We start from the raw sequence: 1,153,433 nt of genomic DNA, 5'->3' as shown, positions 1-1,153,433 counted from the left end.
ACTGCTCCTCTCTCACTGTGAATGGCCCCACTGCTCCTCTCTCACTGTGAATGACCCCATTGCTCCTCTCTCACTGTGAATGGCCTCACTGCTCCTCTCTCACTGTGAATGGCCCCATTGCTCCTCTCTCACTGTGAATGGCCCCACTGCTCCTCTCTCACTGTGAATGACCCCATTGCTCCTCTCTCACTGTGAATGGCCCCACTGCTTCTCTCTCACTGTGAATGGCCCCATTGCTCCTCTCTCACTGTGAATGACCCCATTGCTCCTCTCTCACTGTGAATGGCCTCACTGCTCCTCTCTCACTGTGAATGGCCCCATTGCTCCTCTCTCACTGTGAATGGCCCCACTGCTCCTCTCTCACTGTGAATGACCCCATTGCTCCTCTCTCACTGTGAATGGCCCCACTGCTCCTCTCTCACTGTGAATGGCCCCATTGCTCCTCTCTCACTGTGAATGGCCCCACTGCTCCTCTCTCACTGTGAATGACCCCACTGCTCCTCTCTCACTGTGAATGGCCCCATTGCTCCTCTCTCATTGTGAATGACCCCACTGCTCCTCTCGCATTGTGAATGACCCACTGCTCCTCTCTCACTGTGAATGGCCCCATTGCTCCTCTCTCACTGTGAATGGCCCCACTGCTCCTGTCTCACTGTGAATGGCCCCACTGCTCCTCTCTCACTGTGAATGGCCCCATTGCTCCTCTCTCACTGTGAATGGCCCCATTGCTCCTCTCTCACTGTGAATGACCCCACTGCTCCTCTCTCACTGTGAATGGCCCCACTGCTCCTCTCTCACTGTGAATGGCCCCATTGCTCCTCTCTCACTGTGAATGGCCCCATTGCTCCTCTCTCACTGTGAATGACCCCATTGCTCCTCTCTCACTGTGAATGGGCTCACTGCTCCTCTCTCACTGTGAATGACCCCATTGCTCCTCTCTCACTGTGAATGACCCCACTGCTTCTCTCTCACTGTGAATGGCCCCATTGCTCCTCTCTCACTGTGAATGGCCCCACTGCTCCTCTCTCACTGTGAATGACCCCATTGCTCCTCTCTCACTGTGAATGACCCCACTGTTCCTCTCTCACTGTGAATGGCCCCACTGCTCCTCTCTCACTGTGAATGACCCCATTGCTCCTCTCTCACTGTGAATGGCCTCACTGCTCCTCTCTCACTGTGAATGGCCCCATTGCTCCTCTCTCACTGTGAATGGCCCCACTGCTCCTCTCTCACTGTGAATGACCCCATTGCTCCTCTCTCACTGTGAATGGCCCCACTGCTTCTCTCTCACTGTGAATGGCCCCATTGCTCCTCTCTCACTGTGAATGGCCCCACTGCTCCTCTCTCACTGTGAATGACCCCATTGCTCCTCTCTCACTGTGAATGACCCCACTGCTCCTCTCTCACTGTGAATGGCCCCACTGCTCCTCTCTCACTGTGAATGGCCCCACTGCCCCTCTCTCACTGTGAATGGCCCCACTGCTCCTCTCTCAGTGTGAATGGCCCCACTGCCCCTCTCTCACTGTGAATGGCCCCGCTGCTCCTCTCTCACTGTGAATGACCCCACTGCTCCTCTCTCACTGTGAATGACCCCACTGCCCCTCTCTCACTGTGAATGACCCCACTGCTCCTCTCTCACTGTGAATGGCCTCACTGCTCCTCTCTCACTGTGAATGGCCTCACTGCCCCTCTCTCACTGTGAATGGCCCCGCTGCTCCTCTCTCACTGTGAATGGCCCCGTTGCTCCTCTCTCATTGTGAATGGCCCCGTTGCTCCTCTCTCATTGTGAATGGCCCCACTGCTCCTCTCTCATTGTGAATGGCCCCATTGCTCCTCTCTCAGTGTGAATGGCCTCACTGCTCCTCTCTCACTGTGAATGGCCCCACTGCTCCTCTCTCACTGTGAATGGCCCCACTGCTCCTCTCTCACTGTGAATGGCCCCATTGCTCCTCTCTCACTGTGAATGACCCCATTGCTCCTCTCTCACTGTGAATGACCCCATTGCTCCTCTCTCATTGTGAATGACCTCACTGCTCCTCTCTCACTGTGAATGGCCCCGTTGCTCCTCTCTCATTGTGAATGGCCCCATTGCTCCTCTCTCAGTGTGAATGGCCTCACTGCTCCTCTCTCACTGTGAATGGCCCCACTGCTCCTCTCTCACTGTGAATGGCCCCACTGCTCCTCTCTCACTGTGAATGACCCCATTGCTCCTCTCTCACTGTGAATGGCCCCATTGCTCCTCTCTCACTGTCAATGACCCCATTGCTCCTCTCTCACTGTGAATGACCCCATTGCTCCTCTCTCATTGTGAATGACCTCACTGCTCCTCTCTCACTGTGAATGGCCCCGTTGCTCCTCTCTCATTGTGAATGGCCCCACTGCTCCTCTCTCACTGTGAATGGCCCCACTGCTCCTCTCTCACTGTGAATGGCCCCACTGCTCCTCTCTCACTGTGAATGACCCCATTGCTCCTCTCTCACTGTGAATGGCCTCACTGCTCCTCTCTCACTGTGAATGGCCCCATTGCTCCTCTCTCACTGTGAATGGCCCCACTGCTCCTCTCTCACTGTGAATGACCCCATTGCTCCTCTCTCACTGTGAATGGCCCCACTGCTTCTCTCTCACTGTGAATGGCCCCATTGCTCCTCTCTCACTGTGAATGGCCCCACTGCTCCTCTCTCACTGTGAATGACCCCATTGCTCCTCTCTCACTGTGAATGACCCCACTGCTCCTCTCTCACTGTGAATGGCCCCACTGCTCCTCTCTCACTGTGAATGGCCCCGTTGCTCCTCTCTCATTGTGAATGGCCCCATTGCTCCTCTCTCAGTGTGAATGGCCTCACTGCTCCTCTCTCACTGTGAATGGCCCCACTGCTCCTCTCTCACTGTGAATGGCCCCACTGCTCCTCTCTCACTGTGAATGACCCCATTGCTCCTCTCTCACTGTGAATGGCCCCATTGCTCCTCTCTCACTGTGAATGACCCCATTGCTCCTCTCTCACTGTGAATGACCCCATTGCTCCTCTCTCATTGTGAATGACCTCACTGCTCCTCTCTCACTGTGAATGGCCCCGTTGCTCCTCTCTCATTGTGAATGGCCCCACTGCTCCTCTCTCACTGTGAATGGCCCCACTGCTCCTCTCTCACTGTGAATGGCCCCACTGCTCCTCTCTCACTGTGAATGACCCCATTGCTCCTCTCTCACTGTGAATGGCCTCACTGCTCCTCTCTCACTGTGAATGGCCCCATTGCTCCTCTCTCACTGTGAATGGCCCCACTGCTCCTCTCTCACTGTGAATGACCCCATTGCTCCTCTCTCACTGTGAATGGCCCCACTGCTTCTCTCTCACTGTGAATGGCCCCATTGCTCCTCTCTCACTGTGAATGGCCCCACTGCTCCTCTCTCACTGTGAATGACCCCATTGCTCCTCTCTCACTGTGAATGACCCCACTGCTCCTCTCTCACTGTGAATGGCCCCACTGCTCCTCTCTCACTGTGAATGGCCCCATTGCTCCTCTCTCACTGTGAATGGCCCCACTGCTCCTCTCTCAGTGTGAATGGCCCCACTGCCCCTCTCTCACTGTGAATGACCCCACTGCCCCTCTCTCACTGTGAATGACCCCACTGCTCCTCTCTCACTGTGAATGACCCCAGTGCCCCTCTCTCACTGTGAATGACCCCACTGCTCCTCTCTCACTGTGAATGGCCTCACTGCTCCTCTCTCACTGTGAATGGCCTCACTGCCCCTCTCTCACTGTGAATGGCCCCGCTGCTCCTCTCTCACTGTGAATGGCCCCGTTGCTCCTCTCTCATTGTGAATGGCCCCGTTGCTCCTCTCTCACTGTGAATGACCCCACTGCTCCTCTCTCACTGTGAATGGCCCCACTGCTCCTCTCTCACTGTGAATGGCCCCACTGCCCCTCTCTCACTGTGAATGGCCCCACTGCTCCTCTCTCAGTGTGAATGGCCCCACTGCCCCTCTCTCACTGTGAATGGCCCCGCTGCTCCTCTCTCACTGTGAATGACCCCACTGCTCCTCTCTCACTGTGAATGACCCCACTGCCCCTCTCTCACTGTGAATGACCCCACTGCTCCTCTCTCACTGTGAATGGCCTCACTGCTCCTCTCTCACTGTGAATGGCCTCACTGCCCCTCTCTCACTGTGAATGGCCCCGCTGCTCCTCTCTCACTGTGAATGGCCCCGTTGCTCCTCTCTCATTGTGAATGGCCCCGTTGCTCCTCTCTCATTGTGAATGGCCCCACTGCTCCTCTCTCATTGTGAATGGCCCCATTGCTCCTCTCTCAGTGTGAATGGCCTCACTGCTCCTCTCTCACTGTGAATGGCCCCACTGCTCCTCTCTCACTGTGAATGGCCCCACTGCTCCTCTCTCACTGTGAATGGCCCCATTGCTCCTCTCTCACTGTGAATGACCCCATTGCTCCTCTCTCACTGTGAATGACCCCATTGCTCCTCTCTCATTGTGAATGACCTCACTGCTCCTCTCTCACTGTGAATGGCCCCGTTGCTCCTCTCTCATTGTGAATGGCCCCATTGCTCCTCTCTCAGTGTGAATGGCCTCACTGCTCCTCTCTCACTGTGAATGGCCCCACTGCTCCTCTCTCACTGTGAATGGCCCCACTGCTCCTCTCTCACTGTGAATGACCCCATTGCTCCTCTCTCACTGTGAATGGCCCCATTGCTCCTCTCTCACTGTGAATGACCCCATTGCTCCTCTCTCACTGTGAATGACCCCATTGCTCCTCTCTCATTGTGAATGACCTCACTGCTCCTCTCTCACTGTGAATGGCCCCGTTGCTCCTCTCTCATTGTGAATGGCCCCACTGCTCCTCTCTCACTGTGAATGGCCCCACTGCTCCTCTCTCACTGTGAATGGCCCCACTGCTCCTCTCTCACTGTGAATGACCCCATTGCTCCTCTCTCACTGTGAATGGCCTCACTGCTCCTCTCTCACTGTGAATGGCCCCATTGCTCCTCTCTCACTGTGAATGGCCCCACTGCTCCTCTCTCACTGTGAATGACCCCATTGCTCCTCTCTCACTGTGAATGGCCCCACTGCTTCTCTCTCACTGTGAATGGCCCCATTGCTCCTCTCTCACTGTGAATGGCCCCACTGCTCCTCTCTCACTGTGAATGACCCCATTGCTCCTCTCTCACTGTGAATGACCCCACTGCTCCTCTCTCACTGTGAATGGCCCCACTGCTCCTCTCTCACTGTGAATGGCCCCGTTGCTCCTCTCTCATTGTGAATGGCCCCATTGCTCCTCTCTCAGTGTGAATGGCCTCACTGCTCCTCTCTCACTGTGAATGGCCCCACTGCTCCTCTCTCACTGTGAATGGCCCCACTGCTCCTCTCTCACTGTGAATGACCCCATTGCTCCTCTCTCACTGTGAATGGCCCCATTGCTCCTCTCTCACTGTGAATGACCCCATTGCTCCTCTCTCACTGTGAATGACCCCATTGCTCCTCTCTCATTGTGAATGACCTCACTGCTCCTCTCTCACTGTGAATGGCCCCGTTGCTCCTCTCTCATTGTGAATGGCCCCACTGCTCCTCTCTCACTGTGAATGGCCCCACTGCTCCTCTCTCACTGTGAATGGCCCCACTGCTCCTCTCTCACTGTGAATGACCCCATTGCTCCTCTCTCACTGTGAATGGCCTCACTGCTCCTCTCTCACTGTGAATGGCCCCATTGCTCCTCTCTCACTGTGAATGGCCCCACTGCTCCTCTCTCACTGTGAATGACCCCATTGCTCCTCTCTCACTGTGAATGGCCCCACTGCTTCTCTCTCACTGTGAATGGCCCCATTGCTCCTCTCTCACTGTGAATGGCCCCACTGCTCCTCTCTCACTGTGAATGACCCCATTGCTCCTCTCTCACTGTGAATGACCCCACTGCTCCTCTCTCACTGTGAATGGCCCCACTGCTCCTCTCTCACTGAATGGCCCCATTGCTCCTCTCTCACTGTGAATGGCCCCACTGCTCCTCTCTCAGTGTGAATGGCCCCACTGCCCCTCTCTCACTGTGAATGACCCCACTGCCCCTCTCTCACTGTGAATGACCCCACTGCTCCTCTCTCACTGTGAATGACCCCACTGCCCCTCTCTCACTGTGAATGACCCCACTGCTCCTCTCTCACTGTGAATGGCCTCACTGCTCCTCTCTCACTGTGAATGGCCTCACTGCCCCTCTCTCACTGTGAATGGCCCCGCTGCTCCTCTCTCACTGTGAATGGCCCCGTTGCTCCTCTCTCATTGTGAATGGCCCCGTTGCTCCTCTCTCATTGTGAATGGCCCCACTGCTCCTCTCTCATTGTGAATGGCCCCAATGCTCCTCTCTCAGTGTGAATGGCCTCACTGCTCCTCTCTCACTGTGAATGGCCCCACTGCTCCTCTCTCACTGTGAATGGCCCCACTGCTCCTCTCTCACTGTGAATGGCCCCACTGCTCCTCTCTCACTGTGAATGGCCCCATTGCTCCTCTCTCATTGTGAATGGCCCCACTGCTCCTCTCTCACTGTGAATGGCCACATTGCTCCTCTCTCACTGTGAATGGCCCCACTGCTCCTCTCTCACTGTGAATGGCCCCATTGCTCCTCTCTCACTGTGAATGGCCCCACTGCTCCTCTCTCACTGTGAATAGCCCCACTGCTCCTCTCTCACTGTGAATGGCCCCATTGCTCCTCTCTCACTGTGAATGGCCTCACTGCTCCTCTCTCACTGTGAATGGCCCCACTGCTCCTCTCTCACTGTGAATGACCCCACTGCCCCTCTCTCACTGTGAATGGCCCCACTGCTCCGCTCTCACTGTGAATGACCCCATTGCTCCTCTCTCACTGTGAATGGCCCCATTGCTCCTCTCTCATTGTGAATGACCCCACTGCTCCTCTCTCACTGTGAATGGCCCCACTGCTCCTCTCTCAGTGTGAATGGCCTCACTGCTCCTCTCTCACTGTGAATGGCCCACTGCTCCTCTCTCACTGTGAATGGCCCCACTGCTCCTCTCTCACTGTGAATGGCCCCATTGCTCCTCTCTCACTGTGAATGGCCCCATTGCTCCTCTCTCACTGTGAATGGCCCCACTGCTCCTCTCTCACTGTGAATGACCCCACTGCTCCTCTCTCACTGTGAATGGCCCCATTGCTCCTCTCTCATTGTGAATGACCCCACTGCTCCTCTCGCATTGTGAATGACCCACTGCTCCTCTCTCACTGAATGGCCCCATTGCTCCTCTCTCACTGTGAATGGCCCCACTGCTCCTCTCTCAGTGTGAATGGCCCCACTGCCCCTCTCTCACTGTGAATGACCCCACTGCCCCTCTCTCACTGTGAATGACCCCACTGCTCCTCTCTCACTGTGAATGACCCCACTGCCCCTCTCTCACTGTGAATGACCCCACTGCTCCTCTCTCACTGTGAATGGCCTCACTGCTCCTCTCTCACTGTGAATGGCCTCACTGCCCCTCTCTCACTGTGAATGGCCCCGCTGCTCCTCTCTCAGTGTGAATGGCCCCACTGCCCCTCTCTCACTGTGAATGACCCCACTGCCCCTCTCTCACTGTGAATGACCCCACTGCTCCTCTCTCACTGTGAATGACCCCACTGCCCCTCTCTCACTGTGAATGACCCCACTGCTCCTCTCTCACTGTGAATGGCCTCACTGCTCCTCTCTCACTGTGAATGGCCTCACTGCCCCTCTCTCACTGTGAATGGCCCCGCTGCTCCTCTCTCACTGTGAATGGCCCCGTTGCTCCTCTCTCATTGTGAATGGCCCCGTTGCTCCTCTCTCATTGTGAATGGCCCCACTGCTCCTCTCTCATTGTGAATGGCCCCATTGCTCCTCTCTCAGTGTGAATGGCCTCACTGCTCCTCTCTCACTGTGAATGGCCCCACTGCTCCTCTCTCACTGTGAATGGCCCCACTGCTCCTCTCTCACTGTGAATGGCCCCACTGCTCCTCTCTCACTGTGAATGGCCCCATTGCTCCTCTCTCATTGTGAATGGCCCCACTGCTCCTCTCTCACTGTGAATGGCCACATTGCTCCTCTCTCACTGTGAATGGCCCCACTGCTCCTCTCTCACTGTGAATGGCCCCATTGCTCCTCTCTCACTGTGAATGGCCCCACTGCTCCTCTCTCACTGTGAATAGCCCCACTGCTCCTCTCTCACTGTGAATGGCCCCATTGCTCCTCTCTCACTGTGAATGGCCTCACTGCTCCTCTCTCACTGTGAATGGCCCCACTGCTCCTCTCTCACTGTGAATGACCCCACTGCCCCTCTCTCACTGTGAATGTCCCCACTGCTCCGCTCTCACTGTGAATGACCCCATTGCTCCTCTCTCACTGTGAATGGCCCCATTGCTCCTCTCTCATTGTGAATGACCCCACTGCTCCTCTCTCACTGTGAATGGCCCCACTGCTCCTCTCTCAGTGTGAATGGCCTCACTGCTCCTCTCTCACTGTGAATGGCCCACTGCTCCTCTCTCACTGTGAATGGCCCCACTGCTCCTCTCTCACTGTGAATGGCCCCATTGCTCCTCTCTCACTGTGAATGGCCCCATTGCTCCTCTCTCACTGTGAATGGCCCCACTGCTCCTCTCTCACTGTGAATGACCCCACTGCTCCTCTCTCACTGTGAATGGCCCCATTGCTCCTCTCTCATTGTGAATGACCCCACTGCTCCTCTCGCATTGTGAATGACCCACTGCTCCTCTCTCACTGAATGGCCCCATTGCTCCTCTCTCACTGTGAATGGCCCCACTGCTCCTCTCTCAGTGTGAATGGCCCCACTGCCCCTCTCTCACTGTGAATGACCCCACTGCCCCTCTCTCACTGTGAATGACCCCACTGCTCCTCTCTCACTGTGAATGACCCCACTGCCCCTCTCTCACTGTGAATGACCCCACTGCTCCTCTCTCACTGTGAATGGCCTCACTGCTCCTCTCTCACTGTGAATGGCCTCACTGCCCCTCTCTCACTGTGAATGGCCCCGCTGCTCCTCTCTCACTGTGAATGGCCCCGTTGCTCCTCTCTCATTGTGAATGGCCCCGTTGCTCCTCTCTCATTGTGAATGGCCCCACTGCTCCTCTCTCATTGTGAATGGCCCCATTGCTCCTCTCTCAGTGTGAATGGCCTCACTGCTCCTCTCTCACTGTGAATGGCCCCACTGCTCCTCTCTCACTGTGAATGGCCCCACTGCTCCTCTCTCACTGTGAATGGCCCCACTGCTCCTCTCTCACTGTGAATGGCCCCATTGCTCCTCTCTCATTGTGAATGGCCCCACTGCTCCTCTCTCACTGTGAATGGCCACATTGCTCCTCTCTCACTGTGAATGGCCCCACTGCTCCTCTCTCACTGTGAATGGCCCCATTGCTCCTCTCTCACTGTGAATGGCCCCACTGCTCCTCTCTCACTGTGAATAGCCCCACTGCTCCTCTCTCACTGTGAATGGCCCCATTGCTCCTCTCTCACTGTGAATGGCCTCACTGCTCCTCTCTCACTGTGAATGGCCCCACTGCTCCTCTCTCACTGTGAATGACCCCACTGCCCCTCTCTCACTGTGAATGGCCTCACTGCTCCGCTCTCACTGTGAATGACCCCATTGCTCCTCTCTCACTGTGAATGGCCCCATTGCTCCTCTCTCATTGTGAATGACCCCACTGCTCCTCTCTCACTGTGAATGGCCCCACTGCTCCTCTCTCAGTGTGAATGGCCTCACTGCTCCTCTCTCACTGTGAATGGCCCACTGCTCCTCTCTCACTGTGAATGGCCCCACTGCTCCTCTCTCACTGTGAATGGCCCCATTGCTCCTCTCTCACTGTGAATGGCCCCATTGCTCCTCTCTCACTGTGAATGGCCCCACTGCTCCTCTCTCACTGTGAATGACCCCACTGCTCCTCTCTCACTGTGAATGGCCCCATTGCTCCTCTCTCATTGTGAATGACCCCACTGCTCCTCTCGCATTGTGAATGACCCACTGCTCCTCTCTCACTGTGAATGGCCCCATTGCTCCTCTCTCACTGTGAATGGCCCCACTGCTCCTGTCTCACTGTGAATGGCCCCACTGCTCCTCTCTCACTGTGAATGGCCCCATTGCTCCTCTCTCACTGTGAATGGCCCCATTGCTCCTCTCTCACTGTGAATGACCCCACTGCTCCTCTCTCACTGTGAATGGCCCCACTGCTCCTCTCTCACTGTGAATGGCCCCATTGCACCTCTCTCACTGTGAATGGCCCCATTGCTCCTGTCTCACTGTGAATGACCCCACTGCTCCTCTCTCACTGTGAATGACCCCACTGCTCCTCTCTCACTGTGAATGGCCCCACTGCTCCTCTCTCACTGTGAATGGCCCCATTGCTCCTCTCTCACTGTGAATGGCCCCATTGCTCCTGTCTCACTGTGAATGACCCCACTGCTCCTCTCTCACTGTGAATGGCCTCACTGCTCCTCTCTCACTGTGAATGGCCCCACTGCTCCTCTCTCACTGTGAATGGCCCCATTGCTCCTCTCTCATTGTGAATGACCCCACTGCTCCTCTCTCACTGTGAATGGCCCCACTGCTCCTCTCTCACTGTGAATGGCCCCATTGCTCCTCTCTCACTGTGAATGGCCCCACTGCTCCTCTCTCACTGTGAATAGCCCCACTGCTCCTCTCTCACTGTGAATGGCCCCATTGCTCCTCTCTCACTGTGAATGGCCTCACTGCTCCTCTCTCACTGTGAATGGCCCCACTGCTCCTCTCTCACTGTGAATGACCCCACTGCTCCTCTCTCATTGTGAATGGCCTCACTGCTCCTCTCTCACTGTGAATGGCCCCACTGCTCCTCTCTCACTGTGAATGGCCCCATTGCTCCTCTCTCATTGTGAATGACCCCACTGCTCCTCTCGCATTGTGAATGACCCACTGCTCCTCTCTCACTGTGAATGGCCCCATTGCTCCTCTCTCACTGTGAATGGCCCCACTGCTCCTCTCTCACTGTGAATAGCCCCACTGCTCCTCTCTCACTGTGAATGGCCCCATTGCTCCTCTCTCACTGTGAATGGCCCCACTGCTCCTCTCTCACTGTGATTGGCCCCGTTGCTCCTCTCTCACTGTGAATGACCCCATTGCTCCTCTCTCACTGTGAATGGGCTCACTGCTCCTCTCTCACTGTGAATGACCCCATTGCTCCTCTCTCACTGTGAATGACCCCACTGCTTCTCTCTCACTATGAATGGCCCCATTGCTCCTCTCTCACTGTGAATGGCCCCACTGCTCCTCTCTCACTGTGAATGACCCCATTGCTCCTCTCTCACTGTGAATGACCCCACTGTTCCTCTCTCACTGTGAATGGCCCCACTGCTCCTCTCTCACTGTGAATGACCCCATTGCTCCTCTCTCACTGTGAATGGCCTCACTGCTCCTCTCTCACTGTGAATGGCCCCATTGCTCCTCTCTCACTGTGAATGGCCCCACTGCTCCTCTCTCACTGTGAATGACCCCATTGCTCCTCTCTCACTGTGAATGGCCCCACTGCTTCTCTCTCACTGTGAATGGCCCCATTGCTCCTCTCTCACTGTAAATGGCCCCACTGCTCCTCTCTCACTGTGAATGACCCCATTGCTCCTCTCTCACTGTGAATGACCCCACTGCTCCTCTCTCACTGTGAATGGCCCCACTGCTCCTCTCTCACTGTGAATGGCCCCACTGCCCCTCTCTCACTGTGAATGGCCCCACTGCTCCTCTCTCAGTGTGAATGGCCCCACTGCCCCTCTCTCACTGTGAATGGCCCCGCTGCTCCTCTCTCACTGTGAATGACCCCACTGCTCCTCTCTCACTGTGAATGACCCCACTGCCCCTCTCTCACTGTGAATGACTCCACTGCTCCTCTCTCACTGTGAATGGCCTCACTGCTCCTCTCTCACTGTGAATGGCCTCACTGCCCCTCTCTCACTGTGAATGGCCCCGCTGCTCCTCTCTCACTGTGAATGGCCCCGTTGCTCCTCTCTCATTGTGAATGGCCCCGTTGCTCCTCTCTCATTGTGAATGGCCCCACTGCTCCTCTCTCATTGTGAATGGCCCCATTGCTCCTCTCTCAGTGTGAATGGCCTCACTGCTCCTCTCTCACTGTGAATGGCCCCACTGCTCCTCTCTCACTGTGAATGGCCCCACTGCTCCTCTCTCACTGTGAATGGCCCCATTGCTCCTCTCTCACTGTGAATGACCCCATTGCTCCTCTCTCACTGTGAATGACCCCATTGCTCCTCTCTCATTGTGAATGACCTCACTGCTCCTCTCTCACTGTGAATGGCCCCGTTGCTCCTCTCTCATTGTGAATGGCCCCATTGCTCCTCTCTCAGTGTGAATGGCCTCACTGCTCCTCTCTCACTGTGAATGGCCCCACTGCTCCTCTCTCACTGTGAATGGCCCCACTGCTCCTCTCTCACTGTGAATGACCCCATTGCTCCTCTCTCACTGTGAATGGCCCCATTGCTCCTCTCTCACTGTGAATGACCCCATTGCTCCTCTCTCACTGTGAATGACCCCATTGCTCCTCTCTCATTGTGAATGACCTCACTGCTCCTCTCTCACTGTGAATGGCCCCGTTGCTCCTCTCTCATTGTGAATGGCCCCACTGCTCCTCTCTCACTGTGAATGGCCCCACTGCTCCTCTCTCACTGTGAATGGCCCCACTGCTCCTCTCTCACTGTGAATGACCCCATTGCTCCTCTCTCACTGTGAATGGCCTCACTGCTCCTCTCTCACTGTGAATGGCCCCATTGCTCCTCTCTCACTGTGAATGGCCCCACTGCTCCTCTCTCACTGTGAATGGCCCCATTGCTCCTCTCTCATTGTGAATGACCCCACTGCTCCTCTCGCATTGTGAATGACCCACTGCTCCTCTCTCACTGTGAATGGCCCCATTGCTCCTCTCTCACTGTGAATGGCCCCACTGCTCCTCTCTCACTGTGAATAGCCCCACTGCTCCTCTCTCACTGTGAATGGCCCCATTGCTCCTCTCTCACTGTGAATGGCCCCACTGCTCCTCTCTCACTGTGATTGGCCCCGTTGCTCCTCTCTCACTGTGAATGACCCCATTGCTCCTCTCTCACTGTGAATGGGCTCACTGCTCCTCTCTCACTGTGAATGACCCCATTGCTCCTCTCTCACTGTGAATGACCCCACTGCTTCTCTCTCACTGTGAATGGCCCCATTGCTCCTCTCTCACTGTGAATGGCCCCACTGCTCCTCTCTCACTGTGAATGACCCCATTGCTCCTCTCTCACTGTGAATGACCCCACTGTTCCTCTCTCACTGTGAATGGCCCCACTGCTCCTCTCTCACTGTGAATGACCCCATTGCTCCTCTCTCACTGTGAATGGCCTCACTGCTCCTCTCTCACTGTGAATGGCCCCATTGCTCCTCTCTCACTGTGAATGGCCCCACTGCTCCTCTCTCACTGTGAATGACCCCATTGCTCCTCTCTCACTGTGAATGGCCCCACTGCTTCTCTCTCACTGTGAATGGCCCCATTGCTCCTCTCTCACTGTAAATGGCCCCACTGCTCCTCTCTCACTGTGAATGGCCCCACTGCTCCTCTCTCACTGTGAATGGCCCCACTGCCCCTCTCTCACTGTGAATGGCCCCACTGCTCCTCTCTCAGTGTGAATGGCCCCACTGCCCCTCTCTCACTGTGAATGGCCCCGCTGCTCCTCTCTCACTGTGAATGACCCCACTGCTCCTCTCTCACTGTGAATGACCCCACTGCCCCTCTCTCACTGTGAATGACCCCACTGCTCCTCTCTCACTGTGAATGGCCTCACTGCTCCTCTCTCACTGTGAATGGCCTCACTGCCCCTCTCTCACTGTGAATGGCCCCGCTGCTCCTCTCTCACTGTGAATGGCCCCGTTGCTCCTCTCTCATTGTGAATGGCCCCGTTGCTCCTCTCTCATTGTGAATGGCCCCACTGCTCCTCTCTCATTGTGAATGGCCCCATTGCTCCTCTCTCAGTGTGAATGGCCTCACTGCTCCTCTCTCACTGTGAATGGCCCCACTGCTCCTCTCTCACTGTGAATGGCCCCACTGCTCCTCTCTCACTGTGAATGGCCCCATTGCTCCTCTCTCACTGTGAATGACCCCATTGCTCCTCTCTCACTGTGAATGACCCCATTGCTCCTCTCTCATTGTGAATGACCTCACTGCTCCTCTCTCACTGTGAATGGCCCCGTTGCTCCTCTCTCATTGTGAATGGCCCCATTGCTCCTCTCTCACTGTGAATGGCCCCATTGCTCCTCTCTCACTGTGAATGACCCCACTGCTCCTCTCTCACTGTGAATGGCCCCACTGCTCCTCTCTCACTGTGAATGGCCCCATTGCTCCTCTCTCACTGTGAATGGCCCCATTGCTCCTCTCTCACTGTGAATGACCCCACTGCTCCTCTCTCACTGTGAATGGCCCCACTGCTCCTGTCTCACTGTGAATGACCCCACTGCTCCTCTCTCATTGTGAATGGCCTCACTGCTCCTCTCTCACTGTGAATGGCCCCACTGCTCCTCTCTCACTGTGAATGGCCCCATTGCTCCTCTCTCATTGTGAATGACCCCACTGCTCCTCTCGCATTGTGAATGACCCACTGCTCCTCTCTCACTGTGAATGGCCCCATTGCTCCTCTCTCACTGTGAATGGCCCCACTGCTCCTCTCTCACTGTGAATAGCCCCACTGCTCCTCTCTCACTGTGAATGGCCCCATTGCTCCTCTCTCACTGTGAATGGCCCCACTGCTCCTCTCTCACTGTGATTGGCCCCGTTGCTCCTCTCTCACTGTGAATGACCCCATTGCTCCTCTCTCACTGTGAATGGGCTCACTGCTCCTCTCTCACTGTGAATGACCCCATTGCTCCTCTCTCACTGTGAATGACCCCACTGCTTCTCTCTCACTGTGAATGGCCCCATTGCTCCTCTCTCACTGTGAATGGCCCCACTGCTCCTCTCTCACTGTGAATGACCCCATTGCTCCTCTCTCACTGTGAATGACCCCACTGTTCCTCTCTCACTGTGAATGGCCCCACTGCTCCTCTCTCACTGTGAATGACCCCATTGCTCCTCTCTCACTGTGAATGGCCTCACTGCTCCTCTCTCACTGTGAATGGCCCCATTGCTCCTCTCTCACTGTGAATGGCCCCACTGCTCCTCTCTCACTGTGAATGACCCCATTGCTCCTCTCTCACTGTGAATGGCCCCACTGCTTCTCTCTCACTGTGAATGGCCCCATTGCTCCTCTCTCACTGTAAATGGCCCCACTGCTCCTCTCTCACTGTGAATGACCCCATTGCTCCTCTCTCACTGTGAATGACCCCACTGCTCCTCTCTCACTGTGAATGGCCCCACTGCTCCTCTCTCACTGTGAATGGCCCCACTGCCCCTCTCTCACTGTGAATGGCCCCACTGCTCCTCTCTCAGTGTGAATGGCCCCACTGCCCCTCTCTCACTGTGAATGGCCCCGCTGCTCCTCTCTCACTGTGAATGACCCCACTGCTCCTCTCTCACTGTGAATGACCCCACTGCCCCTCTCTCACTGTGAATGACCCCACTGCTCCTCTCTCACTGTGAATGGCCTCACTGCTCCTCTCTCACTGTGAATGGCCTCACTGCCCCTCTCTCACTGTGAATGGCCCCGCTGCTCCTCTCTCACTGTGAATGGCCCCGTTGCTCCTCTCTCATTGTGAATGGCCCCGTTGCTCCTCTCTCATTGTGAATGGCCCCACTGCTCCTCTCTCATTGTGAATGGCCCCATTGCTCCTCTCTCAGTGTGAATGGCCTCACTGCTCCTCTCTCACTGTGAATGGCCCCACTGCTCCTCTCTCACTGTGAATGGCCCCACTGCTCCTCTCTCACTGTGAATGGCCCCATTGCTCCTCTCTCACTGTGAATGACCCCATTGCTCCTCTCTCACTGTGAATGACCCCATTGCTCCTCTCTCATTGTGAATGACCTCACTGCTCCTCTCTCACTGTGAATGGCCCCGTTGCTCCTCTCTCATTGTGAATGGCCCCATTGCTCCTCTCTCAGTGTGAATGGCCTCACTGCTCCTCTCTCACTGTGAATGGCCCCACTGCTCCTCTCTCACTGTGAATGGCCCCACTGCTCCTCTCTCACTGTGAATGACCCCATTGCTCCTCTCTCACTGTGAATGGCCCCATTGCTCCTCTCTCACTGTGAATGACCCCATTGCTCCTCTCTCACTGTGAATGACCCCATTGCTCCTCTCTCATTGTGAATGACCTCACTGCTCCTCTCTCACTGTGAATGGCCCCGTTGCTCCTCTCTCATTGTGAATGGCCCCACTGCTCCTCTCTCACTGTGAATGGCCCCACTGCTCCTCTCTCACTGTGAATGGCCCCACTGCTCCTCTCTCACTGTGAATGACCCCATTGCTCCTCTCTCACTGTGAATGGCCTCACTGCTCCTCTCTCACTGTGAATGGCCCCATTGCTCCTCTCTCACTGTGAATGGCCCCACTGCTCCTCTCTCACTGTGAATGGCCCCATTGCTCCTCTCTCATTGTGAATGACCCCACTGCTCCTCTCGCATTGTGAATGACCCACTGCTCCTCTCTCACTGTGAATGGCCCCATTGCTCCTCTCTCACTGTGAATGGCCCCACTGCTCCTCTCTCACTGTGAATAGCCCCACTGCTCCTCTCTCACTGTGAATGGCCCCATTGCTCCTCTCTCACTGTGAATGGCCCCACTGCTCCTCTCTCACTGTGATTGGCCCCGTTGCTCCTCTCTCACTGTGAATGACCCCATTGCTCCTCTCTCACTGTGAATGGCCTCACTGCTCCTCTCTCACTGTGAATGGCCCCATTGCTCCTCTCTCACTGTGAATGGCCCCACTGCTCCTCTCTCACTGTGAATGACCCCATTGCTCCTCTCTCACTGTGAATGGCCCCACTGCTTCTCTCTCACTGTGAATGGCCCCATTGCTCCTCTCTCACTGTAAATGGCCCCACTGCTCCTCTCTCACTGTGAATGACCCCATTGCTCCTCTCTCACTGTGAATGACCCCACTGCTCCTCTCTCACTGTGAATGGCCCCACTGCTCCTCTCTCACTGTGAATGGCCCCACTGCCCCTCTCTCACTGTGAATGGCCCCACTGCTCCTCTCTCAGTGTGAATGGCCCCACTGCCCCTCTCTCACTGTGAATGGCCCCGCTGCTCCTCTCTCACTGTGAATGACCCCACTGCTCGTCTCTCACTGTGAATGACCCCACTGCCCCTCTCTCACTGTGAATGACCCCACTGCTCCTCTCTCACTGTGAATGGCCTCACTGCTCCTCTCTCACTGTGAATGGCCTCACTGCCCCTCTCTCACTGTGAATGGCCCCGCTGCTCCTCTCTCACTGTGAATGGCCCCGTTGCTCCTCTCTCATTGTGAATGGCCCCGTTGCTCCTCTCTCATTGTGAATGGCCCCACTGCTCCTCTCTCATTGTGAATGGCCCCATTGCTCCTCTCTCAGTGTGAATGGCCTCACTGCTCCTCTCTCACTGTGAATGGCCCCACTGCTCCTCTCTCACTGTGAATGGCCCCACTGCTCCTCTCTCACTGTGAATGGCCCCATTGCTCCTCTCTCACTGTGAATGACCCCATTGCTCCTCTCTCACTGTGAATGACCCCATTGCTCCTCTCTCATTGTGAATGACCTCACTGCTCCTCTCTCACTGTGAATGGCCCCGTTGCTCCTCTCTCATTGTGAATGGCCCCATTGCTCCTCTCTCAGTGTGAATGGCCTCACTGCTCCTCTCTCACTGTGAATGGCCCCACTGCTCCTCTCTCACTGTGAATGGCCCCACTGCTCCTCTCTCACTGGGAATGACCCCATTGCTCCTCTCTCACTGTGAATGGCCCCATTGCTCCTCTCTCACTGTGAATGACCCCATTGCTCCTCTCTCACTGTGAATGACCCCATTGCTCCTCTCTCATTGTGAATGACCTCACTGCTCCTCTCTCACTGTGAATGGCCCCGTTGCTCCTCTCTCATTGTGAATGGCCCCACTGCTCCTCTCTCACTGTGAATGGCCCCACTGCTCCTCTCTCACTGTGAATGGCCCCACTGCTCCTCTCTCACTGTGAATGACCCCATTGCTCCTCTCTCACTGTGAATGGCCTCACTGCTCCTCTCTCACTGTGAATGGCCCCATTGCTCCTCTCTCACTGTGAATGGCCCCACTGCTCCTCTCTCACTGTGAATGGCCCCATTGCTCCTCTCTCATTGTGAATGACCCCACTGCTCCTCTCGCATTGTGAATGACCCACTGCTCCTCTCTCACTGTGAATGGCCCCATTGCTCCTCTCTCACTGTGAATGGCCCCACTGCTCCTCTCTCACTGTGAATAGCCCCACTGCTCCTCTCTCACTGTGAATGGCCCCATTGCTCCTCTCTCACTGTGAATGGCCCCACTGCTCCTCTCTCACTGTGATTGGCCCCGTTGCTCCTCTCTCACTGTGAATGACCCCATTGCTCCTCTCTCACTGTGAATGGGCTCACTGCTCCTCTCTCACTGTGAATGACCCCATTGCTCCTCTCTCACTGTGAATGACCCCACTGCTTCTCTCTCACTGTGAATGGCCCCATTGCTCCTCTCTCACTGTGAATGGCCCCACTGCTCCTCTCTCACTGTGAATGACCCCATTGCTCCTCTCTCACTGTGAATGACCCCACTGTTCCTCTCTCACTGTGAATGGCCCCACTGCTCCTCTCTCACTGTGAATGACCCCATTGCTCCTCTCTCACTGTGAATGGCCTCACTGCTCCTCTCTCACTGTGAATGGCCCCATTGCTCCTCTCTCACTGTGAATGGCCCCACTGCTCCTCTCTCACTGTGAATGACCCCATTGCTCCTCTCTCACTGTGAATGGCCCCACTGCTTCTCTCTCACTGTGAATGGCCCCATTGCTCCTCTCTCACTGTAAATGGCCCCACTGCTCCTCTCTCACTGTGAATGACCCCATTGCTCCTCTCTCACTGTGAATGACCCCACTGCTCCTCTCTCACTGTGAATGGCCCCACTGCTCCTCTCTCACTGTGAATGGCCCCACTGCCCCTCTCTCACTGTAAATGGCCCCACTGCTCCTCTCTCACTGTGAATGACCCCATTGCTCCTCTCTCACTGTGAATGGCCCCGCTGCTCCTCTCTCACTGTGAATGACCCCACTGCTCCTCTCTCACTGTGAATGGCCCCACTGCCCCTCTCTCACTGTGAATGGCCCCACTGCTCCTCTCTCAGTGTGAATGGCCCCACTGCCCCTCTCTCACTGTGAATGGCCCCGCTGCTCCTCTCTCACTGTGAATGACCCCACTGCTCCTCTCTCACTGTGAATGACCCCACTGCCCCTCTCTCACTGTGAATGACCCCACTGCTCCTCTCTCACTGTGAATGGCCTCACTGCTCCTCTCTCACTGTGAATGGCCTCACTGCCCCTCTCTCACTGTGAATGGCCCCGCTGCTCCTCTCTCACTGTGAATGGCCCCGTTGCTCCTCTCTCATTGTGAATGGCCCCGTTGCTCCTCTCTCACTGTGAATGGCCCCATTGCTCCTCTCTCACTGTGAATGACCCCACTGCTCCTCTCTCACTGTGAATGGCCCCACTGCTCCTGTCTCACTGTGAATGACCCCACTGCTCCTCTCTCATTGTGAATGGCCTCACTGCTCCTCTCTCACTGTGAATGGCCCCACTGCTCCTCTCTCACTGTGAATGGCCCCATTGCTCCTCTCTCATTGTGAATGACCCCACTGCTCCTCTCGCATTGTGAATGACCCACTGCTCCTCTCTCACTGTGAATGGCCCCATTGCTCCTCTCTCACTGTGAATGGCCCCACTGCTCCTCTCTCACTGTGAATAGCCCCACTGCTCCTCTCTCACTGTGAATGGCCCCATTGCTCCTCTCTCACTGTGAATGGCCCCACTGCTCCTCTCTCACTGTTATTGGCCCCGTTGCTCCTCTCTCACTGTGAATGACCCCATTGCTCCTCTCTCACTGTGAATGGGCTCACTGCTCCTCTCTCACTGTGAATGACCCCATTGCTCCTCTCTCACTGTGAATGACCCCACTGCTTCTCTCTCACTGTGAATGGCCCCATTGCTCCTCTCTCACTGTGAATGGCCCCACTGCTCCTCTCTCACTGTGAATGACCCCATTGCTCCTCTCTCACTGTGAATGACCCCACTGTTCCTCTCTCACTGTGAATGGCCCCACTGCTCCTCTCTCACTGTGAATGACCCCATTGCTCCTCTCTCACTGTGAATGGCCTCACTGCTCCTCTCTCACTGTGAATGGCCCCATTGCTCCTCTCTCACTGTGAATGGCCCCACTGCTCCTCTCTCACTGTGAATGACCCCATTGCTCCTCTCTCACTGTGAATGGCCCCACTGCTTCTCTCTCACTGTGAATGGCCCCATTGCTCCTCTCTCACTGTAAATGGCCCCACTGCTCCTCTCTCACTGTGAATGACCCCATTGCTCCTCTCTCACTGTGAATGACCCCACTGCTCCTCTCTCACTGTGAATGGCCCCACTGCTCCTCTCTCACTGTGAATGGCCCCACTGCCCCTCTCTCACTGTGAATGGCCCCACTGCTCCTCTCTCAGTGTGAATGGCCCCACTGCCCCTCTCTCACTGTGAATGGCCCCGCTGCTCCTCTCTCACTGTGAATGACCCCACTGCTCCTCTCTCACTGTGAATGACCCCACTGCCCCTCTCTCACTGTGAATGACCCCACTGCTCCTCTCTCACTGTGAATGGCCTCACTGCTCCTCTCTCACTGTGAATGGCCTCACTGCCCCTCTCTCACTGTGAATGGCCCCGCTGCTCCTCTCTCACTGTGAATGGCCCCGTTGCTCCTCTCTCATTGTGAATGGCCCCGTTGCTCCTCTCTCATTGTGAATGGCCCCACTGCTCCTCTCTCATTGTGAATGGCCCCATTGCTCCTCTCTCAGTGTGAATGGCCTCACTGCTCCTCTCTCACTGTGAATGGCCCCACTGCTCCTCTCTCACTGTGAATGGCCCCACTGCTCCTCTCTCACTGTGAATGGCCCCATTGCTCCTCTCTCACTGTGAATGACCCCATTGCTCCTCTCTCACTGTGAATGACCCCATTGCTCCTCTCTCATTGTGAATGACCTCACTGCTCCTCTCTCACTGTGAATGGCCCCGTTGCTCCTCTCTCATTGTGAATGGCCCCATTGCTCCTCTCTCAGTGTGAATGGCCTCACTGCTCCTCTCTCACTGTGAATGGCCCCACTGCTCCTCTCTCACTGTGAATGGCCCCACTGCTCCTCTCTCACTGTGAATGACCCCATTGCTCCTCTCTCACTGTGAATGGCCCCATTGCTCCTCTCTCACTGTGAATGACCCCATTGCTCCTCTCTCACTGTGAATGACCCCATTGCTCCTCTCTCATTGTGAATGACCTCACTGCTCCTCTCTCACTGTGAATGGCCCCGTTGCTCCTCTCTCATTGTGAATGGCCCCACTGCTCCTCTCTCACTGTGAATGGCCCCACTGCTCCTCTCTCACTGTGAATGGCCCCACTGCTCCTCTCTCACTGTGAATGACCCCATTGCTCCTCTCTCACTGTGAATGGCCTCACTGCTCCTCTCTCACTGTGAATGGCCCCATTGCTCCTCTCTCACTGTGAATGGCCCCACTGCTCCTCTCTCACTGTGAATGGCCCCATTGCTCCTCTCTCATTGTGAATGACCCCACTGCTCCTCTCGCATTGTGAATGACCCACTGCTCCTCTCTCACTGTGAATGGCCCCATTGCTCCTCTCTCACTGTGAATGGCCCCACTGCTCCTCTCTCACTGTGAATAGCCCCACTGCTCCTCTCTCACTGTGAATGGCCCCATTGCTCCTCTCTCACTGTGAATGGCCCCACTGCTCCTCTCTCACTGTGAATGGCCCCACTGCTCCTCTCTCACTGTGAATGGCCCCACTGCTCCTCTCTCACTGTGAATGGCCCCATTGCTCCTCTCTCACTGTGAATGACCCCATTGCTCCTCTCTCACTGTGAATGACCCCATTGCTCCTCTCTCATTGTGAATGACCTCACTGCTCCTCTCTCACTGTGAATGGCCCCGTTGCTCCTCTCTCATTGTGAATGGCCCCATTGCTCCTCTCTCAGTGTGAATGGCCTCACTGCTCCTCTCTCACTGTGAATGGCCCCACTGCTCCTCTCTCACTGTGAATGGCCCCACTGCTCCTCTCTCACTGTGAATGACCCCATTGCTCCTCTCTCACTGTGAATGGCCCCATTGCTCCTCTCTCACTGTGAATGACCCCATTGCTCCTCTCTCACTGTGAATGACCCCATTGCTCCTCTCTCATTGTGAATGACCTCACTGCTCCTCTCTCACTGTGAATGGCCCCGTTGCTCCTCTCTCATTGTGAATGGCCCCACTGCTCCTCTCTCACTGTGAATGGCCCCACTGCTCCTCTCTCACTGTGAATGGCCCCACTGCTCCTCTCTCACTGTGAATGACCCCATTGCTCCTCTCTCACTGTGAATGGCCTCACTGCTCCTCTCTCACTGTGAATGGCCCCATTGCTCCTCTCTCACTGTGAATGGCCCCACTGCTCCTCTCTCACTGTGAATGGCCCCATTGCTCCTCTCTCATTGTGAATGACCCCACTGCTCCTCTCGCATTGTGAATGACCCACTGCTCCTCTCTCACTGTGAATGGCCCCATTGCTCCTCTCTCACTGTGAATGGCCCCACTGCTCCTCTCTCACTGTGAATAGCCCCACTGCTCCTCTCTCACTGTGAATGGCCCCATTGCTCCTCTCTCACTGTGAATGGCCCCACTGCTCCTCTCTCACTGTGATTGGCCCCGTTGCTCCTCTCTCACTGTGAATGACCCCATTGCTCCTCTCTCACTGTGAATGGGCTCACTGCTCCTCTCTCACTGTGAATGACCCCATTGCTCCTCTCTCACTGTGAATGACCCCACTGCTTCTCTCTCACTGTGAATGGCCCCATTGCTCCTCTCTCACTGTGAATGGCCCCACTGCTCCTCTCTCACTGTGAATGACCCCATTGCTCCTCTCTCACTGTGAATGACCCCACTGTTCCTCTCTCACTGTGAATGGCCCCACTGCTCCTCTCTCACTGTGAATGACCCCATTGCTCCTCTCTCACTGTGAATGGCCTCACTGCTCCTCTCTCACTGTGAATGGCCCCATTGCTCCTCTCTCACTGTGAATGGCCCCACTGCTCCTCTCTCACTGTGAATGACCCCATTGCTCCTCTCTCACTGTGAATGGCCCCACTGCTTCTCTCTCACTGTGAATGGCCCCATTGCTCCTCTCTCACTGTAAATGGCCCCACTGCTCCTCTCTCACTGTGAATGACCCCATTGCTCCTCTCTCACTGTGAATGACCCCACTGCTCCTCTCTCACTGTGAATGGCCCCACTGCTCCTCTCTCACTGTGAATGGCCCCACTGCCCCTCTCTCACTGTGAATGGCCCCACTGCTCCTCTCTCAGTGTGAATGGCCCCACTGCCCCTCTCTCACTGTGAATGGCCCCGCTGCTCCTCTCTCACTGTGAATGACCCCACTGCTCCTCTCTCACTGTGAATGACCCCACTGCCCCTCTCTCACTGTGAATGACCCCACTGCTCCTCTCTCACTGTGAATGGCCTCACTGCTCCTCTCTCACTGTGAATGGCCTCACTGCCCCTCTCTCACTGTGAATGGCCCCGCTGCTCCTCTCTCACTGTGAATGGCCCCGTTGCTCCTCTCTCATTGTGAATGGCCCCGTTGCTCCTCTCTCATTGTGAATGGCCCCACTGCTCCTCTCTCATTGTGAATGGCCCCATTGCTCCTCTCTCAGTGTGAATGGCCTCACTGCTCCTCTCTCACTGTGAATGGCCCCACTGCTCCTCTCTCACTGTGAATGGCCCCACTGCTCCTCTCTCACTGTGAATGGCCCCATTGCTCCTCTCTCACTGTGAATGACCCCATTGCTCCTCTCTCACTGTGAATGACCCCATTGCTCCTCTCTCATTGTGAATGACCTCACTGCTCCTCTCTCACTGTGAATGGCCCCGTTGCTCCTCTCTCATTGTGAATGGCCCCATTGCTCCTCTCTCAGTGTGAATGGCCTCACTGCTCCTCTCTCACTGTGAATGGCCCCACTGCTCCTCTCTCACTGTGAATGGCCCCACTGCTCCTCTCTCACTGTGAATGACCCCATTGCTCCTCTCTCACTGTGAATGGCCCCATTGCTCCTCTCTCACTGTGAATGACCCCATTGCTCCTCTCTCACTGTGAATGACCCCATTGCTCCTCTCTCATTGTGAATGACCTCACTGCTCCTCTCTCACTGTGAATGGCCCCGTTGCTCCTCTCTCATTGTGAATGGCCCCACTGCTCCTCTCTCACTGTGAATGGCCCCACTGCTCCTCTCTCACTGTGAATGGCCCCACTGCTCCTCTCTCACTGTGAATGACCCCATTGCTCCTCTCTCACTGTGAATGGCCTCACTGCTCCTCTCTCACTGTGAATGGCCCCATTGCTCCTCTCTCACTGTGAATGGCCCCACTGCTCCTCTCTCACTGTGAATGGCCCCATTGCTCCTCTCTCATTGTGAATGACCCCACTGCTCCTCTCGCATTGTGAATGACCCACTGCTCCTCTCTCACTGTGAATGGCCCCATTGCTCCTCTCTCACTGTGAATGGCCCCACTGCTCCTCTCTCACTGTGAATAGCCCCACTGCTCCTCTCTCACTGTGAATGGCCCCATTGCTCCTCTCTCACTGTGAATGGCCCCACTGCTCCTCTCTCACTGTGATTGGCCCCGTTGCTCCTCTCTCACTGTGAATGACCCCATTGCTCCTCTCTCACTGTGAATGGGCTCACTGCTCCTCTCTCACTGTGAATGACCCCATTGCTCCTCTCTCACTGTGAATGACCCCACTGCTTCTCTCTCACTGTGAATGGCCCCATTGCTCCTCTCTCACTGTGAATGGCCCCACTGCTCCTCTCTCACTGTGAATGACCCCATTGCTCCTCTCTCACTGTGAATGACCCCACTGTTCCTCTCTCACTGTGAATGGCCCCACTGCTCCTCTCTCACTGTGAATGACCCCATTGCTCCTCTCTCACTGTGAATGGCCTCACTGCTCCTCTCTCACTGTGAATGGCCCCATTGCTCCTCTCTCACTGTGAATGGCCCCACTGCTCCTCTCTCACTGTGAATGACCCCATTGCTCCTCTCTCACTGTGAATGGCCCCACTGCTTCTCTCTCACTGTGAATGGCCCCATTGCTCCTCTCTCACTGTAAATGGCCCCACTGCTCCTCTCTCACTGTGAATGACCCCATTGCTCCTCTCTCACTGTGAATGACCCCACTGCTCCTCTCTCACTGTGAATGGCCCCACTGCTCCTCTCTCACTGTGAATGGCCCCACTGCCCCTCTCTCACTGTGAATGGCCCCACTGCTCCTCTCTCAGTGTGAATGGCCCCACTGCCCCTCTCTCACTGTGAATGGCCCCGCTGCTCCTCTCTCACTGTGAATGACCCCACTGCTCCTCTCTCACTGTGAATGACCCCACTGCCCCTCTCTCACTGTGAATGACCCCACTGCTCCTCTCTCACTGTGAATGGCCTCACTGCTCCTCTCTCACTGTGAATGGCCTCACTGCCCCTCTCTCACTGTGAATGGCCCCGCTGCTCCTCTCTCACTGTGAATGGCCCCGTTGCTCCTCTCTCATTGTGAATGGCCCCGTTGCTCCTCTCTCATTGTGAATGGCCCCACTGCTCCTCTCTCATTGTGAATGGCCCCATTGCTCCTCTCTCAGTGTGAATGGCCTCACTGCTCCTCTCTCACTGTGAATGGCCCCACTGCTCCTCTCTCACTGTGAATGGCCCCACTGCTCCTCTCTCACTGTGAATGGCCCCATTGCTCCTCTCTCACTGTGAATGACCCCATTGCTCCTCTCTCACTGTGAATGACCCCATTGCTCCTCTCTCATTGTGAATGACCTCACTGCTCCTCTCTCACTGTGAATGGCCCCGTTGCTCCTCTCTCATTGTGAATGGCCCCATTGCTCCTCTCTCAGTGTGAATGGCCTCACTGCTCCTCTCTCACTGTGAATGGCCCCACTGCTCCTCTCTCACTGTGAATGGCCCCACTGCTCCTCTCTCACTGTGAATGACCCCATTGCTCCTCTCTCACTGTGAATGGCCCCATTGCTCCTCTCTCACTGTGAATGACCCCATTGCTCCTCTCTCACTGTGAATGACCCCATTGCTCCTCTCTCATTGTGAATGACCTCACTGCTCCTCTCTCACTGTGAATGGCCCCGTTGCTCCTCTCTCATTGTGAATGGCCCCACTGCTCCTCTCTCACTGTGAATGGCCCCACTGCTCCTCTCTCACTGTGAATGGCCCCACTGCTCCTCTCTCACTGTGAATGACCCCATTGCTCCTCTCTCACTGTGAATGGCCTCACTGCTCCTCTCTCACTGTGAATGGCCCCATTGCTCCTCTCTCACTGTGAATGGCCCCACTGCTCCTCTCTCACTGTGAATGACCCCATTGCTCCTCTCTCACTGTGAATGGCCCCACTGCTTCTCTCTCACTGTGAATGGCCCCATTGCTCCTCTCTCACTGTGAATGGCCCCACTGCTCCTCTCTCACTGTGAATGACCCCATTGCTCCTCTCTCACTGTGAATGACCCCACTGCTCCTCTCTCACTGTGAATGGCCCCACTGCTCCTCTCTCACTGTGAATGGCCCCGTTGCTCCTCTCTCATTGTGAATGGCCCCATTGCTCCTCTCTCAGTGTGAATGGCCTCACTGCTCCTCTCTCACTGTGAATGGCCCCACTGCTCCTCTCTCACTGTGAATGGCCCCACTGCTCCTCTCTCACTGTGAATGACCCCATTGCTCCTCTCTCACTGTGAATGGCCCCATTGCTCCTCTCTCACTGTGAATGACCCCATTGCTCCTCTCTCACTGTGAATGACCCCATTGCTCCTCTCTCATTGTGAATGACCTCACTGCTCCTCTCTCACTGTGAATGGCCCCGTTGCTCCTCTCTCATTGTGAATGGCCCCACTGCTCCTCTCTCACTGTGAATGGCCCCACTGCTCCTCTCTCACTGTGAATGGCCCCACTGCTCCTCTCTCACTGTGAATGACCCCATTGCTCCTCTCTCACTGTGAATGGCCTCACTGCTCCTCTCTCACTGTGAATGGCCCCATTGCTCCTCTCTCACTGTGAATGGCCCCACTGCTCCTCTCTCACTGTGAATGACCCCATTGCTCCTCTCTCACTGTGAATGGCCCCACTGCTTCTCTCTCACTGTGAATGGCCCCATTGCTCCTCTCTCACTGTGAATGACCCCATTGCTCCTCTCTCACTGTGAATGGCCTCACTGCTCCTCTCTCACTGTGAATGGCCCCATTGCTCCTCTCTCACTGTGAATGGCCCCACTGCTCCTCTCTCACTGTGAATGACCCCATTGCTCCTCTCTCACTGTGAATGGCCCCACTGCTCCTCTCTCACTGTGAATGGCCCCATTGCTCCTCTCTCACTGTGAATGGCCCCACTGCTCCTCTCTCACTGTGAATGACCCCACTGCTCCTCTCTCACTGTGAATGGCCCCATTGCTCCTCTCTCATTGTGAATGACCCCACTGCTCCTCTCGCATTGTGAATGACCCACTGCTCCTCTCTCACTGTGAATGGCCCCATTGCTCCTCTCTCACTGTGAATGGCCCCACTGCTCCTGTCTCACTGTGAATGGCCCCACTGCTCCTCTCTCACTGTGAATGGCCCCATTGCTCCTCTCTCACTGTGAATGGCCCCATTGCTCCTCTCTCACTGTGAATGACCCCACTGCTCCTCTCTCACTGTGAATGGCCCCACTGCTCCTCTCTCACTGTGAATGGCCCCATTGCTCCTCTCTCACTGTGAATGGCCCCATTGCTCCTCTCTCACTGTGAATGACCCCATTGCTCCTCTCTCACTGTGAATGGGCTCACTGCTCCTCTCTCACTGTGAATGACCCCATTGCTCCTCTCTCACTGTGAATGACCCCACTGCTTCTCTCTCACTGTGAATGGCCCCATTGCTCCTCTCTCACTGTGAATGGCCCCACTGCTCCTCTCTCACTGTGAATGACCCCATTGCTCCTCTCTCACTGTGAATGACCCCACTGTTCCTCTCTCACTGTGAATGGCCCCACTGCTCCTCTCTCACTGTGAATGACCCCATTGCTCCTCTCTCACTGTGAATGGCCTCACTGCTCCTCTCTCACTGTGAATGGCCCCATTGCTCCTCTCTCACTGTGAATGGCCCCACTGCTCCTCTCTCACTGTGAATGACCCCATTGCTCCTCTCTCACTGTGAATGGCCCCACTGCTTCTCTCTCACTGTGAATGGCCCCATTGCTCCTCTCTCACTGTGAATGGCCCCACTGCTCCTCTCTCACTGTGAATGACCCCATTGCTCCTCTCTCACTGTGAATGACCCCACTGCTCCTCTCTCACTGTGAATGGCCCCACTGCTCCTCTCTCACTGTGAATGGCCCCACTGCCCCTCTCTCACTGTGAATGGCCCCACTGCTCCTCTCTCAGTGTGAATGGCCCCACTGCCCCTCTCTCACTGTGAATGGCCCCGCTGCTCCTCTCTCACTGTGAATGACCCCACTGCTCCTCTCTCACTGTGAATGACCCCACTGCCCCTCTCTCACTGTGAATGACCCCACTGCTCCTCTCTCACTGTGAATGGCCTCACTGCTCCTCTCTCACTGTGAATGGCCTCACTGCCCCTCTCTCACTGTGAATGGCCCCGCTGCTCCTCTCTCACTGTGAATGGCCCCGTTGCTCCTCTCTCATTGTGAATGGCCCCGTTGCTCCTCTCTCATTGTGAATGGCCCCACTGCTCCTCTCTCATTGTGAATGGCCCCATTGCTCCTCTCTCAGTGTGAATGGCCTCACTGCTCCTCTCTCACTGTGAATGGCCCCACTGCTCCTCTCTCACTGTGAATGGCCCCACTGCTCCTCTCTCACTGTGAATGGCCCCATTGCTCCTCTCTCACTGTGAATGACCCCATTGCTCCTCTCTCACTGTGAATGACCCCATTGCTCCTCTCTCATTGTGAATGACCTCACTGCTCCTCTCTCACTGTGAATGGCCCCGTTGCTCCTCTCTCATTGTGAATGGCCCCATTGCTCCTCTCTCAGTGTGAATGGCCTCACTGCTCCTCTCTCACTGTGAATGGCCCCACTGCTCCTCTCTCACTGTGAATGGCCCCACTGCTCCTCTCTCACTGTGAATGACCCCATTGCTCCTCTCTCACTGTGAATGGCCCCATTGCTCCTCTCTCACTGTCAATGACCCCATTGCTCCTCTCTCACTGTGAATGACCCCATTGCTCCTCTCTCATTGTGAATGACCTCACTGCTCCTCTCTCACTGTGAATGGCCCCGTTGCTCCTCTCTCATTGTGAATGGCCCCACTGCTCCTCTCTCACTGTGAATGGCCCCACTGCTCCTCTCTCACTGTGAATGGCCCCACTGCTCCTCTCTCACTGTGAATGACCCCATTGCTCCTCTCTCACTGTGAATGGCCTCACTGCTCCTCTCTCACTGTGAATGGCCCCATTGCTCCTCTCTCACTGTGAATGGCCCCACTGCTCCTCTCTCACTGTGAATGACCCCATTGCTCCTCTCTCACTGTGAATGGCCCCACTGCTTCTCTCTCACTGTGAATGGCCCCATTGCTCCTCTCTCACTGTGAATGGCCCCACTGCTCCTCTCTCACTGTGAATGACCCCATTGCTCCTCTCTCACTGTGAATGACCCCACTGCTCCTCTCTCACTGTGAATGGCCCCACTGCTCCTCTCTCACTGTGAATGGCCCCGTTGCTCCTCTCTCATTGTGAATGGCCCCATTGCTCCTCTCTCAGTGTGAATGGCCTCACTGCTCCTCTCTCACTGTGAATGGCCCCACTGCTCCTCTCTCACTGTGAATGGCCCCACTGCTCCTCTCTCACTGTGAATGACCCCATTGCTCCTCTCTCACTGTGAATGGCCCCATTGCTCCTCTCTCACTGTGAATGACCCCATTGCTCCTCTCTCACTGTGAATGACCCCATTGCTCCTCTCTCATTGTGAATGACCTCACTGCTCCTCTCTCACTGTGAATGGCCCCGTTGCTCCTCTCTCATTGTGAATGGCCCCACTGCTCCTCTCTCACTGTGAATGGCCCCACTGCTCCTCTCTCACTGTGAATGGCCCCACTGCTCCTCTCTCACTGTGAATGACCCCATTGCTCCTCTCTCACTGTGAATGGCCTCACTGCTCCTCTCTCACTGTGAATGGCCCCATTGCTCCTCTCTCACTGTGAATGGCCCCACTGCTCCTCTCTCACTGTGAATGACCCCATTGCTCCTCTCTCACTGTGAATGGCCCCACTGCTTCTCTCTCACTGTGAATGGCCCCATTGCTCCTCTCTCACTGTGAATGGCCCCACTGCTCCTCTCTCACTGTGAATGACCCCATTGCTCCTCTCTCACTGTGAATGACCCCACTGCTCCTCTCTCACTGTGAATGGCCCCACTGCTCCTCTCTCACTGTGAATGGCCCCATTGCTCCTCTCTCACTGTGAATGGCCCCACTGCTCCTCTCTCAGTGTGAATGGCCCCACTGCCCCTCTCTCACTGTGAATGACCCCACTGCCCCTCTCTCACTGTGAATGACCCCACTGCTCCTCTCTCACTGTGAATGACCCCAGTGCCCCTCTCTCACTGTGAATGACCCCACTGCTCCTCTCTCACTGTGAATGGCCTCACTGCTCCTCTCTCACTGTGAATGGCCTCACTGCCCCTCTCTCACTGTGAATGGCCCCGCTGCTCCTCTCTCACTGTGAATGGCCCCGTTGCTCCTCTCTCATTGTGAATGGCCCCGTTGCTCCTCTCTCACTGTGAATGACCCCACTGCTCCTCTCTCACTGTGAATGGCCCCACTGCTCCTCTCTCACTGTGAATGGCCCCACTGCCCCTCTCTCACTGTGAATGGCCCCACTGCTCCTCTCTCAGTGTGAATGGCCCCACTGCTCCTCTCTCACTGTGAATGGCCCCACTGCTCCTCTCTCACTGTGAATGGCCCCATTGCTCCTCTCTCATTGTGAATGGCCCCACTGCTCCTCTCTCACTGTGAATGGCCACATTGCTCCTCTCTCACTGTGAATGGCCCCACTGCTCCTCTCTCACTGTGAATGGCCCCATTGCTCCTCTCTCACTGTGAATGGCCCCACTGCTCCTCTCTCACTGTGAATAGCCCCACTGCTCCTCTCTCACTGTGAATGGCCCCATTGCTCCTCTCTCACTGTGAATGGCCTCACTGCTCCTCTCTCACTGTGAATGGCCCCACTGCTCCTCTCTCACTGTGAATGACCCCACTGCCCCTCTCTCACTGTGAATGGCCCCACTGCTCCGCTCTCACTGTGAATGACCCCATTGCTCCTCTCTCACTGTGAATGGCCCCATTGCTCCTCTCTCATTGTGAATGACCCCACTGCTCCTCTCTCACTGTGAATGGCCCCACTGCTCCTCTCTCAGTGTGAATGGCCTCACTGCTCCTCTCTCACTGTGAATGGCCCACTGCTCCTCTCTCACTGTGAATGGCCCCACTGCTCCTCTCTCACTGTGAATGGCCCCATTGCTCCTCTCTCACTGTGAATGGCCCCATTGCTCCTCTCTCACTGTGAATGGCCCCACTGCTCCTCTCTCACTGTGAATGACCCCACTGCTCCTCTCTCACTGTGAATGGCCCCATTGCTCCTCTCTCATTGTGAATGACCCCACTGCTCCTCTCGCATTGTGAATGACCCACTGCTCCTCTCTCACTGAATGGCCCCATTGCTCCTCTCTCACTGTGAATGGCCCCACTGCTCCTCTCTCAGTGTGAATGGCCCCACTGCCCCTCTCTCACTGTGAATGACCCCACTGCCCCTCTCTCACTGTGAATGACCCCACTGCTCCTCTCTCACTGTGAATGACCCCACTGCCCCTCTCTCACTGTGAATGACCCCACTGCTCCTCTCTCACTGTGAATGGCCTCACTGCTCCTCTCTCACTGTGAATGGCCTCACTGCCCCTCTCTCACTGTGAATGGCCCCGCTGCTCCTCTCTCAGTGTGAATGGCCCCACTGCCCCTCTCTCACTGTGAATGACCCCACTGCCCCTCTCTCACTGTGAATGACCCCACTGCTCCTCTCTCACTGTGAATGACCCCACTGCCCCTCTCTCACTGTGAATGACCCCACTGCTCCTCTCTCACTGTGAATGGCCTCACTGCTCCTCTCTCACTGTGAATGGCCTCACTGCCCCTCTCTCACTGTGAATGGCCCCGCTGCTCCTCTCTCACTGTGAATGGCCCCGTTGCTCCTCTCTCATTGTGAATGGCCCCGTTGCTCCTCTCTCATTGTGAATGGCCCCACTGCTCCTCTCTCATTGTGAATGGCCCCATTGCTCCTCTCTCAGTGTGAATGGCCTCACTGCTCCTCTCTCACTGTGAATGGCCCCACTGCTCCTCTCTCACTGTGAATGGCCCCACTGCTCCTCTCTCACTGTGAATGGCCCCACTGCTCCTCTCTCACTGTGAATGGCCCCATTGCTCCTCTCTCATTGTGAATGGCCCCACTGCTCCTCTCTCACTGTGAATGGCCACATTGCTCCTCTCTCACTGTGAATGGCCCCACTGCTCCTCTCTCACTGTGAATGGCCCCATTGCTCCTCTCTCACTGTGAATGGCCCCACTGCTCCTCTCTCACTGTGAATAGCCCCACTGCTCCTCTCTCACTGTGAATGGCCCCATTGCTCCTCTCTCACTGTGAATGGCCTCACTGCTCCTCTCTCACTGTGAATGGCCCCACTGCTCCTCTCTCACTGTGAATGACCCCACTGCCCCTCTCTCACTGTGAATGGCCCCACTGCTCCGCTCTCACTGTGAATGACCCCATTGCTCCTCTCTCACTGTGAATGGCCCCATTGCTCCTCTCTCATTGTGAATGACCCCACTGCTCCTCTCTCACTGTGAATGGCCCCACTGCTCCTCTCTCAGTGTGAATGGCCTCACTGCTCCTCTCTCACTGTGAATGGCCCACTGCTCCTCTCTCACTGTGAATGGCCCCACTGCTCCTCTCTCACTGTGAATGGCCCCATTGCTCCTCTCTCACTGTGAATGGCCCCATTGCTCCTCTCTCACTGTGAATGGCCCCACTGCTCCTCTCTCACTGTGAATGACCCCACTGCTCCTCTCTCACTGTGAATGGCCCCATTGCTCCTCTCTCATTGTGAATGACCCCACTGCTCCTCTCGCATTGTGAATGACCCACTGCTCCTCTCTCACTGAATGGCCCCATTGCTCCTCTCTCACTGTGAATGGCCCCACTGCTCCTCTCTCAGTGTGAATGGCCCCACTGCCCCTCTCTCACTGTGAATGACCCCACTGCCCCTCTCTCACTGTGAATGACCCCACTGCTCCTCTCTCACTGTGAATGACCCCACTGCCCCTCTCTCACTGTGAATGACCCCACTGCTCCTCTCTCACTGTGAATGGCCTCACTGCTCCTCTCTCACTGTGAATGGCCTCACTGCCCCTCTCTCACTGTGAATGGCCCCGCTGCTCCTCTCTCACTGTGAATGGCCCCGTTGCTCCTCTCTCATTGTGAATGGCCCCGTTGCTCCTCTCTCATTGTGAATGGCCCCACTGCTCCTCTCTCATTGTGAATGGCCCCATTGCTCCTCTCTCAGTGTGAATGGCCTCACTGCTCCTCTCTCACTGTGAATGGCCCCACTGCTCCTCTCTCACTGTGAATGGCCCCACTGCTCCTCTCTCACTGTGAATGGCCCCACTGCTCCTCTCTCACTGTGAATGGCCCCATTGCTCCTCTCTCATTGTGAATGGCCCCACTGCTCCTCTCTCACTGTGAATGGCCACATTGCTCCTCTCTCACTGTGAATGGCCCCACTGCTCCTCTCTCACTGTGAATGGCCCCATTGCTCCTCTCTCACTGTGAATGGCCCCACTGCTCCTCTCTCACTGTGAATAGCCCCACTGCTCCTCTCTCACTGTGAATGGCCCCATTGCTCCTCTCTCACTGTGAATGGCCTCACTGCTCCTCTCTCACTGTGAATGGCCCCACTGCTCCTCTCTCACTGTGAATGACCCCACTGCCCCTCTCTCACTGTGAATGGCCTCACTGCTCCGCTCTCACTGTGAATGACCCCATTGCTCCTCTCTCACTGTGAATGGCCCCATTGCTCCTCTCTCATTGTGAATGACCCCACTGCTCCTCTCTCACTGTGAATGGCCCCACTGCTCCTCTCTCAGTGTGAATGGCCTCACTGCTCCTCTCTCACTGTGAATGGCCCACTGCTCCTCTCTCACTGTGAATGGCCCCACTGCTCCTCTCTCACTGTGAATGGCCCCATTGCTCCTCTCTCACTGTGAATGGCCCCATTGCTCCTCTCTCACTGTGAATGGCCCCACTGCTCCTCTCTCACTGTGAATGACCCCACTGCTCCTCTCTCACTGTGAATGGCCCCATTGCTCCTCTCTCATTGTGAATGACCCCACTGCTCCTCTCGCATTGTGAATGACCCACTGCTCCTCTCTCACTGTGAATGGCCCCATTGCTCCTCTCTCACTGTGAATGGCCCCACTGCTCCTGTCTCACTGTGAATGGCCCCACTGCTCCTCTCTCACTGTGAATGGCCCCATTGCTCCTCTCTCACTGTGAATGGCCCCATTGCTCCTCTCTCACTGTGAATGACCCCACTGCTCCTCTCTCACTGTGAATGGCCCCACTGCTCCTCTCTCACTGTGAATGGCCCCATTGCACCTCTCTCACTGTGAATGGCCCCATTGCTCCTGTCTCACTGTGAATGACCCCACTGCTCCTCTCTCACTGTGAATGACCCCACTGCTCCTCTCTCACTGTGAATGGCCCCACTGCTCCTCTCTCACTGTGAATGGCCCCATTGCTCCTCTCTCACTGTGAATGGCCCCATTGCTCCTGTCTCACTGTGAATGACCCCACTGCTCCTCTCTCACTGTGAATGGCCTCACTGCTCCTCTCTCACTGTGAATGGCCCCACTGCTCCTCTCTCACTGTGAATGGCCCCATTGCTCCTCTCTCATTGTGAATGACCCCACTGCTCCTCTCTCACTGTGAATGGCCCCACTGCTCCTCTCTCACTGTGAATGGCCCCATTGCTCCTCTCTCACTGTGAATGGCCCCACTGCTCCTCTCTCACTGTGAATAGCCCCACTGCTCCTCTCTCACTGTGAATGGCCCCATTGCTCCTCTCTCACTGTGAATGGCCTCACTGCTCCTCTCTCACTGTGAATGGCCCCACTGCTCCTCTCTCACTGTGAATGACCCCACTGCCCCTCTCTCACTGTGAATGGCCTCACTGCTCCGCTCTCACTGTGAATGGCCCCATTGCTCCTCTCTCACTGTGAATGGCCCCATTGCTCCTCTCTCATTGTGAATGACCCCACTGCTCCTCTCTCACTGTGAATGGCCCCACTGCTCCTCTCTCAGTGTGAATGGCCTCACTGCTCCTCTCTCACTGTGAATGGCCCACTGCTCCTCTCTCACTGTGAATGGCCCCACTGCTCCTCTCTCACTGTGAATGGCCCCATTGCTCCTCTCTCACTGTGAATGGCCCCATTGCTCCTCTCTCACTGTGAATGGCCCCACTGCTCCTCTCTCACTGTGAATGACCCCACTGCTCCTCTCTCACTGTGAATGGCCCCATTGCTCCTCTCTCATTGTGAATGACCCCACTGCTCCTCTCGCATTGTGAATGACCCACTGCTCCTCTCTCACTGTGAATGGCCCCATTGCTCCTCTCTCACTGTGAATGGCCCCACTGCTCCTGTCTCACTGTGAATGGCCCCACTGCTCCTCTCTCACTGTGAATGGCCCCATTGCTCCTCTCTCACTGTGAATGGCCCCATTGCTCCTCTCTCACTGTGAATGACCCCACTGCTCCTCTCTCACTGTGAATGGCCCCACTGCTCCTCTCTCACTGTGAATGGCCCCATTGCTCCTCTCTCACTGTGAATGGCCCCATTGCTCCTCTCTCACTGTGAATGACCCCACTGCTCCTCTCTCACTGTGAATGGCCCCACTGCTCCTGTCTCACTGTGAATGACCCCACTGCTCCTCTCTCATTGTGAATGGCCTCACTGCTCCTCTCTCACTGTGAATGGCCCCACTGCTCCTCTCTCACTGTGAATGGCCCCATTGCTCCTCTCTCATTGTGAATGACCCCACTGCTCCTCTCGCATTGTGAATGACCCACTGCTCCTCTCTCACTGTGAATGGCCCCATTGCTCCTCTCTCACTGTGAATGGCCCCACTGCTCCTCTCTCACTGTGAATAGCCCCACTGCTCCTCTCTCACTGTGAATGGCCCCATTGCTCCTCTCTCACTGTGAATGGCCCCACTGCTCCTCTCTCACTGTGAATAGCCCCATTGCTCCTCTCTCACTGTGAATGGCCCCATTGCTCCTCTCTCATTGTGAATGACCCCACTGCTCCTCTCTCACTGTGAATGGCCCCACTGCTCCTCTGTCACTGTGAATGGCCCCATTGCTCCTCTCTCACTGTGAATGGCCCCATTGCTCCTGTCTCACTGTGAATGTCTCCTTTGCTCCTCTCTCGCTGTGAATGGCCCCACTGCTCCTCTCTCACTGTGAATGGCCCCACTGCTCCTCTGTCACTGTGAATGGCCCCACTGCTCCTCTCTCACTGTGAATGGCCACATTGCTCCTCTCTCACTGTGAATGGCCCCACTGCTCCTCTCTCACTGTGAATGGCCCCATTGCTCCTCTCTCACTGTGAATGGCCCCACTGCTCCTCTCTCACTGTGAATAGCCCCACTGCTCCTCTCTCACTGTGAATGGCCCCATTGCTCCTCTCTCACTGTGAATGGCCTCACTGCTCCTCTCTCACTGTGAATGGCCCCACTGCTCCTCTCTCACTGTGAATGACCCCACTGCCCCTCTCTCACTGTGAATGGCCTCACTGCTCCGCTCTCACTGTGAATGGCCCCATTGCTCCTCTCTCACTGTGAATGGCCCCATTGCTCCTCTCTCATTGTGAATGACCCCACTGCTCCTCTCTCACTGTGAATGGCCCCACTGCTCCTCTCTCAGTGTGAATGGCCTCACTGCTCCTCTCTCACTGTGAATGGCCCACTGCTCCTCTCTCACTGTGAATGGCCCCACTGCTCCTCTCTCACTGTGAATGGCCCCATTGCTCCTCTCTCACTGTGAATGGCCCCATTGCTCCTCTCTCACTGTGAATGGCCCCACTGCTCCTCTCTCACTGTGAATGACCCCACTGCTCCTCTCTCACTGTGAATGGCCCCATTGCTCCTCTCTCATTGTGACTGACCCCACTGCTCCTCTCGCATTGTGAATGACCCACTGCTCCTCTCTCACTGTGAATGGCCCCATTGCTCCTCTCTCACTGTGAATGGCCCCACTGCTCCTGTCTCACTGTGAATGGCCCCACTGCTCCTCTCTCACTGTGAATGGCCCCATTGCTCCTCTCTCACTGTGAATGGCCCCATTGCTCCTCTCTCACTGTGAATGACCCCACTGCTCCTCTCTCACTGTGAATGGCCCCACTGCTCCTCTCTCACTGTGAATGGCCCTATTGCTCCTCTCTCACTGTGAATGGCCCCATTGCTCCTGTCTCACTGTGAATGACCCCACTGCTCCTCTCTCACTGTGAATGACCCCACTGCTCCTCTCTCACTGTGAATGGCCCCACTGCTCCTCTCTCACTGTGAATGGCCCCATTGCTCCTCTCTCACTGTGAATGGCCCCATTGCTCCTGTCTCACTGTGAATGACCCCACTGTTCTTCTCTCACTGTGAATGGCCTCACTGCTCCTCTCTCACTGTGAATGGCCCCACTGCTCCTCTCTCACTGTGAATAGCCCCACTGCTCCTCTCTCATTGTGAATGACTCCACTGCTCCTCTCTCACTGTGAATGGCCCCACTGCTCCTCTCTCAGTGTGAATGGCCTCACTGCTCCTCTCTCACTGTGAATGGCCCACTGCTCCTCTCTCACTGTGAATGGCCCCACTGCTCCTCTCTCACTGTGAATGGCCCCATTGCTCCTCTCTCACTGTGAATGGCCCCATTGCTCCTCTCTCACTGTGAATGGCCCCACTGCTCCTCTCTCACTGTGAATGACCCCACTGCTCCTCTCTCACTGTGAATGGCCCCATTGCTCCTCTCTCATTGTGAATGACCCCACTGCTCCTCTCGCATTGTGAATGACCCACTGCTCCTCTCTCACTGTGAATGGCCCCATTGCTCCTCTCTCACTGTGAATGGCCCCACTGCTCCTGTCTCACTGTGAATGGCCCCACTGCTCCTCTCTCACTGTGAATGGCCCCATTGCTCCTCTCTCACTGTGAATGGCCCCATTGCTCCTCTCTCACTGTGAATGACCCCACTGCTCCTCTCTCACTGTGAATGGCCCCACTGCTCCTCTCTCACTGTGAATGGCCCTATTGCTCCTCTCTCACTGTGAATGGCCCCATTGCTCCTGTCTCACTGTGAATGACCCCACTGCTCCTCTCTCACTGTGAATGACCCCACTGCTCCTCTCTCACTGTGAATGGCCCCACTGCTCCTCTCTCACTGTGAATGGCCCCATTGCTCCTCTCTCACTGTGAATGGTCCCATTGCTCCTGTCTCACTGTGAATGACCCCACTGCTCCTCTCTCACTGTGAATGGCCTCACTGCTCCTCTCTCACTGTGAATGGCCCCACTGCTCCTCTCTCACTGTGAATGGCCCCATTGCTCCTCTCTCATTGTGAATGACCCCACTGCTCCTCTCTCACTGTGAATGGCCCCACTGCTCCTCTCTCACTGTGAATGGCCCCATTGCTCCTCTCTCACTGTGAATGGCCCCACTGCTCCTCTCTCACTGTGAATAGCCCCCCTGCTCCTCTCTCACTGTGAATGGCCCCATTGCTCCTCTCTCACTGTGAATGGCCTCACTGCTCCTCTCTCACTGTGAATGGCCCCACTGCTCCTCTCTCACTGTGAATGACCCCACTGCCCCTCTCTCACTGTGAATGGCCTCACTGCTCCGCTCTCACTGTGAATGGCCCCATTGCTCCTCTCTCACTGTGAATGGCCCCATTGCTCCTCTCTCATTGTGAATGACCCCACTGCTCCTCTCTCACTGTGAATGGCCCCACTGCTCCTCTCTCAGTGTGAATGGCCTCACTGCTCCTCTCTCACTGTGAATGGCCCACTGCTCCTCTCTCACTGTGAATGGCCCCACTGCTCCTCTCTCACTGTGAATGGCCCCATTGCTCCTCTCTCACTGTGAATGGCCCCATTGCTCCTCTCTCACTGTGAATGGCCCCACTGCTCCTCTCTCACTGTGAATGACCCCACTGCTCCTCTCTCACTGTGAATGGCCCCATTGCTCCTCTCTCATTGTGAATGACCCCACTGCTCCTCTCGCATTGTGAATGACCCACTGCTCCTCTCTCACTGTGAATGGCCCCATTGCTCCTCTCTCACTGTGAATGGCCCCACTGCTCCTGTCTCACTGTGAATGGCCCCACTGCTCCTCTCTCACTGTGAATGGCCCCATTGCTCCTCTCTCACTGTGAATGGCCCCATTGCTCCTCTCTCACTGTGAATGACCCCACTGCTCCTCTCTCACTGTGAATGGCCCCACTGCTCCTCTCTCACTGTGAATGGCCCCATTGCTCCTCTCTCACTGTGAATGGCCCCATTGCTCCTCTCTCACTGTGAATGACCCCACTGCTCCTCTCTCACTGTGAATGGCCCCACTGCTCCTGTCTCACTGTGAATGGCCCCATTGCTCCTCTCTCACTGTGAATGGCCCCACTGCTCCTCTCTCACTGTGAATAGCCCCATTGCTCCTCTCTCACTGTGAATGGCCCCATTGCTCCTCTCTCATTGTGAATGACCCCACTGCTCCTCTCTCACTGTGAATGGCCCCACTGCTCCTCTGTCACTGTGAATGGCCCCATTGCTCCTCTCTCACTGTGAATGGCCCCATTGCTCCTGTCTCACTGTGAATGTCTCCTTTGCTCCTCTCTCACTGTGAATGGCCCCACTGCTCCTCTCTCACTGTGAATGGCCCCACTGCTCCTCTGTCACTGTGAATGGCCCCACTGCTCCTCTCTCACTGTGAATGACCCCATTGCTCCTCTCTCACTGTGAATGACCCCATTGCTCCTCTCTCACTGTGAATGACCCCATTGCTCCTCTCTCACTGTGAATGACCCCATTGCTCCTCTCTCAGCGTGAATGGCCCCATTGCTCCTCTCTCACTGTGAATGGCCCCATTGCTCCTGTCTCACTGTGAATGGCCCCACTGCTCCTCTCTCACTGTGAATGGCCTCACTGCTCCTCTCTCACTGTGAATGGCCCCACTGCTCCTCTCTCACTGTGAATGGCCCCATTGCTCCTCTCTCACTGTGAATGGCCCCATTGCTCCTCTCTCATTGTGAATGACCCCACTGCTCCTCTCTCACTGTGAATGGCCCCACTGCTCCTCTCTCACTGTGAATGGCCCCACTGCTCCTCTCTCACTGTGAATGGCCTCACTGCTCCTCTCTCACTGTGAATGGCCTCACTGCCCCTCTCTCACTGTGAATGGCCCCGCTGCTCCTCTCTCACTGTGAATGGCCCCACTGCCCCTCTCTCACTGTGAATGACCTCACTGCTCCTCTCACTGTGAATGGCCCCATTGCTCCTCTCTCACTGTGAATGACCCCATTGCTCCTCTCTCACTGTGAATGGCCTCACTGCTCCTCTCTCACTGTGAATGACCCCATTGCTCCTCTCTCACTGTGAATGGCCTCACTGCTCCTCTCTCACTGTGAATGACCCCATTGCTCCTCTCTCACTGTGAATGGCCCCACTGCTCCTCTCTCACTGTGAATGGCCCCATTGCTCCTCTCTCATTGTGAATGGCCCCACTGCTCCTCTCTCATTGTGAATGGCCTCACTGCACCTCTCTCACTGTGAATGACCCCATTGCTCCTCTCTCACTGTGAATGACCCCATTGCTCCTCTCTCACTGTGAATGGCCTCACTGCTCCTCTCTCACTGTGAATGACCCCATTGCTCCTCTCTCACTGTGAATGACCCCATTGCTCCTCTCACTGTGAATGGCCCCATTGCTCCTCTCTCACTGTGAATGGCCCCATTGCTCCTCTCTCACTGTGAATGACCCCATTGCCCCTCTCTCACTGTGAATGACCCCATTGCTCCTCTCTCACTGTGAATGGCCTCACTGCTCCTCTCTCACTGTGAATGACCCCATTGCTCCTCTCTCACTGTGAATGACCCCATTGCTCCTCTCTCATTGTGAATGGCCTCACTGCTCCTCTCTCACTGTGAATGGCCCCACTGCTCCTCTCTCACTGTGAATGGCCCCACTGCTCCTCTCTCACTGTGAATGGCCCCACTGCTCCTCTCTCGCTGTGAATGACCCCACTGCTCCTCTCTCACTGTGAATGACCCCATTGCTCCTCTCTCACTGTGAATGACCCCATTGCTCCTCTCTCACTGTGAATGACCCCATTGCTCCTCTCTCACTGTGAATGACCCCATTGCTCCTCTCTCAGTGTGAATGGCCCCATTGCTCCTCTCTCACTGTGAATGGCCCCATTGCTCCTGTCTCACTGTGAATGGCCCCACTGCTCCTCTCTCACTGTGAATGGCCCCACTGCTCCTCTCTCACTGTGAATGGCCCCACTGCTCCTCTCTCACTGTGAATGGCCCCATTGCTCCTGTCTCACTGTGAATGGCCCCACTGCTCCTCTCTCACTGTGAATGGCCTCACTGCTCCTCTCTCACTGTGAATGGCCCCACTGCTCCTCTCTCACTGTGAATGGCCCCATTGCTCCTCTCTCACTGTGAATGGCCCCACTGCTCCTCTCTCACTGTGAATGACCTCACTGCTCCTATCTCACTGTGAATGGCCCCATTGCTCCTCTCTCACTGTGAATGACCCCACTGCTCCTCTCTCACTGTGAATGACCCCACTGCTCCTCTCTCATTGTGAATGGCCCCATTGCTCCTCTCTCACTGTGAATGACCCCACTGCTCCTCTCTCACTGTGAATGGCCCCATTGCTCCTGTCTCACTGTGAATGGCCCCACTGCTCCTCTCTCACTGTGAATGGCCTCACAGCTCCTCTCTCACTGTGAATGGCCCCATTGCTCCTCTCTCACTGTGAATGGCCCCACTGCTCCTCTCTCACTGTGAATGGCCCCATTGCTCCTGTCTCACTGTGAATGGCCCCACTGCTCCTCTCTCACTGTGAATGGCCCCATTGCTCCTCTCTCACTGTGAATTGCCCCACTGCTCCTCTCTCACTGTGAATGACCTCACTGCTCCTATCTCACTGTGAATGGCCCCATTGCTCCTCTCTCACTGTGAATGGCCCCACTGCTCCTCTCTCACTGTGAATGACCCCACTGCTCCTCTCTCACTGTGAATGGCCCCACTGCTCCTCTCTCACTGTGAATGGCCCCATTGCTCCTCTCTCACTGTGAATGGCCCCATTGCTCCTGTCTCACTGTGAATGACCCCACTGCTCCTCTCTCACTGTGAATGACCCCACTGCTCCTCTCTCACTGTGAATGGCCCCACTGCTCCTCTCTCACTGTGAATGGCCCCATTGCTCCTCTCTCACTGTGAATGGGCCCATTGCTCCTGTCTCACTGTGAATGACCCCACTGCTCCTCTCTCACTGTGAATGGCCTCACTGCTCCTCTCTCACTGTGAATGGCCCCACTGCTCCTCTCTCACTGTGAATGGCCCCATTGCTCCTCTCTCATTGTGAATGACCCCACTGCTCCTCTCTCACTGTGAATGGCCCCACTGCTCCTCTCTCACTGTGAATGGCCCCATTGCTCCTCTCTCACTGTGAATGGCCCCACTGCTCCTCTCTCACTGTGAATGACCCCACTGCCCCTCTCTCACTGTGAATGGCCTCACTGCTCCGCTCTCACTGTGAATGGCCCCATTGCTCCTCTCTCACTGTGAATGGCCCCATTGCTCCTCTCTCATTGTGAATGACCCCACTGCTCCTCTCTCACTGTGAATGGCCCCACTGCTCCTCTCTCAGTGTGAATGGCCTCACTGCTCCTCTCTCACTGTGAATGGCCCACTGCTCCTCTCTCACTGTGAATGGCCCCACTGCTCCTCTCTCACTGTGAATGGCCCCATTGCTCCTCTCTCACTGTGAATGGCCCCATTGCTCCTCTCTCACTGTGAATGGCCCCACTGCTCCTCTCTCACTGTGAATGACCCCACTGCTCCTCTCTCACTGTGAATGGCCCCATTGCTCCTCTCTCATTGTGAATTACCCCACTGCTCCTCTCGCATTGTGAATGACCCACTGCTCCTCTCTCACTGTGAATGGCCCCATTGCTCCTCTCTCACTGTGAATGGCCACACTGCTCCTGTCTCACTGTGAATGGCCCCACTGCTCCTCTCTCACTGTGAATGGCCCCATTGCTCCTCTCTCACTGTGAATGGCCCCATTGCTCCTCTCTCACTGTGAATGACCCCACTGCTCCTCTCTCACTGTGAATGGCCCCACTGCTCCTCTCTCACTGTGAATGGCCCCATTGCTCCTCTCTCACTGTGAATGGCCCCATTGCTCCTCTCTCACTGTGAATGACCCCACTGCTCCTCTCTCACTGTGAATGGCCCCACTGCTCCTGTCTCACTGTGAATGACCCCACTGCTCCTCTCTCATTGTGAATGGCCTCACTGCTCCTCTCTCACTGTGAATGGCCCCACTGCTCCTCTCTCACTGTGAATGGCCCCATTGCTCCTCTCTCATTGTGAATGACCCCACTGCTCCTCTCGCATTGTGAATGACCCACTGCTCCTCTCTCACTGTGAATGGCCCCATTGCTCCTCTCTCACTGTGAATGGCCCCATTGCTCCTCTCTCATTGTGAATGACCCCACTGCTCCTCTCTCACTGTGAATGGCCCCACTGCTCCTCTGTCACTGTGAATGGCCCCATTGCTCCTCTCTCACTGTGAATGGCCCCATTGCTCCTGTCTCACTGTGAATGTCTCCTTTGCTCCTCTCTCACTGTGAATGGCCCCACTGCTCCTCTCTCACTGTGAATGACCCCATTGCTCCTCTCTCACTGTGAATGACCCCATTGCTCCTCTCTCACTGTGAATGACCCCATTGCTCCTCTCTCACTGTGAATGACCCCATTGCTCCTCTCTCAGCGTGAATGGCCCCATTGCTCCTCTCTCACTGTGAATGGCCCCATTGCTCCTGTCTCACTGTGAATGGCCCCACTGCTCCTCTCTCACTGTGAATGGCCTCACTGCTCCTCTCTCACTGTGAATGGCCCCACTGCTCCTCTCTCACTGTGAATGGCCCCATTGCTCCTCTCTCACTGTGAATGGCCCCATTGCTCCTCTCTCATTGTGAATGACCCCACTGCTCCTCTCTCACTGTGAATGGCCCCACTGCTCCTCTCTCACTGTGAATGGCCCCACTGCTCCTCTCTCACTGTGAATGGCCTCACTGCTCCTCTCTCACTGTGAATGGCCTCACTGCCCCTCTCTCACTGTGAATGGCCCCGCTGCTCCTCTCTCACTGTGAATGGCCCCATTGCCCCTCTCTCACTGTGAATGACCCCATTGCTCCTCTCTCACTGTGAATGGCCTCACTGCTCCTCTCTCACTGTGAATGACCCCATTGCTCCTCTCTCACTGTGAATGACCCCATTGCTCCTCTCTCATTGTGAATGGCCTCACTGCTCCTCTCTCACTGTGAATGGCCCCACTGCTCCTCTCTCACTGTGAATGGCCCCACTGCTCCTCTCTCACTGTGAATGGCCCCACTGCTCCTCTCTCGCTGTGAATGACCCCACTGCTCCTCTCTCACTGTGAATGACCCCATTGCTCCTCTCTCACTGTGAATGACCCCATTGCTCCTCTCTCACTGTGAATGACCCCATTGCTCCTCTCTCACTGTGAATGACCCCATTGCTCCTCTCTCAGTGTGAATGGCCCCATTGCTCCTCTCTCACTGTGAATGGCCCCATTGCTCCTGTCTCACTGTGAATGGCCCCACTGCTCCTCTCTCACTGTGAATGGCCCCACTGCTCCTCTCTCACTGTGAATGGCCCCACTGCTCCTCTCTCACTGTGAATGGCCCCATTGCTCCTGTCTCACTGTGAATGGCCCCACTGCTCCTCTCTCACTGTGAATGGCCTCACTGCTCCTCTCTCACTGTGAATGGCCCCACTGCTCCTCTCTCACTGTGAATGGCCCCATTGCTCCTCTCTCACTGTGAATGGCCCCACTGCTCCTCTCTCACTGTGAATGACCTCACTGCTCCTATCTCACTGTGAATGGCCCCATTGCTCCTCTCTCACTGTGAATGACCCCACTGCTCCTCTCTCATTGTGAATGACCCCACTGCTCCTCTCTCATTGTGAATGGCCCCATTGCTCCTCTCTCACTGTGAATGACCCCACTGCTCCTCTCTCACTGTGAATGGCCCCATTGCTCCTGTCTCACTGTGAATGGCCCCACTGCTCCTCTCTCACTGTGAATGGCCTCACAGCTCCTCTCTCACTGTGAATGGCCCCATTGCTCCTCTCTCACTGTGAATGGCCCCACTGCTCCTCTCTCACTGTGAATGGCCCCATTGCTCCTGTCTCACTGTGAATGGCCCCACTGCTCCTCTCTCACTGTGAATGGCCCCATTGCTCCTCTCTCACTGTGAATTGCCCCACTGCTCCTCTCTCACTGTGAATGACCTCACTGCTCCTATCTCACTGTGAATGGCCCCATTGCTCCTCTCTCACTGTGAATGGCCCCACTGCTCCTCTCTCACTGTGAATGACCCCACTGCTCCTCTCTCACTGTGAATGGCCCCACTGCTCCTCTCTCACTGTGAATGGCCCCATTGCTCCTCTCTCACTGTGAATGGCCCCATTGCTCCTGTCTCACTGTGAATGACCCCACTGCTCCTCTCTCACTGTGAATGACCCCACTGCTCCTCTCTCACTGTGAATGGCCCCACTGCTCCTCTCTCACTGTGAATGGCCCCATTGCTCCTCTCTCACTGTGAATGGGCCCATTGCTCCTGTCTCACTGTGAATGACCCCACTGCTCCTCTCTCACTGTGAATGGCCTCACTGCTCCTCTCTCACTGTGAATGGCCCCACTGCACCTCTCTCACTGTGAATGGCCCCATTGCTCCTCTCTCATTGTGAATGACCCCACTGCTCCTCTCTCACTGTGAATGGCCCCACTGCTCCTCTCTCACTGTGAATGGCCCCATTGCTCCTCTCTCACTGTGAATGGCCCCACTGCTCCTCTCTCACTGTGAATAGCCCCACTGCTCCTCTCTCATTGTGAATGACCCCACTGCTCCTCTCTCACTGTGAATGGCCCCACTGCTCCTCTCTCAGTGTGAATGGCCTCACTGCTCCTCTCTCACTGTGAATGGCCCACTGCTCCTCTCTCACTGTGAATGGCCCCACTGCTCCTCTCTCACTGTGAATGGCCCCATTGCTCCTCTCTCACTGTGAATGGCCCCATTGCTCCTCTCTCACTGTGAATGGCCCCACTGCTCCTCTCTCACTGTGAATGACCCCACTGCTCCTCTCTCACTGTGAATGGCCCCATTGCTCCTCTCTCATTGTGAATTACCCCACTGCTCCTCTCGCATTGTGAATGACCCACTGCTCCTCTCTCACTGTGAATGGCCCCATTGCTCCTCTCTCACTGTGAATGGCCACACTGCTCCTGTCTCACTGTGAATGGCCCCACTGCTCCTCTCTCACTGTGAATGGCCCCATTGCTCCTCTCTCACTGTGAATGGCCCCATTGCTCCTCTCTCACTGTGAATGACCCCACTGCTCCTCTCTCACTGTGAATGGCCCCACTGCTCCTCTCTCACTGTGAATGGCCCCATTGCTCCTCTCTCACTGTGAATGGCCCCATTGCTCCTCTCTCACTGTGAATGACCCCACTGCTCCTCTCTCACTGTGAATGGCCCCACTGCTCCTGTCTCACTGTGAATGACCCCACTGCTCCTCTCTCATTGTGAATGGCCTCACTGCTCCTCTCTCACTGTGAATGGCCCCACTGCTCCTCTCTCACTGTGAATGGCCCCATTGCTCCTCTCTCATTGTGAATGACCCCACTGCTCCTCTCGCATTGTGAATGACCCACTGCTCCTCTCTCACTGTGAATGGCCCCATTGCTCCTCTCTCACTGTGAATGGCCCCATTGCTCCTCTCTCATTGTGAATGACCCCACTGCTCCTCTCTCACTGTGAATGGCCCCACTGCTCCTCTGTCACTGTGAATGGCCCCATTGCTCCTCTCTCACTGTGAATGGCCCCATTGCTCCTGTCTCACTGTGAATGTCTCCTTTGCTCCTCTCTCACTGTGAATGGCCCCACTGCTCCTCTCTCACTGTGAATGACCCCATTGCTCCTCTCTCACTGTGAATGACCCCATTGCTCCTCTCTCACTGTGAATGACCCCATTGCTCCTCTCTCACTGTGAATGACCCCATTGCTCCTCTCTCAGCGTGAATGGCCCCATTGCTCCTCTCTCACTGTGAATGGCCCCATTGCTCCTGTCTCACTGTGAATGGCCCCACTGCTCCTCTCTCACTGTGAATGGCCTCACTGCTCCTCTCTCACTGTGAATGGCCCCACTGCTCCTCTCTCACTGTGAATGGCCCCATTGCTCCTCTCTCACTGTGAATGGCCCCATTGCTCCTCTCTCATTGTGAATGACCCCACTGCTCCTCTCTCACTGTGAATGGCCCCACTGCTCCTCTCTCACTGTGAATGGCCCCACTGCTCCTCTCTCACTGTGAATGGCCTCACTGCTCCTCTCTCACTGTGAATGGCCTCACTGCCCCTCTCTCACTGTGAATGGCCCCGCTGCTCCTCTCTCACTGTGAATGGCCCCACTGCCCCTTTCTCACTGTGAATGACCTCACTGCTCCTCTCACTGTGAATGGCCCCATTGCTCCTCTCTCACTGTGAATGACCCCATTGCTCCTCTCTCACTGTGAATGGCCTCACTGCTCCTCTCTCACTGTGAATGACCCCATTGCTCCTCTCTCACTGTGAATGGCCTCACTGCTCCTCTCTCACTGTGAATGACCCCATTGCTCCTCTCTCACTGTGAATGGCCCCACTGCTCCTCTCTCACTGTGAATGGCCCCATTGCTCCTCTCTCATTGTGAATGGCCCCACTGCTCCTCTCTCACTGTGAATGGCCCCATTGCTCCTCTCTCACTGTGAATGGCCCCACTGCTCCTCTCTCACTGTGAATAGCCCCACTGCTCCTCTCTCATTGTGAATGACCCCACTGCTCCTCTCTCACTGTGAATGGCCCCACTGCTCCTCTCTCAGTGTGAATGGCCTCACTGCTCCTCTCTCACTGTGAATGGCCCACTGCTCCTCTCTCACTGTGAATGGCCCCACTGCTCCTCTCTCACTGTGAATGGCCCCATTGCTCCTCTCTCACTGTGAATGGCCCCATTGCTCCTCTCTCACTGTGAATGGCCCCACTGCTCCTCTCTCACTGTGAATGACCCCACTGCTCCTCTCTCACTGTGAATGGCCCCATTGCTCCTCTCTCATTGTGAATTACCCCACTGCTCCTCTCGCATTGTGAATGACCCACTGCTCCTCTCTCACTGTGAATGGCCCCATTGCTCCTCTCTCACTGTGAATGGCCACACTGCTCCTGTCTCACTGTGAATGGCCCCACTGCTCCTCTCTCACTGTGAATGGCCCCATTGCTCCTCTCTCACTGTGAATGGCCCCATTGCTCCTCTCTCACTGTGAATGACCCCACTGCTCCTCTCTCACTGTGAATGGCCCCACTGCTCCTCTCTCACTGTGAATGGCCCCATTGCTCCTCTCTCACTGTGAATGGCCCCATTGCTCCTCTCTCACTGTGAATGACCCCACTGCTCCTCTCTCACTGTGAATGGCCCCACTGCTCCTGTCTCACTGTGAATGACCCCACTGCTCCTCTCTCATTGTGAATGGCCTCACTGCTCCTCTCTCACTGTGAATGGCCCCACTGCTCCTCTCTCACTGTGAATGGCCCCATTGCTCCTCTCTCATTGTGAATGACCCCACTGCTCCTCTCGCATTGTGAATGACCCACTGCTCCTCTCTCACTGTGAATGGCCCCATTGCTCCTCTCTCACTGTGAATGGCCCCATTGCTCCTCTCTCATTGTGAATGACCCCACTGCTCCTCTCTCACTGTGAATGGCCCCACTGCTCCTCTGTCACTGTGAATGGCCCCATTGCTCCTCTCTCACTGTGAATGGCCCCATTGCTCCTGTCTCACTGTGAATGTCTCCTTTGCTCCTCTCTCACTGTGAATGGCCCCACTGCTCCTCTCTCACTGTGAATGACCCCATTGCTCCTCTCTCACTGTGAATGACCCCATTGCTCCTCTCTCACTGTGAATGACCCCATTGCTCCTCTCTCACTGTGAATGACCCCATTGCTCCTCTCTCAGCGTGAATGGCCCCATTGCTCCTCTCTCACTGTGAATGGCCCCATTGCTCCTGTCTCACTGTGAATGGCCCCACTGCTCCTCTCTCACTGTGAATGGCCTCACTGCTCCTCTCTCACTGTGAATGGCCCCACTGCTCCTCTCTCACTGTGAATGGCCCCATTGCTCCTCTCTCACTGTGAATGGCCCCATTGCTCCTCTCTCATTGTGAATGACCCCACTGCTCCTCTCTCACTGTGAATGGCCCCACTGCTCCTCTCTCACTGTGAATGGCCCCACTGCTCCTCTCTCACTGTGAATGGCCACACTGCTCCTCTCTCACTGTGAATGGCCTCACTGCCCCTCTCTCACTGTGAATGGCCCCGCTGCTCCTCTCTCACTGTGAATGGCCCCACTGCCCCTTTCTCACTGTGAATGACCTCACTGCTCCTCTCACTGTGAATGGCCCCATTGCTCCTCTCTCACTGTGAATGACCCCATTGCTCCTCTCTCACTGTGAATGGCCTCACTGCTCCTCTCTCACTGTGAATGACCCCATTGCTCCTCTCTCACTGTGAATGGCCTCACTGCTCCTCTCTCACTGTGAATGACCCCATTGCTCCTCTCTCACTGTGAATGGCCCCACTGCTCCTCTCTCACTGTGAATGGCCCCATTGCTCCTCTCTCATTGTGAATGGCCCCACTGCTCCTCTCTCATTGTGAATGGCCTCACTGCACCTCTCTCACTGTGAATGACCCCATTGCTCCTCTCTCACTGTGAATGACCCCATTGCTCCTCTCTCACTGTGAATGGCCTCACTGCTCCTCTCTCACTGTGAATGACCCCATTGCTCCTCTCTCACTGTGAATGACCCCACTGCTCCTATCTCACTGTGAATGGCCCCATTGCTCCTCTCTCACTGTGAATGACCCCACTGCTCCTCTCTCACTGTGAATGGCCCCACTGCTCCTCTCTCACTGTGAATGGCCCCATTGCTCCTCTCTCACTGTGAATGGCCCCATTGCTCCTCTCTCATTGTGAATGACCCCACTGCTCCTCTCTCACTGTGAATGGCCCCACTGCTCCTCTCTCACTGTGAATGGCCCCACTGCTCCTCTCTCACTGTGAATGGCCTCACTGCTCCTCTCTCACTGTGAATGGCCTCACTGCCCCTCTCTCACTGTGAATGGCCCCGCTGCTCCTCTCTCACTGTGAATGGCCCCACTGCCCCTCTCTCACTGTGAATGACCTCACTGCTCCTCTCACTGTGAATGGCCCCATTGCTCCTCTCTCACTGTGAATGACCCCATTGCTCCTCTCTCACTGTGAATGGCCTCACTGCTCCTCTCTCACTGTGAATGACCCCATTGCTCCTCTCTCACTGTGAATGGCCTCACTGCTCCTCTCTCACTGTGAATGACCCCATTGCTCCTCTCTCACTGTGAATGGCCCCACTGCTCCTCTCTCACTGTGAATGGCCCCATTGCTCCTCTCTCATTGTGAATGGCCCCACTGCTCCTCTCTCATTGTGAATGGCCTCACTGCACCTCTCTCACTGTGAATGACCCCATTGCTCCTCTCTCACTGTGAATGACCCCATTGCTCCTCTCTCACTGTGAATGGCCTCACTGCTCCTCTCTCACTGTGAATGACCCCATTGCTCCTCTCTCACTGTGAATGACCCCATTGCTCCTCTCTCACTGTGAATGACCCCATTGCTCCTCTCTCAGTGTGAATGGCCCCATTGCTCCTCTCTCACTGTGAATGGCCCCATTGCTCCTGTCTCACTGTGAATGTCTCCTTTGCTCCTCTCTCACTGTGAATGGCCCCACTGCTCCTCTCTCACTGTGAATGACCCCATTGCTCCTCTCTCACTGTGAATGACCCCATTGCTCCTCTCTCACTGTGAATGACCCCATTGCTCCTCTCTCACTGTGAATGACCCCATTGCTCCTCTCTCAGCGTGAATGGCCCCATTGCTCCTCTCTCACTGTGAATGGCCCCATTGCTCCTGTCTCACTGTGAATGGCCCCACTGCTCCTCTCTCACTGTGAATGGCCTCACTGCTCCTCTCTCACTGTGAATGGCCCCACTGCTCCTCTCTCACTGTGAATGGCCCCATTGCTCCTCTCTCACTGTGAATGGCCCCATTGCTCCTCTCTCATTGTGAATGACCCCACTGCTCCTCTCTCACTGTGAATGGCCCCACTGCTCCTCTCTCACTGTGAATGGCCCCACTGCTCCTCTCTCACTGTGAATGGCCTCACTGCTCCTCTCTCACTGTGAATGGCCTCACTGCCCCTCTCTCACTGTGAATGGCCCCGCTGCTCCTCTCTCACTGTGAATGGCCCCACTGCCCCTTTCTCACTGTGAATGACCTCACTGCTCCTCTCACTGTGAATGGCCCCATTGCTCCTCTCTCACTGTGAATGACCCCATTGCTCCTCTCTCACTGTGAATGGCCTCACTGCTCCTCTCTCACTGTGAATGACCCCATTGCTCCTCTCTCACTGTGAATGGCCTCACTGCTCCTCTCTCACTGTGAATGACCCCATTGCTCCTCTCTCACTGTGAATGGCCCCACTGCTCCTCTCTCACTGTGAATGGCCCCATTGCTCCTCTCTCATTGTGAATGGCCCCACTGCTCCTCTCTCATTGTGAATGGCCTCACTGCACCTCTCTCACTGTGAATGACCCCATTGCTCCTCTCTCACTGTGAATGACCCCATTGCTCCTCTCTCACTGTGAATGGCCTCACTGCTCCTCTCTCACTGTGAATGACCCCATTGCTCCTCTCTCACTGTGAATGACCCCACTGCTCCTATCTCACTGTGAATGGCCCCATTGCTCCTCTCTCACTGTGAATGACCCCACTGCTCCTCTCTCACTGTGAATGGCCCCACTGCTCCTCTCTCACTGTGAATGGCCCCATTGCTCCTCTCTCACTGTGAATGGCCCCATTGCTCCTCTCTCATTGTGAATGACCCCACTGCTCCTCTCTCACTGTGAATGGCCCCACTGCTCCTCTCTCACTGTGAATGGCCCCACTGCTCCTCTCTCACTGTGAATGGCCTCACTGCTCCTCTCTCACTGTGAATGGCCTCACTGCCCCTCTCTCACTGTGAATGGCCCCGCTGCTCCTCTCTCACTGTGAATGGCCCCACTGCCCCTCTCTCACTGTGAATGACCTCACTGCTCCTCTCACTGTGAATGGCCCCATTGCTCCTCTCTCACTGTGAATGACCCCATTGCTCCTCTCTCACTGTGAATGGCCTCACTGCTCCTCTCTCACTGTGAATGACCCCATTGCTCCTCTCTCACTGTGAATGGCCTCACTGCTCCTCTCTCACTGTGAATGACCCCATTGCTCCTCTCTCACTGTGAATGGCCCCACTGCTCCTCTCTCACTGTGAATGGCCCCATTGCTCCTCTCTCATTGTGAATGGCCCCACTGCTCCTCTCTCATTGTGAATGGCCTCACTGCACCTCTCTCACTGTGAATGACCCCATTGCTCCTCTCTCACTGTGAATGACCCCATTGCTCCTCTCTCACTGTGAATGGCCTCACTGCTCCTCTCTCACTGTGAATGACCCCATTGCTCCTCTCTCACTGTGAATGACCCCATTGCTCCTCTCACTGTGAATGGCCCCATTGCTCCTCTCTCACTGTGAATGACCCCATTGCTCCTCTCTCACTGTGAATGACCCCATTGCCCCTCTCTCACTGTGAATGACCCCATTGCTCCTCTCTCACTGTGAATGGCCTCACTGCTCCTCTCTCACTGTGAATGACCCCATTGCTCCTCTCTCACTGTGAATGACCCCATTGCTCCTCTCTCATTGTGAATGGCCTCACTGCTCCTCTCTCACTGTGAATGGCCCCACTGCTCCTCTCTCACTGTGAATGGCCCCACTGCTCCTCTCTCACTGTGAATGGCCCCACTGCTCCTCTCTCGCTGTGAATGACCCCACTGCTCCTCTCTCACTGTGAATGACCCCATTGCTCCTCTCTCACTGTGAATGACCCCATTGCTCCTCTCTCACTGTGAATGACCCCATTGCTCCTCTCTCACTGTGAATGACCCCATTGCTCCTCTCTCAGTGTGAATGGCCCCATTGCTCCTCTCTCACTGTGAATGGCCCCATTGCTCCTGTCTCACTGTGAATGGCCCCACTGCTCCTCTCTCACTGTGAATGGCCCCACTGCTCCTCTCTCACTGTGAATGGCCCCACTGCTCCTCTCTCACTGTGAATGGCCCCATTGCTCCTGTCTCACTGTGAATGGCCCCACTGCTCCTCTCTCACTGTGAATGGCCTCACTGCTCCTCTCTCACTGTGAATGGCCCCACTGCTCCTCTCTCACTGTGAATGGCCCCATTGCTCCTCTCTCACTGTGAATGGCCCCACTGCTCCTCTCGCACTGTGAATGACCTCACTGCTCCTATCTCACTGTGAATGGCCCCATTGCTCCTCTCTCACTGTGAATGACCCCACTGCTCCTCTCTCACTGTGAATGACCCCACTGCTCCTCTCTCATTGTGAATGGCCCCATTGCTCCTCTCTCACTGTGAATGACCCCACTGCTCCTCTCTCACTGTGAATGGCCCCATTGCTCCTGTCTCACTGTGAATGGCCCCACTGCTCCTCTCTCACTGTGAATGGCCTCACTGCTCCTCTCTCACTGTGAATGGCCCCATTGCTCCTCTCTCACTGTGAATGGCCCCACTGCTCCTCTCTCACTGTGAATGGCCCCATTGCTCCTGTCTCACTGTGAATGGCCCCACTGCTCCTCTCTCACTGTGAATGGCCCCATTGCTCCTCTCTCACTGTGAATGGCCCCACTGCTCCTCTCTCACTGTGAATGACCTCACTGCTCCTATCTCACTGTGAATGGCCCCATTGCTCCTCTCTCACTGTGAATGGCCCCACTGCTCCTCTCTCACTGTGAATGACCCCACTGCTCCTCTCTCACTGTGAATGGCCCCACTGCTCCTCTCTCACTGTGAATGACCCCACTGCCCCTCTCTCACTGTGAATGGCCCCACTGCCCCTCTCTTACTGTGAATGGCCCCATTGCTCCTCTCTCACTGTGAATGGCCCCACTGCTCCTCTCTCACTGTGAATGGCCCCATTGCTCCTGTCTCACTGTGAATGGCCCCACTGCTCCTCTCTCACTGTGAATGGCCCCATTGCTCCTCTCTCACTGTGAATGGCCCCATTGCTCCTCTCTCACTGTGAATGACCCCACTGCTCCTCTCTCACTGTGAATGGCCCCATTGCTCCTCTCTCAGTGTGAATGACCTCACTGCTCCTGTCTCACTGTGAATGGCCCCATTGCTCCTCTCTCACTGTGAATGACCCCACTGCTCCTATCTCACTGTGAATGGCCCCATTGCTCCTCTCTCAATGTGAATGACCCCACTGCTCCTCTCTCACTGTGAATGGCCCCATTGCTCCTCTCTCACTGTGAATGACCCCACTGCCCCTCTCTCACTGTGAATGGCCCCACTGCTCCTCTCTCACTGTGAATGGCCCCACTGCTCCTCTCTCACTGTGAATGACCTCACTGCTCCTATCTCACTGTGAATGGCCCCATTGCTCCTCTCTCACTGTGAATGGCCTCACTGCTCCTCTCTCACTGTGAATGGCCTCACTGCTCCTCTCTCACTGTGAATGGCCTCACTGCTCCTCTCTCACTGTGAATGACCCCACTGCTCCTCTCTCAGTGTGAATGGCCCCATTGCTCCTCTCTCACTGTGAATGGCCTCACTGCTCCTCTCTCACTGTGAATGACCCCACTGCCCCTCTCTCACTGTGAATGGCCCCACTGCCCCTCTCTCACTGTGAATGGCCCCATTGCTCCTCTCTCACTGTGAATGACCCCACTGCTCCTCTCTCACTGTGAATGGCCCCATTGCTCCTCTCTCACTGTGAATGACCTCACTGCTCCTGTCTCACTGTGAATGGCCCCATTGCTCCTCTCTCACTGTGAATGACCCCACTGCTCCTATCTCACTGTGAATGGCCCCATTGCTCCTCTCTCACTGTGAATGACCCCACTGCTCCTCTCTCACTGTGAATGGCCCCATTGCTCCTCTCTCACTGTGAATGACCCCACTGCCCCTCTCTCACTGTGAATGGCCCCACTGCTCCTCTCTCACTGTGAATGGCCCCACTGCTCCTCTCTCACTGTGAATGACCTCACTGCTCCTATCTCACTGTGAATGGCCCCATTGCTCCTCTCTCACTGTGAATGGCCTCACTGCTCCTCTCTCACTGTGAATGGCCTCACTGCTCCTCTCTCACTGTGAATGGCCTCACTGCTCCTCTCTCACTGTGAATGACCCCACTGCTCCTCTCTCAGTGTGAATGGCCCCATTGCTCCTCTCTCACTTTGAATGGCCTCACTGCTCCTCTCTCACTGTGAATGGCCCCACTGCTCCTCTCTCACTGTGAATGGCCCCATTGCTCCTCTCTGTGTGAATGGCCCCATTGCTCCTCTCTCACTGTGAATGGCCTCACTGCTCCTCTCTCACTGTGAATGGCCCCACTGCTCCTCTCTCACTGTGAATGGCCTCACTGCTCCTCTCTCAGTGTGAATGGCCCCATTGCTCCTCTCTCACTGTGAATGGCCTCACTGCTCCTCTCTCAGTGTGAATGGCCCCATTGCTCCTCTCTCACTGTGAATGGCCTCACTGCTCCTCTCTCACTGTGAATGGCCCCACTGCTCCTCTCTCACTGTGAATGGCCCCACTGCTCCTCTCTCACTGTGAATGGCCCCACTGCTCCTCTCTGTGTGAATGACCTCATTGCTCCTCTCTCACTGTGAATGGCCCCATTGCTCCTCTCTCACTGTGAATGGCCCCACTGCTCCTCTCTCAGTGTGAATGGCCCCATTGCCCCTCTCTCACTGTGAATGGCCCCACTGCTCCTCTCTCAGTGTGAATGGCCCCATTGCTCCTGTCTCACTGTGAATGGCCCCACTGCTCCTCTCTCACTGTGAATGGCCCCACTGCTCCTATCTCACTGTGAATGGCCCCGCTGCTCCTCTCTCATTGTGAATGACCCCACTGCTCCTCTCTCACTGTGAATGGCCCCATTGCTCCTCTCTCACTGTGAATGGCCCCATTGCTCCTCTCTCACTGTGAATGGCCCCATTGCTCCTGTCTCACTGTGAATGGCCCCACTGCTCCTCTCTCACTGTGAATGGCCCCACTGCTCCTCTCTCACTGTGAATGGCCCCACTGCTCCTCTCTCACTGTGAATGGCCCCATTGCTCCTGTCTCACTGTGAATGGCCCCACTGCTCCTCTCTCACTGTGAATGGCCTCACTGCTCCTCTCTCACTGTGAATGGCCCCACTGCTCCTCTCTCACTGTGAATGGCCCCATTGCTCCTCTCTCACTGTGAATGGCCCCACTGCTCCTCTCTCACTGTGAATGACCTCACTGCTCCTATCTCACTGTGAATGGCCCCATTGCTCCTCTCTCACTGTGAATGACCCCACTGCTCCTCTCTCACTGTGAATGACCTCACTGCTCCTCTCTCATTGTGAATGGCCCCATTGCTCCTCTCTCACTGTGAATGACCCCACTGCTCCTCTCTCACTGTGAATGGCCCCATTGCTCCTGTCTCACTGTGAATGGCCCCACTGCTCCTCTCTCACTGTGAATGGCCTCACTGCTCCTCTCTCACTGTGAATGGCCCCATTGCTCCTCTCTCACTGTGAATGGCCCCACTGCTCCTCTCTCACTGTGAATGGCCCCATTGCTCCTGTCTCACTGTGAATGGCCCCACTGCTCCTCTCTCACTGTGAATGGCCCCATTGCTCCTCTCTCACTGTGAATGGCCCCACTGCTCCTCTCTCACTGTGAATGACCTCACTGCTCCTATCTCACTGTGAATGGCCCCATTGCTCCTCTCTCACTGTGAATGGCCCCACTGCTCCTCTCTCACTGTGAATGACCCCACTGCTCCTCTCTCACTGTGAATGGCCCCACTGCTCCTCTCTCACTGTGAATGACCCCACTGCCCCTCTCTCACTGTGAATGGCCCCACTGCCCCTCTCTTACTGTGAATGGCCCCATTGCTCCTCTCTCACTGTGAATGGCCCCAATGCTCCTCTCTCACTGTGAATGGCCCCATTGCTCCTGTCTCACTGTGAATGGCCCCACTGCTCCTCTCTCACTGTGAATGGCCCCACTGCTCCTCTCTCACTGTGAATGGCCCCATTGCTCCTCTCTCACTGTGAATGACCCCACTGCTCCTCTCTCACTGTGAATGGCCCCATTGCTCCTCTCTCACTGTGAATGACCTCACTGCTCCTGTCTCACTGTGAATGGCCCCATTGCTCCTCTCTCACTGTGAATGACCCCACTGCTCCTATCTCACTGTGAATGGCCCCATTGCTCATCTCTCAATGTGAATGACCCCACTGCTCCTCTCTCACTGTGAATGGCCCCATTGCTCCTCTCTCACTGTGAATGACCCCACTGCCCCTCTCTCACTGTGAATGGCCCCACTGCTCCTCTCTCACTGTGAATGGCCCCACTGCTCCTCTCTCACTGTGAATGACCTCACTGCTCCTATCTCACTGTGAATGGCCCCATTGCTCCTCTCTCACTGTGAATGGCCTCACTGCTCCTCTCTCACTGTGAATGGCCTCACTGCTCCTCTCTCACTGTGAATGGCCTCACTGCTCCTCTCTCACTGTGAATGACCCCACTGCTCCTCTCTCAGTGTGAATGGCCCCATTGCTCCTCTCTCACTGTGAATGGCCTCACTGCTCCTCTCTCACTGTGAATGACCCCACTGCCCCTCTCTCACTGTGAATGGCCCCACTGCCCCTCTCTCACTGTGAATGGCCCCATTGCTCCTCTCTCACTGTGAATGGCCCCACTGCTCCTCTCTCACTGTGAATGGCCCCATTGCTCCTGTCTCACTGTGAATGGCCCCACTGCTCCTCTCTCACTGTGAATGGCCCCATTGCTCCTCTCTCACTGTGAATGGCCCCATTGCTCCTCTCTCACTGTGAATGACCCCACTGCTCCTCTCTCACTGTGAATGGCCCCATTGCTCCTCTCTCACTGTGAATGACCTCACTGCTCCTGTCTCACTGTGAATGGCCCCATTGCTCCTCTCTCACTGTGAATGACCCCACTGCTCCTATCTCACTGTGAATGGCCCCATTGCTCCTCTCTCACTGTGAATGACCACACTGCTCCTCTCTCACTGTGAATGGCCCCATTGCTCCTCTCTCACTGTGAATGACCCCACTGCCCCTCTCTCACTGTGAATGGCCCCACTGCTCCTCTCTCACTGTGAATGGCCCCACTGCTCCTCTCTCACTGTGAATGACCTCACTGCTCCTATCTCACTGTGAATGGCCCCATTGCTCCTCTCTCACTGTGAATGGCCTCACTGCTCCTCTCTCACTGTGAATGGCCTCACTGCTCCTCTCTCACTGTGAATGGCCTCACTGCTCCTCTCTCACTGTGAATGACCCCACTGCTCCTCTCTCAGTGTGAATGGCCCCATTGCTCCTCTCTCACTTTGAATGGCCTCACTGCTCCTCTCTCACTGTGAATGGCCCCACTGCTCCTCTCTCACTGTGAATGGCCCCATTGCTCCTCTCTGTGTGAATGGCCCCATTGCTCCTCTCTCACTGTGAATGGCCTCACTGCTCCTCTCTCACTGTGAATGGCCCCACTGCTCCTCTCTCACTGTGAATGGCCTCACTGCTCCTCTCTCAGTGTGAATGGCCCCATTGCTCCTCTCTCACTGTGAATGGCCTCACTGCTCCTCTCTCAGTGTGAATGGCCCCATTGCTCCTCTCTCACTGTGAATGGCCTCACTGCTCCTCTCTCACTGTGAATGGCCCCACTGCTCCTCTCTCACTGTGAATGGCCCCACTGCTCCTCTCTCACTGTGAATGGCCCCACTGCTCCTCTCTCAGTGTGAATGACCTCATTGCTCCTCTCTCACTGTGAATGGCCCCATTGCTCCTCTCTCACTGTGAATGGCCCCACTGCTCCTCTCTCAGTGTGAATGGCCCCATTGCCCCTCTCTCACTGTGAATGGCCCCACTGCTCCTCTCTCAGTGTGAATGGCCCCATTGCTCCTGTCTCACTGTGAATGGCCCCACTGCTCCTCTCTCACTGTGAATGGCCCCACTGCTCCTATCTCACTGTGAATGGCCCCGCTGCTCCTCTCTCATTGTGAATGACCCCACTGCTCCTCTCTCACTGTGAATGGCCCCATTGCTCCTCTCTCACTGTGAATGGCCCCACTGCTCCTCTCTCAGTGTGAATGGCCCCATTGCTCCTGTCTCACTGTGAATGGCCCCACTGCTCCTCTCTCACTGTGAATGACCCCATTGCTCCTCTCTGACTGTGAATGGCCCCATTGCTCCTCTCTCACTGTGAATGGCCCCATTGCTCCTCTCTCACTGTTAATGACCCCACTGCTCCTCTCTCACTGTGAATGGCCCCACTGCTCCTCTCTCACTGTGAATGACCCCACTGCTCCTCTCTCACTGTGAATGGCCTCACTGCTCCTCTCTCACTGTGAATGGCCCCACTGCGCCTCTCTCACTGTGAATGGCCTCACTGCTCCTCTCTCACTGTGAATGGCCTCACTGCTCCTCTCTCACTGTGAATGGCCCCACTGCTCCTCTCTCACTGTGAATGACCCCATTGCTCCTCTCTCATTGTGAATGGCCTCACTTCTCCTCTCTCACTGTGAATGGCCCCACTGCTCCTCTCTCACTGTGAATGGCCCCACTGCTCCTCTCTCACTGTGAATGGCCCCACTGCTCCTCTCTCGCTGTGAATGACCCCACTGCTCCTCTCTCACTGTGAATGACCCCATTGCTCCTCTCTCACTGTGAATGACCCCATTGCTCCTCTCTCACTGTGAATGACCCCATTGCTCCTCTCTCACTGTGAATGACCCCATTGCTCCTCTCTCAGTGTGAATGGCCCCATTGCTCCTCTCTCACTGTGAATGGCCCCATTGCTCCTGTCCCACTGTGAATGGCCCCACTGCTCCTCTCTCACTGTGAATGGCCCCACTGCTCCTCTCTCACTGTGAATGGCCCCACTGCTCCTCTCTCACTGTGAATGGCCCCATTGCTCCTGTCTCACTGTGAATGGCCCCACTGCTCCTCTCTCACTGTGAATGGCCTCACTGCTCCTCTCTCACTGTGAATGGCCCCACTGCTCCTCTCTCACTGTGAATGGCCCCATTGCTCCTCTCTCACTGTGAATGACCCCACTGCTCCTCTCTCACTGTGAATGGCCCCATTGCTCCTGTCTCACTGTGAATGGCCCCACTGCTCCTCTCTCACTGTGAATGGCCTCACTGCTCCTCTCTCACTGTGAATGGCCCCATTGCTCCTCTCTCACTGTGAATGGCCCCACTGCTCCTCTCTCACTGTGAATGGCCCCATTGCTCCTGTCTCACTGTGAATGGCCCCACTGCTCCTCTCTCACTGTGAATGGCCCCATTGCTCCTCTCTCACTGTGAATGGCCCCACTGCTCCTCTCTCACTGTGAATGACCCCACTGCCCCTCTCTCACTGTGAATGGCCCCACTGCCCCTCTCTCACTGTGAATGGCCCCATTGCTCCTCTCTCACTGTGAATGGCCCCACTGCTCCTCTCTCACTGTGAATGGCCCCATTGCTCCTGTCTCACTGTGAATGGCCCCACTGCTCCTATCTCACTGTGAATGGCCCCATTGCTCCTCTCTCACTGTGAATGGCCTCACTGCTCCTCTCTCACTGTGAATGGCCTCACTGCTCCTCTCTCACTGTGAATGGCCTCACTGCTCCTCTCTCACTGTGAATGACCCCACTGCTCCTCTCTCAGTGTGAATGGCCCCATTGCTCCTCTCTCACTGTGAATGGCCTCACTGCTCCTCTCTCACTGTGAATGGCCCCACTGCTCCTCTCTCACTGTGAATGGCCCCATTGCTCCTCTCTGTGTGAATGGCCCCATTGCTCCTCTCTCACTGTGAATGGCCTCACTGCTCCTCTCTGACTGTGAATGGCCCCACTGCTCCTCTCTCACTGTGAATGGCCCCACTGCCCCTCTCTCACTGTGAATGACCCCATTGCCCCTCTCTCACTGTGAATGGCCCCACTGCTCCTCTCTCACTGTGAATGGCCTCACTGCTCCTCTCTCACTGTGAATGGCCCCACTGCTCCTCTCTCACTGTGAATGGCCCCACTGCTCCTCTCTCAGTGTGAATGGCCCCATTGGTCCTCTCTCACTGTGAATGGCCTCACTGCTCCTCTCTCACTGTGAATGGCCCCACTGCTCCTCTCTCACTGTGAATGGCCCCACTGCTCCTCTCTCAGTGTGAATGACCTCATTGCTCCTCTCTCACTGTGAATGGCCTCACTGCTCCTCTCTCACTGTGAATGGCCCCACTGCTCCTCTCTCACTGTGAATGGCCCCATTGCTCCTCTCTCACTGTGAATGACCCCACTGCTCCTCTCTCACTGTGAATGGCCCCATTGCTCCTGTCTCACTGTGAATGGCCCCACTGCTCCTCTCTCACTGTGAATGGCCTCACTGCTCCTCTCTCACTGTGAATGGCCCCATTGCTCCTGTCTCACTGTGAATGGCCCCACTGCTCCTCTCTCACTGTGAATGGCCTCACTGCTCCTCTCTCACTGTGAATGGCCCCATTGCTCCTCTCTCACTGTGAATGGCCCCACTGCTCCTCTCTCACTGTGAATGGCCCCATTGCTCCTGTCTCACTGTGAATGGCCCCACTGCTCCTCTCTCACTGTGAATGGCCCCATTGCTCCTCTCTCACTGTGAATGGCCCCACTGCTCCTCTCTCACTGTGAATGACCCCACTGCCCCTCTCTCACTGTGAATGGCCCCACTGCCCCTCTCTCACTGTGAATGGCCCCATTGCTCCTCTCTCACTGTGAATGGCCCCACTGCTCCTCTCTCACTGTGAATGGCCCCATTGCTCCTGTCTCACTGTGAATGGCCCCACTGCTCCTATCTCACTGTGAATGGCCCCATTGCTCCTCTCTCACTGTGAATGGCCTCACTGCTCCTCTCTCACTGTGAATGGCCTCACTGCTCCTCTCTCACTGTGAATGGCCTCACTGCTCCTCTCTCACTGTGAATGACCCCACTGCTCCTCTCTCAGTGTGAATGGCCCCATTGCTCCTCTCTCACTGTGAATGGCCTCACTGCTCCTCTCTCACTGTGAATGGCCCCACTGCTCCTCTCTCACTGTGAATGGCCCCATTGCTCCTCTCTGTGTGAATGGCCCCATTGCTCCTCTCTCACTGTGAATGGCCTCACTGCTCCTCTCTGACTGTGAATGGCCCCACTGCTCCTCTCTCACTGTGAATGGCCCCACTGCCCCTCTCTCACTGTGAATGACCCCATTGCCCCTCTCTCACTGTGAATGGCCCCACTGCTCCTCTCTCACTGTGAATGGCCTCACTGCTCCTCTCTCACTGTGAATGGCCCCACTGCTCCTCTCTCACTGTGAATGGCCCCACTGCTCCTCTCTCAGTGTGAATGGCCCCATTGCTCCTCTCTCACTGTGAATGGCCTCACTGCTCCTCTCTCACTGTGAATGGCCCCACTGCTCCTCTCTCACTGTGAATGGCCCCACTGCTCCTCTCTCAGTGTGAATGACCTCATTGCTCCTCTCTCACTGTGAATGGCCTCACTGCTCCTCTCTCACTGTGAATGGCCCCACTGCTCCTCTCTCACTGTGAATGGCCCCATTGCTCCTCTCTCACTGTGAATGACCCCACTGCTCCTCTCTCACTGTGAATGGCCCCATTGCTCCTGTCTCACTGTGAATGGCCCCACTGCTCCTCTCTCACTGTGAATGGCCTCACTGCTCCTCTCTCACTGTGAATGGCCCCATTGCTCCTGTCTCACTGTGAATGGCCCCACTGCTCCTCTCTCACTGTGAATGGCCTCACTGCTCCTCTCTCACTGTGAATGGCCCCATTGCTCCTCTCTCACTGTGAATGGCCCCACTGCTCCTCTCTCACTGTGAATGGCCCCATTGCTCCTGTCTCACTGTGAATGGCCCCACTGCTCCTCTCTCACTGTGAATGGCCCCATTGCTCCTCTCTCACTGTGAATGGCCCCACTGCTCCTCTCTCACTGTGAATGACCTCACTGCTCCTATCTCACTGTGAATGGCCCCATTGCTCCTCTCTCACTGTGAATGGCCCCACTGCTCCTCTCTCACTGTGAATGACCCCACTGCTCCTCTCTCACTGTGAATGGCCCCACTGCTCCTCTCTCACTGTGAATGACCCCACTGCCCCTCTCTCACTGTGAATGGCCCCACTGCCCCTCTCTTACTGTGAATGGCCCCATTGCTCCTCTCTCACTGTGAATGGCCCCAATGCTCCTCTCTCACTGTGAATGGCCCCATTGCTCCTGTCTCACTGTGAATGGCCCCACTGCTCCTCTCTCACTGTGAATGGCCCCATTGCTCCTCTCTCACTGTGAATGGCCCCATTGCTCCTCTCTCACTGTGAATGACCCCACTGCTCCTCTCTCACTGTGAATGGCCCCATTGCTCCTCTCTCACTGTGAATGACCTCACTGCTCCTGTCTCACTGTGAATGGCCCCATTGCTCCTCTCTCACTGTGAATGACCCCACTGCTCCTATCTCACTGTGAATGGCCCCATTGCTCATCTCTCAATGTGAATGACCCCACTGCTCCTCTCTCACTGTGAATGGCCCCATTGCTCCTCTCTCACTGTGAATGACCCCACTGCCCCTCTCTCACTGTGAATGGCCCCACTGCTCCTCTCTCACTGTGAATGGCCCCACTGCTCCTCTCTCACTGTGAATGACCTCACTGCTCCTATCTCACTGTGAATGGCCCCATTGCTCCTCTCTCACTGTGAATGGCCTCACTGCTCCTCTCTCACTGTGAATGGCCTCACTGCTCCTCTCTCACTGTGAATGGCCTCACTGCTCCTCTCTCACTGTGAATGACCCCACTGCTCCTCTCTCAGTGTGAATGGCCCCATTGCTCCTCTCTCACTGTGAATGGCCTCACTGCTCCTCTCTCACTGTGAATGACCCCACTGCCCCTCTCTCACTGTGAATGGCCCCACTGCCCCTCTCTCACTGTGAATGGCCCCATTGCTCCTCTCTCACTGTGAATGGCCCCACTGCTCCTCTCTCACTGTGAATGGCCCCATTGCTCCTGTCTCACTGTGAATGGCCCCACTGCTCCTCTCTCACTGTGAATGGCCCCATTGCTCCTCTCTCACTGTGAATGGCCCCATTGCTCCTCTCTCACTGTGAATGACCCCACTGCTCCTCTCTCACTGTGAATGGCCCCATTGCTCCTCTCTCACTGTGAATGACCTCACTGCTCCTGTCTCACTGTGAATGGCCCCATTGCTCCTCTCTCACTGTGAATGACCCCACTGCTCCTATCTCACTGTGAATGGCCCCATTGCTCCTCTCTCACTGTGAATGACCACACTGCTCCTCTCTCACTGTGAATGGCCCCATTGCTCCTCTCTCACTGTGAATGACCCCACTGCCCCTCTCTCACTGTGAATGGCCCCACTGCTCCTCTCTCACTGTGAATGGCCCCACTGCTCCTCTCTCACTGTGAATGACCTCACTGCTCCTATCTCACTGTGAATGGCCCCATTGCTCCTCTCTCACTGTGAATGGCCTCACTGCTCCTCTCTCACTGTGAATGGCCTCACTGCTCCTCTCTCACTGTGAATGGCCTCACTGCTCCTCTCTCACTGTGAATGACCCCACTGCTCCTCTCTCAGTGTGAATGGCCCCATTGCTCCTCTCTCACTTTGAATGGCCTCACTGCTCCTCTCTCACTGTGAATGGCCCCACTGCTCCTCTCTCACTGTGAATGGCCCCATTGCTCCTCTCTGTGTGAATGGCCCCATTGCTCCTCTCTCACTGTGAATGGCCTCACTGCTCCTCTCTCACTGTGAATGGCCCCACTGCTCCTCTCTCACTGTGAATGGCCTCACTGCTCCTCTCTCAGTGTGAATGGCCCCATTGCTCCTCTCTCACTGTGAATGGCCTCACTGCTCCTCTCTCAGTGTGAATGGCCCCATTGCTCCTCTCTCACTGTGAATGGCCTCACTGCTCCTCTCTCACTGTGAATGGCCCCACTGCTCCTCTCTCACTGTGAATGGCCCCACTGCTCCTCTCTCAGTGTGAATGGCCCCATTGCTCCTCTCTCACTGTGAATGGCCTCACTGCTCCTCTCTCACTGTGAATGGCCCCACTGCTCCTCTCTCACTGTGAATGGCCCCACTGCTCCTCTCTCAGTGTGAATGACCTCATTGCTCCTCTCTCACTGTGAATGGCCTCACTGCTCCTCTCTCACTGTGAATGGCCCCACTGCTCCTCTCTCACTGTGAATGGCCCCATTGCTCCTCTCTCACTGTGAATGACCCCACTGCTCCTCTCTCACTGTGAATGGCCCCATTGCTCCTGTCTCACTGTGAATGGCCCCACTGCTCCTCTCTCACTGTGAATGGCCTCACTGCTCCTCTCTCACTGTGAATGGCCCCATTGCTCCTGTCTCACTGTGAATGGCCCCACTGCTCCTCTCTCACTGTGAATGGCCTCACTGCTCCTCTCTCACTGTGAATGGCCCCATTGCTCCTCTCTCACTGTGAATGGCCCCACTGCTCCTCTCTCACTGTGAATGGCCCCATTGCTCCTGTCTCACTGTGAATGGCCCCACTGCTCCTCTCTCACTGTGAATGGCCCCATTGCTCCTCTCTCACTGTGAATGGCCCCACTGCTCCTCTCTCACTGTGAATGACCTCACTGCTCCTATCTCACTGTGAATGGCCCCATTGCTCCTCTCTCACTGTGAATGGCCCCACTGCTCCTCTCTCACTGTGAATGACCCCACTGCTCCTCTCTCACTGTGAATGGCCCCACTGCTCCTCTCTCACTGTGAATGACCCCACTGCCCCTCTCTCACTGTGAATGGCCCCACTGCCCCTCTCTTACTGTGAATGGCCCCATTGCTCCTCTCTCACTGTGAATGGCCCCAATGCTCCTCTCTCACTGTGAATGGCCCCATTGCTCCTGTCTCACTGTGAATGGCCCCACTGCTCCTCTCTCACTGTGAATGGCCCCATTGCTCCTCTCTCACTGTGAATGGCCCCATTGCTCCTCTCTCACTGTGAATGACCCCACTGCTCCTCTCTCACTGTGAATGGCCCCATTGCTCCTCTCTCACTGTGAATGACCTCACTGCTCCTGTCTCACTGTGAATGGCCCCATTGCTCCTCTCTCACTGTGAATGACCCCACTGCTCCTATCTCACTGTGAATGGCCCCATTGCTCATCTCTCAATGTGAATGACCCCACTGCTCCTCTCTCACTGTGAATGGCCCCATTGCTCCTCTCTCACTGTGAATGACCCCACTGCCCCTCTCTCACTGTGAATGGCCCCACTGCTCCTCTCTCACTGTGAATGGCCCCACTGCTCCTCTCTCACTGTGAATGACCTCACTGCTCCTATCTCACTGTGAATGGCCCCATTGCTCCTCTCTCACTGTGAATGGCCTCACTGCTCCTCTCTCACTGTGAATGGCCTCACTGCTCCTCTCTCACTGTGAATGGCCTCACTGCTCCTCTCTCACTGTGAATGACCCCACTGCTCCTCTCTCAGTGTGAATGGCCCCATTGCTCCTCTCTCACTGTGAATGGCCTCACTGCTCCTCTCTCACTGTGAATGACCCCACTGCCCCTCTCTCACTGTGAATGGCCCCATTGCTCCTCTCTCACTGTGAATGGCCCCACTGCTCCTCTCTCACTGTGAATGGCCCCATTGCTCCTGTCTCACTGTGAATGGCCCCACTGCTCCTCTCTCACTGTGAATGGCCCCATTGCTCCTCTCTCACTGTGAATGGCCCCATTGCTCCTCTCTCACTGTGAATGACCCCACTGCTCCTCTCTCACTGTGAATGGCCCCATTGCTCCTCTCTCACTGTGAATGACCTCACTGCTCCTGTCTCACTGTGAATGGCCCCATTGCTCCTCTCTCACTGTGAATGACCCCACTGCTCCTATCTCACTGTGAATGGCCCCATTGCTCCTCTCTCACTGTGAATGACCACACTGCTCCTCTCTCACTGTGAATGGCCCCATTGCTCCTCTCTCACTGTGAATGACCCCACTGCCCCTCTCTCACTGTGAATGGCCCCACTGCTCCTCTCTCACTGTGAATGGCCCCACTGCTCCTCTCTCACTGTGAATGACCTCACTGCTCCTATCTCACTGTGAATGGCCCCATTGCTCCTCTCTCACTGTGAATGGCCTCACTGCTCCTCTCTCACTGTGAATGGCCTCACTGCTCCTCTCTCACTGTGAATGGCCTCACTGCTCCTCTCTCACTGTGAATGACCCCACTGCTCCTCTCTCAGTGTGAATGGCCCCATTGCTCCTCTCTCACTTTGAATGGCCTCACTGCTCCTCTCTCACTGTGAATGGCCCCACTGCTCCTCTCTCACTGTGAATGGCCCCATTGCTCCTCTCTGTGTGAATGGCCCCATTGCTCCTCTCTCACTGTGAATGGCCTCACTGCTCCTCTCTCACTGTGAATGGCCCCACTGCTCCTCTCTCACTGTGAATGGCCTCACTGCTCCTCTCTCAGTGTGAATGGCCCCATTGCTCCTCTCTCACTGTGAATGGCCTCACTGCTCCTCTCTCACTGTGAATGGCCCCACTGCTCCTCTCTCACTGTGAATGGCCCCACTGCTCCTCTCTCACTGTGAATGGCCCCACTGCTCCTCTCTCAGTGTGAATGACCTCATTGCTCCTCTCTCACTGTGAATGGCCCCATTGCTCCTCTCTCACTGTGAATGGCCCCACTGCTCCTCTCTCAGTGTGAATGGCCCCATTGCCCCTCTCTCACTGTGAATGGCCCCACTGCTCCTCTCTCAGTGTGAATGGCCCCATTGCTCCTGTCTCACTGTGAATGGCCCCACTGCTCCTCTCTCACTGTGAATGGCCCCACTGCTCCTATCTCACTGTGAATGGCCCCGCTGCTCCTCTCTCATTGTGAATGACCCCACTGCTCCTCTCTCACTGTGAATGGCCCCATTGCTCCTCTCTCACTGTGAATGGCCCCACTGCTCCTCTCTCAGTGTGAATGGCCCCATTGCTCCTGTCTCACTGTGAATGGCCCCACTGCTCCTCTCTCACTGTGAATGACCCCATTGCTCCTCTCTGACTGTGAATGGCCCCATTGCTCCTCTCTCACTGTGAATGGCCCCATTGCTCCTCTCTCACTGTTAATGACCCCACTGCTCCTCTCTCACTGTGAATGGCCCCACTGCTCCTCTCTCACTGTGAATGACCCCACTGCTCCTCTCTCACTGTGAATGGCCTCACTGCTCCTCTCTCACTGTGAATGGCCCCACTGCGCCTCTCTCACTGTGAATGGCCTCACTGCTCCTCTCTCACTGTGAATGGCCTCACTGCTCCTCTCTCACTGTGAATGGCCCCACTGCTCCTCTCTCACTGTGAATGACCCCATTGCTCCTCTCTCATTGTGAATGGCCTCACTTCTCCTCTCTCACTGTGAATGGCCCCACTGCTCCTCTCTCACTGTGAATGGCCCCACTGCTCCTCTCTCACTGTGAATGGCCCCACTGCTCCTCTCTCGCTGTGAATGACCCCACTGCTCCTCTCTCACTGTGAATGACCCCATTGCTCCTCTCTCACTGTGAATGACCCCATTGCTCCTCTCTCACTGTGAATGACCCCATTGCTCCTCTCTCACTGTGAATGACCCCATTGCTCCTCTCTCAGTGTGAATGGCCCCATTGCTCCTCTCTCACTGTGAATGGCCCCATTGCTCCTGTCCCACTGTGAATGGCCCCACTGCTCCTCTCTCACTGTGAATGGCCCCACTGCTCCTCTCTCACTGTGAATGGCCCCACTGCTCCTCTCTCACTGTGAATGGCCCCATTGCTCCTGTCTCACTGTGAATGGCCCCACTGCTCCTCTCTCACTGTGAATGGCCTCACTGCTCCTCTCTCACTGTGAATGGCCCCACTGCTCCTCTCTCACTGTGAATGGCCCCATTGCTCCTCTCTCACTGTGAATGACCCCACTGCTCCTCTCTCACTGTGAATGGCCCCATTGCTCCTGTCTCACTGTGAATGGCCCCACTGCTCCTCTCTCACTGTGAATGGCCTCACTGCTCCTCTCTCACTGTGAATGGCCCCATTGCTCCTCTCTCACTGTGAATGGCCCCACTGCTCCTCTCTCACTGTGAATGGCCCCATTGCTCCTGTCTCACTGTGAATGGCCCCACTGCTCCTCTCTCACTGTGAATGGCCCCATTGCTCCTCTCTCACTGTGAATGGCCCCACTGCTCCTCTCTCACTGTGAATGACCCCACTGCCCCTCTCTCACTGTGAATGGCCCCACTGCCCCTCTCTCACTGTGAATGGCCCCATTGCTCCTCTCTCACTGTGAATGGCCCCACTGCTCCTCTCTCACTGTGAATGGCCCCATTGCTCCTGTCTCACTGTGAATGGCCCCACTGCTCCTATCTCACTGTGAATGGCCCCATTGCTCCTCTCTCACTGTGAATGGCCTCACTGCTCCTCTCTCACTGTGAATGGCCTCACTGCTCCTCTCTCACTGTGAATGGCCTCACTGCTCCTCTCTCACTGTGAATGACCCCACTGCTCCTCTCTCAGTGTGAATGGCCCCATTGCTCCTCTCTCACTGTGAATGGCCTCACTGCTCCTCTCTCACTGTGAATGGCCCCACTGCTCCTCTCTCACTGTGAATGGCCCCATTGCTCCTCTCTGTGTGAATGGCCCCATTGCTCCTCTCTCACTGTGAATGGCCTCACTGCTCCTCTCTCACTGTGAATGGCCCCACTGCTCCTCTCTCACTGTGAATGGCCCCACTGCCCCTCTCTCACTGTGAATGACCCCATTGCCCCTCTCTCACTGTGAATGGCCCCACTGCTCCTCTCTCACTGTGAATGGCCTCACTGCTCCTCTCTCACTGTGAATGGCCCCACTGCTCCTCTCTCACTGTGAATGGCCCCACTGCTCCTCTCTCAGTGTGAATGACCTCATTGCTCCTCTCTCACTGTGAATGGCCTCACTGCTCCTCTCTCACTGTGAATGGCCCCACTGCTCCTCTCTCACTGTGAATGGCCCCATTGCTCCTCTCTCACTGTGAATGACCCCACTGCTCCTCTCTCACTGTGAATGGCCCCATTGCTCCTGTCTCACTGTGAATGGCCCCACTGCTCCTCTCTCACTGTGAATGGCCTCACTGCTCCTCTCTCACTGTGAATGGCCCCACTGCTCCTCTCTCACTGTGAATGGCCCCACTGCTCCTCTCTCAGTGTGAATGACCTCATTGCTCCTCTCTCACTGTGAATGGCCTCACTGCTCCTCTCTCACTGTGAATGGCCCCACTGCTCCTCTCTCACTGTGAATGGCCCCATTGCTCCTCTCTCACTGTGAATGACCCCACTGCTCCTCTCTCACTGTGAATGGCCCCATTGCTCCTGTCTCACTGTGAATGGCCCCACTGCTCCTCTCTCACTGTGAATGGCCTCACTGCTCCTCTCTCACTGTGAATGGCCCCATTGCTCCTCTCTCACTGTGAATGGCCCCACTGCTCCTCTCTCACTGTGAATGGCCCCATTGCTCCTGTCTCACTGTGAATGGCCCCACTGCTCCTCTCTCACTGTGAATGGCCCCATTGCTCCTCTCTCACTGTGAATGGCCCCACTGCTCCTCTCTCACTGTGAATGACCCCACTGCCCCTCTCTCACTGTGAATGGCCCCACTGCCCCTCTCTCACTCTGAATGGCCCCATTGCTCCTCTCTCACTGTGAATGGCCCCACTGCTCTTCTCTCACTGTGAATGGCCCCATTGCTCCTGTCTCACTGTGAATGGCCCCACTGCTCCTATCTCACTGTGAATGGCCCCATTGCTCCTCTCTCACTGTGAATGGCCTCACTGCTCCTCTCTCACTGTGAATGGCCTCACTGCTCCTCTCTAGCTGTGAATGGCCTCACTGCTCCTCTCTCACTGTGAATGACCCCACTGCTCCTCTCTCAGTGTGAATGGCCCCATTGCTCCTCTCTCACTGTGAATGGCCTCACTGCTCCTCTCTCACTGTGAATGGCCCCACTGCTCCTCTCTCACTGTGAATGGCCCCATTGCTCCTCTCTGTGTGAATGGCCCCATTGCTCCTCTCTCACTGTGAATGGCCTCACTGCTCCTCTCTCACTGTGAATGGCCCCACTGCTCCTCTCTCACTGTGAATGGCCCCACTGCCCCTCTCTCACTGTGAATGACCCCATTGCCCCTCTCTCACTGTGAATGGCCCCACTGCTCCTCTCTCACTGTGAATGGCCTCACTGCTCCTCTCTCAGTGTGAATGGCCCCATTGCCCCTCTCTCACTGTGAATGGCCCCACTGCTCCTCTCTCAGTGTGAATGACCTCATTGCTCCTCTCTCACTGTGAATGGCCCCATTGCTCCTCTCTCACTGTGAATGGCCCCACTGCTCCTCTCTCAGTGTGAATGGCCCCATTGCCCCTCTCTCACTGTGAATGGCCCCACTGCTCCTCTCTCAGTGTGAATGGCCCCATTGCTCCTGTCTCACTGTGAATGGCCCCACTGCTCCTCTCTCACTGTGAATGGCCCCACTGCTCCTATCTCACTGTGAATGGCCCCGCTGCTCCTCTCTCATTGTGAATGACCCCACTGCTCCTCTCTCACTGTGAATGGCCCCATTGCTCCTCTCTCACTGTGAATGGCCCCACTGCTCCTCTCTCAGTGTGAATGGCCCCATTGCTCCTGTCTCACTGTGAATGGCCCCACTGCTCCTCTCTCACTGTGAATGACCCCATTGCTCCTCTCTGACTGTCAATGGCCCCATTGCTCCTCTCTCACTGTGAATGGCCCCATTGCTCCTCTCTCACTGTGAATGACCCCACTGCTCCTCTCTCACTGTGAATGGCCCCACTGCTCCTCTCTCACTGTGAATGACCCCACTGCTCCTCTCTCACTGTGAATGGCCTCACTGCTCCTCTCTCACTGTGAATGGCCCCACTGCGCCTCTCTCACTGTGAATGGCCTCACTGCTCCTCTCTCACTGTGAATGGCCTCACTGCTCCTCTCTCACTGTGAATGGCCCCACTGCTCCTCTCTCACTGTGAATGACCCCATTGCTCCTCTCTCATTGTGAATGGCCTCACTTCTCCTCTCTCACTGTGAATGGCCCCACTGCTCCTCTCTCACTGTGAATGGCCCCACTGCTCCTCTCTCACTGTGAATGGCCCCACTGCTCCTCTCTCGCTGTGAATGACCCCACTGCTCCTCTCTCACTGTGAATGACCCCATTGCTCCTCTCTCACTGTGAATGACCCCATTGCTCCTCTCTCACTGTGAATGACCCCATTGCTCCTCTCTCACTGTGAATGACCCCATTGCTCCTCTCTCACTGTGAATGGCCCCATTGCTCCTCTCTCACTGTGAATGACCCCACTGCTCCTCTCTCACTGTGAATGGCCCCATTGCTCCTGTCTCACTGTGAATGGCCCCACTGCTCCTCTCTCACTGTGAATGGCCTCACTGCTCCTCTCTCACTGTGAATGGCCCCATTGCTCCTCTCTCACTGTGAATGGCCCCACTGCTCCTCTCTCACTGTGAATGGCCCCATTGCTCCTGTCTCACTGTGAATGGCCCCACTGCTCCTCTCTCACTGTGAATGGCCCCATTGCTCCTCTCTCACTGTGAATGGCCCCACTGCTCCTCTCTCACTGTGAATGACCCCACTGCCCCTCTCTCACTGTGAATGGCCCCACTGCCCCTCTCTCACTGTGAATGGCCCCATTGCTCCTCTCTCACTGTGAATGGCCCCACTGCTCCTCTCTCACTGTGAATGGCCCCATTGCTCCTGTCTCACTGTGAATGGCCCCACTGCTCCTATCTCACTGTGAATGGCCCCATTGCTCCTCTCTCACTGTGAATGGCCTCACTGCTCCTCTCTCACTGTGAATGGCCTCACTGCTCCTCTCTCACTGTGAATGGCCTCACTGCTCCTCTCTCACTGTGAATGACCCCACTGCTCCTCTCTCAGTGTGAATGGCCCCATTGCTCCTCTCTCACTGTGAATGGCCTCACTGCTCCTCTCTCACTGTGAATGGCCCCATTGCTCCTCTCTGTGTGAATGGCCCCATTGCTCCTCTCTCACTGTGAATGGCCTCACTGCTCCTCTCTCACTGTGAATGGCCCCACTGCTCCTCTCTCACTGTGAATGGCCCCACTGCCCCTCTCTCACTGTGAATGACCCCATTGCCCCTCTCTCACTGTGAATGGCCCCACTGCTCCTCTCTCACTGTGAATGGCCTCACTGCTCCTCTCTCACTGTGAATGGCCCCACTGCTCCTCTCTCACTGTGAATGGCCCCACTGCTCCTCTCTCAGTGTGAATGGCCCCATTGCTCCTCTCTCACTGTGAATGGCCTCACTGCTCCTCTCTCACTGTGAATGGCCCCACTGCTCCTCTCTCACTGTGAATGGCCCCACTGCTCCTCTCTCAGTGTGAATGACCTCATTGCTCCTCTCTCACTGTGAATGGCCTCACTGCTCCTCTCTCACTGTGAATGGCCCCACTGCTCCTCTCTCACTGTGAATGGCCCCATTGCTCCTCTCTCACTGTGAATGACCCCACTGCTCCTCTCTCACTGTGAATGGCCCCATTGCTCCTGTCTCACTGTGAATGGCCCCACTGCTCCTCTCTCACTGTGAATGGCCTCACTGCTCCTCTCTCACTGTGAATGGCCCCATTGCTCCTCTCTCACTGTGAATGGCCCCACTGCTCCTCTCTCACTGTGAATGGCCCCATTGCTCCTGTCTCACTGTGAATGGCCCCACTGCTCCTCTCTCACTGTGAATGGCCCCATTGCTCCTCTCTCACTGTGAATGGCCCCACTGCTCCTCTCTCACTGTGAATGACCCCACTGCCCCTCTCTCACTGTGAATGGCCCCACTGCCCCTCTCTCACTGTGAATGGCCCCATTGCTCCTCTCTCACTGTGAATGGCCCCACTGCTCTTCTCTCACTGTGAATGGCCCCATTGCTCCTGTCTCACTGTGAATGGCCTCACTGCTCCTATCTCACTGTGAATGGCCCCATTGCTCCTCTCTCACTGTGAATGGCCTCACTGCTCCTCTCTCACTGTGAATGGCCTCACTGCTCCTCTCTCACTGTGAATGGCCTCACTGCTCCTCTCTCACTGTGAATGACCCCACTGCTCCTCTCTCAGTGTGAATGGCCCCATTGCTCCTCTCTCACTGTGAATGGCCTCACTGCTCCTCTCTCACTGTGAATGGCCCCACTGCTCCTCTCTCACTGTGAATGGCCCCATTGCTCCTCTCTGTGTGAATGGCCCCATTGCTCCTCTCTCACTGTGAATGGCCTCACTGCTCCTCTCTCACTGTGAATGGCCCCACTGCTCCTCTCTCACTGTGAATGGCCCCACTGCCCCTCTCTCACTGTGAATGACCCCATTGCCCCTCTCTCACTGTGAATGGCCCCACTGCTCCTCTCTCACTGTGAATGGCCTCACTGCTCCTCTCTCAGTGTGAATGGCCCCATTGCTCCTCTCTCACTGTGAATGGCCTCACTGCTCCTCTCTCACTGTGAATGGCCCCACTGCTCCTCTCTCACTGTGAATGGCCCCACTGCTCCTCTCTCACTGTGAATGGCCCCATTGCTCCTGTCTCACTGTGAATGGCCCCACTGCTCCTATCTCACTGTGAATGGCCCCATTGCTCCTCTCTCACTGTGAATGGCCTCACTGCTCCTCTCTCACTGTGAATGGCCTCACTGCTCCTCTCTCACTGTGAATGGCCTCACTGCTCCTCTCTCACTGTGAATGACCCCACTGCTCCTCTCTCAGTGTGAATGGCCCCATTGCTCCTCTCTCACTGTGAATGGCCTCACTGCTCCTCTCTCACTGTGAATGGCCCCACTGCTCCTCTCTCACTGTGAATGGCCCCATTGCTCCTCTCTGTGTGAATGGCCCCATTGCTCCTCTCTCACTGTGAATGGCCTCACTGCTCCTCTCTCACTGTGAATGGCCCCACTGCTCCTCTCTCACTGTGAATGGCCCCACTGCCCCTCTCTCACTGTGAATGACCCCATTGCCCCTCTCTCACTGTGAATGGCCCCACTGCTCCTCTCTCACTGTGAATGGCCTCACTGCTCCTCTCTCACTGTGAATGGCCCCACTGCTCCTCTCTCACTGTGAATGGCCCCACTGCTCCTCTCTCAGTGTGAATGGCCCCATTGCTCCTCTCTCACTGTGAATGGCCTCACTGCTCCTCTCTCACTGTGAATGGCCCCACTGCTCCTCTCTCACTGTGAATGGCCCCACTGCTCCTCTCTCAGTGTGAATGACCTCATTGCTCCTCTCTCACTGTGAATGGCCTCACTGCTCCTCTCTCACTGTGAATGGCCCCACTGCTCCTCTCTCACTGTGAATGGCCCCATTGCTCCTCTCTCACTGTGAATGACCCCACTGCTCCTCTCTCACTGTGAATGGCCCCATTGCTCCTGTCTCACTGTGAATGGCCCCACTGCTCCTCTCTCACTGTGAATGGCCTCACTGCTCCTCTCTCACTGTGAATGGCCCCATTGCTCCTCTCTCACTGTGAATGGCCCCACTGCTCCTCTCTCACTGTGAATGGCCCCATTGCTCCTGTCTCACTGTGAATGGCCCCACTGCTCCTCTCTCACTGTGAATGGCCCCATTGCTCCTCTCTCACTGTGAATGGCCCCACTGCTCCTCTCTCACTGTGAATGACCCCACTGCCCCTCTCTCACTGTGAATGGCCCCACTGCCCCTCTCTCACTGTGAATGGCCCCATTGCTCCTCTCTCACTGTGAATGGCCCCACTGCTCTTCTCTCACTGTGAATGGCCCCATTGCTCCTGTCTCACTGTGAATGGCCCCACTGCTCCTATCTCACTGTGAATGGCCCCATTGCTCCTCTCTCACTGTGAATGGCCTCACTGCTCCTCTCTCACTGTGAATGGCCTCACTGCTCCTCTCTCACTGTGAATGGCCCCATTGCTCCTCTCTCACTGTGAATGGCCCCACTGCTCCTCTCTCAGTGTGAATGGCCCCATTGCTCCTCTCTCACTGTGAATGGCCTCACTGCTCCTCTCTCACTGTGAATGGCCCCACTGCTCCTCTCTCACTGTGAATGGCCCCATTGCTCCTCTCTGTGTGAATGGCCCCATTGCTCCTCTCTCACTGTGAATGGCCTCACTGCTCCTCTCTCACTGTGAATGGCCCCACTGCTCCTCTCTCACTGTGAATGGCCCCACTGCCCCTCTCTCACTGTGAATGACCCCATTGCCCCTCTCTCACTGTGAATGGCCCCACTGCTCCTCTCTCACTGTGAATGGCCTCACTGCTCCTCTCTCAGTGTGAATGGCCCCATTGCTCCTCTCTCACTGTGAATGGCCTCACTGCTCCTCTCTCACTGTGAATGGCCCCACTGCTCCTCTCTCACTGTGAATGGCCCCACTGCTCCTCTCTCACTGTGAATGGCCTCACTGCTCCTCTCTCACTGTGAATGACCCCATTGCTCCTCTCTCACTGTGAATGACCCCATTGCTCCTCTCTCATTGTGAATGGCCTCACTGCTCCTCTCTCAGTGTGAATGGCCCCATTGCCCCTCTCTCACTGTGAATGGCCCCACTGCTCCTCTCTCACTGTGAATGGCCCCACTGCTCCTCTCTCGCTGTGAATAACCCCACTGCTCCTCTCTCACTGTGAATGACCCCATTGCCCCTCTCTCACTGTGAATGGCCCCACTGCTCCTCTCTCACTGTGAATGGCCCCACTGCTCCTCTCTCGCTGTGAATAACCCCACTGCTCCTCTCTCACTGTGAATGACCCCATTGCTCCTCTCTCACTGTGAATGGCCCCGCTGCTCCTCTCTCATTGTGAATGACCCCACTGCTCCTCTCTCACTGTGAATGGCCCCATTGCTCCTCTCTCACTGTGAATGGCCCCACTGCTCCTCTCTCAGTGTGAATGGCCCCATTGCTCCTCTCTCACTGTGAATGGCCCCACTGCTCCTCTCTCACTGTGAATGACCCCATTGCTCCTCTCTTACTGTGAATGGCCCCTCTGCTCCTCTCTCATTGTGAATGACCCCACTGCTCCTCTCTCACTGTGAATGGCCTCACTGCTCCTCTCTCAGTGTGAATGGCCCCATTGCCCCTCTCTCACTGTGAATGGCCCCACTGCTCCTCTCTCACTGTGAATGGCCCCACTGCTCCTCTCTCGCTGTGAATAACCCCACTGCTCCTCTCTCACTGTGAATGACCCCATTGCTCCTCTCTCACTGTGAATGGCCTCACTGCTCCTCTCTCACTGTGAATGGCCTCACTGCTCCTCTCTCACTGTGAATGGCCTCACTGCTCCTCTCTCACTGTGAATGACCCCACTGCTCCTCTCTCAGTGTGAATGGCCCCATTGCTCCTCTCTCACTGTGAATGGCCTCACTGCTCCTCTCTCACTGTGAATGGCCCCACTGCTCCTCTCTCACTGTGAATGGCCCCACTGCTCCTCTCTCAGTGTGAATGACCTCATTGCTCCTCTCTCACTGTGAATGGCCTCACTGCTCCTCTCTCACTGTGAATGGCCCCACTGCTCCTCTCTCACTGTGAATGGCCCCATTGCTCCTCTCTCACTGTGAATGACCCCACTGCTCCTCTCTCACTGTGAATGGCCCCATTGCTCCTGTCTCACTGTGAATGGCCCCACTGCTCCTCTCTCACTGTGAATGGCCTCACTGCTCCTCTCTCACTGTGAATGGCCCCATTGCTCCTCTCTCACTGTGAATGGCCCCACTGCTCCTCTCTCACTGTGAATGGCCCCATTGCTCCTGTCTCACTGTGAATGGCCCCACTGCTCCTCTCTCACTGTGAATGGCCCCATTGCTCCTCTCTCACTGTGAATGGCCCCACTGCTCCTCTCTCACTGTGAATGACCCCACTGCCCCTCTCTCACTGTGAATGGCCCCACTGCCCCTCTCTCACTGTGAATGGCCCCATTGCTCCTCTCTCACTGTGAATGGCCCCACTGCTCTTCTCTCACTGTGAATGGCCCCATTGCTCCTGTCTCACTGTGAATGGCCCCACTGCTCCTATCTCACTGTGAATGGCCCCATTGCTCCTCTCTCACTGTGAATGGCCTCACTGCTCCTCTCTCACTGTGAATGGCCTCACTGCTCCTCTCTCACTGTGAATGGCCTCACTGCTCCTCTCTCACTGTGAATGACTCCACTGCTCCTCTCTCAGTGTGAATGGCCCCATTGCTCCTCTCTCACTGTGAATGGCCTCACTGCTCCTCTCTCACTGTGAATGGCCCCACTGCTCCTCTCTCACTGTGAATGGCCCCATTGCTCCTCTCTGTGTGAATGGCCCCATTGCTCCTCTCTCACTGTGAATGGCCTCACTGCTCCTCTCTCACTGTGAATGGCCCCACTGCTCCTCTCTCACTGTGAATGGCCCCACTGCCCCTCTCTCACTGTGAATGACCCCATTGCCCCTCTCTCACTGTGAATGGCCCCACTGCTCCTCTCTCACTGTGAATGGCCTCACTGCTCCTCTCTCAGTGTGAATGGCCCCATTGCTCCTCTCTCACTGTGAATGGCCTCACTGCTCCTCTCTCACTGTGAATGGCCCCACTGCTCCTCTCTCACTGTGAATGGCCCCACTGCTCCTCTCTCACTGTGAATGGCCTCACTGCTCCTCTCTCACTGTGAATGACCCCATTGCTCCTCTCTCACTGTGAATGACCCCATTGCTCCTCTCTCATTGTGAATGGCCTCACTGCTCCTCTCTCAGTGTGAATGGCCCCATTGCCCCTCTCTCACTGTGAATGGCCCCACTGCTCCTCTCTCACTGTGAATGGCCCCACTGCTCCTCTCTCGCTGTGAATAACCCCACTGCTCCTCTCTCACTGTGAATGACCCCATTGCTCCTCTCTCACTGTGAATGGCCCCGCTGCTCCTCTCTCATTGTGAATGACCCCACTGCTCCTCTCTCACTGTGAATGGCCCCATTGCTCCTCTCTCACTGTGAATGGCCCCACTGCTCCTCTCTCAGTGTGAATGGCCCCATTGCTCCTCTCTCACTGTGAATGGCCCCACTGCTCCTCTCTCACTGTGAATGACCCCATTGCTCCTCTCTTACTGTGAATGGCCCCTCTGCTCCTCTCTCATTGTGAATGACCCCACTGCTCCTCTCTCACTGTGAATGGCCTCACTGCTCCTCTCTCAGTGTGAATGGCCCCATTGCCCCTCTCTCACTGTGAATGGCCCCACTGCTCCTCTCTCACTGTGAATGGCCCCACTGCTCCTCTCTCGCTGTGAATAACCCCACTGCTCCTCTCTCACTGTGAATGACCCCATTGCTCCTCTCTCACTGTGAATGGCCTCACTGCTCCTCTCTCACTGTGAATGGCCTCACTGCTCCTCTCTCACTGTGAATGGCCTCACTGCTCCTCTCTCACTGTGAATGACCCCACTGCTCCTCTCTCAGTGTGAATGGCCCCATTGCTCCTCTCTCACTGTGAATGGCCTCACTGCTCCTCTCTCACTGTGAATGACCCCACTGCCCCTCTCTCACTGTGAATGGCCCCACTGCCCCTCTCTCACTGTGAATGGCCCCATTGCTCCTCTCTCACTGTGAATGGCCCCACTGCTCCTCTCTCACTGTGAATGGCCCCATTGCTCCTCTCTCACTGTGAATGACCCCACTGCTCCTCTCTCACTGTGAATGGCCCCATTGCTCCTCTCTCACTGTGAATGACCCCACTGCCCCTCTCTCACTGTGAATGGCCCCACTGCTCCTCTCTCACTGTGAATGGCCCCACTGCTCCTCTCTCACTGTGAATGACCTCACTGCTCCTATCTCACTGTGAATGGCCCCATTGCTCCTCTCTCACTGTGAATGGCCTCACTGCTCCTCTCTCACTGTGAATGGCCTCACTGCTCCTCTCTCACTGTGAATGGCCTCACTGCTCCTCTCTCACTGTGAATGACCCCACTGCTCCTCTCTCAGTGTGAATGGCCCCATTGCTCCTCTCTCACTTTGAATGGCCTCACTGCTCCTCTCTCACTGTGAATGGCCCCACTGCTCCTCTCTCACTGTGAATGGCCCCATTGCTCCTCTCTGTGTGAATGGCCCCATTGCTCCTCTCTCACTGTGAATGGCCTCACTGCTCCTCTCTCACTGTGAATGGCCCCACTGCTCCTCTCTCACTGTGAATGGCCTCACTGCTCCTCTCTCAGTGTGAATGGCCCCATTGCTCCTCTCTCACTGTGAATGGCCTCACTGCTCCTCTCTCAGTGTGAATGGCCCCATTGCTCCTCTCTCACTGTGAATGGCCTCACTGCTCCTCTCTCACTGTGAATGGCCCCACTGCTCCTCTCTCACTGTGAATGGCCCCACTGCTCCTCTCTCACTGTGAATGGCCCCAGTGCTCCTCTCTCAGTGTGAATGACCTCATTGCTCCTCTCTCACTGTGAATGGCCCCATTGCTCCTCTCTCACTGTGAATGGCCCCACTGCTCCTCTCTCAGTGTGAATGGCCCCATTGCCCCTCTCTCACTGTGAATGGCCCCACTGCTCCTCTCTCAGTGTGAATGGCCCCATTGCTCCTGTCTCACTGTGAATGGCCCCACTGCTCCTCTCTCACTGTGAATGGCCCCACTGCTCCTATCTCACTGTGAATGGCCCCGCTGCTCCTCTCTCATTGTGAATGACCCCACTGCTCCTCTCTCACTGTGAATGGCCCCATTGCTCCTCTCTCACTGTGAATGGCCCCACTGCTCCTCTCTCAGTGTGAATGGCCCCATTGCTCCTGTCTCACTGTGAATGGCCCCACTGCTCCTCTCTCACTGTGAATGACCCCATTGCTCCTCTCTGACTGTGAATGGCCCCATTGCTCCTCTCTCACTGTGAATGGCCCCATTGCTCCTCTCTCACTGTGAATGACCCCACTGCTCCTCTCTCACTGTGAATGGCCCCACTGCTCCTCTCTCACTGTGAATGGCCTCACTGCTCCTCTCTCACTGTGAATGGCCCCACTGCGCCTCTCTCACTGTGAATGGCCTCACTGCTCCTCTCTCACTGTGAATGGCCTCACTGCTCCTCTCTCACTGTGAATGGCCCCACTGCTCCTCTCTCACTGTGAATGACCCCATTGCTCCTCTCTCATTGTGAATGGCCTCACTTCTCCTCTCTCACTGTGAATGGCCCCACTGCTCCTCTCTCACTGTGAATGGCCCCACTGCTCCTCTCTCACTGGGAATGGCCCCACTGCTCCTCTCTCGCTGTGAATGACCCCACTGCTCCTCTCTCACTGTGAATGACCCCATTGCTCCTCTCTCACTGTGAATGACCCCATTGCTCCTCTCTCACTGTGAATGACCCCATTGCTCCTCTCTCACTGTGAATGACCCCATTGCTCCTCTCTCAGTGTGAATGGCCCCATTGCTCCTCTCTCACTGTGAATGGCCCCATTGCTCCTGTCCCACTGTGAATGGCCCCACTGCTCCTCTCTCACTGTGAATGGCCCCACTGCTCCTCTCTCACTGTGAATGGCCCCATTGCTCCTGTCTCACTGTGAATGGCCCCACTGCTCCTCTCTCACTGTGAATGGCCTCACTGCTCCTCTCTCACTGTGAATGGCCCCACTGCTCCTCTCTCACTGTGAATGGCCCCATTGCTCCTCTCTCACTGTGAATGACCCCACTGCTCCTCTCTCACTGTGAATGGCCCCATTGCTCCTGTCTCACTGTGAATGGCCCCACTGCTCCTCTCTCACTGTGAATGGCCTCACTGCTCCTCTCTCACTGTGAATGGCCCCATTGCTCCTCTCTCACTGTGAATGGCCCCACTGCTCCTCTCTCACTGTGAATGGCCCCATTGCTCCTGTCTCACTGTGAATGGCCCCACTGCTCCTCTCTCACTGTGAATGACCCCATTGCTCCTCTCTTACTGTGAATGGCCCCTCTGCTCCTCTCTCATTCTGAATGACCCCACTGCTCCTCTCTCACTGTGAATGGCCCCACTGCTCCTCTCTCACTGTGAATGGCCCCATTGCTCCTCTCTCACTGTGAATGGCCCCATTGCTCCTCTCTCACTGTGAATGACCCCATTGCTCCTCTCTCACTGTGAATGGCCCCACTGCTCCTCTCTCACTGTGAATGGCCCCATTGCTCCTGTCTCACTGTGAATGGCCCCACTGCTCCTCTCTCACTGTGAATGGCCCCATTGCTCCTCTCTCACTGTGAATGGCCCCACTGCTCCTCTCTCACTGTGAATGACCCCACTGCCCCTCTCTCACTGTGAATGGCCCCACTGCCCCTCTCTCACTGTGAATGGCCCCATTGCTCCTCTCTCACTGTGAATGGCCCCACTGCTCTTCTCTCACTGTGAATGGCCCCATTGCTCCTGTCTCACTGTGAATGGCCCCACTGCTCCTATCTCACTGTGAATGGCCCCATTGCTCCTCTCTCACTGTGAATGGCCTCACTGCTCCTCTCTCACTGTGAATGGCCTCACTGCTCCTCTCTCACTGTGAATGGCCTCACTGCTCCTCTCTCACTGTGAATGACCCCACTGCTCCTCTCTCAGTGTGAATGGCCCCATTGCTCCTCTCTCACTGTGAATGGCCTCACTGCTCCTCTCTCACTGTGAATGGCCCCACTGCTCCTCTCTCACTGTGAATGGCCCCATTGCTCCTCTCTGTGTGAATGGCCCCATTGCTCCTCTCTCACTGTGAATGGCCCCACTGCCCCTCTCTCACTGTGAATGGCCCCATTGCTCCTCTCTCACTGTGAATGGCCCCACTGCTCTTCTCTCACTGTGAATGGCCCCATTGCTCCTGTCTCACTGTGAATGGCCCCACTGCTCCTATCTCACTGTGAATGGCCCCATTGCTCCTCTCTCACTGTGAATGGCCTCACTGCTCCTCTCTCACTGTGAATGGCCTCACTGCTCCTCTCTCACTGTGAATGGCCTCACTGCTCCTCTCTCACTGTGAATGACTCCACTGCTCCTCTCTCAGTGTGAATGGCCCCATTGCTCCTCTCTCACTGTGAATGGCCTCACTGCTCCTCTCTCACTGTGAATGGCCCCACTGCTCCTCTCTCACTGTGAATGGCCCCATTGCTCCTCTCTGTGTGAATGGCCCCATTGCTCCTCTCACTGTGAATGGCCTCACTGCTCCTCTCTCACTGTGAATGGCCCCACTGCTCCTCTCTCACTGTGAATGGCCCCACTGCCCCTCTCTCACTGTGAATGACCCCATTGCCCCTCTCTCACTGTGAATGGCCCCACTGCTCCTCTCTCACTGTGAATGGCCTCACTGCTCCTCTCTCAGTGTGAATGGCCCCATTGCTCCTCTCTCACTGTGAATGGCCTCACTGCTCCTCTCTCACTGTGAATGGCCCCACTGCTCCTCTCTCACTGTGAATGGCCCCACTGCTCCTCTCTCACTGTGAATGGCCTCACTGCTCCTCTCTCACTGTGAATGACCCCATTGCTCCTCTCTCACTGTGAATGACCCCATTGCTCCTCTCTCATTGTGAATGGCCTCACTGCTCCTCTCTCAGTGTGAATGGCCCCATTGCCCCTCTCTCACTGTGAATGGCCCCACTGCTCCTCTCTCACTGTGAATGGCCCCACTGCTCCTCTCTCGCTGTGAATAACCCCACTGCTCCTCTCTCACTGTGAATGACCCCATTGCTCCTCTCTCACTGTGAATGACCCCATTGCTCCTCTCTCATTGTGAATGGCCTCACTGCTCCTCTCTCAGTGTGAATGGCCCCATTGCCCCTCTCTCACTGTGAATGACCCCATTGCTCCTCTCTTACTGTGAATGGCCCCTCTGCTCCTCTCTCATTGTGAATGACCCCACTGCTCCTCTCTCACTGTGAATGGCCCCACTGCTCCTCTCTCACTGTGAATGGCCCCATTGCTCCTCTCTCACTGTGAATGGCCCCATTGCTCCTCTCTCACTGTGAATGACCCCATTGCTCCTCTCTCACTGTGAATGGCCCCACTGCTCCTCTCTCACTGTGAATGGCCCCATTGCTCCTGTCTCACTGTGAATGGCCCCACTGCTCCTCTCTCACTGTGAATGGCCCCATTGCTCCTCTCTCACTGTGAATGGCCCCACTGCTCCTCTCTCACTGTGAATGACCCCACTGCCCCTCTCTCACTGTGAATGGCCCCACTGCCCCTCTCTCACTGTGAATGGCCCCATTGCTCCTCTCTCACTGTGAATGGCCCCACTGCTCTTCTCTCACTGTGAATGGCCCCATTGCTCCTGTCTCACTGTGAATGGCCCCACTGCTCCTATCTCACTGTGAATGGCCCCATTGCTCCTCTCTCACTGTGAATGGCCTCACTGCTCCTCTCTCACTGTGAATGGCCTCACTGCTCCTCTCTCACTGTGAATGGCCTCACTGCTCCTCTCTCACTGTGAATGACCCCACTGCTCCTCTCTCAGTGTGAATGGCCCCATTGCTCCTCTCTCACTGTGAATGGCCTCACTGCTCCTCTCTCACTGTGAATGGCCCCACTGCTCCTCTCTCACTGTGAATGGCCCCATTGCTCCTCTCTGTGTGAATGGCCCCATTGCTCCTCTCTCACTGTGAATGGCCTCACTGCTCCTCTCTCACTGTGAATGGCCCCACTGCTCCTCTCTCACTGTGAATGGCCCCACTGCCCCTCTCTCACTGTGAATGACCCCATTGCCCCTCTCTCACTGTGAATGGCCCCACTGCTCCTCTCTCACTGTGAATGGCCTCACTGCTCCTCTCTCAGTGTGAATGGCCCCATTGCTCCTCTCTCACTGTGAATGGCCTCACTGCTCCTCTCTCACTGTGAATGGCCCCACTGCTCCTCTCTCACTGTGAATGGCCCCACTGCTCCTCTCTCACTGTGAATGGCCTCACTGCTCCTCTCTCACTGTGAATGACCCCATTGCTCCTCTCTCACTGTGAATGACCCCATTGCTCCTCTCTCATTGTGAATGGCCTCACTGCTCCTCTCTCATTGTGAATGGCCCCATTGCCCCTCTCTCACTGTGAATGGCCCCACTGCTCCTCTCTCACTGTGAATGGCCCCACTGCTCCTCTCTCGCTGTGAATAACCCCACTGCTCCTCTCTCACTGTGAATGACCCCATTGCTCCTCTCTCACTGTGAATGGCCCCGCTGCTCCTCTCTCATTGTGAATGACCCCACTGCTCCTCTCTCACTGTGAATGGCCCCATTGCTCCTCTCTCACTGTGAATGGCCCCACTGCTCCTCTCTCAGTGTGAATGGCCCCATTGCTCCTCTCTCACTGTGAATGGCCCCACTGCTCCTCTCTCACTGTGAATGACCCCATTGCTCCTCTCTTACTGTGAATGGCCCCTCTGCTCCTCTCTCATTGTGAATGACCCCACTGCTCCTCTCTCACTGTGAATGGCCCCACTGCTCCTCTCTCACTGTGAATGGCCCCATTGCTCCTCTCTCACTGTGAATGGCCCCATTGCTCCTCTCTCACTGTGAATGACCCCACTGCTCCTCTCTCACTGTGAATGGCCCCATTGCTCCTCTCTCACTGTGAATGGCCCCACTGCTCCTCTCTCAGTGTGAATGGCCCCATTGCTCCTGTCTCACTGTGAATGGCCCCACTGCTCCTCTCTCACTGTGAATGGCCCCACTGCTCCTATCTCACTGTGAATGGCCCCGCTGCTCCTCTCTCATTGTGAATGACCCCACTGCTCCTCTCTCACTGTGAATGGCCCCATTGCTCCTCTCTCACTGTGAATGGCCCCACTGCTCCTCTCTCAGTGTGAATGGCCCCATTGCTCCTGTCTCACTGTGAATGGCCCCACTGCTCCTCTCTCACTGTGAATGACCCCATTGCTCCTCTCTCACTGTGAATGGCCCCATTGCTCCTCTCTCACTGTGAATGGCCCCATTGCTCCTCTCTCACTGTGAATGACCCCACTGCTCCTCTCTCACTGTGAATGGCCCCACTGCTCCTCTCTCACTGTGAATGACCCCACTGCTCCTCTCTCACTGTGAATGGCCTCACTGCTCCTCTCTCACTGTGAATGGCCCCACTGCGCCTCTCTCACTGTGAATGGCCTCACTGCTCCTCTCTCACTGTGAATGGCCTCACTGCTCCTCTCTCACTGTGAATGGCCCCACTGCTCCTCTCTCACTGTGAATGACCCCATTGCTCCTCTCTCATTGTGAATGGCCTCACTTCTCCTCTCTCACTGTGAATGGCCCCACTGCTCCTCTCTCACTGTGAATGGCCCCACTGCTCCTCTCTCACTGTGAATGGCCCCACTGCTCCTCTCTCGCTGTGAATGACCCCACTGCTCCTCTCTCACTGTGAATGACCCCATTGCTCCTCTCTCACTGTGAATGACCCCATTGCTCCTCTCTCACTGTGAATGACCCCATTGCTCCTCTCTCACTGTGAATGACCCCATTGCTCCTCTCTCAGTGTGAATGGCCCCATTGCTCCTCTCTCACTGTGAATGGCCCCATTGCTCCTCTCTCACTGTGAATGGCCCCACTGCTCCTCTCTCACTGTGAATGGCCCCATTGCTCCTGTCTCACTGTGAATGGCCCCACTGCTCCTCTCTCACTGTGAATGGCCCCACTGCTCCTCTCTCACTGTGAATGACCCCATTGCTCCTCTCTTACTGTGAATGGCCCCTCTGCTCCTCTCTCATTGTGAATGACCCCACTGCTCCTCTCTCACTGTGAATGGCCCCACTGCTCCTCTCTCACTGTGAATGGCCCCATTGCTCCTCTCTCACTGTGAATGGCCCCATTGCTCCTCTCTCACTGTGAATGACCCCATTGCTCCTCTCTCACTGTGAATGGCCCCACTGCTCCTCTCTCACTGTGAATGGCCCCATTGCTCCTGTCTCACTGTGAATGGCCCCACTGCTCCTCTCTCACTGTGAATGGCCCCATTGCTCCTCTCTCACTGTGAATGGCCCCACTGCTCCTCTCTCACTGTGAATGACCCCACTGCCCCTCTCTCACTGTGAATGGCCCCACTGCCCCTCTCTCACTGTGAATGGCCCCATTGCTCCTCTCTCACTGTGAATGGCCCCACTGCTCTTCTCTCACTGTGAATGGCCCCATTGCTCCTGTCTCACTGTGAATGGCCCCACTGCTCCTATCTCACTGTGAATGGCCCCATTGCTCCTCTCTCACTGTGAATGGCCTCACTGCTCCTCTCTCACTGTGAATGGCCTCACTGCTCCTCTCTCACTGTGAATGGCCTCACTGCTCCTCTCTCACTGTGAATGACCCCACTGCTCCTCTCTCAGTGTGAATGGCCCCATTGCTCCTCTCTCACTGTGAATGGCCTCACTGCTCCTCTCTCACTGTGAATGGCCCCACTGCTCCTCTCTCACTGTGAATGGCCCCATTGCTCCTCTCTGTGTGAATGGCCCCATTGCTCCTCTCTCACTGTGAATGGCCCCACTGCCCCTCTCTCACTGTGAATGGCCCCATTGCTCCTCTCTCACTGTGAATGGCCCCACTGCTCTTCTCTCACTGTGAATGGCCCCATTGCTCCTGTCTCACTGTGAATGGCCCCACTGCTCCTATCTCACTGTGAATGGCCCCATTGCTCCTCTCTCAGTGTGAATGGCCTCACTGCTCCTCTCTCACTGTGAATGGCCTCACTGCTCCTCTCTCACTGTGAATGGCCTCACTGCTCCTCTCTCACTGTGAATGACCCCACTGCTCCTCTCTCAGTGTGAATGGCCCCATTGCTCCTCTCTCACTGTGAATGGCCTCACTGCTCCTCTCTCACTGTGAATGGCCCCACTGCTCCTCTCTCACTGTGAATGGCCCCATTGCTCCTCTCTGTGTGAATGGCCCCATTGCTCCTCTCACTGTGAATGGCCTCACTGCTCCTCTCTCACTGTGAATGGCCCCACTGCTCCTCTCTCACTGTGAATGGCCCCACTGCCCCTCTCTCACTGTGAATGACCCCATTGCCCCTCTCTCACTGTGAATGGCCCCACTGCTCCTCTCTCACTGTGAATGGCCTCACTGCTCCTCTCTCAGTGTGAATGGCCCCATTGCTCCTCTCTCACTGTGAATGGCCTCACTGCTCCTCTCTCACTGTGAATGGCCCCACTGCTCCTCTCTCACTGTGAATGGCCCCACTGCTCCTCTCTCACTGTGAATGGCCTCACTGCTCCTCTCTCACTGTGAATGACCCCATTGCTCCTCTCTCACTGTGAATGACCCCATTGCTCCTCTCTCATTGTGAATGGCCTCACTGCTCCTCTCTCAGTGTGAATGGCCCCATTGCCCCTCTCTCACTGTGAATGGCCCCACTGCTCCTCTCTCACTGTGAATGGCCCCACTGCTCCTCTCTCGCTGTGAATAACCCCACTGCTCCTCTCTCACTGTGAATGACCCCATTGCTCCTCTCTCACTGTGAATGGCCCCGCTGCTCCTCTCTCATTGTGAATGACCCCACTGCTCCTCTCTCACTGTGAATGGCCCCATTGCTCCTCTCTCACTGTGAATGGCCCCACTGCTCCTCTCTCAGTGTGAATGGCCCCATTGCTCCTCTCTCACTGTGAATGGCCCCACTGCTCCTCTCTCACTGTGAATGACCCCATTGCTCCTCTCTTACTGTGAATGGCCCCTCTGCTCCTCTCTCATTGTGAATGACCCCACTGCTCCTCTCTCACTGTGAATGGCCCCACTGCTCCTCTCTCACTGTGAATGGCCCCATTGCTCCTCTCTCACTGTGAATGGCCCCATTGCTCCTCTCTCACTGTGAATGACCCCATTGCTCCTCTCTCACTGTGAATGGCCCCACTGCTCCTCTCTCACTGTGAATGGCCCCATTGCTCCTGTCTCACTGTGAATGGCCCCACTGCTCCTCTCTCACTGTGAATGGCCCCATTGCTCCTCTCTCACTGTGAATGGCCCCACTGCTCCTCTCTCACTGTGAATGACCCCACTGCCCCTCTCTCACTGTGAATGGCCCCACTGCCCCTCTCTCACTGTGAATGGCCCCATTGCTCCTCTCTCACTGTGAATGGCCCCACTGCTCTTCTCTCACTGTGAATGGCCCCATTGCTCCTGTCTCACTGTGAATGGCCCAACTGCTCCTATCTCACTGTGAATGGCCCCATTGCTCCTCTCTCACTGTGAATGGCCTCACTGCTCCTCTCTCACTGTGAATGGCCTCACTGCTCCTCTCTCACTGTGAATGGCCTCACTGCTCCTCTCTCACTGTGAATGACCCCACTGCTCCTCTCTCAGTGTGAATGGCCCCATTGCTCCTCTCTCACTGTGAATGGCCTCACTGCTCCTCTCTCACTGTGAATGGCCCCACTGCTCCTCTCTCACTGTGAATGGCCCCATTGCTCCTCTCTGTGTGAATGGCCCCATTGCTCCTCTCTCACTGTGAATGGCCTCACTGCTCCTCTCTCACTGTGAATGGCCCCACTGCTCCTCTCTCACTGTGAATGGCCCCACTGCCCCTCTCTCACTGTGAATGACCCCATTGCCCCTCTCTCACTGTGAATGGCCCCACTGCTCCTCTCTCACTGTGAATGGCCTCACTGCTCCTCTCTCAGTGTGAATGGCCCCATTGCTCCTCTCTCACTGTGAATGGCCTCACTGCTCCTCTCTCACTGTGAATGGCCCCACTGCTCCTCTCTCACTGTGAATGGCCCCACTGCTCCTCTCTCACTGTGAATGGCCTCACTGCTCCTCTCTCACTGTGAATGACCCCATTGCTCCTCTCTCACTGTGAATGACCCCATTGCTCCTCTCTCATTGTGAATGGCCTCACTGCTCCTCTCTCATTGTGAATGGCCCCATTGCCCCTCTCTCACTGTGAATGGCCCCACTGCTCCTCTCTCACTGTGAATGGCCCCACTGCTCCTCTCTCGCTGTGAATAACCCCACTGCTCCTCTCTCACTGTGAATGACCCCATTGCTCCTCTCTCACTGTGAATGGCCCCGCTGCTCCTCTCTCATTGTGAATGACCCCACTGCTCCTCTCTCACTGTGAATGGCCCCATTGCTCCTCTCTCACTGTGAATGGCCCCACTGCTCCTCTCTCAGTGTGAATGGCCCCATTGCTCCTCTCTCACTGTGAATGGCCCCACTGCTCCTCTCTCACTGTGAATGACCCCATTGCTCCTCTCTTACTGTGAATGGCCCCTCTGCTCCTCTCTCATTGTGAATGACCCCACTGCTCCTCTCTCACTGTGAATGGCCCCACTGCTCCTCTCTCACTGTGAATGGCCCCATTGCTCCTCTCTCACTGTGAATGGCCCCATTGCTCCTCTCTCACTGTGAATGACCCCACTGCTCCTCTCTCACTGTGAATGGCCCCATTGCTCCTCTCTCACTGTGAATGGCCCCACTGCTCCTCTCTCAGTGTGAATGGCCCCATTGCTCCTGTCTCACTGTGAATGGCCCCACTGCTCCTCTCTCACTGTGAATGGCCCCACTGCTCCTATCTCACTGTGAATGGCCCCGCTGCTCCTCTCTCATTGTGAATGACCCCACTGCTCCTCTCTCACTGTGAATGGCCCCATTGCTCCTCTCTCACTGTGAATGGCCCCACTGCTCCTCTCTCAGTGTGAATGGCCCCATTGCTCCTGTCTCACTGTGAATGGCCCCACTGCTCCTCTCTCACTGTGAATGACCCCATTGCTCCTCTCTGACTGTGAATGGCCCCATTGCTCCTCTCTCACTGTGAATGGCCCCATTGCTCCTCTCTCACTGTGAATGACCCCACTGCTCCTCTCTCACTGTGAATGGCCCCACTGCTCCTCTCTCACTGTGAATGACCCCACTGCTCCTCTCTCACTGTGAATGGCCTCACTGCTCCTCTCTCACTGTGAATGGCCCCACTGCGCCTCTCTCACTGTGAATGGCCTCACTGCTCCTCTCTCACTGTGAATGGCCTCACTGCTCCTCTCTCACTGTGAATGGCCCCACTGCTCCTCTCTCACTGTGAATGACCCCATTGCTCCTCTCTCATTGTGAATGGCCTCACTTCTCCTCTCTCACTGTGAATGGCCCCACTGCTCCTCTCTCACTGTGAATGGCCCCACTGCTCCTCTCTCACTGTGAATGGCCCCACTGCTCCTCTCTCGCTGTGAATGACCCCACTGCTCCTCTCTCACTGTGAATGACCCCATTGCTCCTCTCTCACTGTGAATGACCCCATTGCTCCTCTCTCACTGTGAATGACCCCATTGCTCCTCTCTCACTGTGAATGACCCCATTGCTCCTCTCTCAGTGTGAATGGCCCCATTGCTCCTCTCTCACTGTGAATGGCCCCATTGCTCCTGTCCCACTGTGAATGGCCCCACTGCTCCTCTCTCACTGTGAATGGCCCCACTGCTCCTCTCTCACTGTGAATGGCCCCACTGCTCCTCTCTCACTGTGAATGGCCCCATTGCTCCTGTCTCACTGTGAATGGCCCCACTGCTCCTCTCTCACTGTGAATGGCCTCACTGCTCCTCTCTCACTGTGAATGGCCCCACTGCTCCTCTCTCACTGTGAATGGCCCCATTGCTCCTCTCTCACTGTGAATGACCCCACTGCTCCTCTCTCACTGTGAATGGCCCCATTGCTCCTGTCTCACTGTGAATGGCCCCACTGCTCCTCTCTCACTGTGAATGGCCTCACTGCTCCTCTCTCACTGTGAATGGCCCCATTGCTCCTCTCTCACTGTGAATGGCCCCACTGCTCCTCTCTCACTGTGAATGGCCCCATTGCTCCTGTCTCACTGTGAATGGCCCCACTGCTCCTCTCTCACTGTGAATGGCCCCATTGCTCCTCTCTCACTGTGAATGGCCCCACTGCTCCTCTCTCACTGTGAATGACCCCACTGCCCCTCTCTCACTGTGAATGGCCCCACTGCCCCTCTCTCACTGTGAATGGCCCCATTGCTCCTCTCTCACTGTGAATGGCCCCACTGCTCCTCTCTCACTGTGAATGGCCCCATTGCTCCTGTCTCACTGTGAATGGCCCCACTGCTCCTATCTCACTGTGAATGGCCCCATTGCTCCTCTCTCACTGTGAATGGCCTCACTGCTCCTCTCTCACTGCGAATGGCCTCACTGCTCCTCTCTCACTGTGAATGGCCTCACTGCTCCTCTCTCACTGTGAATGACCCCACTGCTCCTCTCTCAGTGTGAATGGCCCCATTGCTCCTCTCTCACTGTGAATGGCCTCACTGCTCCTCTCTCACTGTGAATGGCCCCACTGCTCCTCTCTCACTGTGAATGGCCCCATTGCTCCTCTCTGTGTGAATGGCCCCATTGCTCCTCTCTCACTGTGAATGGCCTCACTGCTCCTCTCTCACTGTGAATGGCCCCACTGCTCCTCTCTCACTGTGAATGGCCCCACTGCCCCTCTCTCACTGTGAATGACCCCATTGCCCCTCTCTCACTGTGAATGGCCCCACTGCTCCTCTCTCACTGTGAATGGCCTCACTGCTCCTCTCTCACTGTGAATGGCCCCACTGCTCCTCTCTCACTGTGAATGGCCCCACTGCTCCTCTCTCAGTGTGAATGGCCCCATTGCTCCTCTCTGTGTGAATGGCCCCATTGCTCCTCTCACTGTGAATGGCCTCACTGCTCCTCTCTCACTGTGAATGGCCCCACTGCTCCTCTCTCACTGTGAATGGCCCCACTGCCCCTCTCTCACTGTGAATGACCCCATTGCCCCTCTCTCACTGTGAATGGCCCCACTGCTCCTCTCTCACTGTGAATGGCCTCACTGCTCCTCTCTCAGTGTGAATGGCCCCATTGCTCCTCTCTCACTGTGAATGGCCTCACTGCTCCTCTCTCACTGTGAATGGCCCCACTGCTCCTCTCTCACTGTGAATGGCCCCACTGCTCCTCTCTCACTGTGAATGGCCTCACTGCTCCTCTCTCACTGTGAATGACCCCATTGCTCCTCTCTCACTGTGAATGACCCCATTGCTCCTCTCTCATTGTGAATGGCCTCACTGCTCCTCTCTCAGTGTGAATGGCCCCATTGCACCTCTCTCACTGTGAATGGCCCCACTGCTCCTCTCTCACTGTGAATGGCCCCACTGCTCCTCTCTCGCTGTGAATAACCCCACTGCTCCTCTCTCACTGTGAATGACCCCATTGCTCCTCTCTCACTGTGAATGGCCCCGCTGCTCCTCTCTCATTGTGAATGACCCCACTGCTCCTCTCTCACTGTGAATGGCCCCATTGCTCCTCTCTCACTGTGAATGGCCCCACTGCTCCTCTCTCAGTGTGAATGGCCCCATTGCTCCTCTCTCACTGTGAATGGCCCCACTGCTCCTCTCTCACTGTGAATGACCCCATTGCTCCTCTCTTACTGTGAATGGCCCCTCTGCTCCTCTCTCATTGTGAATGACCCCACTGCTCCTCTCTCACTGTGAATGGCCCCACTGCTCCTCTCTCACTGTGAATGGCCCCATTGCTCCTCTCTCACTGTGAATGGCCCCATTGCTCCTCTCTCACTGTGAATGACCCCATTGCTCCTCTCTCACTGTGAATGGCCCCACTGCTCCTCTCTCACTGTGAATGGCCCCATTGCTCCTGTCTCACTGTGAATGGCCCCACTGCTCCTCTCTCACTGTGAATGGCCCCATTGCTCCTCTCTCACTGTGAATGGCCCCACTGCTCCTCTCTCACTGTGAATGACCCCACTGCCCCTCTCTCACTGTGAATGGCCCCACTGCCCCTCTCTCACTGTGAATGGCCCCATTGCTCCTCTCTCACTGTGAATGGCCCCACTGCTCTTCTCTCACTGTGAATGGCCCCATTGCTCCTGTCTCACTGTGAATGGCCCCACTGCTCCTATCTCACTGTGAATGGCCCCATTGCTCCTCTCTCACTGTGAATGGCCTCACTGCTCCTCTCTCACTGTGAATGGCCTCACTGCTCCTCTCTCACTGTGAATGGCCTCACTGCTCCTCTCTCACTGTGAATGACCCCACTGCTCCTCTCTCAGTGTGAATGGCCCCATTGCTCCTCTCTCACTGTGAATGGCCTCACTGCTCCTCTCTCACTGTGAATGGCCCCACTGCTCCTCTCTCACTGTGAATGGCCCCATTGCTCCTCTCTGTGTGAATGGCCCCATTGCTCCTCTCTCACTGTGAATGGCCTCACTGCTCCTCTCTCACTGTGAATGGCCCCACTGCTCCTCTCTCACTGTGAATGGCCCCACTGCCCCTCTCTCACTGTGAATGACCCCATTGCCCCTCTCTCACTGTGAATGGCCCCACTGCTCCTCTCTCACTGTGAATGGCCTCACTGCTCCTCTCTCAGTGTGAATGGCCCCATTGCTCCTCTCTCACTGTGAATGGCCTCACTGCTCCTCTCTCACTGTGAATGGCCCCACTGCTCCTCTCTCACTGTGAATGGCCCCACTGCTCCTCTCTCACTGTGAATGGCCTCACTGCTCCTCTCTCACTGTGAATGACCCCATTGCTCCTCTCTCACTGTGAATGACCCCATTGCTCCTCTCTCATTGTGAATGGCCTCACTGCTCCTCTCTCATTGTGAATGGCCCCATTGCCCCTCTCTCACTGTGAATGGCCCCACTGCTCCTCTCTCACTGTGAATGGCCCCACTGCTCCTCTCTCGCTGTGAATAACCCCACTGCTCCTCTCTCACTGTGAATGACCCCATTGCTCCTCTCTCACTGTGAATGGCCCCGCTGCTCCTCTCTCATTGTGAATGACCCCACTGCTCCTCTCTCACTGTGAATGGCCCCATTGCTCCTCTCTCACTGTGAATGGCCCCACTGCTCCTCTCTCAGTGTGAATGGCCCCATTGCTCCTCTCTCACTGTGAATGGCCCCACTGCTCCTCTCTCACTGTGAATGACCCCATTGCTCCTCTCTTACTGTGAATGGCCCCTCTGCTCCTCTCTCATTGTGAATGACCCCACTGCTCCTCTCTCACTGTGAATGGCCCCACTGCTCCTCTCTCACTGTGAATGGCCCCATTGCTCCTCTCTCACTGTGAATGACCCCATTGCTCCTCTCTCAGTGTGAATGGCCCCATTGCTCCTCTCTCACTGTGAATGGCCCCATTGCTCCTGTCCCACTGTGAATGGCCCCACTGCTCCTCTCTCACTGTGAATGGCCCCACTGCTCCTCTCTCACTGTGAATGGCCCCACTGCTCTTCTCTCACTGTGAATGGCCCCATTGCTCCTGTCTCACTGTGAATGGCCCCACTGCTCCTATCTCACTGTGAATGGCCCCATTGCTCCTCTCTCACTGTGAATGGCCTCACTGCTCCTCTCTCACTGTGAATGGCCTCACTGCTCCTCTCTCACTGTGAATGGCCTCACTGCTCCTCTCTCACTGTGAATGACCCCACTGCTCCTCTCTCAGTGTGAATGGCCCCATTGCTCCTCTCTCACTGTGAATGGCCTCACTGCTCCTCTCTCACTGTGAATGGCCCCACTGCTCCTCTCTCACTGTGAATGGCCCCATTGCTCCTCTCTGTGTGAATGGCCCCATTGCTCCTCTCTCACTGTGAATGGCCTCACTGCTCCTCTCTCACTGTGAATGGCCCCACTGCTCCTCTCTCACTGTGAATGGCCCCACTGCCCCTCTCTCACTGTGAATGACCCCATTGCCCCTCTCTCACTGTGAATGGCCCCACTGCTCCTCTCTCACTGTGAATGGCCTCACTGCTCCTCTCTCAGTGTGAATGGCCCCATTGCTCCTCTCTCACTGTGAATGGCCTCACTGCTCCTCTCTCACTGTGAATGGCCCCACTGCTCCTCTCTCACTGTGAATGGCCCCACTGCTCCTCTCTCACTGTGAATGGCCTCACTGCTCCTCTCTCACTGTGAATGACCCCATTGCTCCTCTCTCACTGTGAATGACCCCATTGCTCCTCTCTCATTGTGAATGGCCTCACTGCTCCTCTCTCATTGTGAATGGCCCCATTGCCCCTCTCTCACTGTGAATGGCCCCACTGCTCCTCTCTCACTGTGAATGGCCCCACTGCTCCTCTCTCGCTGTGAATAACCCCACTGCTCCTCTCTCACTGTGAATGACCCCATTGCTCCTCTCTCACTGTGAATGGCCCCGCTGCTCCTCTCTCATTGTGAATGACCCCACTGCTCCTCTCTCACTGTGAATGGCCCCATTGCTCCTCTCTCACTGTGAATGGCCCCACTGCTCCTCTCTCAGTGTGAATGGCCCCATTGCTCCTCTCTCACTGTGAATGGCCCCACTGCTCCTCTCTCACTGTGAATGACCCCATTGCTCCTCTCTTACTGTGAATGGCCCCTCTGCTCCTCTCTCATTGTGAATGACCCCACTGCTCCTCTCTCACTGTGAATGGCCCCACTGCTCCTCTCTCACTGTGAATGGCCCCATTGCTCCTCTCTCACTGTGAATGACCCCATTGCTCCTCTCTCAGTGTGAATGGCCCCATTGCTCCTCTCTCACTGTGAATGGCCCCATTGCTCCTGTCCCACTGTGAATGGCCCCACTGCTCCTCTCTCACTGTGAATGGCCCCACTGCTCCTCTCTCACTGTGAATGGCCCCACTGCTCCTCTCTCACTGTGAATGGCCCCATTGCTCCTGTCTCACTGTGAATGGCCCCACTGCTCCTCTCTCACTGTGAATGGCCTCACTGCTCCTCTCTCACTGTGAATGGCCCCACTGCTCCTCTCTCACTGTGAATGGCCCCATTGCTCCTCTCTCACTGTGAATGACCCCACTGCTCCTCTCTCACTGTGAATGGCCCCATTGCTCCTGTCTCACTGTGAATGGCCCCACTGCTCCTCTCTCACTGTGAATGGCCTCACTGCTCCTCTCTCACTGTGAATGGCCCCATTGCTCCTCTCTCACTGTGAATGGCCCCACTGCTCCTCTCTCACTGTGAATGGCCCCATTGCTCCTGTCTCACTGTGAATGGCCCCACTGCTCCTCTCTCACTGTGAATGGCCCCATTGCTCCTCTCTCACTGTGAATGGCCCCACTGCTCCTCTCTCACTGTGAATGACCCCACTGCCCCTCTCTCACTGTGAATGGCCCCACTGCCCCTCTCTCACTGTGAATGGCCCCATTGCTCCTCTCTCACTGTGAATGGCCCCACTGCTCCTCTCTCACTGTGAATGGCCCCATTGCTCCTGTCTCACTGTGAATGGCCCCACTGCTCCTATCTCACTGTGAATGGCCCCATTGCTCCTCTCTCACTGTGAATGGCCTCACTGCTCCTCTCTCACTGTGAATGGCCTCACTGCTCCTCTCTCACTGTGAATGGCCTCACTGCTCCTCTCTCACTGTGAATGACCCCACTGCTCCTCTCTCAGTGTGAATGGCCCCATTGCTCCTCTCTCACTGTGAATGGCCTCACTGCTCCTCTCTCACTGTGAATGGCCCCACTGCTCCTCTCTCACTGTGAATGGCCCCATTGCTCCTCTCTGTGTGAATGGCCCCATTGCTCCTCTCTCACTGTGAATGGCCTCACTGCTCCTCTCTCACTGTGAATGGCCCCACTGCTCCTCTCTCACTGTGAATGGCCCCACTGCCCCTCTCTCACTGTGAATGACCCCATTGCCCCTCTCTCACTGTGAATGGCCCCACTGCTCCTCTCTCACTGTGAATGGCCTCACTGCTCCTCTCTCACTGTGAATGGCCCCACTGCTCCTCTCTCACTGTGAATGGCCCCACTGCTCCTCTCTCAGTGTGAATGGCCCCATTGCTCCTCTCTCACTGTGAATGGCCTCACTGCTCCTCTCTCACTGTGAATGGCCCCACTGCTCCTCTCTCACTGTGAATGGCCCCACTGCTCCTCTCTCAGTGTGAATGACCTCATTGCTCCTCTCTCACTGTGAATTGCCTCACTGCTCCTCTCTCACTGTGAATGGCCCCACTGCTCCTCTCTCACTGTGAATGGCCCCATTGCTCCTCTCTCACTGTGAATGACCCCACTGCTCCTCTCTCACTGTGAATGGCCCCATTGCTCCTGTCTCGCTGTGAATGGCCCCACTGCTCCTCTCTCACTGTGAATGGCCTCACTGCTCCTCTCTCACTGTGAATGGCCCCATTGCTCCTCTCTCACTGTGAATGGCCCCACTGCTCCTCTCTCACTGTGAATGGCCCCATTGCTCCTGTCTCACTGTGAATGGCCCCACTGCTCCTCTCTCACTGTGAATGGCCCCATTGCTCCTCTCTCACTGTGAATGGCCCCACTGCTCCTCTCTCACTGTGAATGACCCCACTGCCCCTCTCTCACTGTGAATGGCCCCACTGCCCCTCTCTCACTGTGAATGGCCCCATTGCTCCTCTCTCACTGTGAATGGCCCCACTGCGCCTCTCTCACTGTGAATGGCCTCACTGCTCCTCTCTCACTGTGAATGGCCTCACTGCTCCTCTCTCACTGTGAATGGCCCCACTGCTCCTCTCTCACTGTGAATGGCCCCATTGCTCCTCTCTGTGTGAATGGCCCCATTGCTCCTCTCTCACTGTGAATGGCCTCACTGCTCCTCTCTCACTGTGAATGGCCCCACTGCTCCTCTCTCACTGTGAATGGCCCCACCCGCCCCTCTCTCACTGTGAATGACCCCATTGCCCCTCTCTCACTGTGAATGGCCCCACTGCTCCTCTCTCACTGTGAATGGCCTCACTGCTCCTCTCTCAGTGTGAATGGCCCCATTGCTCCTCTCTCACTGTGAATGGCCTCACTGCTCCTCTCTCACTGTGAATGGCCCCACTGCTCCTCTCTCACTGTGAATGGCCCCACTGCTCCTCTCTCACTGTGAATGGCCTCACTGCTCCTCTCTCACTGTGAATGACCCCATTGCTCCTCTCTCACTGTGAATGACCCCATTGCTCCTCTCTCATTGTGAATGGCCTCACTGCTCCTCTCTCATTGTGAATGGCCCCATTGCCCCTCTCTCACTGTGAATGGCCCCACTGCTCCTCTCTCACTGTGAATGGCCCCACTGCTCCTCTCTCGCTGTGAATAACCCCACTGCTCCTCTCTCACTGTGAATGACCCCATTGCTCCTCTCTCACTGTGAATGGCCCCGCTGCTCCTCTCTCATTGTGAATGACCCCACTGCTCCTCTCTCACTGTGAATGGCCCCATTGCTCCTCTCTCACTGTGAATGGCCCCACTGCTCCTCTCTCAGTGTGAATGGCCCCATTGCTCCTCTCTCACTGTGAATGGCCCCACTGCTCCTCTCTCACTGTGAATGACCCCATTGCTCCTCTCTTACTGTGAATGGCCCCTCTGCTCCTCTCTCATTGTGAATGACCCCACTGCTCCTCTCTCACTGTGAATGGCCCCACTGCTCCTCTCTCACTGTGAATGGCCCCATTGCTCCTCTCTCACTGTGAATGACCCCATTGCTCCTCTCTCAGTGTGAATGGCCCCATTGCTCCTCTCTCACTGTGAATGCCCCCATTGCTCCTGTCCCACTGTGAATGGCCCCACTGCTCCTCTCTCACTGTGAATGGCCCCACTGCTCCTCTCTCACTGTGAATGGCCCCACAGCTCCTCTCTCACTGTGAATGGCCCCATTGCTCCTGTCTCACTGTGAATGGCCCCACTGCTCCTCTCTCACTGTGAATGGCCTCACTGCTCCTCTCTCACTGTGAATGGCCCCACTGCTCCTCTCTCACTGTGAATGGCCCCATTGCTCCTCTCTCACTGTGAATGACCCCACTGCTCCTCTCTCACTGTGAATGGCCCCATTGCTCCTGTCTCACTGTGAATGGCCCCACTGCTCCTCTCTCACTGTGAATGGCCTCACTGCTCCTCTCTCACTGTGAATGGCCCCATTGCTCCTCTCTCACTGTGAATGGCCCCACTGCTCCTTTCTCACTGTGAATGGCCCCATTGCTCCTGTCTCACTGTGAATGGCCCCACTGCTCCTCTCTCACTGTGAATGGCCCCATTGCTCCTCTCTCACTGTGAATGGCCCCACTGCTCCTCTCTCACTGTGAATGACCCCACTGCCCCTCTCTCACTGTGAATGGCCCCACTGCCCCTCTCTCACTGTGAATGGCCCCATTGCTCCTCTCTCACTGTGAATGGCCCCACTGCTCCTCTCTCACTGTGAATGGCCCCATTGCTCCTGTCTCACTGTGAATGGCCCCACTGCTCCTATCTCACTGTGAATGGCCCCATTGCTCCTCTCTCACTGTGAATGGCCTCACTGCTCCTCTCTCACTGTGAATGGCCTCACTGCTCCTCTCTCACTGTGAATGGCCTCACTGCTCCTCTCTCACTGTGAATGACCCCACTGCTCCTCTCTCAGTGTGAATGGCCCCATTGCTCCTCTCTCACTGTGAATGGCCTCACTGCTCCTCTCTCACTGTGAATGGCCCCACTGCTCCTCTCTCACTGTGAATGGCCCCATTGCTCCTCTCTGTGTGAATGGCCCCATTGCTCCTCTCTCACTGTGAATGGCCTCACTGCTCCTCTCTCACTGTGAATGGCCCCACTGCTCCTCTCTCACTGTGAATGGCCCCACTGCCCCTCTCTCACTGTGAATGACCCCATTGCCCCTCTCTCACTGTGAATGGCCCCACTGCTCCTCTCTCACTGTGAATGGCCTCACTGCTCCTCTCTCACTGTGAATGGCCCCACTGCTCCTCTCTCACTGTGAATGGCCCCACTGCTCCTCTCTCAGTGTGAATGGCCCCATTGCTCCTCTCTCACTGTGAATGGCCTCACTGCTCCTCTCTCACTGTGAATGGCCCCACTGCTCCTCTCTCACTGTGAATGGCCCCACTGCTCCTCTCTCAGTGTGAATGACCTCATTGCTCCTCTCTCACTGTGAATTGCCTCACTGCTCCTCTCTCACTGTGAATGGCCCCACTGCTCCTCTCTCACTGTGAATGGCCCCATTGCTCCTCTCTCACTGTGAATGACCCCACTGCTCCTCTCTCACTGTGAATGGCCCCATTGCTCCTGTCTCACTGTGAATGGCCCCACTGCTCCTCTCTCACTGTGAATGGCCTCACTGCTCCTCTCTCACTGTGAATGGCCCCATTGCTCCTCTCTCACTGTGAATGGCCCCACTGCTCCTCTCTCACTGTGAATGGCCCCATTGCTCCTGTCTCACTGTGAATGGCCCCACTGCTCCTCTCTCACTGTGAATGGCCCCATTGCTCCTCTCTCACTGTGAATGGCCCCACTGCTCCTCTCTCACTGTGAATGACCCCACTGCCCCTCTCTCACTGTGAATGGCCCCACTGCCCCTCTCTCACTGTGAATGGCCCCATTGCTCCTCTCTCACTGTGAATGGCCCCACTGCGCCTCTCTCACTGTGAATGGCCTCACTGCTCCTCTCTCACTGTGAATGGCCTCACTGCTCCTCTCTCACTGTGAATGGCCCCACTGCTCCTCTCTCACTGTGAATGACCCCATTGCTCCTCTCTCATTGTGAATGGCCTCACTTCTCCTCTCTCACTGTGAATGGCCTCACTGCTCCTCTCTCACTGTGAATGACCCCACTGCTCCTCTCTCAGTGTGAATGGCCCCATTGCTCCTCTCTCACTGTGAATGGCCTCACTGCTCCTCTCTCACTGTGAATGGCCCCACTGCTCCTCTCTCACTGTGAATGGCCCCATTGCTCCTCTCTGTGTGAATGGCCCCATTGCTCCTCTCTCACTGTGAATGGCCTCACTGCTCCTCTCTCACTGTGAATGGCCCCACTGCTCCTCTCTCACTGTGAATGGCCCCACTGCCCCTCTCTCACTGTGAATGACCCCATTGCCCCTCTCTCACTGTGAATGGCCCCACTGCTCCTCTCTCACTGTGAATGGCCTCACTGCTCCTCTCTCACTGTGAATGGCCCCACTGCTCCTCTCTCACTGTGAATGGCCCCACTGCTCCTCTCTCAGTGTGAATGGCCCCATTGCTCCTCTCTCACTGTGAATGGCCTCACTGCTCCTCTCTCACTGTGAATGGCCCCACTGCTCCTCTCTCACTGTGAATGGCCCCACTGCTCCTCTCTCAGTGTGAATGACCTCATTGCTCCTCTCTCACTGTGAATTGCCTCACTGCTCCTCTCTCACTGTGAATGGCCCCACTGCTCCTCTCTCACTGTGAATGGCCCCATTGCTCCTCTCTCACTGTGAATGACCCCACTGCTCCTCTCTCACTGTGAATGGCCCCATTGCTCCTGTCTCACTGTGAATGGCCCCACTGCTCCTCTCTCACTGTGAATGGCCTCACTGCTCCTCTCTCACTGTGAATGGCCCCATTGCTCCTCTCTCACTGTGAATGGCCCCACTGCTCCTCTCTCACTGTGAATGGCCCCATTGCTCCTGTCTCACTGTGAATGGCCCCACTGCTCCTCTCTCACTGTGAATGGCCCCATTGCTCCTCTCTCACTGTGAATGGCCCCACTGCTCCTCTCTCACTGTGAATGACCCCACTGCCCCTCTCTCACTGTGAATGGCCCCACTGCCCCTCTCTCACTGTGAATGGCCCCATTGCTCCTCTCTCACTGTGAATGGCCCCACTGCGCCTCTCTCACTGTGAATGGCCTCACTGCTCCTCTCTCACTGTGAATGGCCTCACTGCTCCTCTCTCACTGTGAATGGCCCCACTGCTCCTCTCTCACTGTGAATGACCCCATTGCTCCTCTCTCATTGTGAATGGCCTCACTTCTCCTCTCTCACTGTGAATGGCCCCACTGCTCCTCTCTCACTGTGAATGGCCCCACTGCTCCTCTCTCACTGTGAATGGCCCCACTGCTCCTCTCTCGCTGTGAATGACCCCACTGCTCCTCTCTCACTGTGAATGACCCCATTGCTCCTCTCTCACTGTGAATGACCCCATTGCTCCTCTCTCACTGTGAATGACCCCATTGCTCCTCTCTCACTGTGAATGACCCCATTGCTCCTCTCTCAGTGTGAATGGCCCCATTGCTCCTCTCTCACTGTGAATGGCCCCATTGCTCCTGTCCCACTGTGAATGGCCCCACTGCTCCTCTCTCACTGTGAATGGCCCCACTGCTCCTCTCTCACTGTGAATGGCCCCACTGCTCCTCTCTCACTGTGAATGGCCCCATTGCTCCTGTCTCACTGTGAATGGCCCCACTGCGCCTCTCTCACTGTGAATGGCCTCACTGCTCCTCTCTCACTGTGAATGGCCCCACTGCTCCTCTCTCACTGTGAATGGCCCCATTGCTCCTCTCTCACTGTGAATGACCCCACTGCTCCTCTCTCACTGTGAATGGCCCCATTGCTCCTGTCTCACTGTGAATGGCCCCACTGCTCCTCTCTCACTGTGAATGGCCTCACTGCTCCTCTCTCACTGTGAATGGCCCCATTGCTCCTCTCTCACTGTGAATGGCCCCACTGCTCCTCTCTCACTGTGAATGGCCCCACTGCCCCTCTCTCACTGTGAATGGCCCCATTGCACCTCTCTCACTGTGAATGGCCCCACTGCGCCTCTCTCACTGTGAATGGCCTCACTGCTCCTCTCTCACTGTGAATGGCCTCACTGCTCCTCTCTCACTGTGAATGGCCCCACTGCTCCTCTCTCACTGTGAATGACCCCATTGCTCCTCTCTCATTGTGAATGGCCTCACTTCTCCTCTCTCACTGTGAATGGCCCCACTGCTCCTCTCTCACTGTGAATGGCCCCACTGCTCCTCTCTCACTGTGAATGGCCCCACTGCTCCTCTCTCGCTGTGAATGACCCCACTGCTCCTCTCTCACTGTGAATGACCCCATTGCTCCTCTCTCACTGTGAATGACCCCATTGCTCCTCTCTCACTGTGAATGACCCCATTGCTCCTCTCTCACTGTGAATGACCCCATTGCTCCTCTCTCAGTGTGAATGGCCCCATTGCTCCTCTCTCACTGTGAATGGCCCCATTGCTCCTGTCCCACTGTGAATGGCCCCACTGCTCCTCTCTCACTGTGAATGGCCCCACTGCTCCTCTCTCACTGTGAATGGCCCCACTGCTCCTCTCTCACTGTGAATGGCCCCATTGCTCCTGTCTCACTGTGAATGGCCCCACTGCGCCTCTCTCACTGTGAATGGCCTCACTGCTCCTCTCTCACTGTGAATGGCCCCACTGCTCCTCTCTCACTGTGAATGGCCCCATTGCTCCTCTCTCACTGTGAATGACCCCACTGCTCCTCTCTCACTGTGAATGGCCCCATTGCTCCTGTCTCACTGTGAATGGCCCCACTGCTCCTCTCTCACTGTGAATGGCCTCACTGCTCCTCTCTCACTGTGAATGGCCCCATTGCTCCTCTCTCACTGTGAATGGCCCCACTGCTCCTCTCTCACTGTGAATGGCCCCACTGCTCCTGTCTCACTGTGAATGGCCCCATTGCTCCTGTCTCACTGTGAATGGCCCCACTGCTCCTCTCTCACTGTGAATGGCCCCATTGCTCCTCTCTCACTGTGAATGGCCCCACTGCTCCTCTCTCACTGTGAATGACCCCACTGCCCCTCTCTCACTGTGAATGGCCCCACTGCCCCTCTCTCACTGTGAATGGCCCCATTGCTCCTCTCTCACTGTGAATGGCCCCACTGCTCCTCTCTCACTGTGAATGGCCCCATTGCTCCTGTCTCACTGTGAATGGCCCCACTGCTCCTATCTCACTGTGAATGGCCCCATTGCTCCTCTCTCACTGTGAATGGCCTCACTGCTCCTCTCTCACTGTGAATGGCCTCACTGCTCCTCTCTCACTGTGAATGGCCTCACTGCTCCTCTCTCACTGTGAATGACCCCACTGCTCCTCTCTCAGTGTGAATGGCCCCATTGCTCCTCTCTCACTGTGAATGGCCTCACTGCTCCTCTCTCACTGTGAATGGCCCCACTGCTCCTCTCTCACTGTGAATGGCCCCATTGCTCCTCTCTGTGTGAATGGCCCCATTGCTCCTCTCTCACTGTGAATGGCCTCACTGCTCCTCTCTCACTGTGAATGGCCCCACTGCTCCTCTCTCACTGTGAATGGCCCCACTGCCCCTCTCTCACTGTGAATGACCCCATTGCCCCACTCTCACTGTGAATGGCCCCACTGCTCCTCTCTCACTGTGAATGGCCTCACTGCTCCTCTCTCACTGTGAATGGCCCCACTGCTCCTCTCTCACTGTGAATGGCCCCACTGCTCCTCTCTCAGTGTGAATGGCCCCATTGCTCCTCTCTCACTGTGAATGGCCTCACTGCTCCTCTCTCACTGTGAATGGCCCCACTGCTCCTCTCTCACTGTGAATGGCCCCACTGCTCCTCTCTCAGTGTGAATGACCTCATTGCTCCTCTCTCACTGTGAATTGCCTCACTGCTCCTCTCTCACTGTGAATGGCCCCACTGCTCCTCTCTCACTGTGAATGGCCCCATTGCTCCTCTCTCACTGTGAATGACCCCACTGCTCCTCTCTCACTGTGAATGGCCCCATTGCTCCTGTCTCACTGTGAATGGCCCCACTGCTCCTCTCTCACTGTGAATGGCCTCACTGCTCCTCTCTCACTGTGAATGGCCCCATTGCTCCTCTCTCACTGTGAATGGCCCCACTGCTCCTCTCTCACTGTGAATGGCCCCATTGCTCCTGTCTCACTGTGAATGGCCCCACTGCTCCTCTCTCACTGTGAATGGCCCCATTGCTCCTCTCTCACTGTGAATGGCCCCACTGCTCCTCTCTCACTGTGAATGACCCCACTGCCCCTCTCTCACTGTGAATGGCCCCACTGCCCCTCTCTCACTGTGAATGGCCCCATTGCTCCTCTCTCACTGTGAATGGCCCCACTGCTCTTCTCTCACTGTGAATGGCCCCATTGCTCCTGTCTCACTGTGAATGGCCCCACTGCTCCTATCTCACTGTGAATGGCCCCATTGCTCCTCTCTCACTGTGAATGGCCTCACTGCTCCTCTCTCACTGTGAATGGCCTCACTGCTCCTCTCTCACTGTGAATGGCCTCACTGCTCCTCTCTCACTGTGAATGACCCCACTGCTCCTCTCTCAGTGTGAATGGCCCCATTGCTCCTCTCTCACTGTGAATGGCCTCACTGCTCCTCTCTCACTGTGAATGGCCCCACTGCTCCTCTCTCACTGTGAATGGCCCCATTGCTCCTCTCTGTGTGAATGGCCCCATTGCTCCTCTCTCACTGTGAATGGCCTCACTGCTCCTCTCTCACTGTGAATGGCCCCACTGCTCCTCTCTCACTGTGAATGGCCCCACTGCCCCTCTCTCACTGTGAATGACCCCATTGCCCCTCTCTCACTGTGAATGGCCCCACTGCTCCTCTCTCACTGTGAATGGCCTCACTGCTCCTCTCTCAGTGTGAATGGCCCCATTGCTCCTCTCTCACTGTGAATGGCCTCACTGCTCCTCTCTCACTGTGAATGGCCCCACTGCTCCTCTCTCACTGTGAATGGCCCCACTGCTCCTCTCTCACTGTGAATGGCCTCACTGCTCCTCTCTCACTGTGAATGACCCCATTGCTCCTCTCTCACTGTGAATGACCCCATTGCTCCTCTCTCATTGTGAATGGCCTCACTGCTCCTCTCTCAGTGTGAATGGCCCCATTGCCCCTCTCTCACTGTGAATGGCCCCACTGCTCCTCTCTCACTGTGAATAGCCCCACTGCTCCTCTCTCGCTGTGAATGACCCCACTGCTCCTCTCTCACTGTGAATGACCCCATTGCTCCTCTCTCACTGTGAATGGCCCCGCTGCTCCTCTCTCATTGTGAATGACCCCACTGCTCCTCTCTCACTGTGAATGGCCCCATTGCTCCTCTCTCACTGTGAATGGCCCCACTGCTCCTCTCTCAGTGTGAATGGCCCCATTGCTCCTGTCTCACTGTGAATGGCCCCACTGCTCCTCTCTCACTGTGAATGACCCCATTGCTCCTCTCTTACTGTGAATGGCCCCTCTGCTCCTCTCTCATTGTGAATGACCCCACTGCTCCTCTCTCACTGTGAATGGCCCCACTGCTCCTCTCTCACTGTGAATGGCCCCATTGCTCCTCTCTCACTGTGAATGGCCCCATTGCTCCTCTCTCACTGTGAATGACCCCACTGCTCCTCTCTCACTGTGAATGGCCCCACTGCTCCTCTCTCACTGTGAATGACCCCACTGCTCCTCTCTCACTGTGAATGACCCCACTGCCCCTCTCTCACTGTGAATGGCCTCACTGCTCCTCTCTCACTGTGAATGGCCCCACTGCGCCTCTCTCACTGTGAATGGCCTCACTGCTCCTCTCTCACTGTGAATGGCCTCACTGCTCCTCTCTCACTGTGAATGGCCCCACTGCTCCTCTCTCACTGTGAATGGCCTCACTGCTCCTCTCTCACTGTGAATCGCCTCACTGCACCTCTCTCACTGTGAATGGCCCCATTGCTCCTCTCTCATTGTGAATGGCCCCATTTCTCCTCTCTCAGTGTGAATGGCCCCATTGCTCCTCTCTCAGTGTGAATGGCCTCACTGCTCCTCTCTCACTGAATGGCCTCACTGCTCCTCAGTAACTTCATTGCAGTGTTAATGTAAGCTTGTGACAATAAAGATTGTTATATCATGATTGGTCCTTCACTTGCACCTGTATCTTGCAGGCGGCACGGTAGCACAGTGATTAGCACTGTTGCTTCACAGCGGGAGGATCCCAGGTTCGATTCCCGGCTTGGGTCACTGCCTGTGTGGAGTCTGCACGTTCTCCATGTGTAAGCGTGGGTTTCCTCCGGGTGCTCCGGTTTCCTTCCACAAGTCCCGAAAGACGTGCTGTTAGGTGAATTGGACATTCTGTATTCTCCCTCTGTGTACCCGAACAGGTGCCGGAGTGTGGTGACTAGGGGCTTTTCATAGAAACTTCATTGCAGTGTTGATGTAAGCCTACTTGTGACACTAATAAAGATTATTATTATTATTGAGGCCTTGTACACACCAGTTTGGCAGCTCATCTTATTGGTATGCCTCATGCCACACCTGGGAAACTCTCCTACGTTTCTCATTGAAGCAAGGTCGAGGGTTATGCCAGGCCATGAATTACAGATTGCGATGCAGTGTAATTCCTCTGTTGCTGACAGCTTACATCATAGCAACTCTTTTTAAGCTGCTAGATTTATTTTGAATATCTCCCTTTGAGCAGGTGGCACACAATTAGAAGTCTTCCAACACCAGGTTAAAGTCCAACGGGTTTGTTACGAATCACTAGCTTTCGGAGCACTGCTCATTCCTCAGTTGAAGCAGTGTCATACAACACAATGAAGGCTGTCCTCATTGTGAAGATAGCACTCATTTCCACTGTGTGATGGTTAGTCATACCAAATACTGTCGTCGTTCAGATGCATCTGACAGGTAGATCTCCGAGAATGAGTTCAAAGAGGTTTTCCCCTCGTGTTGGTTCCCTCACCACCTGCAGGAGGCTCAGGATGGCTGCTATGTCTTTCAGTTTTGATGGCAGACATTGAATTCTGCACCCTTACTACTTACTGTGCCCTTACCACCATCAGTCCCCTTATTACCTTCAGTGCGTTCTCCAAATGAAGGACTACTGAATCATCAGTTTTTGTTTCCTGTGTTCTGCTTGATGTTATGACACTTCTTAGGGTCCCGGTCAATATTGAGGACCTCCAGGGCTACTTCAACTGTATAGCACTGTTTCGACACCTCTGGCGGATCTGTCCTGCTGGTGGGACTGGATGAACCCAGGGATGATGATGGAGATACTGGAGACATTGGCTGAGGAATGGTTTGGTGAGTACGACTATGTTAGGCTATTGCCTGACGAGTCAGTGACACAGCTCTCCCATGTCTGCAGGGGTTTCCTCCGGGTGCTCCGGTGTCCTCCCACAAGTCCCGAAAGAAGTGTTAGGTAATTTGGACATTCTGAATTCTCCCTCCATGTATCCGAACAGGCGCCGGAATGTGGCGACTAAGGGCTTTTCACAGTAACTTCATTGCAGTGTTAATGTAAGCCTACTTGTGACAACAAAGATTATTATTGTTACATTGACCTATTTGCATTGCTGCTGTTTCAGTGCTATTGTGGCAATGCTAGATTTCCCAATTTCCATAATAATTATTGGAAAGGAATATACTTGTTAGAATCCTCATGCAACTGTTTTTACAAAACATCTGGAATTTAAACAAGAGTATTTTTTTTTGTTATTGCACGTGTGAGTTGCAGAGTATTTAGTCAATAGACATTCCGTCGTAAATATCAGAGGGTAAATGAATTCTGGGGAACTGCATTCCTGCACCTTCAGAAGAGGAGGGAGAAAATTATGCTGTTACCAATGAAAATGCCAACCATCATATGACAATTTAGTGCGGAATCCAAAAAATAGATACCTCTTATCAAATTAAAGTCAATTCATTTTGACTGAGGAAATAAATCAATGTATAGCCCTTGTGATGTTCAATGATGTCGTTGATTGGCGCCCCTTCCTCAAACATTCACTCCCTTCACCACTGACACACAGCAGCAGCAGCAGGTATGTACCATCTACAGGATGCACTGCAGCAACTCGCTAGGCCTCCTTTGACGGCACCTTTCCAACCTGCAACCTCTATCACTCACAAGAGCAACGGGCGCATGGGGCCGCCAGCACGTGCAAGTCCCCCTCCGGGAACTGCCTCCCTGACCTCGTGGACTGCAGCTGTTTAAGAAGGCGGCTCGCTACCACCTCCTCGAGGGCAATTTGGAATGGGCAACAAATGATGGGGCGGCACGGTGGCACAGTGGTTAGCTCCAGGGTCCCAGATTAAATTCCAGCCTCGGGTGACTGTCTGTGTGGTGTCTGCACTTTCTCCCCGTGTCTGCGTCGGTTTCCTCCCATAGTCCTAAAATGTGCAGGTTAGGTGGATTAGCCATGCTAAATTGCCCCTCAGTGTTCAAAAGGTTAGGTGGGGTTACTGGGTTTCGGGGATAGGGTGGAGGTGTAGGCTTCAGTAGGGTGCTCTTTCCAAGGGTCGGTGCAGACCCGATGGGCCAAATGGCCTCCTTCTGCACTGCAAATTCTATGATTATCAATGATGGTTACATTCCATGAAAGAATAAATAAAAATCTACCCTCCTTTAGAATCATAGGATCCCCACAAGGCAGAAGGATGCCACTTGGCTCATCAAGTCTACACCGACCCTCCAAAAGAGCACCCCATCCAGGCCCACACCCTCACCCCATCCCCCTAATCCAACCTAACCATTTGGATACTAAAGGGCAATTTAGTATGGCCAATCCACTTATCCTTTTTATTCAGCTTTTTTGTAACTACATTTGACTGGTTTTAATTCAATTGATTTTTTTTCCAGGCGCCCAGATCCTAGTAACCTCTAAACGAAATCTATGAAGACACAACTCTTATTATTTTGACAGGGATGTTTACGCCCTTTGGTGTTTTGTTATTTTCTGTACAGCTGCCAGAATACCCAAGCACTTTCGGTGCAATTAGTCTTGCTTAATCAAAGACAAGCCTGTTGGCACAGCCATTGACTGTGTTATAATTATAATACGACGTAGAATATAATTCTACACTGGCACCAACACGTGGTGGGTTTTGAGACCTGCAGAGGCAATTCCTGTGGGAATTCAGGTTCAGTGGAAATGCCTGCCGAAGGAGAATTACTGGAATGTTATCTGGTATGTTAATCTGACGGAAAGAATATCTTGTTAATGCGTGTCTATTTCAGGAGGCCCCTCCACGACAGGCTCATTTGCTGGTTCCCTCCACCTCTGCCTTTTGATAGGTGGACTCAAGAGTCAGGACGGGAAGCATTTTGCTAAAACAGCAGCAAAATATTTTCTTTCTGTTGATAAATTAAGTCACGTGCACTGACAAAATGGGAACTGCACGAAAGTAAAATAAAGTTACAGTTTCCCATTGCGGAGCTCTTTAAACTAGTGATGTCCTCCATAAATCCAACAAATCAAATCCTGCGATTCACTGTTGGATCAAGATTGTAGCCATGATGTGGAGATGTCGGCGTTGGACTGGGGTGATCCCAGTAAGAAGTTTTACAACACCAGGTTAAAGTCCAACAGGTTTGTTTCGATGTCACTAGCTTTCGGAGCGCTGCTCCTTCCTCAGGTGAATGAAGAGTTATGTTCCAGAAACACATATATAGACATGTGTTTCTGGAACATACCTCTTCATTCACCTGAGGAAGGAGCAGCGCTCCGAAAGCTAGTGACATCGAAACAAACCTGTTGGACTTTAACCTGGTGTTGTAAAACTTCTTACTGGGATCAAGATTTGGAGTAGGTGCTGTTATTATTGAATGACGGGTCAGCAGTGTTACAATGATCCTTCCTGTTCATGGCAGAGAGAGAAGCAGGGGAAAATGACGCCATGGTGCTGTTCCACCGCCATCTGGTGGTCATTTTGAGAATGGCAGCAGGGCAGAGCAAATACAACCCACCATGGTACACTCATTAAGGAGGGTTTTTCTTCCCAGTTAAAACTACATTTTAAAATTAAAACTGTGTTGGCAGCTTGCAGTGTTATTAGTTAAGTTTGCGCATTGAGGTTCACAATCTGAGAAACTTGCCTGTGCATCAAAAAAACTGGTAGAATGAACAGAGCAACAGGCAGTTTGTTTAACCAACAGAAAAAGTAAAAATATTAGATTCTTTACAGAGCAGAAAGCAAAACACATTTAAGCTCACTGTTATCAGCATACACAATTAATAGCCCCTGAAGCTCTGCTGCCCATATCCCAATTGGCATCAAGTCCTATTCGCCCAGTACCACAGTGCTCGCTGACCTACATTAGTAATCTTCTTGTTAAACAATAGCCATGTTTTAATTCTCATCCTGGTTTTCAAATCCCTTATTGATCTCGGCCCTCCCTACTCCATAATCGAACTGGGGGAAATAGTATCGCCCACATTACGATGTAGAGAGTGTTATGGACCAGGGTTTAGAGAACCCCAAAGTGTATCATGGAGTTCACCTGACCCACAACTTTTAATAGATTGTGGTTATGGGGAGCACACGGCCTTACTCTGCAGGTGTGGTGCAAACAGAGAGCTACAGTTCTTTTAAATTAAAATAATGTTTATTTATGAAACCAGTTAACACTTTATAAACCCACAGTAAGCATCTTAACAACTATCAACACCAACAAATCCCCCAAAGAATACAGTACTCTATAAGTAACTCTTAATCTTTCCTTATTAACATCCATAAGACAAAAGACCCTTTTTAACACAGAGATCAGGTTTAAATTCACTACTGAGAGCAATTACCACTTTGAAAACACCAAACGAACATTCATAAGCTTGCAGAGATTCGCACACATCTTGTTGTGATTTCAGCTTCTCCAAAACTAAAATGAAACCAAACACACCCTGCAGCAAAAAGGCTAAAGCGAAAGTAAAAAGCTGACAGACAGCCCAGCTCCACCCACTCTCTGACATCACTGCAGTAATAAACACCCATTTATTAAAGGTACACTCACTACAGATATTTATATACACACCCATTTATAAACACCCATTTCTTAAAGGTACTCTCACATGACAAGAGTCACATGATAGAAGAGTGTGTGAAGAAAGAGTCTGAGAGAAGTCGGCATGAAAATAGCACTCAGTTCCGGTTACACCTCGTAAATATGTGTAAAGTTAACAATAAATAGTTTATGTTCAACCACAGAAGCCTTTCGACCTCTGAGTTAGACACCAAACAATATGATGGCAGCAGGTTGAAGGATCTCGAAATCCCAGAGAATTAAAAAGTAAAGTAATTGCAGCCTGATTTGAGCGAAGTGCACCTAATCTGAAGACGCAGCTGGAGATAGCTTTACAAACTCCATTGCAGCCATGGAGGTTGAAGGGCAGAAGAATGATCCATTGTACAGCTGAGAAGGACGCCAACAGAGCACACGGAGGTGCTTTTCCAGACCTGTTAGAACACAGGTTCAAAGGTCCTGGCCAGATCACAAAAGGGGAAGCAAAAGCTAAACCTGTTGAACACAGAGTCAAGGGACCTAACCAGATCACAAAAGAGGTGAGCAAAATTCATTAAAAGACTGAATTAGCTTTGTAAAAAGAATAAGGGTGCTAATTAGGCAGAGCATACTGATTGTTTAACAAGCCACAGCTGGAAGAACACTGCAGCTGGGTTCGGAGTGGATGCCATTCCACGTGACGTCTGGGCTCAAATAGATGATGAGCAATTCTTTAAGCAGAAGAGCAAAAAGATAATCTTCAAACTGATTTCCCAAGTTAAGAGAAGCAAATAACAGACCAAAACATTCAGTTTAAAAGGTTTCCTCCAGAATCACCAAGTTTTAAAGATGACTCAGATCACAATGGAAGACCTCTGAAACCTTACAAGCACGCGAAGAAGAGATTAAAAGCAGTTACTGAGGTGGCAGCCTGAAAAAACATTTAAGGCCGTACTCCCCTGTTGTGAAAAAACAACCATGGATTGAAAGTACCAGACCAATTTGAGCTCATAGAAGGGCCAAGCCAGATGCAAAATGGGGCGTCGTGGGGAAGAACATTTTTAGATTACAAGAGTATGTCAGGATTGAATTAAAGAGGAAATCAGAAAAAGTGCAAATGAATACATTCCTGTACTTATCATGAAATTGTCAGAAAGTAATCATCATAGAACATAGAACGATACAGCGTAGTACAGGCCCTTCGGCCCACGATGTTGCACCAACATAGGAAGTCAAAAAACAAAAGCCATCTAACCTACACTATGCCATTATCATCCATATGCTTATCCAATAAACTTTTAAATGCCCTCAATGTTGGCGAGTTCACTACTATTGCAGGTAGGGCATTCCACGGCCTCACCACTCTTTGCGTAAAGAACCTACCTCTGACCTCAGTCCTATATCTATTACCCCTCAGTTTAAGGCTATGTCCCCTCGTGCTAGCCATTTCCATCCGCGGGAGAAGGCTCTCACTGTCCACCCTATCTAACCCCCTGATCATTTTGTATGCTTCTATTAAGTCTTCTCTTAACCTTCTTCTCTCTAACGAAAATAACCTCAAGTCCATCAGCCTTTACTCATAAGATTTTCCCTCCATACCAGGCAACATCCTGGTAAATCTCCTCTGCACCCGTTCCAAAGCTTCCACGTCCTTCCTATAATGAGGTGACCAGAACTGCACGCAATACTCCAAATGCGGCCGTACCAGAGTTTTGTACAGCTGCAACATGACCTCATGACTCCTGAACTCAATCCCTCTACCAATAAAGGCCAACACACCATAGGCCTTCTTCACAACCCTATCAACCTGGGTGGCAACTTTCAGGGATCTATGTACATGGACACCGAGATCCCTCTGCTCATCCACACTTCCAAGAATTTTACCATTAGCCAAATATTCCGCATTCCTGTTATTCCTTCCAAAGTGAATCACCTCACACTTCTCTACATTAAACTCCATTTGCCACCTCTCAGCCCAGCTCTGCAGCTTATCTATGTCCCTCTGTAACCTGCAACATCCTTCCGCACTGTCGACAACACCACCGACTTTAGTGTCGTCTGCAAATTTACTCACCCACCCTTCTGCGCCCTCCTCTAGGTCATTTATAAAAATGACAAACAGCAACGGCCCCAGAACAGATCCTTGTGGTACGCCACTTGTAACTGAACTCCATTCTGAACATTTCCCATCAACCACCACCCTCTGTCTTCTTTCAGCTAGCCAATTTCTGATCCACATCTCTAAATCACCCTCAATCCCCAGCCTCCGTATTTTCTGCAATAGCCTACCGTGGGGAACCTTATCAAACGCTTTACTGAAATCCATATACACCACATCAACTGCTCTACCCTCATCTACCTGTTCAGTCACCTTCTCAAAGAACTCGATAAGGTTTGTGAGGCATGACCTACCCTTCACAAAGCCATGCTGACTATCCCTAATCATATTATTCCTATCTAGATGATTATAAATCTTGTCTCTTATAATCCCCTCCAAGACTTTACCCACCACAGATGTGAGGCTCACCGGTCTATAGTTGCCGGGGTTGTCTCTACTCCCCTTCTTGAACAAAGGGACCACATTTGCTATCCTCCAGTCCTCTGGCACTATTCCTGTAGTCAATGATGACATAAAAATCAAAGCCAAAGGCTCAGCAATCTCTTCCCTGGCCTCCCAGAGAATCCTAGGATAAATCCCATCAGGCCCCGGGGACTTATCTATTTTCAGCCTGTCCAGAATTGCCAACACCTCTTCCCTATGTACCTCAATGCCATCTATTCTAATAGCCTGGGTCTCAGCATTCTCCTCCACACCATTCTCTTTTTCCTGAGTGAATACTGACGAAAAATATTCATTTAGTATCTCGCCTATCTCTTCAGACTCCACGCACAACTTCCCATCCCTGTCCTTGACTGGCGCCACTCTTACCCTAGTCATTCTTTTATTCCTGACATACCTATAGAAAGCTTTTGGGTTTTCCTTGATCCTACCTGCCAAATACTTCTCATGTCCCCTCCTTGCTCGTCTTAGCTCTCTCTTTAGATCCTTCCTCGCTACCTTGTAACTATCAAGCGCCTCAACTGATGTCTAATGGCATCATAATTGCCCTTCCCCCAGCTATAACTCTTGCCCTGCGGGGTATACCTATCCCTTTCCATCATTAACGTAAACGTCACCGAATTGTGGTCACTGTCCCCAAAGTGCTCTCCTACCTCCAAATCCAACACCTGGCCTGGTTCATTACCCAAAACCAAATCCAATGTGGCTTTGTCTCTTGTTGGCCTGTCAACATATTGTGTCAGGAAACCCTCCTGCACACATTGTACAAAAAACGACCCATCTAATGTACTCGAACTATATCTTTTCCAGTCAATATTTGGAAAGTTAAAGTCTCCCATAATAACTACCCTGTTACTTTCGCTCTTATCCAGAATCATCTTCGCCATCCTTTCCTCTACATCCCTAGAACTATTAGGAGGCCTATAGAAAACTCCCAACAGGGTGACCTCTCCTTTCCTGTTTCTAACCTCAGCCCATACTACCTCGGAAGAAGAGTCCCCATCTAGCATCCTCTCCGCCACCGTAATACTGTTCTTGACTAGCAGCGCCACACCTCCCCCTCTTTTGCCTCCTTCTCTGAGCTTACTAAAACACCTAAACCCCGGAACGTGCAACAACCATTCCTGTCCCTGCTCTATCCATGTCTCCGAAATGGCCACAACATCGAAGTCCCAGGTACCAACCCATGCTGCCAGTTCCCCTACCTTATTTCGTATACTCCTGGCATTGAAGTAGACACACTTCAACCCACCTACCTGAACACTGGCCCCCTCCTGCGAAGTCAAATCTGTGCTCCTGACCTCTATACCCTCAATCTCCCGTACCCTAAAACTACAATCCAGGTTCCCATGCCCCTGCTGCATTAGTTTAAACCCCCCAAAAGAGCACTAACAAATCTCCCCCCCAGGATATTTGTGCCCGTCAGGTTCAGATGTAGACCATCCTGTCTGTAGAGGTCCCACCTTCCCCAGAAAGAGCCCCAGTTATCCAGAAATCTGAATCCCTCCCGCCTGCACCATCCCTGTAGCCACGTGTTTAATTGCTCTCTCTCCCTATTCCTCATCTCATTATCACGTGGCACGGGGAACAACCCAGAGATAACAACTCTGTTTGTTCTCGTTCTGAGCTTCCATCCTAGCTCCCTGAAAGCCTGCCTGACATCCTTGTCCCCTTTCCTACCTATGTCATTAGTGCCAATGTGGACCACGACTTGGGGCTGCTCCCCCTCCCCCTTAAGGACCCGGAAAACACGATCCGAGACATCACGTACCCTTGCACCTGGGAGGCAATATACCAAACGTGAGTCTCTCTCTCTCCCACAAAATCTCCTATCTGTGCCCCTGACTATCGAGTCCCCAATTACTAATGCTCTGCTCCTCTCCCCCCTTCCCTTCTGAGCAACAGGGACAGACTCCGTGCCAGAGGCCCGTACCCCATGGCTTACCCGTCCCCCCCACAAGTATCCAAAGCGGTATACTTGTTACTCAGGGGAACGACCGCAGGGGATCCCTGCACTGACTGCTTCTTCCCAGTCCCTCTTACAGTTACCCATCTATCTCCAATCTTTGGTGTAACTAATTCCCTGAAGCTGCTATCTATGACCCCCTCTGCCTCCTGAATGATCCGAAGTTCATCCAACTCCAGTTCCAGTTCCCTAACTCGGTCTTGGAGGAGCTGGAGATGGCTGCACTTCCTGCAGGTAAAATCAGCAGGGACACTAACGGCATCCCTCACCTCAAACATCCTGCAGGAGGAACATTGCACTACCTTCCCTGCCATCCCTCTAACTTCCAACCAAGTTCTGGTTAATAAATACATTTTTAAAAAATAATAATATAATATGGCACTTACCTCACACCAATGGGTCTTATTATTAGGTTAGAGGAGGAGGGCAGGTGGGAGACACTACCCGTGTAGTGTCTCGGGTTTCCTCTCCACCAGAATTTATTGGTTGGGGGGGGGGAACCTTCCCAGAAGTCCCGCCTAATATAAAAAAAAACAGAAAAGAAGAACAGAATAGGGACCAGGTAAGTGTTTTTAAAGCAAAAACCTATCTCCCGACAGGCCCCTGCACTCCGCTCCCGCCGAAATTCTGAGGACTGCTCCTGCAAGGCAAGTGTTTTTAAAGCAAAAACTTACCTCCCGACAGGCCCCTGCAGTCCGCTCCGGCCAAAATTCAGATAAGGTATAGATGAATCCTTAACCACATTTGGTGAGGTATTAAAAGCCTTTGACAAGTATTTTAAACTCCAAGTTGTGGAGAGTGCAGACCTTGAAAAAAGGTCCAGGACACCCTCAGTGTAGCATTAAAAGGGCAAGGAGACCCCCCCATGGCAAGGCCGACAATACCCAAGCAAAATACAAGATGGTCACAGACCATGTCAGTGTAATGAAGTGCATGAGCCAAAGAGTTTAGTAAAGAGGAAAGAAACGGCTATTTTTTTTTACTTATTCATTTATGGGATGTGGGCATTGCTGGCTAGGCCAGCATTTATTGCCCATCCATAGTTGCACTTGAGAAGGTGGTGGTGAGCTACCTTCTCACACTGCTGCAGTCCACGAGGTGTAGGTTCCTCAGATTATCTTTTTAAAATGTATTTTATTACAAACATGTATCAAAACAGGTTACAGCAAATAATCACCCGGGAAACACACTTCCCAACAATCAACTATACAATCTGTACAGAGTTTTCCCCTTTTTCACCTCCCCCCCGCCCCCCTGCGATGAACAGCCCCTCAAACACGGTCACAAACATCCTCCACCTTTCCTCAAACCCCCCTGTTGAGCCCCTTAACTCATACTTTATCTTCTCTAACCGCAGGAAGTCGTACAGGTCACCCAACCAAGCCGCTACCCCTGGTGGCGATGCCGACCGCCACTTCAGCAAAATTCGGCGTCTTGCAATCTGAGAGGCGAAGGCCACAACATCGTCCTTCCTCCTCTCCATGAGCTCCGCCTTCTCTGAAACCCCAAATATCGCCACCAAAGGGTCTGGGTCCACCTCCTCCTCCGCTATCCTGGCTAAGACCGTAGGTTCCTCAGATAACTCTAAACCAAAGACAACTGAACTCCCAGAGTAGTTGCTGAGCTGAATGAAAAGATTAATCGGGCAGCACGGTAGGATATGTGGATAGCACTGTGGCTTCACAGCGCCAGGGTCCCAGGTTCGATTCCCCGTTGGGTCGCGGTCTGTGCGGAGTCTGCACGTTCTCCCCGTGTCTGCGTGGGTTTCCTCCGGGTGCTCCGGTTTCCTCCCACAGTCCAAAGACGTGCAGGATAGCTGGATTGGCCATGATAAATTGCCCTTAGTGACCAAAAAGGTTAGGAGGGGTTATTGGGTTACGGGGATAGGGTGGAAGTGAGTGCTTAAGTGGGTCGGTGCAGACTCGATGGGCCGAATGGCCTCCTTCTGCATTGTATGTTCTATCTTTCTATATGTATGTAATCAGCTTGAAATGGGAACTGGAAAATACGAGAGTAAAAAAATATTTGGCTACAATTGTGAAATAAGCGGAAATTAATGTTCCATTTCTGAAACATCAACTTCCAGCAAGATGATGGTGGACCCTACAGATAAAGAAAACCCAAGTCCATTCTATGAATGAACGGAGTGAACATTCCCTCCAGAAGGAGCGGGATAAGCCCCTGGGATCTGATCAAAGGAGATGGATGATTGACAGAAAAAAACGTAACACGAAAGAGCGTAAGAAACAAAGCAGATGTTGAAACCCGAGCATCTGAATCACCAAGTCCTACAATTTCAACTCCTCACCAACAAAGTCTGCCTGAAGCAACTGAGACTCTGAATGGGAAGAAAATTGGATCTTAAAGAGCTGTACAGCCTCCAGACCATATGAATTTGTAAAGTCAGAGACTTGGGGGAAGGGGTTGCATGCAAATATCATATTGTAAATACATTTGGAGGGCAGCACGGTGGCGCAGTGGGTTAGCCGAGGTCTCAGGTTCGATCCCGGCTCTGGGTTACTGTCTGTGTGGAGTTTGCACATTCTCTCCGTGTTTGCGTGGGTTTCGCCCCCACAACCCAAAGAATGTGCAGGCTAGGTGGATTGGCCACACTAAATTGCCGCTTAATTGGAAAAAATTAATTGGGTACTCTAAAAAATTTTTTAAAGTAAATACATTTGGGTAAGGACTTGGGGGTTGGGGGGGGGGGTGCGAGATGTAGTAAAAGATGTTCTGGTTAGTAAGTGTTCATTTGGGACCAAGAAAACAGTGCTACCCACATTATGAAGTAGAGAGTCACATGATAGTGGACTGCGTGTGAAAAGAGTCTGGAGTGACTTCAGAATGAAGATAGAACCTAGTTGGTACTTGTCGGGGCTATACTTTGGAGATATGTGTATAACTGTGTGTTAACAATAAATTCTTATGTTCAACCTCACAAGCCTCCAGCCCTCTTATGTGAGTCAAGTATCCTTCTTTAGTATTACCTCCTGGTTCCCACACCCCTGCCAAGTGCCCAATAGCACGAGCAAATCACCCTGCAAGGAAATTGCTCCTGCCTCTCTTGAGGTGCAATTCGTCCATATGGTACAGGATTAATCTCCCATAAAACTAAATTTAATCACCCAAGAATCTAAAGCCCTCCCTTGTGTTCCATATTTCCAGCCACAGGTTCATCTGCTCTATAGGGAGCAATCCGGAAATTAGTCCCGTTTGCTAATTTCCTGCCTAGATCAATAAGCTTCGACTGCAGGAACACCAGTGTGGACCACCACAACTGGCTGTTCACTCTCCCCCGTCAGGGTGCTCTGCAGCCATTCAATGGCATCCTTGTCCCTGGTACCAGGGACTCAAAACATCAGGGATCTCTGGCTATAGAAATGCTTGTCTGTTTCCCTAACTATGTAATTTCATATCACCATTGCTCTTCCAGTCTTCTTGGTACAGCTGAGCGAACTGTGGTGTCATGAACTTGACTTTGGATGCATCACCAACATGAGGCATCATTTTCATTCAGAACTGAATACTGGTTGGAGAGGAAGATGCACTTAGGGGACTCTTTCACTTAGCAGAGTCTGTTAATTGAAATTCTTTACACTCTTATTATCAAAAATATTGACATTCTAAATTTCCCAGCTTTTAGGACTGATTTGCTAAACTTGGGGAAAGAGAAACAAATTACAATACTCATCAGCCAAACAACTCATTATATTCCAGCTATGTCTGAGTTTAAAAAAAAAAATTCCTGTCCTGATTCACATTCCTCCCAGTCTGCTTCGCAGTGATCCTGTCCTCATTCACATGCCACCAGGTCTGCTTTACAGTGATCCTGACCTGCTTCACACTCCCCCCGCTCTGCTTCACAATAATCCTGTCCTAATTCACACTCCTCCCGGTCTGCTTCACAGCGATTCAGACCTGCTTAACACTCCTCCCGGTCTGCTTCACACTTCTCCCGTCCTACTTCACACTCCTCCCGGTCTGCTTCACAGTGATCCTGTCCTGCACCACACTCCTCCTGGTGTGCTTCACAGTGATCCTGTCCTGACGCACAAACCTCCTGGTCTGCTTCACAGTGATCCTGTCCTGATGCATACTCCTCTTGGTCTGCTTCACAGTGATCCTGTCCTGATGCACACGCCTCCTGGCATGCTTCACGGTGATCCTGATTCAGACTCCTCCTGGTCTGCTTCACAGTGATCCTGTCCTAATTCACACACATCCTGGTCTGCTTCAGTGATCCTTCCTGATTCACACTCCTCTCGGTCTGCTTCACAGTGATCTTGTCCTGATTCACACTCCTCTCGGTCTGCTTCACAGTGATCCTGCCCTGATTCACACTCCTCTCGGTCTGTTTCAGTGATCCTTCCTGATTCACACTCCTCTCGGCCTGCTTCACAGTGATCCTCTCCTGATTCACACTCCTCCTGGTCTGCTTCAGTGATCCTTCCTGATTCACACTCCTCTCGGTCTGCTTCACAGTGATTCTGTCCTGATTCACACTGCTCCTGGTCTACTTCAGTGATCCTTCCTGATTCACACTCCTCTCGGTCTGCTTCACAGTGATTCTGTCCTCATTCACACTCCTCACAGTCTGCTTCACAATGATCCTGCCCTGATGCACACTTATCCCGGTCTGCTTCACAGTGATCCTGTCCTGATGCATACTCCTCTCGGTCTGCTTCACAGTGATCCTGTCCAGATGTACACTCGTCATGGCCTGCTTCACAGTGATCCTTCCTGATTCACATTCCTCTCGGTCTGCTTCACAGTGATCCTGTCATGATGCACACTCTTCTCAGACTGCTTCACAGTGATCCTGTCCTGCCGCACACTTCTCTCGGTCTGGTTCCAAGTGATCCTGTCCTGATTCACACTCCTCCCGGTCTGCTTCACAGTGTCCTGTCCTGATTCACACTCCTCCAAGTCTGCTTCACAGTGATCATGTCCTGGTGCACACTCCTCCCGGTCTGCTTCACAGTGATAATGTCCTGATTCACATCCTCCCGGTCTGCTTCACAGTGATCCTGTCCTGATTCATACCCCTCTCAGACTGCTTCACAGTGATCCTGTGCTGATTCACACTCCTGATCTGCTTCACAGTGATCCTGTCCTGATGCACACTCCTCCCGGTCTGCTTCACCGTGATCCTGTCTTGATTCATACACCTCTCGGTCTGCTTCACAGTGATCCAGTCCTGATTCACACCCCTCCTGATCTGCTTCACAGTGATCCTGTCCTGCTGCCCACTCCACTCAGTCTGCTTCACAGTGATCCTGTCCTGCTGCCCACTCCACTCAGTCTGCTTCACAGTGATCCTGTCCTCATTCACACTCATCTCGATCTGCGTCACAGTGATCCTGCCCTGCTGCACGCTCCTCTCGATCTGCCTCACAGTGATCCTGCACTGATTCACACCCCTTCTGATCTGCTTCACAGTGATACTGTCCCGATTCACACTCCTCCCAGTCTGCTTCACAGTGATCCTGTCCTGCAGCACACTCCTCTCGGTCTGCTTCACAGTGATTCTGTCCTCATTCACACACCTCTCGGTCTGCTTCACACTGATCCTGTCCTGATGCACACTCCTCCTGGCCTGCTTCACAGTGATCCTGTCCTGATTCACACTCCTCCCTGTCTGCTACACAGTGATCCTGTCCTGATTCACACTCCTCCTGGTCTGCTTCAGTGATCCTTTCTGTTTCACATTCCTCTCAGTCTGCTTCACAGTGATCCTGTCCTGCTGCACACTCCTCCTGATCTGCTTCACAGTGACCCTGTCCTACAGCACACTCCTCTCGGTCTGTTTCACAATGATCCTGACCTGATTCAAACTCCTCATGGTCTGCTTCACAGTGATCCTGTCCTGATTCACACTCCTCCCGGTCTGCTTCACAGTGATCATGTCCTGATGCACACTCCTCCCGGCCTACTTCACAGTGATCCTGTCCTGATTCACACTCCTCTCGGTCTGCTTCACAGTGATCCTGTCCTGATTCACTCTCCTCCGGGTCTGTTTCACTGTGATCCTATCCTGATTGACACTCCTCCCGGTCTGCTTCACAGTGATCATGTCCTGATTCACACTCCTCTCGGTCTGCTTCACAGTGATCGTGTCCTGATTCACACTCCTCCGGGTCTGCTTCACAGTGATCCTATCCTGATTCACACTCCTCTCGGTCTGCTTCACAGTGATCCTGTCCTGATTCACTCTCCTCCGGGTCTGTTTCACTGTGATCCTATCCTGATTGACACTCCTCCCGGTCTGCTTCACAGTGATCCTGTCCTGATTCACACTCCTCCGGGTCTGCTTCACAGTGATCCTGTCCTGATTCACACTCCTCTCGGTCTGCTTCACAATGATCCTGTCCTGCTGCACACTCCTCTCGGACTGCTTCACAGTGATCCTGTCCTGATTCACACTCCTCTCGGTCTGCTTCACAATGATCCTGTCCTGCTGCACACTCCTCTCGGTCTGCTTCACAGTGATCCTGTCCTGATTCACTCTCCTCCGGGTCTGCTTCACAGTGATCCTGTCCTGATTCACACTCCTCTCGGTCTACGTCACAGTGATCCTGTCCTGATTCACACTCCTCTCGGTCTGCTTCACAATGATCCTGTCATGATGCACTCTCCTCTCGGTCTGCTTCACAGTGATCCTGTCCTGCTGCACACTCCTCTCGATCTGCTTCACAGTGATCCTGTCCTGCTGCACACTCCTCTCGGTCTGCTTCACAGTGATCCTGTCCTGCTGCACACTCCTCTCGGTCTGCTTCACAGTGATCCTGTCTTGCTGCACACTCCTCTCGGTCTGCTTCACAGTGATCCTGTCCTGCTGCACACTCCTCTCGGTCTGCTTCACAATGATCCTGTCCTGCTGCACACTCCTCTCGGTCTACTTCACAGTGATCCTGTCCTGATTCACACTCCTCTCGGTCTGCTTCACAATGATCCTGTCCTGCTGCACACTCCTCTCGGTCTGCTTCACAGTGATCCTGTCATGATGCACTCTCCTCTCGGTCTGCTTCACAGTGATCCTGTCCTGCTGCACACTCCTCTCGATCTGCTTCACAGTGATCCTGTCCTGCTGCACACTCCTCTCGGTCTGCTTCACAGTGATCCTGTCCTGCTGCACACTCCTCTCGGTCTGCTTCACAGTGATCCTGTCTTGCTGCACACTCCTCTCGGTCTGCTTCACAGTGTTCCTGTCCTGATTCACTCTCCTCCGGGTCTGCTTCACAGTGATCCTGTCCTGATTCACAGTCCTCTCGATCTGCTTCACAGTGATCCTGTCCTGATTCACACTCCTCTCGGTCTGCTTCACAGTGATCCTGCCCTGCTGCACACTCCTCTCGGTCTGCTTCACAGTGATCCTGTCCTGATTCACACTCCTCTCGGTCTGCTTCACAGTGATCCTGTCCTGATTCACACTCCTCTTCGATCTGCTTCACAGTGATCCTGTCCTGCTGCACACTCCTCTTCGATCTGCTTCACAGTGATCCTGTCCTGCTGCACACTCCTCTTGATCTGCTTCACAGTGATCCTGTCCTGATTCACACTCATAAGAACATAAGAACTAGGAGCAGGAGTAGGACACCTGGCCATGTGACCCTGCTCAGCCATTCAATGAGATCATGGCTGATCTTTTGTGGACTCTGCTCCATTTCTAGACCGAACACCATAACCCTTTATTCCTTTATTCACAAAAACCTATCTAACTTATCTTGAAAACATTTAATGAAGGAGCCTCTACTGCTTCACTGGGCAGGGAATTCCATAGATTCACAACCCTTTGAGTGAAGAAGTTCCTCCTTAACTCAGTCCTAAATCTACTTCCCCTTATTTTGAGGCTATGCCCCCTAGTTCTGTTTTCACCCGCCAGTGGAAACAACCTGCCCGCATCTATCCTATCTATTCCCTTCATAATTTTATATGTTTCTATCAGATCCCCCTTCATCCTTCTAAATTACAACGAGAATAGTCCCAGCCTACTCAACCTCTCCTCATAATCCAACCCCCTCAACTCTGGGATTAACCTAGTGAATCTCCTCTGCACACCCTCCAGCGCCAGTACCTCCTTTCTCAGGTAAGGAGGCCGAAACTGAACACATTACTCCAGGTGTGGCCTCACTAACACCTTATACAGTTGCAGCACAACCTCCCTAGTCTTAAACTCCATCCCTCTAGCAATGAAGGCCAAAACTCCATTCGCCTTCTTAATCACTTGTTGCACCTGTAAACCAACTTTTTGCGACTCATGCACTAGGACACCCAGGTCCCTTTGCACAGCAGCATGTTTTAATATTTTATCATTTAAATAATAATCCCTTTTGCTGTTATTCCTACCAAAATGGATAACCTCACATTTGTAAACATTGTATTCCATCTGCCCTACCCTAGACCATCACTTAAACTATCCAAATCCCTCTGCAGACTTCCAGTATCCTCTGTAATTTTTGCTTTACCACTCATCTTAGTGTCGTCTGCAAACTTGGACACATTGCCCTTGGTCCCCAACTCCAAATCATCTATGTACATTGTGAACAGTTGTGGGCCCAACACTGATCCCTGAGGGACACCACTAGCTACTGATTGCCAACCAGAGAAACACACATTAATCCCCACTCTTTGCTTTCTATTAATTAACCAATCCTCTATCCAAGCTACTACTTTCCCCTTAATGCCATGCATCATTATCTTATGCAGCAACCTTTTGTGTGGCACCTTTTCAATAGCTTTCTGGAAATCCAGATATGCCACATCCATTGGCTCCCTGTTTTTTTTAAATATATATATTAAAGTTTTTTAACACAATTTTTCTCCCTTACAAACAATAACCCCGCCCCCCCCCCCCCCGTAACAAAAAAAAAACCGAGAAATCGCGCAGAGCAAGATATATACATGGCAAAATGATATATTTACACAGCTTTGTGCACTGGCCCTCAGCCGTACGTGCCAGTTTCCCCATTTCCCCAGCCCTTCATGTTATCTCTTGCTCATCCACCCTCCCAGGCAGTCCCCCCCCCCCCCCCCAGGACATCCCCCCCCCCCCAGGTTGCTGCTGCTGACCGACCTTCCTCTAACGCTCCGCGAGATAGTCTAGGAACGGTTGCCACCCCCTGTAGAACCCCTGCGCAGACCATCTCAAGGCGAACTTAATCCTCTCCAACTTTATGAACCCAGCCATATAATTTATCCAGGCCTCCAGGCTGGGGGGCTTCGCCTCCTTCCACATTAGCAAGATCCTTCGCCAGGCTACTAGGGACGCAAAGGCCAGAATGCCGGCCTCTTTCGCCTCCTGCACTCCCGGTTCGTCCACTACTCCAAATATTGCTAGCCCCCAGCTTGGCTTGACCCGGACTTTCACCACCTGAGATATTGCTCCCGCCACTCCTCTCCAGAACCCCTCCAGTGCCGGGCATGACCAAAATATATGGACATGGTTCGCCGGGCTCCCTGAGCACCTTCCACATCTGTCCTCTACCCCAAAGAACCTACTCAACCTCGCCCCCGTCAAGTGCGCTCTGTGGACCACCTTAAATTGTATCAGGCTGAGCCTGGCACACGAGGAGGAGGAATTAACCCTACCTAGGGCATCAGCCCACAGACCTTCCTCGATCTCCTCCCCCAGCTCCCCCTCCCATTTACCCTTCAACTCTTCTACCAGCGCTTCCCCCTCTTCTTTCAACCCCTGGTGTATTTCCGACACCTTGCCCTCTCCGACCCATACACCCGAGATCACCCTATCTTGAACTTCTTGTGCCGGGAGCAACGGGAATTCCCTCACCTGTCGCCTCACAAAAGCCCTCACCTGCATATATCTAAAGGCATTTCCCGGGGGTAACTCGAACTTCTCCTCCAGTGCCCCTAGGCTCGCAAACGTCCCGTCGATGAACAGGTCCCCCATTCTTCCAATCCCCGCCCGATGCCAGCTCTGGAACCCCCCGTCCATCTTCCCCGGGACAAACCGGTGGTTACCCCTGATCGGGGACCACACCGATGCTCCCATTGCACCCCGGTGCCGTCTCCACTGGCCCCAGATCCTTAGCGATGCCGCCACCACCGGGCTCGTGGTATACTTTGTCGGCGAGAGCGGCAGCGGTGCCATCACCAATGCCCCCAGGCTCGTTCCTTTACAGGACGCCATCTCCATCCTCTTCCATGTCGCCCCCTCTCCCTCCATAACCCACTTGCGGATCATCGCCACATTTGCTGCCCAGTAGTAGCTCCCCAGGTTTGGCAGCGCCAACCCTCCTCGGTCTCTACTGCGTTCCAGGAACCCTCTCCTTACTCTCGGGGTCTTATTCGCCCACACAAACCCCATAATACTCCTGCCTACTGTCTTAAAAAAGGCCTTAGTGATCACGATGGGAAGGCACTGAAACACAAACAGAAACCTCGGAAGGACCACCATTTTGACCGACTGCACTCTACCCGCCAGCGAGAGCGGTAACATGTCCCATCTTTTGAAATCCTCCTCCATTTGCTCCACCAACCTCGTCAGATTCAGTTTATGTAGGGTCCCCCAACTCCTGGCTATCTGGATCCCCAGATACCGAAAACTCCCCTCCGCCCTCCTCAGCGGGAGGTCCCCTATCCCTCTTTCTTGGTCCTCTGCCTGTAATACAAAGAGCTCACTCTTCCCTACATTGAGCTTATAGCCCGAAAACTCCCCAAACTCCCTTAGAGTCTGCATGACCTCCACCATCCCCTCCATTGGATCCGCCACGTACAGCAACAGGTCATCCGCATATAGCGACACCCGATGCTCTTCTCCCCCTCGGACCACCCCCCTCCATTTATTAGACTCCCTCAATGACATGGCCAATGGTTTGATCGCCAATGCGAACAACAGGGGGGACAGGGGGCACCCCTGCCTCGTCCCTCGGTACAGTCGAAAGTACTCCGACCTCCGCCGGTTCGTCACTACACTCGCCATCGGGGCTCTGTAAAGGAGCTTAACCCAATTGATAAACCCTATCCCGAACCCAAACCTACGCAGCACCTCCCAGAGGTACTCCCACTCTACTCGGTCAAAGGCCTTCTCCGCGTCCATAGCTGCCACTATCTCCGCCTCTCCCTCCTCCGATGGCATCATTATCACGTTTAAGAGCCGCCGCACATTGGTGTTTAGTTGCCTGCCCTTTACAAATCCCGTCTGGTCCTCGTGGATTACCCCCGGGACACAGTCCTCGATCCTCGTGGCCAGCACTTTTGCCAGCAACTTTGCATCCACATTGAGGAGCGAGATCAGCCTGTACGATCCACATTGCAGTGGGTCCTTGTCCCGCTTTAGGATCGAAGAAATTGTCGCTTCCGACATTGTCGGGGGCAGGGTCCCCTCCTCTCTTGCCTCGTTAATAGCGGGGCCAACAGGTCTGCGTACTTCCTGTAGAACTCCACCGGGAATCCGTCCGGTCCCGGGGCCTTCCCCGCCTGCATGCTCCCCAAACCCTTGCTCAGCTCCTCCAACCCAATTGGTGCCCCCAAACCAGCCACCTCTTGCTCCTCCACCCTCGGGAATCTCAGCTGATCTAGGAATCGTCTCATACCCTCTTCCCCCGCTGGGGGCTGGGATCTGTACAGCTCTTCATAAAAGGCCTTGAATACCTCGTTTATTTTCGTTGCACTCCGAACCGTGGCTCCCCTTCCATCTTTGACACCCCCTATTTCCCTCGCTGCCATCCTCTTACGGAGCTGGTGTGCCAGCATCCGACTAGCCTTTTCCCCATACTCGTAGGTCGCCCCTAGCGCTTTCCACCACTGTGCCTCCGCCTTCCCTGTGGTCAACAGGTCAAACTCCGTCTGGAGCCGTCGTCTTTCCCCAAGTAATCTTTCCTCCGGGGCCTCTGCGTATCTCCTGTCCACTCTCAAAATCTCCCCCACTAACCTCTCCCTTTTCATACCCTCTGTCTTCTCCCTATGAGCCCTAATGGAAATTAGCTCTCCCCTGATCACCGCCTTCAACGCCTCCCATACCACCCCCACCCGCACCTCCCTGTTGTCGTTGGCCTCCAAGTATCTTTCGATACACTCCCTCACCTTCCCACACACCACCTCGTCCGCCAGCAGTCCCACATCCAGCCACCACAACGGGCGTTGGTCCCTCTCCTCTCCCAGCTCCAGTTCCACCCAGTGCGGGGCATGGTCCGAAACGGCTATAGCCGAATACTCCGTCCCCTCCACCCTCGGGAAGAGCGCCCTGCCCAGAACAAAGAAATCTATCCGGGAGTAGGCTTTGTGTACATGGGAGAAGAAAGAAAATTCCCTGGCCTGCGGCCTTGCAAACCGCCATGGGTCCACTCCCCCCATCTGATCCATAAACCCCCTAAGTACCTTGGCCGCCGCCGGCCTCTTTCCAGTCCTTGATTTGGAGCGGTCCAGTGCTGGGTCCAGCACTGTATTGAAGTCCCCTCCCATTATCAGGCCTCCTATCTCCAGGTCCGGAATGCGCCCCAACATGCGCTTCATGAATCCTGCATCATCCCAGTTCGGGGCGTATACGTTTACCAACACAACCCACGTCCCTTGCAGCCTACCGCTCACCATTACATATCGCCCTCCATTGTCCGCTACAATAGTCTTGGCCTCAAATGACAGCCGCTTGCCCACCAATATTGCCACCCCTCTATTCTTCGCGTCCAGTCCCGAGTGGAATACCTGTCCTACCCATCCCTTTCTTAGCCTGACCTGGTCCGCCACCTTCAGGTGTGTCTCTTGGAGCATGGCCATGTCCGCCTTCAGTCTCTTTAAGTGCGCGAACACTCGAGCCCTCTTCACCGGCCCATTCAGGCCCCTCACATTCCACGTTATCAGCCGGATTGGAGGGGCTCTCACACCCCCCCCCCCCACGCCCCGCCGACTAGCCATCTCCTTTTCTGGGCCAGTCCCGTGTCCACGCCTCCCTCACCCTCCAGTCCCCCAGAGGGGGGACCCCCGTCCCGACCACCTCTTCTGTGTCCCATTCCCTTTCGGCCAGTGCAGCAGCAACCCTTTCCACCCCCCTCTTCCCCCCCTCCCCTCCCCACGCGAGACCCCTGTCTAGCTTTTTTGCTCCCCCCATGTCACTCCCGTAAGTCAGCTGATGCCTGCTGACCCCGGCTTCCCCCACCGTCCCATTGACCTCCCCGCGTGGGAGTCTCCCAATCCATATGCATTCCTTCGTTCCCCTTCCTGCCTTTCTTCCCGCACGCGTGAAAACACCCCGCGCTTTCCAAATCCCGCTCCGCCCCCTCTGGCGCAGCTCCTGTCGCGGCCTTGTCCCTCTCCCCCAGCCCATGTAACATTTCCTGCGCGTTATTGACCCCCTATACACAACAACCATCACACATCAAACCCCCAAACTTCCCCCCCACCTTCACAAACCCTCAGTTAGAGTCCAACTTTTCGGCTTGTACAAAGGTCCACGCCTCTTCAGGCGTTTTGAAGTAATAGTGTTGGCCCTTGTATGTGACCCACAGTCGCGCTGGCTGCAGCATTCCGAATTTCACTTCTTTCCGGTACAACGCCGCTTTTACATAGAACATACAGTGCAGAAGGAGGCCATTCGGCCCATCGAGTCTGCACCGACCCACATTAATCCCTCACTTCCACCTTATCCCCGCAACCCAATAACCCCTCCCAACCCTTATGGACACTACGGGTAATTTAGCATGGCCAATCCACCTAACCTGCACGTCTTTGGACTGTGGGAGGAAACCGGAGCACCCGGAGGAAACCCACGCGGACACGGGGAGAACGTGCAAACTCCGCACAGACAGTGACCCAGCGGGGAATCGAACCTGGGACCCTGGCGCTGTGAAGCCACAGTGCTAATCACTTGTGCTACCGTGCTGCCCAGTTGAAACTGGCTCTCCGCTTTGCAACCTCCGTGCTCCAGTCCGGGTATATTCGGATCTCTGCATTGTCCCACTTACTGCTCCGCTCCTTCTTGGCCCATCTCAGGACCCACTCTCTGTCCGTGAACCGGTGGAACCTCACCACCATTGCCGTTGGCGGCTCATTTGCCTGGGGCTTCTTCGCCAGCGCCCGATGTGCCCCGTCCAACTCCAGCGGCCTCGAAGGGGACTTCGTGCCCATCATCGCCTCGAGCATCGTGCTCGCGTATGCCCCAGCATCAGCCCCCTCCACTCCCTCAGGGAGACCCAGGATTCGCAGATTCTTTCTCCTCGACCTGTTCTCCAGGTCTTCGAGTCTTCCCGCCCACCTCTTGTGTAGCGCCTCGTTCTGCTCCACTCTCACCGCCAGGCCCACGAGCTCGTCCTCGTTCTGACTGACTCTTTTCTGTACCTCCTGGATCTTAGCTTCGTGGGCCTTCTGGGTGATCCCGAGTCCTTCAATTGCCGAAAGCATAGGCGCCAGCATCTCCTTGCGCATATCCTCGCGCTGCTCCTCGAAGCAGCGCTTGATGAACTCCTGCAGCTCCCCTTTGTCCCTGGCGGCCGCCATTTTGTTTTCTTTCCCTCGCTTCTCCCGTTGCTCCAGTGCCGCTCCTTTGGCCATTACACTTCTGGTCCGTTTCATAGAAGTTGGAGGGGGACCCATGGCCGCCACCGGAAGCCTCGTCCCTGCTTCTTCAATGGCCTTGGTAGATCTTTTCACAGTTGTTCCCTCTGCTGCTAGAATTCACCTTTGATAGAGTCAAGTCAGATTGCAGCTTTAAGCTTACCCTTCCCCCGCCTGCATGCTGGAAGAGGCCTTTGTCTATTCCTGCAGCACAAGCCAAATCTTTTACTGTTTCTGCCGGGTCTGGTAGCCAAAAGACATAACATTCCTGGGGGACACTGTCAGGGGAATGCTGCAGTCTTCTTCCCACACTGGGAAATGTCAAACAAATGCCGTGGGGGCCCTGTAAAAGAGCCCAAAAGTCCGTTCCAAGCGGGAGCTACCGAATATGCAACCTAGCTCTGCATAGCCGCACCCGGAAGCATTGGCTCCCTGTTGTCTACTGCACTGGTAATGTCCTCAAAAATTTCACGAAATTAGTTAGGCACAACCAACGTTTTATGAACCCATGCTGCTTCTGTCCAATGGGACAATTTCCATCCAGATGCCTCGCTATTTCTTCCTTGATGATAGATTCCAACATCTTCCCTCCTACCGAAGTTAAGCTAACTGGCCTATAATTACCCACTTTCTGCCTACCTCCTTTTTCAAACAGTTGTGTCATGTTTGCTAATTTCCAATCCGCCGGGACCACCCCAGAGTCTAGTGAATTTTGGTAAATTATCACGAGTGCATTTGCAATTTCCCTAGCCATCTCTTTTAGTACTCTGGGATGCATTCCATCAGGGCCAGGAGACTTGTCTACCTTTAGCCCCATTAGCTTGCCCATCACTACCTCCTTGGTGATAACAATCCTCTCAAGGTCCTCACCTGTCACAGCCTCATTTCCATCAGTCACTGGCATGTTATTTGTGTCTTCCACTGTGAAGACTGACCTAAAAAACCTGTTCAGTTCCTCGGCCATTTCCTCATCCCCATGATTAAATCTCCCTTCTCATCCCCTAAAGCACCAATATTTACCTAAGCCACTCTTTTTTGTTTTATACATTTGTAGAAACTTTTACTATCTGTTTGTATATTCTGAGCAAGTTTACTCTCATAATCTATCTTACTCTTCTTTATAGCTTTTTTAGTTGCTTTCGGTTGGCCCCTCAAGATATCCCAATCCTCTGGTCTCCTGCTTGTCTGCTTCACAGTGATCTTATCCTGCTGCACACATCTCTTGGTCTGCTTCACCGTGATCCTGTCCTGATTCACACTCCACCTGCTCTGGTTCACAGTGATCCTGTCCCGATTCACACTCCTCTCGGTCTGCTTCACAGTGATCCTGTCCTGATTCACACTCCTCCTGGTCTGCTTCACAGTGGTCCTGTCCTGATTCACACTCCTCTCGTTCTGCTTCACAGTGAGCCTGTCCCGATTCACACTCCTCCTGGTCTGCTTTCCTGTGATCCTGTCCTGCTGCACATTCCTCCCGGGCTGCTTCACAGTGATCCTGGTCCTGATTCATAGCTCTCTCGATCGGCTCCACAGTGATCCTGATTCACACTCACCTCGGTCTGCTTCACAGTATTCATGTCCTGATACACACCCCTCTCGGTCTGCTTCACAGTGATCCTGTCCTGCTGCACACACCTCTTGATCTGCTTCACAGTGATCTTGTCCTGATTCACACTCCTCTTGGTCTGCTTCAGTGATCCTTTCTGTTTCACACTCCTCTCTGTCTGCTTCACAGTGATCCTGTCCTGATGCACACTCCTCTCGGTCTGCTTCAAAGTGATCCTGTCCTGATTCACATCCTCCCGGTCTGCTTCACAGTGATCCTGTCCTGATTCATACTCCTCTCGGTCTGCGTCACAGTGATCCTGCCCTGATACAGGCTCTTCTCGATCTGCTTCACAGAGATCCTGCACTGATTCACACCCCTCCTGATCTGCTTCACAGTGATCATGTCCTGCAGCACACTTCACTCGGTCTTCTTCACAGTGATCCTGTCCTGATTCATTTTCTGTCGGTCTGCTTCACAGTGAACTTATCCTGATTCACACTCCTCTCAGTCTGCTTCACAGTGATCCTGTCCTGATTCACACTCCTCCCTGTCTGCTACACAGTGATCCTGTACTGCAGCACACTCTTCCTGGTATACTTCACAATGATCCTGCCCTGATGCACATTTCTCCCGGTCTGCTTCACAGTGATCATGTCCTGATTCACACTCCTCTCGGTCTGCTTCACAGTGATCTTGTCCTGCTTCATACTCCTCTCGGTCTGCTTCACAGTGATCCTGTCCTGATGCATAGTCCTCTCAGTCTGCTTCACCGTGATCTTGCACTGATTCACACCCCTCCTGGTCTGCTTCAGTGATCCTGTCCTGCAGCACACTCCTCCTGGTGTGCTTCACAATGATCCTGCCCTGATGCACACTTCTCCCGGTCTGCTTCACGGTGATTCTGTTCTGCTGCACACTCCTCTCGTTGTGGTTCTCAGTGATCCTGTCATGATGCACTCTCCTCTCGGTCTGCTTCACAGTGATCCTGTCCTGATGCACACTGCTCTTGATCTGCTTCACAGTGATCTTGTCCTGCTTCACACTCCTCGTGGTGTGCTTCACAGGGATCCTGTCCTGATTCACTCTCCTCTTGGTCTGCTTTGATGTGTTGGATGTTCTGGATCACATACAGGTCACTAACACTTGAAGTAGTGCAACACTATTTTATTTAAAGGTTAACTATTTAAACATACTTGAACTGTGGGTAAATATGATACCAGCTTTAACTAAAGGCCTTGTCCTAACCAGATGATGCACTCAGCACATGGTGAATGTCTGAGTTGCAGGCTGTGAGCTCTGTTCTCCTAGCTAGCTGCTACTCGAATGAGCGGGAACTCTGATGTCCACTGTCTTTATAGTGCATGTGCTCTCACTGGTGATTGGCTGCAGTGTTGTGTGTGTTGATTGGTCCCACTGTGTGTCCATCAGTGTGTGTCTGCACCATGATATACTGGTGTATATTATGACATCCCCCCTTTTATATAAAAAATATGCCTGCGTGACAATAAATAGTGTGTGGTGAATGTTCCTGACTACATGTGCGCGAAATATTTACACAACTATGTACATAAAAACTAATCTATTTACATGGGAAGGTGCCTAGTGCAGAAAAAAACAGTGTGTCACACAAATAACGAGATGAACACAGTATACAAACTATTTGAACGATTAAACGGAAGAACAGAACAGACCAGAGTCCATTAGTGCAAAGTTCACAAATTAAGTCTCTGAGGTGGGCGACGAATTCTGGTTGACCGCCTCAAGGGTGGGTCAGGAGCCACCAGCTGAGGAGTGGGCTGGACTGTGTCAGAGTGAGGAGGTTGCCGAGTAACCGGAATCTCTGCATAGTCCAGGTCAGGGACAACAGGAGGGCGTGGCACTGGCAGAGGATCACGTAGCGAGCGTGGAACGAGATGAAGAGCACGCCGATTACGGCGCAGATTGGAACCATCCGGTAGACGAACCAGGAACGAGCGGGGAGCCACCTGCCGAAGAACAGCAGTTGCAGACCAGCCACCATCCGGAAGGTGGATGCGGACGTTGTCATCTGGAGCCAGAGCAGGGAGATCAGCTGCACGGGCGTCATGAACCGCCTTGTGCTGTGCACGAGACAGTTGCATTCGTTGAAGGACCGGAACGTGGTCGAGGTCTGGGACGTGAATGGACGGCACCGTCGTCCTCAGGGTGCGACCCATGAGCAGCTGGGCTGGCTCCAAGCCAGTGGACAGTGGGATCGAGCGATAGGCCAGCAGGGCGAGGTAGGAGTCGGATCCCCCATCGGCAGCCTTGCAGAGGAGCCATTTGACTATGTGGACGCCCTTCTCCGCTTTGCCGTTGGATTGGGGGTACAGGGGACTGGATGTCACATGCACAAAGTTGTACCTCCTGGCAAAGTTGGACCATTCCTGGCTTGCGAAGCAGGGGCCATTGTCCGACATCACAGTGAGTGGGATGCCGTGACGAGCAAAGGTGTCCTTACAGGCACGGATGACTGCAGACGATGTGATGTCATGCAAACGTACCACCTCCGGGTAGTTTGAAAAATAGTCTACAATCAGAACATAGACCCTGCCCAGCGCATGGAACAGGTCGATGCCGACCTTGGACCAAGGGAACGTGACCAACTCATGGGGCTGTAGGGTCTCACATGCTTGGGCCGGCTGGAACTGCTGACAGGTGGGGCAGTTGAGCACTGTTTTGGCGATGTCGTCATTGATGCCGGGCCAGTTCACTGCCTCTCGGCCCATCGGCGGCACTTCTCCACGCCAAGATGGCCCTCCTGTAGCTGTTCAAGACGAGCTGGCGCATGCTGTGCGGGATAACAATGCGGTCCAGCTTCAGGAGGACACCACCGACTACCGCCAGATCGTCTCTGATGTTGTAGAAATGCGGGCTTTGGCCCTTGAGCCACCCGTCTGTTAGGTGGCGCATGACACGCTGTAGCAGGGCGCACGCGCGGTGCGGTCCTGCGTGGTGCGTGTCTGCGCATTGCATTCCTCCATGTCACCGTCCCCTCGTTTGGTGCGTACAAGCGCGGGAGTCCGCGAAAAGCGCGCAAAATGGCCGCCCTCATCCCAGCTGAGGCCCTGGAGGTGTTCAATCACTTGGACCCGTTCCGCCTCGTGGGGACCTTGCCGTGCCGTTTCAGCCGCTTGTATATGGGAGTACCGAATGGTGGCATTTTCATGTAGGACACAGGTCTCGATGGCGGTCGCTAGGGTGAGTTGCTTTACTTTGAGGAGCTGCTGACGTAGGGGGTCCGACTGAACACCAAAAACGATCTGGTCGCGTATCATGGAGTCGGAGGTGGGCCCGTAGTTGCAAGATTGCGCAAGGATGTGGAGGTGTGTTAAAAATTCATCCTTACCCTGCAAACGCTGCTTGAAAATCTTCTAGTTGGCCCCGAGGTTGCCGGCGATGCGGAGCGGCGGCGGCGGACTGATGTTGTCCATGTTGCAGAATGACGGAATGCTGGCGGAAGGCAGATCACTTGCAGGTAGGTCTAAGAAGTGCTGGTATGCAACCACACCTGGTATCATGATGTGTTGGGTGTTGTGGATCACATACAGGTCACTAACACTTGAAGTAGCGCAACGCTATTTTATTAAAAGGTTAACTATTTAAACATACTTGAACTGTGGGTAAATACGAGACCAGCTTTAACTAAAGACCTTTGCCTTGTCCTAACCAGTTGATGCACTCAGCACATGGTAAATATTTGTATTGCAGGCTGTGAGCTCTGTGCTCCTAGCTAGCTGCTACTCGAATGAACGGGAACTCTGATGTCCCCTGTCTTTATAGTGCGTGTGCTCTCACTGGTGATTGGCTGCGGTGTTGTGTATGTTGATTGGTCCTACTGTGTGTCCATCAGTGTGTGTCTGTACCATGATATACTGGTGTATATTATGACATGCCTCACAGTGATCCTGTCCTGATGCACACCCCTCTCGGTCTGCTTCACAATGATTCTGTCCTGATTCACACTCCGCTCGATCTGCATCACAGTGATCCTGTCCTGATTCACACTTCTCTTGGTCTGCGTCACAGTGATCCTATCCTGATTCACAATCCTCTCGATCTGCTTCACAGTGATCCTATCCTGATTCACAATCCTCTCGATCTGCTTCACAGTGATCCTATCCTGATTCACACTCCTCTCGATCTGCTTCACAGTGATCCTGTTCTGATTCACACTTCTCTCGGTCTGCTTCACAGTGATCCTGTCCTGATTCACACGCCTCCCGGTCTGCTTCACAGTGATCCTGTCCTGATTCACACTCCTCTCAGTCTGCTTCACAGTGATCCTGTCCTGATTCACACTTCTCTCGGTCTGCTTCACAGTGATCCTGTCCTGATTCACACTCCTCTCGGTCTGCTTCACAGTGATCCTGTCCTGATTCACGCTCCTCTCGGTCTGCTTCACAGTGATCCTGTCCTGATTCACACTTCTCTCGGTCTGCTTCACAGTGATCCTGTCCTGATTCACACTTCTCTTGGTCTGCTACACTGTGATACTGTCCTGCTGTACACTCCTCTCGGTCTGCTTCACAGTGATCCTGTCCTGATTCACTCTCCTCTCGTCTGCTTCACTGTGATCCTCTCCTGATTCACGCTCCTCTCACTCTGTTTCACAGTGATCCTGTCCTGATTCACACTCATAAGAACGTAAGAACTAGGAGCAGGAGTAGGACACCTGGCCATTTGAGCCTGCTCCACCATTCAATGAGATCATGGCTGATCTTTTGTGAACTCAGCTCCATTTCTAGACCGAACACCATAACCCTTTATTCCTTTATTCACAAAAAACTATCTAACTTATCTTGAAAACGTTTAATGAAGGAGCCTCTACTGCTTCACTGGGCAGGGAATTCCATAGATTCACAACCCTTTGAGTGAAGAAGTTCCTCCTAAACTCAGTCCTAAATCTACTTCCCCTTATTTTGAGGCTATGCCCCCTAGTTTTGCTTTCACCCGCCAGTGGAGACAACCTCCCTGCATCTATCCTATCTATTCCCTTCTTAATTTTATATGTTTCTATCAGATCCCCCCCCCCGCATCCTTCTAAATTACAACGAGTATAGTCCCAGTCTCCTCGTAATCCAACCCCCTCAATTCTGGGATTAGCCTAGTGGATCTCCTCTGCACACCCTCCAGCGCCAGTACCTTCTTTCGCAGGTAAGGAGGCCGAAACGGAACACATTACTCCAGGTGTAGCCTCACTAACACCTTATACAGTTGCAGCATAACCTCCCTAGTCTTAAACTCCATCCCTCTAGCAATGAAGGCCAAAACTCCATTCGCCTTGTTAATCACCTGTTGCACCTGGAAACCAACTTTTTGCGACTCATGCACTAGGACACCCAGGTCCCTTTGCACAGCAGCATGTTTTAATATTTTATCATTTAAATAATAATCCCTTTTGCTGTTATTCCTACCAAAATGGATAACATCACATTTGTCAACATTGTATTCCATCTGCCCTACCCTAGCCCATCACTTAAACTATCCAAATCCCTCTGCAGACTTCCAGTATCCTCTGCATTTTTTGCTTTACCACTCATCTTAGTGTCGTCTGCAAACTTGGACACATTGCCCTTGGTCCCCAACTCCAAATCATCTATGTAAATTGCGAACAATTGCGGGTCCAACACTGATCCCTGAGGGAGACCACTAGCTACTAATTGCCAACCAGAGAAACATACATTCATCCCCACTCTTTGCTTTCTATTAATTAACCAATCCTCTATCCATGCTACTACTTTACCTTTAACGCCATGCATCATTATCTTATGCAGCAACCTTTTGTGTGGCACCTTGTCAATAGCTTTCTGGAAATCCAGATATACCACATCCATTGGCTCCCTGGTGTCTACCGCACTGGTAATGTCCTCAAAAATTTCACGAAATTAGGGTTAGGCACAACCAACGCTTTATGAACCCATGCTGCGTCTGTCCAATGGGACAATTTCCATCCAGATGCCTCACTATTTCTTCCTTGATGATAGATTCCAACATCTTCCCTCCTACCGAAGTTAAGCTAACTGGCCTATAATTACCCACTTTCTGCCTACCTCCTTTTTTAAACAGTTGTGTAATTTTTGCTAATTTCCAATCCGCCGGGACCACCCCAGAGTCCAGTGAAGTTTGGTAAATTATCACGAGTGCATTTGCAATTTCCCTAGCCATCTCTATTAGTAGTCTGGGATGCATTCCATCAGGGCCAGGAGACTTGTCTACCTTTAGCCCCATTAGCTTGCCCATCACTACCTCCTTAGTGATAACAATCGCCTCAAGGTCCTCACCTGTCACAGCCTCATTTCCATCAGTCACTGGCATGTTATTTGTGTCTTCCACTGTGAAGACTGACCTAAAAAACCTGTTCAGTTCCTCGGCCATTTCCTCATCCCCATGATTAAATCTCCCTTCTCATCCTCTATAGTACCAATGTTTACCTTAGCCACTCTTTTTTGTTTTATATATTTGGAGAAACTTTTACTATCTGTTTTTATATTCTGAGCAAGTTTACTCTCATAATCTATTTTACTCTTCTTTATAGCTTTTTTAGTAGCTTTCTGTTGCCCCCTAAAGATATCCCAATCCTCTGCTATCCTACTTGTCTGCTTCACAGTGATCTTGTCCTGATTCACACCCATCTCGATCTACTTCACAGTGATCTTATCCTGCTGCACACTCCTCTCGATCTGCTTCACCGTGATCCTGTCCCGATTCACACTCCTCTCGGTCTGCTTTCCAGTGACCCTGTCCTGATTCACACTCCTCTCGATCTACTTCACAGTGATCTTATCCTGCTGCACACTCTTCTCGATCTGCTTCACAGTGATCCTGTCCTGCAGCACACTCCTCCTGGTCTGCTTTCCAGTGAACCTGTCCTGCTGCACATTCCTCTCGGTCTGTTTCACAGTGATCCTGTCCTGATTCATACTCCTCTCGGTTTGCTTCACAGTGGGCCTGTCCTGATTCACAGTCCTCTCGATCTACTTCACAGTGATCCTGTCCTGATTCACACTCCTCTCGGTCTGCTTCACAGTGATCATGTCCTGATACACACTCCTCTAGGTCGGCTTCACAGTGATCCTGTCCTGATTCACACTCCTGCCGGTCTGCTTCACAGTGATCCTGATTCACACTCTTGCTGGTCTGCTTCACAATGATCCTGTCCTGATTCACATCCTCTCGGTCTGCTTCACAGTGATCCTGTCCTGATTCATACTCCTCTCGGTTTGCTTCACAGTGGGCCTGTCCTGATTCACAGTCCTCGCGATCTGCTTCACAGTGATCCTGATTCACACTCCTCTCGGTCTGCTTCACAGCGATCATGTCCTGATACACACTCCTCTAGGTCGGCTTCACAGTGATCCTGTCCTGATTCACACTCCTCCCGGTCTGATTCACAGTGATCCTGTCCTGCTGCACACTCTTCCTGGTCTGCTTCACAGTGATCCTGTCCTGATTCACATCCTCTCGGTCTGCTTCACAATGATCCTGTCCTGATTCACACTCCTCCCGGTCTGCTTCACAGTGATCCTGCACTGCTGCACACTCCTTTCGATCTGTTTCACTGTGATCCTGTGCTGATTCACACTCCTCTTGGTCTGCTTCACAGTGATCCTGTCCTGATTCACATTCCTCTCGGTCTGCTTCACAGTGATCCTGTGCTGATTCACACTCCTCTTGGTCTGCTTCACAGTGATCCTGTCCTGATTCACACTCCTCTTGATCTGCTTCACAGTGATCCTGCCCTGCTGCACACTCCTCTCGATCTGTTTCACAATGATCTTGTCCTGATTCACACTCCGCTCGGTCTGCTTCACAGTGATCCTGTCCTGATTCACACTCCTCCCGGTCTGCTTCACAGTGATCCTGCCCTGCTGCACACTCCTCTCGATCTGCTTCACAGTGATCCTGCCCTGATTCACACTCCGCTCGATCTGCTTCACAGTGATCCTGCCCTGCCGCACACTCCTCTCGGTCTGCTTCACAATGATCCTTCAAAGTGTTCTGACCTGCCACTCAGGTGAAGAGTTCAGTCCAGAAACAATGCCTGTACCCGAAGTTGGCCTGCTCTCACACAACATTTAGCGTTTCTACATGTTACCACCACTCCCTGGAGCATCCCATCACTTTACCCAGGTTTGAATTCTCCAACCAATTTCATAGCACCCAGATCCCACAAAAGCGCCTATGTCCACCTCCGCTTATGTCATTTACTTCAGCTTCTCCAATTGATTAAACCTCATACATGGGCAGCACGGTAACATAGTGGTTAGCACAGTTGCTTCACAGCTCCAGGGTCCGAGGTTCGATTCACGGCTTGGGTCACTGTCTGTGCGTAGTCTGCATGTTCTCCCCGTGTGTTTGTGGGTTTCCTCCGGGTGCTCCGACTTCCTCCCACAGTCCAAAGATGTGCAGGTTAGGTGGATTGGCTATTCTAAATTGCCCTGAGTCTCCACAAAGGTTAGGTGGGTTATTGAGTTACCGGGATAGGGTGCTCTTTCCAAGGGCAGGTGCAGACTCGATGGGCTGAATGGCCTCCTTCTGCACTATAAATTATATGATTCCATAATTCTATGCCTTGGCCACCTCATTTGCAAATACTCTAAAGCTGGCCTTCAACCCTCCAGCCATCAGAAAATTCCCTTCATCCAAAATTCTGATTCCCATATCCTCTCCCTACATCTTGCTCATTACCAGTGTCTTTGCTGGCCTTTGTTATACCCTGGCTTCCAATACCTGAAATTTAAACTTCTCCCTTAGTGTTTAAAAACTTCCATGGTGCTTGCTGGATAATATCATTGTATAATGCAGATGTGAAATTTGAGATGAATGGAAGAAATTGTTGCATATTTCAATTTATATTGAAAACCCTGGTTTAAGATACAGACAGGCAGTAATTCTGCTAAAGCTGCGATTAAAAGGTAAGAATTGATTTTAACCATTTACTTGTTTATGATAGATGGCTGATAGAAAACCTTTGATTTTGGAGGATCCCGGGGGTGTTGATAATGTATGAAGGATGGTTCCTTGTTCTAGATAACAGATCATGGGACATCTTAGTGGGAGGAGACCAAATAATGCTTAATGATGTAATTAAGCAGTGGAGACAGGTCTATCTGTAGTTTTGCATTTTGCCATAGGATTTTAGTCTGACAAGACAGGTCTTCAGCTGTCTTCTCAACGATTCTCTCCAAGGTTTTTGCACAGAGAAAAGAGATTGTTAACTTTATTTATAAGTGGTCTTTGAATTATATTGGCTTGCTTAATTGGAATATATATGTAGTTGCAGGTGTAGAGGGTAAGTTAAAGTTTTTCCCTTTTATTTAAGAACTGGTGAACTGTTAACTGTAAAGCTGTTCTTTTTTGCTAACGTAGTTAATTCTGTGTTTAAATTAAAGTTTGTTTCAACACAAACGGTACCTATTGGTCAGTATTATCACTCCTGTGGAGAAGGATCCTTTCCTCACAGTTCATTGGTAAGGTTCTCGTCCGGGATCCTAACAAAAATTAGAGGCTCATCTGGAATCCGAACAAAATCAAATGGTCGGCGACAAATACGCAAACATTAGGGGGGGATCCGTAGAAAGGATAATGTAATTACATTTCCCGTTTGTAAATAGGCTCATTGGAAATGAGCGGCGGATGTCTGTTCAAACGGACACAAGAAGACAGAGGCTACTGAAGCCATTATATTTCTGCTTCCAGAGCTGTCAATATTATTTGCTCTTCCTACAATGTATTTTTCAGTGCTATCAATAAAGTCTTAAAAGACAATTTAATGTCTTCTAACCTTGATTGTCTGACATACATAAACATAAGATTCAATCCTTAGAGTCAGCAGCCTCGTCCCTACCTATCCCTTCTCCATTTCTTTGACTCAGTTTCTTGTGCATTCCTGCCTCCCTTCCCCTCATCATCGGCAGTCATGCCTTCAATTGCCTCAGTTCCACTCTCTGGAAGTTGTTGATGTCTCTTACTTTAACCCTGTCAAAAAAAACATAAAACTATAAACCTCCTTGTCATGTATTTATCTTCTGCTATATGTGAAAGTGTACTCTGATTTATTACACTATTAGAATTTGTTGACAAACGATTATGTTAAAACCATAAAGCACTCCTGCAAATTGTAAGCAATGAATGAATGCACAAAGTAACTCATTTAAACGAAACGATGCAGTATACTTAAAATAACAGCAATAAACGGATGAAATGGTGTTCTGGATGAATTACCTGACATAAAACAAACCTTTTATGTACATATTTAAGGACGAAGGTAGAGTGTTTAACCAAAATAATCCAGAAATTTGTAATGCATGACATCGGGCAACACAGTCTGTTGTTTAAAAAAATATTTTCCATACTGTGAATATTTCTCTGGTATAAGGATGTAAATTCTGGGTGCAAAAGTTGTTTTTAAAAAATAGGGAACCTTGTGATTTGACCCGTTGAACAAAAATAAATTGATTGTAAAGAATCATAATGGCCGTGTGTTTTCTTTTAGTAGAGGTAAAGATATTGGTTTAAACGATAAATTTACCATCATTGAGGCATTGACCAAAACGTCTGCTGGTCTTTACAGTAACTGGAAGCAGGATTAAAATATAGAGAGAGCATGTACTCTTGGGTTATTGACTTTGAGTGATTAAAATGCTGAAAGACATTGATAATATGGATGCTGCTGAGTTATTTAAACTATGAGCATTGAACAGGAGGGCATCTGTACCCAACTCTGTTCCGTGGTGAGATCACAGCTTAGAATAAATGAGTTTTCTATACAGTGATAGATATCTGGATATGAATAGATTTGCAGCAAAAGCTATTTTAAAAGAGCGTGGAAAATATTGGGTTATGAATGGAAATGAAAGCTGTACGGACAAATATAAACATAAATGATCAAGATGCACTAGGGCACCAATTCTGCTGAGACTATTGGAATTGCAGCTATAGAATAAGCTGATCAGGTCGATACATTATAACCCGACATTCTGACAGTCTTTGGGCTGGATTCTCCATTCCAGTGGCTAAGTGCCAGCACCAAAGGAGAATCCATGGGTGGTTCATGACAGGAAAATCAACACAAACCTCTCACCGATTCCGGTACCGGTGAGGGGTTGCACCGGCGTCCCGTGAACCACCCACGGATCGCGTGTAAAACAGCCGGGGAATGGCCAGGACCTGGGCCGCGCATGTTCAATGCTGATGACCTGCACCGGTCATGCCGACAAACATGGCGCCGCCACCAGTCTCCCCAGCCCTAGCAGAAGCCCCCCCGGCCAGCGGCACGGATCCCGGATGATGTGCGGTGCTGGTCACCGTCCGCAGCCGGCACGCCAGGTTCCCGACCACTGAGACCACACGTGGCCCACGTCATCGGGAACTCGGCACATCGGGGGCGGAGCGTCGCGGGTGGGCCGGCCGATGACATGCAACCGGCCTTGCGATTGCACGCGGTGCATGTTCCGATGACGCCGGTGTGCATGGGGATGGAGCATCGCAAACTGCTTCAAACTGGCGCCTGCCCCGGATCTGGCGTCGTAGTCCACTCTCTGCCTGATTGCCGATCCTAGTTTCGTCATCGGGCTACGGAGAATCCCACCCTTTATGCTTGAATCCTGAGAGAAATTGAAACATAATTTGTAGCTATTTGTAGAGTCTGCGACAGCGGAAATTATATATGTTCCATTGAGATGGATGAATATAGAAGAGCAGATGATGCAATGGTGGATGGTCAATGTTGCAGAAGCGTAATTGCTGTCCAAACTGTGGACCTTGGAGGCTTGAGGCCTGTATGAACATTCATCAATAGGAGCTGGTTTAGCACAGTGGGCTAAACAGCTGGCTTGTAATGCAGAGCAAGGCCAGCAGCGCGAGTTCAATTCCCGTACATCCTCCCCAAACAGGCGCCGGAATGTGGCAACTGGGGGCTTTTCACAGTAACTTCATTGACGCCTACTTGTGACAATAAGCAATTATTATTATCAATGTGTTTGGTCAATGTGAATGGCAAGGTTTAGTAATCTCTTAAGAAAAAAACACAAAGTAGGGATCTCCTTAAAATGTAACCGGAGTACCTGAGCCAGCCGCACAGTACTCTTTGGGATGGGTATTGAGGAGACGCCCGCGTTTAAACAAGTTCTTTTGCTGTGAACCTGCGCTCACAAGCCACCAGTATAATAATATTTTGTGCCCACCTAAAATCTCTGACCGGCTCTCACATTTAAAAATCCTCTTGACGATACACAGATGGGGCGTAGCCCTTGCCTGCTACTCGCCAAGAACTACTGTCATCAGCAACGCTGAAATGCCTGAGTGGCAGAAACTATTCAAAATGACTGAATCTCCATTATCAGGCAAGGTGATCTACGGACATACAAATTAGGAGCAGAGTATGCCTCTTGGCTCCTCAAGCCTGCTTGCTTTGCCATTCTATACGAACATGGCTGATCTGATATGATATGATTTTAACAACCTCACATTTCCTCCTCACCTCGATAACATTTCACCCCTTCCTTATCAAGAACCTATGTACCTATCGGGGTGGCACGGTGGCACAGTGGTTAGCATTGCTGCCTCATTGCTGCTGTGACTGTCTGAGTGGAGTTGGCACTTTCTCCCCGTGTCTGCCTGGGTTTCCTCCGGTTATTCCGGTTTCCTCCCACAGTCCAAAGATGTGCAGGTTAGGTGGATTGACCATTCTAAATTGTCCCTTGGTGTGCAAAAGGTTAGGTGGGGTTTCTGGGTTACGGGGATAGGGTGGAGGCATGGGCTTAAGTAGGGTGCTCTTTCTGAGGGCCGGTGCACACTCGATGGACCGAATAGCCTCCTTCTGCACTGTAAATTCTATGATTCTACCTCTGCCTTGCCTTAAAAATATTCACAGTAAGAAGTCATGCAACACCAGGTTAAAGTCCAACAGGTTTGTTCCAAATCATTAGTTTTCGGAGCGCAGCTCCTTCATCAGGTGAATGAAGAATGGAAAAGAAAATGCTGGGAAATCTCAGCAAGCCTGGCAGCATCTGTAGGGAGAGAAAAGAGCTAACGTTTCGAGTCCGGTGACTCTTTGTCAAAGCTAACAGACAGAGAAAGTGGGAAATATTTATACTGTGGAGTGAGAATGAAAGATGAGTCATAGCCACAGAAACCCAGGGAAATCGGGTGCTAATGGCCACAGAAACCAAGGGGAAAGAGTGCTAATGGCAGTCCCCAGAGAGGACAAAAGGTGTGAAAGGTCAAACAGCAGAGAAACTAACATCAGAGGATGATCAGTAGATGTGGGGGGGAGGAGAAGGGGGAAGCAAAGAGGAGAAAGGTTAAGCAAAGGTGGATAAGATTGGGGGGGGATTAAATATATATTAAGAAAGAAATGGTAAAAGGCAGTCAAAATGAAATCGGATAAAAACAAATGGGCCGAGGCGGGGTAGAGCTAATCATCTGAAGTTGTTGAATTCGATGTTTAGACCGGAAGGCTGTAGCGTGCCTAACCGGAAGATGAGGGGCGAAATTCTCCGGAAACGGCGCAATGTCCGCCGACTGGCGCCCAAAACGGCGCAAATTAGACGGGCATTGCGCCGCCCCAAAGGTGCGGAATGCTCCGCATCTTTGGGGGCCGAGCCCCAACCTTAAGGGGCTAGGTCGGTGCCGGACGAAAAAGGCCTTTGGTGCCCCGCCAGCTGGCGCGGAAATGACATCTCCGGGCAGCGCATGCGCGGGAGCGTTAGCGGCCGCTGACGGCATTCCCGAGCATGCGCAGTGGAGGGAGTCTCTTCTGTCTCCGCCATGGTGGAGACCGTGGCGAAGGCGGAAGGGAAAGAGTGCCCCCACGGCACAGGCCCGCCCGCGGATCGGTGGGCCCCGATCGCGGGCCGGGCCACCGTGGGGGCACCCCCCGGGGCCAGATCGCCCTGCGCCCCCCCCCAGGACCCCGGAGCCCGCCCGCACCGCCTTGTCCCGCCGGTAAGGTAGGTGGTTTAATCTACGCCGGTGGGACAGGCATTTTAGCGGCGGGACATCGGCCCATCCGGGCCGGAGAATCGCGCGGGGGAGCCCGCCAACTGGTGCGGCGCAATTCCCGCCCCCACCGAATATCTGGTGCCGGAGACTTCGGCAACCGGCGGGGGCGGGATTCACACCAGCCCCCGGCGATTATCCGACCCGGCAGGGGTTCGGAGAATCTCGCCCGAGATGTTGTTCCTCCAGTTTACGTTGAGCTTCACTGGAACATTGCAGCAGGTCAAGAACAGACATGTGGGCATGGGAGCAGGGTCTTTTGTTAAAATGGCAAGCAACAGGGAGGTCAGGATCCTGAATGTGCACAGACCGAAGATGCTCAGCAAAGCGGTCACCCAGTCTGCGTTTGGTCTCGCCGATATAGAGGAGACCACATTGGGAGCAGCGAATGCAATAGACCAAATTGGAAGAGATGCAAGTGAAACGCTGCTTAACCTGGAATGAGTGTTTTGGGACTGGGATGTTAAGCATGGAAGAGGTAAAGTGGCAGGTGTTACACCTTCTGCGATTGCATGGGAAGGTGCCATGGTGATGGGGGAGGTACTGGGTATGGTGGAGGAGTGGACTAGATTATCTCGGAGGGAACGGTCTCTGCGGAATGCTGACAGAGGGAGTGAAGGGAAGATGTGTTTGGTGGTGGCATCAGGCTGGAGTTGGCGAAAATGGCGGAGGATTATGCTTTGCATACGGAGGCTGGTGGGATGAAATGTGAGAACGAGGGGGACTCTATCCTTGTTCTGGGAGGGAGGGGAGAGGGCGAGGGTAGCGACACGGGAGATGGACCCCGCACTGTTGGCCCTGTCAACAACTGTAGGTGGGAAATCACAGTCGAGGAAGGACACATTTTCGAAGCACCATTTTGTAAAGTGGCATCATCGGAACAAATGCGATGGAGGCGAAGGAGTTGAGAGAAAGGGATGGATTCCTTACAGGGTGTAGGGTGCGAAGAGCTGTAGTCCAGATAGCTGTGGCAGTCAGTGGGCTTGCGGTGGATATTAGTGGATATTAGTGAATGAAGAGGTGGGTTCCACAAATTCAATGATGCAAGATGATAAAAATATTCAAAGACTCTGTTTCCACTGCTTTTTGCGAAAGACAGTTCAAAGACTCATTCTCCTCTGTTCATAGAATCCCTTCAGTGCAGAAAGGGGCCATTCGGCCCATCAAGTCTGCACCGACCCTTTGAAAGGGCAGTTACCATGTCCACTCCTCTGTCCACCCTGCCCAATCCTAATAAACCCATAACCTAACCTGCACATTCCTGGACACTAAGTGGCAAATTTAGCATGGTCAATCCACCTAACCTGCACATCTTTGGACTGTGGGAGGAAACCGGAGCACCCGGAGGAAACCCACGCAGCCAACATACAAACTCCACCTCAGGCCGGGATTGAACCCGGGTCCCTGGTGCCGTGAGGCAGCAGTATTAACCGCTGTGCCACCGTGCCGCTCTGAGAGAAAACATTTCTCATCTATGTCTTTAATGTGTAATCCTTTATTTTTAAACAATGACCCTAAGTTCCAGGTTCTCTGACAAGAGGAAACATCCTCTCCACATCCACCCTGTCAAGACCCTTTAGGATCTTATATGTTTCAATCAAGTTGCCTCCTACTCTTCTAAACACTAGCAGACACATGCCTAGCTTGTCCAACCTTTTCTTATAAAGCAACCCTCCCATTCCAGGGATTAGTCCAGCAGTAAACCTCTGAACTGCTTCCAATGCATTTACATGCAATAAGGAGGCAAGTACAGTACACAATAGTCCAGATGTTATCTCACCAATGCCCTGTATAACTGAAGCATAACCTTCCTACTTCAATGTTCAATTCCCCGCATAATAAATAACAAGTTACACTTTTAGCTTTCCTAATTACTTGCTGTACCTGCATTCTAATCTTTTGTGATTCAGGACGCTCAGATTCCTCTACATCTCAGAGCTCTGCAATCTCTCACCATTTAGATTAAATGCTTTTTTAAAATTATTCCTGCCAAATACAAGAGCAGGGATATACTGTTGAGGCTGGGTAAGGCTCTGGCCAGAGCGCATTTGTAATATTGTGAGCAGTTCAGTTTTGGACCCCGTTTCTAAGGAAGGATGTGCTGGCCTTGGAGAGGGCCCAGAGTAGGTTCACAAGAATGATCCCCGGAATGAAGGACTTGTTTTACGAGGAACGGCTGAGGATTCTGTGTCGATGGAGTTTAGAAGGATGAGAGGTGGTGGAGCGGTTGGGGGCGGGGGGGTTATCATTGAAACTTACTGAATAGTGAGTGTCTTTAATACATTCTGGCCCACTCACGTAACCTCTCTATTCATTTTCTGCTATTATGTTCCTTCAAGCTGGACTGATTATTTTGTTAGATATGTTATTGATTAATAAGGGAATCAGAGGTTTTGGGGAGAAGGCAGGAGAGTGGGGTTGAGAAACAAAAAAGCCATGATTTTTAAAAAATAAATTTAGAATACCGAATTATTATTTTTTTCCAATTAAGGGGCAATTTAGCGTGGCCAACCCACCTAACCTGCATGTCTTTGAGTTGTGGGGGTGAAACCCACACAGACACGGGGAGAATGTGCAAACTCCACACAGACAGTGAACCGGGCAGGGATTCGAACCCGGGTCCTCTGCGCCGTAGTCCCAGAGCTAACCACTGCGCTGTGTTCTGCCCCTTATCAGCCGTGATTGAATGGGGGAGCAGACTCAATGGGCCGAATGGCCTAATTCTGCTCATACATCTTATGGTCTAAAATGGATAATTTCACACAGTATATGGACGGCACAGTAGCACAGTGGTTAGCACTGATGCTTCACAGCGCCAGGATCCCAGGTTCGATTCCCGGCTTGGATCACTGTCTGTGCGGAGTCTGCACGTTCTTCCCGTCCGTGCGTGGGTTTCCTCCGGGTGCTCCGGTTTCCTCCCCTAAGTCCCGAAAGACATGCTTGTTAGGTGAATTGCACATTCTGAATTCTCCCTCCGTGTACCTGAACAAGCGCTGGAATGTGGCAACTAGGGGCTTTTCACAGTAACTTCATTGCAGTGTTAATGTAAGCCTACTTGTTTCAATAAAGATTATCATAATTATTATTATGTGAACACTGAAGTTGTGAAAGGTGGGATTTTATTGCAGTTGAGGATCCAACATAGCTCCTTGTGTAACACCCATCCGTTACATCCTGCCAATTAAACTGCCTGCTCATTATCCCTACTCTCTGTATCCTTCCATTCACCCAATTTCCTAACCTGTAATTTGCCTTCAAGTCACAAGCTTCAACTTTAGGAACATATAAAAATGTAAAAAATAGGAACTGGAGTTAATCATTTGGCTCTCTGCCTACTCCAATATTCAACAAGACCATAGATGATCTCCCACCTCATCTTTCCAAACTCTCCAAATCCCTCAAATCCTTTAGTGCTAAGGATTTAGCACTAAATATTCTGTGTTGAATATTTTCAAATATTGAGCGTCCATACCTCTCTGGGGTAAAGAATTCCCAGTGAGCAAAATAATTTCTCCTGAAAAGGGCGGTCCCCTATTCAAGTTGAAGCTTGGGCGTACAGTAGAGGGACTTTAAAATGCCTTCTTGATCACATAATTCATTTACATTCCACTGTCCACCACTTGAGTGACCTCTTCATAAATTTAATCAGCTCTGTCAGTTAGGGCTTTACCTGCACATGCTGGCTCTCAGATCAACGGACAACTTTCAAGATGCTCAGTTGGCCTATCGTTAATTATAGATTATTTCCCTGGTTGTTGTGAAAATGTGATGAGCTTATTGTCACTATTGTTGATAAGTTAAGGCAGAGTACTCAATGCTTAAATGGTTGCATGGAGCTTGGCATCTTACAAATTAATCAGTCCAGTTTGAAGGAACATAATAGCAGAAAATAAATAGAGAGGTTACGAGAGTGGGCCAGAATGTGACAGATGGAATTTAACTTGTATAAGTGGGAGATAATGCGTTTTGGTCGGAAAAATGGGAAGGCAGCTTATTATCGAAATGGGGACAGACTTTGGGATGCTCCGTTGCAGAGGGATCTGGGTGTCCTCATTCATGAGTCTCAGAAAACTAGCATGTAGGTACAAGAGATAATAAAGAAAGCACATGGAATGTTGGCATTTATAGCTAAAGGAATCGTGTATAAAGGTAAGGAAGTGTTGTGGCAACTATACAAAGCATTGATGAGACCACACCTGAAGTATTGTGCACAGGTTTGGTCCCCTTATTTGAGGAAAGATGTAGTGGAGGTTAACTATGTTGATTCCAGAGATTTGGGGTTTGTCATATGAAGAGAGATTGAACAGATTAGGCCTCTCTTCTCTAGAGTTTAGAAGAATGAGGAGAAATCAAATTGAGGTATACAAAATGATAAAAGGTATAGAGGTTATAAAACATACAGTGCAGAAGGAGGCCATTCGGCCCATCGAGTCCGCACCAACCCACTTAAGGCCTCACTTCCACCCTATCCCCGCAACCCAATAACTCCTCCGAACCTTTTTTTTTGGTCACTAAGGGCATTTTATCATGGCCAATCCATCTATCCTGCACCTCTTTGGACGGTGGGAGGAAACCGGAGCACCCGGAGGAAACCCACGCAGACACGGGGAGAACGTGCAAACTCCGCACAGACAGTGACCCAGTATGGATAAGGTAGACGTGGAACGAATGCTTCCTCTTGTGGGGCATTCTAAAACGAGACGTCATATTCTTAGGATAAGAGGTAGCAAATTTAAAATGGAGTTGAGGAGAATCTACTTCTCCCAAAGGATTGCGAATTTGTGGAATTCGTTACCCCAGAATGTAGTGGATGCTGGGACAGTGAGTAAATTTAAGGAGGAGTTAGACAGATTTTCAATTAGTAATGGGTTGAAGGATTATGGAGAACGGGCAGGAAGGTGGAGTTAAATCCAAGATGAGATCAGCCATGATTGAATGGCGGAGCAGACTCGATGGGCCAAATGATTAATTCTGCTCCTTTATCTTATGAACTTATGAAGAAAATGCCGGAAATGTATGGAGAAAAACAGAATTAATAATAACTGCCTGGTTCCACAGTGTTGCAGAGGTTACCCCAATGATGCACTGCGGAATCCCTCTCTAAAGTTCCCATGTAAGGGTTTACCCAGCAATTGCCCAGAAAGTGCTAACTTCCTCTGGACATTTGCGCTGGGCTGGGAACCATTCGAAAGAAGCGATTTACTTCCCCAATCCCTCTGCCACCCTCCCCTATCGCTCCCTCCTATCCTCTCTTATCTAATTCCTCCACTCCCCCTCCTCCACTCTAGACCAACCCAACCCCACCCTGTTGACTGAACCACTTATCTTTTAATTGTCCCTTTAAATACCTCCTTTATGGCAGCTAGTGCTGTAAAAAGGGGGTGTTTGCTACCTCTTTGTGCCCCTGTTACTTCATGCTGATGCTGCTGGGGGAGCCAATGTTTCATTTCAACTTGACCCTCATCAGTTTGGACCGAGTTCTGAAATCCATCCTAGTACATGTTGAGACGTGTAAATGTCTTCAGTCAGTAACTAAGAGATTCAGATGGATAATCTCAATTGCAATGATAGGCCATGGATTTGCCGCCTCAAATTGACATACGATGAGCTTCTGAGCTATGTTATCATGTGGAGTTGTTAAATGTCACTTCAGAAATGTTTTGATGTGGTTGGAGGGGTGGGGGCAGGTTGGGGTAGATACATAATCACAAAAACATCCAGAGGGTGGTGAATCTATGGAACACTTTGCCGCAGAAGGCTGTGGAGGCCAAATCACTGAGTGTCTTTAAGACAAAGATAGATAGGTTCTTGATTAATAAGGGGGTCAGGGGTTATGGGCAGAGGACATGATAATGGGGATGAGAAAAATATCAGCCATGATTGAATGGCGGAGCAGACTCGATGGGCCGAGTGGCCTAATTCTGCTCCTATGCCTTATGGTCTTATCATGGCAGAACTGATTGTGGCCTTAAATTATTGTACCTGCTGGCCATTTGTCTAACCCAGTCTTGAATCATGTTCAAAATTGGGGAAAATTATGATTCCAAAAAATGAGATTGGGATAAAATAAAAATAAAACAGGGTGTTGAAAAGGGCATATGTCTGAAGAGATTTTGAGATGTGAATTATCAAATTGATGAGAAAAGCAAGTGTTTACCTATGTGCCTGGAGGAAAACAATGTTGTGTAGGAGAGATAACTTCAAATGGAAAGAAGGAAATTGACATGTCTATACTAAAAGTCGACTCCACCAGGTGGATAACATCAAAGGAAAATAATGATATATCCATAGCACAATGACTGGGGTAAGAGAGACAGACACAGTTACCACCACAGCCACACCCAGCTGCAGAAACTGTCTCCTGAAAAGATGTGGAAGATTTTGCCAGCGTTGAAACTGAAGACAGTTTTCCCCAAACCTGGCTAATGCCCTGTTCATGGTAACTATCTGCTGGATTAGAGTTATACAATATTGGATGTTGGTTGGGAACAAAGGGGTGTCTCAGAGTTAAGGGAACGTAGGTAGTTGGTAATAAAGGGGTAACTTTAAATAATACTGTGTGTGTATAGCCATCAGTGTAATGAAGGGTTGCAGTGTATCACAGTCCCTCTTGTGTTTTTTTTCTTTTTAAGTTAATAAATATCGTTCATACAATGACTGGACTATTCCTCCCTGCTTCACATATTTTTCTTGCAGTATACCAAATTGAAAATATTCACTACTAAGCACTGGTGTTCCAAGTTATCCTTCTGGGTTTTGCGGTACTCTCACATTTTAAATCAACGGGGTTCACAGCACCCAGTATCCTGCACTGTTCTCTGGTGAAGAGAATTTCAAAGATTAATGACCCAGTCAGAGAAGAAATCAGTTCTCATCTCGGCCTTAAAAAGGGAGGCCCCTTATTTTTAAACTGGGCCCCCTATTTCTAGATTTTCCCCACGAGGGGATACGCCCCTCAGCATCATAATTCTGGAATTCTCAGCTATGTTGTAAGTTAGTGAGTGACATTGCTGTCAGAGTATGTTGCCAGCCCATTCTCTTGGTCTGAGCAGATCCACCCACCCCCGTTAATCCATAAAATCGTTAATCCATAAAATCCCTACAGTGCAGAAGGAGGCCATTCAGCCCGTCGAGTCTGCACCGACCCTTTAAAAGAGCACTGTATCTAGGCCTATGCATTGTTCACAGCCACGTAACCCCACGCATTGTTCATTGCCAATCCATCTAACCTGCTGTTCTGACACCCTGGGTACGTGCGTGGTTATTTCCAGCCCCACTCGTCCCGGAGTCAGAACACAAGTGAATTAACCAATAATATGCATAAAAGTTCCTGAAGTCTTTGGTCCTTGGCTGCCTAGTAATTACAGTCACCAGGTTTGTATGTTTAAATGCTTATTTAGAACTATCATGAAATATATAGTCAATAAAACTGAATAACAACAAGCTAATACTTATTACCCCATTTAACTATCCCACCTTCTACCCACACAAGACAGGCAAACACAGAGGGGTGGAAAGGGGTAAAAATAACAAGGTTGAAGATAAAGAGTCTTTGCTTTAGATGGTGATTCTTTAGCACACTTTCTTCACAGCACACTTGCTGATTAAAGCCTCACCCTTGCAGGTTAGAAAATACAGCACTCACAGGTAACAGGCTTTCTGGAGTAACACCTTAATTTTCATCAAACTGGGTGTTCAGCTCGCGATTCACCTTCAAGCCTTTATTTTTCTGGAGACGCTTTATTTCACATTAAACCTTGCTTTAGGTCATGGTTTGACTGCAGGCCTTTTCAGTCTCAAGAGAACGGCACCCGGACTTGCAGGAGAGAGAGTCAGCCCTCACGGGTGGCCTTTTACAGAGAATTAGTTGGTTCTTGTTGGAGAGTTAGACCTCTTCATCCAGGCTGCTATAATCCAAACTAAAACCAAACTGGAATTTCAGGACTCTGAAAACGCTCCAGTGGAATAATATCCAATCACCACTGGGAACGTAGGAACATAGGAATTAGGAGCAGATGTAGGCAATTCAGTTCTTTGAGCCTGCTCCGCCATTCAATCAGATCATGGTTGATCTCTTCCTGGTGTTATGGGCCAGGGTTTAAAAAACTCCAAAGTATATTATGGATTTCACCTGACCTATAACTTTTTGTTGAATTTGGCTAGGATGAGCACAAGAACCTTCCTTTCAGGTGCTATTCAACAGCCTTCTTAGATGTTTTAAATCAAAAAACAAGCTTTAGTCTAAGAATTTAACGAACATTTGTATAAACACACACAAGAACTTTTATCAATTCCAAACATAATGACCCCACACAGCTACATTAATTTATGTATAACGCTTAATGAATTCCCCTTTAACTGTTCCAATTCAATAACAAAATCCAAGTAAAACTAGAAACTCCTTTTCAAAGGCGTGGCCCAACACACAACATTCTCACTTGTATAAGACTGTAGTTCCTGATACCTTGTTCCCCTTTTCAAATAGCAGATTTGAATTCCTTGCAGAAAGCAATTATCTCTTTAAGTTACCAAGCAGTCGGTAACGGGTACCCAGTGGAGTTTTATAAAACGTTCTCGGGGATATTGGGGCCGGTGTTGTTGAGGGTGTTCAATGAGGCAAGGGAAAGAAGAGTGTTGCCCCCGTCGATGCCACAGGCAACGATTTCACTGATTCTTAAGCGGGACAAGAACCCGGAGCTGTGTGGGTCCCACAGGCTGATCTCCCTATTGAATGTAGATGCCAAGTTGCTGGCCAAAATCTTGTCCTCCAGGATCAAGGATTGTGTTCTGGACGTTATTGGGGAGGACCAGACGGGGTTTGTTATGGGCAGGCAGTTGGTGGCCAATGTAAGAAGGCTGTTAAATGTGACCATGATGCCCCTGGAAGGTAGGGAGTGGAGGTAGTGATCGCAATGGATGCAGAAAAGGCTTTTGATCGGGTAGAATGGGACTATCTGTGGGAGATAATGGGACGGTTCGGAGTTGGGCGGGGCTTTATTGACTGGGTCAGGTTACTGTATCAAGCTCCTGTGGCAAGTGTACGGACAACTAGGACACCATCGGACTATTTTAGACTGCACCGGGGGACGAGACAGGGATGCCCCCTCTCCCCACTCTTGTTTGCGCTGGTTATAGAGCCGTTGGCAATTGCTCTGAGAGCCTCGAGGGGCTGGAGAGGACTGGTCCGCCCGGGGGGGGGGGGGAGCACAGGGTTTCGCTCTATGCGGATGACCTGTTTCTGTACGTTTCGGACCCAATAGACTGGATAGAAAAAATCATGAGGACTCTAGGGGAATTTGGCTGTTTTTTTGGGTATAAGCTTAATATGGGAAAGAGTGAGATGTTTGTGGTTCAGGCGACTGGAAAAGCTGCCGTTTAGGTTAGTAGAGGGAAGCTTTAGGTACCTAGGCATCCAAGTGGCGTGGGAATGGGACCAGCAGCATAAATTGAATCTAGCCCGGCTAGTGGACCAAATAGTGGACGATTTGCGGAGATGGGATGTGCTTCCGTTGTCTCTGGCTGGGAGGGTGCAAACGGTGAAGATGACAGTCCTCCCGAGATTCCTAGTTGTATTTCAGTGTCTCTCCATCTTTATTCCGCGGTCCTTTTTTAAGCGGGTCAACAGAGTAATCACGGGCTTCGTCTGGGCGGGCAAGACCCCGCGAGTAAGGAAGGTAATGCTTGAGCGGAGTCGGGGAAAAGGCAGGCTGGCGCTGCCAAATTTTAGCAACTATTACTGGGAGGCTAATATAGCCATGATCAGGAAGTGGGTGGTGGGGGAGGGGTCGGCATGGGTGCGTATGGAGGCGGCTTCATGTAAGGGCACCAGTTTGGGGGCGTTGGTAACTGCGCCTCTGCCATTCCTGCCGGCATGGTACTCCACCAGTCCAGTGGTGGTGGCGGCCCTGAGAGTTTAGGCCAGTGGAGGCAGCATGTGGGAGCAGTGGGAGCATCGGTCTGGTCCCCAATCTGTGATAATCACCGGTTTGCCCCGGGGAGCATGGACGGGGGGTTCCGGTTATGGCGGAGAGCGGGGATTGAGAGGATGGGGGATATATTCTTAGAAGGGAGATTTTCCGAGTATGGGGGCGTTGGAGGAAAAGTTTGGGTTGGCGAGGGGAAACAAATTCAGGTATCTGCAGGTGCGGGACTTCCTTCGTAAACAGGTGTCAACCTTCCCGCTCCTACCACTAAGGGGGATTCAGGACAGGGTAGTTTCCAGAGGGTGGGTAGGAGAAGGGAGCGTCTCGGACATTTATAAGGAGCTTATGGGGTCGGAGGAGACGCAGACCGAGCAGCTGAAGCGCAAGTGGGAGGAGGAGCTGGGAGGTGAGATAGAGGATGGTCTATGGGCAGACGCGTTGAGTAGAGTCAACACGTCCACAACATGTGCCAAGCTCAGCCTGTTACAATTTAAGAATGCTATCAGACATGGCTGGCTTTCTCTGTTTGGAGAAAATCAAGTTCGCCTTGAGAGGGTCACTGTTAGGGTTCACCTGGAGATGGCAACCGTTTGTCGACTTCTTTGCGGGAAATTAATCGTCAGCAGATGGGGGGGGGGGGGGGGGGGGGATTAATTTAGATTAGAGGAGGGGGTCAATAAGGGTGGGACCTGTACCAGAGGTAAATGGCTTTTGCACTATGTTTATGATTTCATGTGTTTTGTTTATTTTGTTGTTACTATACCAAAAATATCTCAATAAAATGTTTATTAAAAGAAAAGTTACCAAGCAGTCCAGAACAGCTTTTAAAATGAAGATAGAGAGTAGGCAACTTCTGTTCTCTGTCTGAGTCCACAGCAGCCCAATGTGAAAGCGAAACCCCAAAGAAAACTCCCAGAGCCAGAGCCCAGCTCCACCCACACAATGACATCACTGAAGCCATGTGATAAGACAAAAACCTTTTTTTAAAGGGACACTCCCATGACACCCCCCCCCAAAAAAAACCATCACTTCAAAGATAGTTTCATTTTTCACCTTTTCACTTGCCCATTAATAACAATTGACAATAAACATACATTTCTTAAACAAAAACAAAACAGATAAACATTTCCAATAATAGTCCATTTTTAGTTCTTTGTTTTCCATCATCGAATCTGCTTCTGTTCATTTCGCACACTGGGCTAAATAGCTGGCTTTTAAAGCAGACCCAGGCAGGCCAGCAGCGTGGGTTCAATTCCCGTACCAGCCTCCCCGAACAGGCGCCAGAATGTGGCGACTGGGGGCTTTTCACAGTAACTTCATTTGAAGCCTACTTGTGACAATAAACGATTTTCATTTCATTTCATCAAATTCATGACAAAGCATCGGCTATCACTTTTTCTTATCCTGCCACATTGAGAAGTTTTGAATGAAATTGCTGCGATAATAAACTTCATTAATACAGTCTGGCATTTTTATTCCTGAATCTCTGCAAAAAGGTCAATGGATTATGATCAGTATATATAATTGTTTCCGACGAATTGCTTGTAACATAAATGTTAAAATATTGCAAAGCCAGCACCAAGCTCAAAGTTTCCTTTTCAATTGTTGAATACGTCCTCTGGTGATCATTCAGTTTTTTGGAAAAATATCCAATAGGCCGCTCTATTCCTTCGTCGTCTTCAGCACCTACACCCACATCACTCGCCTCGATAGCCACCTTGAATGGTTTTGTGTAATTTGGGATGGCCAACACAGGAGCAGTGGATAACACAGCCTTCAGGCTGTCAAATGCCTGTTGACACACCACCATCCACTGAAATCTGCTACGTTTCGTCAGCAAGACCGTCAGTGGAACAACCACGCTGCTAACATTGGCACAAATTTACAGTAAAATCCACTAATGCCAAGAAATCTCATTATTTCCCCTTGTGTCGAGGGTATTGGAAACTCCCCAATAACTTTTGTTTTCACATCCTGTGGGAGCATTTGTCCATGTCCAATTGTATGGCCAAGGAACGTGACTTGGGTCTTTCCAAACTCACTTTTGGCTAGGTTTACCACCAAACCCACCTCCTGAAGTCGATTGAATAACTCCATCAGATGCTTCAAATGTTCTTTCCATGTCTGACTAAAAATCACCAGATTGTCTATGTCCATCACACAATTGGGTAATCCTGAAATGTGTTAGTTAACCGTTGAAATGTGGCTGGGGCGCTTTTCATGCCAAATGGCATAACTGAATTGGTACATACCATTTGGAGTCACAAAAGCTGAAATCTCCCTTCGACCTTTCGGATAAAGGGAACTGCCAGCAACCTTAAAGTAAATCCAGTTTGGAGATAAAAGCTGATTGTCCCACCTTCTCAATGCAGTCCTCCAACCATGGGATAGGATAAGCTTCTGTTCTTGTAGTTGCATTAACCTTTCTATAGTCCACACACAATCGTTGGACACTGTCCGGTTTCGGCACCATCCCTATGGGTGAGCTCCATTGGCTACAACCCACTTCAATTATGCCATTTTTCAGCATACTTTCAATTTATTTTTGAACCTGTGTCAATTTTAGAGGGTTAACTCTATGTAGATGTTGTTTGATTGGAACAGCATTTCCCACATCTACATCATGTATAGTTATTTTAGTACTTCCCAACTTATTTCCACAAACTTGCCCATGTGAGATTAATAACTCTTTCAGGTCAGTTCGTTTTTCCTCTGGAAGGTAACTCAATAATTTATCTCAATTTTTAAGAATATCCTCGTATCCAATTTAATTTGAAGAATGTTTAAAGCTTCACCGGCAACTATAGACCGGTGAGCCTCACGTCTGTAGTGGGTAAAGTCTTGGAGGGGATTATAAGAGACAAGATTTATAATCATCTAGATAGGAATAATATGATCAGGGATAGTCAGCATGGCTTTGTGAAGGGTAGGTCATGCCTCACAAACCTTATCGAGTTCTTTGAGAAGGTGACTGAACAGGTAGACGAGGGTAGAGCAGTTGATGTGGTGTATATGGATTTCAGTAAAGCGTTTGATAAGGTTCCCCACGGTAGGCTATTGCAGAAAATACGGAGGCTGGGGATTGAGGGAGATTTAGAGATGTGGATCAGAAATTGACTAGCTGAAAGAAGACAGAGGGTGGTGGTTGATGGGAAATGTTCAGAATGGAGTTCAGTTACAAGTGGAGTACCACAAGGATTTGTTCTGGGGCCGTTGCTGTTTGTCATTTTTATCAATGACCTAGAGGAAGGCGCAGAGGGGTGGGTGAGTAAATTTGCAGACAACACTAAAGTCGGTGGTGTTGTCGACAGTGTGGAAGGATGTAGCAGGTTACAGAGGGATATAGATAAGCTGCAGAGCTGGGCTGAGAGGTGGCAAATGGAGTTTAATGTAGAGAAGTGTGAGGTGATTCACTTTGGAAGGAATAACAGGAATGCGGAATATTTGGCTAATGGTAAAGTTCTTGGAAGTGTGGATGAGCAGAGGGATCTAGGTGTCCATGTACATAGATCCCTGAAAGTTGCCACCCAGGTTGATAGGGTTGTGAAGAAGGCCTATGGAGTGTTGGTCTTTATTGGTAGAGGGATTTAGTTCCAGAGTCAGGAGGTCATGTTGCAGCTGTACAAAACTCTGGTACGGCCGCATTTGGAGTATTGCGTACAGTTCTGGTCACCGCATTATCGGAAGGACGTGGAGGCTTTGGAGCGGGTGCAGAGGAGATTTACCAGGATGTTGCCTGGTATGGAGGGAAAATCTTATGAGGAAAGGCTGATGGACTTGAGGTTGTTTTCGTTGGAGAGAAGAAGGTTAAGAGGAGACTTAATAGAGGCATACAAAATGATCAGGGCGTTAGATAGGGTGGACAGTGAGAGCCTTCTCCCGCGGATGGAAATGGCTGGCACGAGGGGACATAGCTTTAAACTGAGGGGTAATAGATATAGGACAGAGGTCAGAGGTAGGTTCTTTACGCAAAGAGTAGTGAGGCCGTGGAATGCCCTACCTGCAACAGTAGTGAACTCGCCAACACTGAGGGCATTTAAAAGTTTATTGGATAAACATATGGATGATAATGGCATAGTGTAGGTTAGATGGCTTTTGTTCCAGTGCAACATCGTGGGCCGAAGGGCCTGTACTGCGCTGTATTGTTCTATGTTCTATGTTCTAATGTCAAATTCAGAGTCATCTGGATTTGGTTGTTCACTTTGAGTTAGAATCACTAAACGTCCTCCTTTTGCTCTCCTTCCCTTTCAAAATATCTTTTAAGCATATTCACATGACACACTGGGTGAGTTTTCCTTCTATTTGGCGTTCTTACCAAATAATTCACCTCACTCAATTTCCTTTAAATCTGATAAGGTCCACAAAACCTTGCTTTGAAAGGTTCACCTACCACTGGTAATAATACTAAAACTATCTCCACTGGCAAAACTACTAACTCTTGCTTTCTTGTCCACTGCCTGTTTCATCACATGCTGTGCAACTTTCAAATGTTGTCTAGCCAATTCACCTGCTCTATTTAATCGTTCCCGAAAATTTGACACGTAATACAATAATGTAATTTCAGACTGCTTACTCACCAATTTCTCCTTAATCAATTTAAGTGGTCTTTTTAACTCATAACCAAAACTTTGTTCAAAAGGACTGAATTTGGTTGACTCATTAGGTGCATCCCTAATTGCAAACAGTACGAATGGAATTCCTTTATCCCAATCCTCTGGATAATCTTGACAATATGCCCTCAACATTGTCTTTAATATCTGATGCCACTGTTCTAATGCTCCCTACGATATTCTGGATGGTACGCAGTTGATTTAAATTGCTTTAGTCCAAAGCTATCCATAACCTCCTTAAATAACTCCTTTATATACCGTACCACTTGATGAACTTCTGCCCACCTTCCATCCGCCTGCATATGTAAAGGTCTCAATTTTCGCATTAAGACATCATTTTTAAGGTAATACCATTCTGGTATACACTCAGATTCCTCTTCCGTGTTTGCTTTCTGATACATCCATTTTATTTCTATATCTTTTTGTTGGAACTACGCCAACTTCCCTGAACAAAAAAATATTTTCCTCATCCTCCACCTGTGCTTGTTCTTTTCCAACCATCTGATCAACAATCGTTTCTGATAATTGAACATCAACTTTATCTTCACTCTTTGATTTCTTCTCTTGTCTTAACCTGTGACTTTGCGACCTTGTTACTACACAGTCAGAAAGAAAATCCCAGGATATTCTTCCTTCAACAATTCTGTTATTTGATTTTCCACTGGCTTATCAACCACAGTAGGCATCACTCCTACCTGCGATCCAGCTATATCATTACCCAAAATAAACTGTATTCCTGGACAAGATAGTCTCTCTATTACTCCTACTACCACTTCCCCACTCTTCACTGGACTCTCCAACGTCACCTTATATAATGGAACACTACTCTTCTCGCCCTGCATTCCACATATTACCACCTTTTCTGGCAATAATCCTCTCAAACTACATAACTCCTCATCTCTTACCATTAAAGATTGACTAGCTCCCGTATCTCTTAAAAGTTTGACTTCTTTACCTACTCTTCCTGGTACACATGAATAGACTTTACCCACACAAGTGAATTCTTTAAAGAAATCTGGCACTTTCGTATCAATCACCTCTTGATCAGGCTGTACATTCATTTGCACCTGCTTCATTTCATTTGGGCTTTCCTTTACCACTTTAACAAAGTGCTTATCCAGTTTTACCACATCAGCCTTCCCAGTGCTTTTCTTAAACCCCCAACACTGTGACTTTACATGGCCTAGTTTATTACAGTGAAAACATTTGAAACTTTTCATTTCTCTTCCACCCTCCTGGATTTCCTTTTTAATCTGAGGTACATTATCCTTATTATCTCCCATTAGATCGTCTTTACCTTTACCACTTGAGTATTTCTCTTTTCCCCAGTTTCTATCCCTCACAGGCTGAAACTGATGTCGGAAACCAAACTTTGATTTATGAACTAATTCATAATCATCGTCCATTTCTGCTGCTAATCTCGCAGTTTTAACCCTCTGCTCTTCCACATGTGTTCTCACTACATCAGGAATTGAATTTTTAAACTCCTCCAAAATTATCATTTCTCTAAGAGCTTGATACGTTCGATCTATTTTCAAAGCCGTTATCCACCTTTCAAAACTACACTGTTTTATCCTTTCAAACTCTATGTATGTTTGACCAGATTCCTTCCTTAAGTTTCTAAACCTTTGTCTGTAGGCTTCAGACACTAGTTCATATGCACCTAAGATGGATTTTTTCACCTCCTCATACGTCCCAGATACCCCCTCTGATAGTGATGCAAACACTTCACTGGCTCTACCAACCGACTTTGTTTGAATCAGTAATACCCACGTCCTGTGGCTGTTTCATTTGTTTAGCTACCTTCTCAAATGAAATGAAAAAGGCTTCTACATCCTTCTAAACCTTGGCAATGCTAGGATATATTTAAATAGATCCCCACCAAACCGTTGACTATGACGCTCTTGCTCTTTCTCACTATCCTCATCACTGTCCTCAGACTGTACATTTCTCTTTACCTCTGCCAATTCTAACTGACTTTCACATTTTGTGGCCAGTTTCTGAAGTTCAAAGTCTCTCTCTTTTTCTGCTCTCTTTTTCTTTTTCCCTGATCTGTACCTCCCTTTATCTCGCATTTTGTTCTGCTAGGGCTAATTGTTCTTTTTTCCTTTCCTCTCTCTCTACCACCTCTCAACCTACATCCGTGACCTCTCGTTCTAGATTTCCCCACAAGGGGGAACATTTGGTCTACGTTTACTTTATCAATCCCATTTAGTATTTTATACACCTCGATCAGATCTCTTCTCATCCTTCTAAACTCCAACGAGTATAAGCCCAAAACGTTTCATCTCTTTTTTAAAAAATCATTTAATTGGCATTTCTCATACTTATAAACTGTATATATACACATCACATTTTTGTTACCAAATGTTTACTCCTCATTCACTGGCCTCAAGTCAAATCAATCAAACCGAGTCATCACTGATGCTGGCCAGTCTGCAACCAGGCTAAATCAGTACAACCTTCCGGATTCTTCTGCTTGAATTAAAGGCACAGGCCACTGGCTTCCTCCTGCTTGATTAAAGAAACAGGCTGCTTTAAAGCCACGTGTACATAAATCAACCAATGGATCAAAAATGTAGTGGCAAAAAGGAGAAATAAGGGAATAAACAGCACATCTTTGGACACTGTGGGGGCAATTTAGCGTGGCCATTTCACCTAACCTGCACATCTTTGGACTGTGGGAGGAAACACACCAACACGGGGAGAAAGTGCAAAATCCACAGTCACCTAAATCGAAATGCGGTCCCCGGCGCTGTGAAGCAGTAGTGCTAACCACTGTGCACCCATCAAGTGTCATAGAACATACAGTGCAGGAGGCCATTCGGCCCATCGAGTCTACACCGACCCACTTAAATCCTCACTTCCACCCTATCCCCGTAACCCAATAACCCTCCTAACCTTTTTGGTCACTGAGGACAATTTAGCATAGCAAATCCACCTAACCTGCACGTCTTTGGACTGTGGGAGGAAACCGGAGCACCCAGAGGAAACCCACGATGCAAGATGGTTTGCCGCAAGGGCACGTTTCATCTCGCATTGAAGCAACCTCAGCCAGTGGGGGTCAGAAAGCGGAGGACTGGGGATGCTGGAACACGGCCTGTTTTTCTAGGCCCCTGACCTTCCACCAGACCCTGGTAAAGTTGGCCATTTAAGTCAGTTCAGGTGTAAGGCCACAGAACATGAGAACTCTGTTTCCCGTTCCACGGGCGCTGGGCGTTTCCAAGCGGGTTGTTGATGTGACTCCAGCAACTGGGATCCCTGGACTTGGCCCCATGGCAGATAGGGCCATGGGTGGCCGGGTCACGTGAGCAGCCAGACTCCTCCCCTTTCATCGATGCCGCCCCGGCTCCGCGCTCGATTAATCCGCCCGGGTCTGGGGGAGGGGTAAAAGAAAATGGCGGACAAAACAGTGCGGATCTCGGGGAGAGGCGGCGTGGGCAGCGGCTGCGAGGTAGGCGAGAGGCGGCGGAGACCAGGGCGAGCCGCGGCTCGGGGAGGAGGAGGGGGTGAAGCTGAGGCCGCTCGATACAAACTCGTTTTCCTCCCCTCACCGCCCCTTTCAAAGCAAGGTCGAGGCCGCGGCATGTCGAGGTCAGGCCCGGGTGCTGGTAACACGCGAGGAGGCCTTGGAGCCTGAGGCCCAGGGACCCAATGAGGACGGTGGCGGTGGCTCCATCGCCAGGGCCGGGGGAGGGCAGGCCAGGCACGGCATCCACCCACCCGGCTGCTGGTGTGTTTGGGGCACGGGGCGTCGCCTCTGCTAAAGTCTCGACTTTGTCAAATGTTGTGTCTCTTTGTGGCGGGGTGGTTTCCACTCTCCCCACCCGTGGATGGAGATTGTAATCCCAACCTGCACAGCCCGGGAGGAGGGTAGGGGCACAGGGAGGGAGAGGGCGAGCGAGCTCAGACCTGCTGCAGTGCTTCAGTCAGATCTGGAACTCTTGTCACACACTTGTATAAGGACATGTTTGGTCAAAGCGCCAAAATAAATGGGGTGGAGGGGCTGCATTTTTTTTTAATACACCCAAATAGTTTTAAATACTTTTGAGTGCATTTAAAAAAACAACTCGGAAATACTTTTCTAAAACGGGCTCCTGGGTTCACCCATCACCCCGGGATGGTAGGTGGATGGACGGGAATGCATGCTGTTTTATGTCATCGCCCTCTTTCCGGATTACTGTACAGAGAAAATACTTTTCACTTTACTTCGATACATAGGACAGTAAATCAAATCGGAGCTGGGAAGAGGGTGAGAGGATAGAATGATTACCTCGGATGTTTCTGTTAATCGTGGAACGTGTCAGTCATGCTGGTGCCATTTAACCTTGACTCATTAAAACCACCATTCATTTGGCTATAATATTGGCTTGTGCAAAATAATTTTGTCTTGCTAGGCTTTATTGAATAAAGTGTTTCAGTTGTGTTGATTTGCGAAACATTATCTTCCTTTCAGAAGTTAACTGTAGCTCTTAAATTACTTTTCTCTCTCTCTCCCCCCCCCCCCCCCCCCCCGTCACATTTGGCTAAGTTTGGTAGCCCAGTAGTTTTGGAAATAGTTGTGTTAGGAGGGTGTCTCATCCCAGCATTCCACACTCCCATGACCTGCCAATCCATAGTTGTGGATTGACTGATTAGTTGGTTAGAAATCATATTGCATGCCAGTTATTTTTGTGTTAAAATATATGATTTATCCCAACAGGTGCAAGTAATGCATTGCTGAGTTGTCCACTGCAAAGTTATAAGAGCTTGTGTGTTAACAAACCGGTATGTATTCTTTTCATCGAAAATGTTATTTTTAATACACATATCATTCTTGAATATTTGAACAGTTGTTTATCATATGGGGATGCAGTGGCTTGGTGGTATTGTCGCTCAACCAGTAATCCATAGACCCGTAGTCATGCTCTGGAGACCTGGGTTTGAATCCTGACGTGGCAGGTGGTGAAATTTGAATTAAATAAAAATTTGGAATAAAAATTCTAATGATCATGAAACTATTATTGATTGTTGTAAAAACTCTTCTGGTTTTGGGACGCCACCGTGGTGCAGTGGTTAGCATTGCTGCCTCACGCCACCGAGGGCCCAGGTTCTATCCTGGGTCACTATCCATATGGAGTTTGCACATTTCTCCCCGTGTCTCTGTGGGTCTCACCCTGCACATCTTGGGTTGTGGGGGTATGTGGATTGGCTGTGCTAAATTGCCCCTTGGAAAAATAAAGAATTGGGATCTGGTTCACTATGTCCTTTAGGGAAGGAAATCTTGTCATCCATACCTGGTCTGATGTCTTTACCTGGTCTGGCCTACATGTGACTCCAGATCCACGGCAATGTGATTGACTCTGGGATGAGCAATAAATGCTGGCCAAACCAGCATTGCCCACACCCCATGAAATGAAAAAGAAAAATTGTGCAAGTTAGTACTTCCTGAGTAAGCATTTTTTAAAGTACCTTGATCAGAGATGTACGGAGAAGTCCTTGTATTTTCATTAGTTTTGATATTTGGGTACTTGGGTCTAATTGAATAGAGGTGTTTAGATACCATTAAGTCTTCAATCAAATCTGTGAATTTATGATAAATATCTGAATAGCAGGTCAGAGGACTACCTTGAACTGAGATTGTTTTGTTTTGCGCACCATGAAATGCAGTATGTAAGTTAAACACTTGTTAGATTTTGTTGACCAGTTTATGCAACAATGAAGAGAAATATTTGCTTATGCAATAAAAGCTTGTGGGTATGATTTGTTTTAAAGTTGTATTGATGCCTGATTTTAATTTTGTTCGGATTAAACTTTTATGTTAAATTGGAAGTCGCAACCGATCTCCAGTTGCAGCTTGACAAAAGTTAACTGAGATTCATAAGAGATGGTTCAGTAACTTGTATGTTGCAGAAATGCAGGCAGGGGTGAGGAAAGCTATGTGAAAGAAGGTACATTGAATGATGGAGAGAGGCTTGGACTGCTTGCGCTAAGTTGACCTATTCTTGTTAAATCTAAGACTTAGATCAGTCATTAGTGATTTGATTTGATATTGTCACACGTATTTGTATACAGTGAAAAGTATTGTTTCTTGCCTGCTATACAGACAACGCATACGTATATAGGAAAGGGAGGAGAGACTGCAGAATGTAATGTTACAGTCATAGCTCGGGTTTAGAGAAAAGATCAACTTAATATGAGGTAGTTCCATTCAAAAGTCTGATGGCAGCAGGGAAGAAGCTGTTCTTGAGTTGGTTGGTACGTGACCTCAACTTTTGTATATTTTTCCTAACAGAAAAAGGTGGAAGTGGTGGAAGAAAGTATGTCCGGGGTGCGTGGGATCCTTAATTATGCTAGCTACTTTTCCGAGGCAGCAGGAATTGTAGACAGAGTCAATGGATGGGAGGCTGGTTTGTGTGATGGATTGGGCCACATTCTCGACCTTTTGTAGTGGACTTGTCTCGTTGGAAAGTGTTTTTGTTCCAGGATCTTATTCATATTGTTACTTTTTGTTCACATAATATTTTGAGTTCTTGAGTTTGTCAGGAATCATAAATGGTGTCAGGAATCATACGTTGTGGCAGATGTTGGAAAAATCTGATTTTAAGTGTGATCATCGCTCTTATGGAATATTAGTTATTGAAGTTAGGGGTGGCACAGTGGTTAGCACTGCTGCTTCACGGCGCCCAGGACCCAGGTTAGATCCTGACCCCGGGTCACTGCCGTTTGGAATTTGCACATTCTTCCCGTGCCTTCGTGGGTCTCACCCCCACAACCCAAAGATGTGCAGGGTAGGTGGATTGGCCATGCTAAATTGCCCCTTAATTTGGGGGGGGGGGGGGATTAATTGGGTACTTTCAATTTAAAAAAAATTTGAGGTCCATACACTAGTTGGAGGGAACGCGTGCATTTGACATTTACGGTGTTCATACTTATGAATTTTCTGGGTAAATGGTCTTTGATAATCTTTATGGAATAGACTCGTGTCTAAATAGCTGGAATACTTTTATCTAGGACAATTACAGTTGTCGGAAGAGACTTTTCATATTAGGATACAGATTTAAGAATTAAAAGGACATAGTATATAGAATGGTCCTTGGCTGCAGGTTTTATATAATGGTTTATTATACAAAAGGACTTGATTAATTAACTTGAGCTACACATTTAAACTGTGGCATTGCTGTAACACGCAGTGGTAGTTGAGTGATGTTTATATTTTGTCCCTGTGACACCTTTTTTTAAACCTCCAATTATAGGGCCTGTGACCTGTGTTTTTTTTTTTTAAAACTCCAACGTGGGTGGCACAGTGATTAGCACTGCTGCCTCACCACGCCAGGGACCCATGTTCAGTTCCAGCCTTGGGTGACTGCCTGCGTGGAACTTGCACTTGCTCCATGTCCGCATGGGTTTCCTCCGGGTGCACTGGTTTCCTCCCACAGTCGAAAGATGTGCAGGTTAGGTGGCTTGACCATGCTAAATTTCCCCTTCGTGTCCAAAGATGTGCAGGTTACAGGAATAGAGCGAGGTGCGTGGGCTTGGGTAAGGTGCTCTTTCAGCGGATTGGTGCAAACTCGATGGGCCAAATATTCACCTGCATTGTAGGAATGTCCTGGTTCTATAGGCTGCAATTCTAATTGCTACATTGCAAAGAGAACATTGCATTGAAACCAGTGCAGCAAGGGGCCACCTGTCTGAACCTAGCATCAGACATCTAAGTTGCATGACACTACAGAAGCTGTGTTTGTTTCTGTAAAAGAAAATTATGTAAACCTATTAAGGAATTAATGATTCTTGGGGCCATTGTAAATTGACCCATGAGAAACTGTTGATTATCATACCGAGAGCAAGGAGGGGCCATTGTTTGACGCTTGGGATGACAATATATTCCACCTTTGACAAGGTTATTATTTGGAATTGACTGCCAGCAGGCAAGTTTTCTTTTAGATGATGAATGTTAGGCAATAAAGTGAATGAGGGGTTTGTGTAGTAACCGTTTATTCTCTTTAAAAAAAATTCTTATGGTTGGACCAGATAAGATAATATTTTTTGATTTTGTGTATTCCTATCCTCTTTTTTTAACAGTGGCAGAGATTTTTCTTTATTGGTTACTCAGTATTATTTGCTTTGGTGCTATGAAGCTGAAAGTGCTCTCCCTTCAAGTATGCATAGATTCATGGTTATTAGTTGGGACAATTTGAGATGAATTCAAGTATGGCAAGTATGTTGGCACAGTATTAAAACACTATGTTGTGAATTTTCCTATATAGTACTATATGGTCAGAGTGTGAAAGACCTTAAGAGGGGGCAGAATTGTTAGTGCATCCAGGAGAGCTTTCCGCAAGTAGAAAGTCCTCCAAGGGTTTTAATGTTTTTAAAATAATCTTTATTGTCACAAGTCTGGCCAAAGTAGGCTGGGGCAGCTACTTGTAGGAAAATCCACATCAGAGCAGTTGGAGTTAAAAATGAAATAGAGAGAGTACAAAAAGCCATCCTGTTCCTGTAAAGGTAAAGGGTGGGTTCAAAAAGAGGTAATTAACACAATATTGAGAAAGGATATTAGCTCTGACAATGTGGAATCCTTAAAGGTAGAGCTGAGAAACACCAGGAGGCAAAGAATATTAGTGGGTGTTGTATGCCCCCAAGCTGTAGTGGTGATATTGGCAATGGTGAATCGAACCTGGCATCCTGCCGCTGTGAAGCAACAGTACTGTCTGTGTGGAGTTTGCACGTTCTCCCCATATCTGCATGGGTTTCCTCCGGGTGCTCCGGTTTCCTCCCATAAGTCCTGAAAGACGTGCTTGTTAGGTGAATGAGTGGCACAGTGGTTAGCACTGTTGCTTCACAGCACCAGGGTCCCAGGTTCGATTCCTGGCTTGGGTCACTGTCTGCATTCTCCCCGTGTCTGCGTGGGTTTCCTCAGGATGCCCGGTTTCCTCCCAAAAGTCCCGAAAGATGTGCTGTAAGGTAATTTGGACATTCTGAATTCTCCCTCTGTGTATCCGAACAGGTGCTGGAATGTGGCGACTCGGGGATTTTCACAGTGTCTTCATTGCAGTGTTAACGTAAGCCTACTTGTGACAATAAATATTATTGTTAAACAGGAAATTATAGACACATGCAATAAAGGAACAGTTGTAATTATGGGTGATTTTAATCTGCATATAGATTGGCCAAATCAAATTAGCCACAATACCGTAGAGGAAGAATTCCTGGAGTGTATACGGGATGGTTTTCTGGACCAATACGTTGAGGAACCAACTAGTAGTGAACAAGCCATCCTAGACTGGGTACTGTGTAATGAGGGCAGAATCATTGGTGTTCTAGTTGTGCGAGACCTCGGAGATGAATGACCACAATATGATAGAATTATTCATCAAGATGGAGAATGAAGTAGTTGATTCTGAGACGAGGGTCCAGCATGGTAGCATAGTGGTTAGCACTGTGGCTTTGCAGCACCAGGGTCCCAGTTTCAATTCCCCGCTGGGTCACTGTCTGTGCGGAGTCTGCACATTCTTTTTGTGTTTGCGTGGGTTTTCTCCGGTTGTTCCGGTTTCCTCCCATCGTCCAAAGATGTGCAGGTTAGGTGGATTGGCCATGCTCAATTATGCCCTTAGTGACCAAAAATGCTAGGAGAGGTTATTGGGTTAGGGAGATAGGGTGGAAGTGAGGGCTTAAATGGGTCGGTGCAAACCCGATGGGCTGAATGGCCTCCTTCTGCACTGTATGTTCTATGAATCTTAATAAAGGAAACTACAATGATATGAGGTATGGATTGGTGTTGATCGATTAGGGAACGTTACTTGAAGGGATGACACTGGATAGGCAATGGCAAACATTCAAGGAGTGCATGGGGGAACTGCAACAATTGTTTATTCTTGTACAGCACAAACGTCAAAAGGGAAATTAGTGATAGCATTTGATCCATGGAAGAAGCATACAGATTGACCAAGAAAAACAAGAGGTTTGAGGATTGGGAGCTTTTTAGATTTCAGCAAAGAAGAACCAAGGAATTAATTAAGAAGGGGAAAATGAGGGCAGTACGGTGGCGCAGTGGTCAGCACTGCTGCCTCGCGGCACCGAGATCCCAGGTTCGATCTGTCCGTGTGGAGTTTGTACATTCTCCCAGTGTTTGCGCGAGTTTTGCCCCCACAACCCAAAGGTGTGCAGGGTAGGTGGAATGGCCACATTAAAATTGCCCTTAATTGGAAAAAATGAATTGGGTACTCCAAATTTATTTTTTTAAGAGTGGAAAATGAGCACGAGAGTAAGCTTGCAGGGAACCTAAAGACTGACTGTAAAAGTTTCTATAGGTACATGAAGAGAAAAAGATTGGTGAGGACAAATGTAGGCCTCTTGCAGCCAGAAAGGGGGGAAATGTATAATAGGGGACAAAGAGGGGTTGAGCAACTAAACACATACTTTGGTTCTGTCAGCTACCAGAAATGTTGGGGAACGCAGCGTTTAGCGAGAGGAAGGAACTGAAGGAGATCAATATTAGTAGAGAAATTGTGTTGGAAAAATTGATGGAATTGAAGGCTGATAAGTCCACAGCGCCTGATAATCTACATCCCAGAGTACTTAAGGAAGTGGCTCTAGAAATAGTGGATGCCTTGGTGGTCGTCTTCCAGGATTCTATACTATAGAACAGTTCCTGCAGATTGGAGGGTAGCTAATATAACTCCACTATTTAAAAAGGGAGGTAGAGAGAAAACACGGAATTATAGACCAGTAAGCCTGATGTCGGTAGTGGGGTAAACTCTAGATTCACTATCACAGATTTTACAGCTGAGCACTTAGAAAATAGTGGCAGGATCGGACAGAGTCAGCATGGATTTATGAAGGGGAATGCTGCAATTATACAGGGCTGCTGTTGGGCAAGAGAGGAGATTTAAGGGGCTGTGATGCTAATTTTCAAATCTTCTCTGGCTACAGGAGAGGTGTCAGGACTGGAGGACAGCTAATATGGTACCATTATTCAAGAAAGAAAGTAGGGAAGAACCAGGTAATTACAGGCCAGTGAGTTGAACGTCAACGATTGTTAAAAAATTCTGCTGGATAGAATGAATTTCCACTGAGAGGCGCAAAAGTTAATCAAGGATAGTCGGCGTGGGAGATGATGTCTAACAAATTTGATTGAATTTTTCACGGTCTTTCCTCTGGGTAATGTCCTGGTCCCAAACACCTTCAGTTGTGATATTAATGACATTCCCTTCATCGTAAGATTGGATCAGATTTAGATTTATTGTCACATGCATTGTTCTGTGCACAGTCGAGGCAGATCGCTCCATCGATGAAAACATAAAACATACGATAAATACACAATGTAAATACATAAACAGAGACATTGGGCACAGCATACGACGTATAGTGCTACAACTGTAAAGAGGGAGGTGGTATGGTAGTGCAGGGGTTAGCACTACGGTCTCACAGTGCCAAGGACCCCCGGTTCGATCCCGGCACCGGGTCACTGTCCGTATGGAGTTGGCACATTCTCCCTGTGTCTACATGGGTCTCACTCCCACAACCCAAGGATGTGCAGGTAGGTGGGTTGGCCACGCTAAATTGGCCCTTAATTAAAAAAAAAAAGAATTGGGTACTCTAAATTTACTTAAAAAAATAAAACAACTATAGAGAAGGTGTGTAGGAAGACCAGTTCAGTCCAAAAGAGGACCATTCAGAAGTTGATAACAGCGGGGCAAAAGCTGTTTTTGAGTTTTAGTGCCAGTTCTCAGACTTTTGTGTCTTCTGCCTGATGGAAGAGGTTGGAAGAGAGAATAACCTGGGTGGGAGGGTTCTTTGGTCATGCTGCCCACTTTCCCAAGGCAGCAGGTGGTGTAGACTGGGTCAATGTGATGGAGGTGGGCTCTGGGCTGTTTTCACAGCTCTGTAGTTTCACCTCCGTGCTAAAAGGTTTATCCCTTATCCTCAAACTGTGATTGCATATCTCTTCTTCCACCTACTACCACTGTTAGCTGGTTTATGGACTCCCCTATTGAAATGATCGTTCCTTATCTTTTAACCTCTGTCCACATAGATTCTATTTCTGTCTGAAGGTTTCATTTTGCTCTACTGCCACTGTTATGTTCAGTAACATAGCCTACACAAGATCACAGGCTACAAAGCAAGTCCAGGTGGAATATCTGGGCAAGAGAATCCCAACCCGATGATCTGAACAAGTTCTATGCCCGCTTTGAGCAGTCAGTCAATGCATCAGTGCTACCTTGACACCCTTGGACACCCATACCGACTATTACAACCACGGAGGTAAGAGCTGCCTTCTTGAAAGTGAATCAGCGGAAAGCGACTGGCCCCGGCGGAGTCCCTGGGCGAGCACTCAGAGCCTGCGCAGACCAGCTGGTGAGTGAATTTGCAGATATCTTCATGACCTCACTCCTCTGCTCTGAGGTCCCCACCTCCTTCAAGAAGACCACCATAATACCAGTACCAAAGAAGAACAAGGTAGCCTGCCTCAGCGACTACCGACTGGTGGCCCTGACGTCTGTTATCATGAAATGGTTCGAGCGGTAGTCATGAGACGGATCAACGCCAGCCTCGATCAACCGCAACCGGTCCACAGCAGGTGCTTTCTCCCTGGCTCTACAATTAACACTCAAACACCTTGACAGCAAGGACACCTATGTAAGACTGCTGTTCATAGACTGCTCCGCCTTCAACACCATTGTCCTGATATGAATAATAACCAAACTCTGCATTCTTGGACTTGACCCCTCCCTGTGCAGCTGGATCCTTTATTTCCTCACCAACAGACCCCAATCTGTCAGGATAGGCAACAGCACCTCCTCCACCATAGTCGCCAACACTGGGACCCCGCAAGGATGTGTGCTCCAGTCCTCTACTGTACTCCCTATACGCACATGACTGTGTGGCAAGATTTAACTCCAACTCAATCTATAAGTTTGCGGAATATATGACTGGTGGGCCGTATCTCAAACAACGACAGATCAGACTACAGAAGGGAGATAAATAACTTGGTTGCATGGTGTACCGAAAACACCCTCTCTCTAAATGTCGGAAAGACCAAGGAACTGATCATCGACTTCAGAAAGTATAGGACGACACACACTCCCGTCTGCATCAATGGCTCCGAAATGGAGATGGTCGATCGCTTTAAGTTCCTGGGGGGTCACCATCACCAACAGTCTGCCCTGGTCCACTCGCGTTGATGCAACAGTCGAGAAAGCCCAACAACGTCTCTACTCCCTACGGAAGCTAAAGAAATTCGGCATGCCTGCATCGACTCTCAAACGTCTGCAGATGTGCGATAGAGAGGATCCTATCCAGCTGCATCACAGCTTGGTATGGTAACTGCTCAGTCCAAGATCGTAAGAAACTGCAGAGTATGGTGAACTCAGTCCAAGGCATCACACAAGCTTGTCACCCTCCCATTGATTCTGTATATACCTCCCGCTGCCTCAGGAAGGCAAACAGCATTATTAGAGACCCCTCCCACCCAGGCATTGCCTACTTCCAGACCCTTGCATCAGGCAGAAGGTACAGAAGTCTGAAGATCCGCACATCCAGACATAGGAACAGCTTCTTTCCCACAGCTACAAGACTCCTCAACGACTCTCCCTCGGACTGATCTGTTCCCTGGCAGAACACTATTCACGACTCCCTATGCTGCTCTTGCTCATGTATTTGCTTTGTTTGGCCCCTTGTTCCGCACTGTAACCAATCACTGTTTGTCGATGTTCCATTTGTCGATGTACTTTTTATAAAAAGATGATTCTTTTTGTCTACTATGTATGTACTGTGTGCGTTCCAACGGCCGCAGAAAAATACTTTTCACTGTACATAGAACATACAGTGCAGAAGGAGGCCATTCGGCCCATCGAGTCTGCACCGACCCACTTAAGCCCTCACTTCCACCTTATCCCCGTAACCCAATAACCATTCCTAATCATTTTGGTCACTAAGGGAAATTTATCATGGCCAATCCACCTGACCTGCACGTCTTTGGACTGTGGGAGGAAACCAGAGCACCCGGAGGAAAAGCATGCAGACACTGGGAGAACGTGCAGACTCCGCACAGACGATAACCCAGCGGGGAATTGAACCTGGGACCCTGCCGCTGTGAAGCCACAGTGCTATCCACTTGTGCTAGCGTGCTGCCCTAAAGCTGAGTTTCTATATGCATTCTGTTAATAGCGTATGCAAGTATGAAATCTGAATCCTTTTGCAAATTATGCCAAAGATTATTCTATCGAGCATAACGCAGTTTCAATGCCAACCTGTGTTCAGGGAGTGCATCATGGGGAAGTGCTTTTTTATTTCCTGCGTTGATGCGGTGCAGTTGTATATGTGCCCCAAGTGTTCACACTCTGTTTTGAATTACAATTTTCTGTGTGAAAGGAATATTGCAGGGCTCTACAATTAACCGGCTAATATAAGGTCAATTATATGTAGCAATGCGGCTAGTGATCTTAGTGTTAACTGGCCTGAGGGCCGGTTTTGCTCAGTGGGCTAGACAGCTGTTTCAAGATGCAGAGCAAGGCCAGCAGCGCGGGTTCAATTCCCGTACCAGCTTACCCGAACAGACGCGGAATGTGGCGACTAGGGGCTTTTCACAGTAACTTCATACTTGTGACCATAAAAGATTTATTATTATTATTAAATATATTTGGGCTAACTTTAGCTTGTTGTCCTATGGAATTGCATGTCCTCTTTGCATGCAACCCCTGTTACCACTTATGTGCATTGAGACTTTATCGAACACAAGAGGCTTTTTAAAGAGCAGTATTAAATTAAAAATATAGGCCAATGATATTTATCAGCTGAAAATCATATTTACTAGTGTTTCTGTAGAATTCTATAAAATAAAACCATTCTGGCAACAGAATATAAATATTAGAAGTACCCGGCTTGTTGGCATCTATAATGAAAAAAGACAGGAAAATAAGGGATAGACGTTTGGTCTAAACGGAATTCTGATCAAGGTTTGTATCAAAAGTTGACTTGTTCTTTTAACAGGTGCAGATGGAGTTCTAGCATTTTTTCCCTAGCTCATACATTGGATGAGCTTGCACAGATATGTGGTGCCTGTAGATTCTGTGCATAGTGCTAATGTTATCCTAAAATTACTTGTGCGTTTAATTCTCCAAGTTCAAAATTCAGAGGATATCACTTTAGATGTTTACTGCTAGTCATCAACTGCAAGGTTAATCTTATTTTCTCTTCTTCAGCGTGCTTCTGATTAACTAAGAACCCAAGACGCTGACAGAATGACTGCCTCAAAGAGGACCCTCAGTAAAAAGGAACAGGAGGAAATTAAAAAGAAGGTATGGAATCTTTGGCGTGTGCATGGAAGGCAGATAGCAAAAGAATCATGAGGAACAAAACCTGAAATGTAAAAAGAGTGGTGAAAAGGCATATTAGAGTATCCGAAAAGAGAAACGAAGAGAGTCTTGTCAAACGGTCTGTCGATGGATCTTCCTTTTTGGCTGTTTTCAGCGTTTCCTGCTTGTATGTGGGACGAGGGAGATGAATTTTTTTAAATGCCAATTTTACTCTGTTCTTTTTCATCTATATCAGATTTTTTTTTTTTTTTTTAATGTTTTATTGAAATTTTTTTCCCAAACAACAATTTTTCCCCTCTTACAAAGCAAACACAACAATAACAATACAGAAATTTTTAACAATACACAAGTAACAAAACCCCATTATCTTTGACCTAAACTAAACTAAACCCCCCCCCCCCCCTCCCCCTGGGTTGCTGCTGCTGGTCATCTGTCTTCCCTCTAACGTTCCCCTAGGTAGTCGAGAAACGGCTGCCACTGCTTGGTGAACCCTTGAGCCGATCCTCTCAGGGCAAACTTTATCTGCTCCAGTTTAATGAACCCCGCCATATCATTTACCCAGGCCTCCAGTCCGGGGGGTTTCGCCTCCTTCCACATGAGTAGGATCCTGCGCCGGGCTACTAGGGACGCAAAGGCCACAACGTCGGCCTCTTTCGCCTCCTGCACTCCCTGCTCTTCCGCAACCCAGCCTGGTTTGACCCGTAGATTTTTAAAAGGTTTTATTTTTGCACCTTATCTTTCTTCCTTCTTGGAGAAGCTGACTCATTTAGGAAACGATTCCAAGGGTGCCAGAAGTCCCCTGCTGTTTGATTTTAAATAACTTTTTAATTTATGCCTTAGACAACGAGTGATAGGCTGAGCCTGGCATACGACGAGGATGCATCGACGAGAGGAGGCCATTGCAGCCAGTAACAATCCTGTCTTGATCCATATCTGTCAAATCCTGCATTTTGCATCAAGGATCACTGGGTAGTGATTAATAATTGTATTCTCTTTTTTTTCTTCCCCCCCCCCCCCCCCCCCCCCCCCCCCCAATCCTTAAAACAAGGCTTGCAGAAATTAACCAATAATGCCATTCAAATTAAGACCTAATTAGGCATAGAACAGGATAATTTGGTCTGCAAGGCTCCGGTATTATCCTTATAAGATAGCCATTGGGGAACAAAGATACTATTGATGGCAGGAATAAAATAATGGATGACATATGGACGTTTTCCATCACAGTTGTCAAAGGTGTTCAGACTCTCGGGTTGTTATATTTCCCCTTCCTTCAAATTTCTTGGTATTGCATTCATTTACATGTTTCAAGCATATATATGCATATATATAGAAAATTCTGTAATTCACTGCCACATGCCAATATTCAAACCAATGGGATAGTGAGTGTATATTTTTCTGATTGACTAAATGATCTTCAACGTATATTTTTGTGAAACCATCAATGGAAAATATGGTTACAAATGCAAGAGACTAATGTTGGACATTTTCTTTCAGGAAGATGAGAAGGCAGCTGCTGAGATTTATGAAGAATTTTTGGCTTCCTTTGAGGGAGCAGACTCCAGTAAAGTAAAAGCTTTTGTCAGAGGTGGCATTGTAAATGCAACAAGAGGTGAGTTATAAATGCAGCAAGTAGGAAAAATGGCACTTTATTGAAATGAGTCGTATCCTTTCACAATCCAGTTAGAATTGGAGCAAGTTATTTTGTGTGCTGATGTCACAGCTTGAACTATTTTCCTACCTAAAACTTAATTTGTTTCATGTAGGTGTAAGGGTTTAAACCCAGAATCAATGTAGTACAAAATGGCAGTTTTGTTGGGCCACTTTTCTCGCACTTAAGTTGAACTGTGTTTTTGACACTTTTGCTGCACTATTTGTGAGTTCTTTACTGTAAGTAATTAAATAATCTTTAAATGAATCCCCAATTAATGAGCCACATTTTAATCAGTGGCCTAATGAGATAATGGGTTTAAGGGAGAGGGGGCTCAAGTCTGATTATCACAAGGCAAGGGGCGGCACGGTGGCACAGTGGTTAGTACTGCTGCCTCACAGCTTCAGGGTCCTGGGTTCAATTCCAACCTCAGGTGACTGTGTGGAGTTTGCACATTCTCCCCGTGTCTGCGTGAGTTTCCTCCGGGTGCTCCCGTTATCTCCCACAGTCCAAAGATGTGCAGGTTAGGTGGATTAGCTATGCTAAGTTGCCACCCAGGTTGAGTTTCGGGGATAGGTTGGGGGATTGTGCGCTAGGTAGGGTGCTCTTTCAGAGGGTCGGTGCAGACTTGATGGGCCAAATGGCGGCCTCCTGCACTGTATGAATTTTGACTAGTGATATTGATAAGATTTGCTACTGCTTATCAAAGCTGCTCGTGAGGATCAGAATTAAGAAATGGATTGACAGTATGTTTCATATGTGGTGTTCGATCTGACTTTCTAAAACACTAAGGTGACCAGCCATGCTTGCAAGCTGTTCTCTATAATGTCTTCCATTGTGCTGAAAGTAGAGTTCAATGTCCTTTGGCAGAAGAAAAAACTCCTGAGACTTTGATGACAGCTGGTAGAAGGTATCACGTGGGGAGGGTAGATTATGAGAATATACCTTGTTGGATTTTGTGGTGAACGTAATTGCTATTGCAGAGAGACGATCAGTTGCTTCTAAAGTTTTGTATGTAAAAATATTAGAACCAAATTGTGGTGTACCAACGATGTAGTCAAGAAGATGGTGGCATTCTGTCAAAGAGTCCAACACACAAAGATAAGCTTGATGGTATTTTAGCAGTTTTTGCAAAGGTTTTCTCCTGAACAGTGTTCTTTTTAAAAGCCTTCCTTGAGTGCAGAAGTTAACCTACAGTTAACCATAACTGGGCTGCCCAAGGGTTGGAGGATGTTAACTGGAAGATATTGATTGATCACGTATCTTGAGCACCTTTACAAAAATAACTTTCTGCAGCTTTGAGGGAGCTCTGTTCCATGTTTATCTAGAATGCCAAAGGTTGCAGCCCCCATTTGGTTATTTGAAAGGGCGACGACTCAAATTTTGGTTGCACTTCAGCGTCAAGATCCTGAAACAAACATATGAATTAGGAGTAGGCCATTCAGCCCCTCTAGCATGCTCCGCCATTTAATATCATGGCTGATCTTGCTTACCCCGATGACCTTTCACCCCCTTGTTAATCAAGAATCTATTCCGCTCAGACTATTAAAAAAAAAAAATCAAAATATGTGCTTCCACTGTCTTTTGAGAAGAGAATTCCAGAGGCTCACGACCCTTGGAGAGAGAAAAAATTCTCCTTATTTCTGCCTTAAACGACTGCCCCTTTATTTTTAAACATTGATCCCTAGTTCTAGACTCTCCAACAAGAGGAAACATCCTCAATACATCCACTCTGTCAATACCCCTCAGGACCTTCAAGGTTATGATCAAGTCACCTTTTACTTTTCTAAGCACTACAGGGATACAAACCTAACCTCTCCAAACCTTTCCTCATGAAACAACTCTCCCATTCCCAGTATTGGTCTACTTGACCTTTACTGAAGTTTTGAAGCTTCCTTGTGTCCTCTTCACAATTTACTCATCTGAAGAAGGAGTTGTGCTCCGAAAGCTAGCGATACAAAACAAACCTGTTGGATTTTAACCTGGTGTTGTACGACTTCTACTGTGCCCACCCCAGTCCAAAGCTGGCATCTCCACATCATTCACTGAACTGCTTCTAAAGCATTTGCATCTTAAATATGAAGACCAATGCTGACGAGATGTGGTCACCTCCCTACTTTTGTAATCCGTTCCCCTCATTATATGATAACATTTCATTAGCTTTCCTGATTACTTGCTGTATCTGCATACTAGCCTTTTGTGATTCATCCACTAGGACAACCAGACCCCTCTGCACCTCAACTTTGCAATCTCTCACCATTTAGATAATGAGGTTTTTATTCTTCCTGCCAAAGAACAACAAAGAACAAAGAAATGTGCAGCACAGGAACAGGCCCTTCGGCCCTCCAAGCCCGTGCCGACCATGCTGCCCGACTAAACTACAATCTTCTACACTTCCTGGGTCCGTATCCCTCTATTCCCATCCTATTCATGTATTTGTCAAGATGCCCCTTAAATGTCACTATCATCCCTGCTTCCACCACCTCCGGTAGCGAGTTCCAGGCACCCACTACCCTCTGCGTAAAAAAACTTGCCTCGTACATCTACTCTAAACCTTGCCCCTCTCACTTCTGGGTGCGGCGATGACCAGCTAAGTCGCACGTTTCGGCAGCTCCCGGTGGAACGGACTTTTGGGCTCTTAATAAGAGCCCCAACGGCAATTTTAACGGCGAGAAGCACTGTGCGGTAAGCCAGAAGGGAATCCCCCCTGGAAACGGATGGAAAAAGGAGAGGGAAGTGGCCAGATTGCAGTGGATCCTTTGGAGCAGCGGCAAGGAAGGCAAGCAAGAACCAAGATGGCGACGGAAGGTGGCAGTTTAACATGGGGCCCTGAACAACAAGAGTTTTTGAAATGTTGCGTGGAAGAACTTAAAAAGGAAATGAAGAAGGAGCTGTTGGCCCCGATATTACAGGCGATCGAAGGGCTAAAGGATGAGCAAAAGACCCAGGAGCGGGAGCTTCGGGTCGTGAAGGCAAAGGCTGCCGAGAACGAGGACAATATACAGGGCCGGGTGGTGAAGACGGAGATGCACGAGGCACACCATAAACGATGTGTGGAAAGATTGGAGGTGCTGGAGAATAACGCGAGGAGGAATAATTTAAGGATTCTTGGTCTTCCAGAAGGAGCAGACGTCGGGGCATATGTGAGCACGATGCTGCACTCGTTAATGGGAGCGGAGGCCCCGGCGGGTCCGCTGGAGGTGGAGGGAGCATACCGAGTGATGGCGCGAGGACCGAGAGCAGGAGAAATTCCTAGAGCCTTAGTGGTGAGATTCCTCCGTTTTAAGGACAAAGAGATGGTCCTTAGATGGGAAAAGAAAACTCTGAGCAGTAGGTGGGAGAACGCGGTGATCCGCGTATATCAAGACTGGAGTGCGGAGGTGGCGAGAAGGAGGGCGAGCTTTAATCGGGCCAAGGCGGTGCTTCACAAAAAGAAGATAAAATTTGGAATGCTGCAACCGGCAAGACTGTGTGGGTCACATATCAAGGGAGGCACCACTACTTTGAGACGGCGGATGAGGCGTGGACTTTTATTGTGGAAGAAAAACTGGAATAAGTGGGTTATTAAAAAAGAACGTTTGAAACAAAGTGGTGGGGCGAGTATGGGGGGCGAAGAGGGGGGAAAAAAGGGGGGGAAAGATGAGTTTTATGTTATTAATCCTGCGATGCGGTAACTTTTCTCTCTTCCACAGGTGGTGGTGGAGGGAGGAAGGGAGGTGGAGGAGATGGGGCGTTGGCCATGGGGGCGGGGCCAAAAGGGAAGCGCGGGCTTTGTTCCCGCGCTATGATAATCATGGCGGGAATAGGGAAGCAGGAAGGAGGGGGCGTCGCACGGTGCGAGCCGAGGTCACGGGGGGAAGCCGAGGTCGGCCAGAGTTTGCTGACTTTTGGGAGCAACATGGGGGGCGTAACTATGCTAGTGGGGGATCTAGCGGGGGGGTGGGAGGGGGGAGTTACTGGGTTGCTGCTGCTGGGGAAAGGGGGGAGCCGGAATGGGGTGGGGTGGGGGGGGGGCACCGCCTGGGGGGGACACAGCTGCGTGGGAACCGGGTGAGGAGCTGGAAAAAGGGGATGGCTAATCGACAAGGGGGGGGGGGTGGTGGTAAAAAGCCCCCCAACCCGGTTGATCACGTGGAATGTGAGAGGGCTGAACGGGCCGATAAAGAGGGCACGAGTACTCGTATACCTTAAGAAACTTAAGGCAGACGTGGTTATGTTACAAGAGACGCACTTGAAACTTATAGACCAGGTTAGACTACGCAAAGGATGGGTGGGGCAGGTGTTTCATTCGGGGCTAGATGCGAAAAACGGGGGTGGCTATACTAGTGGGGAAGCGGGTTATATTTGAGGCAAAGACCATAGTGGCGGATAGCGGGGGCAGATGCGCGATGGTGAGTGGCAAATTACAGGGGGAGGCGGTGGTCTTGGTAAACGTATATGCCCCGAACTGGGATGATGCCAATTTTATGAGGCGCATGCTAGGACGCATCCCGGACCTAGAGGTGGGAAAGTTGGTAATGGGGGGAGATTTTAATACGGTGCTGGAGCCAGGGCTGGACAGGTCGAGATCCAGGACTGGAAGGAGGCCGGCTGCAGCCAAGGTGCTTAAAGATTTTATGGAGCAGATGGGAGGAGTAGACCCGTGGAGATTTAGCAGACCTAGGAGAAAAACGAAAACTCCTTACTCCTATGTCCACAAAGTTTATTCGCGAATAGACTTTTTTGTTTTGAGAAGGGTGTTGATCCCGAAGGTGAGGGGGACGGAGTATACGGCTATATCCATTTCGGATCACGCTCCACATTGGGTAGACTTGGAGATAGGGGAGGAAACAGAAGGGCGTCCACCCTGGAGAATGGACATGGGACTAATGGCAGATGAAGGGGTGTGTCTAAGGGTGAGGGGGTGCATTGAAAAATACTTGGAACTCAATGATAACGGGGAGGTCCAGGTGGGAGTGGTCTGGGAGGCGCTGAAGGCAGTGGTTAGAGGGGAGCTGATATCAATAAGGGCACATAAAGGAAAGCAGGAGAGTAGGGAACAGGAGCGGTTGCTGCAAGAACTTCTGAGGGTGGACAGGCAATATGCGGAGGCACCGGAGGAGGGACTGTACAGGGAAAGGCAAAGGTTACACGTAGAATTTGACTTGCTGACAAACGGGTACTGCAGAAGCACAGTGGAGGAAGGCACAGGGTGTACAGTATGAGTATGGGGAGAAGGCGAGCAGGTTGCTGGCCCATCAATTGAGGAAAAGGGGAGCAGTGAGGGAAATAGGGGGAGTGAGGGATGAGGAAGGAGAGATAGAGCGGGGAGTGGAGAGAGTGAATGGAGGTGGCATTCTATAAAAGATTATACTAAGCTCGGCCCCCGGATGGGAAGGAGAGAATGATGTGCTTCCTGGACCGGCTGGAATTTCCTAAGGTGGAGGAGCAGGAGAGGGTGGGACTGGGAGCACAGATCGAGATAGAGGAAGTTGTGAAAGGAATTAGGAGTATGCAGGCGGGGAAGGCTCCGGGACCGGATGGATTTCCAGTTGAATTTTATAGGAAATATGTGGACTTGCTGACGCCGCTACTGATGAGAACCTTTAATGAGGCGAGGGAAAGGGGGCAGCTGCCCCCGACTATGTCGGAGGCAACGATATCGCTTCTCCGAAAGAAGGAAAAAGACCTGCTGCAATGCGGGTCCTATAGACCTATTTCCCTCCTAAATGTAGACGCTATTTAGGAGAACCAGAGGGATTCTCAGGGATGTTAATATATAAGTATAATATGTATAGGTTGTTGTTATAGATAATTGTATATTGGACTGTTAAAACATATTTTTGGAGAATATTTATCTGGGACAAGGCAGTTGCCATTTATTTTTGTTTATATATTATTTATAAAACTGGCCATTGTTATTTATATTGTTATATTACTGTGTAAAGGATACACAATGTACTGTGATGGTTGGCCAAAAATTTTCAATAAAATATTTATTAAAAAAAACCTTGCCCCTCTCGCCTTAAACCTATGCCCCCTAGTAATTGACCCCTCTACCCTGGGGAAAAGCCTCTGACTATCCACTCTGTCTATGCCCCTCATAATTTTGTATACCTCTGAGGTCTCCCCTCAACCTCCTTCGTTCCAGTGAGAACAAACCGAGTTTATTCAACCGCTCCTCATAGCTAATGCCCTCCATACCAGGCAACATTCTGGTAAATCTCTTCTGCACCCTCTCTAAAGCCTCCACATCCTTCTGGTAGTGTGGCGACCAGAATTGAACACTATACTCCAAGTGTGGCCTAACTAAGGTTCTATACAGCTGCAACATGACTTGCCAATTCTTATACTCAATGCCCCGGCCAATGAAGGCAAGCATGCCGTATGCCTTCTTGACTACCTTCTCCACCTATGTTGCCCCTTTCAATGACCTGTGGACCTGTACTCCTAGATCTCTTTGACTTTCAATACTCTTGAGGGTTCTACCATTCACTCTATATTCCCTACCTGCATTAGACCTTCCAAAATGCATTACCTCACATTTGTCCAGATTAAACTCCATCTGCCATCTCTCCGTCCAAGTCTCCAAACAATCTAAATCCTGCTGTATCCTCCGACAGTCCTCATCGCTATCCGCAATTCCACCAACCTTTGTATCGTCTGCAAACTTACTAATCAGACCAGTTACATTTTCCTCCAAATCATTTTTTTTTTTTTTTTTTATAAATGTTTTATTGAAAATTTTTTCCCAAACAACAATTTTTCCCCTCTTACAAAGCAAACGCAACAATAACAATACACTCCAAATCATTTATATATACTACAAAGAGCAAAGGTCCCAGCACTGATCCCTGTGGAACACCACTGGTCACAGCCCTCCAATTAGAAAAGCATCCTTCCATTGCTACTCTCTGCCTTCTATGGCCTAGCCAGTTCTGTATCCACCTTGCCAGCTCACCCCTGATCCCGTGTGACTTCACCTTTTGTACTAGTCTACCATGAGGGACCTTGTCAAAGGCCTTACTGAAGTCCATATAGACAACATCCACTGCCCTACCTGCATCAATCATCTTAGTGACCTCCTCGAAAAACTCTATCAAGTTAGTGAGACACAACCTTCCCTTCACAAAACCGTGCTGCCTCTCACTAATACGTCCATTTGCTTCCAAATGGGAGTAGATCCTATCTCGAATTCTCTCCAGTAATTTCCCTACCACTGAAGTAAGGCTCACCGGCCTGTAGTTCCCGGGATTATCCTTGCTACCCTTCTTAAACAGAGGAACAACATTGGCTATTCTCTAGCCCTCCGGGACATCCCCTGAAGACAGCGAGGATCCAAAGATTTCTGTCAAGGCCTCAGCAATTTCCTCTCCAGCCTCCTTCAGTATTCTGGGGTAGATCCCTTCAGGCCCTGGGGACTTATCTACCTTAATATACTCCATTTGCAAGAGTTTTGCCCACTCACTTAACCTATCTATGTCCCTTTGAAGCCGCCTTGTGTCCTCTTCACAAATTACTTTGTGTCTTCAGCAAATTTCACAACCTTATCTTCAGTCCCTTCATCCAAGCAATTTATATAATTCTTTGACGATGTAGCCAGTACAGTTGACAAGGAGGAGCCAGTCGATGTGGTATATTTGGACTTTCAGAAGGCATTTGACAAAGTTCCGCATAAGAGATTATTGTGCAAAATTAAAGCGCATGGGATTGGGGGAAATGTATTGAGGTGGATAGAAAACTGGTTGGCAGAGAGGGAACAAAGACGAGGGATTAATGGGTCCTTTTCAAATTGGCAGGCAGTAACTAGTGAGGTACCACAGGGATCGGTGCTGGGACCCCAGCTATTCACAATATATATTAATGAGTTGGATGAGGGAACAAAATGTAACATCACAAAGTTTGCAGATGATACCAAGTTAGGTGGTAGAGTGAATTGTGATGAGGATGCAGGGATCCTACAGCATGATCTGGACAAGTTGGGCGAGTGAGCAAATCGATGGCAGATGCAGTATAATTTGAATAAGTGTGAGGCTATTCACTTGGAAGCAAAAACAGGAAGGCAGATTACTACCTGAATGGTTTTAAATTGGGGGAGGGGCGTATGCAGCGGGACCTGGGTGTCCTTGTGCACCATTCGCTGAAGGTAAGCATGCAGGTGCAGCAGGCGGTAAAGAAGGCTAATGGTATGTTGGCCTTCATTGCGAGAGGTTTCGAGTATAGAAGCAGGGATGTGTTACTGCAATTGTACAGGGCCTTGGGTGAGGCCACACCTGGAGTGTTGTGTGCCGTTTTGGTCTCCTTCTCGGAGGAAGGATGTTCTTGCTCTCGAGGGAGTGCAGCGAAGGTTTACCGGACTGATTCCAGGGATGGCGGGTTTGCCATATGACGAGAGATTGACTATGTTTTGATCTCGCAGGAGTTCAGAAGAATGAGGAGGATCTCATAGAGACTTGTAAAATTCCAACAGGACTAGACAGGGTAGGTGCAGGGAAGATGTCACCAATGATACATGGATGATCCATGTACGTATATAAAGATGAACATAGTGTAGGTGCAGTAGGAAGGAAGGTACCAGCGTGTAACAAATAGTGTGTTAAAAGATCATCTGTAAATGGATATTGTAGAAATTTCAATTGATTTTCCTTGTAGACCGTGCTCAGGATAGAAAGTTGAGTATCAGTCATCCTATGAATAAACTTTCTCAGTACTTTGGAATCACAAACAAATTACAAATTTGTCTTAACTCCGCCAACAATTCTGCAAAGCACTATACGTGGATTCTTAATTACATTTGAACCTGCTGTAGTCTGTTCAGAAACGGGGGACTGTTTTTTGAGATACTCCTGCCTGGTGATGTGCAACGTTTAGTAAATCATGAAATTCTAAAACAAGCAAGCAGTCAAAATGCCCCATTCCGCCCCAGAACTTTTATTGAAGTGCTTACTAAGAACAAACTTTGCCTTTTCTGGCATATTACCAGTAATGGAGCCCTCCATCTGGTCTCGTACTGATTTGATAGTTTGCAATCATCAGCATGATGCAGATGCATTCAATGTCACAGTTTAAACCCAGGAATTGCACTGTTAATTGTGTGAAAATAAAGTATTTATTAAATCATAAAGCTTTATTTTTGCTCCTTAGAAGAACGATTGGAGGAACAGAAAGGAAAATTGTACAAGCCTTCTACACGGGTTCCAGAGATAAAGAACATAGTGCCAGAGAAATCATCTTCACCGTCTTTCCTATCAGATCCCAAGAAGCCAGTAAGTGTTTCATTTTGGTTATTGCTTCTTGCATGAATGAGCTAGCTTTTTCTGAATTTGCAGAATATTAAAAAGTCAAATGCATCAGAACAAGCATATCCCCATTCAGATCTTTACAGATCAAAGGACACTACAATAATGCTATGGGGGCACCACATCTATTATACAGTGATAATTTATAGACCTGCCCTTACAATTCCCATCACTAAGTTTACACCCAACTATTCTGTAGTTGGCAGATGTAGACCAGATGCTTTCTCTGCGATAGAGGAGCAGAGAATTTGACCAGATGCCACAGACCTTCCAGCCATCCATTGAATGAGGATTGGAAGTACATCGTTAGACTGTTCTTCAATAGGAAACAGTGTGAAACTGATTTTTTTAAAAATCCGCTTCATGGCCCATTTGGATCAGAGTGTTTATTCAGTGGGTCAGTTCCTCTTGGCCAGTTCATGTAAATCATCCGGAGTATTTACTGGTCCCCGCTTGGAGTTCATGAGTTGAAAACTGGTCTAACTTGCGATCTGTTCCCCAGTTGTTGAATGGCGCCCAGACTGGAACAGTCCATTGCACAATGGCTTCAAAGTCGGGTTGTGGGTTCAAACCCCACTTCAGTACTTGAACGTGTAATCTAACCTGAAACCTTGGTGCAGTATTGGTTTGCTATAGATGTTGCCTATTGCATGAGATGCGGATATAAAAGATTTTATTCGCTATTCAAAAAAGAGCATGCTGGTTGTGGCTAACCAGTTGGGAACAGGAGGAAACTATTCAGCCCCATGAACCTATTTCACCATTGTGAAATCATGGCTGATTGGTATCTTCGTTTGTTCCACCTTCCTTCATTTAAAAAAAAAAAAAAATGTGTTCATGGGATGTGCGTGTTGCTGGCTGGGCCAGCATTTATTGGCCATCCCTAATTGCCCTTAAGGGGGGCAGTTATAAGCCAACTACATTGCTGTGGGTCTGGAGTCACATGTAGGCCAGACCAGGTAAGGATGGCAGATTTGTATTGAATTCAAATGTCGCCACCTACCATGGTGGGATTCAAACCCTGATCCCCAGAAAATTATGCTCGGTCTCTGGATTACTAGTCCAGTGACAATACTGTATGCCACCGCCTCCCTATGGCCTCTCATGCCTTTGTAGTAATAAAAGAGCTCTCCGATTTAAAATTGTTAATTGAACTAGCCTATTGCTTTCGTCCGTGTTGTGGCATAACTAAAGACACTTAACATAATCAACTGTAGGTGAATCAGCAGCAGTTTATTCAATAAAAGTATACACGCAGGGGATAGCTCCCTCAGATTGCTCCAAGAGACTACTCAAAAGTTACACCATTTCTTCCATGTATTTACACCATCCTCACAAAACGTCATCATTTACTCACATTGTTCTTCTCTCACAAGTCTAGTTCTGTATAACCGCAATTACAAGTCATAGTGACCTGACCTTCAACACAAATCGCACCAGTAGTTAATTCAAAAACATAAACTTGCCTTATCTAGCCTGACTATTTGCACCACTGCCGTTATCCACTTATCTTGACCCTGATCCTTGGGTCACATTCTTACTACAACTACTCTAGTGATCCTTTTTACTGCACTTTTAAATCTCATACCAGCAATTTGATCAACCCAAGTATTCCATTGTATACCCCTTCGGTCAGCAAGAGTTCCATGTTTGACTACTTTTTGCATGAAGAGGTGTTCCCTAAATTCTCTCACTGGGCTAAATCGCTGGCTTTTAAAGCCGACCATGGCAGGCCAGCAGCACTGTTCAATTCCCGTACCAGCCTCCCTGAACCGGCGCCGGAATGTGGCGACTAGGGGCTTTTCACAGTAACTTCATTGAAGCCTACTTGTGACAATAAGCGATTTTCATTTCATTTCAAGAGCTACTTTTATGTGTGAATGGGGCATCATTTCTTTACGATGTATCGATTACAATTATGAGAATAGATTGCCTGGCCTTCTCATTTGCTGTCTGATACCACTGGGTAAGTTAGCTACCACATAATAGTAACTACACTTCAAATTATTCATTGGAGCACTTCAACTTTGTATTTTTGACCTTGAAAGTATATGCTGTTCTTCAGTAGCTTTTCACTATTTATGCAGCTTAAATTTTTCAAAGGTACATCTCAATTAATTTTAACAATACCATTACATTTTTACAGCCCCTAAAAAAGGGTGAAAGAGAGAAGAAAAAAAGTAACTTGGAACTATTCAAGGAGGAATTAAAACAGTAAGTAGATATCAACTTTAAAAAAAGGTAATGTTTTGATATAGTTAAATCGAAATTTAGCAGAACCGGCTCGAGGGGCAGAGTGGCCTGCACCTATTTTGTCTGTTCCTATTAGCATTACTTGCAGAGTATAATATGGATTTCATGTGTTTCAGAATTCAAGAAGAACGTGACGAAAGACAGAAAACAAAAGGAGGCAAGGATGCTCCTTTCAGGCCCAGTCGATTTGAACCTCTGCCGTCCGAAGATTCTTCACAAAGCCGTCGCTCATGTGAGTAAAATCTTGTACCAGAAATGTAACCTGATCTGACATTCATTTTAAACCAGGATTTGATTGTATTTTGAGTGTTAATACATAAATTTAACTTTTATAGTTCAGAAATATATATTGCTCCTACTCTGGAATCATGGGATCAATGTAATTTTATTCTTGCTGACTTTATAAATTAATTTGTCGCACAGGTTTTGAGTTAACTTTATAATTGTTAACCCCTTGCCAAATAATTGTTTCAATTTAAAAGTATGTTTTTCGGGAAATAGTCTGGTGAATATTCACACGAGTTAAGTTCTCGCCTCGGTAACTCAAAAAACAGATTTTAATAAACATTTACAGTCTTCCTTTATTGGACTTGGAGATCCATCCAGATTTTTTATTTTGCAAACAACAGTTGTGTACTTTGTGCCCAACAGTTAACCACAAAAATGTACAGATGCAAAAAGGCATTGAGAACCCTAGAATTCCTACAGTGCAGGAGGAGACCATTCAGCCCATGAAATCTGCACTGACCCTCTGAAAGAGCACCCTAACCTAGACCCACTTGGCCGTCCTAACCCGTAACCCCACCTAACCGGCACATCTTTGGACTGAGAGGAAACGGGAGAACCCAGAGGAAACCTATGCAGACGTGGGGGAGAATGTGTGGAGTTTGCACTCAGTCCCCCAAGGCCAGAATTGAACCCGGGGTGCTGGTGGTGTGAGGCAGCGGACTTCTAAACCGTTTATTTTGTGTGACACTGATACATTCTGCAATATTAGACATGTTCATCTTTATTAACGAAAGTCAGTCTGTTGCCGAATTTACTTTGCTAATCGGAGTATTTGAGATACTTTCATTCTTCTAGGCAGCAGATTGATGCAAGTGAGGTTGTTTGTGCGTGTTTTCTCCCTCTTTGGGCTGCCGTCCTGTAAACAGACACTAGGAGGTGCATGAGAGCAGTCTGAAGTTACCTTTTGCATCAAATGTTGAGAGCAACACTGCTTGTGGTCAAATGCTTGAGAGCTTGATTTCTACCCTTTGGCCTGCCTGTTTTTTTTTTTTTAATGCAGTCTAGCCTATTGGGTTTCTGGCAGAGGGGTTTGTGAACTAAAGTCTCTGCCCATCCCACAGTTATTCATGCCTCTATTAGAACAAAGAAAAATTACAGCACAGGAACAGGCCCTTCGGCCCTCCAAGCCTGCTCCGATCCAGATCCTCTATCTAAAACTGTCACCTATTTTCTAAGGATCTGTATCCCTCTGCTCCCTGCCCATTCATGTATTTGTCGAGATACATCTTAAATGACGCTATCGTGCGCTGCCTCTACCACCTTCGCCGGCAATGCGTTCCAGGCACCCACCACCCTCTGTGTAAAGAACCTTCCACGTATATCCCCCTGAAACATTTCCCCTCTCACCTTGAACTCGTGACCCCTAGTAATTGAGTCCCCCACTCTGGGGGGAAAAAGCTTCTTGCTATCCACCCTGTCTATACCTCATGATTTTGTAGACCTCAATGAGGTCCCCCCTCAACCTCCGTCTTTCTAATGAAAATAATCCTAATCTACTCATCCTCTCTTCGTAGCTAGCGCCTTCCATACCAGGCAACATCCTGGTGAACCTCCTCTGTACCCTCTCCAAAGCATCCACATCCTTTTGGTCATGTAGCGACCAGAACTGTACGCAGTATTCCAAATGTGCCCGAACCAAAGTCTTCTACAACTGTAACATGACCTGCCAACTTTTATACTCCCTACCCCTTCCAATGAAGGAAAACATGCCGTATGCCTTCTTGACCACTCTACTGACCTGTGCAGCCACCTTCAGGCTACAATGGACCTGAACACCCAGATCTCTCTGTACATCAATTTTCCCCAGGGCTTTTTCATTTACCATATATTTCGTTCTTGAATTGCATCTTCCAAAATGCATCACCTCGCATTTGCCCGGATTGAACTCCATCTGCCATTTCTCCGCCCAACTCTCCAATCTATCTATATTTTGCTGTATTCTCTGACAGTCCCCTTCACTATCTGCTACTCCACCAATCTTAGTGTCATCTGCAAACTTGCTAATCAGACCACCTATACCGTCCTCCAGATCATTTATGTATTTCACAAACAACAGTGGTCCCAGCACGGATCCCTGTGGAACACCACTGGTCACAGTTCTCCATTTTGAGAAACTCCCTTCCACTACTACTCTCTGTCTCCTGTTGCCCAGCCAGTTCTTTATCCATCTAGCCAGTACACCCTGGACCCCATGAGACTTCACTTTCTCCATCAGTCGACCATGGGGAACCTTATCAAACGCCTTACTGAAGCCCATGTATATGACATCTACAGCCCTTCCCTCAGCAATCAACTTTGTCACTTCCTCAAAGAATTCTATTAAGTTGGCAAGACATGACCTGCCCTGCAGAAAACCATGTTGCCTATCAGTGATAAGCCCATTTTCTTCCAAATGTGAATAGATCCTATCCCTCAGTATCTTCTCCAGCAGCTTCCCTACCACTGACGTCAGGCTCACCGGTCTATAATTGCCTGGATTATCCCTGCTGCCCTTCTTAAACAAGGGGACAACATTAGCAATTCTCCAGTCCTCCGGTACCTCACCCGTGTTCAAGGATGCTGCAAAGATATCTGTTAAGGCCCCAGCTATTTTCCCCTCACTTCCCTCAGTAACCTGGGATAGATCCCATCCGGACCTGGCGACTTGTCCACCTTAATGCCTTTTAGAATACCCAACACATCCTCCCTCCTTATGCCGACTTGACCTAGAGTAATCAAACAACCAACCCTAACCTCAACATCCATCATGTCCCCCTCATCGGTGAATTCCGATGCAAAATACTCGTTAAGAATCTCACATTTTCTCTGACTCCACGCATAGGCCTCCTTTGTCTTTGAGTGGGCCAATCCTTTCTCTAGTTGCCCTCTTGCTCCTTATCTTTGAATAAAAGGCTTTGGGATTTTCCTTAACCCTGTTTGCTAAAGATATTTCATGACCCCTTTTAGCCCTCTTGTTCCTCGTTTCAAATTGGTCCTACATTCCCGATATTCTTCCAAAACTTCGTCTGTCTTCAGTCACCTAGACCTTATGTATGCTTCCTTTTTCCTCTTAGCTAGTCTCTCAATTTCACCTGTCAACCATGGTTCCCTAATCTTGCCATTTCTATCCCTCATTTTCACAGGGACATGTCTGTCCTGCACTCTAATCAACCTCTCTTTAAAAGCCTCCCACATATCAAATGTGGATTTACCTTCAAACAGCTGCTCCCAATCCACATTCCCCAGCTCTTGCCGAATTTTGTTATACTTGGCCTTTCCCCAATTTAGCACTCTTTCTTTAGGACCACTCTCGTCTTTGTCCATGAGTATTCTAAAACTTACGGAATTGTGATCGCTATTCCCAAAGTAATCACCGACTGAAACTTTAACCACCTGGCCGGGATCATTCCCCAATACCAGATCCAGTATGGCCCCTTCCCGAGTTGGACTATTTACATACTGCTCTAGAAAACCCTTCTGGATGCTCCTTACAAATTCTGCTCCATCTAGACCGCTAACACTAAGTGTAGCCCAGTCAATGTTGGGAAAATTAAAATCTCCTATCACCACCACCCTGTTGCTCTGACATCTTTCCATAATCTGTTTACATATTTGTACCTCTATCTCACACTCGCTGTTGCGAGGTCTGTAGTACAGCCCCAACATTGTTACCGCACCCTTCCTATTTCTGAGCTCTGCCCATATTGCCACACTGCTCGAGTCCTCCATAGAGCCCTCCTTCAGCACAGCTGTGATATCCTTTCTGACCAGTAATGCAGCTCCTCCACCCCTTTTACCTCCCTCTCTATCCCGCATGAAGCATCGATATCCTGGGATATTTAGTTGCCAATCATGCCCTTCCTTCAACCAAGTCTCAGTAATAGCAATAACATCATACTCCCAGGTACTAATCCAAACCCTAAATTCATCTGCCTTACCTACTACACTTATTGTATTAAAACAGATGCACCTCAGACCATCAGTCCCATTGCTTTCATCATCTGCTCCCTGCCTACTCTTCCCCTTAGTCACGCTGACTTCATGATCCAGTTCCTTACAGGCTTTAGTTTCTACCTCCTTACTGTCCACTAACAACCTCATTTGGTTCCCATCCCCCTGTCACATTAGTTTAAACCCTCCCCAACAGCGTTAGCAAAAGCACCCCCAAGGACATTGGTCCGAGTCCAGCCAGTATTGTCGATGAATATTCCTTTTCATTTCTACTGGTCATTTTAAATGTCCCAAAGTACCACAGGAAGCGGGGGTGATGAAGAAAAACACAGGCATTCTTAAGAAATACCTGATTTTGCAAGTTGTGGCTTTAACAGCCCTCCGTTTCTTCTCAATTCACCAACATTTAGTTTTGGATTATGTTTTGTCGGATTATTTCATGATTCTCCATTGCACTGCACTGCTGACCCATTATCTGCCTGGAGAATTTTTGTTGATAAGAAAAAGCCACAACCCAAATCTTTTTGGACCTTTTCCTAGACCTGTCTTTTCACCATAACATGTGACTCTCTCACTGGCCACTTAAGTGACCTTCATTGGTCATTTATAACTGGTTCAATTTTACCCGTTGTAAGAAAGAAATGTCCAACTTGCATACATAAAATAAGTGTGTTAAATATCTTGGGCGGGATCCTCTGTCCCGCCGGCAGCAGGATCCTCCGTTCCGCCAGCCGGCCAATGGGGCTTCCCATTGTTGGCACCCCAACGCCATTGGGAAATCTGTGGGCGTGAATGCTCTGCTGGGGAAGGGGAGGATCCCGTCAACGGAGAATCCAGCCCATAGTTGTCTAGTACATTTGGTAGTGTGTATTAACGTTAAGTGTGGTAAGCACAAGAAAAATTGTGACATGCTTGACTGCAGAATTTTATCCAGTGTGTGTTTGATTCATGGAAGTTTGTTGAAATTGTGTGTTTGGATCAGGTTTGCACTAAATGTATTTTGCAATTGCTGTGGCCATGTACTGCTGGCTTGTGGCCACGGTAAATTTTCTACCTCTGTACTTGAAAGCACAACACACTGAAGAAAATATTGTGTCTCTTTTCAGCGGAATCTTCGAGGAGAAACAGGCAAACAAACGGTAACTATTGCTGCTTCATATTTTGGAAAGTCAAACTTCTTTCACTTGTGTGACGTTTGAAAGTTTTACTGAAAACTTGTTTCGTCTTTTAGCACTTGAAGAATTTACCCCCGGTTCTCACGATGCAGGCGATCCAACTACTACTAATTTATATATCGGTAACATTAATCCGAAGGTAATTTAAAAAAAAAAAAAAAAAAAAAAATCTCATCATGTGGACAAAATACAGCAGTTATCCTTAAAGACATATTCACAGTTTAAATGGGAATTCTAAGGTAATTGCATTTGAGTGGAAAAATGAACAGTCACTCTGCATTTGAAATAAAAATAAATAATCTTTATTGTCACAAGTAGGCTTACATTAGCACTGCAATGAAGTTACTGTGAAAATCCCCTAGTCGCCACATTCCGGTGCCTGTTCGGGTACACGGAGAATTCAGAATGTCCAAATTACCTAATAGCAATTCTTTCGGAACTTGTGGGAGGAAACTGGAGCATCCAGAGGAAGCCCACGCAGGCATGGGGAGAACATGCAGACTCCGCACAGACAGTGACCCAAGCCGGGAATCGAACCTGGGACCCTGGTGTTGTGAAGCCACAGTGCTAACCACTATGCTACCGTGCTGCCTGGTGTACAGTTTTTGTGTTGATGCACTTTTGATTAAAAATTAATATTTGAGGATTCGAACCATGAATCTAAAGATGCACCCAAAACACCAGTGGACATCATGGAAGTTGGTGGAGAAACGAAAGATGGAAGAGCCCAGGGTGGATCTCTCTACATTCCAAGTTTGGAAAGAGAGAGAAGAAGCAGGCAACAAAGAAAAGCAAGCATGAAGTGATTATAAAATACAAGAAACTAAAAAAAGGGCAGAAGGTCAGAGGCGAAGAAGAGTGGACTTTGAGGAATGTAAAAGAGAAAGTGTTCAATAGAAAAAAAAAAGTTGAACAGTTTAATGTAAAAACAGAGTCAGAGTGGTCGAGGTTTTTCTGATCAATGCAGGATCGGGATCACTGTCAGCAAGCAGTCATGTGTACAGTCTGAGTGTACATTGGATTCCTAAGTTGCTGAATGGGAATGGGCCATGGTGATTTCACCCTCCAGGCACAAAAGCTTGAGATGAGCCCCTAGCTTAGAATGTCAAAGCTGATGCTCTTCATAGGTTTAGTATTTAGAGTAGAGTGGCCCAAAATGATGCGTCCAGTCATTGTTCAACATCCCTATCAATGTGAAAAATGAGTGACATAGCAGTGTGGCCAGAGGTAATGAAAACCAGAGGGTGAGATGATATGGTCCAGAGTATTTGAATCCCTTTTAACATTGGATATTGCTGTGGCACATAGATGTATTGATGTCTGCTCTTCTGCTGGCCGATTACCTTTATCAAACTTAACTGTCTTGTTTTGCCTTCTGCTGAGCTACTTCGTACCCCCCACCATTGCTCGGCTGGAGTCAGCTACTTGAGGTTCTCATTCTTCAATATTCCATTGTTTGTCCAGATGAATGCCTTCTGGACTTTTCTCTAAGAACACAGTTGTCATGGCTAACATACACAGCTGCTCTAGATGACTAAACTTTAAAGAAAATTTAATATTGGAACTATCGATCTTTATTGCTGGAAATGGGAGCATAGTGGTTAGGTTACTGGACCAGTTATCCAGAGTCCTGGACTAATGGTCCAGAGATGAGAGTTTAAATTCCACCGTGGTTGCTGAGGATTTTAAATTAAGTTCATTAAATAAATCCGGAATAAGAAGCTAATTTCAGAAATGGAGCTATGTAACTACAGGATTGTCGGAAAGGTAAGGCCTACAAGTGACTCCAGATCTTCAGCAGTGTGATTATTTTAAGTACTTCTTGAAATGATGTCTTGATTGGTTAGATTTTGGCTTACCATTACAGTCTCAGGACTGGCAACTAGTTTTGACCGTGCCAGCCTAAAGGAATAAAAACGCTTGTCTTGGGGCATTACGGCAGCACGGTGGTTAGCACAGTTGCTTCACCGCGCCAGGGTCTCCGGTTTGATTCCCGACTTGGGTCACTGTCTGTGCGGAGTCTGCACGTTCTCCCTGTGTCTGCGTGGGTTTCCTGCGGGTGCTCCGGTTCCCTCCCACAGTCCAAAGATGTGAAGGCTAGGTGGATTGGCCATGCTAAATTGCCCTTAGTGACCAAAAAGGTTAGGTGGTGTTACTGGGTTACAGGTATAGGGTGGAGGTGTGGGGCTTAAGTGGGGTGCTCTTTCCAGGGCTGGTGCAGACTCTATGGGCCAAATGGCCTCCTTCTGCACTATGAATTCAAAATCTATGTAAATAAAATTCTAGTAAACTTATAAAATTTCAATGGTCCACATAGGAAGAATGTACTGAATTTTGCCGGAATGCAATAATTGCCACAAAGAGCAGTACATTTTTAAACAAGTTAATATCAAAATATTTACTGGAACGACAAAGTGCATTAAAAAAAAAGCATTGATATTTTTAAACCTTTTAAATTGACACCTTTATTTATTTGAAGTCACTTAATAAATCTAGCATTTCAAGAACCTGAAATGTTTGAAATTATTAATGTGAAGGATTTAGTGTTCAGAAGTTATTTTACTGCTTTTTGCATACGATTCTATCCAATCATTAAATCTAGTTGGCTTACACCAAATGTTTCATTCTGATGTACAGATGAATGAAGAAATGCTATGTCAGGAGTTTGGACGTTTTGGTCCCTTGGCTAGTGTTAAAATTATGTGGCCCAGAACAGAAGAAGAAAGAGCCAGAGAAAGAAATTGCGGATTTGTGGCTTACATGAACAGGAGAGATGCTGAAAGAGCTTTGAAAAATCTAAATGGTGAGATGTTCGGCATGAATTTATCGTCTTGTCAAAGAAAAATTGTGTAGCTCTGGGTGGGTTTGTCGGTGTTGTGAAATACTGTTGTCTGGCAAAATATCAGCTGTTTCTGTCAGCTAGCTGTTCCAAAGTTGACTGCTTTCAGTAATGGAGTTACCCTCATTCATTGTGGTCTGTATGGGAAGAATGAGGTATTTCTATTGGGGCTTTCCCAGACTACCCTGGAGCAATCTAACAAAATCCTGGACGCTCACAGGCATAGTAAGGCCTTGTGCTAGAAACCGATGTGCCCATTTCTCCAATATGTTGGACTATGCTGCAATCCACCATGCTGATGTTCCAAATGCCAGAGGTCACCGAAAATGGGGCAATACTCTCGAGTGTAATGTAAATGTTATGGTAACGCATTCAGTGATTGTAGGCTGGCCGCTTAACCAAAAGGAGGAAATAAAAGTATTTTACTTCCTAAGAGCTGGTTTTAGAGTATTACAGAATTGCAAAAAAAATAAAATTAAAAATTGCCCTAATTTCTTTTCAACTGCAGATACAGGAGAGAATTCAAGGGTTGGGGAGAAAGATGTATTTTAAAAATAGGTTAAACACACCTTTAATTAAAACAGAACAAATGCTGTTCAGTTTTACTTTGAAAGTACCTAATACTGTATCCATACTTCACCACAAAGTTTGATCTCTTTTAGGGAAGATAATTATGGAATTTGAAATGAAGCTTGGCTGGGGCAAGGCTGTGCCCATTCCTCCTCACCCAATTTATATTCCACCTGCTATGATGGAGTTAAGCCTACCACCACCCCCATCTGGGTTACCTTTCAATGCCCAACCACGAGAGAGGCTAAAGAACCCCACAACTCCAGTGATGCCAGCGAAAAATCAAGACGACTTTGAAAAGGTAATTTAAAAAGTCTAGGTGAGGACACTTTTGCAATATAAGTCATTGCAGTTGAACTGTGCATTTGTGTATCAATTTAGTGAAGAATTTTTAACTAAAACAAAATAAATTTTAATGGAGATCTGTGCTGTATGATAGGTTTTTGTTAGACATGTCTTCTGTATTAGCATAAATTTGCTCGCATTTTGTCAGGGATAGAAATCAAATTTTTATGTTTTTGATGTCTAAACCAAGTGAAGCACCAGTTGCTGCAAAACATTTAAAATGGGAGAGTCGTTATTGCAGCTAGGTAACAACAGCTGAAATCTGTAAACCGGCGTAAATATATTTTTGCTACAAATCTTATCTTCAAAGGACTTGATATTTATTTAAACTTCTCCCTTTCCCATTGAAAGCTGTGGAAAGAAGTATGCATTTGTATAACACTACAATATTTGTTCAAAACCGTAAAAGAAGAGAATATAAGAACTTAAAGGAGGGAATGAAAAAGACCATTCAACTCATCAAGCCCGATCTATCCACTGACCATGCACAATTTTCCCTATTCTAGATTCTGCCCATCCCCATTCTCCCCCCCCCCCCCCCCCCCCCCAAACCACGAGGGAGGTCTGCAACGTTTCTCTGTACTCAATAAAAGACCATTGAGAAAACCTCTAGCCCCATAACCACAGCTTTCCCGAGTTGACTTTGAAGCCTTGCGGAATGTTTCTATTTTAAGTGTTTTTCAAGATTGAAAACCTATTCTCGACAATTGTATAAACACTTGCCCACAATTTTTATTTCTGTTTCAAACCCTCCCATGAGGCGGAAAGCTTTGTAGCTTTTAGAACGGTCTTATTCCTTCATTTCCATATTCTTCTCTCCACGTCCCTCCTCTTCCTCTAAATATCCAGCAGAGGTCCAATTCCACCTGCTAGCCATTAGCATTGAAAAAACTGTTGATGACTCCGCAACACAATCTGTGCTAGTTTGTAAGTTTGATGTGCACAACTTGATTTTAAGAATTTTTTCCCATGAGTTCAGCTCTTGTAGAACATGCTACTACAGTGTGGTATTCCTTTCTTTTGACCTGGAATGCAGACATTCAACATAGTTTACATTCAATAGTTGTTGGTTGAAACCCCTTCACTGCAATGATGGATTAACTTCATAAATAATGTTCGTCTGCTTTTTGTAGGGATAATTCTGTACAGGTTGCTAGATAAGAAGCAAAACTCCAGTGTAAGCTCTTCGTAGCAAAAAAGGCTGCAAACGGGAGATTAGATGGTATGGGCAGAATGGTTTAGTTGCTGCAATTTGTGTAGTTGGATTTTCTTTCATACTTTTTCTTAACTCATTTATACGTCTCTACCAAGTCTAAAGACCTTATTTTTAATTGCAGCAGATAGTTTTCGCAAGTTAATAATAAACAAGTTATACCCAATTCCAAGCATGTATTAAGAAGATATATTTTAACATTGAATTAATAATTTTAAAGTTAAATATTGCATTCCTGTAAGAAATCCAATATCTAAATATCAAACCGAATTGGACACAGTTGAATATTGGCTACCCAAAGTTTTTCCCTGTTGACTTTGTAGATTTTTTTTTAGTATTTTGAATAGCTGTTTGGAAATATTTGTCTTTAGACTTGCTTTGTGCATTAGGTCTGGGACAACATATAAGATTATCAGTTGGGCATTTAAGATTTTCTATATATTAGTGTTGACTTATGCATGAGCTTCATTTAAAATTAATTCATTTTTTTATCTAAATGGTAATGCTAGATTGTACCATACTTTCAAGGGGTGGTGGGGAAGAGGAGGGAGGGAGAGAGAGATGGGATATGTAGAACGTGACTGTTCTCAAGAATATGTAACCTATGAGCCTCGAGTGAGTGGATTGCATGCTTCTTGATGTCACAAGTTGAATTGTGTGTATCCCACCACTTCCAAGTCGAGCACTCATGTTCACATATCAACCAGGTACAATCATCACCCAGATGCATGTGACATGCCTTTTGTCCATCAAAATAACTAAGTATACCTCACCATTTAATATTCCTTGGATATGTTGTAAATGTAAGCTACCCTGATGAGCACCAGGAAATGTTCCTATGTGAAAGGTTTCTAGCCAAAGGTTTGTCCTAGCTCTAATTCCATTGCCATAGTCAAGACAAATATCTATAGTTATTTCTATCCCTGCTTTTCTATATTAGCACATTTCCGTTGAATTAAATACATGCTTATTATACCTTTTAATTTGATGAGTCATTTATAACAGTATAAATGTTGGCTTCTTGAAGGTTTTTAAAATGCATATGTATTTATATTTTTGTGTACTTGCTGCTTAAGTTGCCAATACTCATATATCCTATCTTTATTATCTGATGTGACTTCATATACAGACTCTGTCGCACGCCATAGTCAAAGTGGTTATCCCAACAGAAAGGTACACGTTTCTTCATTCATTTTTCATTGCTGCTGATAGTGGACAGTGTCCCTTCTTTAAATTGACTTCTCTCATGAATCATGGGCTTTGGGCTAAGTTTCTGGATAGCTGAGCAATGGTTCCCTTGAATGTTTGGTGCTACACTGATTGGTAGCTGTGTACAGGATTTGTAAACATGAGAATTTTTGTGTTATGAAATTTCTCAATCTGCCAGCTCAGTGTATCATAATGCTAAATTGGAATGTTCAATACTTTCTCTAAACTACAGGATTTGTGTCAAAATTTAGTTGTTTGCCCTTGGTTACAGTTTTGCTGGTTGCAGTTTTGCATGCTTATGCTAAATTGACCACAAATTAAATTGTTTAGTGATAACACGGGCCCTTTTAAATCTTGCCTGCCTCGTGCTCTGTTTTAATACGTTGCAGTGAAGGTGTGAAATTTGAGTGGTACCATACATTTAAACCGTTTTATAAAAAATTAGCATTTGTGTTTACAGTGGTGTTGCATGGATTTGGGTTCCTTGTGTAAAGTCTGTAATTGATGTCAGTGATAGCAGTTGTATCTGGGTGGGTTGAATTTATAAAGCAGTTAGTTTGAAGTTCTGAATGTTTCATCCTGCAATTGTTAATCTTGCAAACTGCTGGTAAACATCACGTGTACATTTGTTGAGAATTACAAGTAACTTCAGTGGGTTGGCTGCACAATAATTTGTTTAATATACTTTTGAGATATTCCAATTGGTTGTGTCTCTCTTAGCACCAGGTGACTCTGCTTAACTGTACTTGATCAGAGTACCATACGTCAAAATTGGTGGTTTCTGTGGTGTCTTGATTGGAAATGGGGCAGAATTTGTTGATGGCTTCTATTTAACAACAATGTTAACTTGGTGATTGAATTAAATTTGGCTGACTTTGATATTGGTCATAACTTTTTGGAATTGAACTTTTTAACTAATGTGTTACCGTTGAAACATCTTCAGTAAAATTGTTCTCACATTGTGACCATTGGCAATTTAAAGTTTCTCTAACTGAAGTTAAACAGCAATTCGTCTAATGTACAATAGTTACAGAATTATTTGGATAGCTGAGAAATTAGGTCATTATCCAAAGTAACTAGCTGCTATCAGTCTTTGGTTAATTTGGTATGGAGTATTGGATCTATTTCCTCCTTGGAATATGCAAGTTGAAGGCTCAGAGGTATGTTGAATGCAGCATACCATTTCCACCACAGTATTAAACCGTAATCGCATTGTGTTTAGACTATAGAATAAGCAGTCTGTTTTTGGTTTGTATATATGGTTTTGCCTGTTTTGGGGCGAAGGTGTAAAAATGTAGTGTTGAGGAACCTGTAATAGACTTACCTTGCTCAGCTAAATCAGAACTTTGCCTTGCAATATACATTCATCAAAATTCTTAGTGACGACCATCACCAGAATTTGACTATGTGATGGGCACTGATCTTTTAAATAAACTCTTCATGACGTTTGACATTGGCCGTGGTGAACAGCACAAGCTGAACTGCCTGTTGCAGCGAGGGACCTGAACAAAGCACCATGGAATGGATTGGGAAAGTATTCAGATTTTGAAGAGTCATTGGTACGATCAGCTTCATTGACTCTAGTTGAATCGTTTTTATAAAAATCCTTTATTTGTTGGCTACCACAGTTAGGATTTCAGTTTTAGGAAAACAAATTCTGCACAATGTACCTTTGACAACTTAGTAAATGAAAGGTCCTTGTTGCATCACGAAATCTTTCTATCATATGGACCCTAATATTTATCACATTTTATGATGCTGCTGCCATGTTTTTCAATTAAATTGTAGTTTTCAACCAATGTTTGACCTTTAAGAACGGAGGAGAATGCTAAACTCTCCGCACTTGTCCCTGTTCCACTCCCTAATGGTGATTTCCTGTCCTGAAAATTACTAACTTGAGAAATATACTGAGGATGCTGGATGCCTCTCACCTGATTACAATACTAACCACACACTTATTTTATTTTTAAAATGGTGCTATGTCTTCCAAGAATTAAATCATTTACCATGTAGATTTGATGTGTTCATGGCCAACAAAAATTGGATAATGATCTACAAGTATTAAGCAAACATCAATGAATAAAAATGGTTTTATAAATGTTTCTTTTCTATTGACTACTTTTCAGAGCAACATGGTAGTTCATAGACACTTTCATGTTTCACTAAGTCAACTTGCGCATGGTGTAGTTGGAATGAGTTTGGACAAATGCTTGGTTTCTCAAATGGAGCAACCCCCCCCCCCTCACTGCCAACAGAACCTCCTTTACACTATGTACAATTATGGTCTCATTTAAGAAAGGATATAATTGCATTAGAAACAACGCAGAGAATGTTTACTCGACTGATTCCTGGGATGAAGGGGGTTGTCTTATGAGGACAGGTTGGGCTGGGCCTGTATCTGCTGGAGTTTAGTAGAATGAGAGGTGATCTTATTAAAACATATAGGATCCTGAAGGGGGCTTGACAGGGTGGATACGGGGCAGATGTTTCCTCTTCTGGAGCAGACTAAAACCAAGGGACGCAGTTTTGGTTATGGGCGGCTACACAGGAAGGTTGAGTTGAGACCACGACCAGACCAGCCATGATCTTATCAAATGGCAGAGCAGACTTGAGGGCCCGAATGGCCTTCTCCTAATTCATATCTTTGTAAGTATTTATCTGGGAACCTTTTACTTTATAAATAAATTTGAAACTAATTAATGTGGACTGAAACGGTCATTACACAGGTATGGTTTTAGTGTCAGTGGCCCTAAACTACTTGTAGTAGATTTATCATGTGTGGTATTTAACATACTGTACGTCTTCTCTGTCATGTAGTTTTGAGAGAGAGGTTTTGAATAAAGATATTGCTGTATAAAAGTATACAAGCCAGCAGGTGTAAATAACAGGTATACGTTTAGATGTCCAGATCAAATGCAATTTGCAACTGTTATATTATGGAGAAACCTGAATGAACAATTCCTGTTATGTATCAGATAATTCATTTTATATGCTCCAGTTTTGTTTGCAGAAAGACCAGGCTTTTTGTTTACTGGCTTAGTTATGTAGTGGAACAATTCCTTATAATTAATGGAGAAGATAGCTGTAGGATATGTGCTTTATATTAAATGTACTTCACCATTTAAATTTAATTTCTCTCTTCTCTTCCCCCCCCCCCCCCCCCCCCCCCCCCACACACACACACACACACACACACACACTTATTTTCAGCGTGCCTTGGCATATAGTAGGAGCCCCACAGTGGTGCAATATGGATTTTTGCTTTCTTACTCCATATGGTTTCCAAACCTTACTGATGATGATGGGAGAGGGATTAACAATCAGTGGAGTCTACAGATTTTGTGTGCAGGATTGAAAATTGGTGGGATACTTACAAAGTGATGACTAATATTGGTAGCTTGGAGTAGATCTCTAAACATCTCAACTAGGGATTGTTGTGGAGTGCAGGAGAGGAAATAAAAGAGAACTACAACTATTAGGAACTGAAGAAAAATACTTACTTGGAAATATTAAGTTCGGGGGGGGGGGGCGTCATAGAATCATAGAATTTACAGTGCAGAAGGAGGCCATTCAGCCCATCGAGTCTGCACCGGCCCTTTGAAAGAGCACCCCACTTAAACCCCACACCTCCACCCTATCCCCGTAACCCAACCTAACCTTTTTGGACATTAAGGGCAAAGTAATTTATTTTTGACTTTCACAAATAACATCTAACCAGTCTAAATTGATAAGATTGACGATTTATTTGTGGTCGAACAGAAAAAATATACTACTTTGCTTCCATTCTGGTTTTCTTTTAAAGAGATAAAAGTTGAATTTCCCCTCTACTTTCTCATGTATCTCCCCAGCTTTGGATTGAAAAAGATCAGTTTAGCATGGACTGGACAGACCTTTGCCAATTCTGAAGTCGTTTTCATTTTTTTTTAGCATGAGCTATGTACCTGGCTACGAAGTGCCTTAGCTCAAGAGTATTGGATAGCGAGATGTGCTAATCCTCTTTAACTGAGCCGACAACTGACACCAGCTGAGTAGATTCTCCATATATTTATCAGAATGGGAGGCTTCAGGTAGAGTTTAACATCAAGTACAGTCACATCCTGTGCTTTTTAAAAAATAAAAAATAAATTATCCTACTTTTAAGTTCATATTTTTAAATGGGGGGGGGAAGGACCTATTTTTGAGGGTGCAGTAAATATCAAGTTTCATCATAAAAACAGCACCGATGCGGCGATACAGAATTACACTTTGAGGGGAGTATTGAGTATCGGATGGCAGCCTTTCATCCTCCCAATTATTTTTGATTTTTAAAATAAAAACATTTTATTAAGGTATTTGTGATCTTTATTCCCGCCTCAACTCTCTCTCTCTCTCTCTCTCTCTCTCTCTCTCTCTCTCTCTCTCTCTCTCTCTCTCTCCTCTCTCCCCCCCCCCCCCCCCAAATCGTATCTGCTAACAGTTTAATTTTCCCCAAAGAAGTTGATAAATGGCTGCCACCTCCGGGTGAACCCTAATGTCGACCCTCAGGGCGAACTTGGTCTTCTCTAGCCTGAGAAACCTGGCCATGTCACGAACCCAAACCCCCGATTTCAGGGCTCCCTGTCCCTCCACGCCAATAAGATCCATCTCCAGGCTACCAGGGAGGCAAAGGCCAAAGTTTTTGATCATATATTTATGCTATAACTTTTGGCATCTACCTCAAATGAGAGGTGTTATGTGCAGGGGTTTGTGTAATTTATGCTGTTAGAACTTATTCCCATAGTGAGCTCTGATAGCTTGCTCACCAAGTAGACACGTGTCTCCACAAAACATTCCATCTTGGAAGGAAAGGCTCGTATGCAGTAATCCTTCCCCTTCTCAATCCTTTATGGGATCCGAACAAATAACAAAACTTGTATGCTTTTCGCAGCTAAAATGAAAATTGATTCTATAGCACAAAGATAAGTGCACTTGTCCACAGGGGATTAAAAAGGATGGTGATTAGAAGCATACTCTAGTTTCATCGCCCCAGTCTTGCAGGCTTTTCAATGCCCCTTGACTTAAGCCATTGTATTTGTGTAAGCTAGCAAGAGCTTTTATTTTATTGATTTTCCCCAGTCCTAGACAAAGCCTGTCACCTCTGAAGTGGGACATCATTTTCCACATCTGATTACCCTAAAGAGTGGAATTTAGTATTTTTTAGTTGTGTCTGCTTTTCAGAGCTTGTGTTGAATTTTTTTTGCTGAAATTTGCTGCTCTATAGCAAAGAAGTTCAATAATTAAATTTGCTCTGAAAAGCCTATAAACTCTGTGAATCAGCTCTTACTTGTGATGGGTGTCCCACTTTTTCTGAAAATGACCACAGTTCAGACTGATCTGTAATTGGGAGATTCAGTTTGTAAGAGTGAACATCCATGTTTTGCTTGCTCAGTGGTTCAAAGAATACGTTATGTCTGATGCCCACCAGCTGCCTGCCTTTAGAAAAAAAACTGCCTTGGAGTGTTTGATATATGTTTGAAAATTGATCTTTGGAGTGCATGGTGTACAATATATCACAACTTGAGTGTTGACTAGCTGGCTGCTGCAATTGCGCGTTTAACCTAATTAGCAATTATAATTTTTAAAATTACAGCATTTTATCTTGGGACAATGAGGGGGAAGTTTTTTTCCTGTGACCAGACAGTAGTGCTAAAATGATGGGTGGAAAAAAATTCTTCACAGGGCGACACGGTAGTCCAGTGGTTAGCACTGTTGCTTCACAGCGCCAGGGACCCGGGTTCGATTGCCGGCTTGAGTCACTGTCTGTGCGGAGTCTGCAAGTTCTCCCCGTGTCTGTGCGGGCTTCCCTCGGGGTTCTCCGGTTTCCCCCCACAAGTCCTGGAAGACGTGCTTGTTAGGTGAATTGGACATTCTGAATTCTCCCTGTGTACCCGAACAGGCGCCGGAATGTGGCGACTCGGGGATTTTCACAGTAACTTCATTGCAGTGATAATGTAAGCCTACTTGTGACAATATAGATTATTGTTATTATTAGGAGTTCTTAAAAAGTGGCATCCTTTGGAACAAGTTACTATTGAGATGGCCACAGTTAAGATAAGTATTGGCCGAGGCAGGATGGGTTGAATGGCCTCCTGTTCTGTAATTTCTGATCCTTAAAAAAAAATCAAATAACTGCTGATGGCGAACCAGCGTTAAATTTGCCACGAACGGTAGTTAAGTGATCACATAAGTGATCACATTTAAGATACAAGCTAAAATCATCTTAGTGAGGCAGCAGTGATTTCTCCCAGAGGTGTTCTAGAACTGTAATCCAAGTTTACAGACCATGTATTGTTTCTCAGGCCCAAACACTGTTCATTTCTATAAAAGTTATGGAAGTATGATCAGTAACTATCTAAAATATGGTCAACACCTGAGCTTGCAAAAAGCCAGTCGGTAATCAAATTGCTTTAAGACTGATCAGTTGGAACAGCAATGTAAAGTAGGAGGTCACTGACATTTAAGCAGCAATTGTACCTGCAAATGACCTGAGGGTAGAAGACTTATTCTGAACATAATTTCAGTAACTACAAGATAAGCTAATATTGTTAAATCAACCATAATAAAGGTCCACCAATTAAATACCAGAATAATTGTAGTCTAACTGTGTTTACTTAATAGGTTGACCATACGTAAAGACTTCTCCATTAATTTGAACAGCAAAATTATATCAACTTGAATTCTATGGTCACATGGATATAATTTTCTTAAACTTATATTGTACAAATGGAATTTATTACAGATGCTGTAAACTATTCCGAAACCTTGTTACAGTTTAAAAACTTGCCTTTGCAGGAGCATTATCTTGCTTTTTGTGCTGTTCTTTTAATCTGCTGTGTCATTTACTTACTGCCAAAGCCTGGAAAGTAATGCACACAAGCTATGAATTATCATCTTTTAATTATAGCATGTGTGCAACATGTTCCCAGATGCATTTTGGCTTTGCAAATGAAATATTGTTTTTTTTTTTTTCTGTATTGAACAGAATTTAGCCATTTTGCATCCCAGTCGGTTACCAGAAGCAGTTAAATTCTACTTGGATTGCTAAGTTTGTTCATGCAAAGTACCTACCTGCTGTGTTTTAGAAAGGCATTCATTATATAGATTGCTTCTTTAGCTTGTTGAGAGAGTGTTCTCTTTCTGAATGGCATATCTTGATTTTTGTTTTGTTTAGGAATTTGCTGTGTATTATTCATCGGATGATCGAATTTGTGGTGCGTGAAGGACCAATGTTCGAAGCTATGATTATGAACAGAGAAATTAGCAACCCCATGTTCAGGTTTTTATTTAATTTAATACCAGTGAATTATTTATCATTTGCCATGTTTAACGAAAAATAAATTTTTGAGCAATTTTAACATGCAGGAGGTTTTTAAGAAATACTATTGTTTTTTCAGATTCCTTTTCGAGAATCAAAGCCCAGCCCATGTTTATTACCGATGGAAATTGTATTCAATACTACAGGTATATGAGTTTAATACTGGTGAGATATTAAATATTTACAAATGAAGGTTCCACCATACCGATCTGTACAAATCACAACTTGTTTAACAGGGGGATTCACCAACCAAATGGCGAACTGTAGATTTCCGCATGTTCAAGAATGGATCATTTTGGCGACCGCCACCCCTCAACCCATACCTACAAGAAATATTAGAAGAAACCGAATCGCATGTTGAGGAGAATGTAAAGAAGGGGCAGTTGAAAGAAGAGTGAGTTATGCAGATGTTTCTGCAATATTTAATAATGTGATGAGAAACCTTCTATGGTTTAAACCATATTGTAAGGCAGCTACTAAAGTTCCTCAATTTTTTTTGAAAATGAGAGAATGTAACAAACTAGCAATGTTTTAATACAGTAGCAAGCATCTGTAGTCAAGATTTTACTTCCAAGTCCTTGAATACTGGTTCCTGTGCTACATTCTACTTCTGTTTTACAGTTTAGTGTACATCTGTCTGACCATTTTACATTGGCTTTGTCACAAAATAGACCAATCAGATCATTGCAGCTCATTATTGACTGCTAGATAATTCCTAGTTTATCTTCTATACCAGACACTGTTCCAGTTCTGCTGCGTAGGCTTACTTTAAATATTCCAGCCAGGCTTCTGCTATTTTCCACTACTATCCTACACTTCTTTTTTCTTTCGGTTTTAGGCATGTCCTGGGCCTGTCCTGTACTCGTCTTAATGTTCCTCTACCTAAATTTTCTGCTCTTCAAAATAAAACGGAAAATACCACAGACACTCTGCAGGTCAAGCAGCATCTGTGCAGAGATGACCTGAGTTAATACTTCAAGTCTACCTTCTGTCAGAATAATTTAGAGATTTAACATTATTTAAGCAAGCTACAGAGTTTGGGAGAAGTGAGGTAAGAACAAAGAAGGTCAGTAATAAGGTGGAAGATAGGACTCAAATTATAAGAGCAATGATGATGCAAGACAAAAGGGAATGGGCACTGTCTGCCTTTTGCTACCATCTCTGCTACCATGTAATTATTCCTGCTCTCCACCTTATCTTGATCTTCCCTTTTGTTCTTTTCCCAAATGCCATCATTCATTCCCTGGCTTTGTATCTGCTTTTAAGCTGTTAAGTCTCCAATTCCAGTTCTGAAGAAAGGTCATTGGCCTGAAATGTTAACTTACTCTCTCATCAGACACACTACCTTATCTGCTGAGTGTTTCCAGTATCTTCTGTTTTTATTTCAGATCTCTGCCATCAACAGTGTTTTGCCTATGATCTAGTCACTCTGCTGGCTCCTGCCCAGCCACTCCAACAGTGCTGTCATTTGCTTCCTCAAGATGCCTGCTTCTAATATGCTTATTCTATTGTCACCCGAACTTCAGTCTTGAGCTCACAGACTCTCTTCCATTGAATCCTCTTCATTTTTTAGCCTTTTTTTTTTTTAAAGATCTGCTTCCCTTCATTTGACTTTGTCCAACCTCCTCCTCAGACTGTGACAAATGAATTAGGAAATCAATTAGTCAGTGGGTAAAGGTTTATATTTTCTGCATGATTCAGTTAAACCAATGCTTTGTACTGCTCATAGTTGGTCACTTTTTTGTGCTTAAAAGTATTTATCTGATCATTTGAATTAAGCAACAAATAATGCATCAAAGCGATCGTTTAGTGTTTTAAAAATTGAACTGCCAGGCAACTTAATTCAACCATCTAAATTAAGGGGAGACTGTGCTAATGGTTTGCTGCCTGTCAAATTATATCAAGTTGGCATCTACATGGCTTGAAGAGAATAAGAACCTTGAAATTATGTATGAAACGTAATTTCCTTGGAATGCTGAAACAGCTGCTTAGTTCAAATATGCAATTTTAATGTGCAGCAAAAAATCTGAAGTTATTGACCATTAGAAAATGTTAATTCTTCACTTTCGGTTGACCATAAACAACCATTGATTTCTGACAATTGATAATTATCAAAAGACTTGGCATGCAAGTTTTAATTGTTCTTCAATTATGTCTCCGTGAATAATTAAATGGGAGGTATAGAAGATTATATTTTTACTATGATTGTGTAAGATACTTAATGTTTCATTTAAGTCAAAGGGATAAATTGGAAGAGCTCTTGCGGGGACTTACCCCACGTAAAAATGACGTTGGTGATGCTATGGTGTTCTGCCTGAATCATGCTGAAGCTGCTGAAGAAATTGTGGAATGTATTGCAGAATCTTTGTCCATATTGAAGACTCCGTTGCCTAAAAAGGTTTGTTCTATCCAACTGTAGTAAGCACGACATCATCCTGAAATCCTTTTGAAAAATCTACTATCTAGGGTGGGATTTTCCACCTCCCTCGCGGTGTTTTGCTGAGGTGGCCTGCCATTGAACAGCGGCAGGATCTTCTGGTATCTCCACTGTCGATGGGTTTTCCCGTAGTTTGCAGCTTCCGCTGCCCCGGACCCCTTGGCCAGATTTCGTTCCAAATGTTTTCGGCCACTCTGATGAAGGGTTTTTGCAGTGCTACCTTTTAAATTCTCATCACTGGCTCCTTCACCGGCATTATACTTAGACACTTTTTTTTGTGTGTTGCTTGGAACCAATTTACTTGGCTCCTATTTGTGGATAAAAGAGCACTGCTTCATGATACACAATTGGCCTCCAAAGCTATAGGTTTGGAAAAATCAGCAACATTTAATTTGGGAGCCAAAGTAATCTGGAGCCTTGCTTGTTTGCAAGGTCAGTTTAATAACTTTATCTGACGAGAATAAACAAACTAAATACAAACCGTTAGGTAGATTACCTCCTACGTGTATTGACTATTATTGTTCGAATGTGGTTTAAACCTTTCCAGAAATTATGGATAGCTAAGGCAATTCTCAAGTCCCTGTCCTTGTATGTTTTTTCAACAGCTTAAGAGAATTGAAGGGAAGCATTAGTGTCTGTTAGCCTCCCATCAGGTTTTGTGCCACAGCAATATACTTGAAACCAAATGGATCATTTTGGAAGTAAAATCACATTTTTTTTTAATTCCAGATTGCGAGGCTTTACTTGGTGTCAGATGTACTGTATAATTCTTCTGCTAAAGTTGCAAATGCCTCGTATTACAGAAAATTGTAAGTATTCATGCTTTTTCAGTATTCATCGAATTATCTATTTTGTGTCTTGGTGAATACTTAAATGGGAAATTATACTTTGCTGATCTGTTGTCATGACTAGCCCTCTTTAAAATATTGCAACATCATCTTTCATTTCTGTACTGCTGTTCACCCGAAGGTGGCAGAACTTCTTGGAACTGTGGAAATACTAGTGAATATCAAGCAGGGGGAAAAGACAACAAAATAGATGCAACCAAAAGTAGAATTCAAAAGAAGAGGGCTTTGTTCAAAGGCTCAAAAAAAAAAGAAAATCGCTTATTGTCACAAGTAGGCTTCAAATGAAATTACTGTGAAAAGCCCCTAGTCGCCACATTCCGGTGCCTGTTCGGGGAGGCTGGTACGGGAATTGAACCCGCGCTGCTGGCCTGCCTTGGTCTGCTTTAAAAGCCAGCTATTTAGCCCTGTGCTAAACCATCTAGAAATTGGGGAAGAAAGTGGCAGCTAGGATATTGAGGGAGTTCATTCATGTGCGAGTATCTTCTGGTAATCAGTAGGTGAAAATATTGATATAAATACTAGTTGCACAAGGATTGTCTGTGTTACCCTTTATTCTTGTTCAGGCTTTCATCTTTGGGGGTACAGTTGTCATTACTTTGTGCATTGTTTGGCCAGGATCATCGATTGAATAGATATCATGTATCTTGTACTTTGCAGGACGTTTAGTGCAACAGTCAAATCTGCAGTTCTGCTGACACTGAGTATCGAGGGAAGGCCTTTTTATTGGCATTCAAACATGTTTAGCCAAAATTTTGTGATAACATTTAAGATATTTTCTGTGACTTCTGCAATGAGAGATCTGTGAGGGCATTGTGGAATATCCGAAGCTGTCAATGTTATGAATCCAATTTATGATCCAGAACTGATTTTGAAATTGCTTCTGTGAATTTATTTAATTGGTGAAACCACTTAATTTATGATGTATAGTTTCACCAACAGCAACTGGTATGGTGGCAACATAGCTCTGGAAAGTTGATTTACAATCCGACTTTTTTTAAACAAACCATTTTATTGAGGTATTTTTTGGGATTGTAAATAGTTATAGATAACAGAAATGTGCAAACATCAATATAAAACCAATACTTCAATCAAACCATACTGCACATGCCCGCTCCTCTCCCCTAGACACTACCCGCCTATTTACAAAATCCGACATCTTAAGGGATTTTGGGGTGCAAGTTACTTATGGATAGTTTTCCGCTCATTGCGCAAGCAAAGGAATCAAATGTTAGATGTTTCTAATTGACGTTTGATGTGGGTTTGGTGAGGAAACGGATGTAATACCTTTCAGTTATATAATGTGCTTAATGTAGCAACAAGTTTAGTGGTAACCGTGAACTCTTAGCTTTCCCCTCATTTTGTGCACTTTGTAAATTTGAGGCCATCCAGAACTGTGCAGTTGGTGTTCCATGATTCCTGGTCAAGCCTCTCCTCAATTTCAAAATTGTCATCCATGTTGTCACCTCGCCTTCCCTATCTCTCTAATCCCGTTCAGCCCCACTGCCCTCCGATATCGATGTTCACTTCATTCTGGCCTCTTCAGTATCCCTGAATTTAATTGCTTCATCATTGGATGACGTATCTTCAGCTTCCTTGTTACTAAACTCTGGAATTTCCTCCCAAGACATCTCCGCCTCTCTCTCTCTCTCTCTCTCTCTCTCTCTCTTATATATAGTGTTTGCGTGGGTTTTGCCCCCACAACCCAAAGGTAGGTGGATTGGCCACGCTAAATTGTCCCTTAATTGGAAAAATGAATTGGGTACTCTAAATTTAAAAAAAAAATAGGCACTGTACAAATACAAGTTGGTGTGCAAATATGGTTCTAATATTTCCTGGATGTTTGTTTTAGCATACGTTATTCATTATGTTTCTCTTGCAGCTTTGAATCGAAGTTGTGCCAGATATTTGCAAATCTTAATGCAACCTACAAGTCAATACAAGGTCACTTACAATCTGAGAATTTCAAGGTAATTATTTCTCAAAGCCTCTCTTTAATGTTTAGCTTATTTTTCAACAGTTAATTGTGTCTAGTTTAACTGTTTGCAATGCTTAATATTAAATTTCTCTACGTAAGTTTCAATTTCCTATTTTTAAAAAAGAATTATCAGCTTGGCCTTGATCATATAATTCTAAGATTGCTTTTTGGAGCCTGGTTAATAATTGCACAATTTGAGAGCTGTTAAATTGTAAAGAAGGATACTGATCAGATAGCCATGCTTTTGTTTTGCACCTGTCATTTCTTATTGTGTTTAGGGACATGAACCCAAGGGTAAGTAGTTAAACAATACAAATGATAGTCGCAAGATCTTCCTGAATGGCTGATACATTTAACTTGTGAACAGCAACCTGGAAACCTACACACCTGGAAACCTCGAGTCTGATCCAGGCCTGTGTTAAAGTAGAAATGTCAATCAGGTCTGCAGAAGGGACCATATAATCTGCCTCCGCACCCTCTGGTTAGTGAGAGAAAAGCAAGCCTGAGTCCTGCTTCTTGCAGATCAGTGGCCCATTTAACAGGCTATGCCTGTGTGCATGTAGGATTATGGAAGGATATTGCACAAATATTATGTGCTGCATGATTAAATGAGCTACTGCTGCTTCCTACGAGCCCTGGGTAGGCTTGAACATGAATAAAGGCTGCTTGAATGGGGATGTAGAGAAACTACTGCATGCAGCACTATCCCACCAAAATAATTCAATTTGGGGAAGCAAATTATCATGAGGGTCTTCCGAATGCATTAGGAATAAGCCAAAGCTGATTTGCATATTTACATGTAAACAACAGAGGAAATTAACATTGCAATGGAGAGGGGTGGAAAAAAAACAAGCTGACATTGAATGGAGAGGGGAAAAAGCAGCCTTGAATGAAAATGAGGGTGGAGAGACCAAGGTGGCAGACAGTGAATGGGAAAACTGAATTATTGAGAAAATGTAAATGGAACTAAAAGTGGAAATCCAAATCTCTTTTGGATGGTCGGGAAAAAAAATAAGTGCAGGCTTGGGAGTTGGGCCGGTGAAAACGTATTTACATTTTTGTCCCAGTAACAGGTTACAGAAAGACTGACAATCTTACAAGTAAGTTTTATCCTTTATAATCAGCATTCTGTTAAGCTAGCTGCCAAAAAGTCAGTTCGGTGCTCTTAATTGATAGTAATATGTTGAAGTATTCCAATTTGTTTTCCAGCAAAGAGTGATGGGTTGCTTTAGAGCATGGGAAGATTGGACAGTTTACCCTGACCCATTCCTCATTAAACTCCAAAATATCTTTCTTGGACTTGTAGATCTTGAGGAAGAAAGTAAAGAAGTCTGCAAACCCCAGGTATTTATGAATGCTAAAGTGCAATCTTTTTGCACAGTTACTTTCATTACACCAGTTTGCCCATGAAAAGGGCTTGTATTTAAAATATATAGAGTTCTTTTTTTGAATTTACCGTTTCTGTTGACACTATTCCTCATTAATCTCTAGAATGTCTACCTTGGACTTGTGGATGTTGAAGAAGTCAAAGAAATTTCTAAGCGACAGGTAGCTAACTACATGGCAATCCATGCATCTTGCCTATGCTTGTGCTTTTAGAATCGGGGTTTATGTGCTCACGACTGTTATATTTCATAGCCATGTCTTTTAAATTTTTACTGCCACAGCTTATTTGCTTGTTTTTCCAATTTCCCACCCCCCCATCCGACTTGTTTGGCATAAGTGTTGTCAGCATAAGTGTCCATACAAGGGTCCCCCACCTCTCATTTGACTCATTGGCAAATCTTTCTACTCCTTTCTCATGTTTACCTAGCTTCTTCTTGAATGCAACTATGCTATCCTTTCAGAATCTTGAAGACATCTATCAGGTCATCCTCTCGGGCTTCCCTTTTCCAGAGCCCCAGCCTGTCCATTCTTTGGGTATAATCTCTCAGTAATGTTATCACTCTGGTAAATCTGATTTGGACCGTCTCCGTTCTTTCTGAACATGGGACCAGAACTGTTCACGTTATAGCAAGTGTGGTCTAACAAAGTTTCTATACAAGTGTAACGCAGCTTCTCTGCTTTGCAATTCTGTCTCTAGAAATTATCCCAAGTGCTTTGTTTTAGTTTTTGCTAGTGAAGTGAGAGTTGTAATTTATGCCTGAACTTTATGGCCAGAATGGTCTGAAAGATAAAATGACCATTTGTAAATTAGGATTTGTGTTTCATCTGTCTACTTGCTCATCTGTGCAGAATTAAAATAAGTGTATGAATTTATCTGTTGATGTGCAACATTTTATATCTCTGAAGTTATCAATCTTTATTTGTAAGAATATATATGCGCACTTAAGTAATGTTTTCTGTTATTACATCACAGCCAGCACGTGAGACAGTGGGTTACATATTTTGTGATAATGCAGTATCGGTTTGCATCTAAAGGGATGAGTTGTGATTCTATAATACACCAATCTAGACTGGTCATTTTCAAATATTTTTTCATACTCTTGAATGTCCGATTGTTGGGTAAGGATATGTTTTGGGAATAAGCTGCATTGTTGAATGTTGCTATAGATGATCAATACATGCAAGCGACATTACAATTTAAATGCAAGAAGATTCATAGCTAATAATTTGTTACTTCATTGAAAACAGTGGCCAGGATTTTGCTCTGTGGCAGAGGAACAGCTCTCGCTGTCCGCCACCCGTATACATGCCCAGAGACGTCTTTGTGACTTATCAGCTGGGATTTCCATCTCTTGGCACCTGTTTCAGTGCACTGTCATCTCCACAAGATCTGTGGCATTTGAAAAGGGCAAGCAGCAGTGAGGTTTTCAATTCGTCTAAAGAATCCTCACTGAAACTTGCAGATTTTGTGGAAAACATTTTTTAAAATTTGTTCATGGGATGTGGGCATCGTTGGCTGGGCCAGCATTTAATGCCCATCCCTGAGGGTATTTCAGATTCAACCACATTTTTATGAATCTGGAGTCCGATCTAGGCCAGACCAGATAAGGATGGCAGATTTCCTTGCCTAAAGGACATTAGTGAACCAGTTGGAGTTTACAACAATCGATAATGGTTTCATGGTCTTTCATGGCTTATATTTATATCATGAATGGGAAGTAAAATAAAGGTTGAGAAATACAGACCGACAGGAAAAAGTAAAAAAATAAGATTTTGTAAAAAGTTTGAATTTTCTTAAGGAATGAGACTCCACATTTATGAAATTAAATTTGCTGGGCTAAAGAGGTTGTTCACATTTTAATTTTGATTTTATTGATATTTATTGTCACATGTACCGAAGTACAGTGAAAAATATTTTTCTGCGGCCAAGGGAACGTGCATAGTATGTACACAGTAGACCGGAAGAATAATCGACATGGTACATTGACAGATAGTGATTGATTCCTACCCCATTAGAAATGTATTTACTACTGAAGGTGCGGGCTGGAACTTTTTCAACTCATTAGTGTCACCATTGCTTAAGCACACTATATTCACCCCATTATAGTGATTTCATTGCCAAATCTATTTAGTGAGGATTTCAAAAGTTCACCCTGTGGAGTTGTGGGATAGTTATGACAGTAGCTTCTGAATTTCAGCATTCAAATACAAATGTTAGAGCTTGCTGTCAGATTTACCTGTAATAATGGCAAGTGCTGATGACCTTGTGTTTGGGTTTGCAGTAAAATGTGGGCAAGTCTAATTTACATATTATTTACATTCTTTTACTTGAGAGTTTTTGTTTAATACCTTTTTTTTGCCTAAGTTCGGTTGTTTATTTTCCTGCGGTTCCTCTAATATAGCCACAGGTAGAGAAACCCACTGTTACTTAGTTGATATTGGATTTTCAAAACACTTCCAGGCAGGTCAAGACGACTAAGTTCCTTTATTTTTAGACTTTGTAAGTCTAAAATCTCAACTGGTTTAATAAATGAGAGTATCTCATCAGATAGTTGTTGTATTTATGTTCCATCCTTTGGAATTTTAGTCACCAGCACTCGTTTGCCAAGTTTCCATACACAGCAGCAGTAACTTCACTTCAGAGCTAATTTATTCATTGGCTGTGATACATTTTATGGCAAACTAAGGAAGTAATAAAGTGCAACACTTTTTAATTCATTTAGGGGAGACAGGCGTTGCTGGCAGGGCCAGCATTTATTGCCCACCCCTAATTGCCCCTGAGTGGTTTGCTAGGCCATTTCGTAGGGGACGTTTAAGAGTCAATTACATTGCTGTGGCTCTGGAGTTGCATCCAGACCAGGTAAGGGTGGCATATTCCCTTCCCTGGGTTTTTATGATAATGGTGATCAACATGAGACTTTTAAATCCCAATTTATATTGAATTGAAATTTCACCATCTGCTGTGGTGGGATTTGAGCCCAGGTCCCCAGATCATTACCCTTAAACTCTGGATTACTGAGTTAGTGTTGGCGACTTCAGACAGTTCCACCATACTTAGCTGGTAATAGTCAGGAATTGTTAGACACAAAAATCCTACTGTAATTCTATGTAACTGATCTTATCATTCACACTAATCGCACCATTTGAATGATCCCACCCTGCCCCTCCCCTCATTTTTCTGTATTGTGCAACCTACTGGACCCTGCCCCTCCCCTCATTTTTCTGTCTTGTGCAACCTACCGGCACAATTCTTGTGTCCTGACTGATGTAGTAACGATAATAATGTGGATTATATGTTTGGTAGCCAGAGCCTGAAGAACTAGATGGAGCACCAGTTGAGGAAGAATTTGATGGTGCCCCATTGGAAGATGTAGATGGAGTTCCAATTGATCTAGGCACTGTTCTTGAAGATCTTGATGGTATTCCTATGAAGGTGCTAGATGATGATCTTGATGGTATTCCCAGTAAGTGGTTTTGATCCTCATGTTGTTTAATTCACAGAGTGAAGCAGTTGATACAATACAATTGAGTTACCTTGGCTGTACTTCATATATCCCATATTTGTGTAAATTGCTTTTAAGGTGATTGTGAGATGTGAGGAGATGAGGGCCCACAAGTTCATTGAACTTCTAAAGTAGCAACAGATGGATTTTGCTTGTGATTCCAGAATCTTGGCCAGACCATTGTGAAGAATTACCAACTAGACATGGAATTCCTCCTCCATGGAATCATAGAAACTTGCAGCACAAAAGGATGCCATTTGGCCCATCATCCCATCATGCCTGTGCTGGCTCATGCTTAGTCATATGTTATTGCTATTTGATGGTAACTCATCATCGAGTACCTTTCCAACTTCCCCCTCAAAATTATTAAATTGAATCTGCTTCCACTCCCTCTAGAGCATTCTAGGTTCTGCAAACCCTCTGAATACTCCCCAACTCCCTTCTAGATATTTTGCCAATGATTTTAAATGTGTGGCCTGTTTATTGACCCACTTGTTTGAATAGAGGGAAGCTATTCCCACTATCAAAATGTCATCATCTTGAAAACCTGTATTAGGTCATAGAATACCTTTTCTGCAAGGAAAGCAGTCCTAACTATTTCAACCTCTCCTCAGACCTGAAGTCCCTTATCTATGGTAACCTCTTGATAAGCCACCTCTGTACCCTTTCTAAGGCTTTTACATCTTTCCTGAACTGTGATGCCCAGAATTTCTTAGTACTGTAGCCTTAACAATGACTTATAAAATTCCAGCATGGATTATTGCTTTTATATTCCATTTGTCTATTTGCAAACCCAAGTAGCCCATATGTTTTTAACCACCTTATCAACCTGTAACCTTTTAAAGATGTGTATATGGACACCAAGGTGTCTCTATTCATCTGCACTTATCAAAATCATGCCATTTATAGTATACTGTCTTTCCGTTTTTTGTCCTCCCAGAGCGCGTCGCTTCATACTTCTCTGGAATGAACTCCGTCTGCCGTGCTTTGCCTATTTCATCATATTATCAGTCATCTTGAGGTCTACTACCTTGTAACGTTTCAAATCAGAGAAAAAGGGCGCTCAAGGAGTTCATTTGGCCAATTGAGTGCATCAGCTCTTTCGACGAGCAATTAATTTAGTTCCACTCCTCCACTCTTTCTCCATATCCCTACAAGTTTTCTCCAAATAACTGATGGCTACTATTGGATTTGTTTAGAAAAGATTGTTTCTAAAACTTGGATGTAGGTAATACTGGACCCATAACTGGCCTTGAGGAATACCATTGTAGATCATCTTCCAAACAGATAATCATCCATGAATTCACCCACCATCCTCTTTCCTGTCACTGAGCCAATTTGGCATCTATATCGTCACTTTCCCCATAAACATCATCTTAAGCCTTTAATGAGGGTAGAGGAAAGAATTCTGCAGGCCATGTGTCCCTACAATTACACTAATTTCATTAAATATACATCTCTGTCAACATGGCTGTAGGTTGAGGTTTTGGAGTAGGTTCCTAATCTTGGTTGAATTTTGAGAGGCATGGCGTTTTGCAGCTTGTATTTTCATGGCTGTGTGTTAACGTTCTGTCACAGATATTAAGTGGGCTATTTTTCCTTGCATTTGGAAGAATGATTGACAAACCCCTTCATTTTCTTCCTCAGATTCTGATCAACTTGTGATTTACGTAATTTTCAATTCCTCCAGTGAAATCCTTAAATTAACTCTCACATCCCCTTTTTCTCTTTTCCTTCCCCCCCCCCCCCCCCATCTTTCTCAGTTGATGGCCTTGAAGACCCCAAGAAGTTTCAGTCCGTTTTTAAAGTTGCTCCATCGAAATGGGAAGCTGTAGATGAATCAGCGTTGGAATCGCAGGGTAAGTGCAAACAAGCCCTTTTACACATCTCTGCGCACATTTTAGATTGCATTAAGCCATATGAAAACCCCTGATTTTACGGCAAGTTTTTTAAATTCTGTAATTCAAAGTAAGTGCAACAGATGTTCTGCTTGTACTTTTTGCCAGATGTTTTTGCAATATATTAAATTCTGGTATATTAATGAAATTAGTCCACTGATAGTTATTGAGTAATATAGCATACTTATCTTGCAGCTGTTACAACTTCAAAATGGGAACTTTTTGACCAGCCGACTGAATCGGAAGAGGATGAACAACCAGCGTATGTTGATGTTCTGACTTGCTACCATGGACAATAACAGTTTATTTTAGAAGTGATTAAATAATGAATGATGCATGAAAAAAGCATTAGTGGAACAAACTAGGCATTGCAGTATTGCGTATTATTATATTTATGCTGCAGATAGTCCTGGTTTTATTTAGCATGTACCATCAAACCAAAGGAAAAATACATGGGCCAGGATAAAATTGTTCCCCTTGGTGGAGAATTCTAGAACATAAGTGACAGGGTGCAGAGGGGACATGAGGGGAAACCTTTTTACTTGGAGGGTAGTGAGAGTCTGGAATTCCCTGCCTGACTTGGTGGTGGAGGCAGAGACCCGAAACTCTTTAAAAGGTACTTGGATCTGCACCTTGAGTGCTCTAAGCTATGGACCGGGTGCAGGAAGGTGGGATTGGAAAGGGCACCTAGGTGTCCTCGGGCTGGCATGGACAAGATGGGCCGAATGGCGGCCTCCTGTGCTGTAACTTTTTAATGATTCTTTAAATAGATGATACATTAATACTCACCATTACATTTTTTTGAACCATGTAAACATCAATTATGACTACTAGTGAGACATGAAGACCTGCTTGCTATCGCAACATAGTGTTGTACAACCTTAATAAAAAAAGATGCAATGGATTTACAGCAATAATCAAATGGCAAATGTTTAAATAACTCGCTACAAGTCAGTCAATCAAAATTGATTTACTTCAACACCAGTTATATAAGTAACCGGAATTTGTGAATGAGTGGTTTCTAGCGGCCTTGTAAATTGTGATGACTCGAGATTTATTTGAACTACTATTAGAATGGGTTTGCATTGTTTGTAATTAACAGAGACAGTACATTAAAAGAAAGCGACGATGAAGATGATGATGATATTGATGATCAAATGTCCAGGTCAGAGGAGCTGCTTTATTTTTGTAACCCAATTAAAGAAGAAATGATGGAATCCAAGCCCATTCTTAAATATTCAGAAATGTCTGAAGAAAAGCGAGCCAAGCTTCGAGAAATAGAGGTACAAATATTCTCTGTTTTTACAATCTGCTTTTTGGCAAAATCACTTTGGGTTGCTTTGGTAAACATAAAAATATATATTTTTTTTAGCTTAAGGTAATGAAATTCCAGGATGAGTTAGAATCTGGGAAAAGGCCTAAAAAGGCAGGTCAGTCCATGCAAGAGCAAGTGGAACATTATAGGGACAAGCTACTTCAAAGGGTGAGTGCAGCATCTTCTCATTAACTTGCGGTAAATACATTCTGTTCCTCGTTGCTTGATTGAGTTTGATCTGTCTTGCTCGCAAGACTGTTATTAAACTAATGAGTGTAATTATAATTGTAAATAGTGATGTATTCAGTTTGCTGATATCCTAGCATCTGTACGGATCATTTATTTATCTTTTAATATCTCTAAAATATTTAAAATGCACAAGCTAGCTCTTCCACGCAGTGAAAATATCTGTCCAGTAGGCCATAAAACCGCTTGATGACAGCCTTGGTCTACTGTGCTTTTGCATTCAACAAAACGTTTTGGCACAGAATAATGGAATTTTGTGTGCCAGACTGCATGATTTGACATATTGCTGCTTCCCTTCGCCCATCCACCTACTACCCCTCCCCATCCCCCAGCGCTATGTGAAATTCCCGATCTCGGCCATGGTTTAGGGGGGTGGAGGGGAGAGAGAGAGGGTGGTGCACACCATTCCCTCTAACTGACCAACTACAGAATAGCATTGGTGGAAGCAGTTCGCATGATTGTACACTCCAACCTCCCCTATCCTACAAGGGGCTGTTTTAGCACAGTGGGCTAAACAGCTGGCTCGCAATGCAAAACAATTCCAGCAGCGCGGGTTCAATTCCCGTACCGGCCTCCCCGAACAGGCGCCGGAATGTGGCGACTAGGGGCTTTTCACAGTAACTTTATTGAAGCCTATGTGTAACAATAAGCTATTATTATTATTATTATTATCCAGATTGTGTTCCACATGAGCCTTGATACACACAGAAACATACATAGAAAATAGAAGCAGAGGGGGGCCATTCGGCCCTTCGAGACTGCTCCACAATTCATTATGATCATGGCTGATCATCAAGTTCAATACCCTGATCCTGCTTTTTTTTTTAATTTAGAGTACCCAATTATTATTTGTTTCTAATTAAGGGGCAATTTAGTGTGGCCAATCCACCTAACGTGCACATCTTTGGGTTGTGGGCGTGAAACCTACGCAGACATGGGGAGAATGTGCAAACTACACACTGACTGACCCAGGGCCGGAATTCGATCCCTGGTCCTCAAAGCCGCAGTCCCAGTGCTAACCACTGCGACGAACGCCACCCTGATCCTGCCTTTTACCCCCCCCCCCCCCGCCCATATCGCTTGATGCCTTTATCCCCAAGAGCTGTATCTAATTCCTTCTTGAAATTATGCACTGTTTTTGCTGTAACTACTTTCTGTGGTAGTGAATTCCACAGATTCATCATTCTCTCAGTGAAGAAATTACTCCTCACCTCAGTCCTAAAAGGTTTACCCCTATAACCCCTAGTTCTGGACTCTTCCCACCATCGGGAACATTTTTTCTGAATCCACCCTGTCTAATCCTGGTAGAATTTTGTATGTTTCTATGAGATCCCCCCTCACTCTTCTAAACTCCAATGAATATAGTCCTAACCAATTTAGTCTCTCCTCATGACAGTCCTGCTATCCCAGGAATCAGCCTGGTAAACCTTCGCTGCACTCCCTCCGTAGCATAAGGACACCCAAATTGCACACTATATTCCAGGTGTGGCCTCACCAAATGCTCTATACAACTGCAGTAAAACATTTCTATTCCTGCATTCAAATCCTATCGCTATGAAGGCCAACATACCATTTGCCACCTTTACTGCCTGCTGTACCTGCACACTTACATTCGTGCTGAATGTATCTCATTCGATTTGCAATTATTCATGTCTGAGAATTGATAGCAAATGTCAGCAGCTGATTCTATCATGAGGATATCACAACCAACCTACGGCATTTCTTCACCCAAAGTCATAAAGGACCGGGGGTTGCAAACCAGGAGAACAGGGTAAACTTTATTGTTGATGGTGCAGAAGCCATTAGAAATGGGGTAATGTGGGAGAAAGTTAACAACCAATTGGCAAGCATGGGCAAATAAAGTAGAGTCAGAAAATTGTTTGACTAACTTGATTTTAGTTTTTTTTCAATAAGATGACCAGTCTGGTGAGGGCAGTTCAGTGGATGAGTTTGTGAGCTTTCAAAAAGATTTGTGATAAAGTATGACATATTAGACGTGTTTGCAAAATAGAAGTCCATAGGATAAATGGGACAGTAGCAGCTGAGTACAAGATTGGCGGAGAAATAAAAAACAGACTTGTGGTGAATGCCTGTGGAGGGTGGTAAACAGTGGAGCTACATTAAATGAAGGGCCGTGGGAATTTTACTGCATCATTGGCATGAGGAACAGGGCTGTTCTTTTATATGCATTAATGACTTGGACATGGTGGGTCCAGGGAACAGTTTCAAAGTTTGCCGATGACATGGAAACTTGGAAGTGTAGTAAATAGTGAGAAAGATGATGGACTTTGAGGACACATGGATTGGTGTAACGGATGGACATATGGCAGGTGGAATTCAACATACAATAATGTGAAATTATGCATTTTGGTAGAAAAAAATGTGGAGAGCCAAACCATGATGATGCAAGAACAAAGAGACCTGCTGTGCAAGGGCACAATTTTTTTGAAGGTGGCAGGACAAGTTGGCAGTGCATTTAATAAAGTATGGATTGAGACATAGATTACAGAAGCCAGAAAGTTAGGTTGAGCCTATATAAAACATTAGCTTGAGTATTCTGGTATTGTGCTTTAGGAAGGGCCTGAAAGCTTTGGATTGGGTACAGGAGAGTTTTACTGGAAATGGTTCAAGAGATTACAGTTATGTGGATGCTTAGAGCAGAGAAAGCTAAGAGGAGGTTTGATAGATATGGTTATTTTTAAAGAAATTTTTAAAATTTAGAGTACCCAATTTTTTTTCCAATTAAGGGACAATTTAGCGTGGCCAATCCACCTACCCTGCACATCTTTGGGTTGTGGGGGTGAGACCCACACAGACATGGGAAGAATGTGCAAACCCCACACTGACAGTGACCCCAGGGCCAGGATCGAACATCGAACACGGGTCCTCGGCATCATGAGGCAGCAGTGCTAACCACTGCACTGAGGTGCTGTGATTGATAGATGTGGTTATAATCATGAAGGGTTTAGATAAAGTAAATAAAAAGTTTTCTTTGGTTAAAGGTTGATTAATGAGCAGTAATTAGCAAAAGAGCCAGAGGCAGCATGAGAAAGTACTTCTTTATTCAAGTTGTTAGGATTTGGAAAGCACCGCTTCATATTTGGTGCATACAAATTCAACAATAGTCTCCATTATTTGAGGGGGCAAAAATTGCATGGATATGGAGAACGAATGGAGGAACTAACTGGATGGCTCTTCAGAAGAGCTGGTGCATACTCAGTGGGTTGAATGACTTCCCCGTTGTGCTGTACGATATCTGATTTTTTATACCCTGATCTGGGGATCACTGTACAGAGCAATCAGGGGAAGGAAACCCTGACGGGCGTGTTTTCTACTCTGTGCACCCTACATTTCTACTATTATCCTAACTGAGATCTGATGGCTCTGCACAGATTGAGTGTCTATTTCTATATGGTTCAGTTGCTGGCTGGATAAACCTGCTGAACAATTGGGAAAATCCATACTTGCTTAGGATCTTGTTTAAACTTTTAAATGAGCTGTTTGCTTTTTAATATCTCAACTAAGCTGCACATTTGCAGCCAGACATGGTTTGGTATAATCCTTTCCTTGGCTTGAAATATGTTTTAACCATTTGTTTTGTATTTCTGGGTGATTTAATTATTACCACTTGTACTTCAGATGTATTTTATCTTGCATTTAGGAGAGGGAGAAAGAAATGGAAAGAGAAAGGGAGCGTGACAAAAAGGACAAAGAGAAAGATGTGATTAAATCAGAGTACCGTATAAAAGATAGGAAAGAAAAAGAAAGCTCCTCGTCTCCTTCAAGCAAAGAGAGGTATTGTTTTAGTGTCAAACTCTCATTTTCACGCATCTTAAATCATGCTTATACTGCATGCACCCCATTCTAAATTGTTTTTCCTTTGCCCTTGGAATGAGAAAGGTTTAGGTAAGCCCACGTTTACTGCTCATCCTCCAGTCTGAGATATTCATGATGGGCCACTGCTGTGAACTTTAGTTGTGGGGGTTTTATGAAATAAGATATGAACTGTAATTATAGAGCATGATTTTAATGTGAATATGGTGAGATATTCTTGCACCGAATGGAGTCAGCCACAAACTACTAGTATTAAAATCCAGTTAGCTTTGCAAGTTGTGTAATTATTGTTTCATGTTACTAGCCACAAAGTATAATCTTCAAACAATAAGTAAAACTAACTTTAAAAAATTTATATAAACTTTACATCTCCAATACGGTAAAAGGGATTTAATAATTTGGAGTCAAAGCAGTAATCTGTGCTTCTGAGAGGTTCGTCAAAATGTTGATGTGATTGAAATATGAAGTAGGGGGTGTTTGTTTTTTCCTCTCCCAAGTGTTCTTCTGGAGCAGGAAAAATTGAGGTGTTTTTGGTGGGGGGGGAGTTTGCAATATATTTAGGAAATTATATACTACTGTTTGTATGTGGAGACTGACAAATGGAAGAGCATAGTATATTGCAGGGCAGGGTACACCCAAGGAATGTTGACATCTTCTTGGAGACTCCATGTTCTAACTTTAGGAAGGCTGTCAGTAGCCCAGAGGAAAATAATGGCATCATCACAGGGATGAAACCTCATTAGTATATGATGACAAAAATAATTAACCAAAAGTCAACAAATGCAGAGAATTCATAAATCTTATCGGCACAAGAGCCAGGAGCAGGAATAGACCATATGGCAAATCTAGCCTGCTCTACCATTCAATGTGATCAGGGCGGATTTTGGACTTCAATTCCACTTTTCCACCTCATCGCATATTTCTTGATTCCTGACAGACCAAAGTCTGTCGGTCTCGGCCTTAAATATATTCAATGGAGCATCCACAACCCTCTGGGGTAGAGAACTCAAGATTGACGACTTCTTGAGTGAATAAATTTCTCCTCAACTTAATCCAAAACGATTGACCTCTTATCCTGGGACCACGCCTCATGTTTTCGGTTCCCCAACCATCGGAAACTATCTCATAGCATCTTCAGAATTTTTTGTGTTTCAATGAAATCAATCCGTTCTTCTAAACTCCAGAAAATATGGGCACTGTTTATTCAGCCTCTCATCATAGGACATCTCCTCCCAGGGACCAATATAGTGAGCCTTTGCTGTACCGCCTCCAATACAAGTATATTCTTCCTTAAATATGGTCATTGCACACAGTATTCCAGATGTGGTCTCAGAAAATTGTATCAAGGTTTCTTTATTTCTGAGCTCCAATCCCCTTGCAGGAAGTGATCCTTGTACAAGTACACTCCGAACTCTTTGAACATCAACATTCACAAGTTTCACACCTTTAATCTTCTGGTTTCCCAATCATCCTCTTGTGAATTCTTCATGTTCAAGAAGCCATATTTGAATATCTATAACGCCCTCTTTTAGGTTACGGGTTTCCCCATTCGTTGAGATGCAATGCTGACTATGGGCTGTATGGTTCATTAATTGTCCATGCAGGTCACATCACTGCACCTTCTGGTGAGCCAAACCTAGAGCTATTCAAAAGGCTGCTCACCGCCACCGTGTCTTTTTAAAAAATATATTTTTATTCAAGAATTTTTGTTTATAACAGACAAAATATTCAAACTATTCCATATCCCCGACACAACCCCCCACCCTGACAGTTGACGGTAACCAGCTCCTTAAAAAGTGTAATGAGCGGCTGCCACCTTGAGTAGCACACATTACCGACCCTCCTATTGTGTATTTGATCGTCTCCAGGTGCAGAAATTCCAGTAGGTCCCCTAAACAAGCCGAAGCCTCAGGCGGCATGAGACGAATACAGTTCAAAATCTCTGCTTGCCCAATCGGCACCTCCAGCTCCTATACCATTCCACCTCTGGGAATGACCAATCCATCCAAAAATTGTAACATCGTTGAATCCTTCTCTGGAGGCTCAGATTTGTATAGCCAACAGTAAAAGGTCTCAAACACCTTATTGTCGTTCTCCAGAGCAGAAACTAACCCACCATATGAGCCCCTAATCTGTACCATCTCCCAGGAGGCAGCCTGCTGCTTCAACTGGTGAGCCAACAACCGGCTGGCTCTCTCCCCATACTCATAAAATGTCCCGCCCCTCGAGCGACCAAGTTGACTCGCCGCCTTCCCTGTTGACAGCAACTCGAAGTCCATCAATCATTTATTTCTCTCTGCCAATAGCTCCAGTGTTGGCAATCCATCGCAAGGATGGAATCCACCAGCCTTTGTCTCTCCGCCCTTCCTGATTTATCCCTATGTGCCTTATAAGAAATTATCTCCCTCCTAATAACAGCCTTCCCAGACCATGGAGGATTTCTTATTGAAATCCACATACTCTCCAATGACTGAGGCTATCCACTCCCAAAATCCCTTCTCAGTGAGCAACGGCGTGTCCAATCACCTTCCACAGGGGTAGCGGAGAGCAGCCTGGCTCCAACAGCAGATCCATATAATGGGGGGCATGGTCTGATAATACGATCGCCCATGTGGACCAAAACTACCAGTGGCCTGCTAACACCCTGCTAACTATTACATATCTCCCTCCTGTGTCCGCCATGATGATAACCGCAGAAAAAAACACCCTCTTGTTAAACAGCACGGTCTCCCGTGTTCTAGCATCAAAACTAGAGTGAAACACTTGCCCTTTCCGCAGCCATATTTGATCCCTAGTTCTCAAACGGATCACCTGTACAAAGACCACATCAGCCGTCAAGCTTTTCAGATGGTGCAAATACTTGGACTTTTTAAATTGGCTCATTTAACCCCCTCACATTCTATGTAACCAACCGGACAGGGGGTGGACCTTGATCACAAAACCTAAGCTCGTTACCTTAAGAAACAAAAGAACCCCCCACCCCTTCCCCAATAGGTAACCAGCTGTAGCCATTTCCCCCATGCCACTCCTCTTAACGAGCAACACTGCTTGCAGGGTGACTCCTACCTAGGTTAAAATTAGCCTTTCACACTGGATCAGTAAAACAGCCCCCCAATCCATACCCAACTTTAATACCAAACATTATAGGAAGAAAACAGCCAGACCCAAATCCCTTCCCTCAGAGTTACAACAATGCAGTAAACAACCCCAAATTTACCCAGATACAACCCCTACCAACAAGCCCTATAACAACGTGCCCTCGCCCACTTTTACAACCATTCCACACACAAGTACAAATGAAGAAGAACTCCAGAATGACCAAACAAAAAAGGTCATAGTCCTCAAACCCTTAGTTCCCCCCCAATCTGTGTTTCTTAACAAAGTAATTTGCTTCGTCAGGCCCGTCAAAATAATAGTCTCTGTCACTGAAGGTAACCTGAAGATGAGCCGGGTATACAATCCCAAAACGCACGTTGCTCTTGTAGAGAGCCGTCATAGAATTTACAGTGATGAAGGAGGCCATTCAGTCCATCTAGTCTGCACCGGCCCTTGGAAAAAGCACCCTATCCAAGCCCACACCTCCACCCCATCCCCGTAACCCAGTAACTCCACTTAACCTTTTTGGACACCTAATGGCAATTTAGCATGACCAATCCACCTAACCCACACATCTTTGGACTGTGGGAGGAAACCGGAGTACTCGGGAGGAAACCCCCGCGCACACAGAGAAAGTGCAGACTCCGCACACACAGTGACCCAAGCCGGGAATCAAACCTGGGACCGTGGAGCTCTGAAGCAACTGTGCTAACCACTATTCTGCCGTGCTGCCCTACCGTCTTGACCTTGGTAAACTAAGCATGCCTTTTTGCCAACTTTGCCCCGACATCTTGGTATATTCTGATGGGATGGTCCTCCCACCTGCACTCTATTGTCCTTCGCATACCTCAGGACCCGCTCCTTATCCAGGTACCTATGGAACCGGACAATGATTGGCCGTAGTGGCTCCCCTGATCTAGTCCAACCTGGGAGGGGTCAAGAAGACACCCTCCCACACCAACTTCTGAAACATCTCAAAAACCTAATCGGTGGTACTTGTACCTTTCTGGCCTTCCGCAGCCCAACGATTCTTAAATTTTGACGTCTGGAGTAATTTCCCAGATCATCGACTTTGGCCTTTAACGCCTTGAACTCCTCTGCCAAAAGCGCCATCTCTGCCTCCAAAGAGACAATCCAATCGCTGTGATCATTGAGAGCCTCCTCCACCTTAATCGTCGTCCCCTGTACCTCCACCCACTGATCCAACCTGTCCAAAATTGTATGAATAGGTACCATGGTCCCCTCAATTGCCTTCATCAGATCTTCCGTAACAGCTTGTCGCTGTTTCCTAAATTCATCTGACGAGGAATCCACCAACTTACTGGACATCCGCTGAGGGGCAAGGACACCACAGAGACCTTCGCCGCTTTCTCCCCTTCTGAGGCTCGAGAGACTTCTGAATCGGATGACGATCCCTTGCCTGTCATGTACCCCTCAGGCATCACTCACCAGAGGGGATCTAACCATACCAATTCTTCCCAAAGGTCACCTGTTAATCAGACAGAAAGGGCCAGAAAACAAAATCCCCCAGGCAGGAGCCACCTCATGTGTGACTGCTCACCTCGTAGTCACCACTGGAAGTCCCACCACCACCTCCTTGAGGGCAATTACAAATGGTCAATAAATGCTGGCCTAGCCAGCAATGCCTGCGCCCTGTGAACTAAAAAATAAATCAATGTTCCGCACTTCGCCCAACTGGGAGGAGGTCACTTGTACCTTGACTTGAAGGTCTTAAAAATGGTAGCTTCCTTATGTATCGAAGATTGTCTTATAGTGGATTACGTAATGGAAAAGAATTGTGTTTAATAAATTGCTATTCCGTACAGCTAAACTAAGCTACAGTATCATGTATTCGGAATACATATTAGATATTCCGGATTTGACTATTTATAATAGAGGGTTATACATGTTCCACAGAAGTGATGGAATTTTCCTCATTATTTACAATGGTGCATTATATTTGACACACGCCCGCTCAGATGAACCTCATTTGAAGTAGTAGTCCTAATATTACGCAACTTATTTGTGTTATCTGCATGTCGGGTTGCTGCTATTTGACTAGTGGACTAGAAAGTATGTGAAATGTTGAAGCTTGGGCAACTGATTCCAGTTCTGATTGTGTAATGTGATGTTTTGATAGAAAAAGGAAACACAGTGCATCTGTCAGTCCAATTCGTATTACCAGGCGTGTAAAGTCACCATCACCGCGTTCAGAATGGTCAGATAGATCACGTACCAAAGACAGTCCCCACACCAGGTCGGCCCATAAAGACACACCTAGAGAAACAAATAAGAAGTCCAAAAGGTATGTCATTTGTGGGATCTGTTATTATGTAGTGCTTTGTGATTTCTCTGTTTATATTTATTAAAGTGCGAAATGTTGGAACTAGAGATGCATTCTTTTTTCCCCTCTACCTTGTCTATAATGCTTAGATATCACAGATAAAGACTACTCCTCCCCTGTTATTTGTGGAGTCAGGTGGCAGTGCTTTTTATAAACCGATAGATGGTCATCAGTTTGATTTTTTTTTTAAATCTTGGGACCTCATTTATCAGCTCAGCTATTATTAAATAACTAAACGGAAACAATCATGGAACACACAGGTTTAAACATCCAATGTAATATCAGAGTTAGTAAATAGGTTGCTCAATTGCGAACTTGTTTTCTTTGCCATTATTTAACACCATACCAATGCACTCGTTCCAGTGCTTTATCTGCTTCCCTCCTAACGATACTAATTCCTTACTAGACTTGGTTGCATGGTACCTCACCTATGGTATCACAGCCTTGTAGTAAGCCTTGATAGTGAATGTGAGCAGAATGTATTGCACTCTTAAAGCATCACACTGAGCCTGATCCTGTCTCTGCATGCTTTCAGCAGGGATAATGGAGGGAACTCAAGAGAATTTTATTCTCCCTAAGGCCAATTATAACATCTATACTGATGCTGAAGCTGAGATCATTTAAATACACATCAGGGATTGAACCTGGAACTTTCATGGTAATTCTGCATGTACATGAAACAAGTGTTACGGGCAGGTTACTAGGATGGTGATAAAGGCGTATGGGACACTAACTTTTATCAACCGGGGCATAGATTACAAAAGCAGGGATGTCATGATGGAACTGTATAGAACTTTGGTGAGGCCACAGCTGGAGTACTGTGTGCAATTCTGGTCGCCACATTATAGGAAGGATGTAATTGCACTGGAGGGGATGCAGAGAAGATTTGGAGAAATAATGTTTTACCCACAGTGTGGTGACGGTCCGGAATGCACTATGTGGGAGGGTGGTAAAGGCAGGATGCCTCACATATTTTTAAAAAGTACCTGGATGAGAACTTGGCATGCCATAACACTCGAGGCTATGGGCCAGTGCTGGCAAGTGGGATTAGGTGGGCAGGTCTGGGCCTTTCATGCATCGGTGCAAATTCAATGGGCCAAAGGGCCTCTTCTGTGCTGTATTATTCAGTGATTCTATTGGATTTGATCTTGGACTTAATCATAGAATCACCCCAGTCCAGAAGGAGACCATTCGGCCCATTGAATCTGCGCCGATCCTCTGAAAGAAAACCCTACCTAGGCGCACTCCCTTGCCTATCCACATAATCCTGCACCCTCACCTACCATTTGAGCACTGAGGGGCAATGTAGCATGGCCAGTCCATCTATCCTGCCCATCTTTGGACTGTGGAAGTAAACAGGAACACACAGACATGGGGAGAACATGCAAACTCTACATAAACATTTGGCTGAGGTCCGGGTCCCTGGCGCTGTGAGGCAGCAATGCTGACCACTGTGTTGCCCGTGTTCTCTAGTGCTGCCCGTGAGTGTTCTCTAGTGAACTTCACTTGAGCTTTCTACTTCAAATGTTTATATTCTTTTTAAAGTATCCTGTCATTTGTGGTTTACTTGTCTCTGATGTTCGTGTTTGATTTTCTTTTTTAATTGTAATATTCTTTTTTTTTTTTTAAATATATTTTAAAATTTTTCAAACAAAGTTTTCCGTTTTTACATCTCAACAAGGGATTATACATTAACTGGTAAATAACATTATTTAAATAATATAGTGAACTAATAACAACTAAAAAAAATTTTTTTAAATAGCAAAAACACAAAATAGTGCTCCCCCTACCCCTCCCCCCTGGGTTGCTGCTGCTGTCATTTCTATCTTTTCATTATCGTTCCGCGAGATAGTCAAGGAACAGTTGCCACCGCCTGGAGAACCCCTGAACCGATCCTCTCAACCCAAATTTTATTCGTTCCAATCTTATGAACCCTGCCATGTCGTTTATCCAGGCCTCCACGCCGGGGGCTTTCGCTTCCTTCCACATGAGTAGAATCCTACGCCGGGCTACTAGGGACGCAAAGGCCAAAGTATCGGCCTCTTTCGCCTCCTGCACTCCCGGCTCTTCAACAACCCCAAATATAGCTAACCCCCAGCCTGGCTTGACCCGGACCTTCACCTATGAAATTACCCTTGCCACGACCCCCCGGAACTCGTGCAGTGCCGGACACGACCAGAACATGTGTGTGTGGTTCGCCGAGCTTCCCGAGCACCTCCCACACCTGTCCTCCACCCCGAAAAACCTGCTCAATATTGCTCCCGTCATATGTGCTCTATGTAGAACCTTAAATTGAATCAGGCTAAGCCTGGCACATGAGGACGGGGAATTTACCCTACTTAGGGCATCAGCCCATAGCCCCTCCTCAATCTCTTCCCCCAGCTCTTCTTCCCATTTTCCCTTCAGCTCCTCTATCATCGCCACCCCCTCGTCCCTCATCTCCCGGTATATTTTGGACACTTTGCCCTCTCCGACCCATACCCCAGAAATCACTCTATCTTGGATCCCCTGCGTCAGGAGCTGCGGAAATTCCCTCACCTGTTGCCTCGCAAATGCCCTCACTTGCATATACCGGAAGGCGTTCCCCGGGGGCAACTTATATTTTTCATCTAGCGCTCCCAGACTTGCAAACGTCCCGTCTATAAACAGGTCCCTCCGCTTCCTAATTCCTGCTTGTTGCCAACACTGGAACCCCCCATCCATCCTCCCTGGGACAAACCTGTGGTTATTCCTTATCGGGGACCACACCGAGGCACCAGTCACTCCCCTGTGTCGCCTCCACTGCCCCCAGATCCTCAAGGTTGCCACCAGTGGGTTTGTGGTGTATCTTTTCGGGGAGAATGGCAGCGGCGCCGTCACCAGCGCTTTTAGGCTCGTTCCCTTACAGGACGCCATCTCCAGCTTCTTCCACGCTGCTCCCTCTTCCTCCCTCATCCACTTACAGACCATCGACACATTGGCGGCCCAGTAGTAGTCACTCAAACTCGGCAGCGCCAGTCCCCCTCTGTCCCTACTGCGCTGCAGGAACCCCCTCTTTACCCTCGGGGTCTTTCCTGCCCACACAAAGCTCGTAATGCTCCTGTCTATTTTTTTTAAAAAGGCCTTTGTGATCAGAATGGGGAGGCACTGAAACACGAAAAGAAACCTTGGGAGGACCACCATTTTAACTGCCTGCACTCTGCCCGCCAGCGATAGCGGCACCATATCCCACCTCTTAAAGCCCTCCTCCATCTGCTCCACCAGTCGCGTCAGGTTAAGTCTATGCAGGGTTCCCCAGTTCCTGGCCACCTGATCCCCAGGTATCGGAAGTTCCTTTCCACTCTCCTCAGCGGCAGAGCATCTATCCCCCTTCCCTGTTCCCCGGGGTGCATTACAAAAAGCTCGCTCTTCCCCATATTTAGTTTGTATCCCGAGAACTCTCCAAACTCCCTAAGTATCTGCATTACTTCTGGCATCCCCTCTACCGGGTCCGCAACGTATAGCAGTAGATCATCTGCGTAGAGCGACACTCGGTGCTCCTCTCCCCCTCTAAGCACCCCCTCCACTTCTTAGAATCCCTCAGCGCTATGGCCAGTGGTTCAATTGCCAACGCGAACAGTAACGGGGACAGGGGACACCCTTGTCTTGTACCCCTATGTAGGCGAAAATACCCTGATCTTTGCCGGTTTGTGACTACGCTTGCCACCGGGGCCCCATATAAGAGTCTGACCCATCTAATAAACCCCTCACCGAACCCAAACCTCTTCAGCACCTCCCACAGATAGTCCCACTCCACCCTATCGAATGCCTTCTCTGCATCCATCGCCGCCACTATCTCTGCCTCCCCCTCCGGTGGGGGCGTCATCATCACCCCCTGCAACCTTCGTACTTTAACATTCAGTTGTCTCCCCTTTACAAACCCTGTCTGGTCGTCATGCACCACCCCTGGGACGCAATCCTCTATCCTTGTCGCCATCACTTTTGCCAGCAGTTTGGCATCTACATTTAGGAGTGAGATAGGCCTGTATGACCCGCGTTGCAGCGGATCTTTATCTCGTTTCAGGATTAGCGATATCGTCGCCTCCGACATTGTCAGGGGTAGCATCCCCCTTTCCTTAGCCTCATTAAAGGTTCTCGCCAAGAGCGGGGCCAACAGATCCATATACTTCCTGTAGAATTCCACCGGAAACCCGTCTGGTCCCGGGGCCTTCCCTGCCTGCATGTTCCCCAGTCCTTTAATCACCTCATCCACCTCGATTGGCGCCCCCAGACCTGCCACCTCCTGCCCCTTCACCTTCGGGAACCTTAACTGGTCCAGAAAGTGTAACATTCCTTCTTTCTCCCCCCCCCCCCCCCCCCGGGGGGTTGGGACTCATATAGCCTCTCATGAAAGGTCTTGAACACCTCGTTCACCTTCCCTGCTCTCTGCTCCATAATTCCCGTTTCGTCCCTAACTCCCCCGATCTCTCTCGCCGCCGTCCTCTTCCGAAGTTGGTGGCCGGCTCGCCTTTTCCCCATACTCATATTGCATCCCCTGTGCCTTCCTCCACTGTGCCTCTGCCTTTCTCGTGGTCAGCAGGTCAAACTCCGTCTGTAGTCTTCGTCTTTCTCTGTATAGCCCTTCGTCTGGGGCCTCCGCATATCTTTTATCCACCCTCAAAATTTCCCCGACTAATCTCTCTTTCTTTGTCCTCTTGTTTCCCCTTGTGGGCCCTGATGGAGATCAGCTCTCCTCTAGCCACCGCCTTCAGCGCTTCCCATACTACCCCCACCTGAACCTCCCCATCATCGTTGACCTCCAGGTATCGCTCAATACACCCTCTCACCCTTCCGCAGACCCCCTCGTCCGCCAGTAGTCCCATATCTAGTCGCCAGAGTGGGCGCTGCTCCCTTTCCTCTCCTAGTTCCAAATCCACCCAATGCGGGGCGTGGTCTGAAACGGCTATGGCCGAGTACTCCATTCCTGCCACTTTCGGGATCAGTGTGCCCTTCCCAAAAGGAAAAAGTCTATCTGGGAGTATACCTTATGGACATGGGAGAAGAAAGAGAACTCTTTAGCCATCGGCCTGGCGAATCTCCATGGATCCACTCCCCCGATTTGTTCCATAAATCCCTTAAGCACCTTGGCCACTGCCGGCCTTCTCCCTGTCCTGGATCTGGACCGGTCTAGCCCTGGATCCAGCACTGTGTTAAAATCTCTTCCCCCCCCCCCCCCCCCCCGCCCGCTTCCCACCTCCAGGTCCTGGATACGTCCCAGCATTCGCTTCATGAATCCCGCGTCATCCCAGTTCGTGGCATATACATTCACCAGCACAATCGCCTCTCCCTGCAGTCTGCCACTCGCCATCACATATCTGCCCCCACTGTCCACCACTATATTCTTAGCCTCGAATGATACACGTTTCCCCACCAATATTGCCACCCCTCTGTTTTTCACGTCCAACCCTGAGTGGAATACCTGTCCCACCCATCCTTTTCTAAATCTAACCTGATCCGCCACCTTCAGGTGCGTCTCCTGGAGCATGACTACGTCCGCCTTCAGTCTCTTTAAGTGCGCAAACACACGTGCCCTCTTAATCGGCCCATTTAAACCTCTCTCATTCCACGGATTGGGGGGCCATTCCCTTTTTTAGGCCATCTCCCCATCCAGGTCCCACGCACCCGTCCGTCCCCCAGGCAGCGCCTTCCCGCCCCGGTCACCTCATCTCTTACCGGCTCCCCCTTGCACTCAGCAGCAGCAACCCAGTTAATCATTCCCCCCCCCCCCCCCCCCCCCCCCCCCCCCCCCCCCCCCCGCTAGATCCCCCTCTAGCTTGGTTACTCCCCCCATATTGTTTCCGGAAGTCAGCAAACTTGCTGACCTTGGCTTCCCCCGTTCACTCTTTGACCTCCCTGTGTGTGGGGCTCCCTTCCTTCCTGCGCCCGTTTTCCAGCTATAATTTCCATAGCGCGGGAAAATACCCGCGCTTTCCTCTCAGCCCCGCCTCCTATGGCGCAGTTCCCTCATTCCCCTTCCCTGTCCCTTTTTCCACCGGCACCCACATTTCTTCGTGTCCCCCCCATCAGGGGGAGAGAAATTCCCCGTCCAACATTGCTGTACAATAGCCCTCCCATTTCCCCACTTTACATTCCTGTATCACCACCTCGCTGCTTCTCTCCAAACATCAAACTCTCATCTTGTCCAGTTTCTCCTCTTGGATGAATGTCCATGCCTCATCTGCTGTCTCGAAGTAGTGGTACTTGCCCTGATGCGTGACCCACAATCGCGCTGGCTGCAGCATCCCAAATTTTATCTTCTTCCTATGGAACACCGCGTTGGCTCGGTTAAAGCTCGCCCTCCTTCTCGCCACCTCCGCACTCCAGTCCTGATACACCCGTATCACCGCATTCTCCCATTTGCTACTTCGTGCCGCCTTGGCCCAGCTCAGGACCATCTCTCTGTCCATGTAGCGATGGAACTTCACCACTATTGCTCTTGGTGTTTCACCTGCCTTTGGTCTTCTCACGAGGACCCGGTAGGCTCCCTCCACTTCCAGGGGGCCCGTTGGGGCCTCAGCTCCCATTAGCGTGTGGAGCATTGTGCTCACAAGCCCCAACATCAGCTCCCTCTGCTCCTTCGGGGAGACCTAGAATCCGTAGGTTTTTCCTCCTCGAGCTGTTCTCCAGGGCTTCCAGCCTTTCTATGCGCCTCTTGTGTAGTGCCTCGTGTGTCTCCGTTTTTACCACCAGGCCCTGTATCTCATCTTCATTCTCGGCTGCCTTTGCCTTCACTCCACGGAGCTCCATCGCCTGGACCTTTTGTGTTTCCTTCAGTCCCTCGATTGCCAGTAGCATCGGCGCCAGCACCTCTTTCTTAAGCTCCTCCACACATCGTCGGAGAAACTCCTGCTGGTCCGGGCCCCATACCATCTGGGCTCCATCTGCCGCCATCTTGCTTCTCCCTTCTCTTCTCTGCCGCTGCTCCAAAGGATCCTTCGCAATTTGGCCACTACCACCGCTCCTTTCCATACACACCCGGGGGGACTCCTTCCTTCGTCACCCCACACTGGGTTAGGTCGAAAAAAAATTCCGCTGGGGCTCCCGATAAGAGCCCAAAAGTCCGTTAGAACGGGAGCTGCCGAAACGTGCGGCTTAGCAGTGCATCACCCCAACCGGAAGTCGTAATATTCTTTTTTAATTGTAATATGTGTACAATGTCCAAAATCTGACTTCCAAAAGCCAGGCATTTTATGTAGTAGAGCACTTCACTGTTTAAGCCAATGTCTGCTGGGAAAATGCTAGCCCAGACGGGAGTAGGAGCAGCCATGCTAAAAGGCTGGTATTTGACATGCTGTCATGCATTATCTTCTCTTGAGGGTATCTTCAACCATGACTGCCGACAAAGAAAGCACTTCAGTCAATTTGAAATTGTGGACATATTTGAAATGGCGCACAGTTCCAGGATTGTCAATTCGTTCCAAGGTCATCAATTAGTTTCATGCACTGTACAGGTTGGACATCCAGAACTCAGGAAAATCGGGGTCCAGAGGATGCCGGATTTTGGCCACAATACCTGTAATAGTTTTTAATTTGATGCATTGAAAACAATTCTGCTCCTCCATTACCCTCACCTTTCAAAACCCATCGCTTTGACCAAGTTTTTAGTCACATCCTCACATTCCTTCCTTTGTCTTACATCAGTTGTTTTGTTATGGTTCTCTGTTGATCTTCTACATTAAACATGTAAATGCAAGTTATACAGGTAGTTACTGAAACTTTTTGTATGTCTCATTCATATGTAGAGCACCTTATTTTTATTCTTTGTCAATGACGTGTACTTAAAGGAAATTTGAGTTTTCACTTAGTCCAATGTGTTTTGAACAGGTAGTGCTAACATTTTTAACAATTCTTTGCAGATCCCGTTCTGGCTCAAGGACGCCAAAAAGGTCCAAAAGATCTCGTTCTAGGACACCCAGAAAATCTTCCAAAAAATCTAGATCCCAGTCCAGATCTCCACATCGATCACACAAGAAATCCAAGAAGAGCAAACACTAGTGAACTGTCCATAACTTCTTTTCTGTCATCTTAGTTTTTGTCCTGTGCCTGAAACAAACTGTTGAGGAATATCATTCCCGGCTTTTTTTTTGAATGCACATATGTTCATTATGAGTATTCAACTCCAGTCAATCTGTGTGCTTTTTTGTATATGAAAAAATTGACTTCTATAGTGCTATGGCTTCATCATTCCCTGAACTCCGTTTGTAGATTGTGTAAAAAATAAACCCTCCCTCCCCCCCCTTATGTTAGATTTCTCATGAGGACCCTTGTATGTCTCTTCCACCAGCAGTAGCAGTGTTGTATTTGCAGAGGTGTATGAGGAAGCCTGAAGCAGAAGTGTTATCCTTTTGTAATTTTTAACATTCAATGAGAGTTGAATAAAAATCAGTACAGAAAGTTACATAATTTCTTGTTTTATAATAAAGTAAATGCAATAATGTTTGAATAATGCAACTGTTATTTTAAAGTGCAACTTCCCTTGGCATTTCACCATGTAGCGGACATGTTCATGCAACAGCAAAACACTTGGTCTGGAACAGACATCTTATTTTTGCATCTAGGATGCATTTAAAACTGCATACAAACCTACAATCTTGTGTGGCTTAACGAGAGCATACTAAATATTATAAAGCTACATCTTGGCCATAATAGGCAATCTATGTAAGCTGAGTATTCATTTGTGAAGTAGACCTCCAGAATTGTGTACAACAAAATGGCTGTTTATATACTTCTGTATTACAGAAGTCACCTATGATTAGGATGACCTGGTTAGGAGACAAAGGTATATTCAGAATTCCTGACAGCATCAGATCACAGGGAAGGAAGTGACTAGCAGCCACAGTATGGGCACCATTCCAATAATTTTATGCCAATCCAAGATTGTGACCATTGCCGAGCTGGGGAAGACACTCATGCAGCAACTACCCCATCGGCCTGCTCTTAATAACATAAGATCCTGGTACGCCTGCTAAACTGGCGGGAACCATTTGTGGCATCAGAGCTAATGCATATTTACTCGTCTATCCAATGGCAGAGTACTATCTGCTTAACTTGACTCGGGAGCCGACTCACAAACTTGGAGATCCACCTCTGGGAAGCCATGAAGATTGTTTTTGGGACACAAGACCAATGCAACTAGAGTGGATTCTTGTGCTAACGCATATTGAACCCCCTGATGTCCACAGGGAAATCCTCCTCTAAGAACGCCACTGATTGACAGTTTAATGAAGCACTGACACAGGACCTCCAAAAGTAAACCCATGCACTTGTCTGAAATCCCATAGTCCCTGCTGGAATGTACTTCATACCCTGCCTCTTGATGCACCTCGTGGTTCACTACAGACATCACCAAGCGCAACTGACCTGAGTGATGTAGTCCCAGGCTTTCGCCTTCCATAGAAAATCTGGACAACCCTCAACCGCTTGAGGGCAAGCCAGAAAAGTGTGCCCGTTTGCTCCACAAGTGAGGAACAGCTCATTCTGACTGGCCATCTAAGTCATGAACCCGAACCAGGTACTGAACTTCTGTCCTGAGAGATCCATTCCTGGTGACATCACAACCATTTACACTGCATGAGCAGAAGCCGTAGGATGGATTGTTAACCCCAACATCAAACTATAACTGCTTCCCCAGTCATACAAAAAGAAAGGACGACCTTGTGTGCAAGCATTCGGGCAGAGCTGGTAACAGCTTTGCTTCTGCAGTTGTGGTTGAGCAATATGGTAAGAGACACCCAAAATCTTCCGACTGGAAAGAGGGGGGGGGGGGGGGGGGGGGGGCGGGTGCAAGGACCAAATGTTGAAAGTGTGAAGCAGAAACCATAGGAAATACGCAAAGGACATCATCATCTGAATAGCTCTGACAATTCTTTATCCTGTTATGCTGACAAAATTGTATTTTTAGGGTTTTTTTTGTTCTATTGTAACAAACGTTCTTAATTTTGCCTGAAGTTTTTTAAAGTAGCCAATGTGTCGTTCCCATTTATAATTGGTTTTCTTTTTTAAAAATCGCTATAAATCTTTGCAGCACCAGAGATTTTCAATTTATTTAGATTAGCCCAATGTAAAATATGCAAATTTCTCTGAAACCCTTTTTTCTGCAAAGCGAGAACGAGATGGAAAATTCTGATGCTTTTGTGAATGTAACATTTTATGTTGAAATCTGTAAAAGCATTTTGCACAAAGCATTACCTCTTTGTAATTGAGACTGATAAGTGGGCAACCTACTCTGAAAACTATTATCTAATTGGATCCACCTCAATACAACTGATATTTCTGGTGACGATCCCAAGTATTTAAAATTGCAACTTCAGTTCATACTTGCTGATGTTTTGTGTTTTTAACGTTCCAATACCCCACACATCCCTTTCATAGCACTGAAGGACAGAATCCTGGTGGCCTTACAAATAAGTAATGGGAAATGTGCACTGGCATTAAACCTGCCGCAGCACAATCCGTTCTGTTGTTTGGTCATTTGCCATTTAACCTATTCAATTAAGAGAAAAATCTGTGGTGACTGACCTCCAAATCCTAAGAGTTGTTTCCAAATATTTTTTTTTTTTTCGTTTGTTGCCTTGACTTTGAAAAGAAACTGGCCCTGTGCTTGGACTGCAAGATTCTGATTCTGTTTTAGCCGATTAACTAATATTCAGTGTGTATGCCAATACAAATGGCAGCTGTTTTAAAAGGTTTTTGTGGTGATGGGTTCAGATTTTTTGATTGCATTTGAATGTCTGCACATATGGCAGTGGAAAGTGGGTGAGATGTTCTGAGACTTTCCAATGCAAATGTTTTTATCTGCCACCAAGAGGCTTTGAATGTATTCTGAGATGATCTAACTATGGAGAAACATTTGGGCATTGGTACTTCTCTTGCATAGCTATGGTCAGCTATGTGGAAGTTTGGAGTTACTCACCTGCATCTCACGGGAATAAATGGATCATTCTCAGGTTGGTAGACTGACTATTGGGCTTCTGCAAGGATCAGTACTTGGGGGGCCCCCAGCTATTCACAATCGATATCAATGATTTGGATGTGAAGTCCAAATGTAATATTTTCAAGTTTGCTGATGGCACCAAACTAGGCATTAATGTTAATTGAGATTGCAAAGGGGATTTAGACCAGCTAAGTGAGCGGGCAAGACTGACCGATGGAATGTAATGGGAAAAAATGTGAAGTTATCCTTTTTGGCAGAACAAAACAAATCTTAAATGGTGAGAGATCAAGGAAGTGTTGACATCAAAGGGACCTAGGTGTTCTTGTTTGAGTCACTGACACCTAGCATTGTTGCTAACTTTTGCCTTAGTTTAATTGCTCTGTTTTATCACCTTTGCTCGAGTCGCCAGGTATCTTTATGATACCGCCACGTGGTTCAAGTCCGAGCAATGATCAATAATCCAATACATCGCTTAGTAAGATTTAAATCAAAGCACATTTATTATACACAGTAATCACTACTCATGTACAAATTCTACGTCTAAGCTACTTCTACAGCTAACAGGCCAATACTTAACTTGGAACTGGCCCACCAGGTCAGGGAAACGAATGACCTTTCGTTCGGTTTCTGAGCCTGCGGGATTCGAAGTTGGTACAGATTGGTAGCTAGGAGCGCCTATCTCGTAGCGAGCGTTGAAGTAAGACTTGCCGTTGTTGAGCGGCTGTTGAAGAGTTAAGCGAGCTGGAAGAGAGAGCGCCTTGAACTTGGGGCTCAATTCTTATATTCCCCAGGGGCTTCCCGCCTTTCGGGGCGGACCTTGTACCTGGTCCCAAGTGATTGGACTTTGTCCCAATCACTTGTTTCGATTTTCTCCAATGCTGGAGCGGTTCCCTGATCGATGGGCGGTCTTAAGGTGGTCGTTCACCTCCTTTTGTGTAGGCTTCTGCTGGCGCCTAAGAGTCTGGTTTTGCTTTGTGTCTAAATGTTGCTCATTGTTCCTGGGGGTTGCTCATTAGTATGCAGATGGCTGGTATCGATCTTGTCTGACCTTTCCAGAGGTAAATACACAGGTCAACCTGCAGCTGCTCGTTTTTGTCCTGTTGGCTGACTTTCCCATCAGCCTTTGCCGTTCGCCATTTTACATCGGGGGTTAGCCATTTTAAGTGGCTACAGCATGCAAGTGCAGCAAGCAATGAGGAAGGCAAATGATTTGTTGACCTTTTATTGCAAGAGGATTTGAGTACAGGAGTAACAATGTATTGCAATTGTATGGTGCCTTGGTGAGATGGTACCTGCATATTGCGTACAATTTGGGGTTCTTACCTAAGGAAGGATGTACTTGCCATAGAGGGAGGGAGTGCAACAAAGGTTCATCAGATTGATTCCAGGGATGGCGAGATTGTCTTATGAAGAGAGATTGCGGATTCCTGCCCTGCATTCTCGAGTTCAGAAAAAATGGGCCATCTCATTGAAACACACTGTTCTTACAGGGCTTTGTCTGGCGGGGAATCACTATTCTGGGAACACAGTTTCGGAATAAGGGCTGATCTGACTAGGGTGGTAAATCTTTGGAATGCTCCTCCCGGAGGGCTGTGGACGTTGACATCGAGAATATTCAAGACCAAACTTGGATTTTCAGATAACACGGGATATGGGGATTGTACAAGAAAATGGTAGAGAGTCCGAAGTTCAGCCATGATCTTAATTAAATGGCAGAACAAGCAGGAGGGAACAAATGACCTTCTATTTCCTGTGTTCCTACAATTCTGTTTCACTGGTGTAAATCTATACTTGTTTTTCTCCGTTAAGAATTAAAGTATTTGACATAGAAAATGCATTAATTCACCATTTTAGGGGCTGGTTTAGCACACTGGGCTAAATAGCTGGCTTGTAATGCAGAACAAGGCAGCAGCGCGGTTCAATTCCCGTACCGGCCTCCCCGAACAGGTGCCAGAATGTGGCGACTAGGGGTTTTTCACAGTAACTTCATTGAAGCCTACTTGTGACAATAAGTGAATATTATTGTTTAAGGTAATGTTGTATCTTAAATGAAAAAAGACTGAGCTTTCCTTCTGGCCCCAGCTTTCAAATATGTAATTTGTGGGAATGCAATTTCTAAAAGCTATTAATTATGCAAATATGTTTCCATTGCAGAATTTTTACCTCCTGTATATCTGTCGTGAAGTGGAGAGTGGTTCTCAAATAGAGACCCAGTACTACTGTGATTTCAGTCCCAATTGGAAAGCCTATGCACGTCTTCTTTGCCTCCAGTGGCTACTTAATCATATTCTGAAGTTTGCTTCCTTTTACTATTAAAGTATGCAGTCAGCAGTGATGGAATACCTTTCACAAGCTGTTATCCCATATTATTGTGAAAATGGCCGTGTGGGAGCTATTTCCTGGTTCCATTGCGTCAAAAGCATTGTTTGATGGTGCTCTACCCTACCCAGCTCATTTGTCCACACCCAAGTTAGATTATTTTGGCAATGGTGATTTGTGACTGAGTTAAATTCCATCTGCTTCGTTAACCTTTGGCACTTAATGGTGTGTATTAGCAAGTTATTTATAGGTATCTTTCTGAGTATGATTGCACAAATAAACTTGCAATTGAGGGCTTTAAAAATATTTTTCAGAGGGGTTGATTGCTGAATTTGAAGATATGCAACATTATGGCATGTAAAGGATATCAGAACCACTGATTTGCAGAAGTAAGTCAAATTCTGCTTTTTATTAAACCTTAAATGAGTTATGTTTTCATATAGTTTGGCCTACAGCAGAGTATCTGCTTCCAAAGTCACTCCATCATGAAGATTGCCTAATTGTACATCTGTAACATCACCCACTTCAACTAATCTGGTGAGACCCACATCTACAACTATTCTAGAACTCTTGACCAGTCTCCCATTTTGCTTCAGTTTATACAATCCTCTGCTGTCTGCATCTTGTGCTGCCCACCTATAACCCTTTTGCATGATCCATACCTCCCACGTTTTTAAAACCCTTCTAGTTCTGTGTTTGAATCACCTCTGTCTTGCTCCTTAACTTTGACCTCCTTCCGCCCCACAACAATTTGAGAACTTTATGCACCTCTAATTCTAGCCTAAAGAGAGAGCTAAGAAGAGCCAGGAGGGGACATGAGAAGTCTTTGGCAGGTAGGATCAAGGATAACCCATAAGCTTTCTATAGATATGTCAGGAATAAAAGAATGACTAGGGTAAGAGTAGGGCCAGCCAAGGACAGGGATGGGAAGTTGTGTGTGGAGTCTGAAGAGATAGGAGAGGTGCTAAATGAATATTTTTTGTCCGTATTCACACAGGAAAAAGACAATGTTGTCGAGGAGAATACTGAGATTCGGGCTACTAGACTAGAAGGGCTTGAGGTTCATAAGGAGGAGGTGTTAACAATTCTGGAAAGTGTGAAAATAGATAAGTCCCCTGGGCCGGATGGGATTTATCCTAGGATTCTCTGGGAAGCTAGGGAGGAGATTGCTGAGCCTTTGGCTTTGATCTTTAAGTCATCTTTGTCAACAGGAATAGTGCCAGAAGACTGGAGGATAGCAAATGTTGTCCCCTTGTTCAAGAAGGGGAGTAGAGACAACCCCGGTAACTATAGACCAGTGAGCCTTACTTCTGTTGTGGGCAAAATCTTGGAAAGGTTTATAAGAGATAGGGTGTATAATCATCTGGAAAGGAATAATTTGATTAGACATAGTCAACACGGTTTTGTGAAGGGTAGGTCGTGCCTCACAAACCTTATTGAGTTCTTTGAGAAGGTGACCAAGCAGGTGGATGAGGGTCAAGCAGTTGATGTGGTGTATATGGATTTCAGTAAAGCGTTTAATAAGGTTCCCCACGGTAGGCTACTGCAGAAAATACGGAGGCAAGGGATTCAGGGTCATTTAGCAGTTTGGATCAGAAATTGGCTAGCTGGAAGAAGACAAAGAGTGGTGGGTGATGGGAAGTGTTCAGACTGGAGTCCAGTTACTAGTGGTGTACCACAAGGATCTGTTTTGGGGCCACTGCTGTTTGTCATTTTTATAAATGACCTGGAGGAGGGCATAGAAGGATGGGTGAGTAAATTTGCAGATGACACTAAAGTCGGTGGAGTTGTGGACAGTGCGGAAGGATGTTACAAGTTACAGAGGGACATAGATAAGCTGCAACGCTGGGCTGAGGGGTGGCAAATGGGGTTTAATGCAGAAAAGTGTGAGGTGATTCATTTTGGAAGGAATAACAGGAAGACATAGTACTGGGCTAATGGTAAGATTCTTGGCAGTGTGGATGAGCAGCGAGATCTCGGTGTCCATGTACATAGATCCCTGAAAGTTGCCACTCGGGTTGAGAGGGTTGTTAAGAAGGCGTACGGTGTGTTAGCTTTTATTGGTAGAGGGATTGAGTTTCGGAGCCATGAGGTCATGTTGCAGCTGTACAAAACTCTGGTGCGACCGCATTTGGAATATTGCGTGCAATTCTGGTCGCCGCATTATAGGAAGGATGTGGAAGCATTGGAAAGGGTGCAGAGGAGATTTACCAGAATGTTGCCTCATATGGAGGGAAGATCTTATGAGGAAAGGCTGAGGGACTTGAGGCTGTTTTCGTTAGAGAGAAGGTTAAGAGGTGACTTAATTGAGGCATACAAGATGATCAGCGGATTGGATAGGATGGACAGTGAGAGCCTTTTTCCTCGGATGGTGATGTCTAGCACGAGGGGACATAGCTTTAAATTGAGGGGAGATAGATATAAGACAGATGTCAGAGGTAGGTTCTTTACTCGGAGAGTAGTAAGGGTGTGGAATGCCCTGCCTGCAACAGTAGTGGACTCGCCAACACCAAGGGTATTCAAATGGTCATTGGATAGACATATGGACGATAAGGGAATAGTGTGGATGGGCTTTAGAGTGGTTTCACAGATCGGCGCAACATCGAGGGCCGAAGGGCCTGTACTGTGCTGTAATGTTCTATGTTCTATTTAGCTCCCACTCTCAACCCCCACCATTGGCAGTTGTTCTTCAACTGTCTTGGTACCAAGCCCTGGAATTCCCTCCTGAAACATCTCCAAAGATCTCCATTCAAACCCAATGACCAAACCTTTGGGAGGCTTTTTATTTGTTCATGGGATGCGGGTGTCGCTGCCTGGGCCAGCATTTATTGCCCATCCCTGCGGGCATTGAAGAGCCAACCACATTGCTGAGAATCTGGAGTCGAGTCACATGTAGACCTGACCAGGTAATGACATGAGATTTCCTTCCCTAAAGGACATTAGTGAACGAGATGGGTTGTTACGACAATCGACAACGGTTTCAAGGTCATTGTTAGACTTTTAATTCCAGATTTTTATTGAATTCAAATTTCACCATCTGCCAAGGCGGGATTTGAACCTGGATCTCCAGACATGACTCTTGGTTACCAGGACAGTGGTTAGCACTGTTGCTTCACAGCGCCAGGGACCCGGGTTTGATTCCTGGCTTGATTCACTCTGCGGAGTCTACACATCTCCCCATGTTTGCGTGGGTTTCCTCTCGGTGCGCCGGTTTCCTCACACAAGTCCCGAAAGACGAGCTTGTGAGGTGAATTGGACATTCTGAATGATCTAGTTATACCTCGCAGTTTTCTAATTTACCTTGCAATACATTTTTGCCAGATTGTTGATCTGTTGAAACATCTTGGGCCTTTCATCTGTATTAAATATGGTATATAGTTGTAAGTCATGTTTATAAATACTCCTTTTAATGTATGTGATGTTTATCCTTAGCCCTTTTAACTGAAAATGCATAAAGTTTTGCCGTTCGAATTAGATATGTGGTATTCAGCTGTTGTTGGAGTATAATTTGGCTAGGGATGGTCTTGGGCTTCTGATATCACTGAGAAATGAACCTAGTGTGGTTATCCTGGAGCATATTGCAAGGTTTTGCTGAGATTTAGTAGCACGGGTGGGCTTGGAATGTACGATTTAGCTCAGTGGTGGACTCTTGGTGTGAGGGAAGGGCATGGCCCCGGCAACTCTGGATTGGGGTTTCCAAATCCAACAGCCCGATCATTCTCTGCACAGGTTTGAATCTTGGAGATGTAGTAAAACATTAAATTGGGTGTCTTGTCATTTTATTCTCTCTCACGCATAACACAACTGTTTGCAATTAAAAGTGTGTACATTTTCTGACAAGGCGATAGTTAAAATCTTTCAAAATTAGTTTTTTTAAGCTTAAATTTCCTCGATGCACTTTCTGAAATGAATAATTTGAAGCCAAAAGAGACTACAGATATAGAATCGGTGCCTTGTTTATTCACAATCCACCCTCATCAGCATTAACACTTTGGGAGAGGCTGAGGTCTTCAAGTAAAAATACTTCAAACGCATTAAAAGATGACCAAGTGGTTCAGTAAATATAATCAGTTGTGCAGTATGTGATTTTTAAAATTTGTATTGAACCTTATTTTGGACATTAGAAATATTAATGGATGAAGGGTAGGCATTTTTTCAAAATTATTTTGTATGATTTATCAACCAAATGTGACAGTGACACTTTCACATGTCTATGACAAGCTTTCACTTTTAAATTTTTATGTAATAATTCTCATTAAGTTTTTATTATAGTGAATTTCTATTATTAGTGTGTGAAAGGAACATTAAAAAATTAGTGAGTAAAGTGCCATACCCAAGACTTTGAATATATGTGGACGTATACTTAGAAATGTTACATGACAACAAGGCCAGCAGCGTTGGTTCAATTCCCGTACCGGCTGAAGTTATTCATGAAGGCCCATCTTCTCAACCTTGCCCCTCACCTGAGGTGTGGTGATCCTCAGGTTAAATCACACCAGTCAGCTCTGACACTCAAAAGGGGAAGCAGCCTATGGTCATCTGGAACTATGGCAATTTTACCTTTACAGGACAGTAAAGTATTGCAGTTCAGAGGATCTTATTGCACAAGCTTTATTGCAGTTTGCTTTGTGATGTTATTAGGCAGTATTACCAAAAGCACAATGTACTGCCATGAGAATGTGAGGTTGCTGATCATAAGAATAGGAGCAGGAGTGGACCATTCAACCCTTCAGGCCTGCTCTGCTATTCAATAAGCTAATGCATAAAGGGGAAAAAACTGGTTCACGTTTAGTGGAAGGAAATCCAAGGGTGAATGTGGAGTTTCAACTTTGGAATACTAATGTGAATACTAATGTGAATGTCAGATCAGTGAACCTTAGTGTGATTAGCCTGGATGAGAACACTTGTTGGATTGTTTAAGTGACTAAGTTTTCTGCAGATAGGCAGGAAAGAAGCCCAGTGAAGCACTCAAGGAGTTTTGTACATTTCTACTGAATGTTTATCTCTATCTCGTTACTAGATTTGTATGAAGTACCTAGTCTTTTTTTTATAGGGTACAAAGAAATTTGCAGGATGTAGTTCACATAATTCACCTGAATCTCATAATCAGTAGGTAAAGTCATAGAAAACGAAACTATCATCTAAATAATGAGCAGCCTAGTCGGTTAATGGGAAGCGTGGGTCTCCTGTTGACACATTTTATCAATTGGCTCCCAAAATAGTTATAGTAATGTAAGAACACTTCCTGTTGATTCCCTTATTTCCCATTTATTTTAGTTTTGTGGTTATTGTGATCATGGAAATTTAATGGACACATACCTTTAAGTCGAGCAAATGAAGTGAAGAACTCAAAAGTTGCAAAATACTACACTGCTATTGGGGATTTAGCTTTTGAACATCAGAACTTAAACTTTCTGGCACTTCAGAAATCGGAGGGATTCCGTTTAATTGATTGGCTGGTGGCCAATGAATTGGCCAAAGGCCGTATTCTGCTCGGTGACAGGCGGTGATTGGGTCTGACCCAAGTCCTCTTTCTGTCCCCACCCCCTTCTCCCTCTCCCTCCCTCCCCTCCAGGAAAGAGCCTATTTGCTGTTTTCTGAATTTGCAGAGAGATTTTGAGATCAGGAAGAATATACAATGAAACCCATTCCAGACTGAAAGCAAAAACGTCCAGTTGAAGGTCTTGACTTAAAAAAAGTTGTACTGGAAGACTATCATCTGAAAAGAGATGCTTATTTTTTTACTTCTGTATTACTTTCTTCATCCCCCATTCTTTTCCCTCTGTTTTTCTGTTGCGTGTGTTTATGTAGAGGGTGTGGGCGAATTAAAGGGGGTTAGGAATTAGATAATAGTTAAACATATTTACTCCTACTTTGTTATTAAAAATGAATTGCTTAAATTTAAGAACCTGGTGAATGGAGTTATTGGGCAACCAAAGAACAGAGATTTTGGGTTTTTTCGAAGACTTAATTTTTAATTTAAATTGTGTTGAGAGTCCAGTCAAGTGTGGCTGGTATTGACTGCACACAAGCCCAGGGGGTGGTAACAGTAAGTATGTTAAAGGTATATTATGGGCCAGGGTTTAGAGAACCCCAAAGTATATCATGGAGTTCACCTGACCCACGCCGTTTAATAGATTGTGGTATGGGGAGCACACGGCCCACTACAGGTGTGGTGCAGCAGACATCTAACAGTATTTTTTTAAAGCAGAACAATGTTTATTCTATGAACTCAGTTAACCTTTTTAAAACATACAGTGAACAGTGAACATCTTAGCAACCATCAATTCAAATGCAACCCCTAAAGAATACAACACTAAGTAATTCTTAAACTTTCCTTTTAACATCCATGTGACAAAAAAACCTTTTAACAGAAGCGCATACAGTTAAAATTCACTACTGAGAACAGTTATCACTCTGAATTTACCAAATGATCAAGAGATAGTCTTTACATGGCTGAGAGAACAACATTACACCTTCTTTGGCTGGCTGAAGCTCCAACACTAAAACAAAACCAAAAAAACAGACACACCGAAGCATTTCTCAAAGTGAAACTAAAAGCCACTCCACCCACACTCTGACATCACTGCAGTAATAAACACTCATTTCTTAAAGGTACTCTCACATAACAGGCAAGAAAGGTGACATGAAGAGAGATGGGAAGCAAGTTTGGTTATGAAATGGGAACTGGATCACTGAGTTGAATGGCCACATCTCCCTCTTCCTCTGGTGAACGTTGTATTGAGCATAGGTATTCAAAAGATGGAGAAAGGGAAGGCAGTGGCATTGTGGTATTATCACTGGACTAGTAATCCAGAAAGCCAGGGTAATGCTCTGGGGACCTGGGTTCGAATCCCACCATGGCAGATGTTCGAATTTGAATTCAAAAGAATTATGGAATTATAAATCTAATGATGACCATGAAATCATTTTTGATTGTTGGGGAAACCCCACATGGTTCATCGATGTCCTTTAGGGAAGGAAATCTGTCGTCCTTGCCTGGCCCTACACGTGGCTCCAGATCCAGTGTTTGACTCTTAACTGCCCTCTGAAATGGTCAACTCAGTTCAAGGGAAATTGGGGATGGGCAATGAACACTGGTCCAGCCTGTAACACCCACATCCCATAATTGAATAATAAAAAAACAACTTCCAATTTTGTCCTATGCTGATTTAGTTGATCTCAGCTGGCACATAGACCAACTGCAGCATCCAAACTTTGTACCACTGGATTCGGGGGTGAAATTGAGCAGGTTTCCTGTACGCTGCCTATCCAGTGATTTTCACATTTCTATCCCATGGTGCCTGGTGGAAAATAGCGTTGTTGAATATAGATGTATAACGCGGACTTCGGTGGTGACATGTAGGTGGAGGTCGCACGTTGGGGGACCCTTGTCAATCAGTTTTGGGGGAAATTTTACATGAATGGTCTCCAGTAAAGTCATGGTAATTAGAGGATTCCGATAACCCAACAGAAGAATACGCCAGGGAATGGAACAAGCACTAGTCTGTCTGAGCTCTTCTTCTGTGGGAGGAAACATGGTGGGAGCAAGCTCACCGGGTGGGGCAGCGCCCATTACGTTGGACACGTTGACCGAGGTGATGGCAGTGGAGTTTGAGCGGCATTTTGCTAAGCATTTTGAACCGCATGGAAAGGAGATCATGGGGACGCACAAACAGTTTGGTGGACAATACGTCAGCCCTGATAAAAGGAGGTTCTTGGAAAGACATCAACGACAGTTTGCGAGCAAGGTGAGGTGTTGAAGGGGGTGGAGGAGGCATTGTTGCGGCACAGTGACCAGCTCGCCTCGATAGGAAAGGAGCTGCAGAATGCGGAGGAAAGTAATGAAGTGTTGAGAGCCAAGGCGGAGGACCTGGAGAACAGGTCACGGTGGCAGCAGAATGTTCGGATAGTGGGACTGCATGAGAGGCTGGAGGGCCAGAGGCCAACAGAGTACTTTTCAGAGATATTCACCAAATTGTTGGGGGAGGAGAAGAATACCTTCCTCTTTGAGCATGGTTAGGGTTCATCTGTCACTTTGGCTGAAGCCAAATGCGAAAAGCCACCAAGAACTGTGATAGTTTGATTTCACAGTTGAAGGAGAGGGTCTTGAGATGGGCCAATCTGAATTGGGGGGAGAGGTCGGAAGGCTATTCCTATATACCAGGACATCATGGTGGAGCTGGCAAGGCAGCGGGTGATCTTTAACAGAGCGAAGGCAGCGCTTTATGTGCAGTTCAGGGTGGTCTACCCAGAAAAATTGAGATTTACGCATAGCTCCAAGGATGTTTACTTTGAAGAGGAGGCAGAGGCATTAGTGAGGCTGCAGATTGGGACTGAACTGAGTTTGGACTTTGTTTTCTTTGGGAGAGGATGATTTGAGGACAGTGAGATAATGTTTTGGGGTCTTTTCCCCTTTGGGGTTTATCATGTTTCGTTGGTTTCGAAGGGCTGGATGGGGGAGCGGGGTTCTGTTGGTTTTTGTACTAGGTATGTGGGGGGAGGGCGGCTATGGCTGGCCAAGCCTGTGGACATGTTTCCATGTGCCCTGGAGGTGTGAAAGGTGGTGGGGGGGTGGGGTTCCAGGGAGAAGAGGTTCCGAGAGGAGGTGGGTGGGGGGGCTGGCTAACTTACAAGGGTTGGGCTTGGTCCCACTCCTAGGGTCGGGCCAGGGTCTGTGGTCATAGCTGATGGGAGAGACGCTCCCCAGTCCGAATGGTAATGTGGAACATGCGTCCTTCACCCTCGAACGGGTGGGGTGGAAGGGGGCTGGAAGGACCGGTGAAGTGGGTGAGAATCTTCTCGCATTTGAAGAGCTTGAGAGCCGATGTGGTGCTGATGCAGGAGACCCGTTCGAGGGTGAAGGACCAGGTTAGGCTTCAGAAGGGTTGGGTGAATCAGGTTTTCATGCGCGGTGGGGGGGGGGGGTGTCTCTTGCACGTCGGCCATCACGGAGGCTGTGGCCGAGGCAGAGGGAAAGGAGTGCCCTCACAGCACAGGCCCGCCAGCGGATCGGTGGGCCCCGATCGAAGGCCAGGCCACCGTGTGGGCCCCCCCGGCCCGGGGCCAGATAGTCCCGCCGGTAAGAAAGGTGGTTTGATTCTCGCCGGCGGGAGAGGCATGACAGCAGCGGGACTGGGGAATCGCCGGGGGGGGGGGGGGCGCCGACTTGCGCGCCCCGTCGAATATCCGGTGCCGGAGAATTCAGCAACCGGCTAGGGCGGGATTCATGCCAGCTCCCGGCAGACGTTCGCACCTGCGCAATGTGTTGGTCAGCCGCTTCATTATCCCATTCACATCGCGCATGCATGGGTCCCCGGGAAATGGTCACTTTCATCAAGGCTGAGGCGCTGCATCCGGGCGATGGCCTGCACACACTCTGCCTCATGGGAGGCAGGTTTCTCAGTTTCAGACGATTGGTATAGGGAATATCGATTTTTGGTGTGCTCATGCACCGTACACGTTTCGATCGCGGCTGACAGGGTCATATGTTTGATTTTCAAAAGCTGCTCCCTCAGCGGATCGGAGTGAACGCCAAAAACGATCTGACCCCTGATCATGGAGTCAGCAATGTCACCAAAGTTGCAGGATAGTGTTAGTAGACGGAAATTAGTTAGAAAGGAGTTGAAAGATTCGTCTTTACCTTGTAGGCGTTGCTTAAAAATATAGCGCTCGAAGATTTCATTGGTGTCCACTTCACAACGACTGTCAACCTTGTCCTGGATGGACTGCCAAACTTGTCCTGGCCGGCGGTGAAGTTGAACGAGTTAAAGATTTGGATGCTTGATCCCCCGCAGTTGAAAGGAGGATTGCGATCTTCCTGGGTATCAGACGCACCCTCGAGGTCTGAGGCTTCAATGTACAGCAGAAACCTTTGCTTGAAGGTCCGCCAGTTGGCACTGAGATTGCCGGAGGTCCACAGCAGTTGAGGAGCCTGGATCTTCTCCATGATGCCAGGATGTCTTTGCTGGTCGTCACCGAACAGATTGAGGTAAACCACCTAGATAAAGCAGACTACTGGTACCATGTCGTGTTAAGCATGTTGAGGTAACACTGGATGCAGCTATAACTCAAGTAGATTCCAGACCTTGAGTTTAGTTCAACTTGATTTATTGAACCTGTCACACAGCACAGTTCTATGTGAGTTCGACACTCTGCTACCGAGCTGTGATTTCTCTATCTAGACTGAACCAGACTAGCTCTTCTCCACGTGCTGTATGTGTTACATGATATGTACACTGAACTCGCTCTGTAGATGTCCCTAGTGGAAAGAGATGTGAGTGCTTCGTGCCTTTTATTGTGGGAAACCATCTCCCAAGTGTTCTGCCTGCTGATTGGTTATGTCCTGTTCCCTGTGCTCATTAGCTGTCTGTATCTCATTAAGTGCCTGTCAGCATATCATGACAGGTAAGAGAGTTGGGTCTCAGATGGAGACAGTGGTGGCAGATCGGGGGACAGATATGTTATAGTAACGGGGTGCTTTGAAGGGGAGGTTGGTGGTGTTGGTTAGCTTATATATCCTGAATTGGGATGATGTGGAATTTATGAAGAGGATGTTGGCAGCCATACCAAGTCTGGAAACATCAGTGCTGGGGATTTAAATACCGTGTTGCATCCAAAGATGGATCAATATAAAGCATGCTTGTTGACCCCTTCGGGGAGGGCGGACGAGGGTGTTGGCAGCATTTATGAAGGAGGTCGGGGGAGCGGACCCGTGGCGATTCTTGCATCCAGAGAGTGTTCCTTTTTTTTCATCTGTGCATAATGTATATTTGAGGATTGACTTCTTTACTTTTGGGAAGGTCGTTGCTTGCGGGGTGAGGAAAGCGGAATACTCAGTGATTGTCATTTCAGATCATGCCCCGGGTTTGGTGGATGTGGTCCTGGAAAAGAGGCCTGCACACAGGCCGGCATTGAGGTTGGATATGGGGCTGCTACGGATCCGAGTTTTTGTGTGAGGATAGCAAAGGTGATTGACGATTATCTGGGGTTCAGTAACAATAGGGAGGTCTGTCCATCCGTGGTTTGGGAGGCACTGAAGGTGGTGGTATGGGGTGAGATCATCTCGTATAAGGCGCAGGCGGATAGAGAGGCAAGAGAGGAGCTACTGATAGATGAAATCTTGGTGGTTGATGGGGAGCATGTGGAAGATCACATTCCTGAGCTTTTGGCCAGTAGAAAGAAAATGCAGACGCAGTTTGAATGTTCTACAGGGAGAGTGATAGACTAGTTGAGATAGTCGAAGGTTGTGGTGTACCAGTACGCAGAGAAGGCCAGCACATTGCTGGCAGGCGGCCTTGTGAGAGATTGTTCAAGTCCAGGGTGGAGCGATGGGGCTGGTGGTGGTGCCAGAGCAGGTGAACAGGGCATTTGAGGAGTTTTATAAGAGGTTGTATAGTTTAAGCCTCTGAGGGATGAGTTGGATATGTGGGAGTTTTTGGAGGGACTGGAGTGTCCTAAAGTAGGAGAGGAGTGCGCAGGGTTGGAGGAGCCACTGGAGATTGAGGTTTGGACTGCGCTAGGGAAGATGCAAATGGGTAAAGCACCGGGGCCAGAAGTTTTTTGGATAGGCTGGCGCCATTGTTGGTGGAAATGAATGAGGATGCGGTGGCTAAGTGGGGGCTCCTGGAGGCGATGGCGCAGGCATCTAATTTGCTGTTGTGTTTAAAAAAAGGAAAAGAACCCAGTGGAGTGTGGGTCATATCGGCCAATATCCCTGTCAAACGTGGGTGCCAAGATTCTTGCCGAAGTGTTGGCGCTTAGGTTGGAGGTGTGGTTTCCACAGGTGATCTGTGAGGATCAGACAGGGTTTGGAAAGGTGCACTCGAATGTGTGGAACTTGCTAAACATGGTTCTCTCCCCTGCAGAAAGGATGGGAACATAAGATGTTGTTGGCACTGGGCGTAGAAAAGGTGTTCTATCGAGTAGCGTGGAGTTATTTGTTTGTGGTGTTGGAGCAGTTTGGGCTTGGACCTAAGTTTGTGGCATGGGTCAAATTGTTATGTAAGGAACCGAAGACGAGTGTTCGTACAAATTAGATGAACTTGGAATATTTTCAGCTGCATAATGTCCCATGTCCCCCCCCCTTTTGTTTGCACTGACGATATAGCCCTTGGCCATTGCGCCGAGGTACTTGGATAAGTGGAGAGGGATAGTGAGGTGGAGCATATGGTGTCCCTGTATGCTGACGACCTTTTGTTGTATATTTCTAATCTGGGTCCCACGGTGGGGGATACAATGAGGCTGCTCAGGCAATTGTTGCAGAGTTTACCGGTCTTTTTGCCAAAGGCGTTTTTTATTGTGGTGGGACGGTTGATTTTGTCATTTGTATGGGCGGGTAAGGAGTCGAGGATTCAGAAGACGGTGCTTCAGACAGAACGACAGTCGGGCAGGGGGGGGTTTGGCTCTTCTGAATCTGATGTATTACTATTGGGCGGCAAACACCAAGAAGGTGTGGGGCTGGGGTAGGGAGCCGGAGGCGATATGGGTGGGGATGGAAGCTTTTGTCGGGGTTGCATGCGGTGGTAATGACACCTTTCCCTTCTGCCCCAGGGAAATTGCAAGGAAGATCATCCTGACGTTTCCGGTGACACCTCACTCGTGGGAGGCGGTGTTGTCGGTGATGCATTTGGGAGGGGGGGGGGGCGGGGGGGCTCATCTCAGTAATTTATGGGAAAATTTTGGAGGAGGATAAGGCGTCACTCGTGGGGGTTAAGACCACATGGGAGGAGGAGCTGGGGGTGGCATTGGAGGGGGGGGGCGGTGTTGTGGTGTAAGGTGTTGCAGAGGGTGAATGCCTCAACCTGTGCGAGGCTGGGGTTAATACAGGGTGCACCTGATGAGGTTGAGGATGAGCTGGTTGTTTGAGGGGATAGGAGGGCACTTGCAAGCAGTGTATGAGGGGACTGGCCAACCATGTACATATGTTCCCGAAGTTGGGAAAATATTAGGGGTCGTTTTTCAGCACCATGTCAGCGATCTTGCACGTGGATTTGGAGCCCAGTCCCCTAGGGGCCATATTTGGGGTGTTTGACTTGCCGGAGCTGCAGGTGGGAGCTGGGGTGTGGTTTTAGCCTTCGCCTCGCTGATTCTTCGCTGCTGGATCCTGTTGAGGTGGAGGTCGGCCTTTCTGCCCAGTGCCTCAGTATGGCTCGGGGGGGGGGGGGGATCCTGTATTTGGAGAAGATTGGTTAAGTTTACCTTGAGGGGGGAGGGGGGGGGCAATTGATGGGGTCCACAAGAGATGCCGTCTGTTTATTCTTCACTTTAAAGTGTTGGTTACCGTCAGCTGCTGGGGGGGGGGGGAGCGGTTTCTGTTCTTGTTGTTTTGCATTGTTTTGGTTTTATGTGTAAAAGGTTAAAATGATTAAAAAAACAAAGTAAAACATTTTTGAAAAAATAAATAGGTGTATAACTGCCATTTCTTGCTCGCTGGACTCGCACAAAATGGCCACCTGGATGATTTACCAGTGCTCATGGAACTGTAACCCAGCTCATGGAAAACAAGATGCCAATGGTGCAAGAAAGTAAAAAATCATTTAATAATCACCCTGTACTGCATTGTACGAGGTCAGTGTGTCACCTGGAGAAAGCACTTGTGCAGGTATTAGTGAAACTATTTGTTCTACGTTTCTATAGTATTTGGGATGAAGGGGATCAAAGGATATGGGGGAAAGCGGGATTAGGGCTATTGAGTTGGATGATCAGCCATGGTAATGAATGGTGGAGTGGGCTTGAAGGGCCGAATGGCCTCCTGCTCCTATTCTTCTGTTTCTAGTGGGGAACGCCAGGGCAAGGTATATAACTGCAGTTACAGCAAGGCTGTTGGGAGAGTGATCAGAAAGCATTTCTTTACACAAAGGGTAGTGGAAACCTGGAAAACATACCAACAGAAAAATATATCAAGACTTGGGTCAATTAATCATTCAAAAATTAGATTGATTTTAATGAAACCAAGGCGGAGGTAAGATGTAAATCAGCCATGTTCGAACTGAATGGAGCGAACATGCTCAACCTATTGAATTAACTTCTATTTCAAATCGTTTGCGTGGTAGGCAGGGACCATTTGTTGCCCTGTAATTCCTGTTATTAACACAATTTTGCAAATAGCTGATTGTCCTGCTTGATGGCATTGTCTGCATTAATAAAGGTTACTTGGATATTCTTGTATATGGTGATAAATACAAAAGCAGTGATGTACAAGCAACTTATTTACATTTGTTTTTACTTGCTGCAGCCAGACACCATGCAAAGACAAAGTGCTTTCTTGCAGATTCTAACACATGTGCCTGAAAAAGAGCCATTGGTGAGTAAAGCATGCAGAGAGGAGGAATAACGGTCCCTAAAAAGACACCTTCACTTCAAGAAGAGGGAATTGACTTTTAATACGTTGACTGCTGAACAAAAGGGTAGTCCTCTCAATGTTTTGTTCATGGTTTGCTTGATTTGTATTTGTCTGGATGAAATTCTAAATTAGGTCAGGGAACTGATTACGAAAGTCAGAGTTGAGACCTGCAGCCAGAGATTCGCTAAACGAAGGGTGATTATTTGTGCCACGTAGATCCATTCAATGCTTTCGCTCAACACGGACCATTGAATTTGTGTACACCTGCAAGAGGGACCTATCATTGGTGTTAGTTAAACTTGGAGGTAAAATGATTTATACTAACTTCTGCTATTGCAACATCGCTAATACTACTAGGAGAGCTTTTGTGAGGTGTTGTGGTGGAGTTCCTGGATTTAGCAGGAAATGTTTTCAATTTTTCCAATTAAGGGGCAATTTGGCACGGCCAAACCATCTACCCTGCACATCTTTGGTTTGTAGGGGCGAAGCCCACGTAGACACGGGAAGATTGTCAAACTCCACACATATAGTGACCCGGGGCCGGGATCGAACCCGGATCCTCAGCGCCGTGAGGTAGCAGTACTAACCACTACACCATCATGCCACCCTTATGTCTCAATTTATAAAGGCAAGTATCTCGTATGCCTTTTTCACCACCCTACTAACCTGCACCCCCCCCCCATCTCCCACCTCCCACCTTCAAACATGCAAGTTTAGCTCAGTTGGCTAGACAGCTTGTACATTATGCAGAACGAGACCAGCAGCATGGGTTCAATTCCTGTATTGGCTGAGGTTATTCATTAAGGCCCACCTTCTGAACCTTGGCCCTCGCCTGAGGTGTGGTGATCCTCAGGTTAAATCACCACCAGTCAGCTCTCCCCGTCAAAGGGGAAAGTAGCCTATGGTCATAGAATCACAGAAAAGTTACTGCTCAGAAGGAGGCCATTCGGCCCAACTTGTCCATGCCAGCCTGAGGACACCCATGTGCCCATTCTAATCCCACATTCCTGCACCCAGTCCATCGCCTTGTAGCTTAGAGCACTTACGGTGCAGTGGTGTTGCTCGCTCTCCCTCAGGTGTGCTGTAGCTAGGCAGGTGACCATTCTTGGGTACATGAAAGAAAACTGGAAAGGTGAGAGATAACTTGGGTGGAATGTAAGCTGGTCATGGTCGCACCATCAGCAGTAAGCTCATCATGCCAATTATTGGGATGAGGGTGAGCTGGGGACTGAGAAGGGGCAGAAGGCAGGAACATACTGACACCCACAACGTTCTGATTTCCATCCAATGCAATGGGCTCGGTTGCATTGCGGCTCATGGTGCATAGAGCCACCTCCTTCATTGTGCTCAGTGAGGTGCAAGTGACCTTGTTCCCTGTCATAATATCCACTCATGTATATAATGAGATACAGACAGGCAGTGACTGACACACAAAATAACCAATAAACACACAGGACACAGAACAACCAATCATCAGACAGGACACTGCAGGGGACACCACCACTACAAAACACACGAGGCATCAAGACTCTGCCTCTTCTCACTGGATACAGCTACAGAGATAGTCAGGGTGCACAGTGCAGTGAGCACCGTTCCATATGACAGAGAGCCAGTCTGGTCAAGCCAGACACAGGTTATCAGTTTAGATTAATAGAGTCTCAACCCACAGCAGATTATGTACAGCAATCAGCAGGCTCAATAAAACAGTGTTGAATCATCTCCTGTGTCGGAAGCCTGTTTCTCGTCTTACTGCATCCAGTTGCAGTGAGTGTTGAACTAACTCATATAACACATCATTCCCCACCAGCTCTGCTTCCTTCTATTCCAAAAGATGGGGGACACAATTTTGGAGCCCTAGATTTTTTCTGACCTTTTCTTTTTGATTCTTTTCCCCTGTCCCTTTTACTCCACTCTTTCTTTCCTCTCCTTATTTGTCTTTTTTTGGCTGATTTGACTCTAATTCACTCTCCTCCCCCATCACCATAAGACATGGGAGTAGAATTAGGCCACTCGGCCCATCGGGCCTGCTCCGCCATTCAATCATGGCTGATATTTTTCTTATCCCCATTCTCCTGCCTTCTCCCCATAACCCTTGATCCCCTTGCTAATCAAGAACCTATCTATCTCTGTCTTAAAGACACTCTGATTTGGCCTCCACAGCCTTCTGCGGCAAAGAGTTCAACCGATTCACCACCCTCTGGCTGAAGAAATTCCTACTCATCTCTGTTTTAAAGGATTGTCCCTTTAGTCTGAGATGGTGTCCTCTGGTTCTAGTTTTTCCTACAAGTGGAAACATTCTCTCCACATCCATTCTATCCAGGCCTCGCAGTATCCTGTAAGTTTCAATAAGATTTTCCTCATCCTTCTAAACACCAACAAGTACAGACCCAGAATCCTCAGCCGTTCACTCATACGACAAGCTATTCATTCCAGAGATCATTCTTGTGAACCTCCTCTGGACCCTTTCCAAGGCCAGCATATCCTTCCTTAGGTACGGGGCCCAAAACTGCTCACAATACGCCAAATGTGGTCTGACCAGAGCCTTATACAGCCTCAGAAGTACCTTCCTAGTCTTGTATTGTAGCCCTCTCGGCATGAATGCTAACATTGCATTTGCCTTCCTCACTGCTGACTGAACCTGCACGTTAACCTGAAGAGAATCATGAACAAGGACTCCCAAGTCCCTTTGTGCTTCTGATTTCCAAAGCATTTTCCCATTTAGAAAATAGGCTATGCCTCCATTTCTCCTTCCAAAGTGCATATAAGGGATTTTCATTTCATTTCATAACCTCACACTTTTCCACATTGTATTCCATCTGCCACTTCTTTGTCCCCTTTCCTGTCCAAGTCATTCTGTAGCCCGCCTGCTTCCTCAATACTACCTGCCCCTCGACAGATTTTTGTATCATCTGCAAACTTAGCAACAGTGCCTTCAGTTCCTTCTTCAAATCATTAATGTATATTGTTAAATCGTGCTTCTGTTTATTTCTTAATCCTTAAATCTCATGGATCTAAGGGGCAAATTGTTGTTTGCCAAGGTCCCGATTGCCCTGTTGTGCTCACCGTGTCATCATCAGCTCACACTTTCAGCAACTTGCAGGTCAAAACACTTTTAAGCTGAAGGATGTCATAAAAAAAATGATACGCACCATTAAATGCCCACTCCAGCAAGATTTGGGCCAAATGCAAACGTGTATTAATTAGAAATGAAGCTGATTGATCAATAATCTTGAAGTTTTTCATTGTTTCTGGGTGGATAAAGGTTTCTGTTTCAAGTACAGCCCATCTTTTCATCAGTTCTAATTGTAGAAAGAGCATCATCCATTGGCGGCACAGTGATTAGCACTGTTACCTCAGTGCCAGGGACCTGGGTTTGATTCCAACCTCAAGTTTGCACATTCTTCCCATGTCTGCATGGGTTGTCTCTGGGCGCTCTGGTTTTTTCCCACAGTCCAGAGCTATGCAGGATTGGCCATGCTAAATTGCCCCTTAATGTCCAAAGGTTAGGTGGGGTTACAGGAATAGGGTGGGGAATTGGGCCTAGGTAGGGTTCATAAACCTACTTCAGCTTGTGTTATGGTTCTGCTCCATATTCACAACTAGGGCTCTAGGCATCACAGGCAGGGCAATACTATGCGAGAGGTGCTCCCTCTGCACCTGCAGTGTCAGCAAACTCAGCCAACACTTTCTTTAATGGGAAAAATATACTGGACGATCTCAGCAGGTTTGACAGGCACAGTGGTTAGCACTACTGCCTCACAGCTCCAGGATCCTGGGTTCGATTCCCGGCTTGGGTCACTGTCTGTGCGTGCGGAGTCTGCACGTTCTCCCCGTGCCTGCCTCGGTTTCCTCCGGGTGCTCCGGTTTCCTCCCAAAGTCCAAAGATGTGCGGGTTAGGTGGATTGGCCATGCTAAACTTCCCTTAGTGTCCAAAAAGGTTCGGTGGGGTCACTGGGTTATGGGAATAGTGGAGACGTGGGCTTAAGCTCAAGTAGGGAGCTCGTTCCAAGGGCCAGTGCGGACTCGATTGGCTGAACGGCTTCCTTCTGCATTCGAAATTCTATGACTGCATCTGTGGAGAGAGAACGGAGCTAACATTTGAGTCTGGATGACTCTTTGTCAAATAAGATTCTTTCATATGACTCAAGTCGGCTAATATTGGATTACATCCAGTAGATATCTTTGCATGCTGACAAACCAAATGAATCTATTTCTTTGGAATGAGGGTGATGCAGATCAAATGTTTGCAAATTCAATGAAAGGGGTTGTGTTTTACATTGAGAATCGTAAATATACTGAATGAAGGCAGAACAGAATTTGTCAGAAACTGTATCCTTTCAGTGTTTTAATAATAATCTTTATTGTCACAAGTAGGCTTACATTAACACTGCAATGAAGTTACTGTGAAAAGCCCCCAGTCGCCACATTCCGGCGCCTGTTCGGATACGCCGAGGGAGAATTTGGAATGTCCAGATTACCTAACAGCACGTCTTTAGGGACTTGTGGGAGGAAACCGGAGCACCCGGAGGAAACCCAAGCAGACACGGGGAGAATGTGCAGACAAGCCGGGAATCGAACCTGGGACCCTGGAGCTGTGAACCAACAGTGTTACCCAATGTGCTACCGTGCCGCTACAGACCACTGTTATTTATGACTATTCTGGGATTTCAGAACTCTTAATTCTAGCCATTTTCTGTTGTCGCTTTTAATGTTATTGACAATTAGTGGCAAATTATATAAATTTTATTCTGTGGGTGAGGAATTGAAATACTGCAATTGGAACGTCATTAACAATGTTGAGAATCATCCCAGAAAGTAATTTTTCACCCTGTGACTCGGCTTTTAGAGGTAAAGCACAGTAGCACAGTGGTAAGCACTGTTGCTTCACAGCGCCAGGGTCCCAGGTTAGATTCCCGGCTTGGGTCGCTGTCTGTGCAGAGTCGGCACGTTCTCCCTGTATCTGCATGGCTTTTCACAGTAACTTTGTTAGTGTTAATGAAAGCCTACTTGTGACACCAATAAATTATTATTATTATTAAGATGCAGTCATCCAGTGCCTTCTGATAATTCTAAAGAAGCCGAGTCTTACTGTGAAAGTAGATTGGATTTGTGCTGGGAAGTGAAAATAGCTGTTATTGTATATGCCAAATGTCAGTGCATTGCTTGTTTGTGATCCCTGATGATATTTACACAATGTTAATAGTTCAGGCTGTCAAAATTAATCTACTGTTCAAATCGACTGGGCATTTATTTTAGTATAATATGAGAGTTCAAATTACTCCTGACATTGTCACAGTTTGAACAATCTTGAATACACATTGAAATAATCATTGCTGGAAGGATGGTTTCAAACTGCTCATCTTGTACTTAAGAATTGAACATTTTTTACATTTTATACCCAGTAGCAGCTTAATTAAGTTATCTTTGCAGGGTAAAGTTCCTTCCACACAAGCATGTTAAGGTCATAGCTGATGGTAAATGCTGAGTTGTTCAAATCCCAGGAGGGAACGATCCATAACAATCCAGTAACTGTTACCACACAGTGCACTTGTGTCTCATGGGGCTGTTTCTGAGGTAAACCAGCAGCTTGTTTTTTAAACCAGATTTCCTCCCCACATTGCTTGCTGGGAGCTAAAGTTACTTCTGCTGTTGGCTGAGATCTAAAAACAGTTTCCTTGCATAGGTTTCAGTGCCTCCTTAAATACATTTTTCCCTTTGATTTCTTCCTCATCTGACCTAATTTCTTTAGAATTGCAACCTCCCAGACTTGATTACCTTCATCTCTCTATTTTAGCTTTGAGTTTGGGGGGGGGGGGGTGGAGAGCACGGTAGCACAGTGGTTAGCATAGTTGCTTCACAGCTTCAGGGTCCCCGGTTCGATTCCCGGCTTGGGTCACTGTCTGTGCGGAGTTTTTGCTTTCTCTCCGTGTCTGCGTGGGTTTTCTCCGGGTGCTCCGGTTTCCTCCCACAGTCCAAAGATGTGCAGGTTGGGTGAATTGGCCATGCTAAATTGCCCTTATTGTCCAAAAATGGTGGGTGGGATTACTCGGTTACCGGGTTATGGGGATAGGGTGGAGATGTGGGCTTGGGTAGGGTGCTCTTTCCAAGGGCCGGTGCAGACTTGATGGGCCGAATGGCTTCCTTCTGCACTGTAAATTCTATGATTCCATGAAAAGTAAACTCCCTTCATCCACCTTCCTTATGAAACCTTTCATCTCTTCCTTTTAAGTCCAGAATAACCTATTCAAATGTTCTGTACCCATTATTACCAATTTTCCTTGGGTAAACATTTGTTTGCAGTGGTGTTACATTCATTTAACAATTCAAATGCACTAATCCCATTCACATAGTCACTCTGTCAGTGCTTTAATTATCCTACTCGCATGTTCCCACAGTTTAAAATATATATACAGAACATTGCCAGCATTTCCCTGACTAATAACGAATTTCATAAATTTATTTGGGCTGTCACAGGCCAGGTCAGCATTTATTGTATATCCTTAATTGCTCGTGAAGTTGGTGGTGAGCTGCCTTTGTGAACTACTGCAGACCATGTGATGAAGGTGCACCCACAGTTCTGTTAGGGAGGCAGTTTCAGGATTTTGACCTCGCAACACTGAAGAAACAAACAAAATATTCCAAGTCAGGATGGTTTGGCTCCGAGAGGCGCTTGCAAGTGCTGGTGTTCCCATGCATCTGCTACCCGTCCTTATAGGTGATAGAGGTTGCAGTTTTGAAAGATGCTGTTGAAGGAGGCTTGACCAGTTGCTGCAATGCACCTTGTAGATGGCACACAAGGCTGCCAACGGTGGTGGAGGGAGTGAATATTTAAGTTAATGGATAGGATGCCAATCAAGCCGGCTGCTTTGCCCTGGATGGGGTCCAGTTTCCTGAGTGTTGTTGGAGCTGCATTCGTCCAGGCAAGTGGACGGTATTCCATCAGATTAGTGATTTGTGTCTTGTAGAGGGTGGACAGATTTTGAGTCAGGAGATGGGTTACTCTACACAGAATTCCCAGCCTCTGATATGTTCTTGTTTTTATATGGCTAGTCCAGTTACGCTTCTGGTCAGCGGTAACCCTCAGCATGTTGAGAGTCTGGCATTTGACGATGCTCCTGCCTTTGAATATCAAAGGGCGATGGTTAGATTCTCTCTTGTTGGAAATGTTCCTTCCTGGCCCTTGTGTGGTGCGAATGTTAGTTATCTACCACTTATCAGTTCAAGCCTAAATGTTTCCCAGGTCTTGCTTCATGTGGACATGGACTGCTTCAGTATTTGAGGAGTATTCATCAGTGAACATCCCACTCCTGACCTTATGATGGAGGGAAGGTCATCAATGAAGCCGTTGAAGAATATCCTGATAAACCCCTGCACCCGAGGTGTTTGAACTCCCAACAGCCACAACTATCTTCCTTTGCACTTAATCCAGTAGAAAGTTTCCCCCTGATTCCCAATGACTTCAGTTTTGCAAGAGCTCTTTGATGCCACTCTCGGTCAAATGTTGCCTTGATGTCGAGGGCAGTCACTCTCTCCTCACCGTTTGTGTTCAGCTCTTTTGTCCATGTTTATATCAAAGCTGTAATGAGGTCAGGAGCCAAGTGGTCCTGACGGAACCTAAACTGCTGCTCGATAGCACTGTATTTTTTTAAAAAAAAATTTTAATTAAAGTTTTCACAAAATATCAACAACAAAATGTAAAAGAAACCCAATAGAATTAAATGCAAAACAAAACAACCCCGTGTCCCCCTCCCCCCTATACATAAATAATAAATTAATACCCCGAAACACACAGCAAATATATACACCCCCTCAGATCCCCCCAGTATAGACAAACAAAAATAAAATAGAACCCCCCCCCCCGGTTGCTGCTGCTGACCATTGTCTACCGTTCTGCCAGGAAGTCCAAGAACGGCTGCCACTGCCTGAAAAACCCTTGCACCGATCCCCTTAAGGCAAATTTCACCCTCTCCAATTTAATAAACCCCGCCATATCGCACTGTTGACAGCACCTTCCATCAGTCCGCTGATGATAAAGAGTAGACTGATGCAACAATAATTGGCCCGATTGGATTTATCCTGTTTTTCTTTTTTGGACAGGACATACTGGAGTTAATTTCAGGTGGATGCCAGTATTGTAGCTGTCCTGGAACAGCTTAGCTAAGGGTGAGGCTGATTCTAGAGCATATTTTCAGTACTACTAACTGAATGTTTTCCAGGCCTTTGCAGTATCCAATGCCTTCAGCCGTTTCTTGATATTGCATGGAGTGAATCAAATTAGGTGGATTGGGCATGATAAATTGCTCTTAGTGTCCAAAATTGCCCTTCGTGTTGGGTGGGGTTGCTGTGTTATGGGGATAGGGTGGAGGTGTTGACCTTGGGTAGGGTGCTCTTTCCAAAAGCCGGTGCGGAATCGATGGGCCGAATGGCCTCCTGCTGCACTGTAAATTCTATGATAATTCTATGATAATTGGCTGAAAACTGGCAACTGTGATGCTGGGGACCTCAGCTGGCTCAAGATGTTGGAAATACTTCAGTTTTGTCTTTTGCAGTGGAGGTTCCTGCCAACACTCTCGGACAGATGCATCTGTAACAGTTAGAATGGTCAGGACAGAGTTAAGTAGTTTTCTCCCCTTGGTTCCCTCACTACCTGCTGCAGGTCCTTTTTAAAAAAAATATATATATATATATATATATATATATTTATTTATTTTTTTCGCCTTTTTCACATTTTCTCCCAAATTGACACCCACCAACAATAAAAAATAATCAGTAACAAATATGTCAATCCTCATTGTGGTGATGTGCATCAATGTAAATGCATGTAGGCTAGCTAGACACTAGAGGGAACACCGGAGACATCACACACACACACTCAGCCAATAGATCAGTTAGATAGGACACGACCAATGGATATTCACGATACACACAGAGGTGACATCACCACAGGAGGGCATTACATCAACCCAAATATAAAGGACACCACACACATGATCTGCCTCTTTCCAGTGGAGACAGTCAGTGAGTAGAGACACAGGGTTGATTCGATATTACACCCACCACGTGGATTGCAGCAACTGGTTAGTCAGTCTGAGTAGCTATAGTAGGATGAGCAATAGTGTTGAACCCGAGTAATAGAAGTGTAAATAGTTTAATAAACATGTTGAAGTTATCTCCACGTCTGAACCTTCCTTTGTTAAGTGCACCACAAGGAGGCCGCTTATGGTACACCGAGAACATAACAAATCACCCATATCAATAACAACAATCCCACCCTCCCACCAAACCCCAAACATTCGCCCGCATGTTCACATAAACAAATGACAAAAAGGAATTAGAGATCACCGACAGTCGCCATTAACACACACCGCCACCCTCCCCCCAACCCTTCCACCCACCCGCCCCAACTAATGCTTGATGTTATCCAGTTCTTGAAAGTGCCTAATGAATAATGCCCATGAATTGTAGAACCCCTCCATCCTTCCTCTCAGTTCAAACTTAACCTTCTCAAGAGTCAAGAATTCCAACAGGTCCCCCCGCCACGCCAGGGCACAGGGTGGGGAGGTCGCTCTCCAACCTATCAGGATCTGCCTTTGGGCGATCAATGAGGCGAAGGCTACAACATCTGCGCCGTTTCCAACCCTGGCTGGTCCGACACCCCGAATATGGCCTCCGGGGGGGCCCGGGTCCAGTTTCATGCGTACCACTTTAGAAATTACCCTAAAAGCCTCCTTCCAGTAATCCTCTAGATTTGGACAGGACCAAAACTATGAACGAGATTAGCACCCCCCCCCCCCCCCGCAACGTTCACACACATCTTCTACTCCTTCAATGAATCGGCTCATCCTCGTGAGGTGTGCTCTGTATACCGCCTTCAGCTATATTAGCCCCAACCTCGCGCACGAGGTGGAGGCATTCACTCTCCGGAGCACCTCACACCAGACCCCCTCCTCTATAACCTCTCCCAACTCTTCCTCCCACTTTGCTTTCAAACCTTTCCTCCCCATATGAACGACGTAATCCTTCCCTCAATCTTTCTGAAAAAAGCCTTTGGCAGGAAGAATCGGCAGGCATTGAAAAGTAAACCGAAATCGCGGCAACACTTTCATTTTAACTGCCTGTACCCGACCCGCCAGTGGCAGAGGGAGACCATCCCACCTTGTCAGATCAGCTTTCACTCCCCCCACCAAACTAGAAATGTTGTACCTGCGGAGCCCCCCCACTCCCGGGCAACCTGCACCTCCAGGTACCTAAAGTGAGTCCCTGCCCTACGGAATGGCAGCCCCCCCACCCCTGCCCCCACCCCCGGCCGAGACACCACAAAATACTCACTCTTGTCTAGATTTAATTTGTACCCCGAGAAAGACCCAAACATTCGAAGCAGCTCCAATATTCCCACTATCGACACACTCGGTTCCGACACGTATAACAGCAAGTCATTGACATATAAGGACACCCTATGCTCTGCGCCCCCCCGCACTATTCCTTTCCATACCCCCGAACTTCTTAATGCGATGGCCAACGGCTCAATCGAGAGTGCAAACAGCAGGGGGGACATAGGACATCCCTGCTTAGTCCCACGGTGGAGAGATAAGTATCTCAAGCTGATGTTGTTTGTGCGGACACTCGCCCTCAGCTCCTTATATAGTAGCTTTACCCAGTTCACAAATCTTGGTCCAATCCCAAACCGCTCCAGAACTGTCATCAAGTACCCCCATTCTACCCGATCAAACAACATCTCCGTGTCCAACCACCTCTGTTTCCTTCCCCTCTGCCGGTGCCATAACGACTTTCAATACCCTTCTAATGTTTGAAAAGAGCTGCCTCCCTCTCACGAACCCCGTCTGATCTTCACCTATCACCTTCGGGAGGCACTCCTCCAGCCTACCCGCCAGTACCTTCGCCAATACTTTTGCGTCCACATTCAGAAGTGATATGGGACTATACGACCCAAACTCCGTCGGATCCTTATCTTTTTTAGCAACAGGGAAATCGATGCCTGCCCCAAAGTTTATGGCAACACCTCCTTCCCTCTATCACCTCTTCAAACATCCCCACCATCAGGGGTGCCAGTTTATCCTTGAATTTTTTATAATATTCCAGCGGAAACCCATCCGGCCCTGCCACCTTCCCCGACTGCATCCTCCCAATCGCATCTTTTATCTCCTGCTCCACTATTGTTCCTTCTAATGTAGCCCTGTCCCCCTCCCCTAACCTCGGGTATCCAGCCCATCTAGAAATTCCTGCATCTCCAGGTCTCCCCCAGGTGGCTCTGATCTGTACAACCTCATAAAATTCTTCAAAGACCTTGTTGATAAGATCCGGAGCCACCACCAACTTCCCTGCCCTATCCCTCACCTGAACAATTTCCCTTACCGCTGCCTCCCTCTGGAGCTGACCTGCTAACATGCCTCATCTCCATGTTCGTAAACTGCACCCCTTCCTCCTCTCAGTTGGCGCACCGCCTTCCTGGTAGATAGTCAAAGCTCGCCTGTAGTTCCTTTCTCTTTTCCAACTTCGCTGGGTCCCCATCTTCTGCATAACTCCTATCTACCTCCAATATCTCATCTATTATCCTCTGCCGCTCCAACCTCTCCTCTTTGTCCACCCTGGCCTTAAACAAAATCACCTCACCTCTCACCACCGCCTTTAGAGCCTCCCAGACCACCGCCTTCGACACCTCACCCGTACAGTTGAAACCTACATATTCCTCAATTACCTTTTCAATTTTGTCACAGAACCCTTGGTCCCCCAAAAGTCCCACATCTAATTTCCACCCCGGCCTCTGCATTACCCCCATATCCACCCAATGCGGAGCATGATCTGACACTGCAATTGCCGAGTATTCCGACCCCTTAACTCCAGCCAGCAAAGCCTTCCCCACCACGAAAAAGTGGATCCGCGAGTATACCTTATGGACTGCTGAGAAAAACGAGTAGTCCCGTTCCCTCGGGTGCAGTAACCTCCAAGGGTCCACCCCTCCCATTTTCACCATTAGCCCAGCTAACGCCTTTGCCCCCCCCCCTGATGGGAACAACGAGCGCAGCCGTGATCTGTCCAACCTTGGCTCCAGCACCAAGTTCCAGTCCCCCCCCATTATCAGTTTGTGTGTCCAAGTCAGGGATGGCCCCAAACACCTTCTTTGCGAATCCCACATCGTCCCAATTGGGACCGTATACACTTAACAGCGCCACTAATCTCCCCTCCAGCGCCCCGCCACAAACACATATCTACCCCCCTGATCTGCCACCACCTTCTCCATCTGGAAGCGTTCTCTTTTGCTGACCATTACCGCTACCCCTCGAGCCCTTCCGTCAAATCCGGAGTGAAACACCTGACTAACCCAGCCCTTTTTAAGTCTCACTTGGTCCTTCACCCTCAAGTTAGTCTCCTGCAGCATTGCTACATCGGCTTTCAAACTTTTAAGATGCGCAAGCACCCTTGACCTCTTGACTGGACCTTCTATCCCCCTCACGTTCCACGTGACTATCCTAACTGGGGTCTCTCATCCCCCCACCCTTCTTATCCACCGTCATCATACCACCAGGCCCTGCCCCATGAATCTGACCCGCCCCTGTCCATTATTAACATCCAACCCCTTCTCCTCCCCCTCCCAAACCCCCCCCCCCCCCTACATTTCCTCTCGAAAAAACATCTCCCAGTATCAATCCCTTCTCTCCTCTCTCTCTTTCCCCCCCCACCCCCCCCCCGCACCTGTCATAATATACACCAGTATATCATGGTGCAGCCACACATTGATGGACACACAGTGGGACCAATCAACATACACACCACTGCAGCCAATCACCAGTGAGAGCACACACACTATAAAGACAGGGCACATATGAGTTCCCACTCATTCGAGTAGCAGCTAGCTAGGAGCACAGAGCTCACAGCCTGCAACACAGACATTCACCATGTGCTGAGTGCATCACCTGGTTAGGACAAGGCAAAGGTCTTTAGTTAAAGCTGGTATTGTATTTACCCACAGTTCAAGTATGTTTAAATAGTTAACCTTTTAATAAAATAGTGTTGCACTACTTCAAGTGTTGGTGACCTGTATGTGATCCAGAACACCCAACACATCATGATACCAGGAGTGGTTGCATACCAGCACTTCTTAGACCTACCTGCAAGTGATCTGCCTTCCTCCAGCATTCCGTCATTCTGCAACATGGACAACATCAGCCCGCCGCCACCGCTCCGCATCGCCGGCAACCTCGGGACCAACTGGAAGATTTTCAAACAGCGCTTCCAGCTCTACCTCAAAGCCACGGACAGGGAGGGCACCTCGGACACCAGAAAGTTTGCTCTTCTCCTCTCCACGGCTGGGGACCATGCCATCCATATTTTCAACTCTCTCACCTTTGCAGGTGACGAAGACAAGACGAAGTTCAAGACGGTTCTCCTCAAATTTGACACTCACTGCAGCATAGAGGTGAATGAAAGTTTTGAACGCTACGTGTTCCAGCAGCGTTTGCAGGGTAAGGACGAACCTTTCCAACCCTTTTTAACGCACCTCCGCATCCTTGCGCAATCCTGCAGCTCCGGGCCCACCTCCGACTCCATGATACGCGACCAGATCGTTTTCGGTGTTCAGTCGGACCCCCTACGTCAGCAGCTCCTCAAAGTAAAGCAGCTCACCCTAGCGACCGCCATCGAGACCTGTGTCCTACATGAAAATGCCACCAGTCGGTATTCCCACATCCAAGCGGCTGAAACGGCAAGGCAAGGTCCCCACAAGGCGGAACGGGTCCAAGTGATTGAACACCTCCAGGGCCTCAGCCTGGATGAGGGCGGCCATTTTGCGCGCTTTTTGTGGACTCCTGCGCTTGTGCGCACCAAACGAGGGGACGGCGACATGGAGGAACGTAATGCGCAGGCGCGCTCCACGCAGGTCTGCACCACGCATGTGCGGTGGCGCAGCGAACGTCACGACGTGCAGCAACTGTGGCTCCGCCCATTTAAAGCGGCAATGCCCCGCAAAATCTCGACGACTGCCTATGATGTGGAAGACTTGGCCATTATGCTGCCTGCTGTCGAGCAGCTCAGCATTCCAATTCATATCGCTTCAGCCAGCCTCGCAGGAATGTTCGGGCAATTCAACCCACAGTCACTGAGTCCGATGCGGACCTCCCACACAGCAGTGACATAGAGGTCCCGAAGGCGCCTTTTCGAGTCGGTGTCGTAACGAAAAACAGGCTGTCCCCGAAGCAAAGACACCAGCCGCTGTCGGTTTACAGCATCGATCCAGACGATGAGAGGTGTGCCACCCTGATGGTCAACCGGTCCCAAATACGATTCCGCCTGGAAACTGGTGCCTCCGCCAATCCCATTGCGCGGTCTGACCTCCAAAGCTTTCGTGTCAAACCAGCCATCCTTCCATCAGCCTGCCAGCTAATGGATTACAATGGCAATGCCATTGATGCCAGTGGCTCGTGCCAACTTGAAGTGACGCACAGGACACGCAAAGCCATTCTTCCTTTTGAGATTGTTGGCTCCTCGAAGGACTCTCTGCTTGGCGCACAGGCGTGAAAATTGCTTAACCTCGTTCAAAGAGTTCACTCTCTCCTGATGGCACGTCTGCCTTCCAGGATGCTGACTTCAGGGCGCAACTCAACGACATCATCGACCAGCACCGCGAGGTCTTCGAAGGCATGGCCACGCTCCCATATACTTACAAGATCATACTCAAACAGAACGCCACCCCTGTGGTGCATGCACCTCGCAGAGTCCCAGCACCCCTCAAGGACCGCCTCAAGCAGCAGCTGCAGGACCTCCAAGACCAAGGAGTGATCTCCAGAGTTACGGAACCAACCGACTGGGTCAGTTCCATGGTGTGCGTAAAGAAGCCTTCCGGCGAGCTCAGAATCTGCATTGATCCAAAGGATCTGAATCGCAATATCATGAGGGAGCATTACCCAATCCCCAAGCACGAAGAGATCACATGCGAGATGGCTCAGGCCAAGCTCTTCACCAAACTTGATGCCTCGAAAGGATTCTGGCAAATTCAACTAGACCGATCCAGCAGGAAACGGTGTACCTTTAACATAATTCAACTAGACAGATCCAGCAGGAAACTGTGTACCTTTAACACCCCTTTTGGCAGATATTGTTACAATAGGATGCCGTTTGGGATCATATCGGCGTCAGAAGTATTCCACAGGATCATGGAACAAATGATGGAAGGCATTGAAGGTGTTCGCGTCTATGTTGACGACACAATCATTTGGTCCACCACCAGGAGCATATCAGTCGCCTCCAGTGCGTGTTCAAACACATACGGGAGCAGGGCCTATGCCTCAACAGAGCCAAATGCTCCTTCGGCCAGACTGAACTCAAGTTCCTAGGGGACCACATCTCCCAGTTGGGTGTGCGGCCGGATGCGGACAAGGTGGCTGCCATCACAGCCATGAAAAAGCCAGAGGACAAGAAGGCAGTCCTCCAATTTCTGGGCATGGTCAACTTCCTAGGGAAGTTCATCCCTAACCTCACCTCTCATACCACAGCTCTCAGGAACCTGGTCAGGAAGACGACAGACTTCCAATGGCTTCCTGCCAAAAAAAAAATAGAAAAAAAAACTTTCACCAAGTTTCTTTAAAAGTTCTTTCGCTTCTTTTTTGTATTCCTCCAGAATTCCCCTGGGACTGGACTTCAGTCTTCTTACAACATTTTAGACGGGAGTCACCCGATGTGGGACATCTCACCTGCCGCCTCGACCTCCATTTAGCTCCACCCCCACTGCTCTGACCTCCGCGCCCGCTGGGCCCGACGCCTCAGCGCAGCTGCCCAACACCCGCACGGGGTTCCTCGCCGGTTTTCAAACCGGCCCCGGTAGACGCCTGGGACGGCCCAAAGGCCGATAATAATTGGGGGGGGGGAACGAAGAATCGGGGAAACCCCCGAAAGCACCGCAAATAGTGGCCACCAGTGGGAGTGCCTCTCGATGCGGCTGACCCGCTCGCAAACACCACCGGAAGTCCCCTGCTGCAGGTCCTTAATTGGAATTTAAAAAAAAAACATTACAAATCTGGTGTCTGTAGTTATTGGGCAGCCAAGGGCCAAAGACTTTGGGTGTTTTTCTAAGAGCTATTTATTAATTTCAACTGTGTGTGACTTCAGGTCAAGTGGGGCAGGAATTGACCATGCACTAGCCCAGGGGATCATAGCACAGCCTTCTTCCATTCTATTTCCTCTAACCCTTTTGACGTAGCCTTCTATATATTCCCACATCATTTGTTTCTCTAGATTTCTTTTTTAAAATAAATTTAGAGTTCGCAATTATTTTTTTTCCCAATTAAGGGGCAATTTAGTGTGACCAATCAATCTAACCTGTACATCTTTGGGTTGTGGGGGTGACACCCACGCAGACATGGGGAGAATGTGCAATCTCCACACACACACACACTGACCCGTGGCCGGGATCAAACCAGGGTCCTCCGTGCCGTAGGCAGCAGTGCTAACCACTGCGCCACCGTGCCGCCCAATCTCTAGATTCCTCTTAAGTGCACCTATAGACTATTTAAGCTATGCGGGCGGCATGGTAGCACAGTGGTTAGCACTATTGCTTCACAGCGCCAGGGACATGGGTTCGATTCACAGCTTGGGTCGCTGACTGTGCAGATTCTGCACGTTCTCCCCATGTCTGCGTGGGTTTCCTCCGGGGGCTCCACCTTCCCCCCACACTTATCAAAAGACGTGCTTGTTAGGTAATTTGCATATTCTGAATTCTTCCTCGGTGTACCCGAGCAGGCGCCGGAGTGTGGAGACTAGGGGCTTTTTCACTGTAACTTCATTGCAGTATTAATTGTGACACTAATAAAGATTATTATAGATTATTATTTGCCTACCCCATCTCCTTGTAGTAGTGAGTTCCACTTTCTGAGCAGGTGGCACAGTGGTTAGCACTGTTGCCTCACAGTGCCATGGACGCGGGTTCGATTCCGATCTCGGGCGACTGTCCGTGTGGAGTTTGCACGTTCTCCCCGTGTCTGCGTGGGTTTCCGCCGGGTGCTCTGGTTTCCTTCCACAGTCCAAAGATGTGCAGGTTAGGTGGATTGAATATGCTAAATTGCCCCAAAAGGGGTTGCAAGATGGGGGATTGGGCTGAAGTTAGGGTGCTCTTTCAGAGGGTTGGTGCAGATTGTATGGGCCGAATGGCCTTCTTCTGCACTGTAGGGATTCTATCTATAAAATAAGTTTCTCCAAAATTCCCTATTGGATTTATTAATGGCTTTACTATATTTAGGGCTCTTGTTTTGGTCTCCACCACAAATGGAAATACCTATGCATCTATCAGGGCCAAGCTCAATCATGTCTTTATACTAACACTCGCTTTTTCTCTTTCAGGAAGCTGGACAGTAAGGTGAACGTGATTTATTTACCGGCACATAAAGCAGCCTAATCAGGAGATATTGGCAAATGTAATTGTAACACCCATACTATCACCCATATGAGATCAAGGAACTCGATGTAGAATGAGGATTGAATCTAGTACCTCCCGAGTCCGATTGTTTAGATGTCCCCTCTTCTACACTGCCCATTTGCTCAGAGAAGGCTGAGTATTGGAATCTTTATTCTTTATTATTGTCTGTGAAAGTTGGCCAGGACTAAAGATTTGTTGTTTATAACTGATTATTAAGATGTATGTATTTGATACTGAGGGCAGTCAGCTTTCCAGAAATCCGACATACTGAGATTATGCTTCAATAAGCGGTGTTAATGCACCTTGCTATTTATTTCACTGATTCCCAAAACACCTTTGATGTGTTGGTGAGGCTCACAATTTTACAGTACATTACCTTATATTTTATCAATTAGCCACCCCCATGAGTGACATTTTACAGTACTTCAATCATATTAAAGGACTGGACGTTATTCCGCAATAAGATGCCTCTGTCAGTACTTTGAAGTAAGTCTGTTTATACCAGTGGAATGTGACAAAGCTGCACGTGGACAACAGTCTACAAAATGACCCATTGACCGCATTCAGAGCCCAGATGGGCCGCATATGACCCCCGGGTTGCAGGTTGGCCTTCACTGGTTTGTACCGTGAGGTGAGATCAGAAACCAGGGGCTCCGCTCCAAGAACTGTGGTGCTTGATTATTCTGAGACAAGATCTTTGCCACGTTTGGGTGAAAATCCACATAACTCAGCAGCATTGCACCAATGCTGGGCATTTTGATTTGTTTTGAAGCAGTGACTAAATCATCTGTTTGTCAGGGGAACCATCTGGAGAAATGCGCATCTCCTTTTGTCGCAACATTCGCCTTGGGAATATAAAACCATTGGTGGGCATGACTGAAGATAAAAGCCGAATTGAGACTTTATTTGGAGTCATTCCAAATCAAAGTTCTTTCAAATAAACACTGCAGTACAGATACCAGCTGCTATTAGCATTGCAAATAGTGACTGTTTGGTCAAAGAGTAGTGCAAACACTGTTACATTGCTATGCTAAACCTGGAACAGCAACCCTGTTAATAGCCTCTGGGAACACCACATTGCATCAGTTACTGAGATGCCCTGACAGGGTGCATGTATGTGTTTTTTAGAGATGCTAATAAAGAAGTAACTCATGAAACTGTGGTTCGTGGAGACCGGCTTTTAAATAAAACTTTTCTGTGCTCCCTGTATGGTTTTTGTCTGGTTATATACCCAAGCAAAATTTGAGTGGGACTGTATCTGAAGATGTCAGAGTGATACTCAAGCCACATCTACCATTCTTTTACTCCTTCGCGGAATATGGGCATCACTGACAAGGCCAGAATTTATTGCTCAACCCTAATTGCCCTTGAACTGAGTGCCTTGCTAGGCCATTGAGGGGCAGTTAAGATTCAATCACATTACTGTGGGTCTGGATACACATGCAGGACAGACTGGGTAAGGATGGCAGATTTCCGTCCTAAAGGGCATTAGTGAACCAGATGAGTTTTTACGACCATCAGTGATGGTCGTCATGGTCACCACTACTGAGACAAGCTTTCAATTCCAGAGTTATTAACTGAACTTAAATTCCCCCAGCTGCCTTGGTGGGATCTGCACTCATGTTGTCATAGCATTAGCCTAAACATCTGGATTGCTGTCCCAGTGACCTGACACAACACCATCACCTCCCAATTATGTCCCAGACCGTAGAGTTTTCATGGTACAAAACCTTTAAAATTAATCGAGGAGCTCTGGGCAGTGATCGGTCACTTTCGCAGTTTTCAGAGGAAGAAGTGGGTCAAGCAGAATTAGCATATTGACTGAGACACGGTGCTCATTTATCAGGATATTGGCACCGAGTTGGCAAAGCAGAGGGTGGCCTTAATAAGGCAAAAGCGGTATTGAACAACAAGGGATCAGGATGGTGTACCCAGCAAGACAGGAGAGTCATAATGGACTCTTAAAGATTATTACTTCAACATGCCGGAGCAAGGATACAGGACTGAATTGAGAAGGGTTGGTGGGAATGTGTATGTGAGAGTAGGGTTGGATCGGCTGTAAATTCTACAATGTATTGGGTTATGTCTTTGTCTTGGAGGTGGGTGGGGGATGTTTTGTTTTTCTAGTTTCTGAGGCCAGGGTCAATGGGGGTGATAGAATGGGTGGATTGATAGGGTCATTGGAGGGAAGGAGGATCATGGTAAGGATGCTGAGATTTGGACAAGGGAGAAGGTGGGGGGGGGGCTAAGGGGATGTTGTTGGGGGTCATTTGCGGTTGGTTTTTGGGAGGGACCCTGGGGGGTGGGGAAACCTCGCTAACACTGAGGGGCAGGCTAGTGAACTTGAGGGGTGGGGTTAGGGGCTGCAACTTGTTGGGCCAGATTGGCGAGACCCGGTGAGTCTTTGTTTGGGAGCGGGAGAGGAATAGAGGCGGCAGGCAGTGGGTTAGTTGGGGGGGGGGGAGGGCGTTAGGGAGCAAAAGTGACCAAGGGATTTTCTTTGTCTCCGAGGTTTGCAGAGATTTGTGCATGCGCACCGATGAGCGAGCACGCATGCGCAGTGCGGCCGCATTTTTTTTTCATATGATCGCGGCCTTTTTGAAGGCCGCTCGCAGCCGGCATTGTTAAAAGCCAGCTGTTGCCCGCGAATTTGCGCAATCGGAGACACAAAAGATTTTTTAAAAAATTCTATGTAATCTTCCTGCCTGAAGGGAGGCAGAGAGCAGGTCACGCCCCCTGAACTTCGACATCACCTGCTTTTAGGTGCGATTCCTCCATTTTATCAGCAGCAAACAAGGTTAGAGTAAAATGGTGGGCCGCGAAGGTCGGCCGCCATGGGCCGCGACGGTTGGCCGGTTGGTAAAAATGTGTTCCCGGAAAAAAAACTGTATGAGTTAATCTTAAGCAACCGCACATCAAACCAGTCATGCAGCTCCACTCAGTGTGGAGTTTGGGGTATTACATTGCAGCACAGAAACGGGGCACAATCAGTGTTTATCCAGCATGTCATATTCCTTCAGTCCCCTTTTCACAGCCCCATAACTATGGTAAAAAAACACCTTTCCGCCTCCTGTTCTGAATCTCCAATGTTTAATTTTTATCTTTATATCCTTGTCCCAGACCTCTAAACCTCTGGAAACAGATTGCAACATCTCTTTCTTCCTTAAATTTCAAACACCGCTATCAAGTCAACATTGTCTGTTCTAACAAAAACAACCAGAATTTTTCAAATCTTTCTTTGTATTTTCTCATGTTGGACCGAATCCAGTTGAACTAGCACTGTACCCTTAAAAATCAGAGAATGGGACTTCCGGTTGCGGCGATGCGGAGCTAAGCCGCGCGTTTCGGCAGCTCCCGCGAAAACGGACTTTCGGGCTCTCCAGAGGAGCCCTAACGGAGCTTTTTTCAGATTAATCCCGTGTGGGAAGGAGCAGTGAGGTCCCCCCCTACAATATATGGCATGGAGCAACGAGGAAAGAGGCCATGGAGCAGAGATCAAAACGAGGGGAAGAGGGCAAGATGGCGGAGGGCGGAGAGCGAGCAGCGTAGGGACCAGACCAGCAGGAGTTCCTCATGAGATGTGTGGAGGTGCTGAAAAAGGAGGTGCTGGCGCCGATGCTGTTGGCGATCGAGGGGCTGAAGGAGACCCAGAAGACCCAGGCGGTGGAGCTTCGTGAGGTGAGCGATAAAGTGAACACCAACGAGGACGATATCCTGGGCCTGGCGGTAAAAGTGGAGGCGCACGAGGCGGTGCACTGGAGGTGGGCCGAGAGAATTGAGGTCCTGGAGAACAGGTTGAGGAGGAAGAACCTCCGGATTCTGGGTCTTCCTGAAGGAGTGGAGGGAGCTGATGCCGGGGCGTACGTGAGTACGATGCTCCATTCGCTGATGGGTACGGAGACCTCTCCGACCCCCCTGGAGCTGGAAGGGGCTCACGGGTCCTGGCGAGGAGACCCAAGGCAGATGAGCGAAAGTGGCAAGGTTCCATCGCTTCGTGGACAAAGAAAGTGTGCTGAGATGGGCCAAGAAGGTGCGGAGCAGCAGATGGGAGAACGCGGTGATCCGAGTATACCAGAATTGGAGCGCGGAGGTGGCAAAGAGGAGAGCTGGCTTCAACCGGGCCAAGGCGGTGCTGCATAGAAAAAGAGTCAGATTCAGCATGTTGCAGCCTGCGCAACTGTGGGTCACTTATCAGGACAGACACCATTATTTTGAAACGTCAGAAGAGGCTTGGACCTTTATACAGACGGAAAAACTGGACTCGAACTGAGGGGATGTGGTTGTAAATGGGGTTGTAAATATGGGTAAAGAATATTTTGTGGGTGGGATGATGGATGGGGATGTGGGTAGAGTTCTGGTTAAAATTCCTAAAGTTTCCTTTTTTCTTTTCTGTAGACAAAATGATGATGATGGGGAATGTGGGCGTCGGTCCTGGAGGGAGGCGACACTCGGGGATGAGGGAACTGGGATGATGGCCGCAACAGGAGCTGCGCCACAGGGGGTGGGGCTGGTTCAGGAAAGCGCGAACTTTTTTCCCACGCCAAAAGGGGGGGGGGGGGGGATGGAGGAAGGTAAGGAGGAGGAGAGACTCCCACACGGGGGAGATCAACGGGAAGGCGGGGGAAGCCGGGGTCAGCAATCTTCAGGTGATTATCCAAATCCCTTTTTTTAAAGCCATGTTTGAACTTGCCTCCATCACACTTTTAGGCAATGCATTCCAGATCCTAACGACTTGCTGCACTTTAGTAAAAAAAAAGCTTTTTCTCAAGTTGTTCCTGGCACCTTTGCCACTCACCTCTGATTCACAATCCTTTTTTTTTTTTATAAAATCGCTGGTTCGGCCAGCATTTATTGTCCATCCCTAGTTGCCCTTCAGAAGGTGGTGGTCAGTTGCCTTCTTGAATCGCTGCAGTCCTTGAGGTGCAGGTACACCCACTGTGCTGTTAGGGAGGGAGTTCCAGGATGTTCCCTCAGCGACAGTGGAATGCCGATATATTTCCGAGTCAGGGTGATGATTGACTTAGATGGGAACCTCCAGGTGGTGGGGGTTCTCAGGTATCTGCTGCTCTTGTCCTTTTAGATGGTAGTGATCGTGGATTTGGAAGGTGCTGCCTAAGGAACCTTGGTGAGTTACTGCAGGGCATCTTGTGGATGGTACACATCGCTACCACTGTTTGTCGGTGGTGGAGGGTTTGAATGCATGTGGAAGGGGGAGCAATCAAGTGGACTGCTTTGCCTTGGATGGTGTCGAGCTTCTTGCACTCATCCAGGCAAGTGGTGAGTATTCCATTACACTCCTGACTTGTGCCTTGTACATGGCGGATAGGCTTTTGGGGGGAGGGGGGGTCAGTAGGTGAGTTATTCACTGTAGGATTCCTAGTCTTTGAACTGTCCTGGTAGCCACAGTATTAATGTGCCTAGTCCAGTTCAGTTTCTGATCAATGATAACCCCCTAGGATATTGATTGGGAGGGAATTCAGCGATGGTAATGCCATTCAATGTCATGGGGTGGTGGTTAGATACTCTCTTGTACGAGATGGTCACTGCCTGGCATTTGTGTGGCGTGAATGTAACTTGCCACTTGTCAGCCCAAGCCTGGATATTGTCCAGGTCTTGCTGCATTTGGACATGGACTGCTTCATTATCTATGGAGTCACGAATGGTGCTGAACATTGTGCAGTCATATGCAAACATCCCCACTTCTGATCTTATGATGGAAGGGAGGTCATTGATGAAACAGCTGAAGATATTTGGGCTTAGGACACTACTCTGAGGAACTCCTGCAGTGATGTCCTGGAGTTGAGATGATCCAATACCCGCAACCATTTTCCTTTGTGCCAGGTATGACTCCAACCAGCGGAGAGTTTCCCCCCCTGATTCCCATTGACTCCAGTTTAGCTAGGGCTCCTTGATGCCACACTCGGTCAAATGCTGCCTTGATGTCAAGGACAGTCACTCTCACCTCACCTCTGGTATTCAGCTCTTTTGTTCATAAAGAACAAAGAAAATTACAGCACAGGAACAGGCCCTTCGGCCCTCCCAGCATGCGCTGATCCAGATCCTTTATCTAAACCTGTCTTCTATTTTCCAACGATCTACTTCCCTCTGTTCCCCGCCCGTTCATATATCTGTCTAGATACATCTTAAATGATGCTATCGTGCCCGCCTCTACCACCTCCCCTGGCAAAGCATTCCAGGCACCCACCACCCTCTGCGTAAAAAACTTTCCACGCACATCTCCCTTAAACTTTCCCCCTCTCACCTTGAAATCGTGACCCCTTGTAATTGACACTCCCACTCTTGGAAAAAGCTTGTTGCTATCCACCCTGTCCATACCTCTCATACTTTTGTCGACTTCAATCAGGTCCCTCCTCAACCTCCGTCTTTCCAACGAAAACAATCCTAATCTACTCAACCTTTCTTCATTGCTAGCACCCTCCATACCAGGCAACATCCTGATGAACCTCCTCTGCACCCTCTCTAAAGCATCCACATTCTTCTGATAATGTGGCGACTAGAACTGCACGCAGTATTCCAAATGTGGCCTAACCAAAGTCCTATACAACTGTAACATGACCTGCCGACTCTTGTACTCAATACCCCGTCCGATGAAGGCAAGCAAGCTGTATGCCTTCTTGACCACTCTATCAACCTGCGTTGCCACCTTCAGGGTACACTGGACCTGAACTCCCAGATTGCTCTGTACATCAATTTTCCCCAGGACTCTTCCATTGACCGTATAGTCCGCTCTTGAATTAGATCTTCCAAAATGCATCACCTCTCATTTGCCTGGATTGAACTCCATCTGCCATTTCTCTGTCCAACTCTCCAATCTATCTATATTTTGCTGTATTCTCTGACAGTCCTCCTCGCTATCTGCAACTCCACCAATCTTAGTATCATCTGCAAACTTGCTAATCAGACCACCTATACCGTCGTCCAGATAATTTATGTACATCACAAACAACAGTGGTCCGAGCACAGATCCCTGTGGAACACCACTAGTCACCTTTCTCCATTTTGAGACACTCCCTTCCACCACTACTCTCTGTCTCCTGTTGCCCAGCCAGTTCTTTATCCATCTCGCTAGTACACCCTGAACCCCATATGACTTCACCTTTTCCATCAACCTGCCATGGGAAACTTTATCAAACGCCTTACTGAAGTCCATGAATATGACATCTACAGCCCTTCCCTCATCAATTAACTTTGCCACTTCCTCAAAGAATTCTATTAGGTTTGTAAGACATGACCTTCCCTGCACAAAGCTATGCTGCCTATCACTGATAAGTCTATTTTCTTCCAAATGTGAATAGATCCTATCCCTCAGTATCTTCTCCAACAGTTTGCCTACCACTGACGTCAAGCTCACAGGTCTATAATTCCCTGGATTATCCCTGCTACCCTTCTTAAACAAAGGGACAACATTAGCAATTCTCCAGTCCTCCGGGACCTCACCCGTGCTCAAGGATGCTGCAAAGATATCTGTTAAGGCCCCAGCTATTTCTTCCCTCGCTTCCCTCAGTAACCTGGGATAGATCCCATCCGGACATGGGGACTTGCCCACCTTAATGCCTTTTAGAATACCCAAAACTTCCCCCTTTCTTATGCCGACTTGACCTAGAGTATTTAAGCATCCATCCCTAGCCTCAACATCCGTCATGTCCCTCTCCTTGGTGAATACCGATGCAAAGTACTCATTAAGAATCTCACCCATTTCCTCTGACTCCACACATAAATTCCCTCTTTTGTCTTTGAGTGGGCCAATCCTTTCCCTAGTTACCCTCTTGCTCCTTATATATGAATAAAAGGCTTTGGGATTTTCCTTAACCCTGTTAGCCAAAGATATTTCATGACCCCTTTTAGCCCTCTTTATTGCTGTAATGAGCTCAGGAGCTGTGTGACCCGGGCGGAACCCAAATTGAGCGTCCGTGAGCAGTTATTGCTGAGTAAGTGCCATTTGATGTCACTGTTGATGACTCCTTCCATCACTTTGCTGATGATGGAGAATAGACTGATAGGGCAGTAATTGACTTGGTTGGATTTGTCCTGTTCCTTGTGTACAGAACACACCTGGGCAATGTTCCACATTACTGGGTAGATGCCCATGTTGTAGCTGTACTGGAACAGCTTGGCTTGGGGTGTGGCAAGTTCTGGAGCATAAGTCAGTACTATTGCTGAGATATTGCCAGGGGCCATAGCCTTTGCAGTATCCAGTGCCTTTGGCTGTTTCTTGATATCACATGGAGTGAATTGTATTGGCGGATGTACCTTTAAGAAATGGGTGTTTATCAAATAGCTGCAGTGATGTCAGTATGCGGGTGGTTCTGGGCTGTCTGTCTTTCACTTTTGTTTTGAGCTGGCATTGTGTTTAGCTTTGTTTTCAGTTGGAGAGCTGCATTCAAACAAGAAGCTGTATATCTCTACAAACTAAAGAATGTCTTCAGCTCATTGATTTCAAAGTAATACCGGTTCTGTCGATAATTTAAACCTGCTGTCTTTATTTAAAAAGGGTTTAACTTGTGGATGTTGTTTGGGAAGTTATTAAGGGTTATCTATAGAGTACTGTATCTTTTGGGGGGTGGTCAGGGTTGGTAGTTGATAAACTGTTTACTGTGTGTTTATAAAACATTAACTGGATTCATAGAATAAACATTGTTTTTGTTTTAAAATACTTTTAGATCTCCGTTGTATCACACCTATAAAGTGGGCCCTTGTGCTCCCCATAACCAAGATCTATTCAAAGTTGTGGCTCAGGTGAACCCCATGATATACTTTGGAGTTTTCTAAACCCTGGCCCCTGGCCCATAATATACTGAAGACTGGCATCTGTAATGCTGGGGACCTCTGGAGGAGACCAAGATGGATCATCCACTAGAAACTTCTGGCTGAAGATTTTTGTGAATGCCTCAGCCTTGTCTTTTGCACATATGTGCTGGGCTCCTCCATCATTGAGGATGGGGATATTTGTGGAGCCTTTTCCTCCAGTGAGTTGTTTAATTGTCCACCACCATTCACGGCTGGATGTGGCAGGACTGCAGAGCTTAGATCCAATGGGAACAGTTTCTCCTTATCTACTATTTTCAGACCCCTCAGGATTTTGGACACCTCGATCATATTCCCTCTCAAACTTTTCTGAAGATAACAGCCTCAGCTTCTCTAATCTATCCATTTAACTAAAGTCCGTCATCCCTGGAACTGCTCTCCGAAATCTTTTCTGCTCCTTTCATCAGCTGTTTTAAAGGTTCACAACTTCCTTGTCTTTGTCCCCTACGACTCTATTTATAAAATCTGCCAAACATTTTCTCAACATGTCCTGTCACTTTTGATAATTTGGGCATACTTACTGCCAGGTCTCTCTGCTCCTGCACCCCCAATAAAATTGCATCCTTTCTTTTATATTGTATCTCCTGGTTCTTCCTACTAAAACGTATTATTCTACACTTCTTTGTCCTCTTGAGGTTTAACACTATCCACCTCACTGTTCATAATACTACCAAGTTGTTGAAAAATGAAATGAAATGAAAATCGCTTATTGTCACGAGTAGGCTTCAAATGAAGTTACTGTGAAAAGCCCCTAGTCACCACATTCCGGCGCCTGTTCGGGGAGGCTGGTCCGGGAATTGAACCATGCTGCTGGCCTGCCTTGGTCTGCTTTCAAAGCCAGCGATTTAGCCCTGTGCTAAACCAGCCCCTGACTGTTTTGTGTCATCTTCAAATTCTGAAATTGTGCCCTGCACATCCATGTTTAGGCTATTGATATAGATCAAGAAATGCAGTGGTCCGAATGCCAATTTGAGGGTAACTCCATTTTTCCCCAATCTAAGAAGACAACTTATTGCCTGAACAATTTTCCTACACTGTGGAGCACACAGGCCCGATTTAACAGAACCATTGCCAAGTGTCATTTTGGGTGTGAGTGGAGGGGTGTTTCTCGCTGGCCGAAATTGCGGTCCGTATTTATCATCATAGAATCTACAGTACAAAATGAGCCCATTTGGCCCATTGAATCTACACCGGCCCTTGGAAAGAGCACCCTATTCAAGCCCACACCTCCACGCTATCCCAATAACCCCACTTAAGCTTTTTGGACACGAAGGGCAATTTATCATGGCCAATCCACCTAACCTGCACATCTTTGGACTGTGGGAGGAAAGCGGAGCACCTGGAGGAAACCCACGCAGACACGGGGAGAACATGCAGACTCTGTACAGACAGTGACCCAAGCTGGGAATCGAACCTGGGGCCCTGGAGCTGTGAAGCGACTGTGCTAACCACTGTGCTATCGTGCTGTCCCTTTAACGGCATTTAGGCCCGTAAATGAATCCCCACGAGATTCTCACCATTGCTGGCTGTCTCCGCCGTCTGATTTGCCAGACTCTCACCTCAGGATCTCGCTGCTAACAAGGGGGAACTGCTATTCAACGTTCCCTCACCACTCACTCCCAGTCAAAACACAAGCAGGGCAGCGCGCAGACCTGCTCCTTGCTTTGGCGATGCCGACCTGGTCAGGCTTCTCAACGCTGTGGATGCGAGACAGGACAATCAGCATCCAATTTAGGAAGATGACCAATGACCTCCACCATGCTGCAAAAGTAAGTTACCACCTCTCTCCTGGCATCAGTTCTGACTGCCACCCCTCAAATTCACAAACCCTCCCCTCCCCCAGTCACTGGCTGGCATCTTGCACCCTCCCCACATCCAATCTTTGTGCTTGTTCCTCAGCACCCTCTAGCACCTACCAGCACAACCCCTTTGTGTCCAGTTGCACTGCCCACACATGCGATCTACCATGGACCCCACTGATCCATCAAGAGAACCGTAATAAGTGGGAAAGGGCCAAGACAGAAGGTGGAGTACCAGAGATTTGAGTCCTCGCCCCCGATGAGGAACGTGCCCTCGAGATTACGGGGTTGACCGAGGAGAGAGCAGCCACTGATAGTGAGGTTGGACTGAACCACAGAGGTAAGAATCCGCTGCCCTTCACCCAGATGACCTGTCTCAAGTGAGTTGATCATGTCAGACAAAATGATCCTTCCCTCTCACTGACCCCATGTCCATTGTCTCGCAGGATCTCCACCTGATGAGGCAGGATCATCCGGAGTAGTGATCTCCATCCCATAGAAATCTCCAGTGTCCTACGGGCACCGTACTAGCCTCCACCAAAGAGATGATGGTGGTCTCCAGTTCTTCCGAATCCCGATTCCTGACACCAGTGCATCAAGGGCAGTGGGCAGAACAGGGTGGCACATGTGATGCCAGTGACCCCAATAAGTCCCTGCTCGAGCACTGAAATGAACCCTTTGTTGAACCGGAGTTTCCTGTGGCACATGCTGTCTGTCATCTCCTTGAAAGATTAATGACGCCTGTACACCTTGGGTTGTCGCTGGCATCCCACAGCCACATCATAAACCCCTAGGCCCCAGACCCCTGCAGGAAACATTAAGGAAACCATGCTTGGTGCCCTCCCCTGATCCACACACTCACCCTTTGGTCATGGCTATTTCCCCTGTGCTAAAACCCAGCTCACGTGTTTGATTGTTGGCTACTTAACAGCCCACATATCACACTACCCATTAACCAACAAGGTAAAGGCACCGTGCCACACCTTTTCGCTACAGAATATCGGTACAAACACAAACACGACAGTGCATTTATACAAAGAAAACCAAACACACTGTAAACATTAAACAGTCAACTGTACAATAAAGTCACCAGCAATCTGCAAAAGCATTTCTTCAACACCTTCGTCAAGTTGCCCATTCAGATCAATCTGCCTCTCTTTCTCCCTCCCACAGCTCCCAGCAGTAGACCCTCAACAGTGGAAAGTCACATCGACACAGAGCACATCAGAAGAGAGAAAGAGCACCCCTTCCCCTTCTCCAGCACTGATAGCAGGTCATCGTACATCCTCCCTTTCCTCACTCCAGGCCACAGAAGCAAAAGGAACAGCAGAAACGGTCATACAGGGTGAACAAAAATTGCTCAACAGTCCATATCTCACAAACAATTAACCAACAAGGAAAAAGCACCGCGCCACACCTTTATCGCTACAAAATATTGGTACAAAGACAAAGTTACAATAGTGCATTGATACAAAGAAAACCAAACGCACTTTAAATATGAAATAGTTAACAGTACAATCAAGTCACCAGCATCTGGATCAATTCACCATTCCCTCCCCCTCCTGCACTCCCAGCAGTAAACTCTCAACAGTGGAAAGTTGCTCGGGGATAGCGTAACAATACACTAGAAAGTCACACCGAGGCCAAACACATCAGAAGAGAGAGAGAGAGCACCGTTTCCCCTTCTCCAGCACTAGTAGCAGGCCATCTTACATCCTCCCTTTCCGCTTTCTAGGCCACAGAGGCAAAAGAGGCAGCAGCAAACAAACACGGCCTCCAGGCACTAAACATGAAACAATCAACAGTACAATAAAGTCACCAGTAATCTGCAAAATCATTGCACCAACATCTTCATTAAGTTGATTAATTGGACCAACAAAACCTCCAGGCAAATGCAGCCATATTCAGATCAATCCACTTCTCTCTCCCTGTCCCCCAGCTCCCAGCAGTGGACTCTGAAAAGTGGAAACTCACATCAGAATGCTAAACCATCGCAGAGCATGTCAGAACTAAGAAAGAACACCACTTTCCCTTCTCGAGCACTGATCGCTAGACATCTTGCCTTTCCTTGCTCCAGGCCACAGAAACAAAAGCGGCTGCAGCAAACAAACACATGGCCTTCAGGTATTTGCAGCTACCAGCAGGAGCAATCAGCAAACACACCTTGCAGCAGAACTTGAGAATATTTTGCTTACTAAATGGTCAACAGTAACACAGATTTGAAAATCAACTATGTAACATTCTGCATATCACGCTAACCATTAAACAAGGAAACATCGCTGTTTCGTATTGGTACCAATACAAAGCTATATCATTTTCACACAAAAAAACAACATACGGTATCACCCATCACAGGTTCCTCAACAGAAATGGAAGATAAGCCTGAGAATGTGTTATCATGTCTAGAACTTTGTAGTAGAAATAATCTGTCCAGCGATGTGTGACTTGTTCCATGTATCAGTACCATTCTCTGTGCTGGAACCACAGCTGTGCAGGCCCTCCCACACGGCCCACTCTCATCGTAACCAAATCTTGGCACCCACATATTCTCTGGCGCTCAAGGAACAATTGAACATCCTTGACTTCCAGCGTGTTTAACCCATGGTGATGTGCCAGTTACGTGCAGCACTCACCATGCCAGCAACAAAAGCATCAGCAATCTGCAAAAGCATTTCTTCAACGGCGTCATCAGTGGCCCATTTTGAAAATGTCACACACAAGGTCCCGCAGCATCTTATTGCCTCAAACCGGATTACCTTTTGGATTCCTATGTCCCCCTGAGCCCAATGTTCCAGGACCCAGGTATCTTAGAAAAAAATCGTCCTTCTTTCCGGCTGCAGAAAATGAAGGAAACAGCAACAGCAGCTTCCAGGCATTTGCAGGCACCAGCAGGAGCAAGCAGCAAACACAGCCTGCAAATATTTTAGTTTATTGACAGCAAAAATACAGAAGACAATACAATGAGGACACCAATTACTTGGCACCTAGAACACACACTTTCCAGACCCCCCCCCCCCACCCCGCCCGCGACCTACATCAGCAGAAAGGCACACCAGCCCAGCCCACTGGAAAAGGCCACTCCAACATGGAGCACTTTGGGGAGAGAGAAGCCATTCCACCCACCAAAATGGGCGCAGTTCAGCCCAGAACAGGTCCGATATTTTTGGAAAATATTTTTATTTAACATTTCAACATTTTAACAATACACAACACCGCCCCCCCCTTCTCCCCCCCCCCCCCCCCCCCCCTCCCTCGACAGCAACCCGTTTTCCAGAATGTGAAACAAACAAACTCCATCTCTGGTGGAGCCCCTCATCCGCCCCGCTCAGAGCAAATTTCACCGTCTCCAAATACAGGAACTGATCAGGTCCCCCAGCGAGGCACTGGGGGGGGAGAAGCTGACCTCCACCCCAACAGTATTCGCCTGCGAGCAATCAATGAGGCGAAGGCTAAAACATCTGCCCCAGCTCCCGTCTGCAGCTCCAGCCAGCCTATCATCCCGAATATGGCCTCCAGGGGACTCAGCTCCAGTTCCATATGCAGCACCTCGGACATGGTGCTGAAAAACGACCCCCAATATTTCTCCAACTTCGGGCAGGAACTTGTAGCCACCTGGGTTGGCCACTTCCCGACTTTAAAATGGAGATCCGCTAAGAATGCAGGGAAATTCAGCCAACGCAGGAAAAACAAGCAGGTGCAAAGTTTCCTGTAATCAGAACTTGCAGGAACCCAGCCAGCACTGAAACTAACAACCATCTACATATTAATGAGCGATCCCCGGGAACAATTGGAAACAGTTGAGGGAAACAAGGCCAAGCCAGACTCCTCGGCGCCAGCAGGAGCCAAGACAAAGGAAGGCCAACGGACACTTAGGAACTGCCCAGCGATCAGGGAACAGCTCCTGTATTGGAGAAATCGATCCAAGTGATCAGAACTTAGTCCAATCACTTGGGACCAGGTACGGGGTCCGCCCCAAATGGCGCGAAGCCCCTGGGGACTATAAAATAGAGTCCCCAAGTTCAATTCGTCCTTCTTGGCAGGGTCTCTCAGCAGCTCGAAACAACCCTTGACTGTGACCCGCTGTTGCTCTTATTAGCCTTAGTTTTATTAGCTCTAATTCTGCCACCTTTGCTCACGAGTCGCCAGGTATCTTTCTGATACTGCCACGTGGTTCAAGCTCAAGTAATGATTAATAATGCAGCACACCGCTTAGTAAAAGTTAAATCAACGATCATTTATTATATACAGCAATAAATACTTATACAATAATCATACTTCTAGACTATTACCTACCACTAAAGGCCAATACTTAACTTTGGTGATGGCCCACCAGGTCAGGGAAACAAATGGTCTATCGAATTGGGTCTGGCCTGTGGGATTCAAAAAGGCTGGTACGGGTCGATAGTTTGGAACACCTATCTGGTAGCGATCACTGGAGTAAGACTTACTTGTTCTTTCGTCGAAGGGTCTCGAAGGTTGCGAGTAGGAGAAGAAGGGTCGATCTGAACTTGGCCCCTATTTTTATAGTCCCTAGGGGCTTCCCGCCTCTCGAGGCGGACCTTGACCCTGGTCCCAAGTGATTGGACTTGGTCCTAATCACTGGGTTCGATATGCTCCAATAATGGGGCGATTCCTTGATCGGGGGGTGGTCGTCCATCTTTCTTTGTCTCAGCCACTGCTGGCGCCGAAAGGTCTGGATCGGCTTTCAATTGCTAATTTGTAGCAATTGTTCCCGGGGATGGCTGATTAAAATGCAGATGGCTGGGTTGATGTGCTGTTAATGGTTGCAGGTATCGGTCTGGGCCGACTTCCCCAGAGCCGAATACACTGTCTTGCCTGCAGCTGACAAACGGGGGGTCCCCAGGCAGGGCAGGTCTCACGCCGTTTCTCCACTGCCTGAGCAACCGACAAGAACGGTCAAAAATGTAGTCATCGTGGTGGGGCTGCTATAGTGATTCTATCTTGAATCAGAAGAGCAGTTATGATCGGGCATCTGGTGAGCAGGTATCTGCTGAAAAGCTAGTTCCACTGAACAAGCATGTGGTCTGTTGACCAGTGTCTGTAGACAAGTTGTTAGCGCTGATCAAGCGGCTGGAAAAAAATTCTCCTGTAGGACGAACAACACAAAACAAACGTACGAACAACATAAAACATCCTGCAGGTTCCATCAGGAAGGACAACACTTCTCCCAAGCGTTTCCTTTAAACATCATGTGGACACCTCAGTTCTCTGTTGCGAACAGGGTCGCAAAGGGGTTGGTGGTTTGGGAGTCAGACTCGAGGTAGTCCCCTTCTCCTGGGTGCCAAACTCTGGAGTGAATTAGGGCTGAAAGGGCTGTGTGGTGTGAGTTGGGGTTGCTTTCGTCATTGCGGACGAGTCTGTAGGAGTTGTCACGGTGCCAATGAGTTGTGTCGAGTTGTGTGGGGACAAAGTCGGGGTCGTCCGTGTGGTTCGGTGGTCGGTGGTGGGATTTGTTTAGAAAAGTGATCATGAAGGGATCACTGGAGTCGAAATCGGAGTCGCCGGGTGTGGGTCCGGTTGTATGGGGATAGTAGGGAGGCGTGCTGTGGCCATCGCCTGAGTCACAGTCGCTGTCTCTGCTGCTGCAGTCTGTGGGCGTTCCGGGGCGGAGTATATATTTTGGGGGTGGAGTCCAGGGCGAGTCTGTGGCTGGGCTGGACGTGGTGGGGGTTGGTCTGGTTACGTTGGCTGTGGGCGGGGTGTGGTCTGCTGCGTCAAGCATGACGTGGTGAGCGTGGTTTGACTGTGCTCCATAAGTCTTTAACTGGTTGATATGAAACCACGCAGTCTTACCATTTGGGTATTTTATTTTATATACCGATGGGCTTACTTTATCCGTAATGGAGTACGGACCCGAGTATTTTGGAGACAGGAATGTGCTGGGGTTATATACAGACAACATCACTTGCTGTCCTATATCATACTCCGTTGCATGTACTGCCTTATCGAAACAGGCCTTGCCCTGTTTCTTTTTGGTGCCCAATTTAACTGCGGCTGCTAACTGAGCCGTTTTTACATTAGCAACTAAATGCTCCACGGCTTTCTCGTGGGTGAGGGCCGTTACTTCAGGGCTGGTCAGGTCTAAACCTAACAAGTATTCTGTCCCTTTCATGTGGCGTCCGGTCATAAGAGTGTGTGGGGTGTAACCTGTGGAGGTGGAAACAGTGTTACGCAAAAACATCAGCGCAAAAGGGAGAACTGAGTCCCAAGTGGTGTTGTTCTGCTGGACCATTTTTCTAAGGGTGGTTTTTAGGGTCCGATTCATGCGCTCCACTATACCACTCGTCTGTGGGTGGTAGGCAATGTGGAATTTTTAGGTGATGCCAAATACCGTGAGGACGTTCTGCATGACCCGTCCCGTAAAGTGAGAACCTTGGTCCGATTCTATACTGCGGGAGAGTCCCCATCTTGTAAAGATGTGGTGGGTTAGAATCTTGGCTGTGGTTTTCGCGGTGTTGGTGCGGGCTGGAAATGCTTCCACTCACTTTGTAAAAGTGTCTATGACCACCAGAACATATTTATAGCCATTCCTGCAAGGGAGCAATGGACATATAAAATCAATCTGGAGGTTAGTCCAGGGGCCGTTAACGGGTCGGGTCTGGCTGAGGTGGGCCTTTTTGGCATATCTATAGGGGTTGTTCTGCGCGCATATAAGGCAATTCTCAATGTAAGGCTTACATCTTCCTTGAGATTTGGCCACCAACAAAGCTGTTTGAGGTGGGCTGTGGTGGGATCGATTCCCTGGTGTCCATGACCATCATGGAATGAACAAATTAATTGGTTCCTATCCTGCTCAGGAACTACATAAAGGGTGTCCCTGACGGTGTGGTCAGTGTATTTCTGAACCTCTCGTAGGAGGCTGGAAACTTCCCTTTCACAATCTCAGTGAGAGCGCTATCCTGCTTCTGGGCCTCTACTAGATCTTCGATCCTAGTCTGCGTGACCTGAACTGCACTCACTGGCACACTCACTGGTGCGCTTTCGGGGGGTTTCCAAAAGTACCCATGCCTGGATCCTGTCTTAGCCAGTGCGTCGGCTCTTACATTTCCAGGGGGGGAGGAACGATGGTGGCTGCGGACATTTATAATGCCAAAAGTCCTGTTCTGGGCCTTTTGTAGAATATGGCGGAGTAATGGGGCTGAGGGGAGGGGTTTCCCATCCGCGGAAACAAATCCTCTTGTTTCCCACAGGGGCAGAGATTCTGGGAGGCTGTTGCAGACATATAGGCTGTCTGAGTATATGTCTGCTGGGCTGGGGAAGGAATCTGGGTGGTCTACTATGTACGCGATGGCCGCAAGCTCTGCTGCCTGCGCGCCTAGGTGTCCGTGGAGTTTTAATGCTATCTACTCGAGGGCGCATTCCTGTGCGTCCTCAACATAAATCCCACAACCTGTTATGCGTTGCCCATCTAAGACTGTGGAAGATCCATCCACATAAATCTTTATGGGCTCACACGTGTCCGGGTGAGGGGGGCTCTGAGATGGAGTACCTATTTTCCTGGTGGGGTTTTTGCTATAAAGGGGCCTGTGTTGTGGTGTGGAGAGATGATTTCACATTCATGGGGGGTTCCGGGGTACTGTAAATTGTCCACTAAGTATGTGTGGGTCTTTGTCCGTTTGACTGTGATGTCCCGTCCTTGCAAGAGAAGGGTCCACCTAGCAGCGCGGATTTGGCTGACGGTACCGTCCTTAAGTCGTCCGTCCAGTAAAAGTTGGGTGGGGGTGTGCTCGGTCAGAATGGTGATGGGGTTCAGTCCGGTAATATAGGAAAAGTACTGGACTGCCCAGAAAACTGCGAGCAGGTGCCTCTCACAGGCTGAAAATCCCTGCTCCACAGCATCTAAAATTCGGGAGGCATAAGCTACGGGTCTTAACTGGTCGTGCCGTTCCTGCAGGAGTACGGCTGAAAGGGTGCGGTCTGTGGTCACTACCTCTATGGCGTAAGGGGAAAGCGGGTCTGGAACTTGTAGTGCGGGGCGGCTATGAGTGCCTGTTTTAATGATTCCACAGCCTCCGTAAGCTGCGGAAGCCACTCCCAGGGGGCTCCTTTCTTTAGGAGGTCTGAGAGGGGCGCTGCCTTGCTGGCGAAACCGTCAATGTGGTTTTGGCAGTAGCCAACCAGTCCTAAATACGACCGGAGGGCTGAAACGTTCTGGGGAAGGGGCAATTTAGCGATCGAGTCAATTCTTTTATGCTCGATCTCGCGTTTGCCGTGTGTGATGATTGTACCCAAATATACCACTTTTTCTTCCAATATCTGGGCCTTTTTGGGGTTGACTTTACAGCCAATGGAATGTAATAATTCCAGGAGTTCGGACAGAAGCTCAATGTGCTCTTCCTTTGTGTCTGTCTGCAGTAGTAGATCATCTACATACTGTACCAGACATTCGGGGCGAGAAAGTTTTGCTAGTCCATTTGCCAGCTGTCGGTGGAAAATGGAGGGGGAGTTGTGGGGCCTTGTGGCAGGCATGTCCACGTGTACTGCTGCGCTTTAAAAGTGAAGGCAAATTTATACTGGTACGCCTTTGCCAATGGAATAGACCAGAATCCATTACTGACGTCCAAATCCGTGAAATATCGGGAATTGAGTCCCTGTTTGAGCATGGTCTCGGGACTTGTTGCTACGGTGGGGGCTGCTGCGGGGGTGACTTTATTGAGTAGCCGATAATCAATGGTCAGTCGCTATGATCCGTCGGGCTTTCTCACTGGCCAAATCAGGGCATTATTAGTAGAGGCTACCGGTCTTAGTGCGCCCTGCTCTAATAAGCTCTCTATAACTTTTAGGATTTCTCCCTCTGCTTCTAGGGGGAATCCGTACTGTTTTGGGGTCTAGGGTCCGGTCCTGTTACTTGTACGGAGCCAGTCATCCATCCACAGTCGTGCTTGTGGGTCGCGAATGCTGCCCTATTCTTTTGCAGGACTGCCCTAACCTGCCGGTCCGTGCTGAGTGTGGTGGGGTTGAACCAAAACTCGCCTACTGCGCTAATTGTGTTCATATAGTCGCCTATGTTGAGCGTTGCGGGGGCTCTAGTGGATTTCGCCATCTTCCAGACACACTGGTTGACTGGATCGAAGGATAGGTGGTGGGAATTCATAAAGTCGATTCCCAGAATGTGTTCTGCTGTGTGAGGCAGGTCTACTAAAACTACGGGGTGTTTTGTGGTTATGTTTCCTATTTGAATGGGTACAGGGGCCGTGATGTGTCCCTGCTGTGAGTGGCCTGTAAAGCCGCTGAGGGTGATAGTGGCTGTAGTGGGCCACGTGTCCTGACAAAGGGGGGAGGAATTGATGGTGGTGCGGGACCCTCCTGTGTCCCAAAGAAACTCGATAGGCTGTCCCCGAATTTTTGCTGCGACTACGGGTCATCCTGACCTATCCCAAAGGGTATCGCAGACCCAACTGGGGGAGCCCGTACACAGTCAGTCCATTCCGGTCAAGTCTGTCTGATCCGAACGGGCGCTAACGCTATGGATGGGCTCTGCCTTTTTCTTACTCAGAGTGCCTGTCTGTTAGGCTCTCGGTGGCTTTTTAGGGGCATTGCACTCTTTGGCAAAATGTCCCAACTGTCCGCAGTTGTAACATTCTTGCGGTTTTGTTGGGGGGCTGTTCTTTCCCTCATTTACCCAGGCGGGGTTGTGAGGTGTGGCTTTTACTGCCTGCATGTCTGCGGCGGCTTGCTTTTCCTCTGTGGTTTTAGCGGCGGGTCGATTGTGAACAGACTGGTCCCAAACGCGGGACAATCTTTTAACCACCCACTTCTCGTTATGAGCCTCCTCCAAGGGATCATAACTACTACAGGCATTCTGTCCTGCTTCGGTGGCATGGGAGTTAAGGGTGCGGGTCCATTTGGCCATATTGTACCTGGGGACAAATGCGCACAGTCTACGTCGCCAAAAAACGGCTTAGAAGTGAATCCACAGGCGTCCAGCGAACGCTGTGGGGTGCTCAGACTTCTTCTGCCTACACTTATTTAGGCCATCTACGGGGTCACCCCGGTTATACCCGATCGCATCCAGGATCGTGGTATGCATTTCTGCAAGGGTGCCTCCTCCTACGTTCTGTGGGTCGGGAAGGGTTGCTGCTACCGATGGATCTAAACTTAGAACCATGAGCTTTCCATGCTCTCTCTCATCCAGGCCGTACATGGTCGCCTGATGTTTGACGGTGGCAAAGAAATGGTGTGGGTCTGAAGCGGGGAGGAACGATGTGACTTTTGCGCACGCGTCCCGTAATTGGGTCACTGTGAGGGGGGTGGAATATAGGAATTCCGCCTCGTCTGATGTGGCTGTGCGGTGGGTTGTTACAGGGTTCATCGGAGCCTGAACTACCTGCTGTGTGGGGGGTGGGGGTGCTTTTCTCCTTTGGGGCTTTCCCTGCGCACATGTTCCCTGAACATATCTCTGTGCTGTTTCGTGTAACTCTTCCCAATCGGGGCCGTTTTCCTGGTCTAAACTTTCCCCGAAGGTTTCTTGGAATCCCTTTTGGACAGAAAGCAGTGATTGCAGGTCTGCAATTTGCTTCCGGCACTTCGCATGGTCTATGGTGCTCTGTCTTTGTTCTGTGGTGGCAGCGTGGAGCGCTCTCAAGGCTGCCTTGAGATCACTACATTGTTTCTGTAGCGTCTCCACCTGCTTCTCTGTCTCTTTCTTTACCAGGACTGCACACTGCGTGTCCTGATAGGCCTTTTCGTGCTGGGACTGGAAACTACTCAAATGCGCCAGACAAGACTGGTGACCCCGTTTGGCGTCAGCCACCTCCTCGTCCTTTGCTGCTAAATTCCGCCTTAATTCCAGATTCTCTTTCTCCACCTCGCATACATCGACTTTACTCATACGGTGTATGCCCTCTACTTCTTTGCGGAGCGTCCTGACGACTTCCTCTGTGCCTCGCAATTGTGCCAGACAGGACACAATTGCCATCGGCTTGCGAGCTTTTGCTCAGTTCTTTTTGTGGATTTCACTCATGTTCTCCCACCAAGTATGCCCTATACTTCCGGGACCTGAGTCGTCATTATTACAGAAATCATTCCACATGGGCCATCCTTTGCCCTTGAGGTATTTCCGAATTTCCTCTTCCCAAGTGGGGCACTGTCCCACTCTACTGCTGCTGATCGCTGCGACCGCAAATTCCTCGGGGTTCATGAGGCGTTGCGTTGCCTGCATGGCCATCTCTCCTATCTGCTTGCTTCGGTTAAATTTGGAACAGGGGGCTAAGGTGGTGTCGTAGATGCAGGTACGGCTTGCGCTAATTTCTGAAAATACAGACTTCCGACAGTTTTGACGTAACAAAATCTATCAGTTTTACCTTATAGCCCTGTTAGTTTCGCATGCACACTTCCGAATTATGAATTATTAATCAGAACCGCTTGAACACTTGTGGTTTTTGTTTCCAATTGGACTTCTAATTCAAAGGTTGTGGGTTCGAGTCCCACCAGAGTCGGCAAAATGTTGCTCTTATTAGCCTTAGTTTTATTAGCTCTAATTCTGTCACCTTTGCTCACGAGTCGCCAGGTATCTTTCTGATACCGCCACGTGGTTCAAGCTCAAGTAATGATCAATAATGCAGCACACCGCTTAGTAAATGTTAAATCAACGATAACTTATTATATACAGCAATAAATACTTATACAATAATCCTACTTCTAGACTATTACCTACCACTAAAGGCCCACCAGGTCAGGAAACAAATGGTCTATCGAATTGGGTCTGGCCTGCGGGATTCAAAAAGGCTGGTACGGGTCGATAGTCTGGAACACCTATCTGGTAGCGATCACTGGAGTAAGACTTACTTGTTCTTTCGTCGAAGGGTCTCGAAGGTTGCGAGTAGGAGAAGGAGGGTCGATCTGAACTTGGCCCCAATTTTTATAGTCCCCAGGGGCTTCTCGCCTCTCGAGGCGGACCTTGACCTTGGTCCCAAGTGATTGGACTTGGTCCCAATCACTGGGTTCGATATGCTCCAATAATGGGGCGATTCCTTGATCGGGGGGTGGTCGTCCATCTTTCTTTGTCTCAGCCACTGCTGGCGCCGAAAGGTCTGGATCGGCTTTCAATTGCTAATTTGTAGCAATTGTTCCCGGGGATGGCTGATTAAAATGCAGATGGCTGGGTTGATGTGCTGTTAATGGTTGCAGGTATCGGTCTGGGCCGACTTCCCCAGAGCCGAATACACTGTCTTGCCTGCAGCTGTCCGTTTGAGTCCTGTTGGCTGATTGTCCCATCAGCCTTTTTAGTTCGCCATTTTAGATCGGGGTTTGACCAATTTAATCGGGAATCAGCCATTTTAGGTGGCTACACCGCCTAGTAGTTGCACCAACCAAGTAAGTCTCCCATCAACGCATGCTATGAGATAGGCACTCCTAGCTACCAGTCTATACCAGCTTTGAAGCCTGCAAACACAGAATCGAACGAAAGGCCATTTGTTCCCCTGACCTAGTGGGCCAGTTCCAAAGCTAAGTATAGGCCTTTTAGTGTTATAGATAGTCTAGTAAGTAGAGATTTATACATGAGTAGTGATTGACTGTGTATAATAAATGTGTTTTGACTTGAAACGTACTAACTGGTGTATTGAGTTATTGATCAGCACTTGAACTTGAACCTCGTGGTGGTATCATGAAGATACCTGGCGACTCTAGAGCAAAGGTTATAAAACAAAGCAAATTAAGTAAAAACACAACGAGCAACATTTACTAAGAGACAACCAAAAGTTAGCAACAAACTAGAACATATGGACATGATTAACTGGGCTCCTCCCACACCCCTTGCAACTATACTCCAGCCCCCTCAAACAGCCGGCTCATCCTTGTCTTTGTAAGTGTGCCCTGTACACCACTAGGTCCGGCAATTATAAACCAAATACCGAAGGAGAACACAAAACAGGCAGAAAGACAACAAACTCACCAGCTGTGCACCCAAGGACAAAAACCACAGCAAAAAACAAAGGAACCCCCCCAACCCCAGCAGCAGACCTACATTAATGGAAAGGTGCCAATGTGTGTACGGGAATGTATGTGACGAATGTGATATAAAATAGTTACTTTAGAGTTACTAGTTAATGTAATGTAGAAATAAGCCACTTTGATTTTTGCAGTTAGGGACAAAGGAATTTGAGACCGCATGGAAAAAGCAGGAAGAGGTGTGTCTATGAGGGTGATGCTTCATTGATAGGGGCCAGAGAAAGGGATTGGAAGTGAGCCAATCAGAATAGATCGAACAGGTCAGGAGGGACATAGGCTGACCTATGTCCGTCGAGTATGTGAAACTTGATACCATTTGAACTGATTTTGCAGAGATCCCTTTGTCTGTTAGTTCAGTCGTTTTCTGGAATGAAAGAGGCTGGATGTCTCTTACATTTCTGTAAGATGATTAAGCTTGCAAGCTAAATAAATAACTTCTGTTTACGTGCGAATCCGTCTCAACTTTTATTGAGGCCAGACTGACAGAGAAAGAAATTTGGAGATCAACATATGTGTATGATCATCAGGGCGTGCATTAAGAGTATATTCATGAATGACTGCGCATGCATGTCTGTTAGAGCACGTGTGTGAGAACGAGCAGCACAGACCACCAGAAAAGGTCATGCAAACTGGGAGTACAGCGGTGGAAGGGGAGAGAACACCCCACCCCTTCTTCAGCACTGATAATTCACCAGGGGACTAGGCCATAGAAGTGAGAGGGGTCGCATCAGCCAAGCACACAGCTGCCGGACAAAAGAAAAAGCAACACACTGCCAACGGTGCAAAACAACTTCCCACCCCTACAGTGGACCTGCATCAGTGGAAAGCCGCTTGGTGAGCCAACCACTGGAAGGTCGCACCAACATGGAGCATAGCAGAGGAGGGAGAAAAAGCAAAAACCACCTCCCCTCCTTCAGCACCAGCTGCACCTCAGTTAAACGACCCACAAAGGCAGGAGGGGTTGCAACTGGCAAAAAAAGAAACCCGTAGCTACATGGTATCCATCAAACAATTTCTCCCCACACAAACATAGACCAATGCAGAACAAAGGAAAACAAGGAACATCAGCGAATTGCACAGCTCCCATAACGGGAGCAGCAGGTAGCTACTGAACATAAAAAGTCACCTGTAGTCAATTAGTGTCCTGACGCAAACTCTGGGCTGTGCAGTTGAGCTGGTCCGCCACCCTCCTCTCCTGCATCTGATCTTCTTTCACCATCCTGTCCAAGGACCGGATGAACACAGGGGCTTTAACAGGTGACCCACAGGTCCAGAACAGAATACACAGTCAGCGCACAAAACAGACCTTTATAAACATCCAGAGACTGCTCGAGCAAGCCCTCCTGCATCCTCAGCCTGGTAGTAGGCTCGTCAAAATCCTCACCTTATCGGACTCCAGGTAAAAGAGACTGAAAGTGTTGCTCCTTTTAGCTTTTGTCTATTTGCTCTGTTTAGGTCACCTTTGCTCATGAGTCACCAGGTATCTTTATGATACCGCCACGTGGTTCAAGTTTAGGTTATGATTAATAACACAGCACACCGCTTAGTAAGGATTAAAACAACGGTCATTTATTATATACAACAAGCAATATTAATACCCTAATACTACTTTCTATATAATAAACCTATCACTACTGGCCAATACTTAACTTAGGAATAGCCCACCAGGTCAGGGAAACGAATGGCTTGTCCAATCAAATCTGGCCCGCGGGATTCAAAAGACTGCTACAGGTCGGTGGCTAGGTGTCTCTACCGGATAGCGATCGCTGGGTTCAAACTTACGATACACGGTGGCTGGTCTTGCGAAGGTCTCGAGCAGGCAAAGATGAAAGAGAGAGAGATCTGAACTTGGACCTTCACTTTTATAGGGCCCAGGGGCTTCCCGCCTCCCGGGGCGGCCCTTGACCCTGAGTCCCAAGTGATTGGATTCTGTCCCCAGTCTCTGGGGTCGATGTGTCCAATGGTGAGGCGATTCCTCGATCGGGGGTGGTCGCTCACCTGTCTTTGTTTCGGCCACTGCAGGCGCCGACAGGTCTGGCCCGGTATTCAATTACTAATATGTTGCAATTGTTCCCGGGGATAGCCGATTTAACTGTGGATGTCTGAATAGATTGGTTGCAAACAGTCCTGAATGCAACTGTGAATACCTGGGTTGATGGGCTGTTGATAGCCCTGAGTATCGATCTGGGCTACGTTCCCAGAGCTGAAGCTGCAAACCTGTCTGCAGCTGCCTGCTTGTGTCTTTTTGGCTGCTTTTCCCAGCAGTCTTTCGGGTTAGCCGTTTTAAACTGGGTTTTGGCCCGATTAATCGGAACGCAGCCATTTTACATGGCTACAAAAGGCAGCTACCTTCTTTCTTCCTTCTCTTCATCCAGAAAGCAGCAAGTAAGTCCAAGGGGAAGAGGCTGCAGGCAAGCAGAGAAGGCAGCAGCAACAGCAAACAAACTCTCGGCTACAGCCTCCAGGCATTTGCACCTAAGCAGCAAACATAACCTGCAGCTGTGAAGTGCTCTCACAACTAACAAGGCCAATTCCTTATTAGCAATAGCCTTCAGCTGTGAAGCTTGAGGCTGCTCACAGTCAAAGGGAGTTAAAGTGAACGTCAGCATATAGCCAAGACCAGGGCATGTCCTGGATGTATTTGGTAGGACAGACAGGCAGCAGTTGTAGTTGTTCCTGTTATAGGTATTCACAAAATCTAAAGATGGCTTAAAGGCCTCATGGACGAAAAGCCCCACAGCTCTACCCCGCCCCTCCGGCTCAGAGGTGACCCCACCTCAGAACGCTTCAGCCCCCCGAGGAAGCCCAACCCTCCTGACTCCCCCCCCCCCCCCCCCCCAAGCTGGGGCAGCAGCTCCGATGTCCTTGAGCTGCATGCTGGAAAATGGAAATGGCTACTCACCTCCTCACTTCCCCTCAGCAGACATTGCGCCAGCTTCACAGTTTTAAAAAGGAGCACTCGACGATGCCCGTGTGGTTTCTCGCTGGGGAGCTAGTTAATTCCTGGGAGGCTGTTACATTTGATCTCAATCTTGCTAACGAGATGGAAATTAATGCAATTGGGGTTAATGATATGCTCGCCATATTGGGTGTGATCCAGAACTCGCCGTTGGGAGTGGGCCGGTTACATGACAAACTGATTTATGGCCATTGTGAATCTCGATTTTGGCCTTTTCCGCTATTCAACCGTTGTGCCCAGATCCGTGCCGGGCGCAATGATGTGGCTAAATCGTGCCCCAAAATCCTGAGCAGAGTACTCCAGCCACAATTTGTAAAAATTGAATTCTTGATGCTAGTACATTCATTCATTACCCAGCCCTAGATGTTCTGAGTTGACTCCGTGGTTTGCTGGACCTCCTCAAAGGGTAGTTGAGAGTCAACGACACTGGTTGTCACCTAACGCATTAGTCACACCAAATTTGATGGGCCTGTGGAATTTTAGGAGGCCACTCAAAAACTATAGCATTGGACAAAATGGATGAGTAGGCAGACAAATAACAAATTGTGAATTTACATGACTAAATGGGATCTTCCTATCTCAATGGTTAATTCATAGCTACAATGGAGAACAAAGGGAACAAAGAACAATGCAGCACAGGAACAGGCCCTCCAAGCCTGTACCGGTAATGATACCAACCTTTGCCAAACCCCTCAGCATTTCCTTGTGCCGTATCTCTCTATACCGATCCTATCCTTGTGTTTGTCAAGGTGCCTTTTGAACACCATTAATGAATCTGCTTCCACAACTTTTCCTGGCAATGCGTCCAAGGCACTCACCACCCTCTGTGTAAAAAGACCTGCCTCACACATCTCCTCTAAACTTTGCTCCATGGATCTTAAACCTATGCCCCCTGGTGACTGACCCCCCTCACCCTGGGAAAGAGTGCCTGCCCAACCACTCTATCCATGCCCCTCATAATCTTGTAGACCTCTATCAGGTCAGCCCTCAACCTCTGTCTTTATAATGAAAACAGTCTATTCAGCCTCTCTACATAGCTAACAACCTCCAGACCAGGCAACATTCTGGTAAACCTCCTCTGTACCCTCTCCAAAGCCTTCATATCCTTCATGTAGTGCGGCGACCAGAATTGTGTGCAATATTCCAAGTGTTCTAGACAACTGTAGCTTGACTTGCCAGTTTTTATACTCGATGCCCCGTCCAATGAAGGCAAGCATTCCGTATGCCTTCTTGACTACCTTGTCCACTTGTGTTGCCACCGTCAAAGATCTGTGCACCTGCACGCCCAGATCTCTCTAACTTTCTATATTCTTAAGAGTTTTGCCATTTACGGTATATTTCTCCTCTATGTTAGAACTACCAAAATGCATTACCTCACATTTGTTCGGATTAAACTCCATTTGCCATGTCGCTGCCGAAGTCTCCAACCTATCTATGTCCTGCTGTACCCTCTGACAATCCTCAACACTATCTGCCACTCCACCAACCTTGGTGTCATCTGTGAACTTATTAATCAGACCAGCTACATTTTCCTCCAAATCGTTTATGTATACCACAAACAACATATGCCCCAGCACAGATCCCTGTGGAACACCACTAGTCACAACCTTCCACGCAGAAAAACACCCTTCTACTGCTACCCTTTGCCTTATGTGAGCGAGCCAGTTCTGCATCCATCTTACTACCTCACCTCTGATCCCATGTAACTTCATCTTTTGTACCAGTCTGCTATGAGGCACCTTGTCAAAGGCTTTTCATCAATCATCATTGTCACATCCTCAAAAAAGTCGATCAAGTTAGTGAGACATGACGTCCCCTTCACAAAACCATGCTGTATATCGCTAATGAGCCCATTTTTTCCAAATGGGTATAAATCCTGTCCCTGAGAATTCTCTCCAATAATTTACCTACTACCAATGTGAGGCTCACCGGCCTATAGTTTCCAGGATTATCCCTGCTACCTTTCTTAAACAGCGGTACCACATTAGCTATTCTCCAGTCCTCTGGGATCTCACCTGTAGCTAATGAGGATACAAAGATGTCAGTTCAAGTACTTGAATTGGTGCGAATATTAATATGGTCACACTTACCTAAAATTTAACATTGCAGGGCACAAATGAGTGCAGAACTGTTAATTCCTTACTGTCTTTTCATTTTATGTGATCAGTATTTTTATACTTGAAAGTGTCAACTAGCAAGTTCAATGGCAAATGTTAAAAAAGAGGCTTAAAACAATAGTTCCTCACAGTGTCATGGTGCTTTCTGACATGAAGTAATATGGTCCTTTGCTGAAACCCATTTCGCAATATGACCTCCAACTTAAATAGTATTTTCTAAAATAACATGCAACCTTTAAAAAAACTCCTGGGAGCAACCAGACTATAGACCCCCTTGCAATTGATTTCCCTCACTTCTATTGGGTAGCCATTCAGAGCCTCTCCGCCCCCCCCCCCCCCACCCCCCCCCGAGATAATTAACCGAGCACAATTCATGATACTTTCCAACAGCTTCTTAGACATATTCTGCTGCAAGTTTCAAACGTAATTATTTTGAAAGATACACATCTTAAACACAAGAGGGAGAAATTCTGCAAGGACGAATTTGCATCAATTGATCATTATACAAACGTGACCAGCCTTTTGATTTTAAAACTGCTTCCGAGTGAAAACAACAGATTTATTTTGAAGGGTGCCAAATTATTCTGAGATATGCATTCAACAGCTATTTACAACTTGTTTTTTGCTGTAAAGAAATCAAATTCCTGTCAATTGAATGGCACTGCCTGACTCGATGAATGGCAACCTCTTTGAAATTAAATCGTACATACACTTGTTCGTGTCCTTTAGTCTTGCCACCAGAGGGGGAGACGGAAGGCTAATCAAGAGAAGGAGCTGGGAGTATCTCCCTGTTGCAGAAATGTAGCAAAATGAAAGGAAGAGAGATAATGGCAAAGAAACATAAACAGCATAAAGAAAGCAAAGGACACACACATCAATTACAGCTGAACAGGCTCAGGAAATAGAAACAGCAAGCAGAGGCAAATGAAAAGGCAAGGCAATCAGTAGTTTATAAATGTTACTGTACACCTCGCTTCAAAAATAAATTTCAATACGAACAAAAATGCAAAACAAGGCAGTTGACACAATTTCATTGTATCTGCAGCCTTTATCTTTGAGGATTTGCACAGAGGAAGAAAGTGGAAAAAATACATGGAAAAATATGACATCCAGGAAAAGTTAATTAAAATGCAGGAGCATGATGCGCTGGGACAGCAATCTCACTGTATTAAATTTATAATTACGTGGTAATTTTGTAGAAACTCGTTCTTCAGTAATGCACACATAGTAACTCATGTTAGCTCCCAAGAGGTCTTGACAGGGTGGATGTGGAGAGGATGTTTCTTCTTGTGGGAGAACCTAGAACTGGGGGGAGGGGGGGGGTCACTGTTCAAAAATAAAGGATCGTCCATGCAAGACCAAGACCAGCACATGTAAGAGGAGTATTTCTTTCTTGGAGGTTAGTGGACCTTTGGAACTCTCTTCCTCAAAAGGCAGTGGAAGCAGAGTCTTTGAATATTTTTAAGGCAGATCTAGATACACTCTTGATGAAGAAGGGTGGGGGGTAGGTTTTCTGGGGTAGACGCAAAGTTACAATCAGATCAGCCATGATTTTCTTGAATGGCGGAGTGGGCTGAATGGCCTACACCTGCTCCTAATTCATATGGTTCCTTAAGAAGGAGATCACAGGAAACATCCCTGCTACGGTTGCTTAATCATAAAATGTACAGTTTAACATCCTTTTGTATTTTATCTTGAAAGTTCTTTCGAACTGCAAACAAGTCTGGAAACCATTATTTTGGGAAAAACATTTTTCTCCTAAATTCCGCCAACAGGAGTATCCCTAAATGCAGCTCTGCAACACAAATAAGGAATTAGAGGCGAAATTCTCCTGTATCGGCGCGATGTCCGCCGACTGGCGCCCAAAACGGCACAAATCAGTCGGGCATCGCGCCGCCCCAAAGGTGCGGAATGCTCCGCATCTTTGGGGGCCGAGCCCCAACCTTAAGGGGCTAGGCCCGCGCCGGACGAATTTCCGCCACGCCAGCTGACGGAAAAGGCCTTTGGTGCCCCGCCAGCTGGCGCAGAAATGACATCTCCGGGCGGCGCATGCGCGGGAGCGTTAGCGGCCGCTGACGACATTCCCGCGCATGCGCAGTGGAGGGAGTCTCTTCCGCCGCCTTGTCCCGCCGGTAAGGTAGGTGGTTTAATTTACGCCGGGGGGACAGGCATTTAAGTGGCGGGACTTCGGCCCATTCGGGCCGGAGAATCGTGGGGGGGGGGGCCCGCCAACCGGTGCGGCACGATTCCCGCCCCCGCCGAATATCCGGTGGTGGAGAATTCGGCAACCGGCAGGGGCGGGATTCACGCCAGCCCCCTGCGATTCTCCGACCCGGCGGGGGGTCGGAGAATCTCGCCCTAGATTCTTTTTTTCTAACTGAGATCTCTTTTGTCCTCTCTAAGTTTTTTTACATTATGTAAAACTTATGTTTAGCATGGATCCGATTATAACAAAAGTTGTCACACAGTTCTAGTTTTCTCAAAAAACATTCCATTCCTTTCAACACACCCGCATAACCGAGAGTCCACATAATTCAAATAATCACCTCTTGTAATTTAAATTACATGGGTGTTGATGACAGCCTATTCTGCTGGATTTTGTTGTGCAGTAGAAAATTAGATTCAGCATAATAAATTCAGCACATTATGATTGAATTCTCAACGCATGATATTAAACTGCAGTGAGTTCATCGAAGTATCATATTGCATCAGTGAGCAATGTTGTCAATGGTCCAGTTGGAAATACTCAGCCAGTCCAGTAGCATCTGTGGAGACAGAAGCAACGGTTAACACTTCAGTTCATCACTCTGAAATGTTAAGCTGTTTTTCTCTCTCCATGAACACTGTCAAAGTATTTTGCAAAGGAATTCTTTTCTGTTTGAGCAGGTTGGACTTCACAGCTGAAACGGTCAGCCATGCACACACGGGCACTTTCCAGCTGAGGTAAGGTATGTACTGAGGCATTTAGAGTATTGACAGGGTGAGTGCAACGGTACTCCCAGTTACAGAACTGAAATTAAAAGCCATTGAATAAAGTACAGAAGTAGGCTTTCTTCTTGCTCCCCAAAGTTCCCGATTGAACTGCATTGTATAGGGTCGATTACAGAATATTTTTGCAGAGTGAACAGAAGGTTGGTTGAGACAGTCAGACGTGATGCCCAAAGCTTGAAGGGCTCTGGCAGGGGTTTGCCAAGACAATGTCCACGGTGCTAGGTACGCGGGTGGTGCGGAGTCCAGAGGTGGCGATCTCTGGAGTGTCAGAAGACCCGGGAGTTCAGGGAGTGAAAGAGGCCGACGTTCTGGCCTTTGCCTCCCTGGTAGCCCGGAGACGGATCCTTTTAATGTGGAGGGAATCGAAACCCCCGAGTGTAGAGACTCGGGTCAATGACATGGGCTGGGTTTCTCAGCCTCGAGAAAATAAAGTTTGCCTTAAGAGGATCAATGCTAGGGATCTCCTGGAGGTGGCAGTCATTCGTCGACTTTCTTGGAGAAATTTAAAATGTCGGCAGTAGCAGCTTTCTGAGGGGGTGGGGGGTGGGGGGCGGGGGGGGGGGGGGGGGGGTGGTGGGGGGGGGGGGGGGAGAAGTGTTGCTTTATGTTATTTCATGTGGTCTGTGAAGATAGAGCCGATTGGGGAAATTTCAATTTTTTTCACCATGTTAATGTTTAATGTTTACTGTTCTTTTTCTGTTATTGTTATAAAATTTTACAAATACATCAATAAAAATATTTTTTTAGAAAGAGACAGTCAGACGGAGATGGTCCGGGGTACCTCCTAACAGGAAGCTGCAGGTGGCATCATCAGTGGTCTTGGAGCAGATTATCCATAAGTGGCAAGTATTAGGAGTTTGAGAAAATTAAGCTTAAAAAATAAAATTGGGATAAAATAAAATAACAAGGAGAGTTGATAAGGACAGCTGTCTGAAGAGACTTTGATGTGTGAATTAGCATATCAGTGAAGAAAGAAAGTGACTAGGGGAAATAATGGATATAGGTGAGATAACTTCAAACTGGAGAGATAAGTAAATTGACACATATATGCTAAAAGTTGGATCCACAGGGTGGGTAACATCAAAGGGAAATAATGATATATCCAGTAGCACAATAACTGGAGAAAGGGATGTATTAGCAGCAGCTACCATCACATCCGCACCCAGCTGCAGAAACAGTCTCTTGAAAACAAGTTATTGCTTAACGGGCAGCCAGTTAAGGTCCAAAACTTGAACCGAGAAGATTTCACCTTCTCTGAAACTGAAGATGGTTTTCCCAAATATGACCAAATAATCTGGGCATGGTAAGTATCTACTGGATTGAGCACATGGAATTATATAATATTGGATGTTATTTGGGAAAAAAGGGGCCTATCAGAGTTCAGGAAAAGTAGATAGGTAGATACCAAAGGGTATCTTCATTTAATACTGTGTGTGTACAGCCAACAGTGTAGTTAAGTGTAATGATGTATTTTGGTCCTTCTTGTCCTGTGTTTTTTAAATTCTTTTTAAGTTGATACATTTTCATTATTAATTGATCAGGCAATAATTGTTTTGTAAATCTTATCTTGCCTTATACCAAATTGCAAATATACATCACTAAGGTCGAGTGTTCCAAGTTACCCTTCTGGGTTTTGGGACACCCTCACATTTAACATCAGCGGGGTCCTTAATACAAAGAAAGCTGAATCTGTTTGACTGAAAATGAGGATTATTTCATCAACTGAAAATGTAAGCTTTTTTAAAATCATAAGTAAAATAAATAATCACCTGGAACCATAAAAGACTATTTAGTTCATGAAAGACCATTCAATTCATAAAATCCATTCCTTCCTGTGAGAATATGCTATTTGTCCTGCCATTAAAACTCCTGAAGAACTATTAATTCAAAGTTAAGATCTAAATGATTGAACCGGAGTTAGTCAGTTAAATTCCACTCATTGTGTGGTTCTCCAGGTCTCGCCTTCAAAGTAACCTGATTCAATTTCAAAACGACACCAACACAATTTGTATTTAAGTAGAGTCTTTTAGTGTGGAAAACATTGCTTCACAGGAGTGTTACCAAACACCAAGCCACATAAGTAGATATTAGAGCAGATGATCAAAGCTTGGTTGGAGAAGTAGGGTTTAACTAGTGTCTTAAAGAAGGAAAGAGAGGCACTGAGATTTGGCAAAGGAATTTCGGAACTCACGGCCTCGGCAGCTGAAGGTGCATCCACGCCAATGGTGGAGCGATTAAAATCTGGGGTTCTCAAGAGGCCAGAGTTTGAGTAGACATATGTCAGTGCATGGCAGGGCTTTAAGAAATTATAGCGATCGGGAGGAGCAAGACCATGCAGGGATTTGAAATGAGAGAATTTCAAAATCAAGACCTTGCTTAACAGCGAGTCAATGCAGGTTGCTAGAATATGATGGGTGAATAGAACTTGGTGTAAGCAGAGTTTTGAAGGGTAGAATGTGGGAGGCCAATTGGCAGTGCATTGGAATAATCGAGTCTAGAGATAACAAAGTTATGAATGAGGGATTCAGCAGCAGGTGGACTGAGGCAGAGGCACAGTCAGGTGATGCTATGGAGGTGGAAATGGGCGATTTTCATAATGACATGGGTACGTGGTTGGAATCTCATCTTGCAGAGTCAAATTTGTCACCAAGTTAATGAACAACAGAGATGGTGTTGGTGGCTTACGAATGAAGTTTACAGCTTGAGGCCAACAGCTTCAGTCTTCCTGATATTTAATTGAAGGAAACTTCTGCTCATCCACAAAAAAGTGTGACAATTTAAAGACAGTAAAGGGGTCGAGAGAGGTGGTGGTGGGGCATGGCTAGGGTGTTGTCAGCTTACATGTGAAACTAATGCTGTGATTTTGGATGGCGTTACTAAAGGGCAAATGAGAAATGGGAGGGGTGTGCAAGGATTGATCCCTGGAAGTACACCAGAATTGCCAGAGCAGGAGAGGAAGAAATTGCGGTGCTGGAGACAATCTGATAGAGGAAAAAGGCATATATGCCGAAAAACAGGAACTACCAAATAAGTCCATGGCTGGAGTCGCTATTGGCTGTCTGCCGGACCACTCAAGTCAGCTCAGAAACTCATTATCGCTAAATGGAACTTTATGATTACCCAATTTCAGTATTTATCATGTTAACACAAAAGGACAAAAGACCATGCTTTGAATATGTAACAAACTTCTAGACAGTAAAGATCGAATTTACAACAAGAACGATAAACAAAGAAGCCATCAGACTCCATAATTGGCTCCATAATTTGGGGCCATTCCCAAAAGTTAAGTATTGGCCAGTAGTGGTAGGTAGTGACATAGAAAGTAGGATTATTGTGTAAGTATTTATTGCTGTACATAATAAATGACCGTTTTAATCTTACTAAGTGGTGTGCTGTCTTATTAATCATAACTAGAGCTTGAACCACATGGCGGTATCAGAAAGATACCTGGCCAGCTGGAATTTCCTAAGGTGGAGGAGCAGGAGAGAGTGGGGCTGGGAGCACAGATTGAGACGGAGGAAGTAGTGAAAGGGATTGAGAGCATGCAGGCGGGGAAGGCCCTGGGACCAGACGGATTCCCAGTTGAATTCTATAAGAAATATTTGGACTTGCTGGCCCTGCTACTGATGAGAACCTTTAATGAGGCAAGGGAAAGGGGGCAGCTGCCCCCGACTATGTCAGAGGCAACGATATCGCTCCTCGTAAAGAAGGAAAAAGACCCGCTGCAATGCGGGTCAAACAGGCCCATTTCCCTCCTGAATGTGGATGCTAAGATTCTGGCCAAGGTAATGGCAATGAGGATAGAGGATTGCGTCCCGGGGGTGGTCCATGAGGACCAAACTGGGTTTGTGAAGGGGAGACAGCTAAATACAAATATACGGAGGCTGCTAGGGGTAATGACGATGCCCCCACCAGAGGGGGAAGCGGAGATAGTGGTGGTGATGGATGCCGAGAAAGCATTTGATAGAGTGGAGTGGGATTATTTGTGGGAGGTGTTGAGGAGATTTGGCTTTGGGGACGGGTATATCAGGTGGGTACAGTTGCTGTATAGGGCCCCGATGGCGAGCATGGTCACGAATGGACGGGCGTCTATTTTCGGCTCCATAGAGGGACAAGGCAGGGATGTCCTCTGTCCCCGTTGTTTGCATTGGCGATTGAACCCCTGGCCATAGCACTGAGGGGTTCCAGGAAGTGGAGGGGAGTACTTAGGGGGAAAGAAGAACACCGGGTATCTCTGTATGCGGATGATTTGTTGCTATATGTGGCGGACCCGGCGGAGGAGATGCCAGAGATAATGCGGATACTTGGGGAGTTTGGGGATTTTTCAGGGTATAAACTGAACATGGGGAAAAGTGAGTTATTTGTGGTGCATCCGGGGGAGCAGAGCAGAGAGATAGAGGATTTACCGTTGAGGAAGGTAAAAAGGGACTTCCGGTACCTGGGGATCCAGATAGCCAAGAATTGGGGTACATTACATAGGCTTAATTTAACACGGTTGGTGGAACAGATGGAGGAGGATTTCAAGAGATGGGACATGGTGTCCCTGTCATTGGCAGGTAGGGTGCAGGCGATTAAAATGATGGTCCTCCCGAGATTCCTTTTTGTGTTCCAGTGCCTCCCGGTGGTGATCACGAAGGCTTTTTTCAAAAGAATTGAGAAGAGCATTATGAGTTTTGTGTGGGCTGGGAAGACCCCGAGAGTGAGGCGGGGATTCTTGCAGCGTAGTAGGGACAGGGGGGGGCTGGCACTACCAAGCCTAAGTGAGTACTACTGGGCCGCCAATGTTTCAATGGTGTGTAAGTGGATGGGAGAAGGGGAGGGAGCGGCGTGGAAGAGATTGGAGAGGCGTCCTACAGGGGGACTGGCCTGCAAGCAATGGTGACGGCACCGTTGCCGTTCTCACCAAAGAAATACACCACAAGCCCGGTGGTGGTGGCTACATTGAAAATTTGGGGGCAGTGGAGACGGCATAGGGGAGGGACGGGAGCTTCGGTGCGGTCCCCGATAAGAAACAATCATAGGTTCGTTCCGGGGAGAATGGATGGGGGATTTGGAGCATGGCAAAGAGCTGGGGTAGTACAACTAAGAGATCTATTTGTAGATGGGACGTTTGCGAGTCTGGGAGCACTGACGGAGAAATATGGGTTGCCCCAAGGGAATGTATTTTGGTATATGCAATTGAGGGCTTTTGCGAGGCAACAGGTGAGGGAATTCCCGCAGCTCCCAACGCAGGAAGTGCAGGATAGAGTGATCTGAGACATGGGTGGGGGACGGTAAGGTGGCGGACATATACAGGGAGATGAGGGACGAGGGGGAGATCATGGTAGATGAGCTGAAAGGGAAATGGGAAGAAGAACTGGGGGAGGAGATTGAGGAGGGGCTGTGGGCTGATGCCCTACGTAGGGTAAACTCATCGTCCTCGTATGCCAGGCTAAGCCTGATACAATTTAAGGTGCTACACAGGGCGCATATGACTGGAGCACGGCTTAGTAAATTTTTGGGGGTAGAGGATAGGTGTGCGAGATGCTCGAGAGGCCCAGCGAATCACACCCACATGTTCTGGTCATGCCCGGCACTACAGGGGTTCTGGGTGAGGGTGGCAAAGGTGCTTTCGAAGGTGGTGGGGGTCCGGGTCGAACCAAGCTGGGGATTGGCTATATTTGGGGTTGCAGAAGAGCCGGGAGTGCAGGAGGCGAGAGAGGCTGACGTGTTGGCCTTTGCGTCCCTTGTAGCCCGGCGCAGGATATTGTTAATGTGGAAGGAAGCCAAACCCCCGGGTGTGGAGACCTGGATAAATGATATGGCAGGGTTTATAAAGTTAGAACGGATTAAGTTCGTGTTAAGGGGTTCGGCTCAGGGGTTCACCAGGCGGTGGCAACCGTTCGTCGACTACCTCACAGAAAGATAGAGGGAATGGAAAAGAAGTAGGGGCAGCACGGTAGCATTGTGGATAGCACAAATGCTTCACAGCTCCAGGGTCCCAGGTTCGATTCCGGCTTGGGTCACTGTCTGTGCGGAGTCTGCACATCCTCCCCGTGTGTGCGTGGGTTTCCTCCGGGTGTTCCGGTTTCCTCCCACAGTCCAAAGATGTGCGGGTTAGGTGGATTGGCCATGCTAAATTGCCCATAGTGTCCAAAATTGCCCTTAGTGTAGGGTGGGGTTACTGGGTTATGGGGATAGGGTGGCGGTGTGGACCTTGGGTAGGGTGCTCTTTCCAAGAGCCGGTGGAGACTCGATGGGCCGAATGGCCTCCTTCTGCACTGTAAATTCTATGATTCTATGATTCTAGACAACAGCAGCAACCCAGGGGGGAGGGGGGGAGGTGGGGGGGGGGGGGGGGGGGGGGAAGGGCGGGGGGGAGGAATCGGACGGACTCTCAGGGATGTTATTGTATATGTATAGGTATTTGGTATATGTAATTGTATATTGGATTGTTGGATTGTATTTTTGGAGAGTATTTATTTTGGACAAGGCAGTTGCCATTTCGTTTTGTTTTTTGTTTATATATTACTTATTTATTTGTTTAAAAAGGGCCACGGTTATTTATATTGCTTTATTGTTGTGTAAAAGAAACACTACGTATTGTTATGTTTGGCCAAAAAACTTGAATAAAATATATTTTTTTAAAAAAGAAAGATACCTGGCGACTCGTGAGCAAAGGTGACATAATTAGAGCTAATAAAACTAAGGCTAATAAGAGCAACAAGTCCCTGTGGTGTAGGTACACCCACATTGTACACAATCATGCGTGGATCATCATTCCTTGTTGAGACTAACTTAGGCAAAGAGCTAAATGTACTGGCACATGTTTGTGCCTCATGTTTGTCCCACAAACACTGGATGTTTGGCACGCATTACCGGTTACAATGGGGCCAGGGATATCCAGTGTTGTATTCCGCATTCCGTCGGGCTTTGCTGAACTCGGGCTCAGCTGGCTCTCCAGTCTATGCATTGTAAAGGACATTGTCCGAGATCACTCTCAGCTGGACAATTGAGATGCTCTCGGTGAACTCAGAGTCCTGCAAGGACTCGGATTGTGTTAGCCAACATTCTGAAATGAACTCACGTGGACAGCACTGACAGTACTCTTTAATCTCCTTATTTACTTACTTTGAGTGACTGTTCCAACCCCCCCCCCCCCCCCCCCCCCCCCCCAATCATACCCAGGGTGCTAGTGGCCCTTCCCATTTCACGCCTCCATGTCCCTAACCCCACCCTCCGTCCTCCCTCGGATCCCTCTTCTACTCCTCTATGCCTGCAACTCCACTCCACGCTCCTCCTCACCACTGGTTCAGCTTGGCTGATCCTGACTCTCCATGCAAGCTGCCATCCTCCTGCTCCCCTCCCTTGTGCTGCACAGTTCAACGGCAGGAAAATGGCTGAGTTCCAACACAACTGCACCAAACTGACTGCTTCCCACCAGCTAATTATACTAATAATCTTTATTAATGTCACAAGTAGGCTTACATTAACACTGCAATGAAATTACTGTGAAAATCCCCTGGTTGCCACACTCCAGTGCCTGTTCGGGGACTCTGAGGGAGAATTTAGAATGCCCAATTCACCCAACAGTCTTTCGGGACATGTGAGAGAAAACCGGAGCACCCTGAGGAAACTCACACAGACACGGGGAGTTTGTGCAGACTCTGCACAGGCAGTGACTCAAGCCGGAAATCAAACCCGCGTCCCTGGCACTGTGAAGCAACAGTGCTAACCACTGTGCTACCGTGCCACCCAGAAACAAACACGAACTAGGAGCTATGAGATTCCCGTGCCGCTGACTTTATCAGGAAAGTAGGTTGGAATTACAAAGGGTTTAAAATAATAAACATTCAAGGCATGCAAATTTGTTACAAGTACGAACCTGCCATAGACGTGAGGCCCTACCTGACACCAACACACCGCTGACTTAATCTCTGCACCTCAACTGGCTGTCGGGAAATCGAAATTTCAGCTTCCAGCTAATTCAGTCACCCCACTTAGATGTTTCCCTGCAGGTTCCTTAAAATCCCTCCCTTCCCCATAGGCTGCCTAATATGGCCTGAGGGAACTTTAACTGCCTGCTTCCACCTAACTATAGTAATCTGATCCTAGCCCCCCCCATAATTCAACGTTAACGAGACAAACACAATAAAGACTTTGTTGCATCTGTCACTATACTTGACCCAGAGAAAGCACGGAGAGAGTTAGAAACAGATGGTTTGTGAAAGTACTACTTTGATAGATAATTTAATAAAACAATTCCCCCTCACAGTTGTTGTAAATAAATCTTTGTTTGACAACAAATTGAGTACCAGTTTTTCATAAATTGGATAACATGGTGATAGACTTCAGTTATCAAGTTGTTAGCTTAACAATGCCTGTGAAACTAAAAACACAGCTTTTGCAGTAAACTAATAGTTTTCCCCTCAGGATTTATTGATTATAAAGACTAGATGCTTTTAATCTAATATCAGTGGGATAGATTACGTTGCATAAACAGCAATAGACTCATGGGTATTCTTGTAAACAATCTGTATTAATGTACTTAAAGGGCACAAATGTAAGAAAAATGTATGATGTCTATTAAGAATTTGTCTGGAGAATGGGTCTGAAAAACTCTGAAAGGAAAACAATAGTGCTCTAATTGGCATCCCAGTGAGGTTCCTGCCATTGTTTAGTAAATGAGGAAAGATTTATGTCTCTGATAGTTTTCCAAAATAGCCTGTTTCATATTTAGTGGTTGAATCTTATCACATAACTGAAGCCAAACCAGTTCTACAGCACATCAGCTCATGCAGAATGCCAAGCGTGCCTGAAGTCTGCTGTTTACCAGCTGCTTGCCGAACTCGATGATTTTTAAAAAAAGACGCTCTTGGCAAAGAAAGATATTCTGATAAGAATAAAACCACATTTTCAGCCTTGCTGTGCTCAGATAAGATTTTACTTGAGTTTCTGACGCCTAACATATTTTCTGCATGAGTATCTCTCACTGGCCAGATTCTATGTTAGTTCCATTATCCCCCACCATCTGCCCAACCACCGAACCTCTCCCACATCCACCAATCCTTAGGGTGCGACGGTGGAACAGTCGTTAGCACTGCTGCATCACAGTGTCAGGAGCCTGGGTTCAGTTCCGCCCTTGGGTGTCTGCGTGGAGTCGCACGTTCTCCCCGTGTCTGCGTGGGTTTCCTCCGGGTGCCTTCCACGGTCCAAAGATGCACAGGTTAGGTGGATTGGCCATGATAAACTGCCCTTAGAGTCCAAAAGGTTATGTGGGGTTACCTGGGATATGGTGGGTGGGGGTGCATGGGCTTAGGTAGGTTGCTCTTTCCAAGGGCCGGTGCAGACTCGATGGGCCGAATGACCTCCTTCTGCACTATAGGGATTTATGATTCTTTCTCTTTGCAGGTTTTGAAAACATTTATTTCTAGTCTTCGCTATAAACTTGAACCATTATAATATTTTCTCTGCAGACATTAGATGAACTGCATTTTAAATTTTAATCGTCTCATTCATCTCTAGGGTATTTGTTTTGTTGTAAACAGTTATTTTAAACTTTGTTGCTAATTAGATGGAAATCAATTCCTCTCTGTGTCTAGGCCAGGAAATGACAGTTATGACTGTGAACATCTCACCTTTAACAATGCACATATTGTCCAGAAACAGAGTGTGGTATTATAGATATTACGGTACAAGATCGGCTGAAGCACCATTGGTGGAAACTGTATGCTTTCTATTGGTTAGGATGTATGGTAACTCCGCCCTGCTAGGCGGGGTTATAAGAACCCGTGCCGCCCCAGCAGCCTTCATTCTGTACCTGAGCTGCTGGGGGAAACATCTAGCTTATTAAAGCCTTCAGTTGGACTACAACCTCGCTTTAGTGGTCATTGATCGTGCATCACAGAGAATGGCTGAAGTTATTTTTTTAACATAGTATGAACCGGGTCCTTAAAAATTGCATAAAGGCGCACCTGACTTGGATGTGTGTACATTTACACTTGTGGTTATCCCACTCATCTACAACCTTACTCTGCTACTAGATCAGGAAGAATTATTTTCTGCTTCCCTTCCCCAGGATAGAGTGTTAATTAAAGAAAATCAAAAGCAAACAAGACAGCACCACTTGTCTAATAAAATGTGTCTCTGGCATTGGCACCGTGGAGGAAAACTTATGTTGAGTCCCTAAGTCTGATTGGTTAATTTGTTGGACAGTTGCATGTGTGACTAACAATGGCCTTGGCCAAAGTAAAATTGATCCAAATTCTGCCAAATTTAGGGATTCTAAAAACAATTAAAATAATGCTGCTTGAGTCTGATTAAATGCTCTTCCTAGAGGAATTCTACGAGGAATGAGCTGCATTGGCTGAACACATTATTTCCACTTTGTACTTTCTGCTTTCCTAGTAGAAAGAACATATGCTGAAAAGCACCTGAAACCTCAAGAAGCACATCATTGCAATCAAAATCTCAATCAGTAGCCAGACATTTGAATTTCATGCAGAACCGTTCAGGTTTCGGGGAGGACACGGTGGTGCAGTGGTTAGCACTGCTGCCTCACAGCACCGAGGACCTGGGTTCGATCCTGGCCCCGGGTCACTATCCGTGTGGAGTTTGCACATTTTTCCCGTGTCTGCGTGGGTCTTTACCACGCAACCCAAAGATGTGCAGGGTAGGTAAATTGGCCACACTAAATTGCCCCTTAATTGGAAAAATCTTTGACTTTGTCCATATATATGTTTATAGAATCTACCTCTTCATTCACCTGAGGAAGGAGCAGTGCTCCAAAAGCTAGTGATTTGAAACAAACCTGTTGGGACTTTAACTTGGTGTTGTAAGAGTTCTTACGGGAACAAAATTGAATTGAGTACTTTAAATTTATTAAAAAGAACTGTCCAAGGTTCTTTTTTTTTTTTACAAAATATTTTATTAAGGCATGTATAATTTTAACACTTTTAAACAGAAAGACCCAACAAACACAAAAAACCCACAACTGTCCAAGATTCTTTTACCATTGTTGCAAACTTTTGGTTGGTTCAATTTGCTGTTTTATAACCTTTGCTCTTGAGTCGCCAGATTTCTTTGATACCGCCACGAGGTTCAAGTTCAAGTAATGATCAATAACTCAACACACCAATCAGTAAGATTCAAATCAATACGCGTTTATTATACACAGTAAATCGCTACTCATGCATAAATTCTACTTCCAAGCTATTTCTACAACGAACAGGCCTATACTTAGCTTCGGACTGGCCCACCAGGTCAGGGGAACAAATGGCGTTTTGTTCAAGTTCTGAGTCTGCGGGATTCAAAAGCTGGTTTGGACTGGTAGCTAGGAGCGCCTATCTCTTAGCGAGCATTGACTTAAGACTTACTTCGTTGGAGCGGCAGCTGGACAGGTCACTCTCAAGGGTTGCTTCGTGTTGCTGAGTGACCCTGTCAAGAAGAACGATTTGAACGTGGGGGCCTTATTTTCTAGTCCCCAGGGACTTCCCGCCATTCGGGGCGGACCCCGTACCTGGTTTCAAGTGATTGGACTTCGTTCCAATCGCTTGGTTCGATTTCTCCAATACTGGAGCGGTTCCCTGATCGATGGGCGGTCTTGAGGTGTCCGTTAACCTCTTTTGTGTTGGCTCCTGCTGGCGCCGAGGAGTCTGGCTTGGCCTTGTTTATCCCAAATGTTTCGATTGTTCCTGGGGATCGCTCATTAGTATGTAGATGGCTGCTACATTATTATGCAGATGGCTGCTTGTATCGATGCTGTCTGGGCTTTTGCAGAGTTTAATACACAGTAAACTTGCACCTGCTAGTTTCTGCCTGTGTTGGCTGAATTTCCCTTCAGCCTTTGCTGTTCTCCATTTTACGTCAGGTGTTGGCCAACCCAGGTGGCTACACACCCTCCTTGTGATCCTAACGCGAAGCGTGAAGGATCACATAACTGCGTTGTTCTTCATTCCCTGACCTGGCGAGCACTCTTCTATGGCCTCTACACTGACCATAACTATGCAAGAACATTTTTAACTGACAATTCTGAGGGGCGCTATGTCAAACAGGGACATGCATTACAAAATAAGAAAATCGGAACCTCTAACTATCCTTAATAAACTACACTCACTCAAACATTCCATCACATTGACTTCCTAAACAATACACACAGAATCATAGCAGCATTATACACATTTTTCTGGCTTGGCAGTCAAGCTCAGGATTGTACAATCGCTCATGAAACATTTCTTTATTCACAACAAAAACGCAAACGAATGTTCTTTATTATAGATCGCGGGGGTCGGGGGTCTGGTCATATCAGAAATAAGGGATCTTATCCTATATACTGGGGTGCGAGCGCGGTAGGCTCTCCTTCTCCAATTTCTCAGACGAATAGTCTGCACGATGCAGCAGAGTATCACCAATACTAGTAGGGATTCTATCAAGTAGGACAGGGAGTACCAGGTTATAAACCTGACACACCAAGATGGTGTGGTGTCGCTTGTGACTGGGCTCTCGGTACTATGGGGAAGTGAGTCATTAACGGCTGGGGGAGGTGAGGTCAGGAGGTTCGCGTTCGCGCGCAACCAAATGTCCATTATGGTGATGAGCCACGCGGAGTTTGTCTTCATGGTTCTTCTTCTTTCACTTCTCTTCTCTTCTCTGGTCCTGGAGCTTCTGGAGTTCTGTGGGATCAAGCATAGTGTCTTTTACTATCTTGGTTTAATATCTCGTATGATAGCCTGTCTGTCCTTTAGTGCCAATTACTCCCTTTATAATTGGTCACTATGTGTGACTCCCTCATTTTTTTTTTCAGAAACCGAATTTCAGGACAGGACATACAAATACTGAACCAGTGCGAGCCGTCTCGCAGACTGTGCGGTTTGCCATCCAAATGTTTGAGGATGTAAATAGCAGAGGGTTGGCAACCTAAGGGTTACCTGAAAACAAAACAAAACTTTTTGAACAAAACTTGCCGAAATGAGGTGCGTATGGGCCGCGACGGGTAAGATCTGGATGGAGTCCCCGGGTAGGACGGCGACCAATGCAGTGTGTGCCCTACCCTAGCGTAGCTGACCAGAGGGGGGTTCCCAGGCAGGGCGGGTCTCCACTGCCTGAGCAACCGACAAGAACGGGCAAGAAATGTAGTTATCGTGGGGTTTGCCGTATTGGTTCTTCCTTCGAACCAGAAGGGCAGTTCTGAACGGGGGTCTGTGTTTCAGTCGACAGACGAGTTCCTCTGAACTGGCGTCTGGGACATTAACAAGTCTCTGTGAACAAACTAGTTCCTCTGAACTAGCGTCTGGCCAAACTAGTTTCTCTGACTGCCAGTGGGCGTCAGAAGGGTAGTGGCGTGGGGCCGTAGAAAAACATTTTCCGGTCTAACATACAACTTTTAACAGTACAAGTACAAACAACATAAAACATGCTGCAGGTTCCATCAGAAAGGACACCGTTTCTCCCAAGCGGTTCCTTTTAAAACATCATCTGGACACCTCAGTTATCGGTTGCGAACAGGGTCGCAAAGTGGTTCTCGTTTTGGGAGTCAGACTCAAAGTCGTCATCTTCTCCCGGATGCCAAATTCTCGAGTGTATCAGGGCGGATAGGGCTGCATGGTGGGATTTGGGATCGCTCTCGTCATCCCGGACGAGTCTGTATGAATTATCTCGGTGCCAAAAGGTGGTGTCTAGTTCTGTGGGGACGGAATTGGGGTTGTCATTGTAGGTCGGTGGTCAGTGGTGGGGTTTGTTTAGGAAAATGATCATGAAGGGATCACTCGAATCGTGGTCAGATTCGCTGGGTGTGGGTCCTGATGCATGGGGATAGTAAGGAGGCGTGCTGTGGCTATTGTCTGAGTCATAGTCGCTGCTGCTGCAGTCTGCTGTGGGCGTTCCGGGGCGGAGTCTATCGTTCGGGGGTGGAGTCGGGGTTGAGTCCGTGCTGGGCTGACGTGTTGGGGGAGGGGAGGGTTACGTTGGCTGTGGGCGGGCCGTGGTCTTCTGCGTCAAGCATGATGTGGTGTGCGTGGTTAGACCATGTTCCATATGCCTTCAGCTGGTTAATATGGAACCACGCAGTCTTTCCATTGGGACACTTTATTTTGTAGATGGAAGGGCTTACTTTGTCCACAATGGTTTACGTTTTCCACTCATTGTTCTACTGCTTTCTCGTGTGTGAGGGCCGTCACTTCGGGGCTGGTCAAATCTAATCCTAATAAAAATTCTGTGCCTTTCATGGGGCGTCCGGTCATGAGAGTGTGTGGGGTGTAACCTGTGGATGTTGAAACTGTGTCTCGCAAAAACATCAGCGCAAAAGGGAGGACTGATTCCCAAGTGGCGTTGTTTTGCTGGACCATTTTCCTGAGGGTTGATTTTAGGGTCCGATTCATCCGCTCCATGATACCACTTGACTGGGGGTGGTATGCAATGTGGAATTTTTGCCAAATATCGTGAGGACGTTCTTCATGACACGTCCCATAAAATGGGAACCTTGGTCAGATTCAATGCTGCAGGGGAGTCCCCATCTCGTAAAAATGTGATGGGTTAAAATCTTGGCTGTGATCTTTGCCGTGTTCGTTCTGGATGGGAATGCTTCCACCCATTTTGTAAACATGTCTATCACCACGAGTACATATTTATAACGATTCCTGCAAGAGGGCAATGGTCCAATATAATCAATCTGGAGGTTAGTCCAGGGGCCATTAACGGGTCGGGTGTGATTGAGTTGAGCTTTTTTGGCATATCTGTCCGGGTTGTTCTGGGCACAGATAAGGCAATTCTCAATGTAGTGAGTTACATCGTCTTTTAAACTCGGCCACCAACAGAGCTGCCTGAGGTGGGCTGTAGTGGGATCAATTCCCTGATGTCCATGACTGTCGTGGAACAAACAAATGAGCTGATTCCTGTCCTGTTCAGGAACCACATAAAGGGTGTCTTTTAACACCACACCGTCATGTGTGGTCAGTGTATTCTTAAATCTCTTGTAGGGTGCTGGATAGTTTCCTTTCAAAATCTCCCTGAGATTGCTATCCTGCTTCTGGGCCTGCACTAAATCCTCGATATTAGTCTGCGAGACCTGAACTACATTCACTGGTGCACTTTCGAGGGGTGTCCAAAAATATCCGTGCCTGGAACCTGCTTTAGCCAGTGCGCCGGCTTTTACATTTCCAGGGGGGGAGGAACGAATGTGACTACGAACTTGAACTATTCCAAAAGTCCTGTTCTGTGCTCGCTCTAAAATGTGACGGAGCAATGGGGCTGAAGGGAGGGGTTTACCTTCTGCGGAAACAAATCCTCTTGCTTTCCACAGGGGTAGGAATTCCGTAAGGCTTTTGCAGACATAGAGGCTGTCCGAATATATGTCTGCTGGGCTGGGGAAGGAATCTGGGTGTTCCATTATGTATGCGATGGCCGCAAGTTCTGCCGCCTGCGCGCCTAAGTGTCCTGGAAGTTTTATTGCTGTTTCTTCTAGGGCGCGTCCCTGCGCGTCCTCGACATAAATGCCGCATCCTGTTATGCGCTTCCCTTCTAATAATGTGGAAGATCCATCCACATATATCCTTATGTGTTCGCACGTGTCTGTGTGCTTGGGGCTCTGGGTTGAACTACCTATCTTTCTGGGGGGTGTTTTAGCAATAAAGGGGCCTGTGTTGTGGTGCAGAGAGATAATTTCACATTCATGGGGGGTTCCGGGGTACTGTTGGTTGTCGGCTAAAAAAGTATGGGGTTTGGTCCTTTTAACAGTGATGTCCCGTCCCTGCAAAAGGAGGTTCCATCAGGCTGCTCTAATCTGACTAACTGTACCGTCCTTAAGTCGTCCGTCAAGTAAAAGTTGGCTGGGGATGTGTTCCGTGAGGATTGTGATGGGGTTCAGTCCGGTTATGTACGAAAAATACTGAACTGCCCAAAAAGTTGCGAGCAGGTGCCTTTCACAGGCTGAAATTCCCTGCTCCACGGCATCTAAAACTCTGGAGGCGTAAGCCTTAACTGTTCGTGCTGTTCCTGAAGGAGCACGGCCGAAAGGGTGCGGTCTGTGCTTGCTACCTGTATCACACAGGGGGAAAGCGGGTCTGGAACTTGTAATGCGGGGGCTGCTATGAGTGCTCTTTTCAACGAGTCCACAGCATCCGTATGCTGTGGAAGCCAATCCCAGGGGGCTCCTTTCTTTAGGTCTGAGAGGGGTGCTGCCTTGCTGGTGAAACCGTCAATGTGGTTTCGGCAGTAGCCAACCAGTCCTAAAAACGACCGGAGGGCTGAAACATTCTGGGGAAGGGGCAATTTAGCAATCAAGTCAATCCTTCTATGCTCGATCTCGCGTTTACCATGTGTGATAATTGTACCCAAATATATCACATTGTGTTCCAAAATCTGGGCCTTTTTGGGGTTAACTTTACATCCAATTGCTTGTTGGAGTTCCAGGAGTTTGGACAGAAGCTCGATGTGCTCTTCCTTGGTGTCTGTCTACAGTAGTAGGTCATCTACGTACTGGACCAGACATTCGGGGTGGGAGAATTTGGCTAAACCATTTGCCAGCTGTCGGTAGAAAATAGAGGGGGAGTTGTGGAATCATTGTAGAAGGCATGTCCATGTGTACTGTTGGTTTTTATAGGGGAAGGCAAATTTGTACTAGCACACCTTTGCCAATGGAATGGACCAGAATCCATTACTGATATCCAAAACCGTAAAGTATCGGGAATTGAGTTCCTGCTTGAGCATGGTCTCGGGACTTGTTGCTACTGTGGGGGCTGCAGCGGGGATGATTTTGTTGAGTTCCCGATATTCGATGGTTAGTCACCATGATCCATCGGGCTTTCTCACTGGCCAAATCGGGGCATTATTAGAGGAGGCTACTGATCTAAGTACGCCGTGCTCTAATAAGCTGTCGATAACTTTTGTGATTTCTCCCTCTGCCTCTTGGGGAAATCCATATTGCTTTTGGGGTCTAGGGTCAGGTCCTGTGATTTGTACTGAACCAGTCATCCGGCCACAGTTGTGTTTGTGGGTCGCGAATGCTGTCCTGTTCTTTTGTAACACTGCACTAACATGCTTGTCCGTGCTAATTGTAGTCGGGTTAAACCAAAATTCGCCTACTGCGCTAATTTTGTTGGCATATTCCCCTATGGTGAGCGTTGCGGGGGCTCTTACAGATTTTGCCATTTTCCAGACACATTGATTGACTGGATCAAAGGATAGATTGTGGGAATTCATAAAATCTATGCCCAAAATGTGTTCTGCTGTGTGGAGCAGGTCGACCAAAACTATGGGGTGCTTGGTGGTGATGTTGCTGATTTGAATGGGTACAGGGGCTGTGATGTGTCCCTGCTGTGAGTGGCCTGTAAAGCCGCTGAGGGTGATGGTGGCTGTAGTGGGCCACGTGTCCTTTTGAAACATAGTGGAGGAATTTATTGTGGTGCGGGACCCTCCTGTGTCCCAGAGAAACTCGATGAGCTGTTCCCGTATTTTTGCTGCAGACCCAACTTGGGGAGCCCGAACACCGTCAGTCCGTTCCGTTCAGGTCCGTCTGATCTGAACGGGTGCTCACACTATGTATGGGCTCTGTCTTATTCTTACTTAGAGTGCCTGTCTGCTGGGCTCTCTGTGGCTTTCATGGGGCATTGCATTCTTTTGCAAAGTGTCCTAAATCGCCACAGTTGTAACACTCCTGTGACTTTTGTGGGGGGGCTGTTCTTGCCTTCATTTACCCATGCGGGATTCTGGTGTGCTTTAACTGCTTGTATGTCTGCTTCTGCCTGCTGTTCTTCGGGATTTTTAACTGCGGGTTTGTTTTGTACAGACTGCTCCCAGGCGCGGGACAATCATTTTACGACCCATTTCTCATTATGAGTCTCCTCTGAGGGATCATAATTCGCACAAGCTTTTAGTCCTGTTTCTGTGGCATGGGAGATAAGGGTGCGGGTCCATTTGGCCATGTTGGCTGGGGACAAATGGGCGCGGTCTAAGTCTCCGAAAACTGCTGCAAAATGGATCCACAGGCGTCCAGCAAACGCTGTGGGGTGCTCGGTTTTCTTTTGCCTGCATTTATTGAGGCCATCTACGGGGTCACCCTGTTATACCCGATCGCGTCTAGGATCGCATTATGCATTTCTGCAAGCGTGCCTCCTCCTACATTCTGTGGGTCGGGAAGGACTGCTACGACCGAAGGGTCTAAACTCAAACTGTGAGCTTTACGTGTTCACGCTCGTCCAGGCCGTACATGGTCGCCTGCTGCTTTACTCTGGCAAAGAAGTGGTGGGGGTCTGAGGTGGGGAGGAACGGTGTGATTTTCTCGCACGCGTCCTGTAATTGGGTCACTGTTAAGGGTGTGGTGTACAGAAATTCCGTATCGTCCGATGTGGCTGTGCAGTGGGTGGTTACAGGGTTCATTGGAGCCTGAACTATCTGCTCTGTGGGGGGTTGGGGCACTTTTCTCTTTTGGGGCTTTCCCTGCGCACATGTTCCCTGAACATATCTCTGCGCTGTCTCATTGAACTCTTCCCAATCAGGGCCATCTTCCTCATCTAACTTTGATCCAAAGGTTTCCTGGAATACTTTTTGAACGGAAAGCAGAGATTGCAGTTCTGCAATCTGCTTCTGGCACTTTGCGTGGTCTAGTGAGCTTTGTCTTTGCTCCGTGGTGGCAGCATGGAGTACTCTTAACGCTGCCTTCAGGTCACTACACTGCCTCTGCAATGCCTCTACCTGCTTCTCGGTTTCCTCTTGTACCAGGACTGCACGTTGCGTGGCCTGATAGGCCTTTTCATACTGGGACAGGAAGCTGCTTAGGTGCGCCAGATAAGACTGGTGTGCCCACTTGGCATCATCCGCCTCTCCGTCCTTTGCTGCCAACTTCCTCCTGAACTCTACGTTCTCTCTTTCTACCTCACTGACATCGACCTTGCTCATTCGATGTATGCCTTCTATCTCTTTCCAGAGCATCCTAACGACCTCCTCTGTGCCTCGCAATCGTGCCAAGCAGGACACGACTGCCACCGGCTTGCGAGCTTTTCCTAAGCTCTTCTTGTGAATCTCGCTCAGGTTCTCCCACCAAGTATGTCCTATATTCCCGGGACCTGTTTCCTCATTGTTACAGAATTCTCACCAAAGGGGCCATCCTTTCCCTTTGAGGTACTTCCTGATTTCTTCTTCCCAAACGGGACACTGTCCTACTGTACTGCTGCTGGTCGCTGCGACCACAAATTCTTCTGGGTTCATGAGGCGTTGCATTGCCTGCATTGCCATCTTTCCTATCTGAATGCTTTCTTAAAATTTGGAACAAGGGGTATTAAGGCAGTGCTGTAATTACGTGTACGGCTTTCGCTATTTTCCGAAATACAAACTCCCGACAGTTTTGTCGCAACAAAAAATCTATCAGTTTACCTTATCGCCCTGTTAGTTACGCATGCATTTAACACACTTCTGAATTATGAGGATTGATCAGAACTGCTTGAACACTTGTGGTTTTCTGTTCCCAATTGGATCTCTAATTCAAATTTTTGGGTTCTCCCGGAGTGGTTAAGTCACTTCTTGATCGGGTCCCGTCAGCTGATGCCAGTAATATGTTGCTAACTTTTGGTTGGTTCAATTGACTCTGTTTTATAACCTTTGCTCTCGAGTCGCCAGGTATCTTTATGATACCGCCACGAGGTTCAAGTTCAAGTAATGATCAATAACTCAACACACCAATTAGTAAGATTCAAATCAATACATGTTTATTATACACAGTAAATCGCTACTCATGCATAAATTCTACTTCTAAGCTATTTCTACAACAAACAGGCCTATACTTAGCTTCGGACTGGCCCACCAGGTCAGGGGAACAAATGGCCTTTCGTTCGGGTTCTGAGTCTGCGGGTTTCAAAAGCTGGTATGGACTGGTAGCTCAGAGCGCCTATCTCATAGCGAGCGTTGACTTAAGACTTACTTTGTTGGAGCGGAAGCTGGACAGGTCACTCTCAAGGGTTGCTTCGCATTGCTGAGTGACCCTGTCAAGAAGAACTTTGGGGCCTTACTTTATAGTCCCCAGGGACTTCCCGCCTTTCGGGGCGGACCCCGTACCTGGTTTCAAGTGATTGGACTTCGTTCCAATCGCTTGGTTCAATTTCTCCAATACTGGAGCGGTTCCCTGATCGATGGGCGGCATTGAGGTGTCCGTTAACCTCTTTTGTGTTGGCTCCTGCTGGCGCCGAGGAGTCTGGCTTGGCCTTGTTTATCCCAAATGTTTCGATTGTTCCTGGGGATCGCTCATTAGTATGTAGATGGCTGCTACATTATTCTGCAGATGGCTGCTTGTATCGATGTTGTCTGGGCTTTTGCAGAGTTTAATACACAGTAAACTTGCACCTGCTAGTTTCTGCCTGTGTTGGCTGAATTTCCCTTCAGCCTTTGCTGTTCTCCATTTTACATCGGGAGTTGGCCAACCCAGGTGGCTACACCATCTGTTGGTCATGATAAATAATTCCATGACTCTAAAGTCAATAGTCTCAGTTTTAATCAATTTACCTCATTCAGTTTGCATGATGCTTGCACGCCGGCACCTAACTTTCTCAATGTTGAAGGCAAAATCTTTATTTTTAATCATTAAAATTACTTTTAAGACCATAAGACATAGGAGCGGAAGTAAGGCCATTCGGCCCATCGGGTCCACTCCACCATTCAATCATGGCTGATTTCAACTCCATTTACTCTCTCCATAGCCCTTAATTCCTCGAGAAATCAAGAATTTATCAACTTCTGTCTCAAAGACACTCAACGTCCCGGCCTCCACCACCCTCTGTGGCAATGAATTCCACAGACCCACACTCTCTGGCTGAAGAAATTTCTCCTCATCTCTGTTCTAAAGTGACTCCCTTTTATTCTAAGGCTGTGCCCCTGGGTCCTAGTCTCCCCTGCTAATGGAAACAACTTCCCTACATCCACCCTATCTAAGCCATTCATTATCTTGTATGTTTCTATTAGATTTCCCCTCAACCTCCTAAACTCCAATGAATATAATCCCAGGATCCTCAGACGTTCATCGTATGTTAGGCCTACCATTCCTGGGATCATCCGTGTGAATCTCCGCTGGACCCGCTCCAGTGCCAGTATGTCCTTCCTGAGGTGTGGGGCCCAAAATTACTCACAGTATTCTAAATGGGGCCTAACTAATGCTTTATAAAGCTTCAGAAGTACATCCCTGCTTTTCTATTCCAAGCCTCTTGAGATGAATGACAACATTGCATTTGCTTTCTTAATTACGGACTCAACCTGCAAGTTTACCTTTAGAGAATCCTGGACTAGGACTCCCAAGTCCCTTTGCACTTTAGCATTATGAATTTTGTCACCGTTTAGAAAATAGTCCATGCCTCTATTCTTTTTTCCAAAGTGCAAGACCTCGCACTTGCCCACGTTGAATTTCATCAGCCATTTCTTGGACCACTCTCCTAAACTGTCTAAATCTTTCTGCAGCCTCCCCACCTCCATACTACCTGCCCCTCCACCTATCTTTGTATCATCGGCAAACTTAGCCAGAATGCCCCCAGTCCCGTCATCTAGATCGTTAATATATAAAGAGAACAGCTGTGGCCCCAACACTGAACCCTGCGGGACACCACTCGTCACCGGTTGCCATTCCGAAAAAGAACCTTTTATCCCAACTCTCTGCCTTCTGCCTGACAGCCAATCGTCAATCCATGTTAGTACCTTGCCTCGAATACCATGGGCCCTTATTTTACTCAGCAGTCTCCCGTGAGGCACCTTATCAAAGGCCTTTTGGAAGTCAAGATAGATAACATCCATTGGCTCTCCTTGGTCTAACCTATTTGTTATCTCTTCAAAGAATTCTAACAGGTTTGTCAGGCACGACCTCCCCTTACTAAATCCATGCTGACTTGTCCTAATCCGACCCTGCACTTCCAAGAATTTAGAAATCTCATCCTTAACAATGGATTCTAGAATCTTGCCAACAACCGAGGTTAGGCTAATTGGCCTATAATTGTCCATCTTTTTCCTTGTTCCCTTCTTGAACAGGGGGGTTACAACAGCGATTTTCCAATCCTCTGGGACTTTCCCTGACTCCAGTGACTTTTGAAAGATCATAACTAACGCCTCCACTATTTCTTCAGCTAGCTCCTTTAGAACTCTAGGATGTAGCCCATCTGGGCCCAGAGATTTATCAATTTTTAGACCTCTTAGTTTCTCTAGCACTTTCTCCTTTGTGATGGCTACCATATTCAACTCTGCCCCTTGACTCTCCGGAATTGTTGGGATATTACTCATGTCTTCTACTGTGAAGACTGACGCAAAGTACTTATTTAGTTCCTCAGCTATTTCCTTGTCTCCCATCACTAGATTACCAGGGTCATTTTGGAGCGGCCCAATGTCAACTTTTGCCTCCCGTTTGTTTTTAATGTATTTAAATAAATTTTTACTATCATTCCTAATGTTACTGGCTAGCCTACCTTCATATTTGATTCTCTCTTTCCTTATTTCTCTCTTTGTTATCCTCTGTTTGTTTCTGTAGCCTTCCCAATCTTCTGACTTCCCACTACTCTTTGCCACATTATAGGCTTTCTCTTTTGCTTTGATGCATTCCCTAACTTCCTTTGTCAGCCATGGCTGCCTAATCCCCCCTCTGATAACCTTTCTTTTCTTTGGGATGAACCTCTGTACTGTGTCCTCAATTACTCCCAGAAACTCCTGCCATTGCTGTTCTACTGTCTTTCCCACTAGGCTCTGCTCCCAGTCGATTTTCGTCAGTTCCTCCCTCATGCCCCTGTAGTTACCTTTATTTGACTGTAACACCTTTACATCTGATTCTACCTTCTTTCTTTCAAATTGGAGATTGAATTCTACCATATTATGATCACTGCCTCTAAGTGCTCCCTTACTTTAAGATCTTTAATCAAGTCTGGCTCATTACATAACACTAAGTCCAGAATGGCCTGTTCTCTTGTGGGCTCCATCACAAGCTGTTCCAAAAAGCCCTCCTGTAAACATTCAATGAATTCCCTTTCCTTGGGTCCACTGGCAGTATTATTTACCCAGTCCACCTGCATATTAAAGTCCCCCATGATCACTGTGACCTTGCCTTTCTGACATGCACTTTCTATTTCGTGGTGCATCTTGTGCCCCTGGTCCTGACCACTGTTAGGAGGCCTGTACATAACTCCCATTATGTTTTTTTTGCCTTTGTGGTTCCTCAACTCTACCCACACAGACTCCACATCATCCGACCCCATGTCGTTTAGTGCTATTGATTTAATTTCATTCCTAATTAACAAGGCAACCCTGCCCCCTCTGCCCACCTCTCTGTCTTTTCGATAGGTTGTGAATCCCTGGATATTTAAATGCCAGTCCTGAACCCCCTGCAACCATGTCTCTGTGATGCCTACCACATCATACCTGCCAGTCACAATCTGGGCCACAAGCTCATCTACCTTGTTCTGTACACTGCGCGCATTTAAATATAGCACCTTTAATTCTCTATTGACCGTCCCTTTTTGTTTTCTTAGTGTGGTGGACCTTGGTTTACTGAGCCTTTCCATACACTGTGTCATATTTTGTGGGATGTCTTTTCGTGCTTTTTTGTATTCCTAAGCAGCTACGCTTCCCACTGATTACTTCACCTCTTGGTCCCCTGACTTTCCCTTTCCCCCCAATCTTTAGTTTAAAGTCCTATTGACCACCCTATTTACTCTTTTCGCCAGAACACTGGTCCCAGCTCGGTTCAGGTGGAGACCATCCCAACGGTATAGGTCCCCCCCTGTCCCAAAACTGATGCCAGTGTCCCATGAAAAGGAACCCCTCTTTCCCACACCACTCTTTCAGCCATGTGTTAACTTCCCTTATTCTTGCCTCCCTATGCCAATTTGCACGTGGCTCGGGCAGTAATCCGGAGATTATGACCCTTGAGGACCTGTTTTTTAATTTGAATCCTAGCTCTTTATAATCTCTATACAGGTCCTCTTTCCTAGACTTGCCTATGTTGTTGGTACCGACATGGACCACAACAACTGGATCCTCCCCCTCCCTCTCCAGTATCCTTTCAAGCCGGTCAGAGATGTCCCGCACCCTAGCACCGGGCAGGCAACATACCATGTGGGACTCTTTATCCTGCTCACAAAGGATACTATCTATCCCCCTGATAATAGAATCCCCTACAACTACCACTTGCCTATTTACTCCCTCCCCTTGAATGGCCTGCTGAACCATGGTGCCTTGGTCAGCTGACTCATCCTTCCTGCAGCCCTGTTCGCCATCCACACAGGGAGCAAGTGCCTCATACCTGTTGGACAGGGTCATGGGCTGAGGCTCCTGAGTTCCTGACTGCTGGTTCCCTGACTTGCAGTCACATCCTGCTGTCCCTGGCCACTGGCAGGATTTAAACTACTTACTCTGACAGGTGTGACTGCCTCCTGAAACACAGTGTCCAAGTAAGTCTCCCCCTCCCGGATGTGCCTCAGTGTTTGAAGCTCAGACTCCAGCTCATCAACTCTGAGCCGGAGCTCTTCGAGCAGCCAACACTTACTGCAGATGTGGTCGCTGCAGCTCGCAATGGGACCTACCAGCTCCCACATCAAGCAGCTCAAGCACATCACCTGCCCAGCCATCACTAATTAATTAATTAGTTTAATTTAAGTTTACGAGTTTAGCTGTGTTTTCTTTTAATTTGGGGCAGATTTGCTATTAACCAATCAGATCACAGCTTCCCTCTGATGTCACTTTTGGAAAAAAAACTGGAAAACAGGAAGTTACCGTTAGGTTTTTATACTCACAGAGACTGCTCCTCCTCCTCCGAACGGCTCCCGAAATTAGGCCCGAAGAGAGAGAACAAAACAGTAGGGAAAAAGCACCTTCTCCCACTCTTCACCGAATTACCTCACTGCACCAAATTACCAAATTCTCACTCTGTCTGTGTCTCACTCACTCAGGCTGTGTCTCCTTGACCTGCACAATGCTTACTAAGTGCGCTTTCTGTCTGTCTTTTATACAGATTTTAGGATGACTCACACTAAAACTTAAAAGAGAAGAATACAATGTGTACCTTTGTGCCCCTTAACAGGCCTCAGGTGACTGCCAGATAACTGCCTCTCAGCAATTAGGATGGGGGCAGCTTCAGCCAATCAGACACGAATCTACACTGCACTTTTATCTGAAAAACAGCAAAATTAGATTAACCACTTACCTTTCCTGGTTACCTCACTGCACCAAATTACCAAATTGTCACTCTGTCTGTGTCTCACTCACTCAGGCTGTGTCTCCTTGACGTGCGCAATGCTTTAACAACAGTAACATGTTTAAAGACTTGAAATCATCATTTTACCATAATGTCACTATAGGTGCTGTCGGGGAGCTTTTAAACCAACTTGGCAGGGGTGTGGGGGGGCCAGTAGGTAACATTAGAGAGGAGTGCCAAGGTGCGCAGAATACTGGGGGAGATAGCTAGCTCTAGAGTAGAGAATAGTTAATTAATAGATGGGGCTAGAACAAAGGGGAAAGTAATAGAGTCTAAATAAGGGTTAGTGTGCATGTATTTGAATGCGCAGAATGTGATAAAGTGTGAGTTACATGCACAGATCTCCAAGCGGAAATATGATGTTGTGGGTATAACAGAGACCTGGCTTAATGAAGGGCAGAAAACATCCCTGGATACAAGGTATTTATGAAAAACAGAAAAGGGGTAGGGGTGGCAGTTTGGTAAAGGAGAGGTTGTCCCAGAGGTACCAAAGACAGAAACTATTTAGTTAGAAATCAGAGGCAAAAAATGGGCAATTACATTGTTTGATGGAATCTACAGGCTACTGACTAGTGAGACTGATGTAAAGGAACAATTTGAAAAGAAATTACAGAGAGGTGCAAAAATTATAAAGTACTTAATCTTCCAAATACAGACTGGGATAGGAGTAATGCAAAAGGTAGATAGAGGCAAGAGTCCCTGGAGTGTGTTCAGAAAAAAAATCTTCAGTATGTTTCGATTCAAATTAGGAGCAAATCATTGCAAGACCTGGTTCTTGGAAATGAGGTGGGCCGAATGCATCAAGTGTCGACAGACGAACATTTAGGAGACGGTCTTCATTCTATCATATGTTTTAGACTCAACTATGTAAAAGGGCAAAGAACAGTCTAGAATGGGGAAAAGCCAATTTCAATAGGGTTAAGAATGGATCTTGGTTGAATAAATTGGTGTCAGACGTTGGCAGGAAAAATGGTAACTGGTCAATGGGCTACCTTCAAAGAAGAGATGATTCAGGCACAGTCGAGGTATATTCCCTCAAAGAAAAAGGTATAGCAAACAAATCCAGAGCTCCCTGGATGAAAAAGAGATAGAGAAGTAAAAGAGTGCTTATGACAGCTGTCAGATAGAAAATATAATTGAAATCCAAGTTGAGTACAAAGGATTCAGAGGTGAAGAAACAAATAAGAGCAGGAAAGAGGGAGTATGACAAGAGACTGGCAATTAACATAAAAGGGAAACCCAAAGTCTTCTATAAGACTATTAATAATAAGAGGATGGTAAAAGGAGTAGGGCTGATTCAGGACCAAAAAGGGGATTTACACATGGGGGCATGTGGGTACTAAATGAATACTTCACATCTGTCTTTACAAAGGAAGATGTTACCCAAGCCATGGGAAAAGATAAGGCAATTCTGAGACTAGATGGAATAAAAATTGAAAAGGAGAAGGTATAGAATAGGTTATCTTTACTTAAAGTTGTGAAGGCACCAGGGCCGAATGAGATGCATCCAAGGATACTGAGGGAAGTGAGAGTGGAAATTGCAGAGGCACTGACCATAATTTTCCAGTCTTCCTTAGGCTCAGGAGTGGTCACAGAGAACTGAAGAATTGCAAATGTTACATCCTTGTTCAAAGAAACAGTTTAAATATAAGCCCAGCAACTACAGGCCAGTCGGTTTAACTTCAGTGGTGGGGAAACTTCTAGAAACAATAATTCAGGGCAAAATTAACAGCCACATGGACAAATGGGTTGTTAATTAAGGAAAGCCAGCATTAATTTCTTCAGGGAAAATCATGTTTAACTAACTTGCGGGAGTTTTTTGTAGAGGTAACAGAGATGCTGAGGGCAATTATCTTATTGTGGTGAACAGGGACTTCCAAAAGATGTTTGATCCAGTGCCGCACAACAAACTCGGGAGCAAAATTGTAGCTCATGGAACAAAACCAAAGCAACATGGATATGGAATTTCCTGTTGCTCAGAGGAAACAGATAGTGGTTAATGAATGTTTTCCTGCTGGAGGAAAGTTGGTGTTCCCCTGAGAATAGTGTTCAGACCCTTGCTGTTCCTGATATATTAATGAACTAGAACAATCTTGGTGTACAGGTCCCAATTTTAAAGTTTGCAGATGATGTGAAACTTGGTAGCATTGTGAAATATGAGGAGAATATTGTAGAACTTCTAAGGGACAAGTTGGTGGAATGGGCAGACAGGTGGCAATGTAGGAAAATATGAAGTGATCCATTTTGGTAAGAAGAACACGGAGAGACAATATACAATAAAGAGTACAACTCTAATGGGGGTTCAGGAGCAGAGGACCTGGGTGTATACTATTTTGATGAAAACAAATGATAAGTAACATTTAAAAAAATTAATTCATGAGATCAGGGTTTCACTGGCTAGGCCAACATTTATTGCCCTTCTCTAATTGCCCTTGAGAAGGCAATGATGAGCTGTCTTCTTAAGCCGCTACAGTCCCTATTATGTAGGTACACCTACAGTGCTGTTAGGGTGGGACTTTCAGAATTTTGACCCAGTGACAGTGAAGGAATGGCGATATATTTACAAGTCAGGACGGTGAGTGACCTTGAGGTGAACTTCCAAGTATTGGTAGTCCCAGATATCTGCTGCCCGTGTCCTCCTACACAGTAATGGTTTTGAAGGAACTGCCTAAGGAGCCTTGATGAGTTCCTGCCGTGCGTCTTGTAGATGGTAGACACCGCTGCCACTGTTCATCGGTGGTGAGGGCATGAATGTGTATGGAAAGTGCACCAATCAAGCAGGCTGCTTTGACCTGGATGACGTTGAGATTTTTGAGTGTTGTTGGAGTTGCGCCCATCCAGCCAAGTGGAGAGTATTCCATCACACTCCTGACTTGTGCCTTGTAGATGATGGCCAGGCTTTGGGGAGTCAAGAGGTGAGATACTTGCTGCAGAATTCCTAGCCTCTGACCTGTTCTTGTAGCCACAGTATTTATATTGCTAGTCCAGTTCACTTTCTGGTTAATGGTATCTTATTCCTTTCTCATGGGTGTATCTAACTTCCCCTTAAATGCATCTTTCTACTTGCTGCGAAGCAGCAGTGCTAACCACTGTGTCACTGTGCCTTCGAGAAATGCCAACCGCTCAAGTTCAATTTCCGTACTGGCTGATATTATTCCTGAAGCCCCCACTTTCTCAACCTTGCCCCTCGCTCAAGCTGTGGTGATCCTCAGGCTGAATCACCACCAGTCAGCTCTCTCTCAAAGGGAAAGCAGCCTATGGTTGTCTGGGACTATGTGCCTTTTTTAATAGCATGAGTCTCCTGTGGCTCAGCTGATAACACTTTTGCCTCTGTCGTTAGGACGCCGTGGTTGACTTTCTCATTCCACAAACTTAGCACTAAGCACAAATAGGGACAAAGGGGGATGAGTTGGTGGTGATTACTGAGACATGGTTACAAGACCAGGTCTGGCAGTTGAATATCCAAGGGTACTCAGTATTTTGGAAGGATTACAGAAAGGTAAAGGAGATGGTGTAGCTTTGCTGGTAAAGGAAGGGATCAGTGCTATAGTGAGAAATTATATAGGCATTGGAGATCAAGACATGGAAGCTGTCTGGTAGAAATACGAAACAGCACAGGGAAAAAGTCTCTGGTGGGAGAACTCAATAAGTCCCCAAAAGTAGTTCTGTAGTGGGGCACAGTATAAACCACAAAATATTGGAGGTTTATAAGAAAGGTAGGGAAATAATCATGAGTAATTTTAAAATGCATATAGACTGGATTAATCAAATTGGACAGAGTAGCCTTGAGGGAGAGTTCATTGAATGTATTAGAGATTGTTTCTTAGAGCAATATTTTGCAGAACCAACCAGAGAGAGGCTATTCTGGATTTGGTATTATGCCCAGGAGGGATTAATTAATGACCTCCTAGTTAAGGATCCTTTAGGGAAGAGTGATCATAGCATTATATAATTTCAAATTCAGTTTGAGGGTCAGAAACTGGAGTCCCACACTAACGTTCTGGAGTTAAACAACGGTAATTACGTCGGCAGGAGGCCAGATTTGGCCCCAGTGGACTGGGCAGGAAGACTAAAGGTAGGACAGTTGATGAGCAGTGGCAGTTGTTTAAGGAGATATTCAATTCCTCCTAACTAAAATATAAAGAGGTGGGGGGAGGGGGGAAACATCCATGGCTAAGCAGGGAAGTTAAAGATAACGTAAATACATACAACTAAGACTTGGTGCATATTGCAATGGCTAGTGGCAGGCTGGAAGATTGGGAATCTTTTAAAGACCAACAAAAGGTTACTAAAAATGTAATAAAAAGATCAAAGATAAATTATGAAAGAAAACTAGTTCAAAATATAAAAAGGGTAGCAAAATGTTATACAAGTATATAAAAGGGGAGAAAGTAGCTTAAGTGAATGCCTATCCCTCGGTGGACGAGACCAGGGAGTTAATAGGGGGGAACACAGAAAGGCTAAGATGCTAAGTCAATATTTTGACTCAGTTTTCACTGTGGACACTAGTACCATCCCAACAGTAACAGGGATGCAGCTGTAATAGAAAGAGCAGAACCTAAAACAATCATCATCAATAGGGAAAAGGTACTAAACAAGCTATTGGGATTGAAGGCAGACAAGTCCCCTACATCCTTGTTCTTAAAGGAAGTGGCAACAGAGATAATAGATCCATTGGTTATAATATTCCAAAATTCCCTCAATGCAGGAAAAGTTCCAGTCGATTGGAAAAATGCTTTATGGCAGAAAGTAGGAATCTATAGACCAGTTAGTTTTACATCTTTCATTGGGAAATTGTTAGAATCCATTAGATTCTAACAATTAGAAGTATTAGAAGGGGATCAGGGGTTATGGGGAGAAGGCAGGAGAATGGGGATGAGAAAATATTAGCCATGATTGAATGACGGAGCAGACTCGATGGGCCAAGTGGCCTAATTCTGCTCCTATGCCTTATGGTCTTATTATTAAAGAATAACATGATATTTAGAAAGTCAAAATGCAATCAGAGTCAGCATGATTTTATGAAGGGTAAATCATGTTTGACTAATTTGCTACAGCTCTTTGAAGATGTAACAAGCCAAGTTGATCATGGGGATACTGTAGATGTAGTATATCTGGACTTCCAAATGCATTTGATTAGGTGCTGCACAAAAGGTTAATACACAAGGTTAGATTACATGGGATTGCACGTAAATTATTAGTTTGGATTGAAGACTGGCTAACTGGCAGAAGGTAGTGAGTCAGGGTAAATGGATCTTTTTCTGGTTGGCAAAATGTAACTAGTGGGGTGCCTCAGGGTTCGGTCCTCGGGGCACCAATTATTTGCAATGACTTGGATGTAGGGTTGGAAGATACTATAGCCAAATTTGCAGATGACACTAAAATAGGTGGGATTGTAAGTTCCAATGAGGAAATAAGGGGCGGGATTCTCCGACCCCCCGCCGGGTTGGAGAATCGCCGGGGGCTGGCGTGAATCCCGCCACCGCCGGTTGCCGAATTCTCCGGCACCGGAGATTTGGCGGGGGCGGGAATCGCGCCGCACCGGTTGGCGCCCCCCCCCCCCCCCCCCCCCCACTGGCGATTCTCCGGCCTGGATGGGCCGAAATCCCGCTGCTGGAATGCCTGTCCCACCGGCGTGGATTAAACCACCTCTCTTACCGGCGGGACAAGACGGCGCGGGCGGGCTCCGGGGTCCAGGGGGGGGGGCGCGGGGCAATCTGGCCCCGGGGGGTGCCCCCACGGTGGCCTGGCCCGCGATCGGGGCCCACCTGATCTGTGGGGGCACTCTTTTCCTTCCGCCTTTGCCATGGTCTCCACCATGGCAGAGGCGGGAGAGACCCCCTCCACTGCGCATGTGCGGGGATGCCGTGAGCGGCCGCTGATGCTCCCGCGCATGCGCCGCCCGGCAATGTCATTTCCGCGCCAGCTGGCGGGGCACCAAAGGCCTTTCCCGCCAGTTGGCGGGACGGAAATCAGTCCGGCGCGGGCCTAGCCCCTCAAGGTTAGGGCTCGGCCGCTCAAGATGCGGAGGATTCCGCACCTTTGGGGCGGCGCGATGCCAGACTGATTTGTGCCGTTTTTGGCGCCGGTTGGCGGACATCGCGCCAATTACGGAGAATTTCGCTCAAGAACTTTACAAAAGGATATAGATAGGTTAGTGAGTGGGCTAAAATCTGACAGATATACAGCTGAAATACAAATAATATTTTGGCCTTTGTAGCTAAAGGGATAGAGCATAAAAGTAGCGACGTTTTGCTGCAACTGTCCACAGCATTGGTGAGACCGCACCTGGAGTACTGTGTATAGTTTGGGCCCCCTTATTTGTGAGGAGGGATTGAGCAGTTTAGTCTATACTCTCTCAAGTTTAGAAGAATGAGAGAAGATCTAAATGAGATATTTAAGAAGGTATTGACAAAGTAGGTGTGGAGCAGATGCTTTCTCTTGTGGGGAAATCGAGAACGAGAGGTCATAGTTTTAGGATAAGGGGTAGCAGATTTAAAACAGAGATGAGAAGAAATTACTTCTCTCAAGAGTTGTGAATTTAAAAAAAATTCATTTACAGGATGTGGGCATGACTTGTTCCGCCAGCATTTCCTGCCCATCCCTGCTTGCCCTTCAGAAGGTGGTGGTGAACTGCCTTCTTGAACCCTGCAGTCCTTGAGGTGAGGTACACCCACCGTGCTATTACGGAGGGAGGTTCCAGGATGTTGTGAGGGAACATGAATTATATTTCCAAGTCAGGTTGGTGGGAAATTTGGATGGGACCCTCCAGGTGATGGGGTTCCCAGGTATCTGTTGTTCTTGATCTTCTAGATGGTAGTGGTTGTGGGTTGGAAGGTGCTGTCTAAGGAACCTTGGCGAGTTACTGCTGTGCATTTTGTTGATGGTAAACACAGTGCATTTTGTTGAGGGTCCCTAGCCTTTGACCTGCCCTGGTAGCCACAGTATTAATATGGCTAGTCCAGTTCAATTTCTGATCAATGGTAATCCCCAGGATGTGATTGTGGAGGGTTCAGCGATGGTAATGCCATTGAATGTCAAGGGGTGGTGGTTAGATCCTCTCTTGCAGGCGATGGACATTGCCTGCCACTTGTGTGGCACAAATGTAGTTTGTCACTTGTCAGTCCAAGCCTGGATATTGTCCCAGTCTTGTTGCATTTGGACACGGACTGCTTAATTATCTGAGGAGTCACGAATGGTGCTGAATGTTGTGCAGTCATCCACAAACATCCCCAATTCTGGCCTTATGATGGAAGGGAGGTTCATTGATGAAGCAGCCAGGTTGGGCCCAGAACACTACCCTGAGGAATGCCTGCAGTGATGTCCTGAAGCTGAGATGATTGACCTCAAACCACCACAACAATTTTCCTTTGTGCCAGGTATCACTCCAACCAGTGGGGTTTTTTCCCCTGATTCCATTGACTCCAGTTTAGCTAGGGCTCCTTGATGCCATACTCGGTCAAAACCTGTCACTCTCACCTTACCTCTGGCATTCAGCTTGTTTGTTCATGTTTGAACCAAGGTTGTAATGAGGTCAGGAGCTGAGTTGCCCTGCGGAACCCAAACTGAGCGTCTGTGAACCAGTTATTGTTGAGTAAGTGTCACTTGGTAGCATTGTTGATGATTCCTTCCATCACTTTGCTGTAGACTGATAGGGTGGTAATTGGCTGGGTTGGATTTGTCCTGTTTCTTATGTACAGGACACACCCGGGCAATTTTCCACATTGCTGGGTCGATGCCAGTGTTGTAGCTGTACTGGAACAGCTTGGCTCGGGGTGCAGCCAGTTCTGCAGTACAAGTTCTGGAGTACTATTACCGGGATATTGTCAGGGCCTTTGCCGTATCCAGTGCCTTCAGCCGTTTCTTCATATCTTGAGGAGTGAATCGTATTGACTGAAGACTGATCTCTGTGATACTGGGGACCTCCAGAGGAGACAGAGATGGATCATCCACTCCACACTAATGGCTGAAGGTTTTTGTGAATGCCTCAGCCTTGTCTTTTGCACATATGTGCTGGGCTCCTCCATCATTGAAGATGGGGATATTTGTGGAGCCTCCTCCTCCAGTGAGTTGATTAATTGTCCACCATCATTCATGGCTGGATGTGGCAGAACTGCAGAGCTTAGATCTTGCACATTTGTTGTGCAATCACTTGGCTGTCTATTACTTGCTGCTTATGCTGTTTGGCACATAAGTAGTCCTGTGTTATAGCTTCACCAGGTTGACAGCTCATTTTTCGGCATTTCTGATGTTGCTCCTGCACTCGTCATTGAACCAGGGTTGATCCCCTGGCTTGATGGTAATGGTAGAGTGGGGGATATGCCGGGCCATGAGGTTGCAGGTTGAATACAATTCTGCTGCTGCTGATGGCCTCATGAATGCCCAATCCCAATTGCTAGTTCAGTTCGAAGTCCATTTGGTAGTGTCACACACGATGAAGGGTATCCTCAATGTGAAGACATTGTCTTCCCAAGGACTCACCAATCATGGACAGATTATTGATGATGAATATGTCCACCTGCTGCAGTCTAGCAGTCCGTTTAGTAGTCTGTGGTGGTACTACCACTCTTGATGATGGACACTGAAATCCCCAGAACATATTCTGCACCCTTGTGGCTTCCTGGTGTTCAACATGATTCATCAGTGGCCGGTCTGTGGTAACCTTGTGGTCCAGAGTCTATGTTGAAGACTCCCAGCCATTCCCTCCCGACTGTTTACCAAATACATTGTGCAGCAGATCTGCTGGTCTGTCCTGCCGGTGAGAGCAGACCATGTCTGTGTCTGGGACATTGTCTGTAAGGTATGATTCTGTATGACTCCAGTTTCAGTAGCGGTTGAATCACCTACTTGCTAGGTAAGACCAGGTAAGGATGGCAAATTCCCTAAAGGGCAACAATCGACAATGGTCATCATTGGACTTTTAACTCCAGTTATTTTACTGAGTTGAAATTCCATCACCAGCCGTGGTGGGATTCGAACCCAGGACCCCAGATCATTATCCTGGGTCTCTGGTTTACTAGTCCAGGGACAATACCACTATGCCACTGCCTCCCCATGGAATTCTTCTGTGGAATTCACTACTGCGGTGGATGCTGGGATATTGAGTAAATTTAAGGAGGAGGTAGACAGATTTTTAAATAGTAATGTGTTGAAGGGTTATGGAGAACGGGCAGGAAAGTGGATGTGAGGTCGGGATGAGATCACCCATGATTGTATTGAATGGCGGAGCGGGCTCGAGGGGCTGAATTCCCAACTCCTGCTTCTTATGTTCTTGCGTCAAGGCGAGGGAGTGGTGGAGTGTTAAAACGGCTCTCTCGGGTGGGCGTTTAAGATCCCATGGCACCATCTCAAGGAAGAGCACAGGAGTTCTCCCCAGTGTTCCGGTAAATGTTTATTCCTGGATCAACAAATACTCAGAACACATGATCTGGTTGTGATCACTTTATTGTTTGTGGGAGTTTAACTGTCTGCAAATTGGCATTGCTCCGAAAGTACTTCAGTGGCTGTAAAGAGCTTCCCAAAAGGTGCTGAATAAAAACAGGAATTCTCTCGCACAGAATACCATCAGAACATTATCCCAAAAGAATACAATGCAAAGCCCATCAACTTCCAGTACGCCTTCACCACAGAGGTGCGTGTTTGGGGAGGGCAGTGGCGTTTTGGCTTGTCCGTTGCTGGCGCAGTTGCCTTGAGATGACCTGGAGTGTAAGTGAACAGGGAAGGGAGTGAGTGAGGGGGGCCTCTGTCTTCACCCACTACCCCAGCTGAGAAAACAGCGCTGGCTCTCACTGAGAACAAGGTAGCCACATCCGGAATGCAGCCCCGACCGAGACAACGTAATATTTTCCACTTGAACGAAACATGAATCTGCAAGAACGCCCCGAGTGTCGAGAGAGAGCCGGGGTCGGATTCCCTCCATTACCTGAGACGCCTCCCTGTTCAATGCAACGGGATCCGCCCCCCCCACCAGATCCAGCCCACAGCACAGGGGCGAGGAGGGGGCTTGACTGACAACATCATCCGCCAGTTAAGCAGCAAACGGTGCTGCTCACCCTGGGCCCAATCGGAGTTACCCCAGAGGGCGGGATTTAAAGATCTGGGCGAGAGACTGGAGCTGGGAAGAGGCGCGCGTCTGGGATTGGAAAGCGGGCAGAGAGAGGGACTCACACACACAGTTTACCCTCTCCCTTACCCCCCTCCCCCAAGGAGGGGAGGGTCACCCTGTCTGTGTGTGTGGGACCTCTCCCGGTGTCTTTTTAAAGGCTGTTGCACCGAGAGTGAAAAAGGCGGAGTGAGGAGCAAGGAGGATGATTCACCGGCAGAGGCAGCGGAGCGGAGCCCGGGGAGGAGGGAGAGAGGCGGCGGCCGGAGGCACTGAGTGAGCGGGGGGGGGGGGGGGGGGGGGGGGGCAGAGCAGCCTGAACGGGCTTGGCGCCCCCCACACCCCGGCCGAGGGGGATCGGAAAGTCTGCCATCTCTCTGTAAACAAGACGGCGGAGTGAGGAGGGGGCTGCAGCCCGCGCCCGGCTGCTTTGTGGGGGAAGGTGTGCGGCGATGCAGTGAGGCACCGGGAACCTTTCCCCTTTTCATTTGGATTTGAAAACAAAGAGAGAGCGGCAGAGACATTGACAATAAATCATCAGCATCAGCACCCGGGAGAGGAGCCGGGCCGCCTGGCGGCGTGAGGGCGACCATCCGCCCAGGAGGAGGAGGCTGAGGGGGATCTTCCCACCGGGAGACGGGCATTTCGGTCGGAGGAGCTGCCGCCTCCCATCCCCAATCCTGAGCAGCAGCGGCAGCAGCATGCGGGGGGAGCCGGGCTGAGGGACCGAAACGGACCGAGCTGACCCGGGCTGAGGGACCGAAACGGACCGAGCTGACCCGGGCTGAGGGACCGAAACGGACCGAGCTGACCCGGGCTGAGGGACCGAAACGGACCGAGCTGACCCGGGCTGAGGGGCCGAGCTGACCCGGGCTGAGGGGCCGAGCTGACCCGAGCAGAGCTGACCCGGGCTGAGGGGCCGAGCTGACCCGAGCAGAGCTGACCCGGGCTGAGGGGCCGAGCTGACCCGGGCTGAGGGACCGAAACGTACCGACCTGACCCGGGCTGAGGATCCGAGCTGACCCGAGCGGTGCTGACCCGGGTCGGGGGACTGAGCTGACCCGGGCTGAGGGACGGAGCCGGGCTGAGCTGACCCGGGCTGAGGGACGGAGCCGGGCTGAGCTGACCCGGGCTGAGGGACGGAGCCGGGCTGAGCTGACCCGGGCCGAGCTGACCCGGGCTGAGGGACGGAGCCGGGCTGAGGGACGGAGCCGGGCTGAGCTGACCCGGGCCGAGCTGACCCGGGCTGAGGGACGGAGCCGGGCTGAGGGACGGAGCCGGGCTGAGGGACGGAGCCGGGCTGAGCTGACCCGGGCTGAGGGACGGAGCCGGGCTGAGCTGACCCGGGCTGAGGGACGGAGCCGGGCTGAGCTGACCCGGGCCGAGCTGACCCGGGCTGAGGGACGGAGCCGGGCTGAGCTGACCCGGGCTGAGGGACGGAGCCGGGCTGAGCTGACCCGGGCCGAGCTGACCCGGGCTGAGGGACGGAGCCGGGCTGAGCTGACCCGGGCAGCGGCCCCGGCTGCCGGGGGCTGCGGGAGGATGAAGGTGCTCCGCAGGAAGGCGGCCCTGCTGGTCCTGGGCTACGCGCTGCTGCTGGTCCTCACCATGCTGCACTTCGCCGACTACCGGGGGGCCAAGGAGTGCGCCCAGCTCAAGTACGTGCCCTACCCGCTGCGCTACACGGCCGAGCAGCCGCAGCGGGGCCCGCCGCCCGGCCCCCGCCCCGGAGTGGCAGCGGGCCCGGTGCCCGGGCCGGCCCCCGGGCGGCGGCAGCACGTCTACGTCTTCACCACCTGGCGCTCGGGCTCCAGCTTCGTGGGCGAGCTCTTCAACCAGAACCCCGGCGTCTTCTTCCTGTACGAGCCGCTGTGGCACATCTGGCAGAAGCTGTACCCGGGCGACGCGCTGACGCTGCAGGGGGCCGCCCGCGACATGCTGGCCTTCCTCTACCGCTGCGACCTCTCCATCTTCCAGCTCTACAACGGCGGCAACAATGTCACCAGCATGGGCATCTTCGGCGCGCCGCGCAACAAGGTGGTGTGCTCCTACCCGCTGTGCCGGGCCTACAGCAAGCAGCGGGTGGGCCTGATCGACGAGCACGTGTGCAAGAGCGAGTGCCCGCCCCAGCACCTGGACTCGCTGCAGGCCGAGTGCCACAAGTACGGCACCATCGTCATCAAGGGGGTGCGCATCTTCGACCTCAACGTGCTGGCCCCCCTGATGAAGGACCCCTCCATCGACCTCAAGGTCATCCACCTGGTCAGGGACCCCAGGGCCGTGGCCAGCTCCCGCATCAAGTCCCGCAACGGCCTGATCCGCGAGAGCCTGCAGGTGATGAGGAGCAAGGACCCCAAGGGGCGCCGCCTGAAGGTCTACGATGGGTTCCAGAGGAGCCGGCGCGACGCGGTGGACTACCATGCCCTCAACGCGCTGGAGGTCATCTGCACCAGCATGGTCAGGACGGTCCAGATGGCGAGGGAGCCGCCAGACTGGCTGAAGGACAATTACAGGGTGGTGCGCTACGAGGACCTGGTGGAGGACCCCATCAGGTGTCTGAAGGACATGTACCACTTCGTCAACCTGTCGGTCAGCGAGGACATTGAGAGGTTCGTGCTCAACATGACCATGGGGTCCAGTTACTCCTCCAAAAAGCCCTTTAGTGTTTCTTCCCGAAATGCTACCCAGGCCGCCAATGCGTGGAGGACCCAAATGACCTACTCCCAGATCAAACAAGTGGAGGAATATTGTCAACAGGCCATGGATTGGCTGGGCTACGAGAAAGTCCAAACCCCGGAAGAAGTCAAGGATTTCAGCAAGTCATTTGTAACCAAAATCCGGCTTTAAGCTAAAAATAGCACTCCAGTAATTCATTCCATCGAAACCCACATCGAAGAGGGAGGCCAAGGCAGATCCCAACCTGTTTACTTTATGAATGTACTTGGATCCAGGTCTGGGGAAAAAATACAAGTGTTCAAGAGGGTTTTTATATTATGTGGAGCGCACAGGTACAGCCATACCCGCATCCACATATCCTCACAATCACACAGACGCAGCCTCACACAGAAACAACCTCACACTGATATACCCTCTTACAGATATACCCTCACACCGATACACCCTCACACACATACACCCTCACACAAACATATCCACTTACACATACCCATTTATGTACACCCGCACACAGACACACACACATACCCTCTCACTAACTACTCACACACACATGCACACCCTCACACAGACATATCCACAGACACAATCATACAGACATTGCTCTCACATCGACATATTCACTCAAATAGACATTCACACACACGCCCTCTAACTCACGCACGTAGCTAATAACACTGAAAAACTGACTGGCCATGAATCACTTTGTGATCTTAAGGGAAATTTTCCTCATCAGCTGTTGATAACGGTGCAAAGTATTGAGTTGGCCATCGGAAATACTTGATTATTTGGGTTTAAAGTAGTTATATACATTGCTCTATGAATATATATGTATATAGTTCTTTTTTGTTGTCTGTTTGAATGAGTAACTTGATAATTTATCATTTAAAGAAAAAGTATTCTATTGTATTGATGGCATGTGGCGGTAGAATTGTGAGTCCAGTGCTTTGCTGCCAAAGTACACCTCATCAGAATCATGTTTGTTGCTCGATTGTTACCAGATAAAGCCCCAGTTCATGTTCCTTCCCCATAGGTTTTGTGAACCAAACAAAGGAGACAGTTGAAAAAAAAATAATCCGTTCATACTTTCATTCTTATTGTTACTTCATCGTTGAAAATGAATTCAGAAAAGTACAACAGACTACAAAAATAACATTTAATTACAGAACAATAATTGAAACCTTGCCAAGAATGTACCTGACATAGCACATTATTTGTTGTAAGACAAATTTGTTTTATGAATTATTTGGAGTCTCTGTGAGGCTACTAACAAAATGTTGAAATATACAGTATTTATGAGGTGAAGAGATACATTGAGCAACTGCATACCCAGAGTCTGACTTTTCTCCTTTAATTAAAGGCCAGACCAAACCATCTCCTTGAAGGGGCCTTTTATCATCGTTATACCACTGATGCCAGTGGTACAATATGCCGTCCTCCAATGCATGAACTCTGTAGAAGTTGTTTCAATCATTTTATTTTTAAATGCCTTCAAGTCGGTAGCAGTTATTTCCATAGAAGGACTGCAGCAGATTAATACAGGATGAACTTATTGTAGAGAGGATGATGCCATTGTGCGGGCAGACGTATACTGCAAAGCTGTTCCTAAGAGGTGGTCGCAGGCACTTGTACAGTGAAGTTGTGGGCCCGGGAGAGCACCACTAAAATAGAGACATAACGTCAGCTTTGCTGCTCTCCACTGTTTAGCCCAGTTAGTTAGCACCTTTTCAAACCAGGGCCTGTTTTTAACGTAGACTCATGGGTTGTACACATGCAAACGAGAGTTGGTCGACACTACTATGTCTAGGGGTTAAAACAATTGAAAAATAACATTAGAAAGTTTTAAAATCCAGACATCCAATTTGGACTCGCGTGATATAAATTTCAAACCCCGGGTATCGATGTGCAGCTGATTCTGCGGGTCTGCATGCTTCCTATGTAACAGAATGGCGGAGACACACGGAATAGATTCTGTTCATTCAGGTGGCCAGAATAAGAGATGCCAAATATAAAGAAAATGTGGGTCCCCCTGAAATCATTGGAACCCTGGATATTGCCTCCTGTTGATGGCAGGAGAATTCCGCACCTCATGTTGATGACATTTTCTCAAGGTAAAAATGCCTTGGAAATGCTTGGGGTACAGTAACTGTGTTATGTTGAAAGTCCTTCGCACCTTGGATTCAAATTGGTATCTATGTCAGATGGACAAAGTGATCCCACAGATATGCCAGTTGATGCCTCCTTAAAGGCAGAAGCTCCAAATACTGAATAGGAGCTGTCAGTTTGGGCTGCCCCATGCATCCTTCCCCCCCCCCCCCCCCCCCCCCAATCCCCCCAGCCCGAAAAATGCATTACTAGCTGATTACAGCCACTGAATCAGCTGGATTTCCCTGGATCACATCTCCCAGACTGAGTTAGTCTGCTGCACCAGCACCCTATTTTTACTGGTTAAAATAGCTAAGGTAGTTGATTCTTTTTTAATCAGCCAGAAAAATGCACCAGCACTCTGAGATATGTAGCACTGCTTGCTGCATACATCTCAGAATTCACTTGGAACTCTGGCAGCTCCTTTCCACAGTGATAAGTGGGCAGTGTAACTTTAGCTTCTCACTTACAGCTCCTGAGATGAAATCAGTGTAAGAAGACCGATATTGAGAATAAGGAATAACACAGTTTAGAGGGTGATAGACAGCACAGAGGGTTGTACCAGTGCCATCTCATTTCCAACACTGCCTTGTACACTTAGAGGAGGGGGGGGGGGGGAGGTTGTGGGGGAGGTCGATCAATAACGTTTACCTAGGGTCCACTGCTGAGGAAGATGCAATGTGATCGAGCACAGGGTTGAAGGATTTGCGTCGTTGCCTGAAATAGCTCACATGATGAGCGGCTGACTTCAATCATGCTGCTGAGGAAAGTTGAAAACTGGAGGCTAGTTAACGTCCAAAAAGAAGGGGGGGGTGGAGAAATCCCCGGGACCAATATACTTTTTAAAAAATTAGGAACCTTTCACTTACTGCCCCTAATCTGTAATTTTCCTCCTGCTGGAGTGTAAGAAAACGAGATTCAGTGTAGGTGATGTTGCAGAGCTAAACCGCCGATAGAGCAGCACATTAGCTGAGGAGCGCAGGTGCAGGTCGCAAATGGCCCTCAGACCATATACTACTGTTTTTGAGTATGTTGTTATTGTGCATGTATACAAACCTGAGTTCTTGCCACTTTTCATTTTTGCTGGCAAAGAGTTTGTGGGGAAAGCAATGGATGGCAGTCTACATTTATTGATTATGCAATGTGGTTCGATGAGCAGTGATATTGGGATTTATTTTGTGGATACAGATTAAATAAACATTTTCTGTAATAATACAGATTACCTATTTAACATGTATTTATTGCACCATGTTTTGTAATAACATTAAGAGAAATGTTGCAGACTTACAAACTATCAGTTGTTGAATTATTTAACAATAAATCCCTCAAAATTTAGAAGACTTCAAAACATTGGGCGCGATTTAAAGGAAAAGTTTGAGTGTGGTAGTGAGCGGGAACAGCCGTGAGCTCACCAACGCTTGGCCCGTCGAGGCCGTCACCGCTATAAAATGTGAATTGGTCCACTTAATGAGGCCCCACTGGTTGATTCACCGGGGCTGAGCTCGCCAGACTCCCGCTAAAAGGGAGAGCAGCACTTAAACTGCTCCTGCACAGCCAACCCCACACAGCTCACAGCTATGCCTCCAAGAAGACCAGCCCCACGATTTGGGGATGCTGACCTGGGCAAATTATTGGTCGTGGTCGAGGCCAGACAGATGCCCTGTTATTCCAAGGGCTTTGGAGGGTCAGCCACAGGGCAGCCAGTGCCGCCTGGGAGCAAGTGGCAGTGGCCGTCAGCTTGGGAGCATGACCACGAGGACTGGCACCCAGTGCTGTAAGATGATCAACGACCTCCATCGGGCAGCACGGGTGGGTTGGCACTGACCCCCACGAGAATGCATCAGGTGGTACAGTAATACAGTGTTGCTTCACAGCTCCAGGGTCCCAGGTTCGATTGCTGGCTTGGGTCACTCACTGTGGAGTCTGCACATTTTCCCCACAATCCAAAGATGTGCAGGTTAGGTGGATTGGCCATGCTGAAATTGTCCTCAGTGTCCAAAAAGGTTAAGTGGGGTTGCAGGGATAGGGTGGAGGTGGGGCTTAAGCAGATGCACTTTCCAAGGGCTGGTGAAGACTTGATGGACTGAATGGCCTCCTGTACTGTAAATTCTATGAATGTACCTGGGACCGCCCCCACCTGGCACCATTACCTGCCCCAGCCCACCCATGTCCAGCAGCGCCTCCCACGCCGCTATCTCCTCCCTGCCCCCATTTGGATGTGTGAAGTGGCCACTTAACTACGATTGTCAGTTCCATATTAGAAATAGCCTTTAGCCACATAGCCAGAGGCCCGTGGTCAGTGGGAGGTATGGGTGGTCAGTGGGGTAGATGGGCCAATGTTGCCCCCCAGAACGGGACTATATGGTCTATGGGTTGGCATGGTGGATCCACGGCGCTGATACCCATCCCCCCACAGCCCAGGCCATGGGTAGCCACCCCCCCTCGCTCCGCAACCCCCACCCCCTCCAATGGCAGCCCACTGCAATTAAGGCTGCCCCCCTCCCCCGAGCACTGTGGCAGCAACCCCAGTGCCCCAGGCTGTTTGCCTGTGAGCGGAGATGGCTACTCACTTCCCTCAGGTTGCCCTTCTGCCAGCTTCACCATTTTTAAAAAGGCATACTAATTGGTGCCCACGTGACCACTTGCCATTAGATCACACAGGGCCTTCACATAGGGGGTTGCTCCCGTTGATTGTATAGAGATTGGGCTTGAGTGGTGATTATTGGTTTCTTGCCACGCTACGGCGGATCTTGATTTTGGCAAAGGGGGCGGGCCTATTAGATCGCAAACAGATTGTCGCCCGCCACGCGGTTCCTGATTTTGACTCCAGCGATTAAACAGCCTCGTCTCGCTTAAGCGCAACACGGCCATTGAATCGCGTCCATTGCTTTTTTTTGTAACATAATCCACGTATTTCTGCCAATGCAATATATTTTATGTAACAAGAATGGAAATTGACACATATGTCAAGTATGGGACAGATTAGAACAAAATAAATAATTTGAAGAGGCTGTTGAAAGTTTTATTTCTTCCAAAGTTTGTATGTTCAAGTTCCACTTCAGTGGTGACCAGGGCGACATTTAAAGATCATTTATTTTACCCAGAGAAGCTCAAAATCTGATCGGGAAAACCAGTCTACAGCTGGAGAGCTGTATGCCGGTTTTCAGTCTGAGCCTGACACTTTTGTAAAAATATGGTATGTTTCCACTCATTGTCTTATTTTCATGCAGAACAATCATTGCTGTGAGACAGGATTGTCCAGAAGTACATTTGGGAAGAATTGAAACATTGCAAATTAAAACAGACATCGCAAAAGAATAGAACCCATGGATAATGTTAATCTATTTGAAAACAGTAAGCGCGCCTCTGACTGTATAAATGATCTGAACTCAAATTAAGCCTCATCTACAGGTACACATGAAATATAGTTGAACTGCACATATTTTGAAAAAGGTACTTTCCTGATGATGACAAAAAATAAAATAAGCAAAAACAAGAAGAACATTTATTAGAACTACTTGGGTATTATGTATTTCACGTAGGATGCAAGAAATGTCAAGTACATAATTGTTAATGCTAGAACCTGCTTGTCACATCCAGACTTTGCTATTCCTCTTATTTCTCGGTACAAATCCAAAGCTAATTGATAGCTAAATTTTGTTCTATGTGCTTAAGTTTGTTGATCATTGCACAGTGTTAAGTTCTCATTTGCAATTCCTCAGACAATGAAGCAGTTTATGCCCACATGCAACAAGACTTGGAAAAAAATTCAATAATTGTCAAGTAACATTCACTTTATACGAGTGCCAAGTAATGACTCTCTCCAACACGAGAAAGTCTTGCCACCTCGCCCTTTCAATGATGTAACCAATCATTGAATTCCTACCATCTGGTATTTGACTGGAACTGAACTAACCATTCGAGCCAGTCAGAGGTTGGGTATTCTGCAGTGAGTGTGTGACTCAGTTGTTGTCTCCGCAAATTCTTTCCACCGTATACAAGACACAATTTACATGCGTGATGGAAAGTTCTCCGCTTGCATGGATGAGCACAGCTCCAGCAACATTCAAGAAGCTTGACACCATCCAGTACAATCTGCTTGATTGACACCCTGTTCACCACTGCAAATGGTGCTTACCACTGTAAACAATCACCCATTTCACAAGCAGTGCAGTGCGGCTGCATAAGTACCATCTCCAGCAAGCTGCCAACTTGCCACCCACAGCACCATCCAGTCGTGTGAACTCAACCACCAAGGAGGGCAACAGCAGGAACGTCAGCACCTGCAAGTTCCTCTCCGAGTTACACACCCTGCCTTAGAAATATGAACTCTCCATATCAGAACTGTGTGTGCACCTACAACAGTGGCTCAAGATGGTGGCTCCTCATAAACTTCTCAAGAGAAATTAGGGATGGGCAATAAATGCAGGTTTTACCAATGACACCCATATGCTGTGAAGGAATAAAAAAATTAGAACCATCAATGCAAAATGTATAATATATTTGGATGTTGTGAAATTGTATAAGAAGCCTGACAAATATTGATTATGAATGTCAAGGACCAATGTATGTTTTTGTGGTCAACAATTGAATATTTTTTTGTCAGTTAAAGTAATCTGAATTTAATACTTTATTATTTAATACTTATTTTAGGATATTAAATGTTACATGACTTTTCAAAAGATTCTCTGAACTTTTGTAGCCCTGAATAACATTTTAACAGTTTAGAAACGAAACAATTTTGCATTTTGTTGAATTGGATTTTGAATCACCAATTGATTTAGATGGTTGGCTTGTTCTTTGAGCATTTCTTTTTATATTCCTTACTCTTCTGAAGAAAAAAAAAATGCTAGAGGACTTTTTGATGGCTATCAATGGTGCTTCCCCCTCCTCCCCCACACCAACCCCTCCCCTCCACATCCCCCCATCTCCCCCACACACACCCACTCCCCCTCCCCCACACTACCCCCACTCCCCCTTGAAGTTAAAAACACCACTATTCCTAGAATTCCCCCTATACCAAAAAGGGTTGATATTCTAAATGGTGAACAGGGATTCTCACTCCCTGACTCCTATGCAGGCTTCAGTGGGTGCTATTCAGGTCAAACTATGTTTTCAAGTTATCCCCCGGTATAACCCATACCTTCACCGAAGAATTTTACCTACTTACCCCTTAGTAGCATTGATATCCTGGGTCCTGCGTTGCTAAATAAATAAAGTAGGCTAATAACCACTGTTTCAGGTTAAAACTTTAAAGTTATTTTATTATTATATTTATTTTCTTTTAAAAGATGCAATCACTGTCTTTACAGAAAAGTAAAAAGATCTTGCTTCTGGATCCTTCTGGTTGGTTGAAGGGACCTTCAGGCCCAACTTTGTTTTTTATTTTTTTAAATTTAGAGTACCCAATTCATTTTTCCAATTAAGGGGCAATTTAGCGTGTTCAATCCACCTACCTTGCACATCTTTGGGTTGTGGGGGTGAAACCCACGCAAACACGGGGAGAATGTGCAAACTCCACACGAACAGTGACCCAGAGTCGGGATCGAACCTGGGACCTCTGCGCCGTGAGTCTGCAGTGCTTCCACTGCGCCACCGTGCTGCCCTTATTCAGGTCCAACTTGACAATCAATCTTTTTAAAATCTGGTCTTCCTTAGATGTATTCGCTGATGAGCTTGGTTGCTATTTCCTAACTTTCCCATGTACCAAGCTCTGAGAGCTGGCTCTGCTGGCTGTCTCTGAGCTGACTTTGCCTCCTCTTTAAATTCTAGTCTTCCTTAGATGTATTAGCTGTTTTAGCTCGGCTGCTTGGCTCTGTCCCATGACCAAGCTGACTGCTTGCTTCTCTTGTTCCTTCTCTGCTTCTCTCCCGCTCTGCCCCTTTCTCCGGGTTTATATATTTTTCTAACAGTTATTACATTTTTATGACTTTATTGTAAAGTAACTTTGATTTCACTTGGATTGTAAAAGGTACCTTTAATCTAATTTTTTCTAACACGGTTAAGTATTCATTTTGGGCATGGCCTCAGCCCTCAGATCTGATTACATTGCCCTTTGTGATGTTCAAAATGCTTTGATTTCAAGAGGGGTGTGAATCTTGGTCCCTAACATTCTATAGTTTTATTTTCCAATTGTGTCCCCAGCTCATAATTTTGACTTTGATTTTAGCTTTAAATTATGTTTCTCGTAGACTGATAGTCTCCAATTTTCTTTTAATTTACCTAATGTCAGCAGAATTTCACACCTATATATTTGCGAGCCCCCCCCCCCCCCTCCTCCCAGTCATTCTTTTCTGTCTGCTGATTTTACTTCAATGAAGGTGTGAATCATTGCTTTTAGCGTAATGCTAAAAATCCACTTGGTTATAACTTGAAAGGTTTACATTTATCACCTAGCTCAACTGAAACCCGCATCCATGCTTTTCCAGATGCTTACTAAGATAATTACTTTCAATGAAGGTGTGAACCATTGTTTTTAGCTTCATACAAAAATCCTGTTTGTTTGTTTGGGAGAAGGAATCTGCATTTTATAATCCTGCTCTTTGCAGCTGCTATTAACCCTTCGTGGGATCTTTCCCTGTATCCTCTCATGTTTCTTAAATCAGGTATTGCCAGACTTCCATGTTTCAAATGACACATCTTTCCATATTATCAATTACACCCTCCCCCCACACCTACCTCCCCCTCCCACATACCCCCCTTCCCCCCCCCCCCACCTCCCCTCCAAACATGCCCACCATTGAATGTGGATGTTTTATTTGATTGCGACTAAGTTTGACTGTCCTCACCCACCTTTCGTACTCGTAACCTCATTGAGGATTGCAGGCTAATGATCAACAGAGGTGTTGTGTCAGGTACATTGGTCTAACACTGTCTGCAGCTTAGATCAGAAAGATACTCCAGACATTGAAATTAGTTCAATCAGGTTTATTGAACTAATAGCACAGTTAGCACAGTTCTCTGCTAACTTAAGTGTGGTTACTCTGTCTGACTGAACCAGACAAGCTCTTAGCCACTTGGTGGAGGTGTGAGATTGTAACAACACCCTTGGCTGACTTTCTAGATGTTCATCAGTGGAAAGAGGCGGAGTGTGAGTGCCTCGTGGTCTTTTATAGTCAGATACCACCCCTGAGTGTCCTGCCTGCTTATTGGTCATGTCCTGTTCTCTGTGCCCATTAGCTGCTTGTCTGCATATCATTATGTGTGTGTCTGCATATCATGACATCTCTCCTTTTTTTATGTTTGGATGAGATATGTGAACGTATTTACAAGAATAGGCCAATATTAACAGATGTACATGCAGTGGATGTGAACATATGTACATGTGAAAACAGCTGTCTAATGCGAGAACACAGAACATAGCAAACAGAACAAATGTTCATAAGTCCAGTTGCTGTGGCTTGTGTCTGATCCTAGTCGACTGCCGGAGAGGTCATGGTGGGGACGACATCGCCTTGATGGGCGGGATTGAAGCCTGACTGGTGGCCTCGTGAGTCGAGGTATCAGGAAGTGGCAAAACAACAGAAGGAAACGGAGAAGAATGTGGGCAGGCAACTTTGCGCAGTGCCCGTCTGTTTCGTCACACAACAGAACCATCAGCCAGACGCACAACATACAAGCGGGGGGCAGCCTGTCGAACAACGACAGCTGGAGCTGACCAGCCTCCATCAGGGATCTTGATCCGAACAGTGTCTGACGGGGATAACACGGGCAAATCGGTGGCATAAGCATCATAGCCCTGCTTTTGTCGTTCTCGGAGTTGCTGCACCTTCTGCAGCACAGGGAGGTGACCCAGGTTGGGCACGTGTATGGCTGGAAGTGTCGTTCGCAGGTCCCTGTTCATTAGGAGTTGAGCCGGTGACATGCCAGTGGACAGTGGGGTTGCCCTGCACGCAAGCAGCGCAAGGTGAATGTCAGACGCAGAATCCGCAGCCTTGTAGATGGGCTGCTTCACTATGTGCACCCCTTTCTCAACTTTTCGTTTGACTGCGGATAGTGTGGGCTGGAAGTGACGTGTTTGAACTGATACGACTGGGCAAACAGAGACCAGTCATGGCTGCTGAAGCACGGGCCATTGTCATTCATTTAAAAAAAAATTTTTTTTTGTAATTTTTTATTTAAAACAAATTTGTAACATTTACAGAGAGAATAAAAGGCCCTATGCAAAGAGCCTTAACATAGTGAAAACGGACAGTGGGAAAGAATAAACATGTTAATAAGGCACTTCCCCTATCAGCTCTGTTTGCCCATGCCACACGTGTTCAACTAAACTAATGTGGCTCTAACCCTCCCCCCCCCGCAACCCCCACCCCTCCCCCACCCCCCTCGGGTGCTGCTGCTGTCGATTTCCTGCGCTATTCCCTGAGAGTCTGCAAGTGAGTTTCTCCCCCAGGGGGATCCCTCCTCACCCCCCCCTTGCCCACTTGTCTCCTCTGCTCTACTTCTCAGATGCCCCCCCCTGCCCCCCGAGGCCTGACCTGCCAGGTCAGCCCTGCGCTTGGCCCTAGCCTGCCCCTCCTCCTACTCTCCCTGGTGCCCCCTGACTTACGCTAGCTACGCTGACCCCTGCCCTTGGCGCCTGACTGTCTCCCGCCAGGGTGCTCGGGCCCTCCCCCACACACCAAGGACCCATTAGCCTGATTGTATCTCCCCGTGCCCTTTCAAGTCCCTTAACCAGCCCCTAGCCCATCCCCCTACCTCCCGCCAAAAGATACCAAGTGCAGAGCCCCCTTTGCAGGGCCCCCCTCTCTCTCTCTCTCTCCTCCCCCCCCTCATTGCAATTTCCCAAAAACACCCTAAGCAGTGCGCCCTCCAGCCCCCGCTCTCTGTCCAGGCTGAAAACAACCTTGGATAAAACATTACAGTACAGGATAATTTAACAAACCGCCGCCACACAAAAGCTCTGAGAGCCCAGAGTCCTTTAGTTCAAGTCCAGCTTCTTCTTTTAATAAAAGTCCACTCCTAGTCAAAGCAAGTTAGGTTAACAGACCGCCGCCACTGTACAGCACTGAAAAAACTTAGTGCCCATTAGATCAAGTTCAGCTTCTCTTTAATGAAAGCCCAAACCTGTTCTGGTGTCTCAAAGTAGTAATGGAGTTCCTCAGATGTAACCCAAAACTTTGCATGATACAGCATTCCAAACCTCACCTCCGTTTTGTAGAGGGCTGCCTTTATCTTGATGAATCCTGCACGCCTCTTGGCCAGCTCCGTTCCCAAGTCCTGGTAAATGCGCACCTCGCAGTTCTCCCATCTGCTGCTCCTCTCTGCCTTGGCCCATCGCAGCACACGTTCCCTGTCAGCAAACCGGTGAAAGCGGACCACCAAGGCCCTCGGTCGGTTGCCCATCCTGGGCTTCCTTGCGGGGGCTCTATGCGCCCCATCCAACTCCAGGGGTCGAGGGAAGGCCTCCGGTCCCATCAGCGCCTCGAGCAGACCCATCATGTATGCACCCGCATCCGATCCCTCGCAGCCCTCGGGGAGGCCAACGGTCCTCAAATTATGCCTCCTGGCTCTGTTCCCCAGCTCTTCAAGCTGCTCCTCCATCCTCGTCTGGCGGGAGTTCAGCTCCTCCACCTCGTGCTCCAGCTCCGTTACCGTGTCCGTCTGGCTGGAGAGCTTCACCTTGACCTCCCTGAGCGCCTTCTCTTGGACCGCCTGTGCCTCGACCATTCGTCCATTACCGCTCTCATCGGGTCCAACGTGTCCCTCTTCAGTTCGGCGAAGCAATTCCTGAAGAACTCCATCTGTTGCTCCCTTGGCCAGTGAGCCTCCGTTCCCTGGTCCCCGCCGTCCGCCATGCATTGCCGCCCGGTCTGGGGTCCCCGCTGCTCCCGCTTCGATCCTTGCCGCTCCACTCGACCACTTCTGGTCCAGCTGCCCATACCCAGGGGGGAAAGCCTCTTCCCTATCGTCCCCTCCACCGATTCAGGCCGCCAGGTCCCGAAAAAGTCTGTTGGAAAAGGTCCGTTTGCCCATCGCGGGCGGGAGCGATCCGACCTGCGACCTGCTTTCTCGAGAGTGCCACCGGAAGTCCAGCCATTGTCACTCATGACAGTGAGTGGGATACCATGCCTGGAGAACGTCTCCTTATAGGCCTTGATGACGGTCCGAGATGTGAGGTCTGAGAGCTTCACTACTTCAGGGTAATTGGAAAAGTAATCAATGATTAACATGTAATCACGACCATTTGCATGAAAGAGGTCGATGCCAACCTTGGACCACGGAGAGGTTTTGATTTCATGCTGCTGAAGTGTCTCCTTGCTCTGCGCTGGCTGGAAGCGTTGACAGGTCGCACAGTTAAGGACCATGTTCGTGAAGTCCTGGCTGATCCCGGGCCAGTAGACAGCCTGCCTGGCTCTGCGTCTGCACTTTTCCACACCAAGGTGGCCCTCATGGATTTGACGGAGCACCAAGCTCTGGAGACTGTGTGGAATTACAATCCGGTCCAGTTTGAAGAGGATACCATCAACAACCGTCAGGTCGTCGTTTACATTGAAAAATTGAGGGCACTGCCCTTTTTGCCAGCCATTGTCTAGGTGTTGCATAACTCGCTGCATGAGGGGGTCTTTGGCTGTCTTCTCACGGATATGAATCACCTTCTCATCAGATGCCGGGGGGGTGCTAGCACACAGCTGCACCTGTGACTTAACCTGTGACTCAATTTGCCGGATGATGTTCAGTGGTTTACTAGGCACGGTGATGGAGTGGGACAGTGTATCGGTAATGATGAGCTCCTTGCCAGGCGTGTAAACCAGGTCAAAGTCGTACCTTCTGAGTTTGAGGAGGATGCGCTGCAACCGAGGCGTCATGTCATTAAGGTCCTTGTGGATAATGTGGACCAGGGGCCTGTGATCCGTCTCGACTGAATGTCGGCAGGCCGTAGACATAGCCGTGAAACTTGAGGATGCCAGTGAGAAGGCATTCCTTCTCGATTTGTGCATACCTTTGTTCGGTGGGCGTCATTGCCCTTGATGCATAGGCAACCAGTGCCCAGGATGAAGTGTCATCGCGTTGCAGCAGGACCGCACCGATGCCATCCTGGCTCGCATCTGTCGAGATTTTTGTTTCCCTGTCTGGGTCGAAAAATGCCAATACGGGTGCAGTGGTGAGCTTGGCTTTCAGCTCCAACCACTCTGCCTGGTGGGCCGCCTTCCACTCGAAGGCAGTGGACTTCTTCACTCGGTTTCGTAGGGCTGTGGTATGTGAGGCCATGTTTGGGATGAACTTGCCCAGAAAATTGACCATGCCCAGGAAGCGCAATACCATCTTCTTGTCTTCCGGGCCCTTCATGGCTGCGATGGCCTTGACCTTGGCTGTGTCGGGGCACACGCCCTGTTGAGAGATCTGGTCTCCTAGGAACTTGAGTGTCGTTATGCCAAAGCAACACTTGGCCCTGTTCAGCTTCAGGCCATTGGCATGGACACGGCAGAGTACCTGCTGGAGACAGGAAACATGCTCCTCAGGGGTTGTGGACCATATGATGATGTCGTCCACATACACATGAACCCTTTCGATGCCCTCCATCATCTGCTCCATGATGCGATGAAATATCTCCGTGCCGAGACGATGCCAAACGTAGCAGTACCTGCCAAACGGTGTGTTGAAGGTGCAGAACCTTCTGCTGGATTCATCCAGCTGGATTTGCCAGAATCCACGTGACGCATCTAACTTCATGAAAAACTGTGTATGTGCCATCTCACTGGTGAGTTCCTCCCGCTTCATGATGGGGTAGTGTTCATGCATTATATTCTGGTTGAGATCCTTGGGATCAATGCAGATACGCAGGTCTCCAGAGGGTTTTTTAACACACACCATCGAGCTGACCCAGTCAGTCGGTTCGGTTACCCTGGAAATGATCCCCTGCTGCTGCAGCTCCTTGAGCTGTTCCTTCAGGCGCTCCTTCAGCGGAGCTGGGACCCGGCGTGGTGCATGGACCACTGGCTTGGCATCAGGTCGCAGTAGGATCTTGTACCGATATGACAAAGTGCCCATCCCGTCAAACACATCTGGATACTTAGCGAGGATGTTGTCAATGCCAGCTTGAAGATCCACGTTGGAGGATGTCGTTGAATAAACCCGTAGCACCAGGTTTAGCGTTTTGCAGGCATGCGCGCCCAGTAGGGATGCCCTGTCCGGCTTGACAATTTCAAACCTTAGCCGTGCATGCGTATTCCGGTTGGAGACGAGTAGATGGCAGGACCCCAGTGCCGCGATGGCATTACCGTTATGCGGTTGACCTGCATCACCACACGCCATTCGTCCTCCGAATCCACAGCGAGGATGGACTGAATGCAAGATGAATTAGGTGTGGCATGTTCACATGTGGTAATGATGCCCACTTGGTAGGCAGACTCCAGGCACTCGTCCTCTGGATCCGTTGTACTGCCAGGATCAGAATCCTGTAATCGTCATTGCACATTCTGGATGCGCCGCCGTCAGAAGTAGGAGCGCTGGCCTCTGACTGGTGGTGCAGACCTGCACAAGGCTGCATGGCTTCCCGCAGTTTAAACATCACCTGCCTCTTGCAGGGCAGTGTCCCTTTAAGTGGGCATTGCCACAGTTCGGGCAGGTCATGACGTCGGCGTCGTGGCGCGGTGTACGTCGTCGCACATGTGCAGTGCGGTCGGCAGACGTCTGCACCTGCGCGGTGTGGGTGTCGGCTGCTTCGTTATCCCGTTCGCATCGCGCATGCGTGGGGCTCCGGGAAAAGCACACAAAATGGCCGCTGTCTTCAATGCTGAGGCGCTGCATCTGGGAGATGGCCTGCACACTCACTGCCTCGTGGGAGGCAAGTTTCTCATTTTCAGCCGATTTGTATTGGGAATACTGATTTTTCGTGTGCTCATGCACTGTACATGTTTTAATCACGACTGGCAGGGTCATATGCTTGATTTTTAAGAGCTGCTCTCTCAGAGGATCAGAGTGAACTCCAAACACGATTTGGTCTCTGATCTTGGAGTCAGCAATTTCACCAAAGTGGTACAGCGCTAGCAGGCAGAGGCTAGTTAAGAAGGCATTGAAAGATTCATCTTTATCTTGAAGACGTTGTTTGAATATGTAGCGCTCGAAGATTTCATTGGTGTCCACTTCACTGTGACTATCCAACTTGTCCAGGATGGTCTGAAACTTTGTCTTGTCCTGGCCTTCGGTGAAGTTAAACGACTTGAAGTGTTCGATGGCTTGAACACCCGCTGTTGAGAGGAGAAGCACGATCTTTCTTGCATCAGACCACCCTCGAGGTCTGAGGCTTCGATGTACAGCAGAAACATTTGGTTGAATATCCGCCAGTTGGCACTGAGATTGGGTTCTGAGCTGGTGAGGAGCTTGAATCTTCTCCATGGTGCCGGGATACATTTGCTGGTCGTCACGGAACGGAGTGAGGTAAGCCACCTTAAATTAGTAGTCTCCTGGTATCATGTCGTGTTCGGTACACTGGTCTAACACTGGCTGCAACTGGATGCAGCTTAGATCAGAAAGATACTCCAGACCTTGAAGTTAGTTCAATCAGGTTTATTGAACTGATAGCACAGTTAGCACAGTTCTCTGTGAGTTCGACTCTGCTAACTTAAGTGTGGTTACTCTGTTTGACTGAACCCGACTAGCTCTTAGCCATGTGGTGGAGGTGTGAGATTGTAACAACACCTTTGACTGACTCTCTAGATGTTCATCAGTGGAAAGAGGTGGAGTGTGAGTGCCTCGTGTCTTTTATAGTCAGATCCCACCCCTGAGTGTCCTGCCTGCTTATTGGTCATGTCCTATTCTCTGTGTCCATTAGCTGCTTGTCTGCATATCATTATGTGTGTGTCTGCATATCATGACAAGAGGTAATCCTCACTGATTACCCCCACTATTCCTCATACCTTTCGCAAGTCACTGAAGGCAGATGAAGCTCCTTCAATTGACTGAGGTAGGTTGTCTCCAAATAGACAATTCTTCCAGATCTCGTTCCTTGTCCCGTGTGACTCAAGTTGTGCACAGCTGGTGCGTTCACCTGCTGAACCATCCAGTTTGTAAAGAGAAGTTGTGAGTTGTTTTTTATTTCATGTTTAATGCTCAGTTTTGCAAAATAACTGCTTCTGTCGGCTATGGTGCAGACAGCTCTAAAAGAAAACACTCCCGGATTTATACATCTGGCCTGAGGAAGCCAACCCTTATCAGCCGGAACAAAATGTTCTTGAAATTGACAACTGACTCACAACAAATTCTGCAACTGTAAATTACATCAACTTGTAAAAATAAAATCACTGTTAACATAATCTCCTTACAGCATCTTGTGGTGTTAGGCTGCTTGAAGTAAATTGCAATCTGTTACGGGCACTATATATGGACGTTTAGCAACTGTTAAAGGTCTCCTCACCGTATTCTGTATAAATAGCGGTGCACTCTACCTCATTGTTGCTTGTTATAAACTCTCGTTATTTCCACAACACAGATTGCATTTGCAAGAACTACATTGAGAATCATCAGCAATCTACTGCAAAATAGATCTTTCATTCTTACGATGTTTAGCATTTTACATGTAATTTTTCAATTATGATGTATCACTGCTGATTATATCACACTGATGACATGAACTATTTTAAGAGCCATTCATTTGGAAATTTGGCAAAATAAGAGTTAGATAACAGTTAAAATATTAATTTAAGAAAAATGGGGTTAAGTTCTTACATCAATCCATTTTTGTGGCTTGTGATGTTGCAACCTTCGTTCCCTTTTGTAACTCTTGCATGCCGTTCATCGAAGATCCCCAATAGAAAATAGTAAAATTCCAAGTTTATTCCATGAGTGAGAAAGGTTTTAATACCCACGACTAAGTTAAAAAGCTTTATTCTTCTCCATGAATGAGATACTCTTCTCCTAACTGCAAGTTCTATTTCTGAAGTTGGGGGGGTGGGGGTGGTGGGGGGGGGGGTGCAAATAGTTTAAATGGAATATAGTTGAATTTTTAATTGATTGTGGGCGTTTTTTAATTCGCCATTGTGTGATATGAGCTGCCTGCCTCCAGGTGCGGCTGTCTGCTATCTTTGTATAGTTTGGTAGGTCTCACAAAAAGGGAGTCTTGCATAGTTTAACAGGAAGTGTTTATTAGCTACTGGTAACAATATATATGTACACACTGTGGAAGGACTACACTAGGAGATGTCCCCATTTTTGTCACTACATGCACCAATGCCCAGACTGGGGTCCTTTACATCACATTGTGGGCGGTGCTGTACCCAGTGTCGTGGTATCATGGTTGTTTTGTAATTCACTGACTGGCCCACTAGGAGTCTCATTAGTATATAAGTGAATGTTAGAGTCAGGTGACCTCAGACTGATTAGGAATCTGGGAGAGAGATAGTGGTTTGTGCATGTTCATATTGTTATTCACCTGTTTTGTATTTTTGACCCACAGTTAATATTAATACATTGTTTATTGCTTTAGCTAAAAGTGTTCTTGTAATATAAATCAGGCCATCTGACAAGAACATTACACCCAGTCTCACTTTAGAGATGGGCAATAAATACTGGCCTAGCCAGCGACGCCCACATCCTGTAAAATGATATTTTAAAAAAATTAACCTGCTCTATGCCAAACCCTTATACTACAATCCTGACAACAATTTGGTCGAAGAAATAAAGTCACAGCATTGACTCTGTCTCTAGCGCTACTTTTGCCAATGAACCACAAAGCTAAAATGATGTGCTCTTGTTGGTCAAGCAGAAAGATCTACGCTCCTTATTGCCATACCACTGCCTGGAAAAAGTTTTCTTTGCAAGGATAGCTGAGGGAGCAGCAGGAGCTGCAGTTGTTGACATGGGATATGATAAATGCCGAGTTTCATTAAAATACGATGGCAGCTTTGGCTGACAGGATTTACACAACGTTCATTCTGCAACAGTCTTAATCATGCTTCTTGGATCCTCGAAACAGTTGCCTTTTACATGTTTTAAACAAGCGATAGTATTACACTGCTATCTTTCATGCATCAAAATGATCTGCTAAAAATACTTACCAACCTTGCTGTTTTGCAATTGAAAAATAAGTTGAAATAAGAGTAAACAACAATACAATGTAATTTGTTGAAATTTAGGGGGCTGGAATCTCCGGCCCGCCGGGCCAGATTTCTGGTTCAGCACGCCGGCGGGAAGCTCCGTTTCGCCAGCTGGTCAATGGGGTTTCCCATTGTCGGGAAACCTTCAGGCTGCCAGTGAAACGGAGAATCCCGACGGCGGAGAATAAACTAGAAAGTGTCACAAAGTTATGTAGGCTTACAGCAGAAAAGGCCCCGTGTACAGAGGTATCTGCAGAAAATTAGTGTTATTAGGACCCTGCAGAAATGTATCAACATGAAAAAAATTCTTACTTTTCAGATTTCAACACTAAATCTTTTTTTCCTTTACAACTAAAACACTGTCTGTACAAAAACTCAGGAAATGCTTCACTGGGAATATGCAGGTAAAGTGTTTAATTGCGTTTAACTCATAATTTACTAACACAAAACAAGTAGACTGTTGAATCACGGTGTAGACTGCTGAAAGCTATACTTCTACTTTGTAGTTTTTTACTAGTTTAAGTGGAAAAGTTGTCAACAGCAATTTCAGAGACCCCTCCCACCCAGGCATTACCTTCTTCCAGACCCTTCCATCAGTCAGAAGATACAGAAGTCTGAAGACCCGCACATTCAGACATAGGAACAGCTTGTTCCCCACAGCTACAAGACTCCTCAACGACTCCCCCTCGGACTGATCTGTTCCCTGTAAGAACACTATTCACGATGCCCTTTGCTGCTCTTCCTCATGTATTTGCTTTGTTTGGCCCCTTGTTCCGCACTGTAACCAATCACTGTTTGTTGATGTACCATTTGTCAATGTACTCTGTTGATTATTCTTTCTGTCTACTATGTGATGTGTTGGGTGCTCTGGATCCGTGGAACACATACAGGCCACCAACACTTAAAATAGTACAACACTATTTTATTAAGCTAGAAACTGTTGAACATACTTTCACTGTGGGTTAACAAAATGTTAGATTAAACTAAAGACCTATGCCTGTCCTAACCAGTTGTTGCTCGTTTTAGCCTTAGTTTAATTGCTCTTGTTCTATCACCTTTGCTCTTGAGTCGCCAGGTATCTTTCTGATACTGCCACGTGGTTCAAGTCCGAGTAATGATCAATAATCCAACACACCGCTTAGTAAGAGTTAAATCACCGCACATTTTTTAAAAAAATAAATATTTTATTGAACATTTTTGGTCAACCAACACAGTACATTGTGCATCCTTTACACAATATTATAACAACACAAATAACAATGACCTATTTTATAAACAAAAAATGAATAAATAATAAATAACAAAAATGAAAACTAACCCTAATTGGCAACTGCCTTATCACAAGTAACACGCTCCAAAAAAATAATTTAACAGTCCAATATATAATTATCTGTCGCAACGACCTATACATATTATACAGTATATATTAACAACCCTGAGAGTCCTTCTGGTTCCCCCCCCCCCCCCCCCCCCCCGATCTTGGGCTGCTGCTGCTGCCTTCTTTTTTCCATTCCATCTATCTTTCTGTGAGGTATTCGACGAACGGTTGCCACCGCCTGGTGAACCCTTGAGCCGACCCCCTTAGAACGAACTTAATCCGCTCTAGCTTTATAAACCCTGCCATGTCATTTATCCAGGTCTCCACCCCCGGGGGCTTGGCTTCTTTCCACATTAACAATATCCTGCGCCGGGCTACTAGGGACGCAAAGGCCAAAACATCGGCCTCTCTCGCGTCCTGCACTCCCGGCTCTTGTGCAACCCCAAATATAGCCAACCCCCAGCTTGGTTCGACCCGGACCCCCACTGCTTTTGAAAGCACCTTTGTCACCCCCATCCAAAACCCCTGTAGTGCCGGGCATGACCAAAACATATGGGTATGATTCGCTGGGCTTCTTGAGCACCTCGCACACCTATCCTCCACCCCAAAAAATTTACTGAGCCGTGCTCCAGTCATATGCGCCCTGTGTAATACCTTAAACTGAATCAGGCTTAGCCTGGCACACGAGGACGATGAGTTTACCCTGCTTAGGGCATCTGCCCACAGTCCCTCCTCGGTCTCCTCCCCCAGCTCTTCTTCCCATTTCCCTTTTAGTTCATCTACCATAGTCTCCCCTTCGTCCCTCATTTCCCTATATATATCTGACACCTTACCATCCTCCACCCATGTCTTTGAGATCACTCTGTCCTGCACCTCTTGTGTCGGGAGCTGCGGGAATTCCCTCACCTGTTGCCTCGCAAAAGCCCTCAGTTGCATATACCTGAATGCATTCCCTTGGGGCAACCCATATTTCTCGGTCAGCGCTCCCAGACTCGCGAACTTCCCATCCACAAACAGATCTTTCAGTTGCGTTATTCCTGCTCTTTGCCACATTCCATATCCCCCATCCATTCCCCCCGGGGCAAACCTATGGTTGTTTCTTATCGGGGACCCCCCCAAGGCTCCAGTCTTTCCCCTATGCCGTCTCCACTGTCCCCAAATCTTCAGTGTAGCCACCACCACCGGGCTTGTGGTGTAGTTCCTCGGTGAGAACGGCAATGGGGCTGTCACCATAGCCTGTAGGCTAGTCCCCCTACAGGACGCCCTCTCTAATCTCTTCCACGCCGCTCCCTCCTCCTCTCCCATCCACTTACTCACCATTGAAATATTAGCGGCCCAATAATACTCACTTAGGCTCGGTAGTGCCAGCCCCCCCCTATCCCTGCTACGCTGTAAGAATCCCTTCCTCACTCTCGGGGTCTTCCCGGCCCACACAAAACCCATGATGCTCTTTTCAATCCTTTTAAAAAAAGCCTTCGTGATCACCACCGGAAGGCACTGAAACACAAAGAGGAATCTCGGGAGGACCACCATCTTAACCGCCTGCACCCTCCCTGCCAGTGACAGGGATACCATATCCCATCTCTTGAAATCCTCCTCCATTTGTTCCACCAACCACGTTAAATTTAACCTATGCAATGTGCCCCAATTCTTGGCTATCTGGATCCCCAGGTAACGAAAGTCCCTTGTTACCTTCCTCAACGGTAGGTCCTCTATTTCTCTACTCTGCTCCCCTGGATGCACCACAAACAACTCACTTTTCCCCATGTTCAATTTATACCCTGAAAAATCCCCAAACTCCCCAAGTATCCGCATTATTTCTGGCATCCCCTCCGCCGGGTCTGCCACGTATAGTAGCAAATCGTCCGCATACAAAGATACCCGGTGTTCTTCTCCTCCTCTAAGTACTCCCCTCCACTTCTTGGAACCCCTCAACGCTATCGCCAGGGGCTCAATCGCCAGTGCAAACAATAATGGGGACAGAGGGCAGCCCTGCCTTGTCCCTCTATGGAGCCGAAAATATGCAGATCCCCGTCCATTCGTGAGCACGCTCGCCATCGGGGCCCTATACAACAGCTGCACCCATCTAACATACCCCTCTCCAAAACCAAATCTCCTCAACACCTCCCACAAATAATCCCACTCCACTCTATCAAATGCTTTCTCGGCATCCATCGCCACTACTATCTCCGTTTCCCCCTCTGGTGGGGCCATCATCATTACCCCTAACAGCCTCCGTATATTCGTGTTCAGCTGTCTCCCCTTCACAAACCCAGTTTGGTCCTCGTAGACCACCCCCGGGACACATTCCTCTATTCTCATTGCCATTACCTTGGCCAGGATCTTGGCATCTACATTTAGGAGGGAAATAGGTCTATAGGACCCGCATTGTAGCGGGTCCTTTTCCTTCTTTAAGAGAAGCGATATCGTTGCTTCAGACATAGTCGGGGGCAGTTGTCCCCTTTCCTTTGCCTCATTAAAGGTCCTCGTCAATACCGGGGCGAGCAAATCCACATATTTTCTATAGAATTCGACTGGGAATCCATCCGGTCCCGGGGCCTTTCCCGCCTGCATGCTCCTAATTCCTTTCACCACTTCTTCTACCTCGATCTGTGCTCCCAGTCCCACCCTTTCCTGCTCTTCCACCTTGGGAAATTCCAGCCGATCCAAGAAGCCCATCATTCTCTCCCTCCCATCCGGGGGTTGAGCTTCATATAATTTTTTATAAAATGTCTTGAACACTCCATTCACTCTCTCCGCTCCCCGCTCCATCTCTCCTTCCTCATCCCTCACTCCCCCTATTTCCCTCGCTGCTCCCCTTTTCCTCAATTGGTGTGCCAGCAACCTGCTCGCCTTCTCCCCATATTCGTACTGTACACCCTGTGCCTTCCTCCATTGTGCCTCTGCAGTGCCGGTAGTCAGCAAGTCAAATTCTACATGTAGCCTTTGCCTTTCCCTGTACAGTCCCTCCTCCGGTGCTTCCGCATATTGTCTGTCCACCCTCAAAAGTTCTTGCAGCAACCGCTCCCTTCCTTACTCTCCTGCTTCCCTTTATGTGCCCTTATTGATATCAGCTCCCCTCTAACCACCGCCTTCAACGCCTCTCAGACCACTCCCACCTGGACCTCCCCATTATCATTGAGTTCCAAGTACTTTTCAATGCACCCCCTCACCCTTAGACACACCCCCTCATCTGCCATTAGTCCCATGTCCATTCTCCAGGGTGGGCGCCCTCCTGTTTCCTCCCCTATCTCCAAGTCTACCCAGTGTGGAGCGTGATCCGAAATGGCTATAGCCGTATACTCCGTTCCCCTCACCTTCGGGATCAATGCCCTACCCAGCACAAAAAAGTCTATTCGCGAGTAGACTTTATGGACATAGGAGAAAAACGAGAACTCCTTACTCCTAGGTCTGCTAAATCTCCACGGGTCTACACCTCCCATCTGCTCCATAAAATCTTTAAGTACCTTGGCTGCTGCCGGCCTCCTTCTTGTCCTGGACTTCGACCTATCCAGTCCTGGTTCCAGCACCGTATTAAAATCTCCCCCCATTATCTGCTTTCCCATCTCTAGGTCCGGAATGCGTCCTAGCATCCGCCTCATAAAATTGGCATCATCCCAGTTCGGGGCATATACGTTTACCAAAACCACCGTCTCCCCCTGTAGTTTGCCACTCACCATCACGTATCTGCCCCCGTTATCCGCCACTATAGTCTTTGCCTCGAACATTACCCGCTTCCCCACTAATATAGCCACCCCCCTGTTTTGCGCATCTAGCCCCGAATGGAACACCTGCCCCACCCATCCTTTGCGTAGCCTAACCTGGTCTATCAGTTTCAGGTGCGTTTCCTGTAACATAACCACATCTGCCTTAAGTTTCTTAAGGTGTGCGAGTACCCGTGCCCTCTTTATCGGCCCATTCAGCCCTCTCACGTTCCACGTGATCAGCCGGGTTGGGGGGCTTCCTACCCCCCCCCCCCCCCCCCCCCCCCCTTGTCGATTAGCCATCCCCTTTTTCCAGCTCCTCACCCGGTTCCCACGCAGCTGTATCTCCCCCAGGCGGTGCCCCCCCGCCCATCCCCTCCCATACCAGCTCCCCCCTCTCCCCAGCAGCAGCAGCCCAGTAATTCCCCCCTCCCACCCCCCCCCCGCTAGATCCCCCGCTAGCGTAATTACTCCCCCCATGTTGCTCCCAGAAATCAGCAAACTCTGGCCGACCTCGGCTTCCCCCCGTGACCTCGGCTCGCACCATGCGACGCCCCCTCCTTCCTGCTTCTCTATTCCCACCATGATTATCATAGCGCGGGAACCAAGCCCGCGCTTCTCCCTTGGCCCCGCCCCCAATGGCCAACGCCCCATCTCCTCCACCTCCCCTCCTCCCCCCATCACCACCTGTGGAAGAGAGAAAAGTTACCACATCGCAGGATTAGTACATAAAACTCCTCTTTCCCCCCTTTTTAACCCCCCTCTTCGCCCCCCACATTCGCCCCACCACTTTGTTCAAACGTTCTTTTTAATAACCCGCTCATTCCAGTTTTTCTTCCACAATAAAAGTCCACGCTTCATCCGCCGTCTCAAAGTAGTGGTGCCTCCCTCGATATGTGACCCACAGTCTTGCCGGTTGCAGCATTCCAAATTTTATCTTCTTTTTATGAAGCACCGCCTTGGCCCGATTAAAGCTCGCCCTCCTTCTCGCCACCTCCGCACTCCAGTCTTGATAAACGCGGATCACCGCGTTCTCCCATTTACTGCTCCGAGTTTTCTTTGCCCATCTAAGGACCATTTCTCTATCCTTAAAACGGAGGAATCTCACCACTATGGCTCTGGGAATTTCTCCTGCTCTCGGTCCTCGCGCCATCACTCGGTATGCTCCCTCCACCTCCAACGGACCCGCCGGGGCCTCCACTCCCATTAACGAGTGCAGCATCGTGCTCACATATGCCCCGACGTCCGCTCCCTCTGCACCTTCAGGAAGACCAAGAATCCTCAGGTTGTTCTCCAGTGCCTCCAACCTTTCCACACATCGTTTCTGATGTGCCTCATGCGTCTCCGTCTTCACCACCAGGCCCTGTATGTCGTCCTCATTCTCGGCTGCCTTTGCCTTCACGACCCGAAGCTCCCGCTCCTGGGTCTTTTGTTCCTCCTTTAGCCCTTCGATCGCCTGTAGTATCGGGGCCAACAGCTCTTTCTTCATTTCCTTTTTGAGCTCTTCCACACAGCATTTAAAGAACTCTTGTTGTTCAGAGCCCCATGTTAAACTGCCACCTTCCGACGCCATCTTGGTTTTTGCTTGCCTTCCTTGCTCACAAGGATCCTAAAGGATCCACTGCAATCCGGCCACTTTCTCCTCCTTTTTTCATCCGTATCCAGGGGGGATTCCCTTCTGGTTTACCGCACAGTGTTTTTAGCCGTCAAAATTGCCGTTGGGGCTCCTATCAAGAGCCCAAAAGTCCGTTTCACCAGGAGCTGCCGAAACGTGCGACTCAGCTGGTCATCGCCGCACCCGGAAGTCATCACCGCACATTTATTATATACAGCAGTCAATACTTATACATTAATTCTACTTCTAAGCTACTTCCTACAACTAACAGGCCAATACTTAACTTTGGAAATGGCCCACCGGGTCAGGGAAACAAATGGCTTTTCGTATGGGTTCTGAGCCTGCGGGATTCAAAGCTGGTACAGGTCGATAGTCAGGAGTGCCTATCTCGTAGTGAGCGTTGGAGTAAGACTTACTGTTTCTTGTGGTTGTTGTAGAGGGTCATCAGAAAGGTCTCGAAGGGTGTGGAGAGGAGAAGAAGGGTCGATTTGAACTTGGCCCCTATTCTTATAGTCCCCAGGGGCTTCCCGCCTCTTGGGGCAGACCTTGTACCTGGTTCCAAGTGATTGGACTTGGTCCCAATCACTTGGTTCGATATTCTCCAATGCTGGAGCGATTCCTTGATCGATGGGCGGTTTCGAGGTGGTCATTCACCTCTCTTTGTGTAAGCTCCTGCTGGCGCCGAAAAGTCTGGGTTGGCTTTGTGTGTCTAATTTGTAGCATATTGTTCCCGGGAATTGCTAATTTATATGCAGATGGCTGGTGTGTTATGATGATGGCTGCAGGTATCGATTCTGTCTGGCCTCCCCAGAGGCGAATACACTGTTTTCAGCTGTCTGTTCGAGTCCTGTTGGCTGATTTTCCCATCAGCCTCTTCCGTTCGCCATTTTAAATCGGGGTTTGGCCATTCTAATCGGGCGTTAGCCATTTTACATGGCTACATTCCCTCCTTGTGATCCAAACGCGAAGCGTGAAGGATCACATCATTATTGTTACTTTCCATTCCCTGACCGAGGGGGTCACCTCCTACATGGCCTCTGCACTGACCATAGCTATGCACAAAAATTTTTAACTAACAATTCTAAGGGCGCTATGTCAGACAGAGACATGCATTACAAAACAACAAACTTGGAACCTCCAACTTATCCTTAGTATACTACACTCGCTAAACATTCCATTATCCTACCTTCCTCAATCATACAACAAAATCACAGCATTTCATACAGTCTTTCCTGGCTTGGCAGTCAAGCTCAGGATCATACAATTTTTTTTTGCTCATGAAAAAGTTTTTTTTTTTAACATCTCTTTATTTACAACAACAATAAACGCAAGTGAATGCACTTTATTATTTTATAATAGATCGCGGGTCGGGGGTCTGGTCGTAACTGAACATAGGGGATATGATCCTATATACTGGGGTTCGAGTGCGGTGGGCTCTCCTCCATTTTCGTAGGCGCATAGTCTGCACTACACAGCAGAGTATCGCCAATGCTAATAGTGTTTCGATCACATAGGACAGGGAGTATCAGGTTATGAATCTGGCACACCAGGAAGATGTAGTTTTCAAAAAACAAATTTTAGGACACGGCACACTTCCCAATCATGAACCAGTGCTGATTTACCATCCAAATGTTCCAGGATGTAAATAGCAGATGGCCGGCAACCTAAGGGTTACCTAAAAAACAAAACTTTTTGAAATGAAAATGCCAAATGAGGTGCGTATGGGCCGCGATGGGTAAGAGGTGGATGGAGTCCCCGGGTAGGACGGCTACCAATGCCGTATCTCCCCTACCCGAGCGTAGGTGACCAGCGGGAGGTTCCCAGGGAGGGCGGGTCTCAAGCCGTTTCTCCACTGCCTGAGTAACCGACAAGAACGGGCAAAAATGTAGTCATCGTGGTGGGGCTGCCGTAGTGGTTCTATCCTTCGAACCAGAAGGGCAGTTACGAGCGGGCGTCTGATACCCGAACAAGTATCAGCTGAAAAGCTAGTTCCTCTGAACAAGCGTGTGGCAAAGGTGGGTCTCTGAGGGCAAGTCCTCAGAGGTGTCGGCCGAATAGGCGTGTGGCAGTGAGAAAATTATTCTCCTATCGGACATACAACATTTAACAAACTTACAAACAACATAAAACATTCTGCAGGTTCCAACACTTTTCCCAAGCGGTTCCTTTTAAAACATCATCTGGACACCTCAGTTCTCGGTTGCGAACAGGGCCGCAAAGGGGTTGGCGGTTTGGGAGTCAGACCCAAGGTCGTCCTCCTCTCCCGGGTACCAAACTCTGCAGTGGATTAGGGCTGAAAGGGCTGCATGGTGTGAGTTGGGGTTGCTCTCGTCGTTGCGGACGAGTCGGTATGAGTTGTCACGGTGCCAATAATTGGTGTCTAGTTGGCTGGGGACAAAATCGGGGTCGTCAGTGTGGTTCGGTGGTCGGTGGTGGGGTTTGTTCAGAAAAGTGATCAGGAAGGGATCACTTGGATCGTAGTCGGAGTCACTGGGTGTGGGTCCTGGTGCATGGGGATAGTAGGGAGGCGTGCTGTGGCCATCGTCCGAGTCACAGTCGCTGTCTCTGCTGCTGCAGTCTGTGGGCATTCCGGGTCGGAGTGTATATTTTGGGGGTGGAGTCGAGGTCGAGTCCGTGGCTGGGCTAGACGTGGTGGGGGTTGGTAGGGGTACGTTGGCTGTGGGCAGGGTGTGGTCTGCTGCGTCAAGCATGACGTGGTGTGCGTGGTTCGACTGTGTTCCATAAACCTTCAGCTGGTTTAAATGAAACCAGGCAGTCTTACCATTGGGGTACCTTATTTTATAAACGGAAGGGCTTACTTTATCCGCAATGGAATACGGACCCGAGTATTTAGGTGACAGGAATGTGCTGGGGTTATATACATAAAGCATCACTTGCTGTCCGATATCGTACTCAGTCGCATGCACTGTCTTGTCGAAACAAGCCTTGCTCTGTTTCTTTCTGGTGCCCAATTTTACTGCGGCTGCTAACTGAGCCATTTTAACATTTGCAACTAATTGCTCCACGGCTTTCTCGTGGGTGAGGGCCGTTACTTCGGGGCTGGTCAGGTCTAAACCTAACAAGTATTCTGTCCCTTTCATGGGGCGTCCGGTCATGAGAGTGTGTGGGGTGTAACCTGTGGATGTAGAAATAGTGTTACGCAAAAACATCAGCGCAAAAGGGAGGACTGAGTCCCAAGTGGTGTTGTTCTGCTGGACCATTTTTCTGAGGGTGGTTTTTAGGGTCCGATTCATGCGCTCCACGATACCACTCGACTGTGGGTGGTATTCTATGTGGAATTTTTGGGTGATGCCAAATATCGTGAGGACGTTCTGCATGACACGTCCCGTAAAATGGGAGCCTTGGTCAGATTCAATGCTGCGGGGGAGTCCCCATCTTGTAAAGATGTGGTGGGTTAGAATCTTGGCTGTGGTTTTTGCAGTGTTTGTGCGGGCTGGAAATGCTTCCACCCATTTTGTAAATGTGTCTATGACCACAAGTACATATTTATAGCCATTCCTGCAAGGGGGCAATGGACCTATAAAATCGATCTGGAGGTTAGTCCAGGGGCCATTAACGGGTCGGGTGTGGCTGAGTTGGGCCTTTTTGGCATATCTGTCGGGGTTATTCTGCGCACAGATAAGACAATTTTCTATGTAATGGCTTACATCTTCCTTTAAATTTGGCCACCAACAAATCTGCTTGAGATGGGCTGCAGTGGGATCGATTCCCTGATGTCCATGACCGTCATGGAACAAACAAATCAATTGATTCCTGTCCTGTTCAGGAACCACATAAAGGGTGTCCTTTAACACCACACCGTCACGTGTGGTCAGTGTATTTCTAAACCTCTCATAGGAAGCTGGATACTTCCCTTTTACAATCTCCGTGAGATTGCTGTCCTGCTTCTGGGCCTCCACTAGATCCTCGATCTTTGTCTGGGTGACCTGAACTGCACTCACTGGCGCGCTTTCGTGGGGTTTCCAAAAATACCCATGTCTGGAACCTGCCTTAGCCAGTGTGTCGGCTTTTACATTTCCAGGGGGGGAGGAACGATGGTGGCTGCGGACTTTGATGATCCCAAAAGTCCTGTTCTGGGCTTTTTCTAAAATATGGCGGAGCAATGGGGCTGAGGGGAGGGGTTTTCCATCTGCGGAAACAAATCCTCTTGCTTCCCACAGGGGCAGAAATTCCGTAAGGCTGTTACAGACATAGAGGCTGTCCGAGTATATGTCTGCTGGGCTGGGGAAGGAATCTGGGTGTTCCACTATATATGCAACGGCCACAAGCTCTGCTGCCTGCGCGCCTAAGTGTCTGGGTAGTTTCAACAATATTTCCTCGAGGGCGCGCCCCTGCGCGTCCTTGACATAGATCCCGCAACCTGTTATGCGCTTCCCATCCAAGACTGTGGAAGATCCATCCACATAAATCTTTATGGGCTCACACGTGTCCGTGTGCGGGGGGGCGCTGGGTTGAACTATCTATCTTTCTGGGGGGTGTTTTAGCGATAAAGGGGCCTGTGTTGTGGTGTGGAGAGATAATCTCACATTCATGGGGGTTCTGGGGTACTGTAAATTGCTGACTAAGTAGGTGTGTGTCTTTGTCCTTTTTACTGTGATGCCCCGTCCCTGCGAGAGAAGGGTCCATCTGGCTGCTCTTATTTGGCTTACTGTACCGTCCTTGAGTCGTCCATCCAGTTAAAGTTGGGTGGGGGTGTGTTCGGTCAGAATTGCGATGGGGTTCAGTCCGGTAATATAGGAAAAGTACTGGACTGCCCAGAAAACTGCGAGCAGGTGCCTCTCACAGGCTGAAAATCCCTGCTCCACAGCATCTAAAAGTCGGGAAGCATAGGCTACGGGTCTTAACTGGTTGTGCCGTTCCTGGAGGAGCACGGCTGAAAGGGTGCGATCTGTGGTCGCTACCTCTATGGCGTAAGGGGAAAGCGGGTCTGGAACTTGTAGTGCGGGGGCTGCTATGAGTGCCTGTTTTAAAGAGTCCACAGCATCCGTATGCTGCGGAAGCCATTCCCAGGGGGCTCCCTTCTTTAGGAGATCTGAGAGGGGCGCTGCCTTGCTGGCGAAACCGTCAATGTGGTTTTGGCAGTAGCCAACCAGTCCTAAAAACGACCGGAGGGCTGAAACGTTCTGGGGAAGGGGCAATTTAGCAATCGAGTCAATCCTTTTATGCTCGATCTCGCGTTTACCGTGCATGATAATTGTTCCCAAATATACCACTTTTTCTTCCAAAATCTGGGCCTTTTTGGGGTTGACTTTACAACCAATTGAATGTAATAATTCCAGGAGTTCGGACAGAAGCTCAATGTGCTCTTCCTTGGTGTCTGTCTGCAGTAGTAGGTCGTCTACATACTGTACCAGACATTCGGGGCGAGAGAACTTTGCTAATCCATTTGCCAGCTGTCGGTGGAAAATGGAGGGGGAGTTGTGGAATCCTTGTGGCAGGCATATCCACGTGTACTGCTGTGCTTTAAAGGTGAAGGCAAATTTATACTGGCACGCCTTTGCCAATGGAATGGACCAGAATCCATTACTGATGTCCAAAACCGTGAAGTAGCGGGAATTGAGTCCCTGCTTGAGCATGGTCTCGGGAAATGTTGCTATGGTGGGGGCTGCTGCGGGGGTGACTTTGTTGAGTTCCCGATAATCGATGGTCAGTCGCCATGATCCATCGGGCTTTCTCACTGGCCAAATCGGGGCATTATTAGTGGAGGCTACTGATCTAAGTACGCCCTGCTCTAATAAGCTCTCTATTACTTTTAGATTTCTCCCTCTGCCTCTTGGGGAAATCCGTACTGTTTTTGGGGTCTAGGGTCAGGTCCTGTTACTTGTACGGAGCCAGTCATCCATCCACAGTCATGCTTGTGGGTCGCGAATGCTGCCTTGTTCTTTTGCAGGACTGCCCTAACCTGCTTGTCCGTGCTAAGCGTGGTCGGGCTGAACCAAAATTCGCCTACTGCGCTAATTTTGTTCATATATTCGCCTATGTTGAGCGTTGCGGGGGCTCTTGCGGATTTCACCATCTTCCAGACACACTGATTGACTGGATCGAATGATAAGTTGTGGGAATTCATGAAATCAATTCCCAGAATGTGTTCTGCTGTGTGGGGCAGGTCTATTAAAACCACGGGGTGTTTGGTGGTGATGGTTCCGATTTGAATGGGTACAGGGGCTGTGATGTGTCCCTGCTGTGAGTGGCCTGTGAAGCCGCTGAGGGTGATAGTGGCTGTAGTGGGCCACATGTCCTTTTGAACTAGGGTGGAGGAGTTTATGGTGGTGCGGGACCCTCCTGTGTCCCAGAGAAATTCGATAGGCTGTCCCCGAATTTTCGCTGCAACTACGGGTCATCCTGATCTATCCCAAAGGGTGTCGCAGACCCAACTGCGGGAGCCCATACACCATCAGTCCGTTCCGGTCAAGTCCGTCTGATCAGAACGGGCGCTAACGCTATGGGTGGGCTCTGTCTTTTTCTTACTCAGAGTGCCTGTCTGCTGGGCTCTCTGTGGCTTTTTTGGGGCATTGCACTCTTTGGCGAAGTGTCCCAACTGTCCGCAGTTGTAACACTCTAGTGACTTGGGTGGGGGGCTGTTCTTTCCCTCATTTACCCATGCGGGGTTCTGGTGTGTTGTTTTTACTGCCTGCATATCTGCGTCGGCCTGCTTTTCCTCGCTATATTTAACGGTGGGTTTGCTCTGAACAGATTGCTCCCAAACGCGGTACAATCTTTTCACTACCCACTTCTCATTATGGGCCTCCTCTGAGGGATCATGCCTCATACAGGCTGTCTGTCCTGCATCTGTGGCATGGGAGATAAGGGTGCGGGTCCATTTGGCCATGTTGTCTGAGGACAAATGGGCACGGTCTACGTCTCCGAAGACTGCTGCGAAGTGAATCCACAGGCGTCCAGCGAACGCTGTGGGGTGCTCAGATTTCTTCTGCCTACATTTATTGAGGCCATCTACGGGGTCACCCCGGTTATACCCGATCGCATCCAGGATCGCGGTATGCATTTCTGCAAGGGTGCCTCCTATATTCTGTGGGTCAGGAAGGGCTGCTGCTACCGACGGATCTAAAGTTAGAACCATGAGCTTTACATGCTCTCTCTCATCCAGGCCGTACATGTTCGCCTGATGTCTAACTGTGGCAAAGAAATTGTGGGGGTCTGAGGTGGGGAGGAACGGTGTGATCCTCTCGCACGCGTCCCGTAATTGGGTCACTGTTAAGAGGGTGGAATATAGAAATTCCGCATCGTCCGATGTGGCTGTGCGGTGGGTGGCTACAGGGTTCATTGGAGCCTGAACTATCTGCTGTGTGGGGGGTTGGGGTGCTTTTCTCTTTTGGGGCTTTCCCTGCGCACATGTTCCCTGAACATATCTCTGTGCTGTTTCGTGTAACTCTTCCCAATCAGGGCCGTCTTCCTGGTCTAACTTTTCCCCAAAGGTTTCCTGAAAACCCTTTTGAACAGAAAGCAGTGATTGCAGCTCTGCAATCTGCTTCCGGCACTTTGCGTGATCTAAGGTGCTCTGTCTTTGTTCTGTGGTGGCAGCGTGGAGTGCTCTTAATGCTGCTTTTAGATCGCTGCACTGTCTCTGTAACGCTTCTACCTGTTTTTCTGTTTCTTCTCTTACCAGGACTGCATGTTGCGTGTCCTGATAGGCCTTTTCATATTGCGACTGGAAACTGCTTAAATGCGCCAGACAAGACTGGTGAGCCCGTTTGGCGTCAGCCACCTCTCCATCTTTCGCTGCCAATTTCCTCCTTAATTCTAAATTATCTTTTTCAACTTCGCTTACATCGACCTTACTCATCCGATGTATGCCCTCAACTTCTTTGCGGAGCGTCTTGATGACCTCCTCTGTGCCTCGCAATTGTGCCAAACAGGACATGATTGCCATCGGCTTGCGAGTTTTTCCCAAGCTCTTTTTGTGTATCTCGCTCAGGTTCTCCCACCAAGTATGTCCTATACTCCCGGGACCTGATTCCTCATTATCGCAGAAATCAATTCACAGGGGCCATCCTTTGCCCTTGAGACATTTCCAGATTTCTTCCTCCCAAATGGGACACTGTCCCACTCTACTGCTGCTTGTCGCTGCGACCGCAAATTCCTGAGGGTATATGAGGCGCTGCATTGCCTGCATGGCCATCTTTCCTATCCGACTGCTTCTTCTAAATTTGGAACAGGGGGCTAAGGCGGTGTTGTAAATGTGGGTACGGCTTTCGCTACTTTCCGAAAATACAGACTTTCGACAGTTTTGACGCAACAAAAATCTATCAGTTTTACCTTATAGCCCTGTTAGTTACGCATGCTTACGCACACTTCCGAATTATGAGTATTGATCAGAACTGCTTGAACACTTGTGGTTTTCTGTTTCCAATTGGGTTTCTTAATTCAAATTTCTTGGGTTCTCCTGGAGTGGTTTTCCACTTCTAGATCGGGTCCCGTCAGGATGTCGCCAAAATGTTGCTCGTTTTAGCCCTCGTTTAATTGCTCTTGTTCTATCACCTTTGCTCTTGAGTCGCCAGGTATCTTTCTAATACCGCCACGTGGTTCAAGTCCGAGTAATGATCAATAATCCAACACACCGCTTAGTAAGAGTTAAATCAACACACATTTATTATATACAGCAGTCAATACTTATACATTACTTCTACTTCTAAGCTACTTCCTACAACTAACAGGCTAATACTTAATTTTGGAAATGGCCCACCAGGCCAGGGAAACGAATGGCCTTTCGTATGGGTTCTGAGCCTGCGGGATTCAAAGCTGGTAAAGGTCGATAGTCAGGAGTGCCTATCTCGTAGCGGGCGTTGGAGTAAGACTTACTGTTTCTTGTAGCTGTTGTAGAGGGTCAGCAGAAGGGTCTCGAAGGGTGCGGAGAGGAGAAGAAGGGTCGATTTGAACTTGGCCCCTATTCTTATAGTCCCCAGGGGCTTCCCGCCTCTTGGGGCGGACCTTGTACCTGGTTCCAAGTGATTGGACTTGGTCCCAATCACTTGGTTCGATATTCTCCAATGCTGGAGCGATTCCTTGATCGATGGGCGGTTTCGAGGTGGTCATTCACCTCTCTTTGTGTAAGTTCCTGCTGGCGCCGAAAAGTCTGGGTTGGCTTTGTGTGTCTAATTTGTAGCATATTGTTCCCGGGGATTGCTAATTTATATGCAGATGGCTGGTGTGTTGTTATGTTGATGGCTGCAGGTATCGATTCTGTCTGGCCTCCCCAGAGGCGAATACACTGTTTTACCTGCAGCTGTCTGTTTGAGTCCTGTTGGCTGATTTTCCCATCAGCCTCTTCCGTTCGCCATTTTAAATCGGGGTTTGGCCATTCTAATCGGGAGTTAGCCATTTTACATGGCTACACAGTCCATGCACTCAGCAGATGGTGAGGATCTGCGCTGTAAGCTGTAAACTCTGTCCTTCTGAAAGGCTGCAACCTGAATGAGCGGGAACTCTGATGCCCTCTGTCTACATAGTGAGTGTGCTCTAACTGGTGATTGGCTGCGGTGTTGTGTGTGTTGATTGGTCTTGCTGTGTGTCCATCAGTGTATGTGTCTGCACCATGATATACTGGTGTATATTATGACACTATGTACGTACTGTATACGTTCCCTCGGCTGCAGAAAAATACTTTTCACTGTACCTCGGTACATGTGACAATAAATCAAATCAAATCAAACCAATGAAGAATTTCAGATAAATTTAAACCTGATATTTGGTATGTAATAAGGACAACAAAAGGCAGTTCTGTCATTTCTTAAGTTCATGCATATGGGTGTTTAAAAATTCAGCTCTCATACATTTCTGTCAATGTGCCTTTCTTTGGAATAGTAGGACTCTGGTTAGTATTATAATCTCCTGATCTTGGGCACGATCTTCCGACTGTTCATGCCAACGGGATCTTCCGGTCCCACTGAAGCTTAGGATGGATTCCATGGAAAATCCCATTGACAGTAGCAGGACCAGAAGATCCTTCCGCCGGCCTACAGCAGGCTGCCTCCCGCTGCCGAGAAAGGGAGGCCAGAGAATATAACCCCTGGTTTATGTCATTCACGTGAAACACCAGAAGGCCACAGGGAAGGAAGCTAATTCCTGAATGGGTCATTATGGAGAGTTCTGTGCACTTTCAAATGGCCAGTATCATAGATCCATAGACTCCCTGCAGTGCCGAAGGAGACCATTTAGCCCATCGAGTCTGCACTGACCGTCCGAAAGAGGACTCTGCGCAGGCCCACACCTATCCCTGTAACCCCCATGCATTGATCATGGCCTATCCACCAACCAGCATATCTTTGGACTGTGGGAGGAAACCAGAGCACCCGGAGGAAACCCACGCAGTCGGCCAAAGGCTGGAATCAAACCCGGGTCCCTGGCGCTGTGAAGCAGCAGTGCTAACACTGTGCCATCGTGCTGCCCTTGTCCTGAAAATTTCTCAGAGCTTCTCCCAATAGACCATTATTATTGCCCAGAAGTGTGACAGGAACTCAGAGAAATTTCACAGTACATTAAAGTAGGAGACTCTGACTCTACAAAATGCGATGTTAATTGTACTATTTAAAGGAATCAAGTGCTGTCTTTGGTAGGCCTATTAAATATAAATGGCTGCATTTTGTTGAAGGTCCCTCAGTTTATCAAAAGCATACAAATTTAGCTAGCTGAGAGCAGAAAACAGCAGTACGTGGAATTAAATCTACAGACTAAATAAGTTATCTAAATTCCTGAAGGTAACCTCCACCTAGTTATGTGAAACGAATAATCTTGGTGGCTTGCAGGGGAAATCAAAATATTGCCTTGAACAGGGTGGAAAGGGAGGGACAACGTTCCATCTTTAGACTCACGGGGGCTGGTAAGATTGAAAATAAAGAACACCGTGAAGGGCAAAACAGGAAAAATAGGGGCCAGGATTCTCTCAGCCCACGCTGGAGAATCGGCTGCATTGGCGCCGGCGAGGTCGGGGCCGACCGATTAGCGGGCCGGCCTCTCGGGCTGGGGGCCTCTTTTGCTCCGCGCCAGCCCTTGTAGCCCTACGCCAGGCTGTGTCGGGGCCGGCGCGGAGAAGGAAGCCACCGCACATGGGCGCAATCGAGCCGGTCGCAGTGCGCATTGGCGCCGATCGCAGCGCAAATGCGCAGACCTGCGGCGCACATTTGAGGCCGGTATCGGCAGCTGGAGCAGCGTGAGTCGCTCCAGTGCCATGCTGGTGCCCTGAAGGGCTCGCAATCGCTGCTCCAGGGGGCCTGTTGACGCCGTCGTAAAATGCCATTACAGCGCAGTACAGACCCTTCGGCCCTCGATGTTGCGCCGACCTGTGAAACCACTCTAAAGCCCGTCTACACTATTCCCTTATCGTCCAGATAGCTATCCAATGACCATTTAAATGCCCTTAATGTTGGCGAGTCCACTACTGTTGCAGGCAGGGCATTCCACGTCCTTACTACTCTCTGAGTAAAGAACCTACCTCGGACATCTGTCCTATATCTATCTCCCCTCAATTTAAATCTATGTCCCCTCGTACTAGACATCACCATCCGAGGAAAAAGGTCCTCACTGTCCACTCTATCCAATCCTCTGATCATCTTGTATGCCTCAATTAAGTCACCTCTTAACCTTCTTCTCTCAAATGAAAACAGCCTCAAGACACTCAGCCTTTCCTCATAAGATCTTCCCTCCATACCAGGCAACATCCTGGTAACTCTCCTCTGCACCCTTTCCAATGCTTCCACATCCTTCCTATAATGCAGCGACCAGAATTGCACGCAATACTCCAAATGCAGCCTCACCAGAGTTTTGTACAGCTGCAACATGACCTCATGGCTCCGAAACTCAATCCCTCTACCAATAAAAGCTAACACACCGTACGCCTTCTTAACAACCCTCTCAACCTGGGTGGCAACTTTCAGGGATCTTTGTATATGGACACTGAGATCTCTCTGCTCATCCACACTGCCAAGTACTCTGTCTTCCTGTTATTCCTTCCAAAATGAATCACCTCACACTTTTCTGCATTAAACTCCATTTGCCACCTCTCAGCCCAGCGCTGCAGCTTATCTATTTCCCTCTGTAACTTGTAACATCCTTCCGCACTGTCCACAACTCCACCGACTTTAGTGTCATCTGCAAATTTACTCACCCATCCTTCTACACCCTCCTCCAGGTCATTTATAAAAATGACAAACAGCAGTGGCCCCAAAACAGATCCTTGTGGTACACCACTAGTAACTGGACTCCAGTCTGAACATTTCCCATCAACCACCACCCTTTGTCTTCTTCCAGCTAGCCAATTTCTGATCCAAACTGCTAAATCACCCTGAATCCCATGCCTCCGTATTTTCTGCAGTAGCCTACCGTGGGGAACCGTATCAAACGCTTTACTGAAATCCATATACACCACATCAACTGCTTTACCCTCATCCACATACTGGCCTATCTACATACTGTGTCAGGAAACCCTCCTGCACACATTGGACAAAAACGGACCCATCTAACATACTCGAACTATAACGTTTCCAGTCAATATTTGGAAAGTTAAAGTCCCCCATAACAACTACCCTGTTGCTTTCGCTTCAGAATCATCTTTGCAATCCTTTCCTCTACATCTCTGGAACTTTTCGGAGGCCTATAGAAAACCCCTAACAGGGTGATCTCTTTTTTCCTGTTTCTATCCTCAGCCCATACTACCTCAGTAGACGAGTCCTCATCAAACGTTCTTTCTGTCACCGTAATACTGTCCTTGACTAACAATGTCACCCCTCCCCCTCTTTTACCACCTTCCCTGAGCTTACTGAAATATCTAAACCCCGGTACCTGCAACAACCATTCCTGTGCCTGCTCTATCCATGTCTCCGAAATGGCCACAACATTGAAGTCCCAGGTACCAACCCATACCGCAAGTTCACCCACCTTATTCCGGATGCTCCTGGTATTGAAGAAGACACACTTTAAACCACCTTCCTGCCTGCCGGTACACTCCTGCAACTTTGAAACCTTACTTATGACCTCACTACCCTGCACCATCCCTGTAGCCACGTGTTCAACTCCTCTCTCTCCCTAGTCCTCATCTCGCTAGCACGTGGCACGGGTACCAACCCAGAGATAATAACTCTGTTTGTCCTAGATCTAAGTTTCCACCCTAGCTCCCTGAATTCCTGCCTTACATCCCTATCCCTTTTCCTACCTATGTCGTTGGTACCTATGTGGACCACGACTTGGGGCTGCTCCCCCTTCCCCTTATGGATCCCGAAAACACGATCCGAGACATCACGCACCCTGGCACCTGGGAGGCAACACACCAACCACGAGACTCTCTCATTCCCACAGAATCTCCTATCTATCCCCCTAACTATGGAGTCTCCAATGACTAATGCTCTACTCCTCTCCCCCCTTCCCTTCTGAGCACCAGGGACAGACTCTGTGCCAGAGACCTGTACCCCATGGCTTACCCCTGGTAAGTCCCCCCCCCCAACAGTATCCAAAGCGGTATACATGTTACTAAGGGGAACGGCCACAGGGGATCCCTGTACTGACTGCTTCCTCCCAGCCCCTCTCACCATCACCCATCTATCTTTATTCTTCGGAGTAACTACATCCCTGAAGCTTCTATCTATGACCACCTCTGCCTCCCGAATGATCCGAAGTTCATCCAGCTCCAGCTCAAGTTCCCTAACGTGGTTTCTGAGGAGCTGGAGATGGGTGCACTTCCCACAGATGAAATCAGCAGGGACACTGACGGCGTCCCTCACCTCAAACGTTCTGCAGGAGGAACATTGTACTGCCTTCCCTGCCATCCCCTCTAGATAAAAAAATTAAAAGAAAGAAAGAGCTTACCTGTTATTCACTCCCCTTCTCAGCAAGCACTCACTCCGCAACCTCTGCGCCCCGCACGATAACACCTGAGGGAAAATAAAAGAATAAAATAAACTACTTACCAGCCACCAGCCAATCCCTTACCTGCAGGCTGTGACATCACTTAGCCTCAGGATCAGAGAATCCCGCCCAGGGTTTATGCAATTAATAATGAGCAGAGCCAAAAAAAGAAATAACAGCTTTGACTGATTACATCACAATTAAGTTTTTGCAATTTAATCATCTCAAACCACCCTGGATTGGGAGAACTCACCCTATGCCAACTAAATAATATTTTTTCTGAATCCACTGAATGATTCTACCAAATTCAAATGAACAGCTCTATGCTCATCCTAGCCAAACAACTGTCACCCTGATCCATTCAAATAATGTAATCCTTAATCCAATCAATTAATTCTTAATCAATTCTTTTGAACATTAAACATTGAATGCACTGTGGTATTTTATAATCACCCAAGGGCCAGACATTTAGCAGTGAACAGTATTGCCTAAAGGGATCGATCTTCAACTCTTTGGTAGATGATTGATCAGTACTCAAGTGTAAAACTCATAAGAGTCGAGGAAGTTTTATAATATTTGGGATCTATTTCACATTCCCCATGTTGAGTTCACGAATGGTTAAAAAACCTGGGTGGCCATCCTTATGTCTGTTATCATTGCTGTGGGTCTTAGTTTAGGTTGACCGTGGTCAGGATTGACAGAGGGGGCTGGAGGCAAAGCTGTTGGCAAAACCTTGACTTTTTATTAATCATTCTTCTAACTATAGTCAGGGGCAAGGCGTAGCAAGAGGCTTCAAAAAGAACCATCCCTCAGTGGGCTCTCTTGTTGGGTGATCTTACATCACTGATGATGGAAACTGTCTGATTTATAAATTTAACCTTAAACCTTTGCATTTCATCTCCCCTAGTGTCTCTGACACTATTGAATACATTATTTACATTATCCTGCATCTCCCCATGAAGTCTCGTGCCCTCAACCTTGGTTCACAGAAATAACCATTACGGTTTTTGACCAATCTCCTCGACCGTATTCTCAGGTCTCTTGGAGGATGTATAGGATTCAAGATCTCAAACCAGGCAGAAGTGGTATGCGAATTATCAGAGAGTATCATCTCGCTGTTCCGGTCATCTTCCTGATCTTCTGGGAAACTGGTCCATTCAATTGAAGAGCCCCTTTTTGCAGGTACGAGTGTGGGTCTGTTTCTTCTCAATATTCTGTTTTCAGTCTCCACAACGTAAAATCACAGATATGTTTTTGCCAAAATCTGGCCTTCGCAATTTTGGTCACGAATCCGTACTGACCCCCTGTCAGGAGTTCTGGTAAGTTATGTCATCTATTGCATTGAGTGCAGTTTCTGGTTTGATTTGCATGATACTCACCCTCTTTCTCCCTTGCGCTCTATGTCTGCTGCCTTGAGGCGTGGCATAAACATGTTCAGGAGAACAGGAAGTTGAATCCACAGTTGTCTTCCCATCATACATCACTGATGATGGAAAGAAGTTTACCAGTCTGATTCCTGGGATGACGGGACTGATGTATGAGATTGAATCAGTTAGGATTGTATTCGCTGGAGTTCAGAAGAATGAAGGGGGCATCTCATAAAAACCTATAAAATTCTAACATGACGAGACAAGTCTGTTGCAGACTTGCTAGATGCAGGAACGATGTTCCCGATGGTGGGTATGTCCAGAACTAGGGGTCACAGTCTGAGGATACGGGGTAGACCATTTAGGACAGAGGTGAGGGGAAATTTCTTCACCCAGAAAGTGGTTGGCCTGTAGAATTTGTTACCACAGGAAGTAGTTGAGGCCAACACATGTATGTTTTCAAGAAGCAGTTAGAGATAACACTTAGGGTGAAGGGGATCAAAGGATATGGGGGGAAAGTGGAATTAGGCTATTGAATTGGATGATCAACCATGATCATAATGAATGGCAGAGCAAGCTCGAAGGGCCGAATGGCCTTCTCCTGGTCGTGTTTTCTATGTAGGCTATTTACATATTTAACATTAACTCTACCACAATATTATGTTTATACATCAGGTCATAATATCAGGCTATATGTTGAAATAAGGGATTAGCAGTTTATCGAAAAGAAAGTGCTTACAGATACTTTAATTAGTTAGAAGCCTCTTTCTCCATTACTTAATGCAGCTAGGTTGGCACATTGACTCCTTCAAAATAGGATGTGTTATAACTAGGAATACCAATTAATTATTTGTGTGTGTACTTACAGAGTGCATTACCTGATTGCTAACCGATCAACTTACCATTAATTGATGTTTGAAATCCATTAGATAGACCAATGAGGTTTAACAACATCAGAATTGCCAGACATAGAAAGATATTGGGCGGGATTCTCCACTCCCGCGCCAAAGTGCCCACGCCGTCGTGAACGCCGTCGAGGTTCACGATGGTGCGAAACGGCCCCTATCCCGACCGACTCAGGGCCCGATAAGGGGCTAGGAGCGGGGCCGCGTCATTTACACGCACCAGGCCTTGTCGCCACGTAAAGGCGGCGCCGCATGCATGACGTGGCCGGCGCCGCATAACTGGCGTCACCCGCGCATGCGTGGTTGCCGTCCTCTCCGAGTCCGCCCCGCAAGAAGATGTCAGACGGATCTTGTGGGGCTGCGGAAGAAAGGAGGTCCTCCTTCAGAGAGGACGGCCCGACGATCGGTGGGCACCGATCGCAGACCAGACCCCATTAGAGCCCCCCCCCCCCGGTGCAGGATCCCCCCCCACCCCACCCCCACCCCCGCAGGCCGCCCCCCCCAGCGTTCCCGCGCTGTTCCCGCCAGCAGCGACCAGGTGTGGACGGCGCCGGGGGGAACCTACCTTTTTGGGCTGGCCGCTCTGCCCATCCAGGTCTGAGAATAGCAGGGGTGCCGGAGAATCGCCATTTTGGGTGTCCCGGGCGTTTCTCCGGCCTGCGTGGCGCAGAACCCGACGGGGATGATCTCGCCGCTTGGGAGAATCGCGGGAGGGCGCCGGACCGGCGTCGCGGCAAAATTTGGCGACCCAGGCGATTCTCCCAACCGGCGGCGGAGTGGAGAATCCCGCCCATTGTTTCTTTACTTGTCTCGTTACTACTCCTTTTGATTCTGCACCGCCAATCATTTGTCATTAAATCGCTCCTGTTTTCCACCCTATCACAGAACTTTCCTTCAGGTTTTTTTCTGCTCTCCCCCCTCCCTTTCCCCTACTTAAATCCCATGCCCTTTCGAACTTTTCCCAGTTCTTTTTTTTTTGAATTTTTTTATTTAAAACAAATTTGTAACATTTACAGAGAAAAAAAAAAGGCCCTATGCAAAGAGCCTTAACATAGTGAAAACGAACAGTGGGAAAGAATAAACATGTTAATAATGCACTTCCCCTATCAGCTCCGTTTGCCCATGCCACACATGTTCAACTAAACTAACATTGCTCTAACCCTCCCCTCCCCACCCCCACCCCTCCCCCACCCCCACATCCCCCCACCCCTCCCACACCCACCCCTACCCCTCCACCACCCCCCACCCCCCACCCCTCCACCCCCACCCCTCCCCCCACCCCTCCCCCACCCCCACCCCTCCCCATCCCTCCCACCCCCCTCCCCACCCCCACCCCCCACCCCTCTCCCCACCCCCCACCCCTCCAACCCCCACCCCTCCCCCCCACCCCTCCCCACCCCCACCCCTCCCACCCCCCTCTCCACCCCCACCCCCCACCCCTCACCCCCCACCCCGTCAATCTAAATGCAAACTCTGACCTACTGGGTAATTCCAGCATTTTCTGTTTTCATTCCGAAGTTACCTGTTCGTCCTAGAGATACCATGGCTGGGATTCTCCGAGCCCGCACCGGGCCGGAGGATCGCCGGTGGCGTGGGAAATTCCCGCCACGCTGCTCCGACACCGGGACGTGATTCTCCAGCGACCGGAGAGTCGGTGGCAATCGCGCCCGCACGGACTGTTGGTAGAGTCCCCCGTGGCGATTCTCCGCGGTCGACCGGCCAAATTCCCGCCGAACTCCGGCGAGTCCGGCTGGCGTGGTTCCAACCTGGTACCACCCGGCGGGAGCTCGGACCCGCGGCCACGGAACCCATCCTGGTGGGGTGACTCTGGGGGGGGGCCTCCATGTCGCCCAGGCCCGCCATCGGGGGCTACCGATCGGCGGGCACCTGCGATCTGGGTCTGCTGTAGGTCTCTGCCATGTTGCTCGGCGCCGGTGCAGAGACGGCCACCACATGCATGCGTCGGCCGTGCAGGGCCTCCATGCTGGCCCCCTGAAGACCGCTTAATCGCTGGACCAGGAGGCCGGTTGACGCCAAGTACACCACTCCGGTGTTTACGCTGCTGTCAACACTTGGCCGGGTTTTGGAGAATCCCGGCTCATATCTCAAATAATTTAGTCCCTCAAGGTCAGAATTGAACCTGAGGCCCTCGTGCTGTGTGCCACCATGCTGCCTGGTTGCAGATAGCTCATGGCAAATTGAGTTAGAATTTAAAGAGATCCTTCAGTGGTAAAACATAATGCTTGCCTCTGAAACTTCAAGTATGCCAAGGAACTTGAAAAATCCTTCATAAACCGAAGCTTTATTTTTTGCATTGCTGTCTGATTTCAATTTTAGTTGACCTTTGATTGACACTATCGTATGTTTTGGATTAGAATTGGAAATCTGGAACAAGTTATTCTTTGGTATTGCTGATGAACTGAATTTCTGGTACTATCTTGAATAAATATCAAACAGGTTGTGAAGACAAAGAATGGATGGAAAACATATGAGCTCACTTTATTCATGTTAAAATGCTATCAATTTGTTCTGAACCTGTCTGGTTGGCTGTCAGAAGTAGTATTGTAAATTTAATTGATTATTAAATTTATTATGCCCTGCCCCAATACCAGGATTTCTTGCAGAAAGAATGTTATATGGATAATATTTTTCTTCCCCACAGAAATACAATTTTTAAAATACCATATTTCAGTTAATAAACTGAAATATATGTTCATTGATTTTTATACTGATTATACCAGATACTAAAAGCACCATTCATTAAGCGGGAAAGCAAACAGATAGCAGGTTTCCATTTACTTTCATTTTTGTTTGCTTTGGACAGCCCAAAGCACTTAGCAGCCACATTTAACGTGTAGTCAATGTTGCAATGTAGCCAACACAATTGCCAAGTCTCACACAGGAAGGTCCCACCAACAGCAATCAGACGATGCTCAAATGATCTGAGCAGTGATGTTGCCTGTGGGATAAATATTGACCAGGACACCGGCTCCAATTCCCCGCTCTCGTCGCTCTCTGACTTGAGAGGCCAGATGTCCCCTTTGATTAATATCTCAACCTGAAAGAAGCTGAAAAGCCAAAGTTTTGCTAAGACAGTCACTAATATTTGGTGGAATAGCTTGGAGGAGCTTGGAAACATGAAGGAGTCAAATATGTTGAACACTGAGACATCTGGAAGCTACGGAATGATAATTTGATTCCACCATATGAATTGCCTCAGTAACTCCAGCAAGCTGACTGCATGTGCTGATTATGAGAGTTCTGATAAAAGTCCATCCACCTGAAAGACTTTCTCCACAGGTGTTGTCTGACTTATTGGGTGGAATTTTCCGATTTTTTTTGAAAGTGTCGGTCCCAGTGAGAAAACAGGGGAGTATCCCGCCAGTGCCGTGACAAGAAAAGTCAGCGTATATTCAGAATCTTTAAGTAGAGAATACTTTCCACGGGATTCAGGCCGTGCGCAAATAAACATGCCTCTGTTAAGTGCCACTGGTTATTGGCTGCTTTCTGTAGGGCTGACCATTTAAATGCCTCCCCAGCACTTGTTCCAAGTCCAATCGTGGAGATGGCTGCCTGGAAGACTGCACCACGCCCCACCCAGAGAGCCTGCAGCAAGCTTCTGGATGGGGTCCATCAGAGGTGGGAGACCATCTACCCTCGATTGGGCAGACATCCTGCCAGCAGGCTGACCAATCCGGCCTGGGAGGCTGTAGCCGCGATTGTGAGCGGCAGTTCACTCCATGATAGAACAGGGCTGCAGTGCGGTAATAAGATAAACGACCTTCTTCGTTCAATCAGGGTAAGACTGCCTTCTCAAGGGGGTGACACGGTGGCGCAGTGGTTAGCACTGCTGCCTCACGACACCGAGGACCCGGGTTCGATTCCGGCCCCGGGTCACTGTCCGTGTGGTGTTTGCACATTCTTCCCGTGTCTGCGTGGGTCTCACCCCACGACCCAAAGATGTGCAGGTAGATTGGCCAGGTTAAATACCCCTTAATTGGAATTTTAAAAAACACCCCTGCCTTCTCATGTCTCCCACAGTACCCCCTAACATACCCCTTACAGCTCCACGGAGATCTCACTCGAACCCACCTCGAACCCCCCCCCCATGAATGCCAGCCTATATCACCATCTGATCTGGCACGGCTCCTGCCTATGTTCTCTCCATCTGTCTCGTTGCTGGACAAACCCAAGCACAATCGTGTGTGCGGGAACAGCCAGCCGGAATGATGCTGGAGCTCAAGCCCCTTATCCCTGTCACTGGACCTCTGACATTTGGAGGTAGGAATCTCTCTGACGGTAGACTCGTGGTTGGCAGTGTCTCCTCCGAGGCTCCTCCACCTGTGGCCATGTGCCCGGTTGCTGAGGCCCTGCAGGGTATTGGTCCTTCCCCGCCTCTGCAGGGTGTTGGTCCTGCCCACATACAGCAGCCGCACGTTGACTGCATCTACCTCACTGGCTCCATGATTCTCCCAAATCAAAAATTGAAAGAAGAGAACAGAAAAGTGAGTAATGAGGAGTCCTGACAATATACTGACCCACATTCCTCTCAGGATCCGGGACATCCACCCATTCTCACCCCCCTAACCGTGTGTCCAAAGAGCCTCACTCCCTCCCCTGTCACACAATGGCCATATCCCCACAGTTGCCCCTCTCAACTCCACCTAACAGAAGTGCCATGTTTCTTGAATCCCTCAATGGGTCACATCATCTCCCCTCGCCAAGGGTGAGGACCGAGGGAGGTTGACTGTGTTCAACTTCACAGTGGAACGAGACCCTGCCACCTGTCATGATCTGAACAGGGTGACTGATGAGCGCTGTTACCCTCCCACCTTGCATTAGAGGCAACATCTGTGACACCTCCCTGTTATGGAAAGGTGAGTGTAGGTTCAGTGCTTGAGTGCTCAGCTCTCGAAGGCTTAACCATTAGGCATCAATCACACTCATGCATTGCACAACTAGCTAAATAGGCACAATTGACTTGTGAAGGAAGGGTCAGGGAGATAATTAGGCAACTGGCTTCCCCCTGTGGTAGGCGGGGCACACCTGATGCATGCAAAGACAGCAATCTGCAGTCACCTTCATCCTTAGCGGGCACCCCTATTCTTCCAGCTCTCATGGGATTAAACGAGCCTTCCAGTCTGAACAACCAGCCACCCATACTTTATTTCCTGATAACCTGGCCTCCATAACCACTGGCTTTTCCCATTCAGGCAGCTCATGGCCTGAGGATGCATCTGCAGCCTGATGGTGGGAGTTCATTCTGACCGCACCCATCCTCTCCCCTGTGAGAGGGTCTCCTGCCCTAATGTCACTGTTAAACTTCCCTTGTCACAGTCCCCCACTCTGCCCATGCATCCGGGCATTCCACAAGACCCCACCCAGGGACCTCACAGTCGCCCCCAGTGCTGACCCTGTGACTTCACCTGATATCTGTCATGATATTCATGTAAACACATCATGGTGCAATCACACACACACACTGATGGACAGGTCGACGGACCAATCAACACACATGCAACATCACAGCCAATCACCAGTGAGAGCACACGCACTATAAAACAGGGAACACCACAGTTCCCGCTCATTCCACCAGGAGATAGCTCAGAGCACAGAGCTCACAGCGTGCCACTCAGACATACACCATGTGCTGAGTGCCTCACTAAGATAGTGTTAGGGCTGTGTCCACAGGTTAACGGGTAAAGTACGAACCACAGCCATGAGTTAACAGATGTTGATATCAAGAGTAATAAAACAGAGTTGTACCATCTACAACCGTGTTGGTTTGTTTGTATAGTGGAATACCCAACACGACATAGTACCAGGATTGGAACCCAGCAACTGTGGGACCTACCTGCAGATCTTCAGAGATCCGCCATCCTGCTCCATGGAAAACATCAGCCCGCCGCAGCCGCTCCAAATCGCTGGAAACCTCGGCGTCAACTGGAAGCTGTTTAAACAGCGCTTCCAGCTCTTCCTAGAAGCCACAGACAGGGAGAATGCACCGGACACCAGGAAGATCCCCCTCCTCCTCTCTACGGCAGGGCAACACGCCATCCACATCTACAACTCCCTGGTATTCGCGGAAGGTGAGGACAAGACGAAGTACAAGACGGTCCTTCTAAAACTTGAGCAACACTTCAGCGTCGAGGTGAACGAGAGCTTCGAGAGGTACCTCTTCCAGCAGCGCCTACAGGGTAAGGATGAGCCTTTTCAATCTTTTCTGACACACCTCCGTATCCTCGCGCAGTCCTGCAGCTATGAGGCCACCTCCGATTCCATGATTCGGGACCAGATGGTTTTTGGGGTCACCTCGGGCACCCTACGACAACTGCTCCTCAAAATCAAGAGCCTCACCCTAGCCACCGCCATCGAAACCTGCGTCCTCCACGAAAATGCGACCAGCCGGTACTCCCAATTCCAGGCGGTCGAATCGGCACGGCAGGGGCCCTATGAGGCTGAGCGGGTCCAGTCGATCGAGTTCCTCCTGGCCCGCGGCCCGGACGAGGGCAGCCATTTCGCGCGCTTTCCGCGGCCTCCCGCGCTTGTATGCGCCAAAAGAGACGTCGACGTAGAGGGACGTGACGGCAGGCGCGCTCTATGCAGGACCAAACTGCGCATGCGCGGTGGTGCAACGAACGCCATGAAGTCACGACGTGCGGCAACTGTGGATCCGCACATTTAAAGCGGCAATGTCCGGCAAAGAACCGACAATGCCTCCGCTGTGACAAGATGGGCCACTATGCTGCCTGCTGTCGAGCAGCTCAACCTGCCAACGGTCCCCAATTCCGCCAGCCTCGCAGGGACGTACGGGCCATTGAGCCTCCATACACCAAGTCATACTCTGACGACGTAAACACCGGTGATACCGATGACCGGGAAGCCTTCTGCGTTGCGGTAATTGACAGAAATCGGATGTCCCCAAGTAGGACCCACCAGCCGATGCCAGTGCACAGCATTAATCCGGGTGATGAATGGTGTGCCACCCTAACGGTCAACCCAAATTCATCGCCCACCTACTAGGCTGGACTTATGAGCCTGTTTGCACATTGGACTCACTGAATTGTTATGCAACAATGTTAATGTGTTTCTTTCTTGTCGTTCCAGGAGTTCTCTTTCGATATTTGATGATTGCACTTGTTTTGTTTGTGGTACAACCTCGTTGCTCTGTTGCACCTGACACCTTCCTATGTATATAGTTTAGCCTCATGTACATGTTGTAGATATTGCACACACATATTCAGCTGCACTCAGTACACACCAATATTTATTACCATATAGGCAAATATTCTTGTAAAAAGGGGGATGTCATGATATTCATATAAACACATCATGGTGCAATCACACACACACACTGATGGACAGATCAATGGACCAATCAACACACATGCAACATCACAGCCAATCAACAGTGAGAGCACACGCACTATAAAACAGGGAACACCACAGTTCCCGCTCATTCCACCAGGAGATAGCTCAGAGCACAGAGCTCACAGCGTGCCACTCAGACATACACCATGTGCTGAGTGCCTCTCTAAGATAGTGTTAGGGCTGTGTCCACAGGTTAACGGGTAAAGTACGAACCACAGCCATGAGTTAACAGATGTTGTTATCAAGAGTAATAAAACAGAGTTGTACCATCTACAACCGTGTTGGTTCGTTTGTATAGCGGAACACCCAACACGACAATATCCTTCAGCAAGATATGTCTGATCTCACTGAAAACTAGGAAAGCCACCACTCCAAAACACAACACATGAACATTAGGATCAGGAGTGGACCACTCGGCCCCTTGAACCGGCTCTGCCATTCCGTAAGATCATGGCTGATCTCATTTCAACCTCAACCTCACATTCCTGCTGACATCCAATAACCTTTCACCCCCTTGCTTATCTATCTACTGCTTTAAAGATATTCAAAGACTCTGTCTCACAGAATTCCAAAGTCTTCTGAGAGACTGTTTTTATTTCACTTATCTCTGCCTCAAATGGGCGAACCCCTTATTTTTAAACAGTGACCCCAAGTTTTAGATTTTCCCACAAGAGGAAACATCCTCTCCACATCCACCCTGTCAAGACCCCTCAGGATTTTTAATGTTTCAATCAAGCCGCCTCTGTTCTAAGTTCCAGCAATACAAGCCTGGCCTGTCCAACCTTTCCTCATAAGACAACTGAGTGGCTTTGAAATCTGAAGCTTCTCTAAATGTGATTTCATTAGCAATTTTCTAATTATGATGTAAAACGCACAGCAATTGCCCAATTCAGGTATTAATCTAGTAAACGTTCTCTGAACTGCTTCCAATGCATTTACATCTTTCCAATACAGAGACCAATACTGTACACAATATTCCAGATGCGGTTTCACTAATGCCCTATGTAACTGAGGCATAGGGGGTCTTTAACCCTTTTACACCAATAACCCATTTTGGGGCAGGCAGACACTCTGTCCTCAACCAGCCAAGGCTGGGACGTAGCATGTCTGGGCCCTGGCGCCAAAGCTACCGTGGAAGTACACTGGAAGAGTCACATTGTTTGGGGCCTTTGACTCTATCTGCTTGGTGGCTGGACACTGGTATTCATAAAGATGCAAGTCTGTTCAGCCATTATTTGATTAAGAAAATATTACATTCTCCTGATGAAAAGACAACAGATTGCTGTGTATTTTGCTCCATAATTAGAAAACTGCTAATGAAATCACATTCAGTGAAGCTTCAGATTTCAAAGCCGCTCAGTCCCATGGTTTAGCTGGTAGTTTTTAATTATAGGATAGAAAGTTAGCAATGCTACCTATTTAACAATGCTACCTATTTAACAATGCTACCTATTTTTGTCTGGAACATATTTCAAAATGAGTACCTAGGTTCTTCCATGGTCTCACTGTCATAGAATTCCAGCTTTGCACATTATTGGAATTAAAATTAAGCTATAATATGGAGAAAATATCATTACAGAATGAAAAATAAATATGTTTAATGTTATCCATTTAAGATTAGTGACAGAAGTTCAGACAGTGTGATATTTCATTTCACTGACATTAGAGGGATATAACACTCCTCTGTTTGTACAGTGTGTGAATGCTGTAACCTTTTTCTAGGAAGCGTAGCAGTCTTATTCAGAAGACAGAAAATGATAGTGACAGGAAGTACATTGCAAGCTCTCAGTATCACACCCGTTTGGGATGAAATTGTAACATGTCGTGAGCAGTGATCACATCGACAAGTAAAGCACCATCAAAATTGGGTGCAAAAGTTATCCTGGATAGATTAGCCGGTTCTGCTTCTTGACATAGTTATATCGGACAAGGCTTCACAAAAAGTATGGCCAACAACAGGAATAGACATCCAAGCAGAGCATTGGAGATGAAAACCCTGAAATTGCTTAAGAAACAAATAGATAAATTAATATGGGGAATGTCGGATCATTCTGAGTGGATGAATTAAAGGACTGTATTACCTTTCTCCTTGAAGTATCTTTGGATGGGTGAAGTAAAGAATACCCAGTTCTGTCATTAGACATTTGTTTTCATAAATTTAGACTTCTTTTTTTCCTAATTAAGGGGTAATTTAACGGGGCCAATCCACCTACCCTGCACTTCTTTTTGGCTTGTGGGGGTGAGACCCACGCAAACACAAGGAAAATGTCCAAACGGACAGGGCTGGGATCGAACCCGGGTCCTCGACGCAGTGAGGCAGCAGTGCTAACCACCGCGCCACCGTGCCACGCTTTCATTAGGTATTTTATCGAGGTACATAAAAGAGCAAATGGAATGGAATATGGTTTACTTAATTGTGGGAGTGGAACAAGAAGATGTTTGTTTCAACAAGCAAAAGATAATTTTAGGCAATGATCAGGAGACCTCGTCACAGGAAGATGAACAGAAACACAGATGTAAAGTCAAGTCAGTCCTGGAATTCCCCCGGAAGGAGTAAAATCACTCTTCCTCTCAGGAACCAGTCCAACTCTAGCACTATGGCTTCACAGTTCCAGGGTCCCAGGTTCGATTCCCGGTTTGGATCACTGTCTGTGCGGAGTCTGCACGTTCTCCCTGTGTATGCGTGGGTATCCTCTGGGTACACAGGTTTCCTCCCACAAGTCACAAAAGACGTGCTATTAGGTGATTTGGACATTCTGAATTCTCCCTCTGTGTACCCGAACCAGGCGCTGGAGGGTGGCGATTAGGAGCTTTTCACAGTAACGTCATTGCAGTGTTAATGAAAGCCGACTTGTGCTAATAAAGATTATTATTATTATTAATTCAGGAGTGGTGAAACACCAACAGCTGCATTTTACGATGGTGGGAGTGGGCATAAAGCTCATCCTGGCCAGAGGAAATGCCAGATGCCAGCCAACCAGCCGGCCTCAAGTTGGTGAGGGCGGGACCTCTGCTCCTCAGCGGGAGAAGCCCTGCCCTTGGGATCGAGCAGTCCCAGCAGAACTCAGCAGTGGGTGTTGCTGGAATTTCAATGAGGCCCTGGCATGGAGACGGCAAAGGTGACAGGGCCCAGAGTAAGTTCAAGAGTTTGGATGGTGAAGGATTAGAGAGCTTAGGGAAGTGAGTCTGAAGGCAGGTTTTGGTGGTCAAGCGGTAAGTGAAAAGATGGGGGATAGCATCTTGTGGATGTTGCCATGGATATGCAGAGAGTGAAGAGGTAGAGTGGGTTAGGATGGAGGAGGAACCTTGTAAGGGGTCTAGTTTGAGGGCTATGGTGACGGCAGCATTGCCAATGGCTCTGAGTAGGTATTCAGGGAGCCAGTGGTGCAGTCCACGGTGAAGATATGGAATCAGCTGAGGAGGTATTTTAGGGTGGAAGGGATGTCGGTGCTAACGCCGCTGTGCGAGAATCATGGGTTTGAGCCAGGGGGGGATGGATAATGTGTACAGGAGGTGGAGGGAAGTGGGGCTGGTCAAGGTGAGGGATTTGTATTTGGAGGAAGGGTTCGCCAGTCTGGAGGAGCTAAGGGAGAGGGTAGAACTGCCGAGGGGTAGTGAGTTCAGGTATCTACTGGTTAGGGACTTTGCACAAAAGGTCTGGAGGGGGTTCCCTAGATTGCCGGGATACACCCTGCTGGAGCGACTGCTGCTTCCGGATGTGGAAGGGGAGGGAAGAATTGGGGATATCTATAAGTGGCTGGGGGAGCAGGGGAGGTGAGCGGGTGGTGAAGATCAAGGAGAAATGGGAAGCAGAGTTGGGAATGGAGAGCAATTGGGGACTATGGAGTGAGGCACTGCGAAGGGTAGACGTGACCTCCTCTTGTACAAGGATGAGCCTGATACAACTTAAGGTGATGCACAGGGTGCATATGACTCAGGCGAGAATGAGTGGGTTCTTTCAGGGGGTAGCAGATGAGTGTGAGAGGTGTGGGCGGTGGGCCAGCGAATCATGCGCACATGTTTTGGGGTTGTGAAAAATTGGGAAGATTCTGGGCGGGAGCGTTCGCGGTCTTAGCCAGGATAGTGGAGGAGGGACTGGACCCGGACCCTTTGGTGGCGATATTTGGGGTTTCAGAGAAGCTGGAGCTCATGGAGAGGAGGAAGGCCGATGTCGTGGCCTTCACCTCTCTGATTGCACGGCGGAGAATTTTGCTGGAGTGGCGGTCAGCATCGCCACCGGGGGTAGCGGCATGGCTGGGTGACCTGTACGACTTCCTGTGATTAGAGAAGATAAAGTATGAGTTAAGGGGCTCAGCAGGGGTGTGCGAGAAAAGGTGGGGGATGTTTGTGACCGTGTTTGAGGAGCTGTTCGTCGCAGAGGAATGGGGGTGTGGTAGAGAGAGGGGGGGGGGGGGGTCAAAAAGGAGGAAAATGTGTACAAACTGTATAGTTGATTTTTGGGAAGATTGTTTCCCGGGGTGTTTATTTGCTGCAACCTACTTTGATACAAGTTTGAACAAAATGCGTTGATAAAAAAAAAGGGGTACGCAGAGGGCATTCCTGCAAGGAGATACCCCCCTCTTCTCTCCTGCCTTTTAACCAGTTTGTTAGAAAAACGGTCTACCCACTCCCGTCCACCTGTCCATGCCAACTGTATTATGGCATGGGCGGCATAATATTCAGACCAATTGGCTTGTGAACAAGCTTGATGGCAGGCAGGCGCTAAAATGAGCAGCCTACCTGCCTACATCTATAGGTAATGGGTGAGAATAGGCAGGAAGGAGGTGGGGTAGCCACTCACCATTGTTTGCATGTCCCCCAACCACACGGTGACTCCCAGCAGGAGTCTGTAATAGGCACCCTCCCCCACCTGACACAATTTTTGATTATCTGTCAGAATTTGTTTGAGGTGTTGCAGTGACTTAAATATTTTTGTAACGTGTATCTATCATAATTTGGACAGCAAGGATTTCTTGTGTCATAGACAAAAAACAAAATAGATTTTGTTTTTCCATTATCCAAGAGAGCTGTGATCTGCGACACGGTGAATAATGGGGGCTTCTGCGCAGCCCACAAGATGAGGCAGAGTGAAAGTGAAAGTTAATCCAGTTGCCATTTTGAAAATATCGACGCCATAGAATTCCTACAGTGCAGAAGGAGGCCATTCGGCCCATTGAGTCTGCACCAACACTCTGAAAGAGCACCCTACCTAGGCACACTCCCCTGCCCCATCCCTGTAAATCCACCCAACCATTGGACACAAAGAGGCAATTTATCATGGCCAATCCGCCTAACCTGCACATCTTTGGACTGTGGGAGGAAATCGGAGCACCCGGAGGAAACCCAGGCAGACACGGAGAGAAACTGCAAACTCCACACAGACGGTCACCCGAGGTCAGAATTGAACCCGGGACCTCGGCGCGGTGAGGCAGCAGTGTTAATCACTGCGCCACCGTGTCCCTCCTTTTTCAGCTTCACAAAATAATTTGGGGTGATAACAGGAGGAAGCTATTTGTAGTATATTAGTCTTACAAAAGGCCTTTAAGAAATGCAAGAATTATTTGGCAGTCAGTTATGTTGGTGAAAAGATAGGATCAATGAGGCAGAATCACCACCCTTATCTGTACTTATCTTGGTGGAGCGTTAGAAACTTCTTTTGTAAGGTATGGTCATTGGATCAATATCAGAAGCAGAGTATATTTATAAATAGAACTAGTCAAATATGGGCAGCTAGTCATAATGGAGACAAGTATTGAATAGGGCCTCCCATAGCCTGCTTGGCATGATCTCACAAAGACAGCACAACAGCATGCATTCAAGTCACTCAATAGTCAAATGAAAATAAGTACAGAAAAATTAGTACAGTCTCCTGCATACTAGAAGTAAAAGTAAAAGATGTTTGTGCATTTGTTACTGAAAGAACTCTGATTATGTTGGTTGACTTGTTGCTTAAGTAGGTGTAAGGCAGCAATAACCAAAATAAATACAATGCTGGTGTAATATTCTTGTCGGATGGCTTGATTTATATTACAAGAACGCTTAAACAATTCATTAACATTAACTGTGGGTAAACTATATACAAAACAACAGATGAATAACAGTAAAATCAAGCACAAGCAACCTCTTTCTTCAGCTTCCTTCAGTCAGGATAAGGGGTCAGCTGATTCTAACATTCACTTATATACTAGTAAGACTCCTAGTGGTCAGTCAGTGAATTACAACACAACCATGATATCACTACATCCCCTTTCCTTTGAAGGAATAAATTAATATATTATCATCAGTACATTTACATGTGATATCATGAGCCTATGAGTCTAACAGTATTATTATTTTTTTCAATTTTTAAAACTAGTTGAACAAATATATACAAGAACAGCAAATAGTATATAGAAATAGTTCAATCTACAAATTTAGTCCATCAGGTTTTCTTCTGTTCCTGGTTGATCTTCTCAAAGTTTAACCTTGCTGCTCAGAACTTGTAGATTCAATGTTCTCCATAACATTCTCATGCTCAGGAACTGCTGAACTATCTGACATTGCAGCTTGCATTGATTCTAACGTAGATTCATCATCCATTACGTTGCTGTTAAAGTCTTCTCTGGTTTTCAAGAGCGAGCGAGATTTCTTCTTAAAACCAACCCATACTCCGTCTGCACATTGTAGGAACGAGGTGCTACTTCTTCAAGCACAATGGCTTTTCTCGAGCAATTGCCTGGATCTTCTACTCTCACAATATCATCACAAAGCAAAGGTGGTAAAGCTCCAGACACTGTATCATATGACTGCTTTTGTTTTGCTTTAATGTTTTGCATTTCCTGCTGTACCACTGCATTCTCCTCCTTCTTTGCCAAGTATGGCGGTGTGGTAGACAACCTTCTATTCATGAGTAACTCTGCTAGCGATCTCCCATGTGACAATGGTGATGCTCTGTAACTCAATAGTGTGAGATATGATCAGATTGGCTGTCCATTGCTTTCTTCAACAATTGCTTAACAAAATGTACACCTTTTTCCATTGGCTTGAGGGTACAGTGGACTCAACGTGACATGATTGAAATCATACGTGACTGCGCAGTGTTGCCACTCTTTACAGCTAAAACAAGGACCGTTGTCACTTACGATGATTTGAAGAATTCCATGTCTGGCAAAAACTGACTTGGACGCAGTATTACACTGCTTGCCGTTACGGTTGACAGTAGAACCATTTCACGATAGTTTGAAAATAGCCTATGATCATTAAATAATCTTTTCTTCATAGGTGAGAGAGATCAATAGCTACTTTCTGCCATGGTGCCATAGGTATATTAGATATTCGCATAGATTCTCTTGTTTGCTTGCAATGAGCGTCTGGCATGTGTCACAACAACTGACCATCCTGTCAATACCCTGATTTATACCTGGCCAGTAAACAGAATCATGAGCTTTCCATTTGCGTTTTTCAATCCCGCGATGTCCTGCGTGTATCTTCTTAAGTACATCCTTGCGAACAGATTGAGGTATGACTATAGTGTTCAAACGAAGCACCACTCCATTAATGCTACTGAGTTCAGATCTTACATTGTAGAACTCCATACACTGACCTCTGGGCCAGTGTGAGTCGATGTTCCTCATAACCTCTTGAAGAATTTGATCCTTCCTGGTCTCTTCTTGGAGCTCACATAGTTTTGTATCTGATTCTGGTAGTAGTGTGGAAATAAGATTGACATGCAGATCTATATCTTCAGCAATTTCACTACTAATACTTTGTATCGGCACTCTCAATAATGCATCTGCTAAAAACAAATGTTTGCCTGGCATGTAGATGAGATTGATAGCATTGTAACTTCATCATCAACCTCTGAATGGGTGGAGACATCTGGTTGAGACTTTTTTTTGATGATGTTAACCAAAGGATGATGATCTGTCTTAGCTGTGAAAGTTGAACTTCCAGTGGCGGCTATGAAGGAGTAAGTCGCACATTTGGTGGCTCCCGCTCTGGTCAGACGTTTGGACCTTTCCCTTGTTTTTCTACCGGACTTGAGTTGTAAAACTGATGTTAGTGGCAATTATTTACTGAATTCCCACTTAGGTGCATGGAGAGAAGGACTAGAAGTGTTCGTAAGGGCAGAAACAGAAAGATCGAGAAGGCTTGGGCTGTAGCTGCAACAGAAGACAGCATGGTGGAGGTTCGGACCTCTGGCTTGTCGACCCAGCAGTCTATGGAGCAGCTGATGCAAGTCATTCAGGAAGGCTTTGCTATGCAGAAACGGGACTGCTTGGACCCGAGAAAAGAGTCAATTGAGCAGTTGGAGCATAGATTGGACGCCCAGGATCGGGCGATCCAGAAGGTAGAGAAGGCGCTGGCTGAGCAGGAGGAACATCAAACTGCAGTGGAGCTGGAGGTGGGGATGCTGAGGGACCAGCAGAAGAAGCTCCTGGAGAAGGGGGAGGACCTAGAGAATAGGACCCGCCGGCAGAACCTAAGAATCGTCGGGCTCCAAGAGGGGTCTGAAGGAGCGGACGCTGGGGCCTACATCGCAGACATGTTTGTGAAGCTGCTGGGGGATGGGGCATTCTCCCGGCCCTTGGAGGTGGACAGGGCTCACAGAGCACTCGCGAGGAAGCCGTGAATGGGAGACCCCCGAGGGCAATGGTGGTGAGATTCCACAGGTTCTCGGATAAGGAGTGCATTCTACAGTGGGCCAAGCAGACACGGAGCTGCGAATGGGACAATAGCATCCTGCGGGTTTACCAGGACCTGAGTGTAGAGGTGGCCAGGAGGAGAGCAGGCTTCAACCAGATCAGGTCGATTCTGTTTAAGAAAAAGGTGAAGTTTGGACTGTTATAACCAGCCCGTCTCTGGGTCACGCATGAGGATCAGCACTTCTACATCGAGTCGCCTGAGGACGCGTTGGACTTTACGAAAAAGAAAGGGCTGGTGATGGATTGAGAACTTTTGAACTTGGCTGTAACGTTCATCTTTTTTTTTTTGTTTCTCTGTTTTTGTAAAAAGTTTCCCATTTTGCGTTTCATGGAAGATGTTTGTGATGCCGTTTGCATTGTTTTGGAACCAGCGGTAGAGTTGAGTGAGTTAAGGTTTTCGTTTGCACTGTTGGGGGATGGAGGGGTGCTTGTTTTGATCTTGGTGTTTTTCTGTTGGGCAATTGTGTGAGGTTTGTTTGATGTTGGAGTTTGTTTGTATGAGCGGGAGGGAGGGGGGAGGGAACAATAGGTGGGAGACTATCTGGCACCGGGGATGGGCTAGCTGGGCGAGTTAGCTCTGGAAGCGCAGTGGGGGGGGGGGGGGGGTGCATATGTTTGGTTTAGTAAAGGGGTTGGGTTACAGGGTGTTGTTACTAGGGGGAGAGGGGGGGGTGAATGTTCTGCTGATGAGGGAGGGACTTGGGCTGAGGGACAGAGAGGAGATTGGGGGCGGGGGCTGCCTGGGGTGGACCGGTGGAGGTGCAGAGCACGGGGTGGAGGCGGGCCTAAAAAAGGGGATGGTTGATCGGCGGAGGGGGGGGGGGGGGGGTGGTGGGCAATGAGCCCCCCAACTAGGCTGATCACCTGGAATGTTTGAGGGTTAAATGGGCTGGTCAAAAGGGCTTGTGTGTTCGCTCACCTTAGGGGATTGAAGACGGATGTGGTAATGTTGCAGGAGATGCACCATAGAGTTACAGACCAGATTAGATTGAGGAAAGGCTGGATCAGTCAGGTCTTTCACTCGGGACTAGATTCAAAGACTAGAGGGGTCGCAATCCTGATTAATAAGGGGAGGGGGGTGGATCCATGGAGATTTGGGCAGCCGAGGGTGAAGGTGTTTTCCTTCTACTCACATGTGCATAAAGTGTACTCCCGGATTGATTTCTTTATTTTGAGCAGGGCCTTACTGGCAGGGGTGGTGCACACGGGGTACTCGGCAATTACAATCTCAGACCATGCTCCGCACTGGGTTGACCTGCAGGTTAGTAAAGACAGTAACCAGCGCCCACACTGGAGGTTAGATGTGGGACTTTTGGTGGATGAAGGGGTGTGCGAGCGGCTGAGGAAATGTATTCAGAATTACCTGCAGGTTAACGACACTGGGGAAATTTCAGCAGCGGTGGTGTGGGAAGCACTGAAGGCGGTGGTCAGGGGTGAGCTTATCTCGATCCAGGCCCATAGGGAGAAGGTGGGCAGGGCGGAGACGGACCGACTGGTTAAGGAGATACTACAGATCGGTAGGAGGTATGCGGAGACCCCAGAGGCAGGGCTTTTAAGGGAACGACAGAGGTTACAGGCGGAGTTTAGCTGACCACAGGGAGGGCGGCGGAGCAGCTGAGAAAGGCAAGGGGGGCGATCTATGAACATGGAGAGAAGGCCAGCAGAATGCTGGCACAGCAGCTTAGGAAGAGGGAGGCAGCGAGGGAGATACAGAAAGTAAAGGACGGAAATGGGAACCTGGTTGGTGATTCAGTAGGGGTGAATAAGGCGTTTAGGGATTTCTACAGCAGGCTGTACAGGTCGGAACCCCCTACGGGGCCGGAGAGGATGTGGTGCTTCTTGGAGGGGCTGAATTTCCCAAAGTTGGACAGGGAGCGGGTAGAAGGGCTGAGGGCCCCAATCGGGCTGGAGGAGATAGTGGAGGGCTTGAAGGCCATGCAGGCGGGTAAGGCCCCGGGGCCGGACGGGTACCCAGTGGAGTTTTATAAAAGGTTCTCGGGGATATTGGGGCCGATGTTGTTGAGGATGTTCAGTGAGGCAAGTTAAAGAGGGGTGCTGCCCCCATCGATGTCACGGGCAACGATTTCGCTGATTCTTAGGCGGGCCAAGAACCCGGATCTGTGTGAGTCCTACAGGCCGCTCTCCCTGTTGAATGTAGATGTCAAGTTGCTGGCCAAAATCTTGTCCTCCAGGATCGAGGATTGTGTTCCGGACGTTATTGGGGTGGACCAGACGGGGTTTGTTCAGGGCAGGCAGTTGGTGGCCAATGTAAGAAGGCTGTTAAATGTGATCATGATGCCCCCGGAAGGTAGGGAGGTGGAGGTAGTGATTGCAATGGATGCAGAAAAGGCTTTTGATTGGGTAGAATGGGGCTACCTGTGGGAGATACTGGGATTAGGGCAGGGCTTCATTGACTGGGTCAGGTTACTGTATCAGGCTCCTGTGGCAAGTGTACGGATGAATAGGACAACATCGGACAATTTTAGACTGCACCGGGGGAAGAGACAGGGTGCCCCCTCGCCCCACTCCTGTTTGCGCTGGCTATAGAGCCGTTGGCAATTGCTCTGAGAGCCTCGAGTAGTTGGAAGGGAAGCTTTAGGTACCTAGGCATCCAAATGGCGCAGGAATGGGACCGGCTGCATAAATTGAATCTAGCCTGGCTGGTGGATCAAATTAAGTCGATTTTCGGAGATGGAATGCGCTTCCGTTGTCTCTGACTGGGAGGGTGCAAACGGTGAAGATGACAGTCCTCCCGAGATTCCTATTTGTATTTCAGTGTCTCCCCATCTTTATTCCGTGGTCCTTTTTTAAGCGGGTCGACAGAGTGATCACGGGCTTCGTCTGGGCAGGCAAGTCAGGAAGGTAATGCTTGAGCGGAGACGGGGAGAGGGCAGGCTGGCGCTGCTAAATTTTAGTAACTATTACTGGGCGGCGAATACAGCCATGATCAGGAAGTGGGTGGTGGGGGCGGGGTCGGCATGGGTGTGGATGGAGGCGGTTTCATAATACACCAAGAGATGAAAGAAGAGGGGGAAGCCATAGCAGAAGAGTTGAAGGGTAAATGGGAGGAGGAGTTGGGGGAGGAGATCGAGGAATGTTTGTGGGCTGATGCCCTGGGTAGGATTAATTCCTCCTCCTCATGTGCCAGGCCTAGCCTGATACAATTTAAGGTGGTTCACAGAGCGCACTTGACGGGGGCGAGGTTGAATAGGTTCTTTGGGGTAGAGGACAGATGTGGAAGGTGTTCAGGGAGTCCGGCGAACCATGTCCACATGTTTTGGTCATGCCCGGCACTGGAGGGGTTCTGGAGAGGAGTGGCGGGGGCAATATCTCAAGTGGTGAAAGTCCGGGTCAAGCCAAGCTGGGGGCTAGCAATATTTAGAGTAGTGGACGAGCCGGGAGTGCAGGAGGCGAAAGAGGCCGGCATTCTGGCCTTTCCGTCCCTAGTAGCCTGGCGAAGGATCTTGCTAATGTGGAAGGAGGCGAAGCCCCCCAGTGTGGGGGCCTGGATAAACGACATGGCTGGGTTCATAAAGCTGGAGAGGATTAAGTTTGCCTTGAGAGGGTCTGTGCAGGGGTTCTACAGGCGGTGGCAGCCGTTCCTAGACTATCTCGCGGAGCGTTAGAGGAAGGTCGGTCAGCAGCAGCAGCAACCCTGGGGGGGGGGGAACGTGAGATTGTTTGAGGGGATGGATGAGCGGGAGACAACATGGAGGGTCGGGGAAACTGGCACGTGCGGGCGTGAGCCAGTGTATAAAGCTGTGTAAATATATCATTTTGCCATGTATATATCTTGCTCAGTGCGATTTTGTGTTATTTTGTTACAGGGGGGGTTTATTGTTTGTAAGGGAAAAAAAATTGTGTTGTTAAAAAACTTTAATAAATATATATATATTTTTAAATGGAGGCGGCTTCATGTAAGGGCACCAGTTTGGGGGCGTTGCTGATTGCACACCTGCCATTCCCGCCGGCACTGTACTCCACCAGTCCAGTGGTGGTGGCGGCCCTGAGAGTTTGGGGCCAGTGGAGGCGGCATGCTGGAGCAGTGGGAGCATCGGTCTGGGCCCCAATCTGTGATAATCACCGGTTTGCCCCGGGGAGCATGGACAGGGGGTTCCGGTTATGGCGGAGAGCGGGGATTGAGAGGATGGGGGATATGTCCATAGAGGGGAGCTTTCCGAGTATGAGGGCGTTGGAGGAAAAGTTTGGGTTGGCGAGGGGAAACAATTTCAGGTATCTGCAGGTGCAGGATTTCCTTCGTAAACAGGTGTCAACCTTCCCGCTCCTACCACTAAGGGAGATTCAGGCCAAGGTAGTTTCCAGAGGGTGGGTAGGAGAAGGGAGCGTCTCGGACATTTATAAGGAGCTTATGGAATGGAGGAGACGCAGACCGAGGAGCTGAAGCACAAGTTGGAGGAGGAGCCGGGAGGTGAGATAGAGGATGGTCTATGGGCGGACGCGTTGAGTAGAGTCAACACGTCTGCAACATGTGCCAGGCTCAGCCTGATACAATTTAAGGTTGTTCACCGGGCTCACATGACAGGGGCCCGGATGAACAGATTCTTTGGGATGGAGGACAGGTGCGCAAAATGTGCGGGAGGACCGGTGAACCATGTCCACATGTTTTGGACATGTCCAAAGCTTAGGGGATTTTGGCAGGGGTTTGCGGACGTCATGTCCACGGTGTTAAAAATAAGGGTGGCGCTCAGTCCAGCGGTGGCGATTTTCGGGGTGTCGGAAGACCCGGGAATCCAGGAGGAGAAAGACACAGATGTTCTGGCCATTGCTTCCCTGGTAGCCCGAAGATGGATACTATTAGCATGGATGGGCTCAAAGCCCCCAAAGTAGGAGACCTGGCTATCGGACATGGCTAGCTTTCTCTGTTTGGAGAAAATCAAGTTCGCCTTGAGAGGGTCACTGTTAGGGTTTACCCGGAGATGGCAACCGTTCGTCGACTTCTTTGCGGGAAATTAATCGACAGCAGACGGGGTGGGGGGGGAGTAGTTTAGGTTAGAGTAGGGGGTCAATAACGGTGGGATCTGTACGAGAGGTAAATGGCTTTTGCACAATGTTTATGGTTTCATGTATATTGTTTCTTTTGTTGTTGTCACTATACCAAAAATACCTCAATAAAATGTTTATTAAAAGAAACTGTGAAAGTTGGAAGCCCACTGACATAGCCATGGAATTTCCCCGCGCCTACAACTAAACCCAGACATTCTTTCTCGATTTGAGCATACCTCTACTCTGTTGTCATCATGGATCGTGATGAATATGTGACTGGTTTCCAATCATCATGCTCCAGTTGCAGAAGAACTGTTCCCAGACCATCTTTGGATGCGTCTGTTGACACTTTAATCTGCTTAGACGGGTCAAAAAATGTCAGAACTGGCATGGTGGTTAGTGAAGTCTTGAGCTTCTTCCACTCCAGCTCATGTTGCTCAGTCCAAGTGAAATCCGTTGTCTTGTGCAGGAGATCACAGAGATGAGTTGTTTTTGCTGACCGGTTTGGAATAAATTTCCCCATAAAATTGACCATACCCATCACTCTTAAGATGGCTTTCTTGTCGTGTGGTTTTGGCATGTTGAGAATTGCTTAGTTTTGTCCTTGTCAGGTTCAATGCCATGTGATGAGAGCTTGTCACCTAGGAATGTGATCTCAGTTACTCCAGCTTGGCACATTTGCTTGTTGAGCTTCAGCCTATTTCTCTTGACGCTTGTTAGATCTTTAAGCAACCTCATATTGTGCTCTTCTATGGTTGAGCCCCAAACGATGATATCATCCACGTACACATGTACTGCTTCAATGCCTTCGATTATGCGCTACATGGCATGGTGAAAAATTTCTGATGTGGAATCTATGCCAAGCGGCATTCTCAGAAAGGAGTACAGTCCAAACGGTGAATTAAAAGTACAGTATTTTGTACTTTGTTCCGCTAGCTTTAGTTGCCAGAAACCCTGAGATGTGTCAAGTTTCGTAAAGAATTGTACACCAGCTATCTCAGATGCGATTTCCTCATACTTTGGTATTTGGTAAAGTTCTCTTTTGATATTCTCGTTAAGATCTTTAGGATCCATGCATATGCGAATATCACCATTCTTTTTCTTTACACAAACCATGGAGTTTACCTAGTCGGGAGGTTCTTCTATTTTTCTGATTACTTTTAATTTTGTCAATCTGTCTACCTCCTTTTTGAGGTGATCAGAAGAGGTGCAGGTACTCTTCTTGGTGCCTGTATCACAGGTTTTGCATCCTCTTTGAGTTGTATGTTTTAGGTGAATGGTAGTGTACCAAAACCTATGAAAACATCACTGAATTTGCTGATAATGTTCTCAGAGGTTTTGGAGTGTTGATCCAATCCTTTGTGGATGTTATATACCAATTGCACTAGACATAATTTTTCACAGGACCGATTACCTAATAATGAATCCAAACCCTTGGATACAATACAGAATGGGACGGAATAAACGGTGTTCTTCACCACCACCCTCGGGTCACAAGCACAATAACATTTAATGCTTGAACTATTTTAATGGTTTTTTCTAATCGGTCGAATTTTTAGATTTTTAAAATCAGTCATGCTAATTAAATTGGCTTTGGTACCAGTGTCTAACTTCAATTGCGAAGTCTTACAACACCAGGTTAAAGTCCAACAGGTTTGTTTCGATGTCACTAGCTTTCGGAGCGCTGCTCCTTCCTCAGGTGAAGGAGGAAGGACCTTCACCTGAGGAAGGAGCAGCGCTCCGAAAGCTAGTGACATCGAAACAAACCTGTTGGACTTTAACCTGGTGTTGTAAGACTTCGCACTGTGCTCACCCCAGTCCAACGCCGGCATCTCCACATCATAACTTCAATTGGACCACTGCACCGTTCACTTCAAGTGGTAGCAGCCATTTGTCCTCACCAACCACATTTATTTTAAATCAGTTTGCATTGTTTTGAGTGCTGGAGAATTTTTTGATGTCTCCCAAAAATTCTTCTTCTCTGTTATTACTCCAACAAACCATGCTGTTTCATCATTGGAGACTGTGGGTTGGATTCTCCACTGTCGAGATTCTCTGTTGCGCCGACAGCACACCCACGCCTGGAGATCTCCCCACCGTGGGGGTGCCCACAATGGGAAACCCCATTGGCCGACTGGCAAGATGGAGAATCCCCCCCGGCGGCGGGGTGGCGAATCCCACCCTGTGTCTTCCACTGTGCTGACTGATCTGAGGTTGAGCTTCGAGTAACAATTCTGAGCAAAGTGATTTTTTTCCTTTGCATCTGGAACAAAAGTTGCCAAACGTTGGACCCTGCCTTAATTTTGCCTTTGACCACATTTTGTATCCAGAAATACTTTGTCCTGATCTTTAACCTGTTTGTTGGTGTGTGAGGAGAGAAACTAGGTGAAACAATGAAAAGACAATTGAATGTAATGCTGAAGAATGGGTTGAGGCAGTGAGAAAATGGAGTGTGGTTCTTAAAAATAAATAGCTTTGTTTGGGTCTAATCAGTTTTTCTCGTTCATGTTCTTGAACCAGATTATGCTCTTATTTTTATGGTCTGAATATTTTTCAGCTACTCTGATTAGCTGGTGTTCAATGAGAGGCAGAGAGATGGACAGGTAAAATCAAATGGACAGGCAGAACATGCCAAAACATGAAACAGACATTCCTACTAAACTGCTTTTGGTGGCTTGAAAGAATTAACATTGACGTGAATGAGTGAAAGGAATTTGACAGGTGATTTCCCATGAGTTAAGACAATAATGTAGAAAAATGCAAATAACAGGTATGAAGCAAGTGAATCAGTTATTATTCACGACAGCGAACATGACTTTTGGGAATGAAGAAAGCAAACATTGATTTGAAAATGAATTCTTGTAAGAAACTGCTGCACCAACTCATCTAATCATAGGATGGCCCTTCTCAAGTGCGTTATTAGAAAACGACAGCAGCCGAGGACTAAGCAGTTTGAAGTACCAGTTTACCACATTGATTTAAGTTTTGATCCATTCCATCTTCTGCATTGTGTTGAGGTTCTGGGACAGGAATCTGTTTTAAACAAGGGTTTGAGCTTAACTAGGGTGTTAAGTACAAAATAAAGCTCTTTGTTAAATAAAATATCCGGTAAGAGCAGAAAACCAAGGGAATTCAGCATCATCCTGTGCAAGCACGATAAAATAGTTTCTTTTAGTAATATGAGTAAATGATGAATTCGAAAAATATTGAGCTATTTTCTGCATTCTTGTAACCTGGTGCTGGTGCTAAGGTTAAAATATGCAATGTTAGATCAAATTATGGGACTAACCTTTTCACTTTGGGGACCTGGGCTCACAGTGAATTGAGATTTATGCAGTAAAAATCTCTTTTGTCTACATGTGAAATAATTTTGGGTGGCCTCAATCCAATTTGCAGAGCGTGGGGGTGTACAGAACAACCATACACTCATTTGCCACCAAACTGACAATTCTGGGACAGATGTTGCTGTAAAATAACTGTGAGGCGTATGGCACATGTCGTTGTTCAGGCGTTATTTATTAGGCAAGGAACCAATGCATATTTGAAATCAAAAATCAACTGACTGATTTGTGGGACTTTTCCTTTCTGACTCTTGCTCTCTCTTGATCTAATCTTTTTTCCCCTCTCTTTATTCCCTTCTGTTCCTGATTTGACATTGAATTCATCTACTCTAATTGGTACTTCTCTTTTCTTGCGCTTTTAATTGTACAGTTCTTCAATCTGGTTGGTTCAGGAAGCACAAGTTCCGTGCCCTGTCCATTCAGGACCCTGATTCCCCGGTTTCGTTGCTGTGATGTTATCAGTTCCCACAGCAAATAGCCACAAAAAACATTGAAAAATCTAAGGGCCCCACCTGCCGCCACCCCAGGAACCTCGCATCCAACCCCGCCGGTGCAAACCTATGATTGTAGCAAATTGGCGCTCACAGCGACATGCCTTCCAATCCAAAGTGCTGTCGACACTGGCTCCAAACCCTTAATGCTGATACCACCACCGGACTCATGCAGTAGTGAACCAGCGCGGACAGATGGGACGGCAACAACAGTGCCCTCAAACAGGTCCGCTTACACGAGGCCGCCCCCATCCGCCCCCAAACCAACCGTTCCTCCACCGCCCATTTCCTAGCAATTGCAATGTTTGCTGCCCAGTAGTAATTCAACAAGCTCTGCAATGCTTACCCCTGCCCCTCCCCCGCCCCCGCCCCTGTTGAACCCTCGCCAAGAACACCCTCCTCACCCAGGGAGCATTCCCTGCCCACACAAACCTCAAAATCATCCCATTCCCCTTCCTAAAAAAAGGACTTGGGAATAAAAATCGGGTGGTTCTGTAATAGGGCAGCACGGTAGCACAAGTGGATAGCACTGTGGCTTCACAGCGCCAGGGTCCTAGGTTCGATTCCCTGCTGGGTCACTCTCTGTGCGGAGTCTGCATGTTCTCCCCGTGTCTGCGTGGGTTTCCTCCGGGTGCTCCGATTTCCTCCCACAGTCCAAAGGCGTGCAGGTTAGGTGGATTGGCCATGATAAATTGCCCTTAGTGACCAAAAAAAAAAGGTTAGGATGGGTTATTGGGTTATGGGGATAGGGTGGAAGTGAGGGCTTAAGTGGGTCGGTGCAGACTCGATGGGCCGAATGGCCTCCTTCGGCACTGCATGTTAAAAAAATAAAATAAAAATACAAACAAAAACAAAAACTTTGGCAGCACTGTCATCTTCACCGTCTGCACCTGCCCTATCATAGACAATGGCAGCACATCCCACCTCTTGAAATCTGCCACATCCAAAGACATGCAGGTTAGGTGGATTGGCCATGATAAAATTGCCCTTAGTGACCAAAAAAGGTTAGGAGGGGTTATTGGGTTACGGGGATAGGGTGGAAGTGAGGCCTTAAGTGGGTTGGTGCAGATTGAATGGGCCGAATGGCCTCCTTCTGCACTGTATGTTCTATGTTCTAAGTTCATTCCCTCCACTAGCAATGCCATGTTCAGCTTGTACAGCTGGGCTCATCTCTGCACCACTTGTATTCGAAGATAGAGAAAGTTTGCCCCTACCACCCGAAACAGCAATTTCCCTAACCCCTCTCCTGCCATCGTGCATTAATTGGAATGCCTCAATTTTCCCCATATTCAGTTTGTACCCCGAAAAGCAGCTGAACTCATCCAGAATCCCCATGTTCCTATTGAAGCTCACAACCGGGTGCAAAATATACAACAGGAGGTCATCTGCGTACAAAGAAACAAAGAAACTCGGTGCTCAATCCCCCCTCCCCCACTCAATTGTCCTCGACCCCCTAAGCGCCATTGCCAATGGCTCTATCGCTGGACCAAAGAACAACGGGGAGAACGGGCACCCCTGCCTCGTCTCCCGGTGTAACCCAAAGTAATCTGAACTAATCTTGTTCATCTGAACATTCACCTTAGGTGCCTTGTATAGCAGCCGAACCCAATGCACAAACCCCTGCCCAAACCCTCAAACAGATACGCCCATCAAACCCGATCAAATGCATTCTCCGCATACATTGCCACCACCACTTCTACTTTTCAGCCCACCGAGGGCATGATAATAGCATTAAGTAACCTCTGTACATTCGGTGACAACTGCCGTCGCTTCACGAACCCCGTCTGGTCCTCTCCTATCACCCCATGCATGCAATCCTCTATCCGCGATGCCAGCACCTTTGCCAACAACTTCACGTCTATATTCCACAGCGAGATCAGGCAGTACAATCCACACTGCTCCAGGACCTCATCCTTCTTTAAAATGAGCAATATAAAGGTGTGTGACAGCCTGAGGGGGAGCTCCCCCCTCATCATCGCCTCATTATGTATCCCAACTAGCAAGGGCCCCAGTTCCAACCCAAACGTCTTACAAAATCCGTCTGGTAACCCATCCAGCCTCGGGGCCTTCCCAGCCTGCATCACCCCCAAGCAAGCCATCACTTCCCTCAGTCCAGTCAGAGCCGCCAGTCCCTGCACCCCCGCCTCCTCGGGAACACCAACCCATCCAAAAACCGCCTCATCCCTTCATCCCACACCGGAGGCTCCGAGTTATACAACCTCCGATTGAAGGACTCAAAAACCCCATTCCCCCCATCCGGCTCCGATACCATGGTGCCCCTCTCACCCTTCCAATCTCTCTCGCTGCCGTCTGCTTCCTCAACTGATGCGCAAGAATCCTACTCACTTTCTCCCCATACGCATACACCACCTCTCTGGCCCTACGCAGGTGTCCCACCTCCTTTCAAGTGGACACCAGCACAAACTCCATCTGCAGTCCCTGCATCTCCTTTAGCCTCCTCAGGCGCCACTGAATATCTCCTGTCCACCCTCCGCCTCTCAGTCCGCTCTGCTCTCCCCATGTGTACCCGAATTGATATAAATTCCCCGCTTAGTACCTCTGTCAGCGCCTCCCACATGATGGAGACAGAAACCTCTCCCGCACTATTCAGCTCAACATAATTTTGGATGGCCACCCTCACCATGTCACAGACCCCCTTTTCCGCCAGTATCCCAAGTGCAACCTCCACTGCAACCATTGACCCTCCCCCTGCACCACCCGCTAATCTACCCAGTGAGGCACGAGGTCAGGGACTACAATCGCCGAATATTCAGATTCAACCACCCCCGCCACCAACACCTTGTCTAAAACAACGAAAACAATCAGGACTACACCCGGTGCATGTGCAAGAAATACGAAAACTCCTTCGCTCTTGGCTTCTCGAACCCCCATTGGTCTGCCCCCATAAGCTCCATAAATCCCCAAAACAGGGAAGTGGTGGCATAGTGGTATTGTGGCTTGACAGCTCCAGGGTCCCAGGTTCGATTCCCCACTGGGTCACTGTCTGTGCGGAGTCTGCACGTTCTCCCCGTGTGTGCGTGGGTTTCCTCCGGGTGCTCCGGTTTCTTTCCACAGTCCAAAGACGTGCAGGTTAGGTGGATTGGCCATGCTAAATTGCCCTTAGTGTCCAAAAAGGTTAGGAGGGGTTATTGGATTACAGGGATTAGGTGGAAGTGAGGGCTTAAGTGGGTCGGTGCAGAGTCGATGGGCCGAATGGTGTCCTTCTGCACTGCATGTTCTATGTTCTAACTCCTTCACCATAGCCAAAACCTTCAGGGATCTTGGACACCACTGGTTCAACCTAGAATCCAGAACCATATTAAAATCTCCCCCCCATAATCAGCCAGTGTGTGTACAGGTCTGGAATCTTCCCTAGAAATCGCCCTAAGAAATCCACATCTTCCCAATTTGTAGCATAAGCATTTACTAGCACCACAGGCATTACCTCTACCGTCCCTCTAACCATCACGAATCTACCCCCAGGAGCGGTTACAATGCTGTCAACCTCAAAGGCCACCCACTTGTTGACCAGCACCGCCACCCCCTCATCTTCATATCCAGCCACAAGTGTCCCACATGTCCCACCCAACCCTTCCTCAGCCTCACCTGGTCTGCCAGCTTCAGGTGCGTCTCCTGAAGAAACATAATGCCTGCCTTCAAACTCCTTAGATATGTGAAAATGCACAACCTTTTGACCGAGCCATTTAAACCCTATATGTTCCACGTAATCAACCGAGTTGGGGGGACATCTCGCCACCCCGCCCCACTCACCAATCAGCCATAACCCTTCTGTAGTCAGCTCCCCTAGATCCTCGCCTCAACCACCCTTGGGCCCTCTCCAAGATGTCTGCCGCCATCTCCTCTTAACCAACTGTGCCACGTCAACACCACTCACGTCAGCATCCCTCTCCACTGCCCCCTCGCTGCCCCCCATAAACTAAGATGAAAACTCAAGCACCCCTCCTCCACACCTTCTGCAGGTAAACCCCCCAATTCACTCCTGTTAACTAGCCAACCAGCTGGCATGGTGGCCCCAACTCGAGGCCTCCGTCTACCCCCCTTCCCCACAACCGTTCTTCACCCACAAATCCCCCAAACCAGTAAAAATCAAGAAAACACACTTATCCACTCCGTACCCGTGTTAATTAAATACAACAAGCTACCCGTCCTGTCAACCCACATTCTCCGTTTCAGCATCTCCAAAGTTCAATGTCCTCACATACCTCAAGTCCATGGTCTCTCATAAATGCACTCGCCACCTGTGGCATATCAAAATAAAACTCTTGATTCTGGTGTGTGACTCACAGACGAGCAGAATACATCTCCCCAAACTTCACCCCTTCCTTGGAGATGGCAGCCTTGATCCGATTCTAAGCGGTCTGTCTCGGCCAACTCCGCACCCAGGTCCTGGTAGATCCTCACGCATTCCCTTCCCAGCTGCACTTTTTTGTTTGCTTCGCCCACTTCAATATTTTCTCCTCACCAAGGAAACGATGCAGTCACACCACCATCGCCCTCAGACGCTCCCCTACCTTCGTCTTCCTCCTCAACGCCCTGTGCGCTCGATCCACTCGGGGAGACGGTCAAAGACCCCCTCCCCCACAACCATCTCCAACATACTCGCCACATACTTAGAGGCCTGCGTTCCCTTGATCCCATCAGGCAGCCCCACGGTCCGGAGATTCTGACTCCTGGAGTGATCCTCAAGGTCCACCACCTTGTCCCTCAGCCTCTTACGTCTCCCGCAAGCACCATCGCTACCTCCAGCGAGGCCAGTCGGTCGTCAATCTCTCCCACCGACTCCTCCACCTTCTGGAGAGCCAGACACTGCACCTCCACCCTCAGCTCCACTCTCTCGATAGCCAGCCTAAGCGGCTCCACCACCTTTGCCAGGTCCTCTGAAGCCTCCTGCCTCTGCTGCTGAAACTTAGCGTACAAACATTCCACAAGCTGCTCAGTAGACCACTGGGCGAGCAACGAAGCCCCAGCACCCTCCGCCATCTTTACCTTGAATAAGCTCTCGCCCAGGCTGTTGCCTCTTACTTGTTACACTCGTCATCTGGTAAGCCATAAAACGGCCCCGCCGATGGGGTACTTCACTTCCTCAGTGCTCATGCACCTCACACCAGCAAACACCCCCAAAATCGGGTGGGAAAGGATCAAGAAATTCCACCTCGAGTGGGAGCCACCAAACGTGTGACCACTCACTCCATGGTCACCACTGGAATCCTATTAATGCATTTTGAGTGTGTGCAAATAAACTAACCCTTTGAGTTCATCCTATCTTGAGTTTGCTGAGGTTATTAATAGAAAATTGGAACAGACCAAAACTGAAAGGTTGGGGACTACACCACCGCTTATAAAGAGGGAAACAAATCAAAACACTTTCTGTTACTGGATGGGCGATGAGAGTAGAAATTAGTCAGTAACAGGCAGCCTCAAATAAACACAGCCTTGAAAACGAAAGCTGAGGAGGAAATATGCCAGAGAAAATGAGTGGAGAATACAGAGCTTGACAATTCTTTTAACGTGATGAAGAAGGAGATGCTGAATAATAATCTTTATTATTGTCACAAGTAGGCTTACAGTAACTCTGCAATGAAGTTACTGTGAAACTTGTGGCAGCACGGTAGCACAGTGGTCAGCACAGCTCCAGTGTCCCAGGTTCGATTCCGGGCTTGGGTCACTGTCTGTGCGGAGTTTGCACGTTCTCCCTGTGTCTGCGTGGGTTTCCTCCGGGTGCTCCGGTTTCCTCCAACAGTCCAAAAATGTGCAGGTTAGGTGGATTGGCCATGATAAAATTGCCCTTAGAGTCCAAAAAGGGTAGTTGGGGTTACTGGGATACAAGTGTGGGCTTAAATGGGGTGTTCTTTCCAAGAGCCAGTGAAGACTCGATGGGCTGAATGGCCTCCTTCTGCACTGTAAGTTCTATGAAAAAAGCCCCTAGTTGCCACACTCTGGTGCCTGTTCGGGTACACAGAGGGAGAATTCAGAACGTCCAAGTTACCTAACGGGACTTGTGGGAGGGAACTGGAGCACCCGGAGGAAACCCACACAGTCACGGGGAGTATGTGCAGACTCCGCACAGACAGTGACCCAGCCGGGAATCAAACCTGGGACCCTGGAGCTGTGAAGCAACAGTGCTAACCACTGAGCTACCGTGCCGCCCAGGTCTTAAGATATTTTTCGATTACAATTGTTCTCAGTTAAAATGTGTCATCACACATGCATTCATTGTTGGCAAAATAAGCAGTGTGTAGTGTTCAACATACCTAATGTTTTTCATAGATTATCATATAATTTACAGAACAGAATAAATAGAAGAGGGAACTATACATGGTATTGGTGTATGGTCATGCATTTGTGACCTTCCTACAGCATGGGGATTGGTGCACCTAACTCCTATCTGGTGGCTGCTTTAACTTTATTAAAGATACGCATATTAACCAGTTCTATGCAGTGCTTGAGGGAGTGCTTCACTATTGGAAGTTCTGTCTTTGAGGTGAGATGTTGAACTATCTGACCCTCTCAGGTGGACATAAAAGACCCCATGGCATTATTCAGAAAAAATCAAGTGAGTTCGCCCTGGTGCCCTGCTGTTTGTGAACCAGCTGTGTGAAAATTGGCAGCCATGTTGCCTATATTACAACACTCCGAGCGTACCTCCTTAATTGGGAAATGCTTTGATCACTTCCTGAGGTCATGAAAGATGCTAAATAGATACAAGTCGTTTTCTGGGTTCTTCATCAGCGATAGTTGGAATACATGTGCTGTTTGAGGCACTTCTTTGTAGAAAGAATATTGGAACGATGGAAAAATGCTATTTAGTTTCATTGGGATCAGAGTACAGGCCGTGGCTTTGGTGAAAGTTTGGGGAAACCAGTGCTGTTTTTCTAGAACAAAGAAGGTTAAAAGAGGAAGCAAAAGAGAAAATACGGAAAAATCTCAGTAGGTCTGGCAGCATCTGTAAGGAGAGAAAAGAGTGAATGTTTTGAATCCAGATGACCCTTTGTCATCTGGAATCTTTGTCAATCTGGACTCGAAACATTCGCACTTTTCTCTCCCTCCAACTGCTGCCCGACCTGCTGAGATTTTCCAGCATTTTCTCTTTTGGTTTCAGATTCCAGCATCTGCAGTAATTTGCTTTTATCCAGGTTAAAAGAGGATCTACTGGCAGAATTTGAAAGCCTCAATAGAAGTTTGGAGGGTAAATATTTCTCTTGAAAGTCTGGGACAGATAAGAAATTCCTGCCGACCTCAGGGACGCCGCCATCGTCACCATCTTCGAGAACGGAGTTAAAGCGGATTATGGGAACTATTGAGGAATCTCCCTACTCTCCATTACCGGGAAGATCATCACCTGAATCCTCGCCAGCCGCCTTCGCCCAGCCTCTGAAGAAATCCTTCCGGAAAAACAGTGCGGCTTGTGACCAATCTGTGGAACAGCGGACATCATTTTCACTGCTCGGCAACTTCAAGGGAAAATGTCAGGAGCAACATCAACCACTCCATGTGACCGTCCTCAAGCTGATCAAGACTTTTGACTCAGTCAGTCAGGAAGTGTTATCGAAGACACTGTCAAAGTCTAGCTGTTCAGAGAAATTCATTAAAATCCTCCGACTCCTCCACGATAAAATGTTGGCGACAACCCTCACTGACAGAAATAAGACCAAAACCTTCGAGATCAAGACTGAAGTCGAGCAGGGATGGGTCATTGCCCCCACCCATTTTTCCATCTTCCTCGCCACCATCCTTCACCTTGTCAAGAACAAGTTTCCTAGTGGAGCGGGCATTGTCTACAGGATGGACGGAAAATGTTCCAACCTCAATCTGTTGAAATCCAAGAACAAAACGACACTGACATCACTGATGGAGCTTCAGTATGTGGACGATATCGCCATCGCCACTCTCTCAGAAGAGAATCTCCAAGCTGTGCTTGACACCTTTGCAGAATCATACCGAAGAATCGATCTCAGCCTCAACCTCAAGAAGACTCCAGTCCTTTACCAGCCCGTCCCAGGGCAAGATCCAGTCTCTCCCTCCATCAACATTAACAGAGAAATCCTATCAAGCCAGGACCAGGGCCGGGATTCTCCCTATCCGGTGGGGTGGGGGGTCCCAGCGGGATGGAGTGGCGTGAACCACTCCGGCGTCGGGCTGCCCCAAAGGTGCGGGGTCACTTCCGCATCGGCCATGGTGAAGACTGTGGCCGAGGCGGAAGGAAAACAGTGCCCCCACGGTACAGGCCCGCCCGCGGATTGGTGGGCCCCAATCGCGGGCCAGGCCACCGTGGGGGCCCCCCCCCCGGGGCCAGATCGCCCCGCGCCCCCCCCCCCCCAGGAGCCCGCCCACGCCGCCTAGTCCCGCCGGGAAGAGATGTGGTTTGATCCTCGACGGCGGGACAGGCATTCCAGCAGTGGGACTTCGGCCCATTGTGGGCTGGAGAATCGGCGGGGGGTGGGGGGAGGGCTCGCCGATTCTCCAGCCGGAGAATTCGGCAAACGGCGGGGGCGGGATTCGCGCCAGCCCCCGGCGATTCTCCAACCCGGCGGGAGGGGAGGGGGGGGGGTCGGAGAATCCCGCCCCATGTCTCCGACCTGAGGAGTCACCTCTCATCTTAGGCTGGTATTTATGCAGAGATCCAACACAGTATCTAATCCGCGAGCGCCTCCATCAGGAGCATAAGCACAAGAGTCTTTGAAAACCACAAAATCTGCACTGACACCAAGATCCGCCTGTACCAGGCAGTCATCCTCCCAACTCTTCTACATGGCTCAGAAATTTGGACTACGCACAATCGCCATCACAAGGCCCCAGAGAGGTACCATCAATGCTGTCTGAGATGGGTTTTTCACATCAGCTGGGAGAACAGGCGTACTAATGTCAGTGTCCTCGAAGGGGGCAAGAGCTCCGGCATCGAGGCCACGATCATCAGAAACCAACTCCCCTGGGCCGGCCATGTGCTTAGTATGTCAGAGCCCCAACTACCAAAGCAAATCTTCTTCGCCCAGCTCAAGAAGATTCCTGAATAAGAGGAGGACAAAGGAAGCCCTTCAAAGACACCTTAAAGGCTTACCTCAAGAAATGCAACCTCGATGTTAATGCCTGGGAGACTCTTGCCCAGAAGAGACCTACTTGGAGGAACCTGCTGATTGAAAGAACACAATTATTCGATGACACCCGACGGCAAGAGGAGGCCGGGAAAAGTAGGCTGACGAAGGAATACTAGCGATCTAGAGTCCATGGATAGATCCCACTTCCTGGAAACCCCTGCCAAGTAAGTGTGCGATCGATGATGTGGCTCTAGGATCGGGCTCATCAGGCATGCAAGAACCCACAGAACCCGTGACCAGTAACAATTTCTTAGATGGACAATCATACTCGTTAGTGAATGACCACCGAAGAAGAAGATTGAAAGATTTTTCTTAATGGTAGATGACTCAGTAACAATTGGGGCATTGGTTTGGGATTAGTGCTTTAAGCATGGAAAGGTTATAGAGGTAAGACTACAAAAATATGGAATGCTTTACCACAAGTAGCATTTGAAGCTGGGTCAAATAATACATTATTTAAAAACTCAACACTTGAATAGGAAAAATGCTAAATGGTACAAAAAGAGAACAAAAAAATGGGATGAGGGGAGATACATTAGACGTTAAGTGACCACCAGCACTGGTATATTGAGCTGAAAGGCTACCTGTAATGTAATGCTCTGGTGGTATTCCATTGGGGGTGTCAACTGGTGGAAGTGTCAAGATCAAGACCTTCCTAAGTGAAGTTTTGAGTAGAAAGCTTGGGAAACAGCATAGACTCTGATGAATTATCTCCCACCTTCTAACCTCAATTCAATATATAGCAGCCAATTTGTACACAGCAAGGTCGCACATTAAAGCAAGGAGCTAAAGACCAATTTACTTCAGCAATGTTAATTGAGGGATAAATATTTTCCAGAACTCTTCAAATGGCATCATGAGATTTTTCACGTTGACCTGAGAGGTCAAACCGAGGCCTCGGTTGAAGGTAAGCAGTTCCCCCAGTGCAGCGCTCTCTCAATACTGTATTAAGTTATCAGGTAGATGATGTGCTCAAGCCTCTGCAGTGGGTTTATAAACTCATGGCCTTCTGACTCAACGGGGCTTGCGCTAACATGGACTCAAGGTCGATACCTTTAGAACTTAACAATGACGAGATATATTGAATTCAGGGTAGGTGACCGTTCAATACACAAGCATTTGAATTCCACTCACAATACACTTGACTTGAAAATCAACCTGAATAAATAATCCATACACCAGAGGTACAATTAAACAGTTTGGAATGAATTTCACATTAGATTATTTTATTTACAGAGGGATCTGAATTGATTCTTGAAAAACCTCTTTGATGTTGAAATTCAGCTGAATGATGTCTCTAATGCCCGAGTTAGCATGCTAATGTAAAATATATCTGTGTATAATTTTAGAAATGTATCTCAAGTGCAGTAATACAAATAAAACAAGAGAATTTAAAATCCCCTGAAAATACACATTTACACTTCTTATATATCATAATCAGAGATATAGGGCACGATTTAACCACCGCTTTGCACCCGGCGCAGATCTGTGCACGCCGGTTAAATAGCGGGAGAGGCCAAAATCAAGATCCACGCCGGGTGCCAATCAGTTTGTCATCTAACCTTGCTGGGCGTCATAGGTCAAGGACTGTGGAGTGAGGGGTTTAATGTCTGTGGGGCCCACAAACCACCCTCCAAATTGTGTTTGCCCGTATCAGAGGATATCACAACTGCTCCCGGCCAGTCCTACTAAACTTCCATGATGGAGCCCTGCTCTTGGTTATATGCTGCATGTCACTTTAACTCCACTTGACTGTGAGCAGCCTCCAGCTTCAAGGCAGAAGGCTAGGGCGAATAAGGAATTGGGAGCACTTCACAGCTCCCAGGATGTTGCCTGGGACGGAACATTTAAGTTATGAAGAGAGGTTGAATAGGCTTGGGTTATTTTTGCTGGAGCAGAGAAGACTGAGGGGCGACCTGATCGATGTGTACAAGTTCATCAGGGGCATGGACAGGGTGGATAGGGGCCAGCCCTTTCCCTTAGTTGAAGGGTCAGTTACGAGGGGGACACAAGTTCAAGGTCAGGGGCAGGAGCTTTAGGGGGATTTGAAGAAAAGCTTTTTTAACCAGACGGTGGTGATGGTCTGGAATGCATTGCCTGGGAGGGTGGTAGAGGCAAGTTGCTGATATAGCTTTGTATTGGTACCAAAATGGAACGGTGACGTTTCCTTGTTGTTTAATGGTCAGTGTGATATGTGGATTTTCAAATCTTTGTTACTGTTTTTAAAAAATATATATATTTATTAAAGTTTTTAACACAATTTTTCTCCCTTATAAACAATAACCCCACCCCCCGTAACAAAAAAAAGAAACGAGAAATCGCGCGGAGCAAGATATATACATGGCAAAATAGTATATTTACATAGCTTTGTACACTGGCTCTCTCCCGTACGTGCCAGTTTCCCCGACTCTTCATGTTATCTCTTGCTCATCCACCCTCCCAGGCAGCTCCCCCTCCCCCCCCCCAACCCCGGACTCCCCCCCCCCCCCCCCCTCCCCACCCCACCCCCACCCCAGGTTGCTGCTGCTGCTGACCGACCTTCCTCTAACGCTCCGCGAGATAGTCTAGGAACGGTTGCCACCGCCTGTAGAACCCCTGCACAGACCCTCTCAAGGCGAACTTAATCCTTTCCAACTTTATGAACCCAGCCATATCATTTATCCAGGCCTCCACGCTGGGGGGCTTCGCCTCCTTCCACATTAGCAAGATCCTTCGCCGGGCTACTAGGGACGCAAAGGCCAGAATGCCGGCCTCTTCGCCTCCTGCACTCCGGTTCGTCCACTACTCCGAATATTGCTAGCCCCCAGCTTGGCTTGACCCGGACTTTCACCACCTGAGATATTGCTCCCGCCACTCCTCTCCAGAACCCCTCCAGTGCCGGGCATGACCAAAACATATGGACATGGTTCGCCAGGCTCCCTGAGCACCTTCCACATCCGTCCTCTACCCCAAAGAACCTGCTCAACCTCGCCCCCGTCAGATGAGCTCTGTGAACCACCTTAAATTGTATCAGGCTGAGCCTGGCACACGAGGAGGAGGAATTAACCCTACCTAGGGCATCCGCCCACAGACCTTCCTCGATCTACTCCCCAAACCCCTCCTCCCATTTACCCTTCAACTCTTCTACCAGCGCTTCCCCTTCTTCTTTCATCTTCTGGTGTATTTCCGACACCTTACCCTCCCCAACCCATGCGCCCGAGATCACCCTGTCTTGAATTTCTTGTGCCGGGAGCAACGGGAATTCCCTCACCTGTCGCCTTACAAAAGCCCTCACCTGCATATATCTAAAGGCATTTCCCGGGCGTAACTCAAACTTCTCCTCCAGTGCCCCGAGGCTCGCAAACGTTCCGTCAATGAACAGGTCCCCCATTCTTCTGATCCCCGCCCGATGCCAGCTCTGGAACCCCCCGTCACTCTTCCCCGGGATAAACCGATGGTTACCCCTGATCGGGGACCACACCGATGCTCCCATTGCACCCCTGTGCCGTCTCCACTGGCCCCAGATCCTTAGCGTTGCCGCCACCACCGGGCTCGTGGTATACTTTGTCGGCGAGAGCGGCAGCGGAGCCGTCACCAACGCCCCCAGACTCGTTCCTTTGCAGGACGCCATCTTCATCCTCTTCCATGCCGCCCCCTCTCCCTCCATAACCCACTTGCGGATCATCGACACATTTGCTGCCCAATAGTAGCTCCCCACGTTTGGCAGCGCCAACCCTCCTCGGTCACTACTGCGTTCCAGGAACCCTCTCCTTACTCTCGGGGTCTTATTCGCCCACACAAACCCCATAATACTCCTGCCTACTCTCTTAAAAAAGGCCTTAGTGAAATCTTTGTTACTGTTGACAGTTTAATAAACAAAATATTGTCAAGTTCATTTTCGTGGGTACACGTGCCATGTCTCAAACGACTGCTATTGCCTAGCATTCCAATCAAACTGTGAGGCCTGGACACTTTGTCTGAACCATTGAGGTGTCAGCACCGCAGAGGGAGCAACCAACAGTCAAACACTCAGGATCTGGGCTTCAGTACTGGGGATATCCCCCCGACCGTGTGGATTGGGGAGGGCACCTGAGCACGGTCTCCCGAATGTTCCCGACAGCGGTCTGGTATTTAGGGGCTCCTGCTGTGGCCGGGTTTCTCCAGCACAACTGGCTGTGGATGGCACTCTGAGGTAAGGGTGGGGGAGGTTTGTGAGATCCAAGGTTCCCGGGGTGGAATCCCTAACTGATTGTCGGTCTCTCCTTCTCCAATTACGCACAGACACCATACTGGATGGTGTTGCTGACCCCGCAACGGCTACTCTTGCGTAGCTGATGGCACCCCAGATGCAAGCGCAGGCTAGAGGCGGAACCCCATTGTAGGGGGCCACCCTGAAGACCCAGCTGCCCATCAGGCCGAGGAGGGACTCAGAGGGGGATGCCGGCAATGGCCCAAGGTGTACAGGCATCATTGGTCGTTAGAGGAGATAGCGGATAGCATGTGCCACGTGAGGCTCCATCTCAGCAAAGAGATAGGTAGGCACCTGTGTCATGTCCTGGTGGATTGGCACCCCACGGAGAAGGAGGAGCCCCGCTCCCATTGACTGTGAAGGCACCGCAGCCCTGAACATTTATACCACCCGTTTATTCCAGGGCTTGAGTGGGGACTTGTGTGGCATCTCCCAATCTACAGTACATTCTTTTAGGTATCTTTATTTTCTCCCTTTTCTTTACCTCTCACCCAGGTAAAACACCAGTCCCTAGATGAGAGAGGGAAGGCTACCAACATACTCTGAAGGCCCTGGCCAGTGCTACTGTTGAGTCTCCTAGGAAGCAATCTGTACAAGTCTTGCTTGGGGTAATTATCCTACAGTAATAGAGTTTGAATGAACAAGAATATCTAATTTCCCTACTTCTTTCACATCAGAAAAGACCAGCAATTTTGTGTGCTTCATAACACCAATGTCCTACATAAGTTTCCCCATAGGAAAACTAGAAAAGCTAGTCCTAATTGGAGCAAGTAGCATTATGTTACAATTGGGACAGAGCCAATCACATAAAGCCAGATTAGACATAGATAGATGACAATAACTATCTCATTACCTGCTGCTATTGTTGCTATCGTCCATGTGAAGGGGAGTTAAGATTTCTTTTTTAATTTGGAAATTTACAACGTGTAAATTTATAGACATCAGCAGACCTAGCCATGATTCGAAGTTAAACTAATTTCAATGTTTTCCTTCCACGTTTAAAAAAAGGCAGTTCTGATTATAATTGACCCTTCCTCAATAGTGCTGTGGGTCGCATGCCGATATTTGGGCGAGAACATTATGCAACTTCCTTTCTATTTGATGTTTTCTCACTGTTGAAGTGTTCATTTTAGCTTGCCTGGTGAGCAATTGGCTCCAAATAAGAACCAAACTGAGCCACGTACTATTCAGGTCCCGGCACAAAGTTTTAATGAATTTTCCTCTCATTTTCCCCTCAGTGGAATTCCTGAACCATGTTGGCACCAAACACAACCCTGTTACAAGTCTGAAATGTTTTCCAATTATCCAAATCTACTGCTAAAAATAATCTAGTGGCAAAACTCTGTGAGGGACTGCAGTCCATTCGCTAAATCTTTTATCTAGACAATGTTTCTTTTCAGTCTTTGTGCTCAGGTTGAATTTCTAAAGACACTAAATGGGCTATGGAACAAAGATTGGCAACTTTTCCTGGCAAAACCCTGATGCAAACTGTTTCTTGCCAAACTAGTTTGTTTGTAAGTGTGTGATGGTAATACGCAAATAGTACATCACTATAACAGACGCATAATAGTTTAATCACTGGTAATCTTCTGCCAAAAATGTGACAATGTGATATCACACATTATACACCTCCAAGCCCTATGTTGGTATTACTTCAACTTCTCTTCAAAGTTACGGCAATTGAGAAGCCACAACTATCATATGTAATAAACAACAGCTACAAAACTATATGTGAACAGCAATCTGCTTAAATTCCTAGATTCACAATTTATGACAACAAACTTATGATTGAACGGAATCTCAGGATCCGGAGCTGTCTGACAGCCACTTACTATCCTACATATTGTGGAGATGCCGGCGTTGGACTGGGGTGAGCACAGTACGAAGTCTTACAACACCAGGTTAAAGTCCAACAGGTTTGTTTCGATGTCACTAGCTTTCGGAGCGCTGCTCCTTCCTCAGGTGAATGAAGAGGTCTCTAGTGCTAGTGACATCGAAACAAACCTGTTGGACTTTAACCTGGTGTTGTAAGACTTCGTACTATCCTACATATTGACCTACATAACCAAACTCGAAAAAATTGCTCAATTGTGTGCAGTGTTTTGACAATTGCAATTACAAGGCAGAAACTGGGTAGTTAACATTTCCCAGGTTGCTCACCCAACAGTAAAATGCCAAAATCTTCGGGCTGGATTTTACAGGGGTGTTGGGGGTGGTGTTAGGGACTTCATTCCCTGGCATGAAAGTTAGGGGAGAGCTCACCCCGCTTGGCTGGCTTGCCCCCGCGGCCATTTAGCAGCTGTCTGGCCGTTAGTTGGCTTGAGGTGAGACTTCTGCCCCCATCAGGGGTGAAGTCCCATGTTTGAGAGTGATCAATTAGCCGCTGGCAGCTCTCTGGTCTTCACCATCAGGAGCGGTGACCATTGCTGGATCTGCAGCCAACTCCAATTTGATTGTCGGAGCTGGATGCCAAGGTACGTGGAGGTGGGGGCATCACCACGGCCAGACTGGCAGATCACTGGTGCATGATGTGGGAAAGGTGGTTGGCGGCTGGGGGTGGACGCTGCAGTGTGGAGGGGGGGGGGGGGGGGGGGGGGGCAGGGAAACACAGATGTAGGAATACCTCAAGGGGGCCCCTGATGTGCCGTGGGGAGCAGGTGTGCTCCTCCTCGCCCCTCAGGAAAGCTTTGGGGAAAACCTGGATATGATCCGGAAGTGGATGTAGGGACTGCGATGCAGGATTAAGCTGTGCTCCTTCCTTTTGGAGCAGGCAACAAGAAAACGTTGTGTTGCCTGTCCATTGCAGTGTGCACAGTGCTGAATCATAGAATATACAGTTCAGAAGGAGGCCATTCGGCCCATCGAGTCTGCACTGACCCTTGGACAGAGCACCCCACTTAAGCCCACACCTCCACCCTATCCCTGTGACCCAGTAACCCGACCTAACCTTTTTGGACATGAAGGGCAATTTAGCAAGGCCAATCCACCTAACCTGCACATCTTTGGACTGTGGGAGGAAACCGGAGCACCCGGAGGAAATCCACACAGACACGGGGAGAACGTGCAAACTCCGCACAGACTGTGACCCAAGCTGGGAATCGAACCTGCGACCCTGGAGCTGTGAAGCATCTGTGCTAACCACTGTGCTACCGTGTTGAGCATGCTGTTGAATGGCTGCATTAAGGTCATCGAAATGAAATGTTAACTCTGCTTCCTGGGTATCTGAAAGTAGCCAGGCACAATGGTTGGCAGCTCACTGGTAGGCTCAGTACGAAATCTTACAACACCAGGTTAAAGTCCAACAGGTTTGTTTCGATGTCACTAGCTTTCGGAGCGCTGCTCCTTCCTCAGGTGAATGAAGAGGTCTGTTCCAGAAACACATATATAGACAAATTCAAAGATGCCAAACAATGCTAGGAATGCGAGCATTAGCAGGTGATTAAATCTTTACAGATCCAGAGATGGGGTAACCCCAGGTTAAAGAGGTGTGAATTGTCTCAAGCCAGGACAGTTGGTAGGATTTCGCAGGCCAGGTGGTGGGGGATGAATGCAATGTGACATGAATCCCAGGTCCCGGTTGAGGCCGCACTCATGTATGCAGAACTTGGCTATAAGTTTCTGCTCGGCGATTCTGCGTTGTCGCGGGTCCTGAAGGCCGCCTTGGAGAACGCTTACCCGGAGATCAGAGGCTGAATGCCCTTGACTGCTGAAGTGTTCCCCGACTGGAAGGGAACATTCCTGCCTGGTGATTGTTGCGCGATGTCCGTTCATTCGTTGTCGCAGCGTCTGCATGGTCTCGCCAATGTACCACGCTTCGGGACATCCTTTCCTGCAGCGTATGAGGTAGACAACGTTGGCCGAGTCGCACGAGTATGTACCGCGTACCTGGTGGGTGGTGTTCTCACGTGTAATAGTGGTATCCATGTCGATGATCTGGCACGTCTTGCAGAGATTACCATGACAGGGTTGTGTGGTGTCGTGGTCACTGTTCTGAAGACTGGGTAGTTTGCTGCAAACAATGGTTTGTTTGAGGTTGCGCGGTTGTTTGAAGGCAAGTAGTGGGGTTGTGGGGATGACCTTGGCAAGATGTTCATCGTCATCAATGACGTGTTGAAGGCTGTGAAGAAGATGACGTAGTTTCTCCGCTCTGGGGAAGTACTGGACGACGAAGGGTATTCTGTCAGTTGCGTCCCATGTTTGTCTTCTGAGGAGGTCGGTCCGGTTTTTCGCTGTGGCGCGTTGGAACTGTCGATCGATGAGTCGAGCGCCATATCCCATTCGTACGAGGGCATCTTTCAACGTCTGTAGATGTCTGTTACGCTCCTCCTCGTCTGAGCAGATCCTGTGTATACGGAGCGCTTGTCCATAGGGGATGGCTTCTTTAATGTGTTTAGGGTGGAAGCTGGAGAAGTGGAGCATCATGAGGTTATCCGTGGGTTTGCGGTAAAGCGAAGTGCTGAGGTGACCGTCCTTGATGGAGACGAGTGTGTCCAAGAATGCAACTGATTTTGGAGAGTAGTCCATGGTGAATCTGATGGTTGGATGGAACTTATTAATGTCATTGTGTAGTCGTTTCAGTGATTCTTCGCCGTGGGTCCAAAGGAAAAAAATGTCATTGATGTATCTGGTGTATAACATCGGTTGAAGGTCCTGTGCGGTGAGTAGGTCCACGTGTAACTTGGGAATCAGAAGAGGTTGAGGAATGGATGGAGGTAGGGGGTGCAAAGTTGTGAGTGACTAGCACAAATTCAAGCCATAGCTTACTCTATTTAAAATCAAGACAACACCTCTTAAAGGGAGTTGCATTTTGGCTGGTGGAGATGTTGGAATTCATTACAGAAGTGCCTTTGACCTGCGAAAAGAATGGTACAGCACGGCAGAGAGCAGGCGCCAAGGTTCTTCAATGCAGCACCCGAGGTCTTGGATCAGGAGATCAACAAGAAGGTAAAGATTCTCCACCCACACGAGACCCTCCAGACAAACTCCAGCAGCCTAGTCTCAAGGACCTGAACATAGGTCTGGATGAAGTTCAGCTGTTGGCTATTGCAAGGCGGAAGTTGTGTTAAATACTGTGCCTCATGTGAGTCATCGAGATTAGTGAATGCATCTTCAAGTGTCATATCCTACGAATTGCACCATGAACCTTACACCCACTGCTCAATTCACGAACCCTCATCTCTCAGCCCTCACACGGTAGCACGGCTGCAAGTCTCACATTCACACATCACAGACTGCACACACTGCCAGTTATTCAACCATAATAGGTGCATTACCCAAAGAGATTGCACTACATGTACTGTCAGACTTCCCCTACCTTACAGGACAAGTGGCCCAATCAAAGGCAGCAACAGCTAACTAGTTGGGGCCAGGCATGGCCGCACCCCACCCCTGATGAAAGGGTCGATAACTGAGACCACAGCCAGTAGTGGGGCTGACGGAATTGAAGATGTTACACTGACACCGAATCTTCCTTCCCATATCCCGCTTCCACCCATCCCACTATCTCTTCTGATTCCCAAGTTACACACGGTGTAAACATCAACCTTGCTTTTTCCCCCTCCTCCCCCTGCAGCTGCACTGTTTGATCTTTCCCCTTTCAGATACCCAAGAAACAGAGTTAATCTTTCCCTGAGATGATCTTTCACCAGAACTGATTGTTTGAGAACTAGCGTTTAACCTGAAATGTAACAGTTTCTCACTTCACTTGGCCAGCATTTCCTGTTTCTATTTCCGATTCCAGCATCTGGAGTGTTCTGGATAACTTTCTTCTGGTTCAAACCTGGACATTATGGGCTAAACTTTATGATCTTTGGTGACAGGTTGGCAGGAGGGGCAGGCCATAAAATTTGGTGCCCGTGTCGCCGTTCATGGTGCCTACCCAACCTGCCCCTGCTGCAATTTTAACAGCGGCTGGGGGGGGGGGCATTCATAGAATCACAGAATTGTTATGCCACAGAAAGAGGCCATTTGGCCCATAATTTCTGCCGCTGGCTCTCCAAATGAGCCACATGACTTAGTGCAATTCCACTGCCTTTTCACCGTACCCCCTGTGCGTTGTTTCTATTCAATAATCATCTAATGCCTTCTTTAATGCCTCAATTGAACCTGCCTCCACTACACTTCCACACTGTGCATTCCTGATCTCAACCACCTGTTGTGTGAAAAAGCTTTTCCTCACATCACATTTGCTTCTTTTGTAAATCACTTTAAATCTGTGCCTTCTCATTCTTGATCCCTTTATGAATGAGAACAGTTTCTCCCTATCAACGCTGTCCAGCCCTCTCATAATTCTGACCATCTCTATCAAATCTCGTTTTTGGTGTCTTCTCTCCATGGAGAACAGTCCCACAATCTCCAATCTATCCTCATAACTGAAATTTCTCATCCCTGGGAACATTCTTGTAAACCTCTTTTACACTCTCTTCAATGCATTCACATCTTACCCAGAGTGTGGCACCCAGAACTGTAACTCCAGCTGAGGCCTAACTAGTGTCTACAAGTTCAGCATAACTGTCTTGCTCTTGGATTGTGTACCCCTATTAATAAATCCCAGAATGAACATAGAACATAGAGCATACAGTGCAGAAGGAGGCCATTCGGCCCATCGAGTCTGCACCGACCCACTTAAGCCCTCACTTCCACCCTATCCCCATAACCCCACCTAACCTTTTTTTGGTCACTAAGGGAAATTTATCAAGGCCAATCCACCTAACCTGCACGTCTTTGGGCTGTGGGAGGAAACCGGAGCATCTGGAGGAAACCCACGCAGACACAGGAGAACGTGCAGACTCCACCTGAACCTGGACCCTGGTGCTGTGAAGCCACAGTGCTATCTGTCATAATATACACCAGTATATCATGGTGCAGACACACACTGATGGACACACAGTGGGACCAATCAACATACACAACACCGCAGCCAATCACCAGTGAGAGCACACGCACTATAAAGACAGGGGGCATCAGAGGTCCCGCTCATTTGAGTAGCAGCTAGCTAGGAGCACAGAGCTCACAGCCTGCAACACAAACATTCACCATGTGCTGAGTGCATCAACTGGTTAGGACAAGGCAAAGGTCTTTAGTTAAAGCTGGTATTGTATTTACCCACAGTTCAAGTATGTTTAAATAGTTAACCTTTTAATAAAATAGTGTTTCACTACTTCAAGTGTTGGTGACCTGTATGTGATCCAGAACACCCAACACATCACTATCCACTTGTGCTACCGTGCTGCCCAATGCTACATGCTTTACTAAATACGCTCTCCACCTGACTTGCCACCTTCAATGATCTCTGCACATATACACACAGGTCTCTCTGCTCTTCACCCCTTTAAGAATTTTATCTCTTATTTTATATTGTCTTTCCTTGTTCTTCTTACCAAAATGCATCACCTCACACGTCATCAACTTGCCTATGTTCTTTTGAAGTTCTACACTGTCCTCTTGACAGTTTACAATAATTCCAAGTTTTGTGACATTATGACATTTTGAAATTGCCCCCTGCAAACCAGATCATTAATAGATATCCGGAAAAGCAACGGTCCTAATACCGACCCCTGGGGAACGCCAATACAAGCTTTCCTCCAGCCTGGAAAATATCCATTGACCATAACTCTCTGCTTCCTATTATTCAGTCAGTTTTGTATACACGTTGTTATTGTCCCTTTTATTCCATGAGCTATAAATCTTCCCACAATTCTATTCATAGAATTTTTATCATAGAATTTACAGTGCAGCAGGAGGCCATTTGGCCCATCGAGTCTGCACCGGCTCTTGGAAAGAGCACCCTACCCAAGGTCAACACCTCCACCCTATCCTCATAACCCAGTAACCCCACCCAACATTAAGGGCAATTCTGGACACTAAGGGCAATTTATCACGGCCAATCCACCTAACTTGCACATCTTTGGACTGTGGGAGGAAACCGGAGCACCCGGAGGAAACCCACGCACACACGGGGAGGATGTGCAGACTCCGCACAGACAGTGATCCAAGCTGGAATCGAACCTGGGACCCTGGAGCTGTGAAGCAATTGTGCTATCCACAAGGCTACCGAGCTGCTCAGTTGTATTGTATAGCACTGTATCAAAGGCCTTCTGAAAATCCATGTGCATCACACAGCAGCATTACCCTCATCAATCCTTTCTGTTACCTCCAGCAACACTCCAGCAAGTTAGTTAAATATAATTTCCCCTTTTGAAATCCATGCTGCATCATCCTAATCAACCCACATTTGTCTATCTGACTACTAATTCTATCCTGAATAATTGTTTCTCGAAGCTTCCCCATTACTGATGTCAAATTGACAGTCCTGTAGTTGCTGGAGCTATCCTGAACTTTTATGAATAAGGTTGTAACATTTGCAATTGTGCAATCCTCTGGCACATCCACCCCCCCACCCCGAGTCTAAAGAAGACTGGAATATTATGGTTTGTGTCCTTGCAGTTTCCATTCTCACTTCCTTCAATATCCTTGGATACATCTCGTCTAGTCCCATTGCCTTGTCAACTTTCAGAACTGACAGTCTATTCAACTCTTCTTCCTTATCAATTTTGAACCCTTCTAGACACAGAATTTCTTCGTCTGTCACCATGTCCTGGGCAGCATCTAGCTCCTTGATAAAGATGGATGCAAAGTATTCATTTAATACCTCAGCCGTGCCCTTTGCCGCCATGTGTAAACTCCCCGTTTGGTCCCCAGTGGGCCCTACTCCTCCTTTTACCATTCCCTTACTATTTATACGTCGAGAGAAGACTTTGGGATTGGCCTTTATGTTGGCTGCCAGTGTTTTTTCATAATCCCTCTTCACTTCTCCAATTTGCTTTTTCACTTCCCCTCCAAACCTTCTTATTCCTCTTGGCTCTCAACACCACCTGTCTTGGCACCTGTGGGCCAATCGAGGTCCTTAAGTGGTTGGGGTTTTACCCCACATCCATCCCAGCAACCCGCACAGCCTGCCAGACTAGCGCAAGCAAAACCCTAGGCTTACCTTGAAGTCCAGCTCCATTGCTACTTGGTTCTCTCCAGAATTGCTGCAGTGTTGTCTGTGGCCACTGCTCCTAGTGGCGCTGCTAGGACCAGATAGTTCTAGCCATTTGATTGGCTGACAACTGAGAGATGGGTTTTCCTTCCCAATGAAATGAAATGAAAATCACTTATTGTCACAAGTAGGCTTCAATAAAGTTACTGTGTAAAGCCCCTAGTCGCCACATTCCGGCGCCTGTTTGGGGAGGCTGGTACGGGAATTGAACCGTGCTGCTGGCCTGCCTTGGTCTGCTTTAAAAGCCAGCTATTTAGCCCAGTGTGCTCAACCAATGTGGCCATTAAATAGCTGCAGGGTGTGCTGGCCAAGCAGAGGGTGACTCACCTCTGACATTTACACCAAGGACCCCATCCCTAGTGTAAAATTCAGCCCTATACGTTGGGCTTTCTGCAGGGCACCTCAGCAGTCGCAATAAATGCTCTAACTGGCAACATCGGTGGTAAAAGGCAGACAATAGAGTCAATTTTTTTATTCATTCAAGGGATGTTGGCTTTGCTGGCTAGACCAGCATTCATTGCCCGTCCCCAAATGCCCTTGAGAAGATGGTGGTGAGCTTCTTTCTTGAACTTCTCCACACCATGTGGTGGTAGTTCCTGGGTTTGTCCCAGCGACAGTGAAGGTACAATGATATATTTCCAAGCCAGGATGGTGAGTGACTTGGAGGGGAATTTCCAGGTGGTGGTGTTACCATGTATCTGCTGCCTTGTAGATGGTACACACCGCTGCTATTGTTTGGCGATAGTGGAGAGTGAAGGTTTGTGGATGGGGTGCCAATCAAATAGATTGCTTTGTCCTGGATTGTGTCAAGTTTCTTGAGTGTTGTTGGAGCTGAACTCATTCAAGCAAGGGGGGAGTTCTCCATCACACTCCTGACTCGTCCTTTGTAGATTGTGGACAGGCTTTGCTGAGCCAGGAGGTGAGTTGCTCGCCAGAGGATTGCTAATCTCTGACCTCCCTTTGTAGCCACAGTACTTATGTGGCTAGTCCAGCTGAGTTTCTGTTCAATGGTAACTCCCAGGTGATAAGTGGGGGATTCAGTGATGATAATGCTATTGAGTGTGAAGGGCATGAATGTTACTTGCCACTTGTCAGCCCAAGCCTGGATATTGTTGGGATCTTGTTGCATTTGGACATGGATTGTGTCAGTATCTGAGGAGTCTCAAATGGTGCCCAATATTGTGCAGTCTTCACTGAACATCCCCATTTCTGACCTTATGATGAAAGGAAGGTAATTGATAAAGCAGCTGAAGATGTTTGGCCTAGGATACTCCACTGAGGAACTCCTCCAGTGATGTACTGGAGCTGAGATGGTTGACCTTGACAATCCCAACCATCTTCCTTTGTGCCAGCTTTGAGTCCAACCAGTGAGAGTTTTCTCCGATTATCATTGACTTCAGTTTTACTCTGTGACTTATTTAAATTGGTGAATTAAACCCAGGATAAAGATGGATCTTCTCTGCAAAACGTAAAGGAGAATTGGATGACAGGAGATCTGTGAAATAATCTTGAGGTTGTACAATAGGACACATTCAGAATGTAGAGAAAAGATCCATAACAGTTACAATAGGATTTCACTGGGCAAAGTTGGATATTAAAGTAAATTAATAGCATTTGTATATGTCTCTCCTGCAGCCTACTGGTATAAATGGTCTCCCACTGTTATTCCAGAATGTCTGCAGATAGAGCTTTCCTTCGTGGTGCTTTAATGTAGGTAGACCTTATAGAATTTACAGTGCAGAAGGAGGCCATTCGGCCCATCGAGTCTGCATTGGCTCTTGGAATGAGCACCCTACCCGAGCCCACACTACCCTATTCCCATAACCCAGTAACCCCATTCAACCAACACTAAGGGCAATTTAGCATGGCCAATCCACCTAACCTGCACATCTTTGGACTGTGGGAGGAAACCGGAGCACCCGGAGGAAACTCACGCACACACGGGGAGAACGTGTAGACTCCACACAGTGACCCAGCCGGGAATCGAACCTGGGACCCTGGAGCTGTAAAGCAATTGTGCTAACCACTATGCGACCTTAACATGGGTTGATTATAAAACTCATCCAATAAAGAGACAATTCCCACCCCAGCGCTACCAGTGATAGTGTAGCTTTTGCCTATATTCCAGCAGCTGATAATAAGCATATATTTAGTGCTCATAGTAAACGTCACATCCATTAAGTTGAAATTGTTTTCATTTTATTTCAATTCTTCTTAAGGTGCACTGTATTATAATATGTGAAGGCATTTTTCATAAAAAATACATAACAGACAAGTTCATTTAAGACACCTTGTGGAGAGGAAAAACAAATTAGAAGTGGATAGTTAGCTACCTTTAATCCTTGCTCTTTTGTTTAATCCTAGCCATTTTATTTGGTGGATGTGCAATATTGGTGTTGTGTGAGGGATGTTTTGTTTATGCGAGTGTCTCTTTTTGGCAGTCGGCCAGGAATAGAGACCACACTTAGTTTGATTCTGGACAGTACATAATTGTAGGGAGTCACTGGAACATCAACAGTGTGTGTGCCTTTGTCCATAAGAATTTGACTCAGCACAACATAGAATGGGGGTGCATGTGTTGGAGGGTCATCCTTCTCTTATTTGATGCCCTCAAGATCACTTAGCTCTGTGGTGTTTAAAGGAGGTAAGGTTCTAGATCGGAAATCAGCAAGTCAAATTTTACCTTCATTGACGTAGCATCTCCAGCACCTTTCGGAGCTTTAATATCTTATCTGATTTTGTGTTGGGCGCAATGTCCTAAGGATTGTGTAACCACAACTCCAGCCCCCTCAAAATGGGACTACCCCTGAGGGATGCAGCTAAACCAAACTTTCACCATGGAACAACGTACTGCCCTTAACTATGCAACCGTTGCTTTTCACTTAATATTGTAATGACTTGTAATTTATGGTTTACACTTCCTATTTGTGACCATCTTCTTCATGAAGATAAATGAAGACTTTTGATTTTGTTAAACTCCGCCACTCTTTTTTTATTTATGGGATGTGGGCATCGTTGGCTAGGCCAGCATTTATTGCCCATCCTTAACAGCCCTTGAGAAGGGGATGGTGAGTTGTCTTCTTGTGAAGCCTCCCATGATTATGCAAGACACCTTGTAAACTAGCTCAGAACTGACTAAAGTTAATTTGCCTGATAGTTGAAGGATTTGACTGTACACGACAAAGCAAAACTGTATGCTTTATATCTGTGCATCACACACATTGTACAACGACTGTTTTATATGGCTTCTCCACAGCTGTAAGACAAATGGTGCCTCACTCTACTCTTAAACATTTGTTTCTTGGGCATCGCTGCATGAAACTATGTAGGAGACAAATAATAATAATCTTCTTGTTCATGAGCTGCGCAGCCCATGTAAGGTTCTTCACTTAGTTTTGTCCATAATAAACTTAGAAAGGCTTGATTCAATTAATATATGCTCAGTTTGATAAGGCTTTTATCTGCCAAGAATGAAACTGCATCAAAAAAGCTCAATTTCTGTAAGTTATAGTGAATCTGCTAATGTACAGTATAAAGTTCTGGGAAATTCTGGAGAAACGGATTTTCATATTCAGATAAAAATATTCATATTCATTGCATATACCCGAAGGAAATTAAGATGAATATGATCGAGGGCTAAGCATAGCCTACAGATTAAAATATATACAGCATTCGGTTGGCTAAAAATTAATGAACGGCAAAAAGAATTTACAGATCTAATTAGCTATTTCACAGCAATAATTCAACTGGACAATGACAGTAATTTTTTTTATACTGTTTAACGCAATGTAGAAACATGTTCTTCCCATTTTTTACCCCGGAGGTATATCTTAATTGTGATGAAGAAACATCTTTCAAGTAAACCATTATGCAACGTATCGTTTACATTCTGATTAAGTAGAATATGAAAAGGTCTTGTAGAGCCTGTTCCGCTGTTCAGTTAGACCATGGCTGACCTGTATCTTAATTCAATCCATCTGCTATTAACCCTTGTTATCCGTTCCTAACAAAAACAATCAATCTCAGCTTTGAAATGTTCAACTGACCTAGCTTCAAACAGCTTTCTGGAGGCCCTTTATTAAAATCCAATGATCTACAAGTCAAATTCCTACCTCTATTCGTAAACTTTATAGCTAAAATGTTCTCTCTCTATGTGGGGCATTGGAAGCAATGGTTTTTTTGGTCAAATTGTCCTTTTTGTAATCTCCCCATCCTCCCAAATTAACAGCCCTCCCGTACCTTATCTTCATGTGTGCTTTGTGATAGGTGTGTGTTGACAAGCTATTTGGCACTGAAAGTGTCGAGGGAGAGCCCAAATTCTCTCCTTATCTAACACTCACAAATGCGCAATTTCCAGTGGAGGCCACTGGGTAGTAATTCAAGAGTTGAACTTTAGATGACTTCGTTTTTCCTTATCCAGCACCACTGAAACTAACTGTTGCATTGAGGCTCCTGTCCAGGATAATTTCTAGGATCATCTGGTTTGTGAGGCTTAATACCGCAGCAGAATGTAAGGCACAAAGTTTCAGAGGACTTCTCCGCACACGTTTATTCACGGAGACATTGGGGCAGCTGAGTTGCATGTGGGTGGTCCGTCAGGTGATTGGCCAGAGAATATGAAGACAATGACTGAAATTCAGGCCATGAACAGTGGAATGGAATGTAACATTGAGAAAGGTGATTTAGGTGGAATTTTAAACCATTGACCATCCTAATGCTAGGTCAGAGCTATAAAGAAATACACAAGATACTATTACATGACAATAGTGTAATGATACTTCTTCAGCAGTAACAGAGCAGTATTGCAAAGCCTGCATCAGAATCATTTCTGCATGAGTACACTGAGGCCCAAGCAGGGGTTATTTTAGCTCACAGGCAGTATAGAGATAGATTTCTATGTCATTCAAGAGCTTTACGAAGGAAAAAAGCGATTGAGCCAATGCAGTTATTTTAATTTGGTTGCAAAGGCAAATGTAAATGTAAGATTCTCGAAGCTCGGGACAGAATTAAAATCACGTTAAAAAAAAATACCATCAGATAGCCTTTCGGTCTCGTGTGTTACTGTCAAAGATCCGTAAACTCACTAAGTATTGGTCCATATGGACCAATATGGACTGTTTGTTTTGATTTTAGTACAGAGCCTTGTGCCTGTTAGGCAGGAAAATGTACAAATTTGCGAGTTTCAGGACAGGGATAGTTGAATTGGTACTAGCATATGGGAGCTATTTCATCTCCCCTTCCATTATGTTCCCTCACCAGATATGTGTGAAAAAGAGCTTTGTCCAGTTCAGGCTGCAGGATCCCCTCAGAGTCTGTTTTGAGGTAAGGTGCACTGCGAGCTGATTTTATCCTTCTTGGAGGTTATCCTTGGCTACTGGTTGCTCTGGTTTAGGAATATCCTTCCCTTGTTGTTCACCGGAACAGGAAGCAGGCACTTCTCTGTCTTCATGATACATCGACAGCTCATCATTGTCGATGATGTAATCTGTGCCAGCGTCCTTCTGATGGTTCTGAGTGTAAAAACAACAGGAGTTAGCTTTTCTATTTTGGTACTGACAAAGTACCAGCATTGTGATTCAGGTTACAATAACACCATTGAAGTTAGTGCCCAGTTCATTCTCACTCAACATATGTTTTCAATATTTAGAACAAAGAAGTACAGTAATGTCAAATATTTATAAATGGTGGAATTAATTTAAAACTCACGGATATCTTTGATCTTAAATAGTAAGCTTGCAGTTCCAGAGAAACAAAAATGGCCCTGATGACATGGACAGCAATTATGAACAGAGGAATTAGAAACAGGAGTAGGCCACTCGGTCCCTCTAACTGACTCTGCCATTCCATTCGATAAGACCATGGCTGATCTGATTGTACCCTTAACGGCACATTCTTGCCCACCCCCGATAACCTTTCACCCCCCCCCCACCCCCTTGTTTATCAAGAATCTATGTAGCTCTGTCTTTAAAAAATTCAAAAACTCCGCTTCCATTACCGTTTGAGGAAGGCAGTTCAAAAGACTCAGCCCTCTGAGATAAAAAAAATCCTCCTCATCTCGGTCTTAAATGAACGATTCTTATTTTCAAACAGTGACCCCTAGTTCTAGAATTAAATACCTTCATGTTTCCAATTCGGCAACTGCTTACTGTGTACTCTTTATAATTGCTGATCAAATGGAACATTAAAATATGTTGTCCTGATCTCTGCTGAACATTTATACCAAATTCTAACTATCCATTTAAGAAAAAACTATTGAGCATCATAAGCTCTGTGCAAGTCAAATACAGCCAATCCATTGGTCTAGCAGCTTAATCATGCTTTGTGTTTTACCCTTTGTGTTTAGATTATTTACTGGAACTAAATATGAATATTAAAAAGTGGTTGTTTTATTGAAAACTCAAGGAAAATCACTTTAAAAATGATGTCAATGCTGCCATTCATCTCCATTTTTTGGGGAAACGTTTTGAGTCTTTAACAAAACACCAACCTCATACAAATCCTCCCCACAAACTCCCCCCCAAAACTGAAAGAGGTAAGAAACCTCCCCCAGCTACTCATTCTCCCCTCAACAGCTAACAGTGACCAATTCTCTGAAATACAAAATAAACAGTTGCCATCTCCGATAGAATCCTTAAATCGATCCCTTCACAGTGTATTTCAACTTCTCAAGATGCAAAAACTCCAACAAATCCCCTAGTCACGCTGAAGCACTTGGCTGTGTTGCCGACCTCCAGCCTCCGTGCCACCAATGAGGTGAAGTCCAGGACATCCACCCCCCGCACGCCCTCTGCAGCTCCGGCACATCTGAAACCCCCCAAAAGGTGCCAGGGGGCAGGGTTCTACATCAATATTTAGGATCGCCGACATGGTGTCAAAAAAGGGTTTCCAGAAACCCACTAGCTTAGAACAGGACCAGAACATGTGTGTGTGGTGTGCAGGTCCCATTGAACAGAGCTTGCACCTACACTCCACGCCCCCAAAAAAAGGCTCATCCTTGTCTGAGTGCGGTGCGCTTGAAACACTACCTTTAATTGAATAAGGCTCACTCGCACATGACGACGTAGCATTCACCCTCCGCAGCCCCTCGCTCCAATCCTCTCCTCCAATATTGGCCCCAACTCCTCCACCCATTTCGCTTTCACCCCTTCCACCGAACTTAACTCTTCCCCCATTATCCGCACATACAGGCCGGACGTACTGCCCTTCTCCGACCCCGAACAGGGGAGAATGTTTTCCAATAAGGAAGTCAGCTGCACCCACCGGGAAAGTCGGAAAAAAACTCTTAGCAAACCTCTGCACCTGGAGGTACCTAAACATGTCCGAACCTAGCAGCCTGAACTTCTCCTTCAGCTCCTCCACGCTGGAAAACTGCCCCTCCAAAAATAAATACCCCACTCTCTCCAGCCCTCTCTCCCTCCATGCACAAAAATGTAGCATCCAGCCTTGCCGCTCATAACAGGAGCCAGCTTTGAAACTGACGCAACTTAAAATGCTGGCGGAGTTACCTACTAGTCTCCATTTTAAATAACCTGCTCATTCTGATAGTCCAATCACTCCATCATTTTAAATGCCTCAATGATACCCACTGTGTACTTTGTTGTGCTGAAGTAAATAGCTCTAACTCTTGCAATTTATCCTCATAACTAAGAGCCCTGAGGTAGATATCATTTTTGGTGATCTTCCTCTACATCATAGATTATCATAGAATTTACAGTGCAGAAGGAGGCCATTCGGCCCATCTGCACCGGCTCCTAGAAAGAGCACCCTACCCAAGGTCAACACCTCCACCCTATCCCCATAACCCAGTTACCCCACCCAACGCTAAGGACAATTTTTGGACACTAAGGGCAATTTATCATGGCCAATCCACCTAACCTGCACATCTTTGGACTGTGGGAGGAAACCGGAGCACCCGGAGGAAACCCACGCACACACGGGGAGGATGTGCAGACTCCGCACAGATAGTGACCCAAGCCGGAATCGAACCTGGGACCCTGGAGCTGTGAAGCAATTGTGCTATCCACAATGCTACCGTGCTGCCCTACATCTTCTTCAGAGCCTTGTAATCTCTGATCTTTGTGGGGTCCGAAGTGGGAACATAATATGCCAAATGTGGGTGAGTCAGAGTCATACAAGTACAAGTGCAATTCTCTGTTTAAAAGAAATTACTGCGGATGCTGGAATCTGAAACCAAAGAGAAAATGCTGGAAAGTCTCAGCAGGTCTGGCAGCATCTGTAGGGAGAGAAAAGAGCTAACGTTTCGAGTCCAGGTGACCCTTTGTCAAAGCAATTCTCTGTTTTATACACAATGGGCCCCATTTGCACAATTTGAAATCTTATTTTCTTTCTGCTAGCAACATTCCAATCACAATATAAAAATCTGAATTTAAAAAATATTTTATTAAAGAGTTAAAATAAATCACCCATGAAGGGCAAAAAATGAAATGAATTGCATGCTGCCTGCTTATTTAAATGATAATAGTATTAGCCCAATGCTAAATGTGCTGTTGAGCAGGGCTCCCAGGTTTGTTTGAGGCTAGCACCTCTTAAAATTAGCTTCTTAAATTCAGGCTGAATCTCCAAATTGGAGGTGCATTCTGCCTGCAGCAGGTACTGGAAGTGACTGGGCTAGAGCGTCTGACCACAACAGTGAAATGGCACAACAGGGTGGAGAATGTGCTCCAGTGTTCCTGCGCACATCGCTGGAGACCTTGGGGGAAGAGGAGGAGGGACGTCTTCTTTCCGCAGGGAGCCAGGAGGCCCTCCAGACAAACTTTGTGAACGTAGTGGGAACAAATGGCCATTGTTGTCAATGCAAGTTTTGTAGTTCTGATCACCTGGAAGCTGTGCAGAAAGGTTTAATGAGTGGTCACGGTCAGTGAATTTGCCCTCAAATGACATATCCTTAGAACTAGCCTCATGCACTGCTCAATTCATCAGCCCCACATCACTACATTCCAACAGTCTATCAACCCTTAGTAGAATGTCTCGTGGCGCAGTGGGAAGTGCCCCACATCTGGGACAGAAGCTCTGGGTTCAAGCCTATTCCAGGACTTGATGGCCAAGGAAAGCGTGTGCATAACGTGGTCAAACAGGTTGAGCTTCAGCGTGTAAATCCTTCCAATATGCTTGATGGCAGGTATTAAGAGCGGGAGAGGGGCGGCCCGGAGGCGCAGTGGTTAGCACTGCTGCCTCATGACGCTGAGGACCTGGGTTCAATCCCGGCCCCAGGTTCAGACAGGAAACTGGAGTTAAGACCACGACCAGAGCAGCAAATGGCAGGCAAGATCAAAGGGTCGGATGGCCTAGCCTAAATCCTATAACTCATAGCTAACATTGAGAGCTTCACCTCACATTCACACACTGAGCATTCCTGTAAGTTTCCAATCCACGCTCACACAATGCACACACTGTCGGCCAGTCAACCCTGCAGCTGCATCGAACCAAACGTGTTGCACAATACTGACTGCCACACTTCCCTCTCTCTTATGAGGTGGCAATTGGAGGCAGACGGAGCTAACTAGAAAAGACAGGCATGGCTGCATATCCCATCCCTGTCAGAAGAGATCCATATGTTATCATTGGAGTGGCCATAACTGAGGTGCTGGCCAGCAGCAGGGCTGGATTCATTGAAGATGATTTTATGTCTGTTTCTCACAGTCCACCTCCCCCTCTCATCTCACAGTATCGTTGAGAAATCACAGCACCGACAGAAGGCGTTTGACCCATCAAGCTCATGCTGGCTCTCTGTAGAGTTCCACAGTCCCATTCCCGGCTCTATCCCAGTAATCATGCTAGTTTCTTTCCCTCAAGTTTCCATCCAATTTCCTTTTCAACTCATTGATCATCTCTGCTTCCACCACCCTCACGGGCAGCGGATCCAGGCCATTCCTATACATTGTGTAAAAAAGGTCCTTCCTCACGTCCCTCGAATAACTCTTGCCGAAAAATTTAAATCCGTGTCTCCCATCATCTTCTCTTTGTCTGTCTTATCCAAATTTGTTGTCATCGTGTGCACCTCGATCACATCTCCCTTCAATTGCCTCTGCTCTCAAGTGAACAGCCATAGCTTTTCCAACCATCTCGCTAAAATCTCTCATTCCTGGAACCATTCTGGTAAATTTCCTTTGCACCCTCTGAAAAAACCCTTACATCCTTGCTAAAGTGTGTTCACCTGAACTAGATGCAATACTCTTGCGTAAACAAAGCTTTATACGGGCTCAGCATAACGTCCTTACTTTGTCCTCAAATGTCTCTATTTATGAAACCCAAGATCCCGTTTGCTTTGTTAATTACTCTCTCAATATAGTAATAATAACAATCTTTATTGTCACAAGTAGGCTTACATTTACACTGCAATGAAGTTACTGTGAAAAGCCCCTAGTCGCCACATTCCAGCGCCTGTTCGGGTACACAGAGGGAGAATTCAGAATGTTCAAATTACCTAACAGCACATCTTTCAGGACTTGAGAGAGGCAACCGGAGCACCCGGAGGAAACCCACGCAGACACGGGTAGAACGTGCAGACTCCGCACAGACAGTGACCTAAGCCTGGGACCCTGGTGCTATGAAGCTACAGTGCTAACCACTGTGCTACCCATATGGCCTGCTAACTTCAAAGATCCATGCAAATAAACCCTCAGCTACCTCTGCCACTGGACATTTTTTAGAACAATGCCATTGAATCTATATTGTGTCTCCCTATACCTTTTGCCAAAATGCATCACATCACACTTCTCTGTATTAAATTCTCACTATATGCCACACCTTCAAGTTTGCCACCACTGACAAATTTTGGATGTTTACTGTGATTTTCTGGATCCAAATTGTTTATAAGTATATCAAAGAAAGCAATAGTCCTGGGACTGACCCTTGAGGAACATCACTGTCTAGAATCCTCCAGTCTGAAAAGCACCCATTCACCATGACTCACTGTTTTTGGTTAAGTCAATGTTTTATGCAATTGGACACTCACCTTCCTCTTCGGTGTGTCTCAATTTTGTTAACCAGTCTTTCATTGTCAAATGCTTTCCTGAAACCTGTTTAGGTGAGATCCATTGCATTCTTTTCATCAGCCTTCTTGCTTACTTTATCAAAAAATTCAATCACATTAGTCAAGCACGGCATGCCCTTACACAACAGTGAAGGCTCTCCTTCATTATTCAAACCTCTCCAAGTGTCTGGTGATTTCTTCCCTGACTTCCATTTTTAAAACCTTGCCCACCAGTGATGTTAAACTAGCTGGTCTGTTGTTACTGGGACTATCGCTCCACCCTTTCTTGAATAAGGGCATCACTTTTGGCATTCTCCACTTCTCTGGAACCTGCCCCTCCCCACCCGTATCGAAGGAACATTGAAAGATTAAGGAAAGCCCTACCGCCATCAACATTTCCTGTAGCAAACTGGAAGGCAGCCACTCTGATCTGGGATTAGAATACTTAGGGCCGAAGGGTTTTTTCTGTGTTGTAGGCCTCTGTGACTCTATTGGGCAACTGATCTACTCTAAGCATAGCCTGTGTTTATGTGTCTGACAATTTTCACCCCATCCATTATCTCTCTCAATATTTTGTCAGCATCCTCTCAGTAAACACATTATTGAAGTATTCATTAATATTCTAGCCTGCCAGGCAGCACGGTGGCGCATTAGTTAGCATTGCTGCCTCACGGCGCCGAGGTTCCAAGTTCGATCCCAGCTCTGGGTCACTGTCCATGTGGAGTTTGCACATTCTCCCGTGTTTGTGTGGGTTTCGCCCCTACAACCCAAAGATGTGCAGGGTAGGTGGATTGGCCACGCTAAAATTGCCCCTTAATTGGAAAAAATGAATTGGGTACTCTAAATTTATATTAAAAAATATATATATTCGAGCCTGCCCAGCACCTCGAAGAATATATCATCCTCTTTGTCGGTAGGACCTACCCATTTGCTACAACCTCTTTTGAATTACAAGCTGATGATGCATCATTGATGTACCTCTTGCTGTCCCTCCTCCCCTCGCAACCTTACCTTTATACTTTTCCCCTTTCAGATATAAAAGAACTGAAACCTAGCCAGCCAGTGGTTCAGGAGCAAGGCGTGGTAGAGGAAGAAGAGACTGATGAAGTAACACAGCCACTCGCTCTGACACCTGCAGCCACCAGCTTACATATTGGAACTGCATGAACCTAAGAGGGGAGGGAGCATGGGCTGTGGGCATTACTGCCACCCAAGGTCATTCTACTTGCATTGAAAGTCAGCGACCTTCCAGCAGCAGTACCACAGCCACTGAAGCATCACAGCATTGGAGCAGCAGGACAGGACAGTACACAAAAGAAGATGGTTTGCAGTAAAGAAAATAAGCTGGATGTTAACTTTGCATTCCCTGATAATCTTGGAATACTGAGCAATTTTGGCAGACGAGAGCAGGATCTGATAATACTTTGTGTGGCCCAAACAAATCTGGTGGTGAATGGCTAAACCAGACCCATTCAAGTCTGTGTCACTTAAACTGAAGAGCACAGAGATGCAGGCTGTACCAAGGTGAGAGAGAGTAATGGCTTGAATGGGAACTATGGCATCAAAGATTGAGATGTATAATGTGCTGAGCATGGTTGCATACTACGAAAGAGAAAATGCTGGAAAATCTCAGCAGGTCTGGCAGCATCTGTAGGGAGAGAAAAGAGTTAAAGTTTCGAGTACGATGACTCTTTGTCAAAGTTAAGAGATAGAGAAAGTGGGAAATATTTATACTGTTGAGTGAGAATGAAAGATGAGTCATAGCCACAGAAACCCAGGGAAACCGGGTGCTAATGGCCACAGAAACGAAGGGGAAAGAGTGCTAATGGCAGTCCCCAGAGAGAACAAAAGACGTGAAAGGCCAAAAAGCAGAGAAACTAAGAGGGTGAACTGTAGATGTCGGGGGAGGGGAAGGGGGAAGCAAAGAGGAGAAAGGGTAAGGAAAGGTGAATAAGATGGGGGGGGGGGGGGGTTAAATATATATTAAGATAGACAAGAAAGAAAGAAATGGTAAAAGACAGATAAAATGAAATGGGATGAAAACAAATGGGTCGAGGTGGGGTAGAGCTAATCATCTGAATTCGATGTTGAGACTGGAAGGCTGTAGCGTGCCTAACTGGAAGATGAGATGTTGTTCCTCCAGTTTGCGTTGAGCTTCACTGGAACATTGCAGCAGGCCAAGGACAGACAAAGTTGAATACTAGCTGCGCATTGAGGAAGTGGAACCCTTGTGGCTCTGGTGTATCTCTGAATTTAGATGTGGAACTTGCATCATGGGGAGCCCATTATCCTGTTGAAACCACGGGCATGTTCCATCTGCTTCTTTCTGAGAGAAGGCAAAATATTCATCCCTCTTAGCATACAATGCATCAGTCACCTCCCTTAGAGGAGGGGGGTGGGGTGAACTGCATGATGCTGGAGAGATCCTCTGGTCCATCCTGGATGTCCACTTACATGAATAAAGGAACTGGCAATGCCACCCCGGCCCTGCTTTGAGACTGCCGATGTGCCTGAGACAAGTGGCAGATTTCAGTTGAGCACCTCCACAGATGCCACAGACTTTGTTCCCAGCTTAGGCTGAGGTGGGAGAATTTGGACTCCTGTGAGAGCTATTCACCCCCTCCGCCACCTCCCTAATCTAGCAGCGAGTCCTCCTCTGTATTGCCTCTGTTAATTTGGCAGGCTAAGGGAGAAAAGAAACCCGGGCACCCATGACTGGGAGCAAGAGATCTGGGCTGAATCGTTTTACTGAGAACCATTCCCTGTGGACTTTACTATAATTAACATACTCTAACTATAAATAACAGTAAGAAGTCTTACAACACCAGGTTAAAGTCCAACAGGTTTGTTTCGATGTCACTAGCTTTCGGAGCGCTGCTCCTTCCTCAGGTGAATGAAGAGGTATAAATGACAGTACAGACCAGGAAACAATTCCAATAATTCTAAAACAGGAATCAATTAACAACTAACCTCAAATGTAGAGGAGGGATCATTCCTGCCGATGAAGGAATGAACAGCTATGTGAGAGCATTAGCTGGAGTGTTGAGGTCGAAAACGGCAGCGCTACCTTAAGTAAGTGTTATACACTGACTGAAATCACATTCTGCTTCCTCTACATAACCCCGGTGCACACTCCCAACACTGCACTACTGACCTTATGGCATCAGTACAAGAAGTGTGCTTGTGTGCGTGGAAAGCCACTTTGGACCCGAAATGGAACCTGTCGTGCTTGTGCTGAAAGTATGGGTTCACTGTTCCTGAATTTTGTAGCCAAACTATCTTGCCTACACCAAGATTCTGGTTTTAAATGGCTACGCTTCAGGAAGAGCAGAGATTTTTCACCTGGATGTCAAGTACAGTATTTAAGCAAGAACAGCCATTCTCACTCACCCACACGTATGAGCTCCCAAATAATGTCAACATCCAATAAGCCTGAGATTTCAGATCTCCGGAACCTATATATGTCATGCAACAAGTTACACTCACTGCACCTGATCCTCGTGGATAAAGCTATTTTGAAATTCAATTAATGCTAATGGCAGAGAGTTATCAATGCTGTCAGGGTTTGCTATCAAAGCTGTGAAAAGCAGTGTTTGCTGAGACGACAGCTCTCTTAGAAATCCTTCACTGAAACTTGCCAATTAGTGATCTCTTTGCATATTTGTTGCTCTGTGACTTCCTTCAAGCTAAGAAAAATCTGCCCTCTCTCCTTGCGGCTGCTTCTCAAACAGTTTCATCTTTGCATCAAAAGCCGTCACACGCTCAAATAAATGACCTACAGCTTTTATATTCTCTCCTGATATTTTAGAGATCTATTTCAAATCCGTCAGAGTAGACAGGTTTGCAACAAATATAAGATGCATCAATCTTGAAACTTGGTTATATCTATTCAACAGTGCAATAATTTCAGCACGCAAGTCAAAAAACCTGCTTCAATATCTTGCCCCAATTAAGCCAGGAAAGATTGTTTGGAAGGTAACTTTTTCTTTGTTGCTTCAATGGGCGTAATTTTTCCGAATGAATTCAAAGTGCTGTCGCCAGCCAGAAAATCTGTATATTTCCCACTGGCCTTGGCAGCGCTAATCCCAGTATGTCAAGTTCAAAGATCTGTCAGATGTTTCTTTGTTCCGATCTCGGTTTTTTAAAAAACTGCAGCAACACCTGCTCAACAGAGGGGGCACTTCAGTATTAATGGACCAGCAAGAGCTATAAGAACAAAGCCAGCACTTCCTTTGTAATAGTCTGGACCTGTCAATCAAGAGGCTTGCAAAAGGTAATAGACCCTGTAATTGAATGTAAACAATGCATTTCAAAGCTTTTCAGCTTCTCAGCTTGCCCAGAGGTATTAAAAAGTTAAAGGGGAGTGAAATCTGATGTAAAAAAAGCACTTCAAAGTTTTCCAACACATCAGAGAGAAAACTTTCACCTTCAACTGACTGATCTTTGAACTTGACATGCTGCGAGAGACATCAAAAGGTTCCAACACATCAGGGGGGAGGCTATTAACTACAATTCGACATGCTAAAAGAGAGTTTAATGATTTTCAAAGCTGCAGAGGGAAAATCTGCCATGCGACCCCCGCTCCACCCCAGGAAAGACCCCACGACCCCCCCCCCCACCCCAGGAAAGACCCCAATCCTGAGCCCTTCAGCCCAGCCTGAGCCCCTCAGACTCCCACACCTCCTGAAAGTCCTCCTAGGCACCTTGATGGTAAGTATAGAGAGGGCCCCCGACCCCCCCCCCCTTTCCTCCCCCTCTGTGTCCATGGCACCTGGTCCCCACTTCTAGGGGCCAGTAGTGATTTTCGCCCACGTGACTTCCATCTGGATGGTGGGAGCATTCCAGAAGGCTGGAACATTCTACTTCAAAGCCGCTAATTGCATTCCAATGAATGGCAATTAGTTTGGACCATGCTTTTTGCCCTCTCTGGGCGGGACATGATCTCGCCAGGGGGAACGGGCCAGGAGACACGCAACGGGGTTGACACCCGGCGAGAATCCAAATTTTGCCTTCACGCTCATTTAAAAGGGCCAAAAGGAAAGCTGCCTGGGTCTAGCAGCCCGGGAGAATTGCCCCCAATAAAATTCACCATTGCGACTGAAGGTCAAGGTGAGTATGAAAGCAACAATGAACACAACTGATTGCCGTGCTGTTACTACCCATATAGAATCTCTTGCTATAAATTGCAATGCCAGTTGATCACACGAATGTTGCCTGCCACTCAAGAAGCGTGCATCTTTAAGAGGCCACCTGCACCAATCAGGGTTGGGATTTACTGCTGTTTCTACAAGTTAACTTTTCCCTCTCTAGTCTGCAATTAATTTTAGTGCATTAATTTTAAACACAATATCAATTCCTCTTCTGCTGCAGTAAAGAAAAGTCACGGTCCCTGGGGGTGGGATATATTTGTGAATCCTGGCTGGATATCCCTGAAAACACCTGGGTTTTAGCTCCATGGGGTGCGGTATTTTTTTTCAAAACAGATTTCCAATCCGGACACTAGGCTATTTGACAGCCTTGGCTGAGGAAGGCTCCAGGAAAGGCCTTGGCAAGAAACAGCTAAATTTAACAGCTATTGCGGATGGAGATTGTGGTGGGAGTGGTGGGGGTAATGTGTGGGTAGTAGGGTTGCCCACTCCTCCTGGACATATTCAGAGTGATATAATAATATATAATTATCTTTATTGTCACAAGTAGGCTTACATTAACACTGCAATGAAGTTACTGTGAAAAGCCCCTGGTCGCCACATTCAGCGCCTGTTTGGGTACATGGAGGGAGAATTCAGAATATCCATATTACCTAAAAGCACGTCTTTCGGGACTTGTGGGAGGAAACCGGAGCACCCAGAGGAAACCCACGCAGATACTGGGAGAACGTGCAGCATGGCGCGAGTGTGTTCTAAGTTAGTAAGTTGACTGTAAGAACAGAGATACATAAATACAAATTCTGCTCCACCTTGTCTCAGTGTGGTTGATGCACAATAATCGTTGGGGGGGCGTAGGGAAGAGAGAAACTGGAAACATCAGCAAAAAAGATAAACTCAATCTCAACCGAGCGCTGGTACAACTGTATCCAGCCGCTAATCTGACTCTTTAACTCAACTTCCAGTGTTTCACTTTTTTTTTTTAGCCAGCATGCCTTTTTATTGATTTGGCTGGGTCAGCACATTCTAGCCCCCCTGCCTTTGTAAAAGGCAGGGTATGCTCCATAATACAGAATATATATATTCATGCCCAATTTTAAAGTCCAATTAGAAAAAGAAAGTGTCCTTCCAGATCGGGGAGCTCCTTGTTCATGGTGCTGATCAACAAGCAGCAGTCAGGGTTGATGATGCTGCAGGATATCATGCTCCAGCGTCCAATATGTAAAAGTGATTCCAACACATTGCCTCTGAAGGGGTTAGGACTGACATGTTCTCTTCTCGATTTCTTCTATGAGATTTTCTCTTGCAACATCAACCTCCTCTCTCGTGGAAACAACACGAAGTTTGACAACTCCATCTTTTAGTTCCTGTTCTCCAATTATAGCCACCAAGGGAATTCCCGTCTCCTCACAGTATTGGAGCTGGTTCAGGAGCTTTGGGTTCTTCTTGTATGTAATTTCTGCCTTAATTCCAGACTTCCAGAGCTCTGCCACCAACTTCATCCTCTCTTCCAGAAGGTTCTTCTGTGCTGTGGCTACAAGAACTTGCGTCTCTGTTGTACAAATTTTCTCATCTGAGGCCTCCAGTCTCTGTTCCATAATGGAGAATATCCTTTCAATCCCAATGCTGACTCCCACACACGGTACTTTCTGACCTTTGGGATCAAACATTCCAACGAGGCCGTCATACCGCCCTCCAGCAGCTACACTGCCGATGCTAACTTGCTCAGAGTGCTCGTTCTGCTGTGTCTGAGTGGCTGCCTGACTCTGGGCTAGCACAGCCTCGTAGATGACACCAGTGTAGTAGTCTAAACCTCGAGCTAAACTCAGGTCAAAAAGAACCTTCTCTTCAACACCAAGAAGTGTCAGATACACAAAGAGCTGTTTCATGTCATTCAGACCTTCCATAGCCACCTTGTTCTGGGACAGTTTGGCATCTTGTACCAACTTATCAATCAACTCTGACCTGCCGTTAAGCTGAACATATTCTCCAATCTTGTCGGCGGTCTCGGGAGCAAGGCCCTTTTCTGAAACCATCTCATTCTTCACATCTTCCCTCGGCATCTTGTCCATTTTATCCACCGCAGAACAGATTGTCCGAAATTTATCAGCTGGCACTCCGCACACTTCAAACATCCCATCGAGGACACGCCTGTCATTAACCTTAATTAGAAACTCTCCCAACTGCAGCTCGCTCAAGATCTCGTGCACAATTTTCAGGCATTCAGCATCGGGAATCATCGGATCATATTGGCCAGCAATATCAAAATCACACTGATAGAACTCCCTGTAACGGCCCCGGGTCATGGCTGGATTGTCTCTTCTGTATACTTTCGCAATATGATATCTCTTAATGTTGGTAATTTTATTCATGGCTAATTAACGGGCAAATGGAACTGTGAGGTCATAACACAGAGACAACAGCTCGCCGCCCTGGTCCTTTAAGTCGTAGATGAGTTTGGAGTACGAACTGTGGTTTCCCATCGTTAGTTCCAAGCTGAACTTTTAGTTCCAGCAACTTTGCAAGCTCCTCTGAAATCTGGTGCTGAGGGGCTTTGTCCGCCTTCAGTTTGCGAACCACTTCCCCCTGTTCCCTCACTGCGGCCTCCAGCTCCGCACGACCCGCCATGGCCACCGGCGAAAGAGCCCAGTGTTTCACTTGACAAATCACGTCACAATACCTGCCTCCAGCCCTAGTGTCCTCTGGGAATTCTAGTCTGCTTGTCACCCAGCTCCCTGCCATGCAGAGAAAGAGGGACTACATTTCCCAGTCAGCGCTGTGAGACCCACTGTGGGGGGGGTCCGGGGCGATGATGTGTGAAGATCAACCTGATCAAACACACTCAATGGCATCAATGACATTGTTTTATAATCTCCCAGAAGGCTTTCTTTGACCACCAGGAGATTGACGTTGATCCCAGGACATCCTGGCCGTGCAGGGAGATTGACAACCCTAGTGACATTTAAGGGGCATCTTGACAGATACATGAATAGGATGGGAATAAAGGGATACGGACCCAGGAAGTGTAGAAGATTGTAGTTTAGTCGGGCAGCATGGTCGGCACAGGCTTGGAGGGCCGAAGGGCCTGTTCCTGGACTGTACTTTTCTTTGTTCTTTATTCCAGTCATCCTGTGTCCAACATTGAGGAGATATGTCACATGGGAGCCGGTTTAGCTCAGTTGGTTAGACAGCTGGTTCGTGATGCAGAGCGAGGAAAACAGGGTTCAATCCCCATACAGACTGAGGTTATTCATCAAGGCCCTGCCTTCTCAAACCTTGCCCCTCGCCTGAGTTGTGGTGTTCCTCAGGTTAAATCACGATCAGTCAGCTCTCCCTTTCAAAGGCGAAAAGCAGCCTATGGTCATCTGGGGCTATGGTGACTTTGCTCTATGTCACATAATCTCCACCAAGCTGGAAGTTACTACCCAATTAATTGTGTGAGTATAAAAAGGGGTGAATGTTGTGAAACCGCACGCGCATGTATGTGTGTATATGTATCTGTGTGTGTGTGTGTATAAAAATAAACAAACCCTTTCATTTTCATCTTACCTCAAGTTTGCCATGAAAGTGTTTAGGGGTAGGAACATCTCCAAATTTAAAGGTGTAAATACGTCACCATTTATAATAGTGTATAATAGTATAATAATATAATAACCATTTATAATTCACCTGAGGAAGGAGCAGCGCTCTGAAAGCTAGTGACATCGAAACAAACCTGTTGGACTTTAACCTGGTGTTGTAAGACTTCGTACTGTGCTCACCCCAGTCCAACGCCGGCATCTCCACATCATGGCTACCATTTATAAAGGGAGAAATCAGGATTAAAAAACACCTTTCTGTCTATGGTAGAGGGTGGGGGAATCAGGGCAGTTTAAATTGCCCCCCCCCCCCCACTCCTGTCCATGACATCCATCACAGCAACAGTAGATTTACAGATTAGGTGGGAAGGAAAGGAAGGAAAATTACAGCAGCCAAAACCATCACCGCATCAATCCCCACTCCCCAGTTCAGGTATCATTGCATCATTAGGGACCATTGCTTTGTTCTTCAGGATCAATTCATTCTGATATCCAATGTCATACTTTTGCCAGTCGATGGGAACTCTGGAACTCTTTCTAGTCAAAGACCTGGGGGTGAATTCCCCGCCACCCCAGCCGAGTGTTTCTCGACGGCGTGTCGTCACTGGCCGCGGGATCCTCCGTTCCTGCTGCTGGCCAATGGGATTCCCCACTGTGGCCACCCCACGGCACCGGGAAAACCCACGGATGGAGGGTGCGCTGCCGGCGGAGGAGAGAATCCCACTGGCAGAGAATTCACCCCCTGGCGTCTGTAACCTTGCATGCTCACATCATCGGGAATCCATGCGTTTGTGTCAGCCTAGCTTTTATATTTGACATAACCCTTCAGCCAAGTTCAAATAGAATACTGAACATGCTTTTAGCGACCAATTTTTTCCACAGACAACTCTGTGGTCGAGCTGGTAATTCACTTGCTTCACATATACTCCTGCTCCTGCAGGCAACTTAATTCTTGCAGAGCATTACTCGGGGTTTAACAGTGTATCAATTCACATTGTGGTCGAAGCCTCGGGCCCAGCTTAAGTTATGTAACATTCTCTTAGAACTTCACTTGCTAACACGAAAGAGAGAGACTGAAGGTGAAGTAACAGAGTCAGATCGAGCCAGATCATGTAAACACAATGGAGGAATCAAAATGACTTGTGCCGTGGCAATCGTCACTACTATTGCAGGAAACGATGATAACAGCAGCAGGTAGTGATGTCTTGCACGGCTGTGCCTTTCAAAATGGAATAATAAAATCTATTATTATCATAAAATCTATAATTCTAACCGTCAAATCCAGAACAAGGAAGTAACATCCTTACCTGATATGCTTGAGGGCTGGTCAGTAGCTTAGCAACAGGACCACACCAAGCTGGGAGTGTTGTGGTGAGTGGTGGACCAGAATGTGTTAAAGCTGGCTTCAAGTATCTTATTGCTTAATTAAGGAAATATTATATAATTTCTGTTCCGAGACTAAATTGACACATATTATAATGGAGGCACTGAAAAATGTCACAAGTATATATTACAGATGAAACAGTATAGGCATTGTCGTGTTATGTACTCTGGGATAACACAGTCTGCAACTGGATGCAGCTTTAACCAAAAGATACTCCAGACCTTGAAGTTAGTTCAATCTGATTTATTGAACCAGTAGCACAGTTAGCACAGTGTTTTATGAGTTTGACTCTCTGCTAACCCAAGTGGTTACTCTGTCTGTCTGAACCAGACTAGCTCTTAGCCGCGTGCTGGAGGTGTGATACTGCACATACACCCTGACTCACTCTGTAGATGTTCACCAGTGGAAAGAGGCGGAGTGTGAGTGCCTCGTGCCTTTTATAGTGAGATACCACCCCTGAGTGTCCTGCCTGCTCATTGGTCATGTCCTGTTCTCTGTGTTCATTAGCTGCCTGTCTGTGCCTGTCTGTATATCATTATCCGCATGTCTGCATAGCTGGACAGGCATAACGTATTTCACTCTTCGTATGACAATTTTCTGAAATTTATTGTGATGTTAGGAAATGACGGCAAGCATCAGTTATGTGCTTTCACTGGGGGATAGAAGAAAATCCCTCATCATTGCTAGACAAAGGCCTACACTATGGGAAATGTTTGGGCTAGTATTCAATGGAGGCGACGGGGTTCTTATGCATTGGCTGGAGAGCCAGCAAGAGATCCACACCACCTCCTTTTGGTTAAGCCTCGGGAATTATGTTGCACGGTATTATAATCCTCACCCCTCTTTGGGACTTTGCCGGGTCAGACATATTCCACGGATGATCACTCTCACTTAAGGGTGAGAAAGACAGGCCTTACAGACACTTAAATGCATCCGAAAAACTGATCCAACTGTCCCCAAAGGGAAGGAAACATTAAAGAATATTACTGTCCTCCAAATAGACTTTTTAACAGCTTCAGCTAGATTATAACAACATGGACATTATAAGGGCCTGGGCATCTCTCCTCAACAATGATCCTCTCCACTGAAGAGTATACGAGATGGGTTTTCGAGTTTGGAAGACTGCAAAGGACATATATTTTCTGAATTATATATAAGTTTATTAAAGAACCAAACATACACTTCACTTTTGATGGTAATTGCAACATTGATAGTTCTTGGAGAAGTATGATCTTGCTTTAATTAGAGAATCCTAGCCTTATTAATGTTAAAGAGAGATATTTACAATATCCATCAATATTTAAAGTAGTACTTACTTATTGAACATACAAATGAACATACTCATTTTTTACCATCTGTCCAGAACCTAGCAGGTTTCATTCCAGTGATCAATCTTTCTTTTCATTTAATGTTATCTTTCTTTTTCATCACATCCTTAATCTTTTCTCATTTATTTAACAAATGGAATATCTTCACAAGCAGAGAAAGTTAGGTTTTGCGATACTGAGAATGCAAAGGTAGTCGATGAAATGCAAGGCTGATCAGCTTGGAGAGAGGAGAGTCCACACAAAGCACACTATAATTCCGGGAGCCGCAATCACTTCCTAGGATTTAATTGTTCAGCCCAAACAAGTAACCTATTTGCAGATGATGTTCAAGAATCATAGTCTGCAGCAACATGCCATTACAAAATATAAACTATACAGGAAGTCGGAAATTGCCTCATTTGTACAGCGTCACAAAAGTGGCAAAGGGACAGTGTGACCTGTTCAGCCTGATCCGCAACATGACGCTTAAGTCACTGTAATCTCCAGGCAGTAGAATTAGTCAGTGATCTACCCAGTTATGTAATCACTTGTGACTCTGATCAAAAGGGAAGTTTCCAAGAGAGACTGTACCATTTGACTTTCAAAGTTGGAGATGCATATAGGTGCACATACCGAGAGTTATTAAATGTTTCCAATTTATTTTTGAAGCATTCTTTTCTTTCCTCACCTTGCTTTTCCCTATCTAGATGATAAACACGACACAAAAGCAGAAAGAACAGCAAAACATTCCCAAACCTCGGGCAATGCTATCTAGGAAACAGCTGCTAAGATATAGATAAGACTGAGCTCATCAGTGCAGGAAGAGCTCAGGCGCCATTTTTAAATGCCGCCCGATCTCTCGACCCCCCCCTCAAACTCCCCACTGAAGCCTCCGGACACCCCAAACGCCCCAATATACCAGTTAGGGGGTCCTCGAGCCCTCCTCATCCCACCTCATAAGAGCAGGGCACCCCCAGGCCAATCCTTGGCAGAAGCAACAGTGACACATGCCAGGATGGCACCACCGGGGTGCCCAGGTGGCAATGCCAAGGTGCCCGGATGGCAGCGGGAGTGCCAGGGTACCACCCTGCCCACAGCCCAGTGGCCTCGGAGACCCTCCTAGGTGCCTTTACACCTGGTCCACGTTTGTGTGGACCAGTACTAAACGGTGCCATGGTGAGTTTTCCTAGGCGTGGGCTTTCATTCCCGGGCCTCGGCAGCATCAGGTGCCAACTTATTTAGTGAGTCTACCTGCTCAATTAAATATGTAAATCTGGATCTTGCCTGGTGAGAGTGAGATCCAGATTGCGACTTCTCTCGAGATCTCGTGAGGCATTCCGAGCTTTGCAAATCTTGCGAGAGGCCCGCTCGCGAGATTTTACGCCCTCACCATTCTATTGCGCCCTTTATATTTGAAAAATTGGCAGTACTTTACACATATTTCCACCTTCTCTAATTATCCTAAACTGTAAGGGCAGACACCTGGGCACATGTCCCTGTTTCTGAACCTCTCTGATCACTTTTTTAAAAAATATGTTTTTATTGAGAATTTTTCAACAATATTTTCCACCTTACAAACAACCCCCCCACCCCCGTAACAAACAAATGAAAGAGAACTCGCGTGGCAAGGCATGAACATGGCAAGTCAATAAGATACAGAACTTTGTACATTGGATTCTTCCATTACATGTCAGTTTCCGGATCATTCATGTGTTTTCTTGCTCAAATGCCCCCCAAAGGAACCCCCCTTCCCCCCCCCAATGAACGATATCCCCCCCTCCCCCCCCGGGTTGCTGTTGCTGCTGTCCGACCTTCATCTAACGCTCCACGAGATGGTCTAGGAACAGTTGCCACCGCCTGTAGAACCCCTGCGCAGACCATCTCAAGGCGAACTTTATCCTTTCCAACTTGATAAACCCTGCCATATCATTTATCCAGGCCTCCACGTTGGGGGGCTTCGCCTCCTTCCACATTAGCAAGATACTTTGCCGGGCTACTCAGGACGCAAAGGCCAGAATGCCGGCCTCTTTCGCCTCCTGCACTCCCTGCTCATCCACTACTCCAAATAGTGCTAGCCCCCAGCTTGGCTTGACCCGGACTTTCACCACCTTAGATACTGTTCCCTCCAGAACCCCTGCAGTGCCGGGCATGACCAAAACATATGGACATGGTTCGCCGGACTTCCTGAGCACCTCCCACATCTGACCTCCACCCCAAAGAACCTACTCAGCCTCACCCCCGTCATATGCGCTCTATGAACCACCTTACATTTTATCAGGCTAAGCCTGGCACATGAGGAAGAGGAATTAACACTCCTTAGGGCATCAGCCCATAGCCCCTCCTCAATCTCCACCCCCAACTCCTCCTCCCATTTACCCTTCAGCTCCTCTACCAAAGCCTCCCCCTCTTCTTTCATCTCCTGGTATATCGCCGACACCTTGCCCTCTCCAACCCATACGCCCAAAATCACCCTATCTTGAACCCCCTGTGCCGGGAGTAGCGGAAATTCCCTCACCTGCCGCCTCACAAATGGCCTCACCTGCATGTACCTGAAAGCGTTTCCCGGGGGTAGCCTAAACTTCTCCTCCAGCGCCCCTAAGCTCACAAACGTCCCGTCAATGAACAGGTCCCCCAATCTTCTAATCCCTGCCCGATGCCAGCTCTGAAACCCCCCCGTACATCCTTCCTGGGACAAACCGATGATTGTCTCTGATCGGGGTCCACAACGAAGCTCCCGTCGCACCCCTGTGCCGTCTCCACTGCCCCCAGATCTTTAGCGTTGCCGGCCCCACCGGGCTCGTGGTGTACCTTGTCGGCGAGAGCGGCAGCGGTGCCGTCACCAGCGCCCCCAGGCTCGTTCCTTTGCAGGACACCATCTCCAACCTCTTCCACGCCGCCCCCTCTCCCTCCATCACCCACTTACGGATCATTGCCTGTTGGCTGCCCAATAGTAGCCACCTAAGTTCGGCAACGCCAACCCTCCTCTATCTCTGCTATGCTCCAAGAACCCCCTCCTTACCCGCGGCGTCTTGCTCGCCCACACAAATCCCATAATGCTCCTGCTTACCCTCTTAAAGGCCTTAGTAATTACAATTGGGAGGCATTGGAATACAAAAAGAAACCGCGGGAGGACCAGCATTTTAACCGACTGTACCCTACCCGCCAGCGAGAGTGGCAGCATGTCTCACCTTTTAAAATCCTCCTCCATCTGTTCCACCAACCGCGTCAAATTAAGTTTGTGCAGTGCCCCCCAGCTCCTAGCTACCTGAATCCCCAAATATCGAAAGCTCCTTTCCGCCCTCCTCAACGGTAGGTCCTCTATCCCTCTTCCCTGGTCCCCTGGATGGATCACAAAGAGCTCACTCTTTCCCATATTGAGCTTATAGCCCGAAAAGTCTCCAAATTCCCGTTGGATCTGCATTCCCTCAACCATCCCCTCCACTGGTTCCGTCACATGCAGCAACAGGTCGTCTGCGTACAGCGACACTCGATGTTCCTCTCCACCTCGAACCACCCCCATCCACTTCCCCGACTCCCTTAACGCCATGGCCAAAGGTTCAATTGCTAATGCAAACAGCAGAGGGGACAGGGGGCACCCCTGCCTCGTCCCTCGATACAGCCGGAAATACTCCGACCTCCGCCGGTTCGTGACTACACTCGCCACCGGGGCTTTATACAGGAGCTTAACCCATCTAATAAACCCACCCCCGAACCCAAACCTCCTCAACACTTCCCTGAGATACTCCCACTCTACCCAATCAAAGGCCTTCTCCGCGTCCATGGTTGTCACTATCTCCGCTTCTCCCTCCACCGATGGCATCATTATCAAATTTAGGAGCCTTCGCACATTAGTGTTTAACTGCCTACCCTTTACGAATTCCGTCTGGTCCTCGTGAATCACCCCCGGGACACAGTCCTCAATCCTCGTGGCCAACATTTTTGCCAGCAGCTTAGCATCTACATTAAGGAGCGAGATCGGTCTATACGACCCACATTGCAGTGGGTCCTTATCCCGTTTCAAGATCAAAGAGATCGTCGCCTCCGACATTGTCGGGGGCAGTGTCCCCCCCTCCCTTGCTTCATTGAAGGTCCTTACCAGCAACGGGGCTAACAGGTCTACATACTTCCTGTAAAACTCCACCGGGAACCCATCCGGCACCGGGGCCTTCCCTGCCTACATAATCCCCAGTCCTTTAACCAGCTCCTTCCCCCCAATTGGCGCCCCCAAACCAGCCACCTCCTGCTCCTCCACCCTTGGGAACCTCAATTGGTCCAAGAATCGCCGTATCACCTCTTTTCCCCCTGGGGGCTGGGACCTACACAGCTCCTTGTAAAAGGCCTTAAAAACCTCATTCACTTTCTCCGCACTGTAGATCCCCTGCCATCTTTGAATCCGCTTATTTCACTCGCTGCCATCCTCTTACGGAGCTGATGTGCCAGCATCCAACTTGCCTTCTCCCCATATTCATATATCGCCCCATGTGCCTTCCTCCACTGTGCCTCTGCCTTCCCTGTGGTCAACAGGTCGAACTCCGTCTGGAGACTTCGTCTCTCCCTGAGTAGTCCCTCATCAGGAGCCTCTGCATAGCTCCTGTCCACCCTTAAAATCTCCCCCACTAACCTCTCCCTTTCCCTACCCTCTCTCTTCATCCTATGAGCCCTGATGGAGATTAGCTCTCCCCTGACCACCGCCTTCAGCGCCTCCCATACTACTCCCACCTGCACCTCCCCATTGTCGTTGGCCTCCAGATACCTTTCAATACACCCCCGCACCCTCCCGCACACTTCCTCGTCTGTCAGCAGTCCCACATCCAACCTCCACAGCGGGCGTTGGTCCCTCTCCTCCCCCAGCTCTAACTCCACCCAATGCGGGGCATGGTCTGAAATGGCTATGGCCGAATACTCCGTTCCCTCCACTTTCGGGACCAATGCCCTGCCCAGAACAAAAAAATCTATCCGGGAGTAGGCCTTATGTACGTGGGAGAAAAAAGAAAATTCTCTGGCCAAAGGCCTGGCAAATCTCCATGGATCTACTCCCCCCATCTGGTCCATGAACCCCCTAAGAACCTTGGCCGCCGCCGGCCTCTTCCCCGTCCTAGATCTGGAGCGATCCAGTGCTGGGTCCAGCACCGTGTTAAAATACCCACCCATTATCAAGCTCCCTACCTCCAGGTCTGGAATACGCCCCAACATCCGTTTCATGAATCCAGCATCGTCCCAGTTCGTGGCATATACATTCACCAGTACCACCTCCGTCCCCTGCAACTCACCATCACGTATTGGCCTCCCTTGTCCGCTACAATGTTCTTGGCCTCAAACGGCACCCGCTTTCCCACCAGTATTGCCACCCCTCTATTCTTCGCATCCAGCCCCGAATTGAACACCTGTCCCACCCGTCCCTTCCTTAACCTGACCTGATCTGCCACCTTCAGATGTGTCTCCTGAAGCATGACCACGTCTGCCTTCAGTCCCTTTAGGTGCGCGAACACTCGGGCCCTCTTAACCGGCCCATTTAGGCCTCTCACATTCCACGTGATCAGCCGGATTGGGGGGTTACCCTACCCCCCCCCCCCCCCCCCCCAACCCGGCTGACTGGCCATCTCCTACCTAAGGCCAGTCCCGTGCTCGCGCCTCCCGCACCCTCCAGTCCCCCAGGCGGGGGACCCCCGCCCCAACCACCTCTTCCATTTTTAGTTCCCCTTCGGACAGTGCAGCGGCAACCTTAGAATCCCCCCCCCCACCCCGCTAGATACACATCTAGCTCTTTTGCTCCCCCATGTTACTTCCGTGAGTCAGCTGACTTCTGCTGACCCCGGCTTCCCCCGCCTTCCCGTTGATCTCCCCGTGTGGGAGTCTCTTCTCCTCCTTACCTTCCTCCATCCCCCCCCCTCCCTTTTTTCTGGGGCGCGGGAAAAAAACCACGCTTTCCTGAACCAGCCCCGCCCCCTGTGGCGCAGTTTTTCCGTCTGAATAAAGGTCCAAGTCGCACCGCCTTGGCCCGGTTGATACCAGCTCTCCTCCTTGCCACCTCCGCGCTCCAATCCTGGTAAACTCAGATCACCGCGTTCTCCCATCTACTGCTCCGCACCTTCTTGGCCCATCTCAGCACACTTTCTTTGTCCGCGAAGCGATGGAACCTTGCCACTATCGCCCTTGGCGGCTCGTCGGCCTTGGGTCTCCTCGCCAGGACCCGGTGAGCCCCTTCCAGCTCCAGGGGGCTCGGAGAGGCCTCCGCACCCATCAGTGAATGGAACATCGTGCTCACGTACGCCCCGGCATCAGCTCCCTCCACTCCTTCGGGAAGACTCAGAATCCGGAGGTTCTTCCTCCTCAACCTGTTCTCCAGGGCCTCAATTCTCTCGGCCCACCTCCTGTGCACCGCCTCGTGCGCCTCCATTTTTACCGGCAGGACCAGGATCTCGTCCTCGTTAGTATTCACTTTATCATTCACCTCACGAAGCTCCACCGCCTGGGTCTTCTGGGTCTCCTTCAGCCCCTCGATCGCCAACAGCATTGGCGCCAGCACCTCCTTTTTCAGCTCCTCCACACATCGCTTGAGGAACTCCTGCTGGTCTGGCCCCCACGCTGCTCGCTCTCCGCCCTCCTGCTTTTTTCCCCTATTTTAGTCTCTGCTCCAGGGCCTCTTTTCTCGTCGTTCCACCGCTGATCTCGGCCATAAATCGTAAGGGGGGACCTTACTGCACCTTCCCACACGGGATTAATTCAAAAAAAGCTCCGTTGGGGCTCCTCTGGAGAGCCCGAAAGTCCGTTGTCGCGGGAGCTGCCGAAACGTGCGGCTTAGCTCCGCATCGCCGCAGCCGGAAGTCCTCTCTGATCACTTGACCTGCGTGCAGAATAAAAAAACTGGGTGGGGAGGACTTTAGCAGATTCCCTGAATTTATGCCCATTTAAGCTAATGTACAGAAAATAAATATCCAGGTTGTTCCATTCGGAGACTATGGGCGGGATTCTCCGACCCCCCACCGGGTCGGAGAATCGCCGGGGGCTGGCGTGAATCCCGCCCTCGCCGTGTCCCGAATTCTACGCCACCAGAGATTCGGCGGGGGTGGGAATTGTGCCATGCCGGTCGGCGGGGGTGGGAATCGCACCGCGCCGGTCAGCGGCCCCACCCCCAGTGATTCTCCGGCCCACGATGGGCCAAAGTCCCGCCGCTGTCAACCCTCTACCCGCCGGCGTGGATTAAACCACCTTTTGAACGGCGGGACAAGGTGGTGCGGGCGGGCTATTTGGTCCTGGGGGGGAGGGGGGGGCGTGGGGCGATCTGGCCCCGGGGGGTGCCCCCACGGTGGCCTGGCCCGCGATCAGGGCCCACCGATCCGCGGGCGGGCCTGTGCCATGATGGCACTCTTTTTCTTCCGCCTTCGCATGGTCTTCACTATGGCGGAGGCGGAAGAGACCCCCCCCCCCCCCTGCGCATGCGTGGGGATGCCGTGAGCGTCCGCTGACGCTCCCGCGCATGCGTCGCCCGGTGGAGACCTTTCAGCGCCGGCTGGAGTGGCGCCAAAGGCCTTTCCCGCCAGCCGGCGAAGCGGAAACCACTCTGGCGTGGGCCTAGCCCCTCAAGGTGAGGGCTTGGCCCCTAAAGTTGCGGAGACTTCCGCACCTTTGGGGCGGCCCGACGCCGGAGTGGTTCCCACCACTCCATTACGCCGGAACCCCCCCCCGCCCCGCCGGGTAGGGGAGAATCCCGCCCAGTGCTCCTCCATGCCCAACCTTCCAAAAGTTACTGAGCACACGTACAAGAACCGAGATACATAACCCACTCTGATCTCTCTGCTTCCACATCAGGAGTGTGAGTGGGACAATGAAAGAGAGCAAGGAAGCAAAATAATAACAAATGAAATTTGAAAACTGTATTTACATATAATGAGGCAAAGAGAGAAATAAAATCAATGTCTCATGGCTGTATTGAGAAACAAGGTCCTAATTTAAAATAAAATTAATGAGATTACCTTCTTTAATAAAACTTATTAAATTTGACATTAAAGGTAGTGAGTTATCTATAAATTTTAAAATGAGATCTGGTTTTAAATGAATATTAATTTTGTTGGAGAAGAAACGAGAGTCACACTTTCTAGTGAATAATAGGGTATGATTAGATTTTAAAATGTTATACCGTAGCATGACCCACTAAAACATGAACGCACGACACTGATCATGGCAACAACACTATGCTGAGCGAATCCCGGCACTTACCCCGCTCTATCCCCCCCCCCACCCCCCATTATAGACAGGTAACAGCGGAAGAAGCTCATTGTTAAGCTGTTCCCGTGCACACAATGACAAAGAGGAAAGAAGAAAGAGGAGAGAATAAGATCTATTGGAGGCCAAAAGAGAGAAAGTGTGCGTGGAGGCGGAATGGGCATTGTCTTAATGAGTACTCTGCATCTGTCTTCACCACAGCGAGCAACGATTGCAGACCAGTAGTGTGAAATATTGGATAAAAGTAGTGAGGGGAAAAATATTATTGGGTTTAGAAACATTGCCAAGGCTGGATAAAATGTATCTCAGTCTGCTAACAGAAGCAAGAGAGGCAATAGCTCTGTCCATAATTTTTCAATTCTCTTCAGATAGAGGCATGGTGTTGCAGGACTGATGGACTGCTAACATTATTCCATTGTTTAAAAAGGGAGGACAAGATAGGCTGAGTAGTTACAGGTCAGTCAACCTAAACTTACGGGGAGGTGGTGGCATCGTGGTCATACCACTGAACCTGTAATCCAGTGTCTCAAGATAATGCCCTGGGGCAGGGGTTCAAATCCCACTTTGGCAGCTACTGGAATTTAATGTTCAATTAATAAATCTGGAATTGAAAGCTAATCTCATTAATGGCGACCATGACACTGCATAGGGTAAACGGGACCTCCTCTTGTGCAAGGATGAGCCTGATACAGTTTAAGGTGGTGCACAGGGCGAGAATGAGTGGGTTCTTTCAGGGGGTAGCAGATGAGTGTGAGAGGTGTGGGCAGGGGCCAGGGAATTAATCGGACATGTTTTGGGGTTGCGAAAAATTGGGAAGATTCTGGGCGGGAGTGTTCGCGGTCTTAGTCAGGATAGTGGAGGCGGAAGTGGACCCGGACCCTTTGGTGGCGATATTTCGGGTTTCAGAGAAGCCGGAGCTCATGGAGAGGGGGAAGGCCGATGTCTTGGCCTTCGCCTCTCTGATTGCACGGCGATGCACTTTTCTGGTGTGGCGGTCGGCATCGCCACCGGGGCTCGCGGCTTGGCTTGGTGACCTGTACGACTTCCTGCGATTAGAGAAGATTAAGGGGCTTTTCAGGGGGGTTTGAGGAACGGTGGGGGATGTTTGTGACCGTGTTTGACGGGCTGTTCGTCGCGGGGGAGGGGGGGCTAAAAAAAAAAGGGGGAAAAATCTGTACAGACTTGTATAGTTGATTGTTGGGAAGTATGTTTGCTGTAACCTGTTTTGATACATGTTTGTAATAAAATACATTAAAAAAAAAATTAATGGCGACCATGAAACCATCATCGATTGTTGCAAAAGCCTCTATAGTTTACTAATGATCTTTAGGGAAGGAAATCTGCCATCCTTATCTGGTCTGGCCGACATGTGTCTCCAGACCCACAGCAATGTGGTTGACTCTGAAATGGTCAAGCAAGTCACTCATTTCAAGGGCAATTTAGGGGTGGGCAACAAATGCTGGCCTTGCCGGTGACGTCCACTTCCCATGAAAGAATTTTTAAAAACTTTGATGGTGGGTGAATTATTGAAAAAAATTCTGAAAGACATAGAGCGGAATTCTCCATCGGCGGGATCCTCCGGTCTGCCATCAGCGAACCCACGCTCGCGGGTTTCCCGTCGGCATGAGGCGGCCAAAATGGGAAACCCCTTTGGCCAGCTGCGGGAACGGAGAATCCCACACACAGAAATCATCATTTCGAAAGGCACAAGTTGAACAACGGATGTCAGTATGGATTTGTTGAGGGAAATATCTGACTAAATTGGTGAAATATTTTGAGGAGGTAACAAGAAGCATTAAGGACGATAGCACATTTGATGATGTCTACATGGATTTCCTAAGGATTTGACATGTCTCACATGGCAGACTGATCAGAAAATCTGGAACTCCGTAGAGGCAGAAATTCTCATTGCATTTAAAACTAACTTGGATATACTTGGATATCGGGCTGGTTTAGCACAGGGCTAAATAGCTGGCTTTTAAAGCAGGCCAAGGCAGGCCAGCAGCACGGTTCAATTCCCATACCAGCCTCCCCGAAGAGGCGTCGGAATGTGGCGACTAGGGGCTTTTCACAGTAACTTCATTTTGAAGCCTGCTTGTGACAATAAGCGATTTTCATATGCACTTCAACTGCCATAAACTATCACCCACGTTTCAGCGCACAATTAATCTGTGTGGGGTTTGCATGTTCTCCTCGTGCCTGCGTGGGTTTCCTCCGGGTGCTCCGGTTTCTTCTGACAGTCTAAAGATAGAATGGCCATGCTAAATTGCCCCTTAGTGCCCAAAAGGTTAGGTGGTCACTGGGTTACGGGGGTATGGCGGAGGCATGGTTTAAGTAGAGTGCTCTTTCCAAGGGCTGGTGGAAACTCGATGGGCTGAATGGCCTCCTTCTGCACCGTATGAATTCTATTCTATTCTATGAATCCACCACTTCAGTCAGTTGCACATGCTAGATGAGTAGACGGAACTAATATTTAAAAATCCACGCACAGGGGGTTATTAAAATTTTTTTTTTTTTTTTACGAGTACCCAATTAATTTTTTGCAATTAAGGGGCAATTTAGCGCGGCCAATCCACCTAGGCTGCACGTCATTTTGGGTTGTGGGGGCGAAACCCACGCAAACACGGGGAGAATGTGCAAACTCTACACGGACAGTGACCCAGAGCCGGGATCGAACCTGGGACCTCGGCGCCGTGAGGCAGCAGGGCTAACCCACTGCGCCATCGTGCTGCCCTCACAGAGGGTTATTTGTCTGCCTTGTCTGGAATACACATCTCCCTGTACGACTACAACTGTGGCCGCAAAATATAGGGCAGGATTTACCGAGCAACCCGCAACGGGATTTCCCATTGACTGCACCCCTCGTCACACGGGAAACCCGTCAGTGGGAATGGAATACCTTGCCATCGTGAACAGCCGGTAAATTCCGTCTATAACCTACAAGGCTATGGGCCAAGAGTTGAAAAGTAAGATTAGGCTAGTTATCTCTCGGCTGGCAACGACGCGATGGGTGGGGTTTGCCGGTTGCAGTCACCCCGATACTGGAAATTCCCACCCGAGGTCAACGGACCATTAAATGGTCCGTCAAATTTTCCAATGCGCCCGTGACGATACCAGCGATGGACGGGATGGGAAAATTTACACCGAAGAGCTGAATGGCCTCCTGTGCTGTACATTTTCTATGCTTTTATCTCCCAGCCACATACGGAATGTTGTTGCAGACAGAGAAGAGGCTGAAAAACCAAAGAAATGTACTCCAAAAAAAAGGAGCAAATTTCTACAATTTTCTTTTGTAAATAATGAGCAGGGGCTCATTGCATGGTTTAGAAAAGAATTGTGAGGTGCCAGCAAAATTTCTACCTGCTGAAAAACGAAAAATCCAATTTTGCCTGAATTTCTGTCAGTGTTTTGGACAAGCTCACTGACGTGATAGAATTTGAAAATCAACTTCATTAAATCACAGGCTGATGAAGACATGTGTAAGCATTTCAGAGGCAGGAGAACGGAGATAGTCAATATTCTGCAACTAGGCAATGTTATGTAGGGGAACATGGCTTGTGGTTAGTTAAGATATGGGGTCGACTCTAGGTTTCGGGTATCTGGTTCAGTCGAAGTGAGTGGCCAGGGAGAAGGTTGCAATCATTGGGGAGGGAGCAGTTCATGGTAGATGTCATAAATGAAGTCTTTGGTCTTTCCCGTATTAAACTGGTGGAATTGTTTGCTTGGAGGTAGTCTGACAGCACAAGGTGGTTAGAAGGTTGAAGGATGTCGTGGAGACAAAGAGGTGGGTGTCATAAGTGCATAGTAGAAGGTGACTCAAGCTTACAGATGATCTTGCCAAGTGGCAGCATGTCGATGTCGAGAACCAAGGCTGTTGGGAAAAGCACCTCAGATCATCCACCACCCCAGATTATCCTGTAGACAATGTTGGCCATATAATGAGGGTAGCAGCAATATTTAACAAGGTTGAGGCCAACCTGACAATGGTTGACCAAATTGGGTGTACTCAAGATTAAGGACTTCGGAATTATGAGAAGAGTGATGGGGAATGCCAAGGGATGTGGTAGGGATGAGAGATGGCCATGATTGGAAGGAACAAGAGTGTCAAACGCAGACATGAGGGGCTCAGCAGTGCAGAGGTGGGTGGCAGTTGAGATTTAATGAGTAAAATAATAATAATAATAATAATAATCGCTTATTGTCACAAGTAGGCTTCAATGAAGTTACTGTGAAAAGCCCCTAGTCGCCACATTTTGGCAGCTGTTCGGGGGGGAGAGGCGGTATGGGAATTGAACCCGCGCTGCTGGCATTGTTCTGCATTACAAACCGGCTGTTTAGCCCACTGTGCTAAACCAGCCCCTAAAAGGAGATGGAGAGTTTTTTCCGCCAGTGTATGATACGAGTGATGGAAGTACAGGGAGGGAAATTGTCATGAGCGAAACAGACGACAAGCAAATCACCAGAGATTGTTTTGTTGGTAATTGAGATCTTGGGGCTAGGCTGAGGGGGGGGCGGGGGGTGCCTTTTAAAATAAACACATCACTGATGCAACATTACTGAGCAGCAGAATGGGGGCGGCAGGTGTGGCATGAGGAAAGGCAAAATCAAGAAGGTGAGCAGTGAGGAAGTTGTGTAAATTGTAAGTCTGAGTGAGTGAGGAGAGGAGGACAAATAAATCAGACTAGCAGTATTCAGATATAGGTTGAAGTTGCCAAGGATAATATATTGATCACGGCAGAGGCTAAGGATCCATGCCACATTTTGGCATACAGAAGACATGGGGCGTCATTCTCCGACCCCCCGCCGGGTCGGAGAATGGCCGTTGGCCGCCGTGAATCCCGCCCCCGCCCCCGCCGAAGTCTCCGAAGGGAGAAAAGTCGGCGGGGCGTTAATGGCGCCGCTGCCGCGGAGAATGTCACGGGTCTGCGCAAGGCAGCCGATTTTCGGCCTGCCGATATTCTCCCTTCCGGATGGGCCGAAGTCCCGTCGACGTGATGACCGTTCACGTCGACGTGAATCAAACCTCCTTTTCATCGGCGTGACCCGGTGCTCCAGGCTCACGCCGACCAGCGAGGAGGTGAGTGACGGCCTGGGGGGTTGGCTCTGGGCAGGAAATGGCGTGGCCGCAGACTGATTGCCTGAGGAGCGGTGTGTCTCGGCTTGTGTGTGCGTGCGGCGGGGGGGGGGGGGGGTGGTTAGAGTAGGCTGGGCTCCGGGGGAGTGCCGGGAGGGGGTCCGTGCCGGGGTGGAGGTTGGGGAGGGGGTCCGTGCCGGGGTGGAGGTTGGGGAGGGGGTCCGTGCCGGGGTGGAGGTTGGGGAGGGGGTCCGTGCCGGGGTGGAGGTTGGGGAGGGGGTCCGTGCCGGGGTGGAGGTTGGGGGGGGTCCGTGCTGGGGTGGAGGTTGGGGGTTGGGGAGGGGGTCCGTGCCGGGGTGGAGGTTGGGGGGGGGTCCGTGCTGGGGTGGAGGTTGGGGGGGGGTCCGTGCTGGGGTGGAGGTTGGGGGTTGGGGAGGGGGTCCGTGCCGGGGTGGAGGTTGGGGGGGGTCCGTGCTGGGGTGGAGGTTGGGGGTTGGGGAGGGGGTCCGTGCCGGGGTGGAGGTTGGGGAGGGGGTCCGTGCCGGGGTGGAGGTCGGGGGGGGGGGGTCCGTGCTGGGGTGGAGGTTGGGGGGGGGTCCGTGCTGGGGTGGAGGTTGGGGGTTGGGGAGGGGGTCCGTGCCGGGGTGGAGGTTGGGGGGGGTCCGTGCTGGGGTGGAGGTTGGGGGGGGTCCGTGCTGGGGTGGAGGTTGGGGGTTGGGGAGGGGGTCCGTGCCGGGGTGGAGGTTGGGGGGGGTCCGTGCCGGGGTGGAGGTTGGGGGGGGGTCCGTGCTGGGGTGGAGGTTGGGGGTTGGGGAGGGGGTCCGTGCCAGGGTGGAGGTTGGGGGGGGGTCCGTGCTGGGGTGGAGGTTGGGGGGGGGGTCCGTGCTGGGGTGGAGGTTGGGGGTTGGGGAGGGGGTCCGTGCCGGGGTGGAGGTTGGGGGGGGTCCGTGCTGGGGTGGAGGTTGGGGGTTGGGGAGGGGGTCCGTGCCGGGGTGGAGGTTGGGGAGGGGGTCCGTGCCGGGGTGGAGGTCGGGGGGGGGGTCCGTGCTGGGGTGGAGGTTGGGGGGGGGTCCGTGCTGGGGTGGAGGTTGGGGGTTGGGGAGTGGGTCCGTGCCGGGGTGGAGGTTGGGGGGGGTCCGTGCTGGGGTGGAGGTTGGGGGGGGGGTCCGTGCTGGGGTGGAGGTTGGGGGTTGGGGAGGGGGTCCGTGCCGGGGTGGAGGTTGGGGGGGGTCCGTGCTGGGGTGGAGGTTGGGGGTTGGGGAGGGGGTCCGTGCCGGGGTGGAGGTTGGGGAGGGGGTCCGTGCCGGGGTGGAGGTTGGGGAGGGGGTCCGTGCCGGGGTGGAGGTTGGGGGGGGGTCCGTGATGGGATGGGTGTTGGGGAGGGGGTCATTGCCGGGGTGGAGGTTGGGGGGGGGGGTCCGTGTCGGGGTGGAGGTCGGGGGGGGGGGTCCGTGCTGGGGTGGAGGTTGGGGGGGGTCCGTGCTGGGGTGGAGGTTGGGGGTTGGGGAGGGGGTCCGTGCCGGGGTGGAGGTTGGGGGGGGTCCGTGCTGGGGTGGAGGTTGGAGGTCGGGGGGGGGTCCGTGCTGGGGTGGAGGTTGGGGGGGGGTCCGTGCTGGGGTGGAGGTTGGGGGTTGGGGAGGGGGTCCGTGCCGGGGTGGAGGTTGGGGGGGGGTCCATGCTGGGGTGGAGGTTGGGGGTTGGGGAGGGGGTCCGTGCCGGGGTGGAGGTTGGGGGGGGGGGTCCGTGCTGGGGTGGAGGTTGGGGGTTGGGGAGGGGGTCCGTGCCGGGGTGGAGGTTGGGGAGGGGGTCCGTGCCGGGGTGGAGGTCGGGGGGGGGTCCGTGCTGGGGTGGAGGTTGGGGGGGGGTCCGTGCTGGGGTGGAGGTTGGGGGTTGGGGAGGGGGTCCGTGCCGGGGTGGAGGTTGGGGGGGGTCCGTGCTGGGGTGGAGGTTGGGGGGGGGTCCGTGCTGGGGTGGAGGTTGGGGGTTGGGGAGGGGGTCCGTGCCGGGGTGGAGGTTGGGGGGGGTCCGTGCTGGGGTGGAGGTTGGGGGTTGGGGAGGGGGTCCGTGCCGGGGTGGAGGTTGGGGAGGGGGTCCGTGCCGGGGTGGAGGTTGGGGAGGGGGTCCGTGCCGGGGTGGAGGTTGGGGGGGGTCCGTGCTGGGATGGGTGTTGGGGAGGGGGTCATTGCCGGGGTGGAGGTTGGGGGGGGGGGTCCGTGTCGGGGTGGAGGTCGGGGGGGGGGGTCCGTGCTGGAGTGGAGGTTGGGGGGGGTCCGTGCTGGGGTGGAGGTTGGGGGTTGGGGAGGGGGTCCGTGCCGGGGTGGAGGTTGGGGGGGGTCCGTGCTGGGGTGGAGGTTGGAGGTCGGGGGGGGGGTCCGTGCTGGGGTGGAGGTTGGGGGGGGGGTCCGTGCTGGGGTGGAGGTTGGGGGTTGGGGAGGGGGTCCGTGCCGGGGTGGAGGTTGGGGGGGGGTCCATGCTGGGGTGGAGGTTGGGGGTTGGGGAGGGGGTCCGTGCCGGGGTGGAGGTTGGGGGGGGGGTCCGTGCTGGGGTGGAGGTTGGGGGTTGGGGAAGGGGTCCGTGCCGGGGTGGAGGTTGGGGAGGGGGTCCGTGCCGGGGTGGAGGTCGGGGGGGGGGTCCGTGCTGGGGTGGAGGTTGGGGGGGGGTCCGTGCTGGGGTGGAGGTTGGGGGTTGGGGAGGGGGTCCGTGCCGGGGTGGAGGTTGGGGGGGGGGGGGGTCCGTGCCGGGGTGGGTGATGGGAGGGCAAATGAGTTGGTCCACCTGGCCAGGTGCCAGCCTCCAACAGTTGGACCCATGCGGTCCATGCCACCTGGCTGGGGGGAGGAGGGGATATGGGCAATGATGACATGTCGTCGTTCCCCTCCCCCCCACCAGGCCGTCATGTTTTCAGACCATCCAGCGATGTTGGCCGCCGTGGTGGCAGCCGCTCATGTCTATGTTGCCCTGGATGAGGAGGAGGAGGAGGAGGAGGAGGAGCGTGCCAGAGAGGCGGCGCAGGCTGCCGCAGAGGGGCAGGCGGCAGCCGCCCAGGCTGGAGGGACACCTGACCGACAGGACGAGGAGGGGGAGGAGGACGTCGCGGCCCCACGGCAACGGAGGCACCCGAGGGCGCCCCGTGTGTACCGGCCCCGGCAGTCATACCAGGACCTCACGGACCGGGAATGCAGGAGGAGACTCCGGATGAGCCGGGAAACCGTGGCACACATCTGCCACCTGCTGGCACACCTGTCACCGCGTGGCACTGGCGGGGGACACCCTCTCCCCGTGTCCGTCAAGGTTACGGTGGCCCTGAACCTTTATGCAACGGGGTCATTCCAGGCACCGAGTGGGGACCTGTCCGGCATATCGCAGACATCGGTGCATCGGTGCATCCGGGCAGTGACAGATGCCCTTTATGCCATGGCGCACCGCTACATCCGCTTCCCCGTGGACCGGGCCAGCCAAGATGCCCGGGCCGTGGGCTTCTCTGCCATTGCCGGGTTCCCCATGGTCCAGGGCGCGATCGATGGGATGCACTTCGCCGTGCGGCCACCTGCAGATAACAGGGCCGTGTTCACTAATAGGAAGGGGACCTATTCGATGAACGTACAGGTGGTCTGCGACCACCGCATGATGATCCTGCACGTCTGCGCCCGTCACCCAGGCAGTGTACACGACTCATTTGTGTTGTCGCGGTCATCCATCCCCGGCATGTACGAGGGACGCCATCCCCGGCTGAGGGGCTGGTTGCTGGGCGACAGGGGCTACCCATTGCGATCGTGGCTGATGACGCCTATACGGAGGCCACGCAATGAGGCGGAGAACCGCTACAATGATGCCCATGTAGCGACAAGGGGAGTGATCGAGAGGTGCTTTGGCGTGCTGAAGATGCGTTTCAGGTGCCTGGACCTCTCTGGGGGCGCCCTCCAGTATCGGTCAGATAGGGTCGGCCGCATCATTGTGGTGTGCTGCGTCCTGCACAACATAGCCCAGCAGAGGGGCGATGTGCCGCAGGCAGAGGAGGGCGGAGTGGAGGAGCAGCAGGAAGAGGCCCAGTCCTCCCCAGATGAGGGGGATGGGGGCAATGGTCAGGGCAGACGGGGTAGACACAGACGGGTGGCTGTCCACCGTTACCGGCTGGCCCAGCGGGCACGGGACAGACTGATAGACGCCCGCTTCACTGACTAGATGGGCGTGGGAATCGGGTAGTATGGCCACAGACCGCACACCATGACAACAGCCGACCACCCACACCCCCCACCCATCCACCCACCCAGCACCCTCACCCCCCTCCCCAACCCCACACACCCCACCCGCATGCACACCACCCCCCCACTCCCAATTGCCGATCCACCGGCGGCACAACGGGCCGGGCTCACCCAGTTGCGGGTGGACGCGTGTCTATCGCAGGCCATGGAGAATGATGACAACCCGCCTCCGATGAGCTCCTGGCTCTACATCGTTGGACTATGTCTGACCCATGGCCACAGTACCACCATCCACCCGGACCATCCCTGCATGCGGCTGTGACACTGCAGCGCACGGTCCCGTCCTCTGCCCGGGGGATGTTGATGGCGGCCCAGGGGGAAGGGGGCAGACTCACCTGGAGCTGAGGTAAGACCACCCCTCACACACACACTTGCGCTCAACGTACATGACACCCCCGCACACTTTGGACAGAGCACAAAGGCAGCTTCGGTAGGTGTAACATTGACTTTAATAACCAAAGGAGTTCATGCACGTGCCCTAGCGCCTAAAACTCATCTGTGCCCTGCACCCGTGCCAACTTACTCAGTGTCTAATTGTTTGGCCTTACGGGCCCTTTGACTACGTCTACGTGGTTCCCCAGACGGTACAGCAGAACTGGAGGTGGACTCCTGTGATTCCTGCCCTCTGACACTGGATCCCTTTGGCGGCCGTTTCCTGGGGCGTCCTGGCCTAGATGGGCCAGGCTGCGGCCCGGGCGACTGGGATGGCGAGCTGCCAGCCTGTCCTGCCCGTTGCCCACCCGATGCACCTGGGACGGAAGGGGGGGAGTCCGAGGTGTCGCGGTGTACCGGGACCTCCCCTACAGAGGGAGCCGGGACGGACCACACCACCTCCTCCTCCCTCGGGGTGCCCGATGGCCCCCAGGCCTCTACATGGGTGGGGGATGCGAACGGACTGGCCATCCGACGCGCCCCCGACATCTGGCGCTGCCAGTCCTGGAGGCCCGTGCTGGTATCGACAGGGGTCTGCAGGTTTGCAGCCATGGAGCCCAGGGGGTTGTCGAACCCTGTCTGCGACAGTGCGACGCCAGCTCGCACATGGCCACTGGCGCCGATGCCCTCAGCGATGGCCTGCTGAGACTGGGCCATGGCCTGCAGAGACTGGGCCATGGCCTGCAGAGACTGGGCTATGGCCTGCTGAGACTGGGCCATGGCCTGCTGAGACTGGGCCATGGCCTGCTGAGACTGGGCTATGGCGTGCTGAGACTGGGCTATGGCGTTGAGCGCCTCTGCCATCTGGCGCTGGCACTGGCTCATGGCCTCCTGTGAGAGGGCAGCCATTTCCTGGGCCACAGACGCCGCCTGCACGGAAGGCCCCAGGCCTCGCAAACCGTTCCCCATGTCTGACACCGTCGCACCCATTGCCTCCACCGCGGACGCCACCCGTGCGGTGTCAGCCTGGGTGGCACGCATGACCGGGACCACTCCCAGCTCCTGGACGCGGGTGGACTCCTCCACCTGCGACCGCAGCCGCCGCAAGCCACCCGTCACCCTATTCGCTCGTCTCCGTGTCGGTGGTTGCATCGGATCTATGTGTGGGTGTGGTAACTGCAGGAACCCGGGATCCATCTGGGCGGCAGATGTTCGCTTGGCCTGGGCTGCCCTCCGACCGCCCGGTCCCTCTGCTGCTCCTACCTCCACCTGCTGTACCGGGACGGCTGTGTTGTGCGCACCAGTGAGTGTACCAGACGCCTCATCACTAAAGTGCCCAACCGTGGTGAGTGTTTCTGCGATGGTGGAGGGTGTTGGTGACAGCAGTGGCGTTGTGTCGTGCTCTTCGTCCCACTCTGAGTCCATGGCACTTTGGGGTGGGGGTTCGTCTCCACCCATCCACTCTGAGTCACTGTCCGGTATTTCGTCTTCCCGGGTAGGGGTGTCCCGGGTAGTGCTGTCCCGGGTAGTGCTGTCCCGGGTAGTGCTGTCCCGGGTAGTGGTGTCCCGGGTAGGGGTGTCCCGGGTAGGGGTATCCTGGGTAGTGGTGTCCCGGGTAGGGGTGTCCTGGATAGTGGTGTCCTGGGTAGTGGTGTCCTGGCTCGGATGTGACGGGGGCCTGTGGCTGCCCCCCTCATCGCTGGGTGGTCGCTCCCGCACGTGACGGGGGTGTCGTCTCCCTGTTGCTCCAGGTCTCTCCGTCTCCCGTGGTCTCCGAGGGGCATCCTGCGGGCGTCGCATGCTGGAGGGTCCGGGTCTCTCCGTCTCCCGTGGTCTCCGAGGGGCATCCTGCGGGCGTCGCATGCTGGAGGGTTCGGGTCTCTCCGTCTCCCGTGGTCTCCGAGGGGCATCCTGCGGGCGTCGCATGCTGGAGGGTTCGGGTCTCTCCGTCTCCCGTGGTCTCCGAGGGGCATCCTGCGGGCGTCGCATGCTGGAGGGTGCGGGTCTCTCCGTCTCCCGTGGTCTCCGAGGGGCATCCTGCGGGCGTCACATGCTGGAGGGTGCGGGTCTCTCCGTCTCCCGTGGTCTCCGAGGGGCATCCTGCGGGCGGTCTGCATCTGCGGGGATGGGTGCCTGGACGTTTGGTCCTGCGATACACAATGAAGCATGCATGGTTAGACATCAGGCAGTGATCAGGTGATACGGGAGAGGGGGATATAGGGGAGGGGGGATATGGGGACGGGCTGTTGGTGGCTCACTTGCTCGTGGGGCCCCGACCTCTGCATCAGCAACCTCCCGGTCCTCAGGTCCGCCAGCCAGTTCCAGGGCCCTTTCCTCGTGTACGGTCAGTGGCCTCTCATCAGCGGGCCCTCCTCCAGTCCTCACATGCTCCCTATTGTTGTGTGCGCGCTTCTCCTGGGGGGGGGGGGGGGGTGGTGGCAGGGGTAAAAGGCAACAGTGTTAGGCAGGTATATGAATGCACGCCATTGGTTGCGCGTGCATTGCAGAGGTTAAGGTTAGGGCTGGATTCACTTGGGGATATGGGGGATATGGGGAGGGGGGGATATGGGGGAGGGGGGGATATGGGGGAGGGGGGATATGGGGGATATGGGGAGGGGGGATATGTGGGAGGGGGGATATGGGGAGGGGGGGATATGGGGAATATGGGGGAGGGGGGATATGGGGAGGGGGGAATATGGGGGATATGTGGGAGGGGGGATATGTGGGAGGGGGATATGGGGAGGGGGGATATGGGGAATATGGGGGAGGGGGGATATGGGGGAGGGGGGGATATGGGGGAGGGGGGATATGGGGGAGGGGGGAATATGGGGGATATGGGGGAGGGGGGATATGGGGGATATGGGGGAGGCCGGATATGGGGGATATGGGGGAGGGGGGATATGTGGGAGGGGGGATATGGGGGAGGGGGAATATGGGGGAGGGGGGATATGGGGGATATGGGGGAGGGGGGATATGGGGGAGGGGGATATGGGGGAGGGGGGATATGGGGGAGGGGGGAATATGGGGGATATGGGGAGGGGGATATGTGGGAGGGGGGATATGGGGAGGGGGGGATATGGGGAATATGGGGGAGGGGGGATATGGGGAGGGGGGAATATGGGGGATATGGGGGAGGGGGGGTATGGGGGAGGGGGGATATGGGGGAGGGGGAATATGGGGGATATGGGGGAGGGGGGATATGGGGGAGGGGGGATATGGGGGAGGGGGGATATGGGGGATATGGGGGAGGGGGGATATGTGGGAGGGGGGATATGGGGGAGGGGGAATATGGGGGAGGGGGAATATGGGGGAGGGGGATATGGGGGATATGGGGGAGGGGGGATATGGGGGATATGGGGGAGGGGGGATATGGGGGAGGGGGATATGGGGGAGGGGGGATATGGGGGAGGGGGGAATATGGGGGATATGGGGGAGGGGGGATATGGGGGAGGGGGGATATGGGGGAGGGGGGATATGGGGGAGGGGGGATATGGGGGATATGGGGGAGGGGGGATATGGGGAGGGGGGGATATGGGGGAGGGGGGGATATGGGGGAGGGGGGGATATGGGGGAGGGGGGGATTTGGGGGAGAGGGGATATGGGGGATATGGGGGACGCTCACCCTGCCTGCTCTGACGAGGTCGTTCACCTTCTTGTGGCACTGGGTGCCTGTCCGTGGTGTTAGGGCCACAGCGGTGACGGCCTCTGCCACCTCCCTCCACAGACGCCGGCTGTGGCGTGGGGCAACTCTGCGGCCGTGCCCGGGATACAGGGCGTCCCTCCTCTGCTCCACCGCATCCAGGAGCGCCTCCACATCGCGTGACTCGAACCTCGGGGCTGAGCGACGGCCAGCCATCAAGTCGGGTGTTGCGGTCGGCTGTTCCGGTCGGGTGGGGGGGGAGCTGCGCGGCCTTATGAGCCGTCACGCCGTGCAGCGCATATGACGCTGCACGGCGTGAACCACTGCGCAAGCGCGGATCCCGTTACGTTGCTGCTAGCCCATTTCGGGCCGCAGACTATCGGCCCATTTTTATGACGTGACGCAAGTGGGATTTGCGCCGTTTTTTGCGCCGATCGGCGGAGTTTCCGCCGATAACGGAGAATTTCGCCCATGATTCGGATCCTGTCCATGTCCATTAAACAAAAAGACGTCTTACAACACCTGGAACCCACCTCTTCATTCACCTGAAGAAGGAGCTGCGCTCCGAAAGCTAGTGATTCAAAACAAACCTGGTGTTGAAAGACTTCTTAACTGTGCCCACCCCAGTCCAACGCCGGCATATAAAATATAATATGCTTTCCATATAACTCGCCTTACCTCAATCTGCCTTTCCCATCAGAATTTCTGGTTTCAAACACACAAGAATTGCTACATTCCTAGCCACAGCAGCTGCAGGATGGGAAATGAAAAACAGCAGAGCGCTGATAAAGCGGCCCCTTGAGTTGACACTTGCAGCCTCCAGAATAGATACTGACACTGCACATATTTTGAAAATTAGTATAGACTCATGTGATCAGAGCACAATGAGTCATTCAGGCTCAAGTTGGTTGCGGCCACGACAAGTGTAAAGGACAGATTTCAACGGAGGATGAGATAGCAGGCAGGTTCTGCTACAGGGCACTTCAATGGGGCAGCCTACGGTAGAATGTTGATGGGCAGACACACTGAGACACTGGCTAGCCTGCCAGACAGCCTCCTGTCCGCCTCCAATTTGGCAGGGGGCACCACGCACAACTTCCTCTTTCCACAACTTCTGCTCCATCTCCAGCTGTATTTCTATCCAGAGGAAGTGCAACTGTTGCATTTCCAAAGACTTTCCAACAGCAGAAGTTAATTCAAACTATTTTACCCACAGGTTGGATGCCTGGCCTTTCAAACACTGCTCATGGTGGTGGCTTGGTGACTGATAAGAAAATTCGAGAGGTGGTGGTCCAAATTTGGTAAGTCAGTGTCGCCTCATTATGGGTAGGAATGTGAAATGCCATAAAAGATTAATTCAGTTGCTTCTGGTGCATGCAGGGGATTCCTGCGGACATGGTACACAACATGAGTTGCACCAGAATTAGCTGATGGTGCAGTCTGAACCCCCAAGAGGACATTCAGCTTCCAGAGCGCGACTACAGAGTCAAACTTCATCGCCTAGGTGCCGAGAGAAAGAAGACATAATCTTCGTGAATAAGTGAGTGTGAGACTTGGAAACAATCCTGAATCAGAAAGGGAGGGTTGAAATGAGGACTGTGACTTCAATGAGACGGTTGTGCAAGGGAAACAGTGAGAGAGGCCAAAATCTGACTTGGTGGCAAGGGCTAGTCATCAGTACAGCACTTTAGGCTGGGAAAGTGGTGGAACAGATAGCCTGGAAGGAGGTTTAAACAAGGGGAAATCGAACTGTCAACCCCATACACTCTCCGCCCCCTCCCTCCATGAGCCATGTTTCAATCAATGCCTGGATATCGATGTATTCACTCACAATGAAGTAACTGATGCTAAGAGTTTTGTTTGCAACAAAGCAAAATTACTATAAAGCAATATGGGAATAAATGGCAATGGTTAAACTGCCCAACCGTGACAGGGAGCTGGGACAATGAGGGAGATATGCAGAAGGGGAGGAGATAGCAAATATTAATAGGTGCTATCTTTTAAAGTTGTCAACTGACACCCAATTCATTACCTGTCCGGAATTTTGTTTCACAGTATTATTACAAAATGCATTATAACCCATTAGCTGAGAATGCAATATTCACATATTAGGAGTTGAATTTGTAATTATGTAGAATTTACAAAGCATGCAGCCCAATAGGTCTATGTCAGTGTTTGTGCTCTGTGTGAGCCTTCTCCCACCTTCATTCATCTCACTTTATCAATGTATCTTTCTATCCTTTTCCCCCTTTCGCTCTCATTTACTTAGCTATTTTCTCTTTAAGATCAATTCAGATAAGGTCATTTAAGACGCATCAAAAATAGTGGAATCAGATGATAGGTCAGATTCTTCTTCACCAGCTGGAAAATTTGGGTCACCCTCAGTTCCGTCCAAATCTTTGTTCGCTTTGCTGCTTTAGCAGATCTGAGTATTGCACATTGAGTCATTACATTTTTGAACTCAAGTTTATTTAATTGCCCATTCAGTGCAGGTCAGCTGTGTGCTCCTGTAGTTTTCATGAGAGGAAATCTCTGTTTCAGAAACTAAGGGGGGGATTCTCCGAGCCGGAATAGCGCTCGGCGCGGAGTTGGAGAATGGGCGTCAAAGAAGCGATCGGGTCCAACGTTGCTCCTGCGATTCTGTCAGCCCACACAGCAACGGTCAGCCTCCCTGACCTACCACATGTTTTTGGAGGATTAATAATAGTAATTGCATTCTTACTCTGGTGCGGGAAGAGATTTGGATGGACACTCTTACCGTTGACTGATTGAAAGATATGCTGCAGCTGATTAACCCATAGGTAAATAATAGCATACGAGCAGATCCACATGCATAGCTCATGGCGAATCAGAGGGCAAACGGTTTTATGACAACTGGAATCTCATAAGCAAAAATGATGAAAAACAATTATCGGAAGCAAGTATAACTTGTACAGAAAGTAAGCTATGCACAAGACCTGCAATATACAATATAGCTGTATAAATAAACATAAACCTATGGAACAAGAGAGGTCTTCTGCACCTTTATCTTTCTTTCTTCATTGGTGAGGTGAAACCCCCATCCTTTTACATGTCTGATCAAGTCCTGGATTTGGTAGCATTCCCAACTCTGAATCAGAGGTTTGTGGCTTCAAATCTCACTTTCGAGACTGGGTCCATAGTCCAAGCTGACACCCCGGTGCAATACAAAGGGAGGGCTGGATGTGCGTCTTTCTGATGTTACACTGCGGCCCTGTCTGTAATTCCTGATGGATGTAAAGGATCCTTTGGCACTCTGTAGAATGTCATGTCGATGTCACTTTAAGAAATGTTTGTCTTCTTAAGTGGCTGCAGTGAGGTCATTGTGAGCTCTGTCTCTGCTTTTACTTTCGTTTTGAGCTGGCAGCTGCCGTGTGTCTTAGTTTTGTTTTCAGTTGGAGAGCTGCATTCAAACAAGAAGCTGTGTATCTCCCTCGCTCTACAGAATGTCTCCAGATCACTTGGTGACTTAAAAGTGATACCTGCTTTTGTAGAAAATGTAAACCTGCTGTCTTTGTTTAAAAAGGGTTTAATTTATGGATGTTGCTAGTAAAGGTATTAAGGGTTACCTATAGAGTATTGTATCTGTGGGGTTACGTGGGTTGGTAGTTGATAAGATGTTTACTGTGTGTTTAGAAAATGTTAACTGGGTTCATAGAATAAACATTGTTTTGTTTTAAAAATACTTAAGGGGGGCGATTCTCCCAAATGGAGCCCAAGTGTTTGTCCCGTCGTGAACGCCGTCGCGTTTCACGACGGTGCGAACCGGGCCCGGGTACGACCTATTCTGTCCCCCACAGGGGGCCAGCATAGCGCTGGAGCGGTTCACGCCGCTCCAACCTCCTTTCCTGGCGCCAAAGGGGCACTGCGCCAACCCGCGCATGCGCAGTTGGGCCGCGCCAAACTGTGCATGGGCAGGGGGCTTCTTTAGCGCGCTGGCCCCGACTCAACTTGGCGTCGGTGTTCAGGGGCCGGCTGCGCAGGGAAGGAGGTGGGTGGGTGGGAAGAGGCCGGCCCGCTGATCGGTGGGCCCCGATCGCGGGCAAGACCCCACTGGAGGCACCCCCCGGTGAAGGAGCACCCCTCCCCCCCACACAGACCGCCCCCCCCCGAATGTTCGCGCAGAGTTCCCGCCGGCAGCGACCAGGGGTGAACGGCGCCGACGGGACTCTGTCGTATCTGCGTGGCCGCTCGGCCCTTCCGGGCCGGAGAATCGGCGGCCCTGCCGATTCCAGCGGCCCGCGGCGCGCCACACGTGCCGGTGCAAATGCGGCGATTCTCCGCACCTCAGAGACTCGCGCGGCGGCGTCGGGGCGCGGTTGCACCGATTCTCCGGCCCGTGCAGGGCTCGGAGAATCACCCCCAAGGTCTCTGTTGCATCACACTTGGAGAGTGGACCCTTGTGCTCCCCATAACCAAAATCTATTAAAAGTCGTGAGTCAGGTGAACTCCATGATATACTTTGGAGTTTTCTAAATCCTGGCCCATAACAAGAACAGTAGGGGAGTTCTCCCCAATGTCTTGGTGAACATTTATCCCTCAAGCACCATCACTAGAACTAGGTTATCTAGTAATTTATCTTGTCAATTCATGTGGGACCTTGCTGTGCACAATTTGGTAAACATTTTCCCACGGTGCAAAGGTTAACTTAATTTCAAAAGTATTTAATTGGCGAGGAAGCATTTTGGGATGTCCTCTGTTTATGGGTGTATAATACAAATTTGGAGGGTGGAATTCTATGCCCCGTGGGCAGATGGGAGGCGGCATAAAATTAGGCACCATGCCATGGGCACCACACTCAGTGCCTACCCACCCCCATGAGATGGGAGAGGCGTCAGATGGCTCTCCTTCTTGTATGCCAGTTAGGGCCTTTTGTTTTTTTAATAAATTTAGTGTACCCAATTCATTTTTTTCCAATTAAGGGGAAATTTAGCGTGTTCAATCCAACTATCCTACACATCCTTGGGTTGTGGGGGCGAAACCCACACAAACACGGGGAGTGTGTGCAAACTCCACACGAACAGTGACCCAGAACCGGGATCGAACCTGGGACCTCGGCGCCATGAGGCAGCAGGGCTAACCCACTTTGCCACCGTTCTGCCCTAAGTTAGGGCCTTTAATGAATGCAACACGTCCATTGAACAGTCTATGCCATGCAATGCGCCACTCCAGCAAGATTTGGCCCAATATGTTGTGGCCTGCACCTCGGCAAAGTTCATCAGTGAAATGGTGGAGGGAGGGAGGGAGGGCATCACAAGTGTGGCTTTTGTAACCCCCAACCTGCCCCTATTCCCATCGGGCAGACAGGATTCAAATTGGATCTCACATCTCAGAGCATCTGCCAACATTATCTGACTTTGTACAATGGCTGCAGAACATTTTAAAAACATGGCAGCTTGTTAATTAGATCAGGCTGCTTGGAGTGCTAACTCATTGTCACTTGTCACAGACAAATCTCAAATTAATCTTGCTTATCTCTCCGTGTGAGAGATTGGAATGGTCGCTTTTAAAGCTATCGTCCTTCAGCAATTTTATGTGCCACATGTTCCAACGTTTTACTTGGCATTGCAGCTGCTGTCGTACACTGGAACAGTATTATTAATGTTCGGTCATCCAATACACCAAAATATTTTCCCTTACTATTCTATCCTTATTTTGCAAATGCATTTACACTACTTCATTATCGGTTTTTTCATTTCTTCAAAATGAAATTCCACTTACTACATGTTTCCATCTACGATGTCATTAAAAATCTTGTATCCAACTTGTAACACATGAGGTAATCAGAGTGTTAGTAATATGTACGACAAAAATATCATTAGTCATACTTTTCTGATTGACTTGATAAAAACTGATTCGCCAGCTGTGGTGACAACCTCAGCAGGAGTTCAGCGATGACCATTAATTCTGTCCTCCAACAAATAATATACCTTTAAACACTGGCCTAGGATACACATGGGAATGCACTTACTAACCTGCCCTTGCAAGGAAAGTGTCACGTACTCCTGTACCCCAAGAAATCATCTTGGCATTGCATTGGACGAGATTCTCCGTTTGACAGACTAAAGGAGCGATCTAATCAAGTTGTCCTATGACAAGCGCGTTTCCCAGCGCTCACAGCTTCAAGATACACCATGCTATCTATTGGGACTCTGTTTCAATTCGGGACCTCAGCAGGGTACGCCGTGCTGAGACCGCACTTAGTCCCGTTTCCTACACTGAGCAGCTCCGCTCGCTGGAACTCCTCAGTATAGAAGGAGATTGACCCCCAAAACCCTCCCCCCACCCAAAGCCCCAGGCACTACCAGGGTGCCACCCTGCCCAGAGGGCAACCACCTAGGGGCCTCCGATTCCTTGCAAGGCCCACCCCCCCAGCAAATGTGGGTCTTTCTAGTTCCCCTTTATCGGGATCAGCACTGAACGGTGCTTGCCTGATGTCTCCAAGGTGAAAGGGTTAGATCAAGTGATTGCATATTAGAGCGAGACTCGCTGTCTCGCTCCAATATACAGATTCCACCCACAATGGGTAGGATTCAAATCGTGACGTCTCTCAAGATTGTGTTAGATCACGCGAGGCGCGGTGAGCCGGATAGATCATGGAAGTGAGATTTCCTGGCATCTATCGGCCACGTTGCCTTTAGGGTCATTGGGGGCTCTATTTGGGGAGAAATTCAGGACATGCTGATGGGCCAGCACGTCGCTGCCGTGGATTCCGTGCAATTCCCGGCCCAGCGGGCATTCTAACCACTGGGGCCGGAGTTAGCACCAAAGAGCCTGGCAGCTGGAGCTGCTTTTAAGTGCTCCACTTACCGCACACTCACTGCAGCCACCAAGCTGGCTCAGAGAAGACCTGCCCGCACCCGAAGTTGGGAGTCCAAGGTGGATCCATAGCTCCATGCCAGTGAGGAGAGGTGGGACTCCTTCTTTCCCAGGGCGGGCGGCAGACTCAAGCCTGCCTTCCTGAGCACTGCCTGGGAGGTGGTGGCAGAGGCAGTCTGCGCTGCCAGTCTGACCCGGACGAGGGGTGGGGGTCATTGATGAGCCCTCTGCCCTGAGAGGGGCAGAGAACTAGGGAGGGTTCCAATGGCTGTGGTGCAGGTGTCCTCTGGTTGGGGCCAGCTCCGCTGATTACCTGCATCCTCTGCAATGGGGCAGCGCTTCTGAGGAGTGCGAACACCTGGTAGGCTCCTGATTGAGTTTGGACCTTGATTATACAGCTGGGTATGAGCATGCCCAAAGGGGTGGCCTGTGTGGGCTCGCAGATGACCAAAGGCCTTCTGAGCATTTAAAGGCAGCACTCAGCAGTGAGAGCGGCCAGGAGCCTGTAAGTAGCAGCGAAGGCGCGTGTTTAAGACACAGACTGCAGCAATTGCGGTTTGAGATAGGCCACCCTGATCCCGAGGGAGACACAAGTCCACGGACTTGGCACCAAGTCACTACCCGCTACTGCCCCCAGCCCGGGCAGCCACCCCCCAGCGAGCCCGACATTTTTCAATGGTTTTTCAGTGTTTGTTTGGCCTCCCCCTCCGCAACCATGGCACCCAGTCTTAGTTTTTCAATACTTGTAGTAATTCACATCGGTGGAATGTACACCTGAGAGGAGCGGAGCATTGTGAAGGGCAGGGCATATCACATTTATATACATGCAAATGCCAGTTTTGCGTGCCGCTGTCGGCATGGGGCGGAAACCTTGTTATCGCCACCAGCGAGGGACTGGAGCATGACGTCCGAATCGGCACCAGGTGCTGATCTCGATTTTGGCTGGACGCCCGATTCTCCGCCCAATCGCGGTTCTCTTTTGGAGTGTAGCGAGGCGGAGCATTTTGCCCATTGTTCAGACACGTTGCCAGTCTGAGCGAAGCACATCAGGAACTGGACCAATCAGGATCTGTTTCTGTCCAAAGAGACACGATACGTACAGGATGGGTAAATGAGCCATCTTCCGAGGAAATTAAACCAATCTTTACCCGTGAAAGTGAATCAAGTTGTTTGGATGGCATCATACTCTGTGGAGCAAAATTGCAGTTGTCTCGCTTCCACTGCTCCAAACTTAATTATGCATCTCTGAGATGAAGATGCTCACCAGGAGCTGGGTGTGGTGGCAGTGCATTGATTCAGATATTGAAAAGTTAGTCAAGCACTGTCAAAACTGCCAACTGCAGCAAAATTTGCCAGCTGCAGCCCTACTACACCCTTGGGAATGGCCCGGCCAGCCATGGGTACAGATCCATATGGACAATGTTGATCCATTCCTGGGCACAATGTTTTTGCTTGTGGTTGACGCACACTCAAAATGGATGGTTCAAGAAAGAGTGACTTTATTGGCATAGGTAGATTCGAGAAGTCAGTACTGTTTTTCCTGGAGAAGAGAAGGTTGAGAGGAGATTTGATAGAAACATTCAAAACCATGAGGGCTCTGGATAGAGAAGAAAAGGAATAACTGTTCCCACTGGTGGAAGGATCGAGACCGCGAGGACACAGATTTAAGGCAATTGGCAAAAGAAGCAATGGAGCCACGAGGAGGTACTTTTGCACACAGCGAGTGGCTAGGGTCTGGAAGGCACTGCCTGAAGGTGTAGTGGAGGCAGGTTCAATGGAAGCATTCAAGAGGAAATTGGATTATTATCTGAAAAGAAAGATTGCGCAGGGTTGCAGGGAGAAGGTGGGGTATGACACTAAGTCCATTTCTTATTCGTTGAACTGGTGGAGACACAGCGGGTCGAATGGCCTCCTTCTGTGCTGTAACAATTCTCTGATCTTGAAAGCCTCAGCAGTGACCCTTTTAGGCCAGCACTAGTTACTTCCTTCCAATTCAAGTACATATCCATTATGCCTACTCAATGCTTACTATAAACTAACCAATCTCCTAACCAGGTCAATAATTCACCTTTACCTCTCTGAACTTAAATTTTAGCTTAATAGTCTTTTATGTGGAATTTTATTGAATGTTTTCTGGAACTTCATATAAACTATATCCACCGATATTCCCCTAGTACTAGTACATCAGTTACACCCTCCTAAAATTCGACTTGTTTTGTTCGACGCGACCTTTACAAATCCACACTGGCTCTCTCTAATCAGCTAAATTTCTCTCAAGTGTTTTTAATTCGACATGCCAACAGCCTTCCCATAACAGATGTTGCAATAACAAGTCTATAAATTCCTTGTTTATCTCTCTCACTTTTCTTTAAAAAAAAATAAGAGTTACATTTACAATTTTCCAAACTAAATTTCAATTCCTGAATTGAGAGTTTTGGAAGATTATATGACTGAAGTATCTATAATTTTCTAATCTACTTCCTGTGAAACATTGGCCCTGGAGATTTGTCAGTTTTTGCTTCCACTGAGAGAGTTATAGCCCTTGACTCATTATTAGTTTGCCTAGAATGTCAGATATTTATCCTCCTTCCCTGCAGAGAAGACTATCACAAAGTAATTGTTCAACAAGTCTACAATTTCCTTATTTTCATTTGCACTATTACCACATTTGTTTTAAAATGATCCACGTTATCTTTTGTTACCCTTTTGTTTCCGGTATAACCATAAAAACGTTCCATATTAATCTTGATATCCTTCAGAAGAAAGCACAGAAGGTGGCCAATCAACTTAACATGCCTGTGCATCTCTTTGAAAGAGGGAGTTAATTAGTCCTTCTCTGTTTGTCGATGTACCATTTGTCAATATACTCTGTTGACTATTCTTTTTGTCTACTGTGTATGTACTGTGTACATTCCCTCGGCTGCAGAAAAATACTTTTCACTGTACTTCGGTACATGTGACAATAAATCAAATCAATCAATCAATCAGCTCATGGTCCTGCAATTCCTTTCATTTCAGTACACATCTCATTCACTTTTGAAAGCCACAACTGAATTTGCCTCAAGCACCATTTCAGGCAGCGCACAACAACTTAGAATCTTAGAATTTACAGTGCAGAAGGAGGGGAGGCCATTCGGCCCATCGAACCTGCACGGCCCTTTGAAACAGCACCACACCTCCACCCTATCGCTGTAAGCCAACCTAACCTTTTGGACCCTGAGGGGCAATTTAGCATAGCCAATCCACCGAACCTGCACATCTGTGGAGGCTACTGGAGCGCCTGGAGGAAACCCATGCAGACACGGGGAGAAAGTGCAAACTCCACACAGTCACCCGAGGCCGAAATTGAACCCGGATCTTTGGAGCTGTGAGGCAGCAGTGCTAACCACTGTGCCACCGTGCCGCCCATAGAAACTTGTTGCACCTCTCTTCTGTTTGTTGCAAATTACCTGAAACCTGTGCCTTCTTGAGTTTTCTCTCTGCTACTCTGCAGCCAGTAGTACATGGAGTGCGCAAGGACAATCCATGTCACACAAGAACCATTAATTTAAAACTATATCAGGGCTAAGCAACACAAAAAAAAAGAAGAATTTATTCACTTTCAGCCGTTACACAGCAAAAATGGAGACAACAGCGTTGTGGTAATGTCACTGGACTAGTAATCTAAAGCCCAGGGCTACAGCCCTGGGAACATGGCTTCAACTCCCACCAGAGCAGCTGGTGGAATTTAAACTCAATTACTAAATTTGGAATCGAAAGTTAGCCTCAGTAATGGCGACCATGAAACCCTTTTGTTGACTGCTGCAAAATCCCAGCTGTTTCACTGACGCTCTTGAGGGAAGAAGACCAGCAGAGGTCCCATGTCCCTGCCAGGATTTATCCTGTCATCAACATAATTTAATTGGCATTATTGACATGGTTTATTAAGTGAATCTGTAACCCAACAAATTACTTCCACCTTTATCCCAATAGTTTTCCAATTTCATACCTTGTGAAATGCTTTATGAATGTCAATACCCAGAACAGCGAACGCACTAGTATCATCCAGCAGTTCTGCAACACCATTATATAAATTTAACGTATTTGTGAGGCATCGCCTGTCCTTCATACATCTGTGTTGGCGTCAATATTCTTGCCTTTATTTTTGTTTAAGGTGTTTGCACTGCTTCCATCATAATAGAATCCAATTTGCTTCTTGCTGTAGATAGTGAATGCACAACATTCTCTGAATAATGCAGCAGACCTGCTTATCTTTTAAACGGCAATCTCTGACATTCATTCTGTATTTAATGAGCTGCAAAAGGTTTCATCTGTAGCTCCCACTACCTCCACTCTCATTTCCTCAAGTACTTTTGGATTCATTCCATTCAGATCTGCCACCTTATGAATATTCTCCCTTGGCACAGTTTCAAAATGGTCATTTCATTATGAGTCTCTATCTACTTCATGGGTAAAAGTGTGTCTCCGGCTATCAGAAGGGACACAACGATTGTTGCTACAGCAAGACTGTTGTGGGGGGAGAAAGCCAAATGTCTGCTGTTTTAATTCTCTTACTCTCTCTACCCCACTTCCAATACCTTTGGGGCTCATTAGTGTTTAATCAGGTTAAATTTATTCAGTGCATAGCAATGCGCATGTGCCGTCTCATCAAGTCTGGTTAACCCTTTGAGGTAATAAGTGGTTGGACCTCTGGATGGTCCTCGACCTAGAATTCCATTCAACCATAATTGCATTCTCGACTGTATTTAATGTAGTTGGCCAATTTAAAATGAACAAGTTAGCTTTGCAAAGAGATAGCTAATGGGGGAACTTTCATTTGTAAATGTCTGTGTTCTGTGGCTGATTTCCTAGTGTCAGGCTTTTAAAATAAGAGGGATTAAAAGTTAGGAGAAGCCCTGCGTGGAGCTGGGCCCCACCTTTACAGAAATGCACAATTGGGCAGGGACTCCAAGAATCAATGCCAAATATTAATTAGGTTGGCCAATGCCAGATTGGTCTCGTATCTAAAGGGCAGCTGGTGCTGAGAGCCAGAGGGTCAATACACATCATCTCTCCCACCACTGAACCCCAGCTAATGTACTGGGATTCTGTATCAACGAAGCACAAAAGGCATTTCCAATGAACAGGAACAGGTTCATGTGATATTGAGAGAGTTATTAATACCTCTGGTTTTGTGCGTCAATTATGAATATAGGATGCTCGGCACACAGGAAAAGATGGTTATCCAGATCACGAATGTGAATGAATAAGCTGTTGTGAGACACATTCTAAAGGTTATCGTTAACTTTCAATGACTCATATTACAAAGCTAAACGACCTCATCTGACAGATTTTTCTCTTGAAGGACAACTGATATTGCACAATTCAGTAAACCAGATAAATAACTGGGACCTATTTTTATTTACAGACAGTGTATATTGTCAATCAAACAGATTGGCTATAGTTAGTTTTTGAAGGATTCTTTCATATTCTGGAGAAGGGAGTTTGTGGAAAAAAAGTGGTAGGAATGCTGGACTCATGATGACCAGGAGCAGTTGAGGAAAGAAGGAACAATGCATCTTAAGAGGGAAATAGATAAATGGCGGGATTCTCCAAAGAGGGAGCTAAGTCCCCTCACAAGTGCATTTAGCAGCGTGTTTCCCGGCGCACGCAGTGCGGAGAAGCACACGGCCATTCACCGCTGCTCGTGCTGAATAAGAGGGCTGAACGGGGAACGTGAAGCCGAGGCTGCACAGAGCTCCGATTTTTACAATGCGGAACTCCTCTCGCCAGAACTCCCCATTGGAGCAAGAGATTTAAAAATGGCGACCCGATCTCTGAGGCCCGCAAAATGATCCCTGATTTCTCCCCCAGCCCAAACACAACAGAGGAGAATCCGTGCTAGCCCCCCCACCCCCTTCCAACACCCATGCCGGGCAACCCTGTCCCGATCGTGGGCACGCAAAAATGCCAACCTGGCACTCTGGCAGCTGGCAATGATAGGGTTCCAATCTGGCACTACCAAGGTGCAGAGGTAGCACCAGCAGTGCCAGGGCGGGCCTCTGCTTCCCCTGGGAGACCCCCCACAAGCACTGTTCCATTTGTTCCCCATTTGTGGGGACCAGTGTTGAATGGTGCCCATCCGAGGTCTCGGAGGTGAAGTCTCAGGTACCTCAGGAATCTGCAGATTAGAGTGAGGCTTACTGCCTTGCGCTAATATGCAGGTTTGCTAAAATGCGATCCCACCCATTGTGGGCGGGATTCACATCGCAACGTCTCGCGAGATCGCATTGAATCCCGTGAGGCATTGCGAGCCAGGTAGATCCCGGGGGTAAGGTCTCCCAGCTTTCAATGGCCCCGTTGCACTGCGCCAATCTGCTTTTTGGGCGCAGTGTGGCCGCTGGATTGCACCCATAGACATGAGGAAGAAATACAAAGAAGGCGATGTGCTAGGGTTCGATGAAGAAGGCTGGGATGTGGTTTGTGTGGAGCATAGAGAGCGAAAAGGCCCAGCTGGGCTAAATAGCTTGTTTTTGGCTGTACACTGTAGGCAATTCTCATAATCAGCTAATAATATTTATCACTGAATCAACACTAATACTAATAATAATCTTTATTAGTGTCACAAGTAGGCTTACATTAACACTGCAATGAAGTTACTGTGAAAAGCCCCTAGTCGCCACACTCCGGCGCCTGTTCGGGTACACTGAAGGAGAATTCAGAATATCCAATTCACCTAACAGCACGTGTTTCGGGGCTTGTGGGAGGAAACCAGAGCGCCCGGAGGAAACCCACGCAGACACGGGGTGAACATGCAGACTCCGTACGGACAGCCGGAAATCAAACCTGGGTCCCTGGCACAATGGCGCTGTGCCTCACCGTGCCGAGGACCCGGGTTCGATCGCGGCCCTGAGTCATTGTCCGTGTGGAGTTTGCACATTCTCCCCGTGTCTGCGTGGGTCTCACCCCCACAAGCCAATGATGTGTAGGGCAGGTGGATTGGCCACGCTAAATTGCCCCTCAATTGGAAAAAAAATGGAATCAACACTACCATCTTCGAAAGTTAATCCGGTTACTCCCACTCCCTGGCTCCTTCCCCATATCCCTGCAACTTTTTCCCCTTTAAATGTTTATCCAGTTCCCTTTTGAAAGCTGTCCATTGAATCTGTTCCCATCACCCTATCAGACAGTACGTTCGTGCACCATCGGAGACCCCTGGAGCAGCTGACGGATCCAAGGTGTCTCTTTATCTACTTTGTCCCATTAATATTGACTGTAGGGTTGGGTATATCAGATGTCTGACTTCAGCGACCAGGGCCCGATCCCCGACTCTGGGGTTGGGTACCATCTTTGATCCAGGGGCTGGTTCCATTCCCAATAGGCCAAGGAACCCTGACCCCAATGTATTTATTTTTAAGAGAGCATGTTCAAGACAGACGACTGACCACTGCAGTTACTCATCTGCCGACAGATTTGAGACACTTCATTTACAGAAAAAAACTTTACGAGCAAGCACTCCATTTGATGCTAATGAAATAAAATTTCAAACGCACAGTAGGGATGGGCAACAAATGCTGGCCTTGCTGGTGAGGCCCAGCACCCCATGAAGGAATATAAAATATTCAGCAGCTCACTATACTTGGGTTCAATCACATTTTCTTCTGTTGATTTGTGTTATCAATGTGTCTCCCAGGAGATTGAATGAATGATAGACAAATAATGGATTATGAATACCTGGGAGTAGTTAGAAAGAGCATAATGGATGTTTCAGAGTGCTCAGATGGAAGGTAATGGATATTTGAAAATGACTGATTGTAAATTAGGATTCACAAAATATTGCCAGCCATAAAAGCAAACCATGAGTGATTTATAAGAATTCTATGGTCCACAGCGTCGGATTACTGGTTTGAACTGATTCCGAGGTGACTTTTTATATACCGTATCCTGTTAATATTGACAATGTGAGTAGAATGGGACACTTGTCCACAAAATCATGCTAATTTTGAGCCTACAATGGAGATGTGATGACATTCGCAGGAAAGGTTAGCAATTCTAATGCCATTGAGGTTGGTTAAGGAATAATCTGTAGATTTTCACTTGCACATTCAATGCAACATATCCAGCAAAGATTTTAGCACAGAAAAGAGCGCATTATTACGAGGATACGTTATCAGTGACATTTTAAGCCTTTCTTTTCTCCAGTTCCCTCCCTTTCCCCATCCTCTTCCCTCCTAACAGGCAGCTCGTGCACAAAGTAAGCATCTGACCATTTTGAATTAAAAGCAGAACATGCTGGATAAACGTAGCTGTATCTGTAGAAGGGGTCACATGGATGCAGAACATCTGTTTCTCTCTCCACAGATGCTGCTGAGTTCATCCAGCCTTTTCTATTTTCATTTTAGATTTTCGGCATCCACAGTATTTTGCTTTCATCTGACCATTTTGAATGACTGCTTTTCTCTACGTTGCCGCACTAACTCACGGAACTGAAGAAAATGATCACCGTTAATTCCTGAATGGTGCAATAATGACAATAAGCAAAATAAAGTGCTGAAACTCTCAGTAACCCTCCATAATTGCTGCTGAGAACCTTTCAAAGGTTTCCCACTGCAACATGGTAACATTTGTCCTTATTTATCCAACGTATTGAGGAACTAAATATCTCTGGTCATTCAATTTGCAATAATTGTTGCACAGGTACTCTGAATTCGGCCAGTTGCTCAGGGAGAAAGGTCTGGGGAGAGCAAAGAGCTTCCTCAGAGAGAGGGAATAAAAATTGAATGAAAAAAATAGACACCTCGTAATGCCAAGTTCCAAAGCTATGGGGCGAGATTCTCCACTCCCGCGCCGGTTGGGAGAATCGCCTGGGCCGCCAAAATTTCCCGGAACGCCGGTCCGACGCCCTCCCGCGCGATTCTCCCAAGCGGCGGGAACGGCCCCGTCGAGTTCCGCGGGCCGCAGGCCGGAGAATCGCCGGAACACCCAAAATGGCGATTCTCCGGCACCCCCGCTATTCTCAGACCTCGAGTGGCCAGGCCAAAACGGCGGCTTCCCCCCGGTGCCGTCCACACCTGGTCGCTGCCGTCGTGAACGGTGCGTGAACGCTGAGGGGGCGGCCTGCGGGCGGGGCGAGGGGGGATCGTGCAACGGGGGGTACTTTAAATGTGGCATGGCCCGCGATCGGAGCCCACCGATCGTCGGGCCGTCCTCTCTGAAGGAGGACCTCCTTTCTTCCGCAGCCCCGCAAGATCCGTCTGACATCTTCTTGCGGGGCGGACTCGGAGAGGACGGCAACCACGCATGCGCGGATGACGCCCGTTATGCGGCGCCGGCCGCGCCATCTATGCGCCGCCGCCTTTACGTGGGCGACAAGGCCTGGCGCGTGTAGATGATGCGGCCCCGATCCTGGCCCATTGTCAGGGCCTGAATCGGTCGGGATCGGGGCCGTTCCGCGCCGTCATGAACCTCGACGGCTTTCACGACGGCGCGGCCACTTTGGCGCGGGAGTGGAGAATCCCGCCCATGGTGTGAGCCTTTTCTGTTGGGGTTGGTTATGATCTGGGAACTTTGGAAAGTTAAACAAAGCGGTGAAAACAATTTGGATGCAAAATTACAAAACAAGAACTCCGCCAAAAGATTTTTTAACAAGTGCTTGTTTTAATTAGTGCTCTCATCTCAGGGATTACTCTTGCTGATGTAGAACCAGCTCAAAAGAAATGATCTTTTCAAATAGCGTCTTCACAGCACCATGTATTCCGAAAGGGGGGTCAGTTTCTGTGTGCTATATGGTTCTTGTACTTTTGGTGACCTCTGTAACCCTCACAATATGTTCTGAAGAGTGACGGGGTGTAATATGCACATTAGCAGCCTAATGACCCCAAACATATTACACAAAGTGACAGGTAGTTGGAAGTGATTGATAGAAAAATTAGGCTTTGCCAGACATTTGCGGACACAACAGCAAAATACAACTGGTTGATAATGGTCAGAGGCATCGGTGTAAGGTTCCAGCCTGAATTCATCCCAAAGTGTCTCTTATTACACTGCATACAGTATTTAACATCAATGGTGTAAAACACAGATTGAAGAAATTTTTTTTACGTGGTGACGGATATTTCCCAAACAGATTAGTTTGTTTATCGCCCAACTACAAGTCTAATTGTCCTTTTTAAATTTAGACTCAAACCAACCAGTTCTGTAAAACTTTTGTAATTTAAAAAAATATATATTTACAGGATGTGTGCGTCACTGGCTAGTCCAGCAATTATTGCCCATCCCTTGTTGCTCTCAAGAAGGTATTGTTGAGCTGCCTTCTTGAACCACTGTTCATCAGTGGTGCAGGGATTAGGGGTGTGATTTAACTAAATGAGAACAAAGTCCCATAGCGAGCACGTTTAGCGGTCGCAATGCCGAGAAACTGTGGTAGTCACCACTGTTTGTATAATACGTATATGAGAGGTAATACGGTAAGACTCCTGTACTATAGGTACGGGGGTAGATCCCTGCCTGCTGGCTCCGCCCAGTAGGCGGAGTATAAATGTGTGTGCACACCGAGCTGCAGCCATTTCGGCAGCAGCTGCAGGAGGCAACATATAAAGCCTCGATTACTCTCTACTCTCGTCTCGTCGTAATTGATAGTGCATCAATTTATTAAGCAGAGCTATTACAGCGATGGAATTACGCATCAAGCCAGATCACCTACAGCTGCACCCTCAAGCAGACAACGCCACATCGGCCATCGACCATTGGCTAGCTTGCTTTGAAGCCTACATCGGATCGGCGACAGAACAACCCTCAGAAGCACAGAAACTTCAGATCCTGTACTCATGGGTGAGCTCCAATATTTTTCACCTTATCCGGGATGCGCCCAACTACACTGAGGCCATGGCGCTTCTGAAAGGGAACTACATCCGGCCGATCAACAAACACCTGCTGTCCACGCGGAAACAACTCCCCGGGGAGTCATTGGACGATTTCTGGCGTGCCCTTCACACCTTGGCGAGGAACTGCGATTGCCAGACAGTTTTGGCCGTTGAACATACTGAACTCTTAATCCGAGACGCTTTTGTTACGGGCATGGGGTCGGCGTACATCCACCAGCGCCTTTTAGAAGGGGGTGCGCTCGACCTCGCGGTGACCAAGCAACTCATGACCTCACTAACGGTAGCCTCCCATAATGTACAAGCGTACGCCCCCGACCGCACGGCGCCCCCCCTCATGGACATCATGGGCCCCACCTGCGGCCGCCCCCAGCCAACCCCAAGCCTGCGCCGCGCGGCAGCCAGCCAACCCCGGGGGGCCCCAAGTGCTATTTCTGCGGGCAGACAAAGCACCCCCGGCAGTGCTGCCTGGCGCGGAGTGCAATCTGCAAGACCTGCGGAAAGAAAGGAAATTTTTCCCGGTCGATCGACGCTGTATCCAAGCCCATTGTTCCTGCACCCCCCACGTGCGGCCCGTGGCCGCCGCCATCTTCCCCCCACCAGACCTCGTGCGGCTGTGGGCGCCGCCATCTTTACCGCCGCCCGCCACGTGCGCCCCATGGGCGCCGCCATCTTCGGTGCCATTTTGGACGGCGCCTCAGGACCCCTGCTCGCCGGGCACCTCATCTGACCGCTCATCGCCTGCCACCGCCGCCGACGAGCCCGGGGCCTACCAACACCAGCCGCAGCTCGCCTCCATCACGCTCGGCCAGTCCCGGCCGCACAACCTCGCAACCGCGACGACGACGGTGAAAGTCGATGGCCATGAGACACCTTGCCTTCTCGACTCCGGGAGCACAGAGAGCTTTATCCACCTCTCTACGGTAAGGCGCTGCTCCCTTGCGGTACACCCCGTTCCCCAAAGAATCTCCCTGGCTTCCGGATCCCACTCTGTGGAAATCCGGGGGTACTGTATCGCCACCCTCACCGTCCAGGGCGTAGAGTTCAGCAACTTCCGGCTCTACGCCCTCTCCAACCTCTGCGCTGCCTTGCTACTCGGCCTGGATTCCAGTGCAACCTCCAAAGTCTAACCCTGAAATTCGGCGGGCCCCTACCACCCCTTACTGTATGCGGCCTCACGACCCTTAAGGTCGACCCACCCTCCCTGTTTGCAAACCTCACCCCGGATTGCAAACCCGTCGCCACCAGGAGCAGACAGTACAGTGCCCAGGACAGGACCTTCATCAGGTCGGAGGTCCAGCGGCTGCTGCGGGAAGGCATCATTGAGGCCAGCAACAGCCCCTGGAGAGCCCAAGTGGTAGTAGTAAAGACTGGGGAGAAACACAGGATGGTCATTGACTACAGTCAGTCCATCAATCGGTACACGCAGCTCGACGCGTACCCCCTCCCATATGGTCAATCAGATTGCACAGTACCGGGTCTTCTCCACAGTGGACCTGAAATCTGCCTACCACCAGCTCCTCATCCGCAAGGTGGACGGCCAATACACTGTGTTCGAAGCAGACGGCCGCCTTTACCACTTCCTTAGGGTTCCATTCGGCGTCACTAATGGGGTCTCGGTCTTCCAACGCGAAATGGACCGAATGGTTGACCGGTACGGACTGCTGGCCACCTTCCCGTACCTAGATAACGTCACCACGACCAGCAGGACCATGCCGCTAACCTTTTCAAATTTCTCCACACCGCCAAACTCCTGAACCTCACGTATAACAAGGAAAGTGCGTGTTCAGCACCAACCGCTTAGCCATCCTTGGCTATGCTGTGCAAAATGGAGTTCTAGGGCCTGACCCTGACCGCATGCACCCCCTCATGGAACTCCCCCTCCCCCACTGCCCCAATGCCCTCAAACGATGCCTGGGGTTCTTCTCATACAATGCCCAGTGGGTCCCTAATTATGCGGACAAGGCCCGCCCACTCATCCACTCCACAGTTTTCCCCCTGCCGGCTGAGGCCCACCAGGCCTCCAACCGTATCAAGGCCGACATCGCCAAGTCCGCGATGCACGCGGTCGACGAGACCCTCCCCTTTCAAGTCGAGAGCGATGTATCAGACGTCGCTCTGGCCTCCACCCTCAACCAGGCAGGCAGACCCGTGGCATTCTTTTCCCGCACCCTCCATGCCTCTGAAATTCAGCACTCCTTTGTCGAAAAGGAGGCCCAGGCCATCGTAGAAGCTGTGCGGCATTGGAGGCATTTCCTGGCCGGCAGGAGATTCACTCTCCTCACTGACCAACGGTCGGTTGCCTTTATGTTCAATAATACACAGCAGGACAAGATCAAAAATGATAAAATCTTGAGGCGGAGGATCGAGCTCTCCACCTACAATTACGAGATTTTGTATCGCCCCGGTAAGCTCAACAAGCCCCCCGATGCCCTATCCCGAGGTACATGTGTCAGCGCACAAATGGACCGACTCCGGGCCCTACACGATGGTCTCTGTCACCCAGGGGTCACCTAGTTCTTTCACTTCATAAAGGCCCGCAACCTACCCTACTCCATTGCGGAAGTCAGGGCAGTCACAAACGACTGCCAGGTCTGCGCGGAGCGCAAACTGCACTTCTACCGGCCAGACTGAGCGCACCTGGTGAAGGCCTCCCATCCCTTTGAATGCCTCAGCATGGATTTCAAAGGGCCCCTCTCCTCCTCCGACCGAAACACGTACTTCCTGAACATGGTCGATGAATACTCCAGATTCCCCTTCGCCATTCCATGCCCCGATATGACGTCTGCCACCGTCATCAAAGCCCTCAATAACATCTTCACCCTGTTCGGTTTCAACGCTTATGTCCACAGCGACCGGGGATCCTCCTTTATGAGTGATGAGCTGCGGTCAGTTCCTGCTTTGTAAGGCCATTGCCTCGAGCAGGACGACCAGCTACAACCCCGGGGAAATGGGCAGGTGGAGAGGGAGAACGGGATGGTCTGGAAGGCCATCCTGCTGGCCCAAGGTCTAAAAGTCTCCCGGTCTCCTGCTGGCAGGAAGTCCTCCCAGACGCCCTCCACTCCATCCGATCGCTACTTTGCACTGCGACTAATGAAACCCCCCATGAACGTCCCCTTGCCTTCCCTAGGAAGTCCACCTCCGGGGTTTCGCTCCCAACGTGGCTGGTAGCTCCAGGACCCGTCCTCCTCCGCAACCACGCGCGGCTCCACAAGGTGGACCTGTTGGTCGAAAGGGTACAGCTGCTACACGCGAACCCGCAGTACGCCTACGTGGCGTACCCCGACGGCCGCCAAGACACAGTCTCCCTCAGGGACCTGGCACCAGCTAGTCCCCCCCCCCCCCCTCCAATTGCCCCGGCGCCACCCATACTCCCCCCAGCGCACCTCACTGCACCCCACGCTGCAGGACGATCCGTCCTCCCACTGGTTCCACCTGGGGGTGAAGATGAGGACAACATGCTCCCGGAGTCACAGGCGACCAAGCCGGCGCCTGCATCACCACCGGGACTGCGGCGCTCACAATAGAGGATCAAGGCACACAACCGGCTAAATTCGTGAACTTTCACCAAAGTGTACACTTTAAAAATGCTCACATACGATGTAAATAGTTTTCCATCACCCCGCTGGACTCTTTTTTAACAGGGGGTGAATCTGGTAGTCACCACTGTTTGTATAATATGTATATGAGAAGTAATATGGTCAGGCTCCTGTACTACAGGTATGGGGTTAGATCCCTGTCTGCTGGCTCCGCCCAGTAGGGGGAGTATAAATGTGTGTGCTCACTGAGCTGCAGCCATTTTGGCAGCAGCTGCAGGAGGCAACACATCTCTGCTTAATAAAGCCTTGATTACTCTCTACTCTCGTCTCGTCGAAATTGATAGTGCATCAGAAACACAAGGCTATAAAACGCGACTCGTGTTTGATAAGGGGCCTCAACGCAAATGGGCGGCCAAGGCCACACGTAGCCCCATTTTGTGCACTGAGGAGCTCCGCTCGCCGGAATTGTGGCGAGAGTCCGAAGGAGTCCCCCCCACCCCCAACCCTGCAACACCTGCACAAGGCACCTGGCCCAATCACACCCGCTCAGAAAATGCCAGCTTGGCAGTGCCAACCCAGCACCCTAGCAGTGCCCCTGCCAGGTGGAAGTGCCATCTGGGCACCTTGGCAGTGCCAGGGTATCACTCTGGTGGCACTGTCAGGGTACCAGGCTGCCACTGCCAGGATACTCAGGTGGCACCAGTAGTGCCACGATACCACTGCCCAGAAGACATGCACCTGGGGGCCTCCCAACCCTTGGGGCTAAGGAGATTGATCCCAGGCCTCGGGTAACTCAGGAATCTGCACATTAAAGTGAAACGAACTGTCTCACTCTAATGTGCAGATTTGCTAAAAATTGACCGCGTTAAATCTTACGGGATGTTGCGAGCCAGGTAGATCCCGGGAACGGGGTCTACCAGCTTTTATCGGCCACGCTGTGCCATGGCGACCTGCTTTTGAAATCTACCGAGGACATAAGACACTATGGCAGCTGAAAAGTAAATGAAGACAGAGAACTGACAATAGAGGGTCTCACCCTGTATATCATCTTTCAAATCAACTAACCCGTCCACCCATTATTCCCGAACAAAGTAAAGTCATGCAACCAGATAAAGAGCGCATTTCTTCCAAACAGAAACAAAATTCCCCAACGAGCGCGTGTAGCCACGTGCTTCCCGGCGCTCGCAGTGCTGAGAAATCCATTCAAAGTGACTTGTATTGTTTAAGGGGTCTGAATGGGGAACGCGTGGCCAAGGCCGCACCTACCCCCATTTTGTACACTGAGGAGCTCTGCTTGCTGGAACTCCCCAGTGCAGCGAGAGGTTGTAAACGGCGTCCTGATCTCCGAGACGCCTGAAATGATCCCCAACCTCTCTCGCAGCCCGAACACACTATGGGAGGGTCTGCGAGGGTCCGCACCCCCCCCCCCCCCCCCCCCCCCCCCCGCCCACCCCCCAACACCCACGCTGGTCATCACCAGCCGGATCGCGCGAGTGCAAAAATGTTGCAGTGTGACACCTAGGCAGTGCCAACCTGGCAATGCCAGGGCACCACCCTGCCCAAAGGGCATGCATCTGGGGGCCTCTGATCCCCTGGGAGACCCCCACGAGTGCCATTCTGTCTGGCCCCCGTTTGTGGGAATCAGTGCTGAACGGCGCTCGCCCGAGGTCTCAGAGGCGAAGGGGATGCATCCCAAAGCCTTAGGTATCTCGGGAATCTGCACATTAGTAATCTTTATTGTCACAAGTTGGCTTACATTAAAACTGCAATGAAGTTACTGTGAAAAGCCCCTATTCGCTACATTACGGCGCCTGTTCGGGTACAGGGAGAATTCAGAATGTCCAAATTACCTAATAGCACGTCTTTCGGAATTTGTGGGAGGAAACCGGAGCACGCGGAGGAAAACCACGCAGACACAGGGAGAACATGCAGACTCCGCATAGACAGTGACAATGGCGCTGTGAAGCCATAGTGCTAACCACTGTGCTACTGTGCTCTGAGGCTTACTGCCTTGCTCTAATATGCAGATTTGCCAAATGATGATACCACCCACAATGGGTGGGATTTACATCGCAACGTCTCGCGAGGTCGTGTTGGATCTCGCAAGGCGTGGTGAGCTGGGCAGATCCCGGGAGCGGGTTCTCCTGGCTTTAATCAGCCGCGATGCCCCACAGCGAGCTGTTTTTCCGGCGCAGCGTGGCCGTTGAATCTCACTCCATGTGATACAGGTGTCTGGCGAGTGCTTTTGAGGAGAAAGAACAGTATTTTTCCTCTGGAATTGCATCCATTCCAGAATGATGAGGTGAAAGACACTGCATTCTATCACTTCACCCTTGTAGGGAGCGTGGCTCTTTTGGAGCAGTGTCTAGCTCTGATCTGTATTTCTTTCAGGACTGATTTCTTGCTAAGAACACAGGATTAACACATTTACCAAGTGAAGTGAAGCGGCTTTGGAATAGTCTCAAGCCAGTTTCCACTGTGTTTAAAAAAGGGGAATGCTATTGGATTACCCAGAGGCCCAGCCGGAGACATGAGTTCATATCCCACTGGTAAGTGGGGCAATTTAAATTCAACTACTTAACCAATCTGGAATAACCTGCTCGTCTTACCAATGATGATCGGGAAATTTAGCAAATTGTTGTTTAAAAACCCAGCTGATTCACTACTGCCCTTCAGGAGAGGAAATTTGCCGTCTTTACCTGGTCTGTCCTACACATGCCTCCAGAACCACAGCTATGTGGTTGACTCTTACATGCCCTCTGAAATGGCCTAGCGAGACACTCAATTCTTAGCACCACACCTACTCAAGCGCCATTCGGGATGGGCAACAAACACTGGCATGCCAACGACACACACACAATCTAAGAAGCAATTTTCTAAAAGCCCACAGCAAAAAAAAGGGCAATATTCAGTGTTAGTACATTGACAGATGCACAGCTCCAGGGTCCCAGGTTCGATTCCCGGCTTGGGTGACTGTGTGGAGTCTGCACGTTCTCCCCGTGTGTGCGTGGGTTTCCTCCGGGTGCTCCGGTTTCCTCCTACAGTCCAAAGATGTGCAGGTTAGGTGGATTGGCCATGATAAATTGCCCTTAGTGTCCAAAATTGCCCTTAGTGTTGGGTGGGGTTACTGGGTTATGGGAATAGGGTGGAGGTGTGGGCTTGGTAGGGTGCTCTTTCCAAGAGCCGGTGCAGACTCGATGGGCCGAATGGCCTCCTTCTGCCCTGTAAATTCTATGAAATTGACAGCGAGTAATTGGGAAATTGAAAGAACAAACAGCACAGAGAGAGATGTTTTTTATAAGGGTAAGACATATTGTTGGGCAGAGAACTGAAGCGAATACAGTGATTGATGCCAACATGGATTCCCAAACTGGAAAAGTGTCCAGCGTATGCGCTACTCGTTTTGGAGGAGCACAGAAAAAAACAAAAGTAGAAGCCAAAGGAATCGGAATGGAAAGGCCTGCGTGGTCAAAAACACATTTGATGCTGTGACTAAGTGAAAACATGTGTCTGGTTTATGCTCTTTTGTATTGCCAATTCATGATTCCTTCTACTACCCCGGGTGTTGATTTTGTTTGGGGGGGGGGGGGGGTGGGTGTGGGGGGTTGAGGGGCGTTGTTCTCATGTTAATTGTTTTGGCACAGTACAATAAAGATGCTGTACCTCAGCTTGGCTGGGCTGGAGGCAAATTGCCTCACCACAACTTCTAACATCGGGTCTCGCCATCTGTTTTTGATTTTTGCAGCTCTCCGGCTGCAGTTGAAGAGTGTCACTGTTCTCATCCTGCAAATTACATGTACCTAAGGGTAATTCTCAAAAATATACGACTGCCAAGAACCAACTCACACACTGTAATTTCATGCCTGAACTAGTCAAAATAGACTTGGATTTTCAACTTTTGCATTAATGACAATAATTCACAGGAGACTGTAATGGCCAACTTATTACAAAATGCAGTTATGCCTTAGACAAGCTGTAAACTGTGAAGTGTGAATTTGAATTGTGCTACACAGGGAACACCTCTGACACACAACGTTCTGAGCTCACATCGCCAACTGTGCAGTCTTTCTTTAAATTGAAGCTCGGCCAAACTCTCAAGTTTTGATAGTTACCAATCAGCGGGAAGGTTGGAATAAAATAAATCAGAAGCAGTCTGATTTTAAACATCGAACCAGTCGGGCTCAAACAACATGTCGGACAGTATGGTACCACAATTTCCGAATGATCTGCGCAGTAAAAGCAGTGACTATTTTTAAAAGATCATTCAGAATTTATTCATGCACGGGCGTTGCAGGCTGGTCGAACATTTATTGCCCATCCCTAATTGCCCTTGAGCTGAGCGGCTTGCTAGGCCATTTCAGAGGACGTGTTAAGAGCCATCGGCATGGTGAGGGGTGAAGTTACAATGCACCAAGGGCAATGTGCGAAAGCTGATTCTTTCACGAAGAAACACTGAAGGTTCAAATACAAGCGCTGCTGGATCAATGGAGAGTAGACGCTCTCTGGACTGGCACGCTCAAAGTTTTAGAAAAGAGGCAGAAGAGGTAAGTGAACAGTGTCTCCCTGGCCCACAGGATCGGGATACAAAGATCATTAAATTTACAGCGCAGAAGGAGGCCTTTTGGCCCAACGAGTCTGCACCGGCCCTTAGAAAGGGCACCCTACCTTAGCCCACACCTCCACACTATCCCCGTAACCCCACCTAACCTTTTTTTGGACACAAAGGGCAATTTAGCATGGTCAATCCACCTAGCCTGCAGATCTTTGGACTGTGGGAGGAAACCGGAGCACCTGGAGGAAGCCCACGCAGACACGGGGAGAACCTGCAGACTCCGCACAGACAGTGACCCAAGCGGGAATCGAACCTGGGACGCTGGTACTGTGAATCAACAGTGCTAACCACTGTGCTACCGCGCCGCCCCGTGTGTGAAATAGTTGAACCAAGAGAGTGATCCAAGGTATTGTTGAAATCTTTGCATTGTTTATGGATATTGGGCTGAGCATGCATGGTACAAACCAAAGTTGGCAGTTACAGAAACCTCAGGGAAGCATGCAGGCAGTGTGTCCAAATAAGCTTTGCCCTTTTTCTGCACAATTGGCAACAAAAAAGCTACAGGTCACAATCTTAGCACAACACACAAAGTACTTGCACTGTGACATCTCAATGTTGAAATGCCTATTCTGTGCGTGTCTGCCACCGATCGGAACCTGTGAGTGCAGGGCCTGATCAAAGACAGCAGAACCCCGATCAGAAGGCTGGCTGGGACGGCCGAGTGCTCTGCCAATTGCTAACATTTGTCCACCTTGCCTGTTTCCAGGAAATGTCTCTGCAACCAAGAAAACTGCCAAAGGTACTTCAATTATAGCCCCAGAAAATTTAAATAATAGGCTATCTTTGTATTCATGGAGCTGCACGTGATAAAATAAGGTTTCCCTGATTCCAATCATTTCAATGGTCCACATCCCTGTTAAAAATGAAGTAAAGAGTCAAGTGAAGGATGTTAAATTATGTCAAGGGAGCAAAGTGGTCATCCTAGCCTAGTCATGTTGCCTAAAGGTGTGAGCGAACCTAATTTTTAGGTCGGCGGGGATAGTCAGAATGTATTTGGGTCTGGTTGGGGGTTAGTTGACTGGTCAGAGGGGTAGTTGAATGGCCACAGGGCACTCGGGATCTCACAGGTTGGTGTGTTAGTTGCGTGGTTAGCCAGGTGTTAGACTAGGGTCGAATCTGTCTAACATTTCCTGAGTAAATATTCAGGTAAGTACAGCAGAGCTGCCCAAAGCCTCTGACTCTAACACAGAGGTCTTAGGGAACAGGGGAATTAACTATCGGAATGTGCATCAGGACTTCCACAATGCACACATTCAGTCAATCCCGTTCTGGAATTCTCCGGATGTTGGGATTCTCTTCACCCACCGGCAGCAACCCCCCGTCGGTTTCCCGGCGACATGGGGTGGCTTTCATGCAAAATCCCATTGACAAGCAGTAGGAGTAGTGAATCCTGGCACCAGCGGCTGGGGAACTGGAGAATCCACCTCCTGGTTTCCGCAGGTCTGGAAACCGGAAGATTTGGCTCAACGTATGCCGGGCATGAACGGGCCAGGAATTGGCACAAGGGTTATAAGAGGCCAATGGAGGTTGGTGGGGCATGCGTTGACATCGAGTTAGCATTTGGGTCACGGAGATGGTTTTGGGAGTGGGTGGTGGATGTGAGGGCTGAGGTCTAGTGTGAAGATCACAACAACACTGGCATCTACCTGGTAATGTGGAAAATTGCCCAAGTATGTCCTGTACACAGATAGCAGAACCCAGCCAATTACTGCCCTCAACTACTGTACTGAAGAGCATCAGTCAAGTGGTGGAAGTGGTCACCAACTGTACTATCAAGTAGCACTCGCTGAGCAATATCCTGCTCACGGACACTCAGTTTGGGTTCTGTCAGGGTCACTCAGCTCCTGCCCTAATTACAGCCTTGGCCCAAACATGACCAAAAGTGGTGAGAGATGAGGTGAGAGCGAATGTCCTCGGCATCAAGTCAGCATTTGATCGAGTATGGCATCAAGGGCGACACGGTGGCACAGTGGTTAGCACTGCTGTCTGACAGCACTAGGGAGCCGGGTTCAATTACAGCTTTGAGTGACTGGCTGTGTGGAGTTTGCACCTTCTCCCTGTGTCTGCGTGGGTTTCCTCCGGGTGCTCCGGTTTCCTCCCACAGTCCAAAGATGTACAGGTTAGGTGGATTGGCCATGCTAAATTGTCTTTAGTGGCCAAAAGGTTAGGTTGGGTTACTGGATTACAGGTATAGGATGGGGCAATATAATGTTCAGCACCATTCACGACTCATCAGTTACTAATATAGTCCATGTCCAAATGCAGCAAGACCTGGGCAATATCCAGGCTTAGGTTGGCAAGTAACGTTCGTGCCGCACAAGTGCCAGGCAATGACCATCTCCAATCTAACCATTGACCCTCAATGGCATTACTATCACTGAATCACCCACTATCCACATCCTGGGGATTAAAGTTGACCAGAAACCGAACTGGACTAGCCACGAGAGCTTAGAATCTTGTGGTGAGTAACTCACCTTCGGACTCACCAAAGCCTATCCACCATCGACAAGGCACAAGTCAGCAGTGTGATGGAATGCTCTCCATTTGACTGGTTAAGTGCTTCCCTAACAACATTTGAGAAGCTTGACACCATCCAAGACAAAGCAGCCCACTTTATTGGCACCCCACCGACAAGCATCCACTCTTTCCACCACTGACGCACAGTAGCAGCAGTGTGTACCATCTACAAGATGACCTGCAACAACTCACCAATGCTCTTTAGGCAGCACCTTCCAAACCGATGACCGTTACCAGAAGGATAAGGGCAGAAGACACATGGGAACACCACAACCTGGAGGTTCCCCCAAGACACTCGCGATTTTTATTTGGGAATATATCGCCGTTCCTTCCCTGTCGCTGGGTCAAAATCCAGGAACCCCCCTTCCGAACAGCACTCTTGATGTGGCTTCACTATATGAACTGCAGCGGTTCAAGAAGACAGCTGTCCACCGCCTTCTCAAACCCATTTAGGGATGGGCAATAAATGCTGACCTAGCCAGCGACAACACATCCCATAAATAAATAATAAGGAAAAATAGGGATCTTTCTCCTGAGGGGGGTCGGCTTTGGCAAGTTGGGAATTCTCCCAAACTCGAGCAAGCTGCCACAGGAGTTAAAGTCTTGGCCAAGGACTTTCCCCAATCAAAGATGTGGACGGTTTCTCTGGAAGCCCTTAGTTTACAAAATGTCAAATATTTTACAACTGATTATAGATATTTCTTGCCTAAGAGAAGAATAATGACATCAGGAATATCTTATCTCACTGTCAACTCAACTTCATGGGTGGGATTCTCCATCCCAGGATGCCCGGAATGCGCTCCTTGATGGAACGGAGAATCAGGCCGGGGGAAAATTGGGATCGGCGCCCCCTCAATGCTCCAACCCTCCCGCTGGGGGCGTGAACAAGGTCCACGATGCACGCCGGCAGGTGGATGTAAATAAATGCCTAATGACCCATTTACATCTATTTGGCGGGCCCAGCACTCTATGCTTTGGCCTTCTGTGATTCTCCGGTTCCCGCGGATCACTTGTGGGGTTTTATTTGTGGTCCTTGGCCCACCGCGAGGTCCACCACATCAGGGCCACGCTGGCAGAGACCGTCCGGCTGCCACCCCCCAAGAATGCATTGCCTACCCATGCCTCCTTTACCAGACCTCTCCTCCACACTCCTTGGGCCGGGGGGGTCTGCAGGTGCAGGGGTCCCTGGAGAGGGTATCCTCATTACAGGGGCTCATGCAGGGTGTCTCCCTGTTACAGGGGTGCGGGGGGTCCCCATTATAGAGGTCCGGAGGGTTCGGTTCGATTCACTCTCGTACTTGGGGGTGGGGCACCCAGGCAATCCGGGGGTGGGGGCTGCTGTGTGGAGTGGGGTTGGGGGGTGAGTCAGGTCCGATTTGCAGTGAGGGGGCGATGGCTGGCTGTGGGATTTCTCTATCAGGCCGCCTGCTCAAGACGACGGCCCAAAAGCCCTTGTATTCCCTGGGAATCCCTTGTATTCTACATCATGCATACATTTGCATGGCATGGAACACCGAATTGCATCCTGCTGGCATTGGGCCGGGATCGTGGAGTCCAGCGAGCGGGAGAAGACTGTCTCCTAAACGGAGAATACCGCCCCATATCTTTTCTGCTACCGATAATCTTCCAAAAACGTAGTGTTTAATTTGCAATTCCAAATTCAGATATGCTTCCCAGTTTTGTTGCCAGCAACAGAATGACTCAGCACAGAAACAGGTCACTTCCTCTGGGTCTGACACTTTTTAGGTCAATAAGTATCACTCAGTCCAATCCCCCCGATCCTGCTCACTCTCCAACCCCTTTAACAGTCTCCTTTCTCAAGTCGCCATCAAAATCCATGTTTAAAATATGGAGGGTCTGTTTCTTGATTGAACATAGAAGCCATATATGAGCTGAGTACAGACTTTGCAGTAAGAACTGAAACCGCCTGCGAGTAATGATATTATCTTCACGTAATTTACAAAAAACAAACTGCTCTGGGTTTTGTGACTGGATGCTTTATGCTTTATGCATTGCAGCCACTTATAGGCTTACAGCTGGCAGTGCCCCAGGGTGGCTGCACTGTGTGATGTAGGCAGAACATAAAGAGGGGGAGAAAGGGAAACATAGAGACGTAAATGTTTTAAATACAAAATAAACAACGAACAGCTCTTTGGTTTCTATTGCAGCTGTGTTCAGAGTGTCTGAAATAACATTGCACATTCACCTTATGCTGTCTCCGGCTATTAAAAAAAAATCACACCAAGTGGCCTGCCTCTTCTTAAAGGACTGCAGCATTTTTGACACGGTAAAAAATAAAATGTCAGTGCAATAGTTACTGATTACCTCTTCCAGACGCTGTATAAGCGCCTGGGGAAAACGCAGACGTGTAGGAATGTCGGGAATATTCACCCATTCTCTGAGGGTGGTCTTGCTGCAGGAGGCATTCACAAAAGAAAGCATTGTTTGAAGCAAAGGTGCAAGTTACGCATATGGATATAGAGCAAATGAGGAGGTTGTTTTCTGGTGTTGGGAAGAGCAGCGGACATTATGGTATGGTGGGTTCAGTGATGTTGTTATAGTGACCCTGGATTAACTGCCGAGAAACACAAAGTCAAATCTTAGAGGCAAACTGTTAAATTTGGTCATTCATGAGTCAACATTTGGCGAAAGAAAACAACCTGGAAAAGCTGCTGTATTGTCATCAAAATCCAACTGGTTCAGTAATGAAGGGAGTCTGTCATCCTTATCCAGTCTGGTCCATATGTGAAACTACGGTTGTTTTAATGTCCACTGAAGTATACTTATCTAAGTAATTACAACTCAAGCTATTTGTTCGAATTCTAGGCGCTCCAGAAATAATGGAATGGTTCATTTCACACTTGGGATGGTACTTTCCTCAAAGTGCTGTGATTCACAGTTCTGGTTTGAGTGGAGCCTTGGCCTTGCATACCGTGTCTCCAGTGGTAATTGAAGGAAATGAGCAACTGAGTCACTTGATTGGGCAGCGTAACCCACCAATCGCATCAGCTCATTAAATTATCCCTGTAATATTTTTTGCACTTGTGGGCAACACCGACATGACTGTGTCCGCTGCCCACGTCTATCTGCCATGAGCAGATAGCAGTGAACCATCTCCTAGAGGTCGTTCAAGCAACTGGGTGGCTTGTCAGGGCAACATCAGATGGCATTAAGAGAGAACCACACATCACCAGCAGTGGAATTCATTCACACAAGGTGACATCTAGGTTGTTCACATGGACACCATTCTCTGTGCCTTGATAAGCTGGCCCCCGATAAAGGTTTTGTGCCCAATGCAGTGGTCCTGTCCTTCAATAGTAACCAAAGTGAAGGTGTTGCACCTTGGATAGGTTGTATCTGCCACTTACTCGACACACCTAATGGACAGGGAACTGTCCAATTTACAGACAACCTCTTTTGTGATTGTTACGATCAGGTGAGGAGGTTCAATGGCTCCCCTCTTTCCCTACTTTTTGTTTGATTCCTAGAATCATTGGATCCCGACAGTGCAGAAGGAGTCTGCATCGACCCTTGGACAGAGTGAGGCACGATCAATTGAACAAAGACTAGAGTTGGATACAACCGAACAGAGCAAAGATAGTGTTTAGAGGCTTTGATGACGGTGACAGACGTCATGTCGGGGCATGGGATGGCGAAGGGGAACCTGGAGTACTCATCGACCACACTGAGAATATACGTGTTTCAGTCGGTGGAGGGGAGGGGCCCTTTGAAATCCACGCTGAGGCGTTCAAAGGGGTGGGAGGCCTTCACCAGGCACGGTAGAAGTGCGGCTTGCACTCCGCACAGACCTGGCAGTCCCTGGTGATTGTCCGTACTTCCTCGACAAAGTAGGGCAGGTAGCGGGCCTTTATGAAATGGTACAACCGTGTGACTCCCGGGTGACAAAGGCTGTCGGCAGGGTCCGGAGTCGGTCTACTTATGCGCTGGCACATGTACCTTGGGATAGGGCGTCTGGGGGCTCATTGGGTTTGCCGGGGCGATACAAAATCTCGTAATTATAGGTGGAGAGCTCGAACCTCCACCACAAGATTTTATCGTTTTTGATCTTGCCCCGCTGCGTATTATTGAACATGAAGGCTACCGACCGTTGGTCAGTGAGGGGAGTGAATCTCCTGCCGGCCAGGTAATGCCTCCAATGCCGCACAGCTTCAACGATAGCTCGGGCCTCTTTTTCGACGGATGAGTGCAGAATTTCTGAGGTATGAAGGGTGCGGGAAAAGAATGCCACGGGTCTGCCTGCCTGATTGAGGGTAGCGGGTAGGGCGACGTTCGATCCGTCGCTCTCTACTTAAAAGGGCAGTGTCTCATCTACTACATGCATCCTGGCCTTGGCGATAGCGGCTCTGATACGGGCGAAGGCCTGCTGTGCCTCGGCCGTCAGGGGAAAATGGGTGGATTGAATGAGTGGGCGGGCATTGTCCACATAGTTTGGGACCCATTGGGCGTAATAAGAGAAGAACCCCAGGCAGCGTTTGAGGGTCTTGGGGCAGTGGTGGAGGGGAAGCTCCATGAGGGGGCGCATGCGGTCAGGATCGGGCCCCAGAACTCCGTTCTGGACAACATAGCCGAGTATGGCTAAGCGGGTCGTGCTAAACACGCACTTCGCCTTGTTGTAGGTGAGGTTGAGGAGAGTGGCAGTGTGGAGAAATTTGGCAAGATTGGCGTCGTGGTCCTGCTGCTCATGGCCGCAGATGGTGACATTGTCTATGTACAGGAAGGTGGCCCGCAAACCGTACCGGTCGACCATTCGGTCCATCTCCCTTTGGAAGACCGAGACCCTGTTAGTGACGCCGAAGGGAACCCTGAGGAAGTGATAGAGACGACCGTCCGCCTCGAAAGCGGTGTATGGACGGTCTGATTTACGAATGGGGAGCTGGTGGTCGGCGGATTTCAGGTCTACCATTGAGAAGACCCGGTACTGTGCAATCTGATTGACCATATCAGATATGCGTGGGAGGGGGTACGCGTTGAGCTGCGTGTACCGATTGATGGTCTGGCTGTAGTCCACGACCATTCGGTGTTGCTCCCCAGTTTTAACAACTACCACTTGGGCTTTCCAGGGGCTGTTGCTGGCCTCGATAACGCCCTCCCGAAGCAGCCGCTGGACCTCGGACCTGATGAAGATCCTGTCCTGGGTGCTGTACCGTCTGCTCCTGGTGGCAACGGGTTTGCAATCCGGGGTTAGATTGGCGAAGAGGAAAGGCGGATCGATCTTTAGGGTCGTGAGGCCGCACACAGTGAGGGGTGGTAGGGGCCCGTCGAATTTGAGGGTTAGGCTCTGGAGATTACACTGGAAGTCCAGTCCGAGAAGTAGGGCAGCGCAGAGGTTAGGGAGGACGTAGAGGCGGAAGCCGCTGAATTCTACACCCTGGACCGTGCAGAAGCCCTGGATCGCGAGGGGATGGGATCCGGAGGCCAGGGAAATTCTTTGGTTTGCGGGGTGTACCACGAGGGAGCAGCGCCTTACCGTATCCAGGTGCATGAAGTTTTCAGTGCTCCCGGAGTCCAGCAGGCAAGAGATCACGTGGCCGTTGATTTTCACACTGGTCGATGCGGTGGCCAGGTTGTGCGGACGACACTGGTCGATCGACACTGAGGCGAGTCGTGGTCAGCCATCGCTGACGTCAGATGATGGGGAGCCTGAGGGGCCCAGGTCCTGGAATGCTGTCGGTGTCCATGTCCCATGGGGGAGACAAGGTGGCGCAGCCTGAAGATTCTGCGGGGGACAAAATGGCGGCACCCATGGGCCGCACATTGCAGGGCTTGGGCAAGATGGCAGCACCCATGGGCCGCATGTGGACTGAGGGGAGAAGATGGCCGCGCCCACTGGCCGCATGTGGCCCCGGGAGGTGAAGGTGGCGGCGCCCACTGGCCGCGTGTAGCCCCGGAAGGTGAAGATGGCGGCGCCCACTGGCCGCGCGTGGTCCGGGGAGATGAAGATGGCAGCGCCCATTGTGTGTAGGGTAGGGGGGTGGGGGCGATAGCGGCGACTACGCGGCAAAGTGCCCCTTTTTGCTGCAAGCCTTGCAAAGGGCAGCACGGGCCGGGCAGCGTTGGCGAGGGTGCTTCTGCTGGCCGCGGACGTAACATCAGGGACCCCCGGGGTGCGCGGGCTGGCGTGTGACGCAGGCGTACTGGCTGGTTAAAGCCCCCGCTGGGGCGGCAGTCTGTGGGGTCCACGAGGGGTAGGATGGGTGGGCCGCGCGGCTGGTGCGGTAGGCTTGAATGTTACGTGAGGCAACCGTCATGTAGAGCGCTAACTTCTTTATTTCAGCTAGGTCGAGCGCGGCCCCTTCTTACAGTCTTTGGAGTATGAGGTCCGACACAATCCCCGTTACGAACGTGTCCCGCATAAGGTTGGAATGTTCGGTGGCCGTAACGGCCTGACAGTCACAGTCCCGGACGAGTGGGATTACGGCCCGCCAGAAGTCTTCTATGGACTCACCAGCGAGTTGAGAGCGAGTGGTGAGCAGCACATGCCTGGCGAAGAGCGTGTTTGTTTTCTGTGCATAGTTTTCTTTGCGAAGCGCCATGGCGTCGGCGTAGTTTGGGGCGTCCTGGATCAGCGGAAACACTTTGGAGCTCAACCTTGAGTACGGGATCTGTATCTTCTGAGCCTCCGGAACAGGGGTGGTTGCTGAGTTGATGTACACCTCGAAGCAAGCTAGCCAGTGATTAAAGTCCTTTTTGGCGTCGCTTGATTGCAGATCCAGTTGCAGGCGATCTGGTTTGATTCGGAGGTCCATCTTTTAGAAAATCTTAGAGCAATAAATTGAGGCATGATCAATTGAACAAAGACTAGAATTGGATACAACTGAGGCTTTATTGCTCTAATTTGTGTGGCCTCCCACAGCAGCTGGCGAAATGGCTGCTGAATGGAGGACACGCATATTTATACTCCGCCTACTGGGCGGAGCCAGCAGGCAGGGACTACCAGCGAACCTGTAGTACAGGTCCTACCTTACATCACCTAATACAGGTGCAACAGTGGTTTACCACACACAGCACCCTACTTATGCCCGCTACACTGCCCCACCCCGTAAACCCACCTAACCTTTGGACACTAAGGGTCAATTTAGCATGGCAAATCCACCTAACCTGAACATCTTTGGACTGTGGAAGGAAACCAGACTAGTTCGGCACAACATCGTGGGCCGAAGGGCCTGTACTGTGCTGTACAGTTCTATGCTCTAAACCGAAGGACCCGAAGGAAAACCCAGACACACATGGGGAGAACGTGCAAACTCTACACAGCCAGTTACCCGAGTCTGGAATTGAACCTGAGTCCCTGGTGCTGTGAGGCAGCAGTGCTAACCACTAAGTCAATGTGGCGCTCCTTTTGAGGGGCTGCAACAGGTTTAAAAAAAAAATATGCTTGCCAATTCAGTGAGTGTTTAACTGTATACCTGCTGTGGTCAAAATACACTGTCAGATTTCCGTGAGCTTCTTAAAGAAGAAAAACATATCTATTGTAGTTAACCCGGTCTAAGAAAAATAATTTAAAAATGCTCCAACCTTCATAAATACACTGAAAGCTTATGCACACAAAATTAATTAGAGTGGGAGGATAGATTAAACAATTTACACTCCAGCAGAGTAAAAAGGGTTCACGACTCTTAGAGGTTGGTGACTTGGTCTGGTTTCAGGATGAACTCGGAGGTCATTCTGGTGTTCTAACGACGCAGATGGAAGATTTATCATTTATTTTGAATATAGTAGCTGCTGGGTTGAGCTCTTTTAAAAAATCTATCTGCAGCACATGGAGAAGCAAAAAAAAACAGCAGACAGGATTCAAATTTGTAACGTACGGAGAGAGAGAGAGATCTTGCTTCTTCACCACCTTAGTTACTGGTCTTGGTTTTCAGAGAAAACAGGTGCTTAACACACAAAAGGGTTATCTGGCTTGTCACATGATCCTCTGTCTCTCCAGCCACTCAGCTACATTAAAAATGGTTGTGGTACAGTGGATTTCAGATCCATGGCTTGTATGATTAAATGATGTCTGGCCAAATTCTTTCACCGCCTTGGATCACTGTCCAAGTGATTCGGTTTAATGATTGTTCTCCACACAGTTGAGTACCATGGTGATTGCCTCAATGCTTTTATAATGGGATAGGAGATGGCCCCCATTCATACTCCGGCACGGTGGCACAGTGCCTCACTGCCGCCTCACAGCTCCAGGGTCCCAGGTTCAATTCCGACCTCGGGTGACTGTCTGTGTGGAGTTTACACTTTTTCCCCGGGCCTGCTGCGTGGGTTTCCTCCGGGTGCTCCGGTTGCTTCCTACAGTCCAAACATGTGCAGGTTAGATGGATTGGCCATGCTAACTTGTCTCTTAGTGTCCAAAAAGGTTAGGTGGGGTGGGGGCATGGTCAAAAGTAGGGTGCTCTGTCCAAGGGCTGGTGCAGACTCGATGGGTCGAATGGTCCCCTTCTTCACTGTAAGAATTCTATGATTCATGACAATTATTCCTGGTGAGGCTTTGCAACCAAGTTGTCTCCATTTCAATGGCGTTGGAATGTAGAAGGTCCAGTGCCATAAACGTTCCGCTATCTTTGACGATGATTTCAAGTCCTTCGGAATGTGACTTCAGTCGTTTAAAACATTCAATTCGTGGTTTCATTCAGTAAATTCATTAAGCAATTTTTCACAAAGCAGGGTTTCATATCAATGGCATAAAAACTTGATAGTATGGCTATCTCAATATTAGGGAGAATTTGTTTTCTGGTCAGCGTTTAGTGGATGGAGCCAGTTTAGCTCAGTTAGCTGGCCAGCTGGTTCTGATACAAAGTGAGGCCAACAGCACGGGTTCAATTCCTGAGCCGGCTGAGGTTATTCATGAAGGCCCTGCCTTCTCAACTCTGCCCCTTGCCTGAGTTGAAACCTCCACCAGTCAGCTCTCCCCCTCAAAGGGGAAAGCCGCCTACGGTTATCTGGGACTATGGCGACTTTACTTTTACAGCTCAATGAAAACCCTGCCTCCTAGCAGCTGACACAGAGCATTGATCGAGGTGTGGGAGCAGCTCACCTGCCCTGTTTTTTGTCCATGGGTAGGTGTGTGTGATCTTGGGAGTACAAGCGGCTCGGATATCAAAATTGAGTCACAATAAGAAGGTTCCAATGGCGCCTTCTCTCTCTCTGAAAGGGATTAGCAAATCATATTTTAAAAAGGTGACATTCTGAAAAAGGATGCCGATGAGACAATTCATGAACCATAGACTTCAATGAATACTCATCAGAATTATTGTCACTGATGCTGTACATAATACATTAAAAAGTAATTGATCTTTCTTAACCAGCCCAATTGGGTTAGACAGCTCCATCTGCTGCAGATTCAGCTTTTACTATTCCAAATACCAATCGTGGTGATCATTATATTTCCTGTACTTTGATGCAAGATTGATGAGTACGATAAAGTAATTGATGAGAATTTTTTAAAAATTCAGCCTTTTTAATCAAGTTCACCGGGTTATGGAGATTACTGTAAATGCTCTTCAAGAAACTGTGTTTTGGCACGGTATCCTTTTTCCATACCGTCCGTGATTACCAGGACCAGAACCTCAGCTGAATGTTTCAACCTTTAACTTCAGATTTTTAACATTTTCCACCTCTTTGGTGTGTCTCCACCACCCCCCCCCCCCCCCCCCCCCCCCCCGAGGGTCCTCACCACCTTCGTTATTCACATTTCACAAGTTTCTTCAACATCTTGGTCAATACTTGCTCAATGCTTCACCTCAATTTGGCTGATGTGATCTGTCGCGTCACCTGTCAAATCATTTGACTTACTGACGCATCTGCCTGGGCCTTGGTTTCTGTCTTTCCCCCTCCCAGCCGCTCGCAGTGGTGGGGCAGGAGAACCCTGACCCTGTTGGATTCTTCCAGCTTTGTTTCTGTTTCAAATTTCCTGCGGTTGCAGCACATGCTTTTGAAGTAGGCCATTTTCCAAGATCATGGGCGAAATTCTCCCCCAACGGCGGGATGCCCGCCGACTGGCGCCAAAGCCGGCGCAAATCAGACGGGCATCGCGCCGGCAAAAAGGTGCGGAAGTCTCCGCATCTTTGGCGGCCTAGCCCCAACATTGAGGGGCTAGGCCGACGCCGGAGGGATTTCCGCCCCGCCAGCTGGCGGAAATGGCGTTTGTTGCCCCGCCAGCTGGCGCGGAAATGCGGCGCATGCGCGGGAGCGTCAGCGCCCGCTGTCAGTTTCCCCGCGCATGCGCGGGAGCGTCAGCGGCCGCTGAAAGTTTCCCGCGCATGCGTAGTGGGGAGAGTCTCTTCCGCCTCCGCCATGGTGGAGACCGTGGCGGAGGCGGAAGGGAAAGAGTGCCCCCACGGCACAGGCCCGCCCGCGGATCGGTGGGCCCCGATCGCGGGCCAGGCCACCGTGGGGGCACCCCCCGGGGTCAGATCGCCCCGCGCCCCCCCCCCAGGACCCCGGAGCCCGCCCACGCTGCCTGGTCCCGCCGGTAAATACCAGGTTTGATTTACGTCGGCGGGACAGGCAATTCCTGGGCGGGACTTCGGCCCATCCGGGCCGGAGAATCCAGCGGGGGGTCCCGCCAACCGGCACGGCTGGATTCCCGCCCCCCGCCCAATCTCCGGGAGCGGAGACTTCGGCGGGGGCGGGATTCACGGCGGCCAACGGCCATTCTCCGACCCGGCGGGGGGTCGGAGAATGACGCCCCATATTTTTATCTCATCTCATCAAACATTCTTCATTCATTGGACTGTTTTATTGGACCGATTGGCACCGTTTATAATGTGCCCACAATGCAGAAGGGGACACCCGGATGGACATTCGTTTAAATCTCCTTCTGCACAGCTGAGAGACCTTTTAATTCGAAATTGATGGAAAACCCTTGTTCTGTCCAGCAACAGCACGAGGCTGCATCTTAAAACGGCCCCCTGGCCAGGAGATCGGGATATCTGCGAGTCAAGACCCTGGCAGTGGGATATATGGCACAACTGTACTGCAAAGACTTATGAAAGAATGAATTAATATATTAATAAAATGGCCAAGGCAGGCAAAGAAACCAGAATAGGAGGAATAAAAGAAATGTATAAATTAGATTAGCGTCCCCCACACACACAGCAGGACAAAGATGACATTAACACCTCATCTAGCAAACACAGAAATAAACGCATAGCACAGCCACAGACATCGGAGGTCGATTTAGTTAAGGAGACACATCAGGGGGATAATGGGAAACACATTAAAGAAGGGAAGGACACTCGGAGCAAACACAGATAATCTCATCAATACGAACACACTCCATACAGATGCAAATTGACAAGGGAGGGACACTCGGAGCAAGCACAGATAATCTCATCAACACGGACACACACCATACAGATGCAAATTGACAAAGATGCATATTCTCAGTTTAAACCTGTCTGAGAGATCTAAATCAAAACTACCCTTTAACTATTATGTATGAGCAAATGTTCCCGCTCGAATTTGGATTCCTATAAAAATCCAGAGCGAATGTGTAATTGTTGAGATCAACGTGGGCCAAGCCACTGTTTGAGCTGGCTGCGTGGGTCTCCCTGAAGGCTTCAGTAATTGTACAATAAAGAACAACGCTTTGAACCTTGCCTTGAGACTCGGCCTCTTGACTGCACTGGTACAAGGGATTTTTCCCCACAACACTTTGGATTTGAATGTCTGGCTGTGGCTGGCGTGCGGTGGCATCAGGGGAAAGGCAGAGATAGGCTTGTGCTTCTCTGATATTTCTCAGAGGTAACAAGAGCCTGTAGAGTGCTGCTTTTGATGTCAGCTTTATTCTTAAATTATAGTTCTGAAGCTTCGAACGTCGGATGGAGCATTATTATGCAGATGTGTCAGTGATCATCACATCCTTACACAGCGATTCATTAATTGTTTCCTCAGGATACACTTTACCAGATAACTTTAAACATTAGAAGTAAGATAAAACAATGGGACTGTGAAGCACAATTAGTGTCAGCGTAGCCAAGACCAAGAAAAGAGTGTTTCACAGAAACAAAGCCAGGGAGAGCATAATTGAATCAATATTTATAATAAAATTATTTGCCACATTTGAATAAAGCCATAGCAAAATCGACTTAATGTTTCCACCTAGTTAAATGATATTGCCTATTAATGCAGTGCTCCGAAAGCTAGTGATTCAAAACAAATCTGTTGGATTTCAACCTGGTGTTGTAAGACATCTTACTGTGCCCACCCCAGTCCAACGCCGGCATCTCCACATCATGCCTATTAATTTGGCAGAGATATTTTTTATGCCAATCTTTTCTTTCTCTCTAACTGAAGGTTACAGTTTATGCCAGGCATTGTTGATGTTGTATGTGGGGGGGGGGGGGGGGAGAATGGACAAGACAGTGCAGCACAGTGATGCAGTGGTTAGCACTGCTGCCTCACAACACTTAGGACCTGGGTTCGATCCCTGCCCCGGGTCACTGTCGGTGTGGAGTTCGCACATTCTCCCCGTGTCTGTGTGTGTCTCACCCCCACAACCCAAAGATGTGCAGGGTGGGTGGATTGGCCACGCTAAATTGCCCCTTAATTGGAAAAAGAAGAATTGAATACTTTATACATTTTTTTAAATTTAAAAAAAAAAGAAATGGACAACACGTTTTCCATTTAGGCTGGGACGGTCAACTGGTGCTTCATGGACTGAACGCAGCTTTTCTGTTGCTAAGGAATGGCTCTGCGCATCAGAGAATGGATTCAGTTGCTATGCAGGAGGTGCAGAAACATTTCTGGAATGAGCAGCTTTCCTCCCATTCTGGCTTGCCCAGGCAGTGTCTTTTTAACATTCTGACTAATGGAGCTGGCTACCTTTAGCCTAAACGGGTTCCCGTGTTTGGTGCCAGAGACTGCTGTGCACACACCGCTAACATTTATGTCTATGTCACAACCATGTGCATTTGGGGTTTGAGGCACAGAAAATGATCACTGGAAGCTGAGAGAGAGAGAATAAGTAGTTACATTTCTTTATATTACGCGGCTGATTTTACAATCCTCTGTCAATGGCATACGGTGGTTGCTCATTTGAGCCTATGCCTGTTTGCAGTGTTCTCGAGTGAGGGCAGCTACTTTGCACTTTTATCACAATCTCTTGGCAGGTTGTATGATTAGTTTTAGTTTGTTCTAGATGAGACAACACGGGCACAAAGACCTCCTTCTCTCCTCCAAAGCCCAATGAGACCAGTTCAGTTTGTGGTTAATGGTAACCCACTAGCCCTATCCTGGGGGTTACCACAGACCAGAAACTGAACCGGACCAAAATTACAAATATCGTGACGAGGAGTGCAGGTCAGAGGTTGGGAATTCTGTGGAGGGTGACTCACCTCCTGACTCCCCAAAGCCTATCCAACATCTACAAGGCACAAATCAGGAGTTTGATGGAATACTGTCCCTTGCTTGGACGAGTGCAGTTTCAACTACAATCAAGGACTATCCAGGACAAAGCCGTCCACTTGATTTGAACCCCATCCACCACTTTAAGCATTCAGTTCTTCCATCACCGAAGCACAGTGGCAGCAGTGTGTACCACCTGGCTCCTTTGACAGCACCTTCCAAACCCGCAATCTCTACCACCTAGAAGGGCAAGGGCAACAAATACATTGGAACACCACCACCTGTAAGTTCCCCTCCAAGCCACTCACCATCCTGAATTGGTTGCATGTCGTCCTTTCTTCACTGTCACTGGGTCAAATTGCTGGAACTCTCTCTCTCTCTCTAACAGCACAGTGGGTGTACCTACACCGCATGACTGCAGCGGTTCAAGAAAGAGGCTCACTACCACCTTCCCAATGACAACTGGGATGGACAATCAATACTGGCCTAACCAGAGATGCCCACATCTCATGAAAGAAGAACAAAAAAGAAAATCCCTAAAGCAAAATTTCCATGTGGCCCATTTTTGGGTGCAGGGTTGCAAGCCACAATTAGTCCTCACCCGTGCCCGTTTACATAGACGCCAGGCATTATTTCCCTGGCCATTTTCTCCCATCCCCTTTGGAGGGCATTGCTTAAAATCAGCCCAGCCTCCTCTTAAATAATCTGCTCGACAGGGGCCCAGCATCATGTTCCTCGTACTTCATAGAATCCCTACAGTGCAGAAGGAGGTCATTCGGCCCATCGAGTCTGCACCGACCCTCTAAATGAGCCCCCCAAACAATCCCCGTAACCTGACCTCACCTTTTGGACACTAAGGGGCAATTTTGGTATAGCCAATCCATCCAGCCTACACTTTTCTGGACTGTGGGAAGCCAGAGCACCCAGAGGAAAGTGCAAACTCCACTCAGACAGTCACCCAAGGCTGGAATTGAACGCAGGTCGCTGTGAGGCAGCATTGCCACCGTGTTGACAACATGTGGTGCAGCAGCTAGCCTGTTCCTCTTATAGGCAGCGTGCCCTCTTAAAGGAGAGCTGCTCTTACTGGAAGAGAGCTGCTGCTGACTGCCTCTGCTTGTCCGAGCACAGAGGCCAGACTTCAGCCAATTCGATCCACTCCACGTGATAGCAAGGAATGACGGAAGGCACTGGACACAGAAAAGGCTATGATCACTGACAACATACCAGCAGTTGTAATGAAAACTTGTGCTCCCAACTAGCCACGTCCTTAGCCAAGCTGTTCCAGCTGCAACACTGGCATGTACCTGGTAATGTGGCAATTTGTCCAGGTGTACCCTGTCCAAAAATAATAGGACAAATTCAATCTGCCAATTACTGTCCAACTAATCTACTCACTGCCATAAGCAAAGCGATGGAAGGTGTCACTGGCAGCGCTACTTAACAGTACTTACTCAACAATAACCTGCTTATTGATGCGCAGTTTGGGCCACTCAACTTAAGACCTCTTTTAAAACGTGGACAAAAGAGCCGAATTCCTGAGATGACGAGAGAATGGTTGCCTTTGACGTCAAGGTAGAATTTGACAAGAGTGCGGCATCAAGGAGCCCCAGCAAGTCTGAAGTCAGTGGGAATTTCTGCAGCCAGGCAAGGGGGAAAGGATAGAGCGTGTGCCAGCTACGTGGTGCCTGAAGCTGCACATGAGCTTTCCTGCAGGAGATGCAAATGAGGATTCCCAAGGAGCGGTGTACAGGAGAATGCAGAGGATGCTGCACAGGGAGAAGCTTGATGCGATGCAGGCCTGCCAGACGCTGTCAAGGACCACGGCACCGGACATCCGACAGAGCCCGGAGCCAATCCTTTCCAGCATTGAAGTGCTGGCCATCTCCGTGACAACACTTGCAGACCCGCTGGCGATGCAGCATTTTGTAGTAGACGTCTGGACTTTTCAAGCCATTTAATGTCGGCAATGGAAGTTCAGACAGAGGTCACAGGATCCATTGCTTGTTGTTATGCCGAGCCAGACAGCTGCCGTCATGGCATCAGTGCTCCAAGTGACCTTTGTGCTCTCAGGACAGTCCAGGAAATCACCAGGATTGCTGAGGTGCATGTCCTGGGGCGGTGGCAGTGGTTCCGTGAAGCATGAACTCATTGTCCGCTCTCAGGGCGACAGCATGCAAGCACCCATCACTGCCTCTGCACCAGTGCCCTTGATGCCGCCTCTCGGTAAGCCAACCCAGTCTACTGTCGCACTTACCGAGGTGGAGCAGTCCGAAGCCACGCCCTCAAGGCCGAGGGCTGTTTGAAGGTGCCCTGCAAGGCCATATGTAGTCTCTCCTAGTAAAAGTGGGCAACCCTTAATCAGCCGGGTTGCAACCATTGGGTTAGTGCTGTTTGGAGAACTAGAACAACAGCATGAAGGGATAGCACAGAAGGATGAATGGTTCATTGGTGTTTGTATAACTGGACGTGTTGTTTGATGAAGAAGTTATGGCAAGACTTTTGTTGGTGGCTTTAAATGCAGGACTCTGACCATGAGGTTGCTGTGATGGGAGGTCAGAGATTAGTGGGAAGATGGAGCAATGGTGGTGTAGGGATGGCATTGTAAGGAAGCTGTACTCCGCATAGGTGCTCCCAGGAGGCCTATACAAAGTGCGCGACCTGACCACCTCCACTTCTCCCTCCAGGTTTGCCTTCTGCACAGAGAGTCCCCTCTGCTCCTCTCCCTCCCTCTGCTCCTCTCCCTCCCTCTGCACAGAGTCCCCTCTGCTCCTCTCCCTCCCTCTGCACAGAGTCCCCTCTGCTCCTCTCCCTCCCTCTGCACAGAGTCCCCTCTGCTCCACTCCCTCCCTCTGCACAGAGTCCCCTCTGCTCCACTCCCTCCCTCTGCACAGAGTCCCCGCTGCTCCTCTCCCTCCCTCTGCTCCTCTCCCTCCCTCTGCACAGAGAGTCCCCTCTGTTCCTCTCCCTCCCTCTGCAGAGTCCCCTCTGCTCCTCTCCCTCCCTCTGCACAGAGAGTCCCCTCTGCTCCTCTCCCTCCCTCTGCACAGAGAGTCCCCTCTGCTCCTCTCCCTCCCTCAGCACAGAGTCCCCTCTACTCCTCTCCCTCCCTCTGCACAGAGTCCCCTCTGCTCCACTCCCTCCGCACAGAGTCCCCGCTGCTCCTCTCCCTCCCTCTGCTCCTCTCCCTCACTCTGCACAGAGAGTCCCCTCTGCTCCTCTCCCTCCCTCAGCACAGAGTCCCCTCTGCTCCTCTCCCTCCCTCTGCACAGAGTCCCCTCTGCTCCACTCCCTCCCTCTGCACAGAGAGTCCCCTCTGCTCCTCTCCCTCCCTCTGCACAGAGAGTCCCCTCTGCTCCTCTCCCTCCCTCTGCACAGAGAGTCCCCTCTGCTCCTCTCCCTCCCTCTGCACAGAGTCCCCTCTGCTCCTCTCCCTCCCTCTGCAGAGTCCCCTCTGCTCCTCTCCCTCCCTCTGCAGAGAGTCCCCTCTGCTCCTCTCCCTCCCTCAGCACAGAGAGCCCCTCTGCTCCTCTCCCTCCCTCTGCACAGAGTCCCCTCTGCTCCTCTCCCTCCCTCTGCTCCACTCCCTCCCTCTGCACAGAGTCCCCTCTGCTCCTCTCCCTCCCTCTGCACAGAGTCCCCTCTGCTCCACTCCCTCCCTCTGCAGAGTCCCCTCTGCTCCTCTCCCTCCCTCTGCACCTCTCCCTCCCTCTGCACAGAGTCCCCGCTGCTCCTCTCCCTCCCTCTGCACAGAGTCCCCTCTGCTCCTCTCCCTCCCTCTGCAGAGTCCCCTCTGCTCCTCTCCCTCCCTCTGCAGAGTCCCCTCTGCTCCTCTCCCTTTTGTAGTGTGGAAACCATAGGAACTGCAACCACAGCCGCCATACCTATTTGCAGGCTTTGTGTGGACAGATCACCAAATCCACCACCCTCCCTTGAGAATGCAGCAACACTCCCCACCAAATCCAGGAACTCACCACAACGTCTCCAAAAACACTGTGTTTGTACGTGCACAATCACTGCAATCACCAAAGTTAGAAATAGACCACCGTATCTGCAGGATGGATGGATGACTGGTCTTTGAATAGTACTGGTGGAGGAGGGAGCAGTTCCCCTTGCAGCTGAACTCGAGTGGTCAACGTATGGGTTCAGCTGATTTGTGCAGACAAAGTTTGAAAAATGCCTTTCTGGATCAAGAAAAGTTCCTCAGTGACACTGGCCCCTCCTGGTTACAAACTGAGTCGTTCAGATACTCGAGGCTATGGGGATGCAGCACGGTAGCATTGTGGATAGCACAATTGCTTCACAGCTCCAGGGTCCCAGGTTCGATTCCGGCTTGGTTCACTGTCCGTGCGGAGTCTGCACATCCTCCCCGTGTGTGCGTGGGTTTCCTCCGGGTGCTCCGGTTTCCTCCCACAGTCCAAAGATGTGCAGGTTAGGTGGATTGGCCATGATCAATTGCCCTTAGTGTCCAAAATTGCCCTTAGTGTTGGGTGGAGGTGTTGACCTTGGGTAGGGTGCTCTTTCCAAGAGCTGGTGCAGACTCAATGGGCCGAATGGCCTCCTTCTGCACTGTAAATTCTATGATAATCTATGAGGTGTCCTGGTATAAATCATAGGCGGGATTCTCCATCAGCCGATTCCAAAATCAGAGTGTGCGATCGGGCGGAGAATAGCTCCCGATTGGCGAAATCGTGACAGGTGCGGCTTGACGCCGAATCACGATGCTCCGTCTCCTTGAAAATGGCGTCAATGCGCCGCACACCGCGGGCAATTTAAACACCGTTTGCATATCATTAGTGGGTACACCCGCGATTCTGTGCCTCTGATTGGCCGAGTTGCCGACGGTGCGGTCCACGTGTGCTCTCAAACATCGTGAACCTGGCGTGGTGGCTGCTGAGAGAGTGGGAGGGCATACGGACAGAGTCCAGCACCGCCATACTTCGCCGACAGCCGTTGCACGGGCTGGGGGCTTCTGCCAGGGCTGGAGGGAGTAGTGGGGGGTGGCCAGGAGGTGGACTGTGGGATCGAGGTGGACGGGTATGAAACACCATTACTGCAGCCGGCAAGGCAGCCATGCTGCTGCGCATGCTGCTGACAGCCGCTTTAAACCTGGTGCCTTGGGTTGTATAGGTGACCCCCTGGATGCCCTCTGGCCCCAGCTGACCTATCAGCTGTATGGGCGCTCCAGCCCATCTTTTCGGCCCCGATCAGTGTTTGTGTGTGTGGGGGGGTTGTTTATGCGCGGCTGCAGCTTGTCAGCCTTGCGAGTGTCTATCACGGACCCGGTGAGTCCTGCACCGTTTGTCACGGGATTCAATGATGTTCCACACGGCACCGGTGCTAGCCCCTTGCCCGTAGCAGAAACGATGCAGGTGCGGTGCCAAATTTCCTGTTGTAAAAGTCCACGGATTCTCTGTTGGCATCCATCAACACTTAGACTCAGAAACGGAGACTCGGCCCATTTTCTTTGGCTGGAAGGAGAATTGCTCATAGCTCACATTGAAATTTACCAATGACCTCTCCCAACCCTTTCCCTTCCTTTCTTTGCTTTGTGATCAGCTGCAAAGCCTTCAGTCACTAAGGTCTGGAATTCCCTCCCTGTACTTCTTGGCTTCTCTACCTCTTTCCTTTAAGATGTTCCTTACAACCCATACATCGCACCAAACTTTTGTCATCTGTCACAGTACCTTTTTAAATGGCTCAGTGCCAAGCCGTATCAAACCAAGCTTGTGTGAATCGCTTCGGTAAGCTTTAACTATGTTAAACGCATTGTTTAAAAGCAAGTTGTTGTTGTTATAGTCAAGGTCAATGCGCAGTGGAAAGGAAACCTTTCATGACTTTATGTCCAATGCACAGCATCACCTGCAGAGTTAATTTGGAGGAAGAGGAAGTTAGGGATCTGCCTGAAATCCTCAGCACACACACAGCCATTAGGGCATACAAGCGCTGCTTAACACATCACAAACCGTGCAGTTAGCTCAAACATCATTATCAACGCCACAGGACTTCCTGAGACTTTTAGAGCTATTGTTCATAATTGGTGGCCTTGCCTTGATCTTTAAAAGTTGACTTGTGCTTGCGGTCGCTCGGGGTGCACTCAAATCAGTATTTAGCGCAGGATGTGGAATGCATAACAGGATGAACTGTGGTAGCTGAAAAACACACCGCAGTCTGATCAGTTTGGTATTGGACTACAGTATAAGCCCAGGAACACTCTGATCCCACTTACCAAACAAATTGAACAGATAATGGGTGGAATTCTCCGTCCGTTCACGGCAACAGGATTCTCCGGTACTTCTACCTAGGGGGCTGGTTTAACTCAGTGGGCTAGACAGCTGATTTGTGATGCAGAACAAGGCCAGCAGCGCGGGTTCAATTCCCATACCAGCTGAGAATTCAGAATTCTCCCTCTATGTACCCGAACAGGTGCCGGAATGTGGCGACTAGGGGCTTTTCACAGTAACTTAATTGCAATGTTAATGTAAGCCTACTTGTGACAATAAAAGATTATTGTTATTTAGTGAATGGGAGATTTGGATAAGCACCAAATTCTCTGTCCTTGCCAGCAGTAGTAACGGGGTGGACTCACAACGGAGAATCCCAGCAATATTAATATTTGTGACCTCATAAGCAAGCCTTATTGTTATAGAGTGTTATTATTATGCATCTTCTTATTTAAATCCATTGCTGATGCCATCAGTAAGTGCTGTGATACCATCAGTTGTTGTTATTGTGGTTACACGTGCAGATTTAACTGCCGTTAGTTCTAATTCTTTTCAGTTTCTATTAATTCATTGTTTTTTATTTTTCCAATTAAGGGGCAGTTCAGCGTGGCCAATCCACAAACCCTACACATAATAATAGTAATAATAAACATATTAGTGTCACAAGTAGACTTACATTAACACTGCAATGAAGTTACTGTGAAAAGCCCCGAGTCGCCACACTCCGGCGCCTGTTCGGGTACAACGAGGGAGAATTCAGAATGTCCAATTCACCCAACAAGCACGTCTTTCGGGACTTGTGGGAGGAAACCGGAGCACTCGGAAGAAACGCACTCAGACACGGGAAGAACGTGCTGACTCCACACAGGCAGTGATCCAAGTGGGAATTGAACCCGAGTCCCTGGAGCTGAGAAGTAACAGTGCTAACCACTGTGCTTCCGTGCAGCCCTTTCGGGTTGTGGGGGTGAGACTCAGGCAGACATGGGGAGAATGTGCAAACTCCACATGGACAGTGACCCTAGGCCAGGATTGAACCAGGGTCCTCAGCGACATGAGGCTGCAGTGCTAACCAGAGCGCCACCGTGCTCCCCTTACTGTTGCTTCATTGTTTAGCTATTCCCATTTTTTTAAGTCCACACTGTATTTTCAACTTCATTATGTTTACATATTAAAGAAGATTAACTTTACAATGCATTTTTGTGGTCAAGTTACCATGTCTTTTTGGTGATGAGAATAAAATAAATTTAAGTTTCAGCACATTCAACACAAACTTTTGCTAAGTTTACCGACAGAAGACAAGTTGGCAGTATCATAGCTATCTTCGGATCTACCAGTGAGTTTGTGGAAGAGAATGAGAACTGGACTGAATATGTGGAGATGTATGAACACTTTTTCTTGGCAAATGGGATCGCAGACAAGCCTAGAAAACACTCATTTCTTCAGAGTGTTTGTGGGGCGAAGACTTACAAGCAAGTGAGACATTTAGCTACACCATGGAAACTGGGCGACGTTTCATTTGTGCATTTTGTTACACTCATTTAGAAATACCACAATCCTAAGCCCTCTGTCATTGTGCAACATTTCAAATTCCAATAGTCATTTCCAGAAGACGGGACAGTCTCTAGTTAACTTTGTTGCTGAATTGTGCCAGCTCTCTGAACAGTGAGTTTGGGGCAGATTTGGAAGACATAGAAACCTAGAAAATAGAAGCAGGAGGAGGACATTTCAGCCTGCTCTGCTATTCATTGTGATCATGGCTGATCATCAAGTTCAATATCCTAATCCTGCCTTCCCCCCATATCCCATGATCCTTTAGCCCCAAGAGCTATATCTAATTACTTCTTGAAATTACATTATGTTTTGGCCTCAACTACTTTCTGTGGTAGCGAATTCCGCAGATTCACCACTCTCTGGGTGAAGAAATTTCTCCTCATCTCAGTCCTGAAAGGTTTACACCTTAACCTCAAACTATGACCTCTAGTTCTGGACCCCACACCCCACCATGGGGAACATTCTTTCTCAATCTACCCTGTCTAATCCTGTTAGAATTTTAAAAGTTTTTCTGGGACCCCCCTCTCTTCTAAACTTTAATGAATATAATCCTAATCCATTTAATCTCTCCTCATATGACCGTCCCGCCATCCCAGGAATCAGCCTGGTAAACCTTCGCTGCACTCACTTGCATAGCAAGAACATCCTTCCTCAGATAAGGACACCAAAACTGCAGACAATACTCCAGGTGTGGCCTCACCAATGCCCTGTAGAATTGCAGTAAAACATTTCTATTCCTCTACTCAAATACTGTCGCCTTGAAGGCCAACATATCATTTGCCTTCTTTACTTCATCCTGTACCTGCACGTTTACTTTCAGCGCCTGATGCACGAGGACACCAAGGTCTCGCTGAATATCCACCTCTCTCAATTTACATCCATTCAAATAATAATCTGCCTATTTTTGCTATCGAAGCTGATAACCTCAAATTGATCCGCATTGTACTGCCCCTGCCACGCATGTACCCACTCACTCAGCCTGTCCAAATCCCACTGAAGCATCTCTGCATCCTCCTCACAGCTCACCCTCCCACCCAATTTTGTATCTTCTGCAAATTTGGAAATAATACATTTAGTTTCCTTGTCCAAATCATTAATATATAATGTGTATAGTTGGGGTCCTAGCACAGATCCCTGCGGTACACCACTAGTCACTGCCTGCCAATCAGAAAAAGAACAATTTATTCCAACTTTTTGATTCCTAACCAGCTTTCTATCCATCTCAAGACACTACCTGTAATCCCAAGCGTTTTAACTTTGCATATTAATCTGCTATGTGAGACCTTGTCGAAAGCCTTCTGAAACTTTTGTAAATCCATGCTGACTCTACCTGATTACACCACTGCTTTCCAAATGCTGTGTTATGAAATCCTTGATAATGGACTCCAGCAACTTCTCTACTACCGACGTTAGGCTCACTGGTCTCTAGTTCCCTGTTTTCTCTCTACCTCCCTTTTTCAATAGCGGGGTTACATTCACTATCCTCCAATCTGTAGGAATCATTCCAAAGTCCAAAGAATTTTGGAAAATGACCACCAAAGGAACTACTATTTCTAGGGCCACTTCATTAAGTACTTTGGGATGAAGATTATCAGAGTGCCAGGCGGAACGGCGGTGGAGGGGAGGGGGGGGGGGGGGGGGGGGGGCGGGAATGGGAGAGGAGGGAAGGGGGGATGGGAGAGGTGGGAAGGGGATATCTGGGGGTAGGAGCTGCAGTGCAGGCTGGGTCCACCTTGTAGCCCGTTGGATATGGTTGTGCACAGAGGTACGCACCGTGCTAACATGTCTGCCTTTCACTCCCTGCAGACAATGGATTTTAGGATCCAACCAGGAATGGTTGGCATCTGCCTTGCCGCTGCAGCCCTGGGGGATGAACTGAGGATGTACGAGCAGAAGCTACTCAGGGAGGGTCCTGCAGCAGTGGAGCTTGCCCCAGAGGAACAGGAGCCAGCCAGTGAGGATGGAGAGCCGATAGCCTAGCAGGCTGAGGATGAGGTGCCACATTAGGTCTCATGTGTACCAGCAGCACCAGTCCTTCGTGAACCTGCCTGACTGGGTGTGTTGTCGAAGACTCTGGCTGAGCAGGGAGACTGTATGGCATTTCTGCCAGATCATAGCGCACCTTGAACCATGGGGGTATGCGGGAGGACACCTGCTCCCAACTGCACGGGTTCCATCACCTCCTTTTCCTTTGGTGTGCCCAATGGCCCAAGGGCTACTTGTTGGGACGCGGATGCGGCCGGAGTGAGCTCTGAAGGCTCCACCACCACCTGCCACTGCCAGTCCAGGAGCCCTGTTCCCATCTCGACCAGTGCCTCAATGCTCGCAGCCATGGATCACAGGGACAGTGCACATCCCTCTGTGACTGGTTCAGGCCAGCCAGTGCCCATGCAATGCTGTCAACGCCTACAGCCATGACCCGTTATGACTGGTCCAAGCTCTGGAGCACTGCTGCACTTTCCAGATGGCCTTGGTACATGGTTGCCTGTGAAAGGGCCACCTTGTCAGGTGCCTCGGCCACCGCCCACACAAAGTGCCCCAGGCCTTGGACATCTTGACCCATGGCCGATATATTTGCCTCCAAGGTCTCCACCACAGACTGGTGGCCTGGGAAGCACACATTCTCGGCACCACCTCCTGTCCCAGCACACTATTGAACTCCTCCAACTGCACCTGCAGGCACCGGATGGTTTCTGACCTGAATAGATCTCGTGAGGTGTACTAGCTGCCGGGAAACCGGTGAGAGGCCTGCATTGTGCTCCCGTTCCTGCACAACATGACTGGCACACTGCGTCCAATAGGTCCTTTTCACAACTTACTTTCCCACCTATCTTTGAGTCATCAGCAAATTTAGCAACCGTGTATTCGGCCCCTTCATCCAAGTTATTGTTAGAGTTTGTAAATAGTGAAGCCCAAGCACTGCCCCCATGGCACTCTGCAGTTCACGGTTTGCCAAACAGAAAGTGGTCATTTATGCCCATTCTTTGATTCCGGTTAGCTAACCAGTCCTCTATTCATGCTGTTCTCCTCCACACCATAAGTTCTTATTTTGTGTAGTGGCGCCTTGTCAACTGCCTTCTGGAAATCAAAGGTCAACTCATATGAAAAGGAAATTCACAGAACAAAAGTCAAAAAAAAGAAAAGGGAAAAGCACAAAGAGAAATAGGTCAAGCAGAGAGATGGCCAGAGACAAGTGTACCCGCACACAGAGAATGATACAGTGAGGTTGAAAGAAGTATGAACAGAAATATGACAGTATGTATTAATATACTAATAGGCAAAATAGGAGATACTGTTATATATATCCAAGGGCCGGTGCAGACTCGATGGGCCGAATGGCCTCCTTCAGCACTGTAAATTCAATGATTCTAAGATATGTGGGTTGTTGTAGTTGTGTGCAATAACTCCTTAAGAACTGAGTCACTTAACATGCGTGTCATTATCAACTACTTCACGGGCTTTTGCCCTAGTCTCGTACCAACCCTTATATAGTGAAGACCTATTTAATAAACATCTGTCAATGTTGCTTTCAACCCACGCGCTTTTGCAATCTGTTAGTACTTCGTACTGTTAGCCTAAAGATACACAGATACAATGCAGTCAGCAAAATCAAAATGGGAACTGGGGGGGGGGGGGGGGAAAGGTCTATTAAAAGGTAAAAATCTAAAAGATTATCCCAGAGATTCTGCCTTTCTGAATGAGACGTGAAAGTGAGAACACATCAGCACTCCCAGGTTCGTACTAAAGGTCTATTTAAAGATCTTATTCGAAGAGTGCGGAGTCTTTCTCAATGCACTGGCCAATATTCATTTCCCAACTATCTTCGCTATAGTATAACATCTGGCCATTGCTCCATTGATTTTTGTGGGAGCTTGACTTTGGGTTGTTAGTCAAAGAGGGAAATGTGTTGTCACATTTTCTACATTACAGCATGGACTGAATTTCAAAAGTACTTGGTAATTTGGCAATCACTGCAACATCCCAATAGTTTGTGACATTGTGCGATTGTGAAAGGAACTACAATGATGCAACATCCTTCATTCCCTTTCACAGCCTATTGGCTTAATTCCCGAAAATGTTTTCTGCTGGGCTTCTTGAATAGCGTCGTACACAAACCGCAACTTTCCCAAATCCCAAACATGTACTGTAAATAATGGAACAATGGTCTACTAGCCTAACTATTCCCCAAACCCCTGCCCCACCCTCCCAGACACTCACAAGACAGACACACGATGCAGGGGGTAGGAAAGGTTCATAAATAACAGGGATTAAAAGGGCTGAGGTGAATCTTTATTGCTGATAATGGGCGGCAAGGTAGCACAGTGGTTAGCACTGTTGCTTCACAGCTCCAGGGTCCCAGGTTCGATTCCCGCTTGGATCACTGTCTGTGTGGAGTTTGCAGGTTTCCCCACCGTGTCTGCGTGGGTTCCTTCCGGGTGCTCCGGTTTCCTCCCACAAGTCCCAAAAGATGTGCTGCTAGGTAATTTAGACATTCTGAATTCTCCCTCTGTGTGCCCAAACATGTGCCGGAATGTGGCGACTAGGGGCTTTTCACAGTAACTTCATTGCAGTGTTAATGTAAGCCGACTTGTGACAATAAAGGTAGGCATTGTAGTCGGCAATCTTGAAATCCTCAGTTGGTTTCGATCCTTTAGAATCTTCCTTCAATTAGACCTCGCAGGCTGCAGAAATTCCTGTGGAGAGTCACTTTCACTTGTATAGACCTCCACCAGATTGACTCGCAGTCTCACTGAGATATTACTGGAATTCTCTACCTGAGAGATTAAAGGAGGGGTTTTCCATCCACTCTGGCTCCTGAACACTTGTCTGCTCTTTAAGCAGGATTTACAGCTGTGGTACAGAGGGAGAGAAAAGGGCCTGGACTTCAGGACCTATTTTGGGTTCTCAGGAGAGAGGTTTCAGCCTGTCCTTTTCCCAGCCTTTCTCACAGAGGTTTAAACTTGCACAGACCCGGCTGGGAACAATGCTTGCAATATTTAAATCAGGAGATAAACTTTCACAGGACTGATAGTGGCTGGATAGAGAATGCTTGCAGCATTTCAGCCGTAGTTGAACTTTCACAGGACTGATAGTGTCCAGATCTGCTCACTCCAGCCGAGATATCAGAGAGAGTAGTTCCAGCCTTTCGGGGAGAGATATTTTGCAGGCTTCTGCCCAGCTTTTTCTCAGCATAAAGCTGAAAGCAAAAATGGAACATGCCTTCTGCTCCAGAACTTTCTGAAAGGCTCTATCAATCCCAATCAAAAACAGAAAATGCTCCAGAATTGCAGAGGAGGGTTTGGCTGACAGCTAAGTTCATCAAACTCCATAATTGCAAACCTAATGTGATTTTAAAGGATTTTGCATTTCTTGACTTTCTATAATTCGAATCAAGGCCTGGACTCGGGAACCCTTTAAAAATGGTGGATGGGTCCCAATTCCAGGATTCCCTACCCTATTTTTGTGCTTTCCGATTTTAAGGGGTGCTTATAAAGGGTGCCAGCTGGTTCAGGTCGCAATCCTGCCACTGCGGACCAGCCAGTTCCATTGTGGAGGTAGGCTTGTTTTATTCCTCTGCAATTCTCATGGAATCGGGCCTGGTTTTTACAGAGACACCTCAGAGGTGTTGTGAGCTACGAGGGAACCTTTTGAAAGGTTTTGAGGGTTCAAAAGGTCTTCCTCATGCCCCCTATGCCAAGCTAGACTGTAGTGAAAGAAACATATGTTTTTAACATAGTGAAAAGAATTGTCAATATAAGGTCTATTGGTTCTGTACAGTGTATCATGAGTGGGTCGATGTCAATGCCATAGCTTGGCATAGGGTACATGAGGGGCCATGGGAGGTGGGTGGAGAAGCCTAGTTTGGCATAGGGTGAATAGAGGCCATGGGAGCTGGGTGAACAGACATAGCTTGGTTTAGGGGGCATGCAGTGCCCTTGGGATGGGTGGCATATTACTGTGTTTTTGGGAGTAGTTTCAATAACTCCCAAAGACTGTTAGCTGCAAACACTACCTTTATTGTAACATATTTACAATGATGAGAATACTCCCTTACACCAGCTTATTTCCATGCTGCTTTCTATTCGACTCTCAGCTAACATGAGGATATGTCACTTCCCTCTCTGACATCACAGACATTTACAGTTAACCCTTTAAGGGAATCAGTCTAACGTACTCGATTACACTACAGGTGGAGGGACAAAGCTTAGCTTGGGGACATGGGGGGATGGATAGGGGTGAGGTGGCACGAGGGGTGAGGGCTTTTTTTCTTTTAACTGGAACAAAGTCCCACAGCATTGAGGTGAGCCTTGTGAACGGCCTGCCTCTGCACCCACCAGTCCGTGGCACTGACGAACCTGTGTGGGATTCTCCGTCAGCGGGATCCTCCGCTTCACCAGCAGTGTGCCCACGCCCGCGGGTTTCCTGATGGCGTGGGGTGACCACAATGGGAAACGCCATTGGCCGGTTGCAGGAACGGAGAATCTCGCTGCCGCCGGGGGCGCGCGCCGTACCGGAAAACGGGGTTGGCGGGACGGAGAATCCTGCTCCCTATTTTTGCGGACACGCAAAGTCTGGAATTTTCCATGGTCCCCACTATCCGTCTCGGTAATGAAAATCCAGGCCATTGGTATTATTCAGTGTTGGAGGTTTGAGGACTCTGTCTCCAGTAAGCACCAAGGTAATGGAAGTTGCTGACCTCGAAAGTTGATGGGCACTAAATACATAAAGAACACACAGAAAAGGCATTTGCATTTCATATGAATGCTTAACCCGAGAACACTAACCAATTATCAGAATTTTTTAAGGTCACAAACGCAGCATTAATGATCAAGCAAATCCCATGCTCTCGGGCAGCTTGTTATCAAAAGGCACTCTCTCGGTGTCATTTACAAAAGGCGGATCTGCTCATTAAACTGGACTTTTACCAAATTTGTTGCACAAGGTCTTCAGATTCCAAACAGCTTTCATACGCCCTGCAAAGCTTTCTGACAACAGCTCGAACTAGAATGTACAAAATTCTGATGTCTCACTCCATACACTGGACATTCCATATATTGCATGGATCACAGAGTGGGAAGTGTACCTACCTCTGCCCCTCACAGAAGGGCACGTAATTAATTCTGCGGGAGGGGATAGTAATTCTATTGCTCAGTACATTGGTAATTCCTTCTCATGCCAAATAAAAAAAAACAGCTATCAGTGTTTTGCAACTCATTTAAAGATTCACTAAAATCCGGTGGATCATTTTCCACTGTAGAATTGTAACATACTTGGATGGACTCAAACATACACTTGTGACATTTTTTTTTAGCAAATACTATTGACCTTCAGAATAGTACTTACAGTGGATAAGGTACTGGGTCAGTCCCTTGCTCTCGCGCACAGGCAATTGAGTGAGAGAATCTGTTTCTACTGTTGGTGGGTTAATAAACAGAGGACACAGGTTTAAAATAATTACCAAAAGCATCACAGGCGGGTTGAGGAATTTTCTTTTCAAACACGGGGAACTGATACCATTGGAATACACAACCTGGTAAGCGGCATAGTAATTTGGATATATACCTGAAAATGAATATAAAGAATAAGGAGAGGTGGTAGCCTAGTGGTAACGTCACTGAACTGCTAATCCAGATGCCCAAAGGCACATGGCTTCAAATCCCAACCACAGCGGAATTTAAATTCAATACATTAATCTGGAACATAAAGCGAATCTGAGTAATGGCGGCCAGTGTATCTACCATCGATTGTCATAAAAAAAAAACTATCTGATGCACTGATGCCTCTTTAAGGAAGAAAATCGGCCTCCCTTAACCTGGTCTAGCACACGTGACTCCAGATCCACAGCAATGTGATTGGCCCTTGACTGCCCTCTGAAATGGCTGAGCAAACCATTTAGTTTGAGGGTATTGAGGGATAAGCAACAAATGCCAGGAAAGAATAAAGGACAAATAAATAAAACTGCACAGCTGTGAGGAAAGGGAGGACGGCTGTGAGGAACTGACTGGGCTGCACTTTCAAAAGGTGGACACAGGTGCAATGGGCTGAATGTCCCCTTTCTGCGCTGCATGATTCAATGAAAGATCCGTAACATGGCGAAGAACCAGTTATTATTTGTGAGAGGGAGAGAGAAAGAAAATACAGAGGTGTATTGAAGAAAATGGGGGGTAAAACGTGGCGAGCCAGTCAGAATGGAGTCTGTGAGAGAGAGACTATGAGGAGGATAAGAGTAGCAGTAGCGACAATTCACCTGGATTCAGTCTGGACTGTGAGTGGAGAGAGAATGATTTGAGCCATAGAATATTTCTCCCAATTAAAATTGAATCATATGAATTTTAATGACTTTTTCTTACGTCCTTCTGTATCTCTGGTCTGCCTAATTGGTCTTATGATTATGAGAGAGGAAAAACCGTGTCATGTTTCTGTCTGGTGACCGCTACAAGACTGTACCCATTATACTTGCATGACTATTTTCTAAAATAGAAGTATGTTTCAAGAGTAGAATTATTTTAAATGATAAAGGTTAAACGTTTAAGTGACTGTACATCATCCTTCGTTCTAATTGGAAAACATAAGGGGCTAGATTTCATCCTGCAAGGGAGGAGTGGGAGCCAGGATATTTCTCACCTTGGTCCACTGGCCTCGGGAAAAAGTGCCAACAAAGGTGGGATTTTTGTCCTGGGAGATGGGTGCTAACGGAGTCCAGCCAATTTCCCTCGGGTTTGGAGGCAGCCACATGGGCTGCCAGGTGCCACGGCAGGCTCTTTTAAAGGCCCACATTGGTGCTCTGAAACTTCATCCCAGTTACAACAAAATCAATAAAGAGAAAATTAGCCCCCTAGCCCTCACCGCTTCACACACTCCCCATACCTCAACTCATTTCAAGTTATGCCCCTCACCCACCACTATGACCCCTCATTCATTCCATGCCAGGCTATACCCTCCCCACCACTCATGGTCCTTCAAACCCTCCAAGCATTAGCTGTCTGGTCTGTCAGCTAAGCATACATAATGAAGCTTGGCTGAGAGTCCAGATAACTTTCTCTTTTTGAAACAACTGTTCTCTAGAGACAAATTGCTCCGATTGAGACAGACTGACAGTTAAATGGTTGATTCTCAGATCTCTGTTCTCAATTTCACAATGTTTGTTTACACAAGTAAAGTGGTTTCAAGGATTTACTGTTTTTGTTATTGATGCTTTAAAGGGTTTGGATTTATGACACTTTTATTAGCTTGTAGTGACATAATAATTTTTCAACATAGAAAGATATGAATGGATTATTTTTTTCCAACATTTGATTTTAAACACATCCTACGGTCACGACAGAATTCATTTGTTCTCAACAGTATTTGGTGAATCAATGGACATGAGGGGCTATAAGGGGTACATGGCATGGCAGAACTTGACACAGGGAATATGAGGAGCCATAGGGAGTGGGCGGAAGGGAGCTTGTTAGAGGGGCCATGAGGTGGTATGGATGGGGCATGGAGAGTGTTTGGAGGGTGAGGGGATGTGAGGATTGAGGGCTGGAGAACCTTTTATTTTATTTTTTCTGGGAAGAAGTCCCTTGGTACCGAGGTAGGCCTTTTGAACAGCCCTCCTCGGCAACCAGCAGCCCCTATGGCTGCCTCCCAACTTCTGCCCGGATTGGTTGGCCCTGCTCAGACCTGCACTCGCACCTCCCAGCAATGAAGATTCCATCTTGGCAGACTCTTTCTCCCGAGGCAGGTAGGTTGGGCTGGGAATTTTTACCGACTCTCGCTATCTGCCATAGTGTTGAAACAGAATAGTTAGCAAGAAACTGTTGCAATTGGCAGACGGACTGAGAGGGGAAACTAATTTAAGGTGATCAGCAAAAGAACCAATGATGACGTAAGGAAAATAATCCAGCAGTGAATGATTAGGACCGAGAACACACTGCCTGAGAATGTAGCGAAGGCAGATTTAATCATGGCTTTTAGAAGGCAACGGGATAAACGCCCGTAAAGAAAACATTGATATGGCTATGGGGAATTGGAATGTGGGGAGCGTCACTAGGTGAATTGCTTTTCCAGAGAGCTAGCATGGGTACAATGGCCTGAATGTCCTCCTTCTATGCTCTAACCATTCTATGATTCTATGAAACTAATCTTGAAACTCCAACTAGCAACATTTTACATGGGCAGTTAGCATTACACCTCCCCAATCAGTTCTGTTTTCTGATCAAGTCAGTCATACAGAAAAACAGGATGTTGCACTTCCAGTTAGTTACCCAAGAATACTCAGAACTCTCTGCACATTGTTCAGACACAGATCGGTGGGTTACGCACTTGTGAGCAGGCTCCTACATGAATGGTTAAAGTTGGCGGGAGTCCTGTGCATCCTGTACAGTGTCTGTCAGCCCTCCACTTGGAGATGAATGAGCAATGGATCGGGAATGAAAACAGAAAACGCTGGAAAAACCCATCAGGATAGGCAGCCTCAGTGGAGAGGAACAGAGAGTTAAAGCTTTAGGTCAATGACCTTTCATCAGAGCTGACAACAGGTCATAGCTCTTCGATGTTATAACTATCTCTCTCCACGGACAGCACCACCTGATCTACTAAAGTGTTTCCAGCATTTTCTGTTTCAGATTTCCAGCAGTGTAGTCTTTTGCCATTGGGCCCAGGGATTAGGAAAGCTGACCCGCCTTTTGAACTTGAGAGGCTGGTCGGTACACCTTTATACCTTGAGACGAGAGAGTTTATCATTTGAGTGCTGCAGTGTGTGTTTCAATGTGCATGTAGTGTACTGTGTTACATCGCATTACATGTACGGTCCTCTTTAGGTGATCCGCTGCAAAAGAACATCAAAGTATACCGCAAACTGAACCATGACTTACAGTTCACCAAAAAAAGATACTTGTGATCGAAGTTGTACCATATCCGGAAGAGCCATGCGCTTTCCGCCTTGGTGCTGTTTACCCCCGGTTGGTCGTCGGTACTCTGGGGAGATAAAAATAAACATCCTCGTTTAAGAATGGGTTACTTGAACATTAGTGGATGAGGACGTTATCTAATACAGGGGGAATGGAGAAGATGGATCGTATGACCGAACAGTGTGGTGATGAATAAGCTTTCTTCTGTGAATTGCAACATCCAGAGCTGCACTGTGTTTTCAGCTGCGGAACAGAGGAAATGAACCCTTGCAGAAAATCAGCAGACATTAGAAAAACAAACCATTATATATACCAAAAAGAGAATATTCTAGTACTTTCAACAAAGAGTTTGCGACACAAAAATATTCTGTGTCCCTGATTTTAAAGGCGAGGGCTGGATTGGGTAAACTGCCCATGGATCCCAAATTTGGGGTTGTGTAATAAATTTTAAATAAATTCTGCTGGGCACGATCTTCCCATAAGGGAACAAAGCGAGCGCGTTTAGCTGCCGAGACACACATTAGTCAACGCGACTCGCTTTGAATAAGGGGCCTGAACAGGGAGCACGTGGCCGAGGCCACACATAGTCCCGTTTTCTACTGTGTGGAGGTCTGCTTGCTGGGACTCCACATTGTAGCGAGAGATCGGAACGGGGAATGCCGTCCTGATCTCCGAGGCTCCTAAAAGAATCCCCGACCTCCCCACCCAGCCCAAACGCAACATGGGAGAGTCCCACGCCACCCCCCCCACCCCACCCCCCCACCACCCCCCCCACCAATACTCATGGTGGGCAGCCTCAGCCCGACTGCTCGTGCAGTGCCACCCAGGCAACACGGCAGTGCCAGCCTGCCACCCTGGTAGTGCCAGGGGAATCAGGTGGCACCAGCAGTTGTAGGGCACCACCCTGCCCAAAGGGCATGCATCTGGGGGCCTCCGATCCTCTTGGAGATGCCAGGAGTGCCGTTCTGTCTGTTCGTCGTTTGTGGGGGCCAGTACCAAGCGGCGCTCGCCCAAGGTCCAGGAGGTGAAGGGACTGAATCCCAAAGGCTCAGGTAGCTCAGGATCTGCACATTAGAGTAAGGCTTATTGCCTCGATCTAATATGCAGATTTGCCTAAAAGTGATCCTGGCCAGTGTGGGCAGGATTCACCTCGGAACGTCTTGCGAGATTGCGTTGAACCTCGCCTGCCGTTGCGAGCCGGGTAAATCCCGGGAGGAAGGTCTCCCGACTTTCACCGGCCATGCTGCGCCATGGCGAGCTGCTTTTCCGGGGGCATAGCGCCCCTGGAGCTCTCTCAGCCCTTCAACGGGATCTACGACATGATCGGTCGTTGAGAGTGGGAAAGAAGGCTGGCTCCAGGGACTGAAGGGAGCAGGTCCATGGGGTCAGAATGGGGGAGTCACTGTTGTTTCCAGACAGATCCTGGTGTGGTGAGGGAGAGGGAGGATAGGGCCAAGAGAGGCCCAATGATTCTTTCCTCTTCCACGTGTAATCATTTAAAAAAATTGTCTTGACCTCATCCAGCCTTCCGGGAGGTTCAACAGGCTTTTCCGTGGCCTTTGACATCAGGTCGGCCTCCCCCACAACCCAAGTCTTTGTGAAAATCATTGCATCCACTGATGATGTCACCGAGCTGTGACTTACATTTTTATAATAGGATCTTGCTTTTTCACAGCGGGAAAATCCATGAAGATAAGATGACGCTGGTTGGGAACAATGTGGCTTTGGACAGATCAATGGACTCGGCCAGATATAATCCCTTCCATGCATCATTCTTAGAGGACGAGAATGGTTAAAGGGGATCCCTGTTAGCAGAATTTAATGCCGGCATCAGTCAGCTAGGAGGGTGCAGGATGGGGACCCCCCAGCTTCTCCTGGTTATGTCCTGGGAATTAAGGCTTATGGACGGCCCTCCTGCACATGCACCTATTGAGGGTCGTAAGAGGGTAATTATCACTTAATGGAACAGTTGCCAATGAGGTAACCAGACAATAACCAGGAGCAAGAATTCTCTAATTTGCCTTTCTCTAGCCCGAGCACCTTATTGCTCATCCAATGAGCTAATTTCATTAAAGCTGAAAATCAAACTTCTTTTTACATCTCCGTGATCATGAAGTAATTGCAAGAGCTAGGCTAATACGATAATCAGAGTATATGAACATACATATGAACTTACAAATTAGGAGGAGTAGGCAATTCAGTCCCTGGAGCTTGATCCGTAAAGACTGTCTTATAAGATCATGGCTGATCTGACTGTGGCCTCAACTCCACTTTCCTGTCTACCCCCTTGTACCCTTTGACTCCCTTGTCAATCAAGAATCTATCTAACTCAGCCTTAATAAAATTTATGACCCAGCCTCACTGCTCTTTGAAGAAGAGAATTGCAGAGAACAATGGGCGGAATTCTCCAGTAATGGGGCTATGTCCGCACGCCCGCGGAAAAACACGCACAAATCACTCTGGACTTACCTGGAGTAAGTCCAAGGTGATTATACGATTTCCAGGGGGCTAGCAAGGCCCCGGAGTGCTCCTCGCAACTTCGGCTGCCGATACGGGGCCCTGCACTTCCGGTCAGGGGTACGCTCATGCGCACGGCGGCGGCCTCCGTCGGCCACGTTGTATGACATGGCCGACCCACATCATGGACCGGCACCGATTACATAGGCCCCTCCCCTCCAGATCACGCGTGCGTGCTGATAGGAACCCTGGCTGTCCTGGAGGCCCCCTCCCGGTGACGGATCCCCCCGCCCCCCCCACCAGTGCGGCCGCGGACACGCCGAGTGCCTGCCGGGTGGAACCATGAGAGAACCACGCCGGTGGGAACTCGGCCAGTTAACTTTGGAGAATCGCCGAAAAGGCTCCCGACCGGCGCAGCGTCGACCGCGCGCGCCCGATTCGTGATTCTCCGGAGAATCGCGGGAGCGGCATCGGACCCAATCGCAGATTTTACGCCCATTGTCTGCCCCGCGCTGAGTGCAATTCCGCCCAATGACTCTCAAAGTTCTCATCTCAGTCTTAAGTGGGAGATCTCCGTATTTGTAACCTTGTTCCCCTATAGTTTCTCCCACATCCTATTATCATCCACCCTGTCAATCCCCTCAGGATCTTACATGTTTCAATCAGATCATTTTTCATTCTTCTCAATTTCAATGGGTACAGGCCCAACATGTCCAACTTTACCTAACTTTAAAATTACTACTTTAACTCAGAAACAAATCAAGTGCATTTTCTCTGAATTGCTTATAATGCCATTTGCCGGTATTTTTCCAAGTGTCGGTCCTGGCTAGAATACCAGGGAGAATCCCTCTGGTGCCAATTGTGGGAGAAGTCATTGTATATTCAGCCCCCCCCCCCCACCACCACCTCCCCCCCCCCCCCCCACCCCCCCCCCCCCCCACCCCCCACCCCCACACACTTTTGGCCCCTCAAACCTGCTCTGCCATTTATTATAATCATAGCTGACCATCCAACTCAGTGAGCTGTTCCCGCTTTCCTCCCATATCCTTTGATCCCTTGAGCATCAAAAGTTATATCTACTACCTTCTTGAAAACATACAATGTATTGACCTCAACTGCTTTCGGTGGTAGCGAATTCAACAGTCTCACAACTCTCTGGGTGAAGATATTTCCCCTAATCCCAGTCCTAAATGGTTTACCTCTGATTCTGCCCCCCCCCCCCACTTTGGGAACATCCTTTCTGCACGTACCCTGTCTAATCCCGTCAGAATTTTATAGGTTTCCATGAAATCTCTCCACATTCCTCTAAATTCTAGTGAGTAAAATCCTAACCGATTCAATCTCTCCTCATTTATAAGTCCTGCCATCCCTGGAATCAGTCTGGTAAACCTTCACCGCACTCCCTCTGCAGCAAGAACATCCTTCCTCAGATAAGGAGACCAAAATTGCACACAATATTCCAAGTGTGGTCTCACCAAGGCCCTGTATAAGCAAGACATCCCTGCTCCTGTACTCGTATCTTGTCGCTATGAAGGCCAACATAACATTTGCCTCTTTACCGTCTGCTGCACCTGCATGCTTACTTTCAGCGACTGGTTCATTTAAAAAAAAAAAAATGTTTTATTGAAATTTTTTTCCAGACAACAATTTTTCCCCTCTTACAAAGCAAACGTAACAATAAAGAAAATATTTAACCATACACAAATAACAAAACCCCATTATCTTTTGACATAAACTAAACTAACCCCCCCCCCCCCTCCCCCCTGGGTTGCTGCTGCTGGTCGTCTGTCTTCCCTCTAACGTTCCCCTAGGTAGTCGAGAAATGGCTGCCACCGCCTGGTGAACCCTTGAGCCGACCCTCTCAGGGCAAACTTTATCTGCTCCAATTTAATGAACCCCGCCATATCATTTACCCAGGCCTCCAGTCCGGGGGGTTTCGCCTCCTTCAACATGAGTAGGATCCTGCGCCGGGCTACGAGGGACGCAAAGGCCACAACGTCGGCCTCTTTCGCCTCCTGCACTCCCGGCTTATCCGCAACTCCAAATATAGCTAACCCCCAGCCTGGTTTGACCCGGGCCTTCACCACCTTCGAAATCACTCCCGTCACTCCCTTCCAATACCCTTCCAGTGCCGGGCACGCCCAAAACACATGTGCGTGGTTTGCCGGGCTCCCGCCACACCTCCCACATCTGTCCTCCACTCCAAAGAACCTGCTCAATCTTGCTCCCGTTATGTGTGCTCTATGTAGCACCTTAAATTGAATCAGGCTAAGCCTGGCACATGAGGAAGAGGAATTTACCTTGCTTAGGGCATCAGCCCACATACCCTCCTCTATCTCCTCCCCTAGTTCTTCTTCCCACTTTCCTTTTAGTTCGCCCACCAACTCCTCCCCCTCTTCCCTCATCTCTCGGTATATCTCTGACACCTTGCCCTCTCCGACCCACACCCCTGAAAGCACTCTGTCCTGAATCCCCTGTGTCGGGAGCAACGGAAATTCCCTCACCTGTTGTCTAGTAAACCCCCTCACCTGCATATATCTCAAGAAATTTCCCCGGTGCAACTTATACTTTTCCTCCAATGCTCCCAAGCTCGCAAAAGTCCCATCTATAAATAAATCTCCCACCCTCCTAATTCCCAACTGGTGCCAGCTCTGAAATCCTCCATCCATTCTTCCTGGGGCGAACCTATGGTTGTTCCTGATTGGGGACCCCACCAGGGCTCCCCGCACCCCTCTCTGTCGCCTCCACTGTCCCCAGATATTCAATGTTGCCGCCACCACCGGGTTCATGGTAAACTTTTTAGGTGAGAACGGTAGCGGCGCCGTCACCAGCGCCTCTAAACTCGTCCCTTTACAGGACTTTCTCTCCAGTCTTTTCCACGCCGCTCCCTCACCCTCCATCATCCATTTACGTATCATTGTCACATTGGCGGCCCAATAGTAATCGCCCAAGTTCGGTAGTGCCAATCCTCCTCTGTCCCTACTACGCTGAAGGAACCCCCTCCTTACTCTCGGAACTTTCCCTGCCCACACGAAGCTCGTTATGCTCCTGTCTATTTTATTAAAAAAGGTCTCAGTGATTAGTATAGGGAGACATTGAAATACAAATAAGAACCTCGGGAGGACCATCATCTTAATTGCTTGCACCCTGCCCGCCAGCGACAGAGGCTGCATGTCCCACCTCTTAAAGTCCTCCTCCATTTGTTCTACCAGCCGTGTCAGATTAAGTCTGTGCATGGTTCCCCAGCTCCTAGCAATCTGAATCCCCAGGTATCGGAAGTTTCTTTCCACTTTCCTTAGAGGCAAGCCTTCTATCTCTCTACTCTGGTCCCCTGGATGTATCACAAATAATTCACTCTTCCCCATGTTTAGCCTATACCCCGAGAAATCCCCGAACTCCCTCAACATTCGCATAACCTCTATCATCCCCCCGCTGGGTCCGACACGTATAACAATAGGTCATCTGCGTATAACGAGACTCGGTGGTCTTCTCTCCCTCTAATCACCCCTCTCCATTTCCTGGAGTCTCTCAACGCCATGGCCAGAGGTTCAATTGCCAACGCGAACAACAATGGAGACAGCGGGCATCCCTGTCTTGTTCCCCTATATAGTTGGAAATACTCCGATCTTTGTCGACCCGTAACTACACTTGCCGTTGGAGCCCCATAAAGAAGTCAAACCCAGCTAATAAACCCGTTCCCGAACCCAAACCTCCTTAACACTTCCCATAAATACTCCCACTCCACCCTATCAAATGCCTTCTCTGCATCCATTGCCGCCACTATCTCTGCCTCCCCCTCCACTGGGGGCATCATTATCACCCCTAATAGTCGTTGCACGTTAACATTCAGTTGTCTCCCTTTTACGAACCCTGTCTGATCTTCGTGCACCACCCCCGGGACACAGTCCTCTATCCTCGATGCCAGTACCTTTGCCAACAATTTGGCGTCCACGTTCAATAATGAAATAGGTCTATAGGACCCGCACTGCAACGGATCTTTATCCCTCTTCAAAATTAGCGATATCGTCGCCTCCGACATCGTCGGGGGTAGAGTCCCCCCTTCCCTGGCCTCATTGAACGTCCTCACCATCAACGGGGCCAACAAGTCCACATATTTTCTGTAATATTCCACCGGGAACCCGTCTGGTCCCGGGGCCTTCCCTGCTTGCATGCTTCCCAGTCCCTTAATAACCTCGTCCACCCCAATCGGTGCCCCCAGGCCTACCACCTCCTGCTCCTCCACTTTCGGGAACCTCAATTGGTCCAGGAACTGCCGCATCCCCTCCTCTCCCTCTGGCGGTTGAGACCTATACAGTCCCTCATAGAAGGTCTTGAACACCTCATTTATCTTTCCTGCCCTTCGCACCGTGTCTCCCCTTTCGTCTCTAATTCCTCCTATCTCCCTCGCTGCTGTCCTCTTTCGCAATTGATGAGCCAACAGGCGATTAGCCTTTTCCCCATATTCATACCTCCTCCCCTGTGCCTTCCTCCACAGTACCTCCGCCTTTCTGGTGGTCAGAAGGTCAAACTCCGTCTGGAGTCGTCTCCTCTCCCTGTACAGTTCCTCCTCCGGGGTCTCTGCAAATACCCTATCCACCCTTAAAATCTCCCCCAGTAATCTTTCCCTTTCTTTGGCCTCTGTTTTCCTTTTGTGGGCCCCAATGGAGATCAGTTCTCCTCTGACCACCGCTTTTAGTGCTTTCCATACCACTCCCACAGGGACCTCGCCGTCGTCATTGACCTCCAGGTATCTCTCAATACACCCCCGCACTCTTGCACACACACCCTCATCCGCCATCAATCCCACATCTAATCGCCAGAGTGTTCTCTGCTCCCTTTCCTCTCCTAATTCCAGGTCCACCCAATGTGGGGCATGGTCCGAAACCGCGATGGCTGAGTACTCAGCTTCTTCCACCCTAGTGATCAACGACCTTCCCAAAACAAAAAAATCTATTCGGGAGTACACTTTATGGACATGGGAGAAGAAAGAGAATTCCCTAGCCCTAGGTCTAAGAAATCGCCATGGATCCACTCCCCCCATTTGGTCCATAAACCCCTTAAGTACCTTGGCCGTTGGCGGCCTTCTTCCGGTCCTTGAGCTGGATCTATCTAGCCCCGGGTCCAGCGCCGTATTAAAGTCCCCTCCTAAAATCAAGTTTCCTACCTCCAGGTCCGGTATACGCCCCAGCATCCGTCTCATAAATCCCGCATTGTCCCAGTTTGGGGCATACACATTAACCAACACGACCTCCATTCCCTCCAGCCTGCCACTCACCATTACATATCTACCTCCGCTATCTGCTACGATGTTCTTTGCTTCAAATGCTACCCGTTTCCCCACCAAAATGGCCACCCCTCTGTTCTTTGCGTCTAGTCCTGAGTGGAACACCTGTCCCACCCATCCTTTCCTTAACCTAACTTGGTCCGCCACCTTTAGGTGCGTCTCTGGGAGCATAACCACGTCTGCCCTTAGTCCTTTCAAATGCGCGAGCACTCGGGCACTTTTTATCGGTCCGTTCAGGCCTCTCACGTTCCACGTGATCAGCCTCACTAGGGGGGTACCTGCCCCCCTCCCGTGTCGACTAGCCATTACCTTCTCTAGGCCAGTCCCATATCCCGCCTCCGCGCTCCCACTCGCTCCCCCAGCGTCGCACACCATCCCCGTCCACCCACTCTTTAGCCATTTCCTTTTGGATTTCCGCAGCAGCAACCCAGTTGTCCCCCCCACCCCCGCTAGATCTCTTTCTAGCGTGATTGCTCCCCCCATATTACTTCCGTAAGTCAGCTGACTTCAACTGACCCCAGCTACTCCTGATCACTCCTCGACCCCCCCGTGTGGGGAACTCCCATCCGCCTTGCGCCTGTCTTCCCGCCTTATTCTTTCTGGCGCAGGAACCTCCCTTTACCTGACCCGCCTCTTATGGCGCAGCTCCCTTTCCCCTCCCCCTCCCCATCCCCATTCTCCAACTATGTCCCGTCTTTCCCCACTCACCGGCGCCCACATTTCCCAATGTCTCCCCCCTTCCCAATTTACTTCTCAATTAACTTCAACCATAACATTAACAACAACATTTCCTGCAGCATCAGACCCTCAGTTCCGATCCAATTTCTCCTCTTTGATAAAGGTCCATGCTTCCTCCGCCGTCTCAAAATAATGGTGTCTCTCCTGATACGTGACCCATAGTCTTGCCGGCTGCAGTATCCCGAACTTCACCTTCCTTTTATGCAACACCTCTTTGGCTCGGTTAAAGCTCGCCCTCCTTCTCGCCACCTCCGCACTCCAATCCTGGTACACCCGTACCACTGCATTCTCCCATCTGCTACTCCGCACCTTTTTAGCCCATCTCAGGACCTCTTCTCTATCCTTAAGGCAGTGAAATCGCACGATTATCGCCCTGGGTGGTTCTCCCGCTTTTGGTCTTCTCGCCGGGATCCGATGTGCCCACTCCACCTCCAAGGGGCCCGTAGGGGCCTCAGCACCCATCAGTGAGCTCAGCATCGTACTTGCATAAGCTCCACAGTCCACTCCTTCCACACCCTCAGGGAGACCCAGTATCCGAAGGTTCTTCCTTCGCGCTCCATTTCCTCGGGCCTCGATCCTTTCAGTACACTTTTTATAAAGTGCCTCGTGCGTCTGTGTCTTAACCGCCAGGCCCAGGATCTCGTCCTCATTATCTGTCACCTTCTGCTCCACCACGCGGAGCTCTGTCTCCTGGGTCTTTTGTGTCTCCTTGAGCCCCTCAATTGCCTGTAGCATCGGGGCCAGCACCTCCCTCTTCAGCAGCTCCACGCACCGTCTCAAAAATTCATCCTGCTCAGGCCCCCATGTCGCCTGCGCTTTCTCCGCCGCCATCTTGTGCTTCTCTCTTTCTGACCCTTTGGTCGACGATTCCTCGCGCTGCAGCCGCCGCCGCCGGTTTTTTCCACCTTCGTTGGGGGGGGACTCCCTTCTCACACACCCCACACCGGGTTGCGTCGTCAAAAAATTTCCCGTTGGGGCTCTTAAAAGAGCCCGAAGGTCCGTCGGAGCTGGAGCCGCCGAAACGTGCGGCTAGCAAGGCATCACCGCAACCGGAAGTCCCAGCGACTGGTTCATAAGGAGACCAAAAACAAAATGCCAGAAAATCTCAGCAGGTCTGGCAGCATCTGTAGGGAGAGAAAAGAGCTAACGTTTCGAGTCCAGATGACCCTTTGTAAAAGCGCTTTAACATGAAAGGATTTGTGCAACCAGGGGAGGACTCTTGCTCAAAGAAGTGGGCACGGAGACGAAGGCGACGAAAGGAGAGGTCAACATTATGTCAGCCCGGAATTCATTGAAGTGGGGAAGTAAGGGTACCAAGCTGAGTCCTTTGCTGAGAACAGCACGCTTAGCCTCAAGAGGGGAAGGTCGGAGGGTATGGTGAACACACAGCAAGGGCTGGGGCTGGGAGAAATGGGGTACGAGGGATTGGGCCTAGGATGGGCAGTGGTGTTGATAGGTTGTTGAAGCTTGCGTTCCTTAACATCGGCAAGAAACAGGACAAGTTTCTTGTTCAGGCATCGAATGATGCGAAGGGCGAAATTAAACTGGGGACAGGGACAGCTTTGAGAGAGAGTAAGACGGTGCTGATGGAGAGAGACGTCGAGTGTCTTCATGTGGCGGCGCATGGCACTGAGTGTGGCTTTCAGGATGCGGCGAGAGCAGCAGTTGGAAGAATGTTGTATATCCTGGAGGTAGTTGCTCAAGGAGATCCAGGTCTTGTTGCACATTCCCCTCTCTCAATCTATAGCCATTCAGGCTGAAATTAACAGGCCAGGAAGAAGGTAAAGTAAGTGGATAGGTTTTGTGTGTGGGGGGGGGGGGGGGGGAGAGAGTCAGACATTGTGAGGGTGGGGGTTGTTGAATGCCATGACAGGTTAGACACTGGGGAGAGGGGACTGGATATCAGGAAAATTGAGGGTGTTGAACATCAGGGTGGGAGAGTTTGAGGCCGGGGTGGGGAAGGTCTGTTTTGGGTGTGGGGTGGTTGGCCCTGGAAGCGGGGGGGGGGGGGGGGGGGGGAGGATCAGGTCAAGAGGAATACCAGTGGGAATCAGAGGTATGGGACTACTGTGCAGGGATTCGGGGGAAGAGCAGGGGAGATCTCCCCTGGGAGTTTGGGTGAAGTCCTATGAGGGTGATATCCCGTGTGTCTTTAAAATAACTGACCAGAAGTTAGAAGAGGTTTTAATTCTTCAAACTTTTTCTGTGTAACATTTGTGCTACACAGCCAGAAACATCCAAAATTTATGACTGAATTGCATTTTCGGATAGTTCCAAGTGAAGGGCAATTGACCAGAAGAAGTTAGCAATTGCTGGTAAACCCTTACCGTTAAAGGTTTGAGAGAGATTCCCTGGTGTAATTTTGGGATAACCCCCTAAATTTGATGCTGGGGTGCTGAGGAGTTTCAACCCTTTATGTCCTCCTCAAAATATACACTTCAGATACACATGGAGACAATAGGACAGTCTTGCCCATGAACTGGGCTTTTCCAGAAACATAAAAGTATAACCACAGGGCAGTGGTATTGTGACTGGACTAATAATCCACAGCAAGATCTGGAGACCTGGGTTCAAATCCCACCACAGCAGATGGCGAAACTGGAATTAAATTTTTCAAAAAATCTGGAATTAAAAGTCTGATAATGACCGTAAGTTCATTGGAGCAGAATTAGGCCATTCAGCCCATCAGGTCTGCTCCCCCATTCAATCATGGCTGATATGTTTTTCATCCCCATTCTCTTGCCTTCTCCCCATAATGCCTGATGGCCTTATTAATCAAGAACCTATCGATTGCTGTCTTAAAGACACTCAGTGACTTGGCCTCCACAGCCTTCTGCGGCAAAGAGTTCCACAGATTCACCACCCTTTGGCTGAAGAAACTCCTCCTCATCTCTGTTTTAAAGGATCGTATCTTCAGTCTGAGGCTCTGTCCTCGGGTTCTAGTTTTTCCTACAAGTGGAAACATCCTCTCCACGTCCACTCTATCCAGGCCTCGCAGTATCCTGTAAGTTTCAATAAGATCCCCCCTCATCCTTCTAAACTCCAACGAGTACAGACCCAGAGTCCTCAACCGCTCCTCATATGACAAGCTCTTCATTCTTGTGAACCTCCATGAAACTTGACCTTGAAACTATAGTCGTAAAAACTCATCCGGTTCATTAATATCCGTGAGGGAAGGAAATCGGCCATCCTTACCTAGTCAGGCCTACATGTGACTCCAGATCCACAGCAAAAAATGCCCTCAGAAATGGGCAATTAAGGATACGTAATAAATGCTGGCTCAGCCATCCTGTGAATGAATGAATGAATTAAAGAAAGAGTCGGCTGGATTTTAGTATGGCTAGGGAGGTATTCCTACCGTGAAACATGGTTTCTATTAGACTCACTTGATCCAGATACAATTACCTGGCTTCTTCTGTTTAGTCCAGAGGCTATGAATGGAACCAGAAAACATCCCCTTGAATGACTTTAGAAAGCAGTAACCTCATGGATCGTGCCCACTGCATCAGTAATAACTATAATCCTTTCATGTAGCATTGTCTCCATTGTTAACACTCGTTCAGTCAGCGCATGAATTTACCAGAAGTGGCTTTTGCCTTTTGAAGGACTGCAATTTCCTTCTGGGAAAAGGTCAGTTTGGAGATCACTGAAAGCTAGTGGAGCAACAAACAGGAATAAACTACCTTACATTGAAAGCGCTTCCCTCTACAGTAGCTCCATTTTTCTGACTGCCCAAGAAGACAGATAATGTGAAGGAAAGAAAATTGGATAGACCTTTGAGTGAGTGAACAATTATGGGGTTATTAGTTTTTGAGCAGATGGAACTGCAAGGTATTTTTAGGTCCTATGCTTTCCAATGCTTCTGACATAATTTCTGGCAAAAATGCAAGAGGCGCAAGAATCTTTTAGAAGGAGACACATGAGTAAGCCAGTTGACACTACCTCTGCAGGGAAGCGAAAGCTCTTCCATAAGTAGCCTTGCCCTGGCCTTCGTGGTGAAATTGGGAGCTAGACTGATAGAAATATTTGCAAAATATTTTTATTCAAACAAGATTTTCATTATAACAAAAAAACAATACAGCAAACCCCAACCCGGTACTGTACCAAAAGTATACCCACCCAATCCCCAGACCCCCTCCCCCCCCCACCCCTAGAGAAAACAGAACCTTAACCAAAAATATAAAAAGACAACTCCGCCTCCCCTCCTAACAGCTGACGGTAATCAGTTTCCTGAAAAAGATGATGAAAGGTTGTCACCTCGAGGAGAATCCTTCCACCCACCCCTTTATGGTTTACTTGATCTTTGCAAGGTACAAAAATTCCATTAGGTCCCCCAACCAAGCTGAGGCCTTAGGCAGCACTACTGATCTCCATCCAAGCAGAACTCGCCTCCGGGCTATTAGCCAGGCGAAGGCTAGGACATCTGCCCTCGTACTTGCCTGCAACACCGGCGACTCCGACACTCCAAAAATGGCCACCGATGGGCTCGGCTCCAGCTAAATGCCCCAAATCCCTGATATTGTATCACAAAAGGAGACCCAGAAACGAACGAGCTTGGGGCAAGACCAAAACATGCGCATAAGATTCGCCAGTCCCCTAGAGCACCGCTTCCACCCATCATCCACGCCCAAGAAGAACCCACTCCTGTGCGCCCTAGTCAGGTGCGCCCTCCTGTGCACTACCTTGAACTGGATCAGGCTTAACCATGTGCATGAGGAGGTGAAGTTGACTCTATAAAGAGCCTCACTCCACACTCCCCCCTCGAAGACCAAATGCAGCGCACTCTCCCACTTCCTCTTTACCTCCTCCAACAATGCCTGCTCTGTTGCCAACATCTGCCCATAGACAGCCGCCATCTTACCCTCCCCTAACTCTTGCCGATAACAGGAACCTCTCCATAAGCGAAGGCGATGGTACCAGGGGAAATGAAGGAAGCTCCTTGGGAAAAAAAAAATCAATTTAATAACCCTGCAAAACAAAGCGTTGCGAAGAAAGACTGGGAGACACTAGAATGAAAACAAAATCCCCGGGAGAATAGTCATCTTCACCCTTCCTGCTAAGGTGAGCGGCGGGAGGGCATCCCACCTTTTCAAAATCGGCCTTCCCTCCATCCACCAGAATAGAAAAGTTAAGTTTATGGAGCGAGGCCCAGTCACGGGCACCCGGATTCCCAAATACCAGTGCTTTTTCCAGATGAAACGGTGAGCCTCCCCAGATCAGCTCCCATCCCTGGGAGGGTTTACCGGAAAATATTTACTCTCGCCCAGATTCAGATTGTACCAACGTCCGAAACGAGCCAAACGTCCTGAGCAACTCCATTATCTCCCCCACATTGGAGAGTGGGTCCATGATATATAGCTAAATAGCGTCCTCATATAAGGACTCCCTATGCTCCTTGGCCCCAATGCTCGATTCCCCTCCATCTGTTAGATGACCTCAAAGCAATGGCCAGTGGCTCGGTTGCTAAGGCAAACAAAACTGGAGACAACCAACACCCCTGTCTTGTACCCCTGTTCAGTTAGAAATAATCCGAGTTCAGGGCATTAGTATGTACATTCTGTACAAAAGTCTAATCCATGAATTAAATTTTGGTCCAAAGCCAAACTGTCTCAGGATCTCAAAGAGGTATGTATCCCCACTCAACCCTAACGAGCGCCTTCTCCGCGGCCACCAAAATAATCACCTCTGACTTTGTCCCAAAGGAGGGCGACAATACAACATTTAACAATCTCCTAATGCTGGCTGAAAGCTGCCGACACTTAGCAAATCCAGTCTGCTTCTCCCAAATCACCCTAGGTAGGCAGGCTCCAAAAGCATTGCCACCATCTTAGCCAACAACTTAGCATCAGCATTTAAAAGTGAAAAAGGCCGATACAACCCACAGTCCATGGGATCCTTGTCCTTCTTCAGGATCAAGGAAATCAACCCTCTGCCGGAAATATCCCCCGGGACACAGAAGCGTTAAAGATAGCCAGCAGAAGTGGGACCAACTGACCAGCAAACTGTAGACTTCCGGTGGCGGCCATGGAGTGAGTGGTCGCACACAGGACAGCTCCGGCTCGAAGGTGTTGGTTTGAGTTCTTTTTACATGAAAGTGGGGTAGTTTTGACAGGAAAGTGTAGCTGAAGGTGTGGAGGAGAAGTTCCCTGCCATAAGTGGCATGTCTGCTGGTTACCAGACCTGGCAGAAAAAGGTTAAGGACCTGGCCAAGGAACTGGAGGAGACCTGTGGTGCAGCAGCAATTGGGAAGATGGCGGAGGGGAAAGGGCCTTTGCAAGTTGGAAAGAGCCAGATGGAGCAGTTGATGGCGTTTATTAAAGGAGGGGAATGAAAGGAGATGCACAAGGATTGGTCGAAGGCCATTGAGGGAGCAGTAGCACCGCTGAAAGAATCGATGGAGTGAATGGAGAAATGTCTACAAGTACAGGAGTCGCAGATGCGGGAGATGGAGAAGGTGATGTCCGACCAGAGTGATGGGGTGGTGGCGTTGGAGGCAGAGGTGGTGCTCCTGGGGGACTTTTGCAAGTCACTAAGTTAAAAGGTAGAGGAGCAGGAGAACAGATCCAGAAGGCAGAATTTGCATACTGTCGGCCTGCTGCAGGGTGTGGGGGGTGCAGGTGCCATGAGGTACGTTTCAACGATGTTGGCGGGGTTGGTGGCGGAGGGGATGCTGGACAAGGCCCCAGACGTGAATAGGGCACAGGGGTCTCTAAAGGCAGAAGCTGAGAACAAGGAGCCACTATTTGCGTAGGTTGCGAGGTTCCACGAGTTTGTGGAGAAGGAAAAGATCCTGCGGTGGGCCAGGGAGAAATGGAACTGCGAATGGGAGGGGAACCGGGTCCGCATTTACCAAGGTATCGATGCGAAGCTGACGAAGAGGCGTGCCGGATTTAACAAGGCCAAAGCAATGCTATTTCCAAGGCAGATTCGGTTTGGGGTGTTGTACCCGCCGGAACTATGGGCAACGTTCGATGGTCGGGAGCATTATTTTAAAACCCCAGAAGAGGCCAATGACTTCTTCAGAGACCATAAATTAGGGAGAACTGAATGTCAATGGGAACGGAGGAGCTGGAACAGCAGAGGTCGGAAGATGCGGGTAATGTGGGGGGCCAGAGGGTGGAGTAGTTTTTGGGTTGGGTGATTTTATCGTTGTTGTTTGTAAGGGGCAACTGCCCACCCCCCTCCCACCCACCATCCATGCTGTTCTTCTTTGGAGGGGGTGACCTGCGGTTTTGGATGTGTCTGTGAGGGGGAGGGTGGGAGGTACAAGGGGCCTTCGGGCAGGAGCTGTCATGCTGGCAGGTAATGCTGGTGAATGGAGGCGAGGTGGCCAGTTAGTGGCGGGGGGAGGGGGAGGGAGGGAACGCAACATGGCAGAGTTGGAGACTGAGCGTGGTCATGGACAGAGAAGGGGGCCATCTTGGGTGGGCCCGGTTCAGGGTGAAGTCAAAGGAGATAGAATCGGAAGGGGATGATGGTGGAGGGGAGGAGGGAGTGGAGGTGCACGCCTCCTGTAAGATTTGTAACATGGAATGTATAGGGACTGAACAGGCTGGCGAAGAGGTCTCAGGTCTACACGCACTTTGAAGGAGTTTGAAGGCGGGGTTGTTTCTGAAGGAGACGCACTTCTGGGTAAAGGATCAGGTCAGGTTGAGAAAGTGATGGGTGGGTCAGGTATTCCACTCCGGTTTGATTCAAAGTCACGAGGGGGTGGCCATCTTGCTGAGCCAAGGTACAGGGTTTGTAGGAGCCAAGGAAGTGCGGGAACCAGGTGGGAGGTAGAATCTACAGTGCAGAAGGAGGTCATTTGGCCCATCGTGTCTGCACCAGCCCTTGGAAAGGGCACCCTACCTAAGCCCATTCCTCCACCCTATCCCCGTAACCCAGCAACCCCATTTAACCTTATGGACACTAAGGGCAATTTAACATGGCCAATCCACCTAACCTGCACATCTTTGGACTGTGGGTGGAAACCGGAGCACCCGGAGGAAACCCACGCACACACGGGGAGAACGGGCAGACTCCGCACAGATAGTGACCCAAGCCGGGAATCGAACCTGGGACTCGAGAGCTGTGAAGTAAATGTGGTAACCACTGTGCTACTGTGCCACCCTGTGATAGTGAGCGAGGTGTTGGAGGGGATGCCGGTGGTGCTAGCGAATGTAAATGCGCCGAATTGGGATGACGTTGGGTTTGTGAAAGGGTTGCTGGGAGTGATTATGGTCCTGGACACGCATCAGTTGATTATGGGGTGAGATTTCAACTGTGTACTGGAACCGAGGGTGGATAGGGCGAGCCCTAGCTTGATGGGAATGGTGGACCCATGGAGGTTTAGGAACCGGGGGGAGTACTCCTTCTTCTTGCATGTGTACAAGTTATACTCCAGAATTGATTTTTTTTGTAGTGAGTCGAGCGGTGTTGGTGGTGGTGGTGGTGGGGGGCAGTACTGGGGGATGGTGATCTTGGATCATGCACCGCACTAGTTGGAGGTCAGACTTAGTTCGAGGCAGGAGCAGATGTCTCGAGATGGAGGCTGGACTCGGGGTTTTTGGCGGATAAGGGGTTCTGTGAGATCAGAGATTATCCGGAGTTGAATCTGAATGGGGAGGTTTTGGGAGGCGTAGAAGGTGATAGTTCGGGGGGAGGTTATCTCGTTCAAGGCGCACAGGGACAGGAGGAGGAACGAGGAGTATGGACGATTGTTGGACGAGACAGTCGAGGTGGACAGGAAATGTTTGAGAGCTCCAACCAAGGAGGGGTTGGCAGAGAGAAAATGATTACAGGGGCAGTTCTCAGGCTGACGATGGGAAAGGCAGTGTGACAGCATCGGAGTGTGAGGGGCGTGTGCAATATGAATATGGAGAGAAGGCAAGCCGCACGCTGGCCCACTAGCTAAGGAGGTAACCGCATCCAGGGGAATTCTGAGGGTGTGGACAGGGAAGGGGGGGGGGGGGGGGTGGTGGAGGTAGTGTCAGTGCCGGGAAAGATTAATGGAAGCATTTAGCGAGTATTATGAGAAGCTGTACAGGGCTGAGCTAGGTGGTGAGGAAGGATATATGGGCCGATCTTTGAATGAGCTGGAGTTCCCGAGAATGAAGAGAGGAGTCAGATGCTGGAGGAGCCGTTAGGGTTGAGGGAGGTGATGGATAACATAAGGGGGATGAAGTCGGGGAAGGCCCCGGGACCGGACGGCTACTAGGCAGAGCTTTATAAGGAGCTCGCAACAGAGTTGGCACAGCATTTGCTGGGGATGTTTAGCGAGATGCTGGGGAAGGGGGCTTTCAGAGACATTGACGCAGGCGTCGATTACGCTGATCCCAAAGATAGAGAAGGACCTGTTGGAGTGTGGGTCATTTCACAGCTAAACATGGATGTGAAAGTGTTGGCTGAGTTAGTGGTGGGGAGGATGGAGGGGTGTGTTCCAGGGGTGGTCGCATGGACCAGTCGGGCTTCATAAAGGGCAGGCAGCTCTCCAGTAACATCAGGAGACTGTTAAACGTGATTATGACCCCGTCGGAAGGGTGGCTAACGGAGATAGTGGTCTCTATGGATGCGGAGAAGACTTTTGACCGGGTGGAGTGGAGGTACCTGTTTGAGATTTTGGGAAGTTTTGGGTTGGGGACGAAGTTTGTCCCCTGTTGTATGTGGCCCGGTGATGTGTGTACAGACAAATGAGATGAGTTCATGGAGTTTTGGGTTTGTGGTAGCACCAGGTATTGCGGTACCTGAGAGGCCACCTGGGGGTCACTCGTTTTTTCCATTTTGTCAAGACCCGCAACCAGCCCTACTCCATCGAGGAGGTCAGGACAGTTACCAGGGAATGCCAAATCTGCGCGGAGTGCAAACCGCACTTCTACCGGCCAGAGAGGGCACACATGATAAAGGCTTCCCGTCCCTTTGAACGCCTCAGCATGGACTTCAAAGGCCCCCTCCCCTCCACCGACCCCAACACGTATTTCCTGAACGTGATTGATGAGTACTCCCGGTTCCCATTCGCCATCCCCTGCGTCAATTCCTCAAGCAGGACGACCAGTTACAACCCCCGGGGAAACGGGCAGGTAGAAAGAGAGAACGGAACGGTCTGGAAGACCGTTCTACTGGCCCTACGGTCCAGGAATCTCTCGGTCTCCCGCTGGCAAGAGGTCCTTCCGATGGCCCTCCACGCCATCAGGTCGCTGCTCTGTACAACCACAAATCAGACGCCTCATGAATGTCTCCTTGTTTTCCCCAGGATGTCCACCTCCGGGACCTCGCTCCCAACCTGGCTAGCGACACCCGGACACATCATGCTTCGGAAGCACGTGCGGGCGCACAAGTCGGACCCGTTTGTCGAGAGGGTCCACCTGCTGCACGCTAACTCCCAGTACGCCTACGTGGCGTTCCCTGACGGCCGGCAAGACACAGTCTCCCTTCGGGACCTGGCGCCTGCCGGAACCCCATGCACACCCGAACCACTGCCCCCACCCCACAGCACCTCACTGGAGGGTCAGTACTCCCGCCGCTCCTGCCTGGGCCCGACCACCCACCGACGCCCCCTACAGGCGCCCCCCCTCTCTGTCAACATTTTGCCCCTACAGCGCCACCTAGGGGTGACGAAGCTGCCAGGGAGGACGACACCACGCTCCCAGAGTCGCAGCCGCCGGGACCCTCATCAGAATCACCACCGAAGCCCAGACGCTCCAGAAGGACGACCAGGCCACCCGATCGACTGATTGCTGCTCTATGAACACTTTGTAAATATCATCGACATCACGGCACCTCCATACCTGGTCATACCATGCGAAAGGTGACTATTAACGCTGGCCACCACCCCCACCGGGCTCTTTTTTAACAGGGGGTGAATGTGGTAGTACCAGGTATTGCGGTACCTGAGAGGCTGATGACCATTAGTTAGACCCAGGAGTCTACCATTGGCTGTATTATGTAGCTCCGCCCTGAAGGCGGGGTATAAGAGATGGTGCCATCCCAGCAGCCTTCACTTTCTGTATCGAAGCTGCTGGGGAAAAGGTTCTAGTAGATTAAAGCCTTCAGTTATGAAATCACTTTGTCTTGAGTGTAATTGATTGCGCATCAGGGTTGCACAGGGGAAAGAGGCAGGGGTGTCCGCTGTTGTTCGTTCTGGCGATAGATCCCTTGGCGATGGCCCTTAGGGGTAAGTGGAGTGGCAGGTGATTGTGAGGGGGATAGGGAACACCAGGTGTTGCTATACGCAGGCAACCTGCTGCTGTTCGTTTCGGACCCACTGGAGAGCATGGGGAGAATTATGGGAAAACTAGAGAGGTTCAGGGCCTTCTTGGGATATCAGCTGAATGTCGGAAAGGTGTTTCCTGTAAATGCGGTGAGTCAATCTGGGGGCGTTGCCATTTAGGGTAGCCAGGGACAGGTTCAGGTATCTGGGGATGCAGGTGATGGGGGAATGGTCATCGATGCACAAGTGGAACCTGACAACGTTGGTAGAGGAGGTATGGGGGGATTTTAGGAGATGGGATATGCTGCACCTTATCCAAGTATTGATGAAACCTGGCTATGGTCTCCCGTGGTGGTTTCCAAGATCCGGGCTTCTGCCTCAGTGATCGACGGGTCTGGTCCAACTCAGGAAGGGTTGGAAAGACTCCCTCCACCACCAACTTTCCGAACATCTTGGGCATGTAGTCCGTGGAATCTGAGCCCTGCAGGCCCTCCGGCAGCCCAACAATTCTTACGTTTTGGCGTCTGGAGCAGTTCTTCAGATCGTCAACTTTGGCCTTAGCATTCTAGGCTCACAGTCAACAACGCCATCGTAAAACTGTCGGTCAAGAAGACAACCAAGTCGCCTACTGAGGGGGCAACCACACAGCAGAAGCTTCTGTCATGTTCTCCCCTGCTGAGGCTGGAGGAACCTCGGAGGCTGATGACAATCCCTTGCCCGACTTCTGCCCTGTGATATATTTACCGGACATCCCATCAAACTACACCAATTTTCTCCAAAAGATCGCCCATTTACCGAGCAAAAAGGGCTAAAAACAAAGTACCTTTGGGGGAGCGGCTGCTCACCGCATAGCCGCCACCGAAGTCACTTGGACAAAATCTTAATCACCAATGGCTGAATTTCCCTGTTTAACTCTGATGTCTGGCTGATTTCTCTGTTGCAAAATCAGAGGAATGCAACATCAGATTCCAATTTTCACGAAGAAGGCTGATTAAGAAACAGCCTCTGGAAGCACCAACCGATTATGGACAGCGGGAAGCCATGCCGGAGGGCCAGGGGGTTTGAAGTGGAGAGTGCGGCAGGCCCACTGCGAATGCTGTGTAATCCGGAGGTAAATAGTGACGGAGAAGACCACAAGATAGAGGTGCCGTCCTGCTGATGGGACCGGCAGCTAGTTCCACCCCCACTCCCCCGCCCCCAGCACCATCTGCCAGATCCACCTGCGGGTGACAAGCAAACAATGGTACATACTTGCCCGTGGATGTCTTGACGATTACCAATGCTGCCCTTTGAAGTGATCACTGCATGTGAATCTGGCGGCATTCCCGATTTCCTGCTCTGCTGCAGCTGGCAAACTCCAGTAACCATCCAGAAATTCCCACGAGTTTCTTCCATCGTTACCTTAATGGACTTCACACTACAGCTGGATTGCTGTGAAGCCATCTCCGGTCAACGTTCGAGGAGGCAGGAAGCGTGCGAGGAGCAGACCCAATACATTTGTTATACACCAGTTTCCGAGCTCCCCGCTCCCACCTCAAAAGTCACCTCTGAGGTGCGAGGTAAACTCACCCCTGAAGGCAGTTTGGTGCAATATATTGGCTGTCAGCGTGGCCTGCGAAACCACTTTCATTTTTTTCCTTCCAGCACATTAAACTTTCTGCCACTCGGGGTGGCATGGTGGCGCAGTGGTTAGCACTTCTCCCTCACGGCGCTGAGGACCAGGGTTCGATCCCGGCCCCGGGTCATTGTCCGCGTGGAGCTTGCACATTCTCCCCGTGTGTGCGTGGATCTCACCCCCCACAACCCAAAGATGTGCAGACTGGGTGGATTGGCCATTTCACTAAAGTTGCACTATTAATTTGTTACAAACTAAGAGAAACCCCAGCCGTGCCAATCTGAACATTTGACGCGCTGTAAGATGAATATTTGGCAGTGTTATTTCTTACGTATGCCCGGCTAGCTGAGTCGGTAGAGCACGAGACTCATAATCCCAGCGTCGAGGGTTCAGGCCCCACGTTGGGCTCCACTGCTCCCAAGGGCCTTTACTGTGCTATGTTTGGAAAGGTCATGCTGGAATTCCGAGCTACCAGCTGTCCACTTTGACTGAACTGCCGTACAAACTGGAAGACAGCCAGTTATCTGCTAAAATCACATTTCTCACCTGAAACTTTGAAAGCGCTTTGCTTGTGCGCTGACAGGAGTACAAATCATCAACTTCTCTTTGACGTTTAATTATTAACCGCTATCAGTTTCAAATGCTGAATGATTTCAGAATCGCTGCAGACATATTGCTGTGAGGGAAGAGGCAGCAGGGTGAGGACGTGAATTTAACATCGCACACCGGCCTGACGCAAACTGTACATTTTGAGGGACGGACCGTTGAGAACGTTTGGCAGCTTTTTCTTTGAATGAATTTGAAAATCACAGTAGTTCTACATGAGGTTCAGCTGGAGTCCCTTTTGCAGAAAGCTTTAGTCTTGGGTCCGCATATTAAAAGTTGTCGTCCCCCCCCCCCCATATTAAAAAAAGGGGCGGGCCAGGTTCACAAGAACACGAGAATTAACAGCCCCCCACTCACCTCTTCGATAAGATCATGGTGCAAAATCAGCTCTGATCTAATTGAATGGCAGAGTGCGCTTGAGACTCCTATTTCCTATGTTCCTTTCTGCTTTTCTATTCTTTCTGCCAAAATGGACAAGTTTACATGTTCCCGCATTATATTACACATGCCAAATTTTCTGCCCAATCACTTAACCTATCTAAATCCCTCTGTAGACCTTTACCACTTGCCTTCCTAATCCCTTCCAACCTATCTTTGTGCAAATTTGGCTTCCATATTAGAACATAGAACATAGAACGATACAGCGCAGTACAGGCCCTTCGGCCCACGATGTTGCACCGAAACAAAAGCCATCTAACCTACACTATGCCATTATCATCCATATGCTTATCCAATAAACTTTTAAATGCCCTCAATGTTGGCGAGTTCACTACTGTTGCCGGAAGGGTATTCCACGGCCCTTGTCAATCCCTTTATCCAGATCGGAATGGGGAACGTGGTACTAAAAATATAAACACTTGGGGTGGAATTCTCCATTTTTGGGGCTAGGTGCGATGGCAGGTGGCTCTTGTGGCACCTTTCTTGCTCACCAGAATGGTGAGAACCTGCACCAGATTCTGCATTTGGAACCTCATTAATTATGCACAGGCGAGTTCCCCTCCGAAATACCTGGCGGGCCGGCAGCTGACCCACTCTGCCGCCATCAGCTTGCAGGTTTGAAGGTCTCGCTGCCCTGTTTAACCACATAGTGCAGCACACTCACATCACTCTCTGCAGCCCATCGGTCTTCACCAGACCACTTTCAGTGTCAGCAACCCAGAGAAAAAAGGCTAGCAGCCTCAAGAAAAGTTCTGTTCCTTGATTCAACCACTTTCACCCTGAGCCCATCACTTGCGAGGTGCCTATGTCCTACTTGGATCTCTACCCACTGCACCAGTCTTTGTGCGTTCCCTTCCAGTAAACAATATTTTATCCCTTTGATTCCCTTGTTTGTGAGCTTTTTATGCAGTCTTGTCAGGATCCAACCTCCTTCTCTCAGTCTTCCCTCCACCTTCCATTGTTTGACTTCCTCATCCACTCTTGCCCCTCTGTCTCGATGTGAGCCCTTGCCCTTGCCCTTCCTGCCACTCCTTGCATAACCCTGCTTTCACATTACACCCTCCCCCCCCCCCCCCCCCCCCCCGCCCCCGCCCGTTTGTCTGCATCAGGTCACCGTTCTCCTTCCCCCTCCACCCCAAACCTCACCTCGCACAGGGGATTCATCCCTAGTCAAACGTTGGACCTTTGTTAGGGAGGTCGTATGCGTTCTGCAGCGCAATGCTGTCCAGATAGACACTGGTGTGTGGCACCAAGGGGAAGGAGACCCCTGTACCCACCAACCCTAAGTGCTGTATCGATCCGACCTGGTGACACATGAAGGTCTATGGGTCCAGCGGTCCATGAAGACCAGCTCGGCTTGGAGGCGGACGGCAGGAACTGGTCTTGCTGGAGTGGTGAACAATGGATCGGGAGCAGGGCAGTGATGTGTTAGCAGCTTGGTTCAATGTGGACTGCCTCCGATGCAGGTAAGTTAGAAACACACGTCTAACACAGAAGAAGATCCAACACTGTTTTATTCATCTAGATGAACTGCTGTACATATTCAGCTGTGGGTGGACACTATACTGATCTGATTAGTGATCTTGTAGTACCCTGATCAGACTTACTAGCTACCGCATGGTGTTTGTGCTTGCTAGCTTGTGGACTCTGACTGTCTCAGGAGCTGGGTCCCGAGAGAGTGGGAAACCTAGTGCCCTCTGGCTTTATAGTGGTAGTGTCCTGTCTGGTGATTGACTGTGCTGTGTTGTATGCTTACTGGTCATCCTATGTGTCAATCACAGCCCGTCTGCATCTCCCCCCCCTTTTTTTTGAGTTAAATAAATACTGAGCTGTGTGTATATATATATATATATATATATATATGCCTGACTATATACAAACGGTGATTGAACAAACGTATATATATGAGAAGGTGTCGATAGTGCAGATACACGGCAAACTAAGCAATATTTACAAGAGTTAAGTCGATGGATTCAGTCACAAAAATTTACAAAAGTTAAGTCTACAGATTCAGTGTTTGTGGCAGGCGACAAATTCTTGTCGATCGCCGCAAAGGTGGATCAGGAGCCGCCTGCACGTGGAGAGCTGGGATCGTTGCCATTGCAGTGGTCGCGTGGGCCGGCAGGATTGCTGGCAGATCGGTGGCCTCGTGCAGGGTACGTCTGGAGGAAGAATGTGAGCCGGCGGAGCACTGCGGTCAGGTGATAGGCGTGGAACTCTTCGCAATGCCCGTCTGTTGCGCCGTAGAAGGGAGCCATCAGCCATGCGAACAATGAAAGACCTTGGGGCAATTTGTTTGACAACAACAGCTGTGGCTGACCAACCGCCCTCAGGCAACTGGACATGAACATGATCGGCTGGAGCCAGCTAAGATAAATCTGTGGCATGAGCATCATATTTGGCCTTCTGTTGGGCCCGGGACTGCTGCACTTTTTGTAGTACCGTGAGGTGGTCAAGGTATGGAACATGGTTTGCACGGAGTGCTGAATTTGGTGCATTTGAGTGCTATAGTGAGAGTTTGGTGACTGAGGGAGAGCTGAATTTGGTGCATTTGAGTGCTATAGTGAGAGTTTGGTGACTGAGGGAGTTAGGTGAGGAGGGAGTAAGGTGCTCCTTTCATTTTGTTTCCTACATTTCCGCAAAAAGCGAGAAGAGAGCCAGGAGTTTACAGAGAGTGCAGCTGACTGGGAGCAGAGTCGGAGGGCGGAGATCCAGTTGGCCCACAGGGCAGCTATATTCTGTAAGGTAAGAGGGGATGGAGGCTAGGCCAGTTGCATGCTCCTCCTGTAGGATGTGGGTGGTGAGGGATACCACCGGTGTCCCCGCTGACTATACCTGCGGGAAGTGCACCCAATACCAGCTCCTCAAAGACCGTGTTAGGGAACTGGAGCTGAAGCTGGATGAATTTTGGATCAGGCGGGAGGCAGAGGGGGTGATAGAGAAGAGTTACAGGGAGGTAACCACACCCAAGGTACAGGACAAGAATAGCTGGGTTGGCTTCCGGGTGCGGCGATGACCAGCTAAGTCGCACGTTTCGGCAGCTCTCGGTGGAACGGACTTTTGGGCTCTTAATAGGAGCCCCATCGGCAATTTTAACGGCAAATAACACTGTGCGGTAATCCAGAAGGGAATCCCCCCCGGACACGGATGGAAAAAACAGAGGAAAGTAGCCGGATTGCGGTGGATCCTCACGAGCAGCGGCCAGGAAGGCAGGCACAAAGCAAGATGGCGTCGGAAGAAGGCAGTTTCATATGGGGGCCTGACCAACAAGAGTTCCTGCGGCGTTGCGTAGATGAACTCAAAAAGGAGATGAAGAAGGAGCTGTTGGCCCCGATATTACAAGCGATTGAGGGGCTAAAGGAGGAGCAAAAGACCCAGGAACAGGAGTTTCGGGTCGTGAAGGCAAAGGCTGCTGAGAATGAGGACGACATACAGGGCCTGGTGGTGAAAACGGAGATACACGAGGCACAACACAAAAGATGTGTGGAAAGGCTGGAGGTGCTGGAGAACAATGCGAGGAGGAATAACTTAAGGATTCTTGGTCTTCCCGAAGGTGCAGAGGGGGCGGACGTCGGGGCATATGTGAGCACGATGCTGCATTCGTTAATGGGATCGGAGGCCCCGACGGGTCCGCTGGAGGTGGAGGGAGCCTATCGAGTTATGGCGCGAAGACCGAGGGCTGGAGAAACTCCTCGAGCAATAGTTGTGAGATTTCTCCGATACAAGGACAGAGAGATGGTCCTCAGATGGGCCAAGTAAACTCGGAAAAGTAGGTGGGAGAATGCGGTGATCCGCGTGTATCAAGATTGGAGTGCGGAGGTGGCGAGAAGGAGGGCAAGCTTTAATCGGGCCAAGGCGGTGTTGCATAAAAGGAAGGTCAAATTCGGAATGTTGCAGCCGGCGAGACTGTGGGTCACACATCTAGGGAAACACCACTATTTTGAAACGGCAGACGAAGCGTGGACATTTTTTGTCGAGGAGAAGCTGGAGTGAGCGGGCCAGAAGAAAAAGAACGTTTGGGACAAAAGGGGGGGGGGGTGAATTTGTGGGATGAAGGGGGGAAAAGGGGGAAGAGAAGACTTCCCAGATTGTTAAACCTGCGACCCTGTAACTTCTCTCTCTTCCCCATGTCGTGGGGGAGGGGGTGATGGAGGATGAGGAGCTGTGGGCGCCGGCCATTGGGGGCGGGGCCAAAAGGGGAAGCGCGGGCTTTGTTCCCGCGCTATGGTAATCATGGCGGGAACAGGGAAGCAGGAAGGAGGGGGCCTCGCACAGTGTGAGCCGAGGTCACGGGGGGAAGCCGAGGTCGGCCAGAGTTTGTTGACTTCTGGGAGCAACATGAGGGGTGCAATTACGCTAGCTTGGGATCTAGCGGGGGGGGGGGTTTAACTGGGTTGCTGCTGCTGGGGAGAAGGTGGAGCTGGCATGGGAGGGGGGGGTCGGGGCGGGGGGGCGCCGCCTGGGGGGTATACAGCTACGTGGGAACCGGGTGAGGAGCTGGATTGAAAAAGGAAATGGCTAGTCGTCCAATAAAGAGCCCCCCAACCCGGTTGATCACGTGGAATGTGAGAGGGCTGAACGGGCCGATTAAGAGGGCACGAGTACTCGCACACCTAAAGAAACTTAAGGCAGATGTGGTTATGCTTCAGGAGACGCATCTGAAGCTGACAGACCAGGTTAGACTTCGCAAAGGATGGGTGGGGCAGGTGTTTCATTCGGGGCTGGATGCAAAAAACAAGGGGGTGGCCATACTAGTGGGGAAGCAGGTAATGTTTGAGGCAAAGACTATAGTGGCAGATAGTGGGGGCAGATACGTGATGGTGAGTGGCAAACTGCAAGAGGAGGCGGTGGTATTGGTGAACGTGTATGCCCCGAACTGGGATGATGCCAATTTTATGAGGCGTATGTTAGGACGCATCCCGGACCTAGAGGCGGGAAAGTTGGTAATGGGTGGAGACTAATACGGTGCTGGACCCAGGGCTAGACAGATCGAGGTCCAGGACCGGAAGGAGGCCGGCTGCAGCTAGGGTGCTTAAGGATTTTATGGTGCAGATGGGAGGAGTAGATCCCTGGAGATTTAGTAGACCTAGGAGTAAGGAGTTTTAGTTTTTCTCCTATGTACATAAAGTATTTTCACGAATAGATTTTTTTGTTTTGGGAAGGGCACTGATCCCAAAGGTGATGGGGACGGAGTACACGGCTATAGCCATCTCGGATCATGCTCCACACTGGGTGGACCTGGAGATAGGGGAAGAAAAACAACAGCTTCCACCCTGGAGAATGGACATGGGATTATTGGCAGATGAGGGGGGTGTTTTAAGGGTGAGGGGGTGTATTGAAAGGTACTTGGAAATTAATGATAATGGGGAGGTACAGGTGGGAGTGGTCTGGGAGGCACTGAAGGCAGTGGTTAGAGGGGAGCTGATATCTATTGGGGCACATAAAGGAAAGCAGGAGGGTAGAGAAAGGGAGCGGTTGTTGAAAGAACTGCTGAGGGTGGACAGACAATACGCGGAGGCACCGGAGGAGGGACTATACAGGGAAAGGCAAAGGCTACATATAGAGTTTGACTTGTTGACTACGGGTAAGGCAGAGGCACAATGGAGGAAGGCACAGGGTGTACAGTACGAATATAGGGAGAAGGCGAGTAGGTTGTTGGCCCACCAACTGAGGAAAAGGGGAGCCGCGAGGGAGATAGGGGGGGTGAGAGATGAGGAGGGGGAGATGGAGCGGGGAGCGGAGAGAGTGAATGGAGTGTTCAAGGCATTTTATGAAAGATTATATGAAGCGCAGCCCCCGGACAGGAAGGAGAGAATGATGTGCTTTCTGGATCAGCTGGAATTTCCTAAGGTGGAGGAACAGGAGAGAGTGGGGCTGGGAGCACAGATTGAGACGGAGGAAGTAGTGAAAGGGATTGGAAGCATGCAGGCGGGGAAGGCCCCGGGACCAGACGGATTCCCAGTTGAATTCTATAAGAAATATTTGGACTTGCTGGCCCCGCTACTGATGAGAACCTTTAATGAGGCGAGGGAAAGGGGGCAGCTGCCCCCGACTATGTCAGAGGCAACGATATCGCTCCTCCTAAAGAAGGAAAAAGACCCGCTGCAATGCGGGTCATATAGGCCCATTTCCCTCTTGAATGTGGATGCTAAGATCCTGGCCAAGGTAATGGCAATGAGGATAGAGGATTGTGTCCCGGGGGTGGTCCATGAGGACCAAACTGGGTTTGTGAAGGGGAGACAGCTAAATACAAATATACGGAGGCTGCTAGGGGTAATGATGATGGCCCACCAGAGGGGGAAGCGGAGATAGTGGTGGCGATGGATGCCGAGAAAGCATTCGACAGAGTGGAGTGGGATTATCTGTGGGAGGTGCTGAGGAGATTTGGCTTTGGGGACGGGTATATCAGGTGGGTACAGTTGCTGTATAGGGCCCCGATGGCGAGCGTGGTCACGAATGGACGGGGGTCTGACTATTTTCGGCTCCATAGAGGGACGAGGCAGGGATGTCCTCTGTCCCCGTTATTGTTTGCACTGGCGATTGAACCCCTGGCCATGGCACTGAGGGGTTCCAGGAAGTGGAGGGGAGTACTTGGGGGGAGAAGAACACCGAGTATCTCTATATGCGGACGATTTGTTGCTATATGTGGCGGACCCGGCGGAGGGGATGCCAGAGATAATGCGGATACTTGGGGAGTTTGGGGATTTTTCAGGGTATAAACTGAACATGGGGAAAAGTGAGTTATTTGTGGTGCACCCGGGGGAGCAGAGCAGAGAGATAGAGGATTTACCGTTGAGGAAGGTAACAAGGGACTTCCGGTACCTGGGGATCCAGATAGCCAAGAATTGGGGTACATTACATAGGCTTGATTTAACACGGTTGGTGGAACAGATGGAGGAGGATTTCAAGAGATGGGACATGGTGTCCTTGTCATTGGCAAGTAGGGTGCAGGCGGTTAAAATGGTGGTCCTCCCGAGATTCCTTTTTGTGTTCCAGTGCCTCCCGTTGGTGATCACGAAGGCTTTTTTCAAAGGAATTGAGAAGAGCATTATGAGTTTTGTGTGGGCTGGGAAGACCCCGAGAGTGAGCCGGGGATTCTTGCAGCGTAGTAGGGACAGGGGGGGGCTGGCACTACCGAGCCTAAGTGAGTACTACTGGGCCGCCAATGTTTCAATGGTGTGTAAGTGGATGGGAGAAGGGGAGGGAGCGGCGTGGAAGAGAATGGAGAGGGCGTCCTGCAAGGGGACTAGCCTGCAAGCAATGGTGATGGCGCCGTTGCCGTTCTCACCAAAGAAATACACCACAAGCCCGGTGGTGGTGGCTACATTGAGAATTTGGGGGCAGTGGAGACGGCATAGGGGAGGGACGGGAGCTTCGGTGCGGTCCCCGATATGAAACAATCATAGGTTCGTTCCGGGGAGAATGGATGGGGATTTGGAGCATGGCAAAGAGCTGGGGTAGTACAATTAAGAGATCTATTTGTAGATGGGACGTTTGCGAGTTTGGGAGCGCTGACGGAGAAATATGGGTTGCCCCAAGGGAATGCATTTCGGTATATGCAATTGAGGGCTTTTGTGAGGCAACAGGTGAGGGAATTCCCGCAGCTCCCGACGCAGGAAGTGCAGGATAGAGTGATCTCAGAGGCATGGGTGGGGGACGGTAAGGTAGCGGACATATACAGGGAGATGAGGGACGAGGGGGAGATCATGGTAGATGAGCTGAAAGGGAAATGGGAAGAAGAACTGGGGGAGGAGATTGAGGAGGGGCTGTGGGCTGATGCCCTAAGTAGGGTAAACTCATCGTCCTCGTGTGCCAGGCTAAGCCTGATACAATTTAAGGTGCTACACAGGGCGCATATGACTGGAGCACGGCTTAGTAAATTTTTGGGGGTAGAGGATAGGTGTGCGTGATGCTCGAGAGGCCCAGCGAATCACACCCACATGTTCTGGTCATGCCCGGCACTACAGGGGTTCTGGGTGGGGGTGGCGAATGTGCTTTCGAAGGTGGTGGGGGTCCGGGTCGAACCAAGCTGGGGGTTGGCTATGTTTGGGGTTGCAGAAGAGCCGGGAGTGCAGGAGGCGAGAGAGGCTGATTTGTTGGCCTTTGCGTCCCTAGTAGCCCGGCGCAGGATATTGTTAATGTGGAAGGAAGCTAAGCCCCCGGGGGTGGAGACCTGGATAAACGATATGGCAGGGTTCATAAAGTTAGAACGGATTAAGTTCGTGTTAAGGGATTCGGCTCAGGGGTTCACCAGGCGGTGGCAACCGTTCGTCGACTACCTCACAGAAAAATAGAGGGAATGGAAAAGAAGTAGATAACAGCAGCAACCCAGGGGGGAGGGGTGGGGGGTAGGGGGGGAGGAATCGGACGGACTCTCAGGGATGTTATTGTACATGTATAGGTATTTGGTATATATAATTGTATATTGGACTGTTGGACTGTAATTTTGGAGAGTATTTATTTTGGACAAGGCAGTTGCCATTTAGTTTTGTTTTTCTTTTGTTTTTGTTTATATATATTATTTATTTATTTGTTTAAAACTGGCCACGGCTATTTATATTGCTTTATTGTTGTGTAAAAGAAACACTACGTATTGTTATGTTTGGCCAAAAAACTCGAATTAAATATATTTAAAAAAAGAATAGCTGGGTTACAGTCAGGGGAAAAAAACCAAACAGGCAGACAGTGCAGGGATCCCTCGTGGCCGTTCCCCTTCAAAACAAGTATACCATTTTGGATGCTGTTGGGGGGTGATGACCTACCGGGGGAAGGCCCTAGCAGCCAGGTCTCTGGCACTGAGTCTGGCTCTGGGGCTCAGAAGGGAAGGGGGGAGAATAGAAAAGCAATAGTTTTAGGCGATTCAATGGTTAGGGGAATAGATAGGAGATTCTGTGGTCGCGAGCGAGACTCCCGATCCCGAAGCGTGAAGAGTTAACCAGTGAGATGGCTCATGCCAAATTCTTCACCAAGCTGGACGCCTCCCGGGGTTTTTGGTAAATACAGCTGGACGCGTCCAGTCGCAAGCTGTGCACGTTCAAAACCCCGTTGGGGCGCTGCTGTTACAACCACATGCCTTTCGGTATATCTGCCTCCGAAGTGTTTCATCGCATCATGGAGCAGATGATGGAGGGCATCGAGGGGGAACGAGTATACGTGGACGACGTGATCATCTGGTCCACAACGCCCCAGGAACACATCGCTCGCATCAAGCAGGTCTTCCAGCGAATTCATGTACATGGTCTCCAGCTCAACAGGGCCAAGTGCTCATTTGGTCAATCTGATATAAGTTTCTAGACGACCACATCTCGCGGCAGGGTGTGCGGCCAGACGCCGACAAGGTCTTGGCGATCAACGCCATGAAGACCCCGGTGGACAAGAAGGCGGTCCACCGCTTCCTCGGGATGGTCAACTTTCTCAGGAAATTAATTCTTAATATGGCATCCCACCCCACGGCCCTCCGCCATCTCATCAAGAAGTCAACGGAATTCCAGTGGCTGCCCACACATGAAGCGGAATGGCGTGAGCTGAAGGCAAAGCTCACCACAGCCCCAGTTCTAGCGTTCTTCGACCCACCCAAGGAAACTAAAATATCAACTGGTGCAAGCCAGGACGGCATTGGGGCGGTGCTCCTCCAGCTAGATGACTCCTCGTCCTGGGCTCCAGTGGCATATGCCTCAAGGGCCATGACGCCCACTGAGCAACGGTAAGCCAAGATCGAAAAGGAGTGTCTGGGTCTCCTGACAGGAATAGTCAAGTTTCATGACTACGTTTACGGCCTGCTGAAATTCACGGTGAAATTGGACCACAGGCCACTAGTCTACATAATCCAGAAGGATTTAAATGACATGACAACTCGGTTATAGCAAATTTTTCTTCGACTCCGCCGCTATGACTTCAAACTTGTCTACACGCCAGGCAAAGAGCTGATCATTGCAGATGCCCTATCCCGGTCCATCAGCACACCATGTGAACAAGGTGACTTCATCTGCCACATAGAAGCGCAAGTGCAGTTGTGTGCCACCAACCTCCCAGCCTCTGACGAACGGGTGGTCCAAATTCGTGAGGAAACGGCCAAGGATCCTTTACTGCAGCGTGTGATGCAGCACCTTACCCATGGCTGGTAGAAGGGACAATGTCCCCAATTCTTTAATGTTAAAGACGAGCTGACGGCTGTGGAGGGAATCCTTCTGAAACTCGACAGGATCATTATTCCTCAAAGCATGCAGGCTATGGTGCTGGGTCAACTCCATGAGGGTCACCTTGGAATCAAGAAATGCTGACGCAGAGCTCGGGAGGCAGTTTACTGGCTGGGCATTAACCAGGATATTGCCAACACTGTCCTCAACTGCCCCACCTGTCAGATGTTTCAACCGGCTCAACCCAAGGAAACGCTGCAACAGCACGAGATTGTGACCTCTCCGTGGTCCAAATTAGGTATAGACCTTTTTCATGCCAAGGGGCGTGACTACGTACTCCTGGTCGACTACTTCTCCAGTTACCCAAAAGTGGTGAAACTGTCCGACCTCACGTCAAAGGAGGTCATCAAAGCCTGCAAAGAAACATTCACCAGGCACGGGATACCACTCACGGTAATGAGCGACAATGGTCCATGCTTTTACAGTCAAGAATGGTCTGATTTTGCACAGTCCTACAACTTCCGTCACGTTACCTCCAGTCCCCACTACCCGCAATCAAACGGGAAGGCCGAGAAAGGGGTCCATATTGTCAAGTGGTTGCTGTGCAAAGCTGCAGACTCAGGCTCCGACTTCAACCTGGCAATGCTGGCATACAGGGCAACCCCACTGTCCACTGGGTTGTCTCCAGTGCAGATGCTCATGAATCGCACTCTGAGGACCACAGTTCCAGCCAGCCATAGAACATAGAAAAATACAGCACAGAACAGGCCCTTCGGCCCACGATGTTGTGCCGAACCTTTGTCCTAGATTAAACATAGATTATCATTGAATTTACAGTGCAGAAGGAGGCCATTCGGCACATTGAGTCTGCACCGGCTTTTGGAAAGAGCACCCTACCCACAGTCAACACCTCCACCCAACACTAAGGGCAATTTTGGACACTAAGGGCAATTTATCATGGCCAATCCACCTAACCTGCACATCTTTGGACTGTGGGAGGAAACCGGAGCACCCGGAGGAAACCCTCGCACACACGGGGAGGTATGTTGCCTCCCGGGTGCCAGGGCCAGGGATGTCTCGGATTGTGTCTTCAGGATCTTTAAGGGGGAGGGGGAGCAGTCAGAAGCTGTGGTGCACATTGGTACCAACGACGTAGGTAGGAAAAGGGGTGTGGAGGTAATAAACGAGTTTAGGGAGTTAGGCTGGAAGTTAAAAGCCAGGACAGACAGAGTTGTCATCTCTGGTTTGTTGCCGGTGCCACGTGATAGCGAGGCTAGGAATAGGGAGAGAGTGCAGCTGAACACATGGCTGCAGGAATGGTGTAGGAGGGAGGGCTTCAGGTATTTGGATAATTGGAGCACATTCTGGGGAAGGTGGGACCTGTACAAGCAGGACGGGTTGCATCTGAACCAAAGGGGCACCAATATCCTGGGAGGGAGGTTTTCTAGTACTCTTCGGGAGGGTTGAAACGAATTTGGCAGGGGAATGGGAACCGGATTTGTAGTCCAGCAACTAAGGTAGCCGATATTCAGGACGCCAAAGCATGTAATGAGGCAGTGGGGAAGGGAACACTGACAAAGGAGAGTACTTGCAGGCACGGAGATGGGTTAAAGTGTGTATACTTCAACGCAAGAAGCATCAGGAATAAGGTGGGTGAACTTAAGGCATGAATCGGTACTTGGGACTACGACGTGGTGGCCATCACGGAAACTTGGATAGAAGAGGGGCAGAAATGGTTGTTGGAGGTCCCTGGTTATAGATGTTTCAATAAGATTAGGGAGGGTGGTAAAAGAGGTGGGGGGGGGCTGTGTGGCATTGTTAATTAGAGATAGTACAACAGCTGCAGAAAGGCAGTTCGAGGAGTATCAGCCTACTGAGGAAGTATGGGTTGAAGTCAGAAATAGGAAAGGAGCAGTCACCTTGTTAGGAGTTTTCTATAGGCCCCCCAATAGTAGCAGAGATGTGGAGGAACAGATTGGGAAACAGATTTTGGAAAGGTGCAGAAGTCACAGGGTAGTAGTCATGGGTGACTTTAACTTCCCAAACATTGAGTGGAAAGTCTTTAGATCAAATAGTTTGGATGGGGTGGTGTTTGTGCAGTGTGTCCAGGAAGCTTTTCTAACACAGTATGTAGATTGTCCGACCAGAGGAGGGGCAATATTGGATTTAGTACTTGGTAATGAACCAGGGCAAGTGATAGATTTGTTAGTGGGGGAGCATTTTGGAGATAGTGACCACAATTCTGTGACTTTCACTTTAGTAATGGAGAGGGACAGGTGCGTGCAACAGGGAAAGGTTTACAATTGGGGGAAGGGTAAATACGATGTTGTCAGACAAGAATTGAAGTGCATAAGTTGGGAACATAGGCTGTCAGGGAAGGACACAAGTGAAATGTGGAACTTGTTCAAGGAACAGGTACTACGTGTCCTTGATATGTGTGTCCCTGTCAGGCAGGGAAGAGATGGTCGAGTGAGGGAACCATGGTTGACGAGAGGTTGAATGTCTTGTTAAGAGGAAAAAGGAGACTTATGTAAGGCTGAGGAAACAAGGTTCAGGCAGGGCATTGCCATTGTAGTCAAGGGGCTGGCAGGTCGGATTGTGAGATGAGGTTCGCAGACGCGCCGGTGTCCAGTTTAAATCGGATGCGAGCCTTGTTAACTGTGAGGACAGCACACCACTCATCGTCGGGATCCACACGATGCGGAGACTGGAGGCAGTCAGCATCAGGGTCCATTGGGCTGTCGGGATCAGAATCTGGCATGCCTTGTTGTATTGAGCAGATACTTCTGCGCCGCAGCTAGGATCGCTGGCTGCTGAGCGGACCTGCAGAGGGCTGCGTAGTGGGCAAGCTTGCCGGACATTGCCGCTTTAAGTGGGCGGAGCCACAATTCGGACACGTCATGACGCTGACGTCAGCGCAATCCGTGCGCCATCGCGCATGCGCAGTGCGGTCGGCCGACGTACGCACCTGCGCAGTTGGGTTTTCGGTCTCGTCGTCCACTCGGTCGTGGCGCGCATGCGCAGGGGTCCGAGAAAAACGTGCGAAACAGCCACTCTCCTCGATGTTCAGGCCCTGCATCTGTGCAATGGCCGGCACCCTTTCTGCCTCGTGGGAGGCCAGCTTTGCAGTTTCTGCCACCCTGGTGTGGGAGTAACGATTCTTGGCATGCTGATGGACAACGCACGTCTCGATAGCGACAGAGAGGGTCAACTGTTTGATTTTAAGGAGCTGCTGCCGCAGGGAGTCGGAGTGGACCCCGAAAACGATCTGATCCCAGATCATGGAATCAGCTGTCGAGTCATGACTGCGCTAGGATGCGGAGATGGGTCAAGAAGGACTGAAAAGGTTCATCCTTACCCTCAAGCCTCTGCTGGAAGATGTACCGTTCAAAGCTCTCATTCACCTCAATGTCGCAGTGGCTGTCGAACTTCAGCAGGACTGTTTTGAATTTAGTTTTGTCTTCGCCATCAACGAACGTAAGCAAATTGTAGATATGGATGGCGTGGTCCCCCGCAGTGGAGAGAAATAGCGTGATCTTCCTGGCATCCGATGCTGCCTCGAGGTCGGAGGCCTCGATGTACAAGAGGAACTTTAGCTTGAAGATTTTCCAGTTGGCGCCGAGGTTGCCAGAGATGTGGAGTTGCAGAGGAGGCTGGATGTTTTCCATTTCGCCGGATGGCTGCTTGCTGGTCGATGCTGATTCACTCGAGGTAGGTCCGTCAAGATCAATATCACTCTGGTACCATGATGTGTTAGGCAGGTTGGTTCGATGTGGACTGCACTCGATGCAGGTAAGTTAGAAACAGATGTCGAACACAGGAGAAGATCCAACACTGTTTTATTCAACTAGATGAACTGCTGTACATATTCAGCTGTGGGTGGACACTATACTGATCTGACTAGTGACCTTGTAGTACCCTGATCAGACTTACTAGCTACCGCATGGTGTTTGTGCTTGCTAGCTCGTGGACTCTGACTGTCTCAGGAGCTGGGTCCCGAGAGAGTGGGAAACCTAGTGCCCTCTGGCTTTATAGTGGTAGTGTCCTGTCTAGTGATTGGCTGTGCTGTGTTGTATGCTTACTGGTTATCCTATGTGTCAATCACTGCTTGTCTGCATCTCATTATATACATGAGTGGATATTATGACAGGCAATACTATGGCAGAAAGGTTTTTTTGCACTCACCTCAAAGTCTCCTGAGAACTGAGGACGCTATGCTTTAGCAATCGCGTTTTAGATCTATATAAATCCACGCGAGCGTGATGCAAGATTGGAAGGCATGATGGGACACTGGCAGCCAGCTGTTTCGATAAGCATTCATGAGATGCAAATTAATGCAAATAGCGTTCATACCACCAGCCGGAGGGAAGGCCGACTCACCACTAACCCGCCAAGAGAATTGCAACATGATTTTAGGCTGGTGGGTTTCCGACTTTTTGGCTGCCACCAGATTCTCTGTGGGTGTGATGGGAGATTTCCGCCCATGGAAACATCACCAACCCACTGCATATGTGATGGTTGCTGCTTTTCTGATGGCGGGCTTTGTGCTGTGTGAGTTCCTGCTCTATATTTATATCAGACCTCACAACGTCTTTAGGAGCCTTATCTAAGTTAATAGTTTCTGTGCGGAATTTGTAGAATTTGAAAAAGCCAGCAGTGCTCGGGAGAGGCAGTCTACTGTAATTCTCTTTTACAGCAGTTCCTGTGGGCCAGGAGTGCTCCCTTCCCATTTCCCAACACTTCCCAATCTCTCACCAGTCAGACAGGAAATGGAAGAAAACATTCAAGCAAAGTCCAGCTTTTAAATTTGGAAGGACGTCGGTGTCCCTGGCATTGCCCCACACTACAGTACGTACTCCCTTCCCCTACCCAACCTACAAATACTGGGGTCTTAGAATTTAACACGTAACACCACCTTCAATATTAAAGAGCAGTGGGCAAACATCACAATTAAGGCATTCCTGGGCGGTTTGATTTTGCAATTAGATTGCATGAGCAGAATTCATAATGGAAAGCTGGGCAGGCCAGGATGCATACCTGTCAAGGAAATGTACAGCAGTCTAGCAACAGAGGAAAACTGGGTGGGTTTCTATACATTCAGAGCCACCCAAACCTTTGACATGAGTTGTATTTGTCTGCCTGGGCCCAGGTAAAGCTTCTCTACAAGCTATTGTGAAGACCTTTGGTGTGTTCATATGTTCTAATACATAGAAAAGATCATATCAATCTGATAATACATAAATAAGGCAGTGTTTATTTTTATAGATGTGTATAAAATCACACACAAATGCTGCTTAAGTGATAATGTAGACAGCATTATTATGTTGCATAGTTTGGAAAGTAAAGCAATTTCATAGAAATCTATTAAAATATACAGAGACTAATATTCACACAGCCTAATGTCAAACTGTGATTGACACACATGTCTGTAGACATAAAAACAAGTTAATCGCATTGGCCTATAGTTAATTCATCAACTTTATATACATAATAGTACACCGTGGAGAATTAAGTTTATTGCCAATATTTCAAAATGGTTTCCAAATACACAAAAAAATATCTTTGGATGTATCTTTTGGGCACAGTTTTCTTCAGTGCTCCATTTACTTAATATCCCGAGGGAAAATCCGACATAATTTCTCCCAAACGACTCCAAAATTTATAAGTGACCGATTATCTACAAGTATAATAAGCTCGCAGAGTATACATTTAAATTGAAGTCTGATTAGCTGATTTGCAATAATTCTATTGTCTCAGAAGTACAGAGCCATCATATTCCCTGGAGCCATTGATTCCTTTTCTCTTTTTATTAATGTCCTTAAACTTCAATCACACTCTTAACCAAACATTTTTCTGCTTCTTTGGAGAGGATTAATCGACTCGGTACTAATTATTTTTGCTGGAACCTGTCCTGCATTCTGTCCAGTGGGGCAAAGAACACATTTTTTCCTGCTTGTGGCTCGTTAATACTTTACTGGTTTTCCATCGAGTTCCGTACTAGCACTCCAATTTAAATAAAACTCTTTGTAACTGGCATGGTTTAACAACCTGTTTATAGACTTACAGGCACCGTCGAAAAGGTTGGAAATACCTTACTGAGGATTCTGGATTTGCACAGAGTGCCGTTAACCTTTGGTGATGTCTAGCACGAGGGGACATAGCTTTAAATTGAGGGGAGATAGATATAGGACAGATGTCAGAGGTAGGTTCTTTACTCAGAGAGTAGTAAGGGAGTGGAATGCCCTGCCTGCAACAGTAGTGGACTCACCAACACTAAGGGCATTCAAATGGTCATTGGATAGACATATGGACGATAAGGGAATAGTGTAGATGGGCTTTAGAGTGGTTTCACAGGTCGGCGCAACATCGAGGGCCGAAGGGCCTGTACTGCGCTGTAACGTTCTATGACCTCTGCATTCATTAATTGCTCTTATGTGGCATTGTCACTGGCTTCAGTCAGCCTTGGCATAACCAAGGCTACAAGGGAAAGATTAGGATCAAAGCAGACTGGTAAGTTTAGCCACCGGCTGTCGTATTTCAGATCAATAACATTAACCAGAGTTGCTTTTAACTAAAGTAAGACTGTTCCTCCTCCCGCTCGGGGGACTGGAAATTCCTTCCCGAGGTCAATGGACCTTTCCCACGGCGGGCGGGATTGGAAAATCTAACCCCAAGTTTTACTTTAAACAACCAGTTCCTTTCCCTCGTAGCTGAGGCCCTGCGGGCCAATCTCTTGCTTTACCTTAAAAAGGCATTCTCAGGAGAGATGAAGCAGGATGGAGAATGTAGCAACAAAGAAATGTACCTTGATGGAAAGCAGCATTTACTTAATGAGTGGGCAGAACCTCGACTATCTTGGGCGGGATTCTGTGATCCTGAGGCTATGTATTGACGCCGTCGGAAACGCCGTCGCATTTCCCGACGGCGTCAACATGGCCTCCAGATCAGCAATTCTGGCCCCGACAGGGGGCCAGCACTGCACTGGAGCGATCCACGCCACTCCAGCTGCTGATCCTGGCGTCAACTGGGCACCGCGGGGTCCGCGCATGCGCAGTGGCACCGGGGCCAACGCGCGCATGCGCAGTGGCTCCCTTCCCCGCACCGGCCCCGACGCATCATGGCACAGGGCTACAGGGGCCGGCGCGGAAGAAAGGAGGTCCCCAACCCCAGAGGCCAGCCCGCCGATCAGTGGGCCACGATCGCGGGCCAGGCCACAACGGAGGTCCTCCCCCGGAGTTGATCCCCCCTCCCCCCCCCCCCCCCCCCACACCCCCCCCGCCCACAGGCCGCCCCTGAACCCTTCCACGCCGAGGCCCTGCGGGCTGAGAGCAGGTGTGAACGGCGTCGGCGGGACTCAGGTTTTTTGCGACGGCCGAGAATCCCTGGTATAGAGCACTGCGCCGACCACGCCAGTGCCAGTGGCGCCGATTCTCCGGCTGTAGAGAATCGCGTACTGGTGTTGGGGCGGCGTGGCGCGATTCGTGATGGTCGCAGGGATTCTCCGGCCTGGCCCCGGGCTGAGAGAATCCCGCCCCTTATTTCCAGCAGCAAATCAACTTGAGGGTAATTTCTGCAATTGCACCCTTGGGGGGGGGGGGGGGGGGGGGGTCACATGACTGTGAGGCAACTTTACTATTTGCACAAACCTATTCGTAATGACTAGGGAGATCCTGACCTAAAAGCTGACTTCTGTCTCATGATAAGTGAAGAAGAGGGTTGGAGAGGAAAGAAGGCAGCAAGTAATAAAATTGTATCGATCTTCTAGATTCTTTCCCTGCAACAAGATGGAATAAATAAGGATAAGCATAACGGATAAATAATGACCAAAGGTATGAGTCAAACAAAAGTTAACCGGGGATAAATAAGATGAGATTAAGAAGGCATTGAGAGATGGATAGGCGATAAAATAAGTGGGAACAATTTCTTAAGCTAAATATAAGTAGCCACATTAGCTGAGTGTGAATATTGAGAGTTACACCTGTTGAGTGAACTCTTCAGAAATGTTGATTACGGTCTAGCTTCACAGATCCATTTCATTTGGCTCAGAAATCTGCCCATCAGTCTCCACAGCACTCTCAAAAAAATAGCGAGCAGAAATCTCCCCACAATTGCAAGTCAGTTAAGTGAGGAAATTATAGTGAGATCCCAGGTAATATTTTCAGAAAGTTCAGTTTCTGGACCATCTGTCCGATGGGAAGTTTTGATATTTAAAAATGGGAGGAAGGACAACATTAATCTGTGAAATATCAATCAATTAGCCGAGCAGGGAAGATGATTTTGCAGCTGTGCAAATGATGCTCGGAATATAAAATGAATCATAGACATGAGAGCACTGAAGGAAGCCATTCAACCATTGGGTGAATCAACTCCCCAACGGAAGTAATCTAGGCTATGCTGATTTCTCAAACTTCTTATTTAACCTTCTTGCTTTTCAATTCTATATTTAGGCTGGGATTCTCCATTCCGTGCCCCGGTGCCATGGCCTGTGGTGGTGGTGGTTGGGTGGAGGGGGGGGGTGGGGTAGGAGAACAAGAAGGTGAGTAAACTTTGAACATGGATCGAGTTTGCTGGGGGGGGGGGGGGGGGGGGGGGAGATTCCTGGAGCTCTGGAACTAGTGGGGACAGACTTGGTAGTAAGTGTGTGGACACGGGGTGTCCCCCTTGGGATTGGGGGAAACCTCCCATAGCTGCTCCAAAAGCATTGAAACCCACCCCTTTAGGTGTAACTTCCAGGCTCCTGACTGTTGCCAGTATTTAGGAAATGCTCTGATGTCTCCTGATCATGTTTCCAGCTCGTCCTTCTGGAGACCCTCATGTCTCAGGAGTCAAGAGGACGGGCTTAACCATGAACAAGCACCAGACCATCGGGTGTTGGCACTCCTCATTGCATTCCCGAGATGCACAGCTGCCTACCAAGAAAGCTCGGCATTAACAAAGCTAACCCCAAACAAAGGACACACGCACTGGAGCCGCTGGAACCCTCCCTGGCATATTGCCACACTCAATGTAACAGCCTCACAGTGAGACTGTCAGGTAACCTACTCATAAGGATCAGGCGATGTCTCCAAGCCCTGCAGGTCCATCCATCCCAGATCCGCCCAGGTAACCTGACCTGTCACAAGCTCTGTGAAAAACTCCACATCCCCCGGATCTCCCCTTCTGTAGGACGCACCCGCACACCAGTCTGTTAGCATAGAGCTGCATGCCTGCGCAGTATGGACATCTCCACCACACAACCAGTTGCCACGCTTCTGGCAGGAAGGCACAAGGCTCACTCAATAACAACACCTAAAGTAGACCCCACTATGAGAAACAGGACATGGACCACAGAACCCATTGCTAACAACTGTTGTGACAGCTACTGATAGCCCATTTGGCAGGGACGGTTGGCGAGGACAGAGGCTTCCCACATCAAAGGCCGGGTGCCAGTCACTGATGGGGAGAGGGATGTAATTTGGATAACGTGATCTTGAATGGGTCGGGGGGGGGGGGGGGGGGGGGGAGGGAGAGCGGAGGATGTTGAGGGTGACGCAGCAGTACAACTCGGGTGACCATGTAATTTGATAGCTTTGAGATAGAGAGATCTGAGTTGCATTAGACTCTCGCTTCCTCGTCTCATATCGAACTTCATGTCTGCCCCTGCCCTATTCTCGGTCTCTCCAGTGAATTTCTTAGCCCTTTCCTCAAAGGGGCTGTGGGCCCAAATCTCTGGGGTGCCCCCACCTGTCTTGCGGCGCTCCCTCCGATTATGGCCTGCTTTATCCTTGGGTGCACAGTAAGGACATGGTGAGACACCAGCATGCCAATTTTAAGGGGGAAGGGGGCTACTAGCTGGTGGTATGTGTGGGCAAGGCATCTGGCAAAATAGGGGTTCAAAATAGGTACAATATACGTCAGCTCCCAGCTGGGTCTGCAAAATGGCGCACGTTAGGGGCTCCTGGAGAGTGGGTTCTTAGGGACATGCTGGCATATGGGGGATTGGGGCAGATGCGAGGGGTCAAGGGTGGGAATGATGTCAGGGTCACACAGGTGGTTACTCACCTGAGCTGCTCGAAGGAGGTCGTTCATCTTTTTCCTACTTTGTCCGGCGGTCCTCTTGGTGAGGCTGCCAGTACTCCCTGCCTCGGCCACATCCTTCCAGGCTTTGGTCATTATACACGAGTGCTGTCTCCTCCCCACCTTGGGGAAGAAGGTGCCTCTGCTCTCCTCGACGGCGCCAGCATCCTGCTGATGTCGCTATCCAGTAACCTGGGAGTGGGTCTTTTAGCTGCATGACAGTGTGGGTTGTGTGGTGCGCTTAAAGCTGCTCCAGCTTGTCAGCCTCTCAGTGGGATTTCCGACCCCAGATCCCTGGGGATTCGGGTCTGAGGCGGTATGCTCATTGCCAGCATGAATCGCTCCTCAACGGTGCTCCTAGCGGCAGTGTGAACCCTTCGTGATTCTCTGCCTCCTCAGACTCCGGAACGAGAAATGCCGCCCTTAGTTTATTTTTTAAAAAGATATTACAGATTCTACCTCAGCTACTTATGACAAAGCTCTCTTCCAGTAACTCTATGTGTGAAAAGATTGGCAGAAATCTGAGGTGCTTTTGATAGTAAACAGCGAGCATTCATTATTAAGCCCTGGATATGACCATAACTATCGGATTTAACACAAGATAAGCTCGTAAATCCTGAGGTTGCAGTTGGTCATTTACTGCTCAACCACAGTCTGCACTGTGGATCCCTCACCAACCACAATGCAAGAATCATACTGTTTAGGATATAATCCTTTTCATCTTCCACATAAGATGCACTACTTCGCATTTCTCTCACATGCATATTACAGGGCTTAAGGAAAAGTCACAAAGATACCTCACAAGATATTTTTGAGAAGCCAACTAAATAAATGAATAGGGGTCACAAAATATGGACATCAGAAATGTTTTATTTGGGCTGCACGTTGGTAGAACTGCTGCCTACGGCGCTGAGGGCCTGGGTTCGATTCCGGCCCCGGGTCACTGTCCGTGTGGAGTTTGCACATTCTCCCCGTGTCTGCGTGGGTCTCACCCCCACAACCCAAAGATATAAGGGGCTGTTTAGCACAGGGCTAAATTGCTGGCTTTGAAAGCAGACCAAGGCAGGCCAGCAGCACGGTTCAATTCCCGTAACAGCCTCCCTGAACAGGCGCCGGAATGTGGCAGCTAGGGGCTTTTCACAGTAACTTCATTTGAAGCCTACTTGTGACAATAAGTGATTTTCATTTCATTTCATTTTTCATATGCAGCGTAGGTGGATTGGCCATGCTAAATTGCACCTTAATTGGGAAAAAAATAATTGGATACTCTAAATATAAGAAAAAAGAAATGTTTTATTTAAGTTATTTAGTGGGCCAAATACAAGTCTGAATCGAGTAGGTAAAAGAAAACTATGTTTATTGCAAAGCAATTGTATTTACAATATATGTCAGCTCCCAGCTGGGTCTGCTCTGTCGGTTCCATACCTGGCCGACTTCATACAGAACTCAATCATCAATGTCCCTCGGCTCCCCGCCCCCTTAGCAGGGGAGCTCATATTCAGCAAGACTCCCGGGGAGCCTGATTGCTCCAACCCCTAGACCTCACGCGGGTTATAACAGGTTACATGTTTGGGCCTTTCAAGGAATTTACAATAAGTTGGTTAGACAGTGTGAAAATTGGCTTAGAAATAAGGAACAAAAGGGGATGATAAATGAAAGAGCTTTCAATCGTGGGGGCTGGGGAACTCCCAAGTGGGGATATTCGAAAGGGAGCAGCAGGCCTAGGTTCTTCCTCGTCATACTGTTGACAGATTACTTGCAGGAGATTACATTTTGTGTAATATCATTTAATTCACTGCTGGGAAAAAGACGAGGCAAAGAATAGACCGAAAATCGATAAAAACAAAAGGTATATGGGCGCATTAAATAGATGGGCGAAGGGCCAGCACATGGGCTGGCATCTAGATAAATGTAGGCTGCACACACTGCAATGGACATCGAGAACAGAGGGATGATGCTGGCAACTCTCTGAACCAAGATTAAAACCAAAGGATTTGGGTGTGATTGTTCATTATTATACAAGGATCCAATCAATGATAATCAAACATCGTATGCATCTTAAAGATATCTGTTTGCAAATGAAAAATGGCTTCATGCAAAACAAAACAGGTAGCTGCAGTCACAATTCACTCCAAAAACAAAACAATTGTGGTAAAAGGTTAATATGTCTGAACAAACTAAAACCGATGTGTACCACCATTCGGTGAATTTTGTTTGCACCTTCAGGGTAAAGATGTCAATGCTGTTAAATGGAACACTCATCTATTTTCGGCAGCCAGTTTCAACATAAGTCACTTGTGCTCCGAGAGCCATGGAAACAGATATTGTTCATTGTTTTTCCTTTTCAATTTCGCAACTTGCTCAGCTGGATGTCAATACAAATACATCTGTTGTTATTTTGGTATGAGAGGGCAGGAGCTCTAGGTTCGGAGAGAGGGAAAGAAAGCTAGAGGAAGGATCTTGTTTCGCTTAACCCAGTAACGCCCATCACTAATAAAGACACAGGCTTTTATCAAGCCAAATCTGAAATGAGTGGGGGTGTTCAAACATTCTCACAACAAAAAAACCCCACAGTTAACAGACATTAACATTGAAATTTAAAGAATTTCAAAACAAGAGAAGATCAAGAAAAATCCTCAGAACGGCAAAACAAAACAAGCATGGGGTGCATTTTTAAGGAAAGGAGTGAATCATCAATGTAGGAAATAATGAGAGGCTTGGATGGAAGAATTATAGAATGCACTCATTCAAACTTTGGAAAATTGACACATCAGTTAATTTAATATCCATAGTGGGGAAATGCTCAAGACAATTTTATAGGAAATACTCTATGACAAACTGATAGCTTCCCTGATCAGTATTAGGAATGCATTTATGGGGGAGGTGGTTCCGTATTGTGGCCAGTTCAAATGATCTGCTTCTATCTGGGGAAAGTCCGACGCTATGGAGGACTCACGTTAATAACAGAACTCCGGTAAACATGCATTGTCACTATTTAAATTCTTTGAAATTATTTCCTCCTCTCGTGTCTTCAGCTTTGTGAAACTATAGTTCTCTTACAGGATTGTGCAACAAGTGAGAGAAGACTCACATTGGATCTGTCGTATTGGGTGTTCTGGTTCACAAACAAGCCAACAATGCTGGAAGTGGTGTAACGCTATTTTATTAACTGTTCAACTATGCTAACATACTGTAAACGTGAGTATAAGCAATACCAGCTTTACTGTGGACCCTTTCCTATCACTAGCTTTGGTGAGGCACTCAGCACATGGTGAATGTCCGTGATGCAGGCTGTGAGCCCTGTGCTCTGAGCTGGCTGCTGCTAGAATGAGCGGGAACTCTCCTGTCCCCTGTATTTATAGTGCTTGTGCTCTCACTGGTGATTGGCTACGGTGTTATGTATGCTGGTTGGTCCTACTGCATGTCCATCAGTGTGTGTATGTGATTGCACCATAATGTGCCTATGTGAGAATAAATAATGTGTAATGAGTGTATCTGACCATGTGTGTGCAGTATTTACATAACTATGTACATGAGGCTAGTCTATATACACGGGAAGGTGCCTGGTGCAGAGAAAAGAAAAACAAGGTGTTACCCCAACAACAAAACTAATAACGAATGCTATAAACAAATTAGTGAAATGCTGAAACAGGGTGAACGAACAAAGCATTGAGTCCAACATTGTAAGGCTCATAAATCAAGTCTCTGAGGTGGGCGACAAATTCGGGTTGACCGCCTCAAGGGTGGGTCAGGAGCCACCGGCTGAGGATCGGGCCAGGCCACGGGCAAGTGAGGAGGATGCAGAGTATCCGGAAGCTCTGCAAAGTCCAGGTCGGGGACAACAGGAGGGCGTGGCACCGGTGGAGGATCGCGTAGCGAACGTGGAACCAGACGAAGGGCACGCCGAATGCGGCGGCGAATGAAGCCATCAGGCAGACGAACCAGGAATGAGCGGGGAGCCACCAGCCGAAGAACCACAGCAGTCGCAGACCAGCCACCCTCTGGAAGATGGATTCGGACGTTGTCACCTGGCGCCAGAGCAGGAAGATCAGTCGTTCGAGCGTAATGCGCCGCCTTGTGCTGCGCGCGAGACTGTTGCATCCTCTGAAGGACCGGAGCATGGTTGAGGTCTGGGACGTGAATGGACGGTAGAGTGGTCCTGAGGGTGCGACCCATCAGCAGCTGGGCTGGTGACAGACCCGTGGACAGTGGAGCCGAGCGATAGGCCAGCAAGGCGAGGCAGAAGTCGGATCCTGCATCAGCAGCTTTGCAGAGGAGCCTCTTTACGATGTGGACGCCCTTTTCTGCTTTGCCATTTGACTGGGGGTGCAGGGGACTGGACGTCACGTGTACAAAGTTGTACCTGCTGGCGAAGTTAGACCATTTCTGGCTCGCGAAGCAGGGGCCATTGTCTGACATCACAGTGAGTGGGATGCCGTGATGAGCAAAGGTCTCTTTGCAGGCACGGGTAACAGCCGATGCATGATGTCGTGCAGGCGTACAACCTCGAGATAGCGGGAAAAATAATCAACTATGAGAACATAGTCCCTGCCGAGCACATGGAACAGGTCCACGCCTACCTTAGACCAAGGGGACGTGACCAACTCATGGGGCTGAAGGGTCTCCCGTGGTTGGGCTGGCTGGAACCGCTGACAGGTGGGGCAATTAAGCACAGTGTTGGCAATGTCCTCATTTATGCCAGGCCAGTAGACAGCCTCTCGGGCCCTCCGTTGGCACTTCTCTACGCCGAGATGGCCCTCGTGCAGCTGCTCTAAAACCAGGTGATGCATGCTGTGTGGGATCACGATGCGGTCCAGCTTCAGGAGGATGCCAGCAACGACTGCCAGATCATCTCAAATATTATAGAACTGCGGGCATTGTCCCTTGAGCCATCCGTCAGTCATGTGGCGCATCACACGTTGTAGCAGGGGGTCAGCCGCAGTCTCATGGCGAATGTGGGTTAGGTGTTCATCCGTGGCCAGCAAATTGGCGGCCGTGAAGGCCACATGGGCGTCGACTTGGCAAACAAACCCCTCTGGGTCAGACGGAGTGGTGGCTGCCCTGGACAGAGCATCGGCTATGATCAGGTCCTTACCCGGTATGTACACGAGCTGGAAATCGTATCTCCGGAGCTTGAGCAGTATGCGTTGTAGGCGAGGGGCCATGTCATTGAGGTCTTTTTGGATGATGCTGACCAGCGGGCGATGGTCGGTCTCCACAGTGAACTGCGGAAGACCATATACATAATCGTGAAACTTGTCGACACCGGTCAACAGGCCTAGGCACTTCTTCTCGATTTGCACATAGCGCTGCTCTGTGGGGGTCATGGCCCGTGACGCATAGGCAACAAGGCCCATGACGAGGCGTCATCTCGTTGCAGGAGCACCGCCCCTATGCCAGATTGGCTAGCGTCCATCGATATTTTCGTCTCCCTTGCCGGATCGAAAAACGCCAATACCGGGGCGGTGGTCAGCTTGACCTTGAGCTCCTCCCATTCACGCTGGTGGGCGGGAAGCCAATGGAAATCTGTCGTCTTCTTACTAGGTTGCGGAGAGCCGTGGTGTGGGAAGCGAGGTTAGGGATGAACTTTCGTAGGAAGTTGACCATTCCTAAGAACCGGAGCACTGCAATCTTATCCGCCGACTTCTGCATGGCCGTGATGGCTGCCACCTTGTCCGCATCCGGCCGCACACCCAACCGGGAGATGTGGTCTCCTAAAAACTTGAGTTCGGTCTGGCCGAAAGAACATTTGGCTCTGTTGAGGCGCAGGCCTTGGTCCCGTATTCGCTTAAAAACGCGTTGGAGGCGACTGATATGCTTCTGCGGGGTGGTGGACCAGATGATGATGTCGTCCACATAGACGCGCGCACCCTCAATGCCCTCCATCATCTGCTCCATGATGCGGTGGAACACTTCAGATGCTGATATGATTCCAAATGGCATTCTATTGTAGCAGTACCTGCCAAATGGGGTGTTGAAAGTACACAGCTTTCTGCTGGACTTGTCCAATTGAATCTGCCAGAAGCCCTTTGATGCATCCAGCTTGGTGAATATGTTGGCTCGAGCCATCTCGCATGTGATCTCCTCACGCTTGGGGATAGGGTAATTCTCCCACATGATGTTACGATTTAAATTCTTCGGGTCGATACAGATCCGGAGCTCGTCGGGAGGCTTCTTGACGCACACCATGGAATTGACCCAGTCGGTTGGTTCCGTCACTCTGGAAAGCACTCCTTGGTCCTGGATGTCCTGCAGCTGCTGCTTGAGGCGGTCCTTGAGGGGTGCTGGGACTCTGCGAGGTGCATGAACCACAGGCGTGGCGTCCTGTTTGAGCAGGAGTTTGTATGTGTAGGGAAGTGTGCCCATGCCTTCGAATACATCTCGGTGTTGAGTGATGATGGCACTTAGTTGCGCCCTGAAGTCCGCATCTTGGACGTCAGACGTGTCCTCTGGAGAGAGGGAATGTACGCGCTGCACGAGGTGGAGGAGCTTGCACGCCTGTGCGCCTAGCAGGGAGACCTTTGAGGAGCCCACGATCTCGAAGGGTAGGATGACTTTTCGCGAGTTGTGCGTCACCTTGAGTTGGCATGACCCGGTGGTGGGGCTGACGTTACCATTATAGTCGACCAGTTGGCAATTGGATGGAAGAATTGTTGGTTTGACCCCCAGGATTTGAAATGCTGACCATGCGAGGAGATTGGCGGAAGCACCAGTGTCCGGATGGAATCTGATCTGGGATCGGTTGACCGTCAGGGTGGCACACCACTCGTCGTCCGGATCAATGCTGTGCACCAACAGCGGCTGGTGCTTTCGATTCGGGGACAGCCTGTTCTTGGTTATGACAGTGACTCAAAAAGACTCCCTGTCCTCGGTGTCACTGGTCTGCATGAAGTCAGGATCGGACTCGGTGAAGGTGGGTTGGATTGCCCGAACATTCCTGCGAGGCTGGTTAAATCGTTGCGAGTTGGCAGACTGGGCTGCTCGACAGCAGGCAGCATAGTGGCCAAGCCTGCCACAGCGCAGGCACTGTCACGATTGTGCAGGGCATTGCCGCTTTAAGTGGGCGGAGCCACAGTTGCTGCACATCGTGACGTCAGTGCGTTCGTTGCGCCACCGCGCATGCGCAGTACGGTCTTATGTGGTGCAGGCCTGCGCATCACGTTCCTCCACGTCACCGTCCCCTCGTTTGGCGCGTACAAGCGCGGGAGGCCTCGGAAAGCGCGCAAAATGGCCGCCCTCCTCCAGAATGCGGCCCGGGAGGTGTTCGATCGTTTGGACCCGTTCCGCCTCATGGGGCCCTTGCCGCGCCGTTTCAGCTGCCTGTATATAGGAGTACCGGCTGGTGGCATTCTCATGCAGGACACAGGTCTCGATGACAGTCGCTAGGGTTAGTTGCTTAACTTTAAGGAGCTGCTGGCGCAGGGTGTCCGACATGACCCCAAAAACAATCTGGTCGCGTATCATGGAGTCGGAGGTGGGCCCGTAGCCGCAGGATTGCACGAGGATGCGGAGGTGTGTTAAATAGGGTTGGAAAGGCTCGTCCTTACCCTGCAAGCGCTGCTGGAACAGGTACCTTTCGAAGCTTTCGTTGACTTCAACACTGAAGTGTGTGTCGAATTTGAGGAGCACCGTCTTGTACTTGGTCTTGTCCTCGTCGTCCGCGAATGTCAGGGAGTTAAAGATGTGGATGGCATGATGCCCAGCCGTGGAGAGAAGAAGGGCTATCTTCCTGGTGTCCGATGCATTCTCCCTATCCGTGGCCTCGAGGAAGAGCTGGAAGCGCTGTTTAAATATCTTCCAATTTACCCCGAGATTGCCAGCGATGCGGAGCGGTGGCGGCGGGTTGATGTTCTCCATGCTGTAGGATGCCGGAATGCAGAGAAGTTGCGGGTTGGTCTCACAAGTGCGAGATTGCGGGCACTCCTTGTACCATGTCGTGTTGGGTGTTCGGGTTCACAAACAAGCCAACAATGCTGGAAGTGGTGTAACGCTATTTTATTAACTGTTCAACTATGCTAACATACTGTAAACATGAGTATAAGCAATACCAGCTTAACTGTGGACCCTTTCCTATCACTAGCTTTGGTGAGGCACTCAGCATATGGTGAATGTCTGTGATGCAGGCTGTGAGCTCTGTGCTCTGAGCTGGCTGCTGCTAGAATGAGCGGGAACTCTCCTGTCCCCTGTCTTTATAGTGCTTGTGCTCTCACTGGTGATTGGCTGCGGTGTTTTATATGCTGGTTGGTCCTACTGCATGTCCATCAGTGTGTGTATGTGATTGCACCACAATGTACTGATGTATATTATGACAGCATCCATGTGTTAGAAATAATGAATACCAATCACTGCCCTGCAACTTTCCCATATTTGCAACAGGTTTTATTTGCTGCTAGGGTTGACTTTCAAATCATTTGTGGTCAAGGTGGTACCTTCATTGCACGAGCAGTTCCTTAAATACACAATTTCCAATTTTGTTTAGCTGAGACGTTAAACCTCTCGCTCTTGAAAAATTCACATTCATATGTAAAAACAGGTCCAGGGATATAAATATAAATTTTGTCAAGAGTCTGGTCTTATGACCTGTTCATAGGCATTGAAAGAGAAAGCTTAATTGGGAACTATTTGTTCCTGAGTTGAAAAGGCAGATTTACATCTGATGGGCTCAATATCACCCCGGGAATATTGGGCAGGATTCTCCACTCCCACGCCAAAGTGGCCGCGCCGTCGTGAACGCCGTCGAGGTTCACCATGGCGCGGAACAGCCCCGGTCCCGACCGATTCAGGCCCTGACAATGGGCCAGGATCGGGGCCGCGTCATCTACACGTGCCAGGCCTTGTCGCCCGCGTAAAGGCGGCGCCGCATAGATGACGCGGCCGGCGCCGCATAACGGGCATCATCCGCGCATGCGCAGGTTGGCCGGCGCCAACCCGCGCATGCGTGGTTGCCGTCCTCTCTAAATCCGCCCCGCAAGAAGATGGGGGACGGATCTTGCGCAGCCGCGGAAGGAAGGAGGTCCTCCTTCAGAGGACGGCCCGACGATCGGTGGGCACCGATCGCGGGCCACCCCACATTCCAGGTGAAGCCCGGTGCAGGATTCCCCCCTCGCCTCCCACAGGCCGCCCCCACAGCGTTCACGCACCGCCCACGACTGCAGCGACCAGGTGTGGACGGCGCCGGGGGGAACCTGCCATTTTGGCCTGGGCGCTCGGCCCATCCGGGCCTCAGAATAGCGGGGGTGCCGGAGAATCGCCATTTTGGGTGTCTCCGGCTATTCTCCGGCCTGCGAAACACGACCGGGCCGTTCCCACCGCTTGGGAGAATCACGGGAGGGCGTCGGACTGGCGTCCCTGGAAATTTTGGCGGCCCAGGCGATTCTCCCAACCGGCGTGGGAGTGGAGAATCGCGCCCATTAACTCTACTATCCTTGAAACCTGTTTGCTGTAACTTAATTATCTATTAGCAAGGAAAACAGCTTTATATCAATATTGTTCCCTGACAAAGTCCTTGTTTAGGATTCAAATTTCATACAACATTACAGCTGCTCCTTAAGTCTCGGTTGGTGTGGTGGGATGTCTGTCCATTGGAGTCAGACCTTGTAGAAACTCTGGAGACCACGGGCGCGTTCTTCCCAAAAGGGAACAAAGTTCCCAAGTAAGCATGGTCAGGCGCTTCTTTCCCAGCACTCGCAGTGCCGAGAAACACATAGCTATTCAACGCAGCTCGCTTTGAATAAGGGGCCTGAATGGGTAATGCGTGGCTGAGACCGCACATAGCCCCGTTTTTTAATAATAATAATCTTTGTTGTCACAAGTAGGCTTACATTAACACTGCAATGAGTTACTGTGAAAAGCCCCTAGTCGCCACATTCCGGCACCTGTTCGGGCACACAGAGGGAGAATTCAGAATGTCCAATTCAGCTAGCAGCATATCTTTCGGGACTTCTGGGAGGAAGCCGGAGCACCCAGAGGAAACCCACGCAGACACGGGGAGAACGTGCAGACGCCGCACAAACAATGGCCCAAGCCAGGACGCAGGCGCTGTGAAGCCACAGTGTTAACCACTATGCTACCATGCTGCCCAATGAGGAACTCCGCTTGCCAGAACTCCCCATGATAGTGAGAGATCGGGATGCCAGTTTTAAATGGCGTCCCTGATTTCCGAGGCCCCAAAAAGAATCCCCGACCTACCCTTAGCCCGAACATGGGAGCAACATGGGTGGGTTCCCTGGCCGTTCTGCCCCCCACTCCTCGCATCCCCCAACACCCACACCGGGCAACCCCAGCCCAATCGCGTACACGCAAAAAGCTGCCTTGGAGGTGCCAACCTGGCACCTTGGTAGTGCCCCTGTCAGCTGGAAGTGCCACCTGGGCATCTTGGCAGTGCCAGGCTGTCACCCAGGTGGCACTGCCAGGGTACTAGGATGACAGTGCCAGGGTACCCAGGTGACACCAACATTGCCCAAAGAGCATGAAGCTGGGGGCCTCCGAACCCCTTGGAGAACCTGAGTGCCGTTCCGTCTGGTCCCCGTTTGTGGGACCCACTGCTGAACGATGCTCTCCCAAGGTTCCCAAGGCAAAGGGGTTGAATCCCAAAGCATCAGGTACCCCAGGAATCTGCACATTAGAGGAAGGCCTCGCTCTAATATGCAGATTTGTTAAGACGTGATCCCGCCCATTGCGTTGAATTTCGCGAGACATTGCGAGCCGGGTAGATCCCGGGAGCAGGGTCTCCCGGCTTTCACAAGCACGCTACGCCACGGCGTGCTGCTTTTCCGGCACAGTATGTCCGGAGGATTGCTCCCATAGTTATCATCTTATTCCCTCAGAGAATCAAGCCTGGCATTCTTTTTTTTACTCTTTTTTTTTAATAAATATTTTATTGAAAATTTTTGGTCAACCAACACAGTACATTGTGCATCCTTTACACAATATTATAACAACACAAATAACAATGACCTATTTTATAAACAAAAAATGAATAAATAATAAATAACAAAAATGAAAACTAACCCTAATTGGCAACTGCCTTATCACAAGTAACACTCTCCAAAAATATAATTTAACAGTCCAATATATAATTATCTGTCGCAACGACCTATACATATTATACAGTATATATTAACAACCCTGAGAGTCCTTCTGGTCCCGTCCCCCCCCCCCCCCTCCCCCACCGATCCTGGGCTGCTGCTGCTGCCTTCTTTTTTCCATTCCATCTATCTTTCTGCGAGGTATTCGACGAACGGTTGCCACCGCCTGGTGAACCCTTGAGCCGACCCCCTTAGAACGAACTTAATCCGCTCTAGCTTTATAAACCCTGCCATGTCATTTATCCAGGTCTCCACCCCCGGGGGCTTGGCTTCTTTCCACATTAACAATATCCTGCGCCGGGCTACTAGGGACGCAAAGGCCAAAACATCGGCCTCTCTTTGCCTCCTGCACTCCCGGCTCTTGTGCAACCCCAAATATAGCCAACCCCCAGCTTGGTTCGACCCGGACCCCCACTACTTTTGAAAGCACCTTTGTCACCCCCATCCAAAACCCCTGTAGTGCCGGGCATGACCAAAACATATGGGTATGATTCGCTGGGCTTCTCGAGCACCTCGCACACCTATCCTCCACCCCAAAAAATTTACTGAGCCGTGCTCCAGTCATATGCGCCCTGTGTAATACCTTAAACTGAATCAGGCTTAGCCTGGCACACGAGGACGACGAGTTTACCCTGCTTAGGGCATCTGCCCACAGCCCTTCCTCGATCTCCTCCCCCAGCTCTTCTTCCCATTTCCCTTTTAGTTCATCTACCATAGTCTCCCCTTCGTCCCTCATTTCCCTATATATATCTGACACCTTACCATCCCCCACCCATGTCTTTGAGATCACTCTGTCCTGCACCTCTTGTGTCGGGAGCTGCGGGAATTCCCTCACCTGTTGCCTCGCAAAAGCCCTCAGTTACATATACCTGACTACATTCCCTTGGGGCAACCCATATTTCTCGGTCAGCGCTCCCAGACTCGCGAACTTCCCATCCACAAACAGATCTTTCAGTTGCGTTATTCCTGCTCTTTGCCACATTCCATATCCCCCATCCATTCCCCCCGGGGCAAACCTATGGTTGTTTCTTATCGGGGACCCCCCCCCCCCCCAAGGCTCCAGTCTTTCCCCTATGCCGTCTCCACTGTCCCCAAATCTTCAGTGTAGCCACCACCACTGGGCTTGTGGTGTAGTTCCTCGGTGAGAACGGCAATGGGGCTGTCACCATAGCCTGTAGGCTAGTCCCCCTACAGGACGCCCTCTCTAATCTCTTCCACGCCGCTCCCTCCTCCTCTCCCATCCACTTACTCACATTGAAATATTAGCGGCCCAATAATACTCACTTAGGCTCGGTAGTGCCAGCCCCCCCCTATCCCTGCTACGCTGTAAGAATCCCTTCCTCACTCTCGGGGTCTTCCCGGCCCACACAAAGCCCATGATGCTCTTTTCAATCCTTTTAAAAAAAGCCTTCGTGATCACCACCGGGAGGCACTGAAACACAAAGAGGAATCTCGGGAGGACCACCATCTTAACCGCCTGCACCCTCCCTGCCAGTGACAGGGATACCATATCCCATCTCTTGAAATCCTCCTCCATTTGTTCCACCAACCGCGTTAAATTTAACCTATGCAATGTGCCCCAATTCTTGGCTATCTGGATCCCCAGGTAACGAAAGTCCCTTGTTACCTTCCTCAACGGTAGGTCCTCTATTTCTCTACTCTGCTCCCCTGGATGCACCACAAAGCACTCACTTTTCCCCATGTTCAATTTATACCCTGAAAAATCCCCAAACTCCCCAAGTATCCGCATTATTTCTGGCATCCCCTCCGCCGGGTCTGCCACGTAGGGCCGATCCAAGAAGCCCATCATTCTCTCCCTCCCATCCGGGGGTTGAGCTTCATATCATTTTTTATAAAATGTCTTGAACACTCCATTCACTCTCTCCGCTCCCCGCTCCATCTCTCCTTCCTCATCCCTCACTCCCCTATTTCCCTCGCTGCTCCCCTTTTCCTCAATTGGTGTGCCAGCAACCTGCTCGCCTTCTCCCCATATTCGTACTGTACACCCTGTGCCTTCCTCCATTGTGCCTCTGCAGTGCCCGTAGTCAGCAAGTCAAATTCTACATGTAGCCTTTGCCTTTCCCTGTACAGTCCCTCCTCCGGTGCATCCGCATATTGTCTGTCCACCCTCAAAAGTTCTTGCAGCAACCGCTCCCGTTCCTTACTCTCCTGCTTCCCTTTATGTGCCCTTATTGATATCAGCTCCCCTCTAACCACCGCCTTCAGCGCCTCCCAGACCACTCCCACCTGGACCTCCCCATTATCATTGAGTTCCAAGTACTTTTCAATGCACCCCCTCACCCTTAGACACACACCCTCATCTGCCATTAGTCCCATGTCCATTCTCCAGGGTGGGCGCCCTCCTGTTTCCTCCCCTATCTCCAAGTCTACCCAGTGTGGAGCGTGATCCGAAATGGCTATAGCCGTATACTCCGTTCCCCTCACCTTTGGGATCAACGCCCTTCCCAGCACAAAAAAGTCTATTCGCGAGTAGACTTTATGGACATAGGAGAAAAACGAGAACTCCTTATTCCTAGGTCTGCTAAATCTCCACGGGTCTACACCTCCCATCTGCTCCATAAAATCCTTAAGCACCTTGGCTGCTGCCGGCCTCCTACCAGTCCTGGACTTCGACCTATCCAGCCCTGGTTCCAACACCGTATTAAAATCTCCCCCCATTATCAGCTTTCCCATCTCTAGGTCTGGAATGCGACCTAGCAACCTTCTCATAAAATTGGCATCATCCCAGTTCGGGGCATATACGTTTACCAAAACCACCGTCTCCCCCTGTAGTTTGCCACTCACCACCACGTATCTGCCCCCGTTATCCGCCACTATAGTCTTTGCCTCGAACACTACCCGCTTCCCCACTAATATAGCCACCCCCCTGTTTTTCGCATCTAGCCCCGAATGGAACACCTGCTCCACCCATCCTTTGCGTAGCCTAACCTGGTCTATTAGTTTCAGGTGCGTTTCTTGTAACATAACCACATCTGCCTTAAGTTTCTTAAGGTGTGCGAGTACCCGTGCCCTCTTTATCGGCCCGTTCAGCCCTCTCACGTTCCACGTGATCAGCCGGATTGGGGGGCTTCCTAACCCCCCCCCCTTGTCGATTAGCCATCCCCTTTTTCCAGCTCCTCACCCTGTTCCCACGCAGCTGTATCTCCCCCAGGCGGTGCCCCTCCCCCCCGCCCATCCCCTCCCATACCAGCTCCCCCCTCTCCCCAGCAGCAGCAACCCAGTAATTCCCCCCTCCCACCGCTAGATCCCCCGCTAGCGTAATTACTCCCCCCATGTTGCTCCCAGAAGTCAGCAAACTCTGGCCGACCTCGGCTTCCCCCCGTGACCTCGGCTCGCACCGTGCGACGCCCCCTCCTTCCTGCTTCTCTATTCCCGCCATGATTATCATAGCGCGGGAACCAAGCCCGCGCTTCTCCCTTGGCCCCGCCCCCAATGGCCAATGCCCCATCTCCTCCACCTCCCCTCCTCCCCCCATCACCACCTGTGGAAGAGAGAAAAGTTACCACATCGCAGGATTAGTACATAAAACTCCTCTTTCCCCCCTTTTTAACCCCCCTCTTCGCCCTCCACATTCACCCCACCACTTTGTTCAAACGTTCTTTTTAATAACCCGCTCATTCCAGTTTTTCTTCCACAATAAACGTCCACGCTTCATCCGCCGTCTCAAAGTAGTGGTGCCTCCCTCGATATGTGACCCACAGTCTTGCCGGTTGCAGCATTCCAAATTTCATCTTCTTTTTATGAAGCACCGCCTTGGCCCGATTAAAGCTCGCCCTCCTTCTCGCCACCTCCGCACTCCAGTCTTGATAAACGCGGATCACCGCGTTCTCCCATTTACTGCTCCGAGATTTCTTTGCCCATCTAAGGACCATTTCTCTATCCTTAAAACGGAGGAATCTCACCACTATGGCTCTGGGAATTTCTCCTGCTCTCGGTCCTCGCGCCATCACTCGGTATGCTCCCTCCACCTCCAACGGACCCGCCGGGGCCTCCGCTCCCATTAACGAGTGCAGCATCGTGCTCACATATGCCCCGACGTCCGCTCCCTCCGCACCTTCAGGAAGACCAAGAATCCTCAGGTTGTTCCTCCTTGAGTTGTTCTCCAGTGCCTCCAACCGTTCCGCACATCGTTTCTGATGTGCCTCATGCGTCTCCGTCTTCACCACCAGGCCCTGTATGTCATCCTCATTCTCGGCTGCCTTTGCCTTCACGACCCGAAGCTCCCGCTCCTGGGTCTTTTGTTCCTCCTTTAGCCCTTCGATCGCCTGTAGTATCGGGGCCAACAGCTCTTTCTTCATTTCCTTTTTGATCTCTTCCACACAGCATTTCAAGAACTCTTGTTGTTCAGGGCCCCATGTTAAACTGCCACCTTCCGACGCCATCTTGGTTTTTGCTTGCCTTCCTTGCCGCTGTTCTAAAGGATCCACTGCAATCCGGCCACTTTCTCCTCCTTTTTTCATCCGTATCCAGGGGGGATTCCCTTCTGGTTTACCGCACAGTGTTTTTAGCTGTCAAAATTGCCGTTGGGGCTCCTATCAAGAGCCCAAAAGTCCGTTTCACCGGGAGCTGCCGAAACGTGCGACTCAGCTGGTCATCGCCGCACCCGGAAGTCAAGCCTGGCATTCTTTTAATTCACCTTGCAGCTTTTCCAAAACTTTTTCATTCAAATCGAGCAAATCTTTCATTTTTAGCATAAAGAATAGCTTTCAAGTAATATGTTGTATCAGATAATTGTCCCTGCCATTTTGCTATACTTAACCAATTCCATCATCCCATCCACCTCGCCCATTCCACTCCTCCCTTTGCCATCTCCATCTAATGCCATTCCACCTTTTCCATACTGTTATATCCCGCCGGGGGTAGGAATGCTGGACATTCCCTTGTTCCTTGCGGAGTACGAGCTCCCCCGCTAGGGGCGGGATATCTCAATTACCTAGGAGAAATAAGGCACCGACCAGAAAAGTATCCGGTAGGTTATTCATGAAGGCTCGCCTTCTCAACCTTGTCCCTTGCCTGAGGCGCAGTGATCCTCAGGTTAAATCACCACCTGTCAGCTCTCTCCCTCAAAGGGGAAAGCAGCCTATGGCGATTTATCTTTTGCCGGGGAGTATAAATACATTGGGGTGAATCCGCCACCTCCCCAGCCGCTTGTTCCTGGGTGGCGCGGCATTGACGGCAGCCGGATTCTCTGTTCCGGCCACCGGCCAATGGGATTTCCCATCATAGCTGCCTCATGCCGCTGGGAACCCTGCGGATGGGGTGCGTTACGGACAGAACAGAGAATCCTGCCGGTGCAGAATTCACCCCACTGTTTGTAAATAAAACATTGTTCTTATTTTTATTCGGTTCGGAAACCGGTGTCCTTATTAAACATACCCTGCTTCGTCACCCTCGTCTTTCTCATCAATCACATTCCTCATGGAAGCAATCTTTCCAATCCCGGTAATATTGTTGTTGGTCTCCCCTTGTCTTGCAATGTCTTTGTTCTCCAACAATCCCCACACCCTGCCACCACCACAGCCTCAATCGTTGGTAGCTGCATGTGCATCAAACGCTACAGTAATCGGTGCATGCCGGAACTACCCCCCAAATGTGCATGCCGGAACTACACCAATGGGCATGCTTAAGATGACCAATCAAAATAGTCCTGACAGACAAAACCTGAACATTATTATAGATTGTACAGGTGGTCTCACTTAGCAGCCACACAGTTGGTCTTTCTCTTGAAGATGCGTGAAAGCAAATCCCACACATAAAGACATCATTGTCCAGCATGAACCTAACTGTAGATATTTTATTTCCAGACACAGAAACATTAAATTAAATCCACTAAAAATTATACCCCATTTCTAATATTTACCAACACAAATATAAATCCCTTAAAACTACCTTAGTTTTTTAAACAAAATTATTAGTCAATCTCTTTGAATATAATCTTTCTCTGATATTAGTTGACTGTTTGACGTCATGATTACCAAATAGTAGGAAGGCATTTAAGTTTTAGTTTTTATCTGAATTTGTTTGCAGTTGAAGACAGGTCACTGGGGATTGAATATCTCTCAACTCTGGCAAAACATAGGCTGAACAGGACAAGGGAGCTGCAAAGAGGTAGGCTTCCCAAAGAACCAGATACAGTCTAGATAACCAGACAATTGGGGCATAAAGAATATCGGAAGAAGGCTGAAGTTAAGAGAACAGAGACCAAGGCATTGTTCAAGAGAATTCAAGGGGAAGAGTAAGCAAAGTGTTCAAAGTTAAAGAGATAGTTGCAGTAACCAGATTAAAAGTAGGAAAGCAGACATCAAAGGTAAATCAAAAGTTTGACGCCCTCTTAATAGAGTCTGGGAATCGACACTTAAAGTAATTGTGAGCACTTTGTAACAACAGTCAGGACAAATAAATCCTAAAGGGGTTACTGGATTCATTGTTAAAAATAGAGTGGAAACTTTGTTTAAAAGAGTCATTTGGAAAACCTGGACTTGATTTTAATGCAAACTGCTAATGGAAAGCATTATTGTGAAAGAAGTTTTTAGGAGTGGAGTTTGGAAATTCTCACATGACAATCATCTGGGACGATTCTGAGGAGAAATCCACAGATGGGTTCGGAGCGGAGTGTTGCCACAGCTAATCTGTGTGCTTAAAGGGACTTTGTGTTAATTTTTTAAATCTGGGACGTGGGCATCGCAGGCTATGCAAGAATTTATGGCCCATCCCCAATTGCCCTTGAAGGCAATTCAGAGTCAACCACATTGTTATGGCTCTGGAGTCGCATGTAGGCCAGACCAGGAAAGGATGGCAGATTTCCTTCCCTCAAGGTCATTAGTGAACCAGATGGGTTTTTACGACAATCAACAATGGTTTCATGGTCATCATTAGTTCTTAATTCCATATTTTCTTTATTGAATTCAAATTTCACAATCTGCAGTGGCGGGATTTGAACCTGGGTCCTCACAGCATTACTCTAGGTCTCTGGCTTATTAGTCCAGGAACAATACCACACGCCATCTGCTCCCCTAATGAAGCCAGTTTAAGATTTACTTTGTAATCTATGTTCATTTTAAAATCTGTATGTATTTGTTAAGGTAAGGATGGAATAAAGGAGTATAGTATCCTCATACAATTTTTGAAGTTCAATAAATGTTTTTTCCTTGTTGGTAAGATGACTTGGTGGTTCTGTGACTCTGTTCCTCAATGTTTTATAAACAGCAAGTAAAGGACCAGGGTTCCATTCTTGGATCTCCCTGTTCAGTAATAACAATGTGAATGGGTTAAAGCAGTGTTTTACAAAGATTTTTCCCGGGAGCCATGTTTACCAACCGGCCAACCTTCGGGACACATGCCAGCCGACCTTAGCGACCCATGCCAGATGACCTGCATGCCACACCATTTTTGGTTACCTATAATGCGACAAGTGAGCCTCCTTTGAACTCACGACCTTATTTGCTTCGCCATTCAGTGTTACACATCCGCTAAGGATTCAACTGATGATTTAAGCTCTCGCCGCATCCTTCGAAAAAAATCAGTAAGTTTGTCTTCAAACTCACCATGCTTAGTCTTTAAATGCCTTTGAAGTTTTCAGGAGTTTAAATTTTAATTTGCTGGTACTTCCCTGTATATAACATACATAGGCTTCGCACACTGATTTGCATTGGCACAATTAACAAAGTCATACCTCAAGAAATCATCTTTATACTGCTTTGTTCCCGATTTCAGTTTCTTCTTAATGGGTTTTTCACCAGAGGCCCTGGAGCTCCATATACAGCTCACACCAGCACTGCTTTGATCTGCCGTGGACTCTCCTGAGAAGCTCTCTCCTGCAGATTCAGTTGTGAGATCCTGGCCTGTTTCGTGCCTCTGGCCCACTCTTCCTTATTACAAAATTATCCAGTTCTTCACCGCCCTGTTACTTGCTTGCTGGCAGCTACGAAATGGAGGAATCTCCCCTCCATTATGTTGCGTCCAAAGCACAGATGTACACAGCACGTGACGCTAATGGACGTACCGAGTGCGTAACCTGCTCTCGGCCACCGCTTCTGGCAAGAAGACTCCATAATTCATATTTAAAGGCGGTCACGGCCAGCATTCTCAACTAAAAAGCCAGTCGTTGTTGTTGGGCGTTTCTCCCACGATCGGGAATGCTGAGACTGATCGCTCATGACCCTCCTGACACCTGCCTGTGGGTCGCAACCCGCAGTTTGAAAAATCCTGCGTTAAAGAATGTACCTTGGCTTTTAAATAGAAAGTAATGTGAAATACAGCAGGAAAAACAAAACGCATGCAAAATTAAAGGAGTGCATGACAAAGAGTGTTGTAGGATTTGGACATGATTATAGACCACTTCCTGAAAACATCCAGTCATCATTACTAACAGAGCTAATCAAATATATGGATACAGTTCAAAAACATATACAATTTGCTGGAAACAATATTGTGCACAAATTTGGATTTTCTTTGATCAATATCACTGAATAAGAATCAGAGAAGACTTGTCCAGAATGACTATAGTTTTAGGTCGCAAAGTGAGAATAGCCAGCATAGATCCACAAAACAAAGATTCTGTCCGGTAATTCTTACCTTTATAGTAATAAGTTAATAATAAACAGACAGCGTGAATTTGCAAGAGGACGAGACTGTCTGACCTCCTGAACCTTTAGGAGGAAATTACTGATCATGCAAATGATGGAATTTGTTACGCTATGAATTATATGGTCTTTGTGAATGTTTTTCATAAAGTCTCACATGAAAGGCTCCTTATTAAGTTTAAAAACCTAGAGAATCGGGAGTGGAACAGTGGACGGAATAAGAGGTGGGTTACAAAAACAAGAAACTGAAAGTAGTCCTGAGAGGCAGAGGGGGAATTGTAATTTTGAGGAAAGTGGATTTGAGTGCTGGAGTGGGGAGAAAACTGGGAAAAATACAAGCACGTGGCGAAGCCAGCTCTGACATACCGACACCTGTGTTCACCGGGAATGTGTTACACTTCTTGTGTACAATCCCCTCGGCAGAAGCAGGCTGATTATTAACAAATACCGAATACTGGAGTGGTTTTTCAACTAACTTTCAAATTTAGCAGCACATTCATGGATTCCAATGTGTTGCCTGGGAGGATGGCAGAGGTGGGTTGCCTCACGTCCTTTAAAAAGCACCTGGATGAGCACTTGGCACGTCATAATAGTCAAGGCTATGGGCCAAGTGCTAGTAAATGGGATGAGGTCAGGTGTTCTTCATGTGTCGGTGCAGACTCGATTGGCCAAAGGGCCTCTTTTGCATTATATTATCCTGTGATTCCGTGAAATGCCGCACTAAACATTTCAGACCTTACAGCTCCTTTCTGAACTGCTAATAAGAAAGTTTTAGTTTACAGTTCTCTTGCTGAGAGTTTCCTTTCTACACCCGAGAGCTGGGACTGTCTCCGATAGCGGCAAAGGCCAATGTCGGGCGGAGAAAGCGTCACACCATACAGTGCGACGCTTAGAAAACAAAACTTGAAGTCACGCATTCCACAACTCATCACTAGCAGGGCGGACACTGTTGCTCGTTTTAGCCTTAGTTTACTTATTCTTATTCTGTCACCTTTGCTCATGAGTCGCCAGGTATCTTTCGGATACCGCCACGTGGTTCAAGTCCAAGTAATGATTAATAATGCAACACACCACTTTGTAAGAGTTAAATCAACGCTCATTTATTATATACAGCAATTAATACTTATACAATAATCCTACTTCTAGACTACTACCTACCACTAAAGGCCAATACTTAACTTTGGAAATGGCCCACCAGGTCAGGGAAACGAATGGTCTTTCGAATTGGTTCTGAGCCTGCGGGATTCAAAAGCTGGTACAAGTCGATAGTCAGGAGCGCCTATCTGGTAGCGATCGCTGGAGTAAAACTTACAGTTTCTTGTAGAAGGGTCTCGAAGGTTGCGAGCAGGAAAAGAAGCGTCGAGTTGAACTTGGCCCCTATTCTTATAGTCCCCAGGGGCTTCCCACCTCTCGGGGCGGACCTTGTACCTGATTCCAAGTGATTGGACTTGGTCCTAATCACTTGGTTCGATATGCTCCAATACTGGAGCGATTCCTTGATCAGGGGGTGGTCATTTACCTTTCTTTGTGTTAGCCCCTGCTGGCGCCGAAAGGTCTGGGTCGGCTTTCTGTTGCTAATGTGTAGCAATTGTTCCCGGGTATGGCTGATTAATATGCAGATGGCTGGGTTGTTGTGATGTTGATGGCTGCAGGTATCGGTCTGGACTGACTTCCCCAGAGGCGAATACACTGTTTTACCTGCAGCTGTCCGTTTGTGTCCTGTTGGCTGATTTTCCCACCAGCCTCTTCCGTTCACCATTTTAGATCGGGATTTGACCATTGTAATCGGGAGTCAGCCATTTTACATGGCTACAACAACTATTCGCTCACCCTGCCATCAAATCAGACACTCGATGACCCATTTTAAAGTGGTATTATTTTTGGAGTTAGAGGGTACGGGTGAAAATCTAACCAATTGCTTACTCTACAAGTTTATATACTTTTAATCTGAAAATGGATGAAACAATTTCTCACTTACATTTTTAGCAGGCCAGGTAACTTCAGCTTCAACTAGAGCTGCCTCATCTCACCCTTTGTCAGTTCACAGAGGACTCTACCTCCTCAGGACCCAGCTGAACAGAGGGACTTCACCCTATTGAGATAGACATCATCGCATCAACCCGCACCTCCCACCTTTCCCCAATCCCGGTCCCACAGAGACCCTCTCATCCTCCAAACTTTCTAGAATATGCTGGCACTCTTCTCTAGTCTTAATTTAATATGGATCCCTTGTCTCTTTCCCCAGTTTAAACCATACCCCTCCCAAAGTTAACTTCAGGCTTTCAGTCTTCACCCTGCTCAGTTGAAACTGACCTAGTTCTTCCATCCTAGTTCATGCTGCCCCATTCTTCTTCTCAATCAATATTTGCAATTCTGTCCATTCCCTCTTTCAGTTAATATTGGAATTCTCCTTCTACCCCGCCAATGAATCATGATCATTCTACTTTCTCCTCCATCCTCCTCAACAGATAATTCTTGGTTCCCTTTCAAGTCTCCCAGTGTTCACCAAAGCCCAGTTTCCAACTTTTCCAATGTCTTCTTCATGAGGCAAATTCGCGCCCAACCCCACTGGTGGGTTTTCTGGAAGTGGAGGCGCTTCCCATTGGCTGCCACTAGGTTTCAAATCCAAAAAGGATCATTGATATGAATGGGAATGGAGAAGGGTAATCAACTAATAGTGTGGTGACCCCATGTAACGTGGGGAAAAGGAGATCAGGATCATAACGTTGCTGTATTTCCACAGTAAATACAAACTAAACCTGCCACAGAAATTCAGAAATGCATCATGGCCTACTAGGAGGGCCTTTGGCTTTCGGAATTTTGCCTCCCTCATTGTTATGGATCCGAATTTGATGCCCGTTTTGCCTAATGTGGAACTGCCATTTGTCACGTCTTATTTATTGACTCAGAACTGATGACAGAAACCATGAGACAACCAAACACAACGTAAATGACTGGGAAACTACGAAGGCCTTACGGAAAGCAAATGATTGTGAATGACTGTCAGGGGAACTTGAGCAATGGACATTGAATGACACATCTTTCTATTTACAAAGAACATCGGTTTCACTGTTGTGCTTACCACATGTACACCTTCCTGGTTGAACTCATCATCTGGGTTTACATCCACCCTGTTACACAAAAGAAATTGAAGAGAATCAGTGATTTACAGCCTTCTGTACCTGTACCTTCAGTACAGCATCCCTTAAACCCCATCCCACGTATTGGCTTTCAACTTTTTGGCTGGTCTTGAGGAACTTTACACAGTGACCAACGTGGCTATATCTACTTTTTAAAAAAAATACTTTATTTCCAATTCAGGGGCAATTTAGCGTGGCCAATCCACCTACCTTGTACACCTTTGGGCTGTGGGTGTGAGACCCATGCACACATGCAAACTCCAAAAGGACAGTGACCCGGGTCCAGGATTGAGCCCGGGACCTCGGTGCCGTGAGGCAGCAGTGCTAACCACTGCGCCGCCGTGGCTTCATCTACTTACAAAGCATTGAATTCAATTCATTTTTTTCTTCTTGTCTTTCACTCTAAGCAGAAGGATGAATCTGACAAGGCAACATTGGGTTCCGAGTAATCTTTTTGGAAATATTGGAGCCTTTAACGAACTGACCATTATTTTATCAAGAACGAGCATCAATGTTTAAAATGGGATTCATATGACCAAGATTTGTACTGAGATAGAAGTATTGTTTGAAGCATCAATAATTATGCGGTAGCCAACGTGATGCTCCCTGCCTGATTATCTTTAAAGTAACCTGTGCTGGGAACTTTACCTGCATAAAAATTCCTCAACATGGCAACAACATCCCTGAAACACTGCGCCTTAATCATTTCCTTTCTCCTACAAGGTGCAGAAAGATCTAGAAAACAGTCCTACAGCATTCTGGACTCTCTGTTATCCTCTAGTTTTAACCTGTTGAGCACCCGTGATATCAATCACCCCACGTTTCGTGGCCATGCCTTCTGCTGCTAAAGCTCTAGGCTCTGGAAATCACATCCTTAGCCCAACTCTCCTTCATTGAGACCTTCCTTAGAACCTACCTCATTGACCAACCTTTCGGTCACCTGACCATCTAATGTCTACTCATGTGACTCAGTGTCAAAGTTTGTTTGATGCTGCTCCTGTGAAGTCTTGGGACATTTGCTGAATGTTAAAGGTGTTATATAAATGTAAAGTGTCGCTGTTTCACTGTTTCCCCTGAATAACAGTACATGGAAAATCTTATTTCTCCACCAAGTGAACCGGATGAATATCAAAGATCAGTAATTAGGCCCCAGCTGTTCACAATATATATCAATGATTTGGATGTGCAGACCAAATGTAACAATTCCAAGTCTGCAAATGACATAAAGGTAGGTGGAAATATGTGTTGTGAGGAAGATGCAAAACGGCTTCAAGAGGATTTGGACAGGCCTGTGAGGTTATCCACTTAGGTAGGAGGAACATAGGTGCAGAGTATTTCTTAAATAGTAAGAGAAAGCATAGATATCTAAAAGGGCATGGATGTCCTCGTCAATAAGTCACTGAAAGCAATTAAGAAGGCTAAAGGTGTGTTTGGCCTTTAGTGCACGAGTGTTTGGGTACAGTAGCAGTGATGTCTTGCTTCAATTGTATGAAACCTTGGTTAGAACAAACCTGGCTAATTGGGTGTAGTTTTGGTCCCTTGAACTGAGGAAGGATATTATTGCCATAGAAGGATTGCAACAAAGGTTCACCAGACTATTTCCCAGGATGGAAGGACTGTCCTATGCCCTGTATTCTCTGGAGTTTCAAAGAATGAGAGATGATCGCATTGAAACCTACAAAATACTTAAGGCAATATTTCCCCTGGTTAAGAATTCTGGAACCGGGGATCCGGGACCAAAGTGAGGAGAATATTTTTATTCGGAGGGTTGTGAATCTGAAATTCTCTAACAGCAGTTGACAACAGTTATCATTCAGCTTTTTTTCCCCCAGGTTTTTACTGAATTCAAATTCATTCTGGGATTTGAACCCGGGTCCCCAGATTAGTAATACTGTGAAAATATCACTACGCCACCACCATCCCTGTTTACTCCTTATCAGAGTAGCCAGAAACTTTTACTAACCAAGACTCAGTAACAGCATTCCTGGCCGGAATTCTCTGGCCGTTGGGATTCTCTTTTCCTGCTGGCAGCGAACCTTTGTCAGTGGTGTGGAGTGGCTTCAATGGGCAATCCCATTGACAAGCGGCGGGAAGATAGAATCGTGCCACCAGCGCGTCGCTGAGAAACAGGGGGGGCCGTAGAGTCCAGCCTTTTACCTCTGAATCAGAGAGTTGTAGGCTCAAGCTCTGCTGCACAGACCTGCGCACAGAATCTAGACTGACACAACAAAACATTGAGGGAGTGCTGAATTGTTGGAGGTGCCATCTTTCGGAGGAGATGTTAAGTCGAGGTCTGTTTGCCTTCTGAGGCGGTCATAAAGATCGCATGGTACTACTTTGAAGAGCAGCAAGGGAGTACTCACTGGTACACTAGCCAATACCTATCCCTTAACCAATGTGGCTATTATCATATTGCTGTTTATGCAATCTTGCTGTGCACAAATTGGCTGCCATGTTTCCAACATTACAATAAGAAGAACTTGTACTTCATAGGTGTTGAAGCACTTTGGGACACCCCAAAGTCATGAATTGGTGCTATATAAATCTAAGTTATTTTCTTTTGTAAGCAATCAGAATTCATTTACTCGACCTTGAAATGGAAAGTGTGCACTTCTAAGAGTTTTTATAGCTGTAAAGACAATTTCTCTTCTACTAAGATTGGATGTTTGGAGCCTGTTTTCATTCAAAATGAATAAATCTGAACTAGTTTGTACATGAGCTCGGAAGATGCCGACTCTTTTTCTCTGACGAGACACATTTGCAAGTTGCCGAGGAATTTAATTAAGGACCACAGTGTATTTACAGATTGAAAAGCTGCTGACACTGTAGCCACAAGAAGTAGCTGAAAAGAAAAGATGCTATCAGCATTTCTACTGGAGTTTTATATTCAGACACTGCATCAGCAACTGAACAGAGCAAAAGTGACGGCCACATGCCAAAACTTGCACTTCATCTCGGTGCGTGTGCTTTGTGAACACTGTGCATCAGGTGTTAAACTGCTTTCAGTTCTATGTATAAATAACAAATGCTATTACAAACATCCCTCCTGTCCTTTGAATGTTATAGAAGGCAGTAAAGAGTGAGCACTAAGCAGAGGACACCAGGAGAACGCCGAAAGCCTTGTCAAAGTCAAGAGTCTTAGGTGCCTTTTGAAATAAAAAGAGGAAAGCTACATGGTGTAGGGCATTGAGGAAAGGGGGTTTGAGGGCAAGGAATACATTAACAGGAGACCGTGCTAAAGTGGAAAGAGCAATTTAGTGTCAAGGGAATGCAGAGTGCGTGCAAAGACATGCAGCTGAGAGGAATCACTGTAGTAGGATGGAGGGCCATGCCACGGTGAGATCTGAAAATGTGGAAAAGGATTTTTCAGATATCAGAGCCCTTTTCCTCTGGACACTGCAGGTGGCGTTTAATGGAGGCAATGGGGTTCTCACCCGCCGGCTAGAGAGCTGGCAAAAACCCCAACATCACCTCTTCTAGGGAAGGCCTGCCATTTTAAGTGCCACTTAATTGGACAGTGACAGGTCTTTCCCAGGATAGGTGAGTGATGGCGGAAGGGGGAAGTGGACCGCCCCCAGCGGGCATCCCAATTTCTGATGCCTGGTTCTTCGATCAAGCACGGAGTGCTCTTGAATGAGGGCCCCATCCCCTCACCACCGCCCAGGGAGCGTGCAAGCAACCTTGCAGGGGTTTGATTCCTGCCGTCACTGGGTTCATATCAGCAGCAGTGTGACAAGGCCCTTAAGTGGGTGGAGATGGAGTCCAAAACCATCTGATTGAATGTCCTCTGCCACAATACCCACCGTGGGAATTGGCATTAAATTCTACCCTACGTATGCATTATTGAACCAATTCATTTGCTTTGGTTTGCAATTTTCAACTGTTGGTCACCCATTTCTCATCTGCAAAATGGGCATTCGACATCTGAAAACCAGTGGTAGCGCCTCATTAGCTCTGTCGATGGCGTCAAAGGCCCATTTGGATAAATGGGTCCAGGAATGGGCGAGTTGCCCACCCTGACTGAAACAGCCAGCTTAAATTCTGCAAGTCAGTGTCTTAGATCTCGATTGGGATATTCAAGTGCTGAACAGTAGAGTCTTTGTGTCCTGCAGTTCCTGTCCAGTTTCGCCTGTTGTTAAACAGCATCTTGTAAAGGGATTGCTCAAAGAATGGTGCAGAAGGCTTCCAATGTTTCTGTCGATGGGTGCAGAAGGAACTCCAAGCCCAAGCTGTTGTTTGAGTTAACATGGAAACCCTGTAGCTGTAGCTGCCACGTCAGTGGCATTTTAATGAGGCCTGAAGCTCACGTCGGTGTGAATGGCTCTGCTTGAATATCAACCCCTGGCTGTTCAGTGACAGGAGTGCCCCATTTGCAAAGCGGTCTAAGGCTATTTTTGCTATTCTGCAAGATGACAGCAATAACACCTTTTGGCTGAATTCCCCCCCTTTGGACATTTTGTGATCCAGCTTTGGGAGGACGGCCAGCCCAGCCCAATCTATGCATCTGGTTTCTTACTCAGCCACTATTCCATTTCTACAGCAACAGCAGGGATTTGAGAGTTTTTTTCTCTCTTTGAAAGCTCCCTAATTGATGTGTACTCATTATTTCAAGCCGAGTGCAAAAAAGGGTACATACTCTTTGCTTTGATAGAGATTGGTCAGGAGTAGAAAACCTAAATAAGATATGTGTACATAAGGCAGGGCTACATTTGTACACCTTAGTTTCCTGATACGAATCGTTTAAATTAATTAGCTTATTTTCTCTCCCCACAATAACGATCTCCAACTCCAAATAGCTGACTCCTAAAACTCTGGCGTCTAACCTTCTGGGAACTTGTTCAAAGATTTCAGTTAAACGAAATGGTTGGGTAGTCTAGTGATGTACCACCCTGTAAGAAAAATATTATAATTTGCGGATTTATAAATGCAATTTCCAACCAAAGTTAGTGAATGAATAAAAGAACAGCTCATCTGAGTGCCTGACAGTTCTTTAAAAAGCAGCATTAATGATGCTAGTGCAGCAGGTACCTCATTATTATTATTTAAACAGGCATTTGACACCAGCTTAAGGAAAGAGGAAAAAGAACAAATAAAAGTAGGTTGAATTTATTACCCCAACACAATTTTCAATTGAGTGGGGATTCCATTTCCTCTGTTTGTCTGCAAAATAATAGCAAAATTTGTGCCTGGCTTCTCATAGTAACAAGAGACGGCCAAGCAATCCCTCCAACCTGCTCTGCTATTCAAGGAAGACTGACCTGCACCTCAACCTCTTCTATCTGCTTCAGCTCCAACTCTCTTGACGCTCTTACAAAAATCTATCAATCTCAGTCTTCCTACTGTCCCGACATCCAGGGTGGCACGCGATTCTCCACAGAGTCCCGCCGGCGCCGTTCTAATCTGCTCTGGCCGGCGGGACCTCGGCGTGTAAGGGCCAGCCTCTGTGGCTGGGGGCCTCCTTTCCTATGCGCCAGCCCCTGTAGTCCTGCGCCATGTTGCGTCGGGGCCGGCGCATTGAAGGAGGCCACTGCGCCTCTGGTCGGACTATGGCTTTGCGCACCCTGTCCAAGCCGGTCATTGAGACGCAACGTACACAATGTGGCCCTGGAAACCCGAGAAGAGCTCGTCCCCAAGCACAAAATCGTTTAATCACGAGAAAGAAAACGCATGTTAAGAATTGTGGTCTTTTTTTTTTTACCATTGATGGAAGTGGAATCTCATACACAAACATATGATAAACAGTACAGAAAAGGCAGATCAGGGTCACAACCTTTCTGTCAAGTACCACCATGGGGCCACATTCTCAAGCTGACAAAGGCAAACTCGGAAACGATGTATAGAAATTCTACTTCACACGAGAAGCTAATACCAATTGGACATCTATCTGGGTAGGATGGGGAAGCAGAAATCATGACATTATTCAAAGAACTACTTGGTGAGTGGGTCAAAAGGATCAGATTACCCCCTTTTGCACTTGGTTCTAAAGGTTTGTCAGAGTGTAGCCCGTGGAAAACATGAGAAGAAAAGTTTAATCATTTATAATGCAGCCCATCCAATTTCTTATTGTAGGTTATGCCCCCCCCCCACCCTGTGATGGCACCTAAACTAGACGGTACCCAACGGTTGTGTTGGCCACTTCCCGACTTAAAATGGAGAACCGCAAAGGCTGAAGGGAAATTCAGCCAACACAGGCAAAAACTAGCAAATACAGAAATCGTGTATATTGGAACCTGCAAAACAACCAGACAGCACCGAAACCAGCAGCCATCTGCATAGTAATGTAGCAGCCATAGTAATATGCGATTCCCGGGCACAATCGAAACATTTTAAGGTAAACAAGGCCCAGACAGACTCCTCGGCGCCAGCAGGAGCCAACACAAAAGAGGTTAACAGACACTTAAAGACCACCCAACGACACGTTCCAGTTGCGGTGATGCCTTGCTAGCCTCACGTTTCGGCGGCTCCAGCTCCGACGGACCTTCGGGCTCTTTTAAGAGCCCCAACGGGGAATTTTTTGACCACGCAACCCGGTGTGGGGTGTGTAAGAAGGGAGTCCCCCCCCCCCCAACGAAGGAGGAAAAAACCGGCGGCGGCGGCTGCAGCGCGAGGGATCGTCGACCAAAGGGTCAGAAAGAGAGAAGTACAAGATGGCGGCGGAGAAAGCGCAGGCGACATGGGGGCCTGAGCAGGATGAAATTGTGAGACGGTGCGTGGAGCTGCTGAAGAGGGAGGTGCTGACCCCGATGCTACAGGCAATTGAGGGGCTCAAGGAGACACAAAAGACCCAGGAGACAGAGCTCTGCGTGGTGGAGCAGAAGGTGTCAGATATTGAGGACGAGATCCTGGGCCTGGCGGTTAAGACACAGACGCACGAGGCACTTCATAAAAAGTGCACTGAAAGGATCGAGGCCCTAGAAAACGGAGCGCGAAGGAAGAATACTGAGATACTGGCTCTCCCTGAGGGTTTGGAAGGAGTGGACTGTGGAGCGTATGCAAGTACGATGCTGAGCTCACTGATGGGTGCTGAGGCCCCTACGGGCCCCTTGGAGGTGGAGTGGGCAAATCGGATTCCGGAGAGAAGACCAAAAGCGGGAGAACCACCCAGGGCGATAATCGTGCAATTTTACCGCCTTAAGGATAGAGAAGAGGTCCTGAGATGGGCTAAAAAGATGCGGAGTAGCAGATGGGAGAATGCAGTGGTACGGGTGTACCAGGATTGGAGTGCGGAGGTGGCGAGAAGGAGGGCGAGCTTTAACCGGGCCAAAGAGGTGTTGCATAAAAGGAAAGTGAAGTTCGGGATGCTGCAGCCGGCAAGACTATGGGTCACGTATCAGGAGAGACACCATTATTTCGAGACGGCGGAGGAAGCATGGACCTTTATCAAAGAGGAGAAATTGGATCGGAACTGAGGGACTGATGCTGCAGGAAATGTTATTGTTAATGTTATGGTTGAAGTTAATTGAGAAGTAAATTGGGAAGGGGGGAGACATTGGGGAAATGTGGGCGCCGGTGAGGGGGGGAAAGACGGGACATAGTTGGAGAATGGGGAAGGGGAGGGGGAGGGGAAAGGGAGCTGCGCCATAAGAGGCGGGTCAGGTAAAGGGATGTTCCGGCGCCAGAAAGAATAAGGTGGGAAGACAGGCGCAAGGCGGATGGGAGTTCCCCACACGAGGGGGTCGAGGAGTGAGCAGGAGAAGCCGGGGTCAGTTGAAGTCAGCTGACTTACGGAAGTAATATGGGGGGAGCAATCACGCTAGAGAGAGATCTAGCGGGGGGCGGGGGGGGGGGGAGGGGGGAGGGAGGGGGAGGGGGGGGGACAACTGGGTTGCTGCTGCGGAAATCCATAAGGAAATGGCTAAAGAGTGGGTGGGCGGGGATGGTGTGCGACGCTGGGGGAGCGAGCGGGAGCGCGGAGGCGGGATATGGGACTGGCCTAGAGAAGGTAATGGCTAGTCGACATGGGAGGGGGGCAGGTAGCCCCCTAGTGAGGCTGATCACGTGGAACATGAGAGGCCTGAACGGACCGATAAAAAGGGCCCGAGCGCTCGCGCATTTGAAAGGACTAAGGGCAGACGTGGTTATGCTCCAAGAGATACACCTAAAGGTGGCGGACCAAGTTAGGTTAAGGAAAGGATGGGTGGGACAGGTGTTCCACTCAGGACTGGACACAAAGAATAGAGGGGTGGCCATTTTGGTGGGGAAACGAGGAGCATTTGAAGCAAATAACATCGTAGCAGATAGCGGAGGTAGATATATAATGGTGAGTGGCAGGCTGGAGGGAATGGAGATCGTGTTGGTTAATGTGTATGCCCCAAACTGGGACGATGCGGGATTTATGAGACGGATGCTGGGGCGTATACCGGACCTGGAGGTAGGAAACTTGATTTTAGGAGGGGACTTTAATACGGTGCTGGACCCGGGGCTAAATAGATCCAGCTCAAGGACCGGAAGAAGGCCGGCAGCGGCCAAGGTACTTAAGGGGTTTATGGATCAAATGGGGGGAGTGGATCCATGGCGATTTCTTCGACCTAGGGCTAGGGAGTTCTCCTTCTTCTCCCATGTTCATAAAGTGTACTCCAGGATAGATTTTTTTGTTTTAGGAAGATCGTTGATCTCTAGGGTGGAAGAAGCTGAGTACTCAGCCATAACGGTTTCGGATCATGCCCCACATTGGGTGGACCTGGAATTAGGAGAGGAAAGGGAGCAGAGAACACTCTGGCGATTAGATGTGGGACTGATGGCGGATGAGGGAGTGTGTGCAAGAGTGCGGGGGTGTATTGAGAGATACCTGGAGGTCAATGACGACGGCGAGGTCCCTGTGGGAGTGGTATGGGAAGCACTAAAAGCGGTGGTCAGAGGAAAGCTGATCTCCATTGGGGCCCACAAAAGGAAAACAGAGGCCAAGGAAAGGGAAAGATTACTGGGGGAGATTTTAAGGGTGGATAGGGAATTTGCAGAGACCCCGGAGGAGGAATTGTACAGGGAGAGGAGACGACTCCAGACGGAGTTTGACCTTCTGACCACCAGAAAGGCGGAGGTACTGTGGAGGAAGGCACAGGGGAGGAGGTATGAATATGGGGAAAAGGCTAGTCGCCTGTTGGCTCATCAATTGCGAAAGAGGGCGACTTCCAGGTGCGGCGATGACCAGCTGAGTCCCACGTTTCGGCAGCTCCCGGTGGAATGGACTTTTGGGCTCTTAATAAGAGCCCCAACGGCAATTTTAACGGCTAAAAGTACTGTGCGGTGAACCAGAAGGGAATCCCCCCTGGATACGGATGAAAAAAGGAGAGGAAGGTGGCTGGATTGCGGTGGAACCTTTAGAGCAGCGGCAAGGAAGGCAAGCAAAAACCAAGATGGCGTCGGAAGGTGGCAGTTTAATATGGGGCCCTGAACAACACGAGTTTTTGAAACGCTGCGTGGAAGAACTCAAAAAGGAAATGAAGAAGGAGCTGTTGGCCCCGATATTACAGGCGATCGAAGGGCTAAAGGAGGAGCAAAAGACCCAGGAGCGAGAGCTTCAGGTCGTGAAGGCAAAGGCTGCCGAGAATGAGGACGACATACAGGGCCTGGTGGTGAAGACGGAGATGCACGAGGCACACCATAAACGATGTGTGGAAAGGCTGGAGGCGCTGGAGAACAACGCGAGGAGGAACAACCTAAGGATTCTTGGTCTTCCTGAAGGTGCGGAGGGAGCGGACGTCGGGGCATATGTGAGCACGATGCTGCACTCGTTAATGGGAGCGGAGGCCCCGGCGGGTCCGCTGGAGGTGGAGGGAGCATACCGAGTGATGGCGCGAGGACCGAGAGCAGGAGAAATTCCTAGAGCCATAGTGGTGAGATTCCTCCGTTTTAAGGACAAAGAGATGGTCCTTAGATGGGCAAAGAAAACTCGGAGCAGTAAGTGGGAGAACGCGGTGATCCGCGTATACCAAGACTGGAGTGCGGAGGTGGCGAGAAGGAGGGCGAGCTTTAATCGGGCCAAGGCGGTGCTTCACAAAAAGAAGATAAAATTCGGAATGCTGCAACCGGCAAGACTGTGGATCACATATCAAGGGAGGCACCACTACTTTGAGACGGCGGATGAGGCGTGGACTTTTATCGTGGAAGAAAAATTGGAATGAGCGGTTTATTTTTTAAAAAAAAGAACGTTTGAAACAAAGTGGTGGGGCGAGCATGGGGGGCGAAGAGGGGGGTAAAAAGGGGGGAAAGAGGAGTTTTATGTTATTAATCCTGCGATGTGGTAACTTTTCTCTCTTCCACAGGAGGTGGTGGGGGGAGGAAAGGAGGTGGAGGAGATGGGGCGTTGACCATTGGGGGCGGGGCCAAGGGGGAAGCGCGGGCTCGGTTCCCGCGCTATGATAATCATGGCGGGAATAGGGAAGCAGGAAGGAGGGGGCGTCGCACGGTGCGAGTCGAGGTCACGGGGGGAAGCCGAGGTCGGCCAGAGTTTGCTGACTTCTGGGAGCAACATGGGGGGTGTAACTACGCTAGTGGGGGATCTAGCGGGGGGGGGGGGAACTATTGGGCTGCTGCTGCTGGAGAGAGGGGGGAGCTGGTATGGGGTGGGATGGGCGTGGGGCACCGCCTGGGGGGGACACAGCTGCGTGGGAACCGGGTGAGGAGCTGGAAAAAGGGGATGGCTAATCGACAAGGGGGGGGTAAAAAGCCCCCCAACCCGGATGATCACGTGGAATGTGAGAGGGCTGAACGGGCCGATAAAGAGGGCACGGGTACTCGCACACCTTAAGAAACTTAAGGCAGACGTGGTTATGTTACAGGAAACGCACTTGAAACTGATAGACCAGGTGAGACTACGCAAAGGTTGGGTGGGGCAGGTGTTCCATTCGGGGCTAGATGCGAAAAACAGGGGGGTGGCTATATTAGTGGGGAAGCGGGTAATGTTTGAGGCAAAGGCTATAGTGGCGGATAGCGGGGGCAGATACGTGATGGTGAGTGGCAAACTACAGGGGGAGACGGTGGTTTTGGTAAACGTATATGCCCCGAACTGGGATTTTATGAGGCGTATGCTGGGACGCATCCCGGACCTAGAGGTGGGAAAGTTGGTAATGGGGGGAGATTTCAATATGGTGTTGGAACCAGGGCTGGACAGGTCGAGGTCCAGGACTGGAAGGAGGCAGGCAGCAGCCAAGGTGCTTAAAGATTTTACGGAGCAGATGGGAGGAGTAGACCCGTGGAGATTTAGCAGACCTAGGAGTAAGGAGTTTTCGTTTTTCTCCTATGTCCATAAAGTCTACTCGCGAATAGACTTTTTTGTGCTGGGAAGGGCGTTGATCCCGAAGGTGAGGGGAACGGAGTATACGGCTATAGCCATTTCGGATCACGCTCCACACTGGGTAGACTTGGAGATAGGGGAGGAAACAGGAGGGCGCCCACCCTGGAGAATGGACATGGGACTAATGGCAGATGAGGGGGTGTGTCTAAGGGTGAGGGGGTGCATTGAAAAGTACTTGGAACTCAATGATAATGGGGAGGTCCAGGTGGGAGTGGTCTGGGAGGCGCTGAAGGCAGTGGTTAGAGGGGAGCTGATATCAATAAGGGCACATAAAGGAAAGCAGGAGAGTAGGGAACGGGAGCGGTTGCTGCAAGAACTTCTGAGGGTGGACAGGCAATATGCGGAGGCACCGGAGGAGGGACTGTACAGGGAAAGGCAAAGGCTACACGTAGAATTTGACCTGCTGACAACGGGTACTGCAGAGGCACAGTGGAGGAAGGCACAGGGTGTACAGTACGAATATGGGGAGAAGGCGAGCAGGTTGCTGGCCCACCAATTGAGGAAAAGGGGAGCAGCGAGGGAAATACGGGGAGTGAGGGATGAGGAAGGAGAGATGGAGCGGGGAGCGGAGAGAGTGAATGGAGTGTTCAAGGCATTTTATAAAAAATTATACGAAGCTCAACCCCCGGATGGGAGGGAGAGAATGATGGGCTTTCTGGACCGGCTGGAATTTCCCAAGGTGGAGGAGCAGGAAAGGGTGGGACTGGGAGCACAGATTGAAATAGAGGAAGTAGTGAAAGGAATTAGGAGCATGCAGGCGGGGAAGGCTCCGGGACCGGATGGATTCCCAGTTGAATTTTACAGGAAATATGTGGACTTGCTCGCCCCGCTACTGATGAGGACCTTTAATGAGGCAAAGGAAAGGGGACAGCTGCCCCCGACTATGTCTGAGGCAACGATATCGCTTCTCCTAAAGAAGGAAAAGGACCCGCTGCAATGCGGGTCCTATAGACCTATTTCCCTCCTAAACGTAGACGCTAAGATTCTGGCCAAGGTAATGGCAATGAGGATAGAGGATTGTGTCCCGAGGGTGGTCCATGAGGACCAAACTGGATTTGTGAAGGGGAGACAGCTGAATACGAATATACGGAGGCTGCTAGGGGTAATGATGATGCCCCCACCAGAGGGGGAAGCGGAGATAGTGGTGGCGATGGATGCCGAGAAAGCATTTGATAGAGTGGAGTGGGATTATCTGTGGGAGGTGCTGAGGAGATTTGGTTTTGGAGATGAATATGTTGGATGGGTGCAGCTGTTGTATAGGGCCCCAGTGGCGAGTGTGGTCACGAATGGACGGGGATCTGCATACTTTCGGCTCCATAGAGGGACAAGGCAGGGATGCCCTCTGTCCCCATTATTGTTTGCACTGGCGATTGAGCCCCTGGCAAAGGCATTGAGGAGTTCCAAGAAGTGGAAGGGAGTACTTAGAGGAGGAGAAGAACACCGGGTATCTCTGTATGCAGATGATTTGTTGTTATATGTAGCGGACCCGGCGGAGGGGATGCCAGAGATAATGCGGACACTTCGGGAGTTTGGAGAATTCTCAGGATATAAACTGAACATGGGGAAAAGTGAGTTGTTTGTGGTGCATCCAGGGGAGCAGAGCAGAGAAATAGAGGACTTTCCGCTGAGGAAGGTAACAAGGGACTTTCGTTACTTGGGGATCCAGATAGCCAAGAATTGGGGTACATTGCATAGGTTAAATTTAACGCGATTGGTGGAACAAATGGAGGAGGACTTCAAGAGATGGGACATGGTATCCCTGTCACTGGCAGGGAGGGTGCAGGCGGTTAAAATGGTAGTCCTCCCGAGATTTCTCTTTGTGTTTCAGTGCCTCCCGGTGGTGATCACGAAGGCTTTTTTCAAAAGGATCGAAAAGTGTATCATGAGTTTTGTGTGGGCCGGGAAGACCCCGAGAGTGAGGAAGGGATTCTTACAGCGTAGTAGGGATAGGGGGGGGCTGGCACTACCGAGCCTAAGTGAGTACTACTGGGCCGCCAATATCTCAATGGTGAGTAAGTGGATGGGAGAAGAGGAGGGAGCGGCGTGGAAGAGATTGGAGAGGGCGTCCTGTAGGGGGACTAGCCTACAAGCTATGGTGACGGCCCCATTGCCGTTCTCACCGAAGAAATACACCACAAGCCCGGTGGTGGTGGCGACTTTGAAAATTTGGGGACAGTGGAGACGGCATAGGGGAAAGACGGGAGCCTTGGTGGGGTCCCCGATAAGAAATAACCATAGGTTTGCCCCGGGGAGAATGGATGGGGGATTTGGAATATGGCAAAGAGCAGGAGTAACGCAACTGAAAGATCTGTTTGTGGATGGGAAGTTCGCAAGTCTGGGAGCGTGACCGAGAAATATGGGTTGCCCCAAGGGAATGCATTCCGGTATATGCAACTGAGGGCTTTTGCGAGGCAACAGGTGAGGGAATTCCCGCAGCTCCCGACGCATGAGGTGTAGGACAGAGTGATCTCAAAGACATGGGTGGGGGACGGTAAGGTGTCAGATATATATAGGGAAATGAGGGACGAGGGGGAGATTATGGTAGATGAGCTGAAAGGGAAATGGGAAGAAGAGCTGGGGGAGGAGATTGAGGAGGGGCTGTGGGCGGATGCCCTAAGTAGGGTAAACTCATCGTCCTCGTGTGCCAGGCTAAGCCTGATTCAATTTAAGGTGTTACGCAGGGCGCATATGACTGGAGCACGGCTCAGTAAATTTTTTGGGGTGGAGGATAGGTGTGCGAGATGCTCGAGAGGCCCAGCGAATCACACCCACATGTTCTGGTCATGTCCGGCACTACAGGGGTTCTGGGTGGGGGTGACAAAGGTGCTTTCAAAAGTAGTGGGGGTCCAGGTCGAACCAGGCTGGGGGTTGGCTATATTTGGGGTTGCACAAGAGCCGGGAGTACAGGAGGCGAGAGAGGCCGATGTTTTGGCCTTTGCGTCCCTAGTAGCCTGGCGCAGGATACTGTTGATGTGGAAGGAAGCCAAGCCCCCGGGTGTGGAGACCTGGATAAATGACATGGCAGGGTTTATAAAGCTGGAACGGATTAAGTTCGTCCTAAGGGGATCGGCTCAAGGGTTCACCAGGCGGTGGCAACCGTTCGTCGAATACCTCACAGAAAGATAGAGGGAATGGAAAAGAAGAAGGTAGCAGCAGCAGCCCAGGGGGGAGGGGGGGAGGAACCAGAAGGACTCTCAGGGTTGTTAATATATATGCATAATATGTATAGGTCGTTGCTATAAATAATTGTATATTGGACTGTTAAATCATATTTTTGGAGAGTGTTTATCTGAGACAAGGCAGTTGCCATTTAGTTTTAGTTTTTGTTATATATTATTTATTCTTTGTTTATAAAACAGGTCATTGTTATTTATACGGTTATATTATTGTGTAAAGGATACACAATGTACTGTGATGGTTGACCAAAAATTTTCAATAAAATATTTTTTAAAAAAATAATTGCGAAAGAGGGCAGCAGCGAGGGAGATAGGAGGAATTAGAGACGAAAGGGGAGACACGGTGCGAAGGGCAGGAAAGATAAATGAGGGGTTCAAGACCTTCTATGAGGAACTGTATAGGTCTCAACCCCCAGGGGGAGAGGAGGGGATGCGGCAATTCCTGGACCAATTGAGGTTCCCGAAAGTGGAGGAGCAGCAGGTGGTAGGCCTGGGGGCACCGATTGGGGTGGACGAGGTTATTAAGGGACTGGGAAGCACGCAAGCAGGGAAGGCCCCGGGACCAGACGGGTTCCCGGTGGAATATTACAGAAAAGATGTGGACTTGTTGGCCCCGTTGATGGTGAGGACGTTCAATGAGGCCAGGGAAGGGGGGACTCTACCCCCGACGATTGTTGGCAAAGGTACTGGCATCGAGGATAGAGGACTGTGTCCCGGGGGTAGTGCACGAAGACCAGACAGGGTTCGTAAAAGGGAGACAACTGAATGTTAACGTGCGACGACTACTAGGGGTGATAATGATGCACCCAGTGGAGGGGGAGGCAGAGATAGTGGCGGCAATGGATGCAGAGAAGGCATTTGATTGGGTGGAGTGGGAGTATTTATGGGAAGTGTTAAGGAGGTTTGGGTTCGGGAACGGGTTTATTAGCTGGGTTAGACTTCTTTATGGGGCTCCAACGGCAAGTGTAGTTACAAGTCGACATAGATCGGAGTATTTCCGACTATATAGGGGAACAAGACAGGGATGCCCGCTGTCTCCATTGTTGTTCGCGTTGGCAATTGAACCTCTGGCCATGGCGTTGAGAGACTCCAGGAAACGGAGAGGGGTGATTAGAGGGGGAGAAGAACACCGAGTCTCGTTATACGCAGATGACCTATTGTTATACGTGTCGGACCCAGCGGGGGGATGATAGAGGTTATGCGAATGTTGAGGGAGTTCGGGGATTTCTCGGGGTATAGGCTAAACACGGGGAAGAGTGAATTATTTGTGATACATCCAGGGGACCAGAGTAGAGAGATAGAAGGCCTGCCTCTAAGGAAAGTGGAAAGAAACTTCCGATACCTGGGGATTCAGATCGCTAGGAGCTGGGGAACCTTGCACAGACTTAATCTGACACGGCTGGTAGAACAAATGGAGGAGGACTTTAAGAGGTGGGACATGCAGCCTCTGTCGCTGGCAGGCAGGGTGCAGGCAATTAAGATGATGGTCCTCCCGAGGTTCTTATTTGTATTTCAATGTCTCCCTATACTAATCACCAAGACCTTTTTTAATAAAATAGACAGGAGCATCACGAGCTTCGTGTGGGCAGGGAAAGTTCCGAGAGTAAGGAGGGGGTTCCTTCAGCGTAGTAGGGACAGAGGAGGATTGGCACTACCGAATTTTGAATATCTGGGGTCAGTGGAGGCGACAGAGAGGGGTGCGGGGAGCCCTGGTGGGGTCCCCAATCAGGAACAACCATAGGTTCGCCCCAGGAAGAATGGATGGAGGATTTCAGAGCTGGTACCAGTTGGGAATTAGGAGGGTGGGAGATTTATTTATAGATGGGACTTTTGCGAGCTTGGGAGCATTGGAGGAAAAGTATAAGTTGCCCCGGGGAAATTTCTTGAGATATATGCAGGTGAGGGGGTTTACTGGACAACAGGTGAGGGAATTTCCGTTGCTCCCGACGCAGGGGATACAGGACAGAGTGCTTTCAGGGGTGTGGGTCGGAGAGGGCAAGGTGTCAGAGATTTACCGAGAGATGAGGGAAGAGGGGGAGGAATCGGTGGGCGAACTAAAAGGAAAGTGGGAAGAAGAACTAGGGGAGGAGATAGAGGAGGGTATGTGGGCTGATGCCCTAAGCAAGGTAAATTCCTCTTCCTCATGCGCCAGGCTTAGCCTGATTCAATTTAAGGTGCTACATAGAGCACACATAACGGGAGCAAGATTGAGCAGGTTCTTTGGAGTGGAGGACAAATGTGGGAGGTGTGGCGGGAGCCCGGCAAACCACGCACATATGTTTTGGGCGTACCCGGCACTGGAAGGGTATTGGAAGGGAGTGACAGGAGTGATTTCGAAAGTGGTGAAGGCCCGGGTCAAACCAGGCTGGGGGTTAGCTCTATTTGGAGTTGCGGATGAGCCGGGAGTGCAGGAGGCGAAAGAGGCCGACGTTGTGGCCTTTGCGTCCCTAGTAGCCCGGCCCAGGATCCTACTCATGTGGAAGGAGGCGAAACCCCCCGGACTGGAGGCCTGGGTAAATGATATGGCGGGGTTCATTAAATTGGAGCAGATAAAGTCTGCCCTGAGAGGATCGGCTCAAGGGTTCACCAGGAGGTGGCAGCCATTTCTCGACTACCTAGGGGAACGTTAGAGGGAAGACAGATGACCAGCAGCAGCAACCCAGGGGGGAGGGGGAGGGAGGGGGGAGGTGGGGGGGGGGGGGGGGGGGGGGGTTAGTTTAGTTAAGGTCAAAAGATAATGGGGTTTTGTTATTTGTGTATTGCTAAAAATTTCTGTATTGTCACGTTTGTTGTGTAAGAGGGGAAAAATTGTTGTTTGGGAAAAAATTTTCAATAAAATATATTTTTTTAAAAAATAAATTAAAAAAAAAAGATCAGGGAACAGCTCCAGCATTGGAGAAATCGAACCAAGTGATTGGAACGAAGTCCAATCACTTGGAACCAGGTACGGGGTCTGCCCCAAAGGGCGGGAAGCCCCTGGGGACTATAAAGTAAAGCCCCCAAGTTCAAATCGTCCTTCTTGACAGGGTCACTCAGCAACGCCTGAAAGCTGTGATAACCAATGCTCCTGTGTTGGAGAATTACAAGGGACTCTGTGATCAGATTGACCAAAAGTATCTGACTTTAAAGAGACATGCCGAGGCATAGAGAAATGGACGGATTGCGGAGAGACCTTCTTGTTCAAAGAGACTGTGAATCGAGAAGGATTTCAGTTGGAGGAAGAACGGGAAAAAAATGAACTATATTATTATACCTATTTGTGTGTGTTGTATTTTTGAAACGAAAAAGTATATTTACTGTGTGCATTTCTTAAAGGATAGTGAAAAGGTGAAAAATGAAACCACCTTGAAGTTGATGGTTTATTTTTTCTTCTTGGGGGCAGGTGTCATGTGAGAGTACCTTTAAGAAATGGGTGTTTAAGAAATGTATCTTTAAGAAATGGGTGTTTATCAGTTGTTATGGGCGAGGCGTTTTCAGAACCCCAAAATGTATCATGGAGTTCAACTAACCTCTCCCTTTAATGGATTTGTTGCTTTTCCTAGCACACGGCTGGTCCCCTAGGTGTGGGATTACAATTATGGACACGTGGGTTTCTAAACACAAAACACTGTTTATTCCATGAACTCAACGTAACATCTTAAATAAACATTGGATCTCTTAACACCCCTTACTTCAAAGATAACTCTGAAAATATTGCAACAGTAAATAATTCCTGAAAATGTTCCTTCAAACATCCAAAAGGCTTCAAACCTTCAAAACAGTAACACACCAGTCACAGTTAATATATATTTTCTGTTTTATGGCAGAGATATATATGCTTGGTTGACTTCAGCTCCAGCACCGTGCTTTCTTCCTGCAAACTCTCTGGAAACACACAGACTCACCCAAGCTGCTTTCTCAAACCTGGTTTTCTCCCTTCAAGCAGATCACAGCAAACCAGAACTTCTCAAGCTGCTGTCTCAAACTGGCTTTCTACTTTTAAACTGCTCTCAACAAGACCAGCCACCCTCCTGGATTTCTTTTTTAATCTGAGGTACACTCTCTTTATTGTCTCCCATCAGATCACCGTTACCACTTGAGTATTTCTCATGTCCCCAGTTTCTATCCCTCACCGGCTGAAACTGATGTCGGAAACCAATCTTTGATTTATGAACTAATTCATAATCATCTGCCATTTCCGCTGATAATCTCGCAGATTTAACCCTCTGTTCTTCCACATGAGTTCTCACTACATCAGGAATTGAATTTTTAAACTCCTCCAAAAGTATAGTTTCTCTGAGAGCTTCATACGTTTGGTCTATTTTCAAAGCCCTTATCCACCTATCAAAATTACTCTGTTTGAGCCTTTCAAACTCAATGTATGTTTGACCAAATTCTTTCCTTAAATTTCTAAACCTTTGTCTGTAAGCTTCAGGCACTAGCTCATATGCACGTAAGATGGATTTCTTCACCTCCTCATACGTTCCAGATACCTCCTCCGGTAGTGATGCAAACACTTTACGAACTCTACCTACCAGCTTTGTTTGAATCAGTAACACCCACATGTCCTGTGGCCATTTCATTTGTTTAGCTACCTTCTCAAATGAAATGATAAAGGCTTCCACTTCCTTCTCGTCAAACCTTGGTAATGCTTGGACATATTTAAATAGATTCCCACAAATCCTTTGACTATGACGCTCTGTCTCATTATCCTCATCACTATCATCCAACTGTACGTTTCCCTTTACGTCTGCCAATTTTAAGTGATTGTCATGTTTCATGGCCATTTTCTGAAGTTTAAACTCCCTCTCTTTATCTTTTTCCCTGATCTGTATCTCCCTTTCTTTTTCTTTTTGTTCTGCTAGGGCTATTCTTTCCTTTCTCCTTTCTTCTCTCTCCTTTTCTTTTTCCTCTCTCTCTCTCTTTCTCTTTCCTTTTTCCTCTCTCTCTCTTCCTTTTTCCTCTCTCTCACTCTCGTGTGCCAGCCGCTTTAATTCTTTCTCATGTTCCATTGTTTAATTTGCAACTGACTTTTTGCCATTTCCAATGAGTCAAACTCTATCTCAGGCAACATTAAATGCTTAACCACCGCCATAAGTACCTCATCTTTTTGCATTTTGTCAGGTAATGTTAACTGCAATGTTCTTGCCAAATCTAACAGTCTGCTTTTCGTTTCTGTCTGTAAGGTACTACGTGTGACATTGTCCACCCCCAACAACGTCTGAGCCTCTGAAAGAGCCATTGTTCACAACACTCCCCCACTTAAACTAAAATACCACACCGGAAAAGCAACAATCCTTCACTGTCTTTAAGTCCACAAAAGCCAATCCAATAGATAGACTTTTATCCCCCTCGAGCCCCCAATTGTTATGGGCGAGGCAATTTCAGAACCCCAAAATGTATCATGGAGTTCAACCAACCTCTCCCTTTAATGGATTTGTTGCTTTTCCTAGCACACGGCTGGTCCCCTAGGTGTGGGATTACAATTATGGACACGTGGGTTTTTAAACACAAAACACTGTTTATTCCATGAACTCAACATAACATCTTGAATAAACATTGGATCTCTTAACACCCCTTACTTCAAAGATAACTCAAAAATATTGCAACAGTAAATAATTCCTTAAAATGTTCCTTCAAACATCCAAAAGACTTCAAACCTTCAAAACAGTAACACACCAGTCACCGTTAATATATATTTTCTGTTTTATGGCAGAGATATATATGCTTGGTTGACTTCAGCTCCAGCACCTTGCTTTCTTCCTGCAAACTCTCTGGAAACACACAGACACACCCAAGCTGCTTTCTCAAACCTGGCTTTCTCCCTTCAAGCACTCACAACAAACCAGAACTTCTCAAGCTGCTGTCTCAACCGGCTTTCTACTTTTAAACTGCTCTCAGCAAAACCAGCCAGGCACTTTTTAGCTGCTCTCAGCAAAACCAGCCAGGCACTTTTTAGCTGCTCTCAGCAAAACCAGCCAGGCATTTTTTAACTGAAACTTCAAAATGGCTGAACTGAGCTGAGCTCCACCCACTCTATGACGTCACTGTTTTCTTAAAGGTACATTGCTTAAACACAGAGTTCTTAAAGGTACTGTCACATGACACAGTGATGTCAGAGTGTGGGTGGAGCTGGGCTGTCTGTCAACTTTTTACTTTTGTTTTAGGCTGTTTGCTGCAGGGTGTGTTTTAGAACAAAGAAATGTACAGCACAGGAACAGGCCCTTCGGCCCTCCAAGCCCGTGCCGACCATGCTGCCTGACTAAACTACAATCTTCTACACTTCCTGGGTCCGTATCCCTCTATTCCCATCCTATTCATGTATTTGTCAAGATGCCACTTAAATGTCACTATCGTTCCTGCTTCCACCACCTCCTCCGGTAGCGAGTTCCAGGCACCCACTACCCTCTGTGTAAAAAAACTTGCCTCGTACATCTACTCTAAACCTTGCCCCTCTCACCTTAAACCTATTCCCCCTAGTAATTGACCCCTCTCCCCTGGGGAAAAGCCTCTGACTATCCACTCTGTCTATGCCCCTCATAATTTTGTAGACCTCTATCAGGTCGCCCCTCAAGCTCCGTCGTTCCAGTGAGAACAAACCGAGTTTATTCAACCGCTCCTCATAGCTAATGCCCTCCATACCAGGCAACATTCTGGTAAATCTCTTCTGCACCCTCTCTAAAGCCTCCACATCCTTCTGGTAGTGTGGCGACCAGAATTGAACACTATTCTCCAAGTGTGGCCTAACTAAGGTTCTATACAGCTGCAACATGACTTGCCAATTCTTATACTCAATGCCCCGGCCAATGAAGGTAAGCATGCCGTATGCCTTCTTGACTACCTTCTCCACCTGTGTTGCCCCTTTCAGTGACCTGTGGACCTGTACTCCTAGATCTCTCTGACTTTCAATACTCTTGAGCGTTCTACCATTCACTGTATATTCCCTACCTGCATTAGACCTTCCAAAATGCATTACCTCACATTTGTCCGGATTAAACTCCATCTGCCATCTCTCCGCCCAAGTCTCCAAACAATCTAAATCGTGCTGTATCCTCTGACAGTCCTCATCGCTATCCGCAATTCCACCACCCTTTGTGTCGTCTGCAAACTTACTAATCAGACCAGTTACATTTTCCTTCAAATCATTTATATATACTACAAACAGCAAAGGTCCCAGCACTGATCCCTGCGGAACATCACTGGTCACAGCCCTCCAATTAGAAAAGCATCCTTCCATTGCTACTCTCTGCCTTCTATGACCTAGCCAGTTCTGTATCCACCTTGCCAGCTCACCCCTGATCCCGTGTGACTTCACCTTTTGTACTAGTCTACCATGAGGGACCTTGTCAAAGTCCATGAAGTCCATATAGACAACATCCACTGCCCTACCTGCATCAATCATCTTTGTGACCTCCTCGAAAAACTCTATCAAGTTAGTGAGACACGACCTCCCCTTCACAAAACCATGCTACCTCTCACTAATACGTCCATTTGCTTCCAAATGGGAGTAGATCCTGTCTCGAAGAATTCTCTCCAGTAATTTCCCTACCACTGAAGTAAGGCTCACCGGCCTGTAGTTCCCTGGATTATCCCTGCTATCCTTCTTAAGCAGAGGAACAACATTGGCTATTCTCCAGTCCTCCGGGGCATCACCTGAAGACAGTGAGCATCCAAAGATTTCTGTCAAGGCCTCAGCAATTTCCTCTCCAGCCTCCTTCAGTATTCTGGGGTAGATCCCATCAGGCCCTGGGGACTTATCTACTTTAATATTTTTAAGACGCCCAATACCTCGTCTTTTTGGATCTCAATGTGACCCAGGCTATCTACACACCCTTCTCCAGATACAACATCTACCAATCCCTTCTCTTTGGTGAATACTGATGCAAAGTATTCATTTAGTACCTCGCCCATTTCCTCTGGCTCCACACATAGATTCCCTTGCCTATCCTTCAGTGGGCCAACCCTTTCCCTGGCTACCCTCTTAGTTTTTATGTACGTGTAAAAAGCCTTGGGATTTTCCTTAACCCTATTTGCCAATTACTTTTCGTGACCCCTTCTAGCCCTCCTGACTCCTTGCTTAATTTCCTTCCTACTTTCCTTATATTCCACACAGGCTTCGTCTGTTCCCAGCCTTTTAGCCCTGACAAATGCCTCCTTTTTCTTTTTGACGAGGCCTACAATATCTCTCGTTATCCAAGGTTCCCGAAAATTGCCGTATTTATTCTTCTTCCTCACAGGAACATGCCGGTCCTGAATTCCTTTCAACTGACACTTGAAAGCCTCCCACATGTCAGATGTTGATTTGCCCTCAAACATCCGCCCCCAATCTAGGTTCTTCAGTTCCCGCCTAATATTGTTATAATTAGCCTTCCCCCAATTTAGCACATTCATCCTAGGACCACTCTTATCCTTGTCCACCAGCACTTTAAAACTTACTGAATTTTAATTTTGTTTTCAGAGCTGGATAGCTGCAGTCACAGCCAGAAGGTGTATTAGAGTCTCGCTCTGTAATCTAAAGACTGTAAATCGATCCTGGTGATTTAAAACTAATAACTGCTTTCAATAGTGACTTTAACCTGATGTGTTTCTGTTAAAAGGTGTTTTAAGTCTTATGGGTGTTCAAAGGAAACCTTAAAGGATTACTTTGTGTTGTATTCTTTGGGGGTTGTATTTGAATTAATGGTTGCTAAAATGTTCACTGTATGTTTTAAAAAGGTTAACTTGAGTTCATAGAATAAACATTATTTTGCTTTAAAAATTACTTTTCCATTTCTGCTGTACCACACCTGTAGAGTGGGCAGTGTGCTCCCCATACCACAATCTAGTAAAAGTTGTGGGTCAGGTGAACTCCATGATACACTTTGGGGTTCTCTAAACCCTGGCCCATAACACTTTGAAAAAATTATCGGAAAATTCCGCCCACTGAGCTATCCAGTCCTGCTAATCTCTTCATAAACCCTGAATAATCCAGTCCAGATAATCCTTTTGAACACATGAAATAATCAATCCAAATAATTTACCCCTTCTAACTGAATACACCAGACTCCCATGCTAAAATAGGCTGGATAATTCCTCCATAGATTGAATAATATATCCCCTAACATATGCTAAATAGCACAGCCCTGGTAATCTCTTCACAACATGTATCAATCTGCAGAGTCTCGTGTAACTCTCTTCATTATGATCCCCATGGGATTAGAGTGGAAACCCGATGAAGGAGAATAAATTTATTGTTTTGAACGGTAGAAGAAAATAAAACACAGAGTGAATGAAATAAGAGCCACAACTTCATTTGATATGACTGTTAATTATTATGGAGTGTAAGAATAGTGGTGAGAATGTGTAACTCACTGCATAAGGCATGGTTGAAGCAGGTAAACCCCAACACATTTAGGGAAGGCTTGACACATGCATATGGGGGCAGGCAGGCAGAGCAGGAGTAGGAAAAGAATCCTGTGAAGCACAATTACCAGTATCAACCTGTTGCGCTGAATAAACATAGGAACAAGGAGTAGTAGTAGGCCATTCGGCCCCTCAGGCCTGTTCTGCCATTCAATATGGTCACGGCTGATCTTCTGCCTCAGCTGCACTTTCCCGCCATTCCTTTGGTGCCTGTTTTCTAGGTCCCCCAGCATCGGAAACAACCTCTCTGTGTATGCCCTGTCAAGCCCCTTCAGGATTTTGTATGTGTGCATGTGGTCACCTCACAATCTTCTGAATGCCAGAGTATAGGTTCAATCGACTCACATCATAGAACAACCCCTTCATCCCAGGAACAAACCTAATGAATGTTTGCTGTGCAGCCTCCAATACTGATATGTCCTTCCTTATAGATATGGAGATCAAGCTCCAGACATTACTCCAGGTGCGGTCTCACCAAAGCCCTGTTGTTCCCGGAATTCTCTCTCCTTCCATGTAACCAGCCTCTGACCCCACCGCTTTGCTATGATCAGCTTTATCCCACCCGCAAGGAAGTCCGACAGGGCCCCAGCCTGCACCGACTCCAGGCCCACCCAAGATGGTCACCGTCACCCCAACCCCCAAACCAGTGCATAAACAAAGAAACACTTTTCATCAGCAATCTGCTACCCTCCCCCTCCTAACCCCTCTCCCCCTAGGCACCAAACAAACAACCCACCCAACTCCAAACCCCCCCCCACCCCATCCCAAACAAAGAAAACCCAACCAACCTAGGCTCGTTACCATAATGGACGAAAGAACCAAAGAACCCCCCTCCCCCTTCCCCCAGGGGCCAGGTAATGAGCCACAGCTCTCTCTCCCCTACTTCAGGAAGGTTGACAAAGACCACCTCCCCCACCAGCTTCCCAAACATCTTCACCGCATAATCCATGGCACTCGTACTTTCAATGCCCTCCGGCAGCTCAACGATCCTCAAATTCTGGCATCTGGAGCGATTCTCCATCAGCCTTGGCCTTCAATATCTTCTGCTCCTCCACCAACTGCACCACCTCTGTCCTCGGAGAGGAAATCCGATCACTGTGCTCCGTCACCGTCTGCCCCACCTTCCGAATCGTCGAGTCCTGTACCTCCAGCTGTTGTCCCACCCTGTCCAAAGTTACATGAATGGGTGCCACCGCCATCTCAATCACCTTCGCCAGGTCTTCAGAAACCGCTGGTCTCCGTTTCTTAAACTCCTTCATTAAGAATTCCACTTGTTCACTGAGAGGGCAACGACATCACAGTGGCCTGCTCCATTTTCTCCACTCCTGCGACACGAGGAGCTTCCAAGTCAGACCAGGAACCCTTACTGGACTTGTTCCTCGTACAACAACCTCCAGATATTACAAGCCAGAGGGGGAACCAATACCCTGAAATTACACCACTATTCTTCCCAAACAGCACTTGTTAAACGAATAAAAAGGGCCAAAAATGGAATCCCCAAGTAGGGGCACCTTATGTGCGACTGTTCATTTCATGGTCGCCACTGGAAGTCCCTTGGAAAATAATAATGAGCACCACCCGATATCTCTGTAGCTATGGCTTTTAGTGCCCTCTACCTCTTTTAGAACCCAGGGGAACCCTTTGGAATGACCCCATTTTGTGTTGCAGCTAATACTTAATTCTATAAGATAAATTAAGGAAACATTTTCATTCCCTTCAATAGCGTTTTCTTGTCCCTAAGAAGTAGCATTTGCATCGCTTCTCAGCCTTTTGGCTAAGATCAAGTGTAATATCTGCTCTGCCATTTGGCTCAGATCTTGGCTCACAAGATGTCTCTCTTGTGGGGACCATGAGTTGGATTCAATTTGAATGTGAATTGGTTCTTGGCGCAGGCAAGGACCTGGATTAGCGGTTCGCCGCTGTCCGCACACTGAGCTCTGGCTTTGTAGCTCAGAAGAAGTAATTTAAAAAAAGAAGCAGCATTTGTATTGCAACAGGATATACGTCTTGTACAGCCTTCTTATAGTTAGGAACTTTGCCTATTCGCTGAGCTGTAACCTGAGAATAAAGAAAGAACCATCGAGTTCCCACTTGGCCGCTTTGGATTTTTCAAAACATCACATTCTAGGTATAATTTTTAAAGCATAATTAAAAATAAAATAAGCATTAAAACACTGCCCGAATGGCAAGGGAGACAGCAGGCCCAACCCTGCCAGCTATGTCTCGCAGAGGTGAAAATTCTGTGGGAGGAGGCGACCGGTTCGGAATCGCAAAGTTGGGAAACGGCTGGTCTCGCCTTTCCAGGTGCAGAGGGGAAGGTCCAGCCCACAGACTACAAAACCAAGGAGGTTATGGCAAACAATTATAAAACACTGGTGCGGCCTTAACTGGAGCTGTGTGAGGAGCTCTGGGCTCCGCACTTGGAGAAGGTTGTGGAAGCTTCTGAGAGGGTGCAGAAAAGATTAGCGGTAATGGGTCTGGGGATGAGGGACTTCAGTTTGGTGATTAAATTGGAGAAGCTGAGGTTGTTCTCCAAAGAGACGAGAAGGTCGAGAGGAGATTTGATGCAAGTGTTCAAAAGTGTGACCGCGACTAGGCAGTGTAGATAGAAAGAAACTGTTCCCATTGATGGAAAGGTTGAGAATCAAAGGACATAGATTTAAAATGACTAACTGAAGAACTAAAGGCGACGTGAGAGAAAATGTTTTTACACAGCAAGTAGGGTCTGGAGTGCACTGCATGAGAGTCCGGTGGAGGCAGGTTCAATTGTGACTTTCAAAGGGAATTGGATAAGCAGCCAAAGGGAAAATAATTGGGAATTACAGAAATGGCTAGGGGAGTGGGGCTAGATGAGATGTTCTTGCTGAGATCAAGCACTGACATGATGGGCCGACTGGCCTCTTTTGATGCTGTAACCTTTCTATCACTCCATCAGGGGAGGAAGCTCTCAATGCCAATAAAGCATTGTGACCGGTCATTCAATTCATCAATATTCATTAAGATTTAGTTGTGAACAAATTGGGTGTTGAATTGACCACCTGTCAAAAGTGACTCAAGACGTCGAAGGGGCTACATAAATCCAAGTCTTTTCTCCTTTTGTCAGCTGAAAGCGTCCAAAGTGAAGTGAGCTCAGGCCGGTTCCATTCAACTCACTGGTCATAATAAAACAACAAGCTGCATATTGGTCTGGTGATGAGAGAGCACTTTCCTACATCTAACTCACGGCAGACTTGATTTGGGATGACAGTGGGTGCTAGAAATGGAAAAGCAATTTGTTCTGCAATACTGAGAAGCAACAATTGAAATCGCCATAAAAGAAATATGCAGAACCTAATTGTGCCCACAGCAACTTCATTAACTATTCCCAAGCTGCCTCTGATGGCAGCTTTGAAACATAAACAACAGGAAAAAGGAAGATTATTATAATTATATATATATTTTATATGTAAGAGCATTGATATCTTTCTATGACATTTAAGATTAAGTGAAAATTCAGATTAATATATTTGTTTGCTAAGTAACAAAGGGAAATTAAACCTTAACTGAGCAGCAACAAAAATATGGTGGCGTCGTCTCTTCATTGTATAATAGTTCTACAGCAAAATCTTATCCTCTGGTGCTACAGTTCTGACAAGAGGGACAAGCAAATTAGAAAGGAGAAAGAAAAAGGATATAGGTCTGTGTGAGTGCTAATGTGTATAATTGCGGACATAATTAATTTGTGAGGCCAGGGAAATCAAGCGGAGGGATTCAGTGACGCACTCCTTTGAGTACTGGCAATGTCAACCTGATTTTTTTGTCTTGCTCCAACGGGTAGATGTGGCAATATATGGGGCAGCACGCGGCACAGTGGTAAGCACTGCTGCCTACGGCGCTGAGGTCCCAGATTCGATCCCGGCTCTGGGTCACTGTCCGTGTGGTGTTTGCACATTCTCCCTGTGTCTGCGTGGGTTTCACCCCCACAACCCAAAGATGTGCAGGTTAGATGGATTGGCCGCGCTAAATTGCCCCTTAATTGGAATTTTTTTTTAAATTAAAAAACAAAACAAAAAAAGATGTGGCAATATGGCAACGTCGACAAAGTTGTTACCTGCGCCCTAAACTGGGAGGAGGTGAATTTATCAATAGCTGTCACTCCACATTGATTAAACCACTCAAAACCATTCAAGTAGAACATGTGGGAATGTGGGGCAATATTTGAATTAATCCACTAAAAATATTGCAGAAGAATTCCAGACCGCGGGAGAGACAATTACACACTTGGCAAACAGAGACAGCAAGAAGAAAGATGCACACAGACGGTTGAACAGACACCAAAGAAGCGGCAATCAGAAAGATAGGAGGAAGAGACATAGAAAGAGAGCATGAGTGTGAACTGGAATACATGGGGCGGAATTCTCCGTCCCGCCACACCGGTTTTCTGGTGCGGCAACCCTCCCTGCCGATAGCGGGAACCTCCGTCCTGCCAGCCGGCCAATTGGGTTTCCCATTGTGGGCACCCCACGCCATTGGGAAATCCGCGGGCGCGAGTGCGCTGCCGCCGAAATGGAGGATCCCGCCGACGCAGAATCCAGCTCAATTGTCCATACCAATTTGAGAAATCTGATGTTTGCTTTACACGCCCATTGGCTTTCCATGGCAACATGTCACAAAAATGTGCCAACATGTATTATGTCACAATATTGTCACCAACCCAATGAGATTAGTGTGTGCGCAGTCTTTTATTTAATTTTAATTTTGTTCTGTTTTAATCAATTGATCAATTGAAATTGCATAAAATGGGCCATTATGAAACTGAAACAGAGCAAGGTGATTATCTTTACTAAAAATTCATGATTAATTGAATGTAGGCGCTTTGACTGAAGCAATGTTCGACACTAGTCATCAGAACTGCACATTTGTTCCTTAATGCTCAATTAAATCTTCAATCCTTTAGAAGAAATTGCTCTCTCTTCGGCACTGGAACTTAACAACCTTTTAAATTCAAAAGGAAATTTATGATATGTGAAACTGGCTGTTAAGATAACATTGCAAATGTGATGCCACTTTTGTCCCCTTCTATTAGAGGCCTATTTGGATGAAAACATCTGAAAGTAATTTGACTTTCACTGACTGGCCTCAAATCCGGTTTTCATAAAAGTGATTGCGTTCTGATGGCGTGTTCTTCTTTCAATGTTAAGGGTATGAGACAATAGGTGCGACCCTAACAAACTGCGACTAAGTGGGAAAATTGTGGTTCCCGCCGGCGCTAGGAGCAACTCCAACGTGCCATGCCACAGCGCTGAAAAAATCATTTTGCAGGATGGGCTTTTTTGTGCGCACCGGAGTCTGCGCTACAGCTGAGGGGACCGAGACTGTGGGCACGATTCTCCAAAATGGAGACTATGGTTCGTGCCGCTCCAGCCTCCCTTTCCGGCGCCAAATGGGCGCAGCGCCAACCCGCGCATGCGCAGTTGGGCCGTGCCAACCCGCGCATGCGCGGGGGACTTCTTCAGCGTGCCGGCCCCTACGCAACATGGCGTGGGGGTTCAGGGGTCGGCCACGCAAAAATGTAGGTCCGGGGTGGGGGAGAGGCCGGCCGGCGATCGGTGGGCCTCGATCGTGGGCCAGACCCCACCGGAAGCCCCCACCCCGGGGACGGAGCCCCCCTCCACCCGACCCTTCGTGCAGCGTTCCCGCAGGCAGCGACCAGGGGTGAACGGCGCCGGAGGGACTCTGCCGTTTCCGCACGGCTGCTCGGCCCATCCGGGCCGGAGAATCGGCGGCCGGGCCGCGGACAGGGGCCCGCGACCGGCGCAAATGGCGCCGAATCACTGCACCTTGGAGAATCGTGCGCCGCCGATGGGGCAGCGTGGCGCGGTTGCGCCCATTCTCCAGCCCAGCGCAGGGTTCGGAGAATCGCGCCCCAAATCTCTGATAGGTTCCGCACATCTAAGAACAGAGCATCCTTTAAGCTGCAGCTCCTCCTGCCGGATTACTGGCAGGGCACCCTCCCCCACTCCAGTCACTGGCAAGAGCTTCCCCACCTCAGAACACCCCTTCAGTACTCCCAGCAACCCCATCCCGTCCCCTCCCCTCTAAAGGGGGAGCTCCTATTCCACGAGTCCTACGGGGAGATCAATTAGGCTGCCCCGGGGGTCTCATGAGAGTTATTATCGATGCCAAGTTTAAAAGTCTGTGAGAAGAAGGTAAAAGTTATCCTTCTAAAGTAGTGGAAATCTTTGAAGTGGTTTTCGCACAGTCGATTTCATTGTCCTTTAAAGTATATTATATGTGTATGGCTAGAAGGCGGAAAGCTTAGCATTGTCTACATTTAATTTCACACTCCATTGCTTGCTGAAATCTTCTCGATTGACAGGTCGAAGCAGCTTCAAAGGGGAGAATCAGATTGTTTATTTATATAGCTCTTCAGGGATCTATTAACTCAGGGAAGCAGAGTCAGAGTCTGCCTCTTTGTTCTCAAGTGCCACCTAGAAAATGCAGGGGCAGCCCCTGTAGCTACGCTTTCTAGGAAGCACTTCAGCACAAAGAGGTCCACTCCAATTTGATACAGGGCTTTGTGCAGAGTTTGAAGCCCATCCTTTCCAGCGTGGAGGTAATGAACAACATAGAACATAGAATGTACAGTGCAGAAGGAGGCCATTTGGCCCATCAAGTCTGCACCGACCCTTGGAAAGAGCATCCTACTTAAGCCCACACTTCCACCCTATCCCCGTTACCCAGTAACCCCTTCTCACATTTTTGGACACCAAGGGCAATTTAGCATGGTCAATCCACCTAACCTGTACATCTTTGGACTGTGGGAGGAAACCGGAGCGGCCGGAGGAAACCCACGCAGACACGGGGAGAACATGCACACTCCGGACAGACAGTGACACAAGCCGGTAATCAAACCTGGGACCCTGGAGCTGTGAAGTCGCAGTGCTAACCATTGTGTTACCGTGCTGCCCCACGTTAGCTCCCAATGAACACTGGCGGAACAAACCACAATGCAGCGGCTAACGTCTGAGCATCCGTTCCAGCACAAGCAGAAGCCACCCAAAGTCTTGGTGCTGCAGTGGAAGCTCAGTGGAAGTTATACAAGCTCAGCTTGTTATCACTCCAGCTCAGACTTCTGCCATCCTCGCAGAGAATGGCAGTCTGCAAAGGGGCTTGCTGGGCATCAAAGCAGACCAATATTCTGTCCTCCAGCAGATGACGAGGATTGCTGAGGGACTGTCCCAGGGGAGTATCAGTGGCTCCATGGAGCACAACCCTGACGCACCATCTCAGAATGGCAGCCCTCTGTCCTGTGCCCTCTGCCCTCCCACCACTGTATTTCCTCCAGCTGTTGTCTGTGAGCCAGTCAGTCCAGATTGCTGCTATCCATGCCTTGAAGGGGCAGTGAAAAGCTGGACTTTCTAAGGCCAGAGCTGCTCAAGGGTGTCCTGCAAGGTCACCGCCTGTGTCCTCCACCCAATGTTAGCAACCTTCCAACAGCCATCATGGAGCTGTTGGGGGTTGTGCTGGGTAGGACCACTAGGACAGGTTAAGCTACGTCAAACAATTGGTTAACTTTTGTATGGAATACTAAATGGTTTTCTTTATATGCTTGGTTTGCAAAGTTTTTTTTCTGACGATTTTCATTTCAGCGTGGTTTCCTTGGAGACACTGTGATGGTCAGTAACAGAAGGAAAGTAGAGTGTGCGACTGTTGGCGAATGAGAAATTGGGCTTGTGTTCACTGGTACTGCAGTAAAATGAGCCGATAGTGGACAGCCCAGCCAAAAAGTGGATGTGTTGCTCGATTCCTCCCTCCCCCTCAGTTACTGGGGTCCCAGGTTCGATTCCTGGTTTGGGTCACTGTCTGTGTGGAGTCTGCACGTTCTCCCAGTGCCTGCGTGGGTTTCCTCCGGGCGCTCCGGTTTCCTCCCATAAAACATGCTGTTAGGTAATTTGAACATTCTGAATTCTCCCTCCCGAACAGGTGCCGGAATGTGTTGACTAGGGGCTTTTCACAGTAACTTCATTGCAGTGTTAATGTAAGCCTACTTGTGACAATAAAGATTATTATTATAAACCCAGTGGTAAGGGCTATGCCTAACAAAACAGCTGGATGTTGAGTGAATGTCATCCCTGATGCATTATTAATTACGACGAGACAAGAGTAGAATGTAATCGAGGCTTTATTACACAGAGATGTGTGGCCTCCTACAGCAGCTTACGAAATAGCTGCTGTTCGGAGAGTACACACATTTATACTCCGCTTCCTGGGCGGAGCCAGCAGGCAGGGATCTACCCTCATACCTGTAGTACAGGGGCCTTACCGTAATACCCATATATACAATATAATACAAGAGTGGTGACTACCACATTCACCCCCTGTTAAAAATGAGTCCAGTGGGGGTGGTGGAAAACTATATACATACAGATTGGTTTTAAAATTACAGAGAAGGTTACAAATTTAGACAATCGGGCGCCTTGATCTGTCATTGAGAGCGCCGCAGTGCTTGTGGTGAGTCAGGCGTCGGCTTGGCCTTCGGTGACTCCGGGAGCGTGTCGAAATCCTCTTCATCCCCGGGTGGGAGCAAGGGGAGGACCGATTGTCCTGGAGCGGTGGCTGCGGTGGGATGCACCGGGGAGGGTAGGGTGGTGCCGGGGCAGGGGGGTGGGGACCCAGCTGGTGCCAGATCCCTGAGGGAGACTGTGTCTTGGCGGCCATCGGGGTACGCTACGTAGGCGTACTGCGGGTTCACATGGAGTAGCTGTACTCTCTCAACCAACGGGTCCGCCTTGTGGAGCCTCACGTGCTTGCGGAGGAGAACGGGTCCTGGAGCTGCCAGCCACGTTGGGAGAGAAACCCCGGAGGTGGGCTTCCTGGGGAAGGCAAAGAGACGTTCATGGGGGGTTTTGTTGGTCGCGGTGCACAGGAGCGACCGAATGGAGTGAAGTGAGTCGGGGAGAACCTCCTACCAGCGGGAGGCCGGGAGATGTCTGGACCGTAGGGCCAGCTGGACGGCCCCTCAGACCGTCCCATTCTCCCACTCCACCTACCCATTTCCCCTGGGGTTGTATCTGGTCGTCCTGCTCGAGGCAATGCCTCTGTTGAGCAGGTACTGGCGCAGCTCCTCGCTCATAAATGAGGATCCCCGGTCGCTGTGGCTGTAGGCGGGGAAACCGAACAGAGCGAAGATGGTGTTGAGGGCTTTGATGACGGTGGCAGACGTCATGTCAGGGCATGGGACAGTGAAGGGGAATCGGGAATACTCGTCAACCACATTAAGAAAGTACGTGTTGCGGTCGGTGAAGGGGAGGGGCCCTTTGAAGTCCACGCTGAGGCGTTCAAAGGGGCAGGAGGCCTTCACCATGCGCGCATGGTCTGGCCGGTAGAAGTGCGGTTTACACTCCGCGCAGACCTGGCAGTCTCTGGTGATAGCCCTGACTTCCTCGATGGAGTAGGGCAGATTGCGGGCCTTAATTAAGTGGTGAAAGCGGGTGACTCCCGGATGACAGAGATCGTCGTGCAGGGTCCGTAGTCGGTCCACTTGTGCGCGGGCACATGTACCTCGGGCCAGGGCATCGTTGACCTTACCGGGGCGATACATAATCTTGTAATTGAAGGTGGGGAGCTCGATCCTCCACCTCAAGATTTTATCATTTTTGATCTTACCCCGCTGTGTGTTGTTAAACATGAAGGCAACCGACCATTGGTCAGTGAGGAGAGTGAACCTCCTGCCGGCCAGGTAATGCCTCCAATGTCGCACAGCTTCAACGATCGCTTGGGCCTCCTTTTCGATGGAGGAGTGTCGAATTTCGGGGGCATGGAGGGTGCGGGAAAAGAATGCCACGGGCCTGCCTGGTTGAGGGTGGCGGCCAGAGCAACGTCTGATGCATCGCTCTCGACTTGGAAGGGGAGCGTCTCATCAACCGCGTGCATCGCGGCCTTGGCAATGTCGGCCTTGATACGGTTGAAGGCCTGGTGAGCCTCGGCCATCAGTGGGAAAGCGGTGGATTGAATGAGTGGGCGGGCCTTGTCCGCATAGTTTGGGACCCACTGGGTGTAATATGAAACCTAGGCATCGTTTGAGGGCCTTGGGGCAGTGGGGGAGGGGGAGTTCCATGATCGGGGTCGGCCCTAGAACTCCGTTCTGCACCACATAGCCGAGGATGGCTTATCTGTTTGTGCTGAACACACACTTCTCCTTGTTGTAAGTTAGGTTGAGGAGTGTGGCGGTGTGGAGAAATTTGGAAAGGTTAGCGTTTTGGCCCAGCTGGTCGTGGCCGCAGATGGTGACGTTGTCCAGGTACGGGAAAGTGGCCCGCAGCCCGTACCGGTCAACCATTCGGTCCATCTCCCGTTGGAAGACCGAGACCCCGTTGGGGACGCCGTAGGGAACCCTAGGGAAATGGTAAAGGCGGCCGTCTGCTTCAAACAAAGTGTATGGGCGGTCCGCCTTACGGATGGGGAGCTGGTGGTAGGCAGATTTCAGGTCCACTGTCGAGAAGACCCGGTACTGTGGAATCTGATTGACCATATCAGATATATGTAGGAGGGAGTACGCGTCGAGCTACGTGTACCGATTGATGGTCTGACTGTATCAACGATCATTCTGTGTTTCTCCCCGGTTTTCACCACTACCACTTGGGCTCTCCAGGGGCTGTTGCTGGCCTCGATGATACCTTCCCGCAGCAGCCTCTGGACCTCAGACCTGATGAAGGTCCTCTCCTGGGTGCTGTACCGTCTGTTCCTGGTGGCGACGGATTTGCAATCCGGGGTGAAGTTTGCAAACAGGGAAGGCGGGTCGACCTTAAGGGTCGCGAGGCCGCAAACAGTAAGGGGTGGTAGGGCCCGCCAAATTTCAGGATTAGGCTCCGGAGGTTGCACTGGAAGTCCAGGCCAAGTAGCAAGGCAGCGCAGAGGTTGGGGAGGACGTAGAGCCGGAAGCTGCTAAACTCTACGCCCTGCACGGTGAGGGTGGCGATGCAATACCCCCGGATCGCCATGGAGTGGGATCCGGAGGCCAGGGAGATTCTCTGGTTAGCGGGGTGTACCGTGAGGGAGCAGCGCCTTACCGTATTGGGGTGGATGAAGCTCTCAGTGCTCTCGGAGTCCAGAAGGCAGGATATCTCGTGCCCGCCGACCTTCACCTTTGCCGAAGCGGTCGTGAGGTTGTGCGGTCGAGACTGGTCGATCGTGACCGAGGCGAAATGCGGCTGATCGTCGGCGGTTGCAGGCGATGAATGGCCCGATGAGGTGCCCGACGGGCAGGGGTTCTGAGGTGGGTAAGATGGGGGCGCCCATGGGCCGCATGTGTCCTGGGGCAGGCAAGCTGGCGGCGCCCTTGGGCCGCATGTGTCCTGGGGCAGGCAAGATGGTGGCGTCCTTGGGCCGCACGTGACCTGGGGCAGGCAAGATGGCGGTGCCCATTGGTTCTGAGGCAAGCAAGATGGCGGCACCCATGGGCTGCATGTGTCCTGGGGCAGGCAAGATGGCGGCGCCCTTGGGCCGCATGTGTCCTGGGGCAGGCAAGATGGCGGCGCCCATGGGCCGCATGTGTCCTGGGGCAGGCAAGATGGCGGCACCCATGGGCCGCATGTGTCCTGGGGCAGGCAAGGTGGCGGCGCCCATGGGCCGCATGTGTCCTGGGGCAGACAAGATGGCGGTGCCCATTGGTTCTGAGGCAAGCAAGATTGTGGCACCCATGGGACCGCATGTGGTGTAAGTGGAGCAAGATGGCGGCGCCCACGGGCCGCCGTGGTCTGAGGAGAGGAAGATGGCGGCGCCCACTGGCCGCACGTGGGGGGTGCCGGGACAATAGCGGCGATTGAGCGGGCCTGGCACAGTGCAGCAACATGTCCTTTCTTGCCACAGGCCTTGCAGAGCGCGCTCCGTGCTGGGCAGCACTGCTGTGGGTGTTTTGTCTGTCCGCAGAAGTAGCACTTGGGTTTGTTGGCTGCCGCGCGGCGCAGGCGTGGGGTTGGCTGAGGGCGGTTGCTGATGGGGTCCACGATGGGGTGGCCGCTGGCGGGGTCCACAATGCACAGGGGGGTGGGCCATGCGGTCGGGGGCATAAGCCTGTACGTTGCGTGAGGCGACAGTGAGCGAGTGCACTAGTTTCTTGGTCGCCGCAAGGTCGAGCGTGGCCCCTTCTATGAGGCGCTAGCGGATGTAGTCAGACCCTATGCCTATTAACGAACGCGTCTCTCATGAGCAGGTATGAATGCTCAGTGGCCGAAACGGCCTGGCAGTCACAGTCTCTCACCAGGGAGAGCAGGGCACGCCAGAAATCTTCCACAGGCTCACTGGGAAGTTGGTGCCACGTGGATAGGAGGTGCCTGGCGTAGATCCTGTTGGTCTGCTGAGCGTAATTCTCCTTCAGTAGCGCCATGGCCTCTGCGTAGGTCGGCGTGTCCTGGACGAGGGGAAAAACGTTGGAGCTCAGCCGCGTGTACAGAATCTGGAGCTTCTGTGCTTCTGGGATTGGGTCTGGCGCAGATCCGATGTAAGCTTCAAAGCAAGCTAGCCAATGTTGGAAGTCCTTTTTGGCGTTGTCTGCTTGGAGATGCAGCTGCAGGCGATCCGGCTTGATGCGGAGATCCATCTCTGAAAAATCTCTGTGTAATAAATTGATGCACTATCAATTACGATGAGACGAGAGTAGAATGTAATTGAAGCTTTATTACACTGAGATGTGTGGCCTCCTACAGCAGCTTATGAAATTGCTGCTGTTCAGAGAGAGTACGCATATTTATACTCCACCTCCTGGGCAGAGCCAGCAGGCAGGAATCTACCCCCGTACCTGTAGTACAGGGGCCTTACCGTAATACCCATATATTCAATATAACACAACAGTGGTGACTACCACAATCCCTTTCCGCTGAGGTGCATCTTAGAGTTCACATGCAACTACCGCAAATGAGTTGTGTACAGTCATTGGCATCCTGTGCTACAGTGAAGCATGCATACTTGTTGAAGCCGTGTGCTCACTCTGCGGCCTCTCTTGGAAGACAGAGACTCAGTGACCTTCCTTATGCAACAATAGATGACGAACTGGGAGATGTTGCAAATATCACCTGCTCCAACCTGGAAGGAGCCAAACGCATAGACATTCCTGGCCACAAATACCTGTCTTCATCCTGTTCGGAGGCTGCAGTTGTGACTTCAGCAACTGGCAGACATGAGTCAGGTTGTCCCTAGTGAAGTACAGGCATCTGACACACTGCCCCTTGATGAGGGCAAGGTCAGAGAATTGTTCCTGAAACATGAATAGACATGGTCCCCTACTGGGATAACTTCTCAACCTCTTCTTTTTTCCAGCAGTTTGTCCTCCTCTCTGTTACCCCTGCTCATTCTCCCTGTTGTGTTGTAGGCTAAGGAGGACATACAAAAGTATTGGAACCATATCTGGGAGTGAGTGGTGTGAGCAGAACCCTTGTAGCCAGGGCCAAGTCGTTCAAGCATGTGCCACACCATTCCCTGTAGACTTTAGCAACATGAAGTAACAGACAATCCAAACACTTGTACAAACTCAACAACAGCCACTAGAAAGCAATCAGCAATTAACCTGCAAGAAGTTGATAACTTTGAATAGTATTGCTGGGGGAGGGGTGTCCATTCTGCTGTGTTCAGCTGTGTGAGGTGAAGAGAGGGTAATAGGAGATGTTGCCGATGTTGAATATTCCAGAGGTTAGAAACAAATTCCCTCATCCAAGTGGCTGTGGTTGAAAATAGCATCAGATCAGCATTACAAACTGACCAATGTCATGAACTGCCTAATCTGCACGTGTCCAGCACACACTCCCTGAGTAAACATCCTGACCAAAATGGCAGCCAGCGGGGTCCGCGTGGAACTGGAATAGCAACCATGCGGTGAAAATTTGGGTCTGCACGTTATACATCGTCCATCACATCAGGAGGAAATTTCAGAATTGGTGAGGGGGAACCAGCAGGGAGGCACTTTAAGAATTTCCCATCCGGGCGGCACGGAAGCGCAGTGGTTAGCACTGCTGCCTACAGCGCGGAGGACCCAGGTTCGATCCCGGCCCCGGGTCGCTGTCCGTGTGGAGTTTGCAACTTCTCCCCGTGTCTGCGTGGGTCTCATCCCCACAACCCAAAAATGTGCAGGTTAGATGGATTGGCTACACTAAATTGCCCCTTAATTGGAAAAAAAAAATTTGCCAGGTCAAAGTGGCAAACGTAGGTCCAATCACTTGAAACCAGGTATGGGGTCCGCCCCGAAGGGCGGGAAGCCCCTGGGGACTATAAAGCAAAGCCCCCAAGTTCAAATCGTCCTTCTTGACAGGGTCACTCAGCAACGCGAAGCAACCCCTGAGAGTGAATTGTCCAGCGGCCTCCAAGCAAGTAAGTCTTAAGTCAACGCTCGCTACGAGATAGGCGCTCCTAGCTACCAGTCCATATCAGCTTTTGAATCCTGCAGACTCAGGACCTGAACGAAATGCCATTTGTTCCCCTGACCTGGTGGGCCAGTCCGAAGCTAAGTATAGGCCTGTTAGTGATAGAAATAGCCTAGAAAGTAGAGTTTATGCATGAGTAGCGATTTACTGTGTAGAATAAATGTGTATTGATTTGAATCTTACTAATTGGTATGTTGAGTTAGTGATCATTACTTGAATTTGAACTTCGTGGCGGTATCATAAAGATACCTGGCGACTCGAGAGCAAAGGTTATAAAACAGAGCCAATTGAACCAACCAAAAGTTAGCAACACTGTGTATATGGAAGTCCACGGGCTTTGCAATTGCTTCACACTTTGGTTCTTCTCCTGGGTCAGAATTTAGCATTTTCTAGAGCTGAATAAGTGCTTCTAATACCATTAAATGCACATTTTGGATGAGGGAAGCTGCAATTTGTAATGACGGTTCCATCTGTTTCTAACCTCCAGAATATTCAACATCGCCAACATCTCCTAATTAGATTCATTAACACTCAAAGCATTTCATGATTCATGCTAGAGAATATGAATCTATGTCATGTTTTCAAATAAGTCAATGTAAGTTTATTAACAGAAGTAAACCGTTGCACATCACAGTGCAAGTATGCGTACCAACAAATAGATTATAAATCCTGCGTGAAAGCAACAGTGCAATGAGTATATGGGCTCACTGTATAATATCTTGTGCCCAATTATGTGCACATTGAAATGTCTCTGAAAAAGGATAAGCAGAATATGGAAACACTAATACTTTGGTCTGAGAAAATGATTAGAAGTATTATGACAAAGTTACTTTGTTATCTCCCCACTGAGTTAATTTCTTTCAGTTTATATTCTCCTCTTGTAGTGCACAACTTGCAGTACATCCTGAAATATACATCACCAGTATTGTCTTTCTTTGACCATTGGAGAGTTTAAGAGTTCATGAAGAGAATTTGATATTATTTTTGACACATCTTAGTACTAAATAGGTGGATTTTTAATCGTGGAGCAGACATATCCCATTAACTACATGCATAAGATTAACATGGTATTGATAAGAAGATTGAGAACTAGCCTTTCAGTGATAATAATAATTACAGAGTGTTGGGAGGCAGCCTGAATAGTAACTTGCAAAATATTATTTTCATTGTACAGTAAAACGTCACATATATATTTCAGGTTAAAACCACTCAGAACGGTGAGGTTGTGGCTGATACAGCTGAAGGTGGTAAATAGAGCTCACCTCGCAAAGGCAAGGATGAGCCGACTCTTTGAGGGGGTAGAATATGTGTGTGAACGTTGCGCTGGGGGGGGGGGCAAATCACGTTCATATATTTTGATCCTGTCCAAAGCTGGACGTTTTTGGGGTCATCTCTAAAGTGGTGCACGTGAAACTGGACCCGGGCCCTCGGGAGGACATATTCGGGGTATCGGACCAGTCGGGGTTGGAAATGGGTGCGGAGGCAGACATTATAGCCGTCGCCTCGTTGATTGCCCGAAGGCGAACCCTGTTGGGATGGAAAGCAACCTCTCCACCCTGTGCCCTGGCGTGGCGGGGGGACCTGCTGGAATTCTTGACTCTTGAGAAGGTCAGGTTTGAACTGAGGGGAAGGATGGAAGGGTTGTACAATTCATGGCCGTTATTCATTATGCACTTTCAAGAATTGGATAACATCGAACATTAGTGTGGGGGAGGGAGTGGGGAGGACTGTATGTGTTAATGGTGACTATGGGTGATTCCTGATTTCTTTTTGTTATTTGTTTATGTTAACATGTGGGCAGCTGTTTGGGGGTTGGTGGGAGGATGGGATTGTTGTTGTTGATATGGGGATTTACATTATATTCATTACTGCTTATTGTTTATTGTTGGTGGGTGCAATTTTGGGAGAAAATGTGAAAAAGGAGAATAAAAAAATATATTTTTTAAACTCACTCAGAACAGAAAACAAATTGATTTCACAATATGTTTTTAGCACGCAGCGGCATTTGTAGAGAGTACTTCTTGAGAAATTACAGGTTCACTATTATAATTTTATAAGCAGCAAGCCCACTCGCTGCTGAGCTTGTTTGAATCATGGATTGGGCTTATCCCATCACGGCAGCAGATGGAATTTAAATTCAATAAATAAATCTGGAACTGAAAACTAGTCTCAGTGATGGTGACCATGGAACTATCATAAGACCGTAAGAAGTAGGAACAGGAATCGGCCATTCAGCCCTTTGAGCCTGCTCCGTCATTTAATAAGGTCATGATTGATCTAATACTCACTAAGTCCACTTTGCCGTCCTCTCTCTGTAACCCTTAATTTCCCTACTGATTAAAAACTGATTGATCTCAGCCTTGAAAATGACCAAGGACTCAGCCTCATGGGGCAAAGAATTCCAAAGATTCGTCTCTCTTTGAGAGAAAAAAATTCTCTATCAAACCCGTCGAGCACCTCTTTATTCTGCAACTATGCCCATTGGTCCTACACTCTGCTATGAGTGGAAACATCCTCCCAACATTTACACAGTCTAACCCTCTAAGAATTTTATATGTTTCAATCACATCGGACGCGATCTAACCAAAGAAAATCAGAGTCCGTTCTGGCAGGATCGATCCTGGTGTTTATAGCGCTGGGAATGACCCCGCTATCGAACGGCACTCTGTTGCTATTTTGGGCCCCAGCGGGGAACCCCCCCACACTTGGTGTCATTTCCACTCGTCAGAGCTCCTCAGTGCAGCAAGAGATCAGGGCCCCATTTTGAACCCCCTGACGTCACCCCAGCAAGATATTTCAGACACTAATAGACTAGCTCATATGTTGCCCTGTGGACAGTAAACAATGTGTTAACCTGACTCAGCAACAGGTAAATCTCTCACTTACAATTCTAACAGTAAGAGACCTGCATGTAGACGGTAGAGTAGCGATCCTGGGGGAACTATCAGAGAATCTCCAGCTCCCAAAAGGGAATGAGCTCCAATACCTAAAACTATGGGACTTCCTCTGCAAGAAGACCGCAACGTTCCCCCAGCTACCCAGACACACCCTTAGCAGAGCTAAAGGTGGTGCACGGGACACACCTGACCGGACGTGCATGAGCGGGTTCTTCCCAGAGTTGGAGGACAAATGTGAACGGTGCCAGGGACGCCCCGTCAACGACAGCCACACGTTCTGGTCCTGCCCAAGTTTGTCAGGTACTGGACCACCTTATTTGTGGCCATGTCCAGGATCGCGGGGTTGAGGGTGGAGCCATGCCCTTTAGTGGCAGTTTTCGGGGTTTTGGAAAAGCCAGAAATCTTCATAGGGAGAGGGGCAGATCATAGAATCATCGAATTTACTGGGGAAAGAAGGCCATTCGGCCCATCAAATATCCTTACCATTCTGAAATACCCCCCTCCTTGCTACTGTTGAACCTTGTAGCCCACTTGCTCTCTGTATCTGTCTAGTACTCGCTGTAACCCACTGGCTCTCTCTGTATCAATTCAGTACTCGCTGTAACCCACTGGCTCTCTCTGTATCAATTCAGTACTCGCTGTAACCCACTGGCTCTCTCTGTATCAATTCAGTACTCGCTGTAACCCACTGGCTCTCTCTGTATCAATTCAGTACTCGCTGTAACCCACTGGCTCTCTCTGTATCAATTCAGTACTCGCTGTAACCCACTGGCTCTCTCTGTATCAATTCAGTACTCGCTGTAACGCACTGGCTCTCTCTGTATCAATTCAGTACTCGCTGCAACCCACTGGCTCTCTCTGTATCAATTCAGTACTCGCTGTAACCCACTGGCTCTCTCTGATTCAATTCAGTACTCGCTGCAACCCACTGGCTCTCTCTGTATCAATTCAGTACTCGCTGTAACCGACTGGCTCTCTGTATCAATTCAGTACTCGCTGTAATCTACTGGCTCTCTCTGTATCAATTCAGTACTCGCTGTAATCTACTGGCTCTCTCTGTATCAATTCAGTACTCGCTGTAACCCACTGGCTCTCTGTATCTGTCCCCTACACTAGGGGAAGCCCAGTAGCTCCATCCTCAGTGCCACAAAGTCTCTAAACTTTACTTCAACTCTACCAAGTATTTGATTTTTTTCCCGTTCCATTCTCGAAATGTCAACTATGGGCCCCTCTGCAGTGTTACAATGTCTTCTGACGCTCCATAAACAATGCCACAGGAACTCTGTCAGTATATATTAAAAAGCAGCGTGTGCCTGTCACAAATTCAGATCTCACACTTCAAAGTGCCAAACACATTAAGGAAAAAGAAGGATGCCAGCCATTTGCTACTGATTCTTCTGCAAGACTTGGCCATCTAAAGGCAGGGTCAGTTGATTTATTTCAATTTTTCCACACAGCTAGCCTCAGTTAACTTCCTGATATCTTTTTCGACATTTCCCACACAAAGAATGTGGTACAACAGCCTTAAAGAGAAAGACATCACATCTGTGCACCAGATGTCAGATTACCCTGAACAAAGCCACAGGAGATCACAGAGTATACTGTCATTTTTTTTTACATGTTACGACCTATTGACAGATGCTTCTACACATTAACCGAATCCATTCTGGTATAGTGTGTGTTTCTCTACAAAAGAGCTCAAAAATATTTTGCAACCCACAGCAAAATTGCAGCAGCATATAAATATATTTTGTACTCTACACATTTGTTGATGTGAATATTGCTAATAGAATTCAGCACATCACCATTTAAACCACTCTCTGGCAATGTTATGTAACAGCATAACTTAAGACTCACAAGTAGCAGAGAACCATATGGAAGTGAATTGGGGGATGCACACAAGTCACAAAGTACCAGATGGAAACGAATGATATAACATTCCTCGGTGAATACTGTACATGTCCAGGAGGTGACAACAGGGAGAGAGAGACACGGTTGCAGGCAGCAATGAGTTGCCCCTTCTCATATGCTGCGCACACAACATTGAACATCGAGACACAGAACACTGAGTGGACTCCCTTTTCTTCACGTGCACGTAGAAGGTTACAGAGACTTAATTGCTCCAGGGCTTACCAGATACAGTATAAATGTTTCACAGCAGATGAGGGTGGATAAAGGAGTCTGCTATTAAACCAAAAACATACTGAAGATAAAACAAACACAGTAGCTGAGGAAAATTCTCTTTCAGCAGGCAGAATATTGTTTTGAGAATGAAGGGCTTCTCAAAGAACAAACAGCGCAGAACTGACAGTGCAAAAAAAAAACTGCATAAAGATCTGTGCTAGTTTGTTACGTAACCAACCTGTTGCTTGAACTGAACGAGCAACAGACAGAGTCTCCTTGGTTTTCAGTGGCAGTTCTCCCCTAGGAGTCAGAAGGTTGTGGGTTTATGCCTCACTCCAGAGATTTGAGCACATGACCGAAGCAGTGCCGAGGGACTGCTGCACTGTCAGAAGTGCTGTTCTTTCGATTAGACACTACGCCCTGGGTCGTGTCTACTTTCTCAAGCAAATTTAAAAGATCTTGCAAGTATTCCATCGAAGGAGAACAAGGGAGTTAACTTGGCATCATGGCCTACATTGAGCCCTCAATTAACACCACTGTAATAAATTGGCTGTCACGTTTTTCTGCATTCCGACAATGACTATAATTCAAACGTAGTGCACTGGCTGTGATAAAGTTGTTAGAAGTTCTTTTAATTGCCCTTAATTCAAAATAAATCTTTTAGCTTATCTAAGGTTAAGCAAAGCAATTAGAAGTTGTCAGCTCAGTAAGGCACACATAAAATTCTGCTTTTAAATGAAGCTCCAGGGAATAGAATGTCCAGAAGAAGCAATGATAATCACCAATTATCAGAGACACTAGAGCTGTCTTGCCACTTCCTGTACATCAGTTTTCTTGATTCGTGGACCCAGGCACACACACTATTAGAGCATTTCAATAACTTTGGTTCCCCACCCTTTATTTTCGCTCTGTGCCACCTCTCACAGCCAGACAACTAGGCTTCTTTTTTAATCTCAGCCCAGTGCACAGAGCTCTGTATTAAATTGAGTACTCGAACGTATCACAAAATTCTTATCGATTCAAATATGTGTCTTTAACTGGGTTAAACAATCAATCAATGTAGTCTGAGGATTCAACATAATAAAGACTAAAGTCTTGCAATGATAGAGAAGCTTTCACAAGTCTCCCAAAGTGCTTGAAGGACGTTTTGGAGTGAAATCACTATAGCAATGTAGGGAACACAGTAGCCAATTTGCACACAGCCAAGCTCCCATAAACAATGGTCAGAGAATCTGTTTTTAGCAATTTTTGATTGAGGCATAAATATTGGCCACACACCACGAAGGACTCTGTTGCTCCTTTTCAAGTAGTGCCCTTCAATCTCTTCCGACCACGTGAGGCGGTGGGTGGTGGCGAGGGTTGGGGGCGATGGCGCTTGGTTGAACGTCGCATTATTGAAATTAATTCAGCTCCAGATGCTCATCATTCTAGCTAAATAAAGGTACCAGCTAAAAACCTATTGACTCGTGCAAATACTAAAAAAACAGCTGTTTCTGTAAACAAACGAAAATTGCTGTGCAATACAACATTCGTCCTCCTCGTGCCCCCTCAAATAGAAACCATTAATCTTGGAAGAAACTAATTTAATTCATCAAAGTATTTTTATAATTTTCAACGATCATCATCTTTCGAACTCCCTGTAGGTTTGGCTGAAGGATGTAATATTGAAGCTGGCAAGGAATAAGAGTGCAGTATTGGTCAACACTCTGCAGAACAGAAGGCGAAAGGAAGGAGGTTGCTGCATTAATAGACCACGGGTTCCGCAGAATTCCCAGAGCCTTGTGAATACTGCACATAGTAAAAAAAAAAAAACATTGTGTGATCTGAAACAGGTAAACCCGTCCTTTCAATCATCGTTTGCAATGTCATCCTCCAGCATTTGTCCTCTATGCTTTATTTGAAATGGTACTAACTAAATGTGGCCAAGCAGCTCCAATTGTATCTCCAGCATTCCTCAGAGCAAAGGCTTCATGTTTCAATATCCTGGAAATTGCAGGAGTCTCTAACCTCTTTCGCAAAATTGTGATCCACAACAAAAAGCACTCGACAATACAGACTAGACTGAAGTGGTATTGTGTTGGACAATAAATGCCTGAAAGAAAATGTAACAAAGTCTAGCCTGACGTGAAAGAATCTATTTGCGAGCGACCTGCCTGGAACAGTCTCTCCGCTTTTATGTTATTTCCAAATCAATGATGTGATATTAACGGCAGAAGAGTGCCAACTCCTTGAACATTACAACAAACAGAAGGCAAACAACGTGCCTCTTGATATCCACCTTCTTGTTACAACAGCACAAATCAGTGGCGTGAAAAATAAGCTTGTCTTGGATTAGCCTCATACGCAGATTTAAGGATATTGAGGGATACGGGTAAATGGAGTTGAGATATAGATCAATCGTAATTTAATTGAATGGCAGAATTGCACGAGGGGCTGAACGCTCCTGTACCGATGTTCCTTCCAAAGCATAAAACGCAGAGAAGAATAAACAGCAAGGCTTCCCCCTTCCCCACCCATCCCGGGTATTACCACTTGAGTGTATGGTGGCTTGGAGTCCCAGCCAACATACAGAAGTGCCTTTAGTACAGTGACTGCAATCTCGCCTGTCAGATTACTTTCTTTAATTAAAGGTACACTCTCAGAACATTCTGATAGTGGTCACTTTTTGTGAACAGCTGCTATCACCTCGAGCTGAATCAGCTCCTTGAAATGCCACAGCCTCCTGTGAAAGCAGAGTGCAGTGCTTTTCTTTCCTCTGGGTGTCACAATCTAATGCTGACCAAATTACTTCAGTGCAAGATTTCAAAATTTTTCAATATCTTTAGAAAGACAAAAAGTAAAGTAAGCACATTTGCAGTGCCAGATTAGCAGGACCAGTGATGTTATCATTTCACTAAATGGTGCATTATGCTCTTCTCTTCACTATTCCGCATACATAGCATACTAGAAAATAGCTTCAAATAAGCTTAATAACTTTGAATACGAGCTTATGACAGGTTTGACGTGAAATGAGAGCAACTAGTTTTGGTTCAAAAATGCTACCGCATTTGGAGTTTGTCTCAATCTAAAAAACTAAGATGAGCTACTGGTTAAGGGGCTTTCAATCTAAGTTATATCTTTTTGATCTTCATGCTACACATCCAGGCCCTTTCAATTCCTCTCTATAATCCCCTCTCTATAATCACACCTTAGCCACTACTAGTATCATTTCAGAATCCAACCTTCCAGTCCAATGTCAACCTGCAGAAATTTTGCCCTCGGCAGTTCACAAGGATAAGCGTAAGAATTTATTGTGGTGTTTTGCATTTTGTCAAACCTAGACTGCGCTACTGTGACCTACAGAAATGAGATCTCACTTACTGCCTGGGAGGAAGGAATCAACTTTATTGGCGCGATTCAATGAAATAAAAATCTATGTCCACTTTTGGGTGCATTTAGCAGCGCCAAGAAACACCCTACTATTCAACGGCACCTTCCGGTGTTATTTTGGCCTCAGTGGTTTCTCTCCATCGAGGCTGCACTTGAGTCAGATCCTGCTGGCGAGCCCAACAGGAAAGGGTCCAAGCAGATCGGGGCACCATTTTATCTTGCAAACCCAATCTCCCCCCTCGCCCCTCGTTTTAGACCAAACCACCCCACCCCATCCTCAGGGGGGCCCCCAGGAACACCCCCCTCCCAGTCTAATCCCTGGCAGTGCCAACCTGGTGCCTGGGTACCATGGCAGTGCCATTCTTGCAGGGGCACTGGCATAATGGCACTGCCAGGGCCAAGGTGTCTGGGTGCCAGAGGGTGTGCCAGGGCTCCACCCTGCCCTGTCCCCGACCACCCGGGGGTCCCTAATGGCCTGGGAGGATCCCTAGGTGCTATTATAACTGGTCCACAGTACTAAACGGTGCCCTGGCGAGGTTATCCAGGCAAGGCCGTTAGGTCCTGGATGACGAGAGTATCCCACAATTAAATATGATGATCTCGATTGGGCCCAATGAGGACGAGAGCCAGGTCTCAACATCTCGCGAGAGTTTGTTAAACCTCATCACAAATCGGGCAAAGCGACGAGGCCACTGAATCACGCCCGTTATCTCTCAGAACCCTATCCCATGTGTGAGTGTGGTGGGCCGTAGGACAGACACAGGGCTATCAAAAAAACAAAGTTCAGATCATCAGGGGTTTAAATTCCCTCACAAACAATACTGGGAGTTCATCAGGATGAGGTTTCTCCATACAAAAGATTTGCAACAACAGACATTGTACTGACAAGAGTACTTGGAATAGGCATATTCTGATCAGCCGACGCTCTTTGGTTACTTTGAAAAAGAATCAAATTAATTCCCAGCTATTCATTGATGGGACAAACGCAGTTGACAGCTGCTAGTGCAGAGCATGCGCTTCGCATTGAAGCCAGCATATCTGGGGACAGCGTGCAAGGAGAAAATAATAGGACTGCTAATGAGAAGCTGGTTACTAAAGCTTCCAACACAAAATTGTAACATTTGACTGAATATCCTGGGTTATTGAGTATACATTTCCCTGTCACCCCACTGATAATTTTGATTGCAGGAATGAGCCACTGGTTGGATTTAAATTCATTAAATTGGGAGGCAGGTATTCATTATTCTCTTAATTCAAAGGGAAGGTCAGCAGGTTCTCGGCTGGGAATACCAGCTCAGTAGACGCAGCTTGCAATGTGAGTCTTGCGACTGCATCAGAGGACACTGCCTGGATCAGAGCAGGAATCTCCATCTCGAAGCAATGGGAGGGAGCCTCAGAACATGTTGCCCTCACAGCATGGGGCATCATCTCAGGACGGAGAACCAAGTTTGACAACACATAATAGGTCCAAAAGCTCAAGGCCCAGCTTCAGAATACGGAGGCGAGTTTCGAAAATCACGAGAGGGGAGCAGCACTGAGACACACATAGGAACATGGGTGGAATGTTCCCAGAATTCGGCAAAGGCTGATGTCGGGCGGGAAAAGCAGGATCGAAGCTGCCCACCAGGAATGACTCCATTCTCCATCATATAATCTCACACCGAGTAAAAGAAAACTTAAAGGGGCGTGCTGCGTGAGGTAACATTGGCTGGATGGCCTCTGTTTCGCTCGCTCAGCCAGCAAAGTCTCCTAAAGATCAGCGCACCTTTTTCAAAGGCCGCTCCAACACAAAGGAGTTCACCTGGAACACCCCAAAAGCTCCCGCCCAGCACTGCACCCTGACAATTAGAGGCTAATGAACTCAAGTTATGTTCTCTATGTTGAACGTTGGGGAATGCCCCCCCACGCCACTGTCAGGGGGCGCGAACAATCGTGTCAGCATTTACTTTAGCATGAAATGTGATTTGTGAGTCCTTGCAAAGTTTTCCGCTCCCGTTGCCGAACCCACCTGATGAAAACAGGAGTGGAAAATCCTAGCCCATATTGCTCCTCGAGCTTGCTCCACCATTCAGCAAAATCAGTGATCTCAACTCCACCTTCCTGTGGGAGGTCAAACATTGGTCTATCTCAGCCTTGAATGTATTCAACATACATTGTCAGGAAGCAAAGGTAGTTTTAAGTAATCTATGTTTGTATTGTTGGATGTTAGAAATAAGGTATAGATTTAAATGAGTCTACTTTAGTGTTTCTGCCTCAGAAAGGGTAAAACTTGATATAAATGTTTGCACGTATTGGGGTCTGATTTCATTTCAGACTGTATCTCTATTCTCCTTAGAAAGAGAGTTTAGACCTTTGGCCATGGCGTTAAGGGAGTCGGGGAAATGGAGGGGGGTGGTCCGAGGGGGAAAGGAACATCGAGTGTCGCTGTACGCAGACGACCTGTTGCTGTATGTGGCGGACTCAGTGGAGGGGATGGCGGAGGTCATGCAGATCCTAAGGGAATTTGGGGACTTCTCGGGCTATAAGCTCAATGTGGGAAAAGTGAGCTCTTTGTGGTGCAGCCGGGGGATCAGGGAAGAGGGATAGACAAATTACCATTGAGGAGGGCGGAAAGGAGCTTTCGACACTTGGGGATCCAGGTAGCTAAGAGCTGGGGGGCACTGCACAAACTTAATTTGACGCGGCTGGTGGAACAGATGGAGGAGGACTCTAAAAGGTGGGACATGTTACCACTCTCGCTAGCGGGCAGGGTACAGTCGATTAAAATGGTGGTCCTCCCGAGGTTTCTTTTTGTATTCCAATGCCTCCCAATTGTGATTACCAAGGCCTTTTTTAAGAGGGTAAGCAGGAGCATTATGGGATTTGTGTTGGCGAGCAAGACCCCGAGGGTGGATAGCACAATTGTTTCACAGCTCCAGGGTCCCAGGTTCGATTCCGGCTTGGGTCACTATCTGTGCGGAGTCTGCACATCCTCCCCGTGTGTGCGTGGGTTTCCTCCGGGTGCTCCGGTTTCCTCCCACAGTCCAAAGATGTGCAGGTTAGGTGGATTGGCCATGATAAATTGCCCTTAGTGTCCAAAATTGCCCTTAGTGCTGGGTGGGGTTACTGGGTTATGGGGATAGGGTGGAGGTGGTTGACCTTGGGTAGGATGCTCTTTCCAAGAGCCGGTGCAGACTCGATGGGCCGAATGGCCTCCTTCTGCACTGTAAATTCTATGATAATTCTATGGTAAGGAGGGGGTTCCTGGAGCGTAGCAGAGATAGAGGAGGGTTGGCGTTGCCGAATCTGGGTGGCTACTACTGGGCAGCCAACGTGGGGATGATCCGTAAGTGGGTGATGGAGAGAGAGGGGGCGGCGTGGAAGAGGTTGGAGATGGCGTCCTGCAAAGGAACGAGCCTGGGGGCGCTGGTGACGGCACTGCTGCCGCTCACGCCGACAAGGTACACCATGAGCCCGGTGGTGGCGGCAGCGCTAAAGATCTGGGGGCAGTGGAGACGACATAGGGGCGCGATGGGAGCCTCGGTGTGGTCCCCGATCAGGGATAACCATCGGTTTGTCCCCGGAAGGATGGACTGGGGGTTTCAGAGCTGGCATTGGGCAGGGATTAGAAGAATGGGGGACCTGTTCATCGATGGGACTTTTTCGAGCTCAGGGGCGCTGGAGGAGAAATTTGGACTACCCCCGGGAAATGCCTTCAGGTACATGCAAGTGAGGGCGTTTGTGAGGCGGCAGGTGAGGGAATTCCCGCTGCTCCCGGCACAGGGGATTCAGGACAGGGTGATTTCGGGCATATGGGTCGGAGAGGGCAAGGTGTCGGCGATATACCAGGAGATGAAAGAAGAGGGGGAGGCTTTGGTGGAGGCGCTGAAGGGTAAATGGGAAGAGGAGCTGGGGGAGGAGATTGAGGAGGGGCTATGGGCTGATGCCCTAAGCAGGGTTAATTCCTCTTCCTCGTGTGCCAGGCTTAGCCTGATACAATTTAAGGTGGGTCATAGAGCGCATATGACGGGGGCAAGGCTGAGTAGGTTCTTTGGGGTGGAGGACAGATGTGGGAGGTGCTCAGGAAGCCCGGCGAACCATGTCCATAAGTTTTGGTCATGCCCGGCACTGGATGGGTTCTGGAGGGGAGTTGTGAGAACAGGTGGTGAAAGTCCAGGTCAAGCCAAGCTGGGGGCTAGCACTATTTGGAGTAGCGGACGAGCCGGGAGTGCAGGAGGCGAAAGAGGCCGGCATTCTGGCCTTTGCGTCCCTGGTAGCCCGGTGAAGGATCTTGTTAGTGTGGAAAGATGCAAAGCCCCCCAGTGTGGAAGCCTGGATAAATGATATGGCAGGGTTTCTCAGGTTGGAAAGGATAAAGTTTGCACTGAGAGGGTCTGTGCAGGGGTTCTCCAGGCGGTGGCAACCGTTCCTAGACTATCTCACGGAGTGTTAGATGAAGTTCGGTCGACAGCAGCAGCAACCCGGGGGGCGGGGGGAAGAGAGAGGGGGGGGGGGCATCTCTTTCGGAGGGGGAGGGGAAGAGGGAGGGTTAGGGAAGGGGGGTTCTCCGGGGGGGGGGGGGGGCATCTGAGCAAGAAAAACATAAACGATCCGGAAAACTGATATGTACGGGAGGAATCCAATGTACAAAGGTCTGTATCATATTGATTTGCCATGTTTATGTCTTGCTATGCGAGTTTTCTCTTCTTTTTTGTTACGGGGGAGGTTTGTTTATATGGTTGAAAATTCTGTTCAAAAATTCTTAATAAATATATTTTTTAAAAAAGAAAGAGAGTTTAGGATGGGAAAAGCAAACAAGTGTGAATAAAGACTGAGCTGTTAAGTTTTAAGTTCGGAAGAACTTTTGAGTTTAGTTTTAACTGAACCCCAAGGCAGGTGACAAAAGGTAATGAGAGAAAAGGAGCTCTCACAGCTCTGCCAGAAGCAGAAGAGAGTAATGGACAAGAAAGCAAGTCCCAGGAACTAAAGACCAGCTAGTTTTAGAAACCAGGGAATGAAGAGAAAGGTTCCAGGAAGACTGAAGCCAAAAGAACAAAAGTGAAATGGAATTTGAACAAATACTGTTTATTGAAGATAAAGACAGAGCTGAAAAGTGCAGACTTGATGAAGTTGGCTAGTGAGGAGCCAGAAATCTGTAGTAATCCTAATGTTGGTGACCTTAGTGCTGCCTGTGAAGCAGTAGTGTTCTTTTGATGGCTGGATACCTGAGAGATTGTGTGGAAGCTTGAATACATGTGGTAATTCAAGACAGAGGAGTACTGAAAGGATAGTTGGAAGTCCTGGAAGTGGATCCTTGCGGAAAACAGCTGAGAGAAAGCGTCGTTTGGAAGCAGATTCTAAGGTGGGTGGAGTGTGGAAACATTTAGAGGGTGGAGTATGGAAACATTTGCATGATAATTATCTCGGGGTATTTGAGGAGAAATCCACAGAACTTTGATTGGGTGGCATCTGCCACTTGGTTTCAGAATGTGGTGTCTCTTGACCACAGATGGCCTGTTGGTTAACAGGACTGTATATTTACTGAAAATATTATAGCATAAGATTTATTTTATAATGTGTGTTATCCTTTAAATCTGTGTACATTGTGAAGGTAAGCGGCGTGAAGTATTATTATTATAGTCACACTTTACATGTTTAATAAATGCTTTTTTCTGTTGTTGAAAGGTAATTTACAGTCCTGTGACTGTTCAAAAAAAAGGAGATGTTACGGTCTTTTGAGCGAGGGTTCCACTCTGGGAACTCTCTGCCCAGTAGTAACATCAGCTGTGATTGTAACAGTATCCACAACTATATGGGTAGAGAGCTCCAAAGGCTCAGCCTCTTAACTTGTGGCCCCAATGTTCTGGATCCCTCAGTCAGGGGAAATAACTTTTCAGTGCCCCGTCAATTGTCTTCATAATTTTGTATGTTCCAATGAGATCACCCCCATTCTTCTAAATTCCATAGAGCATCGCCCAGTTCACTCAGTCGTTCGTTATTGGATAATCCTCTCATTCCAGGGACAAATGTTGTGAATCTTTCACTGCACTGCCTCCAATTCCCATATATCTATCATGAAACATGGAGACCAAAACTGCACACAGTATTCCAGGTGTGGTCTCACCAAAGCTCTGTACAATTGTAGCAAAATATCTCTGTTCTTTGCAATGAACGCCATCATGCCATTTGCCTTCCATTTACTTGTTGTCTCTGCATGCCAGATTTGTGTTCTTTGTATGAGAACACCTTCTGAACATCAACATTTACAAGTTTCACACATTTAATAAAAATAATTCTACTTTTCTATTCTTCCTACCAAAGTGAATAATCTCATATTTTATTCCACCTGCCACCCTGTTTCCCACTCGCTTAACCTATCAATATCTCTCTGTACCTTCTTATCGCCCTCCTCCCAGCTAATATTTCCTTGCCATGAATGAACAGTGCATATTCAAATTTCCTGCACGTTGAGACTATTATTTTGCACAATTTATGCCTGATTATTCGCTGCAAAGAAACTGCATAATTTTTACTCTGCTGAATCCGAGGTTAGGGGAGGGGGACAGGGCTACATTAGAAGGAACGATAGTGGAGCAGGAGATAAAAGATGTGATTGGGAGGATGCAGTCGGAGAAGGTGGCAGGGCCGGATAGGTTTCCAGTGGAATATTATAAAAAATTCAAAGGTAAGCTGGCACCCCTGATGGTGGGGATGTTTGAAGAGGTGATAAGGAAGGGGGTATTGCCACAAATTATGGGGCAGGCATCGAATTTCCCTGTTGCTAAAAAAAGGTAAGGACCCGACGGAGTGTGGGTCGTATCGGCCCATATCACTTCTGAATGTGGACGCAAAAGTATTGGCGAAGGTACTGGCGGGTAGGCTGGAGGAGTGCCTCCCGAAGGTGATAGGTGAAGATCAGATGGGGTTCGTGAGAGGGAGGCAGCTCTTTTCAAACATTAGAAGGGTATTGCCGAGAAGGCGTTTGATCGTGTAGAATGGGGGAACTTGATGGCAGTTCTGGAGCGGTTTGGGATTGGACCAAGATTTGTGAACTGGGTAAAGTTACTATATAAGGAGCCGAGGGCGAGTGTCCGCACAAACAACATCAGCTCGAGATACTTTTCTCTCCATCGTGATGTCCTATGTCCCCCCTGCTGTTTGCACTCGCGATTAAGCCATTGGCCATCGCATTAAGAAGTTCGGGGGTATGGAAAGGAATAGTGCGGGGGGGGGGGGGGGATAGAGCATAGGGTGTCCTTATATGCAGATGACTTGCTGTTATACATGTCGGAACCGAGTGTGTCGATAGGAGGAATATTGGAGCTGCTTCGGGTGTTTGGGTCTTTCTCGGTGTACAAACTAAATCTAGACAAGAGTGAGTATTTTGTGGTGTCTCAGCCGGGGGTGGGGGCAGGGGTGGGGGGGGGGCTGCCATTCCGTAGGGCAGGGGCTCACTTTAGGTATCTGGGGGTGCAGGTTGCCCGGGAGTGGGGGGGGCTCCGCAGCTGATCTGGTAAGGTGGGATGGTCTCCCTCTGTCACTGGCAGGTCGGGTACAGGCAGTTAAAATTAAAATGAACGTGTTGCCATGATTTCTGTTTATTTTCCAATGCCTGCCGATTTTCCTGCCAAAGGCTTTTTTCAGAGAGATTGAGGGAAGGATTACGTTGTTCAGATGGGAGGGAAGGTGGCCAGAGTTAGAAAGGTGCTACTACAGAGGGGAAGGCAGGCAGGGTGTTTGGGTCTTCCAAACCTGGGGCGAAATTCTCCCCCAACGGCACGATGTCCGCCGGCTGGCGCGGAAATGCGGCGCATCCGCGGGAGCGTCAGCGGCAGCTGACAGTTATCCGGCGCATGCGCGGGAGCGTCAGCGGCCGCTGAAAGTTCCCCGCGCATGCCCAGTGGGGAGAGTCTCTTCCGCCTCCGCCATGGTGGAGGCCGTAGCGGAGGCGGAAGGGAAAGAGTGCCCCCACGGCACAGGCCCGCCCGCGGATGGTGGGCCCGATAGCGGGCCAGGCCACCGTGGGGGCACCCCCCGGGGTCAGATCGCCCCGCGCCCCCCCCCAGGACCCCGGAGCCCGCCCACGCCGCCTGGTCCCGCCGGTAAATACCAGCTTTGATTTACGGCGGCGGGACAGGCAATTTCTGGGCGGGACTTTGGCCCATCCGGGCCGGAGAATTGAGCGGGGGTTCCCGCCAACCGGCGCTGCCCGATTCCCACCCCCGCCCAATCTCTGGTACCGGCGACTTCGGCGGGGGCGGGATTCACGGCGGCCAATGGCCATTCTCCGACCCGGCGGGGGGGTCGGAGAATGACGCCCCTGATGTATTACTACTGGGCGGCGAATGTGGAGAAGGTGCGGAGCTGGGTCAGAGGGATTGATTCCCAGTGGGTCAGAATGGAGGAGAGTTTGTGCAGGGGGTCGGGATTGAAAGCACTAGCAACAGCGCCGCTCCCAATAGCCCTGGGGAAGTACTCAGGGAGTCCAGTAATAATAGCTTCATTGAGAATTTGGAGGCAGTTTCGCCAATACTTCGGGTTGGGGGCAGGGTCAAGGGAAATGCCGATTCGGGGGAACCACAGATTTGAGCCAGGGAAGTGGGATGGAAATTTTCGGAAATGGGAGGAGAATGGGATTAAGACATGAAAAGATTTGTTTCTTAGGGGTCGGTTTGCAGGCTTGAAGGAGCTGGAAGCGAAGTATGGGCTGGAGCAGGGGGAAATATTTAGATACATGCAGGTTCGAGATTTTGCCAGAAAGGAGATAGAGCTTCCCGGTGGAGCCGGCCTCCACATTGCTGGAGGGGGTTGTGGTATTATAGGTATTACGGTACCTGATAGGCTGAAGCACCATTGGTGAAAACTGTATGCTTTCTATTGGTTAGACTGTATGGTAGCTCCGCCCTGCCAGGTGGGGTATAACATCCCATGCCGCCCCAGCAGTCTTCATTCTGTACCTGAGTTGCTGGGGGAAACATCTAGCTTATTAAAGCCTTCAGTTGGACTACAACCTCGCTTTTGTGGTCATTGATCATGCATCAGAGGTGCTGACGACAGGGGGACTGGGGAAGGGGGTAGTATCGGCGGTTTACGGAGCTATTTTGGAAGAGGAGAAGGCACCACTGGAAGGGATCAAAGCAAAGTGGGAGGAAGAATTGAGAGAGGATATGGAGGAGGGGTTCTGGTGTGAGGTGCTCTGGAGAGTGAACACCTCCACCTCGTGTGCGAGGTTGGGGCTGATACAGCTGAAGGTGGTATACAGAGCACACCTCACGAGGGTGAGGATGAGCCGATTCTTTGAAGGAGTAGAAGATTTGTGTGAGCGTTGCGGGGCTGGGGGGAGGGGGGGGCTAATCACGTTCACATGTTTTGGTCCTGTCCAAAGCTGGAGGATTACTGGAAGGAGGTTTTTACGGTAATTTCTAAAGTGGTGCACATGAAACTGGACTCGGGCCCCCGGGAGGCCATATTCATTGTGTCGGACCAGCCAGGGTTGGAAACGGGTGCAGAGGCAGATGTTGTAGTCTTCACCTCGCTGATGCCCGAAGGCGGATCCTGACGGGTTGGAGAGCAACCTCTCCACCCTGTGCCCTGGCGTGGCGGGGGGACCTGTTGGAATTCTTGACTCTTGAGAAAGTTAAGTTTAATCTGAGGGGAAGGATGGAGGGGTTCTACAATTCATGGGCATTGTTCATTATGCACTTTCAAGAACTGGATAACATTGAACATTAGTTGGGGGGGGGGGGGGGGAGGGTTGGGGGGAGGGGGATGTGTGTGTTAATGGTGACTATGGGTGATTCCTGATTCCTTTTTGTCATTTGTTTATGTGAACATGCGGGCGAATGTTTGGGGTTTGTTGGGAGGATGGGATTGTTGTTATTGATAGAGGGATTGACATATTTGTTACTGATTATTGCTTATTGTTGGTGGCTGTAAATTTGGGAGAACATGTGAAAAAGGAGATTAAAAATATTTAAAAAAAAAAAGTTTTACTCTGCTGATGACTTCTTGTTGGCGTGATTCCCTACGAAATGGATTTAAGATTCCACAAATGGTGACAGTCCCGGATATTGGCCGGGATCTACCGTTCCCCGCCGCGAAGATCAGGAATCCCGATCGGGTAGGGAATTCCGTGTCAGCCCATGAACAGGATCGGTGACAGGTGGCAGAACCGTTCCCAGTCTCTACTCCCACCCCACCAGCCAAAATTGCCCTTAGTGTTGGGTGGGGTTGCTGGGTTATGGGGATAGGGTGGAGGTGTTGACCTTGGGTAGGGTGCTCTTTCCAAGAGCCGGTGCAGACTCGATGGGCCGAATGGCCTCCTTCTGCACTGTAAATTCTATGTACCGACCTCCACAGCAGGGGGGGCTTTGGTGCAAGTATCGACAAACGCAGTCTTGGCACGCTGGACCCCGAGGGGCTCAAGGGGGGGGGGGGGGTCAGGCATTGCCAATGTGCCCCTCTGCCACTGCCAGGCTGCAGAGGCAGGATATCCAAAGACTTCTGGGAGTTGGGTGGGCTCAGGCTGTGGGTAAAGGGTTGATACCCTCCTCCGGAAGGACGATCTGGAATGCACCTCCCTGCCCTGGGAAACCTAAAGGTCACTCTTGGCATGTTGGCATGGTGATCTCAGGCAGCCCCCGGTTCAAAATCATCATTCTGGTTTGACCAGTTTATCAATGCAGTGACCTTCTCACTCTGAGCTGTTCTTCCTGACAGCTGCAGAGCAGGTCAGACAGTTCATTGAAGAATCAAGCCTGAAGGGTTTTCCCTTTCCTCACATCTGTTCCCTCAGCCCTAATTTTTTAAGACTGCTGCACTTTGAAGCGTCAGAGTATTCCTAGAAAGTCCACAACACTTGGAAACCCCACAGATCCTCTGAAATGCTGAGCATCGATTAAACTTCAAAGTGCCGTACCTTTAATTGACAGTTAAATAACTCCCAGGAAATTTGTTTACTTATTTTTCCCTTCACGCTTGAATGCATCTGAAGTATCGTCCATTGATCCCAACTGCAACTCCATTGATCCTAACTGGGGAGGCAGTGACATAGTGGTATTGTCACTGGACTAGTAAACCAGAGACCTAGAGTAATGCTCTTGGGATCCAGGGTTCGAATCCCGCCACTGCAGATGGTGAAATTTAAATTCTAAAAAATCTAATTAAATCTACTGATGACCATGATACCATTGTCGATTGTCGTAAAACTTCACCTTGTTCACTAATGTCCTTTAGGGAAGGCAATCTGCCATCCATGGCCTACATGTGACTCCAGACCCACAGCAATGTGCTTGATTCTTAACTGCCCACTCAAGGGCAATTAGCACAGCCTGCGACACCAATGTCCCACAAATAAATAAAAAATATTTATCAACATTCTTGCTCCGATTGCAAGCTTCTGGCCACTTCAACAGTGCAGATTTCTGTGGTGAGAAAAGCTGTTTTGAACTGGTCAGACGTTGTCAATCGCAACAAGAATGTCTATAAACATAGCAGTTAGGATGAATGGAGGGGCTGGCTGAAGTCGGGGGTCGGGGGGGGTGGCTGAGGGTTTACACACATGCATGCATGCATGGTGTGGGGAGGAATGCCTTGTTGTGGGGGGGGGGGGGGGAAAGAGAGGATTCCCCTCCTTGATGAGGGGTAAGCAGGGGGTGGGACTGACATTTGCGTTGCTGGGGGTGGAGGGGGTCTGCCTCTGGATGCTGGGATTGGGGAGCCCATTCAACATGGCGGCCGGACACCAGTAAGTGCAGGATAACCGGTGAGTTCACCACTATGCAAAGTTTTGCAAAGGTCAAGCTCTGAGAAAACCACCTCAGCGAAGCTCCTAACGCCAGGGGGACGGACAGAGTCCCGATTCTCGCTGTCACAGGCGCTTTGCCGGTGAAACGGAGAATCTCGGCCATTATCTCTTTCCTTCGCATGGACCACCTCCTGTTTGGAAAATCTGAATTTCCTCAATTTTCTTTATTTGCTAGTGCCACGTTCATTAGAAGTGGATGGATTTAGCTGCAATGATCACGTGTTTAGTTGCTGGCTCAATTAAGAATGGTCTCATCCCATCCTGTCCCTGTAACCTCCTCCAGCCCTGCAACACCGAGAAATTTGCACTCCTCTAATTCCTGAGCATCACTGATTTTAGGTGCTTCGCCATTGTTGGCCATGCCTTCAGCTGTCAAGGCCCTAAAGCTCTAGAATTCCCCACCTTGAAAGATATTTGTTTGGCAAGTGGTTTAAGAGTTACACAACCGAGATGAAGTTAAGATACAGATCAGCCATGCTGTAACTGGACGGTGGATCAAGCTCAGGGGGCTACCCGAGTAGCCTACTTCTGTTCCCATGTTCCTCTGCCTAAACGCAGGGCTCAGAATTCTTCCGAAGAATGAAAATGCTAATCAACTAAATTGAAAGATTTGGATTCAATAATAATCAGAAAGATACGTGTCTGTTTAACTGTTAGTAAAGAGATGATGGACACTGTGTTCATTGGCAGCCGAAAGGATGCACCATGGCTCCAATTTTATTTCAGATATGTATTCGGCTGGAAATATGGAAAAGACACATTAGCACTCATTGTGAATTTGAATGTCAGTGTAGACTGAGCGTATTTTGAACAACAAGAGTAGGTTAATTTTCCAAATCCGTGTAGCTGATGAGGAGCCACACATACTGACGGCACAAATCACAACAAAAGTACCCCCACCGCATAAAGGATTCACGGTAGCTATGTGGATAGCACAATTGCTTCACAGCTCCAGGGTCCCAGGTTTGATTCCGGCTTGGGTCACTGTCTGTGCGGAGTCTGCACATCCTCCCCGTGTGTGCGTGGGTTTCCTCCAGGTGCTCCGGTTTCCTCCCACAGTCCAAAGATGTGCATGTTAGGTGGATTGGCCATGATAAATTGCCCTTAGTGTCCAAAATTGCCCTTAGTGTTGGGTGGGGTTACTGGGTTATGGGGATAGGGTGGAGGTGTTGACCTTGGGTAGGGTGCTCTTTCCAAGAGCCAGTGCAGACTCGACGGGCCAAATGGCCTCCTTCTGCACTGTAAATTCTATGACCATGATTGTCAGGGAGCAGAGACAGGCTGGTATAGATTTGGCTATCTATTACATCCCCTGGAATGGAATTGAATATTGGGAGGGGCTTGTAATAGGTACACAATTTAATACCTCCTGTTTTGGGGTATTGATGAAGGCACATGTTGACCCCATTTGCTTTAACACGTTTAACAGCTATCTGGGATAAACCTGGGGTGTTCACAATTGTAGCTGTAAAGAGAAGTGTGAAGCAAGGTTAGGAACGGGTGTGACCTAAGCTTTTGTGTTTCATGGATGCCTTTGTGAGAGTAAATTTTAATTGCATTTGTGTTGAAGCTTGGCCATGATAACCAACAGCTGCATAGCTAATGAAATATGGGCTTGAACCTTTTTGTTTTCAGGCTGCTGCGGGGCATATGTTGGCACATATATCTTGAAAACTGTGAACATGGAGCCCAGCCAAATTTATAAATTAAATTTAGTGGTGATTAGAGCTCCACTGCCTGCATGATTCACTCCATAGAACATTCCTTGAAGGGCCCTAGTAACCTAAATGCAAAGTAGGAATACAATTAACATAAATTATTAGGCCAAATTAAATTAATTCAGTAATTCATGTTTTATGAACGTTAATTGCTCTGCCATGAAGGAGAACTTCACTTTTCAAACCTGACTTCTCACCATATGAGAACATTGCGTTTTAGGGTGGCACAGTGATTAGCACTGCTGCCTCACAGCTCCAGAGACCCGGGTTCAATTCCGGCCTCGGGCGACTGTCTGTGGAGTTTGCACTTTCTCCACGTGTCTGCGTGGGTTCCTCCGGGTGCTCCAGTTTCCTCCCACAGTCCAAAGATGTGCAGATTAGGTGGACCTGCCATGTAAAGTTGCCCCTTAGTGTCCTAAAGACCAGGTGGGGTTCCTGGGTTATGGGGATAGGGTGGAGGCGTGGGATTCCAGGGGCTGGGGCAGACTCGATGGGCGTCCAACGGCCGGGGGCAGACTCGATGGGCTGAATGGCCTCCTTCGGCATGTAAATTCTATAAGAGGGTTCATTAAAAATAGCGCTGCAATCGTGGAATGTCAGGATAGGAGAGTGACGCAGTGGAGGGCGGGGGGGGGGGGGGAATGGGAAAATGGCGGGCGGGATTCTCCCAGCCCTGGGCCGGGCCAGAGAATCCCTGCGACCAGGCCACGCCGCCCCGACGTTGGCACGTGATGGCGCCATTGGCGCCGGCATGGTTGGCGCGGCCCTGGTCGTGGGCCGCTCCAAGTGGCCCCCCCACGATTCTCCGGCCCAGATTGGGCGAGTGGGCGTAAGAAAAAAAACGAGTCCCGCCGGCACCGTTCTAACCTGCCCTGTCCGGCGGGACCTCGGCCTTGAAGGGTCAGGTGGCGGCCTGTGAGGGTGGGAGATGGGTCCAACCCCGTGGGGCGGGGGGGGGACTGACCGACCCCAGGGGGGCCTCCAATGTGGCCTGGCTGCGATCGAGGCCCACCGATCGGCGGGCCGGCCTCTCTGGCTGGGGGCCTCCTTTTCTACGCGCCAGCCCCTGTAGCTCTGTGCCACGTTGCGTTGGGGCCGCCGCATTGAAGGAGGCCACTGCACATGTGCGAGTTGGCGCCGGCGCCACTGCGCATGCACGGATCCCACGGCGCCCCCTGTGCGGACCAGAATTAGTCCTGGCAGCGGCCCGTTCACGCCGTCATAAAACGCAAAGGCGTTTACGATGGCGTGGGCCCTCTGCCGCGGGATTAGACTACACCAGAATGGAATGCGAGAAAGAGAAAATGCCTGTTGGAGCTGAGGGAGACAATGGTGAAATCCAGAGAGGGATGCCTCATGTAACCAAACAAGAATGGCGCACTTTATATACAAGTGATAAAGAACAGTTTTGGCAATACAGAGAATATACACTACAAATGATATGTAGAAAGTAGCATACACAGTGCAAATGCTGAAATAATTTCATACGAGGGATTAAGGTTACATCATGTCACAAAGGAGTCATTTTTATGGTCAATGATCGCCAAATAAAGAAAGCCCATTCAAAACAGATGTTTCCCGCTGAATAATTGTGTGGCCACTCACACATGCAATGGATTCTAGAATATGCATTAAACCAAACCTCTTTCCTTTCTGGTGAACAAACAGATTTTGCCCTTACCCTTTCAATTTCCACGAATCTTTGCACGGAGATGTAAGTGGGAAGCATGGCACCCTGTCCAAGGCATTTGTCACGGTGCATGGCATGTTAACATCTGTCAACTTCTGGTGTACTCTAGCATTTAACAGTAGTACGTTAACATTTTCTAGACTGATAAAAGAATGTGTATAATGTCACACCGAGAAATCAGGAGATATACAGAAGATCGACAGAGTGTCGAGAGTGTTCCACTTAGACTAAGTGAGAAAATGCATTGCACAAAGATATGGGCATGACCTTGAACAAACTGCTGATAGAATGTCTTAATGACAATCAGAAAGAAATAGTTGAAAAAACTGAAAAAAAACCTTTATGCAGAAAGGAACGTTTCAGAACATCACCTTGTTATAACATACTTTTGCAATGTTCTGTAGTACATTGCTATATAAGATGAATGGGCCTCCCATGTGAGTAGTTTCTCGGTAATTTCCCATGGTGCTGCATGCGATGAGTTGGATGGGGCCTAATTTTATGATAATAGAAATATTCTACGATGTGCCGAGCATTACAAAACAATGTAACCACTAATTCACCATGAAGACTGCCATGGGAATACCTTTCGTACAGGGGCCAAAGCTCAAGAGTTAGGGAAAGTATAGATTGGCTATGTTAGTCTAGTAGTTGTGATACTTTACGAAGAAGCCAGAGGTAATGAGTTTGTAATCCGCTGCGGCAAGTGTGCTACTGAAAGCGGTGGCCACTGCTGGGAATACGAGCAGTCCCGACGAGGAGACGCCAATGGAGCTTGGACTTGCAGGTTAATCGTAGAATTTACAGTGCAGGAGAAAGCCCTTTGGCACATCAAGTCTGCACTGGCCCTTGGAGAGAGCACCCATCTTAAGCCCACACCTCCATCCTAGCCCCATAACCCAGCAACCCCACCTAACCTTTTTGGACACCAAGGGCAATTTTAGTATGGCCAATCCACCTAACAAGCACATCTTTGGACTGTGGGAGGAAACCGGAGCACCCAGAGGAAACCCACGCAGTCACAGAGAGAACGTGCAGACTTCGCACAGACAGTGACCCAAGCCGGTAATCGAACCTGGGACCCTGGAGCTGTGAAGCAACCGTGCTAACCACTGTGGTGAGATCTCGCTGTAGCCAGGCTGGCAGGCCCCAGCGAGGGGATGGTGGGGGGGTTGGGCGAGGATCATTAGGATCATTTTTTTTTGTGTGTCGAGGAACATCTTAGATTGAGGGCTTCCTGATGAACAGAAGATGCCAAACAGGAGGCCGTCCCCCCCACCCTCGAATGTCTCAGCCGAGCCATTGCTGCAAGCCTCCTCCAGCACAGTAAAATCCCAGGAGCAGCAGCACAAGGAAGCCCTTAGGTGGTCATGAATGGACCATTCCAAGATTTCCACTGGCCCACAGGCAAAATTGGCACTTGAAGCCATCCCTGCCATGGATAACATACCTGCATGGGCAGGCAGCGACAGGCACAGCGCCCAATTTTATGACCCTCTCCCATACGGTGGGGTGTAACATTAGATCCTTATTTCATGACCTGAGGCAATGTCTCCAATCTAAATAACTTATCCAACTTACTTTGCGCTCCAGCAACCAGGATGATCCAAAACCATAATAGGTTTGTGGTTGTGAAGGTAATAATACGGTCATCCCACATTTGTTATCAATGCCTCTGGAGCAATGATATTTGTTTAGGTGGTTTAAGATATCGGGTTGATGTAGATTATGGGCGGGATTCTCTGATCCTGAGGTTGTGTTGACGCCGTCGTAAACATCGTCGTGTTTCTCGACGGCATTAACATGGCCTCAGGAGCAGCGATTCTGACCCCTACAGGGGGCCAGCACGGCATTGGAGTCACCTATGCCGCTCCAGCTGCCGATCCCCGGCGTCAGGTGGGCGCTGCGGGTCTGCGCATGCGCAGTGGAACCGGCGCCAATGCACACATGCACAGTGTCTCCCTTCTCCGCGCCGGCCCCGACGCAACATGGCGTAGGGCTACAGGGGCCGGCGCGGAACAAAAGAGGACCCCAGCCCAAGAGGCCGGCCCGTCGAACGGTAGGCCCCGATCGCGGGCCAGGCCACTGCGTAGGCCCCCCCCCCCCCTCCCCGGGGTCGGCCCCCTCCCTCCCCACAAGGCCGCCCCTGGGTGCATGCACGCCGGGTAAGAGCAGGTGTGAACAGCGCCGGAGGGACATGGCTCTTTTTGCGTGGCGGCTCGGCCCATCCTGGGCCCCCGACCGACGCCGCCAATGGCGATGATTCTTCGCTCTCCGGAGAATCGGCGGACCGGCGTCGGGGGGGGGGGGGGGGGGGCGGGGGGTGGGTGGCCCGATTCGTGCCCATCCCAGCGATTCTCCGGCCCGGCCTGGGCTGAGGGAATCCCGCCTATGTTCCTGTCTTATATCAAACAGGAATATTTTAATAAAGGAAAAAGATTGGACAATGGACTAGCTCAGAAATGCACTCAAGGACCTTGGAGAAAATCAGAACTGCATCAGTAGACTGGAGAATCTTGGGTTTTCTAGGTCACATCACTGAAAGCAGAATTTAATGCCAAGCTCAATTAATGAACATTAAAATTCAACTGCAGTGCATTAATTATCATTAAAAATGTCGTTGTTAACGTCTCCAGAAAAAGCAGCCAGTTAGCAAAGAGTTTACCTAGCTTCAGCCAACCTTGCACGCTGAATACATGTTGAAATGTAAAATTAAATTCCATCATATCATACTTCTACAAGAGAACTGCTTAATTCAACATGACCAAACTGGACTGAGTCAGCAGCGCAGAAAATGAATTTTCTAAAACAAAACAGATTCATCGTTAAAAGAGGTAAAGCTTTATTTATTTTTTTAAGAAGGTGACACTAAAGCGGAGGTGGCAGTTGCTATCTCCATTGTCCACATGCTGAATTTCCTTTTTTAAAAAAAAATTTACAGTACCCAATTCATTTTTTCCAATTAAGGGGCAATTTAGTGTGGCCAATCTACCTAGCCTGCACATCTTTGGGTTGTGGGGGTGAAACCCACGCAAACAACACGGGGAGAATGTGCAAACTCCACACAGACAGTGACCCAGAGCCAGGATCGAACCTGGGACCTCAGCGCCGTGAGGCTGCAGGGCTAACCCACTGCACCACCGTGCTGCCCGACATGCTGAATTTCCTATTATTCATTTATGGGCGTTGGGCATCGTTGACATGGAGCCACTCTTGGTGATAGACATTGGCGCCCTGTGCCTGGCCTCTCCTCATTCTCTCTTCCAAATGGTGTTCAACACGGAGAAATTGATTCATCAGTTGAGGGAGCGTGGTAGGTGATAATCAGCAGGAGGTTTCCTAGCCCATGTTTGATCTGATGCCATGAGGCTTCGCGGGCTCCAGAATCATGGTTGAGGATTCCACTGGCACTCCCTCCTGACTGCCCATCACTGTGCTGCTGCCAGGACATGTATGTAGAGACGGTGATGGGTGGTTCAGTGAGCATGACCAGGTCAGGCTATTGTTTGACTAGTCTGCGAGAGGGCTTTCCCACTTTTGGCTGTTCCCAGATGGAAGTGGGGAGGACTTTACAGTGCTGACAGGGCTGGCTGTGCTTTTGTCATATCCAGTGCCTACGTTAAAGCCAGGTAGTCCAAACATTTATTCTTTAGACTTTTCTATTAAGTCTGAGGTCACGCGTGGGCCAGGCTGGGCAAGGACGGCAGATTTACCTTCCCAAATGAACTTTATTGAACCAGATGAATCCTTACAACTATCTGGTGGTTTCGTGGTCACCATTACTGAGAGTACAGGGGCTGGTTTAGCACACTGGGCTAAATCGCTGGCTTTTAAAGCAGACCAAGGCAGGCCAGCAGCATGGTTCGATTCCCGTACCAGCCTCCCCGAACAGGCACCGGAATGTGGCGACTAGAGGCTTTTCACAGTAACTTCATTGAAGCCTACTCGTGACAATAAGCAAATTTCATTTCATTTCATTCAGAAGGGTTGAATTTTTGTCTTCGGTTGAGGAAGCGTCCGTCTGACCATTTCCTGACATTGCACTCCCAACTTTGGGAAGTGAGCCCATTCATCAGAAATTGTGCTCTCCAGGGTCGTCGCCTCCCAATGCAGGCCGAGGACAGAAAAGGAAGTGGCGGGTGGATGCCAGGTTAGAAAGCCTGCCTCTGTTTACTGGGACATTAGCCCAGTTCAATTCATGGTCGTTAGACGCTCTAACCCTCAAACCCTATACTTATCCCACCCACCCAACCTCATACCCTCTCACATATCCCATGCCCCCTCCATTCTACCCTCATAACACTTCTGCCCCCTCCATATCTGTCATATTTTGTCTGCCCGATGCATCCTCCATGTGCATTCATTCATTGGTTCTGCACTATGAGCCATATAACACCAGCAAGTTTTGAAATACTCATAAGAAAAGAAACATTCAACCTTTCTAAGTCCTCTTGTAAAACACTGCCCCTCTTACAAGCTCATAAAACTGTCAAACAGTACAGAAGTGGTTTTCAATGCCAGTTTGCTTATTTGGACAGGATTTGGAGCTGCTAAATGGATTCAAGTTTTTCTTGCAATTGGAGCTTGAAAGCTTGCGTTTGATTGATAGTTTTACCAACTTGTAAAAGGGGCAATTATTTTTAAGGCAATTTTGAAAAGCTATCCTTTATTTTAGGAACATTTCAAAGACTTGTCAGTGATATATGGTTCACTGGTTTGGTATGGAGAGGTACCATCAACGCTGTCTGAGACGGATTCTTCATATCAGCTGGGAGGACAGGCGTACTAACATCAGTGTTCCTGAAGGAGCCAAGAGCACCAGTATCGAGGCCATGATTATCCAAAACAAATTCTGCTCAGCCAGCCACATGCTTAGGATGCCAGAGTCCCGACTGCAAAAGCAAATCATCTTCATCCAGCTCAAGGAAAGCTCCCAAACAAGAGGAGCAAAAGGAAGCACTTCAAAGGCACCCTGAAGGCTTACCTCAAGAAATACAACATATATTGACCTGCCAAAAGGTTCCAACTTCACAGCAGGCTTTCCCCAAGGTTCACAAACTAACATACTTGTCATACTTCTCAGCCTTCAGAAAGCCACCTGCTTCCAGGAAAACAGTGATCAAAAGGACAATTGTATCTGAAATAGGTACTTAAATAGTGAAACTGGCATCACTTTATGTGAGCATTGCATTGTGATGCTCCATGTTTCCCGACCCAAGAAAATATAAGTATAAAATTGCAGTCAAACATGCCTCCTGTTTGTTTTCCAGACACGGGTGTGCTCAGAGTCGGGAGAGGAAATTTCAGTTCTTACTTTTTATTCCAGGTTTATTGAATAAAGTTCAAATTTTCTTGAGCTCTCATGATGATGGTATTTTAATATAATCTCCAGTTTATTAGTCCAGATATCTGGATCACTGGCATGACCACTCTGCCACTGTTCCCTCAGTGATGACACTTGCTACAAACATCGCAACGATAAGTGAATATATCGGAATTGACTCAAAATATCTAGGTTAGCCAGATCAGATAGGAAGGAACTCTCTAATCTATTATGATGGACTGTACACCGTACTCATAGAGTCATAGAGTTTTACAGCACGAAAAGAGGCCCTTCGTGTTCTCTGCTCCGAGGAAAGCAACCCCAGACTTGCCAGCCTCTCTTCATAGCTGAAACGCTCCAGCCCAGGCAACATTCTCCTCTGCAGCCTCTCTAGTTCAATCACACCCTTCCTATAGTGTGACAACCAGAACTGCGCACAGTACTCACGCTGTGGCCTAGTGAGTGTTTTATACAGCTCCAGCACAACCTCCCTGCTCTTATGGGCCTGGTTTAGCACAGTGGGTTAAACAGCTGGCTTGTAATGCAGAACAATGCCAGCAGCATGGGTTCAATTCCCGTCCCGCCCTCTCCGAACAGGTGACTAGGGGCTTTTCACAGTAACTTCATTGAAGCCTACTTGTGACAATAAATGATTATTATTATATCCTGTGCCTCGGCTAAGAAAGCCAAGTATCCTATGTGCCTTCTTAAGTTCCACTGCTCGGCACCACTCACAATGGAACTGTGCCTGTTAAGCAGGGCGGGTAAAGAAAAGTGTTTATAAAGCCCACATGCAGCTCAAAAGACATGGTCTGCGGCTGACCTGTAAATTTAAATAAAGGGAAATGCCATCAAGGAAAATGCTGTCAGAGGGAAGAAGAGAGGTTAAGTTGAGACAGAGAAAGAAAAGCTGTACAATGGTTGAGCAGAACCCAGCAAAATGTCACCATATTAAAAGGCAAAACAAGAATATTTGTGATTTTCGAACTGGCCATCATGTCTTATAATAACTAGATTTTTAAAAAACAAGTGACTTATATTGCTATGTGCAGCAGCAAATAATACAACCACATCATCAAAACTAAAAGAAGCAGTTCAATAACTCATCTTGAATGTATTGAGCTGCAGAGTTACAATGCCAAGCAATTTGACTTTAGATTACATTGACAGAATGGTGCAATATAACTGATACACAAATCCAATCATTTTGTGGCAGAAATGGCACATTATAAAAAATGTTTAGGACTCCCTTGTTTTAATGAAAAGCTCCTATTTGGTGGAGCAAAATTAACATCATTTTCATGCCACATGAAACCAGTCATGGAAAATATTCTATCCATGAATAGTTGAAATATTCATACAGAGGGAACTTAACTATCTTCCTCAAGAAGTAATTGTCAAGCACCGTGGGATGATAATGAACAGTGTGGATAAACCAGGTATTCTCACATGGGTTCAGCAAGGTCAGAAATTGCAATACAATTGATAGATTAGCTTGTCAGAAAAATAGTTTCATTTAACCACTGATCAGTTGTGACTGAAAGTCATTACCAAGCAGTCGGCGTGGGCATGTTTCACAGACTAATAGTTTAGAAGACCACTCGCCCCAAATTTCTAAGACTTGCTTAAATGTTGCCTTTTTATTGCAAAGCTTAAAATGTTACGGCACCCACTTTTCTTGATCTGTGCCTTCAACTATTCTATTTCTACAGAGGTAAAGAACCAGTGATCGGATTTTCTACAGCGAGCAGGGTTTTCATTCCGACATTCTATTCAGTTGTATGGCCACTGGATTGGGCCACTGAAGGACAAATTAGGAATGAGGCCCTCTCCATGACAAAAAAGGTCTCAGAATGCAGCTCTAAACTCTGGAATAATTGTCCGACATCATCTTTTAGAAATAATTCTCCAGATGTCCACATACTTCCATAATACTCCTTTTGGCTCCAATGTACCAGTAAGGCAACTTACTTCAGGCTCAGAGGTTTTAATGATCTCTTCCTCCCTTACAATGCTATGTGCTCCCTAACACTGGTCTTGCTCTGGTCCTCCTTTGTTGTGCCATTGGCAGTCATTCCGACAGCTTCCATGGTCCTGATCCCTGGAACACAATGGGCACCTTCCTTTAAGAGGATCGTCAAAATCCTTCCTCTCCATCACGCTAACAGTCCTTCACCCTAATACTATCCATTTTCCCCTTTTCCTTCCTGTCTGGCATCCGCACTTTTGCCCACTGTATGCGAGTGACACAACAGAAATGACTGTGCAACAAAACTTTCATTTATAGGGTGCTTGCACGACTGTTTTCACAATGCTTTCCACACTCAACCACCTTCGAAAATGAATGATTGTTGATTTTTGGAAAAATATCTGTTCACATCATGCTACCTACATCAAGCAAGATCCAAATGGCAGTGTCTTCCTATAGACTGGCTTTATAGAACATACAGTGCCGAAGGAGGCCATTCGGCTCATCGAGTCTGCACCGACCCAGTTAAGCCCTCATTTCCACCCTATCCCCATAACCCAATAACTCCTCCTAACATTTTTGCACTGAGGGCAATTTACCATGGCCGATCCACCTAACCTGCACATCTTTGGAATGTGGGAGGAAACCGGAGCACCCGGAGGAAACCCACGCGCACACGGGGAGAACGTGCAGATTCACACAGGTTCTCGAATGCAGCTATTCAATGTTTGAAAAGCACTCCACAACAATATGGGTGCACCTACATCGCATGGACTGTGGCAGTTCAAGGCAGTTCACCGCCACCTTCTCAAGGGCAATTAGAGATGGGCAACAATTGCTGGCCTAGCCAGCGATGCCCACATCCTGTGAAAGAATATCTGGATCATCTGTGCGATCAAGTAGGTTCGGTGACAAGTCACCACAGCAGCGCTGGATGGACAAAATGCACCAAAACTTTATTTTCTCATTCTTTAAGACAAACTATGAAACATTTGGGAATGTAAAGATTGCCTTGGTATCAAGTCTTCCTGCTTGCACACTTACTCCTAGATTACCTTCTTCACCGAGACAAACCACAATTAATCAGTGAGATTAATTGCACTGTCCCTCCCACATTTCCAAGCAAGGTAGAATGGAACAATCCCATTACTTTTAGATAATGAATTTTGTGGATAGAACACGGATATCAAATTGACCTGAGATTTATTTATAGTACAAACTACCTCTGTTACAGTGTAGCCAGTTTTGACCTATATAAGTGCTGTGTTTTAGTGTCATACAAACTCGGAATACAAAATTATTTCTATCAAATACAGAAGAGCAAAAGACTAAATAGAAAATACACACTACAGCTAATTGAAGAGCTGCATATATATCTCACAAATTTGTATTTTGCTTGGTGATGAAGTGTCATTAAAAAGCTGATGACAGCTGATGGTTAATATGATGTGAGCACGGGAGCGACTGCGTGTTCGTGAGCTCTATCTTTGCTCTTTGAGGGGGAACAGGGGAGGAATTCTGCTGAGCCCGGTCCCAGGTGTGAGGTAGTGGAGAATTTCCGAGCTGAGTTTATGAATTGGGTGCTATGTTTCGGTAATTCCGATCTGGAGGTTGGGCAAATTAAATTAGATGGAGCCTATCTCTTCCTGTCTTCGAGACCTGGGATTGGTGTGGCCTTCCGCCCACTGGTCCTGTTCTGGATGTCGATTGTGAGGGGGTGGAGGTGGCTGAGCAGGTGGAGCCACCTCCACTCCACCCCACCGGAGCCAAAGTTGTTGTCCGCCTGTGTTCTGGTGAGACAGCACGGTGGGAGTAATGGTGTCTCTTGTTTTGTTCATCAAAATCCTTGATCGATCCTGAAGAGTGCTTATTGTTCCTGATCCTGCTTCATCCTTGATTTTGACCTTCTTCGTATGCCATTGAGGAAGTTTATCCCAAGGACGGCCTTGCATTTCTGCATCTCGGTTGTTATCCTGGACTTCACTCCCTGTCGATCAGGTTGTTGCATGTTTGATGACGTCAATTATTTCCATTTAAAAGAAAGTGAACAATGAATAATATGGATGTGATCCATTGATCATCCTGATTTAACAAGTTCAAGTCATGTTAAGGCATAGATTGCAAAAGTAGGGAGGTACTTTTGAAGTTGTATAGAACTTTGGTGAGGCCATAGCTGGAGTACTGTGTACAATTCTGGTCACCACATTATAGGAAGGTGATTGCCCTGGAGGGGGTGCAGAGACAATTCACCAGGATGTTGCCTGGGACGCAACATTTAAGTTATAAATAGAGGTTGGATAGGCTTGGGTTGGAGCAGAGAAGACTGAGGGGAGACCTGATCGAGGTGTACAAGATTATGAGGGGTATGGACAGGGTAGATAGGGAGCAGCTGTTCCCCTTAGTTGAAGGGTCAGTTGCGAGGGGATACAAGTTCAAGGTGAGGGGCAGGAGGTGTAAGGGGGGTTTTGGGGAAAAACGTTTTTACCCAGAGGGTGTTGAGGTGTGGAAAGCACTGCCTTGGATGGTGGGAAAGGCGGGTTGCCTCACTTTAAAAAGTACCTGGATGAGCACTTGGCACGTCATAACATTCAAGGCGATGGGCCAAGTGCAGGCAAATGGGATTAGGTAAATTGGTCAGGGTCTTTGATGCGTCGGTGCAGACTCGATGGGCCGAAGGGCCTCTTCTGCACTGTATTATTCTGTGATTCTACCATTGATCATCCTGATTTAACAAATTCAAGTCATGTTAATATTGAATACGGGAATTGTGCATTTTGTTTTTCCTTTATCCTAAATGCATTTGTGTCTTATATGTTCTGACAATCATTCTGGTGGAGGGAGGGGATGCTTTTTGTGACTTCACCCTGTCTCGCCCAGATGATGTGGGGGAGTTGGTAGAGTTAGTTTGTCCTCGCTCTGTTCGAGGAAGGCCCCCCCCCGTTAGAGCTAACCAATTACTTTCCTTTTTCTCTTTGTTTTAACACCAATCCAGAGCACCCACACTTTGTTATTCTGGGCCCGAGCAGACTGCTTGTTGTCCTGATGTCGACTGGGCTACAATTGCCTCTTTGAGTGGAGTTTGTCTTTTCTCCTCAGACGGGTCTCCCTCTCCGGCTGTTTTCGCTGCTGTTGGAAATCCCGGAGTATCGCTTCTGGCACAATAATTCCGTGATCCGGCTGGGTGCAATCCTGGGAGTTTTCTTCTCCTCTGGGAGCACGTGGCGTTGATTCTGGCATTGGCTCGGCCTGAGTGGTGTGGTGGGGGGCCCTGGGCTGTCAGGGGGAAGACAGCCTGCCTTCCTTCCCAGGGTGCCCGCACTGTGGGTGTCTTGATGGCTCCTTTTCCTCGGTGCTGGGGTTCCCCGTTGGTTGGGGCCAATTTGTTTGTCCCTTCTGCCTGGGTGGGGGTGCAGTGCCTCATCCGGATTTGGACTGGGCTGGTGCAACTTTGGTGGGGTGTCGGGTGGCGTTATGATAGCGCTGGGTTAGGCCAGACCCGGCACTGTGATCAGTAACCTGCTGTCCCTCAGGAGTGGGGGTGTCCTCTCTCAGGACACCCATAGGGGGAGGCTGGTGTGGCTGGATCTGGCAGCCGGTTGAAACATGTCTGTGGAATGGATCAAACGTTGTACCCAAGGGTTATCCTTTTCTTTCCCCCCCGGGTAGGAGCGAGGTACCCCTGTGGCTCAGTTGGTAGGATCTTGACCATTTTTGCTTGCCTTGGACAGAGGCCTGGGCAACTTTGTCACCTGGATAATTAGTTCTGATAGCTCTTGTTCTTTTTCCTTGTCTTTTTTTTCCTTCTGATAGACGCTAGATATGGGGCCCCCGTTGAGTCCTTCCCTGTTCCTGGTTTTCTCCTGACACGGATGAGAAGCTAAGATGGCAGGAGTGCCTTGGTACCATGGCCAAATGAGCAGGTCTTTTTGGTAGGTGGCCTTGTGGTAGTCTTATCCCTTTTGTCTTGAGAGGTCTTGGTTGTCAGGTAGGTTCCCTGGCCCTGGGGGGGCAAGCTGCACTGCCACTGGCCCCCACTCCCTCTCCCTGAAGTGGGGTTTCCTTTTTCTTGGCTGCGCTCTCTTGGTTATCCTTCTTGGCTTTGTGCCTTATGGCTCCTCTGGTACCACCTGAGGGGATATGCTGTTGTTCAATGATCCGGTGGCTTGTTCTTCCCTTGGACCTGAGACCTGATGGGTGGGGTATGGGAGATAGGAGCTTGCTTGCTGTCTTCATATAATGTTTAATCTCTTCTTAATTTCCTATGGGAGTCCCGCGCGGTTTGAGGTGTGAAACTGGAGATTTTCTTGGTGACGTGGTACACGGCCCTCTCCTCATCGTATGGTTGCCTGATCTGGAAGGGAATCTGATTGCATAGGGAGTACCAGCGTAATCCCCCACAGCTCTGGGGTCCTTGGGGTACTTTCATTCCTCTGTTTTTCTATTCTAAAGCTGTGGGTATAATGCAATCTGGTGTTGTTGTCTACATTCTGCTTGTTGCAGATTAATCTTGTATTCGTGGGGGGAATGCGCTGGGGATTTTCTCCCCACTAATCCCATTTTATTCATTCCTATGTTGGCAATGACCTCTGGACCTGTTTTGCATCGATACCTATGACTTTTTTCTCTTTTTCCTTTGTTTTCATGTGACTATTGTAAAAGAAAAACATGAAAACTTCAATAAAAGTACATTTTTTTAAAAAGTTGATGAATTTTGTGTTCTTGCAGATGGAGAAATGGGGCTCTATGCTAAACCCTGTTAGGCTAATCATAAAAGAGGATTAATGAAACATGGGGCGGGATTTACCAACTAACCGGCAGCGTGCTTTTTCTGGTCCTGGGATTTCCCGCTGACCGCACTCCTCGCCACCGGGAAGCCCGTGCGCCATTGGTGGGACCGGAATATCCTGCTGGCGTGAACAGCCGGTAAACTCTGCCCCTGGTGTTCCCTCAACTCAAGCTCAACAAGGTCTGAAACCTTTCATTTGCCGGTCTGACTTTTACACTTCTGGTATCAGCAAACCTCCCAGTCTTCGAGGAGAGAGAGTTGATGAGTATGAGAGAAAACATGAGCGGATGCAAGTGACGGACTGAGTACAAGAGAGACGCGTGGGTTGGAAGAGGAAATGAGTTAGTGCAACTTTAGTAAATGAAGCATTTTGTGATGTTTGACAGATTTCCGAACGGGTATAGAATCCAAGCTCTCTCTCTTCAAATTAACACTGAAAGAAATGAGTTACAGCTCTGGCCTTCTGCGTTATCTAGCAAGCCAATCGAGAAAGCTGCAACCCTTCCAAAAATCAGAGAAGATACCGAAGACATGTGATAATTCTCGAATTCCTGATACAATCTAAGTAATCTTGTAATGTGAAATTGGCAAAGTCTTCAAATGATTAAGTAGGTCAGGTCTCTAAAAAGATGTGATACTTGCTTTGCTACAAAAAGGGGAGAAACCTGCACCAACAGGAAAACTCCTAAAAGGGAAGAAAGGAGCAGAGGATTTTTTAAAAAGCAGGCACGTGGCGGATAAAAAAGGGATTTGAATGCAGCAGATGGTGAACCGAAGACTGCATAAAATGGAAATGAGAACGGAGAATGCTGCATAACTGGGATGGGAAATGCTGCATAACTGGGATGGGAAATGCTGCATAACTGGGATGGAGAATGCTGCATAACTGGGCTGGGAAATGCTGCATAACTGGGGTGGGAAATGCTGCATAACTGGGGTGGGAAATGCTGCATAACTGGAGAGGTAAAGTTGCAGAAGAGGATGGGGAATATTGCCTGAAAAAGGAGTGGGAAATTGAGCTGCAGAAAAGGGAGTAGGTAAATGCGATATAAAAAGGATAAGGAATATTGCAGAGAGTGCTGAAAAAAATAGGATATGGAAATCTGCATAAACAGACCAGAGGCTGGGATTTTCCGCTCCGGTTTACGTGGGAATGGCCCAGCTATGGGAGGGGAAACTATCGTGAGAAGGCGAAAGACGCGTTTCACGATGATGCCAACCCAAGAAGCTATTGCCCCCTCCCCATCAGGCGGTGTTTCCCACCCATACACCAGTATCAACCCCTACGCAAAAAAACATCCATCCATGGCGGCGAGATGTCAGAACGGCATGAGCGACGATTGATCACAGAAGGAATTCACCAGGTGAGCAGACCTCCCAGGGAGCCCGGTTGTGAGTGCAGTGCTCATGGGGGAGTGGGACGTGCCAGGGTAGTGTCAGCTTGTTGCCAGGGTAGTACCGGGAAGGGGGGAGGGGGGCGGTGGTGAAGAATATTTCCTGGCTTGCTAGCTCTGCAATGAGGCAGCCTTTAAAAATAATGCCCAGGCATTGAGTGTTCGAGCTGATGGCCTGGTGGGCCAATCAGGGGTCGACATGGGAGGGGGAAAGCAGAAGGAAAGGGAGGGAGAGTTGCTCCAGGCATAGGCCTGACCAAGTCTTTGTTTGATAGGGTCCCACACATTGGGCGGAATTTTACCATGCTTTTTCAAGGTGTCAGGCTCAGACTGAAACCCGGCGTGCAACTCCCCAGTTGCTCAGACCAGTTTTCACTCCAGATAGTGAATCTCTTTAAAGAAACAAAAATGAGTGGCCGTGGTTTACACCGTCACTCTGGTGAGGCGTGGCCTGATAGAGCTGGTACTCAGTTCCAGAGATTTGGGTGCCATCTTTAAACGGGTCAAAACTGACGTGGAATCCCCGCCCCCCCATCCCCCCCCACCTCCCTGGATAATCATTGGGGGTTTCTGACCCCCCCCCCCCCCCCCAACAAAAGTATTGCCGAGGTTCCCTCCCCATATGCCTGCACATTCCCCCCTTCCACCCACCATGGGGCTTCCACGAGGGCCAGCCCCTGGCTCTGTCCCGTGCCAAACTGGCAATGTCAATGCCAAGAGAAAATGCCAGGGTACTGGCCGGGCATGCCCCCCCCCCCCCCACCCCTGGGGCTATACTGATCTTTGCACTCCTGGAGGGATCCCCTCGACTGAATCTTGATTTTCTTTTTTTTTTAATAACTTTTTTATTAAGGTGTTTGAAATTTTTTCTAAAACTAACAAAAACAATGGCATCAACATGGTAAAATAAACATTTCCCCCCCACCCAGCCCAATCTTCACACACCTCTACCAAACAACAACAATCCGCCCCCCAGAATGCTGCTTCTGCTGACATTTTTAATTTTCCCCGAGAAAGTCGACGAACGGCTGCCACCTCCGGGAGAACCCTAACATTGACCCTCTTAAGGCAAACTTTATTTTCTCAAGACTGAGAAACCCAGCCATGTCACTAATCCAGTGCTCTACACTCGGGGGCTTCGACTCCCTCCACATTAATAAGATCCGTCTACAGGCTACCAGGGAGGCAAAGGCCAGGACGTCAGCCTCTTTCGCCCCCTGAACTCCCGGATCATCCGACACTCCAAAGATCGCTACCTCCGGACTCGGCACCACCCATGTTTTTAGCACCGTGGACATTGCCTTAGCAAAACCCTGCCAAAACCATCTAAGCTTCGGGCATGCCCAAAACATGTGGACGTAATTTTCTGGGCTTCCCGCGCACCTCGCACACCTATCCTCTATCCCAAAAAATGTGCTCATCCTAGCTAGCGTCATGTGTGCCCGGTGAGGCAGCACGGTGGTGCAGTGGGTTAGCCCTGTTGCCTTACGGCGCCGAGGTCCCAGGTTCGATCCCGGCTCTGGGTCACTGTCCGTGTGGAGTTTGCACATTCTCCCCGTGTTTGCGTGCGTTTCGCCCCCACAACCCAAAAGATGTGCAGGCTAGGTGGATTGACCATGCTAAATTGCCCTTAATTGGAAAAATGAATTGGATACTCTAAATTTATTTAAAAAAAGAATGTGTACCCGGTGGACTACCTTAAATTGTATCAGACTAAGCCTGGCGCACGATGGGCAGGTATTCACCCTGCTTAGGGCATCTGCCCATAGACCCGCCTCTATCTCTCCTCCTAGCTCGTCCTCCCACTTGCCCTTAAGTTCCACCACCGGAGTTTCCTCCGCCTCCGAAAGCTCCTGGTAAATATCCGATACCTTCCCCTCTCCCACCCAGGTACTGGAAACAAAGACCGGCACCTGTTTTCTCAGGAAGTCGCGCACCTGCAAATACCTAAAACCATTCTCTGCTGGCAATTTAAATTTATCCTCCAAAGCTTTCAACCTGGGAAAGCTCCCATCTATAAATAGATTCCCCATCCTTCTAATTCCTGCCCTCTGCCAACTCCGGAACCCACCATCTAGCCTACCCAGTACAAACCTGTGGTTGTTATAAATCGGGGTCCAAATTGATGCTCCCTCCACTCTCTTGTATCTCCTCCACTGCCCCCAGATCCTCAGAGCCGCCACTACCACCGGGCTTGTGGAGTATCGGGCCGGTGAGAACGGCAGAGGTGCCGTTATCAATACTCCCAGACTGGTGTCTTTACATGACGCCTCCTCCATCCGCTCCCATGCCGACCCCTCCCCCACTACCCACTTCCTAATCATGGCTATATTAGCCGCCCAGTAGTAATTACAGAAGTTCGGCAGCCCACCCACCCTCCGACTGCGCTCCAGCAACACTTTCTTCACTCTCGGGGTTTTACTCGCCCACACAAAGCCCCAAATAATCTTATTCACCCGCTTGAAAAAGGCCTTAGGGATGAAGATGGGGAGGCACTGAAAGACAAACAGAAACCTGGGGAGGACCGTCATTTTCACAGTCTGTACCCTCCCCGCCAGTGATAGCGGGAGAATGTCCCATCTCTTAAAGTCCCCTTCCATTTGTTCTACCAACCGGGATAGGTTTAACTTGTGTATACGTCCCATTTCGGGGCCACCTGGATTCCCAGATATCGAAAGCTCTTCCCTACCATTCTAAGCGGCAGCTCTCCCAGTCTCTTCTCCTGCCCTCTTGCCTGGATCGCAAACATCTCGCTTTTCCCCATGTTCAATATATACCCCGGAAAATTGCCAAAATCCCCCAAGATTCGCATTACTTCCCCCATCCCCTCCAACGGGTCCGAAATATACAAGAGCAGGTCATCTGCATGGAGCGAGATCCGGTGCTCCACCTCCCCCCACCCCCCTCCCGAACCAGCCCTTTCCAGATCCTAGAGGCTCTTAACGCCATGGCCAATGGCTCTATCGCCAGAGCAAACAGTAACGGGGAGAGGGGGCACCCTTGCCTCATCCCTCGGTGTAGTTCAAAATACCCCAACCTCAGCCGGTTCGTACGCACACTCGCTACTGGTGCCTGATAGAGCAACCGCACCCAGTCAATAAAGCCCTCACCAAACCCAAACCTTCCCAGCGCCTCCCACAGGTAATTCCACTCCACCCGATCAAAAGCCTTCTCCGCATCCATCGTTACCACCACCTCTGCCTCCTCTCCTTCTGAGGGCATCATAATAACATTTAGAAGCCTTCGAACATTGGCCTCGAGTTGCCTGCCCTTAACAAATCCAGTCTGGTCTTCCCCTATCACCACCGGGACACAGTCCTCTATCCTTGTGGCCAGTATCTTAGCCAGCAGTTTGGCATCCACATTCAGTAGAGAAATCGGCCTGTATGCCCGCATTGCTCCAGATCCTTCTCCCGTTTCAGGATCAATGAAATCGAGGCCTGCGACATTGTTGGGGGGGGGGGGGGGGGAGGATTCCCTTCTCTCTTGCTTCGTTAAATGTCCTCACCAGCAGTGGGCTCAATATCTCTGAAAACCTCTTATAGAATTCCACCGGGTAGCCGTCAGGCCCCGAGGCCTTGCCCGACTGCATGCCCTCCAGCCCCTTGATTATTTTCTCAATCTCAATTGGGGCTCCCACCCCCTCCACCAGGTCCTCCTCGGGAACCTCAGCTGATCCAGAAATTGCCTCATCCCCTCCACCCCAGCCGGGGGTTCTGACTGATATAATTTACTATAAAAGTCCTTAAACACCTCGTTCACCCCGCTGGGTCCAGGACAGTATTACCATCTCTACTCTTTACTTTACCTATCTCCCAGGCCACCTCTCTTTTCCTGAGCTGGTGTGCCAACATTCTGCTTGCCTTTTCCCCGTACTCATAGATCGGCCCCCTTGCCTTCCTCAACTGTTCTACTGGAACACAGTTGGGAATCTGAATTGTAGCCCAATATACAGGAGGTTGAGAGTCGTGAGGTCATGAGTAAGGTTTCAAAGTTGCAGGGGTGTACCGGCAGGCAGGAAGGTGGTTCAAAGTGTGTTTACTTCAATGCCAGGAGCATCCGGAATAAGGTGGGTGAACATACGGCATGGGTTGGTACCTGGGACTTCGATGTTGTGGCCATCTCGGAGACATGGATAGAGCAGGGACAGGAATGGTTGTTGCAGGTGCCGGGGTTTAGATATTTCAGTAAGCTCGGGGAAGGTGGTAAAAGAGGGAGGGGGTGGCATTGTTAGTCAAGGACAGTATTACGGTGGCAGAAAGAATGTTTGATGAGGACTCATTTACTGAGGTAGTATGGGCTGAGGTTAGAAACAGGAAAGGTGAGGTCACCCTGTTAGGGGTTTTCTATAGGCCTCCAAAAAGTTCCAGAGGTGTAGAGGAAAGGATTGCAAAGATGATTCTGCATAGGAGCGAAAGTAACAGGGTAGTTGTTATGGGGGACTTTAACTTTCCAAATATTAACTGGAAACGCTATAGTTCGAGTACTTTAGACGGGTCCATTTTTGTCCAATGTGTGCAGGAGGGTTTCCTGACGCAGTATGTAGATAGGCCAATGAGAGGCGAGGCCATATTGGATTTGGTACTGGGTAATGAACCAGGACAGGTGTTAGATTTGGAGGTAGGTGAGCACTTTGGTGATAGTGACCACAATTCGATTACTTTTACTTTAGTGATGGAAAGGGATAGGTATATACCGCAGGGCAAGAGTTATATCTGGGGGAAAGGCAATTATGATGCGATGAGGCAAGACTTAGGATACATCAGATGGAGAGGAAAACTGCAGGGGATGGGTACAATGGAAATGTGGAGCTTGTTCAAGGAACAGCTACTGCGTGTCCTTGATAAGTATGTACCTGTCAGGCAGGGAGGAAGTGGTCGAGTGAGGGAACCATGGTTTACTAAAGCAGTCGAAACACTTGTCAAGAGGAAGAAGGAGACTTATGTAAAGATAAGACATGAAGGTTCAGTTAGGGCGCTCGAGAGTTACAAGTTAGCTAGGAAGGACCTAAAGAGAGAGCTAAGAAGAGCCAGGAGGGGACATGAGAAGTCTTTGGCAGGTAGGATCAAGGATAACCCTAAAGCTTTCTATAGATATGTCAGGAACAAAAGAATGACTAGGGTAAGAGTAGGGCCAGTCAAGGACAGTAGTGGGAACTTGTGCGTGGAGTCCGAGGAGATAGGAGAGGTGCTAAATGAATATTTTTCGTCAGTATTTACACAGGAAAAAGACAATGTTGTCGAGGAGAATACTGAGATTCAGGCTACTAGACTAGAAGGGCTTGAGGTTCATAAGGAGGAGGTGTTAACAATTCTGGAAAGTGTGAAAATAGATAAGTCCCCTGGGCCGGATGGGATTTATCCTAGGATTCTCTGGGAAGCTAGGGAGGAGATTGCTGAGCCTTTGGCTTTGATCTTTAAGTCATCTTTGTCTACAGGAATAGTGCCAGGAGACTGGAGGATAGCAAATGTTGTCCTCTTGTTCAAGAAGGGGAGTAGAGACAACCCCAGTAACTATAGACCAGTGAGCCTTACTTCTGTTGTGGGCAAAATCTTGGAAAGGTTTATAAGAGATAGGGTGTATAATCAGCTGGAAAGGAATAATTTGATTAGACATAGTCAACACGGTTTTGTGAAGGGTAGGTCGTGCCTCACAAACCTTATTGAGTTCTTTGAGAGGGTGACCAAACAGGTGGATGAGGGTAAAGCAGTTGATGTGGTGTATATGGATTTCAGTAAAGTGTTTGATAAGTTTCCCCACGGTAGGCTACTGCAGAAAATACGGAAGCATGGGATTCAGGGAGATTTAGCAGTTTGGGTCAGAAATTGGCTAACTGGAAGAAGACAAAGGGTGGTGGTTGATGGGAAGTGTTCAGACTGGAGTCCAGTTACTAGTGGTGTACCACAAGGATCTGTTTTGGGGCCACTGCTGTTTGTCATTTTTATAAATGACCTGGAGGAGGGCGTAGAAGGATGGGTGAGTAAATTTGCAGATGACACTAAAGTCGGTGGAGTTGTGGACAGTGCGGAAGGATGTTACAAGTTACAGAGGGACATAGATAAGCTGCAGCGCTGGGTGAGAGGTGGCAAATGGAGTTTAATGCCGAAAAGTGTGAGGTGATTCATTTTGGAAGGAATAACAGGAAGCTAATGGTAATATTCTTGGGAGTGTGGATGAGCAGAGAGATCTCGGTGTCCATGTACATAGATCCCTGAAAGTTGCCACCCAGGTTGAGAGGGTTGTTAAGAAGGCGTACGGTGTGTTGAAGTCCCCTCCCATGATCAGGTTATGTGACTCTAAATCTGGAATCTTACCTAACTCCCACCTCATAAATTCCACGTCGTCCCAATTTGGACCATATTTGTTCACAAGTACCACTCGCACCCCCTCCAGCTTTCCACTCACCATTATGTGCCTATCCCCCTTGTCTGACACGATTCTCCCTGCCTCGAATGCCACTCGTTTGCTGATCAAGATCGCTACCCCCCTGATCTGTGAGTCCAGTCCTGAGTGGAACACCCCTTCCTCAATCTCTGGTCTGTAACCTTTAGGTGTGTCTCTTGTAGCATTGCCACGTCCGCCTTCAGTTCCCTCAAATGCGCGAACACGCGAGCCCACTTGACCGGCCCATTCAGTCTCTCACGTTCCATGTGATCAGCCTGGACGAGGGGCTTCCAACCCCCCCCCTCCCCCCTGCCGTCTAGCTATCACCCTTTTTAGGCCAGCCTCGAGCTCGCGCCCTGCGCTTCCTCGAGTCCCCACTCGAGCTGTCGCCGTTCCTGACCTCCCATTTGTCCCCTAGTAACAGTTCCTCCCGTCAGCAAAGTAGCGCCCCCCCCCCCCCCCTCCAGCAACAACACTAAACACCCAATCCCCCAACTCAAGCTCCAGCTTAACACCTGTCCACCCTCCACTGCGCTTCCGAGAGTCAGCTGACCCAGGCAGACTCGATAGCTCCCACCTCTGGCACCAAGCAGTCTGTCTCCCTATTGTACTCTCCTCTCTCCCCCCCCCACATGAATAAACATTTTAAAAGCATCACATTCCCCAGTAAACAAACCACAGAAAAAAAAAAGTGAAGAATCAATCACTTTGGAAAAGTAGTCACCCAAAAATCAGAACTAAATTCAAAGCCCATCCCCCCCTCTAACAAGGTCCCTGCAAGACAGATCAACCTTTAACCACCCACACAGACCATTATTTCACATAGAGCTAGCTAAATTTTTACAATCCAGCACCACAAATCGCTGCCACATTACTTCTCCAAGGCTTAACTGTCTTTTAATTCGCCTCCAGCTTCATTTCTTTAATAAAGGTCCGTACTTCGTCTGCCGTTTCAAAGTAGAAGTCCCGTTCCTCATGTGTGACCCACAGGCGGGCTGCGTACAGCATCCCGAACTTCACCCCTTCTTAAAGAGGGTCGTTTTTGCCCGATTGAACCCAGCTCACCTCTTGGCCAAATCCGCTCCCAGGTCCTGATAAATGCGCAACTCACAGTTCTCCCACTTGCTGCTCCATTCTTTCTTGGCCCACCGCAAAACGTGTTCCTTGTCCATGAACCGGTGAAAACGTACCACCATGGCCCTCGGCGGTTCGTTCGCTCTGGGCTTCCTCGCGAGGGCTCTGTGCGCTCTGTCCAATTCTAGGGGTCGAGGGAACGCCCCAGCCCCCATCAACTTCTCCAACAGGTCCGTCACATAGGCCCTCGCATCCAATCCCTCACTGCCTTCAGGGAGGCCAACAATTCTGCGATTATGCCTCCTGGACCTATTCTCCAGGTCCTCCAGCTTCTCCTACATTCTTTTCTGGCGGTTGTTCATCATCCCCACCTTGCTTTGCAGCACGGTTATATACTCCTCGTGCTCGGACAACATTTGTTCGACCTCCTGGATCGCTCTCCTGTGGGTTTCCTGATTCTGGATCACTTGATCAATCGAAGCCTTAATCGGGTCCAGCGTGTCCTTCTTCAGCTTGGCGAAGCAGTCCTCAAAAAACTTCACCAGCTGCTCCGTCGACCACTGTGCCGTCTCCCCGCGGCCCTTGCCCTCCGCCACGCTGTCCCGTGTTACCAGCTCTGCTTGTGTCTCCCTTATAGGACTTTGTCGTCTCACATGGCTACTTCTGGTCCAATTCTCCATACACCGGAGGGGGATTTCTCCTTACTGCCTCACTCTTCGCAGCTTTATCCCATAAAATCCGAATAAAAACCGGGGGAAAAAGGTCCAAAAGTCCGTTACAGGCGGGAGCTATCAAATGTGAGACCTACCCCTCCATGGCCGCCACCGGAAGTCCCTGAATCCTGATTTTCAACAGCAGTTGTGAACCTCGCTGACGTGGCAGTACATTGCCGAGGTTTGAATATTCAGTGAGGGGTCATGCGGAGGGTGGGGCTGGGTAACCATATTAACATTTGTTCAATACATTAAAATATGGTTCCCACCGTTTGTGGGCGTGAACCTTGTGATGTTGCCGGTGAGGTGCAGGGAAAATCGGAAAAGGTGATCTCTCCGGAGAGAATCGTGTTTCCCAGTTCTCCCTGGATTTTCAGCAGGGTCGCCATTCACCCTGGCAGTGAAAACAAGCTGAAAGTCGCCCCCAACATCTGCAAAGTTGCTCCATCAATGGGCGTGATTCCGTGGACTCAAGTTAAGGTCAGCTGGACGGCATGTTTAGTGGGGTGTTTGTCACTGGCTGCAGCGCCGAGAAAGACCCCGCTATTCAACAGCACTTTGTCAGCTTTCTTTTGGCCTCGGAGGGTTTCTCCCCACCAAGGCTGCACTTAGAGGGAATTCCTGCTGGGGACCTGAAGCTCGCCAACGTGAAAGGCACCTCGAGGGCGGCATGGTGGCACAGTGGTTAGCACTTGTTGCCTCAAGCTGCCGAGAACCCGGGTTCGATCCCGGCCCTGTATCTGCGTGGGCCTCACCCCCACAACTCCCAAAGAATGTGTGGCGTAGGTGGATTGGCCACGCTGAATCGCCCCTTAATTAGAAAAAAAGAATTGGGTACTCTAAATTTATCATTTAAAAAAACGGAAAGGCGCCTACCCCACCCCAAGCCCGACCCCTAGCAGTGCCACCCAGACATCCTGATAGTGTCAGGGTGGCAGTAACAAGGTATCAGGCTGGCAGTAATAAGGTGCCTAGGGGCCAGGAGGAGCGCCAGAGTGCTAACTTGCTCTGTCCCCGACCACGCAGGGTTCTCTAATGGCCACGCTTCTGTAGACCATTTCTAAACAGTGCCCTGGCGAGGTCTCCCAGGTCCAGCCGGTGAGCTCCGGGCACCGGGTGAATCTGGCGTCCAGGTATTTAAATGAGCTGTAAGATCGCACAGCGGGTGGAGCGAGTCGGGCGATGCTTCGGGCCCAACGTGGAGGCCAATTTGAGGCTTGCCTGCGATTCACCCACTGTGTCCGGATCCACGCCCCGGGGGGGGGGGGGGGGGGGGGGGGGGGGGGCGCTGAATTGTGCCAAATATCTGGGAAGAGCTGATAGGTTGTCAATGTGTACAAAGGATGTGTATTTGCAGCTGAAAGCTTTACCTAAACCCATCACCTCGCCACATTGATGAATCTCACATTATGCAAGAGAAGAGAAACATTCCGGGATGAGGTACAATTAAAAAACACAGGTTCAGAACACGGAAGCAGCATTGGAAATTACATCATCCAGAATGAAGCTGGTATGAAGTATCGCTCTAAAAGGAAGCTATTATTTTGGTATGATAGAACATTTGTTACCATTCAGAATGCAAGGGTTATTGGGATGTCAGGGTGAAATTGGTTTAGGGTACAATAATATAGGGCAGTGACAAATGAAAAGTTGCACCTTGCTGTGCTTATTTCTTGATTTAAGCTGAATTGAGCATGGAGCCGAGAATATTGCCGGTCCCACTAGAGAAGAAGAGGAAGCCACATCATTTTAATCTCTGGCTAACACTGATAATAGGAGACTATGAGCCAAAAGACAAAATAGACAACGGACAAATAAGTGGGAACTTGCATAAAAGACTCTTGACGTAGTCTTTCACAAACATGAAAAAAACAATGCAAAACAAAAAAAACATTTTGAGCAAAAATGTATGACTGACAATGTGATAAAATACCACCAATACCAATTTGATAAAAAAAAGGTCTAAGTAATGCTCAACATCCTTCCCTCAAAGACCACCAAATACAGGTCATTTATTTCATTGTGGGATCTTGTTGCACACAAAGGGCTGCAGTGTCTTCCTGCATAACAACAAACTCTTCTCAAAATAATTAAGTACTTTAGGACTTTTTCAACAGATAATCTAATGTAAATTCAGTCTTTCTTTCCTTCTCAACTTTCTTTTTAAGAAGTGCAGCGGCAAAAAAAAAGTGTTGGGACGGCACGATGGCACAGTGGTTGGCACTGCTGCCTCACAGCGCCAGAGACCCGGGTTCAATTCCGACGTAGGGTGACTGTGTGGAGTTTGCACGTTCTCCCCGTGTCTGCGTGAGTTTCCACCGGGTGCTCCAGTTTCCTCCCACGGTCCAAAGACGTGCAGGTTAGGTGGATTGGTCACGTTAAGATTGCCCAAAAGGTTAGATGGGGATAGGGGCCTAGGTAGGGTGCTCTATCGGAGCTAGGACCGGTGCAGACCCGTATGGCCGAATGGCCTCCTTCTGCACTGTAGGGATTCTATGATTCTATTCTATTCTATGATTGTTTAGCCAGGCTGAAATTCGGACTGTACACAATCCGTACAGGAAAAGAAACGTATGTCCACAAAGTTTCCTCGCTTCAGTTTTGCACTACAGCCAAATAAAAAGCAAACTGCATGAAGTCATTACAAAAATACTAATCCCTTCAGGAAGATCAAGTGGGAGGAACGGCATGATAATTACATTTTCTCTTTCATCTTTCACGACTTACAGAAATTTGACTGTCATGGTGCGGCGTTAGGGCTGTCCCTCACTGACTCATGAGTGGAATTGATTTAAGGGAAAAAAAATCAAGGAGGGAAGGGAGACATTTCTGCGGAGACCGCTATCTGACCTAGAGGGAATACGAGCTGCAGTAACACAATCACCCATTCATTTGCCTGGGATAAACATTGGTCAGCACATTGCGTAGAGCTCTCCTGCTCTTCTTCGAAATAATGCCACGGGAACGTTTCTGTCCACCTGAGAGGGAAGACAGGGCTTTGATATCTCATCCGAAAGATGCCAATTGTACTTTTAAGTAGTATTAGGGTCACTAAATTTCAAAAACAATTGTAGCTCCGTGTCACACGATAGGAAGAACTTTGTTTTACATTATTGTGCCAAGCCACAAAGGAGTAATAATAGGATTAACTTCCTGCAAGAAGATGACTGTTTTTCAGGCAAAGGATACTCCATTTCATAGTTATAAAATAAAGAAAGCTTTAAGAGTATCCATCACGCTTTCAATTACATGGTATTGTATAAAACACCAATGGATGAATCATAATTAAAAATCCTTCAGACAAAAACATGCACAATAGAAAATAAAGTCGGTCACTTCCCTTTTTCTGACATTGACTGAATCTGGCATCCTCCCAAGGAAAGAACCAAAGGATTTGCCAGTCTGGAGCGACTTCTTATGTAAGTAATTAGCCTGTAAGCGGCCTCCAGTAGATGCTATTTAGAGCACTTCAACACAAAGAGTAGCTGAGCAGTGGCCTTAAAGGAACAGGTCAAGTTGACAACTAACCTTACAACATCCTCCAGTCTCCGAAATAGCCAAAAACAATGTCACAGTAAAATTGCTAATATTGCAAAAAAGTCCCTTTTGAGTGAACTTTTTCCTGTACCGTGCATGCCATACATTATTTTATCGAACTATATCTTAATTTACATGTGTGTATTTAACATGCCCAAAGCTTAAGCTGGAAGTTATCATGCGATCAGTAAACACAATTTCCTTATTTCATTGGTGGAATCATTCGAGGGAGATGAGGGAGCTGTACCGTTTAAATTGTTTTGGCACAAGTTAATTCCCTTTCTGTCTCAGACTTCAGAACTGTTCCTGAGGTCCCCATCAATTCTCTAAGCCACTGCACCTCTGCTATGTCTCTGCTACTGTCTTTGAGTGCCTCGGCTGTTCTTGTTAAAGACTAATTGGTTTGATCTACTAGCCATTATTGAGACTTAGTTGCAAAGTGATCAAGATTGGGAACTAAACCTTCCAGGATGCTTAAAATAAAAAGGAAAGGCTGCCCTGATAATAAGAGCTGAGAAACAGCAAGGGGCACAAAACATTGGTGTGAGTAACTTCTTGGCCCCCTAACAGCATTTTGAGTGTAGACAGGGGATAGGAGACAAATATAATCGGGTAATACAGTAATCATTCAGGACTTTAATCTTCTTATAGACTGAGCAAATCAAATTTCAGTAATAGGGTGGAGAACGATTTTATGGAATGCATACAAGGTAGTTTTCAAGATCAATATGACAAGGAGTTAAAAGGGAGCAGATTAGCTTGAATCTAACAAGGCAATGAGAAAGAGTTAATTAATAACCTCTTCCTCGAGGGAAGTGTGATCATAATATGAAAGACTTTCATCTTAAAAGTGATTTGATTAAATCTGTAAATAGGGGGTTCAATTCAACTAATTGGGAACAAAATCCCATAGCGAGCACGTTTAGTCGGGTGTTTGCCGGGGCTCGCAGCACTGAGAAACACATGGCTATTCAACGTGACTTGCGTTGTACAAGGGGCCTCAATGGGGAACGCGTGGCCGAGGCCGCACATAGCCCCATTTTGTACTGCACTGCTCGCTGGAACTCCCCAGTGTGGCGGGAGACAGGATGCTATTTTCAAATGGTGTCCCGATCTCTGAGCCCCCCCGCCCCCCCGAACACCCATGCAGGCACCCAACCTGATCCCGTGTGCACACAAAAAATGCCAGCTTGGTACCATGGCAGTGCCAACCTGGTAGTGCCCATACCAGCTGGCAGTGTCACCTGGGCAAATTGGCAGTGCAAGGCTGACATCCAGGTGGCAGTGTCAGGGTGTCGAGGTGGCATCAGCAGAGCCAGGGCACCATCCTACCCAAGGAACCCCCATGAGTTCCGTTCCGTCCCCCAGTGCGGAACGGCGCTCGCCCGAGGTCTCTGAGGCAAAGGGGATGAATCCCAAAGCCACGGGTACCTCGGGAATCTGCACATTAAAGTAAGACTAACTGTCTCGCTCTAATATACAGGTTTGCCAAAAAGTGATCCCGCCCACAATGGGTGGGATTTACATCGCAGCATCTCTCTTGAGATCACGTTGGATATTGCGAGGCATTGCGAGCCAGGTAGATCCCGGGGGCCGGGTCTCCCAGCTTGAATCGCCCATGCTGTATTGCGCCGCGCCGCTTTTCAGGTGGAACGTGGTCATTGGACCGCGCCCAGGGTCTTAAATCTAAACAAAGGAAACTACATAGTTATGAAGGGCAAATTGCCTAAGGTAGATTGGGAAACTGCATTAATATATGATAGTGAGCCAACAATGGCTAGTACAGTTAAACATTTAAATAAATAATTGTGAGCCTGAGAATTGAAAGGATTTCAGAATTCAGCAAAGGAGGACCAAGAGATTGAAAAGAGAAAATGAGGAAGCTTCCGGGTGCGGCGATGACCAGCTGAGTCGCACGTTTCGGCAGCTCCCGGTGTAACGGACTTTTGGGCTCTTAATAAGAGCCCCAACGGCAATTTTAACGGCTAAAAGTACTGTGCGGTGAACCAGAAGGGAATCCCCCCTGGATACGGATGGAAAAAGGAGAGGAAGGTGGCCGGATTGCGGAGGATCCTTTAGAGCAGCGGCAAGGAAGGCAAGCAAAAACCAAGATGGCGTCGGAAGGTGGCAGTTTAATATGGGGCCCTGAACAACACGAGTTTTTGAAACGCTGCGTGGAAGAACTCAAAAAGGAAATGAAGAAGGAGCTGTTGGCCCCGATATTACAGGCGATCGAAGGGCTAAAGGAGGAGCAAAAGACCCAGGAGCGGGAGCTTCGGGTCGTGAAGGCAAAGGCTGCCGAGAATGAGGACGACATACAGGGCCTGGTGGTGAAGACGGAGATGCACGAGGCACACCATAAACGATGTGTGGAAAGGCTGGAGGCGCTGGAGAACAACGCGAGGAGGAACAACCTAAGGATTCTTGGCCTTCCTGAAGGTGCGGAGGGAGCGGACGTCGGGGCATATGTGAGCACGATGCTGCACTCGTTAATGGGAGCGGAGGCCCCGGCGGGTCCGCTGGAGGTGGAGGGAGCATACCGAGTGATGGCGCGAGGACCGAGAGCAGGAGAAATTCCTAGAGCCATAGTGGTGAGATTCCTCCGTTTTAAGGACAGAGAGATGGTCCTTAGATGGGCAAAGAAAACTCGGAGCAGTAAGTGGGAGAACGCGGTGATCCGCGTATACCAAGACTGGAGTGCGGAGGTGGCGAGAAGGAGGGCGAGCTTTAATCGGGCCAAGGCGGTGCTTCACAAAAAGAAGATAAAATTCGGAATGCTGCAACCGGCAAGACTGTGGGTCACATATCAAGGGAGGCACCACTACTTTGAGACGGCGGATGAGGCGTGGACTTTTATCATGGAAGAAAAATTGGAATGAGCGGGTTATTAAAAAAAAGAACGTTTGAAACAAAGTGGTGGGGCGAGTATGGGGGGCGAAGAAGGGGGGAAAGAGGAGTTTTATGTTATTAATCCTGCGATGTGGTAACTTTTCTCTCTTCCACAGGAGTTGGTGGGGGGAGGAAAGGAGGTGGAAGAGATGGGGCGTTGGCCATTGGGGGCGGGGCCAAGGGGGAAGCGCGGGCTCGGTTCCTGCGCTATGATAATCATGGCGGGAATAGGGAAGCAGGAAGGAGGGGGCATCGCACGGTGCGAGCCGAGGTCACGGGGGGAAGCCGAGGTCGGCCAGAGTTTGCTGAGTTCTGGGAGCAACATGGGGGGTGTAACTACGCTAGTGGGGGATCTAGCGGGGGGGGGGTGGGAGGGGGGAATTATTGGGCTGCTGCTGGGGAGAGGGGGGAGCTGGTATGGGGTGGGATGGGCGGGGGGGCACCGCCTGGGGGGGGGGACACAGCTGCGTGGGAACCGGGTGAGGAGCTGGAAAAAGGGGATGGCTAATCGACAAGGGGGGGGTAAAAAGCCCCCCAACCCGGCTGATCACGTGGAACGTGAGAGGGCTGAACGGGCCGATAAAGAGGGCACGGGTACTCGCACACCTTAAGAAACTTAAGGCAGACGTGGTTATGTTACAGGAAACGCACTTGAAACTGATAGACCAGGTGAGACTACGCAAAGGTTGGGTGGGGCAGGTGTTCCATTCGGGGCTAGATGCGAAAAACAGGGGGGTGGCTATATTAGTGGGGAAGCGGGTAATGTTTGAGGCAAAGACTATAGTGGCGGATAGCGGGGGCAGATACGAGATAGTGAGTGGCAAACTACAGGGGGAGACGGTGGTTTTGGTAAACGTATATGCCCCGAACTGGGATGATGCCAATTTTATGAGGCGTATGCTAGGATGCATCCCGGACCTAGAGGTGGGAAAGTTGGTAATGGGGGGAGATTTCAATACGGTGTTGGAACCAGGGCTGGACAGGTCGAGGTCCAGGACTGGAAGGAGGCCGGCAGCAGCCAAGGTGCTTAAAGATTTTATGGAGCAGATGGGAGGAGTAGACCCGTGGAGATTTAGCAGACCTAGGAGTAAGGAGTTTTTGTTCTTCTCCTATGTCCACAAAGTCTATTCGCGAATAGACTTTTTTGTTTTGGGAAGGGCGTTGATCCCGAAGGTGAGGGGAACGGAGTATACGGCTATAGCCATTTCGGATCACGCTCCACATTGGGTGGACTTAGAGATAGGGGAGGAAACAGAAGGGCGCGCACCCTGGAGAATGGACATGGGACTAATGGCAGATGAGGGGGTGTGTCTAAGGGTGAGGGGGTGCATTGAAAAGTACTTGGAACTCAATGACCTGCTGACAACGGGTACTGCAGAGGCACAGTGGAGGAAGGCACAGGGTGTACAGTACGAATATGGGGAGAAGGTTGCTGGCCCACCAATTGAGGAAAAGGGGAGCAGCGAGGGAAACAGGGGGAGTGAGGGATGAGGAAGGAGAGATGGAGAGATGGCGCGGGGAGCGGAGAGAGTGAATGGAGTTTTCAAGGCATTTTATAAAAAATTATACGAAGCTCAACCCCCGGATGGGAGGGAGAGAATGATGGGCTTTCTGGACCGGCTGGAATTTCCCAAGGTGGAGGAGCAGGAAAGGGTGGGACTGGGAGCACAGATTGAAATAGAGGAAGTAATGAAAGGAATTAGGAGCATGCAGGCGGGGAAGGCTCCGGGACCGGATGGATTCCCAGTTGTATTTTACAGGATATATGTGGACTTGCTCGCCCCGCTACTGATGAGGACCTTTAATGAGGCAAAGGAAAGGGGACAGCTGCCCCCGACTATGTCTGAGGCAACGATATCGCTTCTCCTAAAGAAGGAAAAGGACCCGCTGCAATGCGGGTCCTATAGACCTATTTCCCTCCTAAATGTAGACGCTAAGATTCTGGCCAAGGTAATGGCAATGAGGATAGAGGATTGTGTCCCGAAGGTGGTCCATGAGGACCAAACTGGGTTTGTGAAGGGGAGACAGCTGAATACGAATATACGGAGGCTGCTAGGGGTAATGATGATGCCCCCACCAGAGGGGGAAGCGGAGATAGTGGTGGCGATGGATGCCGAGAAAGCATTTGATAGAGTGGAGTGGGATTATTTGTGGGAGGTGCTGAGGAGATTTGGTTTTGGAGATGAGTATGTTGGATGGGTGCAGCTGTTGTTTAGGGCCCCAGTGACGAGTGTGGTCACGAATGGACGGGGATCTGCATACTTTCGGCTCCATAGAGGGACAAGGCAGGGATGTCCTCTGTCCCCATTACTGTTTGCACTGGCGATTGAGCCCCTGGCAATAGCATTGAGGGGTTCCAAGAAGTGGAGGGGAGTACTTAGAGGAGGAGAAGAACACCGGGTATCTCTGTATGCGGATGATTTGTTGTTATATGTAGCAGACCCGGCGGAGGGGATGCCAGAGATAATGCGGACACTTCGGGAGTTTGGAGAATTCTCAGGATATAAGCTGAACATGGGGAAAAGTGAGTTGTTTGTGGTGCATCCAGGGGAGCAGAGCAGAGAAATAGAGGACTTTCCGCTGAGGAAGGTAACAAGGGACTTTTGTTACTTGGGGATCCAGATAGCCAAGAATTGGGGTACATTGCATAGGTTAAATTTAACGCGATTGGTGGAACAAATGGAGGAGGACTTCAAGAGATGGGACATGGTATCCCTGTCACTGGCAGGGAGGGTGCAGGCAGTTAAAATGGTAGTCCTCCCGAGATTCCTCTTTGTGTTTCAGTGCCTCCCGGTGGTGATCACGAAGGCTTATTTCAAAAGGATCGAAAAGAGTATCATGAGTTTTGTGTGGGCCGGGAAGACCCCGAGAGTGAGGAAGGGATTCTTACAGCGTAGTAGGGATAGGGGGGGGCTGGCACTACCGAGCCTAAGTGAGTACTACTGGACCGTCAATATCTCAATGGTGAGTAAGTGGATGGGGGAAGAGGAGGGAGCGGCGTGGAAGAGATTGGAGAGGGCGTCCTGTAGGGGGACTAGCCTACAAGCTATGGTGACGGCCCCATTGCCGTTCTCACCGAAGAAATACACCACCAGCCCGGTGGTGGTGGCGACTTTGAAAATTTGGGGACAGTGGAGATGGCATAGGGGAAAGACGGGAGCCTTGGTGGGGTCCCCGATAAGAAACAACCATAGGTTTGCCCCGGGGAGAATGGATGGGGGATTTGGAATATGGCAAAGAGCAGGAGTAACGCAACTGAAAGATCTGTTTGTGGATGGGAAGTTCGCAAGTCTGGGAGCGCTGACCGAGAAATATGGGTTGCCCCAAGGGAATGCATTCCGGTATATGCAACTGAGGGCTTTTGCGAGGCAGCAGGTGAGGGAATTCCCGCAGCTCCCGTCGCATGAGGTGCAGGACAGAGTGATCTCAAAGACATGGGTGGGGGACGGTAAGGTGTCAGATATATATAGGGAAATGAGGGACGAGGGGGAGATTATGGTAGATGAGCTGAAAGGGAAATGGGAAGAAGAGCTGGGGGAGGAGATTGAGGAGGGGCTGTGGGCGGATGCCCTAAGTAGGGTGAACTCATCGTCCTCGTGTGCTAGGCTAAGCCTGATTCAATTTAAGGTGTTACACAGGGCGCATATGACTGGAGCACGGCTCAGTAAATTTTTTGGGATAGAGGATAGGTGTGCGAGATGCTCGAGAAGCCCAGCGAATCACACCCACATGTTCTGGTCATGTCCGGCACTACAGGGGTTCTGGGTGGGGGTGACAAAGGTGCTTTCGAAAGTAGTGGGGGTCCAGGTCGAACCAAGCTGGGGGTTGGCTATATTTGGGGTTGCACAAGAGCCGGGAGTGCAGGAGGCGAGAGAGGCCGATGTTTTGGCCTTTGCGTCCCTAGTAGCCCGGCGCAGGATACTGTTGATGTGGAAGGAAGCCAAGGAGGTGGAGACCTGGATAAATGACATGGCAGGGTTTATAAAGCTGGAACGGATTAAGTTCGTCCTAAGGGGATCGGCTCAAGGGTTCACCAGGCGGTGGCAACCGTTCGTCGAATACCTCACAGAAAGATAGAGGGAATGGAAAAGAAGAAGGAGCAGCAGCAGCCCGGGGGGGGGGGGGGGGGGGGGGGGGAGGAATCAGAAGGAGTCTCAGGGTTATTAATATATATGTATAATATGTATAGGTCGTTGCTATAAATAATTGTATATTGGATTGTTAAACCATATATTTGGAGAGTGTTTATCTGAGACAAGGCAGTTGCCATTTAGTTTTCGTTTTCGTTTTTGTTATATATTATATATTCTTTGTTTATAAAACAGGTCATTGTTATTTATGCTGTTATATTATTGTGTAAAGGATACATAATGTACTGTGATGGTTGACCAAAAATTTTCAATAAAATATTCTTAAAAAAAAAAGAAAAGAGAAAATGAGAGTATGTTAGCAAGAGACATAAAAACAGTTTGCAAAGCTTTCCATAAGTATGTAAATAGAAGGGGAAGAGTGAAAGCAGACGTCAACTCATTAAAGACAGAGACTGGTAAAATTATAATGCAGGGTAAAGAAATAGCAGAGCCATTAGACATGTACTTTGCAGCTGCCTTCGCAGCAGGAGGCAGAAAAAACATTCTGGAAATAGTGGGTAATCGAGGGACTGACAAGAATGAGGCGTGCACCATTTGGTCACGCCCCTTTTGGGCAGCATTCTGATTCCGACACCTCGCGGGTCTTGGATACGTCACCCGAGGCGTAAATGCTGCTGGGAAACCCACGGGAGGCCTCTGACGGGATCTACCGGCTGCGTTGCACTCTCACTCGATCTACAACGCAGCCGGTAGATCGTGCCCATAGACAGGTTAAGTGAGGGAGCAACAACATGGCAGTCAGAACACAATCTGATCTTGCTGAATGGCCAAGCATGCTCGAAGGGCCAAGTGACATACTCAATTTCCTGCTTCTTGTTTTCTGTGAATGTACTACTGCACCGTGTCAACATTTAAGAATGGGTTAGATATCTAGTTGAAGGAAAGGGTAATAAAGGACTCCTGTTCATGTGGAATGTAAATACCAACGCGGTCTTGCTGGGTTAAATGACTTCTTTCCATGTTGCAATTTCTACATAACCTAGTATTGAACAAAACAGTGACAAAGCAGCTTGTAACCACAATTTCAAAGAGAACTGAAAGAGGTTAGAAAGGTTTTTACACAGAAAATAATTAGAACATGGAAGTTGCTGTCCAAACTATTGCTGGAGCAAAGCCCATAAATTCTTTTTAAAATGAATTTTATAGTTTCTTGCAAAAAATAAAAATATTCAAAGAAAACAGATAGGTGAGTCGAATTGGAGTTGGGAGCTTCTGTGGAGATAAACACCAATGCAAATTTAACAGCCTGAATGACCTGTTTCTGTACATTCTACAATTCTATTAATATGTAAAAGCTTTTCATTTGACATTTCCCCATGCTCTTTGCAATACAATGGATAGATTTTAATAAGTATACAAACAATACAACACCAGTTAGTGCAATATAAATCGATCGGCCCTTATTTAAAAAATAAGCAAGGACTAAAAATAAAACGTAACAAGATTATTTCCTTGACCCACTTATTAGCTTCTCCTCAGTTGTGTTAGAATTTAAAAAGTTCCTTGTTTACACCCTTCCGTGAATCACATGGCCAGATTATTCTGCAGTCATGATATCAACCTACTTTTAATTGTTATAATCATTGTTTTTATATGATGCATTTTATATCTGTGTATTAAAATAAATGTAAGAGTGTAAGTTCAAGGCTGTATTTGAACTTTGTTTTTTGTTCTCTAAAACATTGGCCGGAACTTTCCGGCTGTTCACACCGGCAGGATCTTCCCGCCAATGGTACCCCCATCGGCGGTTTCCCTGTGGCGAGGGGTGCATTTAACGGAAAACCCCGTTGACAACAGTGGGATAGATCCCGCTGCCGGCCAATGGCGGCCTGCCTCTCGCTACCACGAAACACACGTCAGGTTGCACGGTAAATCCTGCCCATTGTCTCATCCATTATGGTAACTTAAAGCTTGATTTCCCTGCTGGGAATCTACAATGGTCTGCTCGGTACATTAGAAAAACATTTATTCTTTGTTTTTCTTAGTTTCCCTTGCCTACTTTCGATAAGACTCCATCTTGTGGATCACCTGAAACAACTTGGATGTGCTAGTGAATTCATCATGTGTGTTATAACCTGCCTGCTTACCATTGGCTGGGGACTAATGACAATCCCACAATCCTGTGGGAGTATGAGCTTCCCCAATGAGGGGGGGGCGGAGAAATCATTAGCAGACTCCCTGCATAAATAAAGCTGGCCAGTTTGAAACCAGCAGGAAGGAGTGAGCAGCAAGCAAAGTTGCTGTTGTATATATATGTTATTGTAAATAAATGCTATTTCTTTGTATCCTTAAAACTCGTGCTGGATTCTTCGTGGCCCTCACAAAAATGTGATTGTAGTTTATTTCCGATTGGTCCAGTAGAGAACTTGTCGATGACTAGAAGAGGTCTGGTCTCAATCATGGAACCATTGAAATTTACAGCAGGAAAGGAGGCTATTGCTCCATCGTATCTAGAAATTGTTTAAAATTATTGCTGTTACACTGCATGGTTAAAAATGACATGTCTGCAGGGCAGCAGGAATATTAGCTGTTTTAATTCTGCCAATGGAAATATGTATTTAAGGAACCCTGCTTCCTAAAATTACAGACAATTAATAATTAGTCCTTGGAGGTTTTCAGAAACAATGCATTGATTCATTTAGGGCTTCATTGTTTCCAAACCCTGGCAAAACTTTGCTGTCAAGACCCAGTGATCACTAACCTGATACGAAGCCAGGCAAGCATCTGTGTGGTGCCCCCTCCAAACACCCAGACCGTGAAGAACACAATCAACAGGGTTGTGGTGAACATCATCTGTTTGGGTTTTGAGTCGGTGTCCCGAATTGCCAGGGCAAACGCAATGGCACCTCGCAGGCCTTGGGAAACAAATGGTCCAATTATTACATTAATACACAAGAAACAGATCCATGCAGGGGCAGCAGTAAGCGATTCGATTTGAAAATGGCTAGAAATAAGTGAAGCATCATTTTTAGTTACAGATGCTCACAGCCAACACATCCCTAACTGGTTTATATTTTAATATTGTTTTATCTGTTGACAAGCAAGCAAAGCTGACGTGTGATTTCCAGCAATCAAAAACTCAAGCCAGCTCAGCCATAAAGGTAGGGGATGAGTTGTGATGAGAACCAAAAGTGCTCTCAATTTGGCATGAATTCAGAACATTTTGAAATGAATACCCACAATTTCCCTTCAAATTAATCACACATGTGGCAAAATAAAATAGCGTCCGTGTGCATTTTAGTGTTCCAACAAGTGAAGCTGGAAAGCGGACATCTGTGTCTAACGTCTCAGAAACAAAGGTCGTCAATAATTTGTACTCGTGTGCGTGTTGCAACAGGGAAGGGGATTATAAATGGAGATTCACCATCCAGTGGAGAGCAGACATAACTTGACCACCTCCTCGGCTGTCTGATCTGTTACGGAAGAGGGAAGGTAGAAGAAAGAAAGAAAATGATCAATATGCACTTGAACTCTATTAAATCCACTGGTGGGTGAACAACTGGATAGTCTTCCTGGGGGCTGGTTTGCTGGTGGGGTCTTTACTCAGCTATTGATCCATTCGAAGGGGTCCATGCCGCTGCGCATAATGAAAATATCTCATACTTTTGGTTAGCCAATGGTGGCCAGGGTTTATTCACAGTGGTCAGTACATAACTGCGACTGCTGATTTTTCAAAAAGCTGAAATTTGAGTAGTTTTTAAAATAAAAGATGAATGCCAAAGGAGCCAAAATTCTCCCACCTTCCGTTAGTCCAAGCAGGTCACTGACAAAATAAAATTTTGATTACAGCACATGTGGCTGCTGTTCTGATGAATCAGCAGCTCTTAAAAGGGCTGATGATCACCATCAAGGGTAAGGTGCAGTGGTGGAAAGAAGGGACATATTACTCACAATGGCACAATCGGTGCAATACGTGAACACCAGCACTTGATTCTGAAGAGTTGGTAGACCTGACACAGAGCAGTCCACAGTGGTCAGCACTACTGCCTCTCAGTGCCAGGGAACCGGATTTTATTCCAGCCTTAGGTGACTGTGTGGAGTTTGCACGTTCTCCCCTTGTCCTCGTGGGTTTCTTCCGGGTGCTCCGGTTTCCTCCCACAGTCCAAAGATGTGCAGGTTCCGTGGACTGGCCATGATAAATTACCCCTTAGTGTACAAAAGGTTAGGTGGGGTTACTGGAATAGCGTGGAGGCATGGGCCTAGGCAGGGTGCTCCTTCGGAGGGTTGGTGAAGCCTTGATGGGCTGAGTGGCCGCCTTCTGTACTGTAGTTATTCTATTTTACGATTGAGGGAACGGGTTGAAGACCAGCCCTCAGTGAGAGCACAGATTCCACGCTGCACAGAAGGAGGTCACTAAGCAAATGAATGCAGCCCTTCATACTTTTGCTGCAAGTTTAAAATGCAATCACACTTGACCAGACTATACTCTCCTCTGGGGAATGGAGAATCCAAAGGGGAAGCAGAATAAAAATATACCAAGAGAAATGGAATAAGTATCTACAGTTTATTTTTTAAAAGCACAAAGGACATCCATTTACTTTTTGGCAGCAGAAGGAATATAGAATCACTTCCTCACTTTTGCACACATTTTGGCATAATGGAAAGATTACAACAGAACCAATAACGCGTCCGCCTCTTTACTGATGCTGACTCCCTTTTCATGCACCTCCAGCCTTTTCTCTTCCTGTTTCAGAACTGTAGCTTCTACAGTTTTCTGCTTTTAATTTCACAAAGCAGAAAATTCCCATTTAGCACGTGATATGGCATGATTGGCTGCAAGGTCACTAATTATTCAGCTTCAGGACATGCATTGCAAGGGAAAGTTAGACACTTCCTCAGTGGGAAACAGGGGGAATCGTGTGGGCAAGCCACTAGAGTATCAGCTCCACACCAGCAACACAGTACACTCAGGAGGGAATCATCAGGCTATATACTCTCAACTGGGAAATGAGGAACAAAAAGGGTAATATTGAAATGTGGCGAATCAAAAGTAAATGTTATCTTTTCTTATTCAGTGTTTTGGGTCTGTTTTATTTATACAAGTTCAATGAACATTGAACTGTGCATGAACAGGGGCGTGCACCTGTTGGGGACATACATAGACCATAAGATATAGGAGCAGAATCAGGCCATTTGGCCCATTGTGTCTGTTCCGTCATTCAATCATGGCTGATATGTTCCTCATCCCCATTCTCCTGCCTTCTCCCCATAACCCCTGATCCCCTTATTAATCCAGAAATCCCCTTATTAATCAAGAACACCAGATTTGTGTTTGGATAGAGCCATCTTTAAGCCAGATTGGATATAAACATACCAGTTAGGAGCAGGAGTAGGCCACTCAGCCCCTCGAGCCTGCTCCCCCTTTCAATAAGGTCATGACTGATCTGATTGTAACCTCAACCTCACATTCATGCCAACGCCCCCCCCCCCGCACCTTTCACCCATTTGTGAATCAAGAATGTATCTAGCCTCTGGCTTAAAAATATTCAAAGATTCTGCTTCCACTACCTTTTGAGGGAGAGAGTTCCTGAGACTCATGGCTCCCTGAGAGAAGACATTTCTTCTCATCTCTGTCTTATATGAGTGGCCCTTATTTTTAAACAGTGACCCCTAGTTCTTGATTCTCCGACAAGAGGAAACATCTTTTCCACATCCACCTTGTCAAGACCCTCAGGACCTAAAGGTTTTGCTCAAGTCGCCTCTTACTCTTCTAAACTCCAGTGGATACAAACCTAGCATCTCCAGCCTTTCCTTATAAGGCAACTCAATTCCTGGCATTGGTTTAGTAAATCTTCTCTGAATGGCTTCCAATGCATTTGTATCTATTCTTAAATTAGGAGACCAATACTGTACACCATACACCAGCTGTGGAACCACAAATGCCATGCACAATTGAAGCATAACATCCCTACTTTTCTAATCAATTTCCCTCACAATAATCAATAACATTCTATTAGCTTTCCTAATTATTGCTGTATACTTGCCTTTTGTGATTCATGCACGAGGATACCCAGATCCCTCTGCACTTCAGAGCTCTGCAATCTCGCACCATTTAAATAATAAGCTTTTTTATTCTTCTTACCAAAATGGACAATTTCACATTTGCCCACATTATGTTCCATTTGCCAGACTTTTTCCCACTCATTTAACCTTTGTAGCCTCCTTACATCGTTTTCACAATTTACTTTCCTACCCATCTTTGTTCTGTTCGCAAATTTAGCAACCATACCTTCAGTTCCTTCATCCGAGACATTTATATAAGTTGCAAAGAATTGAGGCCCCAACACTGATCGCTGTGGCACAGCACTTGTCACGACCTGCCAACTGTAAAAGACCCATTTATTCCAATGATAGCTAGCCAATCATCAATCCATGCGAATATGTAACCCCCTACACCATGAGCTTTTATTTGACACAATAACCTTTGATGTGCCATCTTATCAAATGCCTTCTGGAAATCTAGGTACAGTGCAACCACCAGTTCACCTTTATCCACATCACATGCGACTCGAAGAACTCCAACAGACTGGTTAAACATGATTTCCTTTTCACAAAACCATGTTGATTGGGATTTTTTTCCAAGTACCCTCCTAGAACATCTTTGATAATGGCTTCTAACATTTTCCCTATGACAGATGGTAGGCTAACTAGCTTGTAGTTTCTTGCTTTCTATCTCCCTCCCTCTTTGAATAAAGGACTTACATTTGTCATCTCCCAATGGAACTATCCAGAATCTAGAGAGTTTGGAAAATGAAAACCAATGCATCAACTATATCATTAGTGACTTCCTTCAAGACCTTAGGGTGAAGTCCATCCAGACCCTGGGGTTTGTCAGCCCACAGACCCAACAATTTTCTCAAAACCACTTCCCTGGTGATTGTAATTTTTCTGAGTTCCTCCCTCCCTTCCATTCCATTTCCTGATTTACAGCTATTCCTGGGATGTTACTTGCGTCCTCTATCATGATGACAAAAGCAAAATACATGTTTAATTCAATTTCCAAAACCTCACTTTGTTAACTCTTCTTGTTTAAATATCTCTAGAAACTCTTATTATCTGTCTTTATATTACTAGTACTCCAGTTTGTCCTTCACTATCAATCTTTTTGTCACTCTTTGATGTTCTTTATATTCTTTCCAATATTCTGACTTCAACTTTGCACAAATATATGGTTTATCTTTAAATTTAATACTGGCTTGACTTTTTTAGTTAACCACTGATGTTAGTTCCTCCTGTTATGGGCCAGGGTTGAGAGAATTTAGAGATTTTAAGTATTTTTAAACAAATCAATGTTTATTCTATGAATCCAGTTAACATTCTATAAACATACAGTTAACATCTTATCAACTACCAACACAAATACCCCCCACAGATACAGTACTCTATAGATAACCCTTACTAACTTTCCTAACAACATCCAAAGGCCAAACACCCTGGGCGGGATTCTCTCAGCCCGGGGCCGGGCCGGAGAATCCTCACGACTGGCACGAATGGCGCCTCGTCGCCCCGATGCCGGCACGCGACTCTCCGCAGAACGGAGAATCGCTGCCATTGTCGCCAGCGTGGTTGGTGCGGCGCCGGTCACAGGCCGCTCTATGCGGCCGGACGGACGATTCTCGGTCCGGAATCAGCCAAGCAGTCGTTGTGAAAACGCTGAGTCCCGCCGGCGCCATCCACACCTGCTCTCAGCCGGCGGGACCTCAGCGTGGAAGGGTTGGGGGGCGACTGTGGGCGGGGGGGGGGGGGGGGGGGAAGAGTCCGATTCCAGGAGGGGCCTCCGATGTGGCCAGGCCCGCGATCGGGGCCCACCGACCGGCGGGCCTGCCTCTCTGGCCGGGGACCTCCTTTCCTACGCGCTGGTCCCTGTAGCCCTGTGTCATGTTGCACCGGGGCCAGCGTGTTGAAGGAAGCCACTGCGCATGCGCGCTTTGGCGCCGGCACCACTGTGCATGCGCGGATTGCGCGGTGCCCAGTTCGCGCTGCGATCTGCAGCTGGAGCGGCGTGAACTGCTCCAGTGCCGTGCTGGCCCCCTGTTGGGGCCAGAATTAGTCGTGGGGTCGGCCCGTTCACGCCAGTGTAAAACACGACGGTGTTTACGACGGCATGGACACTGCCGCGGGATGAGAGAATCCAGCCCCCCTTTTCTACAAAAACAGTAAGTTTGAATTCCTTACAGAAAACAGGTATTACTTTGAAGTTATCAAGTGGTCTGGAGAGATTCTTTAGCATGCAGAAAGAGAGACCAAAAATACATCGGGCAGGATTCTCCAACCCCCCGCCGGGCCGTAGAATCGCCGGTGGGGGGCGGCGGAGTGAATCCCGCCGGCTGCTCACTTCTCCGGCGCCGGTTTTTCGGCGGGGGCGGGAACCGTTGTGCCGGTCGGGAGGACTTTGGCAGCAGCCTCCCTGCCGATTCTCCGCCCTGCGATGAGCCGAGCGGTCACCTGTTTTCGGCAGGTCCCGCCGGCGTATATCAAACCAGGTCCTTACCGGCGGGGCCTGGCTCTGAGGGCGACCTGCGGAATCCTTGGGGGGTCTTGGGGGGATCTGGCCCCGGGAGGTGCCCCCACGGTGGCCTGGCCCGCGATTGGGGCCCACCGATCCGTGGGCGGGCCTCTGCCGTGGGGTCACTCTTTCCCTCCACACCGGCTGCTGTCAACCTCCACCATGGCCGGCGCGGAGAAGATCCCCCCTGCGCATGCGCTGGGATGACACCAGCATGGTGACAAGCCCTTCAGCGCTGGTTGGCACAGCGCCAACCCTGCCGACGCCGGAGTGGTTCACGCACCTTCCGGGCAGCCCGACGCCGGAGTGGTTCACGCCACACCTCGGCGCCGGTATGACCCGCCTCGCCGGTTAGGGGAGAATCACGCCCATCTTCTTTGTTTGAATGCAGCTCCCAACTGAAATCGAAACCAAAAAACACGGAGCCACAAAGCAGCTTCCAGCTCAAAACTAAAGTAAAAGTCTAATTCACAGCCCAGCTCCACCCACACAGTGACATCACTGCAGCCATTTGATAAAACACACTTTTCTTAAAGGGACCCTCACATGACACTCCACTTGGAATTTTCTTTTGCTCATTAGAATGTGTCTATTCTGTGTATTCTGAAATATCCCTTTAAATGCCACTGAACCTCTATTGATCTATCCCTAACATGAGAACAGCAGATTTCCTCGCCTGAAGAACATTAATAATATAATAATAATCGCTTACTGTCACAAGCAGGCTTCAATGAAGTTACTGTGAAAAGCCCCTAGTCGCTACATTCCAGCGCCTGTTCAGGGAGGCTGGTACGGGAATTGAACCCGTGCTGCTAGTCTTGTTCTGCATTACAAGCCAGCAGTTTAGCCCACTGTGCTAAACCTTAGTGAACCAGGTGGGTTTTTAAGACAATCTGGTTGTTTTGTCATGTGAGCGTCCCTTCAAAAAAGATTTTGTTTTACCACATGGCTTGTAGCACGGCTTCAGTGACATCATCTGTGGGTGGAGCTGGGCTGTGGCTGTCAGGTGAGTGGGGCTTTGTTTTTTGGTTTCATTTTCGGTTTTCTTCATTTGGACTGTAGAAGAAGCAGTGTTGGAAAGCACTGTGTTAAGCTGCAGAAGTTTTCCCTATTTTATTTTAAAGCTGTCCCAGTGAACTGACAGTACATTGGGCGAGGCAAGCTGCCTTGGTAACCTTAAAGCTAGAGTTGCTTTCTGAAGGAGTTTTGAATCTGCTGGTTGGAAACTGGACCAGAATCTCAGGGAAAGGACCAGTTCCATTCAAGTGAGATTACAGTGTGCTGGGCCACGCCCTTGAAAGGGGTTTTGGTTTATTGGATTTTGTATTGAATTGGAACAGTTTCTAAGGGGGATTCACTAAGAGTTATGTATGTAGATTACTGTAACTGTTGTGTTTTTTCATCTTTGTAACTGGTAGCAAAACAAGCTGCACAGCTGCAATAAGACAGCTGTTCCTGTACTTAAGTCCTCTTGCAATGAATTCAACTATTTGCCTTCCTAGCTACTTGCTGTACCTGCATGCTTACTTTCAGTGACCTGTGTACTAGGATACCCAGGTCCCTTTGTACTTCAACATTTCCCAACGATCACTTTTTAATTATACTCTGGAATTTGGTTTCTCTTTCCAAAACCGAAAACTTCAGACTTAAACATGTTATATTGCATCTGCCATGTATTTGCCCGCTCACTCAACTTGACTAAATCACCTTGAAGTCTCTTAACAGCCTCCTCACCACTCACATTCCCACCAGGTTTTATGTTGTCAGTAAACTTGGAACCATTACTTTTGGTTCCCTCATCCAAATCATTGATGTAAGTTGTGAACAGCCTGGTGCCCAAACACCGACCCTGCGGGACCCCATTAGTCACTGCCTGCTACTCTGAAAAAGACTCAAATTATTTCTAACAACCTCCAAGCAACGCGTTCATCACACCCTCACTAGTTATGCCTTCTACGTCTTCATATTAAAACAAAACAAAAGTCGCTTGTGTTTGAACATAGTCAGTAATTTGAATAATTTCAGTGAGGTTCCCAATCGTTAGATGCAGTATGTGTGAAATTAGGTTTAGTGATCTGGATCCAGTTCCTCGTGGGCCTCGGTCTACAATATAAACCTGTCCCTAACTGCAACATTAACAATTGATCATCTTAGTCAGAAGCCAGAGGGTAACTAGTGTGGGAAACAGAAAGAATGGGCGGAATTCTCCGACCCCCCGACGGGTCGGAGAATCGCCGGCGGGCCACGCGAATCGCGCCACACCGCCCCGATGCCGGGACGCAATTCTCCGCAAAACACCGGGAAGCCGATTCTCCAGCCTGGATGGGCCGAGCGGCCATCATCATAAAGCCGAGTCCCGCCGGCGCTGTTCTAACATCCTCTGAGCCGGCGGGACCTTGGCCTTGAAGGGTCCGGGGGTGGCCTGTGGGGGGATGGGGGGTCCGACCCCAGGGGGGGCCTCATTAGTGGCCTGGCCTGCGATCAGGGCCCACCGATCGGTGGGCCAGCCTCTCCGACGGGGGGCCTCATTTCCTCCACGCCGGCTCCTGGAGCCATGCACCATTTGGCGTCGGGACCGGCGCGGGGAAGAAGGCCACTGCGCATGCGCTGGGTTCACACAGGGATCGGCAGCTGGGGCGGCATGGGCCCACCTCCCCCCACGGTGGGCCAAGGGGCTAACTCTTTGGGGGGGGGGGCTATCCCCTTGGCCCACTGTGAGGTCCACCATGCCAGGCCAGGCTGGTAGATACCACAAGTGATTTGCGCCCATATGAGTCCCGGCCGTGGGGAACGGAGAAACAGAGAAGGCCGGAGAATTGGTGCCAGGTCCGCTAAATGGATGCAAATGCGTTATTAAGACTCATTTGCATTCATTTACTTGCTCCCGCTGGCGTGCGGTCATGGACCTCGATTCCGGGGGTCGGAGCATCGCGTTCGGGTCGGCGACCGGCAACGATACGGATTTTGCCCCACGCCCCATTCTCCGTCCCATTGGGGGATGCGATCCGGGCATCCCTGCACAAATAATCGCGTCCAGAAGGTAATATCCCAAACTCACAAGAATCATTCACCTCTTTGGAAAGCACAGTCCCAAACCACAGCTGCAGCTCTTTTGGGAAGAGATTGGAAGGGTTTGTGATATGTTTAGAGGCTGCAAGAAACTAGTTTGGCATGTATGGCAAATAAAACTCAGGTTAGAAAACAGGGTGTGTGGAAAGGCTAGAGACAATTAACATCCTGTTCAGCTGCATCCTCTTGGCAGCTAAATGTGGACCACATCGACGGTATTAAGTGAAACTGGCAAGATAAGAAGTAAGGATGAGCACAGAAAAAAAGTAGTAAAACAAAACAAAAACATGCACCCAAGGCTGAATGCAGTTTTAACAATCAGAATTTGACCTTTGTTTCTTCATGACCACCACTTATATGCTACATTCATATAGCAACTTTAAATCCCAACAGAGGCATTACCAGACAAGATATAGGCTGTAATATTTTAAAGAAGGCATCATCAACTAGGTAGAAATGGCTCACCTGCAAACATCATCATGTGCTGGAAGTTCCATGGGATTTTTCTTTTACGCCGCAGATTAAGTAGGAAAGATAAAGGGTATATATTGCAAGCTCGCGCCACAAAGATGGCAACCTGTTGGTGTACCCTTAAGGAAAATATCAAACATATTAGTTGATGCTTATTGCCCTCCCAGTGTGCCCTGTTAGCCTGCCCTATGTGCTGTTGATCACCATTACAGATTCCAGCACTAAGAGACATTTTAGACCGTATCACATTACAGATGTCAGATAAATGGAAGTTCGTGCTTTTTGAGACGAGAAGGGTGAACTGCAAGTGCACCCTCAAGAACATTTTTAACATCAATTTTTAAAAGTGACAATTTTTAGAGGAAAGTGTAAGGGATGGAAGTTTTGGGAATCTTCAAATTTGAGGAATTATGAAGATTAATAACAGGAAGCAGCAAGAACAGGTTTGATTCATACGCAGCGTAATGGAAGCTGTTTAATCAGAACCCCATGTTCAACTAAATTGACCATCCTGCCTAAATGAGGTCACAGCTGCCAGTTTTGTTTGCACACCTCGTTGACCCATTAATATTCAAAGCTGACGGGCATTCTAGTTGGCTGTCAGGCACAGTTAGAGTACTAACAGCTGTAGCCTTGGAAACTGGAGCTGTGACTATAAAGTGCATTTAACCTGAGATTTCTCCAACCAGCATGCAAATCAGAGCTTGAAATAAGCACAACATTTTGTTTAGATTCAATGGCAGTTTTTCCACAGACAAAGCTTGGCCATACAACAGTTAGGTTCGGAGGAATGCACGTGGATAATTAGTTCCCAATGGGTCATCATGGTAAAACAAATCTCCCTCTTAACTACGTTGCTAGGATTAAAGAGCATTGTAAAATCCTGAGCCATGAATTTCACTGGTGTACCATTCCGAATAAATGAGGGCTTTAAATATTCTCTTAACACTAGATGCGACTGTATTCAGCTTTAGATCTGATATAGGTGGTTTGCTGTATGCTTTCTTCAGAAAAAATATTTTCGAAATCACCCTAATGACGGTCTGTCTTCTCCATTTAAGGAAACACTAGACAGGATGATGTCCCTGAGCGGCTTCTACATCTCATCACGACTGTCAAGTGTCAACTGACCAATTTGGAGGCATCGTTCCGCCATTTGACCTTACATCAGCTCTGACTTTTGCCACATTTTACCAGCTTCAGTTTAGAGCAAAACACAGATTTTCACGATCTGTTTAAAAATGTTTTGCATTGAAATGATGGCATGTCCAGTTGGGATTAAGCCTGGTGAATCATTTCATCGATAATGAAGCACTACTTCAAAAATGATGGGAAAACGTGCGAAAGTAATCAGTTCCACATATCTGGGGAAAAAGACCTTGAAAATCTCCAGCAACTTAACTAAAGCAGCCTGACGCAAATTTCTTTGCTTCAACAATACAGTTCAACCCGGAATGTGACAAATGTTTTATCTTGATGGTCCAAACTTTTTTTTTTAAACTCTTACACAGAAGTTCTATCTGAAATTCAGTAGAAGTCACCCTTTTGCCAGCATTTTGTACCTATGTACGTAGATGTGCAAGTGATCTTTTATAGTTACGCATTTATGATCCGGCTGCAAATTCATACTGAACATAGATTCTGAATTCAGTGAAGGATGGATGCTGAAATTAACAGTCCAATGATAGGACTTTGACTGCTGCCTATGTCTCATAATACTACTGGCTCACCCTGATAAGGACCGTCAGCTTATTCACCCTGATCACAGCCGAGGTGCAAGCTATTCATCTTCAAAATTACCAAAGGCTGCTTTTGCTTACGAACCATATTATAGTGCTGGAATTAGAGACATTGTAACTACTAGATGCAAAAGACCAGGATCTATTCAGTTAGCATTCTACGATCTTCGGTCACGTGATTGAACAAATAATGGAGTTGTTGACTGATCATGGCAATCAATCTCTATTAATTAGTTTATGGCAAATGTAGGCATGACACAAGGACAACCCCAATGGCAAAGAGAATCATAGATCAAAGATTCCAAACATGTTACTTACCCCCAAGTCAAACTACTCATATACCGCATTCCCAAATGTTAAGTTCTGAAAGCTAACTTTCTAATATGCGTTTTAATATTTCAATCCTAACTACTTGCACTATCTCCCTCAGTTGACCATTGTTCATTGAATTACTGGGGGGAATTTTAACGTACCACCCTCAAATGGGCAGGATAGTTTAAAGTTCCAAAGTGGAAAACTCGATCTCAACCTGGTTTTAACGGGACCGGGTTTGGGGGTGGGCAGCAAACCTGCTCTCAAGTGGTGCGGCTGTCATTTAAATATTTTACTGAGGCTCGCATTTCAGCAGTGTTTGGGATTCAGTGCCTACATCCCAAATTTCCCACGGCTCACGGAGCCCGGCTGCTGAAAGGAACCAAGAACAGTCACCTGCAACACTATTGTCAACAACTTTTCCGGCACTGCTTGTGGGCCAAGGGAAGCAGGAATTACTACCTGCCGAATTTCCCTGTGCCCCATTGAACACAATTATTGATCATAGAATTTACAGTGCAGAAGGAGGCCATTTGGCCCATCGAGTCTGCATCGGCCCTTCGAAGCAGCACGCCTCCACCCATCTCCGCAACTCCACCTAACTGTTGGACACTACGGGGAAATTTAGCATGGCCAATCCACCTAACCTGCACATCTTTGGACTGTGGGAGGAAATAGGAGCACCCGGAGGAAACCCACGCAGACATGGTGAGAAAGTACAAACTCCACACAGTCACCCAAGGCTGGAATTGGCCCCGGGCCCCTGGTGCTGTGAGGGAGCAGTGCTAACCACTGTGCCACCGTGCTGCAGTTGAGCCAATTCCCGGGAGCACCCAGTTCACCAAAATGGGAAAAGAAAAATCAAATCCCTTTACCATTTTTTCCTGTTACCTTAAGATTGTAACAAAATGTTCTTTAGTAAAAGGATACAACGGCTCCGAAAATGAAGAGGGCATTGAAGATGTGGTTCTGATAGGTGAATAGTGCAACACCCATGTAGCAGAAGATGAAGTTTTCGGCCATAAAATTCATGAATTCAAAGAGCTGGAAAACAAAATCACACAAATTTGTTTTTAGTTAATTCTCAGAAAAGCTAACAATTTTAAAGTCATTTTTTGAGAATATGTTTAGGAATGGTTACGCACCAGTGAACCTATTGAGTAAGTCTGTGCCTTCTTAATAGTCCTTACTTACTTGACCACCATAATCCTCTATCTTCTCTCAGGGAGGACAAAATGGGGTATTTTATTTTGAATTGTGTCAGGAAGCAGAGGTAGTTTTAAGTGATCTATGTTGAGATTGTTGGATATTAGAAATAAGGTACAGATTTAAGCGTGTTTCATTTACTGTTTTCATGTAGTAAAAGGTAAAACACTAATTAGATTAATATTGAATAAAGGTATTTGCATGTATGGGGGTTATTGGTTTCATTTTAAACTGTGTGCTGAGTTTACATAAGTTTGGAGAAAGAATTAGATGTTGCTTAGCAACCAGGGCCACTTTAGGAAAGACAGACTTTATGATTGTGTTTCACCTAACTCAAAAGCAATCAGATTTTTTTTAGAATTATTTTTATTCAAATTTTTACATGTTTTCAACAAACCCCCCCCTTACAGAAAAAAGAAAAACAAAGAACAAATAAACATCTTACAACTACATCACAAATCCCCCCAATATACAAACCCCCCATTAAGCATTAATAAACATAGTAGAAAACACAAAGTACACCCCCCCCCCCCCACCCCCCTGGGTTGCTGCTGCTGACCACCTCCTAACGCCCCGCTAGAAAGTCCAGGAATGGTTGCCACCGCCTGAAGAACCCTTGCACAGACCCTCTCAAATCAAATTTTACCCTCTCCAATTTAATGAACCCTGCCATGTCGCTGATCCAGGCTTCCACGCTCGGGGGCCTCACATCCTTCCACTGTAGCAGAATCCTCCGCAGGGCTACCAGGGACGCAAAGGCCAGAATACCGGCCTCTTTCGCCTCCTGCACTCCCAGCTCATCCGATACCCCAAATAATGCTAACCCCCAGCTCGGCTTAACCTGGGTGTTCACCACCTTAGACATCGTCCACGCAATACCCCTCCAGAACCCATCCAGCGCCGGGCACGCCCAGAACATATGGGCATGATTTGCTGGGCTCCCCGAGCACCTCCCACACCTGCCTTCCACCCCAAAGAACCTGCTCAGCCTCGCCACTGTCATATGCGCTCTGTGAAGAACCTTAAATTGTATCAGGCAAAGCCTGGCGCAAGAGGAGGAAGAATTAACCCTACCCAGGGCGTCCGCCCACGTACCCTCGTCTATCTCCTCCCCAAGCTCCTCCTCCCATTTACCCTTTAGTTCCTCCACCGAGGTCTCCTCCTCCTCCTGCATCTCCTGGTAGATTGCCGAGACCCTGCCCTCTCCAACCCACACCCCCGAGAGCACCCTATCCTGGATCCTGAGTGCTGGAAGCAGCGAGAACTCCCTCACCTGCCGTCTTACAAACGCCCTTACCTGCATGTACCTGAAGGCATTTCCGGGGGGGAAGCCCAAATTTTTCCTCCAGCGCCCCAAGGCTTGCAAACTTCCCATCTAAAAACAGGTCCCCCATCCTTCTAATTCCTGCCCTGTGCCAGCTCAGGAACCCTCCATCCATTCTCCCCGGGACGAACCGATGGTTCCCCCGGATCGGGGACTAAACCGAAGACTCTACCTCACCCCTGTTGCGCCTCCACTGCCCCCAAATTTTCAAAGTCGCCGCCACCACCGGACTTGTGGTGCACCTAGTCGGCGGGAGCGGCAGCGGTGCTGTCACCAGTGCTCCCAGACTCGTGCCCACACAGGACGCCATCCCCAGCCTCTTCCACGCCGCCCCCACCCCTCCATTACCCACTTGCGTATCATCGCCACATTGGCAGCCCAGTAATACCCACACAGATTACGTAATGCTAACCCTCCTCTGCCCCTACTCCGCTCCAGAAACACCCTTCTCACCCTCGGGGTCTTTTTTGCCCACACGAATCCCATGATGCTCCTACTGACCCGCTTCAAAAAGGCCTTAGGGATCCAGATGGGGAGGCACTGGAATATAAAAAGGAACCTCGGGAGCACAGTCATCTTCATCGACTGTACCCTACCCGCCAAAGAGAGTGGCAGCATATCCCACCTTTTAAACTCCTCCTCCATCTGCTCCACCAGCCTCGTCAAGTTGAGCTTGTGTAGGGCCCCCCAGCTCCTGGCCACCTGGATCCTCAGATACCGAAAACTCCTTTCCGCCCTCTTCAGTGGAAGCTCGTCTATCCCCCTTCTCTGGTCCGCTGGGTGTACCACGAAGAGCTCACTCTTCCCCACGTTGAGCTTATACCCGGAAAAGTCCCCAAACTCCCTGAGGATCCGCATCACCTCCGGCATCCCCCCCACTGGGTCCACCACATACAGTAACAGGTCATCGGCATACAATGAAACCCGGTGTTCCGCCCCCCTCTGGGCCAGCTCCCTCCAGTTCCTGGACTCCCTTAGAGCCATAGCCAAAGGCTCAATTGGCAATGCAAATAGCAAGGGGGATAGGGGGCACCCCTGCCTCATCCCCCGGTACAGCCGAAGGTATTCCGACCTCCTCCGATTCGTGGCCACACTCGCCATCGGGGCTTCGTAAAGTAGCCTAGCCCAACTAATGAACCCCTCCCCGAACCCAAACAACCTCAACATTTCCCAGAGGTACCCCCACTCCACCCTTTCGAAGGCCTTCTCCGCGTCCATCGCCGCCACTATCTCTGCTTCCCCCTCCACTGTAGGCATCATGATTACGTTAAGGAGCCTCCGCACATTGGTATTCAGCTGCCTTCCCTTAACAAAACCCGTCTGGTCCTCGTGAATCACCCCCGGGACACAGTCCTCAATTCTGGTAGCCAACACCTTCGCTAACAGCTTTGTGTCCACGTTGAGGAGAGAGATTGGCCTATACGACCCACACTGTAATGGGTCCTTGTCCCGCTTCAAGATCAGCGAGATCAGTGCCCTGGACATTGTGGGGGGTAGGGCTCCACCACTCCCTCGCCTCATTGAAAGTCCTCACTAATAGAGGGCCCTGCAGGTCCATGTACTTCTGGTAAAATTCCACCGGGAACCCATCTGGCCCCGGTGCCTTCCCCGCCTGCATACTCGCCAGCCCCTTAGTCAGCTCCTCCAGCCTTACCAGTGCCCCAAGCCCAGCCACCTGCTCCTCCTCCACCCTCGGGAACCTCAGTCGATATAAAAATCGACGCATCCCCCCCTCCTCCGTCGAGGGCTCAGACCTATACAGCCCCTCATAAAAGTCTCTAAATACCCCATTTATTCCCACCGCACTCTGCACCGTGTTCCCCCTTTATCCCTAACTCCCCCAATCTCCCACGCTGCCTCCCGCTTCCGAAGCTGGTGTGGCAACATCCGACTCGCCTTCTCTCCGTACTCATACACTGCCCCTTGCGCTTTCCTCCACTGTACCTCTGCCTTCTTGGTGGTCAACAGGTCGAACTCGGCCTGGAGGCTTTGTCGCTCCTTCAGTAGTCCGTCCTCGGGGACCTCTGCATACCTCCTATCCACCCTTAAAATCTCCCCCACAAATCTCTCCCTCTCTCTCCTCTCCTTCTTCTCCTTGTGGGCCCTAGTGGAGATTAGCTCTCCCCTAATCACCGCCTTCAGCGCCTCCCAGACCACCCCCACCTGCAGATCCCCATTATCGTGAGCCTCTAGATAGCTTTCAATACAACCCCGGATCCGCCCACTCACCCTCTCATCCGCCAACAAGCCCACATCCAGGCGCCACAGTGGGCGCTGGTCCCTCTCCTCCCCTAGCTCCAGCTACACCCAATGTGGGGCATGGTCTGAGATGGCTATGGCCGAATACTCCGTGCCCTCCACCCTCGGAATTAGTGCCCTGCTCATAACGAAGAAGTCTATCCGGGAGTAGGCTTTATGGACGTGGGGAAAAAAAGAAAATTCCCTGGCCCCCGGCCTGACAAACCTCCATGGGTCTACTCCTCCCATCTGGTCCATAAACCCCCTCAGCACCTTGGCCTCCGCCGGCCTCTTACCCATCCTGGACCTGGAGAGGTCCAATGTTGGATCCAGTACCGCGTTGAAGTCCCCCCCCCCATTATCAAGCTCCCTGCCTCCAGGTCCGGAATCCGGCCCAACATGCACCGCATAAATCCGGCATCGTCCCAATTCGGGGCATATACATTCACTAATACCACCCGCACTCCCTGCAGCTTACCACTCACCATCACATACCTACCTCCATTGTCTGCCACGATGTTCAGCGCCTCAAATGACACCCGCTTCCCCACCAAAATCGCCACCTCTCGATTCTTTGCGTCCAACCCCGAGTGGAAAACCTGCCCTACCCACCCCTTTCTCAGCCTAACCTGATCAGCCACCCTCAAATGCGTCTCCTGGAGCATAACCACATCTGTCTTCAGTCCCTTCAGGTGCGCGAACACACGGGCCCTCTTGACTGACCCGTTCAGGCCTCTCACATTCCAAGTTATCAGCCGGATCAGGGGGCTTCCCGCCACCTGTAGCCACCTAAGTTGGCCAACTCCCGATTTAAAATGGAGAACAGCAAAGGCTAAAGGGAGATTCAGCCAACACAGGCAGAAACCAGCAGGTGCAGGTTTGCTGTGTATTTAACTCTGCAAAAGCCCAGACAGCATCGATACCAGCGACCATCAGCATAATAATGTAGCAGCCATCTACATACTAATGAGCAATCCCCGTGAACAATAGCAACATTTGGGACACACAAAACTAAGCCAGACTCCCCGGCGCCAGCAGGAGCCAATACAAAAGAGGTTAACAAACACCTCAAGACTGCCCATCGATCAGGGAACGGCTCCAGTATTGGAGAAATCGAACCAAGCGATTGGAACAAAGTCCAATCACCTAGAACCAGGTACAGGGCCCGTCCCAAAAGGCGGGAAGCCCCTGGGGACTATAAGAGTTAAGCCCCAAGTTCAAATCGTTCTTCTTGACCGGGTCACACAGCAACGCGAACCAACCTTGACCGTGACCGGTGCAGTTGCCGCTGAGAGAGCGTAAGTCTTAAATCAACGCTCGCTACGAGATAGGCGCTCCTAACTACCAATCCGTACCAACTTCGAATCCCGCAGACTCAGAACCCGAACGAAAGGCCATTTGTTCCCCTGACCTGGTGGACCAGTCCGAAGTTAAGTATAGGCCTGTTAGGTGTAGAAATAACTTAGACGTAGAATTTGTGCATGAGTAGCGATTACTGTGTATAATAAACGTGCTTTGATTTGAATCTTACTAATCGGTGTATTGAGTTATTGATCATTACTCGAACTTGAACCTCGTGGCGGTATCATAAAGATACCTGGCGACTCGAGAGCAAAGGTTATAAAACAGAATCAATTGAACCAACCAAAAGTTAGCAACACCCCCCCCCCCCCTGCCGATTAGCTATCCCCTTTTCTAGGCCAGCCACTTGCCCGCGCCTCCCGCACTCTCCATTCCCCCCAGCGGCAGACCCCTGCCCCGACTCTCTCTCCGAGTTCCAGTCCACCTTTTGCCAATGCAGCAGCAACCCAGTTCCACCCCCCCCCCCCCCCCCCCCCCCCGCCCAGTTAGGTCTCCCCCTAGCTGCGTTGCTCCCCCAATAGCACTCCCGTAAGTCAGCTGACTCCTGCTGACCCCGGCCACTCCCGCCACTCCATCGACCCCCCAGTGTGGTCGTCTCTCCCCCCCCACCCCCACGGTCCATCAGCGGGCTCTCCTCTCCAACACTGCCCTTCCCCCCCTGCCCTGCCCCCTTCCTTCCCTAGCCGGGAAAAAGCCTGTGCTTTCCATCAGACCGGCCCAGCCCTCTCTGGCGCATCTCCCTTTTGCGGCCTAATCCCAGCTCCCCCATCTCGGGCCTCCCATCTCCCCTCCCCCCAACGGGGCCCCGTCCTTCCAACCACCGACGCCTACACTCTCACAAAACCCCCCCTTCGAACCAATTCACACTAACCCACCCAGCACCCAAGGAAACAATACAGAACAGAACAGAACATCCCCCAAAATCCCCCAAAGCACAGTAACCACAGTAGCCCCCCGCGACCCCCCTCACAAGCGACCCTCAGTCCGTGTCCAACTTTTCGGCCTGAATAATGGTGCCGGTCCTTAAACGTGACCCACAGTCGCGCCGGCTGCAGCATCCCGAATTTCACCCCCTTCCGATGCTGAACCGCCTTAGCCCGATTGTACCGATTAACCCGGCCATCATCTTGGCCACCTCCGCGCTCCAGTCCTGGTATATACGGACCTCTGCATTCTCCCACCTGCTGCTCTGCTCCTTTTTTGCCCATCTTAGGACACACTCCCTGTCCACCAAGCGGTGGAACCGCACCAATACCGTCCGCGGCTGCTCGTTAGACTTGGGCCTCCTCGCCAGGACTCAGTGAGCTCCAGGGGCCTCGGGCCCATCAACGTGTTCAGCATCGTGGCCACATATGCTCCAGCATCCAACCCCTCCACTCCCTCCGGGGGACCCAGAATCCGCAGGTTCTTCCTCCTCGACCGATTCTCCATGTCCTCGAACTTCTCCTGCCATTTCTTATGCAGCGCCTTGTGCGCCCCCACCTTCACCGCCAGGCCCAATATCTCGTCCTCATTCTCCGAGGCCTTCAGCCGCACCTCCCGGATCACCGCCACTTGGGCCTTCTGGGTCTCGACCAGCTTGTTGATCGAAGCCTTCATCGGCTCTAGCAGCTCTGCTTTCAATTCCGTGAAGCAGTGCTTGAGAAACTCCTGCTGCTCTTGCGTCCACTGTGCCCACGCTGCCTGGTCTCCACCCGCCGCCATTATGGCTTTCCTGACTCGCACTTTTCGCTGCACCAGAATTACTTTTTTCATCCGCTCCACTCCTGGTCCAATCCATACAGTGCCGGGGAAATCGTACTGTCACCTTCCCACACTGGGAACCGTTGAACAAATGCCGCTGGGGCCCCTCAAAAGAGCCCAAAACTCAGTTTCTGGCAGGAGCTGCCGAACGTGCGACTTAGCTCAGTATAGCCGCAATCAGAGCTTAACATGTTGAATAAATGATTTTTGCTGTTGTCAAAAGCTAATTGGCAGTCCTGTGACTCTGTTCCTCTGCGTTCTCTACAGAAAAAAGCTACAGTCTTTTGAGCCAGTGCTACATTAAAGTTTAACCTTTAATAGCCACTTTAAATGGTCAATCAAAATATGAACAAAGCTCCCCTTGCTGAAAGAAGCGTTTATGTTGAGTTTGAAAATCAACCAAGCATTCATAATGAACTCAGCTATAACACCAGCCTTTAGAATATGTCAACAGACAACTCTTCTAAAGCTGCATGAACGGTAAATTGGTGTTTTTTTCCTAAACTGTATCAGACAAAGAAGTCCAGCAGATGTTATTCTTTAAACTCTAGCTGTCAGCTTTAGCCTGCTTTTTTCATGTTTAAAGCATTTGAGATTTTAAAAACGCTTCATATCAGGACATTTAAACAGACCCTGGGCGGGATTCTCCGACCCTTCGGCAGGTCGGAGAATCGGCGGCGGGCTGCACGAATCGCGCCACGCCGCCCCGATGCCGGCATGTGATTCTCCGCAGAGCGGAGAATCGACGCCATTGGCGCCGGCGTGATTGGTGTGGCCCCAGTCGCGGGCCGCTCTACGTGGCCGGCCTGCCGATCATATTTGTCTACTCGGTGTGTTTATCAAAATGTAGGATCTGAGTTTTGGAATTGGAAATATTTTCCACCTTATTTCACCTATCGTGCGCAGGAAGTAGTTCCCTGCTAGATAAACACAGGTTAGACGCGTGGTAGAGTTCTCTCCATATGATCCCTTTTATCACACCAGCCTCGATGCGAGAATGACTGCTTTCATTTATATAGCATTTTTCACGACCACAGGACAGTCTGTACTCATCATGTGCAAGTGAGAATCAATCCACTTGAATCTGCTATTTTACACTGTTATCAGAACTGGTTTAAAATGAAATCATGTCTGCCCAACAGCATCACTGTGAACACATGTGTAGTTGGGAGTTTGATTGAACTCAAGATGCAGGTTTAGTGAGCCAGCTGTTGGGCAAATGCATCAGAAGAGGGATGCTGTGAAAGAGATATTATCGGTGGAAACCTCTGAAGGAATCACAGACGGTGTAACTTTGCACTGAATTTAGAGCTGTATGGGCCTACCCAGGAAGTAATTTACTTTACTCTATCGGTATAAGAGGGAGAAATGGGAAGGGAATACGCCAGGCTGGTGCGTATCGGTGCCAGTCCCCAACCCAGATACACAGTGAAGGTGTGTGACTGGAGGCATGTGAAACCAACCTGCCAAACCCAAAAATGGTGGTTGATATGAGGGAGTGATCAACTCGTGTTGTGGTGACCCCATGTAGCATGGGAAAAGTTGAAAGCAAAAGGGAAGGGAACAGACCCTAAACTTGCTATAGCAGAGCATCTAACACCTGCCATTATAGTTCAACTTCGCTCTTCACCCTTCAGCAAAACTCCTCGCCTGTAAAGTTGCTGAAAGGAGGACGCGGCGATGAGGAAAGCAGAGCGTTGGGCGCTTGAGCGAACATGGCAAAAGTCTTGAACAATATTCAAGAATTGGGAAACAAACACAGGTAGGACTGAAGAGGAAGGTGAAATAAATGGGGTGAATTCAATAATAAATCAGAAGAAATAAAGAAGGAAAGAAAGATTTGATTGAGAGTGAGAGAGAAAGTAAGAGAGAGAGAGAAAAGAAAGAGACAGAAATGAAAAATATGAAAAATGATACAATGTCCTTAAAATCTCCCAAAAACTTAAAATCCTGAAATTTGAATGAGACTCCACACCTGAAATGATTCATTTTCAGCATCAGAGATGTTGACTGGCATTATGAACAATTAACATGTTGCTCAAAAGTTACTTACACTCTTGTACTGACAAGATTTTACTTTCGATGGCAAGTTTAATCGGCAGTTCATGGAAAAACTTGGCAAGTTCCTTAAAAAGCAAGGAGGCCAAAGGGGCTTTCAAGGAGCTAACAGTGAAGCACCAACTTTTGGATATTCACATTCAACCACACATCGGGTCCCCGCCTAAAGTTGCGACAACATTTTCCCATAAGTAACGATGAGAGTCACTAGGCCTTGCTGTCATTTTGATAGCAAATTCTGGTCCATTAGCTTTGATTCCGGGCATCACATGGCTCATTCACAACCACCAAGCCTTCAAAGGCTATAGCCCAATTACCCGAACTTTTCTTATCCTCTCGGGCCAACCGTTTCAGAGACGCAGGGTAATATATCAGCTCCGTAGTCGAGCTTCAACAATGGGGCACATGTGCATAAGCAATCCTCATAACAATATGGGACCACGAGAAATGTAGTTCACAAAGAATTCTCTTGTGAAAAAGCAATTACTCTTCAAAATGCTGTGGTGCTGTATTCTCAATATTCATGCATATGTTCTGTAATCTCATGCTCAAGTGGAGCAAGAAACAGTAACAAAAAGAATTCACCTGACATACAGCTTTGATGAAATTATTAGGACTATGAAAGTCTGATCGAACCGCACCTGCCATGTGTACTCCATTGTCCACAGTGTGCTACTTTACCGTTAGCAAGTACGAAGGAGGCTCAGTAAATATGATCCAGGGCTCCCTTGAGTGAACTCACAAAGTAATTCCGAAGAGCAGCAATGAAACAGGAAAATAAGATCCTGACAGATAAGAGCAGAAAATGCTGGAAAAACTCAGCAGCTTAAGAGTTCTTCCAGTATTTTCTGTTCTTATTTCAGACTTCCAGCTTCCGCGGTATTTTGCTGCTATGTCCCGATTCACAAGGCTGCCTGACCTTTTGTTGATGGCATTCCTGAATTCATAGCTGTGGAGCACAAGGGGCTGAATCTTCATGGTTCAAATAATGAGTTAATGGAAGTGGGACTATAAAGAAATGACCGCCAAACAGTCTGGCCAGAGGTCCCGTCTCTGTGTCCGCCCTTGGCTGTTTTCATGAGGGTGGAGGGGGTTAGAAGACTCCGGAATCCACCCACTCCTGTGAAGCAGGCAGATGAGAGCGTTGTGGGAGCTCACCCTCAATAAGTCCTTTAATTTTCATGGAGGCAGTCGGGCTTTAGCAGTTGTTGGGTTTTATACCAGCTGACTGGAGGTGTGAACGATGGATTGGAGGTGGAAAGCGTTTCAAAGGTAAGGACATGGTTTTTTCCTTTTTGTCTCATTTACAGTTTGTGGTGAATATATAATTACTGATAATTCACCAGTGCACTGTGTTATGTTATTAACCCTGTGGGCTCTACCTATGGGCCATTGTGTGGCTTCACCCACAGGGGATATGTTGGGGCATGTACGGGCTCCGCCCATGGCTCCACCCCCTTTACAGGAAGTATCAGAGCTGCTGACCTGCGGGGCCGCCTTCAGTGTTGTACCGGTCACAGGCAGGCTCAGTTCTAAGCTGATTAAAACCACGGTTTACTTCTCCACGTGTCTTCGAGTGAATTGATGGTCGCATCACAGTTCATTATGAAATGCTGCAGCATTAAGAGTAACTGTGTTCAGGAAGGTGAGTTATGACAGTGCTGTGATTAGAAGATGTAGGGCGTGATTTAACCACCACATTGTGCCCGGCGCAAATCTGGTCACGGCAGTTAAATAGCGGGAAAGGCCAAAATCGAGGTTCATGCCCAGGGCTCGCTCCTGACGCCGAATTCAGGATCACGCCCACATGCGGCGAGCGTATCATTAACCCTCATTTGCATCCGTTTCCATCTCAGGAGAGAGATTGAAGTCGAATGCAATGGCCTCCCGGAGATTAACTGACGAATTTACCCCAGCGAGAAATCACACGGGCAACGTCTAGTACTCCTTTTTAAAATCGTGAACCTGGCATATGTCTGCTGAGGGAAACTGAGGAGCTTAGTGGCCATTTCCATTTTCTAGCATGCAGCTCAACAGCACTGGAGATGCTGGCCCAGTGCTCTTTGGGGGGGGGGGGGGGGGGGGGTGGCGCAGGAACCCCTCATCCCTCAAGGGGGGATTGGGCCTGGTCGGGGGAGGGGGCTAAAGCGTTCCAGGTTGGGGGGGGGGACGCAGTTGAAGGGCTTTGCGTGTGTGAGGTCTTCAAGCCATCTTTACATATTGTGGACAGCTGTAACAAGGGAGCTACAGCTGCTGCCTGTGTGTCCTACCAAAAACGTCCAGGACAGAGCCCTGTCTTGGTTATATGTTAACTCTCTTTGACTGTGAGCAGCCTTTAGCTTCACAGCTGAAGGCTATTGCTAATAAAGAATTGGCCTTGTCAGTTGTGAGAGCGCTCCATAGCTGCAGGTTGTGTTTGTTGCTTTTTCCTGCTGGTGGCTGCAAATGCCTGGTGGCTGCTGTTGCTGTTTCCTTCCTTTTCTGTAGCCTGAAAGGATACTTTTTTCTCAGATACCTGGGTCCTGGAACACCGGGCTCTGCAGGAGGTATGAGTCCAGAAGGCAATCCGGTTTGAAGCACAAAGACGCTGCAGGTTCTGATGCAACATTGATCCAAATGAGTGACCTGAAAATGTTGAAGACATGCTCTCGCAGATTGCTGATGCTTTTGTTGCTGGTGTGGTGAGTGATGTATGTAACTAGCACGTCACTGCAGGTCAACGCTGAAAGTCAGAGATGTTCAACTGCACCTTGAGCCAGTGGAATATGTGGATGCGGGGATTTGGTTCTGATAAGATTGGACCGGGTGGGAGGGCTTGCACAGCCTTCCCACTCGAGACTTTGTCCGTCGGCTCCCTCCCCCCAATCCCTCCTTCCCCCAATCCCCCCTCATTCTCCTTCTTCCCACCCATTTCCCTCCTTCCTCCCTTGCCTTTCACCGACCCTCCTACAATCTCCCCCTCCCGACTACCCTGTTCAATTCTCCCAGGGCCTGTGTAACATCACCACAGGGTGATGGGCCTGTGTCAGCAGTGTCAGTGGGTCAATATACAAGACAGGAGAGTGATGATAACTCACTGTGAGGTTAGCTCTAGTGCTCCCCAGTTTGTGTCAAAGTCTGACTCTTGTCTTTCTGTTGACAGGGCGCTCACACCCATCCTCTGACCGCGTCTGCCTTGGCGGCGTTTGATCTTTGACCACTGTGCCCAGGGGGTGGGGGAGCCATACGGCAACGGGGAATGGGGGTGCGGACAAGCCCGCTGTGAAGATTAATATGACAGAGGCATCATATGTATTAGATGTAACATGTTTTACTTTTGCCTGTAGGGCCCTTGGGGTCTCCATGGGATGGAGGGGCAGCTGGAGTGAGTTCCAGAGGACTTGGAGTCATCTGGCTCTGCCAGTCCTGGTGGCCTTCCATTGTCTGCGCCATGGTGGCAATGTGCTCAGTGATGCTCCTTAGTGACTGGCACATTCAATGTCCACCTATGTCTGGGACATGTCCCTCAGTGACTGGGACATGATGCCGAGACCCTCAGCCATGGTCGCCACAAACTGAGCCATGCATTGGGCACCACCATTCAGGATGCGGGCGTCGTGCTCCAGGCTTTACACTGCGGTCGCCATCCTAGCAGTGTTGGCCTCGGTGCCACACATTGTCGGCATCATTCCCTGCGTCCATAGGACTCCTCCAATCGGCTACGCACTTGCTGGAATGTCGCTGATATCCCCTCTTGAATCTCACAGCTGAGTACTATCATCTGCATCAGCTTTGGGAGAAACTTGTCTGGAGGCTCGGCCTCCGACTGGGGCCCAGCTGAATCCTGGGATCCAGCAGATCCCCAACTGCTGTCTCCCTCGGATGTTTCTGCCTCCACCTGCTGTGCAACAGCAACGGTGTGGTGCTTACCAGATTGTGCCCCAGAAGCCTGTCCACCAATGTCGCCCACCGAGATGTGTGACTCTGCGTTGGTGGAGGGTATGCATGATAGCGCAATCGTGGCCTCCTCGGAGCTCTCCTCCGAGTGGTCTCTTGGGTGGCATGGGAGGAAATGACACCAGATTGCCTGGCCCCATCAGATAGAGATCCTGCAAGACAATGGACATGTGGTCAGTGAGAGGGAAGGATCATTTTGTCTGACATGAACACACTTGAGACAGGTCATCTGGATGAAGGGACAATGGATCCTCACCTCTCTGGCACAGGCCAACCTTGCTGCCAGTGGCTGCTCTCTCCTTGGTCAACCCCGCAATTTCTGGGGCCTGTTCCTCATATAGGGCAAGGATTGAATCTATGATACTCTGTCCCCCTGTCTTGACCCTCTCTGCCTTTTATGGACTATATTCTCCTATGGGGGCAAAGAGAGGGCATTGTGTGCCGCACGCTTGATGGGTTGGGGAGTTCTATAGCAAGTGGCATGTGTGAGCAGCGTACCTGGACATGAAGGGGTTGCGTTGGTGGGTGCCAGTGGGTTCTGAGGGGCAAGCGCGAAAATTGGATGTGGGGAAGTGTCAGCAGTGATTTGTGGGGAGTGGGGTGGAGATTTGGGAATTTGAGAGCTTGCAGGCAGAGCTGATGCCAGGAGAGAGGTGGTAACCTACCCTTGCAGCTCGCTGGAGGTCGTTGGTCTTCTGACATTGTATGGCGGTCCTCCTGGTCATGTTACACTGCACTGACAGCCACTGCCACTGCCTCCCAGGTGGTATTGGTGATCCTGCTGCTGGTCCTCCGACCGCCTCGGAAAACGGGATGTCCCATCTCGCACCAACGGCATCGAGAAGCCTGGCCAGGTCAGCATCCCCAAAGTGAGGAGCAGGTCTGTGCGCCGCCATGCTTGTGTGGTGACTGGGAGTTTAAAGCAGCTCCCGCTTGTTATCGGCAAGATGCTGAGGCGTGAGTCTGGCGAATCAGACGGCGAGACAGCCAGCAATGGCGACAAGCTCGTGGGGGCTCACTTCTGGCACTAAGTGTCATCAAATAGGGGCTGCGATCTAGCCAATGCGGCGGTCAAAAAACACCCTGCCAAACATCACACTAAGGAATGTTTCCGTTCAATCGGACCCGTGACTACTTCTTAAACAGTGTTTGTCAGATAGATACATATGCTATTTGTCAAGCTCACAAAGCAATATTGTAAATGTAGAAGAAGCCTTAAGATTAACATTTTAAACACATCTGATGGATATGAAGGTAGGGTACATTTCACACAATTGAAAGGGTGGTCTGATGGTATGATAATCAAGTGTAAAATGTTTAGGGCCAAAACTTCTGCAGGTTCTGACTGAAAATCGGCCCGTTTGTCCCCATAAATAGAGCCAGATCTTCTGACACTTAGTCAAAATAAAGCAGGTGGGAATGTTTGTGCTGTCATTTTTGAGGGGTGGTGCTTAACGATGCTAAAAAGCCGCCTCCCCCCTCCACCTACCATTATCGGAAATCACACCAACCCCCCCCCCCCCCACCTCATAATCGTCCGGAAACACGCCCCCCTCCCCCCGATCGTGGCCCGGCCTCCTTAGCAGTGCCAACCTAGGAGCGTCAGGGCACTGCCATTCTATGTCCCTGACTACCCCGAGAGCTGCACAGCCCTACGTGCTCCCGGTGTGGTTCTGCTACAGAGCAGTAGTTACATCCCGCCGTCAGGGGGGACATGTGGCGAACCCAGAAGATAAGGCGCTTATTCAAATGTATTTAAATAGACGGTAATCGGGTTCACACCTTCGCTGGGCATGAACCCAATTTTGTTGCTGAAGGGGATTGGTAGGGGAGAGGGGGATTGATCTCATTCTGAGATCTCTCTGGGGCAAATCCTATTACGGTCCTCTTGCGAGGGTGAGTGGCCACAACGGGATTTGCATCCCTGGCTGGAAAATCACCACCTTAATCTTTTCCCAAAATGATGGTCAGAAACTCCTGGATTATTAATAATAATAATAATATAATAATAATAATCGCTTATTGTGACAAGTAGGCTTCAATGAAGTTACTGTGAAAAGCCCCTAGACGCCACATATCCACTTCGGGGAGGCCGGTACGGGAATTGAACCCGCCAGCTATTTAGCCCATTGTGTAATTCTTCCGCTGACGGTGCACCCCCACCACGGGTGGCGCACCCCCCACCACGGGTCTATTGGCAGTGGGGGTACATTCAGTGGCTAGACGCGTTGACAATGGAGACCAGACGAAACACATGGCGGAAGGCGTAGAAAATCCCCCCCATCCCCTGTCTTCAATCTAGACATCAGTTGAGATAGCAATTCTGAAAACTGCCTGTTTACTTAGGGGCTTCTTGCCAGTGTGAACCGTGGCTCAGTTGGTCTACTAACACCTCTTGTTTGGAAGGTCCTGGGTATCAAACTCCAGTCCAGAGATTTGAGCACAAAAATCTAGGCTGTACAGTACTGAGTGCTGTACAGTACTGAGTGCTGTACAGTACTGAGTGCTGTACAGTACTGAGTGCTGTACTGTTGAAGTTGCTGTCTTTTGGATGAGCGTCTGTGCTCTCAGGTGGATGCTATGACATGATTCTGAAGATGAGCAGGGGAATTTCCATGGGGCTCTAGACAACATTCACCCTCAGTTAACTTTACAAAAGAATGCCTCCAGTTCCCCCCCCTTTTGGAGAATATTTTTATATTCAGTTAACAGTAAGAAATATTTGAAATCAACTACACAACATTCCACATATCACACTAACCATTAAACAACAAGGAAACATCACCGTTCCATATTCCATTCCACATATCACAGTGACCATTAAACAACAAGGAAACATCACCGTTCCATATTCCATTCCACATATCACACTAACCATTAAACAACAAGGAAACATCACCGTTCCATATTCCATTCCACATATCACACTAACCATTAAACAAGGAAATATCATTGTTCCATATTCCATTCCACATATCACACTAACCATTAAACAACAAGGAAACATCACCGTTCCATATTCCATTCCACATATCACACTGACCATTAAACAACAAGGAAACATCACCGTTCCATATTCCATTCCACATATCACACTAACCATTAAACAACAAGGAAACATCACCATTCCATATTCCATTCCACATATCACACTAACCATTAAACAACAAGGAAACATCACCGTTCCATATTCCATTCCACATATCACACTGACCATTAAACAACAAGGAAACATCACCATTCCATATTCCATTCCACATATCACACTAACCATTAAACAAGGAAACATCATTGTTCCATATTCCATTCCAAATATCACACTAACCATTAAACAACAAGGAAACATCACCGTTCCATATTCCATTCCACATATCACACTAACCATTAAACAACAAGGAAACATCACCGTTCCATATTCCATTCCACATATCGCACTCACCATTAAACAACAAGGATACATCACCGTTCCATATTCCATTCCACATATCACACTAACCATTAAACAAGGAAACATCATTGTTCCATATTCCCTTCCACATATCACACTAACCATTAAACAACAAGGAAACATCACCGTTCCATATTCCATTCCACATATCACACTAACCATTAAACAACAAGGAAACATCACCGTTCCATATTCCATTCCACATATCACACTGACCATTAAACAACAAGGAAACATCACCGTTCCATATTCCATTCCACATATCACACTAACCATTAAACAACAAGGAAACATCACCGTTCCATATTCCATTCCACATATCACACTGACCATTAAACAAGGAAACATCACCGTTCCATATTCCATTCCACATATCACACTAACCATTAAACAACAAGGAAACATCACCGTTCCATATTCCATTCCACATATTACACTAACCATTAAACAACAAGGAAATATCACCGTTCCATATTCCATTCCACATATCACACTGACCATTAAGCAACAAGGAAACATCACCGTTCCATATTCCATTCCACATATCACACTAACCATTAAACAACAAGGAAACATCACCGTTCCATATTCCATTCCACATATCACACTAACCATTAAACAACAAGGAAACATCACCGTTCCATATTCCATTCCACATATCACACTAACCATTAAACAACAAGGAAACATCACCGTTCCATATTCCATTCCACATATCACACTAACCATTAAACAACAAGGAAACATCACCGTTCCATATTCCATTCCACATATCACACTAACCATTAAACAACAAGGAAACATCACCGTTCCATATTCCATTCCACATATCACACTAACCATTAAACAAGGAAACATCACCGTTCCATATTCCATTCCACATATCACACTAACCATTAAACAACAAGGAAACATCACCGTTCCATATTCCATTCCACATATTACACTAACCATTAAACAACAAGGAAATATCACCGTTCCATATTCCATTCCACATATCACACTGACCATTAAGCAACAAGGAAACATCACCGTTCCATATTCCATTCCACATATCACACTAACCATTAAACAACAAGGAAACATCACCGTTCCATATTCCATTCCACATATCACACTAACCATTAAACAACAAGGAAACATCACCGTTCCATATTCCATTCCACATATCACACTGACCATTAAGCAACAAGGAAACATCATTGTTCCATATTCCATTCCACATATCACACTGACCATTATACAACAAGGAAACATCACCGTTCCATATTCCATTCCACATATCACACTAACCATTAAACACCAAGGAAACATCATTGTTCCATATTCCATTCCACATATCACACTGACCATTAAACAACAAGGAAACATCACCGTTCCATATTGGTACCAATACAAAGCTGTACGAGTTCATTTTCACACAAAAAAAAATCAAACACACATTCCCCGACCCCCCCCCCCCGGTGATTCTCCACGGGCGATGGGACGAGTGCCCAGCACTCGTGAATATCCAAAAGTGCCCGCTGAGTTTTGCCTAGTCCCATCGGCTCCCTTCACGTGTGGTCCTACCCGGCGGGACCTCGGCGTTCATGTTGCGGGGAGCGGCCTGGTTGGGGGTGGGGGGGGGTGGGAAGAGAGGTGAACTGACCCCGGGTGGGGGCCCACGGTGGCCTGGCCCGTGGTCGGAGCCTACCGTTCAGCGGCCGGGCTTATCCTGGTGGGGGCCTAGGTTCCTCTGCGCCGGGCCCCTGTAGCTCTCCGCCACGTTGCGACGGCAACTAGCGGCATGCGCCAACTCGCGCCGGCCGCAGCACACATGCGCGGACCCGCGGCTCCCGTTCTTACGCCGGTATCGGCAGCTTGAGCAGCGAGAGGCTCTCCAGTGCCGTGCTGGCCCCCTGTGCAGCGCACGATCGCTGCTCCTATGGGCCTGTTGACGGCATTTATGACGGCGTCAACACTTAGCCTCAGGATCAGAGAATCCTGCCCATGGTTTCACCACTCGCAGGTTCCTCAGAGGATGTGTTATCATGTCCAGATATTGCTGTCCAGGCAGTTAAAGTGATATCTGCGTTGTTTAATAGCTTTACCTCAATTAATGCCTGGTGTGTAAATAGGTTTGACTTACATTTCCAAGCGTTGTGAAAGGCATTATCTAAATGCAGGTTCTTTCCAAGTAGATTCAAGCTGCACTAATTGGATACCAAGTATGGTATTTTTCATTTTCTGAGTCAGGCGATGCAGTGAGAACACAATGTGAATTTCAAACTGCAGTCGCATTGCTAAATAAAGTAATTCAAGACATTCAGTTTTTGATAAGCGCAGCTCACTTGATGTGGGTTTAACTACTTAAGTACTAAGTAGTACTTAAGAAGCTTGACTATGACCCCGTTAAAATGCGAGCACGGTGGCGCAGTGGTGAGCACTGCTGCCCACGGCACTGAGGTCACGGGTTCGATCCCAGCCGTGGGTCACTGTCTCTGTGGAGTTTGCACATTCTCCCCATGTCTGCGTGGGTTTCACCCAAATACGTGCAGGTTAGATGGATTGGCCACACTAAATTGTCCCTTAATTGGAAACAAAAAATAATTGGATACTCTAAATTTATAAAACAAAAAATAATTTTTAAAAAAAATTCCAGCACAGAAAAACTGAAGAACATTTGGTGAATAAAAATCTACCAAAGTCAATTTAACACTCTCATACAATCAGTTTCATCGAATCCCTGCAGTGCAGAAGGTAATTCGGCCCATTGAGTCTGCCCTGACCCTGCGAAAGAGCACCCTATCAAGGCCCAATCCCCCGTAACCTCACCTCACCTAACTTAGATTGGCCAATCCACCTAACTTGCACATCTTTGGACTGTGGGAGGATACCGGAACACCTGGAGGAAACTCACACAGGCACGGTAAGAATGTGCAAACTCCAGTCACCCGAGGCTGGAATCAAACGCAGGTCCCTGCCGCAGTGAGCCAGCAGTGCCAACCAGTCTGCCACCGTGCCATGCCAAAATGTACTCCCATGACCGGGAATCAAAAACGGGCCGCCGCGGTGAAAGCGCCCAATCCTAACCACCAGACCACCACAGAATGATCTGCTCCCATCCTGAAAATGTATGAGTGCATGCTGTTTAAACACCAACACGGGAATATAAAGATTAACACAGTTCTTGTTGTAAACTTGGTATCTTTATAAAGTGCTGATTATAAGTCTTCCTCTCTGAATGCACTGCCGAAAATGTAATGCACTATTGCTCATTCCTGTTCACAAAGGGAAAGGAATGCCTTCTGATGAACCCAGACTCTGTGAGAGTGAAACTCAAATACATCTGAAATCAAAGGTGGATTATTCTCTTACAAATCAGTGTGAATATCTGTTTCTGTTCATAACATTAAAAAGTTGTGAATTCTCTCTGCAATGAATTGTCTTACACTATTATGCCAAAGCATTATTACTTATTTTAAAATAAATTTTGAGTACCCAATTCATTTTTTTTTCCAATTAAGGGGCAATTTAGCATGGCCAATCTACCTACGTTGCACACCTTTTGGTTGTGGGGGTGAGACCCACAAAGACACAGGGAGAATGTGCAAACTCCACATGGACAGTGACCCAGAGCCGGGATCGAACCCGTGTCCTCGCCGCCATTAGGCAGCAGTGCTAACCACAGCGGCGCCACGGTGCAGCTCCTCAAAGCACTATTAGAATTGAAATTTGATAATTCCACACAACAGAGGACCGAAAGGAATATTGATTGTTTTGACTAGCACTTTAAGCAACATTGATTTTTAGAATGTGGAACTTGAAGGAATGTTGAAGTCAGGATCTGATTTTTAATTCAGTAATTTCTGACCATGAATTAATGAAAAATATAAATGTATAAATGCGACAGTGAAACCATTATGAATTGAGACAAGTAAGGTGACCTTTGAATACTATTCAGTACAATTAAGTACCTCAGAACACTGACATACTGAGCTAGTTGAGAAAGCAAGGTTTGCCGGACTGAGCAGCAATCACAATGCATGGATGAGATTGTGACAGATTCAGTATCCTTTCCCTATTCATAAAAAGCTTTTGCATCTTTGCGCTAACCTTTGCACAGATTTCACTTTGTGCACCTACAGAGAAGCTAACTAAATTATGCAAGCGACCTTTACCATGAAGTTGCAGTGGCAAGCTCGTTAAAACTGGAACTTGTACACTAAAGGAGGACTGCTACAGCCAGTGTCCACTGAAAATGTTCTTAAAACTTCATGAATTCCTGAAGCAGCTCAAAGGGTTTGAAAGAACGTTTCTTTCCTCCTTCATTAGACCTAGTGCTGTTTCTGCGGCACAATCTCAATGCGTTCAGACCACCACAACTAACGCATTGGACATTTAACTGTTATTTTGTTTTCCAGTTGTTATCCCATTCTGTGGATGGAATTTTCTCATTTTTTTGCAGTGTCGCAGCAGGTGGGAAAGATGGCGTGGAAGCTGCTGCCCCCAAGGGCTGCTTCCTCCACCGCATTGCTAAGGGACTTAGAGAAAAAAAATAAGTGAAGGGGCGCATCCCACAACATCACGCAAACGGGGTATTTGAGCCCGCCCCGCCAGCAACTTCGTTTTTAAAGGATCAGGGCATCTTTTACCTGCCGCACGGAACAACAACCCCCCATGGGACCCTCCTCACCACAGAGCCCCCACCCTTGCAACAACCCACCAGGCAGAGCCCTTTGGCACTGCCTGGGTATGACCCTCTCCCGCTGGGGAATGCGCTCCCCTGCGTGCCTCTGGAGGATTCTGCTTTCCGTGGGGGACCTGTTGAGATTCACTTTGATGTGCCCTCACGCCAAAAATCTAATGGGGTAGGGGAGGGGGGAAACATTCAGGTGCAAGGCCTGACAATTATGTTTAAATGTATTCCATTACATCATTTGCAGCAAACAGGGACAATCGGAACGGGACATCCTGCCCTTTTAAACTTTACTTTATCCTAAATTACAATAATCTAGCCCTTTTTGATACTGTTTCTAATTCTGAAAACCTTTACTTAATTTTTTTCTCATTTTACTTCACGCTGTTGCTCCAAAACCCCAGACCCCAGCTGGCTTAACCGAACATAACTTACCATCGACTGACCAAAAATCAACTCTGAAAGGATGCTTCTTCAAAGACCAAAAGGCAAGGCCGAACGAGGAATTTCCCGAGAGAGGCGCTGTTATTCTGGAGCGGGTTTTCAGTGTCAAATCAAACAAGGTACATGCTGAGAAGTATACCCCTTTTAGCTGTTCAGCCCTTCCTTCCAATCTAACAACATCCAGGTGAGCAAACTCCGACAGCAGCTCATTCTCCTCATCCTTTGGTGAACACATCCCACAGGAGGGAGTTACACCCGCATTTCTTCGAGCTCTCAAATCAAGTTAGCGTCCCCCAAAAAATACAAGTTCTGTGCAACAGTATTTCCAAATTACTGGGAATGGCTGCCTGAAAACACTATGGGTCTCTCTTTAAGTACCCAATGCATTACATCAAAAGGAACTCTACTCATTTGAGGTGCAAGAAATCTAAAGCACTGACATTATTGTACTGATTATGGGTACATTCTCTGGTTGCACATATCATTCCTTCATTCTTAATCACTCCTATATTACAACATTATTCAAAGGAAACGATAAGTGACTAGCTAGTGAGACTCTTGACCAACAGCATGCACTTAAACCAGGCTCCTAATACCTATATAAAAAAAAACACAAAGTGAAACTGAGCATAATTGCATTCATACATATATAATGACAGTTAGTTATTGAACACACTTCCAGATCAGTGAATCAAAGCTGAGGGTGTTTTAAGTGTCTCTGAGGTATCTTATTGCACAACACCAGCAGATGCGTTGAAAACACTTTCAATTTGTTTTATGCTGCATAAACCCGAAATATTTACAGAATTCAGAGGAAAGAATGATTTCAGAAAAGTGACCGTCAGGGGAGTGGAGGATCTTCTGCCAACCACCGCCCCCCCCAAAAAAAACCCACACTGAAGCCCCAGATACATAGAATTAGGCTCGCTGTGGCTTTTATCTATGGGTATATTGCGTGAAACCTACAATTTTCTGTATTCTTTGCAAACGACTGCTAGATATGAAAAAGAATGATTGGTTACAATTATTGCAAAGATGTATGCTTAAGGTAGATTGTGTAAAAGTACATCCACTCCTTACAGATACCCTCAGCTTGCACTCTTGGCTCCTAGGGATGTGGGATATATGAGCATCCTTCCCTTTTACCTCTATCATCAGTGGTACAGCCTCCGGTTAGCACGTCCCACATTCTGTTAATCGACTTTCAAAATTCCTCCCTTTGGCTTTGACATTGAAAAGCATGCCCGCATGTGGAGAGTCAGAGTATGGAGGGGGGGGGGGAGGAGAAGGAGGAGGAGGAGGAGGAGGAGGTGCCAGTTTGCCAGAAGGCGAAGTAGCACATTAGTTTTGCTGCAAATGTGAGGACTTTGATGGCGGAGGCTACAGACAAAGGCTGCAAGGTGTACATAGCCAAAGCTTGGTGCACTGGGAAGCTTGCGAAAAAGACTGCAGCGCAGTGTCAAGGTGCAATACCCGGTCCATTTCTAGGCTGGCACAGGGCTTTTCACTGAGCTTGGAGCCCACCTAATCCAACATGGAACACCTCCACCCTTGGAAACCACCAGGGAGCAGTGTCTAATAACCCGTGTCACAGTTTTGATTAAAAATCTGACTTGCTGCAGTGAAATTCTAAACTGCTCCCATCCTGGCTATGCATATCGCTCAAGGAGGCTACCAGGGCACAGCCCATCTTTGTTTCTTTTACAATGAGACTCCAGGATTGCGGAGGCTCCATCCTGGGAGAGTGACGGCAACCTTATTTCCTCTTTCTGGATGACAGCAGTTTTGCTGCCACCCCTAACCCATTGCCAGTGTGTTGCCGGTCAGTCAATCGACCCAAACTGTTACAGCCTGAACCCAGGCCTTCTAGTTCCAGAGATACTTGAAGTTGTTCTCCAAGGCTATCTGCCACTTCCTAAACTGAAGGTCAGCATCTCAGGGAAGCACCTCACAGTAGAAGCACCAGGATAGGCAAAAGTACACAAAAGACAGTCACCAAAGGAATGCACATGAGTGACTAGTCTAATTTAATGGGTGCAATTTAATGACTTATAAAATTGGACCTGAATCTGAATTATCTGTCAGACAGTGGATGATGCAATGGTCAGTCATAAAGGAAAGGAATGATTGTATGTTGTTGATGAATGTGGGTGAGATAATTGACATTGCTCATGAACAGGAATAATCTGATCAGATAGCTCCCCGGCTGAAAGCTAGTGGCCACTATTTTGGACCCTCTTCCGCTTCACTTATTTTCCTTTTGCACTCCGTTCCCCCTTTTCCTGGAGCTCCTACTCCTCAGCTCAATAGATGGCAACCATTACTTGATACCCATTCAGCTGAATACTGCAGCGTGGTATAATTATAATGTCATTATAGTTATAATGAAACCCTGTCTACATTTCTTAAATCTGGAGATTCACGTTAGAAGTTAGTCAACCAAGCATGTAGCCGTAAGATTAATTTAAAAGTGGTCACCAACAGTATAATGCAACACTTTGTGAAATGTGCTTTCCTCATTTGTCTTCACTGGGCGTAAATTTTATTTAGACCTTTTTCACCCCATACATGATTATTCTCCACTCTATAAGTCTCAGTTGTGCAGTACAACATTCCCAAGCCAAGAGGAGATGGAGGTAATCTGCTTACAAGGCTCAACTTTAACTCCGGGTGAGTTCGGAACAGACCCGAGGGGCACTATCTAACGGAAATGTTTCAAAGTGTCAATTTATGGGGTTTTTTTGGGAAGTCCGTCCCCACCCGCTCCCCGGCTCTGTTGGTGAGTTCCCCACCCACTTAAAACTGTACCTTATTTCTAATATTTAACAATAAAATTATAAATCCCTTAAAAACACACTCAGTGGGATTCTCCGACCCCTCGCCGGGTCAGAGAAACTCTGGGGGGGCGGCGTGAATTCCGCCCCGCCTCTCCGACGCCGGCTGCCGTATTCTCCGGCGCCGGTTTTCAGGCGGGGGCAGGGATCACGCCACACCGGTTGGGGGCTGTTGGCAGCGGCCCCCCCAACCCCCTGCACATCTCCGGGCCCCAATGGGCCGAGCGGTCGTCGGTTTCTGGCCAGTCCCACCGGCATGAAATGGACAACGTCCCACACGGTGGGACCTGGCTGGTAGTCTGGCTGGTGCGGTCCTCGGGGTGGGGAGGGGGGGGGGGGGGTCGGTGGCCTGGCCCGCGATCGGGGCCCACCGATCTGCGGGCGGGCCTGTGCCGTGGGGTCACTCCTTCCTTCTGCGCCGGCCTCTGTAGGGTTCCGCCATAACCGGCGCGGAGAAGACACCCCCCTGCGCATGCGCAAGAATACGCCGGCCAGTCTGCGCATGCGCGGACCCACGCCGGCGGTTCTGCGCATGCGCTAACGCGCACCGGCCCTTCGCTGCCGGTTGGCGCCGCATCAACCCCTCTGCTGCTGGCCTAGCCCCCGGACGTGCGGAGGATTCCGCAACTTCTGGTTGGCCCGACGCCGGAGTGGTTCGTGCCATTTTCTTACTCCGGTGTCGGGCCATCGGGGGATTTGGGAGAATTCCGCCTACTGTTTTCCTGACAGTATCAAAAAGCCAATTACAAGGGTTCATATCATGTCTAATGACTCCTGTTATGATTCATTATAAAAAAATGTGTGGGAGGCATATGTGTGCACAAATGTGAATTATTACATGTCTTATTTTTCTTCCCAATTATTTTGCCCCTCAATGAATAAAGTCTACCTTGGACATTGTAAACACTGAATCTGATGCGAATAGTATGGGAAAGTGGGCAGCTTAATCAAAGACCCCTCCCAACTGGGTTATTCTCTCTTCCAACCTCTTCCATCGGGCAGCAGATACAAAAGTCTGAGAAAAGATTCAAAAACAGCTTCTTCCCCGCTGCTACCAGGGGCAAAATTCTCCGGTATCGGCGCGATGTCTGCCGACTGGCGCCCAAAACGGTGCAAATCAGTCGGGCATCGTGCCGCCCCAAAGGTGCGGAATGCTCCGCATCTTGGGGGGCTGAGCCCCAACCTTAAGGGCCTTTGGTGCCCCGCCAGCTGGCACGGAAATGACATCTCCGGGCGGCGCATGCGCGGGAGCGTTAGCAGATGCTGACGGCATTCCCGCGCAGTGGAGGGAGTCTTTTCCGCCTCCGCCATGGTGGAGACCGTGGCGAAGGCGGAAGGAAAAGAGTGCCCCCACGGCACAGCCGCCCCCCCCCAGGACCCCGGAGCCTGCCCGCGCCGCCTTGTCCCACCGGTAAGGTAGGTGGTTTAATCTACGCCGGCGGGACAGGCATTTTAGCAGCAGGACTTCGGCCCATTCCCGCCCACGCCGAATATCCGTTGCCGGCGGGGGCAGGGGCAAAATTCTCCGTTATCGGCAGAAAGTCCGCCGATTGGCGCAAAAAACGGCGCAAATCCGACTTGCGTCACGTCGGAAAAATGGGTCGAAAGTCTCCGGCCCGAAATGGGCTAGCAGCGACGTAACGTGATCCGCGCATGTGCAGTGGTTCACACCGTGCAGCGTCATACGCGCCGCACGGCGTGACGGCTCGTAAGGCCGCGCTGCTCCCCCCCACCCCGACCGGAAACACCCAACCGCAACACCCGACTGGATGGCCGGCCGCCGCTCAGCCCCGAGGTTTGAGTCACGGGATGTGGAGGCGCTCCTGGACGCGGTGGAGCAGAGGAGGGACGCCCTGTATCCCGGGCACGACCGCAGAGTTGCCCCACACCACAGCCGGCGTCTGTGGAGGGAAGTGGCAGAGGCTGTCACCGCTGTGGCCCTGACACCACGGACAGGCACCCAGTGCCACAAGAAGGTGAACGACCTCGTCAGAGCAGGCATGGTGAGCTCCCCCATATCCCCCCTCCCCCATATCCCCCCTCCCCCATATCCGCCCTCCCCATATCCCCCCTCCCCCATATACCCCCTCCCCCATATCCCCCCTCCCCCAAGTGAATCCAGCCCTAACCTTAACCTCTGCAATGCACGCGCAACCGATGGCGTGCATTCATATACCTGCCTAACAGTGTTGCCTTTTACCCCTGCCACCCCCCCCCCTCCCACAGGAGAAGCGCGCACACAACAATAGGGAGCATGTGAGGACTGGAGGAGGCCCCGCTGATGAGAGGCCACTGACCGAACACGTGGAAAGGGCCCTGGAACTGGCTGGCGGATCTGAGGACCGGGAGGTTGCTGATGCAGAGGTCGGGGGCGTACTAGCAAGTGAGCCACCGACAGCCCATCCCCATATCCCCCCTCCCCTATATCCCCCTCCCCCATATCACCTGATCACTGCCTGATATCTAACCATGCATGCTTCATTGTCTATCGCAGGACCAAACGTCCAGGCACCCAACCCCGCAGATGCAGACCGCCCGCAGGATGCCCCTCGGAGGCCACGGGAGACGGAGAGACCCGGACCCTCCAGCATGCGACGCCCGCAGGATGCCCCTCGCACACCACGGGAGACGGAGAGACCCGGACCCTCCAGCATGCGACGCCCGCAGGATGCCCCTCGGAGGCCACGGGAGACGGAGAGACCCGGACCCTCCAGCATGCGACGCCCGCAGGATGCCCCTCGCACACCACGGGAGACGGAGAGACCTGTAGCAATAGGGAGATGACACCCCCGTCACGTGCGGGAGCGACCACCCAGCGACGAGGGGGGCAGCCACAGGCCCCCGTCACATCCGAGCCAGGACACCACTACCCAGGACACCACTACCCAGGACACCTCTACCCGGGACAGCACTACCCAGGAAGACAAAATACCGGACAGTGACTCAGAGTGGATGGGTGGAGACGAACCCCCACCCCAAAGTGCCATGGACTCAGAGTGGGACGAAGAGCACAACACAACGCCACTGCTGTCACCAACACCCTCCACCATCGCAGAAACACTCACCTCGGTTGGGCACTTTAGTGATGAGGCGTCTGCTACACTCACTGGTGCGCACAACACAGCCGTCCCGGTACAGCAGGTGGAGGTAGGAGCAGCAGAGGGGCCGGGCGGTCGGAGGGCAGCCCAGCCCAAGCGAACATCTGTTGCCCAGATGGATCCCGGGTTCCTGGAGTTACCACACCCACACATAGATCCGATGCAACCACCGACCCGGAGATGAGCGAAGAGGGTGATGGCCGGCTTGCGGCGGCTGCAGTCGCAGGTGGAGGAGTCCACCCGAGTCCAGGAGCTGGGAGTGGTGCCGGTCATGCGTGCCACCCAGGCTGACACCGCACGGGTGGCGTCCGCGGTGGAGGCAATGGGTGCGACGGTGTCAGACATGGGGAACGGTTTGCGAGGCCTGGGACTTGCCGTGCAGGCGGCGTCTGTGGCCCAGGACATGGCTGCCCTCTCACAGGAGGCCATGAGCCAGTGCCAGCGCCAGATGGCAGAGGCGCTCAACGCCATAGCCCAGTCTCTGTAGGCCATGGCCCAGTCTCTGCAGGCCATGGCCCAGTCTCTGCAGGCCATCGCTGAGGGCATCGGTGCCAGTGGCCATGTGCGAGCCAGCGTCGCACTGTCACAGACAGGGTTTGCCAACCCCCTGGGCTCCATGGCTGCAAACCTGCAGACCCCTGTCGATACTAGCACGGGCCTCCAGGACTGGCAGCGCCAGATGTCGGGGGGGCGTCGGATGGCCAGTCCGTTCGCATCCCCCACCCATGTAGAGGCCTGGGGGCCATCGGGCACCCCGAGGGAGGAGGAGGTGGTGTGGTCCGTCCCGGCTCCCCCTGTAGGGGAGGTCCCGGTACACCGCGACACCTCGGACTCCCCACCTTCTGTCCCAGGTGCATCGGGTGGGCAACGGGCAGGACAGGCTGGCAGCTCGCCATCCCAGTCGCCCGGGGCCGCAGCCTGGCCCATCTAGGCCAGGACGCCCCAGGAAAAGCCCGCCAAAGGGATCCAGTGTCAGAGGGCAGGAATCACAGGAGTCCACCTCCAGTTCTGCTGTACCGTCTGGGGAACCACGTAGACGTAGTCAAAGGGCCCGTAAGGCCAAACAATTAGACACTGAGTAAGTTGGCACGGGTGCAGGGCACAGATGAGTTTTAGGGGCTAGGGCACGTGCATGAACTCCTTTGGTTATTAAAGTCAATGTTACACCTATCATCCTCCATGGCCTGCAATAGACACGCGTCCACCCGCAACTGTGTGAGCCCGGCCCGTTGTGCCGCAGGTGGATCGGCAATGGGGGGGGGGGTGCATGCGGGTGGGGTGGGTGGGGTTGGGGAGGGGGATGAGGGTGCTGGGTGGGTGGATGGGTGGGGGGTGTGGGTGGTCGGCTGTTGCCATGGTGTGCGGTCTGTGGCCATACTACCCGATTCCTACGCCCATCTAGTCAGTGAAGCGGGCGGCTATCAGTCTGTCCCGTGCCCGCTGGGCCAGCCGGTAATGGTGGACAGCCACCCGCCTGTGTCTACCCCATCTGCCCTTACCATTACCCCCATCCCCCACCCATGGTGGGGGGGAGGGGAACGACGACATGTCATCATTGCCCATATCCCCTCCTCCCCCCAGCCAGGTGGCATGGACCGCATGGGTCCAACTGTTGGAGGCTGGCACCTGGCCAGGTGGACCAACTCACTTGCCCTCGCATCCCCCTCCCCGGCATGGACCCCCCCCCCCAACCTCCTCCCCGGCACGGACCCCCCCCCCCAACCTCCTCCCCGGCACGGACCCCAACCTCCTCCCCGGCACGGACCCCCCATATCCCCTCCCCGGCACTGACCCCCCCCCCCACAACCTCCTCCCCGGCACGGACACCCCATCCCCCTCCCCGGCACGGACCCGCCCCCCAACCTCCACCCCGGCACTGAACCCCCATCCCCCTCCCCGGCACGGACCCCCCCCCACCTCCTCCCCGGCACGGACCCCCCAATCCCCCTCCCCGGCACGGACACCCCCCAACCTCCTCCCCGGCATGGACCCCAAGTTCCTCCCCGGCACGGACCCCCCCATCCCACTCCCCGGCACGGACCCCCCCCAACCTCCTCCCCGGCACGGACCCCCCCCAACCTCCTCCCCGGCACGGACCCACCACCTCCTCCCCGGCACGGACTCCAACCTCCACCCCGGCACGGACCCCCCATCCCCCTCCCCGGCACGGACCCCCCCGCAAACTCCTCCCCGGCACGGACCGCCCATCCCCCTCCCCGGCACGGACCCCCCCCCAACCTCCTCCCCGGCACGGACACCAACCTCCTCCCCGGCACGGACCCCCCCAACCTCCTGCCCGGCACGGACCCCAACCTCCTCCCCGGCACGGACCCCCCATCCCCCTCCCCGGCACGGACCCCCCATCCCCCTCCCCGGCACGGACCCCCCCCCCAACCTCCTCCCCGGCACGGACCCCCAATCCCCCTCCCCGGCACGGACCCCCCATCCTCCTCCCCGGCACGGACCCCCCCCAACCTCCTCCCTGGCACGGACCCCCCCCCAACCTCCTCCCCGGCACGGACCCCTCATCCCCCTCCCCGGCACGGACCCCCCATCCCCCTCCCCGGCACGGACCCCCCCCAACCTCCTCCCCGGCACGGACCCCCCATCCCCCTCCCCGGCACGGACCCGCCCCCCAACCTCTACCCCGGCACGGAACCCCCATCCCCCTCCCCGGCACGGACCCCCCCCCCCACCTCCTCCCCGGCACGGACCCCCCAATCCCCCTCCCCGGCACGGACCCCCCCCCAACCTCCTCCCCGGCATGGACCCCAAGTTCCTCCCCGGCACGGACCCCCCCATCCCACTCCCCGGCACGGACCCCCCCCAACCTCCTCCCCGGCACGGACCCCCCCCAACCTCCTCCCCGGCACGGACCCACCACCTCCTCCCCGGCGCGGTCCCCCCATCCCCCTCCCCGGCACGGACCCCCCATCCCCCTCCCCGGCACGGACCCCAACCTCCACCCCGGCACGGACCCCCCATCCACCTCCCCGGCACGGACCCCCCCGCAAACTCCTCCCCGGCACGGACCCCCCATCCCCCTCCCCGGCACGGACCCCCCCCCCCGGCACGGACACCAACCTCCTCCCCGGCACGGACCCCCCCAACCTCCTGCCCGGCACGGACCCCAACCTCCTCCCGGCACGGACCCCCCATCCCCCTCCCCGGCACGGACCCCCCATCCCCCTCCCCGGCACGGACCCCCCCCCAACCTCCTCCCCGGCACGGACCCCCAATCCCCCTCCCCGGCACGGACCCCCCATCCTCCTCCCCGGCACGGACCCCCCCCCCAACCTCCTCCCTGGCACGGACCCCCCCCCAACCTCCTCCCCGGCACGGACCCCTCATCCCCCTCCCCGGCACGGACCCCCATCCCCCTCCCCGGCACGGACCCCCCCCAACCTCCTCCCCGGCACGGACCCCCCATCCCCCTCCCCGGCACGGACCCCCCTCCCGGCACTCCCCCGGAGCCCAGCCCACTCTAACCACCCCCCCCCCCCCGCCGCACACACACAACCCGAGACACACCTCTCCCCACACATTCAGACTGCGGCCACGCCATCGCCTGCCCAGAGCCAACCCCCCAGGCCGTCACTCACCTCCTCGCTGGTCGGCGTGAGCCTGGAGCACCGGGTCACGCCGATGAAAAGGAGGTTTAATTTACGTCGACGTGAACGGTCATCACGTCGACGGGACTTCGGCCCATCCGGAAGGGAGAATATCGGCAGGCCGAACATCGGCTGCCTTGCGCAGACCCGTGCCATTCTCCGACGGCAGCGGCGACATTAACGCCCCGCCGACTTTTCTCCCTTCGGAGACTTCGACAACCAGCGGGGGCGGGATTCACGGCGGCCAACGCTGGGGGGTCGGAGAATCTCGCCCCAGACTCCTGAATGACCCTCTTATGGACTGAACTGATCTCACTACGCATCTTCTATATTGTTGTTAGCACTATACACTGTATATTTCACCTGATGTCCGTGTCTATGTATTTATATTGTGTATTTATCGTATAGCCTATGTTTTTTCATGCATGGAATGATCTGTCTGGACTGTCAGAACAATATTTTTCACTGTACCTCGGTACACTGACAATAAATCTAAATCTAATTCAATCTAAATCTAATCCGTCCGTTAGCTGGCAGCGGCATTCTCTGGGCTAGCCAGCATCACAACCTTGCCCACAGCTTTCCCTGCGGCATGGGGTGGCTTCAACGGGGATTCACATGGCCTGCGGTGGAGCAGAGAATCCCGCCCGGCGGACGACGCGTCACCTCCCTCTGCCAGAAACACACCACTGGGAGACCAAAAAATTCCATCCAAGCTATACATCCCCATACAACATAGGGGAGGCAGCGGCGTAATGGTATTGTCGCTGGGCTAGTAATCCAGAGACCCAGAGTTATGCTCTGGGGACCAGGGTTCGAATCCTGCCATGGCAGATGGTGAAATTTGAATGCTTTAAAAATCTGGAATTAAAAGTTTAATGATGATCATAAAAACAGTCATAAAAAGCCCATCTAAGGGAAGGAAATCTGTCGGCCTCACCTGGTCTGGCCTACATGTGACTCCAGACCCACAGAGATGTGGTTGACTCTTAAATGTCCTCAGGGGTGGGGGCGGGGTCACGGGAACTGCCGATTCGGGGAAACCATAGATTTGAGCCAGGGAAGTGGGATGGAAATTTTCGGAGATGGTAGGAGAAAGGAATTAGGACCCTAAAAGATTTGTTTCTTGGGGGTCGGTTTGCAGGATTGAAGGAGCTGGGAGCAAAGTATGGGCTGGAGCAGGGGGAAATATTCAAATACATGCAGGTTCGGGACTTTGCCAGAAAGGAGATACAGAGCTTCCCAGTAGAGCCGGCTTCCACATTGCTGGAGGAGGTGCTGACGACAGGGGGACTGGAGAAGGGGGGGGGTGCTGCAAACCACGTTCATATGTTTTGGTCCTGTCTAAAGCTGGAGGATTGCTGGAAGGAGGTTTTTAGGGTAATCTCCAAGTGGTGCACGTGAAACTGGACCCGAGCCCTCGGGAGGCCATATTCGGGGTGCGGAGGCAGATGCTGTAGCCTTCGCCTCGTTGATTGCCCAAAGGCGGATCCTGGAGATCAACCTCTACACCCTGTGCCCTGGCGTGGCGGGGGGATCTGCTGGAATTCTTGACGCTTGAGAAGGTCAAATTTGAACTGAGGGGGAGGATGGAGGGGTTTTAAATTCATGGGCGTTATTCATTATGCACTTTCGAGAATTGGATTACATCAAACATTGGGGGGGGGGGGTGTGGTTGGGAGGATTGGGGGGGGAAGGGGGATTCTGTGTTAATGGTGACTATGGGTGATTCCTAATTCCTTTTTGTCATTTGTTTATGTTAACAGGCGGGCCAATGTTTGGGGGCTTGGTGGGAGGATGGGATCGTTGTTATTGATATGGAGATTGACATTGCATTCATTACTGATTATTGTTGGGTGTAAATTTGGCAGAAAATGTGAAAAAGGATAAGAATAAAAATATCAACAACAAAAAAAAGGTCTTCAGGGGCGGACAATAAATGCTGGCCCAGCCAGAGATGCCCACACTTTTAAAAAAATCACAAAGAGCAATGCTGAGAAAAAATTTTGAAAGGCAGGCATTTTATTCCCAGAATGTGACATTCTTGTAGTTTTTGTTTATTAGATAATTCCTTTACCTATATTACAACAATGACTGCACTTCAAAAGGACTTCATTGGCTGTAATGCACGTCGCGACATTGTGTGGTCATGAAAGCTGCTATAGATGTGCAAGTCTTTCTTTTCTAAACCTATTACTGTCACAGGACAATGGAACACAGGATTAAGTGAGGGAAAACACTCAGGGTCCAAAGTTTCTGGACTGCGCCGATGGAACAATGTGAAATGGAACTTCCCGCCCGCAGGAGGCCGAACCCTTCCCTAAAACCTTGGGTCAGGGTTATTTGCACAGAGGGGACAGCATTTCTAGGTCAACACTTTCAATGGGGGGGGGGGGGGGGGGGGGGGGGGTAGAAATTTTGTACCAGCATCATTGCGCCTCATGACGGAACTGGGTCTTAACCCAAATTCTGGCTCATTTGCCCCTGATGCTGCGGCATTTCCTACACACCGACAATCCTTCCCGCCAAGGCCCAGAGACTTTGGGCACTTGATGTACGATTTACCCATGAGATAAACTATGACAGTAACAAAAGCAACGGCTTCAGTTTGACTTTGCAGCTTCAATAGAGGCGTGGAACCTGAAGCCAAGCCCAGCCCCAAACCCACACGTTCTTACCCTTTCCACCCCCGCCCCTCCCCACGTAAACCCCTACCTAAAACTGCACCCGCAGGATTGACCTGTTTTCCACAAAATGTACATTTGTGCAGCACTAACGTCCCCTCCGTCTATTCATATCTGACCTCCTTCACTTCCTTGCAGGATGTGCTCACATTGTTCAGAAATGAGAAAATCAATCCCTTTTTGTTTAACGTGGGCCGCCTGCTGATCAGTCTGTTAACAACAGCTCTCGTCACCAATCAGTACTGCAGCACCATTTGTGAATTGATATTAATAGAATTAACCCAATCATTTGTATTGTGCGGTTGGGTAACCCACAGTGGCAGCAGCATTTCCCATCCAACATCATCCCCTTATTTGGACATGGGAAAGAGATTATTTGAAGCAGATGTACTAATGGCCCCAGTGACTCATTTTAACTCAGTACCTCGCACTTCGTTTCTATGGCTACCGCACTTTGGCTTACACAAAACAATGGCTACTGGCATCACCACCACTGCAATAAAGCCCCTGCAATTCAAACCATTCCCCGTGTCTTTTCAATTTAGAATTTTGAAAGCACCTTTTAGGAAAAATGCAAACCAATGCTGAAATCATCTTCCCATCGGTATCGTTATTTATCGACGGAGCCAATCCACTGTAGGAACCCCTGTGCAGCTGACCCATTTGTGCTGGAATCCATGCTCCATTTTAAAGTAATTTCTGAGTCACACTAGGGGGAAATTAAGCTTTCTCCCCCTGCTAAGGATTGGTTAATGTGTGTGTAAAAAAAAAACCTTGGTATTCTATTCCAATGCAGTTGCTTTCCCAAAACAGGTTAGCAGAGGAAATTAAACACCTAGTGAAATTACTTTAAAAAAGTAAATAAACTCGTAGTACAAAAATGACCTCACAATACCTGCAACCCTCCTCTCCTATCGTGAATGTGGACTATTTGCATCTGAATTATGTGAGTTTGCCAATTCAAGGGTTAACATTTATGAATCTGCTAAGGAAGCAACAGAGTGCGGATGAAATGGAAGTAATGTTAGCAGAACCTGACAGTTAATACACAGCTGAGTGACTGCAATGTTTGCACTTTAGTAAGTCAAAGATGGGGTGTAATTTTAAGTGGTGGAGGGGGAGGTGGAGCTCCAGTGTCGTGTTCAAGGGAGTTCTGCACCGTTGGAGATACTGTCATTCAGATGAGGCATTAAACCAAGACCTGTCTGCTCTGGCAGGTGGAAGTAAAATATCCCATGGCACTATTCTGAAGAAGAGCTGTGGAGTTATCCCTCGTGTTCCAGCCAATGATTATCCTTCAATCAGCCTATTGTCAGGTCATTAACACATCGCCATTTGTGGGAACTTGCTTTGGACAGATTCAATGCCATGGTTCCTACATTACAACACCGAGAGCTCTTCAAAAGTTTCTCACTGAGAGATCCTGAGGACATGAAGATCGCTACATAAATGCAAGTCTTTGTTTTATGGATTTGGAATTTTGTGTGGAGTGGAATTGGAAAATCTGAAACTAGAAGTGAAGATGAGATGTATAAGGGAGTACGAAGATTTAGGTGCTCCCCACATACTTCTTGCATGCCTGCATCCACAGGCAAGTTCACCTGTCCATTGAATTGAAACAGTGCACAACAATCTGGGAGGTAGCTCGCCTGTTTAAAGCATAATCCACTTTACTTTCAAAGTGTACCAATCAGATCAGTCGGAAAGATAAAAACAAAGCTGAATAACAGTGATGAACTTAAGGGCCTCAAAGACAAAGAGAGTGTTGGAAATGGGGAAATATTTAGCAAGCACTAGTTGTAAATCTTTAGAGAATAGTTTCTGACCCTGGCCACTTCCAAACTTCTGGTCAGTCTTGTTCCAGAAAAGAAAGAAATTACATTGAAAGTCTTTCCGATAGATCGATACAGTGATGTCAGGCTGAGTAAAAATGCTTCCAATTTGCCAGTAATGGAAAGCTGCTGGGATGCTGTAATAAAGACAAAATAATGATTCTTCCTTCCTGCATTAAAGAGTTAAAATGGAGACTGGAAATGTGGAAGGTACATCGGTGTTAGTGAACAAACCCTCCTGTCTGAACCAATATAAAAAATACAAGCAGATAAGATGCTTAAAGGCACATCAAAATGTACTGATTTATGCAGACCTTGAAAAACTCAATTAGCACACAGTCCTGTGAAAAGGGGATCCTACCTCCCAACTCTTGTTCTCATTATGTAAAGGTCAAAACTGCTAGATTTGCCAAGAGACAAGAAATTATTTGTGAGCACAGCCTGAAGTCTACCACTGTTTCTGCTATTGGACAAAATAAGAATAATCTTCAGCATTTTCCCTTCTCCTCAGATTAATGCACTGTGGCTCGGGGGAACAAGGGGGCTGTAATAAAGCTGAGGTGGTGATTTTTCTGCCTCAGACCTTCATTTATTTTTATGTCCTCCTCCTAAAATGCTCCCCCCAGCTCTGATTACAGACCCTCAGCTCCGATGTTATTCCCTCGAGCAGATGTATCTCAGCTACGCAGGCAGTGCCCCACACTACGAAATAAGAGGGTGATGGAGTGAAATCACATTCACAGACCTGAGCGTATGGTTTAGCCTGATACTTCAGCGTAAAGTTAAGGAAATGCTGTCTTGTTGGCAGTGCTGTCCCTGGAATGATAAGTTAAACCGATCTGTCTGCCTGTTTTACTGGGCAGGTAGATATCCCATGGCAATATTCACAGAGCGGTAGGATGAAAATGAATATTTTTCGTCAGTATTCACGCAGGAAAAAGACAACGTTGTCGAGGAGAATACTGAGATTCAGGCTACTGGACTAGAAGGGCTTGAGGTTCATAAGGAGGAGGTGTTAACAATTCTGGAAAGTGTGAAAATAGATAAATCCCCTGGGGCGGGTGGGATTTATCCTAGGATTCTCTGGGAAGCTAGGGAGGAGATTGCTGAGACTTTGGCTTTGATCTTTAAGTCATCTTTGTCTACAGGAATAGTGCCAGAAGACTGGAGGATAGCAAATGTTGTCCCCTTGTTCAAGAAGGGGAGTAGAGACAACCCCGGTAACTATAGATCAGTGAGCCTTACTTCTGTTGTGGGCAAAGTCTTGGAAAGGTTTATAAGAAATAGGGTGTATAATCATCTGGAAAGGAATAATTTGATTAGAGATAGTCAACACGGTTTTGTGAAGGGTAGGTCGTGCCTCACAAACCTTATTGAGTTCTTTGAGAAGGTGACCAAACAGGTGGAGGAGGGTAAAGCTGTTGATGCGGTGTATATGGATTTCAGTAAAGCGTTGGATAAGGTTCCCCACGGTAGGCTACTGCAGAAAATACGGAAGCATGGGATTCAGGGAGATTTAGCAGTTTGGATCAGAAATTGGCTAGCTGGAAGAAAACAAAGGGTGGTGGTTGATGGGAAGTGTTCAGACTGGAGTCCAGTTACTAGTGGTGTACCACAAGGATCTGTTTTGGGGCCACTGCTGTTTGTCATTTTTATAAATGACCTGGAGGAGGACGTAGAAGGATGGGTGAGTAAATTTGCAGATGACACTAAAGTCGGTGGAGTTGTGGACAGTGCAGAAGGATGTTACAAGTTACAGAGGGACATAGATAAGCTGCAGCGCTGGGCTGAGAGGTGGCAAATGGAGTTTAATGCAGAAAAGTGTGAGGTGATTCATTTTGGAAGGAATAACAGGAAGCTAATGGTAAGATTCTTGGCAGTGTGGATGAGCAGAGAGATCGCGGTGTCCATGTACATAGATCCCTGAAAGTTGCCACCCAGGTTGAGAGGGTTGTTAAGAAGGCGTACGGTGTGTTAGCTTTTATTGGTAGAGGGATTGAGTTTCGGAGCCATGAGGTCATGTTGCAGCTGTACAAAACTCTGGTGCGGCCGCATTTGGAGTATTGCGTGCAATTCTGGTCGCCGCATTATAGGAAGGATGTGGAAGCATTGGAAAGGGTGCAGAGGAGATTTACCAAAATGTTGCCTGGTATGGAGGGAAGGTCTTATGAGGAAAGGCTGAGGGACTTGAGGCTGTTTTCGTTAGAGAGAAGAAGGTTAAGAGGTGACTTAATTGAGGCATACGAGATGATCAGGGGATTGGATAGGGTGGACAGTGAGAGCCTTTTTCCTCGGATGGTGATGTCTAGCATGAGGGGACATGGATTTAAATTGAGGGGAGATAGATATAGGACAGATGTCAGAGGTAGGTTCTTTACTCAGAGAGTAGCAAGGGCGTGGAATGCCCTGCCTGCAACAGTAGTGGACTCGCCAACACTAAGGGCATTCAAATGGTCATTGGATAGACATATGGATGATAAGGGAATAGTGTAGATGGGCTTTAGAGTGGTTTCACAGGTTGGCGCAACATCGAGTGCCGAAGGGCCTGTACTGCGCTGTAATGTTCTATGAAAATGAAATGAAATGAAAATTGCTTATTGTCACAAGTAGGCTTCAATGAAGTTACTGTGAAAAGCCCCTAGTCACCACATTCCGGCGCCTGTTCGGGGAGGCTGGTACGGGAATTGAACCGTGCTGCTGGCCTGCCTTGGTCTGCTTTAAAAGCCAGCGATTTAGCCCAGTGTGCTAAACCAGCCCCTTACTTCCGGTGATGTACCTAATATTCCTCCCATAACCAGTTACCACCAAAAGCAGATCGACAACTATTCATCTCATTGCACAAAAGATTCTACAAAAACCTATTGAGTTTTGTCTTGTTTAACAACGGCTGCACCTGGAAGTAATAAGTTCAACAATAAATGCCTTTTGACATTTCTGTGCAATATAGCAAGCTGTCAAAGAAATGCAAGTATTTCTTTTATCATGGCTTTAATTCTGAATTTTTAAAAAAATAATCTTTATTGTCACAAGTAGGCTTACATTAACACTGCAATGAAGTTACATTACTGTGAAAAGCCCCTAGTCACCGCATTCCGGCGCCTGTTCGGGTACACAGAGGGAGAATTCAGAATATCCAATTCACCAACAGCGCGTCTTTTGGGACTTGTGGGAGGAAACCGGAGCACCCGGAGGAAACCCACGCAGTCACGGGGAGAACGTGCAGACTCCGCACAGACAGTGACCCAAGCCGGGAATCGAACCTGGGACCCTGGAGCTGTGAAGCATCAGTGCTAACCACTGTGCTACCGTGAAATCCACTTTAATTTAACTTATACTCTCTGCACTCCTCATGAAATTCTCTCAAATTCCATTCCACCCTGAGTAATCTTCCCTCTCTCACCTTGATATTTATTTCTGTGGCTGTTGAATCGATTCGTCTCAACCCAAAATTTCTCTCCCCCCGCTCTGATTATGCTGTCTCCAGCCGTCTCAGTCGCCCTTTCAGCTAAAATTATCCGCCCTCAGGCTTGAAATAATTTTCTTTCTGCCTCAGGTTCCTCTCCCTTCATTCCCAATTCTGCCTTCTTAAAGATATAGTATGCTCTGCCTCGTCTAATATATTTCCTGTAATCCGAGTGCCACCGTTAGATTGCTGGCTGCGGCCTGTATTTCTGTTCCCTGAATAACTGGCTGACTGAGTTAACTCTTATCCTTACTCTCCACCTGCCTTTGCCACATATCCGGTATGCTCAGGGGCTAGGCACTGGACACAAAGATGCAAAATGAACCCAAACACTACGAAAAACATTCTTCTGGAAATAGGAATCAACTTCTCTATTGAGTCAGTATTTCAGAGTTACGAAACTCGACTGGAAGTGAAAAAGCTTGAAAATGTAAATAGTACCGAGCAATTAACAATATGATAGAAATCTACTTTTCTATAGGTAATGAATGTTTTAAGGGAAGAAATTATTTATTGACATTATACTATTAAAAATCATATATTAGCCATGACGGCAGAGAATGCTGAGAGCATGGGAAGAGATCTGATAAGGAAGTCAGTGTTCAAACTGACTATGCACGTTGCAGAATAGACCCATTGTTGTCATTACTGGGCAAACATCCCAGTTCTAGAATACATGATGGGAAACAGGTGGTTCGATCACAACATAGAAAAGTTTTCCCATGCTATATTATCTCTTAAAATTTGATGGACAGACATTTCGGCCAATTGCATGAATTATAATTATTTTAACCCTATCACAGTCAGAAAGAGGACAGAGCCAGAAAAGATTATGATTTCCTTATGAGACAGGGAGAGAACCTTTTTTGCTCTCTCCAAAATCAGCTCTCATCTCTCTCTCTCTCTCTCTGAGAATTCATCTTTAACCTAATCTTTGAAACCTATTCCTACTTTGCTTTGCAAACAGCTATTTCCTTTCATTTTATTTTTGCATTGTGCATTTTGATCTGAAGAAATGACCACAAACTGAATTGTATTTTGAATTCAACTCAACCATCTGTATTTGCGTTGGGTAAACAACTTTCTAGATTCTTCATTTGCATAAAATTTCACTTGATCGGTAGACTTTGAAACTGACATAAATAAAGCTATACTTGAATTCACCCAAGAAGCTCAGTCTCGAGTTCTGTAAGATTAATATATAGTGCGGCGACACATAAATATAGTAACAAAGTACAGATCCATGACAATACCTCCGAGAACTCCCTCCTTTCCAACACTTTCATTCTCTGATGTTTTACAATTCCTTTGTATCAAAATACAATGTCAGCAAAAAATATATATAAAGAATGGCCGTTTCCATTTGTAAATGCAGCATTTTTTAATTCACTCATGGATGTGGGTGTCGCTGCCTAGGCCAGCACTTTTAGTCCCCATCCCTAATTGTCCTCGAAAAGGTGCTGCTGAGCTGCCTTCTTGAACCGCTGGAGTCCATGTGTTGTAGGTACACCCACAGTGCTGTTAGGGGCGGAGCTCCAGCAACAGTGAAGGAACAGTGATGCTTTTCTAAGTCAGGATGGCGAGTGGCATGGAGAGGAACTTCCAGGCGGTGGTGTTCCTATGTGTCTGCTGCCTTTGTCCTTCTAGATGGTAGCAGTTGTGGGTTTGGAAGGTGCTGTCGAAGGAGCCTTGGGTGTTTCCAGCAGTGCTTCTTGTCGACTGATGTCTCATACAAAGCCTTACATTAGAAAGAAAGCCGTGCTTATTATGTACAAGAACTTACTTAAATATCCAGAATCCCTACGACCTGCATTCCCATGTCGCAAAGAGAAGCTGGAGGATCCAGATTCGGGTGTTCAATCTGCTGCCACTGATCATCGTTAATGGAGGGAGTGAACATTTGTGGATAGGATGTGAATTGATCAGGTTGCTTTGCCAGGATAATGCCAGGTTCTTGAGTACTGCTGGAGCTTTGGGGAGTCAGTAAGTAAGTTAAGGGCCACAGGATTCCTCATCTCTGATGCTCTTGCAGCCAGAGTATTTATATGGCTATTACAGTTCAGTATGTGATCAATGGTAACCACCAGGATGTTGATGTTGGGGCATTCAGTGATGGTAATGCCATTGAATCAAGGGGTGCTGTTTAGAATCTTGCCTGTTGGGGTTGGTCATTGCCTGCCACTTGTGTGACCATAGACCACAAGTCTGCTCCTCCATTCAACAAGATCATGACCTTATCCCCATAACCCTGGATTTCCTTGCTGATTAAAAATCTGTCTATCTCAGCCTTGAACATACTTGACAACCCAGTCTTGACAATTCTCTGCAGTAAAGAATTCCACAGGTTCACTACCCTGAGAGAAGAAATTCCTCCTCATCTCTGTCTTAAATGAATGACCCCTTATTCTGAGATTATACTCTCTGGCTGAGACTTTCCCACAAGAGGAAACATCCTCTCAGCATCCAACCTGTCATGGCCCCTGAGAATCTTATGTGTCTTAATAAGGTCACCTCTCATTCTCCTAAACCCCACAAAAGTACAGGCCCAACTTACTGTTATGGGCCAGGGTTTAGAGAACCGCAAAGTGTATCATGGAGTTCACCTGCCCCACAACTTTTAATAGATTTTGGTATGGGGCGCACACAACCCACTCTACAGGTGTGGTACAGCAGAAATGGAAAAGTATTTTTTAAAGCAAAACAGTGTTTATTTTATGAACTCTAGTTAACCTTTTTAAAACATACAGTGAACATCTTAGCAACCATTAATTCAAATACAACCCCCAAAGTCTACAACACTAAGTAATCCTTTAACACTAAGCTTTCCTTTTAACATCCATAAGACTTTAAAAACAAAACCTTTAACAGAAGCACCTCAGGTTTAACTTCACTACTGAGAACAGTTACCACATTGAAATCAGCAAATGGACATTCATAAGCTTGCAGAGATTCACACACATCCTGCTGTGATTGGAGCTTCTCCAAAACTAAAATGAAACCAAACCAACCCTGCAGCAAAAAGACTAAAGTGAAAGTAAAAAGCCGACAGACAGCCCAGCTCCACCCACTCTCTGACATCACTGCAGTAATAAACACCCATTTCTTAAAGGTACTCTCACTACAGATATTTATATACACACCCATTAATAAACACCCATTTCTTAAAGGTACACTCACATGACACCTCCCCCCCAAGAAAAAAAACCCATCAACTTCATTTTTCACCTTTTCACTATCCTTTAAGAAATACACACAGTAAATATACTTTTTATTTTTAAAACCAACACACGCAAACGGGTATAATAATATAGACCATTTTTGTTCTTCTTCCTCCAACTGAAATCCTTCTCGATTGACAGTCTCTTTGAACAAGAAGATCTCTGCACGATCCGTCCATTTCTCTACGCCTTGGCATTTCTCTTTAAAGTCAGATACTTTAGTTCAATCTGATCACAGAGTCCCTTGTAATTCTCCAACACAGGAGTATTGGTTATCACAGCTTTCAGACAGTCAAATGCCTGTTGAAAATCCGCTGTCCACTCAAATTTTCGATGTTTTTTCAGCAAGTCATCAGTGGAGAAACCAAGCTACAAAAACTTTTCACAAATGTTCGATCAAATCCACTCATGCCAAGAAATCACATTATTTCCCTTTGTGTCGAGGGTATCGGAAACTCCTCAATAACTGTTGGTTTCACATCCCGTGTGACCATTCGACCCTGTCCGATTGCATGGCCAACGAAAGTGACTTGGGCTTTTCCAAATTCACTTTTGGCTAGGTTTATCACCAAACCCGCCTCCTGAAGTCGATCGAATAACTCCATCAGATGTTTTAAATGTTCTTTCCATGTCTGACTGAAAATGACTAGACCGTCGATGTATACCGCACAATTGGGTAATCCTGAAATGGCTTTGTTAGTTAACAGTTGAAATGTGGCTGGGGCGTTTTTCATGCCAAATGGCATAACTCTGAATTGGTATATACCATCTGAAGTCACAAAAGCTGAAATCTCCTTCGCCCTTTCGGATAAAGGTACCTGCCAGTAATCTTTAAGTAAATCTAATTTGGAAATAAAAGCTGATTGTCCCACTTTCTCAATGGAATCCTCCAAACGTGGGCGTTATAACCTGCCTGCTTACCATTGGCTGGGGACTAATGACAATCCCACAATCCTGTGGGAGTATGAGCTTCCCCAATGAGGGGGGCGGAGAACCCATTAGTAAACTCCATGTATAAATAAAGCTGGCCAGTTTGGAACCAGCAGGAAGGAGTGTGCAGCAAGGGAAGTTGCTGCTGCTGTTATATATATATGTTATTGTAAATAAATGTTATTACTTTGTACCCTTAAAACTCGTGCTGGATTCTTCGTGGCCCTCACTAAACTGGCGACGAGGGTTAAAGTGAATAGCTGTCTACACTGCTGAAGCCACCTCCCTGGATTTTTGTTGGATACAGGTTGGAAGTTGTTTTCTATTATACCATGCCTCTGTACGGACGTTTGGATGTTTTTGATGCTGCGCTGGAAAGCTGGAACCAGTACGCACAACGGATGCGTTACTATTTCCGGGCAAACAATATCACCGAAAACGAGCGCCAGGTGGTCATATTGCTCACCGCCTGCGGTCCGCATACGTTTGGGGTGATTAGGAGCCTTATGTACCCAGCTGCGCCAGACACCAAAATGTTTGATGAACTTGTGAATTTAGTGGGGCAACATTTTAACCCAACCCCGTCCACGATAGTCCAGCGTTACCGGTTTAATACTGCTGAGAGGACCCCAGGAGAATCCCTTGCCGACTTTCTATCCATGCTATGCAGGATTGCAGAGGACTGTGACTATGGTGAGACCTTGTCAGAAATGTTACGCGACCGTTTGGTTTGCGGTATTAACAATGCGGCCACCCAGAGAAAGTTGTTAGCTGAGCCAACATTGACTTTTCAGCAGGCCATTCAAATAGTATTGTCCCGAGAGAGCGCAGAACGAGGAGTGCAGGAGCTACAGGGAATGGAGGTGCATGCCTTGGGGCGTAACCCCTTCCGTCAGAAAACGTCCCCCCGCACTCCTGCGGTACCTTGGGCGAGGCGACGCCTAGATCGACGCCAGTGGCCGTCGGACATTCCTCCCCGAAGGGAGCCTTCTCCAGAACCAATGGATGAGGAGCCATGTCTGTGTCAGACTTGTAGGCGCTGACCCCGTCGCGGACGCCGGTCCTGGGGGCGCCAGAGGCGCCGTCCTTCCGACCGAAACTGGGACCAGCCCAGGGGCCGTACCTTCCATGTGGATGAACCTGCGGCAACTACTCCTGAGGACGTGGAGACGGAGGACGACTGCCTGCAGCTGCATTGTGTGGCAGCTCCCCGTGTGGCCCCCATTAAGGTGACAGTACGGATCAATGGTCACCCGCTTGAGATGTAGTTGGACACTGGCGCAGCGGTCTCCGTGATCGCCCAGAGGACATTCGACCGCATCAAGCAGGGTATACAGACTCTTACATTAACCGACTCACAGGCCAGGTTGGCCACCTACACGGGGGAACCACTGGACTTTGCAGGAACTACAATGACCCCTGTTGTTTATGGACGCCAGGAGGGGCGTTTCCCACTTATCGTGGTGCGCGGCCATGGGCCCAGCCTGTTGGGTCGGGACTGGTTGCGCCATTTGCGGTTGCAATGGCAGCACATCCTCCAAACAGTTTCTGGAGGGTTGACTGAGGTGCTAGGACGATACCCAGATGTATTACAGCCCGGTTTGGGGAAAATAAAAGCCCGTATCCACGTCGAACCAGGAGCCACGCCGCGCTATTTCCGGGTGCGCCCGGTGCCTATCGCCTTGGTCGAGAAGGTAGAAGGGGAGCTCACTAATTTGGAGAGTTTGGGTATTATCAGGCCTGTCCGTTTCGCTCACCAATTGTACCTATAATGAAGCCAGATGCCACAGTTTGCTTGTGTGGCGACTATAAACTTACAGTGAATACGGCTTCCCGACTCGACCGATATCCAATGCCTCGCATAGAGGATCTCTACGCGAAGCTTGCAGGCGGACTCTCGTTCACAAAATTAGATATGAGTCACGCCTACCAACAGTTGGAGCTGGACCCTGCCTCCCGACCATATGTAAGGATAAATACACACCGGGGCCTGTATGAATATACACGGTTGCCCTTTGGAGTATCCTCTGCCTGCGCTATTTTTAAACGTGTTATGGAGGGCATTTTGAGAGGTTTACCGCGTGTCGCTGTCTACTTAGATGACGTTTTGATTACAGGGACGTCGGAGCAGGAACATTTGGAAAATCTGGAGGCTGTCCTTAGACGCTTTTCGGAGGCTGGAGTCCGTTTACGTCGCACAAAGTGCGTATTTCAGGCAAAGGAAGTAGTCTACCTAGGTTATCGGGTGGACCGCGAAGGTTTGCACCCCGTCGCAGAGAAGGTGCGCGCGATTCAACAGGCCCCCGCCCCGATTCACACTTCGCATCTTCGTTCTTTTCTCGGTCTCGTAAACTATTACGGGAAGTTCCTCCCCAATCTGGCAACTACGCTGGCCCCGTTGCACCTTCTGCTGAAGAAAAATCACACCTGGGTTTGGGGTCAGCCGCAAGAAACCGCTTTCTGGCGGGTAAAGCAACAATTGTCGTCGTCTGGGTTACTAACCCACGATGATCCTGGAAAGCCTTTGCTTGTCACATGTGATGCATCCCCGTATGGTATTGGGGCCGTCCTTTCCCACAAGATGGAGAACGGGGCCGAGCGGCCGATAGCTTTCGCCTCCCGCACTACAGCGGAGAAAAAGTGCGTGTAGATCAAGAAGGAGGGCCTGGCAGTGGTTTTTGCGGTGAAACGCTTCCACCAGTACGTGTATGGCCGCCATTTCACTATCGTGACTGATCATAAGCCTCTGCTGGGACTTTTAAGAGAGGATAAGCCAATACCGCCCATTGCTTCCGCACGGATCCAGCACTGGGCTTTGTTGCTTGCTGCATACGAGTATTCTCTGGAGCACAAACCAGGAACGCATATAGCGAATGCCGACGCACTGAGCCGATTGCCTTTATCGACCGGCCCCATGTCGACCCCCACGACCGGTGAGGTGGTTGCAGCCCCAGATTTTATGGACACCTTGCCTGTCATGGCATCACAGATCCGTGAGTGGACCCAGACGGAGCCAATCCTGTCAAAGGTTTGGCACATAGTCCTGTATGGTGGGCAGCATAGACAGCTCCCAGGCGAGTTGCGGGCATTTTCCTCCAAGCTGTCTGAATTCAGCGTGGAAGACGGCATCCTCTTGTGGGGGACACGTGTGATTGTCCCGGAAAAAGGACAGGAGCTAATACTAAGAGACTTGCACAATGGGCATCCAGGTATGACCAAAATGAAAATGTTGGCCTGGAGTTATGTCTGGTGGCCAGGCCTCGACACTGACATTGAGAAGGTGGCCCAAAACAGCTCCATTTGCCAGGAGCATCAGAAGCTTCCGCCGGCCGTGCCCCTACATCACTGGGAATGGCCAGGGCGGCCTTGGGCACGCTTGCATGCAGATTTTGCAGGCCCTTTTCAAGGACCCATGTTCCTTCTATTAATCGATGCCCAGTCTAAATGGCTAGAGGTGCATAAGATGCTGGGCACAACGTCCTGCGCAACAATTGAGAAGATGCGTTTGTCTTTTAGTACGCATGGCCTCCCCGAGGTGCTGGTCACGGATAACGGCACTCCATTCACAAGTGAGGAGTTTGCGAGGTTCATGAAGTTGAACGGCATACGCCATATCCGCACTGCCCCTTACCACCCGGCTTCAAATGGGTTGGCAGAGCGCGCAGTGCAGACATTCAAACGAGGCCTAAAGAAGCAGTCTTCCGGATCAATGGACACGAGACTGGCTCGCTTTTTGTTTTCGTATAGGACCACCCCCCATGCGGTGACTGGGGTAGCTCCCGCAGAACACCTAATGGGCCGGAGACTTTGCACCCGCCTTAGTATGGTTTTCCCGGACATTGGCGCAAAAGTACGTCGCACACAAGAATGGCAGGGACAGGGTTTTTCTCGGCATTGGCCGATCCGGCAGTTTGTGCCCGGTGACCCAGTGTTCGTTCGGAATTTTGCTGATGGTGCCCAGACTTAAAAAACAAAACCTTTAACAGAAGCACCTCAGGTTTAACTTCACTACTGAGAACAGTTACCACGTTGGTATCAGCAAATGGGCATTCATAAGCTTGCAGAGGTTCACACACATCCTGCTGTGATTGCAGCTTCTCCAAAACTAAAATGAAACCAAATCCACCCTGCAGCAAAAAGCCGAAAGCGAAAGTAAAAAGCTGACAGCCCAGCTCCACCCACTCTCTGGCATCACTGCAGTAATAAACACCCATTTCTTAAAGGTACTCTCACTGCAGATATTTATATACACACTCATTTATAAACACCCATTTCTTAAAGTTACTCCCATATGACACTACTCAACCTCTCCTCAGAAGAAAATCCCTCCATACCCAAGATCAACCGAGTGAACCTTCTCTGGACTGCCACCAATGCCAGTATATCTTTCCTTAGATAAGGGGACCAAAACTGTTCTCAGTATTGCAGGCGTGAGCTATCTCATGCCTCGTATACTTTTAGCAGGACTTCCCTGGTGTTATACTCCATTCCCTTTGAAATAAAGGCCAACATTCATTTGCCTTACCTATTGCCTGTTGAACTTGCATGCTAGCTTTGTGTGATTTATGCACAAGGACCCCCAAATTCCTCTGCCATGCTGATTTCTGCAGTCTTTTCTCTATTTAATTAATATTCAGCTCCTTTATTCTTCATACTAAAGTCCATAACTTCATATTTTCCTACATTATATTCCATCTGCCAAGTTTCTGCCCACTCACCTAACCTGTCTCTATCCTTCAGTAGACTATTTGTGTCATCCTCACAAATTGCCCTCCCAGCTATTTTTTGTCATCCACAAACCTGACAATAGTACATTCCCTCGCCCAAGTCATTAATATATATGTGAATAATTGTCGCTCCAGGATGGATGCCTGTAGCACTCCACTAGTTACAGATTAGTATCTTGAAAAAGCTCCTCTTATCCCAACTCTCTGTCTTCTATCAGTTCGCCAATCCTCTATCCATGTTTATACACTACTGGGCTCTTATCTTATTAAGTAGCCTTTTGTGTGGTACCTCATCGAACGCTTTTTGGAAATCCAAGTATATTACATCTACTGGTTTCCCTTCATCTATCCTGCTCATTACCACCTCAAAGAATTCAAATAAATTCGTCAGCCATTATTTTCCTTTCATAAAGCCATGCTGACTCTGCTTAATTATTTTATGTATTTCTAAATGCTCTGCTATTACATCCTTTATAATGGACTCTAACATTTTCCCAACGGCAGAAGTTAAGCTACTTGGCCTATAGTTACTTGCTTTTTGTCTCTCTCCTTTTTTAAATAAAGGTGTTACATTGGCAATTTTCCAAACCTCTGGGACTTTTACAGAATTAAAGGATTCTTGGAAGATTACCACCAGTGCATTCACTAACTCTGCAGCTACTTCTTTTAATAACCTGGGCTGGATTCTCCGCAGCTCTGCGTCAAACTTGCGTTTGGCACGGCGGCGGAGAATCGACGATGGGACCTGGTTTGTTGGTCCATTTCCGAGTCCGCCATGGCACTCGGCGCGGCCACTGCAGACCGTCGTCGTTGCGCATGCGCGGACTCAGAACTGGAAGTGTGGGGGCCCGTATCCGCAGCCAAAGCTACGTGAAGCTCCCCGGGTCCCTGCCAGCACCCTGCAGGAGGTGAATTGGTCTCTATTTTTTGTAGGAAAGTCGAGTGAAACGCTAGCGTTTTCACGCAGCGTGGGGACAGAGCCCCTTTTTTTTGAGAATCCAGCCCACTGTTTCTATGTAGGCCGCCATCTCCGCCATCACGACACGGACCCCTGATGGCGGTGTCTGGGACATTATCTGTGAGGTATACAGCGGGTAGCCTTGGGTAGCTGGGTAGCACGGTAGCCTTGTGGATAGCACAATTGCTTCACAGCTCCAGGGTCCCAGGTTTGATTCCGGCTTGGGTCACTGTCTGTGCGGAGTCTGCACATCCTCCCCGTGTGTGCGTGGGTTTCCTCCGGGTGCTCTGGTTTCCTCCCACAGTCCAAAGATGTGCAGGTTAGGTGGATTGGCCATGATAAATTGCCCCTAGTGTCCAAAATTGCCCTTAGTGTTGGGTGGGGCTACTGGGTTGTGGGGATGGGGTGGAGGTGTTGGCCTTGGGTGGGGTGCTCTTTCCAGGAGCCGGTGCGGACTCGATGGGCTGAATGGCCTCCTTCTGCACTGTAAATTCTATGAAACCTATGATGAAACACACAGTGAAAATAGAAGCAGGATGAGGTCATTCGGCCTTTCGAGCCTGCTCCGCCATTCATTGTGATCATGGCTGATCATCAAGTTCAATAGCCTGATCCTGCCTTCGCCCCATATCCCCTGATCACATTAGCCCAAGAGCTATATCTAATTCCTTCTTGAAATTACACAACATTTTGGCCTCAACTACTTTCTGTGTGGAAATTAATTCCATTGATTCACCACTCATTGGGCGAAGGAATTTCTCCTCACCTCAGTCCTAAAATATTTACCCCTCATCCGTAAACTATGACCCCCTGATTATGGACTCCCTCACCATCAGGAACATTCTTTCTGAATCTACCGTGTATAATCCTGTTAGAATTTTATGTTTCTGTGAGATCCCCTCTCACTCTTCTCGACTCCAATGAGTAGAATTCTAACCAACTTAGTTTCTCCTCATATGACAGTCCCATCACCCCAGTGATCAGCCTGGTAAACCTTCACTCCACCCAGAGCAAGAACATCCTTCCTCAGAGAAGGAAACCAAAACTGCACACAATACTCCAGATAAAAGCAAATTACTGTGGATGCTGGAATCTGAAACCAAAGAGAAAATGCTGGAAAATCTCAGCAGGTCTGGCAGCATCTTTAGGGAGAGATGGCCCTTTGTCCTGCTTTGACCTGCTGAGATTTTCCAGCATTTCTCTTTGGTTTCACAATACTCCAGATGTGGCCTTACCAACGCCCTACTCAATTTCAGGAAAACATATACTCAAATCCGCTCGCTATGAAGGCCAACATACCATTTGCCTTCTTTACTGCCTGCACGCTTACTTTCTGCGACTGATGCACGAGGACGCTAAGGTCTCACTGAGTATCCTCCTCTCTCAATTTACACCTATTGACATATCGGTCTTCCTATTTTGCTACCTAAGCAGATAATTTTACAATTATCCACATTATACTGCATCTGCCATGCATACACCCACTCACTAAGCCTTTCCAAATCCCGCTGAAGCATCTCTGCATCCTCCTCACAGCTCACCCTCCCACCCAACTTTGTATCATCTGCAAATTTGGAGATAATACATTTTAGTTACCTCATACAAGTCATTAATATATAATGCGAACAGATGAAGTCACAGCACAGATCACTGCTGTGCGACCCCACTTGCCAATCGGAAAAAGACTCATTTATTCCAATCTTTCTCTTCCAGTCCTCTAACCGGCTTTCTATCCATCTCAAGACACTACCTGCAATCCCATGTGCTTTAACTTTACATAGTAATCTGCTATGTGAGACCTACTGAGATCTGCTACGTGATTCTCTAAATATTACTGTGTCATGCTGTTGCTTGACTAGCCTGTGAGACTGCTCTCCCAATCTTGGCACAAGCCCCCGCACATTAATAACAACTTTGCAGGATTGCCGATGCTATTTCTGATGCTTAGGTTAATGCGGACTAGTCTGTCCGGTCTCTTTCCTTAATGACGCTCTCACGGTTTGATTCATCTAAGTGGCTTGCTAGGACCGCATTCAAGAGCAGGCCATATTGCTATGGAGCTGGAGTCACATGTAGGTCAGGCCAGGTAAAGGTAGCAGACTTCCTTCCCTCTGGGGCATTAGTGAACTAGATGGGTTTTTACATCAATTGACAATAGTAAACATTGGACTTTTAATTCTAGATTTTTTTCTCCTGTGCATTAACCTGGGTCTCGGTGTTACTAGACCAGCGACAATACCACTGCCTGCCTTGATCAGCATCAATGTACTAACAATCACACACACCAGAATCATTGAAGAGTTATGTGTATATTTAGTAGTTGTTAGGTAGTACAGGCCTCGGTATTGCTGAAAAAGGAGACTTTTTGTTGAAGCTTTTTGTTTTGCACTCATCAAGACAATCTAAAGAATGCCAATGTCCATTGTTCTGTAGGCTGTTTTTTTTTTTCTTTCTTTACGGATGTTTAAGAGATGTTAATGTGTTAAACTGTGAAAATTACAAATGCTTCAATAAAATATTTTCTAAAAAAAATAATAATGCCAAGTTAGAGGAAACAACAAATTTATACTCTTTGAGAAGAGAGTGCTGATTGCTTGGCAAGTGGACTCTGATTGGTAGAGGTGTTGCCTCGGAGAATGCAACAGTTGATGGTGACTGACAGTTAACTGATACAACAGCCTCAACGTGTCTGGAATAATGAGATGAGAAAAATGAGGCGGAGTTCATGTTTGCAATTGCTTAACAACAATCTATGCAGCAATGTAGGTGTTGAGGGAAAATAGAACCAATCTGGGCTGCCCAATGATCTGTCAACATTCACTGCTCATTGCACATAGGTCTATTGGGGGAAGGAGTCAATTGCAGCCAGCACCCATGATTCTGTAGCCCATTAGGAGTCAGCATGTTCAGAAAGGGTATCTGGCGGTGGGTGGTGGGCGGAGAGAACAGTGATTCCAATTATTTCAACTGTTGGCAAAGTGATTGTTCTGTAGTACATTGGCTTTGCCGAAAAGTCACTGCTCTCCTGATAGGAAAGATGACAGCCTTTCAAGAAAGAGCCCAAAACACAATACAGTCCAGTTAACAAACACCATTCTTTAGCTGCTTGGGCCAACATAACTGCAGAGAGCCTGGCTCTGCCAGAGCTACTGGTTGACAGTCTGAGAGGCTGATCCCTACCTTCTCCAGCTGTGCTGGGAACTTAGGAAATAAGAGGAGTTAGCCATTCGGCCCCTCAAGCCATTTCCCCCCCCCCCACTATGCCCATATCCCTTGATATCTTTAATATCTAGAGATTTATCAATCTGTGTCTTGACTGAGCACCATAGCCCTCTGGGGTAGAGAATTCCAAAGACTCACGACCCTCTGAGAGAAGGAATTCCTCCTCATCTCAGTCCTAAATTGCCTGTCCCTTATTCCGAGACAGTGTCTCCTGGCCCTCACCAGGGAAACATCCTTCCTGCATCTACTTTGCAGTGTGTATGTTTCAATGCGATCAACTCTCATTCTTCTAAACTCGAGGGAGTACATGTCCAGCCACGTCAATCTCTCCTCACCGGACAATCCCACCATCCCAAGGATTAGTCTGGTGAATGTTCACGACACTCCCTTTGAGGCAAGTATATCTTTCCTTAGATAAGCTGACCAATACTGCACACCACACACCAGGTGTGGTCTCGCCCAGGCTCTATACAATCACAGCAAGACTTCTTTACACCTGTGGACAAATCCCCTTGCATTAAAGGTTGAGAGGAATAATTGCTGTGAATCGTCATAACAGTTAGACCGAAAGAAAATAGCCAACAAGTGCAAAATTGCAATGAGGTTAAATACTTGTTGAGCAAAGCCAAAAAGCTTAGAAAGTTGATAAAGATCTCCACCACGATTAAGTTCAAATACTTCTGGTTTTGGGTGACGGTCTGTGTGGTGTCTGCATGTTCTCCCCGTGTTTGTGTTATGAGAAATATGTAACTTCTATTGACACAGAACCTTCAAAGCAGCAGCACCTCTCGAGGCATTTCACAACAGAGAGACATCTGAGCAAGAACAGGACAAATCAGTAACTGAAGGCAAGTTTTAATGGAGGCTTTTTAGCTGGGAAGAGATGGAACAAGGTAAGGAAGTACAAGAATCTGAAATTGCTATAGTATTTTCACACAAATTAATAGCAAGCACAATTAGTCTTGCTGCTACTTTGATGGCAGAGTAAGGTCCAATGATTAGCACTGTTGCTTCACAGCGCCAGGGTCCCAGGTTCGATTCCCGCTTGGGTCGCTGTCTGTGCAGGGTCTGCACATTCTTCCCGTGTCTGCGTGGGTTTCCTCCGGGTGCTACGGATTCATCCCACACGTCCTCAAAGACGTGCTTGTTTGGGAATTGGACATTTTGAATTCTCCCTCTTGTGTACCCAAACAGGCGCCCGAATGTGGCGACTAGGGGCTTTTCACAGTAACTTAATTGCAGTATTAATTAAGCCTACCTGTGACACTATTAAAGATTATTATTATTAAAAGTGGCTGTTAATTGAAGTGCTATCGTTGGTGTGAATGCACTGAATTTGATTATTGCCCACACATCACTGTGACCGACAATGTCCCTGTGGAGGCCAAGCGCTTGGGCAATTCACCAGATGGAGCACGGACTGTGGATGTCGATGACAGAGTTTGGTGGCAGGAGTTGCTGATTGTGACAATGAGGGAGAGCAGAATGAGCAGGCGCTGTTGAGATAACAAGACCTCTATCTACAAAGATGTATATCCTTTTGCTCACTCATTCATTGCAGCCGATCACATGCTGGAAATCTCAGCAGATTTAACGCACTCCTTCCAATTTGCTTCTGAAGATGTCACTTAGTCTAATGGAGAGACCCTGAGAGGTGAAACTTTCGGCAATGTGAAAGAGACTGCTGATTTGTTATGTTGTAGGCGTAACACAAGCGGCTTCCTTGTGGTGCACTTGACAAAGGAAGGTTTAGACGTGGAGATAACTTCAACTATTAAACTATTTACACTTCTATTACTCGGGTTCGACACTACTGCTAATCCTACTATAGCTACCCAGACTGACTAACCAGTTGCTGAAATCCACGTGGTGGGTGTAATATTGAATCAACCCTGTGTCTCTACTCACTGACTGTCTCCACTGGAAAGAGACAGATCATGTGTGTGGTGTCCTTTATATATGGGTTGGTGTAATGCCCCCTTGTGGTCGTGTCACCTCCGTGTGTATCGTGAATGTCCATTGGTCGTGTCCTATCTAACTGTTCTATTGGTTGAGTGTCTGTGTGTCATGTCTCCGGTGCTCCCTCTAGTGTCTAGTTATCCTACATGCATTTACATTGATGCACATCACCACAACTTGAACGATCTAGGGGAAGTGATGGCAGGTGTGGGAGCTGGCTTGTCGACACAAATTTACTTGGAGCTGCTTTGACATTGCTAGTTTTAAGAGTGCAGAGTAAATGAGGTGGCACCGCTGTTGGAAATGGTGCACACGGCTGTGCAAGGTGCTGTCAGCTGTCACTTCCAGTGGCTGTGCTGTCTCCAAGAGCAATATCAACATTCAAAGTATTGGTAGTAAAAACGTACTAGCCTTCCCGCAGTTACTGGGAAACACGTTACCATATATTGCAATACCAGAAACAGCAACCTTAAAAAACACACTCACGGCAAGTAAAACAGCACATTACAGAATCTGGCTCGCAACATAAATGGGAAATTTCCATTGCACATAAGTACGTGGTGATATTGTAGACATGTGTGAAAAATATAAATGTACTAGCGGTTCTAATTAAAGAATCAGTTCCAGAGGTTGCTCAGTGATTTGCCTGTCTACCCTTGTGACCAAGGTTCAAATCCATCCCAGAGTTTGAGAAAACGTTTCCACTTTGAGCAAGAACGGGCAAAGCCTATTCAAGAGATTTGGGAACCCCGACCTTAAGAGCTGCTCTCTGCCCTTTTACAGACATAGGGCGCGATTTACCAGGCGTGTTGCACCCGAAGGAGAGAGCGTTGTGCCGACAGATGCCAGGAGAGGCCGCCTGCGGGCTACCATGGGCTAATCTGATCCCGCGAGGCATCACGATCAGGATCCCACCCACTTTGGGATATTTGAACTTTGTGCTCATCGTAACCCGGCAGCCAGGATCGTATAATGGGATGTGGCTTTTGCACAGATTTTCTTCGCTGATATCTCCGGGGTTTCCTGTGCCGAGTCAGTTTGGAAGGATCCCCATTTTGGTTGGTTACCCAAGAAAATTGGAGGAAGGTAAGTGGGGATTATTTTGCCTGAGCAGCTGCGGAAATAGGGGTTCCGATCCCGATTGGAAGAGTTTGGCCACTGAACCCGCTCCCCCCGTGGCTGTGTTTAAATACAGCACAGGTAAACAGGATGGATATCCTCCCCCTGACAACTCGAAAGGCCAATGGTTAAATGAATTTGTCACAAGTGCATCCATTTCTAAGTGGATACATAATAATAATAATAATCACATATTGTCACAAGCAGGCTTCAATGAAGTTACTGTGAAAAGCCCCTAGTCGCCACATTCCGGCACCTGTTCGGGGAGGCCGGTACGGGAATTGAACCCACGCTGCTGGCCCTGTTCTGCATTACAAGCCAGCTGTTTAGCCCACGATGCTAAACCAGCCCCTGATACAAGTGAAAAACACAAATTCAACCCCCATCTGAAATGCTTTTAGTGGAAGTTGGAAATATCACTGCAGGATGGATTTTTTTTTGAGTAATCAATTGATTTTATTTCCAGTAACAATATAAGTTTCAACTGTTGCTACGGCAACCATGTATATTGACCTGAAAGGATCCAAATGGAGTCATTGCATAAAACGGATTCCAGCCTCTATCTCCAATCTGAACCCGCGTGACACATTGTCACGGCTCTGGCTCATCTGTAAAAACAATTGTATCGGAAAGAAAACTCCAAGGCAGAAAGGTCCCTTAGCGGCTCTCAGTTTATTTCTAAAATAGACTGTGATTTCAAGACTGCAATCACATCAGTGCACCACAATCCTGCCTGCTATCCATTTCCTTAATGTTCCCCTCCTCAGTGCTGTTGCTTCCTCTCATCATTGCGCTTGCGGCAACAGGAAGCACCGGGAATCAGGCCTGTCCTGCATCACTGGTGTCAGCAAAAGAAACAGGCCGCTGTCACTAAATTAGGACAGTCTAACAGTTGCATGTGACAGAATCATAGGAGCTTGCCGCACAGGGAGGCGACATTCAGCTCTTATTGCTGGTGCTGGCTCTTCAGAAGGGTCGTTCTGTTTGATCCTACATAAGAGTCATAGACGTTTACAGCATAAAAACAGGCCCTTCGGTCCTACTTGTCCAGTTTTTACCACTAAGTTAGACCCAATTGCCCGCATTTGGCCCATATCCCTCTGTACCTATCTTACTGCCTAAATGCTTTTTAAAAGACAAAATTGTACCCACCTCTACTACTGCCTCTGGCAGCTCGTTCCAGACACTCACCACCCTGTGTGTGAAAAGATTGTCCCTTGGACCCTTCTGGATCTCTGCCCTCTCACCTTAAACCTATGTCCTCTAGTTTTAGATTCCCTTACCTTTGGGAAAAGATGTTGACTATCTTATCTATGCCCCTCATTATTTTATAGACCTCTCTAGTTTAATAATATCCTTTCTTCAATAGGGTGACCAGAACTGTACAAAGTATTCCAAGTGTGGCCTTACTAATGTAGAACATAGAATTTAGAACATAGAATTTACAGTGCAGAAGGCCATCCTGAGCCATGGACACCCTCAACAAACCGCAGCCGTTGCAAGTCGCTGGGAACCTGGGCACAAATTGGACGCTCTTCAAGCAGCGCTTCGAACTCTTCATGCAAGCCAATGAAAAACAGGGCGCCTCGGACGAAACGAAGATTGCCATGCTCCTCACTACCGCAGGTCAGCACGCCATCGATGTATACAACTCCTTGGTGTTCGCGGAAGGCGAGAACAAAGCTAAGTATGACACGGTCCTCCTCAAGCTCGACAAGCACTTCAACGTTGAGGTCAACGAAAGCTTTGAGAGGTATGTCTTTCAGCAACGCTTGCAAGGTAAGGATGAGCTCTTTCAGTCCTTCCTGACGCACCTCCGCATACTCGCGCAGTCCTGCGGTTACGACACCACCTCAGAGTCCATGATCCGGGACCAGATCGTTTTTGGCGTTGCCTCCAGTGGCCTACGCCAGCAGCTTCTAAAAATAAAAGGCCTGACCTTAGCATCTGCAGTTGAAGCCTGTGTCCTGCATGAGAATGCGACTAGCCGCTATGCCCAATTTCAGGCGACCGAATCGGCACGGAGGGGGTCCCACGCGACCGAATCGGCAAGCCAGGCCACCCACAGGGCCGAACGCGTTCAGGCAATCGAGTTTCATAACAAGACACTCACACAGTCACAACGTGCTGAGTACCAAGTCTGATGTATAAATAGTTTAATGGAATAAAACTGCGTTGTACCAATCGCAACCGTGTTGGTTCGTCTGTACCTCAGAGCACCCAACACTTCAGTGCAGACAGTGACCCAAGCCGGGAATCGAACCTGGGACCCTGGCGCTGGGAAGCAACAATGCTAACCACTGTGCTACCGTGCTGCCCCACGGTATCTTGTACAACTTCAGCAAGACGTCCCATCTCTGCATTTTGCCTGTCACACAGTATGTCCCTCAGTCCCAAACATTCTGTCTCACCGCCTTTATCAAACTTTATGGAATCAGCTTCCATCACCTTGTGAGGCAGACCATTCCAGGTTCTGACCATTATCTCAATGGAAAAAAATGCTCATCTCCATCCAGATCATTCACAAATGTTTTTCAATTTGCCTTCTGGCTATGTATTGACTTGGTGGTTTGATGTAAAATTGTGTCTCTCAGCTCGCAAAGCACCACGAGACCATTCGCTACATTAAAGGCACTGCATACAAGTTGCTGTTGTTGGAAAGTCCTACCTGCTTTGTCCTCATCTTTGCTTCATCAGAAAGATTATTGTAGGTGTAATGGGCTTGAGTGATTCCACAGAAGAGGACAGCAACAATTCCTGAAATGGGAAATAAATTGTATTCCATTAGTCAAACAATTTGTCTTGTGACTCCAAAATATGTGGGTTTTTAATGTTAGCCATTAGAGAGGGTAGTTTGTCATCAGGATCGCTTGTGGAAGGAACATCACAATTGGGGCCCCATCCCAATAAGGGGATTTTCATTGGCACCCTTTTGAGTGGGATTCCTTTGGATAGTTATTCTTGAACCACACTGCCCACTGGATATTTGTCAATGCTTGAAGCTTTAACCAGGAGCAGTCCGTATTACCTCCACCTGGACCCATGTACAAACTTTTGACAAAGAGTCATCGGACTCGAAACGTTAGCTCTTTTCTCTCCCTACACTTGCTGCCAGACTTGCTGAGATTTTCCAGCATTTTCGCTTTTGTTTCAGATTCCAGCATCTGCAGTAATTTGCTTTTATACAGACGTCAACTGTTGTGTGCCTGACTCAGTTGGTTCGAGTTGCAGACAGTTTTGTCAGCTGCTATACTGGCTGCCAGAGCTTTTACTGAGCCAATTTAATTCAAACCCTAAAAATTCTGGCACAGAAACAGCAGTTGCCTGGTACAAATCCTAAACACATACTGGTGCCACAATCAGCCTTGTATCTCTGAAACTAGAACAGATCAGTGTGGGGAACCGGTACTCAACAAATGCCAATAAGCTTGGCTTTATTCTCTTCTTTCTCGCATTGTGCTCAATGTGGTGATATGCATCACTGTAAATACACAAGGGGTTAATGTAAATACACTACGACTAAGTAAACACTAGAGGGAGCACCAGAGACGTCATGACATACAGACATACAGCTAATGAACACATAGAATAGGACACGACCAATGGCAGTCAAGACACCCAGAGGTGACACTACCACAAGGGGGCATTACACAACCCATATATAAGGACAGGGCACACATGCTCTCTCTCTTTCCACAGGCGACATTTAAGAGAGTAGGACAGGGGCAGATCAGAAGCATCACACCCACTACGTGGCTAAGAGCAGACTGGTTAGTTAGACTGAGTTTATAATGGCAAGATTAGCAGGAGAGTCGAACTCATAGAGAACTGTGCTAATGGTTCAATAAATCACATTGAACTTACTTCAACGTCTGGAGTATCTTTTGGTCAAAGCTGCATCGAGTTGCAGCCTGTGTTATCCCAGAGTACATAACACAACACTCAAGACATGACAAATGTAAGATGATGATCGGGGCATTTTGTGTAGATGCTGGAAGTAGATTTGTTGCGTTGGTCCCACCATTAGGACTTGAATTTTACAAATAATGAGCACATAAGCAGTTACCATACAGTCATTGCTCACCTTAAGGAGACTTTCTATAAACCAATGAATAAGGAGGTAGCACGAGGAAGATTAATCCTTCATAAGAGTCTTTAACAAATTAACTTTTTTTAAATATATAAAACATTTTATTGCAGCATTTCTGAGTTTGTAACAATAACAGAAGAAACAGTGTACATACAAATATAAATATAGTGCAAAGGCCGTCTTCCTCCCTCACAGGTCCCACCTTTCTTACACACTAATCTAAGCTAAATTTAACAAATTAACTTAAAAACACGAACAAATCACCCATCTTATTTGCAACATGAAACCAGCCGGGACCCATTTTTCGAGCACCGTCTTCAGGTAGTCTCTTTTACATGTTACTCGTTGTCACTTAGAAGAATAAGAAACACTGGAACAGAAGTAGGGCAGCCAGGCCCTGTCCGCAATTCTGCTTGATTATGATTCATCCAAATTGAAATCCTATTCACCCAACTTTGTTCGTTTATCAACAGAAGTCTATTAATCCAAGTCTTGAAAATTTCAATTAACCACGTTTCCACAGTCTTTTGGCCGACCTTCCTTTGTATAAAAGTTGGAACTGAACAGGGCGATAAAGGCTATCATAGGTATTTGTATTTGGAGGAAGGATTTGCCAGTCTGGAAGAGCTCAGGGAGAGGGTAGAGCTGCTGAGGGGTAGTGAGTTCAGCTATCCACAGGTTAGGGACTTTGCACAAAAGATCTGGAAGGGATTCCCTAGATTGCCGGGATACACTCTGCTGGAGCGACTGCTGCTTCCGGATGTGGAAGGGGTGGGAAGAATTGGGGCTATGTATAAGTGGCTGGGGGAGCAGGGAGGCGGGTGGGTGGTGAAGATCAAGGAGAAATGGGAAGCGGAGTTGGGAATGGAGATCAACTGGGGAGTATGGAGTGAGGCACTGTGAAGGGTAAACGGGACCTCCTCTTGTGCAAGGATGAGCCTGATGCAGTTTAAGATGGTGCACAGGGTGCATATGACTCGGTGGGTTCTTATCAGGGGGTAGCAGATGAGTGTGAGAGGTGTGGGCGGGGGCCAGCGAATCACGTGCACGTGTTTTGGGGTTGTGAAAAATTGGGAAGATTCTAGGCGGGGGTGTTTGCGGTCTTAGCCAGGATAGTGGAGGAGGGAATGGACCCGGACCCTTTGGTGGCGATATTTGGGGTTTCAGAGAAGCCGGAGCTCATGGAGAGGAGGAAGGCCGATGTCGTGGCCTTCGCCTCTCCGATTGCACGGCGACGAATTTTGCTGGAGTGGCGGTCGGCATCGCCACCGGGGTTGCAGCATGTACGACTTCCTGCGGTTAGAGAAGATAAAGTATGAGTTAAGGGGCTCAGCAAGGGGGTTCAAGAAAAGGTGGGGGATGTTTGTGACCGTGTTTGAGGAGCTGATCGTCGTAGAGGAATGGGGAGGGGTGGGTGATGGGGAGGGGGGTGGTGAAAAAGGAGAAAAATCTGTTCAAACTGTACAGCTGATTGTCGGGAAGTATGTTTCCCGGGGTGTTTATTTGCTGTAACCTACTTTGATACAAGTTTGTAATAAAATGCGTTTTTGAAAAAAGGCTATCATAGGTGTTGGAAATCTTAAGCAAAAACAGAAAATGCTGGAATTACTGAACAGGTCTGGAGTGTTAAGGGGCGCGATCGAATAGCCATGTCCCACCCAACTCGGTGACATGAGATTTGCAATGCTCGGAAACGTCACAATCTGGCTTGTAACCTCACAGAGTGAGATCCAGATTTACATATTCAAGTTTCAAGTGATCCATTGGGCTAACTTAAATATGGTGCGCTTAATTCTCTTCAGGCCCAGGAACAAACGTCCGTGCCTGGGAGATCACGCCATGGCGCGTTTAGCATTGGTCCACACAAAGTGGATCTGGCACCCGGGGGGGGGGGGGGGTCTTGTTGGCCATGAAGACCCCAGGGTGATCAGGGTCTGGGCAGGGGCACTGCTGTGCCAAGGTCCCCAGGTGCCAGTTTGTTCGTGCCAGGGATAGAGCCCAGAGGTGCCCTGCCCTTACGAAGTGGGATGAGTACCTCTCCTAATTGCCCTCGAGAAGATGATGGTGATAATTGTGCATTTTGTGTGCATCCTGCTAGTAGATTTTTTTCTGAGTTGGTCCCACCATCAGGATTTCAATCTGTGATGAATTGTGACATTTTTTACTACCCGCTTTGCATGTTATGGTACAATTTATAGAAAGCACACAAAGTGTCCTAGTACCTGCCATTCCTCGTCATAAAAAGATTAAAAATCCATTGAAAAATACTGAAACACTTCTTAATATTAATGAGACATGTAGCAAAGGAACCAATTAAAAACAAAAACAAAAAAATGAGAATTTCCTTTGAAACACTGCTCCATTCACAGATTGTCCTGCCTCACAAATACAGTGTCCTCACCCCAGTGATATTGATTATCCTCACACGTAGATCTATTGTGTCCCCTGCTTACAGCGTGAGACCAGAGTAGTGAGCAGCAATGCAATGTAGCTGACTGTGCGGCATTTTCCAGAGCTGGCACCATTAACTATTCATGGCACCGTCCCAGTTCAGATGATGCCTGCCAATCAAAGTTTGGGAGTTGCACACAGTGCAGCTGTTATGTGTTGGGGTTGCTTTGTCAGTGCCAGGCAGAGGGTGAACAAAGGCACAGAGTATCCTCATTTTCCTAAGGAGCTTTGGAGATGGAAATGGAATCAGTTCAGCAAAGGAAAGGTAACCTTATGATCCCAGTGCATATGCCTCAAAGAAATATACAGTCTGTTTGGCAGGTGACTGCCAAAGTAGATGCTATTCAAACACACAGAGGGTGGGGAAATAGATAACAAAGACATTTAAGGGTGGCACAGTGGTTAGCACTGCCAAAGTTGTGCAGGCTGGGTGGATTGCCCAAGCTAACATTGCCCCTTAGTGCCGCCCTTTTCAAATTTGCCAATACCCTTTTTTGTACAGTGAAAATAGGAAGGTGTGCCTCATTTTACACTCTTCATTTATTCCATGTAGGCCATGTTTAAGCTACAGGGGTTTGAAAAAAACATGTAGTGGGCCAGTGTAAAGCTGGCCCTTCCCAAAGCTCAAGACCATTCTTTCCTTGTTATTTTCCTTTTCTCTCTCTTACACAAAACACCAACAGACACAAACATGCAACACACACAAAAACACACATGATTTGCATCGTACAGGCACCGGCCAGCGTCACACTACTCCGATCCAGGTCTGCGACACTAACCTGCTTCTGCTTTTTGATGAGCTAACAGGGATGGTTGATGAGGATAATGCAGGGCCGGCACAGTGGTTAGCAATGGTGCCAGGAACCCGGGTTCAATTCCGACCTTGGGTGACTGTGTGGAGTTTGCACGCTCTCCCAGGGTCTGCGAGGGCTCCCTCCGGGTGCTCCGGTTTCCTCCCACAATCCAAAGATATGCAGGCTAGGTGGATTGGCCATGGTAGAATTGCCCCTTGGTGTCCAGTGATGTGCAGGTTAGGTAGGTTTACGGGGATAGGGCAGGGAAGTGGGCCTAGGTAGGGTGTTCTTTCAGAGGGTCGGTGCAGACTTGAAGGACCAAATGGCCTCCTTCTGCACAGTAGGGATATGCTCCTCTGATGTAGTGTACAAGTACTTATAAAAGGCACTTTGATACAGTGTCGCACAATCTGCTTGTTAACAAAGTTAGAGTCCATGGAATAAAAGGGGACGTAGCAGATGGATCCAAACTTGACTGAGTGACAGCAAGAGTGTAGCGGTGAACACTTGTTTTGTGGGCTAGAGAAATGTAACATATGGTTCCCCAGGGGTCAGTGCTAGAGTCCTTGCTTTTCCCGATATACATTGGTGTAGACTTCGGTGTCCAGGGCAAAATTTTACACTTTGCGGATGAAACAAGTGAATCGTGATGAGGATATAGACCAGATGGTACAATGGCCAGAAAAGGAACAGATGAAATTTAATGCAGGGGAGTGAATCATTTTGGTAAAGAAAGTGATGAGCACAAGAAAGATGAGGAAAATATAAAACAAAGGTTGCCATTGTAAAGAAGGTGCAGGAGCAGAAGGTACATAACTCATTGAAGGTGGTAGGGCCAGGGTGGCATGCTGGCACAGTGGTTAGCACTGCTGCCTTACGGCACCGAGAACCCGGGTTCGATCCTGGCCCCGGGTCACCTTCCGCGTGGAGTTTGCACATTTTCCCCATGTTTGCGTGGGTCCCACCCCCACAACCCAAAAAGATCTGCAGGGTACGTCGATTGGCCAGACTAAAATTGCCCCTTAATTGGGAAAAAAAGAATTGGGTGCTCTGAAGTTTTAAAAAAAGAAATAAAAGGTGGCAGGACAAGTTATGAATATGTTTAGTCAATAGGGACATTGAGTACAAAAGTATAAACCAGTATAAAACACTGGTTAGGCCTCAGCTGGAGTAACGTGCCCAGTTTTGGGCATCGGACTTTAGGAAGAATGTGAAGGTTTTAGAAAGGGCACAGAAATAATTTACAAGAATGGTTCCAGTGAGGAGGGACTTCAGCTATGCGGATAGCTTGGAGAAGTTGGTGTTGTTCTCCATGAAAAAGACTGAGAAAAGATTTGATCCAGGTGCTCAATATCACGAGTGACCTATAGGGGTTAGGTAGGGTAAGCTTCAATTGGCAGAAGGATCCTGAACCAGAGGACACACATTTAAGGTGATTGGCAAAAGAAGCAGATATGTCACAAAGGAAGACTTCTTTACACAGCAAATGGTTAGAATCTGCAATGCGCTGCCTGAAAGTGTGATGCAGGAAGATTCAATCGTGGCTTTCAAAAGAGAATTGGATAATTAATTGAAGAAAAAGCAATTAGAGGGCTACAGGGAAAATGGGGAGTGGGATAAACCAGGTTGCTTTTGCAGAGAGGCACAGACATGGTGGGCTGAATGGCTTGCTTCTGGGCTGTACCATTCTGGGACTTTAGAAAAACTTTGACCAGGGATATATCCAACTTTCCCAAGAAATTGCTGAATGTGTGTCATCCATCCATTTATAAACAGGTTGGTCCATACCAGATGCAATTGTATCCATGTCAGGCTGTACCCATCTCACGAAATACTTCCGCCTGTCACATACTTATTGTAATTAGGCTGAGAAATTGGTCCAGATTCCCCAGATTCAGGGTTCCTGTACAAATAGCAGTCTCAGAGCTCATTGATTTATGTGCCAACTAATCTCCCTGAATGTGCCCTCCACACTTTGTGGATCAACAGATGGTCACTTTGTACTCCACCGTGCTATATTAAAAACATTTAATTTCCCTTGAACGGCCCTCTGATTTGTATCAATGATTTGGCTGACCACTGGCTCAATGTAATGTCCATAGCCATTATGGGGAAAGTTTTACAATATGCTGGATTACATTCTCCATTGGGAATCATGCAACAAAACAACGCGTGTCTTGTCACAAAGTGAGGATATTGACCCTTTGACTATTTGGCATTTGATAAAATGCAGCTCAAAAGGTAAATATTGGTTGGGGGTAATATATTGCTTGGATAGAGGATTGGCTAACCAACAGAAAGCAGAGAGTGGGGATAAATGAGTATTTTTCTAGATGGCAAGATATAACTAGTGGTGTGCCACAGGTTTCCGTCCTTGGGCCCCAACTATTTACAATCTATGTTGATGACTTGAATGCAGGGATAGAATGTACTACAGCCAAATTTGCAGACGGCACTAAAATAGGTGAGAAAGCAAGTTGTAATGTGGAAATAACAAATTTATAAATGGATAGGTTAGATGAGTAGGCCAAAATTTGGTAAATGAAATTTAACGTGGATAAGTGTGAGATAATCCATTTTGGATGGGGGAATACAAATACAACTTATTATCGAAATGGAGAGAAACTTCAAAATGCTTTGGTGCAGAGGGATATCAGTGCCTTTGCACACAGATCGCAGAAAGTTAGTATGCAGGTGCAGCAGGTAATAAGGAAGGCAAATGGAATTTTGGCATTCATTGCTAATGGAATAGCGTATAAAAGTAGGGAAGTGCTGTTGCAGCTGCATAGGGCATTAGTGAGACCACAACTGGAGTAATCCGCAGTTTTGGTCCCCTTACTTAAGAAAGGACGCAAATGCATTGGAGGCGATCAGAGAATGTTGACTGGAATGATTCCAGGGATGAAGGACTTGTCTTAAAAAGAGAGATTGAGCAGTTTAGATCTATACTCACTGGAGTTTAGAAGAATGAGAGATCTAATTGAGGTATATAAGATGCTAAAGACGATTGACAGGGTAGATGTAGTGCAGATGTTTCCCCTTGTTGGATATTCTAGAGCAAGAGTCGTAGTTTCAGGCTAAGGGGTAGCAGATTTAAAACAGAAATTAGGAGGAATTACTCCACTCAAAGGGTCGCAAATCTGTGGAAATCTCTATCCCAGAGTGCAGTGGATGCTGAAACACTAAACAAATTTGAGGAGGAGATAGATAGGTTTTTAATTAGTTGCAGGATGAAGGGTTATGGGGAACGGGGAGGAAGTTGGAGATGAGGCCGAGATGGGATCAGCCATGATCGTATTGAATGGTGGAGCAGCTCGAGGGGCTGAATTGCTTACTCCTAGTTCTTATGTTCTAGCAAGTTAGAAGTTCTTAAAAATCACAGCATTTCATTCTTTAAGCCTTGTCAACAAGATTGGATTTAGTAACATTTTCGGTACAGTGCTGTAAATTGGTTTGACTGATCTACCCCATCCATCTTGTTGTCATATAGCCTTCTTGGGAATTCAATAGCGACAGCTTCTTTTCTTCAACCTGGGCATCCTTGAACCTAATCTGTGTTAGGCGTTTTAGTTGCTGTGAAATGAAGAGTCTAAAGTTCTTGTTCCTTTTCACCAAACACCATTTATTTCACTTCCACAGCCTCTACATAAAACAACACACCACCTGCCAGAGGCCACCTGAAGCCCCTTTACATATCAGTGTCAATTAATGGATACTTAACATACATGAGAGAACTATTGCAATGTCTCTTAACGATTTACTTAACAGTCTCCCCTTCCTTGGAGAAAAAAAATAATTAGGTGAAAACAAAATTTCAAGAAACTCAAAAACACACACATGATGTCCCCCCCCTTTTTTTTTTGCTTGGACGAGAAAGAAAAAAAAGTCACAGAAACAAGCGCCCTTCATTAACAATATCCAAAAGTTTCTGTGAACTCGCCCCTCTTTTCGTGAAACAGTTTGACAGTTGATAGCTCCTGTCCACCCATTTAATTTTTGTTATTTCCCCTCTGTCCAACACCTGCTTCAAACTTGCGATGTCTATCCGTAACCTCTTTTCATTGACACTTTTTGTAGAGTGCACACTTTCCCACAGGGATTTATTGTCAATGTGACAGTCAATAGGTATATTACCCAAATCCCCTAATCGCAAAATTTCTGTCAATAGCATACTTATATAAAAAGCCATATCCACCGCCTCTACAAGGCTTAACATCTCAGCAGCCAAAGTGCTTTTTACCACTGTCCTTATTTTCTTTGTTTCCCACACAAGTGGGTAACATTTACCATTGTTTCCCAAAAGGAAAATTATAAAACCTCCTGCGCTTGAAACCCCATCACATAAATTTGCGTAGGACACATCACTATAAACTATGAGTTTCAAGTGCTTAAGGTCACCTAAAACCGTGAACTTCAAAACACACTCCTGCATTTTTAGTTTGGCCAACGCTTTATTTGCTCTTATTATGTCTTCCACATTGGGATCATTCATTTTTGTACTCAACTCTAAGACATCAAAACTCACGTCCGCTCTAGACTGTCTACCTAACCAGTTCAGTTGCCCAATTAAACTTTGCAGTTGCTCTTTTTCTATCTTTGAAACCACTGCGTCTTTTTGTGAAACTCGGCCACGACTAATTGCTATTGGGGTGATGCTTTCCAAATAAGATTGTTGATGTAAAGTTGCCCCTAACTTAGTCTGTCCAATTTCCAGTCCAATATATTTAAATGCACCGGAAGCCTGACTTCCAACCCTGAATTCTTTCCTCAAACCAGAGATTACAATAGCTTCAAAATTACTAGTCCCACCCCACAAAAAATCATCGACATGCATCATAAAAATGCCAGAAAGATTTCCTTTACAGTGCCAGTAAAACATTGCAGGATCTGCTTTCAACTGGCAACAGCCTAACTTTAACAAAACTGACCTTACCGAAAAATACCAGACTCTAGATGCATCATTTAATCCATATACACGTTTGTTCAACTTCCAGAGTACCCCTTCTGTGTTAGTTGCTTCTTTAGGAGGACGGAGAAAAATGTCTCTCTGGAGCTGATATAAGCTTTGATATCTATAGATTTGCATTCCCATGCCTTTGTGGCTAATAGAGCCAAGAAGATCTTTAAAATAACCTTTCCTGCTGTAGGTGAATCTACCCTTAAATCCTGATCTTCTAAGTTTTCTTCAAATCCCCTTGCCACGAGCCTGGCCTTTGCCTTATAAGTTCCATCCGTAAGAAACTTTTCCGTGCAAATCCATCTGTGGGATAGAGCTCTTTGTTCCCTATCCGGTACTTCCGTGTATACCCCAAATTCACTCCAACTATGCAATTCTTGCTGTTTAGCTTCTTTAATAACTTTTTCATCTAATTTATTTAAAGCCACCAAAATCTCACGTGCATGTGGGCTTCTACTCCTATTAGTATTCATAGTCTTACTCATGTTCCGAGATCTTGACAAACTACGTCCCCTCTCCCGCCTGGTATCTCGTTCTGTACTGCTACTGCTTGATCTTTCCCTTCTGCTGTGGGATGTCCTTTCAATAGTTCTCGACCTTTTCCTGTGAACCTGTTCACTATCCGATGTACTATCTGAACTGGCACTGCGTTTCTGTGCCCTCCATTTTTGAACTTCGTTTTCCCAATCCATTGTCTTGACTCCTTCCCCTGAATGCTGTACATTCAACCAATGTTTATACTTTCCAGTGGCCTTCCCTGCTCTACTAATAACAGTTGCATCCTTCCATTGACTAGACCCTTCAGGCAAGTATGTCACTTTTGTACCAACTTTTGGCAGTTGCCCTTTCGGAAAAATGGCCTGTTTTAATTCACCAGAAGTGTTGTGTTCCTCCACAGAAACCCTGTCTATATCAGTTAATTGGTCCTCATAGTTCTGTAACACATGCGTACCAGATGACTCTGGTTCCTCGTTATGTCTGTCTGCTCTGTCTAAATTTGAAAATTTGTAATCTGTATCCATTATCGTTGATGAATGGACCCCAACAGTTTGATTACCATGTTGCAAAATAATTGTTTTGCCATCTATGCCTATGATCTTCCCTGGGCCTTTCCATTCATTAGAATTGTCTCTCTTATAGTATACCATGTCTCCTTGCTGACAAGCGGCATCTGATGGCCATACGTTAAGTCTTAAAGCTCTGTGAATTCTTTCAGAGACTTCTGCATCCAAAAAAGCTTTTCTACTGCTATGTAATGCATTTAAATGTTCAGCAAAACCAGAGCTAATTGTAGTCCCCTCCCAAGCTGGAGGCTGGTCATCCAAAATGGACGTAATTTTAGGATTTCTACCAAACACTAATTGATAAGGACTATAGCCCCCAACCAACTGCAATGACTTCTTTGCATGTACTTCCCATGCTAAAGCTGAATTTAGCCTGCAATTTGGTCGATCTGCCAACATTTTCCGAAGCATGGCATCGATGACAGCATGATTTCTTTCACAGACACCATTACTAAATAGGCTTTCTGCAGCCGTATTCATAACTCTGATATTCATGTTTTCACACATATCCCTAAACTCATCATTAGCAAATTCTCCCCCATTGTCCGTAAGGAATTTTGCCGGTGGACCCATTCCTGTCCCTATCCATTTTTCCACGATTTATCCAGAATTACTCTCTTTTCTTTACTTCGTACAATCGTTGATTGACTAAATCTGGTTGCTAAATCTACAAAATGCAAAATAAATATATTATTTGCTTTATCCCAGATCTTAAGGTCCATGGCTACAATGTCGTTAAAATCCCTGGCCAAAGGTAGGGTTACTATCGGTCGTGCTGGTGTCCTTTTGTACTTCCTACAAACTTCACAGCGGTCACTAACCTGTTCTAACAGTTTAGTATAGTTGTCATCCCTTACCCCTGCATCCTTTAATACATTTTTCAGCCTCCGAGGAGACGGATGTGCAAATTGCCTATGCAGTTTTAATACCACAAGCTTTTTATCAGCTAAAGTCCCATTTTCAACTGCCATTAACACATCCTTAACCACTGTACTTGAAAAATTATTTGTCAGCAATGGAATACAAGAGTGTCCCGACTGTGTAAATTGTAAGTCCACAGTCTTTCCAAAAACTGCTGCCTTATCCTGTTCCATATCGAGTTTCATGTGTGCTTTCTTCATCGATGGTCTGCTCAGAAGCAAAGGTATCTCACTTGATACAACATCCGTGCTAATGAAATGATTCACTCTGGCAATATTGCAAGGGATCACCACTCTTTTCAGCGACTTCAGAGTGTTATCATCCCCAAACCTGAAATTTGTGGAACTTTCAAATTCCTTAACCTTGTTACGATTTTCAGCATTCAAACATTTTAACCAGTCAATTCCACACTCAGTAGATGTGCAGCCACTGTCCAATACAGCACAGTTGAAGGATTCTGCAACCAACACCCTCATTACCGGCGTAAAACTGCTGGTCAATAGGACAATGCCTTCTTTCTGGTCACTATCTTTTTCCTCTTCTGACTCTTCCGTGTCATGTGTCGCTTCAAACACGCTATCATAACGAGTTGGACAGTTGAAAGCATAATGGTATTGAGAGTCACATCGAAAACATCGATTTATCATGCCCCGTGCATTTCTGGGGTTCATCTTCCGATTGTAGGTTCTAACTGGGTTTCTGTCTTCATAATTTCCTTGTCTTGGTCTCCGTCTATAGTCTTGAGCCCTGTTCGTAGCCATACGATTTTGCAATCCTGTTACTAGTGTATCTTCCATATTCTGCCTTATTGCAGGCTGACCTATTTGGGTCATCAGAGCCATCGGAATCGAGTGTTTCCCCAGAAACTTTTGTAAAGCTTTTGTCATCTGTTCGAAAAAGGAATCCTTATCAGTAAACTGAACTCCTGTCAAAACAAGGAGCCTATCCATGTTGCTCACTCTAGCACAGTCAAGTAATTTAAAGGCCAACACAGACTGTGGAAATTCCAGATTGTGTTTCTGCAGCCTTTTATATAGTCTGCCAAATTCCATTATAGAGTCTTCCATGGAGATATCCTCCATTTTCCGGAACTTATCAAAATCCGACCATGCTTCATACGCACTTAACAAGTCATCTTTCTTATAAATCTTATCCATATAATGTAATAAAGTCTCCAGACCTTCTTCTGAGTCTAACTCTTCCAATTCCAGCTCAGAAAGCACTTTGTTTCGGATTTTACTGCCATATGGTAGAGAAAGAGCCAATGCCATACCTTGTTTTCTCTTTCCCAAAGCAGTTACATTGGTCCACATAACTACTGCACCTCTCCATTGGTCGTACGATTGCCTTTCAGAAAATAAGGGAGGATAGTCATATCCAGCCATCTTTATCCTGGGTTCAGCCATGTATCTTTTTTTTTCCTTCTCACTCACTCCTTGGTTTGATCAGGAAAGGTTGTATCTTTCAAACCTTCACATTTGCACAGCAACCATCCTCTGCTAACATTGTTAGACGTTTAAGTTGCTGTGGAATGAAGAGTCTAAAGTTCCTGTTCCTTTTCACCAAACACCATTTATTTCACTTCCACAGCCTCTGCACAAAACTCTTAACACACCACGTGACAGATGCCACCTGAAGCCCCTTTACATATCAGTGTCAATTAATGGATACTGAACATAAATGAGACAACTATTACAATGTCTCTTAACACATTACTTAACAATTTGCTACTTTGAAGCTTCTAGTCGAAGCCTTTCTAACTTCCACAAGCCAATGGGCTAGTTCAGGCTCTTGATCATGCCCTTCAGAGGCCTGGGTCACTTTGCCATTTGGTTACTGCCATTTATTTATCTTTTAAAATTTGAACACCGGTTACAGCCTGAGCTAACAGATTGGAGCAAAGCTCCAGCTACTTTTGGAGTGAAAAAGAATGCAAGTGGACTAATCATTTATCAGTTACTGTGCTGATTTTTTTTAGCTTCAAAGAAAAGGGAAATATGGCACATAATTACATAGCTGATCTGCTGAGCTCCAGCGCAAGTTGCATTGCACCCTTTTAGGCCCAAGTTCCAACTTCCAGGGATCATCCGTCCCCTCTCTGAGCCAAAACAGAAAGTTATGAGCAAAGTAACTGGCATTGTAGTCAACAATGAATGCTTTTTACCATTGTAAGATAGAGATCTCATTATACACATTTTCTATGCAGCTGATGGGTGCATCTGACTAACAGAAGCAAAATTAAATCATTCAGGTCTCAAACACATGTTCTTGTTTAAAGTAAATCCTGGGTTTCTAACAGTTCTCAACAGTAAACTCTTTACTACAGAGAAGAATGTTTATGATAAACTCTATCATCCATACATGTCTTGTTAACCCCTACCCCTAGATCGGTACAGTGAGCAGCCTGAACAAACAATGTTAACAGACCCAGACACATTTCCTTCCTTTGTTCTCAAGCCCAAACTGGGACCAAAAAGATCAAAAGAGACATTGTCACACTCAGCAGAACTGTCAATCATACTATTGGGTTCAGAGACTCAGAGCAGTGAGCTTTAGGAATGGAGCATTGTTAGTCCGGACAACAATTCACTGACCTACCGGGATAAAGCTAAAGGAAGTGTGACCCCCATGATGGGATATTGCCAAGTCCATGGTCAGAAGTAAATGATTGATGGCTCAGTGATAAATACTAATTATTTCTGATACCTGGGTACACCTTGCAGGCACCGTTCCAGTAGGCCAGGCATTACAAAATGGAGGTCGTGACCCACGGGTGGGTCGGGGGCTGGTGTCGGGAGGGTCGCGGAGCCATCCTTCGCGATGTTCCCGATCGCGGGAATTCAGGCACAACAGCCGCATCAGCCAGCTTTTAAAAATGGCGACTGTGGGCGCCTTTAAAAATGACGGTCGCGACTGGCTTTAAAAATCGGGGGGCGCTGCGCATGTGTGTCCACTCATTAGTTCGCATACCCGGAGCCCAGAGAGAAATTCCGCCTCCTCCTGACATCAGCTTGCTGACCCAGGAGAAGATATTTTTTTTAATGAAATTCAGTCTTCCTGCATCTTTCCTGAATATGCTCAATGGCTGAGCCTGCAGAACTCTCTTCGGTAGTGAATTTTAGAGATTAAAAAGATTCACAATACTTTGGGTTAAGTAATTCCTCCACATCTATGTCTAAAATCGCTGCATGGTAATTTGCAGACTGTATCCCCAGGCTGTTAACCACCCATCGGAGGAGAACGTACATTCTGCATCTGCTCTACAGAGTCCTGAGAGAATAATGCCTGTTTCAATGAGCTCAGTTCTCATTCTTCGCTACTCTAGACTATAGAATATAAACCCAGGCTCACCACTTGCTTTAAAGGTAAGAGAAAATGGTGGGTCGCAAAGGTCAGTCGGCGTGGGTCCCGTAGGATGGCCGGTTGGTGAAAATGAGTGCCGGGCAAAAATGTTTTTAAAACACTGCTTTAGGCAATCCACCCAACAGGTGGCTCAGCTGCCTTTGAAGTATTTTCTGTATGAGTCAGGGGTGTACATTCCCCAAATACTCAGAAACAAATACAGCGGAGAATCTCTCCCAACAGGCAGTCAGCAATATATAATAGAGATACTTATATGTGTGAAGTTGGGTTGTCTGGCCTGGAGAACAGTGATAGCAATGAAAACATTTCATTTTGTTCCCTCATACGTTTCTCTCTAATTCATTTGAGAGCTGGATGATAGCAAAGTGCTTCTCATCTGTGAGGCTGTGATTGGAATTCAGTACTTAAAGGATAAATGCAGGGATAACAATGAGATGGCCTTCATATTTTTGTTAAATGAGGAGCAAAATTCTTCATCGGGGTGAAATGAATTTTGCAGAAAAGTTTTTTCGGATCTAAAGATGGAATATGTTAAGCCAATGCTCGGCAGATATGCTTTTTGGACTTGATAAAAAAATTAATTTCAATCGTTTCAAAAAGAACTTCAGGAATATATATTGTAATATTTCATTGATATTTTAAAATAGTTTTTTGCTGATTGAAATGGGTTGGCAAATTGCCTCAGCAATTCTCCGCATAGGTTCAGCAGAGCATGGAAGAAGGGATAATATTTCTTTGCAAAAACAAGCAAAATATTCGTTTTGCCTGATATTTTCTGATGCACATTAAATTTCAGAAATATGCCACCTTGAAGTGTGCAATTTCTGCAATTTTGTTAGTGGGAATATAAACTAGCAGATAACCATTAACTGCAGTAATGTTCTTTTAACACTTCTTTCGTCGTCACTTAATTGGTGCTATGATCCCAGCTGATGTTAATACTGGACAAGTCAGATCCTACAGTGGAACCTGACTTTACAGGTCCTCACCTTTTTTTTTAAGAAACAGTGGAGGAAAATTACTGAAGAAAATATGTATTAACCAAGGAAAAAGTGGACCACACCATGTGAAAAGTTTGGAAAAATCTCAATGCAAACACAAGAAGGTGCTTCAGATTCACACCATTTCTTCCGCACAACAATATTTGAACAGACACATCAACCAATGAAGATTTACCACTATTTTTCCACAAAGCCTCTATCTCATTTGAAACTGGTGAATTCCTGAGCATTGTAATCAATGTAGGATTTTTTAATGTAGATTGTGTTATATATATCTGTTGCAGTAATACTTTTTAAAAATCCTGGTTTAACATACATGCAGACTTTGTGTCCGCAAAAGGTGCAAGTAAGATGTTGTAAAAGTAAGATCATCATTCACTCCAACTATGTATGTGCTTCCAAAGAGAGACTTAATGGGCTTTTGTTTATAGAACGAAGATTCCCCAGAGAGTAGATAATTTGACACATTTGTGTTTAGACCTAAGTAATTAAGTCAAATGACCTGAGTGGATAAAGGTGATGTAATTACTGGGAGGTGCCTGGTCTGTAGCAGGTAGTTTAGCTAGGAGATTGAACTGAGCAGGAGCTTTTGCCAAAGGCTGTCAGGTTAAGCTGTCGTCTCCAACAGACAGCAGGACGTGCCGCTGGTGTCTCTCAGGGTGTTTCTTACTTTCCAAGTAGTCTTTTCAAGGAGTCTCGATCCAGAGAAAAGCAAGTATCCCTGTGTTTGCTAACTTTACTTATCAGTGGCTTTTGACTTGTGATGGGCTTTGCTGAATTGGAGATAGAGAAGGGATCAATTAGAAGTTAAAAAGTTGCTTTTATTAATAAGAATTGTTTAACTGTTAATTGTTTGCTATTTTCTGTTATGTTAATGTATTTAATCCAGTGTTAAGAATAAAGTTAATGTAAAATTGGTCAGGCAAATCACTCCTGAAGTATCCTTTCCTCACAGTTTTATAAATTTAAAAACATTGTTTGGGGTTCTTGCCTGGTATCCTAACAAATATTGGGGTCTGGTCCAGCATCTTAACAGCATCCACTCAACATTTCTCACCCACTTTGTGTTTCTCCCCGACCTATCCAAAACCACACTCTAAACTCGGTCTACCAGTAAACTGATCACTTTACTGAGTTTTATAGCTGAATATTCAGTCAACTACTGTCCCAATTGCCTTGTAATGATTTCTTCTCAGACAGCTGAAAATCCCTGCCTTCATTCTGTAGCACAGACTGCGCCCATTTTTCTGTCTTTATTCTGTATCTGTGTCCCTGAACTAGTTACTGTTTTTATTTTCCCAGAACCTCTAAATTGTTAGGGAATAAAGATGGCTTTAAGCAATTTATATTTTTATTTGTGCGTGTTGGGCATTGAGCTTTGTGTCTATGCACATTTGTATTTCTGCTGTTGCATTTAAGGAAATTGGAGTTTAGTTTCACTTTAAAAGATGCCTGCATTTTAATGACAATTTGCATCTCCAAAGCAAACACAGGGTATAAAAAAAACTGAGCTGTTGCCTGTCAACAGAGAGGCCATATGGAAGCAGAAAGCAGTTTGAGGTTCAGTTGATGACTATGCGCTAAGGTGAAGGGAGCAATTCTCTTTAGCTGGATAAACTAATAATAAATAATCTTTATTGTCACAAGTAGGCTTACATTAACACTGCAATGAAGCTACTGTTAAAATCCCCTAGTCGCCACATTCCGGCGCCTGTTCGGGTACACGGAGGAGAATTCAGAATTCTCAGCCGGTACAGGAATTGAACCCGCGCTGCTGGCCTTGCTCTGCATCACAAACCAGCTGTCTAGCCCATTGAGCTGAACCAGCCTACTGGCAGATTTCTGAGAAAAATAAGTCTAAGAATATTAGATGCGTTGCTCTGGAGTAAAAGTAATAGCGAATACTGAGTAATTTCTGGATCTCAAAGGAATGGCGAGTTGTCAGCAATCTACTGGGAGAGGAAACTGCAGGGAGTAGGTCCTAAAGGTAAAGAAGAAGGGGCACAAGAAGGCCTTCTAGTCAAAGGGAATAAACAGAAATCTGGAAAAAGGTACTGTTAAGTGAAGTTAAGAGTGAGGAGCAGAAGCTTCAAGTTAAAAGATGGGGCTACAAAGTGCAAACCTGGAATAATGTGGGCTTGCAAGAAAACAGATGCAAAGAGATTCAAAGGTTGGTGACTCCATATTATGGGCCTGTGAAGCAGTGGTGTTCTGTTGGCATGACTGGGCATCTGAGAGATGGCATGGAAGGTGAAGCTTGAATGCACTTGGCACTCCAGGACAGAGGAACACCAGAAGGGGAGGTTAAAACCCTGGAGATGGATCCTTGGTGAAGACATCTGAGCGAAAGTGACATATTCTTTGAGACCGGAGATTGCAAATCCTCATGTGGAGTTCCAGTAAGACCAGTTGGCTCACAGTGTAACAAGTCTTTGAGGGTGATTGATGAGAAATCCATGGAAGTTATTTTGGTGGCATCTGCCACTTGGGTTCAGAGTTTGGGGTATCTGCCACATTTTGCCATTTAGTTACATTCAGTAATAGTTATCCATGCTGCTGTCATATTTGCAGCAAGGGTTTCTGTTCTGATGGAGAAGCCTAATTCTTAGACCAACACCTGGTTGCATCAGTCACTACTGTTATGGAACACTGGGGTAGAAATTCATCGTAGGTGGTTGTACACAAGACTCTTTTTTTTTGAATGTATCTTATTCCAAACTAATACAAAGGTAACAAAACATAAACAATTCGGGGAACAAACTCCCCAACACACAACTATACAGTTTGTACAAATTTTTTGCATTCCCCCCCCCCCACACATGAACAGCTCCTCAAACACAGCCACAAACAATCCCCACCTTGTCTCGAAACACTCCGCTGAACCTCTTAATTCGTATTTGATCTTTTCCGGCTGAGGAAAGTCATACAAGTCCCCCTACCAGGCCACTACCCCCTGCGGCGTTGCTGACCGCCACTCCAACAGAATTCTTCCCCGGGCAATCAGAGAGGCGAAAGCCACAACATCGGCCTTCCTCCCCTCCATCAGCTCCGGCTTCTCCGATATCCCAAATATCGGCACTAGAGGGTCCGGCTGAACTTCCTCCCCCTCGTTAGTGCCACGAACACTCCCGCTCAAAATCTCTCCAACTCTTCGCAGCCTCAGAACATATGAGCGTGATTTGCTGGTCCCCGCTCACATTTCTCACACTCGTCTGCCGTCCCCTGCAAGAACCCACTCATTCTTGCCCGAGTCATATGTACCCTATGTACCACCTTGAACTGCGTCAGACTCATCCTTGCGCACAAGGTTGCGTTTACCCGTTGTGGCGCCTCACTCCATACTCCCCAGTTTATCTCCCCTCCCAGCTCCCTCTCCCACTTCTCCTTAATCTTCACCACCTGCTCACCTCCCTGATTATCCTAGTCACCTGTATATGTTTCCGATCCTGACCTCCCCTTCCACATCTGGAAGTAGCAATTGCTCCAACAGGGTCTACCTCGGTAACCTGGGGAACACTTTCCAAACCTTCCTGCAGGTACGTAAACTCACTTCCTCTCAGGAGCTCTACCCTCTCCTTCAGTTCCTCGATACTGGCAAACCCTTCTTCCAGGTACAAATCCCTCACCTTAACCAGCCCCACTTCTCTCCACTTCCTATACGTACCATCTATACGCAACCCCCCCTCCCCCCCGCTCAAAACTGTGGTTTTCGCATAACGGTGTTAACACCAGCATAGCCCTCAAACTGGACCCCTGATAGGATTCCTCCTCCATCCCAACGCATTCTACCCCTTCTCCTTCCCACCATCGCCTCACCTTCTCCACATTCGTTGCCCAGTAATAATGTAGCGGGTTCGGCAACACCAACCCTCCCTTCTGCCTCTGTCTCTGTAACAGGGTCCTCTCAAACCATGTCACATTCCCTGCCCATACAAAGTCTGAAATAATCATATACAGTTTTCAAAAGAAGGCCTTCGGTACAAAGATCGGATGTGTCTGGAATATGAACAGGAACCTCGGCAGAATGTTCCCCTTCACCACTTGGACCCTCCCTGCCATAGTCAAGTGCAGCGTGTCTCATCTCTCAAGGTCCTCCCTCACCTCCTCCACCAGTTTTGTTAAATTCCATTTGTGTAGCATCGCCCATTCCCTCGCTACCTGAATCCCCAGGTATCTAAACCTGTCTCTACCACCTTAAATGACATCCCCCTCTAGGTTGGCCCACTGACCTAACTCATTCACCGGGAATGCTTTGCTTTTCCCTACATTTAACTTATATCCCGAGTACGCCTCAAACTTCCCCAACAGGCCCATGATCCTCTCCATGCTCTCCACCGGGTCCGAAACTTACATTTGTAGGTCATCCACGTGTGGCGACACCCAATGCTCTCTTCCTCCCCTTGTAATCCCTTGCCACTCTGCTAACCCCCGAAGAACCATTTTCAGAGGCTCTATAGCCAGTGTAAACAGCAGCGGCGACAGAGGGCACCCCTGCCTTTTTCCCCTGTGTAGTTCAAAGTTCCGTAAACCCATGCCATTGGTCCGCAGACTCGCCATCAATGCCACCTACAACAGGTGCACCCATGCCACAAACATTGGCCCAAACCCAAACCTTCCCAGGACCTCAAACAGGTACCACCACTCCGCCCGGTCAAATGCCTTCTTTGAGTCTACAGACACCACCTGAACTCTTGACGGGGTCATAATCACGTTTAACAACCTCCTTATATTACTAGAAAGCTGCCTGTCATTTACAAAACCTGTTTGGTCCTCCGCAACCTCAGAAACCTGTTTGGTCTTCGCGCATGGTCCAAGATTACTATCCTCGTGTATTCTGCCCCCTCCACCCCAACTAAAAGCTCCCGCTAACCACAAAAATGTTGATTCTTGAATACACCCTATATACGTGTGAGAAAAAGGAATACTCCCTTCCCCCGGATTCTTGAAGTGCCATGGGTCCACCATACCCATCCTTTCCATCAACCCGCTCAGTTCCTTTGCCATTTGTACTCTACCCATTGATCTGGGGCTTGACCTATCTATCCTCGGCTCCAGAATAAAATTAAAATCTCCTCCTTTAATCAATTGGTGTGTGGCCAAGTCCGGGATCGCTGCCAGCAACCCCCTCATAAAATCTGCATCGTCCTAATTCGGTGCATACACATTCACAAGTACCGCCTGCAACCCTTCTAATACTCCACTCAACATCACAGATCTCCCACCTGGGTCCTTCACTTCCTTCACGCTCACAAACCCCGTTTTTTTGCTCATCAAAATTGCCATCCCCAACCCCGCGACTTTGAATCAAGCCCAGAGTAGAAAACTTGACCCACCTTTCCCTCCCTTAGCCTAACCTGGTCCATGACGCGGAGGTGCGCCTCCTGCAGAAAGACCCCCTCCAGTTTTAAACTCCTTGGGTGCGCAAAGACCCGAGATCTTTTCACCAGTCCATTGAGTCCTTACATATTCCATGTTATCAGCTTACACCTCCATTCCCCTCTACCGTCCGCCAATCTCCCTTTCGGCTCAACTCCCATTAATTTCATCCGGTACAAGGCCCATCCAAGATGGCCCCTTTCTCCGCCCCTGACCGTGCTTCTTCTCCAACCTCACCGCGTCGCATCTCCCTCCCTTCTGTGAAGGAGGCTCCCTGCGGACTGCACCCTCTCCCACCCAAACAAAGACTCATCTCATACCACGGTAGCACGGGGCAGCACGGTAGCATTGTGGATAGCACAATTGCTTCACAGCTCCAGGGTCCCAGGTTCGATTCCGGCTTGGGTCACTGTCTGTGCGGAGTCTGCACATCCTCCCTGTGTGTGCGTGGGTTTCCTCCGGGTGCTCCGGTTTCCTCCCACAGTCCAAAGATGTGCGGGTTAGGTGGATTGGTCATGATAAATTGCCCTTAGTGTCCAAAATTGCCCTTAGTGTTGGGTGGGATTACTGGGTTATGGGGATAGGGTGGAGGTGCTGAACTTGGGTAGGGTGCTCTTTCCAAGAGCCGGTGCAGACTCGATGGGCTGAATGGCCTCCTTCGGCACTGTAAATTCTATGAAAAACCACAGATCACCTCCCCCAAAGACAAACAAAAAGAAAAAACATAGCCCCAGGCAGCAGGAGGAGGGGGGAATGGGGGACGGCCAACCCCTTACAAACTTTTCACCCCTGCTACCCTTTGTCGACCCCACAGAAAAAAGAAAAAACCCTCCACATTGGAGGAAAAGAAACCCCCCTCCCTCCAATCCCTACTCTACCCATATTCTCAATTACTTCAAAGTGCCAGCACCTCCATCTCCCAAAATTGTTCAGTGCTCCCCCTGTTTATGCTCCTCGATAAAGTCATTGGCTGCTTCTGGGGTCTCAAAGTATTATTCCTAGACTTCATAGGTCACCCATAGTTTCGCCGGGTGGAGCACCCCAAACCTGATCCGCTGTCAATACAGCAATGCCATGGACCTGTTGAACGCCGCACGCTGTTTTGCCAGCTCAGCTCCAATGTCCTGGTATATTCGGACCTTGTTCAGCTCCCATTCGCAGTTGCGCTTTTCCCTGGCCCACTGCAGAATCTTCTCTTTCTCCACAAACTTGTGGAGCCTCACAATCACCGCCTGTAGTGGCTTCCCTGCTCTCGGCTTCTGCCTCAGAGACCTGTGGGCTCCGTCCACCTCAGGGGCCTTGTCCAGTACCCCCTCTGCCACCAGCCCCATCAGCATCCTCGAAACGTACCTTGTGGCACTCGTACTTTCCCTCCTTCAGGCAGGCTGACTATTCGCAGATCCCTTCCCTCCTTCAGGCAGGCTGACTATTCGCAGATCCCTTCCCTCCTTCAGGCAGGCTGACTATTCGCAGATTCTTTCCCTCCTTCAGGCAGGCTGACTATTCGCAGTATCGGCCTGTTTTCATGCTCCTCCACCTTTTCCCTCAACGGCTTGCAAAGGTCTCCCAAAAGACCCACCTTCGCCTCCAATGCCACCACCTGATCGCTGTGGTCCGACATCACCCTCTCAATCTCTCGGTTCTACGATCCCTGTGCCTCCAAGCATTTCTCCACCCTCTCCATCGATCGTTCCAGGGATGCCACAGCCCCTTCAATGATCCTCCTGCATCTCCTTCCTCTGCTGGTGGAACTCTACCTTGGCGAAAGCCATCAACTGTTCCATCTGGGGCTTTCCTACTTTCACTAGCCTCCCCCCTCCGTTGTTGCGCCACAGGTCCCTTCTTCCAGTTCTTTGGCCAAGTCCTTCACCTTCTTCCGTTGGGTTTGATAGCCAGCAGACATCCCATTCCCGGGGAGGAACTTCTCCTCCGACCTTCAGTTACACTTTTCCGTCGAAGTTATACCCGATTTTGGGTAAAAAGATCTCTTTTCTACGCCTTCAAGCAGGAGCTGCCCTGTGTGCGACCACTCACGCCATGGCCACCACCGAAAGTCCTGTTTTACACAGGACATGTCGGGCACCCGTTATAAGCCCTACCCAATATTCAGCTCCACCTACTTCAAAGGAACAGACTATCAGACAGGGCATATAACAAATGGCCAAGAATACATCCAGTTTCTAAGCTCTCAATGCCTTTAGCAGCCAAGGTTCTAAAGCTCTGGAATGTTTCCCTTCAAACCTCACTACTCTCCTTTAAAACTTCCCCTTTGACCAAGCATATTGTCAGCTGCCCTCATTCATAAGAACATAAGAATTAGGAACAGGAGTAGGCCATCTGGCCCCTTGAGCCTGCTCCGCCATTTAATGAGATCATGGCTGATCTTTGTGGACTCAGCTCCACTCTCCGGCCCGTACACCATATCCCGAATCCCTTTATTCTTTAGAAAGGCATCTATCTTTTTCTTAAAAACGTTTAAAGAAGGAGCCTCAACTGCTTCACTGGGCAAGGAATTCCAGAGATTCACAACCCTTTGGGTGAAGAAGTTCCTCCTACACTCCGTCCTAAATCTACCTTCCCTTATTTTGAGGCTATGCCCCCTAGTTCTGCTTTCCCTGACCAGTGGAAACAACCTGCCCGCATCTGTCCTATCTATTCCCTTCATAATTTTATATGTCTCAATAAGATCCCCCGCATCCTTCTAAACTCCAATGAGTACAGTCCCAGTCTACTCAACCTCTTGTCATAATCTAATCCCCTCAACTCTGGGATCAACCTAGTGAATCTCCTCTGCACTCCCTCCAGTGCCAATATGGCCTTTCTCAGATAAGGAGACCAAAACCTCATGTGGCATGCCATCAGATTTTGACTAATAACAATCATCTGAAGTTTATAGAAGACAAAAAAATGCTTAGATATGGAGGAATCCTTCTCCAGTGGTCAGTAACTTCCTACGAGGAGTTACTTCCTACCAACCCTCCTCCTACGGGTTTCTGAGGCTGTCATGTTGCAACTCTTATCTAAGCACAAGATGGAGCAAAATGGAATTGGGAGAAATCATCAAATGCAACGACATTTATAAAGGTGAATTACCAAACAAAAACCTTCTTTTGTCCTCCTGAAGAGACTTGCCGACTGATCCTTTATTCGTTATACCTCCCTGTCATTCTTGATTTCTCTGCAGCCTGTGGTATGATTGACCACGTCATCATGGAATAAATCTTCTTTGTTTCAAAACTAAAATACTGGAGATGATGGATATCTGAAATAAAGGCAGAAAATGCTGGAAATACTCATCAGGGGCGTCATTCTCCGATCCCCCGCCGGGTTGGAGAATCGCCGGGGGCTGCCGTGAATCCCGCCCCCGCCGGTTGCCGAAGTCTCCGGTACCGGATATTCGGCGGGGGCGGAAATCGGGCCGCGCCGGTTGGCGGGCCCCCCCGCTGGATTCTCCGGCCCAAATGGGCCGAAGTCCCGCCGATAAATTGCCTGTCCCGCCGGCGTGGATTAAACCACCTTTTGAACGGCGCGACAAGGCGGCGTGGGCGGGCTCTGGGGTCCTGGGGGGGGCGCGGGGCGATCTGGCCCCGGGGGGTGCCCCCACGGTGGCCTGGCCCGCGATCGTGGCCCACCGATCCGCGGGCAGGCCTGTGCCATGGGAGCACTCTTTCCCTTCCGCCTCCGCCACGGTCTCCACCATGGCGGAGGTGGAAGAGACTCCCTCCACTGCGCATGCGCGGGAAACTGTCAGCGGCCGCTGACGCTCCCGCGCATGCGCCGCCCCGATATGTCATTTCCGCGCCAGCTGGCGGGGCAACACAGGCCGTTTCCGCCAGCTGGCGGGGCGGAAATCCCTCCGGCATCGGCCTAGCCCCTCAATGTTGGGGCTCGGCCCCCAAAGATGCGGAGCATTCCGCACCTTTGGGGCGGCGCGATGCCCGTCTGATTGGCGCCGTTATGGGCGCCAGTCGGCGGACATCGCGCCGTTTGGTGAGAATTTCGCCCCTGGTCCGGCAGAATCTGTGGAGAGAGACACAGAGATAAGAAGTGGATGGTTTTTCAGAATATGAGACCTTTATTAATAAGGGGATCATGGGTTATGGGGAGAAGGCAGGAGAATGGGGATGAGAAAAATATCAGCCATGATTGAATGGCGGAGCAGACTCGATGGGCCGAGTGGCCTAATTCTGCTCCTATGGCTTGTGAAACATTAACCTGTCTCTCTTTCCACAGATACTGCCTCACCTGGAGAATATTTCTCGCATTCTCTGTTTCAACATTTTCCTTGTCCAGCTCCGTGCGTCTGCCCTTATTTGGGTATACATCCCCATGTCTATCCAATTATAACCAGTGTGTCACCTATAGTGGCTTACAAAAAATCGCCACTCCATCACTGTTGTTGAGTCAGAATCCTGGAACTCACTTCCTAACAGCACTGTGGGTGCACCTACGACACATGGTCTGTAGTAGTTCAATACTGCTCACCACCACCTTCTCATGGCCAATTAGGAGTGAGCAATAGATGCTGGTCCAGCCAGCAATGCCCACATCCCATGGAAGAACATAAAAAGTATTTTATTTTGTAAATATGGGGCCTGAATTTTCTGGCCATTTCCGCCTGCAGGATCTCCCAGTCCCTCCAAAGGTGACCACCCCGTGACAGGTTCCCTGGCAACGGGATGGGCGAACCACCCAAAACGGCGTAAACTTCGGCGGGATCTCTGGAAAACACACCAGAGGGAGGCGGGAGAATTCCGCCCAGGGACTGTGGTATGTCTATGCGCCTTGAACCAATTACCTTCCTCCCTCTAACTGCGTCGCCAGAAGATGACACTTGATCTAGACCATCCCAAATGCATCTGGACCTCCCATATGCATCTCATTGGAAGACTGATCTGTAGGTTGTCATTTCTTTGTGTCTAATTTACTAATTTCTGATTGGTTAGGTAACTACACCCTCAGATTTTCTGCTCTCTGAATGGTTATTGCCCCAATCTCAGAAATGCCTTCAGTCACCGTTCCTACTAGGCTCTGACTCGTGGGAATTTCACTGATAATGGAATAGCTGTTATTATATTAAATGTCTGAATACTAATAGGTTTTATGATAGGCTTCTATGAAATGGCAGACAGACCATAAGTACCTGGGACAAGTCTACAACCTGATTTATCAAGAGGAAAATGCAGAGAGGCTATGGTCTCAAATTATGAGTAAATCAGCATACAGAGGTCTGGATCTGCAGAAACTTGCTGTGTGATTTATGAGAAACTAAATAACAAGAGGCATAATAATTGTAGTGGGGTGCATGGAACTTGATTTATCAAAATGCTGATGCATAGAGGCTCAGGCCTCTCAACCTGGAATCCAATTTATGAGCAATGTGTTATAGAGCGGGATAACAAAGTTGGGTCAGGGTCATAGATTTCTTTTTTATGTTTTCAATTATATTTTAAAAATTTCTGTGAGCAACACATAGCAGATGGCCTCTATTAGACTTATTCATGCCGTCTTAACTTCACTGTTGCAACCAGCAACAGAGATATAGGGCCGAAGTCCCGCTGCTGTCAACCCACGCCAACCGGCGTGGATTGAACCTTGAACCACCTTTGGGACGGCGGGACACGGCAGCGTGGGCGGGCTCCGGGGTCCTGGGGGCGGCGCGGGGCAATCTGGCCCCGGGGGGTGCCCCCACGGTGGCCTGGCCCGCGATCGGGGCCCACCAATCCGCGGGCGGGCCTGTGCCGTGGGGGCACTCTTTTCCTTCCGCCTTCGCCATTGATCTCCACCATGGCGGAGGCGGAAGAGACCCCCCCTCCACTGCGCATGCGCGGGGATGCCGTGAGCGGCCGCTGACGCTCCCGCGCATGCGCCGCCCGGCAAAGTCAGTTTCGCGGCAGCTGGCGGGGCGGAAATCAGTCCGGCTCGGGCCTAGCCCCTCAAGGTGAGGGCTCGGCCGCTCAAGATGCGGAGACTTCCGCACCTATGGGGCGGGGCGATGCCGGACTGATTCGTGCCATTTTTGGCGCTGGTCGGCGGACATCGCGCCGATATCGGAGAATCCCGCCCCAGGTCTTTGTGAAACAATCCAGGGTGCTGGTTCTGTTGTTCTGTTTCTCACAAACAGTCAGCACAGGCTGCTGGTTTGTACATAGCTGCCAGGATGAGGATTAATCATGGGTTGCTTGCGATTCTATTGGGTGAAGTTTAAACACTGCTTGCAATTCTATTGGATAAGTTTAAAAGTAGCAGCTTCAGGGATTGGATCGCGTCCAACTGGGGTGAGCTATTGATTTTTGAACGTTGTATAAGTACTGTGTTCTGGTCTTTGTTCGGCAGAACAGGTCTTGGCCAGTCTGTTCTCCGTGTACACGTAACAAGCTTGATTAAATAAGCCATCTTGTCCAGGTTGTCGTGTTTGTTCCTCTCTGTACTGAGCTGGGCCACAGGGAATAACCCCATGTGGAAGCTGACTCAATACACAGGTCTTGAAACCGCTCCTACATAGGCTGCCGTAGGAAGGTGGAGGGAAGGCGCTGCTGGGGCAACCGGGGGCAACAGCTCGCGGCACCAACATGCCAACTCCTGGGGATCGTGTGTACCTATTCCGGGGGCAAACACCTGTCCCTGCCCCAACGACCACCCATAACCCCCACCGAATGCCGCGTTCTGGCTGCACGGCTGAAGGCTATCGCTAATAGGGAATTGGCAATCATGGTTAAGTGAGCACGTCACAGGGTAGCACAGTGGCGCAGTGGGTTAGCCCTGCTGCCTCACGGCGCCGAGGTCCCAGGTTCGATCCCGGCTCTGGGTCACTGTCCCAGACAAACCCCACAACCAATGGCGCCGACCCCCCCTCCCACCCTCTCCCCAGGTGCCCACAGTGATCCTCGATGTGCTTTGGCCTCCCAGCTCTACCACTACGTCTTGGTGTTTTCCCAGGATGCACATCAGAGGTGGAGGCTGCCAGCTCCCTACCTCGTCCCGTGGCCTTCGATGCCCCTGGCAGGCGTCCTCTGGGGTCATGCTTGGCACTCTGCACCCCCTCCTCCTGGTCGGTGCCCATAAGGCCCTGGGGTTCACCTTGGTACGGAGGTGCAGCTGGTTCGGGCCCCGCTGCCCCTGCATCGTCTGGAGCTGCCAGTCCTGGCGGTTCCCCATGGTCTGCACCATAGTGTAGACACCCTCAGCGATGCTCCTCAGTGACATGCTCTGCAGTGCCTCAGCCATGCCCACTTGCGACTGGGACGAGCTCTGCAGCACCTCGGCCATTCCCATCTGAGAGCGGAAAATGTCCCGCAGAACCTCATCAAGGTCGTTCTGGCGCTGGTTGACATCCCCCAGCGAGTCGGACATTCTGCCGAGACCCTCAGCCATGGGCGTCACCAACTGCACGATGCCTTGGACACCTTCACTAATAGTGCTGAAGTCGCGCACCAGACTCTCCACTGCGGTCGCCACCCTAGCAGCGTTGGCCTCAGTGTCACTCTTCGTAGGCGCCATCTCCTGTGCCCCTAGCCTCTGGGACACCTCCAAGCAGCTATGGATCTGCTGGATGCCGCTGTCATCTCCATCTGAATGACCCAGCTGCTCCCTATCGTCTTCATCAGCTCCGGGTATCTCTGTACCAGAGGCTCAGCATCAGGCTGGGACCCAGCTGAGTCCTAGGATCCAGCAGACCTCCGACTGCTGTCTCGCTTGGGGGTTCCTGCCTCCAACTGATGTGCATCATCAGCGATGTAGTATTCACCTGACTGTGCCCCCGAATGCCTGACCACTAACATCGCACCGAGGTGCGTGTATCTGCGTTGGTGGAGGGTGGGGATGACAGCTGTGCCGCGACTACAGTTGCATCCTCTGAGCTCTCCTCCGATATGTTCTCCTTGGAGTCAGGAGAGGGGGCCTCCTGGAATGGGCCAGCTCCATTGGCTGGAGGACCTGCGGGAGAATGGACATGTGGTCAGTGGGACCGATGGGTCAGTCATAAGGCAATCACAACTCACGTTTGACAGGTCCTCCAGGGACCTCACCTCTGCAGCGGCCGCCAACCTCCGTGTGGCTGGCCGATATGTCCTCGGTCACCCCAGTCACCTCCAGGGCATGTTCCTCGAAGGAGGTAAGGATTCTTATGTCCGGCACCCTTCTGCCATCTGAGCCCTCTCCCGACGGTTATGGGAGAGCTTTTCTTGAGAAGACACGGAGAGGGCATTGTTAGCAACAAGCGTGGTTCACAGTGATGGGAGAGGGGGTGTGAAGGAGGGGTTGAAGGGGGGGGGCTTGCGAGCACGGTCCCATCAAATCAGCTGGCAAGCCTTCATTTGCGACGAGAAGCCCGTGAGGCCTCGTTAAGTGGACCAATTAACATTGAATTGCGTTGCCGGCCTCGCTGGGCCAAGTGCCGGGCCGGGAAGCTCGCGGCAATGCCTACTCGCTACCACACTTCGAAATTTTCCCGGAGAATAGCGTCCACACATTGTACAGATCGGATTGCTGATAGAAACCTCATCAGATTAACAATTCTGATGACAACGGTGGAAGTGAAAGATGCCCCTCTTTAAAGATATGCACATGCAGCCAATTCTAATTTATTTCAGATGCATTCAGTCAATTAAAGCGATTCTGAAATTTAAAAAACACCACACTGCTTTTGAAGAATTGTTAAACAAAATCAATTGGAGGTGAGGCAGTCTGGAAGAACGCACAATTTGGAGACCTGCTTACCGAGATCAATGGATATGCATATTAATGAGATTCATTCCAGCCGACAAATGGTTGCAATTGGACCCATAAATGAAGTAACGCAATTGCACGGACACAGTTTCTCCAATACCAAAGACGAACCAAAGTAATTTTTTTTATTCTTTCATGTGATGTGATGTGGGCATTGTCATAATATACACCAATATATCATGGTGCAGATACACACACACTGATGGACACACAGCAAGACCAATCAACACACACAACACCGCAGCCAATCACCAGTTAGAGCACACGCACTATATAGACAGGGGGCATCAGAGTTCCCGCTCATTCGGGATGCAGCCTCCTACAAGGACAGAGCTTACACCTTACAGCACAGATCCTCACCATGTGCTGAGTGCATAGACTCGTTCGGACAGGCATAGGTCTTTAGTTTAATCTAACATTATGTTAACCCACAGTGAAAGTATGTTCAACAGTTTCTAACTTAATAAAATAGTGTTGCACTATTTTAAGTGTTGGTGGCCTGTATGTGTTCCACGGATCCAGAGCACCCAACACATCATGATACCAGGAGTTGAGGGATATTAGAACTTCTTAGACCTACCTGCAAGTGATCTGCCTTCCACCAGCATACAGTCATCCTGCAAAATGGACAGCGTCCGCCCGCCGCCGCTCCGCATCACCGGTAACCTGGGGGCCAACTGGAAGATATTCAAACAACGCTTCCAGCTCTACCTGGAAGCCACAGACCGGGATGATGCCTCGGACACCAAGAAGATCGGTCTCTTCCTATCCACGACCGGGGAACATGCCATCCACATTTTCAATTCTCTCACCTTTGCTGATGATGAAGATAAATCAAAATTCAAGACGGTCCTCCTCAAGTTTGACACTCACTGCAACATCAAGGTGAATGAAAGTTTTGAGCGCTATGTATTCCAACAGCGTTTGCAGGGTAAGGATGAAACTTTTGAGTCCTTTCTCACCCACCTCCGCATCCTTGCACAGTCCTGTAATTACGGGCCCACCTCCGACTCCATGATACGCGACCAGATCGTTTTCGGTGTTCAGTCAGACCCCCTACGCCAGCAGCTCCTCAAGGCTGTGTCCATCGTTCGGATGGGGGCTGGTCTGCAACCGCTGTTGTCCTTCGGCAGGTGGCCCCCCGCTCGTTCCCGGTTCGTCTACCGGATGGCTCTATTCTTCGCCGCAATCGACGCGCCCTTCGTCTCGTTCCACGCTCGCCACGTGATCCTCCACTGTCGCCTCGCCCTCCTGCTGACCCTGCCATGGACTATGCAGAGCTCCCTGTCACTCTGCATTCCCCTGACTCTGAGGAAGTCCAGCCCGTTCCTAAACCGGCGGCTCTCGACCCACCCTTGAGGTGGTCAACCAGAATTCATCGCCCACCTCAGAGACTTAACTTATGAACTTTGCGGACTTATAGACTCTCTGAATTGTTTCGTTGCTTTGTTTGATCGTTTCCCTGGTTTGTATATAGTGTTGATCTCGTTATTTTTGTTGCATACGGCTTCTCTGCACCAGGCACCTTCCCATGTAAATAGCTTAGTTCTCATGTACGTAGTCCTGTAAATATGTCTTTGCACCCCACAGGTAGTTAGGAACATTCTCACCATACATTATTTATTGCCACACACATACATTCTTTTATAAAAGACTGAAAAACTGATATATAAAAAACTGATTAGTAAGTTTGCAGACGACACCAAGGTTGGTGGAATTGCGGATAGCGATGAGGACTGTCAGAGGATACAGCAGGATTTAGATTGTTTGGAGACTTGGGCGGAGAGATGGCAGATGGAGTTTAATCCGGACAAATGTGAGGTAATGCATTTTGGAAGGTCTAATGCAGGTAGGGAATATACAGTGAATGGTAGAACCCTCAAGAGTATTGAAAGTCAAAGAGATCTAGGAGTACAGGTCCACAGGTCATTGAAAGGGGCAACACAGGTGGAGAAGGTAGTCAAGAAGGCATACGGCATGCTTGCCTTCATTGGCCGGGGCATTGAGTATAAGAATTGGCAAATCATGTTGCAGCTGTATAGAACCTTAGTTAGGCCACACTAGGAGTATAGTGTTCAATTCTGGTCGCCAGACTACCAGAAGGATGTGGAGGCTTTATAGAGGGTGCAGAAGAGATTTACCAGAATGTTGCCTGGTATGGAGGGCATTAGCTATGAGGAGCGGTTGAATAAACTCGGTTTGTTCTCACTGGAACGAAGGAGGTTGAGGAGAGACCTGATAGAGGTCTACAAAATTATGAGGGGCATAGACAGAGTGGATAGTCAGAGGCTTTTCCCCAGGGTAGAGGGGTCAATTACTAGGGGGCATAGTTTAAGGTGAGAGGGGCAAGGTTTAGAGTAGATGTACGAGGCAAGTTTTTTTACGCAGAGGGTCGTGGGTGCCTGGAACTCGCTACCGGAGGAGGTGGTGGAAGCAGGGACGATAGTGACATTTAAGGGGCATCTTGACAAATACATGAATAGGATGGGAATAGAGGGATACGGACCCAGGAAGTGTAGAAGATTGTAGTTTAGTCGGGCAGCATGGTCGGCACGGGCTTGGAGGGCCGAAGGACCTGTTCCTGTGCTGTACATTTCTTTGTTCTTTGTTGGGGGATGTCATAATATACATCAGTATATCATGGTGCAGATACACACACACTGATGGACACACAGCAAGACCAATCAACACACACAACACCGCAGCCAATCACCAGTTAGAGCACACGCACTATAAAGACAGGGGGCATCAGAGTTCCTGCTCATTCGGGATGCAGCCTCCTACAAGGACAGAGCTTACACCTTACAGCACAGATCCTCACCATGTGCTGAGTGCATAGACTCGTTCGGACAGGCGTAGGTCTTTAGTTTAATCTAATATCGTGTTAACCCACAGTGAAAGTATGTTCAACAGTTTCTAACTTAATAAAATAGTGTTGTGCTATTTTAAGTGTTGGCGGCCTGTATGTGTTCCACGGATCCAGAGCACCCAACACATCAGGCATTGCTGGCAAGGCCGGTATTTGTGGCCCATCCAGAATTGTCCTTGGGCTGAGTGGCTCGCAAGGCCATTGCAGAGGGAAGTTAAGAGTCAACCAGCTTGCTGTGGGCCAGGCATGGATGGCAGATTTCCTTCCCTGAAGGGCAGTAGCGAACCAGGTGGGGTTTTTTTTACGACAATACACGATACTCCACGGTCAGTATTACTAAAATTAGCTCCATAGTGCAGATCTTTCTTTCTTTTTTTTAAATCAATTTAAAATTCATCGGCTGCTGTTGTGGGATTTGAACCCACGTCCCCAGGCCATTAGTCTGTGCCTCTGGATTATTAGTCCAGTGATATCACCACTGTCTCCCCTCCATACTTATGAATGTGCTTTTTGCTATTGGGAAGGTGTACAGAATCTCACATATGGATGGGGCCAGACTGGATCCCTTTCCTGAAGAATGAAAGAAAATGTAATATTAAAAATCAGAATTTTGATTGGTTACGCGGCTGAGTTTTTTTGATTGCACATCTTCACCCACTGAGTGACTATGTTTCGATGAATACAACATCTCTCCCTGCAAATAAAACCCAAGTCCCTTAAAAAAAACAGGCACTTAACTGCAACGAGCAAAACCGCATGGGCAGCAATACACTAGCCCTTCTTGTGATGCAGGGTGAAAGCGGACTTAAGAGGCTAGTGATCCCAGAGAATGAGGAGAATCTAATTTCATAAGAAAATGAATCCAACAATTTTTTGACAGCAGAGTAATTAGCAGCTCTTTACGAGAACAAATCCCCTGCAAAACATTTAGGGGGCCGAGGTCTCATTAACCTGATGGGAATACATGTGGAACTCCAAGCATTTCAAGAGATGTAAACAGCACATTTATAATAATAGTAATCTTTGTTGTCACAAGTAGGTTTACATTAATACTGCAATGAAGTTACTGTGAAAAGCCCCAAGTCGGCACAGTCCGGCGCCTGTTCGGGTACAGAGGCAGAATTCAGAATGCCCAATTCACCTAACACGCACGTCTTTCAGGACTTACATATATATAGACATAGAACATACAGTGCACAAGGAGGCCATTCGGCCCATCGAGTCTGCACCGACCCACTTAAGCCCTCACTTCCACCCTATCTGCATAACCTAATAACCCTTCCTAACATTTTTGGACACTAAGGGCAATTTAGCATGGCCAATCCACCTAACCTGCATGTCTTTGGACTGTGGGAGGAAACCGGAGCACCTGGAGGAAACCCACGCAGACACGGGGAGATCGTGCAGACTCCACACAGATAGTGACCCAAGCCAGGAATCAAACCTGGGACACTGGCACTGTGAAGCCATTGTGCTAACCACTATGCTACCTTGTTACAAAGACCCTAGTTCACCACCGAAGACATTCAGATACATTTACTCTTTCCTCAACGGTAAATTTGACAAAAGTTTCCAATGTCTTCAAGTGATCTGCTGATTTTCCTAAAACCTGCCCCAATAAGGGTGATGTGTGCATGTATTGTTCTTGCTTACCTGTAAGGCCACTGGCTTCAGCCGAGAGAAACGCACTCCAGGACAACAAGAAGAATATTCCAGTCTCCAGCATCGGGAATTCACAGAGTTTGGTGAATTTCGTTAAGTTATCAAAGCATATGTTAAGGAGAAAGAAATGACAGGACATAAATCATAAACCAATCCCTTTTCTCACCAAACCGCCCCTCATCAGCCACTCTTCCCATCTCTTTCACTTGGGTTGTGGTTTCCATGAATGATAGCTGCTCACAACAACCTCATCCAAGCGGCCATTAGGCACCTTGAACCTTGACTGTGAATGCCAGTAGTCTATTGGACTGTGAAGGGCATGGCGACCAAGGCCAATCTTGCCCTCAGATGGCAACTGCTCGTTCATATTTACAGCAGGAACACTGTCTGGCTTTAACCTGGAATACTCACGAGCAACCATAGCTTTCGACTGCCACTCCTGCTTAGCTGTGAAGACCAGGAATCGAACTTTGAGATCCTTCCTGAAGGCTCTAAATTATATGTGGGTAGGTTCTGTGCTTTGGTATCTCTAGCAAGATCTCTATCTTCAGATAGGGACCTAGGCTGTGTCAGCAGATTAACCACAAGGCTAAAATTGATCCAGTCCACATTCCTGCAACTACACATGTCCAGTTCAGCAGAGGTTTTTTTTAATAAATGGAGGAAGGTGAAGAGCCATCTTGAATAATGCAGGACACCAGCACATTTGAGCAGGGTATGAGATACACCAGGAAGGGGAGCATGTGAAAACCTTTTCACTTTCCACTTACAATTTCTAGCCTTTTACTTCACGTTTCCAGAAGTGCAATGTTAATCAGAGACAGGGGCTCTGGCTAATACATCCATCCCTCACCCTGTGATACTCACAGTAATTTTGTTGTCCCCACTGCAGCATACCAATCATTCTGAAAATACAACCTGTAGCCTTTCTAGTTTATTGCTCAGTGCCACACCACAGGGTGCATTTATCACACTCACTGGGGAAGTCAATCGTTCGTTTCAACTTAAACATCGCATCTGTTATTTTTCCTTTTAAACCATTCTTCATTAAGTACATGACCTTTCACTTGCGACTCTCAGATGTTTGCAGTTCAATACAGTTCTATATGAATTACTCAAGCTGATTACAGAGCAGAATATCATTTGCTGGCTGCATTTGCCATTCTTAAATGTCACTCATTTTTGTGTTTTCCCCACCGACAGCAGTGTAATTGGAACACATTTCTCAAAAGAGTGCTTCTCCCACACATGGCTCCGTCTGCTTGTCCCTGTTCTGCGGGTTGGCCACGCGATTAGTTCTCGATTTCCAGATGCGCAGCAACTGTCATGTTGTTGCTCCGGAACATTCCACTGCATTCTCAACACTCCTTTATTTCCTTTTCAGATCGTTTCTCAAAAGGTTAACCTTATCGCTGGTGGTTATTTGACCCTGAACAGTAAAAGGATTAGGGGGAGTCATGTGCTGACTTTAAAACGTTGGTCTCTCCGTGAAGGAACCCTGGGCGCGATTCTCCGACCCCCCCACCGGGTCGGAGAATCGCCGGGGGCTGGTGTGAATCCCGCCCCCGCAGTGTCCCGAATTCTCCGCCACCAGAGATTCGGCGGGGGCGGGAATCGCGTTGTGCCGGTCGGCGGGAATCGTGCCGGTCGGCGGGCCCACCCCCGGCGATTCTCCGTCTGCGATGGGCCGAAGTCCCGCCGCTGTCAACCCTCTCCAGCCGGCGTGGATTAAACCACCTTGTGAACGGCGGGACAAGGCGGCGCGGGCGGGCACCGGGGTCCTGGGGGGGCGCGGGGCGATCTGGCCCCGGGGGGTGCCCCCACGGTGGCCTGGCCCGCAATCGGGGCCCACCGATTGGCGGGTGGGCCTGTGCCATGGGGGCACTCTTTTTCTTCCGCCTTCGCCATGGTCTTCACTATGGCGGAGACGGAAGAGACCCCCTCCCCTGCGCATGCGCAGGGATGACATCAGCAGTCGCTGACGCTCCCGCGCATGCATCGCCCGGCGAAGTCCTTTCGGCGCCGGCTGGTGTGGCGCCAAAGGCCTTTCCTGCCAGCCGGTGGAGCGGAAACCATTCCGGCGCGGGCCTAGCCCCTCAAGGTGAGGGCTTGGCCCCTAAAGGTGCTGAGACGCCGGAGTGATCCGCGCCGGGTAGCGGACATCGTGCCAGTTTGCGGAGAATCCCGCCCCCTGTTCTGAAAAACAATTCTTAGCAGGAACTGTTAACTTCTACGTTCTTTTTGATCCACTTCTAGATTTCAGAAAGCTAATTACAAATGGAATACCCAAAGAGCTTGGTGTTGCACTCATCGCCCTTTTGTCACAATACATATTAACAATATCACAACATACATTCGCAGATGCTGAAACTGTCAGCAGCTTTGAGAATACCACAAAGGTTTGGGCAAGTATTAGAACATTGAAGGAGAAAAGAGTGACTCCTATGCGATCCGGATGTGATGGGAGATCACTCAGTCTGGCAGATGACATTTAATGTAGATAAATGCAGTGTTGTGCATATGGCTTGGGTTTATCCCAAGCGCATGTGTGCATGCAGGATTTCAAACTAAAGTATGCTGATTCAAGGGAAAAACCAAGATGTTTGTAACACATGAATCTCTAAAGGTTCAAGGCTAGTGCCGAGAGATGATAAGCCACCGGAGTATTAGGGTGTTGGGGATAAAGATAGAAAAGAAGGATATGGTGCAAAGGAAGTGAGAGTGTTGGGTGGCATTAGAGAAGGAAATAGCACAATATGAAGTAGAAGCAAGCTGAGAAGGATGATGAGGAATTTAAAGACAGTTTTACTATGCATGTATATAAACGCACAAAGTGCAGTGAATAAGATTGGCGACCTACAGCACAAATAGCCGTTTAGTGGCAATAATGGAAATTGGACTTTAAAATAGTGAAGACAGGGTACTTAATAGTCAAGAATACAATGTGTTCAGAATGGGCAGGCAGGGGAAAAAGGGAGGTGGGATGGCAATTCTGATTAGGGGAGACATTGGAAAGCTCCTTGAGGGAGCAAGGACAGAATCCAATTACTAAGAGTTGAGTTGCAGGTGGATGATATTTTATAGGCTTCCAAATAGTGAGAAAGAGATACAAGAGCAAACACCTACAGGAAAATCAAAGAGATATTCAAGAACTAGAGAGTAGTGATTTGGGGGATTTTAACAATCCAAATAGGAATTGGATTATGTTAGAGTAGAGGGCAAGGAGGAGGAGGAAGTTCTGAATGTATTCAGGAGAGCTTCCTGGGCCAATATGTTCTCAGCCCAGTGAGAAAGGAGGCATTTTGGGGTCTGATGCTGGAGAATGAGGTGGACCAAATGTCTGTCATGATCATGTGGGTAACATAGGAATTAGGAGCTGAAGTAGGCAATTCAGCCCTTCGAGCCTGCTCCGCCATTCAATCAGATCATGGCTGATCTCTTTCTGGTCTCAAATCCACCTCCCCACATGTTCCCCATATCCCTTTAACCCGTTTTTTAAAAATCAGAAATATATCTATCTCCTTCTTGAAACCATTTAATTATTCTGATTCCACCGCACTATGGGGCACCGAGTTGCACAAACTCATCACCCTCTGCGAGAAGTAGTTCCTCCTCATCTCAGTTCTAAATCTACTGTCTAACCTATAGCCGTGACCTCTCGTTCTAGATTGCCCCACAAAGAACAAAGAAATGTACAGCACAGGAACAGGCCCTTCGGCCCTCCAAGCCCGTGCCGACCATGCTGCCCGACTAAACTACAATCTTCTACACTTCCTGGGTCCGTATCCCTCTATTCCCATCCTATTCATGTTTTTGTCAAGATGCCCCTTAAATGTCACTATCGTCCCTGCTTCCACCACCTCCTCCGGTAGCGGGTTCCAGGCACCCACTACCCTCTGTGTAAAAAACTTGCCTCGTACATCTACTCAAAACCTTGCCCCTCTCACCTTAAACCTATGCCCCCTAGTAATTGACCCCTCTACCCTGGGGAAAAGCCTCTGACTATCCACTCAGTCTATGCCCCTCATAATTTTGTAGACCTCTATCAGGTCGCCCCTCAACCTCTGTCGTTCCAGTGAGAACAAACCGAGCTTATTCAACCGCTCCTCATAGCTAATGCCCTCCATACCAGGCAACATTCTGGTAAATCTCTTCTGCACCCTCTCTAAAGCCTCCACATCCTTCTGGTAGTGTGGCGACCAGAATTGAACACTATACTCCAAGTGTGGCCTAACTAAGGTTCTATACAGCTGCAACATGATTTGCCAATTCTTATACTCAATGCCCCGGCCAATGAAGGCAAGCATGCCGTATGCCTTCTTGACTACCTTCTCCACCTGTGTTGCCCCTTTCAGTGACCTGTGGACCTGTACTCCTAGATCTCTCTGACTTTCAATAGTCTTAAGGGTTCTACCATTCACTGTATATTCCCTACCTGCATTAGACCTTCCAAAATGCATTACCTCACATTTGTCCGGATTGAACTCCATCTGCCATCTCTCCGCCCAAGTCTCCAAACAATCTAAATCCTGCTGTATCCTCGGACAGTCCTCATCGCTATCCGCAATTCCACTAACCTTAGTGTCATCTGCAAACTTACTAATCAGACCAGTTACATTTTCCTCCAAATCATTTATTTACTACAAACAGCAAAGGTCCCAGCAACGATCCCTGCGGAACACCACTGGTCACAGCCCTCCAATTAGAAAAGCATCCTTCCATTGCTACTCTCTGCCTTCTATGACCTAGCCAGTTCTGTATCCACCTTGCCAGCTCGCCCTGATCCCGTGTGACTTCACCTTTTGTACTAGTCTACCATGAGGGACCTTGTCAAAGGCCTTACTGAAGTCCATATAGACAACATCCACTGCCCTACCTGCATCAATCATCTTTGTGACCTCCTCGAAAAACTGGGAACATTTAGTCTACATTTGCTTTAACAATCCCATTTAGTATTTTAAATATCTCGATCATATCCTCTCTCATCCTTCTAAACTCCAGCGTGTATAAGCCAACTTGTTTAATCTCTCCTCATACATCAACCCCTTTGTCCCCAGAATCAATCTGGTGAGCCTCTTCTGAACTGCCTCCCATGCCACCACATCCTTCCTCAAATAAGAAGCCAAAACTGGACACAATAAACCAGATGTGGTCTCACCAGCACCCTCTACAATTGCAACAACATTTATCCACTTTTATACTGCAGTCCGTTTGCAATGAACACAAACATTCCACTTGCTATACCTGTATACCGACTTTCTGCGATTCATGAACTAAGACACCCTGATCCCTCTGCCCAGATGCATCTTGAATCTGCTTTCCATTTAGATAATAATTTGCCTTTCTATGTTTTTGGCCAAAATAGATAACCTCACACTTATCTACATTAAACTCCAAATGCCAAACCTCAGCCCATCTATCAGCCTGGCCTATCTATATCTGTCTGTAAAGTCTTTATCTCCTCTCCACTGCCTGCTTTCCCACCTATTTTAGTACCGTCTGAAATGTTGCTATGTTACACTCTGTCCCTGCTTGCAGATCATTTATACAGACTGTAAATAGTGGAGGTCCGAAGACTGACCCCTGTGGCACACCGCTGGTTACAGTTCGTCAGCCAGAGAAGGACCCATTTATCCCAACCTTTTGCTTTCTGTCAGTCAACCAATCCTCAATCCAATCTCGTACTCTACCCCCAATCCCCTGCGATCTCACCCTCTGGATCAGTATTTTATGTGGCACCTTGTCATCTTCAAACTTTGAATGGTAAGAGAGATCATTGTATAACAAAGTTTTGATTAGCAAGGAACAATCCAAATTGGAAATTGGAAGAGGTAAACGTGAATTGATGAGAAGGGATGTAGCCAGGGTAAAATTAAATTAGAAAAATCGTCAACAAGCCCTTGGAGAGGTTTGAGTTAATTAAGGAAAGCCAGCATAGATTTGTAAAAGGCAGATTGTGCTGGACTAATGTAATGGATTGTTTTGATGAAGTAACAGATAAGGTTAGTGAAGGCCAAGCAATGGATGTTATCTGTATGGATTTTAAGAAAGCATTTGATAAAGTACCACATAAAAGGCTGGTTAACAAAATTGAATAAGAGGGTCAGTGTCAGCTTGGATAAAAAAGGAAGATTGGCTCAAGGAAGTATCCAGGTACTAGAATATAGAATAAAAGTTCAAAATTTGAAGATGATACCAAACTCAGAGATGTGGCAGACAGTGAGGATGATACCAACTGCTTGCAGTAGGATGTAGATAGGCTAACATAATGGTCAACTAAGTGGCAGATCAAATTTAATACAGAGAAATATAAGGTGATGCAGTTTGCTAAAAGAGATAGGGAGAGGCAATATAGACTCCTAAAGAGTGAGCAGGAACAGAGTGACCTGTGGGTGCATGCGTATAGATCTTTGAATGTGGCAAGGCATATGGAGAGAGTAGTTAGTGTGAATTATCCATAACTCGCAGGGTTATATGCTTTTTAAATTGGAAGAACAGTCCCTGAGTTTCTTTTAAAGACTACAAGTTCACTTTGGTCTGCGGGCAAGCTGCATTTTTCCAAGAAATCACATGACTTCAGCTATGTGACCAGCAAGACACCTGGCGAGAGAAGAGTTATTTTGTTTAATTGAGCTAAAGTGAAAAAAACTGCTGTTGCCAAATCTTGGACTCCTGCTGCTGGTCTGAAAACACCTGCCAAACGATCGGCCATTCTGGTGAGTGAATTAAACATTTAATCTATTATTGAGCGGCGTGGAGTAATGGGATTAGATAATGTGCGAACACCTCCCATACCGATCATAACATTAGCAAAACACGTGGGATCTAGGACTTCACAGAGACAACTGAGGAAAAAAACAGGGAAGTTTTGCTGAGCTTAATAAATCTTTGGTTACACAACCAAAGTACTGCATCCAGTTCCAGTCACTAGACTTTAGGAAGGTTATAGAGTCTTTGACACAGTGCTGAGGGGGTTTACTAGAATGGTTCCATGGATGAGGGATTGTAACTGCAAGGTTAAATGGAAGATGCTGGCATTGTCCTCTTTGGAGTAAAGGAACTCAAAGACAGATTTGAGAAAGGTGCATTAAATTATGATGGGTTTTGTTTAAGGTTTTACAAAACTGTTCCCATTAGCTAACTGAACAAGCACTGCGATACAGATTTAAAGTTCGGGGCAAGTGATGCAGAGAGGATGGAAGTTGGTTTTCCTTTCCCCAGAGGGCCATCCAACTTTGGAACAAGTTGCGAACTTGGATAGCACGTGTGGATTCACAGTTAATGTGATACTTACTGCATATTAAAGGTAAATGGGATGACGTGTGATGCACCTCATGGTCACTGTAGTCCTCTGGATCTTGCGATGATTGAAAGAGAATTTTCCAGAATATTTTCCATTCTGAATTAGCCTCGGATTTTTCTAAAAATTAGTTTTGTTACTTCTCCCAGGCGTTTATGTGGCTCGCAGCTAAATTGATGATGCTCAGTGTACAGACTTTGTGGAACTGTATAAGATTGTAGGCGACTCAATATCAGTTGGTTTTTTCCTACTTGTCATTTTCATACATTCATTGATTCAATGTTTTTTTTGAAAGTGTGTGCGCTATCAGAGAGCGCTATATATCTAACTACTGAAATGAAATGAAATGAAAATCGCTTATTGTCACAAGTAGGCTTCAAATGAAGTTACTGTGAAAATCCCCTAGTCGCCACATTCCGGCGCCTGTTCGGGAGGCTGGTACGGGAATTGAACCGTGCTGCTGGCCTGCCTTGGTCTGCTTTCAAAGCCAGCGATTTAGCCCTATGCTAAACCAGCCCCAATTATGCAGTATGATGAGGTAACCAGTAGGTGGTAACTCTATCCAGATACTTACCCTGCTCCCTCCCCACTAGTTATCTACTAAATCAATCATTCTCAAATTGGGAGCCTTGGACTCCTGGGGGCCTGTGGAGACTTTCCAGATGTTCCACGAGATAAGGTGCAAGTGGCTGCAGAGTAGGATCGGCATTGTAGGTGGGTGATGTGGGCAAAAGCCCAGGACGCCATGGTCAAGCGTAAGCAGGGATGGAGTGCGGCTACCGTATGTACAGTGCAGAGTTGTCTAATTGAGGAGTGCATGGAGGAGTGCCGCGATCACGAAGGAGACCCATGTTTACCAATCTGACGGTGGGCACGCTGTGAGCCCAGCCTTGTTCAAAAGAGGAGAGATTTTTTTAAAAATATATTCAAAGTACTATATATTGAAACACAAAGAAAGGGTGCCAAAATAAAAGTTTGTACAAAGGTGCCATATTTCTCAACACCAGGAAACCACAGTAAAATGGAGAATGATGTACAAGTGTCAGGGTCAAACATCAGACCAAAGATGGATAGACTCTGCAAGGAGATGCAGGCACACCCCATTCACTGACATCAGTAGTAAGTCAATACCTTTTTCCACTAAAAACATCATTTAAACATTATTGTGGATTATATATTGTGGAAATGTGAGTTCACAGCAGTGCACCTTGTTGTTTGTGGGATCAGAACACAATTAGTTAAAACACCATTCAGTTCTGCTGAACAGGGGTGTTCTGTAAAGGATGAAAAGCTGAGGGAATGAGAAAGTCATTCATCCATGTTTCAAGGGCCAAGGACATATTGGTTTGGCCTCTGATTATAGTAATAAAGTGATTGAAGAGCTTACATGAACCATATAACCATGGTAACAGAATCATTGGGAGAGAATTGGATAACCTGAGTGCATTTTCTAGGCTTCATGTTATCTGAAGTTTATCTTTTGATGTATTTTAGTTTAGTGTTGGAATGGTTGGGATGTTGAGCTCAAAGTTGAATTGATGTTTTCGGCAAACCACCATTTTCTATAAAGTAGGCAGGCTGGAATGATATAGCTTGGGACCAGAAGAGTGAATTGTGAACTCAATAATAAAGCATCCCAACAGTTAAATGGAATCGTATGTTGTGATTTGACTGAACTTTTGTTGAATTGAACGATGCAAGTTCATAAAAGACTAAGATCTAATTTTGTGGTTGTTACAACTAATAGGGAAAGGAACAGGAAAGCAATCCCAACATATTGGCGACCCCAAAACAACTTGTTTTTTGCAGTTTGAGCCACAGTTGGTTTAAGTGTTTTCCAAGTATCAGTTCGAGCTGTGCGTATTTCCTCAGGTGTAATGACCGAAAGGGGATCTCCAGTTAACAATGGGAGGAGTTTCAGACAATAAGTTTGGTCATTTCCTAATAAATGGATTGAATCCAAAAGGGTGGTGGGGCGGGGAGTGCCTTATACGATTGGAGACAAGGGCAGGGGCAGCACGATGGCAGAGCGCCAGGAACTCGGGTTCAATTCCAGTGGAGCTTCTACATTCTCCGTGTCTACGTCGGTTTCGTCCAGGTGCTCCAGTTTTCTCCCACAGACTAACGATGTGCAGGTTAGGTGGATTGGCCACGCTAGATTGAGTGTTCAGAGACGGCAAGTGAGGTGGAGATACGGAGATAGGGCGGGGGTGGGGCGGCAGAGTGGACCTAGGTAGGGTGCTCTTTCGGTGCTGACTTGATGGGCCGAATGGCCTCCTTCTGCACTTTTGGGATTCTATTCTATTCTAGGACGGAAAGAGACAAAGAAGTCCTCAGTGGAGTGTCCGGTTGAAAAGTATAGGGTCGTTGAAAGGAAGCAAAATGCATTTGCGTTACAGCATCTAGTGCTGGAAATACACAAGTTAGGAGAGGTTAGAGGCCAGAAATAAAGACGTTTTGAATATAAAGAATGGCTAGTGGCAGCTGGAAGGGAGATGTAAAAGCGGAGGTCTCAGGTACTCAAGAGCAATCAGGACTATTCTGACACTAAATCAGCAGATGGGCAGAACGGGAATCGTGAATTAGAGGAGGACACGTCTAAATTGCAGCATGTAAAGCTGGCAGAGACCCAGGCAGGCTGGGGAGATACCACCCATGTCCTGTGAAGGAAACGGAAAGGCGACAATTGTGGTAATAGCTTGCCCAGAAATTGATGAGGTCTGGTGGTGTTCCAAAAGATGAAAAGAAAATTTTGACTTTGGAGATCCTCACACACTTATTTCAGCATTGACATCAGACATGGAGGAGAGCAGGTCGATACCTCCCCGGCTCCTCAATTGTGCTGTTTGTCTGAAAACAGCACAATCAACCTTCCAAAAGTGTGCATGGAGACGCACGTTTTGGTGAATACAGCAAGGGCCTGACCATGAATCTTTCTCTAAGGAGGATGTGAAGTTAACCCAACCTTTAGTACTTTTGGAAATTCCCGGAATAAGGGAGAAGTAAAGTTAGAGAAAGAAGAGTGTGCGCTGTGGAGTTGCAGCGTTCAAATATTACATAAAAGAGTTGCATTTTAAAAAAAGAACCTTTGTTCGAGAAAATGACTACGAAGCAAAGAAAGAAGTTAAAAGGACCACAGCAAACATTAAAATTACTGTTTTGTGCCTGGAAGGAAAAGGCAATTAGATTTGTTTTTCAGAGGCTTCCTAATCTTCAAATTAAAGACAGTCTTAAAACAGTTTAAGTTTTCCTTCAGTGCGAATATCAGTTACTTTTCTGTTGAACCGATTGTAATTACCGACATGTGTGGTTTTAATTGGTTGTCCCATGCATGCTCACACGTTTTGTTTTTGTGGAAACTTGAGTCATGTTTTTAAGTTTTGAACAGGTTGAAGCTGTGATCCTTGGCTTAAGACATGGGAATATAACAGAGCTTGAAAATTAGTGTACAAAAGTTGAATGGAAGTATAAGGGTTTGATGTGCCTGTGAAGAGTGCTCATTTCGGTCTCAGATTGTGAATCGTAGAATTTACAGTGCAGAAGGAGGCCATTCGGCCCATTGGGTCTGGACCGGCCCTTGAAAAGAGCACCCTACTTAAGCCCACACCTCCACCCTATCCCCGTAACCCAATAATCCCACCTAACCTTTTTGGACAATAAGGGCAATTTATTATGGCCAATTCACCTAACCTGCACATCTTCGAACTGTGGGAGGAAACCGGAGCAAATCCACGCGCACACGGGGAAGAACGTGCACACTCCGCACAGACAGTGACCCAAGCCGGGAATCAAACCTGGGACCTTGGAGCTGTGAAGCAACTGTGCTAACCACTGTGCTACCATGCTGCCCTACCGTGAACCCCTAGTTTGAAAAGGTTTTGGACTAATTTAAAGTTGAAGCAGTTGGCGTGGAAGCCCTCAAGTTGTAAGAAACCTGTCCTTGAACTCTTTTTGCTTTGGAACGTTGAAGCTTTTATTCCACCGTGAACGCTAAAGTTTTGTTCAGATTTATTCCATTTTTTTTTAAAACAGCAATTCAAAAAGGCATCTGAAGAAAGCAAAGACGAAGTAATGTACTTTTTTGTCAGCATGCTCGCGTGAATGTTTCTACCTCAATGGGTGTGGATTCACCTGGTTTCCCCCTCTGCAAGATGAGATATTTTTGGTTGCTATTATTTTCCCGAATTAAATTGAAGTCTCAGAGTTTGTTTATCCTTTTTAATTGTAAGCCACGTTGCAGCCACTGTGAAATTCTGGCTATTGCAAATTATGCACCGATCTCTACTTCCGGATACGAGGTGGCCGCATTAAAAAAATATATATTTTTGAATTTCTGACAAGTTTTAAGGAGTCAGTGATTCGAGATGACTCTGTTTGTTTAATTATCTTGGTAGTCCAGCAATATGTGCCCAAAGAGACAGGTCTGCTGCTGTAAAGATGTTAATTATCTGCTGATATTTCTGTAGTCGCATTGTAATACATAATTGTTTCATTGAGTGTTTAAAGTTTTGAATTTACTTGGAGGCAGCAAGAAATTGGCACAAGCTGACACTGATTGAAGAAAAGCCATATGGACTCGAAACGTTAACTCTGTTTCTCTTCCCACAGATGCTGCGAGTCCTGCTGAGTTTATCCAGCACTTTCTGTTTGTATTCACGACATCCATTGATGATGTCTGGTTACCAGTCTGCTTTTGAAATGTAGGCAAATTAATGCCACAAGATTGGGTCTTTGTGCTTCCCATCATAACTTCACCATTTTATAATTCACCAAGCAACAACTTCAATTTTGAAAATTTATCTGAAGCTTGATGGGATTGTTTGATATTATTTTGGAATCCATAGATAAATAATAATAATAAACGCTTATTGTCACAAGTAGGCTTCAATGAAGTTACTGTGAAAAGCCCCTAGTCGCCACATTCCAGCGCCTGTTCGGGGAGACTGGTACGGGAATTGAACCCGCGCTGCTGGCTTTGTCCTGCATTACAAGCCAGCTGTTTAGCCTACTGTGCTAAACCATCCCCTCGTTGTTAGCATGGGCGTACTTAATTTAATGGAAACGCATTTTGGGTGGCACGGTAGCACAGTGGTTGGCACTGTTGCTTCAAAGCGCCAGGCACCCGGGTTCGATTCCCGGCTTGGGTCACTGTCTGTGCGGAGTCTGCATGTTTTGTGCGGAGTCTGCATGTTCTCCCCTTGTCTGCATGGGTTTCGTCCAGGTGCTCCAGTTTCCTCCCATGAGTCCCGAAAGATGTGCTTGTTAGGTGAATTGGCCATTCTGAATTCTCCCTCAGGTGCCAGAGTGTAGCGACTAGGGGCTTTTCACAGTAACTTCATTGCAGTGTTAATGTAAGCCTACCTGTGACTCTAACAAAGGTTATTATTATTATTGAGGTGTTGTTGGAAGTTTGTGCGTAATTTATGTCCTTGTCATGGGTTTATTGTGATTAATGATCAGATACCAATAAACGTAAGCCTGGACTTTGCATTTTATTGTACTAATCGATCTCTTCTGATTGCGGAGTGTGGTAGTTGGGCTGGTGAGGGGCTTGTTTAGCTCAGTGGGCTAGACAGCTAGTTTGTGATGCAGAACAAGGCCAGCAGCGTGAGTTCAATTCCTGTACCAGCTGAGAATTCAGAATTCTCCCTGTGTACCCGAACAGGTGCCGTAATGTGGCGACTAGGGGCTTTTAACAGTAACTTCATTGCATTGTTAATGTAAACCTACTTGTGACAATGAAGGCTATTTTTTATTTTTTATTTTACAATTCTATCGGCACAAATTGATCACAGGCCAATGGACTTTACATTCTGAGAATCCGGAGGTCGCTAGAAACCCTACTTTGATTTAATTGTGTTGCTGTGCGCATGAAGACGATTCGTGGAAACGGAGCACAAGGTTTCATCAGCTTCAGCATTTGAATCGAGTGATTCAAGTGTGGGCGTTAACCATCATCTGGCTGAAATTGAGAATGTTTGCAGAATATTGGAACAGATTTGACATGCGAGCTGGTGGGAGTCATCCTTCCGATAGAGCCCAGGAGCTGCTGCCGTGATTTTTTTTAAAAATGATTATAAGCCCAGTTCTTATGCCGGTGTGGTTTCCGTTCATCATGTGGGTGATAGTAAGTGATTATAGATGGTCGAGGGTGAAAACTGGACAATGCTGCTGAGTGGGCAACACTGACGTTACAAATGTTACCCAGATAAATCCTGGCAGAAAGAATGAGAGAAGGGGTAGAGTGTGGGAATGGAAGTTCCCACTGTCCTCACAATCTCCATGATTTGAACTGTTTGCGGGATCGGCACAGATTGGGTGAAAACAGTGGTCGGTTTTGGTGATTGCAAATGGTGAGAAGCTGGAGAAATGGGAAGGTCGTTTATCTATATCTTGAGGCTCTGGGACATACTGGTTTGGTCATTGTTTAGAGTAATAAAGTGACTGTAAGCTCACATGGACCATATAACCATGGCAACAGAATCACTGGGTGAGATTGAGATGAACATGTGTGTGTGTTCCTGGACCATGCTCTCTGAAGACTGCATTGTCTATCTTTTGGTGTATTGTGGTTTAACATTAGGATGCATGGAGTGTAGAGATGAAAGGCAGAATTAGTGTAAGTCTTCTGTGCAAACCAGTGTTTGCTGTAGTCGGGCTGGAATAATAAAGCTTGGCTCCGGAGTTCTTACAGTAAATTGCGAACTCAATAATAAAGGATCACAATAAAATGGAATTGTATTTCATGATTTGACTGAGTACTCATGTTAGATTGTGTACCATTAGTTTGTTAAAGACATGGATCTAATTCTCTGCTTGCTACTTTAAACACAGACATAAGTTGTAAGAAAACAAAATTGAACAGGAAAGCAGTCCCAAAATATCGAATTACAACTCGGTGTCTCTGATTACTGATCCATTAGAAAATGTGTCCTGCAACCAAAAATATTGGCAAGCTGCTGCGCTGAATGCCAGTGACAGAGTTTACATTCTTGTAAATATGTACAACTCACTTTTAAATAGGTTACTGTCTTCCCAGGATCTTGATCTTTACAATTTGAACTCCAGTTAGGAAGCCCAGCAATAGGAATAAATAAAACTTTGGTGAGGCCACGGCTGGAGTATTGTGTGCCGTTGTGGAATCCACATTACAGGAGGGATGTGATAGCACTGGAAAGGGTGCAGAGGAGACTTACCAGGATGTTGCACAGGCTGGAGAATTTCAGTTATGAAGAAATTTTGGATAGACTTGCATAGTTTTCGTTGAAAGAGAGGAAACTGAGGGGGGAGGGACATAATTGAGATGTATAAAATTATGAAGGGCGTAGAGATAGTCCCCTGGCGAGCGCGTTTAAGCCGCCTGTTTCCCAGCACTCGCAGTGCTGAGAAACACATGGCTATTCAACGCTACTTGCATTGAATAAGGGGCCTAGGGGAGCCTAAATGGGGAACCTGCGGCCGCACATAGTTTTTTTTTACAACGGGGAGCCCAGCTCACCAAACCTGCCATTGCAGCGAGACATCAGGACTCCAGGTGGCACTGCCAGGTTGCTAGGCTGGCACTGAGTACCCAGGGTACCACCCTGCCCAAAGGGCATGCAGCTGGGGGCCTCCGCTCCTCTTGGAGACCCCCACGCGTGCCGTTTCTGGGGGCCAGTACCAAATGGCGCTCGCCTGAGGTCTCCGAGGCGAAGGGATCGAATCCCAAAGCCTCCGGTACCTCGGGAATCTGCACATTAGATTAAGGCTTACTGCCTCGCTCAAATATGCAGATTTGCTCAAATGTGGTGCCACCCATTGTGGGCAGGATTCTCCTCACAACGTCTCTTGAGATTGCGTTGAATCTCGTGAGGCATTGTGAGCCGGGTGGATCCCGGGAGCGGGGTCTCCCAGCTTTCACCGGCCACACTGCGCCACAGCGAGCTGCTTTTCCGGCGCTTTGCGGCTGGTAGATCGTGCCCTACGACTCTAATCCAAAGGTTCAGTGGGACATCTGCCTTTTGCTTTACTGATCAGGAGGACAGAGCAGTAGTCATCATCGCCCCCCTCTGGCCTAAAAGACCAGTTGCAGGCTTTCATGGCAGCACAGTCAGACCTTCTAGTGGTTGGAACCAAGGTGTTTCTCAGAGTGAAATCCGAAGGGGAAGAAAACGAGGATAGATAAGTTCAGAGGACACCCGCTGCTTCTTTCTTCAGTAAATATTATGAAAATGGATACTACTGGTTCAAACATAAAACTTTCAATTAATCCCTCACAGAAACCTTGCAGCATCACCAGCTTGTAGCATATGTTCTTCCAGAGGTAAAAGGCTATTCCAGCACTAAGGATGAATTAGCATCCACCCTCATCAAGCATTGGACAGTAAAAGGTACATGAGCAAAACCACCCTGATTCTTCTTTCTTCACGGAAGGAACAGGGGGAGCGGGTAGATCAGGGCCCATCTGATCACAACATCACTATCTCTCATGGTCATTAAGACCTATCAAAATCTTCCCATGTCCTAAGCTGGTTGCCAGATTTCTTTTTCCCTCTCCCTCCATTTGCGATCATCCTCCTGAACTCCACATTTTATCCAGTTATACTTCCTTCTCTATCCCATCACTTCTTGAGCAATTATGAACACTGTGACCCCCTTGAGGGTCAGTTGGCTGGATGGCTGGCTTGTGATGTGGCGAGACGCCAGCAACGGAGTTATTCATGAAGGACCTGCCTTCTCAACCTTGCCCCTCGCCTGAGGTGTGGTGACCCTCAGTTTAAATCATCACCAGTCAGCTCTCAAAAGGGGAAAGCAGCCGCTGGTCTTCAAGGACTTTGGCGACTTTCATTTTTTTTCCACTATACCCAAATGTGACTTAGCTGCATTGCCCAAATCCAATGAAAATGCTGGCATAGCCGCACTGCCAGTTTGGTTACCGGATGGGTGTCCTCGCCATGCCGCTTGCAACAAATCTACTAACTCTCTCCTTCAACACAAACGTGATGGTGACTAATCCTCCATTTTCACTGTCCAGTGGCATTCATGAACACTATAAAAGTGAAATTGTAACGAATCACAACTCAGTGCAATATCGCAGGTTTGCCAATGCAGCCCATGTGGTGGTATTTCCTTACTTTAACCTGCGTCTCATAAACAATTAGTCCTCACTTTGAACCTCCATTTCTTTTCCATCTCCAGCCATTTTCCTGCTTCTGCTCCATATGAAAACATAAGTATGACTTATTTCTTGGCAGGTTATTCTGATCTTTAGCCACAAACGTATTTGTTTCTCTCTGCACTGATGTATTGATGGTGCAATCAGTGCTCCTTTGAACTTCCTTCACCTGTACCTTCCAAGTTCCTCATTCCCTCCCAGCACTTCAAACTCCAGGAACACCTGATAACCATCCTCACATTTTCATAACATCGTCCAAGCTTTTAAGAACATCAAATTGGTATCAATTCACTTCCGGGTGCGGCGATGACCAGCTAAGTCGCACGTTTCGGCAGCTCCCGGTGGAACGGACTTTTGGGCTCTTAATAGGAGCCCCATCGGCAATTTTAACGACAAATAACACTGTGCGTTAATCCAGAAGGGAATCCCCCCCCGGACACGGATGGAAAAAAGAGAGGAAAGTAGCCGGATTGCGGTGGATCCTCAAGAGCAGCGGCCAGGAAGGCAGGCACAAAGCAAGATGGCGTCGGAAGAAGGCAGTTTAACATGGGGCCCTGACCAACAAGAGTTCCTGCAGCGTTGGGTAGATGAACTCAAAAAGGAGATGAAGAAGGAGCTGTTGGCCCCGATATTACAAGCGATCGAGGGGCTAAAGGAGGAGCAAAAGACCCAGGAACAGGAGCTTCGGGTCGTGAAGGCAAAGGCTGCTGAGAATGAGGACGACATACAGGGCCTGGTGGTGAAAACGGAGATCCACGAGGCACAACACAAAAGATGTGTGGAAAGGCTGGAGGTGCTGGAGAACAATGCGAGGAGGAAGAACTTAAGGATTCTTGGTCTTCCCGAAGGTGCAGAGGGGGCGGACGTCGGGGCATATGTGAGCACGATGCTGCATTCGTTAATGGGATCGGAGGCCCCGACGGGTCCGCTGGAGGTGGAGGGAGCCTATCGAGTTATGGCGCGAAGACCGAGGGCTGGAGAAACTCCTCGAGCAATAGTTGTGAGATTTCTCCGATACAAGGACAGAGAGATGGTCCTCAGATGGGCCAAGAAAACTCGGAACAGTAGGTGGGAGAATGCGGTGATCCGCGTGTATCAAGATTGGAGTGCGGAGGTGGCGAGAAGGAGGGCAAGCTTTAATCGGGCCAAGGCGTGTTGCATAAAAGGAAGGTCAAATTTGGAATGCTGCAACTGGCAAGACTGTGGGTCACACATCTAGGGAAACACCACTATTTCGAAACGGCAGACGAAGCGTGGACATTTATTGTCGAGGAGAAGCTGGAGTGAGCGGGCCAGAAGAAAAAGAACGTTTGGGACAAAAGGGGGGGTGAATTTGTGGGATGAAGGGGGGAAAAGGGGGAAGAGAAGACTTCCCAGATTGTTAAACCTGCGACCCTGTAACTTCTCTCTCTTCCCCATGTCGTGGGGGAGGGGGTGAGGGAGGATGAGGAGCTGTGGGCGCTGGCCATTGGGGGAGGGGCCAAAAGGGGAAGCGCGGGCTTTGTTCCCGCGCTATGGTAATCATGGCGGGAACAGGGAAGCAGGAAGGAGGGGGCCTCGCACAGTGTGAGCCGAGGTCACGGGGGGAAGCCGAGGTCGGCCAGAGTTTGCTGACTTCTGGGAGCAACATGGGGGGGTGTAACTACGCTAGCTTGGGATCTAGCGGGGGGGGGGGGGGGTTAACTGGGTTGCTGCTGCTGGGGAGAAGGGGGAGCTGGTATGGGAGGGGGGGTCGGGGCGGGGGGGCGCCGCCTGGGGGGGATACAGCTACGTGGGAACCGGGTGAGGAGCTGGATTGAAAAAGGAAATGGCTAGTCGTCAAGGGGGTAGGGGTAAAGAGCCCCCCAACCCGGTTGATCACGTGGAATGTGAGAGGGCTGAACGGGCCGATTAAGAGGGCACGGGTACTCGCACACCTAAAGAAACTTAAGGCAGATGTGGTTATGCTTCAGGAGACGCATCTGAAGCTGACAGACCAGGTTAGACTTCGCAAAGGATGGGTGGGGTAGGTGTTTCATTCGGGGCTGGATGCAAAAAACAAGGGGGTGGCCATACTAGTGGGGAAGCGGGTAATGTTTGAGGCAAAGACTATAGTGGCGGATAGTGGGGGCAGATACGTGATGGTGAGTGGCAAACTGCAAGGGGAGGCGGTGGTATTGGTGAACGTGTATGCCCCGAACTGGGATGATGCCAACTTTATGAGGAGTATGTTAGGACGCATCCCGGACCTAGAGGCGGGAAAGTTGGTAATGGGTGGAGACTTTAATACGGTGCTGGACCCAGGGCTGGACAGATCGAGGTCCAGGACCGGAAGGAGGCCGGCTGCAGCTAGGGTGCTTAAGGATTTTATGGTACAGATGGGAGGAGTAGATCCCTGGAGATTTAGTAGACCTAGGAGTAAGGAGTTTTCGTTTTTCTCCTATGTACATAAAGTATTTTCACGAATAGATTTTTTTGTTTTGGGAAGGGCACTGATCCCAAAGGTGACGGGGACGGAGTACACGGCTATAGCCATCTCGGATCATGCTCCACACTGGGTGGACCTGGAGATAGGGGAAGAAAAACAACAGCTTCCACCCTGGAGAATGGACATGGGATTATTGGCAGATGAGGGGGTGTGTTTAAGGGTGAGGGGGTGTATTGAAAGGTACTTGGAAATTAATGATAATGGGGAGGTACAGGTGGGAGTGGTCTGGGAGGCACTGAAGGCAGTGGTTAGAGGGGAGCAGATATCTATTAGGGCACACAAAGGAAAGCAGGAGGGTAGGGAAAGGGAGCGGTTGTTGAAAGAACTGCTGAGGGTGGACAGACAATACGCGGAGGCACCGGAGGAGGGACTATACAGGGAAAGGCAAAGGCTACATATAGAGTTTGACTTGTCGACTACGGGTAAGGCAGAGGCACAATGGAGGAAGGCACAGGGTGTACAGTACGAATATGGGGAGAAGGCGAGTAGGTTGTTGGCCCACCAACTGAGGAAAAGGGGAGCAGCGAGGGAGATAGGGGGGGTGAGAGATGAGGAGGGGGAGATGGAGCGGGGAGCGGAGAGAGTGAATGGAGTGTCCAAGGCATTTTATGAAAGATTATATGAAGCGCAGCCCCCGGACGGGAAGGAGAGAATGATGTGCTTTCTGGATCAGCTGGAATTTCCTCAGGTGGAGGAACAGGAGAGAGTGGGGCTGGGAGCACAGATTGAGACGGAGGAAGTAGTGAAAGGGATTGGAAGCATGCAGGCGGGGAAGGCCCCGGGACCAGACGGATTCCCAGTTGAATTCTATAAGAAATATTTGGACTTGCTGGCCCTGCTACTGATGAGAACCTTTAATGAGGCGAGGGAAAGGGGGCAGCTGCCCTCGACTATGTCAGAGGCAACGATATCGCTCCTCCTAAAGAAGGAAAAAGACCCGCTGCAATGCGGGTCGTACAGGCCCATTTCCCTCCTGAATGTGGATGCTAAGATCCTGGCCAAAGTAATGGCAATGAGGATAGAGGATTGTGTCCCGGGGGTGGTCCATGAGGACTAAACTGGGTTTGTGAAGGGGAGACAGCTAAATACAAATATACGGAGGCTGCTAGGGGTAATGATGATGCCCCCACCAGAGGGGGAAGCGGAGATAGTAGTGGCGATGGTTGCCGAGAAAGCATTTGATAGAGTGGAGTGGGATTATTTGTGGGAGGTGTTGAGGAGATTTGGCTTTGGGGACGGGTATATCAGGTGGGTACAGTTACTGTATAGGGCCCCGATGGCGAGCGTGGTCACGAATGGACGGGGGTCTGACTATTTTTGGCTCCATAGAGGGACGAGGCAGGGATGTCCTCTGTCCCCGTTATTGTTTGCACTGGCGATTGAACCCCTGGCCATGGCACTGAGGGGTTCCAGGAAGTGGAGGGGAGTACTCAGGGGTGGAGAAGAACACCGGGTATCTCTATATGCGGACGATTTGTTGCTATATGTGGCGGACCCGGCGGAGGGGATGCAAGAGATAATGCAGATACTTGGGGAGTTTGGGGATTTTTCAGGGTATAAACTGAACATGGGGAAAAGTGAGTAATTTGTGGTGCACCCGGGGGAGCAGAGCAGACAGATAGAGGATTTACCGTTGAGGAAGGTAACAAGGGACTTCCGGTACCTGGGGATCCAGATAGCCAAGAATTGGGGTACATTACATCGGCTTAATTTAACATGGTTGGTGGAACAGATGGAGGAGGATTTCAAGAGATGGGACATGGTGTCCTTGTCATTGGCAGGTAGGGTGCAGGCGGTTAAAATGGTGGTCCTCCCAAGATTCCTTTTTGTGTTCCAGTGCCTCCCGGTGGTGATCACGAAGGCTTTTTTCAAAAGAATTGAGAAGAGCATTATGAGTTTTGTGTGGGCTGGGAAGACCCCGAGAGTGAGGCGGGGATTCTTGCAGCGTAGTAGGGACAGGGAGGGGCTGGCACTACCGAGCCTAAGTGAGTACTACTGGGCCGCCAATGTTTCAATGGTGTGTAAGTGGATGGGAGAAGGGGAGGGAGCGGCGTGGAAGAGAATGGAGAGGGCGTCCTGCAAGGGGACTAGCCTGCAAGCAAACGGCGCCGTTGCCGTTCTCACCAAAGAAATACACCACAAGCCCGGTGGTGGTGGCTACATTGAGAATTTGGGGGCAGTGGAGACGGCATAGGGGAGGGACGGGAGCTTCGGTGCGGTCCCCGATAAGAAACAATCATAGGTTCGTTCCGGGGAGAATGGATGGGGGATTTGGAGCATGGCAAAGAGCTGGGGTAGTACAACTAAGAGATCTATTTGTAGATGGGACGTTTGCGGGTTTGGGAGCGCTGACGGAGAAATATGGGTTGCCCCAAGGGAATGCATTTCGGTATATGCAATTGAGGGCTTTTGTGAGGCAACAGGTGAGGGAACTCCCGCAGCTCCCGACGCAGGAAGTGCAGGATAGAGTGATCTCAGAGACATGGGTGGGGGACGGTAAGGTAGCGGACATATACAGGGAGATGAGGGACGAGGGGGAGATCATGGTAGATGAGCTGAAAGGGAAATGGGAAGAAGAGCTGGGGGAGGAGATTGAGGAGGGGCTGTGGGCTGATGCCCTAAGTAGGGTAAACTCATCGTCCTCGTGTGCCAGGCTAAGCCTGATACAATTTAAGGTGTTACACAGGGCGCATATGACTGGAGCACGGCTTAGTAAATTTTTTGGGGTAGAGGATAGGTGTGAGAGATGCTCGAGAGGCCCAGCGAATCACACCCACATGTTCTGGTCATGCCCGGTACTACAGGGATTCTGGGTGGGGGTGGCAAAGGTGCTTTTGAAGGTGGTGGGGGTCCGGGTCGAACCAAGCTGGGGGTTGGCTATATTTGGGGTTGCAGAAGAGCCGGGAGTGCAGGAGGCGAGAGAGGCTGACGTGTTGGCCTTTGCGTCCCTTGTAGCCCGGCGCAGGATATTGTTAATGTGGAAGGAAGCTAAGCCCCCGGGGGTGGAGACCTAGATAAACGATATGGCAGGGTTCATAAAGTTAGAACGGATTAAGTTCATGCTCAGGGGTTCACCAGGCGGTGGCAACCGTTCGTCGACTACCTCACAGAAAGATAGAGGGAATGGAAAAGAAGTAGATAACAGCAGCAACCCAGGGGGGAGGAACCGGACGGACTCTCAGGGATGTTATTGTACATGTATAGGTATTTGGTTTCTGTAATTGTATATTGGACTGTTGGATTGTAATTTTGGAGAGTATTTATTTTGGACAAGGCAGTTGCCATTTAGTTTTGTTTTTCTTTTGTTTATATATATTATTTATTTATTTGTTTAAAACTGGCCACGGCTATTTATATTGCTTTATTGTTGTGTAAAAGAAACACTACGTATTGTTATGTTTGGCCAAAAAACTTGAATAAAATATATTTTTTAAAAAAAAATTGGTATCAATTCAAAATATCCTAATTTATCATACCCTAGTTAAATCCTGAATATTGGCGTTGGTTTAATTACCTTTTTTCAATGGTCTGCTGACCAGTTGCTATTTCCTTCTGAAACTAACTGCTCCGAGTGGAGAATCAATGACGTGGGGAATAGTTGGTTTGAACCTGTATCCCCACACTCCTGCGGAACAGAACGTTGGTCAAGTTGTCAGTGGTGAAATGGCAGATAACCGGATAACCAACAGCAGCTCCTGACCTGGAAATATACCTCCATTAGCAAGTCTGAACTGCTTGCTCACAAGTGATATGGGCCGGGATTCTCAGTTTCTGAGACTAAGTGTTGACGCCAACGGAGAATCCGTGGACTTTTCCGAGAGAAACACCGACGCCACACCTTGACCGATTCCGCTACCGTTGAGGGACTAGCAGCAAGTTCAAAGCGGGCTGTTAGCGTGTGCGCAGCTGCATGGCTGCCTTGCCGGCTGCGGCAATGCTGCTCCACGTCCGTCCACCCTGATCCCACAGCCCACCTCCTGGCTGCCCCCTGCTACTCCCACCGGCCCTGGCAGAAGACCCCCGGCCAATGGCACAACTGTCAGCACACTATGACCACGTTGGACACTTTCCGTACCCCCTAACTGTCAGCACACTATGACCACGTTGGACACTTTCCGTACCCCCTAACTGTCAGCACACTATGACCACGTTGGACACTTTCCGTACCCCCTAACCTCTGCAGCTGCCACGCCAATGTCACGATTTTTAAAAGCACAAGTGAACCACGCCATTGGGAAGGCGGCCCATCGGATGCGGAGAATCGCGGAGGCCCCGGAGATTAACGGGTCAGGCCCTAATGATATGCAAACAGTGCCTACAGTACGTACGGAGTGAAACGCATTGACGCCGATTTCAAGGTGAAGGTGAATCGCGATTTGATGTCAAATCGGCACCACCATGATTTTGGCGCTTGAAGCTATCTCCGCCAAATCGCATTTCCCGATTTCTGCGTTGGCTAACGGAGAATCCCGCCCATGAAGTTGCATGTCAGTTATGAAGATTGGAGATTATGATCAGATCACATTGCCTGTCACGTGGCGATTGATAAAACACACATCAGTTTTGCAACCAGAGAAGTCAAACGAACAAGGGCCATGGTTGGTGCTGTCATCACTCAGCGACAGAGGAAATGTCATTTCCACCACTACTTCCTCCACACAAATGATGCTTAGCAATTACATGGACTGCCTGCACTCTGAACTGACTGACCTTTTTCCTGTGATTTGACAAGTCACTGGAAAGCTAAGTAATCTAAATTGATCACCAGCGCCAATGAGGTCAGCAAGGAGATCAACTAAGATTAACTCAGTGGCGAAGATGCTTTATTGGAAATGAAGGAATGTAAAACTAAACATGATCAGCTCCACTTTGCGAACCCCGGAGGTAATCCTTTGCATAATTCTTACTGTTTATACCAAAAGGATATCAAAGCCGTGAAGATGCCGTATACTGACCCCATGGCAAACGAGCCAGCAAAAATCCACGCAAAGTTCCCGACTGATTTGAAGAAAGCAGTAGCATCAAACATGTCGGTGTTATCCTGTGGGCTGTAAATGGATATGGAGCTGGAGAAAGGAAAAGAATAAACGTTAGCATGACCAGTCATTCATTCGCCTGCGACTAAAATCACGAAATGCCAGTGCGCAGGTTACAAAAGTCATCAAAATGGCCAATTGAATGTGGTTAGAATTCAGAAAGAGAGTTGGTGATGCTTCAGTGACCGGTTGCCAAGCAGGACAATATCAGGAATACTGTGCTCAGTTTTGGACAACACACTTCACAAGGACGGTTATGGAGCGGCAGGCAAGTGTACCAGAATGGTACCTTAGGCTCAACATTTTCTTTTTTTTTTACATCATGAGGATAGTTTGTATAAATTTCGCTTCTACTGCCTTGAGTTTAGAATGTAGCTGGGTCACCTAAACAAAAATTTAAAATGTATGATAGGGCAGGTACAGAGAAATTACTTCACCTGGTGGCTGAATCCAGAATAAGAGGGCATAAACTTAAAATTAGAGCTAAGTCATGTGGCAGTGAAATTGGAAATCACTTTTTCCATGCAAAAGGGAGTGAAAATCTGAAAATCTCTGCCCAACAGGTTGTAGATTGAAATTGCTGAATCAAGAGATCCGGAGCAAAGACAGATGAATACAGATAAGGTACAGATAAGCGGCAATAGAACAGGCTTGAAGGCAGACCATTCAGCTTTTATTGTATAGGCTGAATGGTTTATATAATAAAGAATTGCTTTTTTTGAGTCACAGAGAAATTAATGGCACAGCATGAGGCCATTCAGCTCAAGTCCATGCTAACATCTTGCTACATGTTCCAGTCAATCTCAATCCCCTGCTCGGTCCCTGTAGCCATGCAAGTTTATTTCCTTCAATTATCCAATTTCCTTTTGAAATCATTGATTGTTTCCATACCCGGCACCCTCATAAGCAGCGAGTCCCAGGCCACCACCATCTGATGTGTAAGGAAGCACTTCCTCACATTTCCCATGTATCTCCTGCCCAAAATCTTAAATCTATGTCTCCCAATGCTTATACAATCAAATAATGGGAGCAATGTTTCCTCTTCTGCCTTATCTAGGTCTGTCTGTTTAGGTAGGGTCAGGAAAGGGTCCACAGCAGGTTCACAAAAATGATCTCTGGAATGAAGAGCTTGTCGTACGAGGAACGGTTGAGGATTCTGGGTCTGTACTCGGAGTTTAAAAAGATGAGGGGGGATCTTATTGAAATTTACAGGATACTGCGAGGCCAGATAGAGTGGACATGGAGAGGGTGTTTCCACTTGTTGGAAAAATTAGAAGCAGAGGACACAATCTCAGACTAAAGGGACTATCCTTTAAAACAGAGATGAGGAAGAATTTCTTCAGCAAGAGGGTGGTGAATCTGTGGAACTCTTTGCCGCAGAAGGCTGTGGAGGCCAAATCACTGAGTGTCTTTAAGACAGAGATAGATAGGTTCTTGATTAATAAGGGGATCAGGGGTTATGGGGAGAAGGCAGGAGAATGAGGATGAGAAAAATATCAGCCATGATTGAATGGCAGAGCAGACTCGATGGGCCGAGTGGCCTCATTCTGCTCCTATGTCTTCTGGTCTTATGCACCTCGATCAAATCAGTTTAGCTCCAATCAGAACAACCCCGACTTTCCAACCTTGTAATGAAAACCTCCCCATTCCTGGAACCTTTCTGGTAAATCGCCTCTGAACCATCTCAAAGACCGTCACATTTTTCCTAAAGTGGGGTGACCAGAACTGGATACAACTGTGGCCTAAACAGAGCTCTATACAGATTTGGCATAACGTCCCTGCTTTTGTACTTATTACCTTTATTTACAGAGCCCAAGATCCCTTATGCTTTGAGAATCATTCACTCAGTATGTCCCGGCGCCTTCAAAGATCAATGCACATGCACCCCAGATCCCTCTGTTCTTGCATATTTTTTTTGAATTGTCAGTATCCATATTGCCTCTCCCCATAATTCTCTGCATTAAATTCCATCAGCCACATCTCTACCCACTGTGTTAGCCTATCTTCTGTTACAGGAAAGTTGCTACCTCTTCACTGTTTGCCATTCCTCCCATCATCGGCAAATTTGGAAAATATCTCCAAATTCCAAGAATCAAGTCATTATAAATAGCAACAACAAAAAAAAAAGCCATGGCCCCTAGCAATTACCGTTAGAGAACACCACTGTCTACCACCCTCCAGTCCGATAAATCACATCTACCACGACACACTGCTTTCTGTCCTAAAGCCAATTTTTTATCCAATTGTACGCTGGCTCTCCTATTCATTCAGCTTTAGTTTTGTCAGCCAGCCATCTATGTGGTACCTTGTTGAGCATTTTCTTAAAGTCCAGATAGACAACATCCTCCACATTTCCTTTATCAGCCTTCTTTGTTACTTCCCCAAAAAATTCAATTAGATTAGTCAAGCACTATAATGGAAAAGGAGAAGGCACCACTGGAAGGGATCAAAGCAAAGTGGGAGGATGAGTTGGGAGAGGGTAAGGAGGAAGAGTTCTGGTGTGAGGTGCTCCGGAGAGTGAACGCCTCCACCTCATGCGCGAGCTTGGGGCTGATACAGCTGAAGGTTGTATACAGAGCACACCTCACAAGGGTGAGGATGAGCCAGCTCTTTGAGGGGGTAGAAGATGTGAGTGAACGTTGCGGGGGGGGGGGGGGGGGGGGGGCCGCAAATCACGTTCATATGTTTTGGTTCTGTCCAAAGCTGGAGGATTAATGGATGGAGGCTTTTCTCTGAAGTGGTGCACATGAAACTGGACCCGGGCCCCCGGGAGGCCATTTTGGGGGTGTCGGACCAGCCGGGGCTGGAAACGGGTGCGAAAGCAGATGTCGTAGTCTTCGCCTCGCTGGTCGTCCGAAGGTGGATCCTGTTGGGATGGAGAGCAACCTCTCCACCCTGTGCTCTGGTGTAGCGGGGGGACCTGTTGGAATTCTTGACTCTTGAGAAGGTTAAGTTTAAACTGAGGGGAAGGATGATGGGCTTCTACAATTCATGGGCGTTATTCATCACGCACTTTCAAAAATTGGATTACATCGAACATTAGTTTGGGGGGGGGGGTTGGGAGGGTTGTGGGGAGGGGGATTGTATGTGTTAATGGTGACTATGGGTGATTCCTGATTCCTTTTTGTTATTTCATAGAATTTACAGTGCAGAAGGAGGCCATTCGGCCCATCGAGTCTGCACCAGCTCTTTGAAAGAGCACCCTACCCAAGCCCACACCTCCACCCTATCCCCATAACCCAGTAACCCCACCCAACACTAAAGGCAATTTTGGACACTAAGGGCAATTTAGCATGGCCAATCCATTGGACATCCAAAGCACAACTTTGGACTGTGGGAGGAAACCAGAGCGCCCGGAGGAAACCCACGCAGACACGGGGAGAATGTGTAGACTCCGCACAGACAGTGACCCAAGCCGGGAATCGAACCTGGGACCCTGGAGCTGTGAAGCAATTGTGCTAACCACCATGCTACCGTGCTGCCCCTTGTTTATGTTAACATGCGGGTAGTTGTTTGGGGGTTGGTGGGACCTCGGCGTCATGAGGCAGCAGGGCTAACCCACTGCGCCACCGTGCTGCCCCGGAGGATGGGATTGTTGTTGTTGATATGGGGATTGACATTATATTCGTTACTGCGTATTGTTTATTGTTGGTGGGTGCAAATTTGGGAGAAAATGTGTAAAAGGAGTATAAAAATATTTTTTAAAAGAAAGATTAGTCAAGCACGGTCTGCCTTTTATAAATCTGTGCTGTCGACCCTTAATTAACTCAAACCTCTCCAAAGTGCCTGTTGATCTATTTCCCTGATTGAGGATTCCAGAATCTGATCCACCGCTGATGTTAGCATAACTGGCCGATGATTTCTCAGAATGTCCTTGCAATCTTTCTTCAAGAAGTCACATTTGCTCCAGGCCCCTGGCACCTCTCCCATATCTCGGGGAACTTGAAAAATTAATTCTGCTATCTCCACCCCAAACTTCTTTGGCAATGTGGGATGCAAGCCATCCAGACCAAATGATTTACCTACCCTAAGTACATCCAACCTATCTAGTACCTCCTTCCTTTCAATTTATGCAGACGCTATCTCCCTGGCCCTACACTCAGCCCTGGAGCATCTCGACAACAAGGACCCCTATGTCAGACTCCTGTTCATTGACTACAGCTCTGCCTTCAACAACATAATACAAGCCAAGCTCATATCCAACCTCCAAAACCAAGACTTGGCTCCTCCCTCTGCAACTGGATCCTTGACTTTCTGACCCTTAGACCACAATCATTAAGGATAAACAACAACACCTCCCCTACGATCGTCCTCAATATTGGGGCCCCACAAGGCTGCGTACATCGTCCCCTACTATACTCCTTAAAAACACACACACGACTGTGTGGCAAACTGCAGCTCCAACCTGATTTACAAGTTTGCTGACGGCACGACTGTAGTGGGTCGGATCTCGAATAACAAGTCAGAATACTGGAGGGAGATAGAGAACCTAGTGGCATGGTGCAATGACACCATCTCTCCCACAATGTCAGCAAAACTAATGAGCTGGTCATTGACTTTCAGTAAGTGAAGTATCGTACACACCCCTGTCTGCATCAATGATGCCGTGGTGGAGATGGTTAACAGCTTCAGATCCCTAAGTGTAAACATCACCAACAATTTATCCTGGTCCACCCACGTCGTGCTACAACCAAGAAAGCACCTATACGTCCTCAGGAAATTCAGCATGTCCACACTGCTCTTACCAATTTTTACGGATGCACCATAGAAAGCTTCCTGTCTGGCTGCATCACAGCCCGGCATGACAACTGCTCGACCCAAAACCATAAGAAACTACAGAGAGTTATGAGCACAGCCCAGTCCATCACGTGAACCCGCCTCCCATCCACTGACTCTGTCTACACCTCCCGCTGCCTGGGGAAAACGTGCAGCATAATCAAAGACCCCTCCCATCCGGGTCTCTCTTTTCACCTCTTCCATCGGGCAGAAGATACAAAAGTCTCCACTGTTACCAGACTCCTGAATGGCCCTCTTATGGACTGAACTGATCTTTCTATACATCTGCTCTACTGTTGTAGCACTGTTTTCCATCTGCTTCACCCGATGTCTATGTCCATATATTTACATTGTATATTTACCATATGTCCTATGTTTTTCATGTATAGAACGATCTGCTTGGACTACACAGAACAATACTTTTCACTGTACCTCGGTATATATGACAATAAATCTAAATTTGCACACTTTCCACTGCCTCCACTATCTCTGCATCCACCAATACTTTGTCACATTCCTCTTCCTTAGTTCTATATTAGATTGTCTTTGCTTTTCACCATTACTAGCCTAACCTGTATGATACAATGATCACTCTTACCCAAATGTTCCCCCACAGATACTTGGTCCAATTCATTCTCTTGCACCAGATCCAGAAATGCCGCTTTTCTAGTAGGGCCCAAAACATACTGATCAGGAAGGTTCTCTTGAATACAGTCCAAAGATTCCTCTCCCTCGTTACCTTTTTTGAAACATGAATTACCCAAATATCATTTGAGATAAAGTCTCGTTGTTGTCGCACATTTCTGTGACTTCCATGCAGGTTTGTTCCTCTAACTCCCCCTCTTACTACATGAAAGCCTATTTGGAAGTGTGATCTTGCCTTTTTTTTTTCAGCTCTGACCAAATGTACTCTGTCCTTGCTCCATCAAGGAACTCCTCTCTTTCGAATACGACAATGTCTTTCCTAATCATCACTGTCAATCCAACTCCCTTTTTCCATCTGTATCTTTTCTGAACACTTACCGCTTGGATATTAAGTACCCTGTCCTCATTTTAAGCGATATTTCCATTATTACCACTACATCATCACATTCCCAAACTGCTATTTGTGCTTACCAAACTTATTAATTATAATAATAGGTGGTTTACATGTATGCATTGTAATCCTGTCCTTTCATTCCTCTTTGCCCTTCTTATTCTGTTCCTAACTAATTTGGTACCACTTTCTTCTCTAATACTGCCCAACACTCTCACTTTTCCCCTTTTATTCTCCTTTGATACTTTTGTATGCTGGTGCCCATCCCAATGCCAATTTAGTTGAAACTCTCCCCAACCACACTCATAAATCTGCCTGTAGAACATTGCTCCTAGTCCTGTGGTGGTACAGCCCATCCATTTTGAATAGGTGTTTTCTGTCCCAAAACTGGTCCCAATGCCCCAAGAATCTGAACCCTCCCTCCTGCATCATGCTTTAAGCCACACGTTGATCCTACCCATCTTTCGGTTTCCACTTTGGCCAGCATGTGGCACTGGGAATAATCTGGAGATTGCTACCCTCTCTTTCTTTACACTCTTCAACAAACATTAACACCAGGGGTTTGAACAAAGATCAAAGAACAAAGAAAAGTTCGGTCCTCCAAGCCTGCGCTGACCATGTTGCCCGTCTAAACTAAAATCTTCCACATTTCCGGGTTTGTATCCCTCTATTCCCAACCTATTCATGAAAGAACAGAGAAAGAACAGGGTTTGTTCCTAGAGGAAATGGACACTTTCCCACTTTAGACCCACGAGCACTCCCAAGTCAGATATATGAAATGAAATGAAAATCGCTTATTGTCACAAGTAGGCTTCAATGAAGTTACTGTGAAAAGCCCCTAGGTTATAGGTTAATATCATAGGTTAAATGCACAATGTTCGTCCCTTCTGTTCCCTCGTGTTCCTCAGCCACGAATTCAGAAGAATACTCTTCATTGCATCAGTGTGATATTTCTATTTTCCACATAGGCCGTCCTTGTGGACCCACACTGAATAAAATCCCTTTTATTGAAGTCTGGGACAAATCTGAAACAAATCTTGAATGTTTTTCTCCTCTCACAGACAAGTTCCTCATTAAAAATTGCAAATCAGCTCTCAAGTCACCTTCACACAGTCTGTGTCAAATTGCCCGGAATTCATTGAAAGTTGCCTACTTCCCTCAGAAGCAGCTGGAGTTTTACTGAAAATTGGATAATTGATTTGTGGAATAATTTACTGTGGAAGGTCATTGCACAAGCCGGATCACAAAACCACTGGACTTATTTCTGGAGAGAATATATATAATGAGGGACATTTTGAAAATGCAGTTTGAAAGGGTTGGGCTAGATGATGAAGACATTAGCATGTTTAGCCTAAGTGCTATTTTCTTATTCCTGGTAGCTCTATATTCTTATTCTTTCTCCAATCTTCTAGATTTTGGAGTCAATGCTCCTCAAAGGTTATGCACAAATGTTGAAACTGCGGTCAGTGAAAAATAAATGTTTCTTCTTTCTTCCTTCATCTTTCGGTTTACAGACACTGGACAATTACAGTCCCACATAATTACCATGCAGGATATTGCTGCTGTCCTGAAAACATTTATAGACAATTGTCATTCAACGTTACATCACTGACCCAGCAATGAGATAAATATCAGAACTCCTCATCACTTGCAGCTGCTCAAGATAATATTTTATTATAGTCAAACACACTTCCCAATTAAAGAGGCAATCTGTAGACACTAATCACAAAGCCTGCAAGACATTGGGTTATTTATGAACCCATATGCTTTCTGGATTTAAGTACTTAGACTTGCCTGAATCCCATTCATTAGAAGAGATCATTTGAATCAGTTTTTATGGTTTACAAATGAGCTTTACTGCAGTTGAGATTTACAAGAGGAGAGAGCCAATATGTAATATTTTATGAATCAAGTCTTTATTAAGTGACAGGGGAAATAAGTCAAACTCTAATCACATAAGCTGTAGAGGCTCTCAAATGTCTTCAATCAGAACTGAGGCCCCGATCTTAAACAAAGCCACCTTGGACAAAGGCAAGAGGACAGGTTTGTGTTTGACGTCAGTTTTACACCTCGCTCATTATTATGCTCCACTGACGCATGATCTGAACTCTCCTTAGTCTTGAAAGGTAGGGTACCCCAAGGTCGGGTGCTCTTTCCGAGCAGGCTCGATAGGCGGATGGCCTCCTCTGCACTGTAGAGATTCTACGATTGTAGTGCACAACAGATTATTAATTTGATCGCAAGTCATGCACTTACATCTCAACTTTCATTTCATGAAGCTTCACAGTAATTCATACTTGGGTGTGTATAATTTTGACTTTGGGGAATGGTATAATAAGAGTAATACTTCCTGATTTTCATTTGTGTTAAAGTCAAGCATAGTAAATACAGATGTGGTGTAGTTGGACTGTCACTGGACTCGTAAATCCAGAGACCTAGGTTCAAATCCCACCATGGCAGATGGTGAAATTTGAATTCAGTAAAAATCAGGAATTAAAAGTCTAATGAAAGTCCATTGTCATAAAGACTGCTTCACTAATCTGTTTTCTGGATGGGTCTGGAGTCCAGGGAATATAAACGCGGGTGAAATAGTCTGACACCTAGTTCACGGAGTGGAGACAAAAGCAGTTCAGTATTTAGTTCAGTGAAGACCAGCATATAGCTCTGTGAATGCTGAATAGCAAGATAATAAACTGCATCTAAAACAGCAACAGCAGACTAAGTTGGAATGAACCACTGCTGAATGCAGCAAATGTGGACTGAGTTGGAATAAGCAGTACTGAAGCAGGGAATCTGGATTTCATTATAATAGGCTACTGCCACAACATCCTAGGCTAGTGTGGGGTCATTTCCAGCTCCACTTGGCCCGGAGTTGCAACACAGGTGAAATTAGATTTTATTTAAAACACCCGAGGCCCTCAGTTTAGCCCAATAACATACAGTCACCAGGTTTGTAACTTAAAACACAAGAAACCTTGTATTATGTGCAGTATGATATAATTAGATGGACAGAAAATATAACTGACTATCTACTACCCCTTTACCAACCCCTCCTTCCTAACTCGCCCTATTCCACACACACACACACACACACACAGGGAAAGGGTGGTAAGGAAAAGAAAATCTTAATAAACTAAAAGGATAAGGATCTTTGATGCACTGGGATGATTTCCAGTCAATGGACAGGATTCTCCAGCTGTGATGACAGGAGGGACATCCTCTTCTCCAGGGTGGGTGGCAGACTCTCAAGCCCGCCCTCCTGAACAGCTACTGGGAAGAGATGGCAGAAGCAGTCAGCGCTGCCAGCTCACCAGGAGGATACAGCTCGTTGATGCGACCATCAAATCCACACGAGACGGAGAGTTGAAGTGAACTGTGGCTTTAATCAGCTAGAACTGTGCCTGCCTGCGACTGCTCTGCACTAAGAGCCGCCTGCAGGGCAGCAGCTCTATATACCTCCCCTCAAGGGGGTGGAGCCAGGGGCAGAGCCCACAAGGGCACCAACCTGATACAAAGTGGTGTAATACAATACAATGGTCCATAGGTAGAGCCCGCAAGGGCAACAACGTAGAACAATGCAATACAGCGGTGAATGGCTGTCATAATACATTCACCACACTCGTGATCCTAAGGGTTGGGGGCCACTGGGGAGACTTCTGCCCTGAGAGGGGCAGAGAAGCAGGGAGGATTCCATAGGCCATGTTGCAGGTGGCCTCTGGTTGGGGTGAGCTCTGCTAATCCCCCGTTTCCTCTGAGGAGTGCCAATATTGATTGAGTTTGGCTATGCCCAACCCCTTGACGATCCCGCTGGGGTAGAAAGGTTTCCACAGGGGAGGCCTGGGTGGGATGCCACATCACTAGAGGTCCTCTGAACATTTAAGGGACACAATGAGAAGTCAGCAGTGTGAGCAGCCAGGAGCCTGTAAGTAGCACCAAAGGGGTACATTCAAATCCACATACTGCCGCAATGGCAGTCTGAGCCCGATCCCGAGGGGAATACCCTGAATCCACGGACCTGGCACCAAATTGTTCCCCACTACTCCTCCTGGCCCAAGCAGCCACCCTCCGAGCAAGCCCAAAACTTTTTCAGAGTCTTTGAGAGTTTTTTTTTTTAAAGCCTTCCACTCCCCCTTAACAGCCCCGCTTGTAAATACTTGAACCAATTCATGCAAAGAGACATCAGCCTAAGGGGTGGGGCGGGGCATCACGGAGGGTGGGAGCATGAAGCATCCAACCTGCGAATGAGATTTAAACCCTTGCAAATGACAGTTTTGCAAGAATCTGCCGGTGTGGGGCACAAACTTCGATATCGCTGCTGGAGGGGGGGGGGGGGGGGACCGGAGCATGGCGACGGAGTAGGCGCTGGGCACAAATCGCACTTTTTCCATTGCGGGTTATTCTCCGCCCGATTTAGACAGGCTTGTCTAAACTTTTTTGAATCTGCCAAGAGACGAACACACCCCAAGACAGAAAAAATGCTTTTGTCAATACATTGCTGGCACAAATAACATTGCAAAAAGGCACTGCTGCACCAGTGGTTTTCAAGAATATTAACACACTTCGAAGTTTGATGGTCTCTTCTCGGCCGAGCATTTGCCTTCAAAGATGACATACTTGTGGACCAGGTACATGGTGAGTTGAGAATACTGCCATTCCTGATTGCGCGAGAAAGCTCCTCAGCTGCCTCCCACCATTTTACAGCATGAAGGTCACGAACAAAGGAGGGATGAGTGTAACCTTCGGCAACACTGAGGGCGGCAGGTGATTCACCAGATTGCAGTTTTTCTTTAATGTCACGCTCTCCCCCTCTTGAAAGTGAGGAAGTGAGACACACAAGGACAGAATGCATTGAGACGACACCATGCAGCAGACGTGCGAGGATTTAATAAGAATGAACTGGCAGCTTAGATTTTTTTCTGAAATCTCTTTTGTTTATCTCATCTTTTTCTTTAACCATTTCTTTTTTTTTTAAAGTGAATCAAGTTTTAATTTCTTTGCAACCTGGCTGCCAGTTCTAATTCTTTGATCAGTAACCAGACCAGCGCTCGTTTGAAACAAGAATCTTGATTGAAATCATAGGCAGGACATCCAATTATAGGGAAACAAGAGTGTGGAGAAATGATAATTGACAAACACAAAGGCAAATATTCAGGCACGGAATTTCAATTGATGTTTTGCATTGCAGTCAAACCTCAGACATGCAGGATCTTTCCATTTACAGTGGGAAAAACTAAGGTGTCAGAAACATTGTGAGATTCAGTTTCTCGTTCGATTTCAACGGGACCAAACTGAAAAGAGTGAGCTAGTTTCAAGACGGACATTTTCATCAGTCTAATGATACACAGACTGTCACGGCAAGGGAGCTCGCAGTGAGCTGCATGTCAATCGTGTGTCTATCAGATGTTCTCTGCTTCAGCAACCTCTCGATTTAAAAAAAAACGTGGGTCAGAAACAATTTCTCCCCATGTAACAATAAACAACAGTGGAAAGTGTCAGGCACGAGCAAGAGTAATTTTATTCTCCTTTAAATTATCACTTGGCAGCAATTTGCAGCAGCAGCAGTCCCACGATAGGTTCTGAGGCCATTTTATTTACTGCAGTTAACAAACTTGCCTCCTGTGGATACCTTGCACCAAATGCGACCTAAATTTGATGCTCAATATTCAGGCGATCATCGATTCAACAAAAAGAGTTGAGAGAAGAGCAACAAGGGTGATTGAAGGATGTAACAGCTGAAGTTAATAGAGATTCAACTTATGAGACAGACATTTCAAGTGGCCATGATACAGCTGTTTTTAAAAAAACTGAATGAGATCGGTAATATACGAGCTATGTACTGGCAGCCTATTTAAAATATAACTGTGAGCAAAGAACCAGAGGTTGTGAGTGTAAAATGAAACAGCTTCAAGTGGGAACTCACTTTTGCAACAATTAGATATGTGAAAATGACACCCAGAAGATAGTTTGTACAGTGCTCATTAACATGAAATGAAATGAAAATGAAAATCGCTTATTGTCACAAGTAGGCTTCAAATGAAGTTACTGTGAAAAGCCCCGAGTCGCCACATTCCGGCGCCTGGTCAGGGAGGCTGGTGCGGGAACATCTTCCAACATTAGCCAAATATTTTCTTTGTTCAGCTAATTTCACAAACTCTGAAAGACAATTCGACTAACAGTTCTGTCATGCCCTCCTAAGCATGCATGACTTATCCAGTCTCCACATAAACCATCCACCGCTCCTCCTACATAAACCTGGTTTTATATTGGATTGCCAATAGCAGTCAATGATGTGGATGTAACAAGCGCCTCCCACTAGAAAATCAATTTCTATCAGGCAACACTTCAGTATTTTTCAAAGCACATAATCTGCAGACAATACTGATTCACATATATGGCTCAGGCCCTGGTGTGTTATGTGAGTTGGTTCAACGTTGACTGCATCTGGATGCAGTGAAATTAGAAACAGGCTTCCGACACAGGAGATGGTCCAACACTGTTTTTTGAACTTGCTAATTGCTGTACATAATCTGTTGTGGGTTGACTCTCTATTAACCTAACTGATAACCTCCTACTGGCTTGACCAGACTAGCTCTCTACCATATGGAGATGGTGCTCACTGGCTTGTGCACTCTAACTATCTCAGTAGCGGTGTCCTGTGGGGGAGGGAGAGTCTTAATGCCCTGTGAGCTTTATAGTGGTGGTGTCCTGTCTGGTGATTGGTTGTTCTGTGTCGTGTGTGTTCATTGACTATCCTGTGTGTCAATCACTGCCTGTCTGCATCTCATTATATACATGGGTGGATATTATGACAGGCCCTTTGAACAGTACCCGACGGGTTTGCGTTTTATTCCGTCTATTATCGGTGCCAAGCTTTCCTGCTCTTCAGGGACTGCCTCAGACTGATTCAGGAGTAACAAGAATTTTGTCACAGAATAACAACTAGCACTTTTGCAGCACCTTTAACACAGAAAAAAGTCTCAAGGCACTTAACAGGAAGGTCGTCAGAGAAAACTCGACACCGAACCAAGGAAGATATTGGGGGTGGGGGTGGGAGTGAACGTTAAAAATGTGCTTAAAGGGATAAGTTTGAATGAAGGTCTGAAAAGAACAAGGCAGAAGTGGAGATATAGGGCGGAAATACATAGATACATAGAAGATAAGGAGCAGGAGGAGGCCCTGTGGCCCTTCGAGTCTGCTCCGCCATTCATCACGATCATGGCTGATCAACCAACTCAATAGCCTAATCCTGCTTTCTCCTCATAACCTTTGATCCCATTCGCCCCAAGTGCTATGTATAGCCATTCAATGTTTTAGCATCAACTACTTCCTGTGGTAATGAATTCCACAGGCTCACCACTCTAGGTGAAGAAATCCTCAGATTGTGACCCCTGGTTTTGGACACACCCACCATTGGGAACATCTTCCCTGCATCTATCCTGTCTAGTCCTGTTAGAATTTTATAAGTCTCTATGAGATGCCCCCTCATTCTTCTGAACTCCAGCGAGAACAATCCTAACCTAATCAATCTCTCCTCATTTGACAGTCCCGCCATCCCTGGAATCAGTCTGGTAAGCATTCGTTGCGCTTCCTCGAGAGCAAGAACATCCTTCCGAGACAGCTGAAGACATAGCTAGCACGAGCAAGAGTGAGGCAAAAGGAATGAGAGGTTAGAGTTTCAAAGAATGCAGGGCTCTTGAAGCGCTGTGGAGCTAGAGAAGGTTGCAGATGTTGGGAGGGGTAGAATTACAAAGGGAACTGAATACTGCAATGGACGGTCTTAAATTGCGAGCCTGGGAGCCAAGGTTGGTCAGTAAGCACATAGCTAATTGGTGGTGCGGAACTTTGTGCGTTTTGTGAGGGCCACGAAGAATCCAGCACGAGTTTTAAGGATACAAAGTAATAACATTTATTTACAATAACATATATATATATGTAACAGCAGCAGCAACTTCCCTTGCTGCACACTCCTTCCTGCTGGTTCCTAAACTGGCCAGCTTTATTTATACTAGGAGTTTACTAATGGTTTCTCCGCCCCCCTCATTGGGGAAGCTCATACTCCCACAGGATTGTGGGATTGTCATTAGTCCCCAGCCAATGGTAAGTAGGCAGGTTATAACATCCCCCCCCAAAGTCCAAGGAATCCACCTAAGACCCTGGCGAAGGAGGGCGTCGGACTCGTTTTGCTGCAGGCCGGACACCATTTGCACGCGGCGCTGGATCAGGCGGCGTGTAATGAGATGGAGACCGGCGCTTCCGTGATGAACGACGCAACGGTTGTACATCCACGGCCCGTGGACCCGAGGATTCCCCCTCTGATGCATCCTGTGTCTCCATCTCGGAGTCAGAGTCTGCTGCCTCCGTCATGTCAGCGTCTCTATCTCCATTCGGTTCTGTAACGACCTGCGCAGGCTTCGAGTGAGGCACCAGTGGAAGATTGTGAGGACTACCTTCCCTTGTCTCTGGTCTCTGCGGCTGTAGAAATGAGCTCCGGGGGTGGGGAATCTTTTGAGGGGATAGTCTTCTGGACCGAACGTGGTCTACATATTTGCGCTGGAGACGACCCTGCGCTTGCACCTGGCAAGATATAGGGCCCGTTTGGCGAAAGAATACACCAGCAAAATTCCGAACGAACACTGGGTCACCGGGTGCAAACTGCCGAGACGGCCGATGCCGAGAAAATCCCTGTCCCCGCCGTTCTTGTGTGCAGTGTACTTTTGCGCCAATGTCCGGGAAAACCATACTAAGGCGGGTGCGAAGTCTCCGGCCCATTAGGAGTTCTGCGGGAGCTATCCCAGTCACCACATGGGGGGTGGTCCTATACGAAAACAAAAAGCGAGCCAGTCTCGTGTCCATTGACCCGGAAGACTGCTTCTTTAGGCCTCTTTTGAATGTCTGCACTGCGCGCTCTGCCAACCCATTTGAAGCCGGGTGGTAAGGGGCAGTGCGGATATGGCGTATGCCGTTCATCTTTGTGAACCTCGCAAACTCCTCACTCGTGAATGGAGTGCCGTTATCCGTGACCAGCACCTCGTGGAGGCCATGCGTACTAAACGACAAACGCATCTTTTCAATTGTTGCGCAGGACGTTGTCCCCTGCATCTTATGCACCTCTAGCCATTTAGACTGGGCGTCAATTAATAGAAGGAACATGGATCCTTGAAAAGGGCCTGCGAAATCTGCATGCAAGCGCGCCCAAGGCCGCCCTGGCCATTCCCAGTGATGTAGGGGCGCGGCCGGCGGAAGCTTCTGATGCTCCTGGCAAATGGAGCAGTTTTGGGCCACCTTCTCAATGTCGGTGTCGAGGCCTGGCCACCAGACATAACTCCGGGCCAACATTTTCATTTTGGTCACACCTGGATGCCCATTGTGCAAGTCTTTTCGTATCAGCTCCTGGCCTTTTTCCGGGACAATTACACGCGTCCCCCACAAGAGGATGCCGTCTTCCACGCTGAATTCTGACAACTTGGAGAAAAATGCCCGCAACTCGCCTGGGAGCGGTCTATGCTGCCCACCATACAGGACTATGTGCCGAACCTTTGACAGGACTGGCTCAGTCTGGGTCCACTCACGGATCTGTGATGCCGTGACAGGCAAGGTGTCCATAAAATTTAGGGTTGCAACCACCTCACCAGTTGTGGGGGTCGAAATGGGGCCGGTCGATAAAGGCAACCGGCTCAGTGCGTTGGCATTTGCTATCTGCGTACCTGGTTTGTGCTCCAGAGAATACTCGTATGCAGCAAGCACCAAAGCCCAGCGCTGGATCCGTGCAGAAGCAATGGGCGGTATTGGCTTATCCTCTCTGAAAAGTCCCAGCAGAGGCTTATGATCAGTCACGATAGTGAAATGGCGGCCATACACGTACTGGTGGATGCGTTTCACCGCAAAAACCACTGCCAGGCCCTCCTTCTCGATCTGCGCGTACTTTTTCTCCGCTGCAGTCAATGTGCGGGAGGCGAAAGCTATCGGTCGCTCGGCCCCGTTCTCCATCTTGCGGGACAGGACGGCCCCAATACCATACGGGGATGCATCACATGTGACGAGCAAAGGCTTTCCAGGATCATAGTGGGTTAGTAACCCAGACGACGACAATTGTTGCTTTACCCGCCGGAAAGCGGTTTCTTGCGGCTGACCCCAAACCCAGGTGTGATTTTTCTTTCGCAGAAGGTGCAAAGGGGTCAGCGTAGTTGCCAAATTGGGGAGGAACTTCCCGTAATAGTTTACGAGACCGAGAAAAGAACGAAGATGCGAAGTGTCAGTCGGGGCGGGGGCCTGTTGAATCGCACGCACCTTCTCTGCGACGGGGTGCAAACCTTTGCGGTCCACCCGATAACCTAGGTAGACTACTTCCTTTGCCTGAAATACGCACTTTGTGCGACGTAAACGGACTCCAGCCTCCGAAAGGCGTCTATGGACAGCCTCCAGATTTTCCAAATGTTCCTGCTCCGACGTCCCTGTAATCAAAACGTCATCTAAGTAGACAGCAACACGTGGTAAACCTCTCAAAATGCCCTCCATAACACGTTGAAAAATAGCGCAGGCAAAGGATACTCCAAAGGGCAACCGTGTATATTCATACAGGCCCCGGTGTGTATAAATCGTTACATATGGTCGGGAGGCAGGGTCCAGCTCCAACTGCAGGTAGGTGTGACTCATATCTAATTTTGTGAACGAGAGTCCAGCTGCAAGCTTCGCGTAGAGATCCTCTATGCGAGGCATTGGATATCGGTCGAGTCGGGAAGCTGTATTCACTGTAAGTTTATAGTCGCCACACAAGCGAACTGGGGTATCTGGCTTCATTACAGGTACAATTGGTGCTGCCCAGTCAGCAAAACGGACGGGCCTGATAATACCCAAACTCTCCAAACGAGTGAGCTCCCCTTCTATCTTCTCGAGCAAGGCGTAAGGCACCGGGCGCGCCCGGAAATAGCGCGGCGTGGCTCCTGGTTCAACTTGGATATGGGCTACGGCCCCTTTTATTTTCCTCAAACCAGGCTGGAATACATCTGGGGATCGTCCTAGCACCTCAGTCAACCCTTCAGAAACTGTTTGGAGGATGTGCTGCCATTGCAACCGCAAATAGCGCAACCAGTCCCGACCCAACAGGCTGGGCCCATGGCCGCGCACCACGATAAGTGGGAAACGCCCCTCCTGGCGTCCATAAACAACAGGGGTCATTGTAGTTCCTGCAATGTCCAGTGGTTCCCCCGTGTAGGTGGCCAACCTGGCCTGTGAGTCGGTTAATGTAAGAGTCTGTATACCCTGCTTGATGCGGTCGAATGTCCTCTGGGCGATCACGGAGACCGCTGCGCCAGTGTCCAACTCCATCTCAAGCGGGTGGCCATTGACCCGTACTGTCACCTTAATGGGGGCCACACGGGGAGCTGCCACACAATGCAACTGCAGGCAGTCGTCCTCCGTCTCCACATCCTCAGGAGTAGTCGCCGCAGGTTCATCCACATGGAAGGTACGGCCCCTGGGCTGGTCCCAGTTACGGCCCCTGGGCTGGTCCCAGTTTCGGTCGGAACGACGGCGCCTCTGGCGTCGGTCCGGACGTTGCCTCGCCCAATGTACCGCAGGAGTGTGGGGGGACGTTTTCGGACGGAAGGGGTTGCGCCCCAAGGAATGCACTTCCATGCCCTGTAGCTCCTGCACTCCTCATCCTGCGCTCTCTCGGGACAATACTATTTGAATGGCCTGTTGAAAAGTCAATGTTGGCTCAGCTAACAACTTTCTCTGGGTGGCCGCATTGTTAATACCGCAAACCAAACGGTCGCGTAACATTTCTTACAAGGTCTCACCATAGTCACAGTACTCCGCAATCCTGCGTAGCCTGGATAGAAAATGGGCAAGGGATTCTCCAGAGGTCCTCTCAGCGGTATTAAACCGGTAACGCTGGACTATCGTGGACGGGGTTGGGTTAAAATGTTGCCCCACTATATTCACAAGTTCATCAAACGTTTTGGTGTCCGGCGCAGCTGGGTAAGCAAGGTTCCTAATCACCCCAAACGCATGCGGGCTGCAGGCGGTGAGCAATATGACCACCTGGCGCTCGTTTTCGGTGATACTGTTTGCCCGGAAATAGTAACGCATCCGTTGTGCGTACTGGTTCCAGCTTTCCAGCGCAGCATCAAAAACATCCAAACGTCCGTACAGAGGCATGGTATAATAGAAAACAACTTCCAACCTGTATCCAACAAAAATCCAGGGAGGTGGCTTCAGCAGTGTAGACAGCTATTCACTTTAACCTTCGTCACCAGTTTTGTGAGGGCCACAAAGAATCCAGCACGAGTTTTAAGGATACAAAGTAATAACATTTATTTACAATAACATATATATATATATAACAGCAGCAGCAACTTCCCTTGCTGCACACTCCTTCCTGCTGGTTCCTAAACTGACCAGCTTTATTTATACTAGGAGTTTACTAATGATTTCTCCGCCTCCCCCTCATTGGGGAAGCCATACTCCCACAGGATTGTGGGATTGTCATTAGTCCCCAGCCAATGGTAAGTAGGCAGGTTATAACAGTGCGGATTAGGGTAAACAATATTCAGATACCCAACCATGTTTCACGCTCTTCTGTTTATTTGGAGAAATATATTCTTCTTGTTCCTGCCCTGTCCAAAATTGCTGACAATGCAGCCCATCAAACTCAATTGACTCACTCTGATCATAAAGGTACGGTTCCAATAATACAGCAGCCAATGATCTCTCAATAGTTGTATTTAATAGTGTAAAAAGGAACAACAATCTCTTAACCTAGTGGAGTTGTTGTACCAGGGCACAATGGGCCTGTGAGTTGGCAATTGGGATGAGCTTTGATTATTTCAATAAAAGATGCTGATCTCAAGTATTTGCTGTCTAAAGCACTCCATATGCAAGCAGAGCTTAGCACACCTCCGCCTCATTCAATTAAAATGCAGAGATTTCTGAACACTGACATTCGCATATTGATTAATAAAGTAAAAACGCATCACTTATGTTCACCAGCGCTGTATAATTAGAGTTTGGATAGTTTCCATGGCAATTCTTTGTTCCAATAAAACAAGTCTTCACCATTAATTTCCATTGCAACAGCCAGTAAGTGCAGTGTTTTCCTGATCGTGAAAGCCGGTACCAGCTCTGCCCTGATGGAGGAGTTTGACACTCATCACAAGTCAGTGAAGCACACTGTTGAATCAAAAGTTCCGAGTTTTCAGTAAACACTTTTGATGGCAAGTGTCATTTCCTTCAGTATTTCTTTAGAAGGAGGCTTGATTGACTGACTGATTAGCTGATGATGCGTATTAACTAGAAGATCCCAGATAATAACAAAAACTTATCACTCCTTCCAGGGAATATCAAACACGCACAGAAATGTTAACACCGTCAGAATTTCCAAAACAATGGAAACCTTGAGGGTATTGTGATGAATTTTAGAAATTGTGAAATATTGTATTTTATATATGCTGCAGTTATTAAAAGCCTGGGTTAAGGTCTATATTTGTTGCAGTATTATTAAAGAATTTAGGATTGGATTTGTTGTATTATCACATGTACTGAGGTACAGTGGAAAGTATCATTCTGCGCGCACATCATTCCATACATGAAAAAAAACCATAGGACATACTTAAATGCACAATGTAAATACATAGACACAGACATCGGGTGAAGCATACGGAGTGTAGTACTACTCAGTAGAGAAGATGTGTGAAGAGATTAAATCAGTCCATAAGAGGATCATTCAGGAGTCTGGTAAATCAGCGGGGAAGTAGCTGTTTTTGTACCTGGTAGTGTTCTCAGACTTTTGTATCTCCTGCCCGATGGAAGAAGTTAGAAGAGTGAATAATTTGGGTGGGAGGAGTCTTTGATTATGCTGCCCGCTTTCCCAAGGCAGTGGGAGGTGTGGTGTAGACAGAGCCAATAGACGGGAGGCGGATTCGCGTGATGGACTGGGCCGTGATCATGACTCTCTGTAGTTTCTTCCGGTCTTGGGCTAAGCAGTTGCCATACCAGTCTATGATGCAGCCAGATCGGATGCTTTCTATGATACATCTGTAAAAATTGGTAAGAGTCAATGTGGACATACCGAATTTCCTTGGTTTCTTGAGGAAGTATAGGTGTTTTCTTGCTTGTTGTGTTGACGTGGGTGGACCAGGACAGATTGTTGGTGATGTGCACACCTAGGAATTTGAAGCCGTCAACCATCTCCACCTCGGCACCACTGATGCAAACAGGAGCGTGTACAATACTTTACTTCCTTACTTCCTGAAGTCAATGATGAACTCTTTAGTTTTGCTAACATGGAGGAAGAGATTGTTGTCGTTACACCACTCCACTAGATTCTCTATCACTCTCCTGTACTCTGATTCATCGTTGTTCGAGATCCGATCTACTATGGTTATGTCATCAGTAAATCTGCAGATGGAGTTGGAGCCAAATTTTGCCACACAATCATGTGTGCATATATAGAGTATGGTAGGGGGCTAAATAAGCAGCCCTGCGGGGTCCCAGTATTGAGGACTATCGTGGGGCACGTGTTGTTGTTTATCCTTACTGATTGTGGTCTATGGGTCAGAAAGTCGAGGATTCAGTTGCAGAGGGAGGAGCAAAGTCCTCGGTTTTGGAGCTTTGATCTGAACTTGGCAGGGATTATGGTGTTGAAGACAGAGCTGTAGTCAATGAATAGGAGTCTGACGTAGGAGTCCTTGTTGTCTAGTTGCTCCAGAGATCAGTTTAGGTCCAAAGAGATGGCGACTGCTGTGGACCAGTTGCGGCGGTATGCGAATTGCAATGGATCAAAGAATTCTTGGAGTATGGAGTTGATGTGTCTCATGACCAATCTCTCGAAGCACTTCATAATGATTAATGTCAAGGCCACCGGACGGTAGTTGTTAGGCACGTTGCCTGGTTCTTGTTTGTACCGGTATGATGGTGATCTTCTTGAAGCAGGTGGGAACCTCGGAAGAGTTAAGGTATTCAGACTGTGTGTCTGCAAAAGCTGTCATTAGGACGTCGTAAAAGATGAGGTCATGATTGATTCTGCCCATTGCTTGATCACAGATGAAGGGCTAATGGGATAGTGTTATGATTGGTGGAGGTTCCCTGGAGAGTATATAATTTATGATGGGTTGTATTGTTTCCTCGCTAAGCAGGTCATGTGACATTTCAGTGGGATACAGATGATGTAATTATTGGGAGGAGCCATATCTGGAAGTAGTTTTTGCTGTTTGCCATAGGGGTTGAGTCTGACAAGACTTAAGCAGTTCTGCCAAATGGTGCTAGGTTGAGCAGAAGTGTACTTAATCTGCTCTTGAAAGGAATTCTCTCTAAAAGTCTCTGAGCAACTAATCTGTTTTTAAAGCACTATTTCCAAGTGGCATTTGTACTGTATTGGGTTGCTTAATTGGAGTTAGCAGCCGGTATAAATAATGAGTCTAAGTTTTTCCTTGTGTTTAAGAAATGTTTAACTTGTAATTGTAAAGTTATTTTCTTTGATGTTAATGTGGTGAGCTATGTGTTTAAATTAAAGTTTATTTTAACATAATCGATACCTATTGGTCAGTCATTTCTCCGGGAGTGAAGTATCATTTTCTCAGTTTTACAAATTAAAAAAAAAATGATTGGGATTCTGGTCCAGTATCCTAAACAACCCGGTAGCCTCACCAACGCTGGGCTCTGGTCCAGGATCCTCACCAACGCTGGTGTCTGGTCCGGTATCCTCACCAACGCTGGGGTCTGGTCCGGTATCCTCACCAACGCTGGGCTCTGGTCCAGGATCCTCACCAACGCTGGTGTCTGGTCCGGTATCCTCACCGACGCTGGGCTCTGGTCCAGGATCCTCACCAACGCTGGTGTCTGGTCCGGTATCCTCACCGACGCTGGGCTCTGGTCCAGGATCCTCACCAATGCTGGGGTCTGGTCCGGTATCCTCACCAATGCTGGGGTCTGGTCCGGTATCCTCACCAACGCTGGTGTCTGGTCCGGTATCCTCACCAACGCTGGGCTCTGGTCCAGGATCCTCATCAACGCTGGTGTCTGGTCCGGTATCCTCACCAATGCTGGGGTCTGGTCCGGTATCCTCACCAACGCTGGTGTCTGGCCGGTATCCTCACCAATGCTGGGGTCTGGTCCGGTATCCTCACCAACGTTGGGCTCTGGTCCAGGATCCTCACCAACGCTGGTGTCTGGTCCGGTATCCTCACCAATGCTGGGGTCTGGTCCGGTATCCTCACCAATGCTGGTGTCTGGTCCAGGATCCTAACCAATGCTGGGGTCTGGTCCAGTATCCTCACCAATGCTGGGTCTGGTCCAGTATCCTCACCAATGCTGGGTCTGGTCCAGTATCCTCACCAATGCTGGGTCTGGTCCAGTATCCTCACCAATGCTGGGTCTGGTCCAGTGTCCTAACCAATGCTGGGGTCTGGTCCAGTATCCTAACCAATGCTGGTGTCTGGTCCGGGATCCTAACCAATGCTGGGGTCTGGTCCGGGATCCTAACCAATGCTGGGGTCTGGTCCAGTATCCTCACCAATGCTGGGGTCTGGTCCAGAATCCTCACCAATGCTGGGGTCTGGTCCAGAATCCTCACCAATGCTGGGGTCTTGTCCAGAATCCTCACCAATGCTGGGGTCTGGTCCAGGATCCTCACCAATGCTGGGGTCTGGTCCAGGATCCTCACCAATGCTGGGGTCTGGTCCAGTATCCTAACCAATGTTGGGGTCTGGTCCGGTATCCTAAACAATGCTGGGGTCTGGTCCAGTATCCTACCCAATGTTGGGGTCTGGTCCGGGATCCTAACCAATACTGGGGTCTGGTCCATGATCCTAACCAATGCTGGGATCTGGTCCAGTATCCTAAACAATGTTGGGGTCTGGTCCTGGATCCTAACCAATGTTGGGTCTGGTCCGGGATCCTAAACAATGTTGGGGTCTGGTCCAGGATCCTAACCAATGCTGTGGTCTGGTCCAGGATCCTAACCAATGCTGGGGTCTGGTCCAGGATCCTAACCAATGTTGGGTTCTGGTCCATGATCCTAAACAATGCTGGTGTCTGGTCCGGGATCCTAAATAATGCTAGGGTCTGGTCCAGTATCCTAACTAATATTGGGCTCTGGTCCATGATCCTAAACAATGCTGGTGTCTGGTCCGGGATCCTAACCAATGCTGGGGTCTGGTCCAGGATCCTAACCAATGTTGGGCTCTGGTCCGGTATCCTAACCAATGCTGGGTCTGTCCCGGGATCCTCACCAATGCTGGGGTCTGCTCCGGTATCCTAACTAATGTTGGAGTCTGGCCTGGTATTCTAACCAATGCAGGGGTCTGGTCCGCTATCCTAACCAATGCTGGATCTGGTCCGGGATCCTAACCAATGCTGGGGTCTGGTCCAGTATCCTAACCAATGCTGGGGTCTGGTCCGGTATCCTAACCAATGCTGGGGTCTGGTCCGGTATCCTAACCAATGCTGGGGTCTGGTCCGGTATCCTAACCAATGCTGGTGTCTGGTCCGGGATCCTAACCAATGCTGGGTCTGGTCCGAGATCCTAACCAATGCTGGGGTCTGGTCCGAGATCCTAACCAATGCTGGGTCTGGTCCGGGATCCTAACCAATGCTGGGGTCTGGTCCGGGATCCTAACCAATGCTGGGTCTGGTCCGGGATCCTAACCAATGCTGGGGTCTGGTCCGGGATCCTAACCAATGCTGGGGTCTGGTCCGGGATCCTAACCAATGCTGGGGTCTGGTCCAGTATCCTAACCAATGCTGGTGTCTGGTCCGGGATCCTAACCAATGCTGGGGTCTGGTCCGGGATCCTAACCAATGCTGGGGTCTGGTCCAGTATCCTAACCAATGCTGGTGTCTGGTCCGGTATCCTAACCAATGCTGGGGTCTGGTCCGGGATCCTAACCAATGCTGGGGTCTGGTCCAGTATCCTAACCAATGCTGGTGTCTGGTCCGGGATCCTAACCAATGCTGGGTCTGGTCCGGGATCCTAACCAATGCTGGGGTCTGGTCCGGGATCCTGACAGCACATTTGAAAAAAAGATACCATAGCTGCTGGGAGGTCATTTCACTGGAAGCAACTTGGCTGAATCTGGAATGAGGGACAGAAGGGCATTAAATAAAAACTTCAATAAAGATATCCACTCTTTGAAACTGCTGCAGAATAAACTTCAGATTTATAACAGAAAGCATGTTTGGGAGCTGGCGGTCTGGTGGTTATGTCACTCGACTAGTAAACCAGAAGCTCAGGTTAATGCCCTGAGGAGAGGGGTTTGAATCCCACCACAGCAGAGTAGCTGGTGGAATTCAAATTCAATCATCAAGCTACTTCTCCTAGGCATTTTTTCTTTTAAGGATGCAGGCCGTTTACTGCTCATCCCTAACTGCCCTTGAGAAAATGGTGGTGAGCTGCCTTCTTGAACTACTGCAGTCACTCTGGTGTAGGTACACCTATAGTGATGTTAGGAAGGGGTTTAGCCCAAGTTACAGTAGTCCAAGTTGTTATATTTCCAAGTCAGGATGGTGACTGACTTGGAGGAGAACTTCCAGATGGCGGTGTTCCCATATGTCTGCTGTCCCTGTCCTTCTACATGGTAGCAGTCATGGGTTTGGAAGGTGCTGCCTCAGGAGATTGGTCAGTTCCTGCAGTGTATCTTGTAGATTGTATACACTGCTGCTCCAGTGGGTCGGTGGTGGAGGGAGTGAATGTTTGTGGAAGGTATGCCAATCAAACGGGCTGCTTTGTCCTGGATGGTGTGGAGCTTCTTCAGTGCTGCTGGAGCTGCACTCATCCAGGCAAGTGGAGGGCATTCCATCACATTCCTGAAAATGGCTCGTCTGTGGTGGAGGGGCTTTGGGGAGACAGGAGGTGAGTTACTTGAAATAGGAATCATAATTTTTTTTTTTTTTTAAAATATATTTATTAAAGTTTTTTAGCAACACAATTCCCCCCCCCCCCCCGGTAACAAAATAACACAAAATCGCACTGAGCAAGATATATACATGGCAAAATGGTATATTTACATAGCTTTATACACTGGCTCTCGCCCGCACGTGCCAGTTTCCCCCACCCTCCATGTTATCTCCTGCTCATCCATCCCCTCAAACAATCTCTTGGTCCCCCCCACCCCCCGGGTTGCTGCTGCTGACCGACCTTCCTCTAACGCTCCGCGAGGTAGTCTAGGAACGGCTGCCACCGCCTGTAGAACCCCTACGCAGACCCTCTCAAGGCAAACTTAATCCTCTCCAGCTTTATGAACCCAGCCATGTCGTTTATCCAGGCCTCCACGCTGGGGGGCTTCGCCTCCTTCCACAATAGCAAGATCCTTCGCCGGGCTACTAGGGACACAAAGGCCAGAATTCCGGCCTCTTTCGCCTCCTGCACTCCCGGTTCGTCCACTACTCTGAATATTGCTAGCCCCCAGCTTGGCTTGACCCAGAACTTTCACCACCTGAGATATTGCTCCCGCCACTCCTCTCCAGAACCCCTCCAGTGCCGGGCATGACCAAAACATGTGGACATGGTTCGCCGGACTCCCTGAACACCTTCCACATCTGTCCTCTACTCCAAAGAAGGTCCTCAACCTCGCCCCCGTCAAGTGCGCTCTGTGAACCACCTTAAATTATATCAGGCTGAGCCTGGCACATGAGGAGGAGGAATTAACCCTACCCAGGGCATCAGCCCATCAAACCTTCCTCGATCTCCTCCCCCAGCTCCTCCTCCCATTTACCCTTCAACTCTTCTGCTAGAGCTTCCCCCTCTTCTTTTATCTCTTGGTGTATTGCCGAAACCTTGCCCTCCCCGACCCATACACCCGAGATCACCCTGTCTTAAATTTCTTGTGCCGGGAGCAACGGGAATTCCCTGACCTGTCGCCTCACAAAAGCCCTCACCTGCATATATCTAAATGCATTTCCCGGGGGTAACTCAAACTTCTCCTCCAGTGCCCCTAGGCTCGCAAATGTCCCGTCAATGAACAGGTCCCCCATTCTTCTAATCCCCGCCCGATGCCAGCCCTGGAACCCCCGTCCATCTTCCCCAGGACAAACCGGTGGTTACCCCTGATCAGGGACCACACCGAGGCTCCCACTGCACCCCTGTGCCGTCTCCACTGGCCCCAGATCCTTAACGTTGCCGCCACCACCGGGCTCGTGGTATACTTTGATGGCGAGAACGGCAGCGGTGCCGTCACCAACGCCCCCAAGCTCATTCCTTTACAGGACGCCATCCCCATCCTCTTCCATGCCGCCCCCTCTCCCTCCATAACCCACTTGCGGATCATCGCCACATTTGCTGCCCAGTAGTAGCTCCCTAGGTTTGGCAGCGCCAGCCCTCCTCGGTCCCTACTGCGTTCCAGGAACCCTCTCCTTACCCTCGGGGTCTTTTTCACCCACACAAACCCCATAATACTCCTACCTACTCTCTTGAAAAAGCCCTTGGTGATCACGATGGAAAGGCACTGAAACACAAACAAAAACCTCGGAAGGAGCACCATTTTGACCGACTGCACTCTACCCGCCAACGAGAGCGGCAACATGTCCCATCTTTTGAAGTCCACCTCCATTTGGTCCACCAACCTCGTCAGATTCAATTTGTGTAGGGCCCCCCAGCTCCTGGCTATCTGGATCTCCAGATACCGAAAACTCCCCACCGCCCTCCTCAGCGGTAGGTCCCCTATCCCTCTTTCTTGGTCCCCTGCCTGTAATACAAAAAGCTCACTCTTCCCTACATTGAGCTTATAGCCCGAGAACTCCCCAAACTCCCCGAGAGTCTGCATGACCTCCACCATCCCCTCCATTGGGTCCGCCACGTACAGCAGCAGGTCATCCGCGTATAGCGACACCCGATGCTCTTCTCCCCCGCGGACCACCCCCCTCCATTTATTAGACTCCCTCAGTGATATGGCCAAGGGTTCGATCGCCAATGCAAACAACAGGGGGGACAGGGGGCACCCCTGCCTCGTTCCTCGGTACAGCCGAAAGTACTCCGACCTCCGCCGATTCATCACCACACTCGCCACCGGGGCGCTGTAAAGGAGCTTAACCCAGCTAATTAACCCTCCCCCGAACCCAAACCTACGCAACACCTCCCAGAGGTACTCCCACTCTACTCGGTCAAAGGCCTTTTCCGCGTCCATAGCTGCCACTATCTCCGCCTCTCCCTCCTCCGATGTCATCATTATCACATTTAAGAGCCGCCGCACATTAGTATTTAATTGCCTGCCCTTTACGAATCCCGTCTGGTCCTCATGAATCACCCCCGGGACACAGTCCTCGATCCTCGTGGCCAGCACTTTTGCCAATAACTTAGCGTCCACATCGAGGAGCGAAATTGGCCTGTATGATCCACATTGCAGTGGGTCCTTGTCTCACTTCAGAATCAAGGAAATTGTCGCCTCCGACATTGTCGGGGGCAGGGTCCCCTCCTCTCTTGCCTCGTTAAAGGTCCTCACTAGTAGCGGGGCCAACAGGTCCACGTACTTTCTATAGAACTCCACCGGGAACCCGTCCGGCCCCGGGGCCTTCCCCGCCTGCATACTCCCCAAACCCTTACTCAGCTCCTCCAACCCGATTGGTGCCCCCAAACCAACCGCCTCTTGCTCCTCCACCCTCGGGAACCGCAGTTGGTCTAGGAATCGTCTCATCCCCTCTTCCCCCCCCCCCCCCGGGGGCTGGGATCTGTACAGCTCTTCATAGAAGGTCTTGAATACCTTGTTTATTTTCGTTGCACTCTGAACCGTGGCTCCCCCTCCATCTTTGATTCCCCCTATTTCCCTCGCTGCCGTCCTCTTACGGAGCTGGTGTGCCAGCATCCGACTGGCCTTTTCCCCGTACTCGTAGGTCGCCCCCTGCGCCTTCCTCCACTGTGCCTCCGCCTTCCCCGTGGTCAACAGGTCAAACGCCGTCTGGAGCCGTCGCCTTTCCCCAAGTAATCTTTCCTCCGGGGCCTCTGCGTATCTCCTGTCCACTCGCAAAATCTCCCCCACTAACCTCTCCCTTTCAGTGCCCTCTGTCTTCTCCCTATGAGCCCTGATGGAGATTAGCTCTCCCCTGATCACCGCCTCCCATACCACCCCCACTCACACCTCCCCGTTGTCGTTGGCCTCCAAGTACCTTTCGATACACCCCCTCACCTTCCCACACACCACCTCATCTGCCAGCAGTCCCACGTCCAGCCGCCACAGCGGGCGTTGGTCCCTCTCCTCTCCCAGCCCCATTTCCACCCAGTGCGGGGCATGGTCCGAAACGGCTATGGCCGAATACTCCGTCCCCTCCACACTCGGGATGAGCGCCCTGCCCAGAACAAAGAAATCTATCCGGGAGTAGGCCTTGTGCACGTGGGGAAAGAAAGAAAATTCCCTGGCCTGCGGTCTTGCAAACCTCCATGGGTCCACTCCCCCCATCTGATCCATAAACCCCGAGCACCTTGGCCGCCGCCGGCCTCTTTCCCGTCCTTGATCTGGAGCGGTCCAGTGCTGGATCCAGCACTGTATTGAAGTCCCCTCCCATTACCAGTCCTCCTACCTCCAGGTCCGGAATGCGCCCCAACATGCGCTTCATGAATCCAGTATCATCCCAGTTCGGGGCGTATACATTTACCAACACCACCCACGTCCCTTTCAACCTACCACTCACCATCACATATCTCCCTCCATTATCCACTACGATAGTCTTGGCCTCTAATGACACATGCTTTCCCACCAGAATTGCCACCCCTCTATTTTTCGCGTCCAGTCCCGAGTGAAATACCTGTCCTAGCCATCCCCTTCTTAACCTAACCTGGTCCGCCACCTTCAGGTATGTCTCTTGGAGCATGGCCACGTCCGCCTTCAGTCCCTTCAAGTGCGCGAACACTCGAGCCCTCTTCACCGGCCCATTCAGGCCCCTCACGTTCCACGTTATCAGCTGGATTGGAGGGGCTCTCACACACCCCCCCGACTAGCCATCTCCTTTTCTGGGCCAATCCCGTGTCCGCGTTTCCCTCACCCTCCAGTCCCCCAGCCGGGGGACCTCCGTCCCGACCACCTGTTCTGTGTCCCATTCCCTTTCGGCCAGTGCAGCAGCAACCCTCCCCCCCCCCCCCCCCCCCCCCCCCCCCGCTAGATCCCTGTCTAGCTTTTTTGCTCCCCCCATAATCACTCCCCTAAATCAGCAGACACCTGCTGACCCCGGCTTCCCCCGCCATCCCTTTGACCCCCCCCCGTGTGGGAGTCTCCCCATCAATATACGTTCCTTTGTTCCCCCTCCCGCCTTTCTTCACGCGCGCGGGAAAAGAACTCCGCCCTTTCCAAAGCCTGCCCCGCCCCCTCTGGCACAGCTCCTGTCGCGGCCTTGTCTCTCTCCTCCAGCCCATATAACATTCCCTGCGCGTGATTGACCCCCTATATACAACAACCATCATATTTCAACCCTCAAACACCCCCACCCTCACAAACCCTCAATTAGAGTCCAACTTTTCAGTTAGTATAAAGGTCCACACCTCTTCGGGCGTTTCGAAGTAGTGGTGTTGGCCGTTATATGTGACCCACAGTCGCGCTGGCTGCAACATTCCAAATTTCACTCCTTTCCGATGCAGCACCGCTTTGGCCCGGTTGAAACCCGCTCTCCGCTTAGCGACCTCCGTGCTCCAGTCCGGGTATATTCTGATCTCTGCGTTGTCCCACTTGCTGCTCCGCCCCTTCTTGGCCCATTTAAGGACCCTCTCTCTGTCCGTAAACCGGTGAAATCTCACCACTATCGCCCTTGGCAGCTCATTTGCCTTGGGCTTCCTCGCCAGCACCCGGTGCGCCCCGTCCAGCTCCAGCAACCTCGGGGGGGCCTCCGCGCCCATCAGCGCCCCGATCATTGTGCCCACATATGCCGCGGCGTCGGCCCCCTCCACTCCTTCTGGGAGACCCAGGATACTCAGATTATTTCTCCTCGACCTGTTTTCCAGGTCTTCGAGTCTTCCCGCCCACGTCTTGTGTAGCGCCCCGTGCCGCTCCACTCTCACCGCCAGGCCCAAGAGCTCGTCCTCATTCTCACTCACTTTTTCCTGGATCACCTGGATCTTCACCTCGTGGGCTTTCTGGGTTGCCCCAAGTCCTTCAATTATTGCCAACATAGGCGCTACCATCTCCTTACGCAGCTCCTCGAAGCAGCGCTTGATGAATTCCTGCATCTCCTCTTTAACCCCGGCCGCCGCCATTTTGCTTGTTTTCCCTCTCTTCTCCCGCTGCTCCAATGCCACTTTTTTGGCCATTTCGCTGCGGGTCCGGTCCATACAAGTTAGTAGGGGACCTCTCTCCTCTCTTCCCAAGGGTTGGCTGTAAATAAAGTTCCGTTGAGGCTCTTCTATCGAGCCCGAAAGTCCGTGTTCGCGGGAGCTGCCGAATCGTGCGGCTTAGCTCCGCATATCCGCAACCGGAAGTCCGAATCATAATTTCTGACCTGCTCTTGTAGCCATAATATTTTTATGGCTAGTCCGGCTCAGTTTCTGATCAATGGTAACCTCCAGGATGTTAAAAAGACTGCTGGGAGCAGAGTCAGAGGGATACGCATGCAGCCTGAATTGCCTTGTCCCATTCAGACTTAATCTCGTTAGTGGAAATACATAGGATGGCCCGCTTCAGCCAGGATGATCTACTCAAGATCCAGTATCATTCGGGACAACCTTGTTTTACCAGCCATTAGCCCATCTCAGAGTCTGATGACCTATCTATTTCTCTGTCAATGGAAAGTTAGTTGCATATTAATGGCATAGCTCAGTCGTTTTGTATAAACAGGAGTGGGCAAGTGGCAAGGTAACGATAATAGGTTCAAGTCTGGCCACGTCAGGGGAGAAGCTTTGTTTGAGTGGGTGGGTGGAGCTTAGAGGGGAGAGAAGAGAGAGAGAGAGAGAGAGAGAGAGAGAGCGGAGAGACGAGAGCGAGAGATCGAGAGAGCGAGAGATCGAGAGAGAGAGAGAGAGAGAGAGAGAGAGAATGGGAATGCTGTTTTGAACAGTTACAGGGGAAATCTTTGGGAAATCGACAAAGGGGTCATGAAAGTTGCCACCGAAGCAGGCTTTGGAAAAGGATTCCAATCAAATGTCAGAATAACAGAAGAAAATTGCCTTTGTCTTCCCGTGAAAGTGGCATGAGAGCTGTATGCTCCGTTATAGTGTTACATAATGGGAACTTGTGTGTTAAGGTTAAGAAACCGCATTTAATCTGTTAGTGTTACAGCATGAAATAAAAGCTTATATATTGTTTTCTCTTCTTTTCTTTTAATAAAGTTTGTTTAGAAAATAACCACGCCCAATTTCGTATATTATCACTCCTGAAACAAATCGATCTTTCTACACAGTCTTAAAACTTTAAAACATTACGCATCTGGTTCAGTATTTTAGCCATTGTTGGGCTGACCAAGCATCCGTAATAATTGTCCACGTCTTGCTGTATTTGGACACGGGTTGCTTCAGCATCTGAGGAATCATGAATGGTGCGGAACATTGTGCAATCCATTGAACATCCCCAGTTCCGACCTTACAATGGAAGGCAATTCATTGACAGAACAAGCTGGCTGGGCCTTGAAGCCTACGCTGAGGAACTCTTGCAGTGATGACCTGGAAATAAGATGACTGAACTCCAAGAAGCACAGCCATCTTCCTTTGTGCCAGGTATGACTCCAATCAGCAGAGGGTTTTTCCCCGATTCGCACTGACTCCAATTTTGCTAGGTTTCTTGACGAATTACTTGGGCAAATGCTGCCTTGATGTCAAAGCCAGTCACTCTCAACTCACCCTGGAGTTCAGCTCTTTTGCCCACGTTTGAACCAAGGTTGTAAATAACGTCAAGAGCTGATTGATGCTGGCAGGTCCTAAAATGAGTGTCAGTTTTGCTCAGCAAGTGCCGCTGATGACCCCTTCCTGACTCTACTGATGATCAAGGGTAGACCTATGGTGCAGTAATTGGCTGGGTTAGAATTGTCCCTCTTTTTGTGCACAGGACATACGGGGGAATTTATCATTCCTGAGTCGATAGCAATGTTGTAGCTGTGGTGATTATTAAACTATCACTGATTGTGTAAAAGCCCATCTACTTCACTGATGCCCTTCAGAGAAGGAAATCTGCCATCCTTACCTGGTCTGGCCTACTTGTTTGACTCGAGACCCCCCCCCCCCCAGCTTCGTGGGTCTTAGCTGCTCTCTGAAATGGCAATCAAGGATGGCGAACAAACGTTGGCCTTGCCAACGACACCCATATGCCACGAAAGAACGTAAAGAAATGGTGGCAAAGCATGCGCATATTTTATTCATGTGCCATCCATGCTGGTCATGTGGTGTTACTGACGAATGAAATTCATGCCCCTATGCTATTCACTGTCCAGTGACTATAGGCGCGATCTATCAGCCTCGTCGTGCCCAGCCCCGGGATGCGACAAGGCCGCTAAATCTCGAGAGGCCTATTGCGAGATTTACTGGCTTTGTTGCACCTCACGAGGTCCAACGGGATTTCATGAGGCGTCACCATCTCAATTCCATCCATTGAGGTCAGGATCCAAATTTGCATATTCAAGTGAGTAGTTAATCTCACTTGAATAAGTCTCCGTCGGATCTATCCAGCGACAGGGTTCGAACAACCTCCCCTCGGAGTTGCCAAGCGGGCGCCGTTTAGCATTGGCGCCCACAAATGTGGACCAGGTGAACCGGCACTTTAGGTTCTCTCAGGTCGGGTACCCTGGCACCTCCCATGCCACCACGGCACTTGGCACTACCATCCTGGCATCCTGAGTGCCCCCTGGGCACCCTGGCAGTGCCACCTTGGTGTCTTGGAAATGCGAGAGTGCTCAGGTGGCACTGCCAGGCTGGCAGGGGCACTGCCAGGAATCACACCTGGAGGCGCCCTGTCCTTCGGGTGCGGGGGCTCGACGACACCATAATTGGGGGGATCCAGAGGCCACAGTGGGATGTCAGATATCAATCCCTTCCTGCCCTGGTGGGCGGAGCTGGTTATTGCAGGAAATGGGGCAATCCTCACCGAGGCCCAGAATGAGGCAGAGTCCCATTTAATAGGGTGGTCGTTCTCGGCACTGCGAGGCCGGGAAACACCTGGCTAAATGCTCCCGACACGGGTCTCAGTTTCATTCCATTAAATCGTGTCCCATCGCTCTGAGAAAGTGGAGGCCCTAGCTCGGCAGAGTCGTTTTGGGCTATGGTGGCTCCCAAATTAACACCTGAGAATAGCAAATAAGAATCAAGGCCAGACATCCTAAATTCAACACTTGGAGCCATGATAGGTCTGCAGCAATCCAGCTCTTTTAATAACTAACCTGGGAGTCTGGCACATCAACATGATTTGGAAAAGTACACTGATCATTGAGGATCATTGAATTCTTTCCGTTTAACTGTTACTCTGATAGCCACTGTCCCGCCCCATATCTACTGTGCCCCAACATACCCTTACCAGTGAGTCAGAAGAGGCACCAGTGGGACATTTTCTGTTCCCAATCTCAGCCATCATTATGTGCTTTGAGTGAATCTGCCCATGCAGTGACAATGAGCGCACTTGGTGTCGTGGTAGTGTCACGTTGTGGGTTCAGGCTGAATAACAGGTTGGGTGCGGAATTGATTACCTCCGAGAATCATTACAGTTGCCAAGTAGAAGGACCCTGTCATGTCCTTTTCAGCTGGATATCAATTCCCCGCCGAGAATGTGACGACGCGGGGCTTTTCACAGTAACTTCATTTGAAGCCTACTTGTGACAATCAGCTTTTTTCATTTTCATTTCAGTTCATTTCAAGATGCAGGCATAAGTCTCAGTCTGCACGGTCAGCTCAGCCTTTGTTACGAGGCACATTTATCTGGCTAATTCTTTTATTGGAATCATTTTCCCAAACAACAGACTTGAATAAGAAATCAACAATCCCTCAGGAGTTTCCATCTGTCCCATTTTCTAGAATTGCAATCCTCGACTAACTCAAGCAGGAAGCACAGGTTGCATTTCCCGGGACTGAAATCCCTTCCCCAAGGGAGCACAAAATGAAAATGGAAAAAAAAAAGTCAGAGAAAAAAAAAAAGAGGAGCTTGTGGCAACAGACTCTTGATTTTTGTAATGCTGCTCGAGTTTAAAATCACTTCTACAAAGTGGCATTTCACATAAAGCCAAACAATTTGTCCCTGATATTGACAGGGTTGAGTTTCCTAGACAGGAGTGTGCAGTTTTGGGACAGGAAACCTGGATTTGGGTTCCCACACATGCTGTGGACTTTTAACTTCTGGGAATGGGAACGCTGCTTAGGCTTTGCTGCGTGTCTATTAAATCTCAAAGGAGCAGGGCTAAATCGCTGGCTTTGAAAGCAGACCAAGGCAGGCCAGCAGCATGGTTCAATTCCCGTACCAGCCTCCCCGAACAGGCGCCGGAATGTGGCGCCTAGGGGCTTTTCACAGTAACTTCATTGAAGCCTACTTGTGACAATAAGCAATTTTCATTTCATAGAGGTCAGTTGGGTTCAAGTTCAGGGTTCTTACAAATGCCAACGTCGGATTCTTCCTGCATTCTCTTTTTAAAAAATTTTTTTTTAATTCTACATTTTCCTTCAAAAATTTGCACCCCACCCACAAACAGTAAATGGTAACAAATACAAAATCAATCCCCTTAACAATACCAATGATCCCATCCTCCCACCACCCCAAACAACGGCCCACCTGCCAATATATGCATCCAATAAACCAAACCCTCCCACGGTGGAAAGAAAAAACAAAGGAGTAAAAGAAAAAGGAGTCCGGGACCGCCCATGGTCACCATTGACCTATAGAGTCCACTCCCCCCTCCCTCCCTACACTCAACACCATCCAGCCTCTGAAAGAGTTCCGTACATGATACCCAAGAGTTGTACACCACCCCCCCCCACCCAAAGTCTCCAGCTCCTCCCGTCCACTGCCTCTTGTAAAACTCCACCTCCCAACCTCTGTTCCTTCCCCCTAACTTTCCACCCCGGCTAGACCACTCGGACCCTGTTCTGCCAGGCTCCGATGGCCGCAGCCCCTCCCCCCACCTCACTCCCGTTCACTGGCCGGCTTAAACCAACCAGCGTGGAGGCCCCCGCCCGGGTCCCTTTCCCCCTTGCCCGGCCCTAGGAAAGCCCAGAGAAGCCCTTTTAGCACACACACCCCGCCTATCCACCTACACCCCAAAGAGCCCCCATTTCGAGTGAAAGTCCCATCCCTTTCCTTGTCCAAATATAGACAACATTGGCTCCTTTAGCCCCGACACCCACATGCAGTGAAACAAAAAAGAAGAAAATACAGTCATGAGGTTACATTGGCACATGGCCATTTCTCAATTTGTCAATTCTGCCACAGTCCTTCTGCCTTTGCAAACTCCTCCGCTGCTTCCGCCGTTCCAAAATAAAAGTCCCTGAGCTTATAAGTCACCCTCAGCTTCGCTGGATATACAATGCTGCACTGCACCTTGCTAATGTACAGTGCCCTCTTCACCCGGTTGAAGGCAGCCCGCCTCCTCGCCAGCTCCACCGTAAAGTCCTGGTATACACATATACCAGCTCCAGCCCACTGCACCACCCGCTTCTGCTTGGCCCAGCTCAGGACCTTCTCCTTCACACTGTACCTACGGAAGGACAGAGTCACTGCCTTTGGCGGCTCACTCGCCTTTGGTACAGGCCTCCACGACCGATGAGCCCGATCCAGTTCATATTGGGAGGGATCCTCCCCCTCCCCCAATAGTTTTGCCAGCATCGCGGCAAAATACTCAGTCGGCTTTGGTCCTTCAACTCCTTCGGGCAGCCCCACAATCCTCAAATTCTGTCGCCTGGATCTGTTTTCCAGGTCTTCCATTTTTCCTCGCAGATCCTTGTTAATGTCCATCACTTTCCGCATTTCCTTACCCATCGAGGCAAGTTGATCACCGTGCTGCAATAAAGTCTCCTCCACTTCCTTCAGCGCCTCCCCTTGCTCTCGCACCTCCGCCACTGCGCTCGCCACCGCCGTCATCACCGGGGAAATCGCCTCCTCCACCAGCACATTCAAAACCTCCCTCATCTCCTTCCTCACCGTCTCCATGCATTTTGCAAACTGCCTTTCGAATTCAGCAGCCATCACCTTAGTTATTTCTTCAGCCGTAAGCAATGCGGCCTCCCCGGTGCTCCAGCCTCCATTTTCTTTACTGACCCCGCGGTGACCTTTCCACTCCCCAACGGACTTTCAGGCGCTTTTTTCACGGCCGTTATTTTGCTGGTCTTCGACATTCCCCTCCTCTGTGCTGTCTCCCGACTTTTACTGCCTTCGCTGGCCCTAGGACCGGGCGTTAACTCCCGACAATGCCATTCCCGAACGGGAGCCCTCCAACGCGCAGCTGCCTCCCGCCCGCCGTCACCGGAAGTCTGTTCCTGCATTCTCACAGCGATATGAACACCTCATTCAAAAATCAAAAGGGACTTTCCCCAGCATCCTCAGCAGATAAGATTTCCATTCTACGTAAAGTTGAACAAACAGAGATTGTTAAGCAAATGCAATTTGCTCTTCTACCAATTGCATTGGCACTCTTAGATCTCTCTACTGAAAGGAATGGTGAAAATCTACATTTGTGTATCCGTCAAAAGTGCTGAAGCTCACTGCTAGCAGGTGGGCACGCACGCACGCATACCTTTCTCCTTCCAATATGTTACCTTTCTTTTAACTTACTTTCCATTTTTTTAATATTATCAATAACAATTGTCATTTTTATTATCATTCAATAAAATTGTTGTTTTAATAATAATACTAATCTTTATTGTCACAAGTCGGCTTACAATAACACTGCAATGAAGTTACTGTGAAAAGCCCCTAGTCACCATATTCCGGCGCCTGTTCGGGTACACAGAGAGAGAATTCAGAATGTCCAAATTATGTAACAGCATGTGTTTCAGGACTTGTGGGAGGAAACCGGAGCCCTCAGAGGAAACCCACGCAGACAATGGGGAGAATGTGCAGACTCCGCACAGACAGTGACCCAAGTCGGGAATCAAACCTGGGACCCTGGAGCTGTGAAGCAACAGTGATAACCACTGTGCTATCGTGTTGCCCCACATTACTTGTCAAGAGTCACTCATTCCTGTTACACCGACAGTGCGGCTCCGAGTCCCCAAGTGAAACTCTGAAAGCGACTCTCACGCCCCTTCCTACACTAGACAAAATAGAGTAAAAACAAACAGCCTAAAGAAAGAGAAAACAAGAGACACAACTGTAGACTTCCAGCTGAAACTATAACTATTCAAGGTGGCTAACTGCTCCCTCTGCAAGGTGACTAGTTAATATAATGGGGAGAATATTACATAACCATCTGCTGGAGGGAATATTATTTATGGTGATCGAAAGCACAGAAAGATATCGATGTCTAGAATTTCGCATTTAGAAGCAATAGCCCTTTTATTGAAGCACAGCTTTAGGTTCAGGTATGATGGTGGGTGGAGTGAGTGGGGTGGGGGGGGGGGGGTGGGGGCGGGTGGAAGAGGGTCACAGCAGCGAGTATAAATCCCAGCCCACCGAAGTGCAGCATCTCGTTCCCAACGCACCCTGAGTGACATCAGCCAATGAGAAAAAGCAGATTTGATTTGCCCCCATCCCCCCTCTGTGCTTACTAAGTCAGGACGATGGCGACTGCATCATTCAGAACGCTCTCCCCGAACAGCAGCGTGTAGAGTTGTGTGTCCACGTCAAGCTCATGGAAGATGGCCAGCACCGTCACTGTGTGTGTGGAAAAACAATGGAGCAAACCTTAATCAAACATTAGTAGGAGGCTGCGCCGTCCAACATTAACTAAAGACCAGGCCTGAAGCCCCAGTTAACTGTAGCTGTCTGGGGATGACTGAGGCATCTTGGGGTGAAGAAATTTGAAGTCAAGAGGTAAAAGGGAGGGAGGATCAGAAAACAATTATAATTACCAGGGAAATGGCACAAAGAAAATCATTAGAATTAAAAACGGACAAGTCGCCAGGTCCTGACGGACTTCATCTCCGGGTATTAAAAGGATTCGCTCAGATAGTTGACGCATTGGTTTTAATTTTCTAAGATTCGGAAATGATCCCATCATTCAAGGAAAGAGGGAGACAGAAAGCAGGGATGTACATGCAAATTAGTCTAACTTATTTCAAAAAGAAAATACTAGGACTTGCGCTTGTGACCATGGAGTGATTGGTCACATAAAGGTCTGTTCCTGTTCAAAGTCACAGAAAAAGGCTTTTTCCCCAGATCCGGGTGGAATTTTGATGAAAAGGCGTAGGTGAATGCTGGAGGAGTAGTTTACCCCTGGAATGGTATGGCTTCTGATCACCAGACCCGGCAGAAAACAGTGAGAGGTTTGGCTGGAAAGTTGAAACAGTCTTGTGCTTCACAGACAATCTCTTCCAGCATGCAGGCAGGGGAGGGGGAAGCTGTAAGGCCCCAGATACCCCTAAAGCTTTCTATAGATATGTCAGGAATAAAAGAATGACTAGGGTAAGAGTAGGGCCAGTCAAGAACAGTAACGGGAAGCTGTGCGTGGAGTCCGAGGAGATAGGAGAGGTGCTAAATGAATATTTTTTGTCAGTATTCACACAGGAGAAAGATAATGTTGTCAAGGAGAATACGGAGATTCAGGCTACTAGACTAGAAGGGCTCGAGGTTCATAAGGAGGAGTTGTTAGCAATTCTGGAAAGTGTGAAAATAGATAAGTCCCCTGGGCCGGATGGGATTTATCCTAGGATTCTCTGGGAAGCTAGGGAGGAGATTGCTGAGCCTTTGGCTTGATCTTTAAGTCATCTTTGTCTACAGGAATAGTGCCAGAAGACTGGAGCATAGCAAATGTTGTCCCCTTGTTCAAGAAGGGAAGTAGAGACAACCCCGGTAACTATAGACCAATGAGCCTTACTTCTGTTGTCGGCAAAATCTTGGAAAGGTTTATAAGAGATAGGATATATAATCATCTGGAAAGGAATAATTTGATTAGAGATAGTCAACACGGTTTTGTGAAGGGTAGGTTGTGCCTCACAAACATTATTGAGTTCTTTGAGAAGGTGACCAAACAGGTGGATGAGGGTAAAGCAGTTGATGTGGTGTATATGGATTTCAGTAAAGCGTTTGATAAGGCTCCCCATGGTAGGCTACTGCAGAAAATACGGAGGCATGGGATTCAGGGTGATTTAGCAGTTTGGATCAGAAATTGGCTAGCTGGAAGAAGACAAAGGGTGGTGGTTGATGGGAAATGTTCAGACTGGAGTCCAGTTACTAGTGGTGTACCACAAGGATCTGTTTTGGGGTCACTGCTGTTTGTAATTTTTATAAATGACCTGGAGGAGGGCGTAGAAGGATGGGTGAGTAAATTTGCAGATGACACTAAAGCCGGTGGAGTTGTGGACAGTGCGGAAGGATGTTACAAGTTACAGAGGGACATAGATAAGCTGCAGCGCTGGGTTGAGAGGTGGCAAATGGAGTTTAATGCAGAAAAGTGTGAGGTGATTCATTTTGGAAGGAATAACAGGAAGACAGAGAGTACTGGGCTAATGGTAAGATTCTTGGCAGTGTGGATGAGCAGAGAGATCTCGGTGTCCATGTACATAGATCCCTGAAAGTTGCCACCCAGGTTGAGAGGGTTGTTAAGAAGGCGTACGGTGTGTTAGCTTTTATTGGCAGAGGGATTGAGTTTCGGAGCCATGAGGTCATGTTGCAGCTGTACAAAACTCTGGTGCGGCCGCATTTGGGAGTATTGAGTGCAATTCTGGTCGCCGCATTATCGGAAGGATGTGGAAGCATTGGAAAGGGTACATAGGAGATTTACCAGAATGTTGCCTGGTATGGAGGGAAGATCTTATGAGGAAAGGCTGAAGAACTTGAGGCTGTTTTCATTAGAGAGAAGAAGGTTAAGAGGTGATTTAATTGAGGCATACAAGATGATCAGAGGATTGGATAGGTTGGACAGTGAGAGCCTTTTTCCTCGGATGTTGATGTCTAACACGAGGGGACATAGCTGTAAATTGCGGGGAGATAGATATAGGACAGACGTCAGAGGTAGGTTCTTTACTCAGAGAGTAGTAAGGGCGTGGAATGCCCTGCCTGCAACAGTAGTGGACTCGCCAACACTAAGGGCATTCAAATGGTCATTGGATAGACATATGGACAATAAGGGAATAGTGTAGATGGGCTTTAGAGTGGTTTCACAGGTCGGCGCAACATCGAGGGCCGAAGGGCCTGTCCTGCGCTGTAATGTTCTATGTTCTAGATACAGGAGCTGATGACTTTTATCAAGGAGGAATTCCATAAGCAGAGGAAAGAAATGTGTGAGGATCATGCAAAGGCCATTGCAGAAGCTGTGGCACCCCTGAAGAGTACATTGGAGCAGATGGAGAGATGTCTGGAGGTGCAGGGGTCGCAGATTCGGGAAATCGAAGGTGTGATCTCGGACCACAGCGATCGTGTGGTGGCTCTGGAGGCGGAGGTGGGGCTCCTAGGAGACCTGTGTAAAACGCTGAGGGCAAAGGTTGAGGAGCAGGGGAATACCACGAGAAGATAGAACCTGCGGATAGTGGGCCTGCCTGAAGGAGTGGAAGGTGCGAGTGCCACGAGGTACGTCTCAAGGATGCTGGCGGGACTGGTGGCAGAAGGGGTGCTGGATAAGGCACCTGAAGTGGACCGTGCGCATAGGTCTCTGAGGCAAAAGCCTAGGGAGCCGCTGAGGGCGATGATCGTGAGACTCCATAAATTTGTGGAGAGGGATAAAATTCTACGGTGGGCCAGGGAGAAGCGTAGCTGCGACTGGGAGAGAAATAACGTCTGGATTTATCAGGACATCGGAGCAGAGTTGGCAAGACGGCGGGCAGGTTTCAACAAGGCCAAGGCGGTGCTGTACCGGCGGCAGATCAGATTTGGGGTGCTCTACCCGGCGAAATTATGGGTGACTTTCGGAAGCCGGGAGTATTATTTTGAGACCCCAGAAGCGGCCAAAGACTTCATTAAGGAGCATAAACTGGGAGAGAACTGAGTGGACAATGCTTGGGAGGGTGCTGGCACTATGCAATGGTCGGGAGCATGTTTGAAGTGGGTGTAGGGATTGGGGGATTTTCACCTTTTTGGGGGGGGGGGGGGGGGGCGGGAGGGTTCAGTTCAATGTTGAGATTGTAAGGAGTTGTTTGGGTGAAAGGTTTATGTGGGGATGGATGTTCCCATCCCCCCTCCTGTTTTATGGGACCGTTTGTGTTTAACATCTATTCTTTGCTTTTGGAGAAGGCTACCTGGAGTTCAGGAGAAGTCCTTGTTTGGGTGGGGGAGATAAGGCCAGCAGGTGGCCTTTGAGCTGAGGAGTGGGGGGAGGGGGAGGTCATTAGGACGTGCCTTTAGGCAGGGACAGCCGAGCTAGCAGGTTATGCTGGTGAACGGAAGTGAGATGGTGGGGAAGAAGGCCAAAAGGGGTGGCTGGGGGGGAGGGGGAAAAGGGGAAATGGGGGGGGGGGGGGGAAGAAGGGGAAGGGAAAAAGCATGGGGGGGGGGGGTTTCTGCGACGCAGCAGGAGGTGAGAGATGACATGGTCAAGGGCGAAGAAAGGGACATCTGGGATGGGCTAGGTACAGAGTGGAATTAAAGGGGCAGGAGTTAAGTGGGGAAGATGACAGACGGTAGAGGGGATTGGAGGCGCAAGTGTCCGGTACGGTTGGTAACGTGGAACGTCCGGGGACTGAATGGGCCGGTTAAAAGGTCGCGGGTGTTCGCGCACCTCAGGAGCTTGAAAGCGGGGGTTGTCTTTTTGCAGGAGACACACCTCCGTGTGAATGACCAGGTTAGGTTAAGGAAGGAGTGGGTCGGGCAGGTTTTTCCACTCAGGGTTTGATTTGAAATCGAGGGGTGTGCCGATTTTAATGAGCAAAAAAATGGGATTCGTGAGTGCGAAGGAGGTGAGGGATCCAGGTGGGAGATGGGTGATTGTGAGTGGCGGGTGTCATGATATCCAGATCAGCATATCATGGTGCAATCACACACACACTGATGGACAGGCATTTGGACCAACCAGCACACACACACCATCACAGCCAATCACTAGTAAGAGCACACGCACTATAAAAGTGGGAACACGAGAGTTCCCGCTCATTCTGGTAGGAGACAGCTCGGGACACAGAGCTTGCACCGTGACACTCAGACATAGACCATGTGCTGAGTGCCTCACCAACATTAGTGATAGGGCTGGGTCCATAGGTTAGCTGGTAGCGAACGTACCCAAGTCAATAGTTAGTTGCATCTGTTAGTTAACATAATAAAATCAAGTTGTACCATCTACAGCTGTGTTGGCTCATTTGTGTATCAGGACACCCAACACGACATGATACCACGAGTGGACGCTAACCAGCGACCGTGAGACCTACCTGCACCATTTCAGCAATCCGCCATCCTGATCTATGGAAAGCATCAGCCCGCCGCAGTCGCTCCAAATAGCTGGCAATCTAGGTGTAAACTGGAAGTTTTTCAAACACCACTTCCAGCTATTCCTCGAGGCCACAGACAGGGAGAATGCATCGGACACCAGGAAGATCGCCCTCCTCCTCTCCATGGCAGGACAACACGCCATCCACATCTTTAACTCCCTGGCATTTGCGGAAGGCGAGGACAAAACAAAATACAAAACGGTGCTGCTCAAGTTCGATGAACACTTCAGCTTTGAAGTAAATGAGAGCTTCGAACGGTACCTATTTCAGCAGCGCCTGCAGGGTAAGGACGAACCTTTTCAATCATACCTAACACACCTCCGCATCCTTGCGCAATCCTGCGGCTACGGGGCCCCCTCCGACTCCATGATAAGGGATCAGATAGTTTTTGGGGTTGTGTCGGACACCCTATGCCAGCAGCTCCTTAAAGTGAAACAACTCATCCTGGCGACTGCAATCGAGACCTGTGTCCTCCATGAAAACGCGACCAGCCGGTGCTCCCATATCCAGGCAGCCGAAACGGCGCGGCACGGAGCCCCCTAAGCGCAGCGGGTCCAGTCGATCGAGTACCTCCCGGCCCGCGGCCCGGACGAGGGCGGCCATTTTGCGCGCTTTCCAAGGCCTCCCGCGCTGGTACGCGCCAAAAGAGGGGACGCTGAGGCAGAGGAACGCGGTGCGCAATACGCAGGACCGCACCGCGCATGCGCGGTGGCACAACGAACGTTACGAACGTAATGACGCCACGACGTGCAGCAACTGTGGATCTGCACATTTAAAGCGGCAATGTCCTGCTAGAACCCGACAGTGCCTACGCTGTGGCAGGTTGGGCCACTATGCTGCCTGTTGTCGAGCACCTCGACCTGCCAACTCGCAACAATTCCGCCAGTCTCGCAGGACCGTGCGGGCCATTCAGCCTCCATTCACTGGCTCACCTCCAGATACCTTGCAGACCGGTGACACCGACGACAGCGAGCCCTTCCACGTTGCTGTCATCCATAAGAACAGGCTGTCCCCAGGTAGGCACCACCAGCAGCTGCCAGTCCACACCATTGATCCGGACGATGAGTGGTGTGCCACCCTGACGGTCAACCGATCCCAAGTCACATTTCGCCTGGACACTGGTGCCTCCGCCAATCTGCTCGCATGGTCAGCTTTCCAGGCATTAAAGGTCAAACCACGCATTCTACCTTCCCACTGTCAATTGGTGGATTACAATGGGAACGTCATCCCGGCCACGGGGTCCTGCCAGCTGGAAGTCACCCACAACTCGCGCACGACCAAGCTGTCATTTGAGATCGTAGGATCCTCGAAGGACTCTCTGTTAGGCGCACAGGTGTACAAGATTCTCCACCTCGTTCGGCGAGTCCACACTTTGTCTCCTGACGGCACATCTGACTTTCTAGATGTAGACTTTAGGGCGCAGCTCCACTCAATCCTTGCGCACAACCAGGAGGTTTTTGAGGGCATGGGCACACTGCCCTACACGTACAAAGGACCGCTCAAACCGGATGCCACCCCAGTCATTCATGCCCCTCGTAGGATTCCAGCCTCAAGCAACAGCTGCAGGACCAAGGAGTGCTTTCACGGGTCATGGAACCAACGCCATGGGTCAGCTCCATGGTGTGTGTGAAGAAGCCGTCTGGCGAGCTCCGGATCTGCATTGACCCGAAAGACTTGAATTCCTACATCATGAGGGAGCACTACCCTGTACCTAAGCGGGAAGAGATCACGAGCGAAATCGCTCGGGCAAAAATATTTACCAAGCTTGATGCCTCAAAGGGCTTTTGGCAGATTCAACTGGATCCATCCAGTCGGAAGCTCTACACTTTCAACACTCCATTTGGCAGGTTCTGCTATAACAGAATGCCATTCGGCATCATTTCTGCTTCCGAAGTGTTCCATCGCATCGTGGAACAGATGATGGAGGGCATCGAAGGGGTACGCGTCTACGTAGACGATATTATCATCTGGTCAACAACACCACAGGAGTACATCAGTCGTCTCCAGCGTGTCTTTGCACGAATTCGAGATCAGGGCCTGCGCCTTAACCGAGCTAAGTGCTCTTTTGGCCAGACTGAGCTAAAGTTTTGGGGGGACCACATCTCCCGGTCGGGTGTCCGGCCGGATGCCGACAAGGTGGCAGCCATCACGGCCATGCAGCGGCCGTCAGACAAGAAGGCAGTGCTACGCTTTCTCGGGATGGTCAACTTCCTGGGGAAGTTCATTCCCAACCTTGCCTCACACACGACTGCTCTTCGCCACCTGGTCAAGAAGACCACGGAGTTCCAGTGGCTGCCCGCACACCAGAGTGAGTGGGAGGAGCTCAAGATCAAGCTCACCACTGCCCCGGTATTGGCGTTTTTCGACACCACATGGGAGACAAAGATCTCCACGGATGCCAGCCAATCAGGTATTGGTGCGGTCCTCCTGCAACGGGATGACACCTCGTCATGGGCTCCGGTCACCTATGCCTGGCGGGCCATGACCCCCACAGAACAGCGCTATGCGCAGATCGAGAAGGAATGCCTAGGATTGTTGACGGGCATTGACAAATTTCATGACTATGTCTATGGTCTTCCACAGTTCGCTGTAGAGACCGACCATCGCCCCCTGGTCGGCATTATTCAGAAAGATCTAAACGACATGACCCCTCGCCTCCAGCGCATTCTGCTCAAGCTCCGGAGGTACGGCTTTCAGCTTGTCGACACCCCGGGGAAGGAGCTTATCATCGCAGATGCTCTGTCTAGGGCGGTCAACACACCGTCCAACCCCGAGGGGTTCGTGTGCCAGGTCGAGGCACAGGTAGCCTTCACATCGGCCAATCTGCCGGCCACTGATGCACGTCTGGCCCACATTCGACGTGAGACTGCGGCTGACCCCCTGTTACAACGTGTGATGCACCACATGACAGAAGGGTGGCTAAAGGGGCAGTGTCCACAATTTTACAATGTCCGGGATGACCTGGCCGTCGTTGATGGCATCCTCTTAAAATTGGATCGGATTGTGATCCCACACAGCATGCACCAGCTTGTCCTCGAACAACTGCACGAAGGCCATCTCGGAGTCGAGACGTGCAGACGGAGGGCCCGAGAGGCTGTGTACTGGCCGGGTATGAGCGACGACATCGCCAACATGGTGCTCAACTGCCCCACCTGCCAGAGGTTTCAGCCGGCGCAACCCTGTGAGACCCTTCAGCCCCACGAGTTGGTCACTTCCCCCTGGTCGAAGGTTGGCATCGACCTCTTTCACGCCCTCGGCAGGGACTACGTTATTCTCATTGATTATTTCTCGAGTTATCCGGAGGTCATATGCCTGCACGACACTTCATCATCTGCTGTCACCCGGGCATGCAAGGAGATCATCGCTCGCCATGGCATTCCGCTCACCGTCATGTCTGACAACGGACCTTGCTTTGCTAGTTAGGAATGGTCTTCCTTTGCCGCTGCCTACAACTTCACGCATGTGACGCCCAGTTAGTTGTATCCTCAATCGAATGGCAAGGCGGAGAAGGGAGTCCATATTGTTAAGAGGCTTCTCTGCAAGGCTGCTGATGCCGGGTCTGACTTCTGTCTAGCTTTGCTGGCTTATCGCTCGGCCCCACTGTCCACGGGCCTGTCGCCGGCTCAGCTGTTGATGGGTCGCACCATCAGGACAACTGTTCCGTCCATTCATGTTCCTGACCTCGATCATGCCCTGGTCTTGCGAAAGATGCAACAACAGCGCGATCAGCAGAAGGTGGCACATGATGCTCGGGCAACTGATCTTCCTGCCCTGGAGCCTGGCGACAATGTCCGCATACACCTTCCGGACGGTGGCTGGTCAGGAACGGCTGAGGTTCTCCGCCAGGTGGCACCCGATCATTCGTTGTTCGCATGCCTGATGGCTCTATTCGCCGCCGCAATCGGCGGGCCCTTCGTTTGACTCCGCGCTCGCTACGACACTCTGCACCGGGGCCATGCCCTCCTGTTGCCCCTGATGTCAACTTTGTTGAGCTTCCTGCCACGATGCATTTTCCTCTCTCGCCCGTCGATAGGCCCATTCCTCAGCCGGTGGCTCCTGGCCCACCCTTGAGGCAGTCAACCCGAATTTGTCGCCCACCTGAGAGACTGAACTTATGAGCCTGTTTTGGTTTCTTTTGTTCCATTGGACTTACTGAACTGGTTTACAGTACTGTTTCTATTATCGTTCTGTGTTCGAGAGTTTGCATTTGTTCCGTTCTTGGTACATTTTTGTTCATATGTTGCACCTGACATCTTCCTATGAATATAGTTAGCCTCCTGTACATTTTGTAGTTAATTTCACACACACATATTTAGTTGCACCCAGTCCACAATCTTATTTATTATCATGCAGGCACATATTTCTTGTGAAAAGGGGGGATGTCATGATATCCAGATCAGCATATCATGGTGCAATCACACACACACTGATGGACAGACATTTGGACCAACCAGCACACATACAACATCGCAGCCAATCACCAGTAAGAGCACACGCACTATAAAAGGGGGAACACGAGAGTTCCCGCTCATTCTGGTAGGAGACAGCTCGGGACACAGAGCTTGCACCGTGACACTCAGACACAGACCATGTGCTGAGTGCCTCACCAACATTAGTGATAGGGCTAGGTCCATAGGTTAGCTGGTAGCGAACGTGTCCAAGTCTATAGTTAGTTGCATCTGTTAGTTAACATAATAAAATCAAGTTGTACCATCTACAGCCGTGTTGGCTCATTTGTGTATCAGAACACCAAACACGACAGCGGGGACCAGCGAATCACGCACACATGTTTTGGGGTTGTGAAAAATTGGGAAGATTCTGGGCGGGTGCGTTTGCGGTCTTAGCCAGGATAGTGGAGGAGGGAGTGGACCCGGACCCTTTGGTGGCGATATTTGGGGTTTCAGAAAAGCTCAAGGAGAGGAGGAAGGCCGATGTCTTGGCCTTCGCCTCTCTGATTGCACGGCGACAAATTGTGGAAGTAACAATTCAAGTAAATAAAGGGAACACAGATTCAAATGTGTAAATTAGGAGGAGGTGGCCACTTGGCCCCTCGAACCTGCTCACCCATTCGATAAAATGATGGCTGATCTGACTGTAACTTCAACCCCACATTCTTTCCTAACCCCGATGACCTTTCACCCCTTGTTAATCAAAAATCTATCTGGCTCTGCCTGAGAAATATTTGAAGGGGGTGCTTTTGCGCCCACGTTCACCACGAGTGCAAATGGCGAAGAGGATACAAAATCTCACAAGAGTTGGGAAATTAGATTTTGCCATGGATATCGCGTTTCCTGATTTTCCCCACCCATTGCTGGTAACATAATAAGGGCGGGGAACTTATTTTAATGACAGTAAAGGGGCCGGAGGTGTCGAGGTATGTATAGCCCCTGGGGGGAGAGGGAGGAGGGGAGGGGCATGCCCAGGCATTGCTCCCTGGCCAAGGTTGGAAGCTGTGCCAGCCTGGTAGTTCCAGCAACCGCCAGCCAACACCATGGCAGTGTCAGGGGTGGGCCCTCTGGGGAACCCAATTCAGGGGCAGGGGTTTCCTTTAACATGTGGTTTGGGGGGGGGGGAGAATGAGAGGGCCAAAGCCTTTGCAGGGGTGTGGGGGAAAGAGAGAAGCTGCCAGTGAGGGGGGGTGGGAGCGTCTGCAATACTGCAGCGGTGGATGTGGGTGGAGTAAAGCCCCTGATAATTGTGTGGTGGGGACGGTTGGAGTTTAACCTCTGCTGTGCGGGGCACCCTTCAAAGATTCTGCCACAATCTCTGTGGAGTCTGTCGAGCCGGCTCATAAATGAGTGACCCCTTATTTTGAAACAGCGACCCCTAATTCTAGATTCTCTGACAAGAGGAAAAGAGGAAACATCCTCTCCACATCCACCCTGTCAATATCCTCAGGATCTTAAAGGTTTTGATCAAGCCACCTCTTACTCTTCCAAATTCTAGTGGGTACAAACCCACTAGCTCCGACCTTTCTTCATCCGAGAACCCACTCATTCCTGGTATTAATGTGTGTGGGAGGGTTGGATTCTCTGGCCTCCCCCGCGGTATATTTCTCAGCAGCGGGAGACGGCCCGCCACTGTCCAGCAGCGGGATCCTCTGGCCTCCCCCCCCCCCCCCGTTATCAATGGGATTTCCCATTGAATCCACCCCACGCCGCTGGGAAACCCACGGTGGGGTCTGCCGTCAGCTGGAGCGGAAGATCCCATCAGCGTGAACAGCCAGAAGGTCTCGCCAATGGTGTACTTGGATTTCATGAAGGCATTTGAGTTCATGGTGTAGGTGGCAACATGGTAGCATAGATAGGGGATTGGTTAGCTAACAGGAAGCAGACATTAGGAATAAATGGGTCAGTTTCAGGTTGGCAAGGTGTAATGTGTGGAGGGCCACAGGAATTAACGCTGAGGCCTCAACTATTTATTTGAGGAAGGGACTGAATGTGTTGTTGCTAAATGTGATGACAGCAAGAGAGCTACGAGAGTAAGTTGTGAAGAGGACATAAAGAGCCTGCAAAGGTATGTAAATACATTAAGTGAGAGGGCAAAAATCTGTCAGATGGAGTATCATGTGAGAAAACTCATTATGGGAGAAAGAAAAGCAGCATTTTATTTAAATGCAAAGAGTTTGCAGAACTCACAGGGATCGGAGTGGCCTAGTGTTATAACCTGCCTACTGACGATTGGCTGGGGACTAATGACTATCCCACAATCCTATGGGAGTATGAACTTCCCCAATGAGGGGGGCGGAGAAACTCCTACTATAAATAAGCTGGCCAGTCCAGGAACCAGGAGGAAGGAGAAGGTAGCAAGGGAAGTTACTGCTACTGTTATGTATATATTGTTATAGTAAATAAACGTTCTTATTTTGTATCCTTAAAACTCGTGCTGGATTCTTCGGGGCCCTTACAAAACCTAGTACATGAATCACAAAAGGTTAATATACAGGTACAGCAAGTGATTAAGAAGCAAATGGAAGGATGTCATTTATTGCAAGGGGAATGAAATATAAAAATAGGGATAGAAACATGGAAAATAGGAGCAGGAGTAGGCCATTTGGACCTTTGATCCTGCTCCACCATCCATTACGATCAAGCGGGATCAATAGCGTGATCCCGCTTTCCGCCATATCTTTTGATCCCCTTTGCCCCAATAGCTATATATAACTCCTTCTTGAAAACATCCAATGTTTTGGCCTCAACTGCTTTCTGTGGTAGTAAATTCCATAGACTGACTACTCCCTGGGTGAAGGACTTTCTCCTCAACTCTGTCCTCAGTGGTCTATCCCGTATCCTCAGACTGTGACCCCTGGTTCTGGATAATCCCACCATTGGGACATCTTTCCTGCATCAACCTGTTCAGTCCTGTTAGAGATCCCCCCCTCCTCACCCCCATTCTTCTGAACTCCAGCCAATACAATCCCAATCAACTCAACCTCTCTTCATACGCCAGTCCAGCTATCCAAGGAATCAGTCTGGTAAACCTTCTCTGCACTCCCTTGAGAGCAAGGACATTCTTCCTCAGAGGAGGAGACCAAAACTGCACACAATACTCCAGGTATGGCCTCACCAAGGCCCTGTATAATTGTCGCAAGACATCCCTGATCCTGTACTTGAATCCTCTTGCAATGAAGGCTAGCATATCATTTGCCTTCTTTACCACCTGCTGCACCTGCACGCTTACCTTCAATGACTGGTGTACAAGGACACCCAGGGCTCGTTGCACATTTCCTAATTCATGGCCATTCAGAAAATAACCTATGTTTCCTTTTTTTCCTATCAATGTGGATAACCTCATATTTATCTAAATTATATGGCACCTGCCATTCATTTTCCCACTCACTCAACTTGTCCAAACACACTGAAGCATCTCTGCATCCTCCTCACAGCTTACCTTCTCACTAGCTTAGGAGTCATTTGTATAATTTGGAGATATTACATTTAGTTCCCTCATCTAAATCATTAACATACATAGCGAATAGCTGGGTTCCCAGCCCTGATCCCTGTGGTACCCAACTAGTCATTGCCTGCCATTTGGAAAAAGAACCGTTTTGCAACAGTTCTACAGAGCATTGGCGAGACCGTATTTAGAATATGGTGTACAGTTTTGGTCTCTTTATTTGGGAAAGGATATAATTGCATCAGAAGCAACGCACAGAAGGTTCACTCAACTGATTTCTGGGATGAGGAGGTTATCGCGAAGTAAAGTGGGGCAGGTTGGCCATGTATCTATTGGGGTTTAGAAGAATCTTCTTGAAATACCCAGGAACCTGAGGGTTCTTGACAGGGTGGATGCAGAAAAGATGATTACCCTCGAGGGAGGGTCTCGAGCTAGGGGACACAGATGAAAAACAAAGGGTCTCCCATTTAAGACGGAGATCATATTTTTTCTCTCAGGGGGTTGTTTGTTTGTGGAATTCTCTCCCCAGAGAGCAGTGCAAGCCGGGATCATTGAATACTTTTAAGGTTGAGTTAGATCCTTGACTGAAGGGCCTCAAAGGTTATGGGGATAGACAGGAAAGTGGAGCCCACAATCAGTTCAGCCATGATCTTCTCAAATGGAGGAGTACGTTCAAAAAGGGCCGAATGGCCTACTCTTGCTCTTATTTCATACATAATGTAGAATTTATAGTGTAATAAAAATGTGCCAAGGTGCTTCACAGGAGCGTTCATCAAACACAATTTGAGTGGCCCACATGCGACAAAAGCTTGATTAAGGAAGTAGGTTTTGAGGAGCAACGAAGGGTGGAGACCATGAGAGAAGAAATTGTCAGGCTTAAGGGCTAAGCACCTGACGGCAAACCCTGATGCTAGAGCGATCAAAATTAGGAATTAGAATGCTGACGCCGTGTTAATTGAGTTCCAACGAAAACTGGGGGCAGTATAATACGCATGTTCCATGGCTGGCTGCCACACATGGTTTTCCTCCGTCACAGAACTTTTCCTTCAATATTTACCTGGGTCAGTCGCTGAAATCAGAGCTCCAAAGAATAAACAATCTGTGAAGTAGAAGTCATGCTTGCCTAGCTGGCCGAGGCTGATCATAGCCATGACAAAACCATACATAATGCCGCTGAAAAACACAATAAAGATATTATGAGCACATTCGCATAGGATCCTTGCCCTGGGGTCTATTTTGCTGCTTTGCATTTTTATTAAAGGCGGTTTCAGATAAGCAATTACAGAAGGTATGTTCTCTGGAGAGGTTTAGAGATATACTGTGAAACAGGTTGCCTTCTCTATTTGCTGCTTTGGAAACTGCACCTCTCACAGGAAGAAAATCAATAACTGGAAAGACGCAGAAAAGAAGTAATAGGGGAAGAAAAATGGCCTGTATTTATATAGCGCCCTTCACAACCCCTGAATATCTCATGGAGCTTTAGAGCCAACACAGTACTTCTGAAGTCTACTCACTTGTTGTAACCTGGCAGTCAATTTGCACACTGCATGGTGCCACAAACGGTACGGTGACATTGACCAGACAATCTGTTTTTCTCATAATGTGGATTAAGGGATAACGGTAGCACACTGTTGCTTCACAGTGCCCGGGTCCCAGGTTCGATTCCCAGCTTGGGTCACTGTCTGTGCAGAGTCTGCACGTTCTCCCAGTGTCTGCGTGGGTTTCCTACGGGTGCTCCTCCCGCAATCCAAAGATGGGTAGGTTAGGTGGGTTGGCCACACTAAATTGCCTTAAGTGTCCAAAAAGGTTAGGTGGGGTTACGGGGGTAGGGTGGAGATGTGGGTTTAGGTAGGGTGTTCTTTCCAAGGGCCGGTGAGGACTTGATGGGCCGAATAGCCTCTTTCTTCATTGTAAATTATACAAAAAACAACACTCCCTCAGTACTGCACTGGAGTTTAAAACTTGATTTCTGAGCTCAGGTATTTGGAGTAGAACTTGAATCCACAGCCATCTGACGTTGAGACAGAAGTGCTACCAAATGAGGCACAACTGACAAAGTAAGCAAATGGTGTCTTAGAAATGATAGCGGAAAATGAAGAGTTAAGTATTCCTCAAATGGCGCCATTTAACACAGGACTGCAGCAGGACTGCAGCACTTCAAGTGTTTTGCTTTTCTAAGTACAAGGACCATTGCTAAGTAGGCATTTTCATTTTTTAAATGGGATGTGGGCTTCACTGCCCACATGTGGACGCGACCAGCATTTGTTGCCTATTCCTATTTTCCCATGGGAAATCGGTAGTGAGTTGCCTTCTTGAACCCGCTGCAGTTCATGTAGTGTAGTACATTCACAGCGCTGTCAGGGAGGGAGTTCCAGGATTTTGACCCAGCGGCAGTGAAGGAACAGCAATATATTTCCAAGCCAGGATGGCGAATGACTTGGAGGGGAACTTCCAGGTGGTGTTCCCACATATCTGCTGCCCTTGTCCTTCTAGATGGTCGTGTCCGTGGGTTTTGAAGGTGCCTTCCAAGGAGCCTTTGTGAGTTCCTCCAGTGCATCTTGTCGCTGCGATTGCGCGTTGGTGGTGGAGGGAGTGAATATTTGTGGAAGGGGTGCAAATCAAGTGGGCTGCTTTGTTCTGGATGGTGTTGAGTGTTGTTGGAGTGCACTCATCCAGGCAAGTGGGGAGTACTCCATCGCACTCCTGACTTGTGCTTTGTAGCTGGTGGACAAGCTTTGGCGAGTCACGAGGCGAGTTCCTCGTCACAGGATTCCTAGCCTCTGACCTGCTCTTGTAGCTACAGTATTTATAAGCTAATCCAGTTCAGTTTCTAGTCAACGGTAACCCCAGGATTTAATAGTGGGGGATTCAGTAATGGTAATGCCATTGAATTCCAAGGGGCGAGGGTTTGATTCTGCCTTACTGAAGATGGCCATTGCCCGGCATTTCTGTGGCACGAATGTTGCTTGCCACTTGTCAGCACAAGTCTGGATAGGCTGAAGACTGCAATGGAGGTGCTACAATCAGCTGAGCACTCAGGATCAGAGCAAAAAAGAAACAAAACGTATTTCCCATTTGTAACTGCTATCCAGTGCCATATGTGTGAGCACTGAACACTGGTAGAATTGAACTTGGCTAAGATACCTCCCCACGAGTGACCTTCTGACACCCAGAAATGAAAACTTCCCACATGCTGTAGGAATCTGGAACCACATCCCAACCGGAATGCACGGGTTCAGGAGTGGAGGAGAGAAAATTCAGTGCAAAGTGAAAAAATGTCTAGAGAGTTAAATTAATGCATTTTCTCTCCTCCACTCCTGAAACCGTGCATTCCGGTACAACAAGATATAAACACATTACTGCTATTGGTTCGATCAAACAGCACAACCATTCTTAAATGTATGGTTTTTAATTCTTAATGGTGCTGCCAAATCTCCTTCATGTTTATCCTCATGTCCAGTAACTTTGTAACACACAGTTCAGCCACTTCTATTGCATGTAACTGCTGCTCAGTTGTCACTGTAAAGTTTTCGAAGGTCACTAAATTCAAATGTGCAACCAACATATCGATGCCCATCTAGGGTCAGTCCTGGTCATCACCTTCATTATTTACCAACTCCTTCTCCCTAAATTGGACTTACTTAGGCGAACGTATGCACCATCGAGGAAAGTAAGGCTAGTATTAGGGGATGCAGCACCATTTTGCTGTCCAATTACATCATTAAGACATAACATCAAGGACATCAATCTTTAGGGTGAGCTGTTAAAAGTCTCTGCCTACTGTATTCGATGGAAAATGCCACGCAACGTGATGGTAAAAAGAGCAGAGACCTCTTGGCCTCCTCGTCAACAAGCCTTTCTCAGCCAATAGCATCAAAACTAAATCAGATGGTAATTCATTCATTCACTATTTCTGGGGCCTGGTTATGTGACTACACATCAAATAAATTGCTTGATTGTAAAAAGAAAAAAGAGGTTCGTGTGCCCTGTGATAATCAGATGTTAAAACAAAATTTTAAAAACAGACATTATTACTCGGGAGTCATTTTGGGTCAGATATCGCTGAGGTCCAGGGAGCTCCATCGACTGTTCCTGCAACATATTATCTCTATGCCTGCTGCAAGGGAACTTGCTTTTCGCTCTCTCATCCCAGCTCCTTCAGGCCTCTCTCACCAACATGCTGAATGTGTGCAAGTCACGGGGTGGCCTGACTGACAGACTGAGTCTGCGGTATGATGAGTCGGGACAATCCAATCTCATTTCCCTTCAGACTGTCACAGCTCCCAGCGACTATGGATTTATCCCCTGGGTTGGCCTCAGCGTGTCCCAGATTTGAAAAATCAAAGTGCGAACCCATTGCACCGCGGGGATTCTCGAAATTGCTTTGAAAACACTCACTTGCGCAGATTCAGTATGCCTGCACGAAATCCAAGCCCATCAGGCAACCGGCGAACAGAGCTACAAAGTACAAATCTCCTGAACACAACTCCATTAACCACTTCAATCGAGAAGCTTTGCTTGACTGAAAAGTAATCTTCGAAATTAATAATGGTTGCCTGCCTAACATGAAAGTATCAATCTTGAATTCTGCCGTTGGTTTAATACACGCGAACAAATATGATAAAATCTCATTAGAGAGTTTTCACTTCAACAAACTCGGTTGTGTGCAGTGTTGTACAATATATGCGACACTCATGCCTTCACAGGAATAATTGAATATCAACATGAATGGAGACATCTCTTTAGCCACGGCTAATTAGAGCGACATAACAGGCTTGGACTCCAGACACTAGCGGATTGTTCAGAGCATGACTGGGGAGCAGCATCGTGGTTTGACAATGGCTATTGTCCTCTGACACGGAGCTCAAATCCTACTCGGTGTCATGAATCGAAAGTCTCATCTCTCAAGGTCCTGAGTTAGGCAGCTTTGAAGTCCAGGGCCGATAGGCTGTAGTACAAAAGTGCTCTTAATCAGCAATCATATGTACGGACATCCTTCTTGTTGCATGCCATTTTAACTTGGCATCTTTCTCTCATGCCCACATATCCGTCCTTGGCCTGTTGCAATGCTCCAGTGAAGCCCAACGCGAGCTGAGGGAGCAGGATCTTCCGATTAGACACGTTACAGCAAAGTTGAGTTCATCAACTTTAGACGGACAACTTTCTCCTCCATCTTAACCCTCCCCCCCCCCCCCCCCCAAATATCCCAAACATTAACCTTCCCTTACCCTCCCCCCCCTCCCACCACACCAGGCCATCTGTCTTTTGTTCTTAAAAGTTATGACACTTCGTTGCAATCTCTCGCAGCTACAGTTTAATAGCTAACACAGTTTGTCCTCGCTTTAGTTTTGATGAACAGCCAAATGGACTCAAAACGTTAACTTTCCTTTCTCTCCCCACAGCTGCTGCCAGACCCGGGTTTTTCCAGCACCCACTGTTCTTGTTTCAGATTCTAGCATCCACTGTATTTTGTTCAGAATAGCACAAGCTTGGCTGTAAATCCAATTGATCAACATCTTATCTCAAAGTGTCTAATAGTGTTATATTTCTTTGTTGCCGCAAAGCGAAAAGGTATGGAGTTTCTCACACACTGGATTCTTGTAAAATAACAATGAGCTCTAACAATCAAAATGGGGATCCGCGCAAAGCCCGTGCAAACACTCTGCTGTGTCGCTACACATCACGTGACGTAGAACCAGCAGGAACGCATTCCCATGACGCATAACAAATAGTGACAGCGACTGTCTGAAACAGAAGGTGTTCCACTCCCAAACATTCCTCACCTGAATGAATACAAAATTCACAAAGACAAGCAGGTTCAACAAGAATTTCTGTCATGAGACCATAAGATACAGGAGCAGAATTAGACCATTCGGCCCATCGAGTCTGCTCCACCATTCAATCATGGCTGATATATCATGCAAGGAGCCAGCTTTTTGGTTTGTTGCAAGGTTATCCACACACAATTTTAGTCTCTTGCTGCGCATGCACGAACACACATCAAGTCACTTCTAGCCTTCATTGCGTTCCTTTGTTTATCCAGTGCAAATAATACCCCTTAGAACAAGTGGTCAATGTACACCTCGCCATAGTGCAGGGGCTCAGATTTCAGTGACGCCTCCCACAATGATGTGCGTTCTCCCCATTTAGGGATTCAATCCCAGTCCATCATGAGTGGGGAATCAGCTGCAGTATGTTTTAGAGTTAATGAAACCATTGTCGATTGTTGTAAAAGTCCACACGGTTCACTAATGTCCTTCAGGAAAGGAAATCTGCTGCCCTTACCTGGTCTGACCTACGTTGCGAATTCAGATCCACAGCAATGTGGTCGACTTTTATATGCTTCATTAGTGGCCTGCCAAACCACTCGGTTGTATCAAACCATTATATTTTGTTTAAATTTAGAGTGCCCAATTCATTCTTGGCAATTTAGCGTGGCCAATCTACCTACCCTGCACATCTTTGGGTTGTGGGGACGAAACCCAGGCAAACATGGGGAGAATGTGCAAACTCCACACGGACAGTGACCCAGAGCCGGGATCGAACCTGGGACCTCGGCGCCGTGAGGAAGTAGTGCCAACCACTGTGCCACCGTACTGCCCCGTATCAAACTACTATTTTAAAAAAACTTTACAAGGAATGAAGCCACATGGACCACCCAATATCTTTCTAGGCACCAAAAACATCAACAGCACATCCAACACTGTCAATCTGCAAAGTCCTCCTCACTAACATCTGGAGACTTGTGCCTTTATAGAAGATTAGCCAAGCAACAGCATGACATAATCATACTCATGGAATGGTACCTTATAGGCAATGTGCCAGACACCACCATCACCATCTTTGGGTACATCCTGTCTCACAGGCAGGACAGACCCACCAGAGGTGGTGAGACGGCACAGTGGCATACAGTCAGGGGGGAGTTCCCCTGGGAGTCCTCAACATCAGGTCTGGACCCCATAAAGTCTCATGGCGTCAGATCAAACATGATTAAGAAAACCTCCTGCTGATTACCACCTACCCTCCCCCACTAGCCATGTATTTCTCCATGCTGAACGCCACCTGGAGGAAGCACCGAGGGTGGCAAGGGCACAGAATGTGCTCTGGCTGGGGAACTTAAATAGGCATCCCCAAGGGTGGCCCAGTAGCCCCACTACTGACTGAACAGGTCAAGTCCTAAAGAGCACAGCTGCGAGACTGGGTCTGCAGCACGTGGCGAGGGAACCAAGGGGGAAAAATCTGCTGGAACATGTCCATACCAATCTACCTGCCACAAATGTCCATGACCGTATTAGTCAGGCTGACCACTGCACAGTCTTTCTAGAGACAAAGTTCCATCTTCACATTGAGAATATCCTCCATTTTGTTGCGTGGCACTACCATTGTGCTAAATGGGATAGATTCAGAACCTTTCTAACAACACAAAGCTGGGCCATCAGCAGCAGCAGAATTGTACTCAGCCACAATCTCTAACCTCCTGGCCCCGCTCCATCGTTACCATCAAGTCAGGGGATCAACCCTGATTCGAAGAAGGCTGCCCCCTTTTTAAATCCGTAATTTTAGCTTTCTGTTGTTTCAGCATCGGTGCTCTCGTTCTGAGCCAGAAGATGATGGGTTCAGAGTCTGTCCCTGAGACTTGGGCACATAGTTAGGTTGATGGTGATCGGCACCGTTGGAGAGGCTGTCTTTCCGAGGAGACGTTAAAGAGTTTGCCCTCTGAAGTGGACAGTAAAAGCTCCATGCCACTATTTGAAGGAAAGCAAAAGAGTTCTCCTGATTTTCTGGCCAAAGTGTATCCCTCAACCAAAACAGATGATCAGGTTAGCTGCATAAAAACAGCTAGGCACAGTGGCACTGCTGCCTCACAGCGCCAGGGACCCAGGTTCAATTCCGGCCATGTGTGACCGTCTGTGTGGAGTTTGCATGCTCTCCCCGTGTCTGCGTGGGTTTCCTCCGGGTGCTCCGGTTTCCTCCCACAGTCCAAAGATGTGCAGGTGAGGTGGATTGGCCACGCTAAATCGCCCCCTTAATGTCCAGGGATGTGTAGGTCAGGTGGGGTTACGGGGATAGGGTGGGTGAGTGGGCCGAGGCAGGGTGCTCTTTCAGAGGGCCAGTGCAGACTCAATGGGCCGAATGGTCTCCTTCTGCACTGTAGGGATTCTATGGTTCTAATCCTATGGTTTAAAATGCTGTTGCTGTTTATGGGACCTCAAATTGGTTGCCATCATTGCAAATATGACTACATTTCCATAGAACATCTGAAGGCTCTGATGTTGGCCCTGAGGTCATTTAAGTAGAAGGTCTTGTGGTGCAGTGGGTAGCATTCCTGTGTCTGAGCCAGAAAGCTCTGGGTTCGAGTCCCATTCCAGGGATGGCCAACAAAGGCACATTCATAATGTGGCCAAACAGGTTGAGTGTCAACTTACAAATCCTTCCAAACACCCCAATGGCTGGCGGGAAGTGCGGGAGAGACTCCTGGTCAACTACACTCGATGTGCACGGCCACTCCTCAAGCTATAAACCCCGGTGACAGACTAGCGACCCGTTCCGGGAATTACTAGCTATGGAAACAGACAAAAGTCTGCCTTAGTGCATCACTCGATGCAGGAAGAGATTTAGTACAGTGGGCTAAACAGCTGGCTTGTAATGCAGAACAAGGCAGCAGCGCCGGTTCAATTCCCGTACCAGCCTCCCCGAACAGGTGCCGGAATGTGGCGACCAGGGGCTTTTCACAGTAACTTCATTGAAGTCTACTTGTGACAATAAGCGATTATTATTCTTATTATAGAATGGAATGGAGGTCATTCAAGACACCATATAAATATAATTCCTTGTTACTGATCCTCAGCACCCCCAAAACCTCAGTAAGAGGTGACCAACGACCAGGACCCTTTGAATGAACTTTCCATCTGTGACTCCCTTAATCTTGCCCCAACTGGGGGGTAAAGAGACTCACGCTTTTCTATACACAGAGAGGGAGTAAAAGCAAGAGACAAAAGCTGCCCTGGAAGACTTTCCAATGCTGGGATCAAAATCAGCAATGATGCAATGCCAGGCTTGGCACTGTGACCCATCCTGGCTCTGGATATGGGAAGTCAAGAGGAGTAGAAATACAGAAACATTGGACCTCATCACACACAACCAAACTTCCCTTTACAAAGAGACGTTCTCAGGACGGACGTTTATCAAGCTCTACTGTACAGCCCAGCAGCGCCACCTAGTGAACAAAGTGCTCAAAACTCAATTTATTATCAGGAGCTAAGTGCATTCTAACTCACACCAAAAGAGGCGATGCACAAACAATATACTGTATTTTTAAGCACTGATTTAAATAGGTAATCTGGCTTCATAAATGTAAGTGCGACTCAGTATTTAACATAAGTTGCCAGCTCTTTCAAAGTTCCTTTAGATTGGAAGATTGTGCCCATCATTCCGCAAAAGGTGAAATTGGGAAACCAGGGAATCTTCGACCCGTTAGCCTGACTCTCGTTGGGAAATACCAGAGTCGAAAAATCAGGATAGGGTAACTGAACACCAGGATAGTGGTCAGCTTATCAGAGAGAATCAGCTTGGATTGGTAACAGGTGGTTCGTACGGGAGGAATGTGACTCAGTTTTGTTGAAGAGTTGACGAAAGTAGCGGCAAAGGGAATGTTCAAGGATGTTGTGAGGCTCCAGAGGGCATTGGCAGCACACACCTTGTGCACGTTGGAATTCCCAAGTCAAGGGGATTTTTTTCAGTCCTTTCCCCCGTCTGAGGATTGGAGGTTTGGATGGAAAGAGGTGTTGGGTTGCCAGGAGAAGGTGTAACTCCTCTGGGGTGGCCAGTGGGTGGATCCATGAGCCAGGAGAGGGTCGAGAAGAAGGGAGCTGGTGAAGCAGGAAAATCTTCGGGCGCCACAGGTCAAGACAGCAGAGGGCAGGGGCAGCACGGCGGCGCAGTGGGTTAGCACTGCTGCCTCACGGCGCCGAGGTCCCAAGTTCGATCCCGGCTCTGGGTCACTGTCCGTGTGGAGTTTGCACATTCTCCCCGTGTTTGGGTGGGCTTTGCCCCCACAACCCAAAGATGTGCAGGGTAGGTGGATTGGCCACGCTAAATTGCCCCTTAATTGGAAAAAAATGAATTAGGTATACTAAATTTTTTTTTTATTATAAAGATGGCAGAGGGCAAAGGGCCCCTTGTGCCCGCTGAGTCAATGGAGCAGCTGGTGGACTTTTTAAATGAGAAGCTCAGCCAGCAGAAAAGGGAGGACCTCGCCAAGGTGGTAGAACCGCTCAGTGCAGGAATTGATAGAGTGGAGCAGAGGCTGGAGTCCCAGGGCCAGGCGATCCAGAAAGTGGAGGAGGCGGTGGGGAGCACGAGGAACAGCTGGCCTTATCGGTGGCTTAAATGGGAGTCATATGGGAGCCCCAAAAGAGGCTGAAGAAGAAGGTGGAGGACCTAGAGCAGTGTTTTTCAAACTTTATTTCCGGGGACCCATTTTTACCAACTTCGGGGCCCAGTCCGGCCGACCTGCGGGACCCACCATTTTCTTTCACCTTGTTTGTTGCTGACAAAAATGGAGGAAATTGTTTTGGGTCCCTTCGGCCCCAATGGTCCCTTTGTCCCTCGAACTTGAAAAAAAAAAAGGCTCCGACCATATTAAACAAAAATGCGGCCGCACTGCGCATGCGTGCCCGATCATCGGTGTGCATGCGCATAGATTTGCGCATGCGCTCCAATGATTGGGCACGCATGCGCAGTGCGCCCAAATTTTTTAAATCTTTTCCTGGCCATTTTGAAGGCCGTTCGCAGCCGGCATTACAAAAAGCCGGCTGCTGCGACTGTTGTGCGTGGATTTGCGCGATCGGGAGCGCCGCGCCGGACGGCTCCGCGACCGTCCCGACACCCGCCCCTGAGTTTGACAATGCCTGATCTAAGAACCGCTCCAGACGGCAAAACTTGCAGATTGTGGGGATTCCCGAAGGCATCGAAGGAGTGGAGTCCACCACGTATGTGGCCAAGATGTTGGAAAAGCTGATGGGGGAGGAGACCTTTTATATGCCTCTGGAGGTCGTCCCAATGCGCAGGGCGCTAATGAGGAGGCCGCAGGCAGGCGAGCCGCCGAGGGCGATGGTGGTGCAGTGAAACCGCTTCTTGGACAAAGAGAAGATTCTTCGGTGGGTGAGGCAAATGAGGAAGTGCACCTGGAAGGGAATCAAGCTGTGGGAATACCAGGATCTGGGCGCAGAACTGGTGAAGAGGAGGACCGGGTTTAACCGGGTCAAGGCGGCCCTCTTCAAGAAGGGGGTGATTTGAGGTGCTGTACCCGTCCCGCCTCTGGGTGACTTTCCAGAATCGAGAATACTATTTTCGTACGCCAGAGGAGGCAATGGAATTTTTGAGGGACAGCGGACTGGCAGGCGATGGAAGACATTGAATTTTGGAGGAGGTGTGAGGATGTGTTTCTTTTTGGTGGTTGTTGGAGAGCTTTTTCTCCTTTGAAATGCTTTGTTGGGCTTGGTGGTGAGGTGCTTGGGGAGCATCAAGGGTGAGTGCACCATATACTGTTTCTTTGTTTCCTGAGGGAGTTCAGACAGGCGAGGGGGGGGAAAGGGGGGGTAGGGGGGGCTAGGAGGTTTGGCGGGGGCTGCCATGCTAGCTGGGCAGGCTAGTTAACGGGAGTACAGTGCGGGTGGTCAGGTGGTTAGTGCAGGGGAGGGGGCTGTTTGGGGGGGGGGGGATGCTGACAAGGGTGCGGTTTGTGTGGCTCAGCTGGAAAGGGAGTGATGACAATGGGCATCCGAGGGTGGTCCTGGAGGATCGTGTGACACAGGCCAGGGACGGGTCCAAAAAGGGATATGGTTGACTGGCAGGGAAGGGGGCGAGGAGCCCACCCCTAACTAGGTGGTCATGTGGAACATGAGGGGTCTGAATGGGCCAGTGAAGCAGTAATGTGTGGTCTTGTGTCTGAAGGCGGAATTGGCTTTCTTGCAAGAGATGCATTTAAAGATAGGGGGCGCGATTCTCCGATGCCGCGCCGTTTGGGAGAATCGCCTGGGGCGCCATTTTTTCACGCGACGCCGGTCCGACCCCCTCCCGCGATGCACCCAAGCGGCGAGATCAGCACAATCTAGCACTGCGCGGCACAGTCCGGTGAATCGCCCGAGACACCCAAAATGGCAATTCTCCGCCACCCCCACTATTCTCAGGCCCGGATGGGCCGAGCGGCCTGCCCAAAACGACGGCTTCCCGCTGGCGCCATCCACACCTGGTCGATGCCGGTGGGAAAAGCGCGGGAACGCTGGGGAGGGCTGCCTGTGGGGGGGGGCGAGGGGGGTTCTTTCACCGGGGTAGGACTCAAAAGGGGTCTGGCCCGCGATCAGTGCCCACCGATCGGCGGGCCGGCCTCTCTGAAGGAGGACCTTCTTTCCTCCGCGCCCCGCAAGATCCGTCTGACATCTTCTTGCGGGGCGGACTCGGTGAGGACAGCAACCACGCATGTGCGGGCTGGCGCCGGCCAACCCGTGCATGCGCAGGTGACGCCAGTTAGGCGGCGGATGACGCGCGCCGGCGCAATGCCCGGCGCGCGCTGACAACGCTGCTTTAGCGACACGCCCCCCGAGTTTCTCGCGACCCCGATCCTAGCCCATTGTCGGGGCCTGAATCGGCCGAGATCGGGGCCGTTACGTGCCGTCGTGAACCTCGCGGGAGCGGGAGCGGAGAATCCCGCCCCTGGGATCCGAAAAGGCTGAGGAAAGTATAGGTAGGGCAGGTGTTCCATTTAGGATTGGACATGAAGACAAGTGGGGTGGCGGTGTTGGTGCGTTCGAGGTGGGCAACATAGTGACAGATTCCGAGGGGGGGGGTGGAAAGAGGGGGATTGAGGTTCGTGATGGTTACTGGGAAGCTGCAGGGTAGGTGCTGAGGAGGATTTGTGACCTGGATTTGCACCGGTTGATCATGGGAGGAGATTTTAACATGGCCATTGAGCCAAGTTTGGATCGGTCGAGCCCGAGGTTGGGGAAGCTGGCAAAGGAGCTGAAGGGGTTTATGGAGCGTATGGGGGGTACTCACATTCGCCACGCTGTAGGAGACACTCAAGGCAGTGGTTCGAGGGGAGTTTATTTTGATTCGGGCACACAGCGAAAAGGTGGACCGGCAGAGATGGCAAGGCTGGTGGAAGAGATTCTGAGGAAGAGCAGGAGGTATTCGGAAGCCCCGGAGGCAGGGTTGTTGAGGGAGAGGCAGAGGTTCCAGATTGAGCTTGGATTGGTGTCCACGTGGAAGGTGGTAGGGCAGTTGCGGAGGACAAGGGGGGCAATATATGAGTATGGGGAGAAGGCGAGCTGGATGCTGGCCCACCAACTTAGGAAATAGGAGGCAGCGGCGAGGGAGATTGGCAGAGTGAAGGAGAGGACGGGAAGGGTGGTGGTGGACCCGGCGGCCGGGAATCGGTGTTGAGGAGTTCTATAGGAGGCTATATGAGTCGGAGCCCCTATATGAGTCGGGATTATGCGGGGGGTGAGTTGAGCACAGGGTTTCGCTGTACGCGGACGACCGGTTGTTATATATTTCAGACCCATTGGGGGGCATTGGCAGTATTATGGGGATTTTGGAGAACTTTGGTCGGTTCTCCAGGTGCAAGCTGAACACAGGAGAGAGCGAGGTGTTCTCGATTGCGACCAGAGGGTTGACATCGCCTCTGCTGTTCCCGCTGGCCAGATACTCCGTGAGCCCTGTAGTGGTGTCAGCCTTGAAAGCATGGGAACAGTGGAGGCAGCATTTGAGACTGGAAGGTGCCTCGGTGTGGGCACTGATTTGTGATAATTATAGGTTTGCACTGGCGGGGGGGTGGATGTGAGGTTTCGGGGGTGGCGGCATGCGTCTAGTCATGTTAGAATTTTCTAAGTCTCTCTGAGACCCCCCTCATTCTTCTGAACTCCAGCGAGAACAATCCTAACCTAGTTAATCTCTCCTTATATGACAGGCCAGCCACCCCTGGAATCAGTCTGGTAAACCTTCGCTGCACTCCCTCGAGAGCAAGAACATCCTTCCTCAGGAAAGGAGACCGAAACTACACACAATATTCTAGGTGTGGCCTCAATTATAAATTTAATGGCTGTGAGCAGGGCTCAAACCTGTGCGGGAAAACCCCATTGGATTTCAAATCCAAAGCTTTATCCGCCTGGCATCGTGACTACCCTACCTGTGAGGGTAGGAAGAATGCCTCCAATATTTTGGTTTCAGGGTCCAAAGTGAAATGATCTGAGTAAATCTCACTGTCCAATAAGTAAGCAGAATCGTTAAGTCAAACAAATGACACATCAATCAATACAGAGTACATGATTATATATTGCAATAATTTAGAAATATTTCAGCAAAGTACTGCACTGTATAAATCGCGATTCGCACTCTGACCCCGTTACTCGCGCAGCAGTATTTTATCCGCCGATGTCAAACAACAAAGAAAAGTACAGCACAGGAACCCCGTGCCGACCATGCTGCCCGACTAAACTACAATCTTCCACACTTCCTGGTTCCGTATCCCTCGACTCCCATCCTATTGAGGCTAGAGGATTGGTTAATTAATAGAAAGCAAAGAGTGGGGATTAATGGGTGTTTCTCTGGTTGGCAATCAGTAGCTAGTGGTGTCCCTCAGGGATCAGTGTTGGGCCCACAACTGTTCACAATTTACATAGATGATTTGGAGTTGGGGGACCAAGGGCAATGTGTCCAAGTGGTAAAGCAAAAAGTGCAGAGGATACTGGAAGTCTGCAGAGGGATTTGGATAGGCTAAGTGAATGGGCTAGGGTTTGGCAGATGGAATACAATGTTGACAAATGTGAGGTTATCCATTTTGGTAGGAATTACAGCAAAAGGGATTATTATTTAAATGATAAAATATTAAAACATGCTGCTGTGCAGAGACACCTGGGTGTGCTAGTGCATGAATCGCAAAAAGTTGGTTCACAGGTGCAACAGGTGATTAAGAAGGCAAATGGAATTTTGTCCTTCATTGCTAGAGGGATGGAGTTTAAGACTAGGGAGGTTATGCTGCAATTGTATAAGGTGTTAGTGAGGCCACAATTGGAGTATTGTGTTCAGTTTTGGTCTCCTTACTTGAGAAAGGATGTACTGGCACTGGAGGGTGTGCAGAGGAGATTCACTAGGTTAATCCCAGAGCTGAAGGGGTTGGATTATAAGGAGAGGTTGAGTAGACTGGGACTGTACTCGTTGGAATTTAGAAGGATGAGGGGGGATCTTATAGAAACATATAAAATTATGAAGGGAATAGATAGGATAGATGCGGGCAGGTTGTTTCCACTGGCGGGTGAAAGCAGAACTAGGGGGCATAGCCTCAAAATAAGGGGAAGTAGATTTAGGACTGAGTTTAGGAAGAACTTCTTCTCCCAAAGGGTTGTGAATCTATGGAATTCCTTGCCCAGTGAAGCAGTAGAGGCTCCTTCATTAAATGTTTTTAAGATAAAGATAGATAGTTTTTTGAAGAATAAAGGGATTAAGGGTTATGGTGTTCGGGCCGGAAAGTGGAGCTGAGTCCACAAAAGATCAGCCATGATCTCATTGAATTGTGGAGCAGGCTCAAGGGGCCAGATGGCTTACTCCTGCTCCTAGTTCTTATGTTCTTATTCATGTATTTGTCAAGATGCCCCTTAAACGTCACTATCGTCCCTGCTTCCACCACCTCCTCCGGTAGTGAGTTCCAGGCACCCACTACCCTCTGCGTAAAAAACTTGCCTCGTACATCTACTCTAAACCTTGCCCCTCTCACCTTAAACCTATGCCCCTTAGTAATTGACCCCTCTACCCTGGGGAAAAGCCTCTGACTGTCCACTCAGTCTATGCCCCTCATAATTTTGTAGACCTCTATCAGGTCGCCCCTCAACCTCCGTCGTTCCAGTGAGAACAAACCGAGTTTATTCAACCGCTCCTCAGAGCTAATGCTCACCATACCAGGCAACATTCTGGTAAATCTCTTCTGCACCCTCTCTAAAGCCTCCACATCTTCTGGTGGTGTGGCGACCAGAACTGAACACTATACTCCAAGTGTGGCCTAACTAAGGTTCTGTCCTCGGTGCTACTGTCGCTATCACCTTGGCGCTCAGGGGCATCGACAGCCGAATTCTGAAAAGCCATCCCAGCCCTGCACCCCCCCCCCCAAACAACAACCGTCCTGTGCCAATCCCGACTAACGCGGCCACACCGGCTCCCTGAACGGCACCGGCTGTAAGGACCCTCCCGGCCAGCAGGGGGCAGGCAAATGCATCCCCCAGCGCCCTGCCGGTTACTATGCAATTGATGTCTCTTTTTGTGAAAATTATCGGTCTCCCAAGGTGATCACAGCAACGCCCAAAGAGCAGAATGAAGGGTAAGTCTGGTAGAAGGAGGGAACCCTGGATGACTCGGGGTATTGAGGCCATGGTGAGAGAATGAGAAGAGTCCAAATAGGCATCAGGATCCCCAAACAGCATTGTTTCGGTGTGACCAGCAGAGGTAAAGAAGTTTTACCCTTCAGTCACGAGAGATACCACCATCCCATACGAACATTTCAGAGCTGCTCGTGAAATCACAAAGGCCGCCTCAACTAACAAACATAGTAGAATTACTTTTCTAGGGGCAGCACGGTGGCGCAGTGGTAGCATTGCAGCCTCACGGCGCCGAGGTCCCAAGTTCGATCCCGGCTCTGGGTGACTGTCCGTGTGGAGTTTGCACATTCTCCCCGTGTTTGCGTGGGTTTTGCCCCCACAACCCAAAGATGTGGTTAGGTGGATTGGCCACACTAAATTGCCCCTTAATTGGAAAAATGATTTGGGGACTCCAAATTTATTATTTAAAAATTACTTTTCTACAAAATGATTTTTACTTGGCGAGTAAAATACCTTACACAAAATTAAATGAACATTTCTATTAAACCCTAACCTTTGTTACTTGAGAGAGCCGTGTGTGACATGCTGAGGTTTTTCTAAATTAAACTAAGTGGAGAATGGCAGAACATGATCAAGGTCTCCTCGTGGGTTGTTTGGAGGAATTCGCCTCAGAATCCACCAGTGGCGGAGAGAGAAAACTGGACGGTTCGAAAACGTGGTGACTGCCAACGGGAGGAAGAGAAAACGAGAATGAGACAGCAACAGACACAACAGAAGTGCAGGTGCGGAAGAGATTTACGCCAGGAAGTCGGTGGAGCAAGCAACGGAAACTCTGCACATTGTCTTCCTCAGAGTCAAGCTTTTCTCAAGTGTTCCATGTACACCCCACAGTTCCGACGTCAGGGGCAGAGCTTCGAACCACAATATTCCTGCAGCCGAATGCCCCCCCCCCACAAACTTATCAACTTGTTACCGCTCTCTCTCCCTCTCTCTCCCCCCTCCATCACAATACCTCCACAAGGCCCATCACCTCCTGTGTCTCGTGACACATGCCCTAACTTCCTTCCCTGTATTAAGGCCTGGTACATCTCATTGATTGTAAAACCACCATGAAAGTGAAAGTAGTTGCAAATTTGCCCGAGTTGATGAATGAAATAAGCAGTGAATTTACATTTCGCAGGCTGCAAAATCAATGTCTGCAAAGTGGCAAGCCTGCTATAAGACCCGAGGCAATTCAGATGGCTTCATTCCCAATGCACAAGTTACAAAACTTCCCAACACGCGTCAATTAATCACAACACTGTACATTTGCGGTGGTTTTTTTTAAAAAAAACTCTTCTGGAAGCTGCCCCACTCACTTCCTAACGAGAAGCAGAATATTCCCACTACCTGTAGGTTAACTCAGAACCTTGCATGCCACAGACGCAGATGTCAGAATGCCTTCCCAATGACCGTCCCGCATTTTGTTACATCAGCAGATGTAACAATGTAATACTATCCGCAGAAGGCCAGGGCCCACCTCGAAACAAACCTGTTGGACTTTAACCTGGTGTTGTAAGACTTCGTACTGTGCTCACCCCAGTCCAACGCCGGCATCTCCACATCATGTCTACAATAACTGCCCTGTCGCGTATGACATGGCAACATCAGAACGTGCTGCTTGTAGCTGCCACACAAGTCAGGAAACCCTGCGCCACATCATAATAAACACTCCGTTCTCACGTTAAGAACCTTGAACCAGCCACTGCAGCCACAGAATCCCTACAGTGCAGGAGGCCATTTCGCCCATTCAGACTGCACCGACCCTCTGAAAGAACATCCTACCTAGGACCCCATCTTATCCACGCAGCCCCACCCAACCTGCATATCGTTGGACTGAGGGAGGAAACCGGAGCACCCGGAGGAAACCCACGCAGACACGGAGAGAACGTGCAGACTCCGCACAGGCAGTCACCCGAGGTCGGAATCAAAGGCGGGTCCCTTGGCACTGAGAGGCGGCCGTGCTAACCACTGTGCCACCCCTTCAGCCCGTGCAGCAAGGGCAAATCCCCACAGTCAAATGAATAGGGTAACCATCGACCGGCCTCATCCAGCTCCACCTGCCAAATATGGGAAATAACGAGCTGAGAAAGGGCCATTCATCATCAGAATGAGGTGCACAGGAATCCTTGACCTATACAGTCCAAATAAGTAACATCGCCATAGTCCCAGATGACCATAGGCTGCTTTCCCCCTTGAGGAGAGAGCGGACTGGTGGCGATTTAACCTCAGGGTCACCACACCTCAGGCGAAGGTCAAGGTTGAGAAGGCGAGGCCTTCATGAGAAACCTCAGACGGAACCGCTAGCAATACTAGTAATGCACGATTCCATCAAAACCTTGGAAAATACTAGGGAATCTAAAATCCCTCGTGCCCTGTCCAGAGCTTTGGGACAACCTGAAGTCCTGAAAGGTCCATATTAATGTACTCATCTCTTTTTACGTAATTTGCTTCCTTAGAAAGCTTTGGAACGTTTGATGCAGTTCCCTCAATCACCAAGAGATGGCAGCTCTAACCTGAGAGCAACCACTTGTGATCTGCAGCAGACAGCAGAGAGCTGGGCCGCTTGTTTTCATTGAGCTGGTGCAGAAAAAATGAAATCAAAAGAAAAACTCAAAGAGGGGGTGAGAAACTTTCTATTACCTCTGGAACCCGGAACAAGGAAAGCAAGGCAGACTGTGGGTTAATTACACGCTGAAGATTGGGGAACAGGCAAAGCAACGTCGCCGTTCCTGATACTGAATGTGAAGAGGTCAACAGCTCTGGTATTCCCAGTAGTTAACCCCATTCTGTAAAGAAATATCACCTGCAGTGGAGCACTTATGCTCATGGAGCAAGGTGCACTACACCTTTCATGTGAGGAAGACGAAGGAGTCGCTCACAGCTTCGGGAAATCCTACTTTTTACAAGAAAGAACCTGGGATTTTGATTCACGGCTGCCACAAGCTGCGGAACTTCTGTTTTCCATTCATTATGGAGGTATGAATAAGACTCAGTAAGAGGGGAATAATATCCCACTCCCTCGAGCAGTGAGAACACTAATGATAATCACATGCCTCACTTGCTTCACTACGAGTCCATCTGATCTCAATCCCTTGCATCTTTTTTCTGTCTCGTCTGTGCTTAATTTTCACACAATCCTGTGCATAAGAATACTGGAACTGTTAGGAAAACAAAGGTAGTTTTAAGGGTCTCTTTTTGTATTGGCAAACATTAGAAATAAGGTCTAGTTTTAAGTGGGTTTAATTTAATGTTTCTGTGCCTGGAAGGAACCTATAGTTAGATTCTTGCTGGACAAGGCTGTTGGTGTGCGCGGTCATTGGTTAAAGTACAACCGTGATAGAGATATAATGTGAAGAGTAAATATCGTTACTTGGTAACTGGAGGCCGTTGTAAGGGAATTTTGTTCAGTCCTTTAGTTTTAGCTGGAAGCTACAGCAGTTTGTAGACAGACAGTTGGAGTGGGAACAGCTCCCACAGCTCTGCTGAAAGCAGTCATTTTAGAAAGCTAAAGAGGGAACATCTCTCTCAGCTTTGCTGTAAGCAAAACCATACAACGTAGTAATGGTTATCTGAAGAGCAGCTAGTTAACAAAACTAGAAAAATGAAAATAAATTTCCAGATGGTCTGAGGTTAAAGACAGACGGAGCTCAGAGTAAAAATGAGATGCCAGAAGGACATCTGGAGTGATTTTCAGATCTGACGTATTGTACTAAAGTCAGTGGAATGTGAATTCAAATATACGTGGGAACTGGTGGCTGAGCCTCAAGTGTGCAAAAACAGTCAAGACAAAGATATCATAAATGGGGTTAGTGTAGAACATGGAGTGGATTTCCTGGTAGAAGTGGAGCAGAAGCTCTGTTCAAAAGAGTTGTTTGGAAAACGTGGAGTGGATTTTGCAACGTAACCTGCTAATGGAAAGCCTTATTATGAGAGGACATTTTAAAGTGTGTTTTGGGGATTAGAGCTTTGAAACTCTTATGTGACAATCATCTGGGGGATTCTGAGGAGGCATCCACAGGCACTAACTTGCGTTCATAGCCGGATAGCCTGCTGGGCGAATAAACCTTGGACAACGAAAAGTCGCTTCTTCACGGGGAGAAGGGAAAGGGGGAGAGAAGAGTACCTTCTCGGATGAGTTGCCATTCAATTATAGAGAAGCACTGGCCACTTGGAAAATGTCACCTAACCTGCTCGGCCTATCACCCAGACAGATCATATGGACAGGGAGAATGACAGAGGGTGAGAGGAGAGTTGAACCCGAGGGTCACCAGACGAGGGGCAAGGTTGAGAAGGCATGAATAACCTCAGCCGGTCTGAGAATTTAACCCACGCTGTCTGCCTTGCGCTGCATCACAAACCAGCCGTCTAGCCAACGGAGCTAAACAGTTAAAGGCATTGCCGCTAATGCTGGAGCGATGAAAATCTGTATGTGCAAGAGGCTTGTATCTTGAAGATTTCTTGCCTTGAAGGAGGATGAAGAGATAGGGAGAGCAAAGGCTGTGGAGGGTTTGAAAAGAAGGATGAGAATTAAAAGGAAACATCGGGTGATGCTGGGCTGGGAGCCCAATATATATATATTAGCAAGCACCCGGATGAATGGGGCTTAGTGCAAGTTAGGGTATGGTTAACAGGGTTTTGGATGAATTCCAGTTTATGTGGAGTGTAGAACCATTGCATTCCCCGCACCCCACCCCACCATGAAATACAGGCTTTTTTTTTTAACATGGTGCCAGGCGGCATGGTAGCACAGTGGTTAGCACTGTTGCTTCACAGTTCCAGGGTCTCAGGTTCGATTCCCGACTTGGGTCACTGTCTGTGCGGAGTCTGCACGTTCTCCCCATGTCTGCGTGGGCTTCCTCCAGTTTCCTCCCACAATCCAAAAATGTGCAGGTAAGGTGAATTGGCCATGTTAAATTGCCCTTAGTGTCCAAAAAGGTTAGGTGGGGTTACTGGGTTACGGGGATAGGGCGGAGGTGTAGGCTTAGGTAGGGTGCTCTTTCCAAGGGGCGGTGCAGACTCGATGGACCGAATGGCCTCCTTCTGCACTGTAAATTCCATGATCTATACCTGTGGAGGGATCCTCTGTACTCCTCTTTGATTAGCAGCACAATCAGTAGAAGTTACTTGTTAAGCCTCAGTCACTGACATTCCAATGCAGCAATCAAGGTCTTTTGCATACAGGGAGGCTACATTTCAATATTCTTGCATCTAAGAGTTCTACACAGTTGTATGCTGGATATTTGAGCAAGTTCCACTTCACAAATTTAAGACAAGTGTTTGCAGGAAGTAAACTTCGGCCTTCGAGAACTGCATACATTGAGGAGTCTGGCGTTTAATTAACCTGTGCCTCAGGTATAAAGGACCTTGAACCCGTAAACACAGTCACCTTCAATCATTCAGTAGCCGAAATCAATGATATTGTTCCGTTGCACAGGAGGTGTGCTCCACCAAGCCATGTTTCCATGGGCACCTTTCAACATAATCCCCTGATTTGATGGCACTCCAACTCGTAGTTTGAACCTCGACTGCATGTTGCCTAAGGCTGTTACAGCACGGGGTCACCTTCAGCCTCCTTTCAATGTTTCAAGAATCATAACAGTCAGCCAACTAATAAACCAGGCCAGCACTGTCTGATACCACAAGGCTGTGCGGGAAGGAAAAACACTGGGACACAATCTCAGCTTTGCACACACAAGAAACATCCTAGCTTAAATAAATGATTTGTTTAGTCGTGATAACTAATAATTTTTAATAATTTTTACTGTCACAAGTAGGCTTCAATTGCAATGAAGTTACTGTGAAAATCCGCCAGTCGCCACATTCCAGCGCCTGTTCAGGTACACAGAGGGAGAATTCAGAATGTCCAAATTACCTAACAGCACGACTTTCAGGACTAGTGAGAGGAAACCGGAGCACCCGGAGGAAACCCACGCAGACACGGGGAGAACGTGCAGACTCTGCACAGTCAGTGATCCAAGCTGGGAATCGAACCTGGCGCTGTAAAGCCTCAGTGCTAACCACTGTGCTACCGTGTTGCCCTAATACAGTTTCACTCCATCACATACAAGACTTTAATAAATGCAATGCCAGCATCCTTTACCTTATCTGCAAGAAACAGAGGGAAATGGGTTTGTCTGTACAAGATTACTTTTTCCTGGTTGATATTTTTAGTTGCACTGTAATTTAATTAAATTTTCCATCTTGTTAAACAAGCTCATGACATCTAGGATATTTACCTTGCAGACTACAAACTCTTAAACCGAATCATCCTGTGCAAAGCGGGGAGAGGGTGGTACATCAGTAATGTCACCGGACTGATAATCCTGGAACTAAAAGCTGGTGTCAGTAATGGTGACCATGAGATCACCCATTGATTGTCATTAAACCCATCCGGTTCCCTCATGTTATTTAGGGAAATTAAATTGGCCATCCTTACCTGGTCTGGCCTACATGTGACAGAGCACTAACAACAATGTGGTTGTCCCTGAACAACTCCCTGAAATGGCCTAGCAAACTACGCAGCTCAAGGGCAATTAGAAATGGGCAACAAGTACTGACTTTGCCACATACCATGAAATAACAAAGGGAGAAAAAAAAAAACTACGATAGGCAGCACGCTTCCAATTTGAACTGGCGGCCAACTGCTCCTAAACTGCTTCCTGGACACAGGAAATTATACCATCTATCTTTGCCCTGATGTTACCCCTATCACTTCATCGCCTCTGGGATTGACAAGTCTCCAGTTGTCCTGAGTGACCCTCCAAGCTTCAACTCATCCAAAACTCCATCTTCATTAAAACTCGCACCATTTCACTCATCCATCACCTCGGTGCTGGATTTTCATTGGCTTCTAATCTTCATCCTCATTTGTAAATCCTTCCATAATCCTTGCTTCTCCACATTCCCGCAAATCTTCCCGCCCCCATTAAGCTCCTTTCACTTTTCTGACCCGGGCTGACGGTACTAATGGTCCCCACCCACTCCCCTCCATTTACAGCAGTGGCTGGACTCCGAAAGTGTTTGACTTTAGGATGCCTTGCCCTGTCGATAGGTGCTACATAAATGCACATGCTTTCTTTCATATGAAAACCGGCTCCAGAAAATCTGATTTATGGCAAGGCGGAATTAAGACAGTTTACCGAGAATTTGCATTGCTGCAAACAGCAGGTTTCATATCATGAACCTGTGTCTGTGATGCCTTCTGTCTGGGTTTGGACCCGGCAGAAGATGGCAGTGCTACCACAGCTGCCAGCAGGCTGCAGGACCATCCTAGGGACATTGATCACAACGCAACATTTTCCTGTTAATATAAGGCAAAAAAAAAGTCCTGTCCAGAACCTTGCAGCATTCCCAGTGTTTTAATTTGTATTGCTATTGTGTTTAATCGCAATAAATCACCTAATGAGAATAAATTATTTATAACTTTTTTTCTGCGTAGCCTGTCCTGCTGCCTGCATGATTGAATTCCATAAACAGTGAGCATGTACCCCTGTAGCAACATTGTTAAAACAGCTGTTTTCAATTACTGCCAGACGTGTTCTTTGTTAATTGTAAACGTTATAAAACCATAAACGTCAGATTCCAGAGTCTCATGTTAATTCTACACTACTCTTTTAAAAATAATTCCCATCTGGAATTTCGACTAATTAATTCTTCAGACATGGATGAAGCACAAGGATTGTCAAGTGCATTGCTGCTAGAGTCAAGACACAAGCCACCCCGCGCTCTCTATTAAGTTGAGTCCATCATTCAAGCACTGAGCTGCAGACTTATTTTTTTCCCCCCAAACGTTGATTTCAGCCGAGAAGCTGGAGTAGGTCGGAAACGCAGACCTCTGGTTGAAAATGCCAACCTGGTGGCCTTCAGTAATCCATCGTGGAACAGCAAAAATTAAATCACCGTGGCATTGTGAAATATGCATGTGACGTTGCCTACACAGCCACTTTTATGAAATGAAAGTCGCTTATTGTCACAAGTAGGCTTCAAATGAAGTCACCGTGAAAAGCCCCTAGTCACCACATTCCGGCGCCTGTTCGGGGAGGCTGGTACGGGAATTGAACCGTGCTGCTGGCCTGCCTTGGTCTGCTTTAAAAGCCAGCTCTTAGCCGAGTGTGCTAAACCAGCCCCTACTCTATTTTCTGGCATCGCTCTGACTTTCCAGGAGACACACAATTCAATGAATCCCACTGCAAGCCTCTTACAAAACACAACTCCTGGCAAACTGGAATTTCTGTTAAATGACAACCTTCAATACCCGCTGCAGTTATTTTCTATCAATGGAACTGCATATGGGGGGGGGGGGGGGGGGGGGGTGTTTAGGGGCAGCTGATGTGATACTGCCATTCCGCAATTCCGCTCAAGACCAATTTTTACTCCATCAATACCCATTTGATAGCAAAGGGCAAATAGACTCAACAGTGCCAGCCCTTTCTAAACTACCTTAACCAAACCGTCTGCCCATTTATCATGTAATTCAATCCCTTTGCCACTTGAAAACCCAACACACTGTTTGCTGAACCCATTGATTTACGTCAGTAACCTTCCCTGATATCTTACTCTACATGTACTCAGCCCGAGTTCAGTCTCATCTCCTAACTTTTAAATCAGGTTCTCTGTACCTTTCTCGTGTGAATAATTTTGGAAACACGATGAGAAGATATTTCAAAATCCTATATTCCTATTTTACATGCTAATGAGCACCTACTTCAACCCAAAAACATTATCCAGCCAGAGCGATCTCCTTTTCCCTCCCCTCTTTGTCCAGATTGTCATATCCTTGAAACCACACAAATAAATCCCTGGGCGCGATTCTCCGCTCCCGCACTGGTTGGGAGAATCCCCGGCACGCCATTTTTCCCCGCGCCGCCGGTCCGACGCCCTCCCACGATTCACCCAAGCGGCGACAACGGCCCCGTCGAGTTCTGCGCGGCGTAGGCCGGAGAATCGCCCGGGACACCCAAAATGGCGATTCTCCGCTACACCCGCTATTCTCCGGCCCGGATGGGCCGAGCGGCCTGCCCAAAACGACGGCTTCCCGCCGGCGCCATCCACACCTGGTCGCTGCCGGCGGGAACAGCGCAGGAACTCTGGGGTGGCGGCCTGTGGGGGGGCGAGGGGGTTCTTTCACCGTGGTAGGACTCAAAAGGGGTCTGGCCCGTGATCGGTGCCCACCGATCGGCGGGCCGGCGTCTCTGAAGGAGGACCTCCTTTCCTCCGCGCCCTGCAAGATCCATCCGACATCTTCTTGCGGGGCGGCCTCGGGGAGGACGGCAACCACGCATGCGCGGGTGACGCCAGTTACGCAGCGGATGGCACGGCGCCACTTTTACGCGGTGCCAATGCCCGGCGCGCGCTGACGACGCTGCTTTCACGACACGCCCCCCCCCCCCCCCCCCCCCCCCCCCCCCCGAGTTTCTCGCGGCCCCGATCCTAGCCCATTTCCGGGCCCTGAATCGGTCGAGATCGGGGCCATTTCGCACCGTCGTGAACCTCGCGCCGTTCACGACGGCATGGGCACTTAGCCGCAGGAGCAGAGAATCACGCCCCTTGTATCTAGGCTGAAGAAGCAGAGCACACAATTTGCTTTACAGATGACAGACATCACAGACCTAACTTACACTAAACCCACACATAGTAGCCAGGATTCTCCAATCCCGCGGCCAAGTCATGACGCCGGGGTGAAAAGCGGCGTGAGCACTCCGGCGTCAAGGGCCTCAAGTGGCAGGTATTCACCCCTTCCTAGGGGGCTAGTACGCCGACGGAGTGGTGTCCGCCGCTCCGGCACCCGAAAGCCAGCGCGCCATGGCCGGCGCAGGTCCGCACGTGTGTGCGTTCCCGTCTCCACGCCGGCCCCCGGGCAATATGGAGGAACCCTCCAGGGGCCCGGCGCAGAGGAACATAGGCCCCCACGGAACTAGGCCCCCACGGAACTAGCCCGCCCGTCGATCGGTAAGCCCCGATCGCGGGCCAGACCACCACGGAGGCCCACCCTGGGGTCGGATCCCCCAGCCCCCCCCCCCACCAGGACGGCCCCCGCAGCCAGAACTCAGAGGTCCCACCGGGTGGGACCATACATAGCCCACGCCGGTGGGACCCAGCCGAACTCAGCGGGCACTCGGCCAGTCGACTCGCGGGGGGGGGGGGGGGGGGGGGGGGGCCATTGACCGGTGCGGCTGCGGGCGCGGGAGAATCGGCGGACCGGCGTGGCACGATTCTCACACCCCACCCCGGCGATTCTCCGGCCCGGTGCGGGGTCGGAGAATCCCAGCCAGTAACAATGATATACCGTAATCCCAATGGCATATTTGTACACTTACCGGCAGGGTAACATTTGTACACTTACATATGCAGGGAGCAACATACCATCCCTATTGGCTACAGGGAGCTTTATCAATCACCGGTAAACGTATCAGTAACAACATTGAAAACAGGAAACTGGGTGTCATTATGTCCAGTTAAACAGCTGATCAAAGTGCGAGGTAAGTCACCTTCCTTGTTAAGAACATAACTTAAGGAACAGTTCGACCGATCATTTGCGACACAGCCAGTTAATGTGTCTTGTCCGATTGAATCACCAAGCTCATTTGAATTTCTTGGAGCCATTGGATCATTCTACCCCATCAAAACATCCTCCAATTAGTCTTTTCTCTCCACTGGTTTCTAGAAACTCATTTCTGCTTCATTTCTCCCTTTGCTGTCACCCACTGTCTCCCCCTCTTTCACTTCAGTGGGTGGTGAGTGAGGGAAAAGGCTGAGAGGAGACGCTCAGCCAGCGATCAAAATTGGATACTGTTACTAGGCATCATCCCAATACGTGCCGCTAGAAAGTAACAAGAGTGGGTAGGCACTAATTTAATTGAGTGCTTGGGATAAATTACAAGTGCCGATGCACCATTAGACGGAGTTAAAACATACTAGCCTATCTCACATTGGACTTTGTTATCAGTTTAATAAATATTAACAATTGATTATTACAAACATAACAATGGAACAGACTGATAAGGGTGAAAAGTAATTTATTTACTTTTACAATCTATTTACTGTTGTTAACTGAACATTGGTCACCTTGAATTATATTGTTAATTATTTGGATATGTTGCATGCGTTGTTGGCCCTATCCTTATCAGTCTGTTACCTTCAAAACATTAATTTCTTAATCAAATGAGTGATCATTGCAATGACATTTATCTAAATTTCTGGTTAGCTAGTACTCGATGTTCGGCGAGCACTGTTCATGAAAAGTACTCGACTGTAAGGTTCCAGACGAGTGACCACACGGAAACCATGACTGTTAGAAAAACTCAATATGTATTCAACCTATGAGATACAATTCCTACTGCCCGAAGGTTCTCCTGCGCCTGGCCCACACTTGGGCCGGGTTATTTATGTCTCATGGAACCCTTGCTTAAGGGTGTAGCTCTGCCCCCTCGTCTGCAGAGATCATCTTCAGGTGAGACCACAGGGACTCTGATGTTGCAGACCCCGTGGCCTCCAGTCTGGTTATAACGCCCCCTCCCATTCCAATCCAATATGTGGTCCACTTCAACGGCTGGCGGGAAAATTCCCTTTGCCTTCTTTGCTCGGCTCTGTTTCTCAAGCGCCCGCTGTGCTGCGCCTGGTGGGGTGTAATGGACTAGGGAGCGACGTTTCCAGGCCGAACGCCTGGGTGTGTCCATCGTGTGGTGGTTGGTGGCCCGCATCGGATCCATTGCGACCTCCATTGGCAAGGTTGCCATGTCCAATTCAGGGTCTGATGAGTCGTCATCCCGCATCTCAACACTTGCTTATGCCAAAACCACCAAATAAAATAAAAGTTCAGACTACTTTATAGACACTCGCCCGTATTAATTTTACCAAAGATACTTTGCGACTCCATAACTTTGGAATTAGAGACAAACTTGGGATATATGGCAAAAAGGTTTACTCACCCAATCACAACACAGGAAATGGCAGTGCCGATAAAAGCATAAGTTAGAATTGAGCCCAAATTTCGGAAGAAATATCTCTGTTTAAAAAAAAAATCAAAAGATGGCATTACTTCATTGTTTCAGAGTGTATCCTAATAATGTCATTCTCAACAGAATCAGAATATCCTGGCAACTATAAATACTGTAGGTAGTGATTCAGACCTGGAAAGTATAGGTAGGTGGGGGAATCATCATTCCCCCACATCATAAGTTCCTATGTTCCTGGTCCTCCATCAACAAAGGACACCATTCACCACAATGCAAATGTTTCAAGACAAAGAATTAGATCTTCACCTCCTATGATAACTTTGTTGAAATTGTTTGTGGCTGGCTAACTAATAACATTGATACAGGCAGAGGACAGAAAGCAACAAACAAATCTAAAAGTGGGGATAAAAATATATCAGCTTGTCTCTTTAACTTTCTGCCAAGCAAAGTAGATAATGGGGATCCTGTAGGTGTAGTATATCTGGACCTCTGGAAGATGTTTGATAAGGTGCCGCACAGAAGGTTAATTCACAAAGTGAGATCAAATGGGATTAGGGGCAACGTATTAGCTTGGATAGAAGACTGGCTGACGGACAGGAGACAGAGAGTCGGGTTAAATGGGTCTTTTTCTGGATGACAAGATGTAACTAGTGGGGTGCCACAGGGTTCGGTCCTTGGGCCCCAGCTATTTATAATCTATATTAACAACTTGGATACAGGGATAGAAGATTCTATAGCCAAATTCGCAGATGACACAAAAATAGATGGACAGTAAGTTGCAATGAGAAAATAAGAACATTACAAATGGATATAGATGGGTTAGGAGAGTGGGCCAAAATGTGGCAGATGGAGTTTAACATGAATAAGTGGGAGGTCATGCATGAGCCACCGAAAACTAGCATGCAGGTACAGCAGGTAATAAGGAAAGCAAATGGAATGTTGGCATTTATAGCAAAAGGAATTGAATATAAAGGGACAGAGGTGTTGTTGCAACTATACAAGGCATTGGTAATAGGAAAGATGTAGTGGCATTGGAGGCAGTTCAGATGAGGTTCACAAGATGGACGAGGCGTTTGTCGTCTAAGGAGAGATTGAACAGTTTAGGTCTATACCCTCTAGAGTTTAGAAGAATATGGGGAGATCAAATCAAGGTATGCAAGATGCTAAAAGGTGTGGATAAAGTAGAGCAGATGCTTCCTCGTGTGGGCCATTCTAAAATGAGAGGTCATAATCTTAGAATAAGCGGTAGAAAATTTAAAACAGAGTTGAGGAGAAACTACTTCCCCCAAAGGGTTGTGAATCTGTGGAATTTTCTATCCCAGAGTGTGGTGGATGCAGGGACAGTGAAGGAGGTGTGAGACAGATTTTTAATTGGTAATGGGTTGAAGGGTTATGGAGAATGGGCAGGTTGGTGGAGTTGAGGCTATGATGGGATCAGCCATGATCACAGTGAAGGTGTTTAGGCTCGGGAGGCTAAATTGCTGACTTCTGCTCCGAGGTCTGTGTTCTAGGGGGGAGATGCTCTGGCTGATTTTGCAATTCAGCTCTTGGACTGCAGCATTGTAGTAACAGATGAGGAATATATGAGCCATGATAGAATGGCGGGGCAGACTCGATGGACTGAATGGCCTAATTCAGTTCCCATAGGGGCTTTTCACAGTAACGTCATTTGAAGCCTACTTGTGACAATAAGCGATTATTATATTATTATATTTTATGAACTTATGAGGTCTTGATCCATGCTAGAATATATTTCTGTAGTGCACAGATAACAGTCAATCTCTGGCGCCTTGGCCAGTATCCATTCATGTGTGAGGTTAGACAAGCTATTTAATTATAGGAGGACTGGAGGATAGTCAATGTGGTGTCATTATTCAAGAAGGGAGGAAGGGATAGACCCTGGGCGGGATACTCCCGCAATTGGCGAGATGGCCCGATGCCGGCACCAAGAACGGCATGAACCGCTCCGGCCTCGGGCCACCCAGATGTTGGGAATCCTCCCCACTTCCGGGGGATAGGCCAGCGCGGAAAGATTGGCGCGTGCCTTCCGAAGGGCCGCCGTGGGCCCGTGCATGCGCAGAACCGCCGGCATGCTCTTGCACATGTGCAGGGGGTTTCTTCTCCGTGCCGGCCTTGGCGGAGCCCTACAGAGGCCGGCGTGCAAGGAAGGAGTGCCCCCGTGGCACAGGCCCGCCCGCAGATCGGTGGGCCCAGATTGCAGGCCAGGCCACCGTGGGGACCTCCCTCGGGGGCCGGATCCTCCTGCCCCCTGCCTCCCCCCCCCAGAGAATTCGGCAGTCGGCGTCGGAACGGGATTCACGCCCCCCCCTGGAAACTACAGGCCAGTCAGTCTAACTCAGTGCTAGGTTTTCACCCAAAGAGTTGTGAATGTGTGGAATTCCCTGCCCAGTGAAGCAGGCAAGGCTTCCTCTTGAATGTTTTTAAGGCAAAGATAGATCTTTGAACAGTAAAGAAATTAAGGGTTATGATGAGCGGGTAGGTAAATGGAGTCGAGTCCACAAAAAGATCAGCCATGATCTTATTGAATGGCGGAGCAGGCTCGAGGGGCCAGGTGGCCGTCTCCTGCTCTTAATTCTTATGTTCTTTTGAAACTATTGGAAGCATTTCTGAGGGACAAAATTAATCTGCATTTGGAGAGGCAGGGATTAATCTAGGACAGTCTGCATGGTTTTGTTAAGGGGAGGTCATGTCTGACCAACTTGATTGAATTTTTTAAAGAGATGATCAGGTGGGTAGATGAGGGAAATGCATTTGACCTAGCCCTACTTGATAAGCTCCCACATTGGAGACGGAGACTGACAGCCAAGGTAAGAGCCCATGTGATCCAAGGAAATTTGGCAAATTGGATCCAACAAAGGCCGAGTGGCAGGAAGCAGAAGATGATCGTCGAGGGGTGTTTTTCTGACTGGACGACTGTGTCCAGTGGGGTCCCGCAGGAATCGGTGTTGAGACCCCTGCTATTTGTAGTTTATATCAACGATTTAGATGTGAATGTAGGAGGGTTGATCAGTAAGTTTGTGGATGACATGAAAATTGGTGGGGTGGTAAATAGCGAGGAGGATAACCTTTTATTACAGGAGGAGATAGACGGGCTGGTCAGATGGGCTGATCCGTGGGAAATGGAATTCAATCCGGATAAGTGTGAGGTGATGAACTTGGGCAGGACAAGCAAGGCAGTGGAATACATGGTAAATGGCACGACCCTGGCAAGGATCAGAATGACCTTGGTGTGCATGTTAACAGTTCCCTTAAGGTAGCAGACCATCAGGTATACTTGCCGTTGTTAGCCGAGGCATAGAGTTTAAGAGCAGAGAGACTATGCTGGAACTGTTGTAAAGGTTGATTAGACCACAGCGGGAGAGTGGTAGTTCTGAAGAGAGATTGGATAGACTAGTGTTGTTTTCCTTGGAGCAGAGGAGACTCAGACGGGACTTAATTGAGATGTATAAAATTATGAGGGGCATAGGTAAGGTAAAGGTAAAGTCATCATAGTCTTAGATGACCATAGGTTGCTTTCTCCTTTAAGAGGGAGAGCTGACTGGTGGTGATTTAACCTGAGGATCACCATACCTCAGGCGACCGGCAAGGTTGAGAAGGCAGGCCTTCATGAATAAGCATCATCGGTCTCCAGCTCAGCTAATTCAACATATGGGTAGCACGATAGCATAGTGGTTAGCACAAGTGCTTCACAGCTCCAGGGTCCCTGGTTCGATCCCCGGTTTGGGTCACTATCTATGCGGAGTCTGCACGTTCTCCCACGGTCTGTGTGGGTTTCCTCCAGTTTCCTCCCACAGCCCAAAGATGTGCAGGTTAGGTGGATTGGCCATGCTAAATTGCCCTTAGTGTCCAAAAAGGTCGGGTGGGGTTACTGGGTTACGGGGATAGAGCGATGGTGTGGGCTTGGGTAGGGTGCTCTTTCCAAGGGCCAGTGTAGACTCGATGGGCCGAATGGCCTCCTTCTGCATTGTAAATTCTATGATTCTATGAACATTGATTGGAGGCAAGCATAGGACCATCCAGTCTGAAAGCACCACCTGGCTTTACCAGGTGAGACAGTGGGCAGAGGAAAACTGACACTTTTAAACGGGGTCCTGATAATAATAACCTTTTATTGTCACAAGTATGAAGTTACTGTGAAAAGCCCCTCATCGCCGCATTCCGGCGCCTGTTCGGGTAAGTTGGTACGGGAATTGAAACCCGCACTGCTGGCCTTGTTCTGCATCACAAACCAGCTATCTAGCCCACTGAGCTAAACTAGCCTTTAAACATACAATGACTTAGAAGAACATAGACTGAAAAAGTAAACCGCCAAAAAAAAGAATATTTAATGGAGGCAGTTGCTGCAAATGTCACCCTGGAAACCATTCAGATTTCAAGCATTTATGTCCTTCTGAAACTGAAACCCATCGTTCTCACCTTTTTCAGGCTGTAGCCTGCGTAAAATATTATCGGCGGTAAGAGGACATTGAAGAAAACTTCTGAATCAAACGTTACCTAAAAATATGAGACAAAATTAGACATGTCAGTATAACTTTCCAACTGGCTTTGTTGAAAATTCACATCCTCACACACAAACTGGGAAATTGGATTTTGGATGGCAATTGGGTTACTTTATCCAATTCCTCAATTATTCTGTGCATATTCTTTTGTGCAGTGTTGGAAGCTACCAATTAATAGGAGACAGATCCCATCAGCAGAAATTGCATAAAATTTAAATCCAACTAGATTATTAGATGCATCATTAATTTCAATCCAAAATCTTTTTTTAAATCACAATATCACAGAATTGTTACAGCTGAGGAAGTTGTCGTCCAACCTGTTGTGTCGGCATGAAATTTGCGAATGAGCAATTCCCCCGCCTTCACCCCGTAACTCTGCCCTTTCTTCCTTTTCAGACAACATTCTAATTCCCTCCTGAATGATTCAATTGACCTTGCCTCTGCGGCACTCTCAGGCGGAGCAGTCCAGATCCTAACCACTCGCCGCTTGAAACTTTTCTCATGTCTCCGCTGCTTCTTTTTTTCCCCAATTACCTTAAATCTGATCCTTCTTGTTCTTGAATCATCCGTGTATTTACAGTGGTAAACCAAAAGCTTTTCCATACACCTGTGGAATAATTCCTGTGGAATTCATTACCACAGAAAGTTGTTGGTACTAAAACTTTGAATATATTCAAGAGGTGGCTGGATATAGCACTTGGGGAGAATGGGATCAAAGGCTATGGGGAGAAAGCAGGATTCGGCTATTGAGTTGGATGATCAGCCATGATCATGATGAATGGCGGAGCAGGCTCGAAGGGGCAAAAGACCTCCTCCTGTTCCTATCTATTTATTATGTACCAGTACGTGCTCATAATTCATTGCACAAAATCCAGTCGGTATGATTAAAACACTGAATTACTCAAATAAGCATTCTTGCAAAATGCACTTCTGCAAATTAATTGGGAGAGAAACATCTATAAAACTAAAGGTCAGAGCCCTATACAGGGAAAAGTATGGTCTTAAAATTCAGGTATTGTGACAGTCACATTTTCTTCTCTGTTAACACTGCTGTGAGGTTTCAGTGTAGGGAGCAGTTTCTGGACGTATAAAACTTTAATAAGCATTTTTATTTTGTCTACTTTTTAAATGACCTGGCATTCCCTACCATTGTTGTATGGTGTCACATACACTTACCTTGCAGATTATCACTGTATTCCTGGAATAAACTGATTAAATTTGGAATTATTCCATTCTTTGCACAAGCTTGGCTACAGAAAATATTCAGAAGCTTAGGGGAGCACTCGGCTCCCATTAATAAAATACCACTTATAGAATAGAAAGAAGGGTAAAGAGGAAATATATGGGATGGGCAACAATAATGGAAAAATAATACCATATATGCCACAGACTTCCCTCTGCGTTGAGATGATGGCATCGATTGACTGCAGATTATTTTCATGACACTCGTTTCAAATCAAATTGTGCTGCTCGTAGAATCATTCTCATTAAAAAAGCCATCATGCTCAGTAATATCCCTTGAAGTGTATTCAAAGCCAGCTGGCCACAACCAATTACTTTGCAGTGTAACTTCACCAATGCTTTCAAATTCAGCATTTTATCTCTGCTCGCACACACACACACACTCTCACAACGTTTTTCTCCCTCGCTCCAAATCTTTCATCCCAGCCAACGTATCCGAATTTCACCACTCACACAAACCTCTCATCTCTGACAATATGATCGCAGCCTCTACAAGTCTCTCAAGCCGGACAACAGATCGTTAATCCTAGCTCCTGAGAAAGTTGCATATCCCGGTCAACACCACTCGTCGTGCCTAGAACATGGTCCCTCCTTTCCGGAGTCTTTCCTAAACATTGAGTGTCTCAGTCTGATGGGTGTTATAACAGCCTTGCTCCTCAATGTAACCAAGTTTCACCGTTGAGCCCAGCCTAGACTATCTGCACCGTAATCTGGTTCTGGTTCCCAATCTAGATATTTACTCAAGTTAATCTGAACAAAAAATACCCACAAACACCTGAACCCAACGCGTCAGAAAGCCGACAAGTTTCACACTTTTGTTCAATCCGAGATGCCCAATGGAAAAGCTTATAGCACAGGAGGGGGCCATTACATCCATCGTGCCCTCACCAATATTTGAAATATCAGCTGAGCTATAGAAGTATCCTGTCAATGGGGTGTTAACACAGGAAGAAGGCACTGAATCAGAAATGTCACCTTTTGTGAAAATGTTGAAAACAGAAAGGCCTTTGTTTGGAACATATGCACTTGACAATGTAACACACTTGTCAACACGGGGTTTCATCAAAATGAATGAACAGATTCCCAAACCAATGAGGAGTAGAGAATGACAAGTCTAACACCAAGGCAGGTAGAGATGAAAATGATCTGTGAAAGATCCTAAACATAGACCCGTTCTGCGGCTCTGTATTCCAGTCCACCCAAACCTCATTAAGAGCTAGACAGCATGACAAGCATTTCCCTATCATATTAATTATTATTATGTTCTGACAGCACAGTGTAAATTATTCATTTTAATGGGAAGGATACTTGACACCTACAGCAACAAGAGATGCCAACACAGATGCTCGATTTCTATCTGTGCAGAATGAAGTTGACTTACATAGAAGCCGAGAAAATAGGGGCAATCCATTCGGCCCATCCAGCCTGCTCCCCCCATTCAATATGACAATGGCTGATTGTCTATCTCAATGCCATATTCCCACATTCTCCCCATATCCCCTTAACCTCTAAACGGATGCATACTGGCCTTTGAGGTGTGAATTTGTTATAATAAAAACTTCCTTTAGCAGGAACAAGTATCATTGTGCAAAGTATCAGATTGTTTCCAAATGTGTCATTGATTTGACCAGCGTTTCTAGGGGATTTTTCAATCAAAATACAAAACAAAACTTATGTCCTAAGTCCAGGTACACCAGTCAGTCACTGAGAGCAAGCATGCAGAGGTACAGCAAGCAGTGACTTCATTTGAAGCCTACTTGTGACAATATGCGATTTTCATTTTTTTTAAATTATTTTTTCAGTGAGGAAGGCAAATGGTATGTTGGCCTTCATTGCAAAAGGACTTTGCAATGTCCTACTGTGCAGGGGCAAGGATATCTTACTGCAGCTGTACAGGGCCTTTGTGAGGCCACACCTTCGGAGTACTGTGTGCAGTTTTGGTCTCCTTAACTAAGAAAGGATATACTTGCCATCGAGAGAGTGTAGTGAGGTTTCTCCAGAATAATTCCTGGGATGGCAGGACTGTCGTACCAGTAGACATTTGGTCGGCAGGGCCTGTATTCATTGGAATTTAGAAGAATGAGAGGGGATCTAATTGAAATGTATAAAATTCTGGCAAGGCTGCACAGACTGGATGCAGGGATGTTGTTTCTCTGGCTGCGGGGGGGGGGGTCTAGTACAAAGATCGGTGGCGGTGGCCAGATCACGAAGGATCCTCGAGGGCAGCGGCAGAGAAAAGAAGGAAGCAAGATGGCGTCGGAGGGAGGCCGGGCGACATGGGGACCGGATCAGGATGAATTCCTCAGAAGGTGTGTGGAGGAGTTAAAAAAGGAGGTGCTGGCCCCGATGTTGCTGGCAATCGATGGGCTCATAGAAACACAAAAGGCCCAGGCGATAGAGCTCCGTGTGGTGAAGGCGAAGGTAACTGAAAACGAGAATGAGATCCTGGGCCTAGCGGTCAAAATGGAGACGCACGAGGCGCTACATAAGAAGTGCATCGAAAGAACTGAAGTCCTGGAAAATAGATCAAGGAGAAAGAACCTCCGGATCCTGGGTCTCCCCGAGGGAGTGGAGGGAGCAGACGGCGGGGCGTATGTGAGCACGATGCGACATTCGCTAATGGGAGCTGAGGCCCCCTCGGGCCCCTTGGAGGTGGAAGGGGCTCACCGGGTCCCTGCGGGGAGACCAAAGGCTGGAGAACAACCAAAGGCGATGGTCGTGAGATTTCACCGCTTCAATAACAGAGAGGTTGTTTTGAGATGGGCCAAGAAGGTACAGAGTAGCAGATGGGAGAATGCGGTGATATGAGTGTATCAGGACTGGAGCGTGGAGGTGGCGAGAAGGAGAGCGAGTTTCAATCGAGCCAAGGAGGTGCTGCATAAGAAGAAAGGAAAGTTCGGGATGCTGCAGCCGGCGCGATTATGGGTCACGTACCACGATAGACACTACTATTTTGAAACGTCGGAAGAAGCATGGACCTTCATCCAAAAAGAGAAACTGGACCAGAACTGAGGGACTGATGTTGGGGGGGAAACGACAATGTTGATGTATAGAAATGTAAATTGGGGAAAGGGAGGTTCACTGTATCGGGACGGTCTTTGACGGGGGGGGGGACACTGAGAAATGTGGGCGCCGGTGGGGAAAAAAGGGACATAGGTGGGGGATGGGGAATGGGAACGGGGCTGTAGGGGGAGCTGCGCCATAGGGGACTGGACGGTTCTAGGAAAGCGCGGGTCTTTTCCCGCGCTAGAGAGATGATGGCGGGAAGACAGGCGCAAGGAGGATGGGAGTTCCACACACGAGGGGGTCAAGGAGAGAGCGGGAGAAGCCGTGGTCAGTTGAAGTCAGCTAACTTTCTGAAGCAATATGGGGGGAGTAACCATGCTAGATGGGGATCTAGCGGGGGGTGGGGATAACTGGGTTGCTGCTGCTGGGATCGAGAGGGAGCTGGTAAGAGAAGAGGTGGTCGGGGCGGGAATACGCCGCCTGGGGGACTGGTGGGTGCGCGGGACCTGGACGTGGGACTGGCCCAGAGTGGGTGATGGCTAGCTGTTTCAGACCATGCCCCGCACTGGGTGGATCTGGAACTAGGAGAGGAGAGGGAACAGCGCCCACTCTGGCGACTGGATGTGGGATTATTGGCGGATGAGGGAGTCTGTGGAAGGGTGCGGGCATGTATCGAAAGGTACCTGGAGGCCAATGATGATGGGGAGGTCCAAGTGGGGGTAGTATGGGAAGCGCTGAAGGCGGTGGTCAGGGGAGAGTTGATCTCCATCAGGACTTACAAGGGGAAAACAGAGGCCAAAGAGAGGGAGAGATTACTGGGGGAGATTTTGAGTGTGGATAAAAGATATGCGGAGGCCCCGGACGAAGGACTATATAGGGAGAGGCGAAGACTCCAGACGGAGTTTGACCTGCTGACCACAGGGAAGGCAGAGGCACAGTGGAAGAAGGCACAGGGGATGAGATAAGAGTATGGGGAAAAGGCAAGTCGGCTGCTGGCCCACCAGCTTCGTAAGAGGACAGCGGCGAGGGAAATAGGGGGAGTTAGGGATGAAACGGGAACTACGGTGCGGAGTACAGGGAAGGTAAATGAGGTGTTTAAGACCTTTTATGAGAGGTTATATAGGTCCCAACCCCCGGAGGGAAAAGAGGGGATGCAGCAGTTTCTGGACCAACTAAGGTTCCCGAAGGTGGAGGAGCAGGAGGTGGCAGGCCTGGGGGCGCCAATTGGGGTGGACGAGGTGACTAAAGGGCTGGGGAACATGCAGGCAGGGAAGGCCCCGGGACCAGATGGGTTCCCGGTGGAATTTTATAGGAAATATGTGGACTTGCTGGCCCCGCTGCTGGCAAGAACCTTTAACGAGGCCAGAGAAGGGGGGACTCTACCCCCGACAATGTCGGAGGCGACGATATCACTAATCCTGAAGCGAGATAAAGATCCACTGCAATGCGGGTCTTATAGGCCTATCTCGCTCCTGAATGTGGACGCCAAGTTGCTGGCAAAAGTGCTGACAATGAGGATAGAGGATTGTGTCCCGGGGGTGGTGCACGAAGACCAGACAGGGTTTGTAAAGGGGAGACAATTGAATGTCAACGTGCGACGGCTACTGGGGGTGATAATGATGCCCCCAGCAGAGGGGGAGGCAGAGATAGTGGCAGCAATGGATGCAGAGAAGGCATTTGATAGGGTAGAGTGGGAGTACTTATGGGAGGTGCTGAGGAGGTTTGGGTTCGGGGAGGGGTTTGTCAGCTGGGTTAAACTCCTCTATGGGACCCCAGTGGCAAGTGTAGTCACAAATCGGCAAAGATAGGAGTATTTTCGGTTACATAGGGGAACAAGGAACTCTGTCCCCATTACTGTTCGCGTTGGCAATTGAACCACTGGCCATAGCGCTGAGAGACTCTAGGAAATGGAAGGGGGTGGTTAGAGGGAGAGAGGAACACCGAGTGTCACTCTACGCAGATGACCTACTGCTATATGTGGCGGATCCAGTGGGGGGGGATGACAGAGGTTATGCAGATATTGAGGGAGTTTGGAGACTTTTCGGGATATAGGCTTAACATGGGAAAGAGTGAGCTTTTCGTGATACACCCTGGGGACCAGAGTAGAGGGATAGATGGCCTGCCGCTAAGGAGGGCGGAAAGAAACTTCCGATATTTGGGGATTCAGATAGCCAGGAGCTGGGGAACTTCACACAAACTCAATCTGACTCGGCTGGTGGAGCAGATGGAAGAGGATTTCAAAAGGTGGGATATGCTGCCGCTGTCACTGGCAGGCAGAGTGCAGGCGATTAAGATGATGGTCCTCCCGAGGTTTCTATTTGTGTTTCAATGTCTCCCTATATTGATCACTAATGCCTTTTTTAAGAAAATAGATAGGAGCATTATGAGCTTCGTGTGGGCAGGGAAGGCCCTGAGGGTAAGGAGGGGTTCCTGCAACTTAGCAGGGACAGAGGGGGACTGGCGTTGCTGAATTTAGACGACTATTACTGGGCCGCCAATGTGGCGATGATCCGCAAGTGGAAAGAGGGAAGCGGGGGGGGGGGGGCAACTCGTTTTTGTTCTAGTTGGGGTGGAGGGGGGGAACACCATTTCTTGTTACTTTGTTAGTTCACTACTTTATTTAAACAATGTTATCTATTAGTTATTGTGTTACCGTTTTTGTTGATTTGTAAGGGGGAAAAATTGTGTTTGAAAACTTTAATAAAATATATATTTTTTAAAAAAGAAACCACTTGAGCAGGGAAAATGTTTGGGCTGCTGGGCCCTCTTACATTCAGGAAGGTTTTTAAAATTCTCATTTTCTGTCATTGATACTTGCAAATGACATCTTAGAGGAACAGGATTCCTTTCCCAGTGTTAAGATTCCTGCTGTGATTCATTTGTTCATGCAAAGCAACACTTTTTAAACTGTGGGAGTGAATAGCAGATTGATGCTTTCTGTTCCAAATCAAATCCACCTTTTGTGCATTCTTCATTCACCAAAGTCGGTTTCCCATTCTAGTTCAGCTTCAGATAATTTGGGTGAAAAACCATCATTCCAGACGTTTGGGTCAATCTGGGGTAAAGGGGCAGCAAAGTGGTTTCACCATTTTTATTATGGCCCTCCAAATGATAACGGCATCATTTGAACTATTAACATGATGCGCGCAGTGTGACAACCTGCAATAAATCCCGTAGTGGCACAGTGGTTAGCACTGCTGCCTCACAGCACCAGGGTCCCGGGTTCAATTTCATCCTTGGGTGACTGTCTGCGTGGGGTTTGCACGTTTTTCCTGTGTCTTAGAACATAATAACTAGGAGCAGGAGTAGGCCACCTGGCCCCTCGAGCCTGCTCTGCCATTCAATGAGATCATGGCTGATCCGAGTGCTCCAATTTCCTCCCCATGTGAATTCCTCCTACAATGGGCAGGATCACTTTTTAGTAAATCTGCATATTAGAGCAAGGCAGTGAGCTTCACTCTAATTTGCAGGTTCCCGAGGTACCTGAGGCATTGGGATCTGAGGCCTTAGCTGACTGGCAGAAGGCAGAGAGTGGGGATAAAGGGGTCTTTTTCAGGATGGCAGCCGGTGACTAGTGATGTGCCTCAGGGATCTGTGCTGGCACCACAACGTTTCACAATATACATTAATGATCTGGAAGCAAAGAGGAGAGGTTGGAGCAGCAGAGGGTAATAGATGAGATGTTGGAGGTAGGTAGGAGTTATGCAAAGGATGGGGACCCAGCAAAGCTGGAAAAGAGGAAGGAACTACAGGCAAGCTTTGACCGACTTTCTACCAGGAAGGCAGTGCGCCAACGGAGACGAGCAAGGGGTACAGTTTACGAACACGGAGATAAGGCATGTTAGAAGGTCAGCTTCGGAGGGAAGCAGCATCAAGGGAAATTGTGCAGGTGAGGGATATGGCAGGGAAGTTGGTGGTGGCTCCGGATCTGATTAACAAGGTTTTTGAGGAATTTTATGAGAGGCTGTACAGGTCAGAGCCACCTGGGGGAGACCTGGAGATGCAGGGATTTCTAGATGGGTTGGAGTACCCGAGGTTAGGGGAGGGGGACAGGGCTACATTAGAAGGAGCGAAAGTGGAGCAGGAGATAAAGGATGCGATTGGGAGGATGCAGTCGGGGAAGGTGGCAGGGCCGGATAGGTTTCCGGTGGAATATTATTAAAAAATTCAAGGATAAGCTGGCACCCCTGATGGTGGGGATGTTTGAAGAGGTGATAGGGAAGGGGGTGTTGCCACACACTTTGGGGCAGGCATCGATTTCCCTGTTGCTAAAAAAGATAAGGATCCGACGGAGTGTGGGTCGTATAGTCCCATATCACTTCTGAATGTGGACGCAAAAGTATTGGCGAAGGTACTGGCGGGTAGGCTGGCGGAGTGCCTCCTGAAGGTGATAGGTGAAGATCAGACGGGGTTCGTGAGAGGGAGGCAGCTCTTTTCAAACATTAAAAGGGTATTGAACGTCGTTATGGCACCGGCAGAGGGGAAGGAAACAGAGGTGGTTGTGGCATTGGACGCTGAGAAGGCGTTCGACCGGGCAGAATGGGGGAACTTGATGGCAGTTCTGGAGTGGTTTGGGATTAGACCAAGATTTGTAAACTGGGTAAAGCTACTATATAAGGAGCCGAGGGCGAGTGTCCGCACAAACAACATAAGCTCAAGATACTTTCCTTTCCACCGTGGGACTGGGCAGGGATGTCCTATGTCCCCCCTGCTGTTTGCACTCGCAATTGAGCGTTTGGCCATCGTATTAAGAAGTTCGGGAGTATGGAAAGGAATAGTGCGGGGGCGGATAGAGCATAGGGTTCCTTATATGCCGATGACTTGCTGTGAAACGTGTCGGAACCGAGTGTGTCGATAGTGGGAATATTGGAGCTGCTTCGAGTGTTTGGGTCTTTCTTGGGGTACAAACTAAATTTAGACAAGAGTGAGTACTTTGTGGCCGGGGGTGGGGGGGGCTGCCATTCCGTAGGGCAGGGACTCACTTTAGGTACCTGGGGGTGCAGGTTGCCCGGGAGTGGGGGGGGGGGGGGGGGGGGCTCCGCAGGTACAACATTTCTAGTTTGGTGGGGAGAGTGAAAGCTGATCTGGCAAGGTGGGATGGTGTCCCTCTGTCACTGGCGGGTCGGGTACAGGCGGTTAAAATGAACGTGTTGCCGCAATATCTGTTAGTTTTTCAATGCCTGCCGATTTTCCTGCCAAAGGCTTTTTTCAGAGGGATTGAGGGAAGGATTACGTCGTTCATATGGGGAGGAAAGGTGGCCAGAGTTAGAAAGGTGCTGCTACAGAGGGGAAGGTTTGGGTCTTCTGAATCTGATGTATTACTACTGATGTGTTGGGTGCTCTGGATCCTTGGAACACATACAGGCCACCAACACTTAAAATAGTGCAACACTATTTTATTAAGCTAGAAACTGTTGAACATACTTTCACTGTGGGTTAACACGATGTTAGATTAAACTAAAGACCTATGCCTGTCCTAACCAGTCAATGCACTCAGCACATGGTAAAGATCTGTGCTGTAAGCTGTGTCCTTCTGAGAGGCTGCATCCCGAATGATCGGGAACTCTGATGCCCCCCGTCTTTATAGTGCATGTGCTCTAACTGGTGATTGGCTGCGGTGTTGTGTGTGTTGATTGGTCCCGCTGTGTGTCCATCAGTGTGTGTGTGTCTGCACCATGATATACTGGTGTATATTATGGCATCCCCCCTTTTATTAAAAAAATATATGTGTGAGACAATAAATAATGTGTGGTGAGAATGTTCCTAACTACGTGTGGGGTGCGAAGACATACTTACAGGACTACGTACATGAGAACTAAGCTATTTACATGTGAAGGTACCTGGTGCAGAGAAGCAGTATGCAACAAGAGTAACGAGATCAACACTATATACAAACCAGGGAAACGATCAAACAAAGCAACAAAACAATTCAGAGAGTCCAGAAATTCAAAAAGTTCATAAATTTAGTCTCTGAGGTGGGCTACGAATTCTGGTTGACCGCCTCAAGGGTGGGTCGAGAGCCGCCGGTTCAGGAGTGGGCTGAACTGCATCAAAGTCAGGGGGAGGCAGAGTGACAGGGATCTCTGCATAGTCTGTGGCAGGGTCAGCAGGGCGAGGCAACACTGCAGGATCACGTGGCGAGCGTGGAACGAGACGAAGGGCGCATCGATTGCGGCGCAGAATAGAGCCATCCAGTAGACAAACCAGGAACGAGCGGGGGACCACCTGCTTAAGGACAACTGCGGTTGCAGACCAGCCACCATCCGGAAGATGGACGTGGACATTGTCAGCTAGAGCCAGAGCAGGGAGATCAGCTGCACGGGAGTCATGAGCCGCCTTGTGCTGTGCACGAGACAGCTGCATCCAGCGAAGGACCGGAACATGGTCGAGGTCTGGGACGTGGATGGATGGCACCGTTGTCCTCCGGGTGTGACTCATGAGTAACTGGGCTGGCGACAGGCCAGTGGACAGTGGGACGGAGCGATAGGCCAGCAAGGCAAGGTAGAAATCAGACCCAGCATCGGCAGCCTTGCATAGGAGCCGTTTGACGATATGTTCTCCCTTCTCTGCTTTGCCGTTGGATTGGGGGTACAGGGGGCTGGACGTCACATGGGCAAAATTGTGCCGCCTGGCAAAGTTGGACCATTCCTGGCTTGCGAAGCAGGGGCCATTGTCCGACATAACCGTGAGCGAGGTGCCGTGTCGAGCAAAGATTTCTTTACATGCACGAATGACTGCAGACGAGGTGAGGTCGTGCAACCGTATCACCTCCGGGTAATTTGAAAAGTGGTCCACGATCAGGACATAGTCGCTACCCAGCGCGTGGAACAGGTCGATGCCCACCTTGGTCGAAGGTGATGTGACCAACTCATGGGGCTGCAGGGTCTCACGTGGTTGGGCCGGCTGGAAGCGCTGACAAGTGGGGCAGTTGAGAACTGTGTTGGCTATGTCCTCATTAATGCCGGCCAGTACACTGCCTCTTGAGCCCGTCGGCGGCACTTTTCCACGCCAAGGTGGCCCTCGTGTACTTGTTCCAGGACAAGCTGGCGCATCCAATGCGGGATGACAATGCGGTCCAGTTTTAGAAGAACCCCATCTACTACCGCCAGATCATCTCTGACATTATAGAATTGAGGGCATTGGCCCTTGAGCCACCCGTCCGTTAGGTGGCACATGACGTGCTGTAGCAAGGGGTCAGCCGCCGTCTCACGGTGAATTTGGACGAGGCGTTCATCCGAGGCAGGTAGATTGGAGGCCGCGAATGCCACATGGGCGTCAACCTGGCAGACAAATCCTGCTGGGTCACATGGAGTGTTGACTGCCCTGGAGAGAGCGTCAGCAATGATGAGGTCCTTGCCTGGGGTGTATACCAGCTGGAAGTCGTATCGCCGGAGCTTGAGAAGAATACGCTGGAGGCTAGGCGTCATGTCGTTCAAGTCTTTCTGGACGATCGTCGGTCTCGACGGTGAATTGAGGAAGTCCGTAGACATAATCGTGAAACTTAACAACACCGGTCAGAAGGCCCAGGCACTCCACGCTGCTCCGTGGGGGTCATCGCACGTGACGCATATGCAACAGAGGCCCATGATGAGGCCTCATCACGTTGAAGGAGCACTGCCCCAATGCCGGATTGACTGGCATCGGTCGAAATTTTGGTCTCCTTTGCTGGATCAAAGAAAGCTAAGACCGGGGCCGTGGTCAGTTTTGCCTTGAGTTCTCTCCATTCGCACTCGTGGGCAGAGAGCCATTGGAAGTCTGTCGTCTTCCTGACCAGGTTCCTGAGATCCGTGGTATGAGAGGCGAGGTTAGGGATGAATTTCCCTAAAAAATTGACCATGCCCAGAAATCTGAGGACCGCCTTCTTGTCCTCTGGTGTTTTCATAGCTGTGATAGCAGCTACCTTGTCCGCATCCGGCTGCACACCCAATTGGGAGATGTGGTCCCCGAGGAACTTGAGTTCTGTCTGACCAACGGAGCATTTGGCCCTGTTGAGGCAGAGGCCATGCTCATGTATACGTCTGAATACGCGCTGGAGGCGACTAACATGCTCCTGCGGGGTGGTGGACCAAATGATTATGTCATCGACATAGACGCAAACGCCTTCAATACCTTCCATCATTTGTTCTATAATCCTATGGAACACGTCTGATGCAGAGATGATCCCGAACGGCATCCTGTTGTAACAATATCTTCCAAAGGGGGTATTAAATGTGCAGTTTCCTGCTGGATTTATCGAGCTGGATTTGCCAGAATCCTTTTGAGGCATCGAGTTTGGTAAAGAGCTTGGCGTGATCCATCTCACATGTGAGCTCTTCGCGCTTGGGAATTGGATAGTGCTCTCTCATAATATTGCGATTTAGATCCTTGGGATCAATGCAAATTCTCAATTTGCCGGAAGGTTTTTTTACACATACCATGGAACTGACCCAGTTGGTCGGTTCCGTGACTTTGGAAATCACTCCTTGGTTCTGGAGGTTCTGCAGCTGCTGCTTGAGGCGGTCCTGAAGGGGTGCTGGGACCCTGCGATGTGCGTGCAACACAGGCGTGGCATTCGGTTTTAATAAAATCTTGTAGGTGTACGGGAGCGTGCCCATGCCCTCGAAGACGTTGTGGTACTGGTTGATAATGGCGTTGAGCTGTGGCCCTGAAGTCAGTATCCTGAAAGGCAGACGCATCAGCAGGAGAGAGAGAGTGAACTCTCTGAACTAGGTTCAACTGCTTGCATGCCTGCGTGCCAAGCAGGGAGACTTTCAAGGAGCCCACGATTTCAAAGGGAAGGATGGCTTTGCGTGACCTGTGCGTCACTTCAAGTTGGCATGAGCCGCTGGCAGCAATGGCATTGCCATTATAATCCAATAGCTGGCAGGCTGATGGCAGGATGGCTGGTTTGACACGAATGCTTTGGAGGTCAGGCCGCGCAATGAGATTGGCGGAGACACCAGTGTCCAGGCGGAATCGTATTTGGGACCAGTTGATCGTAAGGGTGGCACACCACTCATCGTCCGGATCGAGGCGGTGAGGCTGGATTCTTTGCTTCAGGGGCACCCTGTTTTTCGTAATGATACCGACTCGAAAAGGCGCCTTCGGGTATTCGGTGTCAATATCGGGTAGCAGGTCTGACTAAGGCTCGGTGGCCGTGGGTTGAATGGCCCGGACATTCCTGCAAGGCTGGATGGAGCGACGAGAGTTGGAATGGTTGAGCTGATCTGCATAAAGCAGCATAGTGGCCACGTTTGCCACATCGCAGGCATCATTGGGATTTGGCAGGACATTGCCGCTTTAAGTGGGCGGAGCCACAGTTGCCGCAGGTTGTAGCATCAGTATGTGCGCTGCGCCACCGCCCATGCGCGGTGCGGTCGTACGTGGTGCGCGCCTGTGCAGTACGTTCGTCGACATCGCCGTCCCCTCGTTCGGTGCGCACAAGCGCGGGAGTCTGCGAAAAGCGCGCAAAATGGCCGCCCTCATCCAGGCTGAGGCCCTGGAGTTGCTCGATTGCTTGGACCCGTTCTGCCTCGTGGGGACCTTGCCGCGCCGTTTCAGCCGCTTGGATGTGGGAATACCGACTAGTGGCGTGTTCATGTAGCACGCAGGTCTCGATGGCAATCGCTAGGGTGAACTGCTTTACCTTGAGGAGCTGCTGGCGTAGGGGGTCCGACTAAACACCGAAAACGATCTGGTCGCGTATCATGGATTCGGAGGTGGGCCCGTAATTACAGGACTGCGCAAGGATCTGGAGGTGGGTGATAAAGGACTGGAAAGGTTCATCCTTACCCTGCAAACGCTGTTGCAATACATAGCGCTCAAAACATTCATTCACCTCTATGTCGCAATGACTGTCAAACTTAAGGAGGACCGTCTTGAATTTTGATTTATCTTCACCATCAGCAAAGTTGAGAGAATTGAAAATGTGGATGGCTTGTTCCCCGGCCGTGGATAGGAAGAGAGCGATCTTCCTGGTGTCTGAGGCAGCTTCCCGGTCTGTGGCTTCCAGGTAGAGCTGGAAGCGTTGTTTGAATATCTTCCAGTTGGCCCCCAGGTTACCGGTGATGCGGAGCGGCGGCGGGCGGCGCTGTCCATTTTACAGGATGGCTGTATGCTGGTAGAAGGCAGATCACTTGCAGGTAGGTCTAAGAAGTTCTAACATCCCTCAACTACTGGTACCATGATGTGTTGGGTGCTCTGGATCCGTGGAACACATACAGGCCACCAACACTTAATAAAATAGTGTTGTACTATTTTAAGTTAGAAACTGTTGAACATACTTGCACTGTGGGTTAACATGATGTTAAATTAAACTAAAGACCTATGCCTGTCCTAACCAGTCTATGCACTCAGCACATGGTGAGGATCTGTGCTGTAAGCTGTAAGCTCTGTCCTTCTGAGAGGCTGCATCCCGAATGAGCGGGAACTCTGATGCCCCCTGACTTTATAGTGAGTGTGCTCTAACTGGTGATTGGCTGCGGTGTTGTGTGTGTTGATTGGTCTTGCTGTGTGTCCATCAGTGTGTGTGTCTGCACCATGATATGCTGGTGTATATTATGACAACTACTGAAATGAAAATCGCTTATTATCACAAGTAGGCTTTAATGAAGTTACTGTGAAAAGCCCCTAGTCGCCACATTCCGGCGCCTGTTTGGGGAGGCTGGTATGGGAATTGAACCGTGCTGCTGGCCTGCCTTGGTCTGCTTTAAAAGCCAGCTATTTAGTCCAGTGTGCTAAACTGGGCGGCGAATGTGGAGACGGTGCGGAGTTGGGTTAGAGGGGTTGATTCCCAGTGGGTCAGAATGGAGGAGAGTTTGTGCAGGGGGTCAGGATTGAAAGCACTAGCAACAGAGCCGCTCCCGATAGCCCCGGGGAAGTACTCAGGGAGTCCGGTAATAATAGCTTCCTTGAGAATTTGGAGGCAGTTTCGCCAACACTTCGGATTGGGGGCAGGGTCAAGGGAAATGCCTATTCGGGGGAACCACAGATTTGAGCCAGGGAGGTGGGATGTAAATTTTCGGAAATGGGAAGAGAAGGGGATTAAGACACTAAAAGATTTGTTTCTTAGGGGTCGGTTTGCAGGACTGAAGGAGCTGGAAGCGAAGTATGGGCTGGAGCAGGGGGAAATGTTTAGATACATGCAGGTTCGAGATTTTGCCAGAAAGGAGGTACAGAGCTTCCCAGTGGAGCCGGCCTCCACGTTGCTGGAGGAGGTGCTGACGACAGGGGGATTGGAGGATGGGGTAGTCAGCGGTTTACGGAGCTATTTTGGAAGAGGAAAAGGCACCACTGGAAGGGATTAAAGCAAAGTGGGAGGAAGATTTGGGAGATGATATGGAGGAGGGGTTCTGGTGTGAGGTGCTCCGGAGAGTGAATGCCTCCACCTCGTGCGCGAGGTTGGGGTTGATACAGCTGAAGGTGGTATACAGAGCGCGCCTCACGAGGGCGAGGATGAGCTGATTCTTTGAAGGAGTAGAAGATGTGTGTGAACATTGCGAGGCGGGTCCCGCCAATCACATTCATATGTTTTGGTCCTTTGCAAATCTAGAGGATTACTGGAAGGAGGACTTTAGGGTAATTTCTAAAGTGGTGCACGTGAAACTTGACCCGGGTCCCCGGGAGGCCATATTGGGGATGTCGGACCAGCCAGGGTTGGAAACGGGTGCGGAGGCAGATGTTGTAGCCTTCGCCTCGTTGATCGCCCGAAGGCGGATCCTGATGGGTTGGAGAGCGACGTCTCCACCCTGTGCCCTGGCGTGGCGGGGGGACCTGTTGGAATTCTTGACTCTGGAGAAGGTTAAGTTTGAACTGAGGGGAAGGATGGAGGGGTTCTACAATTAATGGGCATTAATCATCATGCACTTTCAAAAACTGGATAACATCGAACATTAGTTGGGGGGTGGGGGGCTGTGTGTGTTAATGGTGACTATGGGTGATTCCGGATTCCTTTTTGTCATTTGTTTATGTGAGTTGTTTGGGCGATTGTTTGGGGTTTGGTGGGAGGATGGGATCGTTGTTATTGATATCGGGATTGACATATTTGGTACTGATTATTGTTTATTGTTGGTGGGTGTACATTTGGGAGAAAATGTGAAAAAGGAGAATAAAGAAATATTTTAAAAATTAATGATCTGGAAGAAGGAACTGAAGGCACTGTTGCTAAGTTTGCAGATGATACAAAGATCTGTAGAGGGACAGGTAGTATTGAGGAAGCAAGGGGGCTGCAGAAGGATTTGGACAGGCCAGGAGAGTGGGCAATGAAATGGCAAATGAAATACAATGTGGAAAAGTGTGAGGTCATGCACTTTGGAAGGAGGAATTTAGGCCAAGTCTGGGACTCTCCTGCACTGCGTTTGGGATGGAGGGGTCAGGGATCGTTTTGGGGTCCTCGGAGATCGGGATCTCTCGCTACAATGGGGAGTTCCGGTGAGAAGAGCTCCCCACTGTACAAAACGGGGCTATGTGCGCCCGTGGCTGCGAGATCCCCGTTCAATCCCCTTATTCAGCGCGAGTTGCATTGAATAGCCATGTATTTCCCGGCACTGCGAGCACCGGGAAACATGCGGCTGAATTCACTCGCGAGGGAACTTTGTTCTCTCCTGGGAAAAGTGCGCCTATGGTTTGTAGCTTGCCCTCTAGGGTCTGACTTTCCATATACAGCAAGAATGAATGTTTGTAATATTGAGACTTTCTGCTCCATTAGAGAAACTAATGTTATACCCATATTCCATTATCATACAACAAACAATAGCGCCTACTGAAGCTCTTTGAAATTATTGTCTACATATTTCTTAGTCTATAGAATAAACTACAACAGGATGTAACAATCGGTTACTCAACATGCACAAGAACACAGTTTTCCTTCAAGGCTGGGGTGTGATATTTTTCATTCATATATATTCTTCTTGTTGCCTGATGTTATTATTGATGCGACCATCAATTCACACGAAACCAGGAGTAGAAGTAAACTGTGGCTTTAATCAACTAGAACAGTGCCTGCCTGCGACTGGTCTGCTCGTGAGAGCCGCCTGTATACCTCCCCTCAAGGGGTGGAACCAGGGGCGGTGCCCACAAGGTACCAACATGATACATTACCAGGTAATACCTTACAATGGTCCATAGGTGGAGCCCACATGGGCAACAGTGTAATACAGTTATATGCATGGTGAATGGTTACTGCAAAACGTTCACCACATTCACCCCCTGTTAAAAAATGAAGTCCGGCGGGGGTGAAGGGTTCATACGTTCAGGCTGTCCGGCCCACGGGTCGTGCGCTGTGATCGCCAAAGCTCTGGTATCGCAGCTGGCCCTGGTGTCAAACTCAATCGGTGCTGGCATGGGTAATGAAGTCGCCGGTGTGGGCACAGATGTGGACTCCAGGAGCGTGTCGTCTGGAGCTTCATTATTGTGGGTCGGTGAAGAGGGAATGGAGGGCGGGAGGGGGTGTGGGTGCCTTGTAGGGGCGGGGGCGGTCAGGCGGGGTAAGTTGGTTGGCAGTGGTAGTGGAACCCGCGGGTGCCAGGTCCCGGAGGGAGACCGTATCCTGTTGGCCATCGGGATGTTCAATGTATGCGTACTGGGGGTTGTTGTGTAGGAGCTGGACCATCTCGACCAGGGGGTCGGACATATGGCTCCTGACTTGTTTGCGGAGCAGGACGGGTCCCGGTGTCCTCAGCCAGCGCGAAAGCGAGGCCCCGGAGGTGGATTTCCTGGGGGAAACAAATAGGCGGTCATGAGGAGTCTCGTATGTGGCCGTGCAAAGGAGGGACCGAATAGAGTGTAGTGCGTCGGGGAGGACCTCCTGCCAGTGGGGGACTGGGAAATTCCTAGAGCGTAGGGCCAGGAGGACGGTCTTCCAGACCGTCGCGTTCTCCCTCTCCACCTGCCCGTTTCCCCTGGGGTTATAACTGGTAGTCCTGCTCGATCGATGCCCTTACTGAGCAGGTACTGATGCAGTTCGTCGCTCATAAACGACGAGCCCCGGGCACTGTGAACGTACATGGGGAAACCAAACAGGGTGAAGACACTATGTAGGGCTTTAATGACGGTGGCCGCGGTCATATCGGGGCAGGGGATTGCAAATGGGAAGCGGGAGAACTCATCTATGATGTTGAGGAAATATGTGTTGCAGTTGGTGGAGGGGAGGGGCCCTTTGAAATCGATACTGAGGCGCTCAAAGGGCCGGGATGCCTTTACCAGGTGGGCCTTATCTGGTCGATAGAAGTGCGGCTTACACTCCGCACAGATTTGGCAGTCCCTGGTCATGGCCCTGACCTCCTCAGTGGAGTAGGGCAGGTTGCGGGCCTTGATGTAGTGGAGAAGCCGGGTGACCCCCCGGGTGGCAGAATCATCATGGATAGCACGTAGTCGGTCATCTTGCGCGCTGGCGCACGTGCTGCGGGACAGGGCATCTGGGGGCTCGTTGAGCTTCCCAGGACGATGTACTATATCGTAATTATAGGTGGAGAGTTCAATCCCCCACCTCAAGATCTTATCATTCTTGATCTTGCCCCGCAGCGTATTATCGAACATGAAGGCTACCAATCGTTGGTCGGTGACAAGGGTAAACCTCCTACCAGTGAGGTAGTGCTTCCAGTGCCGCATGGCTTCAACGATTGCTTGGGCTTCCTTTTCGACCGAGGAGTATCGAATTTCAGAGGTGCTGAGGGTTCGTGAAAAAAATGCTACTGGCCTGCCTGCCTGATTGAGGGTAGCGGCGAGGGCGACCTCTGATGCGTCGCTCTCCACCTGGAAGGGGACGGACTCGTCCACCACGCGCATTGCGGCTTTGGCGATATCCGCCTTGATGCAGCTGAAGGCCTGGCGGGCCTCAGCCGCCAGTGGGAAGATGGTGGCCTTGATTAGTGGGCGGGCTTTTTCCGCATAGTTGGGGACCCACTAGGTGTAATAGGAAAAGAACCCGAGGCACCTTTTCAGGGCCTTGGGGCAGTGGGGAAGGGGGAGTTGCAGGAGGGGGCGAATACAGTCGGGGTCGGGTCCTAGAACCCCGTTTTCCACGACGTAGACGAGGATGGCTAGTCTGGTTGTGTGGAAAACGCATTTCTCCTTGTTGCAAGTGAGGTTAAGGGTTCAGGCGGTTTGGAGAAATCTTTGGAGGTTGGCATCGTGGTCCTGCTGATCATGGCTGCAGATGGTGACGTTGGCCAAGTACGGAAATGGGTCCCGCAGCCCGTACTGGTCCACCATTCAGTCCATCGTTCTTTGGAAGACCGAGGCCCCGTTCATGACGCCAAAGGGGACCCGGAGGAAGAGGAAGAGGCAGCCGTCTGCCTCAAAAGCCGTGTAGTGGCGGTCCCCCGGGTGGATTGGGAGCTGGTAGTACGCAGACTTCAGATCCACCGTGGCGAACACCCTATAGTGCGCGATCTGATTAACCATGTCTGCGATCCGGGGAAGGGGGTACGCATCAAGATGCGTGTACCGGTTTATGGCTTATCTGTATTCTACAACCATCCAGTTCTTTTCCCAGGTCCTGACGACCACCACCTGAGCTCTCCAGGGGCTATTGCTGACCTTGATGATTCCCTTCCGCAAGAGTCGCTGGACCTCGGACCTGATAAAAGTCCTATCCTGGATGCTGACCACCTGCTTCTGGGGGCGACTGGTCTACAGTCGGCGGTGAGATTTGAGAAGAGCAGAGGAGGGTCGACTTTTAGGGTCGCGAGGCTAAACACGGTGAGTGGGGGTAGTGGCCTGCCGAACTTCAGAGTTAGGCTCCTGAGGTTACACTGGAAGTCCAGTCCCAACAAGAGAGGAGAGCAGATGTCGGGGAGTACATATAACTTAAAATTGGCGTACTCGGCGCCCAGTATTGCGAGGTAGTGCACCCCCGGATCTGCACCAAGTGCAACCCAGAAGCAAGGGAGGTGGTTTGATGTGCTGGGAAGATTGGGAGCGAGCAGCGTCTTACCATGTCTGGATGAATGAAGCTCGCCGTGCTCCCAGAGTCTAACAGGCAGGGCGTTTCATGTCCATTTACCCGGATGGTCATCATGGAGCTCCGGAGGTGTTTGGGTCGCAACTGGTCAAGGGTTGAGTTGCGCTGAGTTGCGGGTAGCTGGCGTGGTCGGAGGTGCTGGCGTGGTCAAGAGATGGCTGCCCCCGTCGGTCGCACGTGTCTAGCAGCGTTGCAGATGGCGGCCAAGATGGCGGCCCCCTTGAATCACACGGGGCCTCGTGGCGAAGATGGCGACTCCCGTGGGTTGCCCACGTTGGGTGGGGTGGAAGATGGCTGCCCCCACGAACAACACGAGGCCGATGACACGTCGGGGGGGGGGGGGGGGGTGGAGCCGGCAGACACGCTGCCACACTGCGGGATCTGCGGGCCTGTGAGTCTGAGGGTCGGGCCTGCGATTTAGAGTTTTTGGACCTGGCCAGGCAAACTTTAGCAAAATGTCCTTTTCTTCCGCAGTCGCTGCAGTTCGCGTTCCGGGCCGGGCAGCGCTGTCTGGGGTGTTGATGCTTGCCGCAGAAATAACAGGGTAGGCCCCCATGGTGGGCGGGCAGCCGCGCGGCACAGGCCTGGGGTATTCTTTGGTCGGGGGTCCACGAGGGGGTCGCGTGAACGGACAGGAACGCGTTAAGGCTTTGGAACGCTACTTCTAGAGAGGAGGCTAATTTTACTGTCTCTTCCAGGTCCAGGGCACCTTTTTTGAGTAGGCGCTGTCTCACGTAGTTGGACCTGACTCCAGCCACATAGGTGTCCCGATCGGCGAGGTCCATATGTTGAGTGGCCGTAACGGCCTGGTAATTGCAACTTCGTGCAAGGACTTTGAGGTCGCGTAGGTACTCTTCCAGCGATTCCCCGGGGCGCTGGAGGCGAGTAGTGAGGAGATGCCACGCGTATACCTCGTTCACTGGCTTTACGTAGAGGCGCTGTAGCATCGCGAGGGCGTCTGCATAAGTGGAGGCTTCCTCGAGTTGAACAGAGATTCGATGGCTCACCCGGGCGTGGAGGAGACTCAGCCTCTGTTCGTCGGTGACGGAAGGCGAGGAGGAGGCAGCGAGGTAAGCCTTGAAATAGCGGAGCCAGTGCGAAAAAATCCCTTTCGCCTCCGCGGCCTGTGGATCGGGTTCCAGTCGGTCAGGTTTGAGGGCCGATTCCAGAGTGGCATTGTAGTTGATTAAAATGATGCGACCATCAATTCACACGAAACCAGGAGTAGAAGAAAACTGTGGCTTTAATCAACTAAACAGTGCCTGCCTGCGACTGGTCTGCTAGTGAGAGCCGCCTACAGGGCTACTGCTCTTTATACCTCCCTCAAGGGGTGGAGCCAGGGGCGGAGCCCACAAGGCACCAACATAATACATTAAAGGTAATACCTCACAATGGTCCATAGGTGGAGCCCACATGGGCAACAGCGTGATACAGTTATATACATGGTGAATGGTTACTGCAAAACGTTTACCACAATTATAATCCTGGTAACTATCAGAACGAAAAATGTGGAAGCAAAATTACCATATTTTGCCATATAAAATGAAGATTCCAACTCTTGTGCAGCCTCCTTCACAGACCGTCACAAACTACTAATCCAAAGCCAAGGGCACTGATAGGAAATAAAGCCAGAGACCCAGGTTCGATTCCCGGCTTGGGTCCCTGTCTGTGCGGAGTCTGCACGTTCTCCCAGTGTCTGCGTGGGTTTCCTCCGGGTGCTCCGGTTTCCTCCTACAAGTCCCGAAAGACGTGCTTGTCAGATGAATTGGACATTCTGAATTCTCTCTGTGTACCCATTCAGGCGCCGGAGTGTGGCGACTGGGGAATTTTCACAGCAACTTCATTGAAGTGTTAATATAAGCATACTTGTGACCCAAAAGATGTGCCGGGTCGGTGGATTGGCCATGCTAAATTGCCCTTTTATTGGGAAAAAAATCTGATCTTTCTTTGCAGAGTTTTTTTAATACCTGTGTATTTATTTACATGGCATTAAGAGCTTTGGTCATTGATACTATGAATGACTGTGATTGATTGACAACTTTACGAGAATGTATGAGGGAAACGTATTGAAAGGAAACGTTAAATCTTTTTTCTTTTCGATTCTCAATTTAAGATGAGGGTCCTTCCAAGGTTCACAACTCCTCTGAGACGCTGTGAACCAGATCTACCAACAGAACAGGCCCGACAACATCACACTTCAGCAGGGGGGGGGGGGGGGGGAGAAGGTTTAAAATGGCCATCCCACAATGCAGCCAGCAAGTGCCATGTGCAAGCTTGCTACCCACACCCCCATCTCACACTACGCAGAACAATACTTTTCACTGTAGCTCGGTACACATGACAATAACTCTAAATCTACTGCCAAAATCTGCCAGAAACAGGAAAGGGGGAGGGAATCCTTGGAATCGGGTCCATTCTGCCAATTTTAAAGGCCACTAAACTTGGCCTGACTTAAAGTCCAAGTCATAGTCAATGAACAATGCAGAATCAAGTATGCACATCATCTAGAAACATAGAAAACTTGCAGCTCAGCGGGAGGCCACCCACCCCCTTGTGCCTGTGCCATTGGAAAAGGAGCTGTCAAGCCTAATCCCAAGTTCTAACTCTTGTTTTGTAGCCTTGGAGATTATCGCACTTCAAGCACATATCCCAATATTTATTAGTGTTTCTGACTCTTCCAGCCTTTCAAGCAGTGAGCTGCAGACCACCAAGAGAGCTTTTGCACAATTCCAGTGCGTGCCTGCGCATACAAATATGCTTTTGATTTCTGTACATACACATGCAATTCAGGATGGGGTGGGGGAGGATGGACCATCAGGTTCAGATCGGGGCGGTTGGGGGGTGTGGCTGAGAAGGTTATTGGATCAGGGAGGGGGGGGGGAATGTAATTGGAGGTTAGATGGGCTGGTAATTGGGCTGCTGCGTTAATCACCGAGTTAGGGCGGCACGGTAGCACAGTGGTTAGCACTATAGCTTCACAGCGCCAGGGTCCCAGGTTCGATTCCCGCTTGGGTCCTGTCTGTGCAGAGTCTGCACGTTCTCCCCGTGTCTGTGTGGGTTTCCACCGGGTGCTCCAGTTTCCTCCCACAGTCCAAAGATGTGCAGGTTAGGTGGATCGGCCATGCTAAATTGCCCTTAGGTTAGATGGGGTTGCAGGGTTTATGGGGATAGGGTGGAGGTGTGAGCTTGGGTAGGGTGCTCTTTCAAAAGGGCCGGTGCAGACTCGATGGGCCAAATGGCCTCCCTCTGCACTGAAAATTCTATGATACACCAGAGATTAAACAGTGCGACAATTTTAGGATATGTATCCAGGTAAGCAGCGCATATCCAGCCCAATTGTCCGACGCGGAGGTCATTGTAAGGCAGTGTTCTTCAAACTTTTTATCCGGGGACCCATTTTTATCAACCGGCTAACATTCGGGACCCAACCCGGCGACCTTCGCAACTCACACCGGCCGACCTGCGCGACCCACCATTTTCTCTTACCTTGTTTGCTGCTGACAAAAATGGAGGAAATGGTTTTGGGTTCCATTGGCCCTCGGACACGCTCCCCCAATGGAACCTGTTGGATGAAGGTGAAGCCTTCCGGTGTCAGAAAGTGTGGAGTCTCCATCTGTCCAAAGTTCTGCATTTTTTTCCGATAAAACTTTATGAAATCATCCCCCCACCCCCCCCCCCCGAATTTGTAAAAAAAAAAATAAATAAAATGAATAAAATAAGTGGATAAAATTAATAAAACCACCCCGAACTTGTAAAACAAAAAGCTGCGGCCGTTTAAATAAAAAGCGACCGCACTGTGCATGCGTGCCCGATCATTGGCGCGCATGCTCATAGTTTTGCACATGCGGGCCGATGATCTGGCACGCATGCGCAGTGCGGCCGCACCTTTTTTACATGTTCGCGGCCATTTTGAAGGCCGCTTGCAGCCGGCGTTGTTAACAGCCGGCTGCTATCGGGAGCGCCGCGACTCGGGCCCCCCCGAGTTTGACAAAGCCTGTTGTAAGGGATATTTGGGAAGGGTCCCGGGCAGCGCACATCTGTCCGTCGGAAGCTTAATCTTCCTGGGCAATGTGCACAGGTCCGCAGGCCCTTAGGGTCCCGGCACACACCAGCACCACATGTCCAGTGCATCGTCACTCCTGTTGCTGGAAGACCTGGCCATATGTGGAACTAAAATTCAAGATCGATCTGATACTGGATTCACAAGAATGTAATAGTCTGAGTTGTCAGATATATATTAAGAAGTGTTAACACAGAAATATTAGGTTTAAGAATAGATTGTTTTAAAATTGGATTTTGTTTGTCACTCATTTGGATTTTCAGCTTTCTTGTGATGAAACATTTCACTCTACCCTTCTAAAATATGAATATTTAAAGAGTGAATCCTGACTGTTTACTGAAAGCTAACAGCAAAAAAAACAAAGGTTTCAAAATACAATCCAATGTGCCATCATACCATAAGACACAAAAGCAATCTTTTCTTTTTGGTAAGTCAACCATCATGCAGAACCACAAGTAAACAAAGAGAGGAGGAACACTGATACTTGACAAAGCATTGCTGTTGTGTATTTCAGAGCAGTCCACTCTGCAGTAACAAACACTCTTTACTTTCTCAGATACACCCTCATGTGCTCAGCTATAAATCATTGTCTGCACAAAACACCAAGATTTCAGATTAAACAAATGAATAATGCAGAGATTCACTTGTGCATTTGCCAGCTGCTCAGTCACGAACAACACAAGCAGAGGCCAGGCAGAAATCACCTATCCATGTTCTTAGCTAAGTAGCACCCAGGGAGCTAACAAGAGAGATAGAAAATGGCTTGAAAATTGAATTGTAGAGAATTATCTACTCTATTATCTAATTATAGGAGGACGCTCTTCTCTGGTGACTGAAAGAGCACCGCACCAGATTATTGTGCAAAAATGACAGTGAAATTACTAACCAGGAAATTGATGAATGTTGAAAGTCAGCATGTTCTAGGTCAGCATGTTGTCTATTGTGCTCTTGCACTATTGCACTGTGTAATGAGAGAACAGGAAGCAAGACAGCATTTGCAACCTCCCACAAGTTCAACATCTTGTCTTGCTGTCAAGGAGATAGTGCTGAACAGATGGCATGAGCTATGACTGGCAGAGAGAATTCAGAGGGTGAGTCATTTTGGCTCAATCTTGCCTTTGCTCTTCTGGCAGCACAAAAGGGCACAAAGAATGAAATGAGGAAAGGTTATTTGACCCATCCACCCACTGATTATATACAAACTACTTTATAATGGGTTCTAATCAACTTATTACTGTTTCCTACAGAAAATGGATGTTTTAATGCTTCCTGGTTGCTAAATGTGGTCTCGATGGTTTGTGACTGAGCCATACAGAAAGTTTTTTTTTTATTCTTTCGTGGAACGTGGGCATCACTGGCAAGCCAAGCTTTTTTTGTGCATCCCAAATTGCCCCTGGGTGCCTCGCTTTCTGAGGACAATTAAGAGTCAACCACATTGCTGTGGGTCTGGAGTCACATGTCGGCCAGACCAGACGAGTGCGTAGGTTCCCTTCTCCAAAAGGACATTACTGAACCGGATGGGTTTTTACAACAATCGACAATCATGATCATCATTAGATCTTAATTCCAGATTTTTATCGGATTCAAGTGGCACTATCTGCCAAGGTGGGAGTCGAACCCATGTCACCAGCGGATTATCGTGAGTCTCTGGAATATTAGTCCAGTGATAATACCACTACACCACAGACTCCCCTGAGTGCTATAAAGCGATCTTCACTTTGTAACCTTAGCCTCCTGCAGGCCATTAATAGCCTGCTCCACTTGCACCATCCCAGCAGCACAGAAGCACTGTGCGCCATGAAGCAATTGATAATTGCCGAAAACCTCCATCCTCGCTCGCGACTGGGATTCTCCAGTTCTGCTGAAAGTAAATGGAGTTTTGGCTGGAACACCAAATTCTCCGTTCTCACTGGCAACGGACACGATCGTAGAATCCTGCCCAATGTCTCAGGTAATAAATTCAGGGGTCCGAATGGAAACAAAAGGTCGTCACACAACATTACCACTCATGGAAATAGGAGTCCATTGGGGATTGAGAATTAGTTAATGGACAGAAAATAGAGAGTACCAAACAAGTAAAAATTTTCAGGATTGCAAGGGATGCCACAAGGATTAGCGTTTAGGTCTCAGCACATAACAATCAATGACTCAGATGAGGGATTGGTGATAAGGGAGCTGTGGGGTCTTTGGGAGGTTTGGGGAAGAGAGAAGCAAATGTAACAAAGCTAGATGAGAAAGCAAACTTCGAAGCTGATGCAAGGAGGCTGCAAAGAGACCAGTTCAGTGGTTGGCCAAAAAAGTAATAGTTGGAATATAACGTGGAGGAATGTGGAATTATCCATTCCAGTCGGAAGAAAGGAAAAGCAGAGTATTTTTTCAAACACAAAACACTGGTAAATGTTAGTATTCAGCAGGATTTGGACATCCTTGTACCATTCAGGGACAACAAGCAATGAGAAAGGCAAAGGGCTTTATTGTAAGGGTGTTCGGGTATACGAATAAGCAAGTCTTGCTGTAATTATACAGCACTTCGGCGAGACCACACATGGAATACTGCCTTCGGTTTTGGTCTCTTTTCCCAACAAAACCAAAGTTGTGCAAGAAAAGCTCACTCGATTGATTCCTGGGATGAGAGGCTGTCCTACACAGATGAGATTGAGTAGAATGGGTCTATATTCACTGGAGTTTAAACGAATAAGAGGTGATCTAATTGAAATGCATAAAAGTGTTACAGAGCTTGACAGGGTAGATGTGGAGAGGTTATTCCACCTGTTTAGAGAGTCTAAAACTAATGGCCATTGTCTGAAGGGGTCAAGCATTTAAGGCTGAGAGTGCGGTACATATCTTCTGAGGTTTATGAATCTTGATATTCTCTAACTTCAGTCGTTGAGTATATTCAAGAGAGAGAGATTGACAGATATACAAAGGAAATCAAGGGATATGTGGATTGGGTTGGAAAGTATTGATGTAGAAGCGCTGCCATTATCTTATTGAGTTGCAGTGCAGGCTCCAAGGGCTGTGATATCCTATTCCTGCTCTCATGTATTTGCTCTTACAAAAGGGCCAAGGGAAAGAACAAAGTGGATAAAATCGTTCAAATATTTATCCATTGTGCATTTTAAAAGTAATGTATCCTGTTCCCAATGTTTCTGGTAGCATCCCAAAAACCCACTGTAGAAAAAAAACCCCGAGTTGTTTTCATGCTGTCTTGTATCTTTTATCTTTCTGTATTATCTAGAGATGCATTTCATTAATACAAGTGGTTGAGAAATCTGTCAAAATGGTCCTACACACAATGCAGCAGACTTAATATTTGTGATGCATCGTGTCCCCTCTCTGAATTGATTTTGTTTTGAAGGATTTGTGCAGTTTGAGATTTCAATTACCAACTTGACACGAGGATTTTGTCGTTTACCTAAAATAATTGAATATTAATGGGAGGTATAGAAACGGAAAAAGAACTATCAACATTTAAAATGAAGGCAGCAGGCAGAATTGGGAGATGTGGGTTTGAAAACTTGTGAAAGCCAGTGTGGGGCACTGGGGGGGGGGGGGGGGGGGAGTGAGTTGCTGCTGTGAGTCGCGATCTGCATATGCCAGTTGAGACATTCATTAACATGCAAATCTCATGCTGTCAGCTCGTTCACATTATTGTAGCACTGGCCTGAGTGGGACTGTGCAGGCGAATGCCCAAATACTCAGCAGGAGGCGGAGCAACATGTACTGGGATCACATGGCACAGCGTGCCTGCTGCCCTTAAAGACAGTCTGATCCTCTCAAAGGAAAGTTGAACTCAGTGGAAAGGAGCTTCTGCTGACTACCTGTACTGAACCTCTGCATGTAGCAGCTGCACAAATGGGGCACCAGAGAAGAGAGGGGACTCCTAGGTTCAGAAATGGCATGATGGAGGCCTCGGTGGCAATGGTGAACAGTAAGGGAGAGATCATATTCCTGCAAGGCAGCCAAGGAGGTTCTCTAAGATAACACTCCAAAGGGAATGGAAGCAGGTGGTCTGGGAAGTAAATAAGGACTTGATGGAAGTGCTGCTAGTTCACTGACCTGACATAGGTGGGCAAGTTCAGTGATTCAATTTACAAAAGATATCTCCTACCCACCGGCGTACCAACCTCACGCTGCTCAGGCACCACGCCCGCATCACTTACCTATCTGCATTCTCTAGCAATTAGGCCTAACATCTAGATACTCCACCTCACCCATACACACCTTCCAATAATGTCACCCTCACAGCCACCTTCCACTGCTCGCCAATACCGCCAGCTCTCGAGCACTTCCGGTGGCGGCAATGAGTGAGTGAGCCGCACATTCGGGGGCTCTGACTCCGGCGGGATTTGAGGACCTGGTTCCCCGGTTTTGCGGGGCTGTGGAGCGCTGAAAGGACGGCCACGAGGGGCTAAGGAGCGAACAGAGCTGCATGGAACTGCGGGGGAGCAGAAAGCAGCGCAAACGGGAGAGGAAGGGACAAAGGCAAGGTGCAGGGGAAGCTGACCCGGGAGCAAAGAGGCGGACCTGCGGACCTCGGACCCGGCGATCCAGCAGGCGCTGGAAAACATGCTGCAGGTGATAAAGAGCAGTTTTGAGTCGTTGAAGCGGGATAACTTGGACCCACTTCAGAAGGCAGTGGATCAGCTGAACCAGAGACTGGATGCCCAGGACGAAAAAGCTAAGGAGCTGGGGGAGGCGGTGGAGGAGCAGGCGGACGCGTAGACGATTGCTGCGCTAGAAGTCGATGGGCTGAAGGAGAGACAGAGAAGACTGCTGGACAGAGTAGAGGAGCTAGTAAGTAGCGCCCGGAGACAAAATCTGAGGATCATCGGCCTCCCGGAAGGGGCGGAGGGAGCTGATGCCACAGCGTTCGTGGCGGACCTGTTGATGCAGCTGATGGCGGCTGAAGCCTTTCCGCGACCGCCGGAGCTGGAGGGGGCACACAGAGTACAGGCGAGACAGGTGAGTCCGCCCCCCCCCCCCGCCCCGTCCGATGGTGATGAGGTTCCACAGGTTTGTGGAGAAGGAGCGGCTGCTGCAGTGGGCAAAGAGCGCTAAGAGCAGCACGTGGAATAACAGTGTCCTTCGCATTTACCAGGACCTAAGCCAGGAGGTGGCCAGGCGGTGAGCAGCCTTTAAACAAGTTAAGGAGGTGTTGTTCTAAAAGCACGTGAAGTTTGGTCTGCTCTTCCCGGCCCGTCTTTGGGTTACGCATCAGGGCCAACACCACTACTTCTCCGGTCATGTCCCAGAACGAGTTGTCGGAGGAGGGGATATGTGAGACACTTCGGAAGTATATGCAAAGTTACTTGCAGGTGAACGATACGGGGGAGGTTTCAGCAGCGACAATGTGGGAGGCGCTGAAGGCAGTAGTGAGGGGGGGAGCTGATCTCAATTCGGGCTCACAGGGTCAGGGCAGACAGAGCAGAAATGGACAGATTGGTTAGGGAAATTCACCGGATAGTCGAGGAGCATGCGGGGTCCCCGGGGGAGGACCTACTCAGGGAGAGACGGAGATTGCAGGCGGAACTGGGGGTGCTATCCACGAGTAGGGCCATGGAACAACTTAGGAAGGCGAGGGGAGTGGAGTATGAGCATGGGGAGAAGGCCAGCAGATTGCTAGCGCAGCAACTCAGGAAGAGGGAGGCAGCCAGGGAAATAAATAGAGTGGTTGATGGGGAGGGGAGCAGAGTGGAGGACCCAGCAGGACTAAATAAGGTATTTTGGGACTTCTATAGGAAGCTGTACACTTCAGAACCCCCGGAAGAGCCAGAGGAGATGAAAAGGTTCCTGGATGGACTAACCTTCCCAAAAGTAGGCGGGGGACTAATGGACAGGCTGGGGGCCCCGATTAGAGCGGAGGAGGTATTGGGGGGCCTAAAGGTCATGCAGTCGGGGAAAGCCCCGGGGCCGGATGGATACCTAGTAGAGTTTTACAAGAAGTTCTTGGAGATAGTGGGACTGGTCCTGATCTCCCTGATCAATGTGGATGCCAAGCTCCTGGCCAAGGTCCTGGCGATTAGAATTGAGGACTGCGTACCGGAGGTGATTGAGGACGATCAGACAGGGTTTGTGAAAGGCAGGCAGCTGACAGCTAACTTGAGAAGATTGCTTAATGAGATCATAATGCCCCTGACGGGCAAGGAGGTGGAGGTAGTGGTGGCAATGGACGCTGAGAAGGCCTTCGACCGGGTGGAGTGGGGCTATTTGTGGGAGGTGCTTGGACGGTTTGGGTTCGGGGAGGGACTGGTTAATTGGGTCAGACTATTGTACCAGGCCCCAAAAGCTAGCGTTAGGATGAACAAGATAATGTCAGATTATTTCAGACTACATCGCGGGACCAGACAGGGGTGCCCACTCTCCCCGTTGCTGTTCGCGCTGGCCATAGAGCCGTTGGCGATGGCGTTGAGAGCTGCGAAGGGAATGACTAGGGGGAGGGGGGGTGGAACATAGGGTCTCTCTCTATGCGGACGACCTGCTCCTGTACGTGTCGGACCCACTGGCTGGGATGGAAAATATACTGCAAACATTGAGGAAGTTCGGCCGGTTTTCAGGGTACAAATTAAAAGGCCAAGAGTGAGACGTTTGTGGAGCAGGCAAGGGGCCAGGAGAATAGACTGAAGGAGCTGCCACTTAGGCTGGTGGAGGAAGGTTTCCGGTACTTGGGGATACAGGTGGTACGAGACTGGGGCAGATTGCATAAGTTAAATTTGACTAGAGTGGTGGAACAAATGAAGAGGGAGTTTCGGAGATGGGATGCACACCCGCTGTCACTGGCGGGGAGGGTGCAGGCTGTAAAGATGACAATGCTCCCTAGATTTCTGTTCATCTTCCAGTGCCTCCCGATCTTTATCTCACGGTCCTTCTTCAAAAGGACTGGCAAAATCATCATGAGCTTTGTCTGGGCGTGGGAAGAAGGCGATGCTTGAAAGGAGCCGCAGCGAGGGGGGACTGGCATTGCCGAGTCTTATCAACTACTACTGGGCGGCTAACATAGCCATGATAAGGAAGTGGATGGTGGGTACGGGGTCTATCTGGGAGCGAGTGGAGGCGGCTTCGTGCAGGGGCACCAGTTTGGCAGCCCTGGTCACAGTTCCCCTACCGCTGTCACCGGCCAGGTACTCCACCAGCCCGGTAGTGGGGGCGGCCCTGCGGATATGGGGCCAGAGGAGGAGGCATGTAGGGGGGTGGGTGCGTCTGTCTGGGCTCCAATATGTGATAACCATCGATTCGCCCCTGGGCATAGATGGAGGGTTTCGAACATGGCGGCGGGCGGGGGTGGGGAGGGTGGGCGATATGTTCCTGGAGGGGAGCTTTGCGAGTTTGAGGGGCTTGGAGGAGAAATTTGGGCGTTAAGGGGAAATAACTTTAGGTACTTACAGATGCGGGACTTTGTACGCAGACAGGTCCCATCCTTCCCCCGCCTCTCGCCAATAAGGATCCAGGACAGAATAGTCTCTAGAGGAGAAGGAGGAGAGGGTAGAGTCTCGGATATCTACAAGGTGCTCATGAAGGGGGAAGAGTCCCAGACGGAGGAACTGAAACTCAAATGGGAAGAGGAGCTTGGCGGGGAGATGGAAGATGGGCTGTGGGCGGAAGCCCTGAGTAGGGTAAACTCAACCGCACATGTGCCAGGCTCGGCCTGATTCAATTTAAGGTTGTTCACCGGGCCCACATGACGGTGGCTCGGATGAGCAAATTCTTTGGGGTAGAGGACAAGTGCACTAGATGCGGAGGACCAGCGAACCACGTTCACATGTTTTGGGCATGTCCTAAGCTTAGGAGGTACTGGGAGGGATTTGCGGATGTCATGTCCCGGGTGCTGAAAACAAGGGTGGTGATGAGTCCAGGGGTGGCCATTTTTGGGGTTTCGGAAGACCTGGGAGTCCAGGGGGAGAAAGAGGCAGATGTTCTGGCCTTTGCTTCCCTGATAGCCCGGCGGCGAATACTGCTGGCATGGAGGGACTCAAATCCCCCGAAGACCGAACTATGGCTTTCGGGCATGTCAAGTTTTCTGGGTATGGAAAAAAATCAAGTTTGCCTTGAGGGGATCTGTATTGGGGTTCACCCGAAGGTGGCAACCATTCATCGACTTCTTCGCGGGAGAGTGAACGTCAGCAGGGGTTTGGGGGGGGGGGGGGATTAGAGTAGAGTAGGAGGGATAAATAGGCGGGTAGTGTCTATGTGGGAGAGAAGCGGGTATGTGCATTATGGTTTGGTTGAAGCGTTGGCTTTTTGTTGATGTTTGCATATTTCTGTAATCTGTAACTGTTTACAATGCCAAAAAATACCTCAATAAAATTGTTTGTTAAAAAAAAACTCCATCTCTCTCTCTCTTGCAGGACAAGATGGCCCGTATATGCTGGGAGCAGAGCAAAACTGGTTTGGCACAAGAACCCTGCTTCGCCCGAGCCATACGGAGGAGGTGATTCGCCACATCATGGTGCTGGCTGCAACAGAGTCCATGGTATGTGGAGTCACTGAGAACATTGACAGTGGAGGTGCTTTCTTTCCCTCTCTCAACTCCCATCTTATCCTCTCCAGTTGTATAACATCATGCGCAAGCTGTTGATGGCATGACCATGGACCTCCTGGTTTCCAATGTAATCCCTTACCCCCAACCTTTCCCTTCTGCCTTTCTGCTTTCAAACGCCCGAGAACCTCACCACACCATCCATGTGGAGGAGGAAGACAACCTCCACAGTACTGATAAAGAAGCCATGTTGCTTGATCTGATACTTACAGCAATTAACACTGATCATATCTTAGAGATTTGTTAGGAAAGCCAGCCTACCTTCTCTTTAAAACAGAGATGAGGAGGAATTTCTTCAGCCAGAGGGTGGTGAATCTGTGGAACACTTTGGTGCAGAAGGCTGTGGAGGCCAAATCACAGAGTGTCTTTTCGACAGAGATAGATAGGTTCTTGATTCATAAGGGGATCCAGAGTTATGGGGAGAAGGCAGGAGAATGAGGATGAGAAAAATATTAACCATGATTGAATGGCAGAAGGGGCAGCACGGTGGCACAGTGGTTAGCATTGCTGCCTACGGCCCTGAGGACCCGGGTTTGAATCCCGGTCCTGGGTCACTGTCCATGTGGAGTTTGCACATTCTCCCCATGACTGCGTGGGTTTCGCCCCCACACCCCAAAAGATGTGGATAGGTGGATTGGCCACGCTAAATTGCCCCTTAATTGGAAAAAATAATTGGGTACTCTAAATTTTTATTTTTTTTAAAGATTGAATGGCGGTGCAGACCAGCTGGGCCGAGTGGCCTAATTCTGCTCCTATGTCTTATGGTCTTTTTGTTCAGAGCACAGGTCAGGAACAGGTCAAGCTCCAACAGACCATGGCGTTTCTGCACATGTGTAGACCAGGAGCAGGCTGCGCATGTGTAGTTCAGCATTTTGAGATCTTTGGGCCAAAGGTGGACCCAGTGCACCTGTGAATACAAGGAAAATCCCGTGAAAGCCCGGCTCGTGTGACCGGAAGCAGAAAACCATTGTATACAAGCAGGGCAGGGAGAAGTCCCAGTGAGAAAGAAGACAGAGAAAGGTCCCAATAGAAGAGTCCCAGACAGGGAGCAGGGACAGGAAGAGCCCCAGATAAATCAGGACGAGAGGTGCCGAGAAAGGAACTCCAAACAGGAAACGGGCTGCAGTTAACAGACTTTAAGTGAAGAGGGCTCAGGAGGAGCCCTGAAGATCCAAAAATGTAGCAAAAGGTTGGTGTATCCGTGCTGCAGAGCAAAGGGACCCTTTTGGAGCAGTCGTCTGCTCTGTCGAGTGTAGCCAAAGAGCTGAAGTTCTGCTTGCGAGTTGGTGCCCAAGGGCATACTCAAGAATCCAGGGGAACGGAATCTTGGGATCAATATTGAAACTCTGTGAGGTTGGCTGTCGCTGAGGCCATCAGAGTTGGAGTGACATGTGGAGAGAAGTCTAAGGTGAGATTTTCGCTGGCAAAGACAGGAATCCCTCAAGACAGAGAAGGTTTCCCTCGATTGGTTGTGTTTACTGATGTATGGATGGGTTGTTGAGAAACCCGTGGACTCTGGTTTGGTTGCATTTCCCATTCAGTGTGTCGTGTGGTGTTTTCCATCACAATTTGCCTGCTAATTCACATGCACCTCAGATTTACCCTGAATGTCAGTGCACAAGATAGTGAAAATTGTTTTATCTTTCTGACCTTACAGAGTAAAGTTTATTTTTTGCGTGTTCAAAATACCTAGGTCTAGTTTAAAAACATGATTGGTCCCTAACTGGATCTTACCAAAATTTTGGTGATCAGGGGCGAGATTCTCCGACTCCCCGCCAGGTTGGAGAATCGCCGGGGCTGGCATGAAACCCGCCCCGGCCGGTTGCCGAATTCTCCGGCACCGGAGCAGCCGCTAATGCTCCCGCGCTTGCGCCGCCCGGCAATGTCATTTCCACGCCAGCTGGCGGGGCACCAAAGGCCTTTTCCGCCAGCTGGCGGGGCAGAAACCAGTCCGGCGCGGGCCTAGCCCCTCAAGGTTAGGGCTGGACCCCCCCAAGCTGCGGAGGATTCCGCACCTTTGGGGCGGCGCGATGCCTGACTGATTTGCGCCGTTTTGGGCGCCGGTCAGCGGACATCGCGCCGATACCGGAGAATTTCGCCCCTGATTTGGGTTCATAACAGTGTCAGGATCTGCACCTCATCAGGTACTGGGTACAGCAGGGCTGCAGCCAGGCCAGGGAGAAAGGGTAGTTCAAGTTGTGCCAGTTCACGAGGGGGTTAAGTTGCAGACATGTTCAGACATGTCAGGAAGCAAAAGAGAACATTACCCTACCTTAAGACTTTGACATAACACTGCATGCTACAGTGTTCATTTACACAAATTTGTGATCATCTACTTTCAGAAGTGATCTGCCAGTCATTATTTGACAGCTAATATCGATCAAATGAAATCGCTGACGTGAAATTAAACCACACAGCACTCAAACCACATTGATTGCAAACATTTATTTCACTTCGCAGTGGTGAAATGCATTCAATTGAAAACATTGGTGATCAACTGACATGCTGAAACAATGTCAATAGCATCAGCAAAGGCATTCAACTGGGACCTTATAGCTCAGGTTGTGGGAAAGTATTAGTGATCATGGTTAACAGATATCAGATTGGCCTAAGTCCCCAGTGGGTAGATTGTTCAACATCAGTGGACACTCGCTTCCCAATTTAGTCATAATTATTGGGGTCTGCCTCCTAATTTTCAGATGATGTCATCTTGAAGAGCGAAGTAAAGTTAAATAGTCCTAATAGAAGAGTCCCAGGCGGAGCAGGGGCAGGACGAGCTCCAGATAAGCATTGTAATGCAAAAGGTATGTTGAATCAGGACACTTCAACAGATTTTCAAATTAATTGGGATGCGTACCCTGAAAGTACCCCAGAAGATATGCTGGGAGATGCCCCAGAAGTCCAGCAGGCAAGGTCTGTGCAGGAATTCCATCCCCCCACCACCCTCAGGTGCTCCAACTCCAACTCCTCCATTAATCCCTGAAGCCTGCAAATCCACATTCTACCAACACTCTCCGCCACTGACTCCTAACTCCCATCCTAACTACACCCACAATGACCTCCAGCCCCCGCATCCCCCTGATCCTCTTCAGAAACTCCAGTCCCCCTGACCCACCTCTGGATTGCAGCAGGATCCATCACCCTCATTTCCCCATACGCTTTCTTTTCCCCACCCAGCCTCCCTCAGCGAGGGAAATAGGGGGAGTGAGGGATGAGGAAGGAGAGATGGAGCGGGGAGCAGAGAGAGTGAATGGAGTGTTCAAGACATTTTATAAAAAATTATATGAAGCTCAACCCCTGGATGGGAGGGAGAGAATGATGGGCTTCTTGGATCGGCTGGAATTTCCCAAGGTGGAAGAGCAGGAAAGGGTGGGACTGGGAGCACAGATCGAGGTAGAAGAAGTGGTGAAAGGAATTAGGAGCATGCAGGCGGGAAAGGCCCCGGGACCGGATGGATTCCCAGTCGAATTCTATAGAAAATATGTGGACTTGCTCGCCCCGGTATTGACGAGGACCTTTAATGAGGCAAAGGAAAGGGGACAACTGCCCCCGACTATGTCTGAAGCAACGATATCGCTTCTATTAAAGAAGGAAAAGGACCCGCTACAATGCGGGTCCTATAGACCTATTTCCCTCCTAAATGTAGATGCCAAGATCCTGGCCAAGGTAATGGCAATGATAATAGAGGAATGTGTCCCGGGGGTGGTCCACGAGGACCAAACTGGGTTTGTGAAGGGGAGACAGCTGAACACGAATATACGGAGGCTGTTAGGGGTAATGATGATGGCCCCACCAGAGGGGGAAACGGAGATAGTAGTGGCGATGAATGCCGAGAAAGCATTTGATAGAGTGGAGTGGGATTATTTGTGGGAGGTGTTGAGGAGATTTGGTTTTGGAGAAGGGTATGTTAGATGGGTGCAGCTGTTGTATAGGGCCCCGATGGTGAGCGTGGTCACAAATGGACGGGGATCCGCATATTTTCGGCTCCATAGAGGGACAAGGCAGGGATGCCCTCTGTCCCCATTATTGTTTGCACTGGCGATTAAGCCCCTGGCGATAGCGTTGAGGGGTTCCAAGAAGTGGAGGGGAGTACTTAGAGGAGAAGAGCACCAGGTATCTTTGTATGCGGACGATTTGCTACTATACGTGGCAGACCCGGCGGAGGGGATGCCAGAAATAATGCGGATACTTGGGGAGTTTGGGGATTTTTCAGGGTATAAATTGAACATGGGGAAAAGTGAGTTGTTTGTGGTGCATCCAGGGGAGCAGAGTAGAGAAATAGAGGACCTACCGTTGAGGAAGGTAACAAGGGACTTTCGTTACCTGGGGATCCAGATAGCCAAGAATTGGGGCACATTGCATAGGTTAAATTTAACGCGGTTGGTGGAACAAATGGAGGAGGATTTCAAGAGATGGGATATGGTATCCCTGTCACTGGCAGGGAGGGTGCAGGCGGTTAAGATGGTGGTCCTCCCGAGATTCCTCTTTTTGTTTCAGTGCCTCCCGGTGGTGATCACGAAGGCTTTTTTAAAAAGGATTGAAAAGAGCATCATGGGTTTTGTGTGGGCCGGGAAGACCCCGAGAGTGAGGAAGGGATTCTTACAGCGTAGCAGGGATAGGGGGGGGCTGGCACTACCGAGCCTAAGTGAGTATTATTGGGCTGCTAATATTTCAATGGTGAGTAAGTGGATGGGAGAGGAGGAGGGAGCGGCATGGAAGAAAATAGAGAGGGCGTCCTGTAGAGGGACTAGCCTACAGGCTATGGTGACAGCCCCATTGCCGTTCTCACCGAGGAACTACACCACAAGCCCGGTGGTGGTGGCTACACTGAAGATTTGGGGACAGTGGAGACGGCATAGGGGAAAGACTGGAGCCTTGGGGGGGTCCCCGATAAGAAACAACCATAGGTTTGCCCCGGGGGGAATGGATGGGGGATATGGAATGTGGCAAAGAGCAGGAATAACGCAACTGAAAGATCTGTTTGTGGATGGGAAGTTCGCGAGTCTGGGAGCGCTGACCGAGATATATGGGTTGCCCCAAGGGAATGCATTCAGGTATATGCAACTGAGGGCTTTTGCGAGGCAACAGGTGAGGGAATTCCCGCAGCTCCCGACACAAGAGGTGCAGGACAGAGTGATCTCAAAGACATGGGTGGGGGATGGTAAGGTGTCAGATATATATAGGGAAATGAGGGACGAAGGGGAGACTATGGTAGATGAACTAAATGGGAAATGGGAAGAAGAGCTGGGGGAGGAGATCGAGGAGGGGCTGTGGGCAGATGCCCTAAGCAGGGTAAACTCGTCGTCCTCGTGTGCCAGGCTAAGCCTGATTCAGTTTAAGGTATTACACAGGGCGCATATGACTGGAGCACGGCTCAGTAAATTTTTGGGGGTGGAGGATAGGTGTGCGAGGTGCTCGAGAAGCCCAGCGAATCATACCCATATGTTTTGGTCATGCCCGGCACTACAGGGGTTTTGGATGGGGGTGACAAAGGTGCTTTCAAAAGTAGTGGGGGTCCGGGTCGAACCAAGCTGGGGGTTGGCTATATTTGGGGTTGCACAAGAGGTGGGAGTGCAGGAGGCGAGAGAGGCCGATGTTTTGACCTTTGCGTCCCTAGTAGCCCGGCGCAGGATACTGTTAATGTGGAAAGAAGCCAAGCCCCCGGGGGTGGAGACCTGGATAAATGACATGGCAGGGTTTATAAAGCTAGAGCGGATTAAGTTCGTTCTAAGGGGGTCGGCTCAAGGGTTCTCCAGGCGGTGGCAACCGTTCGTCGAATACCTCGCAGAAAGATAGATGGAATGGAAAAAAGAAGGCAGCAGCCGCAGCCCAGGATCGGGGGGGGGGGGGGGGGGGGGGGGGGGGAGGAGGAGGAACCAGAAGGACTCTCAGGGTTGTTAATATATATACTGTATAATTATGTATAGGTCGTTGCGACAGATAATTATATATTGGACTGTTAAATTATATTTTTGGAGAGTGTTACTTGTGATAAGGCAGTTGCCAATTAGGGTTAGTTTTCATTTTTGTTATTTATTATTTATTCATTTTTTGTTTATAAAATAGGTCATTGTTATTTGTGTTGTTATAATATTGTGTAAAGGATGCACAATGTACTGTGTTGGTTGACCAAAAATTTTCAATAAAATATCTATTAAAAAAAAATAATCACCTTTGATGTCTATAGTGCCCAATGATCACTTCCACAAATTAAACATGCTGTGATGGTTTTGAATGCTTTTAAACACAATGATGACTCCTGGAGTAGGAAGATCAGAATGTTAATTGAGGAATTGGTTGATGGCAATGAGCACTACTTTTGAGATGAAGACAATATATTCCAGGTTACACCATTTGATGCCAAATGATGCACTGATTGTTTGGAGTGCAATTGAATGCAGAATTGATGCTAAAACTTTCAGATTGGGAGGGTGGCATACAGCAGAACGCTGTTGGACAAGCACACCGAGATGCTTGGTATGTTGGCAGATGTAACACACGGACTCCTGCCATTGTGAAGGAATTTTAAATTTATTCTTTCTTTAGATGTTGGCATCGCTGGCAAGGTCGGCATTTGCTGCCCAGCTCTAATTGCTCCAGAGGTGAATGGCTTTCTGGGCCAGTTCAGAGGGCAGTTAAGAGTCAACCATATTGCTATGGGTCTGGAGTCACATGCAGATCAGACCAGGTAAGGACTGCATATTTACTTCCCAAAAAGGACAATAATGAATCAGATGGGTTTTTACAACAATCAATTATCACTATAACTGAAACTAGCTTTCAGTTCCAGATTTTATGAATTGAATATTAAATTCAGTCGGCTGCTGTTATGGGATTTGAACTCCTGTGGCCACAGCAATAGCCTGGGTCACTGGATTACAACTATGCCACGATCGCCTTCTAAACACGGAGGGTTCTGACTCCACCTTAGCAGAGCAGCATTGTGCAGAGCTCCCCCTCTCTGCAGCCTCTGCTTCATCTCTCTGCCGTGTTGTAAATTCAGAGACACTGCCATTGCAATATCTGCCCTTCCTGTGGGGATGCACCAAATCTTGTAAAATCTGGGAACTCACCGCAACACCTCTAAAAACACTGCATAGTATTTCCGTAAACGTCATAACAGCAGAACTTAGTCAAAATCAGCTGACCTGCAAACTGGATGGCTCACCCCTTAATTGAGGCAGGTAGGGCTTGCCTCTTTTAGTTGAGCATTTGTTTTGGGGCAAGTGATAAATGAATGTGCTGAGTGGACTTGTGTAGGGTTAGGACACTCAGGGCTGAAAGGAGTTAAGACTGGGGAAAGAGTTCTGTGTACATGATGATTCAAGTGTCATGTGATTAGGAGTCAAGAGAAAGAGAAAACTCATGGCTTAGACTGAGTAACAACACCTGTTGTCTTGTAAATCTGTAAATAGCTATGTTCATCCAATAAACCAGTCATTATATCTATCTGCAACCATTCCTTAGCCAGTTACAACCAACGTTACAATGATCTGTACAATCCAAGTTTGGAATCAGTGTGTCAAATCAGTGTGGCTGTTTGACATCAGGAGCTGACCAGTTGGGAAGCTTCCCTCACCCTCAGGGATGCAGCAAGGGCTGCACCAGAAACAATCAAAAAGCACCGCATACCCCACGTGCATGGCTTCTGTCAGCACCAGCTCCAGCAGTATTATGGAGCCAAATATTTCAGCCACCATGTTTTTTTTTTCAGCAGTAGGTGAAACGAGAACAGTAATCAATTAATGATTAATTTCATTTGGTTTGAAATAGTTATGGAGTTTCAAAGGTTCATACGCAAGGCATGGTCAGGATGTCTGGGGAGAAAAGTGAAAAGTGAAAAGAAATTAGTTGAAACAGCAGGAAACGCTGTGTAAATTTGTATGATTGAGTCACTTGGCTTTGAAATATTGAGCGTTAGTCTTAATTAGTGTCATGAATCTGCCTGGAGACAGCAGCAGATAATATTCAAAGGGACCTCCATTGGTATGCGTCTCCCGGTAACCAGTTTGGAATGACAGTGAAGATAATAATCAAGTGTGAATAATTTCTGGAGGTAAAACCGATTATAGATAATTGGGAAGGTCCCTGAGATATATGTATGTTAATGCATGGTCATGAAAGTTGATGGGGGACAGCTGAATACACTGAAGGCATCAAAGAAGAACAAAGGTATAATTGCCCAGACTCTTGAGAAGCCGGGTGAGGCAGTTATCGTCTAGCATTCTCAGAAAATGGACAGGCCAGTTTCTAGCCACCAAGCCTGAAGGCCACGTTTACAGCAAACAAGCTTCTGAAGTCATAGAACCAAGACTGTGCAGAAAACCTTTGTAACAGCAGTTTTAAAATAACTCGGCTGGACCAGGGAAAAAAACTGTTCCCACATTAGAGTATCAACCCTGTACAGCTGGTTATTCAGTTTGGATGATGGTTGGGGAACAGGGGAAGTCATAAGAGTTCAGGTATTGTAGATATATAACAAGGGGTACGTTCTATAGAAACGGTATCTGTTTAGTAATTCATACATTTTAAATTGCGTGTGAGTAGAGCAGTCCGGTTTGTCTTTTCTTTACTTTAATAAATAGTTTTTAATAATTGTTACCCGACGACTGGGCTATTTATTCTCACTGGAGTTTCACTTGTCGCCTCATACCGAAACAAAATAAAATTATACATCCCCACAAACCGGTGTTCCAAGTTGGGATACCCTCGCAAACAACATCAGTATGTTTCATGACATTAGCCTCATTCATTGGTGTTCCGTTTGTCCTTTCAAATACAGTAATTTCCTTCTGAGGTTAAATAGATTCAAGTCAGGTCCAAGGATTTGATTACATGCATACAGTGTGCTGAAGTCCTGCTCCCAGTGCACGTGGTCAGTTGAGGAGGTGGGGTGCATCCACAACACATTTCAGCAGCACTGTGTGAACGTCAGAGGGCTGTCCCAGTGAAGAGAAAGCTTATTTCCTGTTGAGCCCAAGTTCGGCTATTTTACTGATAACCAAACCAGGACCTTGTTGAAGGGTGGAGAGTAAGGGGCAAGGGGGAGCTAGGGAAGGGTGAGATAGTGGTATCATGTCTATGTTTTTATGGTTCAGCTGGTAGCTTCCACGTCTCGGAGTCAGAATGTTGCGGGAGTTATTTTGGACAAACAGCAATAGCTGCTATTAATTGGGTGCAGTGCTAGTAAAGCTAGCCTGCTTGACAATCTGGTTTTAATATGCAATTTGGATCCCAGATGCTGATTACCACAATTTGAACTTGTCAGGAGGTGCAAAACCAGAAATCTGAAAAATGTTCATGCAGCAACATATCTTACAGCTCTCATCCAAATCCATGTGAAGGGTTCTGGCTACACACAGCCAGAGGGAAGCGGGGTGCCTATGTTCTCAGAACACTGCAGGCCTTGGTGGAAGAGATCCTGAGTAGGAGAATGTCCTGTACCTGCAGGGTTAAGGAGACCACCTCACCCTGATGCAGCAGCTGGTACTGCTCTGCCTAACCTTACGTCCCTCTCTCCATTCCTTGTCCATCCCAAGCGGATTCATGACCAAACATTCCCTTCGCACTGGTCATTCCAATAAGGCAATTACTCTTGTTTGGTGAAGTCCTCGGAGAGTTTCTGGGAATGATTATTGCTCGAGTGTTGGTGAAGTCTTGACAAAGTGTCCCCACAAAATCTCCTAATGTGTTTGAGGGTCCCCGCAAATTCAGCCGCAAAAAACATGAGATGCCGCTGGAAATCGAAACTAATGCCATATTTACTCCCAAGAGGCTGTTGGTTGTTAGGAGGGGGCATTGGGACAACCAAAGGTCACAAGACTGCTGTGTGGCCCCTTTAATAAACACCCACGGGCATTTTAAGTGAAATCAGAGGTTGAATGAACTTCCAGGTGGCTGTTCCGAGAACGTGTTTCAACTCCTTTGGGGGTCTTGCCCCCCAAAAACGGGCTAACCCGTCATTTCAGTTTAAGACTCTATCTTTGCCACCTGAGATGCTCATTAACGCTTTAAGTATTTCGCAAAAAACCACCCCCTCCGTGTTCAAGCCCCACTACAAGGTCTTGAGCACAAACTCCAGGCTGATCTCAATGCAACACTGAGGGAGTATTGCAGTGTCGGAGGCCGTGTCCTGCAGACATCAAAATTGAGAAGTCGACCTCTCAGGTGAACATAAAAATCTCATCTATACTCTTGTGAAGAGGAGCAAGGGCATTCTCCCTGGTGCCCTGGCTAATTTTATCCTTGAATCAACATAATTAAGAGGAGATTATCTGGTCATTATATCACTGCTGTCTGTGGGAGTTTGCAGTGTGTAAATTGCATGTTTTCTACTTTGCAACAACGATCACACTTCAAAAGTACTTCGTTGGTTGTAAAATTTTGGACGACCTGAGGCTGTGAAAAGGTGCCACATAAATGTAAGTCTTTAGTTTTTAACCCTATGCTACGGTCTGGCTTCCCTTTGCTATTTGGCAAAACCGAGGGAAGTTCTTTCTGCTGCATCCGAGCAAGGCATCAATTCTGACGTCAATTTATTATTGGAAGAGAATCGCTTGGGGTGCATGTATAATTAGCCGCCACTCAGAATTTATGCATTCAATCGAAGCACACAGGACTCCTTTAAATAAATTACAAAACCTCAGACGAGCTCTTCAAACAGGCTGCTCGGCCTGCAAGTCCCAACCAGGCATTTGCCTTTAGATTTCAAAGCAGCAAATGGACCAGCAGGAGTTTGCATCGGGGTGATCACACTCAGCAATTTGTCCAAACCCTAAGCGGTTATTTCATCTGCGGAGAAGATACACACGTATTATTTTCACCCAATGCAACGCGGATGAAAAATAGGAATGAAAAACTACCACCTTTACATTAGCAAAATTTGTGCTTGCATTTTAATGTATCAGTTGACCTTACTCGGTATCGGGAGTTACTTTGCCCGATTTTTGCGATCAGAGGTAATGAAATTAATAATTAATGCAGAAATCTCCTAAAAAAGTAAATTAAAATTAAAAGTAAACTCTTCTACCAAACGAATGTGCAATGGAATGTGTAACTGGATAGGTTGTGCCTTAAGCTTGATATTAATGATTTGTTGAATTGTGCCATCAGGGAGTGAATGGGGAAGGCACGCACATGTTGCTGTTATAGGTTAGAATCATAGAATCCTTACAGCGCGTGATGAGGCCATTCGGCCCATCGGGTCTGCACTGGCCCTTGCTCCTACCTTACCTAGGCCCAATCTCCTGTCTGTACCCCCACCTAACCTTTTGGGCAACATTAGCGTGGCAAATCCATTTAACCTGCACATCTTTGGACTGTGGGAGGAAACTGGAGCACCCGGAGAAACCTCATGCAGACACGGGGAGAATGTGCAAACTCCACACAGACAGTCACCCAATGTCAGAATTGAACCTGAGTCCCTGGCGCTGTGAGGTAGCAGAGCCACCATGCTGCTTACTGTGATGTCCACTTGTCATGGTCAAAGAATTAGTCAGTATGGATTGAGGGAGACCCATTATATTTGTGGGCAGCACGGTAGCATTGTGGATAGCACAATTGCTTCACAGCTCCAGGGTCCCAGGTTCGATTCCGGCTTGGGTCACTGTCTGTGCGGAGTCTGCACATCCTCCCCGTGTCTGCGTGGGTTTCCTCCGGGTGCTCCGGTTTCCTCCCACAGTCCAAAGATGTGCAGGTTAGGTGGATTGGCCATGATAAAATTGCGCGCAGTGTCCAAAATTGCCCTTAGTGTTGGGTGTAGTTACTGGGTTATGGGGATAGGGTGAAGGTGTTGACCTTGGGTAGGGTCCTCTTTCCAAGAGCCGGTGCAGACTTGATGGGCCGAATGGCCTCCTTCTGCACTGTAAATTGTATGATAATCTTCAGCATCACTGACAATCTTGCACCTAAGTTGCCCACACTGCTCTTACAACATGTTTCTATAGTAACCAAGGTTCTCAGGCAAGTAGTGTTAACTAAAGAAGTGCACACCGATATAGTTTCCATGCTATTTATTGTTGTCAATCACCAACTTACTTTGAGGGCCTGACCTAGATATTTGTTCAAAGGGATACACTCCTAAAATGTTTGAGACAATATTATTTCATACAACGATCACACAGCTAAGGAAACATAGGCTCCAAACTGCTATTCGGAAGAATTTCAATCAATTCTCATCTCCTTTTTATATTTCCAATTAATGCCAGCATTTGGAGTCATCCATCATGAACTTGGCATTCTTGCATCCATCAGATTTCCAATCTGGCAAACCACCTTGAACAGAACAAATGTTTCAAGCCAGCATTTGTCTGGAGGAAATGCAATGTCACCCCATTGGAAGACTTGCTGAATCTGGTGCCAAGCAACTAGTTATTTTAAAATTCAAATATGTCGCAGTGACATCAACAGGAAACACTGCACATCATTTCATTCTTGATATTGCATCGGTTGCCAGTACTACAAATTTAAACCAATTTAAGTTCCAGTTGAGACAGCAACGTAGTGGTAATGCCACTGCACTCATAATCCAAAGGCCCAAAGTCATTCTCAGGATGGGGGCATGGGTTCGAATCCCACCACAGCAGCTGATGGAATTAAAATTCGAGAATGCAGTCTGGAATTAAAGCGAGTTAAGGTGACCACGGAACCAGTGTAGATTGTTTCTGGTAACACCAGACCCACAACAATGTGGTTGGCTCTTAACTGCCTTAAGGTGGCCGAGCAAGCCAATCAGTAACGGGGGATGGACAAGAGTTGTTGGCACACATCCCGATGAAAAAATAAACGAGGTTCAAAATAAGTTCAACTCAATAATGGGTGCATGACTGTTTATTTGCTGTTAATCTTGTAAACAAGAGTTTTTGTTTTTTTAAAATCACAATTGCTTATTTATGTACATCTGCGCGAGCTCGCCAAAACAGGAATCACAGAGAAATTATTAGCCAGGAAGATTAAAATCCTGGAAGGACTGATTATCCCACCATTCAAGGGGACAAGGGTAGCCAGGAAAATTTTCATAAAATTTAGCAACAATCAGTAATTTTTAGATATGTGGCGAAAGAAGGAAAATGTTAAGTTAACATACCGAAATCTGATTTAAAGAAAACTGAAATTTCTGGTATTTTACAGTGAGTGAGTCACAATCGGGGAGTTCCTACTTTGGACCCAATGGGGAAACTGCACCCAAAACATGCTTAAAATTGTACTGCTTGTGTTCGGGTTTCTCATCAGCAGTCAGGTCACCGTGTGGCTTCCATCCGTCATCAGTCACATGTTCAGAGAGTAGCCAGGGGCGTGACTTAATGAAAATAAAACCTAAGGAGCGACATAACAGCTGCGTCGCGCTCGAGCGAGAGCACACTAGGTCGTTAGATTCAGGGAGAGACCAAAATCGGGAAAAGCGCCGGGCGCCGATCAGTTTGAGATCTAACCGGCCCGTCTCCATTGGAGAGAACCGAATCCTGCCGCGCGCGTGACGAGCAACCAATAATTACCAATTAAAGCCAATCTCCACACCGTTAACGGGAACAACCCTCTATCTAACGGCCTCCTTTGATCACGCGCCGCCGTTCAGTACACCTTTTTAAAAACTTGAAATTGGCGTAATGGCTGCTGTGGGAATCCGAGATGGCGAGTAGTCATCTTCACTGCTGGGCAGTGAGCTCGTTGTAACTGGGCCGCCATCGTTGGGGGGGGCCGCCCCTGGGCTGGGGGGGGGGGGGGTGGCGGTGGATGCCTCCGATCGTGTGTGCCCACAACAGGGCAACCCCAGCTCCTGCCTGTCGGTCCCACCGATCACCCATTGCTCCCACTGGCCGTGGAGGCCTCCGGCCGCACGGCTGAAGGCTATTGCTAATTGGGAATTGGTAATCGTAGTTAAGTGAGCAGCTCACAGCCCCCAAGTGGATTCCCATGGGTAGGCGTGGCATGTGGGAGTTATTGCCTAGTACCCCAATCAGACCGTGAGCCCTGGACACTGTGCCTAAACACTGTAGGAAGCAACACCATGGACGCAGCAGCCAACATCCGAACACCCAGGGGACATTTCCGCGACCAGAGGGTGGGTGTGCGCAGCGGGGAGGGGAACAGCGCCTGGCCCAGGTAACATTATGAGTGGGTGTCTGGGGAACGGTACGGTGACCAATGGCCCTAGCTGTGGCCCCGGGGTGGGTGGGCACGGCATGATGGATGGCACCCTGCAGGATGGGAGGATGTGAGAGGGGGAGTCATGGGAGACAGGAGGATCCCAGGGTGGAAGACCCCACTGGTTGTCAGTCTATAATAATCGTTATTGTCACAACAATGAAGTTATTGTGAAAAGCCCCTAGTTGCCACATTCCGGCCTGTTCGGGTACACAGAGGGAGAATTCAGAATGTCCAAATTACCTAACAGCACGTCTTTTGGGACTAGTGGGAGCACCCGGAGGAAACCCACACAGACACGGGGAGAATCTGCAGACTCCACACAGACAATGACCCAAGCCGGGAATCGAACCTGGGACCCTGGAGCTGTGAAGCAGCAGTGGGTTTTTAAAAAAAAATTCAGAGCACCCAATTATTTTTTTTCCAATTAAGAGGCAATTTAGCACGGCCAATCCACCTATCTTGCACATCTTCGGGTTGTGGGGGTGAAACCCACGCAGAGACGGGGAGAATGTGCAAACTCCACACGGACAGTGACCCAGGGTCAGGATTCAAACCCAGGTCCTCAGTGCCGTAGGCAGCAATGCCAACCACTGTGCCACGTGCCGCCCGCTGAAGCAGCAGTGCTACCATGCCGCCCACATCCTCTCCAATTCCTTAGGGATATTACCGGGGTGGATGATATCTTGGACCCCGTGGGTGCTGCTGGCAGGCCAGGCGGCCAAATGCCGGAGAAAGCAGCAGCAGCGGCAACGGCAGAGTCTTGAGGGCGAGATCCAATGCCTCGCGGGATCTCATTCGATCTCGCGAGGCGTAACGAGTTTCGTAAATCGCGCGAGAGGTCTCTGCCAGCCTCGTTGCATCCCGAGTCAGGCACGATGAGGCCGTTAGATCAGGCCCCTCATCTCCAAGAAGGGATTGGTTAACTCTGCTTCAAGGTGTGAGTATTTGTGGAGGTCTGGCCGACACAGGATGAATGCATCGTGGCAGCTCTTGCACAGACATGCATGATGATTGTCAGCCGATTACAGATGAACTGAACATCAATGATGCGGAAGCCCTATCGGTTGAAGACGATTCCAGGGTGATCTCGACCCACGGTGTTTTTCAAAGTGCTGGTCGCAACTTGCGGGTGGGTTGCGGGCGGGTGTCAGAAGGATCGCGGAGTGCAGGGTTGCAAGAAATGTGAAAGGCAAGGACCAGAATGAAAAAAGGCAGACAAAGAACACAATGTAATTTGAAGTCTTGGCTAGTGAATAAATCAGGAGTGAAGCTGATGCAAGAGTGATTGCACAGGAGAGATGAAGGCAGGGAATGAAGGCTACAGAGGGAAGCCGATGTACCTTATGTTAATCCTCAGCAAAGTCACAAAACATGGCACAGGAGAGCATGACTGTATTGCATTTGAAGTTGCTAGTCTGAAAGAAGCAAGTGGGAGAGTTGCTACCATTGCCAGTGGTCACATTAAATTTGCTGGTGGCTGGGTTAAAATCATCCAATCCCGCCATTACTTCGGGACGGCCAATGCCCCATTGAGATCATCCATGCTGCTTGGACCAGACTGGAGGTTGGGTGGAATAAATCCAGGTGATGGGAAGGTGAATGAACCTCCCCTCCAGTGTCACTTCCAGGTGGCAGACATTCTTCAGTGGTCATCTGCGACATTCCAAAGCAAAAAACATACAGAGTCACGCAAACATGCACCAGCTCCATTCTTAGAGAAACCCCGTTCAGAGCACAGAAAGTATAATGGTATCAGCACTGATGCATTTTATTCAAACGGCTGTTTTGTATGACTTCTGTGTGGTGTGTGGTTAAGATGTTTTTCGGATCCACCAACTTATTACACAAGATATTGGAACAACAACTGCACGCTACACTGTCGCAATCATCTCATAGTAGTAAGGGACCAGAATCTGAATATCCTGCATCCTGTGAACATTCTGTGCTTACATGTATTTTATCATTTTTTTAAATTGGAGTGTTTTATTATGTGAAGTCTCATTTCTCAGTGTAAGTTGTTGTCTGTCCTTTCCTGTTGGTCAGTCAGTACGGTAGCATATCTGGCCTGCTGGGCACGTGTGCAAGCAATGCATTGCCTTGTTTAATTTACTGTTTCTATGAAACCTACATATGTTCCTTAGACTTTTGACTATGAAATTGGGAGCTGGAGGTTTATGATTCTCAACATTTTCACTGGTGGTTGGGGAGGGGTGGTATCTGCACAGGGAGAAAAAAATGTTGATGCAGAGTCCAATTTATGATTTTTAAAATGGTAAAAATGTCTTGAGAGAAATGCAATCTTGTGTATGTTTTTACTTAGGGCGGGCACGGCGGCACAGTGGGTAGCACTGCTGCCTCATGGCGCCGATGACCCGGGTTCGATCCCGGCCCCGGGTCACTGTCCGTGTGGAGTTTGCACATTCTCCCGTGTCTGCGTGGGTTTCACCCCCACAACCCAAAAAGATGTGCCAGGTAGGTGGATTGACCCCACGCTAAATTGCCCCTTAATTGGAAAAAAATAAAAGATGTATATTAAATACGTATTTCTTTTTTTAAAGTTAGCACCCAGCGACTCATCAGGACCTAATGCATTAAAGATAAAGGAACGTGGCATGGGCCCTGAAGATCGGCCAGTTGGCAAAAGCGGGTCCCGGGGGAAAATTGAAAAATACTGATCGAGGAGAACTCTGATTGTCACCTATGTGCTGGTGATGAATCCCTGGAGCTGCAGGAAAGCAGAGTGGCAAAACCGAACGCCTACTCATTCGCAGTGGCCTGATCAGATGAGAAGTGCCCTGGTAAACATGGCGTAATTTACCTGTGAGACGCACTTGCAATTCTACAAATCTGCAGTCCCTGGATGGGAGTCAGGGATGAAGAAATTAAGGACTGCATTGGTTTTCACCGCCGCTTGCATTGCGCGCCCACCTGTTCCACTTGGAAAGAGGTCTTCTTCCAGAAGACTGCAAACATCAGCCAGCACTGCCTTTTTTCTCTCTTAATCAGCCACTATTTTTCTCCACTCTTTCTTTCTCCATCTCCAATCAGATTGCAATTTACCCAGTTTTCTTTTCTGTTGTTTACTCCATTGCTTTCACCTTCCCTTTGCTCCATTGGTTCGGGAGATTGGACTATTGGAAACCATGTCATTGAGGTCCCAGATTTGCCACTGATGTGGCCGCCCTGTTGTCAACGAGCACTTCCAATGCTTTACGGCACGATAAGAATACAAGCTGTTGACTGAAGTAAAATGACAAATTCATTCTGCTCGCTGGGGCGTATCCAACAACGGCAATTTCTGGAATTTTAAAATAAATGGGCTGCACTGAAGAATGGGCAGAATGGCTGAACCACAACGCTCAAATCAGTTATGACCATCGACTAAAATAGCAGATTTTCTCTGGTGTCAGCTCGCAGATTTGCCCATGGAGTTTTCTGATTTGGCAGAATGGGATTGGCACTCTAGTTCAGGGTTGCTCGTTCAGCAAGAAAATCATGAGCTGCCTCTCCAGAGCACAGTGGTTAGCACTGCTGCCTCACTGCACCAGGGAGTCGGGCTCACTTCCAACCTTGGGTGACTGTCTGTGTGGAGGTAGCATTTTCTCTCCGTGTCTGCGTGGGTTTCCTCCGGGTGCTCCGGTTTCCTTCCACTGTCCAAATAGGTGCAGGTTTGGTGGATTGGCCATGATAAAAATGTCTAGGGATGTGCAGGTTCGGTTACTGGGTTACAGCGGGGGAGTGGACCTTGGTAAAGTGCTGTGTTGAGGGGGTTGGTGCAGACTCGATGGGCTGAATGGCCTCCTTCTGCACTGTAGGGTATCTATGATTCTATGAAATGACAGCCACCAGATAACAGCATTTGATAGGAGAAACCCGGTAATCAGTACACAATATCCAGGAAAGCCTATGGAAATATTGCAACAACGACTTGATGAAAATATCTTGAACAGTGAGATAGTGACATACTTCTGTAGGGTCCTTGCTGAATAGAAAATCCTTTTGATTATTGATTCACACCAAATTAAATTAGCAAACTGGGAAGGTGATGTTTAAAATCTCAAGGGAGACTTGAGAATTCTGTTTCGGAGATTGCAAAGCTGTTGCTCAATATGGTCACGTTTCAACTTAGTCCTATTAAACAATAGGCAGGGAAAGACATGCAAAGTTTACGAAATTTAGTCAAGGATTTGCTTGCGCCAAGAAGATACTCAGGTTTTCCAGGCAGTACTGCGTCAAAGCTGGAGATTAATATGGAAGTAGGACTCTGTTACCTTCCAGGCTGAAAAAAAGGAGAAATGGAGCAACGCAAAAGGCAACACTGTTCACAAATAGCCAATTGAACCATTAAATGTCTGTTTTTGCATTTGAAAAGAGGATCCGATCCGTCTCTTGATAGATTGAGTCCTGGGTAAATCAAGTTGTTGTGAATGAAGGAAGAACCTTATGGCTTAAGTGTAAAAGTAAGTAAAGTAAAGTTGCCATAGTCCCAGGCTGCTTTCCCCTTTTGGGGGGGGAGAGCTGACTGGCGGTGATTTAACCTGAGGATCACCACACCTCAGGCGACGGTTAAGAGGGCCGGCCATTCATAAGTAACTTCAGCCTGTCTGGGAATTGAACCTGCACGCTGTTTGGCCTTACTCTGCATCCCAAACCAGCTGAGCCAAGTAATAATAATAATCTTTAGAGTCACAAGTAGGCTTACATTAACACTGCAATAAAGTTACTGTGAAAAGCTCCTAGTCGCCACATTCCGGCGCCTGTTCGGGTACGCAGAGGGGGAATTCAGAATGTCCAATTCACCTAACAAGCACGCCTTTCAGGACTTGTGGGAGGAAACCGGAGGAAACCCATGCAGACACAGGGAAAACGTGCAGACTCCGCCCAGTGACCCAAACGGGAATTGAAACCATTTCTCTGGCGCTGTGAAGCAATAATGATAACCACTGTGCTACCATGCTGCCGGCTCCTGGCTTAAGTGCGACCCATAAGTGTAACCCTTATTGCTCACAGGTACGACACCCCGGGTCAGTGCATGTTCAATTCCAGCCACACTTGGAGTTGCAGCATGGTTCAAATTAATTTTTATTTTCAAATATCTGAGGTCTTCGGCTGCCCAATAACTACAGTCACCAGGTTTGTAAATTTAACATTGATCAGGGATAGTCAGCATGGCTTTGTGAAGGGTAAGTCATGCCTCACAAACCTTATTGAGTTCTTTGAGAAGGTGACTGAACAGGTAGACGAGGGTAGAGCAGTTGATGTGGTGTATATGGATTTCAGCAAAGCGTTTGATAAGGTTCCCCACGGTAGGCTATTGCAAAAAATACGGAGGCTGGGGATTGAGGGTGATTTAGAGATGTGAATCAGAAATTGGCTAGCTGAAAGAAGACAGAGGGTGGTGGTTGATGGGAAATGTTCAGAATGGAGTACAGTCACAAGTGGAGTACCACAAGGATCTGTTCTGGGGCCGTTGCTGTTTGTCATTTTTATCAATGACCTAGAGGAAGGCGCAGAAGGGTGGGTGAGTAAATTTGCAGACGATACTAAAGTCGGTGGTGTTGTTGATAGTGTGGAAGGATGTAGCAGGTTACAGAGGGATATAGATAAGCTGCAGAGCTGGGCTGAGAGGTGGCAAATGGAGTTTAATGTAGAGAAGTGTGAGGTGATTCACTTTGGAAGGAATAACAGGAATGCGGAATATTTGGCTAATGGTAAAGTTCTTGGAAGTGTGGGTGAGCAGAGGGATCTAGGTGTCCATGTACATAGATCCCTGAAAGTTGCCACCCAGGTTGATAGGGTTGTGAAGAAGGCCTATGGAGTGTTGGCCTTTATTGGTAGAGGGATTGAGTTCCGGAGTCGGGAGGTCATGTTGCAGCTGTACAGAACTCTGGTACGGCCGCATTTGGAGTATTGCGTACAGTTCTGGTCACCGCATTATAGGAAGGACGTGGAGGCTTTGGAGCGGGTGCAGAGGAGATTTACCAGGATGTTGCCTGGTATGGAGGGAAAATCTTATGAGGAAAGGCTGATGGACTTGAGGTTGTTTTCGTTGGAGAGAAGAAGGTTAAGAGGAGACTTAATAGAGGCATACAAAGTGATCAGGGGTTGGATAGGGTAGACAGTGAGAGCCTTCTCCCGCGGATGGATATGGCTGGCACGAGGGGACATAACTTTAAACTGAGTGGTAATAGATATAGGACAGAGGTCAGAGGTAGGTTCTTTACGCAAAGAGTAGTGAGGCCGTGGAATGCCCTACCTGCTACAGTAGTGAACTCGCCAACATTGAGGGCATTTAAAAGTTTATTGGATAAACATATGGATGATAATGGCATAGTGTAGGTTAGATGGCTTTTGTTTCGGTGCAACATCGTGGGCCGAAGGGCCTGTACTGCGCTGTATTGTTCTATGTTCTAACACTAAACTTTTTATTATCAACAGTAACTATAATTGGAGCGGCAACAAATACAACTGGTTACCCACTATTTAATCTCAAAACCCCACTATTTAATCTCAAAACTCTCCCCCTTTTATCTCACGCCACCCTCTATATGCACACTCACAAATAAACATAGATGGGAAAGAGAGGTATAAAATAATGCTGAAAGTAAAACGCTGAAAGTCTTTGGGCGCGATTCTCCGAAATGGAGGCAGAGTGTTCGCGCCATCGTGAACGCCGTCGAGGTTCATGACGGAGCGAAACGGCTCCTATCCTGACCGATTCAGGGCCCGATAATGGGCTAGGAGCAGAACCGCGTCATTTACGCGCACCAGGCCTTGGCGTCGCATAAAGGCGGCGCGGCATACATGACGTGGCCGGCGCCGCATAACTGGCGTCACCCGCGCATGCACGGTTTGGCCGGCGCCAACCTGCGCATGCGTGGTTGCCGTCCTCTCCGAGTCCGCCCCGCAAGAAGATGTCAGACGGATCTTGCGGGGATGCGGAAGAAAGGAGGTCCTCCTTCAGAGAGGACGGCCCGACGATCGGTGGGCACCGATAGCGGGCCAGACCCCATTTGAGGCCCCCCCAGTGCAGGATCCCCCCTCACCCCCCCCCCCCCCCTGCAGGCCGCCCCCCCAGCGTTCCCACGCTGTTCCCACCGGCAGCGACCAGGTGTGGACGGCGCCGGGGGGAACCCGCCGTTTTGGGCTGGCCGCTCAGTCCATCCGGGCCTGAGAATAGCAGGGGTGCCGGAGAATCGCCATTTTGGGTGTCTCGGGCGATTCTCCGGCCTACGCCGCGCGGAACTCGACGGGGCCGTTCTCGCCGCTTGGGAGAATCGCGGGAGGGCGTCGGTCCGGCGTCGCGGGAAAATTTGGCTACCCAGGCGATTCTCCCAACCGGCGCGGGAGCGGAGAATCGCGCCCTTTGTTTCAGATGGACATCTTCAAGTTAAATTTTTCTTCAGTCTAGGTTTTCGATGGATGTTACCTTTTCCTTGCAAAGGTTTTCACTGTAGACTCACAGAAGTAGCAGGTACCCAGAATATGGGTGAGTGAGCGAGAGCACACGAGAGAGAGAGAGAGAAAAAGAGAGAGAGGGAGAGCAGGATTCTTCTTTCAGGGTCCAGAGCTTCTGCCTTCCGACAGCAGAGAAGAGAGAAGTGTTTCCACCTTGGTGGTCCATGATCTCCGCTGGGTTCTCTTCGAAAATCCCCACCGGACAGGAACCAATCGTTGTCAGTGTCGGGTAGAATACTGTGCCTGGCCATTCCATTGGCCCCCAGTTAACCAATCGAAACAAACCCCTCCAATCTCTTGGGTGACAAAGTTGGGGTCTTCTGCCTACAAAAAGTGTACTATTTTGACACTTACTTCCTCTGCTCAACTTAAAGGTATATCTCCATAAAGGATCCATGGACCAAAAACGATAAAGACAAAATAAAAGAAATAGGAACTAAGAGTATCAAAGGAAGGGTCCTTTCAAAACCTTCAGGAAGTTTAGACACTATGGCCCTGATCTTCCAATCCTACTAGTGACTAACGGTGAGACTTCTGTCGCTATTTAGAGTTGCAAATGGCACCTGACGTTTCAGAGAGCTGAATAATGCCAAAGCAGGACCTTCCACAATGCCAGGCATGGCTCTGTGGGAGCACATGCTGTTGGTGCCCTGGAGACCTGGATGTTACGTTTAGAAATTCAAGCTAAGTGTATACAGGTGTGGGGGTCCCTCAATGGATAGTAACTGGTGAGCATAGAAAAGAGACATCTATTGACACCGGTGGTTGGGTTTCAGAGTTGTCAAGCTGCACATTTGTAATGTTTCACTTGGTGATTAAATCTAAAACCAAGTAAAGATCAACTTCTGACCACCTCCTTCATCCACTCGGTATCCCCCCACCCCCTGACAATGCTCACTCCCCCCACCCCCACACCCCACCCCCTGACAATGCTCACCCCCCCCCCACCCCCTGACAATGCTCACTCCCCCCACCCCCACACCCCCACCCCCTGACAATGCTCACTCCCCCCTCCACCCCACCCCCCCACCACCTGACAATGCTCACTCCCCCCACCCCAACACCCCCACCCCCTGACAATGCTCACTCTCCCCCCAACCCCGCACCCCCTGACAATGCTCACTCACCCCCCCAACCCTGCTCACTCACCCCCCCAACCCCACACCCCCTGACAATGCTCACTCCCCCCCAACCCCGCACCCCCTGACAATGCTCACTCCCCCCCCAACCCCGCACACCCTGACAATGCTCACTCATCCCCCCAACACCGCACCCCCTTACAATGCTCACTCCCCCCCCCAACCCCGCACCCTCTGACAATGCTCATTCCCCCCCCACCCCCTGACAATGCTCACTCCCCCTCCAACCCCGCACCCCCTGACAATGCTCACGCCCCCCCACCCCCTAACAATGCTCACTCCCCCCCCAACCCCACACCCCCTGACAATGCTCACTCCCCCCACCCCCCTTGACAATGCTCACTCCCCCCACCCCCCTTTACAATGCACACTCCCCCCACCCCCCTTGACAATGCACACTCCCCCCCGACCCCCTGACAATGCACATTCCCCCCCAACCCCCTGACAATGCTCACTCCCTCCCATCCCCACACCCCCTGACAATGCTCACTCCCCCCCCCCACCCCCTGACAATGCTCACTCCCCCCCACACCCCCTGACAATGCTCACTCCCCCCCACCCCCTGACAATGCTCACTCCCCCCACCCCCCCACCCCCGACAATGCTCACTCTCCCCCACCCCCTGACAATGCTCATCCCCCCACCCCCCGACAGTGCTCACTCCCCCCACCCCCTGACAATGCTCACTCCCCCCCATCCCCGCACCCCCAGACAATGCTCACTCCCCCCCCCACCCCCGACAATGCTCACTCCCCCATCCCCGCACCCCCAGACAATGCTCACTCCCCCCACACCCCCAATCCCGCACCCCCTGACAATGCTCACTCCCCCTCCCACCCCCCCCACTCCCTGACAATGCTCACTCCCCCCACCCCCCCACCCCCCGACAGTGCTCACTCCCCCGAGCCCCCCATCCCCGCACCCCCTGACAATCCTCACTCCCCCCCCCACCCCCTGACAATGCTCACTCCCCCCCACCCCCCTGACAATGCTCACTCCCCCCCCACCCCCTGACAATGCTCACTCCCCCCCCCGCACCCCCTGACAATGCTCACTCCCCCCACCCCCTGACAATGCTCACTCTCCCCCCACCCCCTGACACTGCTCATCCCCCCACCCCCCGACAATGCTCATCCCCCCACCCCCCGACAATGCTCACTCCCCCCCCATCCCCACGCCCCCAGACAATGCTCACCCCCCCACACCCCCAATCCCTCACCCCCTGACAATGCTCACTCCCCCTCCCACCCCCCCCACTCCCTGACAATGCTCACTCCCCCCCACCCCCCGACAATGCTCACTCCCCCGACCCCCCCATCCCCGCACCCCCTGACAATCCTCACTCCCCCCCACCCCCCTGACAATGCTCACTCCCCCCCCACCCCCTGACAATGCTCACTCCCCCCCCGCACCCCCTGACAATGCTCACTCCCCCCACACCCCACCCCCTGACAATGCTCACTCTCCCCCCACCCCCTGACAATGCTCATCCCCCCACCCCCGACAATGCTCATCCCCCCACCCCCCGACAATGCTCACTCCCCCCACCCCCTGACAATGCTCACTCCACCCCATCCCCGCACCCCCAGGCAATGCTCACACCCCCCCACCCCCTGACAATGCTCACTCACCCCATCCCCGCACCCCCAGACAATGGTCACTCCCCCCACACCCCCAATCCCGCACCCCCTGACAATGCTCACTCCCCCCTCCCACCCCCCCACTCCCTGACAATGCTCACTCCCCCCACCCCCCGACAATGCTCACTCCCCCGACCCCCCCATCCCCCCACCCCCCTGACAATGCTCACTCCCCCCCACCCCCTGACAATGCTCACTCCCCCCCCCCACCCCCTGACAATGCTCACTCCCCCCCCCCACCCCCTGACAATGCTCACTCCCCCCCCTCCCCCCACCCCCCTGACAATGCTCACTCCCCCCCACCCCCTGACAATGCTCACTCCCCCCCCCACCCCCTGACAATGCTCATTCCCCACCACACCCTGACAATGCTCACTCACCCTCCAATCCCCTGACAATGCTCACTCTCCCCCACCCCCTGACAATGCTCACTCTCCCCCCCCACCTGACAATGCTCACTCTTTCCCCCAACCCCCTGACAATACTCACTCTCCCCCGACAATGCTCACTCTCCCCCACCCCCGACAATGCTCACTCTCCCCCACCCCCGACAATGCGCACTCCCCCCCCCCCACCACCCCCCGCACCTCCTGACAATGCTCACTTCCCCTCCCCAACCCAGCCCCCCCTGACAATGCTCATTCCCCCCCACCCCCTGACAATGCTCACTCCCCCCCCACCCCCGCACCCCCTGACAATGCTCACTCCCCCCCCCCCAACCCCGCACCCCCTGACAATGCTCATTCCCCCCACCCAGTGACAGTGCTCACTCCCCCCCCACCCACCCCCGCACCCCCTGACAATGCTCACTCCCCCCCCACCCCCTGACAATGCACACTCCCCCCCACCCCCTGACAATGCTCACTCCCTCCCATCCCCGCACCCCCAGACAATGTTACCCCCCCACCCCCTGACAATGCTCACTCCCCTCCATCCCCACACTCCCTGACAATGCTCACTCCCCCCCCACCTACTGACATTGCTCACTCCCCCCCCCGCACCCCCTGACAATGCTCACTTCCCCCCCCCACCCCCCCACCCCCTGTCAATGTTCACCCCCCCACCCCGACAATGCTCACTCCACCCACCCCCCCACCCCCTGACAATGCTCACTCCCCCCACCCCCTGACAATGCTCACTCCCCCCCCACCCCCTGACAATGCTCACTCCCCCCCATCCCTGCACCCCAGACAATGCTCACTCCCCCCCACCCCCCCACCCCCTGACAATGCTCACTCCCCCCCACCCCCCCACCCCCTGACAATGCTCACTCCCCCACCCCCCCACCCCCTGACAATGCTCACTCCCCCCCACTCCCCCATCCCCACACCCCCTGACAATGCTCACTCCCCCCCCCACCCCCTGACAATGCTCACTCCCCCCACACCCCCTGACAATGCTCACTCCCCCACCCCCCCCACCCCCCTGACAATGCTCACTCCCCCCCACCCTCCGACAATGCTCACTCCCCCCCACCCTCCGACAATGCTCACTCCATCCCCACCCCCTGACAATGCTCACTCTCACCCACCCCCTGACAATGCTCACTCTCCCCCACCCCCTGACAATGCTCACTCCCCCCACCCCCTGACAATGCTCACTCCCCCCACCCCCCTGACAATGCTCACTCCCCGCACCCCACTGACAATGCTCACTCCCCCCCACCCCCCTGACAATGCTCACTCCCCCCATCCCCTGACAATGCTCACTCCCCCCCACCCCCTGACAATGCTCACTCCCCCCCCACCCCCTGACAATGCTCATTCCCCCCATCCCCTGACAATGCTCACTCTCCCCCACCCCCTGACAATGCTCTCTCCCCCCCACCCCCTGAAAATGTTCACTCCCCCCCACCCCCTGACAATACTCACTCCCTCCCCCCCCACCCTGCACCCCCTGACAATGCTCACTCTCCCCCCCCCCCCACCCCCTGACAATGCGCACTCCCCCCCGGACCCCCTGACAATGCTCGCTCCCCCCACACCTCCCTGATAATGCTCACTCTCTCCCCACCCCTCCCTGATAATGCTCACTCTCTCCCCACCCTCCTGACCATGCTCACTTCCCCCCCCCACCCTGACAATGCTCACTCCCCCACCGCACTCCCCCGATAATGCTCACTCCCCTCCGCAATCCCCTTACAATGCTCACTCCCCCCCATCCCACCTGACAATGCTCACCCCCCCGCACCCCCTGACTATGCTCACTCCCCCCCAATCCCCTGACACCGCCCCCCCCATCCCCTGACACCGCCCCCCCATCCCCTGACACCTCCACCGCCCCCCATCCCCTGACACCTCCCCCCCCCCCCATCCCCTGACACCGCCCCCCCCCCATTCCCGACAATGCTCACCCCCCCCCATCCCCCACCCCACCTCCCCTGACAATGCTCACTCTCCCCGCACAGTCCAAAGATGTGCAGGTTAGGTGGATTGGCCATGATAAATTGACCTTCGTGTCCACAAGGTTAGGTGGGGTTACTGGGTTACGGGGATAGGGTGGAGGCATGGGCTTAAGGTGCTCTTTCCAAGAGCCGGTGCCGACTCTGTGCCAAATGGTCTCCTTCTGCACTGTAAATTCTATGATTCTGTGATTATTTTGGTAAACTTTCTAAAAGAAGATCCCATTTGTAGGAGTTCCCACCGACAAGATAATTTAAAATGTTGGCTCCCGAATGGTTCAGTGAGGCCCTGCAGCTGTAGGAAGGGAACAGGTTTCATCTTCAGCTGACCCCTGCCAAAAGGCATCACTATCACAATAACCGAGTTCAGAAGACGGAGAGAAAATGATCATCTGCAGCTCCCACTTACTATTATTATCCAGCAACCAAAGCTGGAATCAACTAGAATACTGCCAGGCAAGAAGCCCGTGAATAACCCTGTCAAACCACGAGTAATGAATGGCCACTCGAATGAAAGGCCTCGGTCGTGAAAGAAAGCTTTCCAGAGAGTAAAGAAAATTAAAGACAGATGAAAAAATCTCATTCTTGTTCCCCGAGCTCCCTTTGGTCAGTGCTGTGTAACTCCCACGGTGGTCTGAGGACCACAATTGGTCCGAGCAAAAACGATCAAAAGCCAATCCCATGAATGTGGCTGAGAGAAGTATCAATTAACCCGCTGGAAAAGTAACCTTTGAACCTGGTTTCAGTTCCAGAAGATTCAACATCAGGTGAAGTCAGCAGTCATGTTAAAGGGAATACGAGACCGACCATGTGAATGAGACAACTGTCAAATCCAACAGGAATTGAGATACAGTACTTCTCATGAATGCAGGACACCCAACACCGGCCGGTGGGCCAATGAATGGCATTTGGAGCTTAATTTAGATAAATGTCAGGTGATGCATTTTGGTAGATTGAATCGGGGCAGGATCTACTCAGTTAATGGTAGGGAGTTGGGGCGAGTTTTCGAACAAAGAGATCTAGGAGTACAGGTTCATAGCTGCTTGAAGGTGGAGTCGCAGGTGGACAGGGTGGTGAACAAGGCATTCGGCATGCTTGGTTCCATTGGTCAGAACATTGAATACAGGAGTTGGGACGTCTTGCCGAAGTTGCACAGGAAATTAGTAAGGGCACACTTGGAATACGGTGTACAGTTCTGGTCACCCTATTATAGAAAGGATAATATTAAACTAGAAAGAGTGCAGAAAAGATTTACGAAGATGCTACCAGGACTTAGATGGTGTGAGTTATAAGCAGAGGCTGGATAGGCTGGGACTTTTTCCCTGGAGCGTAGGAGGTTTAGGAGTGATCTTATAGAGTCTACAAAATAAGGAGAGGCATAGATAAGGTAGATAGTCAGCATCTTTTCCCAAAGGTAGGGGAGTCTAAAACTAGAGGGTATAGGTTCAAGGTAAGAGGGGAGAAATACAAAATGGTTCAGAGGGGAAATTTCTTCACACCGAGGCTGGTGAGTGCCTGGAACGAGCTGCCAGAGGCAGTAGTAAAGGCGGGTACAATTTTGTCTTTTATAAAGCATTTAGATAGTTATGTGGGAAAGCTGGGTAAAAAAGGGTTATGGGCCATATGCGGGCAATTGGGACTAGCTTAAGTTGGGCCGAATGGCCTGTTTTCATGCTGTAAACCTCAATGACTCAAACACTGTGTCCTGATTAAAAAGGACCCAGAGTATAAGAGACCAGGCTGACATAAGATTTCCAAAGTGTTTACCAGCTGCCTGTGCCTTACTGTTCTCAACTGCAGTTACTAGTGGTGTACCACAAGGATCTGTTTTGGGGCCACTGCTGTTTTGTCATTTTTATAAATGACCTGGAGGAGGGCGTAGAAGGATGGGTGAGTAAATTTGCAATGACACTAAAGTCAGTGGAGTTGTGGACAGTGCGGAAGGATGTTGCAGGTTACAGAGGGACATGGATAAGCTGCAGAGCTGGGCTGAGAAGTGGCAAATGGAGTTTAATGCAGAAAAGTGTGAGGTGATTCATTTTGGAAGGAGTAACAGGAATAGAGTACTGGGCTAATGGTAAAATTCTTGGTAGTGTGGGTGAGCAGAGAGATCTCGGTGTCCATGTACATAGATCCCTGAAAGTTGCCACCCAGGTTGATAGGGTTGTTAAGAAGGTGTACAGTGTGTTAGCTTTTATCGGTAGAGGGAGAGAGTTTCGGAGCCACGAGGTCATGTTGCAGCTGTACAAAACTCTGGTGCGGCCGCATTTGGAGTATTGCGTGCAGTTCTGGTCGCCGCATTATAGGAAGGATGTGGAAGCATTGGAATGGGTGCAGAGGAGATTTAGCAGGATGTTGCCTGGTATGGAGGGAAGATCGTATGAGGAAAGGCGGAGGGACTTGAGGCTGTTTTCGTTGGAGAGAAGAAGGTTAAGAGGTGATTTAATAGAGGCGTACAAGATGATCAGAGGATTAGATAGGGTGGACAGTGAGAGCCTTTTTCCTCGGATGGTGATGGCTAGCATGAGGGGCCATAGATTTAAATTGAGGGGAGATAGATATAGGACAGATGTCAGAGGTAGGTTCTTTACTCAGAGTAGTAGGGGCGTGGAATGCCCTGCCTGCAACAGTAGTGGACTCGGCAACATTAAGGGCATTTAAATGGTCATTGGATAAACATATGGATGATAATGGAATAGTGTAGATGGGCTTTAGATTGGTTTCACAGGTCGGCGCAACATCGAGGGCCGAAGTACGGCACTGTAATTTTCTATTGTTTCTATTGCAACCGCTGTACCATTATCAGCGAGCAGTCCCAGAAATTGATTGCCATCTGCTCCAACTGCATGTCTTTTTTTATGGTCGCCTGAAGCGTGAAGGCAGTTAAGTATCTCACCTTTCAAAGCACACCACCCTTTCATGACTGCACCGAGTGCCTGCCTAGATTATGTGTTCAATCTTCTGGAGTGGGGATTACAGCCTTCGAGAACTCTATCCGAACTTTCTCGAAAATGTAACACAGGCCTATATTTCTCTCATTTTAAAATCTCCTAGACATATCATACCTCTTGCTGACACTGAACAGCAACTGGCCCAGGAATGCGACTGGGATACCCGCTGCACTGATTAGCTGCTTACCAAGTTGTTACAGGAAACTCAACATTTGCGATCCAGGTTTTTGGGCACATATTCATGGTGCAGAGGTGTACTGTGCTTTTGAGGAAAACTCGTAACGTTCCAAGCAGGAGTAAAGTAGGAAATAAGGAATGTGAGTGTAAGTTAACAACAGGTCTTGCCTCATACTGAAGCTGATCCAATGGTATAAACTGTTGAGGCATCCCATGGGCCATCCTGGTGGTGCAGATTGCAATTTGCTCACTCTCGAAGTGTAATCTTTAGCTCAAAGTCAAGCCACTTTGCGCTTTGGACCATTGCCCTATGCTGGTTTTGGTCTGAATGAGATGCCTTTCACACCATGAGTGACGTCAGTGGACACAGGCTGCATTAAATTTTTATTAAAATTATTTACAACTTGTTACGCCACCCTGGGCAAGTACGCAGTCAATTCCAGCCCCTCTTGCCCCGGAGTCACAACAGAAGTGAATTAACCAATAATTCTTATAAAGAAACCCAAAATCTTTGGCCCTTGGCTGTCCAATAACTACAATCACCAGGTTTGTAAGTTTAAACACAATCATTGTTAATTTATAACCAGGACAAATATGAAACGCGCAGTAAATACAACTAGCTAATGACGAGCTACTACCCGTCTCTACCTTTAACCGTCCCACCCTCTACCCACACACACAAGACAGACAAATGCAGAGGAGTGGAAAGGGATAAAAATAATAAGGATTATGGTCAAAAGATAAGAGACCTTGCTTCAGAGAATGAGTTCTGTAGTGCACTTTCTTCACAGTATGCGTGTGGATTGAAGTCTCTGGTTTACATCCTGTAATGATCTTTCTTTCAGGTAGCACTATCCTACCCATAGATTTTCCAGGAGAGGCCCATGGCTTCACATTAGCCTGTTCTGCAGAGAGAATTGTCACGGGCGAAATTCTCCGTAATCGGCGCGATGTCCGCCGACCGGCGCCAAAAACGGCGCAAATCAGTCCGGCATTGCACCGACCCAAACGTGCGGAATCCTCCGCATCTTGAGTGGCCGAGCCTTACCATGAGGGGCTTGGCCCACGCCGGACTGATTTCCACCCCGCCAGCTGGCGGGAAAGGCCTTTGATGCCCCGCCAGCTGGCGCGGAAATGACATTGCCGGGCAGCGCATGCACGGGAGCGTCAGTGGCCGCTCACGGCATCCCCGCGCATGCGCAGTGGAGGGGGTCTCTTCCGCCTCCGCCATGGTGGAGGCCATGGCGAAGGCGGAAGGAAAAGAGTGCCCCCACGGCACACGCCCGCCCGCGGATCGGTGGGCCCCGATTGCGGGCCAGGCCACCGTGGGGGCACCCCCCGGGACCAGATAGCCCCGCACCCCCCCCCCCCAGAACCCCGGAGCCCGCCCACACCGACTTGTCCCGCCGGTAAGAGAGGTGGATTAATCCACGCCGGCGGGACAGGGATTCCAGCAGCGGGACTTCGGCCCATCCGGGCCGGAGAATCGCCGGGGGGGGGGGGGGGGGGGCCGCCAAACGGCGCGGCGCGATTCCCCCCCCCCGCCGAATCTCCGGTGCCGGAGAATTCGGCAACCGGCGGGGGCGGGATTAACGCCAGTCCCTGACGATTCTTCGACCCGGCGGGGGGGTCGGAGAATCCCGCCCCAGATTCTGGATTCTGCTTGCACCACCCAGGGTAGTGGGTGACTGGAACTCGCTGCCGGGGGAGTTGGTGGAAGCAGGGACGATAATGACATTTAAGGGGCATCTGGACAAATACATGAATAGGATGGGAATAGAGGGATACGGACCCAGAAAGTGTAGAAGATTTTAGTTTAGACGGGCAGCATGGTCAGCACGGGCCTGGAGGGGCGAAGGGCCTGTTCCTGTGCTGTACTTTTCTTTGTTCATTCCTGCAGAGGGAGTTGGTTTCCACAGTCACCATTTGGTGATAATTCGCTGGATATTTCTGGAGAAAACGGAGTGGGAAAATGGCTATAATAATAATAATAATAATAATAATAGCTTATTGTCACGAGTAGGCTTCAATGAAGTTACTGTGAAAAGCCCCTGGTCGCCACATTCCCGCGCCTGTTCGGGGAGGGCGGTACGGGAATTGAACCCGTGCTTTTGTCCTGGCTCTGCATTACAAGCCAGCTGTTTTGCCCACTGTGCTAAACCAGCTCCTACTTTACTTTCTTAGCTGCCAAAGTGAAACTGAAAGCTCCGGAGCTCTCTGAATCATTTGAGTGGGAACGGATCCAATCACCACCCGTTACCGGCAGAACACTGTCTTTTGGGCCAATCAAACAAACCAAGATTCAGCCGATCTCCATCATTGGTGCTGGTCAGTCCACAACTCCAGTCCAAACCAGCACAGGCTTCTGCTTGAATGAAAGGCACAGGCTGAATTAAAGATACAGGCTGTCTTGAAGACACATATCCATAAATCATCCATGGATCCAAATAAAAGAAATGGAAAATAAGGGAACAAACAGGAAGGACCCTTATAAACCAGTAACAACCAAGGCCACAAGACACAGATTGCTCTGTCACCTGCTCCTCCAGAGTCACTTGTCCATCTGATCTGATATCATGCTTACTTCATCATTAACATCACTGCTTAATTAACACAAACCAGAGCATACATTTGGTGCAAAAATCAAAATATATGCAACTTGGACAGACCCAAGATGTGCCAGAATCAACAATAATAATAATCACTTATTGTCACAAGTAGGCTTCAATGAAGTTACTGTGAAAAGCCCTTAGTCTCCACATTCTGGCGCCTGTTCGGGGAGGCTGATACGGGAATTGAACCCATGCTGTTGGCTGTGTTCTGCAATACAAACCAGCCCCATATTATCTCAGTATCACAGCCACTAACCTTTATGACACCCAAATGAAAGGAATGTTACGATGTCCGTTTATGTGTCAGAACAACACTTGGAATTGATACATCACATTCTTGTATGCAGATAGCAAGAGAAAATAATTACTAAAAACCTGAAACTAGACCAAAATGCTGACAACACCCACCCACCAACATCGGAAAAGGAAAACAACGGAACTGCAATCTGACAAATGCTCTCCACCTCAGCCATTCAGCTACCTTTTCTCTTATCAGTAGACTTGCAGTGTATTTTCAGCCTTCTTTAACCAAGTATCTTTTCTGTTGAAAGCCAGCAACCTGACAAATAACAGCACTACAATTTAGTTTCTGTTTCTTTAAAAATGTTAATTCCTACTGGGACACTGGGGCATTGACCAGAAGGTGATTACACTTGTAATTAATTCCCCAACCTTCTATCAGATTCGTTGTCGAAGTCTGCACTCAATGAAGATAAAACTCAGTTTCTACCAAGGGAATGGATTCATTGACTTTGTCTGATCTTCAGAAACATGACTGATTAAAAAGTCAAATCCAGTATTTGTTGTTGTATAGAAGACCAGGCATTTCCTTAAAATCAATTACCTGAAAAAACAACAAAATCAGAGTGAGGACTACAAGGTTCAGTGAACATGGACATGATCTGATGTTAGTCAAATGGCATTAAGCAAAACAGTATCCTTTCTTGGTGGAGTCTGCAATCTAATTTATTTAATTCTCAGCTATCAGGTGTTACAAATATGAGATTTTCTAAGATGGTCGTGGTTCAAACGGCAGCACAGTACTGAGCACTGCTGCCTCACAGCAGTGCCTCATAGGGACCCGGGTTTGATTCCGACCTTGGGTGACTGTGTGCAGTTTGCACATTCCCTCGGAGTCTGCGTGGGTTTCCTCTGGATGCTCCGGTTCCCTCCCACAGTCAAAAGATACACAAATTAGATGAATTGCCCCTTAGTGTGTCACGGCTAGGTGGGCTTACAGGGATAGGGTTTCATAGAATTTACAGTGCAGGAGGAGGCCATTCGGCCCATCGAGTTTGCACCGGCCCTTGGAAAGAGCACCCAAGCCCACACCTCCACCCTATTCCCGTAACCCAGCAACCCCACCCCACCTTTTGCACCAAGGACAAATTTAGCATGGCCAATCCACCTAACCTGCACATCTTTGGACTGTGGGAGGAAACCGGAGCACCCGGAGGAAACCCATGTAGACACGGGGAGAAGGTGCAGACTCCGCACAGACAGTGACCCAAGCCGGGTATCAAACCTGGGACCCTGGAGCTGTGAAGCAACGTGCTAACCACTGTGCTAAAGTGCTGCCCTGGGTGAGGGTGAGGGAGTGGGCCTAGATGGAGTGCTCTTTGGGAGAGTCGGTGTAGACTCGATAGGCTGAATGGCCTACTTCTGCACTGTAGGGATTCTATGATTCTAAACTCTCTCTTTTAATCTAAAGTAAAACAGAATGTCCTGGAAGGGGAGATGGTGATCATATTGAAGTCCTCCCAGAGATAGGCCTATCTAATTTGGTTATCATGAGGACAGAGGCCCAGATCAAAATTCACAGAAACTCAAGTGGATGTTTTCACACATTGATGGAAAAGAGGTGGGGCTGATCTCTTTGGGCATGGACACCTAGTCTCAGTCAGAGACCAAAAATGGTTGCTACGCCAAGCAAAGGAAAGAACTGTCTTTGTGTTAACCACCAAGCAGAAAGCTGGTGTGAATGGATTCCTTGGTGGTGCAGACTCGATGGGCCGAGAGGCCTAATTTTGCTCCTATGTCTTGTGGTCTTATGATGTTAACGGTAGCAATCCAGGAGACACGAAGAAGGTAGATAAACAGGTTTACAAAAGATGAAGACGCTACTACAGCGTAAAGCACTAATTAGACTGGGACTAATGGAACTCCCGGTCCGTGTCTGGGAGTGCATTTAAAGGGCTCACAAACGAGTCCCAGCTGGACAGGCTCCATCCGTTACCGCAGGAACTCGTACTTTAGGAGCCTCACAGGGAGATCGGTTGGTGCTCCCCTGCAGTCTTCGTGAGGATTATCACAGTGACATTTCAAGATCAAATGATCACCAGTGGGTGCTTTGATGATGAAAATTGATTTGATGATACTCAGGAAATTGAGTGCAGGGACGTTTAAAGGATTCTGGAAGACTTGGCCTTGGACAGTAGGGAGGAATGAGCTGATTAAATAGCACGGAGAAGTTTGGGACTTTATCTATAAGACTACTTACCTGCCGAGAGTGTACGTAACGTATAAACGTGTCATAGGATTTTCGGTTATATTAATTAGTAAATAGGGAAGGTACCTTTCCTGTAGTTTAGTGCATTAGTTGTCAGCTGAGTTCATGTTGATTTTAGTTTGTTTGTTACAGTAAAAGTTTTAAAATGGCAAATCTAGTCATACAATTCTACTGTCTTTTCTTTAAAGTTAATCGGTCTCTACATGGATCGTAACATCCCTCCTGAAGACAATGGCCTTTGCTGGAGCATAATTCCATGGGTAGAAAGGAGCAATCTTCATCTTTCCAATAGAATATTTCCAGGTGACACCAAATTGTAGAGTACAGGAATGCTGCATAAGACGGCAGCAAAAAGTACAAGACATTAAAAGATTGCAGAATGAGCAAGTAAACGACAAATGAATTTTGATGTATACAAGCGTCACGTGGTACATTTTGATAGGAGGAATATGGAGGTCAACAACTTCTTCGAAAATTAGTATAATGGGGCAGAGCTGCAAAGGGTTTGAGCGAGGCAGATTTACAAAGCATTAACAGCAGCAACAGATGTTAACAAAGCCACAAAATGTGCAAGCAAAGCAATGGAGCTAATTTACAAAGCAACAATACAAAAATTATATAGGATCTTGATTAGACCATAAATAATACTGTTCATCGTTCTGGCTTCCATATTAAAAAAAATATATATATAATATATATATATATAAATATATATATACACACACAGATATTGGAGGAGAAAAAGTTTAAAAGAATGTTAACAGAACTCATTAGGTACAACTATCAGGAAAGATTGATCACCCTGGGTCCATTTTATCTCATAAAGGGAAGAACATGAGCTGACCAGAACGGGTTTTTATATGGTAGACATGGCGAAAATGTTTACACTTGTGGGGAAATCAGAACTAAATGTCACACAGAGAAAATCATTACTAATAAATCTAATAAAGAATTCGGGAGAAACCTTTTTGCTCAGAGAATGGTGGAACTCGTTGCCACATGAAGTGCATGAGCTGAATAGCATGGACGGAGTTTAAGAAGCCATACCAGCCAGGATGGACAGCCAGTTTGGAGGCATTTCAACATAAACATTTTACAATACATCACCTTTAGATCAAAATATCAATGGTTTAATTTGGTTATGTTCTTGCTATCTTTTCCCAAAAGACGATGGCTGCAATTTTTCTCCAACAAACATAGGAACAGATTTCAAGGAATACTTAAAAGGATGCACTGCTGCAAGGTTACACTTAATTAAGATGACAAACACATTGCTCATCGTTGGAAAGACTTATCACAAGGGGAGGCCATGGCATAGCGGCATTGTCATTAGGCTAGTATTCCAGAGACCCAGGGTAAAGTCTAATGGTGACCATGAAACCATTGTCGGTAATCAGAAATCTGCTGTCATTACCAGGTCTGTGACTTCAAATCCACAGCACTGTTTAAATGCTCTCTGAAATGGCCTGGCAAGACACTTAGTTCAAGGGTAATTAGGAAGTGTAATAAATGGTGGCCAGTGACGCTCACAGCCCATGAATGAATTTTAAAAAACCTTCAATGCATAGAAGTATGGCTTAGAAGATTGATATATACCAACTGTGCCTATCAACTATACGCCAACAATATCCAGCACAGTCTGTTGTGTTAACAAATATCAGCTTCTCTGCCACAATAAGCAAATGCTTACTCATTTTACACAACATTCAAGAGCAGATGTTGGGACAAACAAGAGTACACATTCGCAGATGGAAGTGACCAGTTCATATTTGAATATACTGCTCGTGTGCACAATTGTTACTTCTACCTGTTGCAAAGTACACACGGAAGAGCGGGGTGTCTAATTTAACAATCTCTTATCACGATTTCAAAATACAGGATTAAATTCTATTGTCAGACTATTCTGAAAGCATTTTGACTGAAAGATAAGGGCATGGTGAAGGAAAAAACCCACTTTTGAATAGGAGATTGCAAAACACCATTTCCTGTCCAATAGGCAACAACAAAATTTGCAATCAGCAAAAGGAAGTTACTTTGTACAATTAACTGCTTTTTGAAGAGAAGGAAATTGCAGATCCAAGCATCAAATGCTCATTGTCCGGACATTTCATTACCCTGATTCTTTTGCTGATCTCGATAATCTGAACATGGCTCTGTTGAAAATTTAGTTTTGCACAATTTTTTAAAAAATAAAAAATTCTTGGGTTATAGGCATCGTTAGCCAGTCCGAAATTTACTGTCTATTCCTAGTTGCCCGAGGAGGTATTCGCGGGTATTCTACCTGAACCAGTGCAGTTCCTACAGTGTTAGTAGTCCCCTTGTGTGCACACGTTTGAGCAACAAACTAGCTGTTTTGGGGGCAGCATGTTGGCGCAGTGGCTAGCACCAATGACCCAGGTCCGATCCCGGCCCCGGTCACTGTCCGCAGAGTTTTCACATTCTCTGTGTCTGCGTGGGTCTCACCCCACAAGCCACATAGATGTGCAAGGTAGGTGAATTGGCCGTGCTAGATTGCTCCTTAAGTAAATAAAAAAAGAATTGGGTACTGTTTCACACTGTTCACCACTAATAGGACGTTACCATCAAGCTAAAAGGATACTCTGCCTATCTTATAGATAAGTAATGTGTTGTAGGAATTCCAGGGCGTGTGATACTATGTAGACTATAATGCCCCAGAGATCGGCAGATCTTATCAAACAACATGTCCCTTATGTCTTCAGAACAGACAAGGTGCTGACTGTACACAACCAGCCCATTCTTGCAAAACTCAACACAATGTCCAACATTAGATGTGATTCCGCCTGCCTCATGGTGCCAAGGATGCGTGTTCGATCCCAGCCCCAGGTCACCGTACATGTGGAGTTTGCACATTCTCTCCATGTCTGTGTGGGTCTCATCCCCACAACCCAAAGATGTACATGGTAGGTGGATTGGAATTTTTAAATAAAAATGATATGATTAAGCGATTGGACAATATTTGCTAAATAATCCTCATTGTGCTCAGAATTATGCTGACAATCAATTTGAGATAGTCAGTTGGGCTCACTTACACGTGCTAGAAGTTATGCATATTAACACGCATTGCCCTGTTTTTGCAGTCAGATAGAACATCTATGCACAATGCGTTTGCTGCAACTGAACAAAACAGGCATTAACCATGCTCTGGTTCATTCCCCACAATGCAAGGCAATGCCTTGACTGGAGACAACCTGCCCAGTTTAAATTTCATTAAAGCTTGGCAGTTAACGGTCAGTCATCAGCCAACTGGTTGGTGCATTCTCCATTACAATGCCTCTACCAGAGTCCACATGCCAACCAATCAGCACTCTCTTCTCATTAAGTATAAATTGGTGTTCCCTTTCCATTTGGTATTCTTGAAACTGTCTTGATGAATGCACTGTGAAAATCTTTGACATGTCTTTTTTCAGTTATACTGTGCTGCCAAATGACTATGATAATGTCATTGACTACGGAGGAGAGGTGATCAGGTACTTTGTTTTGGAGATTGCTATTTTCTGGGCTTTTGTGGCATGGAAGCTCCTGCTGAAAAGCAGAACAAATCTAACGTAGCCAATGACAAATACATTCTCAATCTACAGCTAAGAATCTAAACATCTCCCCAAATGTTCAACAGCATTAACACTACTGAATTCCCCCCAACACCCTGAGGGTTACCAGTGACCAGAAACTGAGCTGGATTAGCTGGAAGTGAGCAAATTCCAATAACAGCTCCATCTTTTCTGAACAAAGATTCAATGTAACCTCAGGGTTTTCCTAAAACAATGCTGAGTCACATGGGCTGCGTCCACCTTGCAAATGCTGGTTCAACTGAATATTAAGTCTACTTGTTAGTTTTTACATTGCCTAAAACTTAAAACAAAACAAATGGTCGTTTACTCGTGATATTGTAGGTATACAACCAAATGCCCTCTGAAATAATGCCAGTGCTACAGATATCAGCAGCAATTCAGACCAGCAGGTACAATGTCCAGTGCTCTCTAACAGATAGAGATATTGATTCAGACTTTCATGACAGACTCAAGACTCCGGGTGTTCTGGTTTCCTCCCACAAGTCCCGTAAGACGTACTCGTTAGATAATTCGGACATTCTGAATTCTCCGTGTACCTGAACAGGCACCAGAGTGTGGCAACTAGGGGATTTTCACACTAACTTCTTTGCAGTGTTAATGCAAGCTTACTTGTGACAAGATTATTATTATTTTCTGGTCCAGTGCCGGCCACAACCAGGGCATAAAACTGCATCCGTTTTCCAGGAGTAAGAAACAGACTGGAGTTTGGGGGAACCAATGTTCAATGCAGGCCGTGGTGAAGATAGAGCCACCACCCCCAGGGTCAGTCCATTCCCCACTGCCATGCATCCTCCCTACCAAGTCACATTGCCCTTCCCCCCCCCTTCCTGTCCCCATGTTCCCTCCATGCCCCCATACATCCATTCACCTCCTACCCACCCCACCCCCCCAATACAACGTTCATACGCACTGACCCAATATCCATTCTGGCAGAACTCATGTGTCCTATAATAACGTTGAGAATTCTTGGAAATGCTTCCGAAATAAATAAATAATCATCAAAACAAAATCCACATGAAAAATTGCTCTTCTCCTTGGAGCTCATAACACATAGACGTTCAAACTACACTTGTAAAAGCATCAGTCCTCTTAATTGCTCATCAATATGGAAAAGTAGACATCCATTCATAAATCATTTCAAAACACTTGAATCCTACAACATCTGATAAAAACTGCTCACAGCCCCTTTTACAGCTGTGTAAACAATCCATGCTGTGCTAAAGCCATTTGTTTGCTTTGTTCAGTCAGTCAAATGAGATTTCACTGCATATCTATATGAACAAATCCTCCAGAGCTCAATACAATGGTGCCAGTGAAGTTGATGGCCAGCCACTTGTTCAGTTTTTCAAAGGCTCAACAAATGTCTGGACTTCAAATCAATGTGAAAGGTCCAAATGTTGGCACAGTGGCATAATGGTTAGCACTGCTGCCTCACAGCACCAGGGACCTGTTTGCACACTCTCCCAGTGTCTGTGTGGGTTTCTTCTGGGTGCCCTGGTTTCCTCCCAGTCCAAAGATGTGCAGGGTAGGTGGATTGACCATGCTAAATTGCCCCTTAGTCTCCAAAGATCAGATGGAGTTATGGGTTTGCAGGGTAGTAGGCCTAGGTAGAGTGTCTTTCAGAAGGTTGGTGCAGACTCGATGGGCCAAATGGCCTCCTTCTGCACTGAAGAGATTATATGAAATGGCAGGTTAATATCAGATTCTCCTTACAGTTGATTGCATTCCTCTTAACCACTGAAGGAAGTATCCTTGTGATCAATCACTGCATTAAAAATATACTTATCATATAACATGTAATCATGACATTTGAAGTTGGCAACGCACTTCAAACGTAGCTGTTAAAAGGTAGATACCGTTAAATATTTTTCAGTTACCTTTGGAATCAGAGGTTGATGAAGGATTTCTTAGGGAATAATTGGTTGGACTCCCACAAAATGCTAAGAGTGTTAAATGGCAACTACGAATCAGTATTTCCACCACCATTAATGCAGTGTATATTGATCAGAAAATATGTTACTGTTAAAGAAGATGCATATCTGATCTTGAAGGGAATAAATGTTTCTAAATAAGATTGAGTTGCTGATGACAGCAAAGAAATGGAAGCTAAGTGAGCCAGTTTGTTGACATCGTAATTTATTCCTGAAGTCTGGACAGAGGTTAATATCAACACAGAACATTAAAAAAATTCACATTTCAAAATGAGATTTTTTTATAGGCATGAGGTATTTGGAGAAAATTTTGGAATCAGAATTGTTACAATGCAGAGGGAGGCTATTCAGTCCATAGAGTCCAAAGATGTGCACATTAGCTGGGTTGACCATGCTAATAAATTGCCCCTTTGTGTCCAAATATGTGCAGATTAGGTGGGGTTACAGGGATGGAGAGAGGAGTGGGCCTAGGTAGGGTGCTCTTTCAGAGGACCATTGCGGATTTGATAGGCCAAATGGCCTTCTTCTGTACTGTGGGATTGTACGCTCATTGCCATCTCTAATACTTTCAAACTGGACAAAAGACCCAAATGGCTTAATCTATGTTTGTCTGTGACCCCAAACAAAAGAGGATATCTGGCAGTATTGGGGGAACTCACACGTCGCTATCTCTGAACATCCGCTAATGATTCCCCGTGGGCTGCACCGACCCTATTCAAAGAGTTATATGCCATGTGCATTTCATAACCCAGGCTGGCCAACAAGAGCCTGCTTGCCTGCCAAGACAAAGGGCCTCACAGCATTCCTTTCAATTCGTAATGGTTGAGTCGTTTAACAATCTCGGGGATTCAGAAAAGGGATACTTGCCCTTTTTCACGGACAGAGTGGAGAGGTGAGAATCATGTAACATGGCCCTCTGGTTTGTGGAACCACTAATATTGCCTGACTGAACTATGAAACATCAGGCTGCTTTTTTTAACCATCTACCCAGCAACCTCAACCCTGACCCCATCACATGATGTCAATGCCATTGGTAAAGTGAATTATCCAGCATCGGTTTTCAGCTCACCGAACTCAATGAGGAATGCCTCACTGGACTAGGATTCTGGACTCTGTTTCCAATATTTATTTTCTCTGCGATTGCTGCACTGAATACTTTCTTTTCTCTCTTTTACTTTATGGATACAAAAGGGCAGGGGAACATAGCAAATTCTCTTTCAAATTTTGAATGTGTGCAAATAAAGTAACCCTTTGAGTTCACCTTATCTCGAATTTGCCATGGGGATGGGTTATTAATAGAAAATTGGGTCATATCAAAACAGAGGGGCTGGTGACTATGCCACTGCTTATAAAGAGGGAAGCAAATCAAAACATCTTTCCATTTATGGATGGGTGTTGAGTGGAGGAATCAGTGTTGTTTAAATTAACCTCCCCCCCCCCCCACTGCGACAATTCATAAAATCGTACAATCCTTACAGTACAGAAGGAGGCCATTTGGCCCATTGAGTCTGCACCAACCCTTCAAATGAGCACTCTATTCGTCCACTCTCCCGTCCACCCCTCCCTATCTCCTTAACCCAAAACTTAATCTGTACATCGCTGGACATTAAGAGGTAATTTAGCATGCCCACGTAACCTGCACATCTTTGGACTGTGGAGGGAACCAGAGCACCCAGAGGAAACCCACGCAGACATGGGGAGAATGTACAAACTCTATACAGAGAGAGGTCGGAATTGAACCCAGGTCCCTGGCACTTTGGGGCAGGAGTGCTATCACTGTGCCGCCCCGATTTCCAGAGTGAAAATTCTGGACTTCCTCGCCTGGTCCAAATATTTGTTTTTTCAGTTCAATTCTTGTATGCGTATGTTAGCATTCAAAACATTTGCCACAGAAATACTTTGCATTTTGCCAGTAACCATGATTTGTTTATCTTTACATAAACCAGTTACAGACGAGGAATGCTTCAGAAGGCAGGAACTCAAACTCACTGTCCAAGTCTTCGCCATTCTATATATGATTGACTATTAAATGACCCATGGAATTTGACCCTGCGGCCATTTGATGAACATAAGTTATGCATACAAGATGAAAGAGTTTGGAAACTTCAGAAATTCACTCCATGGAAGCATCTAACAGTTAAAGTTTGTCATTATGTCATGTCAGTTGACATAGCAAAATTAAATAATTTATTTTTGCTGGCTGTCAACCATGCACATCATAAACTAGCTACCTCATATTAAACGAGGCAAAAAAAGCAAAACACTGTAGAGGCTGTAAATCTGAAATCAGATGAGAAAAACTCTCCCTTTGATCCCGATCTCTCACTTTCACCTCCGAGCTAACATAGACATAGAATTTACAGTGCAGAAGGAGGCCATTCGGCCCATCGAGTCTGCACCGGCCCCTGGAAAGAGCACTCCACTTAAGCCCACACCTCCACCCCATCCCCGTAACCCTGCAACCCCACCCAACCCCATTGGACACCAAGGGCAATTTAGCATGACAAATCCACCTAACCTGCATATCTTTGAACTGTATAAGGAAACCAGCGCATCTGGAGGAAACCCACGCAGACACAATGAGAATGTGCAGACTCCGCACAGACAGTGACCCAAGCCGGGAAACAAACCTGGGGCCCTGGAGCTGTGAAGCGACAGTACTAACCACTGTGCTACCGTGCCGCTCCCCACTGTGCTACTGTGAATTTACAGAACTCAAAGCAATAGCTACAATGGATATGGAACCAGAACACTTTTTTTGCCCTCACCCATCCACACACAAACATTTTAAACCATGAAATTAACACTTTCTTCCAATAAGTTTGAAAAATGCATTTGGAGTTAAGGATTTTCCATTTTCACACCTGACTCAACAGTTCTGATGTATCCTGGTAAGTCAGATCAGGCATTGTCAAACTCGGGTCGCGGGCGGGTGTCAGGAGGGTCGCGGAGCCATCCGTCATGGCACTCCCGACCGTGCAAATCTGTGCGCAACAGCCGCCGCAGCCGCCTCGAATTACGCGAACGCAATGGCACTCCTTAAAAAACACTATGCTCAGAAGACGAACACGCTCTTCGCCAGGCATGTACTCGCCACCTGCTCGCAACTACCTGGTGAGTCCATCGAAGACTTCTGGCGCGCCCTAATTCCACTCGTCCGGGACTGTAACGGTCAGGCCGTTACGGCCGCTGAACACGCGAACATCCTCATGCACTATGCTTTCATGACGGGGATTGTGTCGGACCGCATCCGAGAAAGATTACTGGAAGGGGTCACGCTCAAACTGGCGGAGACGAAAACCTTGGCGCTCTCCATGACGGTCGCATCCCATAATGTACAGTCCTACCTCTCCCGCCGCGCTGCCCACCCTTCTACCCCTTCCTACCCCTCCTGGACCCCGCCGACGACCTCCTCAGCTGGGGCCCTACCTTCCCAATATGCCTGCGCCGCACACCGATCCGCGCACCTCGGGTGTTCCCGCTGCTACTTCTGCGGTCAGCAGAAGCACTCCCGCCAACACTGCCCGGCCCGCACTGCCGTTTGTAAATCCTGCAGTAAGAAGGGCCACTTCGCAGCTGTGTGCCAGGCCCGCGCAGTCGCCACGATCGCGCCCTCTATCGCCACCTCCCCAGGCCAAACGCACATTGGGAGCCGCCATCTTCTCCTCCCGGGGCCATGTGCGACCAATGGGCGCCGCCATCTTGCCCCCTTCGGCCATGGGTGCCACCACCTTGTCCCGACCACGCAATGTACGCACCAATGGCGCCGCCATCTTGTTCCCCACAGGGTCTTCGGACATCCCAAGATCAGAACCGCACAAGCTCACCATACCAAGCATCCGGCAACTACCCACAGCTCGCTTCGATGACACTGGACCAATCTCTCCCGCACAACCCGGCATCGTGTCGACGACGGTGAGAATCAATGGCCATGCGACCTCGTGCCTGCTGGACTCCGGGAGCACCGAAAGCTTCGTGCACCCAGATATGGTAAGGCGCTGCTCCCTCGCGGACCATCCTGCCAATCAAAGGATCTCCCTAGCCTCCAGATCCCACTCTGTCCCGATCGGAGGCTTCTGTACAGTCACCCTCTCTGTCCAGGGCGTAGAATTTAGTAACTTCCGCCTCTATGTCCTTCCTAATCTCTGCGCTGCACTCCTGTTGGGCCTGGACTTCCAGTGCAACCTCCAGAGCCTCACCCTCAAATTCGGCAGGCCCCTACCCCCCCATACCGTTTGCAGCCTCGCGACCCTCAAGGTCGATCCCCCCTCCCTTTTTGCCAATCTAACTGCGGATTGCAAGCCCGTTGCCACTAGGAGCAGACGGTACAGCACCCAGGACAAGACCTTCATCAGGTCCGAAGTCCAGCGGCTGCTTAAGGAGGGTATTATCGAGGCCAACAAAAGCCCCTGGAGAGCCCAGTGGTAGTGGTTAAAACTGGGGAGAAACACAAGATGGTCGTGGTCTACAACCAGATCATCAATCGGTACACGCAGCTCGACGCGTACCCCCTCCCACGCATATCTGATATGGTCAATCAGATTGCGCAGTACAAAATGAAAAATGAAATGAAAATCGCTTATTGTCACGAGTAGGCTTCAATGAAGTTACTGTGAAAAGCCCCTAGTCATCACATTCCGCCGCCTGTTCGGGGAGGCTGGTACGGGAATCGAACCGTGCTGCTCGCCTGCCTTGGTCTGCTTTAAAAGCCAGCGATTTAGCCATTTGTGCTAAACCAGCCCGAGTACTGGGTCTTCTCAACAACTGACCTGAAATCCGCCTGCCACCAGCTCCCCATCTGGAAGTCGGACCGTCCATACACTGCCTTCGAGGCGGACGGTCGCCTCTATCACTTCCTTAGGGTCCCTTTCGGCATCACAAACGGGGTCTCGGTCTTCCACAGGGAAATGGACCGAATGGTCGACCAGTACGGTTTGCGGGCCACCTTTCCGTACTTAGATAATGTCATCATCTGCGGCCACGACCAGCAGGACCACGATGCCAACCTCGATAAATTCCTCCGCACTGCCACTCTTCTCAACCTGACCTACAACAAAGAGAAGTGTGTGTTCAGCACAACCCGGTTAGCCATTCTCGGCTATATAGTCCAAAATGGACTTCTCGGGCCCGACCCCGACCGCATGCGCCCCCTCATAGAGCTCCCCCCCCCACCTGCCCCAAGGCCCTCAAACGCTGCCAGGGGTTCTTTTCCTACTACGCCCAGTGGGTCCCAAACTATGCGGACAAGGCCCACCCACTCATTCAGTCCACCCAATTCCCTCTCGCAGCCGAGGCACAACAGGCTTTCGCCCTCATCAGAGCAGACATTGCCAAGGCCGGGATGCGCGCAGTGGACGAGTCACTGCCTTTTCAAGTAGAAAGCGACGATTCAGACGTCGCCCTTGCCGCCACTCTAAACCAGGCAGGCAGACCCGTGGCATTCTTTTCCCGCACCCTTCGTGCCTCTGAAATTCGACACTCATCCGTCGAAAAGGAGGCCCAAGCTATCGTTGAAGCTGTGCGGCATTGGAGGCATTACCTGGCCGGTAAGAGATTCACTCTCCTCACTGACCAACGGTCGGTAGCTTTCATGTTCAATAACATACAGCGGGGCAAGATCAAAAATGATAAAATCTTGTGGTGGAGAATCGAGCTGTCCACCTATAATTACGAGATCTTGTAGCGCCCCGGTAAACTCAATGAGCCCCCAGACGCCCTCTCCCGAGATACATGTGCCAGCGCACAAGTGGACCAACTCCGGGCCCTACACGACAGCCTTTGTCACCCGGGGGTCACTCGATTGTACCATCTGGTCGAAGCTCGCAATCTCCGTCGAGGAAGTAAGGACAGTCACCAGGGACTCCCAGGTCTGTGCGGAGTGCAAGCCGCACTTCTACCGGCAGGACCGTGCGCGTCTAGTGAAGGCTTCCCGCCCCTTTGAATGCCTCAGCGTGGATTTCAAAGGGCCCCTCCCCTCCACCGACCGTAACATGTACATTCTCAGTGTGGTCGATGAGTACTCCAGATTCCCCTTCGCCATCCCATGCCCCGATATGACGTCTGCCAACGTCATCAAGGCCCTCAACACCATCTTCGCTCTGTTCGGTTTCCCCGCTTACATCCACAGTGACAGGGGATCCTCATTCATGAACGATGAGCTGCGTCAGTTCCTGCTCAGCAGGGGTATAGCCTCCAGCAGGACGACCAGCTACAACCCCCAGGGAAACGTGCAAGTAGAACGGGAGAATGGGGCGGTTTGAAGGGCCGTCCAGCTGGCTCTACGGTCCAGGAACCTCCCAGCCTCTCGCTGGCAGGAGGTCTTCCCTGACGCTCTACACTCCATCCGGTCACTATTGTGCACCGCCACTAATACCACACCCCATGAACGTGTTTTTACCTTCCCCAGGGAAGGGGTGTCGCTCCAGACTTGGCTCGCAGCTTCAGGACCGGTCCTTCTCCGTAGGCACGTCCGACTCCACAAGGCGGACCCCTTGGTGGACAGGGCTCACCTGCTCCCCCCCAACCCTCAATATGCCTACGTGGAGTTCCCCGACGGCTGCCAAGATACTGGCTCACCCAGGGACTTGGCACCGTCAGGTTCCACCCCAACACAGTCCCCCACCCATGCGCCCCCCGCCCCCCGCGCCCCGCGCCCCCCCCCCACCACGCCGCCAACACTGACCCCACCAGACCACCCCCCCCTCTTTTCTGCACAAGAGGACGAAGAGGATTTTGGCACGCTCCCGGAGTTCCCCGATGACTGGCCAGCATCAGCACCACCAGCTCCACCATCGGTGCCACCCCCACCACCGGCAGCACTGACTTCGCCACCACCGTTACGCCGCTCCCAACGAAGCACCAAAGCACCGAATCGGCTGAACCTTAGATAGACTCCGGACCGTCAACATGGACTTTTTCTTTTTTTTCTTCTTAACACTGTACATAATTGCACTATTTGTATATAGTTTCACATCACCCCCGCCGGACTCATTTTTAACAGGGGGTGAAAGTGGTGAACCACTGTATTAGGGGATGTAAAGTAGGACCTGCACTACAGGTTCGCCGGTAGCCCCTGCCGGCTGGCTCCGCCCACTAAGAACTGTCTAACCTCCATTGCCCTACCATTTCGCCAGCTACAGCAGGAGGCCACGCATCTGACTGCAATAAAGCCACAGTTGTACCCAATCTGCGTCTTTGTGCAATTGATTGCGCATCAGCTGGTGAATCCGAAACCCCAAATATGGTGACCAGCGGACATGGGTTCAAATCCACACGCACTATCTCCGACATGGTGCTAAAAAAGGAAGCCCAGAAGCTGGCGAGCTTGGGCAGGATCCAAACATGTGTGTATGGCGAGTTGGGGCAAGCGAACAGCAATCACATCTATCCTCAAAGTCTGGAAGAAATACAGTCATCCTTGCCTTGGTCAATTGCGTCCTATGTAGCACCTTGCACTGAATCAGGCTCAACTGGGAGCATGAGGACGTGGAGTTGATCCTGTAAAGGTCCTCCCTGCAAGAGTTGCTAATAAGTATAAGGGCCCAGCTCATCCTCCCAGATCGCCCTCACCCTATTTTGTAGGGAGGGATCAGACGAGAGAATGTGGTCATACAGATCAGAAATCGACCCCTTGCAAGACCAAGCCAAAGTTAAAATCCTCTTCAGCAAGTAGGAAGGTGGAGCTAAAAAAAGGAGGAAGGGAATGCCGTACGAGAGAAGTCGCTAATTTGAAAGTAACGAAAAGGCTAGAGTTGAGGTGCCGAAATTTGTCAGCCAGCTCTCTAAAACTCCCCTCCATGAACCGGTCACCAAAATGCTCCAGACCCTTCACTTTCCTAAATGTTGGATCCAATCCAGAGGGTAAGGAATGGTGATTGTTACAAATAGGTCCAAGTGAAGATGGGAAGATGGGTGTTACAGTTAAATAAAGGTAGCTACAGGGGCATGAGGGAGGAACTGACGAAAATCGACTGGGAGCAGAGCCTAGTGGGAAAAACAGTAGAACAGCAATGGCAGGAGTTTCTGGGAGTAATTGAGGACACAGTACAGAGGTTCATCCCAAAGAAAAGAAAGGTTATCAGAGGGGGGATTAGGCAGCCATGGCTGACAAAGGAAGTCAGGGAATGCATCAAAGCAAAAGAGAAAGCCTATAATGTGGCAAAGAGTAGTGGGAAGTCAGAAGATTGGGAAGACTACAAAAACAAACAGAGGATAACAAAGAGAGAAATAAGGAAAGAGAGGGTCAAATATGAAGATAGGCTAGCCAGTAACATTAGGAATGATAGTAAATGTTTCTTTAAATACATTAAAAACAAACGGGAGGCAAAAGTAGACATTGGGCCGCTCCAAAATGACACTGGTAATCTAGTGATGGGAGACAAGGAAATAGCTGAGGAACTAAATAAGTACTTTGCGTCAGTCTTCACAGTAGAAGACATGAGTAATATCCCAACAATTCAGGAGAGTCAGGGGGCAGAGTTGAATATGGTAGCCATCACAAAGGAGAAAGTGCTAGAGAAACTAAGAGGTCTAAAAATTGATAAATCTCCAGGCCCAGATGGGCTACATCCTAGAGTTCTAAAGGAGATAGCTGAAGAAATAGTGGAGGCATTAGTTATGATCTTTCAAAAGTCACTGGAGTCAGGGAAAGTCCCAGAGGATTGGAAAATCGCTGTTGTAACCATCTTGTTCAAGAAGGGAACAAAAAAAAAAAAGGATGGAAAATTATAGGCCAATTAGCCTAACCTCGGTTGTTGGCAAGATTCTAGAATCCATCATTAAGGATGAGATTTCTAAATTCTTGGAATGCAGGGTCAGATTAGGACAAGTCAGCATGGATTTAGTAAGGGGAGGTCGTGCCTGACAAACCTGTTAGAGTTCTTTGAAGAGATAACAAATAGGTTAGACCAAGGAGAGCCAATGGATGTTATCTATCTTGACTCCCAAAAGGCCTTTGATAAGGTGCCTCACGGGAGACTGCTGAGTAAAATAAGGGCCCATGGTATTCGAGGCAAGGTACTGACATGGATTGACGATTGGCTGTCAGGCAGAAGGCAGAGAGTTGGGATAAAAGGTTCTTTTTCGGAATGGCAACCGGTGACGAGTGGTGTCCCGCAGGGTTCAGTGCTGGGTCCACAGCTGTTCTCTTTATATATTAACGATCTAGATGACAGGACTGGGGGCATTCTGGCTAAATTTGCCGATGATACAAAGATAGGTGGAGGGGCAGGTAGTATGGAGGAGGTGGGGAGGCTGCAGAAAGATTTAGACAGTTTAGGAGAGTGGTCCAAGAAATGGCTGATGAAATTCAACGTGGGCAAGTGCGAGGTCTTGCACTTTGGAAAAAAGAATAGAGGCATGGACTATTTTCTAAACGGTGACAAAATTCATAATGCTGAAGTGCAAAGGGACTTGGGAGTCCTAGTCCAGGATTCTCTAAAGGTAAACTTGCAGGTTGAGTCCGTAATTAAGAAAGCAAATGCAATGTTGTCATTTATCGCAAGAGGCTTGGAATATAAAAGCAGGGATGTACTTCTGAAGCTTTATAAAGCATTATTTAGGCCCCATTTAGAATACTGTGAGCAATTTTGGGCCCCACACCTCAGGATGGACATACTGGCACTGGAGCGGGTCCAGCGGAGTTTCAAACAGATGATCCCAGGAATGGTAGCCTAACATACGATGAACGTCTGAGGATCCTGGGATTATATTCATTGGAGTTTAGGAGGTTGAGGGGAGATCTAATAGAAACTTACAAGATAATGAATGGCTTAGATAGGATGGACGTAGGGAAGTTGTTTCCATTAGCAGGGGAGACTAGGACCCGGGGGAACAGCCTTAGAATAAAAGGGAGTCACTTTAGAACAGAGATGAGGAGAAATTTCTTCAGCCAGAGAGTGGTGGGTCTGTGGAATTCATTGCCACAGAGGGCCGTGGAGGCCGGGACGTTGTGTGTTTTTAAGACAGAAGTTGATAAATTCGTGATTTCTCGAGGAATTAAGGGGTATGGAGAGAGCGCGGGTAAATGGAGTTGAAATCAGCCATGATTGAATGGTGGAGTGGACTCGATGGGCCGAATGGCCTTACTTCCACTCCTATGTCTTATGGAATTGAACCCTGTTCACTGATGCTGTGAAGCAGCAGTGCTAACCACCGTGCCACCCGGTTGAGTATCTCGGGGATCTTATGGGAGGCCACTTGACATGCGAGTTGGCGAGCCAGTAGACTTCTCCCCGTACTCATAAAAAGTACCCTGGAACGCTGTAGCTGACATACAGCCTGGTTAGTGGACAGTAGTTCCAACTAGGTCTGTAATTTTTTTCCTGCTTGCGAATAGCTCCGGAGTAGGATCGAGTGAGTGCTGGTGATCCACCTCTAGAATGGAATCCATCAGCATCGGCTGCTCCAGCTTTGTCATCCTCAACATGTATGCGCTATAAGTAATAATTTCCCCCCTAAGGACGGCCTTAAGAGTCGACCACAGTGTGGAGGGAGTGATTGGGTCATCCATGGAGGTGGACAAACACTTGCAAAAATGTTTTGTTTTTACATTGGCCAGCAAAGTAGTATCCAGTCCCAAAGGGGGGGGGGGGGGGGGGGCGGACTCCAGCCACAGATCAAAGTGTGGGGCGTGGTCAGAAATCACAACTGCTGAGTACTCTGCCGCCACCACCGAAGGGAGGAGAATGCAGGAATACGCACGGTGGACATGTGGGAAAAAAGGAAAAATCCCTGTCACCTGGGTGCAAAAAGCACCAGGGATCTACTCTTTATCTCTCTCTCTCTCTCTCTCTCTCTCTCCCCCCGCCCGCCCCCCCGCCCGCCCCCCCCCCCCCCCGCCCGCCCCCCCGCCCCCCCTCGCCTCCCCCCCCGCCCGCCCCCCGCCCCCCGCCCCCCCCCCGCCCCCCGCCCCCCCCGCCCCCCGCCCCCCGCCCCGACACACACACACACACACACACACACACACACACAACCTATCTGAGCCATAAAAGAAGACAAAGCTCTGGCCATTCCAGATGGGACAAGAGATTTAGGTTTGGAACTGTCCAATCTAAGGCCCAAAACACAGTTCAGGTCACCACAAAAATAAGCTGCTGTGAATCGAGGTTGGGGAGGGAAGCTAACTGAGTTAATGAAATTCGTATCATCCCAGTTAGAGGCACAAACGTTGACCAGTCTAATTCTGGGGGCGGATGTAAATACACCCTCAACCACCATCTTGTGGAGCATGTCCAAGAAATATTCAGTAGAGGTGCGGCCCTCAATCCCCACTCGTAACCCCCACAATCCGAATATTCCGTCTCTTGGATATGTTCTCCAGGTCATTCAGCTTGGTTGTTAATGCTTTGTTGACTTCAACCACTGAAGCAAGATCGGACTCCAGAGAGGTGATCCGATCGCTATGACCCGATAATGACGTCTCCATGCTCTTAATTGTGGCTCCATGAGCTGCAGAGATCTTACTTGTGGTTTCAAGAACCAAACGAATGGGGGCGAAGGCCTCTTCGATTGATCTTTTAAGATCGACCAACGAGTTTTGTCGGTGTTTATCGAGCTCGATTGCCAGAACGTTAGTGAGAGCCTCGGTGGTTAGTCGAGTAGTCGGAGAGGAAGAAGCTACTTCAGCCACCTTACCTCCAATTGATCCCTGAGAGGCTTCAGAGTCAGTTGATGGATTTTGGATCAATTCTTTCTTTGGCTTGCCTCCCTTGGGCACCTCAGAGAAGGGAGAACTCTAAAACGCTACATTTCAATAGTTTCTGACAAGTAAAGGACCCATGGGGCAAGAAAAAATGGGAAAAGGCCAGTTTTCCAGCAGGAGCCACCTCGTGGACGTCTTCACCGGAACTCCACAAAAATACATTTATGACAGGTAAAACCTTTGAGAGAAATATGACAAAAAGTAGCCAAGGTTGTGCAAACCAAAATGTGCACATATGCAAGGTCTTTAATAAGATCAATAAAGAGATATAGAATGTACAATAACAAAGTAATAACACTCCATATCACTGCAATGTCGTACAGAAAGACTTCAGTGTGGTTTTGGCATTACTGTTGCAGCACTCAGTTTGGTCTCATTTTGGGCGTTCCCATTTCAGTTGTAACATTGCCTGAACTCTGTGACAATTACCTCTCTATATCACCAATAATCTACGCCACGTAGTTTCACTTGCAATTTGCTGCACATTACACATAAATGGTGGGTACTGTATTGGAAACCCTTACCTCCTGAAGCATCTCATTTCCCTGCCGATTATCTATATTGTGTTTGTCAACCTCGCGCTTATACTCATACTCATACAGTCGGTCTGTGATATTCAGCAGTAAGGTACCAGGAGTATTGGTCACAATCTCACAATTGTGAACAGTGCTGTTTTCAGCGTCAGGGGACGGAATGGCGTAACGGAGGATCAGTCCCATTATGAGGCCTAGGCAGAGCGGAAAAAAAACATAATTAATTGGTTTTCAACTTTTCGCCATCTTAAATTACCACTGAGAAACATACACAGTTAATCATAAATATATTTCCAGAACGGCAACTTATGGGGGTCAGCAACGTTAACGCATACAAATGCTCCATCAATTGCACCTTATTGCTTGCCTAGGGGGTAATAATATTTTTAGTGTTATTGTACTGTAGGGTTTTATTTGTTAAATTCATAGCACAGCTATTCTTTTTGGCATCTCTTTGAATGCACACACAAGGAAGTTCTGTCGGATCCGGGACAAGCACCCTACTGTTTGCTATTTGGAACATTATGCGGACATGTTACTGCACCACAGGAGTGATAACACTAACATCATAGGTATCTTTTATGCAAAAAAACCCTTTATTTAAACACAGAATTACCCACATTAACAACAACGAAATAGCTTTACAGTTGAGGAGGACAAAGGGTTTAATTCGGAATGAGGAGGACAAAGGTTTAATTTGGAAGGGGAAAATAGAATAAGAGAGTAAGCTTGCAGAAAACATAAACTGACTGCAAAAGCTTCTATAGATGTGTGAAGAGAAAGAGACAATTGAAGACAAATGTCGGTTCCGTACAGTTAGAATCAGGTGAATTCATAATGGGCATAAAATAGATGGCAGACCAGTTGAACAATTACTTTGGATCTGTCTTCATTAAGGAGGATACAAATAACCTTCTGGAAATACTAGGGGACAGAGGGTCTGGCACGAAGGAGGGACGCAAGGAAATCATTAATAGTCAAGAAATTGTATTGGGGAAATTGATGGGATTAAAACCCGATAGTACTTAAGGAAAGAAAATACGAGGGGCTGGTTTAGCACAGGGCTAAATCGCTGGCTTTGAAAGCAGACCAAGGCAGGCCAGCAGCCGGTTCAATTCCCGTATAGGCGCTGGAATGTGTTGACTAGGGGCTTTTCACAGGAACTTCATTTGAAGCCCACTTGTGACAATAAGCGATTTTCATTTCATTTTTCATTCAGGAACTGGCCTTAGAAATAGTGGACGCATTGGTGATCATTTTCAAGCATTCTATAGACACTGGAAGAGTTCCAATGGATAATAATCATTATTAGTATCAAAAGTAGGCTTACATTAACATGGCGACGAAGTTACTGTGAAAATTCCCCAGTCGCCACACACCAGCACCTGATCGGGTACACCGAGCGAGAATTCAGAATGTCCAATTCACCTAACAAGCACGTCTTTTGGGACTTGTGGGAGGAAACTGGAGCACCCGGAGGAAACCCACGCAGACACAGGGAGAACGTGCAAACTCCGCACAGACAGTGACCCAAGCCGGGAATCGAACCCGGGTCCCTGGCGCTGTGAAGCAACAGTGCTAAGCACTGTTACCGTGCTGCCCATTGGAGGGTATCTAATATAACCCCACTTTTTAAAAAAGGGAGAGAAAATGGGGAATTATAGACTGGTGAGCCTGACATCAGTGATGGGGTAAATGCTGGAGTCGATTATTAAGGATGAAATAACAGCATTTGGAAAGTGGGACAGGATTGGTTCTTGTCAGCATGGATTCACTTAAAGGAAATCATGCTAGACAAATGTGGAATTTTTTGAGGATGTGACCAGCAGAGTGGACAAGGATGAACCAGTGGATGTTGTGTATCTGGATTTTTAAACAGCTTTTGACAAGGTCTCACATAAGAGATTAATTAGTGAGCAAAATTAAAGCTCATGGTATTGGGGTAACATATTGACGTGGATAGAGAACTGGTTGGCAGACAAGAAGCAGAGAGTGTGAATATACAGATCCTTTTCAGAGTAGCAGGCGGTGACTAGTGGGGTACCACAGGGTTCAGTGCAGGAACCCCAGCTGTTCACAATATACATTAATACTTTGGATGAAGGAATTGCATGCAATATCTCCAAATTTGCAGACACCAAGCTGGATGGCAGTGTGTGCTGTGAGGAGGATGCAAAGAGGCTGCAGAGTGACATGGACAGGCTGGCTAAGTGGGCAAATACTTTGCAAACGCAATATAATGTGGACTTAATGTGAGGTTATCCACTTTGTTGGCAAAAATAGAAAGGCAGATTATTATCTGAATGGTGGCAGTTTAGGAAAAGGGGAAGTAAAACAAGACCTAGGTGTCATGGTGGAACAGTCGCTGAAGGTTGGCATGCAGGTACAGCAGGCGGTGAGGATAGCTAATGGCATGCTGGCCTTCATAGAGAGGATTTGAGTACAGGCGTAGGGATGTCTTGCTGCAGTTATACAGGGCCTTGGTGAGGCCACACCTTGAGTACTGTGCGCAGTTTTGGTCTCCTAGTTTGAGGAAGAACATTCTTGCTATTGAGGGTGTCCAGCGAAGGTTCACCAGACTAATTCCGGGATGGCAAGACTGACAGATGAAGAAAGACTGGATCTACTGGACTTGTACTCACTGGAGTTTAGAAGAATGAGAAGGGATCTCATAGAAACATATAAAATCCTGATGGGACTGGACAGGTTAGATGCTGGAAGAATGTTACTGATGTTGGGATCATCCAGAACTAGGGGTCACAGCTAAGAATAAGGGGTAAGCCATTCAGGACTGAGATGAGGAAGAATTTCTTCTCTCGGAGAGGTGTGAACATGAGGTATTCTCTACCACAGAAAGCTGTTGGGGCCAATTTGTTGGATATATTCAAGAGGGAGCTGGACGTGGCCCTTGCGGCTAAAGGGATCAAGGGGTATGGAGAGAAAGTGGGTGCGGGATACTGAATTTGAAACCATGATCATATTGAATGGTAGTGTAGGCTCGAAGGACCGAATGGCCTACTTGTGCACCTATTTTCTATGTTTCTAACAGATACAACAGTTCTTTTTTTTTTTTTTAATGTATTTTATTACAAACATGTGACTAAACCGGTTACAGCAATTTAAACACCCCAGGAAACATACTTCCCAACAAACTACTAAACAGTCTGTACAGATTTTCCCCCTTTTTCACTCCACCCTCCCCAGCGACGAACAGCCCCTCAAACACGGTCACAAACATCCCTCGCCTTTCCTCAAACCCTCCTGAAGAACCCTTTAACTCATATTTTATCTTCTCTAATCGCAGGACGTCATACAAGTCACCCAACCAAGCCGCTACCCCCGGTGGCGATGCCGACCGCCACTCCAGCAAAATTTGCCGCCATGCAATCAGAGAGGCGAAGGCCAAGACATCAGCCTTCCTCCTCTCCATGAGCTCCGGGCTTCTCTGAAACCCCAAATATCACCACCAAAGAGTCCGGGTCCACCTCCTCCTCCATTATCCTGGCTAAGACCGTGAACACTCTCGCCCAGAATCTGTTACAACTGTTCTTAAGTAAAAGGAAAAACTTTTTAAAAAATTTATAAATGTAGAGTACCCAATTTTTTTTTCCCAATAAAAGGACAATTTAGCGTGGCCAATTCACCTACCCTGCACATCTTTTTGGTTGTGGGGATGAGCCACATGCAGACACAGGGAGAATGTGCAAACTCCACACGGAGTGGGACCCGGGCCGGAATCGATCCCGGGTGCTTAGTGCCATGAGGCATCAGTGCTAACCACTGCGCCACCGTGCTGCCCATTATGGAAAAACTTTAACTTGTCTTCTAAACCTACCTCTGTATTCCAATTAAGCAAACCAATATATAGTCCAAATACCACTCATGAATAAAGTTAACAAGCAGATTTCTACTTGCTTTTCTCTGAGCGGAACATTTGGAGAGCACACCTTTCAGGACCAAAACTGAACCACCTCTGTTCAGATTAAAATCCTGGGAAGAACTATCTTTTCAGACAGACCTCGCTCCTCCTTTTAATTATATCATCTGTAACCAAAGAAGCTGTTCTTCTGTCTCCTGCCACAAGGTGTCCCATGAACTGTTTGGCCAGGACCAAACGCAAATACCCCTAAGAAATGATCTACACCCCAGTTGTCCTTTAAACGTAAAAAATATTCCATTAGCAGAATGCTTCACCTGCAAAATCAAGGAATACCTCACTTTTATGACCCCTTAAATCACAACTTTAGCAGGCATACTGTATGTATGCATCTTAACTTTGGTTTTAATAACATTACTGCAAAACATCTATAAAATCTGACAATTTCCTACATTCATCACCGTTATAAAAGCTCGAAAGTCCATAAGTAGCTTGGTCAGTACACTGGCAGGCTAATTGAGCTTTTCCTGCTGTCCATGTTTTGGGGGTTATTGGGGGGAGGGGGGGGCTGAGCACATGCAGCCGCAGTGCTTACATGTAGGGAGAAATAACAATCTGGTGGGTGAGTCTCTCCTTTCATACTCTTTACTTCCCAACAACTGTTTGCTGCTGAAGGCTGTGGAGGCCAAATTATTGAGCGTCTTTAAGACAAGAGATCGATAGGTTCTTGATTAATAGGGGGATCAGGGGTTATGGGGAGAAGGCAGGAGGAATGGGGATGAGAAACATATCAGCCATGATTGAATGGTAGCGCATACTCGGTGGGCCGAGTGGCCTAATTCTGCTCCTATGTCATGATCTTATGATTCCAAAGTGATATGGAGAGAAGTGTGGGAATAAATCATCTCAGTGGGAAAATGGGGAAAACTGAACAGTGGTTAAAAATTTTAAATAAACACACAGGTACTCATTTTAACAGAGAACACTGAGCCCCACAATTTTTATTCTATTTGTTGAGGACTCTAAAGGTTAGAACTTTGTCTCAGGTGGTGGCGTAAACCTGGCAGTATCGGATTGGCTATCCATTATATGCAGCACCGGATATTTAATTTCATTGACTGCAATGTAATTGAATAGTAAGGCACAGTGTAAAACGGACAGCCTATCCAATATCACCCATTCTGCATCACAATCTAAGACAAATTGCTATCCCTGTATGTTTAGGTATTTTACAGGTTATTATTATGAATCTTATTCTACACAGCTATAATATTAAGCAAATGTATAAGGACCCAAGGAACAAGGGAATAATTATACTTTGACACATCTACCCAAAAGCTCATATTTCCAATTTTAATCATTCCATTCTGAGCAGCAGCATGACTGTGCAATTTGAAATTGAGGTAGGAGACAAACAAAAACATTGAAATCATCCTAACAAAGGTCAGCCTGGTACATAAAAGAAACTTGCGTGCGTAAGTAAGTATTACTGCATTATTCAGAATACATGGTGAAAGCTCAGACCATGAGAATGCAAAAAGCTATTCAAGCCCATGTCTCTCATTATGGGATTTAGATTGAAGGACAGCTCATTTCTTCTACTTCCATCTTGATGCCAAGGTTCATATCACTCTACATGGTACACGTGAGAATACATCAAACCCAAAATTCCCTATTTTTAAAAATAAATTTAGAGTACCCAATTCATTTTTTCCAATTAAGGGTCAATTTAGCCTGTTAATTGCACTCTTATTTGATGTTTTTAAGTTTCCAATGATCTTTGTTATGTTCGGGCAGTGCCCCTAACAAGAGCGGCGCTTTTTTGCTTTGTCCCTCAGTTTGTTTCCTTTCTTCTGTTTTGTTGGTGGACCGCAAAAGAGTGGCCAATCCACCTAACCTGCACATCTTTGGGTTGTGGGGGTGAAACCCATGCAAACAAGGGGAGAATGTGCAAGCTCCACACAGACAGTGACCCAGAGCCAGGATTGAACCTGGGACCTCAGCACCGTGAGGCAGCAATGCTAACCCTGTCACTATTGTTTTATAACAGCCTTTAACATAGCTAAGTAAAATAATCTATCAACACTATCCCACAACTGGTACAGCCAAGAGTTGGGATATTTAATTTGGGTAGTCACAAGGTAGGTTCAGATGAAGATGTCAACTGAGGCCATGTGATTACATTCTGAAGGCCATAATGGCCTGGATTTTGCTTTGTAATTACGGTGAAAACTGCCAGCATTTGCCCTCATTAAGCCCCTGAAACCGACAGTAACTTTCAGAGGATGCAAATACACAGAATAATGCAGAAACCCAGAAGTTGTGACCAGTGAGTCCAGGCTCAGACATGGGTGTATTGTAGAGGCATCCACAAACAGCAAACTTGACTGGTGAAAACTTGACTGGTGAAAACATCCATTCCTGCATTGCTATTTGGACTGCAAAAACCCTGGAAATTGTTCCACCTCATTGAATTAGGTGTAACTGGAATTTCAACAATGTACTAACTTCAGAATTACTGCTGAACTGCTCCATTGACCCTGGAAAAGGTAACTTTATGTTTGTGAATTGTCGGGCAACATGGTGGCACAGTGGGTTAGCCCTGCTGCCTCACGGCACCGAGATCCCAGGTTCGATCCCGGCTCTGGGTCACTGTCCGTGTGGAGTTTGCACATTCTCTCCGTGTTTGCGTGGGTTTCGCCCCCACAACCCAAAGAAGTGCAGGCTAGGTGGATTGGCCACGCTAAATTGCACCTTAATTGGAAAACATTAATTGGGTATTCTAAATTTTTTTTAAATGTTTGTGAATTGTCGAATTTCTCCATGATAAACGTAAATTCACATTTCAAAATTATTTTGAAAGTTTATCTGTTTTTAAGTTTCTATCTTAATACAGTCATACATTTATTTCGCTGTGGGAACATTTACATTAGAAGTGAAATTTTAAGTGTTTTTAACTTCCTGGTTTGCTCCGTGGGAATACTTTGAGTTCCTTGGCCGCTGTCTATCAGCTTGGTATCACTGCTGTTGCATCTTCTGGACTTGGTGTCAGATTTTAACTGCTGGCAGGAAAGAGCAATTTCCCACCACAGAGATCACGAGTCTTTGTGGGCAGCTTTCTTAGAGGTCAGAGGTGAACACCGCTGATTGGCTGCTGGCCGCATGATCTGGACCAAGGGCGGTACGGTAGCACAGTGGTTAGTACTGTTGCTTCACAGCGCCAGAATCCCCGGTTCGATTCCTGCTTGGGTCACTCTCTTGTGCGGAGTCTGCACGTTCTACCTGTGTCTGGGTGGGTTTCCTCTGGGTGCTCACCTGCAAGTCCCGAAAAACGTGCTTGTTAAAATGAATTGGACATTCTGAATTCTCCCTCTGTGTACCTGAACAGGTGCCGGAGGCGACTAGGGGATTTTCACAGGAACTTCATTGCAGTGTTAATGTAAGCCTACTTGCTACAATAATAACAATTATTAAAAATAAATCTTGAACTGTACAGACTCCTGCCAAATAACCCACCCCACCAGTCTCAGGTCTGTGACTCACATTCCTCGAAGCATGGTCCCTTGTGAAATTGAGGGTTTCTGCACCAGGTACGGCACATCTCGATTTATTTACGACTTTTTGCAAACTCCACAACTTTTTTAATCTTTTGGATTTACACATATCCAAACGACCAACCAGACTATCACTTCACCAAAAACGACCTGAACAGTCACAGTAGCCTCCCCAGAGCACTTTCACTCTACTTGCTCCCCCAACTTAAGGCGGCCAATTTTCCACCAACTCCATCCCCTCCCCAAAATTTACGAACACATATTCTAACTCACACAGACACTTTATACAGAGGTGCTTTAACCCTCCATTCCTCTCTCACCCTCCATTCCCCCCCCCCCCCCCCCCACCACACCACATATGAGGTTAGAAACAATCGTTTGGTAGGACAGAACTTGTGTTGCTGAAGAGAGTCGATTTTGTTTTAAGGTTTTTTTTTCTTGCACTCTTCAGGACAATTAGCAAGTCAAATATGAAGGGAATAACATTAGTCCCTTTATATTTGGTATCCTAGTGAATTGTCCTGGCTTTGACCACAAAAAAGTACCTTTCTTTCTCCACAGGTAAAAATCCTCTTCTGTGATTTTTGTCCCCAGGTTATAAGTGCTGTTGTCCTTTCCTGTGGAGACAGGCCGTGGGGCAGACAGGCAAGTGCTAGGTTATCCCTTCAGTACAGCGGTGAGCACCCAAGGCTCCTCACGTGAACGCCTGTCCCAATGATAGGAATGTTATTCCTCGGTGGCAGTTGGCACTGTCAATGCAAAGCAGCAGCGACGTATGGGCAGATGCCAAGATCCGGCCCAGAGAAGACCAACGGTGCATTGACGGGGTTGCAGGAGGCGCAGTGCAGTGAGCCACCGGATTTTGCATCCAGCAGCGAATGCAAAGAGCTCACCGGCCAGCAGGGAAGCGGGCCAAAGGGCTACTCCTGTCAAAGTTGGGCTCGTGTGCCTGCGTGTACTTTTTGTTGTGTGGTGCAGCTATAATTAATATTGTTCCTGGCAGTTCCCCAGTCCAGTCTCCCAACATTGCTGCCCACACCTTTCCTGATCCCATCCTGTCGAGTGTGAAAACTTTTAGTGACCATCTCTTTATTTAAAAAAAAAAGAGCTTAAAACTTTTGTTTTAAACTCTCTCCCCCCCCCCCCCCCTCTAGCCGTGTCGATGAGACAGCACTGCCTGTGAGGGGTGCCACGTCTCTTTGTGCAGAGAGGTGGTTGCATTGGGTCCCAGTCGGCCGTTGGAAAGCAATTGGAAAGAGTGGAGCAGCGCCAGGGGTGTGTGAGCCAGGGGTGTGTGAGGGAGCGGTGTTTGTTTGAAGGAGACACCTGAGCACTCCGTCAGTGAAGGAGCAGCACACGGCCCACTCCTTCCTACCCTTTCATCTCCTGAAGCCCAGAGCAGAAACGACGCCGGGTGGTTCTTTCCTTTTGATTTTGTTGCGCAAAAGCGGCAAGTGTCAAAGTGCCCCTTGTTTGTGTGAGGGAGGGTCTGAGACAATCGAAGGGCCAGTTTACCGCTGGCTTTCGCTCCCTTTCTGCCCCAGGCGTAGACTTGGGATCCCGACTGGCTAATGTTTAACCGAGGAATTTATACTTTGCTCTCACCATAAAACATAGCCCCGCCGGTCTCGTGCAGAAAGCGGAATCTCCGGTGCTTGAACAGCCAAATCGTCAGCAGGGTGAGGATCAGTAAAAAGTTAAATATCAGCAGCTGCGCCGACTCGCGCCGGTGACTTCCCGCGGCGTCCCGGCCCGGCGCCGTCTTGGCCGCCACTCGGCTGGACATGCTGTCTCGGTGCGAGCGCCCAGATGCCCGGCAGCCCCGCTCCCGTTAGATACACTGCCAGCTGTCAGGCGCTGGCTGGGGTTCGGCAGCCGCGCCGCCCGCTGGGACTTGTAGTCCGCGCTCTCACCTCACACCGGCCAACCGCGCGCCGCCAGGACTACATCCCCCAGGTCACCCCGCGCAACACCACACACACACAGCCACCTCTCCAACTTGAGCAAGAATCAATTGCTGCTCCTTCTCTTAGAGCTTGCCCCACCTTTTTTCCTTAATGAAGAGCTTATTTTATGCGCCAAGGAAAAGAAAATAATATCAGACCATGTGCTGAAATATAAGCATTGTTTCCAACAGCACAAAGCTCATCACATCTCGACCCCTCTTTATTTTCGAGACATATATTGGACTGGAAACGTTTGCTCTGTTTTTCTCTCTCCACAGTTGCTGCCAGACCTGCTAAGTTTTTCTGTTTTAGTACATATTTGTTCTTATCACCTAAACAGCACAGAAAATGTCATTGTGGTCTGGAGTCTCCGAACCACAATTCTGTGAAACCTCTATTTGGCTTTGAGTAATATACATATAAGAGTGCACATTATCTCCCTGTGCTGACACACTCCACTTTCCTGAACCCAAAGGCATAACTTGGCAGGAGCCAAGTCGAAAGGACGCCCCCCGCCCCCCAGCCAGCCAACCACATCCCCATCATCCTTCTCTCGCTTCTCATCTGTCTCCCTCACCTCGCGCGCAAGAGAGTCACTTCCTCCTCCCTCGAACTTAGCACCACCAAACTGTTCACCACATAACTTCCTTGCCTAGCTCCTGTGTTAGTTAATATTGCCAACTTTTCTCTCTCTTCAGACATTATTGCCCGCCCCTTCAAAACTGCCATCATCATCCCTTTCCTTCAAAAAAGCCAGCCTCAATCCCTCAACAGTTGTATCAAACTGCTACAAAGTCTAAAAGGAACTAAATCGGACGGATCACCCAGCATTGACCTAGGCGCACAAAATGACAAAGGCAAACACAGCACAGTTGACCCGCAAAGTCCTCCTTACTAACATCTGGTGGCTTGTGTCAAAATTGGGAGAGCTGTCTCACAGACTAGTCAAGCAACTGTCTGACATAGTCATACTCACTGAATCATACCTTACCACCACGATCACTATCCCTGGGTATATCGTGTCCCACTATAGAACAGACCTGGAGGTGAACACAGTGGTATACAGTCAGTAGAGGGGGGGGGGGGGGGGAATTGTCCTGGGAGTCCTCAACAATAACACTGGAACCTATGAAGTCTCATGGCATCAGGTCAAACATGGACAAGGAAACCTCCTGCTGATTATTGGTGCATGATGTTGCAGACCCCTCAGTCAGTCTCAATGAAGTAATTGTAGTTTTAAGTAGGTTTACTGTGTTCTAATTAACTAAAATAACTATATGCAAATATGCAGTACAGGGTTCAAGCTAGGAAATGTCTCCATGCTTACTTGTGCACATGGCTCTGTCCAACATGAGACTCACCCCTGGTCATATGTTCTCTTACATCACTGTGTAAGAAGTACTGTACTCAGTCCCACATTAACAGAATACTACAATTACCACCTATTGGAAATGAAACAATGGAAATGAAAATCGCTTATTGTCACAAGTAGGCTTCAAATGAAGTTACTGTGAAAAGCCCCTAGTCGCCACATTCCGGTGCCTGTTCGAGGAGGCTGGTACGGGAATTGAACCGTGCTGCTGGCCTGCCTTGTTCTGCTTTAAAAGCCAGCTCTTTAGCCCTGTGCTAAACCAGACCCACGACTCCTCCTAAAGTCCCCAGCATCACAGATGCCATAAAAAAGAAAGCAATACAGGCAGCATGGTGACGCAGTGGGTTAGCCCTGTTGCCTCACGGCGCTGAGGTCCCAGGTTCAATCCCGGCTCTGGGTCACTGTCCGTGTGGAGTTTGCACATTCTCCCCGTGTTTGCGTGGGTTTCACCCACACAACCCAAAGATGTGCAATGTAGGTGAATTGAACACGCTAAATTGCCCCTTAATTGGAAAAAAATGAATTGGATACACTAAATTTATTTTTAAAAAAGAAAGAAATGCATGGCCAAAAAAACAACATGACCTGAATGTGGCAAAAAGACAATGGGCACGATCTTCCCAAAAGGAAACAAAGGCCCCTACTGAGCGGGTTTAGCCGCGTGTTTCCAACACCATACAAGAGTAATCAATAGGAGGTTTCCTTGTTCATGTTTGACCTGATGGGCTGAATCGTGATTTGTGAGGAGGATACAAGGAGGCTTTATTTAGACAAGTTGAGTGAGTGGGCAAAAACATGGTAGGCACAGTACATTGTGGCTAAATGTGAAGTTATCCACTTTGGTGTGAAAAAATGAAAGGAAGAGTATGAAGATACTGGATGCCGAGATAGTCGGGTAAACTCTAGTTTATTCACAGTCAAAGGAAACGGCCGCCCGGTCGCATATACATGGGGCATAAGTCTCCATCGCCCTGCCAGTCACTGTCTGAGTTGGTTTTTATACAGGTTTTTATACCGGCTAGAAGGGAAGCTTGTGTTCCACGGGTCCCACAAGGAGATCGACTAGGGTTTGTTTGCCCGTGGGCCTTGTGAGGGTTATTACACATCTCCACCCCAAGTCCGAAAGTTCCCGTTCAGTGGCCATCTGAGGGGGCCTGCTTTGCACGCGGTTGCACTTCTGCCAGTGGTGGGCCTGGGTTCGGTTGCGTGTTATGATTTATTTATTGATTTATTTTTTACAAATTCAGAGTACCCAATTAATTTTTTCCAATTAAGGGGCAATTTAGCGTGTTCAATCCACCTAGCCTGCACATCTTTGGGTTGTGGGGGTGAAACCCACGCAAACACGGGGCGAATGTGCAAACTCCACACGGACAGTGACCCAGAGCCGGGATCGAACCTGGGGCCTCGGCGTGTAACGATTTATTGATCGTCTTTTCCGTGATTAATGATGGAGAGACACTGCCAGGGGTTTGGCTCCAGCCGCGGTGTTACCGTGAATGCAGCTGCTTCCGTGTCCATATCTGAGGCCAAGTCGTCGTCGCCCTGACGGTCTGGAAGTTGGGCCAGGGTGGACTGTGCCACCTACGTAGTGGTACCAGAGACGGTGGAGGCACCGATGTGCCTGGCTCGGCTTCCTCCGAGGTGACATGAGGTGGTCCACATGTTTCCGGCACGGTCTTCTCTCGAGTTCTGACCTTGTACGACCATGTCAAGTCGTTCATGTCATTTATTTGTATGATGACGGCAGCACAGTGGCGCAGCGGGTTAGCCCTGCTGCCTCACGGCGCCGAGGTCCCAGGTTCGATCCCGGCTCTGGGTCCGTGTGGACTTTGCACATTCTCCCCGTGTTTGTGTGGGTTTCGCCCCCACAACCCACAGATGTGCAGGGTAGGTGGATTGGCCACGCTAAATTGCCCCTTGATTGGAAAAAAATGAATTGGGTACTCTAAATTTATAAAATGTTATGTTGAACAGCTTGGGCTCAAGCACTGACCACGTGTACGCCCTGTTTTCTCTAACATGACCCCAGGGAGACAACGGGAGCCGTCACCGAAATTCCAGACATATATGGCGTCCCCGGTTTAAAACTTCTCCAAGGTGGGCGCTTGTTGTGATATTTCTTCTGACTGTCTGGTTTTGACTCTATCTTTCCGTCAAGACTTGGGTACCTCAGGCTCAGGCGGGTTCAGAGGTGCTGGCCCATTAATAGCTCTGCCGGTGCTACCCCTGTTGTAACATGTAGCGTGGGGAGGGAGGGGGAGCATGGGGGTGTTGAGGGTCCCATGGTGGGAGCCCTGGCTGATTGCTGGTCTCTCTCCTGCAATTCTACAGATATCACGATCGATGGAGCTACCAAACACGCAGCAGCTGCCCTCGTGGCGCTGGTGACAGGTGGCCAGAAACCGGAAAAGATGGCAGCAGCGTCGACACAGGCTCAAGGAGGCAGCCCATGGTGCCCGTCCCACACGCAGCAGACCCAGCCACCCATCAGGCTGGGATGGGACCCAGAGGGGAACGGGAGCAGGCGTCGGTGGTCCTTCGAACAGGTGATGGACTGCATGTGCCGCAGGAGGCTCCGCCTCAACAAGGACATGGTGCGGCCCTTTGCCATGTCCTTGCAGACTTGGCACCACATGGAGGAGGAAGAGGACACCAGCTCCCGGTGGCTGCGAAGGGCACCACAGCCCTGAACCTTTATGCTTTGGGACTATTGCAGGGCTCAACCGGGGACTTGTGCGACACAAGCCAAAGCCCACAAGTGCATCCGTGAAAGTCAGGGATGCTGTGTTTGCCCTGGCAGCCGACTACATAAACTGTGAGCTGGACCAAGCCTATCAGAATACCCGGGCAGCAGGATTCTCCATCATTGCCAGGATGCCCAAAGTCCAGGGGGCAATAGAGGCAAGCATGTTGCCTTGAGTGCACCGGGGCAACAAAGAGCACCCTACATTAACATGAAGAGGTTCCACTCCCTCAAAATCCAACTTGTGCGTGACCACCACCTCAGGAACATGCACGTGTGTGCGCACTTACCCAGGAGTGTGCACAACAGCTACATCCTGGGGCAGTGGGATATCCCTGGCATCTTTGTGGGACACCCCAGGGTGACAGGTTGGCTCTTGGGGCATAAAGGATACCCGCTGATGTCCTGGCTAATGACGCCAGCACGGAGGCCGGAGGCCGAGATGGAGACCCAATATAACAAGGCCCATGCTGCCACCCGTGCTGTCATTAAGCGGTGCATCGGACTGCTCAAAATGTGGTTCCGATGCCTGTACTGCTCTGGTGGTGTACTGCAGTACACCCCTGGAAGACCTCCCACTTTGTGGTGGTCTGCTGTGTCCTTCACAACTAGGCACAGGAGCGGGACGACGTGTTGGAGGAGAAAGAGGTGGAGGGACATGCGGTTTCATCTGAGGAGGATGAAACGGAGCAGGATGGCATGGAGGACGAGCCTGGGGAGGACCCGCAGGAGGAGCATGGGGAGCATAGAACAGGGTTTCATCCATCATCACATCCCTCACTCCACCCCCGAAGCTGCCTACACCGCCTGCTAACATCTCCCCTATCACCCCCACCCATCACAGACCATCCCAATCTCGCACCCCTATCTGTCCCGTCCATCTCTCTCTCATTCCCTGGCCCTCCCTCACCCCTCCACTACCCCATCCCACACTCTTCCACCCTCCCAGGGTGCAGTGCCAGTCCAGGGTGATGGGTCTTGGTTGGCGGTGTAAGTGGGTCAACATACAAGGCAGGAGAGTGATGGTAACCCGCAGTGAAGTGAGCTCTGGTACTCCCTCAGTCAATGCCAAAGTCTGACTCCTGTCTGTGTGCTGCCAGTGTGCTCACACCCATCCTCTGCACTGGGTCCACATCCGGGTCTCCCCCAAGTGGTTCACTGCGCACGGGGTACGGGGGTTTTGGGGGAGGTGACGAGGAGCAATGGGGGTGGCGTCAGCCCGCCATTTGGAATATTATGACAAAGGCATCGCGGGTATCATGTGTAACAGGGTTTTATTGTGAACATTCAACACTCTCATTGTCCACCTAACTACCCATGGTGCCCCCCCAACACCCCTCCCCCACCGGCCCACTCAGTGATCTGCAAGCTTCTTAACCTTACGCATCCTGTCACTACGCCTAGGTGTGTCCCCAGGATGCACATTGTAAATGGAGGCCCCCTGCTACCATCCGCGCCCCATCCTGTTCTGCCCCTTACCTTGAGGCACGCCGCTGGCAGGTGTGCAGGGGGATACGAGTGCACTGGAGACCACCATGATCTCCCTGATGGAAGCTACCGGGCTGGCCTCCAGCATTCCCTCCTCCCGGATGGTGTCTGTGGAAGCCTGGGGACTGCCATGGGACTGAGGGGCGGCTGGAGTGATCTCTAATGGCCCTGAGTCATCTGGCCCGGCCGGCCCCAGTACCTCCCCAATATCTGGTCCATAGGTTGACGCCCACAGCGATGTTCCTCAGTGACTGACAATGCTGTGCCTGGGACACATCCCACAGTGACTGGGACATGTCCTCCGAGGTGGTCTCTTGGGTGGCAGCGGGGTGGTTGCCGGGTGTGGGAGGCAACCCGGATAGGCCGGCCCCATCAGGTAGAGGTCCTGGAGGAAGAAGGATATGTGGTCAATGAGAGGGAAGGCACAATCCGTCGGACATGCATGATCCATCTGAGACAGGGGCAGTGGGTCCTCATCTCCTTTGTGGCAGAAACCAATCTCGTTGCCGGTAACTGCTCTATCCTCGGTCAGCCACACGATTTCCAGAGCCAGTTCCTCGTGGGGGATGAGGACCCTGATGTTTGGCACCCCAATCCATCTCGGCCCTCTCCCGTTGAATATGGACCAGCGTCTCCTGCAGGGACAGTGAGAGGGCATTGTGAGCCACATGCTTGGTGCACTGCAGGGGGGGGGGGGGGGGGGGGGATTTGTGGCATGTGGCATGTATGGGCAGTGCTGCCCCGCATGGAAGGGTAGCTTCTGACCACATATTTACTCCATTACCAAGATTGCCTATTTCCACCTCTGCAACATTACCAATTGCCTCCCTGGTTCAGCTAATCTGCTGCTGAAATCCTCATCCACGCCTTCATCACCTCTTCAATATGGACAGGAATTTGCTGCCCGCAATCTAACTTGCACCAAATCCCACTCACTCGGCACCCATGTACTCACTGACCTCCATTGGCTCCTAGTCCCGCAAACCTCAATTTTAAAGTTTACGCCTTTGTTTTGAAATCTCTGCACAGCTTGGCCCCTCCCTCCCTGCCTCTGTAAGCTCTTCCAGCCCTGCAACCTTCCGGGAACTCTGTGCTCCATACATTCTAGCCTCTTGTGCATGCCCAGTTGTGATCACTCCACCACTGGCAGCCATGCCTTCAGTTGCCTGGAACAGTGGTTCTCAGACAGGGGTCCTCAAGAAAATAGAACATGTAAGTCAGGAGGCAAGAGTGGAGTGCCACTGCCGCATGAGCAGCACCGACTGGGCTGGATGGCTCACCGAGGGGGAGTGCACAAGGAGAGGTGGACTCTGCAGAGAGAAGTAGAACACCCAACTCACTGATCTCTGCAAGTAAAGCGTATAACACTCATTACATGCAACATATTAATATGATAATTCAATTGGGGATTTGTGTTTACCAATCCTATTGGAAAGGGATCTTTGAAGGAAAAGAAGTTTCAGGACTAAAGGCCAAGGTCCGATAATTCCCTTCTTAAATCCCTCGGCCTCTCTCCTCCTTTTAATAGGTTCCCGAGCCCTTGATCATCTGCACTGATATCTCCTTATGTGGCTCATGTCAAACTTTCAACATTCCCACGAAAAACCTTGAAACATTTTACGACAATGGTGCTATAAAATGCAAGTTGTTGTTGTTGATCGGAAGTATACTGCTGAAGCCTCGCCCAAGCCAGTTGGCCCAGTGTCGAGGGGCTAATCGCTCAATACCAGCTCCGCTGGGTGGGACATTTGTTTGTATGGCTGATACCAGCCTCCCGAAGGAACTGCTGTATTCGGAACTCAGTCTCAGCAGGAGACAGCCAGGCGGCAGAAGGAGGCCATTCAGTCTATCAAGTCTGTACCGACCCTTTGAATGACACCCTACATAGGCCCAATACCCTGTCCTATTCCTGCAACCCCAACCTAGGGGGGCAATTTCGCATGACCAATCCTCCTAACCTGCACATCTTTGGACTGTGGGAGGAAACCGGAGCATCCGGAGGAAACCCACGCAGGCACTGGGAGAAAGTGCAAACTCTACCCAGTCACCCGAGGTCAGATTCAAACCCGGATCCTTGGTGCTAACCACTGTGCCGCCGTGTTGCCCTAAACTTGCCCCACATGTAGCAGTCTGCAGATTGCGCATTGGACTTAACAACCATCTCAGAGACCATCGAACCGGAGTGTAAGTAAGTCGCCCTCGATCATGAGAGTATGCCTCAGAAGAAAGAATGCTGTGGATTAAATAGCTAAACATACACAGAATGCCAGCACAGAACATGGGATATGCCATAATATACATCTATGTATGCAATGGAGTGCAGACAGGCAGTGATTGACACAGAGGATGACCAGTAAGCACACAGAGCAGAGCAGCCAATCACCAGACAGGACACGACCACTATAAAGCCAGAGGGCACCGGTTTTCCCGCGCTCTCGGGACCCAGCCTCTGAGATAGTCAGAGTTAGTGAGCTGGCCAGTGCAAACACCATGTGGTAGCTAGTAAGTCTGGTTAGGCTAGTATCAGGTCTCCAGTCAAGTCAGCATAGTGTCAACCCACAGTTGAACATGTATAATAGTTTAGATGTTAAATAAAATCATGTTGCATCTTATCAAGTGTTGGAGGTCTGTCTCTCGCTACACTGCAGTTCACCTCGACCCAGCCTACCCAACACATCACAGTGAGTGATGCTGAAAATTGACAGACCTACCTTGAGGAATCAGCGTTGATCAGCAAACAGACGGACCTACCTTGAGTGAATCAGCATTGACCAGCAAACAGCCATCCAGTGACATGGAAAACGTCTGCCCTCCTCCGCAGCTCTGCATCGCCGGCAACCTCGGTGCAAATTGGAAGATCTTCAAACAAAAGTTCCAACTCTATCTAGAAGCCACCGACCTCGAGGCCGCATCGGACACCAGGAAGATCGCACTATTCCTCTCCACAGCCGGGGACCACGCCATCCACATCTACAACTCCCTTACATTCTCTGAAGGCGAAGACAAGACAAAATTTAAAACAATCCTACTGAAGTTCGACAGCCACTGCGACATTGAGGTGAATGAGAGGTTTGAACGGTACATTTTCCAGCAGAGGCTTCAGGGTAAGGATGAACCTTTTCAATCTTTTCTGACCCATCTCCGCATCCTCGCGCAGTCATGTAACTATGACTCGACCACTGATTCCATGATCCGGGATCAGATCGTTTTCGGGGTCCACTCCTATTCCCTTCGCCAGCAGCTCCTGAAAGTCAAGCAGCTCACCCTCACCATCGCCATCGAAACGTGCGTTCTCCACGAACATGCTAACAATCGGTACTCCCACATCAGGGCGGCAGAAACGGCAAAGCTAACCTCCCACGAGGCAAAACGGGCGCAGGCCATCGCACAAATGCAGGGCCTAGGTATCGCCGAGAGTGGCCATTCTGGGTGCTTTTCCCGGGCCCCTGCGCATTCGCGCATGACCGAGGGGACGGCGAGACCGACGACCAGACTGCGCAGGTGTGTACGTCGTTCGACCGCACTGCGCATGCGCGATGGCGCACGGAACGCGCTGACGTTGGCGTCATGACGTGTCTGAATTGTGGCTCCGCCCATTTAAAGCGGCAATGTCCGGCAAAATCACGACGGTGTCTACAGTGTGGCAAGCTTGGCCACTTCTCAGCCCTTTGCAGATCTGCTACACTGCCCAGCATCCAGCGATCCCAGCTGTGGTGCAGAAGCGTCCGTTCAAAACAGCAGACCATGCCAGACTCCGACCCCGACAGCCCAACAGATCCTGATGCTATGTGCCTCAAATCTCCATACCGGGTGGGCATCAGTACGAAGCGTGCACTGCCTTTCTCCAAGACAGCAAAGCACCTCCCGATCCTCAGCGGGGATCCCGACGACGAGTGGTGTGCTGTCCTCACAGTCAACAAGGCTCGCATCCGGTTCAAACTGGACACCAGCGCATTGGCGAACCTCATCTCCAAATCCGATCTCGACACCATCCGTGTCAGACCAAGCATTCTTCCACCAGCCTGCCAGCTCCTTGACTACAATGGCAATGCCATAGCTGCCAGTGGCTCATGCCAACTCGGAGTTTCCAATAAGTCATTTAAAGCAACACTGCGATTTGAGATCGTGGGACATGACAGAGCATCCCTGCTCGGTGCTCGGGCCTGGAAACTCCTGAACTTGGTTCAGCGAGTCCACACCATGTCATCCTCACAGGCGACGGCCTCACCTGATGAGCACTTCCAGGCTGAAATTGATGACATCATCACGCAGTACCACAGCTTGTTCGACGGAATGGGCACACTCCCATACCGATACAAATTCCTGCTCAAACCAAACACCACCCCTGTGATCCATGCACCACGTTGGGTGCCGGCACCCCTCAAGGACCGCCTCAAGCAGCAGTTACAGGACCTCCAGGACCAGGGCACCATATCAAAGGTCACAGAACGCACGGACTGGGTCAGCTCCAAGGTCTGCGTCAAGAAGCCGTCAGGGGAGCTTCGAATCTGCATCGACCCCAAGGATTTAAACCGCAACATCGTGAGAGAACATTACCCGATACCAAAACGAGAGGAGTTGACCAGCGAGATGGTTCATGCCAAACTCTTTAAAAAGCTGGTCGCCTTCAAGGGGTTCTGGCAAATACAGCTGGATGCATCCAGTCACAAGCTGTGCACATTCAATACCCCGTTCGGTCGCTACTGCTACAACCAGATGCCTTTTGGCATCACCTCTGCCTCAGAGGTATTTCACTGCATCATGGAACAGATGATGGAGGGTATCGAGGGGGTGCGCGTGTATGCTGACGATGTCATAATCTGGTCCACAACTCCTCAAGAACACATCGATCCCCTCAAGCAGGTATTCCACAGAATCCATGAGCATGGCCTCCGACTCAACAGAGCCAAGTGCTCGTTCGGTCAATCAGAAATCAAATTCCTTGGTGACCACATCTTGCAGCAAGGCGTGCGGCAAGATGCTGAAAAGGTCTCGGCGATCAACGCCATGAAGACACCAGAAGACAAGAAGGCGGTCCTTCTTGTCCTTTCTAGGGATGGTCAACTTCCTCGGGAAGTTCATTCCCAACATGGCGACACACACCACAGCCCTCCGCCATCTTGTCAAAAAGTCGACGGAATTCCAGTGGCGTGTTAACATAAACAAATGACAAAAAGGAATCAGGAATCACCCATAGTCACCATTAATACATAAAGTCCCTCTCCCCCCCCAACCCTCCCAGCACCAACCTCCCCTAATGTTCGATGTAATCCAATACTCGAAAGTGCACAATGAATAACGCCCATGAATTGTAGAACCCCTCCATCCTTCCCCTCAGTTCAAATTTGACCTTTGTTGCTCTATTTATTTATCTCAGTGAACCACAAGCCTTTCCCTTATATCGATCAAATGACACACAACCAGTTAGTTAGTTCAAAAGATGGTTTATTTACAGACACAAGAGTTATCTCAACATGCAAACACAGTATCCACTACGAGATAAACTACAACTATTAGCTACAATAACCTATACTTAACTTCAGGGCGACCGGCACTGTGCAAATGGATTAATGCCTTTATCTGGATTTCACTTAGCTGGTTTGAAGAAAGTGGCTCTATCTCTGCTGGGCATCAACTGTCAGGTAGCGATCATTGGTCTTGAACTTAACTGGCTGTTCCTGCTGCAATTGGGTGGCACAGGCCGGATCCAAGAGAGACAGAACACATGGCTGCGCTCTCTTTTATCCCTCTGGGATTTCGCGCTCTTTGGTGCGGTCCTTAACCTTGGACCCAATAGGTCGATAGAGCTCTGATCACTCTCTTCGATTTCGGCCAATAAAGGGGCGGGTGCCTTGGTAGCTGGGCGGGTCCTTAACGGTCATTGACCTTGGCAGTTGTGCTTTCTGAATAAGGTGAGTGGTGTAGCCATCTGGGATGGCCACTTTCAGTACACAAAATGGACACTCGCAGAGCCTATAGGGAAAAATGGACAATACAAAGCAACAAGCTGGCACAGAGCCTGAATGTATATTTGAAAGGCAGTCAGCAGGCGGAACCGAAACTCTGGGTCGATTTACATATTGATGGCCCATCTCTGGGAAACAAAGGACTAATGCTCAGGTAGCCGATACTGTCTCAGGCATTCCGGCGCCACTACCCAAACCTGAAGACACAAACAAAGCAAGGCCAACAGCCACTTAGGACACGCCCAACCATCAAGGCACCCGCCCCTTTATTGGCTTAGATCGCTGACAATGATCAAGAAGCGGCCCTATTAATTGGGACCAAGTTTAAGGCCCGCATAAAAGCGCGCAAAGCCCCTCCAAGTATAAGAAGGAACATCTGCAAAAGGTTCAGTCTCTTGGATTTGGCTCTCAAACGGAGAGACGCTTCCACCAGCCCCACCAGAAGCAAGTAAGTTCAAGTTCAATGCTCGTTACCAGACGGACGACCTTAGCTGTACTCCTGTTACCTCTTCGAACCCAACAGCCTCAGATTCGAACAACGGCCATTGTTCCTCTGACCTAAGTGGGCACCCGAAGTTAAGTATAGGTGTTAGTGGTAGATATAGTTTAGCCTGTAGTGTTATTGTGCATGAGTAAATCATACTGTGTGTAAATAAAGTAGTATTGACTTTGAATTAACTAAATGGTGTATTGGCTCTTTGATCGATATTCGGGTTGAACCTTGTGGCGGTATCGAGAGATACCTGGCGACTGAAAGCATGGTCATAATTAGGATTAAGAAAGGCGACCTTATTAACCGCCATATTTATAGCAAGTAAACAGAGCAACATTACTGGCGACTTTGGTGGGACTCGACCTAGAAGTGACTTTGTCACTCCGAGAGACCCAACTTTGCATTAGAAATCCAATTGGGAAAAGTAAAAACCACAAGCGTAAGACCAATATCGATCAAACCTCCAAGATTCGGAAGTCTGTTATTTGAATGCTTACTAACAAGGGATATAAGGTAAACTTGATAGATTTTGTTGCATAAAACTGTGGGAGTTTTGTAGACCGGAAAATAGCTTAAGCCGTACCCGTGTTTGCATCACCGCTTTATTCCCCCCTGTTCCAAATTCGGGAGAAACACAGAGATAACAGTAGAGATGGCAATGAAGGCAATGGAACACCTTATGGACCCCTAGGAATTTGAGGTCGCAGCGACCAATAAAGCAGAGCAGTGTCCCATATGGGAAGAGGAAATTCGGAAATATCTAAAAGGGAAAGGATGGCCCCTTTGGAGCGAATTTCGTGCAAATGACGAAACAGGTCCCGTGAGTATAGGACATACTTGGTGGGAGAACCTGACCAAGATTCATAAGAAAAGCTGAGGGAACGTTTGTAAGCCGAAGCTCGTAGGTTCGGTAGACCACGCCAAATGCCAAAAGCAAATTGCAGACCTGCAATCCCTGCTCTCAGTACAAAATGGTTTCCAGAATACATTTGGACCCCAGTTAGATCAGGAAAATGGCCCCGATTGACAGGAGTTAAATGAAACTGCCCATCGCTATGTACATGGAATATGTACTCAGGACAAACCTCAGAAAAGAAAAGCACCCCCACCCCCGACTGCACAGGTAGTGCACAATCCCATGAACCCTGTCACCACACAGTGCAGGGCCACAACAAACGGAGACATTGATTTTCTGTACACTACCCCATTAACCGTCACCCAATTAAGGGACGCCTGCGACAAAATAACACCGTTCCAACCCACATCGGACCCCCACCATTATTTTGGAAAGGTTAAGCAACAGGCGACCATGTACAGCCTGGACGAAAAAGAGCAGGTTATGCTCACAGTTTTGAGCCTCGACCCCTCAGTCGTGGCAGCCCTTCCCGACCCACAAAATGTAGGAGGAGACACCCTCGAAGAAATGCATGCAGCGATCCTAGATGCGATCGGCTACAATAAGGGAGATCCCGTAGATAAATGCAGGCAAAAAAAGACTGAGCACACAACAGTGTTTGCTGGACGCCTTTGGACTCATTTCACAGCAGTATTTGGAGAGTTAGCCCGCAACCATTTGACACCAGAGAATATGGCCAAATGGACTTGAATCCTAGTCTCTCACGCAACCGAAGCAGGACAGAGAGCTTGCGCCAATTATGACCCCTCAGACGACACCCACAATGAGAAATGGGTACTAAAGAGATTATCCCGAGCTTGGGAACAGTCCCTTTAGGGAAAGTCAGAATACGGAAAAGCAGATGAAGAGCAGGCAGATGTTAACATGCATTCAGTCAGGACACATCAGAACCCCACATGGGTAAACGAGGGAAGAAATAGCCCACAGCAGCCTAAATCCCAAGAGTGCTACAATTGCGGACAGTTAGGACATTACGCCCAAGAGTGCAATGCCCCCCAGAAACAACAGCGAAACCTGCAGGCAAATATCCTGAATAAGAATAGAGCCAAGCCCATTCATAGTGTTAGCGCCCGTTCCGAGAAGGCATCCATGAACGGCACCGATTGACGGTATTCGGAATCCCCAACTTGGGTCTGCAACACCCTTTGGGACAAGTCCAGAAGACCGGTAGTAGCAGGCACAGTCCGGGGACACCCCGTAGAATTTCCTTGGGACACAGGAGGGTCCCGTACCACGCTAAATTCCTCCACAATTTTCCAACGGGATACATGGCCCACCACAGACACCATTACCTTCAGCGGCTCCACAGGACACTTGCAGCAGGGACACATTAGAGCCCCTGTAGCGATTCAGATAGGCAACATTAAAACCAAACACCCCGTCGTTTTAGTAGATCTACCCCAGACAGCCGAACACATTTTGGGGATAGATTTTATGAGCTCCCACAATCTTTCGTTCGACCCCGTCAATAAATGTGTGTGGAGAATGGCAAAGGCAGCACGAGCCCCCGCCACGCTCACAGTTGGAGACTACGCACACAGGATTAGCGCAGTAGGAGACTTCTGGTTTGATCCACGAGCCATTAGTCAGGACAAAGACGTTAGAGACGTTTTGCAGAGACACAAAGCTTCTTTTGCACAGCAAAAGCACGACTGCGGCAAGATAGCAGGTTTAGTCAACATTACAGGACCCGACCCCAAACCCCAAAAACAGTACGGTTTTCCCCAACAAACAGAGGGAGAAATCACAAAGGTCATCCAAAGTTTATTTGACCAAGGCGTACTTCGTTCAGTAGCCTCAATGAACAATGACCCAATTTGGCCCGTAAGGAAACCCGATTGATCATGGCGACTGACCATCGATTATTGGGAACTAAACAAAGTTAGCAGCCCCCACCGTAGCTACGAGTCCCCAGACAATGTTAAAACAGGGGCCCCAGTCTCGGTTTTGGACATCAGCAACGGCTTTTGGTCCATTCCATTGGATAAAACGTGCCAATACAAATTTTCTTTCACTTTCCAGGGACAGCAATACACATGGACGTGCCTACCACAAGGCTTCCACACACTCCCCCCTCATTTTCCACAGACAATTGGCAAATGGATTAGCTAAATTTTCCCGACCCGAATGCCTTATCCAGTATGTAGATGACTTACTTCTACAGACAGACACTAAGGGAGAGCACATTCCGCTTCTCACCGAATTATTAGGACTCCTTCACGAAATCGGATGGAAGGTAAACCCCAAAAAGGCCCAGATCCTCCAAGAAGCAATCATTTATTTAGGCACAGTAATCACCCATGGCAAACGCGAGATCGAGCAGAAACGCATTGACTCCATTGTTAAATTACCCCTGCCCCATAATGTTATATCCCTCCGGTCATTTCTAGGACTGGTTGGCTACTGCAGGAACCACATCGACAGTTTTGCCACAAAGGCAGCCCCTCTTTCCGAACTCCTAAAAAGGCAAGCCCTATGGGAATGGCTTCCACAGCACACGGATGCTGTGGATGCATTAAAACGAGTCCTCAGCAGATCTCCCGCATTACAGGTCCCAGATCCACTATCCCCATACCCAATTGAGGTTGCAACCACCGACCGAACCCTTTCGGCCGTGCTCCTCCAGGAAAGACACGATCGTTTAGGCCCAGTAGCATACGCCTCACGAGTTCTCGATCCAGTAGAGCAAGGATTTTCTGGCTGCGAAAGGCACTTGCTGCAGTTTTTTGGGCTGTTCAGTACTTTGTGTACATAACAGGACTCAACCCCGTAACCATTTTAACAGAGCACACCCCAACCCAACTTCTACTAGACGGTAGACTAAAGGACGGCACAGTCAGCCAAATTTGCACCGCACGATGGACCCTACTCCTACAAAGACGGGACATTACAGTTAAAAGGACTAAGCCACACACTTTTTTAGCAGATAATTTACAGTACGCAGGCACCCCACATGAGTGTGAGATTATTACCACTAGGCACAACATAGGACTTTTTGTACCCAAATCAGCTCCCCCGAAACCAGGTACTACACCCCAGAGACCCCAGCCCACAGACACAGACGCACCTCTTAAGATTTATGTGGTTGGCTCCTCCACAGTTTTAAATGGTAAACGAATCACTGGTTGTGGCATTTATGCAGAGGACGCGCATTAGAGGAGATATCATTGAAATTGCCTGGACATCTAGGTTCACAGGCAGAATTAGCAGCCGTAGCATATATTGTAGAGCACCCCGACTCGTTCCTGACCCCAGACGATATATACTCCGACAGCCTATATGTCTGCAATAGTTTAACGGAATTCCTACCCCTGTGGGAATCTAGAGGTTTTGTTTCCACGGATGGAAAACCCCTACCCTCAGCCCCATTACTCCAGCATATACTCAAAACAGCAAAAGGCCGTAAATACGGTATCATTAAAGTTCGCAGCCACCATCGTTCTTCCCCCCCTGGTAACGTTAAGGCAGACCCCCTAGCAAAGGCAGGTTCCAGACACGGTCACTTTTGGAATCCCCCAAGAGTGCCCCAGTACACGTGGTCCAGGTCTCACAGACCAATATTCAAGATTTAGCTCAAGCCCAAAAGGAAGACTAAAGCTCAGGGAAGTTTTAAAAGGTAACTTCTCAGTCCCCGACGATAAGTACAGAAACACTTTAACGACACACGACGGCATAATTTTAAAGGATGGTATTTACGTGGTCCCCACCCAAGACAGAAACCAAATTATTTGCCAATTCCATGACAACCATGGACACCAAGGGATAGATGCAACCCTTGCCCACCTCAGACCTCTCTGCTGGTGGCCCGATTTAAAATCCAATGTAACGCATTACATTGAAAATTGTTTGATTTGCACCCAGAACAATCAGACAGGTATGCGAGGAAAGGTCAGCTCAGTCACACCTGCCCTGTTAATGGCCCCCGGACGAATTTACAGATTGATTACATAGGTCCCCTACCCCCCTGCAAGAATGGTTGTAAGTATGTGTTGGTAGTAATCACTACCTTCACGAAATGGGTGGAAGCTTTTCCATCTAGAACTAACACGGCTAAAACGACAGCCAAGATCCTAACGCAGCACACCTTCACGAGATGGGGCCTTCCCCGTAGTATAGATTCAGACCAAGGCTCACATTTCACAGGACGCGTCATGAAAAATGTCCTCACAATTTTCGGCATCCGACAAAAATTCCATATCGCCTATCACCCCCAATCAAGAGGAATCGTAGAACAAATGAATAGAACCCTCAAGGCAACCCTCAGGAAAATGGTGCAACAGCACAATACCACATGGGACACAGTTCTCCCCTTTGCACTCATGTTCATAAGGATCACGGTATCAACTTTGACAGGATACATCCCCCACACCCTCATGACCAGACGACCAATGAAGGGAACAGAATACTTGTTAGGGCTTGATTTGGTGAGCCCCACAGTCACCTCCCTCACTCATGAGAAAGCAGTACAGCAGATCCTCGAAAACGTTAAAGCAGCCCAGCTGTTCTGCTTGGTGCACAAAAGAAACAAAGTAAGGTATGTTTCGACACAGAATTTTCAGTAGGGCAGCAGGTCATGCTCTCCCTGTACAACCCCAGTTCATTTCTTTCCCCCAAATTCGCAGGACCCTACTCAATTTCAGATAAAGTCAGCCCCTCCGTTTATAAGATCACTTATCCTAACGGCAAGTCAGGATGGTTTCACATAAACCAGCTTAAGGCTTAAGGCACACAGAGCAACCACTCACACCACATCTCACTTGCAGCAGCAGATGAACATGTCCCGCCCATGGACGACCCTCCCCCAACCAGTCCAGCCCATCCTCGGACACCACTTCGACTCCACCCCCAGAGGCACGACTCCGCCTCTCCCTTCATTCGACCAGCACCGACAGCGACAGCACTGATACATTAGACCCCATGGAACCGCCACACAATTTCAATTCTGCACCAGGCCCCATTCCCAACGACTCCGAACAGGATTTGTTCGGCCCCTTTGAGACCACTTATATAAAAGCCCCTGAGCCGGACCCACCGCCCAACGACGATGGATTGCCCCCTACCGCCTGCAACCTAGACACTAAACATTGGCACCGCGGCAATTCTTACAGACTCATCCGTAACGATGAGATGGACCCCACTTTACCCCAAGCAGCCTTGGCACAGCTACTCCAGTCACGAGTGTGGCAACCGGGAGAAGATGATGACTCAGAGTCTGACTCCCACCAGACGAGCCCCTTTGCGACTCTTTTCGCTATAGAACAATGACGTGTCCAGATGATGGTAAAAAAGGAACCGATAGAGATTTGCGGTGTCCTTCTTTCTGATGGAGCCTGCTCGATTTTGTTATTTTAGTTTGTTAATTTTAAATATTGAATGTTTGTTTGTGTACGACCCTCTGATAAAGTTTATTCATGGCCCCATGCAGAATTTTGATACAGTCATAACTACTCTTCTGATTCGACGGCAATCATAAGAGGCAGTTTTTCCACGACAAACACAAATTCTTTCCGTTCTTGTCCGGTCACCCAGGCAGTGGAGTAACGGCACTGGTCCCCGCCCTGCCTGAGGACCCCCAACTGGTCAGCTACGCTCGGGTAGTGCACCTACGGCACTGGTCACCGTCCTACCCGGGGATTCCACCCATTCTTGCCCCGCTGCGGCCCATAAGCACGCCATTCCGACTTTTGGTTTGAAACTCTTTTTACTGTTCTTTTAGTCTGTGGCTTAAAGAATGCTCTTTGCCACAAGTTTTGTTTGTTTTCCGGCGACCCTTAGGTCGCTATCCCACATGCTATTTACATCCTCAAACACTTGGATGGAACATTTTGCTGCTGGACGGATAAATTGTCCGCCCACTCAGTGCATCGACCACAAAGGTTGCGAGATTGCTCGCACTGTGACAGTATTTTTTTCTCGGATGTCTTGTCTCCAAAAATGTTTGGCTTAAAAAAAAAATGAGGGAGTCACATATGATGACAATTCTAATGGACAATTGATAATAAAAGGAGAGACAGACAGACATACGAGATCTTAAACAAGGTAATAACAGATATTATGCTTGTGTCCACAGGAAATTAAAAAAACAACAGAAGACAGAGGAAGACCAAGGAAAAAATAAAAGAGAGAATGAAAACGGACATCATGACCTACATTTGGATCTTCGTGGGATCACTACAGTTGCGCGCGGATGCAGCCCCCCCTGACCCCTACCCCACAGGACGTGAATGTCTCCCATACCTGCCACACACCACACACACAGACAGCCACTGACACACCAACCTGGTGCGAAACCTCATCAAATGGTATTCCCCTTCATACATCGTAGAAGCACTGTTAGTCACAGCAATACTCTGCAGTGTCATCCAGACACTGAGACTTCGGAAATGGCGAAGGAAAGCCTCCCGCACTCCGGTATATACACTCAGACCCCCTATTTTCGGATTCCAGCAAACCCCCCACCCTCACTAAGTAAATAAAGTGCATCGACTAATTTTTGTTTGTTCTAATAAATGAAAGATGTGAAATTCTGTACTTGACCGCCAAGATACAGAGGAATGTAATGCTGCTATTATATAGTTTATACTGTTTGTAAATTCTTTTGATTGACTAAGGATAGTTTAGAGAAGGATAGTTAGAGGTTCCCATGTTTTAAATGAAAAAGAAATGTAATGCATGCTTGAATGTCATAGCGCCCCTTAGGATTTTATAGCAATGTGATGTACATAAAGCAATTTAGGTAAAGGTTCCAATCCATAGGACAGAGTAGGATAGGACCTGTCCTTGATTGCGGGTGCTTGACTTAGGCAGAGAACAAAGAAGATTCAGTAATATGATCCTTCACGCTTCGCGTTGAGGATCACAAGGAGGGTGTGTAGCCATCTGGGATGGCCACTTTCAGTATACAAAATGGCCTATAGGGAAAAATGGACAATACAAAGCAACAAGCTGGCACAGAGCCTGAATGTATATTTGAAAGGCAGTCAGCAGACGGAACCGAAACTTTGGGCCGATTTACATATTGATGGCCCATCTCTGGGAAACAAAGGACTAGTGCTCAGGAAGCCAATACTGTCTCAGACATTCCGGCGCCACTACCCCAACCTGAAGACACAAACAAAGCAAGGCCAACGGCCACTTAGGACACGCCCAGCCGTCAAGCCACCCGCCCCTTTATTGGCTCAGATCGCTGACAATGATCAAGAAGCTGCCCAATTAATTGGGACCAAGTTTAAGGCCCGCCTAAAAGCGCGCAAAGCCCCGCCAAGTATAAGAAGGAACTCCCTCGAAAGTTTCAGTCTCTTGTATTTGACTCTCAAGCGGAGAGACCCTTCCACCAGCACCACCAGAAGCAAATAAGTTCAAGTTCAACGCTCACTGCCAGATGGACGACCTTAGCTGTACTCCTGTTACCTCTTCGAACCCAACAGCCTCAGATCCGAACAACGGCCATTGTTCCTCTGACCTAAGTGGGCACCCGAAGTTAAGGATAGGTGTTAGTGATAGATATAGTTTAGCCTGGAGTGTTATTGTGCATGAGTAAATCATACTGTGTGTAAATAAAGTAGTATTGACTTTGAATTAACTAAATGGTGTATTGGCTCTTTGATCGATATTCGGGTTGAACCTTGTGGTGGTATCGAGAGATACCTGGCGACTCCAAAAGCATACTCATAATTAGGAGTAAGAAAGGCGACCTTATTAACCGCCATATTTATAGCAAGTAAACAGAGCAACAGTGGCACCGATCAGTCTGTGGCTGTACTGGTTGCTTGATTGGAGCTCTATAGTCCAAGGAACATGGGCCATTAAAATGTAAACGAGCGGGGGTTTCAGTCAGGTCTGGTTACCTGTGTTTTAGATATACATAGGCTGTGTATCTGCCTGAGTCCTGGTTTGGCCATAATTCCCATGGTCCTATGCCGGTGGCCATCTTATATGGCTACACCTTCTCAAGAGTCAAGAATTCCAGCAGGTCCCCCCGCCACGCCAGGGCACAGGGTGGAGAGGTTGATCTCCATCCCAACAGGATCCGCCTTTGGGCGATCAACGGGGCAAAGGCTGCACCACCTGCTCCGCACCCATTTGCAACCCCGGCTGGTCCGACACCCCCGAATATGGCCTCCCGAGGGCCCGGGCCCAGTTTCACGTGCACCACTTTAGAGATTACCCTAAAAGCCCTCTTCCAGTAATCTTCCAGCTTTGGACAGGACCAAAACATATGAGCATGGCTTTTGGCACCCCCCCGCATCCCCCCCCAACCCACCCACCCCCGCAACATTCACACACATCTTCTACCACCTCAAAGAGCCGGCTCATCCTCTCCTTTGTGAGGTGTGCTCTATATACCACCTTCAGCTGTATCAGCTGTATCAGCCTCAACCTCGCATGCGAGGTCGAGGCGTTCACGCTCCAGGGCACCTCACACCAGAACCCCTCCTCCATATACAAGTATGCTTACATTAACACTACAATGAAATAAATGTGAAAATCCCCAAATCAGGTACACTGAGAGAGAATTCAAAATGTCCAATTCACTGAACAAGCATGTCTTTCGGGACTTGTGGGAGGAAACCGGAGCACCTGGAGGAAACCCACGCAGACACGGGGAGAACGTGTAGACTCCGCATGGACAGTGACCCAAGCCGGGAATCGAACCTGGGACCCTGGCGCTGTGAAGCAACATTGCTAACCACTGTGCTACCTGGCCTAGCGCCAATATCAAGCTGGAGTAGATACCATCAGAACACCCAAGAATAGATATAACTGAACATACATTCTAGTCCAAATTCTGAGATTCCATCTTACCACTCTTGGTCACTCACCATTACATTGCACATGGTTAGCCCACTCTCCAGGATGGTGAGTGGAGCACAATAGATCCTTCAAGGAAATCCATTGTAGTATCAGCACAGAAAATAAGTCAAACAAATGTAACAAAATAGAATGGAAATAGGATCAGGGAAAGGGGACAAATTTTCACAGTTTAGCGAAGAAATGTGCAGCAAATACAGATTATATACTGAGAACAGAAGCAAAAGCAGTCAGCAAAAAAACCTCTTGATGAAGACCGCACATTATCCAACAATTAGACAAGATTATGACCAATTTCAAGTTATTTGGTCCAACTGAAAACCTCAAAACAGTTGCTTTAATTCTTTTGTGAGGGCCACGAAGAATCCAGCACGAGTTTTAAAGATACAAAGTAATAACATTTATTTACAATAACATATATTTATTTATACTAGGAGTTTACTAATGGTTTCTCCCCCCCCCCCCCCCCCTCATTGGGGAAGCTCATACTCCCACAGGATTGTGGGATTGTCATTAGTCCCCAGCCAATGGTAAGTAGGCAGGTTATAACAAATTCGATCCATAATAACAGCTCCAGGGTTAAGCAGAGGTGCACCAGTAAAAGATTATCAGAGTTAGAAGGAGATGGATAAGCTGCTGGATTGTGGTGAAGATCAATGATGAGAACCAAGGATAATTGATGTACTTAGAAGTTAGAATTCAGTGGAGGAATTCTGATTACCTCAGTGGAAAGCAGAATGTGAATGTTGGCAGAACCTTGTGATTGAATTGCTACATTCGCTCTTCATGGACAGTGCCTGAGAGCTTGATATGGATAAACAGGTTAGATTGCTGACTGCTTTCGCTTCCTTTCCAGTGATAGCAGATCCCTGTGCAAGTCACCTTGCATTACAAATTGAGTTTAAGTTATTCCCATGTTGTCTCATTAAGCACTTATAACTTCATACCAGACTGCAGTTAAGCTACCCTCATGAAAAATTTAAATTATGTGAAATTAAACTTCATTTGGTTGGGATTCACGTTCTTAGTTTACGTCCAGTTTGTTCTCATCTGAGACTGATTTAATTTATATTTTCATGTGGACGTCACTCACAAGGCAAGCATTTGTTTCCCATCCCGAATAACCCTCAAATTCAGTAGCTTGCTCCGTCTTTTCAGGGGGCACGCAAGAGTCAACTGCATTGCCGTGGATCCGGAGTTACATGTAGGCCAGACCAGGTAAGGACGGCAGATTTCCTCCCCTAAAGGGCATTGGTGACACAGGTGAGTTTTTACAACAATCGATGATAGTCAAGGTCACTGAGTCTAGCTTTTTAGTTCCAGATTTTATTAATCAAATTTAAATTCCACCAGCTGCCATGGTGGGATTTTAACCCATATGTCCCCAGCCCATTCGTCTCGGCCTCTGGATTACTGGTCCTGTGACATTTACCACGACGTCACAGTCTCCTCCATTTCCTTTGCTGCAAAACCAACATTATAACGGAAGCAGCAGAAAGACCCTTTTTTAAATGTAAAGTACAAAATAGGACAAGTAGCCTGCATGGCCATGTATTATTGGGAGCGGGGTGGTGGTGGGAAGGGGGGGGCGGGGTGGGGGGGATCCCTCCACTTGCCGGCCTGGAGCTGCAACCGAAGTCAGGGAGGGCGGCGAGAGTCTACAAACTTACCTGGAACACTGGCTCCCCTATCTGCAGCCGGGGGGCCTCCTCCAAGCAGCTGGCCTGTTCCCAACCCATTTCAGAGATCTGGGAGGCCAAATTGGAAAATACCAGCTGACCTCCAATAATAGACCTTTAATTCATTGAATTAGCTTGTGTTTCGGCAGGTAGCACTGTCGTCGTCCCCCCGCCCCGTCCCCCCCATCCCCCTCCCCTCCATCCCCACCCCCAATTCCCATCCCAATGCCGGGAAAATGGCCCTGGGGGCATGATGGGGCTAGGGAGCTAGCAAGCTGGCCAACAGTGTGAAATTCCACACCCATGAACCCATGTGTCCACCTCCATCAGGACCTTAAATTCAGCCCATTGTCGCTTGTCTAATTTACGCGGGGCCCAGGTCCACTGTGGAGTGCAATGTGCCAAAATGGCCCTCCAAATTACGCAAATTGTTGCATGAAAGGGTATGTGTGCAGTATCGGCTATTTGCTGCTGATCCACAAAATCCAGCACGTTATGTTTGTCTATTTCAAAAATTAATGGTTTTTCCAACATTTTCCCCATTTCTTTTAGGTGCCAAAAGTGGGCTGCCCCATTCATTGGTGTAACTGGGCCACTGAGGAGATGCTATTGTTATGAATAAAGGATCCACAACAAATCTGCATTAAATCAGTGTTTTTCAAACTTTTTTTCACGGGACCCAATTTTACCAACTAGCCAACCTTTGCGGCCCATGCCGGCTGACCCTCATAACCCATGCCGGCCGATCTTCATGACACACCATTTTCTTGCTTACCTTTTATGCGACAGGTGAGCCTGCTTGGTCTTCACAATCTCACTCCCATCAGGTTCACAGGAGGAGAGGGCAATGCGCATATCAGCTGCATAGTTCAGACTGTTCCTTTGTGCTGTCTTCACCTTTGTGAGGATGGAAAATCCAACCTTGCACATGTAGGTTTTGTGAAGGACAACAGCAACAACATGCTTGTTTTACTCAGCACTGGATACTCCTTGGAGACGCTACTCCAGAATGCTGACAGCCTCATGGACCTGTGGTGTGTTTTTAATGTGCCGTCACAGGTGAGGTGCAGAAGTTCAGCCTCTTCATTTAGAGTCAGCCGTAATTTCATAAATTACTCTGGGACCTCAAACTCAAAAGGGTTTTTCGCCAACCTCTTCTCTTTCAAAATCTAAAACTTCTCCGCTGGAAAGCAGTGACAAAAACTGTTGATCAACGCAGCCTGATGCGACTGAATAAGGTTTACCAGTCTATTGACACTTACCAACACTGTTTTCTTTCATGTGTCGTAGTAATGTGGGGAACATGCAGTAGTTTTGGCTTTGTAATTGCACTTGCCAAACTTTCAATGACTTTTGGAAAGCATCTATTTCTTCATAGTGCCGAAAGCAATCGTTGTCCATCCCTTGCAATTTATGGTTCAGTTTTGTTTATAATTGAAAAGATGTCTGCAAGGTAAGACATAATTAGCATCAAACTCTCATTTGCCAGTTCTCCCCTGCATATAACACACATGAGCTTTGCATCCTGATTTGCATTGGCACAATTAACAAGGAGGAATCTCTCCATCGTAATTTCACACCAAAAGCACAGACGTTCAGAACGCATGTTGTCAGTGTGCTCTCTGCTGCCACTGCTGGCGGGAAGACTGCATTGTTTGCATTCAAAACCCGATTGTGGCCAGCATTCTCTTTTTTTTTTTATTAAATATTTTATTGAAAATTTTTGGTCAACCAACACAGTACATTGTGCATCCTTTACACAATATTATAACAACACAAATAACAATGACCTATTTTATAAACAAAAAATGAATAAATAATAAATAACAAAAATAAAAACTAGCCCTAATTGGCAACTGCCTTGTCACAAGTAACACTCTCCAAAAATATAATTTAACAGTCCAATATATAATTATCTGTAGCAACGACCTATACATACTATACAGTATATATTAACAACCCTGAGAGTCCTTCTGGTTCCTCCTCCCCCCCCCCCCCCCCCCCCCCCCCCCCCGCCCCGATCCTGGGCTGCTGCTGCTGCCTTCTTTTTCCCATTCCGTCTATCTTTCTGCGAGGTATTCGACGAACGGTTGCCACCGCCTGGTGAACCCTTGAGCCGACCCCCTTAGGACGAACTTAATCCGCTCTAGCTTTATAAACCCCGCCATGTCATTTATCCAGGTCTCCACCCCCGGGGGCTTGGCTTCTTTCCACATTAGCAATATCCTGCGCCGGGCTACTAGGGACGCAAAGGCCAAAACATCGGCCTCTCTCGCCTCCTGCACTCCCGGCTCTTGTGCAACCCCAAATATAGCCAACCCCCAGCTTGGTTCGACCCGGACTCCTACTACTTTTGAAAGCACCTTTGTCACCCCCATCCAAAACCCCTGTAGTGCCGGGCATGACCAAAACATATGGGTATGATTCGCTGGGCTTCTCGAGCACCTCGCACACCTATCCTCCACCCCAAAAAATTTACTGAGCCGTGCTCCAGTCATATGTGCCCTGTGTAATACCTTAAACTGAATCAGGCTTAGCCTGGCACACGAGGACGACGAGTTTACCCTGCTTAGGGCATCTGCCCACAGCCCCTCCTCGATCTCCTCCCCCAGCTCTTCTTCCCATTTCCCTTTTAGTTCATCTACCATAGTCTCCCCTTCGTCCCTCATTTCCCTATATATATCTGACACCTTACCATCCCCCACCCATGTCTTTGAGATCACTCTGTCCTGCACCTCTTGTGTCGGGAGCTGCGGGAATTCCCTCACCTGTTGCCTCGCAAAAGCCCTCAGTTGCATATACCTGAATGCATTCCCTTGGGGCAACCCATATTTCTCGGTCAGCGCTCCCAGACTCGCGAACTTCCCATCCACAAACAGATATTTCAGTTGCGTTATTCCTGCTCTTTGCCACATTCCATATCCCCCATCCATTCCCCCCGGGGCAAACCTATGGTTGTTTCTTATCGGGGACCCCCCCAAGGCTCCAGTCTTTCCCCTATGCCGTCTCCACTGTCCCCAAATCTTCAGTGTAGCCACCACCACCGGGCTTGTGGTGTAGTTCCTCGGTGAGAACGGCAATGGGGCTGTCACCATAGCCTGTAGGCTAGTCCCCCTACAGGACGCCCTCTCTAATCTCTTCCACGCCGCTCCCTCCTCCTCTCCCATCCACTTACTCACCATTGAAATATTAGCGGCCCAATAATACTCACTTAGGCTCGGTAGTGCCAGCCCCCCCCTATCCCTGCTACGCTGTAAGAATCCCTTCTTCACTCTCGGGGTCTTCCCGGCCCACACAAAACCCATGATGCTCTTTTCAATCCTTTTAAAAAAAGCCTTCGTAATCACCACCGGGAGGCACTGAAACACAAAGAGGAATCTCGGGAGGACCACCATCTTAACCGCCTGCACCCTCCCTGCCATTGACAGGGATACCATATCCCATCTCTTGAAATCCTCCTCCATCTGTTCCACCAACCGCGTTAAATTTAACCTATGCAATGTGCCCCAATTCTTAGCTATCTGGATCCCCAGGTAACGAAAGTCCCTTGTTACCTTCCTCAACGGTAGGTCCTCTATTTCTCTACTCTGCTTCCCTGGATGCACCACAAACAACTCACTTTTCCCCATGTTCAATTTATACCCTGAAAAATCCCCAAACTCCCCAAGTATCCGCATTATTTCTGGCATCCCCTCCGCCGGGTCCGCCACGTATAGTAGCAAATCGTCCGCATACAAAGATACCCGGTGCTCTTCTCCTCCCCTAAGTACTCCCCTCCACTTCTTGGAACCCCTCAACGCTATCGCCAGGGGCTCAATCGCCAGTGCAAACAATAATGGGGACAGAGGGCATCCCTGCCTTGTCCCTCTATGGAGCCGAAAATATGCAGATCCCCGTCCATTCGTGACCACGCTCGCCACTGGGGCCCTATACAACAGCTGCACCCATCTAACATACCCCTCTCCAAAACCAAATCTCCTCAACACCTCCCACAAATAATCCCACTCCACTCTATCAAATGCTTTCTCGGCATCCATCGCCACTACTATCTCCGTTTCTCCCTCTGGTGGGGCCATCATCATTACCCCTAACAACCTCCGTATATTCGTGTTCAGCTGTCTCCCCTTCACAAACCCAGTTTGGTCCTCGTGGACCACCCCCGGGACACATTCCTCTATTCTCATTGCCATTACCTTGGCCAGGATCTTGGCATCTACATTTAGGAGGGAAATAGGTCTATAGGACCCGCATTGTAGCGGGTCCTTTTCCTTCTTTAGGAGAAGCGACATCGTTGCTTCAGACATAGTCGGGGGCAGTTGTCCCCTTTCCTTTGCCTCATTAAAGGTCCCCGTCAGTACCGGGGCGAGCAAGTCCACATATTTTCTATAGAATTCGACTGGGAATCCATCCGGTCCCGGGGCCTTTCCCGCCTGCATGCTCCTAATTCCTTTCACCACTTCTTCTACCTCGATCTGTGCTCCCAGTCCCACCCTTTCCTGCTCTTCCACCTTGGGAAATTCCAGCCGATCCAAGAAGCCCATCATTCTCTCCCTCCCATCCGGGGGTTGAGCTTCATATAATTTTTTATAAAATGTCTTGAACACTCCATTCACTCTCTCCGCTCCCCGCTCCATCTCTCCTTCCTCATCCCTCACTCCCTCTATTTCCCTCGCTGCTCCCCTTTTCCTCAATTGGTGTGCCAGCAACCTGCTCGCCTTCTCCCCATATTCATACTGTACACCCTGTGCCTTCCTCCATTGTGCCTCTGCAGTGCCTGTAGTCAGCAAGTCAAATTCTACATGTAGCCTTTGCCTTTCCCTGTACAGTCCCTCCTCCGGTGCTTCCGCATATTGTCTGTCCACCCTCAAAAGTTCTTGCAGCAACCGCTCCCGTTCCTTACTCTCCTGCTTCCCTTTATGTGCCCTTATTGATATCAGCTCCCCTCTAACCACCGCCTTCAACGCCTCCCAGACCACTCCCACCTGGACCTCCCCATTATCATTGAGTTCCAAGTACTTTTCAATGCACCCCCTCACCCTTAGACACACCCCCTCATCTGCCATTCGTCCCATGTCCATTCTCCAGGGTGGGCGCCCTCCTGTTTCCTCCCCTATCTCCAAGTCCACCCAGTGTGGAGCGTGATCCGAAATGGCTATAGCCGTATACTCCGTTCCCCTCACCTTCGGGATCAATGCCCTACCCAGCACAAAAAAGTCTATTCGCGAGTAGACTTTATGGACATAGGAGAAAAACGAGAACTCCTTACTCCTAGGTCTGCTAAATCTCCACGGGTCTACACCTCCCATCTGCTCCATAAAATCTTTAAGTACCTTGGCTGCTGCCGGCCTCCTTCCAGTCCTGGACTTCGACCTATCCAGCCCTGGTTCCAACACCGTATTAAAATCTCCCCCCATTATCAGCTTTCCCATCTCTAGGTCCGGAATGCGTCCTAGCATCCGCCTCATAAAATTGGCATCATCCCAGTTCGGGGCATATACGTTTACCAAAACCACCGTCTCCCCCTGTAGTTTGCCACTCACCATCACGTATCTGCCCCCGTTATCCGCCACTATAGTCTTTGCCTCGAACATTACCCGCTTCCCCACTAATATAGCCACCCCCCTGTTTTTCGCATCTAGCCCCAAATGGAACACCTGCCCCACCCATCCTTTGCGTAGCCTAACCTGGTCTATCAGTTTCAGGTGCGTTTCCTGTAACATAACCACATCTGCCTTAAGTTTCTTGAGGTATGCGAGTACCCGTGCCCTCTTTATCGGCCCGTTCAGCCCTCTCACGTTCCACGTGATCAGCCGAGTTGGGGGGCTTCCTACCCCCCCCCTTGTCGATTAGCCATCACCTTTTTCCAGCTCCTCACCCGGTTCCCACGCAGCTGTATCTCCCCCAGGCGGTGCCCCCCCGCCCATCCTCTCCCATACCAGCTCCCCCCTCTCCCCAGCAGCAGCAACCCAGTAATTCCCCCCTCCCACCCCCCCCGCTAGATCCCCCGCTAGCATAATTACTCCCCCCATGTTGCTCCCAGAAGTCAGCAAACTCTGGCTGACCTCGGCTTCCCCCCGTGACCTCGGCTCGCACCGTGCGATGCCCCCTCCATCCTGCTTCTCTATTCCCGCCATGATTATCATAGCGCGGGAACCAAGCCCGCGCTTCTCCCTTGGCCCCGCCCCCAATGGCCAACGCCCCATCTCCCCCACCTCCCCTCCTCCCCCCATCACCACCTGTGGGAGAGAGAAAAGTTACCGCATCGCAGGATTAGTACATAAAACCCCTCTTTGCCCCCCACATTCGCCCCACCACTTTGTTCGAACGTTCTTTTTAATAACCCGCTCATTCCAATTTTTCTTCCACAATAAAAGTCCACGCTTCATCCGCCGTCTCAAAGTAGTGGTGCCTCTCTCGATATGTGACCCACAGTCTTGCCGGTTGCAGCATTCCAAATTTTATCTTCTTTTTATGAAGCACCGCCTTGGCCCGATTAAAGCTCGCCCTCCTTCTCGCCACCTCCGCACTCCAGTCTTGATAAACGCGGATCACCGCGTTCTCCCATTTACTACTCCGAGTTTTCTTCGCCCATCTAAGGACCATTTCTCTATCCTTAAAACGGAGCAATCTCACCACTATGGCTCTGGGAATTTCTCCTGCTCTCGGTCCTCACGCCATCACTCGGTATGCTCCCTCCACCTCCAACGGACCTGCCGGGGCCTCCGCTCCCATTAACGAGTGCAGCATCGTGCTCACATATGCCCCGACGTCCGCTCCCTCCACACCTTCAGGAAGACCAAGAATCCTCAGGTTGTTCCTCCTTGCGTTGTTTTCCAGTGCCTCCAACCTTTCCACACATCGTTTCTGATGTGCCTCCTGCGTCTCCGTCTTCACCACCAGGCCCTGTATATCGTCCTCATTCTCGGCTGCCTTTGCCTTCACAACCCGAAGCTCCCGCTCCTGGATCTTTTGTTCCTCCTTTAGCCCTTCGATCGCCTGTAGTATCGGGGCCAACAGCTCTTTCTTCATTTCCTTTTTGATCTCTTCCACACAGCATTTCAAGAACTCTTGTTGTTCAGGGCCCCATGTTAAACTGCCACCTTCCGACGCCATCTTGGTTTTTGCTTGCCTTCCTTGCCGCTGTTCTAAAGGATCCACTGCAATCTGGCCACTTCCCTCTCCTTTTTCCATCCGTATCCAGGGGGGATTCCCTTCTGGTTTACCGCACAGTGTTTTTAGCCGTCAAAATTGCCGTTGGGGCTCCTATCAAGAGCCCAAAAGTCCGTTTCACAGGGAGCTGCCGAAATGTGCGACTCAGCTGGTCATCGCCGCACCCGGAAGTCCGCTCCGTGGCCAGCATTCTCAATTTAAAAACTGGTCGCGGCCGGCATTCTTAAAAGCGTTGAATGCTTCTCCTGTGCTCGGGAACGCCGTGACCGAACGCACCACGGCCCACCCGCGGGACGCAGCCTGCAGTTTGAAAAGCCCTGTATTAAATGGAACTACTTACTGTTAATCAGTGAACACTGCTGCCACAAATAAACTGTTACTTCATCCTCAAATATTAAAAAAATTGGTAGTTCCCACTCCGTTTCATTTCATTCTTTGGGATCGTCCTAACTTTTGAAGAAAGACAAAAGAAGTGTTTAAATTTCAGGGCTCCTTAAAAATGAGAAACCTACATCAAAGGGAGTGAATTAATCAATAATCTTTAACTGCAGGGAGAATGAGTGTGGAGAGTGATCTACAAGCTTGCTGATATATATGGAGCCATGAGCAGAATTCAATGTGAGCTACAATTCCAATCTATTGAAAAATCATGAAATATGTCCATGGGAATGTAATAAAAACTCGTGCCACTCGTTTAAAACAGCATGCAGTATATTGAAATGTCTAGTTCCCTTCTCTTTACAGGCCTGTCAGCAGCAAGTGTCGATTGATGTCTGATTTATTTTGTTTTGTTTATTACTTGCTTTCCATTGGGATGTTTAGTGTTCGGAAGATTTTTTTTTTTCTTTTAATTATACCAGCAGATCTCATGGCAGTCCGAGGTTCTTCAGTTGCAGTGTGCGGGGTAGTGGGAGGTCAGGCTATAAGGATGTAGAAGTTTTCAAGGGTTCACACCTTTGTTCTGGACAAATTCGGAAGGCAGTTTGGAGGAGATTTTAACTATCTTCATGGGGACGGGTGAGCAGAGGAAGCAGGAGAGCTTATTTCACAAAAGTAGCTTTTCTTTTAGCATGTGCAGTAGTCAACAAGCCAGGCAGTAGTTTTTGCAGTGGCTGGATGGAGGTGTCCGAGCTCTCCACTGACCGTTGTCTTCAGTGGTGTGAGTCATTGACTGGGGTACAGCTGCAGTCTGAGTTCCAGGCAAGGCCCCACTTGTGCCGATTTGCTTCACAAGGGCCTTGGCCTTTGCGGAAATGGTTGAGGAGTGCCCAGTGTTGGGGTGGCAGGTTGAAGCCGGGTGTGCAGACTGTGGCATCCATGACGAGGGAGTGGTGTTCAGTGGTGGTGTGTTGGTTCCATTCTTGCTGCCACAGGGACTCCTACACAGTGGTCTTAGTCACACAGGTTGGCGTGATGAGAGGGGAGCGGCAGGTGGATTGGTAAAGTCCTGTTTAGCAACAGGCTTGGGTTGATGCAAACATTCTCCAGAAGCTTTCAGTTTCAATCTCCCTGTTTATGTGAGGGGTCAGTGGGGGGATGTCGCTCAGGACTGGGAGCCAGATTAATTGGGTATTGTGGGCTGATGTTGGCCGAGCTGGGCCTGACCCATTTTCCAACCCCTCCTCTCAGGTCCTCTATGGGTGTAGCCGCTGACCTCTCAGTGGCCTGCAGTCCTCTGACAAAAAGCTCCATCCTTAGATTGTCAGTCAGAAATGAGGCCCAGGGGCTACACGGTAGTGCAGTGGTTAGCACTGCTGCCTCGCAGCGCTGAAGGCCCGGGTTCGATCCTGGCCCCGGGTCACTGTCCGTGTGGAGTTTGCACATTCTCCCCATGTCTGCGTGGGTCTCACCCCCACAACCCAAAGATGTGCAGGGTAGGTGGATTGGCCTCGCTAAATTGCCCCTTAATTGGAAAATCAATTAATAGCATTTTTGAGAATTAAAGGCTCACTTGTATGTAAATGTGTGGAAACATGACCATCATTCAGATACTCAGCAGTATAACATAGTGTGACACACATTGAATTAAAGAATGCCAATGTCTTAGGTTTCATCTTAGACACATACCATATAAAGAATAAAACAAGTTACATTTTTGAAGATAATGGAGCAGAAATTGCACCCGCATGAATGATCTGATATGCCCCAAATGAAGAAGTAGCCCATTGACCCTCACTGTCTGTCGTCTTATACATGATCAGTGATAACTTGGGTCATATACTACAAAGAACAAAGAAATGTACAGCACAGGAACAGGCCCTTCGGCCCTCCAAGCCCGTGCCGACCATGCTGCCCGACTAAACTACAATCTTCTACACTTCCTGGGTCCGTATCCTTCTATTCCCATTCTATTCATATATTTGTCAAGATGCCCCTTAAATGTCCCTATCGTCCCTGCTTCCACTACCTCCTCCGGTAGCGAGTTCCAGGCACCCACTACCTTCTGCGTAAAAAACTTGCCTCGTACATCTACTCTAAACCTTGCCCCTCTCACCTTAAACCTATGCCCCCTAGTAATTGACCCCTCTACCCTGGGGAAAAGCCTCTGACTATCCACTCTGTCTATGCCCCTCATAATTTTGTATACCTCTATCAGGTCTCCCCTCAACCTCCTTCGTTCCAGTGAGAACAAACCGAGTTTATTCAACCGCTCCTCATAGCTAATGCCCTCCATACCAGGCAACATTCTGGTAAATCTCTTCTGCACCCTCTCTAAAGCCTCCACATCCTTCTGGTAGTGTGGCGACCAGAATTGAACACTATACTCCAAGTGTGGCCTAACTAAGGTTCTATACAGCTGCAACATGACTTGCCAATTCTTATACTCAATGCCCCGGCCAATGAAGGCAAGCATGCCGTATGCCTTCTTGACTACCTTCTCCACCTGTGTTGCCCCTTTCAATGACCTGTGGACCTGTACTCCTAGATCTCTTTGACTTTCAATACTCTTGAGGGTTCTACCATTCACTGTATATTCCCTACCTGCATTAGACCTTCCAAAATGCATTACCTCACATTTGTCCGGATTAAACTCCATCTGCCATCTCTCCGCCCAAGTCTCCAGACAATCTAAATCCTGCTGTATCCTCCGACAGTCCTCATCGCTATCCGCAATTCCACCAACCTTTGTGTCGTCTGCAAACTTACTAATCAGACCGGTTACATTTTCCTCCAAATCATTTATATATACTACAAAGAGCAAAGGTCCCAGCACTGATCCCTGTGGAACACCACTGGTCACAGCCCTCCAATTAGAAAAGCATCCCTCCATTGCTACTCTCTGCCTTCTATGGCCTAGCCAGTTCTGTATCCACCTTGCCAGCTCACCCCTGATCCCGTGTGACTTCACCTTTTGTAATAGTCTACCATGAGGGACCTTGTCAAAGGCCTTACTGAAGTCCATATAGACAACATCTACTGCCCTACCTGCATCAATCATCTTAGTGACCTCCTCGAAAAACTCTATCAAGTTAGTGAGACACGACCTCCCCTTCACAAAACCGTGCTGCCTCTCACTAATACGTCCATTTGCTTCCAAATGGGAGTAGATCCTGTCTCGAAGAATTCTCTCCAGTAATTTCCCTACCACTGAAGTAAGGCTCACCGGCTGTAGTTCCCGGGATTATCCTTGCTACCCTTCTTAAACAGAGGAACAACATTGGCTATTCTCCAGTCCTCCGGGATATCCCTTGAAGACAGCGAGGATCCAAAGATTTCTGTCAAGGCCTCAGCAATTTCCTCTCCAGCCTGCTTCAGTATTCTGGGGTAGATCTCATCAGGCCCTGGGGACTTATCTACCTTAATATTTTTTAAGACACCCAACACCTCTCTTTTTGGATCACAATGTGACCCAGGCTATCTACACCCCCTTCTCCAGACTCAACATCTACCAATTCCTTCTCTTTGGTGAATACTGAGGCAAAGTATTCATTTAGTGCCTCGCCCATTTCCTCTGGCTCCACACATAGATTCCCTTGCCTATCCTTCAGTGGGCCAACCCTTTCCCTGGCTACCCTCTTGCTTTTTATGTACGTGTAAAAAGCCTTGGGATTTTCCTTAACCCTATTTGTCAATGACATTTCGTGACCCCTTCTAGCCCTCCTGACTCCTTGCTTAAGTTCCTTCCTACTTTCCTTATATTCCACGCAGGCTTCGTCTGTTCCCAGCCTTTTAGCCCTGACAAATGCCTCCTTTTTCTTTTTGACGAGGCCTACAATATCACTCGTCATCCAAGGTTCCCGAAAATTGCCGTATTTATCTTTCTTCCTCACAGGAACATGCCGGTCCTGTATTCTTTTCAACTGCCACTTGAAAACCTCCCACATGTCAGATGTTGATTTGCCCTCAAACATCCACCCCCAATCTATGTTCTTCAGTTCCCGCCTAATATTGTTATAATTAGCCTTCCCCCAATTTAGCACATTCATCCTCGGACCACTCTTATCCTTGTCCACCAGTACTTTAAAACTTACTGAATTGTGGTCACTGTTACCGAAATGCTCCCCTACTGAAACATCTACCACCTGGCCGGGCTCATTCCCCAATACCAGGTCCAGTACCGCCCCTTCCCTAGTTGGACTGTCTACATATTGTTTTAAGAAGCCCTCCTGGATGCTCCTTACAAACTCCGCCCCGTCTAAGCCCCTGGCACTAAGTGAGTCCCAGTCAATATTGTGGAAGTTGAAGTCTCCCATCACCACAACCCTGTTGTTTTTACTCTTTTCCAAAATCTGTCTACCTATCTGCTCCTCTATCTCCCGCTGGCTGTTGGGAGGCCTGTAGTATACCCCCAACATTGTGACTGCACCCTTCTTATTCCTGATCTCTACCCATATAGCCTCACTGCCCTCTGAGGTGTCCTCTCGCAGTACAGCTGTGATATTCTCCTGAACAAGTAGCGCAACTCCACCTCCCCTTTTACATCCCCCTCTATCCCGCCTGAAACATCTAAATCCTGGAAAGTTTAGCTGCCAATCCTGCCCTTCCCTCAACCAGGTCTCTGTAATGGCAACAACATCATAGTTCCAAGTACTAATCCAAGCTCTAAGTTCATCTGCCTTACCCGTAATGCTCCTTGCATTAAAACATATGCACTTCAGGCCACCAGACCCGCTGTGTTCAGCAACTTCTCCCTGGCTGCTCTGCCTCAGAGCCACACTGTCCCTATTCCCTAGTTCTCCCTCAATGCTCTCACCTTCTGACCTATTGCTCCCGTGCCCACCCCCCTGCCATACTAGTTTAAACCCTCCCGTGTGACACTAGCAAACCTCGCGGCCAGGATATTTATGCCTCTCCAGTTTAGATGCAACCCGTCCTTCTTATACAGGTCACACCTGCCCCGGAAGAGCTCCCAGTGGTCCAGATAATGGAAACCCTCCCTCCTACACCAGCTGTTTAGCCACGTGTTTAGCTGCTCTATCTTCCTATTTCTAGCCTCACTGGCACGTGGCACAGGGAGTAATCCCGAGATTACAACCCTCGAGGTCCTGTCTTTTAACTTTCTGCCTAGCTCCCTGAACTCCTGCTGCAGGACCTCATGCCCCTTCCTGCCTATGTTGTTAGTACCAATATGTACACGACCTCTGCCTGTTTGCCCTCCCCCTTCAGGATGCCCTCTACCCGTTCGGAGACATCCTGGACCCTGGCACCAGGGAGGCAACATACCATCCTGGAGTCTCTTTCACGTCCACAGAAGCGCCTATCTGTGCCCCTGACTATAGAGTCCCCTGTAGAATATACTGTAGAATGTCTGGCATCTGTGTAATGGTATCAGCGCAGGAAGCTAATGTTTTTAGGATAGAAGGCACTTCCTCATTATTGTTGAATTTTCTCCACACCTGAGTTCAAAGTTTTAACATTCCTCTTGAGCAAAAAAACAGGAAGCGAATATCAGGCTCTCGATTACTCCATGGCAACACTTGGTGGAGCAGGTTGGCAAGGCTGTCTGTCAGGAAATGTTGTGAGCAAAGTTCAACAGCAAAAATGTAAAAGAGTTGTGAAGGAATAACTAGAAAAATTGCAACTAGCCAGTATCCTTAACTGAACAGAGAATCATAGCATGGTGACAGCACAGGAGGAGGCTATCTGGCCTGTTCAGCCTCTGCTGGCGCTGTGTAAGCAATTTAGCAAGACACAATACCCCTGCCCTTGACCAATATCCCTTCAATTGTTTCCTCTCCCAATATGTTATACCCCCCACAAGACCCACGGAGTCGACCCGGGAGGTCAATGCCCCGGTGGGGCATACGGAATACGGGCTCCCCCACTTAAGGGCGGAGACCCAACACGCAGACCACCTTAACATAGAACAGCAATGTTCGCACTGTTTCAAAAATGTTGCTCTTCGGTAGACTCAACGTTTTTGACATGGGTGTGGAAAACTGGGCTCAGTACGCAGAGCGTGGGCGCTATTTTTTCAGGATGAATGCTATTACTGGGGAAGTTCATCAGAAGATGATTCTTTTGATCACCTATGGGACCCCCACTTTCAGCGTTATAAAAAGCCCACCCTACCCTCGGCCCCAGACTCCAAGACGTTTGACAAATTGGTGGCGCTCACAACGAACCACTATGACACCAAGCTGTCAGTCATTGGCCAAAGATACCGACTCAATATGGCCGAGCGAACCCCGGCAGAGTCTGCGACTGAGTTTCTGGCACGCTTGAGAGATCTCCCTCTCAGGAGAGAAGGGAGTCCAGGAGCTGCAGGGTAATACAGAGCTGGAGGTAAATAGCACAGGGCACCCCCTTTCAGATGAGCGGCGCCCCCGAGGAACAGAACCTCTGGGACCTGGCCCTTGCATGAACACCGTAAGGGCCAGCCATGCCCATTGGCCAAGGGCCACTGCAGCCAGACAAGACCTCTGCCCTGAACCACTGGAGGAGGACTCACAGCGGTGTGGCAACTGTGGCCAGGAAAACTGCAGGGACATGCAAAACCAGGTCAACGCCCTGGTCGAGGAAGCAACTAGGGGATTTTCACAGTATCTTCATTGCAGTGTTAATATAAGCCTACTTGTGAAATGAATAAATATTATTCATTATTATTTCCTTTTGGGGTGGATGCGGGAATATTGATCAGGAGGGCTGCCAATTGGTGTGTGTGTGTTTGTGTGGGTGAGAAGTCGGGTCTGAGGGGGAGACATTAGATGCCTCGTGGTGGGGGAGTCCAGAGATCTGAGGGTGCAATACTGGAGGCAACGGGGGCCAGGGAAGTCAGAATTTGAAAGCCATGGTGCGTGAATTGGAAGACTCCTGGTGGGTGTGGGTGCAGAATTGGGGAGAGGGGGAGCTGCTGACGGCAAGAAAGAGTCACCTGCATTGTAGGGGGGGATGGATGTGGGGTGGGGGCAGGGGGGGCTTCCTCATGGTGGATTCTCCTGAAGCAGGCGCCTGGATCCAGAAGGTACATGTGAACTCATTTAACTCCTGAAGCCTCCAAGCCCTTGCTATGAGGAAGCTCTGGGATTTGCTGACTCTTGGGTAACCCAGCAGCGAAGGTTGAAAAATCAAATGACAATGAGGATCACAGCCTCATCATATTTCAAGTTCCAAGGGCAGCACAGTAGTACAGTGGTTAGCACTGTTGCTTCACAGCTCCAGGGTCTCAGGTTCGATTCCCACTTGGGTCACTGTCTGCGCGGTGTCTGCACATTCCCCCCCGTGTCTGCGTGGGTTTCCTCCGGGTGCTCCGGTTTCCTCCCACAAGTCCCGAAAGACGAGCTTGTTAGGTGAATAGGACATTCTGAATTCTCCCTCTGTGTACCCGAACAGGTGCCGGAATGTGGCAACTAGGGGCTTTTCGCAGTAACTTCATTGCAGTGTTAATGTAAGCCTACTTGTGACACTAATAAAGATTATTAATATCTTTTTGGCATGGATTGCCTGCCCACCAAATCTCTGGCCTCAGATAAGGCTGGAAAAGGGCAGGTTAGAGGCAGATCTGGGTTGGGAAATGCACCTCCCACCCTTTTATGCCTCAGCTGACCCAAATCCAACGATTTATTGACATTAAACTTGAATTAAATGTGAATTCGTATTGCCGAAGATGTACGGCACACGATCCAATGTCATGGTGTGCTCGGGCAATATTTTGGTTGGCTGGCACGCGGCGAGTGGGAAACGGGCCCTCCAGCAAATGAAAGGGCAATTAAAGCCATGAAGCGTAACGTTGGCCTGACTTTACCGTGGCCAGTGTGCTTTTAAGCTTGGCAGCATTCACGTTTTTTTCCGCCATTCCCGATCCGGGATGAACTAAAATGAAATCAAACGTTTGAGGTTTGGGATGTTTGTTACATGCTATGCTGCCAGTTGCTTTATTCCGCAGGTTAGAGAGAGTTTGCAGCATTTTCCTGCGGCTCCCTGGGGCTGCTGTCAGTTTTCAGAGAGCTCCTTGGGAAATGCCCGCCTGCGCCATCACCTCTCTCCCTATCTGCCCTCTCCCCCCGTGGCAGCACTCAGGCCTCGAGGGTGTTACTTGACCAGCCAGGCCGAAATCCTGCTCTGGGCCTGATTGTGGCTGAAAGCACATTTCACGCCTGCTTCCAGGCCCACTTCGTGCACTGACCCGACAGGTGAAAAGTTCAGGCCCAAGTTTATCATTAGAATCATTCAATTCAACAGTTGAGCATCATCTTCAAGAGTGAAGGCAGACGCAAAGTACTCATTCAATTCTTCCACTATACCCAGTGAGCAACCACTCGTTGAACATCCTTCAGTGATCCAAAGAGCCCTTGACAGTCCTCTGATTCTTCAAATAATGCAAGACGTTTTTCACAGTCCTTCTGCAATTGTCTGTAATCCATGTTTCCATTCACCTTTTAACTGCTCCAACAGCAGGCTCTATTTTCTTTCGCCCTACCTCACTCAACTTTGTCTTTAATTCAGAAAAGCATTACCATCTACATCATTTTTCCTTTGTACCTAACCAGTCAGCCACCCTGTCGTTTTCTGACCACACTCCCTTCTTTCGGGTACATAATGGTCTTTTTCATTTTTTATCCTTGTTCTTCAAAACTTTTATTCACATTTGCACTCTCCATCAATCTCATCACTACCCAGCAGGATTCACTAATATACAAAGAACAAAGAAAAGTACAGCACAGGAACAGGCCCTTCAGCCCTCCAAGCCCGTGCCGACCATGCTGCCCGACTAAACTGAAATCTTCTACACTTCCGGGGTCCGTATCCCTCTATTCCCATCCTATTCATGTATTTGTCAAGATGCCCCTTAAATGTCACTATCGGCCCTGCTTCCACCACCTCCTCTGGCAGCGAGTTCCAGGCACCCACTACCCTCTGTGTAGAAAACTTGCCTTGTATGTCTCCTCTAAACCTTGCCCCTCACACCTTAAACCTATGCCCCCTAGTAATTGACCCCTCTACCCTGGGGAAAAGCCGCTGACTATCCACTCTGTCTATGCCCCTCATAATTTTGTAGACCTCTATCAGGTCGCCCCTCAACCTCCGTCGTTCCAGTGAGAACAAACCGAGTTTATTCAACCGCTCCTCATAGCTAATGCCCTCCATACCAGGTAACATCCTGGTAAATCTCTTCTGCATCCTCTCTAAAGCCTCCACATCCTTCTGGTAGTGTGGTGGCCAGAATTGAACACGATACTCCAAGTGTGGCCTAACTAAGGTTCTATACAGCTGCAATATGACTTGCCAATTCTTATATTCAATGCCCCGGCCAATGAAGGCAAGCATGCCGTATGCCTTCTTGACTACCTTCTCCACCTGTGTTGCCCCTTTCATGACCTGTGGACCTGTGCACCGAGATCTCTCTGACTTTCAATACTCTTGAGGGTTCTACCATTCACTGTATATTCTCTACCTGCATTAGACCTTCCAAAATGCATTACCTCACATTTGTCCGGATTAAACTCCATCTGCCATTTCTCCACCCAAGTCTCCAAACGATCTAAATCCTGCTGTATCCTCTGACAGCCCTCATTGCTATCCGCAATTCCACCAACCTTTGTGTCATCTGCAAACTTACTAACCAGACCAGTTACATTTTCCTCCAAATCATTTATATATACTACGAACAGCAAAGGTCCCAGCACTGATCCCTGCGGAACACCACTAGTCACAGCCCTCCAATTAGAAAAGCACCCTTCCATTGCTACTCTCTGCCTTCTATGACCTAGCCAGTTCTGCATCCACCTTGCCAGCTCACCCTTGATCTGGTGTGACTTCACCTTTTGTACCAGTCTAACATGAGGGACCTTGTCAAAGGCCTTACTGAAGTCGATATCGACAACATCCACTGCCCTACCTGCATCAATCATCTTTGTGACCTCTTTGAAAAACTCTATCAAGTTAGTGAGACATGACCTCCCCTTCACAAAACTATGCTGCCTCTCACTAATACGTCCATATGCTTCCAAATGGGAGTAGATCCTGTCTCGAAGAATTCTCTCCAGTAATTTCCCTACCACTGACGTAAGGCTCACCGGCCTGTAGTTCCCTGGATTATCCTTGCTACCCTTCTTTAACAGAGGAACAACATTGGCTATTCTCCAGTCCTCCGGGACATCACCTGAATACAGTGAGGATCCAAAGATTTCTGTCAAGGCCTCAGCAATTTCCTCTCTAGCCTCCTTCAGTATTCTGGGGTAGATCCAAACTGTCCCAAACTGTCTGCCATTTTATTGAACAACATTGTTTCTACAAAAGAAAACCCATAGTACAATGACAACAACTAGTTTGGCAACAAGACCATAAGACCATAAGACATAGGAGCAGAATTCGGCCTCTCAGCCCATTGAGTCTGCTCCGCCATTCAATCATGGCTGATATTTCCTCATCCCCATTCTCCTGTCTTCTCCTCATAGCCCCTGATCGCCTTAAGAATCAATAACCTATCTATCTCTGACTTAAAGACACTCAGTGATTTGGTCTCCACAGCCTTCTGCGGCAAAGAGTTCGACAGATTCACCACCCTCTGGCTGAAGAAATTCCTCCTCATCTCTGTTTTAAAGGATCGTCCCTTCAGTTTGAGGCTGTGCCCTCGGGTTCTTGTTTTTCCTACTAGTGGAAACATCCTCTCCACTCTATCCAGGCCACGTAGTATCCTGTAAGTTTCAATGAGATCCCCCCTCATCCTTCTAAACTTGAACGAGTACAGACCCAGAGTCCTCAACTGCTCCTCGTATGACAAGCTCTTCATTCTAGGGATCATTCTTGTGAACCTCCTCTGGACCCTTTCCAAGGCCAACACATCCTTCCTTAGATACGTGGCCCAAAACTGCTCACAATACTCCAAATGGGGTCTGACCAGAGCCTTATACAGCCTCAAAAGTACATTTTGCTCTTGTATTCTAGCCCTCTCGACATGAATGCTAACATTGCATTTGCCTTCCTAACTGCTGACTGAACTTGTTTGTTAACCTTTAGAGAATCTTGAACTAGGACTCCTAAGTCCCTTTGTGCTTCTGATTTCCGAAGCATTTTCCCATTTAGAAAATAGTCTATGCCTACATTCTTCCTTCCAAAGTGCATAATCTCACACTTTTCCACATTGTATTCTATCTGCCAATTCTTTGTCCCCTTTCCTGTCCAAGTCCTTCTGCAGCCCGCCTGCTTCCTCAATACTACCTGTCCCTCTGCATATCTTTGTATCATCTGCAAACTTAGCAACAGTGCTCTCAGGTGCTTCTTCCAGATTTTATTTAACAGCCTCCTGTACGGCACCTTGTCAAAGACCTTCTGGAAATCTAAATAGATTATGTCCACATGTTCTCATTTGTCTAACGTCCTTGTTACCTCCTCAAGAACTCTAACAGATTTGTCAGACATGGCCACCCCGAGACTCAGCCCTATTTTATCATGCACTTCCAAGTACTCCACAATCTCATCTTTAATAATGGAGTGTAACAGACTGAGTTGTATTTCTGCTTGTTTTCCTATTACTTAAAAAAGTAATTCTCAAATGTTTAGGTTGATGGACACTTTTCAAATTGATGAGTGACCACAGAACCCCACCCACGCCCCGGTCTAAATTACGATACTATTTTAGCCATAATGCAAAAATGCTCCATGTAAAAATTGTTTTAATAATGTTTTTAGGATTTACTTACAGATATCTGTGAGATGGGTGCAGCTATTTCTCATTACAGGGTCTGTCCAGCAGGAGCCTGGAGAGAGCAGGAGCACCGAGAGAGGAGAGAATGGATAAAGCATTCGGGAGCAGGGAGAGAACCGAGCCTTTGCGCGGGATTCTCTGGGAATCGGCGGGGCGGGCAGAAACGGCGCAGTGGAGTGGCGGGAACCACCCCGGCGTCAGGCCGCCCCAAAGGTGCGGAATCCTCCGCACCTTCAGGGGCTAGGACGGCGCCGGAATGGTTTGCGCCCCGCCGGCTGACGTGGAAGGCCTTTGGCGCCATGCCAGCCGGGGCCGAAGGGACTCCGCCAGCCATCACGGGTCCGCGCATGCGCGGGAGCGTCAGCATCTGCTGATGTCAACCCCGCGCAAGCGCATGGGGGTTCACCTCCGCGCCAGCTATTGCGGAGGCCTACACGGCCACGTGTAGGAATAGAGTGCCCCCACGGCACAGGCCCGCCTGCGGATCGGTAGGCCCCGACTGCGGGCCAGGCCACCATGGGGGCACCCCCCGGGGCCAGATTGCACCCCCCCCCCCCCAGGACCCCGGAGGCCGTCCACGGAGCTGAGTCCTGCCGGTAGGGACCTACCTTGATTTACGCCGGCGGGATGCAGCCCATCGCGGGCCGGAGAATTCGGGCGGCCCCGAGTCGCGCCGATCATCGCCATTCTCTGAGGCGGGTGGCACGATTCACGCGGTGGCGACCTTTGGGGGGGGGTGAGAATTCGGAGGCTGGCGGGGGCGGGATTCACGCTGACCCCCGATGATTCTCCGGCCTGGCGGGGGGGTCGGAGAATCCCAGGAATCTGGAGAAAGTAGGAAGAAAGAGACAGCAGGAGCGCAGAGAGAGCAAGAGCGTAAGGAAGAAGAGCATGGAGAGCACACAGAGGGAGCAGGGAAAAGAGCAGGGGTACAGGGAAGCTGAGCATGCCTCTGGACACCCATTGCTCACTCTTGGCCACGGCACCCTGGGTGATCACTTATAAGGTCAGCCCTGTCTCACAGACGCCAGTTTGTGAACTACCAGTATCAAGAGAGTCCATTGGAACTTTCTGAGAATAAATGAAAATATGTTTGGACTCATTGAATGAATTTGGATAAGACATTGATATCATAGAATAATCATTGGCCTGGATTTTGCTGCAGGAATAAGAATGAGGCTGTCAGTGCTCACCCCTAGTAAGGAGTAAATTGCACAGCAATCCGCGGTGCACGCACTTTTGAAGTTAAATCTTTACACTGGACATTAGCTGCAGGATCTTTTCTACTCCCCCCCCAAGTTGCACTATACAAATACCTCACCGATAGATTTAACATTAAAATAAATGAGAAATGGAAAATTGTGGTACTTACTCATCAGGTGCCTACTAAAACTTTGGAAAAGGCGAATGCTTGTCTGATCAAGTGGAAGTGTATTTCAAGTAGCACGTTACATCTTAAAATACTGTCACACAAACTCTCTGACACTGAACATTTAATTTTACAAGTGTGAAGTCTCATTCATTCAGAATTTAATTATTGGTGGATACTTTAAAAAAGTTTTTTTTTTCCCTGTCTCTTTCATCCCTTCCTCTTGATCCCATCTTCAATTAGCTTTCAGTACATGATTTGACATTGAATTAAATATTCTATCTCACGCTTGCTGGTTTGGACTCTGCATACCTCAGCAATCAGTAAGCTGCTTTGTTTCAGAGACACGCTATTTCATAGAATCAATGAAGTGCGGAAGGAGGCCATTCGGCCCATCGGGTCTGTACCGACACTCTGAAAGAGCACCCTACCTAGGCCCACTATCTCACCCTATCCCTGTGACCCCACCTAATCTGCACATCTTTGGACACTAAGTAGCAATTTAGTATGGCCAATCCACCCAACCTGCACATTGAAACCGGAGCACCCGGAGGAAACCTACGCAGACACAGGGAGAACTTACAAACTCCACAGTCACCCGAGATTGGAATTGAACCCGGATCCCTGGCACTGTGAGGCAGCAGTGCTGACCACTGTGCCACTGTGCTGCCCTATTGCTTGCTCTGTTCATACAGGTCTTGGGATCTTCTATAGAGGATGCCCTGCTGCTTTGTACTCCTGATACTACTTAGCCACCATGCAAATACCACAATAGGTCTGCGGGCAACTATAAGCAGAATGAATGTTTGTCCCCTACTGGTTGCAAAATCCAAACCATTGTATTTTGCAGCCAGCTGCACAGAGGACTGTCAGTGTGAGTTGCAATTTTTAGTAAAACCCTTGCAGGCACACATGATACATTAACAATTGATTATTCATTTATGAAGATAAACATAGCTCAGAGAACAGTGGAAACAAATTTTGTCCAGCTGAATAAGAGGCAGAGAAAGGATCAGAGAGCCCGGTAACACATTCATTTTTGTACATGAAGTTTCAAAAAGCATTTCACTTGTGTTTCTCAAAGCTTTTTTTATCCATAACCTTACTATTATAAATAGCAAAGATCACTTCTGCCAATTTCTATAAGGTCAAATAATTCACTCATTCAATAGCTGTAATAAAGGTCTTTGAAGTGACTTACAGTTCAGCTGGGACCTATTGCTTCAGGTCATCTAGAAACCTCAATTCTATTATTCCTTGACTGGAGAGGTTAGATAATCTTTTGCCTGCATGTGTGTCTGTTTCTGGGCTTGATATATTACCGTATTTTGAAGCCAGCAGGAAGGCGATGTACAAGAGTTTGGTGTTTGATTAGGTTTGTGTTGATCCCAAACCTCAAATCATTTTTACTGCTATAATGCCAATCTGTCAAAAGTGAAATAGCCCCAAATTTGACAGCCATAGCAACCCAATGTCCCCAGACTTCCAATCCAAGCATTGGGAATTTAAATTTCCACCTTGTCTTGACATTTAAACTCAGCTTCATTGATTGAATTTGCTAGTTCTCGGCTGGACTTCAGGAAAGGGTTCAGTTTCGCTGGAAGGGAAGTGCTCTGGCAGGACCCACCTCAGGTGGGTCAAACATGCAGCAGTTGTGGAGAAATGTGAAACCCAAATTGCCGACTGATTCAACTTTAGTGAACAGCAGTTCTGTGGAAGAGTCATATGGACTCGAAATGTTAATCTCTCTCCACAGATGCTGCCAGACCTGCTGAGTTTATCCAACATTTTCTATTTTTGATTTATGATAGTAAAAAGCATGGTGGGTAAAATCAATAACGGAGTGAAAATGGGACTCATCAACGCTGGTTTGTTACATACACCTTTTACAAAGTACCTTTTGGTCAAGAATCAAAAGTTTTTTTGATCCCTTTGTGCGGGGATTAATTCGCTGCACAAGAGGTGAGTTACCAAGACCCCTGCGAACTCCTTGTTGCGCGGTCCAGACCATTTTAACATCCAGGTGTAATTTAATGATACAATTGGTTTACGGGGATAGGGTGGAAGTGAGGGCTTAAGTGTGTCGGTGCAGACTCGATGGGCCGAATGGCCTCCTTCTGCACTGTATGTTCTATGTTCTAATGGGTACCAGGCTTCTTGCTTTAACTGAGACAAGGCATTATGAATTTCTCCACGTCTTAACCCCACGATTATACTCTTTCTGTTGGGTTAAAATAGTTCATTTTGTGCCAAGAAGTGTTCTGAATCAATGTAAGATCTTTCCTCTTCTAACTGTTGGGTAAATGAAGCAATAATCTTCTGGAATACAATCTATTGCAGTGGAGGCAGGAACTGGACTTAACTGAATGATGGCATCTCAGGTCAAATCATTCAAGTGAGTCTTCTGCCCTCCATGGAATGTACATCTGATGTGTTGAGAAATTGAATATTTTTCACCAACCAGGGTGCTCCTCCTCAAGTGCAAACACTGGCCAGACATAAAGCGGGCTGTTCCAGAGTCCATCCTGTAGAACATGACAAATAAATAATTCTATACAGGGCTAAGGTGCAGGAAGGTGGGATTTGAAAGGGCACCTTGGTGTCCCCAGGCTGGCATGGACAAGATGGGCCGAATGGCCCCCTTCTATGCTGTAACTTTTCATGAGTCTATGATTCTAAATGTAGCTAAGCTATCCATCATCTAGAAAATCATGGCTGGGCCAACATCAAACAAGCTGCTGCCCTTAATTCAGAACTGCAATTACGCCAGGGACAGGAACCTTTGCTATTCTGCTTCAATCTAAAAGGCAAATCTGCCAGTTGAAATCTCTCTCTCAAATATTTTCAGATGACAATTACAATCAATTATAGCTGAATCACTAATAATAAATAGAAAAGCACTTCCAACACAAAACCTTTTACATAAATAGCAATGAAGCTATCAAATGTTGGATAATAAGCACTGTAGCTTTAACAAAGCTTACAACTTCGAAGCTTAAGCACGACATCCATGCTCGTATGTGATGTGAAAATGTGAAGCTTAATTACGCAAACTAATTTTGGGCCAAATAGTGCTTCAGTTTCTGATTTCTTCAAACTTGAGCCCGAAGCTGTGAAGCTTTTTGTTACAGTTCTGGTAACGTCATTGTGAAAAACGATATGCAAGTTAGCTGCAGAGATCTTAATTATTTACCGGTGACTTCATTAGAAATTCACTCTGAAAGTGCAAGCATTTTATCAATACACTCAGAATTGTTGGCTTAAACAACTTGAATTTATGCAGTTTCCTTAACGCGGTAAAACATCCCAAGGTGCCTCACAGGAGGGTAATTAAACAACATGTGACAGAAGAAAATATTAGGGCAGATGAAGAGCTAGGTTTTAAGAAGCATATTAAAAGAGGAGAGTGAGATAGAGAAATTGACGCTTTTCAGGAGTTTAAAGCTTAGCTTTAAGTGGTGCAATTAAATTCATGGAGTGCAAAAGGCGTGAGTCGAAGGAGCACAGAGATTTGGGAAGACTGTAAGGCTGGAGACAAGGAAGGGAGACGTCATGGACAGATTTGCAAACATGGATGAGAATTTTAAAATCGAGGTGTTGCTAGATGTAGGAGCCATTTTAGGTTAGTGAGCACAGGGGTGATGGGGAATAGGACGAGGCACAAACTAGAATAAAGAGACCAGAGTTTTGGATTAATCGTGTGGCGCAGTGGGTAGTGGCCCTGCCTCTGAACTAGCAGCTCCAGGTTTGAGTCCACTTCAGGACTTGGTGGTCAAGAAAGGTGCGTTCATAATGTGGTCAAACAGGTTCGGTGTGTCAACCTGCAAATTCATCCAACAGACCAATGGCAGGCGGTAAGAGTGGGAGAGTCTCTTTGTCAACCACGCTTGACAGAAACATAGAAAATAGGAGTAGGCCATTCGGCTCTTTGAACCTGCTCCACCGTTCATTGTGACCATGGCTGACCATCCAACTCAGTAACCTCTTCCTGCTTTCGCCCCATACCCGTTGATCCGTTGTGCCAGCTGGGCCCCTTCCCACCCGCAATGCAATTCCGCCCCTCACAACGGTATTGGCTGGGTACCCCTCCCCCCCACAGTATGAGGATGGCCCTACTCCCCCACCAGACACTCCCATTACAGAGACTCCCCCACTAGCAACTCCCCATGAGAGACCCCACCAAAGATCCCCATGAGAGAGGCCCCCATGAGAGACCTCATTGAGATGGACCCCCACCAGAGACTCTCCAGAAGAGAGGCGCCACCAGGCCCGCCCCCCCCCCCCCCATTACAGAGACAAATGCCTAGAAGACAGAGAACAGTCCAGAGAGAGACGGTGAAAGTATTGCTTCTTCAAAACTCCTACACCTGTTGGCTCAGACAGAGAAAGCAGCACCGTAAATTCCTAGAAAGCAGATCCACGGGCTGGATTCTCCGCCACCTGCCACCGGGAGCGGAATTCCCGATTTGACGGAGAATCCAGCATCGGGGAGAAATTGGGATCGGTGCTGATCCCTTTCCAATGTTCCGGCCCCCTCTGGCATTGGGATTGAGGTTCCTGCCCGCACACCAGCGGGAATGGTTCCTGATGAGACATTTGCATCCACTTAGCGGGCCGTGCACGATATTCTACGGGCCTGCATGATTCTCCGATCCTCTGGGCTGGGAATCACATGGGTGAGAATTACTACAAGCCTGGCCCTGACATGGTAGGACTTGTGGTGGGCCAAGGGAGGTTGACCCAAAGTCCATCCGAGGGCTACCCCCCCCCCACAATGCAAAACCTGCCCACCCTACCGCCACCAGATGCCACCCCCTTCCCACCGGCCCCCAAAGAACCCCTAAATAAAGGGACCAGTCTCTCCAGAGACCCCCTAAATAAAGGGGGCCCCCACAGACCCCCGAAACAAAGAGACCCCCACAAAACCCTCCAGACTTGGGACCCCTGTCAAAAAGCTCCCCAGAAAAGAGACCCCAGCCTGGAAGCTAGAGAGCAGTCCAGATAGAGGCAGTGAATAAAATTCCTGTTGTAATGCTCACCTGGGCAATACACCTGCTGGCTCAGAAGGTGTCACTACGTTCCTGTATCTGTGACTTGGGAGAGTGAATGGTTTCAGAATGCTCTCCCTGTGAGAGTTCTGTTAGAGATGTGAGAGCTGTATCAGAGGACGATGCTCCTCCAGATGTTTCGCTGGGTGGGTTTTCTCTATGGTTGAATCATGCATAAATTATTGTAACTTGTCCCCGGGGTCTCCTGTGGTTAGTTGGAAGTAGCCCACCATAACAAATTGGCGTAGTTGGCAGGATATTCGTATTGGATCATGGGAAAGAATCTTCAAACAGGATGGGTATATTTTATTTACCACCACGTTAGTACAGCAAGTCTGCCCGAGGATGGTCCTTCGAGTGACAAAATAATCTGACAGGAGAATCAGGACAGGGGGCGTAAATTGAGGAGGCAGAGCTCTGTGGGGATGCCAGACGCCCAGGTGAGTTGAGGAGGCTACAGTCAGGAAAGACAGGAGCCAAAGTGGTGCAGGGCGGCCAGACTCCTACAAGATGCTGCATGTAAACAGGTTGATAAGAACCGCGGAGATTTCAAAACTGCGCAGAGATGGGCAGTGATAGAAGGCCATCAGGAAAAGAGGAAGAGATTGGGGAGCCAAGGGCTCCATCACAGGTGTTATAGCAAAACAATACCCCATATTGGCCCTTAGTGTTCAAAGGTTAAGTGGGGTTACTGGGATGGGGGTGGGCCTGGAGGGGGACTCTTTCAGAAGATTGGTGCAGACTCGATGGGCCAAATGCCATCCTTCTGCACTGTAGGTATTCTATGATATTGTACAGTAGTAAAAGCAAAGATTACAATGGGTTTGGCATTTGCTGGAATGGGACTGATAGACAGTTTGACAATGGAGACAGGAGGTGCCCTGGGAGTTGCAGAAGGATATGAAGGAGATTATGAGCGTATCCTTGATAGGTTTTCTCAAGAGGTTCAGAAAGGAAACAGGGAATTGGGAAAAGTCCGGAATAGGTTAGTCTACAGTGCACACCTGTGAGTCTTACAACTGAGTTATAAGTGCAAAGAGTGAAGGGAACTGGTAGATAAGCTGCAGAATGGAACTGATTGCTGGCAGGAGAGCATGTCTGTCCTGAGCAATCAGCTACATTGGGAACATGATTGGATGGGTGGTGCTAAGGGAAAACCACTGCTGTTAGACCAAAGTTTGGAAAAAGATTTTCCAAAGATTTTCAGTCAGGAAATACCAGACCAAGTGAAGAGTTAGAAGGTTCAGTGGGGACTATGGAAAGGGACGCAATTGCGTGCCAAGCTTTTTCCCGCCCATTCCTCGCCTCTTTAGGTTCTGCAGAAAGTTTAACCCTTTCAGCAGACAGTTTTTAATGTGACCTATGATTTGGTGCTGACAGTTGTGCCGCTGGCCGGGGGGTTTCTGCCAGGGCCGGGGGAGGGGGGTGCAGGGGAGTAGCGGGGGGGTGGGGGGGGGGTGGGGGGGGGGTGGGGGGGGTGGGGGGGGGTGGGGGCCAGGAGATGGGCCGTGGGGACGGGCATGGAACACCATTGCCGCAGCCTGCAAGGCAGCCATTAAAGTGTCAAAGGAAACCCAGGATGCAGCTGGAGAGCTACAAAAGCATGTGTAGGTTGGTTGATAAGAGGGTGTCAGATCTTTTTAAAGATTTTATTTGTGAGGGTAAGGTTTACTCAGTTGTACAAAACGGACGAGGTAAGCAGGTTAACATCTTAGGGGATACAGGAGCAAGTCAATCTTTATTGGTGAGAGATAAGGAGAGATAAGGCAGACGGTAGCATTGTGGATAGCACAATTGCTTCACAGCTCCAGGGTCCCAGGTTCAATTCCGGCTTGGGTCACTGTCTGTGCGGAGTCTGCACATCCTCCCCGTGTGTGCATGGGTTTCCTCCGGGTGCTCCAGTTTCCTCCCACAGTCCAAAGATGTGCAGGTTAGGTAGATTGGCCATGATAAATTGCCCTTAGTGTCCAAAATTGCCCTTAGTGTTGGGTGGGGTTACTGAGTTATGGGGATAGGGTGGAGGTGTTGACCTTGGGTAGGATGCTCTTTCCAAGAGCCGGTGCAGACTCGATGGGCCGAATGGCCTCCTTCTGCACTGTAAATTCTATGATAATCTATGATATAGTTCAGAAGGAGTATTGGCAGAAAAGGTGCTAATATGTTGGATTACTGGTGAAGTGAGTAGTATTTCATTATGTAAGGTACGGTTAGAATCCGGTGAAAAGTGGTGGTAGGAATAATAGAAAAATTACGTTTTTCAGGAGTACAATTTTCAAGGATACAATCAGGGCAGCATGGTGGCACGATGATTAGCACTGTTGCCTCACAGCACCAGCGACCCATGTTCAATTCCAACCTTGGGTAACTGAGTGTGTCAAGTTTGCTCATTCCCCCTGTGACTGTGTGGGTTTCTTCCGGGTGCTCCGGTTTCCACCTACAGTCCAAAGATGTGCAGGTTAGGTGGATTGGCCAAGATAAATTGCCCCTCAGTGTCCAACGGTTGCCTAAATTGCCCAAAGGTTAGGTGGGATTATGGGGTTACGGGGCAGGGCAGTGGGTTTAGGGAGGGTGTTCTTCCAGAGAGTCAGTGTAGACCAGTGTGGCCTCCTTCTGTAGAGATTCTATGAATTTATGCTGTGAAATGTTGCAGCTGGATCGCAGGTTGGAATGATACATACTGTTCCTAAAAAGCCAGTGGAAAGTTAAACAACAGCTGTGTTGCAGCAAGTAAATCCTGAGGTGTTTCCAGATTGTGTGGTAACAAGTTCACAAAACCAGATTGAAACAGGAGGAGGAGAAATTAAGTAAAGATAAGGGAGACTGAAGTTCAGTTATCAGAAACATTCGTTGACCGATGGCTGATAAAGAACAAGAGCAGGCGGATGCTGATGCAGATATCTTTAGTTCACAAAAATTGGTAGGATTACAACAGAAGGATTCAGAGATAAAAGAGTTGTATCAGAAAGCATGCACAAACATAGAATCTGAGTGTACCACCGGAGTGTTCGTACATAAGAAATAATGTATTAATGAGGAAGTTGAGACCTTTACATATGCAGGCAGATGAGAAATGGGCAGAACTTCATCAAGTGGTATTACTGAAATGAAAATGAAATGAAAATCGCTTCTTGTCACAAGTAGGCTTCAAATGAAGTTACTGTGAAAAGCCCCTAGTCGCCACATTCCGGCGCCTGTTCGGGGAGGCTGGTACGGGAACCAACTGCGAACTACGGGAACAAGGTTTTGCGGGTGGCACATAAGGTTTCAATTTGGGGTCATTTAGGAGTAAGGAAAACTCATGGAAAAATACAAATATATTTCTATTGACCTGGACTGTATAAGGATGTATAATAATAATAATCTTTATTGTCACAAGTAGGCTTACATTAACACTGCAAAGAAGTTACTGTGAAAAGCCCCCAGTCACCACATTCCGGCGCCTGTTCGGGTACACAGAGGAAGAATTCAGAATGTCCAAATTACCTAACAGCACGTCTTTCGGGACTTGTGGGAGGACAACGGAGCACCCGGAGGAAACCCACACAGATACAGAGAGAACGTGCAGATTCCGCACAGTGACCCAAGCCGGGAATCAAACCAGGGACCCTTGCACTGTGAAGCAGCAGTGCTAACCACTGTGCTATCATGCCGTATATATCACACATAACAGGTAATAGAGTAATTGAGAAACCTCAAGTGGTAATTGTTATAACCTGCCTGCTTATCATTGGCTGGGGACGAATGACAATCCCACAATCCTGTGGGAGTATGAGCTTCCCCAATGAGGGGGGTGGAGAACTCATTAGCAGACTCCCTGTATAAATAAAGATGGCTAGTTTGGAACCAGCAAGGAAGGAGTAAGTAGCAAGTGAAATTGCTGCTGCTGTTGTGGAGATATGTTATTGTAAATAAATGTTATTTCTTTGTATCCTTAAAACTCCTGCTGGATTCTTCGTGGCCCTCACAAAACTGGCGACAAGGGTTAAAGTGACTAGCTGTCTACACTGCTGAAGTCACCTCCCTGGATTTTTGTTGGATACAGGTTGGAAGTTGTTTTCTATTACACCATGCCTCTGTACGGACATTTGGATGTTTTTGATGCTGCGCTGGAAAGCTGGAACCAGTACGCACAACGGATGCGTTACTATTTCCGGGCAAACAATATCACTGAAAACGAGCGCCAGGTGGTCATTTTGCTCACTGCCTGCGGCCCGCATACGTTTGGGGTGATTAGGAGCCTTCCGTACCCAGCTGTGCCGGACACCAAAATGTTTGATGAACTTGTGAACTTAGTGGGGCAACATTTAAAAAAATATATATATGTTTATTCAAATTTTTCCAATAAAACTTTTGTAACAAACAAACCCCCCCATAACAAAAAGAAGAAAGAACACAAACATCACAATCAAAAATAATAAACTCCTTATACATTAGGTTTCTCCCACATATATTAACCCCCCCATATAACATTCAAAAGTACCCTTGGGGAAACCCCCCACCACCCGCCCAGATACCCCTCCGACAGAGACCCCCCCCCCCCCCGGGTTGCTGCTGCTGCTGACCTCCTCCGAGCGCTCCGTGAGATAGTCTAGGAACGGTCGCCACCGCCTGAAGAACCCCTGAACAGACACTCTCAAGGCAAACTTTATCCTCTCCAGCTTAATGAACCCTGCCATGTCATTTATCCAGGCTTCCACACTGGGGGGCTTCGTGTCTTTCCATAATAGCAAGATCCTCCGGCGGGCTACCAGGGATGCAAAGGCCAGGATACCGGCCTCTTTCGCCTCCTGCACTCCCGGCTCATCCGTTGCCCCAAATAGTGCCAACCCCCAACTCGGCTTGACCTGGACTTTCACCACCTTGGACATAGTCCTCGCGAAACCCCTCCAAAACCCATCCAGTGCTGGGCACGACCAGAACATGTGGACATGATTCGCCGGGCTTCCCGAGCACCTCCCACATCTGTCCTCCACCCCAAAGAACCTACTCAACCTCGCCCCTGTCATATGTGCTCTGTGAGTAACCTTGAATTGTATTAGGCTCAGCCTGGCGCAAGAGGAAGAGGAGTTAACCCTACTCAGGGCATCAGCCCACAGACCCTCATCAATCTCCTCCCCAAGCTCCTCCTCCCTCTTGCCCTTTAGCTCCTCTACCGAAACCTCATCCTCTACTTTCATCTCTTGATAGATCGCCGAAACCTTGCCTTCTCCGACCCAGACACCCGAAATCATCCTGTCCTAAATCCTCTGTGCCGGGAGCAACGGGAATTCCCTCACCTGCCGCCTCACAAACGCCCTCACTTGCATATACCTGAACGCATTTCCCGGGGGTAACCCAAACTTTTCCTCCAGCGCCCCTAGGCTCGCAAACGTCCCATCTATAAACAGGTCCCCCATTCTTCTGATCCCTGCCCGATGCCAGCTCCGAAACCACCCATCCATCGTTCCCGGGACGAACCGATGGTTCTCCCGAACCAGGGACCAAACCGAGGCTCCCACCTCGCCCCTATGCCGTCTCCACTGCCCCCAGATCTTCAACGGACTCGTGGTGTACCTTGTCGGCGAGAGCGGCAGCGGTGCCGTCACCAGCGCCCTCAGGCTCGTGCCCCTGCAGGACGCCATCTCCAGCCTCTTCCACGCCGCCCCCGCTCCCTCTATTACCCACTTACGGATCATCGCCACGTTGGCTGCCCAATAGTAGCCGCACAGATTCGGCAGCGCCAGCCCTCCTTGTCCCTGCTACCCTCCAGAAACACCCTCTTTACCCTCGAGATCTTATTTGCCCACACAAAACCCATGATGCTCCTACCTACCCGTTTAAAAAAGGCCTTGGTAATCATAATGGGAAGGCACTGGAACACAAAGAGAACCCTCGGGAGGACCATAATTTTAACCGACTGTACCCTGCCCGCTAGCGAGAGTGGCAGCACATCCCATCTTTTGAAATCCTCCTCCATCTGCTCCACCAACAGCGTCAAATTGAGCTTGTGCAGGCCCCCCCAACTCCCAGCCACCTGGATCCTCAAGTACCGAAAGTTCCTTTCCGCCCTCTTCAATGGTAGGTCGTCTATCCCCCTTCCCTGGTCCCCTGGATGCACCACAAAGAGCTCACTTTTCCCTACGTTGAGCTTATAGCCCGAGAAGTCCCCAAACTCCCTTAGGATCCGCATGACCTCCACCATCTCCTCCACTGGATCTGCCACATACGGCAACAGGTCGTCCGCATACAGCGACACCCGATGTTCCTCTCCCCCTCGGACCAACCCCCTCCATTTCCTGGACTCCCTTAGTGCCATGGGCAAAGGCTCAATTGCCAATGCAAACAACAAGGGGGACAGGGGGCACCCCTGCCTTGTCCCTCGGTACAGCCGAAAGTACTCCGACCTCCGCCGATTCGTAGCCACACTCGCCACCGGGGCTCTATATAGGAGCCTGACCCAACTGATAAACCTGTCCACGGACCCAAACCTCCACAACACTTCCCAAAGATACTCCCACTCCACCCGGTCAAAGGCCTTCTCCGCGTCCATAGCTGCCACTACCTCCGCCTCTCCCTCCACCGATGGCATCATAATCACGTTGAGGAGCCTCCGCACATTAGTGTTCAGCTGCCTGCCCTTTACAAATCCCGTCTGGTCCTCATGAATCACCCCAGGGACACAGTCCTCAATTCTCGTAGCCAGCACATTTGCCAGCAACTTAGAATCCACGTTGAGGAGCGAGATCGGTCTATACGACCCACATTGCAGTGGGTCCTTCTCCCGCTTCAGAATCAGCGAAATCAGTGCCCCGGACATTGTCGGGGGCAGGGTCGCCCCCTCCCTTGCCTCATTGAAAGTCCTCACTAACAACAGGCCTAGCAGGTCCACATATTTCCTATAAAACTCGACCGGGAACCCATCTGGCCCCGGGGCCTTCCTCGCCTGCATGTTCCCCAATCCTTTAACCAGCTCCTCCAACCCAATTGGCGCCCCTAAACCAGCCACCTCCTACTCCTCCACCGTCGGGAACCCCAGTTGATCCAAAAATCGTCGCATCACCTCTTCCCCCGCTGGGGGCTCAGATCTATACAGCTCCTCATAGAAGTCCTTGAATACCTCATTTACTCTCACCGCACTCCGCACCGTATTCCCCCTGCTATCCTTAACTCCACCTATCGCCCTCGCTGCCACCCTCTTACGGAGCTGGTGTGCCAGCATCCGGCTCGCCTTCTCCCCATACTCGTACTTCGCCCCCTGTGCTTTCCTCCACTGTGCCTCTGCTTTCCCTGTGGTCAACAGGTCAAACTCCGTCTGGAGGCTTCGCCGCTCCCTGAGTAGTCCCTCCTCGGGGGCCTCTACATATCTCCTGTCCACCCTTAAGATCTCCCCCACCAACCTCTCCCTCTCCCTGCCCTCTCTCTTCTCCCTGTGGGCCCTAATGGAGATTAACTCTCCCCTGACCACCGCCTTCAACGCCTCCCAGACTACCCCCACCTAACCTCTCCGTTATCATTGGCCTCCAAGTATCTCTCAATGCACCCCCGCATCCTACCGCACACCTCCTCATCCGCCAGTAATCCCACATCAAGTCACCACAATGGGCGCTGGTCCCTCTCCTCTCCTAACTCCAGCTCCACCCAGTGCGGGGCGTGGTCTGAGATGGCTACGGCCGAATACTCCGTTCCTTCCACTTTCGGGATTAGCGCCCTACTCAAAACAAAAAAATCTATCCGGGAGTAGGCTCTATGTACATGGGAAAAGAATGAGAATTCCCTGGCCAGGGGCCGAGCAAACCTCCATGGATCCACTCCCCCCATCTGGTCCATAAACCCCCTAAGCACCTTGGCCGCAGCCGGCCTCTTCCCCGTCTTGGATCTGGAGCGATCTAATGCTGGATCCAGCACCGTGATGAAATCCCCCCCCATTATCAAGCTTCCTACCTCCAGGTCCGGAATCCGACCCAGCATGCGCTTCATAAATCCGGCATCATCCCAGTTCGGGGCATATACGTTTACCAGTACCACCCACACCCCCTGCAACCTACCGCTCACCATCACGTATCGACCTCCATTATCCACGTCAATATTCTTGGCCTGAAACGACACCCGCTTCCCCACCAGTATTGCAACCCCTCTGTTATTCGCATCCAGCCCCGAATGGAATACCTGTCCTACCCATCCCTTTCTCAACCTGACCTGGTCTGCCACCTTCAAATGTGTCTCCTGAAGCATGACCACGTCTGCCTTCAGTCCCTTTAAGTGCGCGAACACTTGGGCCCTCTTAACCGGCCCATTCAGGACCCTCACATTCCAAGTTATCAGCCGGATTGGGGGGCTTCTCACCACCCCCTGCCGACTAGCCATCTTCTTTTCTCGGCCAGTCACGTGCCCGCGCCTCCTGCACCCTCCAGTCCCCCAGACGGCGGACCCCCGCCCCGACCACCTCTCCTATTTCCAGTTCCCCATTGGCCAATGCAGCAGCAACCCTGTACCCCCCTCCCCCCCAGATCCATATCTAGCCCTTTTGCTCCCCCCATAACACTCCCGTAAGTCAGCTGACTCCTGCTGACCCCGGCCTCTCCCGCCTTCCCATCGACCCCCCCCAGTGTGGGAATCCCCCCTCCCCTTCAGTCAGTGTGCGCTCCTCCGACCCCCACCGCCGTCCTTCCCTAACGCAGGAAAAAGCCAATGCTTTCCTGAGCCGGCCCCGCCCCCTCTGGCGCAGCTCCTTTTGTGGCCTTATCTCACTGGAAGACGTCGAACAAGTGCCGTTGGGGCCCCTCTAGAGAGCCCTAAATTCCGTTCCCGGCGGGAGCTGCCGAATGGAGCATTCCGGAGCGGCTGCAACCGGAAGTCCCGTGGGGCAACATTTTAAGCCAACCCCGTCCACGATAGTCCAGCGTTACCGGTTTAATACCGCTGAGAGGACCCCAGGGGATTCCCTTGCCGACTTTCTAACCAGGCTACGCAGGATTGCGGAGTGACTATGGTGACTCCTTGTCAGAAATGTTACGCGACCGTTTGGTTTGCGGTATTAACAATGCGGCCACCCAGGGAAATTTGTTAGCTGAGCCAACATTGACTTTTCAACAGGCCATTCAAATAGTATTGTCCCGAGAGAGTACAGAACGAGGAGTGCAGGAGCTACAGGGAATGGAGGTGCATGCCTTGGGGCGCAGCCCCTTCCGTCCAAAAACGTCCCCCTGCACTCCTGCGGTACCTTGGGTGAGGCGACGTCCGGATCGACGCCAGTGGCCGTCAGACATTCCTCCTCCAAGGGAGCCTTCTCCAGAACCAATGGATGAGGAGCCATGTCCGTGTCAGACTTGTAGGCGCCGACCTCGTCGCGGACGCCGGTCCTGGGGGGCGCCGTCGTTCTGACTGAAACTGGGACCAGCACAGGGGCCGTAACTTCCATGTGGATGAACCTGCGGCAACTACTCCTGAGGACGTGGAGACGGAGGACGACTGCCTGCAGCTGCATTGTGTGGCAGCTCCCTGTGTGGCCTCCATTAAGGTGATAGTACGGATCAATGGTCACCCACTTGAGATGGAGTTGGACACTGGCGCAGCGGTCTCCGTGATCGCCCAGAGGACATTCGATCGCATCAAGCAGGGTATACAGACCCTTACATTAGCCGACACACAGGCCAGGTTGGCCACCTACACGGGGGAACCATTGGTCATTGCAGGAACTACGATGACCCCTGTTGTTTATGGACGCCAGGAGGGACGTGTCCCACTTATCGTGGTGCGCGGCCATGGGCCCAGCCTGTTGGGTCGGGACTGGTTGCGTCATTTGCGGTTGCAGTGGCAGCACATCCTCCAAACAGTTTCTGGAGGGTTGACTGAGGTGCTAGGACGATACCCAGATGTATTCCAGCCCGGTTTGGGGAAAATAAAAGGGGCCATAGCCCGTATCCAAGTCGAAACAGGAGCCACACTGCTCTATTTCTGGGCGCGCCCGGTGCCTTACGCCTTGCTCGAGAAGGTAGAAGGGGAGCTCACTTGTTTGGAGACTTTGGGTATTATCAGGCCCGTCCGTTTCGCTGACTGGGCAGCACCAATTGTACCTGTAATGAAGCCAGATGCCACAGTTCGCTTGTGCAGCAACTATAAACTTACAGTGAATACGGCTTCCCGACTTGACCGATATCCAATGTCTCGCATAGAGGATCTCTACGTGAAGCTTGCAGGCGGACTCACGTTCACAAAATTAGATATGAGTCACGCCTACCTACAGTTGGAGCTGGACCCTGCCTCACGACCATATGTAACGATTAATACACACCAGGACCTGTATGAATATACACGTTTGCCCTTTGGAGTATCCTCTGCCTGCGCTATTTTTCAACACGTTATGGAGGGCATTTTGAGAGGTTTACCGCGTGTCGCTGTCTCCTTAGATGACGTTTTAATCACAGGGACGTCGGAGCAGGAACATTTGGAAAGTCTGGAGGCTGTCCTTAGACACTTTTCGGAGGCTGGAGTCCGTTTACGTCGCACAAAGTGCGTCTTTCAGGTGAAGGAAGTAGTCTACCTGGGTTATCGGGTGGACCGCGAAGGTTTGCACCCCGTCGCAGAGCATGTGCGCACGATTCAACATGCCCCCGCCCCGACTGACACTTCGCATCTTCGTTCTTTTCTCGGCCTCGTAAACTATTACGGGAAGTTCCTCCCCAATCTGGCAACTACGCTGGCCCCGTTGCACCTTCTGCTAAAGAAAAATCACACCTGGGTTTGGGGTCAGCCTCAAGAAACCGCTTTCCGGAGGGTAAAACAAAAATTGTCGTCGTCTGGGTGACTAACCCACTATGATCCTGGAAAGCCTTTGCTCGTCACATGTGATACATCCCCGTATGGTATTGGGACCGTCCTGTCCCACAAGATGGAGAACGGGGCCGAGCGTCCAATAGCTTTTGCCTCCCGCACATTGACTGCAGCTGAAAACAAGTACGCGCAGATCGAGAAGGAGGGTCTGGCAGTGGTCTTTGCGGTGAAACGTTTTCACCAGTACGTGTATGGCCGCCACTTCACTATCGTGATTGATCATAAGCCTCTGCTGGGACTTTTCAGAGAGAATAAGCTAATACCGCCCATTGCTTCCGCACGGATCCAGCGCTGGGCTTTGTTGCTCGCTGCATACGAGTAATCTCTGGAGCAGAAACCAGGAACGCAGATAGCAAATGCCGACGCACTGAGCCGATTGCCTTTATCGACCAGCCCCATGTCGACCCCCACGACCGGTGAGGTGGTTGCAACCCTAAATTTTATGGACACCTTGCCTGTCACGGCATCACAGATCCGTGAGTGGACCCAGACAGAGCCAGCTCTGTCAAAGGTTCGGCACATAGTCCTGTATGGTGGGCAGCATAGACAGCTCCCAGGCGAGTTGTGGGCATTTTCCTCCAAGCTGTCAGAATTCAGCGTGGAAGACGGCATCCCGGAAAAAGGACAGGAGCTGATACGAAAAGACTTGCACAATGGGCATCCAGGTGTGACCAAAATGAAAATGTTGGCCCAGAGTTATGTCTGGTGGCCAGGCCTCGACACCGACATTGAGAAGGTGGCCCAAAACTGCTCCATTTGCCAGGAGCATCAGAAGCTTCCGCCGGCTGCGCCCCTACATCACTGGGAATGGCCAGGGCAGCCTTGGGCGCGCTTGCATGCAAATTTCGCAGGCCCTTTTCAAGGATCCATGTTCCTTCTATTAATCGACGCCCAGTCTAATTGGCTAGAGGTGCATAAGATGCTAGGCACAATGTCCTGCGCAACAATTGAGAAGATGCGTTTGTCTTTCAGTGCGCCTGACCTCCCCGAGGTGCTGGTCACGGATAACGGCACTCCATTCATAAGTGAGGAGTTTGCGAGGTTCATGAAGATGAACGGCATACGCCATATCCGCACTGCCCCTTACCACCCGGCTTCAAATGTGCAGACATTCAAACGAAGCCTAAAGAAGCAGTCTTCCGGGTCACTGGACACGAGACTGGCTCGCTTTTTGATTTCGTATAGGACCATCCCCCATGCGGTGACTGGGGTAGCTCCCGCAGATCTCCTAATGGGCCGGAGTCTTCGCATCCGCCTTAGCATGGTTTTCCCGGACATTGGCGCAGAAGTACGCCGCACACAAGAACGGCAGGGACAGGGTTTTTCTCGGCAGCGGCCGATTCGGCTGTTTGCGCCCGGTGACCCAGTGTTTGTTCAGAATTTTGCTGGTGGTGCCCAGGGGGTGCCTGGCATAATCTTTCGCCAAACGGGCCCTATATCTTACCAGGTGCAAGCCCAGGGTCGTCTTCAGTGCAAACATGTAGACCACGTTCGGTCCGGGAGACTATCCCTTCCAAAGATTCCCCGCCCCCGGAGCTCATTTCTCCAGCCACAGAGACCAGAGACAATGGAAAGTAGTCCTCACAATCTTCCTCTGGTGCCTCACTCAAAGCCTGCGAGGTCGTTACAGAACCGCATGGAGATAGACGCTGAGATGACGGAGGCAGCAGACTCTGACTCCGAGATGGAGACACAGGGCGCATCAGAGGGGGAATCCTCGGGCCCACGGGCCGTGGATGTACAACCGTTACGCCGTTCATCGCGGAACCGTCGGTCTCCGTCTCGTTACACGCCACCCGATCCAGCGCCTCGTGCAAATGGTGTCCGGCCTGCGGCAAAACGAGTCCGACGCCCTCCTTCGCCAGGGTCTTCAGTGGATTCCTTGGACTTTGGGGGGCGAGGGATGTTATAACCTGCCTGCTTACCATTGGCTGGGGACTAATGACAATCCCACAATCCTGTGGCAGTATGAGCTTCCCCAATGAGGGGGGGGGGGCGGAAAAATCATCAGCAGACTCCCTGTATAAATAAGGCTGGCCAGTTTGGAACCAGAGAGGAAGGAGTAAGCAGCAAGCGAAGTTGCTGCTGCTGTTGTGTATATATATGTTATTGTAAATAAATGTTATTTCTTTGTATCCTTAACACTCGTGCTGGATTCTTCGTGGCCCTCACAAAAGTAATAAAACCAATACCTTTGATACCCATTCCGGCGTTGGAGGAACCTTTTATTAGGATCCTAATTGATTGTGCGGGATCTTTTTCGAAGACAATGTGGGAATTAGTATTTGTTGACCGTCATGGTGTGTCTACTAGATTCTGGGGGCCACTCCATTACAAAATAATGGGTTGTAGAGGAGTTAACTAATTAGTTTTTTTTTACCAGATATGGCGACCGAAGGAAATCCAATTTTATGTCAAACTTATTCAGGGAAGTTATGGATAACTTAGGAATAAAACAATTTAAATCAACTGCGTATCATCCAGAATCACAGGGAGCGTTGGAAAGTTGGCATCAAAATTTAAAGACCATGGGCATGGGCTGGATTCTCCGCACCCCGACACCGCAATCGCATTCGGCAACGGCGGGAGGGGGAAAGGAGAATCAAGTTTCACGCATGAGGCCATTGCCAGAGGCCTGCCCCACTATTCTCCGCCCCGACCAGCCGAATTCCCGACGACGTATTTCTAATGTGGTCCTACCATGCGGGATACTCGTGAGGCGGCTGCAGACTGATCGGAGGCAGGGGGAACCTCATTAGGGACTGGGGTTTTATTGTGCAGGTGTTCCGAGTCGGGTGTGTGGCCGATTGGGGGCACTATTTCCGGGGTCCAGGTTCGCGGTCTGAGTCTGCCATGGAGCACGGCGCGGCTGCTGGAGGCCGCCGCCGTGCGCATGCACGACCTCTGACCTGGATGTGCAGAGGGCCGTATCGGCAGCTGGAGCTGCGAGCTCCACGACAGCTGCCTGCTAGCCCCTGCAAGGCTGTGAATCTGTGGCCTTTTGATGCCAGATTTTCTGGCGTGAAAGACCACAGTTTTCATGACGGCGTGGGGACATAGTCCTTGAAACGGCGAATCCAGCCCCATGTGGTCAGGATTATCCAGAGGTTAGAAGAAAGGAAGTTTGTGTGTACTATTTGCAATTAGGGATGGACCTAATGAATCAACTAAATTCAGTCCGCTCAAATTGATTTTCAGTGATGAGATAAAAAGGACAACTTAAATTGATCAAGGAGAAACTAGTGAGTTAGCATTCTGAGATTACCTTGTTGGACAATGTGTCAAACGTTAGGGAGAGATTAAATGAGGTTGGTGAGTTGGCTAGAAAGCATTTAAAATGTCACAGCATGCGATTTAAAAAAATGGTGGCTAAAGAAATCAAAAGTACCCAGTTATATTAATGGAGAAATTATTACCAGTGGAAGGTGAATCATCAGAAGCAAGATTTCGTGAGCCTTATCAAATGGAAAAGAAATCGAGTGAGGTGAATTATTTGATAAGAACATTAGATAGAAGGAAAACTACAGAAGGAAAACTACAGAGTGCGTCATGTTAATATGATCAAAGGGTATTTTGATCGGGAAAGAAAGAAGGAGGTTGTGTTTGGAGGTATAATGCAGAGATGATATAAATCCAGATGATTCTGAATTTCACATTCCTCAAATTAGAGTGGACAATGAGGAAGTAATAAGAAAATTGGATTAACTATTGAGTTACCTTCCGGAGGAAAATCAGTAACCTGAGTTATTACAATCACATAGAGCTATATGTAGGAACAAACTAGGAAGTACAAAAGTCATTCTACATGATGTGGATGTAGAATATTCTATTCCAATTTAGAAACATCTGTATAGACTCAATCTACTAAAGTTGGCAAAAGGAGATTGAAAGTATGGTTACGAATGATATAATTGAAGTGAGTTGCTGCGATTGGAGCTCGCCTATTGGGTTGGTACCAAAACCAGATGGAACGCAATGATTGTGTATGGATTATTGGAAAGTCAATAGTTACGAATTGGAACACTGATGTGAGAATGTAGAAGTAGTTTGTAGCTTGTGAATGAACTAACATACAAGTATGCATGGTGCAGTTGCACTGAAGAATGGGACTTGCTCAGCTATTTGACAAACAGCGTTGCATAATATAGTCTGAAGAGTAAGAAAACATTTTTAAATAATCAAGGTACTGACACATATTCCATAAAGAAACTGACTTTAAGACCAAATTAAAGAAAAATAAATTTTGGACTGTGACGGATGAAGGCTAGGGAGAAATAATACTTGATAAGAATTAACTGCAAGATGGACAAGTTGAAGGGAGAGCTTGAGAATCTTTTAAGTCTGTGCAATTATATGTTATCACTGCTTTCGTATGCAATTACACTGCTTCAATTATATCTAAAAAAATTAGCAGAGAACAGTAGTGTAAATGGTCGAAAGGGGGTGTTTTAATAGGTTGAACAAAAGGGGGGCAGCACGGTAGCCTTGTGGATAGCACAATTGCTTCACAGCTCCAGGGTCCCAGGTTCGATTCCGGCTTGGGTCACTGTCTGTGCGGAGTCTGCACATCCTCGCCGTGTGTGCGTGGGTTTCCTCCGGGTGCTCCGATTTCCTCCCACAGTCCAAAGATGTGCAGGTTAGGTGGATTGGCCATGATAAATTGCCCTTAGTGTCCAAAATTGCCCTTAGTGTTGGGTGGGGTTACTGGGTTATGGGGATAGGGTGGAGGTGTTGACCTTGTGTAGGGTGCTCTTTCCAAGAGCCGGTGCAGACTCGATGGGCTGAATGGCCTCCTTCTGCACTGTAAATTCTATGTAAACTAACACAGCTGTATCAGAGTAAAATCACATGCTCGTCAAATGCTCTACCTCAAGGTCCTAACATCAGCATAACCCATGAGCAAAGTTGTTCACTTTTTGGAAGAGCAATCAGTTTGAAGCTAGCAGACTTTAAGCAAGCTTGTGTGTGAAGGTTTAATAATAAACTTAGGCAGGCAAGATTTGAATTTTAAACCAATGGCGACTAGGGGCTTTGCACAGTAACTTGATTGAAGCCTACTTGTGACAATAAGCTATTATTATTCTTATTATGTTCTGTGCACTGACTGTGTAAGCAGTCTGTATCTGTGACTTGGGAGGGATAGTGATGTTAGAATGCTCTCCCTGTGAGAGCTGTATCAGAGGAGGATCCTCCTCCAGAGGGTTCTCCAGGCTTGAATCATGAGTAAACTATTGTAACGTGTTGCTGGATCCCCTGTGGTTAGTTGGAAGAAATCCACCACAGCAAAGGCGAACATACAATTTGCCTTCTTTACTGCATGCGGCATCTGCATGTTTACTTTCAGCGACTGATCCCATTGCACATTCCCCTCTCTCAATCCATTTCCATTCAGATCAACCTTCCTGCTTTTGCGACCAACGTGGATAACCTCACATTCATCCACACTATACTGCATCTGTCATACATTTTCCCATTCACTCAGCGTGTCTCAATCCAACTGAAGCATCTCTGCATCTTTCTCACCACTCACTCTCCCACCCAACTTTATTTCATAATGTGGAGTTGCGCCCCTCAAGCTATAAGCCCCGGGTGACAGACTAGCGACTTGTTCCGGTAATTACTGGCTATGGAAACAGGCAAAATCCTTTCTCATTGCACCACTAGGTGCGGGAAGAGATCTGGAATTGGAAAAAATTTTGGATGAGCTCACGTTTATGGAGGGGGTAAGTGGAAAATGATCTAAACCTTTGTAAACATGCAAAGCTAGCAAGAAAGACATATACATCATTTAGGTATAGAATTTTTAATTCTTTTAAACTTGTGCAAAGTTCCAAGGTACATTTACATAATTTAATTACATTATTTTTCCCCTTTTCAACCAGAGTTAAATTGTCAAAAGCATTGCACTTGCAGGATTCAACAGTAACATTCGGTAAGTCTGGGAAACGTTAACGCATTGAAGTAAATTAGGAACACATCCTTAAAGAGGAATCATGAGTTGGAGGGCTTCTTTATTCTTTTATATACTATGCAAACAAAAACAAGTCAACTTTGTTTCATTTTTTCCTCATTATTTGGGTTGAAGATTGACTTAATTTACTACCTCCGATCTTCATCCTAAAGTTATTTCTACGTTTCCCATGTCCTGAATATTTCCATCTATCCATATGTATAACATTCATATCTATAGCCCTCTAAATAATTGCCTTTAAAAAGTTACGAGATTAGGGCCGAGCACGTCACTTCTCAGCTCATTCCGAACAGCTTCGACGTGTGGCTAACGGTCTGACCACAATCTAGATTCTTCCATTTCAGCTAACAAGAGTACTGGGTAGGACAAGGACAATTTTAAAAGTGCATATTTTATTTCAATTTTTTTGCTTTGTTGTCAGGGTTTGATCCAAATAAATCATGCCCTGATTACTAACATTCACTGGGTCAAAGCGAGAAAGTGCTAAAAAAACTACAAGTCCAATATTTGCTGGAGGGTATATATTCTTTGCAGGCAATCTGAGTGCCTAGTGCACCCATTCTGCATCAATTCTACTTTCACCATTCAATCGACCCAGGTTGTGAGGTCAGCTCGACAAAATCTTCAGTGTAATTCACCGGGACAGACAGCACCATGTGGACTTTGAAGTCAACGCGATGCAGCTCCTTATATTCATCCAGTTTGTTTTTCAGCTCTGTTCGGTCCCTCACAGCTTCTGCTTTCTCCAGTCCATCTGCTTTTTTGTGACAAAAATATAATGCCCTGTAGAAAGTGGGAATATTATGTTACATTTCACTCACATTTTCCTGTTCATTGGTGCTCTACTGTACAAAAGGGAAGGGGGAGAGGCTGGGAAATTCGGGAGTGAGGCTGAAGGGAGGGGGGGGGAAAGAGAGGCTGGAGGGAGGGGGAGAGAGGCTGGAGGGAGGGGGAGAGAGGCTGGAGGGACGGGGGGGAGAGAGGCTGGAGGGAGGGGCAGAGGCTGGAGGGACGGGGAGAGACTTAAGGGAGGGGGGAAGAGAGGCTGGAGGGAGGGGGGAGAGAGGCTGGAGGGAGGGGGAGAGAGGCTGGAGGGAGGGGGAGAGGCTGGAGGGACGGGGAGAGGCTTAAGGGAGGGAGGAAGAGAGGCTGGAGGGAGGGGAAGAGGCAGGAGGGACAGGGAGAGGCTTAAGCGAGGGGGGAGAGAGGCTGGAGGGAGTGGGAGAGCACTGGAGGGAGGGGGAAGAGAGGCTGGAGGGAGGGTGATAGCACTGGAGGGAGGGGGAGAGAGGCTGGAGGGAGGGGGAGAGAGGCTGGGGAATTTGGGAATGAGGATGGAAGGAGGAGGGAAGAGAGGCTGGAGGGAGGAGGGAAGAGAGGCTGGAGGGAGGGGGAGAGAGGCTGGAGGGAGGGGGAGAGAGACTGAAGTTAGCTAGGAAGGACCTAAAGAGAGAGCTAAGAAGAGCCAGGAGGGGACTTGAGAAGTCTTTGGCAGGTAGGATCAAGGATAACCCTAAAGCTTTCTATAGCTATGTCAGGAATAAAAGAGTGACTAGGGTAAGAGGAGGGCCAGTCAAGGACAGTAGTGGGAAGTTGTGCTTGGAGTCCGAGGAGATAGGAGAGGTGCTAAATGAATATTTTTCATCAGTATTCACACAGGAAAAAGACAATGTTGTCGAGGAGAATACTGAGATTCAGGCTACTAGACTAGAAGGGCTTGAGGTCCATAAGGAGGAGGTGTTAGCAATTCTGGAAAGGGTGAAAATAGATAAGTCCCCTGGGCCGGATGGGATTTATCCTAGGATTCTCTGGGAAGCTAGGGAGGAGATTGCTGAGCCTTTGGCTTTGATCTTTAAGTCATCTTTGTCTACAGGAATAGTGCCAGAAGATTGGAGGATAGCAAATGTTGTCCCCTTGTTCAAGAAGGGGAGTAGAGACAACCCAGGTAACTATAGACCAGTGAGCCTTACTTCTGTTGTGGGCAAAATCTTGGAAAGGTTTATAAGAGATATAATCATCTGGAAAGGAATAATTTGATTAGAGATAGTCAACACGGTTTTGTGAAGGGTAGGTTGTGCCTCACAAACCTTATTGAGTTCTTTGAGAAGGTGACCAAACAGGTGGATGAGGGTAAAGCAGTTGATGTGGTGTGTATGGATTTCAGTAAAGCGTTTTATAAGGTTCCCCACGGTAGGCTACTACAGAAAATACGGAGGCATGGGATTCAGGGTGATTTAGCAGTTTGGATCAGAAATTGGCTAGCTGGAAGAAGACAAAGGGTGGTGGTTGATGGGACATGTTCAGACTGGAGTCCAGTTAGTAGTGCTATACCACAAGGATCTGTTTCGGGGCCACTGCTGTTTGTCATTTTTATAAATGACCTGGAGGAGGGCGTAGAAGGATGGGTGAGTAAATTTGCAGATGACACTCAAGTTGGTGGAGTTGTGGACAGTGCAGAAGGATGTTACAAGTTACAGAGAGACATAGATAAGCTGCAGCGCTGGGCTGAGAGGTGGCAAATAGAGGTTAATGCAGAAAAGTGTGAGGTGATTCATTTTGGAAGGAATAACAGGAAGACAGAGTACTGGGCTAATGGTAAGATTCTTGGCAGTGTGGATGAGCAGAGAGATCTCGGTGTCCATGTACATAGATCCCTGAAAGTTGCCACACAGGTTGAGAGGGTTGTTAAGAAGGCGTATGGTGTGTTAGCTTTTATTGGTAGAGGGATTGAGTTTCGGAGCCATGAGGTCATGTTGCAGCTGTACAAAACTCTGGTGCGGCCGCATTTGGAGTATTGCGTGCAGTTCTGGTCGCCGCATTATCGGAAGGATGTGGAAGCATTGGAAAGGGTGCAGAGGAGATTTACCAGAATGTTGCCTGTTATGGAGGGAAGATCTTATGAGGGAAGGCTGAGGGGCTTGAGGCTGTTTTCGTTAAGAGAGAAGAAGGTTAAGAGGTGACTTAATTGAGGCATACAAGTTGATCAGAGGATTGGATAGGGTGGACAGTGAGAGCCTTTTTCCTCGGATGGTGATGTCTTGCACGATGGGACATAGCTTTAAATTGAGGGGAGATAGATATAGGACAGATGTCAGAGGTAGGGGGCGAGATTCTCCACTCCCGCGCCGGTTGGGAGAATCGCCTGGGCCGCCAAAATTTCCCGGAACGCCGGTCCGACGCCCTCCCTCGATTCTCCCAAGCGGCGGGAACTGCCCTGTCGAGTTCCGCGGGCCGTAGGCCGGAGAATCACCGGAGACACCCAAAATGGCGATTCTCCGGCACCCCCGCTATTCTCAGGCCTGGATGGGCCGAGCGGCCAGGCCAAAACGGCGGGTTCCCCCCGGCGCCGTCCACACCTGGTCGCTGCCGTCAGGAACAGCGCGGGAACGCTGGGCGGTCGGCCTGCGGGGGGGGGGGGGGGGGGGGGGGGGGGCGAGGGGGGATCCTGCACGGGTACCTCAAATGTGGCATGGCCCGCGATCGGTGCCCACCGATTGTCGGGCCGTCCTCTCTGAAGGAGGACCTCCTTCTTTCGCGGCCCCGCAAGATCCGTCCGCCATCTTCTTGCGGGGAGGACTCAGAGAGGACGGCAACCACACATGCGCGGGTTTGCGCCGGCAAACCCGCGCATGCGCGGGTGATGCCAATTATGTGGCGCCGGCTGCGTCATCTATGCGGCACCGCCTTTACGCGGCGACAAGGCTTGGCGCGTGTAGATGACGCAGCCCCGATCCTAGCCCATTGTCGGGCCTGAATCGATCGGGATCGGGGCCGTTTCGCGCCGTCGTGAACCTCGACGGCGTTCAAAACGGCACGGGCACTTCGGCGCGGGAGTGGAGAATCCCGCCCAGATTCTTTTCTCAGAGAGTAGTAAGGGCGTGGAATGCCCTGCCTGCAACAGTAGTGGACTCGCCAACACTAAGGGCATTCAAATGGTCATTGGATAGACATATGGACGATAAGGGAATAGTGTAGATGGGCTTTCGAGTGGTTTCACAGGTCGGCGCAACATCGAGGGCCGAAGGGCCTGTACTGCGCTGTTATGTTCTATGTTAGAGTTCTTTGAGGAGAGAACAAGGAAGTTAGACAAAGGAGAACCAGTGGATGTGATTTATTTAGATTTCCAGAAGGCCTTTGACAAGGTACCACATAGGAGACTGTTAAATAAGTTAAGAGCCAATGGTGTTAAAGGTAAAATCCTGGCATGGATAGAGGAGTGGCTGACTGGCAGAAGGCAGTGAGTGGGGGTAAATGGGTCTTTTTCAGGATGGCAGCCGGTGACTTGTGGTGTGCCTCAGGGTCTGTGCTGGGACCACAACTTTTCACAATATACATTAATGATCTGGATGAAGGAACTGAAGGCACTGTTCCTAAGTTTGCAGATGATACAAAGATCTGTAGAGGGACAGGCAGTACTGAGGAAGCAAGGGAGCTGCAGAAGGATTTGGACAAGTTAGGAGAGTGGGCAATGAAGTGGCAAATGAAATACAATGTGGAAAAGTGTGAGGTTATGCACTTTGGAAGGAGGAATTTAGGCATAGACTATTTCCTAAATGGGGAAATGCTGAGGATATCAGAAGCACAAAGGGACTTGGGAGTCCTTGTTCACGATTCTCTTAAGGTTAACGTGCACTTTCAGTCAGCAGTTAAGAAGGCAAATGCAATGTTAGCATTCATGTCAAGAGGGCTAGAATAAAAGAGCAGGAATGTACTTCTGAGGCTGTCAGACCCCATTTGCAGTATTGTGAGCAGTTTTGGCCCCGTATCTAAGGAAAGATGTGCTGGACTTGGAAAGCGTCCAGAGGAGGTTCACAAGAATGATCCCTGGTATGAAGAACTTAAGAGTGGACATGAAGAGGATGTTTCCACTTGTAGGAAAAACTAGAATCAGAGGCAGCATCTCAGACTAAAGGGACGATCCTTTAAAACAGAGATGAGGAGGAATTTCTTCAGCCAGAGGGTGGTGAATCTGTGGAACTCTTTGCCGCAGAAGGCTGTGGAGGCCACATTGAGTGTCTTTGAGACAGAGATAGATAGGTTCTTGATTAATAAGGGGATCAGGGGTTATGGGGAGAAGGCAGGAGAATGGGGATGAGAAAATATCAGCTATGATTGAATGGCGGAGCGGACTCGATGGGCCGAGTGGCCAAATTCTGCTCCTATGTCTTATGACTCCAGACCCACAGCAATGTGGTTGACTCTTAACTGTCCCCTCATGGGCAATGAGCGATGGGCAATAAATGCTGGCTGTGGGGGTGGAGAACTCTGTGTGGGAGCGGCTGTGGGGGGGGGGGGGGGAAGGGCTGTGGGGTGGGGGGGGGGGAGAGCTGTGGGGGGAGGGGGGGAAGGCTGTGGGGATGGACTCGACTGTGGGGGGGTAGAAGGGGGGCGTGGAGAAGAGAGGCATGGAGAGGGTATGGGGCATGGAGAAGGGAGGCATGGAGAGGGTGTGGAGAAGGGGGACGTGGAGAAGGGGCACAGAGAGGGGGGGAAAGGGGGGCATGGAGAAGGGGGAAGGGGGGGCGTGGAGAAGGGAGGTGTGGAGGGGGGGAAGGGGGAGGCATTGAGAAGGGAGGTGAGGAGGGGGGGGGGAAGGGGGAGGCATTGAGAAGGGAGGTGTGCAGAGCGGGCTGGGGTGGGAAAGGGGGAGTGGAGGAGGGGGGCAGGTTCGACCAGGTTTATCCAGCCTGTGGCCTGGTGCTCCTCCATGTGGCCCATAAGGTGAAGGCAAAAACTGCCAGTAAGGCGGGTCAGTGAATGTGAGGATTTCTGGGGAGTGCTCCTCTCATCACAGTCTGTTTCTCTCCTGTGTTGTTGCTGATTGAACAACGGCAACTATGAGTGTAGAGACAGAGAGAGTGATCCAGAGCGCACAGGCACCCTACTCTCCGGGCTTTCTCTCGGCTCCCGGCCGCCCTGGCCTGACTCCTGGTGCTTTCCCCCAACACCCGGTCCTGCCTGCACTCCCCAGATCTCGCCATTCCCTTTGGGAGGCACCCACCTCCGAGCACCGGTACATCCTAGGCCTTGCTCCAGGTCTCTCTTCCCCCTCATCACATCTACTCACTGGCCCATGACCCGCCTATTTAGGGAGGTAGGACAAATGATTTCGGTGAGGGTGAGTGATCGAGCGTGAGGGTGGCTGAGTGAGCGAGGTGAGTCGCTTACAAATAATGTAAACATCTAATCCGGATATCTGACTAAGCTAATGATTACAATTATTACCCATCCAGATAAAGAGCTGAACATTTTTATAATGTGTGTGAGAGAAGGGGCGTGTGTGAGAGAGGGGAGGGGAGTATGTTTGAGATGGGGAGTGTGTGTGTGAGAGAGGGGGGAAGTGTGTTTGTGTGAGAGAGGGGGGAGTATATGTGTGAGAGGGGGGAGTGAGTGTGAGAGAGTGGGGGATTGTGTTTGTGTGTGTGAGAGAGGGGGAGTGTGTGTGAGAGAGAGGGGGTTAGTGTGTTTGTGAGAGAGGGGAGGGGAGTGAGTGTGTGAGAGAGAGGGATTGAATGTGGGAGAGAGGGGGGAGTGTGTGTGTCTGAGAGAGAGGGGCGAGTGTGTTTGTGTGTTTAAGAAAGAAATGGGGAGATTTTGGTGTGTGTGAGTGGGGGGAGGGGAGTGTGAGAGAGGGGTGGGTGTGTTTGTGTGTGTGTGAGCGAGAGGAGGGGAGTATGTTTGTGTGTGTGAGGGGGTGGTGGTGAGCGCGAGGGGAGAGTGTGTCTAGCTCACTCCCAGTCTTAGCGTTCTCACTCACCCTTACCTACGCACCAACAGGCACTTTGACCCACTCTCACAGTGGGTGAAGGTGAGTAAGTGAGCGCCCTGAGACAGAAACTGAGCTGGAGACACACACACACCTGGCGGGACTGTCATATGAGGAGAGACTGTCATATGAGGAGAGACTAAGTCGGTTAGGATTATATTCATTGGAGTTTAGAAGAATGAGAGGGGATCTCTCATAGAAACTTATAGAATTCTAACAGGGTTAGACAGGGTAGATTCAGAAAGAACGTTCTTGATGGGGGGGGAAGTCACATAAAAAGAGTCCAAAAGTCTCACAAAATTGTTCTGTCTTAGCATATAATTTTCATCCACTGCATGTTGCATAGTTGGAGATGGTGGCTTGGGGGAAATGTGGGGATCTGATAGATAATGTAATCCCTATACTGTACTGAACTAAAAATACAAGTTTTAATTCCTATCTGCTTTGAGTTGGCTGATCTCAGCAGTAACCAGACTGCGACATTGGCTTCAGTACCTATGGCCAGGTAGAGAAAAAAGTGCAGCTTGAGTTTCCATGACTGAATATTTCCCAGACATTCCTGGTGGAAAGAGGATGTGTGTGTGTGGGGGAGGGGGGGCTTCAGGCAGGAGCAATACTGGGGCTGGCTGTGATGTCTTTAATGCTTAAATAGCCTATCAAGCCTCCCTGACCCAGCTCCTACACACTGAAGAGTCATGTGCACCAGGGTTATGGGTGACCTGTGGCTGCTTCCCATTCAGTGTCCTCGAGAAAGCAGGTACTAACTTGGGGAAAAAGCAAACTTACAAAACTGTGGGAGCGAGAAAGATGTCTTAGTTGAACGATCAATTATGTTACTGATTATTGTGTTATATCTAAAGCAATCAGCCAGCCAAATCACAAACAAAAGAAGCAAAGACCCAACTAGAAACTAGAGATGGTTGGTGCCAACCAGTCTGGCAGCAGTCAGTGTGAGCAACAAAACTGACTTGATTTGTTCTGAACTGCCGATACTGTGCTTGATAGTATCTGTAAATAACCTCCCTGAGCCTACATTCTTAGATTTTTTTTGGTTAGCTAATACATTCTCCAATATCAAAAATAACTGTATAAGTGTCTTTCTTTCCGTATCTAAAGCACAATCTTGGCACTTGGATCTTTTTGTACAAAGAAACTAGCTGATCTGAATAGCAATATCTATGATCTCATCTCTAACCCGACTGTCGGGCTGCAATGGTCTGCAATAATGAGCGGGAAATAAAAATAAAGGATGTGCGCTGAGGACCATGGCAAATGATTTATCTTTCTGAACATGTTATTGCATCAATCGCTGCACAATAAAATTATGTACGGTAAAAGATGCAGACGTTTAAATACAAATAAAAGGTAAACAAACATTTTGATTGGAAATTTGGTACAGAGATGTGACGCTTAAAAACTTCTGGAATCAGGATGATCACTGCAGATAAAAATCAGGTAGATCAGCAATGGAGCAATTCCATGCACTGTCCAACTTCCTTTTTCCACGCACAAACAGTATTAGATTCCACGAGGCAAATAACTCATACTGAGCTTCCTGGTTTCCAGCAAGGTTCACCTCTTGGGTCCTGGGGTTGACCCTCATTATTCATTGGTGGTAAGCTCCCAGCCCACACTGTGCCTGGCACTGGAAGCTTACCAAAATGAAAGGGTGGACAAAGGGACATCCCTTAAAGGGCTTCTGGCAATTGAAAGGAATTTAATTAACATTTGGAAAGGTTATAAATAATGCTTCTGTATATTACAGCAATATGAAGGTTGTTCGGAGCACATTAAAGTGGATGGGAAAACAAACGGGGAGGCAAGATTTAGAGGCCGTGGCTGGTGACATACAATTGGGGTGCCAGCTTAGGGCTTGAAAGTTGCAGCTATGATGAGAGATTGGATAGGCTAGGATCGGTTTCCTTACAACAGAGGAGGCTAAGGGGGTGACCTAATTGAGGTGTCCAAAACTATGAGGGGTCTCGACAGGGTAGGCGGGATGACATGTTTCCCTTAGCTGAGGGGGCAATTACGGGGGGGGGGGGGGGCAGCTTAAAGTTAAGGTGATTCGTCAAAGGATGAGAGGGTACCTGAGGAAAAAAGATTTCGCCCAGAGAGTGGTGGGCATCTGGAATTCACTGATTAAAATGGCGATTGAGAATGAAACACACAGCTCATTGAAAAGCTACCTGGATCTGCACCTTAAGTGCTGTAACCTTGATTCGAAACACACCTGTTGGACTTTAACCTGGTGTTGTAAGACTTCTTACTGTGCTCACCCCAGTCCAACGCCGGCATCTCCACATTATTTTCCATAGAGTGTACGTTGGCTGATGTGCAGCCCCGCTTTGGATAATTTAGAGTTTCTGGAAGCAACAAAGACCTGTATGATAGCTTAGCCAGTCCAAGAGATAATGTGTGGCAATAGTGGGGATATGGAAACAAGCGGCTTTTGTGGTGGAAGATATGGGGGATACAATGAAGCCTAGGATATGCCGTAATTGGGAATGGTCTGTTGGAGCTCATGAGATTCTGGAGCTGGTTCTAAAAGGATCATTAGCTATGCCTAATAATCACCAGAGATCACTTCAAATAATGATTTGTGTACCTGAATCCAGTGTTTGGATAGCTGACCTTTTGCCATCCACGCTCCTGCAGAAAGGGCTTCACCACTTTTTTATGAATGCCTTTTGGAGCTCCACCAGGGGTCGCCACATACAAGTAAAACAAGTTCCCATCATCACCATGCTCTTGAGATGTCCTGATTTCATCAAGTATTTCCTGAGTGCTGACATCCATGTTCACACACATCAAAATATTTTGGTAATAAGTACAACGGTAAACTTCCTGTGAAGAAAAATATGTATCATAAGGCACTTGAATTTTAGTCTTTATCACAATGTACAAAGTGTTGTTGTTTAAATAATAATAATCGCTTATTGTCACAAGTAGGCTTCAATGAAGTTACTGTGAAAAGCCCCATGTCACCACATTCCGGCGCCTGTTCGGGGAGGCTGGTACGGGAATTGAACCCGCGCTGCTGGCCTTGTTCTGCAATACAAGACAGCTGTTTAGCTCACTGTGCTAAACCAGCCCCTGAGTGCGATTGGAGAATCTAAATGAGTGCGATTGGAGAATCTAAATGAGTGCGATTGGAGAATCTAACTGGATTTTTCACTGCACTCCATATTCTGACAACAGAATCTGTTTCCTCTGGGAGAGCTCGGATTCAGTTCTTGTTTGGTTTCTGCAGGCCTCATTTATATTCTATAAATGGTGCCAATTGGAGGTGGTGGAAGACCAGAGGGACTTGGGGGAGCATTTTCAGTCACCTCTGAAAGCGGCAAGGCAGGTTCATAAGGCAGTTCAGAAACCAGGTGGTTAACATGGCTTCATCAGTGGGGTATTGAATATAACAACAAAAGAAACATGTTCAACCCTTCAAAATCTCTGGTAAAGTCTCAGCTGGAGTATTTGTGTGCCATCCTGGACACCACATTTTACGAAGGATGAGCAAGGCCCAGGAGAGGGTACAAAAAAGGGGTCGGGGGATGCCAAGGATGACGGAGTTTATATGTATGGAGAGGGTGGGGAAGCTGGGATTGTTCTCCTTGGAGTGGCAAAGGTTAAGGGGAGACCGAACAAAGGTCTTCAAAATTACGGGGAGCTTTGAAAGAGGAGTCAGGGAGAAACTATTTCCTCTGGCAAGTAAGCAGAGACAACCGATTTAAAATATTTGGCGGGAAAAGAGAATTTTCTTCACACAGATGGTTGTTAAGATCTGCAGCACAATACTCGAAAGGAATCAGATTTCATCAGGACCTTTATAAGCCAGTCGGACATGAAGTTGAAGAGGACTAATTTGCAGTGCTGTGGGCTAAAGGCTGAGGTGTGGGCCTAAATTGGGCAGTTTGTTCAAAGTGCCTGCACACGCATGCTTTGGGCCCCCTCCCGTATGGTAAACTTCTGTGACTTTGCCCAGCAATTAAAAGAAACATTGGTGATAATGTGAGCACGGATTTCTACGACCATCTTCATTGTTTCCCTAACCACAGACAGTTGCAAGTTGGGAGGGTTGGTCAGTGACCTGCTCTGGGGTTTCAATAATTGCTACTCTACGAGGCTCTTTGAGAGTGTGATGTGGCTTGGAATGGTTCAGCCGCCAAGCTTTCTCCACCATTGTGGTTAATTGCCTGGCTCTGTAAACCATCTCACGCTCAAAGATATTTAAGTTTTGACATTATAGTGGGGACGGGCCCACGTTTTACCATACTATACCACTATGCACCATGCCACCGAGGTCAAATGCTTTCCCTTTGCATGTTCGACGAAAGCAATACCCAAATATAGGCTAAAGAAAATGTAAATGTGGAGAAGTCCTTTATTTTCTCGGATCCTCCTGCTCCTAGGCAGAACTGGGGGAGATGGGGATGCACAATTAGTCTTCCTGAACCCACCCATTCTCCTGACAACACCACAGTCAAATGACAGAACTATGTTACTTTGATGACCGGTACAGGCTTGGAGGGCTGAAGGGCCTGTTCCTGTGCTGTATTGTTCTTCCTTTGATTGAAATGTTGGATGCAAGGGTCACTTCTTGACCCCTAGCATCCAGCATTGCTATGATCCAGAAGGTTTGGCAATAAAATGACTGGTGTTAAATGCAAAATAAAAAGTTTCCCCTTTGTTTTTGAACTTGTACCAGCAGCACTGAGACGACCAGTGGCAAGCCTCTGACATCTATCGCTGCCATTCTCCGCCCCACTCCAGGCACACTCTCCATCGGAGGCAGGGGGAACTTGCAAAAATGATGCAAATGATCCCGAAGTTGGTGAATCACTGGGACCAGAAGCATCGCTTTGAAGATGTGGTTCAATCTTGCAATCTAGTTCACAGCGTCCGGAGTCATACTTTGTATTGTCGTACTTTCAATGCAGATGTGTTCAAATGACAAGAGACCGGTGACCCTCAAGGAGTGCATTCACCAGCTTGAATTTTGCAGCGTACAGATTTATTAAAACACAGCGCCATCTATCAATTGTCTTGATGTGCATGAACCCGGCAAGGTGTACTGTTCACTATGAAATTATATGAAAGTAAAACTTATGCAAAATTAACTAAAATGTTGAATTCAATTTTAGCAATTAAACTGAACTTGACAAAGTGAAAATATCCTTCAGGCTCCTGGGCACTAAAGCATACACGAATATAAGAAATAGGAGCAGGGGGAGTCTATTTGGCCCCACCATTCAATATGATGTTGGCTGATCTAATTGTGGCCTCAACTCCACTTTCCTGCCTGCCCCCCGTAACCTTTGATGGATCAAAAACTGGCCCAATGAAGGCAGGCAAGCACATTATTGATGGGACTTTGTAGAATCCGCGCAGAGTCAATACACATGGAATGGGAGGTTGGATGTAACAATACTGGTTTATTCTCTATATACAATAACTCTCCATTCCTCGATGGGTCTCCCTCCCCGACCTGCGCCCAGGTTTTTATGCTATGAGGGCACCCCTCGTTAAAGGGAAAGCCCCGCCCCATTACCAGGGAAGTTCGTATTGCGTGGAGGTCGTGGGGAACTGGATGGTCCACACTGTGTTACTGTCGTGGGGGTTATAACAGACTTGAACTGCAATTCCTTCGCTCCGGTAACCAATGCCGTTATCCATTAGGGTAAGATATGGCAATGGTCCACAGCTGGCAGTTGGAGATGTTGACGAGATGTGAGTTCAATGCTGGACTCTGAATATTTTCTTTTATCTCTGGACTTCTAACAGTTTTGGTCGGGTTTATAAGAGAAGCATTTAATAGGATTCCCTCACACAATCCGTCTACATAGCAAGTAGTTGAATTGTTGCTAAAATTAATTTTCTGTGGTGGATTCTGTATTACATTCCATTTCTGAATGGATGTTGGCAGGATATCTTTGTCAGACAGACATTTCCTCCATATATTACAGTGCTTGTTCAAATTTCATTTTTCCTTCCACTGTACATAAAGCCGCAATTGTTCCTTTCCCCTGTGGGCTCACTTCCTCTGGGTTGTAGGTTGGCTTTAGAAAGTTGAGAACTGCCTCATGTTATGAACGTTTGCATATTGCATTCATGAAAATGAGAGAGAATTTGCATGGATAGTGTCTTTCATACCTCCAAAGTTTTTTTTAAGAGCAAATTAAATGCTTCTGAAGTACAGCCACTTCTTAATGTTGGCAAACCCGACAGAAATTTGCACCCGCAGACAGCAAATGAGATAAGTGATGGGTTAATCAGATTTAGAGACATTGGTTGAGGGATAAATGTTTCGTAGTCTTTCACATTCATCTGAACATGATACCCCAATCCTTGGGTTAAAGATGGTACCTCCGACAATGCAACGCCCTGCTGAAATGTTTTCCCAAATTATGTGCTCAAATCCTGCTGTGGAACTTGAATGTGTGGCTTTTGGAATTTGAGATAGAACAAAGAACAAAGAAAAATTACAGCACGGGAACAGGCCCTTCGGCCCTCCAAGCCTGCGCCGATCCAGATCCTCTATCTAAAACTGTCGCCTATAGTCTAAAGATCTGTATCCCTCTGCCCATTCATGTATCTGTCCAGATACATCTTAAATGATGCTATCATTTAAATGATGAAATTGTTACTGCTGAAGCAAACTGATGCTCGGGGTGTTTTCTGCGTGAGATTTTGTTCTATCTATTTTAAAATGTTCTTTCAGTTTTTACGTTTCTCTATTCAGCTTGCACCTTTGGATGATCATTGGGCGCAATGAAGTAGTTTTATATTTCACATGTTTTTTTATGATAGAGCAAACCTCTATCTTGAAGAACATTTAGTTTGGAAGAGAGTGCTAATTCCTGACATCAAAACCATTTGTCTGAACAGATGCCCACCAGGGAGCTAATTTTAAAGATGCAAGTGAATCTCGAACGATTCTCAGACTGAGCATAGTATGAGCTCCACTGGAAGATCTGGGACTAAAGGCGATTTACTGTAACTCTGCTGGATTAAAAGCAAAACTATGGCAGCACATGAGTGTCAATCATTCTAAATAATACTGGTTATGTTTTTAGATTCCTGCGCCCTTTTGTACTCTCGATGATTTTAGCTTTTGTGTTGCAAACTACTTTCATAAGTGAGTCCTCACTTGCTACATCTTCAAATGTGTTGCCATAATTTCCAGATAAAATACTGCAGGGATCTGGGATAATAGCAGCAATGCCTTTAGAAGATAGAACATAGAACAGTACAGTACAGGCCCTTCGGCTTGTAAAAAAAAAATATTATTTCAGTTACTGGTTCGATAGTGTGCCTCAGCAAGATTCTCATTGCCTTCAAGAAGCAGCAGAATAACAAAACATGAGACCTTCTCATATAGTACAAAATATTAAATTGTTTGCGAACATTATAAATACTATGGGTCAGATTTTTCAGCACCCTTTAATAGCACCTTCACTCGTCCGCAGACTTTCTTTGGGATTTTGCACTGGAACATGTGATTAGGATGCCAAATCTTTGGGCGAAATGCTGTTACAGCAATACTTCTGAAGTAGCAGGGTAACTCAGGCTTCCTAGCTTCCCTGTTTCACTGTGCACGTGTGGTCATTGGAAGCAACATTTACACTTAACTAATGGTGTGTGCTATTAGCCTTTCTGCTATTCCTACAGGAAGATTTGACCGATAATATCTGACAATTTTTAATCAAAAGCAATCTGATTTAAATATTGCAACAAAACTGACATATCCTAGGCCCTGCCAAAACCTACAGTGTTGGGGATCTGGTATTCCCAGAAGCCTTAGGAGAATTTGTGCTTGCCCGCTAAAAGAGGCCGGAGCTTTCTTGGATTTCCGATATAAAACCGGTCAGTTCACTTACTCGGTTGGGTAGCACTTGCTGGAATTCTGCTGCACCACGAAATAAACCTCCTGTTCAACCTTGCAACTTGGTGTGGACTCCTTCCTTTGTGGTGGACATGATACTGGCAACGAGGATGGAATCCATCTGGGTCCATTCGCGGATATGAGACGGGGTAACTGGCAGGGAGTCCATAAAATTCAACACGGCCCAAATCTCGTCCGTCACAGGGAGAGGTGAGGCTGCAATTGGCAGGGGCAGCCAGCTCAGCACTTTGGCATACGCTTTCTGAGTCCCTGGTCAATTCTCAAAAGAATTTTCAGAAGCGATGAGCACAAGCGCCCACTGCTGGTGTGCTGACACGATGGGAGGAAACGCTTTATCTCCCTGAAAGAGACCCTGGAGGTTTGTGGTCTGTAACAAGAATAAAGCGCCGACTATAGACGTATCAGTAGAACGTTTTCACGCCGAAGACCACCGGCAAACTCTCCTCCTCAATCTGAGTGTACTTGCGCTCAGCGGCAGTCAGCATCCGGGTTAGAAAAGCAATCGGCCATTTCCTACTATCCGGCATCCGATGGGCCCCGATCCGGTAGGGTGATGTTCGCAAGTGACTATCAGGAGTCTATAAGGGTCATAGTGGGTCAGGACGCCAGACGAGGATAGCTGCCATCTGGTATGGCGAATAGCAGCCTCCTGTGCCACGCCCCACAGCCATTCCTGGTGTTTCTTCAAAAGGAGGTGGACAGAGGTCAGTATCACTGCCATGTTCAGAACAAACTTGCTGTAGTAATTCACCAAGCCTAGGAATGAGCGGAGCTCTGTTGGGGCGGGGGCCAAATGTATGGCAAGCACCTTGTCCTCCATCGGTGCAACCCGACATGGTCCACGCAGTAGACTAAGCAGTAGACGACCTCCTTGGCATGAAATACACATTTTGTTTGCTGCAGGCAGATGCCAAATTCTGAAAATCATCGGTGGTATAATCTAGAGGTATACCACCTCTAGATTCTGCAAATACTCCTGTTCCATTGTGCCTGTAACCAGGAAATCATCTAGGTATACCGCGACCTGTGGTATTCCACGCAAAATACTCTCTATTATGCATTGAAATATTGCGCAAGACGATGAAATGCCAAAAGGCAACCGAGTATATTCATATTGGCCGCACTGCATGTTGATGGTGACATAATTCCACGAGGACTAATCCAGCGTCAGCTTCAGATAGGCGTTTCTCATATCGAGCTTGGTGAACATGTATCCGCCAGCAAGCTTGGCATAGAGATCCTCGATGCGGGGTACGGGGTATCGATCCAACCTCGAGCCGGTATTAACTGTTAGCTTACAGTCGCCGCAGAGGTTTACGGGCCCATCCGGTTGCAGAACCGGAACCACCGGTGCCACCCAATCAGAATAAAGTACAGGCTAGGCTGAATGAGTCCAGGTTCTCCAGGGAGCCGAGTTCCATATTCACCTTGTCCACCAAAGCTTAGGGTACAGGTCGCGCCAGGAAAAACCGTGGTTGAGCCTCCAGGTCGACATAGATTTTGGCCATGGCGCCTTGGATGGTCCCAAGACTGGGCTGAAAAATTTTGGGGAACTTCCCAGTATCTTGTCCAGTCCACCGGACCCTACCGGTAGGATGCGGTGCCAGTCCATATGGAGGTGGCCCTAGCCAATCGCGCCCCAGGAGGCTGGAGCCATCTCCTCGAACCACAATCAGGGGGAGTTGGACCGATTGATGACCATAAACAATGGGGGTCCGCACTGTCCCCAGGATCTGCAATTGCTCCCCGTATCTGTAGCCAGAGGGACCGAGGTTGTCACCAAAGTCAACGTCCAAACACCCCGCTGAATACGGTTGAACATGCTCTGGCCCATTACCAATACTGTTGCCCCATTGTCCAGTTCCATGCGCAGCCAGTGCCCATTTACCTGGACTGGGACGCAATGGGGGCACACGGGTCATGATCCTGGTTAAGGGCTAGGCGAGACTTGCACAACAGGCGCCCAGGGATCACCAAGATGAAGATGCTGGCACAGAGCTAAGTATCGTCGCCCTGGGGCCTGGTTCCATGCAGACTTCGCTGGCCCGTTCATGGGCTCCATGTTTCCACTGTTAGTAGACGCCCATTCCAAATTGTTAGAGATCCATCAGATGACAACCATAACCTCTAATGCATCAGTGGAGAAGATGCACCTCTCTTTCTCCATGCATGGCATCACTCAGGTCCCCGTAAAGGACAACGGGCTTCCCTCACGAGTGTAAACCTTTTGACATTTCTTAAGACCAATGGCATCCGGCATGTGAGGACGGCCCCCAGGCATCCAGCTGGTTGGCCGAGAGGGCTGTCCAGACCTTCAAGCAGGGCCTCCGCAAGCAGATGACGGGCTCCTTGAACACGGGTTTGGCCAGATTTTTATTTACCTACCTGACCATGCCGCATACCGTAACAGGGGTGGCTCCAGCGGAGCAGCTCATGGACCGCGATTCCACACTTGCTTTGGGTTGTTACTTTCGGATATCGGGGCGAAAGTGGCCAGGATCAGCAAGCGAGTGGTCCTACTCCGCATTGTTCGCCCCGTCGTTTTGCCCTGCGGAACGAGATCTTTGTTGAAAAGTTTACCCTCGGAGCCCGTTGGCTCTCCGTGACTACACTTCAGCAGACTGGTCCGGTATCCTATTGGGCTCAGGTTGGAAACCAGCAGTTACGGCGGCATTAGGATTACCTATGGGTATGCCGGCTGCCTTTGTGTCTGCAATCGGTTGCACGTCCTGTTCCGGACGATATGGGGACGAGGACCAGCAGTCCTGTAGGCCCATTGTGCACCCACTCCATGGACCTCACACTAGCGATGGACTCTTTTGATTCCAAGATGGAAACAGAACTTCCTGAGGCATCCGGTGGGGAGCTGGATGCAGAGGAACCGCCTGCCAATGTTCTAACATGATGTTCCAGTCAAAAACAGCATTCTCCAGCAAGGTACACTCCATCGGGGCCACCGCCCCGGTCTTTCGATGCACCGCCTGCACCCAAGAGGGTTCATCGGCCCTCTTCGCCCTCGGTTTCTCCTCCTCCTTATTGACGACCGGTGGATGATCCTTCAGACTCTGTGGGGGGAGGGTTGTCATATCCTAGATAGGCCATGCTGACACCTACGGTGTCGGGGATCTGGTCTTACCAGAAGCCCTAGGGGAAAACGAGCCCCCCCCCCCCCGTGAAAAGGAGGCGGAGCTTCCTAGGACTTCTGGTACAAAATGGGCTGGCTCAGAACCGGCTGGCACTCACTCGGTTGGATGCTGGAACACTGCTGTACTGGGAAATAAACATCCTGTTCAACCTTGCAATTCGGTGTGCACTCCTTCCTTTGTGGCAGACGTAATAAAAACATCCGAGGTACACAAGTTTGGAAAGTCAGATAAGTTTTCATAGAATCATAGAATTTACAGTGCAGAAGGAGGCCATTCAGCCCATCGGGTCTGCACCGGCCCTTGGAAATAGCACCCCACTTAAGCCCACACCTCCACGCCATCCCCATAACCCATTCCAACCCTTTTGGACACTAAGGGCAATTTAGCATGGCCAAATCACCTACCCTGCACATCTTTGGACTGTGGGAGGAAACCGGAGCACCCGGAGGAAACCCATGCACACAGGGGGAGAATGTGCAGACTCTGCACAGGCAGTGACCCAAGCCGGGAATCGAATCTGGGACTCTGGAGCTGTGAAGCCACAGTGCTAACCACTATGTTACCGTGCCGCCCACAAGTTTACTCTAGACAAGATTGACAGTCGATGTTCAGGCTCTTCAATGTTTGGATAGACCTTAAATGGTTCTCAAAAGACCATTTTACTGAAAGTGGACATCTCTGGGAGTTACGCCTTTCAAACAAACTCACTTTGGAAATTCCAGACAGATTATCTTCCCGTTTGAAGGCTCCCGATCAAATACACTAATTTAATAAATTCTCTATCAAAGGGCTTGATGAATTTTAGTTGTCAAATTCAAAATTTTTGAATTCAGCTAGATGTTTGACCAAATGTTTGTATTTAAATTGAATGGTTGGCTTTTCACTCAGGTAAAACAAATGGCAACTAATAAGTGTCACAGAATTGTATTAAGTCTGGGAAGTAAACTTGTTCTGAGTTTCTTAAATACTGTGACTGACTTCAAGAAGCCAGTGCTAAGCTGAAATTTGGACAAACACGCGTAAACTTTGTCACAATGAAGCAATTGTGCCATCCACAACAGCATCAGTTAACGGATGATCAACTTCCCAATTAAACCAATTTTTAAAAGCATAGTTAACAATGTTTCTGGCTGCTGACGTTGTGCAAACAGGAATAGCAAAACAGACATGAAGTGAAAGTTTGCATGTTTCTGGCACTATTGAAATAACCGCAAGGCAGGACAACAAGTAATAAAGCTCTGAGTTTTGATTTAGCTCTGCTATCTCTACACCCTATAATTCATTATTTTGTGTTCTATGGAATGACCCTTACTTCCTTCTCTCTACTGGTCAACTATTACTGCCATTCCCCTTATTTAATGGTCAGATGATTACAACATTGTTCGTATTGAAAAAAATGCGGATAGAACATAGAACATAGAAAAATACAGCACAGAACAGGCCCTTCGGCCCACGATGTTGTGCCGAACCTTTGTCCTAGATTAATTGTAGATTATCATTGAATTGACAGTGCAGAAGGAGGCCATTCGGCCCATTGAGTCTGCACCGGCTCTTGGAAAGAGCACCCTACCCAAAGTCAACACCTCCACCCAACACTAAGGGCAATTTTGGACACTAAGGGCAATTTATCATGGCCAATCCACCTAAACTGCACATCTCATCTTTGGACTGTGGGAGGAAACCGGAGCACCCGGAGGAAACGCACGCAGACACGGGGAGGATGTGCAGACTCCGCACAGACAGTGACCCAAGCCTGAATCGAACCTGGGACCCTGGAGCTGTGAAGCAATTGTGCTATCCACAATGCTACCGTGCTGCCCTTAAGAACAAATAAATCTACACTATATCATTTTACCGTAATCCATGTACCTATCCAATAGCTGCTTGAAGGTCCCTAATGTTTCCGACTCAACTACTTCCACAGGCAGTAGATATGACACAAGTCTGAGGAAGACAACAAAAGGAGATAATCACAGAATTGTTACGGTGCACATGGAGACCATTCCGCCCGCTGTGTCTACACTGCCTCTTCAAACCAGCAAGTATGTCACAGTGCCGTTCCCCTGTTTTCCCCTGTACCCTGCACATTGTTTCTATTGAAATAATCAGCTAATGCCCTCTAGAATGCCTCGATTGAACCCACCTCCACCACACTTCCAGACAGTGCATTCCAGTCCTGAACCACTCATTGTGTGAAAAAAGGTTTCTCTCACATCACATTTGTTTCTTTTGCAAATTAATTTAAACCTGTGCCCTCTCATGCTCGATCCTTTTATGAGGGAGAACAGTTTCTCCCTGTCTACTCTGTCCAGCTCCTTCATGATTTTGAACACCTCTATCAAATCTCCTCTTAGTCTACTCCTTTCCAAGCAGATTACAGGCACCATTTAACGGCCGAGTTGCGCCGGCGCGGATCCGGAGGTGCCGGTTAAATAGCGGGAGAGGCTAACATCGGGACCCACGCTGGATCAGTTTGTGGTCTAATCGGCCCACTCCCAGTGGCGGGTTCCAGATCAAATCCAAACGTGCCAAGGCACCAATTGACACCAGTTAAGATTAATCGCCATCTCATTAGCGAAATGTAAATCTAATCTAACGGCCTCCCGGTACTAACCGGCTCCTCAGAGAGAGATCACGCGGGCACCATTTAGCACTAGTCAACACAAACGTGGGCCAGGTGTAAAGGCACCTGGTCGGGTCTCCAGGCATTGGAGACCCTTGGGTTGTCAGGGACAGGGCAGGGTGGCACGCCGACTCTAGCTCTGGCACTGTGGGGGTGTCACTGCCTAGGGCTGGGGGCGTGCCATGCCCATGAAAGTGCGGATGAGGGGGGTACAACAGGTGGGGGGGTGTGAAGGGGCCTCGTAAAGGTTGGGGTCCTGACAACGGGGGGTGGGGGGGAGGGGAGTGAAGGGGGGGGGGTAAGGATGCCTGAAAAGGGAGGTCCCCTCAGCCACCCCATAGCGGGGCATCCTCATTGGGGGGCGGGGGATAATTCTCATGTGTGTGGGGGGTGACATTGCCCGTGCGTGGGGGATGTGGGGGCCCTCACGTTCACTTAGCGATCAGGACACCCTTTCAAAATGGTGGCCTGATCTCGGAGGAGCCGGTCTCACGAGCGGGTTCAGTGCCCCACTGCTGAAAATAATTTCCAAGTGTGAGCTAGACCGGGGAGAAACTTCCCAAGACCCAGAAAAATGATTACGGGCGTGATCTGACAGAAATTAAATAGTGTCCTGTGTCAAGGGTGTTTAGCTGGGTGCTTCCCGGCGCCGAGAAAGACCCCGCTCTCTAACGGGACTCTGTTATATTTTGGAACCTCAGCGGGGAATGCCCCACTGAGGATCGCCCCACCGAGGCTGCGGTTAGTCTCATTTCCTGCACTGAGGAGCTCCACATGCCAGTGCAGGAAGGGATCGAGCATCATTTTTAAATGGTGCCCTGTTCTCAAGATCCCCCAACACGACCCCCAAACCCAAATCCTGTACAAGCGGGTTACTGAGCCCCCCACCTAATAAAGGCAGGGCACCCCAAGCCCAATCCCTGGCACAGGCAAAATGCCACTGAGGCACTGCCAGGCCTGGTAGTGCCACTTGGGGCACTCTGGTAGTGCCAGGTAGCACTGCCAGGGTGTCCAATAGCATTGGGGTGCCAGGGTGCCACCCTGCCCAGAGCCCAGTCAGCCATGGACATCTGATCCTCTGGCAGAACCCCCTCCCCCCTCAAGTGCCATTCCCCCTGGTCCCCGTTTGAGGAGACCAGTGCTATACAGCGCTCGCCTGGGGTCTTCGAGGCGAAGGGATTAGATCCCAACCCCATGGGTAGAGCGACTGCATTTTAAAGTGAGATTAGCTGGTCCTTTTAATATGCAAATTTGCCAAATATGGATCCGCCATTGTGAGCAGGATAAGGATCGCGACGCCTTGCGAGACCCTGTTAGATCTCGCAAGGCGTGTCGAGCTGTATAAATCTCGCGAGCTGGGCGCAGCTATCAGATCGCTCCCTCAGTGTGGGTAAATACCAGTATGAATCTCACTGTAAAAGCCGGTGGGAATCACCCCGCCAAACCCACACTCAGAAATGTTTCTGTTAAATCGGGCCCTATAAGTATGCAATTAAAAACAAATAGAATGGAATAAAGTTCCATAAAATTGTATAGGGTTAACTAAATAATTGAGGCAATCCTGTTTTTAGCACCGTATAATATCCTGGATCATATATTTGTTTCCGTATCCAAGCTTATCCCCACACAATGATTCAAACTCATTCATAATGCTGCATTGGAAGTAAAATGCAGTGCAGATTAACTCTAAATATCATTCAAGCGCTGTAATGTCATTTTTTTCAGCACTTCAAAATGAAAAGAAGCTTCCCCTCCCAGTAGTTTTATTTGTTGAGTCAATTTACTGAAGATATTGAGAAGGAAACAAGAGAAACAGGTTTGGCCAGAGATCATAAAACATCTTGCTCTTCTGGTTTGATTGCTGATAGCCTGAGCTGTAACTCTAATCTCAAAAGAAACAGGATCGTTTCCTTGCACTTTAAGTAGGCTGACATTGCAGGCTGTAATAAAATGCCAACAACTGTTCATTTATTTTTTGCCTAAATTGATGCAACTACCTTCTCTCCTGTCATCCCTCTTCCAATCACTCTTTCAGCTCAGTGGCTATTTGAAGCAGGTCATATGAAACTGATTTGAAAGTGACATCAGTTCTGTTGATAAAGCCGTTTTCTTTACTGCCGTTCAACTGTTCAAGGAATTCTAAGAAAATAAACTTGTTTACGATCTTTCCACCATTCAGTGGGTTGAAAATAGAGTGTTCTCGTCTTTCAAACCCAATATGGAAAGTACAGCAGGGCAGAGATCAAAAGCCTGCAGTTATGAAAATATAAGCAGAGCTATGCCACATGGGGCCAATGTGTTGTTACAGTGTTCTACAGAACTGTAAATGGGTCACTTAGATCTGAAACTTTAACACTGTTCCTCTCCACAGATGCTGCCAGACCCGCTGAGTTTTCCCAGCATTTTCAACTTTTGCTTCAGATTTCCAGCATCCACGGTATTTTGCTTTTATATGCTTCTTCATAGTGCTGGGTCATTGGGGGGAAGACAAGCCCTTTTTATAGCATTAGTTGCCATATTTAGGTGAGTAAAGAGCTTAAAGCATCTTTGAAAAGCTACGGAGAGATGGTGGATGTGTCGGGGGGGAGGAGCTAGGTTGGGTGTGGTAAGCGGGTGAGGGGTAGGGTGGGTAAGGGGTAAGGAAGTACGCTGGGTAATTGGATAGGGTGGGTAAGCTAAGTGGGAAGAGGAGAAGGTAGGTGGGGCAGTGGGCTGACAGCTGCATAGAGTGGTGATGCTCAGTTGTATAGTTACCCAGGTTTTAGACAAGTTTTAATCAGCTAACATTTCTTGGGCAACTATCCAGGAACATAAGGGGCTTTTCAGAGTAACTTAATTGAAGTCTACTTGTGACAATAAGCGATTATTATTATTATTAATAAGGTAGCACTGTCCAAAGATTCTGGGCTTGATTTACAGGCCATGTTGCGCCTGACAGGCAGCGTGGCACGGCTAGTAGCTGCCAGAAGATCCATCTTCCGGGATCTACCCAGCTCTCAATGCCTTGCAAGATCTCGTGAGACATCGCGATGTGAACCCCATCCACTGTGGGCGGGATCACTTTTTAGTAAATCTGCACATTAGAGCGAGACAGCTAGTCTCACTCTAATATGCACTCCCACGATCTACCCAAGGTGTGGGATCTAACCCCCTTGCCTTGGAATGGAGATCTCGGATGAGCGCTGTTCAGTGCAAAAGGGGGCCAGACAAAATGGCACTTGTCGGGGTCTCGCAGTGGATTGGAGGCCTCCAGGTGCAAGATGGCAGGGTGTGTCGGGAGATCAGGATGCAATCTCCTTCTGCACTGAGGAGTTCTGGCGAGTGGAGCCCCTCAGTGCAGAAAACGGGACTAAGTGTGTCCTCATCGGGGCATTCCCTGCATCTACCTGAATGAATGTTCAATAGTATGTTGGCACTCCCAAGCGCTGGGAAACACCCAGCTAAACAAGCTTGCTACGGGACTCTTGTTTCCATTCGAGTAGATCTGACTCTAATTCAAAATTTGATACTTCTTCTTTGCAGAGTCCCCAGGGGCATACTTGTGACAATAAAGATTATTATTATTATTAAGAGTCAGAATCCCAGATTACAGATTAAAGAACTCTCTACTGTTCTGTAAGTGTAGCCTATCCCCAACCTTAGAAGAACATCCACCACCACATCAATGTGATCCAAGTGTCATGGACAATTGTAAGGTTTTTATTGCCCGTGATCATTGCATGTGAGATGTGAATATTTCTTAGTCTGGGAGTGAGTGAGTGAGTTATAAATAACCCAGCACCAAGCCTTTTCTCTTTAAAAAGGAAAAGTTTGATTTATTTTTCATACCCTTATCCTGGAAGTTATTAAGAAACTACGTATCACTCACTCACTGTCACATACAAACCAAAACGAATTACAGATGAAGATACAAACAATGATCGCAGTCTCTATTTTGATCTAGGTCTGTTGTTTCGTAATTACATTTTCAGAAGTGAAGGTGTTGAAATTGCAGAAATGTCTCAGCAGTTGCGATGGCTCATTCAGCTGATCTGCCAGAGGTTGGTTTCAAAGATAAACTTGAAGATGGAACGAGGTGGCAGGGACGGGGTGGTCTGGTGTAGAAGAGAGGAGGTTTTTTATTTCTTGTGGTGTTGGGTGTTCTGACACACAGATGAGCCAACACAGTTGCATATGGTACAACGCTTCTTTATTTAAACTCACTATTTACAGTTTGGTCTTTGCACTCTGCACGTGGGGGGCTCCCTGCTTGTGGTGTTTCAACAGCTCTTTCTTGTTCCCTTCTCCCCAGACCTACTGACCACCAGGTGTCGTGCTCGTGCTTTTTATGTGGTTGGTGTTCTTGTCTGTGATTGGTTGTGGTGTTGTGTACTCTGATTTGCCTGTTAGTGTGTCCATCATGATGTGTGTGTTTGAATATCATGACATCCCCCCTTTTTACAAAGATATGTGCCTACGTGGTACTAAACATGATCGTGACGTGAGTGCATCTAAGAGTGTGTGCGTGCCGTGTGCAGCATGTGTCTATGACGGAACTATGTACATGGGGCGATGTCGAGTGCGTCACATGAATCCAGTTGTACCATAACATAACAGAAATGCGAACGAGAGAAGAAGAAAAAAAAACTTGAACAGTTGTCCAGTCAGACGACATCTGGAACGATAAACAACAACAGGTTATCATGTAAAATTGTGCAACTGATTAAACATATGAACTGTATTATAAGTCCATTCTAATGGGTTTGCGACGAATTCGGGTTGACCGCCTCAAGGGTGGATCAAGAACCACCGGCTGCTGTGCAGGCATGGCCATGGGTGGCGATGGAAAGGGCGTGATGTGCGGCAGCTCCACAAAGTCATCCTCGGAAGCCTGTTGAGGATCTGGCGTGCTGTGTGGCTGTGAGCGTGGAAGTCGGCGAAGGGCGCGCCGATTGCGGCGACGCACGGAACCATCCGGCATGCGAACCAGGAACGAGCGGGGAGCCACTTGTCGGAGGACTTCGGCCGGTGCTGACCAGCCACCATACGGTTGATGGACGCGTACTTTGTCTCCGGAGGACAGGGGGGGCAGGTCCGTCGCTCGTGTGTCGTACCGACCTTTCTGGCGATCACGCTGCAGTTGCATGTTCCGAAGAACCGCCTCATGGTCTGTTGTCGGTGCCAGGACGGAAGGTACCGTCGTCCTGAGGGAGCGACCCATTAGTAGCTGCGCTGGCGAGAGGCCCGTGGATAACGGGGCCGATCGATAGGCCAGCAAGGCAAGGTTAAAGTCCGATCCGGCATCAGCCGCCTTGCACAGGAGCCGCTTTGCGATGTGGACACCCTTTTCAGCCTTCCCGTTCGATTGTGGATGCAGAGGGCTGGATGTCACATGAGTGAAACCATATGCTGCGGCAAAGGACGACCATTCACGGCTGGCAAAACAAGGTCCATTGTCTGACATGACAGTCCTTGGAATGCCATGGCGAGCAAACGTTTCCTTGCAGGCCCCAATGACTGCGGACGACGTCAGATCATGGAGAGGCATGATTTCCGGGTAGTTTGAGAAGTAGTCTATAATAACAATGTAATCTCTGCCAAGCGCGTGAAATAGGTCAACACCCACCTTCGCCCAGGGGGACGTCACCATCTCGTGTGGTAGAAGTGTTTCTGGAGGTTGCGCTGGCTGAAACCTCTGACAGGTTGTGCAGTTGAGCACCATGTTGGCTATGTCTTCATTAATACCCGGCCAATATACCGCCTCCCGGGCCCTTCGTCTGCATTTTTCGACGCCCAAGTGGCCTTCGTGTAGTTGACGAAGAATCATCTGGCGCACACTGTGTGGAATAACGATCCTATGCGATTTCATAAGGACCCCGTCTATATTGGTGAGATCATCTCGCACATTATAAAACTGGGGGCACTGCCCTTTTAGCCACCCTTCCGTCATGTGGCGCATCACTCGCTGCAGCAGAGGGTCAGTCGCCGTCTCTGCGCGTATGTGGGCCAGACTAGGATCATCAGCTGGCAGATTTGCTGCTGTCAGAGTCACGTGTGCCTCAATTTGACGCACGAACCCCTCTGCATCTGGTAGTGTGCTCACTGCTCGGGAAAGAGTGTCCGCCACTATGAGTTCCTTCCCCGGAGTGTAGATCAGTTCAAAATCGTACCTCCTGAGTTTAAGTAAGATGCGCTGGAGGCGAGGAGTCATGTCGTTCAGGTCTTTGTTAATGATGTTGACCAGGGGGCGGTGGTCAGTTTCGACCGTGAATCGTGGCAGGCCATACACATAGTCGTGGAACTTGTCCAGTCCAGTTAACAAGCCCAGGCATTCTTTTTCGATTTGCGCGTAGCGCTGTTCGGTAGGGGTCATGGCTCGTGAGGCATACGCAACCGGGGCCCATGATGACGTGCTGTCTTTTTGCAGGAGTACCGCTCCAATACCAGATTGGCTGGCGTCTGTTGAGATCTTTGTAGGGCGAGTCGTGTCAAAGAAGGCCAGCACTGGTGCCGTGACCAGTTTATGCTTGAGCTCCTCCCATTCCCGCTGATGCGACTGGTGCCAGTTGAATTCCGTCGATTTTTTTACGAGATGGCGCATGTTTGTTGTATGAGAAGCCAGGTTGGGAATGAACTTCCCAAGGAAGTTGACCATGCCCAGGAATCTTAAGACAGCCTTCTTGTCAGCCGGTCGTGGCATGGCTGTGATGGCGCTAACCTTGTCTGCATCGGGACGGACCCCGGACCTTGAGATGTGGTCCCCGAGGAATTTCAGCTCCGTCTGGCCGAAAGCACACTTCGCACGGTTGAGACGCAGGCCATTTTGCCATATGCGGGTAAAGACACGTCGAAGACGATGCATGTGTTCCTGCGGAGTGGTGGATCAAATGATGATATCGTCCACATATACACGTACCCCTTCGATGCCTTCCATCATCTGCTCCATAATGCGGTGGAATACTTCAGATGCCGAAATGATGCCGAATGGCATCCGGTTGTAGCAGAATCTGCCAAAAGGGGTGTTGAATGTGCATAGTCTTCGGCTGGCCGGGTCCAGTTTGATCTGCCAGAATCCTTTGGACGCATCCAATTTAGTGAATATGTTGGCTCGCGCCATCTCGCTGGTGAGGTCTTCTCGTTTCGGGATGGGATAGTGTTCCCGCATGATGTTGTTGTTCAGATCTTTTGGATCTATACATATACGGAGCTCGCCAGAGGGCCTCTTTACACAGACCATGGAGCTGACCCATGGCGTGGGCTCCGTGACCTTGGATAGGACCCCTTGGTCCTGAAGAATCTGCAGTTGTGCCTTGAGGCGGTCTTTGAGAGGTGCAGGAACCCTGCGAGGTGCGTGAACGACAGGGATGGCATCCGGTCTGAGTCGAATCTTGTACGTGTGTGGCAATGTCCCCATGCCTTCAAAAACCTCCTGGTTGTGAGCGAGGAGGGAATGGAGATTCGCGTGGAACTCAGCATCCGGGAAGTCGGATATCTCATCTGGAGAGAGAGACATAATGCGCTGTACCAGGTGAAGGACCTTACAAGCTTGTGCGCCCAGTAACGAGTCCTTTGATGAGCCCACAACTTCGAAGGGGAGTGTGGCCGTGTACCTCTTGTGAGTCACCTGTAGCTGGCAAGATCCTATGGACGGGATAACGTTCCCGTTATAGTCAACCATCTTAAGCCGGGATGGTGTGATGGGTGGTTTGACCTTCATGGCCTGGACTGCAGAGTAAGCAATCAGGTTGGCGGATGCGCCGGTGTCCAGACGGAAGGCGACGCGCGATCGGTTGACCGTCAGGGTGGCACACCACTCATCGTCTGGATTGATGGCATTGACCTTGTTGACATCAATGACGGCAACTCGGAAGGCATCCTGGTCATCTGCATCACTTAACTGGAAGTCTTGATGCGTGGGCTGGACGGTCCTGACTCGTGTGCGAGGTTGTCGAGGATGCGCCGGATCCATGGGTTGAGCCGCACGACAGCGGGCTGCGTAGTGGCCCATCATGGCACATCTGTTGCACTGTCGGTTTTTTGCAGGACATTGCCCTTTTAAGTGTAGACCTCCACAATTGCTGCACGTCATGACGTCACGGCGTTCGTTGCGCCACTGCGCATGCGCAGTGCGATCTTGCGGTGGGCGCGCCTGCGCAGTGCGTCCCTCATTGTGGCCGTTATTTTTGGCGCGCACCTGCGCGGGAGACCGCGAAAAGCGCGGGAAGCGGCCGCTGTCGTCCGGGCCGTGGGGCGGGAAGAAATCGACGGCCTGGATGCGTTCAACGTCGTGGGCGGCCTGGCTTGCCGATTCGACGGCTGGGGACCCCCTCCGTGCCAACTCGGACGCCTGAAATCGGGCAAAACGGCAGGTAGCATTTTCATGGAGGACACAGGCTTCCACAGCAGACGCTAAGGTGAGGCTTTTCATTTTAAGAAGCTGCTGGCGTAGGCCACTAGAGGCAACGCCAAAAACAATCTGGTCCCTGATCATGGACTCTGTAGTGGTGCCGTAACCGCAGGACTGCGCTAGAATCCGGAGGTGCGTCAAAAAGGGTTGAAAAAGTTCCTCCTTACCTTGCAGGCGTTGCTGAAAGATGTATCTTTCGAAACTTTCGTTTACTTCAGCTTGAAAGTGCTGGTCCAGTTTGAGGATGACCGTGTCATATTTGGCCTGGTTTTCGCCTTCTTAGAACACCAGTGAGTTAAAGACATCGGTTGGGTACGGGCCTGCGTAGAAGAGGAGCATTGCAATCTTCGAATCATCCGAGACATTCTGTTTTTCGGTGGCACGGATGTACAGGTCAAATCGCTGCCTGTAGAGCTTCCAGTTGGTGCCTAGGTTCCCCGTGACTTGCATCGGCTGCGGTTTGCCGGTGTGGTCCATGTCCAGAATGGCAGGTTAGTAGGCAGGTATCGATCCACTCCTGTACCATGTGGTGTTGGGTGTTCTGACACACAGATGAGCCAACACAGTTGCATATGGTACAACGCTTCTTTATTTAAACTCACTATTTACAGTTTGGTCTTTGCACTCTGCACGTGGGGGGCTCCCTGCTTGTGGTGTTTCAACAGCTCTTTCTTGTTCCCTTCTCCCCAGACCTACTGACCACCAGGTGTCGTGCTCGTGCTTTTTATGTGGTTGGTGTTCTTGTCTGTGATTGGTTGTGGTGTTGTGTACTCTGATTTGCCTGTTAGTGTGTCCATCATGATGTGTGTGTTTGAATATCATGACATTTCTCTTGCAAGGAATGGTGATTTTAACAGGGAGTAAAGGCTGTATCAACTAACCCTGCCACACATGTCGTCACCTTCCCAAGAAGGGAATGAGATAATTTCAATTAGCACACAGAAGTTGTTATTTCGCCTGGAGTTTAAGCTTTTCATCTGCTCAAGGCAAAATTAACATTCTTACCATGAAGGGCCAATAAACTTGATTGTCTCCCGGATGAGACCACGGTGAGTCAGATTTTCCTTGGGTGGGATTTCTCGGGCCTTCCTGTCAGTGGGATCTTCCGTTCCCGCCGAAGCTGACCCCCCCCACCCCCAATGGCGGGACAGGTGAGCCATGCAAAATGCCGTAGACATCAGCAGGACCAGAAGATCCTACCAGCGATCAATAGCTAGTCCCCCCCCCCACCCCCGCAACATATGCTGCGCGGGAGTTGGAAAATCACGCCCTTTGTTTCTTGAAAGATAAACACAGTCCAATCCATGAATCCATCATGTAGCTTGGTGCCATTTTGATCTTCAGTCTTTTTAAAATCAGTTCAGAGATTTTAACTGTAATTTCAAAATGCTATTTTTATTAATCTGTAATCCTTATGCCTGCATGGGCATAACATAACTATTAATTGCTGTTAAGCTTAAACAAAGGTTTATATTGGATCAATGAGCCCAACTGAGTACCTTCTAAGACAGACTATGAAGTTATCTCTACACACAAATGCCAATTTTCTCCTTCGATTAAAAAATCCAGATGGAAGGTTATGACAAATGTTTAGGGTACAGGGTATCCGAGATAAAGGTTAAAGATGATTAAGGGGTTGGGTGAAAATAGGAAAGTGATCGATACAAAATTAAAGGGAGTCATCTGGCAGCAAAGGATTGATCTCCAGCAAGAGGTCCCTGAATTTCTAAAGAAAGAAGAACTGAATGTGTTGAATGGCTTTCCTCATCTGTACCTCTGATTTTTGTTGCTAAATTCGCTGAGGCACTGATATCTGCTTTCTAGTCTCATGGTTTGAACAAAATTCATAAATTCTTCAAGCTGGTGATATCACCTTGTTTGAGTACAAGAGATTATTTCTGACGCAGCATGCTGAACTAACTCATGTGCTTAGACTCGAGTTTCATCGCATGTACTTGAATGCTTAACAGATTGCAATGTTTTTCAGTTAGATTGTTGGTCTCTCCTTAGTACACCTGTGAACTGTGCTCTCCCCAGCCCCCATGTTAGATCTTTGTATTCACCTGTCAAAGATGAAAGAAGAGATTCAGAAACACCGTAAATTGAGAGATGTAATAGCAGCGCTCAAGTGCCATCAAGATTCCTTTTGATTTTTATATTTTCCTTGGTGCTATTTTAAAATTCAAACAACATTTCATTGCTGATGCAAAATGGCAGCAATTTGCTGCTCTTTGTTATTTGATACACCAATGAAGCTACTGTTTTGAACCTCATTTATGATTTACTTGTTTTTAATTAAAATGCCGAATTCACAGCTACACTGTATGACACATATAAGTTGTTCAGTGTACATGATTGTAACATTCAAAACGCTGTATAACTTGTTTGCTGCATCCATTTGCAGACTGATTTATGATCAGATGCAGATTTATAAATTAATTTATCTTGATTTAAGGGTATTTGCATCCGGGCCAAAAAAGTTAATTTTAGCCACCTGCTGGGAATACTTGATGAACTGAAATATAGATCATTAATCAGAGCAGCATATTAATTTTAAACAAAGTCTGCATCGTTTAAACCTGTAACAAAGTCATCAAATGTTAAATTGTCTTTTGGAATGAACTTCATTGAAAAGGAAATGTTTTATTCATGATCACTTGCCTGACTATGAAGTAATAATAACACAGGAAATGATTATATAATCACAATTTAAGCAAAGGGTTTGGGGTTGGCAAAAGTCATAAATATAATTTTAACCATGAGATTAGATTTACAACCTTGAAAATATTCCTTTTTGTTGTTATCTGCAAGATATGCTTAATGCTTTCCGAATATGAATTTATGCACAGAACATATATGAAGCAATTAGTCGGTGGATATTTTCTTGTTGACAATTATAAAGACAGCTCTCATTTCAACAGTAACCGTGACAAAGGTAGCAATTAGGTGGAGTAGTGACTCGCAACAATGTCCTATTCCTCTCGGATATGGCTTTGAATCCAGTCCAGACTGATGGGTTGAAGGTTTCCTGCGACAGCTGGAACAGTCCTCTGTGAAATGAGTTTGTCAGTCTCAACTCAGACCCTGCTCGGCACAGAGCTGAGAAAAACTGGCGAGGGTATAGCATTCATTGACAATCTCACAGAGAGGAAGTGAAAGAGTTCACAATGCTGCAGTAAGAAATGACCTTCCTATGATTAGGGCTAAAGCACATTTCTGAGCAGAATACGAGGTGCTTTCCTCTGCATTTACCAATCCAAACATGCATTAACTACAAATAATTTATTCTGGATGATATCTCCACTTCAGAAACATAGAAATTCACAAAATATAATGCAAACAGATATTAATTGGAATATTTTGTCTTAAATAGAACCCCAGTGTAGGAGGGCTCAACAAATAATTTAGAGGAGGATGATAATAACTGGAAACGGAGTAAAAAAGCACTGATTATTTGTAATAGTCATGTATATAAGGTCCTTCACACACCTTTGTATTCATTCATTCTATTCAACGGTGTACAAGCATGTTATCGTGAATTATTCTCTTTAATTATCCATTTCTTTCTCTGAAAATGTACTGAAGATTTGTCTATCTCTTCACAATAATATAGCTGTGATCTGCGACTTAGCTGGATGGTTGGTCCGAGATGCGGAGCAACGCCAACAGCGGGGGTGCAATTTCTGTACCGGATGAGTTATTCATCAAAGTGCCTGCCGCCTTCTCAACCTTGCCCATCGCCTGAGGTGTGGTGACCCTCAGGTTAAGTCACCACCAGTCAGCTCTCAAAGGAGAGAGCAGCCTGTGATCATCTGGCAACATGTATTTACTCTAAAACGTACAAGTGCATTCGCACGCACATACATGGCCAACGGAGCTCTGACATACCATACCATAATTACAACGCCAATGCAATATGCACATTCATATACATAGCACCACAAAACCTTTGGTCATTTAATCTCTGCTGCCTCACAGGCTTTCCCTTTTGTTCTCAATCCCATTCTTTGCCCCACCTCTTTCCCCTGCTTAAAACCTGGTACATTTCTGACCGTTTCCAGTTCTGATGAAAGGTCACAAACCTGAAATGTTAACTCTGTTTCACTCTCCACAGATGCTGCCAGACCTCCTGAGTATTTCCCAACATCTTCTGTTTTTATTTCTTATACATAGAATGTTTGTTCAAGAAGCCCAAAGCTACATAAAGGGATTTAATATATATTTTGTTGCTGCAGAAGCACAATTATGCTCACATAATTTTGTTTATGAAGATGAACTGTGCAGCTATCCCACGTATTCCCAGAGTCCAGCACACAGTTATAAGTACTTACCGCCATACATGACCTACAAGTAAATGTGAGAACAATGCACATATTTCTCTCTCTTCCAGCCTGGAAGGTGAACTGTCAGAAACCTCTCTGGAGATTTCCACCATCGCTGTGAATGCCACTTCATGATTAACTGGCAGGAGACTCACAATTCAAGCTGGTCAAATTGTGAAAGGTCAGGAAGACCTCACTCCCTTCTTGGTGCTCCATCAACAGTGCCGAGATGTCATCAAGAATAAAGTATTAGCTCAAAAAGAGTAATATATGTCCATGGGTGGCATGTTAACACAGTGGTTAGCACTGTTGCTACACAGCGGCAGCGGCCCAGGTTCGATTCCCAGCTTGGGTCACTGTCTGTGTTGACTCTGCACGTTCTCCCCCTATCAGCGTGGCTTTCCTCCGGTGCTGTTAGGTGAATTAGACATTCTGAATTCTCTCTCTGTGTACCCGAACAGGCGACGGAGTGTGGCAACTAGGGGCTTTTCACAGTAACTTCATTGCAGTTAATGTAAGCTTACCTGTGACACTAATAAAGATTATTTTCTTTACCTTTATTGCAAAAGTACCTCTTTAAATACAGGAGGTGGGATTCTCCATTTCTGAGACCATGGGTGGGATTCTGTGACCCCCCCCGCCGGGTCGGAGAATCCCCGGGGGGGGCGGCGTGAATCCTGTCCCGCCGCCCCGACGCCGGCTGACGTACTCTCTTGGTAGCAGCCCCCCCCCCCGGTGATTCTCTGGGCCCCGATGGGCCGAGCGGCCGTCCATGTTTGGCCAGTCCCGCTGGCATGAATCACTCAACTCACGCACCGGCAGGACCTGGCAGGTGAGTATGCGTGGACAGTCCTCGGAGGGCACGGGGGGGGGATATGATCCTGGGGGGGGGGGGGGGGCCCCACGGTGGCCTGGCCCGCGATCGGGGCCCACTGATCTGTGGGCAGGCTTGTTCTGTGGGGGCACTTCTTCCGCGCTGGCCCCTGTAGGGCTCAGCCATGGCTGGCGCGGAGAAGAGAACCCCCTGAGCATGCGGCAAAATACGCCGGCCGGTCTGCGCATGCGCGGAATCATGCCGGCCCTTCGGCGCATGCGCGAACTCGTACCGTCCCTTCGGTGCCGGCTGGAGGGGCGCCAACCCCTCCAAGGAGAATTCCGCACTTTCGGGGGCTGTTGACGCTGCAGTGGTAGGCACCGGTTTTCTGCCGGCGTGGGGGCTTAGTCCCCAGAAGGGAGAATCCCGGCCCAAGTGTTGATGCCAATGCAGAATTCGTGGACTTTCACGGCAGAAAAGCTGGCGCCTCACCTGGTCCGATTCCGCTACTGTTAAGGTGCTAGCACCGGCGCCACGTTGAACACAATCGATTCCAATGAAAAACGGCACGGGATTTGCTGTGTCCGCGATCAACAGTAGAGGGGCTGACAAGCTGCAGCCGCATACACACATTACATTCCCCACACACACTCATCCCAGCCAACAAGATGGCACTGGCTGTGCTGGAGCATGCCCATACAGCTGATGGGTCAGCTGGGACCAGGGGCACCTGGGGGGGGGGGGCCCTGGGGGAACACCTATACCACCCCTGGCACTAAGTTCAAAGTGGGCTGTTAGCGGCGTGCGCAGCCGCATGGCTGCCTTGCTGGCTGCTGCAATGGTGATCCGTGCCCGTCCACCCCGACCCCACAGCCCAACTCCTGGCTACCCCCCACTACTCCCACTCAGTCCTGGCAGAAAACCCCAGCCAGCGGCACAACTGACAGCAAACTATGGCGATGTTGAACACCTTCAGTACCCCCTCTCCCTCCCTCAGCAGCCGCCATGCCAGTTTCCCGATTTTTAAAAGCACAAGTGAACCGCGTCGTCGAGAACTCGGCCCATCGGAGGCGGAGAAGCGCGGAGGACCTGAAGAATACCACGTCGGGCCTGTTAATGATATGCAAATAATGTCTACTGTGCATCCGTTCCGGAACGCATTGACGCCGTTGTCACGGTGATGCAGAATTGCGATTTGCCGTCAAATCGGCACCTGGCTCGATTTCGGGGTCAAAATCGATTCGTCACCCAATCATCTTTCCCGATTTTGGCGTCAGCGGATTATCCCGCCCAGGGTTTCCAGTTGTTGTTTCACCAAGGACTTTGATGCAATCAAAATTTCTTCTCTGGAAAATGTTAAATGAAAATTGTCTTTGTATAAAAACAGGCCCAGGAATAGGAATAAAAAAGTTTGTCAAAAGGTCCGGGGCTGGATTCTCCATTATTGTGACTATGTCCCCACGCTGGAGTAAAAACGGTGGAGTTTTACTCCTGAAATTCCTGCAAAAAAGTTAAACGAATAAGTAGCCCTACAGGGGGCTAGCAGGGACCCGGAGTGAATCACGCAGCTTTTGCTGCAGATACGGGCCCCCGCACTTCCAGATCAGAGGCCGCGCATGGGCACAACGGTGGCCTCCAACGGCCGCGCCGTGCTCCATGGTGGACTCGGACCGCGGAGCCAGACCGAAGAAAGAGACCCCTGATCGGCCGCGCGCCCCCAAGCCTCAACCCCAGCACATTAAATCCCCGGCCGCCTATAAGGCCCCCCGGTCTCCGATCCGCCCGCTCCCGACCTAACTGGGCGGCCGCGGACTGAGTCCGCAGCCGGCATGCGAACCTCTCGACCGGCAATAGGTGGTTAGTTCCACGCCATCGGGAGCTCGGCTGGTCAGGAGCGGAAGATTGCTGAGCGGACCTCTGGCAATGGCCCCCCCCGGCGGCACCACGTACTCCATGGTGATGGTGAACTTTTGGTGCCCGGAGAATCGCCGAACTGGTGCCGGGCCCAATTACGGCGTCAAACTGGATTCTCCACCCCGGCGCCGTACGCGATTTTGGCGTCGGGCTGCGGAGAATCCAGTCCCTGGCATTTCAACTTGTTATGGTTTCGAACATCAAAGTCTAATTAGGAACTGTTTACTCCGGAGTTTAAAAAGCAGGCTTACATTAGTATTTTGACAGGAATAAATATTGCCCATAATGTCCTAGCTCTGCAGTGTCGGATTTGGGGGCTATCCCGCTTGCAAGTTCCCAGGTAAGGGTTTATGCAGAAATTGGCCAGAAGCGCAAACTCCCGCTCGCCCGACATGATCCCCCCGACCCCCACCCCCATGTCCGACCCCACCAATCCCCCAATTCCATCTATTTAGACACTTGCCTTCTCACTGGCCTGTTATTTTGAATGGGACCTTTAAACCCATCTGCTTTGTGGCAGCTAGGTGTCATAAGAAAAGCAGGCATGTCCTCCTTTGCTTCGTTTCTTTTAGATTTTGGCACTGGAACTGGGGATCTACTGTATTGCCTGGATCTTGCCCGGCCTGACTCAGGACGATCAGGCGAGACAGGAACGGACAAAGTTCTGGCACAGGTAAATGGGTACGGAGTCGCAATCGGAAGCTGGTTGCCAGTCCGAGAAAGTTGTGGCCCTTATTTCCCGGTTATCTGCCTGTTAGAATTTCAGCTTCTATCGCCAAACAAAGCAGCTTCCAAACGATCAATCTTGTTTCATGGCAAAGTCCTCGTTTAGGATACAAGATTCATAGCAACATTAAACCTGCTCCTTCATTGAGTCTAAGTTTTCATGGTGGCATGCCTATTTTGAGTTAGACTGTGTAGAAACTCTGGAGGGTATAAGCTGTTATCACCGTCTTCGTCTACACAATCAATACTGATATTCTCTTATAATTCATCAGACAGCTTTGAAAAAATATTTTCAGTCAAATGTGGCTAATCTTCACGTTTAGCACAAGGAATAGCTTTTGAATAATAAGTTTTATTAAATAATTGTCCCTGCACTTTTGCCACACTTATCCAATTCCATCTAGTCACCCAATGCTCCTGTACCACCGCTCCCATGGACCCATTCCCATTCTATGTGAATCCACCCTTTCCATGGCATCTCTCTCTTGTCATCCCCATCTGATATTGTCCATCCCTCGCCATGCCATCCACATCAAATCTATCCCATCATTTGGGAAACAAATCTCTCCAACTTTGTTAGGCTTCCTTACTCTTGTCCGCCAACGAATCAAATAAACCTGCCAACAGATGCAGCCCTTAAAATGACGAATCAAAACAATTGGGCAAACAAAAACTGAGTATCCTTACTTTGGATACATAATAAATTAGCATTAAATAGTATTTAATAAAGGAGTAATATATTTTACTCAATTTTCCAAACAGCACTGTGGGTGGACCTACACCACGTGGACTGCAGCAGTTCAAGAAGGTGGCTCACCACCACCTTCTCAAGAGTAATTAATAATGGGCAATAAATGTTGGCTGAGCCAATGTCATTGATATTACAAAGTTTTATTCATCATTTGGTTGCATATTTGTCTCACAATTTTGTCTCCTCTCCTGAGACGGTCGATTCTAGTTGGGCTGCAGTTCCACAACTGTCTCAATATCCACCCATTTGGTGAAATGAAAGAGGGAAATGGTTGTGTACGAGGCTGAGATTAATTTACCTGCTTTTGTTTTCTACCGGTCATAGTTTAAACTTCTCCAGGTGATGTCCCAGAAGACCATCAGTCCTGGTACAATATACATACTCAGTAAATAACTTTTTTTCCGCCTAAAGTGTTTTATTCCAAAACGTATATGAAAAGTTACAACATATAAACAATTTGGGAAACAAACTTCCCAACACAGAACTGCAGTTTGTACACATTTTTTCCATTTTCTGTCCTCCTCCTGCCCCCCCCCCCCCCCCCCCCCCCCCCCCGACGAACAACTCCTCAAATACGGTCACGGACATCCTCCACCTTGCCTTCGCTGGATCTCTTAACTCATATTTGATCTTCTTTCCCAGCTGAAGAAAGTCATATAAGTCACCCCACCAGGCCACTACACTTGGTGGCAATGCTGGCCGACACGCCACATCGGCCTTCCTCAAACTCCATCAGCTCTGGCTTCTCCGAAATCCCAAATATCGCCACCAAAGGGTCTGGCTCAACCTCCTCCCCCACTATCCTTGCTAGTGCCGCAAACACCCCCGCCCAGAACATATGTGCATGATTCGCTGAACCCCGCCCACACTTCTTACACTCGTCTGCCACTCCCTGAAAGAACCCACTCATTCTTGCCCGCGTCATATGTACTCTGTGTACGACCTTGAAATATATCAGGCTCATGCTTGCGCACGAGGTCACATTTGCCCTTCGGAGCGCCTCACTCCATACTCCCCAGTTTATCTCACCTCCCAGCTCCCCTTCCCACTTCTCCTTAATCTTCTCCACCCGCTCACCTCCATGTTCTCCCAATCACCTATATATGTCTCCGATCCTGCCCTCACCTTCCACATCCATAAGCAACAGTCGGTCCAGCAGGGTATAACTTGGCAACCTGGGAACTCTTTCCAAACCTTCAACGCAAAGTCTTTTACCTGCAGGTACCTAAACCCACTTCTTTTCGGGAGCTCTACCCTCTCCTTCAATTCACCTATACTGGCAAACTCTTCTTCCAGATACAAATCCCTCACCTTAACCAGCCCCACTTCTCTTTCCACTTTCTATAAGTGTCATCTATCCCCCCGGCACAAAACCGTTGTTTTCACACAATGGCGTAAACACCGACATTCTAAAGTGCCCTCCCTCCTGCCTCTGTAACAGGGTCCTCTGAACCCTTGGCAACTTCCCTGCCCATACAAAGTCCGAAATAACTGTGTCCAGTTTCCGAAAGAAGGCCTTTGGTATAAAGATCGTCAGTGTCTGGAATATGAACAGGAACCTTGGCAGAATGACCCAACTCACTCACTGGGAACACTTCGCTTTTCTCTACTTCCCGAGAACACCCCAAACATCCCCAACAGGCCCATGATCTTCTCCATGCTCTCCAGTGGGTCTGAAACATACAACAGTAAGTCGTCAGCATTGAACGACACCTGGTGCTCCCTTTGTCCCCATGTAATCCCTGCCACTCTGCTGACCCCCTAAGAGCCATTGCCAGAGGCTCTATAGCCAGTGTAAACAGCAGCGGGCACCCCTGCCTTGTTCCCCTGTGTAGTTCAAAGTTTTGTGAACTCATGTCATTAGTCCACACACTCGCTCTCGGTGCCATATATAACAGGCACACCCATGCCACAAATGTCGGCCTAAACCCAAACCTTCCCAGGACCTCAAACGTGTACAGCCACTCCACTCAGTCAAATGCCTTCTCCCTATCCATGGACAACACTACCTCTGATACCTGAGCTCCCGATGGGGTCATAATCATATTTAATAGTCTCCTTATATTACTAGAAAGCTGCCTGCCCTTTACGGAGCCTGTTTGGTCCTCCGCAACCACCCCCGGGACACCTCCATCCTCCATCCTTCCCACCAATAACTTAGCCAGCATTTTCATGACTGTGTTTAACAACGATATGGGCCTATACGCCCCACATTCCAACGGGTCCTTCCCCCTATTTGGTATTAACTGGAGTCTTCATCTCCGGAAGCACCCCCTTCTCCAATGTCTCATTAAATGCCCTCAAGAGGTGTGATGTCGGGTCCATCGCAAACTCCTTATAAAATTCCGCCGGGTAGCCATCAGGGCCCCGGGCCTTCCCCAACTTCATACCCCTTACACTATCCACTATCCCCTTCAGCCCTAGGGCCTCCTCTAGCGCCTGCCTCTTATCTTTGTCCAGCTGTGGAAACTCCAGTTCATCTAAGAACCGTCCCCTGTCCCCCTCTTCACCCCCCGGGTCTGCCCTGTACAGCTCCTTATAACAATCCCTCAACGCCACATTTATCTTCCCCGACTCCGACACCACATCCCCTTCCCCAGTCTGTATCTTCAGTATTTCCCTGGACGTGGCTTGCCTCCGCAGCTGATGCGCGAACATTCGACTTGCCTTCTCTCCGTATTCATACTGCACTCCTCTTGCCCTACGCACGTGTCCTACCGCCCTCCCCGTTGTCAGCCTATCAAATTGCCCCTGGAAGTTTTTCTCCTCGCCAATCCCTCCATGGTGGGCACCCTCTAGTACTCCCTATCTACCTCCACTATTTTGTTCATTAGCCATTCATATTCCTCCCTCCTTTTCCTATCCCATTGAGCCTTGAATGAGATCATTTCCTCGGACCATCGCTTTTAGCAATTCCCAACACGTGGCCCCCAATACTTCCCCATTTTGGTTCAATTCTACATAATCATTAATCGCAGCCCACACTTTGTCATAAAACCCTTTATCTGCCAACAACCCCGAATCGAGCCTCCACCCCGGCCTCTGCTCCCGTCCCAATCCAAGCCGTATTTCCAGCCAATGGGGTGCATGGTCTGGGATTGCTATCCCCGCGTGCTCTTCCCCCTCCACCCCGACCAAAATCTCCCCGCTCACCACAAAAAAGTTAATTCTGGAATATACCCTTTACACATGTGAAAAAATGGAATACTCCCTTCCCCCTGGGTTCTTGAAGCGCTATGGGTCCACCATACTCATATTTTCCATCATCCCACCCAGCTCCTTTGCCATTCGTATCCTATCCAATGTCCTGGGGCTCGATCTATCTACCCTCAGCTCGAGGATACAATTAAAATCTCCTCCCATAATCAATTGGTGTGAGGCCAAATCCGGGATTACTGTCAGCAACCCCCTCATAAAACCCACATCATCCCAATTCTGTGTGCTCAGCAAATAGCTGTAGAAATATAAGCTACTCCTCATCCTGAATATGCACAAAAGGTCAGAATATTCACATTTTCTTGTTCAAACTTTTGCAGTGATAAAATTTATTTCTTAATTTTCAGTTTCCTGATACCAGTATGTAGGTATTTGAATAATTGCCATTCAACTTCTTTTTTTTTTAAATAAACATGTTGTTGAGGTATTTTTGATATAGTGACAACAACAAAATCAACAATTTACATGAAACTATAAACATAGTGCAAAAGCCATTTACCTCTCGTACAGGTTCCAAATTAACCCCCTACTCTAATCTAAACTAAACTACTCCCCCCCCCCCCCCGATCTGCCGACGATTAATTTACCGCAAAGAAGTCGACGAACGGTTGCCACCTCCGGGCGAACCTAACAGTGACCCTCTCAAGGCGAACTTGATTTTCTCCAAACAGAGAAAGCTAGCCATGTCCGATAGCCAGGTCTCCAACTTCGGGGGCTTTGAGTCCCTCCATGCTAATAGTATCTGTCTCTGGGCAACCGGGGAAGCAAAGGCCAGAACATCTACCTCTTTCTCCTCCTGGATTCCCGGGTCTTCTGACACCCCGAAAATCGCCACCTCTGGACTCAGCGCCACCCTTGTTTTTAACACCGTGGTTATTTTTTTAAAAAATGTTCATGTAAATTTAGAGTACCCAATTCATTTTTACAATTAAGGGGCAATTTAGCATGGCCATTCCACCTAACCTGCACATCTTTGGGTTGTGGGGGCGAAACCCACGCAAACACGGGGAGAATGTGCAAACTCCACACGAACAGTAACCCAGAGTCGTGATCGAACCTGGGACCTCGGCGCCGTGAGGCAGCAGGGCTAACCCACTGCGCCACCGTGCTGCCCAACACCGTGGACATGACGTCCGCAAACCCCTGCCAAAATCCCCTAAGCTTTGGACATGTCCAAAACATGTGGACATGGTTAGCTGGTCCTCCCGCACATTTTGCGCACCCGTCTCCACCCCAAAGAATCTGCTCATCCGGGCCACTGTCATATGAGCCCGGTGAACAACCTTAAATTGTATCAGGCTGAGCCTGGCACATGTTGCAGACGCGTTGACTCTACTCAACGCGTCTGCCCATAGACCATCCTCTATCTCTCCTCCTAGCTCCTCCTCCCACTTGCGCTTTAGCTCCTTGGTCTGCGTCTCTTCCGATCTCATAAGCTCCTTATAAATGTCCGAGACGCTCCCTTCTCCTACCCACCCTCTGGAAACTACATTGTCCTGAATCCCCCTTAGCGGTAGGAGCGGGACATTTGACACCTGTTTACGAAGAAAGTCCTGCACCTGCAGATACCTGAAATTGTTTCCCCTCGCCACCCCAATTTTTTCCTCCAACGCCTTCATACTCGGAAAGCTCCCCTCTTATGAACATATCCCCCATCCTCTCAAACCCCGCTCTCCGCCATAACCGGAACCCCCCGTCCATACTCCCCGGGGCAAACCGGTGATTATCACAGATTGGGGCTCAGACCGATGCTCCCACTGCTCCAGCATGCCGCCTCCACTGGCCCCAAACTCTCAGGGTGGCCACCACCACTGGACTGGTGGAGTACCGTGCCGGCGGGAACGGCAGATGCGCAATTAGCAACGCCCCCAAACTGGTGCCCTTACATGAAGCTGCCTCCATACGCACCCACGCCGACTCCTCCCCTACCACCCACTTCCTGATCATGGCGATATTAGCCCCCAGTAATAGTTACTAAAATTTGGCAGCGCCAGCCTGCCCTCTCCCTGACTCTGCTCAAGCATTACCTTCCTTACTCGCGGGGTCTTGCCCGCCCAAAGCCCGTGATCACTCTGTTGACCCGCTTAAAAAAGGACAGCGGAATAAAGATTGGGAGACACTGAAATACAAATAGGAATCTCAGGAGGACCGTCATCTTCACCGTTTGCACCCTCCCAGCCAGAGACAACGGAAGCGCGTCCCATCTCCGAAAGTCATCCTTCATTTTGTCCACCAGCCGGGCCAGATTCAATTTATTCAGCCAATCCCATTCCCGCACCACTTGGATGCCTTGTTACCTAAAGCTTCCCTTTACTAACCTAAACGGCAGCTCTCCCAGTCGCCTCTCCTGTCCCCTCGCCTGGACCACAAACATCTCACTCTTTCCCATATTAAGCTTATACCCCAAAAACCGGCCAAATTCCCCTAGAGTCCTCATGATTTCTTCCATCCCCTCTATTGGGTCCGAAACGTACAGAGGCAGGTCATCCGCATAGAGCGAAACCCTGTGCTGCTCCCCCCCCCCCCCCCGCCCGGACCAGTCCTCTCCAGCCCCTCGAGGCTCTCAGAGCAATTGCCAACGGCTCTATAGCCAGCGCAAACAAGAGTGGGGAGAGGGGGCATCCCTGTCTCGTCCCCCGGTGCAGTCTAAAATTGTCCGATGTTGTTCTATTCGTCCGTACACTTGCCACAGGAGCCTGATACAGTAACCTGACCCAGTCAATAAACACCGCCCGAATCCGAACCGTCCCAGTATCTCACACAGATAGTCCCATTCTATCCGATCAAAAGCCTGCATCGATTGCGATCACTACCTTACCTCCCTACCTTCCGGGGGCATCATGATCACATTTAACAGCCTTCTTACATTGGCCACCAACTGCCTGCCCTTAACAAATCTTGTCTGGTTCTCCCCAATAACGTCCGGAACACAATCCCTGATCCTGGAGGACAAGATTTTGGCCAGCAACTTGGCATCTACATTCAACAGGGAGATCAGCCTGTAGGACCCACAGAGCTCCGGGTTCTTGTCCCGCCTAAGAATCAGCGAAATCGTTGCCTGTGATATCTTCGGGGGCAACACCCCTCTTTCCCTTGCCTCACTGAACATCCTCAACAACACCGGCCCCAATATCCCAGAGAACTTTTAATAAAATTCCACTGGGTACCCATCCCGACCCGGGGCCTTACCCGCCTGCATGGCCTTCAAGCCCTCCACTATCTCCTCCAGCCCGATTGGGGCGCCAAGCCCTTCTACCCGCTCCCCGTCCACCTTTGGGAATTCAGCCCCTCCAAGAAGTGCCTCATCCGCTCCGGCCCCATAGGGGGTTCCGACCTGTAAAGCCTGCTGTAGAAATCCCTAAACGCCTTATTCACCCCTACTGAATCACCAACCAGGTTCCCATATCCGTCCTTTACTTTCCCTATCTCCCTAGCTGCCTCCCTCTTCCTAAGCTGCTGTGCAAGCATTCTGCTGGCCTTCTCTCCATGTTCATAGATCGCCCCCCTTGCCTTTCTCAGCTGCTCCGCCGCCCTCCCTGTGGTCAGCAAGCTAAACTCCGCCTGTAACCTCTGTCGTTCCCTTAAAAGCCCTGCCTCTGGGGTCTCCACATACCTCCTACCAATCTGTAGTAACTCCTTTACCAGTCGGTCCGTCTCCGCCCTGCCCACCTTCTCCCTATGGGCCTGGATCGAGATAAGCTCACCCCTGACCACCGCCTTCAGTGCTTCCCACACCACCGCTGCTGAAATTTCCCCAGTGTCGTTAACCTGCAGGTAGCTCTGAATACATTTCCTCAGCCGCTCGCACACCCCTTCATCCACCAAAAGTCCCACATCTAACCTCCAGTGTGGGCGCTGGTTACTGTCTTTACTAACCTGCAGGTCAACCCAGTGCGGAGCATGGTCTGAGATTGTAATTGCCGAGTACCCCGTGTGCACCACCCCAGCCAGCAAGGCCCTGCTTAAAATAAAGAAATTAATCCAGGAATACACTTTAAGCACGTGTGAGTAGAAGGAAAACTCCTTCACCCTCGGCTGCCCAAATCTCCATGGACCCCCCCCCCCCCCCCCCCCCCCCCCCCACAGCTCTTAGTTCCTTTACCATTGCTGGCACCCTGCCCGTTTTAGAGCTTGACCGGTCTAAGCCAGGGTCCATAACTGTCTTGAAGTCCCCTCCCATGACCAACCTGTGCAGGTCCAGGTCCGGTATCTTCCCCAGCATCCTCTTTATAAACTCCACATGATCCCAATTTGGCGCATACACATTTACTAATACCACCTGCACCCCATCTAGCTTCCCACTGACCATAATGTACTGACCTCCCACCTCCGAGACTATTCTACTCGCCTCAAACACCACCCGCTTATTGGTCAGGATCGCGAACCCTCTAGTCTTTGAATCTAGTCACGAGTGAAAGACCTGACTGACCCAGCCTTTCCTCAGTCTAACCTGGTCCGTAACTCTAAAGTGCGTCTCCTGCAACATTACCACGTCCGCCTTCAATCCCCTAAGATGCGCGAACACACAAGCCCTTTTGACCGGCCCATTTAACCCTCGAACATTCCAAGTGATCAGCTTAGTTGGGGGGCTCATTGCCCACCACCACCTCCCCCCCTCCGCCGATCAGCCACCCCCTTTTTTAGGCCCGCCTGCAGACCGTGCTCCGCACCCCCACCGGTCCATCCCCAGGCAGCCCCCAACCGCAACCTACTCTCTGTCCCTCAGCCCAAGTCCCTCCCTCATCAGCAGAACATTCACCCCCCCTCCCCCCCTTGCAACAACACCCTGTAACCCAACCCTTTTACTAAACCAAACATATGCACACCTCCCACTGCGCTTCCGAAAGCTAGCTCGCCCAGCTAGCTTGGTGGCCCCCATCCCCGGTGCCAGATAGTCTCCCACCTATTGTTCCCTCCCCACCCGCTCATACAAACGAACTCCAACATCAAACAATCCCCACACAATTGCCCAACAGAAAAACACGAAGATCTAAACAAGCACCCCTCCACCCCCCAACAGTGCAAATGAAAACCGTAACTCACTCAACTCTGCCGCTGGTTCCAAATCAATGCAAACGGCATCACAAACATCTTCCATGAATTGCAAAACGGGAAACTTTTTACAAAAACAGAGAAACAAAAAGAAAAAACCAAAAACAGTAACGTTACAGCCAAGTTCAAAAGTTCTCAATCCATCACCAGCCCTTTCTTTTTCACAAAGTCCAACGTGTACTCAGGTGACTCGAAGTAGAAGTGCTGATCCTCATGCGTGACCCAGAGACGGGCTGGGTATAACAGTCCAAACTTCACCTTTTTCGTCAAAAGAATCGACCTGATCTGGTTGAAGCCTTCTCTCCTCCTGCCCACCTCTACACTCAGGTCCTGGTAAACCCGCAGGATGCTATTGTGCCATTTACAGCTCCGTGTCTGCTTGGCCCACTGTAGAATGCGCTCCTTATCCGAGAACCTGTGGAATCTCACCACCATTGCCCTCGGGGGGGGGGGGGGGGGGGGGGGGGGGGTCTCCCATTCGTGGCTTCCTCGCGAGTGCTCTGTGAGCCTTATCCACCTCCAAGGGCCGGGAGAATGCCCCATCCCCCAGCAGCTTCACAAACATGTCTGCGATGTAGGCCCCAGCGTCCGTTCCTTCGGACCCCTCCGGGAGCCCGCGATTCTTAGGTTCTGCCGGCGGGTCCTATTCTTTAGGTCATCCACCTTCTCCAGGAGCTTCTTCTGCTGGTCCCTCAGCATCCCCACCTCCAGCTCCACCGCAGTCTGATGTTCCTCCTGCTCAGCTAGCGCCTTCTCCACCTTCTGGATCGCCCGATCCTGGGCGTCCAATCTATGCTCCAACCGCTCAATCGACTCTTTTATCTGGTCCAAGCAGTCCCGTTTCTGCGTAGCAAAGCCTGTCTGAATGACTTGCATCAGCTGCTCCATAGACTGCTGGGTCGACAAGCCAGAGGTCCGAACCTCCACCATGCGGTCTTCTGTTGAAGCTACAGCCCAAGCCTTCTCGATCTTTCTGTTTCTGTCCTTACGAACACTTCTAGTCCTTCTCTCCATGCACCGAAGTGGGAATTGAGTAAACAATTGCCACTAACATCCGTTTTACAATTAAAGTCTGGTAGAAAAACGAGGGAAAGGTCCAAACGTCCGACCAGAGCGGGAGCCACCAAATGTGCGACTTACTCCTTCATAGCCTGCACCGGAAGTCGCCATTCAACTTCTTACACCGTTTTTGATATTTAACACCAGAGTATTTTAACATAAATATATTTATATTTTATTACCACTTGTTTCAGCTTGATCGTCAGATGAAAGGTAGACCCGCAACGGGATGCCAAGGGCAGCACGGTAGCATAGTGGTTAGCATTGTGGCTTCACAGCGCCAGGGTCCCAGGTTCGATTCCCTGCTGGGTCACTGTCTGTGCGGACTCTGCACGTTCTCCCCGTGTCTGCGTGGGTTTCCTCCAGGTGCTCAGGTTTCCTCCCACAGTAAAAAGACGTGCAGGTTAGGTGGATTGGCCATGTTAAATTGCCCTTAGTATCCAAAAAGTTTAGGCAGGGTTATTGGGGTAAGGGGATAGAGTGGAAGTGAGGGTTTAAGTGGGTCGGTGCAGACTCGATGGGCCGAATGGCCTCCTTGTATGTTCTATGTTATGACAGAACTGAAACATTAACTTTGTTTTTCTCTCCATGGATGCTGCTTGACCTGCTGAGTGTTTCCTGTATTTTCTGTTTCCATTTCAAATTTTCAGCATCGGTAGTATTTTGGTGTTGAATAACAGCCAGACAGCCTGAAGGCCATAATCCTAAAGCTCCTGGCCAGGAGTTAAGTGGTCAACATTTCCATTTTAAATTTAGAACAAGTTTTTAATTTCCTCCAGTGCGATGTAATTTCTAGGAGGTGTATGATGGGGATTATTTTATTAAAAGGGAAGAGATCAATTTTAATCATCCCATCAGTCTCTTAAAACCCATTTTTGTTATAGGTTCCAAGCTGAACAGCGAGTAGTCAGCTGCCAATGTCAGCAGCAAGTAACTCTGTTCAGTAAATCAGGCTTTGGCATTACTTTCAGTCCTGCTTGCCAACCAGCAGGCACCAGAGGCTTCAAATTTTAGCATTAACCAAGGTAGATTTTTCCTCCCTCAACGGCTTGGAGCAGCTGTTTACACTTAATCCATCACCCATTTGGTTTTGGTTTTCCAAGGTTTTTAAATCTGCTTTTTAAAAATGTATCTTCTCTTTCCTGGCCAGGAGGTCTCCTTTCTGGCCAGGGGGATGGCGCAATAATACCAGGCTATGTGAAAGGAGAAAATGTCGTTCGGCTTCTTTTACTGTCTTGGTCGTTTAGAGTTGTGTACAAATCCCGATCATCATTTTCAGCTCATCTTTCTGGGTTCACCCTGAGCCCACAATGCTATCAGCGCCACTCAATCAGAACCGTGGCCATTCTTTCAATGTAAGTTTGTATTTACAATGTCAGGTGGCAGTCCGTTGAACAGTTTAACAACTCAAGTCTAATCCTCGAACACAGTCAGTCACTTTGGTGCATGTCAGTATCCGGAGTGAATCACCTTCTGCTTTTTCCTCCTTCCTTCTTGGTGGGAGGTAGCTGGCATTGTCATTATGACGCAGTTTCGAACAGAAAGTCACTGTGTGGGACCCTCCTGTATCTCAGTGGGACAGCTTGCTAGTATACCTACTTGGGCATCCACTATGCTGCCTCCATTTTTTTTTAAGGATTTGTTTTTCCATCTGTCAGGTCATTGACTTTCTCTGTGCTGTACAACTCCTCAATTACCTTACGTGGCATAAAATAAAGCATCTATCTGTGTCTATAATAATTGGTGAACAATATTACAAATAGTCGGTACAAGAATGATCTCATGGATGCATTTAAAGGGGAAGCTAGAGGAACACATGATGGAGAAAGAAATGCAACATTACGTTGATAACATGAGAAAAAGTTAGAGGAGGCTTGTGTGGTGTACAGGCCTGAAGACCCCCCCCCCCCCCCCCCCCTTTTCTGTGCTGCACATATAAATGTGCGGATGGCTAAACACGTTTTAAAACAATTATATTTCAGACAGCAACATGTACAATAGCCAATTCCCTAAAATCTCTGAGATTAAGTTCAGGGTTTCAGGAGTGGGAATTAAAATAAACTGGTTATAAGATTCACCTCTGGCTACTTATTCAGCAGATTTCCAGTTTTATTCTGACAGTTAATTCCACTAAAATTAGTGACACGCATCTCTAAAAATTGCTCTAACTGCGTTTATCTTGTGTTGGAAAAGTTATGACAAACTCAATGTTGTGTTGGGTGTTCTGGTTTACAAACGAGCCAACAATGCTGGAAGTGGTGTAACGCTATTTTATTAACTGTTCAACTATGTTAACATACTGTAAACGTGGGTAGAAGCAATACCAGCTTAACTGTGGACCCTTTCCTATCACTAGCTATGGTGAGGCACTCAGCACATGGTGAATGTCTGTGATGCAGGCTGTGAGCTCTGTGCTCTGAGCTGGCTGCTGCTAGCAAGAGCAGGAACTCTCCTGTCCCCTGTCTTTATAGTGCTTGTGCTCTCACTGGTGATTGGCTGCGGTGTTATGTATGCTGGTTGGTCCTACTGCATGTCCATCAGTGTGTGTATGTGATTGCATCATAATGTACTGATGTATATTATGGCACTCAATAGAAGAGAATAAATGTGGCAGCAAAGATGAGAGGATGAAGAAGCTGCTCGAAAATATTCCGAGTGCAATCTAATGTGACAAAAATAAAGTTAGATAGCCTCTGGAGTTGGACACGGAATCACAATGCGTAATTATTCTGCTTTGTGCTGCCCGCTCATTAAAATGATGCCGGTCTGCAGCCCAACATGAAGAATCAAACACAAATTAAAGCTAGCCTACATGGGATAAATTGGAGTGTCTGTCCCGGAGGCCATGGCCAACGGCATGGTTGAAATTATTGGTAATGATAATATGTTCCTGCCTAATACGGCTTCTCAAACCCACTCCGCCACCATCCAGCAACCCGCTGATGTACACGTTGAGGATGGTGTAACCTTTACCCTGCTGCCCTTATGTCACATTCAGGGTCTCACAGCATTCCAAATGTTCTCCAACAGATTACTCAGATAGCTGAGGTGCCCCCTAACTCTCACCAAGAGAATGGAACAGAAACCTGCTGTCCTCTGTCCGGGTGACAGCTTTTGTGTTCTGACCACTGTCACTCTGCTAGTCTGTTTGCTATTGCCCGACAGTCCAGGTTCCTACTGCCCATGCCAACGTAGTGCAGCAGAAGCTGGGCTCGCAAGGTCGAGAGCTGCTCAATGGTGTCCTGTAAGACAATCGGCAGTCTCCCTCCTTGGAAACCAGCAACCTTCCACCAGCCATGCTGCAGCCACTGGAACAACAATGTAGGAGCACTAGGATAAGCAAAGGCATTTGCGAGACATGCTGAGGAGTCTTTATCCTCCTCCTGCACCAGCTCTTGTGTAACTCATATAATGCTTGTGTGAGATGAAAGAAGTTAATTTGAACTAACAAGATGAGGGCACAAAGTGATCATCAGTGTGCATTATCATTTTTCAGTGGCGGCTGATATTAAGTCAACATGGGTGAGTGTAATATATTTAATTCTGTCACTAGGTAACTGGGAAGCCTCTTTCTCATTATCCATAGCTCCAGGCTACTACATGCATGTAAAGTGCATGTGCCACAGCACTCCAAGACACCTTGTGGGGTCAGTTGGCTGGATGTCCATGTGGATCATATTGGGGCCAACAGCATGCGATTTGGTCGCCATTCTGTCTGTGGTCAACTCAGGACTTGCCTCCATGCCCGACATGTGGTGAGGATTGTGGGGCGGTGGGTCAGACCTGCCTACAGGCAGAGAACTGAAGATGATGATAGCTGGGAAGCCCCTTCGCTCCATATCCAATGCTAAGGAATGTCAATACTTGCCGTATCTCCCACGCCTCTGTTCAGGCGTTCTGCGCTCTCTACTTCTGCAATGTTGGATAAAAGAGTCCTCAGAGTATGAGAAATGGAATGTGTCCAGAAGATAGAAGGATAACATTTATGTAGGGTCACTGTGCAGGGTGGGTGTGATACCGCATTATGATGAGGGTGCATGTTGGCATTGGATGGAGATGAGAGATGTGAGGAGATTCTTAGGTCGAGAGAGATAGTGTACCTTCAATGTGGGTTGGTATGAAGGTTTGTGGTCTGCAGGAGTAGAGAAGGCAAAGTGAGGGGGATTGGGTTTTGAGGCTCATCAGGAACTACTTCAACGTTCTATGTCACTCATCTTTTGTGCTCCAATTGGGTCATTGATTAAGTAATAACAATAATCTTTATTATTGTCACAAGTAGGCTTACATTAACATAGCAATGAAGTTATTTTGAAAATCCCCCAGTTCCCACATTCCGGCACCTGTTCGGGTACACAGAGGGAGAATTCAGAATGTCCAATTCACCTAACGAGCCCGTCTTTTGGGACTTGTGGGAGGAAACCGGAGCACCCGGAGGAAACATTCTGAAGGGTGAGGGTCAACAGCTAGTGGTTATGGTACACATTGGTACAAACAACATAGGTAAAAAAAAAATGAAGTCCTAAAAGCAGAATATAAGGAGTAGGGACACAGGTTGAAATGTAGGGCCTCAAGGTAGTGATCTCAGGATTACTACCTGTGCCACATGCTTGTAGGAACAGCAGGATATATCGGGTGAATAGATGGCTGAAGAAATGGTGTGAGGAGTGATGCGACCATCAATTCACACAAAATCAGGAGTAGAAGTAAACTGTGGCTTTAATCAACTAGAACAGTGCCTGCCTGCGACTGATCGGTTAGTGGGAGCCGCATACAGGGCGACTGCTCTTTATACCTCCCCTGAAGGGGTGGAGCCAGGGGCGGAACCCACACAGGCCCCAACATGCAACATCATAGGTAATACGTTACAATGGTCCATAGGTGGAGCCCACATGGGCAACAGCGTAACACCGATATGCACATGGTGAATTGTTACAGCAATACATTCACCACATTTACCCCCTGTTAAAAAGATGAAGTCCGGCGGGGTGAAGGGTTCATAAGTTCAGCCTGTCCGGCGCACGGATTGTGCGCTGTCATCGCCGAAGCTCTGGTATCGCAGCTGGCCTAGGCGTCAAACTCAGCTGTGCTGGCATCGGTAGTGAAGTCGCCGGTGCGGGCACAGATGTGGACTCCGGGAGCGTGTCTTCTGGGGCTTCATTCCTGTGGGTCGCTGAAGGGGAATGGCGGGAGGGGGTGCGGGTGCCATGTAGGGTAGGTGAGGCTGGTCAGCGTAGGTTGGGCGGGGTAAGATGGGGTGGCGGTGGTAGTGGAACCTGCGGGTGCCAGGTCCCGGAGGGAGACCGTATCCTGTCGGCCGTCGGGGTGTTCGATGTATGCGTACTGGGGGTTGGAGTGTAGTGACGAATGTGATATAAAATAGTTACTTTAGAGATATTAGTTAATGTAATGTAGAGATAGGCCAGCCTAATTCTGGTTAGTTCACAGACAAAGGATTTCAGACCGCATGGAAAAGCAGGAAGAGGTGTGTCCACCTAAGTAGGAGAAAAGGATGCTGAGTAATAGGGGCCAGAGGAAGGGATTGGAAGTGAGCCAATCAGAATAGATCAAACAGGTCAGGAGGGACATAGGATGACCTATGGGCGTCGAGTACGTGAAACTTGATGCCATTTGAATGTATCAGTACAGAGCTCTTTGTCTGATAGCCTCACTTGATTCCGGAGGTACAGAGAGCAAGAGGCGTTCTGTACTGCTGTGAACTGAGAAAGACTTGCAAGTCTAATAAAATAACTAATGCTGTACCTGCAAATCCATCTCGACTTTTATTGAGGCCAGACTGACGGGTAAAGAAACTGAGGATTTAACTAGGAGCTGGACCCTCTCGACCAGGGGGTTGGACTTATGGCTCACGACGTGTTTGTGGAGCAGGACAGGCCCCGGTGTCTTCAGCCAGGACGGAAGAGAGGCCCCGGAGGTGGATTTCCTGGGGAAAACAAATAGGCGGTCATGAGGGGTCTCGTTTGTGGCCGTGCAAAGTAGGGACCTAATAGAGTGGAGTGCGTCGGGGAGGACCTCCTGCCAGTGGGGAACTGGGAGATTCCAAGACCGTAGACGGTCTACCAGACTGTCGCGTTCTCCCTCTCCACCTGCCCGTTTCCCCTGGGGTTATAACTGGTAGTCCTGCTCGAGGCGATGCCCTTACTGAGCAGGTACTGACGCAGTTCGTCGCTCATGAACGACGAGCCCCGGTCACTGTGAACGTACGTGGGGAAACCAAACAGGGTGAAGACACTGTGTAGGGCTTTAATGACGGTGGCCGCGGTCATGTCGGGGCAAGGGATTGCAAAGGGGAAGCAGGAGAACTCGTTGATGATGTTAAGGAAATATGTGTTGCAGTTGTTGGAGGGGAGGGGCCCTTTGAAATCGATACTGAGGCGCTCAAAGGGCCGGGATGCCTTTACCAGGTGGGCCTTATCTGGTCGATAGAAGTGCGGCTTACACTCCACACAGGTTTGGCAGTCCCTGGTCGGGGCTCTGACCTCCTCAGTGGAGTAGGGCAGGTTGCGGGCCTTGATGTAGTGGAGACGCCAGGTAACCCCCGGGTGGCAGAGGTCATCGTAGATAGCACGTAGTCGGTCACCTTGCGTGCCGGCGCACGTGCCACGGGACAGGGCATCTTGGTTCGTTGAGCTTCCCAGGACGATATGCTATATTGTAATTATAGGTGGAGAGTTCGATCCTCCACCTCAAGATCTTATCATTCTTGACCTTGCCCCGCAGCGTATTAATCGAACATGAAGGTGACTGATCGTTGGTCGGTGACGAGGATAAACCTCCTACCAGTGAGGTAGTGCCTCCAGTGCCGCATGGCTTCCACGATAGCTTGTGCTTCCTTTTCGACTGAGGAGTGTCGTATTTTGGAGGTGGTGAGGGTTCGTGAAAAAAATGTTATTGGCCTGCCTGCCTGATTGAGGGTAGCGGCGAGGGCGACCTCTGATGCGTTGCTCTCCACCTGGAAGGGGACGGACTCGTCTACCGCGCGCATCGCGACTTTGGCGATATCTGCCTTGATGTAGGCCTGGCGGGCCTCAGCCGCCAGTGGGAAGATGGTGGCCTTGAAAAGTGGGCGGGCTTTGTCCGCAAAGTTGGGTTCTTTTCATATTATGCCCAGTGGGTCTCCGAGGCACCTTTTCAGGGCCTTGGGGAAGGGAGAGTTGCATACGGTCGGGGTCGGGTCCTAGAACCCCGTTTTCCACGACGTAGACGAGGATGGCTAGTCTGGTTGTGTGGAAAACGCATTTCTCCTTGTTGTAAGTGAGGTTAAGGGTTCGGGCGGTTTGGAGAAATCTCTGGAGGTTGGCATCATGGTCCTGCTGATCATGGCCGCAGATGGTGACGTTGTCCAAGTACGGAAATGTGGCCCGCAGCCCGTACTGGTCCACCATTCGGTCCATCGTTCTTTGGAAGACCGAGACCCCATTCGTGATGCCAAAGGGGACCCGGAGGAAGTGGAAGAGGCAGCCGTCTGCTTCAAAAGCCGTGTAGTGGCGGTCCCCCGGACGGACTCCGAGCTGGTGGTACGCAGACTTCTGATCCACCGTGGAGAACACCCGGCAGTGCGCAATCTGATTAACCATGTCTGCGATCCGGGGAAGGGGGTACGCATCGAGGTGCGTGTATCGGTTTAACGGTTTGGCTGTAATCTACAACCATCCGGTTCTTTTCCCCGGTCCTGACGACCACCACGTCGGCTCTCCATGGGCTATTGCTGGCCTTGATGATTCCCTCCCGCAAGAGTCGCTGGACCTCGGACCTGATGAAAGTCCTATCCTGGATGCTGTACCGCCTACTTCTGGTGGCGACTGGTTTTCAGTCGGCGGTGAGATTTGCGAAGAGCGGGGCAGGGTCGACCTTTAGGGTCACGAGGCTACATACGGTGAGTGGGGGTAGGGGCCCGCCGAACTTCAGGGTTAGGCTCCTGAGGTTACATTGGAAATCCAGTCCCAATAGAAGAGGAGCACAGAGGTCGGGGAGTACATATAATTTAAAATCTGCGTACTCGGCGCCCTGTATTGCTAGGGTTGCGGTAGTGCACCCCCGGACCTGCACCGAGTGCGACCCGGAGGCGAGGGAGATGGTTTGATGCACCGGTAAGATTGGGAACGAGCAATGTCTTACCATGTCTGGATGAATGAAGCACTCGGAGTCATCATAGAGCTCTGGAGGTGTTTGGGTCGCGACTGGTCAAGGGTGACCGCGCTGAGTTGCGGGTAGCCGGCGTGGTCGGAGGTGCTGGGGTGGTTCCAAGATGGCTGCCCCCGTTGGTCGCACGTGTCGGGCGGGGAGGAAGTTGGCGGCCAAGATGGCGGCCCCCATGAATCGCACGTGGCGGGCCGTGTGGGCGAGGATGGTCAAGATGGCGGCCCCCGTGAGTCGCACACGCTGTGCGGGCTGGAAGATGGCTGCCCCCGCGGACAACATGAGGCCGATGATGCGTCCGGGGTGGGCGGAGCCAGCAGACACGCTGCCGCACTGCGGGATCTGCAGGCCTGTGAGTCTGAGGGTCGGGCCTGCGATTTAGAGTTTTTGGACCTGGCCAGGCAAACTTTAGCAAAATGTCCTTTTCTCCCGCAGTCGCTGCAGTTCACGTTCCGGGCAGCGCTGCAGGTGTGTTGAGGCTGGCCGCAGAAATAACAGGGTAGCCCCCCATGGTGGGCGGGCAGCCGCGCGGCACAGGCCTGGGGTATTCTTTGGTCGGTGGTCCACGAGGGGGTCGCGTGAACGGACGGGAACGCGTTAAGGTTTTGGAACGCTACTTTCAGAGAGGAGGCTACTTTTACCGTCTCTTCTAGGTCTAGGGCACCTTTTTCGAGTAGGCGCTGTCTCACGTAGTTGGACCGGACTCCAACCACATAGGTGTCCCGGATGGCGAGGTCCATATGTTGAATGGCCGTAACGGCCTGGTAATTGCAGCTTCGTGCAAGGACTTTGAGGTCGTGTAGGTACTCTTCCAGCGATTCCCCGGGGCGCTGGCGGCGAGGAGATGCCGCGCGTATACCTAATTCACGGGCCTTACGTAGAGGCGCTCTAGCATCGCGAGGGCGTCTGCGTAGGAGAAGGCTTCCTCGAGTTGAACAGAGATTCGATGACTCATCCGTGCGTGGAGGAGACGGTGACGGAAGGCGAGGAGGCGGTGGCGAGGTTGGCCTTGAAACAGCGGAGCCAGTGCTAAAAAATCTCTTTCGCATCCGAGGCCTGCAGATCGCGTTCCAGTCGATTAGGTTTGAGGGCCGATTCCATAGTGGCATTGTAGTTGATTAAATTGATGCGACCATCAATTCACACGAAACCAGGAATAGAAGTAAACTGTGGCTTTAATCAAATAGAACAGTGCCTGCCTGCAACTGATCGGTTAGTGGGAGCCGCCTACAGGGCGACTGTCTTTATACCTCCCCTCAAGGGGTGGAGCCAAGGGCGAAGCCCACACATGCTGCATCATAGGTAATACCTTACAATGGTCCATAGGTGGAGCCCACATGGGTAACAGCGTAATACAGATATGCACATGGTGAATTGTTACAGCAATACATTCACCACCAGGGGGACGGTTTCAGATTCCTGTGACATTGGGACCGGTTCTGGGGAGGTTGTGACCAGTACAAACTGGACTGATCTCTGAGGGGAAGTATTTGCTGGAGTGGTTATGATGGGAACCTATGCCAGAAGTCAGAGGAGGGGGAATCAATGCCAAGAACAATAGACAGCAAGGGGAATAAGAAACGTGATAGGAAGAGAAATTAAGGGCCAGAATCAAACGGGACCTCTGTGAAAAATATAGGGAACGGGACAAATAATATTAAATGGACAAGCAGGGCTGCACGGTGGTGCAGTGGTTAGCATTGCTGCCTCATGGCGCTGAGGAACCGGGTTCGATCCCGGCCCAGGGTCACTGTTCATGGATGTGAGTTTGCGCATTCTCCCCATGTCTGCGTTGATTTAACCCCCACAACCCAAAGATGGGCAGCGTAGGTGAATTGTCCACTCTAAATTGCCCCTTAATTGGAAAAAAAAAGAATTGGACACTCTAATTTTATTTTTTAAAACTTTAAGGTTTTGTAATAGTGTGGATGTAATAATCGTGCAAATTCACGGGTATGATATAGTCGTGATTATGGAGACATAGCCGCAAAGCCACCAGCAATGGCAACTGAACATCCATGTGTATTCAATATTTAGCAAGGACACAAAGGAAAAGTTGATGGAGTGGTAGTGCTGGTTAAGTAGGAAATTAACGCAATAGTGAGGAAAGATGTTAGCTCCGATGATGTGGCCCTAGAAATAGTGGTCATCTTCCAAGATTCAATAGAGTCTGGAATAGTTTCCACAGATTAGAGGATAGCTAATTTAACCCCACTATTTAAAAAGGGAGGAGGAAAATTGAATGATAGACCAGTCAACCTGATGTTGCTGCTGGGGAAAATACTAGAGTCCATTATAAAAGATTTAATAACTGCACTTGGAAAAAACAGTGGCAGAATCGGACAGAGTCAGCATGGATTTACGAAAGGAAAATCATGCTCGACAAGTCCACTGGAACGCTTCAGTGTGATTTCGACAAGCTGAGAGGGTGTGCAAATGCATAGCAGATGCAGCATAATGAGAGGTTATCCACTTTGGTGGCAAAAACAGGAATGCAAATTATCTGAATGGTTATAGATTGAGGGAGGGAAAGTGCAACGAGACCTGGGTGTCTTCGTGCACCAGTTGCTGAAGGTAAGCATGCAGGTGCAGCAGCTGGTAATGGCAGCAAATGGTATGTTGACCTTCATAGCGAGAGGATTCGAGTACAGGAGCAGGGATGTCTTGCTGCAATTATACAGGGCCTTGGTGAGGCCACACCTGGAATGCTGAGTGCAGTTTTGCTCTCCTTATCCACCGACTAGCCACTGTGTTTTTTTCCAATTAAGGGGCAATTCAGCTCCCCTGCACATCTTTGGGTTGTGGGGGTGAGACACATGCAGACACGAGGAGAATGTGCAAACTCGACACAGAGAGTGACCCGGGGCCGGGATCGTACCCGGGTCCATTGCACCGAGAGATAGCAGTGATAACCACTGTGCCACTGATTGGCCTGTGACCAGTAAATGTGCAGAGCGTCACTGGGTGCCCCCCCCGCAGGAACCCCTAGACCCCAGCTACCCACCCAGTGGAATGGGCATGGTCCAGCACAGTCAGTGGCCCACCAGGTATTGGCACCATTCAGTGCACCCACCCAAGGTGCTGCCCACTGCAGGGTGTTGCAGAGCGCACCCCGAAAAGTGGATGCGGGTACCTTGCAGCCCGGATGACCTGGATGGGCACGGGCGTGCCCACCATAATAACATGTCTGGCCCTTGGCCCTGCAGATAATGGAGTTCAGTATTCAGCCAGCAATGATTAGCATCTGCCAGGCCACCGCAGCCATGGTGGACGCACTGAGGCTGCACGACCAGGAGCTGCTTGGGGAGGACCTTGCAGAACACAAGCCTGCCCCAGGGGCGCAGGGTACAGCTGGTGGCGATGGACAGCTGGCTGCCCACCAGGCCGGGCAGGTGGGAAGGAGATGCCGCATCAGTTCCCGTGTATATCATTCGTGGACTGCTGGACCAGATGGACTACACCCCAGCGTTCTAAAAGAGATAGCTGAGGAGACTGTGGAGGCATTGCTGGTGATCTTTCAGAAATCACTGGAGCCAAGAAGGGTCTCAGATGACTGAAAGGTGGCTAATGTAACATCACTGTTCAAGAAGGGAGGGAGGCAGAAGACGTGAAACTATAGGCCGGTTAGCCCGACTTCGGTCATTGGTAAGATTTCAGAGTCAGTTATTAAAGATGAGATCACGGAGTACTTGGAAGTGCATGATAAAATAGGACTGAGTCAGCACGGCTTCGTCAAGGGGAGGTCATGTCTGACAAATCTGTTAGCATTCATTGAGGAAGTAATAAGGAAGTTAGACAAAGGAGAACCAGTGGACGTGATTTATTTAGATTTCCAGAAGATCTTTGACAAGGTGCCACATAGTAGATTGTTAAATAGGTTAAGAGCCCAAGGTGTTAAGGGTAAGATCATGGCATGGATAGAAGAGTGACTGACTGGCAGAGGGCAGACAGTGGGGATAAAGGGGTCTTTTTCAGGATGGCAGCTGGTGACTAATGGCGTGCCTCAGCGGTCTGTGCTGGACCACAACTTTTCACAATATACATTAATGATCTGAAAGAAGGAACTGGAGGCACTGTTGCTAAGTTTGCAGATGATACAAAGATCTGTAGAGGGACAGGTAGTATTGAGGAAGCTGGCGGGCTGCAGAAGGACTTGGAAAGGCCAGGAGAGTGGGCAAAGAAGTGGCAGATGGAATACAATGTGTAAAAGTGTGAGGTTATGCAGAAAGAAATGGAGGCATAGACTATTTTCTAAATGGGGAAGTGCTTAGGAAATCAGGAGCACAAAGGGATTTGGGAGTCCTTGTCCACGATTCTCTTCAGGTTAACATGCAGGTTCAGTCGGCAGTTAGGAAGGCAAATGCAATGTTAGCATTCATGTTGAGAGGGCTAGAATACAAGACCAGGGATGCACTTCTGAGGCTATAAAAGGCTATGGTTAGACCCCATTTGGAGTACTGTGAGCAGTTTTGGGCCACGCATCTAAGGAAGGATGTGCTGGCCTTGGAAAGGGTCCAGTGGAGGTTCACAGGAACGATCGCTGGAATGAAGACCTTGCCATATGACGAATGGTTTGTTATGGGCCAGGATTTAAAAACTCCAAAGTATATTATGGAGTTCACCTGATCTATAACTTGGCTAGGATGAGCACAACAGCTTTCACTTGAGGTGTGATTTAACAGTCTTCCTAGACACTTTAATCAAAATAAGCTTTATTCTAAGAACTTAGTTAACATATAACCGAACAGCAAGAATTTTTATCAATTACAACCATAAAAACCCCACACAGCTACAGTAATCGATGTATGACCCTTAATGAATTCCCTCTCAACTGTTCCAATTCAAAAACAGAATCCCATAAACCAAAACCCCCTTTTTAAGGGCGTGGCCCAGCACTCTGCATTCTCACTTGAATAAGACTGGCTTTTCCTGAGATTCTGACCCAGTCTCAGCAGCAGGTTTAAACCCTTCCAGAAAGCAAACTATATCTTTTAAATTACTAAAACAGCAGGTAGCTATAATCAATGTTTTTTTTAACTGAAACAGATATTTAAAATGAAAATAGAAAGACAGGAACAAAACACTTCTTTCCCCCAGAGTCCACAGCAGTCAAATCATAGAGTCATAGAATTTACAGTGCAGAAGGAGGCCATTCAGCCCATCAAGTCTGCACTGTCCCTTGGAAATAGCACCCTTTCTAAGCCCACACCTCCACCCTATCCTCGTAACCCAGTAACCCCACCCAACCTTTTTGGACACTTTGAGCAATTTAGCATGGCCAATCCACCTCACCTGCACATCTTTGGACTGTGGGAGGAAACCGGAGCACCCGGAGGAAACCCACGCAGACACGGTGAGAAGTTGCAAACTCCACACAGAAAAACCTCCACAGGAGACCGCACAACGGTGAGCCAGAGCCGCTGCGCAGGAGACAACCTGATCGTCTCCAGGTTTACCGACTAGGGTACCTGGCCACTGGCAGCTTGACTATCCCGACGCACCCCCACAGTGCCCTCCTCCCCCGCACAGATCCGCCCCCACCCCCACCACAGCACAGCACCCCACCCCTTTCTGAGCCCCTCACCAGCTGTGCCACAGGCTTTTGGCCCTGGGTTGGCAGTATCAGTGTGTCTGGTCTATTGGGCAGAGGATGATGACAAATCGGTACATGATGAGCTCTATGCTTCGCATCGTCCGGGCACGCCTGACTCTTTTCCTTCCTTCCTTCCTTCCCCTCCCCCCCGGGCTCACATACCACTGTCCACCTAGGTGATCCCTGCATGTGTGATGGCCATTCCATCACACTGGCTCACAGACCTTCTGGAGGAGTAGGGGGGGGTGCATGGTTAGCGGTGAAGGGTCAATCACCGGTATGCCCTACCACATGCAGACTCTGCATCTTTTGCCCAGGTCCCTGCTACCTCCGAGGGCGGCCACCGGGTGTACCACTGACTGTCCTGGGGCCCTGGCCTATGCCTTCCTCCACACCCCACACCGGTGGTCTCTCACACCCCTCCTCCCCCACCCCCACCCCCACCCCCACCCCCACCCCACCCGGATCCACACCCCACCCAGCACATCCACTGTACCCAGCCCAACCCATCCCTCACACCCTTCAGACAGAGGACTGAGGCGGTTCAGAATGTTGGTGAGCAGGTGTTTATTTGTGACACTGCTATGTACCATAACGGAGCCCTAGCCCCTATTCTATGTACCTCACCCATGCCAAATTATCTGGTATCTTCCTAATATTACGTAAGGCCCAGGTAGTCCCTCCATGCGGTACATGTGGAGGCGGCTTGCTGCGTTTCGGGTTAACAGGAGGCGTGGTGTCACCCTGTTTGCCCGTTGCCCATCCGATATGGCAGGGACAGGTGGAGGGAATTCAGAGATGGTGTTCCGGTATCTCCCCATGCGGGTGTCATCCGCACAGGCCCCATCATCTCCTCCTCCTCGCTTGGGGTGCCGGACGGCCACCGAGCTACTCCTTGAGACATGGGGCGAAATTCTCCCCCAACGGCACGATGTCCGCCGACTGGCGCCAAAAACGGTGCCAATCAGGCGGGCGTCGCGCCGGCCCAAAGGTGCGGAATGCTCCGCATCTTTGGGGGCCGAGCCCCAACACTGAGGGGCTAGGCCGGCGCCAGAGGGATTTCCGCCCCGCCAGCTGGCGGAAACTGCATTTGTTGCCCCGCCAGCTGGCGCGGAAACGCGGCGCATGCGCGGGAGCATCAGCTGACAGTTTTCCCGCGCATGCGCAGTGGGGAGAGTCTCTTCCGCCTCCGCCATGGTGGAGGCCGTGGCGGAAGGGAAAGAGTGCCCCCACGGCACAGGCCCGCCCGCGGATCGGTGCGCCCTGATCGCGGGCCAGGCCACCGTGGGGGCACCCCCTGGGGTCAGATCACCCCGTGCCCCCCCCCAGGACCCCGCCCACGCCACCTGGTCCCGCCGGTAAATACCAGCTTTGATTTACGCCGGCGGGACAGGCAATTTCCGGGCCGGAGAATTGAGCGGGGGTCCCGCCAACCGGCGCGGCCCGATTCCCACCCCGCCCAATCTCCGGTACCGGAGACTTTGGCGGGGGCGGGATTCACGGCGGCCAACGGCCATTCTCCGACCCGGCGGGGGATCGGAGAATGACGCCCAAGATTGTTCGGGAGCATACTCTGGTGGTTCTGCCGTCATCTGCCACTGCCAGTCCTGGAGGCCCGCTTTCATCTCGACCAGGGTCTCCATGCTCGTGGCCATGGAGCACAGGGACTGGGCCACGTCCCTCAGGGGCTGGGCCACGTCCTTCAGGGACTGGGCCATGTCATTCAGCGACCGTGCTACAGCACCCAGTCACTGGCTACCTGTCACATCGCTGCCCTGTCCTGTGCCTCAGCCGCCGCCCACACAGTTTGCCCAGGCCTTGAATATCCTGACCCATGGCCGATACATTGCATCCAAGGCCTCCATCGTGGACGATGTGCAGACGCTGGATGGTTGCTGACACCCCCTCCTGTAGTCCCCAGTCTGCGCCTGCATCTCCAACATTGATGGGATCGCCCCTTCCAGAAGCGCGAGTCTTGTCTGGACGGTAGCAAGTCCCTGGGGTCGGGCCGCCCTCCGACCATCTGCCCCCTCAAGGGTTCCTACTGTTCCATGTGTCTGATGTGCACCAGGTAGTGCCCCAGGAGCCGCTTCACTAAAGTGTCCAGCTGCGGTGAGTGTCTCTGTGATGGTGGAGGATGTCGGTGACAGCAGTGACGAGAAGTTGGTGTCATCTCTGGACATGTCCGCCGGTGTGTTATGGGGTTGTGGCAGGCGACGACGGACCCCGGGAGGACCCGCCACATTGGGAGGTGGCCTGCAAACATAAGACAAGACCAATGGTGAGATCGCGGGTAGGTAAGGTGTGGGGTGGAGGGTGACTCACGTGCCATAGGAACATCGGAACCCATTGGAGGCTCACTTGGTTGTCCCATGCTGACTTCTGCCTCGGCGACTGCTCGTTTTATCACCCTGACGACCAGGTTCAACGCCCTCTTCACAGCAACGATGAGAGGGCGCAGGTTCAGTGGGGCCTCTCCAGTCTTCTCCCGCTCCCGGCGGTTGTGGGTCGCCTTCTCCTGGGGGAGATAATGCACAGAATGAGACACTCGGGCGCGGGCATCGCAGGGGGTCTGAAGCTGGCGGCGGCCTGTGTGTACGGGACACCGGGCCATGGCGGGTGGTATGGGTGTTGGCATGTGGTGCAGTGTTCCTTGAAGCTCAACATAAGCTGGAGGAGTGGTATCTCATCTTCCAATTAGGCACTTTACAGCCTTCTGCATCCAACTTAGAGCTCAACAATTTCAGACCATGAACTTTGTACCCCATTTTGATGTGCTGATCTGAATCTTGTTTTTCATGTTTTTGCTTTTGAACAGGGCTGCTCGTGATTCTGCCATTCACACTCACTCTGGACAAAGCCTTTTCTTCTTGAATACAATCATTATCACTCCCTTATCCTTTTGCTCCATGACAGTTGTTATTTAATCGCACCCACCCTCTACCCTGCGCCAGACATTCCCTTTTGCTCTTCCTCCCCTTTCAACGGCATAAAACCTCACATATCTAGCTTCCTTCAGTTCTGAAGTCGCATTCGACTAAACGTTAACTCTGTTTCTCTCTCCATAGATGCTGCCAGACCTGCTGAGCACTTCCAGCACTTTCTGGTTTTATTTCCAACGTACTGCACCCGACCTTCATTGTCTCAAACTGATATAATAATAATGGATAGTAGTTTCCATAGCTAACTACCTCCTTTACAGAGTATGAAACTCAGTAAACCAGCTCACAGGCTGGATTCTTCGCCCCGCTGAGCCACATTTTGGTTTCACCCTGCCGGCAGGATGCTCCATTACGCCGGCTGGTCAATAGGGTCTCCCATTGTGGGGCAGCCCCACACCGTCAGGAAATCCCCAGGCTGCCGGCAAAACGGAACATCCTGGTGGCGGAGAATCCAGCCCCTCATCTTAAGTGATAAGAAATATAATGGGTGTTTGGGAATTAATTCTTAACATCTTGAGTCTAACTTTATATCAGTGATATGTTAGAACTTGGCAAAAGTTTCATCTGGATAAAATAGCAAAAAATCCCGAAACCTGACATAGGGCAAGACTGCATTGCTGTGGGTTTTCATTGTGGTGGCAACCTTCCATTTTATAAAATGATGGTGTGCCACAGTGATCAACTTTGTGTTAAGCATCACCTGATGTGGCTCAGGAGCCCCATTCTGGGGTGTGTTCATTATAATGGAGTTTAACCACATATTCATCAAACAAATTGCTTGAATATAACAGGGCGTTATATGCTTATAACCACAGGAATCTTCAAGTGAGGGCGGCATGGTGGCACAGTGGTTAGCACCGCTGCCTCATGGAGCAGGAGGGCCCAGGTTTGATCCCGACCCCGGGTCATTGTCCATGTGAAGTTTACGCATTCTCCCTGTATCTGCATGGGTTTCATCCCCACAACCCAAAGATGTGCAGGGTAGGTGGTTTGGCCATGGTAAATCGCCCCTTAATTAAAAAAAAGAATCTTCAAGTGATCATCAGTTTAATCGGACACCAACCAAAATCGCCTTTACTTTGCAAAATACCTTGAGACTTTCTGCTACATTAAAGGATAAAATAAGTGCATGCTCAGATGGCTCAATGTTAAATCATAGCTTATTGTATAATATTAACTCAAATTTTTAATACCATCACTAACACTTTGTGGAAGATTACTGATGCAGTCAAGTGATTGTAACCGAGCAATGCTAAATATGTCACATGACATCACAGCACATCATTCTACTATCTATAATGTTATCTGCATTTCTAAGACCAACCAATATATATAAAAAACTTAATATTCACACATTTTTCCCACACAAATAACTGAGCAGAGTATGGGTGGGTTACAGTCAACTACTTGTGAGCTATTTAACTCAGCCCTTTGAAGTATTTTCTAAGAAATCACTTAGAGGTTTAAAAAAATTATTTTGCGGGATTTGGGCGTCGTTACCAAGCGCCAGCATTTGTTGCCCATCCTCAATTTCCCTCGAATTGAGCGGTTTGCTCAGTTAAGAGTTAACCACACTGTGTGGATCTGGAGTCAAATGTAGGTCAGACCAGGTAAGGACGGCAGATTTCCTTCCCTAAAAGGACATGAGTAAACCAGATGGGTTTCCACAACAATGGCTTGAAGGCTTGTGGCTTGAAGGTCACATTACACTTATAATTCCAGATTTTTTTTTGTATTGGATTCAAATTCCACCATCTGCTATGGTGGGGTTTGAACACAGGAATTTTCAGCCAAGCCAAAGTCTTGCAAAATCAATTGGTGCCTTAGAAAAACCTCCATCATGCAATGTTGAATATCGAATGTTTTCGAACAGATAGATTATCCAGAAACCTTCCTTTGTGCTACGCTCTACCATTGGCAGCATAATATTCAGCCATCATTCCCCCATACACTTGAGAACTCGCTCCACGCACCCCTGCATCATGCTTCATCCCTCAAACTTCAAAATCCTTCTTAAAACCTATCTCAATACAATCTTTGGCATCCTCCGTATAATCCCCCTCTTTCTCCTGCTTGAGTTTAACTTCCCAATTGTGCAGTCCTGGCAATGCGACAGGCCAACAAAACATAGGAGCCAATTCTGTGAAAGGGATAAGTGCATGCTGTGAGCTTCTTATGGTCTCTGTGCTGATGGTACTATCAGAAATATTTGGAAGAAATGGCTAATTTAAGAAATGGTCTGACGAAGAGTCACACCTGAATTATAAGGCCTTCCTTGATCTTAGACAAAATGCAAAAACTTCAATTCTGAAAGGAAATGACTAAGGTGCCATCCTGCAGAGATATACAATAATGTAAACCAAATGGAAAGGATAAATCTCGAAAAGTACTTTCAACTAAATTGCGAGAGTCAGAAAGATGTTACAGTTTTAAACTTGGAATATGCAAATATAGGACCGAAATCAGGTATGTTTTTACACAAAGAGGGACCAACATTTGAACTCCTGGATACAACTGTGGAGCTGAGTATCTGGAATCATTTAAGAACCAATTTGATGCTGCATTGGGGACTATTTAGGGTCATTCTGGATGGATGGATGAGCTAAACTGAACTGATTTTCCTTCCGTATCTGTAATTGCCTTGTGCATTTCCTGTATTTTCTGCATTTGTGTGTTCAATTCTAATATTACTTGTCTGCATCGTCAGGGAATTTAATGAATTGACTGAGTTGTAGCACAAATTGTTGACTCAATGCATGTATATGCACTGTAATCTGCTTTAGATGTAGCAAGTAATGTCGCCTGATTGCAGCAATAGGAAGAACGACCTTTGAAGAAACTAATGTCACTTGCCATTAGGAAATGCACACAAGATTTATTTCAAACCATCAAAGACTCGAGAGAGTTTGCATAGATATAAAAAAGTAGTTGCTCAAGATCTAGACTATGGTGCAGTAATTCAACATCATTCACAACTAATAACTTCCATTTAAAATGCGCCTCTAACCGAGGAAATAACTCAAATTGCTTTACAGTTGGAAAGTTAAACTCAAGCAGGAGAAAGAGGGGGATTATAGTAAGAATGCCAAAGATTCTGTTGAGAAAGGCTTTAAGAAGGATTTCAAAGTTGGAGGGATGACGCATACTGAAGGGGTGAAGGAGCGATCTCGAGAGTGCAAGAGGGTGATGGCTGAAGACTATGCTGCCAATGGTGGAGCTTGAAGCAATGAAAAAAATACATGGACAACCAACATTAGAAGAGGGGGTGGCGTGGGAGAGACAGAGGGGTGGAGGAACTTGCCAACAATTTTCTTTGGGTCAAGAACTTGGAAGAATTTAAAGACTTGAATAATGAAGCTGAGGCACTGCCAAAGATGGCCCTTTGGATAGCAAGGTGAATTTTATATGGGAGAGGATGTTGGTGGGGGAGCTCTGAATGATTTGGAGTTTATAAAGGGAGGAACTTTGAAGGCCAGTGAGAAGAGAATTGGAAATGTTGAGACTGAAAGTGAAAGAAGCATGGATTAAATCTTAAGTAAGTAAGGAAGAGCTGGTGATGGAAGAAGGCAGTCCTGTTGATGAACTGGCATTCACTGTAATGGTTGTAATGTTAAAAAACTAAATTTGATTCTGAGGCATGTCCTTACAATTCATCTTACTTAATTATCCTCCCTTTGGGGGTAAGTTATCAAACATGTCCAGACTTGAACTGGTAAAAATAATGCTTTCACAGGACAGAATTAAAACTTGCTTGGATTTGTGCCATCTGAACTTTGCATTATTAAAATTGATTATTTGTAATAACTTGACCCAAAAATTATAATGTTACCTCATTAGAGGTTATCTGATAAATAAAATATGGCATTCCATCTTAATTTCAAGTAGTAAAATTAGATTAGACTAAATTTGAATATTAACATGTCAACCCCAAAAGAGTAGCAACTACAGCACATACCCCCTAAGCCTGCAGTTAATTGCTCTAGTTTCAAGTCTACCTGGGGCTGATAGCAGCTGCACTGGGGATGACTTTCTATCAAGTGTGTTGGATGCCAGTGACAGGAGGGGATGGAATGACAATGCAGCACAGATGGTCTCACTCACCATACAACAAGCTTCAAATTGCATTCTGACAGTTTAGCAAAAAGCAGCACTGTGCCTCAAAGTCATGCAGAGATGCACTCACCGCCTGCCCATCCAGCAGCAGGAGGCAGCATATAATGGGCAGGCGCCAAGAAAAGTAAGCTCATGTTGTCACCAATGTCGTTACAGTTCAAAGCAAGCACAGATCAATGCACTCAAGAGGCATTCAGCAGCCAAACCATCATCTGATAATACAAAACTGTTAAAAACTCCTGCGTGCTCGTGGTTAAAAATAGAAATCCTACACTCCAGTAAAATAATACATACTAAAACTCATTACAATCTTTTTTTGATAATGTCACAAGTATTGGCCTGCATTATAAAACATAGAGCAAAGCTTACAATAAGAATGAAGATGTTGAAAGCTGTAAACTAATCTTGCAATTCAAGTCTAGTGGTTGTTATTTGAGTGTCACTTTTTTGTGATTAAGAGCATAACCTGGCGGCTATGATTTAGATCTGACACCCTTGATTAGATTATAGGTCTATAAATCAATCCTAGGCCAGACATAATCTGTTTAAGGCAAATGCTTTCTCCCTCACTATTTCATTTGCCCCTTATTTTAAACACGTGAATGTGAAATTAAACACTTGAATCCAAAAGATAACAGAAGTGGCGGCAGGGACAGCTCTACTGCTTCCATTGGCTGGCGACATGACAAATACAGATGCAGACTTTCATACTGAATTTTATATTGTTTTCAATTTAAAAAGATAAAGGGCAACCAAAGACAACAGCAAACAAATAAAAGTAAAAGAAATACAAGATGTATCTATAATCGCGCAAGATTTTATCAACCAGAATTACTTCAAGGACAGACGCAGGAATCTGATGCCATTTGAGAGCACTCACAAGTACAATAAGAACGACCTCTGAACAGCCAACAGTAGTGCAGACCATATTAATGGATCCAGGCACCAGTGCGACAGTGAGCTTCCAGTGTGATACAAAATAGCATCATGAAAGCACGCAGACATACAGAAACACTTGCCAAAATAAGTTCAGGCATGAAGTCAAATAGAAAGTGAACATTGATGTCTGAGAAATCTTGAAAATTATAAGGTGCCTGGAGCTTCAGATAATAAAACCGAGGAACAGTTAATTAATACTATGGAAAAAAACTGCCCACAGTAATTAACCTATGTAATGGAATTGGCTCACAAAATTCCCTTTACAGAACAATTAGTTTGTGCAGATCCAATGGCTTCCATTGTCCTGCAGGTTATTCTCAACATAGTGATGGAGGAACGTACATTTATTTTCGCTGTAACAGGAACTGGACTTCATGGAATATCATATAAAAGTCCGACATGATTAACAATTACCGTGCGTTGACCAAATTCCACGTGATAGCTGATCAAGAAATTGGTATTCTGCCTCAACTAGTGAGGCTGTAAGATTATTTGCCGCGAAGTTATACAATAAATCCAAACAAAAACTACAGTGAGAGTTTTTGTTCACACTTTAATCAGAAGCAATTACACTGAGGAAGACCTTCGTTATATACCTGAGCTAACTCAAAATCTTATTATACTAGTCTTATGGGTGAATTATGCTAATCTTATGGGTGAACAATACAGTAATCCAATTCATACTATAACTCTGAATATTTTGCCAGCTGCAATCACTATCTAAAAACACGTCTTATTGTAACATATAAAACAGATAACTGTGAGGGAAATAGTATAGGCCTGAAATGATGTTAGCACGTTTTGCCCTCTCCTTTGTTTGAATCAGCAACACTGACAGTGGTTCACTGGACTTTCATCCAGAAAGTTCAGGAATAAAGGCAATCTTGAACTGTGATGATTTTCTAACAGTTTAAAAAAATACTATTAAAACTCTGAAAATTAACACGGAACACTGCTAAGGGTGAAAAAGAATCAAAGTCAAGGTAATTCAGGAAGTTGTATTACAGTGATGTGAAATTCAGATTTTTACTGTCTAAAGATCGCAGGAGACAAAAACTCTGAAGTAAGGTGTTTCACAGATGTTTTTAGATTAGTTTTGACTCTTCTAAGATTGGCGAGTGATCGTCGTGACTTCAAATGAGAGGGCCACGCCATCAGGTTTTACCACGATCTGGGAGAGGAGCTGGAAAAGAAGAGGGCTGCGTTCGACAAAGCCAAGGCTGCCCTGTATGAAAGTGGAGTCCGATTCTGTGTGATGTACCTGGCGCGGTTAAGAGCGACTTTCGAGGAAAGGACTATTTATTTGGTACTGGGAGAGGCGGACTCCTTGGGTTGGGCATGGTGTGATTGAGTTTTTTGGGTGTTGGGGACGGGCATGTTGCATTGTCGGGGTTCCATGTTTATTTTTGCATTTTCCTCTTCCTGTTGATGTTGCATTTTTACAGTTTGGGCTTAGGTTTAGGGTTTAGATTTATGTGGGGTTCTGTTCGGATTGTTATGAAAATATATAGCTCCCTGTTGGAACGCAACGGCTTATGGGATTTTAGTATTTTGTTGTTGGTAACCATTTTCCTTAACTCTAGTTGGGAGTCGCCCTGTTAACATAAGAGTTAGCTAACAGGAGCTGCTGCAGGGTTGACTGCAGCTCATTATTGTAGTTTTTTAAGAAAATAAGCTTAGAATTCTTGTTTTGTTTAGGATTGTTAGAAGTAGATTGCAGCTGTTTATGTTCACCTTGCTGCTATCTGCATGCATATTGGGGTTTGGTAGTATCCAAGGGCAAAGATGAGGGAGAAGGGGGAGGGGAGTGACAGTCATCTTGGGTGGGCCTGGTTGCTGTACTTTTAAAAAAATTACTTTATCAGAGTTACAAAACCAGAGCTCAGAGTGTGGACGGGGGCAAACCCCTACTCCAGCTCCTTGCCTGCTCCAAAAACCAATTCATGGTCCCCACAAGATACATACCTGATCCAGGCATTACACCTGACCTCATCTTAGCCAAAAGGCTGAGAAGCGATTGGTTGCTGTACTTTTTATGGATCTATTGGGTAATCTCTCTTGGTGGAAAAGACTGACTCCGGATTGAGGGGGGTGGGAGACCCCCAATTCCTTTGGTCACTGTTATAACCCAGCATAGGACACATCCAGCTGGGGATGATTGCTCCCTAGTGCTGATTGACTTGTGAATTAACGAACACTAAACCAACACCTGATGTGTGGCCTTCTCTTTTGAAGTCACGATGATCCTTCACCAATCTTAGAACCCACGAGTATAACACCTTAAGAGTTTAAATTCCGATGTGATGTTTTTGTAAGAGACTCATTTGGGTTTTTTTCTTTTTAAAATTTAGAGTACCCAATTCATTTTTTCCAATCAAGGGGCAATTTAACGTGGCCTAACCGCTTACCTGCACATCTTTGGGTTGTGGGGGCGAAACCTACACAAACACGGGGAGAGTGTCCACAAGGACAGTGACCCAGAGCCAGGTTTGAACCTGGGACCTCAGCACCATGAGGCAGCAATGTTAGCCACTGCACTACCGTGCTGCCTCGTAGGTGACTCATTTGTGGGTCAGAGACCAGAAAAGGCTGTGGAAGGGGTGGGTGGGACAAGTCTTTCATTTGGGCTTTGATGATTCCCACGGTAGCACTGTGGATAGCACAATTGCTTCACAGCTCCAGGGTCCCAGGTTCGATTCCGGCTTGGGTCACTGTCTGTGCGGAGTCTGCACATTCTCCCCGTGTGGGCGTGGGTTTCCTCCGTGTGCTCCGGTTTCCTCCCACAGTCCAAAGATGTGCAGGTTAGGTGGATTGGCCATGATAAATTGCCCTTAGTGTCCAAAATTGCCCTTAGTGTTGGGTGGGGTTACTGGGTTATGGGGATAGGGTGGAGGTGTTGACCTTGGGTAGGGTGCTCTTTCCAAGAGCCGGTGCAGACTCGATGGGCCGAATGGCCTCCTTCTGCACTGTAAATTCTATGATAATCTATGATGGGGCCTGTGGTGTGGCAATATTAATGAACACAAGGGTTCAGTTTTCTGCCACATAGATCTTGGCTGACCCCAATGGCAGACATGTAATGATCTGTGGCTCTCTGGTGGTTCTGATTAATATTTATGCTCTACAATGGGATGATACAAATGATATTAATAACCTGCCGGTCTCCCTCCCCGATTTGAATTTGCATCAGCTTATTTTGGGTGGGGACTTAAAATTGTGTTCTGAACCCTAGTCTGGATTGGCTCAAATATCTGATGCCATCAGGGGTGGCTAGTGCTTTGGTGTTTCTCATGGAACAGATTGGGGCGGGGGGGGGGGGGCGCCCTCATCAGGTTAATGCGGCTTTTTAATTGTTCTATTGGGATCTCTATAGGACGGAGCCTCTGGCTGAGGGATTGGTAATGACTGACGTTTTTGACAGTGGAGGAAGAGAGAAGTGAGGAGTTGGAATTGAGGAAATTGTAAAATGCATTGGGTTAATGCAGACTTTTTTTTTTTTTAAACACAGAGGGTAGTGGGTGCCTGGAACTCGCTGCCGTAGGAGGTGGTGGAAGCAGGGACGATAAGTGACATTTAAGGGGCATCTTGACAAATACATGAATAGGATGAGAATAGAGGGATACGGACCCTGGGAGTGTAGAAGATTTTATTTTAGACGGGCAGCATGGTCGTCGCAGGCTTGGAGGGCCGAAGGGCTTGTTCCTTTGCTGTACTTTTCTTTGTTCTTTGGTTAAAACCCTGGCCCAGGTGGTTTCCCCATTGAATTTTATAAACGGCTTGTGGAGCAGTTGGTACCTATAATTCTGGGGTTTGTTGCCCTCTACCCTCCCACAGGCCTCTTATCTCCTTGATTCTCAAGATAGACAAAGACCCAACAGAGTATGGGTCGTATCGACTTATTTCACTCTTAAATACAGATGTTACGTTACTTGCCAAAGTGCTGGAGCTGTGGCTGGTCCCCTGCCTCCCAGACCTTGGAGGATCCGACTGGCTTTGTCAATTGTTGGCCAATATGTTTTGCCTGCTAAACGCTGTCCTTTTACCCTCCTCACCGGAGGTGATTGTTTCTCTAGAGGCCGAAAAGGCATTTAATGGCCTCAAAGGGAATGTCTGTTTGAGATTCTTGGGAGGTTTGGATTTGGATACAAGTTATCTCCTGGATTCAACTACTGTATAGGGCCCCCACTGCTCGTATTCGTACGAATGTTCTTAATTCTAGCTACTTCCCATTGAATAGGGGCACGAGGCCGGAGTAGGCACTGTCCCTGCTCCTCTTTGCCTTGGCAATAGAACTGCTCGCTATAGCGCTGAGGTCCTCTTAAGTGGAGGGGGGGGGGGGGGGGAAATCGGGGATGATGGAGCATTGGGTTTCCTTTTACGCGGATGATCTACTTATCTGTATTACGGCCCCAGTGTCCTCTATGGACGAGATAATTAAGCTGCTAGGGAGTTTTGGCACCCTCTCTGGGTACAAGTTAAAGTTGGACAAGAGTGAATGCTTCCCGGTCAAACCCCACACCAGCGTGAAGAGCCTAATTGGGGACGCTACTGTTCCACCTTGCCAAAACTAGCATTCGTTATCTGGGGTTCCAGGTGGCCCACAATTGGATCTCGCTTTATAAATTAAATTATACTAGTTTGGTTGATAGTGTCAAGTCAGACTTACAGAAGTGGGATAACCTCCCCCTATCCTTGGCGGGCAGGGTTCAGACTGTTAAAAAGAACTTTCTCAGGAGATTTTTATTTCTTCTTCAATGTCTCCCCATCTTTCACACCAAGTCCTTTCTTGTCAAGGTCAATACATTAATGTCCTCCTTTATTTGGGCGGATAAGACAATCTGTGGGGCTTTGCCCTAAAGGGATAGGCAGTCAGGGGGATTGGCTCTACCCAATTTAATGTTTAACTATTGGTCAGCCACTATTGAGAAGATATTGTTGTGGTTCAGTGATCCTGGTTACATATGGGGACAAATGGAAGCGGGCTTCTGTACGGTTTCTAGTCTTTGTGCAATAGTAACCGCATTGTTGTCTTTCGCTCCAGTAAGATTTTCTCTGAGTCCAGTGGTGGTGGCCACCCTGAGAATCTTTGAGCCGTTCAGGAAGCATTTTAAGCTCTCTTCCATGTCTTTGCTAGCCCCCCCATCTGCAATAATCATCTTCTTCTGCCAACGTGTTTGGACTCGATGTTTAATTCATGGGAGGTGAAGGGTTTGGAGACCTGCTTGTGGAATGTAGGTTTGCCAGGTTTAAGGAGCTGATGGAGAAATTCCAACTGCCTGGTCCAATCTTTTCAGATACTTCCAGATTCACGATTTTTCCCTCCTTTTCCTGTTGAAGAGGATTTTGTCTTTGGCCAGGTCTGGTGGAGGTACTGTTTTGGGCATATGTGGCATATCCTCGCAGCAGAGTCTGTTCCGTTGAATGAGGTGAGGGCGAGTTGGGTCCCATTCTGGATGATGAAGTATGGAGTGAGGCCCTTCACAGAGTCAACTCCACGTCTTCATGTGTTCAGCTGAGTCCGATCCAATTCAAGGTGGTGCACAGGGCGCACCTGTCTAAAGTGTGAATGAGCGGATTTTTCTCTGGGGTAGAGGACAATTGTGAGTGTTGCTCTTAAGGGCCAGCTAACACACTCATATGCTCTGGTCTTGTCCTACGTTGGTAAGCCTTTGGGACTCTTTCTTCAAAACCATGTCAGAAATACTATGTTGATTTCAACCCATGTCCATTGGTGGCCATTTTTGGGGTATCAGACTCACTGGTGTTTCAGACAGGGGTGAAGGCAGATGTCCTTGGAGATGAGTTCGGCATGGGTGGAGTTCTCCAACTTCACTCTGTCTCAGCTTGGCTGGACGACCTCATGTCTTACATTTGGAGAAGGTTAAGTACACCATTAGAGGGTCAGTAGAAGGGTTCTACCTAAGATGGCAGCCATTCATTTCCTTTTTTGCAGGAGCTAGTCACTGTTAGCTGTTTGGTGGTTCAGCTTAGCTTGGGGTTAAGTTAATATGTGTTAATTGTCAGTCTTGCTCTTTTGTGTAACTTTAGTAATTGTTTTATATATGACAACATTTTAATAAATATATATATTTTTAAAGTGGAAGGTGACAGGAGGAACAACAGCATGTAGGAAATTGTAAGATAATAGGGAACAAGAAACAAAAGTATGGCATTGCTAAAACTCAGGTCAGAAATGTTGCAATGAAGAGAGGTTGGAGACTGGAGATGAGAGCAGGACCAGGTTACCAGATTGCTCTTGTATCTTACTCAAGTATGTGAGAGAGGTGACGGGTATTGGAGCAGTAAATGTAAATGTCAAGTCTTAAACAGGCTTGTGCATCATAAAGAGTTAGAAGCTGTTCAATTGAAAGAAATGTGTGATATGAAGGAAAAAACTCAACCTTAACAACAGAGATTAAGCTGTTCTTTAGTGCAAGATATAGCCTGAGTTAAAAACGGTAGCCATTAGTTAGATTGGCGAGAAACAAGTAAATTTCCTGGAGGGAAAAAACACAATTTTTCCGTGCCCAATTAAAGTGTACATAAATGATCAAGCTGTATTATTGAGTTATTTAGCTGTTGCATTCTGGTGAAATTGGAGATTGTGTATTGATCTGTAATGTGAAAGAAGTGGATAGAGAATGAAATCAGATGCAAAAGAGATATAATTCGACAGTAGGTGGTCATTGATATGAAGAAGTAATAAAATATCCAAGAGAATGGGCTACAGCATCAAAAAGGTAAATCAACATAGATGGACATAACAAGAAGTGGGCAGTGGCACAGTGGTTAGCACTACTGCCTCACAGCGCATGGGACACGGGTTTGAATCCGACCTCTGGTGTCTGTCTGAGTGGAGTTTGCACATTCTCCCCGTGTCTGCGTGTGTTTCCTCTGGGTACTCCGGTTTCCTCCCACAGTCCAAAGATGTGCAAGTTAGTTGGACTGGATATGCTAAATGATTGCCCCTAGGTGGGGTAACGTGGATAGGGTGGGGGTTTGGCCGAGTGAAGGTGATCTTTCAGAGGGCCGATGCAGACTCGATGGCCGATTGGCCTCCTTCTGCATTGTAGGGATTCTGATTCTATGATTTCTACCTGAACACCAGGTCCATGTGATTCATGTTGCCATGGAAATGGGCTTTGAGACGGAAAAGGGTTTCTAAGATATCCCTTAAATTCACAGAAACAGGCAATCTGCCAGGATCTGTGAGAGAGAGCAGTTTGAGGTGAAAAGTCTCTATTGTTCAGCGCTCAGGAATGTGTGCGGGAGCTCGCACTGGGATTGAAAAGACCAAATTCATTGCCTAGCTTGCGCTACTTAGGGAAATCCCCAGGAAAAATCCTCACATGGAAGACAGTTCTGGGATTAAAGGTTATCAGGCTCGGAAAGAAAAGGAACCAATTTAAATTTAGAAGCTAAAAATCATTTTGGATTGGTCCCAAGGGAACTGAATGATTACTCAAAGGTAAAATATAATTGTGAAGTGGGATTTTCGGTGTGTTAAAATTAAAAGGGGAACGTTCTGTTTAGTAGTTGAAAAGATAAGTTGCCTACGCAAATAGTTGCAGTTGCTCCTAGTTTATTTGTTACAGCAAAAGTCTTAAAATGTGAAATCTTGTTGTTTTATTCTTTGAGCTATTAACTATAAAAATATCTTTTTAAAAAGGTATTGGTTTCTAAGTGGGATTGTAACACTTATTCAATGCAAATAGGAAAAGTCATCAACCTGAAATGTTAACCCTACTTCTTCTCTCTATAGATGTTTCCTGACCTGCTGATTGTGTCTAGTGTTTTCTGTTTTTATTTCAGAATTCCACTAACTGTAATATTTTGTTTTTATTCAAAGGTCTCCAATGCACGTGTATACAAAATATAAATGGATACTAGCCAACTGAATAAATCTCTTGATTTTGTGTAATTGTGCAGTGGTGATTTACTTGTTTTTGTATCACTTGTGACAACAAAAAACATAAGTTATGAAATAGCTGCTGCTGAATTACAAGGAAACAGTGATTGGGCAGCACATCAGGTTACAATATTATCCTGTCATCTGAATTTGCATGTACACTGGACTGACATAAAAGTTTCCTTTCCCTCTCTGTGAAAAATGCTGAACACATTTACACAAATTACTGTTTTGGGCCCTACAAGTGATTTTCTCCCTTCACTGCATAGTAATTGTTTCAAACTGATTGTTTGAAACATATAATTTTAAGGTGATAAAGGTATTGCTGTGAAGCATGAAACTTTTCAATTCACTTGGGTTAATTTGTTGTTAACATATAGAAGCAGTCAAACATCAATACTTAACATTCATGGAAAAAAGGGATAGTAGTAACATGGATACAAATTTGGCTGACTAATGGGAAACAAAGGATAGTCGTGAACAGTCGTTTATCGGACTGTGGGAAGGCTTATTGTGGCGTTCCCCAGGGTTTGGTGTTGGGTGCTTTTTGACATATTAATATTGGTGTACAAGGCGCAATTTCAAAGTCTGCAGATGAGAAGTATTGTGAACTATGAGGACAGTGTTAAAGTTGCAAAAGGGCAGGCAGGTTTGTGGATTGGGCAGACAAGTGGCAGGTGTAGAGACAGTATAAAAATAAAGGGCACAATTCTAAAAGGAAATAAAAATACTTAAAATTACATAGCACCTCCCATGAATTTGAAATGTCATAAAGTGCTTCACAGTCAATTAAGTACTTTTGTAATGTAGAAAAAGCAGCAACAAATTTGCATACAGACAACACTGAGATAATGATCAGATGATCTGTTTCAGTGATGTTGGTTGAGGGATAAATATTAGTCAGGACACATGGGGCGGGATTCTCCGAGCCCCGCACCGGGTCGGAGAATCGGCGCAACAGCGCCACGCGATTCTCCGGCCTTGATGGGCCGAGCGGAAACGGCACAGCCCTGCCGGCCACACCTTCTCGCAGCCGACGGGAACACTGCGCGCAGGCTTGGGGGCGGCCTGTAGGGGGGGGGCCTCCGATGGGGTCTGGCCCGTGATCGGGGCCCACCGATCGGCAGGCCGGCCTATCCAATCCTGGCCCTATTTTGTTGCGCGGCCATGTTGCGTCGGTGCCGGCGCATTGAGGAAGTCCCCCGTGCATGCGTGGGTTGGCGCAGCGCCCAGTTGGTGCCAGGAAGGGAGGCTGGAGGGGCGTGAACCGCTCCAACGCCGCGCTGGCCCCGTAGTGCCGATGTCTGTTTTGCGCTGTCGTGAAACGCGACGACGTTCACGATGGCGCGGACACTCTGCCTCCATTTCAGAGAATCCCACCAATGGTCTTCTTCGAAATAGTTCCATGGCATCATTTGCCTCCACCAGAGAGGATCGTAGTTAATGACTCAGGCAATCTTTAAGGTAGCACTGCGCTCAAATATCAGACTAGATTTTCTGATTGTCTCTCGACTCAGTGAGAGTTGTTACCGACTGAATCATGGCTGACTCTGTTCCGAGGCCATTTCAATTCCTAAGGAATCTCAGCCATCTTGTTGGTGCACTAGTGGAATAATTTCCCTTTTTTCTTTTAAAAAAAGGGGGTTGGTTTAGCACACTGGGCTAAATCGCTGGCTTTTAAAGCAGGCCAGCAGCACAGTTCAATTCCCGTACCAGCCTCCCGGAACAGGCGCCGGAATGTGGCGACTAGGGGCTTTTCACAGTAACTTCATTGAAGCCGACTTGTGACAATAGGCGATTTTCATTTCATTTTCAAAAGCTTCTGCAACTCTGCCTTTTTTTCTGCCCCCCCCCCCCCCCCCCACAATTATTTTTTTGACTCTTTCATCCTGAAATAATGACAATGTTGGTTGCTACTCTCGGCTTTCCTCCGAGCCCCGGGTCCTCTCTCAAATGCGGCTTCCAAATTCCCGAGCTACTCTGGACATGAAGGCTGTGCTGGAGCACCGGGCGACACCGCACCACTCAGCGGCTGTGCCTCTGACCTGCTGCTCTGTTATTTTGAAGTGACTTTGATCGGCTTGCAGTCCCCCGCCCTCGGGCCACGCTGTTTCCTGCCCAGACTGCGACTGAATTACCGGTTGTGCTGAGTTTGCAGCTTCAGCTGCGGTTTGCCGAGATCGACTGTGACAGACTGGAGGAGGCTGTGCGGGTGCCCCCCCCCCCCCCCCCCCCCAAACACACACATCCCGTTTTCTTGACTCAAATGGCCACCGATCTTTGGGGGAGGCTGGACGAGCCGCGATGCCTCCCTTCCACCCCCCACCCCCAGGAGGGAGAGGGATGCGAGGCAGCCACCTCCTGCCGCATCTCACCCTAACCCAGCACATCACCCACCGCCCGTCGAAAGCCCTCTCTGCGCTATAACGAGAAAAATGCGCCGAGCGATCATGAGAAACCAGGGATGGCGGCGACGGCCTGACGCCAGGCCCAAGCTGCTGAGAGGCGGGAAACCCAGACCCCCCCCCCCGCCCGCCCCCGGGCATCAACAGCACCTCAGGGTGATTGTCTCAATCTGCAGGGGGATGTGGTTATTTCACTAAAATGATTTTTAGTCG

The 1,153,433-nt window shown here is 48.9% G+C and overlaps 3 protein-coding genes, 1 long non-coding RNA gene and 2 pseudogenes across 6 annotated transcripts; 4 read left to right on the top strand and 2 right to left on the bottom strand.

Annotated features, from left to right (window-relative positions):
• The first annotated feature begins 165,640 nt into the window (after positions 1-165,640).
• On the top strand, positions 165,641-241,018 carry u2surp (U2 snRNP-associated SURP domain containing). 2 transcript variants are annotated; one of them, XM_072473897.1, is made up of 28 exons: positions 165,641-165,760; positions 167,009-167,073; positions 177,489-177,584; positions 179,097-179,211; positions 188,374-188,495; positions 190,675-190,742; positions 190,898-191,013; positions 196,106-196,138; positions 196,231-196,313; positions 198,812-198,977; positions 199,676-199,884; positions 202,271-202,314; positions 209,540-209,644; positions 209,763-209,829; positions 209,920-210,077; positions 211,919-212,081; positions 212,850-212,929; positions 214,848-214,935; positions 216,153-216,287; positions 216,435-216,491; positions 219,634-219,793; positions 221,596-221,691; positions 221,926-221,992; positions 222,833-223,013; positions 223,103-223,213; positions 226,953-227,086; positions 232,362-232,526; positions 240,440-241,018. In XM_072473897.1, the coding sequence occupies exons 3-28, from the start codon at positions 177,528-177,530 to the stop codon at positions 240,576-240,578; spliced, it is 2,919 nt and encodes a 972-aa protein (XP_072329998.1). In that variant the 5' UTR covers positions 165,641-165,760; positions 167,009-167,073; positions 177,489-177,527; the 3' UTR covers positions 240,579-241,018. The 2 variants fall into 2 exon arrangements, with proteins under 2 accessions (XP_072329998.1, XP_072329999.1); XM_072473898.1 differs by lacking the exons at positions 165,641-165,760; positions 167,009-167,073; positions 177,489-177,584; ... (6 more) ...; positions 198,812-198,977; positions 202,271-202,314 and having other exon boundaries at positions 199,728-199,884.
• A 103,043-nt stretch (positions 241,019-344,061) lies between these two features.
• On the top strand, positions 344,062-352,376 carry chst2b (carbohydrate (N-acetylglucosamine-6-O) sulfotransferase 2b). Its single transcript, XM_072473894.1, has one exon. It carries the CDS (start codon positions 346,087-346,089, stop codon positions 347,389-347,391), a length of 1,305 nt encoding a protein of 434 aa, XP_072329995.1. The 5' UTR covers positions 344,062-346,086; the 3' UTR covers positions 347,392-352,376.
• An 85,253-nt stretch (positions 352,377-437,629) lies between these two features.
• LOC140389619 (sodium/hydrogen exchanger 9-like) lies at positions 437,630-1,008,477 on the bottom strand. 2 transcript variants are annotated; one of them, XM_072473892.1, is made up of 16 exons: positions 1,008,218-1,008,477; positions 999,173-999,375; positions 913,528-913,605; positions 909,064-909,140; positions 881,785-881,900; positions 868,026-868,131; positions 830,524-830,667; positions 806,672-806,772; positions 772,074-772,162; positions 714,244-714,357; positions 711,257-711,368; positions 701,918-702,071; positions 605,113-605,161; positions 539,807-539,889; positions 456,475-456,580; positions 437,630-440,962 (listed from the first exon to the last, which is right to left on the bottom strand). In XM_072473892.1, the coding sequence occupies exons 1-16, from the start codon at positions 1,008,396-1,008,398 to the stop codon at positions 440,798-440,800; spliced, it is 1,878 nt and encodes a 625-aa protein (XP_072329993.1). In that variant the 5' UTR covers positions 1,008,399-1,008,477; the 3' UTR covers positions 437,630-440,797. The 2 variants fall into 2 exon arrangements, with proteins under 2 accessions (XP_072329993.1, XP_072329994.1); XM_072473893.1 differs by lacking the exon at positions 1,008,218-1,008,477 and adding an exon at positions 1,007,158-1,007,378.
• LOC140389618 (histidine--tRNA ligase, cytoplasmic pseudogene) lies at positions 452,637-454,047 on the bottom strand (annotated as a pseudogene).
• On the top strand, positions 630,775-630,988 carry LOC140390923 (U2 spliceosomal RNA; annotated as a pseudogene).
• On the top strand, positions 1,008,156-1,029,126 carry LOC140389620 (uncharacterized). Its single transcript, XR_011934432.1, has 2 exons — positions 1,008,156-1,008,291; positions 1,027,610-1,029,126. It is a non-coding gene; the product is annotated as an uncharacterized lncRNA (long non-coding RNA).
• Positions 1,029,127-1,153,433: the final 124,307 nt, after the last annotated feature.

This window comes from Scyliorhinus torazame, chromosome 14, assembly GCF_047496885.1.
Source record: "Scyliorhinus torazame isolate Kashiwa2021f chromosome 14, sScyTor2.1, whole genome shotgun sequence".
NCBI lineage: Eukaryota > Metazoa > Chordata > Chondrichthyes > Carcharhiniformes > Scyliorhinidae > Scyliorhinus > Scyliorhinus torazame.
The sequence above is the reverse complement of the archived record's forward strand: the minus strand, read 5'-3'. Positions and strand labels throughout refer to the sequence as shown.

What these genes read in the sequence shown, in the direction of transcription:
- LOC140389619 (XM_072473892.1), bottom strand. Translation starts at nt 1,008,398, where the DNA reads ATGTCCAGCCGAGTGGCGGCCAAGACGGCGCCGGGCCGGGACGCCGCG. An exon ending in CAAAGATGAGGACAAAGCAG is followed by an intron (nt 714,358 to 772,073) that starts GTAGGACTTTCC and finishes TTTGTTTTCCAG; the next exon opens with CTCTTTGAATTCATGAATTT. An exon ending in CCAGCCCTCAAGCATATCAG is followed by an intron (nt 440,963 to 456,474) that starts GTAAGGATGTTA and finishes TTTTACACTCAG; the next exon opens with AACCATCAGAAGGACGCTGG.
- chst2b (XM_072473894.1), top strand. Translation starts at nt 346,087, where the DNA reads ATGAAGGTGCTCCGCAGGAAGGCGGCCCTGCTGGTCCTGGGCTACGCG.
- u2surp (XM_072473897.1), top strand. Translation starts at nt 177,528, where the DNA reads ATGACTGCCTCAAAGAGGACCCTCAGTAAAAAGGAACAGGAGGAAATT. An exon ending in TTCAAGGAGGAATTAAAACA is followed by an intron (nt 190,743 to 190,897) that starts GTAAGTAGATAT and finishes CATGTGTTTCAG; the next exon opens with AATTCAAGAAGAACGTGACG. An exon ending in ACAAATAAGAAGTCCAAAAG is followed by an intron (nt 232,527 to 240,439) that starts GTATGTCATTTG and finishes AATTCTTTGCAG; the next exon opens with ATCCCGTTCTGGCTCAAGGA.